This window comes from Mesocricetus auratus, unplaced genomic scaffold (genome assembly GCF_017639785.1).
Source record: "Mesocricetus auratus isolate SY011 unplaced genomic scaffold, BCM_Maur_2.0 Super-Scaffold_100013, whole genome shotgun sequence".
Taxonomy (NCBI): domain Eukaryota; kingdom Metazoa; phylum Chordata; class Mammalia; order Rodentia; family Cricetidae; genus Mesocricetus; species Mesocricetus auratus.
In genome coordinates this window covers 17,445,989-18,502,007 of record NW_024429196.1, presented here as the reverse complement: position 1 = coordinate 18,502,007, position 1,056,019 = coordinate 17,445,989, and the positions used below count along the sequence as shown (strand labels likewise).

General features: G+C 37.9%; 1 protein-coding gene, 1 long non-coding RNA gene and 3 pseudogenes across 2 annotated transcripts; 4 read left to right on the top strand and 1 right to left on the bottom strand.

The window, feature by feature from the left end:
- Positions 1 to 55,328: 55,328 nt before the first annotated feature.
- LOC121143509 lies at positions 55,329 to 57,538 on the top strand. The gene is made up of 2 exons (XR_005880730.1): positions 55,329 to 55,487; positions 56,505 to 57,538. It is a non-coding gene; the product is annotated as an uncharacterized LOC121143509 (long non-coding RNA).
- Positions 57,539 to 163,632: 106,094 nt separating this feature from the next.
- Positions 163,633 to 164,443, bottom strand: LOC101843464 (annotated as a pseudogene).
- Positions 164,444 to 194,327: 29,884 nt separating this feature from the next.
- LOC101834922 lies at positions 194,328 to 242,115 on the top strand (annotated as a pseudogene).
- A 127,957-nt stretch (positions 242,116 to 370,072) lies between these two features.
- On the top strand, positions 370,073 to 1,007,113 carry Malrd1 (MAM and LDL receptor class A domain containing 1). The gene is made up of 40 exons (XM_040755448.1): positions 370,073 to 370,378; positions 387,491 to 387,628; positions 415,940 to 416,034; positions 416,122 to 416,283; positions 444,394 to 444,490; positions 460,120 to 460,221; positions 461,005 to 461,151; positions 468,161 to 468,327; positions 474,659 to 474,751; positions 477,236 to 477,447; positions 489,687 to 489,829; positions 495,045 to 495,142; positions 504,455 to 504,628; positions 514,007 to 514,127; positions 542,295 to 542,447; positions 542,812 to 542,917; positions 543,370 to 543,737; positions 553,976 to 554,388; positions 588,319 to 588,406; positions 606,427 to 606,603; positions 620,295 to 620,457; positions 651,490 to 651,646; positions 657,635 to 657,745; positions 660,242 to 660,455; positions 687,781 to 688,028; positions 691,327 to 691,618; positions 740,682 to 740,927; positions 742,907 to 743,064; positions 803,672 to 803,855; positions 821,636 to 821,764; positions 842,934 to 843,095; positions 858,712 to 858,869; positions 872,752 to 872,953; positions 883,437 to 883,700; positions 901,641 to 901,766; positions 909,018 to 909,084; positions 965,903 to 965,979; positions 966,067 to 966,163; positions 1,004,686 to 1,004,761; positions 1,006,811 to 1,007,113. Exons 1-40 carry the CDS (start codon positions 370,180 to 370,182, stop codon positions 1,006,892 to 1,006,894), a joined length of 6,468 nt encoding a protein of 2,155 aa, XP_040611382.1. The 5' UTR covers positions 370,073 to 370,179; the 3' UTR covers positions 1,006,895 to 1,007,113.
- A 19,621-nt stretch (positions 1,007,114 to 1,026,734) lies between these two features.
- On the top strand, positions 1,026,735 to 1,035,564 carry LOC101835188 (annotated as a pseudogene).
- Positions 1,035,565 to 1,056,019: the final 20,455 nt, after the last annotated feature.

Sequence of the window (1,056,019 nt, the reverse complement as noted above, 5' to 3'; positions counted from 1 at the left end):
TAAGACTGACTAAATAAACCCAGTAATTAACCAACAGGTGATGAAACTGATGCAAAGTGCTCTCTCTCCCTCCCTCCCTCCCTCCCTCCCTCCCTCCCTCCCTCCCTCTCTCTCTCCCTCTCTCTCACCCTCACTTTTTTAATATAACAATGGAGAGTTTTTGTTGTTTGTTTTTGGTTTTTCGAGACAGGGTTTCTCTGTGGCTTTGGAGGCTGTCCTGGAACTCACTGTGTAGACCAGGCTGGCCTCGAACTCACAGAGATCCACCTGCCTCTGCCTCCCGAGAGCTGGGATTAAAGGCGTGCGCCACCAACGCCCGGCGGAGGGTTTTTTTTTGTAAACAGATTCTGTCTGTACCACTTAAATAATTTTAAGTTACATTCTTTTGCATACACAATTGCACAGACAATTTCTACAGTTTAAAAAGTCAACAAAACAAATGTGGCCTTTTCCCCCCCAAAATGGGAGATTTTCAGTAAAGTAGAATTTTATTATTTCATATCAGTTAGTTGTGGCTTATAGTTTTTTAAATTACAACACTGACAAAAATAATTAACAACTGATAAGTACTTAAAAGAAAACAAATTGCTAATATGGTGGAAGGAAAGGACAAACTCTTCAGAAAACACCATCTTCAAATAATCTTCAAGTGGAAAATTCAGTACAGTACAGTCTGTCCCTAACAGAATGAAGCACAATACAGAGCCATTCCAAATATACAAAGATATAACAAAATAATACAATATTTATTGCATCAAGAACAAGTTAAAGGCTGTCTTAATGTATGTATTTCCGTCATCAGGGCATACAACGCAGTTGCTGAGATAAATATAAATGTAAGACAGTTACCAGTGCCTAATAACTTGTACTGTAATAAATGCAGGTTGAAGTGACAGGCTAAGGACTTCCTGATTTTCAAAGAATGCCCAGTAATCTGTAGCACCTGTGAGTTTTGACACCTGAAGTGTCTTAAATTACAAGACTTGGGCGGGGGAGGTGTCAAGACAGGGTTTCTCTGTAGCTGTGGAGCCTGTCCTAGAACTTGCTCTGTAGACCAGCTTGATCTTGAACTCATAGAGTCTCCTTGCCTCTGCCTCCTGAATGCTGAGATCACAGGCATACCACCTCCTGGCAAGTTAAATAGACTTAAGAAGGAGCAGCAGAGGAGTAAGCAACTATTTGATGAAGTTGAACTGATTTTTAAATACACTTTGATCATATCCTGCAAGTTATACTCTTATATCACTCCTCGCATCAAAATCCATCCTTCCCAACAAGTACCCCTGCTTCCCTGACTTTCTGCTTGTACTGCTGTATTTAGTTATTGTTTCTTACTTAGTTATGAGCATGGCTGGGGGATATTTACTAGCAAATAAACATCCTACCAGTGGCTACACCCCTGAGGAATGTAACTCCTCCTGCAGCAATGAAATGCCTTTGGCTCCTCAAGGAAGGGTGGTGTCTTAGGAATCCCTTCCCTATTCCTGATGGAATGTTGATGGGCCCAGTTTTGTTGCAGATAGCCACTGCTACTGCTGCTGTGAATTAATGGGTGTGGCAACCATGTCAAGTCCAGTAGACAGCATTTCAAAACTCCCTATGTGGTCAAGTTCTTGCTGTCCCTTCTTTATTGATGTGCCCTCAGCCTTAGGGGAAGGAAAGGGTGATAGTGATGTAGATGTGCCATTTACAGCTGAACACTACTTGACTAATTTTACTAGGCAAGTCTATCTGTGTGTAAAATGAAAACAAAACCCATCAAGGAGCATCCAGTGGAGCCGCATAATGATGTTCTGTGAGAAGATTGCTGGGGATGGGTTTATAGCTATGGCTACAGGATGTGTCTTCAGTTTTCAGTATGACCTTATTTCAAGGTAGGTTCTTTATGAGTGTGATTAAATTAAAATGTAGTCATTGAACCTGAGACTAGATAAGCCGTGGACCTAAGGGAAAACCAAATAATATTGTTCTTCAAAAGGAACATAGCAAAATAATGACTCCTTATGACATTCTGCTATGCCCACAGATTATTGTCTCCCTCAGCTCAGCCATCATCCGAGAAGCTTCCTCCTGCAGTAGATGGGAACTAGTAAAGAGACCCACAACTGGACAATGTGCAGAGAGTTGAGAGACCTTGGATCACTCAGTCCTAAATGGAATGAATTATTCAAATCTTCCCCCTAAGGTTCAAGGAGCTATGCAGAAGAGAGACACATTGTGAGAGCCAGAGGGGTTGGAAGGCACAAGGAAACAATGCTAACAGACATAGCAGGACTGATACACGTATGAGGTCGGAGAAATTGGCAGCATGCGAAGGACCCACACAGGCCCAAGCCAGATAGGGTCCCGTACTGAGAGAGTAACTGGACAGGAGTCCCCATCCCTAACCCGGAAGCTATCACTAATTGACACGCTTTCAAAAGGGAAAAATCAGTGTTCTCCAATGGTGTCCACTAGGTACACAAACCACACTGAAGGGCAGGCTCCAAGCCCAACTAACACAAAACAAACTCAACTGTATTTTTGGAGATGTTTTGTCTCATAATTCTTCATTTGGCATTTTCTACCTTATGGGTCTTTTGCTTAAATATTATGTTTCCCAATTACATGTTTATGATCTTAGGCTTTTGATTTCTAATTCTCTCCATCTCTGTGTTTCTCATGCTTTTTCTTTTTTCTGATTTTTTGTTTTATTTTTTGATTGGTCTTTTTGTTTTCTAAAGAGATAGAGAAAGAAGGCATGGAGTTGGATGGGTATAAAGGATCTGGGAGGAGTTGAGGGAGGAGAAAACATGATCATAATGTATTGCATGAGAAAACACCAATTTCAACTTTAAAAACTCAAGCTATTGAGGTAGGTTGAAATCTAATATGACTGGTGTCCTGGAAGAGGAAATTTGGACATGGAAATATGCATGGAAGAAAGCTAATTGAAGAAATGGCGATGTACCAGTATCAGACAGGCCATGGAAGGAAGCTGTGACAAGCAGCAGAAGGAAATCAGCTCTCCTGGAGACCCTGGACTCACAGCCCCCAGTACTGTGAGGCCAAAAAATTTCCGTTGCATAGTACTGTAGCTCTCATTATTTTCCACTTCTTTTTCTTGGACTTCAAGTCTCATTTCCTCCATTAACTTTTGAGAGTAAATCTCTGATCAAAACAGTCCACTTCACTTTCCTCCAAATGCTATGGGATAGTATGTAATGACTTTTCCTTGTCATTCTAGAGAACTGTTTCTATGCAAGTGTTCATATTGTTCATTGCAAATGACAGCAATTCAAACATAATCAATAGCTGGCATTTCCGCTTCCTGCAGCAGACATCCCATTGCCAGCAGCTCTAGGTTCACAGTATGAAGCTTTCTGGCCACAGAACAGAGTTGTTTTCCTGCTAGCCTGCTGGAGAAGCACCAGGACTGGCTCAGAGTGAATTAGGGGGCCACCTTATAGCTGGGTATCAGAAGTCAGTAGTGAACATGAACACAGGTACATTATTTGGGAGTTGGGTTGGGTTGGGTTAGTAGAAGCTGGAAACAAATAGAAAAAGAAGCTGCCTTAGGGTTTCTGTTGTTGAGATGAAACACCATGACTAAAAAGCAAGTTGGGAATGAAAGGGTTTATTTGGCTCACTGTTCCACAGCACTGTTCATCATCAAAGGAAGTCAGGACAGAAACTCAAACTGGGCAGGAACAAGAAAAGCATTACAGTGCATTGTATATCACCCTAGATTATGATCTTGGTACCTGTCTTGTCTGCACTACGGTGAACAAATGAATGCTGTGTGATAGTGGTGTAACTCTACTACCTTCTACATAATCCATATCATAAAGTTATTGAGGATAGTATTTCAGAGGTAAATTCACGGGCGGTTTTAGAAAAACATAATTCTATCCTAAACCTATTCATAGTCTTTTGTACCAGTTGCTTCTAAGATCAAAATAAGTAAAATTGAAATGATAATAAAATGAATTTGTAAGTTCAGTAGTTATTAGCATGGAGTGGGAGCCACGGGGTAAGGTTACAAACTTGTCCACTGATTTAGACAACTCGGAGTATCTTAAAATGACCGGGCTATGTGCATCTCAGCCATGGCTCTTCTTCAGGTTGTAAATCTTTGGGCAGGTTATACTTTTGTGTTCTAGCTTTTTTGAAACCTTCATTTGGACTACTGAAAATATGAATGAGTTAAGACAAGAAGAGTTCTTAAAGGAAGGCCAGAGTATGAGTACAGAAGTTACTGAATTGAAATGAATGATAATTATTGCTATAATAAGGTGTTATCATCTGTACACCAAACATATACACTAATATATGCTCCCATATATTAGTAACAGATGTAATATTGCAGAATGCCTAAGCTGTGTCTCTATACTTAAGGCAGTCTGATGGCAAAACCATTATTTCTTTGCTGTGTCTTAATGAACTGATCAGCAGATGAGTAGCATCGAAGCACATAAAATCACTGGTCAAAATGCTTGTTGTGCTTTAATCCCAGCACTCGGGAGGCAGAGGCAGGCGGATCTCTGTGAGTTCGAGACCAGCCTGGAATACCAAGCGAGTTCCAGGACAGCCTCCAAAACCACAGAGAAACCCTGTCTCGAAAAACCAAAAAAAAAAAAAAAAAAATGCTTGTTGTGGATGAGTCCAGAGTAGAAATATAAAGAAGACTGAAACAGCCTTGTTGTGGGATATTTGTTCACACTGACACTCCGAGACTGCTAATAGAGTTGACTTTGGATGAGAGGGCTGAGTCAGCAACTGACTGACCAGAATTAGCCATAGAGATTTTGGAGGACTGGATTAGGGAGGCATAGGAAGAGGTAGGGAGAGGCTTAGAGAGATTCTCAGCCTTTTCTATCTGAGAAGCTTGGAGACTTATGATCAGCTGATTGTTCCTCTGCTCTCTTTGGAGCTATCAGGTTTTTTTTTTTAACCCCAATATCTGACTCCTGAGTTTTTGTTGATATTATAACAACTTAGATAAATGCTACAGAGGCCTGTCACTCTGAAATGCATGCAAATATCTGTTTTAACCTTTGAAAATACCGCTGGGGTGGCATCCCTTGAAGCCCAAATACACAGAAGGTAGAGTCAAGAGGATTGAAATTTCTAGGCTAGCCTTGACAACATAGTGAATCCAATCACAGTAAATAAATAAGCATAACCTGATTTTTTTTCTTATTTCAGCAGTTTCACAACTACCTTTGGTCAAAAACATTATTAACATTCTGACCTAAAACTGAACCAAACACAACATTTATTTAACTTTGCCGATTATCCTGTCAGCTTGATACCAACACAAGACCTGAGGCAGGTCCTTTGAAGTTAGATTGCATTTGCTTAAAAAATTCTTGGGAGGACTTCTGGTTCTTGTCCAGCAAGGAACTAAAAATTGTCCTTGCCAAAAACATATTGAAAATAACCACCCATCTTCTATTCCTCTGAGAGCAGAGGTCATAGCACAAACTGGTTTTCTTTGGTTTATTTCCCTATAAACTGGAAACAAAAACAAGTGGAGCGAAGAAATCCCCATTTACCAGGGATGCATTTTGATTGCTGCAAAAAATAGTTAAGAAATCAGAAGAAGGAGGAAGGAGAAGAAGGATGAGGAGGAAGGAGAAGGAAGAAGAAGAAAGCTATGACAGAGGCCAAATCAAGGACATGCAGGGATTTGGTCTTTAACATCAGAGCTGCATCAGTGAGCGTGGCCTACCTCTTATCCAGAAGAGCATAAAATTTCATGCTGAAGGTGTGTCTACCAGTACAGAATGCCTGCCTTTCAATAATGAATTGCAAAGCGTGATAGACATTGAAGAACAAAAGCTGCTGGAGAGCACTGAGACCAACTTAATAGGCAGAGTGGGCCCCAGGATAGGTGCAGATATGACAGGTTTCAGAAGCATCCCAGTGAGTCTTAGGCAGCTGTGTGGCTTACATGTGTGTGTGCAAAATACATTGTGGTACAAATATCCTGTTAATGTAGTTAAATTGTAGCTGATAATGCTGTTTGAAATTATCCAAGGAAAGTTAGACAATCTTAACAGTGGTGCATGAAAGTCACAATGTAAGGAATTGCAAAACCAGTTTAAGATGAAATAATAATAAAGGTGATTAAGGCCCTTGAGATGACTCAGCAGGAAAAAGTGCTTGCTGCCACGCCTAATGATCTTAATTCAATCCCTGGGACTCACATGGTGGAAAGAGAAAATGGACTCTCTTAGGTTCCCCCGTATATGCTCCTTGCTCAGTGCATCCCCTTTCCCCACCCAAAACAAAGATGTGTAAATTATAAAAAATGTTGAGTAGGTCATCAGCAATCAGAGGTTTCAGAGATTTTATTCCCGTCTTTCTCATAATTGTCCTCTTCTCCGGTCTTCTGTTTCCTTTTCTTCCTTCTTTGCCTCCCCGCTTCCTCTTCCTTCTCTTCCTCCCCCTCTCCTTCCTTCCTGATACGAGCAGAGAAAAGGTGAGACTCAGTAAAGCATCACAGAACGTATTGAGGGATATAACTTTTTGGTTGGCCTTCTTGCTCTTCTTCTCGTTTTCTTGTCACCTGACATCTAGCAAAGAACTTGTGAGGAGTTGAAGTGTCGCATAGTATTCAAAGAAGAACACAGGCATCTGGAGAAGGATGTGCATTCTCAACGAAAGGTTGATTGAAGGAATCTGGAATGGCTCCTTTGGTGAACAGAACCAATGAGACCATACCTGTGTGTGTGTGCATGTGTACATGCAAAGGAGGCCAGAAACCGTCACTTTTCACTTTCTATTTTGAGGCAGGGTGTGTAACTGAACTTGGAGTTCTCCAGGCTGGTTGGGTGCTGGGCCTGAACTCAAGTCCTCAAATGTCAGGCAAGCTCTTTCCCAACTGAATTCTCATCCCAGCCCCCATATGCTGCAGTATTTGGAAGACTGATTCACACCAGTGAGGGAAAAATTAAATGTAAATAATAATTATGGTTATCACATGGCAAGCACAACAAAGATCATGTCTGGCCAATGTAAACAGGTGAAGCTGAGGATTTGCTGTATAGCCCAGTGTTTACCTTCAGTTATGATCCTCTCAGTATCCATAGTAATGGCTTTACAGGTGACCCAAGGATTTCTAAGAAAAGCTGTTTTTGAAATAATTCTCTGGTGAAATTTCATACAGTAACCCAAAGGTCATCCTCACAACATGTGGTATGTGTGTGTGTGTGTGTGTGTGTGTGTGTGTGTGTGTGTGTGTGTGTGTGTGTTGTGCCACAGCACATTTTTTTGAGGTCACAGGACTACTTGGAGGAGCTTCCACGATGGGTACCTGGGGATCAAACTCAGGTCAACAGGCTTGGTAGAAAGGGACTTTATTTGCTGAGCCAACTCTGTGTCTCCTGTTTTATTTTATTTTTTTAAACAATATCTCTTGTTAAGTTTTAGGGGTTAAGAGGTAATCACTTTCTAACTGTGAGTGTGTGTCCTCTAGATGGCAGAATAGGACTTCATTTTGTATTGTTGACTCATTTTGGCTAGTCTTAGTTTTATAGGTTATAGTTTTTTGGTAACTAACATCTTTAAACCTTTTCTTTTGTAAAGATAAAACCTTTCCATTCATATATCCTCAAAAGGACAGGCCTTAGAAGATCCCTCAGAGACAGAAATAAGTAATTATGTTAATGAATCCTGAGTTTGATGTTATATTTGATGATGTGGAGTTTTTATTCAAGTTCAGTATTTTGTTTCTGAAATGATTGCACCAGGAATGTTGGATCTTAGAGTTTGTGTTTGGAAATGTTTGCATGTATGTGGGGGGAGGGGGGAGACAAGACACAGACAGGGATAGACAGAGAAAGACCTAGAACAGCATTTTTTTATTCAGTGACAGGGTCCTGATGGGAAGGTGCTTAGGGATGAGAAAGATAGAAAAGATAGAAAAGATAAAAGCTGAAGTGTCTTGAATAAGCTATGTTTTATGCCAAAAAGAAAAGTTCATTAAGAAATACATCAGCTTGTATATTACTTGCTAAAAGAAAATGGCCAGGGTCGGCTGGAGAGCTAAATCACAGTGCTGGCAAGGAGAACACGGGATACTTTAGACACAGCTGTCTTAGGATTGATAACCACAGCCCAGGACAAAGAGTCAGGTCCCAAGAAACAATATCCTTGACTCTTTCAAGGCACTGGCTCCAGCCTTGCCAAGTCCACTCCTGTACAAGGATACAGAACTAAGTTCCCTTTGTGCTTTCTTCAGAGCCTCTGACAAAGTCTTGGGTCAGTCTGGCTCCATACATGTATGTATGTATATAATGACCTATGTAGGGAATGGAACCCACCGCTGATCAGGAAATTCACTTAGATCTCATGTACATGTGGCTTTGAATTTTATACTATATTTTTATTGTACTTTCATTTTGACATATGGAATTTTCCATTTCTTGCTCCATGTCAGCACTCACAGACTTGGGATTAGGCATGCTCAACACTTATTATCTGGAATCAGTTACTAATTATTTATCTTGGCAAAAACATAGGTACTGGCTTTTACAGATAGGTAATAATGTTATCTGACAGTTGCTACTAAATGAAAAATGCCTATGTCTGCAAAGATTCTTTTGTCCTTCCTTCCTTCCTCCCTTCCTTCCTCCCTCCCTCCCTTCCTTCATTCCTTTCTCTCCTTCCTTCATTCTTTCTTTTCTTTCTTTCTGTTATTGTTTTTGTTTTTCAAGACAGGATTTCTCTGTGTAACAGCCTTGGCTGTTCTGGAACTCACTTTGTAGACCAGGTTGGCCTCGAACTCACAGAGATCTGCCTGCCTCTGCCTTCTGAGTGTTGGGATTAAAGGTATTCACCACCATACCTGGCTAAATAATCTCTTTTATGCACATGAATTATGCTATGGTCTTTGTTTCTGTGATGTTTTAAATGAGAATGCCCTGTCCCAGGCAAATATGTTTTAGTACTTGGTCCCCAGTTGGTGGAACTGTGTGGGAACACCAGACCTTGAGCAGAAACCCACTTCCCCATGGCCTGGGAGTAGGCAGCTGTAAGACAATGTTTACTAAAAACAATACAATGCCCGGGGCAATAAGTTCCTGAAAAAGGCTTGCCCCCAGGAACCACCCGGTCCTCGACCTTTTCCAAAGACTAACCGCACCTTCAGACCCACCCACATCCACCTCTGATGTCAGGGTATATAATAACCAGCCAGAGTAGGAATAAAAGAGAGCCTTCTTGAGGAGCCTTCAGGTCTCTGTGTTGTCAATCCCCGACACCCTCTGCATGTTCTCGGACACAGGCTGCCAGGCAGGTGCGACAGAACTGTTCTGGAAAAATTACAAAGTGTGGCCTTGTTGGATGAAATAGGTCACTGGGGACAGGCCCTGAGGTTTCAAAAGACTCATGTAATTGCCAGTATTCTTTCTCAGTCTCCTACTAAGATATGAACTCTCAACTGCTTCTGCCACCATGGTTTTGCTCCACTGTCACAGACTCTACCTTCCTGAAATCATAAAACCAATTAAATGCCTTCTTTTGTAAGTTGCCTTGATCATGGTGTTTTGTCTTAGCTACAGAACAGTAACTAAGACAGTTTCTTTGTCACAAGCTTAGGAAACTTTAAAAATAAGCTTTAGGCCGGGTGTTGGTGGCGCACGCCTTTAATCCCAGCTCTCGGGAGGCAGAGGCAGGTGGATCTCTGTGAGTTTGAGACCAGCATGGACTACCAAGCGAGTTCCAGGACAACCTCCAAAGCCACAGAGAAACCCTGTCTCGAAAAACCAAAAAAATAAAAAATAAATAAAAATAAGCTTTAGAATGGAGCCTACTTCGTTATTAGGAATTGTAAATTAGTCACATCAGAAAGATGGAATTCATATTATGTTCCTTAGGTAACCACCGATCATTTATGAGTATATAGTACCTTAAGTGTCATCTCATAATACAGTTACTAACAGGCATCTATTAGCTTTCTTCCATCTCTCAATGGCCTATTGCAAATTGGGAATACTTTCCTCATATAGCAGTGACTCTCTAGATTCTTAGGAATTTGAATTATTTGAATATAATTGACATCTGTCATTTTGGTCTTAAACATCTAAGGAAATATACCCAAGAGTTGAAGTGGTATCCTTCTTTTTGAAAGAGAAAGAGATCCTCTTTTTCTACCACAAAAAAACTGGACCTAATATATTCCAAAATGAAGTTCAGTGTCTATAAAAAGGGATGAAGTGATGAAAACTAATTTCTAGTAATGAAAATTAGTTGGGCTTTGTGGCAGATGCCTGTAATTTCAGCACTTGAGGTAAAGGCACAAAGATCAGGAATTCAGGCTTATCCAGAGATACATAGTGAGTTTGAGGCCAGCCTCAGCCATATTAAAACTTGTCTCAAGACAAAACAAGCAACAACGAAAACCAGAGAAAAAACAAAACAAAATTTAATTTCTTCATTTTAGATTTGCCATATTTGAAGTTTGCCATATTTGAAGTTTAGGCTCAGTAATTTTTGTGTAAGCAACAGAGAAAAACATGATTTGTGCTTTCTTTGGCTCTAGAGGTTTTGTTTTTTGTTAACATGGAGGTGATAATGATAAATGGATATCTAGATTACTTGTGGCCATGACTTCTAGGAGATCCTTAAAGAAGATTCTAGTGCCAAGGGAAAGAATGCTATGTTTGACAGCATTTTCTGTGCTGATAGAAGGACAGGAAGCAGGCAGATGCCTTGGGAACTTTACCTTCCTCTCCCTCAGGCTGTGATATCACTGGGATTTCAAATTCATTTCTTTAAAGGAATTCAGCACATGGCTCTTAGATTGCAGGATTAGATTAGTTTCTCTAAGAAGTCTTCAGCTCCACTTACTTACAGGTTAGGCCAGAGATGAGCAATTTCCCTTTATGTCTTAGATTTTAAAAGACTTCTCTGCAAATTCATAGGTTGTTTTTTGCAGTGTGAGTTCTCTCTCTCTCTCTCTCTCTCCCTCCCCCGGCTCCCCCTCTCTTTCCCCTCCGTCTCTCATATAGAAGGTATTATCTGAGGAAATATTTTACTGCACATTGTAAGAATCCAAAGCAGTGGCTCTTTTAAATTTTGGCATTTATTCATGAATTTCAACCGCAGACACTTATTTAAAGGCTATTACACAACAAGGCTCTTTGTAAGTCTGGAGGGTTATAGTGCTGGAGGGAAAAGTCTTGCCCTTCTGGAATTTCCTTTTTGGATTCAAGTTCCTCTAAAATCATTTTGCTGAATGAGTATCTTAGTTTCTTGCCCTGTTACTGTGATAAAATACCATGGCTAAAGTAACAACAGAGAAAGGTTTTATCCAGGCTCATAGTTCAAGGATCCAACATACCCTAGTGGGAAAGTCACAGTGGCAAGAGTTTGAGGCAGCTATTCACATTACATCCACAGTCAAGAAGTAAAGATAGTTCCCTTTCCCCATTAAATAATCCAGGTTTCCAGCCCTAGGAATGGTGCCATCCACAATGGGGAGGTTCTCTCACCCCAGCCATCCTAATAAAGATTATCCTCCATCATCATCTCAGTGTATCGTCTCCCAGGTGATTCTAGATTTTGGAGTTAACAATCAGCACTAGCCATAACAGAGGATATTGGAATCATTTGATTCTTACAATGTGGCACCTGATAGTCTAGGTCCTGGCGTATAGTAGTGACTACAACAAAGCTTTTGCTGTTAAGAAGCTGTCGCTATAATGGAAACAATAGATGATTAAATAATATGATTACAATGATGCATACTCTAAGGGAAAGTATAAAGCAGAACATAAGAAGTGAAAGGATGCCAAGGGGAGGGAAAGTTTAAAATTTTAAGAGATAAAAGATCCCTTAAAATCCAGGCACAGTAGTTTAGTTTGGATTTTGAATGCTGTGAAAAGACACTATGACCATGGCAGCTCTTATAATGGAAAAACATCTAAGTGGGGTGGCTCATTTACAGTTTCAGAGGTTCAGTCCAGTAATCATCATGGCATCATGCCGCAAGATGTGGTGCTGGAGCTGAGAATGCTGCATCTTGCAGGCAACAGGAAGTTGACTGAACACTGGGCATATCCTAAGCATAGGAAACCTCAAAGCCCACCCCCACAGCAACACAATTCCTCAACAAGGCCATACCCACTTCAACAAATCCACACCTCCTAATAGTGCCACTCCCTATGAGATTAAGGGGGTCAATTATATTCAAACCACCACAATGACATATATCTATAATCCTAGTACTAGAGAGGCAGAGACAGGAAGAATCTTGGGGTATGCTGGCCAGACAGACAGCCTAGCCTAATGGGTCAACTCCAGATCACAGTGAGAGATCTCATCTCAAAAAATAATGGACAGCTCCTGGGAATGACAACTGAGGTTGACCACTGACCTACATACAGACAGACACACACACACACACACACACACACACACACACACACCAATGAATATTTGATCCACAGTTGGTGGAATGGCTTGGGAAGGGTTATGGGGGTGTAGCCTTATTGAAGGAGGTGTGTCACTGGGGGTGGGACTTTAAAATTTCAAAAGACTATATTCCCAGTATTCTCCCTGACTTCTGCTTATGGATCAAGATGTGAGCTCTCAGCTGTTCCTGACACCATGCCTTTGCTCTGTCCTCATGGGCTCTGTCGTTCAGAAACTGGAAGCCCAGTTAAACCCTTCCTTTTATAAGTTACCTTGATCATTGCGTTTTGCCACAGCAGAAGAAAAGTAGCTAAGAAAATGATAATAAATTTTAGAAATATATTATGCTGTTTATAAAACTGTGTGTATTATTGCCAAAATCTTAAAGACTAAAACTTTGTATACTCATTAAGACTTTTGAATCTAGCTTGCTTGTAGTTCATTGTCTTATATGGCTCAAATATCTGTATTTAATATGCTATGTTATAATTTAGGGAACAGAAAGAGTCATTGACAATGGCACACATATATAAAAGGTAATAAACCTATTATTTTGTATGCTAACTTTTAAAAATAAAAGTAATATAAACAAACAAATTAATGCCGAGAGAAAGGGGATACTCCTGTTACCTAGGTTGACTTTGAACTTTTTATGTAAGTTCAAGCCAGTATCAAAATCTGGATCCTCCTGCCTCGGCTTTCTGGTACTGGGATTATAGAGGTAGGTTACCATCACTCCAGCAGCTGCTGATGTTTTAATTTAAATATTAGGAGATATAAAAGAAGCCTGAGGGAGAAACCCTGTCTCGTAAAAAAAAAAAAAAATCCTGAGGATGTAGCTCAATAATGTAATGTTTGCAAGAATGCCTCAGGCCCTCCATTCAATTACCAACAGACAGAACACACACACACACACACACACACACACACATACAAACACACACACACACACACACACACATACAAACACACACACACACACACCAAAAAAGAAACACCAGGTCCTATCTGTCAGAAGCATAAACACTGTTTGAGTGTTGAGTTTGTGCCCAGATTTGGCCTTTTCCACACCTAGGGACTTGATCCAAGCAGTTTGGGTGGAAATTCTAGGAATCTATAGGGTATCAAAGAAAGAATATTGATTGTTATTATTATAAAATACAATTTGACTACATTAATAGTTCTGTTTGACCTTCAAGTTGTAAATGAAGATAAAATATTATCCAGTGACATTTGATGCCAAGGCAGAGTTTTTCAACAATGTTTGCTAACATCTGGAGCTTTCCCTACTCTGGGCAGACTTCTAGTCCAACAGTTGGAAACCTACTAAATAGCTCTGATCAATGGCTTACAAGTATGAAGGATGAATGTCACTTCTGGGCAAGGTCTCTAATTGCTGTGGTAGGATTTTCTGGAACTTTCTCCTTTAGCATTGTGACAACATTTGGAATAAGCTCAGCCTGAGTTTCCCAGAGACACCACTAATCAATGCTCCACAGCCCTCAACACTTCATTCAATCTCCATCCAGCTAACCTGTCGAGAACACATCCAAAACCAAGAAATGAATCTTGGAAATTTTAGTTCATTTAATCAATGAGGTTGGTTGGAACTCTATATAATCCAGTCCCCCAATTCAGGCAGCAAAGTTCTCTATGAATGGAACTGTTAAGATTAATAAATAATCATGGGTATACTCAAATTTGTCAACAGTTGCTTTTGGTCATGGAGTTTCAACAAAACCAAACAAACAAAAAGAAAATGCTAGGGCTCAAAGCCATTGAGGAACTGAAGCCAGTTAGGAGCTGAGCCCATAGCCCAACTTGAGAAGAGTTGAATCCTGCCCTAAGCTTGGGAGTGGGCTTAGCAAGGGGGCTTCACTGGCTGCACAGACAGCATGACTGCAGCCTAATCATAGATAGACCTGAACCAGAATTTCCTAATGTAGCCCTCCACATTCAGGGACCACAGAAACTGTGATGATAAATATTTGCTGTTTTAAACTGTGAAGTCTTCTGGAAATTTATGTAGAAATAAGTACAACAGTATCTTAAGTGTGTTTTGAAGATAATGCCCAAAAATACTGATGTAATTCTTGGGAATATACTTTAAAAGCTTCTGGGCTAAATTCAATTGTAAAGGAAACAGCTCCTTTAGGTAAGTACGCAAGACCACATGTCAAAAAGCAGAATTTTGCTGGGCGGTGGTGGCGCACGCCTTTAATCCCAGCACTCGGGAGGCAGAGGCAGGCGGATCTCTGTGAGTTCAAGGTCGGGCTGGACTGATAGCCTCCGAAACAATACAGAGAAACCCTGTCTCGTAAAAACCAAAAAAAAAAAAAAAAAAAAGCAGAATTTCTTACCAACTACATCAGTAAATATCAAAATAGACTGTAAGAACTGTTAATTCTTCTCAGTATGCATATTCCCTCTTCATTTTATACCCTACTTGGAGTTAGAGTCACCACATGAAGAGTTCTGCTCAATGGACTGTTAGTGGAAGGGTTTTACTTCCTGGTCAATTTCTGTCTAAATATGGTGACTGCACCCTAATTAGGAAAACAGTGAGTTCCTTACATGGGGGAATGTGATAAGAGATAGCCTTGTGTTCTAATAAGCACATACTATTCATTATCATACTGCACCATGACTATCATGTCACGTACAACCCCGTAAGAGTCACAATGGGTATGAGCTACTGGGCTTACAGTGGGAAAGGCACGGCAGAACTCGTGGTGGTGGGAATATATAGTAGGGAGCCCTCGCATCCCCACAGACCAGGAAACAGAGCAAGGAGCAGGCCAACTCTGAGCTGGCTTCATCTTTTTTTCCTCTTTTTATTCAGTCTTGGACTCTAGCCCACAGCATGTATGGCCCTCATTTAGGGTGGGTCTTTGCTCTTCAGTTAATCCTTTCCAAAAACAATCTCAAAGTCATTCCAAGAGGTGTGTCTTCTGGGTAAGTACAAATTCAATCAAGTTGGAAATAAAGATTAATCATCTAGGGATTTTGAAGACTTTCTATATATGGACACACCACCACTGGTCCAGTTTTTAGAGATGTTCTATATTCCCCTTTCCCCCACAACCCAATGACACAAACACTCAGTACTTCTGCCTTGATCTAGCTAAACATCTGGGAAGAGTTGAGATGCAGTCTATGCCCATGGGAATGGATGCTGCTTGCATTTTTCTTGTCATTATCCAACTCACCTTGGCAATCAGTTTACTTACATTGAGATTTCTGCATTTTAGTATCTTATGTGCTTGCTTATTTTACTTTTCTGTTGTAGAACAATCTTTTTGTATACTGTGAAGAAGTGTCATTCTGATTGGTTTAATGAAAAGTGGTACAACCAATAGGTAGGCAGGAGTCCAAGCACAGAGGATGCTGGGAAGAGGGGGAGACTCCAGGAGATGGAGAGCAAGCAGCATGGGCATTGCAAAGTAAAGGTTACCTAGCCACATAAAAGAATGTAGATTAAAAGACATGGGTTAATTTAGGTTATAAGAGCTAGCTAAAAACGAACCCAAGCTATCAGCCAAGCTTTCACAATTAATAAGTCTCCTTGTTGTGATTTGGGAGCTGGCTGGTGGAACACAGAAATACTTGATATACTTTTATTTCCTTTTTCATGGGCTTCATGAGCCCATGGCTATGTAAGTGAGGATGACTTCTAACCTTCTTCCTGCGGCCACCTTGGGATTTACAGGGTAACTTTGCCAGACTGGGTTTACTTCGTGCTAGGGACTAGATGAGTGTCTCCTGCATGTTAGGGAAGTAGTTATAAACTGAGCTGCAGTCCTAGCTCTGCTTCTTTTCACGTAGTATGCACATTTACCTATTTTTCTTATAGTCTATAAACCTTTGGTTTTCCCAGTCCTTTAGAAAATGACAAATAGCAAGAGTAGTCTTAGATATACAGAACCACATTTTTCACTAAAGAACAGCTTAATTTTTAGTATTGTAGACTGGTTTAAAAATAGACCAAGATGTAGTGTGGGCCTTTTTTAAAAAAATTTCTTTTTGGTGTTTCAAGACAGGGTTTCTCTGTTTAGCCCTGGCTGTCCTGGAGCTTGCTTTGTAGAGGAAGCTATCCTCAAAACTCAAGGAGATCTGCCTGCCTCTGCCTCCTGAGTGCTGGTATTAAAGCTGTGCACCACCTCTGCCTGGCTCTGGTCCTTTTGTTTATTCTTAGGATTTTCCTTTGTGTTGTTTTTGTGGCAGAGTGTCACTAGCTCACCTAGGCCTTGAACCCTGAATCCTCCTCTTTCAGCCTCCCCAGGCTTGGGACTACAGCACACCTGGTCATTTTAATTTTGTCTTTTAAGCCATACCTACAACTAGGTTCCAAGACACAGTGTGCTTGATGAAGGAGGTAGGGAAATGCCCCTGATAGTCACTTTTGTTAAGGCAGCAACCCCTTTCTGTTATGCTCACCATGTAAAAGTACATCAAAGCACTTGCATTTATTTCTTCAAATAATAGTAATCAATCCAGGAGGCATGTATGCTGTGCCTGAAGTCTGCCTCGCCTCATAGTGATTGCTGGAGACACAATGATCAAGAAAACGTGGTGCTGGGCTTCATGGATAAGAAAGGCCCAAGGAATGGCTCCCTGAAAAACCACTGCTGGGGCAGGGGCCTACAGAGGCATGTGGGACAGTGATGATGTGTCAGGTTGTGAGAGAAGAAACAAGTGGCACACACTGTAAATCCAGTTCCTATGGGGGTAGTTATCTTGGTGATGGAGGGCATAGGGCAAGCTCAAGGCTGAGAGTAACAGAGGCTCTGGGAGGTGGTGGAGCTGAATGCATTGAAGGCACCCAATTAACCAGCCCGGGAGGAGGCAGGTGGCTCTTTCAGAGCCTAACTTTGATACAAACTTCTTCTCATGGTCTGAGACTTACACATTCATCGAGAAAAATAAGATGTTTTCCTTCCCGGCTTTTACTTTCTCCTCTTTATTGTCCATATTTTGTAAGATGAACATGATCAAAGGCATTAGTTTCACTTCCCCCCAAGCTTCACTGATGGCTAAGTTTATTATATTTGGCTCACACACCCCATTCCTGGCCTTACTATTTACTTAAAATCATCTGCAACACATTAACATGTCAGTGAACTTGAGAGGTTAATCGCTCAAGCTCAAGCTTGAGGCAGTTATAGAATATATTCTGTGGTAAGGATATGTTTAATTTTTGGAGAACATTTTAATCAGAGAATTTACTCAACTCTTTGCAAAAAATTATCGTTACAAGGCCATGAGTGGTATCCTCTTTTTGACCCTAGTAGCATTTGGTCTCAAACTGTAGCCAAAACACAGCCTTTTGCTTTGCCTAATTTTCGTTCTAGAACCCGTGAAGCCACCAAAATGTCCTCTGCTGTATGCAGCTCTGCCAGTGGCTGAGAGATGAACCAGCTGGGCTATTTTAGAATGGGTCTCTTTGCTAAAGCAACCATAGAGTAACACTAGACTGTGTTCCTGGATGGCAATCCGTCACTGGCATAGCAAAGTGGCCTGAAACAGGGAGGCTGCCACGTGCCACCAACCATGTCCTAGGTGCCAAAAGTGATTTGTGGGAAGAGGCTGCTTTCTCTCTGCTCATCTGTGTGTTGTGGCAGTATACCCTGTGCAGCAGCTCATTTACCAGGAAGTAGAGCCATTCGCATCGATAATGTTTGCAATTAGGGCCTATTAGGGCTGATTGAAAGTGAAGCATCAGAGGTGTTGTGCAATTTGAAAGAGGAGAAACAACATCTGGAGGCCTGTCATCTTGGTAGGAGCCAATAATGAAAGCCTGGGGCCCAGTCAATGCCAGCTTTTGTGAACAAGAAGCAAGTTGTGGGGCCATTTCTGTAGAGATGGGATTTGGAGAAACTTCATGCACACTTCACAGGACCGTATGTATTGATGGGGTGCCACGGGAATCAAGGCAAATGTCTGTGTGTGAAAACTTGCCATGCAGTGTGAAAGGATATCACAGTCCTTCTGAGTTTACAGTTGAGGGTTCTTCTGTCTGAAGTGAAGGAATGCATAAACAACCTCCAGAACAGGGAAACTGAGGCTGGAGTGCCTGATAAGAGATGGCAGTGAACTGAATATAGTGGTGTCTGCCTGGAATCTCAGCACTCAGGAGGCTGCAATCAACTTAAGCTCAACTTAAGCTACACAGCCAGAAAAAAAATGGATTTAAGCCTTGGGTCTTCAGGTTCATCCCCCACCCATCTCCATATGTGTTAGCACATGTACAGTTTGCAAACTGAGAGAGACTAAGGACTGTAAAGTATTATGAAAAAATAAGACAGGGCTGGATTAATATAAGAGGATTAGGTGCTTGCCTCTATAGGATTTATATATGAGATGCTTGGATACCCTCAGAAATTTTGTTATTGCCATCTACTACCTGAAATGCCAAAAATCTTAGGCCTTGGGTCTTAATCTGATCAAAATAGATATACATTTCTTCTAATCTGTTAAAATGCAAGAAGGTTATATCTTAAAGGCCTAAAATTCCTTCTTATATTTATTATTTGTATGAAAGGCAAGCGATCTGGAGACAAGGAAATGGGAGCACCTTGAGGCCACTTGACAGAAGAGGCTGTAAATAAGAATGAGAATGACTAAGTGGGAACATTTGCTAAGACTGCAATATGATTGGTGCCTCTGGGAATAGTCTAGTCACTAGGAGCAAAGTGTGTGTGTGTGTGTGTGTGTGTGTGTGTGTGCACGTGCTCAGATTTATGAGTCTGCTCTACAGTTACAAATGGATAATTTTAAGAAGTTTTGGAAATTTGAGCTGATCTACACATTTCCCCTAAGTCAAATAGACTTTACAGTGTGTTTGTGTTATGACCACAGAGAATGTATATGACATCAATACTTGTTATTTCATGTTGCTTAAAAATTGAAAACCGAACCACCACCCTCAGTAGTTCATAAATATTTTCTAGAGCTTTGATTGGAATGTGAAAAATGGAAACATTTGCCTAGCATCAAAGTTATAAAAATTGGTCTCTTAAAAATCATCCCTGCAGGCAGCTTGCTTTGAGCTATTACTAAGAAGAAATAAGGGCTGCTTCCAGGCCAGCTGACAGACAGTGAAAGCTCCATGTGGCTCTCTAGTCAGCACTCCTCAAGGGGAATGGCAGGCATGCTTTTGATTAATTTATTGAGCTTCCTCTGTGGTTGCTCTAATGCATGGTGTAGTTACTGAACAATCTATTTTCACAGGACTTCTACCCTGGGATACCCAGAAAGATGCTTTCAGAAAATGTCAAGAAATATGGATGCTTTATAATATAATAGTTTTATGTGTTGACCATTTTGGATAAAAATTAAAAAGTATTTTAAAAGTAGGTGTGCACACATGTGTGCACGTGTGTGTGTGTGTGTGTGTGTGTGTGTGTGTGTGTAACACCAGGTTTCACTCTCCAAGAGCTATCTGCCTTTTTTTTTTTAAGTTGAAACAGTCTCTTACAGAGACTTTGGCTTTGTCAATTATGCTAGGCTGGCTGTCCAACAAGCCTTGGGAATACACCTTTCTCCAATTTGCCAGCATTGCGATTACAAGCATCTACCAGTTGCAGGGGTTATGATGCCCTCCTCTCTGCCTTTCACGAGAACCAGGTATATACACAGTGTGCAGATATCCATGTAGGTGAAAACACTCATGCATTCCAATTTTTTTTAACGGTCATCAAAGTTCTTATCTCTGTGTTCCATAGCCAACCAAAACAAAGGCCAGGATTGGTGCTGTCCACTGCAATAGTTCAGGTTATCTGAGTGTGGCCATGACCTCCAGCTATTCTTTCAGAATCCTCAGTGCAGAACAACCTTGCAACGATGAAGGTCTCTTGTTTTAGGGAATAGTTTTGTCTTTCGTTTTCAGATGCTCATAATCCAGCCATGATTTCTAAAGTGTACAAGGGACCAGAGAGAGCAAAAGGGAGGAAATGAAGCAAGGTGGAGTCTTAGGTCAGTAATCGAATCCTTCTTCCTGTTCCCATGGATCGTACATCATTCCATTTCTATAGGAGTAAGGTGGAAGGTAGGGCTCTTTGACAATAACATGTATAAAGGGTTTAGCATTATGAAGCGTGCAGATCTTAACAAATATTTTGAATTCTAGTGCTCTTTCCCACTTGCTTCTCCTCCTAATCTTCTATGCCTTTTCCCCATTTGACATTTCTTTATGACATTTCCTATCAAAGCTTATGGCATTTCCCATCAAAGCTTCAAGTTTCTCTTCACTCTGAGCTTATGGTTGTAGAACGTATTTATATTTCAGACACTGCAGTCCTCTTCATTACTTCCCTGTTTCTGTGGTAAAACACCATGACCAAGTCAACTTATAAAGGAGTTTAATCTCCTTATGGATTCTAGAGGGTGGTTGGAGCAGTAGCTGAGAGTTCACATCTTCATTCACAAGCAGGAGGCAGAGAGCGCTAAGCCAAAACGGAGTCCTTTGAAACCTCAAAGCTCACCCCTAGAGACATACTTCCTCCAAAAAGGCCACCTTCCAAATCCTCCACTCATGGTTACGAACTGTTATGTCAATTGCCCAAGATTTACGGGGTCACATCTCATTCAAACTGCCACTGCAGTAGGTCTTCTGGGACTGACCCATCCAAATTGAGTAATGTGTTGTGTCTTCTTTCACTTTATAACCGGAGACAGGGAATAGGGCATGCTTAGATAACTGTACAGTAGAACGAATGCAGTAACCATGGTATACATGGGTAATTCAGAGAAGGACTGGGTGAATTCCAACTGGTGAAATACAGTCCGGGAATGTGTTTCAACCAGCTTAGGGCGTGCATTAGACCTTGCACAAGGACATTTTAAGCTCTGCAAAGGCACTGAGGCTAGAAGGTAAATTATGAGTTAGAAGTGAAGTAATCTAATGAAGTTGGAATTTAGGAAGTCATGTCTGGAAATGCAGCTTCTCAATCAGTGATAGTAAAGCTAGGATAATATCTGATGGGCTTTGTACTTTATTTCCTGGCAATGAGGAAAACACAAAGGTATAAAAAATAGCCCCCTTCCCATTCTTTTCCCTTTCTCCTGTTCCTTCTTTCTCTGCATAACCAATGAAGGAACTGTTCTTCAGGAGAAGGCCCTTATCAACCCTATTGACCTTTCTCTCTGCCTTATCATTGTTCTTCTGCAGCTCCAGCAAGCACTGTGAGTCCTCACATAAGACTATGCCCTACCCTCTGAAAAGGTTGTTTACTACCCAATGTGTTCTTAACTACAGTGATGTGTTCAAAATGTTAAATGCAAACAAACTTTTCTTTAAAATAAATAGTCTAATGACTTCAGCTTCTTTCATGAATAAACACCTGCTACATCAAGTTTGAGTTTAGTCACATGTTGGTAATACAAACTAATTAGTGGATGATTGCTTATATTAACATAAAATGGGCATTATTTTGCAGTAGTGCTCTGTTGGAATGCAAGCTAAACACAGGTTTAAAGTAAAAATAAATGGGGAAAATGCACCCAGAATTCATAAAAACTAAGTGTGTTTCTGTTGAGATTTCTGTTTTTCCATGTATAATGCAGTTATTAGTCAGTAGTATAATGTAGTATAGAGATTATAAACTGCCGTGTTTTGGTGGTGCACACCTTTAATCCCAGCACTTGGGAGGCAGAGGCAGGCAGACTTCTGTGAGTTCAAGGCCAGCCTGGTCTACAGAGCAAGTGCCAGGATAGGCTTCAAAGCTACACAGAGAAACCAAAAGAAAAAAAAAGACATTAAGAGAACTTGTTTAAGATCACTAAATAAAACTATAGTCTGTTTGTTTGTTGTGTTATTTTATTATTTTGTTGTTTGCTGTGACAAGTTCACCCGCCCAGGCTGACCTTGAACTTCCTTGTGATCCTCCTGCTTCAAGTTTCCTGAATTCTGGGATTAGGAATATGCTTCTGCTGCAGTTTCCTCAGAGTTCTACATCCTGAACAGCTTCAACACTGTGGACTGAGATGGTCCAGCCTCACTCACTACTATAGCTAGGATTTAACCATTATCCTTATTTTTTTGAGGATCCCCCAAAGATGCCAGCACCCCCAGACAACAGGAAGCAATCTAGAGAAAACAGTGCCAACATTCCCAAGAGATGAGTTATGGATGTTTCTTATCATTTGAGGGGGTGGTTACAAGTTGTTATTGGTCATTATTAGAGAAAAGCTAAATAAAAGAGTTAGATTCAAGGCTCTATTTCTGAAAGAAAAAAGGGGGTATAAAGCATAGAAATGAGTTAAAAGGGTGGCTTATTGAATATACTTTAATCCAAAAAAATATGGATTTGATTTATTGATAAAAATTTAAAGTTTTTTGTTATACTGTATATATGTTCTACTCTTGTTTGGGTTATTGTATTTATTCAGCTCATTTAAAAATGTAATGTATAATTAAAATACAGTTTAATAATTAGTCATCTATAATCAAACTTGTAGTCATATTAATTTGTTTTCAATGTTAAACAGATATATTTAGATGGCTACATGGTCTTCAAGCACTTCAAAGACTTACAAGATATGGCATTTAAGATATTTAATAACCTGAGGCTTTTCAAGACATGAGATATGTCTGCTCCTGACAGCGCTAATCTACTTTGGAGACAATGATGGACATTGAGGAAACTCCATATGAAGTTTACTTTCTTTGTGACAAAAGTTAGTCATTTGTCTCAACTACTCACAGTGTGCTGTCCAAATTAGACAAACAAAACATAAAAGAAAGCAAGTGACAGACTTTGCAAAGACAAGGTATGACAGCCCTTCAAAGTTCCCTGCTTCTCAGAAATGTCTGTCAGATATTCTAGGCCTGTCTGCTGAAGATGGATGCCCCAATATTTCAGAGGAACTTTGGATGACTGTCCAGGTAGTCAGAGTTCTCTGTCATTAGGTAATGTTACATCCTTTGGGGGTCTTGGATGGAGTTAAAGACTAAATTGTTAAACTTATAGTTTTCCTTAGTTATGACAAAAAGTAAATTAGATATAAAACTTCAGACACAAAGATAAATAATAGAGTATTTTCTCTAAATTTGTCAAATACAAATGAACGGATATTGTAACTGTAATTCTTACTTGATAACTGCTTTTGTAAAAGACGAAAGAGAAACCAGAGTATGATAACTGCTTTTGTTGTATACAGTTTTACTATGTTAAAGTTAAAACCTTCCTTTTAAATTAGATTAAAGGGGGAAATGTTGTGGAATAATCCTTTTGTATACCGTGAAGACGTGTTGCTCTAATTGGTTTAATAGAGAGCCAACTGGCCAATAGCTAGGTAAGAAGAGCTTAAGTGGGAGAGCCAGAGAATACACCAGGAAGAAGAAGAGTGGAGTCACCGGCTAGTGCAGAGAAAGCAGGACTTGTAGAAGATGAGGTAACAAGTCATGAGCCACATGGAAGCAAAAAATAAATAATAAATATGAGTTAATTTAAGTTGTAAGAGCTAGTTAATAACAAGCCTAAGCTATCAGCTGAGGATTTATAGTTAATAATACATCTCCAAGCCATTTAATGGGGAGCCAGCAGTCCCAACCAAAAAACCCACCTACAGAGATGTGTGCCAATATATCAATTCTGGTACATTCTTTTGTGTGTTTGTGTGTATGGCGGGGAATAATGCATATGTGTACACAGCTGTTATTCCTCAGCTACCCTCCTCCTCTACTTCCTCCTTCTTTCTTTCTGATTATCTCTCAGCAGGATCTTTTATTGGGCTCATTAAGTAGACTAGTGTTATATACATAATATTGATGAATTATCATGACTTACTTGTTTTGTTGTTTTTACTTGTTACTTGCTTAATATACAGACTCATCTAAAACCAAAAGTTTGGCTATTGTAGATCATTCTTGGACCATACAGAACAACTAGACTGTATGGACAGTGAGCCCTGGGGACCCGTTATTCTTGGCCTTTTCGGGATGGAATTACAAGCACACACCACCATGCCTGGCTTCTCTCTCTCTGTCTCTGTCTCTGTCTCTGTCTCTGTCTCTCTCTCTCCCTTTCTCCCTCCCTCTCCCTCTCCTTCTCTCTCCCTTTCTTCCTTTCTTTCTGGGTTCTGGGGATCTCAGGTCCTTATACTTGCAAGACAAATATTGTACCAATGGAACCATCTCCCTAGTCTTCAGCTATATTGTTAAGGAAAAAAATATAATGTTTAGGAAGAGTTCTGTTTTTTTGGTTTTCCAAAAAGTGAAAGGCAGCCTTTACCTGTCGCTGTTTTTGTGCCTTTTCAGCTGGTTGCTTCACCTCCTTGTCTGTTTCCTTTTCTGCAAAGTGGTAATTATAAAAGTCACTGCTCGACAGCCAGGGTAATTATTAAGCATAGTTATGCCCACAAAGTTTTTTGAATATGACACAGAGCAGATTGTGTTCAGCTAATTGTGTTACTTTTCAAAGAGATTAGACTGCTTTCTTTTCTCCATACACATTCTTTAGTCATTACTTGGGAATTTATATATATACTTTGTTTGGGGGAGTAGTACTGCATTCATGGCAAAAGTTGAGGAGAACATCCAGAGAATCCTCCAGTGTACAGCCTCTTCTGCTGCCAGGAGCCCTATCACTGTGGTTAGGATGGGTGCACAAACATAAACATGTCATCAGCCAAGGTCCATAGTCTACACTGAGTCATTCTTGGTTATACATTCTACAAGTTTATAGAATTATGAAACACCGTGTATCTACTACTAACTTATCATACAGAATAGTTTTGCCACCCTAAAGGTGGTCTGTGGTAGGCCTATTCATCATTCTGTTTCCTCCTAATCCTAGCGAATCCCTGACATCTTTGTCTTAAAGTCTTCTTTTCCAGAACATTATATGTTTTGAATTAAGACCTAACTGACTTCTTTTACATCACCTTGTGCATTTAAAGCTCCTTCTGTATTTTGAGGTTTTTTCTTTTAAGATTTATTTATTTATTATGAATACAACATCCTGCCTCCATGTACGTCTGCAGGCCAGAAGAGGGCACCAGATCTCATTACAGATGGTTGTGAGCCACCATGTGGTTGCTGGGAATTGAACTCAGGACCTCTGGAAGAGCAAGCAGCCAGTGCTCTTATCCTCTGAGCCATCTCTCCAGCCCTGTATTTTGAGGTTTGATTGTTGTTTGGGCACATAATCCCATGGTATGCATAAACTACAGTTGCTTTATTCATTTACCAAGGATATACTTGATTGAAAGTTTTGGCAATTAAGAATAAAACTATAATAAATATTCGGGTATATGTTTTTGTGGAAGTAGAAGGTTTGAACCCATTGAGACAAATATCAAGGAACTTGAAGGTCAGATTAACCTGTAAAGATACGTTTAGTTGAAAGAAACTATCAAAGTATCTTCTGAAGCCTACAAAGAGTTTGTGAGAATTGCTGTAGCTACACGTCCTTACCAGTGTTTGTTGTCAGTATGGATTTAGGCCAAATGGGTGCAGTATTGCTAATCAATTCAACTTTCCTCAATGGCATGACTCTGAGCATCTTACTAGATTCTGTTTGCCATTTTCTTTGGCTAAGTTTCAGTTCAAGTGACATTTTTCAGATTATGCCTTATTTTCTCATTATTATTTCAGGTCAATATTTTAAATTAAAAATATTGTATTAAAAATCCCACTGGACAGAATGGCATGTGAACATCCAAAGTAGGTGGAATTGTAAAAAATAATACTTTAATTTACTTAAGGATTTCATAGGCGCATACTATCCACCTACGTGTTCCACCTCAACTAACCATGGGCTTTTTACCAACACATCTTCTCTCAACTTAATGTCCCTTTTTTAAAGAACTATAAAATATTGAGGTAACGGTTTTTAGTCCTTTAAATTCTTACTTTATTTTAAAATAATTTTAAATATTTGAAAGAATTACAAGTACAGAATTCCTTTTATCCTTCATACAGTTTTTCTGAATGTCTATATTTTACATAATTATGATACAAAATGATCAAACTGGGAAGTAATCATTGGAATTCATTATTAAATGATAGATTTTTTGTGGGTTTTCACCTACCTTTCCATGAATCTCCTTTCCTGTTCCAGGAATGACTATGGAATTTCAAGGTGCATATAGATATTAAGTCTCCTTGGTCTTCTTCAACTTGCTACAGTAGCTGGCCTTCTGTTGTTCTTGAATTTGATACCTTGGAGAAGTACCAGTTAGGAATTTTGTGGACTGCCTCAAAGTTTGTGTTTGTTTCATGCTTCTTCATAATATGGACTTGGGGCAGTATGCTTTATTATTTCTTCCAGAAAAGTTCCATTTCATATTTTTAGAGTGCATTTGAGCATGGGTAAATGAAATTGTGAAATTTCTTTCTCTCACTCTCTTTCATATATATCTCTCTCTGCCCCATACAACTATTTATTTTCATCTACCATCAATCCTATCAGTCTATCTATCTATCAATCATCTTGGTCATATATTCATACAGGTAATCCTTATTCCAATTAAACACTTGCATTCTTTATGGATTTCCTATTCTTTAGATTTTCATACTCCTTATCAGTGAGAAAACTGATTCCATTAATCTCTTCTGTATTGATTTGCTTACTAGACAATACCCCCCCCGCCAATCTGCTAACCATAATGTTGGTGCCTCAGTCACCATTTCTGCATCTCACCCCTATCCTTGTAGGTAGACTTTTCAGTCCCAACAACTGGCTCCCTAAATAACTACACAGAGACTTTATATTAATTATAAATGCTCGGCCAATGGCTTGTGTTTTCTACTAACTAGCTCTTATAACTTAAACTAACCCATTTATATTAATCTTTGTGCTTCCCTGAGGTTTGTTTACCTCATCTGTGCACTTCCCATGCTGCTTCTTCTGAATCTGGCTGGCAACTCCCGAGACTCCACCCTTTTGCTATCCATCATTCTCTCTGCCCCGAAAATCCTGACCAGCCATTGGTCACTCAGCTTGTCAAGAGACAATGAGAGTAACACATATTTATAGTGAATAACAGGATTATTTCACAGCACATCCTCACTTCTGGCCTCATTGCTGCAACTTCTTTATAAGATAGAGAAAAGAGACGAGGAGTGAATTAGTACTTGCTTTTTATGTTTTGAAGCAAAGTCTGAGCTTATTAAGAAATGGTTTTCAAAAAATTCATAAAAAGCAACAAATGGATGAAAAGATAAACAGAAAATTTCAAGAAACAATTCAAACAGTGCAAGGGTTGAAAACTGAAATAGAGACAAAAAAAAAAAACACAATCTGAAGAAAGGCTGGAAATAGTAAATTTGGACAAACAGTCAATACAAGCATTACCAACAGAATACAACAGATGGAAGAGAGAATCTCAGGTGTTGAAGATACACTAGGAGAAATGGATTCAACAACCAAAGAAAATTTTAAGTTCAACAAATCCTTAACACAAAACATCCAGGAAATATGGGACACAATAAAAAGACCAAACCTAAGAATAATAGGTATAGAAGAAGGTGAAGAAAACCACCTCAAAGGGGCAGAAAACATATTCAACAAAAAGAAGAAAACTTTCCCAACCTAAAGAAAGACATGCCAATGAAGGTGCAAGAAGCTTACAGAACACCAAACAGAGTGGATCACAAAAAAAGTCCCCTTGCCACATAATAATCAAGACCCCAAATATTCAGAATAAAAAGAAAGAATATTAAGAGCAGCTAAGGAAAAAGGCCAAGTAACATATAAAGGCAAACCTATCAGAATTACACCTGACTTCTCCATGGAAACTCTGAAAGCCAGAAGGTCTTGGATAGATATTCTACCAACGCTAAGACATCATGGATGCCAGCCCAGACTACTATACCTGGCAAAGCTCTCAATCACTATAGATGGACAAAACTAGATTCAAGTAATATGTATCCATTAACCCATTCCTACAGAAAGTTCTGGAAGGAAAACTCCAACCCAAGGAAGTTAACTACAACCAGAAAAACATAAGCATTAGATAATCCCACTTTACCAACAGCCAAAAGAACAAAGAGGTGGGATTCCACACATAATTCCACCACCACCAACCATTCCAAATCAAAGAATAATGAATAATCAATGATCATTAATATCCCTCAATATTAATGGCCTTAACTCACCCATGAAAAGACACAGGCTAACAGAATGGATTCAAAGACAGAACCCATCCTTCTGCTGCATACAAGAAACACACCTCACCCTCAAAGACAGACATAACCTGAGAGGTAAAGGTTGGGAAATGACTTTCCAATCAAATGGACCCAAGAAACAAGCAGGGGTAGCAATCCTAATATCTAACAAACTACACTTTAAAATAAAATCAAAAGAGATGAAGGAGGTCATTACATACTCATCACAGGTGAAATCCAGCAAGATGAAGTTTCTATCCTAACATCTATGCATGAAATACAAAGGCATCCATGTTAGTAAAAGAAACATTACTAAAACTTAAATCACATATAATGCCCCACACACTTATAGTGGGAAATTTCAACACCCCACTCTTGCCATTAGACAGGAATACCAGACAGAAACTCAACAAAGAAGCAAAGGGTCTAATAGAAGTTATGACATAATTGGGATTAACAGACATCTATAGAACCTTCCATCCACATAAAAAAGAATACACATGGAAACTTTTCAAAAATCGACCACATACTTGGCAACATATTAAACCTCGGCAGCTACAAAAAAATTGGAATAACTCCATGTATCTTATCACACCACCATGGGTTAAAATTAGAATTCAACAACAACACAAACTGCATAAACCCTACAAACTCATGGAAATTGAATAATGCACAACTGCACCATTCCTGGGTCAAAGAAGAAATAAAAAAAGAAATTAAAGACTTCCTAGAATTCAATGAGAATGAAGATACAACATACCAAAATCTATGGGACACTTTGAAAGCAGTGCTACAGGGGATGTTCATAGCACTAAGTACCCACATGAAGAAACTGGAGAATAGTTGTACTAGAGAATTAACAGCACAGCTGAAAGCTCTAGAACACAAAGAAGCAAACTTCCCCAGGAGGAATAGATGCCAGGAAATAATCAAACTGAGGGATGAAATCAATAAAGTAGAAACTAGGAAAACAACACAAAGAATCAATGCAACGAAGAGTTGGTTCTTTGAGAAAATCAACAAGATAGACAAACCTTTGTCCAAACTTACCAAACAGCAGAGTGTGAACATGCAAATTAACAAAATCAGAAATGAAAAGGGGGGCATAACAACGGACTCTGAGGAAATTCAGATAATCATCAGGTCATATTTGAAAACCTGTACTCCACAAAATTCGAAAATTTAAAGGAAATGGACAACTTCCTGGATAGCTATCACTTGCCAAAATTAAATCAAGAACAGATAAGCAATTTAAATAGACCTATAACCCCTATGGAAATAGAAGCAGTCATCAAAAGTCTCCCAACCAAAAAAAGCCCAGGTCCAGATGGCCTCAGTGCAGAATTCTACCAGAAATTCAAAGAACAGCTTATACCAATTCTTCTCAAAGTATTCCACGCAATAGAAGCAGAAGGGTCTTTGCCAAACTCTTTCTACGACGCTTCAATAACCTTGATCCCCAAGCCACACAAAGACACAACTAAGAAAGAGAACTTCAGGCCAATATCCCTCATGAACATTGATGCAAAAATACTCAATAAAATACTGGCAACTCGGGTCCAAGAACACATCAAAACAATCATTCACCACGATCAAGTAGGTTTCATCCCAGCGATGCAGGGATGGTTCAACATATGAAAATCCATCAATGTAATCCACCATAAAAACAAGCTGAAAAACAGAAATCACATGATCATCTCACTAGATGCTGAAGAAGCCTTTGACAAAATCCAACACCCCTTGATGATACAGGTCTTGGAGAGATCTGGGATAACAGGAACATACCTAAACATAATAAAAGTTACATACAGAAAACCAACAGCCAACATCAAACTAAATGGACAGAAACTCAATGTAATTCCACTAAAATCAGGAACAAGACAAGGCTGTCCACTCTCTCAATATCTCTTCAATATTGTACTTGAAGTTCTAGCTAGAGCCATAAGACAACAAAAGGGGATCGAGGGGATACAAATTGGGAAGGAAGAGGTCAAACTTTCACTATTTGCAGATGATATGATAGTTTACATAAATGACCCAAAGAACTCTCCCAGGGAACTCTTACAGCTGATTAACATCTTCAGCAAAGTGGCAGGCTACAAAATCAACTCAAGAAAATCAGTAGCCCTACTATATACAGATGATAAAAGGGCTGAAAGAGAAATCAGAGAAACATCACCCTTTACAATTGACACAAACAACATAAAATACCTTGGGGTAATGCTAACCAAGCAAGTGAAAGGCCTGTATAGAAAGAACTTTGAGTCTTTAAAGAAAGAAATTAAAGAAGCCCTCAGAAAATGGAAAGATCTCCCATGCTCTTGGATAGGTAGGATCAATGTAGTAAAAATGGCAATCCTGCCAAAAGTAATCTATAGATTCAATGTGATCCCCATTAAAATCCCAGCACAATTCTTCACAGACCTTGAAAGAACAATAATCAATTTTGTATGGAAAAACAAAAGACCCAGGATAGGCAAAACAACCTTACTCAACAAAACAACATCTGGAGGCATCCCCATCCCCGACCTCAAACTCTATTATAGAGCTGTAGTGCTGAAAACAGTTTGGTATTGACACAAAAATAGACAGGTAGACCAATGGAATCAAATTGAACACCCTCATATTAACCCATACATGTATGAACATCTGATCTTTGACAAAGAAGCTAAAAATATACAATGGAAAAAAGAAAATATCTTCAACAAATGGTGCTGGCATAACTTGATGCTGGCATGCCGAAGAATGCGCATCGATCCATGTCTATTACCATGCACAAAACTTATGTCCAAATGGATAAAAGACCTCAACATAAATCCAGCCACACTGAACCTCTTACAAGAGAAAGTGGGTGGTACGCTTGAACGAGTTGGTACAGGAGACTGCTTCCTGAACATAACACCAGTAGCACAGACAGTGAGATCAATAATTAATAAATGGGACTTTCTGAAAGTGAGAAGCTTCTGTAAGGCAAAGGACACAGTCAGCAAGACAAAAAGGCAGCACACAGAATAGGAAAAAATATTCACTAACCCCACATCTGACAGAGGGCTGATCTCCAAAATTTATGAAGAATTCAAGAAGCACGTCTCCAAAACACCAAAGGATCCAATTAAAAAGTGGGCTACAGAACTAAATAGAGAATTCTCAATAGAGGAGTCTAAAATGGCTGAGAACCCCTTGAGAAAGTGCTCAACATCCTTAGCCATTAGGGAAATGCAAATCAAAACAACTCTGAAATACCATCTCACTCCTGTCAGAATGGTTAAAATCAAAAACACCAAAGACAATTTATGCTGGAGAGGATGTGTTGAAAGGGGAACACTCCTCCACTGCTGGTGGGAGTGCTAACTTGTATAGCCACTTTGGAATCAGTATGGAGATTCCTCAGAAAAATGGGAATAAACCTATCACAAGACCCAGCAACTCCACTCTTATGCATATATCCAAAAGATGCCCATTCATACAACAAGGATGTCTGTTCCACTGTGTTCATAGCAGCATTATTTGTAATAGCCAGAACTTGGAAGCAACCTAGATGCCCCTCAACCAAAGAGTGGATAGAGAAAATGTGGTACATTTACACAATGGAGTACTATTCAGCAGAAAAAAAAAAACACTGGAATCCTGAAATTTGCAGGCAAATGGATGGCACTAGAAGAAACCATCCTGAGCGAGGTAACCCAGTCACAAAAAGAGAAACATGGCATGTACTCTCTCGTATATGGATTTTAGACATAGATCTAGGGAGTGCCAGCCTACAATCCCATGGTCGGAGAGTCTTGGAAACAGAACCTTCATTCAGTGGCTGATGGAAGCAGAGGCAGACTCCCACGGCTAAGCACTGAGCTGACCTCAAGAAATCCAGTGACAGAGAGGGAAGACCAATTACCAAAGGGATTAAGAATGGGCTGGTTTCACCCCCAGTAACAGCTGACCTGACAAGGGCTAGCTCTTGAATCCCAGACTGATGCCTGGGAATCCAGCATGGGACTGATCAAGACCCCCTGAATGTGGGTGTCAGTGAGGATGCTTAGGCAATCTATTGAGCCTTGGGTAGTAGATCAGTACCCATCCCAAGTATACACATGGACTTGGGACTCCCATCCAACAATGAGAGATGCACTCTCACCCTGAACTCTTGGGGGAGGGTCTAGGCCCTGCCCTGGATGAAATGATAGACTATGGTCACCCATATGGAGGGCCTCACCCTCCCTGGGGAAATGAGGGGATATGGGGGGGGTTGGTGTGAGGGCACTGGAGGAGGGGGAGGGAAACAGAAAGGGACCTGGAATTGACATGTGAAGCAACCTTGTTTCTAATTTAAATTTAAATTTAAAAAATATATATATGAGAGACAGAATAACAGAGGGAGCCATTATAGGTTTAAAGAGAAATCTGGCAGTAGGGAAATGTCCAGAGATCTACAAGAATGACACCAATTAACAATCTAAGCAATAGTGGAGAGGCCCTTCCCTGATAATGAGATTGATGACCTCTTTCTATGTCTTCCAGTAGCTGATGGAAGCAGAAGCAGACACCCATAGCTAAACACTGAACTAAACTCCTGGAATCTAGTTGCAAAGAGGGAGTGAATGATGAGCAAAGGGGTCAAGACCAGGCTTGTGAAGCCCACAGAAGCAGTTCACCTGAACAAGGGGTAGCTCATGGACCCCAAACTGATAGCAGGGAAACTAGCATAGGACTGTTCAGACCCCCTGAATGTGGGTGTCAATGAGGAGGCTTCGGCAATCTATGGGGCCTCTGGTATTAGATCAGTATTTATCTCTAGCATACAAATGGACTTTAGAAGCTCATTCCACATAGAGGAATAGTCTCTCAGCCTAGACACATGGGGTAGGTCCTAGACCCTGCTCCAAATGATATGATAGACTTTGAAGATTCCCCTTGGAAGGCCTCATACTCCCTGGGGAATGGAAGGCAGATGGGTTAGGGCTTACTGGGGGACAGGGAAGGAGGGGAGGGAGAGGGAACACGGATTGACATGTAAAACAAGCTTGTTTCTAATTTAAGTAAAAAATAGAAAAAAGTGGAGTGCTTCAATCCATACAGCAGTGGAGAAAAAGTGTCTGTGTGGAGGCTTCCTGGGAAAGGAAAATACATCCATAAAAGGGGGAGGAGCATTGAAGTTGCTTGTAGGTGGAGAAAGGGGCCATCTTGTCCTGTGTGATAATTAAGGGGTGAGGTGGAACCTTAGAAATAGGTTCGCAGAAAATGAGAGTTCAGTCATTGATAGGACAGTCAAAAGGTCAATGTTTTCTCTCCATTGTGTAGATATGGCTGCAAAGTGTTATCACTTAACCCTCTTGCAACTAAACCCGTTTTAAATGTCATGGTTGTGTGAGTCAGGGGCCCATGAGTGAACTGAAATAATCCCAATTTTCAGGGACCCCTGAATCCCAAAGAGGTTTGGATTATCTCTTATGTGTGTTTCATCTGTGGATGTTAGTCTTTATTTTCTCTTGAATTCCTCAGAGAGATTGGTATTTTTACTTATTTCTTTTTCACATGGCATCAGAATTGAACCCTGAGCTTTGTTTATGCCAGTGCTTACCACTGAGGTACATCTGAGTCATCCCCTGGCTTGTGGTTTCCTGCTACCCTGCTGAAAGGCTTAATCAAATATACTCTTTAAACAGGAAAACTTTTCTATTTTTCTCTCAGATAGTGGCCACCTCGAGGAAGCTAAGTGCACCAAAGGGACACAACTAGCACTAAAATCTTTTGTGTGTCTCAGTACATTTGTGAATGGTAGCATGGGGGAGAATGGTTCTTTGCTGTAGAAAGTAAGTGTGGCCATCAACATTGTGATGTAGCTCTCAGTAGAGCATGAGTAAGTCCGTATAGGCCATCTGATGGAAAAATGACTCATTGTCTTCAAGAATTCTGCATCCTGGACTATGTTTTGTACCTGTGTATGCTGTGAATTTGCTTTTGATTGATGCTGAGATCACACGGAATTTAAAGGTAAGCTACAGTAAATGTCAACTTCATGTGTAGATGCCACTATTAGAAGTGGAAGTCCTGAAAATGTTTTATCTCCCCATGTGGTTTCCTGCTTCTAGGACAGGAAAAGCATTTTCATTCTTCCTCTTGTTCAAAAATAAATGAAGATGAAGACTTCAAGACCTGCCTGGGCTTCCTTCTGGAGGTTGCCTGGACTACTGGGGAAGACACATTTCAAAAATATTGCTTGATATTTTCACTTACTTGCCCTGGAAAGATTAAGATGAGAAGAAGGCACACCCAAGTCAATAGCAGATAAGAAAACATGGTTTTTATTTTCTGGGAGTTGTATAACCTTAGGGTCTGCTTGGATGCTTAGAGAATTTTTCATTCTGAAATTTGTGAGTGTTTTAAAGATATATAGAGACCTAAGAGTTTATATCAAGCAAAACGACCCACTTAAAAGAGAGAGAGAGAGAGAGAGAGAGAGAAAGGAGTAAGTTGCATTCATCTGAGTCAGCAGCTAAAACCCTTTTACTGCACTGTTGTCTTAGTTTCTTCTGCTCAGCATCCTCAGGTAATACTACTCAGTGCAAAGATGTACCAACTGGAATACGTAGCCCTTCTGATGAACACAGCGCATTCTCTGTAGAGACTTCTCAGTGCTGTTCACTCTAGGTAATTATCTAAGAAAGGACTTACAGCTGGAAGCCACTGCCATTCAAACCCCTGTGTGGGCAGCTGGGAGCCAGCAAGAGGAGGTGTCCTAACATCATCAGGTCTGCCCTGCTGGCCTCCATTGTCATCTGAAACCAGCCATCTCCTCTCACAGGATCAATGGAGTCGCAGTCAGGCTTTCCTCTGCTCTGCAGGTAATTGCCATTTGGCCTCTGATGATTTGTAGGCATTAAGAATTTGTCACCTGCTTAGTCTCAGGTAACTTGGTTGCCATGTCATTCTCTGCTTCACTTTAGTTCCTTACTGTTTTGTAGCACCCGAGGGCACTGCAGAAGAAGCAAGGCTTGGAAATGTCTCTGAAAACTTTCCCAGTTATTGCTGAACCCAGTGAGTCTGTCGCACCTCCTCCAACCCTGCGTGCATGCTTTCCTCTGTATATAACACAGCCAGTATGAAAACAGTGCCCTCATAGGAACATGCGTGATGACTGTGACGAAATAGAGACTCTAATTCCTCTATAGAAGGAGAGTTGAGGAGGTCATTAGACCTTCCCTCCTGACCTCTTCTCTCCCACCTGTGTGTAGCCTACCTCGGATGTATGTGACCCCAGGAAGTGCTGGCTAGAATGTATAAGTACTGAAGGTTAACTGAAAGGGCGTTCCATCCCAGCTTTGGGAGGTCATCACCTTGCTGGAGTAAGACTTTTCTATGGTACAGCGATTGGACTATAAATGTTCCCTACAAGTAGGTCCAGTAAACTCAGTGATTCACCAACGTTGATTGTATTGTTCCTTTGATCTATCCTTGATGACCAACTAGGGTAATTTTTGATAAGCATCTCCAAGAAAAGTTAACATAACTGATGTATGAAACTAGCATACAGCATTTTATACTACTAAATATTGTTGCAGCCCATCTTATAATTTTAAAGAATTTTACTCCTAGGAAGCCAATTTACATATTGCAAATTTGATAATCAGATGAAATTATTATGTAAGTTCTGAAGACAAGGTTTAAGGAATTTGTTATAACACAGATTGTATTCTAACATCATCCTCAGGTGACTAGATTCATATATAGTGTTACTTGGGAGCTGCTTGCCTTCATTTTGACAAAATGTCCTACATAAACAATGTAAGAGATGAAGGGTTTATCTCAGAGCACACTTTCAGAGGTTTCAGTCGGTGATCATTGGCAGCAGACATGCTTGTTTCTGGTGAGGCAGAACACTGTGGTGTCAGGAACATTCGGCAAAGGTCTTTCAGTTCATTTTGGACAGGAAGCAGAGAAAAAAAAAAAAGGGCCCAGGGAGCAGATCTAACCTTCAATATCATACTCCCAGGAACCCACTCCTGTCACTAGGACACACTTTCGTAAGGAGGCAGACCTTCCCTAAATGTGCTATCAGCTGAAGACCACGCCCTCCATGCAAGAGCCAGGGGGCATATTTCACATAATACACCCAACCAACAGAAGTGAAAAGGTGAGGCAGAAACTGCAAGCCTGTAGACTTGATCTCTGTGATGATCTGCTTAGATTTAGAACAGCATATTAGACAATGAAAATTTCAAGGACGATTCAAAAGTCGTTGACAAATATTAAAACTCTATATAAACATACACTTAACGTATCTTGAGATATACAATCCTATGGAGTACAGTTGTCTCAGGTTTACAGTGGTACCAACTTTGCCTTAGGCTTTCTATTGATGGGGCAAAACATTATGACCAAAAATAAGTTGGGGGAGGAAAGGGTTTATTTCAGTTTACAGTTTCACATCATGAGCGGTCACCAAGGGAATTCAGGACAGGAACTGAAAGAGAAGCCATGGAGGAATTCTTACTGCCGTGCCCCTCCTGACTTGCTCGGCTTGCCTTCTGATAGGCACCACCAATGGCAGCAACTCCCACAGTGAGCTGGACCCTTCCACATCAATCATCAACAAACAAAATGCCCCACAGTCTTGCTCACAAGGCAATTTGGTGGGGACATTTTTCTCAATGAGTTTCCCTCTCTTAGAGGGACTCCAGTTTGTGTCAAGTCAACAGAAAACTAGCAGGACAAATGTGTTCATATTTGTCAGTTAAATATTTCATATTTCTGGTCATTTGTCTTTGAGCTTTGTTGTGTGTCAGAGGCAAAGTTTGGCTTAATCTATGAACCAACCTCTTAGTGGTTTAATTTATGCCTAAAAACTAAAAATATCCAAGTGCACCTCTACCTGTGTTTTTCTCTCTCATTTTTTCCCATTTTTAAAATTAAATTAGAAACAAACTTGTTTTACGTGTCAATCCCACTTCCTTCTCCCTCCTTTCCTCCCCTGTCCCCCACCGATCCCCTATCCCATCCCCTTTCTGCTTGCCAGTAAGGGTGAGGCCTTCCATGGGGGATCTTCAAAGTCTATCATATCATTTGGAGCAGGGCCTAGGACCTACCCCATGTGTCTAGGCTGTCTCTCTCATTTCTTACCTCAAGTTTAATTGTGCCTGTGTGTGTATGTCTGGTGTGTATATATGTACATGTATGTGTGTGAATGTCCACAGCTGTACCTATGTTGGGGTCAGAAGAGGTCATTGAATGCTGTCCTCTCATGCTCTCTACCTTACTAATTTTAGACAAGATCTCCTACTAAACTTGAAGCCTGTTGTTTTGGCTAGGCTGGCTTGCCATTTTGGCAAGCTATAAGCTTCTAGGACCTGCCTGTTTTTGTCCTTCAACACTGAAGTTACCCAGCCTGTAACTTAATGTCTGGTAATCATCAATTATTTTAATGTTGAAGAACTTTAAATAGAAAAAGGTGACCTGTATCTCAATGTTGCTTAGTTTTAAGTGAGACATCCTTATCTAACTCTAAGACTTAGAGAACACCATGGAAGAAAGCAAGAGCTAGAGGATGGACAAGAATGTTGTGAAATGTGCTCTTCTGGACACAATATGGCTGTTGCACCCATGAACTCATAGAGGCTGTGGTTGCCTATACAAGACCTGCACAAGAGGATGGAATCTACATTCTATCCTGGGTAAGAGGGGCTCATAAGGCCCCATCTTCAGCCGAGAAGCTATTGACAGTTGATGATTATTGGGAGACAGCGAGTAATTTTTCTTTGGGGGTGTGGTTGCTGGTAGGGTGACTATTCTGTGGTGGATGGTCCTACATCTATGTGCATATGGGAAGCACTATAAAAATTCAATGGATAGAGGAAGGAGGAGGAGGCAACAACATGAAGTTGGTGGGAGGAGTAGAGTGGATATTATCAAAACACATTATATACTTGCATGAAATTCTGAAAAACAAATGAAAATATTATGAAAAATAAGTGGAGAGTGATGCAGTGACCTTTGGACTGCACATATGCATAGGCTAGGGGGCTGGAGAGATGGCTCAGTGGTTAAGAATACTGGTTGTTCTTCCAGAGGTCCTGAGCTCAATCCCAGCACCCACATGGTGGCTCACAACTGTTTATATCTGTAGTCCCATGTGATCTGATGCCTTTAAAACACATAGTCCAATGAATTAGGAAGCAAAACCAAGCATGTGCATACACACAAATAAAATATAGAAGTAAATGAAGAAACTCAATAATCTGGCACAATAATTTATCATTAAACACTTATGACTTTGTACTTTATAAACATATAGGCATGCATAATAAAATAGTTTTTAATCATAAAACTGGTACCTTTTGAAATATAAAGTTAGTGTCATTCACTAGTGTCAGAATGCAATTCTGTTTTTTTTCTGCAAAGCCCAGAAGGAAGCTAATCAAAGAGAAGGACACTCTATTGTAAAATCACATATTTTATGTCTGATATGGAAGAAGCTATGCTGTAAGCAGTGGTGAAAATGAATGGCTTTGTCTTTGACACAATTGCAGAAATGATTCCCTTATCCTTAGTGAATTGAAAGATAACAGCTCTTTGTCAGAGAAGCATCTCTCCTGGGGGCCATTTTCCCTGAGACTCAAGGGAGTTTTAATGGAGATGAAATGTAAAATTGTAAATCTGCTTATTCACACATTCTTTCGATTTTTTTCTGACCATACTTATCTTATGAATGCTTTGGAATAGCTAATCTCATCTGTAAGATAGACTGCAAATGCATTTAAATATCAATGTGTTGAGACGATTTTTTCCCCACCAAACCTGTTAAAGGTAGCATACAACCACAGGCATAAAGAACTAATGGACTCCTATCTTTGCCTACTTATTAGTTTGGACCCTAGTGTTTTACCCACTCCCATTCTTTCTCCTCAGTGAAATCTGGAAAGACTTGAGATCATAATTTATGCTTCAGCAATAATTTCAATCAGTATATGAGTGACTTTTTTCAAGTAGTCATTTTCTGTTTACAAAATCTTATGGAAATCCTTGGTAAGAACTGGAGTTTTAAATGAGATGAGAGTCTGGACGGATGGCTCTTAAGAGCAGTGGTTGCTTTTTCAGAAGATCAGGGGTCAATTCTCAGCACCTGCTTGGCTGCTAACAATTGCTTTAAATAACAGGTCTAAGGAGATCAGATGACCTCTTCTGGCCTCCATGGGCGCTGCACTTTTGTAGTGCACGAAAGAAAGCAATACACACTTACACATTAAAAATATATAAACATGATGTAAGTTGAAAATTTGTTCTCTCATTTATTTTGTGTATGTAGACTTCACTAAAAATTAAAGAAATTGATGCATTGCTGAAAATATTTAACTCATATAGTACCTCATTTATTAACTCTTACAAAGTACCTGACCAATATCAAACAAGCAGATCTGTTAAGGATGTTAAGAACATCTTCATGTTATAGTTCTATCTTGACTTGTCTCTTGCTGGGTAGGGGTATAAGATGAAGAGGGTGTGGTTCCTCGAAATTTGTTTAAGAATCACTTAAAGATAACAGAGAACATTAGCATCAGGAACCTTTAACAAAGGACATACATACACTCAAGGTGTCATCCTTGCTTTCAGGATCCAGGCTTCCATGCTTCTGTAATGGATGGGTTAGTCTGCTCTGGCTGCCATGGCAAGTGCCTACAGAATAGGTGCCTCAAAGAATCTTTTCTCTCATGCTTTTTCGAGCTTCAAAATCTAAGATCTGAGTGTTCTTGTGTTGGTTTTGTCCAAGGCCTCACTCCATGGCTGAGACATGGCCATCCTCTGGTACATGCATCTTCATACTGTCTTCCACAGGTCGTATTGAATTATGACTCACTCTAAGGACCACATTTCAAATAAATTGTCTCTTTAGAGCCTCTAGATCCTGTTATAGTAAATACATTTTGACAAATTTGACTTTTCTTAAGAGATCCACAGTTTGCTCAGTTTATCACTTCAAGATTTGGAAAAAGTGCTTTGTTGGGTGTGACAGTATATGCTGGCAAAACACCCACATGTGCAAAAATACTAACAGGAAGAATAAATGAGTTGTAGAGTTATGTGAGCTGCCCTAGGGAAAAGACTGACGAGGGTAAGACCCTGCTGAGAAGAAGGCCCTTTACCTCAGTGTATGTACAGAAGGTGAGTTTCTTTGAAGAGGGTAAGCCAGAGGGGTCTTTCTTTTGATGCCTGGTTGTAGGAGTGAACTCCACAAAGCTGTCCGCCCATGAGGGCAGGGACAAATAAATTAGCACAGGTAGAGATAAAAGGAAGCGAAAGGAAAAAGGACCTCCTCTTTTGGAAGCTGGCCATGCTTCTAACTCCCAGCTTGTGTGACTCTCTCTCTCTCTGGTAAATAAATATACTGTATCCCCTATAGCATCGGCTATCATCATTATCTGGTCAGTTTGACTAGGCCTATTCATATTAGTGGCTGTGACTTGCTTTCTCTCTCAAGTTAAATATATTTATTTTTCTTTTAGTATATGTGTGCTTTGCCTCCCTGTATTGTGAGCATACCACATGTGTGACTGATGCCTGAGGGGACCAGAAGAGGGTGCTGGATTCCATAGAACTGGAACTAAAGGATGGTTCTAAGTCACAATGCAGGTGCTGGGAGTTGAACCCAGGTCCTCTGGAAGAGCATCCAGTGCTATTAACTGCTGAGCCATCACTCCACCCATTTGTTTGTTTTTAAAAACTGATTTATTTGGAGGAACTTTTCTCAATGTTTTAATTTGATAGGATGGCATGAGTGACTCCATTTTGGTTTGGTATGTTGGGCAAAGAGCTAAGCACAATATAATAGCAGTTTATACGTTTAATATTGCAAATACCGTCACATTTTGAGGGTGGTTTAGGACTTCAGTATGTGAAATAGGGAAGGGGTCAAGGTTCATCCCGTAAGCAGCATAGCAATTATGTTCTTTGTTGCTTTGACAAAACATATGACACAAGCAACTTAGGAGAAGACTTACTTTGGTGCACCGTTTTGGGGAATTTCAGTCTGTTTTGTAGGGAATGCATTACAAAATTCAAGATGGCTGGTGTATGTGGACAAGACTGCTCATAACTCTGTAGAAAGAAAGCAGAGTACCCAAGTTGGAACCAGAAGCAAGTATAGCCTTCATGACACCCTCTGTATCCCATTTCTACCAGACAGGCCTCAAGTCCCAAAATTTCTACAACCTCCCAGAGCACCAGCACCAGCTGAGAATTGCCTGTGGGGGACATCTCACATTCAAACCACAAGTAGCCACATCTTTAGGAATGTGTTATCTAGAAGGAGGTCAGTCCAGGGCATGACATTCACTCCTGTTAACCACGTAGGAAATAATGTTTAATCATTAATGTCAACATTTGCCCATGTCAACATTTTGTTCATTTCCAGATAAAGCCCATGGTCTTGTTTTTATGTCAAGACATCACAGCTACACTGTGTACTTCCTCACTTGGTGAGTACACTGTTTGTGTATAGCAAGAGGACATTAAGTCCTACCAACAAGTTCCAGGCTAAGCCTTACCCAGACAGCAAGGGGCTGCTTTACTCTGTGTCAGCATCGTTAAAGAGTGGAGGGAAAGAGCTGAAATACAACACTGATTCTACTTTACCAGTGTAACACCATGTACTTTTGGTCAATCAAATGCGGGAAGCTTTTCTAAATAAGCTCCCATGTAATAAAATGATACATAAATATGCTACCTCCCACAGAGGATAAACAGCTAAGCCAGAAGGTGAAACAGAAATTGGTGCTAAACCGTATCACAAGCTTAAAGTGTTGACTCATTATTAAAGCTATTACCTGTGGTTACGCAACAGTATGGAGACATCTGGGCAGGTGTCTCTCAAGTGAAGCATGGACATGTGATACTGCAGGAAAGGTAATGGGGTAAGTTTCTAGGGCAAAGGGGAACTTGGCATTCGATGTGGCAGAGCTGAGCTTGAACTTTGACCTTTTTACAACAGCAGGGAGGCAGAGTCTCTGATGTTTGTCTAGTCATCTGTGAAGTCATAGGGTTACTATGCATGTGGGGGAAACTAAAGAAAAGAATTAGATTCAGGAGCTGGTGGTGGTGACACAAGCCTATAATCCCAGCACTTGCAAGGTGGAGGCAAGGTGGAGGATTTCTATGAGTTTGGGGCAAGTCTGGTCTTCCTAGTGAGTTCCAGGCTGTTCAAGGCTACATAACGAGATCATGTCTCAAAAAGAATTCAATTTAGGATTTCTATGTGGCAGATAGCAGAAAGTCAACCAGTCAGAAGGAGGAAGAGAAGAAGGAAGAGAAGGAGGAAGAGGAGTTCTTTTTTTTTTTTTTTTTTTTTGTTTTTTGAGACAGGGTTTCTCTGTGGCTTTGGAGGCTTTCCTGGAACTCGATTGGTAGTCCAGGCTGGTCTCGAACTTACAGAGATCCGCCTGCCTCTGCCTCCCGAGTGCTGAGGAGTTCTCTTGAAGTACTGCTTTTCCCGTCTGCGGTGAATCTACAGTCTTTCAGCGCTTCTTCAAACTCTGCACTGAATCAGGCCCCTTCGCCGTCACTTCCCCTTCCACCCTCACGCAGCTCACCATCATCTCTCAGTGTGAGTTACTACAAATTCCTTCTTGCAGAACCTGGCTCATCATTTAAGATCCATTAAATCAAACAGAAAATGATAATGTTGCACGCCTTCTCCCTCTGCTGCCACACAGCAGTCTGTTTTCTGTCCCCAGCCACAGAGCAAAACTTAAACCCTTTATGATGGCATTATTCAGGCTTCACTTGACATTTTCTGCTACTTGAATTCATGTTAGGCTCCCTGGCCTCCTCCTGTCCCCACATTCACTGAGCTCATTTCCAGGTCAGGGGTTCTGCTGTTAGACATACTGTTTCTTCTGAGATGAAACCAGATGTCCCGTTGCCTCACTTTACAAAAGTCTGGTTAGATATCAGTAGCTTTGAATGACCATATGGACACTTTATCTGATGTACCATTCTCTTCCAATTTCTCTTTGTTCCTTTAGTTTGCTGGAACCTTTTACAGAGCCCTTGTCACTGGTTACAGTTATTATTTATACTATATACGTGTTTGTTGTTCATCTGGCTTACAGGAATATAAACTCAAGCATGCATCCACATAGGCCTCACACAGTAATTGTTTGGCAAATCAGCTGAATAAATAAATCATCATTGCATCACTGCTCATCCAATGTTAGTTTTCTTTCTCTCAAGTTTTTCCTTTCTTATTCGGCCTAACTGTGACCTCTTATTGCCTGTATCCTGAAGATATTTGTTGTAGCTTGAATATAAAATGTTCTTGATGGCTCACATGGGGAAGGCTTGGTCCCCAGCTTGTGCAATACTGAGTGATGATTGGATGGTGAGGGTGGTCATCTCATCCACGGAAGGGGTTGTTAGGAGGTGGAATCTACATGGAGAAAGCAGGTCATGGAGAAAGCAAGCCTTTGAAGGTGTGTCTTGTCCTGGACCCTTTCCTTTCTCGATCTTTCTGCTCCCCAGCGTGGTGTCTATTTTACCTTTTGCTAAAAACAAAGTTGTATATCCATTGACTAAGACCTCTGGAACCATCAGCCAAGGTAGAATAGTCTTGCTTTCAGTTTCCTCAGGTAGAAAGCTGACAGACTCAGTGTGGATTTGCCAGCAGCTGTGGCTCATTCTAATTTGAACAGTAGGATTTCTAGGAAAATACATATGCGCCAATTCAGAATGTATGAGGTGTTAACTTGTATATGGTGGAAAGTCAAAGCTTTCAATATTATTGATGTATAAGAAAAGACTTAAATCGGGTCTAGAAAAATGTTAGGAGCAACTGCCGCTCTTGCTAAGTGGGTTTAATTCTAAGCACCCATATGGAAGTATACCGTAATCTGTAACTCCAGTTCCAAGGGATCTGATGCCCTCTAGTGGCCTCCATGGACACCAGCCATGCAAATTGTTAACACACATGCAGGTAAAAACACCTACACGCATAAATTTAAATTAGAATTAAAAAATTATAAAGTAAATTATTTAAGTTTATAAAGGGTAGATAAAAGACAAAACAGAAGAGAAATGGAAAAAAGAAAGTACTAATGTGACTATCTAAATAATAAAAAAATTCCATACCTCATTTCTTTCTGCTGAAGTAGTTACGTGTGGGAAACTTAATGAAACAACATTTTAAACAATTAAAAATTTACCATATCAAATAATAAAATTAATTTGAATAAAACTGATTTCTAAAAACAGGATGTGAAGAAGAACTTTTCTGTAAGTTCTTTTCCAACTTAACTTAAAAGTGGTGTTTCTTCTGCCTAGGGTACTGACACAAAGCATTCTCCAGTCGGGACCCATTGAAATCCCTTCTTTCTAAGTTGTTAAATTTTGTCGAAATCAGGTAAACGGAAAAGACATTTTAGGGATCCCTTCATGCTGGGTGACCTTCAGAGAGTCCCTTTGTTTAGCTGAGCTTTGGTATTTAAGCTTGTATTTAAACTCATCAATGTTCATTTCATTTAAGCCAGTACTTCTCTCTTCTTTCCTTTTTAAATTACCTTTTTGTATTTATTTGTGTGGATAAGTGGTTTGCTCTTGTATATGTCTGTGTACCGTGTGCATGGCTGTGGAGGTTGGAAGGTGGAGTTGGACTCCCTGGAAGTGAAGTACAAACAATTGTAAGCCACCATGTGGATGCTGGGAATTGACCCTGGTTCCACTGCAAGAGCAATATGTGCTCGGAACCCCCCCCCCCCAGCTATTTCTCCAGCCCTCTCTTCCCTTTTGTACAGTTAGGAAGAGTTTAATAACTTCACTAAAAATTTCCATGATGCGCCGGGCGGTGGTGGCACACGCCTTTAATCCCAGCACTCGGGAGGCAGAGACAGGCGGATCGCTATGAGTTCGAGGCTGGGCTGGACCGACAGCCTCCAAAACAATACAGAGAAACCCTGTCTTGTAAAAACCAAAAAAAAATTTTTTTCCATGATGCTATCATACTTTGCTCCCAGTTGGACCCTCTGGAAGTCACTGAACAGTTTTCAGTCATCAGAAGACTTTTGTCAAGGCAGTGCTCCCTTTCATTTTAAGACACAGCTATCATTTTCCCCACTGCCAATGAAAACTATGTTTACGGTTTTCATGTGTTGAATGAAAGCATTTATGTTGCTGAGTTATTCCTCCATATTGAATTCTATTTCTGACTTTCTCTCCCATATTGCTAATAGTCTCATCTAGGTCCTGCACTGCTTCCATTCACTCATTTGCTTGTTTGAATCTTCTCTGGTCTCTGAACGCTGTTCCAAATAGAATTTCTTATTTTTATAGTGTTTCAGTGTTTTTGGCTTATAATTAAGGAGTTACAGGGTGTGTGTATGTGTGTGTATTTCTATGGTATTGTGCATTTGTTGATAGAATGCACGTATCTTTCAGTTTTTATTTTCTCTTTTCCTCACTCTACTTTATGGATTATGTTAGTCTTGCTGGCAAGCTACGATCTCTGCTTCTATTATGGGGAAGAAGCAAACAGTAGTAACAGAAATAATAGGGTGGTCCGAGGCATGAGGAAAAATCATCAGAGAGAAGGATGAGTGAAGTAGTGCAGTCTCTGCACAAATCATCAGACTCGAGCATTTTCTGCAGGAGTGCATGTTCAGAAAGCAGTCGGATTTGCCTTAAGCACAGCAGTTTTTGATCTCTTATTACTATATCTCCCATGCCCAATACTTGTGCAGGTCCAAGTAAAGTATCTGTGCTTTCTACTAGCTTGAGGCACTACCAGTTTCAAAAATATATTTGTTACTGTTTCGTTGATATTTAAAACACCATGGCCAAGGCAGCTTATATAAGGAAGGGTTTATTTGAACTTCCAGTTCCTGAAAGGTAAGAGTCCGTCACCAGCAAGATAGGAAAGCATGGCTAAAGACAGGCATAGTGGCTGGAGCAGCAAGCTGAGACAGTATATCTGGGTTTTCTTTGTTTGAGTGATATTTATTTTATTTTATGTGTATATGTATTTTGCTTGTAAGCATAGCTGTGTGCCATGTGTGTACAGTACCTGTGGAGGTCGGAAGAGGACATCAGATCCCTTTGGAACTGGAGTTACATGTAGCACGATAAATAAAAGACCCAGAGACTGTTATTGGGGTTCAGCTGAAGATCAAAAAAGCAAAGCAGCCAAGTCAGTAGATCTTACCTCTACCCAGCTGAAATGGCAATCCTGTCTCCATGAATCCTCAGAGGCAAAAGGCTCTGAATTCTTGTCTCCTCCTTATATTCTTTCCTCTGTCCAGCTGTATCCTCCTCTCTCCACCTCCCTAGTGCTGGGAATAAAGGCATGTGATCCATCACCTTTGTGTGAGCTGTTTCTTTTAGGACTGGATCAATTTCAGATATTCAGTGTGACCTGATTCCTATAGCTTGAGGCTGGCTTTACTTTCTGAATCCTCAGACAAGCTTTAATAAATCATAAATAATATTTACCACAGTTACAGGTGGTTGTTTGTCACCATGTAAGTTCTGAGCATGGAGCCTGGGTCCTTTGGAAGAGTGGTCAGTACTATTAACTGCTGACCCATGTCTTAAGCCCAAGAGAGCTCACATTTTAGAATACAAGCAGGAAGCAGAAAGTGATCTGGGAATGGTGTGTGGCTTTTGAAACTTCAAAGCCTACCCCAGTGACATACTTTCTTCAGCAAGGTCACACCTCCTTACCTTACCCAGACAGTGCCACCAACTAGAGATCAAGTACTCAAACATCTGAACCTCTGGGGAGCATTCTTGTTTAAACCACCACACTAAATGGCAACTCAGGTAACTGAAGGGACCAGCCCCCTGCTTTAGCAGCCATGACAGGCTGCAGGAAAGACTCAACATGTGCTTGCCTGACCTTGCTAGGCCTGCCCCAGTCACTAGGAGGTCAGATACCTTCGTGGCAAAGAACCAATCAGAAGTTAGCTGGCAGGACTGTGCTTTACGGCTCTGGGTGTACTTTATGGACAAGTGCACAACAGTGCCGTGCAGAGCACAGCAACCGCCCTGGGAGGGCCTATGGGCCATAACAACCAGTTGACCAATCAACACAGGGCAGGCTCCCCAAGCTGGAAGCACACCAATCCTGAGACTGTTGGGTACCCCCAGACACTCCCCTTGCTCTACCCAATATATTTCCCGCCTCACGGCTCCTTGGAGTCCTTGTCCAGTCACCTGCCTCAATGAATGGACAAAGGGCCCAAGCTAATGGGGTTAGCTCATTAAACAACAATAAAAGACTCTTTGCTTTTACATTGGAAATGAGTCTCTTGGTGATTTTGGGGGTTCAGAATTTGGGCACAACAGTAACAATTACTGTAGTAGCCAACAGGGTGAGAATCTTTTGCTCTAGTTGAGTCAGAAAAGCATAAAGAATAGTTTAGCAATCAGGGACTCCCCTTGGTTTGGGCTATGTATGCAACCCTCTTCTAATAATGCTTTTGGGAGCCTGAAATCCTTAACTCACATACATACCCTTCTGTAAATATTGTACCTTGCAACCTGTTAGCAACCCAGGAATCCCATGTGTTAAGAGAAGCTTTTTCTTTTGCTAGCCGCTTTGGTATATCCCCCGCCAGTCGCCTGGGCTCTGCCGTGCCAGCCTGGTTCTAGATCCGCATCAGTCCCAAATAAACACACAAGAGGCTATATTCATTATGAAGCTGTTGGCCTTGCTTTTCCCTTACTGGCTAGCTCTGCCTTAAGTAATTACCCCATAATTGTTAATCTAAGTATGTTTCTTACCGGAGAATAGTTCCCGGCTTCTTACCCCTATGGCGTCACATGTCGACTCTCTTGTCTTTCTCCTTCCCAGAGTTCTCCTGGACTCCTAGTCCCTCCTATCTAGGTTTCCTATAGGCTCAACAGTACTTTATTGACAAATGCACAGGACTTCCCCCAACATCTCCTCTTTTCTGTTTAAACAAAAAGAAAGGTCTTAACTTTAACAGTCAAATTGTATATAACAGAACAGTTATCAAGTAAGAACATAGTTACAATATTTTAGCAAGATTTAAAGAAAATATCATCTACCTCTTTCTTGTGAATCCAAAGTCCTATATGTAGCTTATCTCTTATCATAACTAAGGTAAACTATAATTATAGCTATCTGTCTTCAACTCTATCAAAGACCACAGAAGGATAATATATAAACACTAGGATTGACAGAGACATCTTACTGCCTGGACAGTCACCCGAAGTTCCTCTGTAACGTTGGGACATCCATCTTCAGCCCATAGGCCACAATGTGTCTGGAACACTTCTCAGCAAAGCAGGAAATTTCAAACTGTCCATCTGCATTGGCAGTCTGTCAGTCATTTTTCTTTGTCCTGCAGAAAGTCTCGTAGACTCTTCATCAAGCAGGAACCCTGTAAGACTGAGTTCAGTAGTCACTTTCTTGTGGGTCCTGCATGTCCAGATGATAAAACAACAGTCAAGAAGTACAGGCAAGAGCAGTTCTTGCCCAAATGGCTAATCTTGCCATGTTGAAAGCAAACTTTATAACGAGTTTCTTCGATGCCCATCTTCCTCTCAGACGTAATTGGTGCTGCCAGGAGCAGACATTTCTCATTGTCAAGACAAACCCTAAACCATTTTAAATGCCATGTTCTGAAGGTCTTTGAGAGGTTTGAAGACTGTCCATCTCAAATATATTTCTGTATATCTAGAAACCTAACTTATGTAACTAGAAATTTTATTATAAGTAACTATCTATAGTCTGTATTCAATTATGCATTACGTTGTAAAAGATCAGTATAAGCACAATACTTAATCAAGAGGAGAAATATAAGCATCACAAAATTGACCTTGATTTTGTCTCAATAAATGAAAAACAATACCCATACCATAATTCCCCTTTTTACCATTAAAAAAGATTGGCTGTGATCACTAGCCAATTATAAACAATCCCATTTAAATGAAAACAAAGTTTTATAAAGAAGATGGGAATTGGGACGTCGCTCATTCCAAACTGCTTCCTGCTGGAAGGGGGCGCTGTTTATACCATGGGGATCATGACAAAACTCCGAAACCTGTATAAGTCCGTATTTTCGGGGTCTGAAAGGTGTATCATCTTAGCTGTCTCAGTCGTTGAAACACCTGGCCCACTGCTTCCGGGGGTCTTGGTTCGTGAAACCACAGAAGCCTGGAAGGAATTCTCAGCTTTTCATTTTCTGTAGAAACATAAATAAAAACTCCTTTTCCGAGTAACATATCCTTACACTTAAATTTTGAAGTCAAGGCATTTTTAAAAGATAGAAGTTGGATTAATTTAGCAGCATTTATAATCAAGTGTACTTTAGCAGCTGTTCCTTCCTGAGCAAGCAAAAAACTGAAAAACACAATAGTGTACAGTATCCAGACTCTCTGTGTATTTTCCATCTTTGTGTGGCTTATTTATTTATTATTACTTTATTTCTTTCACTTTTATTTCTTTTTCTCTGAGACAGGGTTTCTCTTTGGAAACCTGCCTGCCTCTGCCTCTGGAGCAATTCCTACCGGCGTGCGCCACCACAGCCAGCTTTTGTATTTATATACCACTTTGTCGTTTCATTTTCTCTCTCAATCTCACGTATATTTTTAAACACACTGTAAACCTTTAGAGATTTTTCTTTATCCAAGTCTGACTTTACTGTAAATCTTTATGTTTTTCTGGCCACGTGTCTTATCTGTAAAACCGTGGCTGTTTTAAACTGCCGGTTTTTCCGTCAAGATGGCGGGCGTAAGCATGACTCCAGCTTACCGCCTCAGTCCATGCTGACATCCAGCAAAAGCTGCCACTTCCAGCTGTACGTACACACCTTTTAATTGTTAGCAGAGTCTCTTAAAACAACCTTGTTGGTTTTTTTTTTTTTCTTTTTCTTTTTATGCTGAGTCAGGAAGACTCCGGTAACCGAGCCACGTGAATCTCGGCTTGTCGATAGCAAAACAGAGCACACCTGAGAAAAATGCTGCTACCAAAAATCTGTGCTTCTCTCTGTTCTTCTGTTTCTAAAATTCCTTTAAAGCTTTTGTTGTTTTGCGTGGAAATTCAATCCCACTCCTGACAACCATTATGTTAAGAGAAGCTTTTTCTTTTGCTAGCCGCTTTGGTATATCCCCCGCCAGTCGCCTGGGCTCTGCCGTGCCAGCCTGGTTCTAGATCCGCATCAGTCCCAAATAAACACACAAGAGGCTATATTAATTATGAAGCTGTTGGCCTTGCTTGTCCCTTACTGGCTAGCTCTGTCTTAAGTAATTACCCCATAATTGTTAATCTAAGTATGTCTCTTACCGGAGAATAGTTCCCGGCTTCTTACCCCTATGGCGTCACATGTCGACTCTCTTGTCTTTCTCCTTCCCAGAGTTCTCCTGGACTCCTAGTCCCTCCTATCTAGGTTTCCTATAGGCTCAACAGTACTTTATTGACAAATGCACAGGACTTCCCCCAACACCATGTATATCAGATTGCAGCAAACCTACTTTAAAGAACACAAGTAAACTACTACCCTTAGCAGCCTATTCATAACGACTAGTATCTATTCTAGAACACATCCTGAAATCAAGAGAGGTGGACTGATCTGGCCTAGGGTGGTTTTGGATACATTTACAGTAAGGCAGACTGTATCATTTGAGTGAAGTTTATAGAGTGAATCCTGTATTTATAATCTTATGCCTATTCATAGATGTCAATGTACAAGATTAGAATTAGATGTATCATGGAAAGGGACATGTACTATGAACAAAGGTTTACCTAATCCAAACCTGTCAATTAAAACAGAGAACCACCATCACTATATTCCTTAGCAATCAAACTTCTTTGTCTCTTGAACCTTATAAAGGAAGGCACCCCAAACAATAACCAGAGTCCTTGAGTACCTCCACTCATGTGGTTCATTGTCACTCTTCGTAGCATGGCCTGACATGTCCCATTGCTTTTCTCTAAATCCATTTCCTTGCTACTTTGCATAGCTGTAGGAGATTATCTCTATTTCTTGAATAATACACCAACAATATGAGGCCATCTAGTAATCTAACCATTAATAACACCCAGAGAGAAGGTAAAGATAGCTTTTCTCATGTTGGGCTTGGCTCTCCTTGGTATTTGGCATTAGTGAGGGGAGATCCTGGGCTTCTGGGAGTGACAACGTGGAGCTGTGCCTCCATCCTTATCACCACTGACCATAGCAAAACCAGTTGTGGTGATATCTGCCTATAATGCCAACACTTAAAAGACAAAGGAGAATACAGAGTTTCTCTGTATACACTCTGAGCTACACACTAATAACAGGTCTTGAGGGAAAAAAAAGTAGAGTTAAAGGGTTTTTGCAGGGTTTCCATTGGTTGTAGGTTATTTGTACTCCATGTAAAATGTAAATGTAAAAAGACACCCTTAACCACAGTATCTACCAGTACCTGAGTAATGGGTGCATTCAGTGGATAAATATCCTCATGAATACATAACCAATATAACATGGTTTGCATATGAAGCATATTAATTGTTCATTAGACATTTTCCTTTTGGCATTTATTAGGGGTAATGGACAGGTTCCTTTCTCTGGGATAACAGATCTAATAGTTGCTTTCATCTGGCCTTGCCACGGATAAACTGTTGTACATCATGCAGAGCCTGTTCTGGTTTTGCCTGTAACTGGAATTTCAAAATTGCCAAACCATCAAGACAACATCAACTAAGAAGGAGACTTTCATTCATGGCCAATAATGGGAGAAGGGTCAGACAAACAGGTAAATCAATTTCTCAGCTCTTTGACGTGAGGAGAGTATATAGATATAGGATCAAAGAATCTAGGGAGAGTGATGAGTTTATTAATGGGAGGAATATTCATGTCTTTGATGGGAACTAGTAGAGGTTTCCCAGGAAACTGGCTACCACCTCTTTTCATTCCATTGATGGTTCTTTCCATTCAAGCATGACAATTGTCAGGTGTTATGGTGCTGGAGGGTGACATTAGCATGCAAATTGGATTACAATGAAGGTAGAGATTTGCTAACAACCATCTTTATTCAAGTCAGTTAATCTGATGAACAACTTCTGGCTCACAGACACCCTGTCCTCAAAGATAAACAAGATAAACCTGGGCATGGCCCCATACACCTGTCATGCCAATGTTGTGAGGAGGAGATGGGAGGGTGGCTGGGGCTTTCAGGCTGCCAGCCTAGCTCTGGGTTCAACATGTCTCCACAATTAAAACTGAGAGTAACAGAACATTCACTGTCCTCCTCTGTCTTACTTATACATGTATATATCTCTACGTACATATGTATATACATCACACACACAGGATAAACATGAATAGGATGAGGTAGAAATCAAGCTAGTTATCTAGGCAGTTCTCAGAGTAACTCAGTTACGTGTGATTATTCCATACTGAGTTATGCATCCTGTGTCAGTGCAAACATGCATTTAGTATATGGCTCTTAAATCCTGCTCACTATTTATTTTAACAAAGGACTTCTAGGAAGCTAATGGTACTGCTATTGAGCAAGAAATCATTGCATGAAATGTATAGGAGTAGATACCATGACATCATCTTTGCAAAAACCAAACAGACAAACAAAACAAACAAACAAACAAAAAAATAAAATCATCACACCATTCTGTGCCCAGCTACCAAGGAGGTCAGGATCAGTGGGAAGCATCAGGATTTACAGAAAGACAGTAGAAAGCTGTTGGTTGGGAAAAAAGGAAGCCCGTGTTCTTAGCTATGTTCTGCTTGGGGAATTGTTCCAGTTTTCTTTTGTTGTTGTGATAAAACATGCTGACCAGAAGTGACTTGGGGAGATAAGGGCTGGTTTCAGCTTTCAGTTCACAGCCTATTATTGAGGGAAGTCACAGCAGAAACTCAATCCAGAAATCATGGAGGAATGCTGCTCACTGTCTTGCTAACTGGTTCATGCTCAGCTAATTTTCTTATATAGCCTAAGTCCACCTGCCTATGGATGGTGTCACCCACAGTGGGCTGGATCCTCCCACATCCATCATCAGTCAAAATGACCTCTCATAGATACAGCCACTGAGCAATCTGATCAAGGCAGTTCTCCAATTGGGACTCTCCATTCCCAAGTGAACCTATGTTGTTTCAAGTTGGCAATAAAAAGTTAAACAGACCAGTAGATAAAAATGAGGTTATTGAAATCCAAGCTTGATATAACATTGAAAGCTGACATAGTACTTTGTTTTAGCTTTAATTTATCTTTGATGGATGCCATAAAAAACACAAAGACTTGAACATTTTTGCCTTTTTCATATTACTTTTTGTTTCCTTGTGTATATGGTGAACCAATGAGACAGAAGGTAGATTTGCAGCTAAATTCCTTTGGTGACTTTGTACCATCAGAAATTGATTAAATACAGGTGCTCTCCATTCTATGCTTAACCCAAGGAATCAGAGAGGCCCAAGATTTTTCTCCCTTCTCTTCCAGAACCTTGTGTCTGTGAGCAAGGCCTAGTCTACTAAATCTTACTTTTGTGACACCAAATGACAATCTGTTCTGGAAGTAACACACACTACACATACACATACACATTTGGGATCAGATTTGTGCTTGAGTGTGTTTTACCCCCATGCTGAACAGCTCTGACACTGGCTCTGTTCTACAGTTGAACTCAATTCTGACATAATCTTCCTGGAAGTAGGAATTTTAGGTAGTGACCTGTGCTCCTGACAGACCAAAAATAAGCCAGGGAGTCCTGAATTTGCCCTGGAGTTTGCAAGGACACCTTACAGAACTCAAGAAAGCTAGACTTCTAGGTTATCACAAAAAGCATAATCCAGGAAGAGTCTAACACAGAACATACAGACAGCAAGACTCTGGGGACTTCATGCCCTTGATGGGTGACCTGCAAGACCAGAGGATTCCTGGTTTTAAATGATCAGGGTATAAAATTCATTTTCCTTTCTCTACAACCTCAAAAACTAGCATTTCATGTTTTAATATGGTATCAAGTTGTCCTTTAGCTCCAAATCACAAGAAATGAAGATACACATTGACTTGGTGGAGGGTGAATGAGTGAAACCTAATTACGTGTAAAGAGGAAAATTGTATGAAGGTCAACCACAGGCTCTGTAGAATCTTGGAAAAAATGGGACACAGTGGCATCCATGGAGATAGGTTGTAAGGCAGAGATGGGCTGGGTTGTTTGTATTTGTTGAAAGAATGCATTGACTCCAAAACTGGTGAAGTTCCTGAATTAATTTACTAGGCTACCATGACTAAATACTACACAGACCAGAACACACACACACACACACACACACACACACACACACACACACACACACACACACACACACAGAGTTTACATCAGTAAATAGATATAAATATAGTCATAGATAGATTTTTCTTTTGTTGGTGCTAAGGATGACAAGCATTTTGTCATTGGGCTACATTCCCAGCCCAACACACATTTCTTTTCCCCATGTTTTTGAAGCCTAGAAGCCCCACGATCAAAATGTTAACAGGCTTACTTCTCTAGAAGCCGCTCTCCTTGTCTTGTGGGTGGCTATCTTCACCTTATCCCCCTTAGCCTTCTCTCCATGCATGGGAAATTCCAGTGGGTGAAAGACTAGCCCCATGGCATGTGCTGGCTAGTTTCATGTCAATTTAACACAAGCTAGCGTCACAGGGAAGTAGAAAACCTCAATTGAGAAAATGCCTCCATAGAATCCAGCTGTAGGAAAGCCCATAGGGCATTTTCTTAATTAGTGATTCATGTGGGAAGACCTAGTCCAGTGTGGGTGGGGCCACCCAGTGGAGATCCTGGGTTCTATAAGAAAGTAGGCTGAGCAAGCCAGTAAGCAGCATTCATCAATGACGTCTGCATCAGCTCCTGCCTCCAGGTTCCCGTCCCGATTTTCTCCAATGATGAAAAGTACCATGGAAGTATAAGTCAAATGAATCCTTTCCTCCCCAAAGTTGTTTTTGATCATGGTGTTTCATCATAGCAATAATGACTTTAACTAAGGTAAGCATCATTTAGTTTTATCGCCTTAATAACCTTATGTTTACGAAAGTCTCATTGGGGAGTACAACTTTGGCAGATTACTTTCAAGGCACAAATTATTCCACAATGTTTTTTTTCCACTTCCAAGATTAGGTCAGGGAGGTGACACCTATGGCTGTAGAAGGTGGAAATAGATGCGGAAGGGATTCACTGAAGGCTCAGATGAAAGGAGTTTTGAAGCCAGGTCTTCCTCTGGCACTAGTCAGGCTGGTCCCTCTTTTGTGGACCTGTTATAAATCACTATATGATGGTGTACTTTTTATGGATTATAAAAATGAGGGGGGCAGTTATATTAAATAATTAAAATACAGATCCCCTTCTAATGAGGAGTCAACCATGGGGAAACCAAACACAACTATGATGATGTAGATATTGTTCAGCCCCTTGTGCTCCATCTTCCCTGCTATGGAGTGGATGGCTTCTGGAATCCTTTGCAAATCTACAGTGATGCCAGAGAGCATATTTGATAGGCTCTATGACCTTCCTGAAGGCAGGGGCATGTCTAATTCGGTGGCATTTCCTGAACATGTACTGTAAGAGTTCTAAAAGAAGAATTCTGATGGTTTTGAGTGACTTTTGGGGAACACACATTAATTACTACAATACTTATTTGGGAACTGAGTTGTGAAACTTCGAGAACCATCTGGATTTTAGAGATTACCAAACTCCAAACAACTTTTAACAGAGCGCATATATGTGGAATATATATAATGAATGTGTATATATATATATATATATATATATATATATATATATATATACCTTTGTGTCCATATATGTGCATATTAGGTGTGGGTAAATAAATCAATATATATATTAGTAATACTTATGGCACAAATTATAAATAGAACAGAATGTGTTTTCTGTGTAAAATGACAAGATTTCTTGAGTGCTAATTCAGGCAATGAGAGAGTGCAGAAGAAGAATTATGTGAAGCTCTCCAGCTTCTGACTTTTATTTTTGGTACTTATTTTGAAGTTATTCAGGCCTACTGGACAGCAACTGGGTCTTGAGACTGTGAGAAGTAAGGAGAGGCCCTTGGTAAGGGTGCAACTTCAGTTTCAGTAGAAGCCCAAGGATTGAAGAGACTGTGGAGAGAAGTTGATTGGCCCAACATGTCTGGGTCAGAGTCCCTAAGAAGAAGATGTTGGTAACGATGCAGTCCAGTTTAAATAGAAACTCCAGCACTTTGTAGACGCCTGGACCATGGGATGAAAGCCAAGGACAGCAGCAGTTATGAAGTAGAGGTGGCCTGAGCCTACAAGACAAACTGTGGGAATGGTGCCCTTGGAGCTCAGAAGGCGGACCTCCCAACTCCTGATTCTGAACTTTCACAGTTTGATTTTCTTTGATCTGATTGTAACTGTACCATGGTCTTCCTTTATGTGTTAAGAAGAATTTAATAAAAAGAAAGAAAGAAGGAAAGGAGGGAAGAAAAAAAGAAAGAGAAAGAAAGAAAGGAGGGAGGGAGGAGGGAGGGAAAACTTAATGGTTAGCAGGACACAGACCCACATCCTCTGCTTCGAGGTTTCTGTGTGAGAGGGGATTTGTACATGTGTGGGAATAGGCTTGCCTGCATGGGTGCATATGGAGGCCAGAGGCATCGAGTTAGGGCAGCTTTGTCAACCACTTTTCACCTCTGAGTTTTGAGACCGGATCTGTTCACAGATTCAGCTGGACTGGCTGTCTAGTAAGCTCCAGGGATTTGTCCGTGTCTGCTTCCATCGTTCCGAGGTTAGAGTCATGCTGCCTGACCTGGCTTGGGTGTAGGTGCTGGGTAGGCCTAGATGCTAGGTGTCTGAATTCAGGTCCTCCTGCTTCTGCAGCAAGCACTCCCCACGTGGAGCACATTCCAAGACCCGGATTCTTGTTCTCAACACCTTTCATCCTAGTATAAGTTTCAGTGCAAACCTTGTAATATATTTTGCACAAATTCTTAAATGTTTAAGCTTTTAAGCTTGAATGAAGAGCATGTTGTTGCCTAATACAAATGGGATTTTGTTTAAAACACAGTACTGCTCCGTTCGACTGGATGTTAAAAGGCAAGTAAAAGGTGTTTCAATGAGCCATCCTCAAGAATAGCAGTGGTACCTGAAGGAAAAAGAGGTACCTGTCAGAACAATAGCAGCAGAAGTCTGAGACATGGCTTCCTTGTGGAAAAAATTATAATTGCTGTGCAGAAATCTCTCTAAATGTTGTACTCTAGGGTATGAGAGGCCAAGATGAAGCAATACAAAATAAGTTTCTGGGGGGAAGAAACCTGCACTGGAAACCAATGAAGCAGAAATAGCACCAGAGTTCAGTCACATTTTTAGTTCACATGCCCAGCTGGATTCAGTTCGGAGCAGCCATGAGGTAAAAACGACTTCATCCATTCATATGACTGCCTGCACTCCTCCACCACAAGCCCTCTCAGAGACAGAAATGCAAGGCTCTTGTCTCCCAGATCTTTTCTAAGTGTGCTTTTCTGATTAGTGTGAGAGCCCGAGACTGTGCCTGGTATGAGAGATGACCAGATAATTCCATGGGATGATTAATAGTCATGCGTACTGCATTCGTTTATAGGCCATTCTATATTCCCACAAGTGATACAAAGTGACTGAATGGATTTATGGTTCTTTTAAGTGGTTTAACAGTTACCTGTCTGTCTGACAAGTCTCCCTGGACAGTATCAACAGCTCCTTTATATAACTGGAGCAACCAGTTTATAAAGATCAGTTGACTTGTTTAGCTGTGAGGTTGTGTTTTGGGGTTTGAGGGTATAGCTCAGGGAGTATTAGCATTCATGGAGCACTGAGCTCTATCTCAAGTACCAATAAATATCTAAATAAGTCAATGAAAATAAAGCAATTGGAAATTTCTTCTTCCTGGTGTGAAAGGAAACGTCTGAGAAAAGAAATAAATGGCTAAAGAACATGCAGATAGGTCATGGTGTTACTGAGAGGGGACGTAAAATTATAGACCTCAAAGATTGTCATTAACCCTGTAACCATCTCAAAATAGATCAGAATATCTTCAGCCCATAAAAGACAGTGTTTTACCTGATAAAAGAGCCAGTCTTTTGATTTTGTTTCCTAAATGCCATTTTGTGAACAAAAAATGGAATTTTAAATTAGTTGCAAAACATTTTTCCCCATCAGTACTAGGAATTGACCTTATGGTCTTAAGAATGCTAAGGAAAACTCTGCCACTGAATATGCCCAGCCTTCTAAAAAAAATCAACTTCTATTTTGATACAGGGTTTCATTAAGTCACCCAGGCTGGCCTTGAAGCCACTTTATAGCCTAGATAGGTGTTGAACTTGTGAACTTCCTGCCTTAGCCTCTCAAAAAGCTAAAGCTAAGACTATAGACCTATGCCACCAAGTTCAGCTTTTCAAGAATATTTTGATGACATGAGAAAAATCCAATTTTAGTTCTGGGCCTGGGGCTGGCAAGATGGCTCAGCCAGTAAAGATATTTGCTGCCAAGCCTGATGATCTTCATTCAAACCCAGCAACTCAAATGGACTGAGAAAACTGACCCAATGATGTACTCTGACCTCTACAATCATGCCTTGTCGCATGTGGATCCACAAGAACATATAGACACAAAGACACATATACAGACACCCCCACACAATGAAAATGTAATAAATAATAGGTATCAAAAAATACTGGCTCTTCTAGGAAGTTGCAGTAATGTCTACCTCTAACTTTACTCCATTTTCCTTTTCCTTTCCTTTCTTTTGTATGTGTGATGCTTGAGTACGGTGTTGTATGTGTGATGCTGCTTGAGTTTGGTGTATGCCTCTGTGTCTGTGCTTGTGTACATATGTACCCATTTGTGAAAGTGAAGGAGTTCCGGTTCCCTCTTAAATAACTATCTTATTACCTTAAGTTAGAGACTCTCATTGAACCTGGAACAAGGCCAGTTACCAGTAAGTTCCAGCAATCTTATTTTCACACAACACAGGGCTAAATTTATAGGCACATGCAAAGGATTCCAGGCTTTTTATGGCATGCCAGGCTTTTTACATTGGTTGCTGGGAGTTTGAACTCAGGGCTTCAAGTTGTGTAACAAATACTCTCACCTGCTAAACTATCTCCCCAGGCCTCATTCCTTCCCTGTATCACATACTTCGGATTGACTCTAAGGCCTGCAACACTAGGCCAGTGCTCTATCGCTGAGCTGAGCTATGCTTCCTGCCTTGACCTAGTACATTCTAGAAGAAAGTTAACCATGGAAGAAAACTTCCCCTGTGTTATCTGTGGAGAAACCTTAAGTTGATTGGATTGATATGTAAAAGTTGTCTACTAGACTAGAGTGTTAGCCTAAATTGTCAAATTCTGCCCTTATAATGTGAGCATTCAACCCGCAGAAATAGGTTTTATGACTTGCAACCCACTTTTAAACTGCTTATGTGCAATTATTTCCAGCTGGGTTACAGAAGCTAAAATATGAAACTGTAAGTCATTAAAGAGTAACTCTGACTGCTCCAGTGCCTTTTAAAATCAGAACTTCTTTTCATGGGGTGGAAAAGTTCGAGATGGCTTTGGGAGACATTACCAGAGAGCTGTTTGTAGTGTGTGCAGTCCAAGTAAACATTCAGTCAGCTGTCTGCTTCCTGCTGAATACTAAGTAGCATCAAGCACTGCCATATAAACACTTAGTGCTCCTGGCCATGGAAGATTTTGAGTCTCTGGGAGTCTGATATAGATGCACTAACTTTCTGCAGCTCAGTTCCCCCACATGTAAGGCCACTGCTGTATAAAGTTCATCTGTCTGGGATAAGATGGGAGTCCTTGCAATTTTATAAGAACCACAATTTATCTACTTTATTCTAATTGAAGTCAGGGTTGTCAGAATTGACCCTGTCTTAGATATAAGGTGGTCAAAAATCGAGGAAGACACCTGGTATTAGCCTGTGATCTCCTCACTTGCATGAAGAGGGCTCATGCACACACACACACACACACACACACACACACACACACACACACACAGATGAGAGACATGGGGGGAATATAGGGAAACATGCTAAGTGTGGAGGATCAGTTTCATGTGCTAGAAAGAATTTCCATAGCAACGTGACAGTACAGATTAAGAAAATATAGGTCAGGGCTTGGGAGACAGCCGAGCAGGTAAGGGCATTTCCAGTACAAGCATATGAAACTGAGTTCAGATCTCCAGAAGCCATGTAAAAGGCTGGCCATGGTCAAAGGCATCTGTAACCCCAGCACTCTGGAGGCGGAGGGGGGACAGGAAGATCTCTGCAGCGGGACAGGAAGATCTCTGCAGCGGGACAGGAAGATCTCTGCAGCGGGACAGGAAGATCTCTGCAGCTTTCTGGCCAGTAGACCACACCCAGGTTCAGTGAGATACACAGTTTCAAGAGAATAAGGTAGAACATGGTAGAACAGGACACCCTGCCTCCTCCTCTGGCTTCTACACTAATGCACAGGAGAACACTCACACATATGAACATGCACACATACATACAACATTTTAACCTATTTGTTTTTAATGTATGTTTTATTCCATGAAGGTGGGTAAGAAAACAAAGATAAAGACCATCTAAGACAGGGTCACTTATATCTAAGATAAGGTCATTCTTATTGAACCTTGAACTCGAAATTTTGGGTAGACTGACTGGTCAGCAATCTCAAGGGATCCTCCTGTCTCTGCCTCCTTAGGACTAGGGTTATGATTGTGTGGCACAACATACTTTTATGTGAGTACTGAGAATACAAACTCAGGTCCTGCTTGCTAAACGAGCACGTTACAGGATGAGTAGCCTGGATCCCTAAGCCGTTCTGATGGTCCTTGAATATGGTTGAGATCATTCTTACATGAGCTTTGCTTCATCTCCTGTCCTCCCTCCCCATTGCATAACACCTCCCTAGGATCTCACAAGCAGATTAGATGCAGGTTTTGTTACCATTTTTACAATAAGTCAGGGATGGGATTTTCCCTTCCCAATATATAATGTAGATTACTACGAGTGCATCATCATAAAGAACTCATATTTTTGAGGATAATTTAAAAATAATTTGTACAAGAACATTAAGTGGTTAAAAATTAAGAGGCTGATGTGAATAACATCAAACCATAATATATTTTTTTTAAATACCAGAGGATTTTAGGTGTATGCCTGAGCTGGTTGGAAGTCTTGAGTGACTCACTAACAATACTGTCATTAAAATGGCCACTGGCCTATTTTCCTAAGAATGCATTGGAACTTTCACCTAATGTTGGGAAATGTATTCACATTGTAAGAGCCCCGCAGTCAATTATGCCTTCCTCAGGTTTCCAGAGAGCTATTGTGCTCAGTATTGACTTTGCTTTTGGAATCTAGGACACAGTTGAAATTGCTTAGTACTGATGACTGACTGTCTCATTTGAGCAATCTCTCTTGCAATCTTTTATTTTTTTAGCCTAATAGATATTTCAACCTCACCTATTTTCCCAATAGACACCAGTTCTGTCCCCTTTCTCACTATTTCCTTTCCAAAAACACTGTTCATTGTTTCAAAACTATTGTTCATTGCAATGAGACAATAAAGACAAACTAATCAACTTTACTTTCTAAAAAGACAGTGTAGAACTAAAGTCACAGTTTTGTGAGATAAAAAACAGACTTGTGCATATATCCAACCGGAGAGCCATGCATTGTCGTTTAGCATTGAGAAATTATCATTCCATAGCAAAAGTCATTTGAATTGTTTCCAGCTCCGTGGTGATTATGCACAATTCAGACCAAATCTTACTGATTAGACACCATAGCCTCAGACCTTGTCTTCCCAATGCAGCCTCCTGAGTCCTTGGAAAATATTTCATCTTACAGTTAGGTTACTTTTAAATCCTTAATCAGTGCTGATCAGCAGGCAGTCACGTATCATCATGCCTAGTTGACAGCGATTTTTATGAGAACCAAAAGTGTCTTATTTTATGCGTAGAAATAATCAGAAGAAGAATTGTTGGGTTATTTGAAGGAATATTTGAAGGACACATGTAACCAAACAAAGTAAAGCTAATTCCCTGAGTGGAAGTTTCCTGTTCCCAGAAGATTTTTCAAGGAGAAACAAGGGGAAAACCTGGAGGTGGGTATCTAAGCAGGACAATAGTGAAAAGGGGAGGACCCAGGGCCCCTGTAAAGTACCCAAGTCAGCCTTAGGGTGATGCCCAGCTCCCTTGCATCCTGAAGGGACAAAGCTTTACTTCCACTATCTCGGTCTACAACATTCAATTCTTGGAACTCAGCAAACTTGTTTTTTAGGCTAGAAGAGATAATAAGATAATAAGATCACACATTCACTCAGCAAATACATTTGATTAACTAAATACTTAGATATATTAACTAATCAAATAATTAAAATATATTTGATTAATTAAATAATTTAAGAGCTCCTTATAAGTTTCTTACCAGATACATTACTGGAAAATATTTTATCTTACTGTGAAGCTTGTTTTTTAATCTCTTAATATTGCCTGCCAAAGAGTTCTAGAAGTTAATTTTGAAGTCAAAGATATCAATTATTTTTCCTTATGAATAGGGTTTTTGGAATCACATATAATAGACCATAACTCAAAAATGGAAGTAAAACATAAAAACATGGTCGAAACACTAAGGGAGTCACTAAATTGAGAGAAACCAGACACAAAAGGCTATGTAGTGTTTGATTTCATTTATGACATATTGGAAGAAACACAGCCACAGTTATCAAGTTTCAGGGATGGGAGTACGTAGAGGAATTAACTTCTCTGAGGAAAAGTTTTTTTTTAAATCCTCTATCTTGTACAGACCACACAGCCATACATCCTTGTCAAAACTCACAGAGCTGCACACTAAAAATGTTGGCTTTATTTTATGCTATTCATTTCCAAAATTATTTTGTTTATCTCTTAGACATGCTATCAGGTAGTTTTCCAATATATGAAAGCTTTATTAAGTAAAATATAGTTCAGTAGTATAAGATTTACTTTCAACAGCAAACAATCCATCAGTTGTAGTTTGCATGATTCAGGAGTTTAAGAATGTTTGCAAGGTTGTGTCAGTGTGGCCATTATCTTCTTCTAGAACTTCTTCATTACCCCAAAGAAACCCCTGTTCCGATAGCAGCTCTTTCTGGTCCCCACACTTCTCCAGGTCCTAGCAATCACTAATATTTATTCTCTCTCTATGGATTTTCATATTCTGGACTTTTCATATAAACAAATCATGTGATTTGTGGTCTTTTGTGACAAGACTCTTTCCCCCCTGGCAGCTTCATGCACGCAAATAATGTATTTTGGTCATATTTACCCCTTGTTATCCTCTCTTGTCCTCCTTCCTCTCCTATGGGTCTCCTCCCTCTTAACTAGCCCTCCCTTGTAATAATGCCTGGCTATGTGGATAAGAAGCTGTACATATCACCGACAGACAACAACAATGTGACTTTTTGCTGGGGATGGGTGAAACTGCCGTTTAATTAGTTGCTTTTACAGCAAATTCCATTTGCTTGTTTTCCACTGATATAACTCTTACTGTGTGTCACTTGAGCAGGCCTTTAACTCTTTTTGAAGCAAATTGTAGTTATTGTTTAGGCTCAGCTACCATTCATTAATATTTGTTTATTGCTGCAGTACACTAAAGAGTAAAGCATAATGTTTGTAAGATAACTACCATTTGCACTCCAGTCAGCTAAATTACTCCATCAATGAAATCTTTTATCTGGTTCCTGTTTGGCTTGTTTTCTGCAGTTCACTGGGCTTCTTTCCAAAATCCCCTCCTGTATATTTTCTTATCTCAGAAACCTTTTGGAAGCAGAAACACTCCTGGGCATGCTGTTTCTCCCCTTTCCATCTACACCAGCACATTGAAGACCTCAAACTGTCTTATGACTTGAAAGTTAAGCTGACAGTTCTGGAAGTATTTCTCCAGCCTAGACCTTGCCTCTAGACAGTAGTTCTGTGCGTCCAATGACCTACATGGCATTTATCTTTGGATCTTAATTCTTCCCTTTCTTACTACTAGCTTCTGTTTGTCCTCCAAACCTGACCAGCTCAGAATCTTTCTCCAGGTCAGCTGAAGGCAGCTTCATCTTCATCTTTCTAGTTGTTTATGCTAACAGTCTTTCAGTCACCTTCAGTTTCTTTGTCTTGCTTCTGCTAACTGTAATCACTGTTATTACCTGTAATCACTCAGGTCAAATCCAGCATTCTATTAGATTTGAGTCATTGTAGTGTTAGCTGTAACAAGTACCAAATCCCAGAGGATTAGCACAACAAATGTTTATTGTTGACAATGACTGGGTGAATGGACTTTGATATACTTGGCTATTCAGAGACTCACAGCTCATTAATGCAAACTGTCCACTTTCTCTGAGTTGAGGAATTGCTGTTCTGCATCTGACAGAAAGTGAGTGGGTTTTCTCTGGCCAGGAAGGAGAAGTAGTGTGTTTCATTTTGGCTCTTTGCATTTGTCCAGAAGTCAGTTGCAAGATCCTGTCCCTCTAGGGAAACTGAAAAATATGAGCTTGCTGTGCACTACAGGAAGAAGAAAAATGAGTTGAGTGGCAAACTGCAGCAAGGGTTAAAAGTAAGCATCATGCTGCTTTATTGCTTACAACTGTCTCATGGCTTCTATTCTCACTCAGAAAAGAAACAAATGTAGCCACGGAAGCCTACCTACTCGAGAGCCAGTGTCTCTCTGACTATTTCATATTCTTCCTTTTCACACTGGCTTCCTTGATGATCCTTTAACATTCCAAGACTGACTTTGTTGAAGTCTGCTGTAAGGTACTCCATGGCACACAAATCTAAGTAACACATAAAGAAAATCATTTGTGCCACAATTCCTGTCTTTGGATGACTTATCCCTTTAAAAGTTCCCTCTAGTCATTTGAGCCTTTCAGTTATAAACCCTGCGATGGGATCGTTCTCTGTCAGGGAACCATTCATGGATGTATTAACCTAAATCGGAATCCAAAAGGTGATTTTGTTGTTGTTGTTATTGTCCTTGAGTGATTTTGCATTTTTAAAATTATCAGTTAAATGGTGTTGGATATGCTTGTATGTGTGTTTCTGTCTTGTCTCTGTGTATCTGTGTGCTTAGATCTTGGCAAGGTTTCAGGGTTGTGAATAATAATGTTTCAACCAAGTAAGCAGTGAAAATTCAAGATAATCTAGAAGTTTCTTGGTGACATGATCTAGACAGCACAGACTCTGGGAACATCCTTGTTTTATTTTCTTTAATGACAGGAGCCATTTTATTAATAACATATGTAACATGTGCATATTAATAGTGAAAGATATGAACATCTAAGTTTCCCAGGAACTGTACATTTGAAAAATCCTCTGTCAAGAGACATGTGAATAGCAGGTTTTTCTCAGCACTAGGGAGATCAGTGATCTAAAGCCACTGAGCTGGGTTGTAATCCTTCTCTGCTTTCATTTCACACTCTGTGGTAGAACTGGGCACAGATACACCTGACTGGTTTCTGGGTGTTGATGCTATTTCATTTTCATGGGTGTTCTCAGCTTCACTGGGCTTGGAAATAGGCTTGTTACAAGAGTGTAAATAACAGTCCTCCCAGAGCTTCCTCCTCTGCTTCCTGTAGCTTCAAGTCTTTCCTCTTGCCCTCCAGGCACAGGGCAGGCACTGTGAAATAAGAGATTCTTTTGGAACCTTAGCAGGCTGCATCACCTACCACCTTGCAAAGTGCTGTGGATGTGTCTCTTTTAGATCTACTCACTGATTCACTCATTTTGGGTAGTGTGGGGGATTGAACCTAAGGCTTTCCACATGCTAGATAAGCAGTTGGCCACAGAGCTATGTGCCCAGCCCTTTGTTTATTTCTGTACAGTCAACAGTAAGATATTGGATACTCGCTTAAGATATAGTCAGGAGAAAACTGATATGGGTTTGAAAAGTTAAACTGAGTTCCTTCCCAATGTCCTGAGAGTTCTGAGGAAATTGGACAATGTAGGAGGCATTTTTGCATCATTTTAGAATCTGAACAAAGGGCAATTCTGTCTAGAAGAAAATGGATTCATTCAGTAGTTGTTACTTTAGGAGAACATGCTGTGGCCTCATACTCTTCTTGGTGTGGATATGTATGTGTTTTGTGGTCATATACATGTGTGGATGTGCATGTGGTGGCCATGTACATCTGTGTGTGTGTGGAGGTAAAGATCAAGGTCCGAGTCTTCCTCAATTACTTTCAATCTCATATTTTGAGACAGGGTTTTCACTGAACCTGGAGTCCACCTCCTTGGCTAGACTGGACAGTGAATCCCAGGTTCCACTTTTCCAGTATTGGGTTTACAAGCATGTGTTGCCCTGCCTATCCCTTTCTGTGGGTGCTAGGGATCTGAATTCAGGTCCCCAGGGTTGTGTGGGAGTACTTTACTTCCTGAACCATCTCCTAGGCCTCATTTGTAGTTTTCTTGAGGGAACTTTGATACGTTCAATGAAAGGAACACAACCTGAACTCACAATCATGTGTGGAAGGGCAAAGGGAGGATGGCATGTCTCTAAATGGGTGGGCCCAGAGTAAAATTCTGCTTAGTGAAGATGGATAGCACATTTGCAAGAGCCTTATTACAAAGTCAAGGATCCTGTAGACTCTGCTTCTACATAGAGTTTCAGTATCCAATATTTCTTTATTTCTCATCTCATGAATAATTTTATTATATTTATTGGAACTCAACTGGTAAGTTTTAGGATTATCTGATTTGATTTTATGTTTGAAATTATGAGAGAGATGCAGGGGGGGCTGCTTTTTTAAAAGTATGCCATAAACATCCATGAAGAAATATGCGTTCATGATTCCCATAGCTGCTGAATATGGTGTACCATACCTGCAATCCCTGTACTTGGGAAGCTGAAGCAGTAGAAATCCAGGCTAATCTGGCGACATGGTAAGTTTGGGGTCAACTGTAGGTACATAGGGATGCAGTCTCAAAAAGGATATGTACATAGCAACGTGAGTTATCTGTTGACACATGGTTGATTGCTACTTTTCTTCTGTAGAATGCAGTCTCTCTAACAGCTGACTTGTTACCTTTATATTTATAAGCTATATGCTCCATGCTGGACAATTGCCTGATGTTTTTGCAGTAAATGTTCAGCAAATATTATTTCTGTATGTATGGAAACAATGTGAATGTCCTTTTGCATATTGGCAAGGCAGTGCTTTGCTTTTCTGATGTAAAATCTAAAACATGTTGGTAGTGACATAGTTACTACCCATGAAACATCACCCTGAGTGAACTGCTTGTCTTTTTGCTGAGATCAAGCATGAGTAATGGAAAGGTCACTGTAAGCCCTTTTTTTCTAGAAGCATCTCTTCTTGCTTGGAATTCTGGAAAACTACACCACTCCTACCACAAAGCATGAATTCCTCCTCATGCCTTTCAGATGTGTCCTGTTCTAGTATCATGAGGTTATGTTTTGGGTGAGGGAGTAGTCTCCAGTGTCTTCTTCCAAGAGCAAGGTCACTTCAACTCCATCTAATTATTTCCTGGATCTCAACTTCATAAAATCTTTTACTTGTTACTTTATGTGGGAGTCCTAAGGACAGGTGTTTGAAACTGCTCAAAACTAAGGATTTATTGGAAGCATTTCCTTTGTGGGGATGTTGTCCAAATTTGACTTTGGAGGCCACATTTTATTGTCTATTTGTTTCCTTTGTCACAATCCCTTGAAGCTAAAATAAAATGCCAATTGGAGGGAAACTTTTACTGGTGCAAATTCAAGGTTTTTTCTATTTATCATTAATGTTTTTTTGGTGACTTTCTGTATCCTTTGTTGTTTTTTTGTGTATTGAAAATAGGAGCTAATAGACTGTCCTGTCTAGCTTTCTGTCAACTTGACATAGCTAAAGTATTTTGAGAGAAGGCAGTCTCACTTAAGAGAATGCCTCCAGAAGATCAGGCTATAGGCAAGCCTGTAGGGCATTTTCTTAATTCGTGATTGACATGGAAGGGCACAGTCCATTGTGAGTGGGGCTATTCCTGGGCTGTAGGTACTTGGTTCTATAAGAAAGCAAGCTGAGAAAGCCTTGAGGAGCAAGATAGTAAGCTGAGCCCCTCTGCAGCCTCTGCATCAGCTCCTGCCTGCAGGTTCCATCCCTGACTTCCTTCCATGATGAACTGTGATGTGGAAGCATAAGCCAAATAAACCCTTTCCTCACAAGTTGCTTTTGGTCATGGTGTTTCATCATAGCAACAGTAACTTTAGCTACACTGTTGACAAATAATAGAATTTCCTGATACCAACAGAGAACATTTAGACATAAAAATTAGAGGCCCTGAGCAGCATCAGTGGGAGGCCGCAGCCTCAGACCCAGAAGGGGGAGAGCGGCAGCTTCAGGAGTAGGTTCAAGCTGCAGGCCCCAAGCAGCATCAGTGAGAGGCCTGAATCCCAGCCCGGAAGCAGCATCAGAAGAAGGCCTGAGCTTCAGGCCTGGAGCAGTGTCAAGGGAGCCATGAGCCTCAGAACCCGGAGCAGTGTCTGAGGGAGGCCCCAGCCTCAGTCCCAGGAGCTAGGAGTGATCACCAGGTGAAGCAACAGCAGCACTTTCCAGCAGTAGCTTCCAGAAACTATCGCAAAAAGCTCCCCTGGGAAAGAACACCTGTGTCCCAGCCAGCATCCACTGTTATTTCTTGGTGGGAGATACCCTGCTACTATATCAACTCAGCCCCATCTACACCTCAGGACCTCAACAAGCATTCCTTTTTTATGTATAAATTTTATTTAAATTAGAAACAATCCTATTTTACATATCAATCCCAGTTCCCCCTCCCTCCCGTTCTCCCACACCTACCCATCAACCCCTCATCTCATCCCCCATCCACTCCCCAGGGAGTTACCTTCCATGGGGGAATCATCAAAGTCTGTCAAGTCATTTGGGGCAGGACCTAGGCCCTCCCCTGTGTATCCAGGCTAAGAGAATATTCCTCCATGTGGAATGGGTTCCAGAAGTCTGTTTGTGCTCTAGAGATAAATACAACATAGTAAAAATGACAATCTTACCAAAAGCAATCCCCATCAAAATCCCAGCACAATTCTTCACAGACCTTGAAAGGACAATATTCAACTTTATATGGTAAAACAAAAAACCCAGGGTAGCCAAAACAACCCTGTACAATAAAAGAACTTCTGGAGGCATCACCATTCCTGACTTCAACATCTACTATATAGTAATGAAAACAGCTTGGTATTGGCACAAAAGCAGACAGGTAGACCAATGGAATCGAATTGAAAACCCTGATATTAATCCACACACCTACAAACACCTGATTTTTGACCAAGGATTCTAAAATTATGCAATGGAAAAAAGAAAGTATCTTCAATAAATGATGCTGGCATAACTGGATGTGGACATGTAGATGATTGTAGATAGATCCATAACTATTGCCATGCACAAAATTTAAGTCCAATTAAGTCTTGGATCAAAGACATCAACATAAATCCAGCCATACTGAACTTCTTAGAAGAGAAAGTGTGAAGGACCTTTGAACGAATTGGTCCTGGTGATCGCTTCCTGAATGTAACACCAGTAGCATAGACACTGAGATTGACAACTAATAAATGGGACCTTCTGAAACTGAGAAGCTTCTGTAAGGCATAGGACACAGTCAACAAGACAAAATGCAGCCCGCAGAATGGGAGAAGACATACACTAACTCTACATCTGACAGAGGGCTGATGTCCAAAATTTACAAAAAAACTCAAGAAGCAAGTCACCAAAACACCAAATAATCCAATTAAAAAGTGGGGTATGGACTAAACAGACAATTCTCAATAGAGGAAGTTATGAGCATTCTTAACCACTGGGTCATCTCTCCAGACCCTGAAATTCAAGATCTTATAGGAGTTTTGTGAGCTCTGTCTCCTTAAGTTATAGTTTGACACAAGTTAAATTAAATCTGCCACTTCAATGAATACTGAGGATGGAGAAGTTATATATTGTTTTCAGTATTTGATAAACATATTGTACTCCATCAATGAATATCATGATCAAAATATTAAATCAACAAATTGAAATAGGAATTATTTTTGGCATAATATTGTTAACGTTAAAACAAGAAATCCACAATGCTTCTGCTGATTATAACTCTTCACCGAAAACCATGAAAGTTATAAAGTTAATAAGCACTAGCGTTATGTAAGATTTCATTAATTAAAATTGTTATATGTGAACAGGAAAAAATTTGTTCAATTTTCTGTGACATAAACATGGTAACATATAGTGAGTTAAAATAATAAAAATATTTCTATATGGGATTTTTGGATAACAATATCAGGAGTAGTTGCAAAAGAAAATGTAGAAGACAGAATATATTAGCATAAAACTGATAAAGATGGTTCAAAAAGTGTGTTATTATGGATTTCAGGGAGATGGCTCACCAGGTAAAGGCACTGGCTGACAAGTTTGATCCCTGGAACTCACATAGTGGAAGGAGAGAACCAACTCCTGTAAGTTGTCCGATGATCCCTACATGCACACTGTGGCACACACATGTACACACACATGTGCACACACATGTGCACAACACGCTAAATAAATGTAACAAAATAATTCTAATTTTAAATTTAAACATAGTCATAAAATTAAATAAAAATGATGACATTTACTACAAAAACTCTGAGCATTGACATACATCCTTACAGATCTTATTTAAATTCAAAAGTATATACAAAAACCACAAGGCATATATATTTTGTGCTTGTGTCTTTATTCTAAAGTAACATATTTTTATGTCTTGCAGCAACTTTTATGTAATTTTGTGTGGGTATGATGTGCGTATGTGTGTATGTTTGTGTGCAGGTGAGGGGATGATCTTGGGTGCTAGTCCTTGGCTTCTGCTTGAGACAGGGTTTACTGTTGTTGCTCACCATGATCTATGCCAGGCTAGCTGACGTGGGTGTTTCTAAGGATGTTCTTATCTCTGCTGCCCATCTCTTCATAGATTAGAGATATGCTCTACCGTGGGTTCTGGAAATTTGAACTCAGGTTCTCAGCTTGTGTAGCAAGTACTTTATTCATGGAACCATCTCCCCCGGCCTTGGAATGTGATTTTTAATGCCTCCATAAGATTAGCCTGCAGCAAGTCTGTCAGATGTTTTCTTGGTTAGTGATTGATGTAGAAGCATCCAGTCCTTCATGGGAAGTGCTAGCCCTGGGAAGGTGGTCCTGGGGGTATAAGAAAGCATAAAGAGAAAACCATGGCTTGCAAATCACTAGGCAGCTCTCCTACTTACCTCAGTGATGGAGTATGACCTGGGTGGGAACTGTAATTGCTTGTTTTCAGGATGTTTGCACAGCAATAGAAACCCTAAGATCACTAAGAAAAGAAAAGAAAACGGTAAACGGAACTGATGAATATAAAATTCATTGGGCTAAAGGGATTAAACTTATGAGCTAGTCTTCCAAAACTTATTCTTCTGCACTTCAGGGTGTTTTAAGGGAACACACAGCTCTGTCATTCATCAGTTTTATGACTCTCTCTAGTCATCCATATTCCACAAGCTCTACCACTAATAAATTCATTTTTGGATATTAAAGTCATCTTTCTGATTATGTTCTGTTCTCTCAGCATTTCCCCAAGGCAATGTTTTTCAAACTGTTCAGTGAAACAATAACACAGATGAAAACCCTGTCAATTAAATAACATGTGGTAAAAGACAGGTTGAATAACAGTGCACACCATATCCTTCTTTTATCAAGCTATAAAGCCTTACAATACTTCTCTCTTGCTCAGCCAAAAAACATGAAGTCCTATGGTAAAGACACCGGTTTGCCTTTGTTTTATCTTATATTTCTAAGACTTGAAAATTGAACTTAATTTGTGTGTTATACCTAATTGTGGTAAAACTCACATAACATCAAATTTGCCATCTTAGTCATTTTAATGTACAGTTCAGTCACATTAAGTGCACCTACACTGTTGTGGAATCATCATCAACCTACACCTTTAGGAATTGTTCCATCATACAAAACTAAATCTCTTTATCTTTTATTTTAAACTCTTTTTTTAAAAAGGAATTTCTTTTTTAAATTACTAGTTTTTATTTTATATGCATTGGTGCTTTGCCATGGGTGTCAGACCCCTGGAACTGGAATTACTGACAGTTGTGAGCTATCATGTGGGTGCTGGGAATTGAACCCAGGTCTTCTGAAAGAGCAGACAGTGCTTTTAACCACTGAGCCATCTGTCCAATCCAACTTTCTATCTTTTAAATTCCAATTCTCCAGTCTGCTCTGATTCACCCCTGAAGTCACTATCCTATTCTCAATCTTTATGAATTTGGTTGTTCTAAGTATTTGATATAAATAGAGACATCCATTATTTATTTCTATGTAACTGACCTGTTTCACTTAGAATACTGTCTGCAAGGTTCAACCATTGTAGGATGTATATAAAAATGTCTTGCCTTTTTATGCCTCAATAGTACTTTACCGTATGTGTAGGCAGTATTTTGTTTAGTTGGAAACACTAGTGGATACCTGGTGTTGCTTCCATCTCTCAGGTATCATGAATAATGATGACAGAAATATGATTGTATATGTATTTCTTTGAGAACTTCAATGACAAGTATCTCAGTAGATAGTAGGTGGAATCTTGTGGTTTTAATTTGTATTTATTTAATAATTACTGATTACTGAACAATTAAATTAGGTGAATATCTGTTTATGCATTTTCTGTTCATTTGCATAAATTCTTTTTGTGAAATAAGTCCTTTGCTATTTTTTGATCATTTTGTTTTTTTGACCAAGCTGTAGGAGTCCTTTGTATACTCTAGGTATTTTCCCTTTTACAGATAGATGATTTGTAAATATTTTGGTCCATTCAGTGGTTTTTTTTCTTTTTGTTAATTCTGTATTTTCATGTGTCTGAGTTTTAAATTTTGATGAAGTCTAACTTACCTACTTTTTTCCTTCTTGCCTATGCCTCTGCTGTCCCATTCAAGAAGTGACTGTCAGGAAACTTTGTTTTCTTCTGTGAACTTTATCATTTTGCATTTTGTATTTAGGTCTTTGATCCACCTTGAGCAAACTTTTGTTTGACATATGAATATCCAACTTTTCTATCACCATTTGTTGAAAGAAATGCCTTTTTCTCTTTAACTGATCTTGACTCCTGTCTTAGTTAGGGTTTCTGTTGCTGTGGAGATCAACCATGACCACAGCAACTCCTATAAAGGAAAACATTCAGTTGAGTAACTTACAGTTCAGAGGTCCAGTCCATTATTTTCATGGTGATATACAGGCAGAGGTGGTGCTGGAGAAGTAGCCGAGAGTAGTACATCTTGATCCAAAGGTAACAGAAAGTGAACTGAGACACTGGGAGGTATCTTGAGCATAGGAGACCTTAAAGCCTGCCCCCACAATGATACAATTCTTCTAACAAGGCCACACCTACTCCAACAAAGTCATACCTCCCAATAGTGCCACTTACTTTGAGCTTATGGGGACCAATTACTTTCAAACTACCACAGCTCCTGTGTCAAAATTATGTCTTAGAATTTCTATTGCTGTGGTAAAACACTTTGATCAACAATAACCTGTTAAGAGAAGCTTTTTCTTTTGCTAGCCGCTTTGGTTTATCCCCCGCCAGTCGCCTGGGCTCTGCCACGCCAGCCTGGTTCTAGATCCGCATGAGTCCCAAATAAACACACAGGAGGCTGTATTAATTATGAAGCTGTTGGCCTTGTTTGTCTCTTACTGGCTAGCTCTGCCTTAAGTAATTACCCCATAATTGTTAATCTAAGTATTTTTCTTACCGGAGAATAGTTCCCGGCGTCCTACCCCCATGGCGTCACATGTTGACTCTCTTGTGTTTCCCCTTCCCAGAATCCTCCTCGACTCCTAGTCCCTCCTATCTAGGTTTTCTATTGGCCAGACAGTACTTTATTGACAAATGCACAGGCAAATAACAGGACTTCCCCAAAGTATTTATTTCATTTTGCAGCTGTAATTCAGGAATTAAGGATAAGAATTCAAGGCAGGAACCTGGAGGCAAGAGTTGATGAAGAGGTCATGAAATGGGGCTGCTCACTGGCTTGTTCCCTGTGGGCTTGATCAGCCTGCTTTGTTACACATTCTAGGACCACTGTAGTTGGAGGTTCTTGTTCTGTGTGGTCCTGCAGCTGTTTATCCCCAAATAAACACACAGAGACTTACATTAATTAGAAACTGTTTGGCTAATGGCTCAGGTTTATTATTGGCTAGCTCTCTCTTAATTATCAACCCATTTCTACTAAACTATGTATTTCTATGAGGCTATGGCTTACCCGTAATCCGGCATGTTACTCTTTCGGCAGCATGGCACCTCCCTGGAGGCTTCTCTCTGCCTTTTTCCTCCCAGAATTCTCCTTGGCTTGTAGCCCCACCTATACTTCCTGCCTGGCTACTGGCCAATTGATGTTTTATTCATCAATGAGTAAGAGAAATACATATATAGACATTCCCCATCAGATCACCTGCCCAGGGTGGCACCAGTCTTAATTGCCTGAGTCTCACATATCAATCACTTATTAAGAAAATCCATTACACACTTGCTTACAGGAAAATCTTGTGGAGGCATTTTCTCAAATGATAATCCCTCTTCCCAAATGACTCTAGCCTGTGTCAAGTTGACATAAAGCTAGCCAGTACACTCTATATGTGAAGGTTACTCTGGGCTTTTCATTTTGTTACATTTGTGTGTATATGTTTTTATGTTGATAACAGACTTTTGGAATTTCTGTAGCATTGCAGTAACCTTCAAAATCAGGAAGTAGAAAATCCCCAAATTTGTTCTCCCCCTTTAAAATCTCAAGTTCTTTTGGAATTTTATGTGAAATTTTGAATAGATTTTTCCTATTTATGTTCAAACATTATTGAGGTTCGATAGTGATGGTACTAAATATGTGGATAACTTTGCGTACTACTGCCATCTTAAAAGATTTGATGCATACAGTTCATGAGCAGGAATGCTTTTGCATGTACTGACAACATATTTCATTTCTTTAAGCAATGCCATGTAATTTTCTGTGTGTAAATTCTAGTCTCTGAGTTTACTATTGCCTTATTTTTTTTTGTATGAGCAGCCATGTGGTTGCTCAAGACTGAACTTGGATCCTTTGGAATAGTAGAAACACCCTTAAACTACTGTGTGTGTGTGTGTGTGTGTGTGTGTGTGTGTGTGTGTGTGTGTGTGTGTATGTGGGCATGTATGTGCCATGACATACATGTAGATTCCAAGACAACTTATAAGAGTTGGTCTGGTCTGTCCTTTCATCCTGTGAATCCTGGATATTAAACTTAGGCCAAGCTTGGTGGTAAGCACCCTTACTCCCTGAGGTATCCCATAGTCCCTGTTGAACTTAATTTTTAAAAACTCAAATGGTGTCCTTTAACATACTTAAACACCAGTATTGTGAAGAAGACAGTTTATAAATACAGTTGAAAGGGTTCTATTTATTGCCACATAATTATTTGCATCCCCACATCATTTGGAGAGCTTTGGTTTGTGTCATTTTAACCTTTACAGTGAATTGTACTTATATTTATTTCAAGGGTTCATGTCCCTAGAACATTCAAAGAAAATCATATTAAAAGCAAGTTTATTTGCCCTGAATTTACCTTTACTAATTCAAAATGTAAAGCAAGTTCCATTAATGCACTATATAACTTTGTGCCTCTTGATGATTGATTCAGAATGTGAGATTTCTCATCTGTTAGAAATAGAGATAACACCAAATTTGTTGTCCTTATAATAGGGTTATTTTTTAGTTCCTTTTAGGGAGTGTTTTAGATTAAACATCAAAAGTGTGTGTTGTATTTGTACTTTGACATTGCTCTTTAAAGTTAAAGAATTAATTTGAGCATATCATTTCTCCATTGTTGGAAAAGAAAAGAAACATGCAAATGATAACACCCAATACTATCATTACTTTATTTTATTATTTGGTTTCTGACTCACTAATTAACATGGTGATAGCTGTCATTGGAAAGGGTAATCATGGTAAGTACTTCATAGGTTTGAGTATTTTCTTAGCAGGATTTCCAGGAATGACTGAAGAAAATAATAAGTGCACTTTTGGTCCCAATCTTCCCTTCTCAGTATAATTACAGCTGCATCCCTTACCTGTGTATTGTGTAAGAATTGGCTCAGTGATAAGGGTAGAAGACCATTACTTCGCTGAAATCACCAAGGTTACTAAACTGTTGCGAGATGACTTAGGATCTTTCTCCTTTTTCTTTATTCAAGGTTGTGAAACAGATTTCCACCCAAAGATTGTTGTAGGTATTCTGCATCTCATCCCTCACAGAGAAGTTTAAAATAACCCTTTATGGCATGCTTAGAGGTGGAATTGTGGCAGTCTCTGTGCTAATGTGCTTTCTGCACTGCAGAATGCAGTTGCAACCTTTTCCCAAAGGCCTCAGCACTTAAGCAGCAAAGACCTTTCCAAGGTGAAATTCTCAAAAAGGGGAGTCTCAGCAGTGAATGGTTGACATCTTCCTTACCAATGGTCAGATGCAGAAAGACCAGGAAGGGCATAGTTTCTCCAGAAGTCTTACTGTTCCAACGGGGCCTCAGTATTGATCGCATCCTAGGGCTAGCCCTGTTTCCCTTCATGTACAGCCTGTGTCTATGGGCAGCTGTGCTCCTGGCCAGTGTATCAGTTTTTTTCTTGGTATTGTGACAGAACACTTGATGGAACAACTGAAGGAAAGACTTATTTTGGTCACAGTTTCAGCTTCTGACCTGGTTAGTTTTTTTGTCAACTTGACAGAAGCAAAAGTCATCTGGGAAATGGGAACCTCAGTTGAGAAAATGCCTCCATCAGATTTGCCTCTAGTCGAGTCCATGGAACTTAATTCTTGACTGATGATTAATTTGAGAGGGCTCACCCACTGTGGATGGACTCATCCCTGGGCAGGTAGTCCTGAGCTGTATAAAACGGCAAGCCGAGCAAGCCCAAGAGAACAAGTCAGTAAGCAGCCTTCTACCGTAGCCTCTGTTTCAGGTTCTGTCTCCAGGATCCTTCCTAGAGCTCCTGCTCATAGTTAGCTTCATGATGGACTGAGAACTGAAAGTAGAAACAAACTCTTTCCTTCCCAAGTTGTATTTGGCCATGACGTTTATCACAGTAATAGAAAGCAAACCAGGGGGAAAAAGGTACCAGGATTATCAGTTATTACTCTGACATACCTGGCCGTGTTTTTTGGGAGGATTGTGGAAGTGTTTAGAACTTTGGTCTGAATAAGCCACTTAGTATTTAAAGCTTAATGACTGCTTTGTTGGAACTTTGAAAATAGGACTGTTGAGAGAAATGCAGATGATAGAAGTCTCAGAGGGAAGTGTGAGTGGGAGTCTTCAAGACTCTATCAGACTGGTTTATGTGACAAGAATCCGTGGTTTCTAGTCAGTCAGTTTGGTTGAAGAATCAGCTGTGATTCACAAGCCGTGATATCAACAGTATTGAGATGAAACCTTTGGGAAATGTTTCCTTGGGATCAGCACACAGAGCTGCAATCCAGAGGAGACCAAGGTTACATCTCGAGCTTGCAACCAAACTTGGTAATGTGTGAGAATAGTCCAGGTAGTAGTGTTTTTGGGAGTAGGAGAGCTGAGAGATTGAGATGGTTAAGGAAACAAGCTGAGGTTTGGCATTGAGAGAGGTGGTTAGTTAAGGATGTAGGGTTACTTGTGCTAGAAACCCTGGGATTTAGGGGTTCATTACAAAAAGCTGAGGCTTGGCACCCGTGGCAAGTTGGAGTCCCCTCAGAAAGCTCAGGAGAAGTTATTGGTGAAAGTGCAACCTCAGTTACAGTGGAAATCCCAGAATGTTGGAGATGCCAGGACTTTGATGGCAGCCAAGGGCAGTGACAGATCTGGAAAGCTGCTGCTGACATAGGCTATGATACAGGCTGTCTGTGCTGTGGATGGCAGAGCTGGAGAGGTAGAGCTGCCCAAGCCCTTTGGAGTCTAGGAGCTTGTGAGGAGGACACTGAACTATTTACACTGATGGAATTTGTCCTTTCTTTGGTTAGACCCAGGTTCTTTGGTCTTGGAATAAGAAAGCATGTAATTTATTTTTTTATTTTATTTAAGCCCACAGTTGAAGAAATTCAGATATTTTAAAGAGGAAAAAACTTTTAAAGTGTTGTAATTTTTAAAGACTGTGGAACTTTTCTTATTATAGCATGCTTTATATTGTAATACTAATGTGATCCTGGGGACAAACAGGAAGGGAAAGGTTATAGGATAATAGTGATATATTTATGTGTTGAGTTGACAAGGGATAAATTACACTTATTAGTTTTTTTTTCCTTCATCCTGACACAAACGAGGGTCAATTGAGAAGAGGGAGCCTTTATTTAGAAAATACCCTCATCAGATTCTCTTGTAAGTAAGTCTGTAGGACATTTCCTTGATTGATGGTTGGTATGTGACGAGCCAGAGTAGATTGATATGGCAGGACCCAGGTTACTGGGGACTGTGCCACCTCTAGACTGAGCAACCCATGGGGAGCAAGCCAGCACTCAGCATTCTTCATGATCTCTGCTTCAGTTCTTGCCTTGGCTTCTCTTTGTCATGGATAGTAATCTGCAAGGTGAGATAAATCTGTTCTTCCCACTAGTTGCTTTTGGTCATGGTCTTCATGACAGCAAACTAAGACAGAAATTTGCCATGTCAGCTGTGCAGCCTGTGTCTGAGAACGTGAGGAGGGTGTCGGGGATTGACAACACAGAGACTCATTCAACGATGTAAAGAAAACTTTAAGCAAGCCCCAAAAAGGTTCAAGAAAACTTCCTAAGAAAGGCTCCCTCCGGAGAAGCTTCAGCTCTCCCCTCTCCCCTGGCTGGTTCTGCTCTGACACCAAAAACTGATCTGGGCGTGTCAGAAGAGGCGGTTAGTCTTTGGACAAGGTCGAGGTCAGGGCGGTTTCCATGGGCAGGCCTTTTCCAGGAACTTATTGCCCCGGGCATTGTATTGTTTTTAGTAAACATGTTTTTAGTAAACATTGTCTTACAGCTGCCTACTCCCAGGCTGAAGGGGAAGTGGGCCTCTGCTCAAGGTCTGGTGTCCCCACAGAAATTGTAGCTCAGTAACATTTTAAAATTTAGTCTGTATGAATGTGTTCGTGTGTGTGTGTGTGTGTGTGTGTGTGTGTGTGTGTGTGTTCATGAAGAAGCCAAAGGTTGACATCAGATGTCTTCTTTAATTGCTCTCTATTTGGGTTTTGAGGCAGAGTTTCCCACCTAACATGGAGCTCACTGATTTGGCTAGTCTACTATCTCTGCTTGTTTCTGCTTCAATAGTACTAAGATGAATAAACATACACAGGAGTGCCTGGCTTTTTATGTGGTCTCCAGGAATCCAAATTCTTGTCCTTATGCCTACCAGCAAGCACTCTGTTCTTGGAGCCATATCCCCAACCTGGCTAATCAACATTTATTTCCTCAATGACAGCTAAAATAATTCTGTCTAAGATATTGCTTATTTTTACATTTGTGGAGGCTTGAACAAGTTGATACCACAATTGAGAGAATAGAATGATGGGTTACCAGTGACTCAGAAGGGAACAGCTGAAGAGATGGAGAGAGGATGGGTGGTTAGTGGAGGGCTGCAGTTGGACAGCAGGAGGAACGTCTGACATTCTACAGCACAACAGGACTAGTAACCATAAAGAGTTGGATATTTCCAAGTGGCTATCAGAGAGGATTTTGAATGTTCCTGATACAAAGAATTAAAAGAGCATTTTAGGTGATTTTTCTCATTGTATGTATTCACAAATACATCAATGGTTATATATTAAAGATTTAAAACAAGGGTTGGAAATGTAACTCAGTGATATAGTGCTTGTTTACCATGCTTCACCCTTTTGGTTCAATCTTGAATACTAATAAAGAATAAACATATGAGCAATTATATGACTACAGACTATATTATACCTCTATAATAAGATCTTTCAGACATACAATAACTTTGGTTACACCTGCTGTTTAATTTCCTTCTGCAGGATGCATGCTCCAGCAAACTAGGTCTTTCTTTGGAGTCTGCTGAGGTGGGAAGGCAGTGGGGGGAGGAGGGTCTTGCTGGGAGAGTGAAGCCTGATATTTTAGTTCCTGGGGCTACAGATAAAGAACACCACAAATGGACTTTGGGAGCCCACTTCACATAGAGGGATACTCTCTCAGCCTAGACACATGGGGGAGGGCCTAGTCCCTGCTCCAAATGATATGATAGACTTTGAAGATCCCCCATGGAAGGCCTCACTCTCCCTGGAGAGCAGAAAGAGGATGGGGGTCAGTGGGGAGCAGGGGAGGAGCAAGGGGGAGGAAACTTGGATTGACTTGTAAAACAAGATTGTTTCTAATTTAAATAAAAAGGGGGAAAAAGCATTAAAAAAAGAACACCTGTAGTCCTCTGGCCCATTACCTGAAGTGTTGAAGCAGCACTTTCCCTTGCTGTTTTGTTAGCCTGGATGTTACCCAAGGAGTCACCTTTCCAGTAGCAAACTGACTAACCCACTTTAACTCAGTGCTAGAACTGGCAAGAGAAACTCAAGACAGCTCATAGGAGTTAACTAAAAATCACAACTGTGTACTAGTGTTGATGGATCAGTGTGATAGTGTTGTACCCTTCCCCCGTGGGGGTCTGTTGATCACTTGTGACTAGGAGATTTTAGCAAAACACTTCTTGTCCCTTCCTCCCAGTAAGGCCTGCATGTAAGTTCCTGTTTTCCATCCATCCTTATTGTCTAAATGCTAATTCCTGTTTTTGGACCACCCTTTGCCTGAGGGACCTTGGGAACATAGGTTTCTGACCTTGGTGTTTTTCTACCATATCTGCCTTTGGTATATAAGGCTACACCCTTGTTTAAATAAACGCCATTTTCCTTGTAAGAATGAGCACTGTCTTTCTTGTCTTCATTTACATCCTTAGCCCTTCGCCTGGGATAGTTGTGAAGTAGTGTAGCCCTGCAAACACCAGAAATAGTGGTGACTTGTTACATGACAGGACTGGGTTCATCTGTTCCTTCCCAGCAGGACTTCAGGACATTTACCTCCCTGAGCTCACTGTAGCTGCTCTTGTTTCACACCTTCTTCTCTACCTGAACACAAACCTGAGATCATCCACACACAGATCTTATGCTCTGCTTCTTGAGGTTTCCCAGCAGAGAATCACTGCTGTGTTCATAGGTACAGGACAAGACGTAGAGTGAAAGACGGAGATATGATGTCTGTCTGCCTGGGATCATCCAGATTCATCTCCATCTATATAGGGTTTGTCATGTGCAAAAAGGTGAAAAAAACAACAAACCAAAAAACACACATCCCTGACCTTCAAGTAAACAAGGTATTTGGAGAGAATTCCAAAAACCAGGCATGATGGAGTTTGTTTGCATGAGCCACAAACACTGAAATTCAAGTCAACATGTTATAAAAGACCCAAATAATCTCTTAAAAGGTGGAATCCCCCACTCCTTTCTCCTTCGCTTTCTTCTCTTTCCTCCCATTCCTCCCCACTACCTGTTTACTGGGGTTCATTGAATAATGAATAGGTGTTGGGTAATAAGAGAGGAACATTGCCCAATTCAGTATATGAGGCCAGTAGTTATGAGACCTGATAATCAAACCACATAAAGACTCAACAAAGAAAGAACATTACAAACCAATTTCCTTATGAACATAGATGCAAAAATACCCAATAAAATACTTGAAAACCAAATTCAGGAACACATCACAAAGATCATCCACCATGATCAAGTAGACTTCTTTCCAGGGATACAGGGACAGTTCAGTATATGAAAATCAATAAATGTAATGTACCATATAAGCAAACTCAGTCAAAATAACCCACATGACCATCTCATTAGATTCAGAAAAGGCCTTTGACAAAATCTAACACCCAGTCATGATAAAAGTCCTAGCTCTCTAAGGACATACCCCAACATAATAAAGGCAATTTACAAGCCTACAACTGTCATCATATTAAATGTAGAGAAACTCAAAGCAATATTACTAGACTCAGGAACAAGACAAGGTTGCTTACTCTATCTACACATATTCAATATAGCACTTGAAGTCTTAGCTAGAGGAATAAGACAACTGAAGGAGATCAAGGGGCTATAAATTGGAAAGGAAAAAGAAAATATTGTCATTTTCAGATGATATGACATTATATATAAGTGATCCTAAAAATTCCACTAGGGAACTGCTACAGCTGATAAACACGTTTTAGCAAAGTACCTGGATACAAAATTAACTCACAAAATTCAGTAGCTTACCTATATACAAATGACAAAGGAATTGGGAAATAAATCAGGGAAACAACACCTTGAGAATAGCCTCAAATAATATAAAACATCTTAGCGGTAACTCTAACCAAGCAAATAAAAAGACTTGTATGATAAAATCTTAAAGTCCTTGAAGAAGATATCAGAAGATGGAAAGATCTTCCATGTTCATAGATCAGTAGGATTAACATAATAATAATGGCCATCCTACCAAAAGCAGTCTACAGATTAAATGCAATCCTCATCACAATTCCATCATAATTCTTTATAGACTTTGAAAGGACAATTCTCAACTTCATATGGAAAAATAAAAACCCAGAAGAGTTAAAACAATCCTGAACAATAAAAGAACTGCTGGAGGTATCACATTCTTGATTTTAAGTTATAATACAGAGCTATAGTAATAAAAACCACATGGTAATGACATAAAAGCAGACATGTTGATCAATGAAATTGAATTGAAGACCCAGACATAAATTCATACACCTATGGACATCTGATTTTTTTTATAGTGAAGCTAGAAATACACACTGGAAAAGACAGCATCTTCAACAAATGGTGTGGGTCAAACTGAATACCTGTATGTAGAAGAATGCAAAAGATCTATACTTAACCACCCTGCATAAAATTCAAGTTCAAGTGGATCAAAGACTGCAACATGGAACCAGACACACTGAATCCGATAGAAGAGAAAGTGAGGAATAGCCTTGAACACATTGACATAGGAAAAGACTTCCTGAACAGAATACCTATAGTGTAGGTGTTATGATGAACAATTAATAAATGAAAATGAAATGCTTCTTTCTGTAAGACAAAGGACACTTTTGCAATAGCAGCCTATAGAATGGGGAAAGATTTTTTTATTCCTTTTTTTTTTTTTACCAAGTCCACATCCAATAGAGAACTAATACCAAAACTATATAAAGGGCTCTAGAAGCTAGATATCAAAAATCAAATAATTCAATTGAAAAATGAGGTACAGATCTAAACAGAGAATTCTCAACAGAGGAGTCTCAAATGGCTGAGAAACACTTAAAGAAACATTCACCATCCTTAGCCATTAGGGATATACAAATAATTAAGTTGAGATTCCATCCTTTTAAAAAACAATTTATTTTTTAATTTTCATTTTGCATTCCAACCAAAGTTATCCCTTCCACCCCTCCCCATGGCCCCTCTTGCTTCCCCCTTAGCTCACCCCATTGCTTCTCCTCCCAACCCGTAAGGGCTCCCAAGGGGAGTCGACAAAGTTTTGAATATTATGTTGGCTCAGGACCAAGTCCCTCTCCTCTGTCTTAAGTCTGAGCATGACATCCCCTCATAGGGAATGGACCCTAACAAGCTAGCTCATGTGTTAGGGGTAGCCAAAGCTTCACACTGTCTCCCATATAAGAAAGGCCTAGTTCAGACCCATGGAGGCTCCACAGCTGTCCGTCTAGTTCATGAGTTTCCATGAGCTTGGTTCCAGCTGTCTCTGTAGATTTATCCATCATGGTTTTGCTCTCCTTTGTTCATATATTCCCTCTTCCCTCTCTTTGACTGGGTTCCTGGAGTTCAGCCTGGTGCTTAGTTATGGATCTCTGCATTTGGTTCCATCCATTACTTGAAGAAGGCTCTAGATTCTCTGGAGCTGTGGACTGTAGTCTGGTTATCCTTTGGTTTATGTCTAATATCCACTTATGAGTGAATAAACACTATGTTTGTCTTTCTGAGTTTGGGTTACCTCACTCAGGATGGTTTTATATAGTTCTATCCATTTGCCTGCAAATTTCATGATGTCATTGTTTTCACATTTTCTTTATTCATTCTTAAGTTGAGGTGCTTCTAGGTTGTTTCTGGACCCTGGCTATTACTAATAAGGCTGCTATGAATATTGTTGAGCAAGTGCATTTGTGGTCACTAGGTCCTGAGGTAGTTTGATTCCTAATTTTCTGAGAAATCACCATACTGATTTCCAGAGGTGCTGTACAAGATTGCTCTCCCACCAGTAGTGGACAAGTGTTCCTGACTCTATATTCTCTCCCACATAAGCTGTCCTCAGTATTTTTTATCTTATCCATCGTGGAAACTGTAAGATGGTATCTCAGAGTTGTTTGGATTTACATTTCCCTGATGAGTAAGGATGTTGAACAATCCTTAAATGTCTTTTGGTCATTTGAGTTTCCTCTGGTGAGAATTCTCTGTTTAGCTCTCTACCCCAGTTTTTAATTGAATTATTTGATGGTTTTATGTCTATTTTCTTGAGTTTTTTTGAAATATATTTTGAAGATCAGCCTTCTGTTAGATGTGGGGTTGGTGATGATCTTTTCCCACTCTGTAGGCTGTCATTTTGTCTTGTTTACTGTGTCCTTTGCCTTAAAGAAGCTTTTCAGTTTCAGGAGGTCCCTCTTATTGATTGCTGCTTTCAGAGTCTGTGCTACTGGAGTAATATTTATGAAATGGTCTCCTGTGCCAATGCATTCAAGGCTACTTCCCACTCTCTCTTCTATCAGGTTCAATGTAACTGGCTTTATGCTGAGGTCCTTGACCCACTTGGACTTGAGTTTTGTGCAAGGCAATAGGTATGGATCTATTTGCATTTGTCTAAATGTTGACATCTAGTTATGCTAGCACCATTTGTTAACAATGTTTTTCCTTTTTCAATTCTTTGTCAAAAATCACATGTTCATATGTGCATGGATTAATGTCAGAGTCTTCAATTCAAGTCCATTGATTCATATGTCTGTTTTTATGCCAACACCAATCTGATTTTATTACTATAACTCTATAGTAGAACTTTAGATCAGGGATGGTGATATCTCCAGAAGTTCCTTTATTTTACAGGATTGTTTTAGCTATTCAGTTTTTTTTCCAGCTGAAGTTGAGTAATGTTATTTAAGGTCTGTGAATTATTGTGTTGGGATTTTGATGGGAATTGCACTGAATCTGTAGATTGCTTTTGGTAAGATTGCCAGTTTTATTATGTTGATACTACCTATCCAAGGGCATGGGAAATCATTCTACTTTCTGACATCTTCTTCAATTTCTTTCCTTGGAGACTTAAAGATTTCTCATACAGGTCTTATTTGGTTAGAGTTAACCCCAATATATTTTATATTTGTGGCTATTGTAAAGGATGATGTTTCTCTGATTTCTTTCCCAGCCAGTTTATTATTTATATATAGGAGGGCTACTAATTTTTTTGAGTTAATTTTGTATCCTGAAGGTGTTTATCAGTTGTAGGAATTCCTGGGTAGAGTTTTTGGTGTCACATATGTATACTATCATATCATATGCAAAAAATAATACTTTGATTTCTTCCTTTCCAATTCTTATCCACTTGATCTCTTTTTGTTGTCTTGTTGCTCTAACTAGAACTTTGAATATGATATTGAATAGATATGGAGAGAGTGAACAGTCTCATGTTATTCCTGATTTTAGTGAAATCACTCTGAGTTTCTCTACATTTAATTTGTTGGCTTGCTGTAATTTGCTTTTGTTTTATGCTAAGATATATTTCTTGTATCCCTGATTTCTTCAAGACCTTTATCATGAAGAGGTGCTGGATTTTGTCAAAGGCTTTTTCAGCATCTAATGAGATGATCACATGTTTTTTTTCTTTCAGTTTGCTATTATGGTAGATTACATTGACAGATTTTCTTTTCTTTTCCATATATGTATATATATGTATATATATATATTAACTTTTTACAGATGTCACTCTCAGTTCCCTCTCCCTCCCATCCTTCCCCACCCCCCAGCACTCCCAAGCTCTCACCCCCACTCCATCCCCCCTCCGATCCCCAGGGAGGGCAAGGGCTTCCATGAGAGATTTTCAGAGTCTGTCACATCATCCCGGGAAGGGCCTAGGTTCTTCCCCATGTGTCCAGGCTGAGAGAGCATCCCTCCATGTGGTATGGGTTCCCAGAGTCCCTCTGTATGCCAAGAATATATACTGCTGTACTTTCCAAGGTCCCATAGATTGCCAAGGCCTCCTCTCTGTCACCCAGGTTCAGTGGGAGAGATGTCTGGATCAGCCCCATGCTGGCCTCTCAGTCATCAGTCTGGGGTCCATGTGCTCCCCCTTGTTTAGGTCAGCTGCTTCTGTGGGTTTCGCCAGCCTAATCTTGATTCCTTTGGTCATGAATCCTCTTTGCAACTGGGTTCCAGGAGTTCAATTCAGTTCACAGCTGTGGGTGCCTGCCTCTGCCTCCAAAAGCCACTGGGTGAGAATTCTAGGATGGCATATAATGTAGTCATCATTCTCATTATCATGGGAGGGCATTTAAGGTAACCTTAATGTCAGTTGGTGTCATTCTTGTAGATCTGTGAAGATCTCACTAGTGTCAGATCTCTCCTCTGACTTATAATGGCTCCCTCTTTTATGGTATCTCCCATCCTTTTCTCCTCTATTCTTACCCTGCCTCAACCTTCCTGCTCTCCCATGTCCTCCTCTCCCCTCCTATTTTCTCCCTCTCTTTCTCCCATCTTCTTCTGCCCTCTCCCACTCTTCCCCCCAATACAATTAGGAAATCTCATCCCATAACTCTTCTCTGGGTTACCATGCATATCTCCTAAGGTCCTCCCTGCACCCCAGACACTGGTGGTGGGATTGTGGCCTGGCAGTACCCTGCTCCATGTCTAAAATCCATGTATGAGTGACTACACACCATACTTGCATTTTTGTGACTGGGTTACCTTACTCAGGATGGTTTCTTCTAGCACCATCCATTTGCCTGCAAATTTTAAGATTCCATTTTTTTTCTGCTGAGTACTACTCCATTGTATAAATGTTCCACATTTTCTGTATCCACTCTTCAGTTGAGGGGCATAGAGGTTCTTTCCAAGTTCTGGCTATTACAAATAATGCTGCTATGAACATAGTTGAGTAGATGTCCTTATTGTATGAGGGTACATCTTTTAGCTATATAATACAGCTTGAAGTCAGGGATGGTGATGCCTCTGGAAGTTCTTTTATTGTACAGGGTTGCCTTGGCTATCCTGGGTCTTTTGTTTTTCCATATAAAGTTGAGGATTGTCCTTCTGAGGTCAGTGAAAAATTGTGCTGGTATTTTGATAGAGATTGTATTGAATCTGTAGATTGCTTTTGGTAAGATTGCCATTTTTACTACACTGATCCTACCTATCCAAGAGCATGGGAGATCTTTCCATTTTCTGATATCTTCTTTAATTTCTTTCTTTAAAGACTCAAAGTTCTTGCTATGCAGGTCTTCACCTGTTTGGTTAGTGTTACCCCAAGATATTTTATGGTGTTTGTGGCTATTGTAAAGGGTGATGTTTCTCTGATTTCTTTCTCATTCCCTTTATTGTCTATTTATAGTAGGGCTACTGATTTCTTTGAGTTAATTTTGTATCCTGCCACTTTGCTGAAGGTGTTTATCAGCTGTAAGAGTTTTCTGGTAGAATTCTTTGGGTCGTTTACACAGACTATCATATCGTCTGCAAATAGTGAAAGTTTGACTTCTTCCTTTCCAAATTTTATCACCTTGATCTCGTTTTGTCGTCTTATTGCTCTGGCTAGAACTTCAAGTACAATATTGAAGAGGTATGGAGAGAGTGGATATCCTTGTCTTGTTCCTGAGTTTAGAGGAATCGCCTTTAGTTTCTTTCCATTTAGTTTGATGCTGGCTGTTGGTTTGCTGTATATAGCTTTTATTATGTTTAGGTATGTTCCAGTTATCCCTGATCTCTCCAAGACCTTTATCATGAAGGGGTGATGGATCCTGTCAAAGGTTTTTTCAGCATCTAGTGAGATGATCATGTGTTTTTTTTTCAGATTGTTTATATGGTGGATTAAATTGATGGATTTTCATATGTTGAACCATCCCTGCATCCCTGGGATGAAGGCTACTTGATCACAGTATATAATTTTTCTGATGTGTTCTTGGATTCAATTTGCCACTATTTTATTGAGTATTTTTACATCAATGTTCATGAGGGAGATTGTTCTGTAATTCCCTATCTTCGTTGTGTCTTTGTGTGGTTTGGGTACTAATGTAATTGTAGCCTTGTAAAAAGAATTTGGCAGTGATCCTTCTGCTTGTGTTGTGTGAAACAATTTGAAGAGTATTGGTATTAGCTCTTCCTTGAATTTTTGGTAGAATTCTGCACTAAAACCATCTGGTCCTGGACTTTTTTTCATTAGAAGACTCTTTATGGCTGCTTCTATTTCTTTAGGGGTTATAGATCTGTTTAAATTGTTTATCTCTTCTTGATTTAATTTTGGTAAGTGATATCTATCCAGAAAATCATTCATTTCCTTTAGATTTTCCAGTTTAGTGGAGTACAGACTTTCAAAGTATGACTTGATGATTCTTTGGATTTCCCCAGTGTCTGTTAGTTATGTCACCTCTTTCATTTCTGATTTTGTTAATTAGCATGTTCTCTCTCTGTCTTTTGGTTGGGTTTGATAAAGGTTTGTTTATCTTGTTGATTTTCTCAAAGAACCAACTCTTTGTTTCATTGATTCTTTGTATCGTTTTCTTTGTTTCTACTTTATTGATTTTAGCTCTCAATTTGTTTATTTCCTGGTGTCTACTCCTCCTGGGTGAGTTTGCTTCTTTTTGTTCTAGAGCTTTCAGGTGTTCTGTTAATTCTCTAGTGTGGCAATTCTCCAATTTCTTCATGTGGGCATTTAGTGCTATGTATTTTCCTCTTAGAACTGCTTTCAAAGTATCCCAAAGGTTTGGGTATGTTGTGCCTTTGTTTTCATTGAATTCTAGGAAGTCTTTTATTTCTTTCTTTATTTCTGCCTTTATCCAGGGGTGACGCAATTGAACATTGTTCAATTTCCATGAGTTTATGAAGTTTCTGCAATTTGTGTTGATGTTGAATTCTAATTTTAAGCCATGGTGGTCTGAAAGGATACAGGGGATTTTTCCAATTTTCTTTGTATCTGTTGAGGTTTGCTTTACTGTCAAGTATGTGGTTGATTTTAGAGAAGGTTCCATGGGGCACTGAGAAGAAGGTCTATTCTTTTTTGTTTGGGTGGAATGTTTTACAGATGTCTGTTAAACCCAATTGGGTGATAACTTCTGTTAGTTCCATTGTTTCTTTGTTAGGTTTCTGTCTGGTGGACCTGTCCAGTGGTGAGAATGGAGTGTTGAAGTCTCCCACTATAAGTGTGTGGGGTTTAATGTGTGATTTGAGTTGTAGTAATGTTTCTTTTATATTTGGGGCATGTATATTCAGAATTGAGACTTCTTCCTGATGGATTTTTCCTATGATGAATATGAAATGACCTTCTTCATCTCTTTTGATTAATTTTAGTTTGAAGTCTATTTTGTTAGATATTAGGATAGCTATACCTGCTTGCTTCTTATGTTCATTTGATTAGAAAGTCTTTTCCCAACCCTTAACCTTGAGGTAGCATCTGTCTTTGAAATTGAGGTCTGTTTCTTGTATGAAGCAGAAGGATGGATTCTGTCTTCATATCCATTCTGTTAGCCTGTGTCTTTTTAAAGGTGAGTTAAGACCATTGATATTCAGGGATATTAGTGACCATTGATTGTTGATTCTTGTTTGCTTTGGATCCATTTGTGATGGTGGTTTTGTGTGCGAGTTTTTGTCCTATTTCTTTTTTTTTTCCAGTTCTTTTTTTTATTATTTTACTTCTTTTTTTTTCTTTTTTAAATTTTATTTTCCAGTTTAAATTGAGGTAAGAAACAAGGTTGCTTCACAAGTCAGTTCCAGGTCCCTCTCCCATTCTCTCCCTTCCTCCCATGCCCTCCCCCCCCCCCCGTTATCCCCTCATTTCCCCAGGGAGAGTGAGGCCCTCCATGGGGGTGTGCATAGTCTGTCATTTCATATAGGGCAGGGCCTAGACCCTTCCCCAAGAGTTCAGGATGAGAGTGCACCTCACATTGTTCTATGGGAGTCCAAAGTCCGTGTGTATACTTGGGATGGGTACTGATCTGCTGCCCAAGGCTCAATAGATTCCCTAGGCCTCTTCACTGACACCCAGATTCAGGGGGTCTTGATCAGTCCCATGCTGGATTCCCAGGCTGATGCCTGGAATTCAAGAGTTAACCTTTGTCTGGTCAGCTGTTTCTGGGGGTTAAACCAGCCCAGTCTTAATCCCTTTGATCATCAGTCCTCCCTCTCTGTTACTGGCTTTCTTGAGTTCAGCTCAGTACTTAACCAAGGGAGTCTGCCTCTTCTTCGATCAGCCACTAAATAAAGTTTCTGTTTCCCAGACTCTCTGGCCATAGGATTGTAGGCTGGCACTCCCCAGATCTATGTCTAAAATCCATATATGAGAGAGTACATGCCATGTTTCTCTTTTTGTGACTGGGTTACCTCACTCAGGATGGTTTCTTCTAGTGTCATCCATTTGCCTGCGAATCTCATGATTCCATTATTTTTTTCTGCTGAATAGTACTCCATTGTGTAGATGTACCACATTTTCTCTATCCACTCTTCAGGTGAGGGACATCTAGGTTGCTTCCAAGTTCTGGCAATTACAAATAAAGCTGCTATGAACATAGTGGAACAGACATCTTTGTTGTATGAATGGGCATCTTTTGGATATATGCCTAAGAGTGGAGTTGCTGGGTCTTGTGGTAGGTTTATTCCCATTTTTCTGAGGAATCTCCATACTGATTTCCAAAGTGGCTGAACCAGTTGGCACTCCCACCAGCAATGGAGGAGTGTCCCCCTTTCACCACATCCTCTCCAGCATAAATTGTCATTGGTGTTTTTGATTTTAGCCATTCTGACAGGAGTGAGATGGTATCTGAGAGTTGTTTTGATTTGCATTTCCCGGATGGCTAAGGATGTTGAGCACTTTCTCAAGTGCCTCTCAGCCATTTTAGACTCCTCTATTGAAAACTCTCTATTTAGTTCTGCAGCCCACTTTTTAATAGGGTCCTTTGGTGTTTTGGAGACTTGCTTCTTGAGTTCTTTGTAAATTTTGGAGATCAACCCTCTGTCAGATGTGGGATTAGTGAATATTTTTTCCCATTCTGTGGGCTGCCTTTTTGTCTTGCTGACTGTGTCCTTTGCCTTACAGAAGCTTCTCAGTTTCAGTAGGTCCCATTTATTAATTGTTGATCTCACTGTCTGTGCTACTGGTGTTATGTTCAGGAAGCTGTCTCCTGTACCAATTCGTTCAAGGGTACCACCCACTTTCTCTTCTAAGAGGTTCAGTGTGGCTGGATTTATGTTGAGGTCTTTGATCCATTTGGACTTAAGTTTTGTGCATGGCGATAAACATGGATCGATCTGCATTCTTCTACATGCCAGTCTCCAATTATGCCAGCACCATTTGTTGAAGATGCTTTCTTTATTCCATTGTATATTTTTAGCTTCTTTGTCAAAGATCAGATGTTCGTACGTGTGTGGGTTAATACCCGGATTTTCAATTCGATTCCATTGGTCTACCTGTCTATTTTTGTGCCAATACCAAGCTGTTTTCAGGACTATAGCTCTATAATAGAGCTTGAGGTCAGGGATGGTGATGCCTCCGGACGTTGCCTTGTTGAACAGGGTTGTTTTGGCTATCCTGGGTCTTTTGTTTTTCCATACAAAATTGATTATTGTTCTTTCAAGGTCTGTGAAGAATTGTGCTGGGATTTTAATGGGGATTGCATTGAATCTGTAGATTGCTTTTGGCAGGATTGCCATTTTTACTACATTGATCCTACCTATCCAAGAGCATGGGAGATCTTTCCATTTTCTGAGGGCTTCTTTAATTTCTTTCTTTAAAGATTCAAAGTTCTTACGATACAGGTCTTTCACTTGTTTGGTTAGCGTTACCCCAAGGTATTTTATGTTGTTTGTGGCAATTGTAAAGGGTGATGTTTCTCTGATTTCTCTTTCAGCCCTTTTATCATCTGTATATAGTAGGGCTACTGATTTTCTTGAGTTGATCTTGTAGCCTGCCACTTTGCTGAAGGTGTTAATCAGCTGTAAGAGTTCCCTGGTAGAGTTCTTTGGGTCATTGATGTAAACTATCATATCGTCTGCAAACAGTGAAAGTTTGACCTCTTCCTTCCCAATTTGTATCCCCTTGATCCCCCTTTGTTGTCGTATGGCAATAGCTAGAACTTCAAGTACCATGTTGAAAAGGTATGGAGAGAGTGGACAGCCTTGTTTTGTTCCTGATTTTAGAGGAATTGCGTTGAGTTTCTGTCCATTTAGTTTGATGTTGGCTGTTGGTTTACTGTATATAGCTTTTATTATGTTTAAGTATGTCCCTGTTATCCCAGATCTCTCCAAGACCTTTATCATGAAGGGGTGTTGGATTTTGTCAAAGGCTTTTTCAGCATCTAGTGAGATGATCATGTGATTTTTGTTTTTCAGCTTGTTTATATGGTGGATTACGTTGATGGATTTTCGTATGTTGAACCATCCCTGCATCCCTGGGATGAAACCTACTTGATCGTGGTGAATGATTGTTTTGATGTGTTCTTGGATCCGATTTGCCAGTATTTTATTGAGTATTTTTGCATCAATGTTCATGAGGGATATTGGTCTGAAGTTCTCTTTCTTAGTTGTATCTTTGTGTGGCTTGGGGATCAAGGTTATTGAAGCCTCATAGAAAGAGTTTGGCAAAGACCCTTCTGCTTCTATTGTGTGGAACACTTTGAGAAGAATTGGTATAAGCTGTTCTTTGAATTTCTGGTAGAATTCTGCACTGAGGCCATCTGGACCTGGACTTTTTTTGGTTGGGAGACTTTTGATGACAGCTTCTATTTCCATAGGGGTTATAGGTCTATTTAAATTGCTTATCTGTTCTTGATTTAGTTTTGGCAATTGATAGCTGTCCAGGAAGTCATCCATTTCCTTTAAATTTTCGAATTTTGTGGAGTACAGGTTTTCAAAGTATGACCTAATGATTCTCTGGATTTCCTCAGAGTCTGTTGTTATGTCCCCCTTTTCATTTCTGATTTTGTTAATTTGCGTGTTCACTCTCTGCTGTTTGGTAAGTTTGGACAAAGGTTTGTCTATCTTGTTGATTTTCTCAAAGAACCAACTCTTCGTTGCATTGATTCTTTGTATTGTTTTCCTGGTTTCTACTTTATTGATTTCAGCCCTCAATTTGATTATTTCCTGGTGTCTACTCCTCCTGGGGGAGTGTGCTTCTTTGTGTTCTAGAGCTTTCAGCTGTGATGTTAATTCTCTGGTATAACTGTTCTCCTGTTTCTTCATGTGAGCACTTAGTGCTATGAACTTCCCCCGTAGCACTGCTTTCAAAGTGTCCCATAGGTTTGGGTATGTTGTGTCTTCATTCTCATTGAATTCGAGGAAGTCTTTAATTTCTTTTTTTATTTCCTCTTTGACCCAGGGATGGTGCAATTGAGCATTATTCAATTTCCATGAGTTTGTAGGTTTTCTGCAATTTGTGTTGTTTTTGAATTCTAATTTTAAAGCATGGTGGTCTGATAAGATGCATGGAGTTATTCCAATTTTTTTGTAGCTGCTGAGGTTTGATATGTTGCCAAGTATGTGGTCGATTTTTGAGAAGGTTCCATGTGGTGGTGAGAAGAAGGTATATTCTTTTTTATGTGGATTAAATGTTCTATAGATATCTGTTAATCCCAGTTGGGTCATTACTTCTATTAGCCCTTTTGCTTTTTGTTGAGTTTCTGTTTGGTATTCCTGTCTAGTGGTGAGAGTGGTGTGTTGAAATCTCCCACTATAACTGTGTGGGGCTTTAGATTTAAGTTCTAATAATGTTTCTTTAACGAATGTGGATGCCTTTGTATTTGGGGCATAGATGTTCAGGATAGACACTTCATCTTGGTGGGTTTCACCTGTGATGAGTATGTAATGTCCTCCTTCATCTCTTTTGATTGATTTTATTTTAAAGTCTAGTTTGTTAGATATTAGGATTGCTACCCCTGCTTGTTTCTTGGGTCCATTTGATTGAAAATTTTTTTCCCAACCTTTAACTCTCAGGTAATGTCTGTCTTTGAGGGTGAGGTGTGTTTCTTGTATGCAGCAGAAGGAAGGGTTTCTTGTATGCAGCAGAAGGAAGGGTTTTGTCCTATTTCTGATTTCTGGTAAAGTTATATTATCTATTGCCCATGTTATTTTGAGTGTAGTTAACTTCTTTGGGTTAGAGTTTTTCTTCTAGAACTTTCTGTAGGGCTGGATTTGTGGATACGCATTGCATAAATCTGGTTTTGTCATGGAATATCTTGTTTTCTTCATCTATAGTGATTGAGAATTTTGCTGGGAATAGTAGTTTGGGCTGAAATTTGTGATCTCTTAGTGTTTGTAGAACATCTATCCAGTTCTAGTTTCCATGGAGAAGTCGGGTGTAATTCTGATAGGTTTGCCTTTATATGTCACTTGGCCTTTTTCCTTTGATGTTTTTAATATTTGTTCTTTATTCTGTATGTTTGCTGTTTTGATTATTCCATGGCGAGGGGATTTTTTTTTTGGTCCAGTCTAGTTGGTGGTTGGTATGCTTCTTGTAGTTTCATAGGAATCTCCTTCTTCAGGTTGGGAAAGTTTTCTTCTATGATTTTGTTGAATATGTTTTCTGCAGCATTGAGATGGGCTTCTCTGCCTTCTTCTACACCTATTGTTCTTAGATTTGGCCTTTTCACAGTGTCCCATATTTCCTGGATATTTTGTGTTAAGGATTTGTTGAACTTAAGACTTTCTTTTGTCGATGAATCTATTTCCTCTAGTTTATCTTCAGTGCACGAGATTCTCTCTTCCATCTCTTGTATTCTGTTAGTTATGCTTGCATATGTAGTTCCTGATGGTTTATTCAGCCTTTCAATTTCCAGCATTATCTCAGTTTGTGCTTTTCTTATTGTCTCCATTTTGGTTTTCAGGTCTTAAACAGTTTGAATTGTTTCCTTCATCTGTTTGATTTTTTTTCTTGGGTTTCCTTGCTTTCTTTAAGTGATTTGTTGATTTCTTGCATTTTTTTGGTGTGTGTTTTCTTCCATTTCTTTAAGGAATTTTCTCATATCCTCTTTGAGGGCCTCTATCACTTTCAGGAGGTTGTTTTGAAGTTCATTCTTTTCTGTTTCATCTGTGTTTGTATGTTCTGTTCTTGCTGGTGTAGAGTTTCTAGATTCTGGTGGTGTCATACTGGTTCCTCTGTTATTGGCTTTGTTTTTATATTGATTTCTTTCCATCCTTTCTTTCAGTGGGTGCTCGTGTGTTCTCTTCCTCTCCTTATGTACTGGGCAAGGACTGGAAGGCATTGAAGATTGAGGTGTGGGCAGACTCAGGGTGATCTTTCCTGGTGGGGTAGGGCAGGTCTAGGTACAGAAAATGCCCAGAGAGACCGAGCAGGGTGTCGTAGGGAGTTGGGGCTCAGAGCAGGGCCCCAGTCACCTTAAGCACAGGGCAAGAGTTGACAGATTTTCTCATGTTGAAACAACCCTGCATCTTTTGGATGAAGCCTATTTAGTTATGGTGGATGATTTTTTTTGGATGTGTTCTTGTATTTGGTTTGCCAGTATTTTTGTATCAATGTTCATGAGGGAGATTGGTCTGTAGTTCTCTTTCTATGTTTCATCCTTGTGTGATTTGGGTATCAGGGTAACTATAGCCTTGTAAAAGGAGTTTGGCAATGTTCCTTCTGTTTCTGTTGTGTGGAACTATTTGAGAAGTATTGGTATTAGCCTGTCTTTGAAGCTCTGGTAGAGTTGTGTGCTAAAGCAATCTGGTCCTGGGTTTTTGTTTTTGAGGGGGAGACTCTTAATAACTGTTTCTATAATAGCTCTATTTAAATTGTTTATCTGTTCTTGATTTAATTTTGGCATGTAATACTTATCTAGAAAATTGTCCATCTCCTTAAAGTTTTCCAATTTTGAGGAATAGAGGTTTTTGAAGTATGACCTGATGATTCTCAGGATTTCCTCAGTGTCTGTTGTTATGTCCCCATTTTTGTTTCTGATTTTGTTAATTTGTTCTGTTTTACTGATTTTAGTCCTTAATTTGCTTATTTCCTGGCATCTATTCCTCCTGGGTGAGATTGCTTCTTTTGTTCTAGAGTTTTCAGATATACTGTTAATTAGATAGTATGGGATTTCTCAAATTTCTTTATGTAGGCATTTAATGCTATGAACTTTCCTGTTAGTACTGCTTTCATAGTGTCTCATAAGTTTGGGTATGTTGTACATTCATTTTCATTGAATTCTAGGAAGTCTGTAATTTCTTTATTTCTTTCTTGATACAGGGGTGATTTAGTTGGGCATAATTCAGTTTCCTTGAGTTTTTAGGCTTTTTGGAATTTGTGTTATTGTTAATTTCTAACTTTAAGCCACGGTGATATGATAAGATACAGGGGATTATTTCAAATTTTTGTATCTGTTGAGGTTTGTTTTGTTGCTGAGTATGCGATCAATTTCAGAGATGGTTTCATGAGGTGCTGAGAAGAAGGTATATTCTTTTATGTTTGGGTGGAATGTTCTATAGATGTCTGTTAAGCCCTGTATCTCTTAAGTTATATCTATCTGATATTTTGATTACAGCAATGACAGAGTGACTAACACAGATGGTTTATTATGTGGCAACAATCACCAGAAAAACAACTATAAGTAAAGGTATAATATAGTGATCAGATTTTTTTAAACATTTATTTTCATTTTTGTGCTCAGGGAATCCCTGTGGAGAGAGGCCAGGTAATGTTTTCAGAGTTTATTAATTAGGGTTCTCCAGAGCAGTTCTGACTAATGTATCTTACATGAAAGATGTGTACAGTCCACACACAATTACATACACACAGACACAGATACACACACATTTGGATTGGTGATAATGGAAATTACAGGCCCTTTCGACACTTGCAAGCTGTTGAATAAGGAAAGTATATGGTATGGCTTTAGTCTGCCTCTAAAGGCCTAGTAACTGGTGGATAGCAGTTGTTGGAAAGCTCAAGATGTCCACGAGCAGAACTTTGTGTGACAAAAATATAATGGAACCATTTTTTCAGCTAGTCATTTACTCAGAAATAGGTATTGAGAGACACTGGTAGGTGCCAGGCATAAGATCATGTAGTTAGCAAACAGCTGGTATGGGTTCTACATGCCTGGTGATTATAGGCCTGGGCAAGAGACAGGCCTTAATCAAATAATCCATCACATACACAAAGCCTAACAATGTGGTGTATCAAGTGAAGGAAATTATTACATTGATCTGAGAGCAAGGAATGCATTGATTGTGATCAGGAAAACTTATGAACCAACAATTGAGTTAAAAGCTGAAGGACAGGCAATTGCATTTAGCTGCACTTATAATTTCTTTTTACACATTATTTAGATTTTTTATTTGTTCACTTTCTTTCACTAAATCATATACTTCTCACAGCCAGAAAATGTGCTTTCGATTTCACCTGAATAACTCCTGAGAGTTGTAGTTAGGCTGAGCCTTCTGCAAATGACTTACAGGAATATAATAGACTTAGGGTAATTTAACTAGGTCTCCATTTTTGCAGTTGGTTTCCAATGCTGCTTTTATTTCCTTCACTTGTAGGGTTTAGGTGAGGGTGCTGTGTCGGGTGCACAAATGTGTTCTAATGAGTGTGATGCCTGTAGGCCTGGACTGTCATCTGTGGAGATTCAACAGGTTGGTGAAACCTGCATTAATTGTAATATTAGTGACACAGACTAGTAACAGTTTTAAGGATAATTGCAGTAGTGCATTTGTTTTGTTTCATGAAATGAGATCTTGCCATGTATTTTAGTTTATTTCTATGTTACTGTGACAAAACACCCAAAGCAACTTGGGAGAGGAAAGGGTTTACTTTAGCTGATAGGTCACAGTTCATTCTTGAGGGAAGTTAGAGCAGGAAGCTGAAGCTGAAATTGAGGTAGACCCCAGAGGCCTGCTGCTTGCTGGATTAGCCTCTACGTCAGCTTGCTTTCTCATATACCTTAGAATCACCAGCCAAGGGATGACACTGCTTACAGTGAACAGAATCCTCTCATGTCAATCATCAATCAAGAAAATGCCCTTCAGGCATGTCTACAGGTCAGTCAATATGTTAGATACAGTTTCTCAGTTTTAGGTTCCTTCTTCCAAGATGTCAAGTTGACAAAAGCCAACTGATCTACCATGCAAACCCAGGCTGACCTGGAACTCACCATCCTTTTGCTTCAGTCTCCTAAATGCTGATATTAGAGCTGTATGCCATTACACTCTGTTCTGAATCTATTTTGACTAATGATGGAAAGAATGACATAGAGAGGAGCATTCAAATGTTCTAAGATTTAAAAAACTAAATGTTATATCAAAAGGAACATTTAATGAATTTTTACCAACAGTGGGAACTTTCTCAGGTCCAAAAGTAGAGGACCTGGTGAAACATAAAATGGATATGCAAGGAGATGGCAAGGGAGAAGACGCAGTGAGACAGAGCGTAATGGTCTCTTCAGGTTAGCCAAACACTGGCATTCCAGTAGGACTTTCCAGAGTAGATGTTCTATGATGAGTATCCATCTAAATCTACTTTTTGATCTATGGCTTTATTTCTTTTGGAAGACTTATCAGTTGTAATACTGTGTCTCTTAGGCACTTGCTGAAGCACATTCATTAATCTTTCTGTCAGAGACTTAGCTACCTAAGGCTTGGGCAGTGGTTAGATAGTCAGGATAGCGGCAGATATGATATATTGATATTGGGGACCAAGAGATTCTGTGAAAGGGCGTGTCTTCTGGAAGATGTACTGATTCATACCAGGGACAAGTGGATAGCTCAATTTCTCTGTAGTGCTGTGGGCTACATTAGGGCCATTTCTTTCCTCTGAAGTTAATCCATCATTCTGATCATTTTCTTGTCAGGGAAGAACAGTCATATCAGAGATTTGGGAAAGGCTGCTTTCTATAAGAAATGTGTCTGTGAGGCTTTAGCCCACAGTGATGTGTCTTGAGAAATGGTGCAAACACAAAGTAGTGTTATACTTTAGATGAACTTGAAGAAAAGTCATACTCTTTTATACTTACGCCAAAACAGAAAATATTTTTTTTGTTGGGATGCTGGAGATTATACTCAGTACTTCATATAAGTACTCTACCTTTGGGATATAGCTATAGATTTAAATTTAGTTTTAAACCTGTCTAATTAATTGGTGACAACTTTATAAACATAGGAAAGAGATAACCACCAGATCCAGTCAAAGGTTAACCAGGAGGCTCTGTTAAATGAGAGCTTCACTCTTGAAATTGAGACAATTGATAGTAGATGGACTTTAAAGTCTGATGCTAACTCAATCACATATCTGTGACTAAGTTACTATTAGTTTATATCAAGTCCAGGGGGAAGTTAGTTGAGTGGTGCAATACTTGCCTAGTATGTGGAAGGGCCTGGTCAGCATGGCCTTTCCTTTACTTAGTTTAGGCTTTAGTTTTAAATACCAAGTGGTGCTCTCTTCTTTTGGTAGTTTTGACAGCTGAATGAATAGAGAATATCATAGAAGTAGAGAAGGGAGGTGAATTGGTCTTTTGTGTGGATCATCTTGGACCATTAGGTATTCTCACTGTCAATAGCTTGGAGTTACTTCTTCATCAGTCTGTTATATCTCTTCATTTCTTGTGCTGGTGGCTTTTATTCTTGGCTGCTTTTAAGGATTTTTATAGAGTGACAAATCTTGGAATATAGAGAGAATGCCTTCTTCCATAGCATAAAGCAAGATTGATTGGTAGACAAGAAATCTTTAAAATACAGTAGACCATATTAGGAGCAATAGGGTCTTAAATTAGTGAAGTACCAAGGGAGAAAAAGAGGAGGTAATTACCCAGTGATATCCTCCATTTCTTTTCTACAAACTTAGTTCTCTAAGTCATCACAATTCAAAAGCTCATCAATTTAAATGGCATGTAAGGGTTTTGTTACTCTCTGGTTTCCTGTTAGATTTAGATAATGAGACGCCTGGGCTGGACATCATAGGCATGATGAGTGAGGTCAGGATATGACTTGAGGTCATAGCTACCATTCACAGTAGCTTTCTGTAAGCACCTTCCTTCATCAGTTAAACATTCCTTATCCCATTGATTCACTGGATATGGGTATATAGGGGTAGTAATGAGTTCCCCATTCTCTTTATGATGTTGACATGTTTATTCACTTGTTCATCATTATCCTAGTCCAAGTGCGCCATCTGTTTCTGGCCAGGACCTCATTCATACACTACTGATGCGGCAGTGCACAGGTGGAAGTGATGACAATTGTCAAGTTAATGCCCAGCAAAGGAGACAATGTAGCTACTGTTAAGTTAGGTGAATGAAGGCTGTTTGCAGAGCTTGTAAAGCTGGGAGAAGGCATGGAAGGAATGGTAGCAAAATATGACTGTCAGGACAGTGTCTGAGGCACAGACAGTCAGAATACAAGTTTGGTGTTCAGGAGAGAAATTAGGAATAGACATATAACTATATTTTTCTATGTAAGTAGTATATTAAAGAACCTTGTAATGATTAAAAATAACCAAGGGAGACTATTCAGTGACTTACTAAGCCAAAGCTCATGGAGTCCAGACATATGGAGCAAGGATGTTACTCAGAGGTTTACAGTGCACTGAATCTAAATGGAAGTAATTAAAATATTTTGTGTATTGCTCAAGCACTGTAAATACGATCAATACACAGTATACCTTCTTAATTTTCCTTCCACATGTTATTTCTCTGCCTTCTATAGTTTTCACCCTTTGTAGTAACAACTATATACATATCACAGGGCTTCCTTTCTACCCATCTTCCTGTTTCTTATTCTGAAAAGAGAGGTACAAACATAAGTGGTGAGAAGCATCAGTTTTCTAGATATATTCTAAATGAACAGCCAACAGAAAAAACTAACAGACACAGTGGGGTGTATATGGGAAAGAAGACTGAGACATTATCATCAGATGAGAAATGCTTAATGGAGGAAGGAATATATAAATATCCTAGCCTTCTGACTTTCATGAGCTCTGATAACTTCCTCTTCAACATGGACTTTCTCTCTCTCTCTCTCTCTCTCTCTCTCTCTCTCTCTCTCTGTGTTCATACACGTGTGTGTGTGCATGTGTGTGTGGTGTTCACATACACATATGCACATAGTTGATAGTCAGGCAGGAGGCAGGATTGAAATTTGTAATGAATCCATTGAAAGAACAAAACTTTAAAGTATTGCTAGAAGGTCTTGATTCAGAATCAACACTTTAATCCATCAGTAGGCTATGATAGTGACTTCTCTTAATCATTGAAAGCCCTTGCAAATTTCGTTTCTATATTTATGCTCTGTTGTGGCATCAGGTGTTTACAGTTGCTGCGCCCACTCGCGAAGCCTGTGTCCGAGAATGTGCGGAGGATGTCGGGATTGATGACACAGAGACTGAGAGATCCCAACTCAACATTTTTAGACCTCTAGTGACTAGCCCATCACAGAGTGACTTGTCCTTCTGCCCTTTCCCGAGAAACCGGAGACCTCAAGATAAACTTAAAAGATAACCCTCCCTGATCCAGGAACTAGCTCACCACATTCCTGCTCAATGTTTAACTGTACAATGCCCAAAGAATGCTTGTTTGAGATAACCTTCCTGTTAAGACATAAGCTATCATTTAACTTCTCATCCTTTATGATGCTTGCCTAACTCCCTGATCTGGTTTTTCCCTTTTAAAAACCCCCGACTGTAGCTACTAGGGGTCGATCTCCTCTGCCCCTGCGAGGGTCATGAGCTCAGCCCCAGTGCACTGGTTCCCCTAATAAACCTCATGTGCTTGCAGCAAGAATGGTCTCTCTTGAATTATTGGGGCGTCGGCTTATCCCAAGACTTGAGTGAGGGTCTCCCCACTCTGGGGTTCTTTCAGACCAGTCGGTGGTGCAAAGAAAACTTTAAGCAGGCCCCAAGAAGGCTCAAGAAAACTTCCCAAGAAAGGCTTCCCTCAAGAAAAGCTTCTGCCCACTTTCTTACCCCTGGCTGGTTATATGCCCTGACACCAGAGGCGGTGGTGGGGGATCCGGAAGAGGCAGTTAGTCATTGGCAGTGGTCAGGGTGTTCCTGTGGGCAAGCCCTTATCAGGAACTTATTGTTCCAGGCACTGTATTTTTTTTTTTTTTAGTAAACATGTTTTTAGTAAACATTGTCTTATAGCTGCCTGCTCCCAGGCTGATGGGGAGTGGGCCTCCTGCCAAGGTCTGTTGTTCCCACATACAGATTAGTGTTTAAAGCAGCCAGAATGTATTTATGCATTTTTACTTCAGTTTTATATGAGTCTTTGGTTGATGCTCACCTGAACTGCCTTATAGAGGGACTCTCTAGGTGATGCTAAGGAAGAGTGATGACTCAGACTCATTGGCACTAGACTGCAGGATAGCAGTGTAGACTATACAATGGTAAATGTATGGAACTGAGAGATTCCAGGCATCAAAGGACAGAATCTTATAAGTTCAGCAAAGGAAAAACATTAGCTTCAAGACAGCATAGATACCATTTATCATCCCTAAAGCATTCCAGAATTTATAGTTTTGTAGTAAATTCACCATGACTGTTCAAGTTATATATTCCTTAAGCCTTTGTTCACAGATGTGTTTAAGTTAAAAATCCAAATAATTTTGTTCTTAAAATAAACAGATTGCCCTGGACTACAGCCAGCTAAATACTTTGTATATATATATTTCATCATCTTTAACTATGTAGTGACTCTTTTATTGTAGATTTTCTTTAACATTGACAACACTGAGGGAATACAGTTTAGGAACCAGTCATTATAGGACTGTAGAGTTAGCTTATTTGGTAAAGTTCTTGCATTTCAAGGGTAAATATTTGAGTTTGATTCCCCAAACTTACATGTAAAATGTCAGTGCTCCCTTCTATTCCCAGCTCTAAGCAGGTAGAGGCAGGTGGATCCCTGGGGCTTGCTGACAAGCTACCCTAGCCTGCTTGGAAAACTCTGGGTCAATGAGAGAATTTGTCTCAAAAAAAGGTAGGGGCTCCTAAGAAACAGCACTTTAGGGTGACCTGGCCACTGTATGTACACATAACCCACAACACACACACACACACACACACACACACACACACACACACACACACACACACACACACCTGTCTCCAATTTTTACCTCTGTGTGTGTGTATACATTCACTCACACTAGTCAGTGTGGAGAATGCTCAGTATATATAATTACACATAGCTTTGAATCTACTGTCTTCCCTGCCCTAATCTCCCTATTTCTATTCTCCAATATAGAGATGTACAAATGCATATGTACTAAGATATGTGTCATCTTCTGAATATGGTGTCCTTTTCAGATTTATCTTTGCCTGCTTAAACCTGTTGCCTCTTGCTAGGAAGACTGAGGAAGACTGCCTCACACAGTCACACATCTTCATCCTATCTTTTCCACTTCAGAGAGGACTGGAGTGAATCTGTTTTCATCATAGAAAAGGAGTTAATTGTTTCAAGCACTAATTAGCATGTGAACATGTTCTAGTAAAAAAATACAGGGATTGTAATTATTTTCTCACCTGTCGAGAGCATCTAGAAAGGGAGTTCTCTGCCTGTCTTTTTGAGCTTATTGAATACAAAATTATATTGTGTAATGTCAAGGTCGGATCTATATTTGGCCTATCTGGACTCAATTCCTTTACAGTCAGAATGAATTCACATCGGGAAATCTGGGCAGTACTGACACAAACTGTCAGGAAGGAACTGTTTTCATAAAGTGGTAGGTTCCTGATTGTTACAGAGCTGTCCCAGATTTAATGTAACATTAAAGCCACAAGGGTCAAGGGAACTTAAGATCAACAAGCATGCCTTTTTATGTTGCATGTTGTTTTGAGCAAAGGCCTGTGTTTCACCCTTATTCAAAGTGATGCCTAAACAAAGAATTGGGTAAAGAGGCTGGCTTGATCAGCAGGTGTGTCCTCCAATCAAAGCACAGTCCAGAAACAACAAATTTAAACCCAAGTCAAATCTCAAACTAAGCTAAATTCAATCTCTTCAAGCAAAAAAAAAAATCAACAAATGACACCATGCTATTTCCTGAGAATAGGGCATCATATTCTTAGTATTTGAAAAGCCATATGAGAGAATTTTAAGTTCTTGCTTTCAAAGCCCCTAGGTTAAAACCTTCATTAAAAAAAACAATAACAAACTTGATTTGAATAAGCACACCTGTTACAGAAGGAACTAGTTATGGCTTAATCCAAGACCTAGAAGGTAGAATTTGTGGACACATTTGCTGAATTAGTCATAACACTTTGGGTATGACCTGGCTTTCAATGCATGTACTTTTTTCTACTGAAAAATTAGTTAGGAGAATGGAAAAATCTCTTGTGGGGATGAGTGTTCAATACTTTCACAGAAGGGTGATTATATTTGGAAGTAGAAGTCTGGAGTGCCATCTGATACAAAATGAGGACATTTCCTAGAGCTCAAAGGTGTTGGGGGAATTTCAGTTATTCATTGGGGATGACACAACAAATTCAGTTACTTTTTGATTGTATAGGTGGAACAGATCTGAAACTGCTTTCTGGGAAGTCTTGGCTCTGCTTCTGAGAAATCCTCCAACAGTCCTCTGTAAGACCATATTTCAGCTGAAGTACTTCAGTTTTCGTGATAACGGTGTCTGTGTAGATCTCTTTCCATCTGCACACACAAAAGCTTGGGTGGGAGTCTTTAAACTTTATTATTCAATGTATATTCCCACATTCTTCTTCTAAGGCTGATAGCCTTGCCCCCTGGGTGGTTACAGGAATCAATCATTTTAGCAGACTCCAAGGAGAAGAAGCACACTTGGGTAGCCTGGTCTCTGAGACAGTGTTTTTTTGTTTTTTGTTTTTTGTTTTTAGCATGGGCCAACCATATGCCAGTCACTCAGCAGCTTCTACTACTTTGTGCTAACACAGTGGGAGCAGAGTCCACAAGTGATTTTGGAAGTGTCAATTCTAGAAGGGTGTTCTCCCAGTGTGACTGCATAGTTACTTGAGGTTGGTTGGATCTGCATGGACATCTCTGGTCCTGACTCCATGCATGGTTCTAGGCAAAAGTGTAGGAATTTGTGGTTTTTGTTTCTCATTTTCAAATACCAGAAGTATGATTATTCATTGCTAGTAATTTAGGGATACAGCTTTATCATTTTTCAGTGTCTTCTGAGTTATATTGTGATGTAGACCTTTCTATGGGAGAAACAAAGTCTTCCCTCCTATTTTTAGAAATCTTTACAAATTATATTTTTACCTACTTGTGGTGTGTGTGTGTGTGAGTGTGTGCGTGCATGCACGTGCACGCGTTCCACAATGTATAGAAACTGTGGTTGTCAGAGGACACTTTACTGAAATAATTTCTGTTACCCAGTGAGCCATCTCATGTGTCTGAGAGATCAACCTACCTTGCAATGTCTGTGTACCCTTTCACTGAGGTTTTGGTATTAAAAATAACCATCTACTGAATGGTATTCTTTTTTCTTTATGTTTTAAAGTTCATGGCCCATTGCCTTCTCAATGTTTCTTAAAGCACTTGGGATAAATTTCTTCTAACACAGATTTTTAAAAAATTATTAATTTTTTACATTCCAATCCCAGTTCCTCCTCCCTCCTCTCCTCCCTCCCCACCTCCCATCTGCTCCTCATAGAGGGTAGGGACTCCCCTAGGAAGTCTACTAAGTCTGTCCCATAATCTTGTTGAGGCAGCACCAAGGCACCTCTCCACCCCTTCCACCCCTGTGTCTAAGCTGAGCAAGGTATCTCTCCATATGGAATAGGCTCCGCTAAGTCAGCTTGTACATTAATTAGTGTTAGATCTTGAACCCACAGCCAGTGGCCTCATATATTGTCCCAGCAGCACCATTGTCACCTATATTAAGGAAGTCTAGTTCAGTCTTATGCAGGGTCCCCATTTGTCAGACCTGAGTCAATGATCTCTCACTAGCTTGGATCAGTTGATTCTGTGGGTTTCCCCATCATGGTCTTGACTCCTTTGTTCATATTATTGCTCCTCCCTCACTTTGATTGTACTCTAGGAGCTTAACCTAATGGTTAGTTGTGCATTTCTGCATTTGCTTCCATCTGTTTCTGAAAGAGGGTTCTAGCTTCTTTGGGGTTGTGGATTGTAGGCTGGGCGTCTTTTGCTTTATGTCTGGTAAACACTTATAAGTGGGTACATACTGTATCTGTCTTTCTGGGTCTGGGTTATCTCAGTCAGGATGTTGTTTTTTTCTCGTTCTATCCATTTGCCTGCAAATTTTAGGATGTCATTGTTTCTTACCACTGAGTAATACTCCATTGTGTCGTTTCACCTGGCAATCACTCCTTGCTCCTGGGCTTGAGGCTGGGGCCTCCCTCTGAAACTGCTCCCTGGTGTGGGACTCATGGCTCTACTGATGCTGCTTGGGGCCTGAGCTCAAATCTCCCTCTGACACTGCTACTCCAGGCCTGAATTTCAGGCTTACCTCTGAGGCTGCTCCTGAGTCTGAGGCTTGTGGCTCCCTTGATGCTGCTCCCATCCTGAAGCTCTCTAACACAAATTTAAGAACACACTTCTTCCAATAAGCTGATGGATTTCTTCAGAAGTCAAAAGTCTTACTTGAGAAGTCAGAATCTCCTCTGACTTATGCTGCTGGGAATCCCAAGGCAGAGCTCTGAGTTTAGGCGTGGTAGAACTCATTTGTTATGCTAGTAAGGATGCAATTTCCATTTTCCAGTCTTTATATGTCAATATTTTCATTTTATTTAGTAGCAATGCATTTACGGTTTTATTGTCAGCCAGTGCAAATCCTACACTGAAATGGTGGAATGGACAGATGGAAGATGATTAGTTTCAAAGGTTGTACATAAGTACTACCCAGAATCTCTGGGAAAAACAGTGCTTTTCTTGTTGTTTGCATAGAAGGCACCGGTTTAGTACACTCAAGTCTGTGTTACATAAAATGTTGGTCAGATTATGATTGTGTCTCCCTCCCTCTCCCTCTCTCCTTCCCTCCCTACCTGCCTCCCTCCTCCCTTCTTTCCAAGACTGGGTCTACTCTGTAGTCCAAGCTAATCTTAAACTCAGGCATGTGCCTCCACGGCTGGCTCTGTTTGTTTCTCTTTAAAAAACTGACCTTGTCATGGTTTGCTTTCAATTGCTGATGGTAATAAAGACCATTTTGGAGGTCTCTGTGATCACTTTGGCCAGCAGAATGATCATCCCCTGGAGGCAAGAAGGTAGTTCGGCTCAACCCAACTAAGTAGCCAGTGTTGGTTCAAACTTCAGGAGTCTGACACTGAGTAGTTGATATTAGGTCTATTTAACCACAACCCAATTTGGTGAAAACATTTCTGGTGATGATTACTTCAGTCTGTATGTACAATAAAGCATACATAAATCTCCTTGAGGAACAAAGTAAGCTAAATAAGAATCATACATGAATACATTGAAAGTCTTTGTAAAGTACATGCGACACATTTCATAAAGATGGCTTCTATATATTGACAGAGAAAAACTAGCTGAGGGTCTGGGAGAGGATTCAGCATGATCCTTTTTTTTTTTTTTTGGTTTTTTGAGACAGGGTTTCTCTGTATTGTTTCAGTGGCTGTCCTAGATCTCACTCTGTAGAGCAGGCTGGCCTCGAACTCACAGAGATCCGCTTGCCTCTGCCTCCCGAGTGCTGGGACTAAAGGCATGCGCCACCATGGTCTTGACTGCACAAATAGCTCAAAGAACCTTATCTGTTCCTCGCCTTCTAGGAAGATTTAAAAGGCTATGCATAACTTCCTTTGAAGGAAAAGCCCTGTGTGTTTAACATTCCAGCTTTCTTAGTGTTTATCTGTGAGCACAAGGACCTCCATGCCTCCTACAGACCATGACCAAAGGCAACTTAGGGGAGCAAAGGGTTTATATCATGTTACAACTCCAAGGTCATAGCCCATCACTGAGGGAATTAAAGGCAGGAACTCAAGACAGGAACTTGAGGTGGGAACTGAAGCAGAGACTATGCTTACTAGCTTTCTTAAACACCCAGGGCCACCTGCCTGGAGGTAGTACCATCCACAATAACTTTGGTCCTACCACATCTGTCTGTCATCAACCATCAGCCAGGAAAATGCCCCCTCAGACTCACTTACGGACAACCTAATGGAGGCATTTTCTCAATTGAGTTTCTTCTTCCCTGATAAATCTAGTTTGTATAAATCTGACATATGAACCAACCCGGCACTGCTACTGGTTACCTTACATTCTCCTCTTGCCTTAGCCAATTTTTGTTCCCCTCTTATACCATTGATTAGCTTATCTAAATATAAAGACTTTCAGTATAAAGAATGAATGAGATAATTTAAAATCTAGTGTTTCCAAATCTGTCTGAAAGTGCTTGTTAAAGCCCACTGCTCCATATCTTAAGATTGTGACATTGTAAGTGGGTAGTATGGAAAGGCTGCATATTATCTTAGACTGCCACTGAGTTGTCAATATTAGGTTTCAGAATTGACCAAGTCATACTTTCTGTTCAGAACACATATGAATGCTCCATTTCCCCAATAGTTTTGTTAAGAAGAGGGTAGAGTTTTACAAAGGATTTCGGCCTGACCATATCCACTGCCTTGTGGAACACTGGCTTTATTTTAAAAATGAGTCCCATGTTAGGTAAGAAAGATCCAGTGACCAAAGTAAGAAATAGAGATAAAAAGCAAGGGGACCCAAGTGTAGTTGGTTGTTCATACCTATCATCCCAGCACTTGGGAGACCGAAGCTCTGGAATTATGGGCATATGTGCTTTTGCCATGGGTGCCAGATATCCAAACTGAGGTCCTTTTGCTTGTGTAGCAAACATGTTATAGACTGAGACTTCCATCTCCCTAGCTTCATTTATTTTGTTTGAACTTCACCTATAACAGCTAGTTTCAAAAATGTTTATGGAGGCAAAGAAAGGAAGAAAATTTTATTTTAAGTCTACATTTAAAATACAAATCTGAATTGAATCTGATTATCAGCTAGGTTTGGGACTCATATAAATATCAAGGGACTGTGAAATCAAGAATTTAGAAGGCAATTAAATACAGTTTTTGAAGAGCCAATAGACTTCAAGATGACATTTGTTTAAGGCCAATAGACTTCAAGCTAACAATTGTAAAGGAGTATGCTTTGTAATTTCTGGTCTGGAGTACCCTGCATTCTACAACATCATGTAGTCCATCCCCCCCACCCACTGCTTTGTGGCCCCGTTATTCTTTCCTTTTGCTGCTTTTCTTCTTGGCTTTCTGCCTTTCCTTTTCTTACTTATGCCTGCAATCTGTAGTAAAGAATTTAGTTTTCCAAGTTCTGAAATTTACTTCAGAAATATTGCTTCCATATATTTTTACTAATTTAGAGAAGAGAGCCTCCAAGTAGTCTTATATGAAATTGCCTAGGGAATTGAGTAAGACCCATAGTGTAATGGAACCCAAGTCTGGTGTCCTGGGTCCATATTCTCCTGACAGCTTCTAGAGAATTCTTAATGGTTTCCTAAAGTCAAGAAACAGCAGTTTATCTTGCTTGTTATTGATGGATTCCAATTTTTAAACTAACCGAAGTCCTTTTCCCCCTCCTTGCTGGGTCTTAGCCAAGCATGTTCTACCACTGAACCGTATTCCCAGTGCTTCCCAATGTCAAATAGGCCCTTTTGCAGCTTTCCATTGTCAAGTCTATCTTGATGCACTAACCTATGTTTACAGCCTCTAAAGAGGAACAGATTGCTGCCCAGAGACCAACACTAAAATAACAAGGGCTGGCGAGATTGTTCAGTGGGTAAAGGGTCTTGCTATCAACTTTGAAGACTTGAATTTCATCTTGGGACTTACACATTCATGTTCCAACCCCAACATACAAAACGAATAAATAAAATGCTAAGAACACCACCAAAATATAATAGTTGTTTGTGGCTTGTAAACTGAGTACATATAACTAGGCCCCATCTCCCTTGGGATAGACAGTTCCCAGGAGTTCAAAACTTTGGGTTTTCTTTTGTTATTCCTTTTTTGTTTATATGGTTCCAAATGTTTTGTGATAAACTGTGCACTTTCCCATAGAGACATACAGGCTTTCCAACTTTCAAACTAGGGCACAACCCATACTGAGCAAAATCCTTTTTCACTTGATTTGTTTTTCAAGGTAAATAAAATTAGGTTGTGAATATTTTAACAAAATCATTTTTAAACCCATAAATATTTTTGGATGGCTGTCTAATTGAAGGAAGGAGAAATGAGATGCTTGTTTCTTTCACAGGATTTGTAATTCATCATTCATCAAACATTTAGCTCTTCCTTGTGTCAGGTGAGACACTGCTGATTGGGAAGCAGCTAAATGCATAGCAGGCTTTCTGTGCTCACAGAGGACAGAGCACTGATGAAAAAGGTATCAAGAAACAAAGCAGACATACTGTATGTGCAATCCAGTTGAAGTCAAACCACCAAGAATGACACACACGTATTATGAAATGGTTATTAGGGCACAATTACAAAGTTACTAGACCAGGATCAAGTGTTACATAGCGATACCACTTGAAAGTGCTACAGATTCAGAGAGCAGGGAGTACAATCCAGGTTGAAGTAAGTGAAACCGGCTTTATGTAGGCTCTTACTGTGTCCCGAGCAAAGGGCGGGAGTGGAGGCATGAAATCAAAAAAGAAGACATTCTGGACATAGGGAAGGTACCAGTGAGGTGTAAGGAGCCCCTGTACAGGTACTGTGTCATATATGTGCCAACTCTGAGCACATGTAAGTACTTACATCTTGGAGGGTGTGATATGAGTCCTTTCAGTCTCCAGTTCACCCTGTTTGGTGATTTGAATGAGAAATGTCCCCATAAGCACATTTGGTCCCCAGTTGGTGATGCTGTTTGGGGCATGTTATGGAATATTAGGAATGTGTATGTATGACCTTGCTGGAGGAAGTATTTCTCTGGGGCTGGCTGTGAGAGTTCTTAACCTTACCCCAATGTGGTTGGAAGAAGGGATCCCTTTGTGTCCTGCTCCTGCCATATATCACCAGACCTCTCTTACTATCAAGGACTCTCCCTCTGGAACCATAGGCTGAAATAAACTTCTTTTTCTGTAAGTTTTTTTGGTCAAGGTGTTTTATCACAGTAACAGAGCAGCAATTCTTATAACATATAGAGAGATGTTAAACTTGCATCTAATTTTTAGCATTTTACAAGTTTCTTAAAAATTAATGGAGGAAATAAGCCATTATTTTATCTGACAATAGCTATTGGTTCATGAATAGGAATGGAATTATTACATTATTATAATGTAGGGAGGCTTTCCTGCTGGTTCTAGCAAGGAAGACAGTATGTACTGGCCACATTGAAGACAGAGACAGGAAAGCAAGGAAGGTATTCATTGATGAGCTAAAGATGCATTTTTAAATGAAGGGGTCATAGTGGCTATTTTTGTGTATGCACATTTTGATTTTAGTCTTCTAAATGTTTTAGGAAGTAGTCTATTATGGCAGAGAATCTCTAGTAAGTAATCAAAATAGAGGAAGACTAGTCAGTTTTAGTTTGTAAGGCATGATGAATGAAAGTGAAAATAAGTCAGTCAATGCCCTCAAATCCCTTGCAATTTGCTGGTGAGGAAGCTTTGATAAAGCATGTGAATTTAGTAAGAAGGAGTTTGGAATATACTATGTTACTTTGTTTTCATTTACCATGGGTAATTTTGGTAACTTAGTTCATTTATTTATTTTTCAATAAGAAAATGGAGAGCCAGTGTGAGGACTCAGCAAGTAAAGGTGCCTGTACCAAGCTGCATGACTTGGAGACCTACATGGTAGAAAGAGAGAAACAACTACCTTAAATTACCCTCTGACCTCCATACATGCACCCTGGCACACTTGTACACACACACACACACACACACACACACACACACACATGCACGCATGCATGCACACATTCACGCACACACACAGAAACAAACAAACAAACAAAATGTCTAATAGAAAAATCTAGAGACAAAAAAAGCACACAGGTAAGACAATGAGCTTGAGGAATACAGCAGCTAGCCAGTAGGGGGAGTGTTTTCACTGGATTTTCACTGGTGGAACATTCCATACACCTACAAGCAACTGAATCATGAAATCTTTACTACATGGAGTGGGAAAAAAAACAAAGTTATGAGATTGTTGTCACCTTGGCAACTAGAATCAATTATATCATTTCAGGAGACTCTGACTCTTGCTTTCTTGAAATTAGACAAGAGACTGAAATTGTTGAACTGAAGAAAGTGTGGTAATAAATATTGTTTCATTCATATTTACCATTGGGAAGCACAGAGATTTTGTTGTTTTCTGACAGGTTGCTGGAAGGGATGTTTGATTTTCAAGAATTGAAGTGTGGTAGAACAGATGTTCAATGTTATTGACAAAAATAATATTCTTGTACTTTTTTTCCCCTAACAGGTTGAATTTAAGTTTTGTGTAACACACATACACAATATATGTATAATAATAATGATATATATATATTATATTATATTATATTTACTGGCCCCAGAGACATGCACAGGGACCCTTTATGTTTGATAATCTTGTGGTCACTCTGTTTCTAGCATAAAGATCTCTATGACATAATATAGATTTAATAAAAATTTCATAAATTTTAGCCACAAAGGGAAGAAAATATTACCTTAGGAGTAAATAAAGTTGAGATTTTCAGTTAGTTGAAGTTCAGCAAGTCATATTTTACTATGATTATTACTTTTGCCTTATTTTAGAAAGAAAATTCAAACTTGGTTTATAACATTAAAAATAGGTTTGGCTCAAATTGGCTGGTTCAAAACTGGTTAAAAGAACAAAGTATAACTAAACTAATAGTAATAATATTATATAATCATAACAATGTAGGCAATTTTTGAGACACAGTCTCATAATTCTCTAGCTGGTTTTGATCTCATCATGTAACTAAGGATGACTTTTTTTCTTCTAGGTTTTTTAAAATTTATATTAGATACAGTCTTATTTTACAAATCAATCCCAGTTCCTTCTCCCTCCCATCCTCCCATGCCCCCCAACAGCCATCCATCCCATCCCCCTTCTGCTTCCCAGGGAGGGTGAGGCATTCTATGGGAGATCATCAAAGTTGTCACATCATTTGGGGCAGAGCCTGGGTCCTCCCCTGTGCCTCTAAGCTGAGGGAGTATTCCTCTATGTGAAATGGGCTCCTAAAGTCCATTCCTATACTTGGTATAAATATTCCACTACCAGAGGCCTCATAGGCTACCCAGGCCTCCTAACTGACACCCACATTCAGGGGGCCTGATTCAGTCCTATGCTGGTTTCCCAGCTGTCAGTCTGGGCTTCATGGGCTCCCTCTTGTTTGGGTCAGCTGTTTCTGTGGGTTTCCTCAGCCTGGTCTTAACCCCTTTGCGCATCACTCTTACCTCTCTGTAACTGGATTCCAGGAGTTCAGTTCAGTGTTTAGCTGTGGGTGTCTGCTTCTACTTCTATCAGCTACTGGATGAAGGCTCATGTTTGTCTTTTGAGACTGGGTTACCTCACTCAGGATGGTTTCTTCTACTTCCATCCATTTGCCTGTGAATTTCAAGATTCCATTGTTTGTTTGTTTTTTTTCCCACTGAGTAGTACTCCATTGTGTCAATGTGCCACATTTTCTTTATCCATTCTTCAGTTGAGGGGCATCTAAGTTCCTTCTGGGTTCTGACTATTACGAATAATGCTTCTATGAACATAGTGGAACAGACATCCTTGTTGTATGTATGTGTATCCTTTGGGTATATGCCAAAGAGTGGAATTGCTGGGTCTTGAGGTAGACTGATTTCCATTTTCCTGAGGTACTGCCATACTGATTTGCAAACTGACTGTACAAGTTTGAACTCCCACCAGCAGTGGAGGAGTGTTCCCCTTTCTCCACATCCTCTCTAGCATAAACTGTTGTTGGTGTTTTTGATTTTATCCATCTAAGAATTACTTTGATTCATCTGGCCAAATTTTTGGAGTGAATTATAGATGTATAACATCAATCAGTTTTGTGAGGTGCTGGGAACTGAACTAAGGGCTTCATGTATGCTAGACATCACTCAAAAGAGATAATAAGACAGTGTACACATTTACCTCGGGTATAACTAGGTGATGTGTTACTCATTTTTTTTGTTACTACAACAAATGATAGATGATCGATTTATAAAGAAGAAAGGTTTATTGTAGTTCACAGTGTCAGGGTTTTAACCCATGATCAATTGTTCCTGTTACTTTGGACCTGTAGTAGTTTATAATAGTAGGACCACATGGCAGAGCAAAATTCATCTCATGACTAGGGAGAGAGACTGAGGAAGAGGTAGGGAGAGAGGGAGGGAAGGAGGGAGAGAGGTGGGGGAGAAACTATGGTCCTATTGTACCCTTTAAGTTAATATTCCCAGTAACCTAAAAACCTCCCACGGTACCCTACTTCCTAATATTATCATTACTTTTCACTCACACATCCCTGGGAGTTGAACCTTCACTATATGCATCTTTGTGGAATACATACAGACGTAGTACATGAAGGTATAAGGCAAATGCATGAAAGCATTAATGGATTGGAGGTAGAGATAGGTAGGAGAGGGGTAAACACCCAATAAAAGCAAACGAAGACAGAACTGGAATGAAATGAGGATGTGACAGCAATCTATAAAATCATACATTCACTGGATTTGTACAGAATGTTAACTGAGGGATGTGATAAGAAAGAAAGCAGGTTATGTGATATTATTCTGTTTAGTGATTAACAGTTTTACTAGCAGTCTATATCCCACATAGTCAGATAAGTCACACAGTCAGATATTCAAATATTTAAAACACTAATGGTTTTGATTAGTCACAATTCTATGCAGCTAGCACCATGATCAAGCTTAGGTCATTCCATCGTTTCAGAAGAGCCTGGGCTTTTATATGAATGAAGTCATTTTGTAACTGGCTTTCTTCAAGGACATATTTTCAAAGTATGTATGTTATAGTATTTTCTCTGTTCTTTATTCTGTGTGTGCATGTGTGCATTTGTATTTGTATGTATGTGTGTATATGTTGTAGTGTGCATGTATAGTGTGTGTGAGTGTGTTGTGGTATATGCACAAGTGTAGGTGAACTGTATGAGGAGGCCTAGGATTACAACCCATGTCTTTCTTTAATTGCCGTCCCTTTACTTTTTCTCTTTTTACCTATTCTTCTTTCATGCGACACATCTGGACCTCAGCTTCACATCACTCCCCTCCTCCCAGTTTCTTTTCCCCTCTTCTCCAGGTCCACTGCTTCTCTGTTTCCCTTCAGAAAAGAGCAGACCTCCCTGTGACATCAACTGAACACATTATAACAAGATGCAAGAAGACTAGGCATAAACCCTCATCTCAAGGCTGGATGAGGCAACCCAATAGAAGGAAAAGGGTGCCTCGAGCAGGCAAAAGAATCAGAGACACCTCCACTCCCACTGCTACGAGTCCCACAAAAACCCCAACCTAAACAATCACAAATATTTGCAGAGCCCTATTACAGACCCATGCAGGCCCTGTGACTGCTGCTTCAGTCTCTGTGAGCCCCTGGGAGCCCTGCTTGGTTAATTCTGTAGAAACAAGCTCTCTCTGTGACACTGGATTTCCTGAGTCATGCTATTGTGGCTGGCCAGTGAGCTCCAGGGATTTATCTGCCTGTCTCTCCTTCCACAGTGCTTGGGTCGCAGGAACAAGGCATCACTCTCAGCTTTTTCATAGGTTATGGGGATCTTCAAACTCAGACCCTTCCCCTGTGCATCCTGTGCATCAGGAGCTTTACTGAAGGGGCCATCTCTCAAGCTCTTCTATCCCTTCATTTCATTTGGATAGTATTTTGTGACATGGATATGCTGTATTTTATTTATCGATTTATCCATTGATAGTCATTTGAGTGGTTCCCAGGTTTTGGTTATTGCGTGCAAATGTTTAAGGCAATGTTCTTCACATTAGCTTCTATGCAGCCTGTATTTTAATTCCTCTTGGCAATGTATCTGAGAGTGGATTAAAGTGTTATAACATAAAAACAAAACTACCAAACTACTGTTCAAAATGAGTAGACTGTAGCAGAAGCATTTAAATTTCTCCACACACTCCTCCACACTTCTCTGACTTTTTTATTCTTGCCATGAAGTGGTGTCTCACTGTTTAGGGTTTGCATTTCCCTGGTGGCTAGTAGTATCATCATGTGACTTGGTGATTAAGAAAGAAAAAAGTGTTTAGTGTAATGTATGCACAATTTTGCAATGTACATGGACCTAAGAGTTCTTTATCTTAAGGGTCTTAATGAAGGGGTCTGTAACATTCCCTGCAGTCAATGTGACAATACAACTCATGGGATCTAGAACAGTTAATAAATGGTTCCATGTCAGAGTCTGGAGATAAGAATTGCAGAGATTAACCTTTAGAAATGCATATTGTGATCAGCAGAACCTTACATTTCTTTCAGTGATGCTGATGGAGGAGGCACAGCTGCATCTACTCTGAAGCACATATTATGGGTGCCCGAGGTTCATCTTAATTGGTCCTCATAGGTATGTGAATTTTATCAAATAAATCAATTCTATGTATTGTCTCTGTTCTGCTCCAAAGTTAGAGGCTTCTCCGAGGAACTCATTCTAAATAACAGAATGCCATTTCTTTTCTTCCTAAGGATTGTGAGCTGTCAGGCATCCATCACTGCAAAGATCAGGGACACCACCCCACGCTGGATATCCTCCCCCTAAGAAGCTCTGATTCAATATGCTTTTCTGTTCTTTGGACTCTTGATCGTCCTAGATCTCTGCAGTTGTGTTAGAAATAATAATAGACAAGAGCCCTGGGAAGCATTCCTCCCTTCACCGCTGGGACACAAACAGTGAAGCAGCAGTGTAGGCTGAAGTGAGGATATTATGAAGAAAATAAAGAGTATGCTCTTCCTCAAATTAAACCCCATGGCTCTGAATTAGCCCCTGGAGGTGTTTGAATAGGGATAGTACATCTGTTCAAAAATTAGATGCTTTATAGCTAATAAGACAGTGTTTAGTGCTGCATTATTCCCTTGTCAGAACCTTATAAATCACTTCATAATTTTGAAAGTGCTGTGGGAAGTTATAATAGAACTTTGCCATTCTCGTTAGCAACCGTTTGTTACCTACAGTCTCCTCTAGCGTTGGGGACTTAATTTTTTTGATGACTTATTTAATGTGCTCTAGATTCTCTCAGTTTGGCAAAGGCAACTTACATAAAAAAACACTAGCTGCCCTATTTCTGAAATTTATGAATCTCAAATGTTGCACAGCAAATTTTCATTAGCAGACACAAAAGTTAAGCAATTATGGAAGTATTTTAGAAGACAGAGAAAAGCAGGCAGAAATCATTCTGAATAGGGTAAAGTGACAGGTGCCTATAATCTCAGTTACTTAGGAGGCTGATGAGAGAATATTCGTGGAGCCATGAGTTCAAGACCAGCATGATCAGACATTGAGACCCTAGTTCTGAAGTAAAGTTTCAACTTCTTGATAAATATGTACCAGATACAGAAACTTCTTTTATTTCCTATTTTATTATCTTTCAGTAGTATGGGAATTAAATACAATGAAAATTAGACCAAAGTCTATGAGTCTGTGTTACTAGTGTGAATAACATGTAGAAATGGTAAACAATTAGATTAAGCTATATAGTAATAGTAAAATGGGTAGTTAAAGGTGACACTAATAAGGAGGGACAAAGAACCAACTCCAAACCTCCTAGAAAGTTCCCAGTACCCCTGATTATTGTTGAGTCTTGTTGGTTTCATTCTGCAAAGCTGAACAATTTAAAATATAGAAGGGAAGGTTTTGAAATGCCAGCATGGCCATCTGCACTGGCTCTGCCAGGTCACACTTGCCATCATTTGTGCCTTCAGCTGGGACCATCCTCTGATAGCAGGACATTTTACATAATGTGTGGCCATTGTGATTTCAGAACACTTGTGTTTAATGCTCTGCTGTTGCCATGTTGCTGTCTTTAATGACTTTCTCCCTTTGAATCTGGCTTGGTAAGTAAAGTCTGATCGGGCAATGGAGTATGTTCTGTGGGCTTGGGGACTTGGCTCATGTGAGGTCCACTTTATGTGACCTATGTGACTCTTGAGGTTGGATTCACAGACATCTGTTTCCCTGTCCATCTTAGCCTCTGCTTGTCACCTTCACCCCCCAGCAACGGTTTGGACAAGACAGCCTCCTGAGGGACAAGGCTGGGAAATAAAGGAGAAAACTACTTCTCAGTGTTGTGAAATGGGCCCTGCATTTTTGTATTGCATTGGACCTTACAAATTATTTAGCTGGCACTATCTGATACACGGATTCCTCTTGTCTCACCCTGGTGACTAAATGCTTTTCTTTGTATATGTGTGGATAGAAGAAAAATGACACCACATTTACTTGTGCACCCCTGCCTTGTGTGTCTGAGTGCTTCTACTGAGAATTCTAAGGCAAAAGAGCCCAATGGCACTTTCTTACAAAGTCCACTGTCCTAAGTACCCAAGGATGAATCTCTCTGAAAAACTCCATTATATTTTCTTTTCACTTCAAGTAGTGCAGGGGACCATTATATAAAATGTTTTTTGAAATGTTTGTAATTTCCCTGTAATTATTTTTTCTATTGACTGTATTGATTAGCAGAAAAATCTTAAGATCAAAAGCTGTAGAGGTATAGCAAACAGGCTAGCCATTAGTTTTCTTGTAGTTTTATTGATTGACATCTTTTCAAGTAGATTCACTGGGCTCTACAATACTACTGAAAACTTTTGTCCTCTTTTGTCACATAAATACTTTCGATCTCTAGATACTTTTAGGGAGCATCATAGCCCTATGTGTTGTCACTATATAGAGTATATTTTTAGAAAATTATAACCAATAGAATTGGCTCATTCTTATAATTTGTAGAGAGGCAATACCACCACATGTGTAGTGACAGTAAGTGACAGCTTAAGCAATCCTGAGAGAATGTAATCAGCACCATTCTTCAGTAGGTAGAGCGTTGAAACCAGCAGTATTTCAAATTTTTCCTGGACCATGCTTTCCTCCTTTTCAGCTTCTAGGAGACCATGCTTACAATTCTCTAACATCTTGTGGGTTATTTTTATTACAATCATCTTGTCCCTATTTTTGCTACATCTTTTAGCTTCCAGATAAAAGACTTTCACAAACTATTTTCCCCACATTTTTGTTGTAGCATGAAGTGACACCTGCAGAAAGAATTTCCATGGCCTTCTGGTGGTGGTCAGCTCACAGAAGGCTTCAGTAGAACTGGAGCAGGCTGAGTGCTTAGTGAGGTTTAGCTCTGAGTTTTCCAGTCATCTTGACAATCTCTTGCTTGTTAATACTTAGGAATATTTTACATTAGAGCAATTCATGGAGGACCCTTTGAAAACTGCTTGTCTAGCTAGTTGGAACTGCTTTAGAGAAGGAGATGGGTCTGTATCTCACACTGTTTGATCTGGAGGATTGTGAAGATTGAGATCCACTGACATCAGAAGTTTGTCAGAAAGGCCTGTAATCTAGACTTGTCTGTCACAATGCGGTGGCTGGTGTTGGTGAGAAAGCCCTTAATATGAATGTGTGTTGTAATTTGAATCTGAAGTGCCCCCTACAGGTTCACGTTTTGAACAGTTGGTCCCAGATCGTGACACTAATCTGAAGGTTGGAAAGCCTTTAGGAGGCAGGGCCTGACTGGCAGAAATAGTTCTCCAGAGGCAGGCTTTAGAAGGTTAGCCAGCTTCTGATTGTAGGCTGTTGTCTTTGCTCTTGGGGAAGCTACTGCATGAACAGCTGCCACCTCATATTCCCATTGCACTGGACAGCCATTTTACCAGCTGCCCCCATGAAGATGGTCTACTAGCCTCTGACACTGTGAGTCATGATGAGCCTTTGCTCCTTAAATTGTGTCGTTGGGTATTTCTGTGCCAGTGATGCAAGCGTAGCCCATATGATGAGATCATTCAGAGGGATTTCCTAAGGGTGCCGATCTAATAAGTTCTGTTACGAGAAGCTTTCCTTGAGAGAAGCTGTCCCGCCCGCCTGGTTCCAGATCCGCATCAGTCCCAAATAAACACACAGGAGGCTATATTAATTATGAAGCTGTTGGCTTGACAGAGATATCTTACTGCCTGGACAGTCACCCGAAGTTCCTCTGTAACATTGGGGCATCCATCTTCAGCCCATAGGCCACAATGTATCTGGAACACTTCTCAGCAAAGCAGGAAATTTCAAACTGTCCATCTGCATCAGCAGTCTGTCAGTCATTTTTCTGTGTCCTGCAGAAAGTCCCGTAGACTCTTTCATGCAGCAGGAACCCTGTAAGACTTAGTTCAGCAGTCACATCCCTATGGGTCCTGCATGTCCAGATTATACAACAATAGTCAAACTGCTTCCTGCTGGTTTTCCATCTTCCCTATTGTCACCTCTTCTGTATGCATACATATGAAAGTTAAAATATTTCTTTGTTAACAGTAATGTTTGAGTTTTCCAGAGAACAAGGGATTTCCTGACAGCAATCTTCAACTGCTTCCGAAAGAGAATGAGGATCCACTTCCTTGACTTCACCTGATTCGACTGGAGGCATCTGAATTGCCCCACATCGTTGACTCCACCTGACAAGCACTATCCTGAAACTGGCTTGAAACTACATCACTCTACACATCTCTGGACCAAGAAACTGAAACAGCACATCTTCTACAATCTGACCAGAGCTTCAAGATAAGAGCTTCAATCAACACTAGAACCCTAGTCAGGAACTTCAATCAAGCATCTCCTGCCATACTGAGACTGTCTGATCTACTGAGATTTTGTTATACTAACATTTTCTTTTCACAGGTCCCCATGAGATTATCATCGTCCCATCTCAGCAGGAAGTAGTTTTGAGAATTCCACGCCCCCTCTCCCTACTATTGATATTATAAGATAGTACACCTGTTAGTGTTAGTTTTCAATTATTTTAGAGTTGGGATTGGAAGGAGGTGTTCATATTTGGGTGTTTCTTTCAGATAAGTTTAGGTTTAGATAGAAGTTTGATACATTTTGTTCATGGACACAAGTTAGTTGTCCTTTTTTAGACTAAAAGGGGAATTGTAGGAGGAAGTCTGATGCCGCCATTAAACATGTGACTTATTAGAGGTGCATACAGATGAGGTAATAAAAGGGCGGTTTACCACACCGCTAACCACACCCACTTTAGGCAGGACTAAAGACGTATACGGCTGGACGTAAAGATGTATACGTACGTAGGCGGAACTACGTCACTAGCCAGGCCCACTTTTGGGCATGGCTAGGGGCATTACGGGGGAAGGCATAAAAGACAGCGCACAGGAAGTCTTGCTCTCTTTTCCTGGAGATCGGCTTCCGGTCCGGCAGCTAACTGAAAACTGCTCCTCTGGGTTTGGTATCTTGTGAGTAATTTTCTACATAAAATACTTAGCGTTACTGTCAGTAATTGTGTGTCGCGTATTGTTACAGCGTCCGTTAAAGCCTACAGTTCGAATCACTGAAGCCTGAAATGGTATTATGTATTAGGAAAAGTGCTACTGTGGATCTTATTACATTAAGTATCTTGAGATGGAGATGTTACCCTGGTCTATTCAGGTGAAAACCAGTTCTTTGTCCTAAGAAAACAGAGGGAACTCACTTATCAAGAAAAAGAGAAGGTAATGAGACCAAGGACAGAGAGCACAATGTGGCAGCCAGCCAAGAAATGCTGAAGTCAACAGGAGCCAGGAGAGGCAAGGAATAAATACACTGTTTCCTAGAGCTTTGGAAGAAGTGTGGACCTCCTGGTGCGCTGGCTTTGGACCATTAGTATTGCTTTTGGACTTCTGACCTACAAAGCAGGATAATAAATTCCCATTAAGTCACTGGATTTATATGCTACAGAAAGCTGAAACAGTGAGCAAAGAAAATAATAGTTATACATTTCAGGTTTTGCTTCATCGATCTGAGCTTGAGGTCACTTCTTGTATCCACGAGCCTGAAAGGCCCAGAAATCTTCAGCAGGCCTTCAGGTTCATTGAGAGGACTCATACCTAATTTTTGCCATAATAGCTGAGGCTTCCCCCAGGGAGCTACAGTCATAGGAAGAAGCCTATGTGAGAAAGTGTACCTGGGACCTCTATAAGATGGGCAAGTGGAATAGTGTTCCAGGTGGAAATAAGAGGGCAGGCACAGTTATTATGAACTTGATATAACAGCCTGATGGCCAATTATCTCAGTAAGTTTTTTTTTCAAATTTTGGGTAATTATGAGTACATAATTTATTGAGTGCAAAATTAGATGGAAACTGCTTGTTAAGGGGATATACATTTTATACTTTGTGTATTGGCTTGAACACAGGCGGAATAAAATGGGATCAGATGTACATAGAATACATATACTTACATCTATATGATCATCTACTGCTTACCTACCATCATTGTCATCTATACCCAGGTTTTGTTTTGTTTGTTTATTGTGTTGGGACCAAATTCAAAACCCTACATAATTAAGCATGTACTCAACACTAAGCTATACCAAGGCCTTACTAATGTATTTTCTCACATATTATGTGTTAGAATAAACCTTGAATAAACTGCCAAATCTCTCTCCTTGTCATTGCCAAACTCAATTACCCACTATCATCCACATCCTGATAGGCAGGACCAGAATATCTAAAGATAAAAATGGCCATGTCTGGACAAACAACTCCCAGAAGGAGAAACTTCAGGCTTTCATGTAGCTCCACAAGTTGAATTTAACTTCCATAAACCTCCTATACAAACCCAAGTATTCCCTTCTCCTTTGGCAGACACACCTTTCCCGCTCTGTCTGCCCCTAGCTCTTTGCAATAAACACTCCATCTGCTGAGGTCAGATTTTGGTCTCCTCTAGCTCCTGTCTCTTTAAATTGCCTCAGGATTCCAACATCAGTTGTTATGATACTACCATTATGATCTTTTATATTGCTTGGGAAGAAATAATCGAAAGTCCAGGTGATGTAGAGATTACAGTTGGTAAAGTGCTTGCTGAGCAAGTGTAAGGTCCTGAGTTCAAATAGTCAGCACCCAAGCTGGATTTGATAACTGGTCTGCAACCCTAGGTAGATGCCTTGAGCTTGCTAGCCATCTAGTCTATGCTAAGTTAGGGAACTCCAGGTTAAGCAAGAGATTTTGAGGAAGACACACAAAGTAAACCTTTGGCTTCCACTCACATGTACACTCCCCAACATGCATAGTATACACACATAAATCCATGAATACATGTACACCATACTCAAACATACACACACACACACACACACACACACACACACACACACACACACACTCCAATAAGGGCCTTCACTGTGATATTATAACAAGAATAACATTTTGCTATCATTTGGTAGAATTTTAAAATTATATAATCAAATGTACATGTATCTAAATTTATGATGATTAAATATGAGAATACTGAAATGCTATTTGGTTTAGGGGAATATTTCTACAATCATAGTTATATAATGATGTTTAAATTATACTTATTTCTAAGTTTCATTCACACCACAGCACTGTTGTCTTGGATGTTACAGCATTAAAGAGAGAACCCTTCATTTTGAAATTGGAGAGCTTTAGTTATATTCAATAGAGGGGACTTAGGTATGGAATGTATTTATTATGTGAAGCTAATACTAAAGACTGCCCTTACTGAAGTAGAAAAACAAGCAGCCAGTCCAAAAACAATGACAACAAGGATGATCTGCCCTCCACATGCCCAGGGCAACCCTCATGAGCTAGCCAAGACAATTTTGCTGCATCTCAAGTCTGGAAGCTGGACAGGCATCTTGGGTTCTGCTGCATAGACAAAGCTTGGACCAGTGGTCAGTGTTAGCTTAAATGGAAACAAAAACCATCTATTGTGTTTGCTCCCTAGGCAGTGTGGTATCTTCTGTTGTTACTGCATCCCTCCATTAACCTGTGTTATCTTAGACTTGTCTTTTAGGCTGTGATGGAGACATTTTGCATACTTAGGTTTTGGCCTGTCCATACTCTCTAAACCAATTCTTTGCTGACCTTCACTTGTTTTAATCCAATTCCTTTTGCATTGCTAGATTTTGATGAAACTGGCCACTGTTATGTTCTTTTTCCCCCCATTTTACTGTGACATTGAGCTCCAAATCCTGCTAATTGGCAACTCAGCCCAGAGAAGACAAAAAGGTTCATAATTTTTCTGTCTTTCTCATCAAATATTAAGTTCAATTATCTTTCCTCCATCATCAGCAGTTACATAGGTTTGCTCAAACTGCTGCAGCAGTCCTGTTGTCTAAGTGCATTTCTGGCAAATATAAATGTCACTGTCAGAGAAAATTTACAGTGCAATTCAAAAACACAGTGCTCCTCAAAATAATCTCTTTCTGAACCTAAAATCTTCCAAAGGAGGGTGTAGAGAATGTGGAAAGCTGCATGAAGAAGAAAAGAAAACATAGTAGCTATAATAAGAAGAGCCAAGAAGCAAAGTGATTAGTGATAGAGTGAGTGTATGTGTGTGTCTTTGTCTGTGTCTGTGTCTGTGGTGAAACAGGTAGGACATTAGAAAGGGATGGAGGTCCCTATTTTCAGTAGGATTTGGGTAAGTTCAGTTAAAACATTCTTTCACCAAAGGAGGATGTCACATTGGCTAATGATGCAACTAGATTTTGTGCAAGACAATGTTTATCCACCAAAAAGGAAGACACATTCTTGCCTGGATGAAACCAGCACTGTTGTCATTCATTAGTGTTGTTTTCGGTGAATTCTCTGCCTTGTCTTTAATGAGATAGGCAATAGTTTCATTAATAAGTTAGGTCAAGAGCACTCTGTAACTTCAAAAATGATTTTGTAATCCCAACAAATTAAGGGAAGGCCGGCCTAACGAGATTTCATCTTTACTTTTAGACAAAGTAAACAGCGATTGTCCATCAAGATTTTACATATTTAACTTTAGGAGATCACATCCTTTGTATACACAGCCATTTTTCTCATTGCGGTGACAGAAGCAACTTGAGGCAGGAAAGGTTTATTTTGGCTTACATTTCATTGTGGATGCAGACAGGGAGTAGAGATCTTGGGTTGGAAGCGTATAAAGCCTACAAGGACACCTTCCAGGGATGTCCTTCCTTCATCAAGGATCTATCTTCTACAGCTTTCCAAAGTAGCCTCACTGTGTGGTGACTGTCTTGGTTACTTTTCTATTGCTCTGAGGAACAACATGACCAAGGCAACTTATAAAAACATTTGATTGGGGACTGACTTGCAGTTTCAGAGGGTGAGTCTATCATCACCATGACAGCAAGCATGGAGCTGGAGCAGTAGCTGAGAGCTTACATCTAATCTGCAAGTTGGAGGCAGAGAGACAGAGAGATTGGGCATGATGTGGGCCTTTGAAACCTCAAAACACATCCCCAGGGACATACCTCCTTCAACAAAGTGACACCTCCTAACCCAGTGCTTCTCAACATTCCTAATGCTGCAACCCTTTAATACAGCTCCTCATGTTGTGGTGGTTCCTAACCATAAAGTTATTTTTGTTACTACTTCAAAATTGTAATTTTCCTACTGTTATGAACTGTGATGTAAACCTCAGTGTTTTCCAGTGATCTTTTTGGGGTTATGACCTACAGGCTGAGAACTACTGCCCCAAATCATTCTACTGTCGGAGAATCATCATTTGGAGATGCCTTTGAACTGAACCTTTAAAAACTTACTCTTCAGTAGAGTTTGTGCATGTTTACCAAGAATGCTCCTGAGAGACTTTCCACTCTTAGCAGGGCTAGTGGGAGAAGGAGAATAATAGTCAGGGCAGGAACAATACCCTTCCCTGCTCCATGCCTTCCCTAGTATTCTGGGAACAATCACAAATTGTGTTTAAAAGCAGGGTTTCCTTCCTTTGAAAAAAGACTGGATTTGAAATCCATAAGAGTGAAAATGCATTTCTTATTTTTTTGCAAGGCAAAAACTTACTGTTTCCTGTTCTAATGTTGCCTGAAAAACACAGCTACAGTTCAAAGCAAGTAAGAGCTGCATACTTTCCAATGGCTCTCCCGGGCAGGTGGCGTTTACTCTCTAAGCTGAACTCAAATACAGTTTCACTTTTAGATATATAATTTTATAATGTCCCTGAACTCATATTTTTGTGGATATTATATAGAAAAGAAAAATGTCAACATAGCTAATTAAATCCATTTTTAGGGAAACTAGTAAGCATTTCACTCAAGAGAAACTTTATTTGAATTAAATTGACTTGACAGGAAGACAAATCAATCATCAGTCTTCCTGTGCATTAGGAATGGAGTTTACACTCTATTTTAAAATTATTCCTTTTATTTTTGAGATTAACATAGTTGCATCATATCCCCCTTCCTTTTTCTTTCTCTAAACCCTCCCATAACCTCTCCTTGCTCTCTCTTGAAATTCATGGCCTCTTTTTTCAATAATGGTGTTACCTGCACGCGCGCACACACACACACACACACACACACACACACACACACACACACACACAGGCATTTTCCCACTAAATATAAGGTACTCAGTCTGTATGATGTGACTTGTATGCATGTCTTCACGGCTGACCATTCAGTACTGGGTAAACAATTGATGTGCTTTTCCCTAAACAAACTATTTTTCCTGCTCTCAGCACTCCTTAGTTTGCCCATAGCAAACTGAGGCTGAGGCTTTGTGGTCTTTTCCCTGTCCACTTTAGCATGTTTATGATTATTCTTGTTCAGCTCATGTTTAGGCAATCAGGTTGGTGTGATTTTACGTGTGTATCTTTTAACATTGCTAGGAATCATGGTTTCATAGCTGACTCCTGATCTGTGGCTGTTGCCATGAAGCCCACTCCCAATGTGCACATCGGTAAAACAACTCCTACACCTAAGGCTCATATTAAAGATTGGAAAAGTGTGTATCCTTTCTAGAAACATCTTAATACAGGTCCATCACAAATCAAAGAATTTTATATGTTCTAAGGTTTCCGAGTTATGCTTGAAGCATTAGTGTGGTTCCTTAACAGTATGTTTGCATGTGTGTATGTATGTCATGTATATCTGTGTACATATTATGTATTTAACTTTTCAGGTATGTTTGTTCTTTTCTACAGAGCCCAAACTAGTGTTGAACAAATGATCCTCCTGCCTCAGTTTTCTGAGTGCTGAGATTACTGGTGTGAACCATCATGCTTGCATTTTTATTTTGTTTAAACACACAGAATTGTTTGGTTGTTCCAGTTTTTATCAAGCCTTGAAACAAAATTTTGGGTTTTATTTAAGAAGCTATGTCTAGGCATGGTGGTATAGTGCACAGCTTTAATCTTCACAGTTGGAGGCTGAGGCAGATAAAGTTAACCTGGCCTACACAGTGAGTTCCAGGTCAGCCAGGGCTACATAATGAGATCCTGTCTCAACAAAGGAAAAATGAAAAGGAATGAAAAGAAAGAAGTGAGCATTGGGTATTAAACAAAAAGTGTAGATATTAGCTAATGATGTTGACTGGAAAAAGACTGAAACTTCTTATTGCCACTATGAAAGAAAATCACATTATCGAACTGTGACTGACATACAAAGATCTGTTGTTTTTGTGTGTATTGTGGATTTAGAGATACATATACTCCTCTGAAATCACCACCACACGTGATGAACTTATCTATCACCTTCAAGTTTCTTTCCATTTTTCTCCAGTTCTCTCCCTCTCCCCTGCTTTTACCTTTCATTTCTTTTTGCTAACAGCCACACAACAAGTATGAGGTGCTATCCCACTGTAGATTTGATTGGGACTTCTAGATGTTTGTCTCTGAATTCATGTACCTGCTGGACATTTGCATATCTGGTGTGTATGTGTGTGTGTGTGTGTGTGTGTGTGTGTGTGTATGTGTGTGTGTAATGTCCTCTCAGATGCCTTGTCAATTTTAAAGCATAGGTTACTTGTTTCTTGCTGTTGGCTCCAAGTGGTAACCACTTTGGAGATGTACAATTTGCAAGTATGTTTTTCTTTTTTTCTGACTGCTCTTTGTACCTTGTTGCCAGCTTTCTTTGAGGGACAGCCCTTTTTAGTTTGGTGTGTTTGGGCTTATTTGTTTTAGCCAGTGCTGGTTGTGCTTTTGGTACAGCATCTAAGAGTTTCAGTCAAGTTAAATATCAAGATGTTTCTTCAGTGTTTTCTTCTAGTAGCTTCATAGTTTCTGGCCTTATATTCTAATTTTTATTCTCTCTTGAGCAGTTTTTGTGCTTGGGATGGAGAAAGTACCACTTTCTGTTTTTGTTGTTTGTTTTCTACATGGATGCCCTATTTCCTCATGGCCACCCATTCAAGAAACTAGATCTCCCACCTTTGTTGTGATAGTTTGGTTTTCATAATTCATTGTGCTTTCTAAATATACCAGCATGCTACCTGCAAACAGAAGTGATTTTACTTCTCCCTTTCTGGTTTACATTTCATCTGTCTCTTGTTTAATTTATTTCTATTGCTTTGACTAGATCTTGTAATACTATATTGAGTAGAAGTTGTAAAGGTCCTTGTCTCATTATAGGCCTGTCATTCACAAGGCCAAAGTTTTATCCCTAGCACCAGAAAAAAAGAAAGAAAAGTTATGAAAAAAGAATGATATTACAGAAAAGACTAATGCAGAGGCTAATCAAGGCCTATATATTTTAAACGCCTTCTGGGTTTTCTGTGCTGTGTTTCTTTCTCCTGCTGATGACTGGGTCCTTTCTAGAATGGGGATCTTATGACCTCCCCCCTAATGAAACAAGAACATTTATTGCTATAAACCACAAGATCAGACAGTAATTATAGAGCTATCTATCATGAGGTAACTAAGAAGAATTAAGGATTCTCCTAATGGATGAAAACAGTGCCAAGTTGTGTGCCTGGCGTTATAATCCCGTGAATGAATTAGTTGTTTCTTGCTGTGGATTCTTCCTGTAGCTTATTCCTTTCTATAACAAACTTGGGATTTACTTCCCAGAGTTACAAATTTCTTCCATGCATTTGGAGTTTCACTGATTACACTCCCTAGCTATGTGTAAGACCAGTTCTCCATTAACAGGTCCTAGTTTACTGATTGCATTCTTTATCTATGTGTGAGACCTGTTTCCCACTCTCAGGTCCTTGTTCCCCTCTCCATTGCAAGTGCAGAGATCTGCCTTCCTACAATTATCCTTATTGACAGGCATTTGGTCATTGTTGAGGGCCCAGGCAAAAGCATCCCATCTAAGACATTCCCGATACCCAAGGACACAAAATTACTACACGCTCAAAGCTGTTGATTCGTAGCTACCTAGATGGATAGGAAAAATAAGCATGCTGTAGTTTTACCTCACTGGCAGATAAAGAAGCAGTAAACTAAACTAACCCTGCCTTAAAAGATTTCAAACTCCTTGTTTTAGTAACCCAAGATTTTAGCTCAGAGATTATTGCTTTCTCCCGTTTCCCCTGAGAAGATAAAGACAAAGGTAATCAGCCCATTTGCTCGTCCTCAGGGAAAAGTGAACTTTCCTGAAGGCCTGTGCTGCCACTGAGGCCAGAGCACTGGAAGGTGGCAGGTTTCGTTTCTTGTGCAAATTAAACTTAGGCCCTTTCTTTGACCTACAGTCCTAAGCAACTGAGGCTAAAAGTGTCTCCTAGCAGTTTTAGTTTATTGCTCTGTGTGTAAATCTTATCTGCCTTGCTGACTCTGAGAAACTCAAACCTCAAATTTTATTGAAAAAGAATTACTGTTGCATGCCTGTACCCCTAAGACCTGGGGAGAAATAGAGAGACAGAAAAGAGACAGAAACAAAGAAACAGAAGAAACACAGAGAGAGATAGAGAAATAGAAGAAGAATAAAAGAACGTTCAGAGAAGCGATTGTGTGTGAGTCAATTCCTTTTTCCCTCAGATTTTAGTTCCTTCGCTTATTTGTAGCTCCTGTTTTTGAACCCTGAGCAAAAATTTTAGAAGCTGGACTTCTAGAGTTTTTGACAATTCATAGCCACCTCTTACATAGAAAGTTAGAGTGATCTTTTTAGATTTTGGGTGGATGGGTGTTGCCTTTGAGGGAAAATAATTATTTCTGCAAGGCACCTTGTGTCAGGGAAATCGTTGGTTGTATGGCTTTGCCTTAGAGAAGAATGATCTGCAAGAGACAAGCTGTGGGGAAAGACACGAAGCCCATCCCAAGCCTGGTTCAGTGTCTCTTTAAAAGTTGCTGGTCAGTATACAGAGAACTAGAGTTCCCTTTTTCACACTAACTAATTAAGTGTGTGTGTGTGTGCGCCTCTACATGTGTGCGTGTGTGTGTGTGTGTGTGTGTGTGTGTGGTACATACAGATATAGTGTGTATATATGAGTTTTTGACGGCAGCTTTCAGGAGTTGGTTTTTTTCTACCATGTGAGCTCAAAAGATAAAAAAAATTTCTCCAGCTAAGTCATTTTATTTTTATTTTTTTTATGAGACAGGTTTCTCTATGCAGCAGCACTGACTGTCCTAGAATGCACTCTGTAGATCAGACTGGTCTCAAACTCACAGAGCTCTGCCTGCCTCTGCCTCTAGAGTTCTGGGAGTAAAGGCATGCACCACACATAACGGAGCCATCTTGCTGGGCACTAGAAATAGATTTCATCATGATTTTTATACATTTGTTCTTATTCATTGATCCTCAAGTTGATGGCCCATTAGAACTCATGTACAAAGCATCTAGGCATAATAATATTTACCTATAATAATAAGGCATACAGTAAAAGGTGTCCACAAATATCTTCAATGAATGTTTATTTTTATAGCGTATTTTCTTTTTTTTGTGAACTTTTGCATGGTTTTTCAATTTTCCAAAAGTTTTAAATGATGATCATAATTCACCGTATGTGTTGTGGGTTATCCTACTCGGACACCCCTTGGGGAAGGGGGTGAGATGATGCAGTACCAAGAACTCAGGCACTGGGGAGTCAGTGAGTAGCAGAGCCTGCTGCAGACTCCTTTATTAAGGAAGTTAAGCCTGCCTTTATACCTCTGCTGCATTGTCCTTTCCTCATTCATTTCTCTAGTTCAAGTGTCTCTCCATCAGCATCTCTGGGCATTGAGGCAGGCTTGGTGACAACAGGGACAGGGCAACTCTGGCTTTGGTAGGATAGCCGTAGTTTCTCCTACACATATGAATATATAATAACTCATATGTAATGCTGTTAGGCATTGTGTCTGTCTCGAGTGTTGACAGAACATTGAAAACTCTATTTTGTTATTTTTTTACATTCCAATCCCAGTTCTCCCTCCCTCTTTTCCTCCCACTTCTCCCACTCCCCCACCCCCACCTCTCATCTGTTTCTCACAGAGGGTAAGGCCTCTCCTGCTAAGTCTGTTCCATCATCTCGTTGAGGCAGGATCAAGGCACCTCTCGAAACCCCACAACCCTGTGTCTAGGCTGGGCAAGGTATCTCTCCATATAGATGGGCTCCACTAAGTCAGTATGTGCATTAGAGTTAGATCTTGGACCCACTGTCAGTGGCCTCATATATTGTCCCAGCAGCACTATTGTCACCTATATTAAGGGAGTCTAGTTCAGTCTTCATGCAGGCTCCCCATTTGTCAGACCTGAGTCAGTGATCTCTCACTAGCTTGGGTCAGCTGATTCTGTGGATTTTCCCATCATGGTCTTGACTATTTCTTTGTTCATATTATTACTCCTTCCTCATGTTGATTGTACTCCAGGAGCTTGGTCCAATGGTTAGTTGTGGATTTCTGTACCTGTTTCCATCTGTTTCTGAAAGAGGATTCTAGCTTCTCTGGGGGTTGTGGATTGTAGGCTGGGTGTCATTTGCTATATGTCTGGTATCCACTTATGAGTGAGTACAAACTATACTTGACTTTCTGGTTTTGGGTTGCCTTACTCAGGATGGTATTTTCTAGTTCTATCCATTTGCCTGCAAATGTTAGAATGTCATTGTTTTTTACTACTGGGGAGTACTCCATTGTGTAAATGTACCACATTTTATTTATCCATTCTTCAATTGAGGGGCATCTAGGTTGTTTCAAGATCTGGCTATTACAAATAATGTTGCTATGAACATAGTTGAGCAAATGTCCTTGTGGTGTGCATGTGCCTCCTTTGGGTATATGCCTAAAAGTGGTATTGCAGGGTCTTGAGGTAGGTTGATTCCTAATTTTCTGAGAAATGGCCATACTGGTTTCCACAGCAGCTGTACAAGTTTTCACTCCCACCAGCAGTGGAGTGTACCCCTTACTCCACATCCTCTCCAGCATAAGCTGTCATCAATGTTTTTGATCTTAGCCATCAGAAAATGGAATTATCTCCCGTGTTCTTAGATCACAGGTAGGATCAATATAGTAAAAATGACAATCTTACCAAAAGTAATCTACAGATTCAATTCAGTTCCCATCAAATTCCAGCACAATTTTTCACAGATCTTGAAAGAACAATACTCATATGGAAAAACAAAAAACCTAGCATAGCCAATACAATCCTGTACAATAAAGGATCATCTTGGGGCATCACCATCTCTGACTTAAAGCTCTACTACAGAGCTGTAGTAATGAAAACAGCTTTGTATTGGCATAAAAATAGACAGGTCTACCAATGGAATTGACTCAATGACCCTGATATCAACCCACACACCAATGAACACACAGTTTTTGACAAAGAAGCTAAAAATATAAAATGGAAAAAAGAAAACATATTCAACAAATGGTACTGTCAACATCTAGAAGATTGCAAATAGATCCATATCTATTGCCATGAACAAAACTCAAGTAGAAATGATCCAAGATCTCAATATAAATCCATCCATACTGAACCTCACAGAAGAGAAAGTGAGAAATATGTTTGAACACATGGGCACAGGAGACACTTCCTAAATAGAACACCAGCAGCACAGATACTGAAAGCAGCAATTAATAAATGGGACCTCCTGAAACTGAGAAACTTCTGTAAAGCAAACAATGTGGTCAAAACGGCTCCCTACAGAATAGGAAAAGATCTTTACCAACACTACATCTGACAGAGGGCTGATTTCCAAATATAGAAAGAGCTCATAAAACTAGATATCAATCTATCAAATAATCCAGTTAAAAAATGGGGTTCAGATCTAAACAGAGAAATCTCAACAGAATAATCTCAAATGGTGGAAAGACACTTAAGGAAATAAATGCTCAGCATCATTAGTCATCAGGAAAAAGAAAATCAAAACCACTCTGAGATTCCATCTTACACAGATCAGAATGGCTAAGATCAAAAACACCAATGACAGCTTATGCTGGAGAGGATGTGTATTTTCTTTAAAAGAGGTAGAAAAAATCTTCCATTGAATATAAAGTGAACACATAATTATTTCTTCTAATAATTCTATTGAGATATCTACATTTGAGAGATTCTTTGCAAGAATAGATCTCCAGGATCTATTCATAGTTCATGAGCTGACTTTTTGAACCCTGTTCCATATGGTGGGATGCCTTGCTCAGCCTTGATTCCATGTGTGTGTGGGGTGGGGCTTGGTCATGCCTTAACTGAATGTGCCAGGCTTTGTTGACTCCCCATAGGAGGACTTACCCTTTCTGAGGAGTGGATGTGGGTGGGTTGGGGGAGGCTAGGTGGTGCAGGGGGAGGAGTTGAGGGATGGGGAACTGTGGTTGGTATGTACATTGGATAATAATAATAACAAAGACTAGATCTCAAGTCAGAGTATCTGCAGCTGACAGTAGTTAGTGCTATGCTTTCCTCTCTAGGACTCTAGACAATGAAATAAGGTTCACTGGTCACACTTTTATTCTAAGAAGCCAAATTCTTATAGTAACACACATGGAATTATGTTGGAGTAGCTGTAGTTGTAAGACAACAAACCTGCAGATCATACATAGAGAAAAGTCAGGATTGTTACTTGACCAGAAGATGATCTTTTCCTTTACAATCTATTTGATCTTTGCTGTGTCTGAGCTTAAAACCTTTCACAGGCTGCTGAGTGCAAGTTGTAAATCTTGTAAATCTCACTTCACATGCTTGCATAGGTATCAAAAGTATCTGTAAAGCAATGAAAGCTAAATAACTCTCCATTGAGAAGTATGTAACAAAAGTACATATTCAAGAATGAGAGCAGAGTGAGGAAGTGGCCAGAGGTAGCGGGTAGCTTGGAAAGGAGCTTATGGGCCAAAGCTGTGATGTCAAGGCTCCTGTGAAGGCAGCATGAAGCAAGATCACCCTCAGATGTCAATCATGGGAACTCCACCCACCCCAACCCCCAGGTAAGTAAAAGAGCTTGGAACTCTGGAGCTCTGTGATGCTCAGTACTGTGCCCACATTGCTGTCACCCACTGCTTTGTACAAATCCTACTGTATTCCATTTTTATCTACTATGGTTACATTTGTTCAATGTCTCCCTTAGTAGCATTTCAAGTATTTAGTTTTAGCACTTGTATTTGTGTGTGTGTGTGTGTGTGTGTGTATATGAGCACATTACTGCCCATGTATACAGGTATGAAGACAGCCTTACGAGTTGGTCCTTGCCTTCTACATTATTTGCAACAGGATTTATTGTTCTCTAATGAGTATTTCAAGCTCACTCACCCACATAGTTCTTTTGTCTGTGTCCTGTCTTACCCTAGGAGTGCCAGGAGTGCTGGGATTACAGACCCATGTCTATCCTGTCTGGATTTACATGGGTTCTGGTGATCCAAACTCAAGTCCTCACACTTGTACAGCAAGAACTTTACTGACTGAGCCATCTCCCCAGTCCAGCTCCCCTATTCTGTTGCTTCTAAGATGTGGCTTTTAAGATGGTTTTTCTCATGTACCAGCATCATCTGGAGTTAGTGCTTACTTGCGATGAACACTGTGCCTGCATGACCATTTCTGGTTTCTAGTCAGGTGATGGCCCCACTGCTGGGCTGGATCCCTCTTGAAGAACCACTGTGCTGAGCAGTGAGAACCTTTCCTTTCCATGCTTATGAGTGTCCACTGCTTTTCCCTTCAATGTCTCACTTGCCGGGGTCACATGATAGGCAGAGACACCATTTTGCTGCTAGAAACTAATTTTGAGAGTGCAGATGAGCTCATACTAACCACAGAAGTCCTTTCCTCCATAATGGGTGAACTTCTTTTGTTTCAAATCCCTATCAATTTTGTCTATACATTTCTCAGTTGCTATCAATGACCTACACCAACATAAATACAACCGTGGATGCCATCATCATTTATCATATTGAAAAACAAATCAATAACTAAATATTTCATCTTTGTTTGCATGCTTTTGAGAAAATATTTAAGAAAATTCTATTTTTAGTTTCCGTTTTTAAAAATTACTTTTGACAGGGTTCCACTATATAACCCACCCTGGAATCAAACTTACAGTTCATTTCTGTCAGCCTGCTAGGTGATGCATATTGTTAGTATGCCCCCTTATTTATTAGGCCATGCTCTGAGATGCTATTTTTGCCGAAGAAATACTCAAATGAGACCTCAGTTAATTTATTTAGTGCTTGCTGCTTCTGTCATTGTGGGCTTCTACTACCTAGGGGCCAGATATCAAAGTGGACTGAGAATGATGGAGAGAAGGGTGTGTGTTTAGTGTCAAATGATATAATGTACTCTACTCATGGATATAGGCTACAGAAATCTCTTTTTCATGTATATATGAGCAACAGATCCAGCAGAAAAGATTGTATTAATCTACTCCTTAGCAGTGTAATCTCCACAAACCTTAAAAATTATGGCTTATATGGTCACTGGAAGTCTGGACTGTCTCATGTGATAATATTTCTTCCTACATGGAAAGGCTTTGAAGAGTCACACCACTGAATTTATTATAGGAGTAACAAAATTAAGTCTCATGCCATTTCAGAACTTTAGTTTTCTAGAAGGATCAGGTATGATAACTCCTGATGGTTAGGATTTACTACATGCATATTGTTTTTACAGGGTTGCCTATGGAGTATCCTAAACATGTTTAGCATTTCCCCCATCTCTGTTCTGATCCTTATAGTATGACTTTTTGCATTCAGTATTTTTATTTTAAATTATATGTGTATGTGCCCCTTTGTGGGTTTGTGCATTGTCTGTGGGTTTGTGCATGAGGGCATTGTCTGAAGAGGTCTGAAAAGGACCTCACATCTCCTGGAGCTGGAATTACAGGCAGTTGTGAGCTGTATACATGGGTGATGGGAACCAAACACAGGCCCTTGTAAAAACAATATGTCCTCCTATCTGATGAGCCACCTCACCAGTCCTCAATAAATTATTCTATCAGTTGAATAAATGCATTAAGTGGCTTTTTAAAAAAACCATTTCAGTAATCTTTGTTTGGACTGAATGGCATGTACTGTAATGAAAATTGTCATCTCTCTTCAGGGTACTGTACTTCAGTACTCATGGGGTGGACAGTTCCCTGCATAATGTATTTTAGCCATCTCTTGCTATCTCAAGACTTGGAAAAGCAATTTAGCAAGGTTGCAAGCAGACACAACCTTGAAGTTTAGATATGTTAGAGGATGTGGAGGAGTTTCATCTAATACGCAGTGGGAATTGGACAAGTGGCTTACAATCACTTTGTGAGGACAATCCAGGGCTTCTCCCTAGCTCCTCGGAGGGTTCTTAATAGGACTCCAATTACTCATGTCGCTTGAATAGATAGATAGTTAGGTAGCTTAGGCACAGCCCTTGCTTTATGCCTTTGGTACAATTTCATGGTATCATCTTTAAAATAAGCCACAGTTCCCATGATCTGGCTAGGCCTTTTTTTTCTAAGAGCAACTCAAACCAACACAGCCAGTGTGGTTAGGGTTTGTCAGGAAAAGGCATAATGTACCAGAAGATTTAAGGGTACAGCCCATCTCACAGAGGAGGGTCAGTGGAATTTACAATGCTATTAATCACTTCTCCAGTCAGAAAAGGGTTTCTAAAGATTCACATTATTTTTTATAGTTGGACATTCAAAATTATAACAAGTATTCTATTTCAATGTTAAATTTTTCTTCTCTTTTGGACCCACAAAATGTATGCCAGCCCCCCCAATTAGTACATTTCTTAAATGCAGCATGATTTTGACTAAACCTTTCTGAAATAATTATCCTGTCACCACACATGCTAATATATTATTGCATAAACTCTTTTATCCACAATTACAAAGCTCAAGAATGTCAAGGGCTGATTAGAGGCAGATGTAATGAAGGTGTGAACAGTGATACATTTGTGAAGCTTCTTTAAATATTAACAGGCACCTGATGATGAAAATTTAATTTATCAAGGCATATGTGATGTTGTGTAATTAATCCCAAGACTTTGATTTCATGCATTAACAAGAAATAAATGTATGCCACGCTGAGACCCTTATGAAGCATAGCATATGGTAGGATGGCTCCACATTATTCTATTTGAATAGCAGCATTTTAATGTCAACCAACACAAATCACAAGGTGGTTCTAATATGGTATAATTCATGTGTGGTTTATTCAGGCATATATTGTTAGTAGTAAAAATTAAATAAAATGAAACACAATCATAAGAGGACATACAGACATTGTCTATGGAAATAATTATAGATGAAGAGCTGATTATTTAGTTTCTAGAGGGAACAGTTAGTGACCTTCAGAAGCTTTAAGGTAAGGGATATTTGAAGGACTAATCACATTTAATTAGACTAAAGCATTATGAATTCCAACTCTTGAATTGGTCAAGTTACTTCAGTAGTACACATAACCTGAGTGTATAGCACTTGGGAGTGGAGGAAGGAGGACCAGGAACTTAAAGTCACCCTAAGCTACACAGTGAGTTCCAGGACGGTCTAGGTTACATGAGAGGGGGAAAAAGGCACAGATAACAGAAAAATCACTTAATGTTTCTCAAATGATGAAAAGTGTCAATTAGCTAATATACCAGGATATTCCAGAGGATGTCCAGTTTTAGGGATTCTGTGAGGAGTGATACCTTTATGCATATTTATCTTATCAGTTGTTATTCTGGGGCACACCCTATATTACACCTGCTTTACCTTGTGGCTGAAAGACAGAGCTTCCAGCAACAACTGTAAAGGCTTCTGTCTACAAACAGCTGTGTGCTCTTTCTGTGCCTTCCAGGGAAAAATGAGGCTGCTTTCTACAACTTCCTGAACTTGGTAGTTGCATTAACTTTTCCTGGGATGCTAGGAACAAATGTCTCTTCAACCCAGATGGACCACCAGGAAAGACTAAGGATTCCACCAAAGCCCAGCCTGGTACACCAATGAGCTTGAGCTTACTTTCAGATCATAGGGGTATATATAGGATTGTAAGTGACTCCAAACAGTGTATCACCTCAGAAATCCAACCCTAACATTGATGACAACTTCACAGAAGCTGTATTATGGAATCCTGCTTTCAGATAACGCTCAACTATACACTCTATCATCTCCATAGATTACTTGAAAGCTGGATTGGGAGAAGCAGGAGAAGTAACCTCTGGAAGGAAAAAGCCATACTTCAGCAGCAGTTGATGTAGAACATTTCCAGAAGGACACTATTATCTAATGCTTTGATTTGTGTGGACTAGTTAAACTTTCCACAACTCATTTTTCATCTTCATTTATATTTATGCATGACATTTTATGTTTTTAAAAAGGATTAAAATTTCCATTTTTCTGCTATATAGGTTAATGGCTTTTGATTTATTATCTCTGGTATGAAAAGTAACTATCCTGTTTATAATGAAACCAGTGTTGTAATTTAGATTTTGTCTGATCCACAGAGGCCTGTATTTCTTTCTTTTTTATTTAAATTAGAAACAAACATGTTTAACATGTCAATCCCAGATCCCTCTTGCTCCCCTCCTTCCCCGCCCCCCACCAACTCCCCAAATCCCACCTAATCCAAACTCTGCTTCCCAGGAAGGCTGAGGGTCTCCATGGGGGAAATTCAAGGTCTGTCATATCATCTGGGCCAGGGCCTAGGCCCTCCCCCATGTGTCTAGGCTGAGAGAGCATCCCTTGATGTGAAATTGGCTCCCAAAGTCTATTCGTATGCCAAGGATAAATACTGAACTACTATCTGAAGCCCTATAGATTGCAAAAAACTCCTCACTGTCATACAAATTTAGGGGGCCTGGATCAGCTCCATGCTGGCCTCTCAGTCATCAGTCTGGGGTTCATGAGCTCCCCCTTGTTCAGATTAGCTGTTTCTGTGGGTTTTGCCTGCCTGGTCTTGACACCTTTACTCATCACTCCTCCCTTTCTGCAACTGGGTTCCAGGAGTTCAGCTGTGGGTGTCTGTCTCTGCTTCCATCAGCCACTGGGTGAAGGTTCTAGGATGACATATAAGGTAGTCATCAGTCTCCATTATTGGGGAAAGGCATTTGAGGTAGCCTCACCACTGCTTAGATTGCCAGTTGATGTCATCCTTGTAGATCTCTGGAAATCTCATTAGTTCCAGATCTCTCCTCAAACCTATAATGACTCACTATATTATGGTATCTCTCATCCTGCTCTCCTTTATTCTTCCCCCAACTCAACTTTCCTGCTGTCCCATGTCCTCATCTTCCCTCCTCTTCTCCCCCTATCTTTTTCCCAGCTCCCTCTCCCCTCTCCCCATGCTCCCAATCTGATGAGGAGATCTTGCCCCATTCCTCTTCTCTGGGGTACCTCGTGTATCTCTCTTAGGGTCCTCACTGTTTCCTAGACTCTCTGGCAGTGGGATTGTAGGCTGGAACTCCCCTGATCCATGTCTAAGTGAGTACATACCATGTTTGTCTTTTGTGACAGGGTAACCTCACTCAGGATGGTTTCTTCTAGTGCCATCCATTTGCCTGCAAATTTTAAGGTCCTATTTTTTTTCCTCTGAGTAGTAGTCCATTGTGTAAATGTACCACATTTTCTCCCTTCACTCTTCAGTTGAGGGGTATCTAGGATGCTTCCAGCTTCTGGCTATTACAAATAATGCTGCTATGAACATAGTGGAACAGATGTCTTTGTTGTATGAATGTGCATATTTTGGATATATGCCTAAGAGTGGAATTGCTGGATCATGTGGTAGACTGATTCCCATTTTCCTAAGGAATCTCCATACTGATTTCCAAAGTGGCTGTATGAGTTGGCACTCACACCAGCACTGGACAAGTGTTCCCCTTTCTCCACATCCTCTCCAGCACATACTGTCATTGGTTATTTGATTTTAGTCATTCTAACAGAAGTAAGATTTCTTGGATTCCTGGATTTGATTTGCTAGTATTTTACTGAGTATTTATGTGTCAATGTTCATGAGTGATATTGCTCTGTAGTTCTCTTTCCTAGTTGTGTCATTATGTGACTTGGGTACCAAGGTAATTGTAGCCTTGTAAAGAGTTTGGTAATGAACCTTCTGCTTCTATTGTGTGGAACACTTAGAGGAGTATTAGTATTAGTTGTTCTTTTAATTTTTGGTAGAATTCTGTGCTAATCCATCTGGTTCTGGGCTTGTTTTTGACTGGCAGACTTTTGATGACTGCTTCTATTTCATTAGGGGTTATATGCCTGTTTAAATAGATTATCTGTTCTTGATTTAATTTTGGTAAGTGATATCTATCTAGAAAATCATCCATTTCCTTTAAATTTTCAAATTTTGTGGAGTATAGGTTTCCAAAGTATGACCTGAATATTCTCTGAATTTCCTCAGGGTCCGTTATTATATCCCCCCTTTCATTCCTGATTTTGTTAATTTGCACATTTTCTTTCTGCCTTTTAGTTAGTTTCCATAAAGGTTTGTCTATCTTGTTGATTTTCTGGAGAAACCAACTCTTTGTTACATTGATTCTTTGTAATGTTTTCTTTGTTTCAACTTCATTGTTTCAACTTCAATTTGATTATTTCCTAGTATCTACTCCTCCTGGGTGAGTTTGCTTCTTTTTGTTCTAGAGCTTTCAGTTGTGCTGTTAATTCTCTAGTGTTACTATTCTCCAGTTTCTTCATGTAAACACTTATCGCTATGAATTTTCCTCTTAGTACTGCTTTCAAGGTGTACCATACGTTTGAGTATGTTGCATCTTCATTTTCATTGAATTTTAGGAAGTCTTTAATTTCTTTTTTTATTTCTTCTTTTACCCAGGAGTGGTGCAATTTCCTGTTGTTTAATTTCCATGAGTTTGTAGGGGTTCTGCCATTTATGTTGTTGTCGAATTCTAACTTTAAAGCATGATGGTCTGATAAGATACAGGGGGTTACTCCAATTTTTTTGTACCTGTTGAGGTTTGGTTGATTTTAGAGAAGGTCCCGTTTGGCACTAGGAAGAATGTATATTCTTTTGTGTTCGGATGGAGTGGTCTATAGATATCTCTTAATCCCAATTGGGTCATAACTCCTGTTAGTTCCTCTGTTTCTTTGTTAAGTGTCTGTCTGGAGGTCCTGTCTAGTGGTGAGAATAGGGTGTTGAAGTCTCCCATTATAAATGTGTGAGGTCTTATGTGTGATTTGAGTTTTAGTAATGTTTCTTTCATGAACGTAGGTGCCTTTGTATTTGGGGCATAGATGTTCAGAATTGTGACTTCTTCCTCACAGAATTTTCCTGTGATAATAATGAAATGACCGTATTCATCTGTTTTGATTGATTTTAGTTTGAAGTCCAATTTGTTAGCTGCTAGCACAGCTTCATCAGGTTGTTTCTTGGGTCCATTTGATTGGAAAATCTTATACCAACCCTTTACTCTGAGGTAATGTCTGTCTTTGAAGTTGAGGTATGTTTCTTGTATGCAACAGAAGGATGGATTCTGTATTAATATCCATTCTGTTTGCCTGTGTCTTTTTATAGGCAAATTAAGATCATTAATATTAAGGGAAATTAAGGACCATTAAGTGTTAATCCTTGTGTGTTTTTGATTTGTTGGTGGTAGTGTTATTGTTTGTGGATTTACCCCACTTTCTCTTTTGGCTTTTGGTAAAGTGTGATTATCTCTTTCCTATGTTTTTTTGAGTGTTGTTAACTTCCTTATGTTGCAATTTTCCTTCCAGCACTTTCTGTAGGGCTGGATTAGTGGATATGTATTGTTTAAATCTGTTTTTTTTCATGGAATATCTTGTTTCCTCCATCTATAGTGATTGGAAGTTTTGCTGAATATAGTAGTCTGGGCTGGCAAACAAAATGACCCGGGATAACCAAAACAACCCTGTACAATAAAGGAACTTCTGGAGGCATCACCATCCTTGACTTCAAACTCTATTATAGAACTACAGTCCTGAGAACAGCTTGGAATTGGCATGAAAATAGAAAGGTAGACCAATGGACTCGAATTGAACACCCTGACATTAACCCATAAACGTATGAACACTTGATCATTGACAAAGAAGCTAAAATTATACCATGGAAAAAAGAAAGCATCTTCAACAAATGGTGCTGGCATAACTAGATGCTGACATGTAGAAGACTGCAGATATATCCATGTCTATCACCATGCACAAAACTTAATTCCAAATGGATTAAAGACCTCAACATAAATCCAGTCACACTGAATCTCTTAGAAGAGAAAGTGGGTGGTACCCTTGAATGAATTCATACAGGAGACCGCTGCCTGAACATAATACCAGTAGTGCAGACACTGAGGTTGACAATTAATAAATGGGACCTGCTGAAACTGAGAAGCTTCTGCAAGGCAAAGGACACTGTCAACAAGACAAAAAGGCAGCCCACAGAATGGGAAAAGATATTCATTAACCCCATATCTGACAGAGGGCTGATCTCCAAAATCTACAAATAACTCAAGAGGCAAGTCTCCAAAGCACCAAAGGATCCAATTAAAAAGTGGTCTACAGAACTAAACCTCTAATTCTCAATAGAGGAGACTAAAATGGCTGAAAGACATTAAGAAAGTGTTCAACATCCCTAGTCATCTGGGAAATCAAAACAACTCTGAGATGCCATCTTACTCCTGTCAGAATGGCTAAAATCAAAAACACCAATGACAGTTTATGCTGGAGAGGATGTGGAGAAAGGAGAACACTCCTCCACTGCTGGTGGGAGTGCCAACTCAAATAACCACTTTGGAAATCAGTATGGAGATTCCTCAGGAAAATGGAAATCAGTCTACCACAAATCCCAGCAACCCCACTCTTAGGCATATACCCAAAAGATGCACATTCATACAACAAGGACATCTGTTCAACTATGTTCATAGCAGCACTATTTGTAATAGCCCGAACCTGGAAGCAACCTAGACGCCCCTGAACTAAAGAGTGGATAGAGAAAGTGTGGTACATTTACACAATGCAGTATTACTCAGTGGAAAAAAACAATGAAATTTGCAGGCAAATGGATGGCACTAGAAGAAACCGTCCTGAGTGAGGTAACCAAGTCACAAAAAGACAAACATGGTATGTATTCACTAAAATATGGCTTTTAGACATGGATCAGGGGAGTGCCAGCCTACAATTCCACTGCCAGAAAGACTGGGAAACAGTGAGGACCCTAAGAGAGATATGCATGGTACCCCAGAGAAGGTGGAATGAGGCAAGATCTCCTGAGCAGATTGGGAGCATGGGGGCAGGGGAGGGGGAAGGGGAAAGAGAGGTGGAGAAGAGGAGGGGAGAGGAAGACATGGGGGAGCAGGAAGTTTGAGTTGGGGGAAGAATAAAAAGCAGGATGAGAGATACCATAAGAGAGGGAGTCATTCTAGGTTTGAGGGGAGATCTGGCACTAGTGAGATCTCCAGAGATCTACAAGGATGACACCAACTGGCAAACTAAGCAGTAGTGGAGAGATTACTTTAAATGCCCCTCCCTATAATGATTTTAAGACTATCTTATATACCATCTTAGAACCTCCATCGAGTGACAGATGGAAACAGAGGCAGACACCCACAGCTAAACACTGAACTGAACTCCTGGAACACAGTGACAAAGAGTGAGGAGTAATGTGCAAAGGGGCAAAGACTTTGCTGGTGAAACCCAGAGAATCAGCTGACCTGAAGAAGGGGAGATCTTGGACCCCAGACTGATGGCTGATAAGCCAGCATGTGACTGATCCAGACACCCTGAGTGTGGGTGTCAGTGAAGAGACCTAGGCAATCTGTGAGCCTTTGGGTAGTAGATAAGTATTTATCCCTGGCACATAAATGAACTTTGGGTGCCCATCCCAAAATGAGGCATGCTCTCTCAATCTTGACACTTGGGGGAGGCCCTGGGTCCCCCCTGGAACGAAATGACAGACTCTAGAGATCCCTCATGGAGGGCCTTACCCTCCCTGGGGAATGGAATGGGGAGTGGGGGGGAGTGTCACGACCACCTCGACCAGCAAGGAAGACACGACTCAGGAATCCTCCTCACAAGCGGTTTATTCAGGACCTTGATGAACAATGTGGAGGCAGCCACGGGAGAAACCCCCTCCTGCTCCCTAAATAGCCGAGGCCAGCCAACCCTGAGCAGCCACGTGTGCGCAAGCCATAGGCTCACCAGAATGCATAAGCAATCTGATGATGATGGCGTGACCCTGGCGGGATGGGAGCAGGCCAAATAAGGAGTTGTTTATTACCAAGCGCACTCACTGTCCGGATGGTGGAATGCGGAAGCCAGCGCCATCTTTGAGGCAGCAGTGTGGTGCAGCTCTCCACAGGGGAGGGCTGATGGGCGGAGTAGACATTGAGGGGAGGGAGAGGGAGCTGGGACTGACATGGGAAGCAAGCTTGTTTCTAATTTAAATATAGAATAAAAAAGTGTTTCAAAATATGAAAGGAGTAAGTCGCTTATATTATGATGCAAATTCTAATTTTATTGACAATGTCAATAAAATTGTCACATGCTATATATTACAATATTCTAAAATAGGTTGGCCATGGCTTTCCCTTTTAGCCAATGATAGTTTAAAGTAACTTGTAGCCATTTATCATTCTCTAAGATTATCTTCTGATGCTATTTGATCTCACATATTCAGATAGGTTTTCATTAACTTGCATATGTATGCCAGTTTCAGAATAAACTTTAATATCAAGTGGCTTTTTAAAAACTTTGAAATAATCAAGTGTCTAATATTTTACTTCTCTGCCATGAAGCCTCCTGTCTCCAATAACACATTCTACTCAACACCTGTAACACGTACAGTTGCCACTTCCTTTTTACCATGTTTGTATGTCTTGTCTGTTGATGGGAACTCTAATGTGATGGGTCTTCCTTTTATCCTTAGGGAAAGAGAAATTCATAATGTGGAGTACAATGACATCATTGCTTATCGGAGCAGTTTACTTCTTGAGATGCTTTATTATAACTACAGAATGAGAATTATAAAGAGCAATGGCTCAATCAATCATAGTTCTGCCATCTTTCTGAGTGTTTCTTCTCAGATGTGTTGCTGCTAATGAAGTGCATATGTAGTACAATAGATGTCCACAGTTGTTTATTTCATGACAAAGAAGCAATCTCATTGTTTTTGTTCATTGTACATTTTATCAATAAACTTTATTGACCATGTTGCTTATAAAATATTGGGCACAGTTATTCAGAGTAGAATTTTGATATTTCAGGCATATCAGAACTCATATTAAAAACCTTGTTTCTAGCACACACTAACAAATAAAAAGCCCAGGGGTAGGAATGGGCTACCTCTTAGGAGTTGTTGGACAGTGGAGTTCCATAGACCCACAAACATTACAGGCTATTGGCAATGCTCTTGGTTATCCTCTGGAATGGACAGTATGATCCAATTGCTAAAGACACCATATACTTGAATCACATAACAGGGAAAACTTTAGGTGATTCTGATTTGGAAGCTTTATTCCATTTTGGCTAGTTTTCATAGTGCTGCAGGGTGCCATGCAAACCATCTTAGGAGAAAAGTAATTGCCATTTTTCACCAGTTGTGAATTTTATGAGCTACAATACTGATGATCCTGGTAATACATACCCACTGATGTAATAGATGCATGAATCCTATGGGATTAATTGATGACTTTCTACTTAGATTTTAGGTCATAATATTGAACCAATATTTGTTATCATTATTGTCCCCAAGAAACCAGATACACAGGTAATAGGCCCTAAAATAGAACCTACTACTATTATTATGCCAAAAAATAAAATATTAATCTGGATTCTAGTGAATTATCATTGTCTTGATAAATTAACCCATCTCTCAAATCTTTTTTTTTTCAGTTTAAATTTAGATTAGAAACAAGGTTGCTTCACAAGTCAGTTCCAGGTCCCTCTCCCTTTCCCTCCCCTCCTCCCGTGCCTTCCCCTCAACCCCCCATTATCCCCTCATTTCCCCAGGGAGGGTGAGGCCCTCCATGGGGGTGTCCATAGTCTGTCATTTCATCCAGGGCAGGGCCTAGACCCTCCTCCAAGAGTTCAGGGTGAGAGTGAATCTCACATTGTTGGATGGGAGTCCAAAGTCCGTGTGTATACTCGGGATGGGTACTGATCTGCTGCCCAAGGCTCAATAGATTACCTAGGCCTCCTCACTGACACCCAAATTCAGGGGGTCTTGATCAGTCCCATGCTGGATTCCCAGGCATCAGTCTGGGATTCAAGAGCTAACCCTTGTCAGGTCAGCTGTTTCTGGGGGTTAAACCAGCCCAGTCTTAATCCCTTTGGTCATCAGTCCTCCCTCTCTGTTACTGGCTGTCTTGAGTTCAGCTCAGTACTTAACTGTGGGAGTCTGCCTCTTCTTCCATCGGCCACTGAATGAAGTTTCTGTTTCCCAGACTCTCTGGCCATGGGATTGTAGGCTGACACTCCCCATATCTATGTCTAAAATCGATATATTAGAGAGTACATGCCATATTTCTCTTTTTGTGACTGCGTTACATTACTCCTCACTCTTTGCCACTGGGTTCTAGGCGTTCAGTTCAGTGTTTAGCTGTGGGTATCTGTCTCTGCTTCCATCTGTCACTGGAGAAAGTGGGTGGTACCCTTGAACGAATTGGCACAGGAGACAGCTTCCTGAACATAACATCACTAGCACAGACAGTGAGATCAACAATTAATAAATGGGACCTCCTGAAACTGAGAAGCTTCTGTAAGGCAAAGGACACAATCAGCAAGACAAAAAGGCAGCTCACAGAATGGGAAAAAATATTCACTAATCCCACATCTGACAGAGGGTTGATCTCCAAAATTTACAAAGAACTAAAGAAGCAAGTCTCCAAAACACCAAAGGATCCAATTAAAAAGTGGGCTGCAGAACTAAATAGAGAATTTTCAATAGAGGAGTCTAAAATGGGTGAGAGGCACTTGAGAAAGTGCTCAACATCCTTAGCCATCCAGGAAATGCAAATCAAAACAACTCTGAGATACCATCTCACTCCTGTCAGAATGGCTAAAATCAAAAACACCAAGGACAATTTATGCAGGAGAGGATGTGGTGAAAGGGGAACACTCCTCCATTGCTGGTGGGAGTGCTAACTGGTTCAGCCACTTTGGAAATCAGTATGGAGACTCCTCAGAAAAATGAGAATAAGCCTACCACAAGACCCAGCAACTCCACTCTTAGGCATATATCCAAAAGATGCCCATTCATACAACAAGGATGTCTGTTCCACTATGTTCATAGCAGCATTATTTGTAATAGCCAGAACTTGGAAACAACCTAGATGTCCCTCAACCAAAGAGTGGATAGAGAAAATGTGGTACATTTACACAATGGAGTACTATTCAGCAGAAAAAAACAATGGAATTCTGAGATTTGCAGGCAAATGGATGACACTAGAAGAAACCATCCTGAGTGAGGTAACGCCATCTCTCAAATCTTATAAAAGAAGCTTCTTTTTGCAGTAAATGGTGATCTACAAAGAAGCCCACAACTGGTCAAGATACAGATAATAAGAGAATGTGGGAAGTTTATCCCTAAATGGGACATCTATGTCATTCTCCCTCTCAAAGCTTAGGAATCATTATGGAAGAGGAAGCAGAAAGATAAAGAGCCAGAATGGATAGCTGACTACAAGGAAACACTGTTTTCCAGAAACAACATGGCAGTTACACAAATGAACTCATACTAGTTGTGACAGTATGACCTGTGCAACTTCAAGCGAGACCAAACCTCAGTATGGAGAGTAAAAGTAGGCACAAAGTCCCACCCCTGTGTAAGGAGCTGTTGGCAATTGATAACTACCGTAAGATGGAAGAGTCAGTTTTCCTTAAAGAGTGTGACTCCTAGTATGTTGATCAAGCTCCAATGGAAGGCTATGTATGCAGGAATATGTGTAGCACAGATTGGATTTTATAGTTATGAGAAAAAGGACACAAAGTTAGACAAGCAGGGAAGGGGGTAGATCTGGTAGATTTGGGGGAGGAAGAGTGAGTATGATCAAAATAGTATGCAATTCTCAAAGAATCAGTTAAGAAATTAAAAACCCTATGACTAAGTATCACAAGTAAAATGTAACTGGTATTTCTTTTTTTTTTTTTTTTTTTTTGGTTTTACGAGACAGCGTTTCTCTGCATTGTTTTGGAGGCTGTCGGTCCAGCCTGGCCTTGAACTCACAGAGATCTGCCTGCCTCTGCCTCCCGAGTGCTGGGATTAAAGGCGTGTGCCACCACCGCCCGGCTGGTATTTCTTAATTTAGCCTTTATTCTTTTCAAATTATATGGCTGTTGTTGGTACCTATGTTTCTTATGCTTCATCTTCTTAGCTTGTGATTTGTACTTAAAAATATAGTAATAGGGAAAATTGTTTCTAAAACACTTAATAAATTTGAAGTACATTTAATTTTACTAGAGCGCTGTATCCTGAAGTTCTATGAGCAGAACAATACAGGGACTTTGAAAGCACAGATAATGCATTTCCATTTTCAGTCATTAAGGAACACCCATAGAGAAAGGATAATTATTTTTTCTTTTGATTATGAAACTTCAGGGTGTAATGCTATATACAGAAACTTTGTTTAATTGTAAACAGAACAGACTGTAATTTGACATAGTGAGGGTGACTAGAAAAGTATAGTTTAAGTACTCTTCCAGCTGTGCCTATTCTATTAATGAGCTGTTGTCTTTGCTGGCTTTTGGTTTCTTGCCCGGGCAATGACAAAGAAATGTGTCTGTGTCTGAGTTCTAATCTAGGTGATAGTATAATCATAGTCTGTTCTTCTACAGCAGAAAAGTAAACTTGTCACCTCCCCAGTCTCTCTTGTCAGTGGAAAGACTATTGGGAAGTATTTTGAAAGTTATGAATTAACTAGATATTTTTTCGTCAATCACTATCAGATTTCTCTGGTGTCAGAATTGGTGTGCCAGATAATTTACAAACAGACTTCCTCTACAACTCTCAAAACTACAGTATAGGGTAACATGGTTACCCCCCTTTCAAGAGATGACTGTCTTCATAGCTGTTCTATGTGAACATGCTAGGGTTGCTTGAGGTGCCGAATTTTTACACAGAGAATTCTCTTTTGCTTCTGGTGTGCAAGTAGCATAGGGGAGGAAGAATGCTGCCATATCCCAGCTGGGATTGAGTTGATTTACAGATGTTATTTTAATTCTTGTCCTTATTCTTAAGTTTATTTGTTTATTCTCTCTGTCTCTCTTTCACTGTGTGTGTGTGTGTGGGTGTGGGTGTGTATGTGTGTGTGCATGTGTGCATGCATTCATGCATGTGTGTGTGTGTGTGTGTGTGTGTGTGTGTACGCACATGTACTGTGAAGTCAGAGGAAAATTTGGACAACTTGCTGGAGTCAGTTCACCACATGGATTCTGAGGATAGAACTCGGGTTTGCAGGCTTGGGAGCAAGTCCTTTCCCCACTAAACCATTCCACTGGCCCTTCTGCCCACACTCATGAACAAACCAGGGAAAACACAATGACTGCTTTGGGCCTCAACTTTTGGTACTTCCCCTTTCTCAGAGATATTGGCTCCTAAAGTCCTTGCTGCTTTGGCAGCCTCTAGCCTTCAGGTGCATACATTTGTTAATCTACATTTTTCTCCTTGGGCTTTCTAATTGTCTTCAACATCAGGACATTCAAAGGCAGTAGTCCTCCATTGCTATGCATATATGTAGAATTCTCTCGTGAAGGTTTTCTTTGTGTATTATGTAAAGACCACTTGGAAACTTTGAGAACTTTCTCATGTCATGGAATTCCATCTTGTTAATTTCATAACTTTTCCTAATTTCCCTAATAAGGAAGCCACAAGGCACTAGAAATTGAAGTGATCATCAACTCTGCCTCCATACCAGAATCATGTCTAGCTATATATATTTCATTCCAGGTTTTGTCCATGGAGATTGTGACTGTATTAATGTGGGTAGGGCACAGGTGTCCTCCCACTTCAGAAGCTGATCTTCTGAGTCGTTCTTATGCAATTATCTTCTTTGTAGTGTTTCTCCCACATCTTTGAATTCATTTTTCTCTTCTTTGAAATATGCAAGTTGATCACACTCCAGAGCACTTACATACACTCAAATTCCTTATCAAATCATTATAATTCCTTAACAAGTCATGTGCTTTGACTCATGATCTCAACTGTCAACCCTTTTATTGGGGACATACCTCAAACTAATTTTATGTAACCATGGACACATCCAAGTTCCTGGTAAAGAGAAACATGTTCAGTGAATGCTGTAATAGGGAGTCAGAATTCCATCACTGACAGAATGTAGGCATCCTTAGAAGTTATAAAAAATTAATGCAATGGGTATGCAAGCACAACTTATTTAGATTTGAAGTTATTTAAATATTAAGATTTTAAGAATTGAAATATATAAGGTACTGCATAGGCTATAGGGCTACAGAAATTGTTTTTGTTGTTGTGTTGTATAAGGAACACACACACACACACACACATACACACACACACATACACACACACATACACACACACACACACACACATACACACACACACATACACACACGGGGGGGGGGAATTAGAGAGAACCTGGAACTGTCTAGGCTTAAATCCTGCCTCCATCATACATTTCTGATGTGACTTGTGACTTTGAGAAAATCACTCAATCTGTTTTACTTATTTCTTAACTTAAATATCATGAAATAATAGTATCAACAATACAACCTTGTGATGAAGGGCAAATAACTAATTGTGTGTCCATACTTCAGTTAAACATCTGGTCCATGGCAAGCAGGCAAACAGGTTATCCATCATGGATTTTACTTCAGTGGGTACCTCTTCATCCTGCTTTGCATTAGAGTTGCCTGTGGAGTTTAAAAAAATGCACATGTTCACATTCTATGCCAAGCCTATCAATAAAAATTTCTGGACTAGGAATCTGGGCATGTATAGAAGAAAGCCACAGGGAGCCTGAGGTATTCTATGCTTGGAGAAGCAATTCTGTGGTATATATAGAAAAATATCAAAGTAAGTGAGAATAGCGATCATTTTTGAAAATAATATGACTAGAGATATCTGACTCCAGCTACCAGACCCTAAAATCATTAGTACCAAAGTAAGTAATGTTCAAAATATCCTTGACTTTAAATGGAGATGTGTCAAGGCAGCTGCTAAACTCATTTATGCCTCCAGCTGGGGTATGTCCTGGAGAGAATGTCTGCCTCTGTCTTTCCAGGTGGATCTTATTGAAAGGCAATAGGAGTTTTCATTCTGATTTGTCTCAAGAGTAAATTCAAAGACCTAGAGCATGCAATTGCTGTCTGTGATTATAAACACTCACACTAAAAACTCCAAACTGTTATTTTCCTTATTGGACATCCACCTATTCCTACTTCAAGGCCTTTTGCATTTTAGAAGTCTAGATTGATACTTATGTCCTGAACCTCATGACAAGTGGGTCTTTCTACCTGTCACTGACTGCTACACATTTACTAGATTTTTTTCTAGGTCAGACTATTACTGGAGCTCTGAACCATAAGGCCTGGTACTGAGTCCAAATTCTCACTTGCATTAAGAGAAAATCACACACACACACACACACACACACACACACACTTGAATATATATGAATTATTTTCTATTTTGATATCACTCCTGCACTACTGTTTGGAGTGAGAGAAATTCTGGCTCTACCTATCTCATAGACGTTTAAATACCTCAAAGAAATTATGAATAAAAAATCCAAGAGTATGCCTGTGCATATTGAGCTGGGGACCCAGTCACCAGAGACAGTATCTCCTGGGAGATCGATCTTTCTTCTGATGTCAGGAGCTTGGACTCCTGTTCTGGATATGTTTACCCTTTTAGAACGTGTGTGTGTGTGTGTGTGTGTGTGTGTGTGTGTGTGTGTGTGTGTGTGTGTGTGTGTGCATGAATTCAGATGACCACAGATGGTAAAGGCATTGGATCTTTTTGGAACTATTGTTGTAGGGGATTGTGACTTGCCCACCACTGATTCTGGGAACTGACTTGGGTTCTCTACAAGAGCAGTTGGTCCTCTAACCACTGATCAAGCATTTCCAACCCTGGGAAGACATTCCCTCCTAGCTTGGGGTTTTTTTGCAGGGACTGTAATTATTAGGGTGTTACTGATGGATTGACAGCTGACCATGTATTCATGCTCTGAGAGTCTTTGGTGGTCTTTCACTATTGTCATAGTATACTGAAGGTTAAACTTCTCTAGCATTAAAGAGTACACAATGCAGCTCTCATTTGCTTTACTCCCAATGTAGGCAGTTATCTAGCTGAACATTTCTAGTGTATGTGATTCTTCAATGACAATAACATTACCTAATGTAGTTGTTACACTTTACTTAGCTGACTCAGCTCTTCCCTCTACTAATTGGTGGCCAAACTGACTGGATTTGGAGTCAACTAAAATACTAAGCCACTGGGGAGTTGGGGTCTCTTAATCAGATTATTTGAAACAGGAAGACCCATTCTAAATATGGGCAACCCTTTCAGGTAGCAGCCCAGAAAAAAAAGTTCATGAAAGGAGGCGATGTCTGCTTTTTGCCTGCTTGCCTTGACTCTTGTTGGCAAGATCATCTACCCATTTCTGATGCATTTCTTTGTTGATATTAAAACTAGAATCATTAGGTATTCAAAAGACTGAAGACTGACAGTTCTCTAGACGTCACTGAAGACTTCAATAACAGATTGGGTCTGCTGAGACATCCAGCCTCAGGGACTGAGCTACTATCTACCTGACTTTGACTATCAGGTGTGACACAGCCACTGTGTCACAAAGATCATATGGTATAAACCAACACAATGCATGCTGTGTTAATGTCCTGGGCACATAGGATCATGAAGAGAGCTCTAGTAAGCTTGTCCTGCCTCTCTATTCTTCCAGTTTGTAGCTTATGTGTCTTATGTCTTAGGTTTCCTCAGGACTGTAGGGGAATTAATTTCTCTGGTTTGGCCTCTTTATATATTCAGAGATCATTGTATTCTTTTTTCATACTTTTTTATTTAACCTTTCACACATGTCACTCTCAGTTCCCTCTCCTTCCCCTCCTCCTCCACCTCCCAATACTCCCAACCCCTCACACCCACTCCATCCCCCCTCTGCTCCCCAGGGACGGCAAGGGCTTCCATGAGGGTTTTTCAGAGTCTGTTACATCATCCTGGTAAGGGCCTAGGTTCTTCTCCATGTGTCCAGGCTGAGAGAGCATCCCTCCACGTGGTATGGGTTCCCAGAGTCCACCTGTATGCCAAGAATAAATACTGCTCTACTATCCAAGATCCCACAGATTGCCAAGGCCTCCTCTCTGTCACCCAGGTTCGGTGGGAGTGATGTCTGGATCAGTCCCATGCTGGTCCTTCCGTCATCAGTCTGGGGATCCATGTGTTCCTCCTTGTTTAGGTCAGCTGCTTCTGTGGGTTTCGCCAGCCTGATCTTGATTCGTTTGGTCATCAGTCCTCTTTGCAACTGGGTTCCAGGGGTTCAATTTGGTTCACAGCTGTTGGTGTCTGCCTCTGTGCCCATAAGCCACTGGGTGAGAATTCTAGGATGGCATATAATGTAGTCATCATTCTTATTATCATGGGAGGGCATTTAAGGTAGCCTTAATGCCAGTTGGTGTCATTCTTGTAGATCTGTGATGATCTCACTAGTGCCATATCTCTCCTCTGACTTATAATGTCTCCCTCTTTTATGGTATCTTCCATCCTTTTTTCTCTATTCGTACACTGGCTCAACCTTCCTCCTCTCCCCTCCTCTTTTCCCCTCTCTTTCTCCAATCTCCTTCTGCCCTCCACTTCTCCCCCCCAATCCAATTAGGAGATCTCATCCTATAACCCTTCTCCAAGTTACCATGCATATCTCTCTTAGGGTCCTCCCTGCACCCCAGACACTTTGGCGGTGAGATTGTGGGTTGGTAGTGCCCTGCTCCATGTGTAATATCCATGTATGAGTGAGTACATACCATACTTGTCTTTTTGTGACTGGTTTAACTAACTCAGGATGGTTTCTTCTAGTGCCATCCATTTGCCGGCAAATTTCAAGATTCCATTTCTTTTATGCTGAGTAGTACTCCATTATGCAAATGGACCACATTTTCTCTATCCACTTTTCAGTTGAGGGGCATCTAGGTTCTTTCCAGGTTCTGGCTATTACAAATAATGCTGCTATGAACATAGTTGAGCAGATGTCCATATTGTATGAGGGTACATCTTTTGGGTATATGACTAAGAGTGAGATTGCTGGATTTTGTGGTAGACTGATTTGCATTTTCCTGAGGAATTCCCATATCGATCTAGAAAGTGACTGCACAAGTTGGCATTCCTACCAGCAGTGGAGGAGTGTATCCCTTTCTCCACATACTCTCCAGCATAAACTGTCATTTGTGTTTTTTATTTTAGCCATTCTGATGGGAGTGAGATGGTATCTCAGAGTTGTTTTGATTTGCATTTCCCTAATGGCTAAGGATGTTGAGCACTTTCTCAGGTGTCTCTTGGCCATTTTGTCTCCTCTATTGAGAATTCCCTATTTAGTCCTGTAGCCCACTTTTTAATTGGACCCTTTGGTGTTCTGGAGACTTGCTTCTTGAGTTCCTTATAAATTTTGGACATCAGTCTTCTGTCAGATGTGGGGATTGTGAATATCTTTTCCCATTCTGTGGGCTGTCATTTTATCTTGCTGACTGTGTCGTTTGCCCTGCAGAAGCTCCTCAGTTTCAGGAGGCCCCATTTATTAATTGTTGATCTCAGTGTCTGTGCTACTGGTGTTATGTTCAGGAAGTGGTCTCCTCTACCAATTCGTTCGAGGGTACTTCCCACTTTCTCCTCTAAGAGATTCAGTGTGGCTGGATTTATGTTGAGGTCTTTTATCCATTTGGACTTAAGTTTTGTGCATGGTGATAGATATGGATCTATCTGTTGTCTTTTACATGCCACCATCCAGTTACTCCAGCACCATTTGTTGAAGATGCTTTCTTTTTTCCATTGTATAGTTTTTGCTTCCTTGTCGAAGATCAGGTGTTCAAAGATGTGTGGTTTGATATCAGGGTCTTCAATTCAATTCCATTGGTCTACCTGACTGTTTTTGTGCTAATAGCAAGCTGTTTTCACAACAATAGCTCTATAATAGAGCTTGAAGTCAGGGATGGTGATGCCTCTGGAAGTTCCTTTATTGTACAGGGTTTCCTTAACTATCCTGGGTCTCTTGTATTTCCATATAAAGTTGAGGATTGTCCTTTCTAGGTCTGTGAAAAATTGTGCTGGTATTTTGATAGGGATTGCATTGAATCTGTAGATTGCTTTTGGTAAGATTGCCATTATTACTACATTGATCCTACCTATCCAAGAGCATTGGAGATCTTTCCATTTTCTGGTATCTTCTTTATTTCTTTTTTTAAAGGCTCAAAGATCTTGTTATACAGGTCTTTCACCTATTTGGTTAGAGTTACCCCAAGGTATGTTATGGTGTTTGTGGCTATTGTAAAGAGTAATGTTTCTCTGATTTCTTTCTCATCCCCTTTATTGTCTATATATATGTGGTTACTGATTTTTTGAGTTACTTTTGTATCCTGCCACTTTGCTGGAGGTGTTTGTCAGCTGTAGGAGTTTCCTGGTTGATTTCTTTTGGTCACTTACATAGACTATCATAGCGTCTGCAAATAGTGAAAGTTTGACTTCTTCCTTTCCAATTTGTATCCCCTTGATCTCCTTTTGTTGTCTTATTGCTCTAGCTAGAACTTCAAGTACAATATTGAAAAGGTATGGAGAGAGTGGACATCCTTGTCTTGTTCCTGATTTTAGAGGAATTGCCTTTAGTTTCTCTCCATTTAGTTTGATGCTGACTGTTGGTTTGCTGTATATAGCTTTTATTATGATTAGGTATGTTCCTGTTATCCCTGATCTCTCTAAGACCTTTATCATGAAGGGGTGTTAGATTTTGTCAAAGGTTTTTAAAGCATCTAGTGAGGTGATCATGTGGTTTTCTTTTTCAGCTTGTTTATATGGTGGATTACATTGATGGATCTTTGTATGTTGAACCATCCCTGCATCCCTGGGATGAAGCCTACTTGATCATAATGTATGATTTTTCTGATGTGTTCTTGGAATCGATTTGCCAGTATTTTATTGAGTATTTTTGCATCAATGTTCATGAGGGAGATTGGTCTGTAATTCCCTATCTTCATTGTGTCTCTGTGTGGTTTGGGGACTAATGTAATTGTAGCCTCATAAAAAGAATTTGGCAGTGATCCTTCTGCTTGTGTTGTATGGAACAATTTGAAGAATGTTGGTATTAGCTCTTCCTTGAATTTTTGGTAGAATTCCACACTGAAACAATCTGGTCCTGGACTTTTTTTTGTTGTTGGAAGACTTTTCATGGCTGTTTCTATTTCTTTATGGCCTATAGATCTGTTTAAATTGTTTATCTTTTCTTTATTTAATCTTGGTAAGTGATATCTATCCAGAAAATCATTCACTTCTTTTAGATTTTCCAGTTTAGTGGAGTACAGACTTTCAAAGTATGACCTGATGATTCTTTAGATTTCCCCAGTGTCCGTTGTTATGTCCCCTCTTTCATTTCTGATTTTGTTAATGAAGATGTTCTCTCTGTGTCTTTTGGTTAGGTTTGATAAAGGTTTGTCTATCATGTTGATTTTCTCAAAGAACCAACTCTTTGTTTCATTGATACTTTGTTTTGTTTTCTTTGTTTCTACTTTATTGATTTCAGCTCTCAATTTGATTATTTACTGGCTTCTACTCCTCCTGGGTGAGTTTGCTTCTTTTTGTTCTAGAGCTTTCAGGTGCTCTGTTAATTCTCTAGTGTGGCAATTCTCCAGTTTCTTCATGTGGGCACTTGGTGCTATGAATTTTCCTCTTAGAAGTGCTTTTAAAGTATCCCAAAGGTTTGGGTATGTTGTGCCTTTTTTTTTCATTGAATTCTAGGAAGTCTTTTATTTCTTTCTTTATTTTTTACTTTACCCAGTGGTGATGCAATTGAGCATTGTTCAATTTCCATGAGTTTGTGAGGTTTCTGCAATTTGTGTTGATGTTGAATTCTGATTTTAAGCCATGGTAGTCTGAAAGGATACAGGGGGTCATTCCAATTTTTTTGTATGTGTTGAGGTTTGCTTTACTGCCAAGTATATGGCCAATTTTAGAGAAGGTTCCATGTGGTGCTGAGAAGAAGGTATATTCTTTTTTGTTTGGATGGAATGTTCTATAGATGTCTGTTAAACCCAATTGGGTGATAACTTCTGTTAGTTCCATTGTTTCTTTGTTATGTTTCTGTCTGGTGGACCTTTCCAGTGGTGAGAGTAGGATGTTGAAGTCTCTTACTATTAGTTTCTGGGGTTTAATTTGTGATTTGAGTTGTAATAATGTTTGCTTTACGAACATGGGGGCCTTTATATTTGGGGCATGTATGTTCAGAATTAAGACTTCCTGATGGATTTTTCCTATGATAAATATGAAATGGCCTTCTTCATCTCTTTTGATTAATTTTAGTTTGAAGTCTATTTTTTAGATATTAGGGTAGCTACACCCACTGGCTTCTTATGTCCATTTGATTGGAAAGTCTTTTCCCAAACCTTAACCTTGAGGTAGCGTCTGTCTTTTAAATTGAGGTGTGTTTCTTGTATGCAGCAGAAGTGTGGATTCTCCTTCGTATCCATTCTGTTAGTCTATGTCTTTTTATAGGTGAGTTAAGACTGTTGATATTCAGGTATATTAGTGACCATTGATTGTTGATTCTTGCTTGCTTTGGATCTGTCTGTGGTGGTGGTTTTGTGTGTGAGTTTTTCTCCTATTTCTGATTTCTGGTAAAGTTAGATTATCTATTGTCCATGTTGTTTTGAGTGTAGTTAACTTCCTTGGGTCAGTGTTTTCCTTCTAGAACTTTCTGTAGGGCTGTATTTGTGGATACGTATTGCATAAATCTGGTTTTGTCATGGAATGTCTTGTTTTCTCCATCTATTGTGATTAAGAGTTTTGCTGGGAATAGTAGTCTGGGCTGGAATCTGTGGTCTTTTAGTGTTTGTGGACTTTCTGTCTATCATAATCTCCATGGAGATGTCAGGTGTAATTCTTTCTGATAGGTTTGCCTTTAGATGTTACTTGGCCTTTTTCCTTTGCTGTTTTTAATATTTGTTCCTTATTCTGTATGTTTGGTGTTTTGATTATTATGTGGTGAGGGGACTTTTTTTTTTGGTCCAGTCTATTTGGTGGTTGGTAAGATTCTTGAGTTTCATAGGCATCTCCTTCTTCAGGAAAGTTTTCTTCTATGATTTTGTTGAATATGTTTTCTGCAACATTGAGCTGGGCTTCTTTGCCTTCTTCTATACCTATTATTCATTTTTTTTTTCAGACAAGGTTTTCTCTGTGGCTTTGGATGCTGCCCTGGAACTAGCTCTTGTAGACCAGTCTGATCTCGAACTCACAGAGATTCACCTGCCTCTGTCTCCCACATGCTGGGATTAAAGGTGTGAGCCACCGCCACTACCACCACCACCCTGCTATACCTATTATTCTTAGATTTGGTCTTTTCACGGTGTCCCATATGTCCTGGATATATTGTGTTAAGGATTTGTTGGACTTCAGACTTTCTTTTGTTGATGAATCTATTTCCTCTAGTTTATCTTCAGTGCCTGAGATTCTGTCTTCCATCTCTTGTATTCTGTTAGTTATGCTTGCATCTGTAGTTCCTGATTGTTTATTCAGCCTTTCAATTTCCACCAGTTTGTGCTTTTCTTATTGTCTCCATTTTGGTTTTCAGGTCTTAAACGGTTTGAATTGTTTCCTTCATCTGTTTGATTTTTTTCCCCGTGGGTTTCCTTGCTTTCTTTAAGAGATTTGCTGATTTCTTGCATTTTTTTGGTTTGAGTTTTCTTCCATTTCTTTAAGAGATTTTCTCATATCCTCTTTGAGGGCTTATATCACTATCAGGAGGTTGTTTTGAAGGTAATTCTTTTCCATTTCATCTGTCTTGTTAGGGTCTGGTCTTGCTGGAGTAGAGTTTCTAGACTCTGGTGGTGTCATATTGGTTTCTCTGTTATTGGCTGTGTTTTTATATGGCCTTCTTCCCATCGTTTCTTTCAGTGGGAGCTCATGTGTTCTCTTCCTCTTCTTAAGCATTGGGAAAGGACAGGAAGTGACTGAAGACTTAAGCACAGGGCAAGGACTGGAAGGCACTGAAGACTGAGGTATAGGCAGACTCAGGGTGATCCATCCAGGCAGGGCAAGTCCTTTCTTAAGCACAGGGCAAGGACCTGAAGACACTGAAGCCAGATCATTGTATTCTTGGTCTGGGGTGGGTAAGTTATCCACTGTTTGAGCTGGCAGCAGACCTTATCATTGGTTACATGGTGCTGAGGTTTTAGACACATAGAATGAAATCATCATGAAGGCAGGAAGACATTTGGAGAGAATTTTGGGTATTTTTTTCAGCTAAGCTAGTGAGGCTATTCTCCATCAAGGATTCATCAAGTAAAGAGTTCATGTTTTAGCCAGGCGTTGGTGGCGCATGCCTTTAATCCCAGCACTCGGGAGGCAGAGGCAGGCAGATCTCTGTGAGTTCGAGGCCAGCCTGGTCTACAAAGTGAGTTCCAGGACAGCCTCCAAAGCCACAGAGAAACCCTGTCTCGAAAAAAAAAACAACAAAAATGAGTTCATGTTTTAAGTAAAAATAACAAATGTGTTACAGACAAATACATTCTTTTTTACATTTTTATTATATATTTAAATTAGGAACAAGTTTGCCTTCCATGTTAGTCCCAGCTCCCTCTCCCTGCCCTCCATTCCCACTCCCCTCCACCAGCCCTCCCAGCCTCCCACCCAATCCCCAGTCCATTCCCTATACATTCTTGCTTCTATTGATTTTTGTATTTTGATGCCTTTCCCTTGTATTCCTCTGGATTGGGTACAAGGTACAGGGTTATATGGAACAAATTAATAGAAATAGTGATAATTGGCATAAATTTTGATTATAACTAGTAGAAAACTAAACACAAAATTGTGTTTATGATTAAGCAATTAATTGTCTAATTTTATAAGGAATTTGGACTTAGAATATCTTATTCTGGTGGTTAAATATTTTCATCTTCTTAAACCATGGTTTATCTTATTCTTATGTATGTATGTATGTATGTATGTGTGTGTGTATTTGATATATATGTGAATGTATTTGATACACACACACACACACACACACACACACACACACACAAGATCTCACTTTGTAGTTCAGACTGGCCTAGATCTCACAATACTGCCTTAGCTTCCTAGGTGCTCAGGTTACAGGAATGAGACTCCCATACATGGCTTCCTTTTATTCTTACACTGTTTGTTATTGTTAGGGTTTCAATATGGCTCTTATCATTTTAATTTAGGTAGATTTTTCTATTTCATCTGCCAGCTCCCAAATCATTACAGTATGGAGACATTAATTATGAAATCTCAGCTGATCCTAAGTCTTATAACTTAAATTGACTCATTTCTGCTTCATGGCTTTGTTACGTTTACTCTGCCCATGCTGCTCTCCTGATTCCTCTGTCCTTGCTTGGCAACTCTGCACATCTCTGTCCTTCTTCTTCCCAATAACCTCTCTGCCCCCAAATCCTTCCTAGCTATTGGCTGTTCAGCTTCTTATTAAACCAATATAAGCGACAAATCTTCACACTGTACAAAATGATGATTCCACAATACTTTAATAACTGTTTCCTTGTTCCTGTCAGAAGGGAGGATAAACAGCCAAAGCAAAATACACCCTAAACATATACCACTGACCATTTACAAAAGCCTACCTAGGGACTTCTCCTGACATTTTATTTGCAGGGAGTGAGTTGCATGGATAAACCCAGATTTGGGGGGCTCAAGGATGGTCACTCAATGTTCCATTGTCTATTTTGGAAGAAATGAAGGCAACATAATACTGTGAATAATTTTTTTCTTATTTGAGATAGAGTCTTAATATGCAAACCAGGCTGGGCTTAAATTCACAGAGGTCTATCTGCCTGTGATTGAAAAAATATCCCATCACACCCAACAGTACTGTGAATAATTTCTGTGTAACTGTTTCACAGCATCCTCACCTTTGCCTTTAAGCTTTCATCTGGGCCATAAGCATTCATTTTTTGCATCAATTATATGTTTTTTGTTTAAACTATGATACCCGAAGTAGAAAAATTCTATGATGTTTTATCTTGATTGGATTTGATAAAACTGATTTTCATCCTGTCATGTTGTAACTAGCATCTCCTTAGATACTTTTAACACTGAGCAACAATGAAAATGAAAGAAAAAAATAAGGGAAGCTGCTGCAGACAGGCCTGGCAAAAGCCCCTGATAATGATGCCATCAGATCTTCTTCCTCCTAGCCCATTCAAGGCAATTCTCAGACTTGGAGGATAGTGTTAAAGCCTGGTGCTCAGGCTGAGGAGATGTGGGAAGATGTGTGTGTGTGTGCATAAGGACTACTTAGGGAAATGAAATGTTTTAAATCACACTGAAGGTCAGTGGGTTTAAGGAAATTTCCATGATTCTCATTAGCACGTGCACTCATATGTCACTGTGACAAGTCCCTGACTAGATTAAAGAGGAGGAAGGATTTGTTTGGGCTCATGCTTTCAGAGGTTTCAGTCCTGGGTTTTCAGGACCCAGAGCTGTGGGCCTGAGGCTTGGATGAGTATCATGGAAGGAAGTAGTATTTGGCAGAGCAAAGAGCCTCCTCATTGAACACTGAGTAATGAGAGGGAGAATGGTGAGGAAGTGACTTGTGACAAAGGTATGTCTTTCAGGACATACTCTGGTGACTACTTCTTTATCCAAGCCCAACTTCCTACCATCTCTCCATACTACCAGTTTACAAATTTTTCAAATGGATTAACTTACTGATAAAGTCAGAGCCTTCATGGCTCAATTTCTTCTTCCAAAGCCCCTCCATCAGTTGACAGCACAGAGTTGGACATGGATGTGTCTGGAAAGCATTTCAGTGTCATAACAGAAAGTGACTATTCTGCTAGAGGAGATGCAAGGAAGTCACACAACTTTCATTAGACAGTATGATGGATGATGGAGCAGAGAGTAGCAGATAGGTCTGGCTGTAAGGTGAATGCTTTTCTACTGGTTGGGAGGAAGGACTAAGGGAAATCTCATGGGCCAAAGCTCAACAAGTGATCCACATTATGTTCCTTAAATAACAACAGTCAGGACATTAATCCAGTATTCATCAGTATTAACCACATGTACTGATGCTTGAAGCATCCAGGCAATTCCTAGCAGTAAAAATATTCTTTGGTCTTGAAACCATTTTGTTTTGTGGCAGGACAAGGCCCTTTTACATGTCTTTTCACAATCAATTTGAACCAACAAAATGAAAGGCTACAGAAAACACACAGACCTACAAATCATGAAAGCCTTGGTATTCTGTAGTGTACTTTACCATTGTATAGAATTTTGAGCATCTTCGATAATGCCAATTAAAAAGTGGCTCTAGGGTATTTTGCTTGAAATAGTCTGGCTTCACATTATGTTGCCAAACTCCTGGAGAAAGCACATCCTACTTATTGGAAGGAAACAAACCACACCATTGAAATTCAGACCCTTTATCCAAGTTCTTAGTATAATTAAAAACATTTCATAGTACATATAAGATGAAAGTCCATCCTAAACATTATATTAAATTTATTTTGGGTTGGATTTTATCTTATTGTTTAATGTTTATAAGAAAATGTAATGAAAATTGGTAAGTGGTATATATGATCCATAGTGCTAGTAATATGAAACTGTCACAGAAATGTAAAACAGAAGATATGATGAAGATAATGAATGATACATATCATCATCTTATTCCCATTCTTCCTTCAAAGATCCCTTGGTGTATTTCTCTGCTTCCTCCCTTATATCTTGTGGAACAATTTTATGCCTTCCTTTAGCTAACTCATCAACTCAGCTGAGCTCTAGTTCAAAAGCTTTATCCTTAACTTCATCGTATACTATATAAATTATTTTTGCAACTTCTTTAACTACATCATGGCAAGTCATTTTTTTATCTGAAGCTTTTCTATTTTTGTCTTTGCAGCTTGCCTGGCTTTGCCAATGGCACAGCCCCAATAACCATATGAAACACCTGACGGATCAATCACATAAAACTGTGCACCATCATTCTCACTGTAAGACCCTAACATGAAACTGTAGTCAAAAGGTCTAACAGCATTATAGAGAGTATAAGCGTGTAACATACATGGCCACTCTGTCTGCAAGGAATGCCATAACCAAAGTTAGATTTAAAGTTGGATGCTTCTTCTCTTGCTATGTCTGCTAAGGAATGAGTATTTGCCAACAGACCTGTGACTGCCATTCCAATGTGTTGATCAACATTAAAAAGTCCTTTGTTGGAGCATTCTTCATAAAGTTTAAAAAGCACTAATTTTTCTACCCAAAACACAATACGTCTTTACATCTGATCCCAATAGCTGTACTACTGCTTTCCACAGCCTTCACAGCATACTCAACCTAAAAGACTTCCATCAGGAGAGAACACAGAGGCTGACATGTCACACCCTGTCCCAACAGAGCTCATGGTGCAGACCCTGGAGATCGCACAGCGCTTCCTGGATTGAATTTTAAAGTTCTTGCACTGGTATCTTTTGTGTAGGTGGAAATGCATCATATTTTGGAAGATTATTGCTTTCGTTTGTTTGTGGACATTTTTCTCCTGTCTAGTATTATAGTTGAATGACTTGCATTGGATAATTTGGTATACATGGGTTAGCAGACATGTGTAGAGTAGTAAAGTGAGCTTCTTTTTACTGGTGTGGGTTGGAACATGTGCAGTGGTGACATTGCTTTGTGAGTTAATATCATAGGGGGAAATTATTCAAGGATTACTGTAGTAGCTTCCATTTTTTTCAACTATGAGGAATCTTTTAGAAACAAAACAGTCAAACAAATATTTACATATGTTACTTAGTGCTTGTGTATGTGCACAGGTCGGTCTGTATGTCCATGCTTGCATTGATAGAGACCAGAAGTTGATTTATTGATCTCCACCTCTTTTTTTTTTGAGAAAGCGTCTCTAAGAGTGACTAGACTAGTCAGCTAGCAGGCCCCAGGAATCTTCCTGTCTCTGCTTTGCAGTACTGGGATTACAGGCACATTTCCACATTTTTTTTTTACATTTGTTCCAGGAATCTGGATTCAGGTCTGTATCTGGCTTTTTCCTTGTGTGCTAGAGATCTGAATTCAGGTCTGTGGGCCTGTATAGCAAACATTTTACTTATTAAACTACCTCTCCAGTTGCTATTACTTGTATTTTAAACAAAAATATTTAGTTTATTAATAAATTTTGTGTGTTTGTACACTTGTGAGTACAGATGTCACTAGAGCGTAGGAGAGGGCAGGTGTTGGATCCCCTGGAGCTTGAGTTATGGGTGGTTATGAGCTACCCAACCTGAGTGCTAGGAAGCGAATCCCTGTAAGGACAGTATTTACTCTTAACCACTGAGCAGTCTTTCCAGCCCTGCTAGTATTTTTAATGGTTAAGATGGTACAAATGCTACAAAATTAGTAACAATTTCAAATAATTTATAGTTTATTAGTAACACCAGTGAATTTTTGCAATAAGAAACAAGTACATTTATTAAACACATAAATTATTTCACTTATATTCAATGCTCTTGTTATATACAGGAGCATATTTATTATTCTTCTTGAGTGTAGTGGAGATGGTCTGAAAGATGCCTTTACAGAGAATTGTGTATATCTATGGGAGAAGCTACACAAAGCAGCCAGGAGTAGCAGAAGTCTCGGGATGATTTACTAGCTGTCTACTGCCTTCCAGACATGTATAAAATTCCATAAAGAGTATCTATTGTTTCTTGCAAAACACCAAAGGATCCAATTAAAAAGTAGGGTACAGAACTAAATAGAGAATTCTCAATAGAGGAGCCTAAAATGGCTGAGAGACACTTAAGAAAATGCTCAACATCCTTAGCCATCAGGGAAATGCAAATCAAAACAACTCTGAGATACCATCTTACTCCTGTCAGAATGACTAAAATCAAAAACACCAATGACAGTTTATATTGGAGAGGATGTGGAGAAAGAGGAACACTCCTCCACTGCTGGTGGGAATGCCAACTCATACAGCCACTTTGAAAATCAGTATGGAGATTCCTCAGGAAAATGGGTCTGAGTCTACCACAAGACCCAGCAATTCCACTGTTAGGCATATACCCAAAGGATGCAGATTCATACAACAAGGACATCTGTTCCAGTATGTTCATAGCAGCATTATTTGTAATAGGCAGAACCTGGAAGCAACCTAGATGCCCCTCAACTGAAGAGTGGATAGAGAAACTGTGATACAGTTACACAATGGAGTACCACTCAGCGGAAAACAATGGAATCTTGAAATGTGCAGGCAAATAGATGACACTAGAAGAAACTATCCTGAGTGATGTAACTCAGTCACAAAAATACAAACATGGTATGTACTCACTCTTATATGGATTTTAGACATGGATCAGGTGATGCCAGCCTACAATTCCACTGCAAGAGAGTCTGGGAAACAGGAAGGACCCTCAGATATGTGTGGTATCCCAGAGAAGGGGAATGAGGCAAGATCTCCTGAGCAGACTAGGAGCATGGGAGGAGGGGAGAGAGGGAGCAAGAGAACGGGAGAAGAGGAGGGGAGAGGAGGACATGGGGCAGCAGGAAGGTTGAGTCAGGGGAAGAATAGAGGAGAGCAGGATGAGAGATACCTCAATAGAGTGAGTCATTACAGGTTTGAGGAGAGATCTGGCAGTAATGAGATTTCCAGAGTTCTACAAGGATGACACCAACTGGCAAACTAAGCAATAGTGGAGTGACTACATTAATGCCCTTCCCTGATAATGGGGTTGGTGACTACCTTATATGCTATCCTAGACCCTTCATCTAGTGACTGATGGAAGCCAAGGCAGACACCCAAGGTAAACACTGAAATGAACTCCTGGAACCCAGTGACAGAGAGGGAGGAGTGATGAGTAAAGGGGTCAAGACCAGGTTGGCAAAACCCACAGAAACAGTTGATCTGAACAAGGGGAGCTCTTGGATCCCAGACTGATGGCTGAGAGGCCAGCATGGGACTGATCCAGACCCTTGAATGTGGGTGTCAGTGAGGAGGCCTAGGCAATCCTTGAGGCCTTGGGTAGTAGTAGATCAGTATTTATCCCTGGCACACAAATGGACTTTGGGTGCCCATCCCACAGTGAGGGATGCTCTCTCAGCCTGAACACTTGGGGGAGGAGCGAAATGACAGACTCTGGAGATTTCCCATGGAGGGCCTCACCCTCCCTGGGGAAAGGATCGGGGATTGGGTGGGGGGCTTGGGGGCAGGGGAGTTCGGGGAGGAGGGAAGGGAGAGGGAGCTGGGATTGACATGTGAGACAAGCTTGTTTCTAATTTAAATTAAAAAATCCATAAAGAGACATCTAGCCATATGTTCTTTGGATTTCTTAAGACATGTTTACAGGAGGCAGGGAGAAAGGCACAATGGTTAAAGTGCTTATTGCACAAGCTTGTGGAGTAGAGTTTGAACCCCTGGTTTTGTGACTCCCAGGGTAAGATGGAGTCCAGAGACAGGAGAATCCCCTGAAGTTTTTGTTGTGGCAGACAAACTGTGAAAGTGGGGGGTGCAAAACTTCAGGTTGTTCTTTGATCTCCCTGCCTCGACAGGAATTCATGCACATGCACACACACACACACACACACACACACACACACACACACACACTACACACTCATTTTTAAAATGTTCCTACTGAGTTTGGGAGACTAAGTGAGGGATGCTCACAGTAGGTTCTATTTTCATCAAAGCTACACATGCCATTTGAATTTTTCTATTTCCATCAAAGCTACACATGCCATTTGAATTTTTTCTATTTCCATCAAAGCTACACATGCCATTTGAATTTTTTGAACTACGCAACAGTATTTTGAATAACAGAAATTACAATGAATCACTCTGAAGTGTGTAGCCTAGTGCTTATTCTAGGAAAGAGTCACATGGATTATTTCAACATTTAAACAGAAACCACTGAAACTCTAAAACCAAACTTGCCTTATGAGAGACTGCTATAGTCTGGCTTAGGGTTAGGCTTTCAACTTAAACTCTGGAGGAAATTTGAACTGAGAGTCTAGTTAGTTTTGTGTCTTTGAGCATTTTACAGGTATGTCTTCTTTATGAGTGAAGGACCAGACACTAGAATATTTCTTTTATATTAATAATGATCTAATGTGCCATCACAAGTTTGGCACATTTTGTTCCTCATTAAATATTCCAGTATTCATCTGATGTTTTTATTATTGAATTCCATCCTTTTGAGGTAGATCAATATTACCAGGGTAGTAATTATTATTCCAGAGTTGGTTAGGCAAATTCTATTAGAGACAGAGAGGTTTATATTTCTTTTCTTTTCTTTTCTTTTTTTTTTTTTTTTTTTTTTGGTTTTTACGAGACAGGGTTTCTCTGTATTGTTTTCGAGGCTGTCGGGAGGTTTATATTTCTGTTTATTGATATGTTGTGTTGATGTTTCTAATAGCACTTTTTGGGGACATCTTTTGTGATACAAAGAAACAGCAGATTAGCTGTGCATTGAAAGTAATCAATTTAGCTGTGTGGTGGTGGTACATGACTTTAATCCCAGCACTTGAGAAGCAGAGGCAGGCAGATCTCTGTGAGTTCGAGACCAGCTTGGTCTACAAGAGCTAGTTCCAGGACAGCCTCAAAACCCACAGAGAAACCAAAAAAAAAAAAAAAAAAGGAAAAAAAAGTTAAAAGCAATAATCAGCACCAAAAGCCATTATGTGAGATAATGTGGTATTTCTAAAGTTTTGAAGGGATATACTTCAGTGTAAAGGCAGATTTTCTCTGTCTATCTTGGTCCCATGGACTGGTTTATCTCCTTCCACTGGATCCTGCAGTCACTAAATGAAATAACTACTCTGAGACTTAGTATCAGCTACAATTGTTTAGCCAATGGCTTAGGGTTCTTACTGACTAGCTCTCTCCTAATCATTAACCCATTTCTACTAAGCTATATATCTCCACCTGGCCTTGGCCTACTGGTGACGCCCTGGGATCCTGCCTCCCTGGTGGCTACTGCCCTATGTCTTTCTTTTCCCTGTCTCTGTTCAGAATTCCCGCCTAGCTAAATTCTGCCTGTCCATTGGCCAAAACAGCTTCATTCAACTATACAGATTTATCAACCAATAAGAGAAACATATATTCACAGCATACAGGTCATCCCCATCACTTCAGTATTGATTACCTATCGACAGACTGAAATAGCAATCAGTTTTAGCCCAGATTAGCCTTAAAGTTACAGCAACCCTCCTGCTTCAGTGTCCTGAGACTACAAAAGTGTGAGCTACCATATCCAGCAGCACTGTTATTTTAGGAAATTATCTCTTTGTTAGTGTCACATTCTGTTACATAAAATTGTAAGAGGAAGCAGGCCAGGCAGGCTGCCAACTCACTATGTGGCTGAGGAAGACCTCCACTTTATAATTCTCCAGCCTCCACAGCTCAAGTGTTGGGATTCCAGGTCTTGAATTTAAAACAAATGATTGGAATCTAGTTATTAACTAGAGTAGATATTAACTGAAAAGCAGGTATTAACTAGAAACTAGCTGTTAACTAAATTGGAAAACTAGTTCTATCCTTTATTTAGAGACACCACAATATGTGTGTGTGTGTGTGTGTGTGTATGCACGCATACACTAGTGCACATGCACAAGCACCATAGTGAGTGTGTGGAGGTCAGAGGGCAACTTGGGGAAGTTGGTTCTGGTTTTCCACTGATGAATCAGATCATCAGGCTTTGTGGTGAGCACCTTAACTGATGAACTCTCTCACTGGCTTATACACCCAATTATATATAGGCAGCCCAAATTAATGGACTTGATGGGTTTTAAAGAATGTGAACCCCTGAATGTGGGTGCCAGTGAGTAGGTCTAGGTAATCTGTGGGGCCTTGGGAAGCATTTATCCCTGGTGTACAAATAGACTTTGAGTGCCCATCCCACAGTGAGGGATGCTTTCTCAGCCTGGGCTCTTGTGGGAGGGCCTAGGCCCAGCCCTGGATGAAATGACAGACTCTGGAGATCCACCATGGAGGGCCTCACCATCCTTGGGGATTGTAGTGGAGATTGAGTAGGGGACTGGGTGCCTGGGGGGGGGGAGGGCAGGGGAGGATGGGAGCTGGGATTGACATGTGAAACAAGCTTGTTTCTAACTTAAACAAAAAAATAAAATAAAATAAATAGAAAAAAATTGAGCACAAATTTTTATGGGTGTGGAAGGGAATGGACATGGAAAGAGTTCTAGAATCATGTGTGGGGTGAATATGATAAATGCATTGTATGAAATTTCCAAAGAACTAGTAAAATTAATTTTTCCCTGAGAAGTAGCATAATTAAGGAAACAGAGCATAACATCATTAAAAACTATTTAATGTAATAAATGCTACAGGAACAGATCCCTAAGGCTCCTGAAGACCCATGCAGGTGTTAAATGTCCAGAATTATATTTAAAGACTTCAGTGGCAAGCCTGGAAGCCTAAGTCAATGCTTTTCCTGACCCCCTGGAGTGACCCAGATTTGTAGGGAGAAATCTAGACTTGTTCCTTCTGTCTTCTTAAGACACTTGAAGAAATGTTTGGTAATTTCATCTCTGAAAATGGGCTTTGAGACTGACTTGAGAAAGGAATAGTTTTGTATAATAGATATAAAGCTTATTTGTACATACAGAGTTTGTAAGGATGACTTTTCTATTTATACTCATTTCCATCTGAATAGTTAGTTACCTATGTAAATAGGAATACTGACAAATATTTTCTCATTACACTTTTATGGGAGACATATATGTTAACCTCAAGGACTTACAATGTTTAAGGAAGCTTATATATAGTCCTAGACTAATTTGGAAATGTTTCACCTATAGTTTTCAGCATTTGAAGTTATGTCTTGTTAAACTATCCCATGTATATTTGAGAGTAATAAATAGTATTTTGGTGTGGCTCTACCTGGCAAGATCAATTCTGAATTTAATTCCATCAAGCTATGTCCTACTTTTGTGTAGCAATCTCCTTCAAATTGATTCCCTACAGGAAGGAACATGGTGTTGGGCTCACAAGACTAAGGGAGGACACAGATGTCACATGTCAGGGAAAGATGACAGTTGCAAGACTCACCAAGGTACCTCCCCACCCCACGATTACAGGAGCAGTAAAGGACTTGTGAGAGATTGACACCTTACTAAATCAGAATGCTGCAAAGGAAAGTTTGCTAAGAGTCCTTTATTAGAGGTATGATGGGAGTTTGCACAGCAGGTAGACTTGATGTCAGAGGTGTAATCATGCCACTTGCATTGCAATGACTTTAAGATCTCCTAACATCATCCTTTTATTATTTATTTATTGAGGAAAGCAATGGCATGTGCAAAAAGGTTGTGGAGGCCCACAAGGAAGAATTATTATCTCCACTGTAGGAGAGAAAAGGTAATTAGTACTTTCCACATAAACATAAAGACATTATCAAAAGCCCGTGGTGAGGGAGTTCACTGGACTTAGAGGGAATATGGTACTAATATTATACTAAGTGGACATGTGATTAAACTTGTTTTAAAATCATCATCTTTATACTGAAAGAATTGAGAAGCATCTTCATCATTGAGCAACAGTCAAAGCAGAGACTTCATCAAAGTACCGAGAACAAGGACTGCTGTTCTAAATGGGACATCTGTGTCACTCACTCTTGAGTCTCAGGAGATGCTATGCAAGAAGGAGCAGGAAGAATGTGGGTGTTGAGGTTTGGAGGGAAATACTATAAACTATTGTCTTCTAGACAACATGACATAGCAGTGACAATCATAGACACTCGGCAACTGTCACTGCATACACATGCACACATACACACACACACATCCTATACATACACATACACACACACACACACACACACACACACACACACGGAGGATGAAGTCCAGTTTTAAGAAGGGGGTCAGCAAGAGTTGGGGGGCAAGAAATGGTAACAGGAATGAATATTATACAAAACATTGCTCATGTTGAGGAATTGTAAAAAATGGGACATGGTGTACAAGTAAAGAAAGCAATCGTCAAAATGTTGGACCAGCAGGATAACTTGATGAGTTGTGTCATTTCCACTGTCATGTATTTCAAAGCTTCTGACATTTCATCTTAGATTGTCTAGAGCTTTTTGTTTAGATACAGAGAAGTTAGTCATCTGATGTGGGGGTCCCAAACTGTTTTCTATAAAGACCTGTTAAAACAATCTGCTCTCTTTTGAGGAATATGTAACCTTTGCTGTAGCTACTTGGCTCTGCTGTAGTGAGACAAAAACTATTCCTTCCACCATGTAAATGAGTGTGACTGTGTTATATTAAATCTTTTTAAACACAGCAGGCAGGAAGGATTTGGCATTATGGGATATTTGTACACTGTGTAAAGATGTATTGCTGTGATTGGTGTAATACAAAGGTGAACAGCCAATAGCTAGGCAAAAGAGTATAGGCAGGACTTCTGGGCAGACTCTGGGAAGAAGAAAGACAGAGTCCTCAGCCAGACATGGAGGAAGCAGGATGGACAGTATGGAAATGAGGTAATGATCCATGTGGAAGAATGTAGATTAAAAAATATGGGTTAATTTGAGTTATAAAAACTAGTTAGGAACAAGCCTAAGCTAAGGCTGAGTTTTTGTAATTAAAAATACTATGAAAATTTGGCCCCTGGGTTATAGTTTCAAGATCTTAACTCTGTTCTGATTAGCCCATGGAAATTTTGAAGAGTTCTTGGTAAGGTTTAAGGGAAAATAAATAATAAGTAAGTCCTATTAATTGCATGATTCTGTTATTTTAAAAAATTGTATAATAGTTCAGCACACTATGATATTTGGTGGAAACAAAGCAGTCCTGTAATTGTTGCTTTATTATATGATTAGCCTATAAGCACTGAGAAAGTCATTAACTTACTTAATTTCTCTATTCCTCATGAAAAGTACAGAGTTCATCTCTAAATATGTATGCACTAGGTATTTTATTTGAACCATCAGATGTTGAAACACTTCCAGGATACTTTAAGGAAAACTCAAATTCTGGAAAACATTTTTTCATACAGCCATCATTCCATCCATAAATGTTTTACCTTCCTTTGGAACCATTTTTATTGTTGCAACAGAAGGAAAATATCTTCCCTTGAAACCTTTTGTTCCAAGGTTCTGTGTAGTCAAAGGCACAGATCAGAAAGGTTTATGTCAAAGGACTTGTGAAAGCAGAGTTTTGAGAGCTAAAATCCAATTTGGAAGTGTTGTAAAGATTCTGTTGTCTGTGACCCTACAAAAACAGCTTGCAAGATGAAGCCAGATTGTGTCCTCAAAGCATTTTGTGAGAGCAGTAAATATGACCAGGGTGTAGCAGGTCACCTTAAGTTTCAATCACAACTGATGAGCAGATTGTTGACTGGCAAACCTTTCAAAGAGCAAATGTCTCATTTCCTGGAAAATCTCCACATTTATTGTCAGATAAAGAGGCTATATGTGCAGTCAAGTGCAGCCTGTGAATTCCCTGCTTGAGACCTTCCAAGAACTTTAATTGCTGGGAAGATAAATAAGGTTTATTTGTGAAATGAACATATATCTATATTTATCTATGTATCTATCTATATATCTATGTATCTATCATCTATCTTTCTATTTATCTAGTATATATACCTAATACACACACACACACACACACACACAAACACGACTCACTTTCATTTGATGGGTCCTAATTGAAGCCTCCCCCTACAAGTATCCATCTTAGAAAACCACAAATTCTATCATCACTTGTCCTGAGCAAATTGTTATTTTTGAAGTTAAGCATAGCTTATAATTTCCTGAAGAAAAGTTCTGTAAACTATATGAAGCCAAAACTGTAGATATCAGACTTCAGTCTGTGATATGTTGGAGTTGCAAAGTACCTGGAATGAGACCTGTGATTATTATTGTGGACAAAGGAGAATTTCTAGTCTCCAGTGTGTGGTGGAGAGTTCAAGCAGAACCCAGCTGACACTTTGAGTTAAAGAAATGGAGTCAAGGTTAGCTATGGTAGGCTATTCTTGTCCTCTTAGCACTTAGGAGCCTGAGACAGGATGATTGCACGTTCATGGTTTGCCTAGGCTCTTAGTAAGACATTTTCTCAAAACAAACAAACAAATAACAAGAACAACAAGTCCAAATAATATTGAGCCTCTGGGTCAGAATTGTGGAACAAGATTGTTGCTCAAAAAAGAGGCCTTGATATCTCCCCCAACCCCCAGAGAGTTTGTAGAGTAGTTATGTGTGTATGTTGAGCTAACAGTAGATCTGGGGCCTGGGAAAGCAATATCATCATTATTGCTCATAGATTGCAATTAGGCAAGACCAAAAGAGGACTGTTCTCATTAGGCTGGGATATTTCATAGTCAGTGAACACTGGGTCCCATCTCAGAAATGTGGGCTAGGAAACACTTTTGAGTATTCAAATATTCAAAAGCTTGGATAGAGATCTGAAGATAAAAATGCCTAGATATCAAAATTAGAATATGTAAGATTAGAAAAATACACAGGGTTGGAATAATGTCATATTGATGTACAGAAAGTGGAGTTAAAGGTCTGAGGACAGACCACCTCAACTGAAACAAAGAAAAAATGCTAATGTAGTTGACAGGAACTAATCTGCATCCTCCTATGCCCAGACACTCATTTATTAGGCACGTATGTTCTCATATTCTTATATTAGAGTTCATAACTTTCTTTCACAGTGCAGTATTGTTTATGGTGTTCTTGAATAAAATACAATGAGATTTATGCTGGTCGTGGATATTTACTTTTAAAGTTATTTCTACTCAAATAGATTTAAATTTACATTTTTGTTATTGCTGCAAGACTTCTTGCATTTTCTTCAGTCTGCACGCATAGCACATGTTTTCTCTCTAGTGTTTGTGGTTATTGATTTATTTTCATATAAAACTTCAGTAAACATTGATATTTTTCTCAGTGAATATACGCAGGTATGCTTTGATTGTTGTTATAATTTCCCATTTTCTAGGAAAATCAACTGAGTTATAGGCAACTTAGAAATAAAATGCAAAATCATTGTTGTATTAAGCCAGCACAGGTATTGTTGAACATTTTTGATACATGATAACACAAACCAGTGCTGCAGTGGTAGAAATGCATGCTTGGAGTTGAGAGATGCTTAGGTCGACAAAGTGTTAGGATTTGGTGGTTCATTTGTTCCCCTTTAAATGTAATTAATGACTTTTAATATATTTCTTTTGTGCCCTCAGAACTTGATCCTCTGTCCCTGTGTGCTGAGAAACATGGTGCCAGTGATGCTACGTCTCTGCCTCCAGGTGTTATAACAGGTTGTCAGAGAACAAGTGTCAACATAGGAGATACTGTGTGTTCAGCTTTTACAGTGTGCTATGCCTGTAAGTCACAAGTTTCTAACAGTTTTGCAAGAAGGCTGTTACTACTATTATTTTTATTTTATGTGTATGTGTATGTAAGTATGCATTTGTACATCTGTACTTGCAAGTGCCTGTGGAAGTGAAAAGGGGTCATTGGATCTAGAGCTGGAGTTTCAGGTTACTTGAGCCTCTTGATGTAGGCTCTGGGGATGGGATCTGGGTCCTCTTTGAGAGCGGCCCATACTATTAACTGATGTGTCGTTTCTCCAGCCCTTTGCTGTTATTGGTATATAGGTGGATAAAACAAATAATTCTATTTGTTCGTTTTGGTTTGTTTTACTATGGACATTTTCAAAGATACAGAAATAAAATGGAGGAAAGAAATAGTTTGGAATCTGCCTAGAGAATGGACCTTTGGCAGTCTTGTTTCGTCCATAATCCCCATTCCCTGTCCGGCTCTGATACTCACTTTTATTTCTCATAGTCTTGGGGAATTTAAATGTCTTGCCCATGACCACACAACTAACAGGTTATTAAACTGTCACCTTAGGTTAGATACTATGTGAGTATTGGTAGAAGAAACAACATCTGATCCATTTTAAAACCAACATAAGTATCAACAATGACTTGCTACCTTGTTTGTTTTGTTTTTTAAACAAGAAACGTCTCAGTCATTATAAAAATCCCATATGATTAATAAGTTCAACAATTTTCCAGATGTGGAAACTGAGTCACAGAGAGGATTGAAATACTTGCCTGAGAGTGGTGAAGCTAGATGGACCCCAGAGGTAGGGAGAACAACCTAAAAATAATTTACAGTGGCAAAACCCGTATCTTAAAGGTAAAACCTTTTGGACTCATTGGTCAGCCTGTATCCCTCTTGGCTGACATTCTGCTATCCTTTCCCAGTTTCAATACCTCTCAAGGAGAGTAAACATTTGAGTGATGGCACTCTTAGCAGTGGTCTGGCCTGACTGGGAGTCTTTCTGATGCTTTTCTTGATCAGGTTAAAAAGAGAAGAGAATGTGGATGTTAATGGTTACATTCAGTCTGCTTATATTTAAGAGGCCACTACCAGAATTGTGTTTGATTGAACACATTTAGTATGAGTTCACAAGGTCAGCCTCTGAAGAGTCTACTGGGAATTAAAATTTATTTTAAATGCCAGCTGGGCTTTGGTTCAGTCATGCTGAGTTAGTTCTAGCATGCTGGACTTTCATCTGGAGCATTTTCACCATGTCGCCATGTTATTTTAAAAGCTATCACACTCATTAACACACATTGTTCTTTTATCAGTAACAGTGAAGAGAGGCATTTGCATCAGGAAGGAGACCTTTTCTCTAGAATCAGTTTTCCAGCTCCCTAAGGATATTCAGGAGGCTATGACATACACTCAGATTAGCTGCTGTGTGATTAGCAGAGATTTTTTTTCTTCCCTGCTCTTGGGCCTGAATGGTATCTCTGTTACCTACAATTCAAATGCTTCAAATGCAAATATGTGGTTACAGTATTGGTAGAATACAGAAAGGAGAAAAATGACAGGAAACAGAGTCAGGAATAGAATATGTTTCCCCCCCTTGTTAAGTTGTGTACTGTGAGTTAAGTCATTGAAGATGCTGCAATGAAAACTCAGAAAACAATTTGTAGGGAAGAATTGAAAAGTTTCTGTATTTTTATTTTGAACTGAATTTCTTTTCTTAAAAACCCAATCAAAACTTGTGTTCCTGCCTAAGAGCAGGAAGTCCATAGTTCTGGTTGGCATTCTGAGTATTATCAGGGGTGCAGGTTGTTTGGACTGATGGAGTATGGTGGAGCAGTGTAGTGTTCTCAATTGCTTCTGAGTTTGTTTTGTAAAATGCTTTTGAAGGTTGTATTTCTGGATGCTTGTTTGGTAAGCTACTGGATAGCTCCTGTTCTGTCATGAGCCTTTTACTTCATCATCAAAGCAATTACCAACTTCCACTCGCCTTGTAAACTTTCACTGAGCTTTTGATGGACAGAAACCATGACTCTCACTGAGCTCACTTTCCTATTAAAAGAAGGAAGGAAAGGAGGAAACACTGTCACAATGATTCATTAGATGCAACCACACATATTTCAGTTCACCTAAAGTTCATCAAGTCCTAATTCCCCCCAAACGCCAACTTCCAACAACATTGTAATCCAGGAAGCAAGGGAACAATTTATCCCATCAGTTTATAAACTTATAAATGCCTTGCTGTATTTGTGATGTAGGCCATTTTGTAGGGTTCAGTAGTGTTCTTGAGAAGTTAAACATTAACTTTGAACAACAGAAATTTTAAATTAGTATAAAATGGTCCTGTAATGATTAGCCAGCAATTTGAATTTTATGTTGTTTTGCACAATTGCAAGGTTTGAAACTATTATTTTTAAAGATTGCTCACTATTCTTTTAGCAACGTTCAGAGTTAATTTGAGGAGCTTAAGTGCAAATTTTACCTCCCCTACTTTGCATGCTTCTTTAGAAAAGCACATTGAAGTGTGATTGACACACAGAAGCTGTACATGTTTAATATATACATGAGTTTGAAGTACGTGGCTCTCAAAATTATTTTATAGAGAAATTAGACACCCTTATGCATCTAATGAAAATGAGAAGACTGCCAGCGAGGGACTCACATTTATTTTTCTATATGAATAGCTATCAAGGAGCACAGGAAAAGATAGATTGATTTTGAGAAAAATAAATTACATTATTGGTGAGGTTTAATTTATATCATAGGGAATTTAATAAATAAGTGCTATCAATTATGTAAAATGTTTTGTTTCCATTTAGCACTGAACTTGAGAAAGAACTACTTCTGAATTTGTATTTGTTTGAGAAGTTGAAATTGTTTTTTTTAATTTTTCTGACATTAATATAAAGACAGTTTTTGTAGAGGATTAACTTTTTCATATTGGAACGCTGAGGTCATAAATGAGCAGATCACTGCAAATATTAGTTGCTATCTGAGAGAGAAAAGAATTACATTATGGTATGGTGAGTTCTTCAGTAAAGCAGAAGTATTTCACAGGTGGGCAGAGAGAAATAAAATATAGAAGCTGATGTGTGCAATTATAGGAGTAGGCAAGTCCCACAAGCTGTTTACAAGTTGATGCGTGTGACTCACTCCTGGCACAAAGACCTGGAGATAGGAGACAGGAAGCCAGAACTCAAATATCTAGTTTTAGGCTAGAGGTTTATGTACAGTGATAGGTGTGAGGTAGCCAGATGTTTGAGGGAAGGAGGTCTAAGAACAGCAGCACAGTTGTTCATGAAGTGGAGCAAGAGAGACTCTTATACATGATTTCTTCCAGTCTCTTGCCTTCCTTGCATAGGAGAAGTGGGTCCTGGCTTGCAGGGCGTGCACACTGCCCCTCTAGCACATCAGATATTCCAGGTCCTGCCACTACTCCTGGCCTTTTCAGATGGGATGCTCTGTGAGTCTCAGTGTTGGTATCTTTGCTTCTTCCCTGAATTTACTCAGAGATCTCTCTACCAGGACTGATAGCAGCTTCGGATGATTCAAGAATCAGGTCTGATGTGGCTGCTTTGGAAAGAACTGTAACCAGAGTTATGAATACCTGTGCAAAGATCATATCAGCTTCTCAAAAATTAGATAATTAAAATTAGATATTTAAGCCATGATTGTTATTCGGTGATAATAAATGTGCCCCCACTTATTTGAAGACCTACTTTTTCTTTCTTTTTCAGTTATTTAACTGGCTTGTTCCATCATAGTAAGCCCATGCAGAACCTCTCTTGTAGACCTTGTGGTTACTCTTAAAGGAGATCCATTAGATAACACACATCACATCTTCACCCACTGTAGAACAAGAATCTATCTAGTGGGCAATATATTCTAGGCTCTGTCTTCATCAAGCAATGATGAGGCGAGATGAGCAGGCAAAGTCCTTGACTTGAGGGGAAATTGGCAGGTGAGGAATCATACATGAGTAATCCATATCTTAGAGGAACAGATACAGATGTATTGGGAATATTAAGCTGGGCAAACAAGTGTAGAGAAGAGAGATGAGTTGTAGTGGGTAAGGGAAGCCACTCTGGTGAGGGATCTTTTGATAGAATCCTGTAGAACATGAAGGAGCGATTCACCAAATGCCTGGGCAGTATGTTCTAGGCAGAGGAGTAGACTTTGAGATGGCAGTGGTCAGCGCACTTGTGGGCCATGAAGGCAGTCAATGCACTGCAAAGGGACAGCAGCTGAAAGGGGAAGGGTCACAGAGGAGCAGGAAGGCTTTTTGTATAGTATCCTAGGGCTTTTTAAAGGCTTAGGTTTTCATATGGAAAAAGGTGAGAAGACATGTGATTGCACATCCATGAGGTGCTTTATATTTAATAAAACCATTTTCATTGCACCATGGAAGTAGGGCATAAGGTAAAGTAAAACAAGAGATACACCCACTTAAAAATCACTGCAATAATGCAATTGACAAACATTGGTGGATATGGGGAAGGTGGTAAAGAGAGGGAAAGTTCTCCTTGTAACTTTAATGGTACTTGTAGCTTTAACAATGGGTTAGATGTGGCCAGCGGGGAAAACACACTTCAGACCTATCATCTCTGCTTTATAGAAGAAGAGGAACGCATTTGGGTTGATTTCCTATTTGTGTTGCTGAGATAGGATGGTGAGACATGACACAGAAGTTGGGTCCTGTGCAGAGTTCAGGCCTTCATGCAGCCTTTGTATGTCCTGTCCTCTGGAGGTGTCCAGGTTCAGATGCTTGGTCATTCCTTTTTGTCTTCCTAGACTCTGGTGGTGGCCAGCATCTTTGCTGTTCATGTTGCTCTGTACACGGCTGTTTCACACTGTCATGTCCTCACATGTCTCTATACTTTCCTCTTTTAAAACGAACACTGATCACTCACATTGGATTAGGGACTCACCCTAGTCCAGGATGACCTCATCTTAGCTGATAACATCTGAACTTACTGTATTCCAAGTGTGGTCACATTCTGAACTGCTGGGGCTGGTGTTTAAACCTATCATATGATGGCCTTAGTACCTTTTCCTCCCAGAAGTTTTTTGTATTAATTATTTTAATTTTGAAGTTTTATAAGTACCCATCTTTCTCCCCCAAAATATTCTTTTCAGAATGAAAGTAACAATAAAAATGTAATGCTATCTTAAAAAATAGTTTTTACTAATTTTAATTATGCAATACCCATAGAGGGCATTGGATTCCCTGGAACTGGAGTTAACATATTTGTGAGGAGCCTGACTTCAGTGTTGGGAACTGATCTCAGGTCCTCTGCAAGACCTATACACAGAGTTACCTGGGCCACCTCTCTCTCCCCAGTCTCAATACTCACCCTTCTCCAGAGCACTTTCTTAGAGCTGCTTCAAACTTAATATGCAATATCTTTGGAAGAAGTCCCATCAACGACTGTTCTTAGAAACAGAAAATGGCACAGTTATGTGTGAGCATCAGAGAAATCACAGCAGAGAACATCTCCAGAAAACAGACATCTGTCATTGTTTTTTAAAAAGCTGATTTCAGGGAGAAATTTGATATGAAAAGGAAATTGTCATCATTCTGTTCCTGGAAACTGTCTATAGCTGATGAAGTTGTTGGGCTATAGCCATCAATAAATAGGAACTATAAGTGTATACATTAACCTCATTCTCATTGGCCAAAACAGGATGAAAAAAAAGGGATGGGGAGTAGCATTGTTTTATATTTTCCTAATCAGAAGGCAGGAAGCTCCTCAGTTGGCTTCATGTGGGGGAGAGCAAGGCTTAGGTGTTTTGGTTGAGCATATACATGAAATTTGGTCTGTATACACTTCTCCTTTGTGGACTTCACTTTGTCAAGTTTCCTAGCCTCTTCCATTGGACATTTTCTCCTCCTTTTCCTTCAGTTTATGTTGGTAGCTACGTAATGGGTATGGCTGAAATGCAAGCTCTCAAGGAAATGGACATTGCATAGTATCCTTCCCACGTCAATTTGCAATAGAGATAGAAAAATCAAACGGTCACTTCTGGGATGCCAGGTAGTTGTTTCTTTCTTGAATTGTAAAGATGGCTCGGGTTTATATTCTCAGAGCCTGTTCATGTTGCTCAACTTTAAAACTTTGATTTGATTGGCTGTTGTTTTATGTGTTTGTGGAAGTTTATACTGCCTAGCTCTCCTTGCTTAATGGTATAATTGATGGTACTCCCCAGATGTTAGATAGAGTGTGGTTGGCAGTAATTAGTAAATACTGTTACTTAAGACTGTGGAAGGAACTTTGATCATAAAATAAATGTTTACACTGGGGACATGCATTTGCCTTCCACTTTTATGTGAATTTCATTTGCCTTGATTAGCACCGGAGTTCCACTTGAAGAATGCCAATTAGGTACAGACCTTCTCAGAAGACAAATGCCTTTCAAACACAGGCTATGTGTAGAGGGGCACGGGCGATTGGCAAACCCTCCAAGTCAGCAGCTGGAAGGCTGCATTTGAATCTTAATGCCAACCTCATTAAAGGTCTTAGTGTGGGAAAATCTTTTAACTTCCAATGACCATCTTATTTACAATGAGAACATAGGAGCATCTCAAAATTGAGCTCTGTGTATGATGACATTTGTTACTTAATACTATTATGTATCTCTAATGTTTGTGTATGGTTTAAGTTTACTTTACATAACTTGTACAAAATGCCATTTGTGTTTCTACCGACATAAACAAAACATATGCATACATATATATGTACATGTATATATAATTTGTTATGGACCTACAAATTGGATGGAACTTGACAGTGTAGTGCTTATCTGTCCTTGTGGCAGCTGGGTTTGCTAAAATGGCAACTAGTGGGTCAATTTTCAAGATGTTCTTTTGCAAGGCAGTGTCTACATGGCTGGGAACTCAGCTATGGAGCTGGGGTTTGGCTCCTCTTCCCTTGGACTTCTTCATGTACTACTGATAGTTGCTTGCAGCTTAGCACTGTAGTTACAGACAAGTGCCCAGCTGTCCCAAGAGAATGGCAGTAGAAACACACAGCTTCTTGAAGTCTGTGTCCAGAGACACTCAGGAATAGTGCTGTCTTGTTAGATGTTTTTTAAGCACTTGTAGAGCCCACATTGAAGGTGAGGAAGCAAAGTGAGGACACACCACCACTCAGCGATAGGTGTGTCAAAAAGTTTAAGTGAAATTAAAAGCCATTAAATTCCACAGTTCATTCTCAAACTGCTGACAGTATGTCACAGATCATTTAAACAGTATTTTCAATATTTGATTAAGTATTTTCTTTTGGGATATGACATTTTCCCTGGATTGCCTGTATCTTTTATCACTACTACAGCTATTATTCATGATTTTATATCATAATTTGTGTACCTGTGTCAGGGGCCTATGCATTCCATGCATGTGGGGTTCTCGGAGTCCAACTCTGGTCATTATGCTTGACATCAAGCTCCTTTACTCTCTGAGCCACCTTGACAGTTCTGCATAATTTTTTTTTTGTAAAACAGGTGGACAAATGGCTAGACAACAGAAGAAAAATCCCATTTGCTGTTTCTTGCCTCTAAGAGTGCAAAAGAAGTTGAATTAAGGGCAATCCGCACATAACTTAGGAATTCTCAATGGGACTCCAGTGTAACGTCACAAAGACAGTCAAGCATACAGCGACACATACGTCTGTGGTGACTTGTGGCGTAAATACATGATACATGGGGACTCTCCATTCTTTTCAATGCTGCTCATGGTGGAGTAGTGAGAAAGGTGGTGAAATCAGTAACAGAGAGGAGGGGGGCAGCTTTGTGAGAATCCTCTCTGGGGTGGCAGCAGGAAGTGTAGGTAGCATCAGCAAGTTTAGAGGGTGGGAAGGATGTCTCCGCCAGCAGCCTGCATATACCTTCTGCTATCGTGAAAACTTGTCATCAAGGGAAAGACTGTCTAGCATGTTCCAATTCCTTTATCTTTGTCCAATGACCAAAGTGTGTGATGTCTTCAGTGAAGAGTTCTTTCTTTCAGGTTCTGGTGGGCAACAAAGAGCAACAAGGCACATCAAAACATAAAGTCCTGCAATAGGTTCACAGCAAGCTACGCTGCTGCTTAGATCACGTGATTCAGCACACTCAGTGGGGTCTCAGAGTGTCAGTGGAGATAGGTACTGTTTGTACCTTTAAGTGAATCATAGACTTCTAACATTTCAAAGTGACATCCTATTTTCTTCTGTGTATAACTCATCTTTTGAGAGGCAGTATTTTGTCTGTTATTGGACAGTAAGGGCTGAATTCTTAGCCAAAGGCAAGCCAATTATAGTGTGTCCTGACATATTCATCTACCATTGAGTGTGTGTGGAAGCACTCTATTACAACAGAAAGTGGTTATATGTTTGATTTTCTGAAGTAGACCCTGAAGGCAGAAGCAAATTACACGAAAAAGGGATCCAAATGCCTATGGTCTCCACTGAAGCTGGGCCCCCTTTTATCTCTAAGGCTGCACCTGTGGCCACGAAAAGTGTCCTCTGGTCAGCTGACAGAGGGTTTACAGATAGTCATGTGTGATATAGGCATTAGCCACAAGTGCACAGCTGCGGCTATCCAGCTTATTCCTGAAACTCACCTGGAGGACAAGAGAGAAGAAATATCTTTGCTGGGCAGAAAGTCAAGTAGCACATCTGGTTGTTCAGTTTTCTTGGGAGGAGAAAGGACCAGAAATGTAATTATATGCTGAATTATGAGCTGCGGGCAATGGCTTAGCCAGATGGCCAGGGATTTAGGAGGAACAAAAATGAAAAAAAAATGACAGGCAAGAAATAGGTAAGACTTCTCTAATTGGTAAATGAAGATTTTTTTTGTTACAGATGAATACTCACAATAGAATAAATCTAATAGAAGGGGGGTTTAATAATTAAGTAGAAGGTATGGCTTATTCTGTGGTTATCAGTCACCCTTCCCTTCTAGGCTTTCTTGTTATTGCCCAGCGGGATTGTGAACAAAGTGGCTAGCATGGCAAGATAAAATAGATATCAATTCAACAACACACACATCCACCTACCAAGGCAAACCTGAATTACAACTATTGTTCAGTGTCCAACATGCTGACAGCAAAGACTAATACCTGGTTCCTAACGAGATCTCATCCCCTGAAATGATCAGCCAGCTACCTGAGGACAGCTTACTACAATGGACTGTTTTCATCACTGGAACAGACCTTCTGTGTGGGGACTGGCCTTGCATACACATACAATGTATTTGCCACACCCAGCACCTGTGGATTTAAAATATGCCTTCTTTTGCACTATGGCAGTCTACATTGCAGCCACATTCCTGACAATGAAATATGGTAACGTTTGTGATCCTGGTCTTCACTGGTCCTGCCAGATTTTTCATCACCCTGAACCAGTTGTCAAGATAGAATTGTGAAAAGGCCTTTTGAAGACACACTATATCAATGAGGTGGGTTTATACCATGGAAGATTGAAGTCCTTCGGAAAGTCAGGTAGCACTTGACATATGGTGCTATTTTTTTCTCAGGATCAAGATAGACAGGTCCAATGAAATGATAGACTCTGGAGATCCCCCCAAGGAGGGCCTCACCCTCCCTGGGGAATGATATGGGGATTGGGCTGAGGGTGGGGGTGGGACTGGTGGGGGGTTCTAGGATTGACATTTGAAGCATGCATGTTTCTAATTTAAAGAAAAAAAGAAAAAAAAGATTGACAGGTCCAAGACACCAGGAGTGGAAATGAGAGTAGTATCATTAATGATCTCCAAATGACCTACTAACAGAAGTTTTACTTTATATTACCATGACTTCATTTTCTATTTATCTTGGAGTCTTGGGTCTAGAGGGGGAAATGGTTTTGCTAGGACATCAACCAACAAGATAATGTTGAATTAAGACTGCTACTATGGCATATTTGGGTTCCTCACCCACCTGAGTCAATGGTCCAAGAAGGAACTTTTGACTGGGGTTACTAATTCTAACTTCAAAAAGAAAATTGTAAGGAGGAACATGTGGGAATATAAGCCAATTATTTATGCATCTCTCATTGTTATTCTATTATATAAATGGGACAAAGGAAATAGAGTGGGTGACAGGAAAAGGCATATAACATTATCAGCTACTTAATATTTAAGTTATAATATATTAAAATATTAACACCACCCACAAACCTTGTATCTTTTCCAGAGAATAGGGTGTCAATGTGATTTTGGTTATGTATAGGCTTATTGAATTGTGTTAAGAGGAGATGTGGGCTTGTTAAAATTTAGAGATTAATGCTCTTAAGAAGGATGTAGGAAGGGGTATGTGTAGTGATTGCTGTGGCTTGGATATAAAATGACCCCTACAGGCTCATTGTTTGAGTTCTTGTCCCTTAGAACATAATGTTTTGGGAAGTTTGTGGAACCTTTCAGATATACGCCCTAGCTTATCAATGTAAGAAACAAGGAGAAGCTTTGGGAGTTATAATCCTTTTCTGTCATGTTTCTGGTTGGTCTTGTGTTCTGCTTCCTGGTCCCACAAGATGTGAACAAGCCATGCTTCAAACTCTTGTCACCACACACAGTCTCTTTAGCCACCATGCCTTGATAAACCATTGTTTCAGTTATCAGCTATTCTGCCACAGTGATAGGAAAAATCACTTATAAGTGATAGTTGATAGTGTATGTCTAGTTGGCTGGACCATGGGGTGCTTAGATGCATGCACAGCCAATCTGGATGTTTATGTAAAAAACTATTGCCTGAGATTAGCACTTAGGTTAGTACATACTTGAGTAAAGTTGAGTGTTCTCCATAAAGCAGATATACACCATCCAATCTATTGATGGGCTCAGCAGAGTAGGTGATAGACCTCTCTTAAGTAAGAGTGAATTTTGCTAGATGAAGGTCTTGAAAATGACTTACCACCAACTTTCCCTGTGTATCTTCTTGTCAGTCCCCCATCTCTGGGATGCAACCAGAAAGCCTTCAGACTTAAAGTAAAGCCTTGCTGTTTCCTTGTCTCTTGCATGATTGGCTGCTGAGATGGACATGGCGTACTCTATAGTCATGTGAGCCAATTCCTTCAGTCTCTGTACAAACTTCCATTGGTTTTCTTTTGGAAACTCCAGTACCCCTTCTAGCCTCTCCTCTAAGGTAGCAACAGCAGAGGAGAAGGACTAGGAAGAAGTGGAGGATGAGCAGTAGGAAGAGGAAGAGGAAGAGGAGGAAGAGAAGGAGTTTTACTATTGATTAAATACTAATCAGAGTATGATTCTGAATTCTCCACATTGACAAGAAGGAAGTTCTTCTGTTTCTATAGCCTCACAAATACAATGAAATTGTATTACATATATGTACTTAGGCTGGTAGCTCCATCATCATGTGACATGTTCTTCCTATATTTAATTGATAATTGGAGCCACATGTACATTGATCAGCATTATGTAAAGGAGAAATAAACTTCACATACATTCATGATAGGGGTAGTTATGAAATGAAGTGCCCATCTAAGTTGACATTCCAACCTCCCTCTGAAACCAGAAGTCAGGATGTTACCTTTTTCATATTTTCATTTCAAATAGATGGCTCTCAGCTCCCTGAGAAACTCATTAAGTTGCATAGTTGACAGCAGTTTATTTAGGGTTTCAGAAGATTTACATACATTTCAGACAGACATGGAAAGAATTTACAATAGGTTTATTAAGTAAAATGATCTAAATAAAAAAAGCAGCTGACTCCTTTGCTATATGAAGGCAGAAAAAAAAAGACCGTTTCTCTCCTGGCTTAACTTTACCTTTATTCATTATTGTGTTTGTAGATTCATTCTTGATCATAGGGAAAAGAAATTTCTTTATTTTCATAGCTCATAGTTCATTCTTTTGCTGTCTATTCTCTTCTCTGGACAATGGGCTAACTTGCAGGGTTTGTGTGTGTGTGTGTTTTTGACTGTTGAAAGTAACCTGTTGGAATGTAAAAGGAGGAACTCAAAGTTATTAGCACACAAATGAAATAACGTGATAGAAGAGAGTTTTTATAACAATGACAATGTTTTTCTTAAATTTAATTAATTTCTCTTACTCTAAAATTTATAATTACTCATATTTGTCAATACTTGCCTAAGTTTGAGTTTCAAATTTCCACCAATCTGATGTACATAGAAAGTCTTTTAATTTTTTTATGTTTCTGATTGCAATTGAGAAGGGGCATGCTTTTATTTATTTATTTATTTATTACACATTTATGCTTTTCTTTTTGTTCATTCAGTTATCTGTCTCTCTTTCTGCTTTGTAAGAATTGCTTATATATTCTGCCTTATATTATTTCAATTGCAAAATATGTTCTAAGTTTGGTATTTGGTTTTGTATTTCTTTAAATGCCTGTCTTATTTAATTAAAATTTTTTCTCATACAATATATCCTGATTATAGTTTTGCTTCCTTCTACACCTCCCAGTTCCTCCCCACTTCTCCTTCCCTTTGTGTCTCTCATTACAAAAGACTAGGCTTCTAAGAGATAACAACAAAACATTACAAAGCATAGCAGGATGAAGCAAAGACTATCATATCAAAGTTGGATATTGTAACCCAACAGGAGAAAAAGAGTCTCAAGAACAGGCACAAGAGTGAGACACCCACTTGCTCTTACAGACAGGAGTCTCATAAAAATACTAAGCTAATAGCTATAATACATATGCGGAGAACCTAGTACAGACCCATGTAGGCCCAGTGCTTGCTGCTTCAGTCTCTGTGAGCTCATATGCACTTTGCTTAGTTGATTCAAGGGGCCTAGTTCCCCTGGTGTCCTCCATCCCCTCTGGCTCTTGGAATCTCTATACCTTCTCTTCCAAGGGATTCCCTGACCTCTAAGGTGAGGCGTTTGATGAAGCCTTCCTATTTGCACTCTTCCCATAACCATAACATATGGTTGTAGGTATCTGCATTTGTTCCCATCTGTTCCTGAAGGTAGCTTCTCTGATGATGGCTGGATAAAGCACTGATCTATACTGTGGAGTAATCCTTCTGTACACTGTGAATATAAATTACACTCATATGTTAATAAAGAAGCTGATTGACTTATAGCAAGGCAGGATAAAATTATGTGGGACAATCAAACTGGGGATACTGGGAAGAGGAAGGGTGGAGTCTGAGAGTTGCAGGCAAATGTAGAGAAGCAAGATGAGAATCCAATACTGAGAAAAGGAACAAGCCGCATGGCTAAGCATAGATAAAAATTATAGGTTAATTTAAGTGTAAGAGTTAGCTAGCAACAAGCCTGAGATATTGGCCAAGCATTTATAATTCACATTTAGTCTTGAGTCAGTTATTTGGGAACCGGCAGGTGAGTATAGCAGAATATTATTGAGTCATTTTATTGATACTTTATTTTATTTGCCTCATAGTACTTGGTTTTATCCCAAGTCTCTGGGCTATCTAGTTTCTGGTTCTTGATTACCCAAGCAGTATTTGGTATGGATTCCTTCTAGCTGAGTGAGCTTAAGTCAAATCAGACAATGGTTGGCCACTCCCACATTGCCACCATTGCTCTAATGTATTTCGCAGGAAGGACAGATAGTTTCTGATTACAATTGAGAAGGGACATGTTTTCATTTATTTATTATATATTTATGCTTTTCTTTTTGCTTGTTCAGTTATTTCTCTCTATTTTTTTGCTTTGTAAGAATTGTTTATTTTGCTGGGCGATGGCGGTACATGCCTTTAATCCCAGCATTTGGGAGGCAGAGGCAGGCGGATCTCTGTGAGTTTGAGGTCAGTATGGTCTTCAAAGAGAATTCCAGGACAGTGTCCAAACCTCTTATCTCAATTAAAATATGTTCTAGGTTTGGTATTTGGTTGTACATTTTCTTTAAATTAAAATTGTGATGTGATATGATATGGTATGTATATGCATGTGTGTATTCACCCACACGAATGCCACAGCATATTTGTGGTAGCCAGAAGACACCTTGCAGGGATTGGCTTTCTCCTTCCCTCGCATGGAGCCTGCTAGGAGCCCCCCACAAACAGACCAAGCTACATAACTGACATATACATGCAGAGAGCCTAGGTTGGTTCGATACAGGCTCCCCAGCTGTCAGTCTAGAGTCCATGAGTTCCCAGGAGCCAAGGAGTTCCCAGGAGCTGTCTCTGAGGGCTCCCATGTAATAATCTTGACCACCCCCTGGCTCGTAAAATCCCTTCTCCCTCTTCAACAGGATTCCAGGAGCTCAGCCTAGTGCTTGATTGTGAATCTCTCTATCTGTTTCCTTTCCTTCAGTTACTGGCTAAAGGCTTTCAGATGACAATAAGGGTAGTCACCAATCTGATTACAGAGATGGCCAATTCACACACCCTCTCCACTATTGCTAGGAGTCTTAGCTGGAGTCATCTTGTGGGAGTTTCCTTAGCATCAGGTTTCCCCCTAACCAAAATACTCTCCCTCCCCATCACAACAGCACTTTCACTACTCTCCTCTTCCATCCTGCCCCCAAGCAACTCAGTCAGAGCACTTATGTTCCCATATCCCCCTTCCCCCAGTTGACCCAGGAGATCTCTTCTATTTGTTTTTCCCAGGAAAATCCATGTGTCTCTCTTTTGGGCCTCCTTTTTACCTAGCCTCTCTGGGTCTGTGGATTGTAGCATGGCTATCCTTTACGCTAATATCCACTTATGACTGAGTACATAACATGTTTGTCTTTTTGGTTCTGGGTTACCTCACTCAGGCTGATTTTTTTTCTAGTACCATCCATTTGCCTGCAATTTCATGATGTCATTGTCTTTTACCGCTGAGTAATACTTCATTGTGTATATGTACCACACTTTATTTGTTCATTCTTAAGTTGAGGGGCATCTAGGCTGCTTCCAGGTTCTGGTTATTATGAATAAAGCTGCTATGGACTTAGTTAACCAAGTGTCCTTGTGGTATGATTGCGTATTCCTTGAGTATATGCCTAAGATTGGTATAACTGGGTCTTGAGGTAGATTCCCAATTTTCTGAGAAGCCACTATACTGATTTCCAAAGTGGCTTTACAAGTTTTTACTCCCACCAGCAGTTCCCTTACTCCACATCCTCTCCAACATAAGCTGTCGAAAGTGTTTTTGAGCTTAGCCATTCTGACAGGTGTAAGATGGTATCTCAATGTTGTTTTGGTTTGCATTGTCCTGATAGCTAAGGATGTTGAACAATTCAAGTGTATCTTGGCCATTTGAGATTCTTCTGTTGAAAATATTCTTTTTAAATCAGTACCCCATTTTTAATTGGATTATTTGGTATTTTGTTGTCTAGTTTCTTGAATTCTTTATGTATTTTGGAGATCAGACTCACTTCTTAATTTTAAAGTACACCTAAATAATTAGTCTGGATAATTGTTTTGTTAATCCATTCCTTTACATTGCTAATGGTTTTCATTTCCTTTCCTGTTCAGTGCCATGTTTAAATTTATGGAAGAGTCTGTTTCACCCTCTTTATTTTAGAATGTGGCTGTTGGGAGTTGCTGATGTGACAGTTGACATGTTGAATTTCTATTTGATTCCACTAAATTTAATCCTGATCTTATTATCTTTGATATTTCTCTTTGTTTTCTTCTTTTGACCTTTCATGACTTCCTAAAGGGTTTTACCTGTGTCTTTAATTTTCAGATATTGTACTGTTATGATAGTTTGCCTGCTGAGTACTTCCATGTCTTATCATCTAAAGAAAATTCTTATTCTTTGGTATAATTTTTAACATTTATTTATCTATTTATTAGTGTGTGTGTGTGTGTGTGTGTTGTATGTTTGTGCACACTCATGAGCCATGGAATGCATCTTGTGATTAGAGCACAACTTACATGAGTCAGTTCTCTTCTTCACTGTTTGTCCCAGGTATAGAAGTTTGGTTGTCTGGTTTGGTAGCAGGTGCCTTCACTGGTTGAGCCATCTTGCCAGCATGAGATAGTGAGATAGTCTTTAACTATTGTCCATGCCCTCATCTTTGTTATTTTCATCTGGAGCAATCATTGGGCATATAAATCTTCTTATTCTATTCTCTGAAGTTCAAAATTATCTCATTTATTCATTCTGCACTTGTCTAACTTCTCTGCATGCCTTTTATTCAGTTTCTGTCTGGTTTTGTTTCTTGTACTGTTTATCTTATCCCTTGAGTTTTGAGCTTCAGTTTCTGCACTTCTTTTCAGCACTTCTGGCTCTCTGGTCCTTGGTTCTTTGTTACCTCTCCTCAGTCATTTTCAATATTCTCTTGATTCCTGCCTGCCTGTGATTTGATCTTATTCTTTAAACATTGGATTCCTTGGCTAACTTATATACTGTGCATTTTAGTGTTAGAATCCTTTGGGATCTAAATATATTGTTTGCAATTCTCTACTTATTCCTATGGAAGATGGCTTATTTTCTCATGTACTTGATAATTATTTGAGGCTAATATGTGACTCTGAGGAAATTAAGTGCAAGTTTAGTATAAGATATATTCTTCCCAATAGGTTATGTTGTTCTGGGAAGTCCACTGATGTCTGAACCTCCTTTCATTCCTACATAGGGTCAGGTTCATTCCCAGAGGCATATGGCAATAGTACTTTGCTTAGATTTTTAAACCAGAGACTGTTTTCATTTGCTGTATCTCTGCCATCCTGGAATAGAAGGCTGGCTCAGGCAGGTGTTTCATTAGCTCTCTCAGCTTCTTGTATGCAGAACTGTATTGCATGCTGTGCTCATACTCTAGGGGGTCTCATACCCAGCAGTTTCTCTCTTGGCAACCCCCACAGCCTTATCCTAAGTGTTCAGCATCAGAAGACTTTAGTTTCCAAAGGTCGAGCTCCGGTGATTGGCTTTTGCCCAGTAGATACTGCCAACTTCATCTTGTCAGCCAATCTTTAGTTTTTTATTATCATTGTCATCATCATTAATTTTGCCTTTGGGGTTCTTCCCAGATGGTTTTACATTAGCTTTGTATTAAAAATATGGTGTTTGGGGGTTTTGTTAATGTCTGCTTTTTAAAAACACTATGCATTGTTAAAGGATATTTGGAGTACTAATTCCCAAATGGCTAGATACAAAAGTTTAACATGATTTCAGAAAACAAATGCCTAATGTATCAGTTACTCTCCATTCCTAAAGGAAAATGAAATAAATGATGTAAGAAATTCCCTTGAAACAACTGCAGAAATCCATTCAGTCCTGCCACAAGTTCAGAGAGCTCAACTTGCCCCTATTATTGTCTCTGTCTCTAAGACATTAGCTTAATGGCTACTGGATGCCCTGTCCTCAGGGGTAATAGCTGATATCTAAATAACAATAGACTTGGGCCCAGGTGGGTTTACTCCCAGCCTGAAGGCTAGATGCAGCAAGTGCCTGAAGGCCAAGTAGTAAGTGCAGCTCCAGAGTGTCTTTAGGGTTAAGGGACATAATTGCTATTTGTCCTTTATACATGATAATAGAAGTCTTCTGCCATTGTCCCCACCTTTGGCTGATTACTTCAGATGGTGTATGAATAAACTGAACATTCAGTATGGATTGAGATTGCCCTCCTGACAGACATTCTGTCTCTATGATTCTTAACTCTTTTAGCTAGCCTTTCCCTCATCCACACTCCCCCAACCCAGGAGCTGACCTGGGGCTGATGGGCTGGTCCCAGCTGCAACCTCACAAACACCAGTCCAACCCATATGGTACAGCAACTTGGGGCTAATGCAGATGGTGCTGACCTGATGAGTAGAGGTGTATGGTATGATAAATATTACTAACAGGTTGTACTTCAATGATAGCTTCTTCAGGACAGAACAAACTGATTTATCAACTTGATTCTCTAAGTGTTAAGATTGTATTATGTTTTAAGTTTTTATTTGTAAAAAAAAAAGTGTATGTGCCTGAGTCTGTGTCTAGGGATGGACATGTGAAGTCAGAAATGGGCAATTGATTTCATGGAATTTGAGTTCCAGGATGCTGTGAGTTGCTTGATCTGGGTGCTGGGAACTGGGCTCAGGTCCTCAGCAAGAGCAATGCATATACCAGCCAGTCTCTGTTTTAAAAGCCATGTGTCATGACCAATCTACATGCAGGGGTCTCAGAGAAAAATCTGTGCTGTAGATTTCCCAGTCCAACTCTCTCATCAACGTTTCTGTTCTAAGACTCTTCTTTCTATGCAGCAGTATCTACAATTTACTTCCTAGATCTTAAATAACTTCAGTGTTTGCCCAAATAATTCATAGTTAGAATGTACTGATTTCATTTTAGTAATGAACCAAGTAAGACTACTCCAGTAACTGAAATGGAGTATTTTCTATATGTCTTATTAAGTCTTTAATACTCGGGGGAAATTGAAAAGATTTCCTAGTGGAATTTCTTCCTAACACTGTAGGACTTAGATGGTCTCCTATTCTTTTGTCCAATTTTTCCTACTGGCAGCTGCTAGAATATTTTCTTACAGAAAATAAGTGTCAGTATCTGGTCCTTTTTTCCACCAAAGAAGCTTGAGTTAATTGGCACTTTCCACTATTTGTTAGACATTCTTTCCCGTCTGGATATTCAGCTTGAGATCAATCGTTCACAATCTGGATCTAGAGGTTTTTGCCATCGTCAAGCCAGCTGATGGAAGCACTTCTTTATTAATATATTTTTATATAGCAAAATGAGTCAAAGATGAAGTAGCAATTGTTCCAACCTTTCTGGTGCCATTCAGTCAGGCGGGGTGAGGGAAAACAGAAAGGGAGGGAACAAAATTGTGAAAATAAACATATAAGAGCCATAATGAAATCTTATGAATGTCATCCATTCTCCTTCTGATTTTCAAAAACACTTTATATGTACTATATGACTTTTTATTGTATAACTTTAGTGCACTTCTCCTGGGATAGCAAAAATTTTGAAAGGCAAGCCATGAGTATTGTGTTTGTAATGTTTCCTTTTGATCCTCTAGCATATTTTGCACAGTGCCTTGCCTGGAAAATTTGTCATGGGGAAAATGACGAAAACAGTAACAAGAGATGCGATAATCCACTTTAATGTAGTTAATCAGATGCTTGCCTTTGTATTTGACCTACGATGACCTGTGGTATCAGTATGTATCATCTGTGATTTCCATGATACTCTCTCAGAGTAAATAGCTTAAGGAAGGGAAAGCTTTTGGTTGATGTTGTGAGATTTCAGACCATCACAGTGAAGATGCAATAGAAAGTATTAACCTTTCCACAGTGGCAGCATCAGAGAGCAGCAGCTTCTTCACGTGACCACAGGCAGGAAACAGCATAGAAACCTGAGCCGGAAGTGGGTTCGGCCTTCAAAGGCATACTTGTAGTAGACTCTTTCTGCCAGCTAGATCCCTAGGGCCCATATCCCCAAAGTTCCCTAACTTCCTCGAACTCCACCACCAGATGGGAAGTCAATGTTCTAACCTGCTCCCATGGAGGACTTGCCAGACTTTGAGCACAAGGTTGGTGTCTTACTCATTCAGCCACAGAGAGAACTGATCCCAAGGAAGTTCAATAAGTCATTCAAGTTTACAAAAGTGGGTACAGGAGGCGCCCAGGAAATACAGATTCAAGTCATAATGAACTAACTGCAGGTAGCTTTCCAAAGAACTTAAACACAATCGTCTTGGGAACTTGACATTTAATGCTAACACATTTCTCTTTGTTTTTCAGACTGCACCATTGATGGTGACTACAAAATTCTGTCTGCATTAAAAGACTTTCTTTATGCCTGGTAAGAAGCCCTTTAATGTCCTTACCGTAAGACATAAAAGATTGACATATTTTACCTCCAGCAATTTTTCGTTTTGTTGTCTTGTTTTTTTTTTTTTTTTTTTTTTAAGCTAGGTAGTTCTCAAAGGACAGATGCTTCATTGGTATGCTGGCTATTTCTTATGTTTTACAGGGAAATTTCCCCAATGCTCACAATATGAATACATTTTACCTGCAGTGCATAACAACCACTTTGTAGCTTGCATATTAATAGACTGGACTGAATGAATCTCATTTGGAAACTTGGACTTCTCTCTGCTCCCACTTCTATACAGTCCACTTTACCTTTATCCCTTGACATAATCTCAGCTCACCACAATTAGAAAGGGCTTTAGTGTAATCATACGGTCCAAGGAAAACAGTTTAGAGAAGCACTGGCACACTTTGTCACGGAAAAAGTGAAGGAGATAAAATGAGAATAGTTGGGCTTAGAAATGGAGCTGTCACACACAGAGTAATCAGACACATGGCTAGAGGATGTCATCAGTTCATGCAGTGGAAGGAAAATCACATGAACCATTCCCTGCATTCCAGTTAAATTCAGTGCGGAGAGAACAGTGAGGCACGAGTGTTCTGGTGGACTTAGACTGTGACACAGACTAACTAGGCTTGGGGGACGGCAGGGGAGCAGAGGGCAGGCAGAGAGCATGCTGACCACTGTCCTCAGGAAAGCCACTTGCTTACTTATTCATTTGTTATATTTCTGTCTGCTCCATTTTCCAGGATGATGGAGCAGAATTCAGATTTAATAGAGACCATGTGCTCCAGGGATAGGGTAAATCAACAATAGAAAATGTAACTTAAGGAAAAATGGTAAAAAAATGTATCCTTTTAACCTTTTTTTCTTTTTATACAATGTATTCTGATTATGGTTTCCCCTCTCCCTACTCCTCCTAGTTCCTCCCTCCCTCCCCTCCCATTCAGTTCAGATTCATACCCTTTCTGTCTCCCATTAGAAAACAAACAGGTATCTAAGGAGGAATAATAAATAAAATAAAATGAAATAAAATGTAATACAAATGTAGCTTGACTAATGAAGAAGTAGGCATCTGTCAGGAGAGTAACTGAATTAAATGCTCAGCCTATTTCTTCATTGGTATACAATGGGCAAGGCAGGTAGAATGTTTCCACTCATAACAACTGTGGTAGAAGTACTTCCAAAGCGATTCTGAGAATGGTGCATTAGAAGTACTTGGGTTGAAGTAGTGGGGTTTTCTTGTTGCTATTTTTTTTATCATAGATCCAAGACTTCTGAGGCTGAAGAGATTATTTTAGCACAGGGAATGAATACATGTTCATACATTTGGCACACTGTTATAGCAGCAAGCAGCTTTGTACACTAGTAGTTATGGTAGGACCATGCATAGAATCCAATGATGAACAATGAGATTCTAAACAGTAAAGCAAGTCTTCCAGGAACATTCGGCTCAGTGGATTCTATGCCCCTGCCTAAAGCAAGGAAGATCTAAGAGACTTTATATGTCCCACAGTAGACCTGTATGGGGAGGCACAGGTCACTTATCACAGGACATTTTTATTTCTGTCATGTTCACTGTTTATTTTTAAGCAGTGGGGTTTAGCTGTGCATTAAAATGAGAATCTTATTCTTTAGGAGTTGTCAGGATTGTTTTTTGTGGCATAAAATCCCCTGAATAAGCATGTTTTAAAGTCACATTCATATATTTTTGTATGTCAACTCTTTGCTAAAACTTCAGATTACCCCTCCAGGATAGTCTAAGGACTTTTGTTTCTAACAGATCTGGAGTTACCCTTGAGAATGAGGTTACCTAGAGGTGGGAGGAGGTCTTTGATATTTCTTTAGGGAGCAAATGTGAGATGTTCATCATTCATGATTATAGAAGTACACTGAAGACTGACAGACTAGGATTGCAATTACCATTTGAGTGACTAATGGCTAATATTAGAGTTTTTATACCTTATCCTGTATAAGTTTTAAGGCAGTTGTGAAATACATTATCCTTTGCAAATGTGGAAACTGAGGCTGTGGACGTTAGCCCAAGGTCTTCCAACTCCCATGTTTCACTTCCTAGGATTTGGTAACCTGGTGAGACAAATAGGTCAAAGCAATCAATAGCCTGCCTGGATAAACCCAAGGCTTTATATGTCCCACAGTGCACCTGTATGGGGCGGCACAAGTCATTTATCATAGGACATTTTTACTTCTGTCATGTTCTGCCTAAGGAAGGATCTGGTTGCTTTCAGTTTTAACTATTCTACACCAACTGTTTACTTCGGTTTCCATGCCATCCTTCAATATTATCTTCTACCTTTGAGTGCGTTAAGAATTATAGCACTGTAATCTATCATGCTCTTGGATAGGTAGCATCAACATAGTAAATATGGCAAAAGCAATCTACAGATTCAATGAAATCCCCACCAAAATCCTAAAACAAGTCTTCACAGATCTTGAAAGGACTATACTCAACTTTATATGGAAAGACAAAAAACCCAGTGTAGCATCAACAATCCTGTACAATAAAGGAACTTCCAGAGGCATCACCATCCCTGACTTCAAGCTCTATTATAGAGCCGTAGTCCTGAAAACAGCTTGGTATTGGCACAAAAATAGACAGGTAGACAAATGGAATGGAACCGAAAACCCTGATATTAACCCACACACCTGCAAACATCTGATTTTTGAAAAAGAAGCTAAAGTTATCCAATGGAAAAAAGAAAGCATCTTCAACAAATGGTCCTGGCATAACTGAATGTGGACATGTAGAAGATTGCAGATAAAGCCATATATTGAAAGACCGGAAGTAATCAGGCTTCAGGCTGAATACCCGACTCAATAACCAGACAGTTGGATGCAAACCGCAAGAGGTTTATTGTTTACACAGGCATCTGTGGGCAATTCAGCAGCCTTAGCTAGTTGAATGAGCTGGCCTTTAGGATAGTTTTCTTTTTATATACATAATTTTGGCAAGCAAAGCAATAGGGGTATTGTAAAAAGCACAGGTATAACTCATCCTTCCTGGAGAAACCACAAGGTCAAGATTAAACTTATCTTAACAGCCTGCCGGTGTCCTGTATCAGCACTCTGGTTCAGATGTTCTTTTCGATTCGACCTTGTTCCCTGTCTAGGGAAAGGGACCTTGGGGAATTTTCCATTGAGGCAACCTTCTGAGTCTCAAAAAAGGGGGGGGTATTGAGGTTTTTCAATTTATCATAATGCACAACACTTAAATCCAAATAGATCAAAGACCTCAACATAAATCCAGCCAATTGAACCTCTTAGAAGAGAAAGTGGGAAGTACTCTGGAATGAATTGGTACTGGAGACTGCTTCCTGAACATAACAGCAGTAGCACAGATGTTGAGATTCACAATTAATAAATGGGACCTCCTGAAACTGAGAAGCTTCTGTAAGGCAAAGGACACAGTCAGCAAGACAAAATGGCAGCAGACAGAATGGGAAAAGATCTTCACCAACTCCACATCTGACAGAGGGTGATTTCCAAAATATACAATGAGCACCAGAAGCTAGCCACCAAAACGCCAAACAATTCAATCCCTGGGGAATGGATGCTGGGTTGATTGAGGGGTTGGTGGGAAGTATGGGAGGATAGAGGTGCAAGGGAATGGGGGCATGGGTATTTAAATTAATGTGTTTCTAAAAATCAAAAAATTGGGGAAAGAAAAAAAAAGAATTATAGCAGTGTACTTAGACTTTGGTGCAGTATGTTTAAGGTAGATTAACTTGCCATATACATTTCCCTCAGAACCTACAGTGGATTGTTTGCAGAACCACCTCCTCCTTCTGTAAACACAAGAATCTGAACATGGTCAAGTAATGTAAAAGTGCTGTGGCTTTGACACCTCCTAGAGAGGGGGAACCATAGTGTTACTCTTGACTCCCCTGTAACTCAAAGTGAAAATTCACATGAAATTCAGAGCTTTTGGTGTCCTGCAAATAGCAAGAGAGGGTATCCTTACATTCCTTGCAGCACTTATGTGGTACCAACCTTTGTTTCCCAATGGAAAAGAACATTTACAGAAGGAGAAGTGATGGTCTCTACATCATATGTTTGAAGATGACCTGGGAGAAGTAGCTGCTGACAGCTATAGCCATTGTTACCATTGGAAGCCCTGTTGGTATCAGCATCCTGGAATACGGCCCATTTACCTGTGTGACTAGAGCAGCCACTCTTGTTGCTGTCTACAAGATTCTGGGGATCTTCCCTAACCAGTACGTAGCCTTATGCAAACTGTATCTTCTGCTGGTGACTGGCCACCAACATATTTTCTCCCCAATTCCCTGTTTTCACTTTGTCCATTCCACAGCTGTGGAACTGTGGATTCTTCTTTGGAGTTCTTCCCTGCCCCAAGGGTAGCACAGCCTGTTTCTTAGAAGCTTCTCAGAAATGAGCAACAAACAATTCCTAGAACAGAATTTAACAGAGCTTGTTTTTTTTTTCCATAAAAGATTTTCTGAAGATATTGTAAGGATTTACACAGCTTGCAGCTTAGTTTATCTGTTTGGCATTGAAGTAACTTGTTTTAGGGACACATTAGGTACTTGGGGATTATGTGACTTTATTCATCAACAACCACATCAAATAATAGTGAAGTAGTTTTCTTCTCAAAGTCATTTGTGAAATTTAACTATCTTATGGCAGTATCTCAGAGTGAATCCTTGAAGAGGTAATTAGAATGTGGAACCTTTGTCTTGATAATCAGTTAAGGCTGTCAATCACAGGGTTAGGTTAGTTATAAAAGAGGGAAGTTGGCCTACTTTTCTTTCTCTCTCCTCTTTTCTTTTGCCACAGGATATTTCTCATCATATGATACTGTAGGTGGAGTTTCTCTGTGTCTTGGCAGCTGTTCCCAAATAACCACAAACAGTCTTAATATTAATTATAAATGTTCAGCCAGTAGCTCAGGCTTGCTACTAGCTAATAACTACTTTTTAAATTAGTAGATATTTCTTATCTGTGCTCTGGGGGCCATGGTTCAACATATTCTCTCAATATGGCAAGTTCATTTCCTTCTCTCTGTGTGTCTTCCTGATTCTGAGAGACTCCTTCTCTTCTTCCTCACAGTTTCTTTTTTTTTTGAAGGCCTTGCCTAACCTTGTTGGGGAAGTCTTTTGTCAATAAAGCACTGTTGAGCCAATAGGAATCTAGATAGGTGGGGCTAGGAGTCCAGGAGGATTCTGGGAAGGAGAAACACAAGAGAGTCAACATGTAACCTCCATGGGGTAGGAGCCCGGAACTGTTCTCTGGTAAGAGACATATTTAGATTAACAATTATGGGGTAATTACTTAAAGCAGAGCTAGCCAGTAAGAGACAAGCAAGGCCAACAGCTTCATAATGAATATAGCCTCCTGTGTGTTTATTTGTGACTGCTGCGGCTCTAGAACCAGGCTGGCGGGAAGGCTCCTCTCAAAGAAAAAGCTTCTCTTAACAAAATGGTGTCAGAAGTGGGATTGAATTTCCACGTAGAATGACAAAAGCTTTAAAGGAATTTTAGAAACAGAAGAATGGAGAGAAGCACAGATTTTTGATAGCAGCATTTTTCTCAGGTGTTTTGCTATCGACAAGCCTAGATTCACGTGGCTCACTTACCGGAGTCTTCCTGACTCGGCATTAAAAAAGAAAACCACCAAGGTTGTTTAAGAGACTCTGCTAACGATTGAAAGGTGTGTACATACAGCTGGAAGTGGCAGCTTTTGCTGGATGTCAGCATGGACTGAGGCGGTAAGCTGGAATCACGCTTATGCCCGCCATATTGAAAAAAAGGCAGTTTAAACTGCCGCGGTTTTAACAGATAAGACATGTGGCCAGAAAAACATAAAGATTTACTGTAAAGTCAGACTTGGATAAAGAAAAGCCTCTAAAGGTTTACAGTGTGTTTAAAAATATACGTAAGATTGAGAGAGAAAATAAAGAAGCTGGCTGTGGTGGCGCACACCGGTAGGAATTGCTCCAGAGGCAGAGGCAAGCAGATTTCCAAAGAGAAACCCTGTCTCAGAGAAAAATAAATAAAAGTGAAAGAAGTAGAGTAATAATAATAATAGATAAATAAATAAGCCACATACAGATGGAAAATACACAGAGAGTCTGGATACTGTATGCTATTGTGTTTTTCAGTTTTTTCATTGCTAAGGAAAGAACAACTACTAAAGTACACTGGATTATAAATGCTGCTGAATTAATTCAACCTATATCTTTTAAAAATGCCTTGACTTCAAAATTTAAGTATAAGAATATGTTACTTGGGAAAGGAGATTTTGCTTATGTTTCTACAGAAAATGAAAAGCTGAGGATTCCTTTCAGGCTTCTGTGGTTGGATGAACCAAGACCCCCGGAAGCAGTGGACCAGGTGTTCCAACAACGGAAACAGCTAAGATGATGGAGTCTTACAGACCTGAAAATAAGGACTTATATAGGTTTCTGAATTTTGTCATGATCCCCATGGTATGAACGGCGCCCCCTTCCAGCATGAAACAGTTTGGAATGAGCGACGTCCTAATTCCCATCTTGTTTATAAACCTTTGTTTTCATTTAAATGGGATTGTTTATAATTGGTTAATGATCACAACCAATCTCTTTTAATGGTAAAAAGGGGAATTATGGTATGGGTATTGTTTTTCATTTATTGATACAAATTCAAGGTCAATTTTGTGATGTGTATATTTCTCCTCTTGATTAAGTATTGTGCTTATACTGATCTTTTAAAATGTAATGCATAATTGAATACAGACTATAGATACTTATAATAGAATTTATAGTTAGGTAAGTTAGGTTTTCTAGATATACAGAAATATATTTGAGATAGATAGTCTTCAAACCTTTCAAAGACCTTCAGAAAATGGCATTTAAAATGGTTTAGGGTTTTTCTTGACAATGAGAAATGTCTGCTCCTGGCAGCACCAATTACATCTGAGATGGGCATCGAAGAAAGTCGTTATGGAGTTTGCTTTCAACATGGCAAGATTAGCCATTTAGGCAAGAAACTGCTCTTACCTAGACTGTTTGACTGTTGTTGTATATTCTGGACATGCAGGACCCACAGAAAAGTGACTGCTGAACTCAGTCTTACAGGGTTCCTGCTTCATGGAAGAGTCTACGGGACATTCTGCAGGACACAGAAAAATGACTGACAGACTGCTGATGCAGATGGACAGTTTTGAAATTTCCTGCTTGGCTGAGAAATCTTCTGGATACATTGTGGCCTATGGGCTGAAGATGGATGCCCCAACGTTACAGTGGAACTTCGGGTGACTGTCCAGGCAGTAAGATGTCTCTATCAATCCTAGTGTTTATATATTATCCTTCTGTGGTCTTTGATGGAGTTAAAGACAGATAGTTATAATTATATTTTTCCTTAGTTATGATAAAAGATAAGCTACATATACAACTTTGGACTCACAAGGATGGGATGGATGATATTTTCTTTAAATCTTGCTAAAATATTGTAACTATGTTCTTACTTGATAACTGTTCTGTCATAAAATTTGACTAAGTTAAAGTTAAGACCTTTCTTTTTGTTTAAACAGAAAAGAGGAGATGTTGGGGAAGTCTTTTGTCAATAAAGCACTGTTGAGCCAATAGGAATCTAGATAGGTGGGACTAGGAGTCCAGGAGGATTCTGGGAAGGAGAAACACAAGAGAGTCAACATGTAACCTCCATAGGGTAGGAGCCCGGAATTATTCTCCGGTAAGAGACATACTTAGATTAACAATTATGGGGTAATTACTTAAAGCAGAGCTAGCCTCTGGAACAAGGCATGTTTGAACTCGGCATAAAGCCAGAATACCTAACACCACTGCCACCATTTCCAGGACCCCCATTGACATAGCACCTCTCTATCGCCGTACCCATAGCATTCTACCAGCCTTCCACTGTTACAAGGGTAAACCTCATGTGATTTACAGTTATTTTGATGGCCAAAATAGTGATAAAGTTTACAATCATTCCAAGATCTCCTCAGGAATGCATTTAGAAAGTACACTTGCACAGATACATTAGGTACAATCATTGATGTTACACATGTAGCATGATAAAAAAATATGAAATATAGTTGCTCAAGTTCCATCATGCCAGAATCTGTCTGAAGCAGATTGCTCACTGGCATTCACATTTAAAAATTTTTTAAATGAGGAGTGTATTATTTGATGAATCATGTGGGGACTGGGGACATTATTCCCCCTTTTTATTTTCCAAAATTTGTTTGAACTGTTGAAGCTGGACCATAACAGTAGAAGGATTTGTCTACCCTCCTTAGTTAAGTATCTAGGTGAATTGGGATCACTATCTAGATTATTAGTAGATGCTCTTTAAAAAGGACATATCCATTAGGTATTTCTCAAAAACTTCTGAAAATCACTCAAAGATTGTAAACTATACTGTGTCCCAAATAACTTTTGAAAATTATTTGAAGTCTGTGAGCTGTCTTTCCCAATCTAACCTGTAGAGTTCTCACTAGCTGACAAGGCCTCATTTGCATCTTAACTTTTCTGTTAAGACATTAACAGACTGGCTGGATGTTCCTTTTGGCTATATCTAAAGCAATTTAGGTAGCTTTTTAACTATTTTTGAAGGGATTTGAGTATCCTTTTAATCATATAAGCAGTTCACACTCACACATTCACAATCACATTTCATATATACCGGTGTGGCCACACCATATATTCAGAACATACATGAATCTTTTGGTCATCCTTTTTCCCTAGGTCATTATTAGTCTGTTGAAATGAAACTTCCTTAATTGAAATCTATATAAAAGAACAACTCCAGCCAATCCCTGAACTAAAAAGGTTAAAAAGTCCTGTATGCCCCTCATCATTCCTCCATTTGAGATACAGTCAGGGGGTACAGCCGTACCTACTCCTTGTAACTCTGTAGATGTAAGGTGGAGAGGCCAGGCTTTTGGCCAAAAGTTTTTAGAGATGACTCACAAAATAGAACTTAAATGAAAACAAAATTTTTCATTCCAAATACCTTTGTCTTTTTATTTACTTAATACCAGTACCTCTTTACTGTTACCACTTTTTTTTTTGATTTACCCTTTTTTTTTTTGAGACAGGGTTTCTCTGTATTGTTTGGAGGCTGTCCTGGAACTCGATCTGTAGACCAGGCTGGCCTTGAACTCAAGAGGCCTGCCTGTGCCTACTGAGTGCTGGGATTAAAGGTGTGCTTGGGTATTCACCCATTTTCAATCCATCCTCCAACTGAGGATGTTCCCTCAGGCAAAAGCCTTAAGATTTACACAATCCACCCTCCAACTGAGAGCGATCTCTAAGGTTCCCCTCTTTCCTGACCTTGGTGTCAGGCTGAGGCCTAGAGATTTAATCTAGGTGACATTAAATATTTTTAATAAAACAGAGATTTCCCTTTAGGAGGGGAAACTCAGAATGTTTAGTTTCTGACTTTTTAATCTCTCATTGGCAGCAGCCACTCGCAATGTATTATTGGTGCTATAAAAATTGATGAACAGGGAGCTGGAATGACTAACTGGCCTCAAAATGGGGGGGGGGATCCTCACCAGCGCCCATACTTCCCTTACCTGAGTGTTTGGCAATGGTTGGACCATCTTTATCATGGTGAGCATTCCTAGTATCTGGAGTAGTATTGGGGTTGACATTCCTGATGCACTGTTAGGGGACCCAAATGGGCTTCTCATTTCCTGGAGGGAAAACACAGACAGCCCCTCGGACCCTAGCTAGTAGGGGAGTGGATGGCTGCCATTTTCCTGTAATCAAGTCCTTCCATCTGACCCATCCCAAAGATTGGGAGGGTTTGTTCCAATGTCTCTCCATAGCATACAAATTATTACTGTCTATGGTCAAAAAATTTTAAATGTAAATTATGCTGGATAACTGAATATTGGGGGAGGTAACATACTTTCCCTTTTTTATTTTCTTAAAATATTTTTTGAGAGTGGCATGGGTGCATTCCACAATGGCCTGTCTCGTGGGGTTGTGAGGAAGACCAAAAGAATGGACAATGTGATGTTCCTTGCAAAAGGCAGCAAAGCGATTGCTGGCATAGGAAGGGCCATTGTCCGTTTTTAGTGCACCGGGAATGCCCATGTAGGCATAGGCCTGCAGGCAATGAGAAATATCATCCTTAATCTTCTCTCTTGAGTGGAGAACGGCAAAAATCAGTTTAGAATACGTATCCACCGAGACATACATGTATTTTAATTTCCCTGCCTGTGGCAGGTGAGTAATATCCATTTGCCAGAGATGGTTGGCCCTGAGGCCCCGGGGATTTACCCCCTCATTGGAAGAATTATGATAAGGGGCACAATCAGAGCACTGAGAGGTAATCTGTGTAGCTATGGATAAGGGGCACCCAGTGTGAAATTTAATGGAGCGTGCATTTAGATGATACCGCTCATGGAGCTGGTGGGAAAGCTGCTCCTGAGTGAATAAGACCCTAGGGTGGGTCAAGGAGTCAGCAAATTGATTGCCCTGGGAAAGGGGTCCTGGAAGGTTAGTATGTGCACGAACAAATCCCACATAAGCAGGGTAGATGCACTGCCAAATAAGATATTGGAGCTGAACTAATAAAGAACGAACCTGAGAGGTTGGAAGAACATATGGAGAAGTTTCTAAAGGTCTAACAATGTTGGCAACATAAACACTATCAGTATATAAATTAAAGGGCTCCCCCTCAAACATTTGGAAAGCCATCAAGCAAGCAAACAACTCGGTGGCTTGTGCTGACATCTGCCCTATGGGCACCCTCTTCTGCACCTAAGAAGAAACCACCACCACGAAATCCTTGGAGGAGCCGTCTGTAAAGACTGAGCGAGCTCCAACTAGAGGGTTCTCCTTTAAAATCTTGGGAAAAATCACAGGGTGTTGTTTACAAAAAGACATCAAGGGACTATTGGGATAATGGTTATCAAACTTGGTGTCTGTAGATGTAAAAAACAGGGTCCACCCATCATGGAAGATCTGTAGATGTTCACCTCTTCCTTACCATAAGGAAGGATAATTTTATCAGGACTCTTTACAAAGGTTTGGATGCTAAACTTGTGCACCTTCCACAACAGTTGCAAAATCAGATCATAGTAGGAGGCCACTACCTTCTTAGGGGAGGCTGACAAATGTATCCAACAAATAGGACCAGTCTGCCAAAACACGGCAGTGGGCGAAAAGCTAGATGAAAGTACAACCAGAACAAGGGGCTGCCCATAATCCATGCACCGAAGGTGGGCTTGCTCTATACTTTTTAAACAACAATTGTAGGGCATCCCTGGCCTCTGGGGTAATCTGTCTAGGGGAAGTTGGAGCAGGATCACTAGGAAGAATATCATAAAGGGCTTTAAGAGCCCTGTTTTAATAGAAAGAGAAGGGTGAAACCACTGCACCTCTCCCAAAAATCTCTGACAATCATGATCATGAAGTGTTTTTAAATTTGAACAATCAATTTGGAGGCCAGTTTGTTGAATTTGATGACTCAAATAAGTATAAGGGGGTCTCTTTTGGATCTTTTCAGGAGCCAAAATAAATCTGCAGGCCTCCAGAAGCTCATGTAGCTCTGCAAGGCTATGTAACATTGTCTTTCTTTGGATAATGTAAAGATCAGGGAACTTATGTCTGAGGGGATCTAAACAGACAGCTACATAAATCTGGCATATAGTTGGACTGTTAGTCATCCCTTGGGGGAGCACCACCCATTGGAAGTGAAGAGCAGGCTCCCTAAAGTTAATCGCAGGAAGGCTAAACGCAAACCAAGGACTATCTTGAGAATGCAAGGGAATAGAAAAGAAGCAATCCTTCAAATCAATGACAATCAAATGCCAGTCTCTAGGAATGGCCACAGGAGTGGGCAAGCCAGGCTGGAGCACCCCTATAGGCTGCATGGTCGCATTCATGGCCCTCAGGTCTTGTAGTAATCTCCATTTCCCTGAAGATTTTTTAATTACAAATATCGGGGTATTCCAGGGGGATGTGGAAGGAACCAAATGACCCACCTCCAATTGTTCTTGAACTAGCTGGTGGGCTGCCCTTAGTTTCTCCGCTGGTAAGGGCCACTGTTCCACCCATACCGGATGATCCGATAGCCATGTGATGGGTATGGGGGCTGGCAGTGCAACAGTGATCCTCATCAAAAATGATCAAAACCCTGCCTATCCCCCGGAGCCCTGGTATCCAAAGGGAGGGATGCCACCAGGCAAACCTCTCCCTGTTCTAGTTTATCTAGTCCCCTCCCCGGACTCCAGCCCATCCCTTGCATCATCTGGGGGGCCCTGCTTTTGGACTTGGGTGCCTGGGTGGTGAGGACCACTCCCATTTCTTGCAAGAGGTCCCGTTCCCAGAGGTTAATAGGGAGGCCAGGCAAAATATGGCTGAAAAAGCCCTGTGAGGCCCTCAGAGTCTTGCCACTTTAGAATTCTGAGGCTTTTTTGCAGCACAGCCTGTCCTATTCCCTGAAGGGTCACTGTGCCTTCCTGTTTAGGCCAGGCGGGGGACCAAAATTTGTCTGAGAGGACAGAAACATCTACTCCAGAATCTAAGATGCCCTTGAAGGACTTGCCTTCTATCCTTAATGTAAGCAGGGCCGGTACTTCCAAAACCTTGGTTGCCCCCTTTCTCTTTAATTTTTCAAGCCTCACAAGGAGCTGTAGGGAGGAGGAGTAACCGAGCAATCCATTCTCCTGCTGGGATGGCAACAACTTCACTGGCCACTGATGTCATTATTTTAATCTCTTCCTCGCTCTCCTGGTCTATAACACCAGGGTGTACCTGGATGCCTGGAAGAATAGCACTGGACCGTCCCAAGAGTAGTCCAACCGTGCCTGGGGACAATGGTCCATGCGCCCCAGTAGGGAGGGCCTGGGTCCCCATTTCTGGTGTTAGGATTACCCAGGCAGAGGGACCGAGGTCCAATCCTGCACTCCCTGAGGTGGCTCTAAGGAGGTCTGAGATATGAAGGGGTTGCTCTGGGCGAGAAAATGAATCTTGCCACTGCCCGGAGCAGTTGAATACTTTCTTATGTGTCTCTCATGGACCCCAGACTAATAGCTGGGAAACCAACATAGGACTGATTCGGATCCCCTGAATCTGGATGTCAGTTTGGTTAATCTATGGGGCTTCTGGTTATGGATCAATATTTATCCCTAGTAAATGAATGGAATTTGGGAGTCTAATACACATAGAGGGATACTCTCTCAGTCTAGACACATGGGGGAGTGTCTAGACCCTGCTCCAAATGTTATGATAGACTTTGCAGATCCCCCATGGAAGGCCTTACCCTCCCTGGGGGGGCAGAAAGGGAATGGGATAGGGAGTTGGTGGGGGACAGGGGAGGAAGGGAGGAAGAGGAAACTGGGATTGACATGTTATGAAAGCTTGTTTCTAATTTAAATTTAAAAAAGGGGAAAAAAGAAACACTTGACCTCCATTCCCTTGTTTGCATCTAGCATCAGACTGCCTAGATCCCTTGTGAGTAAATCACTGGTGCTTAGTTTCCTCCAGCCATCAATCTTCCCCTCTTCTGAGACATTTCCAAGGCATGCCTAGATAGGCTTAGGCACACCAGATCTTAGTTACAGCTGAAATTAGCTCATGTTTGGGAGGGGTGTGTGTTGTGGTGCAGATCTGGGTGTTATTAGCTTCCCTCTACCTCAGGATGTCTCCCCTCTTCCATATATATCCTTAATTTTTTATCAGTTTTTAATTTCATTTTGCTTATTTATTATCCACAGATTTATACCTTGACAACATGATTTGATTTTTTTCTTTTTTGTTTTTGCTTTTTGTTTTGTAGTTGCTGTTGCAGGAGCACTGGCCTAGATCTCAAGTTTGGGTGTGTTGGATATCTTTACTGTTCTATCTTTTCTCCCATTAGCTTTTTAATGACATAGTCATTTTCTTTCATTTAAAGATTACTTACAGCATACATTTGGTAATCTTGTTGCTTAGAAAACATAAGATATTTCCGCTACTTATTTTTGTACAAAAATTTGCCAGCAAATTTAATGCCATACGCCAATATTTTTTGGTTCCTTACATTTCTGTGGTGACTGTGGCTTACGTGTCAGTTCCAGTGTGGCTTCTCATACAGGACTCTGGGTAGGTGATGAGTAGAGTTAATGTCACCCAAAGACCCAGCTGGCCTGAACTTTCGTTTTTATATAGCAAGTGCATTTTCTTACTGTTGTAATTTATTTTCCATTTTTTTTCTAGGTTTTCTTAAATTACCTTTGATATTTTCACTGTGAGGTATAACAATTAAGATATTTCTTCTCTCAGGCTTTATAGTTCTATCAGGATATAATCAATGAATAAAAATTACACATACTTATAGTTTATAACATCGTCTATTCATACATTATGAAAGATAATCACCACATTCATCCCTAGCATAGGGCTCATTGTTTGTTAACAATATTAAGCAAGTAATCCATTATTGTTAACTACTGTCACCATGCTGTACAAGAGTTAATTTGTCATAGATGAAGCTTTGCCCTCCTTGACCAACATTTCCCCATTCTCTTTTCAGGCTGAATCTTCTTGGTGGCTCTTTTACATGTCCCCCTCTTCTGAAGTTGATCTGACCTCACTAGGACTGATTTTCTGCAGGAGAATATGGAAAACACCATACAGTGTAGCTATAGAAATGAAATTACAGGGAGATTTCTGTTATTTACCTGGACTTGTCGGTGTGTTTACTCCTTAGCTGCCTCCTTCTGGGGTGCAGTTGGTGTGACACTCCAGGTGGGAAGGTCATGGAGAAGTTCCCAGCTTCACAACTCTTTTTACTTGGCCTTGGTTTCTGAGTTTTGCTTTTCTAGCTCCATGAACCTTCATCAAGCTCTGTTCAATGAGACTGCTTCTTACAGTTTGCCTCAAGTGTCTCCAGGGAAAAGTAACCTCAAGTACAAGGTCCCCTCTTTGAACAACCTTCCCTTACAAGTCTCAGCAATGCAATGTTATTGAGTTATTGTCCATTTTTGTGTACTAATCTATTTTTTGTTGCTTATGATACAATATGACCTGTAAAAAACTGAGTTTATTTTGGTTCACAGTTCTAGACCAAGGATAAAGGAGCTGCATCCGAATTTGGTGTTCTTGCTGGCAGATTCCTGCTGTAGCGCCAGAAATCACATGGGGAGATGTTGGGCCTAAAAAGGCCTGGGCACAAGGCCTAGTGGAACTAGGGCATGGATAGAGATTGGTGACCTAACTCAGCGAAACTACCTCTGCTCAGCTACTGCTGGCATGGTGAGATATTATTGGCCCTTATACCTCACTCTGTTCTGAGGTCCCCACCCACTTTCTCAACAGGACAGGTGAGTGTGGTTTCCTCCTGTGACTAGGAGGAGGGGTCTGGGTTGTCAACACTCACCCTCATGCTCAACTCTGGGAAGTGACCTGATGGACTCCTAGCCCTTCCCACAGCCCTGACTGCCAGAGGCCAGGCAGGGTGTGCTTGAACAGGGACCCTGGCAGGGAGAGATAGGGAGCCTACCCCTGTCTCTTCTGGTTTGTCTTCCTCTTACCTGCCATAATTATCCAACCACATTCCAAGGACCTGTAGTAAAATTTCCATCCTCATAATGCCTCGCTATGAGGATTAAACTCCAAAATGGGTTTTGGAGATGACAGCATATCAGACCATACAAGCTGCTGATATAGATCTTTGAGATATGTGTGTGTAGTCTTGTTTTCCTTATTCAGGAAGATTTGAATTGTCAGTAGATGAGGTAACATTTCCACTTGTCTGATGTTTGACTTACAATACTGAACTAAAAAAAAAAAGACCTAAATAAGGGGTTTTCCTTAACCTAATATAATATCATCAGCCATTTTGTGGGATGAATGGGACTTCCATAATGTGAAGAGGTAGGACTTGTGGTGGGAGTACAATAACAGAAGAATAACTGTGTGGTTTTTATTAATTAAAATTTTTTCATTTATTTTACATTGTGATCATAGATTCCCCTCCATTCTTTCTTCCCATCCTCTCCCCTCTGCTTCCCCTCTTCCCCTCATCCCCATCCACTCTTTCTTCTTCTCTGTCAGAAAAGTGCAAACCTCCTATGGACTTTCACAAAGCATGGCCACTCTGTGAAGTTTTTACTTCTAATTTTGTTCTGAAATTAGCTTATCATGAATATATATTCTTTAATATATACAGAATATATGTATTTATTCTCATATGTATTCTGATGTAGGGCTTATATCGGCAAGGTGGTGTATTTTTAATGCCAAGAGAATAGTATGGAAATATTTCTGATAAGACCCAGAAAAGCAATCTATGTCCATAGATTTTCCCTATAATGTAAGAACTAAGTCATTGAAGTTGTGCCTTCTGCTTCTTTGTACTGTAATATATTGTATTGGAATGATTTACTTGGGTGTGTGTCCAGGTTGCTTACGAATGTGTACTAGGTAACAGTGCAGGTGCGATTTCAAGGGCAATGACCATTCCCACTTCTGTCCTCAGTTCCTAAATATTATCATTCTATAGTCAGAACTCAATATATGGATATTGATCTGGCCTGAAATGAGACACATGCTGAAGATTTAAGATAGTTGTAATTTCTAAGGTTATATATATTTAACAGTTTATGTCTCATGAATTTTAGGTGATTAAAAATATATGTATGAGGAGAATAATTCTAGTTTGCTTGTTTTCATTATGATAAAATGCTATGAACAAACCAGCTTAGGAAGGAAGAGGTTTATTTGGCTTACACTCCAGTGCCACTGTCCATCACTGGGGGAGGTTGAGGCAGGTACTCAAGCAGGAACCTGGAGGCAAGAACTTGAGCTGGGGTCATAGGAGAATGCTGCTTACTCTCTTGTTCCCATGCTCACTTTCAGCTGTCTTCCTTAAACCTTCCATGACTGCATCTGTAGGGGTAACACTGCCCACAGCAGTCTGGGACCCCCAACATCCATTATCAATCAATAAAATGTCTCACAGATTTGCCTATATACCAATCTGGTGGAGACATTTTCTTAATCGAAGTACTTTCTTCCAAAGATGACTCTACTTTGTGTCAACTTAAGAAAAAACCTAACCAGTACAAATTGAACATTGAGTTTATATACATTGTTCAATTATAGGTATTAATTACTGTTATTTCATATAAATAAGGGTTTGCTTTGATAGGAAATCATTAAAATGGTCATCAGATAAAAGGAAAAAACTAATCACTGCATGTCACTGAAAATATCCGATATTTTGCTATTTCTTCCTTTCTTTCAATTTTTCTTTTTCTAATTATTATCATATGAAGATGATGCCAATTGATTTCTGTGAAGGCTTGCATTTTAGAACTAGCAAAGAAGGCTATATTTGGAGGCAAATATTGATCAATAGCTTGCTATTTTCCAGGCATTATTTGACACCCTGTCATATTTTAGTGAGCCCACAGAGACCACATTACTGCTTTTACAGCATCTATGAGGTCAAACCTATCCTTGGTGGGATATGTAAGTGGAAACCATTTCTGTTGAATTCAGGCTAAGTTATCACAACTCTAACAATTAGATCAAGTCTTAATGGAGAGGGATTTGTAGAGTGGCATGGTTTATTAGCATCCTGGGATTTGTGGCCACAGGTGTGAGAAGTACAGTCTGAATGGACCACAAGTTTTAGCATAGGTTGAAGGGTGAAAATATTGAAAGAGAGATGGAGACTAGGTCAATAAAAATAAGCATTTGTTTGTAGAACTCTTGAGTAATTTTTGATGTCATCTGCAAAATACACTTCAAATGAAATGTTCTTTAAATAAAGCTATTAGTATGTTTATGCTTAACATGACATAATAGCTGTGTTTGACTGAACATACGTTAATTCCTAAAAGAGCAGAAAAGTTCTTCAATAACGTTTAATCTGCCTTTAAACTGCCCTAACTGAAACATGGTGATGTAAAGTCAACGTCTTGCATTATTTGATGAAACAGTGAGAGGAAAGAACACAAGGGGAGTGAACGCGAGTCCTAACAAAACAAGGAAGTGATGATCACCTGACTGGTTAGATGTTGCTCAAATTTATAATTGTCTTCTTTAACTCTCCATCCTATGTTTGCCTTCAGCAAATGCCTAAGCTGGTGACAGTTGTTTGCCTCATTTGGAAGACCCAAATCTTGGCTTTTGAGAGTCTATACTGACTTGAATGAGTTGTTGCCCTTTTTACTGGCTTTAATCACATGATATCTATACCAGTTAACTTTTTTCACATTAATGAAACATCTCAGAATTAGCTTATCAAGAGAAAAACCTAATTTTGCATCATCATTTTCGAGATACAATCCATGATTGATTTGAACCAATTGCTTCACAGTTCTGGTAAGGTTTTCTGGATGTTATTAGTAGGGAGCTTGTAGTGGAGGAGGAAAGTGCCCACCACATGGTCAGGCAGCAAGAGAGAGAGGTGGGTGACCAGGATCCCACAGTTCCTTTCAAGAATACTTCTCTGCAGTGACCTAGAGACTCCTGAAAGTCCTTACCTCTTTATGTTGCCTTGACCTCTCAGTAGTTGATCTAGTTTTTAATAGGTGACTTTTGAGGTCCAAATTCCGAAATAAAGAAGCAGGGTGATACTCAAGGCATCCGAAGGACCTCTGACATTTGAGACATAATCTTCCTTACATTTCTTGAAAAGGATTCCAATCTTTGTTGAATATTAAGCTTAGTCACCTTAGCAAGCGCAATTGCTTTTGGCTTGTCTGTTGATTCAGAAGACTAACATCAAAAATGGTCTAGTGGAGATTTTCATATTTAATTCAATGGAATCATTGTTGTATGTCTTGTTTAAGCATACTAACGTCTGATACAAAGACCAGTAGACCAGCAGAACACACAATTGTGGAAACAGGAAATAAACGTTTGTTGATGAGCCACTGGGGGAGATAGAGAGAAGGCGTGTTGCTCCCCTTTTTACTCTGTGTGTTGAATCTGTGAATCATGGATGTAGGAGGAACTGGATTACATATTAGACATTGAGTGAGAGCACTGACAGGATTTTTTTTCTTGGAGAATCCTGGCCTACCCCTGAGGACTCTCCACCTAGCTTATGCTGTATTTCAATATGCAAAAGTCCTCCCACAACAATTAAACATCACCTCTGGTATGTTAGTTTGCTGTTGCTGTTGCTGTGTAACACATTACTCAAATCAGCTGCTTACATAACACACCTTTACTTTCTTATACTTTCCATGGACTAGTAATTAGGGCAGATTTGATATGGGTCCTTTGGTAAGACTTGAAGGTGTTGGCAGGAACAAGGGCCCCATCTGAAGAATAACTTTTGACCTCTTGTAGTTCCCAGGAAGACACAGTTTCATGTGAGTTGCTGCACTGATGGCATGGTTTTAGTTCCTTGGCTCATGACATGTTCAAGATAGCTACTCACATAGTCATAGTTAGCTTTCTCAAAATAAGCAAAAGATTCTTCTGACAAAACAGACATTGTAATATATGTAGAAATGTCACATACCTGTAGTCATGTATATACTGCTGCTTTTGCTGTATTCTTTTGGTGATCACAAATCAGAAATTAGAGCCCACCATCATTAGGGGATAATAATGCGAGGGCATGGCCAATAAGATACCATTTGGAGTCCTTCTGTCACATTTGGAGATGTAGTGGGACCAAAATGAACAAGAGGGTGATAGTTGTAAAGGGGATAAAGAATCCTGTTGGGAGAAATAGATACATTCACTATCTTGACCATAGTGATTGTAATGGAAGCTTCATGACTGTAAGCACATTAGAACTTGTTAAGCAGCTAAGTTAGTAGAAAGCTTGCCTAACTTACATGAGATCCTGGGTTTGATCATAAACACTGGGCATAATGGTACACATCTATAATCTAAGCATTTAGTAGGTAGACACAGGTGGATTAAAAGTTCAAGATCATTCTTGGTTACATAATGAGTTTAAGACCAGCCAAGGATACAGAAGATTGTCTCGTTTAACAAAACAGAAATGCAAAGCACATTAAATTACAGCCATTCTTAAGTATCCACTGGAGTTGGATTCATGACTCCTGATGTCTCCCCAAATTTAAGGATATGCAAGAGCCTCACATCGAATCATGTAGTGTGTGAATATAACATGTAAATTTCTTATGTATATGTCATGTATTATGAATCACACCCATGTTCCTTATAAAATCCAATTAAATGTACTGACAGGTAAATAGTTGTTTTGCTATATTGTTCAGGGAATAATGGTAAGGAGGAAAGTCTGCACAAATTCAGATGTAATTTTTATGCAAATATTTTAAATACATTGTTGGTTAAATATTTACACATGGTACTCACAGATATGAAGGGATAAATATATATAGTCAAATTGTAAAACTTATTGTATATCAATGATATACCAATAAAGCTATGTTTTTTTAAAAAAGAATCATGCTCCACTATGTAGTTAGACTAAAATAGATGCCAAGCAAGGACCAGGAAGAAAAATCACTGACATTTACTCAGCTGTAGCCAGGGAGCCAAACAATATAACTTTCATGTTTTCCATATGGAAGTATGGTTATGATGCTGTTATTGCCAGATTTATGTAAGCAAATACAAGGTGCACAAAACATCAATGCAATTGACATCAATTTAAGTGTTATATACTTATGAGATTCTATAGTTTATGCCTTCTCAGGGATAACAAAGAATGATGCAACTTGTGTGTATTTCAACTGGCAAATTAATTCCCTGCATAAAGCATGAACAGAATAAGAAGGTGATTAATCACATTTGTGAAACTGGAGGTAGAGCCTTTCTTCTCATCCCCCTTCTTCCTCCTTTTCCAACCCCTTTTTTTGGAATTGAATCTAGAGGGTCTTGCACATGCTATGTATGTACTATACCACTGAGTTAAATCTGCAGCTCTCATGGAACTTGCATCATAATGAGAAAATGATGTACCAGTTGTTGAATAGTAGCTGTGTGGTAGGGCTGGTGAGAGATCTAGGTTCAATTCCTAATTTTCTTCTTAGGTTTCAGCTGCTTTCAATGTTATGTATTGTACACTGTTTATTTCTCTTTATTTCTAATTTTTAAATTGAGAATCAATTTATTAGGTTTCAATACTTATTTTTCCCCTCTTGGGGTCTTCCTTTCTAGTTATATGACTTATACATCAACACACACACACACACACACACACACACACACCATACTCCCAACATCCCAACACATATACATACACACACACCACACAAATACACTCCAAACAATACCTCCACCACACTCATGTGTATATGTTACCTCAATAATATTTCCCACATCCTCCCATTTTCCTGCAAATGTCATAGCTATATCTTTTCTTCATGGTGAATGACATTGTACTATGCGTCTGTACCACACTTTCATTATCATGTACTGTTGGATTTGTAGCTCCCTGCATGTTCTCTACTTCGTCACTCATTCAAGTGTCCCTGACTTCTTCCATTCCTTACCTACGCCCCCTTTGCCCACTCCTGCTAGTTCTTCACGTTTCCACCAAGTAAAATCCCTAGGAGGAAGATTCTTTGGTGTAGGTAGCCTGTGCCTCATGACAGGCAGGACTTGTAAGAGAGAATTCCCACTAAAACACTAATCTGAAAGCCATAATATTTAGGTAAAGGACTTGTAGCATGAAAGGACAAGGAAATATATATAAATAAAATGAAAATTTAAAAAGTTAATAACATAAAAATTTAAACAAGAGGAATCCTGCTTCAACATTAAAAGACAAGGAACCCCTAACGAAGTCATTGAGTTTGCTGTTTGTTTACTGTCCACTGCTGACTATACAGCCTACACTTAAGAGTGATTTGTTTTTCCAGTGAGACTCCCTTGGAGGAAAACACCTTTTTATTTGCAAGTGGTTATCAATTAGAGATAGTTTATGGGTTAGGGATGAGATATGTGTAAACTTCTTTCAGCTCCAGGAACCCATCTGGTATAGAACCATGCAGGCTCTGTGGATACTGCCTCATTCTCTGAGAGTTTATATGAGCTTGGCTCATAGTGCTTTAGAGGGCTTGTGTTCTTGGTCCCATCCATTCCCCCAACCTCATGTACTCTTTACACCTCCTCTTCTACAGAGTTCCCCAAGTTTTGAGGGGAGGGATTTGATGGAGATATCCCCTTTAAGGCTGAATGTTACAAGTTCTCTCACTCTCTGCATAATATCTGGCATTTGGTAGCATGTGGTATACCTTCCTGTACCAAAGATGCTAGAATGTAGGAGTGGAGACTCAATACAGGCATGACTTCTTTATGTTCAATGGGTTGTATAGGTGTTATCTTCAGCAATGGTCCTTGCCATCACTTTGTGGAGAACAACCTATAGTCTTGGCAATAGCCTGAGTTATTTAGGGGTTTTGTGGGATCCATTTTGTTAAACAACTCATTTAGTTGTAACCCGGTGCTGCTTCATTTGGTGACAAGATGTCCAGTTGGGGCTCTGTGTCCCCTATTATTTAACAACCTCATTTAGATTTTCTTCATATATGTATAGTAAACTTCTACTGTATTAGGTTTCAAATGGCCCAAAATTATTTGCAAATTTTATCTTTTAATTGCTTAGTAATGCTATATTGTATAAATATATATTTAAAATTAATGTATAAATATATATTAAAAAATCCGTTCTTCCGTTTAAGGACATCTAGGTTGTTTCCACTTGCTGGCTATTATGAATAACACAGCAATAAACATGGTTGAGCAAGTATCTTTCTTGTAGGATGAAACAATCTTTGTGTATATGTTCATTTTAGGCTTTCTGTTACTGTGAAGACACACCATTACCACAGCAACTCTTCTTTTCCATTTTTTAAAATTTAAATTAGAAACAAGCTTGTTTTACATGTCAGTCCCAGTTCCCTCTCTCTCCCCTCCTCCCCTGCCCCTACTGACCCCCTATCCTATCCCTTTTCTGCTTCCCAGGGAAGGTAAGACCTTCCATAGGGGATCTTCAAAGTCTGTCATATCATTTGGAGCAGGGCCTAGTCCCCCCGCCCCCCGACATGTGTCTATGCCGAGAGAATATCCCTCCATGTGGAATGGGCTCTTAAAGTCCATTTGTTTACTATGGAAAAATACTGATCCACTACCAGAGGCCCCATAGATTGTCCAGGCCTCCTAACTGACACCCATGTTTAGGCGGTCTGGATCAGTCCTATGCTGGTTTTCCAGCTATCAGTCTGGGGTACATGAGCTCCCCCTTGTTCAGTTCAGACTGGTCTTGACTCCTTTGCTCATCCCTCCTCCCTCTCTGCAACTGGGTTCCAGGAGTTTGGATCAGTGTTTAGCTACCACAGCAAATCTTATAAATAGAAAATTTTAATTGAGATGGCTTGAGGTGTCAAGTTCATAATCATCATGGTGGGACATGGCAACATGCAGACAGACTTAATCCTGGAGAAGGAGCTGAGAGTTGTACATCTTGATCTGCAGGCAATAGGAAGTAAATTGTATCACTGGGCATAGGTTGAACATTAGAGACCTTAAAGCCTACCCCACAGTTTCACACTTCCTCCAACAAGGTTATACCTACACAAACAAGCCACACCTCTTAATAGTACCACTCCTATGATCTTACTGGGCCAGTTACATTTAATGCCCAAGAGTGGTGTAGCTGGATTTTGAGCTAGACTTATTCTTGTACTCCTGAGGAACTGCCACACTGATTTCCATAGTGTGTGTTCATGTGTACATTCCCATCAGTAAGGGATGAGTGTTCCCTTTGTTCCACATACTTGCCAGCATGAGTTCTCACTTATTTTATTAATCCAAGATATTCTGAAGGGTACAAGATAGATCTCAATGTAGTTTTGATTTCCATATCCCTCAAAATGAAGGATGGTGAATATCTTTAAAGTTTCTCAACCATTTGATTATCTTCTTTTGAGAATTCTATGTTTAGATCTATAACCCATATTTTAATTGGGTTATTTAGGATTTTTGATACCAAGTTTTTTGAGTTCTTTATATACTTTTGTTTATTAGCCCTTTTAAAGATGTGACATTGGAAATAATCTTTTCCAATATGTAGGCTGCTGCTTTTTCTGAGTGAAAATGTCCTTTGCCATGCAGAAGCTTTTCAGTTTCACAAGGTCCCATTCATTAATTTTTGAACTAATGGTATTCTATTCAGAAAGTCTTCTCCTGTGTCAAAGAGTTCAAGCTATTCCCAACTTTCATTTCTGTCAGGTTCAGTGTATTTGGTTTTGAGATCTTTGATCCATTTGGAGTCGAGTTTTGTGCAGGAGGATAGGTATGGTTCTATTTTAACTCTTTTACATGCAGCCATCCAGTTTGAACAGATGCTCTCTCTTTTTTTAGTATGCATTTCTGACTTCTTTATAAAAAACACAGATGTACATATCTGTGTAGATTTATGTCTAGGTCTTCAGTTTGATTCTATTGATCAGTGTTCTGCTTTTGACTTAATACCATGCTGTTTTTATTGCTATAGTTCTGTAGTATAACTTGAAATTAGGGATGGTGATACCTCCAGCAGATCTTTTATTGTTCAGAATTGTGTTAGCTATCCTGTTTTTTTTGTTGTTGTTGTTTCCATATGAAGTTGAAGATTTTTCTTTCAATATTTGTAAAGAACTGTTGGATGGGGACTGTGTAGAATCTGTATAATGCTTTTGGTAGGATAGCTTTTTTTTAAAGTATGTTAATCCTAACAATCCACAGGCATGAGAGATCTTTACATTTTCTGATATCTTGTTCAATTCTTTCTTATCATACAAGTGTTCCATTTGCTTGCTTAGAGTTACAACAAAATATTTTATGCTAGTTGATGCTATTGTGAAAGGTGTTACTGTCCTGATTTCATTCTCAACCTATTTGGTATATACATATAGGATAGCTACTGATTTTTGTAAGTTAAATTTGTTTTCAGCTACTTTTTTGAAAATGCTTATCAACTGTAGGAATTTCCTGGTGGAATTTTTTGGCTCTCTTACGCATACTATAATATTGCCTGTCAATACTTATCCTTTGCTTGCTTTCTTTCTAGTTTATATCCCTTGATCGTCTTCAGTTATCTTATTGCTGTAGCTAAGACTTCAGACACTGTATTACAAAGATATGGAGAGTGGAAAACCTTGTCTTGTTCCTTATTTTAGTGCAGTTGTCATGAGTCTTCTCCATTTAAATTGATGTTGTCTGTGAGATTGCTATAAACTAACTTCATTATGCTTAGGTATGTCCCTTGCATCCCCAATATCTCTAGGACTTTTATTATGATGGGGTATTGGATTTTGTCAAAGGACTTTTCTGTACCTAGTGTGCATGTGGTTTTTAATTTTACTTTGTTTATATAGTATACGAATGGACATTGGGAGCCCATTTCCTATAAAGGGATATTCTCTCAGCCTAGACACACTGAGAGGGCCTAGCCCTGCCCCAAATAATGTGACATACTTTGAAGATCACCCATGGAAGGCCTCATCCTTTCTATGGAGCAGAAGAGGGATGGGATGGGAGTTGGTGGGGGGGCATGGGAGGATGGGAGGGAGAGGGAACTGGCATTGATATGTAAAATAAGATTGTTTCTAACTTAAATAAAAAAATACTTTAAAAAGCCCAAGATGGTCAGTTAGGGTTTTCAGTAGCAAAACATCCAAATCTGTAGGATTTTGTGGTCATGTACATGACAAAATGGAATTACAATTATAGTTACAAAGGATGCAAAACAGTCGTCTTTAATATGTCTTTATTTTGGATGATTCAGGTTAGGGTGATCTCATTAAGGCTTCTAAGTAAGAGAAAAACAGATATCAGAAGGATACAAACAGGGTGTGACCTACAGATGTTTTCATTGATGATGGAGTAAAGTACCTCTGAGCCAGACAGTGAGATAGCCTCTAACACCTGAATGGTAAATATAGAAATTCTTTGCTTGAGCTTTAGAAAGAAAATTAGTCTAACTCAACTCCATGACATTACCCTGAAATACCAGTGATGCAATCTGACCTATAAAAGTATAAAGTACTAAATGTATGCTAAACAATAACATGAGCAAGACTTCATGCTATGCCTGGCTATTTCAGTGTCATATCTGGTTCTTACAACTGTGCAGGGGAATTTTTCATTTCATTAAATTGTCATTATTACTAGATACCACCTAAAGGTCAGCATCAGTAGTTTTACATGAAGATAAGGCTTATTCCAGGGGTTTAGATTGGAACAGATTTTAAGCAAAGTGAATGATTTGTTAATGCAAAATGTCTGTAATCCAAGATAAATGAGAAAGGTAGAGTGAAGAAAATAATCTTAAGCTTTCTTAAAATCTTGTTCCACGGATGGTCATGTATTACATACCTTATTGGTTAACTTCCAAGGTGTTTGAGCAATAAAACTTCATTTACTTATACAGTAGGGAGGAATCTTAATTAGTTATAATTATCCTGTGTTGTTAGTGTAGACAACATTAAAAAGTGTCTTAGCTGAATTAACAACACTGAATTTCCTAACACAAAACTGATGACTGTCAATCAGTGGCTACTGGGAAAATCAGTTTTCTTCAGGGATGAATCTCTGATAGGTTATCCAATCCTAAGTGCTTATCCCTAAAAACACATACACAAAAGACTACTAAATGGAGCCAGTAAGGGTGTGTGTGTGTGTAAAATAATAATTATTATAGGTTTAAATGTCATGAATTTGAGAGGAAGTTATGGGGCAAGAGCGAGAGGTGGAAATGATGTAAAGGACAACACATATGAAATGCTCAACAAAAATCAAATTTAATTTACAATGTGATGAATTCTTAATTGGAATGTGTTCAACATAGATGCTGTAGAATTATGTGCCTCAAATGATGCATTTCCACATGAAGCCCAGTGACCAATTATGGGATCAGGGAAGACAATTAATAGTGTCAAGGCCATAGTAAGACAGCTATCTACTCTTAGGCTCACTGTGTATGCATTTATCTTATTTCTGCTTTTGGAAGTGCCTAGAATTCCAAAATACTTTGCAAGTCAGATGAATTTTCACTAAAGAATTTATCATCCATGGCATAATGTTCTTTTAACAAATGAGTGAAACAGAGAGAAAATATATTTCATTGCAGTAATTTCATATAGCTACAACATTTTAATTTGAAAATGTTATTTAGATTATATTAATAACATATGAAAATATGTTCTTTGAGGAAAATTTTTAATTGCTGAGATTATATACTTCTAGAGTAAAAATCTATCATAGCATCTATATTAAATCTACTCTTGACAAAATAATTTAAATGTGCTACACACCTTCTAGGTAAGCTCCTTTATGTATGTGTTGGAGACAGTTTTAATGTAGTGTGATCATTCTGTAATCATTGTGATATGCTTTTATGACAATGAAATATTGGAAGTACAACATTGCCACACTGTGATTTTCTTTTACCAGCTTAATTTTGTACAATAAATTGGATTTTGTATTTAACCCATGAGATTATCATCTTTTCTAAGCCATTCCTCTTGCTGTGATTTGCTGCCTTACCCCACCTGTGGCCTAAAATCAAAGGTCTCATCACCTTAGTCACCAACTAAAATCTTGTCACTGTTAATCAAAGTAAACATTTACTTTTATTAATCTGTTTCATTTCAGATATTGTAGAATTAGACAGTAGACTAACACAATGTGTAACAAAATATTTATAAACTTGACTTTAAATGATGAATTATTTTTATTTAAAATATTTTATTATCATTTTATGTATACTGGTGTTTTACCTGCATGTATGTCTTATACCAACTACATTTGTGCCTGGTATATGCAGAGGCCAGAGGAGAGTACCAGATCTCCTAGAACTGGAGTTACAAACAGTTGTGGGACATATGTAGGTCTTTAGAATCAAACCTAGGTCTTCTGGAAGAGTAGCCAGTACTTTTAACTACTGAGACATCTCTCCAGCCCTAATTTATTATTTCCTATGAGTGTATAGTCACTTATAAATTCTTTGGATAGCTTACTTATTTGAATCTTTTGTTTTTATGCATCTATTGGCATGATGGTGTGAAGATGGCAAGTCTATGATGCCTCAGCTCAAGCACTTGGCTTTTCTCCATGTCTGTCTCACATCTCTTATGCATAGTATTATAAAGACATGTTGTAATGGTGCAGGAAGTGTTCCAGGGGTTCATATAGATGTATACAAGAACTTCATAGTGTTTTCATGACCATAAAATTTGCTATAGCCCTATTGTAACATTAAGTAAAGCCTCGACCAGCAGAACCATGTAGGCATAAAATACGTTAATAATGGAAATATGAAAAAAGGGCTCATTGATACAATTCATCATAACACAGCATGTTAGTGATTCTATTTAACATACTCCAGTGGTGCTATACTCAAATTTATTAATTTGAAATCCCCGATTAGATGTTGAGGGTATCACTAGCTTTTATTGAGGTAGACAATACTTCAAAAAGTACAAAATCCATGTTCATGTTTAATTTTGGAATAGTAATACATTCCAAAAAGTCTGGTATTCCTTTTTTTCTCATTTTCTTCCAAAACGTGCCAAGACAGCTATTCTCTCAAACTCACTCACTGCAGTCTGTTTTTGGAACTAATATTTTATGCCCCAGAGTTAAGTGTTGTTGTTGTGAAGTGCAAAGAGAACATGACAAATGGCACACTTCTGCTAATCCTCCTCTAACTCTCTCAGTGGTTTGAAGTGGGTCCAGTAAGGAATTAAGGAGCTGCTGGTCCATAATTTCAGGTGAATGCTTTTGTGTTATGTTTTTGTTTTTTCTATCCAATTAGAAACTTATCTCGTGACATTTAAATTATCTTATGTAGGAGATGGAGAGACATAACCCAGCAGTTAAGAGCACAGGATCCTCATGCAGAGGGTGGAGATTCAAATCCTAACACACATGGCAGCTCACAACCATCTATAATCCTAGTCTAGGGGATCTGATGCCTTCTTCTGGCTTCTATCTATGAACACTACATGCATGTGGTACACAGACATACATACACATAGAATAATTTTTTAGTTATCATAGGTAGTTACTTCCTTTGAATCAACTAAATATGATATTGGACCATTTAGAATCACTGAAAAAAATACTACATATCTTGTTCATACCTTAAATATAGTGTTTGCATCATTTCCCACCATGCAGTAGGCATTTAATGCATTTCTACTCAATTAATATTGAAATTCGGTTGTAACATCCATAGTAAGTCCTGTGCATAAGGGAGATTATGTGAGAAAGGAAAGTGAATTGATACCCAAGATCTGGGAAATCTTGATATTTCAGCTTCTTAAGATTGTATTCCATAGACAAGGATTCTGATTTTTCTTGATCATTTAGTCAGTGTCTAAAATGCTAGAATAATAAATAATTGTCTGCCATGTCATAGTTCTATTTGTGCTCAGCTAAGAATCCAACACGTGTAGTATGAAGACTGAAAACCCTGTAAATGGATTTGTAAGAGCTCAAGGCTTGTGTTGGGTCACACAATTAAATTTTTTTCCTAGCTATAATGAGACCATCTGATGCCTAAAAGCTAAGAATTTAAAGGGAACAGGCTTATGCAAGGGTGATAAACAAATCATTATGTGATGAATATACTTCTTTTCCTACTCTCAAATTGAATTTCCTAATAAGCCAAGACTCAATTTCTTTTACTTATTACTGAATAGACACTTGTGCCCTGCCTTTTCCTTCTTTGATTTGTCAAATTTGGTTCAAGGAATAGAGAAAAATAGAGTGCCACTGGTCTCCCTTACAGGAGAGATGATTATATAATTACCAAATTTAATTAGGACTGTAGAAAACATCCTTTTAAATCTGCTGTCTGTAAAAGAAGCACGCTTTCATTGTAACTGGAAAGAAAAAAAAAAACAGTCCAAAACAAGATAACTTACTAGCACTCTTTTTTTTTTGTTCTGGAAAATTTGTTTAAATAAAGCGGATTTTCCATTAACAATAAACATTACCACTAGCAATGTATAAATCAGTCTACAATATTTGTGCTTTCAAATGAGCAGATTGAATTCATAGAAACTCCTTTCTTCTAGAAACTTAGAAGCTGATGAGAAATGATGACTTAGCTGAATATAGACAGTGTTTTAGAAGAACTCTTTTTCCCAAGAAATGCTGCATAGTAATGTATTCCTCCAGGTAGAACAAGGGCCAAGAGGTGGCATTCGAGAATCACTGATCCACATTGGCCAGTTCAACATCATCTGTTCATAAGAAGCCCAGGGACCCTGCTACTGGTACTTTGGTAGAATCCCACAAGTGTCTCAAGAGTAAGGTTTTCCTCCTGTGATGCACAGCTATTGTCCCTCATCATGCTCCTGCAACTTCCTCCTTGATGCTGGCTCCTTGATGTTTCCCAGGGCTGTCAGAGCAGGCACTGGTGCAGGCACACTGAGAACCCATGCAGGTATCTGAAGATTCTTCCTCACAGTGGTTGCTCTTACAAGCCACCTGATGACATCCTCATACTCTGTTCCATTCAGAATCTGAATACAGCCTTTTCCTTTTATCTGGCATTTTGCCATCCAGAAGCAAAGCCACTCTACTTGTGTGCTAGTGTGCCTGCCCTAAGGTACCTGAAGGCTGGAAATGCAGCTTTGCCCTGAAACCTCTTTCCCTAGCAGTTATAAATAAGTCTGTAGGCCTTTGCAGGTTATAGTAGGTCGATGGTTTCTCCTTTTCACTTGCATTCCTTATCTGTACCTACCATATACACTGTACACACAGACACACAACTTCTCTAGACTTTACTCACAGGGACTCCTTCAAACTGTCTCAGGAAAGCCAACTTCTGATGTCCCCTTCCCGTAAGCCAGACACTAATGCTCAAATGAATGATATGTAGCCTTCCACAACAGTGCCAGACATGCCTTCTTCTTTTTTCCACTTTAATACACAAAAGAATCCTTCATGGAATCTTGCCAGAATACAGATTTTTCATGACTCAGTCCTAACAGGTTCTTACTTAATGCTGACACTGCTGCTTCATGGATAATGCGATGGGGACCAAGACCTAGGAGACAATGGAAACTTTAACTCAATCAGTAGTTGGTCAATGTAGGGTTATACCCATTGTTTACAGTGATGTGGAAAGTTTATCAGTCTTTATTATTTTTGATTTTTGTGCTTACTTAAACAGACAAGAAAATAGTTATGCAGAACCACAAAGTAATCCTTGCTTAGTGTTTTGCTCTATTATTACTATGGACATTTGCAAATTTTGAGTACAGAGCTCTCTGAAGAAAAACAGGCTGACCTAGATTCAGCTTAACACTCAGGCTACATGTAGGCTATGGTAGTGATGGTGGTAGATAATGGGAAACTTCATCGTAAATGAAATCAACTCATATGGTTAAGATTTTTACCACTGTTCTCCATTTTGGAACCAGTAGTGTTTTTACTTTAAAGAATGAATAATTTCTGCATAGTAACAATGGGAATGACTTGTGGAAATGTCAGAATAAAGTATATAATTTATGACTAATTATAAGATAACAATTACAACAGTTGTGAATTTTTTAATCCATTGAAACTTAATGCATGTTCTAACTTCAACCCTGGTAACAATCCTGTGAAAGAAGATGACTTTTGATTTTACACATGAGGAGACTGACTGAGGTTCAGGGAAGTTACCAATTTGTGCAAAATTGCACAGGTAGCAATTGGTGATGGGAAAATTCAGGAGTAGGTCACTGCACTTAATTAAAATGAGCCCATTTCCCAGTTAACCACAATGACTTAGTCAGTTGATTGGTGTCTGATAAGTGGATAAAATGGCCCTTTTTGTCTAGTGGTTAGAGTCTACACATAAATAGACACATGCCTACATCCTGTAGTTTATCACATTATGAATTCTCCATTTTTTAGTTAATGCCTCCCTTCTTCCCTCTCCTATGAAAAGTTCTTGATCCTCTTTTTTGTTTTCTCTTGGTAACAACTGTCTTTATTCTTCATGCCATGTCACACAAAATACATACATACGTGCTTGTGGCAATGGTTAAACATTTCATATACTTTTCTGCATTTTGTTTTCTTTTTCCACTTTAACAGTTTCAAAAGTTGAAATTCAAAGGTTTACTTCTTACTCATTCTTTTTATTAGCCATGAAGTGCATCATTGTCATGTATAACCTGTTGTTCAGAATTTCTATGATAAATTCTCCCTATTTGTTTGCAGTTTAAGTCATTCTAAGCAATACTTTAACTTATTTTCTTTGAGACAAGGTTTCACTATGGGGTCTATACAAAGCCTAGGAATTTTTATGGAGCCTGTGCTGCTCTCAAATTTGTGACTTTTCTGCCTCTGCCTTCCTCATGCCACTGTTGCAAATGTGTGCCACCATGATGAAGAGAATTTATTATTTTTTTCTCTCTCTCTTTTTTTTTTGGTATTTATGAGACAGAGTTTCTCTGTATTGTTTTGGAGGCTGTAGGTCCAGCCTGGCCTCGAACTCACAAAGATCCGCCTGCCTCTGCCTCCTGAGTGCTGGGATTAAGGGCGTGAGCCACCACTGTCCGGCTTTTTTCTCTTTTTAAAATTTAAATTAGATCAAGCTTGTTATAGATGTCAATCCCATTTTTGCTCCCTTCCCTCCTCCCCTGCCTCCCCTGCCTCCCACTAACCCTCTATCTCATGCCCTTTCTGCTTCCCAGGGAGGGTGATACTTCCATGGGGGAATCTTCAAAGTCTGTTACATCATTTGGAGCAGGGCCTAGGCCCTTCCCGGTGTGTCCAGGCTGAGAGAGTATCCCTCCATGTGGAATGGGCTCCCAAAGTCCATTTGTACACTAGGGATAAATACTGATCCACTACCAGAGGCCCCATAGACTGCCCAGGTCTCCTAACTGACTCCCACGTTCAGGGGGCTAGGTTCTATCCTATGTTGATTTCCAAGCTGTCAGTCTGGGGTTCCATGACCTTCCCCTTGTTCAGTTCAGCTGTTTCTGTGGGTTTCCCCAGCCTGTTCTTGACCCATTTGCTCATCACTCCTCCCTCTCTGCAACTGGATTCCAGTTTGGTTCAGTGTTTAATTGTGGGTGTCTGCTTCTGCTTCCATCAGTTACTGGATGAAGGCTCTAGGATGGCATAAAAGGTGGTCATCAATCTCATCGGGGAAGGATATTCAAGGTAGCCCCTCTACTATTGCTTAGAATGTTAGTTGGGGTCATCCTTGTAGATCTCCGGACAGTTCCCTAGTGCCAGATTTCTCTTTGAACCTATAATAGTTCACTCTATTATGGTATCTCTTTTCCTGCTCTCCTCTATTCTTCCCCTGACTCAATCTTTCTGCTCCCTCATGTCCTCTTCCTTCCTTTTTTATCCTTCTCTTTCTCCTAACTCTCTCTCCCCTCCCCCATGCTCCCAATTAGCTCAGGAGATCTTGTCCCTTCCCCTTCTCCAGTGGACCATGTATGTCTCTCTTAGGGTCCTCCTTGTTTTCTAGCTTCTCTGGTGGTGTGAAATGTAGGCTGGTAATCCTTTGCTCTATGGGTAAAATCCATATATGAGTGAGTACATACCACATTTGTCTTTTTGTTACTGGGTTACCTCACTCAGAATGGTTTCTTCCAGTCTCATCCATTTGCCTGGGAATTTCAAGATTCCATTGTTTATTTCTGTTGAGTAGTACTCCAACGTGTAAATGTATCACACTTTCTTTATTCATTCTTCAGTTGAGGGGCATCTAGATGGCTTCCAGTTTCTGTTTATTATATATAATGCTTCTATGAACACAGTTGAACAAATGTCCTTGTTGTATGAATGTGCATCTTTTGGGTATATGGCTAAGAGTGGAATTGATGATTCCCAGTTTTCTGAGGGGCTTACTGATTTCCAAAGTGATTATATGAGTTGGCACTCCCACCAGCAGTGGAGAAGTGTTCCCCTTTCTCCACATCCTCTTCAGCATAAACTGTCCTTGGTATTTTTGATTTTAGCCATCCTGACAAGAGTAAGATGGTATCTCAGAGTTGTTCTGATTTGCATTTCCCTGATGGCTAAGGATGTTGACCACTTTTTTATTGTCTTTTAGGCATTTTAGATTCCTCTACTGAGAATTCTCTATTTAGTTCTGTAGCCCACTCTTTAATTGGATTATTTGGTGTTTTGGATACTAGCATCTTGAATTCTTTGCATATTTTGTAAATCAGCCCTCTATAAAATGTGGGGTTGGTGAGTATCTTTTTCCCTTCTGTGGGCTGCTGTTTTGTCTTGTTGACTGCGTTCTTTGCCTTACAGAATATTCCCAGTTTCAGGAGGTCCCATTTATTAGTTGTTGATCTCAGTGTCTGTTCTATGTTCAGGAAGTGGTCTCCTGTACCAATTGGTTCAAGGGTATTTTCCACTTACTCTTCTAAGAGGTTCAGTATGGTTGAATTTATGTTGAAATCTTTGATCCATTTAGACTTATGTTTTGTGCATAGTGATAGATATGGCTCTGTTTGCAGTCTTCTACATTCCAGCATCCAGTTATGCCAGCACCATTTGTTGAAGATGCTTTCTTTTTTCCGTTGTATAATTTTAGCTTCTTTGTCAAAAATCAGGTATTCATAGGTGTGTGGGTTAATATCAGAGTTTTCAATTCTATTTCATTGGTCTACGTATCTATTTTTGTGCCAATACCAAGCTGTTTTCAGGACTATAGTTCTATAATAGAGAAATTATCATTTTTGTATGTATATCTTTTATGGTTGCTGCTTTGGAAAAGGAATAAATTATTTTTGAATAATTATTGACAGGATCCTTTCCAAAAGAATTGTAATAAGCCCATTTCTCACAGGAAGTGTATACGAGTGCTCCTTACCTCACATTCTATCTGTAAGAAGTGATGAAATAATGTTTAATTTATACCTCTGGCAATAATATGGTATTTCTCAGAATATTTATTGTGAATTTCTATCCTTTCTATTATATTTGACTTTTTAAAAAATACAACCATATATATTTTATATAAATACATACTTTCTTGATAGAGTTTTCTGTGGATTGCCTTCCCACACTCTTTAATATTGCAGATAAGAATATTGAAAATTTAAAAACAATCCTTTTTTATTTTACAAAACAATTCCTGTTCCTTCTCTCTCCCCTCCTCCTGTTCTTCCCACCATCCCCCCAACCCACCTCCCACCTATTCCTCAGAGAGGATGAGGCCTTCCATGGGAAGTCAATAAATCTGCCATATCATGTTGAGGCAGGACCAAATCTTCCCCCTGCCCCCAACGCCTGTATCTAGGTTGAGCAAGGTATCTCTCCACAGGGAATAAGCTCCAAAAATGGACTAGGGATAAATACTAGCCCCACAAACACTCCAAGGCACACAACTGTCACCCATATTCTGAGGGCCTAGTTTGGTCCTTTTCAGGTTCCCCAGCTGTAAGTCTGCAGTCAGTGAGTGCCGCATGCTTGGGTCAGCTGTTTTTGTGGGTTTCCCCATCATGATCTTGACACTTTTCTTCATATTATTGTTTCTCCCTCTCTTCAACAGGACACTGGAAGCTTGGCCCAATGCTTAGCTGTGGATCTCTGCATCTGCTTCCACAGTTACTTGATAAAGGTTCTATGATGACAATTAAGGTAGTTATCAATTTGATTACAAGGGAAAACCATTTCAGACACCCTCTTCACTACTGCTTAGAGTCTTAGTTGGGGTCATCCTGTGGATTCCTGGGAATTTATCTAGTGCTAGGTTTCTTGCTAACCCAATAATGATTCCCTTTATCAATATAGCTCTTTTCTTGCTCTCCCCCTCTGTCCTTCCCCTAACTCTGACCATCCTGTTCCCTCTTGTTCTTCTCCCCACTCCCTTCCCCCCTCCCTCATGCTCCCAATTTTCTTAGGAGATCTTGTCTATTTCCCCATCCCAAGGGGATCCATGCATATCTCTTTTGGGGCCTTCCTTGTTACTTCTTTTCTGGGGTTGTGGAGCACAGACTTGATTTTAGTGGAATATATTTGTGTTTGTCTCCATTTAGTTTGATGTTGGTTGTTGGCTTGCTGTGTAGTGCCTTTGTTATATCTAGGTATGTTCCTTGTATCCCTGATATCTCTAAGGCCTTTATCCTGAAGGGGTGTTGGATTTTGTTAAAGGCTTTTTCAGCATTTAATGAGATGATCATGTGGTTGTTTTATTTCAGTTTGTGTACATAGTGGATTACATCAACAGATTTTCATATGTTGAACCATTCCTGCATATCTGGGATGAAACCTGCTTGATTATGGTGGATGATTTTTCTGATTTCTTGTATTTGGTTTGCCAGTATTTTATTGAGTATTGTTATATCAATGTTCATGAAGGAGATTGATCTGCAATTCTCTTTATTAGTTTCATTTTTGTGTGGTTTGCAAAATTTTCATTAATTAATACCTTAATCCCACGTCTGGGTTGTAAAAATCTCATTTTTAATGGGTAGTCTAGAAATAGTGAATGCTAGTTGTTTTAAGAATTTCCAGGACAACATACATTGTCATTTCATTCTCATTAACAGTCTTCTTTGTGGAAAATTCAAAATTTCAGGAAGCACTATATATAAACCCCTAAAATAGCAGTTCTCAGCCTGTGACCCCTTTGGGGGCTGAATGACTCTTTCATAGGGGTCAACTAAGACCATCAGAAAACACAGACATTTACATTATGATTCATAATGGTAGTAAAATTGCAGCTGTAAAGTAGCAACAAAAATCATCTTATGGTTGGGGGGGGTCACCACAGTGTGAGAAACTGTATTTAAGGGTTGTAGCATTAAGAAGGTTTAGGTCCACTTCCCTAGAACAATGGATTAAGTGAAAGTAAAAACGAGTGCATCTTTGTGCACATAAGTTTTACACAGAAAATAAGCTGTGGCTGAAGCATTTTCAGATGTCACAGAATTGTGTCATTGGAATAAAACTATAAATCTCTATTCACATGAGGTAAAGGATTATATGGTTCTTTATGCAGAAAATATCCCTAGTTTCTCTTGCTCTATTCTCTTGTTTGGTTTGAGATGAAGGATGTCAGGATGTATAATGAGGAAGCCGGTTCTCATTTTCACCAAGACTGCCCAAATTTAATACATGTGCTTCAGGCTTCAGTGTCCTTCTAAGTAATAAGCTGCTGGGTGTCTTACTTTGTATTTGTCAAATGTGTGCAAGGGCATTATGAGGCTTATATTTGTTTTGTTCAACCACCTGCAATAATATTAATTAAAGTGACAATTATTTATTCTGATCATTAAAAGTTTTAATACTCAGCTGTTCTTGTGTAATTTTAAACAAAATTTCAGATTTGTTCGGTTATTAGAGGTAGCACCTCAAAACACTTATGAGATTATTTCTAACAGATTTACAAATTTTAAAGCTCATAATTAGGAACTAAAGAGCCAGAATGAAATATGTCAAGGCCAGGATTGTGAGGGACTTTCCCCCTTCAACAGAATCAATTCAAAGTATGAATGTGCATCTTTTGGATATATGCCTAAGAGTGGAATTGGTTTCTTCTAGTGCTGTCTATTTGCCTGAGGATTTCAAGATTCCATTGCTTTTTTTCCTGCTGAATAGTACTCCATTGAGTAAATGTACCACATTTTCTTATCCACTCGTCAGTTGAGGGGCATCTAAGTTGCTTCCAGGTTCTGGCTATTACAATAATAATGCTGCTATGAATATAGTGGAACAGATATTCTTGTTGAATGAATGTGCATCTTTTGGGTATATGCCTAAGAGTGGAATTGCTGGGTCTTGTGGTAGACTGATTCCCATTTTCCTGAGGAATCTCCATACTGATTTCCTTATTAGCTGTACGAGTTGGCACTCCCACCAGCAGCGGAGGAGTAGTCCCCTTTCTCCACATCCTCTCCAGCATAAACTGTCATTGGTGTTTTTGGTTTTAGCCATTCTGACAGAAGTAAGAAGGTATCTCAGAGTTGTTTTGATTTGCATTTTTCTGATTGCTAGGGATGTTGAGCTCTTTCTTAAGTGTCTCTCAGCCATTTTAGTCTCCTCTATTGAGGATTCTCTATTTAGTTCTGTAGCCCACTTTTTAATTGGATCCTTTGGTGATTTGGAGACTTGCTTCTTGAGCTCTTTGTAGATTTTGGAGATCAGCCCTCTGACAGATGTGGGATTAGTGAATATCTTTTCCCATTCTGTGGGCTGCTTTTTGTCTTGTTGACTGTGTCCTTTTCCTTGCAGAAGCTTCTCAGTTTCAGCAGGTCCCATTTATTTATTAATTGTTGATCTCATTGTCTGTGCTATTGGTGTTATTCTCAGGAAGCAGTCTCCTGTCACAATTCATTCAAGGGTACCTCCCACTATCTCTTCTAACAGGTTCAGTGTGACTGGAGTTATGTTAAGATCTTTAATCCATTTGGACTTAAGTTTTGTGTATGGCGATAGACATGGATCTATCTGCAGTCTTCTACATGCCAGCATCCAGTTATGCCAGCACCATTTGTTGAAGATGCCTTTTTTTCCATTGTATAATTTTAACTTCTTTGTCAAAAACCAAGTGTTCATATGTGTGTGGGTTAAAATCAGGGATTTCAATTCGATTCCATTGGTCTACCTGTCCATTTTTGTGCCAGTACCAAGCTGTTTTCGGGACTATAGCTCTAGAATAGAGCTTGAAGTCAGGGATGGTAATGCCTCTGGACATTGTCTTGTTGAACAGGGTGGTTTTGGCTCTCCTGGGTCTTTGCTTTTCCATATAAAGTTGAGAATTGTTCTTTCAAGTTCTGTGAAGAATTGTGCTGGGATTTCAATGGGGATAGCATTGAATCTGTAGATTGCTTTGGCAAGATTGTCATTTTTACTATGTTGATCCTACCTATCCAAGAGCATGGGAGATCTCTCCATTTTCTGGTGTCTTATTTAATTTCTTTCTTTAAAGACTCAAAGTTCTCACTATATAGGTCTTTCACTTGTTTGGTTAGGTTTACCCCAAGGTATTTTATGTTGTTTGTGGCAATTGTAACAGGTGATGTTTCTCTAATTTCTTGCTCAACCCTTTTATCATCTGTATATAGTAGGGCTACTGATTTTCTTGAGTTGATATTGTATCCTGCCACTTTGCTGAAGGTATTTATCAGATGTAGGATTTCCCTGGTAGTGTTTTTCAGGTTGCTTATGTAAACTATCATATTATCTGCAAACAGTGAAAATTTGACTTCTTCCTTTCCAATTTGTATTCCATTGATCTCCTTTTGTTGTCCTATTGCTATGGCTAGAACTTCAAGCACAATATTGAAGAGGTATGGAGAGAATGGGCAGCATTGTCTTCTTCCTGATTTTAGAGGATTCTTCTTTAGTTTCTCTCCATGTAGTTTGATGCTGGCTGTTGGTTTGTTGTATATTGCTTTTATTATGTTTAGGTATGTTCCTGTTATCCCTGATCTCTCCAAGACCGTTATCATGAAGAGGTGTTGGATGTTGTCAAAGGCTTTGTCAGCATCTAGTGAGATGATCATGCGATTTTTGTTTCTTAGTTTGTTCATATGGTGGGTTACACTGATGGATTTTCTAATGTTGAACCATCCCTGTATCCCTGGAATGAAACGTACTTGATCATTATGGATGAGTTTTCTGATGTGTTCTTGGATTTGATTTTCCAGTATTTTATTGAGTATTTTTGCATCAATATTCATGAGGGATATTAGTCTGAAGTTCTGTTTCTTAGTTGTGTCTTTGTGTTGCTTGGGTATCAAGGTTATTGAAGCCTCATAAAAAGAGTTTGGCAAAGACCCTTCTGCTTCTATGGCATGGAATACTTTGAGGAGAATTGGTATAAGGTGATTTTTGAATTTCTGGTAGAATTTTTCACTGAGGCCATCTGGCCCTGGGTTTTTAATGGTTGGGAGACTTTTGATGACTCTTTCTATTTCCATAGGAAATATAGGTCTATTTAAATTGTTTATCTGTTCTTGATTTAATTTTGTCAGATGTTATCTATCCAGAAAGTTGTCCATTTCCTTTAAATTTTCAAATTTTGTGGAGTACAGGTTTTCAAAGTACGACTTGATGATTCTCTCGATTTCCTCAGTGTCCGTTGATATGTCCCCATTTTCATTTCTGATTTTGTTAATTTACATGTTCACATCCTGCCGTTCAACTGTGCTGTTAATTCTCTAGTGTGACTATTCTCCAGTTTCTTCATGTGGGCATTAGTGGTATGAGTATTCCACTCAGCACTGCTTTCAAAGTGTCCCATCAATTTGGGTATGTCGTGTCTTCATTCTCATTGAATTCTAGGAAGTCTTTAATTTTTTCTTTTCATTTCTTCTGTGACCCAGGAGTGATGTAATTGTGCATTTTTCAATTTCCATGAGTTTGTAGGGTTTCTGCAATTTGTGTTGTTGTTGAAATCTAACTTTAAAGCATGATGGTCTGATAAAATACATGGAGTTATTCCAATACTTTTGTACCTGTTGAGGTTTGATATGTGGTCGATTTTTGAGAAGGCTCCATGTGGCACTGAGAAGAAGGTATATTCTTTTGTGTTTAGATGGAATGTTCAGTAGATGTCAATCAAACTCAATTGGGTCATAACTTCTAGTAGTTCCTTTCTTTCTTTGTTTCTGTCTGGTATTCGTGTCTAGTGGTGAGAGTGGGGTGTTGAAGTCTTCCACTATAAGTGCGTGAGGTTTTATGTGTGGTTTGAGTTTTAGTAATGCCTTTTACGAATGTGGATGCCTTTGTGTTTGGGGCATAGGTGTTCATAATTGAGACTTCATCTTGGTGGATTTCTTCTGTGATGAATATGAAATGACCTCCTTCATCTCTTTTGATTGATTTCAGTTCAAACTCTAGTTTGTAGCTCTTTTTTTTTTTTTGGTTTTTACGAGACAGGGTTTCTCTGTATTGTTTTGGAGGCTGTCAGTCCAGCCCAGCCTCGAACTCACAGAGATCCACCTGCCTCTGCCTCCCGAGTGCTGGGATTAAAGGCGTGCGCCACCACCGCCCGGCCAAAGTCTAGTTTGTTAGATATTAGGATTTCTACCCCTGCTTGTATCTTGGGTACATTTGACTGGAAAATATTTTTCCAACCCTTACCTCTGAGGTAACATCTGTCTTTGAAGCTGAGGTGTGTTTCTTGTATGCAGAAGAAGGATGGAGTCTGTCTTCAAATCCATTCTGTTAGCCTGTGCCTTTTTATGGGCAAGTTAAGACCATTCATATTGAGGGATATTAATTACCTTTGATTGCTCATTCTTGTTTGTTTTTCAATGGTTGATGGTGGTGGGATTGTGTGTGGATTTCCACCCCTTTTCTCTTTTGGCTGTGGGTAGAGTGGGATTATCTATTACCTATGTTTTTCTGGTTGTAGCTAACTTCCTTGGATTGGAGTTTTCCTTCTATAACTTTCTGTAGGGCTGGATTAGTGAATATATATTGTTTTAATCTGGTTTTGTCATTGAATATTTTGTTTTCTCCATCTATATTGATTGAAAGCTTTTCTGGGTATAGAAGTCTGGGCTGGCATCTGTTGTCTCTTAATGTACATAGAATATCTATCCAGGACCTTTTGACTTTCATAGTTTCCATGGAGAAGTCAGGTGTAATTCTGATAGGTTTGCCTTTATATGTTATTTGATATTTTTCCTTGGCTGCTCTAACTATTCCTTCCTTATTCTGTATGTTTGGGGTCTTGATTATTATGTGGAGAGGGGATGTTTTGTGTAGTCCACTCTATTTGTTGTTCTGTAAACTTCATGTACCTTTATTGGCATGTCTTTCTTTAGGTTGGGCAAGTTTTCTTATGTGATTTTGTTGAATGTGTTTTCTGTCCCTTTGAGTTGGGTTTCTTCACTTTCTTCTATACCTGTAATTGTTAGGTTTGGTCTTTTCACAGTGTTCCATATTTCCTGGATGTTTTGTGTTAGGGATTTGTTGGACTTATGATTTTATTTGGTTGATGAATCTGTTTCTCCTAGTGTGTCTTTGACACCTAAGATTCTCTCTTCCATCTCTTGTATTCTGTTGGTTATGCTTGCATCTGAAGTATTTGACCATTTTCCCCAGTTTTTCTATTTTCAGCCTTCCTTCAGACTGTGGTTTTTTTATTGTCTCCTTGTCAGCTCTCAACCCTTGCACTGTTTGAATTGTTTCTTGTACTATTTGCTTTGTGTTTTCCTCCCTTTCTTGCATTTGTTCGAATTTTTGGTTTGTTTTTTCTTCCATTTCTTTAAGGGATTTTCTCATATCCTCTTTGAGGGCCTCTATCATTTTCATGAAGGTATTTTATGGTCATTCCCTTCTGCTTCATCTGCACTGGGGTGTTCAGATCTTGTTGGTGTAGAATCTCTAGACTCTGGTTGTGTCATATTTGTTTTTCAGTTGCTAATTATGTTCTTTTTTTCTTTCTTTCTTTTTTTTTATTTTTGGTTTTACAAGACAGGGTTTCTCTGTATTGTTTTGCAGGCTGTCGGTCCAGCCTGGCCTTGAACTCACAGAGATCTGCCTGCCTCTGCCTCCCGAGTGCTGGGATTAAAGGCATGTGCCACCACTGCCTGGCGCTGATTGTGTTCTTATACTGACTCTTTCCCATCACTTCTTCCAGAGCCTCTTCCTCTCCTGGTAGGCAGGCAATCAGGATTCCCTTTCAGTGGATGAAAGCAAATACAAGACTCTCTGACCTCTGATCTCTGCTCTCTGTACTCTGTCCTCTGTCCTGAGTACGGATAGGAGTGGACCAGCTCTCTCTGCAGGCTCCTGGTCACTTGGTTGTCAGTCCAGGGCTGAGTCAACATGGCTACAGTCCCCAGGTCAGGGATTCCTATAGAGGGGAAGCAGGTGGGATTTAGGTCTAAGATGGGGACCTAGAGCTCACCTCTCCTGTGTATACCTTTGTAGGTTATTCTATATTTGTTTTGAACTTGTCAAATAAAAAGGATAGACTATTGTAGAATTATATTTTATGTCCTTCACAAATTGCACATACATGGTCACATGCACATAAACACACACAGACACACACATAAACACACACACCTGCATAAGCAAACAGATACCCAGCCATACACACCCACATGTACGTGGTCATGAGCTGTCTCATCCGATAGCCCACTTTTTACACCCAAGAAGAGTAAAGTAATAGTGATAAGTTAAAAAACAAACAAACAAAAACTGAGAACTGTAGCTTCATCTAATTAGCTGTTTCTGGGAATAAAAATAGCAGAGGGATTTTGAATAATTTTGAATAGAAGTAGAATTGCAATTCCTTTATTTAATAATATGTTAGCAGATATATTTTATTTTATCTATTAAAAAGAACAATATACTTTGATTATGCCTTTTTAATTAAATCAGGCCACCATACCTTCAGGAAATAAAATGGTTTCCAGGAGGAAATACCTTGAGAAAGGAGAGTTACAAGGGATTTCATAATTGTCCACTTCCAGATGAGTCATTCAGAAATGCAAATGACATGAAAATTCAGTTGTAAAGGTGAGGGACTATGTAAATAATAAAATATTGTGTACTTTGGGATCAGGGTCTGATATAAGTAGATGGTTTGGCATTTATCAGCAGGATAAGCCTTATGCTAAAAACAACAGGTAGAGAGTTACTGAAGGAGGCAAGTTGAGGGGGCAATGCGAATTAGGTGTGAGTAAGTGTCATAAGGAAAAGGGCCAGGAGACACCTAAGCCCTCAGTATGTATTTGCCTTTGATCTGATTTATAGGAAAAGGTCAGTTCACGAGATAAAGGTTAAAGATAGAGGCAGGGTTTGACTCACCTGCTGTTAGGGGAGATAGGCTGTCCCCTGAGAAATCATTGAACAAATTATCAGAACCTCCGAACATTGCAGTGATAAAGACAAGGCCTGAGAGCTGAAACTGAAACCAGACCTGTGACATTTACAAGGATGTCCTCATGCAAGTACTTATTGCCCTCTTTTATTCACCAATCTTTTTGCTACAGCAATCTCTGGAAGACATAAAAAGATCCCTGAAAATTGGTAAAGATAAAGAAGACATTTCTGTTTTCTTTGTTTAAAATTTACTTAATTTATTTTATATTTTTGAGTGTTTTGCCTGTGTGTGTGTGTGTGTGTGTGTGTGTGTGTGTGTGTGTGTGTATCATGTCTGTGCCTAGTAACCATGGAGGTCAGAAGTGGGCATCAAATTCCCTGGAACTGGAGTTACAGTGGGTTGTGAGCCACCTTGTCAGTCTGGGAACTGAACCCAGGTCCTCTGGGAGAGCAAGTACTCTAACTTCTGAACCATCTCTCCAGGTCTCAAAAGACAATTTTTTTTTTAGGAATGAGGAAAGTTTGGTTCCCTCACCCCTGGTAGAATGTAATGAAAATGGACTATTCTCATGCCCTGTTTACAATCTTTCTCATTATGTCCTCCCTGTGAACCTTCTGTCTGGACTGAGGAGTCCTACGTGTAAGAGCAGAGGAAGTACTAGGCAGCAGAACCCAGTTCTGTGATTTCTTGTGATCAATCTTTATATTAAAATGAATGGAATTTAGTAGATTTTGTTCCTTGTATTTTATGTAGCTTTGGTCCTTTTGAAACTCTTTTTCTTTCATTTTCCTTTCAAATATTTCTGATAGAAGAATTATAGAAAGCAAAAATCCAGTGATCTCCAAAGTGAGAATTAAATAGCCAAGGGTAAATTTCTTTTTAAATGAGTAGGAATACACATTCCTGATCCCTCTAAATTAACACTTAAACCTTTTCAATAGTTGGATATGTCTTTTTCAAGACCCTTGAAAGCTGTGGAAAATGGCATCTTCATTTGGGATGACAATAACCTAATAAATAAAAATTAAAAGAGGCCATCATTTTGTAATGAATTTTAGACCAGGCTACTACTAAAGTGGGGCCACTCATAAAAAAGTTCCCCATGAAACTGAAAGTAAATAAATGTCTTACTTGACCTTCTAAGAAATTAGGTTAGAGTAACAGCTCCCAATTTCTCACCTGCATGATAGGGAAGTTCCTTGTCTTCATCATTTTACACACATAAAAAACTGAGCAACTCAAAGCAGACCAGTCAGTTACTTTTGTGTTGCTGTAGCTTTCTGTTCTGTGTACATGAGGAAAAATATATATAATATTATATATATTTGCTTCTATCTTCTTTTTGGTTCTGTTCAGGTTATTGGAATATTTATTTCTCCTTTTTTATGAATATATGGCCTGATGAGAATAAAAATTAAAAGCCAACTAGATTGCTAAACTCAGTCATCATTTTGTTCTTTGACATTTGTGTTACTTTATATGCCAATCACCATACTAGTACATAATAGGTCCCATTAAAAGTCATGCTTGGTTTATCCATATTTGCACACAGAGGATTCTGCAAGTAGCAAGCACTCATAAAATGAATATATGGGATAGATTTTTCTTGTATTATTGCCTACTGTTAGAGGACTACACTACCTTTCTATACTAATAGCTCCTTTGTTCACTAACATATTTTCATAATCTTTCCCATTCAATTTATTTTTCCCCTCAAATTATTAACACTTCATTATGTTACTGCTGCCAAGAAATTTTAAAAAATGAGAAAAAGATCTCATTTTGAGACTTTTCATTTTATGTATAGGTAAATCTAATAGGCAAAACTAATTACAGGTAAAAGGATATTCACCTTGCTTTTCAAATTATCTGTTCAGCTACAACTAGAGATGGTAAAATGTAGAAATCAGCAGAGATTGTCGAAAGAGATAGTGTATCAGTAAAACGGGAAATTTTAATAAAAACCACTTTCCAAAATCTCTTCTAGTGATTGTTGTAATTGGAGCTGCTGGATTGAAAATGTGATAAAAATGTTCAACAACAGGCAGTGTACCAGCCTTCAGAATGAATTTATCCAGGCACTTTGCAACATTAGCTCTTTCGAATGCTCCATCTCTTTGTTATTTGTTCATGAGCTCATTATTTTCTTTATACAGTAATGCTGACAAAAATTTGATCTGACCATCTCATACTGCAAATTCCCTTAGACACACAGTTCCTGGCAATATTGCTGCACGCATATTGAGAAAGTTGACAATAAAACTATTTTTGAGTAATGCAGCAGCTTCATATTTTCAGTAAAAAAGAAGTAGTCATTGGAGCATGAAGATGATGTGCCTATTGGTGCAGAATGCTAGTGTCTTGCATGCTACAAGTTCAAATCTTTAGTTAAAATTGTTAATGAATGCCTCCAAGTGAACATCACACATTCTGGTGTGATTCTTCAAATTTAGTTCAGGTAGTCCTCCTTTGGGTATTTGTATTCCAAAAGGGTTAAGTGATGGTATGGTGAGTGTGGTAACAGCGTGCTTCCTCATTTTGAGCTTTTATGGGTTTTGTGTGTGTGTGTGTGTGTGTGTGTGTGTGTGTGTGTTGTATTCTTTTTTCCCCTGCTTGTTTTATGAAGACAGATAGAAAGAAAAGGAAAGGGCATGGAGTTTGGTGGGTAAGAAGGATCTGGAAAGAGATAGAGGAGGGGAGGACATGAGCAGAATATACTATGTGAAAAAATGTTTTTTGAAAGTAAGCTAGTTTACCTGGCTTAGCAGCCTACCCTGGTATTTTCCTGGATAGGAAAAAACTCGATAGAATGGCAGAGTAAACTCAGGTTTCTCAGTTGGTTCAAGACATCTCTTTTTATCTGCTATTTAAGGAAGTGGCAGTGAAGCTAGATTTCCAGAAGGCCAGGCATCCCCAGTTGTTGGATGAGAACAAACTGTTTACAAATAGATTCTTCACAGTGGGGTTGGCATCCTTCACATACAGTGGTGTGGACAAGATAAATACTATAATGTGCTAGTCTTGGATCTTCTTGGGCTACACTCTGAAGATCTCTTCAACATCTGTTTCAGAAGTTTTACAATGAAGACTATTTTTGACAGCTGACCAGATGATCAGTAGAATAGACTATATGCATATAAATAATCTATACACAGGGACACTAAACCAGATAATTTCCTAATGAGTATTGGGTGTCACTGTAATGTCACTCTTTATTGATTTTGGTTTTACCAAAAGTACAGAAGCAACAGTACAAGGCTATGCACCCTGTACAGAGAAGATAAAATCCTCATTGGCACTGCACACAAGCTGGCATTAATACACACCTCAGTCTTGAGCAGAGTCACCATGATGACATGGAATCCTTAGGATGTGTCTTGATGATGTATTTTCATAGAACCAGTCTGCCAGTCAAGGGCTAAAGGCTGTAACAAAGAAACAAAACTATGAAAACATTAGTTAAAAGTCCATTGGTGTTGAGTTTTGTGTAAGGGGTTTCCTGCAGAATTTGGCTTGTACTTAAATTAGTGTTGTGGCCTGTGCTTTGAGGAAGCTCCAGATTGATTGTATCTGAGACAGTGTTCAGCATCCTTCTCAGGACCCTGAATCATCTGATTGGACAATGTCAATGCAGAAAGCGACACAGCAGACAGACTTTTCCAGTGGGTCGGGTCAGTGGGCCCAAACCTCCACAGACAAGCAACCTGACAAACCAAGAGTAACATGAATGTTGTTTCGACATAAACTGAGGGAGAGAAGCAGCAGAGTAGATGATTGGAGCAGCGTTTGTTTCTCCCCGATCTGGACATTTAGTTCATATGTACACTGGCTGGTGGTTGTGGACCACCGTTGACTTGGTGTAAAGAACCTGATTTCTGTATAAACTGGTTCCAAGCAACATTGCTGATGTTGACTGTGAGCTGTAGCAGTTATAGTCATGAATAGTAACCGAGGTGGTGAACATGGTGTCTAGTGTTCTACTGTATTTTTTTGTTTTGTTTTTGTTTGTTTTTTTTCCCAAGTGGAAAAGTTAACTAAATAACTGACACAGGAAATAGTGGAGAAATTGTGACTGTGCTATTGTGTGTGTGTGTGTGTGTGTGTGTGTGTGTATGTGTATGTTTGTAAAGCTTTTGAACTATACTGCTTTGAGATACTATTTTGAAAGAATAGCATGAACAGTCTTTAGCCCCAGTTATGATGGTTGTTAATGTTCACATTTGTGTGTTCTTAGGCTTTTTCCACCCCTGGGGTTTGTAAGTTGTTTACTTAAAACATCCTTTAAATAGATGGCTTCTTGTTTTCAAGCCAAAGATTCCAATGTTTGAGCATTTGAAAGACTGCCTGCTTCTCAGTGCTAGAAATAAAAGCATCTAAAGTGAAGACTTAAGAAAAATGTGGAAACTACTACATTATACATAGGACTCTGTCTTAACCCTATGTTCGTGATATTAAAAATCAAAAGCAAATTTATCACAGGATAAATTTAGTTACCATATTACAACTGACCATATATTTGTGTGGCATAGATAAATGTAATCACTGCAAATATAAAAAAAGAAAAAAATTTAAGTAAAAAAGAAGACGACATGGTATAGCAAATGCCTGAAATCCAATCACTCCAAGTGTTGAAACAGGGGCATCACTGTGATTTCAAGGCCAGCTTGGTAACTAAATTGAAGGCCAGTCTGATCTACCATTGAGATCAAGTCGCAAATCTCTGAACTAAATAAATAATAATGCTAACAGTCTGTGTGCCCCTTGATAGACAATTTTTCTGTATTACTGGATAATATGCCACTGTATGATGTTTGCCTATTCACTTACTGAAGGAAACTGTTGGTTTACAGCAATTGAAAATTATGAATGAAGCTTCTATAAATATTCATGTGTGAGTTTTGTGTGGATTAGCCCAACACATTGGACTAAATACATACAAGTGTGGTTGATGGATAATTTCAATAAGATTGAACTTAATTTTCCCCTTCACGGATTGCACTTTTGTTATTTTAACTAAAGAGCCATCACCAGCACATGACTATCATTTGGGTTTTTCCCTGTGCCTTATTTTCTGGAAAAATTTATGGAGTCTTGTGTTTTATGTTTAGGTCTATGATCTCTTTTGAGTTAACATTGACAAAACTCATAAAAACTGTTTCTAGGTATATTTTTGTGTATGTCCCAGTGACCTTTGCTGGAAGCACCTCTTTTTGGCTCTGAAGTTGCTTTGGTTCAGTTGTGGAAGCTCAGTTGGCCATAACTGTCAGGGCTAGTCTGGGCTGTTTAGCCTGTTTGTTCTCTGTTGATCTATTTGCCTTTTCCTTCCTGATCCCAGCTGTCTTGATTGCTGTAGCCTTACACTACACCCGTGCCAGGCTGTGCCAGTTCCCACCTGCATTCTCTCCTTCAGCAACGTGTTTCTGTTCAAGCTCTTCGTACATAAATTGCTGCCATAAAATTCCTGTTTGATAATACCCGTATTACTGCCTTACCTGCAGTGTTTCTGAGTCTTGTGTTTACACTGTTCAGTATGTCTTGACATGTTTGGTTGATAGATAGCATACAATTAATGGAAGTGAACAACTCTATTGTTCCAGACTCCCTGCTGATTGGATGGGAAGTTCCAGTTGTGTTGTTGACTGAGATGCAAATGTTCCCTCTGCTAGGGCAGAACTCAGGGCTTTGCGAATGCAGGTGAGAAGTCTACTGCTGAGCCTACTTCAGCCCTTGTCCCTCTGTCTACCTGGGAAAGGGGTCTGAACAGAATCAGGTGCTCGTGCTTTCAGCCATGATCCCTGTTGCATAGGAGGCTGGTTGATGTGGTAACAAGTGAGGTTTTTTTTTGGAGTATATCTGGGTCTTTTGGAGAGCCCATGTATCTGAGCAGCAAAGTTCTCAGAGCTTCTCAGGTTTCCATACTTTGTCACCCAAGAGATGGCTGACATTGAGGATCCCTTCCCCATGCTATGAAGGATAGACTGGGCAGGGATTGGGGATTGGTTAGACTCTGGGACAAAGCCCTATTGGCTAGAATCTGGCAAAACAAGTCTTGCTGAGGATAGGCCTTCTTTGAGTGGGTTTTGGGAGGATGAATTTTAGGGACCAATTGGAAGTTTACTTTCCTACTTCCTGTTCTAGGATTGTTTGAGTTTCCATGAAGTGTGAAGATTTTCTTCCCGCTTACCCTTGAGACTTGAACATCTCCCAGGGGAACAGTCACAAAAGTGCAAGTCTCCCTCAGGACAAGATCCAAGTGTATATGTGTCTTTCTTTGCAACTTGTCCTTGTGTGCCCATAATTGCCTTTTCAGTTTCCTGTCAGCCCAGGCCTCAGATAGCTGTGGTGCTAGAGTTCCCTTCCTCCTTGTGCTTGCCTGTCCCTCAGTTTTTAGGACAGTTTCAACTGAGGGTTTTGAGTTCATTGTGTCTAAAATCAATATTCAAATATTTTAGAAGACTTTATAAATGTTGTTCCTGGTATGCATTAGATGATTTTGTCAGTGTTTTTCAAGGTTCCTTAGGTTGTTGACTGAATGAGTAGTCACTCATAAAAGTCATTATTCATAAAAAGTAATGCACATGTTCTATTAATTATATTTGCATCCGATATAAATAGAAGAAAACACAATTTTCAGAATCCATAGAAACTTCCCTCTACATGTGGTTTTAGTAAACTGAAGCTTGTGGGGAGAGATGAGGAGCACCCTGAGTCTGGCTAATGTAGTAGCTACCTCCACACACATTTTGAAACATCTACATTATAGAATTTACTTGAGTCATAACCTTTGGCCTAATTAATACTTCCTTCTCTATGTGGTTGCTTGCAATACAAATATACCGTTCCTTGTTCTGCTCATTCTACACCCACCACATCTCATAGCTGCTGACCCTCACAACACCGGATGCTCAGTATTGGGGTCAGGTAAATAAATTCCTCCTTTGCACATTCTGCTTTCTAAATTAGGCAATGCACAGCCCCTTGGGAAAAGCCAAGGAAAAATGCCTATGGACATTTAATAAGGGTGCATCCCCTCATTCTTTATCCTTGCCTGTTGGTGAAGCTGTCACTATCAGACTTCCAATCGCAGGCTCTTCTCTGGAATTTCTAAGTATTGTATTGTAATGTTTAATGCTGTGTGGTTTCATCTTTTCCCTATCCCATCCAGGTCATTATCCCAAAAGCCCTCAAGATTGGATTAGGATGAATCCCTAACAACACAAAACCTTAGCAGCTTCTCTAATTCATCAAGCTCCTGTGGAGTTGCCTGGGATGCTTACTCTGCTTTTTGCTGCTGTTTCCCAGTTGAAGAATATCTGTTTCCATGCAAGGATCTGCATGTACAGCGGTGCACGGCCTGGTGTTTCCCTGCTCAGAAGGTCCTTGTCTTCTGGTTGTCTTAATGATGATCCAGTGTTCTAATGAAAGGGAAATTGAAATTGCGAGGATTTCACTGAATTCTTTAGAGTCTCCTCTCTTCACTCTTCTGCTTTTCACTGTACCAGAAATGACTGTTGGTTTAAAAGAAAACAAAATCAGTCAATGTAATATTAACTTCTTAAAACACATTCCCCCCCACACTCTAACCATTACAACAACTGCTGGCACAATCTTCCATCTGGACTAACCAGTTACCGTCCTTCCTCGGCTTGTGCTCCAAGTGATGAATGTTGCCAATTAAAATCAAACAGACTTAAATCACAAATGCAACTCTTATGGATTGATTTAGGAAGCAAGTTTTGGTCTCTCACTAGCTTGATGTGTGAGCAGTTGTCACACCATTGCATGTTGCACCATGTAATGTTTTTATTATTAGATTTACGTATGTGTGTTTATACGTGTTTGCATATACATGCAACATAACATGTGGAGGGAGGTCAGATAACTATTTCTCAGAGTAGGTTTCTTCCTACTATGTGAGTCCTGGGGAAATCAAACTTAGGTGATCAGGCAGGACAGGAATCATGTGTAAACCTTTCACTGCTTTGATGTTTTTGAAGTCACTTTCCATCCTTGCATCTTCTGACATCCATGCAGTCTTTTCTTACTTTACTATCCAATCCTTGGTAGTCTTCCTTTTTTTGTTACCTTATCTATTTCGTGTGTGTTTGTGGGGATGTGCCATAGTGCATATGTGGAGGTCGAAGGATAACTTGCTAGTGTGACTTCTTACCTTTTACCATGTGGGTCCAGGGATCAAAGTCAGTTTATCAAACTTGATGGCAAGTATCTTAACCTACTGTAATGTGGAATAATGGTCTTGTTCACTGTAAAGACTTGCCACTGGTATTGGTTTAATAAAACGTTGGTTGGTCAGTAGCCAGGCAGAAAGTATAGGTGAGGCTACCAGACTAGGAGAATTATGGGAAGAGGAAAGACTGAGACATAGTCTCTAGCTAGACACTGAGGAAGCAAGATGAGAATGCATCACTGAGCAAAGGTACCAATCCATGTGGCTAAACATAGATAAGAATTATGGGTTAATTTAATTTGTAAGAGTTTGTTACTAATAAGCCTCAGAAACAGGCCAAACAGTTTATAATTAATGTAAGCCTCTGTGTGTTTATTTGGGACTGAGCAGTTGTGGGATCAGGCAAGGCAGACACCTCTTTCTACACTATTACGCCATTTTACCAGCCCTTCCCAGTTTCCCATATTGCTTATTCACAAGCTCTTTCCTGAGTATTAAGTAGAGAATCCTGAGCTGTTGGGTCCCAAGTCATCTTCCATTTTCATTGTCTTACTATATGATAGGAATTTCTAGACTATCTTGACATCTATGAACACATAATAATACCTACTTCACATCTCATTTGCTGGTATATGGCATTCATCATATAATTGTGGGGGTCTGATCTGAGAAATACAGCCTTATGTGATTTTGTCACTGTGTGAACAACACAGAGTTCAATCAACATAATAAATGTTAGCAGTGATGTCACTAGGCCAGAATTATATAATGCAATTACCCATCAACTGAAAAGTTACTATGTGGTACATACTAACATTCAGATATGAACTCTTCATATTGACACATCTCATCTCTTGCTTTTTAAAAAGGTTTATTTGTTTATTAGATGCACAGTGTTCTGCCAGTATGTATGCCTGCAGGCCAGAAGGGGGCACCAGATCTCATTATGAATGGTTGTGAGCCACCATACAGTTGCTGGGAATTGAACTCATGACCTCTGGAAGAGCAGCCAGTGCTCTTAACCACTGAGCCCCTACAGTTGCTTCTTATTATCTTCTTATGCATTCAGCAGTGAATAGTAGTTTCTCTGAACATTTTCATTCAGGAAACGTGAGCACCCAATAGCTCCTTTCCCTTTAAAGTGTACAAATGTACCCATTGCCTTCTAGGTGTGGCACACAGGTTGCTATTGGTGGAATATACTATGTAGTCATTTTAGGATTCCATACATGAGGTCCTGGAGGGAAAAGAAACTCCATTAGTCACTGATGACAGAGAAATGATTTGTTTATTCCAATTGATCTGAATTCATAGAATCAAAATTTCTTAACTGGAAAGAAAAAAATATTGGCAACAGACTTTAAAGATACAACTGAAGTAGAATTCTCACCACATATTAACATGTGAAGAGAAGAATTCAGGAGCATTTAATGAGATTGTGTAAGTTTTAAACTGCTACGTCTGTCTAGCTCTACTTTGTTCATTAGCCCCCAAAGACCTGAATCCTATTATGTACTTACTTCCTGTTTGGCTCTGTGGTAGCCATTGATAGGATTTGTGCCTTGACACATTTTTCTTTGTCTGTTTGCTGTTCTTCAGGATGTCCCACATGATACTCCTGTAATAGGTAATACATAATATCATGTAAGGTGTGACCCTTGGCACTGACCACTCTGACTTGGAATAACATCTTCAAGACTCAGCCAAGTTGTCACATTTATCAATACGAAAATTCCTTTGAAAGGCTGAATAATATTCCATTGACATTTAGACCTAGTTCATCTATATCTACTCTATTGCCTCTTCATCCTTATCTATATCACATATAGCTGTATTTTTCAATCTGTGCCACAAATATTTTTTCCATAAAACTTAACTTTAAGATACACATTTTTTGTTTATTTGGAATAGCAGTATGTCTGTTTACAGAGAATTTAGAGCTATCTAAGAAACTGAAGTTCTTGTCTAGTAGCAAAAATATAAGTAAAATTATATTTACAGTTCTTATAGAAATATGAGAATTCACATTCAGTTCATTTGAGCTTCAAATATCCAACTTAAATCCAATTGATGAATGTTACAGTACTATAATAACTTAAAGGAAAATATTAGCACACAAGTCTAATTTATTTTCTGTATTTGTAAATAAATTTGCTTTAGCTATATCTATTTATTTCTATGTTGCCTGTGATATTTTGAGATTGCAACAGAACTGAGTAGCTTTCATAGGGACTGATGGCCCACACAGTGTAAAACCATTCCTATCCTATCCTATCCTATCCTATCCTATCCTATCCTATCCTATCCTATCCTATCCTATCCTATCCTGTCCTATCCTATATCAAAGAAGCTACCTAAACCCTGTTCTGGATTAATCAAGTGCATGTGGAATTCCTTTTCAGCTAAGGATCTCATTGGTTTGGAACTCTTCAAGGTAAATTCTCCAAACAAATGATAAATTTCTTATTCTGCTGGTGAGAGCTATGGATGAATAGTAGTAAAAATAAGAACTTAGGATTTTGGTCTGGTGAGAACATCTAAACCATGAGAGCTGCATAGTGCTCTGAAGATGGTTCCAAAGCATGGAAAGCCAGAAGAATTTGAGATTGGCCACCATAAATTTTGAAATGAACTTTAAAAACTATTTGCCCTAAGTATGTCTCTGTAAAGTTAAGAATAATGACTTTTCAGTTTGTGGAGAAAGAAAGTAGACATTTCTCCAAACTAAAAATTATGCATTGCGGTTTGGTTATTGAGCATTATTTTTGAGCTATCACTCCAATTGCCGTTGACTCCTATATCACCTTCTGCTCCAATCAGTTGTGGAGGAAATAATTATGAAATGAAAGTCTTAGACTTTCTGAACTACTTTGTCCAATTAGTTTTCAATGCACTGTCTAAATGTCATCTATGCAGACATCAGAGGCAAACAGTCCTCATCTGTTCTTTGACTTGGATAAAATTGCTTTTCTACCCAATACTATTTTCAGGGCCCTGTTGTTTCAGAAGAAAATGGATTTCAGTGGAAGGCAGATGACATGATATCTTTGAAGAAACTTGCTTTGAGTCTGCAAGGCTAAGATAGCACAGAAACAGAATTTCTCATCCTGAATTTAGTCTATAAATTAATAATAATTTTCCAAGTCTTTTAACTTGACAAATGTATACTCTTAAAGAAAGAAATGCAGTTTTGAGTGTTTTACTCTTTCTTGTATGCACATGTATATGTGCCTGTGTTCAAATGTGGAAGCCAGAGGAAGATATCAGGTGTCCTGCTCTGAGACAGGGAATCAAACTATACCTGGGGCTAAGCTGGTGGTTGGCAAGACCTGTCTTCGTCCCTGATGGTTCTGGGTTACAGACCCATGCTGCCATGTCTGAAAGTTTTTTCTGAATGTGCCCGTTTGATACTGAGCTCAGGTCCCTACATTGTTGAAGCAGGTACTCTTTTTTTTCTATAGAGTTCACAGCCTCTCGTCGCTCCCCATTTGGTCCCTCTGCTATCTATGTTGTGGGAGATGTGTTTGCTTAGATTTTGGCTCAGACTGCTGCTGCCATGCACCCCTCTCTCTTATGGAGTCTTTTTCTGAGACCATAGCCAAAGCAAGCCTTTCTTCCATAAGTTGCTTTAGTCATGGAATTTTCCCACAACAGCAAAAAGTAACCAAACAGCCTCTTTATTGAAAACTGGAAAATAAGGAAAATTAAATGATATTTATTGCTACTACAAAGACTATTTAAGAAAAACAGTTTCAAAGGTTACTATGTCTATGCTATCAGAGTTTTTAGAAAGACATTTTCAGTTTTTTAAAGGCTGTTATGTTATGATGAAGGTGAACTTACCAAAGATATACTTTAGTTTTTCTGATAAACAATTCAAAATGACATTTGCCCTTTTTGAAAATTCATAAGACAGTTTGATCTTAAACTAAAAAATGTAATGTATTGTATCTGGAAATTAATGGATTTAGAATCCATTGATAATGAATATACTGTGTTGCATTCACAGGCAATTTCTGTTTTGTTGGACTCAAGCTGAGTTCCTACTGCTGCCTGATTTCTCTGTCTTAAGTCATGCCTTTCCTGCCTGAAATCCCTGACTTAAATCACATCATTCCTACTATAGAGGGGTAATTTTCTCAGTGTAAAAGCAGTTTTCCCTCTCTCTAGAGTTAGTTTAACGTCCCTAACAAATGCCTAATGTTTTTCATGGTGAGAATATATGATTTTTCTGAGTATATACTATATTTCATCTTGGTAATTCATGATTTTATGATCAGCAGCATTAGGAATCACAGGAATCATATATTTTTAATGTTATTTCACACAATAATATTTCATTTGCAATCAATAGAAACTAATCTGGAAAACCTAAAATATTGGGACATTCATGGGAAGGATAATTGATATGAAAGAGTTCACAGATTAATGGGGCTTGCAGGGGATGGGGACTAAAGGCTAGATGGATCAGCTGTTCATCGGATGAAGTGGCACTGGGCTTCTGCTTTGCCTCAGTGGGAATGAATAAGCTTTGCTGGGTCCAGTCTTCCAAACACTACTGAGTTCACCATCTGAGATGGAGTCTCAATTGCTCCTCAGATTCACAGTGCTACCTGTAGATTACAGGAGAAATTGAGTCAATGTTTTAAAATCCCCTCTTGACTGTATCAAATTAGTAGATATTAATTCCATATTGAAAAGCAGGTTGCTTTTATTAAAGAATATGGAATAATTATAGCTGGGGAAACTCATTATATATCCACTTTTGGATCTGTGTTTGTAAAAACAGTGCAGTTTTATGCTTTTTTTTCAACTTACTGCCACCTTCAAACTTTTGAATTTCGTCATATTTTGTAATTTAGTTTATTTTATTGATTTTTAAGATTATATGATTTGATACCTTTCACATTGACATCTTTGGAAATATTAAAAGTATTGTGTGATTACAGTTGCTAAAAGAATTTGAAGGTAGCCGGGCGGTGGTGGCACACGCCTTTAATCCCAGCACTCGGGAGGCAGAGACAGGCGGATCGCTGTGAGTTCGAGGCTGGGCTGGACCGACAGCCTCCAAAACAATACAGAGAAACCCTGTCTCGTAAAAACCAAAAAAAAAAAAAAAAAAAGAATTTGAAGGTTTATGTTAATTATTTTAAATTTATACTTAAAATAAAAATTTTCTAGGACTAGTCTAACAATTTTTTCCCTCAATATATGTTTTTATTTAAATTGGAAACATGAATGCTTCACATGTCAGTCCCAGCTCCCTCTCCCACTCCTCTTCCCTTGTCCCTCCACCAGTCCCCTCAACCCCCCACCCCATCCCCACATCATTCTGCAGGGAGAGTGAGGCCCTCCTTGTGGGGATCTCCAAAGTCTGTCATTTCGTTCAGGGCAGGACCTAGGCCCTTTCCCATGTGTCCAGGCTGAGAGAGCATCCCTTTATGTCAAATGGGCTCGCAAAGATCATTCATACACCATGGTAAACACTGATCTACTACCCAAGGCCCCAGTGATTTCTGTGGCCTCCTCACTGACACTACATTCATGGAGTCTGGATCAGTCTCCTGCTGGTCTCTCAGCCATCAGTCTGGGATTCAAGAGCTCCCCCTTGCCCTGCCAGCTGTCTTTGTGGGTTTCACCATCATGGTCTTGACTCCTTTGCTCATCACTCCTCCATCTCTGTCACTAGGTTCCAGGAGTTCAGTTCAGTGTTTAGCTGTGGGTATCTGTCTCTGCTTTCATTACCCTCGATGCAGGTTCTAGGATGGCATATAGGGTAGTTATCAACCTTATCATCAAGGAGGAGCTAATAAAGTAGTCTCTCCACTATTGCTTAGTTTGCCAGTTGGTGTTATCCTTGTAGATCTCTGGAGATCTCACTAGTGTCAGCTCTCTTCTCAAACCTATAATGACTCGATCTATTATGGTATCTTTCATCCTGCTCTCCTCTATTCTTACCTCAACTCAAACTTTCTGCTCCCCCTCTCTTTTCTCCCCTCCTCTTCTCCCCCTCTCTTTTTCTTGATTCCCTCTCCCCTCCCCAGATTTTCCTAATTTGCTCAGGAGATCTTGCCTCATTCTACTTCTCTGGGGTATCATGCATCTCTCTTGGGAACCTCCCTGTTTCCCAGACTCACTGGGATTATAGGCTGATCCATATCTAAAATCCACATATGAGTGAGTACATACCATGTTTGTCTTTTTGTGTCTGGGTTACCTCACTCAGGATGGTTTCCTCTAGTGCCTTCTATTTGCCTGCAAATTTCAGATTCCATTGTTTTTTTTTCTGCTGAGTAGTACTCCATTGTGTAAATGTACCACATTTTCTCTATCCACTCTTCAGTTGTGGGGCATCTAGGTTGTTTCCAGGATCTAGCTATTACATATAATGCTGCTATGAACATAGTGGCACAGACATCCTTGTTGTGTGAATGGGCATCTTTTGGGTATATGCCTAAGAGTGGAATTGCTGGGTCTTGTGGTAGACTGAGTCTCATTTTTCTGAGGAATCTCCATACTGATTTCCATAGTAGCTGCACAAATCGACACTCCCATCAGCAGTAGAGGAGTGTTCCCCTTTCTCCACATCCCCTCCAGCATAAACTTTCATTGGAATTTTTGATTTTAACCATTCTGACAGGAGTAAGATGATATCTCAGAGTAGCTTTGATCTGCATTTTCCTAATGGCTAAGGATGTTGAGCACTTTCTTAAGTGTCTATCAGCCATTTTAGTCTCTTCTATTGAGGATTTTCTATTTAGTTCTGTACCATACTTTTTAATTGGATCCTTTGGTGTTTTGGAGACTTGCTTCTTGAGTTCTTTGTAAATTTTGGAGATCAGCCCTATGTCAGATGTGGCGTTAGTGAATATCTTTTCCCAATCTGTAGGTTGCCTTTTTGTCTTGCTCCCTGTGTCCTTTGCCTTACAGAAGCTTCTCAGTTTCAGGAGGTCCCATTTATTAATTGTCCATCTCAGTGTTTGTGCTATTGATGTTATGTTCAGGAAGCTGTCTCCTGTACCAATTTGTTCAAGGGTACCTCCCACTTTCTCTTCTAACAGGTTCAGTGTAGCTGGATTTATATTGAGGTCTTTCATCCATTTAGACTTAAGTTTTGTGCATGGTGATAGATATGGATCTATCTGCAGTCTTCTACATGCCAATATCCAGTTATGCCAGCACCATTTGTTGAAGAGGCTATCTTTTTTCCATTGTATAAATTTAGCTTCTTTGTCAAAAATTAGGTGTTTATAGGTTTATGGATTATTCTCAGGGTTTTCAATTCAATTCCATTAGTCTACCTGTCTATTTTTGTGCCAATACCAAGCTATTTTCAGGAGTATAGCTCTATAATAGTGCTTGAAGTCAGGGATGGTGATGTCTCTAGATGTTGCTTTGTTGAGCATGGTTGTCTTGGCTATCTTGGGTCTTTTGTTTTTCCATATAAAGTTGAGAATTGTTCTTTCAAGGTCTGTGAAGAATTGTGCTGGAATACTTATGGGGATAGCATTGAATCTGTAGATTGCTTTTGGCAGGATTGCCATTTTTACTACATTGATCTTACCTATCCAAGAGCATGGGAGATCTTTCCATTTCCTGGTGTCTTCTTTAGTTTCTTTCTTTAAAGACTCAAAGTTCTTCCAATACAGGTCTTACCCTTGTTTGGTTAGCATCACCCCAAGGTATTTTATGTTGTTTGTGGCTATTGTAAAGGGTGATGTTTCTCTGATTTGTTTCTTGGCCCTTTTATCGTCTGTATATAGTAGGGCTACTGATTTTCTTGAGTTGATCTTGGATCCTGCCATATTGCTGAAGGTGTTTATCAGCTGTAAGAGTTCCCTGGTAGAGTTTTTTGGGTCACTTAATTAAGCTATCATATCATCTGCCAATACTGAAAGTTTTACCTCTTCCTTTCCAATTTGTGTCCCCTTGATCTCCTTTTGTTGTCTTATTGCTCTAGCTAGAACTTCCAGTACAATATTGAAGAGATATGGGGAGAGGGTACAGCCTTGCATTGTTTCTAATCTTAGAGGAATTGCCTTGAGTTTCTCTCCATTCAGCTTGATGTTGGCTGTAGCTTTGCTGTACACAGCTTTTATTATGTTTAGGTATGTTTCTGTTATCCCTAATCTCTCCAAGACCTTTATCATGAACAGCTGTTGGATTTTGTCAACGGCTTTTTCAGCATCTAGTGAGATGATCATGTGGTTTTTCTTTCGCAGTTTGTTTATATGGTGGATTACATTGATGGATTTTCGCATGTTGAACTATCCCTGCATCTGTGGAATGAAGCCTACTTGGTCATGGTGGATGAGTTTTCTGATGTGTTCTTGGACCCAATTTGCCAGTGTTTTATTCAGTATTTTTGCATCAATATTGATGAGGGATATTGGTCTGAAGTTCTCTTTCTTAGTTGTGTCTCTTTGTGGCTTGGGTATCAATGTTATTGGAGCCTTGTAAAAAGAGTTTGGCAAAGACCCTTCTGCTTCTATTGCATGGAATACTTTGAGGAGAATTGGTATAAGCTGTTCTTTGAATTTCTGGTAAAATTTTGCACTGAAGCCTTCTGGCCCTGGGGTTTTTTTTTTTTTGCTTGGGAGACTTTTGATGACTGCTTGTATTTCCTTAGGTGTTATAGGACTATTTACATTGCTTATCTGTTCTTGCTTTAATTTTGGTAAGTGATATTTATCCACAAAATTGTTCATTTCCTCTAAATTTTCAGATTCTGTAGAGTACAACTTTTCAAAATATGACCTGATGATTCTCTGGATTTCCTCACTGTCTGTTGTTATGTCTCCCTTTTCATTTCTCATTATGTTAATTTGCATGTTCATATTCTGCCTTTTGGTAAATTCGGATAAAGGTTTGTCTATCTTGTTGATTTTCTCAAAGAACCAATTCTTTGTTACATTGATTCTTTGTATCGTTTTCCTAGTTTCTACTTTATTGCTTTCAGCCCTCAGTTTAATTATTTCTTGGCATCTGCTCCTCTGGTGTGAGTTTGCTTCCTTTTGTTCTAGAGCTTTCATTTGTGCTGTTAATTCTCTACTGTGACTGACTATTCTCCAGTTTCTTCATGTGGGTACTTAGTGCTATGAACTTTCCTTTTAGCACTGCTTTCAAAGTGTCTCATAAGTTTGTGTATGTTGTGTCTTCATTCTCATTGAATTCTAGGAAGTCTTTAATTTTTTTTAAAATTTCTTATTTGACCCAGGAGTGACGCAATTGTGTATTATTCAATTTCCACCAGTTTGCAGGGTTTCTGCGATTTGTGTTATTGTTGAATGCTAATTTTAAGGCATGATGGTCTGATAAGATACATGGAATTATTCCATTGGTTTTTTTGTACCTGTTGAGGTTTGATATGTTGCCAAGTATGTGGTCGATTTTTGAGAAGGTTCTGTGTGGAGCTGAGAAGAAGGTATATTCTTTTGTGTTTGTATGGAGTGTTGGGTTATAATTTCTATTAGGTCCTTTGTATCCTTGTTAAGTTTCTGTCTTGTGGTCATGTCTAGTGGTGAGAGTGGGGTGTTTAAGTCTCCCACCTCAAGTGTGTGAGGTTTTATATATGCTTTGAGTTTTAGTAATGTTTCTTTTACGAGCGTTGATGATTTTGTATTTGGGGCATAGTTGTTCAGAATTGAGATTTCATCTTGGTGGATTTCTTCTGTGATGAATATGAAGTGACCTCCTTCATCTCTTTTGGTTCATTTTAGTTTATAGTCTAATTTGTGTCAAACAATTTTTTAAAATCTAGATTTTCATTTTATTTTTATCTAAGAAGATTCAGCTATATTAGTAATGGAAACTATAAAAATTCAAACCAAACTGCAGTTGCTATTTTGAAATGCTTCCAAACTAGCATCCTTCTTTTCAGATGTGGTACCTTTAATTTCCTTAGTGTTTTTTGTGTCACTATAGCTTCTCAGGGTTTGGACTGCTCCTGTTTTCCATGTACTTGCTTCTCACATGGTTTTTCTACATCCTTAGGACTGCTAACTTCTTGCTGAAAAAAATTCAGTTTTAGTTTCCACAAAACCTGTGCAGATATTTACAGTCCTCTCTCTTTGTAAAGACAGAGGGGATGTCTTTAGTTTTCTGACAAGTGATTCAAGAACCCTCTCTAGTTTGTTAGGAACACAGTTTGGATATAGCTTCCCATTTCTATTTTTTTATCCTACCAATTTTGTTAACTGGCTTTTCATTGATCTCAGTTGCTGCTGCCAACTGGGTTTGTTGAGCAGTTGCTTGTGTGCAATCATGATCCTTGAGGTCTCATACTCATTCATCACTGTCTGGTTCTGGTCCACACTGGCGTGGAGCACCTAGAACCAAGAAAGTGACAGCAAGAGTTTAATACTCTTCTTAGAAATTATTTCGTTCTTCTGGTCTTACAGATATTCTGAAGGTTTCCCTGATAGTACTATCAGCGAATGTGAACAGATACATTACTATATAGGAAGAAACTTACTGCAGTTGCCCAGAAGAATGGTAAAGAGTCATTTTACTATTGAGTGCTGTTTACCCAGAAAAGTTTTTAAAAAGTGCACTGTCATGAGGTTGTTCTATTAAAAAATATAGTAGCTGATGGAAGCAGAAGCAGAGATCCACAGCTAAGCCCTGAACCCAACCCCTGGAATCCAGTTGTAGAGAGGGAGGAGTGATGAGCAACTGGGTGAAGACCATGCTGTGGAAACCCACAGAAACAACTGACCTGAGCAAGTGGGAGCTCACCGATCCCAGTCTAACAGATAGGGAACCAAAATGGGACCAAACCAGGACACCTGAACTTGGGTGTCAGCTAGGAGCACTGGGCAGTCTTTGGGGTCTCTGGCAGTGGAACCAGTATTTATCCCAAGTGCATGAAATGGACTTTGGGAGCCCATTCCCCATGGAAGGATACTCTCTCAGTTAGATACAGGGATTAGGCCCTGACCCAAAAGATGTGACAGACTTTGATGATCCTCCATGGAAGGACTCATCCTCCCTGAGGAGTGGATGGGGGGGGTGGAATGGGGGACCTAGGAGAATGGGAGGTAGTGGGAACTGGGATTGATATGTAAAATAATATTGTTTCTAAATTCAATAAAAATTGTGACAAATATAACATTTAAACTTCGTTTGTTTTTCTGGAATGAGTAAGCTTTAACATATAAACTGCATGGTTATAAATTTCAGCTTCAAGATTGTAAGATAAAGAAGTTAAGAAATGTAGAAAAACTATAGCAAATGAAAGCAAACTGAAGGCAGGCATAAGGAGAACGCTGCCTTTCTGGTTTTGGAACCCTATAAACAAACCACCATGTTGTTTACCTTGTTTCTTTTCTTAAATATATGTGGCTTCCATTTGGTCTTTTCTCATTTCTGCATTTCAGGTGAAATCTATTTAATCTTAGAAATAACTCTGTTGCTTCAACAGTTCCCTAAACTTACAGTCTCCTCTTTGTGAATCCCTTGTCTTATCTTTTCATATTTCTTTCTGTCACCTTGAAATAAGTTTAAAATATTTTGTCCTTGACCTTTGAACCACTGCCAGTGTTGCAAATCTCTCCTACCATTGCCCTATCGACCCAGACACTCATGAGAAGTTTATTTATATGTCAAGTTATTTCCTATCTGAGTCCTAAGGTGGCCATCATCAAACAGTTTTTCAAATATTTATCAAGTTCACAATAAAACATCAAATTCTAGAGCCTCAGCACCACTCTACACTTTCCCCATATGTGCAGAACCCCAATAGATTTCTTCTGAAAACAGCCAGCTAGTTAATTTTATCCAACCTCTTATAGTACTTGCCATGTTAAGCTAAGGTTGGCTCTTGCTACTCACATATGTTGACTCTTATTTTTCTCAGAAATGTACCAGCTCTCTAAGGAGTCACGGGTATATGAGTTTACTGTCTTTAAAAAAATGTATTGATCCAAGTACCCTCTAGGGCAGGGATGGGAGCAAGGATTAAGGGAGTATAACTGGAATTGAAAAGGAAGATGCAATCTGCTCTGTCCTGCTCTTGGCTCTGTAGAAATGAAAAATGATGCACACTCTCAGGGTGAATTCTTTGGCACCAAATATATCTGTTACGAATACTATAGGCTAGACTTTACCTGGTACACATTCGGGAATATTTGATTGGGAAATCTATTTTGTTTTTAATGTAATCTGAAATCTAGTGAGATATTTAATGTTTAAAGGCAATGAATGGGGTTAATCAAAATAGAATTAACACCAGGAAATTGAGAAAAGTTGCTGTCATGGTGTTGCGGTCCCAGTGCAACCACAGAGACTTTGGATACTTTACTGTTATTCCTTTAGAGACATTTATGACTTTTTTTAAATGCAAGAACTCTGTAGTATCAGGTGTAAAATACATTAAATCATTGCTTATTTAAGTGATACTACTTTCTTGCCTGGGATCCCTTCTTTCTAAAGTATAAACAGCTTAAATTGGTGCTATTTGGTTTTTCATTTTTTTTTAAATTCTGATTTTGTACCTGTCCACTGCCTGCCAAAAGGAAGAATTCATTTCCATCCTCTGAGATGGGTGAAGAATTCTGGGTCCCATAGGAGTGTATGTACTCCCTGGGTTCTTTTGCTTTTGAGGCAAAGATGCTGAAGTAGTAACTGTATGAAGTTCAGTTCAGTTTGCAATATAACCAGGTTTGTGGATTTCCTGATTTCCTGATTTGGTATCTCTTTGGGTTTGGCTAACTTTTGCAATGTTTGCTTGTTTGACAACAAACTTAAATGTCAGTGCTTTCAAGCAAGTTCCCACCTCCCTCCATACCCCATTCCCTTATTTTTTTCCTTCCACAAGAGCCTTTGTGAAATTCCTAATCTGTTCCAGGTCACACCCATACCCAGTGTACTGTGATGAGCAATAAAGCCTCCACTTTCCATTACCTCTTTCAAATGAAGCACACAAATTGATAAATAATAACAGTTTATAGCTCCTTAAAATAAAAACCCCAATATCATGGAGAGGGTGAGGAAGGTAGAGAGCATGGGAGGGTCAGGTTCTACTGCTGGGTTCCCCAAGGCACCAGAGACCTCCCAACTTTGGTTCCTACTCTGGTAAGTCCCTGGACCAGAGAACTTTATCTTATAACTCAGTACAATGGTGTCAGCAATTCACTCCATGGGGATTTGCTTTTTATTTCAAACCTTTTTGAAGTTTGAGTGTTTTTGCTTTTTATAAATGACAAGTTGGTCTTTAGGATTGATGTCTTCTCTATAAAACATTCTTTACCAAACTTGTTATTGACATCTCTCAAACTTTCCTCCTTATAGCTATATCTTTTTTCTTTTCCACTGTTCTTTTTACTTCCTAAATAGACACCCATAACTTTAATGATATCAAGCATTTGAGACTTTAAGAGTATCTCAGCTTTTTTTTCTCCAAGCAACTTTGCCCATGGTGACTTTTTTCTTTCCAAAGATGATCTAGTATTCATCCCTATCCTTACCCATCCTACTTCTCTCTCATTCTTAATTTTGCTAAATGATATCTGAGGACACAACACACTATCCTTGGTTGTTTAATCCTTCAATAGTTATTTAAGAAGAAGTGGTCACTGTTGTGAATAGGTTAGTGCAACATTGGTATAGTGGTAACATACAGTAATATGAGGTTAGTGGTTAATATTTACTCAGACAATATTGTATAGTGAGCACCAGGTACTCTGAATTACTCGTCTTAGGAACTGTTTGCTTAACTATAAACTTCAACTCGACCACATCCATATCTCACTTGAAGACTGCAAATGGTTAAACTGAAAAAATATAACTGTTAAAATTCAAACAATGAAATAACTGTCCAATCCATAAATCCAATGCAGCAAAGTAAAATTATGAAAACCCAAAGCATCATAACTCTTCCAAAAATTACTAAGCATGTAGTAATGACATTCATTAACAGTGATATAGACAAAATCCCAGAGAGAACTACAAAGAATCATTATAAGTATGTTAAAGGAGCTGAGAGAAAACAAAAAGCTCCTTATGGAAAATATAAACAGCTAAATGAACTAAGGAGAGTGATTCAAGATGTAAAAGATAAATTCAAATAATAGACAGAAATAATTGTTTTCAGAAAAAGAAGTCTGAAATGCTAGAAATGAAAAAAAGATACACCAAATAAAAATCTCTATAGAGAATTTTAACAATAAAGTGGATCAAGAAGAATACAAAATAGCTTATCTTTTCAAGATGTAGGAACTGGAAAAGTTCAACAAGCACAAAGATAGCATAATAAGGTATGAGTGAGAATTCTCATATATTCACAAACATTAGGAAATTACCTGTCTGTCGGTTATGGTAATAGAAGGGAAAGAATCTTCTAAAGGCATAGAAAATATTTTCATAAGAGTCATAATGGGAAATTTCCCAGGGCTAGGAAAAGAGATGCCAGTTCAGAGTGGATATATTTAGGATATCAAACAGACCACACCATAAAAAATCTTACATTAAAAACAGCAAAAATAGAAAACAAAGGAAGTATATTGAAAGTGGCAAGTGAGAAACACTAAGTCACCCATAAAGGCAGACCCATCAGAATGATAGTATATTTTTTCAACAGAAACATAGAAGTATAGAAAGACCAAAAAGTGTACTTTAACTTCTGAAAGAGAATTGCCAACCCAAACTACTTGTTGCCTCCAAGACAGACACTACTTTAGGGTAAGAGAATAGAAAAGATATTTCAAGCAAATGGACCTTGAAAACAAGGAAGGTTTTCTTCTCCTTTTTCTATACCTACTTTTCTTAGGTTTGGCCTTTTCATGCTGTCCCATATTTCCTGGATGTTTTGTGTTAAGGATTTGTTGGACTTAAGGTTTTCTTTGGTTGATGAATCCATTTCTGCTAGTGTATCTTCAACACTTGAGATTCTCTCTTCCATCTCTTCTATTCTGTTGGTAATGCTTGTATCGGTAGTACCTGACTGTTTGCCCAGCTTTCTCAAAGGGGCAGAAGACATATTCAACAAAATCATAGAAGAAAACTTTCCCAATTTTAAGAAAGACATGCCAATGAAGGTACAAGAAGCTTACAGAACACCAAATAGAGTGGACCACAAAAAAATCCCCTCGCCACATAATAATCAAGACCCCAAATATACAGATAAAGAAAGAATATTAAGAGCAGCTAAGGAAAAAGGTCAAGTAACATATAAAGGCAGACCTATCAGAATTACACCTGATTTCTCCATGGAAACTCTGAAAGCCAGAAGGTTCTGGATAGATATTCTACCAACACTAAGAAACCATGGATGCCAGCCCAGACTACTATACCTGGCAAAGCTCTCAATCACTATAGACGGAGAAAACAAGATATTTCATGACAAAACTAGATTCAAGCAATACGTATCCACTAACCCAGCCCTACAGAAAATTTTGGAAGGAAAACTCTAACCCAAGGAAGCTAACTACAACCAGAAAAACATAGGCATTAGAGAATCCCTCTCTACCAACAGCCAAAAGAACCAAGGGGTGAAATTTCACACATAATTCCACCAACAACAACCATTGCAAATCGAAGAAGGATGAGCAATCAATGGTCATTAATATCCCTCAACATTAATGGCCTTAACTCACCCATAAAAAGACACAGGCTACCAGAATGGATTCGAAGACAGAACTCTTCCTTCTGCTGCATACAAGAAACACCTCACCCTCAAAGACAGACATTACCTGAGAGTTAAAGGTTGGGAAAAATTTTTCAATCAAATGGACCCAAGAAACAAACAGGGGTAGCAATCCTAATATCTAACAAACTAGATTTTAAAATAAAATCAATCAAAAGAGATGAAGGAGGTCATTACATACTCATTACAGGTGAAACCCACCACGATGAAGTGTCTATCCTGAACATCTATGCCCCAAATAAAAAGGCATCTACATTCATAAAAGAAACACTATTAGAACTTAAATCACATCTAAAGCCCCATACAGTTATAGTGGGAGATTTCAACACACCACTCTCATCACTAGACAGGAATACCAGACAGAAACTCAACAAAGAAGCAAAGGGTCTAATAGAAGTAATGACCCAACTGGGATTAACAGACATCTATAGAACATTTCATCCACATAAAAAAGAATATACCCTCTTCTCACCACTACATGGAACCTTCTCAAAAATCAACCACATACTTGGCAACATATCAAACCTCAGCAGCTACAAAAAAATTGGAATAACTGCATGGATCTTATCAGACCACCATGCTTTAAAATTAGAATTCAACAACAACACAAAATGCAGAAAACCTACAAACTCATGGAAATTGAATAATGCTCAACTGCACCATCCCTGGGTCAAAGAAGAAATAAAAAAAGAAATTAAGGACTTCCTCAAATTCAATGAGAATGAAGACACAACATGCCCAAACTTATGGGACACTTTGAAAGCAGTGCTACGGGGGAAGTTCATAGCACTAAGTGCCCACATGAAGAAACTGGAAAATAGTTATACTAGAGAATTAATAGTACAGCTGAAAGCTCTAGAACACAAAGAAGCAAACTCCCCCAGGAGGAGTAGATGCCAGGTAATAATCAAATTGAGGGGTACATCTACACAATGGAGTACTATTCAGCAGAAAAAATAACGGAATCATGAGATTTGCAGGCAAATGGATGACACTAGAAGAAACCATCCTGAGTGAGGTAACCCAGTCACAAAAATAGAAACATGGCATGTACTCTCTCATATATGGATTTTAGACATAGATCTGGGGAGTGCCAGCCTACAATCCTATGGCCAGAGAGTCTGGGAAACAGAAACTTCATTTAGTGGCTGATCGAAGAACAGGCAGACTCCCTTAGTTAAGTACTGAGCTGAACTCAAGAAAGCCAGTAACAGAGAAGGAGGACTGATGATCAAAGGGATTAAGACTGGGCTGGTTTAACCCCCAGAAACAGCTGACCAGACAAAGGTTAACTCTTGAATCCCAGGCATCAGCCTGGGAATCCAGCATGGGACTGATCAAGACCCCCTGGTTGTCAGTGAGGAGGCCTAGGGAATCTATTGAGCCTTGGGCAGCAGATCAGTACCCATCCCAAGTATACACACGGACTTTGGACTCCCATAGAACAATGTGAGGTGCACTCTCACCCTGAACTCTTGGGGAAGGGTCTAGGCCCTGCCCTATATGAAATGACAGACTATGGACACCCCCATGGAGGGCCTCACCCTCCCTGGGGGAATGAGGGGATAATGGGGGGGAGGTTGGGGGGAGGGCACGGGAGGAGGGGAGGGAATGGGAGAGGGACCTGGAACTGACTTGTGAAGCAACCTTGTTTCTCATCTAAATTTAAACTGGAAAATAAAGAATATGGAAAGCAAAAAGCATGATTTTGACCCATAAGACCAATTGTGAGAGCTTTTAGCATCAGCTTCCATAGGAATTATCCCTATCAGAGTAGGGAGGACTTGAGGCTCAAATATACAGTCAAGGACCAAGAATGGATCCAGAAAACATAGCAAAGTTCCCAGCACTAACCTGGCTCTCTAGCCTATATCTAGGATAATCCTCTGGCCATACCATCAGAAAAAAACAAATCCCTCTGGGTACAACATGGAGCATTAGAAAACAATATCCACCTCTAAAAACAAAGCTCCTGGCTTGAAGTAAAGAAGAAAATGAAACAAAATCTACAGCTTGGAGGAGGACCAAAGGACTCTAAGCTAGCCATTGGTACTGCATTCCTCTTGAGGTACAGGTGGTACCCAAGTTCACTCAGCTAGTCGGGAAGGAAGGACTAGAGGCCAGCACATACCCTGATTGGAGCTCAGTCCTACACTCACTGTAACGTGCTGTCCTAGAACTGTATAACAACATACTAGGAGCAATTTAGGAAAACAGTCATTGGCAAGGCAGAAAAGCACAGAAGCGAACAACGGAGCAAACGGGAGGCACAGAGCCGGCTTCCAGGGCCACTTCTCGGGAGCGAATCCTGTCACTGCTTTTTCCTCTGCAGCTGCTTTCTCTTGTCCTCACAGAGGCCCTTCATGTTGTCCCTGTGACCCAGTCATCGTCCTGGCAGTCTCATACGGCCCCAGAGGCTCCTGTGAGCTGAACCATTCCAGCAACCCATCCTGATGCAGCAGATTAAGCACCCCATCCCGCTCACCAATTTTACACTAAACACTCAGGGAATAAGAAAAAAGCTCCCTCATGAAAATCATATTTTAATAAGTAAATGGGTCAAATAGCAATAATAGTATATGCCGGGTTCTGGATAATGTCAATTAAATAAATAAATGCCCCAAACAGAAAAAAAATTGAGGGCTGAAATGAATAAAATAGAAACTAGGAAAACAATACAAAGAATCAATGCAACAAAGAGTTGGTTCTTTGAGAAAATCAACAAGATAGACAAACCTTTGTCCAAATTTACCAAACAGCAGAGAATGAACAGGCAAATTAACAAAATCTGAAATGAAAAGGGGGACATAACAACGGACTCTGAGGAAATCCAGAGAATCATCAGGTCATACTTTGAAAATCTGTACTCCACAAAATTTGAAATTTAAAGGAAATGGACGACTTCCTGGATAGCTATCACTTGCCAAAACTAAAACAAGAACAGATAAGCAATTTAAATAGACCTATAACCCCTATGGAAATAGAAGCAGTCATCAAAAGTCTCCCAACCAAAAAAAGTCGAGGTCAGATGGCCTCAGTGCAGAATTCTATCAGAAATTCAAAGAACAGCTTATACCAATTCTTCTCAAAGTATTCCACACAATAGAAGCAGAAGGGTCTTTGCCAAACTCTTTCTATGAGGCTTCAATAACCTTGATCCCCAAACCACACAAAGACAAAACTAAGAAAGAGAACTTCAGACCAATATCCCTCATGAACATTGGTGCAAAAATACTCAATAAAATACTGGCAAATCGGATCCAAGAACACATCAAAACAATCATTCACCATGATCAAGTAGGTTTCATCCCAGGGATGCAGGGATGGTTCAACATACGAAAATCCATCAACGTAATCCACCATATAAACAAGCTGAAAAACAAAAATCACATGATCATCTCACTAGATGTTGAAAAAGCCTTTGACAAAATCCAACACCCCTTCATCTTAAAGGTCTTGGAGAGATCTGGGATAACAAGAACATACTTAAACATAATAAAAGCTACATACAGTAAACCAACAGCCAACATCTTATCTAAATTTAAACTGAAAAATAAATAAAATAAAATAAAAGAAAACAAGGAAGGTTCACTGTTTTAATATCTGACAAAATAGACTTTAAAATCAAAACCATTGAGAAAATCCCATAGTGACAATGTCACCAATCTGAATATTGCTGATATGGGACAGGTGCACAGACATGCTCTTGTAGAGCTTCTCAAAGTGATTGTACTTTTGAATGCAGTTAGATAGTCCCTGTGGATGACAATGGTCCTCTGATCTTCATCTTGGTCGTGACATCAGACAGATCTGACCTCTGATGGAGACATTATCAGTGAAGGAGCATTTCTTGTCTATGTAATGTCCTAAATGGCTGCTTTGGGCATCTTGAAGCCTAAATTGATGTTCTTATAGCACTAATGGAGTGTCTCCTTGCTGGTTTCAACCTATAGGACCCACTTCCTGTTTTTAAAACTTGTGGGCTACTTTTGGTAAGCATGCTCTGTCTGAATGTCTGCCATTTTCCTGGCCATCTGAGAAAAAAAGACAAAGATATTATGAATATCAAGCTAGAAATGGAAAGAAAACCTAACAAATAATTCAAAATGTCAATGAAACAAAGATTTTCAGTAAAACTAACCAAAAAAGAGAAGACCTACATTGATAAAATTAGAAATGAAAAGAGTTATGCTACTACTTTTATGTCAACTTGATAGAGTTATCTGGAAGGAGGGAACCTCAATTGGGAACATGCCCCTGTAAGATCCAGCTTTAAGACGTTTTCTTAATTAGTGATTGATGGGGGAGGTCCCAACTTATTGTGGTTGGTGCCATCCCTGGGCTGGTGGTCTTGGGTTCTGTAAAAAAGCAGACAGAGAGCAAGCCAGTCAGCAGCATCCCTCCATGGCCTCCTGTCTCCAGCTCCCTGCCCTGCTTGAGTTACTGTCCTGACTTCTTTGGTGATAAACACTAATGTCAAAGTTAAGCCAAATAAACCTTTCTTTCCCCAACTTGCTTTTGGGTCATGGTGTTTCAATAGATACCATAATCAAGTCAAGAGTCATTACAACAATATGACATCTCCTAACCCGGTGAAATAGTGTCACTCCCTGGTGATCAAGGATTCGGATATGAGTCTATGGGAATTATTTTCATTAAAATCGCCATATTCCACTCTCTGACCCCAACAGGCTTGTGACCATATCATAATGCAAAATGCATTAAGTCCAACTTCAAAATTTCCCATAATATATCACAGTCTCAACACTGTGTTGTGAAAGACTGGTTGAAGATGTGTTATATTTGTTTATATGTTGGAACACTTGTTCAGCGATGCAAAATGTGTTGCATTCTTTTATGTTGAATTTGTTTAACTCTGTGAAGTTGTTATTTTGCTTGTCTAAAGTAATATCTGAATCATCTAGTAAAGAGCTGACCAGTCAATAGGCAGAAGAGGGATAGGTGGGGCTGCTAGGCAGAGAGAGTAAATAAATAGAAGGAGAAAGAGAAGAAGGAGAAAGATGCCAGGGGCCAGTCACCCAACTATGCAGCAAGCCATGGAGTAAGAAATAAATAAAGGTATACAGAAACAGAAAAAGGTTAAAAACCTAGAGCCATAAGGAAGATGGGATAATTTAAGAAAAGCTGGCTAGAAATAAGCCAAGCTAAGGCTGGACATTAGATAGAAAGAATGAATCTCCATGTATTTATTTGAGATCTGGGTGGTATATACCCCCCCAAAATATTAAGGATTTGTTGGATTTAAATTTTTCTTTGATTGATGACTCTAATAATATCTTCAATGACTGAAATTCTCTCTTCCATCTCTTGCATTCTGTTGTTTATGTGGCTCCTGATCATTTACCCAGATTTTCCACTTCCAGAATTCCATAGGTTTGTGTCTTATTTATTGCCTCAATTTTATATTTCAAGTCTTGAATCATTTCCTTCACATGTTTCATTGCTTTTTCTTGGCTTTCTCTAAGGGATTTGTTGATTTTTTCCAATTTTGTTTGTCTTTTCCTTCATTTCTTTAAGAGAATTTTTTCATTTTCTCTTTAAGAGTTTCAATCATTCTCATAAAATTATTTCTGCTGAATCTGCATTGGGATGTTCAGGTCTTGCTGCTGTATCAGCACCAGTTTTTAGTGATACCGCATTGCTCTTTATATTGTTGAGTATGTTCTTACCTTGTTGTCTACGCATCTCATCCTCTAACCAGTATAGGTGGATCTTGTGCTTCAGGGGTTCTCTCTTTCTCCAATTGATATAGTTGGTATAGTTGAAAGGTTGACCACTCCTTCAGGCACAAGTAGAGCAGAGCTTCTGATGAATGTTCCTTCTGGTGGAAGTGGGCCCAATGCTCACTCGGTTACTCCCTTGAGGTGCAGGTGGGGTTACAGCTCCTGTGATTGCTCCTCTAGGTATAGGTGAGGCTGAGGGTTCAGTGATCACTGCAACAGCGGGGTATATTCAACCAAGAAATGGCAGTGGATGCTGACTGGGACACAGGTGCTCTTTCTCAGCAGAATGTCTTGTGATAGTTTCTGGAAGCCACTGCTGGAAAACACTGCTGTTGTTTCACCCAGCAGTCACTCCTTTTCCCATATCTGAGACTCAGGCCTCCCTCTGATACTGTTTCAGGCCTGAGACTCAGGCTTCCCTCTCCCCTCAAGAGTAAGCAGTAAAAAATATCAATTACAACAATGTTTAAGTTCAAAGTCTTTTCCAAGACACATGGCAATTTCTTAACTGTAAACCCCTATAAAATCAAAATAAAAAAGAAGATCTTATACTTCTAATGTAAAATGACACAGAATATACTTTACCATTCCAGAAAGGAGTAAAGGGAGCATAATGATGAAATAATAGACCAAAGCATTAAAAGAAAGCATTTAATTGGGGCTTCTTTACAGTTTCAGAAGCTTAATCTGTTATTATTGTGATGGGAAGCATGGTGGCACACAGACTCACATGGTGCTAGAGAAGTAGCTGAGATCTGCATGGTCTGAGAAAGAGACTTTGGGTTTAGCACAGACTTTTGAAACCTTAAAAACTACCTCCAGTGACAGACATCTTCCAACAGGTCACATCTTCTAATCCTTGCAAATAGTGCCATTCCCTGTTGACCAAATCTGCAAATCTATGAGCCTCTGGGAACCATTCTCATTCAAACTACACAATTTGTAAATGAACACAGTATGAATTATATATATGGACTCAAGGGCAGAAATTATGCAATCATCTCTATAGATACAGAAAAGCCTTTTGACAAATCTGACATCTCTTCATAACAACCCTGAAAAAAATTGGAATAAAAGATATGTATCTCAACAAAGCCAAGGCTAGACACAACAAACCTCTCACATTATATCAACTAGAGAAAAGTGTGAAAATATTTCCATTAAAATGAAGATCAAGTCATGGTATCTACTGCCTCTACTCCTATTCAATATAATGTTTGGTGATTTTTTTAGAGCAATAGGACAGGAGAAGTAAATAAAATGATATGAATAGGAAAAAAAGCTAAAGTATCATTGTTTGAAGGTATGATTCTATATATAAGAGACTTTAAAGGGCACCAGATGACCCTTAGAACCGATAAACACATGCAACAAATGACAAGATACATACAACAGTCAGTAGTTTTCAATATATCAATGTCAGTAGACTGGAAAAATTCAGGGAAATAATTCCATTGACAGTAGCCTTAAAACTACCTTGGTTGAAGCCTAGATAAAGAAATGAAAGACCTCTATGATAAAAGCTGTAAAAAACCTTGAGAATAAAGTTGAAAAAGATACTAAAAGATGGAAAGAACTCCTAACCTCATGAGTCAGAAGAATTAATATTGTAAAAATGGCCATTCTCTCAACAGAAATCTAAATATTATTCACTACCAACCAAAAGTTCAGAGCCATCCTTCATAGAAACAAAAAAAAATAGCAAATTCATGTGGTAGAAAAAAGATTTCAGATAGCCAAAACAATCCAGAACAAAAGATATCTGGTAGTGTCTCCATACCTGATTTTAAGTTAGACTATAGAGCAATATTAGAAAAACTGCATGGTATTGACCTAAAAACAGACACAGATGAATGGAATAGAATAGAGGACCCAGGTATAAGTATGTACAATTGTAGACACTGTTTCTTTACAGAGAGACCAAAAATCTTCAACAAATGGTGCTGATCAAACTGGATGACACCACGTGTAGAAGAATGAAACAAGGTCCTTCTCTCTCTGCAAGATAAGCTGCAATTCTAGGGAAAGACCCACACCTAGGAGTAGGGGGAAAATACAACCTGGGCTTGAGGGTATTTAAAAATAAGGACTTGATCACAAGATCCAGCAATTCCACTCTTAGGCATATACCCAAAAATGCCCATTCACACTAAAAGGATGTCTGTTCCACTATGTTCATAGCAGCATTATATGTAATACCTAGATCCTGGAAGCAACCTAGATGCCCCACAACTGAAGAGTGGATAGAGAAAATGTGGTACATTTACACAATGGAGTACTACTCAGTGGAAAGAAAAACAATGGAATCTTGAAATTTGCAGGCAAATGGAAGGCACTAGAGGAAACCATCCTGAGTGAGGTAACACAGTCACAAAAAGACAAACATGCTATGTACTCAATCACATATGGATTTTAGATATGGATTAGAGGAGTGTCAGCCTACAGTCCCTGTGCCAGTGAGTCTGGGAAACAGGGAGGTTCCCAAGAGAGATGATACCCCAGAGAAGTGGAATGAGCTAAGTTCTCCTGAGAAGATTGGGAACATCAGGGAAGGGAAGAGGGAACCAGGAAAAAGAGAAGGGGAAAGAGGAGGGGAGAAGAAGGTATAGGGGAGCAGGAAGTTTGAGTGCAGGTAAGAATAGAGGCGAGCAGGATGAGAGATACCATAATAGATGGAGTCATTATAGGTTTAAGGAGAAAGCTGACACTAGTGAGATCTCCAGAGATCTACAAGGATAACACCAACTGGCAAACTAAGGAATAGTGGAGAGACTACACTAATAGCCCCTCCTTGATGATAGGGTTGATGACTACCTTATATGCTATCCTAGAACCTTCATCCAGTGACTGATGGAAGCAGAGACAGATATCCACAGCTAAACACCGAACTGAACTCCTGGAAGCCAGTGACAGAGTTGGAGGAGCGATGAGCAAAGGGATCAAGACCATGATGGTGAAACCCACAAAGACAGCTGACCAGACAAGAGGGAGCTTTTGAACCCCAGACTGATGGCTGAGAGGCCATGATCTAGACTCCATGAATGTAATGTCAGTGAGGAGGCCTCAGAAATCTCTGGGGCCTTGGGTAGTAGATCAGCATTTGCCATAGTATATGAACAAATTTTGGGAGCCCATTCCACATAAAGGGATGCTCTCTCAGCCTGGACACATGGGGAAGGGCCTAGGCCCTACCCTGGATGAAATGGCAGACTCTGCAGATCCCCCCCAAGGAGGGCCTCACCCTCCCTGGGGAATGATATGGGGATTGGGTGTGGGGCTGGAGCTGGGCTGGAGGAGGGGCAAGGGAGGAGAGGTGGAAGAGGGAGCTGGGATTGCCATGTGAAGCATTCATGTTTCTAATTTAAATAAAAACTTATATTGAGGAATTTAAAAAAATTAGGACTTGAATTTGGCTTGTAGGAGTTGACCTTGGATCAGAGAGGAACTGAATGGGGGTATTGAAGATGATCAAAATACTCTGTATGAATTCTCAAAGAATTAATAAAATTTCAGTAAAAACATTGAATTTTGTATCATCCAGAATTATCTGAGTCTTGAAGTAGCAAGAATAATTCTATCTATCTCAGTCTATGTTGTAGTTATTAATGATGGTTTGAAGATACTTCCTTGAAGAGGCTGTTCTCTGTCATGTTGTGAATCATCATTTAGATATCAATTCTGTTGCTTGTTAACATTTTATATCATTCCCCATTAATTTTTAAGGCACTTATTCTTTAGGACATATTTAGGCTTACATACAGCAATCATGAATAGAAGTGAGAGTTTGTCCTTATACTTCTCACTTCCCACAGGTATGACTGCCCCAACTGTCAACATGCCATATTTGGGTAATGTGTTTTTTTCAAATTTGATTAAACCCTATGGAGAAACCATAAGTGATGTATATAAGGACTCACTGTTGGTATTGAATATTTTATATGTTTGGACAAATGTATAAATATGAATCAGCTATTGCAGTTTTATTGTGCCTTAAGCAACTATGCTCTTTCTATTTTTTTGTCTCTTCTCTCTTAACACTTGAAAATTTTGGCAACTTCAGTCAAATCTGCTGTCATGTTGGTTTTTATGGGAACATAATTTTTCAAATACTTTTGGCCAATACCAAAGAGCATAATTGCTGGATCATATGGCAGAAGTGTATTTAGTTTTGTAAGAAACTGTCAAATTGTTTTCCAAAATAGCTGCAAAAATTGCAGTCCCACTAGTAATGTAGGAGCTACTGGTGTTCCACATTCTTGCCAGCATCCTTGTCCTTGGTGTTTGGAGTTTGGTTACTCTCATTGTTATTTTAATTAGCATTTCTCAGTCAGAATATGAGCTAAAAATTGTTTCACAGGCTTATTACTATTTGTTTGTTTTTCCTTTTTTTGTTTAAATTAGAAACAAGCTTGTTTTACATGTCAATCCCAGTTCCCTCTCCCTACCCTCCTCCCCTGCCCTCCACTGACCCCCTATCCCATCTCCTTTCTACTCCCCAGGGAGGGTGAGGCCTTCGATGGGGTATCTGCACAGTTTGCCATATCATTTGGAGCCGGGCCTAGACCTTTGCCCGTGTGTCTAGGCTGAGAGAGTATCCCTCTATGTGGAGTGGGCTCATGTACTAGGGATAAATACTGATCCACCACCAGAGGCCCCATAGATTAATCAGACCTCCAAACTGACATCCAGTTCAGGGGGTCTGGAACAGTCCTATGCTGTTTTCCCAGCTATCAGTCTGGGGTACATGAGCTCCCCCTTGTTCAGGTCAACTGTTTCTGTGGGTTTCTCTAGCCTCATGTTGACCCCTTTGCTCATCATTCCTCCCTCTCTGCAGTTGGATTTCAGAGTTCAGCTCAATATTCATCTGTGGGTGTCTCCTTCTGCTTCCATCAGCTACTGGATGAAGGCTCTAGTATAGCATATAAGGGAGTCATCAATCTATTATCAGAGAAGGGCACTTAAAGTAGCCTTCCACTATTGCTTAGATTCTTAGTTGGGGTCATCCTTGTAGATCTCTGGACATTTCCCTAGTGCCAGATTTCTCTTTAATTCTGTAATGGCTCCCTCTCTTATGGTATCTCTTTTCTTGCTCTCCTCTATTCTTCTTCTGACTCAAACTTCCTGCTCCCTCATGTCTTCCTCCTTGCCCCTCTTCTCCTCTCCTCTTTATGCTACCTCCCTCCCCCATCACCCTATGCTCCTAATTAACTCAGGAGATCTTATCCCTTTCCACTTCTCTGGGGGACCATGTGTATCTCTCTTAGGGTCCTCCTTGTTTCCTAGCTTCTTTGAAGGTGTAGATTGTAGGCTGGTAACCTTTTGCTCTGTGTTTAATATCCATATAGATTTTTAAAAAGGATTTATTTGTTTAGTTTCAATTATTTGTAAATGTGTGTACTTGTGTGAGTTTATGTGAACTACATTTTTGCAGATACCCGAGGAGGCCAGAAGAGGATATCGGAGCCTCTGAAACTGGAGGTACAGGACATTGGGACCTGCCTAATGCCAGTCTTGAAGCAGGGTTCTCTGCAAGAGCAATCAGCACTCTTAACCATGGAACTATTTTTCCATCCTTCATACTTTTTATTCATGTGTACTAACTGTATAGGGTTAGGAATTTTGCTTATGTTTCTTCATCTGCATATAATACATTTTTACAACACTCACCCATCTTTTACTCTTTCTTTTTTTTGTTATTGCTCCCATCTCTTTATCTTGTCTTCAGGTGAACCAGCTTTCCTATGGGGTAGACTCCTGATTTACAGGCCCAGCTAGATTACTTTTAAGGGAGAAGACAATAGTATAAAATGTTTTAATCTTTGGGGATCAGAATGCCATGCCTCCACCCAGGGCCAGAGTTAGAATCTTTTGTTTTAACCAGGAGACTTAAGGAGGGTTAGTTGGGATGTTTTTGTTTCTAGTGTTACCAGGAAAATAGGAGGTGGGGCCCAAAGGCAACTGTGAGACAGAGGAATGGCTCTGTGGCCATCTGCCACCTAGTCTCCCAGTTAAGACTAGGTCTTCAGGTTAAGCTTTGTCAAGCACTGTGAAAGGCTCCATTGCTTTCAAAACTCCCTGTCAGCCTCTCCTGGGGACCAGTGCCTTCTCTGTCCTCCAGACTGTGGACCGCATTCAAGTCCCTCACAGAGAGTCCTAGGCTTCCTGTTCCTGATCTGCATGCTACTTCTATAACTTGGCATTGAGCTTTCTTTTTTTTTACACTTTTTATTATATATTTAAATTAGAAACAAGCTTGCTTCCTATGTCAGTCCCAGCCCTCTCTCCCTCCACTCCATGCCCACTCCCTCCCTCCAACACCCCCAGTCCTCCACCCAATCCCCACTCCATTCCCCAGGGAGGGTAAGAACCTCCATGGGGAATCTCTAGAGTCTGTCATTTTGTTCCGGGGAGGGCCCAGGCCCTCCCTAAAGTGTCTAGATTGAGGAAGGCATCCCTCATTGTGGGATGGGTCCCAAAAGTCCATTTGTGTACCAGGGATAAATACTGATCTACTACCCCAAAACCTCATAGGTTGCCTGAGTCTCCACACTAACACCCACATTCAGGAAGTCTGGATCAATTCCATGCTGGCCTCTCAGCCATCAGTCTGGGGTCCAAGATCTCCTCCTTGTTCAGGTCAGATGTTTCTCTGGGATGCACCAGGCCAGTTTTTACCCCTTTGTTTATCACTCCTCCCTATCTGTCACTGTCAGTTCAGTGATTATCTGTGGGTGGCTGCCTCTGCTTCTGTCTGTTACTGGATGGAGGTTCTAGGATGGTATGTAAGATAGTCATCAAAATCATTATTAGGGAGGCGCATTATAATAGTCTCTCCACTACTGCTTATTTTGCGAGTTGGTGTCATCCTTGTGCATCTCTGGAGTTCTCACTAGTGCCAGATCTCTCCCCAAATCTAGAATGGCTCCTTCTATTATGGTATCTCTCATCCTGCTCTCCTCTATTCTTCCCCCAAATCAACTTTCCTGCTCCCCCATGTCCTTCTCTCTCATCCTCTTGTCTCCCTCTCTTTTTCCTGGCTTCCTTTCCCCTCCCCCACCCTGTGATCCCAATCTGCTCAGGAGATCTTGCCTCATTCCACCTTCTCTGGGGTACCATGTATATGTCTGTTAGGGTCCTTCCTGTTTCCCTGCCTCTCTGGCAGTGGGATTGTAGACTGGCACTCCCCTGATTCATGTCTAAAATCCATATATGAGTGAGTACATACCATGCTTCTCTTTTAGTGACTGGATTACCTAACTCAGGATGGTTTCTTCTAGTACCATCCATTTGCTTGAAAATTTCTAGATCCCATTGTTTTTTTCTGCTGAATAGAATTCCATTGTGTAAATGTACCACATTTTCTCTATCCACTCTTTATTTGAGGGGCATCTAGGTTGCTTCAAGGTTCTGGCTATTACAAATAATGCTGCTATAAACATAGTGGAAAAAATGTCCCTGTTGTATGAATGGGCATCTTTTGGGTATATGCCTAACAGTGGAATTGCTGGGTCTTGTTGTAGACTGAGTCTCATTTTCCTGAGGAATCTCCATACTGATTTTCATAGTCCCTGTACGAGTTGGCACTCCAACCAGCAGTGGAAGTGTGGTCCCCTTTCTCCACATCCTCTTCAGCATAAACTGTCCTTGGTGTTTTTGATTTTAGCCATTCTGACAGGAGTAAGATGGTGTCTCAGAGTTGTTTTGATTTGCATTTCCATGCTTACTAGGGATGTTGAGCACGTTCTTAAATGTCTCTCAGCCATTTTAGTCTCCTCTATTGAGAATTCTGTATTTAGTTCTGTAGCCCACTTTTTATTTGGATCCTTTGGTGCTTTGGAGACTTGCTTCTTGAGCTCTTTGTAGATTTTGGAGATCAGCCCTCTGTCAGATGTGGGATTAGTGAATATCTTTTCCCATTCTGTGGGCTGCTTTTTTGCCTTGTTGACTGTATCCTTTGCCTTGCAGAGACTTCTCAGGTTCAGCAAGTCTCATTTATTTATTAATTGTCGATCTCAGTGTCTGTGCTACTGGTGTTATGCTCAGGAAGCAGTCTCCTGTCCCAATTCATTCAAGGGTACCTCCCCCTTTCATTTCTAACAGGTTCAGTGTGACTGGATTTATGTTAGATCTTTAATCCTTTTGGACTTAAGCTTTGTGCATGGCGATAGACATGAATCTATCTGCAGTCTTCTACATGCCAGCCTCCAGTTAGGCCAGCACCATTTGTTGAAGATGCCTTCTTTTTTCCATTGTATAATTTTAGCTTCTTTGCCTAAGATCAGATGTTCATACATGTATGGGTTAATATCAGGGTGTTCAAATCGATTCCATTGGTCTACCTGTGTATTTTTGTGTCAATACCAAGCTGTTTTCAGGACTATAGCTCTATAACAGAGCTTGAAGTCAGGGATGGTGATGCCTCTGGACATTGTCTTGTTGAACTGGGTGGTTTAGGCTATCCTAGGTCTTTTGTTTTCCATATAAAGTTGAGAATTATTCTGTCAAAGTCTGTGACGAATTGTGTTGGGATTTCAGTGGGGATAGCAGTGAATCTGTAGATTGCTTTGGCAATTTTACTATGTTGATCCTACCTATCCAAGATCATGGGAGATCTCTCCATTTTCTGGTGTCTTCTTTAATTTGTTTCTTTAAAGACTCAAAGTTCTTGAGTTGATATTGTATCCTGCTACTTTGCTGAAGGTATTTATCAGCTGTAGGAGTTCCCGGGTCACTTATGTAAACTATCATATTATCTGCAAATAGTGAAAATTTGACTTCTTCCTTTCCAATTTGTATTCCCGTGATCTCCTTTTGTTGTCGTATTGCTCTGGCTAGAACTTCAAGGACAATATTGAAGAAGTATGGAGAATGTGGGCAGGCTTGTCTTTTTCCTGATTTTAGAGGAACTGCTTTGAGTTTCTCTCCATTTAGTTTGATGTTGGCTGTTGTTTGCTGTATATAGCTTTTATTATGTTTTGGTATGTTCGTGTTATCCCGGATTTCTCCAAGACCTTTATCATGAAGGGGTGTTGGATTTTGTCAAAGGCTTTTTCAGCATCTAGTGAGATGATCATGTGATTTTTGTTTCTTAGTTTATTTATATGGTGGATTACGTTGATGGATTTTCATATGTTGAACCATCCCTGCATCCCTGGGATCAAACCTACTTGATGAGTTTTCTGATGTGTTCTTGGATTCGATTTGCCAGTACTTTATTTAATATTTTATTGAGTATTTATAAGGGATATTGGTCTGAAGTTCTCTTTCTTAGTTGTGTCATTGTGTGGCTTGGGTATCAAGGTTATTGAAGCCTCATAAAAGGAGCTTGGCAAAGACCCTTCTGCTTCTATGGCATGGAACACTTTGAAGATATTTGGTATAATCTGATCTTTGAATTTCTGGTAGAATTCTGCACTGAGGCCATCTGGCCCTGGGCTTTTTTTTCATTGGGAGACTTTTGATGACTGCTTCTATTTCCATAGTGGTTACAGGTCATCCATTTCCTTTAAATTTCGAATTTTATGGTGTACAGGTTTTCAAAGTACAACTTGACGATTCTCTGGATTTCCTCAGTGTCTGTTGTTATGTCCCCCTTTTCATTTCTGATTTTGTTAATTTGAATGTTCACAAGCTGCCGTTTCATGAGTTTTGATAAAGGTTTTTCTATCTTGCTGATTTTTCAAAGAACCAACTCCTCGTTCCATTGATTCTTTGTATCGTTTTCCTAGTTTCTACTTTATTGAGTTCAGCCCTCAGTTTGATTATTTCCTGGCATATACTCATCCTGGGTGAGTTTGCTTTTTTTTTGTTCTAGAGCTTTCATTTGTACTGTTAATTCTCTAGTGTGAATATTTTCCAATTTCTTTTTTTTTAATTTTTTAAAATTTTAAATAGCTTGTTTTACATGTCAATCCCAGTTCCCTCTCCCTCCCCTCCTCCCGCATCCCCCCACCATCCCCCGCATCCTCCCACCCTATTGCCAATTCCTTCTGCATAGGGGATATCTAGAGTCTATCATTTCATTCAGGGTAGGGTCCAGGCACTTCCCTAAGAGTCCAGGCAGAGAGAGTAACCCTCTTTGTGTTATGGACACATGATGTCTGTTAGTATTCGAGGGATAAACACTGATCCACTGCTCAGGACACCATAGGTATCCCAGGCCTCCTCATTGACTCCACATTCAGGGGGTCTGTATCGGTCCAATGCTGGCCTCCCAGCTGTCTGTCTGGGGTCCAAGAGCTCTCCCCTGTTCAGATCAGCTGTCTCTGCTGGTTTTGCCAGCCCATTCTTTGCCAATTTGCGCTTCGCTCCTCTCTCTCTGTTGCTGGGTTCCATGGGTTCTGTTCAGTGTTTAACTGTGGGTGTTTGCCTCTGCTTCCATCAGTCACTGGATGAGGGCTCCAGGATGTTTATAGACATCAAGTTCACTATCAGGAATAGGCATTCCAGGTGGTCACTACACTATTGCTTAGCTTGCCAATTGGTGTCATCCGTTTAGATCACTAGAGGTCACAATGGTGCCTGATCTGTCTTCTAACCTATGATTCCCTCTTCCCCCTATCCTACCCCCCCAGTCGACCTTCCTGTTCCTCCAAGTCCTACTCTCTCTTCCACTTCTCCCCCTCTCTATTCCCAGGTCCCCCTCCCCCCCACCCCTCGCCGTGTTCCCCATTTGTTCAGAGGATCTTGCCTCATTTCTCTTCTCTGGGGTACCATGCATATCTTTTAGGTTCTTTCCTGTTTCCCAGACTCTCTGTCAGTGGAAGGGCAGACTGGCACTCTCCTAATCCATGTTTAAAATCCATATATGAGTGAGTACATACCATGTTTGTCTTTTTGTCTTTTTGTGACTGGGTTACCTCACTCAGGATGGTTTCTTCCAGTGCTATCCATTTACCTGCGAATTTCAAGATTCCATTGTTTTTTTTTCTGCTGATTAATACTCCATTGTGTAAATGTACCACATTTTCCCTATCCACTGTTCAGTTGAGGGGCATCTAGGTTGCTTCCAGGTTCTGGCTATTACAAATAATGCTGCTATGAACATAGTGGAGCAGATGCCCTTGTTGTATGAATTTGCCTCCTTTGGATATATGCCTAAGAGTGGAATTTCTGGGTCTTGTGGTCATGTGGGCACTTAGTGCTATGATCTTTCCTCTTAGCACGGCTTTCAAAGTGTCCCATAAATTTAGGCATGTTTTGTCTTCATTCTCATTGAATTCTAGGAAGTCTTTACTTTCCATGAGTTTGTAGGTTTTCTGCAATTTGTGTTGTTGTTGAATTCTAACTTTAAAGCATGGTGGTCTGATAAGATGCATATAGTTATTCCAATTTTTTTGTACCTGTTGAGGTTTGATATGTTGCCAATTATGTGGTCGATTTTTGAGAAGGCTGCATGTGGTGCTGCGAAGAAGGTATATTATTTTGTATTTGGATGGAATGTTCTGTAGATGTCAGTCAAACCCAATTGGGTCTTAACTTCCATTAGTTCATTTGTTTCTTTGTTAAGTTTCTGTCTGGTAGTCCTGTCTATTGGTGAGAGTGGGGTGTTGAAGTCTCCCACTATAAGTGTGTAAGATTTTATTTGTGGTTTGAGTTTTAGTAATGTCTCTTTTACAAATGTGGATGCCTTTGTGTTTGGGGCATAGATGTTCAGAATTGAAACTTCATCTTGGTGGATTTCTTCTGTGATGAATATGAAATGACCTTCTTCATATCTTTTGATTGATATCAGTTTAAAGTCTAGTTTTATTAGATATTAGGATTGCTACCACTGCTTGTGTCTTGGATCCATTTGATTCGAAAATCTTTTCCCAGCACTTAATTCTGAGGTAACATCTGTCTTCGAAGCTTAGATATGTTTCTTGTATGCAGCAGTAGGATGGATTCTGTCTTTGAATCCATTCTGATAGCCTGTGCCTTTTTATGGGCGAGTTAAGACCATTAATATTTTGGGATATTAATGACCTTTGATTGCTCATTCTTGTTTTGTTTTATAATGGTTGATGGTGGTGGAATTGTGTGTAGCTCTCCACCCCTTTTCTCTTTTGGCTGTTGGTAAAGTGGGATTATCTATTACCTATGTTTGTGTGGTTGTAGCTAACTTCCTTGTATTGAAGTTTTCCTTCTAGAACTTTCTGTATGTCTGGGTTAGTGGATATGTATTATTTAAATCTGTTTTGTCATGGAATATCTTGATTTCTTCATCTATAGTGATTGAAAGCTTTTCTGGTATCAGTAGTCTGTTCTGGCATCCATGGTCTCTTATTGTTGATAGAATATCTATCCAGGACCTTCTGGCTTTCAGAGTTTCCATGGAGAAGTAAGGTGTAATTCTGATAGGTTTGCCTTTATATGTTATTTGATCTTTTTCCTTAGCTGCTCTAAGTATTCTGTATGTTTAGGGTATAGATTATTATGTGGTAAGGGGACTTTTTTGTGGTGACTCTATTTCGTTTTCTGTAAGCTTTTTGTACCTTCATTGGCATGTCTTTCTTTAGGTTGGGAAAGTTTTCTTCTATGATTTTGTTGAATATGTTTTCTGTCCCTTTGAGTTGGGTTTCTTCACCTTCTTCTGTATCTATTATTCTTAGGTTTGGTCTTTTCACAGTGTCCCATATTTACTGGATGTTTTGTGTCAGGGATTTGTTGGACTTACAATTTTTTTCATTAATGAATCTATTTCTCCTAGTGTGTCTTTGACACCTGAGACTCTCTCTTCCATCTCTTGTATTCTGTTGGTTATGCTTGCATATGTATTACCTGACCATTTCCCCAGTTTTTCTATTTCCAGCATTCCTTCAGACTGTATTTTTTTTTATCGTGTTCATGTCAGCTCTCAGCCCTTGCACTGTTTGAATTTTTTCTTGTAATTTTTGCTTCGTGTTTTCCTCCTTTCTTGTATTTGTTGGATTTTTTTCTTCCTTTTCTTTAAGGGAGTTTCTCATATCCTCTTTGAGGGCCTCTATCATTTTCATGAAGGTGTTTTTAAGGTCATTCCCTTCTGCTTCATCTGCACTTGAGTGTTCAGCTCTTGCTGGTGTGGAATCTCTAGCCTCTGATGATGTCATATTTGTTTTTTGGCTGCTGAGTGTGTTCTTATATTGCGTCTTTCCCATCATTTCTTCTAGTCTGTTTAGTAAGAGCTTCTTCTCCTGGTGGGCAGGCAATCAGTGTTCCCTTTCGGTGGGTGCAAGCAAATCCAATACTCTCTGGTGTCTGCTCTCTGCTCACTGTCCTCTGTCATCTGTCCTGAGTGCAGACAAGAGTGGACCAGTTCTCTCTCTAGGCTCCTGGTTGCTTGGTCATCAGTCTGGGGGCTAGTCAACCTGGCTGCAGTCCCCAGGTCAGGGGATCTGAAAGAGGGCAATCTGGAGGGATTCGGGTCTAAGATGGGGACCCAGAGCTTGCCTCTATCCTCTGCCCTGCATGTGGGAGGAAGTGGCTACTCTTTCTTAATTATGAACAAATGACTAAGAAGTAAATGATAACATTGGTACTTAACAAGTCATACAAATTACTTTGTTTTTGACCTTAGCTTTTCTGTTAACTTCGGTACTAATATACACTGTAAACTATTGATCTTTTTCAAGAAGATTTTAGGTGTGGTGTGGATTTGGGGGCCATCTGAATCCTTTGGGATTTAAGTAAGGTCATTTAAAAATAGGCAAAATACAAATACACTTAGATGAATTGTTTATAAGCAGTGAAACTCAAAATGAATGATTATGATCTAGCTCACTGGGGAGGCGGGGAGCAATATGACTACAATGATAAACAATCTTCAAGAATACCACCTATCAAAACTTTTCATGCATGTCTATGCCTCCCAGATAATGAGAACTATGTTTTACGGGAAATGGTTATATGCCTTTATTTCTGAAGCTTCACATATCTGATAAAATGTAAGGTACATGACAGATCTGAATCCATGCTTGCTAAACTGATAAATTAAAGGAAGAGCTATGGATGACACTGAGATGCAATCTTATTGTTTTTATAACATTATTTGGGGCATATATAATTAAATGCTGTTTATGATAGTGTTGTCAACTTTATAGAGTCTAGAATTACATGCGAGACAGACCTCTGGACGTGTAAGTGAGGGATTATCTTGATTATATTAATGGATGTGAGAGGGCACATCTTCATTGTAGGTGAGACCATTTCATAGGAGTCCTGGACTGTGTTAGTAGAGAAACAGATGAGTAGAGGCATGTATTCAATCAGTGCCCTCTGTTTCTTGACTGTGGATGCAAAGTCATTATCCACTTCAAGCTCTGGCTCCTGTAAGTTCTCTACCATTATAAACTATATCCTGGAATCTGTACCACGATAGACTGTATTCTGTAACTGTGAGCTCAAACCAACCATTTCTCTGTTAAGTTGTTTTAGCAGAGTATATTATTATAACAGCAGGAAACATTGAAGCAGAGTTTTCGTTTAGAAAAATTTGATCATTATACATCTAAATTTGAAACTTATTTTCCTTCTAATAGGGAATAATTGGAGTCTTTCCACATCTCAGCTAAATAACTCAGACCTAGAACACTGTATCTTCCTGATTTTTTAGCACTGATTTTACCAATTCATCTGAAAAATTGTTATAATTTTAAACTCAGTTTAGTTTTTTCTTATGGTGAGAAAATACTAAAGCAAAAATTATTAAGGGGGAAAGAATTTCTTCACATTTTACCCACCATTACCAGCAAACATTTATTGTTGCTATTTTTGTGTACAAAGCAATTTCAGACTTTGGAGCTAAGTGTAGAAAATATCTCTCACTGGAAAGTTAACCTTGTGACAGTTGTAAATACCAAAAAACAAAACAAAACAAAACAACAAAACAAAACCAACAAACCCAGAAACTGTTTTCAGGGACTAATTTTTGTAGATTTAATTAAATTTTTTGAAGAAAACCCTAATTTAGGGTCAAAGAAAATGATAAATAAATTGTTTTAAAACCCTAGTGGGGTATCTACAGACAGGATAGGATTTGACAACATAACATTACATTTAAGCAATAGTGAACTATAAATATGGAGAATAGTGTTTAATGGCAGAGGGAAAATTATGCACAGTGCTATCTTGGTTGAAGTAAGATTGACCATTGTTTGTTCTCAGTTGCTATAATGTTGAATTATTACTCAGTTTTGAAAATGATAGGTATGTCCTACTGAGATATGGCCTCAATCATCCAGGGGCCTGACTGATAACTTGATTGCAGATGGAGAGAACATTTACGTGTGGAATGCTAACAGATGCCCTTGGCTTCTTGTGGTAAGAGTGAAATTAATAGCATGGACAATATGAATTTCTCTCCAGGAATTTCCATCTATGCTGCCACTTCTATTGAATGAGATATTGACAGGGTGGCCAATTCAATCCCATCAGACACTTGAAACATTATATGAAGAATCGTATCCCTAGTGCATTTCTCCCCTCATTTCTAGCTCATTTAGTTTCCATCTACAAATCCATTTGGTGCCTCTATTACACAGTGAATGATTTTCCAATTTAAACCATATTCATTCATATTTTACTGAGTTTTGTTTTGTTCCAAAAGAAATATTCTTTAGAATAAGACTTTAATGATCACTGCTAATTAAAATTTTACAAAAATTCGACTTAATTCTTTTGAAGTTTACATTTGCTTAGGGAATCAGGGATTTTGTAATTTGGTAATATTCTTGAAGAAACATGATTTCAATAACTATAGAGACAGATAGTATTAAAGACTGTCCTTGATACAAAGGTTGGGATCTTAGCACTTTGTATGGCTAAACTGGAAGGCTAATAATGAACTGAGATCATGGTCTGTTTCTTTGAATAATTACATTTGGTTGGGGTCTTATTACTGTGATGTACTAACTTGGGTTCTAAGATTCACATATTAAAGTCCTGAGCCCAAATATGATACTGTTTAGAGATGGAATCTTTGGTAGATAATTAGGTTTAGGAAAGCTCATGAGGGCGAATCTCTCATGACATTGGATTTAAGAACAGACACTCAAAAGTTTGCTTCCTCTTCATTTTCTAGCCACGTGAGGACATAGCCAGAAGGTGGCCACTGTTTATATGGTCCATCTGTTAGTATATAGCTATACTTTAGAACTACTTACTAAAAAAACTGCTTTCTTTTTTTTCCCCTTTTTCCCCCTTAAATTTAAGTTAGAAACAATCTTGCTTCACCTTGTGACCATGGATGACTCAATATTCTCTGGCCCTGTTTTTCCAGTCCTGATTTTGTGCCAGGCATCTCTGATCCTCTCCTTTATACCATATTGTCTCTTATTTTTGTCAGACATTTTAGTGCATGTATAGGAAATATCAACTTTGGTTGTTTTTCAGACCCTAGGAGCCACATGTCTGGGTACCTGTCACAGTGGAGTGGAGTTGTCTCTTTGCCAGATAGACACTTGCCTGTCAGTCCATGAGCAAGCGCAGGTCATTATCAGAATCTTCCTCCTTATTCAAGTCCCTGACCTACTCCTGGAGCCTGTTGCCTAGGAACACTTTCCATATACTCTGGAGGTTTTAATCTCCAGTCTGTGAACTCTCTGACTGCTGCTGTGCCAGGGGGAGAATCTATAGGATTTGGAGAAGAAAAGGGCAAGTTCTGGGCTTGACAGTAATCAGGAAAAAGGGAAAAAAGTCTGTCTTGGTATGCAGACTTTATGACACTCCTTTTACACAGGAAATACGTTTCTTGATTTAGTGACCCCCATTGCTTTATCTCTTTATTTATATCAAGCCTGGAGTACTTGTGCCCTAGTTTCAAATGTATAATGTTATTTGATATTTTTAGCATCAAGGTGAGTTAAGATGACAGAGAGTCTACCTTTTTACATTTACAGATGAGGGCAGTCAGCTACAGACTAAATATACCCTCGACAATGTAAATATACAGCATAATAACAGCAACAGCCATAGCTGTGCCAGCTCTCTTCAGTGTCCTAACATAAATGCAATTCCCTGAAGCTGTGGCCAAAGGCAGGTGCTTTTCTGAAAAGGGAAATATGGAGACTAAGGTTTTGGAAATTGTTGACTGTTGTGAGGTGCGATTTGAGCATTGGCTCTGACCATGAGGCATCTAGTCCAGGCCTGACTGCACACTCTGGAATTCCCTCACCTCTGTTCATTTTACCTCTTAGTCATATCATTTTAAACCTTTCCTTCCCTTGCTGTTGTTTTCTCTCCGTGTTTTCTTGCTTTCCTCAGATATCATTTTGTACCTGCAGAGCTATTGTTTGGCTTTGCAGAGAGCCAGAAATTTCCGTGCTTTCCCTGCCTTGCACTTTCTTTACATGACTTGCTCAGAACACATTGAGAAGGCCTTGGGGTACTATTTCAGGGGTGGCAGCTGTGCCTGACTCCACTTTGAGCCTCCTTAGCATCTAGCAAGTCTTTGCATAGTCATAAGTGTGTGCTCGTCCATGCTCAAAGGGGAAAAGAAAAACAGCAGCAGTGGGGTTTATGCTCTTCAACAATGGCAGCATAAATGAAGAAGATGAAGAGAAGCAGAAGTGACAATCATAAACATCAGAAAACACTCATGGGCATATCTTTGTCATCACTGTATTATGCATAAAATATTAAGATATCAAAAAACATTTAGAATGGAATGGGAAGGGCTATCATTTTTACTCTGTTAAAAAGAAATCCTTTTGTTTTACTTAGTCTATTCATTGATTCAGTAAACAGTGAATTGCTATTCTATGAAAGTCATTTTAATGGCTACTAGGAATGTTACACTGAGTGGCAAACAGATACAGTTTTTGCATTTATAGTGTGTGGACTAGTGGTATATGAAGAGAATGAAGAACAACAGTATGATAGAATTCTTCAGATTGTGCTATGGTTTGTTGTTTGAATGTCCCACCCCAACAAGGGCTCACATATTGAAGACTTGGACACCATGGAGTACTATTAGTAGATTGAGAAACTTCTAAAATATGACTTCGTTTTTAGTCAGTAGGGTGTTTTGGATGTATCCTTAAAAAGGTTCTCATTTTTATTCCTTCTCTCTTTGTTAATTCCTGGCCACCACAAGGGAAGCAGTTTCCTTTTTGATGTGCTCCTGTCATAATGTCATGTACTGCACTGAGACCAAATCAACAGGGTCAAGTGGCCATGGACTCTCTCATGACTCCTCTGAGGCAAAAATCAGTTCCTGTCTCCTCCTGCCTTTTATTCCTTTCTCCACCCAGCCATATCATTCCTGTCTCCACTTCCCTAGTGCTGGAATGAGAGGCATGTGATCCCAGGTACTGAGATCATGTTTGTGTGAGTCATGTCTTTTAGGACTGGATCAATTTTATGTAGTCAGTAGGCAGTCAGTGTGGCCTTGAATTAACAGAGATCTGTCTACCTCTTAATCATGAGTCCTGGAATTAAAGGTGAGTACCACCACTGCTTGACCTCTATAGCTTGTGACTGACTTTACATCCTAAATTCTCCAGCAATCTTTATTAAATCATAGATAATATACAAGCACAGGGCAGAGGAGACAGATCATCTGGAATCCCAGGGAAGGAAGGACTCCACTATGTCATGCTGATATACATGTGAGGCAATATGCTATATTTCTACAAACTTTACTAAAGTTAATCTAGTAATTAAAAAGATTACAGACCACACCAAAAGAAAATAATTATTCAAAAGAATTAGCATATGTAATAATGGAAGAATAGATGCCCTGAAAATTGGAAGTAAAAAAAAAACAGTCTAGTTATTTTGCTCAGTAGAAGAATACCTCTTTAGCAGCCATTCAGTTCTTGGTTAGATTCCTACACTACTAACACACACACACACACACACACACACACACACACACACACACACAAAACCTAAGTATATGCATGACAAGTCTTATATTATTCAAGGAATAAAAATACAGTTGAAGCAATGAATTAACAACAGAAGAAAAATCACAGCCTTGTTCATTAAAGTTGGCAACCTGATAGAATAACAAAGACTGTTAGACAGAGCCACGAAGAAATATTGAATTGAGGTATATAAAAAATTCTAGATGCTGTACAGGCATAGCCATGTATAACACTTTAGATTCCCAGGAGGAAAAAGTAGATGGCAGAGGAGAGACAAATTCAGAGATAATGAATAGAATTTTTTAAAAGAAAATGACAAGAATCAGAACTGAAGATAGCCAGTGATTCTTCAGTTGTATATATGAAACAGATCCCACATGGCCATAATATAAACATACAACATTTGGCACAAGAGAAACTTTTAATACAACCAGAAAGAAAAGACAATTATTGAAAAAGACTGACAGTTGTGCTGGTAGCACACATTTATCTCAGAGCCTCTCCAAAGGAAGGCTATATTTAGAAGCTGTAACCTAAAATTCAAAACTCTGCTAGACTTTCATTTACAAGTGAAGTTTAAGTGAAAGGATAAGCAGAGCCTGGATTGTTTCCTTTTTATCTCAAGTCAGTGCTGAAAGTGCTGCTAGAGAATGCATGTTCATAATCAGGGTCTCGTATCTAGAAGCAAAAAGGGTATTCAGGAAGCAAGTGAGTGAGCCTGTGAAAATATTAGAAATTCTGTGTAACCACCAACTATGACAGTCAGCGTGACAGGACTCACATAGCAGCAATAATAAAGGAACAGCTACTTTAAAAAATAAATATTTTCTACAAAGATGACCTCAACTAAGAATCTAAGCAATAGAGGAGAGGCTACTTTAAATGCCTTTCCCCTATAATGAGATTGATGACTATCTTATATGCCATCATAGAGCTTTCCTCCAGTAGCTGATGGAAGCAGAAGCAAACACCCTCAGCTACATACTGAGCCAAACTCTTGGAATCCAGTTGCAGAGAGGGAGGAGTGAGTAGCAAAGGGGTCAAGACCATGCTGGGAAAGCTCATAGAAACAGCTGACCTGAGCAAGTGGGAGCTCACAGACCCCAGTCTGACAGCTGGGAAACCAGCATAGGACTGAACCAGGCCCACTAAACGTGGTTGTCAGTTAGGAGGCCTGGACATTCTATGGGATCTCTGGTAGTGGTTCAATATCTATCCATAGTGTATGAATGGACTTTGGGAGCCCATTCCACATATAGGGATACTCCCACAGCCTAGGCACACATGGGAGGGCCTAGGCCCTGCTCCAAATGATGTGACAGATTGTGATGATCCCCCAAGTAAGGCCTCACCCTCCCTGGGGAGCAGAAAGGGGAATGGGATGGGGGCTGGTGGGGGACATGGATGGGAGGGGGAGGGAGCTGGCATTGATATGTTAAACAAGATTGTTTCTAATTTAAATTAAAAAGAGAAAATAAATAATTAAATAGTAAAAAACTTCACTATTTTAAAACAAGTGAATAAAACTTAAACGTATAAATTCCCATTAAATATCAAAATGTGGGCTGGTGAGATGGTTCAGTGGGGAAGAACACCTGCTGTTCACACTGGGGAACATAGGTTGTCTGGATCTTCTACATCCATGTAAAAAGCTGGGGGTAGCTATGTGTGCTGTTACTTAGGTATTGGGGGTGGGTGAGGTAGTTGAGGTAGGAGGATCATTGAAGCATGCTGATCATCACCCTAGATGAAATGTGATCTTCAATTGCACTGGCACAGAACAGAGGAACACACACACACACACACAAGACACACACACAGACACAGACACAAGACACACACACACAAGAACCCCCCACACACAATTAAATATCAAAATGTGGCTGTTTTCAACCCAGTGAGCAGTCTAGCCAGAATGATATTAAGAAGAAAGTGTTTTTTAGTATGATATGATTGTAAACAGGGAAATCATTTAATTAATGAAAAAGTGAGATACCATCAAGATTTATCAGAAAATTATAAAAGTTTTTTCAAAGGGAAAGAGAAAACATATTCTAATACAATTTTTAGTAAAGCTTTCGTTGATCAATAAAATCTTATGAATTATGCACAATTTGTATAAATTACTCTAAATAAAGTTTGAAATCTCAACAGTGGGGTGCCATCGAATGTTGAAGGAAAGAAAAGGAAGCATCTTGATTTGCGTTTGTTGATTTGCTGGGCATACATTCTGCCAAGGCCATTTTTCAGCTAGCATCAGGAGTTGGGTTTGGGAGGAAACGTGTTCTCTGAATGCCCTGTGAGCCAGTAGGAGCCAGCACTAGTACACCAATTCCTGTGTTCCTGTTGTAGTTTTCATCTGAAATGTTCTGAAAAGCATGAATGCTAACTAAAGGCTTGGTCACTGGCCAGAACATTTGCTGGGATATGTTGGTTCCTTTAAAAAGTAGAGCCCACAGGAAGGAAGTTAGGTTACTGGGTACATACCCTGGAAGGATATTATGTCCCTTCCAATCTTTTTGCTTCCTGACCATGGTGAGGGGAATATGTTGGTCCAAAATATGGGCCCTGTTATTATAGATAGCACAGGTCAAAAACAACACAGCTGAGCAATTATAGACTAAAATATTGAAATGATGGGCCTAAACTCCACCCTTCCTGTTAAAGCTGGTTTTCTTAGGTATTATTGTCACAGTAGTAGAAAAGTGACAAACATACCTGTCTCTGAGGGTAGAAGGGTAGACTCGAGGATGAGAGAGGAATGACTTTTTTAGACTGGTTGTCCTTCTAGTTCTATGCCTACAAGTTTTGTCTAGTTTATGGAGTAAATACTACAGATTGGCATACATTCTTAATTCAAATACTTGGGTTTTGCTTCCTATACTACTAAACAATAAGGAGCAATTACATAGTTATCCCAAGACTGGATTGTTAGCAGCAAAGAGGACAATTAATTTCCTCAGAGAGGGAAATCACACAAGAACAGAAAACCCTAGTTTAATAAGCAGCCAAGGGCAACTTCGATAAGAAACACCTACAGTGAACAACTGTAAAGCCACTATCAAACTTGTCTGGAATTCTTTTATCTTTAACAACACCAATTGAAGCCTTATCCTCAAATTGATCTTCTCTGTGATTTACTGTACTCATTGGGGATTATCAGGCCAAAGTGCAGACACAAGGATCAAAGATGGACCAGTACGCATTTGAACTTTGGTATGCAACCGCTTCCCCTAGTTTCAAGTGGCAAGTTCAGTGACACCAGGTTGACAAGCCATGTGACAGAGGGAGGAAGGAAGGCAGGAGAAAGCTTTGCCACAACCAGGAGCTACAGAGAAAATTCTGGAGCTCGTGTCAGCAGCATTTCACCTAAGGATTCTTTCTTCCCACACTGTAGAGGTTAATATTTCAGGGTTGAGTCAATATTATTTCAAAATTAACTATTTCAATCCTTTATATATAAATAGTTTGGTAACTAGGAAGGTATGTCACCTGCATTTCTATTTATCCTTTGCTGCAAACTTAGTGTGGAAAATATTTTCCCATTTTACTCTGTATACACAGTTATGTCAGGTACTTTGAAAAGAGTTATTTCAGATGCTAAAGTGGATTTTTAACCTTATCTCAAGATATTAATAGATTAATTGCACTCCCTAGTCTACAGTTAAGAAACAATATCTTTACTATAAGGAGATGAGATGATTCAAAGCCATCTTTTGGCACATATTTTAATTTTAGGTATTTATTGACTCTGTCTTCAGCTATCTTTGGGACATATTTTAGTTTTAGGTATTATTGACTTTTACCTGGACTGAGAAGGAGACAGCAAGATGGAAGCTTGTTTACAACTCCTCTCTAATTGGGCTCCAACCTGTAAGTATGAGTTCATAGAATGCACTGGACTCGACCTGTAAGTGTGAGTTCATAGAATACACTGGGCTTTAGGCACTGGAAACAATTTATAGAGGATCAAACATTTCACCTATGTGTTGAAGAGTTTGCAACTTGAAAATTAATTGGGGCAAAATCAAATCAGATAGATTCCAAAGATTAGAGTATCACAAGATGTCATACACTGACTTGCGATTTTATGTATTTTCCAGAATTCTCCAAAATAAAGTTGAGACATAAGACAATGAAAAATAAAACACATTTTGTTTAAATCTTTAAAAATAAAACATCAGATGGAAAGATGACTGAAATCTTAAAAAAATAAATTCAGAGTAAATAAAATGCTGCTTTACACTGTGTAATGGAAGTAAAAACAATGTAAAACGTTAAAGATGGATTTTAGCAGTCAGAGAGGAGATATGGTCTTCCTCTTCTTCTTGTTCTGTCTCTGTGTCCTCTTTATGCCTTTCCTCTGCTTCTTCTACCTCCTACTCTCGCTTCTGCGCTTCCTCCTCCTTTCCCTCCTCCCCTCTCCTCATCTTTCCTCTCCTACTTTTCTCCCTCTTCACAGTTTTTTTTGAGCCATAGTCATCCTGTGTTGTCGAGAGTGATCTTCGACTCAGTGTCCTCTTCTGTTTCCAAGTCCTGAGGTTATAAGCATGTGCCACAGTTTGCCAACTGACTTATGTGTACTCACAAAATAGTTTCAATGCTCTGACCTCAATCACAGACATGTAGTATTGGGATATCTGAATGTCCTAGCACACATATTTCCAGGTGACACAGCATAAGTCAACATTCTGTTTACTTGTTGCTGTGTTTATAAGCAAGTAACTTTGTGAGTTGCATTTAGGGCCATGTTGGTTGTTTTGGCTTGTTTGTTTTTCATTTCTGTCTTCTTTGTTGATGCCTTCCTCATCAGAAGAAACTGCATGTTAGGTAAGTTTCCTTCAGGTGTGAGTTATAGTGTGAGTGGTTGTATGTTCAAAGTTAATCAGGCAACTCTAAATATATAAGCACATATATAAGGAAGCAAGAATGATTTAAAAGCATCTAACCAGAAAGACAAGAACCAGGCTACCTGTGAATTAGTGGAGGGAACTTGTGATTAGAGCTTCACATGAATTTATTGCTGTGTCTCCCCGGGCATCTTCAGTATTTTCTAGTTACTGACTTTGTAGAACATGACTGCAGAGAAGGATAAGGCAACTTCACATGAATAGTGAAGTGGAAGGACGCTTGGTGTATGTAGATGTTCTGCAATATTTTCAAGATGTTGTTTTAGGGGGTTGTGCCATATGAAAACCAGTAAGAATTGTGGAATTAAAAAAAGACTGAATTCCCAGAGAGTTGCAGGAGGCAGTCTTTGTTCATAAATAATTGATTTGAAGGAAGGAAGTAGTGAAAATGCCAAGTCTTATTTGAGTAAAGGCAATCATTTCTGTGGGAGAGCAGGTGGATTCTAAACTGAAATGGAGAGACCACTGTAATCTACTTTGTAACAGGATCTGAGGACAGAATGTGGATACCATTTGTCCTTCCCAAGTTATCACTGATTAGAAGGAAATAAAATAATTAATAGTTAATAAACACAAAAGGTAATATTTGTAATTATGGGGCCACAGGTACTGCATTTGTGGTAGAATAGTTGTCTAACATGTACAAAGCCCTGGATTAATTCTTGCTCACCACCCAAAATTTGCAAACTCAGGTAATGGTACCAAACCTTAAACCAAAACCAAACAACCAACCTAACACATGGCAACAACAAACCAACCTAAATTCAAAACAAGGGAATATTTTTAGCAATTTGAATCACCTTTTCATGATAGTTCTAAAACATCTTTGAAACTCTGGAGAGGGAACCCCTGATTACCTCTGTCAAAGGTACTTTAGCTGTTTTCAGGAGATCTACCATATCTTCCTATTCTTCATTCATGTAGAGCTCCAGCTGAGACCTGCACCCTCCAAAGTACTTTCTCCTGACCATAGGAATTAGCTTACTGATGGATTTGAGCTCATGTGGAGCCAAGGACACATGTGCAGAGACTTTGAAAAGGGGGAACATATCTTCCTAGCCTTTTTAACTCCCTGTCACTGAGAATGAGGCATTCTCAGTGCACAACTTCTGATAAAAACTGATAAGGAGGCCAGGGCAAGGGTCAGCAGAGCTGAGTGAATGAGAAAGGATCCCAGGACTGATTCATGTCTGGTTCAGCTTCCAGGTGTGAAAGCAATACCTTCTTTCTACTTTGCTTTCACTGTAAATCCCTATGCTAGAGATGTTCTAAAATGCAGATGCTCTGTCGTTTCAAGTTCTGGGTTTGGGAATGAAGAGGCTGCTTATCCTCAAATCTTGCCTCCCATCTGCTAATCGCCATGTGAAAGCAAGAGCTGTATCCCCCTTTTAAATTATATTTTTATTATTTAAAATTTTAATTTAAATATGTTTTTATCATGTTTTTCCCTTCCCTGAAGTCCTCCCAGATCCTCTCCCAATCTCTACATAGCCAGCTTTAAGTTCTTTCTCAACAAACAAACCCCAGTGCAACAGCAATCCCCCCAAAAAGAAAACAAAATAAAACACCTCTACCCCACAAAAACAAAGAAACACTCAAAACTGTAATCCAATAAAAGCACACACACACACACACACACACACACACACACACACACACACACATTGTGGAGTCCACTGTATGTCGGCCAACATGAGACCTGCTCTGGAGTGGTTGATAATCTATCACCTCAACAGGCATATTCTTGAGACAGGGTCTCAATAATCCACCCTCAATAATTATTTTTAAACAAGAAATATACCAGGAATTTCCTCTTATGACAGTTTGCCCATGGTCTGTTAAATAGAACATGCCAAAGAATTGCTCAAATACATTTTTCGTTACCTAAATTTTTACTTATGACTGAAAGCACTTAAAATAAGATGCCATGAATTACTTTGATAACAAATACACAGTAGCTACATTTCATCATGCTTTTAAACTTATTTCCTATTTTAAGGAAAATATTATATTCATTGTGTTAAAATAACTAGATTGACATAGAAATAAAATGTGGGAAAACTTGAATGATTGTCTCCATATTGCAGGCACATTTGTTATAACAGAAAGGTCAAGATGTAATTGATCTGTTTCTAAGATGCTCAGTATAAAAAGCTAAAGTTTACAGACTATAAAAGATTTTATTCATATCCTTGGAAAATAAGTTCTGCCTTATAAGCTTTACTGTCTGTTAGAAAATGTAATTTAGCATTAGCTGATACTCCTTGTAGGGAATACACTACCTAGATGACCTGTCAACCAAAGTACTGAATCAGTACATTTAGCTCTTATCTGATGAAATCCACAGGGAAAACTGTGGCTTCAGGAATCATTTTATAAATTCATCCTTCATCATGATAAAGCAGATTTTGTGACTTTGATTTCAGAATTATCCTTGTTATGACAAGGAAGACTCTCTTGTACTATACCAGAAAGTGCTACCTTTACTATGTTGTATTTATGCCCAAAATTCATTTAAAAAATAGAGCTCTGTTCTGCTGCATACAAGAAACACACCTCAGTCTCAAAGACAGATATTACCTCAGAGTAAGGGTTGGGAAAAGATTTTCCAATTAAATGGACCCAAGAAACAAGCGGGGGTAGCAATCCTAATACCTAACAAATTAGACTTTATACTAAAATCAATCAAGAGATGAAGGAGGTCATTTCATACTCATCACAGGAGAAATCCACCAAGATGAAGTTTCAATTCTGAACATCTATGCCCCAAATACAAAGGCATCCACATTCGTAAAAGAAACATTACTAAAATTCAAATCACATATAAAACCACACACACTTATAGTGGGAGACTTCAACACCCCACTCTCACCACTAGACAGGACTACCAGACAGAAACTTAACAAAGAAGCAAAGGAACTAATAGAAGTTATGACCCGGTTGGGATTAGCAGACATCTATAGAAGATTTCATTCAAATAAAAAGGAATATACCTTCTCAGTGTCACATGGAACCTTCTCAAAAACCGACCACATACTTGGCAACATATCAAACCACAACAGGTACAAAAAAATGGAATAACTCCATGAATCTTATCAGACCACCATACGTTAAATTAGAATTCAACAACAACACAAATTGAAGAAAAACTACAAAAACATGGAAATTGAATAAAGCACAATTGCACCATTCCTGGGTCAAAGAATAAATAAAAAAAGAAACTAAAGACTTCCTAGAATTCAGTGCGAATGAAGACACAACATACCCAAACTTATGGGACATTTGAAAGCAGTGCAACGAGGGAAGTTCATAGCACTAAGAGCCCACATGAAGAAACTGGATAGTAGTTACACTAGAGAATTAATAGCACAACTGAAATCTCTAGAACAAAAAGAAGCAAACTCCCCCAGGAGGAGTAGATGCCAGGAAATAATCAAATGGAGGACTGAACTCAATAAAGTAGAAACTAGGAAAACGATACAAAGAATCAATGTAACAAAGAGTTGGTTCTTTGAGAAAATCAACAAGATAGACAAACCTTAACCAAACTTATGAAAGGACAGAGTATGAAAATGCAAATTCACAAAATCAGAGATGAAAATGCGGCCATAACAATGGACACTGAGGAAATCCAGAAAATCATCAGGTCATACTTTGAAAACCTGTACTCCACACAATTTGAAAATATAAAGGATATGGACAATTTTCTGGATAGATAGCACCTGCCAAAATTAAATCAAGAAGAGATAAGCAATTTAAATAGACTTATAACACCTAAGGAAATAGAAGCAGTCATCAAAAGTCTCCCAACCAAAAAAACAAACCAAACAAACAAAAAACACGAAAAACCAGGGCCAGATGGCCTCAGTGCAGAATTCTACCAGAAATTCAAAGAACAGCTTATACCAATTCTTTTCAAAATATTCCACACAATAGAAGCAGAAGGGTCTTTGCCAAACTCTTTTTACGAGGCTTCAATAACCTTGATACTCAAGCCACACAAAGACACAACTAAGAAAGAGAACTTCAGACCAATATCTCTCATGAACATTGATGCAATAAAATACTCAATAAAATGCTGGCTAATTGGATCCAAGAAAACTCATCCACCATGATCTAGTAGGCTTTATTACAAGGATGCAGGGATGGTTCAACATATGAAAATCCATCAATGTAATCCACCATATAAAGAAGCTGAGAAACAAAAAACACATGATCATCTCACTAGATTCTGAAAAAGCATTTGATAAAATTCAAAACACCTTCATGATAAAGGTCTTAGAGAGATCCGGGATAACAGGAACATACCTAAACATCATAAAAGCTATATACAGCAAACCAACAGCCAACATCAAACTGAATGGACAGAAACTCAACACCATTCCACTAAAATCAGGAACAAAACAAGGCTGTCCACTCTCTCCATACCTTTTCAACATGGAATTTGAAGTTCTAGCCATTGCCATATGACAACAAAGGGGGATCAAGGGGATACAAATTGGGAAGGAAGAGGTCAAACTTTCACTGTTTGCAGATGATATGATAGTTTACATCAATGAGCCAAAGAACTCTACCAGGGAACTTTTACAGCTGATTAACACCTTCAGCAAAGTGGCAGGCTACAGGGTCAACTCAAGAAAATCAGTAGCCCTACTATATACAGATGATAAAAGGGCTGAAAAAGAAATCAGAGAAACATCACCCTTTACAATTGCCACAAACAACATAAAATACCTTGGGGTAACGCTAACCAAACAAGTGAAAGACCTGTATCGCAAGAACTTTGAGTCTTTAAAGAAAGTAATTAAAGAAGCCCTCAGAAAATGGAAAGATCTCCCATGCTCTTGGATAGGTAGGATCAACATAGTAAAAATGGCAATCTCCCTGAAAGCAATACACAGATTTAACACAATCCATATTAAAATCCCAGCACAATTCTTCACAGACCTTAAAAGAAGAATCTCAACTTTATATGGAAAAACAAAAGACCCAGGATATACAAAACAACCCTGTTTTACAAGGAAACATCCGGAGGCATCACCATTCCTGACTTCAAGCTGTATTGCAGAGTTAAAGTCCTGAAAACAGCTTGGTATTGGCACAAAAGCAGATAGACCAATGGAATTTAATTGAACACCCCGACATTAACCCATACACCTGATCTTTGACAAAAAAGCTAAAATTATGCAATGGAAAAAAGAGAGCATCTTCCACAAATGATGCTGGCATAACTTGATATTGGCATATAGAAAACTGCAGATAGATCCATGTCTATCGCCACGTACAAAACTTAATTCCCAATGGATCAAAGACGTCAACATAAATCCAGCCGCAATGAGACTCTTAGAAGAGAAATTGGGAGGTACCCTTGAATGTGTTAGTGGACCTCCTGAAACTAAGAAGCTTCTGTAAGTCAAAGGACACTATCAGCAAGACAAAAAAGGCAACCCACAGACTGGGAAAAGATATTCACTAACTCCACATCTTACAGAGGGCTGATCTCCAAAATTTACGAAGAACTCAAGAAGCAAATATCCAAAACACCAAAGGATTCAATCAGAAAGTGGGCTACAGAACTAGAGAATTCTCAGTAGAGGAGTCTAAAATGGCTGAGAGACACTTAAGAAAGTGCTCAACATCCCTAACCATCCGGGAAATGCAAATCAAAACAACTCTGAGATACCATCTTATTCCTGTCAGAATGGCTAAAAACAAAACAAAACAAAACAAAACAACAAAAAAAACCCTCAAATGACAGTTTATGCTGGAGAGGATTTGGTGAAAGGGGGACACTCCTCCATTGCTGGTGGGAGTGCCAACTCATACAGCCACTTTGAAAATCAGTATGGAGATTCCTCAGGAAAATGGGTCTAAGTCTACCACAAGATCCAGCAACTCCACTCTTAGGCATATACCCAAAAGATGCAGATTCATACAACAAGGACATCTGTTCCAGTATGTTCATAGCAGCATTATTTGTAATAGCCAGAACCTGGAAGCAACCTAGATGCCCCTCAACTGAAGAGTGGAGAGAGAAAAAGTGGTACATTTACACAATGGAGTACTACTGGGGCGGCAGAGGCAGGCAGATCTCTGTGAATTTGAGATCTGTCTGGTCTGCAAGAGCTAGTTCCAGGAAAGCCTCCAAAGCCACAGAGAAACCCGGTCTTGAAACCTCCCCCCCAAAAAAAGTCTCATAGTCAACATCCTTACAGACTAAGCTTGCCTCCCTTCAGGACTATAGGTGTTAGAAATATGGACTGTGTCTTTAACAAGTCAGATTTAAATCCCTCCCACATGTCAGCTTTCTGTCATATTTCAGTCTTCCCTCCCCTTTACTGCTCTTCTTTGAGATGGAATTTGGTTTCCTTACTGTTGGACTCTTTGTAGGAAGTTGTTTTACCACCTGCCCTGTCAGTTACTGCTTTCCCATCTGCTATCAGTCTCCAATATTGTGTGGACCTATCTCATGTGCCGAAATTCTTGTTTCTCCTCTTTAAATTTTTATTTTATTTTTTCCTTTTATTGAAAATAGATTATTTTCTCACATAATATACCCTGATCATGATTTTACCACCCAGTTACTCTTCTCAGTTCCTCTCTTCTTCTCTCTGATCTGGGTCTACTCCTTTCTGTTTCTCATTAGAAAAGAACAGGCTTCTAAGGGATAATAATAAAATATAACCAATGAAAATATTATAAGAAAAAAAACCTTTCACATTGGATTTGGACAAGACTGAGCAAAGAAAAAAACCCAATAGAAGGCACAATAAGCCACAGGGGACACACTTGTTCACACACTCAGAAATCTCATAAAAACACTAATCTAGGAGCCATACTACATCTGCCGAGAATCTGTATAAACGTGTGCAGGTCTTGTGCATACTGCTGTAATCTCTGTGATTTCCAGTGTCCTTTGCTCATCTGACTTAGAGAGTCTCGTTTTCCATCACATCTGGTTTTTACACTCTTTTTGCCTCCTCTCCCCCTATTTCCTCCCTCATCCCCCTCTTCACTCCTTCTCAACACTTGATCATCCTATTCTCTCCATCCATACTTATCTATTCTATTTTCCTTTCCCAACAAGATCCATTCTTCATACCTATCTTCTGGGTTACATGGATTGTAGCTTTGTTACTGTCATAACAGCTAAAATCCACTTATAAGCAAATTACAATATTTGCATTTATGGGTTTGGGATACCTCACTTAGGATATTTTATTTCTAGTTCCATCCATTTATCTTAATGTTTCATAATGTCATTTTTAAATGACTGAGTAATGCTCCATTGGGTAAATGTGTCACATTTTCATTCTCTACTATTCTGTTGAGGGACATCTAGGTTATTTTCAGTTTCTGGTATTATGGATAGAGTACCAATGAACATGGTTCTCTGAGGTGGGATGAAGCATCTTTTTGGCTATATGCCTAAGTCATATAGCTGGATCTTGAGATAGATAGATTTGTATCTTCCTGAAGAATTGCGACATTCATATCCCCAGTGACTGTAAAAGTTTTTAGTCCCATTAGCAATGGATGAAGTGTTTCGTTTACTCCACATCCTCTTCAGCATAAGGTGTCAGTTGTTTTATTGATCTTAGCCATTCTTTTTTTTTTTTTTTTTTTTTTTTTTGGTTTTTCAAGACAGGGTTTCTCTGTGGCTTTGGAGGCTGTTCTGGAACTAGCTCTTGTAGACCAGGTTGGTCTCAGACTCATAGAGATTCATCTGCCTTTGCCTCCCGAGTGCTGGGATTGAAGGTGTGTACCACCACCGCCTGACTTGATCTTAGCCATTCTGATGGGTGTAAGATGAAGTCTCCACATAGTTTTGATTTGCATTACTCTGATGGCTAAGGATGTTGAACATTTCTTTAAGTGTTTCTTAGCTACTGATTTCCTCTATTGAGATCTAAACCGCATGTTTAGTTGGGTTGTTTTCTTGCTTTGTAATTTCTAGATTTCTTTGTGTGTTTTGGATAACAGACCTCAACTGGAGCTGTTGTTGGTAAAAATGTTTTCCCATTTTGAAGGCTATGCATTTATCCAAGTGGCAGTGGCCTTTGCTGTGCAAAATATTCTAAGCTTTATGAGGTTCCATTAATTAGCTGTTGATCTCGGTGCCTTTGCTGTGTTCTGTTCAGAATGTCTTTTTCTATGCCCATTAGTTCAAGGCTATTCCTTACTTTCAGTTCTATCAGGTTTAGTATATCTGTCTTTATGCTGAGGTCTTTGATCCATTTGGAGTTGAATTTTATACAGGGTTATAATAATGGATCTATTTGAATTCTTCCACATGTGGATGTTCAGTTTGATCACCACCATTTGCTTAAGATGCTGTCTTTTTTTCCAACATATATTTCTAGCTTCTTTTTCAAAACTCAGATGTTCATGTCTGGATATTCAACCAATTCCATTTATCAATATGTCTGTTTTGTGCCAATACCATGTTTTTTTAAAATTAATGTAGCTCTGTTGTACAGCTTGAAATTGGGAACAATGATACTTCCCTCAGTTCTTTTAATATTCAGGATTACTTTAGCTATCTTTTTGTTGTTGTTTTTGTTTCAGTATGAAGCTGAAAATTGTCCTTTCATGGTCTGGAAGAATGGTATTGACTCTTGATATGGATAGCATTGAGTTTGTATATTGATTTTGGTGGGATGGCCATTTTTTAAAGAAAAGATTTATTTACTTATTATGTATGCAGTGTTCTGACTACATGTATGCCTGCACACCAGAAGAGGGCACTGGATTTCATTATAGATGGTTGTGAGCCACCATGTGGTTGCTGGCAAATGAGCTCAGGACCTCTGGAAGTTCAGCCAGTGCTCTTAACCACTGAACCATCTCTCCAGTCCCATGACGGGCTTTTTTATGATATGTTTGGATTTCCTTTTTGAAAAGTTCTTTGACTTCATGTTAATATGGACTTGGGTCAAGATAGAGGTGAATAACTTCCCAGTTTAGTGTTAGGGGTCTCTTTATTGGAAGTGGAGTTATTTTGTGCTACCTGAGACAGATCTCCAAATCCTAAATGTACAGCATTCTCAGGAGCAATTTCTGCCTCTCAAATCCTTTTCCAAGTGCATTTAGACTGGGTTCATAATTCTTAGGCTTATAATAAGCTACCCAAGGGAATAGTAACAGAGCATTTTCTTTGTGTTTCCACAGTACTGGTGGTCCAATTTTTCATTTTTATATTAAAATGATGCATAGTTCTTGGATATTTCTAGTTCTAGGTGAGGTAGGAATCCAGAAAGCAATAGTGTAATTTTCTTATTCTTGGCTTAAAAAGAAGAGGTTTCAACAAATAAGTCTCAAATAAAGATTATACTGTTTAGAATTTCTAATTATGTATTACTGTGGATTGCACATTAAAAATATTACTATAAATTATTTCTGATTTAAACATCTTTCTATTTCATAAAATATGATTTATTTGAACAGATGATAAAATTTGATTCAAAACATGCTTTGACCTTAACTGTTCCATTGTTTTTCCTCTTCAAATGGTAAATAAATGTCTATTCTCTCAGCTCTCAGAAGAAATAAATCTTATTTTAGTGCTACTCCCTTATTTACTTTATTCTAAGAAATTAAAGACATCAATAGGGAATAGAATTTTAAGTTACATTTATATTGGAAAATGAAGTATTTTCACATTTTCAGTCTTTCCTTTGTATCTCAAACTTTTCCTACTAAAATTTTCCAGAAAAATTTCCACCATTCAGAATCTGAAGTAGATACTGATTTCCTTCATTAACATTCTGGCCAGCTTAACATAGTAAACGCAGTTGGCAAACTTATTTCAGAAACCTAGAAAACTCGATCTCACCAAAATGATAGTTATTTGTTAGGGCAAACACAGTGCCCTTATTTGCATTTAGAACTCGATAGCAATCTTTTGTTAAGTTTTGATTGCTTCAGAAGTGAACTTTCTACACCTTGGTAGAATGACTTAAAAATGCAGAACATTTGGAATCAGTCAGTTTTCCAGGCAGAGATAAGAATATTATGTTTCTATAAAGAATTAAGATTTAATTTTAGTTAGAAAAGATTGGGATTCACATGTGAACAATAATACTCAGAATACTGTCACAAAAGCAAACTCTAAAATTGATGGACAGCACAGGAAAACCCATTTACTCATGTATGTTCCACTTACTACTACTCTGTAACAACTCTCCTCATACTGAGGGACTTAAAACATCAAGCGTTTTATCTTACGTCATGCATTGAATAGTTGGGGCCATCATGAAAGTTCATTTATGTAATTATTCTGCAGCCGAACCAATGATAGTGAACTGATTGAACCATTGGTCTAAGTCTCCAAGCTGGCTTTATTTTTACTCTTGGCTCTTGACAGCTGTTGCTGATAAAATGGGTTAACTGGGGAGGTCAGGATGTTTTCATAACCTCTCCAGTAGAGTTTCAGAGTAGTTCTAGTTCTTACATGGTAGCAGAATTCCCCTAAATAAAACTCTCAAAAGAACCAATCAGCAGCCATGTTTCCTGGTCAATTTCACCTCAGAAGTCATAGGCATCCACTTTATCACATTTTTTAGGTTTCAATTGACCCACATGCCAAACCCAAGTTCACATATAAATGAGAAACAAATAATGTTGTTGATAATGTGTCATGGGATCTATTTCTGTAGTCAGATTTGGAAAACTTAAACTGTCATAATGTGCTAAGAGATTATTAGGTTTATTTTGATTGGTAGCTCTGTGACTTTGGCTAACTTAATCTTTTATCCTTCACTTTATTATCTGCAAAGCAACATGCATATTTAGAGATGAAATGAGAAATAACATAGAAGTATAGACAGGAGAACTGTTAAGTTCTAAATGTTCAAAAGAATGGCTAATGTTACTTGTTAGTATAAGCGTATAATTTGGGCAATTATCAAAAAAGAGCATTTCTTATTATTAGGTAAGTTAGGAAATAGTGTTACTTTAGATACAGCTTTATTCAATATCACTACTTTAATGAATTTGCTAACTTAACAATGCTGTTTGCTTCATACTTTTACAAATGTTATACATGTTTTGCAGTATTTCATACCATATCCTACCTGTGCAGGTCCTGTTATGATTCTTGCTATACATTGAAGAAACAGAGGCAAAGGAGTTGAAGTCAATAGTCAAAGTGTTCTGAGTACAAGCATAGAAATGACTTGAGTTTGATTTTAGAACTAATGCTCTACTTTTCATCCTTTATTATTAGTATACAAGATGGCATTCTAATTTTCTAGAGACTAGAGGAAATATTGCTTATACAAATTACTTAACTTGTACATAAAGGAAGTAGAGAAATTGTGACTTTTGCCAATTACCAAGTTAATCTTATTTCTTACATAGTTTATAATCAGCTCAGAGTCAACACTGAGTTTATAGACTAAAAATATCTAGTGTAAGCTTAATGGATTTGTCTATACAAAATATATTTATTTGATATATCATTAGCAATTATTAGCTCAGTTTAAATTTTTTATCTTCCCCATATTTCTGGGGTATTAGGTAAATGCTTCTTAATCATTAAAATGTGGTATACATCAAAGAAAAGAGAACGTTGTGAGTATTCTTCATTAATAAAGCATAATCAATGTATTTTACATTTCTAGTAATGTTTTAATATAATTATATTCTTAGATATATTTAAGAAGTTCGTAACATCTAAAAAAGGTTTTAGTTGTCATGTGTCTTTTGTCTACATTCTGTTTTATCCCTGTTGATGTTACATTGATTGTTTTATGGAGATTCTTATTCACTTTATTACTATATTATTATATTATATTTTCAAATTTATGTTTTTAAGACTATGTATAGTTATTAGAAGGAATTTAATGAAAGAAAAATATGCTTTTCAAAGAACTCTGGAAAGTAAAGTACTACATACATTTCTCCTGGAGATGTCCTAAGGCTTTCAGGCATGACTGCTGACAATCTATGATATGCTTGGGCTGCTCTAATATTTCCTGCACTAATATGAACACGTTTTAAGTGGGCACTTGTTAGTATCCACATCATGAGGTACGTAAGCATAAGCAGAAGTGCTCTGAACCTCAGGGCAAAGAAGCTCTAGGATTTTATTAGTTTTAGATTTGAAACCATGGCAGAACTCCAAACAATGTTTTCCTTTTACATTTTTTTCAGAGTTTATACTTGTTAGTGAAAGAACTGGTCAATAAATAACTAGGCTACCATCCTAGAAATGGGATTCACCCAGAGTTTATTTCTGGTGAACTCTGTAAACAGCTTTATATGCCATGACTGGCATTTATAAAGTTGTATACATTTAATGCAAACAACTTGATGAGTTTGGCAACAATGTACACTCATATAACATCTCTTCCACCTATTCCACAAACATATCCAGCATGCCAAAATTCATTATCTCCTTTTTCACATGTGACAAGTTTTTTTTGGTGCCAAGTAAGCATTTAAATAGACCTTAACAACATTTTGGATACTATTAACTATAGACACTGAGCTAGGCAGTAGATCCGTATAATATATTTATGTTGTATAGCTGAAACATTTTCTCTTCAATCATTTCTATTTTCCCTATTCCTAATTTCAAGTCTTTGTAGTTAACACTCCTATCCATGCTTCTATCAGATCAGCAGTTTTAGATTTCTCATACAAATATATTCATGGCAATTTTGTCTATTGAAATAAATTGGAATGAGTATAATGCAGTTATCTTCTTTTTCACAATATTTAATGTCATGGATACATTCTGAGCTCATTGATGAATGAATAAATAAATAAAAATATATTAGTTACAAACAATGAAATCTAACTTCAGAAGGAATAAACTTTTATTTTACCAGTTATGATAAGTACATGAACCTAGAGGACATCAGAGTAGCATTTGGCATTGATGTATATCTTCACTAGGGCTAGATTCCTAGCTCATTACTTATTGTCTTTTAACTATTGAAAGATATTACTCCATTTTCTTCTTAGTTTCATTAGTTGATATTTTTAAGACGTATGTGTTTTTTATTGGACAGTAACATTTGGTCAGACATAAAACATCATCTGTTGCTTTCAATTATTTACATTCCCTCCCTTGACTACTTATGTGACATTAGGCTAGCTTACATGACTTGTTCTGGCTAGTGAAATTTAGAGGGAATTTCTCCATGAAACTTACACATACAACAATGAGAGTAGATGTGTGATTCTTTCGTTTTTGCTTTAATAATGCTCCCAGAATGAGGTAAACAGACAGAAGACTCTGTGCAATATAAATGAGAGGTGTTGTCGTAAGCCGGAGAACTGGGGCATACATATTTTGTTTCCATAGTTAAAGGCACGATGAGTAATGCCAGGTTTCTCTTCTTCTACTGAGTGGATGTGGTATAAACCTATGAATTTTTATTCTTACAAATTTTTGTTTTTTTGTAAAAGTAGACACTAAATATTCTGTGATAAAATGAGAATGTTATTTTGAATGGATTTGATTCTATGTAAAAACTGCCATTTGTAATTGGCCTACACAAACAGGAAGTGAAAAGGTGAAAAGTTTGCTTGGTCCTGGTCTGTTACAGAGACTAATTTAGTTCATCAAAGACAGAGTGAGTCTTCCCAATCTTTCTTTGAGAGTGTCAACTTTATTCTTATTTCCCTTTGGTTAAGAAAAGTTGGTCATGGGGGAACAGGAAGATGAGGGGGTGGGAGTAGAATAGGGGGAAGAGGGAATCATAGGATCGAATACAGATCAGGCACCAGAGTGACCTCGAGTGATTTAAAGGGATAACACCAATTGGCAAGCTAAGCAATAGTGGAGAGACCACCTCGAATACCCATTCCTGATAATGAACTTGATGTCTATAACCATCCGGGAGCCTTCATCCTGTGACTGATGGAAGCAGAGGCAAACACACAATTAATCACTGAACTGAACCCAAGGAACCCAGTGACAGAGAGAGAGGAGGGATGAGCAAATTGGCAAAGAATGGGCTGGCAAAACCAGCAGAGACAGCTGATCTGAACAGGGGAGAGCTCTTGGACCCCAGACCGACAGTGGGGAGGCCAGCATGGGACTGATCTGGACCCCCCAAATGTGAGTGTCAGTGAGAAGGCCTGGGCAACCTATGGGGCCCTGAGCTGTGGATCAGTGTCTATCCCTGGTATACAAACAGTCTTCATGTGCCTATAGCACAAAGAGGGATGCTCTCTCAGCCTGGACTCTTAGGGGAGTGCCTGGACCCTACCCAGAGTAAAATGACAGACTCTAGATATCCTCTATGTGGAAGGAATTGGCAATAGAGTGGGAGGGTGGGGGGGATGGGGAGTGCGGGAGGAGGGGAGGGAGAGGGAACTGGGATTGACATGTAAAACAAGCTATTTAAAATTAAAATAAAAAATGATAAAAAAAATGCAAAAAAAAAGAAATGATGCTGCTACGTATTCCCAGGGCTCCTTGTTGTCTTGTCAACATCATGAAGGAGAAACATCTTTCTATAAAAATTTCAGAAGACTGAGAATACTTCTTTCTTAGATTTTCCAATAAGCTTTTTCTTATATCATAATGGAAGAAATTGAGTTAATCACTTATTCATGCTCTAATACCTCTAACAAATCAGTCTAGAGCCCAAAAATCTAATGCACCTCCATGCAGGGGTGCCTAAGTCACTCATGCAGCACATGGGGAAGTTAGTTTTCCCAAAGAAACAGCAGTTGGTATTTACATGTATTGGGCAAAATTATAGTGCTCATCATATATGAACATGATTTTCATCATCCGCAATATATGTGACACATTTATATGCACCAGTTAACTTACCATACTTTTTAACAAACCTATTCATTTTGTAACATGAGAGGACTTATATTAAAAGAACTATGGTCTGGGTAGCACATAACTCATTCCATACCACTGGATTGGATTAAACCAACAGGTTTATGGCATACCATTTAGCACATTCACCATATTTCTAGGCTTTATAATTTTCTTTCATCCATTCATCTTTCCATTTGTTCAAAATGTTTCTAGATATAACTTTATCTCCTTATGTATCTGTGGATATTTTATCTATCTGACTGTCCCATATATCTACCTATTGGCCCACAGAATCCCCCAGAGACCTGGGGCAGACCAAACCATCTAGAATCTGCTGCCATCAGAATCTTGGACCTATACTCACCAGGAGAGGGAGAGACCCCACCTTCACCACTGGAAGAAGAGATGGGAAGGTGACAGTATAAGGACACATTCAACAACAGAAAGACTAATATGACACCACCAGGGTCTAGGGATTTTAACCAGCAAATCTGAACATTCCAACACAGATGAAGCAGAAGAGAATGACTTTAAAAATAGCTTTATGAAGAGTATAGAGGCCCTCAAATAAGATATGAGAAAAACCATTAAAGAAATGGAAGAAAAAACAAATAAAAATAGCAAGAAATGGAGGAAAAGGCAAACCAAAAATGCAAGAAATAAACAAATCTTTTAAAGAAAACAAGGAAAACCAAGGAAATACAGTCAAACAAATGAAAGAAATGATTCAAACAGTTCAAGACTTAAAGCTGCAATGGAAACAATAAAGAAAACACAGACTGAGGGAATGCCAGAAATAGAAAATCTGGGTAAATGAACAAGAGCTACAAATGCAAGCATAACCAACAGAATAATAGCGATGGAAGAGAGATTCTCAGGTGTTGAAGATGCATTAGAGGAAATAGATTCATCGACCAAAGAAGATCTTAAGTTCAACAAATCCCTAATACAAAATATCCAGGAAGTATGGGACACTGTGAAAAGACCAAATCTAAGAATAATATGTATAGAAGAAGGTGAAGAAACACAGTTCAAAGGTGTTCAAGAAAATCATAGAAGGAAACTTTCTCAACCTAAAGAAAGACATACCAATGAAAATACAAGAAGTTTACAGAACACCAAATAGAGTGGACCACAAAAAGTCGCCTCACCATATAATAATCAAAACACCAAACAGAGAATAAAGAAAGAATATTAAAAGCAGCAAAGGAAAAAGGCCAAGTGACACCACAAAGTTCTGTGCGACAACATCCAGAGCATCACGAAGCTTGCCATCCCGTGCTTGGCTTGGCACTGTGGCATCAAGTGCATTTCAGGGCTCATCTAGGAGGAGACTTGAGTGTTCTCAAAGTGTTTCTGGAGAGTGTGATCTGCAATGTCACCTACACTGAGCATGCTAAGCACAAGACGGTCACGACCATGGATGTTTGCCAGTCCTACGGGTACATAGACCTCTCCCTACACTAAGAGACCATGGATGCCAGCCCAGAACTACTATACCCCGCAAATCTTTCAATCAATGTAGATGGAGAAGACAAGATATACCATGACAAAACAAGATTTAAATAATACATATCCACAAATCCAGCCCTACAGAAAGTACTGGAAGGAAAACTTCAACCCAAGGAAATTAGCTACGCTCACTAAAACATAGGTCTCTGTCTCTGTCTCTGTCTCTGTCTCTGTCTCTCTCTCTGCCTCTCTCTGTCTATCATCATCTATCTATCTATCTATCTATCTATCTATCTATCTATCTATCTATCTATCTATCTACCCATGTTGAGAAGAGAGTAGAAGTAGAATAGGGAAGCAGGAAAGACAGAGAAAATATTAAAGAGCTAATTGACTGAAATATGTTGGGATTTTTCCGTCCTTTTTTCCACAAACACTGTTCTTTTTTTAAAAAAAAATATCTTTAGGTGTATCAAGGTTCATCCCAATATGTTATATATTAGCTTCCTGAGAAGGTGATTTATTTTAACATAAAACCTCAGGATAAATAATTTTTAAGCTTTTTCTAGATGACCTCAGAATTATTCTCCTTCAATTAAATATAAGAAAATTAATATAAACACCTGGGCTTGTTTCAATATTGCTTTCTATTGAGCACTAACGCCTAATCAGGTATTCAAAACATTGTACCAGTCCAGCCATGACAACTCCACTTAAAACTTTGATTTTTATTCTTTCTTATTTACTTAATTCTTAGAGATTATCTGAAGATTTTTTTCTGAGACACTATTTCATTTTGAATAATTTATAATCAGTGTGGTTTTCTGGTTGTGCTATATGGCTGATCATTTATTTATTACTTGTTGGAGTGTTTTATATTTCAAAATATAATTTTAATGGGCATTAAATCAATTGGAGCATGTTTCACAATCATTGCAGATTAACTGTATGGGGACATTGACACTTTTCATTTTGAATGAATGTTCATTGATAAATAGCATACTGAGACCTGCAGAAAAACTTATTAATATGAAGGAAATGCAACAAAAATTTCCCATGTTAAGTAGGCTTTTAAATACATCCTAGAATTTCAGAATTTCCAGTTTATAAGAGAAGGGATGGTGTGCAATTTAACAGTTTCACCATAAAATATCCATATAATTTTAAAGTTGGCCAATCTTCAACTAATATTTTGATATGATGTGTAATAAGAGAGTCACAGTTAACTTCCCAATCATAATATTGTAAATATCTTCCTTGGTGGATTATTTTCTTCTCTAACCTTAGTTATTCACTGTGCATCCACCAGGGAAGATGCCCAGGGGAAATTATTACTGGTAAAACTTAACCACAGAGCTCTGTAGCAGAGAGATAGGGGAGGCATAGGAGTTAAAGTGCTTAGCTGAAAATGGAGTCTTCAAGTGATGTAGTATGTATTTTTCACTGTAAATAGGAACCAAAGGAAGCATTTGTCTGCAGTGTGGTAATTGGGAGGCTCACCATTGCCTGAGATTCTATATGAGGATTTCCACCTCCAGGAATATGGAGGGGCAGTAAATATATCTTGAATTTATGCCAGGAAAAGCAATTGCTTTGGACCAAGCAAAAATGAATTTTAATTCCAATTGCACCTAAATCGGTTACAGAACTATTTACTTATAGGCAAATCACTCAGAACTATTTACCTGTAGGTAGATGACACAGAGTCATTCCTGGAACAAATATCTGCTTCTCATTGCTGGGAGAATGATAGGAATTGGGTTAACATGTGCAAGAATTACTTCATCCTGTCTCTACTGTGTGTAAAAGACTGATTGAATCCTTGTCTTCCTTTAGTCCCCTCTGCCTACAAAGGGAAGTGGGACGGTTCTGAAATTAATGAAACCATTTATGGTTTGATTGAGCACTGGCTCATGGTTAGACTACACCTTCTAAAACTTATGGTGGAATGCGGCAGATGTATTTGTTCCTTCTTACACATTGTGATGTAGGCTTACATCACTCAGATTTTTCAAGAATTAGGTAAATCATTTATATGTAACCATAAATATTCTCTGCCAGGGAGAAACCTTTGAGTCAGAGAATTGAACACAGTTCATCTGGAGCTGTGAGAAAATGATTTGTCCTCTCTGAGTTCTAGTTGCTTCTTTGAAGATGGAGGAGATGAAGTATGTAAATTGATGTAGTTGAGAGTCTGGCACTGGGTGGGCTCTCAGTGGATTTTTGCACCCAGAGGGCTCCATTATAAGACATAAAGGAGAGCTGCTTCAACTGTGTCCAATTTCATTCCTGTACCTGTCAGTCCAAAGTTGGTGGTGTGCAGGTCTTGCTTGGTGTATTCCTGAGCTCCAGCTGTCACAGGTAATTGTATAATCACTCAGTCTGCACAATGTTAAGTTGTGCTTTCAGACAGCTTGTATATTTGGGAAAAGACTTCAAATCACTTTAGAGAAGGTGCCTGCATTTCAATTAGTTCTAAAAGGTGTCTGAAGCACTCTGATGACCTTGGGTTTGAATTTTTATTTAAAATATCTGACAGAAGCTTCTTTCTTTTCAAAAAAAGTTTTATGTATAATATATAATGAATCCATTTTGACATCAGAATATACAGAGGTAATTGTATTACATGTTCCATCAGTCAGGAAAGCAATAAGAGTTTATTGCTGCATTCAAAAATCTAATGCTAGACATAACCATTAAATTAGTTTGAAATGTTTAAAATTCAGAGTATTATGGAATATGATTGGCCATGCTTAACAACCCTAGCTGCTGCTGGCACCTGATACATAAATGTAGCAGTGGGGACCCAGTTTTGTGATTTCAGGAAAAGCAGTTACAACATGAATATAGAAATGGTATTAGCAATGGCTGTGAAATTAGCTTTGACTGTGATGTGGGATGTTGAGGGATTGGGTTGTCTGCAGCAGGCCACCAAACCTCCCTCTGCTTCCCATAACTAAGTTTTCTGTGTTACTCTTAGGATGACGAAGCAATGGCAAAGACCTCATTTATGATTTGAACGTTTTATGATCATGTGCATAGGTTTAGTGTTTAATTCTCTGAGTTGTTAGCATAGGTCATTTAAATTGAAGCTGATTTCCACTGCTCTCAGGACATCTGCTTTTGGTAGTCAGTTTAGGTGGATCAAGAGAAAAAAAATTGAGTTCACCCCCCCACTCATTCAGGTACGAAAGCAGTGGTTCTCAAATTACACTATACAGTACTGTACTATACTAGTCTAGACTAGACTAGACTAGACTTACTATGCTATAACATATACCATATATGCTAATGTTACTAGCACCCAGTTGTCCCAATGAGACTCATTGGTACATGGGAAATGCTTCCAGTCACATGTATCATGTATCAAGTAATGGAACAGCTGACTTGGGTGATTTATCATAAAAACAGCCTCTCACAGACTCCAGAACCTGCAGGAAAGGTCGGAGAGCATCCAGTGGCACAATGAGTCATTAAGTGTCTTCTATATTTCCATGTTTTTTAAAACATTTTCCTTGTCAGTTATGACTGCATCACGCTTAGTCAAGAATGATGAGAAGTGAGTGGAACGGTGACTTTGGGAATTTAACAAATATCAGGCAAACTTGTATGTAATATTAAGAAAAGATCCTTTGGCTTTATTTCACCCAAAGTGTTTGAAATTGTACAAAACATCCATTGCTCATTTCATCCTGATTCCTTCCCTCCTTTCCCCTTCCATCCACCACTCCTCCTGCTCACCCTTTTGAATCATCTCTACAATGCACTTGTGTTTCCAGCACCTCTTCATACTAATTGCTTTCACCCAATTTCTTTCTCCCCATCTACACAAATTTTGAGCTACATTTAGGAGATAGATGGTTGTAGTTCAGCTTTTGAGAATTACCTGCCTATTCCTTTCCTTCTCTGGGGCAGAAGTGCAATTTCTTTCTTCCATTCTACATTGCCTATTGTTACTTCTTTGGGAAACACACTTTAGGGTGAGGCACTAAAGCCTGGTGCATCTTGCAGAGATCCACTTGTAAGGAATAGAACACTTCACTGAGTGTCAGACCAGATGCCCAGTCTTCAGAGAAACAAGTATTTAGAATTTCCAGGATTCCCCCTGCCCTGTTGGATTGTGCCTCCACAAGGTTCCCGTTTGTTCATCCTTCCCATTTCTGCAAAAGCAGTTCCATCTTTGACTCATTTCTTTCCTACTCTGATATGCCTGGAAAATTTACAACTTTGACTTCAGAACATGCTGCAAATCTGATTATTTCTCGAACTTCACAGCCATGACTGTGGTCCAATCCAACATTCTCTTATCTGCTTTCTCTCTTATCTAAGTTTTCTCCCTGCTCTCACCTTGGACTTCTTAAATTTATGCTCAACACAGGAGCCAGAGCAATTCTATTAAAATGTAAATAAGACTAAGGCACTGTTCTGTTCCAGATCCCTCAGTGGATTCATATCTTATTACAATTAAGAGCCAATGGTGTGACACTGGCCTCTGGGGTTCATCAGTGATGTGTTCTTCTCCCCATCTCTTTGCTTCTTCGTGACAGGAGTGCCACAGCCTTGGGGGCCTTGCTCCTGCTGCTGCCTGCTTACTGTGATCTATTCTTTACACTCTTCAGGCTTTACCACCTATACTGTCTTCTCAGTGAGCCTTTCCTCACTCTTTTTGCAATTGCATCCTTTACCTCTGTCCCTCACCTGTTCTCACTACTGTCTCTTTTTCTGTTAAAGCTGTTATGAGCATCTGCCATGCTTTATTTTTTTAACTTCACCACATATTTGTCTACTATTTAATTCATACATTCTTCTATTGTTCCACTAGAATGTAAGTTCTGTGCATGCTATTATCATTAGAAATGAGAAGAGTACCAAGTACGGAGAAATCATGAGGGAAATGAGCTGACTGCATGAATAACCATCATACAGTAATACAAAATTCATGGCAAACAAATGCAAAATAAGGATCTGGATTCTATGCTACTCTCCCATACTCATCTAATGTATCACCCTCCCTCCTTCACCAAATGTCCCTGGTCTCAAACTCAGGCAACTGTGCCATCCTGCTGGCCCTGCATAGTTTTTATATATGGAGTAAAATGGCATCAAGTATTATCTATTAGCCTTTAGATACCATTATCAAATATTGCTAATTGAATTATACTTTTTCTATTTCAAATGTGCCTAATGTCATCAGTTTACTTATGCTATGCATTTCATCCATCTAGACATTTCTCTCAGGTCTCATCCAAGGCAGCCATTTCTGCCACCCTCACCCCACCAGGCCGGGTAGTAATTACTCTGATGTCTCTTCACCATTTCCTAGCTTTACCTGCTCTAGAGCATCATGTAAGTTGAATTCTACCACAGTTCTCTTCATTTTCTTCTGTCTCCATTTATACAAATAATGTCTGTGATATTCATTCATGTTTCTCTATGTGTTAGTAATTAGTTCATTTACACTGAAAAATAGTATTTTATTTATCAGTATTACTAGTGATGGACACCTGACATTGTGTGATGACCCAGAAAATGGCCTGTCCAGCTGAACTTTTCATGTTAAGTTAAAAAGAATATGTTTCCAGCTCTATCCAAAATCCGGCATAACATTATTGTACAAGTCCTTTGGGTTGGCATGTGCTTTCATTTTTCCTTTGATAAATACTTGGAAGTGTCATAACTGTTAGGCCCAAGTGTGTGTTTAGCTGTACAACAAATACTAAGCATATTTACAAAGTATTTGTTGCATTTTTACATTTCCATTAGCAATGCTTTATGGCTTTAATTTATTTCCCTGCTGGAAAATAATATTAAGCATTTTTTCAAGTGTTTCCACTTACTCCTTTGTCATGTGTCTTCGTAAAAGTACCCAAATGTGTTCTGTTTATAAGCTCTTCATTAACTGCATGGTCATGAGTATTTTTCTGTTTGGTGGCCTGTGGCGAACTTTCTAAATGACATTTCTTAATGAGTAGTTTTTAAATTTTGGAGAGTGTTGCCTGCAATTTTTTTTATTATTTCTGTTTACTAAGAGTTTTTCTAAACTTACCCTGAAAGAGATGTCTTTATGCTTTCTCTTAAACATATTAGGATGCTATCCTTTACATTTTGGCTTCTGTTTTATCTCTACATAATTTCAAGTTAGAAATTACATTTTGTGGGGCAGAATGTGTGTCCCAGTCCACTTGTGGAGGTCAGAAGACAAATTGTGGAAATTGGTTTTCTCTTTCTACTGTGGGAATCCAGGGGGTCAGTCTCAGATCATCAGACTTGGCCACAAGTAAGTTTACTCCCTGAGCCATTTTGCTAGTCTTGCTAGTTTTATATATGGGATAGAGATACTTATTATACTTTAGATACTTATATTCCAATATCACTTGTTAAATGACATTTTCCCTTTCCAGGTATACCTTTTCCAGTTACCAATTATTCACAAATTGGGGTCTGTTTCTGGGCTTCTTATTGTCATCAATAATCCACTTATTTTCCAAATTCATGTGAAGTCCTTGAGTATCATAGTAAATCCTGAAGTCATGTGAAACATGCTTTCTCACTTTATTTTGCTCCATTTTTTACATAGTTTGCATTTTCATGTACCTAATCAATTCCTATGAAAATTCTTTGATGGGTATATGATTGATAATTTTTCTATGGCTCAATACATGTCTTACTTAGCACAGAATTGAAAAGAAATATATTTTGTCTGACTCCACCATATTGCCTCCAGGCAGCAATCCCTACTCCCATAGAGCCCCCAGTCCTGCTGCCTATTGACTTGCCCTGTGCACCTCCTCTAGATAGCAATCTCCATTATAAAAATAATCCAGCCCTGGTGCCTGAGGATGGCTCTCTACTCTCTGCTCCTCTCTTCTCTTACCTTATATTTTCTCTTTGTCTCTTCTCCAATATGGGGGCAGGTAGCAGGTTTCCATACTTTTAATTTGCAGCAAGTGGTGGTACCTCTGCTCCATTCATGACAGTCTGGAAACCAGTAGGCAGCCAACAACTGGAAGAAGCACCAACAACTCAACTGTCTCTATCAGCACATTGACTTTGGAATGTTAGCCTGTGGAGCTGCGAGACAACAGATTTCTGTGGCTTAAGCCGCTCACCTTGTGATATATAATGTTCATACACACATAAATGCAAGGTTGTGTTGAGTATTATGTAACTTTTTTCTATATTCTAAAACAGGCAACATTCACTTGACTGAATTATTCTGCCATCACTCTGCATTAATACAGAAGAAATCTTCAGGTACTATATTTTTTTTCTAAAAGAGTATTAGCTCTTAGAAATTGTGTAATAATTATATTTACATAGATGATTATCTTTTTGATTCTGTCAGTTGTAACCCTTGCAATTTCTTCCTGTGTGATGATTGTTTTCTTAGAAATGCTTATCTTAGTTTTTTGCAAACATTTGGGACAAACAGCCTTTCTTTCCTAATTGGCAAAATATCTACATTTCTCTTATGGGAAAAAAGTTTTGTTTATTATATTATGGTTGAATTGTGTATAATAGGATTGCGAGAAATAAGTACATATTATATTTGCTGATTCATCTGAGAAATAGTAAACAACATGTGTAGCATGACATCATAGTTCTGAGCAAAGTAGGATAATCTGAGGTTGTCTCCAAACCAAGGAGAAAAACAATGAATGCTCAGAGCAGAAAATAGGACAAGACCATATTGTAATACAGGCTATGATGAAAGCAAAACAAGGAAATGTGGTAGAGAGGGAGTGTGGGGATTCTGTGTCTGCTCAGATTGTATGTTGGAGAGTTTAGTGTGTTGCTCAGATAACCTTTGGTGACAAGGACACTTACAGTTGGGTGATTAATAAGTACTTGCATCTCTGTGTCTGGCTTACTTCACTTGTCATGGTGTTTCCCAGGCTCACTTTGAAGGTTGTACTCATGGAAATTGGGGTAGAATGGGAGATCCCAGAGTTTAGGAGCCCTCTAAGAGGTAAGGGGTGATGGTGGTCAAATGGAACAAGTTTTGGCAGGATTGCCTTTTTTATTGTAGTTGTCTTGTGTTAGTCATCTTCTGTGACCATGGCAGGCTATCTGAGATAATGAACATAAAAGATTTATGTGGGTCACACATTTAGCCCACATTGTGGTGGTTTCATTGTTTTTAGTCCTGTGGTGGGAAAGAACATTATGAGGAGCAGTTAGTGATTGAACAAAGCCGATTACCTCATGGTATCTGGGAAGGAGAAAGAGTGAGGAGGAAGCAGGGGAGATGGAAAAGGAGGGAGAAAGAGCGGAAGAGAGAAAGGCCCATAGTCCCAATATCCCCCCTCAAAAGGAATGTCTTCAGTGACTTCAATTTCTTACATTGAAGCCCAGTTTTTTTAAAAGTTCTACTAGATCCTAATGGCATCAAGTCAGAGATTAAGCATTTAGTACTGAAACCTTGGATAATATTCAAGAAATAAACTGTAATAGAATTATGGTTCAACATGGTGGCTGTAGTTAATATAGACTATGAAACTATTAAAAGAATAGATTTCCAATATTCTCACTATGTATACATAAAGGACTAGCAAAGTAGGCTACAGGTATGCTAGTAGCTTGATTTAGTAGATACAAAGTTACATATCGGTCAAGACATCACATTGTACTCCAATCAATGTGCAACAATTATCTGTCAGTTGGAAAGACTCTACACACCATTTCATGGATATGATGTGGGGTAATGGGTGGAACAAACATGGAGCGTCAAATAAATGAATGCTGAGACTGGCTAGGCAACCACTTCTTTTTAGAATCATGTTTGAGTATTTCTAAAAACAGACAGAGGAGACTTTCTTCTTGCCCATGGGTATTGAAGCAATAGATCCTTAATTCTCCAACACAAGTTCCCAGAATAAATGGTGCAAGGCAGCACCTTTACATTTAGCTTCATTTTCATCAACTCTGTAGTCCAGCTAAAAAAAAAAAGTCACCTCCTGAACTCAATACTTAGTTTTCAAGTTTTTTACTTCATCACGTAATGTTTTTTTTTCTTGGGTAAGCCATTTTTCTTACAACTTACGTGCTTGTTTAGGGGACCTTATCCAAACACTAACAAGGTCATTGTCCCCCCCCAAGCATGTGTGATAACATGCTGTCTGTTATATTTCTTGCAAACTGTATTCTGTGCTGTTCTACACAGTAATGGCTATTTCTTATTGTCAAGTATGAACAGATTGAAGATTTATCTTAATTTCAAGATAACATTTATGATTTTCAATTTCACACATGCTGATCTGCAATTCCCAAAGCCCAGGAGACAAGTGACACTTAGGTTTGAGACATGGCCTTAGTAATTCATGGATTCATTTTTCCTTAGAACTAGAGAAGTCTGGGTGAATACTGTGTGTCCAGCAACTTTATATCAATGTTGAGAAAACTCAAAATTTAGAAAACTCAATCCACTGTAATGGGCTAGATGTCTTTCAAAGAATTTTTAGATAAAGATATTGTATTTATAATGCTGGTGAGTTAACAAACCTGATTTCTATTCTCACTACCAGTTGCTGTTTACTCTAAAAGCATCCTCAAACAAGTAGGCTACAGCAAGAAATTGACTAGTGTTGTGTGTAGAATCACAAGGGACCTATATCTCTTAGTGGATTTAGTGCAGTCATCAAGTATCATTTACGTTTGTGTCACATATGTCCCTATCTAATGCACACATATGCTTAGGAGATAAATATAAAATGTGTACTGAGTGAAAATAGCTACTTATACTGCCTCTTTCTACTGTCTATATCTGCCCACATGCTACCAAACTGGATTAGTACAGATTTAGGATATTTGTCTCAAAAATTTATTTAAATAATTAAGTTGTCTATTTTGTCATCTTAACTATTTTGGAGGTCCATTGATATGGGGAAACCTGATTTTTCAGATAGTCATTACATATTGTATACTTAGAAGCATCAGATATACAATTAGGAGATATTTCTTAAGTAAAAATGATCAGGAGTAGGAAAGGAAACATTTCTCTTTTGAATGTGAACTTAGAGGCAGAGGAAAGAGAATCCCTAGCTATACAGTAAACAGATACAGTTTTTCAGAATGGGATCCCATGTTCTCAGACACCCAGCAGTGTGTGACCTGAAGACAAGCGCTGTAGTGTCTCTGCTGTAAGCTTTTACTCAGAGATATTCTTCATAGTGAAGAATTTTCCCAATGCATTTCAGAGTATCCAGAATCCCTCATTATTAGGCTCAAGTGCCAACCAAACTCTCCATGTAGTATTCAATATATATATATATATGTACATATACATATATATTTATATGTATGTATATATTTGTCAAAAATGCCCTACAACCAAAACAAAATATAATGAAAAAATATGCCCAAAGCAGCTTTATTGTCCCTGGTTCAGAACTACTGGGTGAGATGAAAAAGTTTTACGGTTATGAACCATCTGTCATGATCAAGTTAGATTCTAATGTTACACAGGGAGCAGCTACTAGATTTGAGGCACATGATTCCTGGGGAGAATATTATTCTCCTTAAAGTGAACTCCACAGATTACATTCCACATAGATGCAAACTTCCCTATGAAATAATTCAACTCTATGCATTTTACTTATACTTTTAAAATTCAATTTCATTCATTTGTCCAAATTCATTCATTTGTTTCCCAAGTTGCTGCTGGATGATACGTATGATTTCTTCTGTGTATTAGAATGAGGCACTACATAAAGGGATATCATGAGTCTAAGAGTTGTTTATTAGAAGGCTGTGTGTGCTAGCTTTTTCAACTTGACACAAACTGGAGTCCTCTGGGAAGAGAAAGCCTCTACTGAGGAATTAGTACCCCAGACTAGCTTTTGAACATGTCTGTGGGGAGATTTACTTTAATGATAGTTCATTTAGGAGGTCCCAGCCTGCTAGGGTGGTACCACCCCTGGGAAAGTGGTCCTGAGCTGTATCAGAAAGCAAGCCAATTGAGTCATGGAAAGTCAGTAAGTGGTGTTCTTTCAAGGTTCCTGCTTCAAGGTCCCTTTCTCCTGAGTTGTCTTCTTACCTTGGCTTCCCTCATTGATGCACAGTAGCCATTGAGCCTTATAAACCCTTTCCTCTCCAAGTTTCTTTTGGTCATGATGTTTATTACAGTAATAAAAACAAAGTAGGAGAGAGGAGATATGTTGTGGAATATTACTTTAACTATGTAAACATGTGTTACTTTTTATGTTGTGGAATATTACTTTAATGTAAAGTGTTTATTACTGTTTATGCTGTATTTGTTTAACAATGTAAAGATGAGACCAGGAAACCAGAGGACCCAGGGAGACCAGGGGAGTAGCTGTTCTGGATCAAGTACAACAGGACCCAGCATAGGGTCCAGGGGACCAGGTAAGAGGATAAGCGCCCCAGATTCCTGTTCTTCTTCTCCACCCACGGGACCAGCATTTGGACAAGGAATAGAAGAACCACCAGATTATTGGACTTGCTAGCACCCACCAAAAGGGAACTCTGGTCCCCAGACCAGTAAGGGGCTGTTTCTGCACCCACTAGAAGAAGAGATGGGAAAGAGACAATACAAAAACACAGTCAGCAACAGAAAAACAAATATGACACCACCAGATTCTAGAGACTCCACACCAGCAAGACCCCAACATTCCAATGCGAACGAAGCAGAAGAGAACGACCTTAAAAGCACTTTCATGAACATGATAGAGGCCCTAAAAGAGGATATAGGAAAATCCCTCAAAGAAATGGAAGAAAAAACAAACCAAAAAATGCAAGAAATGGAAGAAAAAACAAACCAAAAAATGCAAGAATTGGAAGAAAAAACAAACCAAAAAAGGCAGGAAATGGAAGAAGAGGCAAGGCAAAAAATGCAAGAAATGGTAGAAAAAACAAAGCCAAAAATGAAAAAAATGGAAGAAGAAACAAACCAAAAAAGGCAGGAAATGGAAGAAGAAACAAAGCACAAAATGTGAGAAATGGAACAAAAAGCAAATCAAAAAATGCAAGAAATGGTAGAAAGAACAAACCAAAAAATTCATAAAAGGCAACAAATGGACAAACAGATAAACAGAAGAGTGCAAGAAGCAATGCAAACACTGCAAGGGTTGAAAACTGAAATAGAGACATTAAAAAAACACAATCTGAAGAAAGGCAGAAAATAGAAAAGCTGGACAAACAGTCAGGCACTACCAATACAAGCATTACCAACAGAATAGAAGAGATGGAAGAGAGAATCTCAAGTGTTGAAGATACACTAGGAGAAATGGATTTATCAACCAAAGAAAACCTTAAATCCAACAAATCCTTAACACAAAATATCCAGGAAATATGGGACAGCATGAAAAGACCAAACCTAAGAATAATAGATATAGAAGAAGGAGAAGAAATCCAACTCAAAGGGGCAGAAGGCATATTCAACAAAATCATAGAAGAAAACTTTCCCAACCTTAAGAAAGACATGCCAATGAAGGTACAAGAATCCTACAGAACACCAAATAGAGTGGACCACAAAAAAAATCCCCTCGCCACATAATAATCAAGACCCCAAACATACAGAATAAAGAAAGAATATTAAGAGCAGCTAAGGAAAAAGGTCAAGTAACATATAAAGGCAGACCTATCAGAATTACACCTGATTTCTCCATGGAAACTCTGAAAGCCAGAAGGTCCTGGATAGATATTCTACCTACACTTAGAGACCACGGATGCCAGCCCAGACTACTATACCTGGCAAAGCTCTCAATCACTATAGACGGAGAAAACAAGATATTCCATGACAAAACTAGATTCAAGCAATATGTGTCCACTAACCCAGCCCTACAGAAAATTTTGGAAGGAAAACTAAAACCCAAGGAAGCTAACTACAACCAGAAAAACATAAGCATTAGAGAATCCCTCTCTACCAGCAGCCAAAAGAACAAAGGGGTGAAATTCCACACATAATTCCACCAACAACAACCATCGCAAATAGAAGAAGGATGAGCAATCAATGGTCATTAATATCCCTCAATATTAATGGCCTTAACTCACCCATAAAAAGACACAGACTAGCAGAATGGATTCAAAGACAGAACCCTTCCTTCTGCTGCATACAAGAAACACACCTCACCCTCAAAGACAGACATTACCTGAGAGTTAAAGGTTGGGAAAAAATTTTCAATCAAATGGACCCAAGAAACAAGCAGGGGTAGCAATCCTAATATCTAACAAACTAGACTTTAAAATAAAATCAATCAAAAGAGATGAAGGAGGTCATTACATACTCATCACAGGTGAAACCCACCAAGATGAAGTGTCTATCCTGAACATCTATGCCCCAAATACAAAGGCATCCACATTCGTTAAAGAAACATTATTAGAACTTAAATCTCATCTAAAGCCCCACACAGTTATAGTGGGAGATTTCAACACACCACTCTCACCACTAGACAGGAATACCAGAAAGAAACTCAACAAAGAAGCAAAGGGTCTAATAGAAGTAATGACCCAACTGGGATTAACAGATATCTACAGAACATTTCATCCACATAAAAAAGAATATACCTTCTTCTCACCACCACATGGAACCTTCTCAAAAATCGACCACATACTTGGCAACATATCAAACCTCAGCAGCTACAAAAAAATTGGAATAACTCCATGCATCTTATCAGACCACTATGCTTTAAAATTAGAATTCAACAACAACACAAATTGCAGAAAACCTACAAACTCATGGAAATTGAATAATGCTCAACTGAACCATCCCTGGGTCAAAGAGGAAATAAAAAAAGAAATTAAAGACTTCCTCGAATTCAATGAGAATGAAGACACAACATACCCAAACCTATGGAACACTTTGAAAGCAGTGCTACGGGGGAAGTTCATAGCACTAAGTGCTCACATGAAGAAACAGGAAAACAGTTATACCAGAGAATTAACATCACAGCTGAAAGCTCTAGAACACAAAGAAGCAAACTCCCCCAGGAGGAGTAGATGCCAGGAAATATCAAATTGAGGGCTGAAATAAATAAAGTAGAAACCAGGAAAACAATTCAAAGAATCAATGCAACGAAGAGTTGGTTCTTTGGGAAAATCAACAAGATAGACAAACCTTTGTCCAAACTTACCAAACAGCAGAGAGTGAACACGCAAATTAACAAAATCAGAAATGAAAAGGGGGACATAACAACAGACTCTGAGGAAATCCAGAGAATCATTAGGTCATACTTTGAAAACCTGTACTCCACAAAATTCGAAAATTTAAAGGAAATGGATGACTTCCTGGACAGCTATCATTTGCCAAAACTAAATCAAGAACAGATAAGCAATTTAAATAGACCTATAACCCCTATGGAAATAGAAGCTGTCATCAAAAGTCTCCCAACCAAAAAAAGCCCAGGTCCAGATGGCCTCAGTGCAGAATTCTACCAGAAATTCAAATAACAGCTTATACCAATTCTTCTCAAAGTGTTCCACACAGTAGAAGCAGAAGGGTCTTTGCCAAACTCTTTCTATGAGGCTTCAATAACCTTGATCCCCAAGCCACACAAAGATACAACTAAGAAACAGAACTTCAGACCAATATCCCTCATGAACATTGATGCAAAAATACTCAATAAAATACTGGCAAATCGGATCCAAGAACACATCAAAACAATCATTCACCACGATCAAGTAGGTTTCATGCCAGGGATGCAGGGATGGTTCAACATACGAAAATCCATCAACGTAATCCACCATATAAACAAGCTGAAAAACAAAAATCACATGATCATCTCACTAGATGCTGAAAAAGCCTTTGACAAAATCCAACACCCCTTCATGATAAAGGTCTTGGAGAGATCTGGGATAACAGGGACATATTTAAACATAATAAAAGCTATATACAGCAAACCAACAGCCAACATCAAACTAAATGGACTGAAACTCAACGCAATTCCTCTAAAATCAGGAACAAAACAAGGCTGTCCACTCTCTCCATACCTTTTCAACATGGTACTTGAAGTTCTAGCTATTGCCATACGACAACAAAGGGGGATCAAGGGGATACAAATTGGGAAGGAAGAGGTCAAACTTTCACTGTTTGCAGACGATATGATAGTTTACATCAATGACCCAAAGAACTCTACCAGGGAACTCTTACAGCTGATTAACACCTTCAGCAAAGTGGCAGGCTACAAGATCAACTCAAGAAAATCAGTAGCCCTACTATATACAGATGATAAAAAGGCTGAAAGAGAAATCAGAGAAACATCACCCTTTACAATTGCCACAAACAACATAAAATACCTTGGGGTAACTCTAACCAAACAAGTGAAAGACCTATATCGCAAGAACTTTGAATCTTTAAAGAAAGAAATTAAAGAAGCCCTCAGAAAATGGAAAGATCTCCCATGCTCTTGGATAGGTAGGATCAATGTAGTAAAAATGGTGGGAGTGCCAACTGGTTCAGCCACTTTGGAAATCAGTGTGGAGATTCCTTAGAAAAATGGGAATAAACCTACCACAAGACCCAGCAACTCCACTCTTAGGCATATATCCAAAAGATGCCCATTCATACAACAAAGATGCCTGTTCCACTATGTTCATAGCAGCTTTATTTGTAATTGCCAGAACGTGGAAGCAACCTAGATGTCCCTCACCTGAAGAGTGGATAGAGAAAATGTGGTACATCTACACAATGGAGTACTATTCAGCAGAAAAAAATAATGGAATCATGAGATTCGCAGGCAAATGGATGACACTAGAAGAAACCATCCTGAGTGAGGTAACCCAGGCACAAAAAGAGAAACATGGCATGTACTCTCTCATATATGGATTTTAGACATAGATCTGGGGAGTGCCAGCCTACAATCCTATGGCCAGAGAGTCTGGGAAACAGAAACTTCATTTAGTGGCTGATCGAAGAAGAGGCAGACTCCCTTGGTTAAGTACTGAGCTGAACTCAAGAAAGCCAGTAACAGAGGGAGGACTGATGATCAAAGGGATTAAGACCGGGCTGGTTTAACCCCCAGAAACAGCTGACCAGACAAAGGTTAACTCTTGAATCCCAGGCATCAGCCTGGGAATCCAGCATGGGACTGATCAAGACCCCCTGAATCTGGTTGTCAGTGAGGAGGCCTAGGGAATCTATTGAGCCTTGGGCAGCAGATCAGTACCCATCCCAAGTATACACACGGACTTTGGACTCCCATAGAACAATGTGAGGTGCACTCTCACCCTGAACTCTTTGGGAAGGGTCTAGGCCCTTCCCTATATGAAATGACAGACTATGGACACCCCCATGGAGGGCCTCACCCTCCTTGGGGAAATGAGGGGATAACGGGGGTGGGGTGGGGGGAGGGCACGGGAGGAGGGGAGGGAATGGGAGAGGGACCTGGAACTGAGTTGTGAAGCAACCTCGTTTCTTATCTAAATTTAAACTGGAAAATAAAATTAAAAAAAAAGAATTAAGTCTTCCTTTTTCTTCATACCTCAGGGTCCCCTTTATCTACCATCCTTCCCTGGGAAGCTTATCCTGACTTATTGTCTCAGTTGCTTTTTTAGCATACTGGACATCCATTCCTTGTTGATTTTCATATGTTTGACACAGAAGCTCCTGGAAGACCATCACACTTGTATTCCTATTGTTGTGTGGTGTGGTGTCTGTTATACAGCTATTGTTTGACAATTGTTAGTTTAATTGTTCCTTTAAATTGATGTGCAACTCTTGACCAGTGTGAATCATCACTTACTGTTAAAGAGAACACAATAAACTGATGGATAAAAAGTCTCCTTTCTTTTTTCCCCTTGCCTCGTGTCTATCACTTATTTATCCTTCTCTAAAGTTGTTTACCTTACTTTAAATACACCTCATGATTTAGCTATGAAAAGGTTAGGTTAAGCAAACGGTGGCAGGTGATCTCAAAGTAGATCTATAGTTCTAGGATGGCAGCTGTAATTTTTTAAATGCCAAAGCTAAATCAGCACAGTGATTGTTTTGTCTGAAGGTGACCTTTTACTGCACTGAAGATGTAGGTAATAGACTTTTCTGTGTCCCGTATATAATAGCATAGTAACATAGAATTAAGGTCTTTGATTTCCCTGAGCTAAATTACAATAAATTACAAATGTGGTTAGAGTAACAATACATTTCAGTCAGAAAGTTAGGTCATATTGTGTGTTGAGTTTAAATATGGTTAATAGAGGAGGAAATTATTTTGGATAAAATTCTGTTATCTAGTTTGCATATACTTTTTTTAGCAAACAAGAAAACAATTTCTGACTCTAAGATCATACACTATAAATTCCTTATTACACTGCATTTATCACTAGTTTTCCTCACACTTGTTTGTTTATTCTAGAAAAGTTCCAAGTACTGAAATTTCACAGCTACCTTCGGGTCTTTTTGGTCTGGAGGTTTGTGCATTCATATGTACATCTTTAAATTAGTGTCTTCATACATTTCTATGAATTATTTCTCCTATCCTGAGTTTTCTCTCTGTGGGATACCTACTAGAGGGTATCTCCTTTTCACATCTCTAATTTTGGTCATTCTCATCTATTTTCTAGAAGGTGCTTTTGCTCTGCTTTCTATTATCTCTACTATATTTTATTCTAATTTATTAAACTTTTAATATTTAAGTGTTTTCTTGGTTCTCTGGCTTTCTCTTCTTACTGAAGTTAGTTAGATTTAATATTGTATTTTTCTTTTTGATAAAGTTCTTTTGTAAATTCTGTTCCTATGGCTATTTTCTTTTTCGGACTGTTTGATCTGTCTCTTTCTAGATGGATATGGTATCAGATTGGGAAGGTAAGTAATGAGTCATATTAAAGCAAAGGGATAATCAGCTTTCCCTTGAGGGTCTATTTACAGATTTAGGTCAAGAGAAAGATGTTGTGAGGAACTCGAAGTTAGCAGTCATGAAGAATTTCAGTGGCCTGGTGATGGGGAGGCCAAAGGAGAAAGTAAATTATTGGGTTTGGAAGCAAAACTAATTGTAATAGTCACTGGAAGAGAGGGCTAGCTCATAGTAACTACAACTGTTTGCTTAATAAAGAGATGTAGCCTGCTAACCTAGACCCCAGTAAGGAGAAAGACTTTACTGTTGACCTGTGTCTTCTGCTGCATCTTCCTGTTCACCTCATTTACCTGGGAGTCTGACAAAGCTTCCCTTAGGGCACAAACTCCTGGTTCATGGCTCAGAGTGGAGAAGGAAAGGAAGTATTTCTGATGAGACAAATGTAGACAAAGTTTGCAGACTTCTTTTTTTATTTTAATTTTTAAATTTAAATTTAAATTAGAAACAAGGTTGCTTCACACATCAATCCCAGGTTCCTCTCCCTTTCCCTCCCCTCCTCCCACACCCTCCCATCAGCCCCCTCAATACCCTCTCATTTCCCCAGGGTGGGTGATGCCCTCCATGGGGGTGTCCATAGTCTGTCATTTCATCCAGGGTAGGGCATAGACCCTCCCCTAAGAATCCAGGCTGAGAGTGCATCTCTCATTGTTGGATGGGCACCCAAATTTCATTTGTGTGCCAGGGCTGTAGACTTCTTTAAATACTAATGACCATTGACTATCACCTCACTCGTGACCAATCTAGTTGGAAGCAAGTGGGAACATGTAGAACTTCTTGGAGGCCAATTTTAGGTCTCCTATAGAGTGGGTGGAGGATGTTTTGAGGATAAGTAGTAGAGGCTAGGGTGCTCTTGAATACTGGAAGCTTATATAACCATTATTTTTATTTCTGAAGTGCAGAGCTGGCTCCTGTGACTGTATAGTCTCAGCATCTCTGAAGGGTAATTTATTTTTAATCATCCCCCTTTATGCCAAGCCATCTGCGAATTTTTCATCTATTGTCCATAGTTACAATTTTTTGTTGAGATCTGATTTTTAATTTTTGCTTCTATCTTATTACTCTCTTTGTATTTGCCATTTATATACATTTCACTTTTAATCCTATTATCAGACAAGTATCAATGAGTATGTGTGATGTGTAACTGTCTTAGGTGTTTTTATAAGTTGATTCAGAATGAATTTTTACATATTGACTAATAAATGAATACAATACTATTAATTTCATTCATTGTACAGGTCTTGGATGTAGAAATTTATGAATCTGAAAACTGTATGTTACAATAAGCATTTACCATGTAGGTAATGATTTATGTGGTTACTTCTTGTTTGAAAATGAGCCTAGACAATGAGTGGAGTCTCACAGGTGCACACACACGTACCTGTGCCCCCTCTCTTTTACCCATTCTCTGCAGAGTGTAATTACGTTGACCTAGCAAAACAAGAGGAAGGAAGAAGCAGTGCGACTGAGGCATTTTGTTTGGGGTGAGTTAGAATTGTGTACAATGGATACTACCAAAAAGAAAAATCTTCCCATGGTCTACTTTAAGCAAACATATTTATAACTCAGTCCCTACATTTGCAATTTAACAATTGAATTAATTTCACGTAACTGGCAGCAGATGGTTGTGATTGTTGCCTTTTTAATATAAAAGTGCCTGTCAACACTTGTTAAATATGGATTAAGTCAGAGTTACTGCAACTGCTTGGATTTTCATTAATATAGTTCTTTCCATTTAAATTTGGCAATTAAAACATGTAGAAATCCCATAGATTGCATTGTGCCTTTTAGAACCTCAATTTTAAATGAAGTAGTTTATGTAAATTCTTCTGGAAACAGCACTTTTCTTTGCTGTTTGAAATCAGAGTAAGAAATTGTCCCTATGTACACAGAGGCAGAAGCTCGCATGTTTTTAACTTGATTATACCTCTGAAATGCTACCGGTGAGCTCAGAGTCCGGGGAACACTGTAGCCAGCTCTGGCTCTGCGTTCTTTGGAAGGCGATAGCATAGGGGATTCTGCACATGCAGGCTCCCTGACAATGCAGGCAGTGGGTTGAATTTAAATGATATTTTCTCTCTTCAGAAACCGTACCCATGTTTTAAAAAGTAAATTATTATCCAGCAAGTACATAAACCTGTTCCCCAGAGTCTAGGTTCATTTTTAATCTGCTGTTTTAACTGCACCTGGATGGAGCAGCGGCACTATCTGGAGATTTGGGGCTGGGGAGGATGTGTGGTTTACAGAACCTGTAACATTATGCATTGCAGGGAAACAATGCAAGTCATTTTGTCACAGATTTGAGAGGGGTTTCCTTTGTGGTTGTTTTGTTTTTGTTTTTAACTGAGAGTTGACTGTGTCAGGGTATTTGGTTTGCTTGTTTCCAGGTCTTCGCCTCTCTGAGGTTCAGTGTTCAGCCTGCAGCTCACAACTCATTTTTCAGGGAAATCTCTAGTTCAGGCAGGCCTGGGGTGGTCTTGGCTGTGTTCCCTCTCTCCCTCTGGGGCACCATTGATCTTTCTCAGCAGGGGATCCATCACTTTCCTCTCAGCTTCTGACACTTCATTGCTCATTCGTCTCCTGACCGACTTAGATGCCTCTTTCTTCAGTTAAGAAAAATATTCTCTGCCAAAGATTTTTTCTTTTAAAGAAAGTTTTTTGGAACTTTTTTCTTTCTTTCTTTTTTTTGCATCCCATTTGAATGTCGTGAAGTGCTAGGAAACACATGAGAAAAGACACACACAGAAAGTCATGCTAAAACTTGGTCTCTAAAGAAGCTAGAAAGCAGCATAGAAATGCTATTTAGGGCTTTGGTTCCTCAGCAATAATTGGGGACATAATAAACAGAACTGTGTGTATATATTTTGTAAGCCTAGCAATTGAGTAGAATCAATTTTATATGATCCAATTTATACGAAAAAGCTTTAGAAAATGAGTCATATTTGATAACTATTGGGTGACAAAAAGGAGTTAAACAACTTTGAGAAATTATAATCTCTTGGTTTTAGCTTATATTTAAATTCATAGTCACCAATACTAATGTAGATAAACAGCCACTGCACCCAAAACCCTGTTTCAAGTTCAATTTTGGATTATACATACATACATACATATATATGACAATGAGTAAAATACATGTGAAGAATAATATATACACATGAAGAACAGATATGTATGTATAAATATACATAAAATAAATCCTCTATCACATGAAAATATAATATCTCTATCTTGTAGACATGTACAAAAATGATAACTCATTTGTGTAGCTCATACATTTCAAAACTGGTCATAATTAAGGTTTCTACTCTATTCTGTTCTATAAGCTTTGCTTCAACTCTTGTAGGTGTTAATATATACCACTGTCAAATGACTGTCTGTGGTACATACCCTTTCCCCTCCTCTCCTGTAGGACTATTCCATCTATCTCTTTTCACTGCAAGCTTACTGTAACTCCTCTTCAGGTTCATGTGCAGGTTACCACTTGCTTCGCTCTTTATACCCCTAGGAAAATTAAAGCAATCCAAAGACAGCGTCATTAAACACCCATCCCCTGCCTAAATTGGTCTATCTATACTCAGCTTTGTCTCCAGAGAACGTAATATGCTGCCCTGTGACTCCTCTCTTGGGCACTAGAGTATATCCCTTTGTAGCCACAAAAGGTGACCTTCCGGGATTATCTCTCCTTTTGCATTCACCTTTTTTTTCTTTCCCTGAATCCTCTCCCAAACACACAAACATGTTGTAACATCTTTATTCTTAAAAGAATCTGCTCAGGCCAGAAAATGGCTCAGTGGTTAAGAGCATATATTCCACTTGCCAGCTGCCCAAGTTTGGTTCCTAGTGCCAGGGTTGACTGGCTCACCACCTCCTGTCACCCCAGCTTCAGGGGATTTTTGCCCCCTTCTGGCCTCTGCAAGCACTACATTTATGTGCCCCTACACAAAATTAAAAATAAAATGCCTTTTAAAAAAGAACCTGTTCCATTCACTTACACCACCTTTCTGTTTTCAGTTAGTGTTTCATCTCTTTTTTGCTCCCACTGAGACAAACCCTTGAGAAAAGTTATTTCTCTAAACTCCTCTCTTCTCATTTGGGTTGACACTCCATATACGGATTCTCCAGTTTGTGCTCCCGACAAAGCCATCAATCACCTCCACATCACACGTTTATCAAGTGGCCATGCTAAGATCTCCCAGTTTCAGTTTACTTCACTGGTATGTCTCTTCACTCCATTCTAGAATTTAATTTCTCAAATCCCAGTCTCAGCTTTTATTCATTAATCCCATTCATTTGCTCTCCACCACTTTTGGTGTATACTTTTTCTGGATTCTGAACACTAAAGAACACTGTATAGAATTTCTATTTCCCTTCACCAACCTCTGGCAGGATCCTAATTTGAAGATTAAAGTTTTACTTGTTTCAGGTTATCCTGCAGATCTCTTATGTGACATAACTTTTGGATATGTTCCACTTGCTGTCCACAGCTAGAGATAGCTATGAATTCTGCCTACAACAAAAATGTGACTTTAATTAAACTGTGATGGATTTCTTATAATTGTTTTGTGACTCAGATGTGTGGTTATTGAATGTAGACCTTGTAGATTACAATGCTTTGTAACAGTATCAAAATTTATTCATGCTTAGCTATTTTTCTTTTTTGCTTATTTTTAAAATCAAAATGACTGAAATGACTGTAATTTTAATTATAGAAGATCTATAGTCTTTTAAACTATTCCAAAATCCTTGGAAATTTTCATTGAGCTGATGACACTGACAGGTTACATCTAAAACCAGGTTTTGAAAATTTTTACCAATAATTCCATTTTTTGAGACAGTGTTTCTCTGTGTAACACCCATGGTTGTCCTGAAACTCAGTGTGGCACGTTTAAAAATGATATTTTAGTTACTTATTTAGGATAGGGAAGAGGACCATGCCATGACTTTCAAGTAGTGGTCAGAGAACAACATGTGGGAGTGGATTCTCTCCCGCCTCACAGGGTTCCTAGATATCAAACACAGCTTGTCAGGCTCCGAATCAAAGGCCTTTTCCACTGGGGTATCTCTGGGTCCTCCTGCAACACCATTTACACCGTTTCTTCCCTGTGATTTGAATAAAAAGTCAAATACATTCTGTAGAGTTTGGATAATATTTTTTAATTGACAATCTTAAGTAACAAAAATTTGGTTGTTTTCACCCCCCATTACTTTCTTGCTCCATTTCAAACACACTGGGAGAAAACTATTTTTATTCTAGTCCTTGTCATTAGGGGACTTTTCATCCTTTGCTGTTCAAATACACAGCCAATGGAGCTCTCTTCATAAGCAAGTAACATCAGCTGGACAATTCATCCATTTTCCCACTCCTTGTCTCTTCCCTTTCTCTTGATGGAAATTTCGTGTTCTCTGATCTCAGTTTTCCTTGCTTCTGCATGCTTCTTCCATGAACCTAAGTAGGCAATAATATCATACACACTTTCCTGTAAAATATCCCATACAAAAAGGATTTCCCCATAAGAACAGACTTACAAACATACTGTATATCACTAAATTGCAGACTTTTCCACAGCAGTCATCTTCTGTAATCTTTTTTCATCTTTTCTCATACAATGTATCCAGTTCTTCTCTACCTGCCCTCCCCTCATATCCATTTCCATTCTGTCTCTCATTAGAAAAGAAGAGGCTTCTAAGAGATAACAACCAAACATGACAAAGTAAATATAAGATAAAGCAAATACCATCATATTGAGGCTGGACAAGGCAACCCAACAGAAGGAAAGGAGTCCCAAGATTGGGCACAAGAATCTGCGGCCCACTGATTTACAGACTCAGAAATCCCATGAAAATGCTAAGCTGGAAGTTATAATATATATGCGGAGACCCAGGTGCAGACCCATGAAGGTCCTGTGTATGCTGCTTCAAGGTTTCTGTAAAATCATATGAGCCTTGCTTAGTTGATTCAGAGGGCCTTGTTATCTTGCTGTCTTTCTATCCCCTCTGGCTATTACATTCTTTTTACCTCCTCTTTTTCAGGATTCTCTGGCTCGGAGGGGAGGGATTTAATAAAGACATCCCATTTAGAGTTGTGTGTTCCAAGTGCACACACATACTCGATCACATATATGTACATATATACTATACATATATATTTCTCTCTTTCTTGTGTGTATGTGTGCTGTGGGTTTCTGCATCGTTCCCATATGATGGAGGAGGAAGCCTGTCTGATAATGAATGAATAAGGCAATGATGTATGAGTATAGCTGAATATCATTAAGTTATTTTATTGATGCCTTTTTAACTTATAGTATTTGTTTTTAACCTAGGACTCTGGGCTATCCAGTCTCTGGCTCTTGGTTACCCAAGCAGTGTCAGGTATGGTTCCTTCTTGTGGAGTGGGTCTTATGTCAAATCAGATATTGGGGTGGTTACTCCCACAAGTTCTGTTACACTATTGCTCTAGTATATCTTACAGAGAGGACAGATTGCTGGTCTAAAGGTTTGTGGCTAGGCTTGTGTTTATGTTTCTCTTTTGGTAGCTTGCAGAGTATCCTCTTGTAACAAAGACACTAGAACATAGAGGTGAAGGCTCCATGTAGGCACTAGCTCTACTTCTCTATGTTCAATGAGTTGTACAGTTATTCCTTCAGCTGTTGGGCCCTGCTGTCAGTTAGCAAGAGTCTGGGTTGCTTGGGGATTTCCATGGGACCCTCTTGCTCAGCAACTCAACTGAATACACTCTAGTCTCACTACTGAAAGCCTTGTTGGGTGACAAGAGATGGCCAGTTGGGACTCCATATCTTCCATTACTAGGAAACCTCATTGGAACTGCCTTCAGATATTTTAGGAAATTTCTGCTGTATTAGGTTTCCATATCATCCCTCAAATGCCTGTCAATTCAGGCTGTCACTCCAAGCTCTCCCTATCTCAACCATATCTCCCCTTCCCTTCCTTAACTCATCCTCACATTCCTGTTCCTATCTGCCATTAGTCCATCTGTAAAATCTATTCTATTTTGCACTTCCAGGGAAATTCATATGACTCTCCTAATCCCTTCCTCTATATCCAGCCCCTCTGGCTCTGTGGGTCTTGTAGTTTGGTTTTCATTTGTCTGATGGCTAATATCCACCTATAAATTAATACATACCTTATTTATCTTGTAGGATATGGGTTACCTTACTCTGGATGATTTTTCCCAGCTGCATCCATTTGCCTCATGAAGTTTTCTAAACAGCTAAATAACAGGCTATTTTGTAGATGTACTACATAGTAATGGTGATGATGATAGCAATGGGATAGTAAAGATGATGGTGGTGATGATGGTGATGATAGTGAGGATAATGATGATAGTTTGAGTGAGAATGAGGATGATAGTGAGGATGAGGATGATAGTGAGGATGATGGTGATGGTGATGATGATGGTGATAGTGAGGATGATGATGATGATGACAAGGATGATACTGAGGATGATGATGGTAGTAATGATGATGATAATGAGAATTATGATAGTGATGATGATGAGGATGATAGTGATGATGATGATGATGATGATGATAGTGAGGATAATGATAATGATGATGGTGATGGTGATGATGATAGTGATGATGATGATCATTATAGTGATGATGATAGGGATGATGATAGTGATTATTTTGATAGCGATGCTGGTGATGATGATAGTGATGATGATTGTGCTGGTGATGATGGTGGTGATGATGATGATGGCCTGGGCATCCTAGCTTTGGCAAGTTCCCCCATCTTTCTCTGTTTTTTAAGATGTATTAGTGACTTTCATTGAACAGAAGGTTTTAAGTGTGTTTTAAAATTCTGTTTTACAGTCAGATTAACATTTGAATTATACAAGATCACTCAGGAGACGTTGGAGTAGAAATTTCCTTTCAAGAGTTATCATCTCATTTATAAACAAAGACACTGAATTAAAAGAGCTTTTTACATTTTACCTGGCGGCAGAACTCAGGGAAAAGTCCAGGTCTTTAGAGTGATGTTGTTTTTATTCTATTTTTAATTTTATTTTGGAGACACAGTCTCTATATGTAGCTGAGGCTGGACAGGAACTCACTCTACAGCCTGGAACATCTGGAACTCATGATCCTCCTGCCTCAGACTCTGGAGGCTGGGATTACAAATATATGTTTCAATAGCTGGCTAGGGTGTTGGCAGATGCCACCTTGGTCACCTGGACAACTTGATGCACATTTTCCCAGGGAAAGCTGCAGTCGCTTCGTATAGGGGTTTAATAGACACAAATCAGCCCTTGGAAGCCTGATCTGACTTTCTTCTTATGGGTTTTAGACATAGCACAGCTGGTTATAGAAGGTGTCTGTGGACTTTAAACTTAACTGTCCTTCAGTGCCATTTCTCCTCTTGGATTACACGGTCATATTTTTGTTTTATTGCAAATTGATCAGAAGCAGTTTTTACAACACAGCTAACTGGAAGTTTGACAATCTGATTTGAGTTTTAACCACTTGAGATTTCTCCTGAGCTAACTTGAAGTTGTGGGTGTATAACCATTTACAGTGGGTAGTGTGAGGACAGTTCCCTGGTGGCCTCAGACTTTCTGGTTCTGCAGGTTGCCCTGTGTTCCTTTCCAGGACCAGATCTTCATGGAGAATAGGGGTGGTGAAGCAGCTCTGCAAGCTGAGCAATAATCTGGAAGAAAGGATAGAGGAGTCAGAACAGTGGCCGGGCTAAAGCACCTCAGTAGCAGCTGGAAGTCCTCTGTCAGTGAAGCCAGTTCAAGCAGGTATGTTCAGTGTCTCCACAGAGCCCTGGGGAAGGGGGAATGGGATCCTCCCATATGAGCCTGTGTTATGATCTTGGCCATTTTGACAGATGTAAGATGGAATCTCAAAGTATCTTTGATTTGAATTTCTCTGATTGTTAAAAATGTTCAACATTTAAGTGTTCCTCAACCATTTTAATTTCTTGTATTGAGAATTCTCTGTTTAGATCTGTACCCCATTTTTAAATTTGATTATTTGCTTTTTTGAAATCTAGTTTCTTGAGTTCTTTTTATATTTTGGATATTAGTCCTTTATTGAATGTGGAATTGGTAAAAAATATTTGCCTTATCTGTAGGTTGATGTTTTGTCCTTTTGCTGACAAAATCTTTTCAGTTTCTTGAGATCCAATTTATTACTTGTTGATCTTAGTGCCTGCACTATTAGTGTTCTACTCAAGAAGTCTTCTTCTGTGCCAATGAGTTCAAGGCTATTCCCCACTTTCCCTTCTACCAGGTTCAGGGTATCTGATTTTATGTTGAGGTCAGAGATCCATTTGGACTTTGGTTTTGTGCAAGGTGACAAGTGTGGATCTATTTACATTTTTTTCATGCAGGTATTCAGTTTGATTAGCACCATTTGATGAGATGATTTCTTTTTTCCAGTGTGTGTTTCTGGCTTCTTAATAAAAATTTAGTGTTTGTAGGTGAATGGATTTACATCTGTGTCTTCAGTTTGAGTCTATTGATCAACATGTCTCTTTTTATGCCAATATCATGCAGTTTTTTAATTACTGTATCTCTGTAGTACAACTTGAAATCGGGAATGGTTAGACCTCCAGCAGTTTTTTTATTGTTAAAGGTTGTTTTATCTTATCTCTAACTGCTCTAGATTTATCTGCTGTGTGAAATTCCACTAATTGTATACCTTTGGGTTATTTCATAAATAATTTCTCTACATTTCTACACACAGCCACACATAGTAAATGGAACATCATATTATGTATTGTTTTCTTCCTCAGTTTTACTGTTTAGGAAGAATATCATAGCTATCTGGCCTCCAGTGCAGATGCAATGCCCACTTTTTGGTCACTAATTTTAGCTTTAGCTTTCTTGTGCCAATCCAACTCTCCTTTGTTCAGATTTTTCTTTAGGTCTGTCCTATGTCTCATGCTCAAGTCTACAGGATTCTCAGCTTATGCTTTCTCATTCTGGAGTTTGTTAAGCCATGATTGTCAAATCCAGAAATAGATCTATGCCTTTAAAAAGCTAAAGGAAAAGTAAGATCAAGGTAGAAAGATCTATCATATCTTTCTTTGTTACAATAGAAGACTAATAGTAATAACTAATGATAATAGTAATAATGATAATAATAATTTCTTTACTGTTCACTAGGATATTTTTGTAATTTCCAAAGCCTTTGAAGCTGAATTATTTTTAGTTTTGTAATAATAAGGCGAGCCTTGTGCTCAGCTCTCTCTTTCCTTGGTTTTACCTCTGCATGCTTGCTAGAGAACAAATGGTAAAGGGTGAGTAGAAAGGAAATGTCAAGGCATCACTAAGACTTAATCTCAGCACTTGACATATTCCATTGTTGATGTATTTGTCTGGCTTAGACCCTGAGCCTACAGTGCCATGTCTTTCGTATGTCATGTGGAGGGTGAACGTTTTAGGCATTTGTTAAATCACAAAATCAGCACAATTCTATTTACATGTTTCCAAACACAACACATGGATTCACAGCTTGTTTATTAGAATCTGTTTCCTGAACTGACCTTCTAAATGAGAAGGAATGTTGTTTCATTTGTTTTTTGTCGTGTGTGTGTGTGTGTGTGTGTGTGTGTTTGTGATGTTTCCAGCTGTTTTATACCACACTGCTTTTTCTTCATGTATCAATTCCTAAGGCTTTCCATCTACAGTTCTCCAGAGGCCTTTACTCATCTGCTTTCTAAACACAATAACAAAAAACCAATGATGGCCTCGGGATATGACTTAATGCATAATGTGCTTGTTATACAAGCATGAGAAGACGTGTTTAAAGTTTCAGGAACTGTGTAAAAAGCCAGGTGTCACAATATAAACCTCTAACTCCATTGCTGGGAGGTATAGACCTGAGAATACCAGGAGTTCAGTAGTCAACCAATCTCACAAGACAGGGAGTACCAGCTTCAGAAAGTAAGGTGGAGAGCAGAGGAGGAATACATTTAAAACTGACTTCTGGCCTCCACATGCACATGTGAGTACATGCACATATACACATATGTCATTTACCACACCATCTATACACACACAACTGATGATAGGACAGAGATAAATATATTGCTTCCCATGGAAAGGGGGCTTTGGAAACATGACAAGAGTAAAAATACAATTAGACAAATCTAGAGCTGAAAGTAACTAAGGAAGTCTTTCAATGCAGTGGCTTGAAATAGAATCGTGACTTAATAACTCAGGATTGGACAGAATAGGAAGCTGAAGATTCAGAATAGCTTACAACACAAATCCACAAGTAGTCTATGAAGTGTAAAGCAATGCTTATGAAATAAATGTTTGAATGGTCATTCCTAAAGCTGTTCTGGAGTCTGGAAGTGGGGACTCACATCTTAGGTTCTGGAGATTGTGAAATAAAAGGCCAAAGTATCTTCCTTTAAACATCAAATCACTCATTACATTTCAGAAATGTTAGTATCAGAAGAGACCCACTGTGAGGCCATGTGTGGTCTCTATGAGGCAATGCAGTGTACTTCCTGAGCACACAGACCTAATAGGGTTAAGACTTTACTCTAGCTCTCAACTGCTACCTGATGCGGACTCAGTGAACTAGCTTGCCAGATTCTGTTTCCTTTGAAAATAAGATTTAAAGACTACCTTTTCTTTGGTTATTGTGAGAATTTATGTGAACAAATGCATGCCAGAGTCTTGGGCCTAATATGTAAGAGAAGCCCAACCAAAACATTACCATTGATTACATTTTAGGTAGTTCTGTTTTTTACAATGAAAAATAATTTTTGATTATAAAAATGATGTATGGCCATTCCTGTGGACATTGATGTATAATTGAATAAAAGTAACTTTCTTAAGTTACATTTTCTTTCCTGAGGAGCAACCATGGTCTGATCAGCAAGGTGCCCACCATCTTCTAGACCTTTTTGTGTACATACACACATATATTACAGTATCTTATGAAGCAATCCACTTCACTTGCTTTCTTGTACGTTGCCATTGTGCAAATCTCTTTCCACATTGATTTTTGCAGATCTGTAGCAAAAGTCAACAAACTTTGTTTTTTTTCTGTAAAGATATAGGCAGGGTATAGTTTTCTTTAGCCATGCAAACGGCGTGTAGTCTATATTGTATTGTTTTCTTATTATTGTTCTATAATACTTTAAATGTGTGTGAAGGCATTGCTTACCTAGCAAGATACTAAAAAGGAGCTGCAGCCAATACTTGATATGTACCTTGAGAATTATGTTTGAGACCAAGTTTTGCTGTTTAGGTCAAGCTGAACTCACACTCACTATGTAGTTTAGGGTAATATCAAAACCATAGTCCTCTTGTCTCAATTTCCATGCCTGGCCTTGTTTTTTCTCATTGATGGCACTTATAAAAACAAGTACTTCTTAAAATTTTCACATTATTACTATGTTAGAAACCTAGCATGAAATTCCTATATAAATTTTCCAGGATGATTTCCTTAGAGAAATTGTTAGATATGGAAGTACTTGGTTGCTTTTTTGTTATTTCCACACACACACACTAAAAATGTTTTTTTAAGACATGGTTTCCCTATATAGCATCTCTACATGTCCTGGAATTCCCTTTATAGAACACACATAGATCCTCTGCTTCCCAAGTGCTGGGATTAAAGGTATGCAACGCCACCCCCGGCTCTGAATTAGCTTTTAAGTTAAATATAATATTCTAAGTCAGAATGTGACTATGTCATATAAATTACTAGCTGTTGTCCATGGCCTCTACCTGTTGGAGGGTGCTTCCAGAAATCCCTCAGCTCATGCCCGTAAGGGAGGACTGTGCAGGGTAGTACCGTGGAGACTCTTGTTTACTGCCTTCACATCGGGCACTTTAGAGATCTTTGGAACTTTTAAAACACTTGGTTCTAAATAGCTGTGAATTTCTTAGGCAAACGTTTTTCCATTTAGTTCCCATTATGTCAGTGGTTATGAAAGACTAGCTATAGTCAGACTGCTTGCTTCCTTAGGGACTAATACCCTTGCTTTGAACTATTATAAACATTTTTCTTCATTAATGTCAACTCTTGGTCTGTAGTTGTGGGATCCCTAATGTTTATTTGTTGTGACCTTACTTTTTCCTGGGTTATACAGCTATGAACTGTGAACACATTGGCCAAGAAGTTCTCAGGGACTGCGGAGATCCTGGGTAGAAAATGAGCTTTCTGTGTAAGTTTGAATACCTGCATTTGGTACCCAGAGCTCACTTAGAGAGCTGGTGATGCTACACACATCTAGGATCCCAGTATTGTGGCGATGTAGACAGAAGGCTGCCTGGGTAGCCAACCAATAGCTTCAGATTCAATGAGAGATCCTGTCTCAAAAATAAAGTGGAAAACATTTGAGAAAGACATACAATGTGACCTCTGACCTGCAAGCACACACTCACATATGTATAGACAGCCCCCTTTGCACATGACCTCTGTGGGAGACCTACACACACACACACACACACACACACACACACACACACACACACACACACATCATCTCAGTCACCTTCTCATTTCTAGTGGGAGCAGACAGGGGGGTCGTTGCAATAAACTATGATAATGGCCATGAGCTTTTACCAAGGCAAGGAGTTCTTTGTGTAACAACCAATTTTAAACGCGTATGAGCTTTATGATCACAAAAACTCAGCATCTGTGTCTTTTCCTTGGGCTTTTACATTCTGGGAAGTCTAAACTGATTTGAAGGCACCAATTATAACTGTGCTACTTCCAAATGGATGCAAAGCTAATTTTGTAAATGGAAAGAAATCATAGACTGATATGGATTGAATAGGAAAATAAGAATATAGATTTGACCCTTTTTAAACAAACACACATCAATAGTGGTTTTAAATCCTAAGGACCAGAGTATGAAATGTCTACTTAACATTTAAACAAATTAGAGAGAAAAAGCAAATTGGAACATTTTGCTGTGAAGGGAAGTATTTAAGAGTTCTATTCAAGAAGGTTTTCAAAGCACCCGTCTCTTTGAAAACTCTGTGCCTTTTCATTTAGCGCAGTGAATTCCCGGTATCAATAGCCATCCACATTCCATGTGCAGAGTCCCATTTATGTCACTCAGTAGAGCAAAAGCTGTCAGAAGTTTCTGAAACTCCTGCCCTAGGCATATTGTTATAACTGAATACATCAGCTTTCATCTCCAAGGAGACTAAGTGAGGTCTGGACATAACAGATGTGTTATGTAGAAGCATTGATGGTGATGAAACCAGACTTCCTTCCTATGATTGATTTGTGGTTTTGAGACTATATTTCATCACTGAAAAGTAAGTTAGATGCCATACGTGTATCTCCTTAGGGCCAGAATTGATTCTTAGTAACTCCAATCCTCTGTTGTCACAATCATCATTTTATAAGGGGTTTAACTTCAGGTTTTTCTTTAAATTTTAACAGGTAGTATAGATCTTTAATTCTTTATTTGAAAATTTCATATGTATTTATGCATACTTGGTATAATAAAGGATCATATAAGATAAATGAGACATTTAAAAACCCCAGCTTGGAGATTTATTTTTTATTATTTTTGATACTTTTATTTATTCTTTGAGAATGTCACACATGCATAAAATTCATTTCAGTAAAATTACTCCCTTGCTTTCCACCTCAATTCATCTCAAACCCCATGATATTTCTCTTGAAATTTCATATTCTCTTTTGGGGGCAGCTTTGGAAGATAAATAACATCTCATTACCTGCCTTGTAATGGCACCTACAGATATGACTACTGTAGCCAGTGCTGTTTATATTCTTTAAACCTTCAGCAGAGTTGCATTCTAAACATAGATTATTGTACTTTGGATGTGGAATGTCTCTTAACAAGACCTGTACTAAAGGCTTGTCCTTCTGCTTATTGGAGCTCTTCGGAGATGTCGGGAACTTTAAAAGGTGGTACCTACTAGGATTGTGGTCATTTGGAGTGGGCCTTTGAGGGAACTGCTGGATTATACGCTCTTACTCTATTTCTATTTGTTTCCTGGCTGCCATAAGTCCAGCAGTTTCTTGTAGCACTCACTTCCCACATGACATATTGCTCCTTCGCAGAAAAACAAAGGGCAAATCAGTCAAAGATTGGAGCCTTCACAGCTGTGAGCCAGAATAAACCTTTCCTCCTAACAAGTTTTTTGTCTCAGGTATTTTTCAGAGCCATGGGAGACTGGCTAACAAAAGATTAACTCCATTAGGACATATTTCAAGATAGATAGGCATGCAGTTACTGAGAATTTACTATTTCCATGCAGAAGGCATAACATTATTTACTGTGTGCCCACCACTCTGCTGAGACCTTGACAAAAAGTAGATGTTCAGTAATTTTCACATGGACAAATCCAGCTCTAGTGAAGGTATAAATGTGTAATTTCATCTTAAAAATGAGAGAAAGCTCATATGACATTCTTGTAAATTATTTAGAATATCGGAGCAAAGATTTTATAAATATACTTTGCTTTTGGGTGAAGTTTTCCTTTTATCAAAATTATTTTTAACTCTCACTAAAGCTTGAAAATAATACATCTAATGAGATTCTGAGCATATCTTTTCAATATTTCATATAATGTGTGGTGCTTAAATGAGGTTACACACACACACACACATATATACATATATATATATGAAGTGTGTATCATTACTTCACAGTGACTGAATTAATCAGTTTTACTTTGACTTTATGAACTGAGTAATGAATTATTGTTGTCTATTGCCACCAAAGTCACACCTTCCATTGAACATTCTGAATAAATATTAGAACTTTGAGATGGCAGAAAGGTTAGGATGTTGCGTTTATGAAGCCTAATTGAAATTAATCAAGCTATTTTCAGCTCCCTTCCTGGTCTTTTGAATAGCCTTTATTTGCTATCCATATTTCTAATCACATTCTAAACTTCCATCACAATCACCAGTTAGTTTTCTTCTAGCACTCTGGAGTTCCCTGCAACACAGGTCCAAACTCTCCTATTTTCCTGAAAACCAATTTCAGAAACTTACAAACCACATGGCAAGAGGTAGCCACCACAGAGTCACAGAACTGTGTCCTAGTACCTGATATAAGCATGTTAGGGATAAGTGGGAAGCTTAGTTTGGCTCAGGGTTTCAAGGTAGAAGGAATGGAGGTCCATGGGCGGGAGGATCATGTGTCTGATGCTCCTCCCATTGCTGTGGCAGGGAGGGAGCAGACAGAAACTGTACCTCTAAGGCCCCATCTCCAGTGACCTACTTTGTTGACCTGCTACATTTCCCAAACCTCATAAAATAACACTACTATCCACTGGAGACAGGCATTGGAAACGTGAGACTATGGAAGGCATTTCAGATTCAAACCAGATCACCTGTGTACCCACCCAGGCAAGGTCTGGCTGGGTCATATAGTAAATCTGCTTTTAGTTTTTGTGAAACCTCTGTATTGATTTCTATAGTGGCCAAACTAGTTTACATACTCCCAAGGATTCACATCCTTGATAGCAATTGCTTTTTACTCTGTTTTGGTTTCGAGGATAGCTATTCTAAACAATATGAGATGGGATCTCACACTTGATTTTATTTGCATTTCCCTTATGTTTCACCCATCTTTGTGGTTGTTGAATGGAGCCCTTTCCTAGAATCAAAGTAAAGGATAGCAAAGTAGCTTTTATGTTAATAACATTAATATTCTAACAATGTCTTCCTTCATTCTAAACCTTAACTAAGTCCAGTTTGCAAGACAAGACCATCTTGAAGGAAATTAACTACCATAAGTAGCCAGAAATCCCAAAATTATATACATGAGGTTGTAATCTTTTGTTAGTAAAATACCTTAAACAGTAAAATTTCCAGGAGCTTACTGATTTTTATTGTGAATTGATTGATCAAAAAGTGCACAAAACAGAGTTTAAGAATTAGCAGAAGATATACATGATGATGTGAGGGCTAGGAAACTATCTCAGATGGCAACAGTACTTGCCACACAAACACTAGGGCCTGGATTTGAGTTCCCAGAACCCACATAAAATCTAAGAGTAGAATCATGTGTCCTGTGAAAGAGGTAGAGACAGGGAAATCCCTAGAAGCTGTAGGTCAGTTTGTCTGACATAAGCAGCAGCCAATAACAAGAGACCACCTCAAATGCCATGCAAGATGAGGATAAACACCTAAAGTTGTCTTTCCACACCTATACCATAGCATGCTTGTGCCCATACTCACACATAAATGTGCTCATATGAATGCATGTGTGCATGCACATCTGAGTGCACACGCCCCCCCACACACATACTGCAATGATAAGAGACAGGATGGAGGAGTAATATGGTAAAAAAACAAAAAAGGACTTTTCAAATTCTGAACAAACGAGACACCACAAAACATGTGTGTACACTTCTTGCTTTTTGGGGCAATGACAGAGATGGAAGGTTCTAGGGAGAGAAGACAATCAGAAAATCACCGAAACTTATAGATTGAACCAACATGCAAATGTATTCAGTGTCTCTGTCCTTTTCTAACCGGTGATACATTGTGTAATGGCACAAGTTGGTTCTTTGACCTCAACCTGGGGGAGTCTATTTGCTCCATACCAAAGTACTACAAGAGACCCAGAACAGCTCACAATAGGCATTGGCTTTTCCAAGTAGCTGCTGAGGCACAGTGTGCTGGGATTCTTTCTCTTTTTCTCCCTCCCCAGGAGAAACAATTATATGTAGTGTAAGTATGTAGGGGCCAAAATAGTCTGGCTGTGGCCTCACAGGTATCTTGAAAAGAGAGAACAGTAGTATTATTGACAATCTGACCTCTCTTATACTCTCTTCACATTGACACAGCTACCTCTCCATGGGGTTGTATTTTTTTGTTTTATGGCAGTAACCGATAATAGCGAACACCCACCATACTGTGGAGAAAAGCAATAGAACCTAGCAGTTTGAGTGATCATACAATTTTGATTATGCTAGAGCCTCCAGATGGCTCTTCTTCAAGTAGGAATATGAGCCTCACACTATATGCTCTGTGCCTGGGGGAAGACAATTGTCAGCAAAGTTTTTCAAGTCTTCAAGGTAAAAATTATGTTTAGCTCAGGAAAGAATTATCAGTGTTATACAACAAAATTGTTTCTAATGTAGTTTCATTATGTTGGTTAGAATATATAAATAGTGAACAGAGTGTTTCTGTAAAATGCTCCCATAGTCTCATATTCAATTCTATCTTCAACCCTAGCTTTTTGTCACAGGTTTAGAATTAGAAATGAGAATGTTTCCTCCTTTCTAATTTTCCACATTCACATCTACTGTTTGTCTGGTAACCCTAATCACAAAGGGCATTGTGCTTTTTTTCATAAGCAGCCAGTAAGATGGAGCTAGGGGACTGATAGCCTTATTACCTGGCAGGTAAATCATATCAATCCTCATGAGTATGCCGAAAAAGATAGTCACTGGTAGAAGGTAGCATCCTACTCATGGAAGGTTTTATCTGTAGTGTTGTGGGCAGTAAATGCTCTTAAGGGTGCAATGGGCAGAGCATTTAAGATATAGGAACATGGACAATGAGATTTTAAAAGACAGTAGATCCATTTGGACTTATGTTTTGTGCATTGTGATAGACATGGATCTATCTGCAGTCTTCTAAATACAAATACACAGTTATGCCAGCAACATTTATTGAAGATTCTTTCTTTTTTCCATTGTATAATTTTAGATATTTTTGCAAAAATCAGGTGTTAATTGGTAGGTGGGTTAATAACAGAGTTTCAACTTGATTCCAATGGTTACCTATCTATTTTTGTGACAATAGATAGGTTCTATAATAGAGCTTGAAGTCATGGATAGTGATGCCTCCTGAAGTTCCTTTATTGTACAGGGTTGTTTTTGGCTATTCTGGGTTTTTTGTTTTTCAATGTAAAATTGATTATTATTCTTTCAAGGTCTGTGAAGAATTGTGCTGGCATTTTGATGGGGATTGCATTGAATCTGTACATTGCTTTTGGTAGGACTGCCATTTTTACTATGTTGATTCTACCTATCCAAGAGCATGGGAGATCTTTCCAATTTCTGGTATCTTCTTTAATTTCTTTCTTTAAAGACTCAAAATTCTTGCTATACAGGTCTTTCACTTGTTTGGTTAGCATTACCCCAAGATAATTTATGTTGTTTATGGCTGTTGAAAAGGGTGATGTTTCTCTGATTTCTTTATCAACCCATTTATCGTCTGTATATAGTAGGGCTACTGATTTTTTTGTATTAGTCTTGTATCCTGCCACGTTGCTGAAGGTGTTTAACAACTGTAGGAGTTCCTTGGTAGAGTTGTTTGGGTCACTTATGTAAACTATCATATCTTCTGCAAATAGTGAAAGTTTGACCTCAACCTAAATCCAGCCACACTGAACCTGTTAGAAGAGAAAGTGGGAGGTATCCATGAATGAATTGGTACAGGAGACTGCTTCTTGAACATAACTCCAGTAGCACAGACATTAAGATCAACAATTTATAAATGGAACCCCTGAAACTGAGAAGCTTCTGTAAGGCAAAGGATACAGTCAACAGGACAAAACAGCAGCGCCCAGAATGGGAAAAGATATTCACCAACCCCACATCTGACCAAGGGCTGATTTCCAAAATTTGCAAAGAACTCAAGAAGCTAATCACCAAAACACCACAGGACCCAATTAAAAAGTGGGGGACTGAACTAAATAGAGAATTCTCAATAGAGGAGTCTAAAATTGCTGAGAGACACTTAAGAAAGTGCTCAACATCGTTAGTCATTAGGGAAATGCAAATCAAAACAACCCTGAGATAACATCTTACTCCTATCAGAATGTCTAAAATCAAAAACACCAATGACAGGTTATGCTGGAGAGAATATGGAGAGAGGGGAACACTCCTCCACTGCTGGTGGGAGTGCTGACTTGTACAGCCACTTTGGAAATCAGTATGGAGATTCCTCAGGAAAATGGGAATCAGTCTACCACAAGATTCAACAATTCCACTCTTAGGTATATACCCAAAAGATGTACATTCATACAACAAGGACATCTTGTTTAACTATGTTCATAGCAGTGTCATTTGTAATAGCAGAACCTGGAGGCAACCTAGATGTTCCTCAACTGAAGAATGGATAGAGAAAATGCGGTGCTTTTACACAATGGAGTGGAAAAACTATAATAGAATCTTGAAATTCACAGGCAAATGGAGGGAACTAGAAGAAACCATCCTGAGCAAGGTAGCCCAGTCACAAAAAGACAAACATGGTATGTATTCACTCATATATGGATTTTAAACATAGAGCAAAGGATTAACAGTCTACAATCCATGCTTCCAGAGAAGCTAGGAAACAGGAAGGTCCTTAAGAGAGATATACATGGTCCCTTGGAAAGGGACAAGATGCCCTGAACTAATTGGGAGCATGGGGGAGGTAGAGGAAGTTAGAAGAAAGAGAAGGGGAGAAGAGGAGGGGAGAGGGGGATATGAGGGAGCAGGAAGGTTGAGTCAGGGAAGAATAGAGAAGAGCAAGAAAAGAGATACCTTAATAGAGGGAGCCATTTTAGGTTTAAAGAGAAATCTGGCACTAGGGAAATCTCCAGGGATCCACAAGGATGATCCAACTAAGATTAAAAGCAATAGTGGAGAGGATACCTTAAATGTCCTTCCCTGATAATGAGATTGATGACTATGTCATATTTCATCCTAGAGCCTTCATCCAGTAGCTGATGGAAGCAGAAGCAGATACCCACAGCTGAATACTAAATTGAACTCCTGGAATCCATTTGCAGAGATGGATGACTGATGAGCTAAGGGGTCAAGACCAGTCTAGAGAAACCCACAGAAACTGCTGACCTGAACAAGGGGGAGCTCATGGACCCCAGACTGATAGCTGGGAAACCAGCATAGGACCAACCCAGAGCCCCTGATCGTGGGTCTTAGTTAGGATGCCTGGGTAATCTATGGGGCCTCTAGTAGTGGATCAGTATTTATCCCTAGAATAGGAATGAACTTTGGGAACCCATTTCACATAGAGGTATACTCTCTTGGCCTAGACACATGGGGTAGGGCATAGACCCTGCTCCAAATGATATGACAGACTTTGAAGATCCTCCATGGAAGACCTCCCCTCCCTGGGGAGCAGAAAGGGGGATGGGATAGGGGGCTGGTGGGGGGTGCAGGGGAGGATGGGAAGGAGAGGGAACTGGGACTGACATGTAAAACAAGCCTGTTTCTAATTTAAATTAAAAAATCTGAAAGAAAAAAAAAAAGATAGTCAAGTTTGCCCTTTGGGGTCTCTAGCCCTGGGCCATGACATAGCAATAGCTACCTGAAATTCTATGTAGCTGGCAGGGTCATGTGTCAACCAAGTTCCCTGCTCCCATGATAGGCAGTGAGATGCTGTTGTAGTGCAGACAGGGTGGGGAGGTCGAAGAGAGAGAGAAGTGGAGCCCTTCATGGGCTGGGGGAGAGCAGATCTGAAGAAGTGTGGGTGGTGAAGAGCAGGCTAGTGTCAATGGCCTGCTAGTCACCTGAGTCCAGGGTCATTTCTAGGCCTTGGCTACTGTCAAGGCTCAATTTTGGTCTGAGGCCCTAAAGCAGCTGAGGGGAGCATGAGGTGTCGTCTGTGGCTCCTGTTGCCACAGGGCCATGCAGAGACCTGTAATTTGGCCACCACCTGAAACCAGGTTGGTGTCTGAAGGCCACGATGCTGTGGGGTCTGTGATAATCTAAGTGCCTACATTGTCACCTGGAGCCATGGTCGCATCTTGGTCTGGGCTCCTGCTGAAGACCATGTACCATGTCTAGACCAATGGTACTACCATAGTGTGGGTCTGTGTTGATGTCAGGTATCCCATGGTTCCACCAGGGGTCACATGGATGCCCAGTATCTGGGCTGCAGCCTGTGGCCATTTTGGTGTCTGAGCGCTGTGTCACAGCCAGGGTCATACAGAGCTGAGTGGCCAGCATTGCCACCTGGGGCCATTGTGTAATCTGGGCCAGGGATGCTGCTAAAGGCCATGTCTGAGTCTGGGCTACATCAACATGTACACAGCTGTGTCTGTGGCTGCTGATGCCATTGAAGGCCATGTCAATGCCAGGGGTCTGGGTAGCCACCTGGGACCGTGTTGGTGCTGGAGGGCCACACTACTCTGGGGGGCCATGCTGAACCAGGTGGTCTGCACTGCCACCTGGGCCATGGTGACATCTGAGCCTGGGCTGTAGCCTAGGACCATGTCTGGGTGTGTGGTCCTGCCACGGCCAGGGTCTGAGTTGATATCTGTGGACCCCATTACCACCAAGGACCGTGCGGCTACCCAGGGTATAGTCAGCCACCTGAGACCATACTGATGTCTGAGGGCCATGTTGCTAACGGGGCCATACTGATCTGGCTTGCTTGTGCTGCCACCAGGGCCATGGTAATGCCCCAGCCCCTGCTGCTGGCGAGGGCCATGTCTGGGTCTGTGGTCCTGCTGTGGCTGAGATATGTGTTGATGTCCAAGGCCTGTGTTACCACGGGGTGGGGTCATAAGAGCCAAGTGTTTTGAAATCCATGGGTCCTGTCCCTTACTGGCCCTGGGATAGCTGGCCCTGCCCCTCACTGGATACTGCAGCAGGAGAGCTGGTCTTGACAATCAAGAAAGATGGCCCTACCCCCTCACCACAGCTGCGCCTCACCTGGGCAGCACGTTAGAGCTCACCCTGTTGTTGGGAAACAGGTGAGTCGGCACTGGGGGTGTGAGAACAGCAGAGCTGACTGCACACCCCTGTCTTGTCTGCTATGTGGTGGTATGGGTGAGGAAAAGTTGTCCACCCCCTACTATCCCCTGAAGTGGGTGAGAGAGCTTGCCCCAGGATCACGAGATTAGGAGAATTAGCTCTGCCCTTCACCAGCTACAGCACATAGGAGATTGGACCCTGGACCCTGTCAGAGCAGCTCGCTAGAGCTAACCCTGTTGTAGGGGATGCAGGTGAACCAGCCTTGAAGGAATGAGAGCAGGAAAGATGAGCCTCCTCCAGTCCCCCTCATGCCCCCCCCAGCAATCAAGAGAGAGGGACCGGCACCATGGGCAAGATGGTAGAGCTGGCTCTGTTGGTGTGAGTGTGGGCCTGAGAGCAAAAGAACGGGATCTTTCCTTGCTGCAGGCGGCATTGGGTGGGCTGGCTGAGGCAGTTCTGGAGAGCTCCCCAGGTGGTGACTGGGGAAAGTCGGCTAGTTGACTAGCCCAACTACCACCCAGGCCCAGAACCAAGGCTACGAGTTGACTCACCCCAACGTCCACCTCCTCTGTGAACTATTGGAGCTTGTGAAGGAGCAGAACCTACAGATCCCAAACTGCTGTTTCTCTGTGACACAGGACAACAGCTGGATATCCAAGAGGAGCCCCAGTGAGAGCCCATTATCAGCAGTCTAGCAGAAGCCAGGGCCGCTACCAAATGAACACTTGCAAGTGAAAAATGGAAGGACTAAAGGGTTAACAGTGTAACTCAATGGGTCACACTACAGCTTCCATGATGAGCTTTTCTTCTTTTTGTTTTGTTGTTTGTTTTCTGTTTTTGGTTTGTTGCTCTGGTTTATTGTTTTGTTTTGGCGCTAGTTTTCTTTGCTTTTTGGTTTTTCTTTTAAAATTATTTTGTTTTGTTGGGGAGATTGCAAGGATGGAGGGCAAATGCCAGGGAATGGGGAAATGTAGGTGGGATGTTTGATGTGAAATCTGCAAAGAGTCAATAAATTTTTTAAAATGATGGTAGAGTTGGCTAATTGCTGCTGAGTAGAGTTGATTCTTTACAGAGAGCTAATGGGGAAATAAGGGCCCATAGCCAGAAGGTTAAGGTTAAAATTGAGTCCACAATGTGAGCTACTAGAGTAGACCTCAGTATGTTGAGCCAGGGTACAGAGCTAAATAGGTACTGCTGACGAGCTCAAGAGATATTTATTTTTTATTTTATGTATGTTACAAATTTTACTCCCATGTATGTGTGTGCATCACAAGTATACAGTTCCACAGAGGCCGGAAGAGGTCATTGGATCCTTCAGAACCAGAGTTACAGACCTTTGTGAGCTGCCATGTGAGTGCAAAATTTGAACCCAGGTCCTGTGCAAGTGACCTTCACCACTAAGCCATTTCTTCGGCTCCTCTACAGATATTAATGTCTAAGCAAGACAGATCTGCTGTGCTGTTAAGAACCCTCACCAAGAATGCATTATATCCTGAAACTTAAGGAAAACAAAAACAACAAATAATCAAGAAACAGATGCGTGGGACTCAAGATCCTTGCTCTGCAGAATGTTTGGAAGTATCTGAGCTTGGATGTTGTAAAGAAGTATGGAAAGCTTCACAATCTGCCTCTCTCTCTCTCTCTCTCTCTCTCTCTCTCTCTCTCTCTCTCTCTGTGTGTGTGTGTGTGTGTGTGTGTGTGTGTATGTGTGTGTCCTGGAGTTGGATGTGCATAAGATACTGGATAGGACATGGGATGGGCTGAATATCTGTTCTTGGTGACTGTGCTGACTTATTTTTTTCCAGGGGTGACTTTCTGTTTCCCAAGTAAGAGGGCCTTTAGCTCCTACTATTAATGTGGGTTTCAGGTCATACTTCAAATTAGTGTAATTCAAGGTCATCAACAAACCTATACATATCTTCCCTCCAGAGGTATGATGACAGTCAAAATGAGATAGGGTTTCAGAGGTGTGAAATAGTCAAATACCACCCAGTTGAGAACCAAAGAAGCTATTTATTCATAGCTTTCAAGTGAGTAAGATACCTTGCTTAAACAATGACTCAAAAGCAGACAGAAGGGTAAGAAAGCTCAAATTTGGATTGGCACAGAGAAGTTTGAGGTGGGCTGGCCAAGGAAACATAGGCCATTTTGCACCATTGTTTAGGGAGCACACTTGAGCTCAGGTTGAGAAAGGAACATGCCCTGAATGCTCTGTGCCAGTTGCTCTGGTGATTGCTATTTGTCTGTCTAGACTGGTTGCTGTGTCAGTGTTGGGTCTTTTTCCAAGTGTTAGCTCTGTCCATTCAGCCATTTCCATGCCAATCCCAACTCCTGCCATGTCTCCCTGATTCACTCTCAAATTCATGACTTCTTTATTATTGTTATACATGTATATGTATACATACATTCATACAAACATACATGTGTGTATATAAATGTTATCTACTGAATGTTGTTCATATGTATCCGTATTTAGCTGTGATCACTTGGGATTGGAGAACCTATCAAGTGCACATCCCTGGGGAAGCATGAATGACCTCTCAGCAGCCATTATTTTCCTGTAAAGAGATAAAGAACAGGGAGCATCTTGGAAGGGGAGTATCTTTTCAGGAACAACCCCTTCTCCCATGTTGTAAGGTGTTCAGAGACCTTTCCTTCACAAACCAATGGGTACCTGCCTGTCTAAGGAGTTGTCCCCATTTCTGTTCTGTGCTGTCAGGTGTTTAGTGGGAAATCAACATAACTTGGCTGTAGGCATGTTGGGCCTTAATGTGGAAGAATATGTTTATATACCACAGAAGTTTTAAGAATTAGCTAGTATATACCATCTAGAACTTAAAGAGAACTATGTATCTTGACTTTGAAGGTAATAAATTTTATATATACCCAAATCCACTGATTTCAGAGAAGTCTTATGGTACATAGGATTTAAAAATTCTAGCTAAGAGCCCTGAGATTATAGGGGATAAGTAACACTTGAGGTTCCCTGGCAAGGGGAGATATGGAGGGATGTTGGAAGGCTCAGAGATTGCATATTTGCTAAAAGCACAAAGATAGTTCCTGTGAATGGGACATTAGCACTGCCATGTTCAGTTTTGGTCATTGTAGGCTAGAGTTATGGCCACAGGGCTAGGGTCATTATTAATGATGACGACAACAGGTCTGTCTGAGAATAGAGATTGGGTGATAGATTCTACTGATCAGAAGCCAAAAGGCAGCAAAACCCCATAATGATTCTGAGAAGCTTTATAATGACTGAGGGACAGCCAAGAGGGATGAATGTGACATGAAAATAACAATTAGCAACAACAGCAACAAAAAATGGTTGCACAAAACAACACCCCCCCAAAATTGTAAAAGATTGAGAATGAGAACATAGGGCTTGTTGTGTAGGGCAAGTGCCACTTTTAAAGAAAAAAATGATACATTCAAGCTGTTAAATTATTGTGCTGAGACATGGTCAAAGGACCAGCAAATTTTATGACTCCCCAAAACAACCTAATTTTACTTGTAGATTGAATCTGCTTTTTCAAGTTGTTGATTTTTGAGAATAGCTTGAATTTAAAGACTCATTAAAACTCTGTGCAGAATTCAGAGAATTGCTTATGAAAGTGTGGGAGCCTAAGATCTGAATAAAGAACTTGGCAGCCAAAGGCATTTCTGACCTCCAAATGCCCTCCTGAGCTTCCCTTGCGAAGAGACAGTCCTGTTTCTCTTTTCAGTGCATTTGTTATCTCCCTCATGACACAGCTTTCCTCAGGTCTCACCCCATCAACCCTATTACTCAAGAGAAGGCAGAATTTTGAAGAGCAGAATGAGAAAGCTAAGAAGATTTCAACACTTGCCAAACCATGTCAGTTGAAAAATGGGAAATGTATATGGGATGTCTAATTTGGTTCAATTAGTGAGAAAACAATTTCGAATTTAGGGATATATTTTAGTTTTGGCCATCTAGAATTGTTATGACTACTTAGTTAAGTCTTAGACTCTAGGGAGCCTGGTGTTTAGGATATTTGAGGTGCCTATAATGAAGAGGTAGTAAATAAGACTAGAGTAGAAGGCTTAGCAGTTAATACCAAGTTGTAACTAACCATGGAATTATAGCTATTGTTTGTTTCCTTGAAATCTATGTGCTCTGAAATGAGATTGCCTAGAAGACTCAGTTTGCCAAACATTTATAAATTTCCTCATGGAAAGACCTGCTATTGTGGGCTATTTATTTGAACTTTATATGTAATAGAGATGATAGGAACTCAAAATGATACTTAGTAACAAAATAACAACTGCAGGCAAGTTTAATATGGTTGCCACAATATAATATGCAATCAAGTCCAGTATGCAAAGGATCTAAGTAGTGGCTAACAAACCTTGAAGTGCACAGCACTAAAATGGGTGGTTCACTCTTTACATACACTGTACTTTGATACAGAAACAGCAAGTGATTTGCCTGGGTGAACAGGTGTCTTTTGAATGGAGAGGTTTGTTGTAATATAGGAAATACTCTGGAGTTTCTTGCATTATTAAGCTGGTTCTCAGTTGATATTACACCCCTTCATATCCAGAAGCACACCATTGTTCATTGATCAGTGATGGGAGGTAAGAACATTGGTTGATAAGTGTACTTCAGGACACTGTCCAGTGAGTTCAGCCATTCTGTAAAGCTATCACATTGTTACTTTCCCACACTGGTAAGTGGGTTGTTGGCACTGATTTATTGGACAATTGTAACTGGAATCAATTAATCAATCAATCAATTAATATGCAAATGCAATTGATAAGCTCGTTTTCTGTCAGGAGATCCACAAGGCCATCTTCAAATCTAATGAAATTTTAGGAAATATGCCTGCTTGGGTGTCTGTATTGTCCCAGACTCATACACTGTAGCCTAATCTTAACATGATGGTATTTGGAGGCAGGGAATTTGGGAGGGAACTAGTACGTGATGAGATTAATACACTTGTAACAGGATATACCAAAATATGATCTGTTTCTACCACTATCTTTCCTTTTTTTAAGTCATGAAGAACACTTGAATCATCATAACGTACCATTACTTTTAGGATTGTGAAATTGTCTCTAAATCAGGAAATGAATCTGTAGCAGATTTGTCAGCACCTTGATTTTGGACATCTTATCCCCTAGAACTGTGAGAATAATGGTGGTGTTTGTTAGTTATAGCACTGCAAACTAATAGAGGAGTTATAGAACACAGCACACCATTGCATACACTGTTAAACTTTATTATTATAACAGAACGCAGAGCAAGATTAGAGAAAGGAAAAGGAACATGAGGCAAAATCTTGGGGAAGCCAGGAACGAACTTGGAGAGTTCTCATTAATTGAAGTCACATAGGACAGCCTCAATTTGACCAGTAGTTCACAAGAATACATGTGAATGTTACAACCAGCAATACTCCTTAGGAACTTTTTATCCATAGTAGGGTTTATTCATGTACTCAGACTCTGCTTGGTATGCACCAAAAATCCAGCCTCCCCCCAGGAAAATAGGCATTTGGTATAATCCATATTGCTTACACTAAGACTTTAGGCACAATGATTTGCCCTAATTCCTTACAGAATAGTAAAAAACCTTTTGAAATGGAAGACTCCAGATGCTAGCAAGAGGTAATGCTTCAGACAAGTTTTTCTAAGAAGCATACTAAGATGTATTCACTCTTTCCTGTGCATGTAAAATCAACAAAGGGAAGGTGCGCCCCCAGGGCAGTGGAGAAATGAGACCTGCCAGTGGCACTCATCCTTGTCCCTGCTAATTTAACCTGCCTTTTTTTGTCCTTTGAAGAAGATGGATGAGCCTTGGAAAATAATGGAGAGTTATTGAAAATATAATCAGATTGGGACTCTTGGAACAGCTGTGCCTGCAGATGCAGATTTTGTATCAAAACAAATAATCAAGTTTTTATACAAACATCAGCATGGAAAATGTATTGCTTTTTTTACCCCATCAAGCATGCAACTCTAGAAATACTTTGTTTTCAATTAGGATGACAACAATATTCCCTTAATCTCTCTCTCTCTCTCTCTCTCTCTCTCTCTCTCTCTCTCTCTCTCTCTCTCTCTCTCTCTCTCTCTCTCTCTCTCTCTCTCTCTCTGTGTGTGTGTGTGTGTATGTGTGGCATTTGTGTCTGCAAGTGTTCATGTATGTGTACTCATGTACGTTTGTTTGATGTTGGGATTACAGGACAATTCTACCACGCTTGGCTTTTTTATGAGAGCTAGCAATTTGAACTAAGATTCTTAAGCTTTTGCAGCAAAGCCTTTACTAAGTAAATCATCTCTCCACCCCTAACTCTTACTTTAAGGCACTCCATTTGTAGTTTGTAGTTTGCAGGGGTTCAGTGCTCTCATTATTGGACAAGGCACTGTGTGCACCCATGACAAACATGGTATTATTCTGGCACAATCTGGGCACCATCAACTACCATGTTTACTAGAGACCTTGGTGAATCAACATGTGCAGAAACTGAGTGATAAACCACAGAAACAGACACAGACACACACACACACACTTCTGACATTTTCATGAAGTGATGGAGAATTGAGTTAAGTGAAACCAGAAAACCATTTGTTCCATCTCATATCTGGTATCTCTAAGGAAGAGGTAGAACACTCAGTCGATCCTTTGAAGTTTTAAACAAAGATGTGGACAAGGGCAAATGCAATGCTGTGTGGTAACTAAACTAGGCAATGTTCTTGAGTATAAGACTACAACATAAATGCCGGTGGAAGATTAATTAAACCACCTTGCAAGACTATCTCTTATGTAATGTCATCATATAGCCAGGCTCTTTTCTTTTGAATCAAAGCCAGAAAACATGTCTTTTATTCTTGAGAAATGGTTACTAGAGACTAAATACCTGGGAGACACCAATGACACTGCCACTGGAGCTGCTTAAAGTAAGTGGGATGCAATATGATCCCCCACACCAGACCCTAATGAGTGCAAGCATCCAATCAGCAAATAGATAAGAGTGCACACGACTAGACTTAAAGAGGTCCCCAAGTCTCAAGTACATCCCAGAAGCAGATTGTCCACACTTTTGTTGCATCTGTTTAAAGCCATATGACTAATTCATGTTTTCTTTCTGTTTTTACACTTTTAAATGTCTCGTTTTTGCTCCTCACTTGGCACTGAAAATCATTACTACCAGTACTCATCTGAGGTTTTGAAGAAGATGGAAGCTGGTTCAATGAGGTAGCATTTTATTTCTATGTATTTCCCCAGGTCATTTAATTTAAAATCTATTCATTATTTTGAAGCTGTTGGGAATAAACTCTCAAGCTGTTAATTCAGTCTTTGAGATTTTCATACATGTATACAATGTATTTTGATCACGTAGATCCTGCGTTTCTCCCTCAACTATATTTAGACTCACTCTTGCCAAATCTCCCTCCCAATTTTGTCTTTTTTCATAGCCTACTGAAGCTAACCAGTGCTGTCCTCATAGGTATAGGCCCATCCACTGGAGCCTGCGCAACATAACTGGGTCCATTCCCTGAAGAAAACAAACTATTCTCTTTAACCAGGTTGCTTTCAGCTGCCAAAGCTCCCCAGTTGTGGGGCCTGAGGGAGAAAGTTGTGAGCTCCTCCCACATCTTTGGCTGACTTGATCTTTTGTAGTTCTTGTGTAGGCAACCCATCTGTTGTGAGCTCATGAGTGCAGACACCCTGTCATATCCAGAAGTTACTGTTCGGCAGCCATTTCCCAAGTCCCTAGTTGTCCTGAGTAGAGATCGGCATTGCTCATCAGTTTTTGTCCACTGATAATCTTTTCCTCCTCACCATGAGACATTATTCCACTGTCTTTTCCTTCACATCGCCGATGCTGAAATGCTAACAGTGTGTGCAGTGTTTCTTTGCATGTAATGTGTATTATATCTTTGTTTTTAAGACTTTCTCATGTCTTTAGAATGTCTCTGCTTACACAGAATCTAGCTTAATTTAGCTATTTTTATTTATCATGTACCCTGATATGTCAAGTTTGTATCTTTCCTTATTTTGGGAAAATAAATTTAAAATATTAACTCTCCTCATTGTCTCACATAACGTTTTGTGAACTTCTATTAGTCACGTGTTAAATCTTGTCATCTTGTTTCAGTTTCTTAAGCTATATAATTTCATATTTCTTATGCAACTTCATGCTTAATTTTGTGTCATTTATGCATATCTATATATTCACTTCACTAAATTCTGTGTCAATTTTTATTATGCTCTGTTTATACCATCTACTTTGTTTCTCTTTGCAATGATTATATTTTTAATGATTATTCAGGTCTAATTTTCAGTTAGCTTCTTGTTTGTTGTGTCTATTTTTAGGATTAAATCTATCCATTATTTTATAGGTAGTTGCTTTATTTTCTTTATCACACAGGATGTAACACAGCTGGTTTGTTGATTTCACGACCTCCATTATCGACTTGCTGTGCTCATAGCAGATGATGTCTCATGGTGATTTCTTATTTGGATGGTCATAATTCTTGACAATCTTAAACTGGATTTTTAAACAGATCAGGAATTTTTCTCTAATAAATTCTTTTTCTTCCTTTGTGAAGCAATACCACTACTAACTTTCAATCTTCTCAGATTGTAATCATTTTATCTTACTTTCTGTTTCATAATTTAATATTAAGGGTCTTTTTTAAATTTTTATTTAAATTAAAACAATCTTATGTTACATACCAATCCCAGTTCCCTCTCCCTCCTGTCCTCCCATTCCCCCCCACCAACTCTCCATCCCACCCTTCATTCACTCCTCAAGGAGGCTGAGGCCTCCCATGGGGGATCACCAAAGTCTGTCACATCATTTGGGGCAGGGACTAGGCCCTCCCCCCTTTTATATAGGCTGAGAGAGTATCCCTTCATAGAGAATGGGCTCCCAAAGTTCATTTGTGCACTAGAGATAAATATTGGTTCCACTGCCAGTGGCCCCATAGACTGCCCAGTTTCCCCCAACTGACACCCACATTCAAGGAGCCTGTTTCTTTTTTAATACAATGTGACTTTGGTTTTGATACTGTTTCTCCTCATCAAACTTTCTTTCAATGATTATTTTAGCATTAATTATGGAACTTCCCCTAAAGTGTTATTTTAATAATAAACTAGATCATTAACTCTATATTTATCACTTCTTAACATTTGCTTTTCTTTTTTTCAAGTTTAGCACTTAGATCTGCATTTAAAATTTATATTCTGTTCTAGCCTACATAGAAATTTCCTGGGTAATTTTTGAGTTGGTTTGTTTTTATCTAGTTTTGGTGTATGTGTATGTATTGGTGGTGGGTGGGTGTAAGTACCTGTGTGCTTGCATGCAGGACTGCACAAGGTATGGCATGAGTGCAGAATCCAGAGAACAGCTTTTGAGAGTTGATTCTCTCCTTCCCCATTGAGTTCCAGGGATAAAACTAGGGTAGTTAGACTTTTGCATCAGGTACTTTTACATGCTAAGCCATTCAGCTAACCATAGAAGTTTAAAAATTCACCACTTTTAAGCCAAAAGTAGAAGCAGTATGTGTATATTTTTATAAATATCTGTAAATACCCTTCTATGGGTTGTAAATTCAAAGTCATTGAATTATATTGCATTGTACCTATCTATCCCTTCTCTCTTGTCTACTTCCAATGGTTAGCAAAGAATAGGTGCTTTATTTTTTTATCAAGTAGAAATCTACATTTACGTTGTTTATTGAATATTTTACACTTGGCATCTTTCTTAAGGCTGCATAATCCATGATGAGATCACTGGTAATAAAATTCAGCTCAGTCACATAGACCTCAATGAATGATTTTACTTAAAGTTTATGTCCAGGATCCCTTTTTAATTGCTATGTGATCTTGGACAGGTGCTTACTATATCTGAGTTACAATTTTCAAAGATGACATAGAAAATAATACAGGCGTGAGGTTTAGATGTGATGAGAGAAAATAGAAAAACCCATTAGCAAGGACTAGAACACTGGGCTCCACTAAAATTGCTTTCAGTGTTACTTTTCTATTTTTAAATCTTTTGTTAATTTTCAAGCCCTTGTTGCATTTGAAATTTCGATTTTATATAACAGGAACACTGAAAACAACCAACACAAACCTTCATCTGGTGGTGGTTAAAATGTTGTATCTTTAGCAATGTTGCCTGTATAATTCCACAAAGAGTGAAATAATTATAATCTCTAATTAATTTCCTTCAGGTAACAATTGAATCAAGTCATTCAAGCAAATAGAAATTGCTCAGGACCTGTGCTCCCAAATGGAGAAACAAGGATGAGAAAGTCGCCACCCTGCCCTGTTTCCCCTGTGGACACACTACAAAATTTAATTACATAGTAACCATGTGTTAAAGGGGAAATTAACTTCAAAGTAAATAAGGCCCTTCTTATGCTTAATTATGTGATTTATCACATTTGGATTTTCTTGTTTATTCGTACATTTGCATGTATGGGTTGTTTGTGTACGTGTCCATGCATATGCCACATCTGCTTTTGCAGGTCAAAACACAACCTGATCCTCTCTTTCTACTGTGTGGATTCTGGGGCTAGAACTCAAGTGCTCGGGGTTGGGGTGAACAGCCTCAGCTGCTCAGCCATCATGCCTGTACCACAGGACAGGTTTTTGTTTGGGGTGTGGTTTTCTCCTGCTTTTAGGGCTCTGGATCTTGAACTCAGGCTGGCAGACTTGAACAGAAAGCACCCGCAGTGCCATCTTGCCACTCTTGGTCTTTACTTTCTTCTTTTAGAATTTCAATTATCGTGTATATTCAGTGTATTCAATGACATACCAGGAGAATAAAGGGGGTATTAACTGTGAAGCAAGATAACATGCCTATCAGCTCATATGACTTACATATTTGTCATTTTATGTATGAGAGGAGCAGTTAAAACTGACTAATTCAGTGAGACTCCCTCTGGTGATATCTTGCTTGTACAAATAAAGCCTGTCTGAGGCTCAGAGAATTGAGCTTGCCACTAGCTAATCATAGAGGTCTCAAGGCATGTACAGATACAGAGGAAGTGAGGTAACTGGGCAGAAACAAGATATAAGCAGGGAGAAACAGGAAATCAGCCTTTCTGAGACTAAGGAGGTAAGGTGTGCTGTGGCTTGCTCCTTCCCTCCCATCTCTCAGTATTTCCCTCTGTATCTGACTCTGTGTTTTCATGACTTAGACCAATTGAGAACTCCATTTCCAACTCCTTTTGTCTGTCTTTGTGTCTCTCTAACACAAACACTCTCACACACACGCACACACACACACTGTAATTATTTCTTCAAAATGCCATTCCATCTCTCTATCAGGCCAGCTACATTAGGATGGTAGGGAACATGGTAAGACCAGTGGATTCCATGATAGTGTGCCCACTGTCACACTTCTGTGGCTGTGAAGTGAGTTCCTTGGTCTAAGCAGTACTAAGTAGAATACCATGATGGTGAATAAAGCATTCTATAAGTCCATGGATGATCTGACTATTCGAACAATGGATGTCTGCTGATGAAAGATCCAAGGATCCCGTAACTGTTCAGTTCACAAGGCTGGATGTCTAGGTTGGTCTTCAGTACATGCCAGAATCCCAAAGAAGCAGGCTCTAATGCCAACTAAGGAACAGGCTTATCAGAGAGTGAGAGTAAGCAGGCAAACTGAACTCTCTTCTTTCATATCATTTATGGCTTCCAGGAGAAAGTGTGGACCACACTAAAGGTGGCTCATCCCATATCCAAAGGTCTGGATTAAAAGTGCATCTTTTCACTTCAAATGATTTAATTAAGAAAAATCACTCACAGGTGTCACCAGCCAGTTGGGTTTTAATTAATTGCAGATGTAGTCAAGTTGATAATCAAGAAGAGCTATAACAATCCACCCATTGTCACCTTGACACACAATTTTGTCTCCATGTGTATGTGCTATATATATATATATATGTATATATATATAATTTCCTACAGGGATCTTATTGTACATAATATCTCTAAACATGTCACGGTAGACAAAATATGGATGCAGCCTGTGTCCATTTGTTGATGAATGGGTAAAACTGTTGAACAAATAATTGCAACAGACAGACAGCTATTAAACTCTAAAAAAAATTCTAGTCTCTTCCCATTTGATACAATTGGAAGGATTGTATAAGTGAAATGGTTCAGATTAAGAAACAAAAATATTGTATGATAGTTCATATTTGAAATCCAAAATTTTCAAATTCAAATACAGAGTAATAGGGGATCAATCATGGTTAACAAATGAAGAGAGTGAAAATGAGATTTAGGCAGAGAGACAGGATGAGCAAGTCAAGAGTTCTACTGTGTAACATATTTAATTTTTATAATCCAATAGAGGGAATCAGTTATGTAGGTAGTGACTGTACTGGACAGAGAGATGCTGAAGTGAATGAGTATTGAAGGTTGTCAGATGATCTAGCAATGAAACTTAATCCACTCTTGGAAAATTGACCAAGATATTTTGGTAAAAATCTCTTTATTAATTTCTATTGCTGTGACAAAATACATGACAAAATATTTAGGAGAAAAAAGAGTGACTTACTTTGAGTCCTGGTTCCAGACCACTACACTGGTGAAGGAGTGGATTAGCAGCTCACCTCATGGTAGCAGATACATGTGGAGGAGATTGCTCACATCAGAGCAGGCCAGAAAGCAATGAGAAAGGTAGGAACCAAGGGACATGTATAGACTTCAAATACATAACCTTTGTGACCTATTTTTGCCAGGTAGGTTCCAACTCCTAAAATTTCTGTAGCTTCCCAAAATAGTGGCAGTAGCTGAAGAAACAAGCATTTAAAACATGATCATATGGGGACATTCAAATTCAACCCTTAATGATTTCCTAAGTCAAGAAGTCAATAATGAATATTGAGTTGAAGAGATTAAGGTAACTGCAGTTTTGAGACATGCTCAGAAGTAGTCTACCAAATCTGCAACAGAGCATGAGAAAGGAGGGCACACATTGCACTGAATAGGAAAATTGTTGTTAGCCACATCAAGGGCTTTAATATTTTACTTACTTTAGAGGAAAATAAGTAGGAACATATTTGCAATTTAGAGTTGACACTGGACTTAATGAGCAGAAGATGAGTTATGAGGAACTTAACAAATTTTGAATTATGGAAATGAAGATTGATAGTCTACAATTCTCGCATAGAAAACACAACATTTGATGAATAAGATAAAATGGGTGATAAAAACCCAGGGATAATATATATCCCTCAGGTGGACAGTTTGGCAAAGGAATTATTCATTGAACTATGAAACAGAGTAACTGTAGTTGATTGGTTTTTACTCTTTTACTCTTTGCCTCTGTGCTCTTTGGGGGCCTGTTATGTCACCCAGCTTCCAAATAAATGACACATGAAGTCTTATTTTTACATATGAATGTGCACTTCAGCTTGTTTTGTTTCTTGACAGCTTTTCTTTTTTTTTCTTCTTTTTTATTATTTATTTTCAAATTTAGATTTAAATTAGAAACAAGGTTGCTTCACAAGTCAGTTCCAGGTCCCTCTCTCTTTCCCTCCCCTCTTCACATGCCCTCCCACCAACCCCTCCAATATCTTCTCATTTCGCCAGGGAGGGTGAGGACCTCCTTGGGGGTGTCCATAGTTTGTCATTTCATTCAGCGCAGGGCCTATAACCTCCGCCAAGAATTCAGAGTGAGAGTGCAGCTCTCATTGTTGGATGGGAGTCCAAAGTCCATTTGTATACTCGGGATAAATACTGATCTACTGCCCAAGGCTCAATAGATTACCTAGGCCTCCCCACTGACACCCGCATTCAGGGGGTCTTGATCAGTCCCATGCTGGATTCCCAGGCATCAGCCAGGGATTCAAGAGCTAACCCTTGTCAGGTCAGCTGTTTCTGGGCATTAAACCAGCCCAGTCTTAATCCCTTTGGTCATCAGTCCTCCCTCTCTGTTACTGGCTTTCTTGAGTTCAGCACAGTGCTTAGCCATGGGAGTCTGCCTCTTCTTCCATCAGCCACTGAATGAAGGTTCTGTTTCCAAGACTCTCTGGCCATGGGATTGTAGGCTGGCACTCCCCAGATCTATGTCTAAATTCCATATATGAGAGTGTACATGCCATGTTTCTCTTTTTGTGACTGTGTTACCTCACTCAGGATGGTTTCTTCTAGTGTAATCTATTTGCCTGCAAATCTCAGGATTCAATTGTTTTTTTTTTCTGCTGAATAGTACTCCATTGTGTAAATGTAGCACATTTTCTCTATCTACTCTTCGGTTGATGGGAATCTAGGTTGCTTCCAAGTTCTGGCTATTACAAATAATGCTGCAATGAACATAGTGGAAGAGACATCCTTGTTGTATGAATGGGCATCTTTTGGATATATGCCTAAGAGTGGAGTTGCTGGGTATTGTGGTAGGTTTATTCCCATTTGATTTTAGCCATTCTGAAGGGAGTGAGATGGTATCTCAGAGTTGTTTGATTTGCATTTCCCACATGGCCAAGGATGTTGAGCACTTTCTCAAGTGCCTCTCAGCCATCATAGACTCCTCTATTGAAAATTCTCTAGTTAGTTCTGCACATTTTAATTGGATCATTTGGTGTTTTGGAGACTTGCTTCTTGAGTTCTTTGTAAATTTTGGAGATCGACCCTCTATCAGATGTGGAGTTAGTGAATATTTTTTTCCATTCTGTGGGCTGCCTTTTTGTCTTGCTGACTGTGTCCTTTGCCTTACAGAAGGTTCTCAGTTTCAGGAGGTCCCATTTATTAATAGTTGATCTCACTGTCTGTGCTACTGGTGTTATGTTCAGGAAGCTGTCTCCTGTACCAATTCGTTCAAGGGTACCACTCACTTTATCTTCTAAGAGGTTCAGTGCGGCTGGATTTATGTTGAGGTCTTTGATCCATTTGGACTTAAGTTTTGTGCATGGCAATAAACATGGATCGATCCGCATTCTTCTACATGCCAGCCTCCAGTTATGCCAGCACCATTTGTTGAAGATGCTTTCTTTTTTCCATTGTATATTTTTAGCTTCTTTGTTAAAGATCAGATGTTCGTACATGTGTGGGTTAATACCCGGGATTTCAATTCGATTCCATTGGTCTACCTGTCTATTTTTGTGCCAATACCAAGCTGTTTTCAGGACTATAGCTCTATAGTAGAGCTTGAGGTCAGGGATGGTGATGCCTCCGGATGTTGCCTTGTTGAACAGGGTTCTTTTGGCTATCCTGGGTCTTTTGTTTTAGCATATAAAATTGATTATTGTTCTTTCAAGGTCTGTGAAGAATTGTGCTGGGATTTTAATGGGGATTGCATTGAATCTGTAGATTGCTTTTGGCAGGATTGCCATTTTTACTACATTGATCCTACCTATCCAAGATTATGGGAGATCTTTCCATTTTCTGAGGGCTTCTTTAATTTCTTTCTTTAAAGATTCAAAGTTCTTACGATACAGGTCTTTCACCTGTTTGGTTAGCGTTACCCCAAGGTAGTTTATGTTGTTTTATGGCAATTGTAAAGGGTGATGTTTCTCTGATTTCTTTTTCAGCCCTTTTATCATCTGTATATAGTAGGGCTACTGATTTCCTTGAGTTAATCTTGTAGCCTGCCACTTTGCTGAAGGTGTTAATCAGCTGTAAGAGTTCCCTGGTAGAGTTCTTTGGGTCATTGATGTAAACTATCATATCGTCTGCAAACAGTGAAAGTTTGACCTCTTCCTTCCCAATTTGTATCCCCTTGATCCCCCTTTGTTGTCATATGGCAATAGCTAGAACTTCAAGTACCATGTTGAAAAGGTATGGAGAGAGTGGACAGCCTTGTTTTGTTCCTGATTTTAGAGGAATTGCGTTGAGTTTCTGTCCATTTAGTTTGATGTTTGCTGTTGGTTTACTGTATATAGCTGTTATTATGTTTAGGTATATTCCTATTATCCCAGATCTCTCCAAGTCTTTTATCATGAAGGGGTGTTGGATTTTGTGAACGGCTTTTTCAGAATCTAATGAGATGATCATGTGATTTTTGTTTTTCAGCTTGTTTATATGGTGGATTACGTTGATGGATTTTCGTATGTTGAACCATCCCTGCATCCCTGGGATGAAACCTACTTGATCGTGGTGAATGATTGTTTTGATGTGTTCTTGGATCTGATTTGCCAGTATTTTACTGAGTATTTTTGCATCAATGTTCATGAGGGATATTGGTCTGAAGTTCTCTTTCTTAGTTGTATCTTTGTGTGGCTTGGGGATCAAGGTTATTGAAGCCTCGTAGAAAGAGTTTGGCAAAGACCCTTCTGCTTCTATTGTGTGGAACACTTTGACAATGATTTGTATAAATCTAATTTGTTAGATATTAGGATTGCTACCTCTGCTTGTTTCTTGGGTCCATTTGATTGGAAAATTTTTTCTCAACCTTTAACTCTCAGGTAATGTCTGTCTTGGAGGGTGAGGTGTGTTTCTTGTATGCAGCAGAAGGAAGGGTTCTGTCTTCGAATCCATTCTGCTAGTCTGTGTCTTTTTATGGGTGAGTTAAGGCCATTAATGTTGAGGGATATTAATGACCATTGATTGCTCATCCTTCTTTGATTTGCAATGGTTGTTGTTGGTGGAATTATGTGTGGAATTTCACCCCTTTGTTCTTTTGGCTGTTGGTAGAGAGGGATTCTCTAATTCCTATGTTTTTCTGGTTGTAGTTAACTTCCTTGGGTTGGAGTTTAGCTTCCAAAATTTTGTGTAGGGCTGGGTTAGTGGATATGTATTGCTTGAATTTAGTTTTGTCATGGAATATCTTGTTTTCTCCGTCTATAGTGGTTGAGAGCTTTGCCGAGTATAGTAGTCTGGTCTGGCATCCATGGTCTCTTAGTATAGGTAGAATATCTATCCAGGACCTTCTGGCTTTCAGAGTTTCCATGGAGAAATCAGGTGTAATTCTGATAGGTCTGCCTTCATATGTTACTTGGCCTTTTTCCTTAGCTGCTCTTAATATTCTTTCTTTATTCTGTATATTTTGCATCTTGATTATTATGTGGTAAGCAGACTTTTTTGTGATCCACTCTATTTGGTGTTCTGTAGGCTTCTTGTACCTTCATTGGCATGCCTTTCTTAAGTTTGGGAAAGTTTTCTTCTATGATTTTGTTGAATATGTTTTCTGTCCTTTTGAGGTAGTTTTCTTCTCCTTCTTCTATACCTATTATTCTTAGGTTTGGTCTTTTCATGGTGTCCCATATTTCCTGGATGTTTTGTGTTAAGGATTTGTTGGATTTAAGGTTTTCTTTGGTTGATAAATCCATTTCTCCTAGTGTATCTTCAACACTTGAGATTCTCTCTTCCATCTCTTGTATTCTTTTGGTAATGCTTGTATCGGTAGTGCCTGTGTGTCCAGGTTTTCTATTTTCTGCCTTTCTTCAGATTGTGTTTTTTTAATGTCTCTATTTCAGTTTTCAACCCTTGCAGTGTTTGCATTGCCTCTTGCAATTTTCTGTTTATCTTTTCGTCCATTTGTTGCCTTTTATGAATTTTTTTGTTTGTTCTTTCTTCCATTTCTTGCATTTTTGGTTTGCTTTTTGTTCCACTTCTTACATTTTGTGCTTTGTTTCTTCTTCCATTTCCTGCCTTTTTTGGTTTGTTTTTTCTTCCAATTCTTGCATTTTTTGGTTTGTTTTTTTCTTCCATTTCTTGCATTTTTTGGTTTGTTTTTTCTTCCATTTCTTTGAGGGATTTTCCTATATCCTCTTTTAGGGCCTCTATCATTTTCATGAAAGTGCTTTTAAGGTCGTTCTCTTCTGCTTCGTTCACATTGGAATGTTGGGGTCTTGCTGGTGTGGAGTCTCTAGAATCTGGCGGTGTCATATTTGTTTTTCTGTTGCTGAGTGTGTTTTTGTATTGTCTCTTTCCCATCTCTTCTTCTAGTGGGTGCAGAAAGAGCCCCTTGCTGGTCTGGGGACCAGAGTTCCCTTTTGGTGGGTGCTAGCAAGTCCAATAATCTGGTGGTTCTTCTATTCCTTGTCCAAATGCTTGTCCCGTGGGTGGAGAAGAACAGGAATCTGGGGCGCTTAGCCTCCTACCTGATCCCCTGGACCCTATGCTGGGTCCTCTTGTACCTGATCCTGAACAGCTACTCCCCTGGTCTCCCTGGCTCCTCTGGTTTCCTGGCCTTGTTGGCGGGTGAGAAGACCTGGAGTCTGGGGTGCTTGGCTCCCGCCGGGATTGGGAGCTCTGTGCAGTTCCCAGGCGATTTGCAGGTACTGGAACACAGGCCAGGAAGCTGGCCTGTTTACCTGATGTTGCCGGAGGAACAGCTGCTTCCCTGGACTCCCAGCCTCCTCTGATTTCCTGGTCTCATTGGTGGGAGAGAAGACCTGGAGTCTGGGGTGCTTGGCTCCCGCCGGGATTGGGAGCTCTGTGCTATTCCCAGGCGATCTGCAGGTACTGGAACACAGGCCGGGAAGCAGGCCTGTTTACCTGATGCTGCTGCAGGAACAGCTACTTCCCTGGACTCCCAGCCAAAGAAATCCTAAGTCTAACAAATCCTTATCTAAATTTAAACTGCAGAATAAAATATAAAAAAAAGATTTTTTTTGGTTGATGAATCCATTTCTCCTAATGTATCTTCAACACCTGAGATTCTCTCTTCCATCTCTTGCATTCTGTTGGTAATGATTGTATCGGTAGTACCTGACCATTTGTACAGCTTTTCTATTTCCAGTCTTTCTTCAGATTGTGTTTTTTTTATTGTTTCTATTTCAGTTTCCAACCCTTGCACTGTTTGCATTGTTTCTTGTAATTTTTGGTTTATCTTTTCATCCATTTTTTGCATTTTATGAATTTTTTGGTTTGTTTTTTTCTTCCATTTCTTGCATTTTTTAGTTTGCTTTTTTCTTCCCTTTCTTGTGTTTTTTGGTTTGTTTTTTCTTCCATTTCCTGCCTTTTTTGTTTGTTTCTGCTTCCATTTCTTGCATTTTTTGGTTTGTTTTTTCTTCCATTTCTTGCATTTTTTGGTTTGTTTTTTCATCCATTTCTTTGAGGGATTTTCCTATATCCTCTTTTAGAGCCTCTATCATTTTCATGAAGATGGTTTTAAGGTCATTCCCTTTTGCTTCATTTGCATTGCAATGTTCAAGTCTTGCTGGTGTGGAATCTCTAGAATCTGGAGGTGTCATATTTGTTTTTCTGTTGCTGAGTGTGTTTTGTGTTGTCTCTTTCCCATCTCTTCTTCTAGTGGATGCAGAAAGAGCCCCTTACTGGTCTGGTGGTTAGTGGACCAGAGTTCCCTTTTGGTGGGTGCTAGCAAGTCCAATAATCTGGTAGTTCTTCTATTCCTCGTCCTCGTTCTGGTCCCATGGCTGGAGAAGAAGACCAGGAATCTGAGGTGCTTAGCCTCCCACCTGGTCCCCTGTCCCCTTTGCTGGATCTGCTGGTTTCCTGATTTTGCTTGTGGGAGTGAAGTCCTGGAATTTGGGGCACCTGGCTCCCACTGGAATTGGAAGCTCTGTGCAGTTCCCAGGCGATCCCCAGGCACTGGAACACAGGCCCGGATGCAGGGCCTGTTGTACCTAGTCCTGCCTGAAGAGCTGTTCCTTGACAGCTTTTCTTAACTTACATTATCCCATCTATCTTTTGCCTCAGGGATTTTACCTTTTTCTATTTTGGTATTTCTCTCCTTCTTATTCCATGTCTGGTTGTGTGACTGGCGGGCTGACCCCTTCTTTTCTTGCTTCTTCCTCTTTTTCTCCTTTTATTTATTCTCTCTGCCTGGCAGCTACACCTAGTCTTTCTCCTGTCTTGTTATTGGCCATTCAGCTCTTTATTAGACCTCTCATGAGTTTTAGACAGGCAAAGTAACACAACGTCACAGAGTTAAATAAATGCAACATAAAAGAATGCAATATATCTTTACATCATTAAAGAAATATTCCATAGTATATACAAATGTAACACATCTTGAACTAATATTTCACAGCACCAATAGCTGGTTGATTCAGTGTGGGAGAGAAAATAAGTTTAATCATTGATACAAGTATACACATGAATTAGTGTTTGTGTTTTTGTGTTTGCACACATATGTGTGAACATGCATGTGTGAGTAAATGAATTTTCACATAAATCTGACCATGCAGGTGATTGTACACAGGAAGGAGAAGAGTGTATCAGGATCACAGGTATAGATTATAAGATAACAGTAAATAGATAATTCCTGATGTCACAGAAGTAAAGAGAAGGCTGAGAATCATGCATATGCTGATCAGAAAATGAGGCACTATAGCAAACTATAAAGATAATCAGAATTTAAAAGAAGAACAGAGATGAGACAGAGAATGTATTGATCAGTATTCATCATATATAAAATTAAAAGGAGACATATTTATGAAGAAGGAGTTCATCACAAAAGGTTTAAATGCTGTAGACTGTATAAAGTGTTCACCAATAAGGCACAAACAGGGATCCCCTTCACCCGAGAGTCTTAAATGCTCACACAGTGGATATACATATGCTCTTTTCCTAGAATTAGATAGTTCAAGGTCAAACTTGGCAACATAGTGAGTTCAAAGCCATCCTGATTAAATGAGACGATTTCTTCTGGTCCCTGACAATGAAAAGAAGAAAAGTCAAGAACCCCAAGAAATTATATGTAAAGAGATACTTAAGTAGTGGATTTTGTAAAAATGTTTGTGACCCTTTCTGGTATTCTTTATTTAATGTCTCTATATTAGCTACTTCAGTACACTGTTAATTCTGAGTGTGCATCCTAAGTCACATACTTTATTTTTAAAAGCCAGTAAGGTGTATGGAGAGGTGAGCTGGTATACATTAGAAGAAACAGTGTTATTTATGCTCATCAGTGGGATATCTGAATTCAAGTTCCTGACACCAAGCTTGTCTTTTTTATCTCCTATTCTTGTTCTAAGTGTTTGGGAGGTTGCAACAGTAGGATTGCAAATACAAGTGCAGTCTAGGCTATGTAGTGAGAACATCTTTCAAAAACAAAACAAAATAAAACAGAGCAAATAAAAACACAAAGATTGGTGGTTGAATATGTGTTTAGCATGGCCAAAGCCCTGAGTTGTTTTCAGTCCCCAAAAGGAATAAGAATTTTATTCAGTAATTTTTACAATCTGGTATGATAATAATGTGCTAAATTTACGTGAAAGGGGTTAAGTGAACATAAGAATGGAGATGGACAATCTTTATGTACGTTTACAACTTTACTATAGTCCCCCAGTTTGTGTATTTTCTCTTTGTTAAGTTTTTCTTTCAGTAGATAGCAAGGTCATAAAACTCTACACAGGGTCATAAACAGCTATGTTCAGCTAGTAATGTGGTGTAATTACTCAAGTTAAATATTTTCCAAAGTCCTTCCTCTTAAAGAGTGAGTTACTGCGGGGGACATGCGTTTAGAATTGTATTAGAGAACGAGTTACACTCACAGGAAACAAATCTGGAAAACAGAGAAAGGAAAGGCTTCCAGTTATGAGTTCTCATCTTGTGAGTGACTGACTTGCATCGCCATCACCAAGGGATGTTCCTCTTCCAGACTGCCATGTCGGTATTCCCAGGGAATGGACGTTTTTGTTTCCTTTGGACTGTCTGTCTTTTCATTTCTTCACTGGGTCAGCAAGGAGCCCAAGCCTTTTGGTGCAGTAATGGAGTCTCATTGCCTTTTGACCATGTGTGTGACTTCACAGACCATTGTGGTGACAACAGCGATGAGCAGCAATGTAAGTATCATTTTCCTTCCACCAATTCCAGCTCTCTGTGTATCCTCACACAGGGGCTTGTGAGGAACCTTGGGAATCCAGCCACATTCCTGCTCAGTGTATGACTTTATTGTCAAGTCTCTAAGGGTAAAGATATTGTATGTAGTAAATGTGATTCATGTATAAAATTGTTATAATGTCACATCACTACAATTTTAACTTGATGTAAAGGGGTTTTAAATGTTTTTTGCTGAGTGTAAAGAAGTAGTAAACAGAAATTTAGCATTTATGTTTGACTAGTGAAGTAAAATTTCTAAGAAACTCATTAATTTGGTTGCAAAATGCTGGGATGGAAATAATGAGCTAAAGTGTAGATTTAATACGGAAATTAATTTTAGTTTGGTAGAAAGGTTTTATTTTCACGTATGGGACATTACTGCCAAATGACTTAATATGCTTAGCACAATGTCAGCTTGTGTATCTTCCTAGAGAAGAATAGAGAGTATGATGAGCACTAAAGTCTGGGGTGAACTATTTGTTAATTGTGTGAACTTGAATTTTCCTTTTTGTATACAAGATTGTAAGATGAGAGAAATCTCTGAACAGGTGGGAACATGCTCCATTGCTTATTGAAATAGTGTTAATGACAGGAAAGAACTTACCAAAGGAGGATGTGGAAGGTGACATATATGTATCTGACCTTTCTACCACAGTGCACAATCTTGAAGGAACATGATACTGTGCATGTGGAGACTGGTCTCATGCTTTTATACAACGTCCTTTTGCAAATGACATTTTTACAAAATTGCTACAGTTTTGTTGTTAGTTCATACAATCATGATGCAATTATCAGAACCATTGATTTTTATTATTGCCCATTATATTATTCAAATTTCCATTTTCTAATTTATTCAGATAAGTAGTCATCAGTACTTATAGGATTTGTCACTTTCTTTAGTGAAAATGCTTCTTCTTGTCATTGCCTTCCTTTTACAGTCAGTCCTAATTGCATCAAAATTTAAGGAAAAGATTACTGAACAGTTTTTCTCCTGAAGAAGAGATGATGATTTCCTCCCAGTTAGGGTTTTCATTTGGTTCATATCTAGTAACTATTAAATACAGAGAACAAGCAAGGACAAGGATCCATTTGTAGCTATCGAATTTTCCCAGTGAGACTAAATATGAATATGCTGCCCCATCCTCAGGTCTGTCTGCAAAGCGAAAGCCCTTCTTGTCCTTTGTGGACAGCAGAAAGGAACCACTTTGTTTGCTTGACAGGAAGTGCAATGTCCCTCTGTGATTAATTTCTTTGGAGCTTCCTTTAGCGCTTTTGCTATGATACCATGTATGGTCTTGCTTTGGGGAAAAGGTTAATGTGGGAAAAAGAGGAGAAAGCTGTTGAGTGGGAACGGTCTCTGATGTATGAAATTTTAATAGGCCAGTTTCCGAGGAAGGCAAAGTCATGGATCTGTCGAACAAACATGTTTCATTTTAAATGTTTAAACTGGAAAGCCAGCTCTTGACTTTTTCTCTTTTCACTGCCATTTTCTGAGAACTTTCCCCTTTGATATTTTATTTAAAATGTGGAAAAGAACCTGGAAATAAAAACGAGAGGCACTGTAAAGTTTTTTTTTCTTTTTTCTTTTTCGTACATAACATTTGGGGAGAGTATTGTGACAGGATGATCGACAAGCAAGTTCACTCACAGAAAGTTGTGATGCTAAGCTTAACTTTATAGTGATGGCACGGTAGCTATGTTGAAATAAAAATAAGTCTATGCTCTTTTAACATCCAATTCTTGTGACCTTTAAAGAAATCGATCAGCATGTAAATCTTTGAGACATTCTTTTTTTTTTTTTTTGGTTTTTACGAGACAGTGTTTCTCTGTATTGTTTCGGAGGCTATCGGTCCATCCCGGCCTCGAACTCACAGAGATCCGCCTGCCTCTGCCTCCTGAGTGCTGGGATTAAAGGCGTGCGCCACCATCGCCCGGCAAGAGACAGTCTTAATAAATTTGTAAAAACTGAAGCTAAATATCATTCACCACTGATATTATTCATGTTTTGAAATTGTTCTTTTTCTTATTTTACTTCATGGACTTCCTTTTTTAATTTAAATTGTTTTCAGAATTTTATAGATAAATATACAGTATTTTCATTATTTCTATTCCTCTTGCCTCTAATTCTTCATGGTCTTCCCACCTTTTTCCATAATTACTATTGTTTTACACACACACACACACACACACACATGCACGCATGCACACACCATGCAAACACACACCACACACAAACACATAAATCATCATACATATATTACATCTATCTCTCTCTCCCTATCCAAAATTCAGTTAGTACTGCACTTACATTCGTGTATTTAGGACTGACTACTTAAAGTTGGAAAAACTATGAGCAAGCTGGTCACTGGAGAAAACCAATTCTGTATCCTTCAATAGCTCATCTCCTAGGACTAGAGACTTGTGTTTTTCCCACTGTGTATGTGACATGTTCACCTTGTGATCTTGTGAGGACTCGTAAAAACAATTATACTGTTAAGTGCTCATGGGGGTAGCATATCAGTGTGTGTTGACAGCAATGTATGTAGTAGAATATGTTTTTATCAATAATTTGGCACATTTAATTACCTCTCGATTTTTGTTATCAAATACTTGATTTCCTTTTTTGTTATTTTGAAATATGCATTATTGATTATAGTCACCTTACTGTGCAATAGATCTAAAATTTATTCTTTTTCTATCTGAAATTTTATACCCTTTGAGTAGTAACGTCCCATCTTATCTCCAAATTCTAGTAACTTCATCCTATTCTGAGTTCAAAATTTTTAGATCCCACATAGAAGTAGCTCCATGAGACACTTCTCTTCATATGGCTGGCTTAATTCAGTTCACACAATGTTCCTTAGCTTAAGAATGCTGTTGCAAATGACTTAATAACTTTTGCAAGTAGCATAACTTCTGTAAATCCGATTAGAATATCATGGTGTACACATCCGATTTTCTTTATACATTCATCCATGATTAGGTGTCTACCTTGATTAATGTGCAATAATGGTGAGATGGGGATATTCTTTTGGCATATTAGTTTAAATTATTTATATACATATATAAGAGTGATGTTTACAGATTACATGGTTGTACTTTTAGTTTTAGAGAAATTTTAAGAATAGTTGTACTAAGTCACATTCTGATAAGAAATGTATATATTATCACTTTTCTTCCTATTTATCTTAACACTTCTTTTTTGCCTGTTTATTGCCTCTTCTGTGGTAAATAAGAACTGAAACTTGAGACATGATAGATAGGCCCTCTATCATTGAGCTACACACCCCAGCCCCCTTTTATACTTTTCTTTTTAGAATGGATCTCCTTCAGTTGTCTAGGCTGGTCTTGAACTTGTGATCTATCAGCCTCAGCCTCCTCCTTAGCACCTAAAATTGTAGGCCTGTAGTACCAGGCTAGCTCCTTTATCTTACCTTTTCATAGCAATGAATATCAATAGGTATGAAATAGTATCCCTCTGTAATCTGATTTTTCATGCATTTGTGTATGTGTAGGACTTCTTTGAGAAACGTCTCTTTAGGTCCTTTGTCAATTTTCAAATTAAATTTCTCTTTTGCTGTTGAGTTACTTATGTATTTTGGATATTCTTTTTGCATGGCTTATGAGCAGCACCTTTTATTCCCAATGTGAAGATTGCTTCTTTACTTTGTTAATTGCTTCACTTGCTATCTAGAAACTTTTTAGTTTGAAGCAATCTTTTTTTTTCTATTTTTATATTTTATATAATTAATAAAACAGTGCTTATATAAAAATTCACACAAAGTTGCTAAAGAGCATACAATTTCCAAAAATGTCCTGGGTTTGTGTTATATTCAGTTTTCTAAGGGTGCACTCAAATCAATGGTAACAGGCAGACATGATGTGGTATCTCATTCTCTTTGGTAAAACTGTCCTCATTGTTTACTCCTCACAGTAGGAACTCTGATACTACTTTGTGCAGGGTCTGCTCATGCTGGGATGTCAGACATTAAGGCTGGATCTACAAGAGGCAAGGAATTCCCACAAAAGTACCAGCCCTGGGCCCTCACCCATACTTAGAATGACCCAGTGACTCCAGCTTGGAGTCTCCAGGCCCCTTCTGGTCAGGCAAGATGCAATCTCTGGGGGAACAGTAGAAATTGAGGTTATCTATACAAGAACCCAAGCGGCAACACTGTGGTATGATCAGGCCAAATCCAGTCAGCACTAAGTAGATCCCATTGGTCGGTTGATGATTGCTGCGGATATGAGCCCCTCACCCCTTAAAAGGAAAGGAAGGTGTGGGGCTCAACACTGAAGGGGGGGTCACTGAGTGCTAATGACACTAGACACTTTATTCCCTGACAAACGTTTGTCATCATACAGACATGGCCATTTTGTACATTATTGCATTTGTTGATTGTGCCATGGGAGTCATGTCCCCATAAACCATCTCAAATCATATTTTTAGTGTCTCCTTTCTGCTAATTTGGGTTTATTTTTGTTGTTCTTTCCTTGATATATAATGGTAGATTATTTACTTAAAATCAATAGTGCATGTGTGTGTGTGTGTGTGTGTGTGTGTGTGTGTACGTACATGTGCATGCATGTCTGTGTGATGGTGCTTATGATGTGTGTATGCATGGGTATCGAAGGCAGAGATTGATGCCAAGGTGTCTTTCTCAATTTTCAGCATCCTATTTTTTGAGACTGTAGTTTTCACTATAATTTGCTAGACTGACTGGCCAGTGAACCCCAGACATAATCCTATCTCTTCCAGTGCTGGAACTACGAGTACTTGCTGCTATGCCTGGCTTTTATTTTCATGCTGGGGATCTGATATATATCTCCATACTTGCACAGCAAGAACTTTATTCATTAAGCTATCTTTCCAGCTGCAAATCTTGGATATTTGTAAGAAGTCTCAATTTTCAAATATTTGTGAAATTTCCAAGATCGCTCTTGTTGATTTCGAGACAAGACACTTGAACTGATTTTCATAAATTTAAGTTTATTAACATTTATTTTGTAAGCTAATGTTGGATTCATCTGAAAGCTTATTCTGCATGTACTTGACAGGTTTTCTAATACTGTGTCCTTACACTGATGCCATAGGAGCATGTAGGAAATGCCAGCTCTGCTGATTTTGAAGATGGCAATAGGTGTTCACTCTTGAATCCAGCCTGGGATCCTGCTAGTGTGTCATCTGACTTTGGTGTAATATTGACCTTGGCTGCTGCCTGTGCACTAATGTTGAATAGAACTGACCCAGTAAGACCTCCTGGCTAGATTCTGTGTCATGCAGCAATACCAACTGGGATTTGTTATAGCCTTTGTCAGATCAGTATTTTAAGTTATTTTCCCTGGTTGGACAACAATATATTTTGTAATTTGTAGTTGAGCAAAGAAAGTTCTGTGTTGAACAGTGAATATCAGCAATTCAAGGTCACTGCTTAGCCAATTGGGTGAGGCAAGTCCAGAGAATGCTGCTCCACATTTATTTATTTTTATGTTTATTCTTTTTTTTTGTTTTATGAGACAGGGTTTCTCTGTATTGTTTTGGAGGCTGTCAGACCAGCCTGGCCTCGAACTCACAGAGATCCGCCTGCCTCTGCCTCCCGAGTGCTGGGATTAAAGCTGGGATTTGATATTATAATACAATCACATCATTTCCCCCTTCCTTTACCCAAACCCTTTTATATACCCCTTCTATTCTGTTATAAATCAATGGTCTTCTTCATTAATTGGTGCTATATGAATTATGTATATGTATGTACCTATGCATTTCTAAATATAATGGATCCATCCACATTTAGGCTTAGACATGCCTTTGCATTTAGGTCTATGGTTGCCTTAATCAGAGCACAAAGATTTGGAGCAGTTATGTTGCTGACTGACTGGGGTGGTAAAGAGAGAGGCAGTTTCAGATACTCGCTCACTTATACTGGGATTTTGATCATAGGATGCCTTAAGGAGAGGACAGGACTGGGTAGGGAGCATGACTGGGGACTCAAGTCTAGCAGAAACATAGACTTGCTAATTGCATACCAGTACAGTTGTGAAATTTTGTAGCATGGTGCCTTTGTTGGATGGAAGAGAGGGCAGCCTCTAGATTTGCACACTGTTTACTGTGAGCCCCGCCCCTGTTTCTATTCTTTGTATCTAACCGACACTTGGTGATCTAGTTAAGAAGGTTCTCCATTGCTTTCCATGTAGTAAGACAAGAATGGTCCTTCTGTAAAAGGTCATTAAAGGCTGGAAAAATGGGTTTCCCAGTCTCTTTCTCCTGGGGTTTGAGGAAACCTTCTGTTGAGGTGCTACGCTGTCCTGGGCAAAGGGCAACACAGAGTGAAACCATTCCTCTTAATCTTCAAATGTGGCACTTCTCAGTTGGACATTTGTGGATGGTTACTGGAAAGATGCTGTGAAAAGTTGCCTTGTCTACCATCTTCCTGACAACACTTTTCCTTTCTATATTAATTGGCTTATTTCTTATAATGGCAGGGCCATTTGAATACACACAAAGATGCCAGAGTTTCTTTACTAGTAATTGCTCAGAGTTATTTCCTATACAAAGGCTTTAGTTTGCTTACTTTTTCTTAGCAATAAATTCCATAGAATTATTTTATTACTATATCATATGTCTAAATCAAGCAAAAGGCAATGATAAGAGTTGACTGGTAATGGGTAGTGGAGATGTGGCCTCTACAGTGGGTGCCTCTCACAGGAAAACTGTCAGGTACCATAGAGTTAAATATAACCTTTGTAGAAGATATCATTATATATCTGCAGGTAGCACTAACATTTGCTGTGCACACAGTCAGTTTTAGTTACATTTGCATGATTCTGAAGACAAAGATGTATTTAGTCATCAGGCATTTTGTTTTCTTTCCTACTATGTATTACACTAAAAACATTTCTATTCATTCAAGTTTTTTGGAGTAGGAATTTATTCTCATATTTATGATTTGACATGACCTGTCATGGTATTTTGAGGTTATAAATACTGTGTTTTGCATTTTTTGTCAAGAAACAAAATTTCAAAACACAATTACTGTGCAAAAGTATAAATGTATGTGCAAATAAGAGGTTGTCTTAGAAGTGCAATTTTCAATCTAAGAGGCTTAACCACATTAGTTTAAGTACGAAAGTGTTTCTTCAATGTGATCATAGCTAACTAATTTTAAGAGTAATTGATTCTTTGAAATACTGCGGAAATAGATGAAATGTGAAATGTGTGGAAATTCCTTTGCTATTGCTTCAGATGCAAAGTGTTCATGACTAACAGAAATATTTAATAGTCTAACTGGCCCTAGTGACATGTCTCAGTCTGCCAGGATGCTGTAATACACACATGGACTGGGTGGTTTACATAACAGACATTTATTTCTCATAGACATGAAGTTAGGGGAGCCATAGAGATCTGTTAGGTTCACTGTCAAGTGAAAACCTTATTCCTGATTTGTTGATCATTGTTCAATCTACATACTTCTAATATCACTTCTTGTTAGAGCGCTAATTGTGTAACAAGGATTTCTCTTGCCAATTTTGTCCCTCAATTTCTGCTTCCACATACCAGTGCTTTTGGGGTTCTGCCCCTCAGTTTGAGGTGGTAGGCACACAACACCCAACACAACTATACCAATAATACTAAGCACTGGTGGCTTGTGTGAAGCAAATTAGAAAAATTAGGTAATTTTCAGAGTCTTCTGATTGGGATGCTTCAGTCACATGATCACATACATTTTCTTGGAATCAATTTATGTGTTAATTGCATTCTAGTAGTTGGTTTTCACCCAACCGAAGGAAATTTTGGAACATGTCAAAGTATCTTCCAAGGTCACATAGAAAATGACCAGTAATAGCTAGAAAGATAATAAGCAAAAAGACTAAGGGGAAACACACTTTTTGTTGTGGCTGGAAAATAATTTCTTGAGTAGGCTCATAGCAACGCATTCTATAAATAACTCCAATGTCATGGAAGTAATGATTAGAAATATGATTGTTAGAAATAAGAATGGGTGGTTAAGATTGTCGAATGAGTGAAGCACTGTTCACTAAGCACAATGGAGTCCTGAAATTTGCAGGCAAATGGATGGCACTAGAAGAAACCATCCTGAGCGAGGTAACCCAGTCACAAAAAGAGAAACATGGCATGTACTCTCTCATATATGGATTTTAGACATTGATCTGGGGAGTGCCAGCCTACAATCCCACAGCCAGAGAGTCTGGGAAACAGAAACTTCATTCAGTGGCTGATGGAAGCAGAGGCACACTCCTATGGCTAAGCACTGAGTTGAACTCAAGAAAGCCAGTGACAGAGAGGGAGGCCAGATGACTGAAGGGATTAAGACTGGGCTGGTTTAACCCCCAGAAACAGCTGACCTGACAAGGGTTAGCTCTTGAATCCCAGGCTGATGCCTGGGAATCCAGCATGGGACTGATCAAGACTCCCTGAATGGGGGTGTCAGTGAGGAGGCCTAGGTAATCTATTGAGCCTTGGGTAGTAGATTAGTATTTATCCCGGGTATACAAATGGACTTAGGACTCCCATTCAACAATGAGAGATGCACTCTCACCCTGAACTCTTGGGGGAGAGTCTAGGCCCTGCCCTGGATGAAATGACAGACTATGGACACCCCCATGGAGGGGATATTGGGGGTGTTGGTGGGAGGGCATGGGAGGAGGGGAGGAAAACGGAGAGGGACCTGGAATTGACATGTGAAGCAACCTTGTTTCCAATTTAAATTTAAAAATAAAAATATATTAAAAAATAAATAACAATGGGTGGTTAAGATTGTCGAATGAGTGAAGCACTGTTTACTAAGCCTGGTGGCCACTGATCTCTATGCAAATGATATGGCATGCATATGCTCACACATATGCACACAGATATTTGTATCCAAATATCAGGAGGTACTTTGTTTTCCATTTTACAGAGTAAAAAAGGCAGCTCAAATAAGGAAAAATAAAACAACAAAACAAATCTTTGTTACTTTATATCATCCATTTTTAACAGTTTGAAATTATTCTTTATTTATTGTGTGCGTGTGTACATGCACACACACATGTGTGTATGCAGCGGAATGTGTGTGTGTGTGTGTGTGTTTGTGTGTCTAGGCTAGAGGACAACTTTCGAGAATCAGTTATCTCCTTACATCACATGTGTTTCAGGAATGGACCTCAGGTTATCAGACTTAGGCAGCAGGGGCTCAACCAACAAAAACATCTTGTCAGCCTTTGTTAATCAATTCAGAAATTCAAGGAAAATGTCTCCATTATTCTGTGTAATAAATCCTCATGATGTGTTTGCTGAAGAAAGAAACAGTAGACTAGGAAAGGCATTCTACGTGCAAAGTGAGAAGATGAAAATCATAAGTTAGAACATTTAATTCAAAAGTTGAGGGTACAAAGACATCATGAGTAAAATGAAAGAAGAAATATGTCTGCAGCATATCTGACAATTATTTTCGAGTCCACAAATTAAAAACAAAAAAGCATTCCATCATGGAATTCCTACAGAGTAAGTGTTCTAAAAATGAAGGTCGGGGGAAAGAGAAATGATCACATGTAGTGAAGTGATCAATTGCACAGGAAGCATAAATAAGAACTGAAAGAAAATAGCTTTTAAATGAAAAAATATATATGTATATATAATGGTTGGTAAAGGTATGATAAAATACATATTATATTCTAAGGGCAGAACTATTTTGAACTTTTACTTTGAATGACAATTTCATAATATTAAAAGGAATTACAAAAAATATTATACTCTTCAAATAGTGATTTCATTTTTAGTAGTTTGTTCTAAGAAGCAAAAGAATTTACATAAACATTATTATTCACTTCACAACATTATCAATTATGATAAAGGTGAAGATAACTTATTGTTATATTAGGTTAATGTTTAAGTTAATCATTGTACATCTATGCCATAGGCATTTATACATACATTTGTCAATTTTTATGCTATTTAAAATGAGAGAATGAATATGCTATGCAATTACATAACAATTATAATCAACATTTACATCTAAAATATGGAATACTACTGCATGGAAATATTATGTGGAAGTGTTTGTACATTGGGATTACATTTGATTTTTCATTTTCATATATTAATGTTTCTAAGACACATTTTATAATCAGAATAAAGCTATTTTTAGATTATTGAATAAGCAGTATTTTCATTAGCATTGTACTTATTCTTAAAATGAGAACAAAGCAATGTTAGGCACATCAACCCTATAACAGAATTCCCTTTCTCTCATATATGTTTCTATTTGTTTTCCTCAAAAATACCAAGAAGAAGTTTTGTTTTCCTTGTCCATTCCTGCTGACACTTATAACCTGGCAATTATGTGGGAGTCAGCATAAATATTGGTAGTAAAGTATTGTGTTAAAGTTTTGCTAGGAAAAGAGTCAATGTAAGAAGAAACACATTAGTGTCACAAATGCACACCCTGCCCTTGTCCATCCCTGCCTACACTTAGTCAATTATCTTTCACTATAACTGCATATGTAGGTAAAAAGAAATATGTGTTTTCCACTTTATTTGGGAATAGAATGCTAGCACTCTAGTTGTGTGCTCCTGCTCAAGGCTACAATGCCTATGTGTCTTCCAGAACTCACAGCTTCTCTTGTCTATGAGTTTCCTGTCCCATGCATGGTTGTCACTAATGGATTTCATCTCCCAGCACCAGCAGTGACCACAGCCAAAGGGTTCTTCTGTGATGGTGTTTTTTTTTTTTGAACACAGCAGCTTATCTATGTATGGACTTGAGCTCTGTTCCCCCTTTGGCCTCTGTTTTGCTCATCACACAGCCTAACTTAGTTCCCTATGTGGTTCCTAAAGACAAAGTCTTTTGTCTTCTCAAGCCCAAACTTCCAGTGTTCCTCCTTCATTCCTGTTCCCATCTCTCCTGGTTTTGCTCCCAACTGCAATATTTTTTCCTAATCTAGTCACATGACATTAAGTATACAACTGCATCCTCTAGACTTCCCTTTGTGATTCTCAGACTCAAATAATATTTATATAGTCATATTTGAACAATGTCCATTTTCTGTATGTCCCCTAACATACAGAATAAAGAAAGAATATTAAGAGCTGAAAAGGAAAAAGTCCAAGTAACATGCAAAGTCAAACCTATCAGAATCATACCTGACTTCTCCATGGTAACTCTGAAAGCCAGAAGGTCCTGGATAGATATTCTACCAACACTAAGAGACCACGAATGTCAGCCCAGACTGCTATACCGATCAAAACTTTCAATCACTATAAATGGAGAAAACAAGATATTCCATGACAAAACCAGATTCAAACAATACATATCCACTAACCCTGGCCTACAGAAAGTTCTGAAAGGAAAACTCCAACCAAGGAAGTTAACTACAACCATAAAAACATAGGCAATAGATAATCCCTACTATAACTCTTCTAACTTTCTCAGAGACAGTAACCAGAACTGGGTGATACTAGGAGATGAGAAAAGCAAAAGATATTTTTTAAATTTTCAAGATTTACTGCTAATATCAGCTTTCCTGAATATTCTTAGAGAATCTGTCTGGTGAGTCTCAAATGATGGTCAGGAAGACTGAGATTCCATCTTCATTGTCATCTGAAGGGTCATAGGAAGCTTTAGAATTTAAACCCAGGTCTGATCATGTGCATAAAGGGATGGAGTGGCTTGAAGGGGAGATGATCTAAATGACAGGTTCTGAGGGCCTGCAAGATCATTTGATGAAAAAGGTCGTTACTTTCTAAATTATTTATTTTTACTTGTGTTCATAAGTGTTTTGCCTATATTCATGCTTATATGTGTACCATGGTTCCATAAGAATCCCAAAGAAGACATCAGAGCCCCTGGCACTAGACTTACATAAGGCTGTGAGCTACCACCTCAGTTCTGGGAACTGAACCTGGGTCCTCTGCAAGAAAAGCAAGTACTTTTAACCCTGAGGCATTTCTCTTTCCCCAAAGACTCCCTCCCTCCCTCCCTCCCTCCCTCCCTCCCTCCCTCCCTCCCTCCCTCCCTCCCTCCCTCCCTCCCTCTCTCCCTCTCTCTCTCTCTCTCTCTCTCTCACACACACACACACACACACACACAAACACACACACACACACTCAGAGACAGATACAGAGACAGAGACAGAGACAGAGAGAGGAGACAAAGCCTGTAATTCTTCCAACAAGCACAGGTATAACCATGAATTCCAGCAGAACATGGAATGCGGTGGCATGGCAGAACCACTGTGGAAATATTTCCTTTTGTCTTCATTCAATGCAACAAACAGAGACTATGGGGAATCATTTCTTTAATTTTGAAAATTGGAATTTAGATCTAAATCGCAGTTTCTATTTGCTAAACAAAATAATTCAACTGATCCTCATAATAACTCAATTGATCCTCATTCCTGGATCTTAGAACCAAATGCCCAAAGAGAATTATGATTAAAAGAAAACACTTGAAATTCACTTTATGCAGCAAGATTGGCCATTCCATGACAAATAGCAAAGTCAACAATTTTTTTGTATTAGTGTACACAATCTCCAGTTTCATGCAAAATTAATTTCTCTGCACAGTCTTTGGATTTTAGGAGCGAGTAGTAATAATCTTAAAGCTATTATCATAGAGGAATAATCTCCTAATTCCCTTGGCTCCTGTTATCAATGTGAAGAAAGTAAGATGTAAGGTAAGCAACCTGGATATATAGACATTGACAACCCACAACTCTAAACTGGAGTTCTGATTCCCACTATGTTTTAAACAGTAAGAACTCCATATGTTTGAATGCTACTTAAATTTCATGTGCCAGTAAACTTCAGAGGATCTCATAAAATACAACAAATTTTCTAAAAGAAATTACCTACTGCTTATCTCTGTTAGAATATGTGCATGAATCTGTCTTAAACTATGTTTCCTTTCCACAAAATTGAAGTCAATTTTCTTATATGTGCACTATTTATCCCAAATATTTCCTGCAATTTTCTTTATATGTGCCTTATTTTTCTTCTAAATAATCTCAGATTTGTTACTACCAGTTAACTGATTGACTAGGTGAGTGATATCAGAACGTTAACTCAAAATGGATTGACTAAAACTCTAATTTATCAATTTTGGAAGAAACAAAGATAACACTTTGGTTATGGAGATGTAAATTCTTACAAAAATAGATGTCAATTTCTCAAAACTATGGAATCTGGATTGCCACATGATTTGTGAATTTCAGTTCTGGGTACATAGTCAGGAGAAACAATAATGGGAAATTGAACATGTATTTGTTTCCTCAAGTTCATGACACTATTATTCATAATAGCCCAAAGCTGAAAGACTTAAAGCTATTTAGTGTCCTTGGACATTTGATTGTTTAAATATGATGTGGAGTGTGTGTGTGTGTGTGTGTGTGTGTGTGTGTCCCATTGCTATTTAGCCTCTCTGACACATGTTATAATATAAATCAATCTTGAAGACTATGATAAATGAAATAAGTTAATCACAGAACAAATGTTGTATTATTATTCCATACAGAGTAGTCAAATTCATAGAAACAAGAAAGCAGATTGATAACTTCCAGGAACTTGGGGTGGTAAGAAAACGGGAGGACTAGATTGATGAGTCTAAAATTTCAGTGTGGTAAAATGAAAAGCATTATAAAATGTATGGTGATATAACAAAGTAATAAATAAACACCACAGGCTCATATGCTTAAAATGATAAATTTTAGGCAATGCGTATTTTCCATCATCCAAAGTCAACTGTTCGTCCAAGAACTTTAGAGAGAGAAAAATGAGCTTTTCTGACTTAAGCCTAGAAAAACTGTGAAATGTGATTTGCTTTTGATGTTTTCTACCTTATCTCTTTGTTTGCTAGTGCTGTCCTCATTTTTACACAGTGTTCTTTCTTCTGAGAACATTATATTTAAATGACTTACCCTAATGATACTTTCCTGAATTCATCTTGAGTTCTGGGTTATCTGACTCTCCTCACTTTTGTCACAACTAAAAACTTATTGCTTTCCATTTTTTCAGAAGCATGACTGAAACCAGCTTTGATAATTGGTTATTTTTTGTGTTATTTTCTAAAAGATTGACTCTATGAGCGAATCTCCAGAAATTTCTTAATGATCAAGTTTGGTATTGTGGAAGCTGATTCATAAGGCAATTAGGGCTTCTAAGAATCCTTTAAAACACAACATGCAGGCATTCTCCCTCTTTTAGTAGTGGAGGTCTGACCTTTGGGTTCATAAAAGTAAAAGCAAAAAGATGAGTTTCATAAGTTGAAAAGAACACACAGCAATTCTAGAAAACACCTGTGTGCTTCATTGCTCATTATGTTGTCCAAATGTGATTTAACCCACACTCTGTATTGGTAGCTGTATTAGCAGCAATCTACATAGTGTCAGATTTTAATACAGCAAATAGTTTGAGATTTGAATGCCGAGTCACATATTGAATTAGAAAACAAAGCATCCATAATTCTATGAAATTTACAAAAATGGTTTGAAAGTGCAATCCTATACTGGTGGGAAAATGAATACTTATGAAAATTTTGGATGCCTTTGAATAATCTAGTAACTCTTGATTGCTTTTTCAAACAAAATTTGTTGAAAATGTGTGCTGATTAGATTCACTTTATAACAAAAAGAACCCCCATTGAGACTATTCAGAGGGAAAAGATGTTTTATTTAGCTATTTTTCTCTAGTTTTAACATGCCCAGAAATCAGCATTACTTCTGTGTGAAAAGAAACAAAGAACTTCACAAACAGAGCAATTGTACTGAAGGCTAAAGGTAATCTGTTGATATTAAAACAATGTTCGTTACCTCTGTGAGAATGTGTGTACATTTATACACATAAATACTGAAATATAGAGATTTAAAGAACAGTTTTTAATTGGAAACCAAAATAAAATTTGAAAAATGGAAACATATTTATGCAATTATGTTCAGAGTTGAATGGATAAAACACAATTTTATGGTGACTAATGACAAGGACACGTTCTGAGAAACATACTGTTAGATGATTTCATAGTTCTGTGCATATTCTAGCATATATTTGCATAAATCAAGATGTTACAGTCTATTTTATGTATATAATGGGCTAATTGTAATAACCACATTATATCTGCCTCTGCCCTCAATTATCTACTGAGTAGTGGGAATGTGGTGTATGGCTATGCATTTATACAACTGACTGCATTTTCAGTTCAGTGTTTGTGCAACCATATAACCTAAATATGCCAAGAGGCTTTGTAAAATCATGAGTTTAGCTTGGCATAATTCATAGACTAATATTATTATTGCTTTTGGATAGAATGGTTTCAACTGTTTATAAAAAGGTCATTTCCTTAGGTTGGCTAGAATTGATGACTTTTTTTCTATAGATTTAATGGAAATAGCATAAGAACTAAACTAATTAGGCCATACAGCAGGGCTTTAGGAACTGGAAGCAACGAGACAGAGCTCCAGTCTTGTCCAATCCTCAATAGCTGTCCTAATTTATTGAATTTACTTTTAATACCTAGAAGATTTCATCTCAGATTCATCTTCAGAAAATGCCAGTTTCCTGGGGCTGCTGAGGATCTAAACTCTTGTAGGGGGAATGCTTAGTGCAGGGCAGATGACCTCAGTGAGTACGGAGGGTTTGTACTCGTATAACAGACCACTGCTCTTTAGCAAAGTCTTCCAAAATAAGGAAACTAGGGGTAAAGATAAAAAATAAAACATTATTGGTAAAAGAGATGTTTCTACATTACCCCTTCATTCTCCGAAAAGTTGTCATGAAAATGCACCATATACATGACTATTACTGAATCATATTTACATGTGAAAAAGTGACTGAATGAAAATTGTTTTTGTCACTGAATTCTCTTGTATTATCTGAAAACCAACAAGCATATTCATGTCCATTGTGGTTAACCCAATTAGGGAAGAAATGCACTGTGCAAAAAGCTAAGGTTGTTGGATACCTGGGGTTTAAGGAGAAGCATCACTGTGACATTTGCAGCCAGGGAAGGGGCTATTTACATCTGAGAAATTTAATGTTTAGAACATTAAATCTCCTGATGTTGCACAGTAGAATAAAGAATACTTTCCTACTCACTTTAAGGAAAGAAACAAACAACAACAACAACAAAAACCCATGTTCTCAAATCCTTCTGGTTCTCTCACGCTTCTTCGGTCAGTTGTATCTGAAGGGAGAAAGGAGACAGAAATGCCTCTACCATGATAAAAGTACCAATATTTGCCCCAGTGCTGAGATTCAACCAAAAGGCTATGCTTACTTCCAAAGGAATCTGTATTTGTTGTTTGTACGTAAATAATGTTAAGGCTGACCGTGTTATAATGGATAACCCTTGGGAGAGACAATTCTCCTTCTCAGCAGTTATTAATTGCCTGTACATCTTTATCTAGGGCTGGGACTCCTGCGAATTTTTACCTTTCTGCATTAGCATGTCTATTGGTACTGACATTGTTTAGGCCCTCTTTAGGCAACCATTTCTCTCTCTCTCTCTCTCTCTCTCTCTCTCTCTCTCTCTCTCTCTCTCTCTCTCGTGTGTGTGTGTGTGTGTGTGTGTGTGAGTGTCTATCAGGGAGGCTTTTATGATTGCTCTTTTGAAACCTGAAATTCTGCTGTCATCAGGTACCAGGCAAAGCAATATTTAGATGAAGACTTAGGTGTAATAGTAACCCTTATGTTTCATGGTACCCTGAGACTGTAAAATACTGTTATGCAGATAGTGTTATTAGATCCTCACAGTATCAGTTTGAAGGCGACAAGTGTTGAAGTTCTAATTTTACAAGTGAAGGAAAAGGATGTCTGTGGCTAAAGGATTTGGTCAAATCACTCATCTAATAGAACCTCAAATTCACAGTATATCCCAAGTCCTATGACTCTGAGAAACATTCTTTCTCTTAAGTCACACAGTTTTGTGTTGGTAATTTATTAGAATGTCATTTGCACAAGGATTTTCATGTGTAGAGTTAGAGATCTGAAACACAGTCCTCTGTTAACCTCTTAGAATATGAATCTGATGTATTCTTTAATACAAGAGAAATGAAGTTGTGAAAAGTAATTTTGTTTTATTGTTCAATAGGCCAGAGTTATGAAAGGTGTGACTTTGAGGATGGGTTGGGCAGCATGACACAAGATCAGAGTCCACTGCCTTGGAAAAGAAGAAGCGGGGTGATTGGTTTTTCACCTCCATTCTGTGACCACAATGGCAACATATCTGGTAAAAGCTTTGAAGTTTGTTTTTGTTTCAGTTACATGATATATTTTGTAGTCGATGCAATTATTTTGTTAACATATATCAATGACTCAGAGTTAATTAACTCAGGAAAGACTCAGTTATGACATTTGTATGCATCATATAATACACTTTAGTCACATTCACCACTTAGTCACCCTTCCTTCTACACTCCTTTTCCTTCCACCCTTGTCTTTCATATTTTATTACTCACCAAAAATTCCACATGTGACTGAAAGCGTGGCTTCCTTGGCTTTGAGAATTTGGCTTATTTCAGTTAACAGGATACCTTAAATTCTACCCATTTTCCTGATGCTTTTCCACTCTATGGCCAAATCAAATTCCATTGTGCACATACACCACATTTTGAAATTAATTCACTGATGTATGGGTACGCAGGCCCATTTTTATAGCTTGTCTATTGTTAATAGGGCCCAAGTAATCATAGACAGGCATCTATAGCTATCCATTCCTTTGAGTATATATACTTGAGTAGAATAGCTGTATAATATGACAGTCCTACTTTTAACTTTTTCTAGAGTCCTCATACTGATTTCCACAATGATCAATGATCAGACAAGTTTGTGTGCTTGAGCATATATTTTCCTTCGTTCCTTCCTTCTTTCCTTCGTTCCTTCCTTCTTTCTTTCTTTCTTTCTTTTTCTTTTGTTTTTTTTTTTCGAGACAGGGTTTCTCTGTATTGTTTTGGAGACTGTCCTGGGATTCGCTTTGTAGACCAGACTGGCCTCTAACTCACAGATATCTGCCTGCATCTGCCTTCCAAGTGCTGGGATTAAAGGCGTGCACCACCAATGCCTGGCATATCTTTATTTCTTTATTGGTTTAACGTTTAGTTTGTTCCATGTGATTGATTAGAGAAGTAGAATCTTTGTAGACATTTTTAACATGAAATTTATATATTATTTAATTCTTAAAATATTTTTGATTTTAAATGTAGCTCAACAACTTTTCAGCTCAAATTCCTGGCACCCCAACAGGCCTATTTAGCTAACAGCTGGGATGATGCAAACTCTTTGGACACTGTAGAAATTATGGATCTGAATGTGTTAACACTACACAGATTAGATGGTTGAATGTCTTTACTTTTGGCTGGACTAATTTCTACTCTGTCTGGTAGTACTTTGTTGCAAGTCTTTCTCTGGCCCACCAATCAGTTCCAAAATAATGATATAGAGACTTATTATTAATTATGAAAACTCAGTCTATAGCTTAGCCTAGATTCTAACTAGTTCCTATAACTTAAATTAACCTGTTTCTGTTAATCTATGTGTTATCATGTGGTTCATGGCTTTTTTTTGATGGGACAATATTTACTTGTTTATTAAAATTGCTCCTCTTTTTAATCATTTTTTATTTTAATTTTAAATAGCTTGTTTCACATGTCAATCCCAGTTCCCTCTCCCCTCCTCCCGCACTCCCCATCCCCCCCACCCTCCTACCCTATTGCAAAATCCTTCCACATAGGGGATATCTAGAGTCTGTCATTTTACTCTGGGTAGGGTCCAGGCACTCCCCTAAGAGTCCAGGCTGAGAGAGCATCCCTCTTTGTGCTATAGGCACACGAAGACTGTTTGTATACCAGAGATAGACACTGTTCCACAGCTCAGGGCCCCATAGGTTGCCCAGGCCTTCTCCCTGACACTCACATTTGGGGGGTCCAGATCAGTCCCATGCTGGCCTCCCCACTGTCAGTCTGGGGTCCAAGAGCTCTCCCCTGTTCAGATCAGCTGTCTCTGCTGGTTTTGCCAGCCCATTCTTTGCCAATTTGCTCATCACTCCTCTCTCTCTGTCACTGGGTTCCTTGGGTTCAGTTCAGTGATTAATTGTGTGTTTGCCTCTGCTTCCATCAGTCACAGGATGAAGGCTCCCGGATGGTTAGAGACATCAAGTTCATTATCAGGAATGGGCATTCGAGGTGGTCTCTCCACTATTGCTTAGCTTGCCAATTGGTGTTATCCCTTTAGATCACTCGAGGTCGCTCTGGTGCCTGATCTGTATTCGATCCTATGATTCCCTCTTCCCCCTATTCTACCCCCATCCCCTCAACTTCCTGTTCCCCCATGACAAACTCTCTTCCTCTTCACCCCCTCTCTTCTTCCCAGGTCCCACTCCCCCCCACCCCTCGCCGTGTTCCCCATCCATTCAGGGGATCTTGTCTCCATCCTCTTCTCTTGGGTACTATGCATATATGCATATCTTTTAGGTTCTTTCCTGTTTCCCAGACTCTCTATCAGTGGAAGTGCAGACTAGCACTATCCTGATTTATGTCTAAAATCCATATATGAGTGAGTACATACCATGTTTGTCTTTTTGTGACTGGGTTACCTCACTCAGGATGGTTTCTTCCAGTGCTATCCATTTCCCTGCGAATTTCAAGATTCCATTGTTTTTTTCTGCTGAGTAATACTCCATTGTGTAAATGTACCACATTTTCTCTATCCACTCTTCAGTTGAGGGGCATCTAGGTTGCTTCCAGGTTCTGGCTATTACAAATAATACTGCTATGAACATAGTGGAGCAGATGCCCTTGTTGTATGAACTTGCCTCATTTGGATATATGCCTAAGAGTGGAATTGCTGGGTCTAGTGGTATATTAATTCCCATTTTCCTGAGGAATCTCCATACTGATTTCCAAAGAGGCTGTATGAGTCGGCACTCCCACCAGCAGTAGAGAGGAGTGTTCCTCTCTCTCCACATCCTCTCCAGCATAAATTGTCTTCGGTGTTTTTGATTTTAGCCAATCTGACAGGAGTAAGATGGTATCTCAGAGTTGTTTTGATTTGCATTTCCCTGATGGATAGGGATGTTGAGTACTTTCTTAAGTGTCTCTTGGCCATTTTAGCCTCCTCTACTGAGAATTCTCTATTTAGCTCTGTACCTCACCTTTTAATTGGATCCTTTGGTGTTTTGGAGACTTGTTTCTTGAGTTCTTTGTAAATTTTGGAGATTAGCCCTCTGTCAGATGTAGGGTTAGTGAATATCTTTTCCCATTCTGTGGCCTGCCTTTTTGTCTTTTTGACTGTGTCCTTTGCCTTACAGAAGCTTTTTAGTTTCAGAAGGTCCCATTTGTTAATTGTCGATCTCAGTGCCTGTGCCACTGGTGTTATGTTTAGGAAGTGGTCTCCTGTACCAACTCGTTGAAGAGTATCTCCCACTTTCTCTTCTAAAAGTTTCAGTGTGGCTGGATTTATGTTGAGATCTTTGATCCATTTGGACTTAAGTTTTGTACAAGGCGATAAACATGAATCTATCTGCAGTCTTCTGCATACCAGTACCCAGTGATGCCAGCACCACTTGTTGAAGATGCTTTCTTTTTTCCATTGTACAGTTTTAGCTTCTTTGTCAAAAATCAAGTGTTCATAGGTGTGTGGGTTAAAATTAGAGCTTTCGATTCCGTTCCATTGGTCTACCTGCCTATTTTGGTGCCAATAACAAGCTGTTTTCAGGACTATAGCTCTATAATAGAGCTTGAAGTCAGGTATGGTGATGCCTCCTGAAGTTCCTTTATTGTATAGGGATGTTTTAGCTATCCTGGGCCTTTTGTTTTTCCATATAAAGTTGAATAATGTTCTTTCCAGGTCCTTGAAGAATTGTGATGGGATTTTGATAGGGATTGCATTGAATCTGTAGACTGCTTTTGGCAAGATTGCCATTTTTATTATGTTGATCCTACCAATCCAAGAGCATGGGAGATCTTTCCATTTTCTGGTATCGTCTTTGATTTCTTTCTTTAAAGACACAAAGTTCTTGATATACAGGTCTTTAATTTCCTTGGTTAACATTATCCCCAGATATTTGATGCTGTTTTTGGCTATTGTAAAGGGTGATGTTTCTCTGATTTCTTTCTCAGTCACTTCATCATCTGTATATAATAGGGCCACTGATTTTTTTGAGTTTACCTTGTATCCTGCCACATTGCTGAAGGTGTTTATCAGCTCTAGGAGTAACCTTGCGGAGTTTTTTGGGTCACTTATGTAAACTATCATATCATCTGCAAATAGTGAAAGTTTGACTTCTTCTTTTCCTATTTGTATCCCCTTTATCTCCTTTTGTTGTCTTATTGCTGTAGCTAGGACTTCAAGTACAATATTGAAGAGATATGGAGAGAGTGGACAGCCTTGTCTTGTTCCTGATTTTAGAGGAATTGCTTTGAGTTTCTCTCCGTTTAGTTTGATGTTAGCTGTTGGTTTATTGTATATTGCTTTTATTATATTCAGGTACATTCCTGTTATCCCTGATCTCTCTAGGACCTTTATCATGAAGGGGTGCTGGATTTTGTCAAAGGCTTTTTCAGCATCTAGTGAGATGGTCATGTGGTTTTTCTTTCGCAGATTGTTAATATGGTGGATTACATTGATAGATTTTCTAATGTTGAACCCTCCCTGCATTCCTGGGATGAAGCCTACTTGATCATGGTGGATGATTTTTCTGATGTGTTCTTGAATCCTGTTTGCGAGTATTTTATTGAGTATTTTTGCATCAATGTTCATGAGGGAAATTGGTCTATAGTTCTCTTTCTTAGTTGTGTCTTTGTGTGGCTTGGGTATCAAGGTAATTGTAGCCTCGTAGAAAGAGTTTGGCAGTGAGCCTCCTGCTTCTATTGTGTAGAATACTTTGAGGAGTATTGGAATTAGCTCTTCTTTGAATTTCTGGTAGAATTCTGCACTGAAGCCATTTGGGCCTAGGCTTTTTTTATTTGGGAGACTTTTGATGACTGCTTCTATTTCATTAGGGGTTATAGGTCTGTTTAGATTGTTTATCTGTTCTTGATTTAGTTTTGGCAAGTGATAGCTAGCCAGGAAATTGTCCATTTCCTTTATATTTTCAAATTTTGTGGAGTACAGATTTTCAAAGTATGCCCTGATGATTCTCTGGATTTCCTCAGAGTCTGTTGTTATGTCCCCTTTTTCATCCCTGATTTTGTTAATTAGCATGCTTTCCTTCTTTCTTTTGGTTAGTTTGGACAGAGGTTTATCTATGTTGTTGATTTTCTCAAAGAACCAACTCTTTGTTTCATTGATTCTTCTCAGTGTTTTTCTGGTTTCTACTTGATTGATTTCAGCCCTCAATTTGATTATTTCCTGGCATCTGCTCCTCCTGGGGGAGTTTGCTTCTTTTTGTTCTAGAACATTCAGCTGTGCTATTAAATCTCTAGTATGACTATTCTCCAGTTTTTTTCATGTGGGCACTTAGTGCTATAAACTTTCCTCTCAGCACTGCTTTCAAAGTGTCCCATAAGTTTGTGTATGCTGTGTCTTCATTCTTATTGAAATCGAGGAAGTCTTTAATTTCTTTTTTTATTTGTTCCTTTACCCAGGGATGGTGCAATTGCGCATTGTTCAATCTCCATGAGTTTGTAGGGTTTCTGCGATTTGTGTTATTGTTGAATTGTAATGTTAATGCATGGTGGTCTGATAAAATGCAGGGGGTTATTCCAATTTTTTTGTATCTGTGGAGATTTGCTATGTTTCCTATTATGTGGTCAATTTTAGAGAAGGTTCCATGTGGGGCCGAGAAGAAGGTATATCCCTTTGTATTTGGGTGGAATGTTCTAGAGATGTCTGTTAAACCCAGTTGGGTCATAACTTCTATTAGTTCTTTTGTTTCTTTGTTAAGTTTCTGTCTGGAGGTCCTGTCCAGCAGTGAGAGCGGAGCGTTGAAGTCTCCTACTATTAGTGTGTGAGATTTTATGTGCATTTTGAGCTTTAGTAATGTTTCTTTCACGAATGTAGGTGCCTTTGTATTTGGGGCGTAGATGTTTAAAATTGAGACTTCGTCTTGATGTATTTTTCCTTTGATGAATATGAAGTGTCCTTCTTCATCTGTTTTGATTGATTTTAATTTGAAGTCTAATTTGTTAGATATTAGGATTGCTACACCCACTTGTTTCTTGGGACCGTTTGATTGGAAGATCTTTTCCCAACCCTTTACTCTGAGATAACATCTGTCTTTGATGTTGAGATGTGTTTCTTGTATGCAGCAGAAGGAAGGGTTCTGTCTTCATATCCATTCTGCTAGTCTGTGTCTTTTTATAGGCACGTTGAAGCCGTTGACATTGAGGGATATTAATGACCATTGATTGGTGATCCTTTTTTATGCTTGATTTATTGTTAGTGAAGTTATTTTGTGTAGTTTCTCCTCCCTTTTTCTTTTGGTGTTTTGTAAAGTGTGATTATATATTGCCTGTGTCTTTGTGAATGTAGTTATCTTCCTTGGCTCTAGGTTTTCCTTCTAGCATTTTCTGTAGAGCTGGATTCATGGACACGTATTGTTTAAATCTGGCTTTGTCATGGAATATTTTGTTTTCTCCGTCTATGGTAATTGAGAGCTTTGCTGGATATAGTAGTCTGGACTGGCATCCTTGTTCCCTTAGTGTTTGTAGGACATCTGTCCAGGATCTTCTGGCTTTCATAGTTTCCATTGAGAAGTCAGGTGTAATTCGGATAGGTCTGCCTTTGTATGTTACTTGGCCTTTTTCTTTAGCTGCTCTTAATATTTTCTCTTTACTCTGTAGGTTTGATGTTTTGATTATTATATGGCGAGGTGACTTCTTTTTTCTGGTCAAGCCTATTTGGTGTTCTGTAAGATTCTTGTACTTTCATAGGCATATCTTTCTTTAGGTTAGGGAAGTTTTCTTCTATGATTTTGTTGAATATGTTTTCTGTACCTTCAAGTTGAATTTCTTCACCTTCTTCTATACCTATTATTCTCAGGTTTGGCTTCTTCACGGTGTCCCATATTTCCTGGATTTTTTTTTCCTGGATATTTTGTGTTAAGGATTTGTTGGTTTTGAGATTTTCTTTGGTTGGTGACTCTATATCCTCTAATGAATCTTCAACACCTGAGATTCTCTCTTCTATCTCTTGTATTCTATTGGTGATACTTGGATCTGTAGTTCCTGATCATTTACCCAGCTTTTCTATTTCCAGCATCCCTTCTTTCTGTGTTTTCTTTATCATTTCTATTTCAGCTTTCAATCCTTCAACTGTTTGAGTTTCATTAATTTTTTTGGTTGTTCTTTCTTGGTGCTCTTTAGATTCTTTGAGAGATTTGTTTATTTCTTGATTTTTTCCCCCATTTCATGGATTTTTTTGTTTGTTTTTTCTTCTATTTCTTTAAGGGATTTCCTCATTTCTTCTTTGAGGGTCTCCATCATCTTCATGAAATAATTTTTAAGGTCTGTCTCCTCTTCTTCGTCTATGTAGTGCTTTTCGGGTCTTGCTGGTATTGGATCCCTGGATTCTGGTGGGGTTATGTTGGTGTTTCTATTGCTGAGTGATCTCTTATTCTGTCTTCTTCCCATCTCTTCTTCCAGTGAGTGCTGGTGGGGTCTTTCTGTCTCCACTGGTCTCCTTCCTTCCTGCAGCTGAAGCTGGGGATGCTGACACGGAGTTTGGGTCCTGGTAGGGCTGATGTCGTTCCTGAAGCTGGTCTCACTGGGATTGGGGTCTTGGAATTGTTGACTTCTTTGCTGTGTGGGCAGGTCTCCTGAAGCTGTACTTGCTGGGGTTGGGGTCTTGGAAGGGCTGATGTCTTTCCTGAAGTTGGACTCACTGGGGCTGGGGTCTTGGAAGGGCTGATGTCTTTCCTGAAGCTGGACTCGCTGGGGTTGGGGTCTTGGAAGGGCTGACGTCTTTCCTGAAGCTGGACTCGCTGGGATTGGGGTCTTGGAAGGGCTGATGTCTTTCCTGAAGCTGGACTCGCTGGGATTGGGGTCTTGGAAGGGCTGATGTCTTTCCTGTGTGGGCGGGTCTTCTGGATGCCAGGAGTGGCCCGGAAGATCAAGGGGGATGGGGGATGGGCGGTCGGTCCACGCTAGAGACCCAATCTCACCTGAAGCTGGACTCCCTGGGGTTGGGGTCTTAGAGGGGCTGATGTCTGGTTCATGTCTTTTATCTCTGCTCCTGTGTGTCTTGCTCACTCTCCGTCTCTTGGTATCTCTGTCTTCTTTTTCCCAGGATCCTCCCTGCACCAAAAATTCTGCCTAGTTCTTGGTCATTCAGCTTTTATTAAACCAACCCAAGTGACACATCTTCAAAGTCTACAAAAAGATTATTCCCTTACCTACTCAGAATTACAAGAAAAGCTCTATGGACTGCTCTCTAGCTTTTTTTGGGGGGGGGAGGGGAAAGGGGTTGGACTTTTATTTAATTTTTCATTTATTACCTAAATAACTTCATTCATCCAACATTACAATATTTAGTGCATTTTCTGATATTACAAAAGCCTGACTTTTAAAAGAAATAGATGACACATATATTAAATAAAATATCCAGTAAAGGATATTACTATGGAAATAATTTAAGATTTGTATAAAGGTAAACATTAGATTTGTGAATTAAAATGGGCATCTTATTTCCTAGCTATTTTTGTGTCTCAGGTCTGTGAACTTTAAGAGCAGGAATAATGATACTAAGTTCATAGAATTAATTTAAGAGCAGTATGGACTTAAGAGCTAAGTCATACATTGTTGTTAAAGTTTATCATAGATGGTCTTGTATTGAACAAAAAGAAGTTGTAACCCATTTCAGGATGATGTTGGTGTTATCAGCAAGATGCAATTTTATATATTTTGTCTATGATGTAAAAATACTTTTGTTTAGAATCCTTAATTATTATTGGGGACAAACAAACTTTATTGCAGCAAGGAACCCGTGTCACAAATAGGACAAACTATTACTGCAATGCAGTAACTTCACTTGGTTATGATGGGTAAGCTTCAACCCTGTGCAAAGAAGTATAAGAAGCTAAGAAATGCAGGAAGTGCTTTGCCCCAGGGAAGAGCACACTAACTGGTTACTCAACACAAAAGATCATCCCTGAAAACATATACAAATAACATCATATAGGCTAAGTAAGTTGTATTTAAAAATACATATGTAATCAACAATTAATGAATACATAAGGCCATGGATTTAAAAGAGAGCAAGCAGGGGTGTATGAGAAGGATTAGAGGAGGAAAATGAAAGGAGAAATTATGTAATTATAATATAATTTCAAAAAAATACAAAAAGTTTTAATTAATTCTGAATTTGGTGATATTTAAGGTATCTCATATAGATTCTTTTAAGAGTTAGAATCCAGGCCCTCAGTGATTGCCCTGAAATTAACAGTTCATGTTGCATTTCCAGAGGGCCTGCATTACATTTCCAGCAACCACATCCACTCACCTGTTACTCTAGTTCCAAGGGATCTGATGCCTTCTTCTGGTTTTCTCGAGCATCACAAACAGGTTCAAACTCAGATAAACACAAATACACAAAGTTTTAAAAATCTTTAAAAATGCATAATCCAATACAAATCTAAAATACAAGTCTATCAAAACAAAAACAACCACTTGTTAATTCTAGTGTCTTTATTCATGTCACAGATTATAGTTTTCTCATTTGGGAATGTCTTTCTGAGGTGATATTAGATTTGTTGTTACTATGTTCAATTCTTTTCTTTTCCTTCCTTTTTTAATTTTAAGATAGAAACTAGCTTGTTTCACATGTCAATCCCAGCTCCGTCTCCCTCCCCTCCTGCCCCGCCCTCCCCAACAGGTCCCCAATCCCCCAGCCAGTCTCCACTCTCATCCCCAGGGATAGGGAAGGCCCTCCATGGTGGATCTCCAGTAACTGTCATTTCATCCAGGGCAGGGCCTAGGCCCTCCCACAAGAGTCCAGGCTGAGAGAGCATCCCTCATTGTGGGATGGGCACTCAAAGTCTATTTGTATTCCAAGGATAAATACTGCCCAAGACCTCATAGATTACCTAGACCTACTCATTGACACCCACATTCAGGGGGTCTGGTTCAGGCCCGTGCTTTCCACACAACAATCAATCTGGGGTCCAAGAGCTTCCCCCTTGTTCAGGTCATCTTTTGCTGTGGGTTAAACTAGCCCAGTCTTAACTCCTTTGCTCATCAGTTCTCCCTTTCTGTGACTGAATTCCAAGAGTTCAGTTCAGTGTTTAGCTTTGGGTGTCTGCCACTGCTTCCATCAGTTGCTGGATGAAGGTTCTGTTTCCCAAACTCTCTGTCAGTGGGATTGTATGCTGGCACTCCCCTGATTCATGTCTAAAAACCCATATATGAGTGAATACATACCATGCTTCTCTTTTTGTGACTGGGTTACCTCACATAGGATGGTTTCTTCTAGCACCATCCATTTGCCTGCAAATTGCAAGATTCCATTATTTTTTTCACTGAATAGTACTCCATTGTGTAAATGTACCACATTTTCTCTATCCACTCTTCAGTTGAGGGGCATCTAGGTTGCTTCCAGGCTTGGGCTGTTACAAATAATCCTGCTATGAACAAAGTGGAACAGACATCCTTGTTATATGAATGTGCATCTTTTGGTTATATGCCAAAGAGTGAAATTACTGGGTCTTGTGGTAGACTGATTCCTATTTTCCTGATTTCCAAAGTGGCTGTGTGAGTCAGCACTGCCACCAGCAGTGTTCCCCTTTTACCACATCCTTTCCAGCATAAACTGTCACTGGAGTTTTTGATTTTAGTCACTCCGACAGGAGTAAGATGGTATCTCAGAGTTGTTTTGACTTGCATTTCCCAGATGGCTAGGGATGTTGAGCACTTTCTCAAGTGTCTCTCAGCATTTTAGACTTCTCTACTGAGAATTCTCTATTTAGTTCTGTACCCCAAGTTTTTGATTGAATCCTTTGGTGTTTTGGAGATTTGCTTCTTGAGTTCTTTGTAAATTTCAAAGATCAGCTCTCTGTCAGATGTGGGGTTAGTGAATATCTTTTCCCAATCTGTAGATTGCCTTTTTGTCTTGCTGACTGTATCCTTTGCCTTACAGAAGCTTCTCAGTTTCAGAGGGTCCCATTTAATAATTGTTGATCTTATTGTCTGTGCTACTGGAGTTACGTTCAGGAAGTGGTCTCCTGTAACAATTCATTCAAGTGTACCTTACAATTTTTATTCTAACAGGCTCAGTGTGGCTGGATTTATGTTGAGGTCTTTGATCCATTTGGATTTAAGTTTTGTGTATGGCAATACACAAGGATCTATCAGCAGTCTTCTACATATCAGCCTCCAGTTATGCCAGCACCATTTGTTGAAGATGCTTTCTTTTTTCCATTGTACAATTTTAGAATCTTTGTTGGGTGTTCATACATGTATGGGTTAATGTTGGGGTGTTCAATTTGATTCTATCAGTTTATCTGTCTATTTTTGTGCAAATACCAAGCTATTTTCAGGACTATAGCTCTGCAATACAGCTTGAAGTAAGGGATGGTGATGCCTCCAGAGGTTGCCTTGTTGAACAGGGTTGTTTTGGCTATCTTGGGTCTTTTGTTTTTCCATAGAAAGTTGAGAAATGTTCTTTCAAAGTCTGTGAGGAATTGTGCTGGGATTTTAATGGGGATTGTGTTAAATTTGTATATTGCTTTCAGTAAGATTGTCATTTTTACAATATTGATACTACCTATCCAAGAGCATGGGAGATCTTTCCATTTTCTGCTGTCTTCTTTAATTTCCTTCCTTAAAAACTCAAAGTTCTTGTGATACAGGTCTTTCACTTGTTTGGTTATAATTACCCGAAAATATTTTATGTTGTTTGTAGCTATTGTAAAGGGAATGTTCCTCTGATTTCTTTCTCAGCCTGTTTATTAACTGTATATAATAGGGCTACTGATTTTCTTGAGTTAACCTTGTATCCTGCCACTTTGCAGAAGGTATTAATCAGCTGTAGGATATCCTTGGTAGAGTTTTTTGGATTACTTACGTAAACTGTCATATCATCTGCTAATAGTGAAAGTTTGATCTCTTCCTTTCCAATACATATCCTCTTTATCTCCTTTTGTTGTCTTATTGCTCTAGCTAGAACTTCAAGGGCAATATTGAAAAGGTATGGAGAGAGTGGACAGCGTTGTCTTGTGCCTGATTTTAGAGGAATTGCGTTGAGTTTCTGTCCAATTACTTTGATGTTGCCTTCTGGTTTGCTGTATATAGCTTTTATTATATTAAGGTAAGTTCCTGTCATCCTGGATATCTCCAAGTCCTTTATTGTGAAGGGGTGTTGGATTTTGTCAAAGGCTTTTACAGCATCTAGTGAGATGATCATTTGATTTTTGTTTCTTAGCTTGTTTAGATGGTGGATTACATTGATGGATTTTCATATGGTGAAACATCCATGCATCCCTGGAATGAAGTCTATGTGATCATAGTGGATGAGTTCTCTGATGTGTTCTTGGATCTAATTTTGCAGTATTTTATTGAATATTTTTGCATCAATATTCATGAGGGATATTGGTCTGAAGTTCTGTTTCTTAGTTGTGTATTCGTGTGGCTTGCTTATCAAGGTAATTGAAGCCTAGTAGGAAGAGTTTGGCAAAGCCTCTTCTGCTTCTGTTGCATGGAATATTTGAGAAGAATTGGTATAAGCTGTTCTTTGAATTTCTGGTAGAATTCTGCACTGAGACCATCTGGCCCTGGACTCTTTTTGGTTGGGAGACTTTTGATGACTGCTTCTATTTCCGTAGGGGTAATAGGTCTATTTAAATTGCTTATCTGTTCTTGATTTAATTTTAGCAAGTGATAGCTATCCAGAAAATTTTCCATTTCCTTTAAATTTTCAAATTTTGTGGTGTACAGGTTTTCAAAGTTTGACCTGATGATTTTCTGGATTTCCTCAGTGTCCTTTGTTATATCTTCCTTTTCATTTCTGATTTTCCTAACTTGCATGTTCACACTCTGCCATTTTGTAAATTTCAATAAAGGTTTGTCTATCCTGTAGATTTTCTCAAAGAACCAACTTTTGGTTACATTGATTCTTTGTATTGTTTTCCTAGTTTCTACTTAATTGATTTCAGGCCTCAGTTTGATTATTTCCTGGCATCTACTCCCGTGTGAGATTGCTTCTTTGTGTTCTGGAGCTTTCAGTTGTGCTCTTAATTCTCTAGTGTGACTATTTTCCAGTTTCTTCATGTGGGCACTTAGTGCTCTGAACTTGCCTCGTAGCACTGTTTTCAAAGTGTCCCATAAGTTTGGGTATGTTGTGTCTTCAATCTCATTGAACTCTAGGACGTCTTTAATTTCTTTTTTATTTCTTTTTTGTTCCAGGAATGATGTAATTGTGCATTATTCAACTTCCATGAGTTTGTAGGGTTTCTGTAATTTGTGTTGTTGAATTCTAATTTTAACGCATGATCATCTGATAAGGTGCATGGATTTATTCCAATTTTTTGTACCTGTGAGGTTTGATATGTTGACAAGCATGGGGTTGATTTTTGAGAAAGTCCATGTGGTGCTGAGAAGAAGGTATATTCTTTTTTATTTGAATGGAATGTTCTGTATATGTCTGTTGATCCCAATTGGGTCATAACTTCTATTAGTTCTTTTGCTTCTTTGTTAAGTAGTGGTGTGTTGAAATCTCCCACTATAAGTGTGTGGTGCTTTATATGTGATTTGAATTTTAGTAATGTGTCTTTTATGAATGTGGATGCCTTTGTATTTGGGGCATAGATGTTTAGAATTGAAACTTCATCTTGGTAGATTTCTCTTGTGATGAGTATGAAATGAACTCCTTCATCTCTTTTGATTAATTTTATTTTAAAATCTAATTTGTTAAATATTAGGATTGCTACCCCTGCTTGTTTCTTGGGTCCATTTGATTGGAAAATCTTTTCCCAACCCTTAATTCTGAGGTAATGTCTGTCTTTGAGGCCAATGTGTGTTTCTTGTATGCAGCATTAGGATGAGTTCTGTCTTTGAATCCATTCTGTGTCTTTTTATAGGAGATTTAAGACCATTAATATTGAGGGGTATTAATGACCATTGATTGTTCATTCTTGTTTGTTGGAATATCTTGTTTCCTCTATCTATAGTGGTTGAGAGCTTTGCCGGGCTGGCATCCATGGTCTCTTAGTGTTGGTAGAATATCTATCCAGGACTTTCTGGTTTTCAGAGTTACCATGTGGAAGTCAGGTGTGATTCTGATAGGTTTGCCTTTGTATGTTATTTGGCCTTTTTCCTTTTCTGCTCTTAATATTCTTTATTTATTCTGTATGTTAGTGTTTTTTACTATTATGTGGTAAGAGGACTTCCTTTTGTGGTCCACTCTATTTGGTGTTCTGTAGGTTTCTTGTACATTCATTGGCATGTCTTTCTTTAGGCTGGGAATGTTTTGTTCTATGATTTTTTTGAATACATTTTCTGCCCCCTTTGAGGTGGTTTTATTCACTTTCTTTTATACCTATTACTCTTAGGTTTGGTTTTTCCATGGTGTTTCATATTTTCTGGATATTTTGTGGTAGGGGTTTGTTGGACTTAAGATTTTTTTTTGGTCAATGAATGTATTTCCCCCAGTGTATCATCAACACCTCAGATTCTTTCTTCCATCTCTTGTATTCTGTAGGTTATGCTTCCATTTGTAGTACCTGACCATTTTCCTAGTTTTCTCTTTCTAGCATTCCTTCAAACTGTGTTTTTTTATTGTCTCAATTTCAGCTGTCAACCCTTGCTTTGTTTAAATTGTTTCTTGCAATTTTTTTGCTGTGTCTTTTCCTCTCTTTCTTGCATTTGTTTGAATTTTTTGGTTTGTCTTCTCTTCAATTTCTTATATTTTTTGGTTTGTTCTTTCTTCCATTTATTCAAGGGATTTTCTCATATCCTTTTTGAGGGCCTCTGTCAGTTGTATGAAGTTGTTTTTAAGGTATTTCTCATCTGCTTCATCTGCAATGAGCTGTTCAGGTCTTGGGGGTGTAGAGTTTCTAGTCTCTGGTGGTGTCATATTGGTTTTTCTGTTGCTGGGTATGTTTTTGTATTGTCTCATTTTCAACATTTCTTCCTGTGGGTGCAGAAGGAGTATCTTCCTCTCCTGGTATGTATGTGACCACAGTTCCTTTCCAGTAGGTGGGAGCAAGTCCAATACCCTGGTGGCTTTCCTCTTGCATGGATCGAGGCCATCCTATTGTCAGGACCTTGTCAGTCTCTGGGTAGGCTGGACCCTTCCTGTTCCATGGGTGGAGAATTGGACTCGAATGCTGGCAGTCTCTGGTTGGGCTGGCTCCTGTCAGGATGGAAGCTGCAGTGTGCAGTTCCCTGGCCTAGGCTAGTTGTGTGCAAGTCACTGGAAGTCAGGCTGTAAACAGGCCCAGGCCTATCTAGCCCTGGTATGTTGGTAATGTATCATGCTGTGTCCATTGTTGGATAAGACTATTATGTTTTTTTCTGCTTGTATTCTCTACTGTAATTCCTAGCACTATAAAAGTTATCCATCTGTGAGGTAACTTCCTAGTTGGTTTGATTTCTGTATATCCTATAGTCAAAGTATGTGGTATCTTTAATATTAGAGTCTCACCATTTAGTTAGGGTAGGCAATTGTAATAGTCCATGATGTTTTGGGTGCTTCTAGGACCTCCCTGCTTGTATTAGTTGGGGATTATATTGTGAAGAGACGCCATAACTGTGCAACTCTTATAAAGTAAGACATATAATTTGGGTTGACTTATGGTTTGAAAGGTTTAATCCATTATAATCATGGCAAGACATAGAGGTATATAGGCAAACACAATCCTGGAGATAGGAGCTTAGAGTTCTACATCTAGATCTGTAGGGAAGAGGAAGTAAATTTCCTACACTGGGAGTAGCTTGAGTTTATAAGACCTCTAAGCCCTCTTCTGCAGTGACACACTTTTTCCAACAAGGTCATACCTACTCCAGCAAAGTCACATTTCCTGTGTGCCAAGCATTCAAACCAAAGGGATTATGGGGGCCATACATATTCAAATCACCACACTACTCAATAACTTACAAGGAGGCATTATTCCATGCCTTGCACTGTATTATAATTTAATAATCCATGTCTTCTGAGTGCTACATTGTCTACCAGTGCAGGGTATATGCAATCAAACTATTGATTTTTTAAGTTATATACTTAAAATTCCTACATAATTGGCTTCCATAAGTTGTTTGTATACTTGCTTAGATTTGTCTATCCCATCAACTGTTTCCTCCTTCAGTCCCAACTCTGTATACATGCTTAATATTTTAACCGTTAGTATTCCCCATACATCTTTCATGTTACATGCATTCTACTATTCAATTATATTTTAATTGGAATGTGAGATAGAAGACTTTGTGTGGCTTTTACTTACACTCTTCCTTTGGGCTATCCCTCCATCCATGATGCAATCGCGTTGATAATCCCATGTTCCGCACTGCCTACACCCTTCTACCACTACTATTCCACATCTCTGGTTTTATTTTTACCCCTCCCTTAAGTCATCTTTTCCTCTAATATCCCTTTCTAGTTTTCTGAGTTCCACTTGCTCTTCATAGACCATGAGGTATCCTTACTCATGCTCTCTGTCTAGATTTCTTTCTTAGTGTCAGACATGGCTCTCCTAGTGCCCTTTCTCAGTTTCCAGCCATCAGTGTTTCCATCAGAGTTTTAGCCACCCAAATTACCAGAAAGTACAGTCAATTCTTAAACTAGTGTCTGGAGGGATTTCATTTGTTTTCAATGTTTTCTCATTGTTTCCATTCCTTAAAAGTTTTACCTCTGTTGTTTATGTTCAGATATTTGGGCTTTCAATTTTTTTCACATTTCTCTACATTCTTTTTTATTCTTCTCTCATGTCATACATCCTTATCACAATTTCCCCTCCCTCCAGTCCTCCAAGCATTGTTCCCCTGCCACAGATTTATTCCTCCTCCTCCTTGCTTCAGAAAAGTGCAGACCTCCCAGGAATATCAACCAAATACTGTATAACAAGACTAGGCACAAACTGTATCCTTTACTGTAATCATTCTGTTTATCTGTGCGTTTTTCATTTTAGTGAATCCCAGCATCTTTGTGTTGCTGTTTCTTTTTCCAAAACATGAAAACAAACATCCATGCTTTAAGAATAGGTAGGGTGCATGCTATAGGTAGTGAGTTGGATTATTTTATCATGAAGACTCCATAGAAGAATAGGAAGGAATCCCTCATGATGAGTATATAAATCATGTTTTTGCAGATTTATGGCTTGAATAGCTGTTTATGTAGAAATTTCGAAAATGAATGTTGATTTCTTAGTTTCCATATTATTCCAAAAGCTCTTTATTGAACATATGTATTATGTTAATACTTCTCTAGGGCCTAACAATACACTAGAAAAGAGTATAGTTCTTCTCCCCAGAGAACATTCAATCTACTGACATAAAACAAACCTTATATTTGTGCTTATGAGACCAAAGTAAGATATTTCACTCAACAACCATTCTTCTAGCTTTATGCATGCATTAAAAATGTTAGAATGGTACAAAGATAAAGTCCGTTTGTAAATATATGTGCCTGGAAGGTATTATGTGGTAGCATCAATATTGTTTTTACCCAAAGAAATTTCAATACAACAATTCATCTGTTTTAAGCTTCTGTTTGCTTTTTGTTTAAGTGTTCTATTTCTGGGGCTGACTATCTATGCACCAGTTAGTTTGCTTGGTACTATGGAAATAGACATAACTGACATGGAAGGACTTAGTATGATTCTGTCCCACTAAAAACTTAAGAATTTAGGCGGTGGTGTCAGTGAGATGGTTTGGTGGGTAAGAACAATTGTCTTGAAAGTCTGAAAATTTGAATTCAATAAACAATGACAATTCTTATGTCGATAGAAGAACATTTTATAAATAGAATAGTGTGTTGATTTGAAAGAAAATGACCCCCAAAGGAAATGACACAATTAGAAGGTGTAGCTTTGTTGAAGTAGGTGTGGTCTTGCTGGAGGAAGTATGTCACTGTGGAGGCAGGCTTTGAGGTCTCATATGTGCTCAAGATACTACCTAGTGTCCTAAACCACTTCCTGTTGCCTGCCTATCAAGATTTAGGACTCAGCTCCAGCACCATGTCTGCCTGCACAAGACTATGTTGTACCATGATGATAATGGGCTAAAGCTCTGTAAATGTAAGCCAACTACCTCAATTAACTTTTTTTTCTTTTATGGGGTTGCTTTTGTCATGGATATGTCTTTATAGCAAAAGAAACCCTAGCTAAGACACAGAGTAAAATTTCTAACTATTCTCCTAGAAACACAGTGATAATAATTATGAGACTAAGAAAACAATTCAGTATAATCAACATACAGTGTCATAATGCTCTCATTATGTTCATTGCAAATGTGAACTATAGCTATCAATATAAATGTATTATAGCTTAATTCTATATAATAATCAGCTTTATCATGTTATTTTAAGACTCATTTGCACATTGCATGAAATAGGATATTTGATTATATGGTAGTTCTTTTTTCTCAATGGTAAATGCACTCTAAGACCCCAGAGGTTGCCTGAGACTGAGAAATACTATACATTTCCCATATATACAGATATTTGATAGATTAACAACAATGATGAAGAGGAATATCATACTAATTTATTCTTTCTTGTTCCTGTGATAAAATACTCTGACCAAACATCTTAAGTTTAATTTTATCTCACAGTTCAAGTCAAAGTCCATTGTGGCAGGAAAAAGTCAGGGAATCAGGATCCTGAGGCAACTGACCATCATACAACCATGGCCAGGAGGAGACAGCAATGGATGTTTGTCTTTGTCTCCTTTTCATTCAGTCCAGGACTCATCCCATGATATGATATCATGTATGTAGAGTGGGTCTTCCTACTTCCACTACTGAAATCAAGATAACTCCCATAGACACATTCCAAGGTTAATCTCTAAGATGGTTCTAGATTTGTGTTTACTTGACAATTCATATTAACCACCTTAATAAATGATGCCTAAAATTACAATTATTTGATTTTGGAATTTTTGACCTAATATTTATTTTGCTGCAGTTTACCATAGGTAAGTAAAGCTACAGACTGAAAATATTGGCTAAGGGAAATAAATATTGGAATCACATCTCTTTCTTAGAATAAATGTCCAAATAAGATGTGTTTGTATGCAGAACGAATGTTTTTGCACCAGAACAGTTCTCAGTATGATATTTCACTATTTTCAAAGTTAAAAAACTAACATAACTATTGTATATTATGTACATTCATGTGTAGTTAAATTAATATATGGTGATTATTCTTACCACAACTGAAAACCTTATATTCAAGTCTGTTGTATAAGACACTGTGGTCAATGCTATTACATGTTAAAAAGGCCGTTATTATATCCATCATGTCTTGTTGCTTAAATTTTTAGAAAAAAATTATATATGCAGGTGCCCATCGAGGCTAGAAGAGGATATGAGGTTCCCTGATACTCAGTTTATAGGTGCTTTGTGAGCCACAAATGTGGGTACTAGTAATGGAACCGCTGTTCTCTGAGCAAGTGAGAGGTGTTCTAGATCACTGATCCATCTCTTTGTCCCCACATACGTTTGTCGCTGAGTTCTCTTTGGTATGCACGTTAAGGAATGATGCAAATATTTATATAGAGATAGAAAAAGTGAGGTATACTATGGGTTACAAAGAATTGCTCTTGGGCTATGGCCAAATCTGATTTTAGAAGGGGGAGCACCTTAGAGAAAGCTTTAAAGGCATATTTCAATGGACAAATGGGGGACAGAAATGACATGTGTTGTGAAGTAACACATGAAGGCCTGGTGGAGGTAGTTGATCTATTCAAGGAATTATATAGAAACCAGCTATAAATAAAATGTATTATTTTTTGAAAATGAAGATAAACCTATGTGTGTCTGTTGGGGATGTCCTGTCTTATGTCACGTGAATGTTACTAATTTTCTGACTGCTATTGTTTCTTTCTCTCATTTTCTCTTCTGGATCTGAATTCCCTCAAAGTTGACAGTCTCGTGTGTATCCAATCTAGTAAGAAATAGTGAGTAAGAGAGGTATGGTGGTAGCTAAAGGGTATCAAAGTATTTCAAGAGCATGCATATTTGGAACTTAACAGTTCCTTTTGCTTTAAGTAGTACTTTTAGGAAAGCTATTTTTTCCGTACCATAAATTATGATTGGCAAGCTAATGATATATGTATGCATACAATGTATATGCTTATGCATTTGAATAGGATAAACTATATAAGGTTTTCATAGTTCCCCAACAAACTTGACAGCTATTGAGTATCAGCTAATAGACTATCATTTTTATTTTTTCATTTGTTTTATTTCAAATTGATGTATTCGTCAATGAGGGTATTAGATATGACAGCTTAGATACATAAATCAACTGATATGGTATCAAAGTAATGTCACCATATAACCTTAGTAAGCAAGCTGCCAAATAACTTAAATATGAGAGCTTAAAATGATACTTTCTTTGATTCCTCATTGCAACGTAGAAATATTTCTCTGTGTAACCTGCTTTGGTAGGAATTCTATCTTTATTGACAAATGGCTTGTTTGCTTATTAAATTTATGTAGATCTATATTATTCAAATTAATTGAGTCATAAGTATAAAACAATTATACTGAGTGGAAATACATAAACTCAGAATCAGTATATAGTAGTGTATACTAGTAAACCTAAAAGGTTTACTTCTGAATGATAACCAGCAGTAAATTAGAATGAAACGCTATCAAATATTGTTAACAGGGAATTTCACCAGATTGATTTGAAGAAATCAGCAGGTGTCTAATGTCTGCCTGTGCTCTTAGAGCCATGAATACATACACATTTGAATTTTCTACATCATATTAATTAAGAAAACAGAACAGTAACTCACACTACATTTATTCTTTGTAAACTCTGGCCAATACCTTAAGATGTCACATAAGGAGCAAGAGAAGCAAATTATTATCTACCTCGTCTTAGTTAGCAGATTTTTAAAGATTCCCACTATAGCAAGATTCCTATGCCTCAGTTATTTACAACGCTGTGAAAGGGCATTGTAAATGTAGCTAAGGTCACCAATTAATTGACATTAAAATCAGAAGATTATCCTGTACCACTAAAGTAGGCCAATGCAGCCTCACAAACCAACAAAATGAGAAAAGAAATATGGGATATGGTAGAAGGTTGCATCTGAGAGATTCAAGGTTCACAAGCCTGAAGGCATGCCTTGTTGGCTGCAAATATGGAGGGAAGAAAGAATGAAAGGAGTAGAATATCTTGCAGAAGTGGAGAACTAGGTAATAGCTAGCAAAGGAACAAGCACCTCAGCCTAACTATGAAAGGCAGATTCATCTCCAGAGCCATGAGAAAGAAATACAGCCAGTCAGCATATTACCTGCAGCATTTTGAACATCTAAGCAAGGACCAACTAAGTCACCCTGTGTCTGGACTGATAATCCAGAGGACAGGTGAGATAACACATTTGTTTTGCACTAAGGCCACTAACTGTAGATTGTTACAACAGGGATGAAAACTGATGTCTGACAATGGCTGAAGGGCAAACCTCCTATTTCCTCAGATTTTAGGGGGAAAAAATTGTAATCCCCTGACTATTTGTTCATGCTTATAATTAACTTTAAATATCTGTAAAGTTTATTCTACTTGGTAAAGCCAAAGTAAAATAAATAAAATCTCCACTTGAAGTCTGGAGTTTTGTGTTCTTGACTGCACCTGAACAACAATTAGCCTGATTTTAGGGCAAAACCCTGTGCTTTTTCTTTCCTCTGGCATGATACAAATTCCTCTATTTTTTCACATTCAAATTCTATATTCTTGTTATGATTTCCACTACTTTCCTTTTAAAAAATGTCCAATACTAAGGATCAGTGGCATGTTAAGGCCATCAACCTATCATTCTTTAAGTAGTGTAATTATTTAAAAATCATAGGATAAGTGGGCCAGGGTAGCAGTGGGAGTAAGGGGAGAAATTAATAACACTAAAGACATTTGAGAAGTAATATGGAAGCCTATTATTGTAGAAGCATCCTAATCTGTCCTAATGTGTGTGTATAGGTATATATAGATAAATATACACATACTCATATTACACATGTAAATAAATATGTATATATACATATGTTTACACATATGAAATATATATGTGTGTATGTGTGTGTGTGTGTATATATGTTATCATAAATGAATTACCTGTGTTGACCAGTAAGGTACATATCATGTTTACATCTTTATTTGGTATATGTTACTGTTTGGTTGTGCTATCTTAACAGTAGCTTCTTAATGTCAAGCTCTGGAAGATAACCAATAACATTGGGAATGGCCTAATATTTAGTGGTCTATGTAATTTTGTCAACTTTAGTTCAGAATATCTAAATGTGACAGTTGGGCATTAAAGTGAGCCACTATTATTATCTCAGAACCTATCTGACCTTTCAGACATTTTAGTGTTTCACAAACATGAAAGCCATATCATCCAGTGCATAAACACTTAAAGTTGTATCTTCTTGATGAATTTTCTTCTTATTGATATATGATAACCTTCCTTATCCCTTCTCACTTGATTTAGGTTTAGATTCATATATCATATATGAAAATAATTGTACCAGCCTTATTTTTCTGCTTCCATTTGCTTGGTTGTTTTGTCACTACATTTTTACTCTGTTTGCTGTGTCTTTACCAGTGAAATGTGTATTTCTTGGAGTCAACAGATAATTAGATATTTACTTTTCCTTTCTCCCTTCCTCTCTCCTTCCCTCTCTCCCTTCCTTCCTTCCTTCCTTCCTTCCTTCCTTCCTTCCTTCCTTCCTTCCTTCCTTCCTCCCTCCCTCCCTTACACCTGACCTCCTTCCTTCCCTCTCTCTCTCTCTCCCTCCCTCCCTCCCTCTCTCTCTCTCTCTCTCTCTCTCTCTCTCTCTCTCTTTCTCGCTTTCCTTTGAGTCAGGTAGTTTGCATTTTTTGAGTACTGAGTCAAGTATGGTTGCAGTTAACCTTGTTGGGAAGGGTTTGCTATTTCTTGTGACTTTGTTGGACATTCTGATTAGTTGGGTTATGATACATGCTTTGCTGATGAGTTTTTTGGGTTTGGATTGTTTTCTGTGATGTGATGGATTCCTTTCTATCTTCCTTCATTCATTTACTATTTTGATTAAATTTATTATTTCCTGGACTTTCATAATTGAGATTGTCTTTTCCTCTATGTTCAGTCTTCCTTTTCTTTAAATATCCTTATTTCTTCATCAATTTTGAGAGATAGCTTTACTGAATATTGCAAACTTGGTTGCTGGTGATTTACATTCAGAGCGTGAATAATGTCTCTTTACATGCTCACCTGGCGTTAGAGTTCTATTCAAAGTCCTGCTATTATTCTGTTATGCTTACCCTTGTAGATGACTTAGGATTTTTGTTATAGCATTTTAATTGCTTATCCTTGCTTTCTATTTTGATATCTTGACTATAATATATCAGGGAGAGCTTCTTCTCCAGTCATGTCTATCTGGAGTCTAAAGGTCTCTTGTATTTGGTTATGCACGTCTTCTTCTTCTTCTAAGTTTTAGAAATCTGCTATAAGGTTATTGAGTACCTTGCCTATGCCTTTTACCTCTATTTTAGCTTCTTTCCTCTATTACTTTTTAGGTTTCATCTCAGATATAGTCTAGATGTGGATATTTTGGTAAGGCTTGTAAATTTGTTATTTTATATTTCAGAGTATATTATTTTGAACTCATTCTTCTACTTGTCTTATATGTCAATTATACTTTCCATGGTGCCTTTTATTTGATTGATAAACTGTTATGTACAACATTTGTATTCATGTCTTTTTTCAGTGTCTCAACTTCTTTCATAAATTTTTTCTCTATGTGCTTGAATTTTTCATCCAAATTGCTGACAATTATACCCACTTTAATCCAGGTCCTGAATTGATTTCTTTACCTCATACATCATCTGACTAATGGTTATTAACATACAGTATACAGCATGTATACATGATGCAATTTTATTCATCAATATTTAAATGAAATAATGAAATTTGCAGGAATGTGGATGAAATGGAAATATTGTACTGAGTAACATCACATGAGCCCAGAAAACCAGCAGGGCTGGATCAGCATCACAAGCAGACTTTAAATCGTATTTTTAAAATTGTCATATTTAAGTTGAAGTGACTTCACGGGCCAGGAAGCAGGAAAGAGACTTAGATATGAGGATGCTTATGGGTTGTGTTGTCAGCATCCACAAAGTGGTTCATAACCATCCATAACCTCTGTGTGCACTACACATAAACATGGTCACATGCATACATGCAGGAAAAACACTTATATACATAAAATAAACTAAATGGTTCTAAAAGTGTAAAGTAAATGATTAATTTAGATAATTTTATTGACAGATGAAAATAATTTCTATCATGGATGATTTTTCCTTTCTATTGAAAATAGAATTTTTCTTATTTAATATATCTTTATTATGATTTCCTGTCCCTCTGCTTCTCTCAGTTCGTCACTCACACCCTCTTTCTATCCGGATCCACCACAGTTCTGTCTCTCGTTAGAAAATAAGGAGGCTTCTAAGGCATAATAATAAGACAAAAAATGACAAAACAAAAACTAACACATCCTAACATACAGAATAGGACAACACTGGACATTCTAAATGTACAGAAGGCGAAGAGTGTGCCTTCCCTCCAAAGGCCCAAGAACTAGATATAGATACAGAGTCACACTCATTCATATGCTCAGTAATCCCATAAAAACACAAAACTAAATAAGCAAACACATAGTGCCATTAATAATCATAAAGGACCTGTAGGGTATAAAAAGAAAAATATATGTAATAAATAAAAATAAGAATGAAAATAAAAATTTAGAAGAAAAATTAATCCCTAATACAACATTATCAGACAAGGAACCTCCAGAGATGCCACTGAGTTCTTTTTCTGCTGACCATCTACAGCTGGACATGTGGCCTAAACTTTAGAGTAGTTTGCTGCTCCAGTGATACAAACTAAATTTTCATTTCTAAATGGTTGTCAGTTGGAGATAGCTTCTGAGTGAGGAATAGGGGTGTATGTCCACTTCTTTCAGCCTTAGAGTAGACCCATGAAGATCCATGCAGACTCGTGCAGACCCTGTGCTCCTGCCTCAGTGTCTGTGAGTTCAGATGAAGTTTGTGCATGCTGATTTAGAGGGCCTTGTTTTCTTGGTGTCCTCCATTCCCTCTGGTTCTTGCATTCTTTTTTTTAAGTTAAGTTTTATTTAAATTAAAAGCAATCTTATCTTATACACCAATCCCACTTCCCCCTCTCTCTCATCCTTCCTTTTCCCCCACCAACCTCCCACCCCACCCCCATTCACTCCTCATGGAGGGTGAGGCCTCCCATGGGGGATCATCAAAGTCTGTCACATCATTTGGGGCAGGACCTAGGTCATCATCCATGTGTCGAGGCTGAGAGTATCCCTTTATAGGGAATGGACTCCCAAAGTCCATTCATATGCTAGGGAAAAGTACCAGTTCCATTACCAAAGGCTCCATAGACTGCCCAGGACCCCCCCATCTGACACCCACCTTCAGGGGGCTTGCTTCAGTCCTATGCTGATTCCGCAACTGTCAGGCTGGGGTCTGAGAGCTACCACTTGCTCAGGTCAGCTGTTTCAGTGAATTTCCCCACTTTGGCCTTGACCCCTTTGCTCATCATTCCTCCCTCTCTACAAATAGATAACAGGAATTCTGCTCAGTGCTTAGCTGTGAATCTCTGCTTCTGTTTTCATTAGCTACTGGATGAAGGCTCTATGATGGCATTTAAGTTAATCTCCAATCTCATTATAGGGGAAAGGCATTTAAGGTAGCCTCTCCTCTATTGTTTAGATTCGTAGTTGGGGTCATCCTTGTGGATCCCTGGATATTTCCCTAGTGCCACATTTCTTGTTAAACCCATTACAGCTCCCTCTATTTTTTAAATAAATTTTGTTTGAATTAGAAAAGATCTTATTTTATATATCAATCCCAGTTGCCTCCACCTCCCATCCTCCCAAGCCCCCCACTGACCCCCTCCTCCCATCTCCCAACCATTCCGCAGGGAGGATGAGACCTTCCATGAGTGATCATCAGAATCTATAAAGTCATTTGGGACAGGGCCTAGGCCTTTCCCTGTGTATCTAGGCTAAGAGAGTATCCCTCCATGGGAAATGGGCTCCCAAAGTTCATTCGTGCACTAGGGATACATCCTGGTTCTACTGTCAGAGATCCCATAGACTGCCCAGTGCTCCTAGCTGACACCCATGTGGGTGTCCTATGTTGGTTCCCCAGCTCTCAGACTCAGGTCCATGAATTCCTACTTTCTCAGATCAGCTCTTTCTGTGGGTTTTCTCAGTGTGGTTTTTACCCCTTTATTGGCCCCTTCTCCCTCTCTGAAGCTGGATTCCAGGAGTTTGGCTCAGTGCTTAGCTGTGAATCTGCTTCTGCTTCCATCAGCAGAAGGCTCTAGGATGAAGGCTCTCGGATGGCATTTAAGGTAGTCATCATTCTCAATATAGGGGAAGGGCATTTAAAGTAGTGTCACCAGTATCACTTGTGGCTCCCTCTATTAATGTATCTCCTTTCTTGTTCTCTTTCCCTATTCTTCCCATAACTTGAGCTTCCTAATCCCTCATGTTCTCCTCCCTCTTTCCCCTCTCCCACCACGCTCCCAATTTGCTCAGGAGTTCTTGTCCCTTTCCTTTTCTCTGGGGATCCATGTATGTCTCTCTTAGGGACTTCCATAACATAACTATCACGTTTCCCTTTCATAGGGAGATCTGTCTGCCCCCTAGTCTTTGTCTTCATTTAATTTGATGTTAACTCTGGGATTTCTGTAAACTGCCTTACTATGTTGAGGTATATCCCTTGTTTTCTAATTCTTAGGATTTCTCTTATGACAGGTTGTTATATTTTGTCAGTGGTCTTTTACACATCTGATGACATGTTCAATGGTTTTTGTCTTTCATTGTGTTTATTTGGTGGATTATGTTTATTGATTTATGCATATTGATCCATTACTGCATCTCTGGGATGAAGCCTACTTAATCTAAGGGGATGCTGTTTTTAAGGTGTTCTTGGATTTTATTGAGAACTTTTGCATCTATGATCATATGAATAATTGATCTCTATTTTTCTTTCTTTGTTGGATATTTATGTAGTTTGGGTATCGGGGTAATGGTGGCCTCATAAAACAAATAGTACAGTATTCATTTTGTTTCTGTTTTGTAAAATACTTTGTGGAGTGTTGACATAAATTCTTCTGTGAAAGTATGCTAGAATTCTATAAAGTATTTTTATTTTTCAATTTTTTCATTTACTTTTTTATTTAATAATTTGATCTGACTCTGTTTCATTAATGAGTATGTGATGACCTTTTCTCTTTTTTCTTATTTGTCTTGGTTTGAAGTCTATTAAACAAGTTTCTTTCTTAGGTCCACTTTTTTACAATACCTTTTTCCAACTCTTAACCCTGAAGTGATATCTATCCTTAATATTAAGGAGTACTAAGTCAGGCATGTGGACCTAGAGGCATCCTAAAATAAGGGATGGTAGAAAGCAGGATGCCTTACTGGGGAGGGAGTCCTTCATGTCACCGACCTTGGCAAAAGCTACCAGACTGTGATAGATTGCAACCTCTGACCATCAGGGCTTCCCAACACTTATACTTGTTAATTAGTGATTTTCTTTACACCCGCTTACTGCTCTAAGAGCAAGATAAATGGTTGTCTAATAGTTCTACCAGAATACCAGAAAAGATGAGGTTTGCTAGGGTTCATAATATTAGTATTGATTGACTCAATGATGTGACAATTAGATTGGACTTCCAGTCTGCTTTAAAATACGACTGAGTGACTTGGATAGATAGGTCATCATAATCACTGTCAACACTGTTTTTCTTCTCTTTGACAAGCGTCAGTGTACCAAACAGAGTGTCACATAATAGATGTGACCATATCAACTGTCATAAGCCTGATAAAGCACATCAGGCACTTTCTGACAGTATAAGGAATACCTGGTGTGTATTTTATTAGAAGTTTCCAAACAGTGGTAAATTTGTTATTACCACAACAAGTGAGAAAATACTAGGATGCAGTGCTATTCCTGGTGTTTCTTTAAAAACCTAGGACCATGTCACCTAAATCTTTTGAAACAAAGGTTTAGAAAATAATGTTCTCATTGCCTATAATCCCAGAATTGTCTTTTTCTGGATAATGTCTTTATGGAGTTGTCACTTCTTTTTTTTTTTTTTTGAGTTGTCACTTCTTGTGTCAAATGTGACTATATTTGGTTTGTTGCTCATAATAATATTATAATGTGTCTAATCACTATGAGCTCTTTAAATGGACAATATAAGATGCAAAAATATGTTAATTCACTAGTGTGTTTTAATTTTTCATCCTTTAAACAAAATTATATTGATTCCATTGGGTATATGTATCAGAATTACTTCTAGTGCTTAAAATAAGGTTGGCAGTAATCAGCTTAAGTCTAACTTGGTAATTCTTGTTCCTCATAGCACATTTTCTCACATTGGCCTCCAGAGTGAATTCCATCTCCTCAAACTTAAGAAGCAGAATCTTCCTTCCAACTAATGGCCAGCAAGTTTGTCAGGTATTTGAAAACATAAAGCATTTTAAGTTCTGACACACTTGGCAATTCCTTTATTACAGTTATTTGGATACCGATTATTCCTTACAGATTACATTTTATGACTTCTTCAGTCACCAGAATGACAAATTGATAGCAGGCCTTCAAACTACATGTGACAATTCAATTCAGCATGTATGGCAGAAAACAGAGGTACTCCCAAGTCGGTGGGAGAGAAATGTCATCTCAATCCGGAGCTCACAGCGGTTCCAGGTAAGTTTATGTCTCCAACTATGGCTTTGGAGGAAACCCACAAGAACCCAGGTTTCAAGACAACCAATTAAAAAAAATCACATAGTCAATTCATCTGCCAGGGACAGGAATTTCCCATAATTTTCAAGTCATCGACAAATTAGAATGGCTAGTCATAATAATAGACTTTTTCAATGAGAAGTTTGGGCTTTGTGGTTTGAATTAAAATTGATATATTTTAAGTTACACTGATGTAGTAGTTAACTATAATTCTATAAAAACCCATGAAATTGTTTCTTCAATTTCTTAAACCTTTTATTTTCATCTTTTTTCCTTTTTTTCCTTCTCTTTCTTTATACTTCTTCCTCCAGGGAATCATTTTTCTCTCTAACTTTTCCCATGCATTTGAACAAGGGGATAATTTTGAATAACAAGTAAAGAGATTTTAATTTACATACTAATTCCTAATGCTGTTGAAATAGAATAATCCTCATACTCATCTCCTGGTTAAGCTCATTTCAACATATCCTTTATTTTCCTAAATAACTTTATGAATTAAATCCAGTGCAAGCCTATAAAAGACAAGCTTATTTATGCAGCCTATTAAAACTTACACATGGCAAAAAATTATAATATAATGGTTATTTCAAGACTTCCTGGGAAAGTGTTGCATGTTTTAACATTTAAGATGTCCAAACAAAAATTTTCAGTTAAAGATGAGAGGTATTTTAAAGCATTTTATTTTTAAGAAAATTGCATTCTAAACCGGTTTTATAGACCAATTTAGCCAAAGTATTTCCTTTATCGTTTATTATTTGAATAATACAGCAATCAATTATAGTCTTATTTTTAGTTTTGCTTTTATGTTGCTTGAGAATTTCACACATGCATGTAATATCTTTTGATCAGACATAACCCCCCATTTCCTCTCTGCAAATTCTTCCACTATCCCCTCCACATCTTTTACTACCAACTTCTTGTGCTTAAAACAAAAAACAAAAAACTGAGACCACTAATGCTGCCTTATGTAGGATGATCTGCTGTACCATGGTAGCCTCTCCGGTGCCAGATCCCTGAAGAAAATACCTCTTCCTTCCCTAGCAGCCAGCCATCAGTTGCCAACAGCCTCTCAGGTAGGGGTGGTATTTCTTGAGCCTCTCCCCCACCCATGCTATTATTTTGGTTGACTTGATCTTGTGCATGAAGTCCCTGCTGCTATGAGTTGCCATCTGCAAAAGCCCTGTCATACTCAGCAAAAACTTTTGCTGAATATATTCACTATTTTTGGCTCTTAAAATCCTTCCATGTACTCTTTCGTGATGGTCCTTTAGTCTTGAGGGAAGTGGGTTGATATACATGTCCCATTTAGAGCTGAACACTTAACAGTCCTTATTCTCTGCACCTTGACCATTTGTGGGTCTTAGAGACAATCTACTGTAAATAGAAGCTTCTTTGATGAAGGTTGAGAGATGTAAACTGCCCCCAATTTCTTATAAATAATTATCATTTAAAAACCAATTTTACATTAAAAATATCTAATTCAATGCTATATATTCAGTTGTTTAGGTCTAAGGAATGAATTAGCTTTAATATTACCTTCAGCGAATTTAGAGTGACTAAGAAGAAAGGCAAGGTTAAATGGTGGGTATCCATGCCTGTTAAAAATGTTAAATGACATTTATGTGAGTGATATATTTTCTTAGTTGATGCTATGTAATCACTGTACTTGAAAGTTTTAGACATTTTTAAACTAAAAGGCTTACTAAAGAAGACATAAAAATAATTTAGTACTAGTAAAATGCCACATAGACTTAATAGTTCTATGGTCTGACATAGTTCTTTATTTTGAAGATTTGTAATCCATTGGATTCAACCATCTATCTTTGCCTATTTGGGAGCAGAGACATAGTTAAGTTTCTCTGCTGATTGCTTTGCTTATTAAAATATGACTTACCTGGGGTACTTCGGATGTGCCAGGAATGATGCCGGAAAGGTATCAAGTATCATTTTAAGAAATGTTTGGCATGTACAGGAAGTAAATATTTGGTGTTTCTGTGGTTTTAGCTAGGTATGGTGTGCAGTGAGTTCCTCTGCAGAGCCGTGTTTGCTGTAATAGCTGAGATGAGATTCAGTGCTAGAAGAAATTTTAGTATATTTCTTATGCATTTTTTAGGTCTCTGTCTGCCTAAGCAACAAAGAAAAGTAAGATTGATTTTGTTAAGAGTGAGCCACCTCAACTGGCTACAATTTGCCCCATGACCTTCTCTCTGTTGTCAATTTTACTGAAATAAGAGGATCTTACTTAGGTTCATGTTTTAGTCATTACTTACTTGTGCTTTTTAACTTGGATACCATTAGTACTAACAAAGTCTTACGTGGTCTTTGCCAACTTAATACACATTTAGTATCTAGTTGTCCATCTCTTTAGATCAAGGTTTATGTTAGTAGGGTGAAAGATTTAGATGCTGGAGCTTGTCAATAAAACCTTTCAAAATAAGTTCTTTGGTTACCTCAGGTGCCCATTTCCAAACACCATAGATTTTGTTGCTCAAACTGTGTACCTGATACATATAAAACTTGAAATTCCAGAAAATATCACTCTAATGAAAGTCAGCTGTGCTGGGACACACGGTATTCATGGGAGTTTATTTGTTTTTTAATGAAGCAGCAATTTCAATTATCATAGATGTTTCCTCAGTATATTAATATGTTTCCCTAAATACTTTAAATTGATGGAAAAATAGTGTTTATAACTTTAAAGCTTTGTAAAAAGAAGACTGCATGGCCACTGGAATGCTGAGGCTGTACCCATGTTTAAGGGTAAGGATACGTATAATTCTGTGAGGGGGTAAAGTCCTTCTGTGTATATGTTTGTCCTATTGATTGATAAATAAAGCACTATTGGCCAATAGGGAAGCAAGATAAGTGGGACTTGGAGAGGTAGTAGATTCTGGGAAATGGAGGCACAGTCAGTCACCATGTAGGATGCAAGAGAAGTAATAGGTCAAGACACTTTCTCCAGTAAGAGAAGACCATGTGGAAATATGCGGATTAGCAATAATGGGTTAGTAATTAAGTCAGAGCTAGCCAATAAAAACCATAACAAATGGTCAACAGCTTCTTAATTAATATGTCTTGTGTGTTATTTGGGGGCAGAGAGAGCGGTGAGACCCAGGCTGCTGTACTGATAGCAAGTGAACAAATGTTCACTTACTGCTGTGTGGTGGGCTGCACAGATGTGTTTGTAATGCTGACCATCTTCATCCACTATCTTGTTCCTGCTGAGCTTCTGTGAGAAGACTATTTTAGGAATTTTGCAATCAGCCCCTCTCCATTGTATCTGCTGCCTCTGCAACTTAGAAACCTTTGGGGATGATTTCATTCTCTGCAATTTCCCCTCCATGCTGACTTCTTACAGTTTAAAGCCACACATGCTTTCTTTACAAATTGTGAGATAGGTTATTTCAGTTAGTGACAGCCACATTCCAGGTGAATGTGAATTTTTAGGAAATTCCCTGAAGATGGTAGTCACCCAGGGTTCTTTATGTAGTTTATCCCATAATAAAATTGAAGTGCTTTAATTTCACAGGATGTAATGTTCCATACACAAGTAGTTGACATTATGAACAAAGAGCAGAATTTCAAAGACATTTGAAAACATTTGGGGCATAGTAAGAACTAACACTTACAGAAGGACATTTACTAAAGTTAAGAATTGTGCTCAGGTGTCGTGTGGACAACTAACAGAGGCCTGGGGACTGGCACTGTGGTTCCCATCCAGGCAGTATCCAACCCACCCAGAGATTGCCAGCATCCTAGTCCCTTTCTCTGTCTAAGGCACTAGGTAAGCCTGGGCCTGTTTCTAGCCCACCTTCTGGTGCCCTGTGCACAACCAGGTGAGGCCTAGGTACTGTAGACTGTGGATCATATCCCAAGGGGTCCAGCCCAACCTGAGACTGCTAAGGCCCCAATAGTAGGACCATCTCCATCCATAGGAAGAGGAGAACCACCAGAGTATTGAACCTGCTTGCATCCACCAGAAGGGAACCTTGGTCCTGTAGTAGTAGCCAGCAGGAGAAGAAGAGACTCCTTCTTCACCCAATGGAAGAAGGGATGGGAAGGAGACAATATACAAACAAACTGAGCAACAGAAAAACCAATATGACACCACCAGAGTCTAGAGACTCTATACCAGCAAGATGGAACATCCCAATGCAGAAGAAACAAAAGAGAATGACCATAAACACGACTTCATGTAAATGATAGAGGCCCTCAATGAGGATATGAGAAAATCTCTTAAAGAAATATAAGCAAAAACAAACGAAAAAATTCAAGAAATGGAGGAAAAGACAAACCAAAATTTGCAAGAAACAATTCAAACACTGCAAGGGTTGAAAGCTGAAAGACAGACAATAAAAAAATCACAATCTGAGAGAACGCTGGAAATAGAAAAGCTGGGAAAACTGTCAAGTACTACAGATGAAAGCATAACCAATCAAATACAAGAGAGAATCTCAGGAGTTGAAGATACACTAGGAGAAATAGATTCATGGACCAAAAAAGATTTTTCTTTTTTATTATTTATTTTTAAATTTAAATTTAGATTAGAAACAAGGTTGCTTCACAAGTCAGTTCCAGGTCCCTCTCTGTTCCCCTCCCCTCCTCACGTGCCCCCCGGCCCCCCCAAATATCCCCTCATTTCCCCAGGGAGAGTGAGGCCCTACTTGGGGGTGTCCATAGTCTGTCATTTCATCCAGGTCAGGGCCTAGACCCTCCCCCAAGAGTTCAGAAAGACAGTGAATCTCACACTGTTGGATGGGAGTCCAAAGTCCATGTGTATACTCGGGATAAATACTGATCTACTGCCCAAGGCTCAATAGATTACCTAGGCCTCCTCAATGACACCCCATTCAGGGGGTCTTGATCAGTCCCATGCTGGATTCCCAGGCATCAGCCTGGAATTCAAGAGTTAACCCTTGTCAGGTCAGCTGTTTCTGGGGGTTAAACCAGTCCAGTCTTAATTCCTTTGGTCATAAGTCCCCCCTCTCTGTTACTGGCTTTCTTGAGTTCAGCTCAGTGCTTAGCCATGGGAGTGTGCCTCTTCTTCCATGAGCAACTGAATGAAGGTTCTGTTTCCCAGACTCTCTGGCCATGGGATTGTAGGTTGGCACTCCACAGATTTATGTCTAAAATCCACATATGAGAGAATATATGCCATGTTTCTCTTTTTGTGACTGCGTTACCTCACTCTGAATGGTTTCTTCTAGTGTCATCCATTGTTTTATTCTGCTGAATAGTACTCTGTTGTGTAAATGTACGACATTTTCTCTATCCACTCTTCGGTTGAGGGGCATCTAGGTTGCTTCCAAGTTCTGGCTATTACAAATAATGCTGCTATGAACATAGTGGGACAGACATCCTTGTTGTATGAATGGGCATCTTTTGGATATATGCCTAAGAGTGGACTTGCTGGGTATTGTGGTAGATTTATTCCCATTTTTCTGAGGAATCTCCATACTGATTTCCAAAGTGGCTGAACAAGTTGGCACTCCCACCAGCAGTGGAGGAGTGGTCCCCTTTTACCACATACTTTCCAGCATAAATTGTTGTTGGTGTTTTTGATTTTAGCCATTCTGACAGGAGTGAGATGGTATCTCAGAGTTGTTTTGATTTGCATTTCGCTGATGGCTAAGGATGTTGAGCACTTTCTCAAGTGCCTCTCAGCCATTTTAGACTCCTCTATTGAAAATTGTCTATTTAGATCTGCAGCCCACTTTTTAATTGGATCCTTTGGTGTTTTGGAGACTTGCATCTTGAGTTCTTTGTAAATTTTGGAGATCAACACTCTGTCAAATGTGGGGTTAGTAAATATTTTTTCCTGTTCTGATGGTTGCCTTTTTGACTTGCTGACTGTGTCCTTTGCCTTACAGAAGCTTCTAAGATTCATTTATTAATTGTTGATCTCACTGTCTGTGCTACTGGTGTTATGTTCAGGAAGCTGTCTTCTCTACCAATTCATTCAAGGGTACCACCCACTTTCTCTTCGAAGAGGTTCAGTGTAGCTGGATTTATGTTGAGGTCTTTGATCCATTTGGACTTGAATTTTGTGCATGGCGATAAACATGGATCGATCCGCATTCTTCTACATGCCAGCCTCCAGTTATGCCAGAACCATTTGTTGTAGATGCTTTCTTTATTCCATTTTATTGTTAAGCTTCTTTGTCAAAGATCAGATGGTCTTACGTGTGTGGGTAAATATCAGGGTTTTCAATTCCATTGGTCTACCTGTCTATTTTTGTGCCAATACCAAGCAGTTTTCAGGACTATAGCTGTATAATAGAGCTTGAAGTCAGGGATGATGATGCCTCCAGAGGCTGCCTTGTTGGACAGGGTTATTTTTTTGGCTATCCTGGATCTTTTGTTTTTCCTTACAAAATTGATTATTGTTCTTTCAAGGTCTGTGAAGAATTGTGCTGGGATTTTAATGGGGATTGCATTGAATCTGTAGATTGCTTTTGGCAGGATTGCCATTTTTACTACATTGATCCTACCTATCCAAGGGTATGGGAGATCTTTCCATTTTCTGAGGGCTTCTTTAATTTCTTTCTTTAAAGATTCAAAGTTCTTGTGATACAGGTCTTTCACTTGTTTGGTTAGCATTACCCAAAAGTATTTTATGTTGTTTGTGGCAATTGTAAAGGGTGATGTTTCTCTGATTTCTTTCTCAGGCCTATATCATCTGTATATAGTAGGGCTACTGATTTCCTTGAGTTGATCTTGTAGCGTGCCACTTTACTGAAGGTGTTAATCAGCTGTAAAAGTTCCCTGGTAGAGTTCTTTGGGTCATTCATGTAAACTATCATATCATCTGCAAAGAGTAAAAGTTTGACCTCTTCCTTCCCAATTTGTTTCCCCTTGATCCCCTTTTGTTGTCATATGGCTCTGGCTAGAACTTCAAGTACAATGTTGAAAAGGTATGGAGAGAGTGGACAGCCTTGCCTTGTTCCTGATTTTAGAGGAATTGCGTTGAGTTTCTGTCCATTTAGTTTGATGTTGGCTGTTGGTTTACTGTATGTAGCTTTTATTATGTTTAAGTATGTTCTTGTTATCCCAGATCTCTCCAAGACCTTTAAGAAGAAGGGGTGTTGGATTTTGTCAAAGGCTTTTTCAGCATCTAGTGAGATGATCATGTGATTTTTGTTTTTCATCTTGTTTACATGGTGGATTACATTGATGGATTTTCGTATGTTGAACCATCCCGGCATCCCTGGGATGAAACCTACTTGGTTGTGGTGAATGATTGTTTTGATGTGTTCTTGGATCCAGTATTTTATTGAGTATTTTTGCATCAATGTTCATGAGGGATATTGGTCTGAAGTTCTCTTTCTTAGTTGTATCTTTGTGTGGCTTGGGGATCAAGGTTATTGAAGCCTCGTAGAAAGAGTTTGGCAAAGACTCTTCTGCTTCTATTGCGTGGAATAATTTGAGAAGGATTTGTATAAATTGTTCTTTGAATTTCTGGTAGAATTCTGCACTGAGGCCATCTGAACCTGGGCGTTTTTTGGTTGGGAGACTTTTGATGACTGCTTCTATTTCCATAGGGGTTATTGGTCTATTTAAACTGCTTATCTGTTCTTGATTTAATTTTGGCATGTGATAGCTATCCAGGAAGTCGTCCATTTTCTTTAAATTTTCAAATTTTGTGGAGTACCGGATTTCAAAGTATGACATGATGATTCTCTGAATCTCCTCATAGTCCGTTGTTATGTCCCCCTTTTCATTTCTGATTTTATTAATTTGCATGTTCACACTCTGCTGTTTGATAAGTTTGGACAAAGGTTTGTCTATCTTGTTGATTTTCTCAAAGAACCAACTCTTTGCTGCATTGATTCTTTGTATTGTTTTCCTAGTTTCTACTTTATTGATTTCAGCCCTCAATTTGATTATTTCCTGGCGTCTACTCCCCCTGTGGGTTTTTGCTTCTTTGTGTTCTAGAGCTTTCCGTTGTGCTGTTAATTCTCTAGGATAAGTATTCTTCAGTTTCTTCTTGTGGGCACTTAGTGCTATGAACTTCTCCCGTAGCATTGCTTTCAAAGTGTCCCATAGGTTTAGGTATGTTGTGACTTCATTCTCATTGCATTCTAAGAAGTCTTTAATTTCTTTTTTTTCCTTCTTTCACCCAGGAATGGTGCAGTTGTGCATTATTCAATTTCCATGAGTTTGTAGGTTTTCTACAATTTGTGTTGTTGTTGAATTCTAATTTTAAAGCATGGTGGTCTGATAAAATGCATGGGGATATTCCATTTTTTTTTGAAGCTGCTGAGGTTTGATATGTTGCCGAGTATGTGGTCGAATTTTGAGAAGGTTCCATGTGGTGCTGAGAAGAAGGTATATTCTTTTTTATGTGGATGAAATGTTCTACAGATGGTTGTTAATTCCAGTTGGGTCATTACTTCTATTAGTCCCTTTGCTTCTTTGTTGAGTTTCTGTCTGGTATTCCTGTCTAGTGCTGAGAGTGGTGTGTTGAAATCTCCCACTATAAGTGTGTGAGGCTTTGTATGTGATTTAAATTTTAGTAATGTTTCTTTTACGAATGTGAATTCCTTTGTATTTGGGGCATAGATGTTCAGGATAGACACTTCATCTTGGTGGATTTCACCTGTGATGAGTATGTAATGACCTCCTTCATCTCTTTTGACTGATTTTATTTTAAAGTCTAACTTGTTAGATATTAGGATTGCTACCCCTGCTTGTTAATTGGGTCCATTTGATTGGAATTTTTTTCCCAACCTTTAACTCTCAGGTAATGTCTGTCTTTGAGGGTGAGTTGTGTTTCTTGTATGCAGCAGAAGGAAGGGTTCTGTCTTCGAATCCATTCCACTAGCCTGTTTTGTTTTATGGGTGAGTTAAGGCCATTAATATTGAGGGCTATTAATGACCATTGATTGCTTATTCTTCTTTGATTTGGAATGGTTGTTGGTGGTGGAATTATGTGTGGAATTTCACCCCTGTGTTCTTTTGGCTGGTGGTAGAGTGGAATTCCCTAATGCCTATGTTTTTCTGTTTGTAGTTTACTTATTTGGGTTGGAGTTTTCCTTCCAAAACTTTCTGTAGGGCTGGGTTAGTGGATATGTATTGCTTGAATATAGTTTTGGCATGGAATATCTTGTTTTCTCCTTCTATAGTGATTGAGAGCTTTGTCAGGCATAGTAGTCTGGGCTGGCATCCATGGTCTCTTAGTGTTGGTAGAATAAATATACAGGACCTTCTGGCTTTCTGAGTTTCTATGGAGAAGTCAGGTGTAATTATGATAGGTTTGTCTTTATATGTTACTGGCCTTTTTCCTTAGCTGCTCTTAATATTCTTTCTTTATTCTGTATATTTGGAATCCTGATTATTATGTTGCAAGGGTACTTTTTTTTTCTGATCCACTCTATTTGGTGTTCTGTAAGCTCTTGTACCTTCATTGGCATGTCTTTCTTAAGGTTGGGAAAGTTTTCTTCTATGATTTTGTTGAATATGTTTTCAAGTCCTTTTGAGGTGGTTTTCTTCTCCTTCTTCTATACCTATTATTCTTAGGTTTGGTCTTTTCATGGTATCCCATATTTCTTGGATGTTTTTTGTTAAGGATCTTTTGGACGTAAGATTTTCTTTGGTTGATGAATCCATTTCTCCTAGTGTATCCTTAACACCTGAGATGCTCTCTTCCATCTCTTGTATTCTTTTGGTAATGCTTCTATTGGTAGTACCTGACCTGTTGCCCAGCTTTTCTATTTCCAGCCTTTCTTCAGATTGTGTTTTTTTATTGTCTCTATTTCAGTGTTCAACCCTTGCACTGTTTGCATTTTCTCTTGTAATTTTCGGTTTATCTTTTTGTCCATTTGTTGCAATTTATGAATTTTTGTTTTGTTCTTTCTTCCATTACTTGCATTTTTTGGTTTGCTTTTCTTCCATTTCTTGCATTTTTTGGTTTGCTTTTTACCATTTCTTGCATTTTTGATTTGCTTTTTTTCTTCCAGTTCTTGTATTTTTTGGTTTCTTTTTCTTCCATTTCCTGCCTTTTTTTTCCTTTGTCTCTTCTTCCACTTCTTGCATTTTTTTGCTTTGTTTTGTCTTCCATTTCTTGCATTTTTTGCTTTGTTTCTTCTTCCATTTCCTGCCTTTTTTGTTTTGTTTTTTCTTCCATTTCTTGCATTTTTTGGTTTGCTTTTTCTTCCATTTCTTTGAGGGATTTTCCTATATCCTCTTTTAGGGCCTCTATCATTTTCATGATGGTGGTTTAAAGGTCATTCTCTTCTGCTTCATTTGCATTGGAATGTTGGAGTTTTGCTGGTGTGGAGTCTCTAGAATCTGGTGTTGTCTTATTTGTTTTTCTGTTTCTAAGTGTGTTTTTGTATTGTCTGTTTCCCATCTCTTCTAGTGGGTGCAGAAAGAGTCCCTTACTAGTCTGTTGGTTAGGGGACCAGAGTTCCCTTCTGGTGGGTGCTATAATCTGGTAGTTCTTCTCTTCCTCATCCTCTTTCTTGTCCCGTGGGTGTAGAAGAAGACCAGGAATCTGGGGTGCTTAGCCTTCCATGTCCGGATGTAGGGCCTGTTGTACCTGGTCCCGCCAGAACAGCTGGTCCCCTGGTCTCCCTGGATCTGCTGGTTTCCTGGTCTCATTGGTGTGAGAGAAGACCTGGAGTCTGGGGTGTTTGGCTCCCACTGGGATTGGAAGCTCTTTGCAGTTCCCAGGCAATCCCCAGGCACTGGAACACAGGCCCGGATGCAGAGCCTGTTGTACCTGGTCGCTGGAACAGCTGGTCCCCTGGTCTCCCTGGACCCACTGGTTTCCTGGTTTCATTGGTGGAAGAGAAGACTAGAGTCTGGAGTGTTTGGCTCCTGCTGGGATTGGAAGCTCTGAGCAGTTTCCAAGCGATTCTCAGGCACTGGAACACAGGTCCAGATGCAGGGCCTGTTGTACCTGGTCCTGCCGGAACAGCTGGTCCCCTGTTCTTAAGTCCAACAAATACCTAACACAAAATATCCAGAAAATATGGGACACCTTGAAAAGACCAAACCTAAGAATAATAGGTATAGAAAAAGGTGAAGAGACCCACCTCAAAGGGGCAGAAAACATATTCAACAAAATCATAGAAGAAAGCTTTCCCAACCTAAAGAAAGACATGCCAATGAATGTACAAGAAGCTTACAGAACACAAAACAGAGTGGACCACAACAAGGCTCCTCCCCCATAATAGTCAAACCCCAAAACATACAGAAAAAAGAAAGAATATTAACAACAACTAAGGAAAAAGCTCAAGTAACATATAAAGGCAAACCTATCGGTATCACACTTGACTTTTCCATGGAAACTCTGAAAGCCAGAAGGTGACAGATAGACATTCTAACAACACTACTACACGATGGATGTGAACCCAGACTACTATACCCAGCAAAGCTTTCAATCTCTATAGATATTCCATAACAAAAGCAGATTTAAGCAATACATATCCACTAATCCAGCCCTACAGAAAGTTCTGGAAGGAAAACTCCAACCCAAGGAAGACAACTACACTCATGAAAATATAGGTAATAGATAATCCCACTTTACCAACAGCCAAAAGAAAAAAGGGGTGGAAATCTACACACAATTATACCACCACCAATTCCTAAACAAACAAGAATGAGAAATCAATGGTCATTAATATCCCTCAATATTAATAGTCTTAACTCTCCCATCAAAAGACACAGGCTAACCGAATGGATTCAAAGACAAAATCCATTGTTCTTCTGTAAACAAGACACACACCTCAGCTTCAAAGACAGTTGTTACCTCAGGGTAAAGGGTTGGGAAAAGACATATCAATCAAATAGATACAAAAACAAACAGGGGTAGCAATCCTAATATCTAACAAACTAGTCTTTGAACTAAAATCAATCAAAAGAGATGAAGAAGGTCATTTCATACTCATAACAGAAGAAATTCACCAAGATGAAGTCTCAATTCTGAACATCTATTCACGTTCATAAAAGAAACATTACTGAAACACAAATCACAATTATAGTGTGAGACTTCAACATCCCACACTCACCAGTAGACAGGAATACCAGACAGAAACTTAACCAAGAAACAAAGGAACTAATAGAAGTTATGACACAATTGGGTTTAACAGACATCTATAGAACACTCCATCCAAACACAAAAGAACGTACTATCTTCTCAGTGCCACATGGGATCTTATTTAAAATCGACCACATACTTGGAAACATAGCAAACCTTAATAGGTTCAAGAAATTAGAATAATCCCCTGTTTCTTATAAGACCACCATGCTTTAAAGTTAGAATTAAACAACAACACAAATTGCAGGAAACCCACAAACATATGAAAATTCAATAATGCTCAATTGCACCAATCCTGGTACAAAGAGGAAATAAAAAATAAATTAAAGGTTTTCTCAAACTCATTGAGAATGAAAACATAACATACCCAAAATTATGGGACACTTTGGAAGAAGTGCTAAAAGAACAGTTCATAGCACAAAGTGCCCACATGAAGAAACTGGAGAATAGCAACAATAGGAAATTAACAGCACAACTGAAACCTTTAGAATGCAAAGAAACAAACTCACCCAGGAGGAGTAGACGCCAGGAAATAATAAAATTGAGGACTAAAATCAATAAAGTAAAAACTAGGAAAACAATACAAAGAATCAATGTAACAAAGAGTTGGTACTTAGAGAAAATCAACAAGATAGACAAACCTTTATCCAAACTTACCAAATGGCAGAGTGTGAACATATAAATTAACAAAATCAGAAATGAAAAGGGGGACATATCAATGGATATTGAGGAAATCCAGAGAATCATCAGGTCATAGTTCGAAAACCTGTATTCCACAAAATTCAAAAATTTAAAGGAAATGGACAATTTTCTAGATAGATATCACTTATCGAATTAAATCAAGAACAGATAAGCAATTAAAATAGACTTATAACCCCTAATGAAATAGAAGCAGTCATCAAAAGTCTCACAAAAGAAAGAAAACCCAGGGCCAGATGGCCTCAGTGCAGAATTCTACCAGAAATTCAAAGAACACTTAATACCAATTCTCCTCAAAGTATTCCATGCAAAAGAAGCAGAAGGGTCTTTGCCAAATTCTTTTTATGGGGCTTCAATAGCCTTGATACCCAAGCCACACAAAACACAACTAAGAAAGAAAACTACAGACCAATATCCCCATTAACATTAATGCAAAAATACTCAATAAAATACTGGCAATGGAATCTAGGAACACATCAGAAAAATCATCCACCATGATCAAGGAGGCATCATCCCAAGGATTCAGGGATGGTTCAACATATGAAAATCCATCAATGTAATCCACCATATATACAAGTTGAGAATGAAAAATCACGTGATCATCTCTCTAAATGATGAAAAAGCCTTTGAAAAAATTCCAACTCTCCTTCATGATAAAGGTCTTGGAGAGATCAGAGATAACAGCAACATTCTTAAACATAATAAAAGCTATATATAGCAGACCAACAGCAAACATCAAACTAAATAGAGAGAAATTCAGCATGATTCCTCTAAAATCAGGAACAAGACAAGGCTGTTCAATTTCTCCATACCTCTTAAATTTTGTACTTGAAGTTCTAGCTAGAGCAATGAAACAACAAATGGAGATTAAGTTGATACATATCAAAAAGCAGAAGTCAAAGTTTCACTATTTGCAGATGATATGATAGTTTACATAAGTGTCCCAAAAAACTCTACCAGGGAACTCTTACAGCTGATAAACACATTCATCAAAGTGGCAGGATACAAGATTAACTCAAAAAACATCAGTAACCCTATTATATACAGACAATAAATGGGGGGGGGGAGAAAGAAATCAGAGAAACATCACCATTTACAATTGCCATGAAATAACTTGGGGTAATGCTAACCAAACAAGTTACAGACCCACATAGCGTGAACTTTGAATGGTTACAGAAAGAAACTAAAGAAGATACAAGAAATTGGAAAGATTTCCGATGTTCTTAGATAGGTAGGACCAACATAGTAAAAATGGTAATCTTGCCAAAATCAATCTACAGATTAAATGTAATCTCCATGAAAATACCTGCATAATTCTTCACAGTCCTGGAAAGAACAATTCTAAATTGTAAAAACAGAAGACCCAGGATAGCCAAAACAACCCAGGTCAACAAAGGAATGTCCAGAGGCATCACCATCCCTGACTTCTATTATAGAGCTTTAGTCCTGAAAACAGCTTGGTATTGGCAAAAACTAGACAGGTAGATCAATGGAAGCAAATTAAACATCCCAATATTAACTCATACACCTACGAACACCTGATTTTTGACAAAGAAGCTAAAAATATACAATGAAAAAAAGAAAGCATTTTCAACAAATGGTGCTGTCATAACTGGATGCTGGAATGTGGAAGAATGCAGATAGATCCATGTCTATTGCCATGCACAAACCTTAATTCCAAATGGATCAAAGACCTCAACATAAATCCAGCCACACTGGTCCTCTTAGAAGCGAAATTGGGAGTTACCCTTGAATGAATTGGTACAGGAGTCCGCTTTCTGAACATAAAACCAGTAGCACAGACACTGAGATTGACAATTAATAAATGGGACTTCCTGAAACTGAGAAACTTTTGTAAGGCAAAGGACACAGTCAACAATACAAAAGGTAGCCAACAGAATGGGAAAAGATATTCACTAACTCTACATCTGACAGAAGCCTGATCTCTAAAATTTACAAAGAACTCAAGAAGCAAGCCTCCAAATGATCCAATTAAAAAGTGGGGTACAGAGCTGAATAGAGAATGATCAATAGAGGAATGTAAAATGGCTGATAGACATGTAAGAAAGTGCTTAACATCCTTAGCCATTAGGGAAATGCAAATCAAAACAACTCTGAGATACCATCTCACTCCTGTCAGAATGGCTTAAATCAAAAACACCAATGACAGTTTAGGCTGGAGAGGATGTGGAGACAGGGGAGCACTCCTCCACTGCTGTTGGGAGTGCCAACTCGTGCAGCCACTTTGGAAATCAGTATGGAAATTCCTCAGAAAAATGGGAATCAGTCTACTACAAGATCCAGCAATTACACTCTTAGGCATATACCCAAAAGATGCATATTCATACAACAAGGATGTCGGTTCCACTATGTTCATATCAGCATTATTTCTGGAAGCAACCTAGATGTCCCTCAACTGAACAGTGGATAGAGAAAATGCGGTACATTTACACAATGTTGAAAAAAAATGGAATCTTGAAATTTTCAGACAAACGGACTGTCACAAAAAGACAATCAATCATGGTTTGTATTCACTTATATATGGATTTTAGACATGGATCAAGGGAGTGCCAGCCTACAATCCCACTGCCAGAGAGTTTGGGAACCTGGGGGAACCCTAAGATAGATTTGTATGATACCACAGAGAAGGAGAATGGGACAGGATCACCTAAGTGGATTGGAAGAATGGGGGGAGGGGAGAGGGAGGTGGGAAAAGAGAGGGGTGAAGAGGAGGTGAGAGGCGGACATGGGGGAGCAGGAAGTTTGAGTTGGTGAAAGAATAGAGGAGAGCAGGATGGGAGATACCACAATAGAGAGGGGCATTATAGGTTTGAGCAGATATCTGGCACTAGTGAGATTCCCAGATATCTAAATGGATTCCACCAGTTTGCAAACTAATTAATAGTGGAGAGGCTACCTTAAATGGCCTTCCATGATAATGAAATTTATGGCTACCTTATATGCCATCCTAGAGCCTTCATCCAGTGGCTGATGGAAGCAGAGGCAGACACCCACATCTAATTACTGAACTGAACTCCTGGATTCTAGTTGAAGAGAGGGAGGAGTTATGAGCAAAGAGGTCATGACCAGGTGGGTGAAACCCACAGAAACTGCTGACCTGAACAAGGGGGAGCTCTTTGACCCCAGACTGATGGCTGAGAGGCCAGCATGGGACTGATCCAGACCCCCTAAATTTGGGTGTCAATGAGGAGGCCTCACAATCTATGGGACCTCTGGTAGTAGATCAGTATTTATCCCTGGCATACAAATGGACTTTTGAAGCCCATTCCACATGGAAGGATGTTTTCTCAGCCTGGACACATAGGGGAGGGTCTAGGCTGTGTCCTAGATGAAATGTTAGACTCTGGATATCGTTGTGGAGTGGAGTGGGGATGGGGGTGGTTGAAGGACTGGTGGGGGTCAAGGGAGGAGGGGAGGGAGAGGGAGCTGGGATTGACATGTGAAGCAAGCTTGTTTCTAATTTAAATAAAAATAAGATAAAAACGAGGCAATGAAATAGGAAAATGAAAAAAGAATAGTGCTCAGTACTTTGTACCGCAATCTAAGTGACCTTCTGAAGGGGTATGATGACTTCACCCCATTTTAACATTGGGGCTTCGTGCTTTACATAATTTGATAACCTATCACATCGACACACCATGTTAGAACATATGGAAGATTGATTTCATATACCAATTACTGAGTCACTAAACTATAGTAATTTTTAAAATTGTGTCTAACTATAGAGTTTGAGAAGATGTGAATAAAAACCTGAATCTCTAAAAGCAGTCAATTCTGTTGCATAAAAATTAGTAAATATTGTTTCATATGGAAAAGAAAACAAAAAAATATAGGTATGCTGACACATCCTTATAAACCCAGCACCTTGGAAGCTAAGGCAGGAGGATCTAACTTTAAGTCCACCCTGGTTCATGTACAGAAACAGTATCTAAAATCCCAAGGAAAACAAAGAGATTGATTGGAAAATTGAATATATACTATGAAGTAGTTCTAATGACGTGTGTCTTTCTATCATTTATCTATGTATCATCTATACGATTCCATAATTATAAGAGTTTCTGGTCATAAAGTTATTTCCAGTCTGTTATTGATCTTATATATGGCTTCCTACAACATTTAAATCAAGTGTCCTCTTGTCTCCATTCAGAGGTCATTTTCTCTAAAAATGTCTGGGAGACAAAATATTTTCTCATTTTATTGTTGAATCAGTGCAGAGTATGCCTTCCTCATGACGTGTTGCAAACTCCTAACTCATTACCTCTCTTAGGGTCTGCTGGCTTCTTATTTTTCCCCATATTCTCTTTTTCTGGGGTTGGTTTGTTCCTTTAAAAAATCCTAATACCATCCAAATAACATAGGGTTTTGGAAAAAAATCTTTGAGAAAGCCTTGGGTAAAGTAAGGAGTATTCTACATCATTATTTGCAGAAATAGCACTACCACAAGTCAGGAGAGCCTCTGACATTGGTCCTTCATGGGACTCGGGTTTTTCTCATTAGCCTAAGGTTTTACTTGCTTTAACTATTTTTCCAGATTATATCCAGCATCCTTGGAAAAAAATCTTTTGTTTAAATCTATTTAGTTGGACCATTAATTAATTAAGCCTGATGGGCTCTATATTTTGTAGCCTTATGGACCCATTAGTAAAGTTCCCTTAGAGAAACTATCCCTTTTTTTGAAGAAAAAATGTCCCCTGGCTTGGTCAGGGGCCTCAAATGGCAGCCAATTTTCACAGTAGCTTTTCTTCAGTTATATCAAGTTAGCCTGTGACTTAGTTGAGCCAAATAAACATATAATGTGTATTGCAAACTCTAATGAGGAGAGGATTAAGGCAGGGAGGTCATTTAAAGCCTCCTTGGATAGATCAGGCACGAGGAACTAAGAATGGAAACACGACTAGAAGGGACATAGACTAAATAGGTCTTGGCTGATTAGGCATGAGACCTGAGGAGAAAGCGATTCTAAAGGTCATTTTGGATTTTTGAACATCGCCGAGCTGCAGTCTGATTCATTGTCAGCAAATGAGTGAAGTGAGGGGCTCAATTTGGGGAGAAAGTGCAGCATCTTATGAATTCGAAGCAACTTTTCTCATTTGTGGAGAAATGCCTGGCAGGCGGCAGAGACATCGTAGGAGAGCTCACGAGAGTGGCGAACATTTTTGAAGTAAAATATGTGTTTCTTCCGGCTGGATACCGGCTCAGCTCTGATGAAGGGTGGCCTTTTGGGGAAAGAGGGGAGAGAAGCAGAAATGAGACTGGTGACAAAACAGACATTTATTTCTACTTCTCACTTTAAATATGGTGACTGTGGGGACATGCTTGATTTGTCATAAGGTAGAAAGCATAGACATCTAGAAAAACTCTCAGAAAAATAAAAGAACAATTCATAGAAAAAAATGAGATTTGTATTCACAAGCAAAATTCATAGAATAGCTTTCATAGCTAATTATTATAGTAACAGTAACTAACAATATTTTTTCTTTTTTAATTTAAATTAGAAACAAGCTTATTTTACAGGACAAACTCAGTTCCCTCTCCCTCCCCTCCTCTCCTGTCCCCCACCAGCCACCTATCCCATCCCCTTTCTGCTCCCCAGGGAGGGTGGCAGACTTCTTGGACCCATGATGTTCCGGGCTCCAAAGGCCTCAGCAGCTCCACCCCATGGTTCTGCCATCCACAGTTCGTGCAGCCTATTTTATTGGCTCAGGCTACCTTTCACACCCGCTGCAGTCCTTGGTGGTCCTTCCATGCTTCTAACAGCTTCAAAATGCTGGAATCTTTTCTGATCCCGGGCTGTAAATTATCCAGATTCCTTTCTTGAGTTCTAGTTAGGGACGTTGACCCAGTGACATGCTACCAAGCCTCAGCTCCTTTCCAATTCCTTCAGTTCTCCAACTGAGTCTGTTCCTTCACCAATGTCTTCTTCAGGCCCCTGACAGTGACAACAGTAACTACTCTCCATAATCCCTTCATGCCTCCAAAATCAGTACCATCTGGGAACCTTACACATTACCAAATTCAGCTGCCAGCCGGAAATTGGCCATCTCTGGACCATGGCTTCTAAGTTCTGACCTGGAGGAAATATTTCTCAGAGGATTTCCTTCCAGAAATGGTGGTCTCTTCTTAATCAAAGCCAGTTTTACAGCCCAGATGACCAAAACCATGTATTCTTAGTCTCAAATATTGAATATCCCAAATAGAGTCTTTAAGGAATCCTCAAACTTCCCTCTGAAACTTTATAAGCCAGCCCAACAATACCTGCACTGTTTTTTAAAATTATTTTTTAATTTAATTGAAATTAGAAACAAGTTTGTTTCACATGTCTATCCTAGCTCCCTCTCCCTCCCCTCCTTTCCCACCACCCTTCAATCCCCCCAACCCATTCCCCAATCACCACTCCAGTGTTGGTTTCCTTTTTGTCTTTCTGACTGTGTCCTTTGCCTTACAGAAGCTTCTCAGTTTCAGAGGGTCCCATTTATTAATTGTTTATCTCACTGTCTTTGCTACTGGTGTTATGTTCAGGAAGCTGTCTCCTGTACCAATTCGTTTAAGGGTACCTCCCACTTTATCTTCTAACAGATTCAGTGTGGCTGGATTTATGTTGAGGTTTTTGATCCATTTAGACTTAAGATTTGTGCTTGACAATAGACATGAATCTATCTGCAGTCTTCTACATACCAATATCCAGTTATGCCAGCACCATTTTTTGAAGATGCTCTTTTTTTCCATTGTATAATTTTGACTTCTTTGTTGAAAATCAGGTGTTCATAGGTTTGTGGATTAATCTCAAGGTATTCAATTCAATTCCATTGGTCTATCTGTCTATTTTTGTGCCAAAGCTGTTTTCAGGACTATAGCTCTATAATAGAGTTTGAAGTCAGGGATGGTGATGCCTCCGGAGGTTTCCTTGTTGGACAGGGTTTTTTTGGCTATCCTGGATCTTTTGTTTTTCCTTACAAAATTGATTATTGTTCTTTCAAGGTCTGTGAAGAATTGTACTGGGATTTTTATGGGGATTGCATTGAGTCTGTAGATTACTTTTGGTACGATTGCCAGTTTTACTACATTAATCCTACCTATCCAAGAGTGTGGATTTCTTCTTTAATTTCTTTCTTTAGAGACTCAAAGTTCTTGTGATACAGGTCTTTCACTTGTTTGGTTAGTGTTACAACAAGGTATTTTATGTTGTTTTGGGACAATTGTAAAGGGTGATGTTTCTCTGATTTCTTTCTCAGCCCTTTTATTGTATATTGTATATAATATGGCTAATAATTTTTTATGAGTTAACCTTGTATCCTGACACTTTGCTGAAGGTGTTTATCAGCTGTAGGAGTTCCCTTGTAGAGTTTTTCAGGTCACTTATGTAAACTATCATATCATCTGCAAATAGTGAAAGCTTGACTTCTTCCTTTCCAATTTGTACCCCCTTGATCTCCTTTTCTTGTCTTATTGCTCTAGCTAGAACTTCAAGTGCAATATTGAAGAGATATAAAGAGGGATGACAGCCTTGTCTTGTTCCTGATTTTGGAGGAATTGCATTGAGTTTCTCTTCAATTAGGTTGATGTTAGCTGTTTGTTTACTATATATTGCTTTAATGATGTTTAGGTATGTTCCTGTTATCTTTGATCTCTCCAGGACCTTCATCATGAAGGGATGTTGGATTTTGTCAAAGGCTTTTTCTGTATCAATTGAGATACTCATGTGCTTTTTCTTTTTTTCTTCTTCTTTTTTTTTGTTTATTTTGAGACAGGGTTTCTCTGCATTGTTTTGGAGGCTGTCCTGGAACTCACTCTTTAGACAAGACTGGCCTCGAACTCACAGAGATCTGCCTGCCTTTGCCTTCCCAGTGCTGCGATTAAAGGCATGTGCCACCAATGCCCGGCCATGTGGTTTTTGTTTTGCAGTTTGTTTATATGATGAATTACATTGATAGATTTTCATATGTTGAATCATCCCTGCATCCCTGTCATGAAGCCTACTTGATCATGGTGGATGATTTTTCTGATGTGTTCTTGGATTCGATTTGCTAATATTTTATTGAGTATTTTTGCATCAATGTTCATAAGGGAGACTGGTCTGTAGTTCTCTTTCTTAGTTGTGTCTGTGTGTGGCTTGGGTATCAAGGTATGTTCGTAAAAAAGAGTTTGGCAACGAACCTTCTGCTTCTATTGTGTGGAACACTTTGAGGAGTATTGGAATTATCTCTTCTTTAAATTTCTGGTAGAATTCTTCATTGAAGCCATCTAGACCTGAACTTTTTTTGGGTGGGAGACTTTTGATGACTACTTCTATTTCATTAGGGATATAAGTCTGTTTAGACTGCTTATCTGTTCTTGATTTAATTTTTGTAAGTGATATCTGTCCGGAAAATTGTCCATTTCCTTTAAATTTTTGAATTTTGTGAAGTACAGATTTTCAAAGTATGACCCAAAGATTCTCTGGGTTTCCTCAGTGTCCGTTGTTATATCCCCTTTTTCATTGCTGATTTTGTTGATTTACATGTTCTCTCTCTGCCTTTTAGTTAGTTTGGAGAGAGGTTTGTCTATGTTGTTGATTTCCTTGAAGAACCAACTATTTGTTACATTGACTCTTTGTATTGTTTTATTTGTTTTGATTTTATTGATTTAAGCCCTCAATTTGATTATTTCCTGGTGTCTACTCTTCCTGGCTGAATTTGCTTCTTTTTGTTCTAGAGCTTTCAGTTGTGCTGTTAATTACATAGTGTGACCATTCTCCAGTTTTTTTCTTTTTTTCTTTCTTTGGGGGGGTTTACAAGACAGGGTTTCTCTGTATTGTTTTGGAGGCTATTGGTCCAGCCGGGACTCGAACTCACAGAGATCCGCCTGCCTCTGCCTCCCGAGTGCTGGGATTAAAGGCGTGTGCCACTACGGCCCGGCATGCTCCAGTTTTTTTCATACTTGCACTTAGTGCTATGAACTTTCCTCTTAGTACTGCCTTCAAAGTGTTTCATGTATGCTGTGTCTTCATTTTCATTGAAATTTAGGAAGTCTTTAATTCCTTTCTTTATTTCTTCCTTGGTGCAGGAATGGTGCAATTGCACATTTCCTGGATATTTTATGCTAGGGATTTGTTGGATTTAAGATTTTCTTTGGTAAATGAATCTATTTCTCCCACTGTGTCTTCATCATCTGAGATTCTCTTCCATCTCTTGTATCTGTTGATCTGTAGTTCCTGATTTTTTACCCAGCTTTTCTATTTCCAGAATTCCTTCAGACTGTCATTTTTTAAAATTTTCTCTATTTCAGCTTTCAAATCTTGCACCCTTTGAATTATTTTTTGCAATATTTGGTTTGTCTTTTCCTCAATTTCTTGAATTTTTTGTTTGTTTTTTCTTCCCTTTATTTAAAGGATTTTCTCATGTCATCTTTAGGGTTGTTATCATCTTCATGAAGTTGTTTTTAAGGTCATTCTCCTCTGCTTCTTCTGTGTTGGGATGCTCAGTCTTGCTGGTGTATATTCCCTAGACACTGGTGGCATCATGCTGGTTTTCTCTTGTTGAATGTTTTCTTATATTGTCGTCTTCCCATCCCTTCTTCCATTGGAGGCAGGTGGGGTCTCTTCCACTCCTTGTGGCTATGGATCTAAGGTTCTTTTCTGTTGGGCTAGCAGGTCCAATACTTCTATGGGTCTCATAATGGGTGCAGATGTGTCTGAGACACTCCCTCTTCTGGTGGGTGGAACGAGGACTCACACTGAGATGTCAGTAGACTCTGGATGGCTTCATATGCAGTGGGCAAGGTAACCTGCTCAGAGTTCCGATGTTAGGAGATCCCAATGAGGGCAAGTGGATATCGGGTCTGAGACAGGGACCTATGCTTACCTCTCCCCTGAGTGGGGGCAGGACTAGCACAGTGATGTCAGAAGATTCTGGATTCCTTGGTCGACCTGCCTGTAGTCCCCAGACTGGGAGATCCCAAAAGCTAACAATATTTAATGTCAATAATTTATTAAGTCTTGTATTTCATTTCTTAAGTGTTTGTTAATTAATTTATTTACTTACTTATTTTGTATGTTATGTGAGTGCCTGCATGCGTGTCTGTATACCACATGCATGCCTTACATATGTGATTATGGAAAAGAGGTTGTTGGATCCTTTGTGACAGGAGCTCTCACCAGTGGATATGAGCTAGGTTCAGGGATCTGCAAATCAAACCCTGGTGCTTTGCAAGATCAGTCATTGCTCTCATCTATCTGGTCTATAGTTTTCTTTTGATATAGGGTCTCATGAAGCTCAGGATGGCCTCTTACCCCTTACACAACAGAGGATGATTGTGAACTACTGATCCTCTAGTATCTCCCTCCCAAATCCCAGGATTAAAGGTGTAAACCGTGTGCCTGGCATGAAATTAAATGAACTTTAAGGGGAGTAACTAGGGTCTCAGGCATACAAGGCATGTACTCTCCCACTGAACTACATCATGGTTACTGTTTTAGGTATAATTTGTTTTCCTTGTATAAATAGTGTGATGTTGGTTATTTATTGATTTTTGTTTAATTTTATTTTATGTGTGTGTTTTGCCTAAATGCATGTCTATGAACTACTTGCATACCTGATGCCTGCAGGGGTCAGAAAAGGTGTTAGATCCCTGGGACTAGTTTTGCAGGAATATTTGTGAGCTCCTATGTGGTTCCCCAAATCAGGATCCTCTGGAAGAGTAACTTATGCTCTTAACCTCTGAACCATTGCTATAGCCTTCTATGGGTTATTTTTATAAGCATTATTTTCATATCCATCTGAGGAGCACACTGCTTTTCTTTAGAAATCATCTTAACAGCATTTTCTAGGACTTGATAACATGATTCTGCTTTCTATGTAACTTTCAGTTTTTCTATTTTGTGGAGGGAATATGAGTACATCATTTATTGGATATTTTCTTTGCAAAGAATAATACTATCATATCATATTGTATAGGATCAAAAGTGAATGCAACTCAGGACAGGGATTTTCTTTGGTGTGTCCGTATTAATAATTAACTCAAGAGGGAACACTGATTTTCTGAAGTTATAGTGTTTATTTATAAAATAAAAACATTGAATAATCTATGCATGTTTAGTACAACTTGAATGAAGCCATGGCACAATTGGCATTCCTTGGTGAGACTGAAATAAAACTTCCATCAATGCACCAATTTTCTATTGATTAGGTAGTTAGAAGATGAAGTGACAAAAAAATGAATTGGCCTCTCTCTCTGTATTTCTATGATTCATCATAGCAAGGATATTTTTTGCTGTGTAGACCTGGGTTGCCTATACATCATAACATAAACTACACTCATTCTAAGTCATTTTTTCCAAGTATGATTCTATTAATGACTAGCAATATGCAAGATGATAACACAAAGATCATTCAGACAAGACTATGAATAAACGAGAAGAATTAGAAGCAAAAATGGGACAAATTGCCAGGGTCCAGAGATTAATATGAAACTTATGTGAACACATATTTGGCATGGATGGGAACTCAAAATGTAATGGAGGATGTAAGAGAGAAGCCACATGAGTTCATAGACATGGCCCTTAACCCACACAAAATATCTGCAGTACAGTGATGGATACATTGCTTTCTTCTTAAAAATATTTGCCTTGATCCCCTTTCCTTGGAATTTGTCTGGTACCTGAGTACTTCCAGGAAGTGGCATGCAATACGTCTTATTTGTAGGCTCTCTACTATAGATCATGAGACAGTGATGCTCCTTGCTTTGTAATCTTGATTTATGTTGTTGGTTGTTTTTTACACTGTTTTGCTCTTGTGTGGGTTCACCACCCAGCTCCCAAATAATCACAGACATGGAGGCTTATTATTACTTATAAATGCCTGGTCTTAGTTTGGCTTGTTTCTAGCCAGCTTTTCTTAAATTATTCCATCTACCTTTTGCCTCTGAACTTTTTTTTGTCAGTTTTCATGTAGGTTGTAAAGCTACTGTCTGTAATTCTTTTTTTATTAAAAATTTTTATTTTTAAATTTAAATTCGAATTAGAAAAAAGGTTTCTTCACATGTCAATCTCATGTCCATCTCCCTTTCCCTCCCCTCCTCCCACCCCCACCCACCACCCACCCAATACCCCCTCCTTTCCCCAGGGAGGGTGAGTTCTTCCATGGGGATGTCCATAGTCTGTCATTTCATCCAGGACATGGCCTAGAACCTCTGCCAAGAGTCCAGGGTGAGAGTGCATCTCTCATTGTGGGTTGGGGGGGCACCCAATGCCCATTTATATACCAGGAATAAATACTGGTCAACTACCAAAGGCCCCATAGATTGCCTAGGCCTCCTCACTGACACCCCCATTCAGGGGGTCTTGATCAGCCCCATGCTAGATTCCCAGGCATCAGCCTGGGATTCAAGTTAACCCTTGTCAGGTCAGCTGTTTCTGGGTGTTAAACCAGCCCAGTCTTAATCCCTTTGGTCATCAGTCATCCCTCTCTGTTACTGGCTTCCTTGAGTTCAGCTCAGTGCTTAGCCGTGGGAGTCTGCCTCTGCCTCCATCAGCCACTGAATGAAGGTTGTGTTTCCCTGACTCTCCAGCCATGGGATTGTAGGCTGGCACGCCCCAGATCTATGTCTAAAATCCATATATGAGAGAATACATGCCATGTTTCTCTTTTTGTGACTGGGTTACCTCACTTAGGATGGTTTCTTCTAGTGTAATCCATTTGCCTGCAAATCTCAGGATTCCATTGTTTTTTTTTTCTGCTGAATAGTACTCCATTGTGTAAATGTACAACATTTTCTCTATCCACTCTTCGGTTGAGGGGCATCTAGGTTGCTTCCAAGTTCTGGCTATTACAAATAATGCTGCTATGAACATAGTGGGACAGATATCGTTGTTGTATGAATGATCATCTTTTGGATATATGCCTAAGAGTGGAGTTGCTGGGTATTGTGGTAGGTTTATTCCCATTTTTCTGAGGAATCTCCATATGGATTTCCAAAGTGGCTGAACAAGTTGGCACTCCCACCAGCAATGGAGGAGTGTTCCCCTTTTATCACATCCTCTCCAGCATAAATTGTTGTTGGTGTTTTTGATTTTAGCCATTCTGACAGGAGTGAGATGGTATCTAAGATTTGCATTTCCCAGATGGCTAAGGATGTTGAGCACTTTCTCAAGTGCCTCTCAGCCATTTTAGACTCCTCTATTGAAAATTCTCTATTTAGATCTGCAGCCCACTTTTTAATTGGATCCTTTGGTGATTTGGAGACTTGCGTCTTGAGTTCTTTGTAAATTTTGGAGATCAACCCTCTGTCAGATGTGGGGTTAGTAAATATTTTTTCCCATTCTGTGGGCTGCCTTTTTGTCTTGCAGACTGTGTCCTTTGCCTTACAGAAGCTTCTAAGATTCAGGAGGTCCCATTTATTAATTGTTGATCTCACTGTCTGTGCTACTGGCGTTATATTCAGGAAGATGTCTCCTGTACCAATTCATTCAAGGGTACCATCCACTTTCTCTTCTAAGAGGATCAGTGAGGCTGGATTTATGTTGAGGTCTTTGATCCATTTGGACTTAAATTTCGTGCATGGTGATATCCATGGATCGATCCGCAGTCTTCTACATGCCAGCCTCCAGTTATGCCAGCACCATTTGTTGAAGATGCTTTCTTTATTCCATTGTATATTTTTAGCTTCTTTGTCAAAGATCAGATGTTCATATGTGTGTGGGTTAATATCAGGGTTTTCAATTCGATTCCATTGGTCTACCTGTCTATTTTTGTGCTAATACCAAGCTGTTTTCAGGACTACAGCTCTTTAATAGAGCTTGAAGTCAGGGATGGTGATGCCTCCGGACGTTGCCTTGTTGAACAGGGTTGTTTTGGCTATCCTGGGTCTTTTGTTTTTCTATACAAAATTGATTCCTGGTGTCTACTCCACCTGGGTGAGTTTGCTTATTTGTGTTCTAGAGATTTCAGCTGTGCTATTAATTCTCTACTGTAATTATTCTCCAGTTTCTTCATGTGGGCACTTATTGCTATGAACTTCCCTCATAGCACTGCTTTCAAAGTGTCCCATAGGTTTGGGTATGTTGTGTCTTCATTCTCATTGAATTCTAGGAAGTCTTTAATTTCTTTTTTTATTTCTTCTTTGACCCAGGAATGGTACAGTTGTTCATTATTCAATTTCCACGAGTTTGTAGGTTTTCTGCAATATCTGTTTTTCTGTTGCTGAGTGTGTTTTTATATTGTCTCTTTCCCATTTCTTCTTCTGGTGGGTGCAGAAAGAGTCCCTTACTTGTCTGGTGGTTAGGGGACCAGAGTTCCCTTCTGGTGAGTGCTAGCAAGTCCAATAATCTGGTAGTTCTTCTATTCCTTGTCCTCATTCTAGTCCTGTGGGTGGAGAAGAAGACTAGGAATCTTGGGTGCTTAGCCTCCCACCTGGTCCCCTAATCCCTTTGCTGGATCTGCTGCTTTCATGGTCTCATTGGTGGGAGAAAAGACCTGGAATCTGGGGTGCTTGGCTCCTGCCGGGATTGGAAGCTCTGTGTAGTTCCCAGGCAATCTCCAGGCACTGTTTTACCTGGTCCTGTCAGAACAGCTGGTTTGCCTCTGAACTTTTTTCTTTTCTAACTTTGTGATCTTACTTTCGCTTTTATTCTGTGGCTGACTAGGTGCCTGGGTGGCTGGGTGACAGGGTATCTGGCACCTGATGTCCTCCTCACTGTGTTCTCTTGTTTCTTCCTCTTGCCTTTTTCTCCTATTTATACTGTCTGCCTGCCAGACCCGCCTATCCTTTCTCCTGCCCCAGTATTGACTGTTCAGCTATTTATTAGACCATCAGTCCTGCTCCATACTCTCCATACTGCAGCTATTTAGTCCCAAATAAGCACACAGAGACTTATATTAATTATAAACTGTTTGTCCTATTGCTCAGCCTTATTACTATGAAGTTCTTACAATGTAAATTAACCCATAATTCTTATCTATGTTTAGCCACATGACTTGGTACCTGTTCTCAGTAAGTCATTCTTATCTTACTTCCCCTGTGTCTGGCTGCCTTTTCTATTCCCACAATTCTCCTAGTTGGATAGCCCCACCCATGCTTCCTGCCTGGCTACTGGTCAATGAGCATTTTACTGAACCAATATGAGTGACAAACCTTTACAGTGTACAAGAGCATTATCCCACATCAATCATGTTTTTTAGACAGGCAAGGAATCACAGCAACACAGTTAGACAAATACAACATAAACAAAAGCAACATATCTTTACATTATAAAACAAATGTTGCAGAGCATAAACAAATGTAACACACCTTAAAATAATATTCTATAACAGATTTATTTTGTGTTTCTTATGCAGATCGTTTTTCAAGCTCAAATGCTTGCTACTCATGGACAAGAGAAAGTTATAGCTATCGATGATATATCTTTCAGTTCAGGTTGTTTGCTGGCAGACGGTAAGAACCTATTCCTTTTTGTTGATTCTTATTCTCTGAAAATTTAGGCATTGCAATGACTTTCCTCTGCCTTGTTTTCTGTGACATTTTAATAGTGGCTACTTTTCATTGCTCTACTATGTTGTTTAACAGTGACTTGTTTACACTGGAAGAGAAGACAGGTCTTTTCACAAACTCTGATCCTATAAAGGATTAAGTGGAATGATTTAGTATTAGCTTTTAATCTCTTAGGGATGTTTACACTGGCTAGCTAAATCTAAACCAGAGAGCTCTATGCCTTCCAGGTGGCTGGTAGGAAACTGACTTCCACACACTTGAAGTGGCCTCATTAGAGAACAGGTTTGATAATCAACTGCAAGGCATCAATTGGAAGAAAATAGTGTTGTACTCTATCTTCTATTTGGAACAAAGCAAAATACACTGATAAACTACGTATGTCAAACCAATATTGACTTCTTAATTATATTAATTAAACAATGTTCAAATGCCTATTAATTTTTTCCAATGGAAATTTCAATATTAAAATTATAATTTGACTGGGATAAAATTTCATCAAATAAGCGAAGAAGGTTCATATATACATATACATATTATTTTACATTATTGAATTGTGTTTTAACATAATATAGCTGAATACAATAGCTATTTTAGTAGTCAGCTTTCTGTTATTATAATGAAATGCTTGAGTCTAGGTGCAATATAATGGAAACAAGTTAATTTAGCTCATAGTTCTAGAGGTTCAAGGGTAAATGCTGACTCTGGTGATGATTTCATGGCAGAAATACTTCATTGAGGATGACATCATAGAAAGGAGTATTCAAGAGGGAGAGAGTATATGATAGGACAGGAAACTGAGGTAGGAGAGTGGTTTTCTGCTCTTTTATTAAAAAAAACCTGTCATGAGAACTAACTGGGATCCTACAAGAATTACATTAGATCCTTTTTAATGTTCTGTATCACTTGTTCTAATGACTCCCTGACTAAGATCCATCACTTAATAGCCCCAACAACTTGTACTGTTGGCACACAGAGAATCAAACTACAAACACATAAGCCTCTAGGAGGTTCAACTTATATACAAACCATAGAAGTTATTTGGTCAAAAGGGATTCCATATTTGAATTCCATATAGTTCAAATATATGAAAGTTATGATAATAATTCTGGATCCAAGGAGATACGCTGGATTTCCTATGATAGAACATTTTATTAATTGATGTTTGTATTGTGTGTGAAATTTAACCATTATTATTTCTGGTATGATAGAAGTTGCAGGTATGTAGCAGTTATGGAATGTGTAACAGTCCATCTAACAACTGAGACACATAGAGGTCTGTATTAGCAATGTTTATTGTATATCAAATAAGAAATCACCATTGGATTAGTTAAATAGATAATTCACGGGAGTAGATTCACTCTACCTAGCTTTATAAGTAAGTAATCTGATTATCAACCTGAAAGATCTTTCAGAAAAAGAGGGTGACATTAATGAGACCATCAGGCTGCAGTCTATCAGAATTGTAGGTTAAGCTACCCCACTGCTGACTGCTCTTCAGTTCAAATCTCCCTTCCTAGTCTCTCCTTCTGTTACCTGGTGTGTTACTCCTAAATTAAGTATGCAGCCAGTCTTTTAAATGAGACATTGATTTCTGACTTTGTCCTTGTCAGTGTTCTTTTTTTTCTGCAGAAATTTTGGTTTGTAAAAGTGATTTCTAAGTAGACGTACTTAGTGGCCAGCCCAATTAATCACCCTCAGAAGAAAGCAGGCAAGGAGGCCAGCCATTAGATGGAGTTTTCCCTGCTACTGGGCTTCAGCCATTGATACTATACTTATATTAGTACAGGCACAGTATTGGATGTTTCTTGGGAGTCCAACTTGCCTTTAATGAGAATCTACTATCATTTCAGATGTGAACAATCTCTCCATTGCTAGTTTCAGAAACTAAAGCAAACTTCTTAATTATCTGTGGTTGCAATTTTGGGATAAAGGCGATGGTGGAGGGGCATAACACATATTCAAAAGATAGATGCAAGATTTTGTAGTGACCACTTTAAACACCTTCAGAAAGTAGTAATAAACAAACCAAAACAAAAATGAGAATAAATAGATGATATCATTCAATAAACCTTACAGAGAAACCTGGGGTCAGATAGAAAGACACTAAAGTCTATACTTTTTAATGCAATAAGGCATTCTACTTATAATGTACTTCAGATTTTGTGGAAGTGAAAGTTACTAACCACCAGTCATCATATATACATTTCAAGGTTGTTGTTTCTTTTTAAACTGTGCCTTTTATATGTTGAATTAATATACAATTTCAGGGTTTGGAATTAGAGATGACTTTAGAAATCAAGACTGAGTTCTTCAATAATTGTGAATATGAGACATGTAAAGCATGTTTTTGATAAGGAAGATGTCATGGAATAATACATTTTATACAAAGAAGGACAAATGATTATGAAATGGCAAGATTTGGGAGTTAAAATTATGTGGATTAGTGTAGAACTTATGTCATGGGTGTTAAAAAAGATGGTCACCTTCAGGAAAGTTATAAAAGACATCATCTTCTCAAAAAACAAATTGAAGATTCAGGTAAACATACTTATTGTGTTTTTTAAAGCCCAGAGGGTTTTAATGTTTTATTTACAAATGAAACAAAACAACAACAGCAACAAAATTTGTTTTCTATCTGGCATAGTTACAGGTTTGGAAGGAAAACCCAGCAGCATGAGGGTGGGTTGACAGTAGGGACAGAACTTAGCTTGTGACTGCTAAGGATGAGTACTGGGGTACAGCTCTGTTCTGTAAATGATAAGAATGTGGAAGGTGGTTAAATTAAGAAGAATTAAATTTCCAGTGGGATTGAGCAGCCAACTCCAGGCAGTAATGGAACAGACTGAACATAGTTAATCATCAGAACCACATGTGGGAGTGATTGGTGCTGGGCTTCCCTCCAGACCTCATAGCTGAGGATCACTGAAGATGGGGTTTGCATTTTAAATTAGGTTATCAAGACAGTTTCTGTGAAATGAGCAAGGCCATGCTTAAAAACAGATCTAGAATTTACAAAATGTGAGTCCTGGTTATCCCTGATTCTTGGACAAGGAGCAGAATTCCAATAAAAGTGTGAGTGATTTAGTTTTCTGAAGTCCTGAGGATGGGATTGAGTGGGGGCATCAGAGGTATGGAGGCAAAGGCGAAAGGATGTCTTCTGGGTGTTTCCATCAGAAAATCCTTTCAGATGCAAGCTGGCTTTAGGGATGCATTTAGTCAGATGTAAACAGATAAGTAAGGCTAAATGATTTTATAAAATAAAGGCATAATTACTAAACTTGTTCCTGTCCTTGTGAAATTCAAGGATAAAGAGATGTTTTTAATGATTCCCTCATGCTGTTTGGCTTATAGATGGACTCTGTACATCTCAATTTGGGGGCTGGCGGGAAAAAGAAAGAGAGGAAGGGAGGCTATTTTGTTGCTGTTATTGGTCAGTCAGTTCTTACATGGGTGACCTTCATTGCTAGGGAGCACACATTTTTCTGAAGATTTCCTTTTGTTCCTGTAATAGGGATAGGCAGTGGGGGTCAGTTTATGAGTTAAGTATGTAGTTTAGCTTCAGAAACTGAAAATGCACCTGTTTAGAATGAAATTTCTATTTTCTATTGTCTTTCAAAATCTGTTTTGTCTCCTTTATTCCCTGTTTTTATCATTGGTGTATTCATTACCAGAAGGAACTTTCTAAAGGAAATGCTGATAATGTTTCCAACTGTGACCAAAAACACAAAATTAAATACAATGTCAGAGCAAAACTACTAACTTCAAGAACGTCCAACTTAACAGAATGGCTAAACTAGAAAAAAGCAGAAAGCAATGTTTGTATGGAACAGCCTCAGCCCAGGGACTCAACCTAGAAAGCAAAGTCTTCAATATGGGTAAAGAAAGTTAAGAAAGGACTAAAACTTCCTAGCCAAGTGCTAATTTGGGTCTTCCTCCCGTCAGTCATATGTTGAAGCCCTAACCTCCACCAGAAGACTGGGACTTCTACTCAGTCAGATTGAGTGGAAGCATGATTGCTCCTTTGTCCTAGTTATTGTATTATTGGGGTGAAGAGATAACATGACCAAGGCAACTCTTATAAGAGAAAGCATTTATTTACTTGGGGGCTTGCTTTAATTTCAGAGGCTTTAGTCCATTATCATCAAGGCATGGAGCATGGTGGCAGACATGGCAGATTTGCTGCTGGAGACGTAGTGGAGAACTACATCCTGATCCACAGGCACAGACAGGGAGATTGGATTTGGCATAGGTTTTTTCAAACCTCAAAGTCCCTCCAGTGACACACTTCATCCAAGAAGGCCACATCTCCAAATCCTTCTGACACTATCAAACAGTTCCACTCCTTGGTGACTAAGCACTCAAATATATGAGTCTATGCTGCTATGAACATAGTGGAACAGCTGTCCTTATTGTATGAATGTACATCTTTTGTGTATATGCCTAAGAGTGGAATTTCTGGATCTTGTGGTAGACTGATTTCCATTTTCCTGAGGAGTCTCCATACCTATCTCCAAAGTGGCTCTACAAGTTGGCTTTACAAGTTGGCACTCCCACCAGCAGTGGAGAAATGTTCCCCTTTCTCTACGTCCTCTCCAGCATAAAGTATCATTAGTGTTTTTATTTTAGCCATTCTGATGGGAGTGAGATGGTGTCTCAGAGTTGTTTTGATTTGCATTTCCCAGATGACTAAGGATGTCGAGCACTTTCTCAAGTGTCTCTCAGCCATTTTAGATTCCTCTATTGAGAATTCTCTATTTCTGTACCCCACTTTTTAATTGGATCCTGTGGTGTTTTGGAAACTAGCTTCTTGAGTTCTTTGTAAATTTTGGAGATCTACTCTGTCAGATGTGGGGTTTGTGAATATCTTTTTCCATTCTGTGGGCACTCCTTTTGTCTTATTGACTGTGTCCTTTGCTTTACAGAAGCTTCTCAGTTTCAGGAGGTCCCCATTTATTAACTGTCAACCTCAGTGTCTGTGCTACTGGTCTTATGTTCAAGAAGCAGTTTCCTGTACCGATTCTTTCAAAGATATTTCCCACTTTCTCTTCTAACATGTTAAGTGCGGCTGTATTGATGTTGAAGTCTTTGATCCGTTTGGACTTAAGTGTTGTGCATGGTGATAAGTATGGATCTATCTGCAGTTGTTTACATGCCAGTGTCCAGTTATGCCAGCACCATTTGTTGAAGATGTTTTTTTTCCATTGGATAGTTTTAGCTTCTTCGTCAAAAATCAAGTGTTCATGGGTATGTGGGTTAATATCAGGGTCTTCAATTCGATTCCATTTGTCTATCTGTCAGATTTTTTGCCAATACCAAGCTGTTTTCAGGACTATAGCTGTATAGTAGAGCTTGAAGTGAGTGAGGGTGATGCCTATGAAAAGTTCCTTTATTGTACAGGGTTGTGTTGGCTATCCTGGGTCTTTTGTTCTTCATATAAATTTGAAGATTGTTCTTCCAAGGTCTGTGAAGAATTGTGCTGGTATTTTGATAGGGATTGCATTGAATTTGTAGATTGCTTTTGGTAAGATTGTCATTTTTACTATGTTGATCCTACCTATCCAAGAGCATGGGAAATCTTTCCATTTTCTTTTAAGACTCAAAGTACATGTCATGCAGGCCCTTCACCTGTTTAGTTAGAATTACCCCAAGATATTTTATTTTGTTTGTGGCTATTAAAAAGGGTGATGTTTCTCTAATTTTTTTCTCGGCTCCTTTATTGTCTATAGTAGAACTACTGATTTTTTGGGGCTAATTTTGTATCCTGCCACATTGCTGAAGGTGTTTATCAGTTCTCTGAGTTCCCTGGTATAATTCTTTGGGTCACTTATGTAGACTATCATATCATCTATAAATAGTGAAAGTTTGACTTCTTCCTTTCCAATTTGTATCTCCTTGATCATCTCCTTTTGTTGTCTTATTGTTATATCAAATCTTTAAGTACCATATTGAACAGAGAGAGTGGACACCCTTGTCTTGTTCCTGATTTTAGAGGAGTTGCCTTGAGTTTCTCTCCATTTTTTTGATGTTGGCTGTCTGTTTCCTGTATATTGCTTTTATTATATTTAGATATGTCTCTGTTATCCTTGATCTCCCCAAGACCTTTATCATGAAGGAGTGTTGGATTTTGTCAAAGGCTTTTCCATCATCTATTGAGATGATCATGTGGTTTTTCTTATTCGGAATGTTTATATGGTGGATTACATTGATGGATTTTCGTACCTTGAACCATCCCTGCATCACTGGGATGAGGCCTACTTGATCATAGTGTATGATTTTTCTGTTGTATTTTTAGATTCGATTTGCCAGCATTTTTTGAGTATATTTGCATCAATATTTGTGAGGGAGATTGGTGTGTAGTTCCCTATCTTAGTTGTGTCTGTGTGTGGTTTGAATACTAAGGTAATTGTAACCTCATAAAAAGAATTTGGTGATGATCTTTCTGCTTCTATTGTGTGGAAGAATTTGAAGAGTTTTCGTTTTAGTTCTTCCTTGAATTTCTGGTAGAATTCTTTACTAAAGCCATCTGGTCCTGGACTTTTTTTGGCTGGAAGACATTTTATGGCTGCTTCTATTTCTTTAGGGATTATAGATCTATTTAAATTGTTTATCTGTTCTTGATTTAATTTTGATAAGCGATAGCTATCCAGAAAATTGTCCATTTCCTTTAAATTTTCCAATTTTGTGGAGTACAGGTTTTTAAAGTATGACCTGAGAATCCTCTAGATTTTCCCAGTACCTGTGGTTATGTCCGCATTTTCATTTATGATTTTTTTAATTAGCACATTCTCTCTCTCCCTTTTGGTTAGTTTGGATAATGGTTTGTCTATCTTGTTGATTTTCTCAAAGAACCAACCCTTTTTTTCACTGATTCTTTGTACTGTTTTCTTTGTTTCTACTTTATTGATTTCAGCTCAATTTGATTATTTCCTAGCATCTACTCCTCCTGGGTGAGTTTGCTTCTTTTTGTTCTAGAGCTTTCAGGTGCTCTGTTAATTCTCTAGTGTGGCTAATCTCCATTTTCTTCATTTGGGCACTCAGGCTATGAACTTTCCTCTTAGAACTGCTTTCAGAGTGCCCCATAGGTTTGGGTATGTACTGTCTTCATTTTCATTTTATTCTAGGAAGTATTTGATTTCTTTCTTTATTTCTTCCTTTACCTAGGAGTGATGCAATTGATCATTGTTCAATTTCTATGAGTTTGTGGGTTTTCTGCAATTTGTATTGATGTTGAATTCTAATTTTAAGCCATGGTGGTCCAATAAGATACAGGAGGTTATTACAATTTTTGTATCTGTTGAAGTTTGCTTTATTGCCAAGTATGTGATCAGTTTTGAAGAAGGTTCCATGTGGTGCTGAGAAGAAGGTATATTCTTTTGTGTTTGGATGGAATGTTTGATAGATGTCTGTTAACCCCTATTGGGTCATAACTTCTGTTAGTTCCTTTGTTTTATTTCTTTGTTAAGCTTCTGTCTGGTGGACCTATCCAGTGGTGTAAGTGGGGTGTTGAAATCTCCCACTATAAGTGTGTGGGGTTTAATGTGTGATTTGAGTTCCAGTAATGTTTCTTTTACAAATGTAGATGCCTTTGCATTTGGGGCATAGATGTTCAGAATTGAGACTTCGTCCTGATGGATTTTTCCTGTGATGAATATGGAATAACCATCTTCATCACTTTTGATTAATTTTAGTTTGAAGTCTATTTTGTTAGATATTAGGATAGCTACACTTGCTTGCTTCTTACATCCATTTGATTGGAAAATCTTTTACCAACCCTTAACTCTGAGGTAATGTCTGTCTTTGAAGCTGAAGTGTGTTTCTTGTATGAAGCAGAAGGATGGATTCTGTCTTCGTATCCATTCTGTTAGCCTGTGTCTTTTTATAGGTGAGTTAAGGCCTTTGATATTCAGGGATATTAATGACCACCCCACCAAGTGTTGATTCTTGTTTGTTTTTATCTGTTTTTGGCAGTGGTATTGTCTGTGAGTTTTCCCCTATTTCTGCCTTCTGGTAAAGTAAGATTATCTATTTCCCTTGTTATTGTGAGTGTAGTTAACTTCTTTGGATTGGATCTTTACTTCTAGAACTTTCTGTAGGGCAGGATTTGTGGATCTGTATAGTGTAAATCTGGTATTGTCATGGAATATCTTGTTTACTCCTGGAAATAGTAGTCTGGGCTGGAATCTGTGGTCTCTTAGTGTTTTTAGAACATCTATCCAGGACGTTCTGCCTTTCAGAGTTTCCATGGAGAAGTCAGGTGTAATTCTGATAGGTTTGCTTTTACATGTTCCTTGGCCTTTTTTCCTTTGCTGCTCTTAATATTCTTTCTTTATTCTGTATGTTTGGTGTTTTGATTATTATGTGGCAATGGAACTTTTTTTGGTGCAGTCTATTTAGTGTTCGGTAAGCTTCTTAAACTTTCATAGGCATCTCCTTCTTCAGGTTGGGAAAGTTTTCTCCTATGATTTTGTTGAATAAGTTTTCTGCACCATTATGCTGGGCTTCTTTGCCTTCTTCCATATCTATTATTCTTAGGTTTGGTCTTTTCACAGTGTCCCATATCTCCTCGATATTTTGTGTTAAGGATTTTTTGGATTTAAGACTTTATTTTGTCAGTGAATCTATTTCCTCTTGTTTATCTTCAGCACCTGAGATCTGTCTTCCATCCCTTGTATTCTGTTTGTTATGCTTGCATCTGTAGTTCCTGATTATTTATTCAGCTTTTCCATTTCCAACATTACCTCAGTTTGTGTTTTTTGTTTTTTTATTGTCTCCATTTCAGTTTTCAGGTCTTGAACTGTTTGAATTGTTTCCTTCATCTATTTGATTGTCTTTTCTTGGCTTTCCTTGCTTTCTTTAAGAGATTTGTGGATTTCTTGCATTTTTTGGCTTGTATATTCTTCTATTTCTTTAAGGGATTTTCTCATATCATTTTTGAGAGCCTCTATCATTATCTTGAGGTTGTTTTAAAGGTCATTCTCTTCTGTTTCATCTGTGGTAGGATGGTCTGTTCTTGCTGGTGTAGAGTCCCGAGATTCTGGTGGTGTCATATAGGTTTTTCTGTTGTTGGATGTGTTCTTATACTGTCTTATTCCCATCTCTTCTTCCAGTGGGTATAAGGGAGTCTCTCCCTCTCCTTGTGGATATGGGTTCAAGGCTCTATCCTCTCATCCGTCTCTCTCTCTCTCCCTGTGTCTCTCTCTACCAGAGGATGGATAGGTGAGACCAGAATGGGGATGATGGTGGCTGCTTTCTTCTGCTTCCAGGTCCCTCTGCAGAGTTAAGAGAATGTTATTTCACTTGCAAATCACATTGAATATTTATCAAAAATAAAATAATAAAATAATATTTGTTCTTTTCAGTATAGAAAATAGAAACAAGAACACATTCTTCTTCATTCATTGCACAACACAAATCCTGACAAAATCCACAAAATATCATATTAATAGTTGGTGTTCCTACAAAACACAGAGATTTTCAGTAAAATGTTATCATATAGAAACAATTGAAATGCAAGTCTTTTTCAATGTTTGTTAAGCAATCAGTTTGTGACACCATGCAAACAGACTGAGAAAGAAATGACCATGTCATAGCATCTATAGGTCCAGAAAAATTATTTGAAAAAATTCAAATTACTATGAAGAACTATCAACTCATTTAACATGACAAATGTCCTCAAATCCTACAGCTAACATTAAACCTAATAATTAAAGAATATTCCTTTGCCCGAACCAAGAAACGTTGTCCATTCACCACTGTTATTCAACAACACACCAAAAGTCCTAAGTGGTCAAATAGAGTAATACACATAAGCAAGGCATGAAATGGGAATAAAATGAAGTCTATTTCTCTATTTGGATAATGTATTCAAATAGTCTCATGTAATATAGTTTTGAAAAGTTTCTAGAACTGGAAAATTAACTTGTCATGGTACCAGGTGACAAGGTCAGAAGAAGAATCAAATTTGTATTCATGTAATAGCAATGAGTCACTGGATGGAAAACAATGGTTCTGCAAATGACTCCATATGTAGTAGAATAAGAAGAAAACTTAAATATACAAATATGAGTCTGATCTGTACTTAGAAAGCTACAAAACACAGACAAAGGATATCAAGAAGAAACAAATGTTGCCGGGCGTTGGTGGCAAACGCCTTTAATCCCAGCTCTCGGGAGGCAAAGGCAAGCAGATCTCTGTGAGTTCGAGGCCAACCTGGTCTACAGAGTGAGTTCCAGGACAGTCTCCAAAACAATACAGAGAAACCCTGCCTCGAAACACCCCCCCAAAAAAGAAAAGAAACAAATTTAAAATTTTTAGAAGTTAAAATAAATTTATAAAACAATGGTAGCTTTTTAAAGTTAAAGAGTACAGATGGCGAAGTTTATGCACACCTTAATAATCTATATGTTTGGAGGAAAATAAACCTATTGCTTTAGTAAGAGTTTATTAATTTTTACTTTAAAATAACTTCATAACAATACATAATTATGTTTACTTTTGTCATTTCTTAATTCCTTACTGAAACAACAAAATTAAGTTCTTTTTATAGTATTAGGGAAATCTTTCAGACATTTCCTCCACTTCTAAGAATAACATTCTATAGAGTTGTTGCCCTTCCAAAGATATAAAACTCATGGTACATTTATTGGAAGACATACCAACTTAGACTCTCCCAAAGCAGCAAGTACAAAATAGAAATCAAGGCTTGTGACTATGCTGAAATAAAATGTATTTAATCAGTGATTCTTGAATAACACTGATTGATTCTTGAATAAATTGATTATAATTTTTATAATGATTGCATGCTGTGGCTCATAATCAGAATATTGTGAAATTCTGTGAATATTTTCTGATTGGGTTTTTAGGACTTTGCTTCAGTGTCATTTGTAAAATGACACCAATGTACAAATCATTGCTTAATTAGAATCTTCATGATGCATAAATATTATCCAGTTAAGCAACTAAAATCCTACTTATCTTTTTGAACATTAGCTTTCCAGAAACCTTTTAGGAACCACCAACTATTAATTTAAATCCATTATTAATTAAAGAAAACTGACAAAAAGTTATTTAAAACCTTTAGGGTCAAAATGGGATATCAATTGTAACTTTCACTGCAACAGACCTAGAATTCATTATTTAATGAATAAGAATTACTGGCCAACTGCACACAACCTGTTTATGTAAGATAAGCTTTGAAGGATGTCTCTCTTTAGACATGTGACTTCATTAGTCTAGATGCCTTAGGATGGTTGGCAAACCTTCCTACTACTGAAGTATTTCTGTAAATTGAGATGGCAGAAAAATGTAAGAGAAGAAGTGGGGAAGACAGAGGGAAGGGAGGGAAAGGGGAAAAACAGGAAGGGGGAAGAAAGAATGAATATAATATCTATGAATTATTATGAGCCACTGTATTGAATATATTAATACAAAATGAGCTTCCTGGAAATTTATTGATTGCCAATGTATGCAAACCACATCCAAACATAAGCTTATTTGTGGTTACAAATTTGGTTTGGATAACACTGAAAGTGGTCAAACTGAAAAAAAAAATAAAAGGAATGTTTAATACCTATCCATACAAAATATATCCCAATTAAATGTGATTTGCATTTGAATATTTTGCTACTTTTTCCTATAGCAGTTTTAAAGTCTTGTATAAATAATATTAAATCAGAGATAATATACAGCATTTCACTGAATTATGCCCAATGATAATAGCTCTAAAAGGGAAGATTTGTAGCACTGATATGAATCTACAAAATTATCATTTTAATTGTTTCATAGTAATTGTTATTGTTGAATCCTAGCTTCACTTAATGTCATAATTTTCTAAATTGCATGTGCAGTTTTATTTCCAGTGTACCTTATTTTCAAAATGATTTGCATATTCATCATTTTCAAACTCTCATTATGAAAAATCAGATTATGTGGGTATTGATAAATCACTGCTATTACCAATTGATCTACTTTATCACAAATAAAATATAAGATGATTTCTAGAGACTCCAACATACTTTCAATCTGATTTCTGTAGCCATTTATCATTCGTTAACGAAATCAATATGTATTTAACTCTGCATTCTGCCAAGATATATTTATAAACATTGAGGTAAATAATAGCAAAAGACAAGTAATACTCATTGAATTAGAGAACTTGCATTTTTATTTGGGTAGACAGTAAAAAAAAAAGTAAATAAATAAATGTAGTTTGTGTCAAGTGATGAGCAAGAGAACATAGAACTGAGACAAAGTTTCAGAGGGCTAGGGCCAGAGAGTAAAGTTTTAAACAGCACACTCAGCATGCTGACCTTAAATGCATAGAAAGTAATTGAGCAGAAAGGCCAAGTAGTCCAGAGAAAAAGGCATGTGCATATTAACAAGATATGTAAATGTAAGAGCCTATAGGAGTAAGCTGAGCTTACTAGGTGCAGATCATGTCAAGGGCTTTTCTGTCTCCCTCAGAGAAGGGCATCTTTTGAAAAGATTTCCCTCTCTCCTCAAAGTGTTGGGATTCAAGGTCATCTTTGCTTCCATCATTATAGCAGTCCATGGAAGCATATGCCTGTGTTTCTAGAACATGGGAGGTTGATAGAGACAGGAAGACCAGGAATTTTATGTTCAGTGTGAGTTACGTAGCACTGCCATTCAAGAAAAATGCTACTAAAATCCAGAAGAAGATAACTGTCCTTTGAGCCAGAACTGTTAATATTTTTGGAGTCTTGTATGTGTTTTACAGATAAAGGAGATTTTTTTCTGATGGGGAGTATGCCAAGAAAGAGGAAGAGAAGTGGAGAGAAGAGCAAGTAGCCTTGAGGAAGAGGGGAGAGGAGAGGAAGGGAGAAGAGAGGGAGAAAGAGATGACAAATTGCAAACTCGATGCTTGAAGTACAAGGACAAGTTGGTTATTATTTATGACTGAAAAGACATCTGTAGAGAGAAAGTTGGGGGAGAGGAAAATAAATTTTAGATTATGGCCTAGTTTTTGTAGGCACTTTTAAATCATCCTAGGGAAAGAACCAAGAAAGCAGGAGGATAGCTTAGAGTCCAGATAAGGTCTGAAATAAAAGATCCTGAGTGACAGCTCAGTGTGAAAATCTGGTCACATAAAAGAAAACTGTGTGCTGAGCTTAGAGAATACTCCATTTCCCATCTTCCCCTCCTTTGCTCCAGTGAAGGTGCAGACATCAAGAGCTGGGAGCAAGCAAGTATCCTTGACCAGTTTGTTAGGATTGAAAGGTGTATAAATAACAGCACTTCAGAAATCACCCTTGAGGGATTCAGTTTCCACAGGAACTGTTAAGGCTGGGAAGAAAAGGTTATGAAATACAATACTTTCTATTGCACAGAGGCAGTATGAACACATGCTAAATAAAAGAAGCTAGATTCAGAAGACCATTGCCACATCACTTCATTTATCTGGAAAGTACAGAGTGAGTTCACAGCGACAGAAATCGGTGTCTGAGGACTGTGGAGAGAATAAAGATTTACCATCAATGGATATGGAATTTTACTTAATGTGATAAGATATTTTGGAAATACATAGTGATTTTTAATTGCTGCAGGCATACAAAATGACACTGAGGTGAACAATTTCAAATGGTTTCAGCAGTGGATTTTTATATCATAGGAATTTTACGTTAAGAAAAAAATCTCACTAAGACAAGTTCAAGAGTAAACTTTAAAAAAGTTGGAATTCAGCCAGGTGATGTGGTACATACCTTTAATCCCAGCACTTGGGAGGCAGAGGCAGGTGAATTTCCGTGAGTTTGAGGCCAGCCTTGTTTACAAAATGAGTTCCAGGACATTCAGGGCTACTATACAGAGAAACACTGTATCAAAAGACAAAAAAAAAGTTGGAATTCATGAGAATCTGCAAAACTTACAGAAATAAGTTGAATGTTTGAGTCTTTTGAATATGGATGAAATGCTGTTGTTTGGGTACCAAAGGGAATGATCTCATAAGTAGAGAGAACATGTGAGCAGAGGAGAGAGGGTGCAGTTACTGGAGTGAATCCTTAAATATGTAGAGTATGAAATTTCTGTACAGATGAAAAGGGTGTCCAGAGAAGGGCATAGTCAGCTGACAAGAGCAGATGTGGAGCACACAGCAGGAAGAGATGGGGCTTATGTAGATCTCTTCTAACTTGTCTCATTTTCTCAGTGAAGGGGGAAGGAAAATGACTAACTGACAATGTTGCTGGAGTGGGAAAGAGCAAGGAGGATAGGAACAGTTGTCTAAGACTGAAGAGAAGAGAACCGGAGTCTCATGCTTCAGTGAACTGGATAGTCACAAAGATGAAGTTATTTCAGTGTGCATGCTTGTGTCCTCCCTTTATGTTGGTTAGCTGCACAAATACAGGGCAGACCAGGGAGACAGTTGTATTTAGTTTTTCTTTGAGAGAAAGGAAGTGCATGAGAAGATAAAGAGAAAGGTATCCTGTCATAAAACCTGTAAGAAATAAAGACTTGACAGAGTATGAAAGGAATTGGAGACATTGTAGGACCATAGGCTGACAGGTGATGGAATGGTAAGCTGCCATTGAGCAAACCCCATGGAGTATTATCAGATAAATGAAGATAATTCCAGGGTCGGAAGGTGGCATAATCTTATGAGATTACCACCATATATATGCAGCCCATTTTCACTGATGGCACTAACAAATATGTGACTGTCGGAGTTGAGGTAGAAAAATGAGTGATCGATACATGTTAGATGACCATTGCAGAGTGGGCCACTTGAATTGATAAGGAAGATTTAGTATAATCAGAGGTTATCTTGCTGCAATAAAGAAATGGAGTTGTGTCTTTTTTCACCAGGACAAGTTCAAGAGGGAGTTAGGAAACAAATTAAAATCTGTGAGAATTGGTACCACTTAAGTAAGTCAAAGTCTCAATAGTTTTCATTTTTATCAAATTTCTTTTCCAGGAACTAAAACAAAATTAGAAGTAATTGTGAAACTGAGAAATAACATCAAAGTGAATGTTGAAACATCCAGGGCCCAAAATTTCAAAGACCTAAGAGTTCCTCCAACATCTGCTGATGAGTACGGCAACCTGGCCCAGTGAAAGACAATGATGTCAAGAGAGTCAAATTCAGTATTTCCTAATTAGAGTATACAATTCTTCTGCAAGTAGCAGTAGGAACAGGGGAATAGCAAGTCTACTTATACGTATAGTCTCTATCACCAAACCCATAATGTTAAAGGGTTTCAGAGAAGCTAGCTCACGAGTAGAGTCTGTTTCCAGTGACAGAGGATTCCATCTATATTAATTAGTTCCCTGAACAAGGTCCTAGAAGATAGCTTCTGTGAAAACATTGATTGTTTGGAGGCTTCAGTGACAGTACTATGATCTGATGAAACTATAGATTCAGTGGCATGATCGCTTTATTCTTTCTGTCCCTGTTTCTCTGTCTTTGTCTCCGTCTCCCTATCTCTTTTTTTCTTGATTATGACTTTGTAATCTAGCTCTGCAAATGTTTAGAACATATTTATTGAATGTTGACATTCTGAGAGAGATGTGTTTTTAAGTGCTACTGTATCTCACTTGTGACCATTCTATATGCTTAACAGATGAGATTCTACCATGTCAAGAAGTGTCGAAAACCAAGCAGGACTTACATTGTCCATTTATGGAGCGCTACAGATTTGATTCTGCAGATGAAGGCTTGAGATGTAAGTATCCAATTGAGATGCCCATCTTGTTGGTATGGGCACAGTTTATAAAACCCAGAGACCAGCTGTAGGAGCATGTATGTGCCAACCTTTGTTGGCATGAATATCTTAGATTTAGCGAGGTATCAAAGCCTGAGGTTTAATAGAATAGTGAATAAGATTAAACATGTCTACTTAAGATGATGTTTTATAAAGTCATACCACTAAAGATTATCTTAAAATCATATACAGTATTTGTGTTTTAAAATTCGAGTTTAATGATGAATGGTAAATAATCTAATGTAAATAATTCCATGAAGTAGTTAAGGAGAAATATGAAACTTTACAATTTACTCTAAAGCTATGATGCAAGAAAAACTAGAATATAGTTTTAAGTTAATGGTTCTTATTACATAAAATCCATATTTTATCAAATGAAAAGTTTTTCCAAAATACAGTGACCTAGGGATTCTTGCAGCTGTGTCTGGCCTATAGGACACATGTACCCAGGATTGCTATTAATTTGTCCAAACAAAAATTACTCAAATTAGTGTGATATATATTTTTGTAATATAATATGTAGTTCTCCAGCATGAACTTTGTAAAAGAAAGCATCATGTCCCGCTGTAGAAGGCTGGATACACCTGCCTGGGTCCAAGGCTTTAATGAATCAAAAGATCAAGATAGTAATGTGCCCTTGTATTTCCTCAGAAATCCTTAGTTTACGATAACCCACAGCTGTTGTTGAGCACTCACTCTAGGAGACTCTAATAATCCACCAAGGCCCTTTGCTCTCTTCTCTAGTGTGCCAAAACTGTGGATTTGACTTTGACATGTGTGCCTGGGTAACTGAGGCACCTGCTGAGCAAACTTCTTGGATATGCACAAAAGCAAGTGAGATCCCTTCACTGGACTCTGCACCCTGGCAGGATCAAAGTGGCAATGATGAAGGTACCAAATAAAATGTAATGTAGTTTGTATATGAGTGCTAGAATTCTGCTTTATTGTGATGAGTATTAAGACTTTAAGGCAGGGGAGTTGATAAGCATACATATTAATAAAAGTACATTAATATATCATAAATACTGAAAGTGAAAGCAATGATTTTAACCCTGTAAAAATAAAGTTATGCTGCATTAGCTATTGGCCCTTTCAATTTAATATTTTCATACTGTCCAGAAGTATTAGTTTGTATAAATTAAAAGCAAAGCCTTTTATCAAGTCCAGTCACTTTTCTTATCACTGCAGTGCTGAGTGTCCTTTTGTTATTCTGATGTAAGTTACATGTCTCCCTACCATTCCTACCCTGACCTCTTTCTCAGTTATTACTTGCTTTTTATTTTTATTTCTTCATACTGATTTGGAAACTTTTCCTGAAATGTTTTTAAATATGTATTCTGAACTCAAAATTGTGTTGTTTTATTATTGTATGCAGTGTGTGTGTGTGTGTGTGTGTGTGTGTGTGTGTGTGTGTGTGCGCGCGTGTGCCATGGAATGTATTTGGGGATTTGGTTTTCTACTCTTACCATGTAGTTTTGGGAATCAAATGGAGTTTTTCAGGATTAGGCTTGTCATACAAACACTTTACTGCTAAGCCACCTAACTGGCTTACTAGTCAATTTCAATAAACATATATGAATACTAAATTTATTTAATAAAACCTGAAGTGGGGCCTGGAGAGATGACTCAGTTGTGAAGAACATCTACTTTCTTATAAAGAATGTGAGTTCAGTTCCCAGTACCCACCTGAGATGCCTCACAGCAGCCCGAACTCTAGCTCTGGCGAACCTGACATCATCTTTTGACCTCTGTGGGAGACCTACACACACACACACACACACACTCTCTCTCTCTCTCTCTCTCTCTCTCTCTCTCTCTCTCTCTCTCTCTCTCTCTCTCTCTCTCTCTCTCTCTCTCTCTCTCTCTCTCCCACACACACTCATACTGCACCGGCGCACTACACACACAAACATGCATACACACTAAATTTTTTATTAAAAAAACAAAAATTCCTTAGTATTTGCTTCTGTCTTTTACTTTTATTGAAAGTAAATATTTTTCATACAATGTAATTTGATCATGGTTCCCCCTCATCCTACACCTTCCAGTCCCTTCCACCTCCCCTCAAATCTGGATCCACCTTCTTTAAGTGTCTCATTAGAAAACAAACATGTCTAAGGAATAATAAATTGAAACAAAAAGCAAATAAACTTGAATAAGATAAAAAGATACAAGAAAAAGAACCAAAAAACAAAAGCAAAGTTAAATCAAGACACAGAGACCCACATCCCATAAAAAGCAATAAAAATGGAGGACATAATATGCATACAAAGGATCTATAGGGTTAATAAATAAATGGCCAGACAGCATTATGGGACAAAGTACCTCCAAAGATTCTGTTGAGTTCTTTTGTGCCTGCTGGGGACTACCCTTAAGAGAGGATGGTTTTCCCAGTAACACTCCCTTAGCGATAACTAACTTTTGATTTGCAAGTGGCTATCAATTACAGATAGCTGCTGGTTAGGTATGGGGGCATGTCCATTCCTCCTTAAGCTCTAGGACCCCACCTAGGCAGACTGGTGCATGCTCTGTGCATACTGCCATGATGTCTGTGAGTTCATATGTGTGTCAGTCCTATTGATTAGGAAGTCTTGCTTCCTTAGTGTCCTCTATCCCTTGTGGCTCTTCCACTCTTTCTGCCTCCTCTTCCTCGGGTTTCTCTGTGCTTGGAGGGGAGTGATTTGGTGGTGACATCACTTTAGGACTGGGTTTCCAAGGTCTCTCACTCTCTGCACATTGGCTGGCTTGAGTATCTGTGTTTGTTACCATCTGCTGTAGGAGGAAACTTTTCTGGTGATAGTTGAGCAAAACACTGATCTAAGAGCATAGAAGAGTGTCAATAGTGGTCATTTTTATTGTCATATTCCTTTATCAGAACAGTAGTATTTGTTTTTTCCTAGGTCCTTTCTAATCTCAGATTCTTGGCTACCCAAACAGCAATAGCTATGGGTTCCATCTCATGGAGTGGGCCATAATCAAATGAGATATTGGTTGGTTACTGCAAGCTTTGTGCCACGATTACATCAGTATATTGCAGGCAGTACACCATTGTCAACTATAGGGTTTATAGCTTGGTGTTTAACTTTATCTTTTGGTAGTGTACAGATTACCTTGCAGTGCCATGAACACTAGTCCATAGGGTGAAGGCTCTAGGGAGGCACCAGCTGGACTTCCCATGTTCAGTGAGTTGTATAGGTATTGTTTTCAGCAATGGAGCCTTACCATCAGTTTGTGCTGAGTCACCAATAGCTTTGGCAACAGTTTAGGTTGTTTGTGACTTCACGTGGGACCCCTTTGGCCAAGAACTCACTTAGATGTAACCCTTCACTTAGTGACAAGATATTTCCAGTTCTGTCTCTGTCGCCTGTTATTTGGTGGTTTCATATAGATGGCTTCTTATGTAGATACAGCTTCCACAGTTCTCTGTACAGTACCTCAGATGGCCCTTTATTTTAGCTGTTCCTCCTGAGATGCCCCCTTTACCTACTTCCCCTCTCTGTTTGATCCTCCCCTTCCAGTTACACCCACCTTGTCCATTCATTTACTTGAACATGAGGAAGATCTTGAAAATTCATATATTTTGTATTATTTTTTCTTGAATTATAGCTTAAAATCTTTTGAAGATTTTTAAGTTCATATCTTATGGAGATCATAATTACAATTTTATAATTTGCTTTCCTTACCTTATTTGTGTGTTTTCAATGTTTTAAAATATAAGTTTTACAATTGTTGCCTAAAGATCTGATGGATTTCATTGGAATCCTAGTAATATCCCTTTTAATCTCTGTGGTGCTGATTTGGGTCAGTTTTTTTGTCTCTTTTGGTTGCTTTGAATAGAGCAGTAGATTTGTCAGCCTTACTCATCTCTTCAAAAATTTATTATATGCACTCCCACTCTGTGCAATGAAGCCTATGACTACTAGTTGGATTGGTATACTCTTGTCTTTCACAGAAGTTTAGTGGTATTGAACTTCTGTTCTACAATTGTCTATGGTCCACCAGAGTTTAGTTGCTTCCTTTCTTTGGGTACAAGGGGCCTCTGCTGGACAAATTAAGCTTTGCAGTCTGTGTACTGTGCAGGTTCTTCAACCTTTCCAAGACTCCCTGGATTTTACCCCCTAGATTGGCTAATCTATGACTGGGATTGTCTCCCAAGTATTTTTGGAATATGGGAGGCACTTGCAGAACTAAATTCAGACTAAAACCAGCAGGAATATCATCACATATTCCAGATCTCCTAAATGTTGATCACCCCAGAATGAATGACATAGTTTACATTCAGACTCCTGACCAATGTTCATTTCTTCTTCTGAAGCTGGGAGGATAGTTACTTGGCTTTTACCCAATATATTATCTGTGAAGATAGTACCCAGAGTTATACAGATGAGAGAAAAAGGCTATGCCAGCTGCTTATCCATCTACAGAAGTCACTGTTGCAGTAAAACATGAAACTGTATTGGAAGATTATGAGAACCCTGGGCTTCTCCTGTGGCTAGGATTGCCAGTATCTTCTGAGTTTTCTTTTGGATGAGGCTTCTGCTTTCTTTCATTATTGGGAGGTACAAGGAAGGTTGCAGCTATGCTTGTCATGGCTTACTTCTTCTGAACACGCTGTTCTATTCTCTGTGCTTTCCAGGCATGTCACCACTACCTTGATGAATTGTGGAACATTGCATTTCTCTTTTTGAATAAGATTCTATTTTTTCCTGTACCAGTTCTTCTTCTTAGTGTCCACAAAGCAACTTTTTGCCAGCCATGACACCTAAGAATCATTTTCAGATCTGACATAAGTATTTCATTTTATTTTCTTCTCAATTTAATAGTTTATGAAAAGATAAAAACTTTTAATTTTGCTTTCTTTATAGGTAAAACATTTCATTTCTGGCCTTTGTTATATTTTTAATTTTTTGTTTGCTTTGGGTATTTGTTATTGTGCTTTTTAAATGTATTTATATGGCTTGGTAATTTATGGGCCTTAATCTGTGATTCGGAGAAATTCTATTACAACTGCTTCAGACAATGCTTTTGTTGCTTGTCTAGTTTTCTCCTTATATTCATTTTCCCTACTAATTTCTTTTTGTTTTTGTTTTAGAAGTGCTCTGAGTATCCTTAAGCTCAGATTCCTCTCTCAACAGTGTTTTGTCTACTAATTAATCCCATAAAGACTTGACTTCTGTTACACTGATTTATGCACCTGTGTTACTCCTGATCCCTAAGTTTTCCATTTCTCTGCCTATGTTCTCTTTTCCAGTTTGCTTTTCTGTTGCTGTGATAAGACCATGGCCAGAAGCAATCTGGGAGGAAAAGGATTTATGTGGATTTCATATTACAGTCTGTCACCGATGGAACCTGTAGGGAAGAGTAATACTGCTTACTGGCTTGCCACATGGCTTCCTCAGTTTAAGCCCACTTTCCTAAGGATGGCCCCACCCATAAGACTGGGACCTCCTACATCCCTTATCAATCAAGAAAAAGCCCCTCAGACAAGCCTCCAGGCCAATCTGACAGAGGCAATTTCTCAATTTAGAGTCCCTCTTCCTGGGTGTGTCTGAGATTGTTACAAGACAACACAAGCTAGCTAACACATTGTTATAACAGCTCTATCTTTGTATGGCCAGATTCCAAATAATGACATGAAAACTTCTTATTGAGTATGAAAACTTGACCTTAGTTTAGGCTTGCTCATAAGTAGCTCTTATAACTTAAATTAACCCACTTAAGTTCACCTACGTTCTGCCATGTGGCTTGTTACCTCTACTCCACACTGTGTATCACTTCCTCCACATCTCACTGATGCATTCCCTGCCTCTCAGATCCACCCCCTCCAAATTCTCTCCTCCCAGAAGTCCTGCCTATCCTCTCTTCCCTAACTATTGGCCATTCAGCTCTTTATTAGACAAACCAGAAGATACCTTATGCAGATGAAGTAAAACAGACACATGTTGACTTTGATCAGAAAGATTACAACACAACATGTTATATATTTCTATTTTTCTTTTAGTTGTATTTGTGTATTAGGTCTGTTTATATCGGATTTCCAGTCTTATGGTTCCAAGATTTTCTGACTTAGGTGTGTCTGGTTCTGGTACTTGCTTTTTGTTTTCAAACCGACTCTAATCTTTCATTATGCATTGCAGGGCTTTGCAAATAGCAAATTCAAAAAGTCTTGATTCTATATATCAAAAATTTTAAAAGTTTTACTGAGTTCACTCCACTCGGTATTAGATAACTTACTATCCACCATTGCTGGTGATGTCTGAAGTTAGTTTTTTTCTTTTCTTTTCTTTTTTTTTTGCACCATTGCTATGGTCTTTTCTCTTGCTTTTGGGTTCCTTTAGAGATTTGTTCTTAAATAATATAAAGCTCTGTAATATTACCACACAGGAACTTGTAGGTTACATACTATGAGCTAAAAAAAAACTTCTATGGTTCTATGATTTGAGACTAAGTTTTCTATGGAGTTTTTAAACTTGTGAAAATTTGTGACTTTCAAAGAAATTCTTACAGTCTTTCTATGAGGACAGGCAGGAAGTGTAAAGAGAGTTAATTCTGTCCTCGCAACACCCTGTCAATGTGCAAGGCTAGTACTAACTGAAGCTATATGCATGCAGAGTACTTAAAGTACATTTTAAAATGGTCACTGTCCCCTGCTCTCAGTTGCAAGGTGTGTGGCTTTGGTAAGTAGGGAGCCTCTGTGTCCTTTTCCCTTGTAGCTACAGGAAGTAGGTTGGGCTCTGACTTCAACCTCCTGTTACTCAATAAGAGTTGTTGATTTTCAGTTTGTTTATATTTTTATTGTTATTTTGATATGAGCCACAAATTCTAAGCCCCTTGCATATGGTGGAGAAACCTGAAAAGTTTCAGACACTGTGTTCCTTACTCTTGTCTGCCAAGAGCAGCAGCCATAGACTATAATGTATGGAGCCACCTAGGGGACTCCAGCAACCAATAACTCAAAAAGAAATAGTCCGCGCTTGTTACAAGGCTTTTTATTTGAGAGTTTATTTTATTTTAGCAGCTAAAGGAATATGTGTTAACCTGCAGAGAAATGAAGATTTCAGATTTTATTTTTGCAAAAATATATCATAGAAATTTCTTTGTTCTTTGTATTGCCAGTATTATTGGTTCAAGAACAGTCCAAATTAGTTTTCAGCTTGTGAAAATAAGTTGACAATAATTTTGTTTGCTATAAAGTCTATAAGTATAGTTAATAAGACTATAGATAACTGTTTTTCCCATGTGACTTGTAAGAAAGACAGCATTTTAAATCATCCACACTTGAAAATTCTTATGTGAAAACCAGAAAACAGCATAAAAGAGGATTAATTTTGGGAGGAAAAATAATGAATTTTCATTTAAAAATGCACTGTGATATTGGGCTGGTGAGGTGGCTTTATAAGTCAAGTGCTGGCCCAAAGTCCATATAAAAGAAGCCAAGTTTGGTGGCATGCTTATAACCAAGATGCTGGGGTGGCAGATAGAGGAAATTTCTCAAGACCTTCCTACCAGCCAGCCTTGCCTAATCAGCAAGCCCTGTGTCTCAGAATAGATCCTGTCTCAAGAATGTAGGTGACAGTGACTGAGAAATGTGACTGACATTGACCTCTGGCCTCCATCTGTGCACACACATACTTCCACACCATAAACAGGCATACATGGGCACACAAACATATCCACAGAATAAAAATAAATTAATAGGATATAGATGGTTGTGAGTCACAATGTGGGTACTGGGAATTGAACTCAGGACCTCTAGAGGAACAAGTGTCCTTCCACTGAGCCATTTCTCCAGGCCCAGTGCCTTGGAAAAAAAGACTCCATAAAAATTTTGTTCAAAACAAACAACATACAAAACCACATAACTGCTTGCCTAAATTGCTTCTTTTGTCTTCACTTTTAGGTTACATGGTGTGGCTGAGGGACAATCATACTTCTACTTTTGGTCCTGTAGAGAGCAGTGCATATTTAAACAGCTCTGTATTTCACTGCATGGACAGGAACTGCCATCTTCAATTCTATTACACTATGGAAAACAGTGTTCTTAAAGTGAGACTGTACACTAATAAGGTAAGAAAATTAGCAATTATTTCAGATCCATTTAATAAATGACATTTCTGTTCTTAAATACTTACTTTTCTATTTCTCAGTCATATATAGACTTTGTAAATTGTTTCTTAAATACTACCTATTCTTATTTATGTGTGTGCCTGCTTGTCTTCATGTGTAGCACATATGGGCAATGTCCTCAGGGACCAGAAGAGGTGTTGGGTCCCCCTATAGTTGGAGTTACAATGTTTGCCAGACCTTTCTTTTCCATATGTGTACTGATAACCAAACCCAGGTCTTCTGCAAGAGCAGAAAGTATACTTTTTTCTATATTAGGTGAAAACTACTTTTTATTAAAGGTGAAGAAACATATGTTATCAGGATATACAGAGAGAAATCCTCCTACAAGACAGAGGAAGGGCAGAGTTGAGCCATTCCTGGAGGGTTAGGGGCTTTTAATGGTCTTTGGTGGGCTAGTGTGGGGGGTCTTCTTTCTCTAGATTAGGGTTCATCAATTTAAACAAATAAAGGAGAGCTGTAATGCCCACAGGTTTGGGTACAGAGGTTAAGCTCAAGTCTTGAACTTATTTGACCAACCTAAAGTGATCATCTGCTGAAGGGTTGGATGGAGCTGCCATGTAAGAAAAATCCTACCAGGTCTTTGTCATGAGTGTGAAAAAGTCAGAAATTTTGCCATTTTTATTCTCCAACTGTGGCCTGTCAGGAGTCTGTCTAACTCCTAGTTCCACATAACCTGCTTAAATGCTGTTATGTGTTTCGGGGTACAGTCTGTAATTTCTTCAAACTAACAAAAGGAACAAGGGAAGGAGCAGTCAGAGTGCCTCTAAAGAAGGTCAACCCAAGGAGCAATGATAAAACATAACCAATGATGAAGATCCAGAATATAAGACAGCCATTTAACAACAGTATGCATCAGTGCAGTGAGTAAGATACTGTCTGGAGCATACACAAACTGAACTTGTTGAGAGTTTTGGTTTCTTGTCTACCATGTTTCTCTAATACAGGCCTCCCAACAATTTTCTCAGTACATCCTCAGTAGGAATTACTGCACGAGCTCTTAACCACCAAGTTATTTATCTAGCACTAGATTTAGATATTTAGATAAACTTTATCCTAACTTTATTTGTCATACATTTTAAAAATTTTTAAGAAGTCAATTTTTAGAGATATTCTCATATTCAAAAGTACTTGTGACATGTATGTAAAAATACAAGAACATATACTTAAAAATTATGGGCTTGATTGAAACAAGGTATTTGGGATTATATATCACTAGCTCTGTTTTAGAGTTTTGATGTAATCTGTTGAGATTTTACATATACAATAATTATTAAAAGCATAAATGTGATGGAAACAAATTCTTTGTTCTGATCAGGAAGTGCAGATTTGAAGACTCATAGTTACTGATTAAACACAAATGAGTCATTTGGGTTGAATTAAATTGCAAGTTGTTGTATAGAGTGAACATTGTGGTTATGCCAGTGAGTTAAACAAATCCATAACTTTTCAGCATAAATAGAGTGGAATTAAATTAACCACAATTCATGTTTTCATTCTATACTCTGAAAATTTCCACTGCTATGAAGAATCTACTTATTGATAGGAATAAAAAAAACATAGGGATCAATTACCCTCATCTAAGAAATGGAAAACATTTTGTAGAAAATGTAGAGAGACAGTAAGATTAGACAAATGAGTTTCCTTTGTTTCAGGAAGCTTTAGATAAATCCATTTGAAATTTCCTCATGGTTTTTGCCTGACACATTTACAAGATAAGTATATTTGTTTGTTACTTGTTCCTGTCTGGTAGCAGAGAATACCTTTCACCAGCATTTTATTTTGCTCTTTTTTCCTTCTGAAGCTTGAAGTGTGGAGATAATTAATCCTGAAAGATAAGGATTCTTTTCAGAAAGATACTTCAGAAAGGGGAAGGAATCCATTTTATTTACCATTTCCTTTGATTTCTGTACTGTTCTCTTGATACCTGGTCTTCGTGCTTCTGTTCACTCCATGAAGAAGCACATACAGAGTCCTAAAATATTAAGATATATCAGTATGCTACAGCACAGTAAAGTATGTTCTTATTTGTTATTGGAATGAGATGTAGAGCCTACTATCCTTTTAAAAATACGTTATTGAGTAATTCTTAGAGAAAATCATAAAACATATCTTCACCATTTAGATCATATTTATTCACCTGTTGCTCTGCCCAAGTTTTTCCCAAAACCTACTTCATATTCTTTTATTTTTCCAACTAAAAGACATTTCACAGCAGATATTTGGTTCTTTGATTCTTTTTTCTATATTTCTCTTCTTGTTATATATTGTTTGTTATTTACAACAATTTTTACTCAATCTCTTACAATCATACCCCACTGTCTTCTTTGATGTTCCATGAGTTGTAGGTCTAGAGGTTGTATTGTAAATGTAGTATTTGAGAGCAGGCACCACATGGTCAGTTGACCTGTGCTTTTTGTTTATTGTGGCTTTCTGTAGTTATCTGTTTTGCCTGGAGAAGGAAGCTTCTTTGATGAGGGAGAGATCCATGCCTTTATGTGGAATGACAATATGGGACAGAGGTACTAGGTTCTCCTCTAGGTTCTACGGCCTTAGAGCTTCAGGTACTTGGCTCAGTTTACAGAGCCAGACATGAGTTACCTCCTATTGAATTAGACTTAATTCCAGTTAGGTAATTGTTCGTTATGCCCCAGATATGTCGCCATTGCACCTTTTAGTATATTTTAACATTCTGGTTATTATTGTGGTCCATTGGCATTACAGTTGCATAGGACTATTAATTGTGCCTTTTTTTCCATTGGCAACTTGCATAATTCCTTCTTTAATGTGTTATCAGGATATATTTGCAGTGATTGTTGTCATCCAGTATCACTACATCTGTTTAATATATTTCAGTCAATTTAATAAGCTGTTTGGGAGATTAGCATTTTCTGCCACATTGGCAAATTTCCCTATGTATGAAAGGAACTCTAAATGAACAACACCCCACAACCCCCAAACCAAGTTAGTCTTTATTTTTATATGCTATGGTGCCATTCATGTATCAGTAGTCTGTCAGATTTTCAGTTGTCTCCTTTTACCAAGGAATAGTAAAAAATTCTAAAATGATTTTACTGAGTTCAGAATATGGTTGCAAATGCTTTAAAATATGGCCCTATGATATTGTGTGGCAAATAATTTATTAATAGTTATTTACAGATCTAGTGAGATATTATCATATAGTTAAGTATAGATTTGAATCATGTATGCTTTATTTTTCAGGGTTATTTTAATCCACCCAGAATATCACTGATGGATTTTCAAAGTCTCAGTATATATAATAAAAAATGAACAGTATTTTTCTGTTAGTGGTCTTGGAGTTGTGCAAGAAAAGACTGGGAAATTGACTGCAGGTGCTCATAATTTTCTAATTAGAGTGGATTGTATTGAGGCATCCCAGAGGGGCTTATCCTAAAGAATGGAAATTTGTGTGCCAACTAAAATTGGTGAAATGTACAGTGTTGCACATTGACCTCTCAGAATTTCCCTATTCTGGAAGTGTACATGCTTTCTCTGACCCCTTATTTACCATCTGTTGATCATGAATGAAGACTCTCATTCAGAGCACATTTAAGTCACAAGTTAATGCTTAATCCCACACTTAACAAGACTCTCAACTGCCTTCAAATAATTCTGATGAAAGCCACCATTATTCTTCTGTGAAAACAATTTGCTCTTCATTCTGGAAATCCAGTTTCTGTTTGTATTATCTAGTTATGCAGGATCTAGAACTCCCTTCTCCACCTATAAAACAACAGCCATAGCAACACACTTCCTTCTTGAGAATTTTAGTGCTGATAAGTTATGGATAATAGGAACTGTTCTGTAACATTTTCTTGTTTTTATTTTTTGAGACAGAGTTTCTCTGTATTGCGTTGGAGGATGTCCTGGAAATCCCTCTGTAAACCAGGCTGGCCTCAAACTCACAGAGATCCACCTGACTCTGCCTCCAGATTGCTGGAATTAAAGGCATGCACCACCAGTGCCCAGGTGGTCTGTAACTTTTACAGGCTAGATCAGAAAGTATTGATGTTCTTGTATGATTAAATTTTAAGGCTATAATAAATTTGGTTAAAAGAACACATTTTTCAAGTTCCATGATTTTATCATAAAATGTGTTCAAAAGTAGATTTTTAAAAATCCCACATGGGGTGATTCCTCTGATGTCTTTGCTGGGAGGGAGGGAAAAATCTGCCATCTCCAAGAATAGCAGTAATGAACAGTGTTTGATAGGTAAGTAGGCATTTTTAAACTTGATCTGGAATAGCAAATAAGCTTTTAAAATTATTGATTGATTAACCGATTAATGATTGCGTTTTAAGGTAACTGGGAACTAGAACATGATTGAAAACCTTTCTGAAGCTGGGAGTTTATTGTTTTTTAATATTGACACTTTAAAAAACTAACTAGATAGTCTGAAATTAAGGAGAGAACTTAAATGAAACCTACCTTCAATTAGCTGGGGGAAAATTATTTTTTCTTTGTCATTGCTTGTGTTTTCAAACAGAAAAATATAGTAGAAAAATCTCAATCTCATTTATAATATACCATTAAGTTAGTATATGGAAAAGCATTCAAATGTTCAAAGGACTCTGTTCCAAGGATTTGGTAAACACATTTATCTTCAGATAGAGGGAAATCAATTAGTCATGTGAGGAAAAAGGCAATTTGATTTAAATTATTCTGAAATCATCATTGTGGGAATTGGTGGTTCTAATTTGCCACACAATGTCTAAAAGCATTTTTAGAAGTGTCTTCATATTAAATAACTGAAGCTATGTGGAAAAAATTAGTGATGAAATGAGTTGTAGGTCTTAATTTCTTAAAACTAATTCATCTCAGTGTGACATGACAGCTCTCACCTCCAACCATATTTGAGTCCTGTAAAAATCTCAAGAATAGACAGGAATGGAAAAGGACAGGAAGTACACTTTTGTAGAGCTAAAAGACCTTGTTAAGCACTTGAAGCTTGGGAATCTTGGATAGGCATCAGAGAGGGTAGACCACTCAGTTGCAGATAGATTCATTTTAAGAAAATATTGGACATGGATGGTATAAGTAGAACTGAGTGAGGAGGCAGAAGGCTAGAGCCTGGAAACAGATCTTCCATCATAAGACTTATAAGTGGGAGTTTTCTGTTTTGTTTTTTCCCATTTCATACCAGAAGCAAGCAAGACTTGTCAGAGCTCAGCCCGAGGCAGTTATGTCAATGCTATATTTGCACTACTGGATTTCATGAACAATTTGTTTTCCCCCCAGGGAAATGGCAAAATAACTTGAATTCTTGCTAATATTTGAAGAAGCACAGGGTTAATTCAGAATATGGAAGCATGGTCCTAGAATACAATGACCAAAACTATTAGTTCTGATATGCAGCACAGTACAGACTTTATCTCAAGATCTCAGCTCATGCCACATAATAGTAATTCTTTTTTTTTTTTTGGTGGTGTTGTTGTTTTTTGAGACAGGGTTTCTCTGTATTGTTTTGGAGGCTGTCCTGGAACTCACTCTGTAGACCAGGCTGGCCTCGAACTCACAGAGATCCACCTGCCTCTGCCTCCTGAATGTTGGGATTAAAGGTGTGCGCAGATAGTAATAATTCTTGCTTGTCATTGCTACAATAAGTCATCATCATAGAAGTCTAAGATATAATATGATTTAAAAAAGCAAAAGGTTCTTAGGCAAAATTGCTAAAAGAGTCAAATATATGAATATAATCTTTAGACAGTACTTATGTTGTGTAGAAATTAGATTCACTTCTCCCATAGATTAAAAAACAAATAAACCAAAAACAAGATGGGTCTACATGTGCAGCTACATATTTGTATACCATATTGAGTCTTCCTTGCAATAATATTCAAGGAAGTAATATGTAATCAGGCCAGCATTTAAGTTAGAGATTCTACCAGTTGCTTTTTTGCAGTTTTATGTCAGAAATGCAATTACTTATTTGCTCTTGATAGGGGGGAAAATGTGTATGGTCAGGGTATGCTGTATACACATATGAAAATTCCACAGCAAATCCTGTTACTGTGTACAATTAACTTGTGTTAATAAAGGGAATTTTTTAAAAATAGTTTCATTATATAGATATGATTGCTTCTTATTTTCCTTCAAAATTATTCATTGTACTATTACACATGTACTTTAGAGTTCCCAGTACTTAACAGCATAAAGATACACAATCTCAACTAAACATAATTAGGAGAGCACTTATATAAACACGAGAGTAGCATTTTGGAAATTACTAACATTTTTCTATTTCAAATCAAAGGAAGAAAAAATGACTTGGACATTCAATTCATCAACTCACAACGCATGGGCAAAAGCAGATGTATTAATACCAGAAGGTCTGGGGATATTTAAGGTACAAAAGTATTTAAAGTTTTGTTGCAACTTTCATTTTTACTTCGCTAATATATAATTTGTCATCCACTGTTAAATTTAAATTACAAAAGTAGACTTGTATCTTTAGGGTTAATAATTACATTTGCTTTTCTCTATATTGGATCCTTAACAAGTCAAGCTCTCTGCAAGCAGAGGACCTGCTACCTCAGTGGTTCTCAACCCTCCTAATGCTACAACCCTTTAACACAGTTCTTCATGTTGTGGTGACCCCAACCATAAAATTACTTTTGTTGCTACTTCATAACTGTAATCTTGCTACTGTTATGTATAGCAATGTAAATATCTGTGTTTTCCTAAGGTCTTAGGTGATCCCTGTGAAAGGGCCATTCCACTACAATGGGTCACAACCCACAGGTTGAGAACCACTGTGCTAGAGGGCCCACTCTTACTCAAACCTGCTCATTCTCCATATGCTCTTTCCTAGTGCTTCTGAGATCCCAGTATTGCCCCAGGCAAGCATTTTTCTTCATGACATAGATATTTAGCAAACTGCTGAAATTCAGTTGATGAAATTACTATCTATATCATTATGCACCTGAAACAAATGGAAAGCTTGATGGATGATTTCTTTGAAGAACTGACTTGAGATTCTTTCCTGTATATAGTATATAGGCTGATGTTAGAGAGTGAGTAAGAAAGATAAGATTGACTGTATATGTTACTTAGAAGACTAGCATCATTGTTTATGGTCTTACTGTGTTTATATACCTCTTCCCAAATACTAAGGTTAACCATACAGACTTTTAGAATTCCATATGCCCTAAGCCTGGAATTTTTGAAGCATAGTATTTTCTTTTTTCTTTTTTGGTTTTTTGAGACAGGGTTTCTCTGTGGCTTTGGATGCTGTCCTGGAACTAGCTCTTGCAGACCAGGCTAGTCTCAAACTCACATAGATCCTCCTGCCTCTGCTTCCCGAGTGCTGGGATTAAAGGCGTGTGCCACCACCGCCCAGCCATAGTGTTTTTTATAACAGTCTTGCAATCTGAAATTTATATTACACTCTTTTGGGTTAACATCATGACACTAGTGTACCATCTTATAAGATGATACAATCTCTGAAAGACATATTCAGTAAGTTTATTTTTACACAAAGTGAAGTCAGCTTTATGATTTGGCAAAAAAAGGTAAAATAAAGCAAAATTTAAAGACAGCACATTTGGAATTATAAGTTTCTATTGCAGAAGAGATGGAATAAAAATATGAATATGAAATGGCAGAATATGGAGATCAAAGTTTAAACTCATCAGTTTTGAGGCCTGAAATGAATCATATATATCAGGTCTCTTGATGCTCTGAAAAGACATAGCTGTTGGCCCTATAATGTATGTACATAGGTGCTATTGATTATGGGAGACTGATGTAACAGCTTGTATACTTTTCTCACAACACAGGATTTTAATAGAGTATTATCTTCTGAAGAAAAACTTTAAATGCATTTGCCATCTGATAATTGATTCAAAGTATTTTTACACAAGAAATATGTACCTTTTTGTTCTTGAAAAAGTGAAATCTACACAGAATCCTTAAACTGGGTGAGGCTGAATGGGGCCAATATTTATTACTAATACTTTGGTGGATTTTTTTGTATAATATTCAGTGATTTTCTATTGAAATGGTAGCAATGATATTCTTTAGAGTTACAGAGAAATTCTCTTTTGTTTTGTGACTTTTCTTTGTAAGAAAAACCACACTTTCCCTGGAAAGTGGACCAGTGACAGAACAGACCAGAGTAAGAATGTCATCAAAGTAACTTGTCGGATCAGAGGGTATTGAACAGATCTAGAGGAGCCTTTTGAACCTCCTTCCTCCCTCCGAAAGAGAATGCTTCAGTTCCAAAGACATTGCTGAACACTTGAAATGGTGCTAATGGAATTCAGAAATTGGATTCTGTTCTGATTTCAATTCACTTAAATTACTCATAAGTAGCTTGTGGCTACTGAGTTGCACAGAAGGAAATTGGTTGCCATCTAGTGAGCTGTTTCTGCTACATCATCCTTCAGTTCATTAACCATTATTCTTGGTAGAACCTCAAGGACTCCTAATGCATTGATATTGTCCTGAATTTGACAGGCAGTGAAAGATTGGGTCCCTTACTAACATTGTGCATCTCCAGAAAAGTCAGGAAATCAACTAGACAAAATAGTTTTTTTGGTGATATTTGCATATTGGAAAACTAGGTCTTGGCTGGGTGGTGGTTCTTCTTGATTGCCCTCCCAGAAACTCTCATGAAGCCTATGTGCTTATCATTGTCAGGAATGTAGATCAGATTTGTCAACCAATAATCAGATTTTGCCATCAGTTGCATTTGGCTGTGTTTTAAAAAGGTGTTTTCCTCAGTGATTTATCTCTGTGACCCTTCTTCAGGTTTTTCCCTAAACTTTTTTTTTTTTTTTTTGTATTTTAAGAGTATACGTTCATCAACAAATCGTATTTTTCCATAAAGGTTGTTTTTGAAGGTACAGTTTTGAGACAGAGAAGTTTTATTGGGCTTGATCAGCTGTTGGTCTACACCTGTGAACAGACCCAGTCCCAGCAGCTTTGTTCTAAAATTGAGTACACTTGTACAAGTGGTCAGTGCCTTACCCACTCTTCAGTCTGCAAGTCTGGAATGAACTGTTCTAATGGGAACGATGAAGACTTGGAGGCTTCTGGTAAGTCATCTCCCTTCTGTGAGAAAAAATGAAAGTGCTTTCTCACTCTGAAACTACTGAACAAACTTCCTTTGTTGGCCTCTCTGTTGATTTAATGCTTGATGTCTGGTTCTAAAATCACTAATATCCTTTCTTTTCTACGTAAATTGTTATGATTAGTGTTGTGTGTGTGTGTGTGTGTGCATGTTTTGTGTGTGAGTATGCAGGTGTACTCATGTGTATGCTTGCACATATGTGTTCTTTGATCAAAGTAGGAAAAGAAGGAAAAATCGTGCTTGGTAACTTTCTTGATGGATATATTATAGACTGATAGCATTTGTTCAATACACCGTATTTTCCCCTCTAAGTAATTATCTTGGAAGCTGAGGAGGGAGAGGTTGTAGGTTGCCACTGCCCCTCCCCCTTTAGCCATGGTGACTATAGACATTCCTTCCAGCTATCTGTGGTCTTAAAGAAGGCCACACTTGGTCAACATCTTCCCTCTGGGCCTTGTATGAAGTGTTTCTGACAAGGACAATGAGGAGAGAACCCGAAATGGTGCAAACATAATCATACTTCCATGAAAATGTAATTTACATTAGAAGGCACATTCTAATTTACATTAGAATGGCTGTTCTCTTGTGAGGTAGCTTAGCACCTGAGTTCTATGGGCTGGTTTTAGAAACTATGAGTTCCAATAAATGAATCTGTTTATTGTATCACAAATAAGAAACTTTGTAAAAAAAAAACTAAAAATTTTACATTTATTTTCTGTGAGATATTATGTAGGGGAAAACATTGCAATGAGATAAATCCACCCTATAATGAAAAGATCTTTTACACAACATGCTTCTCTTGATGACCCAGTGAAGACTTTATTAAAGGCATTGGAGACAGTGGGAGAAGAAAATGGGCAAGCAAAAGAAAATACTCCCAGGTGGACCTAATTATAAACAGACATTCAATTAATTCTTCCAACCATATAATCTTCTGACCAGTGTGATCTCAGTGGGATTTGCACTTACCTTTCTTTTGCTTTCAAAGAGAATGAGGAGAATTTATTTTCTCTAATGTATATGAAATTTGTTTCTATGTTTTATTTAAATATTTTGTAGACAGTTTACATCATTTCTTTTGGGGAAAAGCACATTGCTAAGAGCTTCTATTATTTTTAATTTCAAAGACTGAGAGAAAGTATGTTCCCTTTTCAATTGTTCATTCGGAAGCTTGTCTTTTTTTAAAGATTTTTTTCATTTAAATTAGAGACAAGCTTGCTTCACATGTCAATTCAGCTCCCTCCCCTCCTCCCCAGCTTCCCACCTCCCCAGCCCCCCACTCAATCCCCACTCAGTCTGTCATTTCATTCAGGGCAGGGCCTAGGACCTCCCCCAAGAATCCAGGCTGAGAGAACATCCCTCATTGTGGAATGGGCACCCACAGTCCAATTGTATGCCAGGGATAAATACTGATCTACCAAGGTCCCATTGATTTCCTAGGCCTCCTTACTGACACCCTCATTCAGGGGGTCTGGATCCATCCCATGCTGGCCTCCCAGCCATCAGTTTGCAGTCCAAGAGCTCCCCCTTGTTAAAGTCAGCTGTTTTTGTGGGTTAAATCAACCCAGTCTTGACCCCTTTGCTCATCAGTCCTCCCTCTCTGTCACTGAGTTTCAGGAGTTCAGTTCAGTGTTTAGCTGTGGGTGTCTGCATCTGCTTCCATTAGTCACTGGATGAAGGTTGTATCCCAGACTCTCTGGCAGTGGGATTGCAGGCTGGCACTCTCCTGACCCATGTCTAAAATCCATATATGAGTAAGTACATACCATGTTTGTTTTTTTGTGACCGGGTTACCTCACTGAGGATAGTTTCTTCTAGTGTTGTCTATTTGCCTGAGGATTTCAAGATTCCATTGCTTTTTTTTTTCTGCTGAATAGTAATCCATTGTGTAAATGTACCACATTTTCTTTATCCACTCGTCAGTTGAGGGGCATCTAGGTTGCTTCCAGGTTCCGGCTATTACAATAATAATGCTGCTATGAATATAGTGGAACAGATGTCCTTGTTGTATGAATGTGCATCTTATGGGTATATGCCTAAGAGTGGAATTGCTGGGTCTTGTGGTAGACTGATTCCCATTTTCCTGAGGAATCTCCATACTGATTTCCAAAGTGTCTGTAGGAGTTGGCACTCCCACCTTGCCTTTCATTTTTTTTACCCTATAGTAAATGATTCTTGGCCCCTTCCACTTTAACTGGGGTCCTAAATCAAATACACCCCTGAACCATTAGCTGATATTTTACAAATAATTTTGTACATTTTTTGTTTATTAAAATGATGGCTAGGGATATTGAGCACTTTCTCAAGTGCCTCTCAGCCATTTTAGACTCCTCTATTGAGAATTCTCTATTTAGTTCTATAGCCCACTTTTAATTGGATCCTTTGGCTTATTGGAGACTTGCTTCTTGAGTTCTTTGTAAATTTTAGAGATCTGCCCTGTGTCAGATGTGAGGTTGGTAAATATCTTTTCCCATTCTGTGGACTGCCTTTTTGCCTTGTTGACTGTGTTCTTTGCCTTAGAGAAGCTTCTCAGTTTCAGGAGGTTCCATGTATTAATTGTTAACTTCAGTGTTTGTGCTACTGGAGTTATGTTCAGGAAGCAGTCTCTGGTACCAATTCATTCAAGGGTACCTTCCACTTTCTCTTCTAAGGGGTTCAGTGTGGCTGGATTTATGTTGAAGTCTTTGATCCATTTGGACTTATGTTTTGTGCATGGCAATAGACATGGATGTATCAGCATTCTTCTACATGCCAGAATCCAGTTATGGCAGCACCATATGTTGAAGATGCTTTCTTTTTTTCCATTGTATATTTTTAGCTTCTTTGTGACATTTGGCTGAGAGGCACTTGAGAAAGTACTAGCCATCAGGGAAAATGAAATCAAAACAACTCTGACACCCCTTTCAGAATGGCTAAAATAAAAAACACCAATGACAGTTTATGCTGGAGAGGATGTGGAGAAAGGGGAACACTCCTACACTGCTGGTGGGAGTACCAACTCATACAGCTACTTTGGAAATCAGTATGGAGATTCCTCAGAAAAATGGGAATCAGTCTACTACAAGACCCAGCAATTCCACTCTTAGGCATATATCCAAAAGATGCACATTCATACAACAAGGATGTCTGTTCTACTATGTTCATAGCAGCATTTTTTGTAATAGCCAGAACCTGGAAGCAACCTAGATGCCCTTCAACTGAAGAGTGGATACAGAAAATGTGGTACATTTACACAATAGAGTACTATGTAGCAAAAAAAACCCAAAAACAAAATAAACAAACAAAAAACAATGAAATCTTGAAATTTGCAGGCAAATGGATGGACTAGAAGGAACCATCCTGAGTGAGGTAACCTGGTCACAAAAAGACAAACATGGTATGTACTCACTCATATAAGGATCTTAGACACGGACCAGGGGAATGCCAGCCTACAATCCCACTGCCAGAGATTCTGGGAAACAATCTTCATCCAGTGACTGATAAATGCAGAGTTACACAGCCACAGCTAAACCCTGAGCTGACCTCAAGGAACCCAGAGACAGAGAGGGGGGACTGATGACATAGGGGTCAAGATTGGGCTTATTTAACCCACTGAAACAGCTGACCTGAACAAGGCAGAGCTCTTGAACCCCAGACTGATGGCTGGGAATCCAGAATGGGACTGACCCAGACCCCCTAAGTGTGGGTGTCAGTGAGGAGGCCTAGGTAATCTATGGGGCCTTGGGTAGTAGATCAATATTTATCCCTGGCATACAAATGGACTTTGGGTGTCCATCCCACAATGAGGGATGCACTCTCTAGGGGGAGGGTCTAGGCACTGCCCTGGATGAAATAACAGACTATGGAAACCCCCCAGTGAGGGTCTTATCCTCCCTGGAGAAAGGAATAGGGATTGGGGAGGGCGTTGGAGGAAGGAGGAGGGGGGAAAGGGAGAGGGACCTGGGACTGACATGTGAAGCAACCTTGTTTCTAGTTTAAATTTAAAATAAATGTCACAAATTAACTGTCTGCCATTTTTTCTAATGCAATCAATCTCAGAACTATTCTGTCAGTTCTTTTGGGTGAACAGCTTCTGCTATTTACTTACAGTAATTTTCCAAACACGCTAAGCTCACTTGTCCAATAAAAGATTGCTATGCTTGGTTGAGAGCTACTTGATAGTGATATGACATAAATGTAAAGCTATATTATATTATGCATTTCATATATATATTCATACATGTTGATGCCCAACTGACTACCTCACGTAAATATTCTTCTGGTCCTTTGATGGTTAATCTTTTTGTCACTTGTCTAGATTTGTAATCCCCTTAGAGACTGGTGAGGTTAACATGTAACAGTGTTACCAGCAGGTAAACTGAGGGCCAAGAATCATCTTGGATGTGAATGGCACCAAGCCATGAGAAGAGGGATGATTGATATAATAAAAGAAGAAAATCAAGTAAGAATCACAGCCTCCTCCTCTGCTACTGTGTGAGACAGGGAGAAGACTCTGTAACTGGTGTCCATGGCATGGTCTTCTGGCCTGTATATGGGACTAAGCATATTGCCACACCTAATTTTGTACATGATGCTGGGATCTGAATCAGGCCCTATCTCTCTCAACATGGTATATATAATTTGTGCAGCTGCATAAATATTTATGATATCCCAGAAACTTGGCAAATACTAATTTATGGGGATTTCCAGTTGATAATCTATACACAGTGTGCCTTCTGAAATCACGAGTCAAAATAACACTTCCCTTTTTATTTCCATTACGTATTTTGTCATAGTGACTATAAAACTAATCCAATTATATTTTCTCAGGGGAAACTATTTACAGTGAATCAGTAGCATTGTTCTAAGTTCAATGTTTCCATCACTAAAGCATAATACATTTGCGCACATGAATATACGTTTGTAGAAAAAGAGAAGTCCTAATTTTTAAAAATGTGATTGAAACATTTGCACATATTTTAGATTTCTGTTTTGCAAGTTTGAGTTTTTACTCAGATTTTAAAAATAAAATTATAGGTTTATAACAGAAGAAAAATGCCCTTATATGCTTTTGAATGTGTACATACATTTTTCCCATTGTTCTGTTTTTTCATGTGTGTGTTTGTGTATGTTTGCATTTGTGTGTATGTGTATGTTTGTGTGTGTGTCTGTTTGAGTACATACATTCATGTAGGAGGGAGAGAAAAGGGTTTGAAGTCTGCTGTCTCCCTCTATTGTTCAACTCCATATGTGACATCTCTCATTGAACACAAATCTCATTCATTTGGTTGAACTATCTGGCCAAAAAGCTCAAGGGTCCTCCTGAATTCACCTACGCAGGCATGGGATTACAGATGCATACTGCCACACCTAATTTTGTACATGATGCTGGGATCTGAATTGAGGTTCCATCTCCCTCAACATTGTGTATGTAATTTGTGCAGCTGCAGAAATATTTATGATATCCCAGAAACTTGGTAAATAATACTTTATGGGGATTTCCAGTTGATAATCTATACAGAGTGTGCCCTTCTGAAAAGACATCCTCACATAGATGCTCTTTAGAGCCATTGCTTTCAGGTATCTTTTAGAGTGACAGTACATACTAAGGTTGTAATCAGTAGATTGTAAAAGGCAGGTGTATGGAAAGCACCACTGGTTTGCTGGTGTTTTGCTTTTGTCCTGAACTCTGTGAACTTGGACAGCAGATTCAGCTTGCACCTGGATCAAAGTGACAAAACTGTGTGTGGGTCCTATACCAGCCCTGCAGAAATAAATGCTGGATTATAACATGGCCTCCAATAATTCATCTGCAACTTAAGCTTTGTGAACCACCTTAACAAAGAGGTTCCTAAAAATGAAGACTGGTCAGGGTAAAAACAGATGTCATATTAAAACTCATGTAAAAACTAAAGGCAAAGTACTCTGTGGCCCCCACCATTAGAGACCCGAAGTCCTAGCCCAGGTCACAGTACTGCACATTGCAGCTCCCATCCTGGCAGGAGCGAGTCCGCCCTGAGACTGCTAGCATCCAAGTCCCATTTTCCACCCACAGGACAGGCAAGGGTACAGCCTACCCAGAGATTGCCAAGGCCCTTATACTCAGTCAGCCTCCATCGAAGCAAGAGGAAAGCCACCAGGATATTGAATCTGCTCCCATGTACAGGAAAGGAACCATGGTCACATACCCACCAGAGACTCCTTCTGCACCCACAGGAAGAAATGATGGAAGGAGAAAATATGAAAACACACCTAGCAACAGAAAAACCAATATGACACCAGCAAAGACTAGAGACTCTACACTCAGGAGAACTGAACAGCCCATTGCAGATGAAGCAGAAGAGAAAGACCTTTAAAAAACTTAATGAAAATAATAGAGGCCCTCAATGAGGCTATGAGAATATCCCTTAAAGAAATGGAAGAAAAAAACAAACCAAAAATGCAAAAGATGCAAGATATGCAAGAAAAGACAAATAAAAATATCCAACAAATGCAAGAAGGAGAGGAAAGGACAAAACAAAAATTGAAAGAAACAATTCAAACAGTGCAAGAATTGAAAAATGAAATAGAGACAATAAAAAAACACAATCTGAAGAAAGGCTGGAAATAGAAAAGCTGGGCAAATGGTCAGGTACTACAGTACAAGCATTACCAACGGAATACAAGACATGGAAGAGAGAATCTCAGGTGTTGGAAGATACATTAGGGGAAATACATTCATCGACAAAAGAAAATCTTAAGTCCAACAAATCCCTAACACAAAACATCCAGGAAATATGGGACACCATGAAAAGACCAAACCTAAGAATAATAGGTATAGAAGGTGAAGAAAACCACCTCAAAGGGGCAGAAAACACATTCAACAAAACCATAGAAGAAAACTTTCTCAACCTAAAGAAAGACATGCCAATGAAGATACAAGAAGCTTACAGAACACCAAATAGAGTGGACCACAAAAAAGTCCCCTCGCCACATAATAATCAAGACCCCAAATATACAGAATAAAGAAAGAATATTAAGAGCAGCTAATGAAAAAGGACAAGTAACATATAAAGGCAAAGCTTTCAGAAGTCACACCTGACTTCTCCATGGAAACTCTGAAAGCCAGAAGGTCCTGGATAGATATTCTACCAACACTAAGAAACCATGGATGCCAGCCCAGACTACTATACTCGACAAAGCTCTCAATCACTATAGATGGAGAAAACAAGATATTTCATGACAAAACTAGATTCAAGCAATACATATCCACTAACTCAGCCCTACAAAAAGTTCTGGAAGGAAAACTCCAACCCAAGGAAGTTAACTACAACCAGAAAAACATAGGCATTAGATAATCCCACTTTATCAACAGCCACAAGAAAAAGGGGGTGAAATTCCACACATAATTCCACCACCACCAACCATTACAATTCAAAGAAGAATGAGCAATCAATGGTCTTTGATATCCCTCAATATTAATGGCCTTAACTCACCTATAAAAAGTCACAGGCTAACAGAATGGATTCGAAGACAGAACCCATCCTTCTGCTGCATACAAGAAACACACCTCACCCTCAAAGACAGACATTACCTGAGAGTTAAAGGTTGGGAAAAGATTTTCCAATGAAATGGACCCAAGAAACAAGCAGGGGTAGCAATCCTAATATCTAATAAATTAGATTAAAATAAAATCAATCAAAAGATATGAAGGAGGTCATTAATACTCATCACAGGCGAAATCCACCAAGATGAAGTTTCAATTCTGAACAGCTATGCCCCAAATACAAAGGCATCCACGTTCATAAAAGAAACATTATTAGAACATAAATCACATATAAGGCCCCACATACTTATAGTGGGAGACTTCAACACCCCACTCTCACCACTGAACAGGAATACCAGACAGAAACTCAACAAAAAAGAAAGGGTCTTATAGAAGTTATGACCCAATTGGGGTTAACAGATATCTATAGAACATTCCATCCACATAAAAAAGAATATACCTTCTTCTCACCACCACATGGAACCTTCTCAAATATCAACCACATACCTGGCAACATATCAAACCTCAGCAGCTACAAGAAAATTGGAATAACTCCATGCAACTTATCAGACCACCATGCATTAAAATTAAAATTCAACTACAACACAAATTGCAGAAATTGAATAATGCACAACTGCACCATTCCTGGGTCAAAGAAGAAATTAAAGACTTCCTAGAAATCAATGAGAATGAAGACACAACATACCCAAACCTATGGGACACTTTGAAAGCAGTGCTACGAGGTAAGTTCAAAGTACTAAGTGCCCACATGAAGAAACTGGAGAATATTCACACTAGAGAATTAACAGCACAGCTGAAAGCTCTAGAACACAAATAAGCAAACTCTCCCAGGAGGAGTAGACACCAGGAAATAATCAAACTGTGGCCTGAAATTAATAAAGTAGAAACTTGGAAAACAATACAAGGAATCAATGCAACAAATACTTGGTTCTTTGAGAAAATCAACAAGAGTGGGGAGCCTGGTGGGGAGGGCGGGGGAGGAGGGGAGGGAGAGGTAGTTGGAATTGACATGTGAAACAAGCTTGAGTCTAACTTAAATAAAAAAACAAGCCATTATAATACCAAATCAGGGGTTTGGTCATTTATTATGATCTTGTATAAAATAAACAAAATTAGTATTCAAATAATATTTGTGTTTCCGTAATCATTACCACCTTCTGCACAATAGCCAAAATAAAACAACATAATACACTGCCAGTATCTTTAGATATTTAAATTTATTCATCAATTATGCATCAGTACACTTGGCGTGCGTATTTAACTATAGTGTCATATGGGCACAGGACAAGGATTTTATTATAACAGCTGAGAAAAAGTCTGAATCATTTGTCTTCTTCCCCTTCTTCCCTCTCCCTTTCTCCTGCCACTCTCTCTTCTTTTCTTCCTCTTTCTCTACCTTCCTCTTAGCTTTTCTTCCTCATCATTTTCTTTTCACTGTATCTTCCATTTACAGTGAATATTTCAGATATTTCTATAAAAATTATTAAAATATGTTTGTCAAGCATATCCAAATTAGTCACCACATTCCTATGTAAGCAGCTGTCACACCAATATATATCTAATTTTGAGATGCTACACAACATAGCTAAACTTGGATTTGCTCTGCAATTTGAAATAAGTCAGACATAGAGGAGTTAATGTTACGTGATTTCAATTTGATGAGGCTCCTCGACTTGTGAGATTCATAGACATAGAAAGCAGAATGCTCATTACCAACTTGTGGTGGAGAAGAGACAGTTGAAGTTACTGTTGAATGGACATGAAGTCATGGCTTCAGGAGGTGGGGAGCTCTGCAGATGTGTGATAGTGACACTTTCTCAACAGTTGCCTTGTCAATAATGCCTCCTTATTTTGTAGTTAAAAATTATGAAGAAAGTAGGTTGTCAAGTTTATTTAATATAATCTTTTCTATTGTGTTCTCAAAATGCTAAGAGGATAGACAGATCTGTGTTAAACAATAACAATAACAATAAACATAACAATAATATGGTTTGGTTGGGGGGACTTTTCTTGTTTCAGTTGTAGGGCATTTGATATCATGTAGAATAATAATATACTTGCCTCAAATTATATGTCTGTGGCAGGAGAATGATAATTTGAGATGGATCTTTGCTATCTAATAAAACACATTAATAGAATGCTAATATACATTGAAATATTTGAGGAGTTAAATATAATACTTAAGTGAAAGACATGTATACCAAGGATCTTGAGCAATACATTTAATTTTACTATTGTACTGTCTCTAGAGGTTTTTTCAACTTGAAAACATTTGTGGATACTGAGATACTCCTGTGATGTAGAGGTATGCTGTGCTCAACTCTATGTGCAGTTCATATCTACCCTTATTAGAATCCAATATACAGTCACTAAATACGATGTCCCCACCAGTTCCCATAGAAGATTTCTTCATATAGCATTAAGAACCAAAGCAAAGGATTCATAAATATTTTACTTTGAGTCATATCCTCATGAATGAAATTCTTTTTGTGCCTATATTATACTACAGTTAAATATTTAAGAGAAAGTTTCATCAGCATCTGAAAACATTACCTTAACAAATTAACAAGGAGAAAAATTTTATTGAAACTGTGATTATAACATGTTTATAGCAAGTTGAAAGTGACCAGATAGTCAAAATTACTGCTTATACTTAATTTATGGGAAAGATATATTATTTCAGTTTTATACATGTGTAACATTTATCTAACTTATGGCAAGTTGTCATTATATCTTTGATCTTACTTTTTTCTGGTATTTACTACTTCACTGAAACTTGTTGAAATATTTAAGGGATATATTATTAATAAAAACTTCAACATAAGGGAGTACAATTAGATTTTCATATTATGCAGAAGTTAATATATAAAATATTTATTTCATAAAAAACATTCCTTGTAAATATACCAGAACAAATGTCATCAATAAAACACCTGAGAGATTCACTGTATTTTCACAGAGATTACACCATGTTTCCTTACCAAATCTTTATGGTGATGGATTCTACAAACTTAATTTTAATTTCCAAAGAATAGTAAATGTTTATTGTTCTCTGGAAAGCATAATAGTAGACATTTATTTTTATTTATGCATTTATTTGTGTGTGGTCTATGTATATGTGTTGTGTGCCTGTGCCTGAAGATGCTTGGACATGTGTGGAAACTAGAGGTTCATGTGATGTGTTTTTTCTATTGCTGTGTACCTTATCTCCTTGTTTTGTTTATCTAAATCCTTAATTCAAGAGAAACTAACATTGACCTCCAGATGGAATCTTGAAGACATGTTATTGAGGTGCTCTGGCTTTTTCTATCAGCATCCTGATCCTATTAAACACAAAATACTACTTTATTTTGGGTATAGTGTCTTTATCTGGAGCTCACTGAGTGGTTAGATTGGTCAGCCAGCCAGCTCCATGAATCTGCCTTCTTCCTCCTGACTATGACTGCAATTACAGAGGCATGCAGCCATTTTTCATGTGGGCTGGAATCTAAACTAAAGCTCTCATGCTTGCATCACTGTGAAGTACACCCTGAGCCATCTCCCTAATCCAAGCTTTTAACTGATAAAACATTTGGATGACAAAAGACCTGATTTTGTTCTGCATTTATATAATTCATTGGTTTTTTTTTACAAGACAGGGTTTCTCTGTATTGCTTTGAAGCCTGTCCTGGATCTCGCTCTGTATACCAGGCTGGCCAGGAACTCATAGAGATCCACCTGCCTCTGCCTACTGAGTGCTAGAATTAAAGGTGTGTGCCATCAACGCTTGGCATAACTCATCATTTTTGTCTTGAAGTTTTGTGCCTATCTAGATGCCCAAAGGTGCAGAGATCATGTGGCACACTCCATTTTGCACACATTGCCCTGAGAGTAGTTAGTATGATTGCATCAGGAGCATCCAGCTGCTATACCAAGAAGAATTATTTACATGGACTTTCTTCCTTTGGGCAATAGTATGTAACATATAGTCCCCAAATGGTAATATTAAGCATAGTACCCAATTAGGGAAAGTAAGAAGGAAAATAAGAGGTATTGATTATAATGCTCAGAAGGCAGAAATAAAAATGTGGCCAGAAATGTTGTCATTTTATAGTAGAGGATTTTTACTTTAAGGGAAGTATCTCTACAAATTGGGAGATCTCTTGGGAATAAGTGGAAAGGCTCAGGCCACAGCCAAGACGTTAGAACTTCAGAACACATTTTGGAGATCCAGTATATAGTTTATGTCTTATTTTTATACTTCACTTCATGACTTTAAAGAGATGTGAGGTAGTCTACAGCTAGCTATACTCACAGAGGATAACCAAAGAACATTTTGTGAATGGCCAAGGAGGAGACAGCCATAGGTTGTTTATAGGTCTTTATGATTGTGTCAATCACAGAAATGACTCGCTTTGGGGAAATTACTTTTTATCAATAACCACAACTTCTAAACTGTCTGTCCAGAGTCCCAGAAAGAAAAGATTATCCAGGAGGAATAGGTTTCAGGTGAGGGAGGCAGTGAACTCTACTCCTGTGTTACGTTAGTTCATGACAGTTTTTTTTTCTTTACTTTTTTTTAACTTCTTCATAGTTGCTTGGTCCTTATTTATGGAAGATTTCATTAAAAAATGAAAATATATGCTCGTAAAGACAAATCTGTCATCACATATCCTTGTTTCCTTCTCCACACATTACAGCAAGGCACCTCACCTGGAACTTCGAGTCTGGTTTCTGTGGCTGGGAACCTTTTCCCACAGGAGACTCCTACTGGGAGGTGGGGGAAGGACCCAGCAGTGGAGAACACTCATTTCCTGAGGCCGGTGGCACAGGGAGCGCAAACCATGGTAAGGCATTCTCCTCTTTTAAAGGGGTTTCCATTCGTGTTGAGATGCTGATGCTGTGCAGTTTTGTTCTAATTACAGACTAAATGGAGTGTTGGTTTGTCTTACTTAGCCCCGCTGGCCTGATTAGTAATTAGTAGCTAATTGGATGTCCTGAAAGGATCATTCTTCTGACAACCATGAATTTGTTTTATTTTTAAATATTATAGTGATGATGTAAAGAGGGAGATAACATTTCTAATGAACTGTACAGCAGGCTTGCTTCCTTCCTTTAAACATTCCAAGTCTTGCAAAACAGGAAGAAAAATAGTCTCATCTTCTATCTGGAAACAGAGAACAAGGATTCAGCACTATCTATAAAACCCAAAAACACTTCAGAGTATACACTACAAAACATTACCACTTTTACATATCCTCATAAAGTCAAGGAACCAAAACTACATGCAATGTTGTGAAAATGCTCTGTGACACTGTCAGCACACATAACGGCTTTGCTCCCTAGTTCTTGTTTTGTTTACATTTCTATGGTGTGGCACACATACCTACTATTACATTAACTTTATAATTACACAGTTGGGGGTTTAGATCATTTTCATACTCACTGGACAGCATCGTACTTCTCCTTTGAGATTAATAAAGAAGAATACCAAACACAAGTCTTGGCAGCACTTTTAATTACAGTCTTTGGAAACTGGGGTTGGTGGTGCATTGGAAAGGATTAGGGAGGAAGACTGTTGACTGCAACTATAAACTGGTTCCTTTTTGACTGGTACAATAAGTTCTTGACTTTTACTTATTAGACCAGTAAGCCTTGGCTTCCTTTTATTATTCTGTGCCATGGTGACTAAAGTTTAAAGTTTAAAATAGATATGAGTAGAGATTTTCTTTGTTAGCTGATACATATTGTTCCTTTTTCTGTACCCAGGGCAATAGAATGGATCAGAGCTAGGTGCATGGTGGTAGAAGCTATGGCCCCTGTGTTTGAGGCTGGCAGAGCCTGGAACTTAATATGGCCGGCAAGGGATTGTAGTCATATGTGCTGAGAGTTGTAAGGGCTGGAGCATGGTGGTTAAAGTGAGGTGGAGGAGCTTAACTGAGAATGAGTGCAGCATTCCTGAAGGGAAACAAGGAGCCAGGAAGGAGGACAGAAGGAGATGGCAAAGCCAAGGAGGGGTACAAGAGACAAGCTCCAGTAGGGAAAAAATCATGCAGGGGGATGAGAGCATTGCTTGGGTTCCTATTGGAGACATTCATCTGATTATACATGACAAAAGAGAGAAAAGGAGAGACTAGCCAGGGCTTTGAAATTTGTCTAGAGGATAACAGAGACGTTATTAGGCAAATTGAAGACTATAAATAAACATATTTGTTGGAGAAAGGTATCTGGATGAGATCTGGGGACAGGATATGTAGTATCAGTGGCAGAAAATGAGGGCCTGAGCTGAAGTTGAGATTCCCAAAGGAAATCTGTGCATGGCTATGTTGTGGTGGTTTGATATGAGCTTCACCATGACCAGGGTTTGTGAGACTGCACTGTCCAGGGCTGTGCTATGGCAATTATATTGTCTAAAAGTATTTCAGCTTTGTTAGCTACAATAAATGGAAAGTATAGTCATGAAAGTTCTTTTTCATATACTAAGAGCTTAAAAGCCTGTTCTATAGGGATTCTGGGATAGCACCAATGGTAGACCTCAGTACTAGTGTCACTAAATATTTGTGGTAGTGGTGTAGTTGTTTTTTTTTCCTCTTTGGATGTCTGCAACCCAGCTCACAAATAAATACACAAGACTTATTCTTACTTATGAATGCCTAGCCTTAGTTTGGCTCATTTCTAGCCATTTTTCCCTCATTTATATTAACCCATATCTCTTCTTCATTTTCCCTCTGGACTTTTTACCTTTCTTTATTCTATGTATTTTTCTTTACTTCTTTGTGACTGGGTGACTGGCCTCTGGTGTTCTCCTCTTTTTCTCCTTTTCTTGCCCCTTAGTCTTCCCCTCAAGCCTAGATTTTTTTCCACTTATTTATTCTCTCTGACTGGGAGCCCAGCCTATTTCTCTCTCCTGCCTATCTATAGTCCATTAAGCTCTATCGGACAAATAAGATGTTTCTGACAGGCAAAATAACATAGTTTTACAGAATTAAACAAATGTAACATAAAAGAATGCAACACATTAAACAAATATTCCACAACATAAATGAATTTAACACATTTAAGCTAATATTCCACAATATATTAGCACTAAATTGTGTGTGTGTGTGTGTGTGTGTGTGTGTGTGTGTGTGTGTGTGTGTGTGTGTGCTTGACGCACTTGTATAGGTCAGATCAGAGGACTATTTTGGGGAATCGGTTCTTTCCTTGTACCATGCGGGTCCCAGGAATCCTACTCAGGTCTGGCAGCAAGTTCCATTACCCACTGGGCCACCTAACCTGCCCCAGTAGTATTTATAAATCAGAGCTGCGGAGAAGGAGAACCGGGATGAGGAAGAGGAATAAGGCAAAGAAATGGAAATTTCCATGGGAACAGGGTGCAGTCCCATTACAATGGCACAGTGCTCTAATCCAGTTTTGTTTTTGCAGCTTTAATTATTTAAATTACAGCTTTTGAAACTAATTGCTAGTGTTTCCTCACATACATGCACATAACTATGCAGTTTTACAAAACGCCATACTGGGTGGGTATTTAAGTGTGTTTTTACAGTGGCCTACTGATTTTCCTTCCCTCCTCTTTCCTTCTTTTCTCTTTGCTCATTCATAACTGCTCTGTCAAAACATGCCACCAGGCTGCTCATAGGTCACCGCCCACCTTTGTGTATGTTCACCGAATCATACACAGATCACAGATGAATACATGGTGTTTATGTGTATTTTGCTCACAGACATTGTTACACATTATAAATAATGGTTAATTATTCATGTTCTTGTGTGAATACTGAAATATAGTATAGTCTTTTTAGTAACGAGAACAGTGAGTTTTAAAACATATACAATTCTGTATCTGCCAAACAAATCAAGACATAGAGTAATTCCATTCCCCCAGATATGACTTTGTAGTTGACCTGCTCCCTTACCCAGTCACTGGTACCTTTGGGCACCTACCTCCAGTTTATTTTCTGTTTAAAGAGCGGTAGGTAAAAAGGTCAGACTCTATATAGGCTCTGGATTTTGGCCGTCTTAAATCAGTACCATGCATTTTAAATGTGTTCATGCTAATAATTACAGTGATTTTCCTCCTTTTTAGCTCTTGAGTAATATTCCATTGTGTGGACAAACCACATTTTATTTATTCACTGAAGCGAATTAAACTGTACATGTCTCAGTGCTGAGTAATACACAGTTTCACTTCTCTATGCTCTGTCCAATGCTTGTAATATCTTTCTTGGTAGTTGGTTAGGGACTCCTACTGTACTGGGTCCTTTGTAACCTTGGGAAATAACTGTTCAGCCTCCCCTTTTTGTGCTTATTGTCAATGAGTTTCCTTCACCAATGCACAGATCAGAATAGAAGAATTCTCAGAGCCAGTAGCAGTCTAGACTAAGACCCTCTGAAATAGCAGTAAACACTGTTCAGTGCTGATTCATCTCTTTCTAGCCCTATTTTATGTGTTTCTCAGGCAGTTTCCTCCCTCAGTACACTGGGCAGTAGATACGAATTGCTTTAAAACTGTAAACCCAGAACTAAATGTCTTTAAAAATTATGTTTTCTCTATAGATCTACTATTATTCTGTCTGTAAATAATGACAATTTCATATTCTTCTTTCCAGATTTTAAACCTTCTATTACCATAAGTGCAAGTGTGTGTGTGTGTGTGTGTGTGTGTACATATTTGTTTAGAGATTTTAATTGTCCTGTTTCTTTATCAAACATGGGATAAGGCCTCTGGGAATTGCTTAATAGAAGTAGCTTGGCTTGCTTTATTCTTATCTCCAGGGAAATACCAAAAATTCAACTTGAGTGGCATGTTTGCTGGAACCAGTTGTCTGCAACATTCTTTTTGATTCAAAACATGGTCATTATTTTTTTAAAGGTGAATTTGAGGTAAAATTTGTCAAATAACTTTTCAGCTTATTTTGCGATAGTCATGTGATCATCAGATTATCCTCTTTCTTTATTGTAGACATTGATTTTTAAACACTATAGCAATGGTAGCCATTCTCAAACCAAACTTGTTTGGGTTCATTTTGTTTCACTTGACCTTTACTTATGTGTCCACATATATATGTTTGCCTATGATTTTTGCCTATATTCACTAACAGGCTGGTCCTTCCATTCTTAGGACATACACAGTCTAATTTAAAAGCTATTGCCTGAAACAGATACTTGGTTTTGCAAAAGTGCTGTGAGGGGAACACTTTCATAAATATGTGCAGGAGTCTATAAAACAGTACATTTTGATTATGAACTCCCCCTTTTTTAGTATCATCAGCATTGATCCGAATCCAGGAAAACCACTGTGTGAATGAGGTGTTTTCCAAGTCAAAACAGTTGGCTTTCTAAGTTGCCTAGAGACTGCTTGTGGTATATTCTGCCTGTCACTTTGTGATTATCAGAGGGCAGGATTAGACACTGACATTGTTTAGCATAGGTTTCCTTGTGAGTTTTCAATATTCAAGGAAGCTCTCCCTCATGCAGCTCAGACTGTGTGATTTTCCAAGCTGCTAAAAGATGCTATCCCCTTGCGCCTTTGGTGTGAGCATGTCCATGTCAGTTAAAATCTAAAAGCAGTTATTTTGCTAATGTTCAGATTAGATCTTTAATTAAGCTCTCATCCCCTCCGGCACAGACAACAATGTCAAACATGTAAGCCCCAAGAGGAACCAGACTCATTGCATGCTTGCATCTCCTTCAGTACATTTTGAAGAGACTTAGAAACTGAACTCCCAAGAGAATTTCCTAAGGGCATGTTGAATATCTAATTGTAAACTTGGAAGCTTCATTTAATTTGATTTCAAACTCTGTCACAGGAGTTAAAGCAATAAAAATGTTTGTTTAGTTAATTTGGATTCAGAGCTTGTACCTTATCAGTTAAATTTTATTTAAGATATTTAGTGTCATCCGTATGAAATTCTCTGGTTATTTACAGGGCCTGGTGGTGAATAAGGGAAAATGTGATTTTCTTTACCTGAGTTCCAGTTGAGGAAGGCCGAGGTGGTAAAGTGCTAAGTGTCCACCAGAACTGGCAGCTCACTTTGCATTTGTTTCTGTTTCTTCTTCCAGGATCATTTATTTATTTTGCACCACAGCAATCTACTGGGGTGGCTAGGCTCGGAAGTCCTATCCTTACCAAATCACTTACCGCCTCTACTCCATGCCAGGTAACCAGCTCTTCTGAGCCTCCCTTGACTGTTCTGCAGTTACAGAACTCAGATTGCATTGATAGCAAATGCCTGATGCATTTTCTCATCATTTTCATGATGCTTTAAGAGGTTTATTGGAGCTGCTTCTTTATGAAATGCTCCATCCTTTGGAAAGGCTCTACAAGCCATCACCTACACTGTTCTCTTACAGGGCCTGCTGTAGCTTTCATTATTTTACATTCTTTTCACATGGACCTTTCAATAACCTAAAGTGAATAAAGTACTTTGCCTAATTTACTACTTGTTTTGCTCCAGAGTGTAAATTGAGTAGAACAAAATCAGTTAAGTAAGTGCCTGTTGAGAGAAAGCTAAAATAGTGAGAAAGAAGTAATATATGCAGAAAAAAATACATTTGTTGAAATTGTATTTTCAGTGAGTCAGAGAGGTTGTTAATGCTGCAAAACACACAACAAGCAGTAAAATTTTCATTCCATTTCAGCACAACAGAGAAGAAAGCATACTTGGGCAGCAATTGAAACCTCTGGTTTGCCACTTCTAACTGGGATACAAATTGTTTGACCACGACTTTGGAGACAGTGTCTCTACTGAGATAATAAGCACTAGTGTATTTCCTTCGCGTGGCCATAAGGATGAAACTTTAATTAAGCAATGCCCTGTATTTGGCACACAGTAGTTGTCAGGGTTAATCTTCATAGTCAGCTTGGTAGGATTAAAAGGTAGCATGGAAAGGCAGTTTAGGATACAGCTGTAATAGTGTTTTCAGAAAGGCTTAATTGAAACGGGGGAGACCCAATTCAAATGTGGGAGGCCCTATCCTGAAGGAACAGACTTCTGAAAGAACACCAAGGTGAAAGCAAGACAAGCCACGTCTTTCTCTGTTTCCTCACTGCACAAGCAATGTACTCAGGTACCACACACCCCTTCATCATGCAACAGTTATAGTCCCTGTAGGGAAGGAAAGGCTGTTGCATGGATCCAGGAAAGCAAACCCTAAGTTGAAAAGGAGAACCCCAGATCTTGAGCATACTAGTATCATGGGATATCCTTTAAGAAAAGCTGCTCACATGGAGTGGATCTGATCCTAAACAGGCTGTGTACATTGTATGACATCCCTATCATGATACATGATAACCTGAAACCATGTATCAAAATGAACTCTTTCTGAACTTAAGCTGCATTTATCATGTGTTTGGGCATGGCAATGAGAAAGGTAACTAATACAATAGGTACATACTAAACAGGCTTCTGGCTTTCTATAACATCTAACTCTTATATCAGAAGTGTCTGTTCAACTTTTTTATTTTCCATCCTTTGCAAAGGTTGAACATGCCTTTAAGTCTCTAGATTGCAGTTCATTTTTAAGTCTTTACAGATCAGAAAATAATGAACAGATCAATATTGAAGCACACAATAAATTCATGCCACTAAATATAGGGTTGTAGCCATTTACTCAGACATCCTTGATGATGAATTGCTTATCATCCAGAGGTATAAATCTAATTATGTTTTCAGTTTGGTATAGGTCTGAGTTTAAGTGCCCGAAGCTCTCAACAGATTGTCTTTTGTTGCTGCTGTTTTATTTTTTGACTCCCTCCCCCAATATCTTTGTGGGAATGAAAATTAAAGTCACTGCTTATCTTCCCTCCATTTCTAACTTATCCAAATGCCCTCAACATGTTTATATCTTTTCTTCATTTTAATTAAACCCTATGTAATAGAATGATATAGATTTTTTTAGAAACCCCAGGAGCAATTCTCCACACTTAAAAAGTACTTTAGAAGCAAACCTAACTTTAATTCAAGGTCATGCACTAAGTTATAGACATAAAACTCATCAAGGGAAAAGGAATGGGATGTTTTAATTTTGCCTTTATTTTATGTTTGGAAACAGGTGTTAAGAAAGCATGACATCCTTAGGATTCACTATCACTGAAAAACCCAGCAGTGTCTAGAGCTCTCTCTCTCTCTCTCTCTCTCTCTCTCTCTCTCTCTCTCTCTCTCTCTCTCTCTCTCTCTCTCTCTCTCTCTCTCTCTCTCTCTCTCTCTCTGTGGTATTTTTGAAGATGTCCTGCAGTTTTCATCACTGTATTCTTGTTGATGACCATTAATTGTTATCCATTGGGATGCCAGATTTTCATCAATTCCTGTTAAGGAAATGTTTCTGTGTTTTTGGTAAAATGTGTAGCTTTGTTGTGGCTATTTTGCAGATAGATCTCACATGAACATCATTCTTGATGGTTAATATTGACCTCAGAGCTAAGGCTTTATCTATCCCCAGTGGCTTCAGATACTGAGTTAATGGCTCCCCATTTAAATAGAAAATGAAAGTACTTCAAAGACCTACTGTAGACTTGCAGAAGTATTTGGTATTCTTTTTTGTATGCATCAACTTCAGTTTTACCCATCTTTGAGATGGAGAGGAGTTTAGGCTGTGTGATAGCACATTCTAGCCTAGAAACTAGTAGTAGATTGCCAGGGAGGCCATTTGTGGCCAGAGACACAAATAGTTAATGCTCTCACTCAAAGGCTTTTTCCTAGTGTATAAAATGTCTTTGTTTATATGTGTAGGCTAATATATGGTGCCTTCATAAAAGTTACAGAGTAAGCAACAAAACCAAATTCCTATATTCTTAGGTAATTGGAGAATCTGGCTGATTCTCTGATTCAGAACATATTGATAATAGTTCTGTTTATGGAACAAATGTTCTTCATTATAAAATAATGCGGAAAAGCAATAAAATCACCCAAGTTGGGCACTTTGATATGATTAAAGCCTCCATCTTATGAAATGATGTGATATTTTCCCTCACACAGTCATATCAGGCTGATACCATTAAGGCTGTTTTTTGAAAAAACTTTAAAGGAACATGAGCTTTCTTCTGAGCCACCTGTTCTAATAGCACAATTTAGGGTCATTTTGTATGAATTACCTTGTACTTTATGTATAGGCAACACATGGTGCCAACATGCACATTGTTCCTGCAGCTTGTCATTGTTCACAGTGTGGACTTTAATTTAGAAGCTTCAAAAGTCACTTCGGCCACTTTGGAAACTTGGCACTTTTCCTCCAAATAGGAGATAGGACAAACATAACACCTGCAGACCAGAGGCCATCATTTCTCATCGATGTTGAAATGTAGTTACTGGTTACAATTAGCTGGGAAATATGAAATATGAAGGAGATTAATGTGAACATTAATATTTTCTGAGTTCACATTTATTGCTGCAGAAAACCCACAATGTTTTCCTTTTAGGATTTTGCTATTAAATACAGAAAGTTTGATAATGTGAACCTTGAGCCTTCAGTGTTTTTAATTGATTCTCCAACTATTCTCCAATTATTTAAATGTGGCTTTGTTTGAACATCACTCACAATGTTCTCTTTCAAAAAATATACATTAGAAAACCAGGCCAAAGGTAGACATGAAGGAGGGTTGCTTTTACACTAAAGTTCCAAAGGAGCAGACTCTTCATATTTGAACCTAGGTTTGTCAGCCAATACAAAGAGACATATATGTGCTTTTGGATCAAAGATGTAAACAAAATAAAAAACTTCAAAGTAGTTCTTCTATCCTCAGAACTCATAGCTAAAATAACCCTGTGATTCAGTATGTAAATGGTCACTATGTGATAATCACAGTTCTTGAGGCTGGACTTTAATAGCAGCAAGCTAAAGGCATGATTGCCTTAACATGTGAGGTTGTTCAGGGACACTATATTAGCTACTTTTCTTAGCACTGTAACAAAAGATCTGACAAAAGCAACTTAAAGGATCAAAGGGCTTAATTATTTCTTTTAACTCATGGTTTCAAAGAGTTCAGTGCCATGAATGCCTGACCTTGTGCTCTTCAGCCAGAATTAAGGGCAAAAGTGTGGCTGAGTTGCTGAACAGACCCTCAACTGTGGTGGACAGGAAGCAGAATGTTTAAGAACCTATCACCAGTGACATAATTTCTCTGCTCTAGGCTCCACCTCCTAGAGTTTGACTACTGCATAACAAAATGTGCTACTAGCTTAGAATAAAAATTCTTAAACATAAAGGAGGAAATATTCTCCATATACAAACTGTACCTAATATGGATAGTGATTCAGTGTACATGAGGATGAGTATGATATAGTAATTATTACAAAACTCACACTCACTGGAGTTTCCTCAAATGTAAGGTGATGAACACATATCAAAGAACGTTCATAAAAAAGTGCTTCTGGGGTGTGTCAGTAAAGATGTTCTCACATGTTTACTTTCACCCATGGTTGCAGTGTTCATTTTCTGGTGTATTCCAACTGAGGCTAGTCCATGGAGAAAGGGTTGAGTAAGTACATGGTCATATTACTTAGAGATTTCAGTGGATAAAAGAGGTTCTGATCTACTGGTGATGATAAACTTCCACTTAAGCCTGTTCAGGGAATAAATACTAAGAATAAATATAATTACACCAAGACCCATACAACCACCATGGCATGGGGAGGGGTGTGTACATGTATAAGTATGGAATAACCCTTTCCAGAGTACATATTCCTGGGTTGTACTGTTAGGACCCACCAGTATCTTCATTTTAGTTTCTATCCTTAAATGTTAGTTGTTATCCTTGTCATTATAGATGTTCTTATTCTAGATCCTAAAATATGTAGCAAGTGTGACAAGAACAGAAACAAACCAGATAAAGAGTCTGATGGGAAACAAGAAATGCAGATGTTGCTGAGGGGGAGGGAATATACCCAAGAAAGAACAAGTTGACCATGCTAGGGAGTTCTGAGACAGGGAAGTATTTCAGTTACTTTCCTATTGCAGGGATAAAATGATACACCAAGGCAACTTACAGAAGAAAGAGTTCATTTGGGCTTATGGTTCCAGAGGATAAGAGCACATCATGGAGGAGAAGCATGGCAACAAGCAGTAGTCATGGCAGCTGCACCAGGAAATTCACATCTTTTTAGGCACAAGCATGAAGCAGAGAGAGCAAACAGGTAGTGGCATGAGGCCTTAAACTCTCAAGACCCACTCCCAGTGACCGCTTCCTCCTGGGATGCTACACCCAAGCAGCACCACTAACTGTCCACCAAGTATTCAAATGCTGCAGCCCATGGGGAATATTTTCATGCAAATCAACACAGAAAGACCTGGGGGCAAAGACTGTAAGAGATATGAGGAAAGAGATAAAGAGTTGAGGCAAGTTTTTGAATGAAGATAGATCAAAACTGAATGAAAAAGAAAGCAAAGAGATGGAGGAAATGACTTTTAATTCTAAGTAAGGTATTAGGGTGTTTTTTTATAGACTTAAGCAGCAGAGTCACTAGATCTAGCTTACTGGCTTATGGGTGTTAGTCACCTGAAAAGGAGCTTCCCCTTTGTACTAAATAGCATATGTCTGTGTGATTGTATGTTTATTTGTCTATACAATTTTATGCATTAAGATATATGTATGTATGTATGTATGTATGTAGTTTGCCTACATGTATATATCTCTGTATCATATATCTGCCTAATTCTCAAAGAGGCCAAAAGAAGGCAACAGACACCCTAGGACTGAAATTACAGATGTTTGTGAACTGTCATTTGGGTGCTGGTAATCAAACCTGGGTCCTCTGGAAGGGCACACAGTATTATTAACTCCTGAGCCATCTTTCCATTCCCTCTCCTTGTTTGGAAACATTGTCTTATGTAGCCAGCCTGACTTAGACCTCACTCTTGATCTTCCTGCTTCCGGATTGCTAGGATAAAAGGTATTTTCTATAGTACCTAACTTCACATCTATATTAAAATAAATACTACAATACAATTATAGAGAATAAAATAAACTGAATTTAAATTTTCAGTTAAGGAATTGTTGCATAGGGTGTTTTTAAAAGGCTCTCAAAGTAGTGTAAGCTGGCCTCAAAATTACTGTTTCTATGTATCAGTGTCTTAACTGCTCTGATTACAAGTCTCCACTAATACTCTTCTCTTTGGGAGCTTTTGTTATCATATGAAGGTCTCTCGAATACACTAACTCAGCCTTGAATAGATATACTCCATAAAAAATATACCTAAGTGAAAACCAAATGTAAAAGAAATAGGTTTTTGTTTTAATAATGTATTCGGACCATCTATAATGGTATAATTTTAAGCACTCTCTGCACTCTGTTCAAAATGATATCCTACAATGTTGACCCTTGTAGCTCCTGAGCTCTTAGGACACTGAGTATCACTGAGACACTTACATTTTCTCTTTTCTGTGTTTTAATTTATGTTTAAACATCTACACCCTGCTTTACCTTTGTTATTATACCAGTTTTCCTCATTTTCCTCCACTCTCATGGAATATCTAGATTCCTAAGGACTTCCAAGGTATTATGCATTATCTGATACAGATTCTTTCTTTCCCTCCTCCTTGCTTATTACCTCTCCCTTTCTATTGTCTCCTCTTTCTCTCTAAATGTTTACAGAAACTAAAACCCTATACAGTCCATGTATTCCCCCTTTCTCCTTCAGTGTGTTAATGGAATACCTACTCTACACAAATCACTGTAATGGGTCTGCAAGGAATTTAAGAGATGCCTCATGATTTTTAGTTTAAGCATAGTGGTTTACCATTGAGTGTATACCAGTTTGAGAGCCTTGGGGTTTCACCCTTCTTGAGTATCTATTTGAAATCTCACCTGTTTTAAGTTTTGTTCTATGATTTCTCCCTAAACAGTACTAAATTTGAAGAAACTTCAAAAGCTTGCTTGGTCTGTAGTAAGCTTACGAATTTAAGTCTCTACAATGAAAATTCTCTTTTTTAATTTTTTTTGAAAATTCTCTTAAATATAACCTGTAAGCTCCTTTGCTGTTGAATATGGATCTCCTTAGCATTTATGTTTAGTAACTATTAAAATGACTTCACAGTAGTGAAGAGCTGAGTGACAGATTGACATCTCAAAATACTGATGGGGTATGAGCGTCTCCTACACCACCAGGCTCTCTTATGCATATTCACAAGCTGGGAACATGGTGAGACTTACAGCAGGGATCTAAAATTTAATTGCCATTGAGGAACAAGTCCTCACTTTCCATAATATTTAATTAAATGCATCCCTTTGGCTTTACATTTCCAATTTACCTGTCAAGGTCTGAACTTAGGTAAGCATGGCAACAAAATCTAAGATGAAATGGACAATCAGAAAGGATGTTTTGATCAGGTTGTGGCCATCACATCTACACAGGAAAATAATGACAAATTGAGACACAGAGTGGTTAGTATCTTGAACTGAAGAACAAAAAAGAATATTTAAAACACATCTTTTCTTTCCAGCAAAAAACTCCCTCTTCAAATGTTTCATTTTTCTTTAAGATGTCTCTACAGCTTTAGAGCTCTGTATATGTTAATGGAAATGATGAAAAATCACTATGCATCTAAAGTTCATTTTGTGGAAGTTTTGAAAAAATATTATGCAGAATGAATCATTCCCAGACTGAAAGGCTTAATCTTTTCCTTATACAGTACCAGGTCCTGAGAAAGTGCCTCATAAGTACTGGTAGAACAGTTGAGTTCTGATTCCTTTTTAGAGCTACTGATGTTAGGAGCAAACAGAGAAATTCCTTTATTCTCTTCAGTACATAGTTAAGCCTCCAGCTCCTTAGATGCTGTCATCACTAACTAAAGAGTAAAATAATTAAAATTTTCTAACCTCCTAAAGAATATTTTTGTGCCTTAAATTATTGATGAGCAATATCCCATCAGCATTCTTTTCATCAATAATATCATAATAGAAAAATTAATGAACTTATTTGTTATAATTTTGCTGTATTGAAAAAACAAATATTCAGAGAAAGCATTTACTGGTTTTGGGTTTTAATAAAAATAGCATGCATAATTACTCCCAGTACTGTAACTTTGAATCATGATTTGTACAACCCAGACTTATGAGAAGCTGTAGGGTAGGGACCAATGAAACTTCTCTGGGAGAAGAGTTGGCGGATCCATGACTGTGCTGGCAAAGACATATTCTCAAACTTATTTTGAGGGCACATTTTTATTCAACTTATTGATACAATTTTGATAAATGTTAAAAATAACCGCTTACACTCATGCCCAAATATTTTTTCCACTGGGGAGAAATATAAAAGGTTCAATGAAAGTAATTAATATTTTGTGTAATTGCATATTTTAAGGACAGAAGAAACAGTCATCTTTATTATTGTAGTATGTTGGGGCATTATAATTTTACTTTTAAAAGAAATTATTATATGTACTTAGAGGGCATGTATGTGGATGTCTAAAGGACACAGAACAACTTACATGAGTTGGTCATGGATATTGAACATAAGTTTTGACAGCAGCAAGAGTCTTTATCCTCAAAGTCATCATTCTGGCCTGTTGTTTTCTCTTTTCTTTTATTGAAACTATTTTTTCTCATATAATGTATCTTGATTATGGCTTACCCTCTACTCTTCACAGTTCCTCCACATTCCCCTCACCTCCTATCCAGATCCACCCCACTTTTTCTTTCTCATTAAAAAAACAAACATGCTTCTATGGGATAAAAATAGAAAATATAATATAATATGATTAAACAAAACTAACACATTGGAATAGGACAAAACAAACCAACAATAGGGAAAAGGCACAAAAAATTAAACAGATATGTGCCCAGAGACCTATTCATCCATACACTCTAGAATTCCATAAAAACATTAAACTGGGGAGCTATAATATACACCCAAAGCACCTGAAGGGTAAAAATAGAGAGAAATCCACAAATAAAATATAGCAAAGTAAAAATAAATATAAGACTAAACAAAAAAGAAGCCCTGAGACAACATTATAAGATGAGGAACCTCCAAAGAGGTTCAGTTTGTTTTCTATTGGCAATCTACTGCTGGAAATGTAGCCTACCCTTAAGAGTAGTTCATTTCCGTAGTAAGACTCCCTTGGAGAAAATTAACTTTCTTCTACAGGTGGTTATCAGTCAGAGATAGCTTCTGGGTTAGGGCTGCGGCATATGCCCACTTCTGTTAACTCTAAGACCCCATCTGGTGCAGACCTATGCAAGCCCTGAGCAGGCTGCTTCAGTCTCAGTGAGTTTATATGTACTTTGATTGTGCTGATTTAAAAGCCATGTTTTCTTGGTTTTCTCCATCTCCTGTGGTTCTTACATTTTTTCCTTCAGGGTTTCCTGAGCCCTGAAGGGAGGTATTTGACAGAGACATCCCATTTAAGACTGAATGTCAGGGCAATCTAGTTACAACATCTGCCATCCTATTGATGGTCTGCTATTTTAAATTATTGGCAAACTACTCCAGATACTTAAAGGAATAAACATGTAATTCCAAACTTTTCTCTACAGCTTCTGTTTTGGTATCATTTATCTGAGCACTCCCGTCTCTCTGTTTTCACAAGAACATCATTAAATGGCAGTTTGCTAAAGCAGAGTGAAGTGACTGGGATCCCTGAAACTCAGTGGAGCCAAGCAAAGGTTGATCTCCTTGCAAATGCTGGAGAATCTACTTTTCCTTTCCAGGTAAGCAATTAATGCAACTCATCAGAAGGTATATGTCTCATACTGATCGTTTTGGACAACAAAATAACATATCCAATGAATATTTACAGTGTTACTAAAGTATTACTGTTCAGGGACAAGTAGGCAGCCACTTTGACCTAATTGCTCAGTATTATGTATGCATGGGTAGCAGCTGTAAGTAAATAAAACTTACATCTGATGGCTGAGCAAAAGTGAAAATTGGAAAGAATTTTAGGGCTGGAAGGTGAGGAAGAGTGTCATGAAACAGTGCCACTTAAATATGACACAGCAATTGCCACCATGGACACAAAACAGCTATGGGTACCTGCATGAGGCTGGGACCACCAGCATCCATCATGGATAGAAGGGGAGCCTATAATGGCCCAGCTTTTCTTGGAGAAGCTAATAAATCAGGTTGCTAGAGAGGAATAGATTTCATTTTCTCTAAATGTGGTACTAAGGTGGTAAGATGGGTTTTATAGGGAAAGGAAGAAGGATAACAGAAGGTAAGGAGGATGAATATAATCACAGTTCATTGGATATATTATGAAATAGTCAAAAATGAAGCAAGAGAATCTTTTCCTAAGTGAGTATGGCGCATTTGGGGTAGACAAAAGCGATTTCATCTTACTACTCTTGTCCAATAGCACAAGGACATTTGTTAAACTTTGGTATAGTTGCCTTACTCAATAATAAACTACTGCCTATAGTTCACTCACTAAGTAGATACAGTAGTTCCCACCTTCCTGGACTGTGACTTTCTTCTAGAGGATGCAATTATAGAAACTAGATCAAATTATGTGGTGTTGAAAATACATTACTCCAGAGTCAGGGCTCTGAGATTCCTTCCATTCATTGATCTCAGTGACTAAAAATATTGTCCTGTGTCTTTCTTTTTCCTAATCTGAGAGAATATAGTGATGATGAACACAGGACTTCTGGGGAGGCTGAGTACTAAAAAGACCATAGTGAAAATGGTGACTATGTACATGGGTTCTGGAACCTTGGTTTCACATCCAAATATGATTACAAAGAACTTGCTTAAGCCTTCTAAGCTTCTATGTCTCCTACTGGTATGGTACAGGAGACTGACTGTTGGGACTGGAGTAGATCAATAACACACATTCATCGAATGTTTGCTTCAGAATCAGTTGAGATAAATGCAGAAATCAAATAGAAAACAAGATATTTTGGAGCAGATGTTATCCGAACCTACAGTTGTAAGCTTAAAATAGAATATGTACTTGAACAAAATAGTACCCAGATAGTAACTAACTGCAGTAGAAACACTGGACTCTCACTATAGGAAAAGCCTTTTGTCCTTGGCAATAAATAATACCAGTGTGCTTGTATCTTAGTTTCATTCCCTGTTACTGTGATAAAATACTCTGACAAAAGCAACTAAAAGAAGAAATAAATTACTTTGATTCACTGCTCCAGATTATGCTCAAATGGCAGGGAAATCACAATAGCTACAGCCTGAAAGAGCTGGTCACATGGCTTCTGCAATCAAAAAGTAGAGAGAGATAAATGCAATACTGGTTAGATTGTTTCCTCCATTTTTTATTTTTATTATTTATTTTTAAATTTAAATTTAAATTAGAAACAAAGTTGCTTCACAAGACAGTTCCGGGTCCCTCTCCGTTTTCCTCCCCTCCTCCTGTGCCCTCCCCCCTCCCCCCATTATCCCGTCATTGCCCCAGGGATGGTGAGGCCCTCCATGGGGGTGTCCATAATCTGTCATTTCATCCAGGGCAGGGCCTAGACCCTCCCACAAGAGTTCAGGGTGAGAGTGCATCTCACATTGTTGAATGGGAGTCAAAGTCCATTTGTATACCTGGGATATCTACTGATCTACTGCCCAAGGCTCAATAGGTTACCTAGGCCTCCTCACTGACACCCACATTCAGGGGGTCTTGATCAGTCCCATGCTGGATTCCCAGTCATCAGCCTGGGATTCAAGAGCTAACCCTTGTCAGGTCAGCTCTTCAGAATCCCTGCTCAGGTAATGGTTTTGTCCACTTGGAAGATAGGTGTTCCAAGATAATCGCCCACAGGCATACCCAGGGACCATTCTCCCAAGTTATTCTAGATCCTGTCAACTTGAAGGTCAACACTGGCCATATGTCTCCTAGAAACCAACAACCTCCTCTGCAAAAGGAAGCTGGAATGGAAAGGGAGAATAAGTTGAGCCTCCTCAGTGCCCTCTTCTGCCATCCCTCATTAGTTAACTGTTATTTCCTTCATCAGAAAGAATAGCATCAGGCAACAGCATTTTGTTTACTGCAGGTCACTTCCTTCCAGTAGAAATAGGAATATTGAATAGACACTAACTTTATAACTATTAATTTTATACAAGCATTATAAGGATTAGGTATTTATAGATAAATGTAAAATACAGATGATCCAGCATGAGGTCACTTATACATAGAGGAGCTATTATTGTTGCTGTGGTGGTTACTATTTCCGTATTACTTAAAAATAATGGATATGTAGTAAGTATCAGGATTCCTTCATATTTTGAAAACAGGAGTTCTCTTAATCAAAACTTTGGATTCAATAATTAGATAATTCCCTAGTTAGAGATATTTCCTGATTCGATGCTAAAATTAATAGATAAAACAGTGCTGATGGCTTCTGTTGGGAGAAGCATTTGACACAAAGACCATCCATGAATTCATCTCAATGTTAGTCTCCACTGTCAGTGACAGGACTAGAAAGTGAGGTCAATTTATTCTTTGTCTCTAGTGTCTGTATTCTATGTTACATTGCTTCAACATATTCATTTTTATGTAGACAGAAGCTCATCAAAACAATCTATCAGAGTTTGTTGTTGACTAACATTGAGAAGAAAGAGAATAACTGTTGAAAGGTATAACATGAAAATAGAAACTCAGAGACTGATATTGGGATTCAAACTTCAAGCTGAAGATCAGAGAAGCAAAACATTCAAGGCACTAGCTCTTAGCTCTACCTCAGACTGAAAGGGCTGATCCTGTTTCCACAAGATCTTCTCTAAGCCTCAGACTGCTGCCTCTCCTCAACATGGCTGGAGACTAAATCTCAGAGACACTGGGCTCCTGTCTTTTTTCCCCTCAATATATGTTTTTATTTAAATTAGAAACATGAAGGCTTCACATGTCAATCCCAGCTCCCTCTCCCACTCCTCCTCCCTTGTCCTTCCACCCAGCCCTCTAGCCCCCTACCCAATCCCCACATCATTCCCCAGGGAGGGTGAGGCCCTCCTTGGGGGGATCTCCAGTGTCTGTCATTTCATCTAGGGCAAGACCTAGGCAGGACCCATATGTCCAGGCTGAGAGAGCATCCCTCTATTTGGAATGGGCTCCCAAAGTTCATTCATACACATGGTAAACACCTGTCTTTTATATACCCCTCTACATCTGGGATTAAAAGCATGAATTCTAATTCTCTTTTAGACTGTAGCCCTGGGTGGCCTTGGACTCACAGAGATCCATCTGCCTCTGTCTCCTGAGTCCTGTGCCAACAATGCCCAGCTTCTATGGCCAACTAGTGTGACTGGCTTTGTAGTCTGATACTTCAGGAAATCTTTATTAAATCATAAATAATATATCATCACAGATAGATCTAGCTACCTGAGAAATATTATGAGCTGAAATGCCTGCCTCTCCTTTCTGTGACTGGAAGTTCTCCCCCACTGTTACTCATGAATTTCAACAAAAGAATAGACTTTAATCTCTCCAATATTACTTGTTTGGGGTTTGAATTTTGGATCTGATTTGCTCTGCAAATTGATGCTATCCTTCACTATCCAAAATCTTACTAACTAGGTTGTAGATTGGTTGATGGCTTTGTGTTCTTTTGTGATGTGGTGACTTCAGATGGTGATAGTTTCTAACATGAATCTGTGCTAGTGATCCCACATTGTCTGTCCCATGCCTGTGACTTAGCACCATGTTTTAGCTTTTCTTTCCAACAATCCTTGACATTGGGCTTTTGCTGAGCCTTATACATGTTTAATTCACCCAAGAACAGGTGGTTATGGGTATTCTCCTTTGTACTTTCATCTGTCTTTCTTTAATCCTTTTATATGCTCACTGTAGCATACATTTGTTTAGAAAATACAGATAGCTGAAAAAGAATCAAAGGGAGGAATCTTTTAATCTTTACCACCAAATTTCATCATTATAAGTATATAATCTCAAATCAGAAATTTCTGAAATTGAATTTGGAAAGCAGTATCCTTAAGGAAATTAAGAGTTAAAAATCTTATCTCACTTAAATCAATGTGAAGTCTTTGGACAGTTTATTTAACTCTGAATCTGTTTTTACTCTGTCTTATGCATTTCCTCTAGTGCAACTAGTAATAAATGGTACTTAGATTATACTAACAGTCTAAACCCCAAATTGTTCTGAACCCATCAGGCCCCCATAGACTTTGAATGAGAATTGGGGACTTACAATAACGTTAGTACGTACGTATGTCAGTACAGATTTTGTACATTTGTATATATGCATATAGTATATAAAATATGCATACTCTATATGATATAAACAATTTATTTATTACAACAATAGGACATAGATTTATACAGTGTTTATAGCTAGGAACAAATAGAGAATTAAATATACATTCAGTCATGCCTTGAAAAAAGTGCCAGCAGTTTGTTTGCTCATATATAAACATTAATTATTCAGAATGATGCAGCTTTGATCTTGTTTGTACCTTTTGTCACCTATATCAGAAAATGTTGATATTATATTGTTTTTAATCTGATTTTTCTAACTATATATTTTAAATCCTAAAATTATGTATGAAGATTCTAGACAGATATAAGCTCATGTATCAATAACAAATAAAGATGACAGCGTACCCATAGACATTCTATCTAGCGCTCAAATCTGAGGATATTTACAATGAGTATTTTAGCAGCACTCCAAGGTTTGGACACTTATGTTTAGTGGGCTGCATCATTTAAAGATGGCCTTGGTCTCAGTTTGATCATTGGCTCCATATGGTTAAGCTCTGAACCTATTTATTTAGGGTAATCCAATCCATTCTAAACACAGGAAAGAAGAAAGGCTCTGGATTAAGAGGCCTATGTATTTCATTTGAAGCATGAAATTTGGATGCAGAGTGCTGCTTTGATGTGAATTGGAGACCATAACGGAGCAAATTGCTTTGAGTTTCCTAGGAAATAATCACCCTTAGTTGCTAGGTCTTTCATTCACCTGCTGGGAAAGGATTAGACTTTCTGTTGATTCTGTAAGAAAATTAATTTAACAGCCTTTCAGGAATCTCTCCATCACCTAGGTAGAAGAATTGGAAGAATTTTAGTCAAATAGTTAATTATATTCTTTCCAATCTGTTTGAACTTTGTCTGTTCCTGTTCAGATGCTATACTGAACTTTTCACAAAAAATGTATTTTTGCAGTTTGTAATTTCATTTTTTGTAACTTTTCTAAATTATGATATCTATGAGTTTTTTTAAATCTAAGTACTGTGCCTTTATTTTCATGTTACTCTAATGTGTAAGTTCCTATTTAAACATAGTTTTATCATATTTTAGGTTTTATCTGAAAATTACTTTTATATTTCCCACAGTGATTGAGTTGATTCTCATTCTTTATCAGTTATTGTTATGAATTAATAACAATTTCATAGATTTATCTGAAGAGTCAGTGAAGGACAAGATGTATAGCACAGAATAAACATTACCTACATAAAGTTGCTGTGCTCTCAGTCTTCTCTGTTTAGGACCTTAGGAAACTGAGTTGATCAGTAGTTTGGGTGTAAATCATAAGCTAAGGAACAGAAATCTCTTTATTCCACTAAGTGATGTGATAAGGTATAATTACAACTAATGATACCTTAAACTAGACATTCTACCTACTGGCCCTGTGGCATTTAGCCAGTTACTTTTCTAAACTTTTTCTTTCAGTTGAAAAATGAGTACAAAGGCTGTGCCATGTTCACAGAGAAGAAATGGTTATTCCTCTTATTACTGATACAGCCATTATTTTTCAAGTAGTTTCTTTCTACTTCTAATAGATTCTATGTTGTTCACTATAACAAGGTAGGGGAAGATGTTCTGTTTTGTATTTTTCTGGGAAAGTTTCTAGTTTTGTTGATACATAAACTAGTCACTTGAATGTTAACATTTATGAGTTAAAATTTCTGAAAGCAAGATATTTTGTGGTTTTCAGAATAACTATAATTGGATAAAACAATACCAACAAGGTCTTAAAATAATTTTCAAGAGGAAATGAATCTATCTTTAATTAGAGAATTGTGTTTTCAGATTACTTGAGGATCTTATAAAATGAATATTTTGGCTTCATTTTTCCATTGTTTAAACATTTCTTCTAAACTAACTGTTCCACATTTGTTAATCGTTGAGCCAGCAGTTCCGAAAGGCAATAACTTTTAGTCATAACACAGAAGACCTTTTTGATATAAACAGTGATTAAAGAAGATATTGGGTTGGTGAGATGGCACAGCTCAGTGGAAAAGGCACACCCAGCCAAGTCTGAGGACTTCAGTACCATTCCCACAGATTGGAAAACGAAAATGTCTCATACACATTATTCTTTCACTTCCACCAATGTGTCATGACAAACATGCAAACACACACACACACACACACACACACACACACACACACACCATTTTTATAGAGATAGAAATAGACACGAGCTGATAATGATTTATAGTTATGCATTGTAACATTAAAGAACCATTTTTGAAGTGGGTGATTTTTAATTAATAGTATCATTGTACTCTTTCCATTGTGGTCTTGAATTAATTGCATAGAAGTAAACCAGTGGGATTGGAAATAACTGAATATCAGTTTTCTTTGACTTTTCAGGTGTGTTTAATAGTGTATTTTAATGATATTAGTGAATCACCTGGTGTTTCTGTTTAGTCAAAAAGAAATATCCAGATCTTCAGGATCTGTGTCATTGTTCTACTTCACCTCTAGACAGGACCCACCTGTTACATATATAGAGTAAAAACACATTTCTCTTCAAGAACAGAGTGGTACCTCCTACATTCTGTCTTTTCTCTTTAATAATTGTCTCTTTTCTGGATCTGAGTTATTACACATTTTATTTTAATCGATATTACCAGTACATACTATCAATCAATATACATGCATATTATACGTGATATGTAACAATAAAATATAAAACGGTAATTTTGAAGTTGCCTCAAATAAATTGTAGTCAATAATTTTAACATTTTCTAAATTATAGTGCTTGTATGCATTATGCCAAAACTCTTTTCTAAAACCCGTGACATTATTTTCTGCCTCTTGTGTGAAAATCAAAAATTTTTAAAGATTTATGCATTTATTATGTATACAATGTTTAGCCTGAATGTATCCCTGCGGGCCAGGAGAGGGAACCAGACTTCATTAAGATGGTTGTGAGCCACCATGTCGTTGCTGGGAATTGAACTCAGGACCTCTGGAAGAACAGGCTCTTAACCCCTGAGCCATCTCTCCAGCCCAAAAATCAAGTTTCTTATTCAAGACGTCAAAGATGCCAACTGTAATCAGAATTTTACAAAGCATTCAAGTTTTATATATCACGTGGTAAAATATTGAGAACTGCAAATAAAACATGTATTTCCTCAATGCTATAATCTACCACCAGAGTCTGTATTCAAACATACTACATTATTTCAATTTCTGCTCCATTCTATTTGTTGATTACTTATTTTATGTATTTGTTTATTAAATATACCTAGAAATTTAAACTGTTAAATAGCTCCAGCCTATTGATCTTTTTGTAACTTTTTAAAATTAGAAATACATGCTGAAACTCTTCCCATATGAGCTCAAAGAGACAGAAAACATGTTAAAAGGTAGATTATTTCATAGGGGATATGTATCCACTATCAAAAGCAATATTAAGTGTGTAAATTTTAGGTATAAATGGAGAGAAATGGGCTTAACTCATTTGCTAATTCTTTTTAGAGAATGGCCACCATAGGACCAAGTGTTTGGATACTTGGTCCCTAATTGATAAAACTGCTTGGGAAGGATTAGGAGGTGTGGTCTTGTTGGAAGACATGTGCCACTAGGAGTGGTCTTTGATGTTTAAAAAGCCCACATAACTTGCTTTTTCCAGTTAGTTGTCTCTCTGTCTCATGTTTGTAGATCAAAAAATAAGCTCTCAAAAACTGCTCCAGCCCCAGGCCTGCCTGCCTGTGATCATGCTCAGTGATGGTAATGGCTTAGGTTCAATGAGAATGAACTGATGGGCAGAAATATGATTGAACAAAAATATGATCTAAAGGTAATATATTAAAATGAGCTTCTCTGAGCCTCTTCATTCAGATTCCTCTGGCTCTTCCATGTAGAAGTCTTTCCTTTGGTTATGGGACAGGTCACCTGTTACATTGCGATAGTGTGACCTACTTTTAGGAGAGGTAGCTTAGAGATTTCTATACAGATAGCCACCATGTAAAAAGGCAACACAAAAACACAGTCAGAACAATGTCTCAAATGCCAGATGTGGAGAAGCATGTTCTGAGCCCCAGCGTAAGTAAACTGCTAGGTTCCTGGTATTAGAAGATAAGATGTATTATAGCTACCAAGTATGTCTAAATATTGTATAATTTAGTCTCAGGGCTCTAGAAATAATCTACCTCTGTCTTTCTCTCCTCCATTTCTTTATCTTGCTCCTTCCCTCTTCCTTTCATCTCTTCTTCAGCCTTCTTCTTTCTCTTCCCATTTTCCCACATTCTCTGTGTTTCTCCCTCAGTTTTTTCATCCATTATGTATCAGAATAAGCAGATAAAAATGCGAGTGATTAACAGGAAAGAAAACAAAAATATGTTAAGTCCCCATTCAGAGTTTCGTGATGAAAACAGATGCCTCCCATTGCTTTAGTAAATGAACAGAACTAATGGCTATGCATGGTTAATGATTACAATCTTTATCACATAAAAGTATGTTTCTAAATTTATATATAATACATACATATTTAAATATTCAGATGTGGAAATGAATCACTCCAGCCAAAACCTTACAATAAATTCATATCTCAACTAAATTGAGTTCTAAACCACACAGTTGATTACCCAAAAGATCTCATTTTAAATGTACATGACACTTAATGGCTCCAGTGGGAAGCATGCCCTTCACTCATGATGAATGCTGCAACTTTTTTCTAAAACAAGGTTACCTAATATATTAAGGTTATATAAGAGGCTGTCAACGCAGTTATGACTATATAACTTTATAATTTGAATGCTCAGGTCACAACAGTTTTCCAAAATTAGACTGAAAATAAAACAGGTGTAAATGAGTTTCTTTATTGAAATAAGATGATTTTGAGCATTTACTTCTATGTTACATTCTAAATAACTTTATCTTTCTTCAATAACAGTTAATTTTAGAAGCTACTGTTTTATCATCAAATGCTTCTGTTGCTGTAGATGACATCAGTGTATCCCAGGAATGTAAAATTTCCTATAAGTCACTTCGAAGTACCAGCTTACAAAACAAAGGTAAGACTTATTTTCTTGTGGTTATTATAAGCTAAACCATTCAAGAAATTTGTTTTTATTTATTAAAGTATATTATAGTCACTAGTATTTAATACAGGATGTGGATATATTGGATATATTTTTAATGTTAAGAAGTAATTTTATTTACAGGATTAATTGTGTTGTTTTAAAGCTATCTTTCTCTTCTTTATATTTCCACATCTTATTATCCTCCCTCAATCCTAGAACCCTTCTAAATTAGTGTCTCCTCTTCCATCATATCTTCTTTCTGTGTGTGTGTGACCTGCTGAGTATTGAGTTACCCGCTTGAGTGTGGTCGAAAGCTTTTCTACAGAGCAAGAACAACTTCTCTTTCGTTAGACCACTGAAGAAAGTGACACCCCTTCCACAACAAGCATAAACTACCAGCAGTCCCTCTGTGAATGGTGGGGTATCATAGGTCCCTCCCCCAACCATGATGACATGTTGAGGAGTCCAATCTTATGTAAGTCTTCTGCAGATACAAATGGCTGTGCTGATTTCCTGAGTGTAATGGCCGTCTTATGTACAGAAGACAATGTTTGTTAATACATTTCCCCATCTTGGCTCTTACATTCTTTGTGGTCTTTCTTCCATGATGTTCTCTGAACCTTGAAAGGGGGTGTTGCAGTTGTAGTCAGGGTAGATCACTTCAGCATTGCTCATACCAGCTGACTTGCCCAGTTACATGTTTCTTCATTAACTACAGACTGCTGTAGCATGAAGCTTTTCAGATAAAAGCTAGATCCAGAACTAATTGTAGGTATGAAATGGTGTTTAGAAGTATGTTTGACAATATAGTTGTTTAGCAAAATGATAGTATAGTAGGATCTTAGGAACTATGACATCCCAGTTAGGGTTATAGAACCAGGAAAAATTTCCTTTTCTATGTAATAGGCCTTAAATCCAATCAGAAATGTTATTTTAAAAGTGATTAAAATACAATGAACTTGAATATACATGTATCTTGTAAGAAAGTATAATGATTCTCCCAATAGCTATGAGTCATTAAACAAAAATCCCAGTGCCAGGTGTGGGCTATCTCTCTAAGAGTTGTTGACCAGGGAGGGTTCTAGGGGCCATTATTCTTGATAGTCCATGAGAACTTGATAATAAAACCTTATTGCTAATGACTCTGCAGCACACTTTGGTCATAGACCACAAAATAATCAAACTAGAACTGAGTTGAAAGGTTTTTACTCACTGGCTGAAATTCACAGTTCCAGAAAGTGCTGCGCAGGCTACTGGTGGAGAAAATCCCTGAGTTATATTACTCAGCTGTGAGCCTTGCATGACCAGAATTTGTGTATGTATCTTCCTAACTACTCTGGAAGCGGAGACAGGACAACGGCTGGAAATCATTGATTTCATGACCAGCCTGTGCTGACACAACACACACACACACACACACACACACACACACACATGTAGAGTACACAATTTTCTGTTGCTATCTGAACTAAAGAGATAATTTTGAAAGTGAATATTTTTACTTAAAATTTAAATTTGTAGGTTATATTTTCAAATTTTGATATATATATATATATACTTGTAAAAATAAAATCTGGGTAGTTAGTATATTTATCTCCTTAAATATTTAAATTTTGATTAACACTTAATAAATGCATATCTTTATGGGCGAGAGTATGATGTTTCAATACATTGATAAAACATATACTGAACAAATCAGGGCAGGTAATGCTTCTACCTTTTCCTTATTAGAGCTTTTGAATTCTTACAACAGGTTATGATCAGCTATAATCACTTCACTTTTATGTAGAAAGCATTATTACTTGCTACTTTTATCTGAGTATATTTTAGTTGTCATTATCTATACTTGAATTCTCAAAACTTTTCCTTTTGAGTTTCTACTTTTCTTAGTTTTCTTTACATTGACTCTTATAACGATGAGTGATCTTGAAACAGTTAAACATTTCATCTAATTCATGATGGGGACAGGATGCTTCTCATGCTCTTGACCTCTGTTTGAAGCTCAGTTTGTATTTCCAGAGGGTACAAGCTACATTTCATTTAACAGGATCTGTGTTTCACATCAGGGTGGTCAAACAGAATGTCTGAAGGCCATCTTGACTGAAGGTATGACTCATTCTGCCAGGATTTATTTGTCTATATTTGCCTTCTGAATGTGTAAACTATACTAGTCAGTGAATACTGTGTAATAAAATGATCAGGTCTGTAAAAGTCCTACACAAAATATATAAAACTCCTAGAAGGTAATGACATTAGCTACAAACAGTAGAAAGAATTAGTGTGACTACTTTACCCTGAAATTTCCATGCATAGGAAAAGAACAATTAAATGGAAAGACGTCCTGATGACTGGAAAATATATTTGTACAGTGTTTATATCATGGGAGTTGTCACTCAAAAATTATAAAGTACACCTCTAACTTAATAACTGAGAAGCAACCTGGTTAAAAAATAGACAAAGGATTTGAATAGCATTTCTTTAAACAAGCTAACTGGTTGCTTGCTGCCATTAATCATCACCATAAAAAATGTCATGTATACTGATGTATACGCTTGAGTACTATTGGTAGAAATATAGGTTGTCAGAATTATGGAGAACAATGTGGAGATTCCTAAAGAAATTAAAAGGAGAAGCATCATATGACTTTGTTAATACTATTCTGGAAAACTATACAGAGGAAATGAAATCTCCATCATGTAAGTCTGGATAGTCCCAGTCATGCTACAACATTGTTTATAAAGGTCAACATAAGAAGATAACCTGTGTCCATTAACAAATAAAATGACATAAAATGGAAAAAATGACATAACACTGAGCTTTAAAATGAGATCCTGTAATTTGCCTTAACAAGTATTAACTGTGTGATATTGTAATATATATAACAAATTAGAAAATAAGGTCATATATAGAGAGAAATAATAAAGCTATGAATATGACTATCTGGGAAGAAGTTGGAAGATGTTGTAAGGTATATGATGTAGGAAGCACATAAGATGCAAATCTAAAGGTTTTATGTAGTGATGATTTCTAACAAATGAATACACTTAATTGATCTTTTTTATTACAAGTATATTATTTATTGATAAATGAAGTGATCTAGGAAAAATGTTATATAAGTTGAAAAGCATGTTAAACAAAAATCATACCATAATTATATTCAGTAATAATGACAAGTTCAATGTCAGAGTTTTATACTGTCAACTCGCATGCCACAAAGATAGGTATCAGTACAGTTCATTTACATGGACAGGTAGCTGTTGTTGTGACATATGGAATGCATTCATTTATATAGAATCCTTTTCTTTATATACTTCACAAATATTCTATCCTAGATAGCCAGCCATGCTAATTACTGAGTTTTTTAAAATTTATTTATTTTTCAGTTTAAATTTAGATTAGAAACAAGGTTGCTTCACAAGTCAGTTCTAGGTCCCTCTCCCTTTCCCTCCCCTCCTCCCCTGCCCTCTTCCCAACCCCCCCATTATCCCCTCATTTCCCCAGGGAGGGTGAGGCCCTCCATGTGGGTGTCCATAGTCTGTCATTTCATCCAGGGCAGGGCCTAGACCCTCCCCCAATAGTTCAGGGTGAGAGTGCATCTCACATTGTTGGATGGGAGTCCAAAGTCCGTGTGTATACTCAGGATGAGTATTGATCTACTGCCCAAGGCTCAATAGATTACCTAGGCCTCCTCACTGACACCCACATTCAGGGGCACTTAATTGATCTTAAGGTGCTCATATAAACATCACACACACACACACACACACACACACACACACACACACACACACACACACTATTCAAACTCCAAAGGCTAATGGTATGAGATGGTAGACATGATAATGTACTTTATTGTAGCAACTGTTCTGCCATGAATATCCCATGAAATCAGATTGTATACTTTGAATACATCTAATGGTATGACTATACAAAGCTCACTAGATAGAAGTATTCACAAATAACTACTGCAAATAACTACTCTGAAGAGTTGGAAAGTGAAATCTATGTAGATAGAATTTTTTGAGGCAGTAATTTCACAAAGCGCTATTCATTTTTCTTACTAATTAAAGTATATTTATGGAAACTTCTGCTATAAATTAATATTTCTATAGTTGCCTCTGATGACATATGCATGCTTTCAAAACTTTGTAAAATATCTTTTTAGGTAAAAAAATTTATACAGTATATTCTGGTCATGCTTTTCCTTCCTTCAATTCCTCTGAGAACTCCTCCCAGATTCTTTAAACCACCCCACCCACCCAACTTTATGCTCTTTGTTTTCTCTCTAAAAACAAACAAATAAGACACTTATGCAAAAAAAGACCCCCCACAAAAACACAAAGTCAGAAACCAAAATACACAAACAAAAAACTAATAAGACCAAAAATGTCCAAAGAAATATGAGACCAATAAACCTGTAAAAATACCGTTGAGTTTGTTTCATGTTGACCATTTACTGCTAGACATGAAGCCTACCTGAACTTGATTATATATCTTTTATATCAAAACAAATCCAAGAGGTAAGTACTTTTATTTCCTCATTTTATAGATGTTATTATCAGTAGTCCCTCTTCAGGAAATAGAAAATGACACAAGTAATTTGAACAGTCAAAATATGCTGTAAAGAATTACTATGCATTAAAAAGTAGATATCTACAAAAAGAAGTAAAAGAGAACAACAGAGAATAAAGAAATCATTTTTAGAACTTAGAATGCAAAGATGGGACAAGTAGGTGATCTCACTATGCTCATGTAGGAGCTGACTCTGAAAGGGCCATTATGTGAACATATTTGGTGGGATTACTTGATTGTATTCAAATTATAAATGAGAATGTTATTTCCAGAATGCTCATATAAATAAAGGATTAATATTCCAATATGTACAGAAGAAAACTATAATTGAGTTTCTTCCATTGTGTGCAGTTATGGTGCAGGCACCAAAACAAAGAGCAAAACTCTACCAAAGCACCCACCCTAAAAGGAAAGAAAGAAACTACTTCCCCTATAGTGTCTAACACTGAGCTATTCAAAAGCTATTAAAATTTCAAAGCATGGTGGCTTTAAATTCAACACAATAAATTTATAACCATCACATTTGCCTGCTTCAGCATAACCTATAGCTGGTAGAGTCTAAAAACAGTCTGCCTCTAAAACCTGCTCTTCTAGGCACACGTTACATAGCACTTCTCACCTTTTGAAGTCATCCTGGCCCCAGACTAAGATTTTCCAGAGTCAGTCTTGTGGTTGATTTGAATAATATTAAGTTTCAACCAATTGAAGAGACTTACTCTTGGATGACAAACCACTCTCTGAGGCTACTAGATTGACACATGGAAACACAATGCGTGTGATCTGGAGTGTCAAGGACTTACATCCTGAAAATAACCATTAATGCTTTTCCTTTAGTAATATAATTTTTCCATATAACATGTTTTGATCATTAATATTCACCTCCATCTCTCAGCTCCTCCCTGATCCAGGCCCCTCTCTACCCACCAACCATCATGTTCTTTCTTTCTCTTATAAAACCCCAAACCTACATTATATTTCACAAATTTATAAAAAGTAGATTTATAGACATAAAAGGAATACCGTTTGGGCGATAATCATAGTGAATTGAGTATAAAATTAGTAAAACAAACTCTCAACCTCCAAAGTTTTAATTTGATTTCTTTGCTTGCTATTTTCTGGAGTGTTAATTTTCTCTTGTGAATCTGTTTATTCATAGAGATGCTAATGCTTCATTCCTTTTTAAAAATGGATCTTTCATTAAAGATTCTGGCACTGAGTTAAGATGAGGTAAAGGCTCAGTGAAGATTTAGAAGAGTCTAATTTTCTTGTTCTTTCAGTAAGGCTGTTAAGAGAGTCTGGCATGGATTTTAGGTTGGGATTCTAGCTCGGAACAAGCCAACTATAGAGTAGCTGAGTTCCTTAGAACATGGGGCTTCCCTGATCCAAAGGGAAAGACATCGTGCCCCAGGAGGCCAGTCATAAAAAGAAATACTACTGGGAAAAGAACAATAAGGTTCTGTTATAGAACTTCAAATATTATTATTTATGTTGGAATTTAATACAATTTTCTCACCTTTATACATATCTATCACTGGCCCAATTTGACTTCTTTTCCTTTTAAGTCCTACTTCAATTTTTTACCTTTTTTTAAAATTTAAACTAGAAACAAGGTTGTTTTAGATGTCAATCCCAGTTCCCTCTCCTCCTCTCCTCACCAACCTACTATCCCATCCCATTTCTGCTCCTCAGGAAGGGTGAGGCCTTCCATAGGGGATCTTCAAAGTCTGTCATACCATTTGGAGCATGGCCTGGACCCTCCCACATGTTTCTAGGTTGAGGGAGTATCCCGCTATGTGGAATGGGCTCCTAAAGTCCATTCTTATATTAGGGTAAGTACTCATTCACTGTTAGAGGACCCATAGATTGCACAGGTCTCCTAACTGACATCCACGATCAGGAGGTCTGGGTCAGTCCTATGATAGTTCCCAGCTATCAGTCTGGGGGACCCTTGTTCAGGTCAGCTGTTTCTGTGGATTTCTCCAGCCTGGTCTTAACCACTTTGCTCATCAATCCTCCCTTGGTGTTTAGCGGTGAATGTCTGCTTCTCCTTCTAATCAGCTACTGGATGAAGGCTCTAGGATGGCATATAAGGTAGTCATCAATCTCATTGTAGGGGAAGGTATCCATTCCATTATAGCTTAGATTGTTAGTTGGGGTCATCCTTGTAGATCTCTGGACATTTCCGTAGTGTCAGATTTTTCTTTAAACCTATAATGGCTCCCTCTATTATGATATTTCTTTTCTTGCTCTTCTCTGTTCTTCTCCCAGTTCAGTCTTCCTGCTCCCTCCTGTCTTCCTCTTGCCTCCTCATCTCCCCTTTTCTTTCTCCTAATTCCCTATCCCCTTACCCATGCTCACAATTTGTTCAGGATATCTTGTCCCCTTTTCCTTCTCTGAGGGACCATGTGTGTCTCTTTTAAGGTCTTCCTTGTCCTAACTTCTCTGGAGGTGTGGATCCTAGGCTGGTAATACTTTGATCTATGTCTAAAATCCATATATGAGTGAGTACATAATGTGTTTGTCTTTTTGTGACTGTTTCCTCACTCAGGATGGTTTCTTCTAGTTCCATCCATTTGCCTGCAAATTTCAAGTTTCCATTGAGTAGCACATCATTGCATAAATGTACCACATTTTCTTTATCCATTCTTCAGTTGAGGGGCATCTATATTGTTCCAGGTTCTGGTTATTACAAGTAATGCTGCTATAAACATAGTGTAACAGATGTCCTTGTATGAATGTGCGTCTATTTCATATATGCCTAAGAGAGGAATTGGTGGTTGGTGGATGTTGTGGTAGAATGATTACCATTTTCCTGAGGAACCGCCATAGTAAATTCCAAAGTGGCTGTGAGAGTTTGCACTATGTCCAGTAATGGAGGAATGTTACCCTTTCCCCACATCCTTTCCAACATAAACTGTCCTTGGTGTTTTTTATTTTAACCATTCTTACAGGAAAGAGTTGTTTTTATTTGCATTTTCCATGATTGCTAAGGATGCTGAGTACTATCTTAAGTGTCTTTCAGTCATTTTAGATTCCTCTATTGAGAATTCTCTATTTAATGCTGGACCCCACTTTTTAATTGTTATTATTTGGTGTTTGTTGACTAGCTTCTTGAGTTGATTATATATTTTGGAAATCAGCCCTCTGACAGATGTGGGGTTGGTGAATATTGTTTCCCATTCTGTGGGCTGCCTTTTTGTCTTGTTGCCTGTGTCCTTTGACTTACAGAAGCTTCTAGATTCTGGAGGTCGCATTATTAGTTGTCAATCTGTGCTGTGCTACTGGTGTTATATTCAGGAAGCAGTCTCCTATAAGGGTACTACCTACTTTCTCTTCTAAGAGATTCAGTGTGGCTGGATTTATGTTGAGGTCTTTGATCCATTTGGACTTCAGTTTTCAGCATGGTGATAGACATGGATCTATCTGCAGTCTTCTATATGCCAGCATCCAGTTATCCAGCACCATTTGTTAAAGATGCTTTCTTTTTTTCCATTGTATAATTTTCAGCTTCTTTGTCAAAAATCAGGTGTTTGTAGATGTATGCATTAATATCACGGTTTTCAATTAGATTCCATTGGTCTATCTGTCTGTTTTTGTGCCAGTATCAAGCTGTTTTCAGGACTATAGCTCTATAATAGATCTTGAAGTCAGGAATGGTGATGCCTCAGGGCGTTCCTTTATTGTACAGAATTTTTTGGGCTATCCTGGATCTTTTGTTTTTCCATATTAAGTTAAGAATTGTTCTTTCAAGGTCTGTGAAGAATTATGCTCGGATTTTGATGGGGATTGCATTGAATCTGTAGATTGCTTTTGTCAAGATTACTATGTGATCCTACCTATCCAAGAGCATGGAAGATCCTTCCATTTTCTGATATCTTCTTTAATTTATTTCTTTTAAGATTCAAAGTTCTTGCAATACAGGTCTTTCACTTGTTTGGTTACTATTTATTACCCCCAAGATATTTTATGTTGTTTGTGGCTATTGTAAAGGGTAACGTTTCTCTGATTTCTTTCTCAGCCAGTTTATCATTTGTATATAGTAGAGCTACTGATTTTTTTTTTAGTTAAAGTGTATCCTGCCACTTTACTGAAGGTGTTTATCATCTGCAGGAGTTCCCTGGTAGAATTCTTCAGGTTGCTCATGTAAACTATCATATCATCTGCATATAGTTAAAATTTGGATTCTTCCTTTCCAATTTGTATTCCCTTGATCTCCTTTTGTTGTCTTATTGCTCTATTTAGATCTTCAAGTATAATATTGAAGAGATATGGAGAGAGTGGATAGCTTTGTCTTGTTCCTGATTTTAGAGTAATCGTGTTGAGTGTCTCCCCATTCAGTTTGATGGTCACTGTTGGTTTCTTGTATATTGCTTTTATGATGTTTAGGTACCTTCCTATTACTCCTGATCTTTCCAAGATCTTTATCATGAGGTGGTGTTGCATTTTGGCAAAGACTTTTTCAGTACCTAGTGAGATGACCATTGTGTTTTTTTTTCAATTTGTTTATATGCTGGATTATATTGATAGATTTTGGCATGTTGAACCATTCCTGGGGTGAAGCCTAATTGATCATGGTGGATGATTTCTCTGATGTGTCCTTGTATTTGGGTTGCCAGTATTTTATTAACTATTTTTTCATCAGTGTTTAGGAGAGATATTGGTGTGTAATGCTCTTTCTATATTGTATCTTTGTATAACTTTGGTGCCAAGGTAATTGTAGTCTCATAATAAGAGTTTTGCAATGAATATTCTGCTTCTATTGTTGGACCAATTTGAGAAGCATGGCTTTACTTTGCATTTCTGGTGGAATTCTGCACTGAAACCATCTGGTCCTGGGCTATTTTTTTTTTTTTTGCTTGGGAGACTTTTGATGACAGCTTCTATTTCATTAGGATTTTAGGTCTGTTTAAATTGTTTATGTTCTTGGTTTAATTTGGTAAGTGATATCTATCCAGAAAATTGTCCATTTCCTTTAAATTTTCAAATTTTGTGGAGAACAGGTTTTCAAAGTATGACCTGATGATTCTTTGGATTTCTTCATTGTCTGTTGTCATGTTCCCCTTTTCATTTCTGATTTTGTTAATTTGCATGTTCTCTCTCTGCCTTTTTGTTAGTTTGGATAATGGTTTGTCTATCTTGTTGATTTTATCAAAGAATCAACTCTGTTACATTAATTCTTTGTATTGTTTTCTTTGTTTCTACTTTATTGATTTCAGACCTTACTTTGATTATTTCCTGGCATCTATTCTTCCATGGTGTATTTGCTTCTTTTTGTTTTAGAGCTTTCAGTTGTCCTGTTAATTCTCCCGTGTGAGTATTCTCCACTTTCTTCATGTGGACATTTAGTGTATGTATGAATTTTTCCTTGTAGTACTACTTTCAAAGTATCCCATAAGATTTGGTATGTTATGTCTTCATTTTCATTGAATTCTAGGAAATATTTAATTCCTTTTTTATTTCTTCCTTGACCCAGGAATGGTGCAATTACTCATTGTTCAATTTCTATGATTTTGTAGGGGTTCTGCAATTTGTGTTATTGTTGAATTCTAACTTTAAAATATGGTGCTCTGATAAAATGCAAGGGATTATTCCAATTTTTTTTGTACCTGTTTAAGTTTGCTGTGTTGCTGAGTATGTGATTAATTTTAGAGAAGGTTCCATCTGGCTCTGAGAAGAAGGTATATTTTTTGTGTGTTTGGATGGAGTGCTCTATAGATGTCCATTTCAGCCAATTGGGTCATAATTTCTGTTAGCTCTTTTGTTTCGTTGTTAAGTTTCTGTCTGGTGGTTCAGTCTAGCAGTGAGTGTGGGGTGTTGAAGTCTCCCACTATAAGTGTGGGAGATTTCATATGTGATTTGATTTTTAGCAATAAATGTTCAGAATTAAAACTTCTTCCTGATGGAGTTTTCCTATGATGAACATGAAATGACATTCTTCATCTCTTTTGATTGATTTTTAGTTTGAAGTATAATTTGTTACATATTAGAATATCTACACCAGCTTGTTTCTTGGGTTCACTTGATTAGAAAATCTTATCCCAACCCTTAGTCTGAGGTAACGTAGGTCTTTAAAGTTAAGGTATGTTTCCTTTATTCAGCAGAAGATTCAGCAGAAGGATGGAATCTGTGAGCCTTTGTCTTTGGTGGTGGTATCGTGTACGGACTTACTCTGCTCTCTCTTTTGGCTTTTGGTAAAGCGGGGTTATTTATTGCCTATGTTTTTGTGAGTGTAGTTAAATTCCTTAGGTTGGAGTTTTCCTTCCAATATTTTTATAGGACTGCATTAGTGGATATGTATTGTTTAGACCTGGTTTGTAATGGAATATCTTGTTTTTCCCATCTATAGTGATTGAAAACTTTGCTGGGTATAGGAATCTGGTCTGGCATCCGTGGTCTCTTAGTGTTGGTAGAATATCTATCCAGAACCTTCTGGCTTTCAGAATTTCCATGGAGAAGTCAGTTGTAATTCTTATAGTTTTTCCTTTATATGTTACTTGAGCTTTTTCCTTTGGCACTCCTAATATTCTTTCTTTTTTCTGTATGATTGGTTTTTTGATTATTATGTGGCAAGGGGACTTTTTTGTGGTCCACTCTATTTGGTGTTCTGTAAGCTTCTTGTACTTTCATTGGCATGTCTTTCTTTAGGTTGGGAAAATTTTCTTCTATGATTTTGTTGAATATGTTTTCTGCATCTTTGAGGTGGGTTTCTTCACCTTTCCTATACTTATTATTCTTAGGTTTAGCCTTTTTCAGTGTCCCATATTTCCTGGATATTTTGTTTTAAGGATTTTTTTGGACATAAGATTTTCTTTGGTCGATGAATCTATTTTTCCTAGTGTATCTTCAATGTCTGGGATTCTCTCTTCATCTCTTGTATTCTGTTGGTTATGCTTGCATCTATAATTCCTGATGTTTTACCCATATTTTCTAATTCCAGCCTTCCCACAGGCTGTGTGTCTATTTTAGCTTTCAAACCTTGCACTGTTAGAATTGTGTCTTGAAATTGTTTTTTCTTTTCCTCTGTTTCTTGAATTTTTATATTTGTTTATATATTCTCCTCAGCAAATATATCCACACTAATGAGGACTTCATGTGTCAAATAACACCAATAAATGGCTTTATCATGTCCATATTGGATGAAAAGATGTGTATGTTATTATAATATGGTATATGGTATGAGAGAAAAACTAGAATTTACTTGACAGTTCTGTACGACAGAGAGACATTTTGTGTTTCAGACCATTTTATGAGTACTGCAATTTGTTTCTGTCTAAAGACAGAGTCTTCTAAAATTGGTGCAATTAAAAATAACTAAATGCTTTCTTATTTTCTTCTCCTATTTGTTTCATATAAAAACTAAACGGTCTGTTTATAGAAGAACTCAGTGAAGCTTAGGGAAAGGTGAGTTAGCAGGCCTCAAAATGGAACAATCTATTTTCCTGATATACGTAGTCAGCTTTAGATGTTGATTTTGTGTTCTCCGAATCATACCCTGCAAGCAGCCATGCTGTGAGCTCCTTTCATTAAATGCCTTGAGAGAAAGCTTGCATGCCTGCATTAGAAGACCAAGGACTATTTTTTCCACATATTTTCTAGAAAAATGTTCTGAGAAGTCTGTTGGTAACACTGAGGATATTTTAATTTAATTATCAGCTGAAAGACTTTATGCAAGATATTTCTATATAAAACTTTTATCCCAGTAATTGTTTAAAAAATGAGTTCCAATTTTCTAGTTTCTATATTATTTTGTTTTCTGTAAGCAAAAAAAAACACACCAAAAAGTGGGGGGAAATAAATCTCAAAATAAATTTGCTAACCGTCTTACAGCTTCCATTTTACATCAATTCACACTGGAAATGAATCCTGGCAGAAGGAAACCTGCTGGGGTTTTTCTGAGTAAAAAGGACTTTTGTTTTCTCCTTCTTGTCCTAAATTTTGAAATCTGCATACCGTTTTCTAATCTGAAAACATCTAAGAAGGATATAATTGAAAACATGCCCTAATGGAAAACTGCTATTGGTAATGGCTCTCCATTCTTATGATATAAAGCCAAGAAATGGAGAGACGGCCCATTAATTCCCACTTATCAAAGTCATTGATCACAGTGGAAGAACTGTATTTCCACAGACAGGTAAGATCTGCAGAGTAACCCATAGTATTTTGATCAATCTGAAGATAATGATGATAAAGCAGAAAAATCAAAATTAGAAGAGAAAGCAAGTGTTTGACCTTATCTGAAATGTTTACTGAGGTTAAGATCATGATATTTATTAAAAATCTATTTTGTAGCCAGGAGGTGGTGGCATATGCCTTGAATCCTAGCCCTTGGGTGGCAGAGGCAGGAGGATCTATGTGAGTCTGAGACCAGCCTGGTATACAGAGCAAGTGCCAGGACATGTCCCAAAGCTGTAGCATGACAAGACCCAGAGACAGATACTGGGGTTTAAGCTTCAAACTGAAGATCAGAAAAGCAAAGCAGCCAACTATTAGCTCCTACCTCTACTTCATCTCAGACCAAGGGACAATCCTCAGACTGCCCCTGACTTCACTGCTCCTCAGATTCACTCACACTGCTATGCTCTCCTCAACATGGCTAGAAACTAACTCTCAGACGGCATGCCTCTACCTTTTATACTTCTCAAATTCTGGGATTAAAAGCATGAGCTCTGATATACTCTCCAGTAGCCCAGGGTGGTCGTGGACTCAGAGATTTATCTGCCTTTCTCCTGAGTCCTAGGATTAAAGGTGTGTGCCACCACCACCTGGCTGTTGGGATTAAAGGTGTGTATTACCTCTGCCTGACCTCTATAGCTTGTGACTGACTTTGCTTTCTGAATCCTCAGGCAAACTTTAATAAATGGTAAACAATATATCACCACACAAAGCACAGAGAAACCCTGTCTCAAAAAAACCACAAAAATATATTTTCTATGATTATGTAAATTATATTTTAAGGTCACTTCTAGATGCTTTCTGGAGAATTTTTTCTGTTTCATTACTTTGAGCTCATATGGGATAATTTTTCCATCAAGATAATGGTTCTTCCCTTTTAAAGTTTACAAATTAGAATTATAAGTAGTTTCTTTGTTGTTGTTGCTATAAACTTGATCCATTTTGATCCTCTTCCTCCCTGTCTGCTGCTGTTCATCTGATTTTCAATTTCAAGTTAGTAATGTATGCATAATGTAGAGAAAGTATGTAATTCCTTTCCTATTTGACCTCAAATTTATAAACTTTAACTAGCAGAGAAAATGATGCAGCATTTGCTTCTTAGGTTCATCTGAAACTTCCCTTTGGGTATCCGTGTGAACAAACTGAAAAGATGATTTAATAACAGAGTACTCTTAATGTTCTTCTCATACTTTGTACCTGACTGTACTACTGTACTGAAGCACATTTGTATTTATTACTCTCTTTGCTGCTAAGTCAAAAGAGGTGCAGAGAGTGTGAGGGTCAGAGTTGTTCCCACTTACAGGGTTCAAGACAGACCTGGATGCTAAAGTGTGACTCCACTTCTGCATGAGTTTTCAAGAAAATTAAATTTGCAAAGAACCAAATAATGAAACCACCCTATACCTGTGGCATCTAACTAAAAGGTCTTAATACAGACCCATTGCTTCTTAAACTATAGTCAGTGTATTTTGATTGTTTTTATCCTGTTGCTGAGTTTATATGGCAAGTGCAGGAGGAATTTGCTCCTTCAGTGAGGAGATGTTCCAGATCAGTGGTTCTCAGCCTTCCTAATGCTGCAGTGACCTTAATACAGTTCCTCATGCTGTGGTGACCCCTAAGCATAAAATCATTTCGCTGCTACTTCAGAATTGTAATCTTGTTATTGTTACTAATCATAGTATAAATATCTGATATGCAACTCCCAAAGGGGTCACAACCCACATGTTAAGAAACACTGCTCTGGATGTATGTGATTAAAAGAGACTACAGCTACTTTGTTGCCAAGCAAATAATAACAGTAACTATAATGACTAAGGCATGCCTTAGGAAATGGTACAAGAGAAGGAAAAAATGTTTATTTATTCTACAGTGGAAAGTAGTTTATAATTTATTTGCACAGTAGAAATTATCCATGAAAATTAAATAATATAAAAAATGTGGGATTTCCCCCATTAGTAGTAAGGAAGAGTCAGGATAGTCAGAAATAGTGACTTATTTTTAAGAGTTATTTTATTTTTATTTCTGTGACAAATCAAATATTTACTCATCAGGTATTTGTAAAATAAATGATCCCTTTATTAGACTCAGTAAATGATCTCTGATATTTTGTACTTGGTGAAAATCCAATTATTCAGATAATTAGAAGAGGGATGGGTTACTTTAGCCTTTTGTTATGCAACATGCCATGCCCTTCAGTTACCTCCAAACCACTTATTTTGCACTTCACCATTTTAAAAATCCAGCTCCAGTCTAACCTAATTAGTACTTTCATATCTTTAGCACCATTTAATGGTTGACTGTTATTTTATGATAGTACATGCCCCCATATTAATAATTATTTTATTATAACATCCATTTTCTTTCCCAATTAATATTGTGGGTTTCTCTTTGATTTCTTTAAGGGACTGAGCGTATATCTAGGGACTAAAGAAACATTTGAAGCATATTTGTGAGAATTTATATAACTAAAAGGATATAAATTCTGATTTCAAGTAGTACTAGGAACACTGAAGGACTCAATGGGAGTCCTGTGTAGGCATGCCATCCTGTTACTGGGGGGGGGGATCTTTAAGAAAATGAGTCATTCAAGTAACTAAAATAAAATAAAATGTTGCCTGCAAAGAATCATTTATAGCTCTCTATAATAGAAAGAATAATAATTAGATAAAAATGAGGTGTTATCTTTAGAATTTGGAAGATAGCATCAGCCAATTTTTTGCCATTGTTACCAGAGTGTTTATTTTCTATTCATCTATAAACTTTTCACTGTATGGGTCTAACTACTACAAAAGTAATGACTGCATACAACACTTATTTATGAAAATTAGTTCTTTCATCCTCTAGTCCGTCATCTGCTAATTCAATAATATTTGAGTCAAAATTTCATGCTTGCACTGAAACTGTGTAGAGGTTGCCATTATTCTTACTTAAATATTATTTATATTGTTTGTATTATAATTACACCTGGTTCAAAGCATGTTGGAGGGTGTATTCGGGTTTTATGGAAATAACCATGCCATTTATATTGGTGATTTGAGTACTCGAGGAAATTGAAATGAGCAGGTGACAGGAAGTGAGGAAAGGATTCAGTAAGCAGTTCACCTACACGATAGGACAGCTCTGCCCCATAGTTCTGGACACCAGAAGCCCAGGGTGGTGCTTCTCAGCTTAGTGCCTCATAAGATTGTAATCAAAACATGTGTTGCTGTGATTTTCATCTTGTTTTTCTGGAGTTTAAAATTTTTAATTATTTATATGTCCTAGATAATAACACCTTTCTGGTTTAATAGCTGACAAATACTTTCTCTCATGTCTCTTAATTCTCAGTTTCTATTTTATGCAGCTTGTTTTGGAGACAGGGTCTTATTATGCAGCCTTGCCTGGCCTGGAGCTCACTATATAGACCATACTGGCATTGAACTCATAAAGGGTCAAATGCCTCTGCCTCCTGAGTGCTTAGATTAAAGGTTGTGTCACTGGGACTGGCATGTACAAGACGTTTATTTGGTGAGATCTCATTTGTAAGACCTTGTTTTTATTTCCTGAGCCATTGAAGTCCTATCCAGAGTTCTTGAACCTGTGTCCACATTTTGAAAGTTTCCCTTGTGTATTTCTCTAGCATGTGAAGGGGTAGGATCCATTTGACTTGACTATTATACTGGGGAGTAATGAGGTTCTACTTTCAGTGTTGTATTTTCAGTTGTACCAGTTTCCTAATCACAACTGTTGAAGTTATGTTTCCAATATGTGATCTGGGCATTTTGGCTAAGGATCCATCGTAAAGCTATGTGGGCCTATTTCTGGGTCTTCTCCTCTATTCCATAAGCTCATGTGCTGAAATTGGAGCCAATATCATGCTGCTTCAGTGATTGTGAATCTGTTGGATAATTTAAAATAGGGTATTGTAATAATCCTAGAATTTTGTCGCTCAGGATTGCTATTCAGAGTATTTCATACTTCAATATTTGTTTTAGTTTTGCTTATTCTATATCTATGGAAAATGTCATTTTTATTTTGATAGAGAGTGTACCAAATCTGTGGAACATTTTGGTAAATGACAGTTTTTAAAAATATTGATCCTGCACAGTCATGGATATGGGAATGTGACTATGTTTGTGTCATCTTTATTTTATCTCTTTGGTATTTTATAGTTTTCTATGTAGAGGTCATCATCACCATGGTACGAATAGCTGTTCTGTTCTCTGAGTCTATTGTAAATGGTTTGTTTCCTTGATTTCTTTCTCAGCAGGTTCACGATGGGTAAACAAGGAAAAGATTTGGGTTGTGCTTATTGACTTTGTATCCTGCTGTAATGCTTATTTATCTCAACCTGAAAGTCTTTCAGTGGTCTTTAGAGTCTTATAGGATCATATTGTCTGAAAAAAGGGTCACATTTGACTTCTCCCTCATCTGACTTCTATTCCTTATTATTTTCTCTTTTCTTATTGCTCTGGCTAAAGTATCAGTACTAAATTAAAATAGGAGCAGTAACATTAGACATCTTTGTCTTATTTCTGATTTTAAAACCCATAGTGTGTGTGTGTGTGTGTGTGTGTGTGTGTGTGTGTGTGTGTGTGTTCCTGTGTCCTAATCAAATTTTGGTATCAGAATGATAGTGGTTTTATATTGAATATATTTTAAGATATTTAAAAGTTTTGATTTCAGTGAGAAGGCCTGGACAACCTATGGGGCTCTGAGCTGTGGATCAGTGTCTATTCCTGGTATACAATCTGTCTTCATGTGCCTATAGCACAAAGAGAGATGCTCTCTCAGCCTGGACTCTTAGGGGAGTGCCTTGACCCTACCAAGAGTAAAATGATAGACTCTAGACATCCCCTATGTGGAAGGATTTGGCAATAGGGTGGGAGGGAGGGTGGAAGGGGAGTGCGGGAGGAGGGGAGGGAGAGGGAACTGGGATTGACATGTAAAACAAGCTATTTAAAATTAAAATAAAAAAGTTTTGATTTTATACAATAATTTTTTTGAAAACTGACATTGGACCTTTAAAGTCTGTCAGATCTTGGTCATTTTATGTTGGGAGACTTTCTGTTGCATTAAATTCCATTTTCATATTTTGATAATCTTTGTTTCAAGTTTAGTATGTAATATAAGCCTAGGAATTTATCAATTTTAATTTCTTTTTTGGATAATCTCATATATGTTTGCAATGTATTGCAATTATATTGATCTCCTTATTACCTCTCTACCCTTTATTCTTTTATTGTCCCCCTGATGTCTTCTAAAATAGTTCCCTCCTACTTTTATGTCAGTGTGTCTGTTTATGTGTGTTTGTGTGTCTACATGTATATGTCTGTGTGTCAGTCAGTGTGTGTGTCCTCTGTATGTAAGTATGCAGATAGCCACAGCTCCTGTGAATTCATTATTGCAACATCTGTATCATATTCTAAAGACATAACTTCCTTACATTCCTTGCCATGTCCTCTAGCTGTTACAATGTTTTTTCTTCCTTCCCTGTATTGTTCCATGGACCATAGAAGAGGTTGGCATAGATACCCATTTAATACCAAGTACTCAACAGTCACTTATTCTCAGAACCTTACCCATCCATGAGTATCTGCATTAACCATTATTGATCAATTAATCTTTGACCAAGGTTAGAATAGTACTAGTCCATGTATACAAACATAAATACTTAGAATGCAAAGTGACTAGATGTCCATTTAGCAAAACATCAGTAATGGAATACCCTCTAGGGCATATGATGTACTTAGATGTACTTAGACATTAGATTTTGCCTAGGTTTACAGTACCAAGCATGTATTCTACCCTTGTCTAGATTTTTGCAATATCCTTATTTTATGTTGTATTATATGTATGTATATCATATCATAAATGAATATCAAATGTATTCATTTATGATATTAATATATATAAACATATATGAAATATGTGTCCATAAATATGACATATTTAATATTTATTCAGCATTATAAAATAAAATAAACAGTTTTTAATGTAGATTTTGTCACTTACATTCCTGAAACATCTCACTTGTTTCTCATCTCATTGAAAATAGGTAAATGTTGAAGATATATCAATTTCATCATGCATAGTTTTCTCTTCCTTGTTTTCCTTCCCTTTTCCTGTTCTTTTACTATTTATAAAACAGAGGCCTTTGTTTTCTCAAGGCTCTTGAGACTCTTGCTGTCACCCTTGTGTGAGTGTTTTGTGCATAACTGTAGGCTTGCTTCCTCACCAACTACTCGAGGTGCTTCCTTTCCCATTCATTTTTCTCTAAAAACATTCTTTATTGTGTTCTTTAAAACTACAACTATTTTCTCTTAGCATACTTATTGGCTACTTTATTGTTCTTGTGGTGATCTGTTATCGATGCATCTATCTATCCATCTATCCGTCCAGCTATCTATTTATGTACCATTATTCATCTACATATCAACAATTATTTCCTATATATCTCTGGCCCCTCTGTATAAAAGGTAGGTTTTTTTGACTTTTTAATCTTATGGGTATTTTCCCTTTATGAATGTTTTTACACCATGAACATAATAAGTGCCAACATAGGCTAGATGAGATTTCTGATTCCCTACACATGGACTTAGAGGTGGCTGCGAGCCATGATGAGAGATGGTTGTGAGCCATGGTGTAGACGCTGGATATAGAACTCAGATCCTCTTGAAGAGCAGCAAGCTCTTAGCCAATGAGCCACCTCTCCAGTCTGTTATTATTTTCCCCCTTTCTACTTACAGCTGTGATCATACCCCTTATATCTTTATAGATATATAACATGTTCTATATCCTGTATTTCAAATGAATAGATAATGAATGATTAAAGGAATAAATGAACACATAGTAATTGTGTGTCCTTTTAATTCTAGATTTTCCTAATTAATAGATTATGAATATGTATACTATGTTTAATATGCTATGCATCAAGAACTGTAAAGTTTCTAGAATTTTTAACTTTCTGTAAACTAGGACTTCGCATGCTCTAATTCCTTTGGATACTGGTGCAAGAGGGGAATTGCTAGCGACACAGATGGTCTTGCCATTTAAGGATATGATACTAAGTGTAGCTATTATGTTTGAGTTGAAAGAAATCAGAGAAACACCACCCTTTAAAATTGCCAAAAACTGCATAAAATACCTTCAGGTAACTCTAATTATACAAGTGAAAGTTGCAAGAACATTGAGTCGTTAAAGAAAGAAATTGAAGAAGATACCAGAAAATGGAAAGATATCCCATGTTCTTGGATAGGTAGGATCAACATAGTAAAAATGACAATCTTGCAAAAAAGCAATCTACAATTCAATGCAATCCCCATCAAAATAGAAGCACAATTCTTCACAGACCTTGAAAGAGAAATTAACAGCATTATATGGAAAAACGAAAGACTGAGGATAGCCAAACAACCCTTTTCAACAAAGCAAAATCCAGAGGTATCACCATCCCTGACTTGAAGCTCTATTATAGAGCTATAGTCCTGAAAATAGCTTGGTATTGGCACAAAAATAGGCAGGTAGACCAATGGAATAAATTTGAAAACCCTGATATTAACCCACACACCTATGAACACATGATTTTTGACAAAGAAGCTAAAATTATACAATGGAAAAAAGAAAGCATCTTCAACAAACGGTGCTGGCACAGCTGGATGTTGGCATGTAGAAGACTACAGATAGATTCATATCTATCACCTTGCACAAAGATTAAGTCCAAATGGATCATAGGCCCCAACTGAACCATTCAGTCACACTGAACCTATTAGAAGAGAAAGTAGGTGGTACCCTTGAACAAATTGGTATCGGAGACTGCTTCTTAACTATACCACAAGATCCAGCAATTCCACTCTTAAGCATATACCCAAAAGATGCACATCCATACAAGGACATCTGTTCCACTATGTTCATAGCTGTATTATTTGTAATAGCCAGAACCTGGAAGCAACCTAGATGCTCCTCAACTGAAGAATGGATAGAGAAAATATTGTACATTTACACAATGGAGTAGTACTCAGCAGAAAAAAACAATGGAATCTTGAAATTTGAAGGCAAATGGATGAATTAGAAGAAACCATCCTGAGTGAGGTAACCCAGCCAAAACAGAAAAACATGATATGTACTCACTCATAAATGGAATTTAGACATAGAGCAAAGGAGTACCAGTCTACAATCCACACCACCAGAGACACTAGGAAACAAGGAGGACCCTATGACAGACATACATAGTCCCCTGGATATGGGTAAAGGGACAAGATCTCCTAAGCTAATTGGGAGCATGGCGGGGGGAGAGGGAGTTAGGAGAAAGAGGAAGGGAAAAGAAGAGGGGAGAGGAGGATATGAGAGAGCAGGAAGATCAAGTCAGGGGAAGAATAGAGGAAAGCAAGAAAAGAGATAACACAATAGAGGGATCCATTATGGGTTTAAGAAAAAATCTGGCACTAGGGAAATTTCCAGAAATCTACAATTTGACCCCAACTAATGATCTAAGCAATAGTGGAAAGGCTACCTTAAATGATCTTCTTTGATAATGAGATTGATGATTACCTTATATGCCTTCCTAGAGCCTTCATACAGTAGCTGATGGAAGCAGAAGCAGACATCTACCAGTAAACACTGAACTGACCTCTGGAATCCAGTTGCAAAGAGGGAGGAGTGATGAGCAAAGGGGTCAAGACCAGGCTGGAAAAACCCGTAGATACAGCTGACTTGAGCAAGTGGGAGCTCATGGACCCCAGACTGATAGCTGGAAAACCAGCATAGGACTGTTCCAGACCATCTGAACCAGGATGTCAGTTTGGATGTCTGGCTAATCTATTGGGGACTCCGGTAGTGGATCAGTATTTACCCCTAGTACACGAATGGACTTTGGGAGTCCCCTCCATATAGAGGGATACTCTCTCAGCCTAAACACACCAGGGAAAGTCTAGACCCTGCTTCAATAATATGACAGACTTTGAAGACCTGGCATGGAAGGCCTCACCCTCTCTGTGGAGCAGAAAGGGCTTGGGATAGTGAGTTGGTTGGGGACAGGGGAGGAGGTGAGGGAGAGGGAAATGGGATTGACATGTAAAACCAGCTTGTTTCTAATTTAAATTAAAAATAAGGGAAAAATTAAAAATATAATTATAAGATTTTAATAGGAGCATTTGTGTTTTGAATTTATTTTTACTGATAAATAAACATAAATTTATCAATATTAAAATATATACATGACAATACAATGAACCATTATTGTTAAAAATGCAGTAATCTTGAAGATCAAATGCTGGCTGATTGTTTATGCATTCACTTTCCTTTAGAATGTTTAATTCCTTCTATTCATTTATATGTACTTCTTTTTTATTTCATAATTCATTTGCAAATCTTTTCTCCCTGTTACATATTATATTTAAATAGTTAATGAATATAAAATATTAATGAAGTCCAGAGCTCAATTATTTCAACCTTCTCTTAACTTCAAGAATATAATCACTTGAAGGCATGATAAAATCTGAGATGAAATTATTACAAAAGTAGAGAACATACTCTAAAATAGGGATACAGTATAAACGAACTTAATATTTAAAATAATAACTGCCTAGTCAAAGTCTGACTTCAATGAACATAATCCACAACACTAGAATACTCAACTTTTATTCTTCGTGCAACTTTCAAGATGCTCAGTAAAGCTAGAGGACTAGTGTATAACTGTGTGTACATGTATGTGTGTGTATGTGTGTGTGTATGTGTGTGTGTGTGTGACTTTGAGACAGTGTGTGTTGTGAGACTCTGTATATGTGTGAGGCAGTGTGTGTGTGAATGACAATGTGTGTGTGAAAGAGACAGTGTAGGTATGAGACAGTGTGCATGTGACAGTGTGTGTGTGCTTATATATATGTGTGTGATTGTATATGTGTGGTGTATATACATGTATATGTTGAATATACATGTGGGTGAATACATGTATGCATGTAGATCAGAGATCATTGTCAGGTGTCTTCCTTAGCTATTCTCTACCTTATATTTTTATGACAGGGTCTCTCTCTCTCTCTCTCTCTCTCTCTCTCTCTCTCTCTCTCTCTCTCTCTCTCTCTCTCTCTCTCTCTCTCTCTCTCTCTCTCTCTCTCTGAATCTTTACCTATTGTTTTTGCTGCTCTGACTGACCAGTGCCTTACAGGGATTCACGTGTCTCCCCCATCCTCCTCCTAGCACTGAGGTTACAGTTACTTAATTCTTTTCACAAATTTGTATGTAGGTGCTAAGTTCAAACTCAGGAACTTTATATGACAGTCACTTTACTTGCTGAGCCACCTATCTAGTCCTTAGGAAAATTTTTTTTATTATCATTTTTTATTTTAATTTTAAATAGCTTGTTTTACATGTCAATCCCAGTTCCCTCTCCCTCCCCTCCTCCTCTTCCCCCCCAACCTCCCACCCTATTGCCAAATCCTTCCACATAGGGGATATCTAGAGTCTGTCACTTCACTCTGGGTAGGGTCCAGGCACTCCCCTAAGAGTCCAGGCTGAGAGAGCATCCCTCTTTGTGCTATAGGCACACGATGACTGTTTGTATTCCAGGGATAGACACTGATCCACAGCTCAGGGCCCCATAGGTTTCCCGGGCCTTCTCCCTGACACTCACATTTGGGGGGTCCAGATCAGTCCCATGCTGGCCTCCCCACTGTCAGTCTGGGGTCCAAGAGCTCTCCCCTGTTCAGATCAGCTGTCTCTGCTGGTTTTGCCAGCCCAATCTTTGCCAATTTGCTCATCACTCCTCTCTCTCTGTCACTGGGTTCCTTGGGTTCAGTTCAGTGACTAATTGTGTGTTTGCCTCTGCTTCCTTCAGTCACAGGATGAAGGCTCCCGGATGGTTATAGACATCAAGTTCATTATCAGGAATGGGCATTCGAGGTGGTCTCTCCACTATTGCTTAGCTTGCCAATTGGTGTTATCCCTTTAGATCACTCGAGGTCACTCTGGTGCCTGATCTGTCTTCTATCCTATGATTCCCTCTTCCACTGGCTCAGCCATTAAAGGCTAGGCTCACAACCAAAAATATAAGGAAAACATTTTTAAATGAAGCATAGAATCAATCTTTTAGACTTATTTGTTCATGTAGTTTGCAACTTGGCATGTTATAATTGTTAACAACTGTTATTTTAAATAATATTTTATTAATATTTGAGAATTTCATATATATATTCCTCATATTCACTAACTTTCTATTCCCCCAGTTCCTTCTATATCTTCTCCAAACCTACTACCCAGCCAACTTTGTGAACACTCTTTACCTCTCTTAAAAGCATGGAGTCAAGTTTCTGTTACCCAACTTCTCTTGGGTGTGGGGCTTTCCTTGGAGTGGAACCAATATACAGGGCATCACTCTATGAAAGAAAACTGATTCTTCATGTCCCAGAAGCTGCCAAGTTCCTAATAGTTCTTCAGCTAGTGGTGTATTTTGTGTTCACCTTCCCCACTGTGCACTGGAATTTTGTCTGACTAGAGTTCATATGTGTCTGTGAGTTCATATGTGCATCTGCACTGTAGTTCCCAGAAGACACTGTTTTCTTAATAGTTCCTACCATCTTTGGCTCTTATAATTTTTCTGTCCCCTCTTCCCAGAAGCATTAAGGGGCAGGTACGTGGTATAAACAACTCATGTGGGTTTACGTACTCCAAGGACTCTTATTCCCTGCATGCTGACCAATTGTAGGTCTCTGTGTTCATTGACATCTATTACCAAAAGAGGAGAATGAACTCTTGCAAGTTTTCTTCTGTTTGCGATGTGCAGGCCGCATGTGCCACCTTATCCCCTCACACAGTTAAATTCCATGAAGCATTTTTAAGTACAATGATATTTCTTGTGTATTTCTTGGGGTTTAAATAAGATGGCAGGTGTATCAAGATGTTTTTGACATAGAATCAATGACTGTTGCTTCAGATATCTGTGATCTACAGTGGTGGCATTTGAATGAGTGATAGAGCCTAACTTTTATTTTAAATGTATTTTATTTCAATTTTTGTGTATATGGGTGTTTTTCTGCATGAATGTTTGTGCACCACATGTTTTTCTGGTACCCAGGGATGCCAGAAGAGAGTGTTAAGTCCCCTGAAATTGGGCTAACAGGTTGTTGTCAGCCACTATGTGGGTGCTAGGAATCAGCTCAAGATCCTTGGTTAAGAGCAGCAAGTGCGCTAACTTCTGAGCTATCATCTCTCCTGTCCCAGATCCTAACTTTTCAAAACCATTGTTGAGAAGCACTGCCTACTGTCTTCTAAGCTCAACATGGGCATCTGCCTACATGGCTAAAATGAAAGCCTGTGTTAAACATCATCACACATTAGGGCATATTCCCCCATGAGTTTTTTAAGTTTTGTATGATGCCCAGATAATTAGTTCAGAATTATCTTTTATTATACTTTGTGATTATTCCTTTCATTAAGCCCAAGTGGGATCATTCAAACCACCAGATAAGTTCTAGACTGTGAATCCGAAATGTTATAGCATTATAGTCTATATATTTACTGTCAAAGGTGTTCTTGTATTCCATACCAGTTAGATTTCTTATTCAGCAAATGGCTACAAAACTGACAGTGATGAACCTATTTGTCAGCCCACCAGGTATCTCCTAGCACCCTTTCCCCAGAGGCAACAAATGTAATTATAATTAACATAATTAATATAGTCCACTCAGGTAATTTTTCTCACAATAATTAAAAGTCATTGTGGAGTCATTAGCTTTCTATCCATAGTCATAGAAAAGACAAGCATAAGTTTCAGAAATTCTGTGTCAACAGGCCTTCTGCTGAAAATGGAACTGCCCCTAGCACAAAGCTGCTTGCAAGTGAATTCTCATTAAATGGTGACTGCAGTATTGTTTGTGCATGCATTGCTTATAGTGGAGATAATTGAGGAAGTCAATAATGCTCCAGAAGCAGTGACAAATCCTTGAACCTCACTTATTCAAATACACCCAGAGTATTGTGTTTCTCAGTTAGAAATGATTATGGCATGCATAATTGTCTATGGCTATTCCAGTAAGGTATATGTGCTACTAATGGATAGCCTTGAGACTAATTTCATTATGATATTTATAAGTAATTAAGCTTTTTAAATGTGCATAAGAACTTGGGAATGAGGAATGGTAGAAAAGCACATTTGAATTTTAATAGCATTTTTCTATTAAAATTGCTTCCTTTTAAACTTATTTTTCATTGATACATTAAAATTGTATTTATTTATGTGATGTCATTCACGGTTTAATACCTGTTTGCATTGAATGGTATTAAAATACTGGAAAGCCTGTCTCTTTCCTTAAACATTTTCATTTCTTGTGATATTCAGAACTCTCTTTTATCTTCTTTAAAATGTGGAGCAATACCTGAACAAGACCTCTTACCCTATCCCAGCAATTGCTTACTGAGCAATGGTCAACCTTCGCCCATTGTTTCCTTCTCTCCCATTTCTAGTAGTCATTTTCTACCTTCAGCTTCTGGGAGATAAATGGTTTTAGATTCAACAAGGAGCCAAAGGCATGAGGTGTCTGCTTTCCTTGCCTGACTTCCAAATCTCAGCTATTGAGAATAAAGCTGCTAATGTTCCTGGAATGCTAATTCCTTTTCCAGAGTGGTGTTGAAGGGACCAACTTTAAGAAAATAAAGAGTCTTCTCAGTGGTGTTTCAAGCCCTATTAATATTGGATTATTCACCATGTCTACAGTGTCACGTTCCTTGTTAAAAGAAAGTCAGGTTTCCTCTCCTAGTAGCTATAGAGGTACACATTATAAAGTAACAACATAATGTGCTCCCTTCTGTATTTTTGTAGTGAGAATTCTTAGATCCTTTTCTGAAGTTTGTCTGAAGCAGGAATCAAAGCATTGGCTTCACAGGGATTAACATGATATCTACATATTTTGAATATTTTCAAATCTTTGCACATTTATATTTTATGTGTGTATTATATAGTTGAGATAGAGACAGATTTTAAAGTGCAAAGATATAAACATTCTTAGCATTTTATTCTTAGTTCATGGTTATTATTTATTTTCGATTTTGAGTGCCATTTAATTTTACTTCACAGCAGTATTAACTTTGAAAAATCACTATTCTAAGTATGAAATGCAATCTTCATAATGCATATTTATAGTTTTGTCTGCTTACTGAAATATGGCTTATATTTGCTAAAGTACTCAAAGTTTAAAATTATTTTAGATGCCTTTACATATTCCTCTGATTTTGATAAGAGTTGAAGTGATATGCTGGTCAAATTTGGGGCAGGAATATATTTTTGATATTATATCTTCTAGAGAAACTATCAACCATTTATATGAAATTCATGTTATTCCCATACATTAATAGCATTTTCAAAGTTAAATTATTTTTCTTTAGCAAAATTTGTATTTTCATTTACTTCATACGTTCATCTATAGGATGTTTGCTTCTTCCCACACACCTTTTACAATGGAAACACAGCTCTTATTCTTGGTCAAAAATAGCCAATGGTGAAGGATGTCAATGGGTCAATCATAAATGGGACTCCTTTTTACTTGCACATTATACTAAGTAAATTCAGATTAGAACTTTTGGCTTATCTTTTTCCAATGTAATGAGCATAGATTTTCTTTTTTCAACTGTTGAATAAAAGTATACACCATATAATGTCTAATCCAACTCTACAACTTGACAATATGTAGCCTTGATGAAATGACATACTTTATCCTAAACCCCTTTTCGTTAATCATAAAGAAACACATTAACTTCATCACCTGTATCATAGGGCTGTTGTGGGATTATACAAAGTGTGCATCACAGAATCTCTTGTGTAGGTCCTTAGTAACTGTTAAGCCCAGCGTTACACTCATGTGGCTCATATCTTCTATTCCTTGTCCAACTCTTTTCTTTATTCTCTAGAAGGCTTTGTGAAAGTTAATTGGCCATATTTTCTAAAAAAAATAATCTCTATTGTACACAAATCAGGTGATACACATAACAATGTTTGAAATACCAACCCCCATAAAAATAAGGAGTCAGATAAAGGAAGTATAATGGAAGCAGATCTTAAGCTTTTACAGTATCAGTTTCTAGATCAGTGACTGTTGTTCATGATTTAATATAAAATGCTCTATAGAAACAAACTCCCCACTGGTGTTGAAGGAGGTGAAATGTCACATAATTAGAGTCAAGTACCAAATGTTAGCAATTCCTTAAGCAATGTGACTGAGTGATGCTGTGTCTTAGAAAGAATGCTTGGGAAAATTGAATTTCTGAAACTCTGCCTTCTCCGTTTCTAGTTATGCAAAGTATGTCCTGTTTTCAGACCAGGAAAGATCTTTCTCCTCTGTGACTCTCTGTAACTAAAGGAGTACAGTGAGGCCATAACCATTTGAGCGCTGCTTACCCAGAGCAGGGGACTCTGTGGAAACCAGCTAAGAAAGTCTCATTTCTCTTCTTCAGTTGCTGATTGTGACTTTGAAGCAAACAGCTGTGGGTGGTTTGAAGCCAGTGATGGTGACCATTTTGACTGGGTGTGGAGCTCCCAAAGCAGTCTTTCTGCTGATTTTGAGCAACAAGCCCCACCTGGAGATCACACTAATGGTACAGCTCAAGGTAAAACTCTATAGATGCTTTACACACTTCTATAGAATGCTGCTTGGACCTCAGGGGAGGAAGACCACAGCACATAGGATGGCACTGACAATCAGTTGTGCTGTGTGCAAGAAATGGTTTCTTTATGGGTGATATGACTGGAACTGATACATTTTTGCCTGCATAAACTGAATTATCAATTGGCTTTTGGCATCATTTAAATGTAGATGTAAATACAAAGGCAAATTTTGCTATCAGTATTGAGTTTATATTGTTGTATTTTAATGGGTCAAGAAACTTACTTGGCATAGTGTTAAGAGACAAACTTTTGTTGTTTCACAGAATTCGTAGGTAAACGTAATGCTTTGTTTTTATATCCCTACAGGGCATTTCATGTTCATTTTGAAGAATAGCAGCAGCTTGTTTCAAACTGCTAAACTTCGGAGCCCCACATTTAGCCAGACAGGGCCTGGGTGCAAACTGTCTTTCTGGTAAGTACTAGATGGTGGTAAATTATCCTAATAGGATGATGGCTGTAGGCATATCCCTACATTTGCTAGCTATTCAAGGTTTACCCTTGGTTATACTTTATAGTGTCTATGGCATTAAATTAAAATAATTTCAGCTTCAGAGTATATTATCGACATTGGTTATTTTATTTCTTAAGATGAAAGGAGGGTTTCCTTTTCTACCACTGGATTTTAACTTAGCTATGAATCTCCCCGTGTTTTGTAAGAGGTTTCCAGGGTTATGAGAGCCATGCAGTATGTATCTCAGCAGATAAATTCTTGCAAATGGGCAGCTACAGTTACTGTAGGAAAGAAATATATCCATTATCACAAATAAATACAAATTGGTGTGAGTGGAAATTCAAAACTGTACAAAGTTTAACTGTCTGGTTTCTCCTATAATGTTTTCATTTCTTACTTTGATTTTCTTTCAGGTTTTATAACTATGGACTGTCAGTGGGGGCAGCTGAGTTGCAGTTACATCTAGAAAATTCCAGAGATATCACAGCCCTCTGGAGAGTGTTATATAACCAAGGCAAGCAGTGGTCAGAGGCAACTGTCCAGCTAGGACGCCTCAATCAGCCCTTCTACCTGTCACTAGTGAAAGTCAGCCTGGCAGTTTATAGTGGGGTGTCAGCTGTTGATGACATTCGTTTTGAAGACTGTGCTCTTCCTCCTCCTGTTGAGAGTTGTGATGAGCCAGATCACTTCTGGTGTAGACAGACGAAGGCTTGCGTGGGAAGGCATCAGCTCTGTGACCTGGTGGATGATTGTGGAGATCGCACAGATGAGATTGGTTGTGGTAAGTTATTTGAGGTTGAGTTTTTTCTCCAGAGGAAGGGTGTTATGTTTTTTTCTCTCATAGTTTGAAATTATTGGTCTTAATTAGTTCACTACTTTTTAGGCAATTAGCCAGTAACTCAAATATAATTGAAAAATTGGTGAATATAATGTGGTCAATTGATCAAATTAACCAACATGTCAGTCTTTCTTTTTTTTTCAGTATTTCTTTTTATTAGTAAAGATTTTTAGTTTATTTTTATTTATACTTCTATGTTACATATATGAATGATTACACATGCCATAGTGTATGAGTGGAGGTCAGAACACAACTTTCATGCATCAATTCTCCCCTTCTACTATGCGTGTGCTGGGATCAAATCCAAGTTACTAGCCATAGTGGCAAGTGACTTTCCTGGCTGAACTGTCTTGGCAGCCTCTTGTCATTCTTAAGTAGGTTTACTAACTAATTCCTAGATATACACTGATTAAAAATGAGTTTAGAATTCCTGCCTTCATGTGCTTCTCAGTCTAACTGAAGAGCTAGATGTTCAAGTGCTTATTAATGAAAAGTATGATGGCAGTTCTAACTGGAACTGTGATGAAAAATATGGTGTGACTTTATAGAATATTAAAATTGGATTTTTTGTAAGTAATGATTTAGCTAAGATCTTAAACATGGCAAGTGAAGCTTATGTCCAAAAACCATGAAGTAAGAGACTGATGAAATTTGGAGTATGTAAAGAGAGCACAAATCAGGGATGGGATATGAGGAAGGGCAAGGTCAATGATCTTTGTGATCCACCCTGAAGAAGTGTTCTTTATTTCAAAGATTTTTAAGGTAGTGGCAGCATTGAAATTTGACATATGTAAATGTCATTGTGGCTGTGATGTAACTAGAATTTAAAAAAGAGATTTAGGGGATTACTTAGAGGAGCATTGCAGCAGCCACAGCCATCAGGGAACTACTGACTGTGAGGCCTGAGCCACGGAGGAAGTCTAGAAAAAGAACCTATGTGGGATTCTTTTGCTGGTTTGCTTCTTTGTTTATTCAGGAGTAGATAGTGAAGAGCCAAGGCTCAGATTTGTTTTCTGTTTTCAAAATGCAAAAAGTTTGTGCTATCTTCTGATGCTCTGGCCCCCAGTGCACTGAATCCAGCTCCCAAAGATCACTTGCTTGCATCTAAAAATGAATTAGTCACTAACCATATTATTTTTATTTAAATTAGAAACAAGTTTGCTTCACATGTCAATCAATCCCAGCTCCTTCTCCCTCCCCTCATACCCCGCTGCCAACAATCCCACCAATCCCTCACCCAAGCCCCACTCCACTCTCCAGGAAAGGTGAGGCCCTTCATGGGGGCTGTCCAAAGTCTGTCATATCATCTGGGGGAGGGCCTAGGCTTAGAGAGCATACATTCTTGTGGAATGGGCTCCCAAAGTCCATTTGGGTGCCAGGGATAAATACCGATCTATTGCACAAGGCCCCAAAGAATGCAGGAACTCCTTGCTGACATGCATGTTCTAGTGTCCATGAGCTCTACCTTGTTCAGGTCAAATGTTTCTCTGGGTTTCAACAGCCCAGTCTTGACCCCTTTGCTCATTACTCCTCCCTCTTTGCAACTTGTTTCCAAGAGTTCAGTTCAATGTTTATCTATGGGTGACTGCCTATGGTTCCATCAGCCACTGAATGAAGGCTCAAGAGTACCTCACACTTTCTCTTCTAAGAGGTTCAGTGTGGCTGGATTTATGTTGAGGTCTTTGATCCATTTGGACTTAAGTTTTGTGCTTGGCGATAGACATGGATCTATCTGCAGTCTTTTACATTCCAATATCCAGTTATGCCAACACCATTTGTTGAAGATGCTTTCTTTTCTCCATTGTATAATTTTAGCTTCTTTGTCAAAAATAAAGTGTTCATAGGTGTGTGGGTTAATATCATGGTTTTTGATTTGATTCCATTGGTCTACCTGTCTATTTCTGTTTCTCAATGAACCAAATCTTTGTTACATTATTCTTTGTATTGTTTTTCTAATTTCTACTTTATTGATTTAAGTCCTCAATTTGATTATTTTCTGGAATCTACTCCTCCTGGGTGAGTTTGCTTCCTGTTGTTCTAGAGCTTTCAGTTTTGCTGTTAATTCTCTAGTGTGACTATTGTCCAGTTTCTTAATATGTGCAATTAGTGCTATGAAATTTCCTCTTAGTTCTGCTTTCAAAGTGTCATTTAAGTTTGGGTATGTTGTGTCTTTATTTCTTCTAATTCTAGGAAGTCTTTAATTTCTTTCTTTATTTCTTCCTTGACCCATGAATGGTACAATTATGCATTGTTCAATTTCCACGAGTTTGTAGGTTTTCTGCAATTTGTGTTGTTGTTGAATTCTAATTTTAATGCATGGTGGTCTGATAAGATACAGGGGGTTATTCCATTTTTTGCACCTGTTGAGGTTTGCTATGTTGCCAACTGTGTGGTCGATTTTAGAGATGGACCCATGTGATGCTGAGAAGAAGGTATATTCTTTTGTGTTTGGATGGAATGGTCTGTAAATGTCTGTTATACCCAATTGTGTCATAATTTCTGTTAGTTCCTCTGTTTCTTTGTTAAGTTTCTGTCTGGTGGTCCTGTCTAGTGAGATATTGAAGTCTCACATATAACTGTGTGAGGTCCTACGTGTGATTTGTGTTTTAGCAATGCTTCTTTTATGAACATGGGTGCCTATGTATTTGGGGCACAGATGTTCAGAATTCAGACTTCTTCCTGATGGATTTTTTCCTGTGATGAATCTTCTTCATCTCTTTTGAATGATTTTAGTTTGAAGTCTAATTTGTTAGATACTAGAATAGCTACACCAGCTAGTTTCTTGAATCCATTTGATTGGAAAATCTTATACCAAGCCTTTATTCAGAGGTAATGTCTTTGAAGTTGATGTATGTTTCTTGTATGCAGCAGAAGAATAGATTCTGTCTTCCTATCCATTCTCTTAGTCTGTGTCTTTGTATAGGCACATTAAGACCACTACTATTTAGGGATATTAAGGTCACTGAATGTTAATTCTTGTTTGTTTTTAATTTGTTGTTGATTGTGTTACTGTTTGTGGTTTTTCACTGTTTTTTCTTTGAGATTTTAGTAAAGTTGGATTATCTATTGCCTGTGTTTTGAAGTTTTCCTTCCAGTACTTCTGTAGGACTGGATTAGTGGATATGTATTGTTTAAATCTGGTTTTGTTGTGGAATATCTTGTTTTCTCCATCTATGGTGATTGAAAGCTTTGCTGGGTATAGCAGTCTGGGCTGGCATCCATGGTCTTTTAGTGTTGGTAGAATATCTATCCCAGGACCTTCTGGCTTTCAGAGTTTCCAAGGAGAAGACAGGTGTGATTCTGATAGTTTTGCCTTTATATGTTATTTGATCTTTTTCCTTAGCTGCTCTTAATATTGTTTCTTTATTCTTTATATTTGTGGTTTTTCTTATTATGAGGCAAGGGAACTTTTTTTCTGGCGTGCTGTATTTGGTGTTCTGTAAGCTTCTTGTACTTTCATTTGCATGTCTTTATTTAGGTTGGGAAAGATTTCTTCTATGCCATTGTTGAGTATGTTTTCTGCACCTTTGAGCTGGGTTTCTTCCCCTTCTTTTATCCCTATTGTTCTTAGGTTTGGCCTTTTCACATTGCCCACTATTTCCCGAATATTTTGTGTTAGGGATTTGTTGGACTTAAGATTTTCTTTGGTCAATGAATCTATTTCTCATGTTGAATCTTCAACACCTGAGATTTCTCTTCTAACTCCTGTATTCTGTTGGTTATGCTTACATCTGTATTTCCTGATCGTTTACTCACCTTTTCTAATTCCAGCATTTCTTCAGACTGTGTTTTGTTGTTGTCTCTATTTGAGCTTTCAAACCTTGTACTGTTTGGATTGTTTCTTGTAATTTTTGGTTTGTGTTTTCTTCCATTTTTAAAGGGATTTTCTCATTTCCTCCTTCAAGGTCTCTGTCATCTTCATGAAATTGTTTTTAAGGTCATTCTCTTCTGTTCCATTTGTGTTTGGATGTTCAGGTATTTGTGGTGTAGAGTCTCTAGACCTTGGTGGCATCATATTAGTTTTTCTTTTGTTAAATGCGTTCCTATACTGTCTTCTTTCCATCCCTTATTCCAGTGGATGCAGGTGTGTTCTCTTTGTCTCCTGATGGGTATGGGTTCAAGGTTCTCTTCTGGTGGGAGCAAGCATGTCTGATACTCTGTTGTGTCTCCAGGTGGGTGCAGGCAGGTCTGAGGTACTCTCTCTCTCCAGTTGCGTGGAAGCTGAATTAGCCCAGTCATCTCAGCATACTCCCAGTTGCTTGGTGCACTGGGGCGAGTCAACCTGCCAGAAGTCCCCAGGCCAGGAGATCCCAGAGTGGTCAAGAGTAAGTTGAGCCTGAAGCAGGGGTCAAAGCCCCCTGAGTGGGGGCGGGAGTGGCCCAGCAATCTCAGCAGGCTCCTTGTTGCTTGATCTGCACTGGGTGAATTGGTGAATTGACTTATCTGCAGTCCCCAAACCAGGAGCTCCCCAGAGTGCCCGTATCATTTTGTTTACCAAAGTCTGTTGCAAAACTGTTTTCATCCTTCTTGGACTCCTATCATGTCTCAAGATAATTTATAAATTTCAAACTTATATGTTTCATAAGTTAGAAAACTCATTAGAAACCAAAGTAAAACCATGGAATTCTCAGTAACCTCGTCGGAAATAGTCAGATAGCAATTTCCATGTAAGTCATTGTGTAAAGCTTTGTATTTATATGATCTTTCATATACATGTTAACAAAAATATATTGAAGTCCAAATTACCTTCTAGATCTTGAAATTTACACAACTTTTATTTGAATGGATAGTCTTAACATTGATTTTTGACAGTGGTAATCATATGATATAAAAATTGTTTTAAAATCTAATTTAGTCTTTTGCAAATTTGAAAAGTTATTTCTAGCTTTTGAAAATTCTCTAAGTTGTTCAAATATCCCTAATATTAGTAGAATTAAGTAGAGTGTATCACAGTATAATAAATATGATCACAATATCAACATATTCTTGACTGTTCAGTGATGCAGAGAAATAACAGTGGCATCCATCAAGACATTATTTGTGTTTCCTGCAGGATGCTTGGAGAGGTGGTCCTCCACTGAAGGGTGAAGCTCTCCATGCTTACATTTGAAATAAAGATTGAATGTGGAATCTGTATACTAACAGTCAGTGTAAAGAATTGTTGGCTTTAGTGACAGTTTTATGTCAAAAACTCAGCAATTTGACATCCCCCTTCTGCTTCATAGCCAAATACTGACACCTGGGGAGTACCTGGAATGTCCCCAGTCCACATCACAGCTAGCTTGATTAGTCACGATTGAGGAGCAATCAGATGAAAGCCTGTCTTGCTGCTATCATCTGCTCACTGGCTCCTCTCATTAGGTCTGAGCTCCTCTTTGGGGCTGTCCGTTTGGTTGGCTTGTTCTCGCCCAGCTGCTTTAATTCACCTGCACATCTATTTATTGTTCAGGGTGCTTGCTCACCTCTGGAACCAAGAGCTATCACTAAGATGAATAGTTAAAAGACAGCTGATGTTTATACTTTAACTATTAACATATAAATGGAACTAAGATGTGAAACTCTCTATAAATTCTAAATCTCCTCTCCTCAGCCCAGTAACCACAAACGTTTATTTTCATCCCATTTTTCCAAAGCAAATATCTGTTGTCAACAATATCCTTGTGTCTTGAAAAATGAACATACTCTAATACTACTCTAAATATAGAGTAGTTGATTGATGAGAACCTAGTCAATTATTTTAAGTTTGACTGAATGATGTTAGAAGTTTAAAAACCCAGGCTCCCCTTGTGTAATGCAAAGGGAATATAAATTAGCACAGTTACTATGGAAATCAGCATGGAGATTTGTCAACATATCCCAAAATAGAGCTACTGCATGATTCAGCTACACTGCTACTGGGCATCTACCTGAGGGAGTCCAAGATAGTACCTAAGGGGCATTGCTATACATTTGGCTCTGTTTAGTCATGAGAGCCAACTTAGGGAGTCAGTCTTAATGTTCATCAATGGAATAAATGGACATATTAAATGTTGTGTGGATAGCCAATCATCTATTGTCCAGGCACAAAGAACAAAATCATGTTGTATATAGGAAAAGTGATAGAACTTGAGGCCATCATATTCAGTGAATTAAGCTTAGATGGACAAGTATGGCAACCTCTATGCCACGTGTGAAATCTAATGGAAAATAGATGACATGGTTTAGAGAAATGGATAACCATAAAGAGGACTTACTGGTCTTACATAGGACCTGGGTTCAGTTCCCTGTAACATATGACAGCTCACAGCTCTTTAACTCCAGTTACAGAGGATTCAATATGTTTTCTAACCTCCACAGGCTACTGCATGAATGTGGTACAGGTAGGTACACTGGGGTTCCCCCCCCCACATAGATCAATATTCAAAATAAACAAATGGCATGTGAAGGGGACTATTCGAAAAGAGGAGGAAAAACAGGGAGAGGGGAAGATTTTCTGTGGTAAGACATCTTGACCAAGACAACTTATATAAGAAAGAGTTTATTGTGGGCTTACAGCTTCAGATGAGACTTCATGACCATCATTGTGGTGAGCATGGGAGCAGTCAGGTAGTGATGACACTGGAGCATATCTGAGACATTGCATGCTTTTATCTACAGAGGAAGGATGAGCAATCTAATAGGGGATGACATGAGCCTTTTGAAACCTCGAAACTTCCCACCCCTCCAGTGATACACCTCATCCAAAAAGGTCATGCATTCTAATCCTTCTCAAAGAGTTCCATCAGCTAGAGACCAAGAATCCAAATATATGAGCCTATATTCTCATTCTCATTCTTATTCAAACCACTGAATTCTACCCCATGACTTCCACACACTTGTGGTCATATCATAGTATAAGATGCATTTATTCCAACTTCAAAATTTCCCATAGTCTTCCAGAGACTCAAAGCAATTTAAAAGCCCAAAGTCTCTTCTGAGACTTAAGGCATTCTTTAAATTGTAACTACCCCCTTGTACAGTCAAAAAGCAAATCACATACCTCTGACATGCAGTGGTGCAGAATACAAATTGCCATTCTAAAAGCAAGGAATGGGGTCATAATGAGGATATACTGGGTCGAAGCAAGAATGAAACCCAGCAGGACAAACTCCAAATACTGTAGTGCTATATCTCATGTCAAAGGGCTTAGAAGGCTCTGCAATTGCACCTTTGCTGACTACAACAAACCTCTCTCTCTTGGGCTAGTTCCACTCCTTATCTGCTGATCTCCTGGGCTGACATCTTCCACCTCTGGCACTTCTTACATCTTGGGGTCTTGAACCCAATCCAAGCTTCACTTTCACAGCTTTACTCTCCAGCTCTGTCCAGGGACTCCCCTCCCCCATGCCTTAATTAATTGTGAAGGACTACTCCCTTTATTTCCTTTCATATCTGGATTCATTATCTTTCTCAGTACAAGTCTTGGCTCCAACATTATATTTACTGGGACTCTTTTTTTCCTGAAAATGTACATTATCTATTTCTTTTTGCCTTTCTTACTCCTTTTTACTATATATTTACATAAGCATGATTATTAATAACTACAGGGCAGAGTCAATATACGCTGTCTTGAAACCTCGGCCAACAAAATTAGTCCCAAATTCTTCAATTTAGCCTCAGGCAGATTCTTAGGACAAGGGCAAAAAGCAGACCCATTGTTTACAAAATATGACAAGAATGATCTCTAGCTCAGTTGCTAATATTGTTCCCTTATGAAAACTCTTGAGCTGGGTTACCATATTGTTTATGAAGCTCTTCCTAGGATGGCCCATTAATCTATTCTTACAGTTTTTAACCATTTTCCTAGTCCAAAGCCCCCAAATCTTCCACATACGTCCAAACACCAGCGTGGTCCGGTCTGTCACAGCAATAGCCTATTTCCAGGTATCAACTTGTGCCTTAGTTACTTTTCCATTGCTGTGACAAGACACTGTCACCAAGGAAAATTATAGAGAAAGAGTTCACTGAGGATTTATATTCAAGGGCATGAGAACTTATTACCATGATGGTAGGAGAACAGGAAGAAAGTCATGGCACTGGAGTAGTAGATAAGATTTGACATCTTTATCCACAAGTAGGAAGCCAAAAGAGTTAACAGGGAATGGGTGGGTTTTTTGAAACCTCAAAACCTGCCTTAGTGACATACTTCCTCCAACAGGTCACACTTCTTCCAATAGGCCATACCTCCTAATTCTTGTCAAACAGCTCCACCAGCTGAGGAACCAAACATTCAAATGTATGAGCCTATGGGAGCAATTCCCATTCAAATACCACAGGATGTCAAGGAAGGGTAATAGAAGATAGCAGATAAGACCAAAATATGTTATATACATGTATGAAAATGTCATAATGAGATGAACTATTTTGTATAATTAATATATACAAATAATAAATCAAGATAAAATGAAAATATCAGAGGAAAAAGAAAAATACCATTGATGAGACATAGTGAAGAGTCAGTAGCACACATAGTGTAACAGTAGACAAAATTAGATATGGACAAAGGCACGAGTATTTAACACAAATAGGAAAGATAATATATGATAAGGGGAAAGATGGATGAGGAAGAACTGTAAAACATTATAGTTGGGGCTGAAATAAAACAGTTTAGATTAAATGAGAATATGGGAATGTACCAAGTTGTTTTACATAGAGAAAGAAATTGTACTGTTGCCACTGGGGAATTATGATTTGGGCATGGCTGTGTAGAGACATTTGGAGCCCTTTTAGAGGGAGATTTGGGGAAACCCTCATCAGAATTTTCTTGAGTACCTGGAAATATGTGGGTTTTCTCTGATAAACTGGAATTTATTTGAGACATTTCACTTTGATGTAAGCAACTTTTCCATGATACTCAGGTAATCCTTATTTAGAATTGTTAAAGAATAAAAACTTCCAGCTCTGTTAGAATCACTGAAGGAGCTTATTAAAAAGGCCTGATGTAGGATTTGGTCTGATGGCTCAGAGGGGAAAGTACTTGCCTGTGAACCTGAGCTCCAATCCCATGACCTACATTGCAAACCATTAGTTACCATAGCAATGAGATTAAGGTGGCAGAGCAGATGGAATTCCTTGATCAATCAGTATTGCTCATCAGTGAGTACCAGAAGGAGCAGAAGAGATATCTCAGAAATTTGAGTACTTTGCTGTGCATGCATGAAAACTGGTACTTGGATCTCAGCACCTACATAACAATCCCAATGCTGGCATGATTCCTTGCATACTAATAACCCCAGCATGGAAAGAGCCATAGACAGGAGAAGCACTAGGGTTTATTGGTTGCCAACCTAGCCTACAACAATAAGCCCACATGTTCCATGTTCAACCAGAAAAACTCCACGTCAAAAGATGAAGGCAAAGAATAACAGGGAAACACTGATGGTCTCCTGTGGCTTCCACATACACATGAGGAATGAGTACCCTCATGCACAGATGTGAACATTAACCACACACACACACACACACACACATACACACATCACAATAATTAGGTGGAGGTTGATAGAATATAATTGTTGGATATCTGACATAACATCCGTCTCTGGCCTCTATGCAAACACATGTGCCCTCATGATGCAAGTGTGCATACAAAACATGAACACATACAAACATATACACTAAACACAAGTGCACACATCAAAGGCAATATAAGAATCCCAGGGCAAAAATTTAAAACTATTTGGGTCAATTAAATCAGTTGTTCATATGTGAATTCTAAGCTTTTAATGTTTCCTGATTGGCACATTCGGCTAAGTTTGAAATGCACTTAGTCAAAAATGTGTTTCAATGAAATAGCCATGATCATTTGCCTGAGGATATGGTAATAGTTGTACTGGGGACTAAACGTAGGTCCTTGTGCATGATAGACCAGTGCTTTACCTCTAAGCAATATCACAAGCCCACGGTTATATTACCAGAAATGAAAATTAATAGCATTAAAAATATTTAAAGGATAGTGGTCTAAATATTTCATCTTCACTCCATGAAATATTATTTGATGTCTAGGAATTACTCTTTTCATAACTGTGTTTTGTGTCACATTTAAAAACTACTACAGCTTTCCTTTGTGTGATCCAAGTATCAGTGTATATTCCTGATCACTCCTCACTCCCCACCCCTACCCCCGATGCTACTCCTCTGATATTGTTTAATGTCCTTTTCAGCACCTGAACTACAGTGTGACTTTGAAAATGGAATTTGTAACTGGGAGCAAAGTGTGGAAGATGACTTTGACTGGACCAGGAACCAGGGGCCTACTTCAACATTGAACACGGGCCCGATGAAGGATAATACCCTGGGCACAGCCAAAGGACATTACCTGTACATAGAAACATCAGATCCACAGGTTTTTCAAGACAAAGCTATTTTACTCAGCCCGATCCTCAACGCCACTGAAGCAAGTAGCTGCACCTTCCGCCTATACTACCACATGTTTGGAAAGCATATTTATCAGCTGGCTGTCTACCAGAGAATCTGGAGCAATTCCAAGGGACAGCTGCTGTGGCAGATATTTGGGAATCAAGGCGACAGATGGATAAGGAAACACCTTCCCATTTCAAGCAGGCAGCCCTTTCAGGTAGGATAATGGGTTTCATAATATATATTTGAAATGTTTCCTGCTGCCTAAGCAATGTGAAATATCACTGTATTCTTGAATTAAAAGCTGGTGAAATTGGATCAAAGATACTTTGAAACACATTCATCATTTACCGGAGGGTACGCCAAGGCTCTTTGAGTTGCTTTGCTCCATGACTACCTCAATAATGTATGTTTAACGTCTCCTCAGTTGAGTGCTTGACACTGGAAACAGCTGCAGGTCCCTCCAATATTAAGTGCTTGTTCACTGAAATTAAAACATCAAAAGAAAGAAGAGCTTGGCATAATCTGTGAGTTCTGCAGACTGCAAACTCATAAATATATGCTTTTGGATATATCATTTGACATTTTAACTTTTTGTAGGTGAGAAGCTGAAATCCAGGCAAAGTACATTCTTTATACTCTCACTTGTGTTTATTTTTTATTGGAGTTCATACATTGCACACAGTTCTGGGTTTCATAAAGACAGCTTATTTTAAGGATGTCATATACTTTAACCATATTCACTCTTTGTAACCTGTCATTTCTCCTCCTCATATTTGTTTTGTCATCTATGTATATTCTGGAATCCACAAATGTGAGAAAGCATGCAATACTTGACTTTTTCAGTCTGACTTATTTCATTTATGTAATTTCTCTAGCTGCCTCAGCTTTCCTATGAATGACACAATTTATTCTTTTTATGAATGAAAAGATCTGCATTATGTATATGTCATGGTTTTGTTCCTTTATCTAATTAACTGACATCTAAATTGATTACATTACTTGGCTACAGTGAATTAATTGTAAATATGGATATGCAGGTACTTTTATGGTAGATATGTTGACTTAGAGTCCTTTGGTTACCAGTCCTGGTGATGTTCATTTGTTTTCTGTGACCTCTTGGTTCAGGAGTGGTATATCTGGGATGGAATAGCCATAAATAAACCAAATAGCAAATGTGAGGATGTGCAAAGGGAATTTTTATATACACTGCTGGGTTAAAAAGTCATTTCATCTAGTCATTGTGGAAATCAGCATGAAGGAGCCTACAGAACTGTAGTGTAGTGTGAAACTGTATTGGAAAGAGTGCACACTGCATTAAATGACCCATGCCATCTCTCAGGAAGAAGTCAAGTTTGATTCCACATTACCTTATACTTGGAATTGTTTTTTAATTCTAAGTTTGGCATGTCTTCTAAAAGCCAAAGTAGCTTTTTGAAAATTTGTAGAAGACTTTGTTTTTTGTTTGTTTGTTTTTTGAGACAGGGTTTCAATGAATTGTTTCAGAAGCTGTCCTGGTAGTTACTCTGTAGACCAGGCTGGCCTCGAACTCACAGTGATCTGCCTGCCTCTGCTGGGATTAAAGGCGTGTGCCACCAATGCCCAGCTTTCGTATGTTGTATTTTATGTTTGTTTTTCTCATCAATTCCCTGAAGTTAAATCAGTCTCTGTTGCTTCCCACTTTTAGAAGTTCTATAGATATAAGGGAGAACATGTCTGAGAAGTCATCATTTTCCAGTGGTTAAAAGATTGTAAGTAGCAGACACGGGACTTGACCAGACAGGGCTGGTAAATGGCCGAGTGGTTGCCATTCCTCCTCTTACCAGTACTTAATGAAGCCTGTAACATACAGGGGCTTTCGTATTTGTTCTTACTCCTGCTTGTCGAAGAGATCCATACTGTAAGAGACTCCATATCTATCCATGACTCAAAGTTCTGTGTTTATTTTTTCATGTGCTAAATCTCTTTCTGCTACCAACATTGGAAGCATTATCTATATCTAAATGCCTAGATTGTATTAACTATTTCATAGACACAAACATAGCTCCAGAGCAGTTAACAATCACAACTGCACATTGACTGTGACTCAGTTGGTAAAGAGCATGTGGCGATTGGTAATTTGTCCAGAGACACATAAATTGAAGGTGTGAGATCTCATCTTCCATGGATAGGGTGATATCTTTACACTCTACCACAAAGGCGTGGAACAATGCAGTCATCGCTACTAAATAAATCTTAATGTCTAGCTAGGTCATTTGTAATTTAAACCAAACTCTTATTCAAGGCATTAGCTCTTCTTGTGAAGGTTACTCAGTAACTGGTTTCCCTGAGAAAGCAACTTCATAGGCAGCCACATCTGGGACTTACTGAAGCACCCTTCACTTTGAACCCAAATGTAAAAGCTGGGAATTGAACACTGCAGCTCACATAGAAAAAATACTTCTTGAACTCAACCATCTCATCATCTAATAAAAGAACTTCCAAGTGAAAAGTTCCTTTAGATTTTTATTTTTAATGAAATACAGTCAAGAAATAATAAAAGTATATTTTGTATCTTGTATTAATAGGTCAAGTAGCTCAAGTGAAGTTCAATTTAATCAAGAAGGTATTTTTCTTCATTGGGTAGTGGCTGGTCCTAGTTTCTATTCTGAGGAACAGTGGAAGAATCAATGTTTTCATTAACTGTAATATCATAAGGGAAATTACCTAACTTGACTCCCAGCAGATACCAGGTTCTCATGAAGTATTTGATGAAAAGAAAATTTTGCAGACATTTCTGGATCACTCACTGAAACTGAAATGAATAGGATAGTATTGGATTGTAGATATAGGGGTTCCTGTTTGTGTCAGTTGGATTAAACAGGCATGCCATATGCAGTGTGACTATGTAAAGGCTCTACAAATCATTACAGATAATTTATTGAAATTTCCAACCGAATTTTATTATTGACACATAAGTGACCATATATATTGGGCACTTCAGTCAACAAAACAATCAAGATAATGAACATATATTGCCTCCTACCCATACCTATGAAATATCTTTCATACCTTTCTTAGCATCTAACAACCAACAACTGCTTTCTGAGAATCTCAAATTCTTATATAAAGGGAATCAGAGTACATGAAATCTTTACCGCCTATTTCATTTGATATAATTATTTTAAGATTTTTTATGGATCAGCATGTATAAATAATTCATTTGGATAAAGCACATAGTATGCATTAACTTGGTGAATGCAGTATCTGAGCAGATATATATGTGTATTTATATAAACAATGACTCATTTCATTCTGAAATAATTTCAAAATGCCTCTGTGGCAAGCATCCTTGATCCCTCAGAGTAGCCGGCATTAATATTTCTTTGGATTTTTTTCTCCTGTTAGTTCTGTCCATTGTTTTTATTTTTTTATATCTCTTTAGTATTCATTAGAAACATATATGCTTTCTAAGAAGAGACAGAAATGGGTAGATTCAGATGGGAGGGAGAGGTGGGAATGATACCAGAGGATCATTTCCCTGGGCAAAAGGAAACTATAATCAGAATATGTTATAGGAAAATTTTGTTTTCAATAAAAGAAAAATAGAAAAATATTCATGTGGCTAATTGCACAAGACTTCAGCTGTCATCAATCTGTACAGGAAATGGACTTTGTTTCTCAATGGAATCCGTCACAGAATTAGAATATTAATAAACAGTAAGGTGCTATTCGGCCCCACTCCCTCAGTGTACTGAAGGAAATGAAGTTATTGTCTCTAAAATCTTATGGACATTGAGGAAGAAAGGCTAAGTTTTAGATCGTCTGGATTTCTTCTCGATGATCTTGGCATTGTGGTCTATTTTGTCCTTATTACCCATATGATTTTAAAAATTACATATTATATATGAAAAACAAAACACTAAAGAGCTATACATTGAACAATTTGATGTCTTTATCTAATATAAAGCAACTCAAACAATAATTCTACTAATTAGTGGAGAAAACTAGTTACTTTGTCTGATCCAGTCACTATCCTGATTGTCTGAAAAAGCTACATTTATTCATGAGCCATTGAAAATGACTCATTCATCCCAAAAGTCTAACTTTAAAAATGAATGAAGTGAAAATCCTTATGTATTTTCCTTGCCATATCCTTTGCAGAGTATTCTCAGATTTTCTGAGGCACAATAATTTGTGATCTAAAAACCCAAGAGCACTGATATGTATACATTGTAACTTCTGAAACATCCCAGTACATTTTGGAATGTGTCTAAATTTTGCAGTACTTGATATTCAATATTATAACAATATGCTATATTAATATTCTTACTATACTAGTTATTAAATCCTATATAGTACTCTAAAAGGAATAGACACTACAGGTTATGACAAATGTCATTCCTAGGAGTTATTTTCTCTTTTAAGTGATAGAGACTTAGAAATGTCTGTAGGCATGAAGTGGTGCTTACAAATGTGTTATTATTTATGTTAATGTTGACATGTGTTTTGCTTACTTATTGTAGAACATTGTCACCAAACTAACAATAACCTGTGACCCTAGAAATTGACAACTAAATACTCTCCTTGATGAGGCTTATTTGACAGACTTAAAAGTCAACTTGAACATGATTTGTTGTTTTCCTTCAGGTAATTCTTACTACTCTAAGTTCTTGGTAACTAATGTGTTCAATATGGTTTGTTGCATTAAGCCAAAATTGTTCAATATTTCTCAGAACTCGATAGATTCCATAATGCTTTTTGGATGAGACATCTCACTTTCTCCTGGTATTGAACCATCAGCATATTTCCATGAAAAATCAATTCAGTAAAATTACATCTCATGGGAAGGGCCTGGGGGATTCACATATCAAAAAGAAAAGGCATTTGAGACAGATTCAGTTGCAGAGGTTGTTGAATTAAATGAGAGACAAAGGAAACTTTATCACAGTGATTTTGAAAAATATCCCAAAATTTAACTTCTAAAAATGTTTTAACTCATACATTCATCATACTTCTGACATCATGAAAGGGAATTTTCTAGCCACGAAATCTTTATCACTTACATGCTATGATGTTACTCACATTGATAGTATAGGTATATAATGAAAAGTAAGTTTCTCATGTATTTACTATATTTTATTTTCAGCTACTTTTGTGATTGACTCACCAAAAATGTTACATAAAAATAATAGAACATGATAGTTTAATTTATTTAACTTTAAAATTAATCTGAGGGATGGAGTTATGGTTCAAAACTTTAAAAAAATTTAATCGTATTTTGAATTCCAATATCTATATCAGGTGTCTCACAATGACCTGTAATTGCATTTCTAGGGGGATACAATGCCCTTTTCTGGTTTCTAAAGAATCCCCATAGTCCATAGTCCATAACCCATAGCCCATAGATAGAAAAGAAGGAGCAAAGAAGGCAGGGAGGAAGGGATGCAGGGAGAAAGGGAGGGAGAGAGAGAGGGAGAGAGAGAGAATATTTTCTAATAAAACTCCTTCTCACCAGGGATTTTACCCAGGTGTGCTCTAGTACCGCTAGGCTTGGGAATCTTTGCTTTGTGCAGTTTTCCATCCTGACTGTAGAAAGAACATGCCTTCTTATATTGAACTGGGACCTCTCTTCCCTTTGCTTTTCTCCTGTAAGAATGAATTCTTGGTATGGAGTCTTTGTTCATGGCATTCAGTGAGAAGTGTTATATAGCCCAATTTATTCCAATTTATTGGCTGTTGTTTGACAATACAGAATCCACTGGTCTTTACTGCCCGCTCATTTTATCACCAACTTCTCTTTGTTTCCCCTGAAGAATGCAATTATGTAGAATGTAGACCTAGGACAGGGTCAGGGGCTTTCAAAGAAAATGTGCCCCAACTTTTGGCATTGTAATGTGACATTGTTATCTATGAAGTTCACACTGGAGAACCACAGCTACAGAGAAGGGGCCTTGGGTAGTAGATCAGTGTTTACCGTGGTTTATGAATGATCTTTGGGAGCCCATTTCAAATAGAGGGATGCTCTCTCAGCCTGGACACATGCGGAAGGGCCTAGGTTCTGCCCTGGATGAAATGACAGACTTTAGAGATCCCCCAAGGAGGGCCTCACCTTCCCTGGGGAATGATGTGGGGATTAGGTGGGGGACTCGGGGGCTGGTGGAGGCACAAGGGAGGAGGGGTGAGAGAGGGAGCTGGGATTAACATGTAAAGCATTAATGTTTCTAATTTAAATCAAAACATTACAAAAAACAAACAAACAAAAAATTCTCCCTTTTCTTCCAATCATTTCCTCGAGATACATGTTCAGAAACAGTATTTACAAATAAAAACAGCATTTTTCCTTTGAAAAAAAAAAGCAAGTCTCTTGCTGCATTCTAGAAACCTGCTTCAGTAGTGATAACAAAGGAATGTTTTCAGGTAAATTTTACAGTGAAAGCTGGAATAATACTTCAGTTAATTTATTACATTTTATATTTCATGTGTGGGCTATGCCTATAAAAACCAATGGTGCATCATTTTTAATACTGCTAGGTAAAATAATGCTTAAGTTATGTTGTAAATAAAGCAGGGCCATATTTAACAAATGTTAGTTTCATCTCACTTTCCCTAAAATTATATACTGAAGTTCTGACTGCACAAAATTTATGTCACTTTACATAACATTTTTCTTCCAAGTATGGGTAGTGTGACAGAATTTACATGGAAAGGTTTTAGATGGAATTTTCTTTCATGTGCTCTGTGTTAACAGCACTCAAAGATGTGTGTGTTGCTGCGCACTGCTCCCTCAACCCTGGATTACCACCTTCAATTTCTCAGAGGTTGTCCTGCTTCAAAATGTTATCACAATCTTTTGTATCATATCTATAAAAAACGGAAGCAAAGTGACAAGTTTACAAAGAGCAGTAAGGAGGGAAGGACATGGTGACAACACACCATGCCATAGGAGTCAGTGGCAGGAAATGATGAGTTTGAGGCCATTGTGGCCTAACTGGTGAGATACTGTCTCAAAAAACAGAAAATACAAAAAAAAAAACAATCAGTACTGCAAAAACAAAGGTAAAAATGGCTAGTAATGCTTCAGAAAACAGGTCCAATATCTTACATCTATTCTTTTAATCCTCCTGAACTTATTACGACTTCTGTAACATTAAGCACAACCTATTTATTAAACCTTCTGTAATTATAGTAGGATATTGCTAAGAGTTATTTTCACTGGAGATATGCAGGAAATTCTGAAATTAATATATACCCAAAGTACCCAAATGTTTATATATGAGACAGAGAGGAGAGCAAGACTGCAGGTATCAGGAATGATTCTTTGATAATTTGCCAACTAATTGACAAAACCCTCCACCCAAAATCCCTATAAGACAGATACTAAGCTTGAACACGAATGTGCTAATTTTATTATGTTTTTTAGATCTTGTCAATTTATGGATTATTTTGAATTTGAAGCTATCTTCATTTCCCTTTTCCCTCCCCTCCCTTCCTTTGTTTACACATCCACCTCTCCCTCCCTTCCTCCTTCCTTTCTTCCTATTCTCCTTCCCCTTTCTTCTTTTACATATACCAGCATTTCAGTCCTTTCTACCGAGGAATTTTGCCAAATCCCTATGCCCCATCTCTTACTAGATTTAGGAGAACAAGGTGCATGATGCCTCTTGTATCTGTCGTGGTCCTATATGATTTGGCAGATTCTGTCAGGCCGAGGCTGCAGAGCTGGCAGACAGTTGTGTTGAAATCTCTTCTGTGGGATTTAGTTGCCCTTTGGAGACTTGTATACACATGGTGCATCTGCCAGACCTGCTCCACTCACCTCTACTTTACAAGGACTGTTTAAACATATTGTGTAGAGGTGGAAAGGTGTGTCAAACATCATGAACGGGTTATCTCATTGAAAATTCTACACACCATCCCGTATCTGATACAAATAATCCTAATTAGACCAACACACTTTCTCCACACACATCCAAAATGGCAGCTCCTCTCTGATGTATTGCTCAATCTCTATGCATAATGGGATGAAATATGTCCTGAATGTTTTGTCTCTACAGAGCCACATTGTTTTCATCACATGAAATATGTCAGGTTTGTCTTTCCTCTGCATTTTTAGAGAATTATAACACATTGAACCAAATCCTCTTGCTGATCCCAGTGACACATGAATCTGGCTTTTATCTTCAATGGAAATCGATGTGTCATGTAGTGCTCACTGAGGAGAGGGTCTGGGGCTCTTTTGAAATTCTTTGTCAGATGGTTGCTTTATCTTGATTTGTGCCTTCAGACTTTTTCTCATTCAGCAGAAGTGATTGTGTTGCTATCTGTCAAAGCACAGCAATCTATACCAATTTACACTCTGAGGCCGGCCTCCTTCCAGAACTGTTTATGGAACATACCAGTTCACTGTAGAGCAGGGACAGAACGCATTCTTATTTCTTAGTGTCTGATTTGTGATTTGGTTTTTACTACAAACTTTGTTAGTTGAGAAGAACTACAGGCAAATACTGACTTTGGGGAAAAGGGGAATTTGTCACATTTGGGAATGAACCTCTTTTTAGTTGTCCAGTGCCACTCTGAAACTATATTTACAAACAACAAATACAGCAACTCAGCAGGGTGTGTGTGTGTGTGTGTGTGTGTGTGTCTGTGTGTGTTTGTGTGTGTCCATTAATAGTCACACAGAGGCTACTAAGGGAAAGTGAAAGTTCATGGGAGCCTTTCAAGGGAGGTAGCTGAGTGGGGTTGGAGGGAGTAATAGGAGAGGGTAAAATGTAATTCTATTTCAATTAAAATGTATTTTAATAAAGATTTTAGTAAAATACTCCTTCACACACACAATATGGGAAAATTACAGGAGATAATTATTCTAATACCTTCTACAGAATGTCTGTGTCTAAAGTAAACCTTGACTACCTGGTACTAACAATATCAAGGATGATCTCTCCTTGAAAAATGGCCTTATCCACAGTTTTAGTGTGTCTCTAAATTTATCTGTAAATGATGCTTATAAATTCATTCTCTGATTCAGTAACTCTCTCCCATATGAGCCTTTAGTCTTTCTCATTGGCTGTCACCGCCATCTTATGGTTTGCATATGAGAGAAAAATCTAGTCAAACAGTAAGATGTGTTTCCTTGTGGTCACTTGTAAGTTTTATCACCTATCTGCCCTTCATGTCTGTTACTGATGGTTTTATGATATGTCCCTTTTAAAAATTTTTTATTTTATTTTTAAATAGCTTGTTTTACATGTCAATCCCAGTTCCCTCTCCCTCCTCTCCTCCCGCACCCCCATCCCCCCCCAGCCTCTCACCCTATTGCCAATTCCTTCTACATAGGGGATATGTAGAGTCTGTCATTTCACTCGGGGTAGGGTCCAGGCACTCCCCTAAGAGTCCAGGCTGAGAGAGTATCCCTCTTTGTGCTATGGGCACACGATGTCTGTTTGTATATCAGGGATAAACACTGATCCACTGCTCAGGGCCCCATCTCACTGACACTCACATTCGGGGGTCTGGATCAGTCCCATGCTGGCCTCCCCGCTGTCAGTCTGGGGTGCAAGAGCTCTCCCCTGTTCAGATCAGCTGTCTCTGCTGGTTTTGCCAGCCCATTCTTTGCCAATTTGCTCATCGCTCCTCTCTCTCTCTCTGTCACTGAGTTCCTCGAGTTCAGTTCAGTGCTTAACTGTGGGTGTTTGCCTCTGCTTCTATTGGTCACTGGATGAAGGCTCCCGGACATCAAGTTCATTATCAGGAATGGGAATTCGAGGTGGTCTCTCCACTATTGCTTAGCTTGCCAATTGGTGTCATCCGTTTAGATCACTAGAGGTCACAATGGTGCCTGATCTGTCTTCTAACCTATGACTCCCTCTTCCCCCTATTCTATCCCCCCTACTCAACCTTCCTGTTCCCCCAAGACCTACTCTCTCTTCCTCTTCTCCGCCTCTCTTCTTCCCAGCTCCCACTCCTCCCCACCCCTCGCCGTGTTCCCCATCTGTTCAGAGGATCTTGCCTCATTCCCCTTCTCTTGGGTACTATGCATATCTTTTAGGTTCTTTCCTGTTTCCCAGACTCTCTATCAGTTTAAGTGCAGACTGGCACTATCCTGATCCATGTCTAAAATCTATATATGAGTGAGTGAGTACATACCATGTTTGTCTTTTTGAGACTGGGTTACCTCACTCAGGATATGTCCTTATTCCATCTAAAAAGATCCTTACCTGTTGATAACTGCTCAAGCTTAGGGTATCCATTTAGGAAATTTTAGCTGAAGAATGCAGGGTATAAAATTGGGGAATTTTTCTTCACTTTAGGGCAACTTTGAAGGGCCATCCAAGAGTTGGGACTAAACACATCATTTTGAGCTCAACTCTCCAGTTCTGCATTTCATTTTAGATTCCATTGTTTGTGTCCCTAGGTGTTTATTTCTATGTTTAGTTTTTGACATGTCTTTTGGTTCTCCTGTTTTCACAGCAAATGTTTAACTGCGTGTACATTGTGTATGCATATTCACATCTGTGCACATGTGTGCACATGTGTTGAAGACAGAGGTGAATGTCAGATATTTTCGTTTATTATTCTTTATTGTATACATTGACACCGTTTCCTACTTGAATATAGAATTTGGCAATTAGGATTGTCTTAACTTGCTAGCTTTCTCTGATGAATCCTCATTTCTGCTTCTCAAGTGCTGGCAGGAAGGATACCTTGTCTGACCAGCACTATGTGAGTGTTGAATATCCAAACTCATGTCCTCATATTAGGGCAGCAAGTGTTTTTCCTTTGAACTTTTTTTCTGCCATAGTTTGCTTGTGTAGATATGAATAGAAAAATCTCACTTAGTATTTCTTACATGTCAAATGCTGTATACTGGTATCGTCTTTCCATAAATTCTCCATACCTATGAGAGGCAGATTCTACTCCCTCATGGAAGAAGTGAGAATTATTATGCAAAATATTAACACTGTGGGAAGTAGTGAGAGGAATGTAGGCAACACTGAGCACTATTTTTACAACTGCCTTCCAATGAAAGGTCAAAATAAAAATGCTCCATCAATGAGTAATAAAACATGGCCATTGAGAATTTTCCCCACAACTCTTGTTTGAATTCTTAATTACTAACCAAAGTTGCCTTACAAACAAAAGTCTGTTTATCACAAACTACAGCAAAGTAACATGCATGTGTCTTTTTATTCATGGTAAAATAGCCTCTTCAGACAACAGTTAGTTCAAATGTTGTTATACATGCAAGTGATTTACCTAGCATAGCAGTCTAATGTTAGCAGATTGATTATGACTGCTTAAGAAATATGGAGTGATTTCATTAACTTTTGATTTACCAGGTAGAATCAAAAGCCTGTAAGTCAGCACACAGATAAATTTCAGTGATAGTACAGTTACACTGCCCAGATCCATGATGTGGACCTCCTATTTTCCTTCCATATTACAATTTCCAAAAATAGAAAAAGTGCTTTCCCCTGTCAATTTGTGCCCTCCTAAAACTTTTAGCTAATAACATCTTATCTTGAACATGTTGCCATTTTTTATGTCCATAAGATTTTTTTCCCTATAGATCCCAATTCTACATATTAAGGGGAATCATTTTTTAATTTTAAAGTTAGTAATATTTAAAATATCTTATTAAATATTAGATGATTTAGAAAACATAGAAAGTAGGAATTAGTAGGAAGCAAATATTCTTTCTACCTGTTTCCAGTATAGTAACTCATTGTACTTCCAGGCTGTTAAAATGAAACTTTCATTCTATATTCAGTATGAAGGATAGCATAATGTAGTTATTATGGTCATGAGAATAAGAAGAATTCTGAAGTCAGTTTTCTTCAGTTTGAAACATTAAATAATGATGAACCCATTTCTGTTTCTTCTCATTTACATATAATTTCTATTTTCAGTTTTGCTCCTTTGGATGATGGTGGGAATTTTCTTTATGAGATTTCTTTTAAATTATTTATATATAACTGTTATGAGGTATGTTTCAGATGTATTTTATTATCATAAATAATAAAGTCCTCTTGGTTATCCTGCCGTTGCCCTGTGTTGTGGAGATCCTACAGCTTTGGGTCTGCAGGACCAGCCCCTTCATATGCTCCAGCAGATCACAGATGGGGTGGATGTTGGGTTGGGCCTACACATAACCTTGATTTGGGGCCTGGGTAGTTACAGGGTTTGTCAACCTGTCATCTCTTCCTTGTCATCACCACCAGGGTTTGATCTTCATCATTGCCCTGGCAAGTTCACCCCTTGCAGTGATGAGCAAGGGGCTGGGCCAGCTCTCTTGCTTTTATGCCCTCAGGGTTGGTTCCCCTACACCTTCACCTTCAGGGCCTGCTCTACTCTGTTGCCTAGGCATTGCACAGCGGCCACTCTCTTGAGTTGTGCAGCTGACGATGGGCAGGGCCAGCTCTTCCTCTCTTATGGCCTCAAGGGTAGTTCCTCCACCTGCCTCAAGCATTGATTGGCTGGGGGGACATCTCTCCTCCACTCATGCCACCACATGGCAGTTGAGTAGTGGGGAACAACCCTCCCATGCTCACAGCATCATGGCTAGGTCGCCCACACCTCCACCAACAGGAGGTAGTGCTGCTCGGGCAAGGTGCAGGGCTTACTTGTCTAAGTGTTGCAGCTGGTTGGGGACAGGGACAGCTCTCAGACAATTATCACCTCAGGGTTAGCTCTCCCACCGGCTTTAGGCATTGATGGGTGGAGGAGGGCATCTCTCTTCCACCCGTGCAACCACCTGACAGAGGCGTAATGGGGACAGCTCTACCACACTCATAACTTTGGGGCTGACTCACCTGCACCTCCCCCAACAGGATTGGCTCTCTTGTGCTGTTCAGGCAAAGTGCAGGGCCTGTTCTGGCAAGTGTTGCAGCCAGTGGGGGATGGGCACATTCCCTGGCCTTATGACTACAGGACAAGCTATCCTATCTGCCTCAGGTGTTGAAGGGTGTGTGGGGGTTATCTCTCCTATGCTCATGCTGCCATATGGAAGATGAGGGGTAGGACCATATCTCCCATGCTTATATTCCTGGGCCAGCTTACCTGTGTCCTGGTCAACAAGGTCAGCTCCTCTGTGCTGCCCAAACAAGGCACAGAGCCCACCTTTTTTTTTTATGCATGAGTGCTCTGTCTGCATGTACAACTTTATGCCAGAAGAAGGCATCAGATCCCACTATAGATGGTTGTGAGCTACCATGTGGTTTCTAGGAATTGAACTCAGTGCTCTTAACCCCTGAGCCATTTTTCCAGCTTTTAAACAATTCTAAGCACTAAGATTTTCCCAAGTTTGTTTAAATGCTGTATACAAGGACAGTGGATGCTCTCCAATCTTTTCCCTCTTTATTTGATGTCAGAGCATGCTGATTATTAAATAAAGGTATACTGGAAATCAGGTAAATTATTCCTAACCATCTAGTCTTAGAATTATTGGGTACAAACATACTTTTTGTCAACTGACACAGAAATCTCGAAGATGGGGGTAGTTCTCTGGTAAGGTTGAAGCCAGTTGTTTTTAAATGACTCAGTAGAATATATTGTGAAACAGACATAATACAAGGATAACACAGAAACAGAAGAATATGAATGTGAGGGTCTAAGAGTTAAAGCCCAATTTTACCTCTAGTTTCTTTTTTTTTTTTTTTTTTTTTTGGTTTTTCGAGACAGGGTTTCTCTGTGGCTTTGGAGGCTGTCCTGGAACTCGCTTGGTAGTCCAGGCTGGTCTCAAACTTACAAAGATCCGCCTGCCTCTGCCTCCCGAGTGCTGGGATTAAAGGCGTGTGCCACCAACGCCCGGCTTACCTCTAGTTTCTTGTGAAATAATACGCATAAGTGTTTTACCTTTTAAATTAATTGGAAAAAAATCAATAAGTAGTATAACCTTTCCTTCTCTTATGTAAAACTGTGTGGTGAACTACGACAAGAATGGCCTCATTCTGTCCTTTAAGAACAGTAAGGTTGTGTTGGTGTCAGCTCATTGCACCGTGCTGTTGACATACATGCATTGCTACATTTCCCCTTCTATTGGCTCCCTCCTCAAATTCTTTGTTTTCTTTCATGCTTATAAATTTTTATGTAAAATTTATTTTAAGGATTTAGTGGAAAGTAAGCTGTGGTTTATTGTAGTTCACCAACAGTGGAGCTCTAAGCACTTAAAAGGAAATAGTTATTGTTGCTTGCATTTTCTAGAGAGGAAGTAGACATGTTTACATGTTCCTCCAAACCAAGCCATACTTGTGTACTTGGTTGTATTCTTAGGTATTGGGGTTGCTTTGAAATTTAGTTGTTACTGAGATTTTCTGCTAAATGAAATTTAGACTAATATTTTCATGTTTAATTTCTTTAACACATCTCAGTTTTGTGTTTCAGATAAAAGTAATTACAGCACATTATGAGCCTATACATTAAACCAAATAGTCATAGAAAATATTGTGGGAAATTATCCTTATTGAACAGACAAAGAATGGCTTCTCTTTATTATTGTGAAAACAATACCATATAAAAGCTATGCACATTAACATTGTATATAAGATTAAAACTATTCTAGAGATGGTTTAAAATATGTAGGAGAATATATGCACGTCAGACTATGCCACTTTGTACCAGAGCCTTGGACATCTGAAGAGTTTTGGTATCTTAAGGGAAGGGAGAGATTTGAAACCAATGTACAATGTGTGCCAAAGTTCATTTGAGGAATAAATCTCTGTTCAGATGGAGTCACTAAAAGACATGGAATGCAAGAATCACCAACACGCACTGCGAGTGTTTGAGCAGACCTGCCTGAGTCTCTGGAACACTAGACTCATAATGGAGTCCCAGCTAACTGGAGGCCCTCCGATTTCGTGCCAAAGCTCAGGGTGTTGCCTGCTTCCTGCCCTTTGTCTTTAGTCTGCAGACACACTGCCTAGACATACTACCCCGCTCCCTACATCCTCAGATAATGCACATATCATGGGTTTCCTGTCACTTGGACTCATTGGACAGTTAAAGTCATAACTTTAGCTGATTAGGTATTGTATGCATATATGCCAGTGAACATACACATCAAATCAGATCTATACACATGCTCCCTCCCCCCTGCCATAGTATCTGGAGTTTGCTTCCTGGAAAAATACTTGTGACTATGTCTCCGTCCCCCTCCCTCTCCTCCACTGAGCCTCCAGTGAGAGGAAGCAAAAGCCCTACAGACATCTGAGCAGCTGTTACTGACAGCTGAGTGTGCTGTGTCTCTCTGTACCTCCTCCAGAATGGCAGTTATCTGGGAGCGTCAGGGAAGAAGGGCACCTGGGTTGACTTACGCTAACTCATGATTTCTGTCAACGAACCTACATATCGAACTGGAGTTCCTTTGAGATTTTAGGCGTGAGAAGCAAATTTCAATGCATTTTGTATTCAACTTTCCAGGTGGTTCTAAATTTGTTTCAACATGAAATGGAATACTGGAGTCTTAGGTTTCTTAAGCATTGAGATTTCAGAGTGAGATGAAGCATTGTATCCACCTGTCACATGGGTGTATGGGATCTAGAAGAAACAGGTTAGAGCCTTAGGGGAGTAGAAACTGATGGGAACTCACCAAATTAAAAATCACTTTCTGTCACAGCTTCTGGCAATTACATCAGGTGTTACACGTCACTATGAGAGTTTAGAAGAATGGCAAGCAAAGTTTTCTTTGGAGGAATGAAATTAATAACAAATCAGTGCATGATATGTTTTTTCCATACAGCAGGGTTGAGTGGTTGCAAAAGCGGTTTAAGAGGCATTTGCCTCCTTTCTTATGTCAGCTAATCTACGTGTCAGAGCTTCTGGGAGAACAAACACAAATGTATACACAGCTGTCTTAGCTTCCAGGCAGTGGGCCCTGTACCTCCTTACCTTCATTGTCCTTTCAGTCAAAGGATCTACATTTAATTCACAGATCAGAGGTTTTCCTGACTAATACACTGCTCAGAGTCTTAAAAACTATACAGCCTCAATATCTATGCATTCCATATTTGGAAGTCTAAGGTAGTGCCTTAAAACTTGATTAAAAATAAAAGACCTTGGTAATTCTGATGATAAAATGTGTGGCAACTATTAGATTAAACAATGTCTAAATTGAGTGTCACAGTCAGTGCAGGAATCCTTTTTTCATATAACATGGGAAGGATTGGAAATGTGACAGTTCATTCAACCCTATCTCTTAAATAGCATTAGGAAGTCTATATTCTGTCTTTAAATAGCATCTCAAAGGATGCCAACTTTAATTACTAAATGAGAAACAGCTAAATTACAACAATTCCTAATGTATTAGTCTTAATCAAAGCTTTTCTTAATAGGATTTCATCTGGGTCTAGATCTATATAAAAGAGAGGACTTAGTGGTCTTCTCCCTTCTGCTGGGTAGAAAACTGTCCACATCATCTTGCAGCTGCCAGTGCCTTAAACATTCCACACTTCCTTCTCTTGCTGTATCTTAATATAAACTATATTGTGATCCAAATTTATTCAAGTAGATTTCCTTTTTGAATAGTCATATTTTGATAAGCATGGAAATAACATTTACAATTGCTTCTCATTTAAGAACTGTAAATGTATATTTTTGTCTTATACTCAGTTTCTAGAGAAATTTCTAGCTCTGGAACACCAAAGATAGCATACCTGGAAGCAGTTGCTTCAAAGGTGGAATGAGACTGTTTTGAACACTGATTTCCTTGTGCTGGGTAATGCAGGAGTTTCTGTGGTCGAATACCGGATGTAATTTGATGTGGGTTTTCTTACCTAATGCTGTTAAAAACTGATTTTCCTACTGTCTGAAGCTGATTGGACCCACATGGGCAGAGCTAAAATAGAAATTGGCTTATCTTGTATCAGGTGATGCTGGAGTGACTGTGGCTTATATAGTTAACTCAGTAGGACCAGAGTAAAGGACAGCCCTGCATCAGGAACTGCAGGTGAGGTATACATGAGAATGACTTTGCTTTCTCAGTTTGTAAAACATTTATTCATCAGAATATTTGAGGTTTATATTTACACATGTGTTTACACACACACACACACACACATACACAAACACACACACAAGGCATGAGTTTAGAAAAAGCATCAGTGAGCAATTTCATTGGTTGGGTAGGAAGGGGCAGTCTCTATCACTTGGTCAATGCAAAGATGTGACTCTGACCTATAACCAGTTGACTAACCATTTGGCATTTTTTTCTTTCTGCTCTATTGTTATTTTAAAATTTCATGTAGATTGATACCAGTATCAGCAGTTCTGTTATACAAGTGGGATTAACCAGAAGATAGATATGTCACCTTGTTTGGTGAAATTTTATGAAAGAGTTTAGGTCAAACTTTGAGCAATTATAATGAAAATTTAACTTGCACAGTCAGTTTAGATGTTTCCAGTTTCTGGTCTCAAGATTCTTTCTGAAATGACATAGAAAGCAATGATGTTTTTCTTAAGAAATCAAAAACTTTCATATGGAAAAACTTACATCTGGGAGGATAGATATACTGCATGCTATACCTTTTCTTAAGCTTATTTTCCAAGAATTTCATACATGAGTACTGTATTACATCATGTATGTGCTTCCTTTTGCTTTGAATTACTCCATATCCCTTTTTAAACTCCCTCTCAAACTTTTGACCTCTTCCATAATTCTTATTGTTACATATATTTATATGCATATTTCATACATTATTGTGTACATGTGCATATACCCCACTAAGTCCATTTAGTGTTGCTTGTATGTATGTACCTGTGTTTAGGGCTGACCATGTGGGACTGTGTAATCTCTCAGGGGACTTGTATCTATAGAGCTGAGTCTCTCTCAGCCTGGCAGCCAGGATGCTATGTTTTGCAATTTCACAAAAACGCAAAGACTTAAGTAAAACAAAACAAAAATCATTAAGAAATTAATGACCCTCAACAAAATAAAAACTTTAATAATTTTACTAATAATATCCTCTTAATTGTGTATGAAAATATAAAATAATGAAGTATGAGTTTTATTACAAAAACTTTCCACTGTATAAAATGTTTAGTACATTTTACTATTGGCATGTTCTTTAAAGTTTCTTTTCCATGTTGAGTGTCTTACCTACATGTATGTATATTCATACAGTACTCCTATAATCCAGAAGATGGCATTGGTTCCCATGGAACTTGGGTTACAGAGCTGCCTGTGTGTGCTGGGAATTCAGATCCCTTACAAGAGTAACCAGGGCTTAATCTCTGAGCCATCTCTGTAGCCTTGCTTTTCTTGTAGATTTCTATAATTAAGAGTATTGATTCTCTCCATGTAATTTAAAGAAAGCATCTTAGTTACTAGTTAAAGAATCTCCAAAATTTGTGACAGTCCCTCATATCATCCTGATAACTTTGGGTTATGCTAGTGTCTATTTTGTTTTCACATATCTTAAGCAACAACATATGTTAAATCACAGATTTTGATGGCTTTGTTTCTTCCCACAAGCCATGTTAGGTTAAAATTAATGACTAAATAACTGTAAAATATCACTCTGGGGTTCAATGGCTTAGTTGCAATAAAGCATTTCTACATTTATAGTTCAATTTTTGGTAAAATTCATATTAAATCAAATTTTAAATTAGGTTAAAATTAGATTTTTTTTTTACTTTAAGGTAGTAAAACTCTCAAAGGGAAATGACCACGATGTTGGATTCTTCAAAGACCCATTTCAAATGGCATGCCAGAACATTTTTGTGGCCATAGTGTCATTAAAAGCCTTAGTTTCTAAAACAACTGTTGTTTTAATTAGAGTGGTATTTTAAAATTTAAACTGCCAATAAGTTTATATTGAGAGAACATCTAGTATACAAGGCATGTTCATCTATGCTAACAGTCTGAGGTACAATTCCATGACCAGTAATCAAGTACCATAAGTGATAAAAGTGTGACACACAATGGGTGTTATTCATCATACTGCAGTGTGAACATGAGAGATGTCATATGTTCATGGTAGAAATTAATCATTTTCTGAGTACAAGGTGGTGTCTGGAGTACAGACATGTACCTGTTATCCCAGAACTAAGGAGGCTGAGCAAGGAGGGTTAGGAACCAGAGGACATTCTCGATGAAGGAATAAGTTGCAGGCCAGTCTGGGTGGTCTAGTGAGAACTTGATTCCTCCTATTCATGCTAGTGAGTGAAAATGTTTAGAAGTCACTAAAAGTAAAAAAGGAGGAGCAGAAATATCGTTGAAAGGACTTGGGTCTTTTAACAGCCTGGCGGCTTCTTGGAGTGTCTCAGGCATTATTTTACCAGGGAGAACCTGGGGTGAGTTATTTAGATTTTCTACATCCCATTCAAATACACTGTAAGGATTTCACAGTCTACACGTTCCTTCTGCCCTATCCAGAGCTAAAGAAATTCCACCACTTCTCGTGGCACACATTCCTGCTCTCAGCAGACACAGAAGCAGAACTGTAAAGTCAAGTCCAGGAGATGGATAAGTTACTTTTTCCTTGCTGTGACAAAATACCTTACAAAAGCAACCTCAAGAAGGACAAGTTTATTCTCGGTCTATTATGGCATACAGTGTGAAGGGCCAAACCATCATGGAGGAAACGTGGTGATACCAGGAATGTGAGGAAGCTTGTCCTACTGCTCCTCAGTCAGGAAGCAGAGGGGGAGGAAAGCTAGAGCTCAAGTTGCTTTCTCCCTTTGGTTCAGTCCTAGATCCAGGCAATGGGAGGTTGCTGCTCACATTCAGGGTCACCTCCCAGTTCTGCTAATTGTGTCTAGAGATACTTGCTTTCACACCCAGGGCAGTGTTTCTATGCTGATTATTAATCCCATCAAGTGTACCAGAAGATTACTATAGGTCCATATGGCAAAACATATCTCAGGAATAAAAATAAAATGATAGGCTTCTAAAACATAACTTTCTGTATATAATATTCTTAATTTGTTTTTACATAGCGTGATGTTTATATAACAAATAAAACCATTATTATGGATAGAAATTGAGAAGTAGGCAAAGGGTGACAGGGAGGTCCTGGTAACACACACCCAAGTGGATATAGGGATGGAAAACCCATGGAAAAACTATATGTAAACAGGTGTAAATTCAATTACAGTCTAACAGCAAGGCTATACAGGAAGAAGAGAAAGATACCTGAGAGTTGTAGAAGCAAAGGACAGAAGGATTGTCAAAAGTTAGACGACAGTGTGATGGGGTAGGAAGAATTAGCACTGTGTGTCTGGCATTTGCATGTCATGTAAATAAACCCTGTTTGGAATAAGCCATAGTACCTGCCATGTAAATATGGGGATAAGCCTTATCACCATGAGTGATGTAAATTGCTTTAGTTGAAAATAATCTCCCCACCCCACCCCCAAATATCTAAACACTTAACTGTGTGCTGGCCTCAGGGCTTGGGGTTACTCTGCACAATGCTGTGTGGTCCTCAGTGCCTGTCTGGGAGCTTGTCCTTCACTGCACTGTCAGAGACAAGGTCAGCCTTTAAATGCAGAAATACACAGAATTCAAAACTGTAAGAGTATGGGGGAGAAACACAGCCTCAAGTGACTCAAGAGGCTTTTCTGAGTAAGGTCTGTGCAACAATCCTCAGTGGATTTTTAATTCGCAAAAACTAATGCTGTGAGAATTATGGGACATTGCCAGTGCCAAGGACAAATAATGGTGTCCTTGACATACCTGGCAAATGGGAACTACTGAAGAATTGCCTACATCAGATTGGTCTATGGGCATGTTTGGGAGGGAGCATGATTGAGAAAGCCTAGCTTACTAAGGGCAGTACCGCCCCCCATTGAAGAAGATGGGTGTTGGCTGTATAGAAAGCTATCTCAGCCTAATTCAGGGGAGCAAGTCAGTAAATCTTTCTGGGTCTTTGTGGTTCCTGCCTTGAGTTCCTGCCTGACTTTCCTCAACGATGGACTGTACCTGGAATTCTAAGATGAAAGCAACCCTTTCCCCCACAAGTTGATTTGATCATGATGATTATCAAAGCAACAAGAAAGCAAACTAAAACAGTTTGTTTTTATTTTTTGCACTTAAGGTCTAGGTTAGCTTTAAATTGCTAAGTAGAAAGATTTGTGAGTTCCCTTTCTATTATGGTGATGAAACACCATGACCAATGTAAGTTAGAGAAGGAAGGTTTTCTTTGGGGCTTATTGTTCCAGAGGGTGAAGAATACATCACCACCATGGTGGGACAGCATATCAGCAGGCTGGCATGGGCTTCTGGAGCAGCAAGGCAGTCATGGAGCCTGGAGAAGGAAGCTGAGAGCTCACATTCTATCAAGTATGAGCAGAAAGCAAACAACACAATAGTAATGACAACAGACTTTTAAATCTCAAAATCTGTCCCCAGTGATATGTAGCTTCCAGCAAGGCTGTACACAACCTAAACATACCCAAACATTCTTAAAAAGAGTATTCAAACATCTGATCTATGGAGACATTTTCATTTAAACTGTCACAAGGAGACTGAAAACATCTAAGGATCTTGGTTAAAAAGGGACTTATTTTGTATTTGTAATAATATGCTAGAATTCTACTGACGTTTCTTTAAATACTATCTTTAATGGTATAGAAAAGATTGACTCTGTTGATTGAAAGAAATATTTGAAGATATGGGAAAGGATCTTTCAGGGAGGAAGGTAATGATTGGAGTGGGAGAAAGACAGAAGAATAATCAGAATGCACTAAATGCATATATAAGATTGTCGAAGAACAAAACTAATCAATAAAAATATATGGTTCTTAAAGGAGAATTTAATTCCTTCTTCCATTGTCCTTCTCTAGGCTTCCAGCAGATAATGTGGCCCAAATTAAAGGTGTGCCTTCTAACTTCAAGGTCTGCACTAAATGTGTGTATCATCCAGCCTCAAGGTCTGGATTAAAGGCGTGGTGTCTTCTTGTCTCAAGACCTGCATCACAAGTGTGTCCTTCATCTCTGGATTATAATTCATTCCAGATATATCAAATTGGCAACCAGGAATAACCATCACAGCAAGGGAGGATGCATTGACTTAAACAATTCAGTTACAGATATAGTAAGAAAGAATTAAAGGCACCTCATGAATGGTCTTGCTCTTTCGAAGTTTGCATCCATTACATAAGAAAATAACTCTCCCACTCAGTCTTTCCCCTCTTTTCTTCTTTCCTTCCACAATGGGCAGTTATGCAAGCAACTTACGACAAGAGACTTTCAATGTCGTGTTTCTCTTAAAGTATGATTCTGTAATTGTATAAATGTGTCTCTTATCATGTTACATTTTGGGAATGGGAAAACGGTGGACGATGCTTCTCTGACTATGGGTTTTTACTACATAATCTTCATTTTTTAAAAACATTTGTATATAGCATATGGTAGACTGGCTTGTTGCCTGAGAAGTAGGGAAAATCCCAGACACTTTGGTTTCTGACTTAAAATGCTGAAGGAATTTGCAGACTTGGATGCTTTTGAGAACCAGACAAAGTACATGAATGATGGACACGTATCAAGTATAATATAATCAGCGGTCTGCAATAGAGAAGTAGAGACTGTGACAACCAAGGAACAGTGTCTTCTTGAGAAATATGCCACTTTAAAACACTGGTGACCTATTTGACCTGGGAAAAACTTTTAGGTTAAGCTAAACCCTGATGATCTAGATCTAGCCCAGGAGCCACCACTCAATTTTTTGTGTATTATATATAACATATTCAAAGGAAAGGGTAGATGTTGTTTTTCATTCTGGTTACCATGGAAACACCACAATACCAATGTAGACACATAATTTTTCTCCTGATTCAGAAAAAAACATGTAAAAAGTCATATTCCATGTAGCTCAGCATTACCTAAGAAGAAACTCAATCTGAATACCGAAGACTAACAAAATATTTACCATTTTTCTAACCCATTTAAGTACTCAGACTATGTAGAAATCATATTTTTCTTTTTAATTTACTTGGTCTACTTATCTGTGTTAGCTCATTTAATCTTTCAGTATCCCAATTTTATTTTTGTTATTCATCTCTGTGCCTATCTTCTTAAATAGTTTAGATGCACTTCTATGGTCTACATTTAAAGATAATTTTTTCATTTTCAGTGTAATAATTGAAAGCTCCAATTATTCTGCAATGGTTGTGTGTACAATAAGGGCAACCAGAGACAGACTTATAAGCATAAAGTTTGTCAGATCAAATATGAATTTTATTTTATAGGGATTACTTTTAGGGTTATGCAAACAGTTCTAAGAATGATTAAAAGCCCTCATATGTTGACCTAAACAAATCTTCTCCATTGTTTTAGAGGGCAAAATTTCATATTCTACACCAAACTTTAAGGACCCCACCAGAATTACTGATTAGGTGATACAGACTAAGTAGTTTTCTGGATGTCTTTGTCGGAATTGAGAACAAGTCCTCACAAATCATTAGTGAGATCAGACTTACAGGGAGTGTATGTTAGTAAAAAACCACTGCAACTTGTGACATACTGTAGTTTCACATCGGAATTGTGGTGTTTCAGGAAGTGCTGCAGTTATCACATGGTACCAGGACATGTGTAAACAAGCTGTGTAAACATGCTGTGTATTTCGAATCAGGGATATAGGAAGGGTATATGAAACAACATAGGTGACTGCTTCCAAAACATCTCAGTTATACCGTACCACATGTTAGTTTTTAAATTAATTCATGGTTATGTACAGCAAGAAGTCTTTTGCCAAATTCTTTCCCAATTCTTTGTAACTCCTACATTCGTGACCTGTAAGTTAAGGAAACCATAGCTTGCACTGAACTTGGTTTTCAACTGCATCTTAAGCCATTTAATAAAGTGCAATGGAATATAGGTATAAAATGTGGTTCCCTGATTTCCTAAATGCAATACTATCTTGCATATCACATTTAATATTTCAATGTACTTCCATTCAGTTTAGAAGCAGCACTAGATATAAAGTGGAAATTTCAGAACAGAGATACTTTGTTTATATGTATGTATGCATACATGCCCTTGTGGGCAGAGAATACTAATTTCCAAATTACTCATGATAATTTCAGAAATTTTTATATAGTTAAATATAGGGCAAAGGCAGTTTATATCAAAAATTGAAAATTAGTGTTAAGGCTATGTTGTGTTACTAAGTGGTATTTTATTTATCTATTCATTTATTTATTGTAAGTATTTACTGGGTGGGAGGAGTGTTCATCATGTATGTGTGTGGAGGTCAGGATACAACTAGCAGGAGTTGGTTCTCTCCTTCCATGATGTGGGTTAACTTAGGTTCTCAAGCTTGGTGTCAAGAACCTTTGCTTGCTGAGTTGTATGACTATCCCTTAAGAATCTTTTTTTAGATGATTTTCTTGACAGTTATAGGAAAAGACTACCAGTAAGACATAGATTTGACTTTTTGTATTGGAACTTGAAACTACTGTCCATTAGTTCTAAAGAATGTTCACATATAAGTCCTTAACATATTGATATTTTGACAAAAATTATGTATGATGTAATTATGTGTTAGAGCAATAGCTGCCTGTCTTCTTTGTGAGGCAACAACAACATGCTTGTCAGGTTATACAGAGTGAGTTCTAAAACAAGGAAGCCATGTAAGAAGCGGGCTCCCAAATGTGATGTTTACCTTCTGCAGCACACTCTGGGCCACATGAAATTCCTATGATTTTTCAGTTAAAATTGCTAGTTCCTTAATTTGTGACTATACAAAGACAACAGATGAGTGTCTACCCTAGAATGAAGCAATATAATATATATACATATATATATTACATCAAAAGTTACTGTGTAGATGTTTCCATGGGTTAAAACTCTATTTTTCCATTAAATATTGGATCCTGGTATTATTTTCTTTCCATGCTCATTTCTATGCTAATTACAAGCATGAGCTGTGTGTATGAATCACGGCATGTCACTCTTTTCCTGAGTATTCTTTTTCTTACCTCAGAGCTGAGCTGATTGTTGACTCACTTTGCTGCATTGTACCATATTGTATACACATTAGTCTAAGCATCATATTATTAGTGATTAATTTATCATTTGCTATTTTTCAGCTAATCCTTGGCTTTTCTTTTTTTTTCCTTTTTAAACTTTTTTCTTAAAAAATTTTTTAAACATTTTTTTAAATTTTATTTTCCAGTTTAAATTTAGATAAGAATCAAGGTTGCTTCACAAGTCAGTTCCAGGTCCCTCTCCCATTCCCTCCCTTCCTCCCGTGCCCTCCCCCCCTTATCCCCTCATTTCTCCAGGGAGGGTGAGGCCCTCCATGGGGGTGTGCATAGTGTGTCATTTCATATAGGGCAGGGCCTAGACCCTTCCCCAAGAGGTCAGGGTGAGAGTGCACCTCACATTGTTCTATGGGAGTCCAAAGTCCGTGTGTATACTTGGGATGGGTACTGATCTGCTGCCCAAGGCTCAATAGATTCCCTAGGCCTCTTCACTGACACCCAGATTCAGGGGGTCTTGATCAGTCCCATGCTGGCTTCCCAGGCTAATGCCTGGGATTCAAGAGTTAACCTTTGTCTGGTCAGCTGTTTCTGGGGGTTAAACCAGCCCAGTCTTAATCCCTTTGATCATCAGTCCTCCCTCTCTGTTACTGGCTTTCTTGAGTTCAGCTCAGTACTTAACCAAGGGAGTCTGCCTCTTCTTCGATCAGCCACTAAATAAAGTTTCTGTTTCCCAGACTCTCTGGCCATAGGATTGTAGGCTGGCACTCCCCAGATCTATGTCTAAAATCCATATATGAGAGAGTACATGCCATGTTTCTCTTTTTGTGACTGGGTTACCTCACTCAGGATGGTTTCTTCTAGTGTCATCCATTTGCCTGCGAATCTCATGATTCCATTATTTTTTCTGCTGAATAGTACTCCATTGTGTAGATGTACCACATTTTCTCTATCCACTCTTCAGGTGAGGGACATCTAGGTTGCTTCCACGTTCTGGCAATTACAAATAAAGCTGCTATGAACATAGTGGAACAGACATCTTTGTTGTATGAATGGGCATCTTTTGGATATATGCCTAAGAGTGGAGTTGCTGGGTCTTGTGGTAGGTTTATTCCCATTTTTCTGAGGAATCTCCACACTGATTTCCAAAGTGGCTGAACCAGTTGGCACTCCCACCAGCAATGGAGGAGTGTCCCCCTTTCACCACATCCTCTCCAGCATAAATTGTCATTGGTGTTTTTGATTTTAGCCATTCTGACAGGGGTGAGATGGTATCTGAGAGTTGTTTTGATTTGCATTTCCCGGATGGCTAAGGATGTTGAGCACTTTCTCAAGTGCCTCTCAGCCATTTTAGACTCCTCTATTGAAAACTCTCTATTTAGTTCTGCAGCCCACTTTTTAATAGGGTCCTTTGGTGTTTTGGAGACTTGCTTCTTGAGTTCTTTGTAAATTTTGGAGATCAACCCTCTGTCAGATGTGGGATTAGTGAATATTTTTCCCATTCTGTGGGCTGCCTTTTTGTCTTGCTGACTGTGTCCTTTGCCTTACAGAAGCTTCTCAGTTTCAGTAGGTCCCATTTATTAATTGTTGATCTTACTGCCTGTGCTACTGGTGTTATGTTCAGGAAGCTGTCTCCTGTACCAATTCGTTCAAGGGTACCACCCACTTTCTCTTCTAAGAGGTTCAGTGTGGCTGGATTTATGTTGAGGTCTTTGATCCATTTGGACTTAAGTTTTGTGCATGGCGATAAACATGGATCGATCTGCATTCTTCTACATGCCAGTCTCCAATTATGCCAGCACCATTTGTTGAAGATGCTTTCTTTATTCCATTGTATATTTTTAGCTTCTTTGTCAAAGATCAGATGTTCGTACGTGTGTGGGTTAATACCCGGATTTTCAATTCGATTCCATTGGTCTACCTGTCTATTTTTGTGCCAATACCAAGCTGTTTTCAGGACTATAGCTCTATAATAGAGCTTGAGGTCAGGGATGGTGATGCCTCCGGACGTTGCCTTGTTGAACAGGGTTGTTTTGGCTATCCTGGGTCTTTTGTTTTTCCATACAAAATTGATTATTGTTCTTTCAAGGTCTGTGAAGAATTGTGCTGGGATTTTAATGGGGATTGCATTGAATCTGTAGATTGCTTTTGGCAGGATTGCCATTTTTACTACATTGATCCTACCTATCCAAGAGCATGGGAGATCTTTCCATTTTCTGAGGGCTTCTTTAATTTCTTTCTTTAAAGATTCAAAGTTCTTACGATACAGGTCTTTCACTTGTTTGGTTAGCGTTACCCCAAGGTATTTTATGTTGTTTGTGGCAATTGTAAAGGGTGATGTTTCTCTGATTTCTCTTTCAGCCCTTTTATCATCTGTATATAGTAGGGCTACTGATTTTCTTGAGTTGATCTTGTAGCCTGCCACTTTGCTGAAGGTGTTAATCAGCTGTAAGAGTTCCCTGGTAGAGTTCTTTGGGTCATTGATGTAAACTATCATATCGTCTGCAAACAGTGAAAGTTTGACCTCTTCCTTCCCAATTTGTATCCCCTTGATCCCCCTTTGTTGTCGTATGGCAATAGCTAGAACTTCAAGTACCATGTTGAAAAGGTATGGAGAGAGTGGACAGCCTTGTTTTGTTCCTGATTTTAGAGGAATTGCGTTGAGTTTCTGTCCATTTAGTTTGATGTTGGCTGTTGGTTTACTGTATATAGCTTTTATTATGTTTAAGTATGTCCCTGTTATCCCAGATCTCTCCAAGACCTTTATCATGAAGGGGTGTTGGATTTTGTCAAAGGCTTTTTCAGCATCTAGTGAGATGATCATGTGATTTTTGTTTTTCAGCTTGTTTATATGGTGGATTACGTTGATGGATTTTCGTATGTTGAACCATCCCTGCATTCCTGGGATGAAACCTACTTGATCGTGGTGAATGATTGTTTTGATGTGTTCTTGGATCCGATTTGCCAGTATTTTATTGAGTATTTTTGCATCAATGTTCATGAGGGATATTGGTCTGAAGTTCTCTTTCTTAGTTGTATCTTTGTGTGGCTTGGGGATCAAGGTTATTGAAGCCTCATAGAAAGAGTTTGGCAAAGACCCTTCTGCTTCTATTGTGTGGAACACTTTGAGAAGAATTGGTATAAGCTGTTCTTTGAATTTCTGGTAGAATTCTGCACTGAGGCCATCTGGACCTGGGCTTTTTTTGGTTGGGAGACTTTTGATGACAGCTTCTATTTCCATAGGGGTTATAGGTCTATTTAAATTGCTTATCTGTTCTTGATTTAGTTTTGGCAATTGATAGCTGTCCAGGAAGTCATCCATTTCCTTTAAATTTTCGAATTTTGTGGAGTACAGGTTTTCAAAGTATGACCTAATGATTCTCTGGATTTCCTCAGAGTCTGTTGTTATGTCCCCCTTTTCATTTCTAATTTTGTTAATTTGCGTGTTCACTCTCTGCTGTTTGGTAAGTTTGGACAAAGGTTTGTCTATCTTGTTGATTTTCTCAAAGAACCAACTCTTCGTTGCGTTGATTCTTTGTATTGTTTTCCTGGTTTCTACTTTATTGATTTCAGCCCTCAATTTGATTATTTCCTGGCGTCTACTCCTCCTGGGGGAGTGTGCTTCTTTGTGTTCTAGAGCTTTCAGCTGTGATGTTAATTCTCTGGTATAACTGTTCTCCTGTTTCTTCATGTGAGCATTTAGCGCTATGAACTTCCCCGTAGCATTGCTTTCAAAGTGTCCCATAGGTTTGGGTATGTTGTGTCTTCATTCTCATTGAATTCGAGGAAGTCTTTAATTTCTTTTTTATTTCCTCTTTGACCCAGGGATGGTGCAGTTGAGCATTATTCAATTTCCACGAGTTTGTAGGTTTTCTGCAATTTGTGTTGTTGTTGAATTCTAATTTTAAAGCATGGTGGTCTGATAAGATGCATGGAGTTATTCCAATTTTTTTGTAGCTGCTGAGGTTTGATATGTTGCCAAGTATGTGGTCGATTTTTGAGAAGGTTCCATGTGGTGGTGAGAAGAAGGTATATTCTTTTTTATGTGGATGAAATGTTCTATAGATATCTGTTAATCCCAGTTGGGTCATTACTTCTATTAGCCCTTTTGCTTCTTTGTTGAGTTTCTGTTTGGTATTCCTGTCTAGTGGTGAGAGTGGTGTGTTGAAATCTCCCACTATAACTGTGTGGGGCTTTAGATGAGATTTAAGTTCTAATAATGTTTCTTTAACGAATGTGGATGCCTTTGTATTTGGGGCATAGATGTTCAGGATAGACACTTCATCTTGGTGGGTTTCACCTGTGATGAGTATGTAATGACCTCCTTCATCTCTTTTGATTGATTTTATTTTAAAGTCTAGTTTGTTAGATATTAGGATTGCTACCCCGGCTTGTTTCTTGGGTCCATTCGATTGAAAAATTTTTTCCCAACCTTTAATTCTCAGGTAATGTCTGTCTTTAAGGGTGAGGTGTGTTTCTTGTATGCAGCAGAAGGAAGGGTTCTGTCTTCGAATCCAATCTGCTAGTCTGTGTCTTTTTATGGGTGAGTTAAGGCCATTAATATTGAGGGATATTAATGACCAATGATTGCTCATCCTTCTTCGATTTGCGATGGTTGTTGGTGGTGGAATTATGTGTGGAGTTTCACCCCTTTGTTCTTTTGGCTGTTGGTAGAGAGAGATTCTCTAATGCTTATGTTTTTCTGGTTGTAGTTAGCTTCCTTGGGTTGGAGTTTTCCTTCCAAAATTTTCTGTAGGGCTGGGTTAGTGGACACATATTGCTTGAATCTAGTTTTGTCATGGAATATCTTGTTTTCTCCGTCTATAGTGATTGAGAGCTTTGCCGGGTATAGTAGTCTGGGCTGGCATCCATGGTCTCTTAGTGTAGGTAGAATATCTATCCAGGACCTTCTGGCTTTCAGCGTTTCCATGGAGAAATCAGGTGTAATTCTGATAGGTCTGCCTTTATATGTTACTTGACCTTTTTCCTTAGCTGCTCTTAATATTCTTTCTTTATTCTGTATGTTTGGGGTCTTGATTATTATGTGGCAAGGGGATTTTTTTTTTTGTGGTTCACTCTATTTGGTGTTCTGTAGGCTTCTTGTACCTTCATTGGCATGTCTTTCTTAAGGTTGGGAAAGTTTTCTTCTATGATTTTGTTGAATATGCCTTCTGCCCCTTTGAGCTGGATTTCTTCTCCTTCTTCTATACCTATTATTCTTAGGTTCGGTCTTTTCATGGTGTCCCATATTTCCTGGATGTTTTGTGTTAAGGATTTGTTGGATTTAAGGTTTTCTTTGGTTGATAAATCCATTTCTCCTAGCGTATCTTCAACACTTGAGATTCTCTCTTCCATCTCTTCTATTCTGTTGGTAATGCTTGTATTGGTAGTGCCTGTCTGTTTGTCCAGCTTTTCTATTTTCTGCCTTTCTTCAGATTGTGTTTTTTTAATGACTCTATTTCAGTTTTCAACCCTTGCAGTGTTTGCATTGCTTCCTGCAATTTTCTGTTTATCTGTTCGTCCGTTTGTTGCCTTTTATGAATTTTTTGGTTTGTTCTTTCTTCCATTTCTTGCATTTTTGGTTTGTTTTTTGTTCCATTTCTCGCATTTTGTGCTTTGTTTCTTCTTCCATTTCCTGCCTTTTTTGGTTTGTTTCTTCTTCCATTTTTTTCATTTTTTGCTTTGTTTTTTCTACCATTTCTTGCATTTTTTGCTTTGTTTCTTCTTCCATTTCCTGCCTTTTTTGGTATGATTCTTCTTCCAATTCTTGCATTTTTTGCTTTGTTTTTTCTTCCATTTCTTGCATTTTTTTCTTCATCTCTTCTTCCATTTTCTGCCTTTTTTGGTTTGTTTTTTCTTCCAATTCTTGCATTTTTTGGTTTGTTTTTTCTTCCATTTCTTTGAGGGATTTTCCAATATCCTCTTTTAGGGCCTCTATCATTTTCATGAAAGTGCTTTTAAGGTCGTTCTCTTCTGCTTCGTCCGCATTGGAATGTTGGGGTCTTGCTGGTGTGGAGTCTCTAGAATCTGGCGGTGTCATATTTGTTTTTCTGTTGCTGACTGTGTTTTTGTATTGTCTCTTTCCCATCTCTTCTTCTAGTGGGTGCAGAAAGAGCCCCTTACTGGTCTGGGGACCAGAGTTCCCTTTTGGTGGGTGCTAGCAAGTCCAATATTCTGGTGGTTCTTCTATTCCTTGTCCGAATGCTGGTCCCGTGGGTGGAGAAGAAAAACAGGAATCTGGGGCGCTTATCCTCTTACCTGGTCCCCTGGACCCTAAGCTGGGTCCTGTTGTACTTGATCCAGAACAGCTACTCCCCTGGTCTCCCTGGGTCCTCTGGTTTCCTGGTCTCGTTGGTGGGAGAGAAGACCTGGGGTCTGGGTGCTTGGCTCCCGCCGGGATTGGGAGCTCTGTGCAGGTCCCAGGCGATCTGCAGGCACTGGAGCACAGGCCGGGAAACCGGCCTGTTTACCTGATGCTGCTGGAAGAACCGCCGCTCCCTTGGCTTTTCTTTAATGTGCATTTTTGTAGTAATTTTTGCCAAATGCCATGGTTGATTTCTGTTTATAAATACTTGTAGGAGCTGGTCATAAATATGTTTTCTGCATTTTGGTTTCTCTTCAAAGATTATTTCTTTGAAAAATTATTAGATTTGTTCTATGACATTTATGTACATGCATGCAGTACATTATGATTCTTCTCAGCTTGTCCCTGGACTCCTTGTCATCTTTTCACTTCTTTCCTTCCCTCCTCCTCTAAGTATTCCTTTCCTGTATTCTTGCATTTTTGTTTTATTTTGTGACCCACTGATTTTAACTAGTATTGTCTGTGTGGCTATGATTTGGAACTGTCTGTTGTTATGAGGGTAGATATCCGGGTGGGTACAAAACTGAACTGAAAACAGTTAACAATTACTGTCCCTCCACCAGAATCCGTTGGTAGTTAATTTCAGTCCTCTTTCATCTATAATTGACAGTTGACAGACCTAATCTAGTGCAAGCTCAGTGCAGCCAGCCTAAGATCTTGTGTAAACGTGGATGCAATGGCTATGCTATGTCCTGAGGTGTACTTGAAGGTCTTTCTCCCTATATTCTTTCTATCCTATTTTCTACAATGTTCCATGAACCTTAGAGGGGATGGTATAAATACCTTTTATAGGGCTGAACATCCAACTGTCATGTATTCTTAGCAGCTTGACCAGCCACATCCTCAACATTCATGATTATCATTGCAAAGAGAAGCATCTCTGATTAGCCCGAAAATGGTGCTTGTCTGAAGTCATAAACATGCACTGTCACTCTGTCAATTTAGCTAAACAATAGCATTATGATTATGCCTAGGACCTAAGACCTCCTAAGGCATGGATATATTTTTTTCCTGAATTTCAATATTTGGCATGGGTTTCCTCCTGTAGAGCAACTTCTTGCTATATTTGTTCCATTATGATGGTACAAATTCTTCTCAGGCAATATCAGATGAACTATATTAATTGAATCCTTAATCTTTCTCATGCTGACAAAACTTTATGATATCTTGGCCTGAAAAACATTAAACAATCAACCAAAATGCAAAACAAAGAAAAGTTTGGGGAAGTTACCAAGAGGTTTTTGGTCAGTAAATTTGACCTTCCAAACTCCCTATTTTAGTCAGGCTTATCAATAGATGAGGGGCATGATAACATTCAGTACAGGATAGCACTTGGCAAGAGAGTAAAGTAAAAATTCAGCTTCCACATTCAGTATTTGTGAAGGGCAAATGAAATGGAAATGTTATTTTTCTTTAATAGTGGAAAAAAGGAATGTTCTTTCTCTTAAAACTTTGGATTTCTCACAAGTACATTTTTATTAAATTATGGCAACATGCTGAGGAAGTATGCCATACATTTGCATAAGTATTAAAATAATTCATCATGATTAATTCTATTTCATTAAGTCTCAATTTAATCACAATCTGCCATAGACTATAGTGATTCGTCAGTATTTCCTTTTTTCCTGGGATTTTGGTGGGATTACAGATTCTATAACAGCAACATAGTCATGTGAGTTGCTGCAATTTATGTGGTTCTAAAGAGGATCGATATGAATTCATCAATTTCAGATACATGTCACAAAACACTTCAAATTTCTTCTGAAAAGGTGAGGACATTTAACCTCAGAAATAGATAAACTATGAACAACCCAAAGAGAAAAATTGTAAGAGGGGAGAGTGGACAGACTTTAGATACCTAAAGGTCAGTAGGAAACAAGGTGATCACATTGTCTTAGAACAGGGAATTTACAGGGAAGTGAGTAGATCTTCATGGAAAGATTTCAGACAATTGAATGTCATCAGATGAAATGTGGGGAACTGAGGAAGCCCCAAGTGAATATGTATGACTGACAAGGACCAAAGCTGCCTCAGACCCAAGGGGAATTGACAAATCCTTTCTTCCAAGTCAGCATCAGATGATGGCAAAGCCTTCTTCAGTGTTAATGTTGATAGGGAGTGTTAATCATTTACAAATGATTAACCAGTGTGTGCAAAACCTTCAATTACAGCTTCCTCTTCCGGGACGTTCACAGTCTGAGACTGCTGCTATCAGCAAATGCACTGAGATTCCTAGTTACTGAGTATTTGGTGCTGCTTTGTGAGATGGTACACAGCGGCCCTGGCCCCAGATTTTCTGTCCTTGTGTCTGGGCCACTCTCTCTTCATTCCCTTAATACCCCAGTCAGGCTTCTAGGACTCAAGCTATACAGGACACAGTAGAGATAGAATGAGTCTCAGTGTTAAAATAGGCTTGGTAATAAATACTTCATGTAACCAAGGAAAGCAGAGAGTTTTCATTTATTCTCTCTCTCTCTCTCTCTCTCTCTCTCTGTCTGTCTCTGTCTCTCTGTCTCTGTGTGTGTGTGTGTGTGTGTGTGTGTGTGTGTGGGTAGGTGTAGGAGGTATCTTTATGATCCTCATGAACTATATCTACCTCTGTGAGATAGGGACTTTCTCTCACTGAGATCTGAACCTTACCAACCAGGCTAAACTGCCTGTCTGGTGAACCCCTAGAATCCTCCTGTCCCCACCTCCCCAATGCTGAGATTGAAAGTGCCCAACACCTTTTTTATGTGAGTGTAAGGAGTCAAACTCAGGACCTCATACTTACATAACAAGCACTTTGTTGGATGAGCCATCTCTCTAGCCTTGTGAATTCTTTTACAATCATGGTTTTCTATGATCTCATTCACAATTCAACACTTTTCTTTTCTACCTCAGATCTTGATAGTGGCTTCAGTGGGAGATGGCTTCACTGGAGATATTGCAATTGATGATCTGTCATTCATGGATTGTACCCTCTACCCAGGTAAGAGATAGCATTTTAAATACATGAGGGCTTCCAAATCTGTTTATTCAGAAGAGTGACCAAGGAAATCTATACTTCATATTCAGGAATAAACTAAAGTGCCCTCACTTTTGCAGTTCATTAAATGTATTGGCACTGGAAAAGATATTGTAAATCACTGCTAGTAAGTAGTCTTAAAAGTGAAATAGGAAAGATGTTTGAATCTGTTATTTTCCTCATTTATCATATAAAACATGAAGTCATATCTGACAGTATATTGCAGTTTCATGTTCTTTGTGAGACATAAGTGATTATAAAAATAATTATTTCAATATAGCAATTGCTGAGTTGTTTATAGTCACATTGTGGTTTTTAAACATCATTAGCATCTCATTCATCTTCAGTGACACTGATATTTTACATTTATGCTATACTTTTAACTATTCCTAGGAATTGTTTACAGCCTGTTCTTTCCTCATTTTTTATTTATATTTATTGAAAATAAACTATTTTCAAGACATATACCTCTCCTAAACTCTATACTTGTGTTCAATATCTAATAAGAATCTCATCAATAATGAGGGAAGTCACTAAAAATTAGAACAGCCCAGGCTTAGAACATTGTAAGGAAAAGATGCTCCTATTTTGCAGTACATAGTGGTTCAGTAAAACTAGAAATGAAATTCATAAACATGGAGTTCTTAAATCAAATGACATGGGAGACCAGTGTCATTTGCTAAGTATGCTAGGACCAAAGAGCATGTGATTTACTGGTATCTTTTAGTTGTTGTTTGTCTTTTGAAACAGGGTTTCTCTGTGTAGTCTTCACTATCATTGAACTTTTTCTGTAGATCAGGCTCACCTCAAAGTCTGAGATCACCTCTGCTTCTGAGTGCTGGGATTAAAGGCATGAACCACTACACCCAGCTGGATTACAGATATCTTAACTCAGTGTTGGCATCCCTGTGTGAAAGAGCTTAGAGCTTGTTCAGGGGCTCCCCCAACTTCCTTCTCTTTAGTTAGGATCCTTCCTCATCTAGTCATTCCAGCAGCACTGCCTGATGTCATTCATGTCTGGTAATCTTCATAACACTATACAATGCCAGATCCTTCTTTGAAAGGTCAGTAAGAAGACAGATTCATCACCCATTCATATTTTAGTAATATTTTCATTCCATATTCATATCCCTGATCATCTTTTAACTCAAATATTTCCGGAACCAACTCACTCATTTACTCTCTCCCCATCCCACTGTTGTCCCTTAGTGGATTATTCCATTTGCTTTGTAAATGGCCTATTATGTTCTTTTTTATTGTTTTATTACTAAGCAATGCTCAGGAGTCTAATATTAGGGCATAAATCTGATAGATCCACAGAATGGGTGGGGGAAAATGTCAGTTGCCCTCCTCTCCACCTTCTCAGATCAAAAGAACCTGTAACTCTTTCTGAGGCCCTCCTTATTTCAGTCTGAGTCTCTCTATCTTCTTCTGAGTTAGCTATAAAACGCTACAGTTCATACCATCCTGCTGAATGTGGACTCCACCCTCTGACTCAAGGCCCAACTCGATTGGTGGTCTTGGAGTGACTATACAAATAAGTCCAGGACATTTGTGTTAGGCAAATTCAGAGAAAATACTCTATTTCCTATTTTATCTTGGTAAGTCCCACATTTTATAACTAACTTACTTTCTAGTATAGCTAAACAAAACTTTAACTATAACTGTGTAGTCTTCAACCCCATCAGAGACTCCAGAGGGATATAATAGAAGGATATAATATTGCCTGAGTAAACAGGAGGTTCAGAGCAAACTTCCAACATTATAGAAATTATAAAGACATTTGGCTTTCAGGACAGTTACCCAAAGGTTCTTCTGCAGCATTGGTGTGTCCATCTTTGAACTAGAGGTCTAGAATATTTGAGACTTTTCTGTGAAGCAGAAAACTTTGAAGGACATTACTACCTTGTCTTGGCAAAGTTTGGCAGTTATCATCCTTTGTGACCTGTTCATCCACTTTGAACAACATACTGTCAGCAGTCAAGGTTAGAGTGGTTTCTCATCAAAATGCTTAGCTGTGCACATTGAGAGCAAAATCCTTGTAGAGATTCTTCTGTGTTTATCATCTTTTTTTTTTTTGAAGTAAATCAGTGCTTCCAGGAGCAGACATGTCTTACCAACATTAAAAGCATTATGTTTGCTGACTTTCCTCTCTGACCATTATCAATAACAACTTGTGACCAAACCCGTCAAACAATGGTAAATATCCACTAAACAACCAAAAACAATCCACCTCTTGGAAATCATGTTCTTAAAATTACTGGGGGTAACAGTATCTTTAGGAGACCCTGAAAAAAATTAAGATAAAGATCAAGTCCTAAGATAGCTGGCTGTTGTCCCATCTTGGTAAGACGGGAAAGTGCAAGACTTAGCTGAAGATCTACTTGGAGAGTCTATGATGCTGGACTATCTTAACTAACCACCTTGATGTAGTCATCAGCAGTTTGTAGTCCAAAGCTGATTTTGGGTTGTTTTTTTTTCAGCCTAGTGGCATGACAAAAATTGGAATCATCATTATGGGGCCCCATCATCCTTTTGGAGATTTCAAAAGCCCATGTTAGGAATGATCATGATTCACTCAGAAAAGTTAAACTTTATTTTAGTAAAATATCAGCTGCTTTCCTTTCAACCTTCTCAGACTGGATGGGCCTAAGATCTTTCCAAACCACTCCTTATGCATCTCCAATTTTCTCTATCTTCCTCTGAGTCAGCCAGAAAACTCTATGGTTCATTCCAGCCCACTGAATGTAAACTCCGCCCTCTGACTCAAGCCTAACTGCATTGACAGTCTTGGCGTGACAATACAAAGAAGTCTCCCATACAATGATCTCTCTGCTTCTACACTTAAATCTCATATCTTATTTTCACAACAGCAGCCCAACAGGTCCATTCATACATAGATAATAAGAGCATTCTCACACTATCATCAAATCTTCCTAAGATTCCTGTCTCATTCAGAGCAAAATCAACTTCAGTTAAGGGCTCAGGAAAAATAAATGACTGTCTCCCTCAGGCTTTATGACTCCCCTTTCCATGGTGAGCCTTTTTGTTCTCCAACTGTAAAGAAAGACCTCCTACCTAATATTTATTCATTCCATCTAGTTGAGTTCACAACAAGCCAAGTAGTGGAATGTGGGGATAATAATAAAATTTTCTAAAAGAATGACTAGATAGAGCAGTATCCATCTTTAGGTATTTTAAATATCTTTATTATATATTCTATTTTATTATTAAAGTATCAAATGGTTCCACATTAAACATACCCTATTGCATATCAAATTATTGGAAGATAATGCTCATTTACACATAAGCACAAAATCTACTTCCAGATCTTAAGCATGTGAGATAACTTAGAACAAGAATAGCAATGGTATCAATTTCATATTCAGAGCTCTGTAAAACTCCCTGAAGTCCTAATTCCACATCCCAATGTCTACTACCTCTATGGAACTAGAGCTGAAGGTGTTGTTAAAATGTTTAGGTTTATCTAGTAACAAGACACAAACCGTGACTCAACAATCCCATGTGGAGTTTTATTGGTAGACAGGGAGGGAAAGGGGGCTGAGAGGTAACCAACTTGTGCAGAGCAGAGAGAAAGATAAGATATGAGAGAGAGAGAGAGAGAGAGAGAGCAGACAGACAGACAGACAGACAGACAGACAGACAGAGAGACAGAGAGACAGAGAGAGATGAAAGTAAGAGAGAGTAAAAGAGTAACAGAGGGCCACATCCCTGTCTGAGATGTTTGTTGTTAAACCAGAGGATGAAGGAAAGATAGCAAAAGAATAGCCCTGTAAGGATGAGTTTTCTGGCCCAGCAGGTCCTGCAGCCCTTGTGCCCCAAATGAACACACACAGACTTACATTAATTATGGAACTGTAGGCCAATAGCTTGGGCTTCTTATTGGCTAGCTCTGTCTTAATTTTTAAGCCATGACTACTAATCTATGTATTTCCATGTAGTCTTGGCTTACCAGAGAATGCTGGACCTGCAACTCCTTTGCCTGCTATATCGCCACTCCTCTCTGTCTACAGTTCCCAGAATTCTCATCTTCTAGACCCGCCTATCTTGCTGCCCTATTGGCCACTTGCCTATATACATATTAGGACTTCCCCCAACACAACCCATATTAAGATATGGTATTCATATTTACCCACACCCAAGTAGTTAAGTCTGGCAGTGGGGTAGTAGTAAGTATTCTCAGTCTACCAGGAGACTGGTAAGGGTAGATAATGTATAAACTCCTATCCAGAAAGGGAACTTGTAAATTGCCCTTATAATACAGCACAAGCATGTGTGCTTTGTATAAACTTCCATTCTTTTTTGTAGTTCTAGGGATGGGGTGGGGGCCTGATGCATGCTAGGCAAGTATATCAGTACTTCACTACAGTACCAGCTCAATCTTACAATGTTTTATGTGTTGAGAATAATCCTGCTTCATCTAAGATTGCTAGATGTTAACTGCTGAGTAGAATCAGTAAGTTTACTATCTAGCTTTATGCTGAGAAATGAAGAGACAAAATATACAGATGGGTCTGTATCTTGAGCTTATGAGGTGAAACACTAGCACACTGATAATCAGATATACTAACTGTGCAGAACAGAGCAATGATTTCTACCTTACAAGGGTAAAATATTAACTTACAGCACACAGGTGACCCAGATGACAGTAAAACTTCAGGATAGGAATGATCTTGCAGTCTTAATTGCCCAGTTTTAGTGGCCTAAGTTTTTCCCCACTTGACTTCCCAGTTTGGACTTAGAATCATTGTGGCTTTGGGGATACTGAAGAAGATTACAACACAGAAAAGTAGGGTGAATCACCACTGAAACTCTAGATTCCCCGATTATTCTGCTAAGTTCATTCTGTGGCTAATGATGCCAAGATGGCCAGAGCAGAGTTGCTGGAGGCAGACACAGAGATGGGAAGTATCTGTTCCAGACCATTAGTTCCAATTTTCTAGTTCAAGTTTGGGAAGACAAATATGAAACTCTAAAACCTGTCTGAACTGTTTGGCTCTGTATTAGCTTCATAACAAATGAGACTTTTGGTCCAAGCCACAAAGCCCCTTGAAGCTGAGTGTTCCATAAAAGAATGTCATAGTCTTTTGTTCAAAGAACACAAAAATGAGACTCACATTGCTATTTATACTTCTTAGTCTTTTTTTTCTGTTCTCACATTAGATAAGGTAGAATGAATTGCCGTAGGGTCATTTTCAGTCATCAATTTGCTTTCAGTACTTACCAAACTACTTTTTTTGTTCAGTGATACAATGATGAAGAATAAAAATAAAAATACAAACTATTGAACTAATTTCCAAGTCATATTGTTAGGTAATGCGCGAGGGGGACCTTGGGGAAGTCCATGGCAGACTAGGGTGACTGCGGTGGTGGACAAACACGCCAAGCAGAGAGAACTTAAGTGAGAACTTTTATTAGAAAGGGAAGGGTGGGGTGGGGGGAGTGGAGGAGGAAAGAGAAAAGAGGAAAAGAGACACAGAGACAGAGAGAGGACAGAAAAGAAGAGGGAGGTAGGGAAAGTCCCGTCTTCCCCCAGGGGAACAGCAGGAAAGAGAGGGAAAAAGAGCATAAGCGGGCAGAGCCTTTCTGTTAAAGATCTAGGGTACATCCACACACTTGCCATGTGCAGGTGAGTGAGAGGTGGGGCCAGCTTTGCCTGGATTACAACACCTATGCTTTCTGCATCAACTTTTATTTTATAGAAACAGCTAGAAGTGTGATTATTCTTTCATCTTGTCTCAGTTCCAACCTTTCTTTCTCCAGATTTTTCAGGCTAGTTTTCATGACACCATTTTTATTCCAACAAGCCAAATCTGAAATTAAGCCAGAACTTAGACTTACCTTTATACTTGTCTATTGGCATATTCTGCCGACTGCAATTTAGAAGAGCTCCCACATCTCTTCTGTCTGTTCCCTTATCTCTACCATTACCCCCAAGATAGCAGTATTGCATGGGCAATTTTTCAGTGCCAAGTATTCATTAGTTTTTACCTAGTAACTTAGTTCTTTTTCTTTTTAATACTTTGTTTAGTAGCATTAGCATTAGGAAATCTTATTTTCTAGTTTCTTATTTGTGTAACAGTTTATTTTATGGTAATAAAAGTTAATTTTAATTCTATACAAAACACCTGTTTCATACTCAATATTTATTTTTATATCAATGTGTTCATTCTATTTATCAGTTAGTAAAACTGTCAGAATGCTGATATCATGTAATTATCAGTAGTTAAGTCATTTGTAAGCTCTTTATTTTCCCCTAGAAGTCATTCCTAAATAAATTTCACATTTCACAATGTTAAGTTGATAATTAGTAATGTTTTATAATGTTCACTCCCCCTTCACATATATCATCATGCTACACAATCAATAGGCTGCTTTGTTTTTGTTTTTGAAATGATTTGGGGTGATTCTTGGCATCCATACTCATTAGCATGAACATTTCACCAGCTACATTTGTAGCTGTTGAAGTCTCCCATCTTTTAGCAGATTTGTGTGTTTTTCAGGGTGAATGAATGCACAGGAAGAATAAAGATCCCTTTGCCTTCACTTTAGGGAGTTGCCTGCTGCTTCCTGTCTCACTGACATGATGCTGAGCAGTTTGAAATATCTGTCACCTTTGTTTTAGAATAGCACTAATTATTATAAGCAACTCATAAAATAAATTAAAGGAAACAGTGATTTTTGTATTAATCTTTCATAATTTGTAGTAATGTAGAGAACTCATAAGAGCGTATATTATTATGAAGGTTTACAATTAAATATAAAATTTATAAGTAAAATTAGGACATTTGCAATAGTGATTATAAGCTCACATATTCTAGCTTTATTTTCTTTAATATAAGCTATGGCCTTATAAAGTAATATATTATGCTATATTAATATAATATATAATATCCACATTTTATGTATATATGGAAAAAATGAGGCAATAAAGTGATATATTCAATTTATCAATTTTATTGATTTCTGAGAGTAAAACTGGTTAAATAACTAGCAACTTACTTTAAGGTAAAACATTTAAATTTGTTTATCTCCATTTGAAACAAATGCTAAATACTAAAAATGAATATGATTGTTTCAAAGCTTAGAATCTCCAATCTACACATGTACAAGCAACCTCTATACTTAAGATTCAAAGAACAACACGGGACATAGAGACAGATTGTAAGAACCAGAGGACCAGGGCATCTGTGATGAGATGGTATTTCCTATATATTACAGGAAGCTGCACCCACGAAATCTTGACAGTGTGGTCACCTAAACCATACCTTCACAATGACAGCATCAACTGACATCCTAAGGTGGCTGGGAAAAATCTCACAATGCCCCGCCTCTAGTTTAAGAGCCACAGTCAAGTAATCAATGACTTTTAAGAGAAAGATTTATTCTTCTTCTGGGTTGAACTCCTGATAAGTTATCCAATCCCAAGAGGTCAAGAGGTCAGCCTTAAAAACATGTACATATAAGCAACAAGTAGATTAATATGCATGTGTGTGGTGTGTGTGTGTGTGTGTGTGTGTGTGTGTGTGTAAGAATAATAATTGAAGAAGAGGTCATGAAATTGAGAGAGAATGGAGGGCATGGAATAAAGTTGGGGAGGGGGAGGTGTGTGGTGGAAATGATGCAAACACAACAAAATAATTCAAAAATTCATAGTGAATAATAGAATGTAAAGGTGCTTAGATTTCAGGTGGAAACTTTATCAACTGTTATGTCTTTTTTCACATGCATAATTATGTTTACATGTTTTCACAATACATAAGATATAGAATCAGCCTAGATACCCATCAACACATAAATGAACAAAGAAAATTGGTGTCTGTTTGCAAATGGAATATCATAACCTTTCTCACTATAAAGCTCTGACTTGCCTGGGTCTTTCTAGGTAGACCAAGTTGGAACTTGCTAGGATTAAAGGTATGCATCACCACACCTGGCCAGCAGCTGCATTTGAAACTTCCCTTCACTTAAGCAGAATTTACATAGACAATTTATTAGTTTGATCATACTAAACAGAGCTCTTTCACTCTGAGTCTATACTGTTGTTTTTAGTGCCATAGGAAATACCTGTGCCTTGACCCTGGAGGTACAGGCAGTTCTACATTCTCAATTGTGTGAATATTTATAAAATTTAAGCTCACATGAACGTCTAGAATTTTAAATGAAAGGCATTTCCAACATGAAAGGTCACAGGAGAAACATACATTTTTGCCTCTAGAGACACACAAATAACAGCTCTGCAAATTGAGTCACCGAGTCATATCTAAATCTGGTAAACTTTATCAAGGACTCAGAGTGATAAGTTTGCTTAATGGCCAATGTGGGAAGAGAATTTTAGCATAAAACAAGCTAGAAAATCTGTTTTATCAAAAAGAATGTATTAGTGTAGCCTGAAGTTTATCATATTTGTTGCAAGGAACTCTCAGAGCAAGGAGTTAGAACACTGGGTCCATCTGGAGCCTTAGCCATCAATTTAGGAAATCTTCCACATGACAGATGTGCAGGTGGTTTGGTTTCCCTGTGGCTTAGTGATGTGGAAGATCAGATCAAAGCAAACTAATCTCTGCTTCTCCATGGGGCTGGAAAACAGTCGTTTATATGTTGCCTCTGCAGTTTTGTTTCAACTGAGAATCTCCTATTGTGTCTGTTCATTTCTTTAAAGAAACAAATCTGTTATTACCACCAATTTAGTTCAAAACACAAAAACCACAAAAAATTTTCAATGAACTGAACGCTTGTGTCAACCCTAAATTAATAGATTGAAATCCTAATCCTCTGTCTGATGATATTTACAGATGGGACTTGGGGATGCAGTTCAGATTAGATTAACCTATGAGGCAGGACTCATAGCCTTATAAAGAGCAGAAGGGAAGGTGACATTGCTGTAATCTGTGTGAGAACCCTGTGCTGAGGCTACTCAGGACAAAGCTCTCCCAAATGAGACTAAAGAACGAATTGAGGATGGACATGACACAACCTGAAGATTACTGTGAAACAACAGTGTTCAAGACCAGCTGACACCAGTGAAAGAACAGACAAAAGGAGAACAAACAATAAAGAATAGAGAGCCATAAATAAAGGAAGTATTATCGAGATAAGTATCTTTTTAAACAAATTCTGTTGCCTGGAATCAGTGAACATCTCATGGGAAAGATTGAGTCTCTGTAGTGAGAGATTCCACAGGGCCTTGGCATGTGTCAGGATATAATGCACCTAGACTTTAAACTACCTTTTGTTTAAAGTCAGTGATTGCTACCTTTTGTTTAAAGTCAGTGATTGTAACCCTTTGTTTAAAGTCAGTGATACTTATCTGAGTTCTTCCTGAAGGAATTTCAGAGCTTTTGCAAAATTTAGTCTTGAGAGAACCTGGCAAACCAGGTCTCATGGTGAGAGTCGCTTAAGCAAATGGTTCTTTCAAACAACTCCAGATAAGAGTTGCTTTTCAGAAACTGGCTTGCTAGAGGTGTAATTTGTGTAACAATAAAAGTAGGCTTTTGCAAAGCTAGGAGTGGTCAGTCTGAAGCTGATTACCCCTGCTGCTAGGTCTAAGCCTGAAATACATTCTACAATGACCCTGTGTTTTCGAAGGACCTGGGAGAAAACCAAACACCAAGTCTCCACATAGATCATGCGTCCTTCACAGAAAATGGATGAACTCAAAATGGATTGAAGACCTACATGCAAAAGTCGCTGAACTACAAAACTCATAGGAGATAACATAAAATCTAGAATCCATTGGGTTTAAAGATAATTTTAGTACAGCAACAAAAGGCATGAACTATTAAATAATGTATTATCTGGATTTCATTAAAATTAAAACCTTCTTATCTTTGAAAGATATTTAAAAGTGAAAAATAAAATAAGTCACATGTTGGGACAGGCATTTGTAAAAGACCTTTGTGATAAAAGCGTGTGATTGAAAATATCCAGGGAACTTCCATATCTCAGAGCTAGGTAATAAATCCTGATTTTAAATTAGTGAGTGAGAAGGGGGCAAAGGTTGAAATACATGTATATGTATGAAAATGCCATAAAGAAACCTATTTTTATAATTAATATACACTAATAAAAACAGTTAAAATTTTAAAATAAGCAAGAGATCTGAACAGATCCTTTCTCATACTTATAAATGGGGCAAAAATGCAAATGAAAGTATGTCTACCATACATCACTAGGGAATTGCAAATTAGAATACTGATTTATACTATACAGATTATAGAATATCCAAAATCAAAACACAAATGATGCCATATACTTGAAAGAATGTAGATAAAAGACATTCTCATTCTCATAGTTAGAATGTCCAATAGTATGACCACTTGGTAGAAGTTTGGATTTTCTCATAAAAGAAAATACCTGAGAATTTCAAGTATGTTACTTAGATTCTCTAGATCCACTGAAACGTATTCCGCATAGATAGGTAATCTTCAAACACTTTTATAGACCTACAGATTATTGCATTTAAATGTTTAATAATTTAAAATTCTGTTGGCGTGAGACAAGATGTTCCTGGCAGTACTGATCTACTCCAGAGAGAATAGTAAGGACCAGAGATGCTCCTTATGGGGCTTGTTTTTTCTAAGCAAAACTGGCTGATCAGACAAATAACTGCTTCTAAAAAAGGTCTGTCAGATATTATAGGCCTATAGCCAGAGTTGGTTGCCACAAAGTTACAGAGAGACTTGGGTGACTGTCCAGGTGCCAGCTGTTTCTTTCATTTCTTGTATCCTTTGGAATTTTCTTGCTTATACTTCCTGTTTACTGAGGTAATATTATTTTCCTTCTCAGGTCTTTAATGGGGTTGAAGACTAGATGGTCACAGCTACTTTTCTCTCTTATCTTAGCTAAGTTATATTAGATACAAGATTTAGACTCTTCAGGAAAGGATAGCTATTAGAATAATTTCTGTTATTTGTCAATTGCCTATAGCCTGGACATTTAGTATGTGTTTCTTGCTTCATGTTGTTCTTGTTGGTTGTAGTTCTGTTTTTGTGTATGTTATCACCCTTTCTTTCTCATGGATAATAATTGATAACTCTTCTTATTGTATCTAGTTTTGTATCAGGTTTAGAACCTTCTTATTTAGACAAAAGGAGAAAACATAGTGGGTATTTGCTCCACACGTAATCTTGGGCTGTCTGGCCCATTAGAGGTGGTGTTTCTTGTCTGCAGATGTGATCTCTTAGAAGGAAAGAAAGGGGTGGCTGCTCTCTGTCTCTCTGTCTCTCTATCTCTTTGTCTCTCTGTCTCTCTTTTTCTCTCATGCAGTGGTTGGAAAATGGGTTGCTGCTTCCATTCACCCCCCCCAGGCAGAATGGAAGACCATGATGGCTAGTTACCTTGTGTATCTGTGAGTGTATCCTAATAAAACCTTGATAGCCCTTTAAACAAGCTATCATGGGTTCACCTACAAAAAAATGAGGATGTCCTTAAAGTTGAAGCAATTTCTTTGTAGTCTTTTATGTCTGGAGTGGCTAAATCTCTGAATTTGTACAAAATTCATGCCATGGCACTTGGTTCATTAGGTACCTGTACTGCCATGAAATACTCATGTCCAAAATCAGAAAACAATAAAATAAAATTAGTAAATCAAAAGCAGTGGTTATATGTATGTTCTATAGCAAATCATACAAGGATAGCTTGCATGAGTTTAAATTTAGCATCTATATATGAATTCAAGATGATTAATTGTAAGTTGAGTTTGTTATAAATATGTATAATGCAAAGCAATGCCAAGTAAAAGAAAGCATTTATGACCAACTGCCAGCTAAGCTTTTATTCTTCTAGGATATCCTGAGCTTGGAACACAAATTAAGGGTCTCTCTTAAAATTAACATATTTCCAAATGGATGCCCAGAGTAGATCTTACAGCACATTCCTCAGTACAAATGAAATGGATCTTTGCAGTAATCAGTTCCACAGCTGAAATCCTAAAGCCATATTATCTAGCATATGGACCAACATGTACTAGAGAATTGGATCATGCCATCACATCCTGATTTAAATAAAGGCAAATGATGATATGAATCTAACCAAGTATGTCACCCAGTAGAATGACATTCTTAATATGGGATATACAGCTCAGAATTTCCAATGCCTCTTCCTTCATGAATTTTAATTGTACTGTGTGTTTTCAACAAAACTGCAGGAATGAACTTTTCTCAGGAAGGTCACGACCCATTTCATGGTTAAATTCATTTCTGGTTGGAGTTTGTTTAGGAATATGATCTACAAAAAAATTCCTTGATATTCCAGTGAAGCATATGAAAGCAATCTGGACACAGAAGGTTTTGTAGCATTCGGTAAATTACTTCATATACCATAGCAATCTGTCTACATCCACAAGTAATGTGTTCCAGGATCTCACTAAATGCCGGAAACCTTATGGGTTACTGAACTATATATAGATGGACAGGTAATTACATAGAGTATGTTGGTTAATTTTTGTCAACTCGACACAAACGGGAATCACTTAGGCAGTGGGAACTTCTATCGAGAAATTGCCTCCACCAGACTGGCTAGTGGGTGTGCCTACGGAAGATTTCTTGATTGATGATTGATATGAGAGGGTCCAGTCCTCTGTGGGTGGGACCAACCATGGATTGGTGGTCCTGAATTCTACAAAGAAGGCAACTGAGAAAGCTAGAGGAAATAAGCCAGTAAATACCATTCATGCATAGTCTCTGCTTTAGTTCCTGGCTCCAGATTCCTGTTGGGGCTGCTGCTCCTGATTGTAGGCTGTAAACTGTAGCCAATAAACTCTTCTCTTCCTAAGTTGGTTTTGATCATGGTGTTTATAACAGCAGAGAAGCAAAGAGATAGATAGGTATATTGATATAAACTTGAATATAGGTAATATAGATATATGACATTTTGTGATATATGTATATATATATACCTATGATACATTTTAATTGTTTTATTTTTGAGATTATAATATAATAACATAATTCATCCCTTCCCCTTTCTCCCACCAAAGTTCCACATATCCCCATGTTCTGTGTCAAATCCATGGTTTCTTTTTTATTGTTGATATATATATATATATGTATGTATATATATACAATATGTATATGTATACACACATATATGCAAATACAGCCTACTCATTCTGTATGGTTTTGTATCTTGATGAATTTTAATCTATAAATTGGGCATGGTAAGAGAGTAATAATTTAAAATAGAAAAGTTTAACATTATATGAAAGTGATCACTCTCTTTTCCCCTTCAAAACACCTATGATACTGCACTATACCTACTCATGTAACAATATGGATGACCAAAAGGATGTGAGAAGAAGTAAAAGATGGAAACACTGGCATACTGTTGTCTGCTGACATATTATCAGGTTCCAGTAACCCTGGATTACTGAGCCTCAGCCGATTATCTATTTTATGTCAAGCTCAGATGATTGATGGCTCATATCTATATAGATGAAGAATTTTCTTTTTTGTTTGTTTCTTTCTCACATTCTTTGGAAGAGCAGTGCTGTCAGAAGTTGTTGTTTTTCATTTGTGCATACTTGTTTGATTGTATATGTTCACATATATGTGTACCTATGCACATAGAGCCCAGAGGTCAGTGTCATGTGTCTTTCTCAATTATCCACTAATTTATCTTTGGAGACAAGGTCCATTGCTGAACCTATAGATCACCAGTACAGCTAGACTGGCTATCAAGTGGGTCCTAGGGAAGGAATCTGCCTGTCTGTACCTCTCCAATTCTGGAATCCCAGGCAAATGCTACAATGCCAGGCTTTTAAAAAAATGAATGTTCTGGGATTGAACTTTGGTCTTTATGCCTGTGTAAGCACATTACATATGAGCTATCTTACCAGCCCCATCTCTTTCTTTTTAATTAATCTAAGTGATGCAGATGGTCTTAGTCTTGATCTGCGAATGATGCTGCAATGCTTTCCATTCTTCAATTAACAGGTTTGCATGTTTTTTCATCTCTTTGAAAAAAATCTATTATACCTGCTTGTGGTTTGAATGGCCAGCTTTTGGTTCATTTTTATCTTCATGCCCAATAGATTCTGGATGGTCAGATGCATTATCTAATGAAGTTTTCTATTCTATTTTCTCTTGTTTCAAATAGAATTCCACTTTTGGAATGGAACCTTAGTGAAACCTTTCCATAAATGGAATGCCTGTCACCCATGATTTCTAGTAATGTAGTCAGCATCTTGGCAGACAATTCTCATTTTTGTTTGAGAACATGTGGGCTCTCTACTCCACACTCTTTCAGGTTTAAGTATGCACCCTGCACTATTGCCATATTATAGCAAGGTTATTTCTCCTGTGTTTTATGCTTGAATACTGCTTCTGCACTCTAATAAACAGAGACCTGTTAGAAAGCTTCTAAAAAAAGCGTTTTATAAAAGCTGAGAAATTGCTTTGGGTTTCTTCTTTCTGCATAATCAACTTCACCAGCTCAGCCACAAATGTGTCAACAACTTCTCTATTGGCAAGAACAGCCTCTCCAGTGATATGCATGATATTGGTCCACACCTATCCCCAAATCTATGTAACCATCTATTTCTTACAATAAAGGGTTTGTTTCCTGTCACTTCAGGGAATTCTTTTGTCAGGCTTATTGCTAGATAATGTAACAGTATTTTTAGAGGGAATACATTTTCTGCTTATTTCTTCTCCTCACACATTTAAAATCGTCTCCATATTAACTAAACAATTATCATGCACTCCTATCATTACCTTTTCAATTTTACATGTGACAGCAAAAAATTTAAACGGGTATTCCCTTCTTTATTATGACTTCAAAAATAGAAAACTTGTTCTCAGCATAGATCTTAGCAACTTAAGCATACATTTTTATTTTTCATTATGAGGTCAGTAACTTGGACAGTTTCACTTTGAAGGATAGTTCTGCATGTTTACCTTGTCACAATTGAATTGCACATATCTCATTCTTGTGTTTTGGGCATATCATTAACTACAGTAAGGCGAACTTGAACACAGTGTGATTGTGATTTAAATGACACTGTGAAAGTTTGATAACTAAGATGGCTACAGTAGGTGGTATGGTATGGATAGACTGGACAACGAGTGATTCATGTCCCAAGCAGGAAAAACAAAATGATGCACAATTTCATCCTGCTTCTCAGTACCATGCGCAATTTAATACTTACAGACCATTTCTGGAATTTTCTATGCAGTGTTTTCAGACTGCAGTTACCTGGAGGCAACAGAAGCCAAGGCTGTTGATAACTTAGGGTGGGGGGGGTGCTACAATAATCCTGACTAACTTTACCTTGAAATAACTTTTCATTAAGTGTAGTGGCTGTTATTTTTTATTAAAGCTGACTTTTAGCCTCTTTAAAATTGTCAATATTTCAAACACTAAATCATTTTATTGTTTAATTGTTCTCAAATTTTGTAAGTCTATTGGATTCATTTAAGTTTAGTGGTAGATGACAATTTTCATTTCTAATTTTGTGTAATGCTAGCATGGGAATATCCATCTGCAGGAGGGTGAACTTGATACTTGCTACAATTTTTCTTCTTGATTTATTAATATTGAATTCCTATCATGAGAGAAAAATTCCTCTTTTTGTTACAAACACTTTACCTCTCTTCTGCATATCTTCTATATTTTAGCTCATTGTGCAACAGTCACCTAATTATTAAGGATATTGATTATCTTTATTCTATTTAAAGTCAGAACACATTTTTCTTTGACTGTCATCTAGTTTCACATGTAGCCTGAGTTCAGCTACCTAATATTTCTGCCATTTATTCACTATTCTGTGCATTTCCTGGAAAAACAGCAGCAAAGGATCAGTGAGCATGAAAACAGAACTTGAGGGTGTGTTCCTTGTTCCGCATTTACCCTTTTCTTTTAGGATGGGAATGTCAATAAGAATAACAAGATTACTCAGTATTTACTGGCTACATTCCCTTGCAGTGAAGCTACGTTTGCAGGAACAGGTTATAACTTTGGGATGCTCTTGTTTCCATGTTTTTCACTATGAACCACTTATTTCTTTATCTGCATCATTTTCTCCGGTATTGAGTTCATTTCTAAAATGTCGGGGTTTTACTTTGACATGTGTCATATACTTCTACCTTAGTTCTTAGTTGTCTCAGAACTTTAGGGATGAAATAAAATATGAGACATTCCTTAAATTTTTGACAATATCCCTAACACCCAGTCCCATTGTTTAACATAGATCCAATTTGTGTTGACTTCCCCAGCATGCTTTTGTTTATTAGTTTCCCATATAGCAGAAACCATGAAACTGACTGGGCTTCTCCATGTCAGAGTCACCTCCAGTACATCCTCCACAGTAATGCTAAGATCTAATATATCTTGAAATGGAAATTTTCTATCTTTTTATTTCTCCACAGCTTCTTGTATTTATTCCAGACTTACAATTTTTTTCTCAAGTGACTCTTTTGCAACTGGTACCTACTATTGTCCATTTCCATTTTTAATGACTCAACACACTTTCAGAGTATTTGAAGCAAGGAAAAACATTCCAGTCTACTCCTCTTCCATCACACAAATTGTCTTTTCATGACTACAAAGCCTTTCTATCCTTAGACTTGTCATTCAAAGAGTTAACTTTTTGGCTTCACCTTGCCAAGAATTCCTTAATTTCCATATTTTATATTTTTCCAACATGTCTTCTAATATACAGTAAAATATTCCACATATTTGTTTCTGCACTCTATTATTTGCTAATTTTTTACATTGCATATTTTTTATTCATTTTATACACCAACTACAGTTTCTCCTCCCTTCCCTTCGCCCCTTCCCCCATCTCCACTAAACCCTCCCCATCCATACCTCAGAAAATATAAGGCCTCCCATGGAAGTCAACAAAGCCTGGCTCATTCAGTAGCCTCAGGGTCCGCCCCACAACACATACTCACACCACACACACACACACACACACACACACACACACCATATGGAATGTGCTTCAAAAAGCCAGTTCATATACTATATACTAGGGATAGATCCTGATCCCATTACCAGGGGTCCCACAAACAGACCAGGATGCAAAACTGTCACCCACATTCAGAGAGCTTGGTTGGGTCCCATGCAGGATCCCCAGTTTGTCTAGAGTCTGTGAGCTCCAGCAAGTTCGTTCTTACATTCATTTGCTCATCCATCCATTCATTTTCCTATGATAGTGAGCCTGTCTATCATACACCACAGTTTGGGAATCATGGTTAGGTGCAGATTAAATGGACCAGTATGCAGAGAGTCATCCTTTCCATCATCAATGCACCCTGGGTAATTAATGCAGTGTACATTTGATACCATTGCTCAGTAGTGCAAATTCTTTTCTACCATATTTTGCTTTAGACTTTGCTGTACCTACCATTGCATGAAACAGAGCTGTTACTAGAATGTTTTCTCAAACAATGTAATACAAAATTAATAAACTTCTATAAATGTATTCTAAGAGATATAAGTAGATAGAAACCTACTTGTTTAATTTTTTTAAAAAAAGACTTCTGGTTGATATCTGTCCTGAATGTTTGAATCAACAAAGATAACAAAAATTAGATTCATGGGAACTATGAAAGAATAAAGCTGTGTGTAGATATTTTTAATGCATTATGCTTAAAGGTCCACTAAGACATTGGTTCTGGCTCTAGATGCTAGCACCTACTAGTGTCTTAGTTCCTACTCATTTTCCAACCAAGCAGTTTCCTTGGGCTTCCTGCTATTTGAATTTGAGTCACCTTTCCATTTTAATCATTGCCATCTCTCACCTACTTTTATGATTAAAAAATATTCAGCATTTCTGCCTTTGCTAAGACAAGGTCCTGATTTAAGTGGTGATCATTTCAGAATGATTTAAACACAGTAGTAAACACTATCAAATATTTCTGATAAAACTGCATAACATAATTAGAAATGTCAATTTTGCAAAACATTTAAGAAAACTACAAGAGGTGCTATGTGATGCTTTTGTGTTATTTCTCAAGGTGATTTGCCGATGGATGTCCCAAGTCCACCAGAACCCTCAGTTCCTGTGATCTTGCCTCCACACAACTGCACAGATGATGAATTTGTCTGTAGGTCTAACGGTCACTGTGTTGGAAAGATTCAGCAATGTGACTTCACATACGACTGTCCTGACAAATCAGATGAGTCATCTTGTGGTAGGTGAATTCCTCACTCCTGCATGTTTTAGATATGAAACTACTGTTCATATGAGCTGTCCCTCTTCTGCATCCACCCCAGCCACCCCAGGTATTGCCATGTTATCAAGTGATAAGTAATTAGGAATTGGGAAGTACAGTATACTTGAATTAGATTAACTCTTTAATTTTTTCACTAGGCAAAATCACAAAAAATAAAGAATACTGTAGCGAATTTGCTGATAGTTTCAAAACAGAGAAAAATACATGCTAACATAATTTCAGCAGTTCACAGTCTGATGTGACAGTGTTCAAAATGTTTTAGGGAAGTTTATTCATGTAAGAATTATTTATATAAAGATTATGCTGTAATATTCAACATACATTTTTTGGTTGATCTGAATAGGCAAGTGTATCCATTGAATGCTTTAGATATAAGAGTAATGTTTTCATGAATTGTACCTCTTCTGTATCCATTCTTCCCTTAGGTATTCCTGTATTATCAAGTGAGAGTTATTTAAGAATGGGGCACTAAAATATACTTGCATTTGATTAACTGTTTCAAGTTTTTCCTTAGGCAAATGCCCACAAAATACGGTTCCTATTATTGGCAGACAAATTCATATATCTTCTTAAATGGATCAGTGACAGAGTATTGAATTTAAAATTAAACTTTGCAGTCAAAGATTCAGGTGGAAGTAGCAAAATTAACAAAAGCCTAGGAGGTGAAACACAAAGTCAGACAGAACAAATACTTTGCAGCATCTTTTCCTTCTATGCTTTAAGTGATGGTAGGTAAATTTACAGCACTGCAGTATTGATCAAAAGTCTTCATAATATTAAGGATTACAAGCATATCAATGACAAAAAGCATGGTGAAACCCTCATCTATCTTCATCAGTGTGCCAAGAAGTTTAGGGTTTAAGCATTCTAGTAAGAGTAAAAATTTTCCACTTAACACAGAAACAAAATAATTCTTACTGTGTAGCTATATCACAAATCTAGACTAAATCAGCCATAAATTCAAAACTGGTGCACTCCATAAATGAGGTGTCTGTAATCCTTCAAGTTTTCCTGGGACTTATATCATAGTATGCATTACAAATGGAAGATAATTAGATGGAAGATGTGGCATTCAGACTTTCTCATGGGGAGCCACAAAATATGTGTGTGCAATAACACATCTAAAGGTTTACAGAAAACCTAACCTTGTAACATAATGAATTTTTTAGAAGAACAAACTGTATGAAGCATTAGTGTAAATAACCTTAATGAATGAAAACCAGGAGTCAGATTTTGGGGTAAAAACCTGGAAGATCAGAGAACCTGGAGTAGCTGTCCATTTCTTCCTTCTTATCTCATTGCTCCATCCAAAAGGCATGAGAGCCTGTCATTGCCCCACCTTAACCCTTCCTCTGTCTGCCCTCTGAGCGCTGGGAATAAGGCATGAGCAACCACTGCTGACCTGAATGGTTAACTAGTGCCTACATCCACCCTCTGACCTCCAGGCAAGTTTTATTTGTCAGAACACAAACAAAATATCACACAACACATGTAACCCTCAACTTTTCCATTTTAGTATTGCCATTTATTAATACATGACATCTTATGAATTATTTAAAAATAATGAACAGATGTTTACTCATTTTTTATATCACAGGGTCCTTTGATTTGAATACAGAATACAGAATATGACCTTCATTGTCTATATCTTTGTAAGAGGAAATACTATAATAAACTTGTTTATAGTTTACAAATTTCAAATCTCTAATATTTTTTCAAAGTTGTGTTATGAACATGTGCCATGTCACCTGCCATTTAATTATTTTTTTTCCTTTTTTAAAATTTCAATTAGAAGCAAGTTTGTTTTACAAGATAATTCCAGTTCCCTCTCCATCCCCTCCTCCAATGCCCCCCACTAAACTCCTATCTTATACCCTTTCTGCTCCCCAGGGAGAGTGAGGCTTTCCATGGGGGATCTTCAAATCTGTCATATCATTTGGAGAAAGGTCTAGGCCTTCCTCCATGTGTTTAGGCTGAGAAAGTATCCCTCTATGTGGAATGGGCTCCCAAGGTCCATTTCTATGTTAGGGATAAATATTGATCCACTACCAGAGGCCCCTTAGATTAAGCAAACCTCCAAACAGACATCCACATTCATTATCAGAGAAGGGCATTTAAGGTAGCCACTTGACTATTGCTTAGATTGTTAGTTGGGGTCAACATTATAGATCTCTGGATATTTCCTTAGTGCCAGGTTTCTCTTTAAACCTATAATGGCTCCCTCTATTTTGGTGTCTTTTTTATTGCTCTCCTCTAATCTTCCCCTGGCTCTATCTTCTTCCTCTCTCCATTCCCCTTCTCTCCTTTTCTTTCTCCTAACTCCCTCTCCCCTCCCTCCATGCTCTCAATTAACTCAAGAGATCTTGTCCCTTTCCCCTTCTCAGGAAGACAATGTATGTCACTCTTAGGGTCTTCCTGGTTTCCTAGCTTCTCTGGTGGTATGGCCTGCACACTGGTAATCCTTTGCTCTATATCTAAATTCCATGTTTTAGTGAGTACATACAATGTTTTTCTTTTTGTGATTGGATTACCTCACTCAGGATGGTTTCTTCTAGTTTCATCCACTTGCTTGGGAATTTCAAGATTCTACTTTCTTTTTCAGATGAGTAGTGCTACATTGTGTAAATATACCACATTTTATTGTTCCATTCTCAGTTGATGGGCATCTAGGTTGCTTCAAGGTTCTTTTTTTTTTTTTTTTTTTTTTGGTTTTATGAGACAGGGTTTCTCTGTATTGTTTTGGAGGCTGTCGGTCCAGCCTGGCCTTGAACTCACAGAGATCCACCTGCCTCTGCCTCCCGAGTGCTGGGATTAAAGGCGTGCACCACCACTGCCTGGCGCTTCAAGGTTCTTGCTACTAAAAATAATGCTGCTATGAACATGGTTGAACAGATGTCCTTGGTGTAGGAATTTGCATCTTTTGGGTATATGCCTAAGAATGGAATTGCTTGATCTTGTGGTAGATTGATGCCCATTTTCCTGAGGAATCTGTACTGATTTCCAAAGTGGCAGTAAGAGTTTGCACTCCCACCAGCAGTGGAGGAGTGTTCTTCTTTCTCCACATCCTCTCCAGCAAAAACTGTCTTTGGTGTTTTTGATCTGAACCTTTCTGACAGGAGTAAGATTGTATCTCAGAGTTGTTTTGATTTGTACTTCCCTGATGGCCAAGGATATTGAGCACTTTCTTATGTCTTTCAGCCATTTTAGATTCCTCTGTTGAGAATTCTCTATTTAATTCTGTAACACACTTTTTAGTTTGGACCACTTGGTACTTTGGTGGCTAGCTTCATGAGTTCATTGTATATTTCGGAAATTAACCCTCTGTCAGATGTGGGGTTGGTGAATATCTTTTCCCATTCTATGGACTGCATTTTGTCTTGTTGACTGTGTCCTTTGCCTTACAGAAGCTTCTTAGTTTTTGGAGGTTGCATTTATTAATTGTCTATCTTAGTGTCTATGCTTTTGGTGTTTTGTTCAAAAAGCAGTCTCCTGTACCAATTTATTCATGGATACTACCTACTTTTTCTTCTAAGAGGTTCAGTGTGGCTAGGTTGATGTTGAGGTCTTTGATCCATTTGGTGCATGGTGATAAATAAGGCTCTATCTGCAGTCTTCTACATGTCAGCATCCAGTTAGGCCAGCACCATTTGTTGAAGATGCTTTCTTTTTTTCAGTGTATAATTTTAGCTTCTTTGTCAAAGATCAGGTGTTTGTAGGTGTGTGGGTTAATATCCGGGTTTTCAATTCCATTCCATTGGTCTACCTGTCTATTTTTGTGCCAATATCAAGCTGTTTTCAGGACTATAGCTCTATAATAGAGCTTGAAGACAGGGATGGTGATGACTCAGGATGTTTCTTTATTGTGCAGGGGTGTTTGGGTTATCCCGGGTCTTTTGTTTTTCCATGTAAAGTTGAGAATTGTTCTTTCAAGGTCTGTGAAGAATTATACTGGGATTTTGATGGGGATTGCATTGAATCTGGTGATTGCTTTTGGCAAAATTGCCATTTTAACTATATTGATCCTACCTATCCAAGAGTATGGGAGATCTTTCCATTTTCTGGTATTTTCTTTAATTTCTTTCTTTAAAGATTCAAAGTTCTTTTTTTCCAATTCCTTTTTTTAAAATTTAATTTAAATTAGAAACAAGTTTGCTTCACAAATCAATCCCAACTCCCTCTCCCTCTCCTCCTCTCCTCCCCCACTTTAACCCTCTCCCAACCCCTCTTCCAATCCTCATTCCACTCTCCAAGGAGGGTGAGGCCATTCATGGGGGCATCTCAAAAGTCTGTCATATGCCCTGCCACCTGTGTCCAGGCAGAGACAGCATCCCTCCACATGGAATGGGCTCTCAAAGCGGATGACAGGGATAGATGCTGATTTATTGCCTGAGGCTCCAAAGAATCCTGATGCCTCCTCACTGACATCCACATTCAATGGATCTAGATCAGTTCCATGCTGGCCTCTCAGCTATCAGTCTGGGGTCTATGAGCTCCCCTGTTCAGATCAGCTGTTTCTGTGGGTTTCACCCACCAACCCCTTTGCTCATCACTCCTCCCTCTCTGCAACTGGGTTCGAGGAGTTCAGTTTAGTGTTTAACTGTGGGTGTCTGCCTCTGCTTCCTTCAGCCACTGAATGAAGGCTCTAGGATGGCATACAAGGAAGTCGTCAATCACATTACCAGGGAAGAGCATTTAGGGTAGCCTCTCTACTAATGGCTAGATTGCCAGTTGGTGTCATCCCTGTAGGCCTCTGGACATCTCAAAAGTGCCAGATCTCTCTTCAAACCTGTAATGTCTCCTTTTATTAGGGTATCTCTCATCCTTCTCTCCTCTATTCTTCTCTTGACTCAACTTTCCTGCTCCCCATGTCCTGTTCTCCCCTCCTCTTCACCCTCTCTCTTTCTCCCAACTTCCTCACACCTCACCCACACCTCTCCCACCTCCCCCCACTCCTGTACTCCCAATCCCCTCAGAAGATTCTGTCCTGTTCCCCTTCTCTGTGTTATTATGCATATGTATCTTAGGTTCTTCCCTGTTTCCCAGATGCTTTGACCAGGGATTGTAGGCTGGCACTCCCCTGTTGCATGCTTAAAATCCATATAAGAGTGAGTACATACCATGCTTGTCTTTTTGAGACTGGGTTATCTCATTCAGGATTGTTTCTTCTAGTGGCATCCATTTGCCAGCAAATTTCAGGATTCCGTTGCTTTTTTCTGCTGAGTGTAAATGTATCACATTTTCTTTATCCACACTTCAGTTGATGGGCATCTAGGTTGCATCCAGGTTCAAGTATTACAAATATTGCTGTTATGAACATAGTGGAGCAGATGTCATTGTTGTATGAATGTGCATTTTGGGGGCATATGCCTAAAAGTGGAATTACCGGATCTTGCGGTAGACTGATTCCCATTTTTCTGAGGAATCTCCAAACTGATTTCCAAAGTGGGTGTATGAGTTGACACTCACACCATCAGTGGAGCAGTGTTACCCTCTCTCCACATCCTCTTGAGCATAAATGGCCATTGGTGGTTTTTTTTTTTTTTTTTTTTAGCCATTCTGACAGGAGTAAGATGGTATCTCAGAGTTGTTTGGATTTGCATTTCCCTGTTGGCTAAGAATGTTGAGCACTTTTTCAAGTGTCTCTTAGCCATTTTAAATTCCTCTATTGAGAATTCTCTATTTAGTTCCATGCCCCACTTTTTAATTGGATCCTTTGGTGTTTTGCTTCTTAAGGTCGTTGTAAATTTTTGAGATCATCCCTCTGGCAGATGTGGGGTTAGTGAATAAATTTCCCCATTCTGTGAGCTGCCTTTTTGTTTGTTGACTGTGTCCTTTGCCTCACAGAAGCTTCTCAGTTTCATGAGGTCCCATTTATTAATTGTCGATCTTAGTGTCTGTGCTACTGGTGTTATAGTCAGGAAGCAGTTTCCTGTACCAATTCATTCAAGGGTACCACCCACTTTCTCTTCTAAGAGTTTCAGTGTGGCTGGATTTATGCTGAGGTCTTTGATCCATTTGGACTCAAGTTTTGTGCATGGCAATATACACGGATCTATCTGCAGTCTTCTATAGGCCAGCATCCACTTATGTCAGCACCATTTGTTGAAGATGCTGTCTTTTTTCCAATGTATAATTTTAGCTTCTTTGTCAAAAATCAAGTGTTCATAGGTGTGTGGGTTAGTATCAGGGTTTTCAATTCAATTCCATTGGTCTACCTGTCTATTTTTGTGCCAATACCAAGCTGTTTTCAGGACTATAGCTCTATAATAGAGCTTGAAGTCAGGGATGGTTATGCCTCCAGAAGTTCCTTTATTGTACAGGGTTGTTTTGGCTATTCTGGGTCTTTGTTTTTCCATATAAAGTTTAGAATTGTTCTTTCAAGGTCTGTGAAGAATTGTGCCGGTATTTTGATAGGGATTGCTTTGAATCTGTAGATTGCTTTTGACAAGATTGCCATTTTTATTATGTTAATCCTACCAATCCAAGAGCATGAGAGTTTTTCCATTTTCTGTGATCTTCTTTAATTTCTTTCCTTAACGATTCAAAGTTCTTTCTGTATAGGTCTTTCACTGTTTGGTTACCATTATGCCCAAATATTTTATGTTGTTTGGGGCTGTTGTAAATGGTGATGTTTCTCTGATTTCTTCTCATCCCATTTATCGTCTGTATGTAATAGGACTACTTTTTTTGTGTTGTTTTGAATTAACCTTGTATCCTGCTATTTTGCTGAAGGTGTTTATCAGCTGTAGGAGTTCCCATGTAGTATTTTTCAAGTCACTTATGTAAACTATCATATCGCCTGCAAATAGTGAAAATTTGATTTCTTCCTTTTCAATTTGTATCCCCTTGATCTCATTTTCTATTCTTACTTTTCTAGCTAGAACTTCAAGGACAATATTGGTGAGATATGGAGAGAGAGGACAGCCTTTTCTTATTCCTGATTTTAGAGGAATTACACTGAGATTCTCTCCATTTAGTTTGATGTTAGCTGTTGGTTTATTGTATATTGCTTTTATTATGTTCAGATATGTTCCTGTTATCCCTGATCTCTCCAGGACCTTTATCATGAAGGGGTGATTTATTTTGTCAAAGTTTTTTCTTCATCAAGTGAGATGATCATGTGATTTTTCTTTTGCAAAATGTTTATATGGTGAATTACAGTGATAGATTTTCATATGTTGAACCATCCCTGCATCCCTGAAAGGAAGCCTACTTGATCATGGTGGATGAATTTTCTGATACGTTCTTGGATTCAATTTGCTAATATTTTATTGAATATTATTGCATCAATGTTCATAAGGGAGATTGGTCTGTAGGTTTCTTTCTTAGTTGTGTCTTTGTGTGTCTTGGATATCAAGGTAATTGCAGCTTTGTAAAGAGTTTCACAGCGAACTTCCTGCTTCTATTGTGTGGAACACTTTGATGAGTATTGGAATTAGCTCTTTTTTAAATTTCTGGTAGAAATCTACACTGAAGCCATCTGGACCTGGGCTTTTCTTAGTTGGGAGACTTTTGATGACTGCTTCTATTTCATTAGGGGCTATAGGTCCGTTTAGATTGTTTATCTACTCTTGATTTAATTTTGGTAAGTGATATCTATCCAGAAAATTGTCCATTTCCTTTAAATTTTCGACTTTTGTGGAGTACAGGTTTTCAAAGTATGACCTGAAGATTTCCTCAGTGACTGTTATGTCCCCCTTTTTGTTCCTGATTTTGTTGATTTTCATGTTCTCTCCCTGCCTTTTAGTTAGTTTGGATGGATGTTTGTCTATCTTGTTAATTTTCTCGAAGAACCAAATATTTGTTACATTGATTCTGTGTATTGTCTTATTTGTTTTGATTTTATTGATTTAAGCCCTCAATTTGGTGTCTACTCCTCCTGGGTGAGTTTGCTTCTTTTTGTTCTAGAGCTTTCAATTGTGCTGTCAATTCTATAGTGTGACTATTCTCCAGTTTTTTCATATGTGCAATTAGTGCTACGAACTTTCCTCTTAGTATTGCCTCCAAAGTGTCCCATAAGTTTGAGTATGTTGTGTCTTCATTTTCATTGAATTTTAGGAAGTCTTTTATTTCTTCCTTTATTTCTTCCTTCACCCAGGAATGGTGCAATTGCGAGTTGTTCAATTTCTGTGACTTTGTAGGGTTTCTGCAGTTTGTGTTATTGTTGAATTCTGACTTTAAATCATAGTGGTCTGATAAGATACAGGGGGTTACTACATTTTTTGTATCTGTTGAGGTTTGCTATGTTGCCAAGTATGTGGTCGATTTTAGAGAAGGTCCCATGTAACGCTGAGATGAATGTATATTCTCTTGTTCTATAGATATCTGTTAAATCCAATTGGGTCATAACTTCTGTTATTTCTTTTGTTTCTATGTGGAGTTTCTTTCTGGTGGTCCTGTCTAGTGGTGAGGGTGGGGTGTTGAAATCTCCCACTATAATTGTGTGATTTGATTTTTAGTAATGCTTTTTTTTTTTTTTACTAACATGGGTGCCCTTGTATTTGGGGCATAGATGTTCAGATTTGAGACTTCATCCTGATGAGTATTTCCTGTGATAAATATGAAATGACCTTATTCATCTCTTTTGATTGGCAAAGTTCTTGTTATATAGGTTTTCACATGTTTGGTTAGCATTATCCTGAGGTATTTTATGTTGTTTGTGGCAATTGTAAAGGGTGATGTTTCTCTGATTTCTTTCTCAGGGCATTTATCTTTTGTATATAGTAGGGCTACTGATTTTTTTAGGTAATCTTATATCCTGCCACTTTGCTGAAGGTGTTTATCAGCTGTAGGTGTTCCCTGGTAGAGGTTTATGGGTCACTTATGTAAACAATCATTGTCTACAAATAGTGAATGTTTGGCTTCTACCTTTCCACTTTTTTATCCCCTTGATCTCCTTTTGTTGTCTTATTCATCTAGCTAAAGCTTCAAGTAGAATATTGAAGAGGTATGGAGAAAGTGGACAGCCTTGTATTTTTCCTGATTTTAGAGGAATGTGTTGAGTTTCTTTTCATTTAGTTTGATGTTGGATGTTAGTTTGCTGTATACTGCTTTTATTATGTTTAGGTTTCTTCCCTGATCTCTCCAGGACCTCTTCATGAAGAGGTGTTGGAATTTTTCAAAGGTTTTTCAATATCTAGTGAGATGATGATGTGGCTTTTCTTTCTCAGTTTGTTTATATGGTGGATTACATTGATGGATTTTTGTATGTTGAACCTTCTCTTCATTCCTGGGATGAAGCCTACTTGATTATGTTGGATGATTTTTCTGATGTGTTCTTGGATCTGACATGCCAGTATTTTATTGGGTATTTTTGAATCAATGTTCATGAGGGATTATTGGTCTGAAGTTGTCTTTCTTAGTTGTGTATTTCTGTGAATCCTTTCAGTATCAATGTTACTGAAGCCTTGTAATCAGAATTTTTCAGTGACCCTTCTGCTTCTATTGGGTGGAATACTTTGAGGAGAATTGTTATTAGCTGTTCTTTGAATTTCTGGTAAAGTTATGCTGAAACCTGGGCTTTGTTTGGTTGGGAGAGTTTTGGTTACTGCTTCTATTTCATTAGATGTTATAGGTCTATTTAAATTGCTTATTTGTTCTTGAGTTAATTTTGGTAAGTGATACCTATCCAGAAAATTGTCCATTTTCTTTAGAATTTCAAATTTTGTGGAGAACAGCTTTTCAAAGTATGACACGATGATTCTGGATTTCCTCCGTGTCTGTTGTTATGTCCCCTTTTCATTTCTGATTTTGTTAATTTGCATGTTCACTCTCTGCTGTTTGGTAAGTTTAGATAAATGTTTGTCTTTCTTGTTGATTTTCTCTAAGAACCATCTCTTTGTTACGTTGATTTTTTTATTGTGTTCCTATTTTCTAATTTATTGATTTTGGTCCTTAATTTGATTATTTCCTAGCATCTACCCCTCCAGGGAGAGTTTGCTTCTTTTTCTTCTAGAATTTTCAGTTGTGCTGCTAATTCTCTAGTGTGGCTATTCTCCAGTGTCTTCATGTGGGCACTTAGTTCTATGAACTCTCCTCTTAGCACTGCTTTCAAATGTCCCATAAGTTTGGGTATGTTGTGTCTTAATTCTCATTGAATTCTAGGAAGTATTTAATTTCTGTCATTATTTCTTCCTTGAACCAGGAAAGGTGCAATTGTGCATTGTTCAATTTCCATGACTTTGTAGGGTTTCTGCAGTTTGTGTTGTTGTTGATTTCTAACTTTAAAGCATGATGGTCTGATAAGATATAGGGGCTTATTCCATTTTTTTTTTGTAACTGTTGAGGTTTGCTATGTTGCCAAGTATGTGGTCGATTTTAGAGAAGCTTCCATGTGACTCTGAAAAGAAGGTATATTCTTTTATGTTTGGGTGGAATGTTCTATGGACATCTGTTAAACCCAATTGGGTCATAATTTCTGTTCGTTGCTTTGTTTCTTGGTTAAGTTTCTGTCTGGTGGACTTGTCCAGATGTGAAAGTGGGGTGTTGAAATCTCCCACTATAAATGTGTGGGGTTTAATGTGTGATTTGAGTTCTAGTAATGTTTCTTTTATGAATGTGGGTGCCTTTGTATTTGGGGCATAGTTGTTCAGAAATGAGATTTTGTCCTGGTGGATTTTTCCTGTGAAGAATATGAAATGACCTTCTTCATCACTTTTGATTAATTTTAGTTTGAAGTTGATTTTGTTAGATATTAGGATAGCTACACCCACTTGTTTCTTATGTCCATTTGATTGGAAAATCTTTTCCCAACCCTTAACTCTGAGGTAATGCCTGTATTTAAATTGAGTTACGTTTCTTGTATTCAGCAGAAGGATGTATTCTGTGTTTGTGTCCATTCTGTTAGCCTGTGTCTTTTTATAGGTGTGTTAAGACCATTAATATTGAGGGATATTAATGACCATTGATTGTTCATTCTTGTTTGTTTTGCATTTGGTGGTGATGATGGAATTGTGTGTGGATTTCCACCCATTTTTGCTCTTGTTGTTGGTAAAATGGGATTACCTATTGCCTACATATTTCTGGTTGTAGTTAACTTCCTTGGATTAGAGTTTTCCTTCCAGAACTTTCTGTACCATTGGATTAGTGGCCATGTATTATTTAAATCAGGTTTTGCTATTGAATAACTTGTTTATACATCTATAATGATTGAAAGCTTTTCTGGGCATAGTAGTCTGGACTGGCATCAGTGGTCTCTTAGTGTTGGTAGACAATCTATTCAGGACTTCTGACTTTCAGAGTTTCCATGGAGAAGTCAGGTGTGATTCTGGTAGGTTGGTCTTTATATGTTACTTGGCTTTTTCCTTAGCTGCTCTTAATATTCTTTCTTTATTCTGTATGTTTGGGGTTTTGCTTATTGTGTGAGAGGAGGACTTTTTGTGGTGCATTCTGTTTGGTGTTCTGTAAGCTTCTCATACTTTCATTGGCATGTCTTTCTTTAGGTTGCGAAAGTTTTCTTCTATGATTTTGTTGAATATGTCTTCTGCACCTTTGAGCTGGGTTTCTTTACCTCCTATACCTATTATCCTTAGGTTTGGTCTTTTCATGGTGTCCCATATTTCCTGGATATTTTGTGTTATGAATTTTTTGGAATTTTCCTCCTAGGAAATCTTCAACGTCTGAGATGCTCTCTTCCATCATTTGTATTCTTGCATCTGTAGTTCCTGATCATTTACCCAGCTTTTATAATTCCAGCATTCCCTTAGTTTGTGTTTTCTTTGTTGTCTCTATTTCAGTTTTCCTGTCTTCAGTTGTTTGAATTGTTTCCTTCATTTGTTTTATTGTTTTTTCTTGGCTTTCTTTAAGGATTTGTTGATTTCTTGTAATTTTTGGTTTGATTTTTCTTCCATTTTTAAAGGAATTTTCTCATATCCTCTTTGAGGCCTCTATCATTTTCATGAAGTTTTTTTTAAGGTCATTCTCTTCTGATTCATCTACATTGGAATGTTCAGGTCTTGCTGGTGTAGAGTCCCTAGACTGTGGTGTTGTCATATTGGGTATGGATCCAGGGTTCCCTTCTGGTGGGTGCAAGGTAGTCCAATACTCTGATGGCTCTCCTTTTCCTGTGGATGGAGGCAGGACTAGTACCATGTCCTTGGCAGTCTTTGGGTGGTCTGGACCACTGGGATGGGATATCTAGTGCACAGCCCCTAATTATGTTTTCATTCTATTATATATTATTGTTGACTGTAACATGTTGCATAGCAGATCTCTACATTTTATTATGTTAGTTGATATTTTATGTGAGTTACTTTTACAACTGAAAATTATTTCAACAATATAATGAACAGTAATTGAGTTCTAAATCTCTTCCCAAAGTAAATAGATACAAAATATATTAATATCTTCATTTAATACCAAAATACCATGAATAACTGCATATTTTCATTATTTTATACTTATCATAATAATAAAAATATAAGTATATATTTAAGGTTTTCAACTGTGGCATACCATAACTGTTAATGCATTCAGAAAATGAGTCAGTGTCTTGTTTTCTATAGTACACATAAAAACTCATTGAATTGATTTTATTTTTACTCAAGCAGTAGTGATTTTGACATAGATATATACATGTACACATTCAACAAGAGAAGTAAGAGGGAAAGGAGAGAAAGACAGAAAATTTAGTAAGCATCTTCACATCAAAATCATTGATGTTCTAATTTTTATTTCAGAATATACTCATTACAAGAATATTAAATCTTTAAAGGTAGTAAGACCAATATAAATGTTATTGTAAATCGCATTGCTTTGAAATCAGATGCTTTTTAATTTGCACTGACATCTTCAGGGACTAAGCTGAAGTTAAGCAATATGATACCATGGACAAAGAAAAGTCAACAGGTCAGAATTCAGGCAGCAGAGATGCTAACAGGGAAGAGATGGGAAATAGATGCTCTAGGAGATAATTAGCATCTCACCTCTAATGTATGTATTGATTCCCATATTTTACTTTCTATGGAGAGTCAAATAAAAAACCCTCAATTTTCAAATACCTTCCTTGTGATTATATAAAGCATTTGCTTAAATCTATTGTTAGTGCTTAAAAGTTACAGTGTGGAAACTAGGGAGATGGTTCAGTTGCTAAATTGCTTGTCCAGTAAGCATGAAGGCGTGTGTTTGATGTCCAAAACCCACAGAAAAGTCAGATGTGACTGCTTAGTCTTGAATCACAGAGATCCAGAGATATGATAGTTAAGATTCACTGAAGCATGCTGGCCAGCTGTCCTCACCTAATCCAGAAACAGCAGGATAAATGCAAGATCCTTCCTCAAAGGAAAAAAAAGTAGGACAGCACCTGAGAAGCAACACACAAATCTGAGGCATGCACTCACAGGAACACACACACAGATACTCACACACACACTCACAGATACATACACACACAGACATACACAGATACACAGACATACACAGTTACAGATACATACACACACAAAGACACATACACACACATACACACATATACACATACATACACACACACACACACACACAGAGGGACACACACATAGAGACACATATACACATACTACGTAGCATGATTCTTAAAATCCAGTATAAGAAAGAGCTGTAGAGTATAAATTGCCTCTTCTGACAGATTCACTGTGATTAGCTCATCTTGTCTTTGTTCTGTTTTATCCAAGTTCTGGAAGTTTGTACATTTGAAAAGAGAAACCTATGTAAATGGTACCAGCGAAAGCCACCAAATTCACTGCATGACTCAAATACATTCAGGTGGGGACTTGGTAATGGGATAAGTATTCATCATGGGGAAGAAAACCACAGACCATCACTGGATCACACAAAGTAAGTGGCTATATATTTTCAAAGTGTTTCTTAGGAAATATTTCTGTGACCCATCTTATCCTAGGTCAGTGCTGTTGTAGAGATTAATGTAGTGTCCACGAACAAGAAGTTTGAATGTATTCTTTCACACTGAACCAGGAAAACAAAACTTATAAAGCAAAAGAGGCTGGCAAGATGCCTCAGTGGGGAAAGGCACTCTGCTAATCATGAGGATTTGAGTTCAGTCTCCAGGACACAAATGGTGGAAAGACTGACCAGATTCCACAAGCTATGCTGTGACTTCCACAGATACACCATTTTATGAAAGCAATTATATGCAGACATGCTCATGCACACACACAGAAATACAGACACACATACACACATGTACAAATGCATACATGCACAATTGAAAGAAAGGAATGATTCTGAGATTACCATAGAAACTAGACATATGCATAAGTATTTAAGTAAAATATGTACTGTTTTAATAACCCCTCTCTGTGAGAAGTGCAGGAGTTTGTTAACTTATTTATTCATTTTTATTTATTTATTTTTGCCTCTGCCTTTGCCTTCAACATTCTAGCCAAACATACTGCATCTGAGCTACATTTGTAGCATGAAAACTACTGCTATAATGTTGTTTTTTTAAAAAAGGATTGAGGCTGATGTAATATCTCACTTAGTAAAAATGATGAAGAAACAGAGACAGACAGAAATTTGTGGGTCTCTGGCAAACCTGGCAAGCCTACTTGGAAAGTTCCAAGCTATGGAAGGACTTGTCTTAAAAATATGGTAGATGATATCATGAGAAAGGATACAGAGTTGCCCACTGGCCTTCACATACATATACACACAGTTGCATGTATAACCTCATACATGCTCCTGTTAACACAAAAATGCACATGACTGTGAATACACACATACATAGCACACAAACACACACACACACACACACACACGAAGTAAAATCCACTCATCATTCTTCTCTCTGAAAGCCTTCCGCGGCTCTCTTGTCCATCCATTTCTTTATACATTTGTCCTTTCTTTTTCAATTACTTTCTTTTCTTACCAACTTGTTTCACTCTTTTTTCATTCTTTGTGTGTTTTATATCCATGTGAACACAGGCAGACAAGCAGACTTTCTTCATAGACCTATGAACAAATTTTGTCCAGTATTTGGTAAACCGTGTGATTAAATGTTATCTGTAATTTAATTTGATTCTGCTTAGGGTCATTCCATAATTTATTAATCTGTACCCAATTCTTGAGCTTTCCAGTTAGTTTAATTTTCTATGATGATATTAGTTGTGAGAAGGTAAGCAGATTGTGTTGTCTGAGAAGCATTGTTTAAGTAGGGGAATGACAAATGGATGAAATATGAGCCTAGTTCTCACTGGGAAGACCTCAGTGAATCAAAAATGTAAAGCATAGTGCATTAACTAGAGAAAATGGAAATGGAAGGGATTAGAAAATGGTGGGTAGGCTCTTTCTGTATGTAGGACAAATGAAACAGCACTGAGCTGGTGATATTCAGAAAGACAGGTCTCTCAGACAGACAGAGCAAGAGCAAACCAGATGAAAGCAGGACTTTTTCTTTATTGTATTTCACCTTAAAGTCATTTGTTCATGAAATATATCTCATTTTTGGAACTTTTTGAATATTTCATACCTTTGAAGTCAAACTTTATGGCTAGTATATCAAACAACCTGTCTCTTGGCTTCCCTTTTATTTTATATATTACCTTTTGCAAATTAATTTCCCCACAGTGAATACAAGTACAAAGTAAAAAATGCAAAAGAAAATTGACAGTCTCATGATAACAAAGACTTCCCATTTGCAATAACCCCAACCCAATTTGCTGAAGAGAGCTTAATATGTTCTGAAATACATTTTTCATTTATTCAATTGTCCATCTATATTTTTATTAGGCATTGGTTAGTTCATATTTGTAACATAATTTGTTCTCATATTCTGTAATCATGACTTCATTCTAGAAGGATATGAATTTTTCTTAAAGAAATGGTGATTCTATTTCCCCAAGTCTGCTCCTCCTCTTCCCCATCTTTCTGATGTATTAGTATATGACTTCATTTTATTTTGTTTTTATGTGTTTTGTTTCATATGGAAGATGCAGGGTCTCATTTTCTAGTTTTGGATGCTCTGGAAATAGTTGTACAGACCACAAGTTACAGAAGTCCACCCACTTCTGCCTCCTGAGTGCTGGCATTAGATGGGTGTGCCCCATACATGGTGATTCCATTTGATATTAATAGTTCAGCAATATTGTGGTGTTTTTCAATCCATAGCTGGGTGTGAAATGATCTGTACATTTTCTTTACACAGAAATTAACAGTTGGCTCATCTTTTATCTTCTTTGTGTGTTTTACCTAATCCACTCTTTTTTAAGTGTATAAGATAACTCATCTTCCCAGACACATTTTTTCCAGAAAAGCTGTCACTCCAGTTTTTTGACAGAATGTCCTCTGAATTCCCTCTGACCTGCCAAAGAATTCTTTTTCTAGGCTCCACCTTCATCTACAAAATAAATACAAATCCCTACAACTCCAAATACTGTGATTTCCTGTCCTTTGCAAAGTTTGCACTTCCTATATTTTCTTGTTGCTTTATGCTCCCATACTGTTTGTGTATCTTTTTAAATATTAAGTATTTTTCATATATGATGCCCTTTGAGTATCTAGTAATGTTAAAGTGTAAGATGTTAAACATAAACCGGAGAGTTGAACCAAACTCTGATACAGAACTCTTAATTGTTAGGTGATGAATTCATCACATGCTAGTACATGTCTCTATGTTGATTTTTTAAAAAAGTGTTGTTGAGGGATAGTCAGTCACATTTTGAACTCCAAGTTTGTATTTCCATTAATTAAATAAAATGAACATTGGGTCAGGAGTCAGAGCCAGCAACCAGTTGAAAGAAAGTAATAGAGCATTAGAGGGAGTCTGGAAGAAGGATAGAGAGACAGGAAGTAGTAGGGAGGAACTTTTAGTGTGTTGCTACTTTTTGCTTTGAAGCTATGGAAGAGACACTGTTTCTGAGATGCTGGGGAAAAGTAAATGGTCAGCTAGTTGTTCCTCAATCTCTCTGCTAGCCGGTTTCCACCCCAGTCTCTGATTCCCAAGTCATTATGATAAATAGAATGATATAAATTTAGTTAAAAATAAAGTGACAGGAGGTGGATCCAGCGGGAATGTATGCTTTAATTTAAATGGTTAAATGTGACTTTCCTAATGTTTTATTCCTTGCACACCATACTTAGTAATGAAACCTTTCCTACCTTAAAATTATATAGTTACTCAATTTATGTACAATTACTCTGGATACTTTGAATTGTGGCCTGTTTATAGCAGTCAGAACCTAACACACTTTGAAATATTAATTTGACCTGGGAGAAAATGTCCTTCCAATTTAAAAAATGCAGAGGAGAAATAATGGTTTGACTCAGGTAAGCATATAAATTGTTTTAAAAGTGACAATGTAATTCGCCAGTAGTTAGGAACATACTTTCCTGTCTTCACAGACCCTTTCCTGGTTCCCTAGCTCCCATCTGTGTTTTGACCTACCATTTACTTGTTTCCCATGAGGCTTTATTATTCATTGCCTGTTTATATTTCATCTTAACCATTATTTTAATTGAGCTTTTGCAGTGTCATTTTGTAACTTATCATCATTTATTTGATCTTTTTTTCCCAGAGCCCAGTAGCTAACATCTGTCTTCGTTTATACTCCACGAATGTACCTAGTGTTCACAGTCCACAACTCTCCCTGTCTTCCCTTTCAAGTATGATTTCAGGGAAACCTTGCTAAAGTCAACAGGGGAACTCCTGTTTATGGTACAGTTCCCACAGTTAAGGACCAAAGGCCACTCAGTGTCTATGGCAGCTCCTTCAAGAAAATATGTTACTCTATCCCTCATCACTTTGTTCAAAGTAGTCTTGTATTCAAGGGGAGTCATCGAATCTTTAGCATCTAGTTATTTAGGTAAAAAGTTTTCCTTGTTTTCTGAACTCTCTTTCATAGCTTTTCTTCTGGAAAATGATTTGTTCTGCCATCATTTAACTTTGGTGATAACAATATAGCTGTCCAAAGTTTACAGAGTGACACACAATAATAATGTGCTGTTGTAATCATATTTATTAGATATCAAATGATGAATTGAAATTTCCATATAGAAAATGGTGCTGGGCTGCTTCTGACTTACAGTCAATGGAAATTCCAGGAAGCTTCTCTTGTATGTATAAACAAACTCTGTGAAATCATGAAAGTAAATTCCTACAAAGGAAAAATGAAGACTAAATTATAACTGTACATAGTAAAATAGTGGAAGTGAAAATGGAATATGTCAGTATATTATATAAGCCAGCAGCTGATTTCTATCTATCCCCACCCTCCCACTTCCAATAAGCTACAAAATCCTGGATGCATCCCTGAGACTACATTTCCCAATCTGCTGCGTTGTTTTTTGGCTGTCTGGCCCACAGTAAGTCTCCACAAGGAGATAAAGCACCAAATTAAAATCATTTTAAATAAGAACACTTAGCAGATGCTGCTCAATTTCTATACTCACAGGACAATGAGTCTTAAAGAAGGCAATGGCCTCAAGCCGACGTCTATCCTTACCTCTTTCTATGTTTTTCTTCAGGCTCCATCCTCAGCCCATTCTATGGAGAATAGCAAGTAAGCTTCAAGCTCCATTTTTCCAATTTTGGCTTTTACTGAAGAGAAGGCTTACCCACTCATAAAATGCTTGTTTTTTTCTCATTTCTCTAGTGCATGGCTCTAGAAACATAAAGGCAGTTTTCAAAGCAATTATGTTGAAAGAATTTTCAAGACTTGAATTAAGAATTTAAAAAGATTATCTTTCCTTCATGCCCCATCCCCAAGGTCTACCCAAGACAAAGGTCACTTCTGGCTCATGGCAGGAAAGATCATTTTCAGGCAAGTGCAAGAGGAAAAAGACTTGTTCATGTATTTCAAAATATCCTTCCACTTTAAACACTTAATGAGAGAATAAAATGCCTAGATAATTCATGCTATGGTAGAATATGTAGGGAGCTTTTTACTGTGTATTGGAATCCTAAACAAGTTATAAAATTGTATGGTTTACAACATGCAACCCAGCGACAGAGAGAGAGGAGCAAAGAGCAAACTGCCAAAGAATGGGCTGGCAAAACCAGCAGAGACAGCTGATCCGAACAGGGGAGAGCTCTTGGCCCCCAGACCGACAGCTGGGAGGCCAGCATAGGACTGATCCAGACCCCCCTGAATGTGAGAGTCAATGAGGAGGCCTGGGCTACCTATGGGGTCCTGAGCAGTGGATCAGTGTTTATCCCTCGAATACTAACAGACATCGTGTGTCCATAACACAAAGAGGATTGCTCTCTCTGCCTGGACTCTTAGGGAAGTGCCTGGACCCTACCCAGAATGAAATGATAGACTCTAGATATCCCCTATGTGGAAGGAATTGGCAATAGGGTGGGAGGATGGGGGGATGGTGGGGGGCGTGGGCGGAGGGGAGGGAGAGGGAACTGGGATTGACATGTAAAACAGCTATTTAAAATTTAAAAAAATGTTAAAATAAAATGGCAAGCTTAACAGGCTGATATTTCAAAGTGAATTTTGCTTTGTAAAAACTATGCAGACACTTTGTACATCTGAAATGGATTCTGTGATCTAAAATTAAAGTTACATTCTTATTTTTTTGTTTGTTTTCATGAGCATGTAACCATTTGATACAACTAGTTCATTTATTTCAAGTAAGTTTTAAGACTAAGCATATACAGCAGGTGAGGGCATTCATTCTGCATACAGCTTAACAGCTTGCAAGGTGTGCCCCAAGATTGCACCAAGGCAGAAAGAAAGGGCTATTCTTAGCTACAACTCAACAAAATAATAAAATACAAAATCACCATAAAAATCACCTGAAATTTGCCTATTTTCATAAATTTGGCCTTGGGTGAAATCTCATTTTCCTTTACAGTATGAGAAGAAAGAGAACATTTTTGAAAATGTAAAATAGTCTGGTAAGGAGGAAAATGACAAAGGCAAGAAAAAGCAAGGAAAGGAGTAGGAGAAAGAGGATGTGGGGAGGAGGAGGGAGATGGAAAATGTCACCTTGGGATGAATATATATTCTTTAATTCTCCAGAAACTATTAGGGAATTTGTCTGGAAGCTTTATCTTCACATGAGCTTGTTTGGAAATTATTATTAGTTGAATAGTGAAGCAGAACTTGAACCTATGCAGGTTTGAACGTTACATAATTCTCTGGAGTTTGAGCATGCTTTATATGGTCTGGATTTGGAGGTGTTCTGGAATGATTTCTCCCAGGTTGTCATTTCCTCTGATCTTAGAACCCTGTTCTCTGACCCACACAAACAATGTAAGTAGCCAGTCAGAAGTTGTTACTATACCAAATATATTGTTTCATAGCTAAGCACCAGAATTGTTATACTCATTTTTATATCATCAAGTATGCTGTCCAAATCTGTTCTGTTTTACTGAATGCCCATCACATGGTTGAATAAAATAAACTAAACAAGTAAATAATCAGAATTTTTCCATGAGCATAGACTCATGGCCATAGGCAAAATCAAGTTCTTAATGCTTCATTATGCTTAATGATATTTGAATAAAAAGAAAACCCAACACATAAAGCTAATTCTTTCCAGGTTATTCATTTCTAAATATGCTCCAGAAACCAAGGGGAAATTTCTGAAATTGTCAAGGACTTTTAAAATAAAAGTATGTATTTTCATACATAACACTATAGTTTACAAGTAAAACATATATATCAATGTTGTTTGTATGAACATTTATACTGAATTTATATATATGTAGATATTTCCATTAAAATACACGAAACACATGCATACATGAGTATACCCACATATATATCAGATTATATTTAAATGTAGATTGTGAAGCCTTTATATAAACATCTAGAAGAATAATTAAATATCAATCTCTAAAAACAGTTTTAAGTAATAAATAACACAAATATTCAAAGTCAAAATTGACTGTGGTAGTTTTTGAACTGTTTGATACTAGTTGGTAAGTGGTATTCCTGTTGATTACTGAAGGTCTGAATGAGAAGCCAAATTACACTTTTACAACAGTAGGAAAGAAATACCTTCTGTTAGACTATTTCGGATTAAGTTCTTGTCTTAGGGTTTTCATTGTCGTGAAGAGACTCCATGACCACAGCAATTCTTATAAAAACTTGTTTAACTGGGTTGGTTTTCTTACAGTTACACAAGCTCAGTCCATTACCATCATTCTGGGGAGCATACAGGCATGCAGGCAGATGTGGTGCTAGCTATATCAGAAGGCAGCAGGAAGTAGACTGACTGTCACACTGAGGAACACTGAACCTCAAAGCCTGCTCCCACAGTGAAGAACTTCCTTCAACAAGACACACCTCCTAATAGTGCCACTCCCTTTGCGGGCCATTGTTATATTCTCATGTGTATTTTGCTTTGTGTAATTAAAAAAATTAAGTTAGAGATTTTCATTCAATTCAGAAGTATTTAATATATCCATGAGTAGTTTTTACAAAGCTAACTTCAGTTATTTAAAATGCTGTAATTTAAGAGTTTATTTAAAATTATAACTATTTAAATTTAAATATTTAAAATATAACTTAAATTATAATGCAATGAGAGGGAGATTTGCTAGCATGTTTACTAAACAGATAAAGTTTTAAGAATTCATTAATAAGAAGGTGTATAAACTTGTGTTGTTGCCAAAGATCATACCATCCTTTGAATACATACTAAGTTTTTAAACATAGTTTCAATTCCATTCAAAATTAAAATTTATTTTCATTATTTGACTTTTTGAAATGAAGTAAACACATTCAATTCCTGTAGAGTCAGTATTGTTGGACAAATATAGAAGAAAACCATTTTCCCCAGTCATAGGAAGGTAGAATCAACTTAATTCTCTTTATTGAAATATTATAGTAAGACTTTAATTTTATGAATCATTTGCAGATGGCACCAATGTTATTTTCTAACAATGATTGACAAAGACATGGAGTTACTCACAGCAGTCATCTTTCCTGCCCAGTACTTCTACAGTTCATCTTGTCCAGGACTGTGGTTTCTTTATGTTCTTTTGAAGGACATATTCTAAAATAACATCTCTAATGTGGGCCCACTGTATATGTGTGTAGAGTGCAACTTGCTGTCTATTGTCTACATGTTCTTACTCTCCCTAGAAGACACCCCAGGAAACAAGCTATACTTAGTTGTCTGTCTGCCTGTAATAACTCATGGAAAGATTCTCAATTTTTTTCCTTCATTGGTGCATAATAAGGATACATCATAATTGGTTTAAATTTTGTGTTTCCCTATATGAATCTCATATACTTTGGCACAATCTTCTCTTGTCCCTTCTTAACAGATAGTCCTTATTTTGCCTTGTGTCTGATATTTCTGTAAGTAACTATTTCATATAAGCAAGAAAACAATGACTATTCATTATTTTGAGTCTGCCTTGCCTTGTTCAATATGACAATGTCTGGTTACAACTATTTTTTATGCAAAAGACATAACCTCATTCTTCTTTATAGTCAATAAAACCTTATTGTATGTATACCACATTTTCCCTAAGCAGTCATCAGGTTATTGGCACTTAAGGGTATTCCATGCTCTAGATTTTAGGCATAGTGTCTTTAATATAAATGTGCATATACCACTGTGGAATGCTGGCTTGGATTCCTTTGGTAATACACTGCTCAGGGGTGGTACAACTTGATAGTTTTGGATTTCCTTAATGACTAATACAAATTAATGAGAACAATGCCAACAGTAATATCATATGATGACTTTGTTGGTGTTTTTTTCTTATATGTTTGTGTGTTCATATGTTGAGGGCTAGGGGTGTACATGCTAGGGTACATATATGGTGTTCAGAGAAAGACTTATGGGAGTTGGTTTTCTCATTCTATCATATGGGTACTGGGAATTGGATTCAGTCAGGGCATTGAACTTGGCAGCAGTGCCCTTTCCCACTGAACCATCTCATAAGCCATTGTTTACAATTTTTGATTGTTATATTGATGAAATAATAATTGACTTTTAGCATAAGAATAACAATTTACTATATAGGAACATAAATAAGAAAAACAAATGTCGTCTACTATCCTTTATCACCATTACCTAAGTATTGTACATATATTCACATGTGTTTTAATGTTATTTGTACTTATTATTTTTAATTTCATTCATAATCTTGAATGAATAATTTGCTAATACTTTTATTGAGTTGATAGTATTCTCTCAAATGACTGTTACATAATTTAGTAAATCATGTCTATACTGTTTTATTGATGAGTTACCTTGGAGATTTTAACGAACTTTGTTGCATAATATATCATTTTATCCTCATATTAATGAGAGAATAAAAGAGTTAACTTTTATACGAATGGTAATTGCTTACATTTAAAGACTTTTGGCTTATAAATACTTATGTTACCCTCCCAAATGTATCCTTTTCCAAAAGCATAGGAGATATTTATTTTTCTGTCTTCTTACAAACACTGAGACTGAAATATTTTCTGTATTTTAAAATTGATTTGATTGTGTATTTTTTTCTGACTATAGAATATCTCTCATCTTTTGTCTTTATGCCTTGTCTATTTCTCTGTCCTTTTTTCCCTATTAATATTCTGTGCTTGATTTCAAATTCAAATGAGCCATGTGGCTTTTCTTCCATTTTTTAGACTTCATGTTTTGTTTATTTATTTTTGAATTTATAAATATATATGTATATATTTACATTTGTATGCATGGATGTTCGAGAGACAGTATTTCATTTATCTCAGAGTGGCCTCAAACTTTCTGTGCAGTGAGGCTGACCTTGAACCCTGATCCACCTACCTGTACCTCTCAACCCTGGTTTTACATGTTTGTTTAACCATTCCTGGCTCTTGCATTCTTATTGCAGTTTAATTCAGAACCCTGCTAATGAGAGACTCTTGGAAAGGGAGGTTTGTGCTTTCAGCCATTGGTGACTAAAAGAGTATAGTAAGGTAAGGAGAGTATCCAGTAAAAAATTGTATGTATAGCTGATAAGGGAGTAGTTTCAGCAGGAACTTGAGGCATATTTAGGACTATGAGTACAGCACCCCAATGGGAACCCTGACATGGCCTATCAGTTCTCCTGGCTTTTTTTCCATGTTCAACATGCAACTATATTTTGAGACCAATATGGTAGAAATGTCAACATTGCATCAGTAAAATCCCTGTCAGGACTACCTGATAAGAAATGGTCTTCTTCCAGTATTGAGTTCTATTCAGAAGCAGGAGGACTGTGTCTGAGATCCTGACAAATAATGTTCTGCTCTGTTTGTAGTCTGCACTTCAACCCCAATGCACCAATTTACTTTCCAGTCATAATGGGAGGAGGTTTCAAAAGAGAAATTCACAAGAAAGAATGTGGCTGCTTACATGAAAAGATTTAAGTTATAATTGAAGAGAAAGAAGAAATGGGAACTCTTGTTTCTGAAGTTGGCATTCTATTTTTATGGCAGCAGAATATTCCGTGAAAAATAATATAGATGGAAGATATCCAAGGAAAGTTAGCATGAAAAATACTCCAAATATTACAGATTAAAGTCACTGAGTGTTGTCTAAGGATTAAACTAGATTAACAGAGTTGAATTTGCAGGTGATAACAGGGAGACTTGTTTTCGTTGTAATCAGGATTCAGAAATGAAGTGAAATGATATAGTGCAAGATTTAGAATGTTTACCAGGCAAGTGCTAGATGCAAGTGGCTGTTGCTATAAGAAAAGATCCTTTTTCTGGCTTCAGAGTTCTAAGTTATTATGGAGACATTACTTATTCCTGTTTTCGCTTGCCCAATATTTAGCATTAATCATATCAATTGAATTATTTTGTTTTTCCCACTGCTAAGACAGGAGAATTCACTACTTTCTCTACTACATTTCCTTCTGTTCTGTTTTTAGTTTCTATCTTGACAAATAAGTGCACCAAGAAACATGCAATGATGTTGTTCAATATAGTTGACACTTGAACACACATTTTTAGGGCTGACACAACTTCTTTGAAACCCACCTATACTCTGTCACTTTTGGGCTAAAGTTTTTCTTCACAGCTGTTTGTGTTTACTATGGACTATTCATTCCAAATTTTATTGACCCAGAGTCCTACACACCTATAAATACCAAAACTGATAAAATTCCAACAGTTGTAATACCACAGTCATGTAACTAAAATACCCCTTTCCAGTCTTCTTCAAACTAATCTTTTTATATGTCCCAGGAGAAGACAAAGATAAGATGACCACGATCTACTTAAAGATACAGGCCCACAGGTCATCTCTGCCTCTGCTTCCCCATCTGCTCATTACATGTCACTGAAAATAGTTCCTATAGTTATACTTTCTTTGGATTATCAGCTCCCAAATATTGACACAGAAAGCTTGGCCTTAACTTAGGCTTGTTCCCAACTAGCTTTATAATGTAAATTAACCTATTTATATTAATCTATGTCCTGTCACATGGCTTGTTACCTTTCCTCCGTACTGTACATCTGACTCTCTCTACCTTTTGCTGGCTAATTTCTCCTCTCTTCTTCCCAGAGTTCCTATCTCTGCCCAGAAGTTCCACCTATTGTATCTGCCTAGCTATTGGTCATGCAGCTCTTTATTAAACCAATTGGAAGGTGCCTTGGCAGAGACACATCTTCCCAGAGAAAAATAAGCTTATCCCACAAAGTTCTCACTTCCCAATGGCCCTGCAAATCAAAGTGTCCTTGTCTCTCTATGTATGTAAGTAATATAGCTCTTTTTTTTTCATTTCAGTTGTTGGTCTTTCTGAATCTCACTAGACACATCAACACTAACTCTCCCATAGGAAATAGTTCTTCTGATGAGTGGACAAGGGTCAGATTATAGACATAAGGGCATTTGTCAGTATCAACCTGTTTCCCGTGAGAGGGAAACCTGGTTATACGCTTATACATCTGTCTTCCTCTAGGACAAAGTGGCACGTGAAAGGTACTTTGTAAATAAATACCTGTAACCAAATGCCCTGAAGATTCATCAGGGCAGGACTGGAACTTGAGGGGTGGGGAAGCAGGGGAGAGGGATAAAGGGGAGAGAGGCACAGGAGGAAAGAGAGGAGCTAGAGGGGAGATTTCCTCAGTTCCCAATTAGAGGAAGATGCATTACTTTGCTCCAATTTCTTTAGGTTGGCTTGATCAGCTGTCTTACTGGTTTACTGACTCTATGCCTAACTGCAGTCTGCATTCAACATCTTAGGTAGGTTTACTTTAATTGGCACATAAAAACCTTCATAGAAACATTAGCCATCCTTTTTATGTTTTCAACCACCAAGGATCACTATATAAGCATTTTTTTCTATTCTTTTAAAACAAATGCATTATGCTGAATTTTTACTTCTCTGTGGATTTGGGAGGAATTAAAGTATATTGAACAAAAGTTAATAGTGAAGTACACATAAATCCCAGTAGATAAACTGTGAGCTTTCACAGGGGAGAAAGGAAGTCTGTTCCCTCCTACAACTGTTGTATATTCAGTCAGGAACAACAGAAATAGGAGCTGGGAAGAACAATGCATTTTTTCATGCCACAACACTGCCTGTTTGAATGTGGTGACTATGTTTTGAATATCAAAGAGACACTTATCCACAGGATGATATGGCTTTAATAAAACCATCTACATATTTCTGGCATTAGGAACATAAATTGCTCCTGAGAGTTATATGGTATTCAAATGGAACCATAAACCAGGAGCAAAGGTAGTTTGCATTTAGTAATGCCATCTATTTGGTACAGTCCTGTTCTCCTAAGTATGTTAACATAATCTTATAGAATCTATCTTCTCTAGTTCTAATGACATGCAAAATTAAGTGATGTGCCCCCACACACACCCTGCTCATCTCAGGGGGTTTCCAGAGAACTTATCACACAGAAGTTGTCCTCTTCAAATTCTTAGTCTCCTTACTATTTATGAAAAGCTCTTTTGCTTCCGTTAGCAAATGGAGCATATAAAACTTAAGCTAGTTTATTTTAAACATTGAATTCTCTTCTGCTTTAAATACCAAATAACCAAATGATGGAAGATAGAGGTTAGGGATATATATTAACTTACATATCTAAAGGCAAATATGTCTCCATGAACTGACACAATAATATTTATTAAAACATTTATTTAAATGTCTTTGTAAAAATAAATTATATTGACTACTTTTGTAAAAATAAGAATACAGTCCTCCCAAATCTGACAGTAAAAGGCTTTAATCCCAGTTACTTAGGAGGTTGGGAAGAGTGATATAATTTCACTACCTCCTAGGCTACAGATTAAGTACAATGTCAGCCTATTAAAATTTATGAAACCCATAAAAAATCATAGGAGGTCTGAAAAATCTCTCTTCCATGTCTTTCAATATGTTGGGAAGGCTTGCCTCTGAGGTTTTTGTTTGACATTCTAAGGGTTGTTGTTGTTGTTGTTGTTTGTTTGTTTGTTTCTAGTTTTATGTCAGTTTGTGTGTTTTTGTGTTTTCTTTAGTGATTCTATTTCTACTTTCATGTCATGAAATTATTTACTTATTTCCTACTATTTCTTCATATTTCCATTAGGACATTTGTTCATATCCTTAAGGGCCTTAAACATATCCATAATTGATACTGTGTCACCCTTCTTTTTTGCTCAGCTAAATTGCATTTCCCAGTACCTATTACAATAGGGCTGCTGGACTCCAGAGGAGGCATGTTGTCTTTTTCAGTTCATGTCTTTGTTTGTGGGCTGACATCTAGGTATCTGGAGTTATGATATTTGGGGTGTTTCTTGGTTTAAGTATCCCATCTGCTCCTGTTGTGGCTGTGTGGATGGTCTATTCTTGGGATGAGGATGTTCCCAGGCAAGTGTGTTGACTGTTAGATCCATGGTAGAGACTGTTTTGTCAGGTCAATGGTGACACAAAGGAATGGAGCGGGACTTTGGGAAAGAGATGGGAGGACCAGGGTCTGCACCAAGAGTTGGAGTTCACTGGGAGCAGAAGTAGGATGGGAGGACGGGCTTCAGGACCAACTCAGTGCTCAATAGGATGCTTTCATCAAACCTCTTACCCCAAGGCTCAGGAAGGCAGAGAGACTCCAAGGATATGGTGTATTCCAGAGACAAAAGGTTGAATGCACATACGAACTTGCAGAGCCTATGGTAGCTTGAATAAAACCTGTACAAGCTCAACTCAGACATAGTCCCAGGATTGTGAGTGGATAGTGGACATATAGTCTTATCCATATAGTCTGTAATTGATGCTCATTTGACACTGGCAAGGGAAAATAATTTTTCTGCAGAGGGATCTCACTGGGTATATCAACCATAATTCAGGGTAGGCTCCATGCCTAGGAATAATTAGTTAACACAAAACAAACTCAACAGTGTTTTTGTGGACTTTTTGTTTAATTTGCTTTTTTGCTTTGTTTTGGCAGTTTTGTTGCTTTTGTTCTTTTGATTGTATGTTTTGATTTTGGTTTTTAATTGATTTTTATTTACTTTTTGAATATTTTTTGTGTATGAAATAATGAAATAGAAAAAGTACAAAGTTGCGTGCATAGGGAGGTGGTGATATCTTGAAAAATTGTGGGATAGGAAAACATCAAAATATATTATTTTTTTCAAAACAAATAAAATGTTTAAATTTTTAAAATTAAAAACGACTGGGCATACTGTTCAGCAAGTGTTTTGTAGAACAGGTGCCAAAACAAACTAACTAACTAGTTGTCATGGACTCTAAATGTGTCTGTAGTGGAGAGATATTACAGTAATTCTACTTCAGCCACTGTTTTCTATGAATTGGGTATCAGTAAATGTCAATAGAAACAAAACAAATTATTTTCCTACTTAAAGTCTATATTAATGCCAATTTTGAGAAATAACTGAAAAAGCAAATTGGAGAAATTTCTATTTAATGCTGATTGTATTTAATTCATATTTAATGCCAATTTTGAGGAATAACTGAAGAAACAATGTAGGGGAAATTAACCTAGTGGTTTCTGCAAGCAGGACAAAAGCAGATTAAGGATCAGTCAGCTGTCTTAGAAAGGAAATGGTTCTGCAGAATCCTTACCAATGAGATCTGACAGCATTTACAGGAAAATAAATCACAGACAGCAATTTTATCTCCTATAGCTCAGTCCATTCATTTGTTAAATCTTGTTTTATTGGTATAGGGTATCCTACTATCCCACATGCAGTCAAGTTACATGACTTTGTGGAAGCTGTATGCGTGTGCATGTCTGTTGGTCCAGTACCTGGGACGCATCCTAATTCATGGGTTCCCCAGGAACTTCTTACAGCAATGAATGCATTGAGAAACTTTCAGAAAATTTAGGGTAGTTTCAGTTTATAAAGTGAATATGATATATATGTAGAGAGTTCTTCTTCGACATTGTTCCAGGCTTAAAGAAATGACAAAGAGTAACAATAATTAAATATTAGCTGTTTTTATTAGTGAAGCATTCTAGAAATGAAGTGATAATGCTTGAGAGTTGACTATATATTAGAATTTGTATGCTGTCTTTCATATGTAACCACAGTAAATCAATCCAATTAACTTTTCAGTGACATTATTCTTAATTGACAGTCAAACACAAAAAAGTCTCAAACCTAATAGGCTATCATCTTTGATCCTTTCCTTTGGTAAAATGGGAGCCACCATCTTTTTATCAGGTTCTTGTTGATGTTAAAGTCTGTTCTCAAAAATATTATTGCATCTTCTTATGAATTTCATTTTCTGAAAGCCAAACATTTGGAAGATTGATAGCATGCCTCAATTGCACTTAGACAACTCTTGCCCAAAAGGAAGAATGTAGGAAAAGACTGAGTGATGAGTAAGCCAGAGAGAAAACAGTGTCTGTGAAATACCAATGGCCCAGCTTCCTTGCCTGTTATCTCCTAACGTAAAAACTTTGTTTTTGTTCATATAATTTTGATTTGTTGCTGTAGACCACTCAAGGCAATCTCATAGCATTAGTTCATTGGCTGGGGTGCTTGCTATCACCATACTAAACCAAGTTTTCTTTTCTATTTTTTGGGGAAATTGGATTCATTATGTCCTCAGTGCTGGAGTAGAACAGGAGATCAATCTGTTCTCAGTCTTTAGTTCCCAGTGCCTATACTAAAGATCTGCACCATTAAGCCCAACTTTGCAGTGGTTCGTAGCGGTGCTGTAGATTTATTTACAGGCTTGGTTAAAATACCATGAAGTTTTTTGTTAAACAGGTCTGGGTTGGAACAATGGATTCACATTTTACATAGAAGGTAAGCTTTCTACTGGTGGGGAAAAGATTACTTTAAAAGAAAAAAAGAATTTCTTACAAGAGTGCTTCATTTGCATCAATCCCAAACCCTCTTTCTTTTCCAAACAACTCCTCTAATTTCCCTCCCATTCCCTGTCAATATCATGGCCTCTTATTTTATTATTATTCAAAGACATACAGATGCACAGATACAGACACACATACACACATACAAAAACACATACCTGAGTATATTTAGAACTGCTTATATGTATGTGAGTTTATGGGTTACCACTTGGGACTGGATAACCAGCATTATTTTAACTGCATCCTAAATATTTATCCTTATACCAGGAGATAAGTGTAATCTTAGTTTCTTCACATGTAAGCAGGTGGCTCACACAATCTCTGATGAGCTTGGTTTAGGTAGAACTTGAAATTCATAGCACAACCACCCAGAGTCAGACACAGAGCACCAAAGCCACCTGCATTCCACTAAATAAAAATTTTGATAGTAGGAACATTGTTAATTTTGTAGTCATCTTGGAAATACATGCAGCCACCTAAAGTAGATAATGCAATTACAGCTACCTGTCCCATGTCCACACAAGAATGGCTCAAAGGCTACATGACTTACCTTGACAATTTTCTCATGTTTCCTTTTACTCACCTTCTACATGTGTATTCCTATGGTTTTTCTCAGTTTTACATCTCTGCTGAGTCCCCATGGATAAATATTCCTTTTAATCCTTCTAATTTTCTTTGTTTTATGTCTTCTTCCATGTAGTCTCTCTCCATATATACATATGTGAATACACATACAAATGCATATTCTTCATTTGGGAGAAAGCATATTAGTCTTTCCAACTCATTTATTTCATTACACTGATGATCTCTGGTTCCATTCTTTTTTTCTAGAAAAAGGAGATAATTTCATTTTTACTGTGACTAAAACCCGTGTGTGTGTATCACATTGCTTTCCATTCATTTGTTGATGGGATTCTAGGCTGTAGAACAAAATTTTTATTCTAATGTTAATAAGGTTGTCAACTCTTGACTTCCCATAGCATCTATGCCTATTTTTCTTAGTTGTCACTGTATAGACTACTTGGACATATATGTGTACATATATCACACACACCAAATCCATGCTTCATAAGTTCATATGTAGTTTTAATGGACAAAGAGGATCAGCGATGCACAAAGAAAGAAAGGATGAGAAAAGCAGTTTTTTGAGCCAATTAAAAAGAGTTGCACATGACATAGATCTGGGGAGTGCCAGCCTACAATCCCATGGCCAGAGAGTCTGGGAAACAGAAACTTCATTTAGTGGCTGATCAAAGAAGAGGCAGACTCCCTTGGTTAAGTACTGAGGTGAACTCAAGAAAGCCAGTAACAGAGAGGGAGGACTGATGATCAAAAGGATTAAGACTGGGCTGGTTTAACCCCCAGAAACAGCTGACCAGACAAAGGTTAACTCTTGAATCCCAGGCATCAGCCTGGGAATCCAGCATGGGACTGATCAAGACTCTCTGAATGTGAGTGTCAGTGAGGAGGCCTAGGTAATCTATTGAGCCTTGGGCAGCAGATCAGTACCCATCCTGAGTATACACACGGACTTTGGACTCCCATCCAACAATGTGAGGTGCACTCTCACCCTGAACTCTTAGGGAAGGGTCTAGGCCCTGCCCTATATGAAATGACAGACTATGGACACCCCTATGGAGGGCCTCACCCTCCCTGGGGAAATGAGGGGATAATAGGGGGCACGGGAGGAGGGGATGGAAAGGGAGAGGGACCTGGAACTGACTTGTGAAAGCAACCTTGTTTCTTATCTAAATTTAAACTGAAAAATAAATTTTAAAAAAGAGTTGCACAAAATGTTACTAGGCAAATCTGTAGTGATGTTTATACCAGAAGAGAGGAATAATAAAGTATCTTATAAACTATATACATATGACAAGTATTTGTGTATGTATCTCTTAGCTTTTGATACTATGTGGTATATTTGCAAATAACACTGTAATTTCAGAATGAAGTGAGATTTAAATATGATAATTAATAAAAAGAAAATGAGCCCATATTAGTGATTTTATTAGAAACATACTAATTTGTGAGCCTTGTTTTAATTGGTATGGTTTATTATTTACTGAAAATTGTTTTCATTTTATGCAATAATTACAATTTTCTCATTATAATTATTCATCATAAAATAATTAGAGTTATTAAAATTCTATAATTGTCATATTAAAACAGGGAGTTTATATTTTTCTTATATACCCATAATACTTAGATATTTTATTTGTAGTATGACAATAAAAATGATCGAGTTTCTGAAATAATTAAAATTGTGGCCAAAAAGTCTGGATATTTGATCACTGTATCATTATTAATAATTTTAAAGCATGTTTTTGAGGTTGTGCTGCTATGCCACATGGCTTTATTCTCAGCACTCTAAAGGCAGACACAGATATCAGGAAGTTCAAGTCCACCCTTGCCTGCATAGCAAGTTCCAAGCCAGCCAGAGAGCTACACAGTAGAAAAACTGTTTTAAAAGAAATAAAAGATTCTTCAACTCTTTAGTTATATTCTGTATGAACATTGTTACTACATATATCAGCTTATAATATATCAAGTATATTTATAATATTTATAGTCTTCAAAAATTGCTTTTGAAAACATTCAAATGTCACTTAATAGCTAATAGCTACATTTTGTATACTAGTTCATAGAAATAACTTATACAAGTAACCACATATAGAAACTAACATTTAGATACCACAAATAAAACATTGGATACCATTTAAAACAAAATATAAGAACCAACATGGACATGAGTGTCCATTAAGCACTAGGCTAGAAAAATTGCTAGCTAACAAAGTGAAAGAGATTTATGGCAGGCTAAACTTTGGGGCTGACTGTAAGTAGCAGTGAAAAATTTTACTTATCAAACCCGAAGTGATATTTACAGCAGCAGAGAAGAATGACAAATGATAGTTATCTTATGTGAAAGTAAAATAAGAACAAATGCTTAGGAAGGAAATAAACTCAGTGTCTGGGTTTCTGGAAGAGAAGCTACTGAAATCAGAATAAAGAATTCACCAAAAGGATATTTCTTACATGAGAGCTGATAAGGAGAAGAATGAGAAGATACCCACAACACTAATAGGTATCACAGATGGAGAGGAGAGGAGTGAGAGAAAAGAGAGGGGGTATAGATAGATATTAGGAAGCTGGATAATGGAAATACTCAAAGCGAAGCAGGACTGCTACAAGCTTAGAGCATAAGATTTTCAGAGTTAGACAGACTGGAAAGGAGGCTCACAATTAAATTGTCTTGGTGGAGAGCACGAAACGTCCCAGGAGCGTGAATAACTGAAAGGCCAAGATCATGGCACAGCAAGACAACCAGAAGCCCATCTTTATTCAATTCATTGCATGTTTGAGTGTTATGTCTTGAACTTTGTCTTTTTGATAATCAGAATCAAACATTTATCTTCTTGGATAAGTGACCCAGGTTAGGTTGGAATGCTAAATTCTTCATTTAGCAAGACTACTCTCAAAAATTCAAAGCAAAACAGGGATTATTTTCCAACAAATCAAACAATGAATTTGTTATCAGAGTCTCTCGATAAAGGAATTTACACCAAAAGGTGAAAATTTAAATGGAAGTAAGGATTGTGTTAGTGTCTGAATTGCTGTCATATAGATGATATGAATGGATGCAAATAGGTACTGACTATATGCAATAATATTTTGGGATTTAAATTGTGTAATTTCCATTTAAAATTTTCTAAATTAGTAGCCAAAAACTGACAAAATGGAAATCTTTGTACAATAAATTGTATTCTAAAACTGTTTCATCAAAATATCAAAAATTTGGAAACAGGAAGGACACTAAGAGAGACACACATGGCACCCCAGAGAAGGTGGAATTAGGCAAGATCTCCAGAGCAGATTGGAAACATTGGGGGAGGGGAGAGGGAGCCAGGAAAAATAGAAGGGGAGAAGAGGAGAAGAGAGGAGGACATGGGGAGCAGGAAGGTTGAATTGGGGGAAGAAAAGACGAGAGCAGGATGAGAGATACCATAATAAAGGGAGTCATTCTAGGTTTGAGCGGTGATCTGTGAGATTTCCGGAGATCTACAATGATGACACCAACTGGCAAATTAAGCAATAGTAGAGAGACTACCTTAAATGCCCTTCCCTGATAATGATTTTGACGACTATCTTAGAACCTCCATCCAACAACAGACGCAAGCAGAGGCAGACACCACAGCTAAACGCTGAACTGAACGCCTGGAACCCAGTGACAGAGAGAAAGGAGTAATGAGCAAAGGGGTCAATACTGAGCTGGTGAAACCCAGAGAAACAGCAGACCTGAACAAAGGGGAGATCTTGGACTGCAGACTGATGGCTGAGATGTCAGCATGGAACTGGTCCAGACCCCCTGATGTGGGTGTTACTGAGGAGGCCTAGGCAATCTATGGAGCTTTGGGTAGTAGATCAGTATATATCCCTGGCACACATATGGACTTTGGGTGCCCATCACACAATGAGGGATTTTCTCTCAATCTGGACACTTGGGGAGGGTCTAGGCCCTCCCCAGAATGAAATGACAGACTCTAGAGATTCCCCATGGAGTTCCCAGACCTCTATAACATAATGTAACACTTGAAACAGCCTAGAAGAAGTAGCAAATGCTCTTTCTTCCAATTTCTTGCCCCATTCCCATCATGTTCTTTCAGTTTTACAATCAACTTGAAAATGTATAATCATGTTATCTCAACAAGACACAGAACCAAAACCCTACTATCTTGGCGAACACTGATAGGAAGGAAAGTTTGGATCTTCTATGACATGCTGTAGAATCACCACTGTATTAGCATGATGAGAAGTTTTAACAAAGATAAATAAATGAAGTAAATGCCATAGTAAGAAGGATAATCAAAACTCGAAAGTTGGGTCATTGGAAAGAGTGATCAGAAAACCTTTGAAAAGACTTACTGAGAACAAAAAGACTAATTGTCTTAGAAGAGGGAGGTTATTAATAATACCCTTACAGACATTAAAAAGTTGTCAAGGTTGTATTATGTCTTGTGCTGTTAACATGAGATCTTGTAAATAATTAATTCAAAGGTGTAAAGTGATATGTTTGTGTGTAAAGTGATATGTTTATGTGTCCTATTTAGCTTTAATAGCCAGCTTCTCAGAGTCTAGTGTTATCTATCAGGAAGGTCTTGATTGAGGAATTGCCTCAATCAGATTAGATTTGCCAGTGTCTTAAATATTAATTGATATACAAAGGTCCAGTTTGCTGTGTTCTCTATCATAACTAAGCACCTGTCATATGTATGGCATTTTTAATAAAGTCTACCACAGAAAACTGAGCAATGTATTTCAGTATTTGTCATGCAATGGAATGAAGAGCAGGACTATCAATAACTACAGAAATATGAAACTCTCATGAGAATAAATAGATTTTTATCTGTATTCTGTTATGCTTGATTAAGAGGGATCCTTGATAATTACTTCTGTCCAAATCTAACACTTGGCTATGGGCTGTTTTCTGATTCCACTGGGCACAATATCTATGTGCCATTCAACAGTCATAAGGGAGACTATATCAGACATGTAAGAGCAGTTCTGAGCACAGCCAGTAGCTATAACTTTTTAACTGAAGAGATGGGAAAAATTAATGGAAATTTGACACATTCTCTCAGAAAATACAGATTCACTGATACATTAATAGCTAGTGGTATGGATCAGGTATTATAGTGGCAAATGAAAATTTCTTAAGGGAACCAACTGAGAAATATTTTTACTGAAAAGTAAATGGCAAAGCTTTTTATATGAATGGAAAATTAGAATAATATGTTGGCGCTTATGGTACAGTTTTAATTAATCTCGGCAGTTTTATGCTGGTGAGAAAAATATTTATTGGACAGAAAACTGAGCTTAAAATGCAACAGAACTGAATTAGAATTTTCTCACCAGACTAGTCTGAAATTCAGGTTGTTCCAATAAGGAATGAGAAAACTTTTACTTCATTTTTGTGGGAGTGGGATGATTAAAAATATATGCATTGTTTATTGTAATTGCAGGTAAATAGAACATTCTCTATATTCTCATTTTAATACAGAATTACTGCTGATTATTTTTGTACATTGAAGACACTGAGTCACAACTCAATAAATGTCAGTGTCAATTTTCCAAAAACACTTTGTATATTTCACTTTTGACCAGCAGTAGCTCCTATTCCAGATGATTCTGTGATTTATTAAGACTACAGCTAAGAAAAAGATTGGAGAATGGTTAGAATAGGACAGCATTAGTAGATGTGGGCTGCTAATAGTTCATTATTGTTTATTCTTCCAGACAGGGTCTTTCTGTAAATTTATTTCTTTTCTTGTCTATAGTAAAATACAATCCTCCCCCTTTCCTCCCTCTAGCTACATCTCTGAGTTGTTTTTGTTTTTTAACCATTTTTGTAAGTCAAAATATAGCTTATGTCACTTTTTTCTTTTTTCATGAGAGCCATACTTCCTTTAATATTTTTATAGGGAAGCTTGCTGTTAAATTATTCCATTTAAGGAAACCTGAGCATGTTTCCACTTCTTTTATTGTGAAAGCTATAGGCATTCTTGTTGAGTCTGCTTGAAACACTTTGAACATGTCATTCTGATATCTTTGCTGGTTTTAGATAAGACATTTATTTTGATTTCTACTGATGTTCTCTGCCCCCTTCCTTTGTTTGTGTACAAGGCTTTTCTCCCTGTCTTTGATGCACCATGCTTTGACAATGCTGTGTCTATGCTGTTAAACTTCCCTAATGTGTACCTCATTTTCATAAAAGGGTATTTTTCAGCCATTAGTTCTTCAGATATTTTTTGTCTGCTTTTTTCCATCTTCTAGAATACTACTTACTTACTTCCCCCTTGGTGTATTTTGTGTCTCCCATGTCTCTGAGTTGGTGATTTTGCTTGTCAGTCTTTCTATGATTTTAAGGTTAACAGTGTACTGATATACTTCCATGATTATTCATTCCTCCTTTGATTTTGCAAATCATTGCTTTAATCCCATCTACACTTTAAAAACTTCAATTATCATAGTGTTTAATACCTGAATTTCATTTAGTTATTCATACTAGAATTTATACCTTCCTCTCAAGATTATCCTGTATTCAATAATACCAAAAAAATCCCCTTGGTCTCTTAACATATTTTCTGTAATTTTTGAGTGGTTCTTCAGTAAGTGTTATAGAATCTTTCGTTGATTTGTCTAAAGCAATGTCTCACTTGTGAGTTTCTGTTCATTACTCATTCTTTCTGCCCATAATCATCACATTTTATATCTTATTGCATGTTTAGTGGCTTTTGATTAAAAAGCAAATATTGCCAACAACAGGTTATGTGACTCTCATGTGTATCTAAGATGTACTGTTGCTCTTTAAGGGTTTAACATTACTGGATTTAAAGAATAAACTTAATCCCCTCCACAGTGTGCAGCTGCTAACATCTCTGCAATGTTTATGTGGCTTTCCAGTGTTGTTTAGTGCTCCGTTTGGTGGTCAGCCAAAGCTTCAGGCAGAGACAAACTCATCTCTGCACTTCACTGTCTTCGAGGAATTTCCTTATTTATCTCCATGTTCTCAGTTTCAGAATCTGCTTTCTGAAACATCCACAAGGCATTTGTTTATGCCCTGTTTTGTGTCTCTGTTACAAGCACTGGCAATTATCACAGCAGCTGTTGATGGAATAGAGCTGGAATCAGCAATTCAGTAAAAACCAGCCCTTAGGCCACATCTAACCCACTGCCTGACTTTTAGAAATGCTATTTGTTGAAAGACATCACATAATACTAAACACTCATTTGTATATTGTCTCTGGTTACTTTTGCCTGAAAGAGGAAAGTTAATTAGTTGGGATAAGATCCTGCATAGAGTAAAGGTAAACTGTCTTTTCACAGCAAAATTCCCAACCTCTGAAATAGGGTGCTATTGGATATTTTTCTATGCTTTTCTTCTAAATGTGTAATTCAGTAATCATGTAGAAGGTAGGAACAATGTTTTAGTTTTTACCAGCAACCAAGAGTAAGATGAAATCCTTGTTTCTGACTAAATGAAAATGGTACATTTTATGTCTTTGATTCAAATTAAATTAAATGACAGATTAAATTAAAAGAAGACAGTTTAGTAAATTCCCAGTTCCAGTTTCATCTTACAATACTTTGCATGTTCTGTCTGAAAGATAAAGTCTCACTATTTTTGACAATAGAATTCAGTACTGCTTTTTGAAACATAAATACCCTACACATGTTCTTCTGTGTGCATTTTCTCAGGGAGAGATGTCTCGGTGGCCCTGTGACCTTGCTCCAGGGGCCCTCCTGCACCTTTTCTTCTGAGACACCAGGAGAGCAGGCTCTTATTTATCTTCCATGCCTGGAATGGCTTTGATAAATGCTCCATGAGTAACAGAGAAGAGACTCTAAGTGGGTACAAGTTCACTTCCTGGCTTAGACTCCCCCCAGGTCCCCCACACAACAAACATCTAATTAGTGTTTCACTGAAGTTTTCATAGACATTTTACCAACTTTGACAACTGGATGTCTGCACAGTAAGCATCTATTTTATGCCATGTTTCCTTGGAGACAATTGTTTGCCTCAGATTTTTGGTTAACTGTTATTTCAGCTGGGTTTATGAAGATTTGTGATTGTGAGGGTAATCAAGTATTTCCTTGTGTAAGGTTGGGTGCTGTCTTCGTTTTGTTTCCAGTTGCTACGATAATTTGTAAGTTGCTGATAATAGCAACTTACTGGAGGAAGGGCTCATTGGTTTCACAATTCCAGGCTATAGTCCAGCATTTCAGGGAGGTCAAGGCAGCAGGCACTTGATCTAGTCGCATTCCTTCAACAGTAAGGAACAGTCAACAGTGACTGAATGTATCTGTGTACGATGGTGTCCAAATCACTTAGGTTTTTGCATTCAGTACAGGACCCAGTCTATGACATAGTACTGTCCACCTTCAAGGTAGAGCTTCTCATTTTAATTGCTGGCCAGCCTGACTTAGACAATTCCACATTGAAACTTTCTCAATATTATGTCAAACTGATGGCTAAAACTAACTCTGCTGGGTAGTTTATGTTAACTTGGCATGGGAGTTGCTTTTGAAAAGAGGGAATCTCAGCTGAGAAATTTCCCCTAACCAGACTAGCTCGTGGGGAAGTCTATGGCACATTTTTTTCAATGATATTTGATGGGGGTTGGAAGTGGTCCTAGGTGCTATAAGAAAATAGGTTCAAGTCATGAGGAATAAGCCAATAAGCATCTCTCCTCTCTTGCCTCTGCTTTTGCCTCAAGGTTCCTGTCCATTTGAGTTTCTGCCATGACTGCCCTCATTTGTGATGTGGAATTGTAAGATGCAATAACAGTCACCCATGAAGTTGCTTTAGGTCATTGTGTTTTGCCATAGAAATAGAAACTTAACTGAGATAATAATCACCACTGTTCTTCTTTGTCAACACACACACACACACGGAAACACACACAGAAACACACACACAGAGAGAGAGAGAGAGAGAGAGAGAGAGCATTTTAAGCTGTAGCTTTCCACCCCTTGTTCCCAAAGTCCCATTTTTTATTTTTAATGTAAGTATAGTATAGTATCCAATTTTAAAAGATCTATGGAATTTTTTAAAAATTCCAATACTTTAAAGTTTACATTCTCTTAACTCTGAGCTCCTATGAACTTTAAAAAAAAGGACAGAGAAAACACTCCCATTTTAAAATGGAAGAACCAAGGCATTGCAAAGGATTATGACACCAAAGTAGAGCTATCAGGGAAAACACTAAATTATACAGCTCCATGTCCTTTCTATGGAGTTTGCAAAGTTAACAGTTGAGCTTAAAAGGACTTGGGCGGCCCTACACCACAAGCTTATGACCTGCAGCAACACACAGATTTCCACAGGTATAGACTGGCTCCATTTCATCCCCATGGCCTCCTTGAGGATGTCTTTTGGTCCTGACATTTCCAATATGCTGAAGTTCTCCCCTTGCACTTAACATCACAGCTTTACTGTGTTGCTGTTCAGGGCCTCTGCAGGGAGTCCATCTGCCCCCAGAAGCACTCCATACACCATCAGTCTTTCAACTTTAATGCCTTTAAAGTCAGTAGTATATGAATGGTGCACCAAATTCTACCAGTTAGAGATGTAGCTTCCTTAGACTACAGCTGTATCAACTTCTGGATGCAGATGCTGAAGAACCCTTTCCTATTATCTCAGTAGAGAGCACCAGGTTTCTCTTGAAGGGCACTAGTCTCTAACAATATAGCAACTTACTTGTCTGCATTCTCTCCCTGTCTGAAAACTCAAGCTAACCCACACACATTTGCTTCCTCAGACAAACTAGCCTATTGTCTTAGCCGGGTGGTGGTGGTGCACTATGTTTATCCCAGAGGGTGGCACAGGCAGGCAGATCTCTGTGAGTTCGTGGCTAGCCTGGTCTTCAAAGAGAATTCCAAGACAGTCTCCAAAGCTACAGAGAAACCCTGTCTGGAAAAACCAAAACCAAACCAAAACAACAACAAAAACTTCCAACATCATTCAAATGCTAAGGACAAGGGAAGACTGCAGCCATATTCCTACCAAAAATGTCACATGGATAGCTTCTAGCTCAAACCCAAATACAAGTCTGTTCTGTGTTTGCCTCTGAAGCCCTACAAGGCAGGCCATGTTTCTGTCTACTATCCTTGTTCCTCATAGCATTACTCTCTTCCATGCTTATACTAGAATAGTTAACTAAGTTTTGATTACAGTATGCAATGAATTTCTTAGCCTGAAGTTCTAAAGTCTTCAATATTTCTCCCACACAGGGGTTCCAAAAACGAAAAAGCCACATGGTTGAGTTTATCATAAGAATAACCTTCCTTTTCTGTGACAATTACTGTCTTAGTTGACCTTCTTGCTGCTTATTTCACTTCCTGATCCGTACTGGTTCCATTTTGGTGTCATTATCCCTTACAACGCCTTGGCTCTTCCATTTTGAAATGGGAATGTTTTCTCTGTCCTATTTGTTTTGAAGCTTATAAGAGCTCAGATTTAAGAGAATTTGAACTTTTATTAAAGAGTTGGATTTTTTAATGCCCATGTATCTTTTAAACTTGGCTATTATACTACATTTACTTTATAATATTAAAATGAGACTTTGGGAATAAAGGGTAGAAAGCTATAGCTCCTTTTCTCTCTCAATTGTGGTAGTTAGTGTCTTTGTAAGACCTCCTACTGCTGTGACAAACAGAGGACACATGTATATTCAGAACTAAGGCCTCCATGGCATCACATGAAGCAACACTGGCCAGAAACACAGTGAGATTTTTAAAATTAATTTTACTCAATACCTATTCCCAAACTTTTACTGTTGTCAAAAATTTTAACCCCCATTGCAGTTCAGTTATATGGTCTTTTATTGAGCCATGACCCCCCAATTTAAAAGGCTGGACATTTGAAACTGTTTTCTGGCTTTAAAAAGGGCTTTCTGAACATGATAACAATTCCATTTTACACTTATGAAAGATAATTTTAGGTAATATGTGAAGACTGGATGTACTGAGTCAACAATGAAAGTAGGTTAACCAATTAGGAGGCATAGTATACTGGGCAAGAAATCTCAAGAATTTTGACTTACAGTGGTATCAATAATTTAAAGAAGAATGGTCATTTCAAGCCATAACTTAATAGTATTACTAAGTTTCACAGAAGACTTGAGAAACTTTTACATTATCCTATGATAAAATGCTACAAAGTTAAACCACCCCAGACAGCTGTTTAAATAATAGTTCACATATTAAATAAGTCACATGCAGTTCATTTGTTGATAAACATAGGTAGAAAAGCATAAGGACTTTTTCTTGGTTGTTTTGTTGCTTCTTTTACATACCCTAATATATGTAACTACACTCTATTCTTGATAGTGTTGGTGTACTAGGATATTAAGCATATACTGATTAATCCTGGAAATAGGTTTTAACTGAGATGCAATTCAGACAAATTCAGATTCATGTAATAGTCTTGCCTCTTAAAAACTTCCTTAACTCATAAATTCTGTATTGGTTAGCTTTCCTCCACTATAACAAAGTATCTGTTATAAACAGTTTAAAAGAAGAGACTATATTGTGATTAATGGTAAAAATGGTTTCATATATGGTAAAAGTGGTTATACACATGAAGGTATGCAAAAGAAACAATGAAACAAACAAAAAAATACCTTATGCTTTTCTACCCATATTCATCAGCAAATGGACTATATGTGAAAACTTTTAATATATGAACTTTTATTTATACAGCTTCTAGGGTTGTTTAATTTTATGACATTTTATCACAGAATAATCTACAATTTATAAGTTCATGGTAATCAAGGTGGAGCACCATAGCAAGGAGCACAAACAAAGTCATGGTAGATTAAAGCTGCTCATCACACTATACTTAGGAAGCAGGGTACTCAAGGCCATCAGAAAAATGTATCCCTTAGTTCTATACACCTGGATGATACTGCAACGATAAACAGCACACTTACTGAAAGTAAAAATAAGCATTTATTGTAGAAATTACTCACAAGAGACCAAACAAGTAACCCAGATGATCCGAGTAGTTTTCTGCCACCAACCTGGAAGCCGAAAGCCGGAAAAAGAGACGGAGGCTTCTGTTGTTCAGTCTTTTATACCTTCCTCCATAACGCCCCTAGCCATGCCCAAAAGTGGGCCTGGCTAGTGACATAGTTCACCGCCTATGTCCGTCCGTATACGTCTTTAGTCGTGCCTAAAGTGGGTATGTTTAGCGGTGTGGTAAACCGCCCTTTTATTACCTCATCTGTGTGTGCCTCTAGTAAGTCACATGGTTAATGGCGGCATTGTTTTCCTCCTACACCTGGAGACATCTTCTCCAGCTAGTCCTTACTTATTAATGTTCCATCACCTCCCAGTGCTCATTAAACTGTGAATCCATAATTGAATTATTCCACAGATGAGGCTAGAGCCCTCAAAATCCCATCACCCCCCAGAAACTCTACTCATAAACTTAGGTGCCTTGTGGACCATGCCTTTACTACATCAATTTTAAGTAAATGCTTCTGACCCAAACCCTATCATCCCTGGAAGACAGAATACAGAATTGCTTACTTCATTAGCAGAAATTTATGACAGAGACATAAACATGGGTTACAGCTGCTATTTACCACTTATCTAAAGTGGGCAAGGTACTGTGAGGTATTCTGCTTATTGATTTATAGTTCTTATTAAGACCACAGAGCATATGTTCAGACAACTTAAACAGCCTGTTCAAAGTTGTGTACCTTGTAAAAGATGAACCCAGAGGCCAAACCCCATCAAGTCTTTTGCAGGCAATTCTTGTTCCAGTTCCTTGGGCAGCCAGTGGCATGTCTGACAAGACTGAGCACTCAGTAAATATGTGGCCACTGAGTGAATAAATCTGTCTTCCTTTCCATCTGTTTCCTGTTAGCCCTTTGTTCCTAAAAAAAAAGAAAAGGATGATAAAACTCACAAAGAAAATGATTTTAATAAGCAGTAAGATTAATTTTATGTTATCAAGTAACTATGTAAAGTAGGAAGGGACAAGAAAATAAATACTTTTTAAGGATAACTTCCCTTCAAAATGTGAAGAATCACTTGTTTACATAATGCTTCGAACAGTTGTATAATAATCTAGCCTGTCTTTTGTGGTTTTTATATCTCTTTATTGAATTTTTAAAGGTAAGACCATAGACTTTGCCTTTTTATGGGAAAAGAACATTATTTAATTACTTCTACCAATATTATAGGAAAGACTCATTTTTAAATTAGCAATAAGGTTATAGAATATGTTGACAAGAAACTTAACTAAATTAATAAAAATGGAATAAGTTTGCACTGAAACCTGTCAGACCTGTGAGTTGTGCTCCTGGTCAGCTTTGTTGTTATTCATGCTCTGTGTGTTTTGTGTGTTTGCCTTTTATTTCTTCTTTCATTGTCCTCAGTGATTTAGATAATTTCTTACTGAAGATAATTTCTATCTGAAGATACTTTCTACAGGTAGATCAGGATATTTGCTATGTCATTGTTAGTATTTGGGCTTCTGTACTGGCCTGTCCTTGGGATTCTGACAGGATACGCCCTCAGCTGCAGCCACTATACCACCCATGCATATTCACTATGTTTCCTTCCAAAGGACCCTGCCCACCTTCCATCCTCCTCTCCCTTTCCTTCTCTCCCTCTCTCTGTCTGCTGCCCCCTCCCTCAGTCCCCTTCTCTCTCTCTCCCTCTTTCCTCTCTCCTGCTGCTCCTGGCTCTGAAGGCTGCTCTCCCCACTTCCCTTTCCTCTTTTGATGATCACTTTCCCTAATAAAAAACCCCTCTGCTTGAACCTGTCACATGTGTTCTCTCTCTCAAATGCTGCTTTTCTTAAATCACAATAATTATTTAAAACAAAACCAATCATACTCTTACAGAGTTGGTCAGTTTGATGTTTGCAATAATTTATACTCATGTGTCAACGGATATTACATGGCCCATGAATTCAGAACACAGGCCCAGGAATTGTAGGTGAAGGTGATAGAACTTAACTCTGTCATAAAACATTATACTAACAGGAAATAATTGTGTAACTATAAAATATGGACATTGTCAAAATATGTTATGTTTTATGACTTTTTTCTTTTTGAATATGATGAATGTTTTTTCCTAGGAATGCCATCGATGGTTGGTACCTGTATGCTGATAGTTCAAATGGGAAGTTTGGTGACCTGGCTGATATTTGCACTCCAGTCATCTCACTCATGGGACCCAGGTGTACTTTGGTGTTCTGGACATATATGAACGGTGCCACAGTAGGTTCTCTCCAGGTATTGTATAGTCAATATTGTTTCTTGGACATTTCTCAATAAAATGCATGCATCATAATTTATAGTGTCATTAAAGCAAGTGGAAACTTCATTAGCATCACAATAATATGCTACAGGAAAAACTGTTCCAGAGCTGAATTTTGGGACTGGAAAGTGTTTTCATTTTCCTGCAATGTATGATTGTTTTTTGTCCTGAGGTTGAGGTTCTTCTAAGATATTATTTTATACTGGGGCATGCCTTGTTGACTTCAGCATCAGTGTTGAGAGTATAACATAATCAAGTGGACCTGCTATGTGTGGTTTGATAACACTATAATCTGGTATCCTGTGTGAGATTGTATTAATGCTACATTTTCCAATAGATGTTTTTCAAATTGTGTTTTATAGAAAACTCTGATGAGCTTAATAAATACCACAAATTTCAGCTACAACTTCATTATGTCCATCAATTAGCCATCCCATTTTGGTTTATTGCATACTGTATCTTTTGCAATAAGTATTTAGTTAAGTATTATGTTTTGTTATTACTTGGTAATGTCCATAGAAAGCATCAACAAAAGGCAAATAGACAAGATGCATCATTTAGTTGTTATTGTCCAGTCTATCAGCTATCTATGTGATATGATAAAATTGTGAGCACAGTGCTTACTGAGGCAGACATGGAAGCTGTATACATGTTGGGAGTGTAACTTTCACTTATAAAGACTAATCTATGGAATCAGGCTTACTCACCTATTCTGAATTTCCAATCCTCCACTAAGACAAAATTTGATATATGCATGCCTGAGTTGATTTTTTTCAGGAAGTGTGACTTCCTATGCACGTTTTTAGGTGACAAAACATGTCATTAATATTTATCTATTACTTCTTATATCAGAATGATGCATAAGAATATGTAAGAATATAATCTGGAATGGTAGTAGGAATTCATATGGAAACTTAGAAGGAAATATGATAGTGATCTTTCCTTTTCTTTCCTTCTATATTATATTATAATAATATAATTATTAATTTTTGTTTTTTAATTCCCAGTCTTTCCATGTCTGCCCTATACCTTGTACCAATCAAAATAAAACCAAACAAGACACTTCACTTCTCCATCTTTCCCACATCTTCATCAACAATAGGTCTTAATACCAACCACACAGTAGTCATCATTTCTCCTTACCATTCACATGAATATTTCCTTACTCTCTGTATACCTCTAGGACCTCAGTATTTTAAAAGACTGCAGCCAAGTCACTTTTAAAATGTCTTCAGGTTGAATTCTCCATGTGTATATCTTGCTCTGTTTCATTTTACATCATGTTATACCTTTACATGCCATTGGTTTATTATTATTGACTATGTTTTTTGTCTATTTTATATTAAAATGAGTCTTTTTGTCTTGATAGTCAAGTTATTACAAAATTTTAATCGGAATCAACTTTATTCACTGGTCTTTGTCTCCATCAAATTTTATTTTTTACCTCAAATAATGATACTATGACTCTCTAAGTGTAATTTAACTCCATTACTTATCTCCATTGCTAGTTTCTTTTTGTTTTAAAACAAAACATTCTCAATTATCTTTTTCTCAACTTACTTTTTGTACTTGTATTAAATGTTATAAAACATGCTATCTTATATTTATATTTGTGTAAATAACACATACCTATGGTTTTCAATATGTGGATCGATTGCATATTATTCCTTAGATCCCTACATTGTCTATAATAGTTATAAGACAGCCTGGGACCCGATCACCCTATCTTTGAGAAGCCTCATCTTTTTGAGATTTTTCTTTCATTCATTCCTTTCTTTTCCTTTTCTGTTTTTTTTTCTTTCTTGACATTGTCAACCAAATCTTCTTTTGTCCAGACAAATATCTGGAATTTGATCCTGGTTCATGTCTAGTTTGAAAGACCAAAATACATATCTCAAACAGAGAGATTCCAAACTACCACACTCACCTTATATCCTGGCTCCATCTTTGGATGTTTTATGGTAGAGAATGGCTTGTAACATTATTTTCCATTATACCATGGAGCCATTTCAATTTTGTAGCTATTACATTATACTTGTGATGATGTATTATTTATGATTTAGTAAAACTTGCCTAAGGATTCAGAAAGCAAAGTCAGCCACAAACTATAGAGATCAGGCAGTGGTGATACATACGTTTAATACCAGCAGTCGTAGAGGTAGGCAGTAGTGGTATACACTTTAAATTACAGGACTCAGGATTAAGAGGTAGATAGATCTCTGTTAGTTCAAGGCCACACTGACTACATGAAATTGATACAGTCCTAAAAGTAACAACTCACACAAAGGTAATCTCAGCACCTGGGATCACATAACTTTAATATCAGAACTAGGGAGGTGGAGACAGGAGTGATTTGGCTGGGTGGAGAAAGGAATAAAAGGAGGAGGAGACAATCTGAGAGCCTTTTGCCTCTGATGATTTGTAGAGACAGGATTGACATTTCAGCTAGGTAGAGGTAAGATCTGCTGGCTTGACTAATTTCCTTCTCAGCCATCAACTTGAACCCCAATACCAGTCTCTAGGTCTTATTTATCATGCTACATATACTAATTTTCATTGCCTAGTCATTATTTTGCAGGTAGCCATATCCTAACATTAACTCTTAAATATCTGACTTGGTTACAATTGTAGAGTGTAGTTTTTTCCTTGCCAGATGCTTTGGTTTGCCCCCCCCACGGCCACCAGCCGCCTGGGCTCTGCCGCTTTGCACTCCCCAAACAGCACACAAGACACTGTATTAATTACAAACAGCACTACTTTGAACATAGTTGAACAGATGTCCTTGTATGAATGTGCATTCTTTGGGTGTATGCCCAAGAGTGGAGTTGCTGGATCTTGAGGTAGACTGATTCCCATTTTCCTGAAAAACCACCATACTGATTTCCAAAGTGACCACACAAGCTTGCACTCCCCCAAATGATGTGACAGACTTTGATGATCACCCTTAGAAGTCCTCACCCACCCTAGGGAGTTGAAAGGTGGGGGGCCATGGGAGGATGGGATGGAGTGGGAACTATGATTGATATGTAAAATAAGGTTGTTTCTAAATTAAATAATACATTTTAAAAGGAAAGTACATTTGTGTGCATATATTTAGTAATGTATTTATTTAATAACCTAAAACTACACAATCTTAAGAAGTTATGATTTACACTTGCTTGACATTGGTATCAACACTGTTTGGGGGACTGTGCCAATTCCCAGTACATAAAATTTATGCCATGAAAGCACAACGAATTGACCTCAGACCCCTAGAAATTATATAGAAAACCCATATTGACACCTCTACTATAACACCAGCTTTGGACTTTGCCAGTTTAGTTGAATCCATGAACTTGGGGTTGAGTGAGAGACCCTATCTCAAAAACAAAACAAAACAAAACCAAAAGAAAGGTAGACACAAAATACAGGCATGTATATGCACATGTATGCACACACATGCACACACACACATGCACACACTTTATTTCCTTTACAATATTCACTGTAATTTACTTAGTGTTTTCATTAGTATCATAAACATTATCAACATAGTATATTCCATGGTAGTAATTAATAAGTAACCAATTACCAAATAGTTAAACAGTATTATATTTGCTCCTTATATTTGTTATTATTATACCACTTTACAGATTTTCCCTAGTTGTTAATACTTCTATATATGTAGCATTCATACAAAGACCTTCTTCCTGTACATTCTTTTAATATGCTTTAGTAATGGCTTTCTTTTATTGATAGCTATGATTCTTGATTTTACTTTGTTGAATTAGATAGATACTCACAGACCAAGAATTTGATACTATTTGTTTTCTGGCAATAATTTACTATAACACTAGTTGTTTAAAGTAAATTTATGTGAATTTTATCTAGAAAGCACAACACCCTTAAATGTAGACTGAAATTATGTTTTTATCTATTATTATTTTGTATGTGTATTGTGTGTGAGTGCAAGTACATGTATGTGGACTTCAGAGGTCAACTTTCAGGCTTCGTTATTTCTTTCTACTCTGGACGGTGGCAATTGAAATATGGTTGTCATTCTGTGGGGCAAGCAATTTTTCCATTTTAATCATCTCATGAGCCTGTTTCTTCTATAAGGTAAAAGCTTTATAAATTCTATTGAAATATTTGTTCAGTTGTATAATTATATTTTAAAAAGCAATGCTATGTTGGAGTGTAGTGGTGCATGCCTTTAATTCCAGCACAGGGGAGGTAGGGGCAGGCAGATCTTTGTGAATTCAAGGCCATCCTTATCTACAGAGTGAGTTCCAGAACAGCCTCCAAAGCCAGAGAGAAACCCTGTCTCCAAAAACTCCCTCTCTCTTCCTCTCCCTCTACACCCCCTGTGTGTGTGTGTGTGTGTGTGTGTGTGTGTGTGTGTGTGTTGTTTGGTTTTGCTTTTGTTTTTAGATGAATCCTCCCTGGTAGCCTCAAACATTTCCCACAGTTTGGGTTTGCCTTGACCTTGTGTTCTGGCTGCCTTAGTCTCCTAACTACTGGAATAACAGATGTTCAGTAGCATGTATGGTAAGTTATACTCTTGGTGGCTTATTTTGCATCATTCTAAGAGAAGAGTCACAAAGATTATAACTTCCTGATAAGAGTAATCCAAGTTCTCAGTCACAGTGAGTACAGTACTATGCTAGTACTGTAAGGAAGACTTCAGTTCATCTATAAAGAGGAAAGGTTTATGTGATATTGTCTTTTAGTCTGTAGTCTCGTTGACTGGCTTCAATGCTCTGGGAGACTGTGGTAAGGCAATGCATCATGGAAAGACTTCACTGTGGAGCAAAATCAGCAGAAAAGAGAAAGAGAAAATGGTACTGAGTCTTATGATCTTCATTAAGATCACAAACTCAGTGAACTAAAAGGTACTAAAAGGATTACCCTCAAAGATTTCACTCCTTCCCAGTGAACCAACTCATTTCACATAGACCTTTAAGAGATAGTAAGTACAAACTATATCAAGTGTGCAGGGGTCCAGTCTATATCAGTCCTACACTGCAGGAGCCATCTTTTCCGGAGCCATCTTTAGTGTTGTGTTTGGAACCAGCCGAACAGCTCCAGGTTCGACCCTGAATGGGGGAGTGTAGATCTGTGAAGTCCTAGATACTGCCAGAAGATATCTATTATCATGTATATAGGGCTGACTAGGAAATACTTCCTTTAACCTTAGATATGGTCCTAGAATGCATCCTGAGACCTCCCTAGTCTTCATGTTCAGACTCCCTGGCCCCCAGGCATCTCCCACTAACCCCCATTATGGTGTGGGGCCTAGATCTATTGTTATGCAAACTAGAAGGCATTCCCCACTATGGCTTGGCAGATTGAAGATAACCAGCCAACATCTAAAAGATAATAGGAGATTCATTCAAACTCCTGGAATTGATCTGAGGCCTACACTGAAATATTATATTCAGCCCTGACACAGTACAATAGACCTTTGTTTATTTCAAGACACTTGAGCAGGAAGCATACAGTGTAGCTAGTATTTGCACATATCACTCACCTATGCTGTTGTGATTGGCTCATATTATGACATAAATGTCCGCTAAAATTAATTGGCTGAAGAAGCCATTCTCAAAAGAATGTTCTACTGAATAATTTAATGCTTTTCCTCTCAATCATTTGTACATTGCTTAATATATAAAATATCAGCTGTGGCTGCTGCTACCACACTTTTCATAAAGCCAGTAGGGTTGAATTCCTAATGAAATGGTGACTGGATATGTTAGGCCTTGACTGACAGATACTCATGTATACCTTTATCACACCATCAGAAAGAGCTTGTGAGATGGCCCCTGGCTCATGGTGCTATGTAATCCCAATAGAACACGAAGATGTCTAATGAAAAATGTCTTAGAGTTTCTCTTAGGGACTACATCTAGGTATTAAAAACCTGAAAATCCCACATGTTTAGAACCTAAGTATTTGAAAACCTATTACTTGCTTTATCTCTGCAGGTACTCATCAAAAAGGGCAATGTGACCTCCAAAGTGTGGGCTCAGAGTGGCCAGCAAGGCCCGCAGTGGAAGAAAGTGGAAGTGTTCTTAGGCATCCACTCGCATGCAGAGGTTTGTAACCCACAGGAGCTTGTGAGGATGGGGCTTTGCTAATTTTTCTCTGGAGTACTAATTTCTTTCTTTCTCTCATTACCCTCATCTCTTCCCATTCCCAACTCAATGTACTGTGTGAATGCAGAACGTTCAACACACATATGTCATTTTCCATAAAACATTTACCAATTCAGGAAGTCATAATTTTCTTCAATTAGACAGCTACACTTCTAGGTACACTTTATTTGAGTGATAATAGTCTTATACTCTCCGCTAGCTTCTTACATCGAAAGAACACCTTCCCCAATTCTGAGATTTGACTCTCAGAGATTATAATACAGGTTTTGTAAATGTGACTGCAAAAGCCATCTCTGAAACTTCATTTAATGGTTGAACCTTCATGTACTGAATAGACTTGTGTAATTAAATACGTTAGAAGCACATTAGTATATGTTGATGTTTATGTCTTTAGATTTTAGTGTATAAAATATCAAGCATCCAACAACTAAAGAAAATTCAGGTAGTACAAATGTTAAAAGTGAAAATCACAATATGATAAGAAACTTTGTATTTGTTTTCATGGGGTGGGGCTTATCAAGAATTAGGATATCTTTGGACTCCCATAGAACCATGTGAGGTGCACTCTCACCCTGAACTCTTGGGAAAGGGTCTAGACCCTGCCCTATATGAAATGACAGACTATGGACACCCCCATGGAGGGCCTCACCCTCCCTGGGGGAATGAGGGGATAACGGGCTGGGGGGGGAGGTTGGGGGGAGGGATCGGGAGGAGGGGAGGGAAAGGGAGAGGGACCTGGAACTGACTTGTGAAGCAACCTTGTTTCTTATCTAAATTTAAACTGGAAAAGAAAAAAAAACAGAATTAGGATATCTGTAGTTTGATTGGGAATCTTGGTTATTAAGATAAAGGTAGCAACAGCTTACTACCATATGTAGAAGAATGTTTTATTTTTTGTCTTATATGGAGTTGAGTTATGTGAATTTGAAAATACTCAATTGATAGTATCATTATTAAATATTGCATTTGCTCTTTTGTTTGTATAGCTCAAGTAGATTTCGTGGTTGTCAATAGATAGCAGATACCTCTATGATCCTTCTTGTGATAGACCAGCCTCTTTCAACAATGGAAACTCTACCTGATCTATATGTATAAGGGTTTGATTCTTCACTGTGCCCACTTTCCTGTAATGCCATGTGGAATAAATGCCATATATTTCTTGCCCTTTATTTTACTATCTAGTTTCCTTATTAAGCATGTGGAGATAATTTAGTATACAGGCAGGAAGTTTGACTTAAGAAATAAAGATTTGAGAATAAATTAAAGATTTTCCATATTATAAGGCATCATTAGAAGGAAGATAGATACTCAACTTAATTGGACATTCAATGGAGACAAAAAAAATCTCACTGAGAATATTTAAATGGAGGCGCTCCTATCAGACATAGATTCCCATACTATGAAGCAAATTCCTATCAGTTCTATGCATGTAGAATATTGACATGGAGAAATTATGTTCAAAATAATTTTAAGTGAGATTTAAGCATGTCAAAAACTTATGAATTTTTTTCTAAAACTCAAAATTCACAAAACAACATTTAACTAAAAAGTCTGTTCATATTGCTTAAATGTTAAAAGTATGAATAGCATGTAAACTTTTCTTTTCCTTATGACTTACCCATCAGTAACAATGCATTGAGCATCCACTGTGCTACATACATTGAGAAGGTAATGAGCAAACATATTGTTCATGATACTTCATTCTCATGTTTACTTTCTCTTTAGACTTAGAAAGATGACCTACACACTGAAAGAACCATATATTTAAACACAATGCATTGTAATAACCATGGCAATAATACATACATACATACAAACACACATACACACACACACACCTCAGTATATATGTATGTACTGAGGACTTTGCCATGTATTTAAAATATCTACTCATTGAGTCTTTTCAGCAGTTCAGTCCTATGGGTACATCTTCAGTCTATAGTTACACCAAAATTCCTGGGTGCGCTCTGTCTCTCTCTGACTCTCTGACTCTCTGACTCTCTGTCTCTCTGTCTGTCTGTCTCTCTCTGTCTCTCTGTCTCTCTGTCTCTCTGTCTCTGTCTCTGTCTCTGTCTCTGTCTCTCTCTCTCTCTCTCTCTCTGTGTGTGTGTGTGTGTGTGTTTCTAAGAAGTGAACAGTCTTGTTTTGGATTTGAGAGCCAGCACAGGAAACAGAAGTGGGTGCGTGTTTCCTGCCTGGAGTCTATGGACTATATGGTAACTATACATGTATTAGGCAGTACTATTACTTCTCTCATAATCTCAGGCACTGAGTATATTACAGACTCTACTAATGCTCACTCTTTTTGAGCCATTATCATTATGGAGGTCACTTTTATTTGGGGTATTTGTTATGAAAGTCAATCTAGATGGTTGTGTTCTGGACTTCTTGGCAGCATGATGCTAATTGGATTTTCTTATTCATTTATCTTTTTAGATTATCTTTAGGGCAAAACGTGGTATCAGTTACATAGGAGATGTGGCAGTAGATGATGTTTCCTTTCAAGATTGTGCCCCATTGCTTAGCACAAACAGAAAGTGTACTGCGGATGAATTCATGTGTGCTAACAAGCACTGCATTTTAAAGGACAAGCTGTGTGACTTTGTGAATGACTGTGCAGATAATTCAGATGAGACCATTTTCATTTGTGGTAAGTGAAAGTTTTCCAGGGCCTTACTTGTTAATTTATGTTAACATAAATTTTAAGTAAATCTCAGTGGCAAATGTAGTCATAGTAATGTAACTATTTAAGTGGTCTCCTTTCTCCTTCTCAGTACTTTGAACACAACTTATGGAAAACTGATGAGTGGATATTTTTTACATGAAGGTGTAAGGTAATTAGAGTTAAATTGGAAAGTAGGTAGGGAAACCGTTATTTACCATATGAAACAATTTGGTTGGAAAACAGAGTCTAAGCTCCCATCAAGGTCAAGTGATGTGGAATGATAATCCTGTGCACTTTGATTTTAAAAGGCTGACATTTATTTACGTGAATAATCCGGTGTGACATGTTGATAAAAAGCAAAACGAAGCTCTTAAAATCTGAAAATATATTAAAATAATGAATTGTTATATCCTAATAGATACAGACTAACTCTGTAGAGCTGCTGTTTGGGTTCGATTCACACTAGACAGAACCTATTAAAAAGCCCTTAGCTAAATGGGCTGCATGTGCTCATTCAGGTAATCCTGCAACACTGTGTGGCACAAAAAAAGGTTGCTTCATTTCACTGTAAATGAGGTGAGTACTGATTATCAAAATGAAGGTTGATGGGTCATTGTACTCTTATCAGTTCTGAGTTAGAATGTTATACTTAGGTATTGTCTGCTTCTTAAAACCAAAGGTACTTTCAATAGCAACTTTAGTATGAGAACTGAAACTTGCAAAGAACTTTTAATTCTTAAAGCCTTTATTTACTCATTTCCACTTGATCTTTACTGAAATCCTTAATGGACAATGGAACAAATATTATTAGTGCTTATTATAGTTGAAGCTACCTACAAGACTAGTTTATGTTTCATTAAGATTCACACAACTGGTACTAAGTTGGTCCTGGTACCTGAGTCCTTTAATTTATGATCCATTGCTCCCTCTGCTAAAGTTATCTACAACTGTATTAAAAACTGATTCTTTCAGAGAAGTTATTGGTCTGGGAGATTGCCTGGTTTATCCAGTGTGTGCCATGCAAATATGAGGACCTGAGTTTAGATCCCCAGTATACATGTAAAATAACTTGAAAATAGTACAGGTCTGGTAACCAAGACTGGAGGGTGGAGGTAAGTGGACCCTTGGAGCTCATTGCTAAGCCAGCCTAACCTGATAGTGAGCCCCAGTCTCAATGAGAAACCCTTCATTGAAAAAATATGGTGAAGAGTGATTGAGGAAGATGTCTAACATTGACTTCCAACCTCTCCACTCATGCACTTAGGCACATTTCTGCACATGTGTACACATCCACACCCACATGAACATGTACATACACTATGCCCATACACACATGTGTATGTGTGTGTATGCAGAATTTTTGCTTATGTGACACAGATATGTGTTACTTGAATTTGTAAAAATAAACATAAACTTTTGGGTAAACCTAAATGCCATTTATTAATATGTAGCTGTTAGTATTTACATTTATCTTTGTATATACTAAATTTCAGTTAAATTTTGTATCAAATGATTGTATAGTGTTTTTAATGGAATTTTCATTTGAATGACATGCTAATTAATACAAGCATTATTTAAATAGTGCAGATATGTTTTTGAAGAATCACTTGTAATATAACCTTTGTCATTTTTTATTTATTTAAATTAAAAATAAGCTTACTTCACATACCAATCCTAGCTCCCTCTCCCTCCCCTCATTCCCTTCCCCCACCAACCCCTCCAACCCACCACCACATAACCCTTCTGTACCCCAGGGAGGGTGAGGCCCCCATTGGGGGATCTCCAAAGTCTGTCATATCATCCTGGGCAGGGCCTAGGCCCTCACCCATGTGTCCAGGCTGAAAGAACATCTCTCCATGTGGAATGAGCTCTCCAAGTCCATTTTTATACCAGGGACAAATACTGATCCACTGCCAGAGGCTCCATAGATTGCACAGGCCTCTTAACTGACACCAGCTATCAGTCTGGAGTCCATGAGCTCCCCCTTATTCAGGTCATCTGCTTCTGTGGGTTTCTCCAGTCTGTTCTTGACCCCCTTGCTTATCACTCCTCCCTCTCAGCTAATGGAACCAAACTGTCCTCAAGGTTACTGTGTTGGTGAGACTGGCTTTGAACTTGTGATCCTCCTTCCTTTACCTCTCAAGTGCTGAGGTTATAGACAAGATATATTGTGCCGACATAACAGAATATGTTTTGGGGTGATCACTTTACTAAATGCCTTAATATTTTAGTAGACCTGTGTATATCAGAACATAGAAGCATGTGTATTAAATTTATTCCAGAGACTACACAAGAAAAAGGAAACAATTTTCAACTCATGATTACAAATAGTCAACAAAAAGTAGCCATATTTGACCTGATTCTAATTACAGAATACCTTTTTCCTTAGCCTTACTTGCTTCTATTATACACTTTAAACATTCTAATGTGTCCCCAGTCTACTGGTCTTAAATGTTAAGTTTTAATTACAGAGTAGCTAGAACCTGCTGAAGGAATTGTGAGTGCTGTTACTATTCCACATATGCTATAAACTTTGATGTTCTAATTAGATCTGGGAGAATACAAAGAAACAATTAAAAAGATCACCATAGTAACTGCTTCAGAACTTTGGCTGATAATGAATTAGACTTTGGGCTTAAAAGTATACCTGTTTATTGAGAATACTTTAACATGTATCACAGCTAGCGCAAACTACAACTCCTGGAGCATCATAATTTGTTAGTAGTGCACCATCTACAAATAGCATAAAGAATGAAGTCAATTCTTGGCATGCAATAAGTCTGATTTTGGAGTAGAACATAACGAATTATAATACAAACTTATCTGTTGCTTTAATTTGATATAAATTAATATAAACTGTGAAACAACAACCTATTAGAAAATGGAAATCACTTGTTCCTTTAGCATTTGAGTAACATCTCTAAAACATTGGAAATAGTCCCCAACACTGATTTGTATATCTAAAATATGCAAATTCTTAATTTAATATGATTGATATAAAGGCTCATAAAGAAAATAACTGTAATTCTGGTTCCTTGTAATTTTATTGTATTTCATCAATCATTTCAGATAGAGTACTGCTGAGAGTATTGCCTCAAATTTTCTATGCAGTTCAGGCTGTCATCAAACTCAGGATCCTTCTACCTCAAACACCACAAAAGTGCTAGGATTTTATGCATTAAACATCCTACTGGACTTTCTCTTAACTGGAAAATTATTAATGGTATAGAACAAATAGTATAGCAGGCATTATCAAATTACTTCAATTCTATCTTATTGTAAGTAAATTTGTGACACAATTATTCTGAATAGCTTCATTTTAACATGCAGAGAATATGCATATAAAGACAATGAAAATTATATATTTAAACATTAAGTTAATTTCAAAACCTTAGTTATGTTAAAGAGATATTAATATATATATATTTGGAAATAGGGTGAACTCAATTAGATGACAGGAAAATTCCCATTACATAGGATTTGAAAGATATTTTAATAAACTATGTCCTTCCCTAATAATACACAATAAAATTAGAAAATATTTTCAGCCAAAGGGGCATAAAACATTTCATGACAAGACTCATGGGCCTTGTTAAGGTAATACTCAGGTAGTTTGAAAAGATTAGTAGAAATTTTATAGCAGTTTAAATATCAAGAAAATAGTGAAAATTGGAGTGTAAAACAAGTTTATCAATGTTCATGGGTCAGTTATACATCAGGCAGCATATGAATTCTGTAAGGATACACAAAAAAACCCAAAATTTTTCTTGTGGGCATATACCATATACTTCTGTTAAATATAAAATGTTTTCTCTGTTTAGTCACATAGATGCACAGAACATATCAGTAACACAAATGCATACATCTATGTATGTAAATAGATTGACATGGATAAGCAGATATGAGAAGGGTTATAAGCAAATCCTGAAGCACTGTATTGACTTGTTTTCATTTATTAATCGGAATTTCACTGTGGTTTGAATTAGATTCCCAATAAATAACGATGCTGCACATCTTTAAAAAAACTACACTGACATCCTTCACCCATCAAGTAATTCTATTACATTTGTTTATTTACTGGTTTCTGTATGTATGTGCATGCATGTGTTTATGCACATGCCCATGAGTCATGGTGTACATGTGAAAATCAGAGGACCACTTACAGGATTCAGTACTCTCCTTTCACTATGTGTGTGGGTTCTGAACATTGAACTGCAGTTGTTAGATTTGTCAGCAAATGCATTTGTCTGATTAGTTAGTCATTCTTTAGGCTTGCTTTACTCCATTTTATAAAATATACTTATATTTTATTGAGTCATAGGACTTAACATATGTTTCTAGATTAAACCACTGCTAAATATATAACTTTTTTTCAGAAATACATTTTTTCCTGTGTGTTGTCTTAAATCTTTTTATTGTAACTGTGTGTATGTTTTGGGTGATTGCAGGCATAGATGTGCCACAGCTCATGTGGAAGTTTGAGAATAGCTTTCAGGAATTAATTTTCCTCTCCCATCTTAAGATAGTCTCTTCCTGTGTGTCTCTTGTTCTTCTCCTTTGAGTACTTTGCAAATGAGTTCTGGTTCATTCTCCTCTTAACTCCCTTCTCACAGTTAAGGTACCAGACTTACAAATATGAGCAACCTAGTATCCAGTATGCATTTTTGGGGTTCAGCATTGAGAGGGGGAAGTAGACACGAGCTCCTATCCTTATCCCAAAAGCTATCTCCATTGGACAATTCTTGCAAAGGAAAAATTAATTTTATGAAACAGAATTTCACTGGATATACAAACCACATTTAAGGGCAGACTTTGTAGACTATTTCCTTTCAGGGTTGAATTGTATTTGATTTGGCTATACTGAATTTTATTTATTCATTCACCCAATAAGGAATCATTGTTTATAAATTCATCAATTCTGAATTCAGTGGCTACAAATGTATACATGTATAAATATTTTAATTCATGTTTGAAGTCATTGGGTAAATATCAGGAAGCATGACTGAGAGTAGAGTACAACATCTGTTTTATAGATATTTTCCAAGTCTTGGAATTTTCTTAGGAAATACTAGAAAAAGAATCAATTTCAGTAAAAATAAATCTCAGATTATCAATGATTTCTTTCATGAATTATGCTTTGATATTGTGTCTTAATTTTTCTTTTTTTCCTTAACAAAAGATCTTCTAGATGTTTCTCATATTGTTTGATGGGATTTTTATATTTCGTTCTTACATTTGGGAACACAATTAATTATGCACTTATTTTTGTGAAGGGAATGCCATCCGTGTATACTTCCTTTGGCCCCATGTAAACATCCACTTCTCTACTGTAATTTACTGAAAAAATGGGCCTTTATTGATTTACCTATGTGTTAATTTTCTACATAAGCTGAAAATATTTTTATACATCTGTATACTTTAAAATATTTGTCTGATTTATGTGTGATTATGTGTGTATGCGTGTCTCTGTTTGTCTGTCTGATATGTGTGTGCACATAGAGATTTCAAGTAGACATATAATGATTTGGCTCTGGAGTCTTGGAATGTGTGAGTTCCCCAATGTGGGTTCTGGGTTCATACTTTTGTTCTATGAGAGAACATTAAGAAATCTTTATCAACAGCCACTTAACCAACCTTGCATATTTATACATATTTTATTTGATGTACTTTCATTTTTTTAAAAAATTAATGCTGTTTTAAATGTTTTTAAATCTCAGCCACAGTTTCTCCTTCTCCCACTCCTCCAAGCCCCTCCCATCTCCCACTTTCCTTCTGCCTCTCTCTCCCATCTACTTCTCCTCAGTCTAAATTCAGAAAGGGGCAGGGAGGTCATGAATATCTACCAAATATGGAGTACAGTTGCAGTAAGGCTAAGTACCTCTGTTTGTGTTAAGTCTGGGCAAGGTGACCCAGTATGAGGAATAGGTTCCTGAAAGCCAGCAAAAGAGTCAGAGACAGCTACTCTTCCCAGTGTTAACACTCCTTCAAGAAGACCAAGCTACCCAACTGTCACAAATATGCAAAGAGTCTAGGTTAGTCCCATGCAAGTTCCCTGGTTTTAAGTTTAGCCCCTGCAAGCTTCTGAGTGAAAATTAGTTTATTCTGTGGGTTTTCTTGGTGTCCTTGACCCTTCTGGCTTCTACAATTCTCCCTCCCTCTCTTCGTCAGGAGTCTCCAAGCTCCACTTGATGCTTGACTGTGGGTATCTGGGTCTCTGCATCTGTTTCCATCAGTTGCTGGGTGAAGCCTCTCTTTTGACTGTTGGGTTAGGCACCAATCTATGAGTATAACAGCATATTGTTAGGCATCATTACATTGAAATATTTTTTGCAGTGGTTTTTGGGTAGATCCTAGGTCTCTGTGCCATCCAGCTCTGGTACCCAGTGCTCTATGCAGTGTCAGGGATAGGCTTACTCTAGTGGCATAGGCACAGGCTGAAACAGTCATTAGTTGGTCACTCCCACAATTTCTGTAGTACCCTAAACCTAGCATATCCCATGGGCCAAACAGACATGTTACTCTGTGTCTTTTTTATTGACAAATTCAGTCCATTGACAGTGAGAAATAATAGTGACTACTGATTGTTTCTTACTGTTATTATATTATTGTGCTGGTGGTAATGTGTGTGTGTGTGTGTGTGAGAGAGAGAGAGAGAGAGCCCCTGTTTCCCTTCTTTGGATTTTGCTGGTATGAGATTATCTGTTGCCTGTGTTTATGTAAGTGTAGTTATCTTCCTTGGGTTGGAGTTTTCTTTCTATAGAGTTTATAGAGTTGGATTTGTGGATAGATATTATTTAAATCTGACTTTGTTATGAAACATCTTATTTTCTCCATCTATGGTGATTGAAAGTTTTGTTGGGTATGTTAGTCTGGTTCTCTTAGAGTCTACAAGACATCTTCTCTACAGGACCTCTGGCTTTTAGTCTCACTTGAGAGATAGGATGTAATTGTTATGGGTCTACCTTTATATGTTACTTGGTCTTTTTCCACTTCAGATTTTACTAGTCTTTCTTTGTTCTGCATATTTAGTGTTTTCTTATGTGATGCTGGAATTTTCTTTTCCAATCCTACCTGTTTGGTGTAAGTTTCTTATACCTTCATAGGCATGTCCATTTTGAGGTTAGGAGTATTTTCTTCTATGATTTTTAAAAATATGTATATATTCTGTATTTCTGAGCTGGAATTCTTATCCTTCTTCTGTTCCTATTATTCTTAGGTTTGTTTTTATCATGGTATCTCAGATTTCCTGAATGTTTTGTGTTAGGGTTTTTTGTTTTTGTTTTTTAGATCTAACCTTTGCATTGACTAATGAATCTATTTCTTTTATTGTATCATCAGTGTCTCAGATTCTCTCTTCTATCTCTTGAATTTTATTGGTGGTGCTTGTATATGTAGTTCTAGTCACTTATCCTGAGTTTCCAGTTCCTTAATTCCATCAGTTTGTGTTTTCTTTGTTGTTTCTATTTCAATATTCATGTCTTGAAGAGTTTCCTTCAACTACTTGTCTTTCCTTGGCTTTCTTGGCATTCATTAAGGGATTTGTTGATTCCTTCCATTTTTCTGGTTGTTTATTCGTCCATTTCTAAGGGAGTTTTTAATTTTCTCTTTAAGTACTTCTACCATCATCATACAGTTAGCTTCATGATTGTTTTGTGATGCTTCTGCTGATTTGAAATATTCAGATCTTGCTGTTGGGATGGCTGGGCTCTGGTGGTGACTTACTTCCCTGAATGTTGCTGTTTGCATTCTTATACTTACATTCATGCATCTGGGTTTAGAGTTACTTTAGGTCTAGGTGACAATTTTTGGTTTTGTCTTTTTTGAATTGCTGTTTTCTTCCTTAGTTTCTGTTTTCCCTCTTATCTTCTGAATCCAGTGGCCTGAGGGTGAGTGAGGGTTTCAGCCCAAGTTAGTGGCTGGACTACTGATGGCTTGGATGGCCTCTCTTTTGCAGTGGATTGTTATCCAAGTTTGGGGCTGAAGTTCTGGCTATATATGTGTGTGACCTCTGATCTGGCTGGAGGTCATCTGGAGTTCAGATGTCGGCCTGACTTCTGGTCGGATACAAGGCTTCTGCCTGTTTTCAGATGCTGGTCTGGTTTCTAGGGATCAGGATTCTGGCCTTGCCTCTGGCAGCGTGCAAGGTTTCTACTAGAGGTATGCCCTGGGATGTGGTTATGAAGAGAGGATGGGCATTTGAAGTTATGCTGTGTGAGTGCAGGTGGGCAGTGAGGGGTGGGCAGTCTTAATTTGGGGGGATATCTGTTAGAGGTATGTGCTGAGTTATTTGCTTTTTTTTTCTTTTAAAGCAAAAGTATTCTGTGTTGATGAGTTGGTGACCATAACTTCAGTGCAAAGATTGAAGTCACTGACCTTGGTTCTCCATTACTGGGCTTTTCCCCTTCTTGGTGTTAACTTATGATCAGTTTGTTAGCGGCCATGAAACATTTCATTGGGAATTTCTTTAAAAGCAAAGATAAAACTAGTTATTGTGGTAACATTTAGTATTCTTATCCATGATTATGGAAAAAACTCCCTCTCTGTTGTCATTTCTTGTGTCATATATTTTTTAAAAAATATGTATCTTTTATTTAAATTAGAAACAAGCTTGCTTCACATGTCAATCCCAGCTAACTCTCCTTCCCCTTCTCTCCTGCCAACGACCAATCCCCCATCTCCCCACCCAAATCCTCCATGGGAATCTTCAAAGTCTGTCATATCATCCTGGGCAGGGCCTAGGCCCTCCCCTCTGTGTCCCCAAGGAGAGAGCATCCCTCCATGTGGAATGGGCTCCCAAAGTCCATTCCTATGCCTGGGATAAATACTGCTCTACTACCAGAGGTCCCATAGATTGCCAAGGCCTCATCACTAACAACCAAATTTAGGGGGTCTGGATAAGTTCCATCCTGGTCTCTCAGCCATCAGTCTTGGGTCATGAGCTCCCCTTTGTTCAGGTCAGCTATCTGTTGGTTTCACCAGCCTGGTCTTGACCCCTTTGCTCATCACTCTTCCCTCTCTGCAACTGGATTCCAGGAGTTCAGTGTTTAGTTGTGGGTGTCTGCCTCTGTTTCCATGAGCCACTGGATGAAGGCTCTAGGATGGCATATAAGGAAGGTATTTGTTAATGTCATTATTGGGGAAGGGCTTTTAAGGTAGCCTCTCCACTATTGCTTAGATTGCCAATTCGCATCATACTTATAGATCTCCAGAAATCTCACTAGTGACAGATCTCTCCTCAAACCTATAATGATTCCCTCTATTATGATATCTCTCATCCTGCTCTCTATTCTTCACCAGACTCAAACTTTCTGCTCCTCATGTCCTCCTCTCCCCTCCTCTTCTCCCTCTCTCTTTCTATCTGCTCCCTCTCCCCAGCCCCCACAGTCCCAATCCTCACAGGAGATCCTGTCCCATTCTCCTTCTCCCGGGGTACCATGCATATCTCTCTTAGGGTTCTCCTGTTTCCCAGACTGTCTGACAGTGGGATTGTAGGCTGGCAATCCCCTGTTCCATGTGTAAAACCCATATATCAATGAGTACATGCCATGTTTGTGTTTTTGTGACTCAGGATGGTTTCTTCTAGTGTCATTCATTTGCCTGCCAATTTCAAGATTCTATTGTATTCTACTTCCACTGAGTAGTACTCCATTGTATAAATGTACCACATTTTCTTTACCCATTTTTTCTGTGGAGGGGCATCTAGCTTGCTTCCAGGTTCTGGCTGTTACAAATAATGCTGTTATGAGCATAGTGGAACATACATCCTTGTTGTATGAATGTGCATCTTTTGGGTATATTCCTAAAAGTGGAATTGCTGGGTCATGTGGTAGACTGATTTCCATTCTCATGAGGAATCTGTACTGATTTCCAAAGTGGGAAGTTTGGCACTCCCACTGGCAGTGGAGGAATATTCCCCTTTCTCCACCAAATCACTAACACAAAATATCTAGGAAATGTGGGACACAAAGAAAAGGCCAAATCTAAGAATAATAGGTGTAGAAGATGAAGAAACCCAGCTCAAAGGTGCAGAAAACATATTCAACAAATTCATAGAAGAAAAATTTCCCATCCTAAAGAAAGACATGCCAATGAAAGTACAGGAAGCCTACAGAACACCAAATAGAGTGGACCACAAAAAGTCCCCTCTGCACACAATAGTTGTGCCATATATTTTGTAGTTTTCTTCCTTTAAATCTAGTATATATTTTGCTACACTCACACATTAGTATTTTATTATATTACTCTTTTCAAACTATATTTGGTTCTTGTTAATGTATAGGAGAGTAACTGACTTGTTCATATTATCTGATTCTCACCACCTTGTTGCAATTGCTTATTAACTCCATGACTCTATTGACACTTTTTTATTGCTTTTACAATGTGTGTCATATGTCACAAAGGCAATTTTATTTGTTCCTTTACTTTTTCTTCCTTTTCTATTTTAATTGCCCTATTATACCCTGTCTAACATTCAAAATGAAGTGGAACATGGCATTAAATGCGGTAGTCATGACAGTTTTTACTGAGAAATTATGTTTAAATTAAAATGGGAAACATTGTTGGTTCAAGCCGGGTGATAAGTAGTGTATTTGAAAAACAATACTTAAAAAAGCTATTTTTGTACTATTACCCTGTCAGCAGTAGAGCATGAAGTTTTTTTCTCATCAAATATACTGTCTGTTGATGTAGTTTATTATGAAGTTGAGGATGTTTCCATTTATGTCTAGTTTCCTGATAGTTTTTGGAAGGACTTTGACAAATGCTTTTTCTCTATCTGTTGATATTAAATTTTTTTCTCTTCAGTCTGTTGTGATGAATCATCTCTCATGCTTGTCAAGTGCTGAATCTGGCTTACAAATACATAAGTGTTGTCATTTGGTCACAATGCACAATTATTTTTTATACAGTGTTGTATTAGGCACATTAATAATTATATTGAGGATGGTTTCTTCTTTCTTGTAAAAGAAATTATGGAGAATCTTCCTAATTTTGTAGGATTCTTTTTCCTCTTAGTATTTTCTTGATAAGTAAACTTTGGCCTGCTTGTTAAATTTGACAAAATTGATTATAATATTCTTGCCTAAAACTTACAGACATGGGAAGAGTTCAGGACTGCTCTATATCTTTCCGATCTTCCTTGGAGCAGAAACTCCCTGAGGCATAAACTACAACAAAGTACACAGGCCAAAATAAAGAGGAAATAAGGAGCCAAAATTCACTAAGTACTTGTTTATTAGCAATATGGATTCATTTGTTAGTTTTAACAAAGTTTCAAACAATGAATATTTATTCATTTCTTCATTATATACCAGGTTTGTTCTGTTTACTTGGGATAATGCAGTGTGATATAGGCATGAGTTTTCTATTCTTGCAGTATTTAAGTTGAGAATGGTTGTTTTAGTAGTGAGAAACACCAACACATAATATAAGTAAAATAATAACAGTAATTAGAATATAACATATAATTGCACTACCACATATGTATTTATGTTAAAGTTATGGTGCTATTGTAATATGGAAAATTAGGATGTAAATGTTTAGAGTAGTGGAACATGGCATTAAATGCGGTAGTCATGACAGTTTTTACTGAGAAATTATGTTTAAATTAAAATGGGAAACATTGTTGGTTCAAGACGGGTGATAAGTAGTGTATTTGAAAACAATACTTAAAAAAGCTATTTTTGTACTATTACCCTGTCAGCAATCATACAGTTTTACATATTTATTTATTATTGTGTACATTCATGTATGTGTGCATAGCATATATGAGTGCACACATGCATGTTGCAAAGTACACATGGAATTCAGAGGACAGTTCGATAGAGTTTGTTCTCTCATTTTATCATTTGGATGCAGTGGATCAAACTTCCATAGGTCACCAAGCTTGACAGCAAGCATCATTACCAGAAGAATTGTCATACTGCCTTCATGTGTTTTTTTATGATAGCACAAGGACAATTACACGAGACAGTTATAGTTTATGATTTTATTAGTCTGTTAGGTTGTTTTTATCTTGACTCTCATTTACAAGTTAGAATTCTGTAATTTTCTAGTGAGAGCATCACTTGGGGGTGGGCAGTAGGAGATTGAATTCAATGACACATCTATTTTTAAAAATTTATCTGTATATTATTTTGCCTGTAAGTGTGTCAGTGCACCACCTGTATATCTGGTACCCACCAAAGCCAGAAGAAGACATCAGACCTCATCACCTGTATTTGCTGTTATAGATGATTGTGAACTACTGTGAGTTTCTGGGAATTGAACCTAATTCTCTCAGCTGCTGAGCCATCTCTCTAACCCCTGTTGTATTTGTTGTATAACCCATTTCTTACATTCAGGTCCGTGAGCCATCTGAAACACTGCAAAATTTGTGTCATTTGTGCAGTAGCCTGGGTACTGAAAATCTTGATACTTGTAAGACACTGCTAAATGTATATTGGACTCATTCCCCTGCAAATCACTGTAGGTTGAAAATATAATTAAGCAAAGTATATTTAATATGTCTTACCTAGGAACCATCTTAGTTTAGTAGTGCAGTGTGCTGTACTATAGAATGTTAGCTGTGTGTCCTAGAAACTGAATGGATGACTTGGAGCTGTCCAGCATCATAAGACAGACTCTTACAGCTTATTTCTAGTCCAGTATGATCTAAATTCAGTGTCTGAAGTTTGGTTCTTACTCAAAATGTACCTCTTTGCATGTTACAAAGTCAAAAAAAACTAAACTAAACCATCAAATGTTAGAAACTGATGTTTCACTCAGTCAAAATTCATGTAAAAATCTAAGCAAATAATTTGTATTTAACACATGCCACCTGACACACTAGTACCAAGTTTCTCTCACCTTTATTTGTGAGCTATACACTGATGACTCCAATATACCTGGCCTTGGTAGAGTCAAAGAAAAGAAGATACAGCATGAATGATTCTAGAGGTGCTTATGTAGTAAAGGAAGAAGATGTATGGGCACCCATATGCTGAGAGAGAGAAGGCAGTTACAGTTAAGTGCAAATTATGTCTGGAGAGAAGAAAGGGAAACAATTAAGTCATGTTGAAACACTAATCACAATATTGGCTTGCATAAAGGTGATATATCATCCCAAAACAACTGGCGTGTTTTTAGAAAGTTTATTAATCATGAACTGGAATTTTTTTTACATTCTTTGGGAGATTATGTTAGAAAGTAGGTCAGGTACATTAATAAACCAGGTTTCCTGCAAAGGATCAGCTACCCTAAGCCTTAGGAAGTCATTACTGAAGGCTGCTGCTGCTGAGTGGCTTGCAGCTTAGAAAACTTTCATTGTCTATTCAGAATCATCAGCACTGATCTCTGCTCTTCCTTATGCACTATTGTCCAAATTTTGCATTCAGATAGTCAGTAGAGAAGAGGAATTCATGTTTAAAGTGTTTTTATTGATCACTCTAATGCTTTGTATTTGTAAATTCATTTCAAGTTTTCTAAAGATTGACATTTTCAGGGGAAATTTTTCAAAATACTATGCCCTAAAATATTTTCATATGCAAGCAAATATGTTTCATGTAGAGATATTTTTAAAGACTTAGTTATTTTAATTTATCTGCTATTATAGCTTTGCATATCTGTAAGTGTATCATCTGTATGTGTTGCCCGCAAAGGTCAGTGGGCAGCATTGGATCCCCTGCAACTCAATCATAAATAGTTGTAAATTTCTTGGTGGATATAGGGAACAGAATTGTGGTCCTCTGCCAGAGGAGCCTATGCTCCAAATCACGAAGCTATCTCTCTAAACCTAGAACCTACTTTTAAAGCACTGTTAGCAAAATAGTAAGATTTTCATGTTATTATTGTTTGATGAAAACGATAAGGAAATAAGGAAGTAGAAATGAAATAATTATCACAGATTACTACTGAGGTCACCCTGCAATAATTGTAAAATTGTATCAATTTGCTTTTAATTTTGAGGTAATATGAATTTACTGGGATCTATGTATGAATAGCACAGAAGTCTTTATGTCCTTCATATAGTTCTAGCATTGGTAACAGAACACAACTGTAGTATAGTGTCAACTAACAGTGATTTTGGCTTAACATGTGTGTTTAACTTTCTTATATCTTATTATGTGTGCTCATTTTTAAATCATTACCACTGCTGGTAGTTTCTATCTTTACAAGTATATCTGCTGGTCTGTCCCATACAGTTATACTTATTCCCACCATTCCTAGCTTTGGAAAACTATGCGTTATATTTTGTTTTCTAGTTTTATATTTTATCATTTTTAGAAAAAAATGTAGATGACCTTCTCAGGCTGTCTCTTTTCATCCCAGGATAATACCATTGAGATACATTCACATAATTTATATAAATACACTTTTTAATCTCTTATTCATGTTCTATGACATGGATATAATATTCAATGTTGTTATTTACAATATTAACTATATCATCTTGAATGAACACTAGCACTAAATGAAAGGTACTTTTTCTCCAACATCTAAACATTTGATATTGTAGCTATTTTTATTCTTGCTGTCTCATGGGTATGGAACAGTATTATTGTAATTTATTATTAGTCTTGGTTTTAATAATATTGACTATCATTTTGTTGTTTTTGGACACAAACTCCTACAATGTAGTTCTGACATAGTAGTTCTCTATGTACCTCTGGCTGGCTGGGAATTCATTATGTGATGATGGTGGTCTTGAACAGAGATTCATCTCCCACTGCCTCCCATGTGCTGGGATTTATCATGTATGTGTTATTAAACTTTGTATTTCCTTTTTATTAAAATGCTTCTTCATTCTTTTGCTCTTTTCTAAGTAATATTTTTACAAGACAACTTTTGTTTTGTTTGTTTTTTATTTGTTATTGTTTGGTTTTTCAAGACAGGGTTTCTCTGTGTTGTTTTAGAACCTGTCCTGGAACCTGCTCTGTAGACCAGGCTGGTCTTGAACTCATAGAGATCTGCCTGCCTCTGCCTCCTGAGTGCGGGCATTAAGAGGTACACCACCAATGCCCGGCAACAAGAAAACTTTTAAGACAACTTTATTCATTATTGCTATATGGGTGAAAAGTCTTTGCCCTTAAGTCCCAGATCATGTTTTAATTCCTTGCCCAGAGATTTGAGCAGCAAATAGTTTTACTTTTATGAAGTCCAATGTATTAATATTTCCTCTTCAGGATCTTGGTTTTGAAGTAATGCCTAGGAAAACTTTGGAAGAAATCCTAGCCTCTAAAATTTTCTCCTGTACTTTTAAAAGTTTTATCATATGTATTTTATATTTCAATTGATGACACACTTTGTTTATTTTGTAAAATGTATAAGTTAACAATATTTATTTTCCTATAAATACCCATTACTTTCACAGTATCAAGACTGCCTTCTATTTAATTTCTTTTCTTATTATTACTTTGACTTTTACATCCTTGTCTAAAATAATTGATTATAATGACTAGAGTACACTGAGTGATGCCTCTGCTCTGTTGATTTCTACATGTTCTTAAATTAAATATTTTGTACACAGCAAGGTACTATGAGAAAGTAGTGGAATATGGAAGGCATAAACATAGAGGAAATTCTGAGTCACTGTGTGATATTCCCTAGAACACTGTAAAATGTTCTGTCTCTTTTCCTCTTTCTCCCCTGCCTGCTTCCTGGTTATCATTAATTTTATGACTTTCTATGCCACATACTCTCATCATGATGGGCTTCCTCACTGAAGGTGGGCTAAATGCAACCCAGCCAACTGAGAATGGACTCCAACCTTCAGATCTGTGTAACAGACTAAACCATCCAGTTTTAAGAGTTGCTCTATATCAGAATGGTGACAGTCGTGTAAATCTGACTATCACAAAGTACCTACCCTTGTACTAGCATAACACAATCTACATAATTGAAACTATATGATAACTGAAAACTGTCTAGTGATACCTCCTAATTTGTTATTCCTTAAAACTATGCAATGGTATCATTTACTTTGTCACCCTTTAATACACATTTTATTATTACAGTACTCTGAACATTAAATTTATAGTTTAAAGAGTTATAATTTATATAAAAATATTAACTTGTTCTGAATTATATTAAATAAGAGAAAGGATCTGGAAGAGTTATTTCTCCCATGTGTTTTATCTTCTGATTCATGAGCATAGTTCTCTCCATTACTTAAATCTTTGACTCCTGTCATTAGTGATTACTAGTTTCAGCATACAAATCCCATTAGTATTTAGTATATTTATACCTACTACTTTCACTTTTGAAATATTATAAGTGGTATACAATGTTTCATGTCCATTGCCAGGTATCACAATATGAAATTAATTTTATATGTCAGTCTTATGTTTTATTTTCTGTCAGTGCATATAATTCCTGAGTTATGTCATATATTCTAAAGTTTCTGTGTAGATAATGATGTCATCTGTAGATAGGGACATTTGTCTTTCCTTACAATCTGTCTGACTTGAATATTTTCTAGAAATATCCAGTAAGACCAATTAAGCCTTGAAAATTAATGTTTAGGAAAGGTTTATTATTAGTTGCATTTTCTTTTTTATTTTTATATATATTTTATTTTTAAATTTAAATTTAAATTAGAAACAAGGTTGCTTCACATGTCAATTCCAGGTCTCTCTCCATTTCTCTCCCCTCCTCCCATGCCCTCCCACCAACCTCCCCAGAGAGCTGGCCACATAGATTTTATAATGCCAGGAAAACACACACACACACACACACACACACACACACACACACACAAAATTATATAATATTATATATTATATGTAATTGTGTTTTATAGGTCCATGATGGTAATAAAATAAAATTAGTAGATGAATAGCATAGAAAGTATAGACAACAGGAATAGCATGAATAATCTCAAATACCAGCAGTAGTTAAAAGGAGAATGTTTACAAAAGTGAAGAATCAGAGGCAGCAGAAGAAAAAGGAGGGAAAACACCCAGTCCTATGATCACCAGAAACAAAGGATGCTCTTCTGTTGCTGATTGTGCATACAGCAAGAACATGAGGTTTCAGGACCTCTGCTGAGTTCATAACAAGGAAGGAAACTGGTAATAATTAAATATTAGTTCTAGAAACTAATAGAAACTACATTTGGAATTATTCATGTATAATTGTGTCAATCCTAGTTCATGCTAGGATTACACATAACTCAGGCATTCATGTTTTAAACTTATAAATATGATTTGACATTTACTCACAATAAACTTCTATTGTTATGTTATGTTTTCTGTAAGTTATTGAGCTTATCAAAACTACTCTGTGCCAGGTGGTGGTGGCACACACCTTTAATCCCAGCACTTGAGAAGCAGAAGCAGGCAGATCTCTGTGAATTCCAAGTCAGTCTGGTTTACAGAGTGAATGCTAGGACAGCCAGGACTCCTACACAAAGAAACCTTGATCCTGCTCCCTCAGAAACCCAAACCAAAACAAAACAAGAACCAAAACTACTCTGTTCAGCATGAAAACTTTACTTTGTGTTGGCATATTCTCCAAATATCTTCCTACAACGTATTTTTAAGTCAAATGTACTCTCACTATCTCTCTTCATCATGGTTTATATTACTGTGATAAAACATAATTACCAAAAGCAACTTAGGGAGGAAAGGGTTTATTTCATTTTTCAACTTTCAGGCCCCACTCCATCACAGGCAGAAGTCAGGGCAGAAACTTCAGGTATCCTGGGCAGTAGGGACTGATGCAGAAATCATGGGGGAACATGGCTGACTGAAGGCTCTTTATGGCTTGTTCAGATTGTTTTCTTCCATAGCTCAAGGCCACTTGCCCATGGGTGCCATTACCTCCCTGTTGCCTGGAACCAACAGTGTCCATCTTCAATCCATAAAATACCCTACAGATTTGCATGGTGGAAGCAGGATCAGTTAAGGATCCTCTCCTGATATTAATCTAGTTTGTGTCTAGTAGGCAAAAAAATTATTGAGCTCACTATCCATACATAGTTTCTGAATTCCAATGGTCAGTATAAAATAACTTTATTTCTATTTTTTATAGGTTAAAGAGGTATCTAACATTTCAAGTGTCTGTTTTCTCTTTATAGTTTTAACAAAATGAGTTGTATATACTTTCCCCTAGGTGATTATTCTCTTGAAGTAAGAAAAAATATTAAATAAAGAAAGGAGAGAGTTCTGTTTCCATTTGTAATAGTGAGAACTAACATGGGCAAATGAGGTTAGGGGTACATATAGGAAGGCAATGGGAACTGGGATATAAAGATGAACAGTGTCCTGGACTGTTGCTGTTGGGTTTGTTTAAAATATTTGTGGTAACTGGAGATTCACAGGGTGAGAAGTAATTCCACCTCATTATAAAAGTTCATGGTAATTATCTATTATGTGTTAGAAATTGGAATATGGACAGTGCAGGACCTCAAGAATACGTTTTCTACAACAAACAATATTGAAAGAACCAATAATAGCCACACTTTCTAAAGTGACTTCTGTACTATTCCTCCAGTCTTCTTCTAAAATAACAAGGGTCGGGAATATTGGAGTGATTTCATTCATCTAAAATGTTGTTATTGCAGTTTCATGTGGGAAAATCAAGTTAATAAACACTGTGCATATTAAATACTTAAAAAGAGGATATGTGTAAAATAGGAGTAAAAGGCAGTAGGGGTATAAAGAAGCAAACTGGAAGGTAGTTAGACAAGGAAGAATTACAAAAATAACAGTTATCTTCATAAGTGAAACTTTATGCAGGAATTACATTATAAAAGAGTAATTCCATGATCAAAAAGTTCAAATGTTTCTTGAGACAAAAACATTAAGATGCAAAAATTGAGATGAAACCATAGGTATCACAAGAGATGAAAGTAGAAATTACAATAAATAAAATTATATGTCTAAAGTTCTGGATTAGACACTAAATTACACAATGTAAAAGAAATTGATAAACCATGGTATGGAAATATGTATAGTAATAGTGTAGATAATGACATATGGATAATTAAAATGTGAACTAAGGTTTAAGGTTATCTGAACAAGTAATGAATCATTTATATGGAATTCTCAGTCAAAATAGTTGCATGCTTAAAGTAAAAAGATACAATGAAGACATGATTTAGTAGCTTTCTCCTACATGGCATAACTTACTGTTTTAAAATGTATTTGTATATGGAGCAAACAAAGGACAAATTAAAACTCAATTGTTGATTAATTTTTCAAAATACTTTTGTGAGGTTTTTGATTTTTTGGTAAAAATAAAGACATATAGATTTGAAAATGGAATACAACATTTGACAAACATTCCTTTTTATGGAAATAAATTAATAAAACATAAGTTTAAGAAATCTAGCACAATATTAGGGAGCATTCTACTTACAACTGGGAACAAGAAAACAGTACTGGGTTTGTGCTTTGTCAAAATAACCACAGTATACAACAAACCAAAGTGTCTTCATACATTGAACAGCTACTAAAGGATTGTGTGTTTAATGTGGCAAGAGGAAAGAACTAAAAATCACTAGTCTGTCTTCAAAATGATAAAAAGTAACAACAAAATTTAAATCATTCCAAATGATAATAATCCTAAAACCTATTTATTTCACATTCTTCACATCATAACCTATAGAAACACAGCTTATTAATTTAAACTTTATTTGGTTAGTGATGAGAATATATCCATAAGTAAGATATGTTCCTTTGTTGCTATATAGAAATAATTCTTTATCTGGGAATTGATGCACCTTCTACATGCTTTTCTTTGTTTTTCTATGGTCAGTGTGCTAGAAAGAATGGGTTCTGGCATTTTGATGATAAAATCACTCACATTCTCATTTAGATAAAATAACCTCAGGATAACTCAAACAGCTGTCCAAACAAGCTTTCTTTGCAGGAGTGATGATGTCTGTTTGAATGCAGGTAGACATGCTGCAATGGTTTTCCTCAAGCATTTTCAGCTTCTTGATACTGCCTCACATATATTTATGCTTTCAGAAGTTTCCTTAATATTTAACGACAAATTAATTCAGAAATTATTTTTGGAAAATATGTATAAATGATATATGCTACATTTGAGCAAGTTAATTATACTCAGGTTCTACACAAACTAAACTAAGTCTTTAAAGTGTTCATATGTATACATATATACATATGTAAGTGGCAATAATTAATGAAAAAGAGCAAGGAGGAGATTGAGGAAGATTTATAAGGAGAGAATTAAAGGGGAAAACAATAAAAAACATAGTTATCAAAAAATTTTAGGGATTTTTTATGTGTCCTAAGGAAATAATTTGTAAGTCATGACTGATTGTAGCATATGGATTAATTATGATACATCTTCACCACCATTGTTAGCTTTACAGCCTATTATGTAACTATTAAGAGATATCTATGTAGTTTCCATAAACATGGACATGAAAGAAAAAGTATCTTAATAAAAGTACTGAAATATTAAAAAGAACATCTGAGAGATAGTTTGACATTCAGTACAACTTAACCTTTAATTTCTGCAACTTACTGGAATAACTAATTCAAGTTATTACATATTTTAGTTTTATATAAAATTCCACAAATTTTCCATGCCTTGTTTAAGATATTTTTCTAAACAATTAAAATGATAAATTATAACTTTTGTTTCAGGCAGTATTTCTCAAGTGAAACTCTATTATTAATAATAGCATTCCTAAACTTTTCGGCTGAGACAGAAGAAACAAAGATGAAAGAAAAAATAGTTAATTTCACTGACTGAATACATCTCAAGGAGAAAAGGTGTACAACATTAAAACCTTTTCTTAATGTATTTGAGGCTAGCGCCTGTAGTTTTGCATTATGTAATTATTTGTACTACTTCTTTTTTATTATTACTTTAATTTTAAATAGCTTGCTTCACATGTCAATCCCAGTTCCCTCTTCCTCCCCTCCTCCTGCACCACCCCCACCATCCCTCCTAGATTCCCACCCTCCCACTTCCTTCCACATAGGGGATATCTAGAGTCTGTCATTTCACTCAGGACAGGGTCCAGGCACTCCCCGAGGAGTCCAGGCTGAGAGAGCATCCGTCTTTGCGTTATGGACACACGAAGTCTGTTTGTATGCCAGGGATAAACACTGGTCTACTGCCCAGGGTCCCATAGGTTGCCCAGGCCTCTGCACTGACTCTCACACTCAGGGAGTCTGGATCAGTCCCATGCTGGCCTCCCAGCTGTCATCTGGGGTCCAAGAGCTCCCCCTTGTTCAGATCAGCTGTCTCTGCTGGTTTTGCCAGCTCATTCTTTGCCATTTTCTCATCGCTCCTCTCTCTCTGTCACTGGGTTCCATGGGTTCAGTTCAGTGTTTAACTGTGGGTGTTTGCCTCTTCTTCCATCAGTCACTGGATAAAGGTTCTAGTATGGCTATAGACATCAAGTTCATTATCAGGAATGGGAATTTAAAGTGGTCTCTCCACTATTGCTTAGCTTACCAGTTGGTGTCATCCCTTTAGATCATTAGAGGTCTCACTGGTGCCAGATCTCTCTAATAACCTATGACTCCCTCTTCCCCCTATTGAACCCCCTACTCAACCTTCCTGTTCCCCCATGACCTACTCTCTCTTCCTCTTCTCCCCCTATCTTCTAGCATCTAGGTTGCTTCCAGGTTCTGACTATTACAAATAATGCTCCTATGAACATAGTGGAGCAAATGTCCTTGTTGTATGAATTTGCATCATTTGGATACATGCCTAGGAGTGGAATTGCTGGGTCTTGTGGTAGATTGATTCCCATTTTCCTGAGGAATTTCCATACTGCTTTCCAAACTGGGTATATGAGTTGGCATTCCCAACAGCAGTGGAGAAGTGTTCCCCCTCTCTCCACATCCTCTGCAGCATAAATTGTCTTCCGTGTTTTTTATTTTAGCCATTTTGACAGGATTAAGATGGTATCTCAAAGTTGTTTTGATTTGCATTTCCCTGATGGCTAAGGATGTTGAGAACTTTCTTAAGTGTCTCTTGGCCATTTTAGCCTCCTCTATTGAGAATTCTCTATTTAGTTCTGTACTCCACCGTTTAATTGGATCCTTTGGTGTTTTGGAGACTTGCTTCTTGAGTTCTTTGTAAATTTTGGAGACCAGCCCTCTGTCAGATGTGGGGTTAGTGAATATCTTTTCCCATTCTGTGGACTGCTTTTTTGACTTGTTGACTGTGTCCTTTGCCTTACAGAAGCTTCTTAGTTTCAGGAGGTCCCATTTGTTAATTGTCGATCTCAATGTCTGTGCTACTGGTGTTATGTTCTGGAAGCAGTCTCCTGTACCAACTCGTTGAAGAGTATCTCCCACTTTCTCTTCTAAGAGTTTCAGTGTGGTTGGATTTATGTTGAGGTCTTTGATCCATTTGGACTTCAGTTTTGTGCAAGGCAATAGACATGGATCTATCTGCAGTCTTCTCTATGCCAATACCCAGTTATGCCAGCACCATTTATAGAAGATGCTTTCTTTTTACTATTGTATAGTTTTAGCTTTTTTGTCAAAAATCAAATGTTCATAGGTGTGTGGGTAAAATCAGGGTTTTCAATTCAGTTCCATTGGTCTATCTGTCTATTTTTGTGCCAATACCAAGCTGTTTTCAGGACTATAGCTCTATAATAGAGCTTGAAGTCAGGGATGGCGATGCCTCCTGAAGTTCCTTTATTGTATAGGATTGTTTTGGCTATTCTGGGCCTTTTGTTTTTCCATATAAAGTTGATTATTAATGACCATTGATTGCTCATTCATCTTTGATTTGGAATGGTTGGTGGTGGTGGAAGTATATGTGTGGAATTCCACCCCTTTTTTCTTTTGGCTGTTGGTAAAGTTGGATTATCTAATGCCTATGTTTTTCTGGTTGTAGTTAACTTCCTTGGTTTGGAGTTTTTGTTCCAGAACTTGCTGTAGGGCTGGGTTAGTGAATATGTATTGCTTGAATCTAGTTTTATCATAGAATATCTTGTTTTCACCATCTACAGTGATTGAGAGTTTTGCCGGGTATATTAGTCTGGGCTGGCATCCATGGTTTCTTAGTGTTGGTAGAATATCTATCCAGGACCTTCTGGCTTTCAGAGTATCCATGGAGAAGTCAGGTGTAATTTTGATAGGTTTGCCTTTATATGTTACTTGGCCTTTTTCTTTAGCTGCTCTTAATATTCTTTCTTTATTCTGTATATTTGGGGTCTTGATTATTATGTGGCAAGGGAACTTTTTTTGTGATCCACTCTATTTGGTGTTTTGTAAGCTTCTTGTACCTTCATTGGCATGTCTTTCTTTAGGTTGGGAAAGTTTCCTTCTATGATTTTGTTGAATATGTTTTCTACCCCTTTGAGGTGGTTTTCTTCACCTTCTTCTATACTTATTATTCTTAGGTTTGGTCTTTTCATGGTGTCCCATATTTCCTGGATGTTTTGTGTTATGGATTTGTTGGACTAAAGATTTTCTTTGGTTGATTAATCCATTTCTCATAGCGTATCTTCAACACCTGAGATTTTCTCTTCCATCTCTTGTATTCTGTTGGTAATGCTTGTATCAGTAGTACCTGACTGTTTGCCTAGCTTTTCTATTTCCAGCCTTTCTTCAGATTGTGGTTTTCTTTTTTTTTTTTTTTTTTTTTTTTTTTTTGGTTTTTCGAGACAGGGTTTCTCTGTGGCTTTGGAGGCTGTCCTGAAACTAGCTCTTGTAGACCAGGCTGGCCTCGAACTCACAGAGATCCACCTGCCTCTGCCTCCCGAGTGCTGGGATTAAAGGCGTGCACCACCAACGCCTGGCTCAGATTGTGGTTTTCTTATTGTCTCTATTTCAGTTTTCAACCCTTGTACTGTTTGAAATGTTTCTTGCAATTTTTGGTTTATATTTTCGTCCATTTGTTGCATTTTATGAATTTTTTGGTTTGTTTTTTCTTCAATTTCTTGCATTTTTTGGTTTGCTTTTTCTTCCATTTCTTTGAGGGATTTTTCTATATCCTCTTTTAGGGCCTCTATCATTTTCATGAAATTGTTTTTTAGGTCATTCTCTTCTGTTTCATTTGCATTGGAATGTTGGAGTCTTGCTGGTGTGGAGTCTCTAGAATCTGGTAGTGTCATATTTGTTTCTCTGCTGCTGACTGTGTTTTTGTATTGTCTCTTTCCCATCTCTTCTTCTAGTGGGTGCAGAAAGAGCCCCATACTGATCTGGTGGTTAGCGGACCAGAGTTCCCTTTCGGTGGGTACAAGCAAGTTCAAATACTCTGGTAGTTCTTCTTCTTCTATTCCTTGTCCTAGTTCTGGACCCATGGGTGGAGAAGAAGCCCAGGAATCTGGGTTGTGTAGTCTCCCACCTAGTCCCCTGGTCCCTGGTCCCCTGGTCTAGCTGGTGGAAGAGAAGACCTGGGATCTGGTGTGCTTGCCTCCTGCCAGGATGGGAGGCTCTGTGTGAGTCCCTAGGCACTGGAAGTCACGCCATGAAGTGGGGCCTTGTTTTCCTGGATCCACTGGTTTCCTGGTCTCATTGGTGGAAGAGAGGATCTGGGATCTGGGGTGTGTGGCTTCCGCCAGGATGGGAATCTCTCTTTAGATTGATTTTAATTTGAAATCTAGTTTGTTAGATATTAGGCTTGCTACACCTGCTTGATTCTTGGGTCCGTTTGATTGGAAAATCATTTCCCAACCCTTTACTTTGAAGTAACGTCTGTCTTTGAAGTTGAGATGTGTTTCTTGGGCTGGAGAGATGTCTCAGCCGTTAAAGGCTAGGCTCACAACCAAAAATATAAGAGATGTGTTTCTTGTTTGCAGCAGAAAGATGGGTTCTGTTTTCATATCCATTCTGCTAGTATGTGTCTGACTGAGGGATATTAATGACCATTGATTGATGATTCTTGTTTTGTGCTGATTTATTGGTAGTGGAGTTATTTTGTGTAGGTTCTCCTCCCTTTTTCTTTTGGTGTTTGGTAAAGTGGGATTATCTATTGTCTGTGTCTTTGTGAGTGTAGTTATCTTTGTTGGGTCTAGGTTTTCCTTCTAGTACTTTCTGTAGAGCTGGATTCACAGATACGTATTGTTTAAATCTGGCTTTGTTATGGAATGTTTTGTTTTCTCCATCTATGGTAATTGAAAACTTTCCTGGATATAGTAGTCTGAGCTGGCATCCTTGTCCACTTATCATTTGTAGGACATCTGTCCAGGATCCTCTGGCTTTCATCGTTTCCATTGAGAAGTCAGGTGTAATTCGGATAGGTCTGCCTTTATATGTTACCTGGTCTTTTTCTTTAGCTGCTCTTAATATTTTCTCTTTATTCTGTAGGTTTGATGTTTTGATTATTATATGGCGAGGTGACTTCTTTTTCTGGTCCAGCCTATTTGGTGTTCTGTAAGATTCTTGTATTTTCATAGGCATATCCTTCTTTAGGTTAGGGAAGTTTTCTTCTATGATTTTGTTGAAAATTTTTACTGTACCTTTGAGCTGTATTTCTTCTCCTTCTTCTATACCTATTATTCTCAGGTTTAGCTTCTTCACGGTGTCCCATATTTCCTGGATATTTTGTGTTAGGGATTTGTTGGTTTTGAGATTTTCTTTGGTTGATGACTGTATATCCTCTAATGAGTCTTCAACACCTGAGATTCTCTCTTCTATCACTTGTATTCTATTGTTGATACTTGCATCTGTAGTTCCTGATCATTTACCCAGCTTTTCTATTTCCAGCATCCCCTCATTCTGTGTTTTCTTTATTGCTTCTCTTTCAGCTTTCCAATCTTTCAACTGTTTGAGTTGTTTCCTTTATTTGTGTAGTTGTTTTTTCTGGGTACTTTTTAGATTCTTTTAGAGAATTGTTTATTTCTTGAATTTTTGGTTGGGGCTGGGAAGAGCTGATGCCTTTCCTGTGTGGGCGGGTCCTCTGGATGCCAAGAGCAGGCCCTCAGAAGATTGAGGGGATGGGTGATGGGTGGGAGATGGGGAATGGTCCCAGGGAGACCCAAGCTCACCTGAAGCTGGGGTCACCAGAGGTTGGGGCCTGGAAGGGTTGATGCCTTTCCTGTGTGGTTGGGTCTGCTTCTTGTACTATTTCTTTGAGAGTTTCATGCAATGCTTTCTAATCATATTCAAGGTCCTCCTCCAACTCCTCCCGGATTCATCCCTTTCCTTCTGCAGTCAACTCTTCTTTGCTACTGCTATTCTTACATCCTTCAAGCCAAATTTGTGGTGCTTAGATGTTCTTGGATGTGTGACCTTCCACTGGAGAGTGGTCCACTTACCAAGGCCTATACTCTCAAGAGAAAACAGTCTCTTCCTCTCCCAGAAACTGACAACTGCCAAGTGTTCCATGGCTATGAGTGCGATTGTATTCCCACACCCACCCTACCCTACCTTACCCCTTGCTGGGATTTGGCTTTGCTTGCTTTGCCTTGCATTATGTTTTGTGAATACTGTTACAACTGCTGCAAGTTCATGCATGCAGCTCCCTGCTTTGTACCAAAGATATTGCAACCTGGTAGCCATCTACTATCTCAGGATCATTGTACACTCCTTCAGCGGTATCTTCCACAGTAGTCCTTGAGCCTGTTAAGTAGGGGATGGGGAGGGTGGGGTATATTTTCCCTTTTAGGCTGAACACTCTGAAATCTGTTATTCTCTGCACTATGGCTAGTTGTGCTGTGAGTCTTTGTGTTAAACACTACCCACTCGAAGTAGGAAAATCACAAACGAGGATGAACGATGCATTCACCTTTGGGCATGATGATAAGTCATTAGAAGGACGTTTCTATGAATTCCCTCTTTTTAGAGCCCAGGGAACCCTGCAGAAGAGGAGGTGGAAAGATTGCATGGGCCAGAGTGGATGGAGGACACCAGGAGGGCAAGGCCCCATGAAACAACTGAGCAAGGCCCACATGAGCTCATAGAGACTGAGGCAGCAAGCATGGGGCCTACGTGGATCTGCACCAGGTCCTCAGCATATGTATTATAGCTTTCAGCTCAGTATTTTTATTGGCTCCCTGACTGTGAGAACAAGTGGGTCTCAGGCTCTTGGGACTCTTCCTCATGTTGGATTGCATGTCCAAATTTGATACAAAATGTTTTGTGTCATCTTCTTATATTTTACTTTGTCATGTTTTGTTGTCATCTCTTTGAAGCTTGTTTATTTTTTTTTTCTATCTAACGAGAGACAGAAAGGGAGTGGATGCAGAGAGAAGGGTAGATCGGGAGGAACTGGGAGAAGTAGAGTGAGCTGAAACTATAATCAGGATATACTATATGAGAAAAAATCTATTTTCAGTAAAAAGGGAGAAATAAAAAATAAGATTTAGGGGAATTAAAGAAAAAAAAAGAAGTTGCATTAAAAGTTTTTTCTTTCCTTTCAACCTGAGTTTGCAATTTTCCAGGTACCTCTAGTGGGCGCTGTGACTTCGAATTTGACCTTTGTGCATGGGAGCAGGATCAGGATGAGGACTTTGACTGGAATCTGAAAGCCAGCAACATCCCAACTACTAGCACAGAGCCAGCTGCAGACCACACCCTCAGGAATTCTTCTGGTCATTACATCCTTCTCAAAAGCTTTTACCCACTGCAACCCATGAAAACAGCCAGAATTTCAAGCCCAGTTATAAGCAAGAGAAGCAAAGACTGCAAGGTATAGGGCTGGGGGAAAATTCAGGCTTCTTAAAAAGAGCTACTGAAAAAAGTCATGTACAGAAAACAGAATGTCTGGGCCGAGAGAAGATGTGTTTTCTAACTTACTCAGCATAACATATTTGAGGGGGGGGGAGAATAAATGGGAACATATATTAGAACTATTAGAGAGATAGTCTTATGAATGTACTATTCAGATGTCATGATGTTGAAAATGATTGGGAAAATGCCATAGTTAGCTTTTCACAGTTATATATAATACAAAATAGGTAAAATGCTGTTTTCCCCCCTCTGGAAGGGGGGGAAACTATGACAATTTCATGACCACCACTAAGAAAAATAAATAATAAACAAAATATTAATAATATATCCAAAACTCTGAGGTAGTTAAAGCTATCTATAAAAGAGATAGAAAAGTCTTTCCAGAGAGGGGAAGAGTAGATTTGGTCCTTAAAACAAGAAGGAAAAAATTATAAGCAAGAAAAAACATGATTTTATTCTCAGCTTATAAAATTTTGAATAAATGTCTAAAGTTTCTCTGCTACAGAACTCAACATAACTAAATGTGATTTAAGGCAGTAACTATAAAGTTAGTTCTTAGAAGTGATTCCCCTGTTACCTTACTTAAAAGAGACTGTTAAATAAATATTCTACTTACTTGTACTATGAGATATGTAACATTGAAGTTATGTGATAGCATACATACACTGATTGGGTTGGATGCTCCCCAATGTTTGAACACTGAAAGGAAGCATATTACATTCAAAGAAGTTTTTTGTCAGGTTAGATTAAAGTTGTACAATCTAAACCATTATGATCTTCAAAGCCATGCTCTTTGTTGTACCGTGCGCACAGTAGGAGTAGCTGTAACCCAGGAGCAGACTGTGGATCACCCTTCAGCTGCAGTCATCATCTCCATCAGTCTCAACCCTTGGCAAACCTTTAGTTCATCAAAGGGGATTTTCTGTCTTATCAAAAGCTGACTTCACAGTTGGAGTCTCCCAGAGCAATCTCTGCTCTCAGTTGGGCAGTGAGGTTTACACAAGAGGAATTGAATAAGAATTTTAGAGAGAGGACTTGGCCAGAAGTTTAGAGCAGAAGTGAGAAATCACACAACAGGATTACACTTTGATTTGGTACCAAATTGAATCTTAATAAAGTGTCCTTTTACATGCTTTTGCTGTCTTGCAAAGGACTGACATTTCCTCAAAATTAAAAACCAGACACACTAGATTTCATATATGTTAAGACTATGTCCATAAATTTAGCTGTATCCATCCCTAGGAAAAAAATCTCAAAATTGCAAGTTAGTTTTACTCTACACATCTAATTAATCTAATTAAAAAGAAAATCATGAGATATATAAAATAATAGTTTAACTTCCAAGCTTTTTTTATTTCAGTATTTCCTATGAATGCTTAAAATAATTGTTTTGTCACAGTAACTAAAAATCTTATCAATCTCTATGTCCCTTTGGTCACCAAACTATAGTTGCTCCTATTTAAATCACCTGTTTGAGAATATTAAGAGATACCTGGAAGTGTCAAAATTTTAAGAGAAATGGCTTATTTCGTTTATACTTATTATCTAAATTGAATACAAATAGGCAAGAAAAGGTCATCCTGAGAAATATTGGGTCTTCAAGATGACAGATATTTGTATGAGGAAAGCAGAATGATCAGAAAATTTGGGTAAAATTATCTGTGTTCTTTCACCTTACATAATAGCTTTAATTAAAGAAAGTTAATTCTTTCTCTTTCATTTATGAAACCAGGCAACAGGGAGAATACCAAAACTGATGGGAAAAATTAAATACCCATATAATGTAAATTTTATATAAAAATCTTTAGAAGACTTAATATTTTGCAGATGTTAATTCTTTCTTACTGCCCTGGGACAGTTTATGTTTAAATCAATAGTGTCCCTTGAAAGACAGGTGAGAGTGTTGCTTCCATATTAATCGATTGGCATGACTAAAAAATTCCTTAGGGTGGAGATATGAAATATGTGTGTCATAGTTTTTTTGTAAATGAGATGAATGCAAAAGCAGAACATTTGGTTGGGATGCCTGTGGCTGCCTGGGAGCCATACAGCAGTAGGTCACAAAGCTGGTCCCAAATTCCTAGTTATCTATTGATGCTGCATGGGCTTAATCCAGCCCTTGCTATTCATCACTAAAATCAGTAATCTAGGTAGGTTTTAGCATCTCAAGAAAAAGCATCATAAAATTCATCTAGGAAAAAATCAATTAATGGAAGATAATTTTATAAAAAAATAAACACTTGGAGATTTCATCAGCTAGGGAATTTGAATGTTCATGTGACATAGCACTCCGCTCAGTCCAGGCTTTTGTAATAATCCACTACACATATTAATTAATCATATCTTTTGATTTTTAAGCATGTACATTCTATTTCTCCAGAGTATTATATGCACAAATGTTGGTGTTTCAATAGTGTATTCTTTTTGTCTAAATTCCCGTCTATAATAATTTTCTCTCAGGCACCTGTAAAACAAAAACTTTAAAAAACTTGGAATCACTGTTGTTTATAACCTACTTTCTTCTTTTCCCCAGAATTTTCCTTCACTTTCTTCCACTGTGTTACATGACTGATACTCTAGTAAACTCTGTCTCTGGCACATTGGAATATGAATCCCTTGAAATAGTAGCTTTCTTAGTTTTAGGAATTCCAGGGTCTGTTCTTCTGGTGCCTCTTGTTAGCATCCCAAGTAAAATCTGGTAATATCAACTCTGCAGGGTTTGCTGTATGGAATCCCATGGATGTTATAGAAATAAAAATGTGCTTCTAGTATAAGAATATGGTAGAATAAGCAAAATACACCTCTGCCATTTTTAACATGAGAACACCCACTTGGGCCATAATGAAGCCACTCTCATAGGGTCATCATTCCATTAGTGCAGACAAAGCCCCCGTGACTTAATCACTTCATAAAGTTTCCATTGCTCTGTACTTTTGCATTGACGATTAATTGCCAACATAGGGATTTTAGAGAAAATATGAAATTTTTTAACCTTGAGGAATCTTACTTTAGAAATCAAGAAATAAAGCCTTTCATTTTTCTACTGAATTCCTATTCAACTTTGCTATACTATCTTTCCTGCATATAATTCAAGACTATATGTTCTACCTTCATTCAGTGCTAAAGTGCTTAGGAATCAATAGAACGTCCACATTTAATTTGCCTTCCATATATGTTAATAAAGAAGAGGATATTGAAATATTTTTGAAGTGGAAATAATTATACTCATCATTTGTAACTTCTTGTTGTTGGTACAGATCATTTTTAATTATCACATGTATGGCACTGGCATTGGGGCCCTCGTCTTGCTCCAGGTGACAGTCACTAACCACACAAAGATACTCCTCAATCTCACTGAAGAACAAGGCAATTTCTGGCAAACAAAAGAATTATCCTTGTCTAGTGATGAAGACTTCCAACTCAAATTTGAAGGCAGAGTTGGGGAAGGCTACCCTGGTAATATTGCCCTCGATGACATTATACTTACAAAGAGCTGCCTGCCTTCTCACTACTGGACAAGGGAAGAATTGGCTCCTCCCCCTCCAACAGGTGCGTTTTCAGTTGTGTTTGCTTTGTGTTTTTATAGAGCGTAGGGCAGAAGGTGAGGAAATGCGTGCAAGTGAAGTATATTCCTAATAATGTATTTGCTTCATAATGAAAAAATGTCTTTACACTAAAATGCATCTCCCAAGTCATTACCGACAAAAGTATTCCCAATTTTCTCCAAGTCCTATTGTATTTACAAGCTCCTGAGTTCTCAGTCTAGACAGTTGTGTCTTAGCCAAGTCAAATAGAGGAAGACTCTATTGAAAGGACTCTGATTTTGAATTAGAACAGGCTTAAGCAAATATTACCATATATTTTAATAAAATACAAAGACAATCGAGAGCAGAGGTATTCTGTTTTTATTGGACATTATCCTGGTTATATGCTTTTTCAGGCACAAAGAAGGTACCTTCTAATAAAACTACCAGTAAGTTTAAAATAATACAAGTAAGTACTGCATTTAATACATCTAAGCTTCTGATTTCATAGCTTAACCTCAGGGAACACTGTGGTGAACCAGATGCTTTACCTTGTCTTCACAGCTGATGAGAGTTACTGCTCTCAACACCAGGAGAGTACCACTCCATGCATTGATACCCCAGGTTAAGTTCAAACTGTGAAATGTTTAGTATGGTTCCATGGAACGTTAAGTTACATTCTCCCATCGTAAAAATGGGGAAAAGGATTATTGAACCAAAGACAAATCATGGACAGTCTGTAATTGCTTATTCTTTGTAGACAAATAAATGTATCTGTTTGAATAGTTGAATGTATATATTGGAATACTTTATGATTTCAAATGTCCATGTGTCCTTTTATTTTGATATATCTAGTGATTTCTTCAAAAACACTATTGGAATTCACTGAGTTAGCAATTTTCAATATAATATGTACAGGACAATATTAAAAGATGAGAATACAGTGAACACTATGAATTTACACACTGGTGGTATAACATAAAAATGACATGTATTATTTAAATTATGAAAGATATTTCACAAGTTTATATTGTGACAAATGTTAATATGTAACCATGAGTTTAATGTAGAAAGTGGATATTTTTTTGCTGGTATTAAAACCTCTCTTGTACTTAAGAAAAACAAATGTGTTCCAGACAGAATGAGTTCATTCATTTTTCTGGATTTTCCTGTTGATCAAAAAAGGGAATTACATTACTTTTGCTTTTCTTCTTCTGTTTATCATAAAGGTAGTATTCAAATGTGGGCAAGAGAAAGATTTTTATCTGGTTTTCAGTAAACAGTATCACATGCTCTTCATCTGCAATAGTCCTAACACTGTGTATAATCACATAGGAAATACTAGGATACCAGGATTTATATTAAGAGATAAGTCTGCTTAGATGGATTATTTGAAATGGCATTTGACTTCCTCTGTTAATATATCTCCTGAGAAAGCAGAGCCTTCCTTCATGACTGAAGTATATGTATACTGTCTATGCCTACGTTATCCAAGTCTGTAATATAAGAAAGTGAGTTCTTGAACTTATTGGAAAATAACATAAAATATTCAAGGGGTAGGAGATCACACATTTTTGTGGATCCATTTTAGTTTTCAACTAGTAGCTACTAAATGGAATACATGGTAAGTAAATTAAATTTTACTGGGACCTATTGAGACCTTAAACTTACGAACTATTTCTAAAAATCATTTAAAATACTCAAAGAAGTAAACAAATATTTTACAATAACACTAATTATATATTAATTACAAAGTTAATGGCATATGTGAATAATGTTAAATTCTGTTTATCCTTATAATAGTTAATGTGTGTTAGGATTTGTGACTAATGAGGCACAAGGGGATAGATCAGGGAGGGCCTGAGCCTTATCTCTATGAGTGGTGGTGTGTGTGGAGTCCCATGACTGGTAATCCCATGCTGGGGAGATAGAAACAGACAGATCCACAGGTTTACCATGCCATCTGGGTTAGCCTGATCAATGAGGCCCAGAAACGTGAGATACCCTGTCTCAAGAAACTAAACCAAATACACAAATACACAAATACACAAGGTAAGTGGTTCCTGAGGAACAAGATCTGACATTGACTTCTGGCCTCCATACATGTAAAAATTTGCATATACACATGCATGTACATCTATATTTGTACCAGTACACACACATTAACACACTCACCATGTACAATACATATACATAAGTTTTGATCAATGTAAACTAAAAAATTTATACTCTGAGGCTGTAGAAATGACTCAGCAGTTAAGAGCATTTGCTGGTCTTACATAGGATCTAGGTTCAGGTCTCATTACCCACATGATTCACAACTAACGTTAACTCTAGTTCCTGGAAGTCTGGCATGTGTTTCTGAACTGTGCAGACACCAGACACACATGTGGTACGTATATATACATAGGTACACACTTATAATAAAAATGCATAGTTAAAAAAGAAACTGTGTTTTTAAAACAAGTCAGTGAGGCAAAAGAAAATAGGAAAAAATCCATAGTGCAATGATTAAATCCCGAGAACATACAAAATCAATCCTAGTGAGTGTGTTTATAGGATGCCTAGTTGGAGACATTTATTAGACGTATGGAATTTGAAAGCACGGTTGTGCTCATCTGAGGAAATCACTGCTGCAGTTTGAGGTCCACACAGCACAGTAGGATTAGATGAGGAATATGGTAGATAGGGTGGCAAGGGCAGGCCAGACGTCATGCAAAAGAAGAAACAGTATCTTGAGGACTGTGGAGATAGGCTGTGGGTTATTCATCAGGAATGAATGGTCACTCCGGGAGCTCAATACCTGGGATATTACTAAGGAAATAGGACAACTCGGAATTGCCTTGAGTATTTTTCCCCTCAAAATGAACACACACAGGAAGTGTTTTGAATGTTGATAGAAAATAAACACATGAGAAAATATATGGAACGTAAGGAAAATATTAAAATATTGATGAAACTATATTAAATCATAAGAAGTTACGTAAAGCATATCACTGGTATAAATTGTTTGGATGGCTACAGTAGAGAGACTATGCCCACAGGGTCATTCTGAAAATGGAGATGAAGTAGCCGAACATTTTAATAGCTACCCAGATTGTAATGTGTGCATGTAAATGAAGAAGACAAAATGAATGAGCATATTATTTTCTTTCCTCTAATTTATTAGCATATGCTAAACTAAATTCAGAAATTAGACCAATGCATTCATAAACACACCCATTAAGAGTGAAATTGTGGAGCTTTAATGTAAAATTGATATGAAATACTGACTTCATTGTGAGTTTAGAGGATTCTTCAGAATCCTAATATTTTAAGAGGAGTTTACATCTTAACCAAATGAAAATCTGAATGGATTCTTTTTTTTTCTTTTTCTTTTTTGGTTTTTCAAGACAGGATTTCTCTGTGGCTTTGGAGGCTGTCCTGGAACTCACTTGGTAGTCCAGGCTGGTCTCGAACTTACAGAGATCTGCCTGCCTCTGCCTCCTGAGTGCTGGGATTAAAGGCGTGCGCCACCAACGCCCAGCTATGAATGGATTCTTTTGATCTTAATGAAAGTTGCACTAAGAAAGTTAAAGGGAATCATTCCTGGCATTGGAGACTTTACTTGACAGCCTAGATGTTTAGTCTGGGCATTGTGTCCCTCATTATGTGGTGACTCTGTTTAAATTCCTCTCATCTTCTTATATATTTTAGGAAGCTCTAGCCGTAGTAGATTTCCATGTGGTTCTTCAAAAGGCCTCTAGTGCTAGTTGTCCACTCCATATACCCTCCTTTACTATTTTCTCATCTTCCTCCCCATTTAATCCTCCTATTCTAGTTTCCCCATTATGTCTCCAGAACACTATATTCTATCCCCCCTTCTTTGGAAGAGCATATCTTCCCTACTGTTCACTTGCTAGGTACCTACATCTGTAGTTATTCAGATTGTAGCACATATATTGAAAGTTTAAAAGCAAACATTCACAAGAGGAGAAAACCTAGAATATTAGTCTTTTGAGGTCTTAGTTACCTTAGACAGTATGATTTTTTTTCTAGCTCCATCTGTTTATTTGCAAACCGACTAATTTCTTCCAATAATTACTTATAATTTGAATAATTTCATTTTAACTGCTAAATAGTATCCCAATGTGTGAATATACCACATCTTCATTATCCATTCAGCAGTTGATGGACATCTAGGTTCTGTCTGATTTCTGCCTATTACCAATAGAGCAGCAATGGAAATTGATGAACAGATATCTCTGTAAGAAGATGATATATGTATATGTCTAAGAGTAGTATGGCAGGATCTTGAGCTAAACCATTTCTCAGCATCCACAGAATTCTCCACACTCAATTCCATAATGATTGTACCAGTTTGTATTCCCACCAGCAGTGAATGAGTGTTTCCCTTCCCCATCATCCTTGCCAGTATGTGTTGTCAATTCTTTTCTTGATCTTCCATTCGTACTGGAGAAAGATGAAATCTCAAAGCAGTTCAATTTTTCAATTCCTTGATTACAAGAAAATTACAAGGAAGAAATAAAGGAGGAAAGCAAGCAAGCTGAGAAGTCACTGGAAACAAGCCAGTACGCAGTGTCCTAGTTGGATCTGCTCTAGTCCCTACATCCAGGTAGCTTCCCTGAGTACCTACCTATCTTGTCTTCCCTTGGTGATGGGCTATAACTTGCAAGCCAAAGGAACCACCACCCCCCCAAAAAAAGAAAATTAAAAAGACAACACACTTTTTTAAAGATACATTTGGACTGAATCTGAAAGCAATTATCAAAAAAAGAAAAATAAAACCAATAACTTTATTAGCAAAGTGGTGTGTTTTGATCACTTGAATATTGGAAGTCTTATTTGGAAGCTTTTTTAATATCAGTTTTAGTAATTGCTAAAGAAAAAGTAAAAAAAATAGTTGTTAAATGAAATTTAACAAAAAAGGCAACCACTATTCTTCTTTGAAATGCCCTGACATAAATTGAGCCATCATATTTTCATCTTCTTGGTAGATATTTTGTAAAGTCTAATATAATGAAAACATGGAATAAGTTTTGAGTGTATGTTTATGGTTTGGGGTTTAATAACTTTTGCTTTTCTCAAATAAAACTCAACAATAATTTTCTTTTAGAATATACACATTACGAACATTTTGTCTTAAAAGTATAAAGCAGAATTAGGCAAAATCACAAATTTGACATGATTAGAGCTATGTTTTATTTATAAAGCAGAATTAGGTAAAATCACAAATTTGACAGGATTAGAGCTATGTTGTATTTTTGACTTTTTTCTGTATGTATTGAAAACCCTTATTTTCTTTGTTGGTGAGGTTGTTTATAATAATTCACAGTAAAAATGCTTATGACTTAGCATAAACATGGTTATGAAATGTTATATCTATTATGCATTTCCTTTAAATATTTGCCTATAGTTAAAAATGCTGCTTCTCCCTGATAAGGATGGAGGCATGGCAATTCATTCAAAATTCTGATTGCACGTGGCATGATAATTTCTTGTATGCTACATAAGATGTTTATTGCAAAATGAATGTGTCCTGAGATATACACATGCCCTTGGATCTTGGCACTGCTTGTTAGCTGTGTGAGATGCCAAATCCACTTCTCTAATTCTAATTTTTCTCTTCTGTGAAATGTAGGACTGGAAGAATCTGAGTGAGCCATATGAAATCCAATTGAGGAAATAACATATAATATCTTTAGCAGTGCTTGGATGTCAGTGTTTTGTGCTAGTTTTTCTCTTTTACATCCCTTTGTTTCTCTTTTGGAAACATTGTGAAATTAAACTGTATATGAGAGACTTTTCCTAAAAGCAGAGTAGATTTACTTCTCTTTCTACATTAATAAAAGAAGATGTCAGATCTCTGAACATCTTGTTCTTTTCAGATAAAAACAAAAACCAGCCCTTATAAAAGCTGCAAATTATGTTTCTATTAACTATAGTCATTTAATTTATTGTCTGTATTTTAAGATGGAAGAAAAGTCATAACAATGATCCAGAGGTAGATTGACATGACAACTACTGAAGGATGAAAGAGGCACAAAATTAGATCAGAGAATGCAAAGTTTAAACTCAGAACCTTTTAAAAGATTCTTGAGAGTCACACATGTTAATGGCGTATTTAGCTGTGTATGGTGTGGATAGGGAAACATTAAAGATTTTTGTCTTTAAATTATTTTTTAGCAAAATGGTGGTGGCACACACCTTTAGTGCCAGTACTTGGGAGGCAGAGGGACACAGATTTCTGTGAGTTCAAGTCCAGCTTGTTCTACAAAGCTAGTTCCAGGAAAGGATCCAAAACTACACAGTGAAACCCTGTCTTGAAAAATCCAGTATATACATCATGACTGCAGTTTCCCCTCCCTCCTCTCCTCCCTGTCCATTCCCCATACCTTCCTACTGCCACCCACTTCCCACATCCACCACTCTACTTTTTCTATTCAGAAAAGTGCAGGTAGGCCATGGATATCTATGAAACATGCCATGTCAAGTTATAGTAAGACTAAACACATCAGCTTATATTAAGACTGGGCAAGGTAACCCGGTATGAGGAATATGGTCTCAGAATCCAGAAGAAGAATCAGAGACAACCCCTGCTCCCATTTTTAGGACTCCCTCAAGAAGATCAAGCTATTCAATTGTCACATATATGCAGCGGGTCTATGTCAATTCCATGCAGATTCCCTGGTTGCTGGTTCAGTGTCTATGAGCTCACATGAACACAGGTTAGTTGATTCTGTATGTTTTCTTGTCATGCCCTTGGTCCCTCTAGCTCCTACAATCCTTCCTCCCTCTCTTCAGTAGGATTCCCTGATCTTGGCCTAATCTTTGGCTGTGGGTCTCTGCATCTGTTTACCCCAGTTGTTGGATGAAATCTCTTTGATGACTACCAGGCTAGGAACCAATCTATGAATATAGCAGAATATCTTTAGGCATCATTGTACTGGCATTTTTTTCTTCAGTTGTGTTTGGTTCTATCCTAGATCTCCGATGCTTCTAGTCTCTGAGTTCTTGTACTCTAAAAAAATGTCAGGAGTGGGCTCATTCTAGTGGCATTGTTCTCAGGCTGGACCACTCATTATTTGACCACTTCCACAATCTCTGTCTCCCTTACTCCAGCACATCCCATAGGCAAGACAGATGGTAGGTCGAAGTTTAAGTGGCTGGGTTGGTATCCCAATCCTTCCACTGATAGTCTTGCTTGGTCACAGGAGGTGGCCAGTTCAGGTTATATATCCCATATTGCTAGAAGTCTTAGCTGGGTTCATCACTGTAGATTCCTGGCAGTTTCCTTTATACCATGTTTCTACCTGGTCTTAAAATGAACCACTTTCCAGTTGACTTTTTTAGTACTCTCCCCCTACCTCACCCTGACCTGATACCTCATGTTTCTATCTCCAGGTGCCAACAGTCTATGCATGAAATCTCTTTTGGTTCCCTTTCTCAGAGAAATACTGGTATCCTATTTGAGCCCTCCTTGGTGCCTAGCCTCCCTGGGTCTCTGGATTGTATCATGATTATCCTTTACTTTACAGCTAATATTCACTTATAAGTGTGAACATACCATGATTGACTTTCTGGGTTTGGGTTACCTCCTCACTCAGGATCATTTTTCTCTAGTTCTATCATAGTTTTTAACATCTGAGTAATAAATACTCCATTGTGTAAATGTGTCACATTTTCTTTATCCATTCTAGAATTTAGGGACATATAGTTGTTTCCAGGTTCTGGATATTCAAATAATTCTGCTATGTACATAGCATGCGACCTTGAAATATTATTGAGCATCCTAAGGGTATATTCCTAAGAGTGGTCTTGAGGTAGATTAATTCCCATTGTCCTGAGAAATTACCATATCCATTTCCAAAGTGGCTGTATGAGTTTGTACTCCCACCAGCAATGGAGGAGTGTTTCCTTTGCTCTAAATCTTCTCCAGAATGAGCTGTCACTTGTGTTTTTCTTCTTAGCCATTTTGACAGATGTAAGATGGAATTTCAAAATCATTTTGATTTGCATCTCCCTGATGGCTAAAACTGTTGGACTTTTCTTTAAGTGTTATTGGGTCAGTTGAAATTCTTCTGTTGAGAATTCTGTTTAGCTCTGTAATACATTTTACTTGCATTATTTTGTTTATTAATGTCTAGTTTCTTGAATTCTTTATGTGTCTTTGAAATCAGTCTTCTGTTAGATGTGGGGATGGTGAAGATCTCTAGACTGCCATTTTGTCCTGTTGATGGTGTCCTTTGCCTTACAGAAGCTTTTCAGTTTCATGATGTTCCATTATTAATTTTCAATCTTAGTGTCTGTGCTACTAGTTTTGCATTCAGGAAGTTGTTTCCTGTTTCAATGCATTCAAAACTATTCCAAGTTTCCCTTCTCCACCGATCTGTTTTTATGCCATACCCTGTAGTTTTTATTATTATAGTGCTATAATAGAGAGCTTGAAATCTGGGATGGTGATACCTCAAGAAGTTCTTTTATTGTGCACCTATCCTGATTTTTTGGTTTTTCCATATGAAGTTCTATCACTGTCTGGGGTGTCAGTCTCCAAATAACACAGGGCTTGAAAGGAATCCATGGCGTCAGCATCTACTAGAATTTTCCATTTGAGGGAGTTAGAGAAAAAGACACTCACACTCTCTTGATGGTTTCCATCTTTATGTTCTATTCTGTATTCTTTAAGGTCTATGTGGCAAAAGGAAGGTCCAGCCTCTTCTGATACGCTGACTAGACTCAACTGGACCCTGAGCAACCATACAAAGGCATATTTACTGATTGGTACACAAAGTATTTCCTCATACCAAGGTCCTTAACCTTAATTTACTTGTCTTACTGAAGGGGAGCATCACATGGCTGCATGGCTCTAGTCTTTTATTATGCATGATATGTGGTGCACAATTATACCTGTTATTATATTGGTGGTGGTGTTAGCAGTAGTTGTGTTTATTTGAGTGTGTGTTTCCCTTCTTTAGACTTTGCTGGTATAAGATTAACTATTGCCTATTTTTAGTTGTAGTTAACTTCCTTGGGTTGGAGTTTTCCTTCTAGTACCTTCTGTAGTATCGGATTTATTTTTTAAAATTTGATTTTGTCAAGAAATATCTTGTTTTTTTCTATATATGGTGATTAATAGTTTTTTGTGTGTATCAGTCTGGGCTGGCATTCATGGTCTGTAAGAGTCTGTAAGACAACTGTTGAGACCCTTCTGACTATTAGAGTTTCAATAGTTAGATAAATAGTTCTGCCTTTATATATTACTTAACATTTTAGCCTTGAAACTTTCAATAGTCTTTCTTTGTTTTGTATATTTAGTGTTTTCATGATTGTGTGATACATGTAATTTCTTTTCTGACACATTGTGTTCAGTGTTCTGTATGCTTCATGTACATTTATAGGCATGTTCTTCTTTAGGTTAGGGGAATTTTCTTCTATAATTTTGTTAAATATATTTCCTGTTTTTTAGCTGGAATTCTTCTCCTTCTATTCCCATTATTCTTGGTTTTGTCTTTTCATGGTGTTCCAGATTTCTTGCATGTTTTATATTCTTAGTTTTTTAGATCTAACATTTTCTTTGACCAATTTCTTCTATTGTATCTTCAATACCTGAGATTCTCTCTTCTTTTACTTGAATCATTATCTCATCTGGTTTTGATGTGTAACAAGTCTTTTTCTGACCCACCAGTCAGCCCCCAAATAATGACCTGGAGAATTATCATTAATTATGAAAGCTTAGCCTTAGTTTAGGCTCATCCCATTAGCTCTCATAACTTGAATTAAGCAGCTTTTATTAATCTACATGTGACTTTTTAACCTTTCGTTTATTCTGTGTCTGACTCTCTCCATGTATAGTTAGAGTCTCCTCTGCCTTTCAACCATCTCTTATGTTTTCTCTCTGCTTTGAAGTGCCCTCTATACTCCTTGATGAACTATTGACCATGTTGCTCTTTATTAAATCAACCACAGCACTATATCTTCACACAGTGTAGAAATATACCATATTCCCTCCTTTTATCTAAATAAAAAAGGAATGTTTTAACTCTAACATAGTGTTAAAACTTAAATTGACCTGTTAGTATTAGCCCATGCTTTACCATGTGGCTTTTTACCTTTCTTTTATTCTGTATGACTTACTCCCTCCAAGTGTTGTTGGCATCTCCTCTGTACTTCAGTTATCTCCTCCTACTTCCCCTATCTGACCCAAAATCCCACCTACATACCCCTTGCTTAGCTGTTGGCCATTCAGCTCTTTATTAAAGCAATCATAGCCATATGTCTTCAAACAGTGTACAGATTTCTCACAACAGTGATGCTTGCATCTGTAGTTTCTGTTCGCTTACACAGATTTTCCATTTCATGAATTCTCTCAGTCTGTGTTTCCTTTATTGCTTTTATTTCAATGTTCATGACCTGAATAGTTTCCTTCAACTGCTTTGTCTTGGCTTTCTTTAAGGGATTTGTTAATTTCCTACATTTTTTGATTGTCTTTTTGTTGATTTCTTTAAGGGAGTTTTTCATTTCCTCTTTAAGGACTTCTATCATCACCATGAAGTTGTTTCTAAGATAATTTTTTGGTGCTTCGGCTGTGTTGCAATATGCAGGGCTTATTGTAGTGGGGTGACTGTGCTCCATGGTGACATTGAGCTGACTTCCACTGCTTGCGCTCTTACACTTGTGTTCATCCTGCTGAATTTGGAGTGAATATAGGTCTAGGTGCCCATTTCTGGATTTGTTTTTGTTGAATGAGTGTTTTCTTCCTCATTGTTTGTTCTCTCTATGGTCTCTGGATCCCGTGGCCTGTGGTTGAGTGGAGAGTCTCTGCCCACATTGAAGGCGGGACTTCTGACAGCCTAGATGGCTTCTTGTCCAGCAGCAAATTGCTGCCCAAATTTGGAGCTAAAGTTCTAGTTATGTAAGTGTGTGGCCTCTGATTTGGCATAGGGTCCTCTGGAGTTCAGGTGGTGTCCAGGCTTCTGGTACAAAGGGAGGTTTTCAGGGAGTTGGCTAAGTCTCTGTTGTTCAGGGTGCTGTCCTGGCCTCTGGTTTTTAGGGAGCTGGTCTGGCCTCTGATGGAGTGGAAGGATTCCATTAAAGGTTTGAGCAGGTATATAGTAATGAGGAAAGGAGGAAAACTTGGATTTATTCTGGGTGAGCATGGGCAGGGTGGAGGGCAGACTTGCATGAGGTTCAGGTTTTCAGGGAGTTGGCTAAGTCTCTGTTGTTCAGGATGCTGGCCTGGCCTCTGTCAGGTGTGGACCAGTTTATGATGAAAAGGTGAGTAGGAGAGTTGGATTTATGCTGGGCCAGCTCAGGTAGGGTGAAGGGTAATCTTACCCAGGGTTTAAGATGCTGGCCTAGCCTCTGTGGAGGCTTCCTCCAGAGGTGCAGTTGAAATATATTTATTTTATACATACAGACATGTTATGGAATGATGTTTGAATTAATGGATGCCTGGTAGAACACATCTGATTTTTAATACTCAAGCTTCATAAAATGTCTTATTTTACTTTTTTCCTGTGTTTTGGTTATATTATTTAGATTTCAAGATATATTTATATCACCTAAAACCCACTAGAATAATTTTATTGCAATATTTACTACACAATAATATAGAGAAGCTTTTAACCTCCATTGCATTTGTACTTGGTGGGCAGAGGTGTCATAAAATGTCATGGAGGAAAAAGGAGGATGTTCGTCACAGATGCTATCACAGCAATTTCACACTGTTTAGCCAGTACCTGTAATTTGGAGTGAAAATATAGGTCAGCTTGGAAATTGAAGACTGGTCTACTGTATTGGTTAGATTTTCACAGAACATGTAAGAACATATACTTATCAAGTCAAAATAATGGGTAACTAGTCTGGTTCTCCTTACCTTGGATATTAAAAAAGCAATTGAACTGAGTGGAATTTGGTATGTTACTGTTCACTTAGCATAAATTACTGTTTGTCCTAGGAAATTGCTTGAGCTGCTATTTAGAAGGACTATAATTTTTGTCTTCTTTATCGCCTTTTCAAAGAAACACACTTTAATAAGTGTGTGTACTAGCTACTTTTAAAATTTGAGTGACTCCATTTGTATATATAAATGCATTACTGCTTTTTAAATTTCCTAGTAATTTAGATAGCATGCATAATCCAGTAAATTACAGGTCCAGAAACTCAATATTTTATAATACAGAATGTATTTTACTATCCTAGATCTAATATTATATAATCTCACCAATGTATATAGTTTCACTTCGATCTATGTTAATATTATAACTCATGTCAGAGAAATTAAAATTTTGAATAGAACAGTCTACTTGATAAATGCTCACATTAAAATTTTGGTTATTGGTATGAATCCCAGTAGTGCAAGTGCTACAATAAGCTGCTCTGTGTTATGAAAAACCTAGGTAATGCACTTCCTGAAGTTTTGTGCAGATAAGAGAGTTGTTTTTTAATTTACTATTATATAAGCAGTTTCTGTTATCTCCTATATATCCTATCAATAGAACCAGGCACATATGTATATCACATATACACACACACACTAACTGGTAGGTTATGGCATAGAGACTTGAGTCCTTTACAATCCATTGTCTTTATGGTCCAAGATAGCAGTTTGCACCCTCCAGATAGCAATAGGTGTGAATTGGTTTTTGAAAGTGCCTTATAGCTGAGCATCATCTATAATCTAAGAGTTGGCTGCTTTAACTGTGAATCATAAACCCATATAAGAACATATAAATGATAGTAGGTGTCATGAAAAAATTGGCAGCAGTAAAAGGTTTCTGGATACACAAGGCCAAAATTAAATGAAATCGCACACGTAATTAATGTGAGGTGTTTCCAACAGTTCTTGACCATGATCATATAGGACTCCCCTGCATCTTTGATTCAGAATACATAGAAAGGAAGAATTTCACTTTGCTTGTTCACTTTGAACACAGCACCAACAAATTGCCAGAACCAACTGGATGCAGATCCATAACTATTGTATGTTATAACTGGAAGAGAATTCACTAAATGTAAAATGATTTTAGCTATGAAGAAGCATAATAGTTTAATGACAAAATACAAAATTTTAAAGTATTTTGTATTATCTCATCTGAGCATATTAGTAGGAAGTTAGTATATTAGTAGGTTGTACTGTGTTCATATATTTTGGCAGTTGAGTTTCTGACTTGACTTTCATTTAAAAAATCATTAAACAAAATTTGTCTTAGTATTAGGACAAATTTCTAACAATCTCTGACATGTTGACAATTCTCTAAATCCTGAAGGTATTCAAATTTCATCCAAGATTCATTTCCTCATGTAAAATTAAATAAGTATATACACCTAGTTAGCACCAAAATGTGCTTTGTTTTTTAACAATAATGTGCATAACAAATAATTGCTTTAGAATACATTTCCTTATGCCTATCACTAAACATTTGATTTTATACCTGTTTTATATACCTGAATACTTAGGATCATGTAAAATATTTTTTCAAGTCAGATGTGGTCATGATTGGAAAAATACATGAAACTCTTATAAATGAGCTGTTTCTGGAGGTTGTCAAAAGACCATTGAAACTAGAAATTAGCAAGAATCAAGTCATAGAATCAAAGCAGGGCATTCTGGAAATGGCATATGTTCTGAGTAGCTTTGAACTCAGCTGAAAATTGTAAATCAGAACCAGAAGACACATAAAGAGGACAGTTAACAGTCCCTGACATGGTATGAAAATAGTCCACTGTGGAAGACTCACAAGGTGAAATGCATGCACTCTGACATCACGCACTTTCTGTTGGAAGACTAGAATTGCACTTATAACAACAATGGCTGGAAGAAATGTTTCCATGAGATATACACATTCATAGTCACTATTGATTAAATATCAACAATAAACCAGAAAACTCCAACTCAGAAATTGTCTCAAGTGAAAATTTTCTCCATTTTTATCAACCTTAACCTGATTAGAAATTTCACACCAAAGTAGCTTCACCTTATATTTAAAGAATAATTACACTAATTGACCACCTGCCCATGAAACACAAATTTACCCCTCCCAAAATATGTTTATGAGTTTGTAGACTTATTTATGCTCTTAAGTTCACATTTTTATACTGCTTGAAGATGCCTCTGCATCTTCACCTAGAGTATGTTAATGAAAAACAATGGGGTATGGATTATTGGAGGAGGAAAATAATTTTTAATTTCCCACAAGGTTACTCGGATGATAAGAAATTCTCTCATGTAATTTATTAGATTTATTTTTATAAAATTTTCATGATGAAATTGATTCTGATGATTAAAGTGGAGTTTCTTGATTGCATGTGCTTTCAGCCCTCAATATAACTATTCACCATACAATGTTCTGTATTCAAATGTCATAGTTCCAGATTTCAAGCTTCCATAATGCTACACTACAAAATCTCATAAAACTTAAGCACATAATGGTCTTCTGATGTGGTTGAAATAATGCAAGACCCTTCATTGGCAAATAGTCTAGTGTTTGTTATATTTTCATTGCAAATGCTAATTTTGATCTTTTTCTACATCTATTAAAACACTTGTTTTTCTTTTGGCTTGTTTATATAGTTATTTATATTCATAGACTTTGAGCAAAGTCTTTGCATTTTGATATACAAATGGTCAAAGACTACCATTTCTCATAACATTAAATTCCATTTGTAAATTAGTGAAGGATTTTGTGCCTTGGGTTTCTGGGGAATATTGACCTATAGTTTTATTTTCTTTGCATTATATTTTCCTCCTTGAATTAGCATTAGTACTAACTCCATAGGATATATGTCAAGATCTTCTTGTGTTTCATAGAAGACTATATTCCTATTCTTTTTTCTCAAATATCAGATAGACTCCAAAAGCTAAAAACTGCCCTCAAAACTTCTCTGTGAAAAAGTTATTGATTATGGATTTGAATAGTATAAAATATGTACATTATCAATCTTTATGCTTCCTCTTGAAGTATAAGTAGAAATCTGTTTGGAAAACACACACTCATTTCACCGAAGTATTCAAATTTATGTTTATTTTATGAGCATTCTCATGATAATCCTTTATTGTCTTTTTAAAATTTATAGACTATGCAATAATATCTTGTATTACTATTGATTTGGCTCTTATTTATACTTGTTTTAACTATCAAACTCCATAGACAAAGTTTTAAAAATTGTATTTCTATTTTAAAAGAATTCATTTTACATTTTTACTTGTCTTCTTTTGTATATATCTAATCATTATTGTTATCTCCTGCCTACTAATTTTGATTTAAAGTTGTTTTAAATGTTGGGAACTTACCTGTGTTAAGTTTTACCTAAACTAGGTTTCCTGCATCTTTAGCAACAAGCTAATTCATACATTCTTGTATTGATTTTTTTTGTTTACTTATTTGAAAGCATGCATAGCACATATGATGTAGGGGCAATTGGAAGTACTTAAAATCACTGATTACAATCCCCAGTGTAGCATTGTCAAAAGACAGAGAATAGAAGAATTTCTTTCTGTCTGTGACAGTAAAGTGTCACAGAAGCCAACACAGTATTGCAGTTGAATTTGAAAGAACTGGTTGGAAAAAGCAGGAAGTGGCCACTCCATAATGGAATGAATATTCAGAGAGTTAAATGTAGAAAGATACTGCATATTTTAGGAAATGCTGTGTTTTTCCTATGGGCCATTAGATTTTGTAAGGACAGTATAAGTATCTAGTGTGGAAGGTCTTAAATGCCATCTTTAAAGAATGTGAGCTCTTATCTTTGGGATCTGTGAAGTGTTGTGACTCTGGAGAATAGTAAAGCATTTGAGTCATTGAAAGTGATAGAATTTATTTGTTAATTAGAAAGATAATGGGAACTGGTAGCATGTGGGATTAATTAGAGGAAGGGCATATGATGATGAACTATTCTAGATAATTGATGATGCCTGTATGAATGGGGGCACTGCAGGGAGTTGAAATGTATTATTTGAAAAGTAATAGAAGTATTATGCATTGGTGGCTATGAGATAGAAACGGAGACAGAGAGAGAAGGGGTGGAGTATAGGAGGAGAGGGAAAGGGAAGAGACAGAGTGAATAATCATAATGAACACAGGATCTCCCTGGGCTCTTAAAAGTTTGTAGGTTAGTAAGATCCTGAATTTCTGTATGTTGAATTTTAGTTATCTCCCAAGGGATTCTCTGGAAGACAAATAAGTTAAGCATTGGATATGGAAGGCTGCAATTTAGGAAACAGAAGGTTCCTATAGATTTTGATTAGATGACAGGCTGTATTTGAAAGAACTGGAAGCCATAAGTGAAAGTAATGAGTCCATTTACAGTGAATATTGGGATTAACAAAAGAACCAGGGAAAGAATATTTTAGTTTGGTTTTGATATTATTCAAGGATTAGTTTTAATCATTCTATATTACCCAGAATATTACTGGGGAATGTTAACCCAAAGCTGACATAGGACAGACATTCTTTGTAACCAATGAAGACCATGTATGAACATGTCATGTCATGAATATGTCATCTTGGCTATTTTATGCACTAGGCCTACTCCTTCCTGATCACACAAAGCATGCTAAGAACAGAGTTCTCCACATCCAGACAGCACCCATCACCTGCAAGAGAAATTATCCCTTTCCCCAATATATTTCTGAGTTTATGTATCCTCCACTTCTTTGGAAAATTTGGTTTGATTAGTTTATTGGTGCCATTCAGCTGTAACACAGATGCAGCAACCTGACTCTGTCCTGCTCTGCATCTGAACCATTGTATCGGTCAAGTCTCTTGAATTTTATATACCAGATTCCTTTATTAGAATATATTCATTGTTTAAAATGACATGTTTCATTATCACATTTCCACACATCTCTTTCATATAGATTGAATGACAGTTATTGAATGTATATTTGAAGTAAAATACGAACTTTCAATAAACATGTAATGAAGTAGGTAAGATAATTGGCATATATATCTCTTCAGATTGTTTCTTTTCGTTGAGACCATTCAAAGTTCTTTCCAGTAGTTATTTTAAATATTCATCTGATTTTTGTAAACTGCAATATTAGATTGTACTGAAAATCTTGGAATTGTTTTATGTCTTTACTTTTCAATCTCTATGAACTGCACAAATGAATTTCTATTATGCACACATATAGTTGTTCCTACATCTCTCAGAACTGTTTCCTATCAATTTTGGCATATACTCCAAATGGACCGTACTTACTTTTCTAATTATTCTGTCTCAATACCTAATGAAAACAGCTTACGAAAGGAAATGGTCCGCTGGAGTCTGTTTCTGGGGTCTTGATATGTAAAGCAGAATTTCTCCACAACACATGTGGTGATGGTTTTTATTGTGCAAAAACCAGAGGGAGAGAAAACAAAGAAACAAGGGCAAGGCGTGGCCCCTGCAGAAAGCAAATTCTTGCAGTAAGGCTCCCCCCCTGATCCAAATGCTACATGTTGGGATTCTTTAGGGGACTATTGAACTGATTTGGGCAGAGCACTCATAATCTAAATCTGTCCAGAAACACCCTGACACTCATGCCTTGAGTTGTGTATTACCAATCTCCTAGGACTCTTGCTCCAATCAAATTTATAATCAGTATTCACCATCACAGCTATCCTGATTGACCCACTGTAAAGAAACTCCTTGTGAAGCAATTTTTACTTGAGAAATGACAGATTTTTCACAGAACTTTTCACTTATTACTGACCATCAGAAAAAAATTTCTCATTGTATTTTTGTGCTTTTCTGTGTGCACTGTTACTGACCTTCATATTGACTAAGTTTCCATAAAAAAACAGTAATCTACATGTAGTCCAGTGATGGCAGGTCCTACATGACTGTCATTTAGTAAATAATTACATATATTTGGTATCATTTGTTATATAAATTTCACTGTAATTTATATTATATTTTGTTCCTGTAATATATGTGTTATAATTTCTTGTTTCCTAAAATCTATTTTAAAGTCAAATAATTACTATTCAGTAGTTTTTCCATTGTTGATTGTTTAAAAAGAGAAAATTTTAAAAAGGCTCCAACTGAAATGAATTTTACTTTGTACATTTCCTTTCATCCTTTCATTTTTATAGCAACAGCTAATATGTATGGAATCAGAGACAATAAAAACTAATGTCAGGTATGCATTAGAAGGCATGGCTACTTCATCTTAATAAAATATTCATAAAATTCAATCTAGTTTGTTTTGTAACTGTGTTGCTTCAACACTATAACATTAAAGATGGAAAGCATGTAAATATCATTTGCATATATTACAAGGCTTGCCATGCTTCTAATCTGAAGGAAAAATGCTTAGCAAATCCCTGCAGTGCATTCCATTTTCCAGTAGTGAATTAGGCCAAGTTTGCTGCAAGCACATTAACCAAATGCCTTACCTATAAATAGCTCTCCGAACAAAGTACAGTATATTTCATTCTCTGGTATTTTCTTGATTATATCGTCTTACAAATGAGGCTGTTGTTAATATCGTGCAACAAGAGACAACATGAGCATTCAGGATAAATATACTTAGAAGAAACATTTTGCTATAATGTCTGGTACCTTTTAAGTATTATTTTCCAAAATTGTGAAACTTCTATAGGTACATATTTTGGTTTGTTTAGTCAACAATTAACTTGTAGAACTCTAATCTGAAAATAGCTCTTCCATTTTTTTCCTGAACAAAAAATTAGTCTCTGTTCTTAAATTTTGTTTGCCTTTAATAATTGAGGTCTATTTCAGTAATTTCAGAATTGTGCACTTATTAGCATTTAAAAACAAACCCAAGGCTGGGCGTTGGTGGTGCATGCCTTTAATCCCAGCACCTAGGAGGCAGAGGCAGGCGGAACTCTGTGAGTTCGAGCCAGTGCCAGGATAGGCTCCAAAGTTATACAGAGAAACCCTGTCTCGAAAAACCAAAACCAAACCAAAACAAAACAAAAAACCACAAAACTCAAACTAGGCCTCACTAAAGTTTGATATTCAAAACAAGACTGATCTCTTTGAACTTTTATATGGTATATTTTCTGGTATCTACTGGTTGACAGATGTAAGTATTAGCATTTATGTATGTACATGTGTCTGTCTTAGGATCAATACAATAAAAATTACATTTGGTTATTATTTGTTACATTGACACAAACAAATTTTCTATTTGTTATTTATATTTTACATGTGTGAGTGTTTTTTCTCTTGTGTGTCTGTGTGTATACCTTGTGTATAGTGCCCATAGTGGCCAGAGAGGGTATTGGATGACTTGGAACTAGAGTTGTAGATGTTTATGAAATTTTGCAGACATTTGTTTTTTCTTTCTTTTTTTTCTTTATTTTTTTTTCTTTTTTTATTTTTTTGGTTTTTCGAGACAGGGTTTCTCTGTGGCTTTGGAGGCTGTCCTGGAACTCACTTTGTAGACCAGGCTGGCCTCGAACTCACAGAGATCCGCCTGCCTCTGCTTCCCAAGTGCTGGGATTAAAGGCGTGCGCCACCAACACCCGGCTTTTGCAGACATTTGTAATTGAATCAATATCCTCTATAATGACAGTGAGCACTATTAACTATAGAACCATTTCTTTAATTCCTGACATATATTTATATATTTTTTACTTAACTTTTTACGCATGTCACCTTCAGTTCCCTTTTTCTCCCCTCCTCCCCCATCCCCCAATCCTCCCAACCCCTCAGCTCCACTCCATTCCCCCTCGGTGCTCCCCAGGGAGGGCAAGGGCCTCCATGAGGGATTTTCAGAGTCTATCTCATCATCCCGGGAAGGGCCCAGGTTCTTCCCCATGTGTCCAGGCTGAGAGAGTATCCCTTAATTGCATTTTTTCTTAATTATCTATCTTGTATAATAGATGTTTGAGTTTATATAACACAGAATGAAGTAAAACTTTAGAAAAAACTGCTTTTTAACTCAGAAGAAGGTCTTCAGTCCAATTTTTCTGTTTATATGCTTTTTATTTCCCTTTAATTGTCTAGATCTGCTTTGGAAGTTATTATATGTACTAGTAATCCCAACACTAAATTGTCAAGAATGTTAAGCAAGTAAGCCATTAGGGAGAACTGATTAAATTCCATTTCATCCTATTTACTGAAGATATTCAGTGTTTCTATACCATTGAAAGAATATTTGAACATTTCAATTATGTTCAATAATTATGTTCCTACCTTCTTTTAGTGAGAAATATATTTCTGTTATCTACTACACATTATCAAATGTTTTAGTGTGGAGTATTGATATCAGAATAAGATAGTGACATAATCAAATAATACTATCAACAATTTTGTTTTCCCAGTCACATATTCTAGAATATTTGCAATAGTTAGAAGGTTGATTTTCATGGAAATGTTAATGAACAAATATCAAAATTATCCAGTGGTAACACTAAGATATTAAATTGTATCCAGTTTACATTGGGAAAATTGAATGGCAATTTTTCATAGCTAGTGACAATTCTGATTAATGTGCCACAGAGCAATAAACTCCAACTTTTGAAAGCATATATTGTGTTTTGCTTCTTCTGGACAGAAGCTATTTGTAATTTTACTGATGAGTACACCATAAATTAATATGTTATTTTATCAAGTCACATCCATTATTAACAAATAATAATCCCAAAATAATATGCTCTCCTACTAAATCAAATAATATCTTCATCAGATTGTCAGGGCCCCTGCATTATACAGAAAGTAGGAAGAGTCAAACATCTTGTTGTCCTTTTCACTATAGGCCAGGGTGTAGTGGATCATGGATCAATGTATTGAAGAATTGATTAAAGAAGTATTTACTTGCTAGATTAATATTTAAGCTTTGGTGTTTGATAAAACATTGAATACATTCAAAGCAATTCTTAGATTTTGTAGATTAGCACAGGATAGTAAATTTTATTATCTCATTGGTTATCAGAATACGTTGAGGTTTTATATATGGAGAAGCATTAATTGTATGTGCTTATAATCCACAAAGGTCTTCAAGATTTTTAAAATTAGAGACACCAGCTTTTGGAGAAATATGTACTTCAATTTTGTATACCTTGATAGACTGTGATTTTTTATTAATATATAGTGATGTTTGTATTTGGGGTAGTTTATATAATTTTCTGTTTGTTGACTGTAAGAATGGCTATACACATGTAGTTCTAGCTTTTATTTTCTTGGTCTATGCTATTCTATCCTGTAATCCTAAAAAAAAATTCTGTGTGATTCTTTGCCAGTGAAGTCTGTTCACGGAAAGCAACAACAGCAGAATCTTGGTTTTGGAGAGAGGTGAAGGTCTCTGTCCTTTAATCATTAACAATTATATTTGTTATTTAGAAATATTTGCTAACTCAGATAAGTTTATGTTTTTGTAGTTAGTTGACACACTATTTGTTCTTTCTTCTCTATCTTTTTGTCTAGAAGTGTAATTATTTACTGAATGGGATGATTGATACTTTCCTAAATTTGTTAATCTGTTTCTATCATGTTATTTATTGTTTCCTATGTATTGTTTCAGCAATACTTTCAGGGCTTCAGATATGCTATTATATTTTTTCATAGTTTCAAGTCTGATATTTCTCTGATGAATTCATCTCTGTACGTTTCTTTTTTCCTCTTGCTGCTTTTAATTTTGTATCTTCATTCTACAGTGCTAGCATTTTCTGTATCTTACCTTTTATTTGGGAGATTTTATTGTATCATTTCATTACAGAGATTTATCTCAGTTTCTTTTACTACTCTGTAGATTCTTAGCCAAAGACGAAGAATTAAAAGAATTCCTCATGCTCACTTCTTTCTCCTGATTGATCATGTCTGCTGATGACGCTTTCCAGTATTTATAATTGGCAGACTTACACTTGAAATGTTTTTGTGTTTCTATGCTGAAATTGTCAGTATGTTAGAATGGTTGTCTTAAAGCTCTTACTCATTTTTTGTTAGTTTTATGTCTAACTTTTTAATGAGTTTTCTTCACTTGGACTTGCACTAGTTGGAGAGAAGAAGCAGACATCAGTAAGAGAAACAATGATTTGACAACTAGCCTGGCTTTATACTTCCATACTTCCATGAATATGGAATATTCCACGCATCTTGGGAACATTCTTTCTGTCTGTTCTTAACTAGTTAGTTTGAGTTCTGCTTTAACTTCTCTCAATGATGGACTATAACCTGAAACTTTATGCCAAGTATACCTTCCCCCATTATGTCGTTTTGGTCAGGATATTTTATTGCAGCAACAGATATGAAAGTTAGGCACCCCCAAAGTAGAACCCCACCCTTGTGAGTGAAATCACCCACCAAAGAAGAAATCACAAAGGAAACTCAACAACAACTACAAAACCCACGGAAATGTGTCGAAATGAAAGTGTGCACCACTGACACAAGCCTTTAATCCCAGGACTTGGGAGGCAGAGGCAGGAGGATCTTTGTGAGTTTGTGGCCAGTCTGGTCTATAGAGTGGGTTCCAGGAAAGCCAGGATTACATAGAGAAACCCTGTCTCAAAAAGCTAAAAGAAGGAAAAAGGAAAAAAAAAGAAATTATGCCAGGTGAAAACTATGACAGCTGTCCTGAGCCCCTCTCAAGCATAGCTGCATGCTTCCATTCTACCTAGATTCTGTAGATTCCAAACAGAATGCTTCCAGCCAACTTTCTACAAGTCATTGCTGTGAGCAAAATATTTGCTTTGTTCTATAGATAGGAATGAAAGCTTTGTATTAAGGGAACAGTTCCCTTCTATCTTTATGCAACAGTCAGGAGTTCTTTTCTTCACATTTAGCACAGGGCAGTTTGTCTTCTGTGCTTAACCCACCAATAGCTCTCCAGATAAATACCTGCTTGAAGCTCTATTGTGCTTCATTTTCTCCTCTGAAAGAACCCTTAAGTGATGGACATGTTTATGATAGAGAAATACTTCTCTTTAGTGAGTACATAACAGAAAGAAGCAGTAAGTCTCACCAGTTTCAAAAATGAGGATCCATAAAATACTCAATACCCAAACTATAACTGAAGCAGCTGAAGAAATAAGTGGGTTGGAAGGCTGACTGCAACTGATGAGAACACCATTCTGTGTCATGGAAACATTATTTTTGATGGTCAATATTATTTGTTTCAGCAGTAAAACACTAGGAATAAGTTTCTCTTTAACCTGCCTCTTGCTTAAATACTCTCTTTTCTTTCTCTCTCCTCTTTGGACATGTACTTTATGTGGATAGTAAACTGGGAATCATGGCACTTACCCACGTAGGGAATTATACACATCGATACACTTAGGGAAGCATATCTAAATAAATCATGAAGTCCCCCAGGCTTCTTTAGCTGTAGAGCCAATGAAAAGTACAACTCACAAAGTAGATTTCTAAATGCCTGTGGGCACTAGGAAAATGTTTTGTGATATAGTAATATTCATTATGTTTCATTTTATTTGCTTTCTACATGTATTCTCTTTGCTCCAAAAGCAACCTATTTCTATACCAACACTTTTCCCAAAACCTATAAATTGTCTTAGGACTAAATCATCACTCAGCTTAAGTATGACCAGTTCTTATTAAGTCTAAGACACTTGTGAGCCATCATCACTATCTAAATCTAAATAAATGATCTAAGATCATGTGATGTTGGCTTTAATGTGTTATGTTAGTCAGCGTTCTCTAGAGAGCAGAACAGGGGTATGAATGCACGTCTCAAGGGGAACTTAACTAAATTAGCTTGCATGATCCTGGCTGGTTATTTCAACAGTGATTTATCTGCACATCAGAGAGACTGGCAGCCAGACAGCTACTCTTTCCTCAAGGCTGGCTGCCTCCACACCCCCAACCTGGTGCTGAATGTCAGGAGAGCCATCTCCATCATGCTCTGTCCAAGCACACAAGACAAAGAAACCACGGCATGAAACTACCCTCAGAAATCACAAGCCAAAGTAAAATTTTCCTTCCTTAAGTTTGTTTGTTTGTTGTCTTGTTTTTCTGTCAAATATTTGGCCACAGTGGAAACAAACTAATTCTTGTACCATGATTTCTACAAAGAAATCAACCATTGCCAAATTTAAACATGCTTTAGGCAGGAGCTCGAACATTGAAATTATACTACAGTTTTGTTGATTATGCCAAACTGTTGCTTGGTATTGAACACTTGTGGACCTAATCATCCAGGCAGTTAAATATATTAGGGTGATAAAAGGAACTGTGATATGACTGACACTTCTCTGGGAGAGATAAGTGACTTCCTTATTGACTTCCTAAGAGAGAAATAAGACATTCAAACCTCAGAAACATGAGAGTCACTTCTGGGTGTCAAATGTCTCTGTACTGCTGAGATCTGATGTATAAGCCATGAAATTCTGTGAACACTTAGACCAGTGGTTCTCAACCTTCCTCATGCTGCAACTCCCTAATACAGTTCCTCATTTTGTGATGACTTACCCCAGCCATAAAATTATATTCATTGCTACTTTATAACTGTAATTTTGCTGTTATTAATCATAATATAAATTTCTGATTGCAGTTTATCTAATATATAACTCCTATGAAAGGATCAGTTTATCCCAAAGGTTCACTACCCACAGGTTGAGAATTACTGAATTTGACTGAAATATAATTACTGAATTTGCCTATGCCTATATGAGAAGAGTAAGACTTTCTTTATAGATAGACAGCATCACCTAATCCATGCCCTATGTAGCTTCTTGTTTTGAGTCACTGTGATGCTGTTGGGAATGGACTCTTCTACACCAGACAGCTTACTGCTTTGGATTTGTCTTTCTAGGACACCACTTTAAACAGAAATGATTCCTCAGATTCAGTAAATTCTGTACAATCCATGGGGGATCCAAATTAAAGCTGCTTCATGCTTTCTCTATGATTTGGACAAAAATCCTTATTATCTCTCTTTCCTGGAAAAAATTGACTAAATTTGGGATATGCTCTACCAGTACCAGTCTGTAATGTGGAGAAGGCCAATAAATTTAGTAATATGTTTCAAAGGCTGTGAATTAAAAGGTTTCTGGGATAAAGACAGGCCCTCCCTACACAAAGCAAAGTCTACATGCTGAGCAAATGGGCAACTTTCCTTGTTGTTTAAAGAAAATGCCCTTGTGTACATGTAGGATCTTATGTTGTGGTCAGTATTCCTCTACTCAACTATGAAGTCAATTGTATGACTCTCAGATCACTTCTGAATCTGCAAAATATGGGCCTGCATCAAAGGATGCCAGTTTGATGTCCTTTAAGGAAAAGGAGACTGAGGATATCTTTCCAGCTTCTCCAACTCCTGTGGATTAAAAATCACAAATTATGTTCCATTAAAAGAGAATGAATCAGACCAGAGGACTGCAGAGGGCATTAGAGAAACATTTCTTTTGAAAATGTGAGTGGCAATCAGTAGATTAGGAAATGTAAATTAAGAAAAGAAAGTCACTCCGTCATGTGGATAGGAACCATTCAGACTCTAGTTCTTCACCATGGTTGATGCTGATGAATGTGCAGTTGGTAAAGAAGTTTTCCCTGTAAGTACCCTGAATACTCATAGAAAGTTATGAGGTCTTTTTAGTCATGGAAAGCATCTTGCAGGTGCTACTGAACATGCAGTTAGCATAAACCCTTTACCTGGGTGCACTGAGTATTCCTCAAACATTACGGGGTATTTCTGATTGTGGAGAGCACCTTGCAGATGCTGCTGAACAAGTAATTAATATACTTTTTTTTCGTTCACTAAGTGCTCATCAAGTGTCACAGGGACTTCCCTGATTGTGAGACCATCTTCAAGGGAAGCTGCAGTGGGACTGATGCCTGACAAATCATCAATGAGGATTCTTATACTTACCATAAAGTTTTAATATTCAGGAATAGAAACGACAATCACAGCTTAACTGAAGGCTTTCAACACAGTTGAACTATTGTTTTGAATGATGAAATACCTTAACATATCAATTCAATGTAACCAGTTAAAAGTGTACAGTTAATTGTCACTAAATTTAGTGCTAATATGTATAGTTCTGAGAATTTAGGATGCTGTGACTCCAAATTATACCACCAGCAGACACTGGTCTGTCATCACAGTCATTGGTAATGCCCTGTGTGCTCATTTTCACACCAGACAAGACCCATTTGCCATTGTCAACCTGGACTCACAAGCATTACTGCACTGCCTAGTAATTATCTATTAATGCCACAGGGGCACCTTTAAGGGATAATTATTACCGCTGTAACAACATATTGATAAGCTCTAACAAAGAAATAAAGACAGGCTCATTGGAACAGAGATTCAGATATGACTCTGGGAATAATTCATTAATTCTATTAAATATTCAGTCCAGCTATCCAGTATGGGTAGAGAGTTATCCATGTGTCTTTTGCATATCTTCATAATTTTCTGAGCAAGTGACTAACTGCTCTGTTCAGAACTATCTTAATGCCAACTTCTATAAAAAGCAGAATTAGAAAATTTAGGCCCCTACCACAAAAAAGAAAATTCATTACTTAATCACTCTGTCTGGAACATCATCCAGGTTATTTTATTCAAGTGGATCAGAACACCTCCTCAATTTACTTGTTGTCTTCAATAGCACATAGTACTACAGGCAATGCAAGAGTTGTCTCATTAGCACTACCCTTGGAACTAAAAATTTCCCAATTCTGACTGAATTCCAAGCATTCATAACTGATCACTAGTGATAGCAGAGAGGTAGGCCAAAGGAGGCTCTCTGCCTGGAGAATTCTGGGTACTCAACTTACTGCCTCCTTAGGAGGTCTACTTATTATATCTCCTTTGACAGTGAATGGGGGTCTGAAACTGGAAAATTAGGGAGGTTAACAGCTTCCACAGGGTTGCCAGGAAACTCCGCTTCAAGATACTCTCACCTCTGATTGCAACTATGGTCAAGGTGAGGAAAAGATTCTAGATTCTGATTAACTTTGCCTTATCATCTGGTTTTTAGGGGCAGGGTGTCTGCCATTTTGTATTCAAAGGTCCTAGAAAAGAAAGGGGAACACAGACCATCATTATTTCCACAGAATCCACAGTTTTGATATTTTCTATCACCAAAGATTGAGTGAAACTAGTAAGGGTTAGTTAGAAACAAAGTTAGACCCACCACAAGGGTGAATATGATCAGATGGTTCAGGTGTGTAAAGCTCAGTGTGTACTTAGGGGAACTGAGACACATTTGTGTGAATAGATGCCTTATGTAGTGAGAACCTGAAAGCATAGAGACAGGCAGGAGCTAGCTCATGCTTTGATGGCTGTTAATGAATGTTTCATTATTTTTTAACCACACACATCTTCATCTGAATTTGTTTTGATATGGCAAATTAAATAGTGATATATTCTTTTGCAAAATACCTGATAAATCATGCATATTTCAAAACAGGCTTGAAAGTGATACATTAATTAGATTAATAACTACTTTCACAATGAAAAATACTATACAGAAATGTTAAGGGAACGGATTAAAAGTAGGCTTTGTGTCACTCAAGAACTGTGAATTGAATTTAATAAGGTGACATTTGGTCCTAAAGACAGTTTACAAGACAGATGTGCTTCTTGTAATTAACCTGGTCTTATTATCAAAATTATACTACACTGGTTGACATTCCTATGTATCCATCAAAATCATTTGGCCTTTTAATGATAGACCATCTTAAATTATTCAGGATCTTTTAAAATTAATTTTCCTGCCTGTGACTTCTTAATTTTGTGCTCTTAATCATCAAATACTTCAAGATCAAGTTTAGTTTTAAATTTAGTTGTCATTACTACATGGATACAACCTTTGATCCATTTTTCAACATTTTCTAAATGATTAGGAGATGTTTTTCACTCTATAAACACACTAGATAAGTGGCTAGTAAGCAGTAAACCTCAAGGAAATTTTAGCATTATTTTTCTCCAGAAAGAACTCTTGAATACAGCAGGACAGTCAATATTTGCCAATGTATGATTTGCTGTGGTAATGTATCTTGGCTGATTTATATAGGCTTGGAGATCATTGGTCTCCTCTCAAGTTCAATTTTGCAATCTGTCCAAGAAGATTCTAAACTCTGCACCTCTAGGAATTGTGGAAAGAACCATATAAAATAATACAAGTCAATGCTCTGCAAAAACAACATATTTATATTATTTGATAAGATACAAGTCTCTCTTGGCAAATAAAATACAGCTTGATTCTGCCTCAGACTTTCCTCTACCCTGTTTAAGTAAATGACTGATTCATTCAGCCTGTCTCATGCCAAAACTCTGAAAGTGATTCCTGACCCCTTTCACTCTCTGTTTATCTACCTTGAATCTATCATCAATTAATACTGACTGTATCATAAAAATATTTCTGGATCTGGGAGAAAATGGGAGACAGGAAAACATTATCAAAATTTATTATATGGCATGTTTTTTTTTTCAGTACTTGAAAACAAAATTCCAAGTTAACTAATTTTCAGCACTGAGACTGCAACAGTTCTGATGGGATCAGCTTACACTTCTTGGGTGTTCACCTCCTTACCTGTACTCCTTGTTTAGCACCTGACCACGCTGGGTCTGAACCTGCTTCACTGCCCAACTAAGCTATACTAACTGTCTCCTTTTGTATGCAAGTCTCCACTGATTACTCTTTATGTGCCTGCCAAAGATTTATTTTTAACATCATCTGTTTCCCTATGGTGCTTGGCAAGAGATATCAGTGATTCCTCATTCAGACTATGACTGAAGTCATTCTAGGGTCCAATAGTACCAGGAGAGCCTGCCTGCTGCCCTTACTCTTCTCTCCCACAATAACAATGTCACTCAATGGGATCCAGCAACATGAGATTCCCTAGGTCTCTCATGTTGAATATGGGTCACCTTATTTTGAACAACTGTTTCCTGAAGTTTTTTTCTAATTAAATGTCACTTCCTTAGCCATACCACAGGAAGATTTATCCTCTCTACACAATCTCACCTTGATTCCTATGGTCTCTGAAATTACAGAAAATATCACATATTACAAAGACATTCCATGGTCACAGATTACCAATTCTTCTAGAAACAAATGAAGCACAACAATATTAATGAAATTAACCCAGTTTATCTTTCAGAAATGCTGTTTATCATTGTCTAAAATAGGTATGACCTCTGTTCATGCTTTAAGTGAAGACACACCATAGGTTGTCCTTGACTGAAAAGGATGACATGGTTTGCATGAATAAGTTAGCTGTGTCATTCATGTTACCCCTAGCATGCTCATCCTCAAGCATAGAAGATTCTCCCTGGCAAGGCTTGGCCAGGGATCCTCTGTTCATGAACGTTTCAGCTGTTGATGCTTGAACTAGAACTTTCAAATCCTTTCTCTCTTCTTCTTTTCAGACCCTTACTCAAATACAATGGGCCAAGAAAGCATGAGAATGAGAATTTTATCTTCGTACTGGCATATTTTGGATACAAATGGATTTTTCACAATAGTGATTTAGTAGCATAAAAATCTATGTTGCAGTTCTAGAACGACATGATAATAGATAATTGGGATGTCAGTGGTTCTACCTCATAGAATGAATTTAATTATTACATAGCACAACTTAGATAATTTTCCTAAGTGCCTGATATAACTCATGCTATGTAGTTATAAATTATGACTAGTTTTACCAGTCGAATTAACTGTATTTCCTATTTATTTAAAATACACTTGTAGTATACATGTTATATATATTTCTTACATACCAAGTATTTAAAAAACCCTTAGCTATATAATAAACATTCAAAGGGAAAGGAGACTATGATCTAACCCTGCTATAAAAATTTATACCACTAACAATTGTGTGGGTGTCAGTGAGGAGGCCCAGATAATCTATTGATCCTTGGGTAGTAGATCAGTATTTATTCCGGGTATACAAATGGACTTTGGGCTCCCATCCAACAAAGAGAGATGCACTCTCACCCTGGACTCTTGGGAGAGGGTCTAGGCCCTGCCCTGGATGAAATGACAGACTATGGACACCCCCATGGTGGGCCTCACCCTCCCTGGGGAAATGAGGGGATATTGGGGGGGGTTGGTGGGAAGGTGCAGGAAGAGGGGAGGGAAAGGGAGAAGGACCTGGAATTGACATGTGAAGCAACCTTGTTTCTAATTTACATTTAAAAATAAAATATATAAAAAACAATTTATACCACTAACAATCATGTAATCATGTACACAAAGTTGTAAACACTTCCACTGAAGTTAATTTATTTAACTAGTTTAAAATATATTAAACAAATGCAAATGTTATTAATGAATAAAATAATATAGATTTTTTATTCCTACTTACAGAAATTATCTTAAACAGTCTCATTAATTTTATTTCCCCTCATTTGTATTATATATGCCTTTGCATATTATTTACTATTATATGTACATATTTATACTATTTTCTCATATGTATTTGTACATGGTAAATACCTTAGTACCATTAAGTAAAATTTGTTTTAACTGAGCCAGCAAGACTTACAAACCAACATTGCTTTATTATAGAATCAAGTTTTATAAAAAGCATTTTGAACTGAAATTGTGACTGTAAAATTTTTTCTATTGACATAATGAAAAAATTGCCTAAAGAATTGGAAATAGCTGGGCGGTGGTGGCGCACGCCTTTAATCCCAGCACTCAGGAGATCAGAGGCAGGCGGATCTCTGTGAGTTCAAGGCTGGTCTGGTCTGACAGCCTCCAAAACAATACAGAGAAATCCTGTCTCATAAAACCAAAAAAAAAAAAAAATTGGAAATAAGAGCCACTGTGGCTGGGCATTAATCCTAGCACTCAGGAGGCAGAGGCAGGAGGATCTCTGTGAGTTCGAGGCCAGCCTGATCCACAGAGTGAGTTCCAGGACAACCTCAAAAGCAATACAGAGAAACCCTGTGTCAAAAAACCAAAACCAAACAAACAAAAGAAACAAGAGCCATTGTGTAAAATAAAAAACAAAAAACCAACAATAGAAAGAAGTGGAAATATATATTTTGACCAAACTACATAACTGCTGTGAATTTTCAGAACAAAGGAAAAAGCACTATATTTGCTATTTTCCTATAGTAAATGGTTGTTGAAGATTGCCTGTCTAGGTCTTAGTTTTGCTATCTACAAATTCTTCAATCAAGCTGAGTCCCATGGCTGTCATTTTTGTCGAACAACAAAATATGCTGACTCACTGTCTAGTCAGTTCTCTCTCAGAATGCTGTTGCTTGCTTATCTTCAGATTTAAGCAGACAAATAAGGTTCTTATTTGTCCAGCAAATATATAGCATCAGTACAAGCAAGTTTCTCTCACCTATGGCACTTGCTGACACTGGGCCACTCTGCAAAATCATGTAACACCTATCATGTTGATCTTGCTACAGTTCTATGGCTAAGTAGCTACTTATGCCAGAAAGCATCAGAGATGGATTTGGCCAGGAAAGATGAAGCAGAAATCTTGTAAAAAGTTTCAGGGATTCCTGGAGGGAGGTGGCCCAGCATGTATATGATTAGCGGCCTCAAAGTAATCAAAGTTATTGGGTCAGCAGGCTAAGGAGCAACAGGCTAAGAGATGAGGCTGTTGCCTGTGAAGAACTCAGGAACTTTAAACTTTAAGTTGCTTAACCTAAGTGTGATAATGCAGTCTCTCTCTCTCCTCCACTAATAAGATAATGGGACAAGAGGGTGTGAGTGAGACTTTTAGCTTTAAGGACCTTAAAGCATGGAGGGGATCCAGTTTGCATTTTGAAACTTAGGTAACAGGATAGAACTAGGAATAAGATAAGAATGAACCTGCAGCTAAGTGTTCCATGTAGCCCTTTGACAGAAATCAAGAGACATTTAAACAGCAAAATAAGTAGGTGTAATTAATTTAGTATAAGAAAGAAGGGAGCTAGAACACTACTGAGATAGTCTTAATTCTCTTTTATGACTGCTTGCCCTCCTGCCTAACATCCGTTTTGGCACTGGTCTGGCAATTCCATATAGATTCTAGATATAATCACAGAGCATATCGTTACATTTATTTCTTTTTCTAGACTTAAAGTTGATAGTTTAAGTGTAATATTCTTCCACAACTGCTCAGAATAGAAGCAACCTTCCATTCCTCCCGAACCATGAGATACAAAAAAAAATTGTCAACTATCTTGTCATCCAATCTAGACATAATTCCTCAGTAGTGCTTCAGTCTGTCCTGGGTTCCTGAAAGAGAGCTTTCTGTTCTTCTGTCCTTTGTGATGAAGTATGTTTGTAGTGTAGGCCTCGTACTTTCTTTTCTGTCTTGGCTTATTTCATTGCTTTTTTTTATATCATATATTTTTTAATCATTTTTTATTTTAATTTTAAATAGCTTGTTTTACATGTCAATCCCAGTTCCCTCTCCCTCCCCTCCTCCCGCACTCCCCTTCCACCCTCCCTCACACCCTATTGCCAAATCCTTCCACATAGGGGATATCTAGAGTCTATCATTTTACTCTTGGTAGGGTCAAGGCACTCCCCTAAGAGTCCAGGCTGAGAGAGCATCTCTCTTTGTGCTATAGGCACATGAAGACAGATTGTATACCAGGGATAGACACTGATCCACAGCTCAGGGCCCCATAGGTTGCCCAGGCCTTCTCACTGACACTCACATTTGGGGGGTCCAGATCAGTCCCATTCTGGCCTCCCCACTGTCGGTCTGGGGTCCAAGAGCACTCCCCTGTTCAGATCAGCTGTCTCTGCTGGTTTTGCCAGCCCATTCTTTGCCAATTTGCTCATCACTCCTCTCTCTCTGTTACTGGGTTCCTTGGGTTCAGTTCAGTGCTTAGTTGTGTGTTTGCCTCTGCTTCCATCAGTCACAGGATGAAGGCTCCCGGATGGTTATAGACATCAAGTTCATTATCAGGAATGGGCATTCGAGGTGGTCCTTCCACTATTGCTTAGCTTGCCAATTGATGTTATACCTGATGTCACTCTGGTGCCTGATCTGTCTTCGATCCTATGATTCCCTCTTCCCCCTATTCTACCCCCACCCCCTCAACTTCCTGAAGCAAACGCTTATTTAAAGGCTGCATGTAGTATTAGTATAAAAATGGATTTAAAATGTTTTCCTGATCTCTATTAATGTTCTGAGTTTTAGAGAAATCTTTCAGTACTTGTATATCCAGGGCTTTAAAGAGATATGCTAACATAAGTGTATACAGTGTATACGGGAGTGTATGTGGTCTTCGTGTGTGTGTGTGTGTGTGTGTGTGTGTGTGTGTGAGCCTATGCATCCCTCTCTTGGATATCAATTACTAGCATTGTCCTTTCCATTTCTCATTTTTTAAATATATTTTTATTTAACTTTTTACGCATGTCACTTTCAGTTCCCTCGACCTCCCCTCCTTCCCCACCCCTATCCCTCCCAACCCCTTACCCCCACTCCATCCCTCTTCCACTCCCCAGGGAGGGCAAGGACCTCAGTGAGGGATTCTCAGAGTCTGTCACATCATCCCAGGAAGGGCCCAGATTCTTCCCCATGTGTCCAGGGTGAGAGAGCATCCCTCCACATGGTATGGGTTCCCAGAGTCCTTCTGTATGCCAGGGATAAATACTGCTCCACTCTTCCAGGTTCCACAGATTGCCAAGGCCTCCTCTCTGTCACCCAGGTTAGGTGGGATGGTGTCTGGATCAGTCCCATGCTGGCCCCTCAGTCTTCAGTCTCGGGTTCATGTGTTCCCCTTGTTTAGGTCAGCTGCCTCTGTGGGTTTCACCAGCCTGATCTTGATTCCTTTGGTCATCACTTTTCTTTGCAACTGGGTTCCAGGAGTTCAGTTCAGTTTTTATCTGTGGGTGTCTGCCTCTGCTTCCGTCAGCCACTGGATGAGAGTTCTAGGATGGTGTATAAGGTAGTCATCAATCTCATTATCAGGGGAGGACATTTAAGTTATCCTTAATGACAGTTGGTGTCATTCTTGTAGATCTGTGAAGATCTCACTAGTGCTAGATCTCTCCTCGAACTTATAATGGCTCCCTCTTTTATGGTATCTCCCATCCTTTTCTCCTCTATTTTTACTCTGGCTCAACCTTCCTGCTTTCACATGCCCTCCTCTCCCTCCTCTTTTCTCCCTCTCTTTCTCCCATCTCTTTCTACCTTCCCCACCCCCCCCAATCCAATTAGGAGATCACATCACCTAACTCTTCTCCGGGTTACCATGCATATCATTCTTAGGGACCTCTGGCAGTGGGATTGTGGGCTGGCAATCCCTGCTCCATGTCTAAAATCCCTATATGAGTGAGTACATACCATGTTTGTCTTTTTGTGACTGGGTTACTTCACTCAGAATGGTTTCTTCCAGTGCCATCCATTTGCCTATAAATTTCAAGATTCCATTTTTTTCTACTGAGTAGTACTCCATTGTGTAAACGTACCACGATTTCTCCAGTCTTCAATTGAGAGGAGAGGCATCTAGGTTATTTCCAGGTTCTGGCTATTACAAATAATGCTGCTATGAACATAGTTGAACAGATGTCCTTATTATATGAGGGTACATCTTTTGGGTATATGCCTAAGAGTGGAGTTGCTGGATCTTGTGGTAGACTAATTTTCATTTTTCTGAGGAATCTCCATACTGATCTCCAAAGTGGCTGCACTAGTTGGCATTCCCACCAGCAGTGGAGGAGTGTACCCCTTTCTCCACATCCTCTCCAGCATAAACTGCCATTAGTGTTTTTTATTTTAGCCATTCTGATGGCAGTGAAATGTCATCTCAGAGTTGTTTTGATTTGCATTTCCCTAATGGCTAAAGATGTTGAGCACTTTCTCAAGTGTCTCTTGGCCATTTTGGATTCCTCTATTGAGAATTCTCTGTTTAGTTCTGTACTTTAAAAATCCCTGTCTTCTATATTCTGAGTCCCAAAGTACATTTCAGTGGAATAAAAGGTTTAAATGTTTTTAAAAAGGAAACAGAAAGTCATAAAGTCATAGAAAAAGTATGGGAGAATTGTATTTACTGTTGGATAGCAAAAACCATGAAAAGGAAAATCGATGAATTTTGGTCTGTAAAAATCACAAGATACAATTTTGCTGAAATGATTTTTATCCTGGCCTTTATCCTTAAATCAGGCTCAAGCTCTGCCTGCTAGCAGCTGCTCTATTTGCAGTATCTATGGCAAAAGCAATTCTCTTTAAATACACTAAGCCTCTGTCAGGTAGCTTGAAACTTCATGAAAGATTATTATTTTTTTAAGTTATTTGAAAGGAAAGAAAATCTGGAGCATCTTCCTGTTATTCTGGATATTTGAATTTCAGAAGCCCACCCTTCTTTACTTACTTTTGTAAATGTAATAAGCTGTAAAGTCTGTGTGTATAATTTATTTATAGTTGAGGCATTAGAACTTCACTCCAGGTTAAATCATTTATTTTTGCAGGCATCTTTGGATTTCTAGTTCAGTTTTCTTCCAATATAGAATAAGACTTATATTTCTTATTATCATGCCATGTAAAGACTTGTTAAATGCTCTTTTGCTTTTTTTTTTCAAGACAGGGTTTCTCTGTGTAGCCTTGGCTGTTCTGAAACTAGCTTTATAGACCTTCCTGACCTAGAACTCACAGAGATCTGCCTGCCTCTGATTCCCTAGTGCTGGGATTAATGGCATTAGGTTTAAAGAGAAAACTGGCACTAGGAAAATATCCAGAGATCTACAAGGATGGCCCCCAACTAAGCCTTTATGCAATAGTGGAGAGGCTACCTTAAATGCCCTTCCTCTATAATGAGACTGATGACTATCTTTACTGCTATCCAGTCATTGACAGAAGCAAAAACAGAGATCCACAGCTAGGCACTGAGCTGAACTCCTGGGATCCAGTTGCAGAGAGGGAGGAGTGATGAGCAAAGGGATCAAGATCAGGCTGAGGAAACCCCCAAAAACAGCTGACCTGAACAAGCGCTTGTGGTCTCCAGACTAACAGCTAGGAAACCAGCATAGGACTGAACCAGGCCCCCGAATGTGGGTGTCAGTTAGGAGGCCTGGGCAGTCTATGGGGTCTCTGATAGTAGAATAGTATTTATCCCTAGTGTAGGAATGGACTTTGGGAACCCATTCCCCATAGAGGGATACTTCCTCAGTCTAGATACATAGGGGAGGGCCTAGGTCCTGCCCCAAGTGATGTGACAGACTTTGCTGATTCCCTACAGAAGGCCTTACCCTCCCTGGGTGATGGGATAAGAAGTTGTTGGTGGGCACAGGAGGCTGTCAGGGAGAAGGAAGTGGGATTGATATGTAAAATAAGATTGTTTCTAATTTAAATTAAAAAACCTAGAAAAAAAAGACTTGTTAAATGTTTAGTACCCAAAGTAGGTCTTTAAAAAATGTGGAGTGCTGGTTGAAGAGATAGCTCAGTTGCTCAGAGCCCTCACTGTTCTTCCATGCAGACCAAGAATGGTTTCCAACACCCATGTCAAGTCACAACCACCTGTATCTCCACCTGCAGGTGACCCAATGCCCTCTTCTAACCTCCACAAACCCACACGCATAGCTTACACACACATAGATATAAATGTACACACATAAAAAGACTTTAGAAATGGTAAGACAAATCATTCTTTTAAAACATTTTTAAGACATTATGTATAAATGTGAGTAACTTCATGTATATCTGCACCATTTGTGTACCTGGTACCTTTGGAAGCCAGAAAATAGCATCAGATTCTGTGGAAGTGGCACATGGACGCTGGGAGACAAACCCAAATCCTCAGCAAGAGGAGGAAGTGCTTAACTGCTGAGCCATCTCTCCACACCTGAGAGCATCTTTGTAAATGACTAGGAGCACTAACTGTTAGCATATCCTTTGTCATGTTGATCAAGGCTATGGAAGTACTCTGAATATTTAGATGGGTGTTACTCAGAATGAAGAGAATAAACGTTATGGAAAGAATACCTAATGGCATTTACAATGCCCAGAGAACCTAAGACAGCAGAAAACTACTGGTTCTTAACTCAAGTATCAGCCATATTACAAAAGTAAGCAAGGATGGGTGTTGGGAGGACACACTGCTCCTTTCTCATTTGAAGCGCATAACATTTTGTATTGACCACATTTTCTTTCTTCTTTTTCTTTTGTTGAACACAAATTACATTTTTCTTCCTTTTGAAAAATGATCTCGAGATTAAGATCATCTTTATGGACTTTCTTTTCGTGTATCATCTTCTATGCTAATAATTATTCTTCCCACTTTCATAAATTAGTTTGTGCATATCCTTCCATTTCCATTCTTATCCTCCTCCTCTTCCCACGGAACCCCTTTTTCCCATCAAGTCTCCTTCCAGTTTCCTGTCCTTGTAGTCCATTCATTTGATCATGGTTGCAGGTATGAGCGCTGATTGAGGGATTATTAATTTGACCATGAGCAATTTATCATTGTCTATACCACCGGGGAACATTACTGCCCCTCTCCCAGCAACCATTAACTGTTCTCAGGGAAGGGTGGCACCCAATGGGCTCCTCCTGTATTCTTGATACAATGTTGATAGACCAGGTCTTTCACAGTTCTTGTGTAAGTTAGCCACTGCTGCTGTGAAATTATTGGAACAGTACTTTAAGTCACCTTTTCATGGCACTTCTTTCCATCCTCCATCTTCTTTGTTCCTTTTGCCCCTCTTGTGCACTGATTCCAGAGTCTGGGAAGGGAAATATAGATGACTTGTTTGGGGAAGGAGAGAGGTAACACCTAAACAGGCATTTACTCTCATCACTTTGTTCAGTTATGAGTCTGAGAATTAATTATTGCCCATTGTAAACAGAAGTTTCTCTGTCTAAATCCTGTCAGAAGGTTGTTACTCCTGTGTTAGGCCTGCCACAGGGAATATATTGTCTGACAGGTCAGTCTTGTAGCTTATAGGGTTCACAGTTGGGTAAGACTATTAATGATATTGCTCCCTCAGCAGCCTGCATAACACCTGTGAATGCTAGACAGCAGGAAGGAAGCTCCCAGCCCAAGTCAGCTTGACTTTCTTTTGTTCTGTAACCCAAAATGTGCTGTGTCTTCAGTAATAGAGGCTAGCTTTCTCTATCTATTATCTATCTATATCTGTTTATCTATCATTTCTCTATTTATACATTATTTTTAACTTATGTACAATTTCTTAAGGAGAGTAAATGAAATGTATTTTAAAAATCACAAATATGAAGACCTTTAATATGCTTATGGTTCTTTACAGGGTACAATGGTTAGTTGGTCTTTAAAAAGTAATCAGAAATCCTGACTGGTTTTGTTTCTGTCCTCCACTATATGAAGAATATGCTGCCCTATGCATCTAAGCAAATATATATGACATAGTACAAAAAGGAAAAGTGACCCTTAATATCCAGGACCTGTTCTTAAACAATTGGGGAACCTATTTGTTACCTTTAAACTACTTGATATGCAGAATGTGTCTTCCATGTTCTTTGATTCAGTATGAACAATGTCCCAGGATATCAGCATTAACCAAACCACAACAAGATTCAGGTGTTAAAATTAATAATGGCACACACACACACACACACACACACACACACACACACACACACACACATCCTGCAGGTGTAATTTAAGGATAAACTGAATAAAAACTTTTTATTGGCCAAATGAATGGTGAAACATCTTCCTATCTTGACTTGGGGGAAGTAAAGTCAAACCCATTACAACTTCAGTGTCTTCTAGGTTTGCCCCTGTTGGACAAGATTTTTGTATACCTTATCATAGACTTGTTCATTCTTCTCCATAGTACTAATCCAAGCAAAACTCTTTGTCTGCACCTTCCTTTAAGTAACTTAATCAAAGCCCCTTTTCAACACTTTTCTGTTTAAATATTCCATAGTATCCCATGAATATGGTAGCTTTGCTGCAACGACTGGTAAACCTATGTTGTCTAACTCCAGGGTGTCTATATAATGGTCCTTGAGTGGAAGACAACAATAAAAGAGAAAGTGAGGAAGATTGTATAGGATCTGTGAATATTTTTAATAATGTGGATGAAATTTATAAACATTTGCAGAGTTTTCTAACTTTTAAATTTTTATATTTTTCAGATGTAGATATTTTTAAATGTTTATAAAATCTCAAAGTACTTTCAAACTCACAAAGTATTATTTCAAGCACAAAACCAAAAATCGCACTTATTTTTATGTTCACAGAGACTTACAGATATCCTGATGTCAGATACTATAAATCTTCCAGATTTTGAGCTGAGCTAAGAACTCTGCATTTCCATATACATTTCTAGGATCATTTTTCTAACTCCTCAAAACACCTAATGAAAGTTTATTGGGATATTAAACTATGAATTAATTTAGGCAAATTAAGTTTCTAATAATTGAATTGTTTTATTTATAAAGTTGGCTTTTAATCTGTATTTATTTGGAAGTACTTTTTTGTTAACTTAAATGATTCTTTTATAGTTTCTGGTGTTTACTCTTGGGAGGTACTCTGTTAAATTAACGTAAAATTTTATGTTTCTTATTGATATTTTAAAATGTATTTTGTTTTGATTCTTCTATTTCTTTTAACTAATTTTATTAGTTCTTTGTGAGTTTTATACATGTTCTGTTTAAATTTGTCATTTCTTTCATGACTGTGCCTAGATGCACCTCTCCTTTTTACTCACTTAAATTTGTATATTAATTTTAATCCTTCAAGACCAATTTGTGTTACAAAAATATTCTTGGATTCCTAGTGTTCCACTGGAAAGGGGTTGACTTAATCAGAGCTATATAAACTCTTAGAGAAAACTGTCTCTCCCTCTGCCAAAGCTAGTTTTCAATATCTCCACGGCTAGGTTGAGATGTGTGTACCAAGGGACATGAAGTTCTGAATTACCCAGGTTTGTACAAAAGTTCTATATCTTTTATGTGTGTAAATCTGCTATGGTATGTCCAGAATATGATGTTTCTTTATAGTCATCCACACTGTTTCTGGTTCTTACACTCTTCTTACTCCCTTTTCTACAATAATTCCAGAACTTTGGCAGGGATTGTAGGTAGGTCTCAACATTCTATGTCTCTGTTAACCACCATCGACTACAAATATTAGCTGCTACGATGAAGCTTGAAAGATGCATTGATATATAGGCATTTCATGAGGAGCAAATTTAATACTATGTCGTTTAGCAGCATAACAGGTACATATTTTTCCCATATCCTATGACCCATGTAGTCATAAGTTCTTGGCCCAGGAATAGTGCTGTCTATGTGTTTTATCCTGTAGAGTAAGCTTAGACCCAATCAGAAATTGGTTGGTTACTCCATGATGTTCATGCCATATTTGTACCACTAGGTATGTCTTATTTATAAACATAAATTTTAATTAAATTAGAAACAACTATATTTACTTATCAATCTCAGTTCCCTCTCCCTCTCATCCTCCTATGCCCCTCACAGACCCCCATCCCATCCCCCATCCACTCTCCAGGGAGGGTGAGACCTTCCATGAGGGATCACCAAAATCTATTAGATCATTTAGGGCAGTGCTTAGGTCCTACCCTGCACATCTAGGCTAAGTGAGTATCCTTCCATGGGAAATGGGCTCCCAAAGTCAGTTCATGCACTAGGGATACATCCTGGTTCCACTGCCAGAGGCCCCAGTGCTCCTAGCTGACACCTACGTTTAGGGGACTTAGTTTGGCTCTTTGTTGGTTCCCCAGTTGTCAGACTCGGGTCAGTGAGTTCCCACTTACTCAGGTCAGCTCTTTGTGTGGGTTTTCCCAGCATGGTCTCTATCCCTTTGTTTGTCACTCCTCCCTCTCTGAAACTGAATTCCAGGAGTTTGGTTCAGTGATTAGCTATAGATCTCTGATTCTACTTTTATCAGCTACTGGATGAAGATTCTAGGGTGACATTTAAAATTATCATCATTCTGATTTTAGGGGAAGGGCATTTAAGGTAGCCTCTCCATTATTGCTTAGGTTCCTAGTTGGGGTCATCCTTGTGGATCTCTGAACATTTTCCTAGTACCAGATTTTTCTTTAAACCTATAGTGGCTCCCTCTATTGATGTGTCTCTTTTTTTGTTCTCCTCAATTCCTCCCCAACTCAATCTTCCTGATCCCTCATGTTCTCCTCCCCGCTTCTCTTCTCCCCTCCTATTTATCCTACCTCCCTGCCCCTTTCCCCCATGTTCCCAATTTGTTTGGTGGCTCTTGTTCCTTTCAGCTACACTGGGGGACCTTGTATGTCTCTCTTAGGATCCTCCTTGTTTCCTAGCTTTTCTGGAGGTGTGGATTGTAGGCTGGTAATCCTTTGCTCTATGTACATATATGAGTGAGTAAATACCATGTTTGTCTTTTTGTGACTAGGTTACCTCACTTAGGATGGTTTCTTCTAGTTCCATCCATTTGCCTGCAAATTTCAAGATTCTGTTGCTCTTTCTTGATGTGTAGAATTCCATTGTATGAATGTACCGTGTTTTCTGTAACCATTCTTTGGTTGAGGGGCATCTAAGTTGTTTCCAGGTTCTGGCTATTACAAATAATGCTTTTATGAACATAGTGGAACAGATGTCCTTGTTATATGAATGTGCATCATTTGGGTATATGTCTAAGAGTGGAATTGCTGGATACTGAGGTAGATTGATTCCCAATTTCCTGAAGAACCTCCAAACTGATTTCCAAAGTGGCTGTACAAGTTTGCACTCCCACCAACAATGGAGAAGCAGTCCCCTATTTCCACATCCTCTCCTGCATAAACTGTCATTGGAGTTTTTGATTTTAGCTATTCTAATGGGTGTAAGATGATATCTCAGAGTTGTTTTGATTTGCCTTTCTCTGATGGTTAAGGATGTTGAGCAATTTCTTAAGTGTCTTTCATCCAGTTTAGATTCCTCTATTGAGAATTCTCTATTTAGTTCTGTACCCCATTTTTTAACTGAATTATTTGGCGTTTTGGTGACTAGCTTCTTGAGTTCTTTGTATATTTTGGAAATCAGCCTTCTATTTTATGTGGGATTAGTGAAGGACCTTTCCCATTCTGTGGGCTCTGGTTTTGTCGGGTTGACTGTCTTTTGCTTTACAAAAGCTTCTCAGTTTCAGGAGGTCCCATTTATTGCCAATCTCAGTGTCTGTGCTACTGGAGTTATGTTCAGGAAGTGGTCTCCTGTGCCAATTTGTTCAAGGGTACCTCCCACTTTCTCTTCTAAGAGGTTCAGTGTGGCTAAATTTCTGTTGAGATCTTTGATCCATTTGGACTTAAGTTTTGTGCGTGGCTATAGCTATGTATATATCTGCAATCTTCTACATGCCAGCATCCAGTTATGCCAGCACCATTTGTTGAAGATGCTTTCTTTTTTCCATTGTATAGTTTTACTTTCTTTGTCAAAGATCATGGGTTCAAAGGTGTGTTGGTTAATATCAGGGTCTTCAATTCGATTCCATTGCTCTACCTGTCTGATTTTGTCCCTATATCAAGCTTTTTTCATTACTATAGCTCTATAATAGAGCTTGAAGTAAGGGATGGTGATGTCTCCTGAAGTTCCTTTATTGTACATTGTTGTTTTGCCTATCCTGAGTTCTTTGTTTTTCCATATAGAGTTGAGTATTGTCCTTTCAAGGATATGTCTTACAATGCCAGTCATTACTGTAGCTCATATAGTTTATAACTAGGTATGTTTAAGCATTATGTTACTCTTTCAATAACTCACATAACAATTTTCACCTCTGTATAAATATTAGCTAGTGTGGATTAAGCTTCCAAGAACATAGTAACTTGATTTTCCTATATTCTGTGACTCAAGTATGTAGTGTTTTCAGCATTTGGGTAAATTTGCACTGAAAGGATATACAAATATCATTAATTTTTTGTGGATGATATTTAGCCTTTTGTTAAATTTACTTGGTTTTTATATATTTGAATATGAGCACAATGAACTTACCTATAAAAAGCTGCTTTGTCTTCACTAATGACTCCAACATATCTATCATATTCTGATCATCCTTAAAATTATTCCTTCAGCTTTGTTTCTGTTAAAGTTGTGTATATACTTGTGTAAAACTTGATGTCATAATTGTGTATATATTGTGGAATGGCAGATTTAAACTAGTAATTAAGTATGTGTGTGCTTTGATTCACATATGTGTGATTTTTCATAGTGAGAATACTTAAATCTTAGCTATTTTGAGGAATATTTTATATTATTTTTAACTATAGTCACCATAAAAGCATGTTTTTTTATTTCTCTCCTGTCTGAAATGTCTTTCCTTTTGAACATTTCCCAATTGTGCTATCTTCTAGAGCCTTGACGCTTTTGTGTTTCCTTCTCATGGCTGATTTTTCTCCTAGCTATATATAGATCACATATTTGTAGTTACTCATGGACTGTGAGTACTGGCCTGCTCAGTGCTGAAATAAAAAATATATATATATATCATCTTCATCCTAGATAGCAGTTAACTTGCTTACTGTTCTGATTTTACCATTTGATGGATATTTTAAAGTTTTATCATGAGGCTTCAATCACAGCAGATTTCAGGAAATTTTATTCTGTAAATTACCAAAAACTACTAATGTTTTACATTACAAGCCTACATTCCTGGTTGCAATTGCTCAACTCTGTCACTACTGTATAAAAATATCTATATTTTAATATATAGTCAAGTGGGTATATCTGTCACAATAAAATTTTATTTACAGGTACTGTGGTTTTGGATTGAGGATTATAGTTTGCTCAACTAAATATGAAAAATACTTCTTCTAGAGTTACTTTGTCTTCTACCAAGTCATTAATTTTCTGAAGTTCCCACTGAATGTCTTATATTTGTCAAGGACATTTCAGTCTATATGGTAGAAGCCCAAAGATGCCTGCCTTTCTGTGAATACTTGAAATACTTCTACTTACAGCTACAATTTTATTGCTGTCTTAGAAGTTACTTTTCTTCCTTGTGAATTCTTACCTATCCGTATGTAAACTGAAATTCAGCCAAAGATTTGAGCATATTTCTGAATCTCTTTATCTTCAACAGTCTTTTTTAAAAATAATTTTTATTTAACTTTTTGCACATATTACTCCTAGGTCCCTCTCCCTCACCTCCTCATCTTCCCCCCCAACTCTCCCAACACCCAACTCCATCCTCCTCAGCTCCCCAGGGAGGGTAAGGTCTTCGCATGGGGGATTTTCAAAGTCTGTCATATCATCCTGGGCAAAGTACATTTGTGTGCCAGGGATAAACACTGATCTACTATCCGAGGTCCCACAGATTGTCGAGGCCTCCTCTCTGAAACCCAGGTTCAGGGGGGTCTGGGTCAGTCTCATGCTGGCCTCTCAGGCATCATTCTGGGGTCCATGCGTTTCCCCTTGTGTAGGTCAGCTGCCTCTGTGGGTTTCACCAGCCGGGTCTTGAATCATTTGTTCATCACTGCTCATCGCATCTGGGTTCCAGGAGTTCAGTTCAGTGTTTACCTGTGGGTGTCTGCCTCTGCTTCTGTCAGCCACTGGATGAGGGTTCTAGGATGGCATATAAGGTAGTCATCAATCTCATTATCAGGGGAGGACATTTAAGTTAGCCTTAATGCCAGTTGGTGTCATTCTTATAGATCTCTGAAAATTTCGTTAGTGCCATATCTCTCTTGGAACCTATAATAGCTCCTTCTATTATGGTATCTCTTATCCTGCTGTCCTCTATTCTTACCCTGACTCAATCTTTCTGCTCCCTCATGTGCTTCTCTCCCCTCCTCTTCTCCCCCTCTCTTTCTCCCATCTCCCTCTTCCTTCGCTCTCCCACCATGCTCCCAGTCTCCTCAAGAGATCTCATCCCATTCTCCTTCTCCAGCTTATCCTGCATATCTCTCTTAGGGTCCTCCCTGTTTCTCAGAATCTCTGGCCATGGGATTTTAGGCTGGCAATCCCCTGCTCCATGTCTAAAATCCATATATGAGTGAGTACATACCATGTTTGTCTTTTTGTGACTGGGTTAACTCACTCAAGATGGTTTCTTCCAGTGCCATCCATTTGCCTGCAAATTTCAAGATTCCATTTTTTCCCCACTGAGGTTGTATACCATTATGTAGATGTATCACATTTTCTCTATCCACTCTTCAGTTGACAGGCATCTAGGTTGCTTCCAGGTTCTGGCTATTACAAATAATGCTGTTATGAACACAGTGGAATTTGTTGTATAAATGTGTATCTTTTAGGTATATCCTTAAGAGTGGAATTGTTGGATCTTGTGGTTCCCATTTTCCTGAGGAATCTCCATACTGATTTCTAAAGTGGGTGTACGAGTTGGCACTTCCACCAGCAGTGGAGGAGTGTTCCCTTTTCTCCACATCCCTCCAGCATAAATTGTCATTAGTGTTTTTGATTTTAGCTTTTCTGACAGGAGTGAGATGTTATCTCAGAGTTGTTTTGATTTGTATTTCCCTGATTGTTAAGGATGTTGAGCACTTTCCCAAGGGTCTCTCAGCCCATTGCGAGTCATATTATCTCTGGGTTGGTGTTACTGGACTCTATATGAAATCAGGCTGAGCAGGTCATGGGGAGAAAGCATGTAAGTAACTGCCTTCACCAGTCTCTGCATCAGTTATTGCCTCCAGGTTCCTGCCCTGTTTAAGTTCTGATCCTGACTTCCTTTCATGATAAACAGTGATTATAGAAGCAAAACCCAAATAAACACTTTCCTCTCCTTCCTTTTTTGGTCATAGTGTTTCATTCCAGCAATAGAACTAAGGCAATCATAATGCTACTTTTTTTGGTCATTTCTAAAGTTTCTGGTGTACACACGTAACTTTGAGACTCATTTTCAACTTTCTTCTCCTTGGCCCCCAAAAGTCTATTTTGAAGATTTTGGTGTCCATAATGGAGACTACTATGGAAATAGTTATATAGCTTTGGTCAAATACGACCTTCATATTATACTGAAAAAAATCCATGGTCCTAGATTATTACATTATTTACTGTCCATCAAACTGGTACATTCAGAATAGACCAGAGTCTTGAAGTTTCAGTTGCTAAGATACATACAGAAGGACCTATGATGTTGCGATTTATTTTGTTTACTAAAATAAACTTCTCTGAACTGATAGTGAATGACTAATTTATGAATAAACATAATATAAATGTATGTAAAGCACATAATCGGAAATATATATTTGTAAAAATCAAAGAAGCACAATTTTATGAGTTTAATCTTCAAAGCTGTTAGCAACCAATGATCTATGACTACATCACTGTTTTTGCTTTGTTTTCCTTTTGGCATACAATAATCACACAAAATAACTTGGAACAAGTAAATAATATTAGTTGATAATTTCTTTTGTCTTTTCTCAAAACCAGATTGTAGTGGGCTACTAAACTATAGTTATGTGATCCTGTGAAAGTATTCCTAAGAATGCTTTAATTGGTAAACCTTTCTAGGAAAAACTGGTCTTCTGGTCACAGAGACATAAAACTGATCTCTAGAAATAGCCATAAATTCATATACAATATGTCCCTGACCTAAAGGTTATGAGAGCTGCCTGAGCATTTAACTGCTGAACACATAAAATTTGAAAACCTGTGAGGAAATCCAGTGGTTGCTAACAACTTTGATTATTAAACTCATGAAAATGTGTTTCTTTGATTTTTTGCAAATATGTATTCCTGTATATGTGCTTTGTATGTATATATTGTGTTTATTTGTTAAACTAATCATTCACCATAATGGTCAGGCAAGTTTATTTTGTTAAAGAGAATAAATTACAGCACCATAGATCATTTGGCATATATCTTAGGCATCTGAAATTTCATGTTTTGTAAAGAGTCTGGACCGTTTTTTTTCAATATAACATTGACCTATGTACTTTCCCAAATCTCTCTCTCTCTCTCTCTCTCTCTCTCTCTCTCTCTCTCTCTCTCTCTCTCTCTCTCTCTCTCTCTCTCTCTCTCTTGCTCTCTCTCACACAAACACACATCTATATCTGTATCTCTCTCTCTCTCTTTTGATAGAGAGATATCAACTGAAAAGTGTCTCTTGTTGTTTGGACCTTGTATCATGAACTGATCACTTTCATATATAGAAAGGGGAGTCAACACAGTTAAGATTAACTTTGTACTCCCTATAGGCTCAATATCAACCTTCATCCCTACAAGAAAGTGAATCAACAGTCTGATTCGTAGGAGCCAGAGACAGAGCCAGAGCCATGTAGCTGCTAAGGACTCCATTTTGACAAAGGCACCATCTTACAGGACTGCAGCCAGCCCTCAGAAACCCAAGGATTTTTAATGCAATTCCAGTAATTTTATGTCCTTTAATTTATTCTAGAAATGTAAAAGACCCTGGGATTTACCCCACACCGACAGCAGTGTATGTCTGCAGCAATGAATTGTGGCTATTGCCTTTAAAGTTCTCCTCCCCTTTTAAATGGGCCACAGTCCCATCAAAGGCGCCATGGTCAGCTGCAGCTAAAATAAAATTTGGATGATTAAACTCTTTATAAAGTCTAAGTGGTCTTTGGATGATCTTGAACTCCACAGAATTACTGTGTATCATCTTATGAATGGATTAGAGTAGTAATATTTTCTTTATTAATGTAGAAATTATGTTCTAACATAGTTTTGTATAGTTATATGACTGTACCTAGTTTATGTAGTTACTTTCTTTAAAATTTAAAATGTATTACTATCCCAAAATATTAGCTCAACTGAATTTGCGTGATGCATTAAAATTTAATCTTTTTCTGTTGAGTTCTATGTCTATATTTTCTTCTTTAACTTCAAAGGATTTCAGTAATGGTTTGATTCAGTTATTTTGGAGAAAATCATCTCTCAAGTTCTTAATGGGTTTTATTTTTCTTCTCTGAATATGGTAGAGTAGGCAGAGTCAATGCAAGTGCCAGCTTTTGTAAAATGAAATAATGTATTAATTTCTCAGCTTCTTATTAGTGCTTCAGAGGCAATGCTTCTTCCAACATCAGCTCTACTAGTCCTGTGATGGGCAGCCTTGTCCTTTCTAAGCCAGTGAATTCATGACATAGCTTAGAAGACATGAGAGTTGGGTCTAAAGAGCAACTCTGCTTTTGAAAAATTCTCAATTCATTTGACATCGGTAACTTTTGATTTTTTTTAACCGACTAATGAGAAAATTAATATGAGTATTTTCTCTTTCTTTGTGGTTTTTAGTTGAGTTCCATAATTTAAATATTAAAAGTCTTTTGTCTTACCATCAATCTAAGAAAATGTACCAAATAAATTTCTTTAATTTGTTACAACAAACAAGAAAACAATTCAGAAATTAATCCATGGAAGGAAGTTCTTTTGGAAGCAGAATGCAGAAAGCAGAACTTTATCTTCAAAGACTCTGTATGCTAAAACACATTGACTTTGGGCATCGTCATGTTGGTGTTCCAGGACTAGAGACAGCAGGAAATGGCTGGCAGCCTTTAGGACAGGCATTTTAACCCAGTAAATTCTATGTCACTTTCCATCCATCGTCTACTTCTTTTCTCATGACCATTAGTGTCCTCATATGAAAAATTATTGTAACATACTCCTTGTCATTATAAAAATATCTGAGATAATCAAATTATAAAGAGAAAGCATTAATTTTGACTCAGAGTTTTGGAAGATACAGTTAATGATTCATTGGCTCCATTGCTTTTATGGCCAGGGTGAGCTGAGTTATAACTGGGAGTACATAACTATTTACCTCTGGGTCAAGAAGTGAAGAGTGACAGAAGAAGGGATAGGATCCTGCAGTTCCCTTCAAGATCACACTTCTAGTGCTTAAGGATTTCCCACTAAACGCTGACTCTTCAAGTTGCCACAGCCTTCCTATAGCGACTTTCTGGTGACTAAGTTTCCAAAGCCAGCTGTTGGAAGATATTTAAGATTCAGGCTGTAACAGAGGTTTCTGCAGGAGATTCTAGATCATCTTTCAGTACATGCATGAAACATCACTCAACTCCTTTTATCCATACCAACTCTCAACCACCATGCAACTTCCTTCCACTCATTGAATTCCTCATTCTAGAAATATAGTTAGGAGTAATCTTAAGAGCTTGTCTTCCAGGAATCTAGGAGCTTATGAAGAAGAGACAAGTATGGTGGTTCCTGCTGGCAATACTAGCACTTAGGGTGCTGAGGAAGGAGGATTGCTTTAATTTTTGGTCAGATACCTCAAGTTCTTATGCAAACTGTAACCACTGGTACACTATAAGTAATCCCCTCTCATGGCCTTTAGACTAAATGGAAGAATTTATCAATCCATTTTTGTTTTATTCCAGGTTTTTGCCCGCACGGCTATGAGGAATGTCAGAATGGCAGATGCTTCAGTCCAGAGCAGAGATGCAATTTTGCAGATGACTGTGGGGATAATACTGATGAAAATGAGTGTGGTGGTTCCTGCACTTTTGAGAAAGGTTGGTGTGGCTGGAGGAACTCCTTAGCTGAAAACTCAGATTGGGTTTCAGGAATTGGCTCTCGTAAGAGCCAACGACCCCCAAAAGACCACACACTTGGAAATGAACATGGTAAGTTATTAGATTGTTGTTATTACTCTGTTTATGTTCTTTTTTTCTTTAATTTTTTTTATTTTACATACTAGCCCAGTTTCCCCTCCCTCCGCATCCACTCCTCAGAAGGGATAAGGTCACCCTTGGGGAGTCTACAAAGTCTGGTATAACAAGTCGAGACAGGACCTGGCCCCTCCCCTCATGCATTCAGCCTGAGTAAGGTATCACACCACAGGGAATGAGCTCCAAAAAGCCACTTTATGCACCTGATCCCACTGCCAGTACTCCACTTAACAAGTCCAGCCAAATAACTGTCAACCACATTCAGAGGGCTTGGTTCAGTACCAAGCAAGGTCCTTTAAGTTCTTAAAGTCCAGCTCATTGTCATCAGCAGACTGCTGTTTAACTTTTTCACGTGTGTTCATATTCTAGGACAGCTGTACCAAAACACCTAAAACATGTGACTGAGACCATGGACACTAAAACTGTCTCAGTTTTGGAAGTCAGAAATTCAAGATGAAGCTGGTGGCAGCACTGGGATTCCTTCTGAGGGTTGTGAGGAAGAAACCAGTTTTCTGTGCCCCCTACTTCAGGGCTCTAATAGCCTCACAAGTTCCCCACTTATAGATGATATTTTGCCCTGCATCATCATATCAGCTCCTCTTGTATATGGCATAGTACTTTCCAAAGTTCCTTTTTTTGTTAGATCCCAGGATATTGACTAGTGTCCACTTTAATAACATCACCTTTACCGATTTTCAACAGATAAGTAAACAGTAATATTTCCAAACAGTGATCATGATAAGGGTAGGTCATTGATTTAGTGGCTGGGAGATGGCAGAGGCAAATCAGCCCATAACGGCAGTCACAATCTTGCATTATTTGCGTTTCAATAACTGTAGGTAAATGATAGTACTCCCTTTCATTCAACAACTTTCCTAAGCGGAACATAATTATCCTTAACTGATTACCCTGAGTTTGGATACTCGTCTGATCATTAGCAAATCACTTGATTTTTCACAAACTCAGCCTCATAGTTTATTAAGTGGAGACAGTGAAGTTTGCTCAGTATGTGTAACAGAGGTTGTGAGATTGAACTGTAGGAAGCCTGTAGGTAATGAGATTGAACATTATTGAGAAATTGTAAAACTATAACTGTAAAACTATGTTTGTAAGGGTGATAGACATGGACTATTTTTTATAGTAAGTACTTACAATCAAGTGTCAAGTGCAATGCTCAAGGAGACACAGACATTAATAGGATAACAAAAGGACTATAAAGTCCTGAGAAGTACAAAAGAGCAGAATGGTATCTCAATATTGAGATTTCACTCATATTAAAAGGATCTGATGAGTTAGGCCACAAACTCAAAGATACACACTCATCTGACATACTGACACACGTGATATGCTTTAGATACTTTCATAAGAAGAATGAAATGCAATAGCTTTCTTTTTAACTTATACATTAAAACTCCCAGAATTTTATTTACATGTTCAACAGGTGACTGAATCTTCTCGGGTTTTGATTTCATGGAAATCTGCACTCTTTTATAATAGCTTATGGTCTCCATTAAATTCCTATATGATCTTGTTGATATAACAGTATAAACACCTTATCAAATCACTTAGTCTGCATACTGGGAAGCATTTTGTTAAAAGCACACACTATTGGCAGGCTATTAGATTTATTCTCCATTTCAGATGAAAATGCTGTTGACAGCTAGATCACATAAACTGTAATAAAAAAAAACTCAACTGAAGTCAGGTGGTGGTGATACATACCTTTAATCTCAGCACTAGGGAGGCAGAGGCAGGTGGATCACTATGAGGTCTAGGCTAGTGCCAGCCTGGTCTACAAATCAAGTTCCAGGACAGGCTTCAAAGTTACACAGAGAATCCTTGTCCGGAAAAAACAAACAAAAACAAAAGCAAAAAGCTCTCATTGTTCTTTAGATCCTATTTTGGTCTTATTTAAATTCCATCCTTATTCCTAGGTCACTTCATGTATCTAGAGGCCACCCCACTGGGCCTTCGAGGTGACAAAGCCCACTTGAAGAGTGCCATTTGGCAAGAATCCAGCGCAGTCTGCACTATGAGCTTCTGGTACTTCATATCTAAAAAAGCCACGGGGGCCATCCAGATTCTCATTAAGGTAGGCTCTCCTGGTTAAGGATGCTGTAGGGTTTCCTGAAGCTGCTGCAGGGAGGACAGAGTTCTGGCCTGCCTAGAGAAAACCTTATTACTCTCAAGGAGCAGCTCCTGTGGCCATACACCCTATGAAGTTTGATTAGCTGTGACATGGGAACATGGAGTGCAGTGTCACGCCACAATCCCAGAGCCTCCTTTTATCAGAGTTAATCTAAGTTCTCTCGTTTTACTATTTCCTTCCTTGTCTTTTCCAATGAAACGAAAGAGGTCATTTGTACATTTGAAGGGAGAACAACTATTCATTTTCTCTTTTTTCACATAATTATTGAGTACTAATAATAGACATTCTGGCTTCATGAATACATTACAAAGAACTAAGCTGCTCATGAGAGTAATGAAGGTATGATTACACTGAACTGCTTATTAAATGTGGCACATGAATGTATTTCCTTCCTGGTTATTAATTGGATGTTTCCATCAGAGTTTTAATTTAGCACAATAAAGTGACAGAGTTTGGGAACAAAACAGCAAGGTAAATATTAATATTAACAAGACCTAATTAAAAACCTTTACTTTTTAATAAATTAAAGCAGCAGTTAAAAAGAAGTTTGTGTGTGTGTGAATTATGTGTTTTAAGAATCTAGTTATTCCAAGAAATCTTGGTTTAAAGCATGCCACTAGCTGTTTCTTAGCACATGAGCTTTGCTCAAGTGCCCCAGTGCTGATGGAAAAAGAGCTGACCTGAATGTCAATTACCTCATCTATCTGAATCCTTTACAGCTCTGTGACTCTTGTTTGGTTGTTGGAAACCTGAACTGACTTGAGGAACTTTAGACCATAATATAATGAGGTATAAAAGGAAGTCTAGGAGGACACATGCAGCATATAACCACAGTGTTGTTCATGTACTTGAATGTAAATATTTATATGAAACTTAAAGTTCTCATAGGATAATTTACTAATACTCTTTTGAATGTGGTACTGTTATTTGGTAACCAGTGTGTGAGATTTGCTTTTGTTATTTGCTTCACAGAAACTTACTTCCAACTATCTTACATTATAGGAGCAAACTTAATAATATACTAAAATGAAATTTAAGATTTTTAGAGGTATTGGTCTTCTTATAAGCAATCTCTTTAATTATGTAGCCTCTGGTAAATTATTCCTGCTCCAATCCCTCCCCATGAAAGGGGACACATTAAATCCAATTAGTCACAAACCAAATTAAAAACTGTCAAAAGATATGAAAATGGGATGGGGTCTTAGTGGGAGGAGGGGTGAATTGGTAGGGATGGAAGGAGGATAAGAGAGAGTACGGGGATGAATGTAATGAGAATGTATTACATGCATATCATCGATTGTCAAGAAATTAATTGAGGAACAAGATTTAAATAAAAAATACTTTAAGACATAATAAGACTACCACCCAAACTGAGGAGTGATTATTGGGGCATTGGAGTTGTAAGTCCATGCTAAGCACATGCCCAGCATTTGTAAGCCCCTGGATTTGATACTTGCATCTGAAATAAACAAATCATAAATAAATAAATAAATAAACCATATGCAAATAAATAGTACATACTTGTTTTGGGAATCTCAAGAATGAAGGAGAGAAATCTTTCACAGCTTGTATTTTATTTATATTCAAAACTTGGGGAAATTGCTTCACTTTGGTGAATAATAAGATGAAAATTTTTGATCCTGTTTATAAAGTACTTCTTAGGCTTCCCTGTGTGTGGAACCATGCTGGAGTTTACCTTCTCCTTAGCCTGAAACATGCTAGGCAGATGGCAAACTCAACAGGAGTAGGATTCTGAATTTTCTTTCTTCCTTTTCTCATTACGAAAACAATATTCCCAGTTCATGAATGTGACCCCCCCTCTGGCTCAGTCTCCTCTTCTGAACCTCAGAAATAATACCCCTACCCTGTGCTTTTGCTCTATACCAAGTCTATAGAACTGGAAGATAAAGCTCCAAATGACGCTGTAACAATAAGCGACACTTACTGAAAGTAAAACTAAGTATTTATTGTAGAAATTACTCATGAGATAACAAACAAGTAACCCAGATGAGCCAAGTAGTATTCCCGCTGCCGAACCAGAAGCCGAACTCCTGGAAAAGAGACGGAGACTTCCTGTGTGCTGTCTTTTATGCCTTCCCCCGTAACGCCCCCCTAGCCATGCCCAAATGTGGGCCTGGCTAGTGACGTAGTTCACCGCCTACGTACGTATACATCTTTATGTCCGGCCGTATACGTCTTTAGTCATGCCTAAAGTGGGTGTGGTTAGCGGTGTGGTAAACCGCCCTTTTATTACCTCATCTGTATGCGCCTCTAGTAAGTCACATGTTTAATGGCGGCATACAGACTTCCTCCTACAGGAAGATACAGAATTTTGAGTAAAAGTTTCCTTATCACTTTTGCTTTGCACAGTTCCTCTCCTGAGTGTTCATCTGAACTCTAGGACTGATTCCTGCCCACTCGCTGGTGATTGGTGATTGTTCTCTTTCTACAAAGAATTTGTCAGTTCTTGAGACCAAGCTATTGAAATTTTTGGATTTTGTTTGCCACCTAAGATATTCAGGGAGTGACTGGTGAAGCAAAGGAATGCCTTTCTAGGTCCTTGTTAATGCTCATCCCTGTGGAAGGAACGGTTATAATATGTTTCATACATGGCACTCCAGTGTGGTTTGAAGAGCTTATAATCTAAACCTGACATAGAGAGTTCAGTTAGACATAAGGCATCTAACAATTACACATTAATTTAATGGTGATACTGCTTACATAGAGTTGTACTTAGTTCAGCTAACAGCAATGACATTGCATACTAGCATGAGCCATTCACTGAGCATTGACACCTGTATTGTTTCTAACAATTCTCAGCAAAACATTCTGAAACATGAAGTATGAGTCCTGGTGTACGAATGGCCTAAAGAAAGAAATGTCACAGTAATAACACAGCAATTGTGTTCATCCTATTATTGTATTCACAGATCAGGTATTTTAATCTGGGAATGCCTATGTTAAAAAATAACTTGTGTGTTTTACTCTTCACAGCTAAGTGTTCTACATGGAGAATAGTGAAATGGAAGTTTTATTTTACTGAGTTCCATATTGGTCGCATAGACCTTGTTTTGAAATATAAAATAAATAATGTTGCTTAAAATAGAATTTCACAATTCTTTCAATATGTCTGTAATAATGAAGTAAATACAAGAAAACCCCAATAAAGCTATTGCCTTAGAAAGCATTTAATGATTATCAATACCATTTTAGAGGTAATATATTTTATTCTTTTCCCTCATATTTCTTGCTACCAGTTACATGACAGATATATGTATGTATGTGTGTATATACATATGTGTATATATGAAAGAGAGAGATACAATTTGCCATTGAAACTGTAATTTTTGTGTCTTAAACATGGCAATGTGTGACTAACAAGAATATGAAAAACTAGTCTGCTCAGAAACTAATGCCAATTATTATCTGTGGTTATTAGACAGTAAAACAAAATAATTTTGCATGGGCACTAATGCTGTTTAAAACAAAATTACATAGTGTTAAACAGGTAGCCAGATGGAAAGATCATTGGCTTTCTGTCCCTTACTGCTTGAACCAAGACACACCCTTTGTGAGAGGGAGTCAGCTTATGGAAAGTGGTGGAAATGTGTTACTACACAGCCTTCATCTTTACCAAGTGAGGCCCATGGGAATTAAATGCAAAGTCTAGAATCTCAACTAAGGGTATGATCAAGGGCTTGAAGTCAGATAATTTGAAATAGCATTAGATTGCTCCATGTTCAAATTGCTTTCTGTCTTTGCATGGAGGCTGTCAGACATGACGTGCACAGAATATCTACAGTCAGTACACTATGGCCTTTCCTGGTTGTAGTAAATGATTCACCCTAAAAAATGGTATATTTGTGTGGCACCTCTTATTTTATGTGCCTTTTAAGCCATTGACATTTGATTTTAAATTTCTCATTAATTTTAAATACATTGCTTTTTTATCCCTGAAAATTTTAAACAGAACATATTTTAAAAGTACTCAGTGGAAGTGCAAACTAGCACGATACTGATCCATGTCTAACATCCATATATGAGTGAGTACATACCATGTTTGTCTTTTTGCGACTGGGTTACCTCACTCAGGATGGTTTCTTCCAGTGCTATCCATTTCCCTGCGAATTTCAAGATTCCATTTTTTTTTCTGCTGAGTAATACTCCATTGTGTAAATGTACCACATTTTCTCTATTCACTCTTCAGTTGAGGGGCATCTAGGTTGCTTCCAGGTTCTGGCTATTACAAATAATGCTGCTATGAACATAGTGGAGCAGATGCCCTTGTTGTATGAACTTGCCTCATTTGGATATATGCCTAAGAATGGAATTGCTGGGTCTAGTGGTAGATTAATTCCCATTTTCCTGAGGAATCTCCATACTGATTTTCAAAGAGGCTGTATGAGTCGGCACTCCCACCAGCAGTGGAGGAGTGTTCCTCTCTCTCCACATCCTCTCCAGCATAAATTGTCTTCGGTGTTTTTGATTTTAGCCATTCTGACAGGAGTAAGATGGTATCTCAGAGTTGTTTTGATTTGCATTTCCCTGATGGCTAAGGATGTTGAGCACTTCTTAAGTGTCTCTTGGCCATTTTAGCCTCCTCTATTGAGAATTCTCTATTTAGCTCTGTACCCCACCTTTTAATTGGATCCTTTGGTGTTTTGGAGACTTGTTTCTTGAGTTCTTTGTAAAATTTGGAGATTAGCCCTCTGTCAGATGTAGGGTTAGTGAATATCTTTTCCCATTCTGTGGCCTGCCTTTTTGTCTTTTTGACTGTGTCCTTTGCCTTACAGAAGCTTTTTAGTTTCAGAAGGTCCCATTTGTTAATTGTCAATCTCAGTGCCTGTGCCACTGGTGTTATGTTTAGGAATACCGTAAGTGTATTTGTCATTTGTTTGTTTAAGACAGTATCTCCTGCATCAAAGTCCCCTTCAACTCATTATGTTGCCAGAGATGACTGTTAACTTGTGATTCCCTGACTCCACCTCCCAAGTGCTGCTGTTATGCTCAATTATGCAGTGATAGGGAGAGAATCACAGGTCTCACACATCTTAGAAAAGCACACTACCAATAGTGTTATGTACCCATTCCAACATAAAAGCACACTTGATTTTAAAATATATTTAGTTCTTCTTTAATAATTTCACTTATTATTCCAGTCATTTTTTTCTTCTGATGAGATTAACTGAGGACAACTAGGATATGGGTATGAACACTCTTCAAACTTGGATGAGGGGAGTTCTTCAATTTGCTTTGCTCTTCATAGTTCATGTATACAGTGAAGTCTGCCAGCCTCAAATGAAACAAACAACCTTGTGCATCTTTTCAACTAGTGATTTGAATAGACTGCACCTGCTCTCTGAAGAACACTATTGCCTTCTGGAAGTGCTCCATCTGCAATAAACTGTTGATTTTTTAAATCAAGATTACTGTGTGCTTTAGGGAATTTAAATATATTTAATTGAAAGCATTCAGGACTATCCATTATGTAGTCATGATAGACCATATAATATATTCAAACCAGAAGTGGAGAAAAATAATGTATTTCAGGAGAGCTCTCCTGATAGGGTAACCCTGTAATGCAGAAAGATCATAATTAAACTACTTTGCTACTTAGTCTTGCTTAGTGGAACAGGGAAAATTTAGAGCTGGCAAGTCCTTCAGTATTCTCTAATGTAAATTATTCATTTCAAAGGTGAAGGACTAGGACTGAGAAGTATTTTTCTTGAGACCATTCACATGATATTTTAAGAAAAAAAGATTGTATTCAATTTCTGATTTCTAATTTGTAATTCAGTTTCTAAGAAATTGCTTAATAATTTCTACATTAAAAATAAGAAATAGAGTCAGTCTTTCCTCTCTATGGGCTCCTCATCTGTAGATTTCAGTGAAATGTTAAAAAATTAGTATGTATCTACTCAGGTTTTTCTTCAGATCATATAAAACCACTGTGTCTATATTAATACAAATATATTTTTAATTTTTTAAGATTTATTTATTCTATTTAATGTGTATGAGCGTTTTGTCTACATGTATGAATGTGAACCACATGTGTTCCTGGTACCCATGAAGATCAGAATAGGTATTATATTCCCTGGAAATAGGTTAGGAATGGTTGTAAGCCAGCATGTGGGTGCTAAACAACAAACCTGGGGTCCTCTGAGAGACCAACAGTGCTCTTAAAAGCTGAGTCATCTCTCCAGTACATTAATAGACTTTTATTTTGCTGTGCACTAGATAACGTAGCATAATAGCTATTTATATATAATTTGCATTGAATTCGGTATGTTTGGAACATCAGAGATGGTATGGACACATGGAGAATATTCCTAGCTTGTACGCATTAGATGCACCATTTTGTTAACAGAACATGAATATTCATGGGATTAGTATCCCAAGGTTCTTGAAACCTGTCCCCCAAGGACAGTGAAGAATACCTGTAGTAATTTTGCTCACTGGGTTATACAGTATATCAAATGACCAAACAAAAAGGCCAGTGTTCTTTTATTAGTAAGTGGCTCATCATTCTGTCTTTCTTCACCCTTCATCTAGCCAACAGAACTTCAGCTGTACACAAGATTCAAATGATTTAAATGTAAAGACTTACTCTGCCTACAGACACCCAATTATCTCATCTGTTATACACTCCACACCACCTTAATCTGAGAAGATCTACGTACATATATTCTGGTTGGTAACATCATACTCTTTGTATTCCTATCTCTACTGAATTGTTAATGCAGCTTCACTTATTCCATGGTTTAGAAAAAGAGTGTATAGGGTGTGGACATAAAGGATATATAGAACCTAAAGAAAGGAAATTTGATTTTGCAATGATTGGATTTATTATCATGTGGATTTTGGAACATAAATTAATCAAATCAAATTTCTTATACTGCTGTTATTTTTTGAGATTATATCATTACATCAGTTCCCATTCTCTTTTGGCAATCCAAACCCTCTCATATACCTTTCTGTCTTAGTTCAGGTTACTATTGCTGTGATGGAACAGTATGACCAACAGGGAAGCTGGGGATAAATGGCTTTAATTGATTTGTACCTCAATATTACTGTTCACCATTGAGGGAAGTAAGGACAGAAGTTACAATTCTGTTAGTTAATTTTTCTAGATATACAGAAATATATTTTAGATGCATAGACCTTCCAAAGACCTACTGAATATGGTATTTAAAATGATTTGTTAACTTAGGGTTGTTCAAGCCACGTCTCCTGGCAGTACCAATTATGTTAGAGAGAAAAATGGGCATTGAAGAAACTCGTTAGGGAGTCTGTCTTCAATATGGCAGGGATAGACATTTGGATAAGAAACTGCTTTTGCCTGAACCACTTGTTGAGTCCAAAGTTTTATACCTAAGCCACTTTTTGTCATAACTTATATTACCAACCTAACAATATCTTTTTAGACCTTAGAACATTTGATTAGATAAACAACATAAGTTTTTATGTCTCTCAACATTATAAACCTTACATCTCTTTTGGAAGTTTCTTTTCTGAATTTAGTAACAAGGAAAACTATAAAACTATTAACGTTTTATTTTTCAACCATATCAGAGACCTGAGAAAGAAATAATATTATCTGAGTAATACTTCCAAAACTATAGAAGTGACAGCAACAAATGATTGCCTGGACAGTTACCAAAGGCTTCTCTGTAAAGTCAGGGCATCTTTGTTCTAAGGGCTAAAATATCTGACAGACTAATTTGTGAAGCAGGAAATTTTAAAGGAATTCCTACCGTATCTTGGCAAAGTTTGGCAGTAGCCGTCTTTTGTGTCCTGCTTGTCTAGTTTGGACAGCATATTGTCAGCAGTCTAGGCAAGGGTAGCTTCTTTCTCAATGGCTAACTGTCACAAATGAAAGCAAACTCCATATGGAGGTTCTTTGATGTCCATCATCTTCTCTAAAGTAGATTGGTGCTGCCAGGAGCAAATGTGTCTCACTGACATGAAAAACCTTATGCTATTAAAACATCTTAAATGTCATATTCTGTAGATCTCTGATGTCTTCGAGACCACCTATGTATCTAAAATATATGTTTAACCTTGAAAATGTGCCTAGCATGACTACAAGTTTGATTGTAGTAAGCGACTACCTACTGATCTGCATTTCTTCATTATCCTAAACATTTTGTAATAATAGCTTCCAAGGTCTAGAAACTTCTATCATGTTGTTTCATAGGTATAATACCTTAAACAATAATAGAAAAAATGCAGTGTAACAAAGATACCCTAAATTAGTATCAATATATAAAATCCATACCAATGTAAAATATTTGAGACTAGTAGTTGTTTTTTAAGTTTAAAAGTAGGTTTAATAATCTGCACTTTTGTCCTGTCATTCCCATATTCTTTCCAGAACAAAATTAACCTCCTTTGTTTAGTTTCTTCCCTGACCATGACCAATAACAACTTGTGACAAATCCTCCTAAACGAGGACATACATACAGACCCCATTAAATGACCAAGTACCATCAGCCCCACCTTTTAGGGATGTGGACATCATCTTATCTAGATTGTTTCTCTTGTCATAGAGTGACAGCATCTTTAGGAAATCCTGGGACAATTAGGATAATGGTCAAGTCCTGGGAGAGCTAGTTGTATCATTTGTTGTCCAGGCTCTGTATGATGGCATAGTGCAGGCTTATCTCAAGTCCTGGATAGAGTAGTCTGTATTGTTGTACCCTCTCAGCTAGCAGCTTTGAAATTGTCCTGAATGTTGATTTATGAAGAAACTACAATAGAGCCATTCTGAGAGGCTGGATGACCTGGGGAATTTGTGCCTAGTCCTACTTTTCTTTTCTGAAAGCACACAAACTTTTAAAGATAACATATATTTTAATTAACACAAATATTGAATCTATGGTATGTGCAAATAATAAAAATGTTTTAGTGGGTAAAAGGCATCTGTCTACTTTGTAAGTCCATTTGAACTGTGTCACTAGGCTGTCATGAGGACTCTGTAGCCAACAAAATTATCGTGTCTTATCCAGTCTCAGAGTTGTTCCCATGTTGATGAGTCAGCTTATAGGTCACCAATCTTGCAGTGTTTATTGGTTTATTCCTTCATGTTTGTAGCCAAGATTTTCAGGAAGTCTCCTCTGGTCAAGTATAATCTTCATTAATTATGAAGGAATTCATAGTTTTTTGTTTCCCATGGAACAAAAGCATAATTTCTCCCCCAATACAACATATTCCCTCACTTCCATTCTAAAGTTAAGACATCCTTAAAATATATAGGCTGGTTTAATTCAGTATTTTTTCCACAATTCAATACATCTCAGCAGCTGCCAGTTTTTTTGTTCATTCGCATTTTAAAAATGTACAGTGAACAAAACAACATACAGAATCCAGTAGCCTGTGTTTTCCATGCTTACATGACTTTCTTGTATTACTTTACTCTTCTTTAAAGACCTCCCTTTATTAATTCAAACCATTTATTTATCAATTTATTTTTATGTAACTATCATCTGTCTATCTGTCTATGTTCTATGATGGTCTATATCCATTTTCTTTTCTGTCTGTAGCATCTGAGCACATTTTTAAGCATTTTGTATATATTTAGAGGTTTTTTTCTGTCTGTACTTAGCTTTATTAAGCACCACATGAGTCTGACCACATGAGTCAAATCTTCAACAGCTAGGTGGTGGCTCGGTCCTTTTGCTATGCAGATAGCTTAGCACATAGTGCTGGTGACTGGTGACTGACTCCATGCCCCTTGGCTTAACCATCTCAACCATGCCTATCCATCTCAGCTCTGGGAAACACCTGTGCCCATACTACAGCAGGTGTTTATATCTAGTTCCCTGCCCCAGTAGTGCTCAGGCTATACAAATTCTCAGACGTATTATAGGGGCCACACCTCCATATACTGCAAACACCTGGCCTGCTTGAGAGACAGAGAGTATCTGGAAGCTGAATCTGCCTCTGTGTTCAGATTTTTAATTTTATTTAAATTAGAAACAATCTTATTTTACATATCAATCTCAGTTCCCTCTCCCTTCCTTCCTTCCATGCCCCTCACTGAACCCCCTATCCTATCCCCCATCCATTCCCCAGGGAGGCTGAGGCCTTCCATGAGGAATCACCAAAATCTGTCAAGTCATTTGGGGCAGGGCCTAGGCCCTCCCCTGTGTATCTAGGCTAAGAGAGTATGCCTTCATGGGAAATGGGCTTCTGAAGTCTATCCATGCACTAGGGATACACCCTGGTTACACTTCCAGAGGCCCCCATAGACTGCCCAGTGGTCCTAGTTGACATCCACATTCAGTGGGCCTGGTTTAGTCCTATGTTGGTTCCCCAGTTGTCAGACTGGGGTCTATGATTCCCCACTTGCTTAGTTTAACTGTTTCTGTGGATTTTCCCAACATGGATAGCTTAGTGGTAGAGCATTTGAATGCCCAGATTTTTTTTTTAGCTTTTCCACATCCTATGTAGATTTGCATGCTGTGTGTGTTAAGCACCAAATGTAGTAAACTTTCTTGAAGCACCAGCCCAAAAATAAAGACATGGAAACTTATTAATTATGAAAGGTTGGCCTTCTTATGCTTTTTTCCCAACTGTTTTTTTTAATCTGCATTCTGCTACATGGCTCAGTTACCTTTCTTCTGTACCATATATCTGATTTCTTCAGTGTCTTGCTGATGTCTCCTACCACAACAGAGTTTAACTTTCAGTTCTATACTGCCCAGAACTCATGCATATTCTTTCCTGCCTAGCCATTGACTATTTCTCTCTCTCTCTCTCTCTCTCTCTCTCTCTTTTGGTTTTTACGAGGCAGGGTTTCTCTGTATTGTTTTTGAGGCTGTCGGTCCAGCCTGGCCTCGAACTCACAGAGATCCGCCTGCCTCTGCCTCCCGAGAGCTGGGATTAAAGGCATGCGCCACTATGCCCAGTGACTATTTGTCTCTTTATTAAACCAATAACAGTGACACATCTTCACACAGTGTAAATAAATATTCTGCAACAGTGCTGCTTACTGGCTTGTTCCTCATAGCATGTTCAACTGATTTCTTATAGAACCTAAGACCATCAGTCCAGGGATACCACCATCCACCATGGGCTGGGCCCTGCCACATCAATCACTAATTAAGAAAGTATTGCACAGGCTTGCCTACAGACCAGTCTTATGGAGGCATCTTTTTAAATTGAGGTTCCCTCCTCTCAAATGACTTTAGCTTCTGTCAAGTTGGCATAAAACTACCAGTTACACCTTCCTTGCTTTCTTTCAAATGTATGGCCTCTTTCCCACCAATTGTTACTACGTGTGTGTGTGTGTGTGTGTGTGTGTGTGTGTGTGTGTGTGTGCATTCCTAAATACAGAAATACAATCTCCTACTCAGTCTAGAAAATACTACTAGTATGAATGTTTCAGGACTGACAATTTGGTCTTGAATAACCGGTTGGTGTGCTCTTCCCTGGGGAAAAGTATTTCTCCTTTTCTCAGCATTCCTTAGCTACCTTAATTATTTAGGTGTGTAATTGCCTCAATCCTAGTTAAACTAAATTTTCATACCAGCACTGCATTTGCTATTTCAGAATCATTTTTGAAAACATAATAATGCAATCCATTATACACAGCTTATGCTACTGTAACTATAAATTTAGTAACATTAATGGATAAATGATTGCATTTTAATTTGTATCTATTCAAGTAATAAACAGGTCCAGTTCTTAGATTGGTTGTCATAAGATAACAATCCCTCTCCATTGGCCTGAGGAGATGGCTCAATAATAAAATGCTTGTAGTTCAAGGATGAGAAGTTGAGTTAGGATCCCCAGTACCAACCCTCAAAAAGGAAGTTCAAGTTTGGAAGTTTGAGCCTATTATATTAGTATTGGTCAGATAGAAGCAAAATCCATGGGGATTTCTGGTCAGCCAGTCTAGCTCAGTTTTGGTGAAAGCTTGTCTCAAAATAAGGTTTAGACCAGTTAAGGAAGATATAGTCACTGTCTGCCTGTATAATTTAAAATATCCTGATATCTGGGAGGCAGAGATGTGACTGTCCATCAATGGACTACAGGGCCACTGAATTCATACCAATCGGAGATTTCTGTCTCTGTATATTAATAACACCACAGGCCTGTTCTACACAGGAAAGAAGTGACTACCATGTATTAACTTCATTAGTTTCTTGGTTTTCTTTCTGAGAAAAATTTTAATTGATAGATAATTATATAAACCTATGGGTTACAGTATGATATTTCAGTTCCTGTGAACATTGAGTGATGGTCAAAAGAAGACATTTACATAATCCATCATTTGCCTGTGAGAAGAATGGCTTTGTTTTTTCTTACTTAGTTTGTCATTTAGTAGCATAATCTTATACATCTAAATCACTTCTCTTCATTCATTCCTAATCTTTAAACAAAAAGTATTTTATAATTATATGCCAATGATGGTAAATGAGAATGAACTAACACCAATTATGGAAATACTTTTTAGAAATTATTTTCAAAAATTGAATGGAGGCTTATACAATAAATTGTAATGAATAATGATGCAGCTATTTCACATGGGTGACTAGCATGGATGATAATTATAGATATTCCCAGTACTGCCTTGTGGTAAAATATCTACATTTATTACAAATTAGACAGTCACATAACCTTAATGTCAAGTATCTATTGCCTGTGCTCTCTGATTGAAAAAATACAAATTTAGCTGAAGTTAAGGCAAAGAAGACCTATATTCTGTATTGTATTTTGCCAACATCTTTAATGTTAATATTTTCTATATAAGAATCCCAGAGAGGTTTTTAAGTTTAGAGGGACATTGCACTTATGAATTGATAATTGTCATTTCGAAGTGATGGCTCAAATATGCAAAGGGGACAAGGAATCCAGAGAAGGGCCAGTGGGCAAAATTCGAATTAAAATAAAGAAAGATAATTTCTATTATTTTATTTTACAGTAAGGTTATTATATTGTACATTTATTTCAAAACAATTAGAAGAGAGTATTTAAAATATTGTCATCACAAACAAATGTTGATAGTGATGAACATTCTAACTGACTTTATTTTCTTATTATGTAATGCAATCTTGTATCAAAACATCACAACAGATGCTGTATTGTGGAAACATGATGAATCAGTAAAAAACAAAACCACAAAATATCAGAAAATAAAAAGAAATGAATGAGTCACTGGTTCTGTATCTGCCACACAATCTGCATGAAGGGAAGAAAAACAGTATTCCAGGCTATCTAATTTAAAACATAATGAACGGGTAGCTTCTCATGCACTTATCTATTTTAAATTTACAGATACAACTATTTTACAGAGCTGTTCTCTGGGAATGCTAAGAATTAGTTAATTCACAATTTGCTTCTTTACTGATAATAGTTGCATATTCTTATACCACCACGGAAAGACATGACTTTATTATCCCTTTTCAGTTTTTCTAGGACACTGCTTTAAAAAATTAAGATACTTTTCCTACACAATAATAATTCTGTGTAATTTATCTATTCTCAACAATTATATTTCAGTATCTATTCAGCTCATTTTCCATAGAGTTTGCAATACATGTTTTAGCCAAAATAGAGTAGAATCTTATCATTGTAATTGCTTCACACCCTGCCTCAGATGGGGCTACATGACTGGTGATATAACCAATTACAGATGCTAGCATTTGGGTAGAAAGGCTCTGTGATTCTCTTGCTCTGGTTTTATCAGAGTAAGTAGTTAACATAGGAGAAATCTTGTTATCAATTCTTCAAAAGGGATGAAGAATCAAAATTCCCCTATTCATAATCTTGGAATAGTCTTAATTAAAATGGATGATCAGAACCCAGATTTCAGTGATGAAGGAATGCTCATAAGTAGTGGATATTCCTTGGAGGACTGTATCTAACCACTTGTGAAGAAGCCAGGAATATTTTCTAATTACTCATCATTTGTGTTCACAGAATGTTTTGTCAAGGCCATGAAGAAATGATAAAATGTAAAAGGCTAAAAAGATATGAAAGGCTGTAAGGTTTGGGAAATTACTGTCTCAACTTGGACTCTCCTTCTGAAGACCAATCCCCTCATTTAAGGCAGCTAGTCTCTGAGAACAAGTTTCATATTTACTATAACTTTCTTCGCCTTTGTTCCTATTCTTATACTCAAACAGATATTCAATGAGTTTTACCTCTTCTGCAGGTTACATGACATTTTAAACTTAGAGTGGGCTCTGCTTCAAAGGGCAGCAGTGTGGTACCCCATCTCTCTGTGAGAAACTATAGGGACTTGGCTGGTATAAACTGGGCATTCATTCATAGTTCTTATCTTTCTGAAGTAAAATGTGTCTCATGACTTCTTATACTTGTATCATGGAACCTAGATTCCAATGTTAGGTCCAGACTGTCAACTATGCTTATACAATGGAGTCTTTGCTACCCACCATCACTATACTACCTGACCTCTGCCTATGAAGAAGATGCTCTTCTTCATGGTTTAGTGACTTAAAAGACACAAAAATGGTATATGCTTCCCCCACCAGATGCGGGGTAGGAAGGGGGAGAAATGGGGGATGGGGAAGGGAAGGGGGATCTGAGGTTGGTAAGTAAAATGAAAAATGAATTTTTAAAATAAACAACTACAACAAACAAAGAAAGATAAAAAGGAATAGTATATGCCTTGTCTATTTTCCAATCTCTAGAATGTACCATTTATTGTATAGAATAAAATATTTAACATAATAAGGCTGCAGAAATGGTTAAAATGTATATAGTATTAGGTGAATTGGCAGGAAAATATTTAAGGTGGATCTTAAAAGGTGAGTAGAATTCAAATAAGTAGAAGAAAAGAGAAATACCTTGGTTAAGGGTTTTAGAAACATCTAAATTTAGAATCCATTAAAATTTCCAATTATACAAATGTTAAGAATATGAAATATTATATAATAATGATTAGTGATAAGCATTAATCTTACACTTGAGTTAGTTTTATATATATCGAAGGAACTTCATGCATTGATTTAAGACATCAAATTATACATACAAGTTAGCAATTTATATATCTCTGAGCAATAAAGTCATGAAACATCTAAAACTACTTTTGAAACCAAAAGAGAAAATATTGAAATATTAAATCCTTAATGATCATTTTAATGGAGTTAACTTTGAACTTTTCCTTGATATGAAAGACAAATTTCAGTTTCTTTACTATGTTCTTAAAGATTTTTTTCCCTGAAATTTGAATAGTGACAGGTAAAGTAATTTTGGGTAGTAATATAACAGAACATTAACATTTCATTTAATTTCCAAATTATACAAAATAAATCATTCAGAACAAATAAAAACAGCACTGATGACAGGGCCATTGACAACCAACATATTGTACTCCTTTGTGGTAGAGTTGTAAGACAGAGCAGGTCAATCAAGAGATGGTCCTTCAGTCAAATCCTTTAGTCAACATCTTGTACTGCACACATTTTACATTCTGTATGAGAACTCCATAACAGCATTCATTGTGGTACATTTACACGAACCAAATAAGATTAGTTGCATTTGATTCTGCAGGAGGGACATTATTTTCTGAAATATCTCATATGAAGGTGGTAGCTAAGATATTGATTCTCTAAGAAGCAGTGGTTTCTCCACATTCTTCCTGTGACATACTTCTTTCCATGTCTTGACGGGGGAAGTCCTTCTGTATATATGTTGATGAATAAAACACTGTTGGCCAATAGGGAAACAAGATAGACAGAACTAGGAGAGAAGGAGGATTCTGGGAAATGCAGTCAAGAGTAGGGGTTGCCATGTGATCCCAGGGAAGAGAGGACATGTCAGGATGCCATCCTTGGAAAAATAGGTCCTTATAGAAATATATATTAGTTGAGTCTTTAATCCCAGAACTCCAGAGGCAGAGGCAGACAGATTTCCACAGAGAAACCCTGTCTCTGAAAAAAAGAACAAATAAAAGTAAAAGAAGTAGAGTAATAAAAAAGCCACGTAAAAATGAAAAGTACAGAGAGTCTGGATACTGTATGCTATTATGTTGTATTTGAATTGTTTGACTGCTAAGAAAATAGCAACAACTGCTAAAACAAATGCTACTAAATTAATCCAACTTATATATTTCAAAAATACTTTAACTTCTATATTTAAATATAAGGACAAGTCACTTGGGAAGAGAGTTTTTACTTGTGTTTCTACAGAAAATGAGGAGCTGTGGATTCCTTCCAGACTTCTATGGTTTAATGAAGTAAGGCCCCCTGAAATGGTGTCCCAGGTGATCCAACATCTAAAACAGCTGAGATGATGCAGCTTTACAGACTACAAAAAACAAGAACTTAGTCAGGCTTCTGTGTTTTGGCATGATTCCCATGATATGGACAGTGCCCCCAACTAGCAGGAAGCAGTTTGGAATAAACAGCGCCCACATTCCTAAATATTGTTTATAAATTTTTGTTTTTATTAAATGGGGCTGATTATAAATGGTTAATGATCACACCTGATCTCTTTTTAATGGTAAAAGGGAGATTATGGTATAGAAATGAATACTTTGTATTGGTCTGGATTTTCATTTATTGATACAAATTTAAGATCAATTTTGTGATATGTATATTTCTCCTCTTGCTTAAGTATTATATTTATACTGATCTTAAAAATGTAATGCATAATTAAATATACATTGTAAATAGTCTCCTATAACAGTCAAAACTTATACTTAGGTTAGTTAGGTTTTCTAGATATATAGAGATGTATTTAAGATAGATATTCTTCAAACCTTTAAAAAACCTACAGAATATATGGCATTTAAATGTTTTAGGGTTTTTCATGATAGTGAGACACAACTACTCCTGACACACCAATTACGTCTGAGTAGAAGATGCGTATCAAAGAAATTCGTTATGGAGTTTGTTTTCAACATGGCAAGATTAGCCATTTGAACAAAAAAACTGCTCTTGCCTGGACTTTTTGACTGTTGCTGTATAAACTGGACATGCAGGACACACAGGAAAGTGACTGCTGAACTTCGACAGTCCTACAGGATTCTTGCTTCATGGAGGAGTCTGTCAGACATTCTGCAGGACACAGAAAAATGGCTGACAAACTGCCAATGCAGATGGACAGTTTAAAATTTTCTGTTTCCTGAGAAGTCTGTCAAACACACTGTGGCCTATGGACTGAAGATGGATGCCCCAATGTTACAGAGGATCTTTGGGTGACTGTCCAAGTAGCGAGATGTCTCTCTCAATTTTAGTGTTTATATATTATCTTTCTGTGGTCTTTGATGGAGTTGAAGACAGATAGTTATGAAAATAAGCTACATATAAGGCTTTAGACTCACACAGATAGGATAAATGATAAAATACTTCCTTTAAATCTTACTAAATGTTAATGGACAAAATATTGTAACTATATTTCTTTCTTGATAACTGTTCTGTTATGTATAATTTGACTATGTTAAAGTTAAAACCTTCCTTTTTATTTAGACAGAAAAAAGGAGATGATGGGAGATGACATTCTGTAAATATGTATCTCTTATTTGTTGATGAATAAATAAAGCACTATTGGCCAATAGAGAAGCAAGATAAGTGGGACTAGGATTCGAGGATAATTTGGGGAAATGTAGTTATGAGTGGAGAATCACCATACGATCCTGGGGAAGAGAGTACTTGTCAGGGTTCTGTCCTCAGATAAGTACTTATAAAAATATATATTAGTAATTATGGGTTAGTAATTAAGTCAGAGTTAGCCATTAAGAAACCATAGCAAACAACCAACAGCTTCATAATTAATATAGTATCTTGTGTGTTATTTTAGGGCTAAAGCAGCAATGGGATCCACGAGGGAATACCGCAGCAATGTCCTATCTGCAGTTCTTTCTCATGTGAGAGATATAATTTGTCATGTTTTCACAGAAAAAGGTGTTCAATCTCATGGCCTCACCTAACTTAGTACTTCCCTTCAAATGTTTTTCATCAAGGAAATGTGACTATATTTGGCCAAGCAGATTTATCAGTTGTGCTCTTATAGGTCCGTTTCCTCATCCATGGCTTTTTTGTTTTGTTTTTTTGTCTAAGCTATCTGTGCTTTCTGATACATTTACTTTGTATTCTTCTCTCCACCAATACATAGTCACCTATAACCTAGAATAAGAAGATCTTGGCTATCCTCATTTTATTTCTGTTGCAATGATGAAATATCCTGGTAAAAAATCAATGTCTGGAAGAAAGATCTTATTTTAACTCATGATTCTAGGATGCAGTCTATCACGTAGTGAAGTCAGCATGATGGTAACTTAAAATGCCTTGTTACATCACATCCACAGTCAAGAGTAGAGAGAGAAATGCATGTATGCATACTTATTCTTATCCTTTTTCTCCATGCTTACATATTCCAGGACCTAAATTCAATTAAGACTGCCATCCATAATTAGTGAGTCTTCTCAACTCAATTCAGTTACGACAATCCCCTATAGATATCCCCCAAAGTCTCCCCTCCTCCTTGAGACTTTCATCAGGCAATTTTAATGTGTCAAGTTGACAATTAGAACTACCACACTGTTCTAGAACTGTTAGTAAAAAATAAACCCTGCAAACCTTTCCTCCCTAAACTTGCTTTTGGAAGTGGACATTTTTAAGCACTAAAGTTAAGCTTGTTTAACCCTATTGATGAATTTCCTTCATAGACCAGGTCAAATGTATGAAGGCTTTATCACTAGACATTCAGTGAATACATATTTGAAGTTTTGGCACAGATTTCCAATGCTGATCAAGTTAGCTTCCATTCAGTGTGTACACACAGGACATGGTGTTAATTTTACCTTTGGAACTAATCTGTAGTTGTCAGGAGACTTAGGGGGTACTTCAGATATATGAATGGGTGCTACTCTGACTATAAATAGTTGAAAGGACAAAGAGGCTCAAGATTAAAAGAAGATGAAAGAAACTTCATGTGAATTCAGGGATTTCTTTTCACCAGACATCAGAGGCTGCAAGGATATATAGGGGCGATTTTTACTGAGTTGTTTTGACTCTTTACTTGACTGGGACCTCATTTAATAAACAAAATCTTACCCAGTTTATAGATGAATTTGATTCTGGGCTGGTGAGATAAAATTCACAAAATATGTTACTCTTTTTTTGGCTTTTTGCTTGTTAATTTTTTTTCTTTTCAAAAAATTCTCAAACCAGAAGGTACAGCATTAAAATGAACACACATTTGGCCTGTTTAGAACTGGAGATCATTTTTTATTGCACTGATATTAATACACATGTGCACACAATGAAAATCATAAAGTATGACATCAAATGGCCTTTGGTAATCGAAACTATGCAAAGGAGCTTTGTTTGTTACCATCTCAGCAGTTAAATTAAGAACATATATAATCAAAACTAAAGGAAATATTTTCCACTTCCATTTTATGTATCCATTTGCAAACAAAATATGATTGGAGCATGTTCTGTGAAGCTTTGACAATTTACAGTGTTTACTTAGATGTAGAGAGACTGTGAACAGTTTTATTTTTGCAGATGCACACCAGTAATCTCAGAATGTATTTCTACTTCTTTGTTATGACTCTATCAGTATTATATGAATAAACTTTATTTGGAAAAACCCACAGGATACTTTTAAATAGATAGCTCAGAATTAGAAAAAATGTTTTACATTTTGTAAAATGATTAAGGCCAGAATTTTGACGAAGATAATTTATCTTTGATTAATATATCATACATTCTGTTTCTTATTAGGATTTCTGATACATGCTGCTTTTTTGAAATTAACAATTTTTTTCAAACTTTACAGCTAAAAACATGTGGTCATTTTTCCTAAGTAGCTTAGATAATATGAAATATCTGAGAAAATTTTACTAAAGCAAACACAGATATCAAGAAGTAAAACTAGTACATGGTAAATGTATCATTCAAAATGATTGACAAAATTCACCACAAAGGCATTTTATTTTCCTAACATTGTGGAAGAATTACCTTTATTTTTATTCATGTGTTTGCTCATGTGTAAAGATGTACATGTATGTGCATGTCCAAGTGTGTGTTTTTCCACACACATGTGGAGGGCAGAAGTCAAAATTCGATCATATCTGTCATTCTCTGATTTAAATTTTTGACATAGATTCTTCAACTGTCATGGAACTCAATGACTAGTTTAGGGTAGACGGCCAGTTCACACAAGACATCAATCTGCCTCTACTTTACCAGTGTTGGGATTTTAGACTTAAGCCACCACCCATGACGTACTCACATAGGTCCAGGGGTTAAACTCAAATTCCTGTGATTGCACTTATCCACAGTGCTGTATCTCAGCCCACTTTATTATTTTTTTGTGTTTCCAGTTTTTTATTTAAATTAGAAACAAGCTTCTTTTGCATATCAATCCCAGTTCCCTCTCCCTCTCCTCCTCCCCTGTCCCCCACTGACCTGACCCCCTATCTTCTCCCCTTTCTGCTCCCCAGGGAGGGTGAGGCCTTCTAAAATGAAGCATTTCAGAAAATTTAACAACAATAATGACTTCAGCATGAGTATTTGGGATCACGATAAAAGCTGTTGCACTTAGCTATCTGTACATTCTGATACGATTACCTTCAGGAATATACATGACCTTTTCATCAACAGAGAAGACAAAGTAAATCTACTGATTCCTTGGCCTTACATTTCCTATTAATACAACTGGCATCAGCTAAGCGTTTCTCCCCAGTTATTTTCTTTATGAAGTAAAGAATTCATTCATGAGAAACAATTTGAACAGTACTTATTACGTAGGGAAGAATTTACCTTCCTTATGAAATCTTCCTCTTCAAATACTGTGGCTGAGTGCCTTATTTCCCAAGACCAGAAGTATTTAGTTGACAGAAGGACAGAAGGCTCCTGTATATGAGAAAAGGTCACTGGACAGCTAACTGGAAAGAGACATGGATTTGAGTTCTGGCTATGCTGTTTCCCACTCATCATCTTGGCTGAAATTAGTTGCATCTACACACTACCTTCTCTGCATATCAAAAATGATGCTGGTAATATGAACCATAAATAATTTCCTTTTTATGTTTTGAAATTTCATACCCTTTAGACAAACAGTTTTCAGTTTCACCAAATGTCATACTAATGTGAAAGGACATATTTTTGAAGCTATAAATCATCAAAGATACTATAATTTTAATTTTATCTCTCAAAGAAGATAAGCATAAAAATTATGTAAGTAAACCCAGACTATTTGGTACTTCTGTTTAAATAAATGAGATACTGCCAATACATTTGTCATTTGAAATGTGTGACTTCCTGCTCTAATTTTATTTTTGTCCACCAAAATGGCTTTCCCTTTAATAACATCATTTGCCCTGTATACTTGTTCTTACATCCCATCTATTTAAGTGGGTGTGTATGGATCTTAGTGTCTGCATTCACTGATAACTGAGCTGCAATGTGATTTGTTAGGTGTTAAGCTTAGGGCAAAAGCTGTTATTGTTTATTTTCTGTAACCTGGCTAAAGGTGTCATTACAAGATGAGATTGGTAAAACAGAATGTTATCAGAAGTCACTTATTCGTGATGAATGAATATCCAGGTAAAACAAAATGATCATTTTTAACGCAAAGAAGAGTGGGCTATTGACATTTTCCATCAGAAAAAGTCATTATCCTCCTCCTCACGTATGACAAATGTTCAAATCATCACCATATCTCATAGGCAGAATGGCATTAATATGACATGGTACTGCACCCCAGTCATTTAGGAGCTCTGTTGTAGAAAAAAAATGCTTGTCCTCACTTTGCTATTATTCTGCCAGTCTCTACAGAAGCAACAAATATAAGGAGATAATCAAATGCTTAGCGTGACATTACATGAATTTCTTCTAGTTTTCTTTGCATGACCTTGATTTTCACTTTTCCCTTCCACTCATACACATTGTTTTTAATGTGTAAATGAGGGAAGGATTTACCATCCTTATAAAAAATGACTCTTCAACCTCTGGCCTTCATTCTCACCTCTATTGATTTTTATCCTAATTCCCAGATTTAAGTGAGTCAAGCAAAATCACAATATTTATGCTACATTATCTATCTTTAGCCATCATATACTACTACATCTTTAAATGAGTCCCACAGATTCCTAAAGTGTAGACAAATCAACCAAAGACATAATAGACAGTATACAAAGGAAAGATGTAAATTTTCATTAAGCTTATAAAATGATGCTCTACCATTACAGTTATTATTGGAGAATAAAACTACAGCAAGGAGTTATTTAGACATTGTTCAGTTTTGAACAAAAATGAAAAGGACAGTACTGTGTATAGTCATGGTTATCTGGACATCCCATTCATTATTTAGTGGATACTGGAAGGATCATGTACATGATCCCTTCACAAGTGGTAAGGAGTGAGATGCAGGACAAGAGCTGGGAATTCATGTGAGCTTCTCAATAATATTCACATTTACACGTTTCATATTTTATGCCCTTCTGTATTAAAAATAATCTAATCAGAAAATGAGAAAAATATATCCCACGCTGAAGAATACAGTTGTTAGAAACAAGCAAAAACATGGAAGGATTTTCAGTATAATTAACCATAAGAAATATCAAGTAATTTACTAGTTCAAGATCACTACAATTCTCAGAGTTTCTAAATAAAGATAGTCAGCATCAAATTGCCAGTAGGCTACAGAGGTTCTGGGTCAATTTTTGCACTACGAGAGAGAATATAAAATGTCTTAAAACAATAAACACTAAGTATTCTACCATAATATGAGCTAGTTTACACACTCCTTGTTTACACTGGAGAAATACTCACCCAATATTGTGCATGTATATGTACATTGTAACTTTCAGAAACAGACCGAATGAGAAAGGTCCCATATGTACTTCAATGTGTGGATGGTTAAACTGTTTTAAGTTCATGCCATGATATATAATTTAGTAATAAACTGGAACAAATTATTGTCACCTACCACAAAATACGATTTGCAAAGAGTATGCTGAATCAAAAATGATTCCTCAAAGCTGCAATTTCATCGTGCCATTCGTATTCCATTTTGGAAGTGACAACACTGTAAGAAATGGGTGACAGATGAAAGATGTTGGTAGTTAAAGAAAGGATGTGGGTTTAGCAGACATGGGGGTTGTGTAGCTGGACTTTCTTGTTGAACTTTCTTTTACTCCCCAAATAATGTCACTGAAACTTATTGTTAATCATGAAAGCTGGGACTTAGCTTAGGCTTGTCCCACTAGATTTATAACTTAAATTAACCGATCTCTTTTTTATTTAAATAACATTCTTTCATTTATTTTACATACAGATTTCACTTTCCCCCCTCCTCTCCTCTCAGCCACCTACGTGTTTCCTGTATATTCCCCTCCTCTTCCACTCCTCTCCTTTCTCAAATTAACCCATTTCTATTAATCTATATTCTACAATGTGACTCCTTAACTCTCCTCCATTCTGTATGTTTGACTTTCTCATTGTCTCACTGGCATCTCTGGCATGCCTAGATCCATTCCCCAGAGTTCTCCTTCTGCCCAGAAGTCCTACTTGACCTCTCCCGCCTAGCTATTGACCATTCAGTTTTTTTATTAAATCAATCATAATAAAACAGTGACACATTTTCACACAGTGTAATCAAATATCCCATCCCACAATAGAACGTGGAAAAATAATGTGTGGGCTATAAGAAATTATATGGTAATAAAAAGATAATTCCTGTTGATTCAGTTGGTATTGATATCCCACCATGACAGTGTACTCAGTTCAGGGAGCTGTTATCATTTCATGATATCCTGAAATTCTTCTGTTGTATATTCTTCAAATATCATGTGAATCCACAGTTATCCCAGCAAAAGTGCTGAGTTAAAATGAATCTTATGTTTTTAAATTAATTCCTTTGGGGGAAGGATAATTATTCAATTTTTAACAAAAAATTGTTAACAAAGAACTCATTTCATTACTGAAGCTTAAGGAAGAGAAAACAGTAGAGATGGGGAGAAAATGCAGAATGAAAGATGCCTGGTAGGCACAAAAGAAAAAATGTAATAAGATCCTTCACCAGGACAGAGACAATTGCGTGTTTAAGGTACAAAGATTGCCACACAGAAGTCCATCATACGTACAGCTAACCTTGATATATTTTATAATCCTAATGTATCTCTGTCCATTTAAGTAGAGCTAGAGCTATTGAATCCATAGTTCATAATATTATTTTGAAATGGACCAAAACAATTTGTGTTTAAGATAATGTAGATATTGACAGATGTTGACAGATAGCTATAGCATGCATATTTAAAACTCTATTCTATTTCATTGCGATTTCAATAATCTTTTATCATTATTTCCAAATATAATATTTTATTCCTTTTGCATATATACATATATGTGCATACATACATACATACACTCATATATGATTGAGAGACAGAGAGAAAGGCAGACAGACAGGTAGATAGATACAGAGTGCTTTACTTTTATCTAGTAGTATAGTGAATAGTTTTTGAGATAATTGTACCCAAGATAAATTTATATTTTTAGGCTCATTGTAGACTTCTCAAGATGGATCTTGTGGCAGTTCTTATGAATGCCAAGTCTAGAAAACCTACATTTAAAAAATAATTTTAGCTTTATTGATTCTTTGTGGATTTCACATCATGCATTCTGATCCCATTTAGCTTCATCCCCTCACATCCTCCCTCTGTCCTTGCAACCTCCTCTGTAAACAAAACAAAATAATAAAAAAAAAACAAAGACCAAACAAACAAATCAAAGCAAAAAAGGAGAAGGGTCTCATTGTGGAAGCTGTAGTGTGACCCATTGAGTCACACTGTTTATGCTTTAGTCCATTCATCTTTACTTACAAGTGTTCATTGCTATGGTCATTGGAGTCATTGCTCTGGTTCAAGGCCTCTGGCTTCTGCTGTATGACAGGTAACAGGCTCACTTCGGCTCCTCTTGGTTATACTATTGCTCTTTGTCATGAAGATCCACCTGTGTTGGATCTGAACATTTAAAAATTACTTCTAAAATAAAAGTAAAATAGTTTTCAGTTTGGAAAGAAGATACATGCCTAACAATTTAGAAGACTTGATTAGCACAAACCTACTTCTTGACCTCAGGAAATAAAAGTTCACTGTCACAGCTAATCATGAGCATTGTGCATTTAAGGATATAACCCTGTTAACACACACTGAAAACCCAGGCTGAGTAGTTGGTTAACTAACATCTTTCCCTTCTCCTTCCGCATCCCCTGCCTTCCCTTCCCTTTTCTATTTCCCTACCCCACTTTATTATTCTTTTTGTCCTTTCCTTCCTCCCTTTATCTCATTTCCTCCAATATTCAATCTCTTTACTTCTTCCTTCACCTTTGAAGAACACCTCTTGTGAATCTTGTTGTAAATAAATCTGCCTGGTAACAGCAAACGAATTATTGACTTTCTAACTTAAGAATTACATACAGATCGTGGGATATTGCCAAGAGTCCTGACCTAAACATCTACTATATAAAAATGTAAATTTTGTATAAGAGCCTAAAAAAAGAAGAACCTTCTTGGTGAATGTTTCTTTTCTTTCTTTTTTTTAAGATCAAAGCTTTATCGCTTTATCGTATGCTCTTCTAGCTCCCCCGCACCCCCATCCTCAGCCCGAAGATACTAGATTTTAGCTTTTTACTCAAAGAAAAATATTTTGCAGATACCAGCACACATCGTATATAAATTGGTAAGTGTGCCTTACCCATGTACAAATGACTGCACTAGGAGCTCCCATTTGCATGACTGACCTTCACTTGGTGAGTCAATGGTCTTTGGTTCTTTCTGGATCACTGCAATATTAGAATGTATATGGGTTGTGGTTTTAGTAATAAACACTGGAGAATCCTGTATTAGGACCTAGTTTTCCAGTTGATAGGTACTGGAGAAGTGATTGGCTCAGGAAGCCCTGCCTCCTTAACAGATGAAATCCATTGGTGGAGTTGGACTTTGAATAGACTATTGGGAGGTAGTAACAGTGTGGAGAGTAGACCTTAGTTGGAGGAAGTAGGCAGCCAGGCAAGTCCTTTGCTCTGGGGGCTGATATCACCACCTTATCCTCACTTTCCTTATCACTTTCCCACTTGTTCTGACATTCTCCATGTTCTCTCCTCTTTTGGCACAGAAGCAAAGACAATGGGTTGAAAACTCTGAAGCTGTTAGACAAAATAAACAAGTTCTTCCTTTAAATTGTCTGTGCTCCTAACTCTCCAGGGTACCAAGCTTTCAAGGCTTCTGAGTTGGTGGGTAAGTGGGTAGAGTGCTTTCCTCAACTCAATCAGCCAGGGCCTTATTAGTATACAGATGGCTCATTTGATGCCTTTTACCGAAAATAGTCTAATGTCTGGCAGGGTTGAAGCAGGATGGCGGATCCCCATGGGGGAGGAGCAAACACAGTATTGGTACATGTTTCTTAGTTACATAGTCTTCGATAAGATATGTGGCCATAAGGTTTTTTCCAGATTAACTAATTCGCTCTTTTTTGTGAAAAATACTGCACCATGCTGAGTAAGTAATACATGATTGATATGTTAACTAATTTGACAGTTTTTATTAGGAAGCATTGGGCCACAATCATAAGTAATAATAAGTAGAATGATTGAAAAATATGCTACGACATGGTAAGAATCAACCTATAATTTATAGATTGCCTTGTAAAACCTTTTTTTGAGACATAATTCTTTTTATAGTCAGCTAAATAAAGATACAGAGACCACAAAATTAAATAGTCTGATATGTGAATATTTATGCTTAATTCTAAAGATGACAGCTCAGCAATGATCAACATTTGCCAAGTGTTCCTTATTATCAGTGTTAGCTGCCTGGTCCCCAACATATGACAGGTAATTAGAAAATGTATACTTACAGGAATAGTGAATAATAGCTAAATAGCATCACTTCTTTCTATTGAGCAATCACTTTTATCTCTAAATATTAATGTATGATCTCATTTAATCCTGGAGGCATTATTATGTGCTTCCATTGAGATAATTGAACCACATGGTAATTATTAGGTAGCTCAGTTTACTGTGCATGTGTTTGACTACAGGATCCAGGCTTATCATCTCACATGCATTTCAGTTTGTTGGATTCAGGTTTGCAAATTCCACACAGACTTTGCAAAACATTTAAGAAACAGATAGCCAAGCAACACTATTGGATACCTACCATGATTAAATCACAATAGTAAATTAACTTGTGGGTTTTCTGTTTGTTTATATGGTGGAATACATTGACAGAATTTTGTATGTTAAACCATCCCTGCATCTCTGGGATGAAGCCTACTTGATAATGGTGGATGATTTTTCTGATGTGTTCTTGGATTCCATTTGCCAGTATTTCACTGAGTATTTTTGCATCAATGTTCATGATGGATATTGGCCTGTAGTTCTCTTTCTTAGTTGTGTCTTTGTGTGGTTTGGGTACCAAGGTAATTGTAGCCTCTTCAAAAAGAGTTTGGCACTGATCCTTCTGCTTCTATTGTGTGGGACAATTTGAAGAGTATTGGTATTAACTCTGTTTTGAATTTCTGACAGAATTCTGCACTGAATCCATCAAGTCCCGGGCTTTTTTTGGTTGGGAGAATTTTGATGACTACTTCTATTTCATTAGGGGTTATAAGTCTATTTACATTACTACATGTTCTTGATTTAATTTTGGTGATATCTATACAAAAATTTTTGATTTCCTTTAAATTTTCCAGTTTTGTGGAGTACAGGTTTTCAAAGTATGACCTGATGATTCTCTAGATTTCCCCAGTGTTTGTTGTTATATCCCCCTTTTTATTTCTGATTTTGTTAATTTGGCTATTCTTTCTCTGCCTTTTGGTTATTTTGGATAAAAGTTGGTCTATCTTGTTGATTTTCTTGAAGAGCCAGCTCTTTGTTTTATTGATGCTTTGAATTGCTTTCTTTGTTTGGACTTTATTGATTTCAGCCCACAATTTGATTATTTCTTGGTGTCTACTCCTCCTGAGTGAGTTTGCTTCTTTTTGTTCTAGAGCTTTCAAGTGTGCTGGTAAGTCTCTGGTGTGACTATTCTCCAGGTTCTTGATTTGGACACTTAGTGCTATGAACTTTCCACTTTACACTGCTTTCGCAGTGTCCCATTGAAAGACCTCGGCATCAAAGCGCCGGGCACTGAACCGAACCCTCTGCCCAAGAACCGGGGCCAGACCACTGGCTGCAAATGCAAGAGGTGATTTATTGAGTACACAGGCGCCTGCGGATGCTACTGCAACTCGGGTGCAGAGCATACCGGGCTTTCAGGGAGTACAATATTTATAGAGTTTTAATGGTTACATAAGTAACAGGCATTTCATTGGCTCATCTTGGGGGCAAGGGTAGTTCCCACGGACTAAGTTTCCTGGTATTACTTTATGAAAGACCCCAGCACGATTCAACAATTATTATCTGGGTCCCATGACTACTATGGTGATCATAGACACAACTAGGGGCAAGGGTAGTTGCCAAGGACTAGGTGTCCTGGTATTGCCACATAAAAGACCCTGGCACACTTCAGCAATTATTATCCGGGTCCCATGACTGCTCTGGTGACCACAGATCCTGTTTGACATCCTGCCAGCTGGGCAAGGCACCTGGTCTGGGTTTCTTTCATTAGGCAATGGCCTGGCCTTACTTTTCTTTTCCTAGGGGGTCCTGGGTAGGGGTCTTTCACCATAAGTTTGGGTATGTTGCGCTTTCATTTTCATTGAGTTCTAGGAAGCAGAGATTCAAAGGTAAGCTCGGAAATCCTGGAAATCCAGTTGTAGACACAGAGGAGTGATGAACAAAGGGGTCAAGACTATGCTAAGAAAGCCCACAGAAACAGCTGATCTGAGCAAGTGAGAGCTCAGGGACTCCAGAATGACAGCTGGGTAACCTGCATTAGACTTAACCAGGTTCCCTCAATGTGAGTGTCAATTGTGGGACTTGGACAGTCTATGGGACTGCTGGCAGTGGAACCAAGATTTATTCCCAGTGTACAAATGGGCTTTGGGAGTCCATTTCCTATAAAGGAATACTCTCTCAGCCTAGATATATAGCTGAGGGTCTTGGTTCTGCACCAAATGATATGACAGACTTGATGATTCCCAATGGGAGGCCTCACCCTCCCTGAAAAGTAGATGGAGGGTGAGATGAAGAGATGGTGGGGTCAATGGGAGGACAGGAGGGAGAGGCAACTGGGATTAGTATGTAAATATAAGAGTATTTTTTATATTTTATTTTTTAATTTAAATTAGGAACAAGGTTGCTTCACATGTCAATTCCAGGCCCCTCTCCCTTTCCCTCCTCTCCTCCCGCGCCCTCTCACCAAACCCCCCAATATACCCTCATTTCCCCAGGGAGGGTGAGGCCATCCATGGAGGTGTCCATAGTCTGTCATTTCATCCAGGCCAGGGTCTAGAACCTCCCCCAAGAGTTAAGAGTGAGAGTGCATCTCCCATTGTTGGATGGGTGGCCAAAGTCCATTTGTATACCCAGGATAAATACTGATCTACTACCCAAGGCTCCATAGAATACCTAGGCCTCCTCAATGACACCCACATTCAGGGGGTCTTGATTAGTCCCATGCTGGATTCCCAGACATCAGTCTGGGATTCAAGAGCTAACCCTTGTAAGGTCAGATGTTCCTGGGGGTTAAACCAGCCCAGTCTTAACCCCTTTGCTCATCAGTCCTCCCTCTCTGTCACTGGATTTCTTGAGTTCAGCTCAGCACTTACCCGTGGGAGTCTGCCTCTTCTTCGATCAGCCACTGAATCAAGTTTCTGTTTCCTAGACACTCTGGCCATGGGATTGTAGGCTGGCACTCCCCAGATCTATGTCTAAAATCCATATATGAGAGAGTACATGCCATGTTTCTCCTTTTGTGACTGGATTACCTCACTCAGGATGGTTTCTTTTAGTGCTATCCATTTGCCTGCAAATTTCAGGATTCCATTGTTTTTTTTCTGTTGAATAGTACTCCATTGTGTAAATGTAGCACATTTTCTCTATCTACTCTTCGGTTGAGGGGCATCTAGGCTGTTTCCAAGTTCTAGCTATTACAAATAATTCTGCTATGAACATAGTGGAACAGATAGCCTTGTTGTATGAATGGCCATCTTTTGGATATACGCATAAGAGGGGAGTTGCTGGGTCTTGTGGTAGGTTTATTCCATTTTTCTAAGGAATCTCCATACTGATTTCCAAAGTGGATGTTCAAGTTGGCACTCCCACTGGCAGTGGAGGAGTGTTCCCCTTCCACCACAACCTCTCCAGCATAAATTGTCATTGGTGTTTTTGATTTTAGCCATTCTGACAGGAGTAAGATGGCATCTCAGAGTAGTTTTTATTTGTATTTCCCGGATTACTAAGGATGTTGACACTTTCTCAAGTACCTCTCAACGATTTTAGACTCCTCTATTGAAAATTATCTATTTAGTTCTGCAGCCCACTTTTTAATTGGATCCTTTGGTGTTTTGGAGACTTGCTTCTTGAGTTCTTTGTAAATATTAGAGATCAGCCCTCTGTCAGATGTGGGCTTAGTGAATAAATTTTCCCATTCTGTGGGCTGCTTTTTTGTCTTGCTGACTGTGTCCTTTGCCTTACAGAAGCTTCTAAGTTTCAGGAGGTCCCATTTATTAATTGTTGATCTCAATTGTTGTCTGTGCTACTGGTGTTATGTTCAGGAAGCTGTATCCTATACCAATTCATTCAAGGGTACCACCTACTTTCTATTCTAAGGGGTTCAGTGTGGCTGGATATATGTTGAGGTCTTTGATCCATTTGGACTTAAGTTTTGTGCATGGCGATAGACATGGATCTATCCGCAGTCTTCTACATGCCAGCATCCAGTTATGCCAGTACCATTTGTTGAAGATGCTGTCTTTTTTCCATTGTATATTTTTAGCTTCTTTGTTGAAGATCAGATGTTCATGCATGTATGGGTTAATATCAGGGTGTTCAATTCGATTCCATTGGTATACCTGATTTTTTTTTGCGAATACCAAACTGTTTTCAGGACTACAGCTCTATAATAGAGCTTGAGGTTGGGGGTGGTAATGCCTCCAGATGTTGCATTGTTGAATAAGGTTGTATTGCCTATCCTGGGTCTTTTGTTTTTCCATACAAAATTTATTATGGTTCTTTCAAAGTCTGTGAAGAATTCTGTTGGTATTTTAATGGGGATTATATTGAATCTGTAAATTGCTTTTGGCAGGAATGCCATTATTACTACATTAATCCTACCTATCCAAGATCATGGGAGATCTTTCCATTTTCTGAGGGCTTCTTTAATTTCTTTCTTTAAAGACTCAAAGTTCTTGTGATACAGGTCTTTCACATGCTTGGTTAGTGTTACCCCAAGGTATTTTATGTTGTTTGTGGCAATTGTAAAGGGTGATGTTTCTCTGATTTCTTTCTCAGCCCTTTTATCATCTGTATATAGTATGGCTACTGATTTTCTTGAGTTGATCTTGTAGCCTGACACTTTGCTGAAGGTGTTGATCAGCTGTAAGAGTTCATGTGATTTTTGTTTTTCAGCGTGTTTATATGGTGTATTACATTGATGGATTTTCTTATGTTGAACCATCTCTGCATCCCTGGGATGAAACCTACTTGATCGTGGTGAATGATTGTTTTGATGTGTTCTTAGACCCAATTTGCCAGTAATTTATTGAGTATTTTTGCATCAATGTTCATGAGGGATATTGTTCTGAAGTTCTCTTTCTTAGTTGTGTCTTTGTGTGCTTTGGGGATCAAGGTTATTGAAGCCTCATAGAAAGAGTTTGGCAAAGACCTTTCTGCTTCTATTGCATGGAATACTTTGAGAAGAGTTGGTATAAACTGTTCTGTGAATTTCAGGTAGAATTCTGCCCTGAGGCCATCAAGACCTGGGGTTTCTTTTGGTTTGGAGACTTTTGATGATTTCTTCTATTTCCATAGGGGCTATAGGCTATTTAAATTGCTTATCTCTTCGTGATTTAATTTTGGAAATTGATAGCTATCCAGGAAGTTGTCCATTTCCTTTAAATTTTTGAATTTTGTGGAGTACAGGTTTTCAAAGTATGACCTGATTATTCACTGAATTTCCTCAGAGTCCGTTGTTATGTTCCCCTTTTCATTTCTGATTTTATTAATTTGCATATTCACCCTCTGCTGTTTGGTAAGTTTGGAAAAAGGTTTGTCTATCTTGTTGATTTTCTCAAAGAACGAACTCTTCGTTGCATTGATTCTTTGTATTGATTTCCTAATTTCTACTTCATTAATTTCAGCCCTCAGTTTGATTATTTCCTGGCATCTATTCCAGTAGGGGAATTTGCTTCTTTGTGTTCTAGAGCTTTCAGCTGTGCTGTTAATTCTCTAGTATAACTATTCTCTAGTTTCTTCATGTGGGTACTTAGTGCTATGAACTTCCCCCGTAGCACTGCTTTCAAAGTGTCCCATAGGTTTGGGTATTTTGTGTCTTCATTCTCACTGAATTCTAGAAAGTCTTTAATTTCTTTTTTTTATTTCTTTTTTGACCCAGGAATGATGCAGTTGTGCATTATTCAATTTCCAGGAGTTGGTAGGATTTCTGCAATTTGTTTTGTTGTTGAATTCTAATTTTGATGCATGGTGGTCTGGTAAGATGTATGGAGTTATTCCAATTTTTTGTACCTCCTGAGATTTGATATGTTGCCAAGTATGTGGTCAGTTTTTGAGAAGGTTCCATGTAGTGGTGAAAAGAAGGTATATTCTTTTTATGTGGATGGAATTATCTATAGATATCTGTTAATCCCAATTGGTTCATAACTTCTATTAGACCCTTTGCTTCTTTGTTGAGTTTCTGTCTGGTATTCCTGTCTAGTGGTGAGAGTGGGGTATTGAAGTCTCCCACTATAAGTATGTGGGGCTTTATATGTGATTTAAGTTTTAGTTATGTAGCTGGGCGGTGGTGGCAAACACCTTTAATCCCAGCACTCAGGAGGCAGAGGCAGGCGGATCTCTGTGAGTTCGAGTCTAGGCTGGACCAACAGCCTCCAAAATAATACAGAGAAACCCTGTCTCGTAAAACCAAAAAAAAAGTTTTAGTTATGTTTCTTTTACAAACGTGGATGCCTTTGTATTTGGGGCATAGATGTTCAGAATTGAAACTTTATCTTGGTGGATCTTGCCTGTGCTGAGTATGTAATGATCTCCTTCATCTCTGTTGACTGATTTTATTTTAAAGTCTAATTTGCTTTTTTTATTTTTAACATTTTTATTTTAAATAGCTTGTTTTACATGTCAATCACAGTTCCCTCTCCCTCCCTCCTCCCGCAACCCCCACCATCCCCCCCATCCTCCCACCCTATTGCCAATTCCTTCCGCATAGGGGAAATCTAGAGTCTATCATTTCATTCAGGGTAGGGTCCAGGCACTTCCCTAAGAATCCAGGCAGAGAGAGCAACCCCCTTTGTGTTATGGACACACGATATCTGTTAGTATTCAAGGGATAAACATTGATCCACTGCTCAGGACCCCATAGGTAGCCCAGGCCTCCTCATGTTACATATTACGATTGATACCCCTGATTGTTTCTTGGGTCCATTTCATTGGAAAATCTTTCCCCAACTTTTAACTCTCAGGTAATGTCTGCCTTTGAAGGTGAGGTGTGTTTCTTGTATGCAGCAGAAGGATGGCTCTGTCTTCAAATCCATTCTGTTATCCTGTGTCTTTTTATGTGTGAGTTAAGGCCATTAATGTTGAGGGATATTTATGACCATTGATTGCTCATTCTTCTTTGATTTGGAATGGTTGTTGATGGTGGAATTATGTGTGGAATTTCACCCCTTTCTTCTTTTGGCTGTTGGTAAAGTGGGATTACCTAATTCCTATGTTTTTCTGGTTGTAGTTAACTTCCTTGGGTTGGAGTTTTCCTTCCAGAACTTTCTGTATGGCTGGGTTAGTGGCTATGTATTGTGTGAATGTAGTTTTGTCATGGAATATCTTGTTTTCTCCATCTATAGTGATTGAGAGCTTTGGCAGGTATAGTAGTCTGGGCTGTCATCCATGGTCTCTTAGTGTTGGTAGAATATCTATCCAGGACTTTCTGGCTTTCAGAGTTTCCATGGAGAAGTCAGGTGTAATTATGATAGGTTTGCCTTTATATGTTACTTGGCTTTTTCCTTAGCTGCTCTTAATATTCTTTCTTTATTCTGTATATTTGGGGTCTTGATTACTATTTGGTGAGGGGACTTTTTTGTGATTCACTCTATTTGGTGTTCTCTAAGCTTCATGTACCTTCATTGACATGTCTTTCTTTAGGTTGGTAAAGTTTTCTTCTATGATTTTTTGAATATGTTTTCTGCCCCTTTGAGGTGGTTTTCTTCACCTTCTTCTATACCTGTTATTCTTAGGTTTGGTCTTTTTATGGTGTTGCATATTTCCTGGATGTTTTGTGTTAGGAATTTGTTGGACTTAAGATTTTCTTTGATTGATGAATCCATTTCTCCCAGTGTATCTTCAACACCGGAGATTCTCTCTTCCGTCTCTTGTATTCTGTTGGTAATGCTTGTATCTGTAGTACCTGACCATTTGCCCAGCTTTTCTATTTCCAGCCTTTCTTCAGATTGTGTATTTTTTATTGTCTCTATTTCAGTTTTCAACGCTTGCACTGTTTGAATTGTTTCTTGCAATTTTCAGTTTACCTTTTCGTCTATTTTTTCATTTTATGAATTTTTTGGTTTGTTTTTTTCTTCTATTTCTTGCATTTTTGTTTTTTTTCCATTTCTTTGAGGGATTTTCCTATATCCTCTTTTAGGGCCTCTAACATTTTCATGAAGTTGTTTTTAAGGTCATTCTATTCTGCTTCATTTGCATTTGAATGTTGGATTCTTGCTGGTGTGGAGTCTCTAGAATCTGGTGGTGTCATATTTGTGTCTCTGTTGCTGAGTGTGTTTTTGTTTTGTCTGTTTCCCATCTCTTCTTCTAGTGGGTGCAAAAAGAGCCCCTTACTGGTCTGGTGCTTAGGGGACCAGGGTTCCTTTTTGGTGGGTGCAAGCAAGTCCAATTCTTCTATTCCTAGTCCTAGTTCTGGTCCTGTGGTTGGGGAAAAAGACCAGGAATCTGGGGTGCCTACTCTCTCACCTAGTACCCTGGTCTTGTTGGTGGAATAGAAGACGTGGGATCTGGGGTGCTTGGCTCCCTCCAGGATGGGAATCTCTGTGGCAGTTTCCAGGTAATCCCCAGGCATTTGAGTCTAAGAGTATTTTTAATATAAATAAAAATTAATAAAAAGGAAAAAAGGGGAAAATGAATTGATCATACACTCATTTGAGACCTTTATTTTGCATTGATCACTAAGTAAAGCAAAAAACATGTATCAGTATATTCTGTGATGTTTTATTTTTTGCGTCAGAGTTTGAGTTTCTGTGTATAACTTTGGCTATCCTAGAACTCACAAAACAGATCTGAGTGACCTGTAGATTTATAATCACCTTCCTCTGTCTCCTGAGTTGGGGAACTAAAAGTGTGTCTTCACCTCCAGCTCCATATATAAACATTAGTTAAAGCGTTCATAGTAAAATTATGCCTCTTGAGATGAGTAATGGATTTAGTATCATAAAAAGAATGTGCAGAAAATGGATATTCAATAAAGAGGTTGTTAGGAAAACTCCATGAAATTGCTAGAAAAAGCCAAAGAGGAACTTGTCACTCAATGCTAATCCCAAATGGAGCTAAAAAAGTCTTTGGAAGAATATTAAAATTCAAATTTATTCAATAATTAAATGAGAAATTCAAATATATGTTATTTGTGTAATGTAAACATACCAAATAAAGAATTATCCATAAAACATATTTAGCTTTAGGATAGAACCTGTGGCCCAATGGTGACACATAAAAATGTAACAAACAGCATCTAAACCATCAGTTTAGGAACTGTGCTTATCCAAAACTTATGTGGGATGGTCCATTGCTGTATTTCACTTGTTTTCATCATTTTCTGTGGCATGGTGCTCAAGAACAATGATTGTATGACAGTGTTTTAAGGTCACTCTGATGTAGATGCTTCATGAGACCTCATAATATTTAACAATGATATTGAAAATGAAAGGCAAATGACTAGGGACTATGTAGATTATAGAATCTATACAATATTATTTATAAAATTGTCTCAAAATGCTACTGAATAAAATGATATTACTTTGTAAACTTACCATTTTATGTCAGAAATGTCTGCTATATGACAAAACATGGCATTGTTGATCATGACTTGTAATGATGACCTCTTCAAATACTTCAATGTGATTTCTGGAAAGGAAAGTTTCAGTAAGTAAGAAGTAGAAAGTTTAAGAACTCATTTAAAAATTACTAAAATACAGTAAAGTTAAATATGAAAATTTTCTTATGATTGAAAATTGGATCAATTTTCTCTTATCTTAGTATATCCCAGCATCTTTTGGGCTCTGCTACTTCATAGGATCAAAACTCATTCATTCCTCTACATTTCTTGCCCCATAACATGAATAATATAAACCCAGAGACAGATATTGGTGTTCAACCTTCAAACTAAAGATCAGTAAAGCAAAGCAGCCAAAAACTAGCTCTTATCTCTACCTCTGACTGAAAGGCGTGTCCTGTCCACAGTGTAACTGGAGACTAATTCCCACATGAGCCCCTTTGCTTCTTCCCATTATACCTCTAAAATCCTGTGATTAAAGGCATGGGATCCTAAGTACTGAGATCCCTTTGTGTTTCTGTCTCAGTCCTGGGATAAAAGGTGCATATCACTACCACCTACTTTGTATAACTAACTAGTGTGGCTGGCTTTGCATTTTGATACTCAGGCAATCTTTATTAAAATATAAATAATAAAATAATATATCACCACATTTCCTTCTCATTATCCTTTCAGCTTCCCCTCTCATGCTTCCTCACCCACTCCCTAAGTCTCTCTCTATGCATTTTAATTCCTGATGCTACAATGAATTCTTGGGTATTAGATAATTCATGTACATTAGGTAATTCATGTAATTTCTCTACTACTGAGTGATAGTCCAAGTCTTTCTTCTATTGTTTGCTGTTGTTGTTGCCATTTTATTTTACTTTTTCTTGATACAAGGTCTTAACTGTGTTGCCCAACTTATCCTGAACTCATTCTGTTGTCTTGACAGACCTTGAAAATAGGATTATTTTTCCTCAGTATCTTCAGTAACTGGGATTATAGGCCTATCCTATTAGGTCTAATGTAATTAGTAGATTTTTCTCTCTCTCGTCTCAGTCCCACTGGACTGGCTTCTATCTAGCCAACCACATCCCTGCAGCTGCTATGAAATAATCACTCAGAGACTTAATATGTGTTTGGAATTGTTTGGCCATTGGCCTAGGTGTCTTACCAGCTAGATATCCCACATGGCTTTGGTTTACCGGTGATTTCCAGTCCTCTTGACTCTCTGGAAGATATATAGCATCTTCTCTCTGTCTTCCTTTTCCCTGACTCTTTGTTCATAATTCCAGCCTAGCTAAACATTGTCTGTCCATTGACTGAAAAACAGCTTTATTCATCAACAAATAAAAGAAATACATAATCAAAGACTCCAAAGCTCTAGAATTGACAAAGACATCTTGCTGCCTGGACAGTCACCCAAATTCCTCTGTAATGTTGGGTCATCCGACTTCAGTTTATAGGTCCAGAGTGTCTGGCAGACTTTTTAATGAAGCAGGACCCTTGAAAGATCATCCTGTCCCTTGGCAAGTTAAGCAGTCACTTTCCATTGTAATCTGCTTATCCAGTGTGGACATCACTCTGTCAAATAGTTCAGGTAAGAGCCATTTCTTATAAAAATGGCTATCCCTGCCATATCGAAGGCAAACTCCATAATGAATTTCATCAATATATATCTTCCTCTCTGATGTAATTAGTGATGCCAGGAGATGTGTCTCATTGTCACGAAAAACCCTAACAAACAATTTTAAATGCCATATTCTTTAGGTTTTTGAAAGGTTTTAAGGAATATCTATCCATCTCAAATATATCTCTGTATATCTAGAAAACCTAACTAATATGACTATAAGTTTTTACTATTATATATGACTATCTACTAATTTTCATTTTAAATTATACATTACATTTTAATGAGCTATATAAACATAATACTTAAATAAGAGTAGAAATATACACATAACAAAATTGCCCTTAAATTTGTATCAATAAGGCAAAATCCATACCAATGCAAAGTACTTGTTTTTATTTTATATTCCCTTATCTTTCCTTAGAAAGAGATTGGCTGTGACCATCAATCTTTTATAATTAACCTCCTTTAAATGAAAATAATCACTTATAAATAATATTTGGGAATTTGGGCACAGTTCTCTCCAAACTGCTTCCTGCTGTTTGGGGGCACTGTCAGTCACATAGGGATCCTGAGAAAACCCAGGTCCATGGCCAAATCATGGCTGTAATGGTCTGTGAGGCTGCATTGTCTCAGCTGTTTCACATGTTGGATCTCCTGGGCCATTGCTTCAGGGGGTCTTACTTGATCAAATCAGCCTGGAAGGAATCCATAGATTTCATGCTGTGTGGAAACAAAAGTAGAAGCTTTTTTCCAAAGCAACAAATCCTTAAAATCAAACTTTGAAGTCAAGATACCTTTAAGATACATATTTTGTTTTAGCTTATCAGTTTTTAGAATCAAATGTCTCTCTGCAGTCAAAACATTCAAAGAAAACACAAAAATATGCATAATCCAAACTCTACATATTTTTCATCTTTCTGTGGTTTATATTTCTTTTTGTTAAGGACTTCAGTTTATTTTCTTTTAATAACTGTTTTAATCTATGACTGTCTCTATCTTTTTTGCTGTCTTTCCTAAGCTATGCACATCTTTTAAACACACAGACCTGTTTAGAGGTCTTTTGTTGTCTGAATTTGTCCTTATTGTGCATCTAAAATCCTTTTATGACCGGCAGCATTTTTAAATGTTAAGCAGGCTTTGCTTACCTGCCACACAGCATGTTGTGTAGCTTGGGGACTCTTGTAGCACAAATCTGCCATGTAGTGCTCAAGCCCAGATATTGTGGGGGAATAATTTATGACTACCAAGAAGCTGTTATTTAGGCTTTAAGTGGAAATTCTTGCCAAACTTTGTAAATGGGAGACTCTTCTCCATCTAGTCTTGGTTCCACTGGGCTGATTTCTCTCCAACTGAGTCTCTGCAATTGTTATGAAATAACCACTCAGAGACCACACACACACACACACACACACACACACACACACACACACACACACACACACACATTTGTTTGCCCATTGACTTAGGATCCTTACTGACTAGCTGTCTCTTAATTATTATTTCATTTCTATTAATCTGTGTATTACCACATGGCCTTGCTTTGCCAGTGATGTCCAGGTCTCTTGACTTCCTACCTCTTTGTTTAGAATTCCTGCCTAGCTATATGGCAGAAACAGCTTTATTCATTAGCCAATAAAAGAAACACATCGTCACAGCATACAGGAGGACATCTCCATCAGTCTAATTTTTTTCTTTTACTTCTGTGCAGGTGATTTAATAAGAATGGTCCTCATAGGCTCATATATTTGAATGCTTAGGGAGTGACACTTTCATTCAAGTAGTTGTGGCCTTGTTGGGGGAAGTGTGTCACTGAGGGATTTGAAAGGCCAAAGTCAGGCCCAATAGGTCTCTTCCTGCTGCCTGTGGATCCAGACACAGAACTCTCAGTTACCATGTCCGGCTTAATTCCTCCATGCTCCTGCCATGAGGATAATGGACTAAACCTCTGAAACTGTAAGGTAGCCCCCATTAAATTCTTTCTTTTATCAGTTTCTATGGTCATGGAGCCTCTTTACAGCAATAGAACAGTGACTAAGACATTCTAGATCCCATCCCTTTCCACATTCACAGTGTTTATTTCTGGCTAGGTGACAGCTTTTTTCAGGATTAGGACATTCACTTCTTTCACATATGTCACAGCATTTTCAGTAGTCTCTTTCATCCTTGAATACTCAAGTTTCCATTCTCCTGTGTTTTGTGTTGGCATTAATAATATTTAATAAAATTGGCTCTGAATCCCTGAGATGGAATGCCACTATGTACTAATCTTTGCAACTTTATGATCAATAAAATGCCTTTGTTATAGAACACAGTAGTCAGCACATGAGAAATGATTTTCCTACCAAACAATAACTAAGACATCATAAAAATAAACAAGTTTTTGTTAAAGTTTCACATGTAGAAAACAATCATAGCAACACAGATACTAAAGTCAGATCAGCAATATTTGTAGAAGACATGATAGAAAAGCATGAAGACTAATTAAAGACAATGTTAAATACACTGTAAGCAAAGCTAAGGCGAGTATTTCCCCACAGCATTTTTATATTATGTAGGAATTTTATTCTTGATTTAGAGATACAGATATGCATAATATTGAACAAATGAGAATTAAACTTTTGTGCTTGAAGATGAGATGTGGTGTGCAATGGTTCCATGGCTTACTGTGTCAATGTAAGACAATTACACATTATATATAATCTTCTAAGATAGATTTCATTTTCTGCCTAGAATGTTTTTCTTGAAGTTTATCTTATATTTTCCTTTTTTTCTTCACTATGAATCTCCACTAATTGGGCTGAAAATTTCAAAAAAAAGATAGCAAAATGAAGAATAATGAGAACATTGGCTTTCATTCTTCCCTTTTGTACTTCAAGTGTGTCCCAAGAGAAGCAGTTAGAGTCTGTAGCTTCTGTTCCATTTGAGGACAATGCCATAAAGAATCAGTCTGCTCTCACATATTGTTATAACTGCTGTCTTCACCAGAAAAGACGTCCCTAGTATGTATCTTTAAAACCACATGTTCATGCTGGCCTCACTGATTTCTACTTTATATTGCACCCTGGAAGGTGACACATAGAACTGGAGAACAGAGAGCAACAGTAACACTCTGCTCATTTCTATCAGGAAGTTCTGTGAATCTCAATACTGTTATATGAGCTTAAGTTCAATATCACATACAAAATGTTTGGAGGTTCTAATTGTTTGTGTTATTCCTATAAGCACAAATATGTGGTACTACATACACTTGTAGCACTCTTCAATAAAATACAATCATTCTTAATTTTACTCAAAATATTTATGCCTGGTGATAACATTATTGCTATCTTGTGAATATATATATACATATATATTATTCATTATTTTTCTATAGGCAAATGGTTCATTTTAACACAAAGTGACACAATTTCAGAAATATGTGTGCTACATTTTTTATTCAGAAATAACCTACATATACATACAATAACCTACAGTGATACATCTGTAGAAATAACAATGGTTATATTAACTTTGATAGACTAAGTCTCAAGTGACCAAGTCAACTTGTTTGTAAAAAACACAGAATATGAGGTAGTCTGAGTGTCCAAAGGAGACAAGGGGTGTACTGAGGACACAGTAGTGGGCCATCATGTGTATGGAGATGAGACAACTCACTCACATGTTGAGCATGGACAGAAGAGAAATTAAGAGAAATAAACCCTGGAGGAGTTTTACATAGGAGCATATATAAGTAGACCATTCTTTTCATCTATATGCCTGAATTAATAATTGGAAGTATGAATAACTGACTTCTTATATCTGCCAAAGTTTGCAAGATATATTTGTCAGTGACCATTCCTGATGAAGTAAATGAAGCTCATGGTGTTTAAAAACATGACAGAATTGTGGCTAGATGGCTTGTTTCACCTTACTGAGCTCAAAATACAGTGACTATGGATGAATTAAGTTGGGAAATCATGAAATAGTTTAATTTATTTGTCATTTCCATGTAATTTCAGGGTTAGGAAATATTTGCTACAGAATGCAGTTATGTTTCCAAACCAGCTTTCATGATCAATCTTGACATTTTCCCTCTGAGCCCACTTTCATTATGGTGTTGTTAAGTCCTTGATAAATGAGAAGAGATTCAGGCAGCTCATGTCTATGGATAGCATCTTGTTTTCATTTCAATACTTCCTCCTAAAATATCTAATTACCTTCTGCTTTCCAGTTATCCCAATGCCCATCAGTATAGGTGTGAGTGGATATGAAGTCTGTAGTCAACAGGTAGGACCCAGGTCAGGCTAAGATTCACCTATTTTTAATCATGTGAGCTTCCTTCTAACCTTTTTTTGGTATTCCTTCTAACCTTCTAATTTCTCATATTTCTATCTTGTTATACTCCATCCAGTATCTTCTTTGTCAGTCACTGGAATGGCATTGAATTAATAAACTCAGTAATTATTCTTTCTCCCATGTGTTCTGGTCCCTGGAAAATATCTTGCTATTTGTTACTAATTAATTCACCACACATGGGTGTTTGGGTCTCATTGTTGAGCCAAGGCATTAAGGGACAAACACAGTTCTTTTCTCACATTAAGCCACAATGAACCTGGCTCTCATAATTTTTATATACACAGTAAATTGAAAGGCTAAACTAAATCAAAGCTTCATTTTCAATTCTTACTATAGTGATTCAGTAGTTTAAATATCCAGATGACAAATATAGAGCAAGTGCTCTTATTGCCTTTTAAAAGAGAAGCCTATGTTACCATTGGCCCAGCATGACACTGGCCAGCCCTTTTCAGTGGCCTGTTATATGGTTCTCCACTTCCACACCACTGCATTAGTGTGCATTCAAACAAATATAACTTCCATTTCTGCTCTACCTTTATTCTCCTTGTGTGAGCTCAATTTCAAGTTTCTTATCTTCTCAGAACCTCAGCTTCTTTGTTGGTAATTAGTGATAGATCATTTTAGGGCTGTTATTAGCATTGCCTATGCTATATCTGAAACCCTTCTCTGATTGCATTTATTAAGCAACTAAAGCAAAACAAGTTTCAAGTATATCACCCTTTATTGAGCATCCTCTGTATTGCCTATCTGCATTATATATGCTTGATAGCACATTAGAGAGGAGTGAGACATATAATATGTCATGGCAGAACTCAATCTAGTCAGATACTTGTGAGTGATACATAGACTTGTATATGCAAAAACAATCAGGCAAAATATCAAATTGGCTACAGTTATTTCCTGAGCTATAGACACCAGGAGTTAGTAAATACTTGACCCTTTACTCCTCTACTGTCTAGAAATTCTGAACAAGTATCAGCAGTTCCAGGTCAACATCCCCACATTGCTGACAGAATAAGGAGCCATCTGGCCCATGGCCATTTTCTACTTCCAACATTTATTTTTGTCAGAAGGGCACTGAAGATGACATACTGAAATTAGAATATATGTGTGCTGTACATGCCCCTTCTGCCTGGTGATCTGTGTGGGATTGGTTTCCTCAAGCTGGTCCCTCTTTATGAAGATACATTTAAGTTTATATGACTTCTCCTTGGTCTTGTCTCACCTCTAATTCGGAGCAGCTGCATGAGCAAACATTCCCTCACAGGCAGTCACTCCGAGTCTGATTTCTACCACCCAAAAAATTAACCACAGTAAAAAAACCTGTCACTTTATTCCCCAAATTACTATTATTTCTGTCTCCAGGTGACCCCACATTCTCCATGTTCTTCTCATCTCTGTCTCATCTCCATCTTCATCACCATCATCATGGTTTCTAAAGTATAAAGTGAAGTTAGAGCCCTAGGATTTAATTGATAAACTTTTATCAAATTTCATTTCCATTCTGTATTAATGTGTGAATTTATCTCTCATTATTGTCTTATCGCCCTTTCTACTTTACTCTTACATTTTAATTTTAAAGTACTTGTTTAGCCTGTTTCATTATTATTTAAAAGAAAAATGGTAGACATTTTTATTTGTCTGTTATCAAGAAAATACAAGACAATGTCTGCTTTCACATGCCCAATGAAATTTAGTCCTTTAAGCTTTCTATTCATTTTACATACCAACCACAGTTCCCCCTCCATTCCCTCCTCTCATACCCCACCTCCCACTCCGAATCTACTCCAAAGAACAAGGCTTTTCATGGGGAGTCAACAAAGCTTGGCATATCCAGTTGAGGCAAAACCAAGTCCCTTCTCCCTGCATCAAGGCTGAGCAAGGATCCCCACCATCGACAGTCCAGTGAATTATTAAATCAAGACAACTCTTATTAAAGCCAGATATATGCAGTTCTGAATAGCCAGACAGCTTTGTACATTTTACTTTATTAAATAGCTTTGGTTTACAAAATACTTTACCTTGAGATTTTACTTTTATACTTTGTGAAAGAGTCTCATTCCAAAATAGCAATAATGTATGTATACAGTTGATACTCTGTGAAGAGATATTTGGAAAAGATTCACACTGGTGCTGTCAGTTTCCTGCAATTGCTGCCTTGCATGCATGGGTGCTGTCAGTTTCCTGCAATTGCCGCCTTGCATGCATGGGTGCTGTCAGTTTCCTGCAATTGCCACCTTGCATGCATGGGTGCTGTCAGTTTCCTGCAATTGCTGCCTTACATGCCTGTACTTGTACTTTCTCTTTCATTATTGGTCTCTTCTCTCCTAGAAGATGAGTGTGCTGATTTATGTGCCATAATTTCATCACTGTCCTTCTGTTTTCATTGACTGGTTATCAACTTTCATAAATGACAGTGTGCCAAGGGACAGACACCATCATTCATAACTGACATCTTGCTCTTGACCTTGCCTTTTTGGATTATTCTTCCTGTCTGGTGCTTTCCAGGGACTTTTTATTCTCATTTTTACATTGTTCTTCTACATTCATCGATTTTTTTCTTTTTCTCCTTCAAAAACCAAATGTAGTGTGAAATACCAGGAAATCGGTCATTGAGCACTAAGTAGGCAATCATCTTGAATATCATAGATGAGGATTTCAGTTGGGTTAGTGACCCCTTTCTACACTGTACAGCAAAGATCTTCCAAGAGTCATTCTGAAGGGCACTTTGTCAGAACAGCAGCTCCATGGCATAATCCACATAACCATAATCATTAATAAATTGTATTACCTGAGACTAATCAATTACTTCATGTTCTAGGAAAGTTACCTAACTGTTAAAGAAAAATAAACTTTAGTTACCTTTTCTATAGGTGGTCATTTCTATCATACCAGCAGCTCCCCCAAAAACTACCCAGAAACCTTTAATAATAAGTAAGGAGGCTCAGCATATAGTTTAGGCTCATTTTTAAGCTAGCTCTTATAACTTAAATTAACACATTCCTATCAATCTATGTGTTGCCCTGAGGCTTGTTTACTTCATGTACATACTCTGCATCTGAGGATGTCTCCCCCAACTCTGCCCTTTTTCTCCCCAGCATTTTCTCTGTCCTGAAAATCCTGCTTAGCCAATCAGCTTTTATTAACAATGAGAGCACCACATCTTCAGAGTGTAAGAAAGAGTTATTCCACAGCACTTTTCAGTGTTAATTTAACATTCATTCAATTTACCTATACAGTTTAAATCCATTAAAATAGTAAGTATAAGAATATTAAATAAGGTGAAGCAATAAATATATCTAATATATATACACACATATACATACATATATACACATATACATGTATATATTTTAATCTGAAATCCAATAGTTGCTCAGAGAAATTATGAGCCAAACTTTAGCCAGTGGTAAGAAGAACATGTTAGTTCAGAAAATGAAATTATACATTCAAGTATTCCTTAAGCAAATGACTACTTAGTGTGAAAATTAAACCAACCTGTGTTAAATGTGAGAGATCGAGATGTGAGGAAGATGGCAAAAGTCCTTGTTTTTTTGTAACACAAATAATACAAGCCTGGAGACTGATATTGGGGTTCAAACTTCAAACTGAAAATCAGAGAAGCAAAGCAGCCAAGCTACTAATTCTTACCTCTACCTCAGGCTGAAAGAGCTGTCCTATTCTCAGCGTAGGTGGACAATAAATCTCTGACACTGACTACTGAATGCCCACCTCCTATTTTATATACCTCTCTACAGCTGGAATTAAAGGTATGGGATCCCAAGTGCTGAGAACTCCTTTGTGTGAGCTGTTTCTCTTTTAGATTGATTCAGTTTAATGCAGCCGTGAAAGGCAAACAGTGTAATTCTGCAAAATCCAACATTAAGGGAGTTTTTTTAAGATTAAAGTAAATGGATGCAACATTAGTGAGATAGAAACAACTCTGAACATTCTAAAAAAAGTTTCTCAAAAGGGTGATATTAAAAAAAGACAAAGGTCAATTATTAATTTCAGGTTTCTCATTATTACATTCCTATTATTCTTCCCTTCTTACCTTAAAATTATCATAAGACTCATCAAATATTTGAAAAGGAAACTAAAATAATTTATTTTTATGAATAGTTTGAAAACCACTTAATAGTCTACACATTAATTTATAAATGTGATTGCTGACCCTTTTCTGACACACATACATGCTAGATATATTCAATCTACATGCCATTTTTTATTGATCACCTACTAAGTACAAGCCATTATGCTTAATACTATTCATCTTGTTCTCCCCATCGTTTCATGTTTGCCTAATGTTAGAAGAAGATATCTATTAGTTAATCATGGCAGGGAAGATTGTATTTATCCACACTATAATAAAAAAAGTAAATACAGTGTAGTCTTGAATTATCTGTTAGGTAGTTATGTCTTTGTTCAGGCCACCAGTCAATGCTGTCAAGAGGAAATGTTGATTAAGCTGAAATGTAAGTAGGAATTAACTCCGTTTGGTATGGTAAACCCCAAGAATGTTTTGTTTAAATGTCTCAATTTAGCAGTGAGACATTAAAAGACAGATAAAGGGTAGCTTTAAGAGGAACATGAAGAACAGAAAGAAGCTGGGTAGAAACTGAGGCTGGGGCATAGTCCCTGAACCTTTTATGTTTTAAATGGTTTTGTTGTGAACTTTTAAGCTGAGCATTGCATCTGCATCACTCCCAAACTCCTGTCTCCTTCTATCCCCTCCTGTACCCAACAAGCCCTGCCAAATTCAGGATCTCTTTATAGTTATGGTTACATCTATGCACATATAAATATGTATTCACACATGTGCATACAACTTACTGAGTTAGTTTAGTGTGTGTGGCAGGTATAGACATAAATCCATGGATGACCACTTGAGTTTGGAAAAATCTATGTGAAAGCTTGTCCTTGAAGAAAACTGATTCTAGCTCTCTAAGTAGTCATTGAACACCTGTGGAAGGGGACCCTGCAGGTGTCAAGGTAGGCAGTGATCTGCAAAGAGGCGAGAATGAAAACTCGATTCAGATTGACTTTGTCTACCTAGATCAGACTTTGGGAGTCTGACACCAGGTGGTTTATTTTCAACATATCTAGAACACAAAACAGTTTGAGAAAAAGTTTCCAGGCAGCAATCGGTCCAACTCCAAGATTATAGTAAAGCCTAATGTATGACTACTCAGAAACTCCTTTACAAAGTGTGATTTTTGAGGCTGGGTTCTGTAGTGAGAAGGTCTAAAATCTGGTGTGGTCCCTGACTAAAATAACATAGAGGTCAGCAGGCCATAGAATGCATGTGACATCTCCCCTAAGGATGGGTTCCCTTAACTGGGATCTAAAGATAATGGTCTAAGATGGGAGGACACGTGAGATTTGGATGAGGTATGCCTCTATAGCAAAAGGCTGGTGAGATCTTCCTTCACAAATAGCCAAAAGGTTATTAGGTCATTAAGATTATGCACTCCCAGTCTTCTAGGTAGAAAACAGGTTAATTCCTCAGTTAGGAGAGATCCCTGCATGTTTAACATTCCTGGTTCTCTAGTGCTCTGTGGGCATAAGGACTTTTGTGCCTGTAGCTCTTCATCTATGGATGAGGCCATGTGGAATTTCCTCTGATTATGTTATACGCCAGTTTTGTTAAATTGACCTATCAGTTATGTTGATAATGAAAATGTACACTGGTTATTTACACATAATCTACCTCATCTCCATAAGATACTATGAAATTGCTGTATTACAAGATGGTGTACCAGAATGTGCCATTTCTGGTCAACGAATGTCTTGATTACACCTTGGGTGAACGATTGGATGACCACAGATTTCAGGTACCTGGCTTCCTGATGTACAAATTCAACATTTGATGATTTATTTTTGCCATTGGAAGACACTTTCCGACTATATTTGAAGATTTAAAGACATGTGCCTTATTTATATTATTGATTCTGATCATAAAAATGGAATATAAAGGCAAAGAAATTAACACCTGTCGGGCGATTGGAAAGACTCAAATGAATGTTGTATGAGGCCATTGAGACTATTCTAGGACATGTTAAGAATGTTCTTCTAAATGCCAAAGGAAGACTCTTGGAGGGATATTTATCAGCCATGAAAGGACAAAATCACATATTTATGCATGTGCGGAGATATGTATATTATATATGTGTGAATAGGAGAAAATATAAATGTTTTAATATACCATGTGAAGTTATGATACTATATTTAGAAATCCTCAATAACACAGCAAGTTGGGTTAAAATAAACATGATCTAAAGAAATGGTTTGCACAACTCTGACTTTTTGTATTTTTATTATCAACCCATTTCACTTGAGAGTCTTATTTTGGTTACATGAACCTGGAAAAATACCTTCAAGAAATAAATTTTGGATTCATAGGATTGCCATTCCAGCAAGAAAGTGAATGTTTTCTGCCTAAAATAACTTCAGAACAAACATAAATGAATATTTCATAAAGTGTCTATGGCCACACATCCAAACAAAGGGTACATTGCTTTGCCTCACACATCTTAAGAAGATAGGATCCACTAACTGTAGATTTATATTCAGATATTCCCTAGTAGTTTTCAAGATGTTTCTGTGCATATTATCTCATAACATTTTTAGGTACACTAACTGCTCTTGGTTTCCATTTTATTTTTTAGCGTGAAATGTCATTAACTTATATATAAAAATCATTAAACATGATTATGCCTATAGGTTAACAAATGATTGTATATTCTAATTTTCTAAATTATCAGTCGATTGATACCCTTTGTTTAAGATGTATTTATTTTTATGTTATGTATATGTGAGTATGTCTGAGTGTATGTGTGTACACTAAACACATGGAGGTATGCACGGAGGCAGGAAAAAGGCATGAGGTCCCTGGAACTGTAGTTATAGGTGGTTGTGAGCTGCTTCATGTGGCTGCTAGGAATCAAACTGGGTCCCCTGCAAAAACAGTAATTGCTCTTTCACACTGAACCCTCTTTCCAGTCCATTTCTCATCTTAAATGATTTAAAGAATAGTTTCTGTTTAATGAAGATCTTATTCTAAATACTAATTATTTTATATTTTAAAATATATCTTATTATAACTGTAGAGGACCTTCATGCTAGTAAAATCATCTATACAAGTTGATTTTGTGTTGTGTTCTAGTCTTTCTCTGAGGAACAAAGATTAGTCTTGGCTTCTATTAGATGATTCAGTCCACATATTTATGAAGTGAATTTTATCCTACAGTCATTTAGATTCAACATTATTCCTGCATAGTGTCTATGTCTAATTGCTTGGGGGTATCATTGATTTCATTATTCTTTGTCATCATTATGCTTGTATAAAAATATTTAAAGTTTTCCCACTTGATGAATTTAAAAAAGGTTAAGTCAAAAAGAATTTATGAACACACTAGATACACAAAATTCATTTCATTTAATTGGAATATTTAGAGGCTAGTCCCTCTGTGCCTATTGTATTAAATTGAGTGAAGGTTAGTATTTCTAATAGTTATTACTTTCCTGGTGTTACAGATTTGATTTCATAGATCATAGCAGCTAATATGATCAACAAATATATTACTAATAAATATGATATAACATATGTAAATATGCAAAATATTAAAACTTATTAAGTGATCTTTTTATCTTTTAAAGGTTTAGATTTATATAATTTTGGCAAAAAGAGTACAGGGATTGTCTAAATATTCATTGCTCACTTATTATTATCATCTAAAATCCCACTGGTTACACTTATCATAATTAATAATCCAAGATTATACCTAAAGTTCATACTTAAGATATAATTTCTCAGTTTCATACTCAGTTGTTTGAGATGATGTAGCACGTATGCCCTCTTCACAACCTTCTGAGATTTTTTTCTTTTTTCATTTAACTTTTTTAATTTTAATTTTTAAATTTAAATTTAAATTAGAAACAAGGTTGCTTCACATGTCAATTCAAGGTCCCTCTCCCTTTCCCTCCCCTCCTCCCACTCCCCCATGGGAGGGGGGAGGGCAGGCCCTCCATGGGGGTGTCCATAGTCTGTCATTTCATCCAGGCCAGGGCCTAGATCCTCCCCCAAGAGTCCAAGGTCAGAGTGCATCTCTCATTTGTATGCCTGGGATAAATATTGATCTACTACCCAAGGCTCAATAGATTGCCTAGGCCTCCTCACTGACACCCACATTCAGGAGGTGTTGATCAATTCCATGCTAGATTCCCTGCCATCAGTCTGGGATTCAAGAGCTAACCCTTGTCAGGTCAGCTGTTTCTGGGGAGTTAAACCAGCCCAGTCTTAACCCCTTTGCTCATCAGTCCTCCCTCTCTGTCACTGGATTTCTTGAGTTTAGCTCAGCGCTTACCCGTGGGAGTCTGCCTCTGCTTCCATCAGTCATTGAATGAAGGTACTGTTTCCCAGACTCTCTAGCCATGGGATTGTAGGCTGGCACTCCCCAGATCTAAGTCTAAAATCCATATATGAGAGAGTACATGCCATGTTTGTCTTTTTGTGACTGGATTACCTCACTCAGGATGGTTTCTTCTAGTGCCATCCATTTGCCTGCAAATTTCAGGATTCCATTGTTTTTTTTCTGCTGAATAGTACTCCACTGTGTAAATGTACCATATTTTCTCTATCTACTCTTCAGTTGATGGGCATCTATGTTGCTTCCAGGATCTGGCTATTACAAATAATGCTTCTATGAACATAGTGGAACAGTTGTCCTTGTTGTATGATTGTGGATCTTTTGGATATATGGCTAAAAGTGAAATTGCTGGATCTTGAGTTAGACTGATACCCATTTTTCTGAGGAATCTCCATACTGATTTCAAAAGTGGCTGTATGAGTTGGCACTCCCACCAGCAGTGGAGGAGTAATTCCCTCTCTCCACATCCTCTCCAGCATAAATTGTCATTGGTGTTTTTGATTTTAGCCATTCTGACAGGAGTAAGATGGTATCTCAGAGTTGTTTTGATTTGCATTTCCCTGATGGCTAAGGATATTGAACACTTTCTCAGGTGTCTCTCAGCCATTTTAAACTCCTCTATTAAGAATGCTCTATTTAATTCTGTACCCCATTTTAATTGGATCCGTTGGTGTTTTGGAGACTTGCTTCTTGAGTTCTTTGTAAATTTTGGAAATCAGCCCTCTGTCAGATGTGGGGTTAGTGAATATCTTCTCCCATTCAGTGGGCTGCCTTTTTGTCTTGTTGACTGTGTCCTTTGCCTTACAGAAGTTTCTGTTTCACAAGGGCCCATTTATTACTTCTTGACCTCAGTGTCTGTGCTACTGGTGTTATGGTTAGGAAGCTGTCTCCTGTACCAATTGGTTTATGGGTACCACCCCTTTTCTCTTCTAACATTTCAGTGTGGCTGGATTTATGTTGAGGTCTTTGATCCATTTGGACTTAAGTTTTGTGGAAGGTGATAGGCATTGACAGTCTTCTACATGCCAATATCCAGTTATTCCAGCACCATTTGTTGAAGATGTTATCTTTTTCCAATGTATAATTGCCGTGCCTGCTGCGCAGGCTGTATCCGAGAATATGCGGAGGGTGTCGGGATTGATGACACAAAGACGAGTCAACGATGTAAAGAAAACTTTAAACAGGCCCCAAAAAGGCTCAAGAAAACTTCCCAAGAAAGGCTTCCCTCCAGAAAGGCTTCTGCTCCCTCCTTACCCCTGGCTGGTTCTGCTCTGACACCAGAGACTGACTTGGGTGTGTCAGAAGAGGAGGTTAGTCTTTGGAAAAGGTCGAGGTCAGGGTGGTTTCTGTGGGCAAGCCCTTTTCAGGAACTTATTGCTCTGGGCATTGTATTGTTTTTAGTAAACATGTTTTTAGTAAGCAATGTCTTACAGCTGCCTGTTCCCAGGCTGATGGGGAAGTGAGTCTCTGGCCAAGGTCTGTTGTCCCCACATATAATTTTATCTTCTTTGTCAAAAATCAAGTTTTTGTTGGTGTGCGGGTTAGTGTCAGGGTTTTCAATTCAATTTCATTGGTTTACCTGTCCATTTTTTGCCAATACTATGCTGTTTTCAGGACTATAGCTCTATAATAGAGCTTGAAGTCAGGGATGGTGATGCCTCTGGAAGTTTCTTTACAGGTTTTTTGTGCCTATTCTGGGTCTTTTGTTTTTCCATATAAAATTGATTATTTTTCTTTCAAGGTCTGTGAAGAATTGTTCTGGTATTTTGGTGGGGATTGCACTGAATCTCTAGATTGCTTTTGGCAAGATTGCCAATTTTACTATGTTAATCCTACCAATCCAAGAGCATCAGAGTTCTTTCCATTTTCTGGTATCTTCTTTAATTTCTTTCTTTAAAGACTCAAAGTTCTTGCTGTACATGTCTTTCACTTGTTAGGCTAGAATTATCCCCAAATATTTTATGTTTGGATCTATTGTAAAGGGTGATGTTTGTCTGGCTTCTATCTCAGCCCATTTTATCATCTGTATACAATAAGGCTACTGATTTGTTTTGAGTTAACCTTGTATCCTTCCACTTTGCTGAAGGTGTTTATCAGCTATAGTATTTCTCTTGTAGAGTTTTTCAGGTCACTAATGTAAATTATCATATTATCTGAAAATAGTGAAAGTTTGACTTATTCCTTTCCAGTTTGTATCTCCTTGATCTCCTTTTCTTGTCTTATTGCTCCAGCTAGAACTTCAAGTACAATATTGCAGAGATATGGAGAGAGAGGACAGCCTTGTTTTATTCTTGATTTTAGAGGAATTATACTGAGTTTCTCTCCATTTAGTTTGATGTTAGCTGTTGGTTTACTGTATATAGATTTCATTATGTTCAGGTATGTTCCTGTTATCTCTCATCTCTCCAGGGCCTTTATCATGAAGGGCTGTTGGATTTTGTCAAAGGCTTTTTCCACATCAACTGAGATGATCATTTGGTTTTTCTTTTGCAGTTTGTTTATATGGTGAATTACATTGATACATTTTCTTATTGAACCATCCCTGCATCCCTGAAATGAAGCCTGCTTGATAATGGTGGATACTTTTTTGATGTTTTCTTGGATTTGATTTTTTTATTGAGTATTTTTGGTTCAATGTTCATGAGGGTGATTGGACTGTAGTTCTCTTTTTTAGTTGTGCCTTTGTGTGTCTTGGGTATCAAGGTAAATGTAACCTTGTAAAAAGAGTTTGGCAATCAACTGCCTGCTTCTATAGTGTGGAACACTTTGAGGAGTATTGGAATTATATCTTCTTTAAATTTCTGGTAGAATTCTGCACTGAAGTCATCTGGGCCTAGGATTTTTTTGGTCGGGAATCTTTTGATGTCTGCTTCTATTTCATTAGGGGTTACAGGTCTGTTTAGATTGCTTATTTGCTCTTGATTTAATTTTGGTAAGTGATATGTATCCAGAAAATTGTCCATTTCCTTTTAATTTTCAAATTTTGTGGAGTACAGGTTTTCAAAGTATGACCTGAAGATTCTCTGGATTTCCTCAGTGTCCATTGTTACATCCCCCTTTTCATTCCTGATTTTGTTGATTTGCATGTTGTCTCTTTGCCTTTTAGTTAGTTTTGATAGAGGTTTGTCTATCTTGTTGATTTTCTCTAAGAACCAACTCTTTGTTACATTGATTCTTTGTATTGTTTTCTTTGTTTCGACTTTATTGATTGCAGCCCTCAATTTGATTATTTCCTGGCATCTACTCCTCCTGGGTGAGTTTGTTTCTTTTTGTTCTTGAGATTTCAATTGTGTTGTTAATTCTATAGTGTGATTATTCTCCAGTTTTCTCATGTGGGCACTTAGTGCTATGAATTTTCCTCTTAGCACTGCTTTCAAAGCGCCCCATACCTGTTGAGGTTCGCTATGTTGCCAAGTATGCCAATTTTAGAGAAGGTACCATGTGGCGCTGAGAAGAAGGTATATTCTTTTGTGTTTGGATGGAATGTCCTATAGAGGTCTGTTAAACTTAATTGGGTCATAACTTCTGTTAGTTTCTTTTTTTCTTTGTTGAGTTTCTGTCTGGTGGTCCTGTCTAGTGGTGAAAGTGGGATGTTGAAGTCTCCCACTATAAGTGTGTGAGGTTTTATGTGTGATTTGAGTTTTAGTAATGTTTCTTTCATGAATGTGGGTGCCTTTGTATTCGGGGCATAGATGTTCAGACTTGAGACTTCATCTTGATGGATTTTTCCTTTGATGAATATGAAATGACCTTCTTCATATTTTTTGATTGATTTTAATTTGAAGTCTAATTTGTTCTAGGATAGCTGTATCACCTTGTTTCTTGGAACCATTTGATTGGAAAAATATTATCCCAACCCTTTACTCTAAGGTAATGTCTGTCTTTGAAGTTGAGGTGTGTTTCTTGTATGCAACTGAAGGATGGATAATGTCTTCATATTCATTCTGTTAGCCTGTGTCTTCTTATAGACAAATTAAGACTATTAATATTGAGGGAGATTAAGTATCACTGAGTGTTAATTCTTATTTGTTTTTGTTTTGTTGGTGGTGGTATTAATGTTTGTGGATTTACCTCACTGTTTCTTTTGTCTTTTGGTAAAGTTGGATTATCTATTGCATATGTTTTTGTGAGAGTATTTACCTTCCTTAAATTGAAGTTTTCCTTCCAGTACTTTCTGTAGGACTGGATTGTTTGGGGTGATTTTTGAAGTTCTGAAAACACTAGCCAAGTGCTTTGGTAATGTCAAGCAATCAGCATTTGCATTGGAGTTTCTCAGCAACATAGTGTCAAGGGTAAGAATTTAAACTGCATAGCCTCCTCAGCAGAATATCTCTGCTAATTTTTCAAAATTATTTGGCATGGAAGGTTTTCTGCTTTGCCCATTTATTTATTCAATGTGTAATTTATTTATATCTATTGGGCTTATTTATTTTGTTGTTACCATACTTTGTAACAAAACAATATGACTTATTTTGTTCAATTTGTTCACACTCTGGGGACTGTAACACTTCTACTTTGCTTTTCTCACCCTTTGACATGTCCCCCATTCATTTGGGACTTTATTTTACTACATTCTAACTTTCTGGCAGCTTAAGACACATCAAATTTTGGTATGTATTTGGTCCAGGTCTAATCCCTGTTGTCCCACTAAGACAAGGTTTCCTTTTATTGGAGAATAAGATTTAGAATGAAGTTCTTACCACAAAGTATACTCCTTAACATCTGATCTTATTTTCATGGCCTTTCACTTGGTAGTGATAAAAGATATATAAGGTTTTGTATATAGTAATATACATATTCAGTTCTATGCACACACACATATATATGTATATAAAACTATAATTATTTTTGTGTCATTATCCCTTTAGACTGAGGTGAATGTAAGTTCATAGTATATGTAAATGTGGTATATTAGCACACAAATCATTCAGATCTTTTCAAGTATCTTATTTGTAATCTTCCATTCAAATATAAAGAAATTTCTATACCATATCTTACCTATGCCTTTAAAATTTTAGTATGAATTTTCCCTACTAAGCCATGCCTCTTTATGAACTTTTTAACTATAGTACATTTCAAATGTACAATTATTTTTTCTTACAAGTATATGTATTTACAGATTTATTATGTCTGTGAGTTAGTTATACACATCATTCATGCATTTGGACTGATTTTTCAGACTGTAAATACATTAGTAATACATTAAGGTTTCCTTAATTCTATAATATCACATGGGTTTTGATAGATGTTCAGTGTCTTATGTTTACCATTGCATTCAGTGTTGTATAGGAATGTATTTATAATTAAGTTTTCCTGTCATAAATAGTACCCACTATAATTCACCTACACAGTTAAATTCCTGTATTCACAAACCACTGGCTATCACAATATCTTTGATGCCAGTGCAGTTTTGAATTGTCTAGTGTCCTAGTACTTGCACATGAGAGTATATACATGATAGATCAATGACTCTTCAAATATTTTAAATGATATATGGGCCAGGGAATCATGTCATGGATGGAACATGTGTTTAAAATATTCAAGGTTCTGTGTTCAATTCCCTCCAACAAAATATGCTATAACTATTTCTTATGAATGTATGATTGGTTGTCCTCAATGTTCTGTTCCACACAGAAGTGAAAAGTATATCAAAAAACACAAGACCACAACTTTGTGACAAATTCTCTCAGTTTTCCTTCATTTAAGAAAGCCTTAAGGGAACCTTATTACAAACTATTGTAGATAGGAATATAGGGTCTCTACTCTAGTGGGAGTGGAGACCAGATTGGTTTTCAGAAGTGTTTGGTTGTGGTAAAGTGGTTACTGACTAAGTACTATAGTTCTGGCTAAACTTGCTCCTTTCCAGTATTTTGACTGCAAAGATCAATCAGGGCTCTAGGGTTATTCAATCAATTGGTTCTTTGGTATTTAATTTGTATAAATGATGACAAATGTACACATTGTCATCCTATTTTTTATTACTCAACATTCCTAGCTAGTCTTCCATTGACCATTACTCCATTTTCTAAGTTCTAATACTTTATATCCAAGGGATTTAATTTTTCTTAGCAGGAAATAAAGATATTGCTAAAATATATCCCGAAGAAAAAAGTTATGGTGACTTAATAGGTATAGCATTGATGGAAACATAAACAAGTGATTTAGACTCTGTAAAAACCTTTCAAATAGGATGAAGACATCCATGAAGAAAAAGAGGTATTTCTCAAATGTTGTTGGGAGTGATCATTGCTATTTAGAACCTCTTATACATATTGCCAGCCATTTCTAAGAATAGTCCATCCCCTCCCCAGCTTCCTAATGAATAGAACTTGGCCTCACAGGAAATAGCCAATGGCAAAAAGGAAACATTCCACAACTAGATCACTTAACCCCCTCCCTCTGTGACCCTTTAACCTTGCCAACACCTGTTGTCTGCTTACCTTCAGTAGCCTGATTACTAGGCAATGACCCCTCCCTCACTGTCCCACATTCCTCTGCGCTATCCCCTGCCCCATTTCCCCTATTTAAGCTTGTACAAAACCCTCATTAAATGCAACTTGATCAGTCATGTTGTCTTGCTTTCACCTCTTGTCTTTTGTCCTGTTCATTCCAGGTTCCTGTGGGCTTGACCCCCATTGTGCTCTGCTGGACAGGGCAAAATGGTTTGGGGTAAACTATCAAATTATCTCATAAAACTTTGAATATTTATACCAAATATGTCAACCTGAATAGCTGAGCTAATTTGTCTGTTAACACAACTTTAGAGTGGGATGTGGCTTTATCTTCTTAGTGTTTTCCATTGTCGTTTCTTAAGACATAAAACGAAGATTCAAGTGAGTCATGGGGGCAAATACCTCATAAGCATTACCTCATAAGCATTATACATGACAAGATAACCAATTCATAACTTAAGAAAAGGTTAAAGTATAGGCAACAAATATTTCTTTCAGTTAATAAACATTGATGCTCTATTCAAAGTTTTTATATATGTTAGACTATATAAAGTGTTAGAATACATTAGAATCATGTCCTATGATACCCCCATTATGGAAGCTTCTCAATATAATTATGCTTATTTTTATATATGTAAAAATCAAAGTGAACCCTTTGTTCAGGCTCTGTCTTTTTTTAATAGAAGCCTAGTTATGATTTAAGAAATGATTCATATTTTATTGATTAAAGGGATCACATGACTTTCTTTGATGTTATTTGTTGAAGAATCTTTTCACACTTAGCACATCTCAAGTGTATTGTATGAGTTACAGAACTGAATGCTTGGGAAAATGTTACAATTCATGAATTAAGACAGGCTTTCATCAATATCCTTGTCTCTGGTTTTCTTAAGTGTGAGAATGATCCCTTCACTTTAATCTTTAATTTAATTTATCATCCCTTTGATTCTCAATCACTAAAACATCACTGAGAGTCAAAGATTAACCTTGAACTTCTTTAACCATAAGAAAGATGAAATTCCTAATGGAATTTATGAGTGAATCCCATTCCCTTTAATGCAATGTTTCACAAGTCTCTGGGGATAATAATATATTAGGAAATGGTATCAAAAACTTTACCTATAAATTGCTAGTTGTTTTGCAAAATTAATTTTATGTCAATGATACATAGTTCCACCTTCTGTTTGTTGCCTCTAATAAAAGTAAATAGAACAGTTGGATCTAATGCAAATAAATAGAACAATAATAAAAATAACCATTGGATCAAGCATCTGTTTAACCTTAGCAGAATGAGGCATTGGACATACATGCTTAATCTCCAAAGCAGGAAATTATAAATACATAGCTCCTTTGGGTCCTTTCTTCAGATATTCCTACCTGTAAATGTAAATAATTCATATATTTCATATCTGTACATTATAAATTCATGTGATGATCCTGCATGATTTTCTAGATGCTATTCTATTAAATACTCTACTGTTGCATTATTTCATTACTACCTTCTGAGATCAAATTCTTACTGTGAATTCATTGAGGCAAAAGCAATGAAAAGGCTGCAAGTAGTATTGATTATTTGGATGCTAACCATAAGTGCAATGTGATGTTAATGTTTTCTCCTTTGGTACTTATCCATTATCATGATCTATGAAATCACCCTGTCCCTGTTTCTTTGCTGTTGTTATGATAAATAACCTTAAAATAGCAACATAGAGAGAAAATGATTATTCTGTTTCACATTTCAAGGGCACAGCTCATCCTGCAGGGGAAGTTGAGGCAACAGGAGCATGAACTAGGTCCTTAAATTCACAATCCCAAGCAGAATATGGTGAACTCATGGAGCTCTCTGTCTTCATTTTTATAGTCCAGGGTGCAAACAAGCAATAGTGGGCAGGCTTTCCCATCTCCATAGGAACAGGCAAGGTAACTCCCAAGAGGCATGCCTGGGAGTCAATATCTTGTTGATTCGCGTTCTCTGGAAAGCTAGAACCAAAACATCCACAAAGCAGCTTGCAAAATCAAAGCCTTCTGAGTCCCAACTGGCTTTCCTGTTAGCTTAATATGGGTGTTGTTTTTATTTGTCCATTAGGGTTATGGTATATGTTAGATCATGGTACATTCTGAAGCATTCACATTTTTAATATGTTATACTACTTATTTAATTTTCAGTAGTCTGAGGAAATACTTGCATATATCTCTTTAAAATTAACTTTTAGGTTGAAGAATTATATCCTGAAACTGGGGTAGCTGGTTCACAGATATTTATAGTTAAGAAAAGTAAAAATATTGTGAGTATGCAAGAATATTTGAAATCTGAGGTGAACCAGTATCACTTTCCCTCCATGTTCAACTCGCTGCACAGAGATAGCTGATTCCCCACTAATCCTTTTGCCTCTTGTTTCTTTCTCTCTGTTGGTGAACAAAACTCTTTAGGAGGAATGTATAACCAGAATAAGTAGATACAATGTGTAAAAAGAAGGAAAGAAGTGTCCATAAATATAAACTCAGAAATCCCATAATTTCTTTCAGATTCTTATCAAGGCTAGGAATCTAGCATAAATGCAAGGACAGGTGGATTTAACTGATTAGGACACTGTCATGATAATACCTCTGCACATGCTAAAACATGTTCACTGCTACTCCCACCAGTATTGCTTTGGGAAAAAGTGTAGATGGGTCAACATGTCTGTTTAGGTGAGGTAAACGGCAGCATGGACATTATCAGTGTTCCACCGGTTTTGTTTTATTTTTTTTTCATTAATTGATTCTTTTGGAATTTTGCATCTTAATCCCACACATCTCCCTGTCCCTTTATATCCGAATCTCCCTCTTGTAGTGCTCACCCCCCTCCAGTGAGGAAAGCTAGAAAGTAATAAAAAGGTAAAAATAAACAGTTAAAAAAGAAAACATTTTGCTTCTCCATTTTTCCCACTTCTCCATCACTTCTTCATTCGTCTCAGTGGCATTGGGTATCATGCAATATACTCTTTTGTCCACACAGCTTTACTTGCAGATGTTTATTGTGTAAGGAGTTATTGGTCAGGTTCAAGGCTTCTGGCTTTGGTAAACCATGAGGGGACCCTCACTGAAACTCCTCTCAAATATCCTGTTGTTATTGGGAGTCATGACGATCCTGGGACTATGGTTCTGCAGGATCAGTCCATTCACACACAGGTTATAGGTGGGGTAGATGTTGGGGTTTGTCTGTCCCAAGTCCTGGATGTGTGCCTAGGTGGCTGCTGACTTGATCAGTCCAGGCCACTGGGACTGCTCCTCTCAGCTGAGGGGCAGAACCAGATCTCCCAGGGTGTGGAGAGGGGTAGGGCCAGCTTTTCTGGGGTGGGACTAACTTTCCTGGAGTGGGGCCAGCTTTCCTGGGGTGGAGCCAGCTTTCCCCGTGCTGGGGGCATCTCTTATGCTAGGGTTCTGGGTCAGCTCTCCTGGAGGTTGGTTAGGGATAGGTCACTGGAATTTTCATTGGTTAAGAGTTCCTGTGCCACACAATATTTCTTATTATTTAAGGCTTCAGTTATTCCACTAATATGAGCCTCTTTCATTTCAGACAGACAAAGGACTGTCAGAAGTATGGCAACAAAACATGCCAGACCCTTATAATCAGTGGCAAAAGGCCACTATCCTGCTGGGAAAATTAAGGAATTTTGAGATCATCTTTCAAGGCATCAGAACAAAGGATCTAGAAGGTGGAGCTGCAATTGATGACATTGAATTCAAGAACTGCACGACTGGTGAGTGTCCGGGAAGCCTTCCAATGCAGAAACATACTTGGAGTGTGGCTGTTTTCATCTTTGCTGCATGTTTACAAACATACAAAACTCATTCTATGAGTTTTGTCAGCTCACACAGCAATTGAAAAGTGCAGTTTAATAACTGTAAACTTTAAAATACCTATTTAAAAAGCAATATCTGTCTAAAATCATTTATGTTATAACAACTTGTGTCATAAACTTTGTGTCTAGGGAAAACATAAACTAACTGCTCACTGCTCTCGATGCCAGAAACCCCAAACCATTGCCAGTTCAGAGGACATTTGGAGACAGAATCTCTCTGCTGAGTCACATGGCAGAAGGAAAACTTTTCTCCCTACGGCCATGTTGGTATATTAATTCCATGTTGTCAGCTCTATCCTCATGACCCACTCACCTACATCTTCAAGTCCTCTACCTTCTAATAACGTCAATGGAAGTCAGGGTCTCAATGGGACATTAAATGGGATTAAAATAGTTTGAGTATCAATACCTTCTCATTGTTCGTCTGCAAAAGTAACTCCACTTCTGTATCATATTTCTACCATGCACAAGTTGTCTCTCTTAAATACATTTTCAACACAGCATAAAATGTAAAGTCTGAGATCTATCTATCTATCTATCTATCTATCTATCTATCTATCTATATCTTTAGCTTAAAGTAACAAAAATATCCAATAAAACAGATTAGAAGCTGGCTGCTAACACATGCATGAGAAATAAATTTAAGTCCACCTGAAGCAGAACTTGAAGCGGGAGCTATGTGTAGGGGATTTTTAAATGCTGCTCCAAGATTAGAACTGCATTCAAACAACATGAAAGAATTCTACGATCCATTCCCATATGTCTCACTGTGAAGTCTAGCTACAGATTTTCTTCACAGAGCTACCTAGTAAATGTCAAAAATAATTATAAATAAGTTTGCCCATTTTCAGCTTGCAAAATCCTTTAAGAGGAATTCTTTGGTTTTACTTCCAAAATAGTCCTGTGTGATACATGCTGCCAATGAAAGACACTCCTGTGGCTTTCTGCTCCATTCCACTTAGAAGCAAGCCTCCTAGAAAGAAGAATTAATCCTGTATGTGAATTAATTTCACTGTTGCTCTCATATTTAAGTATCATTTCACCAAGGGAGTTCAAATATGCAACTTTGGCATGAATGATGTTATCTGTCCATTTTATGAGTACTGCTGCTTCAAAGTTCTCCGGTTCATTAGAAACAAACATTTAAAAACTCCACTTTACTTCCACCATTATTTCTAGAAAAGGTAGGTGCTCCTCAGTTGCCTGGCATATGTACATGAAGGGAGGCCTCTTCACCTGTGCCCTATGACCTTGGGAGCACATAGATCTGGGTGTCTAAGATGTACTGATAGGACTTGGAGATGTTTAGGAACTGATGCTTCAACAAATACAAGCACAGTTATGCAGAATAATAAAGAGAAGATATTCTTAATTGTCCTTCATTAAATAACTTATTAGTAAATTTCCTAGTAATGCATTGATTAGGGATCAAATTCATTTTTTAAATATGCCTGAAGAATGGCTCTATTATACAGTTTGTCCTAGCTTACAACATGAAATATGTGTCTTTTTGGACAAGTTAATATAAAAGCAAACAAGTAACACATAGAAAAAGATAATGAAATTACAGCCCATTTTTATTCTAGCTGCTTTAAAAATGATCCATATACAAAGCTTATAAAGTTCAACATCCATTCATAAGATGGAGGAAAAGGAAAAGAATACATATTGAAAAAAAGAAATGTCCAGCTTTATAGTTATAAAAGTTGTGAATTTACAGGGATACACATTTCAACCAATTACAATATAAGTATAACTATTTCCTAATTGTAACCATTAACCTATTGCAAGCCTTACTGTTAATGCTAAGTAGCATGTGTACCCAATTTTGCAACAAGATCCCTGGGCACACACTTGCTCTCTTTTTCTTATTTTAAAGGGAGTGACATGATTTTTTCCTTATTTTTCTTACCTGTAAAATACCAGTGATGGTGTTCCTATTTCATATTATGTACATGAAAATTCAATTAACAACTCTAAATAAAGCATATTAGGAACATTTGATGTCTCAATAGTTGTTAGTTTAAAATACATACAAACAACAGCAAAAAAATTCTGTATCAACACTCAGTCTTATTCTCCTTAAAAACACCACTTTCTACATGCTTGGCAAACATCTGTTGATTAGTGAAGTTGACGAAAATTTTGCAAGATTCAATGCATATCTCCTCATAACAGGGATGAATATGTGTCCCTTAATGTTCCAGCATATGGATTTTTAATTTCCCATTTCATAGCATCATTCTTGATTCTTATCATTCCTCACACACTACCAGTGTGTTACCTCTGGATAGTCTATTTCCAGTACCTGTCTGTAAATTACCTCCAAGACACTTACAAACCTAGGTTCGCAGTGTAAAACTTCAATAGTTTTATAAATTATTCCCTTTTCTTCAGAAAATATAAAAATCCAAGTGAGTCATTGCCAGCTTCCAGAGCAGAGAAAAGGAATGATACTATTTAGGGAATAGAAAATATTTCCAGAAGTCAATAAAATATACTAAGTAGAAAAAAACTACTTTGTTTCTATATAAATTCAGAATAGTTAATCATATCATACCCAACAAATAATCCTGAATACAAAAGATTGAAACAATGTAAAGGAACATATGAGAATGTAGCACCAATTTTAGATGTCTAGTACATTGTCTTCACACCTAATCTGAAGAAGAGGGTTTTTTGTTACTGTTTCATGTCTTTCATTTTACCTCTCAAAACCTATAAAGACTCCTGACTATTCCTGGAAAAAGTAAATTATCTGAAGTGAAAACAGGTGGCATGATGATCAGCTCTGCATCACCTTTGATTAACCTGAAGTTGGGAGATCATAAAGTGTGATTTCTGTGTATTATGTTCATGAATAAATAAAACTATACACAGAATCCAGTAGGATTTGGTGTTAAGACATAATTTATACATTTTTTTATTTGATAAATTTTGTTTCTGCTCAATGTACAAGTGTTGCATTATTTTAAAATAAATACTGGAGTAGAGGAAAATGATGCCAAGTGGAAAAAGTAAATATCTCATATTTTTAAAATATTAGAAATTACCTTTATTCTTAATAATAAAAAGCTATAAACTTTGTGACTTTATAATGTAGGGATAAACAAAGTGATGTTTATAAGTGGAAGGTGGATGGATAGAAAAACATTTGAAAATGTATCTATAGAGACTATTTGTACAAATCTTTATGAAATATCAAAAATAAAGAAAATTCTTTTTCCAAGTATTTTTATTCTGGCAGCAGATTGAGGTACTTAAAGTAACATCCAGTGTTGTACCATTCAGTGCTGACAGATGTCATAAATGACATAAAAAAGAAAGTGATAGAGAATTACTAGCCTGACAAGAGAAGTACGAAACACTCAATTTGAAGGTTGCAACTGGTCAAAGCCTAAATAAAAGTAGAAATCAGTCGTGAAGACATTTAGGGAAAGAATAACCTTGAGATGGGCAGATTTAAGTAAACACATTGCTAGAGTGGAATAATGGTATAGAGATAATTATGTGTATGGAATGGCATATAGAATTTTGTCATTCAAAATCAAATAGACTCTCCCAGCAAGGGAACTAAACAAGGAGATGGTAGAGGGAGATTTATTAAGTGTAATTTTTGCTCTGGAAAATATTGAACAAATCCCATAAAGTTTGTCCTTATGAAGAGTGGGGTGGGGATTGGGTGGCAGGTTGGAGGAGGGTTAAAGGGGAGTGGGGGAGGAAGGGACGGAGAGGAAGCTGGAGCTGGGATTCATATGTGAAGCGAGCTTATTTGTAATTTAAATTAAAAATATTAATTAATTAGAAACAAAAAACTGTTGGAAATAAAATTAGGATTGATTTGAGGCATGTGCATTCAGCATTAATACTTCATGTTAACTACTCCACCAACATTAAACTAATTTAACATTTAAACTAATCCCCACAAACTCTGAAAGCAAAGCATAGAAATTACCTAATAGCCAGATTGGTTATCCTTCTAATACTTAATGGTAACTTCCCTTTGTTAAGCTACTCTTAAAAATCACATTGATTTCCTGCAGGGAAAAAGCAGCTACCTATCAGATGACTTATCTGGTGGTCAGTATGAATGATTAACAAGTTTTCTGAATCCAGTAAAACAGAAGTATCAACTATGCAATTAGTTCCAGGAAATGAATGTATTGCATCTTAAGGTGATGAGGAACAATTAAAGTCTAGGATTCATAGCAAATAGGACCAACATGGCCAGGGAAAGCTGTCCAGCGCTAATGGAGACTCATGTTAACTGCACATTCATGAATTGTTCCACAGCTGACAGTCAGGGGAATGAAGTCTACCTTGGAGTTTATTCTCTGGTGAAAAGGACACACTTGGCAAGAGTATAGCAAGATACTTGAGAAACCAGAGATGGAGCATGGGAAGTCCCAGCCTCTTCCTTCTCTCTTAACTTAGCATGATGAATTTCCAGCATCTTCTTCAGTTATGAGAGCTGATAACTTATGGCCACTAGGAATACTCTCCTACAGAATATTTGTCAAAAACTGCAAAAGCTCTCAAAGGAGTATCAGACATACCTGTGTTTCTAGCATTCATGATCTGTAATATTAGCTCAAGTCACTTAAGGTAATGCAAACCCAAGCTTAATTTTTTAATAATCAAGTAATCTTCATTGTTAGAGTCACTCTATATTTAGATTATGAAAACATTCTAAGAAGAGGATGGATGAAAAATTTTAACTCGAGGAAAATCCAGGTCTTGGAAAGTTTTATTCTTTCTAGTGGTGGTGATAATGGGATTGCTTTTTCTTGAGATAGTGTTTCAATATGCAGCACATGCTAATCCTGAAGATAGTGCTACTGATTAGTAAATACCACACTGTCTATAGCTTCTTACTATATCTGACAAAGATATTTTTCAGAAGATAGTTTCAGCCACATATCCTCTTCAGTTAGGTGAATTCACATGAGTAAGATCTACAAGCTTATAACAACTAGCATGGGTCACTGGAAATATGAAACTTTGAAATCTTGGCTGCAAATCCCATTGATATAGATTGATTTTATTCAAATATTACTATCTATATAGACCTTTGCTGGTATTAGAGAAGACCTTATGGCAAGTTCAAGACCCTAGTTTCCTTAGAGTTTTTGGATGTGAAGAGATTAGTGAATGATACTGACTTTTCAAAACCTGGGAATATGTTTAAGTAAAACATAACTTAACCAATCCTGTTGAAAAGGCAGTGTCATTTCTTGTATAACACAGGGGGGCATTATTTATAATTAAAACAGCTATAAAGCCAGTTTTGTACAAAGAGTTGTGTTTGATAATGAGCTGTCCTGCATTGTGATCTGGGGGCACAAACACATTACTGCTTGTAAGGTCCCATTCTAAGAAGTGCTGCTACTTGATGAATGCATTCAGTATGAGTGATTAATCCTGTATATGTTTATTCAGTGTAAAGATGTCAGCACAGATACCTTATCTTCAGATTTAATTGTCTGTGTTAAGAAAAAGCTTTCAGCACCCCCAGTTCTACACTGCGAGGAAAGACTCGGGGTGCACACAGTTGACACGAATGTAATTATGAACTAAGAGGCACGGCTAGCCTTTGTGGCATCTGCCCTCTGCTCCAGTCATTGGCAGCTGTGCCCTCACCTGCATTTACTGCTGGATTTGGTTGAGATAGGAAGCAAGAGGTCACATTGTTAGGGTCAAAAAACCTCATTCTTAATCTTAAGACTTAGAATAATATTTTTTTTACTTTCTCTACAATCAAAAAATAACTATTAATCCTGGCCTGAGGCCATATTGTAAACAGAGGACTATTTGATTGAGTTCTGTGTATCTTTAATCAGCTATTTTAAATTAGAACAAAATCAAGACCATGAATGGATCTAATTAGTTTAATATTGTGTTCAAGTAAACCATTTGTGGCATACTGAGACGATATCAGATATTGCTTTATCTTTCAATTGAGAAAAATTAGCATTTTAATGTTAAAAGGTCTACATTTGAAGATGCAATTTATGGATATCATAATCATGAATGGAATATTATAATTAACATTGTTATATTTGATTATAATCAAAGCCCAATGATATGACTTAGTTCATTTGTAATATTAAAAAAATAATTACTTGAGCAGATATTTTAGAAAGACTTAAATAGCCCTTGAAATAGTTCTAGGTTCAAATGATGGCACTGTAAATCAGCATGCTAACATTATCCTCAGTTCATGTAATTTCTAATTAGAACTGTTTCAAGCCTAATGAACTACTCCACACATTATTGAATTAGTACGACCATTACATAGACAATGCTGTGTTTCAATTTTTGTTGGACTATATTTTATTCAAAATAATATTGATGCTTTCCATAAAATTTTTATATTACACTCATGCGTTTTTCCATTCTCCATTATTCAATTGTGAGATATGCTTCCCAATCCTAAAATATTTGTATTACTGTTTACAATGTAGAAGGAATCTAAGCTTAGGGTGTATTTCAAAAACAATGTGAAACTCTAGAACATTATATCATGAGATGACCCATGATGAAATAAGTTACAATAAAATTTCTTTGTATTTATACATGTGCATATATTAAGCCAGATCTACTATTCACATTTTCTTTTGCTACTTTTTATTACTATTGTTTATTATAGAATATATATATATATATATCATCTTTACAATAGGAATACCTTATTTTCTAATGAGAAGGAGGTTTATGGAAATATACATCTGAGACAAGCTGCTATAATCAAAGGAAATAAAATCATGCAACAAATTGTTAAACCATCATTAAAATTATGAAGATTACCCATGTATAGAAGTATTCCAGCAAATTTATTACTCTAAAAAGCAAGGTGGGTGGGAAAAACAAATCTTGTTGAGGAGTAATATAAAAATGTGTTAAGGCTATGGAAATATAGACTAAGGGCTTATAGTTTCCCACAGACTAGGAAGACAGGACTAGAGATTGGCTCAGGTGATTAAAGCACTTGAAGATGCGAGCTTACATCCTCAGAACTTACAAAAACCTGCTACTATAGTGCAGCTCAACCATCTGTCATCTCAGTAGACCACAGGAAATGGGAGGCAGACACAGGAGAATCTCCTGAGCTCACAGATCAGCTTCCTGGATTGTATGACAACAATGTGACCTTTCCTCAAACAAAGTGGAAAGACAAGGGCAGACCTACAGAGGCTAATTTCTGACCTCCACACACATGCTACAGTACATATATACCTGCACTAATACTCACATATCATACACACCTGCACACACTATTACAAGGAGTGCATCTTGCAATCAAATAGTTGGCATGTTGAGCAAGAGAGCAAAGGATGTAAATAAGTCATGAACTGAGCAGTTCTGGATACTTTTGTGAGAACTTAGTCCTGTGGTCCAGTGCTTTGTTTTCAAGGCTAAGCCTTGGAACTACTCATCTTATAGTGACACTGAATAATATTGTTCAACTGACCCAGTCTACTTACTGATTTGTTGGATATGAGTGTCATTTATAAAAGCATGTATTGTATAGCTATCAATGAAGCCAAAAAGGAAGCTATTGATACTGTATACTGAACAATAAAAGGGTGCTAAGAGCAGAATAACGCTACTACATATGTGACCTCCTTTATGGAGATTGAATACAGAATGATGTCTTGGAGAGGGTTTGACCCAAATGAGTCACACAAATTGCCTTGAGAATTGCCTCAAAGAGCTGCAGAATGAAGTGTTTTGGATTGTTGATTAAAAGGTCAGAGAGAAGCTCAGGGAAAATAGAAAGAAACTAAGTGTGGTTTGTATTTCTTTCCACTAGCTTAATCTTAGGTTTGAAGTCTTCCTGCATTCTCACGATAATTGCTGGGAATTTTGATTTTAATTAGGTCTACTCTAATTACCAATAACATCAAGCATGAGGACAGATTGTTTAAGGACACTGTGAATCTCATGGAACCCCAAATCAGAAATGCACACCAGCTTCAGGATGCTATTAAAACCAGAGACCAAAAAGCGTGACTGAATTAAATGGTGTTTTTTAGGCGCATCTTGTCTCTTTGGGCCACATTATCCTGCCCAACTTCTGTGTGGCCACTTTGTGAATGCAGATAGATATCTTTGATTTACCATTTCAATACATAAAAGATGACTGAGCAGAGTTCAAGTGTTGGACATATTGCTTCAGACACGTTTCCCTCATAGTTATATATTCAGACAGATCTATCTTGGGTCCTAGAAACCCTCACAGTAGTGAGTACTGGAGTTCACTAACAGTAAACATGCCTGCTGGAACTCCACTCTATTGATGACAAAGAGCAAGGCATGAAAGGTGTTTAGTTTTCATTGCAGTACCCTGATGATTCCTATGGGGTATTTTTCAAATACAGACTTACCAATTCAGACTCTAAACCCTCTGTCACCTCCTTTTTAGATGGAAGTGATGCATTTTAGGGTGCTACCTATTTGCTGTATTCAGCCCAGTCACCAACATCATGAATGGCCAGTACGCCACAGAGATTACTAACATCTTCCAACTGGCAAATCATAAATCCTGCTGTTTGGGGCACTGTCAATCCCATGGGGATCCAGAGAAAACCCAAAACTCTGGCCAAATCCTGACTGTAGTAGTCTTAGGCTGCATAGTCTCAGCTGTTTGGATCACCTAGGCCACTGCTTCAGGGAGTCTTTTTTTTTTTTTTCGAGACAGGGTTTCTCTGTATTGTTTTGGAGGCTGTCGGTCCAGCCTGGCCTCGAACTCACAGAGATCCGTCTGCCTCTGCCTCGTGAGTGCTGGGATTAAAGGCGTGTGCCACCAGCGCCCGGCCAGGGAGTCTTTCTTGATCAAACCATATTAGTCTGGAAGGAATCCACAGCTTTTCATCCTCTGTGAAAGAAAAAAAAAAAAACGGAATCTCTTTCCCAAAGTAACGTGTCTTTTGACTTAAATTTTAAAGTGAAGCCATTTTTAAAATATATAAGTTGGATTAATCCAGCAGCATTTATAATCAAATGTCTGTTAGCAGCTGTTACTCTTTCCTCAGCAGCCAAACAATTCAAAGACAACACAGTAACATAGAGTATCCAGACTTCCAGACTCTCTGTATATTTTCCATCTTACCTGGATTTTTTTATTACTTTACTTCTTTTACTTTTTTTTTGAGACAGGGTTTCTTTGTGTATCTTTGCCTGTCCTGGAACTCAGTCTGTAAACCAGGCTGGTCTTGAAATCACAGAGATCTACATGCCTCTGCCTTCAGATGCTCATGCCCTTCATTCAAGTTGGCATGTTGTGTGCTGTGTTCCCACTGCCTGTAGATGTCTTCCATACACTGTAAATCGTCTTTAGAGTATCCATACTTAATGCAATGCAAATGCTAGGTAAACAGTGTTACACGTTATTGTTCAGGAAATGATGCTAAGACAGCAAATCCTAAAAATGTTCGGTACAGAGTGGATATTTCCCAAACTGAATTTGTGGATCTAAAGCATGCAGAGATGGAGAACCAAATGTGTTGTCCAAGAAAAAAACTCTCCAATCTGCTCTGTTTCTACCCGATGTCTATGGAGGTTGCTTCCTGCTTGTTTCCCCACAGACTTTGGTAATTACCTTGTCTTTACAGTTCCAAACACTGAGCTTTCTTACAGTTTTGCCATTTCTAGCAAGACCTCTTTTTATTTCAAAAATAATTTATTTCCTTCAATACTCACAAACAGTGATGTTTGTTAATTTTGTAACAAGATACTTTTCTAATGCATAGACAAAATAAAACATGATTAACACTGAGATTAAATCTTGTCATTATAACTTCTATCCATGTTGGGCCATTTTTTTAATAAGATTTGCGAATTCATCCTTTACCAGACATTTCTGTGGTGCTATTGGCCTTTTTACAGTCGAGTACTCATGGATGGGTGGTCCCGAGTGATATATAAGCAAGCAGGATTATTAGCATGCATGATAGCAAACCATGAGGAGTAAGCCCATAAACACTGATTCTTAAGGGCCTCTGCTTCTGTTCCTAGCTCCAGGTTCCTGTTCCGAGTTCCTGTGCCTGCTTCCTTCAGTGATAGACCAATAAATACTTCCCTTCCTAAGTTACTTTTGGTTACTTTTTTATCATAGTAACAACTATTAGAGCTAAGATATATGTCTCCAACTTTAAATGTTTGTATTAGTTTACTATGACTATCATAATAAAAACAAACTAAAAACCCCAAAGTCTAGTTAGCTTAAACTGTACAATTGTGTTTTCTTACTTCAACAAGCTGACAGCCCAAGATATCAGCAAATTTGTATCTTCTTGAGATCTCTTTCCACAGCTCACGCTTGTCCACCTTTATTCACTTATCACATCATCTTTCTCCTTACACATATCTTGGCATTTCTTCTCTGGTCTGATGAGAATACTAGTCACCCTGCATCTTAGTCCTGACCTAATGCCCTCAGTTTTACCTAATAATCTCTATCTCAAAACACAGCTGTATGAATCACAACCTTCTCATGTGATCTCATTCACCCTACAGCAGACTCTTAATAAGGGTTCCTTTCATGCAGTTTATTACCCAAAGTCCACCGCATGTATCTCAGCACTTTTGTTACAACAATCTTTTGCATACCAAAGGCCCAAAATACAAGAGGCAATGTGAATGTATCGAAGGGAAGTCATGAGTGCTTCTTAAATTTGAAAAACAGAAAGAAAAAAATCACATGCTGAGGTTACTGAGATCTGTGTAATACTTTGAAAGATGGCACAGCAATATTAGTCTCATAAATAGTCCTATTACTATCATGGCAGTGAGTCCATCTGTCTGACAAGTTGGTAATATAGCAAGTGTGGTCCCGCAGTAGGTAAGACCAAAGATGTCTTTCCTTCCCTTTTGAGCAACCCACAAAGCACCTACCAGAAAATTGAAAACCTTCCAGCAGAGAATTTCCTTGTCAGTTGCAGATTTATTCCTCTGTCTCCTACAACCAATATCTGTGGTGTCTTCAGCAATAGGACCTTACTAGCTATTTATAGTGGGCAACCAGGAGCAATGGCCATTGCCTATGTTGTTTTGGATGCCTCTAGAGCCTTCCTGACATATAACTTATAGGGCAGTAACCATAACATATACTTGCTTCTAAGATTTTCATTTAATATTCTAGGTTTCTGGGAGCAGGTAGGGCATTTCTTGCTAAACTCTGCTAACTCAATTATATTTTAAATAATCATACAAGTAAATGGCTTTTATAAAGCTTCTTCATATGACCGTAGAATCACTTAATTTACTCTCTATTATTTAATTTCTCAACCCTTCTGCTCTCATCCTTGGCTTAAACCACTAGCTCCTAGAATGCCACCCCAAATATCGATATTCTTTCATTTCATGCTTGTTCTACTCTACTCTCTCATTATCTGATTTACTTGAATTTCATGATCAAAGGTTCCTAAGTTAGAGTTTCATGCACATTTCTTTCCCCTGCCTCTTCATTCTTCCATCCCCATCATTCTACTACCTGATGGAACCTTTTTCCTCCAGGACTCCCAGTCACATCTTCTATTTCACCTATGTTCTGCAGCCTCCATCCCTAAATATATACCCCTAATCCATTTATAGTTTCCCAGATTCCACAAGTGAAACACACAAAGCAAAGTTTTGGCACTAGGAGATATGTATGAGACAGGATGTGTCACTTTTGTATTTTGGGCCATTCAGTATTTTGAGAATTTCTGCTTTGTGTTTCTTTAATTTTTTCCCTTATAAAGCTCTGATACATTTTTCTTCCCTAGCTGCACCATCTACATATTTCTTTCATAATCCATTGTTCTCTGCTCAAGGGAACATCCTGGATTTATTTTCGTTGCAGATTTCTCAGTGGTTAATTAGAATTCTCTTAATTGTCCCACTCTGGTAGAAACTCAAACGTGGAATTAGGTGATTATCGTGATTATCTGAGACACACAGGAATTCATCTGGATAGATGATGCTTTCATTCTTTTAATTGCTTTAAATATAAGCATCATCCAAAGTATTAAAAAGTTTCTTTTAATCTATAGTAAGATTAGTATGTAATTTGAATGATTAAAAATGGAAAAAGAAATGGAAGTATTAAGAAATTAGAAATTTTATCCCCTACTAATTTCTTTTTGAATCTTACTAATGTATCTCTAGATCATCTTTATGTAAATTATTTTAAGGTTGCATATATTTTGGGGAGTAAAATCAGAAATGGAAAGTTATCTCCTATATATTAAAAATTGCAAACACATTGAAATGAAGTTTGAATTAGTTCAACTTTCTCTAATCACTACATGCAGCTTTCCAATTAGCAGAGGACTCTGTGAAAGAAGGAAAAGTTCTTCCCTCATCAAAACAATTGAAGACCTCAACTGGGCACCAGGGCCTTGGTATTCAGAAGCCTGCCACTTTCCTGAGTCAATGGCAACCTGGGAAGGCAGAAAGCTGATTTCTAGGAAAGTGATCCATATTTAACAAGTTTTGTTTCATCATCATCACATTGAAAATAATATTACTTGCTCTAGAGAACATCTCTGTTTTCAACTTGCTAATGTTGACATTCTAACAATCAGTGCATTCTATCATGATGACCATTCACCAAGTACATTGATGCCATTATCTGAAGTCATTATTGAAAATCTGTCTACTATTATTGAAAAACAATGTATGAGTACTAAATATTTTTAAATACCAAAAGTAAAAAGTGATTTAAAATATTTTTTGCATACAGTGTTTTGTGCTAGAAATTATTCTGACCTATGATGGCAGTAAAAAGGATTAGGACATTCAGCACTTTTTTAAGTTAAGGGTGTTTTTTGTCAGCTCTGTGTTTATATCTTAGTTAAATCATATAGGAAGTCATTTTTAAGATATAAAGACTAAAGGTAAGTTAAAGAAAAGAATAAAATTCAGGAGGAAATGTAGAAAGATAGTAGTGATAAAACATTTATCAAACCTGAAATATATAATTAAATTTGTCTATGCATTAGGTCATATGATGCCGTTTACCTATTTGATTTACAAATGAGTTATAGAATGTCTGTTTGTCAGATGAGAAAGCTGAGATTCAAGAAGGTTAATTAAATCATAAAATTTGGGTAGATTATATTCAGGGAGGTTTGAAGATTTAATTAATCCTTTTCTCAAATTTTCTTTTTTTGTTTGTAATGCATTTGTTAGTAATTGTAAAGTTAAAATATAACATATGTCAGTGTCCCAGTTTCATAACTCATCCTCATTCCTCAATAAACTATTATATCTAGGGATCTGATTGAAATACTATTATCAAATGATTATTTTGGATAAAAATTTTATTCATATTCCAAATATAAGAAAGTTCATTGAAAGGATCAAAAATAATATTGTAGTACCTCGATTAGAAGAGTTTGTATTGCTGGGCGGTGGTGGCGCACGCCTTTAATCCCAGCACTCGGGAGGCAGAGGCAGGCGGATCTCTGTGAGTTCAAGGCCAGGCTGGACCAACAGACTCCATAACAATACAGATAAACCCTGTCTCGTAAAACCAAAAAAAAAAAAAAAGGAATTTGTATCATTTTTTTTATTCAGGACAAACTACATGTAGATCATGGTTTGACCCTGAAATTGAAGCAAATTAAAAGTTATGTGCTATTATCCTGAAGTGACCTCACTAAAAAATTAATATTAAAACCAGACTAATTAAAAGTTCTGAAACAGATTGCTCAACATTTGTAAAGCCATTTTCTTCAGGAAAGCCCCATAGTTCAAAAAGTCTAAAGGATCCTAGGGTTTCTAGATTTTAGAGAAGCCACTTATTTCCTTGAATATAAAATTGTTTTTGTATTATTGATTATTAATATAGCCCTTTCCCACTTTTCAAGCAATACTAACATGGAGGAGCTATCATTCATTTTATAATTATAGAGTCTATACAAGAAACCAATTTTTGTCATAAAATATCAGGGACCTTTATTTTTAAAGATCCTGAATAATGGATAATAGAACTGGAGTAACTAATGAATCCTTAGAAGAATAGTGTATAAGAGCCCAATCCACAGGGTCTCATGAGACCTTTCTTCACTGAGTTTCTATTACGTACCTGTTGTCATTTGAGGGAATGTGGTTGGTGCAAAGTTAATTTAAGATGGAATAATCCTACTGGCATTCATTTGATGAGTTATTACAGTGTATATAGGAAGTTCTTCCCCCAAAGCTTGCATTTTGTAGGTGTGCTCCCCTCTGTGTAGATACCATCATTGAGAAATGATGGAATCCTGAGAACTATGACTTAATCAAAAACAGTCTTGACAGATGCGTAATATGAGAGCATTCCCAGAAAGAGACCTGATTTAAACTAGATCTCTGGGTCATATCCTAGAGATAGATGTCTTCTGCATAATCCTTTTTGTGTTTCTTTCTGCTTCCTGGCTGTTTTCTAGTGAGCAGCTCTGCTCTGTCATTATGCTTCTGCTCTGTCACGCCATAGTCAATGCAGTCAGCTGATTATGAAACAAAACCTCTGAAGCCTTGAGCCCAAAGAAAATTTTCCTCCCTTGTCTTGTTTCTCTCATATCTCTGTCAAAGTGACAAAAAGTTTCCCTGGCATAATTGCCTATTATGAGATTCACCATGCAATCCAAAGCCTAAGATTTATTTTTATGTATTAACAGAGTTGTTGTCTACAAATTTCACCCTTGAACTCTATCAAGTTAGATTCATTATATTTCTTATATTATTTCAATTTGCAATTTTTGGGTCAGCTCCAATCATAATTATCCTCAGCCACATGGAACTCATAGTCCATAATTGGGACATACCTTTAATAAATTATGTCTTATATGAGCTACAGACATTTCTTATGTGACAAAGAGGCCTATGAGCTAGAGACATGACAAGCGGGTCATGCTCCCTGCTCTAAACCCAGGATCTTTAATTTCTCAAATCATGGATCATCTAATCTCTTTTACCCACACCAAAGCTTTTGCCTATCCTCTTCCTCAAATACTATGAACTGTACTTCTGATGTGTACAGTTGAGCAGGAGATGTGATAGAGATAATGGTGGTGAAGTGGAGAGACTTTGTACCTGCACATATTGTAAGTAGATCTACAGCACAATTTGAGTAGTAGCCTTGAAGCTGGGAACTCATTCCTCTTGTGTTTTCCTACAGTATTAGTCAAGTTTGTACAAACAGAATTTACCTTATAAGGAACTCACGTTTTATAATTTTATCCCTATAGTAGTTCCTCATATGCCGATCATAGAAGATTTATGATTCTTTCCTGGAAATTGTATACTTCAGAAATGTATTTGGATATTTCAATGCATATTTCTATACTCCCAATTTCAATAGTCTAATGTTGTTTTAGGATTTATACCCAGTCTTGTCTTATTTAGATGCCATGTACTGCTACTCAGATCATTTTAAATTTTATTCTGATCAATAATGATCTTCCATTTCTGGTATTATCAACTATAGAATATGTGAGAGTATCTTTCATTTCACATGTTTGTCTCCCAAATCAATAGCTATTTATTGATCATTTTGGTTATCTAAAGATATGGATTATGATTACATATGTGTGATGTATTTCCTCAACAAATAATCTAGATTTTCCATTTACCACAACCTTATCTTAAAAGAAACTTTGCATGGGATTTTGAAGGCTCCTTTTAAAAATTATTTGTCCTTGGTGTACCTGTTGACCCATAGAAACCCTAGACAAGATTTCATTCACTGAACTGCAGAATACTGACTTCTTCTCTCTTAATATCTTTGTAGTTATATATTGCAGGAGAAAATAAGTCTTATTTAAATATTTAGTTCATTTGTCATATTTTAAATAATTAAAGGACTAGTTACAGTTCAAAGTCAAAGCACATTTCCCCCATGGAGTAATCATATAGATTCATGTCCTATGGCAAGGAAAAAATAAAACAATCCCAATTGCATAGACTTATATACTAGAAAGTATTTATATACTATGTTGGGCTCACTACAAATTCTCGCTAGAGTTAATTAGGGCAATGTAGCAATGTTTCTACAGTGCTCTGTTAACATGACCTTTAAGTCCATAATTGAACTGTTGACTACAGTCTTAGACTGCCTCTTCTTCCTTCTTCATCTTTGCCCCATCTTAATTCAGTGGTAGTTGTTCATGGAAGTTGTGCAGGTGTCAACTATAGCAGCTCAAAGGTAATAGGAATTCATAAATTGGAGTCTACCAAAGATTTTTTAACTCATGGAAATACAACCTAAAATTAAGTAAATTAACCTAACCCCAGGCATGCCAGCCTATTATCATCTACGTCATTGGTTCTCAACCTGTGGATTGCAACCCCTTTGGGGATGGAATGACCCTTTTACAGAGGTCACATATCAGATGTCCTACATATCAGATATTTACATTACTATTCATAACAGTGCCAAAATTGCTGTTATGAAGTAGCAACAAAATAATTTTATGCTTGAAGTTCACCACTACATGAGGAACTGTATTAAAGGAACACAGTATTAAAAAGGTTGAGAGCCACTGGTCTATGTGATAAGGACATTTATGTGTTTAGTTCTGCTTTTTAAGGTGATCTTATAAATCATTTTAGAACATTAAACTACTATTAATCTGTGAAATATCATTTGTCTAAGTACCTGTGACAGTGGAATTTTAAAAATATATAACCTTTGAAGATTCTATGAATATCTATTAACTCCTCTTTACTAGAATTCCTATGATTTCAGTTATTATAATCTGCACCTATTAGTCACCAATTATTATTAAAGGATGTAGTAGGCCCGTGGAATATAATGAAAAAGTCTGCCTCACCAGAGCTTAGAGTGTAGAGAAACAAGTATGAATATCACTTAGGGAAGTGGAAATAATTAAAATATAGGAATCAAACTGCTCTGACATGAGATGAAATCAAAAGTATAAGAACAAGGAGAAAGATGACCAGGACAAGTGAACATGAAACAAATTGTTTCTTTGAATTTGTGCTTCAGGAGCACACCATTTGGGACCCACAAAGGTAGACTCACATTCAAAGGAATAGGGACATATAGAGCAGATGTGATACACTGTGGCGTCTTCGGGCAGAGGACTTAATTTAACTGCAGAGCTTAGGAGAAGGAATCTATAAAAATGAGATGGCTCCAACAACACCAAAGGATATTTGATACATACACCAGATTCTTAGTCTATGTAAATGAAAATGACCAGCCTTTAAAAGACTGAAATATACACCTTGCCCCTTTCCTATGAACTATTGGTTATTGGTAGTTTTAGGAGAAAGGGAGTCAATGTCCTTAGTTGTGTACCCACTGCTGAGTCTACCAGGCTTCCATGTGTAGTTCCAAACCCATTGTCATATAGACTGCCCTGGTTATTAGCATCAGGTAACAAAGGGGTATAAAAGGATTGGTCTAGGCAGGTTGGTACAAGGTGACAGTCGTGGGTGGTGACAGTGGTCTGTATGGATTGACTACATGTATAGGCTGCTTTAAACCACATTTTTTAATGAAGATGCAGGTGTTGTGTGATAGGATGAGTAACTGGAGGCAGAAGGAAAGATAGGAGGCTGTCCAGAAGTCAACATTGGGCAGTTATCAAAAATCACTAACTTTTGTAATGGAAAATCTATGTAGTAACTAATTGTCTTGAAATATAATAATGAATCAATACTGCTGTTGTTTTTGTTTTCCGTAGTTGGAGAAACCACTGAGACTTGCTCAGAAGACACAGATTTTTTGTGCCGTGACAAGAAGTGCATTGCATCTCACCTTGTTTGTGATTACAAGCCTGACTGCTCTGACAGGTCTGATGAAGCTCATTGTGGTAAGTGCATCTGCCTGCCACTCTATGACCTAATCCATCCATGTTTTCTACAGTGGCACAGATGTATCAGAACAAATATTCTTTTACAGGCTGGAGCGGAGGTGGCTCAGTATATAAATCACTTCCCATAAATGTGAATATCTGAGTTTGAATCCTTAGAATACACATAAACTTAACAATTATAGTACATATCTCCACTCTTAGTGCTCCTAAGAGAAGATGGGAGGCACAGACAGAAAAATCTTCAGAAACAGGCAGGTCATTCCGCCTGACATACATAGGGGAATAGCACAAAGCACCCTATTTCAAACATGTGAAATGAAATTCATGAACACCTGATGTTGCCCTTTGACCTTCACACAGGTCCCAAGGAACATGCACAATTTCATTCCCACATACAAATATGTGCACCTCTTATCAATGTGCACACAAAGATTAGTAATACTAATACTAGTCATATTGCTCTTTTCATTAATAAAACAAAATTCATATTGCTGAACATTGCCTCCAACTGTTCTGCAGGAATATACAAACAGCAGCCTTATAATCCCTTTTACTTCTGTACAGAAAACTCCATGAAATCACCTTACACCAAGTTGCCATCGTATGTGTTTGCAGAACAACAGGAGAGATCAGAGCTACAAGACAATAAGCTAGTTGACTCCATTCCACTTTCGCTTTTATCAATTGCATTTCTTTCAAAGTTCTTCTCTCAAAAATGGTTGACTTATAGATCAGATAGAGAAATACATGGAAAGTAAATACAATTTTTATCTATTATACTGTATTAGCACTAGAATGTTCCCTTCATTTTTTAAATTTGATTTTCCTAAGTGTAAAAAAAGACTTATAACCTAAAAGTAGTAGACATGCTTAAATCCAGTTTTATCTGTGCATATTATTGCTAAACTTCTATACAAAATCCCACTGCCCTCCTCTGTGGAAAAAGAGCTTGAAAATAACCCATATTCATCTTCAGATTGTTATTCTCAGGCCTTTACCTTCTGCAGTTCTAAAATATCAGGACTGTACGTCTATGCTTGCTTTCAAATAGAATTCTTTTGTTTTTGTCTTTTTTCACACTTATTGGTTGGAATCAGGTCTTGTGCCTAATACTATACCAGTGAACTTGAGCTACAACCAGTCCATAAACAAGGAGTCTTGATACTATACAGGATGTCTGTTGCAATTAGAGTTTGCCACAAATAAGCTACCCCCAAAGCAAGTGAGCCTAACAAGAGCTTCATATTTGGTCACTTTGTGAGTTGACAATTCAAAATGATGGGTAGATTCTTAATAATAACTAGATAATCAGCTCTGTGACAGTTTTTTCCTCTCTCAACATGGACAACTAGTTCATTGGTTTCTATGTCTTACCTCATGTGGAATCTTATCCTCCATAATTAAGACATATGACTTGTACTCACATACTATGGCCACCACACAGGACATAAAAGTCTTCTTATAGGGTTGATCCTTTTAGAATCCCCAATCCAGAGCCATGGAAAATCTAGCCAAAGCTCATTTGGCTAAAGTGTCGCACATAGCTCATTCTTATTGCCAACTAAATTAACAGTCCAGTCTAGATTTAAAGAGATTAAAGAACTGTACATGTGAATGTACCCTATACCATAGGGAGATGAGAAATAATGATGACATTATTGAAGAAAGGATGCCATGTAAAGAGATTTCTTTCTAGTTTTAAAAAACATAACAAAATAAAATATAAAATAAAAAGCATCTTACCAAAGTTTGAAAAGATAAGCCAACTGTGCATCCCATCCCCATGATAGTTAGTCTGCCCAGAAACTGCAAGCATCCAAGTCCCAATCTCCCCTCTTGGGACAAGGTAGGCCTGGGCCTGTCTCCCACCCACCTTCCAGTGCCCTGCAGGCAACCAGCTGTGACCTGGGGTCTGCACACTGCTCATCCCATCGCAACAGGGTCCAGCCTACCCAAAGACTGAAAAGGCCCTGGTACCAAGACTGCCTCCGTCCATGCAAGAGGAGAACTACGAGAGTATTATACCTGTTTGCACCCACTGGAAGGGAACTGTGGTCAGGAACTCACTAGGAGAGGAAAAGATGGGAAGGAGACAGTATAAAAACACAGTCAGCAGAAGAAAAACCATATGACACCCCCAGAATATAGACTCCACACCAGCAAGACCTAAACACTCTAATGCAGATGAAACAGAAGAGAATGATCTTAAAACAACTTCATGAAAGTGATAGAGGCCCTCAAAGAGGATATGGGAAAGTCCCTTAAAAAAAACAAACCAAAAAAAAAATCCAACAAATGCAAGAAAAGGAGGAAAAAGTGCAAGAAACAATTCAAACAGTGCAATGATTGAAAGCTGAAATAGAGACAATAAAAAAACAGACTGAAGGAATGCTGGAAATAGAAAAGCTGGGCAAAAGGTCAGGTATTACAGATGCAAGCATAATCAACAGAATACAAGAGATAGAAGAGAGAATCTCAGGTACTGAAGATACACTAGGAGAAATAGATTCATCGACCAAAGAATCTTAAGTCCAACAAATCCCTAACATAAGATATCGAGGAAATATGGGACACTGTGAAAAGATTGACCCTAAGGATAATAGGTATAGAAGAAGGAGAAGAAAACCACCTCAAAGGGGCAGAAAACATATTCAACAAAATCATAAAAGAAAACTTTCCCAACCTTAAGAAAGACATGCCAATGAAGGTACAAGAAGCTTTCACAACATCAAATAGAGTGGAACATACACACACACAAAAATTCTCTCACTACATAATAATCACGGCTCCAAACATACAGAATAAAGAATATTAAGAGCAGCTAAGGATAAAAGTCAAGTAACAAACAAAGGCAAACCTATCAGAATTACTATTACTTTTCCATGGACACTCTGAAAGGCAGAAGGTTCTGGATAGATATTCTACTAACACTAAGAGACCATGGATACCAGCCCAGATTACTATATTCAGAAAAGCTTTCAATCACTATAGATGGAGAAAACAAGATATTCCATTACAAAACCAGATTTAAACAATACGTATCCACTAATCCAGTGCCTATCATTCTGGAAGGAAAATTCCAACCCAAGGAAGTTAACTATGACCAGAAAAAAAGGCAATAGATAATCCACCTTGCCAATAGCCAAAAGAAAAACAGAGTGAAAATCTGCACACAGTTCTACCACAACAACAACTCCAAAACAAAAATGGGTAATCAATGATCATTAATATCCCTCAATATTAATGGTCTTAATTTTCCCATAAAAAGACACAGGCTAACAGAATGGATTCAAAGACAGAATCAATCCTGCTGCATACAAGAAGTATACCTCAGTTTCAAAGACAGATGTTACCTCAGAGTTAAGGGTTGGGAAAAGATTTTCTAATCAAATGGACCCAAGAAACAAGCAGGCTTAACAGTCCCAATATCCAACAAATTAGACTTTAACCTAAAATCTATCAAAAGAGATGAAGGTGTCATTTCATACTCATCACAGGAGAAATCCACCAGGATGAAGTCTCAATCCTGAACATCTATGCCCCAAGTAGTAAGGTATACATATTCATAAAAGAAACATTACTAAAACTCAAATAACACATAAAACCTCACAGACTTATAGTGGGAGACTTCAACACTCCACTCTCACTAGACAGGACCACCAGACAGAAATTTACAAAAGAAGCAAAGGAACTAATAAAAGTCATGACCCAATTAGGCTTAACAGATATCTATATAACATTCCATCCAAACACAAAAGAATATACCTTCTTCTCAGTGACACATGGAGACTTCTCAAAAAATGACCACATGCTCAGCAACATATCAAACCTCAACAGGTAAAAAAAATTGGAATAACTCCATGTATGGTATCAGACCACCATGCATTAAAGTTAGAATGCCACAACAACACAAATCGCAGAAGCCCTACAAACACATGGAAATTGAATAATGCTCAATTGCACTATTCCTGGGTCAAATAAGAAAAAAAGAAACAAAAGACTTCCTAGAATTCAATGAGAATGAAAACACAACATACCCAAACTTGTGGGACACTGTGAAAGCAGTACTAAGAGGAAAGTTCATAGCACTAAGTGTCCACATGAAGAAACTGGAGAATAGTCACACTAGAGAATTAACAGCACAACTGAAAGCTCTAGGACACAAAGAAGTAAACTCAACCTGAAGGAGTAGATGGCAGGAAATAATCAAATTGAGGTCTGAAATCAATAAAGTAGAAACTAGGAAAACAATACAAAGAATCAATGTAATGAAGACTGGGTTCTTTGATAAAATCAACAAGATAGACAAACCTTTATCCAAACTTACCAAATTACACAGTGTATACATGCAAGTTAACAAAATCAGAAATAAAAAGGGGATATAACAGCCAACACTTGGTGTCAGCATGTGGGATTGAATTTCCATGTGGAATGTCAAGAGCTTAAAAGAAATTTTAGAAACAAAAGAACAGAGAGAAGCAAAGCTTCTTGATAGCAGCATTTTTCTCGGTGGACTCTGTTTGCTACAGTGAAGCAGAGACTTATGTGACTCACTAAAGGAGTCTTCTTGACTCAGCATAATTAAAAAAAAAAACAACCCAGCAAGGTTCTTTTAAGAGACTCTGCTAACGATTGAAAGGTGTGTACATACAGCTGGAAGAGGCAGTGACCAAATCTCCAAGCCCACAGCTTTTACTGGATGTCAGCATAGACTGAGGTGATAAGCTGAAGTAAAACTTATACCCACCATCTTGGAAAAGCTGCAGTTTAAAAAGCTATGGTTTTTAGCAGATAAGACATGTGGCCCAGAAAAACATAAAGATTTACAGTAAAGTCAGATTCAGAGGAAGAAAAACCTCTAAAGGTTTGCAGTGTGTTTAAAAATATACATAGTATTTTGAGAGAAAAAGAAATGGCATAGTGGTAAATAAATAGAGAAGCCAGCTGTGGTGGCACAAACTGGTAGGATTTGCTCCACAGGCAGAGGCAGGCGTATTTCCAGAGAAGCCCTGTCTCAGAGAAATAAATAAATAAATAATGAATACAAGTAAAAGAAATAGAGTAATAATAATAGATAAATAAATAAGCCATGTAAAGATGGAAAATATATAAAGAGTCTGGATACTGTATGCTACTGTGTTTTTTCAGGGTTTTTCTTTGCTAAAGAAAGGAAAGCTGCTAAAGTATATTTGATTATAAAAGCTGCTGAATTAATCTACCTTATATATTTCAAAAAGGCTTTGACTTCTAACTTTAAATATAAGGACCAGTTACTTGGGAAAAGAGTTTTTGTTTATGTTTCTACAAAAAATGGAAAGCTGTGGATTCCTTCCAGGCTTATGTGGTTTGATGAACCAAGACCCCCGGAAGCAGTGGCCCAAGTGATTCAACATCTAAAACAGCTAAGATGAGGCAGCTTTACAGACCCCAAAAATAAGGACTTATACAGGTTTCTGTGTTTTGTCATGATCGCCATGCTATGAAGAGTGCCCCCATCCAGCAGGAAGCAGTTTGAAATGAGCAACGTCCAAATTCCCATATTGTTTATAAATCTTAGTTTTCATTTAAATGGGGTTGCTTATAATTGGTTAATGATCATAACCCATCTCTTTTTATTGGTAAAAGGGGTATGGAATAAATTCTTTGTATGGGTATAATTTTTCATTTATTGATTCAAATTCAAGGTCAGTTTTGTAATATGTATATTTCTCCTATTGATTAAGTATTGTGCTTATACTGATCTTTTACAATGTAATGCATAATTTAATACAGACTATAGATAGTTACTTATAATAGCCAGAACTTATAGTTAGGTAATTTAGGTTTTCTAAATATACAGAAATATCTATATATCTATCTATATATTTGAGATAGATAGACAGTCTTCAAACCTTTCAAAGACCTTCAGAAAATGGCATTTAAAATGGTTTAGGGTTTTTCTTGACAATGAGAAATGTCTGCTCTTGGCACATCAATTACATCTGAGAGGCATCAAAGCCATCTGGGCATTGAAGAAACTCATTATGGAGTTTGGTTTCAACATGGCAAGATTAGCCATTTGGGCAATAAATGCTCTTGCCTAGACTTTTTGACTGTTGCTGTATAAATTAGACATGCAGGACCCACAGGAAAGTGACTGCTGAACTCAAACAGTCCTTCAGGGTTCCTGCTTCATGGAAGAGTCTACCAGACTTTCTACAGGACACAGAAAAATGACTGACAGACTGCCAATGCAGATGAACAGCTTGAAATTTCCTGCTTTGCTGAGAAGTCTTCCAGACACACTGTGGCCTATGGGCTGAAGATGGATGCCCCAACGTTACGGAGGAACTTCCGATGACTGTTCAGGTAGCTTAAGATGTCTCTGTCAATTCTAGTGTTTATATATTATCCTTCTGTGGTCTTTGATGGAGTTGAAGACAGATAGTTATAATCATAGTTTTGTTTAGTTAGCTTAGATAAAAGATAAGCTATATATCAGAATTTAGACTCACACAGATAGGATACTTTCTTTAAATCTTACTCAATGTTAACAGGCAAATATTGTAACTATGTTTTTACTTGATAACTGTTCTGTTATATATAACTTGATTATGTTAAAGTCAAAACGTTTCTTTTTATTTAGACAGAAAAGAGGAGATGATGGGAAGTCCTGTGTATATGTCAATAAAGCACTGCTGGCCAATAGGGAAGTGAGATAGGTAGGACTAGGTTTTGAGGAGGATTCTGGGAAAGAGAGACACAGGCAGTCATGGTGTAACCGCCATAGAAATAAGAGGTCCAGACCCCTTTCTCTGGTAAGAGAATACTTAGATTAACAATTATGGGGTAAATACTTAAGTCAAAGATAGCCAGTAAGAAACCAAGTGAACAGCCAACAGCTTCATAATTAGTACAGCCTCCTGTGTGTTCATTTGGGACTGACGCGGCTCTGGAGCCAGGCTGGCAGAAAGGCTGCACCCTATAATCAATGAGGAAATCCAGAGAATCATCAGGTCATACATTGAAAACCTGTACTCCACAAAATTCAAAAATTTAAAGAAAATTGACAATGATCTGAATACATATCACTTGCCAAAATTAAATCAAGAACAGATAAGCAATTTAAATAGGCCTATAACCACTAAGGAAATAGAAGCAGTCATCAAAGGTCTCCCAACCAAAAAAAGCCCAGGACCACATAGTTTCAGTGTAGAATTCTACCAGAAATTCAAAGAACAGCTAATTCCAATTCTCCTTAAAGTTTTCCACTCAATAGAAATAAAAGGGTCTTTGTCAAACTCTTTTTTATGAGGCTTCAATAACCTTGATACCCAAGCCACACAAAGACACAACTAAGAAAGAGAACTTCAGACTCATATCCCCCATGAACTTTGATGCAAAAATACTCAATAAAATACTGGCAAATTGGATCCAAGAACACATCCTCTATGATCAAGTAGGTTTCATCCCAGGGATGCAGGGATGGTTCAGCACATGAAAATCCATCAATGTAATCCACCATATAAACAAGCTGAGAAACAAAAATCAATGATCATTGATGGGGGAAGTCCAGTACATTTGTTAATAAAGCACTGTTGAGCCAATAGGAATCTAGATAGGTGGGACTAGGAGTCCAGGAGGATTCTGAGAAGGAGAAACACAGGAGAGTCGAGATGTGACGCCATGGGTTAGGAAGCCTGGAAACTTCTCCGGTAAGAGACATACTTAGATTCACAATTATGGGGTAATTACTGAAGTCAGAGCTAGCCAGTAAGAAACAAGCAAGGCCAACAGCTTCATAATTAATACAGCATCTTGTGTGTTATTTGGGGACTATAACGCGGCAGAGCCCAGGCGACTGGCGGGTGATAAACCAAAGCGGCTAGCAAGGAAAAGCTTCTCTTTACAGAATGGTGTCAAAGTGGGTTTGAATTTCCATGCAAAATAACAAAAGCTTTAAAGGAATATTAGAAACAGAAACAGAAGAACGGAGAGAAGCACGGATTTTTGATAGCAGCATTTTTCTCAGGTGTTTTGCTAGCGACAAGCCGAGATTCACGTGGCCCCCTTCCAGCATGAAGCAGTTTGGAATGAGCGACGTCCTAATTCCCATCTTGTTTTTAAACCTTTGTTTTCATTTAAATGGGATTGTTTATAATTGGTTAATGATCACAACCAGTCTCTTTTTAAAGGAAAAAGGGGATTATGGTATGTAAATGAATACTTTGTGTTGGTATGGTTTTTCATTTATTGATACAAATTCAAGGTCAATTTTGTGATGTGTATATTTCTCCTCTTGTTTAAGTATTATGCTTATACTGATCATTTAAAATGTAATGCATAATTGAATACAGACTATAGATAGTTACTTATAATAGAATTTATAATTAGGTAAGTTAGGTTTTCTAGATATACAGAAATATATTTGAGATAGATAGTCTTCAAACCTTTCAAAGACCTTCAGAAAATGGCATTTAAAATGGTTTAGGGTTTTTCTTAACAATGAGAAATGTCTGCTCCTGGCAGCACCAATTACGTTTGAGAGGAAGATTGGCATTGAAGAAACTTGTTAAGGAGTTTGCTTTCAACATGGCAAGATTAGCCATTTGGGCAAGAAACTGCTCTTGCCTAGACTGTTTGACTGTTGCTGTATAAACTGGACATGCAGGACCCACAGGAAAGTGACTGCTGAACTCAGTCTTACAGGGTTCCTGCTTCATGGAAGAGTCTACGAGACTTTCTTCAGGACACAGAGAAATGACTGACAGACTGCCAATGCAGATGGAGAGTTTTGAAATTTCCTGCTTTGTTGAGAAGTCTTCTGGATACATTGTGGCCTATGGGCTGAAGATGGATGCCCCAACATTACAGAGGAACTTCGGGTGACTGTCCAGGCAGTAAGATGTCTCTGTCAATCCTAGTGTTTATATATTATCCTTCTGTGGTCTTTTATGGAGTTGAAGATAGATAGTTATAATTATAGTTTTCCTTACTTATGATAAAAGATAGGCTACATGTAGAACTTTGGACTCACAAGGATGGGATGGATGATATTTTCTTTAAATCTTGCTAAATGTTAATAGACAAAATGTTGTAACTGTGTTCTTAATTGATAATTGTTCTGTTATATATAATTTGACTATGCTAAATTTAAGACCTTTCTTTTTGTTTAAACAGAAAAGAGGAGATGATGGGGGAAGTCCTGTACATTTGTTAATAAAACACTGTTGAGCCAATAGGAATCTAGATAGGTGGGACTAGGAGTCCAGGAGGATTCTGGGAAGGAGAAACACAGGAGAGTCGAGATGTGACGCCATGGGTTAGGAAGCCCGGAAACTTCTCCGGTAAGAGACATACTTAGATTCACAATTATGGGGTAATTACTGAAGTCAGAGCTAGCCAGTAAGAAACAAGCAAGGCCAACAGCTTCATAATGAATATAGCCTCTGTGTTTATTTGGGACTGATGAGGCTCTAGAAACAGGCTGGTGGGAAGGCTCCTCTCACGGCCCTAGAACCAGGCTGGCGGGAAGGCTCCTCTCAAAGAAAAAGCTTCTCTTTACAGATCATCTCACTAGATCCCGAAAAAAACTTTGACAAAATCCAACATCCCTTTATGATGAAGGTCTCAGGGAGATCCAGAATAACAAGAACACACCTAAACATAATAAAAGTTATATACAGTTAACCAAGAGCCAACATCAAACTAAATGAACAGAAACTCGACGTGATTCCTCTAAAATTAGGAACAAGACTAGGCTGTCCACTCTATCCATACTTCTTCAATATTTTACTTGAAGTTCCATCTAGAGCAATAAGACAAGGAAAGGAGATCAAAGGGATACAAATTGGAAAGGAAGAGGTCAACCTTTCACTATTTGCAGATGATATGATAATTTACATAAGTGACACAAAAAACTCTATCAGGGAACACCTACAACTTTTAAATGCCTTGAGCAAAGTGGCAGGATACAAGATCAAATCAAGAAAATCAGTAGTCTTACTATATACAGATGACAAAAGGGCTGAGAAAGAAATCAGAGAAACATCACCCTTTACAATTGCCACAAACAACAAAAAATACCATGGGGTAATGCAAATTTAACTGTATCACTAGAACTTTGAGTCTTTAAAGAAAGAAATTAAAGAAGATGGCAGAAAATGGAAAGATCTCCCATTATCTTGGATAAGTAAATTCAAATACTAAAAATGGCTATCTTGCCAAAAGCAATCTATAGATTCAACATAATTGTCATTGAAATTCCAGCACAATTCTTCACAGACCTTGAAAGAACAATTCTAAATTTTATATGGAAAAACAAAAGACCGAGGATAGACAAAACAGTCCTGTTCAACAAAGAAACGTCCAGAGGCATCAGCATCCCTGACTTCAAGCTCTTTAATAGAGCTATAGTCCTGAAAATAGATTGGTATTGGCACAAAAATAGACAAGAAGACCAATGGAATTGAATTGAACACCCTGATATTAACCCATACACATATGAACACCTGATCATTGACAAAGAATTTAAAATTACACAATGGAAAAAAAAACAGCATCTTCAACAAATGGTGCTGGCATAACTGTATGTAGAAGACTTCAGATAGATCCATGTGTATTGCCATGCACAAAACTTAAGTCCAAATGGATAAAAGACCTCAACATAAATTCAGCCACACTGAACCTGTTAGAAGAGAAAGTGGGAGTTACCCTTGAATGAATTGGTACAGGAGACTGCTTCCTGGACATAACTCCAGTAGCACAGACACTGAGATTGACAATTAATAAATGGGCCCTTGGGAAACAGAAGGCAAAGGACAGTCAACAAGAAAAAAAGGCAGCCCACAGACTGGGAGAAGATATTCACTAACCCCACATCTGACAGAGGGCTGATCTCCAATATTTACTAAGAACTCAAGAAGCAAGTCTCCAAAACACCAAAGGATCCAATTAAAAAGTGGTCTACAGCACTAAATAGAGAATTCTCAATAGAAGATTCTAAAATAGTTCAGAGGCACTTAAGAAATTGTTCAATATCCCTAGTCATCAGGGAAATGAAAGTCAAAACAACTCTGAGATGCCATTTTACTCCTGTCGGAATGGCTAAAATCAAAAACACCAATGACAGTTTATACAGCCACTTTGGAAATCAGTCTGGAGATTCCTCAGGAAAATGGCAATCAGTCTACTACAAGATGAGTAATTCCACTATCAGGCGTATATCCAAAAGATGCACATTCATACAAGGACATCTCTTCCACTATATTCATAGCAGCATTATTGGTAATAGCCAGAACCTGGAATCAAGCTAGATGCCCCTCAACTGAAGTGTGGATAGAGAACATGTGGCACATTGTGCCATGGAGTACTATTTAGTGGGGGGAAAAAAACAGTGGAATCTTGAAATTTGCAGGCAAATGAATGTCACTAGAAGGAACTATCCTGAGTGAGGTAACCCAGCTACAAAAAGACAAGCATGGTATGTACTCAATCACATATGGATTTTAGACCTGGATCAGGGGAGTGACAATCTACAATCCCACTGCCAGACAGTCTGGGAAAAAAAACTTCATTCAGTGACTGATGGAAGCAGAGGTCGACACCCACTTCTAAACACTGACCTGAACTCATGGAATCCAGTGACAGAGAGGAAGTACTGATGAGCAAAATGGTCAAGACTCGGCTGATTTAACTCACAGAAACAGCTGATCTGAAAATGGGGGAGCTCTTGGACCCCAGGCAGATGGTTGGGAGGCCAGCATGGGTCTGATCCAGACCACCTGAATGTGAGTGTTAGTGAGGAGGCTAGGCAATCTATTGGGCCTTGAATAGTAGATCAGTATGTATCCCTGGCATACAAATGGAATTTGGGTGCCCATCCCACAATGAGGCATTGTCTCTCAGCCTGGACTCTTTGTGGAGGGCCTAAGCCCTGCCCTGAATGAAATGAAAGGCTCTGGAGTTCCCCCATGGAGGGCCTCACCCTCCCTGGGGAATGGTGTGAGAATTGCGTGGGGGGCTGGAGGGCCTGGTGGGGGGAAGGTGAGGAAGGAGAGAGAAATGTGATTGACCTGTGATGCAAGCTTGTTTCTAATTTAAATAAAAAATCTCTTTAAAAAAACATAAGATAAGCCAACAGAAAAACAAAAGATGCCAAGAGAAGTCACAACGATCAGAGACCCATTCATTTACACATTTAGGAGACCAGTAACAGTACTAAACTGTAAGCTACAGTATATATGCAGATGGGTGCAGACCTGTGAAGACCCTGTGCTTGCTGCTTCTGTCTCTATGAGTTCATAAGAATTTTGCTTAGATGATTTAGAGGGTCCTTTTCTCCTGGTGTCCTCTATTTCCTCTGTCTCCCTGACTCCTTCTGCCTCATCTTCTGAGGGGTCCTCTGAATGTTGAAGGGAGGGATTTGATGAGACATCTCTTTTAGAGCTGTGTGTTCAAAGGTCTCACTCTCTGTGTAAGGTCTGCCCGTGAGTCTCTATATTTGTTGCCATCAGCTGCAGGAGGAAGCTTCTTGATAATGGCTGAATAAGGCACTAATCTATGAGTATAGCAAAACATCATCAGAATGCATGTTGTAGCCGGGTGTTGGTGGCGCACACCTTTAATCCCAGCACTTGGGAGGCAGAGGCAGGTGGATTTCTGTGAGTTCAAGGCCAGCCTGGTCTACAGAGTGAGTTCCAGAACAGCCTCCAAAACAATACAAAGAAACCCTGTCTCGAAAAACCAAAAAAAAAAATGCATTTTGTTTGGAGCAGTAGTGTTTGGTTTGTTGAAGTCAGCATAATTTTCATTCCTGAGATCTAATAGTGACAAAGATTCTGCAGTACTCATTTTTCCCTCTTCATCCTTTTGGTTGTGTTTATTATTTTAAATTCATTTGTAAAATAAGCATAGCAGAAAAATTTTCATTTAAGTCATTTTAAATATAGAGTATAGTGAAATTAATTATATGTATGTTGTTGTCCTACTATCACCAATATATACCTCTAGAATGTTAAACTGTCAAATTATCTATTGAATAGCAACTGCTTAAAATCACAGCTCATGACAACCAGAATTCTTTAACTGTCTGTGAAGTAGTGTGTTCTGTGTGACTCATTTAAGTAGTTCATGTATAGTGTATCTTACTATTGCTGGCTTATTTCACCTATCATAATGTTTTCAATGTTTAGCTAATATTTGTGTGTGTGTGTGTGTGTGTGTGTGTGTGTGTGTGTGTGTGTGTGTGTATGTTGTTTTTTGAGCCAGAGTTTCTCTGTGTAGCCCTGGCTTTCCTGGAACTTTGTAGACCTGGCTGGCCTTGAACACACAGGGGTCTATCTGCCTTGGATTCCCAAGTGTTGGGATTAAAAGTGTGTGCCACCAAGCCTGTTTTCATTTCAAGCTGTTGTTTTCATTTCAAATTAAAGTGCAAAAAGTGAAAAGAGTTCTCATAAATTTCAGATCAAATTATGAATGCTGTAGTATTATGATATTGATATAACATAAATTGTATTCACCAAGAATTTCTCTTATGTAAATTTAAATTTTTTTACTGAATACTGATTGGCTGAACTATTTATAACCACTTCTAATGAACAAAAATATTTTTGACACTATTTGTAAGGAGTTAATTCCAATAAGGTTCTAAAAGAATGCTCTAAAACATTTGTGAATCCACATTTTTTTTCTCCACAAGACATGAGAAGAGAATTTAAGAATCACCAGTATACAATAGAAAGTTGGGTTAATTTGTGTAAAATCTAAATGAACATTAATTTAAACATAGTGCCATCCTATATAAGTCTGTAAGAATTAAGTTAACATACTAAATACAACAGTGTTGAATATAAACATGTGGGAATTAATGATAAGCTGGTTTAATATTCTGGGAGTGGTCATATGAGCAAATTCTGCTTCACTATGTTTGCCCTCAGTTGAAATTTTTTTCTTTTTACTAAAAATTTATTTTTTTCCTCACATAATATATCCTGATTACAGTTTTCACTTCCTCTATTCCTAGTTCCTCCCCCACCTCCTCTCTTATTCAATTCTGCTCTTTTCCTGTTTCTTATTAGAAAACAAATAGATTTCTAATGGATAAATAAAATTTAAGATATATAAAACAAATACTAACACACTGGAATTGGGAAAAACAAAGAGAAAGAAAACAAAATCCAAGTGAAGGAGCACAAAATAGAGGCCCACTGGTTTATTTATTCATGAATTTCATTAAAAAAACATGAAACTGGAAGCCATAATATGCACGGAAAGGACCAGTGGAGAGCCTATGCATGTGGGCTCAGTCTCTGTATGTTCACCTGTGTTTTGATCATGCTCATTTAAAGGACCTTGTTTTGTTAGTGACATCCATTGCCTCTGACTATTCCACTCTTTCTGTCTCCTCTTCTGTGGGGTTCGATGAACCCTCAGGGAAGAAAATATCTGATTTATCCCTGGGTGTTCTGAGACCTCTTTCTCTGTATGTCTGTCTATGGGTCTCTATATGAGTTCCCATCAGTTATAGCAGGACATTTCTCTGATGATGGCTGAGAAAGGCACTGATCTATGAGTATAGCAGAATGTTCTCAGAGGCCATTTTATTGCTAGGTCATTTATTTGTCCGTTTTAGAACACTAGTATTTTGTTTTTGCCTAGGTTCCTAGGCTATTTGTTCTGAGGTTCTTGATCTGAGGATTAGTACAGCCTGGGTCAGGAGACCTGAAATTTAAATAGGGCATTCAAGGATGAATTTGATGTCACATGAAATGGAAAATCATGGTGCATAAAAGATGCTTGGAGAAGAAATTTCAGCCTCAGCCATCCTGGTAGTACTGAGCAGGTTTCTATCCATTCCTTCCCACTCAGTCAAAATACAATGTTCATTTTATTTGTGACAACAATAGCTAAGACATATCCAAGCTTCTACAAAGCTGAAAGAGGTCGATGAAACCATCATAACAGGTTGGGGAAGGATTATGCTTCATGAGGAAGAAGTCCAGACCAGAAAAACATACCTCTCTCCTTTGCCCTTCTTCTTTCTATATGGTGAGTGTGTGACACCAGAAAGAATGGGGCTCTCTTATAAGTGTGAATGAGGAAGAAGGTGGAAGGATAGCCCAAAGGGAGGACTGGTTACCTGTCACTAGCCTAACCTGAAGTTGCCTAAAACCGGAAAATTCCACTCATATTAATTCACATAGTTCATTGATGTGGTTTAAAACTATCTTAAGTTGGGGTTTTGATGCTTGGAAAAAGATTCACGTGAAATTATTAATTTCTATGTCATATAGGATTAAATCTAAGAACTAGTAGCTGTATATTTAATAGTAAGTCTAGCTTAACAATGTCATCCATAAACAGTTGTCTTCTTACAGAACTAGCTGCTTATGGAATGCTTCAGAACATTGCAGCCCCATCCTGAAAATGAAAATAAGCACATATTTTCAAGGATAATAATAGAAAGATGGAGATATACAAGGTTAATATTTAAAAACCCCAAATGAGTCTTGCCAGGTAGAAAGGTGTACAGACCAATACATCCCTTCATATCCTGCAGGTTCCAATTACATTCCTGGGCTTTGCAGAAAAATGACCATGATATAGACCCCATAGCCACCAGAAGTTCACATGGGGAAAGCCTCTTGTCCTTGCCTCCCTTTCCAGAATGTTCCCAAATTTTGAAGCTTAACAGTCTCATTCTGAACTCTCCGGCCTGGGTTCAATTTACCATGTGTTTGGCCACCACCTGCTACAATGACAAAGGTCTCACAACCCTAAACATATATCTGCCTGAGTGACTTTTGTTATAAAATAAACAACTCCTTTAACACAGCTAAAGATACAATAAAGTATAAAATGTCTGCTTCCCACTTTAGAAAGTCCCCCAAGATTCAGTCTTTAATATAGAAAGAAGCTGCACTGGTAAACTGTAAGACACAAAACCAAATAAATGGAGATCACACCACAGGAACCAGACAGATGCCATGTGCTCATCACAAATGTTACTCACAAGAGAAACTAAGAAACCACTGGTCTGACCTCATTACTGATTTTGTAAAAGTAATTGTTATGTGTATGTTAAGATCTGTGGCAGGGCGTTGGTGGCGCACGCCTTTAATCTCAGCACTCGGGAAGCAGAGGCAGGCGGATCTCTGTGAGTTTGAGGCCAGCCTGGTCTACAGAGCGAGTTCCAGGACAGCCTCCAAAGCAATACAGAGAAACCCTGTCTCGAAGAAAAAAAAATCTGTGTACCCCAGCACATAACTGACACCGTGGCACAGTGGGATCAGTTGTTATTGCAAGGATGTTGACCTCATCTCAATACAAACAGCATAGAGAGGATTTTGACAGAAGCCACGCAGCAAGTCACTTTGGATTCACCTTATAATAGATTTAAAACTTCTGTCCAATACTAGAAAGCCCACCTAGGAATTTCTCACCACCTTCAACTTCAGCTTTTATCCATGAGCAACCTGTGCAAAGGCTTGAGAAATCATGTATCTAGGACAGTGATACCCGAAGTATGTCAGCATGTATTCCTACTAGTAAAATATACAAGGACAAAACATACCTGTAAAATATAAATATGGAATTATTTTTAAGTATAAAGTTACCATTGTATTTTTACCATTTATTATTTTAAAATAATCTTGTCTCACTTTACATACCAATCCCCGTTCCCACTACCTCCCATCCTCCTGTCCCCCGCCACTTCATTGCCATATTTTTCATGGATGAGGATGTTGAACATTTCTTTAAGTGCTTCTCAGCCACTAGAGTTTCTTCTGTTGACAGTTCTGTGTTTAGATCTGTACCCCATATTTGAATTGGGATATTGGTTTTGATATCTAGTTCCTAGAATTCTTTATACATTTTGGATATTAGCTCTATATTGAATGTGTAGTTAATAAAACTATTTTCCTATTCTATAGGTTGCTGCTTTGTCTGAATGCTGGTGTCCTTTACCTTACAAAAGCTTTTCAGTTTCATGAGGTTCTATTTAATGCCTGTTCTAATGGTGTTCTGTTTAGAAAGTCGTCTCCAGTACCAATGAGTTCAAGGAGTTCCCATTTTCTAGTCTATCAGATTTATTGTATCTGGTTTTAAGTTGAGATATTTGATCTATTTAGAGTTGATACTTATACAGAGTTATTAATATGGATTCTTATACATCCAGCCATCCAGTTTTACCAGCACTATTTGTAGAAAATGTTGTCAGCTATATTTGCATTCCAAACTATTCCTAAACTAGCAAATACAAGGACTAAAAGGTTCACATCATAGTTTACTAGTTATCATGGCTACCTGGGGAGGAGGTCTACATCAGTTTGATACTCATCCTTTAATGAAAAAGAGTGATTGATTTGATTATATTCTGTCTTACTTACACATGTGGTACACTGAGGTACATGCAGGCAAAACACACATACGCATACAATAAAAATAAAGGAAACTTCTATCATAAGTAAGACACAGAAAGAATGGTTAAGAAAAGAGTAACCAACTGCTAGTGAAGTATTTTTAAAAATGTCGATATAGGTCTAAGCATAAATGTTTTATAAAGTCAGTTTATTTTAGAGGGATGATCTTCTAACACATGGTTGGGGTTGAGACAATTGCTAAGATGAGACAGATTCATCCTAAAAGTTTTTTCATCCAAGTAAAGGTTATCATATTCAAAGCTAGGATTTGTACGAGTCTTTTCACACTGTGTGGAAAAAATGAACTATTTTAACCAAGTGAAAATAACACAAGAACAGTGTTAAGAATGATTAATGTGGCTCAAGTTTATAAGGTGGGTAGGGTGAAGCCTATGTGAAAGACAGTCTCTACAAATAAACTATGGGCTGGAACCAGTGTACCTGTCATGAAACTTTAAACAAGGGAATGCACAGCTTCTCACCGGGAAAATACCCATGTAGCAGTGACATGCCAGGTATATAAATAAGGATAATAAGGACACAGAAGCAATAGTGACTTTGGATATTTGAGCTTTACAAAAAGAGATAAGATTCATGTTACATGGAAATCTCACAGAGGACATACTGGGAGAAAACATTGAAATGGTTTGGAAGTGATGATTGTGTATGTCCCAGAAATGTTTGAATATTTTAGTTTGTATTTGTGATTATTTGTAGGACACCTACATAAAAGTATTTGGGAAAAACAAATAAGGCTATACAGTGAAAAACCTAAATAAGTACATGGCTTTTAAAATGAAAGTGGAAGATTAGTGGGGGTATGATAAAGAAATGGTCAGGGATGTGACACTAAAAGACAAGGAAATGTGTGAGTTTAAAGGATAGGAGGTGTACAGGATGAATAAAGCTATGATGAGGAATCTGGATAAAAGGCAGAGATTCACTTTAGAACACAAAAAGATCACCTGTTATAAGATGGAGAAAATAACAGGTAAGAAAGTATATCCTACTCTTCATTTGAGGAGCATCAATTTCAAGATTCCATTATTTTTTGGTTTGTTTGTTTGTTTTTGTTGAGTAGTACTCCATTGTGTAAATGTACCACATTTTCTGTATCCATTCTTTGAATGGACTTCGGGAGCCCATTCCCCATGGAGTGATACTCTCTTAGCCTAGATACACAGAGGAGGGCCTAGGCCCTGCCACAAATGACTTAACAGATTTTAATAATCCCTCATGAGAGGCCTCATCCTTCCTGGGGAGTGGATGGGAGGCTGGTGGGGGTCATGAGAGGATGGGAGGGAGAGGGAACTGGGACTGATATGTATATTAAGATTGTTTCTAATTGGGGCTGGAGAGATGGCTCAGAGGTTAAGAGCACCAACTGCTCTTCCAGAGGTCCTGAGTTCAATTCCCAGCAACCACATGGTGGCTTACAACCATCCATAATGAGATCTGGTACCCTCTTCTGGTGTGCAGGCATACATGGAGGCAGGATGTTGTATTCATAATAAATAAATAAATCTTTAAAAAATATTGTTTCTAATTTAAATAAAATTTATTAAAAATTAAAAAGAAATGTTATAAAAAAAGAAAATATATCCTAGTCAAATGTGTGTCTTTAACGTTGAAGGGGTCCTATGGCAGGTAGGCTGAGCCAGAAGGAACAAGGTTATCTTAGAGTTAAGGCAATAGAAAAAAAGCATTAGGTTTACGGGTCAGGGAATGAGGTACATGGAAATACAAACAGCACAGAACCCATGCGTGAAAGTCTAACAGCAGTCCTGGATATATGCAATAACGTTTTGAATGTTTGATGGCATATTGACTAAATGCTGGTATTGATGAGTTTATTACATCTTTGCATAATTTAGACTTTTCTGTATTATAGAATGCTAGTGTTACATGCATAAGAAGTAGTCAATAGCTAAACACATAAGACAAATAGATTATGTAGTCATTCAAGTGAGTTAGAAGAAGAAAGGAATGATTAAAATTCTTGGTTCTAAGAATAAAATGAAAAGATTCTTAAAGAATTAAAATAATTGTTTATAGAAATTCTCTTAGGAACTCAATACAGTGTAAAAGAGCATTAGTTCTATGTGTTCTGTCTTTGGTATCCATTTAACACAGAACTTTGCTGATTAAGCTTTAATGAGCTAAGATTGATGTTTTATAAAGAAAGGATATTGACAAGAAGAAATTTAAGGAACAGAAACCATCCTATTAAAAGAAAGGAAGTGCCGATGGATATCTCAGTTGATGCATACTTGTTAAGTAACGGAAGAATCCATTCTGTCTGTATAACAGATTTTACAGTGTAAAAAATGTACTAACTCCTGAACCAAAAAGGAGACCAGATGAAAGTCTGGAAAGCCTGAGACATTGTTTTAGAACACTTCACAAGTGACTAGTGGACTTCTCATCTATTAATTTCTCTAATTGTAAAAAACTTAATTTAATTTTGAATGAGTTACCAATCACTGGTTTTAGAACACAACTGCTTTCTTTTCTTAGAAGCAAGCCTGGATATGTGCTCAGATGACATCCAGAATGGTTTATTTCCAGCATGGTCTACTGCTTTGCCAAAATATCTTTTCTTTTGTAAGCATTTTTGCCTTCTGACAGCTTATGTTGTTCAAACTCCAGAGCAAATCTGGATACACTGAGCATCTAGAAATTGGAGTGTGTTCTTTATCCAGAATGGTCCAAGTTATCATAATGCTATACACATTGTTTGGGCATAGGCATGGATTTATATGTCACCTGTAAATGTTAGTACTTAATCGAGATAATTATGTAACATGTAAATAATACCATGCTGACGTAGCTTCTAGATCTCTTGAAATAACATTACAGAATAAATGAGACATCACCAATTAGTGTGTATACTTCAGTTGTATATAATTCATATATAAATAACTTAAATATACACATTTTAGAGATGGTTCAGTAGATAAAGTACTTGCCATTTAGCTGAAAGACCTGATGTAAAATTTCCAGAACTTATGCCAATCCAGGTAGAGTGGTGCGCCACTGTGTTCCTAGTGTTCCAGCATCAAGAGGCTAGGCAGACACACGAGAACAAATCCTGGAAGTTCCCAACCCCCTAACCTGGGAAAGGCAGCTGCCAACAGAATTAGATGCTGTCTCAGAAAAGAAGGTAGACCAGCACTGACACCGGAGGTGGTCATCTGACCTCTACATATACTCGACAGCAAGAGCACACACACACTCCATGCAAATACACACACATCTCCCTCCCCCCCCCCGCCCCTGTAGAGAGAAGCTTTTTCCTTGCCAGCTGCTTTGGTTTTTCCACACCAGTCACCTGGGCTCTGCTGCGTTGTAGTCCCCAAATAACACACAAGACGCTGTATTAATTATGAAGCTGTTGGCCTTGCTTGTTTCTTACTGGCTAGCTCTGACTTAAGTATTTACCCCATAATTGTTAATCTAAGTATTTCTCTTACCGGAGAAAAGGGTCCATACTTCTTACCCCTATGGCAGCTACATGATGACTCCCTGTGTTTCTCCTCCCCAGAGTCTTCCTTGACTCCTAGTCCCACCTATCTTGCTTCCCTATTGGCCAACAGTGTTTATTGACATATACATAGGACTTCCCCATCACCCCCCCACACACACCAAAATATGTCAAGATTAAAAATAAACCAATTATAAAGTGATTTGAATCATCAAAAATATAGTAGAAGATGGCAAGCTGTAGGCATTTTGTAAACTTATATTAATATCATTTTCACTAGGATATTACATAAGCACAGCTGGAAGCTGCAATTTTGAAACAACATCAGAAGAATGGACTGCAGTCTGTGGTCTCATCCAAGATCCTGAAGATGACCTGGATTGGGCTATTGGCAGTACAATTCCTACAGAAGCCTTGAGCCAAGATTCTGATCACACACCAGGTAAATCTAACAGCCATAGGGAAGCCTAGCAAAGGGTGTGAATGTTCCTGTAGGGTTGAACTTGGAAAGCTAAGTGAAAGAATTGTCCCCTATTTTTTAATTACTGAAATTATAAACAGACTTAGTTGTCACTGTCACAAGGAAGCCCATGACTTGTTTTCTTAATTTAGAAAGAAAAAAGAGGCAAAGAGAAAGATAAAGAAAAGACACCTTTTAACCATTGTTTTCTCTTTTTGCTTTTTTTTCTTTTTTTTACATAATATATCCTGCCTGCAGACTCCCCTCCCTCCACTCTTCCTAGCTCCTCCCCAGTTCTCTTCCCCAGGTCCACTGCTCCTCTGTTTCCCATCAGAAAAGAACAAGCCTCCCAGAGCTATCAACTAAACTTAGCATCTCAAGTAACAATAAGAATAGGCACAAACCCTCATATCAAGGCTGGGCAAAGCAACACAGTTGGAAGAAAAGAATCCTAAGAGAAAGCAAAAGAGTCAGGGACACCCCAACTCCCTCTATTAGGATTCCACAAAAACCTCAAGCTAAACAACTCAACATTCAGAGTACCTAACATAAACCCATGCAGTCTCCTTGATATTAGCTTCACTCTCTGTGAGCCTTTAGGAGCCCTGCTTAGTTGACATGTGGGCTGTGTTCTCCTGGTAATTTTTGGTTACTACAATCCTTCCTCCCCATCTTCTGTGGGTTCCATTTGATATTTAACTATGAGTCTGTGCATCTACTACCATCAGGTGCTGAATGAAGCTCCTCTGATCATGCCTGGGCTAGATACCAATATGTAAGTATAGCAGAATATCATTAGGAATGGTTTCACTTACCCTTTTTGCAGGGATGCAGTAATGTTTGGTTTTACCATAGGTCTACAGGCCATCCAGCTTCCAATTCCTATCAAGGCAGTGTTGGGAATGGACTCCCTTTCTTGGATGGGGTTGAGTTGATGTCTAAGTCCCACCCTTGTAAGCTTTGCCTTGTTACAGAAGATGACCAGTTCAGACTCTGTATCCCCCACTACTAAGAGTCCTTGTTAAGGTCACACATGCCACAGGTTCCAGAAAGTTTCCACTGTACCAGATTTCCACATCCAGTTAATTTCAATCATCTCTTCCTTTGTTCCTTCCTCCCCCACTAGATCCCTCCTGTTGCCATTCATAGGCAATCCAGTCCACCTGCAAAATATATTCTATTTCCCCTCCACAGAAAGTTCCATCTGTCCCCCCAGAGCCCTCCTTATTACTTAGCCTTTGTAGGAATGTGGATTGTAGGGTGATTAGACTTTACTTAACAGCTAATATCCACTTATAAGTATGTATTTCTGGGTCTGGATTACCTTGCTCTGAATAATTTTTCTAGTTCCATTAATTTGCCTGCAAATTTCATAATGTCATTTCTTAATAGCCGAGTAATACTCCATTGTGTAAATGTTCCACATTTTTAAATCTGTTCTTCATTTGGCAGACATCTAATTTAACTCCCAACAGAATCACATTTCTCAATAAAATTAGGGGGTGTAAAGTGATAAAACTACACAAGAGGGGAGGTGCTGAGAGGAGCTTTGAGGAGAGGACAGAGGGGAAACTATGGTTGGGATGTAAAAACAAGCAAAAAATAAATACAAAAAAGGAAAATAATAGAAAGGTTAAATTGTGAAAAATCTTCAGTGACAGCACCAAACGCTTTACTATACATTTCGGTTCTAAAGACATGATGAATTGTTAAATATTAAAAACTAGCGATCCTTGCTGAAAAACACTTAGAATCTTTTATTATAATTTAAAAATACAACTTCTCCCCCTTCTCCTTTCTTCCTCCAGTCCTTCCTATGTAACTCACATTCCTGTTCTCTCATATTCATGGCCTCCATTTCTTTAACTATTGTTTTAGGTATATATATATATTTGCCTATAAAATGTATTGTTTTTAAAGGTTAAGAAGTAGCCTGATATATTTAATGTGGTTCATTTCATTTGTTAACATGAGATGTTATAGGCGTATGTTGACATTTAAAATTTTGAATTCTGAATTAATGAGATTTCCTGCAATAATGTAGTCTCATGCCAATTGGCAGTCTGAATAGAACAAAACAGACCAGATCCTTCAGTAAGGTAAGGAATATTTCATTTCCTCAATTTTCATTGTATAAATATTATATCAATAAGAAATATACTACTTGAATTTTTTAGTATCAGTAAGCAGGAGAAAGGACAGTTTTTCCTTTAATCCTAGTACCCTGGTAAGTCCTGGTACAACCTTTGATAAGCTTGTGTTTTTATATACCACCTTTTAAATTGTTTTCATCTTGATTTCTTTCTTGGTTCAGCACACTGATCTCCAGACTAACATAGAACTTTCTATGTAGCTTATATCATTTTCAAACTCTTGGCACCTCTTCTGCTCTGTTTCCCAAGGTTTGGGTGTCTAATTTTCATTGTCAACTTAGTTGGATTAATAATCACCATGCAAACATTTAAAAGTGTTTCCAGAAATTTTACCGGAGTAAATAAGACACACCCTGAATGTGGGTGATACCATCCAATGGGGTGTGGGACCAAACAGGAAAAAATGGGCTGAGCTCCACCATTCATCTCTCTGCTTCCTAACATGATGTGACCAGATACCATGATTTCTCCACTATGATTAAGTTTTTTCTTAAACACTGATCTAAATTGGACTATTTCTTAAGTTGCTTTTATCATGTATTCTTGTTATAGCAATATGAAAAGTAATTAACATATAGTATGAGCCACCATTTACAGATATTTACATTGTCCTTAATGTATTAGACTTTCAAATTATTTTATATTGGTTGTAGTGGCACATACTAATGATTCCAGTGCTTGTGGGGCAGAGGCTGATGAATCTCTGTGAGTTCAGGCCTAGGTCATCTAAATAGAGTATCCACTGAAATGTCAGATGCAATTCTTATAGGTGTACCTTTATATGCTATATGGTCTTTTTCCTTTGCAGTTTCTTTATTATTATGCAATTTGGGGAACTTATTTTCTTGTACAATCTGTTTGTTTTCTGTGTGATTCTTGTAGTTTGGGAGTAACCCACCAGTATCAGATTTGAGGTAAGACCCACTCAGTTTGACTTAAGAACCAGATCCAAGCCGGGCGTTGGTGGCGCACGCCTTTAATCCCAGCACTCGGGAGGCAGAGGCAGGCGGATCTCAGGAGTTCGAGGCCAGCCTGGTCTACAAAGTGAGTTCCAGGACAGCCTCCAAAGCCACAGAGAAACCCTGTCTCGAAAAACCAAAAAAAAAAAAAAAAAAAAAAAAAAAAGAACCAGATCCAATGCAAATAGAGTGGCCAAGAACCTAAGACTAGATAGGCTAAGAACAATGTAGGAAAAATGCTACTGTTCTATTAAAGGAACAGAGCAGTACAATGACTACTAACAAGATTCTGCTCTACTGACAGGTCAGTACCTCGCTTATCCCTCATAAGGGAAACTTCCTCCTATATCAGATGGGAACAAATACAGAGACCCACGAACAGACAATATGTAAAGAGTGAGAGACCTTGGCACACTCAGTACAATTAAAGATGTTTGATAGTTTTGTCAGATTCTGATTTCTTTTGTTTTGATTATCTTATTTTATTGTTGTTCCTTAGATATTTATTTGGTTTCTAACAAGAGACCAAAGGGCTGTGGATTGGATGGAAGTGGAGATAGGGAAGAATTGAAAAGAGTGGGGGTGGAAAGATCCTATTCAGAATATTTGCATGGAAAACAATCTATTTTCAATAAAAGAAAAAAATACATGTTTAAAAAGTTTAAATTTTGGCAATGCCTCAGGGGAAAAAAAAGCCAAATGATTCCTAGCATCTTTTAACCAACATGACCTAGATTCCCTAACAACCATCCTCCCTTTTGAGCAGCAGATTAAGTAGTATGGGAAACTTTGTCTTAATCAATCTTTGAAAGAGTTTTACAAGGTCATCCTTTGCTTTCAAAGTTGTTGACTCCAATGGACTTCTTAGATGTAGGTACTGTATTTCTCTCATACATGCTTTGTTCTGAGTCAGGGTCATTGAAGGGCTACAAAGGAGAAAGAAGGACATAATTTAATGTTAAATCTATTTGTGGAGCTTAATTTATAACAGTTGATTTCATGGAGAATCCAAGCATAAAAAGAGTTGCTATAATGTTTTCCTTCAAGTTAAATAAAATTTTAAAAAGCTGAGTGCACAGTGTAATATTTTAAATAAGTTAGGCCAAAATTCAATTTACAAAGGCATACTACAAAAAATTTGTTCTCAAAAATTGGATATGATATTTGATATGTAATAAAAACTGAATATTCAGAAAACACAAAGGAGGTATACCTAAGGTAGAAGCAGACACACAAGATAAATAATAGCAAAATATATCCTAGTGAGTTTTCAAATGTTAATGGATGAGATGTGAAAAATGTAGGCATGTATGGCTGAAGTGATGTTTCTATCCAATTTTGAAATACTGACTAAATAGAAAAGTATCCACAGATGATAACTCTGAAAAAATTATATCCATTGGCATGTTGCAACTTTTTGTTTAATCATTCATTCACTTATTTGATAAATATTTGTTGAAACTCACCTTTCCAGACCTCATTCTAGAACTTGGAATATGTGATGTACCACTCAGGAAATGCTCTGCCAACATGTGGCTAATCAGATAGTAAAGGGAAAATAGACCATAAATGCCAAGTGATGGGCGAAGTCCTTCTGTGTATATGTTGTCCTTTGGTTGATGAATAAAGTACTGTTGACCAATAGGGAAAAGATAGATGGGACTAGGAGTTGAGGAGGATTCTGGGAAATGAAGTCAAGAGCAGGGGGTCATCATGTGATCTCAGAAAGAGAGGACGCATGAGGCTGCATCCTTGGTAAGATAAGTCCTTGTAAAAATATAGATTAGTAATTATGGGTTATCAGTTAAGTCATAGAAATTATATCAAATGGCCAAGAGCTTCATAATTAATATATTGCCTCGTGTGTTATTTGGGGGCACAGACAGCAGCGGGACCCAGGTGGTTGGTGGGAAGAATGCTCATTATGGCCAAGCAGTATGAATTTACAAATCTGGAACAGTCTGTTGGAAGGGGCTAAATTCAGTGGAAAGACAGGGAAAGTAGGAGTTTCTGAAGAGGAAGATAAGGGTTGTGGCAAGTTCTACATGTAGCCACTGAAATGAAAATGTCATCATTATATTCCTTTAGTTAGCAAAGAGTTATGTGTTGATGTTGACAAGATGTTATTTTATTTTTATGTAAAATAGTTTTTATACAAAATAAAGAGAAATTAAGGATGGAGAGAGCTAACATCACTAAAACTTTACTAAGAGTCAGAAACTACAAGAAGATTGAAGCATGTCACTCATTTAAGCCTTTCAACTGTGGTGGAGAAATCTGCTCTATGTAGGAAATGTTGAAAATCTTACCAGAGTAACATGGATGGATGACAACCACTAGGAATGCCAAACTATTGCTTAAACCACTTCCCTTTAGCCTACACTGTCATGTGACAGTGCCAGACTCTGGAAGCTATTTAGTTCAAGAAACATGGCCAATCCAAACTCAGATGTCTTACACTAGTAAAAGACATACTGGGTTTCAAAGCCATGTCATGAAAAATATAAAGTATCTTACTAATGATTTGTATACTGATCACGTGGGTAAATGATAACATTTTGACATATTGAATTAAATGAAAAAATTCATGATTTCTTTTCCTTTCTGAAATTGTGACTGCAAAATTTTCTGCCATTCCATTAGTGGTTCACATTATTTTCTGTTATATAGCCCTAGCTGTTCTTGAACTATGTACATAGTGAGTTCTCTATTATGGACAAGATGTTTTGTGCCAAGTGAATAGCACATCAGGACTGTTTAGAGAAAGAGTGCAGGGTTTTCTCCTCTTGGTCCCTTTGCAGATCAATAAGCTCTTGCTGATGGTTTCATACAAGTGCAGTTAGATACCAGAAAGGTGACATATTAACTTCCAACATGCCAAAAGTTCTATGAAAATGAAAGAATGCATTAAGGGCAAATAGATAAAACTCTCATATTTTCAGCAAATTTGAAGTTCTGTTTTCATAGTAATACATTATGTTCATCAACAGGATATGCCCAATAGGTAAAATAACATATTCATTTTCTCATGACACTCCAGTATTCACAAATAGTGATTTCTGGATTTTGCTAGAATACAAGGCTGCTTTCTGTTCTCAATATTTTACAGAGCTAGCATAATGATTTTATTTTACAGCTCGGTTTTCTTTCCTACAGTCAAAGTTATTAGGCAATTCTCTTTAATGAATTCTACTGACCAATTAAATCTGTGCTTAACTAGAGGTTTCACTTCAATAAGTTTGCATGATGAAAGTCTTTACATTATATGTACTTGTGATGAGTTACTGATGCTTGTAATTTTTTCTAGCTATTTATTCTTCCTCATACAAAACATCCTAACCACAGTCTCCCCTCCCTCCATTCCTCCAAAAATCCCACACACCTCCTCTCTCCCCCAGATCCACTGTTCCTACATTTTCCTTCAGGAAAGAGTAGGCCTCCCTGATATATTAATTGAACATGGCATAATAAGATACAACATGACTCTGTCCATTCCCCAAGGTGGGCTACTCTCTCAGCCTAGGCCCTGATATGACAGACTTAAATAATCCCCCATAGAAAGCCTCACCCTCCCTGGGGAGTGGATGGGGGGCAGGATGAGGGGCTCAGTGGGAGCAATGGGAGGATTGGACTGAGAGGGAACTGGGGTTAATATGGAAAATAAGATTGTTTACACACCTACTATGAACACCTGATTTTTGATAAAGAAGCTGCAATTATACAGTAGAAAAAAGAAAGCATATGCAACAAATGATGCTGTCATAACTGGATGCTGGCATGTAGAAGATTGCAGCTAGATCCATATATATCATCATGCATAAAACTTAAGTCCAAATGGATCAAAGACCTCAACATAAATCCAGCCACACTAAACATCTTCGAAGAGAAATTGAGAGGTACCATTGAATGAATTGGTACAGGAGACAGCTTCCTGAAGTTAACACTAGTATCACTGACACTGGAGATCAGCAATAATAAATGGGAACTCCTGAAACTGAGAATCTTCTGTAAGACAAAGGACACAGACAACAAGACACAGAATGTGAAAAGACCTTCACCAACCCCACATGTGACAGAGGAATTATTTTCAAAATGTACAAAGACTTTAAGAAGCTAGTGACCCAAACACCAAACAATCCAACTAAAAAGTGGAGTACAGAACTAACTAGAGAATTCTGAACGTAGGGATCAAAACTGGCTGACAGAGACTTAAGAAAGTGCTCAACATCCTTAGCCATTAGGGAAAAGCAAATGCAAACAACTCTGAGTTACCATCTTACTCCTGTCAGAATGGCTGAAATCACAAACACCAGTGACAATTTATGCTGGAGAGGATGTGGAGAAAAGGGAACTTCTGGTGGGAGTGCAAACTAGTACAGCCACTTCGAAAATCAGAATATTGGGAATCAGTCTACCTCAAGACCCAGCAATTCAACTCTTAGGCAGACACCCAAAGGATGTACATTCATCTGTTCAACTATCTTCATAGCAGCATTATTTATAATAGCCAGAACCTGGACGCAACCTAGATGCCCCTCAACCAAAGAATGGTTACAGAAAATATAGTACATTTACACCATGGATTTCTACTTATTGACAAAAAGCAATGGAATCTTGAAATTTGCAGGCAAATGGATTGAACTAGAAGAAACCATCCTGAGTGAGGTAAACCAGTCACAGAAAGACAAACCTGGTTTGTACTCACTCATATATGGACATAGAGAAAGGAAGACTCAGCACAAACCCAGTAAAGCCTACTGTTACCTTAGTTGTAGGATTCTACAGTCAGTGCTTGATAGTTGGATTATTAGATCTTATCTATCTCTCTAGTAAAAATGGAAGACATAGCTCACAGTAGCTAAGTAATAAGTAATGAATAGTTATGAACTTATTCCCACTGCTAGAATCACTTTATATCTCTTCTCTAAATTTCCTAGGGTAATACTATAATTTCCAACTGTGTCCTAAGCACTTTGCTTGTAGTATAGCATTTAATTTTTTCCACAACCTCATGAGAGAAAAGTACCCATGGTGGTTATCTCGTATTGCTTCTGAGTCTTAGAGAATTTAAATAGGGCTGATCAGGATTTTACACCCAAACAATAGTAAAGTCAGGGTTTAAATCAGATGTATGCCTCGAGTGCCAATGGCAAATGGTCAGTCTTCCTCAAAGTGTGTGCTAACTCCACAGTCAGGACAAGAATTAGATATCAAGTTCAGATTAAAAGAGAATAGTGATGCTATTCTTGCTTGTTCTCCACACTCCTTCGGGAACAATTTATCTGAAATCTAAATGAAGACAGGTCCCTCACAAGTTACTGTTATTTACATGAAGAAATGCAAGTGTTTCCTTGTGTGACTACAGAAAATCTTTCTTTATATTCTCAAGTTGGAAAACAAGATCAAGTTACAGAAAAGCTAGTAGGATAATGCATCATTCCCACATTTTGATAAATAAGTGGTACATAAATTGGTTCTTTAGCCCTTCAATATGAGGACTAGTGATTCAGAATACTGCTTCCCTGTAAATTTGTTGCAAGTGCCAGATAACACCATCTGCTTATCATCTTCATCTGATCCAGCTACCATTTTCAGCTATTAAATCAGTAAGTTTAGAAATGAGATGAAACTACCTTTCATTAACATGCCTCTATGGGAAGTTTTGTTTTCATAGCCAATTAAAATATGCCACAATGAATACTCCAAAGACCTAAATATAGTATAAATCAGTGGCATTAAAAAAGAAAGATTCTATTGAAAGTGTGCTATATCTCAACATTCTCAAAAAAGAATAATCACTAAAGGTAACGCTTTAGAAAAAAATCAGAAGAAATCCTGAATCTAGTCATTATATTGCTCAAAAAGCAAATAGAAAAAAGATAGTGACAGCCATTCTTTCGTATCCATACCAAATTTTTCTTGATAGTCAAGATGCTTTAAGACTTCCAGTTTGACAACTTTGGTAAAACTTTTGTGCTCAAAATATGTTTGAATTTTGCACCCTTGAAATATTGCAGAAACAAATTGCCTGTAGCTCAGAAACTCAGGTGGAAATACAAAAAGGGATTGAGGGCATTTCACCTGATAGTCAATATGCAACCTTCTATTTTAGAGTAAGGAGCAGGCAGAAATTGTACAGGATGTCGGGCCAGACATCTTACTCTGAGGCAGGGAGAACTCACTGTTTTGAAGAAGCATATTACAGACCATTCTTAAAAACCATTAGGAAGTTTTATATTATAAGCAGAAGGAAAAAAAGAAGAAAATTGCCTTCAATTCAAACCAAGGAGTGAATTCAAATCATTTAATGTGGAAAATTGTCTTATATGATTTGAGAGGGGAGAAAATGAGAATTCTTTTTATTATGGCAGAGGTCTTATAAAAATAGAATTTCCTTTATGAGTATTAAATATCCTTTTAAAAAGAAATGTCAAATTTTTGCCATCTAACACAATAATTCAATGAAACATTTTCAAATACAAGATGGTAGCTTCTCACATCTGAAAGACAATTTAGACTCTTTATTTTGTACTCAGAGAAAGATGGCCATGAAGTGTGAAATACCTAATATAGTGTTTCCCTTACAATAAGATTATCATTGTCATTTGAACAAAGCATACGTCAATGTTCAATGCACACTATGTACATTTGATATTAAGTGATCGCCAATTATCAAAACTGTGCTGAATTCTTTAAATAACTGTTAAAATCAAAGTTGAGTATTACTGGTAAAAGTTGCCTCCACTCCCAATGGTAACTAATTAGTCATTAAATATAATAATATTTACACTAAGAATTTAAGATCTTTAAATCATAAAGCAAAGTAATAAACTTAAAGTGTGCAAAAATACTTAGGAAGAATGAGAAGAGTAAAATTTAAAAATGTTTACTAAAATCATCTTTTAGGATATTGTACCCTGGTAATACTTAATTGAACCAATTCACACTTAATTGAACTATGACAGTTTTATGAGATCAGATGAGAGTCTTGAGATCTAATATATTAGTAGTAAGGAGATTTTAAGCTGTTAGACATCTCTAGGTCAAATAATCAAAGAATTTTGCTTCTGCAATTACTGCCTGCATAGACAGTTCATGTAAGTAATGGAAATGATCTGGTTTAATGATTTCCCATTAAATTCTAAGCATGTCCTTGGAACTTGAGACTTGAGGGCTTCATATTTTTCTTCAGTAACAAATTCTTAACTGTATAGGGAGTCTATACTGACCTTTGCCTAAGGATTCCTCTAGATATTAATATTTAGTTTCCAGTAAGCAACTGAATGTTGGTAAATGATAGACACTGAGAGTAGCCTGCTAAGTAAAAATTGTTCTATTTCTAAAAGCATATTCAAAGTAAAGCACTAGCACTTCGTGATACAGTATATTTCTGGATAGCATATTTTTATTAACAATTTAGGAGTCTAAGCAACTATCGACCTTTTAATTTTTGAGAAAAAAATGTTACCATTCAGCAAGTTGTTTTTTTTTCCAAAGTGACTATGTGTCACTTTTTCTTTCTTTTTTTTTAAAAAGACTTATTTATTACATATACACTTTTCTGTCTGCATGTCAGAAAATTGCACGATGGTTGTGAGCCATCATGTGATTGCTGGGAATTGAACTCAGGACCAATGGAAGAGCAGTCAGTGCTCTTAACCTCTGAGACATCTCTCCAGCCCCATCAAGTTGTTTCTTTCCACTGTCAAATTTAGAAGTGGCCAAATGTTACAACAATGGTTTGTCAGAAACACAAGCTGCTTTCTCATTTAAACTGGGTTCATCCTCACATAGACATGCATCAGTACTTCAGCCACTAGTCAACTTTCTGATTTCTGTATTCTCTGATAAGACTATGTAAAACCCACACTGAGAATGCAATTTATAACAAATTATTCAGAGTATACTTCGAAAATTCAGCCCAGAGACCACTAACTCGTAATTGGAATTGCTTGCAGGTTTTGCTGTTGAGTCTCACAAAACAGTGTTTGTCCTGTGCTGTGGTGAAACCCCATCCCTAACCCTCTTCTCTTCTTTGTCCACTTATCCCCTAGTAAAACTTTTAATCTTTAGTGTTCACCTCCCTTTTATTTGCAGGTGTTAATGTTTTGTTCACCTCTCTAATTAAATATGTGAGAGAGAGAGAGAGAGGGAGGGAGAGAGAGAGAGAGAGAGAGAGAGAGAGAGAGAGATGGAGAGACAGAGAAAGAGACACACAGAGAGACATGGAGAGAGAGAGAGAGAGAGAGAGAGAGAGAGAGAGAGAGAGAGAGAGCATTTGGATGACACCATTACTGAGGACATTAATCAGTTTGGAGCTTTATAAGCAGGACATAGAGAAATCAACCTTAAACTGATCAGGGATGCTCTCTGTACTGATAAATTGCATAGTGTCAGAAGAGGCTCATTATTTAAACTGACAAGAGATAAAAATACATCGATGATCTTGTCTTACTCATGGCCCCTGTATGCTACAATACTGACCTTTTTGGTTGGATATGTCCACTGGTACATTGTGGCATGGCAAGGTTATGGAAGTAACCAACCTCTTTCTGATTGAATATGAGGCCTGCCTTGCAAAGGAGATTTCATGCCTGGCACTATTATTCTGGTCAAAAGTCCTTGATTGTTACTGGGTTGCTAAATATGCTGCCAGACTAAAATACTTGTGTATACTCATGGATTTGTGATTTCAAGTGTGGTCAGAGAAGCTTCTTCCTGCAAGGGGTAATGGTTACTGCAGAAACTCCTAAGTGATAAACATCAGTAAATCTGTTCTCTGATGTGTTTGGGTCATCTGTATCAACCCTCCTTCATCCAAGACTTGGGGAATTTTGTGGAATGTGTCTGGAAGTATAAAAGAACCAAGCAGATATAGAAGACAACTGGGAAGTGCTGACCTCTGAACTTGACATGGCTGCTGTACACTCTAACTCACCACAGCTGTGGTTACTTGCACAACGTGACAAAAAGAAGCCAATCAGAATTTTAGCATGAATAGAAGAGAGGCTTGGGAGTTCCTAAATCTAGCCAAGGAGCTATTGGCAGCTGGTGGCTAATTCCCCTTTGTGGAATGCAGCTGCCAGTAGGTTATCCATGACCCACTGGATGCCCCCACACATGGATCCTTCTGTATAAAGGATGAAGATTAAATATACTGAAATGCAATGTTTTGAATCAGAATTCAGTTCCTATCTGTAAACTCCATTACATTTGCATCAATGAAGGTAATTGCTGCTTTTCTCATGGCCCTAAATATTTGGCTTTCAATATCAGACTAGAACTTAAGACAAATCAAGCTTGAGATTGAAGTATATTCACTTCCCCTTTGTATGTTATACTATTTAGGAGATAAACTACAAACATACAATTTCATTATCCAAACATATTAACTAGTTTATTTCTTCACATTCAAGATAAGGCTATGTGGTTATAATGGACTGGAAATCCTCATGTAAGGAAACGGCAACAAGATGTGAGGTTACATGTTCCTATTTATTAAAAGACAGCACAGATTTAAAGTATGTTTTCAAAGAACAATCCACTGTCTTTTGCAGAAGTTATATGTGGTGTCAAGGTATATTTTGGCTGTGTGAGCCACTTACACCTTTTGTTTCCAGATGATGAAACAAAATATCTTCTAATCTAGAGATATTTTAAACAAAATACTCTGCTTATTTTTCCTAATCTAGCAGCATCTGAGATACCCTTGATCGGACTCTGGGGTGGAAGACAATTTCCAATTTGTCTCACTTCCTACTTTTTATCCTGAAGAAACTTCATTAAGATGATTCTTGGGTCGGATCCCTTAGGATTTCTTCTTCCTTTTTGTTTTGCTTTGGTGTAGTAGTTTCATATTTTTATTTTAATTTGTTGATGGTGGATGTCATTTTGTTTTTGCCACATTCATTCCCTGATAATTTCATACTTTCACATAATGTGTTCTGGTTACTCTCACCCTTGCTCTGCCCTCTCCTATCTCTTTCCAAACACTGTTAGCAACATTTTCTCCATACACATCTATTTGTTGTGCCCTTGTCTTTCTGTCTGTTTTGTGACCCACAGAACTTAATGGTTTTAATTTTTGAAAAAGGATCTCACTCTGAGGCCAAGACTGATCTCAAAATTGTTATAATCCTCCTGGTTCATCCTCCCAAGACTAAAATAACAGGTGTGTTCCACCTTGCCTTGCTAGATATTTTTTCTTGATGGATTTTTAAAAAAGTATGCCTTCGGAAAGCATCGTAAAAGATTTTCAGTAAGGAACATTTAAAAATAGATGCAGTTTATTTCCAGTTCCTACCCAGCATGTCAGGAGGTTTGAGGACAAGTGCCCATCCTTTTAACCAGTAAACAAGCTGTGCAGCTGAAAAGCTCCCACTGTTCATATATCCACTAGAGTTGAGGGCACAGGAATAGCCACACCTCCCATGAGAGACAAACGAATGAGCATGGTGTCACACATGCTAAGACAGAAAACCTGGGGTAGGAACCTGTGTTGAAACTGGGTAGGATATCTAAGCCATGGTTGTCCAGTAGCTGTGGGCTCAATGTGGGGACCTTCAGGAGATGAAACTCAGAAAGGAGACATCTTAGGGAAACCTCTACTCTGAAAGCCCCATCAAGTTTTCACATAGAAGAATGGGAGTTCTTTCAGCCATGAACATTCTTATCTCAGAGGGTCTGACTTTAAAATTTCCCTAAAACTTGACTAACACAGGGGAAGACAAGTGTTCAACAATGAGCAGTCATTTGAGGGAGTGCTAGAGTTAGCTGTAATGTGTTCTTCAAGGTCAAAGCACCAGCAAAGGTTCTTTTTACAAGATATACAACTAGTATACAGAGAAATGAAAATTTGAATCATATAAACTTTTTAATATTAGATTTATTTAAATTAAACGCAATCTTATATTACATACCAATCCCAGTTCACTTCCTCCCTCCCCTACCAAGCCTCCATCCCATCCACTATTTACTCCTCAGGGACTGTGAGGCCTCTCTTGGGGAATCATCAAAGTCTGTCACATCATTTGGGGCAGGGCCTAGGACCTCCACCACGTATCTAGACTGAAAGTTTCCCTCCTTAAGAAATGGACTCCCAAAGCCTATTTGTGCACAAGGGATAAATACTGGTTCCATGGCCGGAAGCTCCATAGTCTGTCCAGGCCTCCCAACTGACACCCACTTTCAGGGGGCCTGATTTAATCTTATGCTGGTTCTCCGGCTGTCAGCTTCCACTTGCTCAGGTCAGCTGTTTCTCTGGGTTTCCCAAGCGTGGTCTTGACCCCTTTGCTCAATACTCCTCCCTCTCTACAACTGAATTTCAGAAGTATGGCTCAGTTCTTAGCTGTAATCTCTGCTGCTTCCATCTGTTGCTGGTGAAGGCTCTAGGATCGCATTTAAGGTAGTCATCAATCTCATTATATGGGACGGACATTTAAGGTAGCCTCTCCACTATTGCTTAGATTGTTAGTTAGAGTTATACTTGTGGATGCCTGGAGATTTCCCTAGTGCGAGAAACTCATAATGGCTCTCTATATTAAGATATCTCTTTTCTTGCTCTCCTTCTCTGCTCTTCTCCCAACTCCACCTTCCTGATTCTCATGTTCTTCTCTCCCTTCTCTCCTCTCTTTCTCATACCTCCTTCCCCCTGTATTTCCAATTTTCTCTCTTCTCCAGGGGTCCATGTATCTCTCTCCTAGGGTCCCCCTTCAGACTCAGTGAGTAAAGACATTGTTGTGTAAGCACAAGGACCACAGTTCAGATCCCAAGAAATCACTTGAAAACCTGACTGGTAGCATATATCTGCAATCTGTTGGTCATGGAGACATGTAGATCCTTGGTACCTGTTGGACGAACAGATTAGCCTAATAGACAAAGTCCAGGTCTAGTGAAAAGCCTTGTGTCAAGAGTAAGGTTGAAAGAGACGGAAGCATAAATATATTATTAACCTGCATCTTTCACATATGCCTACACAGGCAAACATCATGACACACACACACACACACACACACACACACACATATCAAATTACACATTATGTAATAACTACCAGAATAACATACTGAATCTGTTGCAACATCTTACTACTCTGGCAAATGTAGAAGTAATAACACCTGAATATAAGGAGCCACATCGATCATTCTCCAGTGCCTGCTTTCTACCTGTCTACTATGCATAACATACAAAATGCTATGACTTGAAATGGACATGTTTGAATGAATTGTAGGAAAGTACTGCAACTTCAGAGTCAACACAGTGTTGAGCCCTGTGTAAAATGAATCCTGCGTATCACATGACCATAGCAACAACCCTTTTTCTTCAGAAGATTTAATTGCTATTTTGAGATGACTTATAAGAGATAAATTCAAAAGAGAGCATTTGAGGTGATAAGGATATATGTGCAGGGTTTAAACATATTCTGTATTGATCAGTTAAAATATATTGTTACAAAGAAAAACAAAACTTTTTCTCAATCTGTTCTAGGTAGTGGTCGGCATTTCCTGTACGTCAGCTCTTCCGTCTCCAAACAAGGGTCTACTGCAAGAATCACTACCTCTCAATTCTTCCCTGCAAGCCTTGGGATATGTACTGTTCGATTCTGGTTCTACATGGTGGACCTGCATGTTGTGGGGATAATAAAGGTATGGAAGGAGATAGATTTGTGTCAATGGAAATATTCACCATGTAATTTTCAGCCACCATCACGCTTTTGTGACCATGCTGCTGACAATGGCATCATTAATTTCTCATCTCTACCTGGGGCTTTTGGACTTTGGCACAAAGTACTGTGTCATTCATTTCCATCTAAGTCAAGATTGAACACATTGATGGCTGCCACCTGAACTCAATTATGGTGTCTGCTATTTAAAGAGTACATGGAGATAAAAGAGTCTGAGTAGATTGTACATGTACTTTACAAATAAGGGCTTGCCTAAGGACAATGAAGAAATGTGATGTAAGAGGTAATGGTAGAAAAATCTATACCTCAAGCAAAAAAAGTTAATGCAACATTGCAATTTTAAAGCATCAGTCCTTAAGAGAGGTAATAATATTTAAAGTTCTAGTTTTATCAAAGATTAATGAGGTTTTAAAACCGTGATGAACCAATTTTGAGCTCTACTTTTAGTTAAAAGTGCGTATTAGAACACAACTTCCAGGGTTATGACCTAGAAATTGACTGTTTAGACCAACATGACTAGTTTTATTGCCTTTAATTCAAACACTCTCTCTGGAAAATGGTAACAGCTGTTGTGTTTCCTGTCTTTACAAATATTTTATACACACTGTATATATTATTAATTTCAGTTCAAGCATTCACCTAATATGGGAGGTGTGTCTTTCTAGATTTAAAATAAGGAAATTCAGACAGAAAAATGCCTAGCAAATTTTACTTTTCCTAGATTACACAATTAGTAGAAAAATATTATGTCAAAAATCTAGCATCAATTACTTGTCATCTATGGTCTATCCAAGAAGCCTGAAAGAGGAAATGAAAGAAGACTAGACATATCAGTTCTAATCACTGACAGAGTCTCTCAGGCATGAAAAGAAAATGGATATTTATCCCAACTCTATGAGAGTATCTGTTTTCAAATGGAAACCAGTAGAAATGAAAGTCCATTCCAACAGTTGAGGGGCACATGAGTCAGTCCATCACCTTGATACTTTGGATGCTTGTCATAGTTTTTACATACAATATATAGTAGTTTGGGACACTAACTTATGGTTGTAATAAATTCCGTGAGTCTAACTTCCTGGCCACCCTGTGTTGTTTTTCTATTCTGCGGTGACTTGCTAGGAAAGCCAACAGATTTTATTTACTTACCAGGATGATTCTGTGTCTTCCTCCATTAAGAACAAAGGTGCAACCATGCATTTGTGAATAGTTAGTTAGTCATCTGCTTGGGGTATTTAACATTATAGCACCTAACTTTTAGTAATATATTGGTAAATAGCCTCTAAATTACAAATGTTTTTGTCAGTCATGATTTGTGATGCCTTTCTGTTGAGTGATTTATACAGTTGATGAGTTAAACATTATTTTACTCTAAATTATAGAGTACAGATTAAACTGCTCCAACTTATCCTAGTCTTTGAAGTAAAAGAATACATGTGAAAAACAAATACTTTGAAGGAGTTCAAAAACAGTTTTGGATAATAATAAAGATATTAAAATATTTACAAAGTCATCAGCATTATTTGATACAGAGACAAGAAATTATAAGAAAATACCAGTATCTATTCAATTTATTATTGTTTATTTTCTGGCTATTAATATAGAAGAACTTAATCATGTTACTTTCTTTCTACTTTTCAAACACATGTCCACATATAAAATTTAAATCTCTTGTTAAAATGATAGTGGTCTTCTTTTGCTATATTGCCTAAGAGCTTTAAGGGAAACCAAATTATTTTTTTCTGATGCTATTAAGCTTTAGTAGCTCAGATTCCTAGCCTCTGGCTCATAAGATTTGAAATATAATGTTAGTAAAAAGAGTTAAATATTCTGAGTTCTCCAAATTCATCTTAATACAATCAAAGGAAGTTAATTCATACATTTCAAAATTTGTACTTTTTGTAGCATGTTATGTAACCTATAGAAACTTCACTTTTTTGCCATGTTTTTGTCTTATTGGGTTTGGTTTTTTTCTTTTGATTCTTCCTATTTTTGAAAGAGAGAAGGAACATGAAGGTAGATGTTTAAGGGGTGAAAAAGATCTGGCTGGGAGGGGTTGAACAAAGAATATGATCAAAATGCACTTTTGTAAAAATTTTATAAAACAAAATAAAATTTAGTTTTCATAACATTTTGTGTAATATATAGGTACTTATAGTTGCTCATGGAAGAAAAAATGAGATAATAAAACTTCCTTCTTTAATGTCAGATGATTTGATAAAACCATATGGATGGCATCTTAGAGGTCTAATGTTCATATTTCAGAGTAATCATCTTGCCATTACGAAATGGCTTTTATTTTAAAGTTGAGCTCATAGATCTAAACAATTTCTGTAAAGGCCTACAGAATTCAAATTCAATTACCATTTAATTCTTCTTATTCAAGAAGCCATGGAAATTGTTGTTATGATGAGTGTTATAATTCCATAGGTTTACTCAGGTGCACATCATTAGCACTGAGAATTGCTAAGTGAACTTACTTTTTGCATTCTTGGTAATGAAGTTAGTTAGCTTTCCTGAGAAACTTCTGAATGGGTGTTTGCTTATTCAATCTGTTAAGGCTGTGTGTGTGCATTTTCCAAGTTTCATTGTCCTATAGTAAAAAATTTACAGTTACCAAGGGGATAGTTCCATATATGTATATATTTATTGAAAATGGTGTTTTCATACACTATATTCTGATTCTGATTGCCCTTTAAGAAAAGTAGGAATAGCACTGGAAAAAAAGAATAATACCAAACATAATAATATCAGCTAGTTATTACTTGTCAAAAACTACTGAAATGTTATATGAATTAAATAATCTATTCTTTATGCTGTGCTGTTATGTATGTTATAACAGACAAGGACAATGAAAAAGAAGAAGCTTCCAGAATCTGTTCAATATCACAGAATTATCTCAAAATTATGAGGTGATAAACTTTAATTTCCCCACATCTGTTGGCTCTGTTGCCTGCTTTTCACTCTTGTGTCCTCCCAGGTCTCATATTAAGAGAGCTGGTTTCACAGCCTTTTTAATGTTTTCATACTCATTTTTCAAAAATCCCTTTTGTATTCTGTAAATAGTTATTGGAACTAGTTCTTTAGAAAAGGCTTCGTGTATTCTGAATATGGCATAGTTTTTAATACAAGTTTGCTTCAAATCATAAATTTCAGAAAAAATGTAATAGTAACTCAAATACTTTTATGTTCCTCCAGAAATGCATTATGTATAGAAAGTGTAAAAGGTATGATGGATACATTTGTTCTGCCTCGTCTCCTAAGAAACAGCACATTTAGTTCATTTCTTCAGTAGCTTCCTGTAGTCATCTGTTGGATAAAACAATTGAAGGACAAGAGTCAAGATGGCATCTTCTTTGTCAACTGCTATCTGCCTTTGGTGACTTTCTAAAGCATATCATATTGACCGATGCCTAGAGAAAAGTCAGACCTTTAAATGCTTCCACTGTCAGCTCGTTCAAACAGACCTTTATTTTCTGTGATGTCCCAGACTCACAAACCTCAAAGTAGCAAATAATAGAAGGATCCAACTCATTCCACTTCATCTTTTGTTTTAAAGCCAAGATGATTGTGAGCCAGAGACACCAGCTACAGGCAGATACTTTGAGACAAGAAGGGCTTCCAATTCACAACTCTCCTCACCAACTATATAAGGTGGTAATATGAATAATGACCTAATCAAATACAATGATGCAGCCCTCTTAGTAATAGAATCAATGCATCTTGGATTTACATTCACATATTAATCAGGCACTAGGTTAGAATTTAGTGCATCAAGGCTGTAATTTACAAAGTGACTGTGCATGTGTGCTGTTCCACAGACCTTGTCTATTCTCACAGACTTGTGTAAATGCAAGGACCAACCCATTTTGTAACTATGGCTACTGCTGCAGAAAGTCCCAAGCATGTAGTTAGAGAAGTGGGGAAATGTGGTGATATATTATTTATGATTTATTAAAGCTTTCCTGAGGGTACAGAAAGAAAAATCAGCCACACTAGTTATCTATAGCAACCAAACGGTGGTGATACATACCTTTAATCCCACCACTTGGCAGACAAATCTCTGTTAGTTCAAGGCCACACAGACTACATGAAATATATCCTGATCTAAAGAGAAACAACTCTTACAAAGATGATCTCAGCATTTGGGATCACATGCCTTTAATCCCAGAACTCATGAGAGGTATTTAAGACAGGAACAGGGTCTCAGATCTCCATTCATTCTCCAGCCACATTGAGGATAGGAAAGCATTTATTCTCCAGTCACACAGAGGAGAGGCAGCAGTCTGAGACTTGGTGAAAGCTCATGGAGACAGGATCAACCTTTTCAGCTTGGCTGCTTTGCTTCTCTGATCTTCAGCTTGAAACTTGAACACAAATATCTATCTCTGGATCTCTTATTTATCATGCTACAGGAAAACATGGAGATTAAAACAAAACTCAAAACGTTAAAGCTGCTTAGAGGAAAATGTACTTGTATTTAAGATATGTATTCAAAATTAATAGGACAACAGTTCATGTAATATAGACAGGTCAACATATGTATCAGAGTTTTAAATTGTTATTATTATTATTTAGGATGAAAGTGAATTTTGTTTGTGATGAAAGTTGTTCAGAGTTGCTATAAGTGCTCTTTTAAGATTTTTGAAAAGTAGGTTTTAATTGACTTCCAAAACTCAGCAGTTTTCGTTCACCCTTGCTTAAGCTGAGCTTGCTATCTGTTGCTTTCACAAGCAGTGTGGCTCTGCCCATCACAACTAGCTTTAGGGAATAATACTAGTGAGTACTTAAGAGAGGAGACAGTGATGTGTACAAATGACACCATAACATGTTATACAAAGAGTGGCTGAAAACACGTAGCAGATATCTGATTTCTAAACAGACCTGCAGGAAATCCAGATCACATTGATCAATTAAATTGGTTAATTCTCACTAATTTAAGTAGAATTAAAGTAATGCAGCATGGCTGTAGTTATCAATATACCTATTGCTATGCTTCAGATATCTCTATACTGTAATGCAAATAATATTGTGATAGCCATAATTAAAATGAACTAAGATATTTTTATTGTTATTTGGTTAATTCTTTGAGAATCTCATGTATTATATTTTGGTAATATGAACACCCTCTTCCACTTCCTCCCCATTCCATATTCTGCCAACATTGAGTTGTCATTCTGTTTCTAATTTATGAGGTCCAATTATTGCTGCCAATATACTGTTTTTTGTGTGTGTGTGTGTGTATGTGTGTGTGTGTTTACATGATCATCCATTGACACATGTTAGAGCTAGAAAACTTTTTGATACTTTTCAAATTTATTTATGTGTATTTTATGTGCATTGGTGTTTTGTCATGTATGCCTTATCCTCAGGAACTGGAGTTACAGACAGTTATGAGCTGCCATGTTGGTGCTGGGAATTTAGCCAGCGTCCTCTGGATGAGCAGTAGTGCACTTAATCACTGAGCCATCTCTCCAGCAATCAAACCTTGTGAATGAGCTAGTTTGTTAGAGCCCACTCCCTATGCCACAATCATTGTTAATTCACACGTGTAACTGCTCTGCTATGTTCATAAAATACTGTTGTGTTTTGGGGATTTTAGGCATCTCCTATCTCTGACTTTTACAGTCTTTTCATCTCAGTTGTCCACAATGGTCCTTGTGCTTTTGAAGGGATTTGGTTTAGCCAGATGTGTATGTATCCAACTTGATACAGCAAAGACCTAATTGGCAAGATATGAACACTGAAGTAATTGTGGCACAAATATCACAGAAATAGTTAACCACTTTCTGATTGGATTTAGATAAAACAAACTCCACAGTATAGAACTCATAGCTAGCACAGTATTGGAGTCAAGAACCTATGACTAGACAGGCCATAGGTCCCAAGAAAGAACCTACTACTATTCCTCTGCTAATAGCATTTAGTACTAAAATGACTCATGATGACTTCTCATAACAATAGATTAGTGTGTATCTCAAATTTCATCAGAGAATCTTCTTTATGCAGTAGATACTAACTGGTCAAGGCACAAAGAAATAGTGACTGTGGAGTCCTCAGCCATAAATGGGTCATCCAAAGCATTTTTTTGGTAATTTGCCCAATTTTGAAAATAGATTCTATATTCTCCCGGAATAATATCAATGTCCCATGTGTTAATCTGGCATGTTTTATTCAACCGATGTTTGACAAAGACATGCATGATCTGTATAGGATAAATCTGTGAATGTATCTGCACATACCCATCATCTATAAAATGGCAAGAATCATGGGCCCATATTAACAGTTCGTTAAAATTTGGAGTATAGGATTTGACAACAAATAGATGCTTTGACATCTGACGTAGAAAAAAATAAAAGACGCTAGAATAATCTGTGTATCACCCCTTGCATATAATAGAAAAATAAGCTTAGAGAAAAACATTGCTATAAACCACTATTAAATTATAAATTATACAAGACAGTAAGGCAACACACAAATGCAGAGGTTGACACTCAAGAGGAGGGAGCTAATCTAATTCGACCTTCTGCACAGACTTCCCCTTCACAGAGTAATAAAGAGAGAAAAGTGACCTCCAGTTGAAGAGCATTCCTGCTGGAAATTAAAATCAAGTCACATTGTTAAGACATAGAAGTGGGAATTTGCAAAAGAAAGTATTTCTTACACCTGATTATAAATGGACTAGGTACAAAGTCACCTTGAGAAATAACCCAAATCAGCTTTGCTTAGAAGTCGGGGTCCCAGGCTGAGTAAGACTTCTTCAAAGAACTATTTAACATATTGGAATCTAAAGAAACTTTTCTTTTAAATTTTTAGTTGGTGAATTCTATATTCTGTATAGATTCTGGATTTGATACCTTACTTACCAAGCCCTTTCCTGTCATAAAAGAGTAAAATGTCATTTATTATTCTTTAATTTTGAGTTGTGAATTTAGATAATTACTTAGGTATTACTCTTGCATAGAAATGGCGATAGATTAGAATCTCAGCAATTTTTTTCACCACATGACAGCCATTATTTCAATACCATTGATTGAACCCTTCTGTAGATTTCATAGGATCCTGTTATCATATGTTGACTTTGTACACACACACACACACACACACACACACACATTCACACTTACTCACACATTTTCTTTAAAGTGCATGAAGGAATGGTTACAACTAGTTCATTGTTAATATGGCTAGATACATAAATGTGTGATAAAAACAGATAAATCAAACCATTTCATCCACCCTTTCTCATCAGCATCCTATTTTGCCTATTTAGGAGAAAGGCATGTCAAATTCCCTAGCTATACTGGGCCTATTTTGTTGGTGTATTTGTTTTGTTTTGCTTGTGTGTTTATTAGTCTCAGCTCTTATATGTCAACGTTATTTTGGAATGTATTTATAAGACTCACGACAATGACTCTCACATGCATTGCAACTCTTCTTTCTTTATAACACTAGGGCATTTTCTTGGATTTCTCTTTGCCTTTTGTTTTGTCATTTATTGCCTTTACTTACAGCTTGTTCGATTCGCTTGGTTTCAACTGTTCCCCTAAGTCCCAAGGTTTTTAGGTTGAAGACATTGTTGTTTTGTGGGAATTGGATATCTTTATTAGATTAGTTTTTTAAAATCCATCTATTATGGTTGATCATGAATCTAACCAGCCACCACTTCGACAAGATTATACTAACCCGCTCTATGGCTTCTTGTAATCAGCCAGAATATTAGATGTGCTTCATAAAGAATACACATATTTCTTGTTAATCATATTAATAAAATTCATGGTGTATCATATTAGTACATCATATTTCCTGGCAGTGGTGGCGCACGCCTTTAATCCCAGCACTCGGGAGGCAGAGGCAGGCGGATCGCTGTGAGTTCGAGGCTAGGCTGGACCAACAGCCTCCAAAACAATACAGAGAAACCCTGTCTCATAAAACCAAAAAAAAAAAAACCCATCACATTAACATTATCTTATTAACATTGCTTAAAACTATTTTCCATCTATCTTTTCTCAACACCCAGTTCTATGTAATCCCCAGTGGTAGGCTGTTTTGTAATTTGATATGTGTATTTATTTGCTAGGGACCATAGCAAAAAGCTACAGACTATGTGGCTTAAACATTAGCAATGAATTTTCTCACAGTTCTGGCCAAAAGTCCAAAATCAATGGATGGACATATGTGGTTACTTTTGTTGTGTTTTATGTTTTTTCCTGAGGCCTCTATCATTAACTTAGTTACACCCTCACCTGGGCTTTCTCCTATTTGAAACCCCAACATTCTTTCCTGTGTTATATCCTTCTTAGGAAGAAACCATTCATATCCCAGTGTTAGAATTCATAGGTTCTCTTGGAAACCTGATGGCTCATTCTCCCTCTTGACCGAGGAGAGATTCTGCTTTATTCTCCATTTGTACTTAATCTGGGTCAGTTCTGATAATCAGTTTATTATTGAAGGTTTTATATGGACAATCATGCTAGGCTTCATAACCTATAAAAAACTTGGCGTGTGTGTGTGTGTGTGTGTACTCTCTAGATTTAATTGACGTGTGATACAGATGGAAGGAATTATTTCTACTTCTACATTTTCCCATTGCTTCTATGTGTCTCTGTCATGACATTCTATCATCTGTTAAATTTAGAATTTCTCTTTTATATCTTTCCAAAGGTATTTGGTTACATCTCTGTATGTAGATGAACCTTGTTTGAATAATATTAGTATGTATGTTCCAGTTCCTCAGACGAAGCAATAAATACCATTCTTTTGGCAGTGACTGTACATTATGAGTGGCCTCTAGGTCTATATCACTCTAATGTCAAGGAGGAACTGTGATTTTGATGGCTCTATCTTTTTGATGCAGTATTTTTATTGTTCGTTTGGTGGAGGAGTTACAAGCCGTAGAAATCTCGGGAATCATTGCCTCATTTCTTTGATTCTATTGCCCAAACTGGAAACACCTGAGACTGATCACTTCCACAGTATTTACCTGTCCAGTATGTTCCAGGTACAAATGCTATTCTCATCAGCTCCTCAGACAAGTTACTGAAGCAGCACGCTTGGAGTCCATTGATTCATTATCAGCTTGTCCCTACGGCCCTATCTCCTGGAGTGATTCCATAATTTTGCTAGAAAAGTTTATCCCTTTTTTATTATTGTTGATAGTGGAGATCTTTTCTCTCACCTGTGATTATTTAAAAGTACATCAATACTATTTTGTGTTTTCATCAAACAGTTTCTATTTGATAAAAATTTCCCACGAATCCTTACTGTTTGTGTGTGCTGGTAACTGTTTCTGGTTCTCCAGGACTCCTGAGAGTTTATGTCAACATTTTCCAACCCATATGCATGTTTACATATATGTATATATATATATATGACTTTTGTCTACAGCCTATTGATATGATATGCTATATTGAATGATTATTGAATTTTTACTGGCCTAATATGCTCAGAATAAATTTTCTTTGCTTATGGCATTGGAATATTCTCTAATATTCTTAGATTTGATTTGTTATTACTTTTGAGTTATTTTTTCCTTTTAATATTCACAAGAGATATTGATGTGTAGTTTTCATTTCTAATACTGACTTGGGTTTGTGTACTGTTTGGAAAGTTACTGATCCATTCAAACTCTTTATCAGGCAACTTTCTATTTTGATTACTGATTTTTCTCTTTGTGAGTGCTGATTTACTGTGTTTCAAGAAATGACACATTCATTATGCCTATATTGTCAAACATGGGATTAAACACTGATAGCCCCAGTTTTAGTTATTTTGAAATACCATTTAGTTTCCTCTGAAACCTCTTTGGTTCAAATGTTATCTGCCCATTATGATCTTCTAGTTTAATTCGACTGTGGTCTGAGAGCCATATCACTTCCATTTATTTGACTTGGCTACAATATGTTTTGTTTTCCACAATGTCATCAACTCTAGTGATGTTTATGTGTAAGCTTGAGAAGAATTCATCTTCCTCTGTCTCTGAAGGAAGCATTGTATAAATGTAAATGAGACCTAGCTGATTGATGTTTTTCACTTCAAACATGTCTTTACTGCTTTGTTCCTCTCTGATCTGTCAATCACTGGTAAAGAAAGGTCGAAGTCTTCAGCTATAATAATAGACTATTTTACTTTCTCCTTGCACATACATGCACTTTTGCCTCAAGTATTTGATATGCTGTTGTTAGGTACACATGCTTTGAGGATGAGGATGCCATTTAGGAAACTTTTATAACCTAATTCTGTCTCATTTCACTAGGTCTACAATACCAAAAGACTTTAGAATGAGTGGTTTGTAAGTAGAAAATATTATTTCTAGTCTGTCTTTACACGAGAAAAATTCCTAGCGAAATCCCCCAGACTTCCATCTTTCAAGTATTAATCAAATTGACGAGGGCAGTCCCTCAGACCTCATCACTTCCTAAAGGTTGAACATTTGGATAATATCACCTTGGGGCCTCAACAGGTTAGCATATAAGAAGAACAAAACATTGAGTTTACAGTAATTACTTCATTTTCATTGTTAATTTTTCTTTCTCTGAAATCTGTTTTGCTCAAAGTTAATACAGCTTCTCTACATTTCTCTCAATTAGTGTTATCTCTGTTTATTTTTCTTCATCCTATTAGTTTTCATCTATCTATGCCCTGATACTTAACTGGGTTCCTTCAAAGCAGCATAAACTTGGATCTTAAGTTTTAGTTGCCCCTGAATATGCCTTTTTCTCAGTTGGTATATTTGTATTTAAAGCAGGCATTGATACTTAAATAAATAGATACCATAATTGTTGCTTGCCTTTCCATAACACCCTCACCATTATGTTTTCACTTTTGATTTACTTCGGCATTTTAATAGGTTGAAATTCTCTGCTCTCCTAGTCTATCGATGGTTCTGCTTTTCAAATTATATTTGGTTTTCTCATAAGTTATCAATGTGCGCTTAAAACTAACCCAAGGTCACTTTCAAATGATGCTGTAGAGTTTCTAAGTACTTCATAATGGAATCTTTCGACTTTCCCAACATTTCTCTTGTAACAATCATTGATTTCTCATATCCAAAAGCATAAACAACAGAGATATTATCTGCATCAAGTTTTCTGAATGAATAACTAAGGAGGAATAATGACAACAAACAATTCAAGTTTTAAATTTGTTATTTTTATAACAGTCTTGCTTTATATCAGTCTGATATTTTGGCCTGTATTATTTTCCCTGTTTCTGATTTTTAAAAAAAATCCTCCTAAATTTATTTGCAAAATAGGTCTACAAATATTTTCCCAATATTTTACTTATCTAAACAAGGTTTTACTACTCTTTGATAATATTTGACTTGATAAAGAATTTTAAGTGGAGATTTTTTCTTTTAGTATTTAAAAAATACTTCATATTCTAAGTTACAGTCCACTCTTGACTTGCATAGTCAAGTCTCTGCAAAGAAGGGCCTTGTATTCTTTTACTTCATCATTGAAAATTGAGGGCTATTTTCCCAATAGGGCTCTTCAAGTTTTTTCTCTGTCTTTCTTTGCATCTCTGGAGTTTGAATGTCTAGTTGTTGGTAAACACCTGGGCTGCTCTTTATCTTATGAGTTGCTCTCAAATCCTCCCAGATCTTTGGTTTGATGTCTATGACGAGAAAGTAGTCAGCTCATAGCCCTCAAGTAGCCTTTCTACTATTTTTTGTTTTGTTAGTTTTTAGGGGTGGTTCCACTTCAAGTTTTGATGTTCTTTTCATGTTTCCCATCCTTTCCTTTACTGTGTTGAGTCTATAGAATCCAAAGAGAAATTATTCATTTCTGTTATGCTATTTCTTTGTATCAGTCTATTTTTGTCTTTATTGGAGTTTTCATCTGGCCTTGTTTATGTTTTCTTGTTTGGATGATGCAGCTTAAATCCCTGAGCTAAAAAAGCAAGTTTTCTACCAGCCTCTTTCCCATCTCAAAATCTGATTTGAGGTTTGTTCCAGTTCTTTAATCTATGCTTTCTTTTGCCTGGGTGTACATCATCCATATGCTTTTTGTTATTGTTGCTGCTGTTATTGTTATTGTTCTTTTTTTGACAGCTTGTTAAGTAAGGAATAAAGGCAACTGGAGGCATATAGCCCTTTAGTAAGAGGTTTTATGACAAGAGGTTAAGAGGTTAATCTGTTTAATGTTTGCTTTTGGTACATGCTACCTTTGAGTTTCCAGAGAAGTTTATTCTTAAATATGGGGTTTTGTTCAGGTATGTTCTCCTGTTATTATGCAGAAACGCCCTTTGTTTGTGGTGTGGGTAACAGAGATTTCTGCAATCCTATAGCTTTAAATTCAGTTTGTTTTTATTATTACTATTCAGGCATACTCCCCTGTGTGTGCATGTGTATGTACCTGTGTGTTTGTGAGCACATGTGAATGTAGTATGTGCAGTGTATCACATTTCTGTACTTAATGTGCATTGGTCAAAGGGCAACTTTTGGGAGTGACTTTGTGTTTCACTGTATGCCCCAGAAAGGATGGAAGTCAGGCTTTCAAATAGGTGATTTGTGCATAAACCATCTCCTGGTCCCAAAATTCAAGTTCTTTGAATCAAGGCACAGGCTTCTCAAGTGAGACTGTGTCCTGGGATGTGTCATTTACAATTGTTTCTCAGGTTCTATTTTGTCCTTGCCATCTGTGCACATAAATTGCTATTGAATCTTTCTCCATCTTCTTCCCATCCTACTACCTACCCTTCTTTCATTTTTGAAGAAGTGGTTTTCCCTGTATCTCCGGAGATCAGAGAAGAGTTGCTCATTTTTGAATGTTCAGATGCCTTTATTGTTTGTAACGAGCATGATGGTGATGTCAAAGCCTCTGCATATTACATCCAACAGTCTACTTTTGTGCTATGTGCATTTTTAATTATTAAACCTCTATTTCTGCAACTCAAGAGTTCAAGATGGCCATTTATAGTCCTACCTTATACACATATAAGGCCGCTTATCAAACATAAAATATTTAAATGAGTTAAATTTCTATTAATATTGACAGCATTGTTGCTATTTTATGTTTCATTAACTTAACTTCTGTTAAGCTCTTATTTTTCAGAGAAATCTACATATTTGCTATTTTGGATGTCTTTTTTTGTTAAATAAGATTGGAGTATTTTTTGTTAAGTTAAATGATGCTAAACCATACCCTTCTAAGCATGAAGGTGAATCTCAGCTATCTGCTTTGACCCTTCTGTAGTGATTAAACACAGAGCCACTGAGAGCTGCTGAAGCTCTCAAGCGGCACTCTTTTCTCACTCATGCCTTCCCTATGCTACTTTTAATGAGCAAATAGTGAATGAAACAAGGAAAGTGTTTCTGATACCCTGCTGTGTCCATTCTGGAAGCCAAGTCAACACTGAGACCTTCTTTCCATGCTGTCCGAATACGGAGGTCTGTGAGATGCAGCAGTGGAGGTCAGGAAAAGTTAGGCAATGTTTCTCTGCCTTTACTTGTGTATCCTGGATGCATTATTATTGATAAAGCAGCCCATTCTTCTGTGCTTTAAGCAGGGATGTTCATATTTGTGTAACCTCTACTTAGATGCCACTACCTTTTCATCATATAACTAACTACTGGGGAGTTAATCTGTCAAAATCCTTAACTGGCGTATTGTAATAAAAATGCTGTGTCTTATTCCTTACACATATGAGTCTTTTTGCTTCATTATTTAATGCTGAATATTGATGTAATTATTCCAGTGAGTTTTTCTATTGTAATGTTAAAGATTTTGCATATATTACTCTGATTACTAAATGACTTGAATAATCCAAATCAATTATTTTGAGGATGCTTAGATATACCTCTGACACCCAACCATAAAAGTTATTTTCTCTGGTTATTGTTTTAGGTGTATATCATCGAGGAATCAGGACTAAACATCCTTGTATGGTCCATGACCCAAAATAAAAACACTGGATGGACCTATGCACATGTACCTCTCTCTAGTAACAGTCCATTCAAGGTCGCATTTGAGGCTGACTTGGGTGAAAAGGAAGACATCTTTATTGCTCTTGATGACATCACTTTTACCCCTGAGTGTGCTTCTGGAGGTAAGTAATTCCTTCAGAAAATAGGAATAAACATTAGTTTCATATCTAAATATACAGTAATTGGGAAATTCGGATGAATTGCATTTACTTCTAAATGAATCCTACTCCTAAGCAATGAGTATATACCAAGAGGTAGTCTCTCTTCCTATGAACTTTGCTATGAAAATTTCATGACTTTTAGGCACCAAATTAACAATGCACTAAAGCACTTTCAGAAAGACCAAGAGAACATGCTTACACTGACATAGTTTTACTGCATACCTTTCCATTGTAGGCTTTACCATAACTGCCCAAGGTAGAGACACCTCTGATGCTGTCATCCTCCCAAGTATCTTCTCCACAGTTGCATCAGCCTTTCATTTCCCCTGGCTGCTTCCTTCTTTCTATTTGTCTCAAACAACCAAGAACAGTCTCTGTATTTCAGCAGGAAAACACTAACCTTGTCAATAGCCCCTTTAATGATAGCTGCATCTCTGCTAGAGAGTGAATGACTGGAAGATACATTAGTGTGTGTATGTGAGTGTACATATGTGTGTCTATATGAACGTGTGCATGTATGTGTGTTACACTGATTTTTGTATCTTCATGAATCAAAGGATATGATTCCTATCTTAAACTTAATGGAGGAACTAGGAGATTTGTCCTGAAAATTAGTATTATTTAGATAAGGATAACAATTATCTTGTAATATATCCCTAAACAAGATGATTTATTGGAATTAATACTAGTAAATGTATGAACAGCTGGTTGACACTGATGGACTGGTAAATATTTCTATATATATTATATTATTACATAGGAGACTTACTGTTGAGAGGCTTATAAACAACAAATACTTGTGCCTTGAAGCCTTGTGTGTCTTCTCTCTCTCCACGTGGATTACATATGCCTCTCTCCGGTGCCATTCACATACCCAAAGTTCAGAGCCTGCCAACAGAGAGGTCCATTGTTGATTGACAGAAGCTTTAGATAGGAATAAACTAAGCTAGTGATTCTGAAGGACTCGTTGTCAAATCACACAGAAATGCACCAGAGAGTCTTTGAATCACCCAGTAAACCTGAGACAGCTTAATTTGAAGATCTAGGGAGAAAATATAGATGAAATAAATAACATTTGAAATAGATATAGCTATAATATGCAGTGTAATGCTAAAGTTATATTTTAAAATGTTTAGAGAAATGTTGATCTTCTAGTTCTGGTAGAGCTGCCCTTCCATGTGATTTTAGTAATACAACGAAAATTTTAGAGAAATGTGGAGTATGTGAGTTATCCATTAAAAATATATCATAGGATAAAACATTCACAATATGTTGGAATCGTGAAGGACATAGCTAATATCAGTGGAAGAATGTGTTGCTTTTTATCAAATATAGAAAATGACAAAGAAAATATGAAACCGTATTAATATTCTACAGATACCATCTGTGCTGTCTGAAACAGCACACAAAATAATATATGACTCTGAGAAAATTAATTGTGAACACTATTTCTTCTTCTTGGTATTTTTTGCTATATTGTTAAATGTCTACTTGAAGCAATTTTGTTTCTAATTGTGAAGAAATTTACATGAAATGAAGCTATATGTTTAAAAGATCATTGCTTTATTTATTTTTATTACCATTTGTGTGTGTGTGTGTGTGTGTGTGTGTGTGTGTTTGTGTTGCTATGGATTATGGATTACACCCAGGGTCTTGTTCATACTAGACAAGTATTTTTTTAATCTCTAAGCCATGTTCCAAGCTTTAAATCATTGTTTTAATCTTTCCCCAAATAAAATTATTTATTAGAATTAATATAAAAAGTTATAGCTTAGATGGATTTCCTTTCATTACTTTGAGTCATGTTTTCTCATCGTTACTTCAAACAATAATAACCCAGCGCTTTGAAACTTTGAAAGATATGAAGTTTGATTAAGACTCAGCTCTTTACTACCTGGGGAAGCATTAGACATAAGCCTTGTGGATGATCTGTCTTTTATTTCTCAGTCATCTGATTCTCCTATCACTATGGGACAGAAATATCTATGCCATGGAAAAACAGGTCATTTAGATGCTTTGCACCAGTGACAATCCTCTAGCTGTGTTAAATTTCCAGGAAGTAGACAAAAACTCAGATTTTTTAGACTCTATAAAAAGAAAACAGGAGTTTTTATTCCTGAGAAGTATTTGCTAAAGCAACCCAGCAGCAATTGATATTAAGCAAACAAAACTTCCTTCCTACCAGGGGCAGTGGTGCATGTCTGTGACATTTAACACCAGGGAGGCTAAGGCAGAAGGAGGATTTTGAATTTTAGAGCATCTTGGGCTACCTGTCAAGAAAGTAACAAAGAGGGAAGTCAAGGCAGAGGTTGACAGGGGATAGGAAAAGGTGAGGGAAGGGAGAGAGAAAAGGCAAGAATGAAGACTGCTGAGTAAGGGATGACTGTTTTATGTAATGTTTAAAACTGATGGTTTCAATAAATTCCTATTTATTGGCTATAAATACTCAGAGTGGGACACACTTTTCCACTGAAACATGGCTAAAACGTGCAAATATCCTTATAATACAGGACCTGTATGGTGAGTGTTTGCTATGTGAAGTGAGAGAGTTATTTTCATATTTTATTTCTCAGTCCGTCACAAAGGGGAAACAAATACTGTTCTGGTGTCTGTTCTTCTTCCCTCAGTTGGCGCAGTCTGGACAAACCTCAGTAAGACATGATGTTAACCTGGTTAATTTTCTCCTGATTTTGCAACAACCCCCCCAAACTCTTACAGAACAAGGGATTGCATTCATTTTCATAGAATATGTTTTTTAATACTTTTTTATTGAGTCTTTGTGGATTTCACATCATGCATCCAAATCAGAACTATCTCATCATCCCATCACATCTGCCCTCAACCCTTGTAACCTCTCCCCTCTCCCCCCACAAAAGAAAACATTAAAAGAAAACCAAAAAGCAAACGAAACAAAAACAAAATCAAGAAGAAAAGGATGAAGAGAAGGAGGAGAAGAAGAGAAATCTCATTGTGGAAGCTATAGTGTGGCCCATTGAGTCACAAAGTTTTCCTTTATCTCTTCTTGTAAGTGTTAATTGCTATGAGTCATTGGTCTAGTTAGAGGCCTCTGGCTTCTGCTACACTATCCATAAAAAGGCTCCTCTTGAATGTCCTCTTGTTCCTGTTGTCATGGAGATATTGCAGCTTTGGATCTCCAGGTCCAGCTTCTTTGCCATGCTCCAATAGTTAATAGGTGAGGTGGATGTTGGGGTGGGGTATCTCAACTCCGGTTCTGGTTCTGGGTCTGGGTCTGGGTGTTAACTGGGTTACCCAATGTGCCAGCTTTTCCTCATTGTCACTCCTTGGGCAAGCTCTCCAGCACTGCCTTGGCTAGCTCACCCCAAACATCCTGCATCACAAAACTGGGATAGTTCTCCTGCTCTAAGGTTTTCAGATTTGGCTCACCCACATGCAAACCAGAAGGCCTATCTTAGTCCTAAGGGTCCCCAAGCAAGATAGCATCTGATGCCCTGGCATGCTGGGAGTTCAACACCCCTCAGTGATGCATGCCAAGGGTGGCATCACCAGATTCCCTCTGGCCTGATCCAACTTCATCTGGGGTGGAAATGGTGATTCATAGAGAATTCATGTTTCCCATGTGGGATTTAAGACCCAGCCCTTCTCCAGTCTAGAAATCATCTTCTTCGGTGGCAGAGGAGACAAGGATACTTTTGACACAGAGACTCCAGAATACTGCAACCAAGTGGGCTACAGGGAAGGCCAGAGGGAGGTGCAGGTCTGTCTCCCAACTGTGGGAAGTTAAAGAGCTGGGCCTGGCATCACATGAGTAAGATAACTAGCTCTGGCCCTGATCATCTGCCAGTACCCAACCTGGGCAGCACACCAAAGCTGACCCTGTCATCTGGTATTCAGGTGAGCCATTGTTGAGGGCATGAGAATAAGAGAGGTGATCCCTCCACCCTTGTATACTCCCCTACTGCAATGAAGAGACAGAGGACCTTGCATCTCACCTGAGCAAACAATAGATATGTTTTCTTTTTGTGAGTTTCCAGAAGAGGAAGGTTATTTCTGTTTTTCTTCTCTGTCCTTTGAATAAAGAGATCTTATTTTTCTCCATGGCAAAGAAACATTTTAAAAGGTTGTGAGAACACAGATGTTTCCAAAACTGGAGAGGAGCGTGTGGTATTAAACAATGGATTATCCTATGCTATTTATGATATAGTTCTATACAGTTTCACTAGGAGTAAAATGAGTAGGTGGATATCAGGGCATACCAATGTAGGTTGAGGCATAGGTAAGAGGCAAATGTCTCCATTATTATAAAGAGGTATAATAATCTGTGTTTTACCTTTGGGCCTAGTCTGAGGTCTTTGTGAAATTCAGGTGATAGAGTACAGTTCACACTGGGGGTGACTTTTCCATGGTTGTCACTTGGATTTCTTCCCCTTATCTGTCTGAATTCCCTCCTGCTTAATTTTCAGCAGGGAAGCAAGAGCAAGTGACCCTTGCCATGGCAGGTGTCTTCCCCAAAGAAAGTTGAGCAAAGGATGGAGGGTTGGCCCCTGGATCCCACATGATTCTCACTTCTAATGAAAGTTTATGACTCTTATTTTCCTATCTTCAAGTCTAAGGAATCCATTTGAAAAAGTAAAGCAGAATGCCACCTTCTTACAGACAATAAGAGCTTTATGAACCCCCATAATATCTTTAAAGACTAATAATCTCCCATAATCCAATAAATACATTAAGATTGACTGATAATCTGTTTCCTTGAGCATTTTGTTCATTCATCACCATTAAGTTTTAAATGAGGCCAATTTATGAGACACTAGTTGATGCAAAACTATAAAATTGCTTCATGCATTCTAATTGTTTTAAATGTATTAAATTTTTATCTGTAATTCCTACTATATATGGGTTCTCTCTATTGAGTTGAATGCTGTATGATTCCCAATCAATCTTAAGGTCAAAGATCACTTGTTATTACTATATTGAGAACAAACAAAATGGGGTAATGGCAATGGGGATATTTTGATGCAGCAAGACTAAATTGTCAAACAACAAACTAAGAATGTCTTAAATTGCACCATATACACAAGGGAATTGCAAATTTAAAAGGTAGAGATTCTAAAATAGAATGCTACTTCCCGTGGAGAAGATTATGGATACTTCTGGAAGAAGTCAGCTTTGGCTTTGCCTTTGAAATCAAAGAAGGATTTTCACACAAGGAGGTAAAGGGCAGAGAGTTCTTAGCCAGGCATTCAACAAGACTAAATTATGGAGATAGGGGCACTAGAAAAAAACAAAAGGCCTACTTTGAAGGGATCATTTTTATAGACATAGATAACAAACTACTTGTCTTAAAGGGTAAGGAACTAATTTAGTATTTGATTGGAATATTTCAGGAATTTTCTTCTATTGTATATTATATTAATTTATAGATTTGACTGTTGTCACTCTTGTTCTTTCTCCCCATTTGTCATTAAAATATAGTTAATTTATTATTGTCAATACACATCATCATTTGGTGTAAATGTTATATCCTTTTCAAGAGTGATTATGAAAATAAGAAGACAAGATGTATAAACCAAAGTGAAGTAGTATGTAAATCAATATGCTAGTTTAACTGATGATATTATCATATATGACTATCAGTTTATGATTGGCCATATGTATGCTTCCAACTGGCACTTTCTTTATTTTGAGATAGTCAATAAGAGATAATGAGAGAATACTCATAGTGATGTCAAGGAGGTAGAAAGCCATGTTCCAGAGGCCAAAATCAAAGGCAATGGTATAACCTATACTTATCTTTTGATAGTGGCAACTTCATATAATCCTTATTTATTTTTCATTCAGATTTCTTTTTGTTGTATAAAAGATTATTTCAGTTATTTTGGTTATAAAGATGAGAGATGTGTGTGTGTGTGTGCTTAATAAATAACTTTAGAGTATCGAATGAGTCATGATAAGGCAATGAAATGTAACCAAAGGAAATTGAATAAAAACTTAAAAAGTTGTTCATCAGTATATTCAGAGAAAGAAAACACAGAATAAAAATCAAAATAATACATCTTAAAATGGGCACTTAGGTAAACATAGAAAAGTACTGAAAAGTTGATGGCCTTTCCCTGTAGTTATTAATTGTCAAAAGGTGTTCGAGTAATTAGTAAATAGAACAAAAATTATAATACCTACCCTACTCTGGAATAAGGTATCATTGGCCATCTCTCAATCCATAATGGTAGACAGATGAATACTCTGAAAAATTGTTAACATTTATATACATTATGAATGAATCTTGGAGAGATATTAAGACACACCCGAAAATCCAAAGTTATCTCAAGCAAAGAGTTTTTTATGAATTATGGTTATAAATTATAACACCTCTCACATAATTTTAAATAACATCCCTAATAAAATAACCAATTTTACAACTGATTTTATTTATGTTATAATAAGTATCCATACTAAGTAATCAAGTATGGTTATATTTACAAATAGATTAATTTTTGATTTTGGAACAAAAACATTTTGTGTTCATTTTCCTTTCAACTCAGTTAAATTGTTTTCACTTAACATATAGAAAACGCTCACCATGCTATCGTTGGGCAACATGGACTTGCAAGGAACATCAATGAAACTCATGAGAACGTCTCACTGAGGGGCATTATGTAATAGTTTTGCTGTGAAGAATATGTTTTTACTGCTGTCTAAACATAAGTGAAAAATGAAACAGCAGGACAAAGATAGTCACAATGTAGGGCACTGGAAATGGTCTGCATAGCAAAAAATGAAGAGATGTGAGGGGAAAAGTAGGGAACTTTGTTTGCTAGAGAAGTTGAAGTGAATGGCAGTTATTAAATTTCTTACCACAGGAACATTGGTTATTTCTAAAAGACATATTTCTTTCTTCCCTCCTAAGACCCTTTAGAAAACAAACATATAGGTGACTGGAGAGTTGGTTCAATGGTTATGGATAAGATCACTGACTGTTCTTCCAAAGGTCCTGGCTCAATTCCCAGCATATACATGGCGGCTCACAAGTGTCAGAAACCTCATTTCCAGAGGATTTACTGCCCTCTTCTGCCCTCCGTGAGCACTAGACATGCATGGGGTGTCTAGACATACATGCAGGCAGATACAATTATACAAATAAAAATCATAAAATTTAAAACCTCACATATGGCATTATTTGTGAAAATTATTTATGGAAATTTTCAGATTGCTCTGAAACAATTTGTAGAGCCCCCAGAATCTATATACAAATTATCACTTGAGTTGAGATAGACTAGTTTTGTTTAAACATAAGGGGAGGATGGTATTAAAATGGCTTTTTAACATATATATATCTTCTCTATTATTATTATTATTACAGTATATTCAGGCACGTGAATAGTAAATTAGGCAATGCATAACTAATATTTAAGGCATTAAATTATTATTATCAATAGAGAAATACATATTAAACTTAGGTCCTCAACTCTACCTGGGTAGTTAGATGCCACCATTTTCTCAAAGGAAATGAAAACATTTCCCCTCTCCAACTTGGAATTTCCAAATTCTATGTAAAATCAAAGCAGTGATGGCCCAAAAATGTTGTTCAGATGATAATGCAGGAGAGCAATTGCAGTTTCCTGGTGGCACTATGTAGTTTTAGGAGATTTTATTTTGTTTCAGAATGCCTATTCTTAGCACTAGCTCTTACAGTAAAGAACTAAAGTCTACAGCAGCATTTCTTAGACCATTTGATTTTGAAGCACAGCATAGTCAATAGCCACATGCTTGCAACAGAGTCAAGGGAATGGCCTCTTATATACAGTTTCATGATAACACTTGTCAAATTCCACCTTTATTATCCACTGACATAAACATATTTGTGAGGGACCTAAATAAAGGAAAGTAACCTCATTTGCTATACCTATGAATTAGCTCTAATATACAAATGATAAATCAACTGCAACCTAGATAAGATTATTGTATAATTATAATTGCTGATTTCAAAGCACTAGAAATTTGTGATGCTTCCTTTGAGAAATATCATAGCTTATAAGCTGTGAGTTTTGTTGGATTAATTTTGTTTCTCCTTTCTTGTCATCATGACTATATGATACGTTTGGAGCATCGTAGCTTGAAAACAATTTTAATTCATATAATGTATAGCATCATATCAAAATGAATCAACATTCCTCACTTCTCTCTCTATGTGTCTGTGTTTCTGTGTTCCTGTCTGTCTGTCTCCCATATACACATACCTACAAACATTTTTGAGTATCTCTCTTTGTTTATTACCCTCTTCAAACCATTCTATTTTAACTGTACTCTATGAGGTACAAAAGGACACAGTCAACATAAAATATACTATTTTCCTAATGTAAGTCAAAGTTTTTACTGCAAGAGCATAGCATTCTCTCTTGTGAAGTAGCTCTCTATGTAAAGTCTTTCCAAGGACACTAATTATAGTTAAAATTGATCTGACATGGTTTCCTGTCTGCATTCACTGTCCTTGAACCTCAATGCCATTAGTTTAATTACTCTAACTAAGCAAATTTTGGGGCATAGTGAGACATGGGACATTGAGCTAGACAAGAATACACTATATTTATCTACTTCTAAGAGTAGATCACTACATTCTTGCAGAAATTCAGAATAGAGAGATTTCAAGAGAGAATTATTAAACATGAATAACAGGCTGAATATAGGTTCCATGTTGGTAATTTTGTATACAAATACACACATAAAGCTTAACACTGGTGTTGGCATTTATACTAACATCAGTATATATAGGATGTTTGGGTGGTATACATAACCATACACACATATGACTTATGTAATATAGAGGTTTAAATATCACAGCAAAGCAAGTAGAATGTATAGTGATTTACTATACTCCCCATATATAAATTCATGTTCCACAATCATCAGCATCTTAAGTACATTTGCTGTAGTCAATTAAATTACTCTACACTGATACCTCATTATCACCCAAAGTTCATACTTTACGTTAGGGTTCACCTTGGTATGGACCTTGCTTGGTGTTGACAATTCAGTGTATTTTCACAAACAGGTGATTATTAGATGATATGGCGTAGTTTCCCTGATGTAAAAGCACCAAGGTCTGCCTCTCCCTTCCTTCTTATTCTACCACTTCTAGCATTCCCAGAACTCACTCTTTCCATGGTCTTGCCCTTTCTTGAATATCATGTAGTTGAAACCATGAAATGCAGTTTCATGTAACTTTCTCCTTTCATTTGCAGTAGGAACTCATGTTCTGACTTAGGGTTTTCAGTGTGTAAAAGTGGAAGAGTTGTGACAAAGTGAAATGAGAAATGTTAAGTTACATAATTGTATGATCCCATAAATCATATTCCATAATAAATTCATTACAATTTCTTTTTAGAAAAATTTCATAATCGTAAAAACTTCCTAAAATTTGCATGCAAAATACTACAATTGGGTCTAAAGGTAAGCAAAGTGTTTCTCACAGGAATTTTAATTTTATTTGAACACTGATATAACTCATTCATCTCACAAGCAGGGTGGAGATATTCTGAACTAAAATGAAGAATTTACATTAGGATGAAACAAGAGACTTAAAAGAAATATTGAGCTAACAGAAAAGTGCCTCTAGCCCAGAGCCTACCTAGACTCCCATGAGAAATGAAACTTCATGTTCTTCCTGAATCAAAAATAGTTCAGTGGAAAAGATGAAGAAGGAATTCAGAGGAGGTTTAATTTTAAACAAGAAATGTGTTGGTAGTTGGCTATGCTTTAAATCAGGGTCCCCAACGGGCCAACTCCAGAGGCATATGCCTGCTGAGAAATTTCACTGGAGAAAGCTCCCAGGAAATTCTCCCCACAGATAAGCAAATGAAAAAAAAGTTACTGTGAGAGGAACTGATTGGGGTCCAGCTGAGTTCGTGTTTGACAGGTGACTTGTGACAATGCTATGGTGAGCTCTTAAGTTGCATTAGTCCTTCGAGATGCCCAGCAAAGTTCTAAGTCTAGGAGGGAGACACTGCAAAGTTTCCTCCTTCCACTTACATGCCATTGTTCCAGCATATCAACATTCCCCTTTAAGTGTTTTATAGTAATTATTCTTTTCTTTGTGTGTCTGTGCACATGTACATGTATGAGATTATAACAAAACTTGATAGAATTGTTTCTTTCCTTGTGTCTTGTGGTTCTGTTGATCAAACTCAGGTCATTGGACTCGGCATCAAGTACCCTTATCTGCTGAGCCATCTCACCATCCCCAGAAATGCCCCCTTTAAAGACTATAGCTTCTGAGAGTAGATAAGGAATAGTATTTTATCACATTTACATATTTTATGAATTAATATTTCATAACTACAAGTTAATTTATTTAAATTTTAATTGTTTTATAATTATACAACAGTAAGTATGCCTTGGGATGATTCAGTACTGGACACAGACATAGACATAGACAAACAGGATCAACATGTCTTGCTCTCTTTTTCAGGTCCGACCTTACCGCAGCCATCACTGTGTGAAGAAGACCAATTTGCTTGTATCTACACAGTCCAGTGTGTCCCTGCCTCAGAGAAGTGTGATGGAAAGGAAGATTGTCTAGATGGATCTGATGAAACAGATTGCTCTCTCGGCCCCTCTTCTCAACTCTGTAGTAATACAGAATTCCAATGCTCTGAAAGCCAGTGTATCCCATCTCTCCTGCTATGCGATGGAGTTGCTGACTGCCACTTTAATGAAGATGAATCCATCTGTGGTGAGTTGTTTTCACTAACTCAGTGTTCCAGGAAGTAATTCTGTTTAAAATATAAGGTTTGACAGATGAAGTAAAGGTTTCTAGATTATCACCATAACCATATCATCAATAACAGCATATATATGTCTTATGGTGCTAAACAAACCATTTGGTTCTTGTAGTTTCACTAACTTCTGTTAACCTTCTCTTATTTTCCCATTCATTTAACTCTAGTTCATGCTTCTGTATGTTATCTTTTAACACATGCTTGGGAATGTATTAAAGATAGGCAATTATAATGCATTTCTATCTTAAATGTTAAGATACCCTAAATCAAGGCCTATAGACAAATAAATGATTATAGCCCCTCACACACATGCATACACACACACACACACACACACACACACAACACACACACAAACACACACAGGCAAATACGCACACACATGGGTTTAGGACTGAAAATTACAGTAGATTTTCTATCATTAAGAGTTTATCATGTGAACCAAAGGGAACTGGTGGAGGAATGGGGGAGGAGGGGAGGGAGAGGGAGCTGAGACTGACATGTGAAGCAAGCTTGTTGCTAATTTAAATAAAAAATTTAAAAAGTAATAAAAAAGAGTTCATGCTGTTTTCATATGAATCCTCAAATGACAGTTAGTGTTAACTATCTTTCCCTGTATTCTCTTCCTTATCCTGCATCTTCCCTCACCCTCCCCATTGTATCCTTCCTGCTTTAGTCTCCCCAATTTTTCTATAATTGAATATCGTATTTCCCCTTCCTTAGGAGATTGTCCCTCTCTCTAGTCCCATATCTAACTTCTGTGCTACCTTTATCTACCTTCAAAGGAAAAATTAGTTTTCTCTAATGGAGTTTCATTAGGTATGTTAGTCACATGTAAGGATATACCCAATGACAAACAAAAGATGGCTAAAACAAAATGAACTCAATGGAACTTGTAGAATTTTTGTCTCACAGGTATTGTTTGACCTTTTTGCCTTGTTGGTCTTTTATTTGAGTATCATGGTTACTTTTTTTTCGAGACAGGGTTTCTCTGTATAGTTTTGGAGGTTATCTTGGAACTCACTCTGTAGACTAGGCTGACTTCGAACTCACAGAGATCTGCCTGCCTCTGCCTCCCGAGTGCTGGGATTAAAGGTGTGCACCAACAACATCTGGCTATTACCATGGTTTCATATTTTGTGTTTTCATGCTTTTTGATTTCTAGTTGTGTATATGTGTCGGTCTCTTTTGTTTTTTCTCTTAGTTTGTAATAATTCTGATTTGTTTGCTCACTTATTCACTACAAAGATAGAGAATAAAATCATATGAAGATGTGGGGAAGATCTAGGAAGAGTTGGGGGAGGAGAAACCATGGTCAAAATACATTGCATGAATACATATTTCCAGTATAGAAGGGCTTATATTGTGTTAAATCCAAGTAAAATATTTTAGTGCTGCCAAAGCCATTTCCTCATTCATAGAACAAAGTCAATAACTAACCTATCAGACTAGAAGAATTTGAGATAGTCCATATAAACCCCAAACTTTGCATTCAACACTTGCCATTTTTGCTTAGAGTAGTCTATTTCAGATAGAAGGGGATCAATGTTGAGAAATACTTGCTTATAGTTAAGGTGATTATCCAATCTTGGTGTAGTTCAAAAGCCACTAACATCCTATTTGTCTATTTGGTACAACAAAAAGCAAGAAGTGATTAATGAATACAGTTCACCAAAATTTCAAGGCACCCTAGTTTATTTCTAAGCTTTGCTATTCATTTACAATGTCATTGCATAAATTATAATTCAAACATTTATTCATAAACCTTCCATAGAACCCTCATTGATACTGTATCTTATGCTAGGCATTGTTTTATGTCAACTTGACACTAGCTAAATTCATCTGAGAGGAGGAAACTTCAATTTAAAAAAATCCTAGGATCAGAATGTGGGCAAACATGTAGGATACTTTCTTTTTTATTAAACTTTTTAAAATTTTTATTTTATGTTGTTTCTGGCTATTGTAAAGGGTGATGTTTCTCTGATTTCTTTCTCAGCCCTTTTATTGTTTGTATATAGTAGGGCTACTGATTTTCTTGAGTTGATCTTGTATCCTGCCACATTGATGAAGGTATTTATCAACTGCAGGAGTTTCTTAGTAGAGTTTTTTGGGTCACTTATGTAAACTATCATATCATCTGCAAATAGTGAATGTTTGACCTCTTCCTTTCTAATTTGTATCCTCTTGATCTCTTTTATTTATCATATTGCTCTAGCTAGAACTTCAAGTAGAGTATTGAAAAGGTGTGAAGAGAGTGGTCAGCCTTGTCTTGTTCTTGATTTTAGAGGAATCACGTTTATTTTATTTCTACATTATACTTTTTCATTTCCATAAAATATAATAGAAATCATAGTTTTTTACATGAAGAAAGGCCATTCAGGGATAGAGTCATATGAAAGAATCAACAAATGATGTGCAAGGGAATTTAGTAATCAGCTTGGCATCTAGATACATGATTATTGGTAATGGAGTAAAACAAGTAAAAGGTAGGAGATACCCTCTGGGGTAATCCTAACCAAACAAGTGAAAGACCTGTATTGCAAGAACTTTGAGTCTTTAAAGAAATAATTAAAGAAGACAACAAAAAATGAATAGATCTCCCATGTTCTTGGATAGGTAGGATCAACACAGTAAAAATGGCAATCTTACCGAAAGCAATATACAGATTTAACGCAATCCCCATTAACATCCCAGCACAATTCTTCATAGACCTTGAAAGAACAATTCTCAACTTTATATGGAAAATCAAAAGACCCAGCATACCCAATAAAACCCTGTTAAACAAGGCAACATCTGGAGGCATCACCATCCCTGACTTCAAGCTCTATTAGAGAGCTATAGTCATGAAAACAGTTTGATATTGGCACAAAAATAAATCTCCCCCTTATCTGGTCAGCTGTCTTTGTGGGTTTCATCATCATGGTCTTGATCCCTTTGCTCTTCACTCCTCCATCTCTGTCACTGGGCTCCAGGGGGTCAGTTCAGTGTTTAGCTATATCTGTCTCTGCTTCTATCAGTCACTGGATGAAGGTTCTAGGATGGCATAGTCATCAACCTTATCATCAGGTAGTGGCTATTAATGTAGTCTCTCCGCTGTTACTTAGTTTTCCAGTTGGTGTTATATGTGTAGATCTCTGGAAATCTCACTAGTGTCAGCTCTCTCCTCAAAGCTATAATGAATCCTACTATTATGGTATCTCTCATCCTGGTCTCCTCTATTCTTACTCCAACTCAACCTTCATGTTCCCCCATGTCTTCTTCTATCCTCCTCTTATCACCCTCTCTTTTTCCTGGTTCCTTCTGCTCTCCTCCCATGTTCCCAACCTGTTCAGGAGATTTTGCCTCTTTCCACTTCTCTAGGATATAATGTATATCTCTTGGGAAACTCCCTGTTTCCCAGACTCACTGGCCCTGGGATTGTAGGCTGAGACTCTACTGATCCATGTCAAAATCCATGTATGAGTGAGTACATACCATGTTTCTCTTTCTGTGACTGGGTTGCCTCACTCAGGATAGTTCCTTCTAGTGCCGTCCATTTGCCTGCAAATTTCAAGATTCCAAGATTCCATTGTTTTTTTTTTCTGCTGAGTAGTACTCCATTGTAAATGTACTACATTTTCTCTATCCACTCTTGAGTTGTGGGACATCTAGGTTGCTTCTAAGATCTAGCTATTACAAATAATGCTGCTATGAACATAGTGGAACAGACATCTTTGTTGTATGAATGGGAATCTTTTGGGTATATGCCTAAGAGTGGAATTGCTGGGTCTTGTGGTAGACTGATTGTAATTTTTCTGAGGAATCTCCATACTGATTTCCAAAGTGGTTGTACAAGTTTGCGCTCCCACCAGCAATGGACGAGTGTTCCTCTATCTCCACACCATCTCCAGCATAAGCTGTCATTGGTGTTTTAGATTTTAGACAGTCTGATAGGAGTAAGATGATATCTCAGGGTTGTTTTGATTTGCATTTCCCTAATGACTACGGGTGTTGAGCACTTTCTTAAGTGTCTCTCAGCCATTTTAGACTCCTCTATTGAGAATTCTCTATTTAGTTCAGTCCCCCACTTTTTAATTGGGTCCTGTGGTATTTTGGAGAATAGCTTCTTGAGTTCTTTGTAAATTTTGGAGATCAGGCCTCTATCAGATGTGGGGTTGCTGAGTATATTTTCCCAATCTGTGGGTTGCCTGTTTGTGTTGCTGACTGTGTCCTTTGCCTTACAGAAGCTACTCAGTTTCAGGAGGTCCCGTTTATTAATTGTCAATCTCAGCGTTTGTGCTAATGGTGTTATGATCAGGAAGCAGTCTCCTGTACCAATTCGTTCAAGGGTACCTCCCACTTTCTCTTCTAAGAGGTTCAGTGTGGCTGGATTTATGTTGAGGTTTTTGGTCCATTTGGACTTAAGTTTTCTGCATGGCAATAGACAGGGATCTATCTGCAGTCTTCTACATGCCAATATCCAGTTATGCCAGCACCATTTGTTTGAAAATGCTATCTTTTTTCCATTGTATGATTTTACCTTATTTGTCGAAAATCAGGTGTTCATAGGTTTGTGGATTAATCTCAGAGTGTTCAATTTCATTCCACTGGTTTACCTGTCTATTTTTGTGCCAATACCAAACTGTTTTCAGGACTACAGCTCTATAATAGAGCTTGAAGTCAGGAATGGTGTTGCCTCCAGATGTTTCTTTGTTGAGCAGGGTTGTTTTGGCTGTCCTGGGTCTTTTGTTTTGCCATATAAAGTTGAGAATTGTTCTTTCAAAGTCTGTGAAGAATTTTGCTGGAATTTTTCTGGGGATTGCATTGAGTCTGTAGGTTACTTTTGGCAGGATTGCCATTTTTATGACATTGATCCTACCTATCCAAGAACATGGGAGATCTTTCCATTTTCTGGTGTCTTCTTTAATACCTTTCTTTAAAGACTCAAAGTTCTTGGAATACAGATCTTTCATTTGTTTGGTTAGCTTTACCCCAAGGTATTTTATCTTGTGTGTGGCAATTGTAAAGTGTGATGTTTCTCTGATTTCTTTTTCAGCCCTCTTATCATCTATCTATAGTAGGGCTACTGATCTTCTTGAGTTGATCTTGTATACTGCCACTTTGCTGAAGGTGTAAATCAGCTGTAAGAGTTCCCTGGTAGAGTTCTGTGGGTCATTTATGTAAACTATCATATCATCTGCAAATAGTGAAAGTTTGGCCTCTTCCTTCCCAATTTGTATCCCCTTGATCCCCTTTTGTTGTCATATGGCAATGGCTAGAACTTCAAGTACCATGTTGAAAAGGTATGGAGAGAGTGGACAGCCTTGTCTTGTTCCTGATTTTAGCAGAATTGCCTTGAGTTTCTGTCCATTAATTTGATGTTGGCTGTTGGCTTGCTGTATATAGCTTTTATTATGTTTAGGTATGTTCCTGTTATCCCAGATCTCTCCAAGACCTTTACCATGAAGGGGTGTTGGATTTTGTCAAAGGCTTTTTCAGCATCTAGTGAGATGATCATTTGAGTTTTGTTTTTCAGCTTGTTTATATGGTGGATTACATTGATAGATTTTCATATGTTGAACCATCCCTGCATCCCTGGAATGAAGACTACTTAGTCATTGTGGATGAGTTTTCTGATGTGTTCTTGGATCCAATTTGCCAATATTTTATTGAGTATTTTGCATCAATGTTCATGAAGGAAATTGGTCTGAAGTTCTCTTTCTTAGTTGTGTCTTTTTGTGGCTTGGTTATCAATGTTATTGAAGTTTTGTAAAAAGAGTTTGGCAAAGACCCTTCTGCTTCTATTACATGGAATACTTTAAGGAGAATTGGTATAAGCTGTTCTTTGAATTTCTGGTAAAATTCTGTACTAAAGTCATCTGGCCCTGGGTGTTTTCTGTTTGATGACTGCTTATATTTCCTTAGGTGTTATAGGTCTATTTAAATTGCTTATCTGCTCTTGATTTAATTTTTTCAGGTGATATCTATCCAGGAAGTCATCCATTTCCTTTACATTTTCAATTTTTGAGGACTACATATTTTCAAAGTATGACCTGATGATTCTCTGGATTTCCTCAGTGTCTGCTGTTATGTCCCCCTTTTCAATTCTGATTTTGTTAATTTGCATATTCACATTCTGCCATTTGGTGAGTTTGGATAAAGGTTTGTCTATCTTGTTGATTTTCTCAAAGAACCAATTCTTTGTTACATTGATTCTTTGTATTGTTTTCCTCGTTTCTGCATTATTGATTTCAGCCGTCAATTTGATTATTTTCTGGTGTCTACTCCTCCTGGGTGAGTTTGCTTGTTTGTGTTCTAGAACTTTCAACTGTACTGTTAGTTCTCTAATATAACTATTCTCCAGTTTCTCATGTGGGCACTTAGTGCTATGAACTTTCCTGTTAGCAATGCTTTCAAAGTGTCCCATAAGTTTAGATATGTTGTGTCTTCATTCTCACTGAATTCTAGTAATTCTTTAATTTCTTTTTTTTATTTCTTCTTTGACCCAGGAGTGGTGCAATAGCACATTATTCAATTTCCATGAGTTTGTAGGTTTCCTGCAGTTTGTGTTGTTGTTGAACTCTAAAGCATTGTGGTCTGATAAGATACATGGATTTGCTGGGAGGTGGTGGCGCACACCTTTAATCCCAGCACTTGGGAGGCAGAGGCAGGCGGATCTCTGTGAGTTTGAGGCCGGGCTGGACCGATAGCCTCCGAAACAATACAGAGAACCCCTGTCTCGTAAAAACCAAAAAAAAAAAAAAAGAAAAAAAAAGAAAAGAAAAAAAGAAACATGGATTTATTCCAATTTTTTTGTATGTGTTGAGGTTTGCTATGTTGCCAAGTAGGTGGTCAATTTTTGAGAAGCTTCCATGTGGAACTGAGAAGAAGGCATATTCTTTTGTGTTTGGATAGAATGTTCTATAGATATCTGTCAAACCCAATTGGGTCATAAATTCTATTAGTTCCTTTGTTTCTTTGTTAAGTTTCTGTCTTGTAGTCCTGCCTAGTGGTGACAGTGGGGTGTTGAAGTCTCCCACTATAAGTATGTGAAGCTTTATGTGTGGTTTGATCTTTAGTAATGTTTCTTTAGTGAATGTGGTTGCCTTTGTATTTGGGGCATAGATGTTCTGAATCGAGACTTAATCCTGGTGGATTTTTCCTGTGATGAAGATGAAATGACTTCCTTCATCTCTTTTGATTGGTTTCACTTTAAAGTCTCGTTTGTTAGATATTAGGATTGCTACCCCTGCTTGTTTCTTGGGACCATTTGATTGGAAAATCTTTTCCCAACCCTTAACTCTGAGGTAATGTCTGTCTTTGAGGCTGACATGTGTTTCTCGTATGCAGCAGAAGGATGGGTTCTGTCTTCGAATCCATTCTGTCATCCTGTGTCTTTTTATGGGCGAGTTAAGACCATTAATGGCCTTTGATTGCTCATTCTCATTTGTTTTGGAATGGTTGTTCTTGGTGGAATTGTAAGTGGATTTCCACCCCTTTTCTCATTTGAGTGTTGGTAAAGTGGGATTATCAACCTGGTTTTCTGGTTGTAGTTAACTTCCTTGGACTGGAGTTTTCCTTCCAGAACTTTCTGTAGGGCTAGGTTAGTGGATATATATTGTTTAATTCTGGTTTTGTCATGCAATATCTTGTTTTCTCCATCTATAGTGATTGAAAGCTTTGCTGGTATAGTAGTCTGGGCTGGTATCCATGGTCTTTTAGTGTTGATAGGATATCTATCCAGGACCTTCTGGCTTTCATAGTTTCCATGGAGAAGTCAGGTGTAATTCTTATAGGTTTGCCTTTATAAGTTATTTGACCATTTTCCTTAGCTTCTCTAAGTATTCTTTCTTTATTCTGTATGCTTGGGGTCTTGATTATAATGTGGTGAGAGGACTTTTTTTATGATCCACTCTATTTGTTGTTCTGTAAGCTTCTTGAACCTTCATTGGCATGTCTTTCTTCAGGTTGGGGAAGTTTTCTTCTATGATTATGTTGAATATGTTTTCTGTCCCTCTGAGTTTTGTTTCTTCAACCTCTTCAATTCCTATTATTCTTAGGTTTGGTCTTTTCACAGTGTCCCATATTTCCTAGATATTTTTTGTTAGGGTTTTGTTGGACTTAAGATTTTCTTTGATTGATGAATCTATTTTTCCTAGTGTGTCTTCAACACCTGAGATTCTCTCTTCCATCTCTTGTATTCTGTTGGTTATGCTTGCATCTGTAATACCTGACCATTTCCCCAGTTTTTCTATTTCCAGAATTCCTTGAGACTGTGTTTTTTTTTATTTTCTCCATGTCAGCTTTTAACACTTGCGCCGTTTGAATTATTTCTTGTAATTTTTACTTTATGTTTTCTTCCCTTTCTTGAATTTCTTGGACTTTTGGTTTGTTTTTTCTTCCATTTCTTGCATTTTATGGTTAGTTTTTTCTTCCATTTCTTTAAGGGATTTTCTCACATCCTCTTTGAGGGCTTCTATAATTTTCTTGAAGCTGTTTTTAAGGTCATTTTCTTCTACTTCATCTTCATTGGGCTGCTCAGGCATTACTGGTGAGAATCTCTAGACTCTGATGGTGTCATATTTGTTTTTCTGTTGCTGAATGTGTTCTTATATTGCCTCTTCCCCATCATTTCTTTCAGTGGGTGTAGAAAGAGTCTTTTCCTCACCTGGTGTGTAGGCGACCAGGGTTCCCTTTCAGTGGGTGTAAGGAAATCCAGTATACTCTGGCCTCTGCTCTCTGTCCTCTGCCCTCTGCCCTGAGTCTGGGCAGGAGTAGACCAGCTCTTTATCAGGATCCTGGTTGCTTGGTCATCCATCTGGGGGTGGGGGAAGTCGACCTGGCTGCAGTACCCAAGCCAGGGGATCTGAGAGAGGGCAAGCAGGAGGAAATCAGGTCTAAGATCAACACTTTCTTAATTAGTGATTGATGGTGGGCAGTGCTATCCCTAGGCTTGTGGTCCTAGGTTCTATAACAAAGAAGGCTGAGCAAGCTATATGTTGAAAGCCAATAAACAGCACCATTTCATCGCCTACATCAGGTCCTCTCTCTAGATTCCTGCCCTGTTTGAATTTGTGTCTTCACTGTTACTGATGATGCACTGTTATGTGGAACTACAAGTGACATAGACCCTTTCCTCCCCAAATTACTTCTGGTCATGGTGTTTCATCAATAGTAACCCTAACTAAGATAGGTATCACTGATGCAAATGGATGTAGTTATCTCAGGGTGTAGATGCATACTATACTAATGAAGAAGACTAATATGTAAAGGAATTTAATATGTGATAAGTTATAGAACAGGGATAAATGCATTGTGTTAGAGAGCATGAGGCACTTTCTAACTGTGGTACTATGGTCCATGCCAGGGCTACATGAGAGGGTTTGATCAATGTGGATCAGTATTAATCATGCTGGAGGGAGAGCAATTGGTTAGGTGTCACAGTTTCAATGTACAGAGATTGATTAAAATATGGTATGTGATGAAGATTATGAGTTATTTATGATACTAATACATGAGGAGGAAAAGAAAGGAATTCAGAATGACTGAAGTTCACTATTTGTGAACAGGGCAGCTCATGTGCTATGGTGACAGCTGTGAAAACAGGGGAAACAGAGGTTCTCTGAGAAGATCATGACTTTCATTTTAGATGCTGTGTTTGTGACACCTGTGACATATCCCCATGAAAACGAGTGTTCAGAATGAGTTTGGAAATGTATACACAGAGATGAAAAGAGAAACACAAGACATAGAAGGGTTTTTTGCATCAGAATATGACAATTGATGCTGCAAGTATGGATAAGATAAAACAATAAGAATAAAGCTAGATAAAATCTAAAGGAACAAAAAAACTATAAAGGCACACCTGAACTGTAATTCAACAAATAATAAATAAAAACAGATATTGGTTACATGAAAGCAGAAGAGTTATGCTGGAAGTGGTCATGAAAGGGCCCAACAAAGAGGACTGTGGCAAGAACAAAGGGATGGGTGGGGATTAATAACAAATACACATAAAATGTTATTAAAAAACCCAAGTCATGGAACTAAGGCATGTCTCAGCAGTTAAGGGAGTGTAACACACTTACACAGAATCTGAGTTTGGTTCCTGGCACATACACAGGGCAGCTTACAATGGCCTCTAATTTCAGATGCCCTCTTATGGCCAACATGGACACCTGTATTTACAACTACACAAAGCCACAAATGCACATGAGTGTAGATGATTTAAGAGAGTATTTTAAACACTCATTACTTTGTATGCTAGGTTAGAAATTGATCTAACAAAGCAAGCGTTGAAAGCTACTGAGAAGACATGGTTGTAGGGGACAGAAAACCATCACTTCTATCTTCTTAACAGCCAAATAGATCCAGGAATTAAAATTTAAAATAGGTTAGCAGAATTAAGAAATAAGTTAGCAGAAGTAAAAAAAATAGGTTAGCAGAAGGAAAAGATAGGTTAGCAGAAGTAAAAATTTTTATATGGCACAGATACCCCTATATGAAATAAAAAACGAGAAGCAGTCTGGTCAGTGTTTATGTACAGAAGTTAAAATGTAATGGTAAACTTTAAAGATGGAAGTTTTGTGGAAAATTTAAAAGACCAAAGATATTCTAACAAGGTCTATACAGTATTTGTTTGTTCTCAACTTCTTGCCCTAGAATATAATGGTGCTACTTTTTTCTTCTATTAGTCTTCACATGGGATATTTATCTAATGATGTTAATAGGTTGAGGTGATCTGACAACTGATGTTTTCCAAGTGTCTTCCCTTAAGAAAAGTCAGGATTCAAGAGAGATATCATTTAAATCCCAAAGACAAAGAAGTCAATAAAAAAAGTGATGGATGAACTGAAACAGAGGTTGTGATGTCCCTGGAGAAAGCTAATGGGAGTAGGCCAAATAGACCCAATAGTTCTGTAAACTAGTCTACTCTCTGGTACATAACTCCAAATTAATTCGATTTTGTATATTATGTGCATTAATATAAACAGTCTGCTGCACTAAAACTAATTCTGGAATTACCCCCCTTCTCTAAATTCCTTATGAGTGTGTCTTTCTGTAAACCAGTGAGCTTTGGTTTAGAATGACTTTATGAGTGATGGCTGAAAAGGAAACCCTTGTTTCAGGCTACATCGTGTGTAAAATGCAGCATCTATTCTTGCTTCCAGGGCACGGAAACTAGCAGCTTTGGGTTATGTGGCCCTATCTCTATTTCCTGGCCCTATTTTAGTTCAGGTCCTTGATGGTGTTCACCGAGATCTTATCTGTGAGTCCTTTTTGAACTTCTCTTCTGTTTGGTAGTATTCCATGTCTGGACTGTTGGAAATATGTTTAACTATGATCTACAGCACCATTTTGCTAGAAATTGTGCATTGTATTCCAAAGCATCAATTAGAAGTGATATTGATCTACATTTCTTAATCACCCTGCTCTTCTGAGTTTTAAAGTTTCTAAAAAATGTGTCAAAGTCAGTACTGGTCATTCATGGCTTTTAAAAATGTAATTTAGTTCTACAAAGGTTTCATTTTATCTGATTTAATTAGTACAGTCATACATACACAGTATCTTTTGGAACACCTTAGTCAAACCTTTCTCTTGAAACTGTAAAAGAGAATAGAGTGGGGAAATTCCTTGCAATAGAATAAAGACAGTCTATTCAAAGCAAAATGTTAATTTTGTGATCCAGGAATAAAGATCACATGGAACTTGTAGAGATTTTGTCAACTATGCCACATAATGTTCTCTTCTGGAAGTACAATCAACCAAGAAAATTATTTGAGCTGCTTCATCCAATTTAGGTTGTGAGATTTATCAAATTTGAATGTGAAGTTGGACATGAAAAATTATGTTTTATGTATATGTATCTCCATTAACCAAATTGCTGGTTCTGAAAAACTGAAACAGTGTGCTGTATTGAGCAATCCTTCCTAAGGTGCTGGAATATCATTTCATGCCAATATCTATTATTGAGTTTCTAGTAAATATAAGATGCTCTACTTAGCACTTACAGTGAAGAGCAGAGGGAAGTATTTGTTTTAAATGAGACATCAGAAGTGAAACAAGTAGAAAAAATAGTAACACTAAAGCTCAAAATAATAACCAAGGAAATGTATGGCAAAATGTACTCGGCACAATGTTAGTATCGGGAATACGCTTCCAAGCCAGTATTGGATATAGAAATCTTTCCAGAACATAACCCAGGCTCAAAAATGGGATGTTGCCTTATGAAGAAGAGTCATGAAAGTGGTGAATCCATGGCCAGGTGAGCTATGTAGATAGACTGTCTCAAAAACAAAACAAAAAACAAAACATAGTTCTTTTCACGTATGTTTAAAAAGTAAAATCTTAAGATGTGTTTTAAAATTTGATAAGTGTTTTAAAATTTGATATTTATAAAAGAATCCGTTAGCTGAGTTGGTCTGAAACCTACAGATGAACAATAAGTTAGTATAAGTTAAGGGGTAATTCAGATGAGCTAAAAGTTAGCAAGGCTTAAATCATACATAGAGCTGGATAACTAAACACCCAGAGGAAGTATGGAGTTAGATTTCCAAAGGGGTAAATCATAATATATTATATAATGGTAAACAAATTATACTTCAAATAAATAAAACAGGAAATACAATATTTTTCTACATTCTTTAAAAATCAGAAATATTTATGAATAATGAATATATGTTAATGTGTTTGTATGTTTATCTATATGTGTAAACTTATGAATGCAGTATTTTTAAGTATACTTTTTTAGTTTCTATAGATTTTATATGCTGTCACATTATAGTTAATGAATATTCACAAATATCCTTTTAGAATTAGACAGCAAGTAGCAAATGCAATTAGTATTTACCAGTGTTCATAAAGCAAAGAATATTGTATTGAATATAAGAAATGACATAAGATAGTGATTTTCTACAACCTCTATGATAAATAACTTTGCAATGAAGAAACACTCCAAAATCAGTCCAAATAAGGCTATAAAGTATATGGAAAAATTGGGTTTCTAAAATTTGCATGAGAAGAATCTACCTTTTGCCATAGTCTTTTCTTTTCAAATACCATGCTTGCACATCTGTGGGTGCATTTATCCCAATCTATCTTCATTTTTTTTCTTATGTATTTTTTTATTACTTTAATTTTAAATAGCTTGTTTCATATGTCAATCCCAGTTCCCTCTCCCTCCCCTCCTCCTCCTCCATCTCCCCACCATCCCCCCAGCCTCCCACCCTATCAGCACTTCCTTCCACATAGGGGATATCTAGAGTCTGTCATTTCACTCAAGGCAGGGTCCAGGCACGCCCCTAAGAGTCCAGGCTGAGAGAGCATACCTCTGTGTTATGGACACACGAAGTCTGTTTGTATGCCAGGGATAAACACTGATCTACTGCCCAGGGCCCCATAGGTTGCCCAGGCCTCCTCACTGACTCTCACACTCAGGGGGTCTGGATCAGTCCCATGCTGGCCTCCCAGCTGTCCCTCTGGAGTCCAAGAGCTCTCCCCTGTTCGGATCAGCTGTCTCTGCTGGTTTTGCCAGCCCATTCTTTGCCAATTTGCTCATCACTTCTCTCTCTCTGTCACTGAGTTCCACGGGTTCAGTTCAGTGTTTAACTGTGGGTGTTTGCCTCTGCTTCCATCAATCACTGGATGAAGGTTCTAGGATGGCATATAGTGTAGACATCAAGTTCATTATCAGGAATGGGCATTTAAGGTGGTCTCTCCACTATTGCTTAGCTTGCCAGTTGGTGTCATAGGTTAAAAGACAGATCTGGCACCAGTGACATCTCTAGTAATCTATCTTTATCTTAGAGATTGCTATTCTTACTTACTAAAGCAATCCTAAGTAACATAAATCATTTTGTATCTATAAACTCATTCACTTGGTAGACGTTATTTTAAAAATAAATAATACATTAATGATTCTTTAGAATGATTTTGTGTAAGTAGATCCCTTTGTAGACTATAATTGCTGCGTAAGAACCATAAATAAGGGGACTGAGAACATAGTTCAGTGAAGGAACATGAGCTTAGTTTTTGAGATTCCCTAGTTTCAGAAGAGTGGGTTAGTAGAAGGAATGGGAAATAGGGGTAGAATAGAGGAACTCAGTATCTGTCTTTCTAACAATACCTTGTTGACTCTTTGAGAACTTCATACAGTCTATTTTGAACATGTTTACTGTCTTCCTCCAACTCTTCCCGTAACCACCCTCTCTTCTACCCACACATCTTTGAGCTTTCTTCTTTATTCCTGCACCCCAGAAAGTGCAGTTTGTATTTCCCAGCTAGTCTTGGAGATATTCTTTGCGCTGGAGTGTGGATGACCCACCAGGGTGTATCATTAAGGAAAACTGATTCTCCCTCTCTTAGAACCTATCGAATGCCAACTGTGGTGGGATTCATCTTTACTCCACCTCTCTATGCTGGGATTTTGTCCATCTTGAGTTTACACAGGTCTTGTACATGTGTTAGAATTGCTATGAGTTTATATATGCAACTCTCTTATTGTCCTTTCACTCAGCATTTTTAACAACAAAGTTACACATGGGCCATTAGAATGAAAACTGCATGACTCAGTGTCCATGCCAATCTAGCTCAGCCAGTACAGATGTGTGTTCTGTCCTTGAATTAAGTCTAACGATAACTCTTTTTTAAAAATTTATTTATTTATTATGAATACAACATCATGCCTCCATGTCTGTCTACAAGCCAGAAGAGGACACCAGATCTCATCACAGAGAGTTGTGAGCCACCATGTGGTTGCTGGGAATTGAACTCAGGTCCTCCTGAAGAGCAGTCATGCTCTTAACCTCTGAGCCATCTCTTCAGCCCTTAACCATAACTCTTATTGAAATGTCTTAACCATTTATTGTTCTGTGAAACTTTAAAAATAGTTAATGGTTAAAGAATAATAACTTATTATGTGTGCATTATGTACTTGACTATATTAATTTTGTATGATCTTCCCAGACCTCTATAGTCACTGTTGACTATTATAAGAAGAGCTAACTAATTCAGACTAAAATTCACACTGCCAAGTACTAAGAATTTTGATATAGCTGACATAATTAATAGCCAATTATAACGAATATTAATAAAGGGTGATCTTAGGAAAGAGATTCATTTCACATCACCAAAAGTGTCTCTGACTTTTGTGGAAAACATCAACTACTACTGAGAAATAGGTTAATTCTCTTTGCCTCTGTCTGCTTCTCATATATCTTTGTAACATGGATAGGTCATATATAACAAGCTTCTTTAACTTGTAGCCCAGTGTACGGCAGAATTTGTCTAATGGGTAGGATCAGCAGAAATGCAGCACACTGAAGAAGTATCCTTTCCTATTTGTGGGCTACAGTATGACATTTCAACACATGTACAAAACATACAAAGTTCATGTCAGGATAGTTGTCATATCTATCACTTGAGATATATAGCACATATTAGTAATGAGAGCATTGCTAGCTATTCTGAAATAATCATTCTCATCCCTATTTATTCTACTTTGCTATTCATTCTTCTTATTCATCTTCTCACCAACATCTCACCATCTTCTCTTCCTCCCCCTCAGTCCTTTACCTAATGTATTCTTGAAATCCAGTTTCAGGAAACTTTTCTGTAAACTCACAATCTCTGGCTAGTCCTACTGATACTAGCTTCCACAGCTTTTTGTTTATGTCATTTATCTGACAAATAGCTCCTTATCACTTTATTGTCATAGCATGAGGTATCAGTGGACCACCTATTCTGGAGGGAGATGCGTAGATGCTGATTGATGGAACAGTTGCTGGGATAATAAAAGCTTCCTGAAATATAGATTGCTGTCAGGGTGCCAACAAGGAGAATCTTGCTATTTTTTGTTTTATCCTGCTGTACAATTAAAATCGTGTCAAGCTAAATGTGGTAGAACTCCCCTGCAATCTGAGCACTCAAGAAGCTGAGGCAGAAGGACCACAAGTTCTAGGCTAGTCAAGGCCTCACAGCAAGACCTTATTCCCACAAATTAACTGTATTTGTTTTTTCCATTAGTTATTTTTGGGGGGCAATGATTCTCAATAAAAATACATACTTCAGTTTATATAAAAGTTACATTTTCATTGGTATGGTAGTACTTTATATGAGTAACTTTTAAGTATTTATCTCATCATAAATTAATGGAAGCACTTTGATAGCTAGGAAGTTTGATTTTATTAGAGTAAAAGTCCTTCAAATATCAACTGCTATTGATATTCCTACCTAAAATTGCGAACACCTCAGAGTCCTTATTCTTGCAACATTTACACTTGTGCTAAATACTAAAAACAAATAGCCCTTTCCATTAATCTTACATTCCTCTTCAATGCCAATGTTCTAGAAGTTTCTGTTACTGATCTCTTTGTGCCATTTTATTTGTTTCTCAGAAATGATTGTCTCTTAAAGTACTGCTCTCTCACCTACAGAAAATGTTCTCTCTGAGACAGAAAGAATCTCTGCTTTTCAAACTTCAGAGTGTTCTGAAGAAGTTCAATAAACACATTATTTCCATGACAGTCTAGGATGTTGTGAGTGTAGTACCTCTAACCTACCCATGTGCTCAACAAGGAAGTTTTCTATATCCATCATTCTAAACCAATGCATAAGAGGTTTAAACCAATACTAAGTTTTAGTAAGCAGTTATAGTCAAACATATATACAGTGACCATTTCTAGCTTTTAACCTTTTGGAAATTGACGATCCAAAGAAATTTCACTATTTATCATCTTATGGAAGAATCCAGAAGACGTTACCTCTGATCATGATCATGCAAACTCTGGTCTTCCCTTCCCTTCCATTCCCTTCCCTAACGTCCCCTTCCCTTCTGTTCCCTTCCCTTCCCCTCACTTCCCTCTATTCCCATTTCCTTCTCTTATCTCCTATCCACTCTCTCTCTCCCTTTCTCTCTCCCCATCCCTGACACTTCTCTCTCTCTGTCTCTCCCTACTCTTCTCCCTCCCCATTTATTCTTATAAGGCCATTTATAACATTTGAATATGGTCTTACTCTGATGGCTTCTCTTAACTATGATTTCTTTCTTTAAGTCTCTATCTAGAAATACAGTCCAGTTATGGGTTAGCACCTCACTATCACTTGTGGGTGTACATAAAGTTGAGTAACTAGCTATATTTGAGAAATTATTCTATCAATGCTTCCTTCTTTTGCTGAAAATTATGAGTTAATTCAAATTGCAGTTTAAAAGAACAGGTTTCTCATGACATGGGTGGTATACTCATGGACTCATAGCAACTGTTATTACCTGCACAATACCAGCACAATATCAAGTCAGTTGAAAATGGCATGGATGGGGTAGATGATCTCTAGGACTCTCCCTTCACTGAGAAGGAACTGACAGTTGATACTTTCTGGAAAGGGGAAATCACTCATCTTTGAGGATGTGGGCTCTGAGATGATTCTCACATTCCAATAGAAGCCCCACTCCCACAGGGACAATAGTAGACAGACTTAGTGGGCTTTTAATAAGACACGAAGTTAGGAAGGGCACATGTAAAATGGGATACAGTTAAAGTTGGACAGAAAATTATATTTAACTGTACATATGTATGAAATCTTGCAGAATAAAGACTTTTTAAAAAGTATTTTCTGTGTCTGGATGCTTTGTGTACCCATGTGTGCCTGGTGTCTCCAGAGTATCATTCTTTAAAACTGAAGTTACAGACAGTTTTGAACTGCCGCCACAAAGGTGCTGGCAATCAACTGTGGGTCCTCTGGAAGAGAGGCTATTTCTCAGTCCAGAATAAAGAAAAATATCAAGGAACTGTTTTCTAAAATAAAATGTGAAAAAATAAAGGGTAAAAAGACAATCATTTCATTAGGAGAAACTAATTAAAACACAGAAGTATGTTTTACCATTCCTCATATTTACCATTATCATTGCTTTTTGCCAGTCAATCAGAGCTGTCCCAGTGGAGCTTTGGTGTGTAACTCTTCAGGCAGCTGTATCCAAGCTCACCAGCGCTGTGATGCTGTTACCCACTGTGAGCACTTCCAACTCGATGAGTCCAGCTGTTCAGGTACTCCTTTTCCTTTCAACTTTTCTTTGCAATATGAACTATTAACTAAATCTTCAGGTGATAAAATGTTAAAAGTGTGTTTTCTAAATAATAATAATCATGAATTTATGGTCTTTGTTTGAGACAAAAAGAATGTTGATATCTTAGGTTAGTAAAAATTTCTAGATGAATTATGAACTCTATTCTTCCATAATGTGTTCCATAATGAAAACTAGGAATCAGGCAGATGATTCAGTTGATGCAATACTATTCCTGCAGGCATAAGGACCTGAGTTCAGATCCCCATCATTCAGGTAAAAGTCTGGGGATGGGGGTTGAATGTAATTCTTGTTTATTCTTGTTTGAGGAGGCAGAAGCATGGTGATAACTGGAACTTGAATCAGTGAGCTCCTGAGTTCAGTGAGATCCTATCTGAAAAAATTACGTTGGGGAGAGAAAAGGGAAGATACCCAACATCAATATGTGATCTCCACACACATATGCATGCACCCACACCCACCCACAAACACACATGAACACACAATAACCAACACCACTCATACAGAACAGCACAAAAAAACCCATACAATTTTAGTAGACTATAATTTGTGGTCCTTAGTATTTAGTAATCTATGAAAATTGCTTTTGTTGTATAATAAGGAAGGCCTACAATATAATGTTAGCATCTTTATGAAATTACATATTTTTCTACTTTAATTACATAAATTAATGATATGTTTTTCCATAAGTATATTAAATCTTGGATTACTTTTGAAAAAGTCTTCATTTTTTCGACCTTGGAGCCTTCATACACGTAAGAGCTGATAATGCACAATTGTCCTATGTGTACAAAAACTGCTCTAAGAATTTCTATCATATTTTATATAAAACTCCATGGTATAGGTCATTTTTATCTTCTCTCCTAAATAATCAAAATTTTATTTCATACAGAGGATTTTTAAAGTAATAGAGAGCTAGAGGCAATATAATTCTGTCAAAAGTAAAAGATAGTATAAATCAGCAATGAAAATACATTTGATCATATTTCTTACTAAGCTGGAAATATTTTATAGCAAATGTAGATCAAATATAATTTATATTTAAAGATACTTTGGAGTGGTTAAATATATAACATAAGCATGAAACAGTTATAGTTAAGAAAAGCATCATTTATCCACTTCTGACTTTTATGAGCATAATAGGAAATGAATGCATCATCAGATCTAGTCCTGTATACAAAAGGTACAAAGACAATCTACAAAACCAATGTTGTTTCCCTTTATTCTTTTACTAAGCATCTTAGACTCCAAAGGAAGCCTATTGGTCTATTGAAAGATAGTAAGAAAGAAGCTGGGGGCCAAGACATAATGAGATTCAGGTCTTATCACTCATTACCTGGGGATAGGAAGATTGTGAGTTAGAGACCAGCCTGAGCTACACAGTGAGACTTGGCAAAAAATTAATAAAGAGATTAATAATGTGGTGATGATGCAGTTCTCTTCTTTATAAGTCTTGACACTTTGCTTATGTCTATGTGAGGGTGAGATTTTTCTTCAGGAAATCCTTCTATGAGCACAAATCAACTTCTGCTATGATTTATTGCCTGCTCTGACACAGTGTACTATTAAAAATCAGGTCAAAGAAACAGAATACTTGCTACTCATACTGGGTGATAGACACTCTGTTTATTTCAGTCAAGTACCCATCACTTACAATGCACTGACAGAGTGCTGGTCACATTGACACAGCTTCTGGGTTAGAGTGACACAAACAACTAGTGAAACCATTGTCACAAATGAAATCCATATTCTGTTTTCTTTAATTGCATTTTATATATTTTGAGCTCTGTTTTGGAGAATGCTTTAAGACAGATCCATGACACAGATTTGGCAATGTATGTCATAAATTTCTGTTTTTCCAAACATCTGCGGCTGTTATGGTCAACCTTACACAGGTTTTGAGGACCTCTATCCTTGCAGTGGCCAGTACTCCCTATAGTGTCCTCACAGCAGATGGTGAGCATCTGACTTTGCACACCTCAGTGTTCAAATTAGTCATTAAGAACATCAAACTCAGGCATGGTCAGAATATTTCAAAGAATTTTGTCAGTCCCAGAGTCTCATAAGAAGGCCATAGTGTTTTCAGGTTGTGATTCATTATGCAACAGAAACAAATTACTGAGATTCTTCCAACTGAAATTATACTGGAAGTGATTTTTCTAACTATGTACAGTGATAGCAGTTTGCAAAGTTTGTGCTAAAGTAATGCTATAATCATGGTGATATTCCACTGCAAAGGGAATTAGAAAATGACATCAAAATATAAAATTGTACATTGAGACATCAAAAATATAGTGTCATATGTAATGTATAATTTTAACATAGTTTCAGAAAGTTTAAACAAAACCAAAGGACTACAACTTGCCAGCAAGGATCTTGGAACTCTATCAAGTGTCTGAGATATGGTATTCCCTCCTATGGCCCTTGTGATGGGTCTTTAAGATACAGAAAACAGAAGCTCCAGAGACAAGTGCAGAGCTTTCATAAAAGTCTGAGAATCTGAGTTCCAATGAACAGCACTAGTGCAAAAATAAATCCAGGCATAGTGGTACATGCTTATAATTCTAGTGCTGGGAAACACAGACAGATATTTCTCTAGCACTAGCTTACCACTTATATTAGCAAATAATGGTGAGACCTAGGTTCCAGTGAAGTATCCCATCTTAAAATCAATATACATGGTGCCTCCTGAGAAACACAAGGCTATTATATGAATTCTTCAAAGTCATACACATTTAAACAAGCATGCACACACACACACACACACACACACACACACACACAATTTGTATGTATATGAAAGAGTATCTATTGCCTGGACTTCACATCCTGCATAAACTCTAGAATCCATACATCTCTTTAAACCATACACAGATATTGTTTATATGTTTATATCTTGTCTTCACAATCCATAGACACCACATTTTGGCACAGAACTAAATAAGAAAATATTTGACTTTTTTAGACAAGTGGCTCTTTGAATTAGATAATGAAGATTTTGTTATAGTTTATATGTTTCTTTGCTAACAACTCAAATAAATTTGGTTAATCCCATGAAGCTTCCATTTTGGCACAATGTTCTGGGGTCTAAACAAAGCAACATATGCCAAACTGTTTAGGCTGCACTTGTCTCACTGCAGGTCTTCAGATACTGCTGATGGTGATTATAACAATGGGAGAAGGAACAGGAGAAGCTCGAGATGCAGAGTGATGGAAATACAGTTTAGTTTCCTCCGATAAATACAGATATGAGTGAGAACAATTATTTAATGGCTTATATGTAAAACTCACTGGTGTAGAAATGATATAATTAATACTTTCATCTTTCTAACTCTCATATATCCATCTGTAATTATATCTATATTTATCTCTATATGTTATATTTATCTCTCTACAGACAGGTAATATGTAGACAGATAGATATATTATAGATAGACAGACAGATAATAGATATTACAGATGAAAAGTATGCACTCAAAAACCCAAACTCACACAGGACATGAGTGCCCAATGCAAGGTAACATGGAGCTGAAATAAGACCTTGTGAAATGATCCATCTTTCTGCAAAAATTCAATACAGCAGATGCCACAATCAAACCTCTATTTTATTAAGAGAAAAAATAGGCACCAAGTTGCATATTTAATGGGAAAAATCGTATCTGTGCTTGTGCGTGTGACTTTCTTTGTCTAAAGTAATACACCAAAATGGGATTGGATATAAATTCTCCTACAAGCACTGTATCAGTGAGTTGTGTTGGCCTCCAGACACAGGATCATAATCACCAGGGGCAGAGGGTTAGGCCAGTGGGAGGTCACTGTGGTCAAAGAACAAGGGGCCTTGTGCTCATTGTGATAGGCTCTCATGGATTCTCCTATTATGTACCAGAAATAATGGGCCTCCTCATTCCTAACAAACCATATCCATCCCCTTTCCCATCTAATTTAGTGTTCAAAATTGCTTTGAGAAGATTAAAAATGAAAATAGTCTGTATTTCAACTTAATGATCTGCTATGAATTTATAAAACCTACACAGGAAAAAAAATCTGCAACTCTGTGAAAATACCAGCATTGAGGATAAGGATAGAGCTCAGTCTAAAAAGTGCTTGCTTTGAAAGCCCAAGGAGAAGAGAATGATCCCCCAGAAGTCACACAAAAATAAATAAATTAAATAAAAATGAAAGCCTGTTATGCTGATACCCTCCAATCTAAGTCCTGGAGAATCAGGCAGCTGGGTGCCTGGTATATGAGTTCAAGACCCTTAAGAGACACTGACTAAAACAGTTAAACAACAAACAACAAAGCCATTGAAGATGATACTTGTGGAAGAACACCTGACCTTATCCTTTGGCTTTCACATGCATGCTGGCATGTGTGTGTGCACGTGCATGCCCATGCGTACACACACACACTCACACACACACACACACAAACACACACATTCATGTGTTTACCGCTACCAGCATGCACCAGCACCCATGTTCTTCCCCCAGTACTCCACTGATTACCATAAGGAAACATGTCCAGAGGTTCCCATAGCACATGTGGATGAGCAGCCAGGCTGCTTTGTTTGTTGTAATCACAGTGAATGGTAGTGACTCCATAAGGAAGTGGGCAATGGCTGCTGTGTGGATTGAGATGCCTGCCAGCATCACACTTGGATGTTGTTTTGTTTTTGTCTGCTCGGTTGGTTTTACTTTTTGCAATAGAACAAGAATCATTATGTGAGAGAGACTAAATCTGCACTTAGGAGAAATAAGTAGGAAATGTTTGTGTCCTGTTGGTTGTTGGGCTCCTTTTCTCAGAGCATCTGATTTCTTGGTTTTTAAGGAGATTTCAAAACTGTTCTGTTCAAGGAGACTCATCACCACAAGGAAAGATGGCTTTTTGCTCTCCTTGCCAATTCTATAGCCTCTAGTTAGTTAAATATAACCAAGGGAGATGAAGATGGGAGAGATACTACTGGGAAAGGAAAATGTTGAAATATTTGGCAACCCAAAATGACACTTAACACTAGATAGTAAACACATGGTACTTCCAGACACCCACTGCCCCCTCTCATTTCCTATTGCTGTTGGAGTGTTCCATGACTGGCTAGACAATCTTTCTCAAACCACCTTCCCCAAAGTGTTCTACTTCAATTCACAATGTCTACGTGAGTTTTCTATTTCTTTCATTTTCTTCGTAAATAACATTTTCTTGTCCCTAGTAAAAGTTTGTCCTCTCTGTCTCTCACTCCATCAAGTCTGGGTAACACCTGTTGGTATTCCTTCTTGGCACCTTTATCAATGACCACAAAGAAAGCTTCAAATTCATGTCTCTAAACCATGTTTCATATGGCTCTGAGCTACAGATTTCAGTTCCACAGAGAATCATGGACTGCATCCCTTTGCATGTCCCTTAACCAGTCCAACAGAGCATCATTCTTTCCCTACCCCATCAGTCATTCAACTATGTAAATGAAGTCAGCAACTTGCCAGTGGCCCAGTCACAAACTAGAACATCATTGTCTACGCTTCCAAGTAATCATGAAACTTTTTCAACTTCAGAATCTTAAATGCTAATAAATCCATACAGCTCTCACTCCTCTGTCCCAACCCTAGCCTAATCATTTAGGCAGAAACCATTTCTTTGAAGACTATTACAAAGGACTGTTAACTGAGTCACTTTTATTATTCATCTTCCTCTTTACTGGATAGACTAGCCAATGTTCTCTTTCTAAGGATGAAGGGTGCCAGGTACCTTCTTAAAGTCCTAACTTCCATGAGGCTATATGCTTTATATCTGACTCCTGTATATCTGACTCTCAAATTATCACAAATCCCACCAGGATGAACTTCCTACCCCCATTCTTCAAACATACTGAGTTAATTTCTCAAGCTCAGCAGTCTCCATGTTTGCCTTCATACAAGCATATGATTGATGACCAGTGTAAGTGGGCACAGAGTGTAATGCATGATGCCCTAATTTAACTAAGGTCCCATCCCTGCTACTCCTATCAATTGTTTCTGCCCATCTAAGATGCTGCATTATTTTGGACAGTGTTTTGATACCTCACTTACTCTTTTGCCTCCTCTGTAAGCCTGGAACATCAACACCAGCAGGCTTCACACTCGCATATCTTTCATCATCATGAAAATCCTCAATACAACTAGAGAAGGATTCTGTTTTACCTCTGTTTAGTAAAGAGGAAGCACACAGAGAAGCTAACAACCTTCCCTATGTTACACAGCAACTTAGTTAAGCTGAGATTCCAACTCAGAAAACTGACTCCAGTAACAAAAGCCTCACCAAGTGTGTTTAGTTGCCAGTATTTTATTACTGGTCACAGTCTCAGTGCCTAGCTCAATGTCAGACATTTAATCGGTAGCCAGTAACAGCACTGTATCATTGTATTAAAACTTAAAATGATAGAGGTTTCCATCAGATGTTACAGCTACAGTAGCCCAAGCAGGTTGGAATGGTAGCCTGAAAGAGTGGCAGTATTAAAAGAAGGATGGGAAAAGCAAACTGGGAATGTTTGGGGAACAAAAACACTGGCCCACCTTGCTGCATCAAGAGGACAGGGTCAATTCATACACCAGAGAGAGCTAAAGGTACAAGCGTATTTGCAGTAGAAAGTATATGGAAATATATGGCTTAATTATTTTTAAATATTTAACCTGTAAGCAGAGCACATTTGAAAATAAATGTCCATTCTAAATGGGAACTAAGGAATGACACTTGCAATGAAATGGTAGTGCCTGGGTAAGTGGAACAAAGTGAATTGTGTCAGCAACTGTCATTGACACAAAGGCAAGCCATATGTACACACAGGGGTACAAGACCACCCATGCAGTACATTAATCTTCCATCACTTAGTGACTCCTGTGGTATGTAAGAAATGTTTCAAGAAACACACAGCTTTAGTATGGTCAAACAACATGTCCTGCAGATGTCTAAAAAATAAATACATTGTGCCTAAGCTGGGCAAAAACATCTTCTCTTTCAGTAAGTCACTCGGGCACACAAAGGGTAAGAATCATCTAGACCACCAGGGACCACTGGTCAAATTGAAAGTGAGAGGTGTGCACAAGAAAGAATTCTTTGCTATTAGTAACCCACAAGCCACTTATACTCAGATGAAGTTTAATGCAATGGCTACTATGAATACATACCCCTTCCTTATAAAAATGTTTTTAATTACATGTGGCCTTTGTGATGCCTCTTTTTCAGAGTGTCCAATACGCTATTGCAGAAATGGTGGCATTTGTGTGGTAGAGAAGATTGGTCCTGTGTGCAGGTAAGAACCTTACTTGTTTTTAACATTTAAGCCAGTTAGCTTACTTACTGGTTTCAAGGCTTGAGATGATAGAACTATAAACCAATATATGATTAGCCAGGTGAAAATAGTGGATTATTAAAGTAATACAACTTTCTGTATTTGCCAGATAAAAATGTGACTATATTTAAAGAAATATTGTATGTTTGATGGGACTTTACATATTTTTGACATTTTCTAGCATGTAAGATGCAACATTTCAAAAATACTTATTATCACCTGCTTTTGATGTTTGTAAGGTTTTCAAAAGATTTTTGTGCTTTTGAGTCTTATTCTTTAGCCAAAGTTGATTTTGAACTTGCTGTACTCCCCTGCCTTAGCCTCCCAAGGGCCAGATTTCTTGATGTGGGCCATCACACTTGGCTCAAAAGATGATTTTCTGATACAGTACTCCAATTTCATCTGTAGCTTGTGTCTGCAATTCCATTCCTTTTTATTTCAAATCTCATATTTGCCTTTCATAGTAATAAAAGATAGAATTAATTCATAAAGGCTATCTTCTGACTTGTCAATGGATGTTTGTGAGAAAATTAAGGGAACAGATAAGAGTCCATTTGCATACTCAGAGCAAAAATAAACAAAAACAGGACTCCCGTGTTCTTTTGGGAATTACTCATATTGCATATCAAAGATTCTTGATCTTTTTCTCAGCCTGTAAGGAATTGTTAAAAAGTTTCACAAACTTTAAGGAAATGATGCATATTGCATTATATTTGTGTTTATGAGTTTTTAATCAAGCAGAGGACTGTATATATTACTTTGTTTATTGCAAATCTTTTGAATTTATATTCAAATTTTGAATTGGATATTCAAATTATAGTAAAATATAAATATCTAGAAAATACTCAATAATATCTATTTAAATTCTTAAAAACCTTTTGAGTCAACACTCATCTTAGAATAGGTAGTTTGTTTCAGTCTGTGGGAGGAGATTAGGGGTCCTTAGCCCTGATTTTGGACATATTAGGAATTCTAGAGGCAGGGTCCTCACTGTCTTTAGTTGTGTACTCATAAGTGATTCCACCAGGCGCTAGTGGATAGTTTCAAAGCTATGCTAACAGGGATGATCCTGATTCAACCTTCTGAGTTTCTCAAAAACAGCAACAACAAAAGCCATGAATGTGGGAAGGATATGTATGTGTGAGTGTACATGTGCCGGGGATAACAGATTGGGATGGAGATTAGTGGAGTGACTATAATTATCAGGATGCATATTATACATGTATGAAATTGTCGAAGCACAAGCTCAATAAAAACTTTAAAAACAAACAAACAAATAAGAAACAATACAATCCTCCAGGCAATGTGATAGCTCAGAGAATAAAAGTGCTTTGTAGCCAGAACTGAGAACCTGAGTTGAAGCTGAACCCTGGGACTCACATGGTGAAAGGAGAGAATAGGCTCTCTGAAGTGACTCTCTGACCTACACAGGCGTGCAGCAGCATGTGAGAGCCCACTCAGAAGCTTGTGTACACACACACATTCTCACATTCTCTCTCTTACCTGCTCTTCATGTATACGTGTGTGTGTGTGTGTGTGTGTGTGAGAGAGAGAGAGAGAGAGAGAGAGAGAGAGAGAGATTAACCATGAAGAAACTGAATTTCAAGTGAGTTTCTTAAAGTGTTTTGTCTCTTAAATCATTATGCAATTGATTTCACATCTCGGGATTATAATTTTTCCCATAATATTTATCACCATAATTATCATAAACTGTTGATTCAGAGATGGGATGCATAATATTAATTGCTAAGATTTCCCCCAAAGAAACTGAGAAGGCTGCCACATGATGTCGATTGAACATCAGCTAAGTGGATGATGCTGTTTAATGTCAACTGTTTACAGTAAGGCGGTTTAGAATGTTGTCCTCTTCAACCCTGTTGAGCAAGAAAGCTCCCTGGCTTTAGAGAGTCTCAGCTGAGCAAGCAAAAAGCTTTGCATTCTTGGCAACCTCCACAAGTACTTAAATAAACTAGAGCAATTGAAATTCAGATGGAGAAGAACTAAATTTATTTCTCTCAAATGCAAAGCTCAAAGGTGGGGGACAAGATATGGCAGAGGACAGAGAAGCAGAAACATGGAATTTCAGGAAGGAAATAGGTGGAGCAACATAAAGAGTGTATTACTATACTGTAAATCAAATACCATTGTCAAATAAAATAATTTTAATGACAAGGATTATGAACAATTGCTCATAATCACTGTTATCTATTCTTATAATATATATCCTTTTATTTTTGACCTTATATATAGTTATATTATATTATAATAGTGTGGTATTTACATGCTTCATACTTAATAAGTAGGTTGTGTGTAATCTAGTGAAGGTAAGCAGTAGCTCAAGTACACTAAGGACATCAGTACATCCCAGATAGCAGGGGCCAGGTTCAAGTGAGCAGATGGGTATGAGAACATAAATGGGTAAAGAAAAGCTTTAGGAGTGGGCATCTAATGAAATTGCTTAGTGGAAACTAACCAGAAAGAATATGTTTAAATCTATCAGCCATTATTATAAACATAACGATTACAGTCAACTAAAACACAGACTGCAAAAAATTGAGAGTTGTGTACATAATGTATACATACCATAAAGTAATATATAGATACTATGTTATAATATATAATTTTATATAATTTATATTTTAAATAAGAAACATGCCAAGAAAAAAACTGAAAAATCATACACACACACACACACACACACAAAGGAGACTTTTTAAAAATAAAAAAGAACATATTTTTATCAATTTTAAGATTGACAATGTTTGAGGGTAGATTACATTTTTGTCATGGATAATGAAGATCATAATTTTCATTGTCTTTCCAATATAAGCACACAACACATACCTAATGTGGCAACAGCTATTTGAATAATATGCTAACCAAAGAATAAATGAGGCAATTAATGAATTGCATTTATGCAAATGAGTTATCTACAATTTCACAGAATATATCATTATGCTAAAGTATGTTCTTAAATGTACTGAGATATGAATTCATTATGTCATCAGAAGCCCAATAGCAGTCACAATGAATGACAAAGGAATTTCTATGTCACCAGAAACAGCATACTGAGAAGCACATGACTTGTTCCTTCTGAAAATTATGACTTTCCTACAATGACAGAAGAGGGTGCTCTTAAACAGGAATACCATTCTTCCTCAGCAGTCTGACCCTTGCCACAGTGAGAACACAAATTTCATTTCCACAAAGCCACGGTTTAAAAACTCAATTTAGGCACACACTCCCCTTCCTTTCTTTACCCTTATTTTTTGGGGGAAAAAAGGTGGTTGGGCAAAAAGTTATTAAAAACAAACAACTCTTATTACAAAGAGAATAAAGTACGTTTAAGCATGTAGGGTTATTTAAACATAAGCATGAACAACACTTTAAGACATTCAAAGTCTATGTATAAAAATAGGCAATAAAATAGTAAGGATCAATTGAAGCAAAACAAAATTCTTTGAATTGGTAGAACTTTGGGAAAAGTAAATTAAAAGAAATAAAAATGATCAGTTCTAGAGTGACTATAGATTTAAATGCAAAAATATTATGACTGGAAAAGGTGAGAAAATAATCAGGAGTGAATGAGATAAAGTAAAAAAGAAAAGAGTCAGAGGAGGTAGCAGAGGTGGAAGATAAACATTTTCATCCTTGACATCCCTGCAGAGCAAGCAGAACATGAAGAGCTGATGTCTAAAGATGTAGTAGCTGACCTTTTGTAGAAAGACTGAAAGCCATGGGACCAGGAGCTGTTGGTGGAAATGCACCTCTTGGTTAGAGGACCAAGAGCTCTGATATTAAGAGCTGGTGAAGATGAAACTCTTAAGAAGGCAGTGGCACATTTTCTTCCTGCTTGTTGCTCTTTCTCTTCAGTCTTTCAGTAGCTCTGATGATGCTAGGCTTCCATGATATGGATAGATCTTTGTTACTCAGTCCACTGATTCAAAACACTCTTATAGTCAAACTCAGTTTGTATTTTTAGCCAGCCATCTGGGCATCCCTCAAATCTGTATATTAGTGTCAGATTGAAGCCCATTGTTTTCCAGAATAACTAAAAATAATACTTCAAAATGTTACACATTCATTTACATTTTAATGAAACAATTTTGTCCCTGGGAATTTTCTATTGGTAAATGAAGAAAACATTGCCAAATGGACTATTCATTGCTGTTTTATAATAACTTAAACATATTGGAAATAACCAAAGTGCCTGCCTAGAGTAAAGTCATTACATAAGCTAAGATACATACCCGGTAGAGTGCAGTTGGGGTGGGGAGTTGTTAAGATCATCTACCAGGTCAGGTATAGGAAAGATCTCACCCACAGAAATCTAAAGAGCAGTGAACAAATTGACTAATAGTCACAATAATTTTTACACAGAACTTTTTCCTTTTTAAAATGATGAAAATAATAATCATAACTATCATTGAAAATATATTGTATTACTGAAAGTTGATGAAAGTGTCATCCTTAAGAGTGATATGCATATTAGGTAATCTACATGTTAAATAGCTGGATTTAGTCCTTCCATGGTGCATACATACATAAAACATCATGTTCTATAAAATAAATGAATAACATTTTATCTTTTAACTTGTAGACTAACATTCTTTTTTGAGTGTCTTATATACCAACAAGAGTTTCCTCTCCGTTCTCTTCTCCTACTTCCTCCCTCCACCTCTCCCCACCTCTCTCATCCACTCCTCCATCTCCACTTAGATGAGGTAAGACATCCCATGGTAATCAACAAAGCATTGTAAATCAAGCTGAGCCAGGACCAAGATCTTCCCCTTGCTTCAAGACTGAACAAGGCATCCCACCATAGGGAATAGGTTCCAAAGAGTCAGATCATACATCAGAAACAGGTCCTGGTCCCACTGCTAGGGGCTTCACAAAGACCAAGCTACACAATTGTCACTTATATGCAGAGGACCTAGGCTGGTCCCTTGCCAGCTCCCTAGCTGTCTGTCAAGAGTCTGTGAGCTCCCTCAAGTGCAGGGCGGCTGTCTCTGTGGGTTTCCTCGTCACAATATTGTCATCACACCCTTGTTCATACAATCCCCCATCCTCTCTTCAACTGAACTCTGGAGCTCAGTCCAGTGCTTGTCTGGGAATCTCTGCATCATCTGCTTCCATCAGGTACTGAATGAAGGCTCTTATGATGACGACTAGGGCATGAAGACTAATACTTTGATGAAACATTTTTCTGCAAAACCGTAATGAAGGAATATCTGCCAGACATTTATATTGTCATATTTACTTAAGAGATTTTAGCCAAAGGGGCAGGACAGAAGGACATAGATTCTAATTGTATTGAGAAAAGAAAAGCCACAAATATTTTGCAGATATTGAAATCCTAGACAAGTTAATTAAAATGAGAAAAGAGTTTGGCATGGTTACTAGACACTAGATAAATACACAAGAATGGGCTGGCTTTCAAAAATAATAGTAGTCATTGAGCAAGAAAACTGTCAGTCTATTGAGAAACAGGAACAATATCACAATATTTACTATATTCAAGGCTGGTAAATAGCATAATTAACCAAACAAAGCTAAAAAGTGCAAACAGAGGAATTTCAATGATGCCTTGAAAATATATGGGAAGAAACCTGTGCAAACCACTCTCTAATTGTCTCAACATTCAGTCCCCTATGACAATGAGCTGAAGGAAATCAATTAACTCATCTGGCTAATAAATATAATCAGCATGCTGTGTCTGTACTCAATTTTTAAAACGAATAAAAGGACTTAAATGTTCACCTGTAGACATAGCATAAAACTAAAAGTCATAATTAAGAGTTATGTAAGCCTCTAAGGCCAGAATATTACAATAAATATTATGAAGCTGAAAGGAATAGACAAATAATTATTCAAACAAAATAATCTGCTTATATAGGTAATGTAATTACATGAAACTAGCATAAAAGGTAAAATTTCAAGTTAATGAGAGTGAATCGGTTGAATAGTCCATTAATTACTATTAGAACAAAAGGTTAGGCAGTGATGAATTATTTTTAAAATTTATATACTAATATTGCTTATAATTATTTCTGATATCATACATAAAGATTAGTTTCAACCTTTTTAAAATTATAAAGAAGGAAAGAAACTTCTTAGAGAAATAATGAAAGATTATCTTTTAATTGTAAGTATATCTGTTTCAACAGACATAAAAACAATTAGCAGCTGTAAGAATCTGTTTTCATGAATAGCTGTTGAACAAAATTAAAACTATAATACAGTGAAAAACACCAGGAACAGAAATTAAAACTAAAACCTTACCAGCCAATAAAAATGTATTACTGTCTCAAAACAACAAAAATTATATAACTACACAATGATTATTCTCAAAAAATAATACATAAATGATTAATATATGTCTGAAAGCAGTTAAACCAGTAATAAAAAAATTAGTCAATGAACCTACTGAATTGCTAGTTTTGTGTGCTATTGAAATAATGTACACAAAACCAGTGTAGTGATCGCTACCATTAGTCAGGTTATATCCACACTAGCCATTATATTCACAACTTGTGGCCATGCAGCTTTGAAATATCCTTAAGAAACTGAATACACAGTAGGAAGAAAAACAGAATTGTCTGGAAAAAACAAATGCTAACACCAATTTGAAAATTCAAGGTAAACTATATACTAACTCAAGAATCTTAATCCTCAAATTTAAAACTGACATGTTTTTGAGATACATAAACATAACTCTGTTTATTGTCCCTCGTAAGTCATAAGGTTTCATTGAAAACAGATGTAAGGGTTCAATGTAGTATACTGAAATACCACTAAATAACATTTTAAAAGTAGAAAACACGAATCTTGACATCAAAAAGTTCCAATGTTATTAGAGCAAACATAGGAATTCTAAATAGTATATTTATTAAGGTCATATTTCTTGGAGGGGACAGTGAATAACTATGTACAGGACCATGACATATGCTGAACTATAATGAATACTTGGCGATATCAAAAGAGATTTGCTTTAGCAAAGAAGAGAGTGTGCATGTTATTTTCTACAATTTTGTTTTACAGGTACCTGTTTTGTCAGTTATAAAAGTGATTGTTCAAAAATACTTATAGATATTTATATAGAGAGAGATAGAGATTAGATAGATGGATAGATAGATAGATAGATAGATAGATAGATAGATAGATAGATAGATAGATATCAACTGCAGTGAAAGGAAAATCAGCCGGCTGCTTTAATGTGTCCTCCCAAATGGACATGTTTATCCCTCAGTTTTCACCTTGTTGTCAGGCCCTGCCAGCAAATCAAGGCCTGTTAGGAATGCTGTTGACATTAAAGAAAGACTCTGTTCTCAAAAAACTCTCCAAGCCTCCTCCATGACTGTCTATGGAGCTGAGGTCTGATTTTATCATATGTACTAATAGCCATGATCATGAAAAGCACAATTAAGTGACTTAGCAGTTCAGTTCCCTGCACCCATATGTTACTCATAACTGTGACTCTAGCTCCAGGGGATTTGACACCCTTACACTAATGCACATAAATAAAATAAATAAATAATTTTAAAAAGCACGATTATTAATTTTTCTTTTTCTGTGCCTCTCTTGAGTCTCACAGGATGCTTACAGACTTAGCTTAGACTCCAAAATCATATTCAGGTTTCCCACGCAGGCTCAGGGAGCTTTCAAGCAGAAAGCTGAGTTCCTTTGGCAATTGCATCTCTGCCCCTCTTATATGACCCATCACCTTTCAAGGATGGCATTCTCTTAGGAAGGACTTGGCCCAGATTCCAATCACTGGTCATGGATGACAGGAATTTGTGATCTAGATGTTATCCAATGTCTCTACTATGACCTGACTGTTAAGTAGACATTTCTATCTTCTGAGAAGGAAAGTGTTAGTTGCTGGGAAAGTATCTATTGCTAAATGACTTGCTTTAAAAGATAGAACAGAGACAGCTGTCCATGGCATAAGAATCAGGGTTCACACAGCTCCTTCATCCATCTTCAGGTAGCTGCATAGGAAATGCTTCATCATAACAGGTTCTCACCAGTTTTCTGCACATGAGCAGAAGGAAACAATGGGTGAATTTGATTGGTAGTGACATCTTTTCTTTAATCCTGGGATTGGAAAGAAAGTTCAGTGGGGATACTTAAGAGACCTGAATGTCTAAGTGTCTGACAAAAACTCATTCCTCCATTTCAATTTCAAAGTTTCCCAAACCAGGCTCCCTGGTGGCTTTGTAATGGTAGGTCATCCTGCAATGTCCTGATCCTACACAGCTTCTTCCTGATCAGCCAGCATGAGTTTAGCTAGGTCTCAGTGGAGTCCTTTGTGCTGTTGCTAGGTGGCTGAGCTCAGCCATACAGAAGAAAATCTAGCAAATGGGGTAAGATGTTTTGAACTTACCCTCCTAACAGTGAAATGTTGACAGACTTAAGTAGCTCAATGCGTTTTAATTTTGAAACTCTGCTGGGACTCTTCTTAGCCCCTGAAAACAATGGTCTGGGTTTGCATTATGCTAAATCTATTGTCTGTCTGAAACTCTGAAATGGAGTGGAGTCCCTGTGTGTTATTTACGCAAAGACTTATTTTTCTGCTTTCACCAAAAGAATGAAGGAGGTCATGAGTCAGGTGTCCATCCCAGAGTTTAAGGTGAAATAATGGCTGTGATTAAAGACCAAAAATTTATTTATATGAATGAACAACTTGATATTAAGTTCCAAAATTCCAAGTCTTGAATTTATCTGAAACACAGAGTAAAAACACACAGTTGATCACTTCCTACCAAAAATTTGTCTTGATGTCACCACTGTCCTGAAATATTGAGAACTGGCATGGCATGCTTTCTGACTGTACTTGGAGAAATCTAACTTCACATAACAACAAATTCCTCATAAATACATTTTCACTTGGTAGATAAAATTGAGAAACACCGTTCTTATTCTAATGTCAGAATGAGAACTTATTTAGCTTGAATAAAGACTCCAATAATAGAGAAAAATGTATGAACATACATTGTGCTTTTCCACTTGTTAGAATTTAAAATGATGCTTTAAGAATTTCCCCAAAGTCACGTAAATTGCAATAATGATCTTTTGTTAGTGTTTATGTATTTCACTGTGTGCTGAGGGAACATGAGTTAGAGATATAAAAAGGGATGTGTTTATAAAAGGGATAATTTATTATTTTGCTGTTCATTATTCACACACACACTGATGAGTACTTATTCTGCTTCTTTGTTTTATGAAAAACATCACAATCTATGAATCTTAGTCTTCCACTGATGCTCAGGTGTATGAAGCATAATGAAATACAGGACAGGAAGACTGCACTTGGGGTTAGAATCTGCTTCAGCATCATTTTGTAATCATATAGTAGGGACAGGCAGGGAGCAGCATGAGAATACATGATATACTGTCTCAAATGATGAGAAATGAAAGATACTATCTTATTCCTGTCATAATGGCTAAGATCAAAAACACTGATGACAGTATATGTTGGAGATCATGTGGAGTCCTTACTTGTGGAGTTACCCTTGGAACACTCCTCCACTATTGGTGAGAGTGCAAACTAGTACAGTCACTTTGGAAATCAATATGGCTGTTTCTCAGAAAAATAGGTGTCAATATACCTCAAGATCCAGCTACAGCAGTCTTGGACATATACCCAAAGGATGCTCAATCATACCACAAGTACACTTGTCCAACTATGTTCATAGCCACATTATTCATATAGTCAGAACCTGGAAACAACCTAGATGCCCCTCAACTGAAGAATGGATTAGGAAAATGTGTTACATGAGTATTACTTAGCTGTAAAACAAAACAAACAAACAAAAAATGACCTTATGAAATTTACAGGCAAATGGATGGATCTAGAAAAAATAGTTCTGAGTGAGGTAACCCAGACCTAGAAAAGACAAACATGATGTGTACTCATTAATAAGAGGATATTAGGAGTAAAGTATAGGATAACTAACCTACAGCCCATAGCTCCAGAGAGCTAGATAGCAAGGAAGGCCCAAAGCGCAATGCATGAGTTTCCCTGGGAAGAAATAGAAGAGATCTCCTGGGTAAACTGGGGCAGGGGTGGTGGGGGGTGGAAGGAGGAAGGAATGGCAACTTGTGGAAGCAGGTTTGGCAGGCTAAGTGAGGAAGGTAGGTTGAGGGTGACATGGAGGGGAAGAGTAAACAGTTGGTAACTACCCTAGTTGTAATCAGAGAGCCATTATCCAGTAACTGATGGAAGCAGATACAGAAATCAACATAGAGGCACTGGGCTGAGCTCTAGGAATCGTCTTGAAGAAAGCTGGGAAGGATTGCTTAAACCTGGAGGCAGGGTGAGGGATTGGAGTATGTTGGGTGAACCCACAGAGACAGCTGACTGGAGCTCATGGGAGCTCTTAGAATCTGGACCAACAGTTAGGGAGCCTTCATGGGACCAACTTAGTCCCTCTGTATGTGTGTGACAGTTGTGTAGCTTTGTCTCTGTAAGGCTCCCAACAGTGAGGTCAGGACTTCACCCTGGTACTTAGCTGGATTTTGGGAATCTGTTCCCCATGCTGGATTGCCTTGCCCAGCCTTGAAGCAAGGGGAAGGGCTTGGGCCTGCCCCAACTTGTTGTTCAAGCCAATGTGATACCTGGCCCTTTCTGAATGGAGACAGAGAAGTGGATGGAAAGGGAGGTAGATGGAAAGCCAAAAGGATTGAGAGGAGGGAGGGAAAACTGAGACCAGTATGTAAAATAAATGAAAAAAATGCTGCTTAAAAAAATTAGCATCAGGTATAGCTTCCGCTGGTGGAGATGCCTTAGACCAAAAAGCCATATAGTGATTTAATGGACAGCAGTGGGTTACCCTCTCTCCTAGAGCAAGGACCAGATAGTCGAGGAAAGGTTTTCTATGATATCCAAGAGGAAGAGACGCTATTCCATTCCATTGTATTTACATAATAAATATATTATAAAGAAATATATTTGTATAATAAATTTTCTAAGCAACAAAAGAAAGTAAACGAGTCAAAGAAAGGTTTGCCCCACATTAATGACAGTTCTGGATGCATGGCTACCTGATCCAGAGTCACAGTCAAATTGGGGCCCTTGCTGCTCTACTGCCATCTTAATCACATTACCAAAATTCTGGTTTAGAGCTCTTTCCAATGTCCAAATTAGAGAAACTAGTAAACATCACAGGCATGTGTGGAACCACCTGTGGCTGACTCAGGGCACTAGTAAGCAGTTCCAGAAGGAGCTGCTGTGTCCAAAACAAGTTTGAGATACTCTCTAGAGAAAGAGCCATAGAATCCCATGACTGACATAAGAATTCAGGAGAGAGGCCAAAGCCTGAGTCCTAATTAGTCAACAAAAGGAATCACAAGATCTCACTAGGTGCAAGTTGAACAGAGGCTGTAAGATCACATGCTACAGGCCACTTCTTATTCCTTTTTAGCTTCTCTCCATGGCTTGTAAAATGTTTTTGTGAGTAAAAGGCACAGGACAAAATAAACGGGATGGGGGTGAAGGTAGACTCTTTAGACTGCAAAGGAGAGTTCCAGGCAGTGTGAGAGATGCAGAGTCAGAGAGAACTGCCTGTGGGAGCCGCAGATGATTCACTATGAAAACGAAATTACTTGATCGAACTCATAGAGATGATGGACAAGAATTAAAAGTCAAAGTAGCAGTAAGCCATTTTAACACCACGGAAAATGCTGGCATTGGTGGCAGGGTCTTGAATGTGGCTAAAGAGTGTTGATTTTTAAGAGAGACCTGCTATCCTATTAAACTCTCCAGCAAGCATGTTTCCAGCCACTTACAGAAATCTACCAACCCGTTTTTCACCAAAGCAAGGGTTTGTTTACAATTATTGTGGTGTAGTTTTTAGCCTTTGCTCTCAGATTCCAATGAGGTCACCACCCACAGACTGTCTGAGGAAGCTGTTTGGCAAGAGTCCTGGTGAAGGAAGCTCAGACTCAACCCATTAGAGGCATGTCAGCAAACAGCTTGGCTTGGCTTCCTTTTTGTCATGTGGGTGACCAGAGGAACTGCAATGGCTTTTTTTTTTCTTTTTTGGTTTTTTCCTTTAATTTAAAGCCTTGTGAATGTTCTGCTTTCAAATTTCTTCATTTTGGAAAAAAAATGAAAACAAAAAACAAGGAAACAAATCAGGGCTCTATAGGACATACAACTAAACACAAAGTAAATAAATGAATAAAACAAAATCAGAAACAGAAGTGAAAATGTCTCAAATGTTCAGATACACAAACATACAAGAAAGTAAAAAAAGTAAGCAGTATATTTCTCCTTTAAAAAGTTATATACTGATGAAAATCAGCCTTGATACCATGACCAGTGATGCCTGTCACAGCCTCAAGGAAGGCAAACCTGTATGTACATAAAAGAAACTTATGTCTACATTTGTCCCTGGAGCTTGTGCGATGGGACAGCCATCTCTGAATGGTCCTGAAGAGAAAGTGGCTCAGAGGAGGTGAAGAAGTTGCAACACAGCGGACATGCCTGCAATGCCTGTAGAGTCCTGTCAGATAACATGTCAGACAGCACTCATGAAAATGCTCTAGCCTCATAGTCAATGTGTATTCAGACCATAGCATACAGTTTGGGAAATTAGTGAATAGCACTAACTCTTCACAATCACATTTCTAAAAATAGGTCCCTGGCAGCAGTTAAACACTTTTTACTTTCAGGAGATAAATGATTTTAACTCAACAGGACAGGTTAGTTGGTCTCCATTACCTAAATGTAGTGTGACTGTTGTCCTACTAGTCAGTGTGGTTTGTATACACATCATATATTTCAGAATATACGCAGTATTTTAGGGCAGTAATAGTGTTGATGGAGATCATGCCCACAGCAGAGCTGTGCAGATTAAACTGAAAGAGTTACAACTCCTCCCTCCTCCTACCAGTGCATTGATTTGCAGGTATTCTCCATGACCTAGGAAACTCCCCAGGACTGCTCCACTCCCCAGGAGGTTCTCAACTGTAGTCTGTTAGTCTGTTTCTGGTACTACATGCAGTCCCATAACAGGACCAAAGCCCATTTTCCCCTAGACTCCTTCCAAAAGAGAACAAAGTAAAAAAGAATGTTTGATTTTTTTAAAGAATATATCAACAGGATATCGCATTAAAACATTGCAAGTGGAACTGCCTGTTGCAGGCATGCCTTTCACCTGGCCTCACTCTGTATCAGATATTTGATGGAGTCTCCAAACACCGCACAGTTTTGGAAAATATGTTATCAGCAGTATCTACTTATAGTTTGTTTATCTCTGGGTCATTGTCACACTGTAGTTAAAGTGTTAGTTTTATTTTGTTTCTTGAACTATCTTACTTCCTCCTTTCTCTAGAATCTATAAATAATCTGTGGTGTTACACAGCAAAAGGGAGGAAATGTGGAAATTATAATATATATTTTGCTTTCCATGTGAAATTTTAATGGCAAAATTTTTAAAATAATAGAGTTCAGAGGTCTATTTTTGAAGCCCTCCGATAATTGTTTCCTAACCATATTGTTAGTGTCTTAATTCCATTTGTACTTATTTCATTTGGGAAGCTAAGTTTTGCTGATGATGGCATAGAAGAAATTAATACTTTCCATAAAAAATAAAAGGCCATTGAATAGTTTTAAACATCCCATAGTTATAGTTCATATTTCTCAGTCTATGTAAGTGGACATAGTTTAATGAATAATATGATAAAAATAATGCATAGTCAGATTCTCAAGTTGATAGTCAAAAGTTTCATCACATCTCCATAACATCTAAAATCTCATCACAGATCAAATTACTGAGTGAATAACAATATTAGTGCTACTATAAACATGCATTCAATACAAAGAAGTAACTGACTATATCATAACTGTCCTTCCTATACCCCATTAATGCTTTCACTGCAACAACAAAATATACAGCATTCTTGAAGTTTTAAAAATGATAAATCACAATAGTAGAAAAGAATGTGGATCTTTTAAGCAAAATAATCTACCCTGAGACATTTAACCTTTTATTATTTCCCCCTATACAGATTTACATTTTGTATGACATGGTTGAACCCTACTTTTCTATTGCATTCCATTGTATAGAATCCCACATATAAATTAGGTCAGGAAAGGGCTTCAAAGGATGTCAGAAACGATTATATTCTTTTGTTTTATATAGATATATATTTTGTTACATATATTCCATTTGTTGTATACATTCTTGAGGGTCAAAGGTATTAGCAGAGAATTAGCATTATAGCTAAGTTTCTGGATTTACTATCTGATAGGATTTGGCCTCTCTCTTACCGGAGATCATTATCTGAATTTTAATGACTGGAACAAGTAGTCTAATTTAATTGTATGTTATTTCGAAAAGTATTTCCTACTCATTAGACATGATTGTTAAACTATGAATTCCACGCTTATCTATGCTAAATGATCAAGTTGAATTAAAACCCACAGACCTAAATCTTGTCCTTTTATTACTAGTAGTAACAACTAAACTTGTGATACAGGAAATGCAGACATATGATTTTCCTCATGATTAAATTGTGGCTATTTGGAGACTGTTCCCAAAAGATACTTTTCAAGATTTTTTTTAAGAGTTAGGCCTAAAGTAAATTTATTAAAACGTCACTCTAACCTCCCCCACCCACCAGGGATGTCTTATGGGTTATCCACTTTTTTTTTTTTTTTTTTTTTTTTTTAGTTTTTTACGAGACAGGGTTTCTCTGTATTGTTTTGGAGGCTGTCGGTCCAGCCTGGCCTCGAACTCACAGAGATCCGCCTGCCTCTGCCTCCTGAGTGCTGGGATTAAAGGCGTGCGCCACCACCGCCCGGCGGTTATCTGCTTTTTAAAATTTCGTTTTACATTCCAATCACACTTCTCTCTCACACCATTCCTCCCACCACCAGGCCTCCCTGTCCCCCAGCCCACCCTGTCATCCACTCCTCCCATGGGGGAGTCAACAGAGCCTGGTTCATTAAGTTGAGGCAGGGCCAAGCCCCTCCCCTGCACTAAGGCCTAGAACATGGAGAACATGAGGGAACTGGATGGTCTAGTTGGCAGAGAGCATATACTTTGTTTTTAAGGGCTGTGTCAGTAACAGTTTTTTTTTTAATGTATTGCCTATGCTGGCTTTAATTACTGAAGAAACAAGATGTCAAGGTATTCCAGAAAATATATTAAGCCATCTAACACTTACTTTAACTGTTCCTCTGTGAGTGCACTTGTACTCTCTGATACTCAGAGCTAGCAAGTAGGAACCATTTTGGTCCACTTGACCTAAACTTTGTATCCCTCATTTTGCTGGTTTAATTAGCATGAGACTGTAGTTATATAGCATACATAGCCTACATAGCAGTAACTGTTAACTTGACCCAAACTAGAATCACCTTTTAAAAAGTTTTAATTGGCTACTGCCTTTTTCAGAGTATAGCCCATGGCATCTGTGAGGAATTATCTTATTAATTGACAAAGGTTCCAGCCTACTGAGGGCAGAACCATCTCTGGGCTGTGTAAGGAAGTTAGTGATCTTAGTGATTTGGCCAGAGAAAACATTCCTTTGTGTTTTCTGCATTAAGTTCCTGCCTGGAGTTCTTGTCCTGATTTTCCACAGGATGGATTATAACATGGGAGTGAAGCCAAAAGATTCCTTCCTTCTCGTAGGATGCTTTTAGTCAGAGTGTTTTTATCACAGCACCAGGAAGAAAACTAAACAAACAGCTTACCTAATCAGTGAGGAAAATTGTCTTTTTTGTTTGAAACTTATTCTGTCTGAATAGTTGACTGTCTTACACTGCTACTAAATCAAAGTGGAGGATAAAAGAAAAATGAATGATATGAGAAACAAACCAGAAATTTCAAATTTTATACACCAGAATGACAAGAGAAAAAGAAAAAAGAAAAAATGTGATATTAATTGTCATTTTGATACATTAATTGTTAACTTATCATGCACGTATTCACACACACACACACACACACACACACATACATTTTCTGGACAAATCTTTTTCTAAAGGAGATACACAACACTCTAAAGAAATTAGAACGTTTTAAGAACTCACATTCTGAGTAGAAATTATTAGGGTTAGTTTAGGCAACAACTATGGAAGTGCGAATGGCAGGAAAAATTGAAGTTGTAGGTTACTTCTTTCAACTTCAGAGCCAAAAATAAAAGTGTTCAAGGTTGCTGTCGTCCATACATTGCTAGGAGAAGTGATGGTTAGAGCAGTGGTTCTCAATCTTCCTAATGCTGGGACCCTTTGATACAGTTCCTCGTGTTGTGGTGACCCCCAACAACAAAATTATTTGATGCTACTTTATAACTCTAATTTTGTCACTGTTATGAATCATAATGTAAATATCTGATATGCAGGATATCTAGTATTCAACCCAAAGTGGGTCATGACCCACAGGTTGAAAACCACTGGATTAAAGTGAGGGTATGGGAGAAATGGGCATAAAAAGACCATACAGGCTTGTGTGTATATAACATTTCCCAGAAGAATAGACAACTTCCTGGTCTTGTTAAAACTGACTTACAATGTGATTTAGTCATTGTAGCAATTATGTACTTTTTTGAACATTGCTGTCTTAATAGCCCTCATAGGCAGAAATAAATATTCACCTTAGTGTCCATTGGTATACACATTGATGTAGGAAAAGAATGCTGCCTATCAACTAATAAGGTAATTACTAGTAATTTGGGTAAAATAAAAATTATTTAAGCATATATAAATAAGACTTGCACATTATACATTCAATTACCCAGAGTTAATTATTTGACTAAATCATCTAGTAATTTCAACACATTATAATGAAAAATTATTAATTCAAACATTAGAAGGAAAATCTATGCTCTTTCTGACTTCTGTCTTTGGCCTGACACTCTATGCACTAATATATCAAATTAAATGAAAGACTAGACTGTTTTAAATAAAAGTTTATTTATTATGTTTAGAATTATCACGTGTTCTTTTTCCCTGTCATGGGCATACCATTCCTTTGTCCTTCACAACTCTTTCTCTACCTTTGTGTTCCCATGTTCTACACATCGACCACTGACCTTTCTGGCCTATATTGACAGGAGGCCCCTTGCCCTCTGACTTCTAATGGGATGCAGTCTGTGGGGCACACTAGTAGAGTTCAGAGGTCAAAGGAGGATACTGTTATTTCCAACTGCCTGCCCCCTAAGCCCCTGCAAGCTGACTCTTCCCTTGTATGAACTGTGTTCTGAGAGTTACTGTGGGGACACCAGACCTTGAGCAGAGACCCACTTCACTTCCCCTTTGGCCTGGGAGTAGGCAGCTGTAACACAATGTTTACCAAAAACATGTTTACTAAAAACAATACAATGCCCGGGGCAATAAGTTCCTGGAAAAGGCCTGCCCACGGAAACCGCCCTGACCTCGACCTTGTCCAAAGACTAACCGCCTCTTCTGACACGCCCAGATCAGTTTTTGGTGTCAGAGCAGAACCAGCCAGGGTAGAGGAGAGAGCAGAAGCTTCTCTGGAGGGAGCCTTTATTAGGAAGTTTTCTTGAACCTTTTTGGGGCCTGCTTAAAGTTTTCTTTACATCGTTGAACGAGTCTCTGTGTTGTCAATCCCCGACACCCTCCGCACATTCTCGGACACAGGCCGTGCAGCTGATGTGACAAGTTACCACTTCTGCTACAGGTCTTGCTCTGCAATGCGCCCCCTCCTATTATCTTCATGTTTCCTCTGTTATCTCCTTTGGCACAGGACTCCAGTATTTGTACCCTTACCTAAACTTCATCTGTACTGTGTCACACATACTTTACTAGATGCCCCCTCAGTCTCCCACCTTGACTATGCTGTTGCTTTCACCAAGACTTCTCCTCTCCAGGCTCTTGATTTCCAAGGGAGAGAAAATACAAAAATAATGCATTGAGAGCTTATATGTTCATGAAATCTAGGACCTAAGGAACCCTGTGGGATGCGATTTTCATTAATTCACTAGAATTACCATTCATTTTAAAAACACAAATGAAGTTTATTTCCAGCCTCTTGACATGCAAACCCCAGTGCATATCTCTCTGCTTTATTAAATGGGGTGTATGCCCATAAACATGTTGCTTATCACCATCAGAAATAAGTAAGTAGCATTCAAACAGATAACAAGAAACTTATGCTTTTATAAGAACTAACTCATATGACTATACACTCCTTGGCAGCCAGCACCTGAGTATAAGCTATGGAAAATGAGGCTTGGCTAAGATCTCAGAACAAGAGCAGAATAATTTTATTAATGACAGCATGTCATCTAATAATAGAAATGTTCACTGTGGCTGAATGTGGGTTAAACTACCATTTTCTCATTTAATCTTCAGAAAAAAAATGAGTGGAAATACTATTTTCCCATTGTATCAGACACTTGTATTTTTCCTGATTCAGACCCCAATAAGCTGCAAAGCATGAGTGCCGGTTCGATTTAACTAAAAATTACATCCTTTTAATTATTTTTTTTATCTTTTTCATTCTTAACCATCATCATTAGCCTCCTGGTTGATATAAAAAGGAAGAATTCATGCGATCATTTATTTCTGTTTGTAATGATTAGCATAACACAGTCCATAAAAGAGTTGTTTTGATATTACCTGTAAACATTTAGAGCTTGGAGTAGGGCACATTTTTTTCCTTTGTTAGTTTGCTAGAGATAGTTCTCTCTCTCTCTCTCTCTCTCTCTCTCTCTCTCTCTCTCTCTCTCTCTCTCTCTCTCTCTTTCATTCAGATTGGCATACAACTTGCAATCTAGTGTTGGAATTGTAGGCATGGCCTGACATAACCAGCTTTAATCGTGTGATAAGGGTAATTTCAGGACCTTGTTAAATAATTTTCATTATTTTCTCATGTTAATGATGTCATTCTGCCCTATAAAGTCTTAAATGATTATATATAAATTCAATATACAAGACAGGAGTAGTATTAAAGTAATTTAAAAAACTCCTACATATACAATAAACAAACTTGGCTTTTTTGGCTACACAAACATATTCCGATATTCCCCATTTCATTCTCCTCATTGGTGCCTCACAATCTTTTGTCTGTGTAAATGAGAAGAGGCGGTTTTGCGATCTTAAACATGGACACTGCTTCCCCCAATCTTTCTTTGCTTTTAAAAATATGATACCATTTCTTCCTTTGTGTATTGTCCCCGAGATGATCCAAAGCTTAGCATTTCCCATCTTCAGGAGCTCATTAGGGAAAATGCTGGCATGTGGTGCTGGATGAGATTAATGGGTCAACTGACTCCACCGTCATCTAATCTACATTGTCTGCAATTTTCTGGTTAACCAATGGCCCAGAATATTTGTAGAAAATTAAATATTCTAGGTTCAATGTAACTCCTACATGGTTTTCTGTTAGCCTCTTGGTTTCTCAATGACAGTGACTAAATGCTGTTTACTTCTTTGTCCCGGCTTTCAGAACAGTGCTAAACAATTGGGTGCTTTTAAAAAATTATACTGTAAATAATAATTATTTTCATAAAGTTTGTCTATGTATTGAATGCAATTACATCTGCAGACTTTCCCTCAATTGGCTGGGAAGTAAAGGGGGCAGAAAAATGCATTTCATTGTTGTTTTAGAGGCAGAAAATATGCTGAGCATGTAATTCATACAACTGTCCTCTGTTGCACACTATGTGACCTAGGAGCGATAATTAGGGGAAGAAAGACCCACAGAGCAGTTTCAGAATCTGGGAGAAATTTAGGAAATAGCCTCAGGTGATCCAGAAGCATGCAATAGACAATTTGTGGTATTGTTAGTCAAAAGAAACAAATAGCAGTGAGAAATAAATTCATAACACTGGAATAGGGTCTAAAGTCACACTCTGAATGTAGAACATTTATTTAAGTTCTGTAACTTCTTGACCATCTCTTGCTTTGTTAGAGAGATGGTAGCAACACCTTCAGTGTGCATTGAATTACATCTGCATTTCTTTTTGTATAACAATATTTCTCAAACTCTCTTGGTATAAGATATTGACCTAACAGTGATCTAATTTTTATACCTTAAGATAAGATATGCCATCTCTACTGTGTTTTAAGTACTCCTCGAAACTTACCACCTTCCCACAAACCTATTAGAGTGATACCAGTCTAGAGGTGCCTCATATGCCCAGTCTCTTTGGAAGTTCAGGGCGATAAATCTTTCCACAAGAGAGCAATTAAAGTGGATGTGTGAGCCTGAGTGGGAATAGGCAGGTAAGTGAAGCCAGTCACATTTTTTTTTCTAACCCAGCACGTGTTTGCAATGAAAGGAGGTACATTTAGCCAGAACAAACTGGGCAATACTGCCTCAGTAAACCAGAACATATGGTCATCTAATTTACATATATAATTTCTCAGTAAATCGTGCAACTGTTGGAGCAAGTAGGATTTTGCCTGATATATAAATAACCTGTGTGATAAAAATATCAGCATGAAGAAGGGTGATTACAGTATTTTATTGAAGAGTAAAATGTATTAAAATGCTTTCTTATTTTTAATATATTTTTCCGATTATAATTACATCTCTGTCATCCATTTACCTCCCATGTACTAAACCTGATCTCCTGCAAATTTATGGCCCTTCCCCCAACCAATTGTTATCTTATACATACATTCATACATACATACATACATATTATATATAGAGAGAGAGAACTTTGTTTCCAGATGCATTGATCTCTCTTTATCTGTAGGTTATTCATTCAAATAACCCAGTGAATGCTTGAAACCAGGAATAATACTGAAAATTATATGTCGTTTCTTTTCCTATATGCCTGTACCTATATTGAAGGTGTTTTATAGATAGGATACTGTAAGAATTGAGTTACTAAAGAAGTACAGCAGCTATCTATAAAAATGTGTTTTAAGAGTTTTGCTTGGTCTCTCATCTTGCAGTGAGATAGTTACCCTTCTGATGATGCTGCTATATGATGCAATGCTTAGGTCATGAAACAAAGTGAAGTGAATGATACAGTGTTAGGCTGCCACGAGTGGCTGACCGAACTGAACATTACAACATCCAGACAGCAGATTTGACACCTTAGAGGGAAAATTTGAGGGTGACAAGTAGGCTACATATGTACTTTGGATTCAGGAAACAAAGTTCTAACCCATTGTGGGAGGCACACAGCCTGGGAGTCCATCACACTACTCAGAATAATCTAAGATTCATAATTAATGAATGACTTTTCTCATACATTTCCATTTGCTATTTTTTTCACCATGGTTGACAGTATGCAATGAGACTTTGGAAAGCAGAACCACAGATACTGGGAGACTGATATGTCATAACAGATGTCATAACCACTACAGCCTACTGTCTCAGTGGAAACAGTCATGAAGCTGAGAATGTTGTATGGAGCAATTGTTCCCTGTCATTAGACTCTGGGTAGCGCAATACTGTGATGCCTACAAAGAGAGAAACTGCCAATTACCACCCCCCCATGGCTTTCAGAGTCTCAGGGTAGTGATGATTTCCCAACTGTGACATAGGAAGTATGTGTTCATGCAGGTGACAACTTATAGCAGGTGACATTTCTGGATTTAACAAAGTTGACAATTAGAATTATTAAGAGGAAAAATCTAGAAGTCTGTTGGTAAGGCTCTATAGACACAATGCAAAGCTATTCAAAGATACCAAAAACTATTGTTATGAGATCAAAATTTATGAAAACCAGGCATTACTGGGGGAAGTTGGAAGCCTATCACCAATACTGTAAAAATATCTTGTAACTGAGCAAGGTGGTTCATGCTTGTAATTTCAGCATCCAAGAGTCTAGAACAGGAGGGTGGCTGACTACAAGTTCTAGATCAGCCTCGGCTACAGAGTCAGGTGCTATCTCAAAATTAATTAATTAAGTTAATTAATGAAAGCATAAGTATCTTGCTAACACCTTTTTAGTTCCAATGCCATGCACCTGTAAATATGAAATATACATTATCAGATGCAAGGTAACACTTATGGTGAAGAATTATACCTCATAATAAAGTATATACTAGACTATCCTAGCAAAACTGAAAACTAAACCTTGAAATTATTTTCTGAAGATATAAGATGGGTCACAGTATCATGCTATATCAGAAGAGATTGGAGAAGTTCTACTGCTTTTTACAGGTTTACTCCCACACAGCCTCAAACTCCACTCTTCATAGATTTCAATGTAAGTGATCAGACATTGAACTGTTGGATAGAAAATATATATATATATATATATATATATATATATATATATATATATATTCCTCAGAGGGTAGTGACTGGTGTGTACTAGCTCACAATCTTCGGGGCCAAGTAAATAAATGGGTAGAGATGCAGTAAAAACTGACCCCCAATCAAGGGGGGTTTGGGATGTCAGTATAATGAAAATATCTCATTGTTGCATTTAGTTAAGATTTCAATGCATGTGTTAGAAATGAGTTTGAAGAACTGAAGGAAATTATGGAAGTCCTGGAATTGAAAAGTAATTGCCATGAAATAATAAAATGAAGGTAAGAAGAGAGATGCATAAAAAATTCTATGTGGGCTTATGGAAGCAGAGGCAGACTCCCATGACGAGGCTAAGCACTGAGCTGAACTCAATAAATCCAGTGACAGAGAGGGAGGACAGATGACCAAAGCGGTTAAGACTCGTCTGGTTTAACCCCCAGAAACAGCTGACCTGACAAGGGTTAGCTCTTGAATCCCAGACTGATGCCTGGGAATCCAGCATGGGACTGATCAAGACCCCCTGAATGTGGGTATCAGTGAGGAGGCCTAGGTAATCTATTGAGCCTTGGATAGTAGATCAGTATTTATCCCAGGTATACAAATGGACCTTGGGTGCCCATCCAACAGTGAGAGATGCACTCTCACCCTGGACTCTTGGGGGGAGGGTCTAGGCCCTGCCCTGGATGAAATGACAGACTATGGACACCCCCATGGAGGGCCTCACCCTCCCTCCGGATATGAAGGGATATTGGGGGGGTTGGTGGGAGGGTTCGGGAGGAGGGTAGGGAAAGGTAGAGGGACCTGGAATTGACATGTGAAGCAACCTTGTTTCTAACTTAAATTTAAATTTAAAAATAAAAAATAAAATATAAAAAAAATTCTATGTGGCATTGAATAGAAATTACTGTCTCTGAAAAACCAAAGGGAAAAATATTGACCAATTAAAGTGGATGGAGCTTCTGTATTTGTAAAGTTGACGCCAGATAGAATTATGCAGAGGAAAGGATTAGAAGTCTGAGGAGGTAATGTTGGGGGATATGGGGACATGTTAGATAACAATAATGACTTATAAATCCATTTAAATATTTCTAATGAGTCCTGGTTAAGGCACTAAGAACTGATCATGAACATATTTAAGAACATAGGACCAAAATTGGCCCAATTTCATAATAAACACACACTCATTATTTAGGAGACTCAGAAAACACCAAGAAAGATAAATACAAAGAAAACCTTATCTGGACAGACCACAGGAAAACAGCTAGAGTACAAACATGAAAAGAAACACAGGCTTAGAAGCTGCTGGAGAAGGAAAACAATACACTACAGACAAAGATGCACAATACAAATGAAGGTTGACTTCCCACCAGAGGTGACAGACGACAAAAGACAATTAACCAGCACCTCAAGTGACAAAAGGCAAAGAATGTTTCTGGCAAAATCACCACTCCTAGCTCATGCCAAATGCAAGTCTTTTGCAGATAAACAAAACCCAGGGAAATTACTTGCCAAAGCCAAGTATTTGAAGAGTAATATTCAAAATACGTGAAAAAACTTGGATCTTTGTGGATAAGACAAAAGCATCAGGACAGGTGACTGAGGAATATGTGAAAGACTATGCTTCTTTTCCTCTCATTTTTTGCTTAAAAGAAAACTGACTGCTAATGGAAAACATAAGGGTGAAAGATAAAATAACAGAAAAATGTTAGGTTCAGCCAAGTAGGTAACTTACACAGTTAAAAGTTTACTATGCTTGTGAAGTAGCAGAAGGGAAATTTGAATAAGGAGTCAAATAAAGAATGCTCCCTAATCAGAAGTTGGTAAGTTAAAGATGTGCAGTTGCTTCTTTAGCACAAGTACAAGTCAATGAAAACAATAATATAGGTGATGTCAAAGACTACTCAGAGGAAATGTTTTAGTGCTCTAAATAACACTCCACCTAAACAACTCATATATGAGGCATTAGAAAATTAAGTCGTTGTTTTTTGTTGTTTTCTGTTATTTTAAGCAACAAATGGAAAACAAATAGCAAGACCATCTCAATCGTATCTATAACAGATACTCACTAAATTTTAAGGCAAGAACTGATTGGAAGTAGCAAGAGATAAGAGAATAATCAGTGCAGATAATAAATAAGAATGAGAAAATTGGTGTGACACTATTGATATCATGTAAAGTATCACAGGAAGTGAACAAGGACGTTCATAATGACAAAAGAGATGATTTATACAAAAGAAGGTGTATTGCCAGTGATGGGCTCACTTTCATGGTGTGCATCTGAGGCTGTATCTATCACTGGTGGCCACTACCTCAATCTCTGTACTACCCTTGCCTCAGCATAGCCCATAGGCAGGACAGACTGTAGGTCAAAGGTCATGTGACTGGGTTGGTTTTCCAATCCCTCTACTGGAAGTTTTGCCTGGTCATTGGAGATGGCCAGTTTAGGCTATGTATCGGTTATTGCTAGAAATCTTAGCCATGATCATAATCTTAGCTTGTAGATTTCTGGAAGTTTCCCTTGCACCAGGTGTCAACCTGGCCAGCACTTATTAAAAATTTAAGCTTTTTTTTACGTTGATCAGAAACCATAATCATGGTGTTGTTAATCTTAAACATGTTAGATGAACCTTGTGGCATGATCATACAATTACAACTGAAGAAGCTGAAGTAGGAGGATAAAGTTCAAGGCCAACCTGTGCTACTTAGTTTAGTGCTAGTCTAATCTAGACAATGAAGACCCTCTATCAAAATCAAAGACTGATAAAGAAGACAGATATATGACTTATAACTCAGATATAGTTGATTGCTACAATGTTAATCATGTTGAAAAGCAAAAAGAAATTATTACTCAGCATTTATTGAAAGTAAAACAGAAACTGACTGAAAAGATAATTATTGGAAAGAATAAGGTAGAGGGAATTGAATGGTCTCTTTAACTCATCAAATATATAGTAGAGATAAATTGCCAAAGTTGACTTGCAGAATGCAACTTTTAAGCTACTTGATAAGGATTAATGAACTTTGTTATAGCTTAATTACTTCTTAAAGAATTAAGTATTATGCTTAAAGTATTCTTAAAGATAAAAAGATGAATAATTAAGTCCAAAAATGTTCCTATCCTATAGACTAGGGGCACCTGTGGAACCAACCTGGACAGAAAACCCTGTCCTACATAAAAAACCATATTTCCTCCTCAGCTCTTCTTTCTAAGTGTTCTTTAAAAAAAAAAAAAAACTATTTCCTAACATCGCAGATTTCCAGCCAGTTCTTACACATTTCTCAATGCAGCTCAGCCTTTAGGGTCAGACTTCTTTACTTCCTATTAGGTTATATTTATAGACATAGTTGATACAGGATAAGCATTGGTTATTCAACCTGTCAATCCTGATAGCAGTGGCTGAAGTAAGCAAATACTGCAATAGGGATTGTTTTTTCAGGCCAGTTGTAGGCACTATAAAACCAAACTCTCCAATAGAATCCTTTATTCAAATTGAAGGATTATTTCTGTTCCTGGTTCAAGTATTTTAAGTCGATAATGGAAAATTTCATATAACACCATTTCATTTACTTTTCTCTGTTGAAAAATAAACAAATGGTCACAAGTTTAAAGAATTCAGACACCATCTTATATATTTATTTATTTTTGGTTTTTCGAGACAGGGTTTCTCTGTAGCTTTCGAGGCTGTCCTGGAACTAGATCTTGTAGACCCAGCTGGTCTCAAACTCACTAGAGATCCACCTGCTTCTGCTTCCTGAGTTCTGGGATTAAAGGCGTGTGCCACCACCGCCCAGCCCCATTTTAGTAACAAGAATTTTATTAAGACATTATCATGGTCAGGAAATTAGCACATCTTGTTTCCAGATTATTAGATCACTGAGTAAAGTGACTAGGACTGGGATACTGGTGAAGATGTTGGGGTGCAGGGATCATTTATACCTTACTACCATCAAAAATTCTTCTTCTGGTTATCCTTTTATTTATATCTAAATACTGTCTTTGTCTTTCTGGGTCAGGGACTTTATTTTTTTTTTTTTTTGTTCCATTCATTTGCCTACAAATTTCAAATATCATTGTTTTTTACTACTGAGTAACACTCCATTGTGTAAATGTACCATTTTTCTTTATTCATTATTTGGGCAAGTGGCATCTAGGTTTTTTCCAGGTTCTGCCTCTTATAACTAATGCTGCATTGTACATAGTTGAGCAAATGTCCTTGTAGTATGATTGTGCATCCTTTGGACATATGTCCAAGAGTGGTATTATGGCTCTTATGTTAGGTTGATTCACAGTTTTCTGAGAAACTGCCATATTGATTTCCAAAGTGGCTGTATGAGTTTGTATTCCCATTAGCAATGGGGTGTTCTCCTTACTCCACATTCTTTACAGAATAAGGTGTCATCAGTGTTTTTGATCTTAGCCATTCTAACAGGTATAAGATGGTATCTCAGACTTGTTTTGATTTGCATTTCCCTGATGGCTAGGGATGTTGAGCATTTTCTTTTCTTTTTTTTTTTTTTTTTTGCACGTAAAGATGAAAAATATACAGATAGTCTGGGTACTGTATGTCATTATGTTATCTTTAAAATTTTTTATTAATTTTTTTTATTTTCCATTTTAAATTTAGATAAGAAACAAGGTTGCTTCACAAGTCAGTACGAGGTCCCTCTCCCTTTCCCTCCCCTCCTCCCGTGCCCTCCCCCCCATCCCCCCCCATTATCCCCTCATTCCCCCAGGGAGGGTGAGGCCCTCCATGGGGGTGTCCATAGTCTGTCATTTCATATAGGGCAGGGCCTAGACCCTTCCCCAAGAGTTCAGGGTGAGAGTGCACCTCACATTGTTCTATGGGAGTCCAGAGACCGTGTGTATAGTTGGGATGGGTACTGATCTGCTGTCCAAGGCTCAATAGATTACCTAGGCCTCCTCACTGACACCCGGATTCAGGGGGTCTTGGTCAGTCCCATGCTGGATTCCCAGGCTGATGCCTGGGATTCAAGAGTTAACCTTTGTCTGGTCAGCTGTTTCTGGGGTTCAACCAGCCCAGTCTTAATCCCTTTGATCATCAGTCCTCCCTCTCTGATACTGACTTTCTTGAGTTCAGCTCAGTACTTAACCAGCCAGTAAATGAAGTTTCTGTTTCCCAGACTCTCTGGCAATAGGATTGTAGGCTGGCACTCCCCAGATCTATGTCTAAAATCCATATATGAGAGAGTACATGCCATGTTTCTCTTTTTGTGACTGGGTTACCTCACTCAGGATGGTTTCTTCTAGTGTCATCCATTTGCCTGCGAATCTCATGATTCCATTATTTTTTTCTGCTGAATAGTACTCCATTGTGTAGATGTACCACATTTTCTCTATCCATTCTTCGGGTGAGGGACATCTAGGTTGCTTCCAAGTTCTGGCTATTACAAATAAAGCTGCTATGAACATAGTGGAACAGACATCTTTGTTATATGAATGGGCATCTTTTGGATATATGCCTAAGAGTGCAGTTGCTGGGTCTTGTGGTAGGTTTATTCCCATTTTTCTGAGGAATCTCCATACTGCTTTCCAAAGTGGCTGAACCAGTTGGCACTCCCACCAGCAATGGAGGAGTGTCCCCCTTTCACCACATCCTCTCCAGCATAAATTGTCATTGGTGTTTTTGATTTTAGCCATTCTGACAGGAGTGAGATGGTATCTCAGAGTTGCTTTGATTTGCATTTCCCGGATGGCTAAGGATGTTGAGCACTTTCTCAAGTGCCTCTCAGCCATTTTAGACTCCTCTATTGAAAACTCTCTATTTAGTTCTGCAGCCCACTTCTTAATTGGGTCCTTTGCTGTTTTGGAGACTTGCTTCTTGAGTTCTTTGTAAATTTTGGAGATCAACCCTCTGTCAGATGTGGGATTAGTGAATATTTTTTCCCATTCTGTGGGCTGCCTTTTTGTCTTGCTGACTGTGTCCTTTGCCTTACAGAAGCTTCTCAGTTTCAGTAGGTCCCATTTATTAATTGTTGATCTCACTGTCTGTGCTACTGGTGTTATGTTCAGGAAGCTGTCTCCTGTACCAATTCGTTCAAGGGTACCACCCACTTTCTCTTCTAAGAGGTTCAGTGTGGCTGGATTTATGTTGAGGTCTTTGATCCATTTGGACTTAAGTTTTGTGCATGGCGATAAACATGGATCGATCCGCATTTTTCTACATGCCAGTCTCCAATTATGCCAGCACCATTTGTTGAAGATGCTTTCATTATTCCATTGTATATTTTTAGCTTCTTTGTCAAAGATCAGATGTTCGTACGTGTGTGGGTTAATACCCGGATTTTCAATTCGATTCCATTGGTCTGCCTGTCTATTTTTGTGCCAATACCAAGCTGTTTTCAGGACTATAGCTCTATAATAGAGCTTGAGGTCAGGGATAGTGATGCCTCCGGACGTTGCCTTGTTGAACAGGGTTGTTTTGGCTATCCTGGGTTTTTTGTTTTTCCATACAAAATTGATTATTGTTCTTTCAAGGTCTGTGAAGAATTGTGCTGGGATTTTAATGGGGATAGCATTGAATCTGTAGATTGCTTTTGGCAGGATTGCCATTTTTACTACATTGATCCTACCTATCCAAGAGCATGGGAGATCTTTCCATTTTCTGAGGGCTTCTTTAATTTCTTTCTTTAAAGATTCAAAGTTCTTACGATACAGGTCTTTCACTTGTTTGGTTAGCGTTACCCCAAGGTATTTTATGTTGTTTGTGGCAATTGTAAAGGGTGATGTTTCTCTGATTTCTCTTTCAGCCCTTTTATCATCTGTATATAGTAGGGCTACTGACTTTCTTGAGTTGATCTTGTAACCTGCCACTTTGCTGAAGGTGTTAATCAGCTGTAGGAGTTCCCTGGTAGAGTTCTTTGGGTCATTGATGTAAACTATCATATCGTCTGCAAACAGTGAAAGTTTGACTTCTTCCTTCCCAATTTGTATCCCCTTGATCCCCCTTTGTTGTCGTATGGCTATAGCTAGAACTTCAAGTACCATGTTGAAAAGGTATGGAGAGAGTGGACAGCCTTGTTTTGTTCCTGATTTTAGAGGAATTGCGTTGAGTTTCTGTCCATTTAGTTTGATGTTGGCTGTTGGTTTACTGTATATGGCTTTTATTATGTTTAAGTATGTCCCTGTTATCCCAGATCTCTCCAAGACCTTTATCATGAAGGGGTGTTGGATTTTGTCAAAGGCTTTTTCAGCATCTAGTGAGATGATCATGTGATTTTTGTTTTTCAGCTTGTTTATATGGTGGATTACGTTGATGGATTTTCGTATGTTGAACCATCCCTGCATCCCTGGGATGAAACCTACCTGATCGTGGTGAATGATTGTTTTGATGTGTTCTTGGATCCGATTTGCCAGTATTTTATTGAGTATTTTTGCATCAATGTTCATGAGGGATATTGGTCTGAAGTTCTCTTTCTTGGTTGTATCTTTGTGTGGCTTGGGGATCAAGGTTATTGAAGCCTCATAGAAAGAGTTTGGCAAAGACCCTTCTGCTTCTATTGTGTGGAACACTTTGAGAAGAATTGGTGTAAGCTGTTCTTTGAATTTGTGGTAGAATTCTGCACTGAGGCCATCTGGACCTGGACTTTTTTTGGTTGGGAGACTTTTGATGACAGCTTCTATTTCCATAGGGGTTATAGGTCTATTTAAATTGCTTATCTGTTCTTGATTTAGTTTTGGCAAATGATAGCTGTCCAGGAAGTCATCCATTTCCTTTAAATTTTCGAATTTTGTGGAGTACAGATTTTCAAAGTATGACCTAATGATTCTCTGGATTTCCTCAGAGTCTGTTGTTATGTCCCCCTTTTCATTTCTGATTTTGTTAATTTGCGTGTTCACTCTCTGCTGTTTGGTAAGTTTGGACAAAGGTTTGTCTATCTTGTTGATTTTCTCAAAGAACCAACTCTTCGTTGCATTGATTCTTTGTATTGTTTTCCTGGTTTCTACTTTGTTGATTTCAGCCCTCAATTTGATTATTTCCTGGCGTCTACTCCTCCTGGGGGAGTTTGCTTCTTTGTGTTCTAGAGCTTTTAGCTGTGATGTTAATTCTCTGGTATAACTGTTTTCCTGTTTCTTCATGTGAGCACTTAGTGCTATGAACTTCCCCCGTAGCACTGCTTTCAAAGTGTCCCATAGGTTTGGGTATGTTGTGTCTTCATTCTCATTGAATTTGAGGAAGTCTTTAATTTCTTTTTTTATTTCCTCTTTGACCCAGGGATGGTGCAGTTGAGCATTATTCAATTTCCATGAGTTTGTAGGTTTTCTGCAATTTGTGTTGTTGTTGAATTCTAATTTTAAGGCATGGTGGTCTGATAAGATGCATGGAGTTATTCCAATTTTTTTGTAGCTGCTGAGGTTTGATATGTTGCCAAGTATGTGGTCGATTTTTGAGAAGGTTCCATGTGGTGGTGAGAAGAAGGTATATTCTTTTTTATGTGGATGAAATGTTCTATAGATATCTGTTAATCCCAGTTGGGTCATTACTTCTATTAGACCCTTTGCTTCTTTGTTGAGTTTCTGTCTGGTATTCTTGTCTAGTGGTGAGAGTGGTGTGTTGAAATCTCCCACTATAACTGTGTGGGGCTTTAGATGAGATTTAAGTTCTAATAATGTTTCTTTAACGAATGTGGATGCCTTTGTATTGGGGGCATAGATGTTCAGGATAGACACTTCGTCTTGGTGGGTTTCACCTGTGATGAGTATGTAATGACCTCCTTCATCTCTTTTGATTGATTTTATTTTAAAGTCTAGTTTGTTAGATATTAGGATTGCTACCCCTGCTTGTTTCTTGGGTCCATTTGATTGAAAAATTTTTTCCCAACCTTTAACTCTCAAGTAATGTCTGTCTTTGAGGGTGAGGTGTGTTTCTTGTGTGCAGCAGAAGGAAGGGTTCTGTCTTCGAATCCATTCTGCTAGTCTGTGTCTTTTTATGGGTGAGTTAAGGCCGTTAATATTGAGGGATATTAATGACCATTGATTGCTCATCCTTCTTCGATTTGCGATGGTTGTTGTTGTTGGAATTATGGGTGGAATTTCACCCCTTTGTTCTTTTGGCTGTTGGTAGAGAGGGATTCTCTAATGCTTATGTTTTTCTGGTTGTAGTTAGCTTCCTTGGGTTGGAGTTTTCCTTCCAAAATTTTCTGTAGGGCTGGGTTAGTGGACACATATTGGTTGAATCTAGTTTTGTCATGGAATATCTTGTTTTCTCCGTCTATAGTGATTGAGAGCTTTGCCGGGTATAGTAGTCTGGGCTGGCATCCATGGTCTCTTAGTGTAGGTAGAATATCTATCCAGGACTTTCTGGCTTTCAGAGTTTCCATGGAGAAGTCAGGTGTAATTCTGATAGGTCTGCCTTTATATGTTACTTGACCTTTTTCCTTAGCTGCTCTTAATATTCTTTCTTTATTCTGTATGTTTGGGGTCTTGATTATTATGTGGCGAGGGGATTTTTTTTTGTGGTCCACTCTATTTGGTGTTCTGTAGGCTTCTTGTACCTTCATTGGCATGTCTTTCTTAAGGTTGGGAAAGTTTTCTTCTATGATTTTGTTGAATATGCCTTCTGCCCCTTTGAGGTGGATTTCTTCTCCTTCTTCTATACCTATTATTCTTAGGTTTGGTCTTTTCATGGTGTCCCATAATTCCTGGATGTTTTGTGTTAAGGATTTGTTGGATTTAAGGTTTTCTTTGGTTGATAAATCCATTTCTCCTAATGTATCTTCAACACTTGAGATTCTCTCTTCCATCTCTTCTATTCTGTTGGTAATGCTTGTATTGGTAGTGCCTGACTGTTTGTCCAGCTTTTCTATTTTCTGCCTTTCTTCAGATTGTGTTTTTTTTAGTGTCTCTATTTCAGTTTTCAACCCTTGCAGCGTTTGCATTGCTTCTTGCAATTTTCTGTTTATCTGTTCGTCCGTTTGTTGCCTTTTATGAATTTTTTGGTTTGCTCTTTCTTCCATTTCTTGCATTTTTTGGTTTGCTTTTTGTTCCATTTCTTGGATTTTGTGCTTTGTTTCTTCTTCCATTTCCTGCCTTTTTTGGTTTGTTTCCTCCTCCATTTTTTTCATTTTTTGCTTTGTTTTTTCTACCATTTCTTGCATTTTTTGCTTTGTTTCTTCTTCCATTTCCTGCCTTATTTGGTATGTTTCTTCTTCTAATTCTTGCATTTTTTGCTTTGTTTTTTCTTCCATTTCTTGCATTTTTTGCTTCATTTCTTCTTCCATTTCTTGCATTTTTTGCTTCATTTCTTCTTCCATTTCGTGCCTTTATTGGTTTGTTTTTTCTTCCAATTCTTGCATTTTTTGGTTTGTTTTTTCTTCCATTTCTTGCATTTTTTGGTTTGTTTTTTCTTCCATTTCTTTGAGGGATTTTCCAATATCCTCTTTTAGGGCCTCTATCATTTTCATGAAAGTGCTTTTAAGGTCGTTCTCTTCTGCTTCCTTCGCGTTGGAATATTGGGGTCTTGATGGTGTGGAGTCTCTAGAATCTGGCGGTGTCATATTTGTGTTTCTGTTGCTGACTGTGTTTTTGTATTGTCTCTTTCCCATCTCTTCTTCTAGTGGGTGCAGAAAGAGCCCCTTCCTGGTCTGGGGACCAGAGTTCCCTTTGGTGGGTGCTAGTAAGTCCAGTAATCTGGTGGTTCTTCTATGCCTTGTCCAAATGCTGGTCCATGGGTAGAGAAGAAGAACAGGAATCTGGGGCGCTTAGCCTCCTACCTGGTCCCCTGGACCCTATGCTGGGTCCTGTTGTACCTGATCCGGAACAGCTACTCCCCTGGTCTCCCTGGCTCCTGTAGTTTCCTGGTCTCTTTGGTGGGAGAGAAGATCTGGAGTCTGGGGTGCTTGGCTCCCGCCGGGATTGGGAGCTCTGGGCAGTTCCCAGGCGATCTGCAGGCTCTGGAACACAGGCCGGGAAGCTGGCCTGTTTACCTGATGCTCCCGCCGGGATTGGGAGCTCTGTGCAGTTCCCAGGCGATTTGCAGGCTCTGGAACACAGGCCGGGAAGCTGGCCTGTTTACCTGATGATGCCAGAGGGACAGCTACTTCCCTGTACTCCCAGCCTCCTCTCCTTTCCTGGAATCGTTGGTGGGAGAGAAGATCTGGAGTCTGGGGTGCTTGGCTCCCGCCGGGATTGGGAGCTCTGGGCAGTTCCCAGGCGATCTGCAGGCTCTGGAACACAGGCCGGGAAGCTGGCCTGTTTACCTGATGCTGCCTGCCGGGATTGGGAGCTCCTGTGCAGTTCCCAGGCGATCTGCTAGGCTCCTGGAACACAGGCCGGAGAAGATCTGGAGCCTGTGTTACCTGATGCTCCTGCCGGGATTGGGAGCTCTGTGCAGTTCCCAGGCGATCTGCAGGCTCTGGAACACAGGCCGGGAAGCTGGCCTGTTTACCTGATGATGCCAGAGGGACAGCTACTTCCCTGTGCACCCAGCCTTCTCTAGTTTCCTGGACTCGTTGGTGGGAGAGAAGATCTGGAGTCTGGGGTGCTTGGCTCCTGCCGGGATTGGGAGCTCTGTGCAGTTCCCAGGCGATCTGCAGGCTCTGGAACACAGGCCGGGAAGCTGGCCTGTTTACCTCGAGCATTTTCTTAAATGTCTCTCAGCCATTTGAGTTTCTTCTGTTGAGAATTCTCTGTTTAGATCTGTACTCCATTTTTAAAATTGGATTATTTTGTATTTTGATATGTAGTTTCTTGAGTTCTTTATATATTTTAGAGATCAACCAAGCTACAATCCATAACCCCTGAGAAGCTATGTAACAAAGAGGACCCTAAGAGTGACATGCTTGGGTGCCCTTGGAAGCAGAAATAGATAAGATATCCTGAATATATTGGGAGTGTGGGGGAGCAGAGAGAAGACAGACATGGATGAAGAGAACATGAGGAAACAGGATGGTTGAGTTGGAAGGGGAACGGAGAGGGAGAGCAAGGAAAGAAATCTTGATAGAAGGAGCCAGTATGGGATTAGGGAGAAGCCTGATGCTAGTGAAACTCTGAGAAATCCACTAGGATGACTCCAGCTAAGACTCCTAGCAATAATGGAGAGAGTGCATGAACTGGTCATCTCTGTAATCAGGTTGATGACTACCCTTCATCCAGTAACTGATGGAAGCATATGCAGAGATACTCAGGTAAGTACTGGGCCAAACTCCTGGAGTCCAGTCTAAGAAAGAGAGAAAGGATTATATGAACAGAGGGGTCAAGATCATGATGATAAAACCCACAGAGACAACTGACCTGAGCTAGTGGGAGCTCACTGACTCTGAACTGACAGCTGGGGAACATGCATAGGACCAAACTAGGCCCCCTGAATGTGGGTGACTATTCTGTGGGTTGGGAATTCTGTGGGGCCACTGACAGTGGGACCAGCATTCATCTCTAGTGCATGAACTGAGTTTTTGAAGCACATTCCCTATGGAGAGATACCTTGCTCTGCCTAGATACAGGGGGTTGGGTTTTTGTTCCTGCCTCAGCTTGATATGCAGATTCTCCACGGGAGGCCTTATCCTTTCTAAAGAATGAATGGGAGTTTGGGTGGGGGCAGATGGTGGGAGGAGACAGGAGGAGGGAAGGGAACAGGAACTGTGGTTGGTTTGTAAAATGAAATAAAAAAACTTTTTAAATAAAAAATATTTTTAAATGTTTCTCCTGAGACGGAGGAAAAGACTAAATGTTTGGCCACCCAAAAGTGCGTCTTTAGAAAACACTCTAAATCAGCAAGTTCTAGTAGTGAGATTATTTCTAGGAGAAAAACTATAATGTAGAAAAACGGTTACTTCAAAAAGAAAATTATTAAGTTATTCCTTAAGCAATTCTTACATACAAAATAGACACTTTTCCAGTACTATTTTTACCATGATGTGTGATAGATGTTGGGAAAAAAAGAAACATAAAGAAGGCAATTATCGTGGCTTCAAGATGATTAATATAGCCAGAGAGACAGATGAGTGACAGAGTCCCAATATAATGAGATATGAGCATAATAGACAGTAAAAAGTGATGAGATCAGAGAATAGGTCTTGCTGTTTTTAGTTTCAAACAAAGGAAATAGGTTTAGGAGAGAGGACTTATTTTAAAATAAACTTTTATACAGTCCTCAGAAGGCTAGAGAACAAAACTTGAGGACAGTGAATCCAGAAACAAGGGCCAAATCTGTGGCACAGAATTGGCAGAGACACACTTGTGGTTTGCTACTTGACATAGAGCTAAACTTATGGCAATACTACCCACCAACTGACAACAAATGTTAGGGTTAAAGTGACGAGTGGGGTTGGCCATGATGCATCGCCTCCTCTAAATTCATAGTCAAGGCGACAGACTGTCTCTAGCAGAGCATCACACTAGCTGTCATGGAAACTGGAAAAGTAAGCATCTGGTATGTTCTATTTACATGGCATCCACCTACTTTTTTTGTCTAATGTTATCTGATGGCTAAACTTGAACAATAAATTAAAAGTTACTAAATATGGCAACCTGTTCCCAGGAGGAACCAAATGCACAAAAAAAATGTATTTGATAAATCATCAGTAGCCTGGTACTAACTATGGCCTCTGTAAGAGCACAGAGGAAGGACAATGGCAAAGCACACAGAATCTACATCCTGAAAGTCCATGTATGTCCCAAAGACCAGTTTAAGTTTTATCCTGAAGCAAGCTTGGAGAAACATCACTGGAATCTCATTTGTAAAAATCACTGTGCACCCTGGAAGGTGTTTCTTAAGGTTTGGATATGTAAGGTCTCCATAGGTTCATGTGTTTGACACACTGGTCTCCAGTTAGTGACACTATATGAGAGGTGGAAGCTAGTTGAAGGAGGAGGATGTCTTGAGAGTTGTAGTATGCTCATGCTTACTTCCTTATATCTTCCTCCTGATTCAGCAAGATGGAAAACCAGAGTCATACCAGCACTTGCTTAGCCAAGAACAGCTTCAACCACCATGCTTTACATACCATGATTTACTCCACCTGAAACTTTGAGCCCAAATAGACTCCCCATCCCTTTAAATTGTATTTTGCTATGTGTTTGGTTCCAGTAACAAGAAAATCCATTGATAAAATATTAAGTAGGAGAGAATACACACTTTTCCATAACCATTCCTCAATTCACAACCGGGACATATCCCTGCAACCAAACACAGACTAACAAGATCAAAATAATTCAACTTATTTACTTTATATAATGGAAGTCATGTAAGACTATTGCCTGGAAGTCTGTTTTTTTATATATTTTTATTTAAATTAGAAACAAGCTTCTTTTACATGTCATTCCCAGTTCCTTCTCCCTCCCCTCCTCCCCTCCCCTCCACTGACCCCCTATCACATCCCCTTTCTACTCCCCAGGGAAGGTGAGGCCTTCCAAGGGGATCTTCAAAATCTGCCATTTCATTTGGAGCAGGACATAGACACACAGGCTGTGTGTCTAGACTGAGAGAGTATCTCTCTATGTGGATTGGGGCCTCCAAAATCCCCTCACATTCTAGAGATAAATACCAGAGGCCTCATAGATGAGCCAGATCTCCAAACTGACATCCTTGTTCAGGGAGTCTGGAACAGTCCTGTGCTGGTTTCCCAGCTATCAGTCTGGGGTCCATAAGCAACCCCTTGTTCAGGTCAGCTGTTTCTGTGGGTTTCTCCAGCCTGGTCTTGACCTCTTTATTCATCACTCTTCCCTCTCTGCAATTGGATTCTAGAATTCAGCTCAGCATTTAGGTGTGGGTGTCTGCTTCTGCTTCTATCAGCTGCTGGATGAGGACTCTAGGATGGCATAAGTCTGTTTTAAATAGCCTTTCAACACAACTTTTAGAAAAGTAAGGAGATAAATAAGTATCTTCTATAGGCATAGGAGTAGGATAAACTCAGGAAGATTTAACGTTCACTTTTCTTTGATTTGAACACTCATTTATTTATGCACCCCCCCCATGATTATGTGTGTGTGTGCTCCTAGAAGAAAAGTAAACTTGGTTTAATTTCCTTTAATGACTGAGTAATATTTCATTGTGTAAATGTACTACATTTTCAGTGTTCATCCTTCTGTAGAGGGACATCTGGGTTGTTTGCAGTTTTGGGCTATTATGAATAGAGCAGCAATGAACATGGTTGAGCAAGTGTCTCCATAGTAGAATGAAATGTCCTTTAGATGTATACCAACAGTGATATAGATGGATTTAGAGGTAAATCCATTCCCAGCTTCCCAAAGAACCACAACACTGACTTTCTTTGTGACTGTATACATTTGTAGTCATACCAGCAATGGATGAGTGTGTCTCTTACTCAAAACCTCTCCAGCATGAGCTGTCGTTAAAAAAATTTAGTCATAAATTAGAAGTTCCCCAACATACCAAAAGCATGCTCTAACTTGCCTCTTTGTCTGAATAATGGTATCCTTTGCTGTACAGAAGCTTTTCAATTTCATGAGGTACCATTCATTAATTACTGATTTTAGCACTTATGCTAGCAGTGTTATGTTCAGAATATCCTTTCCTGTACCATTGAGTTCAAGGCTATTCCCCACTTCTTCCTCTATCATGTTCAGTGTTTCTGGTTTAATGCTGAGATCTTTGATCCATTTGGAGTTGAGTTTCCTAGAGGACAATAGGTATGGATCTGTTCTTCTAGATTCAGTCATACAGTTTGACTAACAGTTTGATCCGTTTGAAGATGCTGTCTTTTTTCCAGTGTGTCTGGCTTTTTTAAAAAACAAAACAAAGCAAATCAGTTGTTCTCATGTCTGTAGACTTACAACTGTGTTTTTATTTTGATTCCATTGATCTACATATCTGTTTTGTGTCAATACCATGATGTTTTCATTACTACAGTTCTGTAGTACAATTTTAAATCAGGGATAGTGATACCTCAAGCAGTTCTTGTATTATTCAAGATTGTTTTAGCTATCCTTTTTGGTGTTTTTTATTTCTACATGAAGCTGAAAATTGTTTTCTAAGCTCTGTGAAAAATTGTGTTGGTATTTTTTATGGGGATAGCTGAATCGGTAGATTGCTTTTGGGAGGATTGTCATTTTTACTATATTAATCTCACTGATCAATGAGCATGGGAGATCTTTCCATCTTCTGATACTTTCTTCAAATTCTTTCTTCAATGACTTGAAGTTTTTCATCTCACAATTCTTTCATTTGCTTGGATAGAGCTACCCCAAAATACTTAAGTTACTTGAGGCTATTGTGAAAGGTGTTGTTTTCCAAATTTCATTCTCAAACTGTTATTTGTATATATGGGGAATGGGCTCCCGAAGTCTGTTCCTGCACTAGGGATACATCTTGGTTCCATTGTCAGAAGCCCCATAGATTGCCCAGTGCTCCTAGCTGACACCCACATTCAGGGGAGCTACTTTAGTCGAATGTGAGACTGGGGTCCAAGTGTTCACACTTGCTCAGGTTAGTTGTTTCTGTGGATTTTCCAAGCCTAGTCTTGCCCCTCTGTCCATCAGTCCTCCCTCTCTGCAACTGGTTTCCAGGAGTTTGGCTCGGTGCTTAGCTGTGAATCTCTGCTTTTGCTTCCAGCAGCTACTGGATGAAGGCTTCAGGATGGCATTTAGGGGAGTCATCATTTGCATTATAGGAGAAGGGCATTTTAGGTAGCCTCTCCACTATTGCTTAGGGTCCTAGTTGGGGTCATACTTGTGAAACTCTGTACAATTCCCTGTGGCCAGATTTCTCTTTAGACCTCCAGTGGCTCCCTCTATTGATGTGTCTCTCTGCTTACTCTCTTCTATTTCTCTCCCCACTCAGTCTCTCTGATTCCTCATGTTCTCCTTCCCCCTCCTCTTCTCTGATCTTCTTTCTCCTATCTCCTTCCCCATCCCCCATGCTCCCCATTTTTTCAGGGGTTCTTCTCCCTTTTTGCTTCACTGAAGGACCCTGTATGCCTCTCTTTCAGACCTCCTTGTTTCCCTGCTTTTCTGGAGGTATGGATTGTAGGCTTATAACCCTTTTCTCTGTGTCTAATATCCATATATGAGTGAGTACATACCATTTTTGTCTTTCTGTGACTGGAATACCCAAGGAAGTCAACTAGACTCACAAAAACATAGACAATAGATAATCTCGCTTTACCAAAAGCAGAAATATGGTGAAAACTCACATACAATAACACCACCAAAAACAGATAAAAAAATACAGGAATCAACAATCAATGGTCATTAATATTCCTCATTATCAATGATCTTAACTCACCTATTAGAAGACTCAGGCTAACAGAATGGATAGGAAGACATAATCCATCCTTCTACTGTATACAAGAAACACACCTCACCTTCAAAGACAGACATTACCTCAGAGTTAAAGGTTGGGAAAAGATTTTCCAATCAAATGGCACTAAGAAGCAAGCTGGTGTAGTTATCCTAATATCTAACAAATTAGACTTCAAACTAAAATTAGTGAAAAGAGATGTAGAAGATCATTTCATATTCATCACAGGAAAAAAATCCACCAAGATGAGGTCTCAATTCTGAACATCTATGCAGCAAATACAAAGGCACCCACATTTGTAAAAGAAACATTACTAAAACTCAAATCACACATTAAACTTCATATACTTATAGTGAGAGACCTTAGCACCCCACTCTCACCGCTGGACAGGATCACCTAGAGAAACTTAACAAAGAAACTAAAGGAGTTACATTCCATTTTCTAATGCTGACTATCTCAAGCATAGAGTTTAAGTTTATGATGTACTTGATGGTAACAGTGAAGAGCAGCTGCTACTGTACCATAAGTTGAGTCATTTCTCTCCAGTTCATTCTTTTAATACTGAATTTTCTTACATATATATGAGGGAAATGAGGACAGGGAATCGGACTAGAAGCCCACACAAGGACATATTCAGCTTGCATTTTTATTACAGTTTACCAATAGGATACTTGGCACCTACTCTAATTTCCTGTAATTTATTTTGTACTATGATGTCGGCCATAGTGAAAATCACCCTGTGGTATTCTTGGTGGTGTTTCTCTAATTACCTGCATAAGGGTCTCCAGGACAAAGTCAAAAAAACAATCAGGGTCTTTTTAAAAAGAAAAATGAAAAATCAATGGAGCTGGGGATTTACTTTGGAAGGCAAATAGTTTGTTATTTTGGAAATATTTTAATTGACAAAGTGTAAAGCTCCTTGTTTATTGATCCACACAACCAAGTCACTAGAGTATGTTTTTTCCACCCTTTGGTATTCAGGCATCAGGGTTATTTTAAGATACAGAGTTTTTTCTTGTCTATTTCAGTCTGTTAATATTTACTCTACTAGTCATCTGAAACACTTGTTCTTTTTTATCAAAATGTCATCCAATTTTGACATTAGAAGTCTAGCAATGAGCACTGTACATTGAAAAAGTTAGGAGCTTACTAAATATGTATGATAGTAAAAGCTAAAAATGCACCTGAGTCATCCTAAGCACCTACATGTATATAATGAGTGGGTGCTTGCAATATCACTGTGACATTGCAGCTTTTATCTCTGTGTGTTTAGGAGATGAGGATTCTAAGGTACTTGAAGGCTGAGCAATTATGCTTGCCTCCCTCACCCTTAAGTGATGGAAAGATTCACTTTATGCAATTGTTTTAAAGTCTTTTGTGTTCTTATTGTACTGAAAATCACTGTTTTACTATGTTTTTAGAAAAATTCAGAAACACATCAAGACTAATGCCTAAAATCTCCAAAGGAGCCAAAGTTTGTATGCTGATGCATCTTTAAAAAAATACCACCACCAAAAAAAAAAAAAAGAGACTATACTGTTTGTATAACATTGGGAAGCTTCCTTTTACACTTTTATCATATACATTTTATATTTTATCACAAAAGTATTTTGAAAGTAGCATCATTTATGTATTATTAAGCATTTCAATTTATGTCAAACACCAGTAACCAATGGTCTTGGTTAATAAAGAGACATACCTTAGAATTATTTATATTTACTCCCTTTGTATCAGGGGAAACAATTTTTTCACCCATCCTAGGTTTACTAGCTGATGTCCTGAAATTAGGCTGGTTCCTCTTCCTTTCCCTGAGAGTACATCCTGTCTTAACATTATATGTATTTCATTGCCCTCATCGATTACTATTCCTTGAGGACATCTTGGATATAACAGTTTCTAAAGAAAATATGGTGAGTGATCAGAGAATCTCTGGAAGGTAGACTATAATGGAGATATAAGGAAGCTAAAAGGGAATGAGGAGAATTAAAATTTAAAGTATGATTGACAGCATCACATGTACAAGTTTCGAAACTGATTATTGAATCCAAACAAACTGAAAATTGACCATGAACATGGTAAACTCTCATGCATACTATGATTCCTATAACCCAAATGAGAACTGGTAACTCCAGTTCATGTGGATTGGATATTCTCTTCTGACCTCAATGGGCACTGAACACATATACACGCAGGACATACATGAAGAAAAATGCCAGTATTCATAAAAAATTTAAAGTTAATAAATCTTTAAAAAATATTCAAAGAGCCATTTATTCTGGGCTCATAGTTCCTGTCTAGTGTTTAGTTGTGCCTGATGATGTTAGCACATACTCATTGTATATTTCTTCATGTTATATTCTCACTTATATTTTATTTTCTATAAAAAGGCAATTTCATGAGCTTTTGAACACATATAAAATCTTTATTTGAAAACACCACAATAATTTTAAAAGACATTTTAGTACATAATTTATGGTAAACACAGTCTGATTAATGTTTGAATTGTCTAATGCAAGCTTTAAAAATCTTGCATTCATATAAATATGCAAATCAAATGTGTGAAACAAATGCAAATATATTTCACTATTTACACCAGTATCTTTGTGTGTTATAAAACACCAACATAACATGCTATGAAAATAGTTAAATATTTAGCAATGCAAATAAAATAAATATTTGCAAAATATCAGTTGTCATTGCCCACAAATTTGAATCTGCTTCTTACAAATGCTGCAAAACCTTCAGGAAATACAAGTATGCACATTTTTAGTTGAACAAGAAGTGCTTGTTTTTCTGTGTACAGGATGTGGTAAAATCATTATCAGAACTAATCATGACAGAAACTGCACAAACTTTAGACGACACAATGACAAAATCTGTTTGTAACATGTCTTTGTTTTTCTTTGCTTGTCTTTTTAAAGAAAAGTTTCTTTCCCACCTTCTTCACCTAGAGTACTTCCAGCAGAGTCAAATGACATATTTTCCTTAGAAATTGTAAGATTATGCTGGGTGGTGGTGGCGCACGCCTTTAATCCCAGCACTTGGGAGGCAGAGGCAGGCGGATCTCTGTGAGTTCGAGGCTGGGCTAGACCGATAGCCTCCAAAACAATACAGAGAAACCCTGCCTCGTAAAAACCAAAAAAAAAAAAATTGTAAGATCTTCAGAAAATAAAATAGCACTTAAGAGGTTAAGTTTTCTTCCATTAGTACCCAGCCATTATAATCTTATTCCAGAGACCCCAAATATGTGCTAATTGCACATGGTTATAAACAGTGTTTCTTCTTCAGCTACTGCACAGTAAAGACCATTATTCTTTGCTTTGTCAGAGCATGTGAAGTTTAAGAGGTCTTCATGTAATCTGTCCATGAAAGACACATAAAGAATCTAAGTACCACTCTGTGAGTTACACACAATCTATATCTGTGAGGTACACACAATCTATACATAGGGTTATGTATACCCCTCAATAGAAGTGTGATGTACATGTGCGTTGCATATTCTATAGATGTCGAAGCATTTTTATGCAAAATGGTTTAGTATTTGCATATATACTATGCATATTGGCTGTGCATTTTATACCATTTCTTTATTTATTTTTTATTTTATTATTTTAATTTTAAACAGCTTGGTCACATGTCAATCCCAGTTCCCTCTCCCTCCCCTTCTCCCGCACCCCCCCCCACAATCCCCCCAGCCTCCCACCCTATTGCCACTTCCTTCCACATAGGGGATATCTAGAGTCTGTCATTTCACTCAGGGCAGGGTCCAGGCACTCCCTTAAAGTCCAGGCTAAGAGAGCATCCCTCTTTTTGTTATGGACACACAAAGTCTGTTTGTATGCTAGAGATAAACACTGATCCACTGCCCAGGGCCCCATAGGTTGCCCAGGCCTCCTCACTGACTCTCACATTCAGTGGTTCTGGATCAGTCCCATGCTGGCCTCCCAGCTGTCGGTCTGGAGTCCAAGAGTTCTCCCCTGTTCATATCAGCTGTCTCTGCTGGTTTTGCCAGCCCATTCTTGGCCAATTTGCTCATTGCTCCTCTCTCTCCAGCATAAATTTTCTTCAGTGTTTTTGATTTTAGTCATTCTGACAGGAGTAAGATGGTATCTTAAAGTTGTTTTGATTTGCATTTCCCTAATGGCTAAGGACGTTGAGTACTTTCTTAAGTGTCTCTTGGCCATTTCAGCCTTCTCTGTTGAGAATTCTCTATTTAGTTCTGTACTCCACCTTTTAATTGGATCCTTTGGTGTTTTGGGGACTTGCTTCTTGAGTTCTTTGTACATTTTGGAGATTAGACCTCTGTCAGATGTGGGGTTAGTGAATATCTTTTCCCATTCTGTGGACTGCCTTTTTGTCTTGTGGACTGTGTCCTTTGCCTTCCTTAAGCTTCTTAATTTCAGGAGGTCCCATTTGTTAATTGTCGATCTCAGTGTCTGTGCTACTGGTGTTATGTTCAGGAAGCAGTCTCCTGTACCAACTCGTTGAAGAGTATCTTCCACTTTCTATTCTAAGAGTTTCAGTGTGATTGGATTTATGTTGAGGTCTTTGATTCATTTGCATTTAAGTTTTATGCAAGGCGATATACATGGATCTATCTACAGTCTTCTGCATGCCAATACGCAGTTATGCCAGCACCATTTGTTGAAGATGCTTTCTTTTTTCCATTGTATAGTTTTAGCTTCTTTGTCAAAAATCAAGTGTTCATAGGTGTGTGGGTTAAAATCAGCATTTTCAATTTGGTTCCATTGGTCTTCCTGTCTATTTTTGTGCCAATACCAAGTGTTTTCAGGACTATAGCTTTATAATAGAGCTTGAAGTCAGGCATGGTGATGCCTCCTGAAGTTCCTTTATTGTATAGGGTTGTTTTGGCTATCCTGGGCCTTTTGGTTTTCCGTATAAAGTTGATTATTGTTCTTTCAAGGTCTGTGAAGAATTGTGCCGGAATTTTGATAGGGATTGCATTGAATCTGTAGACTGCTTTTGGCAAGATTGCCATTTTTATTATGTTGATCCTACCAATCCGAGAGCATGGGAGATCTTTCCATTTTCTGGTATCCTCGTTGATTTCTTTCTTTAAAGACTCAAAGTTCTTGATGTACCGGTCTTTCACTTCATTGGTTAACATTATCCCCAGATATTTGATGCTGTTTATGGCTATTGTAAGGGGGGATGTTTCTCTTATTTCTTTCTCAGCCACTTCATCATCTGTGTATAATAGAGCCACTAATTTTTTTGAGTTAACCTTGTATCCTGCCACTTTGCTGAAGGTGTTCATCAGCTCTAGGAGTTCCCTTGCGGAGATTTTCGGGTCACTTATGTAAACTATTATATCTTCTGCAAATAGTGAAAGCTTGACTTCTTCCTATCCTATTTGTATCCCCTTGATCTCCTTTTCTTGTCTTACTGCTCTAGCTAGAACTTCAAGTACAATATTGGAGAGATATGGAGAGAGTGGGCAGCCTTGTCTTGTTCCTGATTTTAGACGAATTGCATTGAGTTTCTCTCCATTTAATTTGATGTTAGCTGTTGGATTACTGTATATTGCTTTTATTATGTTCAGATATGTTCCTGTTTTCCCTGATCTCTCTAGGAGAGAACAGAAGGGGTTCTGGATTTTGTCAAAGGCTTTTTCAGCATCTAGTGAGAAGATCATGTGGTTTTTCTTTCGCAGTTTGTTCATATGGTGGATTACATTGATAGATTTTCTAATGTTGAACCATCCCTGCATTCCTGGGATGAAGCCTACTTGATCATGTTGGATGATTTTTCTGATGTGTTCTTGAATCCGGTTTGCTAGTATTTTATTGAGTATTTTTGCATCGATGTTCATGAGGGAAATTGGTCTATAGTTCTCTTTCTCAGTTGTGTCTTTGTGTGGCTTGGGTATCAAGGTAATTGTAGCCTCGTAAAAAGAGTTTGGCAGTGAGCCTCCTGCTTCTATTGCGTGGAATACTTTGAGGAGTATTGGAATTAGCTCTTCTTTGAATTTCTGGTAGAATTCTGCACTGAAGCCATCTGGGCCTGGGCTTTTTGGTTGGGAGACTTTTGATGACTGCTTCTATTCCATTAAGGGGTATAGGTCTGTTTAAATTGTTTATCTGTTCTTAATTTAGTTTTGGCAAGTGATATTTATCCAGGAAATTGTCCATTTCCTTTAAATTTTTGAATTTTGTGGAATACAGATTTTAAAAGTATGCCCTGATGATCCTCTAGATTTCCTCAGTGTCTGTTATGTCCTTGTTTCATTTCTGATTTTGTTAATTAGCATGCTCCCTCTCTGTCTTTTGGTTAGTTTGGACAGAGGTTTGTCTATTTTGTTGATATTCTCAAAGAACCAACTCTTTGTTTCATTGATTCTTCTCAGTGTTTTCCTGGTTTCTACTTAATTGATTTCAGCCCTCAATTTGATTATTTCCTGGCATCTCCTCCTCCTGGGTGAGTTTGCTTCTTTTTGTTCTAGAGCATTCAGCTGTGCTATTAATTCTCTAGTGTAACTATTCTCCAGTTTCTTCATGTGGGCACTTAGTGCTGTGAGCTTTCCTCTCAGCACTGCTTTCAGAGTGTCCCATAAGTTTGTGTATGTTGTGTCTTCATTCTCATTGAAATTGAGGAAGTCTTTTATTTCTTTTTTTATTTCTTCCTTTACCCAGGGATGGTGCAATTGTGCCTTGTTCAATTTCCATGAGTTTGGAGGATTTCTGAGATTTGTATTATTGTTGAATTCTAATTTTTATTCATGGTGGTCTGATAAGATACAGGGCGTTGTTCCAATTTTTTTGTATCTGTGGAGGTTTTCTATCTTTCCTATTATGTGATCAACTTTAGAGAAGGTTCCATGTGGCGCCGAGAAGAAGGTATATCCCTTTGTTTAAACCATTTCTATATAACCAAAAATACCTGTACAGTGTAAATACCATATAAATGATTATCATGCTTTTTGTTTAGGGAATAATGAAAATTATCTATGGAAATTCAGATGGATTTTTACCAAATATTTTCTGTCTGAATATTATTGAATCCACAAATGCAGCAAGCATGAATGTTGAAAGCCAACATATCTAGTATGGAATTTTTACACATCTCCAAGGGATATAATTCTATAATCTTGTAAATGTGTTATTTGAATTTGTGTAACAAAGATACTTAGCCTTCTGTGTTGGGGAAGTCCTGTGCATTTGTCAATAAAGACTGTCTGGCCAATAGGAATCTAGATAGGTGGGGCTAGGAATCCAGGAGGATTCTGGGAAGGAGAAACACAAGAGAGTCAACATGTAACGCCATGGGGGTAGGAAGCCTGGAACTATTCTCCGGTAAGAAACATACTTAGATTACTTAAGTCAGAGCTAGCCAGTAAGAGACAAGCAAGGCCAACAGCTTCATAATTAATATAGCCTCCTGTGTGTTTATTTGGGACTGATGCGGCTCTAGAACCAGGCTGGCGGGAAAGCGGCTCTGGAACCAGGCTGGCGGAACGGCTCCTTCTCAAGGAAAAAGCTTCTTTTAACACTTCTGAAACAAATTAGTTAACTTTCAACTTTTCATTTATTTAGAGGCATATTTGTTTATATCATATGTGTGAATATATATACATATATATGTATATATATAGTATGATTTACTAAAAAACTTGAGACAGGTTATTAAAAATTTGAGGGAATTCCAAAGCAAATTATCTATACCAGGAGAGATCTGCAAAGGTTCTACAAAAACAACAAAATTGTTCGGGTTGATTTTATATTTAGACAAACTTGTGTTGACACTTGTTTAATAAGACCTAGAAGAAAGCCATCAGAACTGTTATTTGCAGAGGGAAGGTGAATATACTTTTAAACATAAACTGTTGGTACTTAGAATAGTGGGTTGTCCTCTGTGCTGCCACTTCTCACCTGCAAGGCCCTTTGCTCCTTACACAAATACACCTGCCTTTTCCTTTGCATTAGAACTACTTATCAAGGGATGAGACCGTGTTTACTAAATCTCACAGCGTTTCCATTCGGGTTGGAGTCAGTTTACTGCAGACTTTGGCATTAATAAATGGTCATACCGCTCCTCTTCCCTTGTGTATGACATCATGTGATGTTCCAATGGCACACAGACACTGGTTTCTTCCTGAAACAGCACTCACTAGTTGTGGATGCTATGCCACCATCCCTTCTTGAGACTTTGAAAGATCAAGATGCCTAATTTGAAATGTGTTTAAGGGTCTTTCAGTACCACAAATGTCATGAAATTACTCCATGTATTTTCTGCTTAATTTGCATTCAGAGTGTATATTGTCTCTACAAAATCATCCATCCCAGTCAGGTTTTCGGATTTGTGCTCATACACTTTTGTATAAATTAAACACATGAATATGCATATGATATGCAAATATTTGTATTTTACTTACTGATGCATATATATACAATAAAGTCAGATTTTCATATATAGTTGCAACAATTGTAAGAAAGGAAAAATAATGGGGTTAATTAGATTACTAGAAACTAGGGGAAGTAAAAGGGACAGTATTGCATCTGTGATCCTCAATTAAGGCCTTTCTTGGAGATGAGGATGTGAGCCAAAATGACAAATTATATGATAGTGAGAATATCTTAAGTTCTGAGTACAGTACATCTGTCGCAGGAGACATATGAGCCAAGAATAAGATAATTGTATTTAGTAGAGAGCATTGTCCTTATCCTATGTGAATTTGGAGACCAGAAATAACATAATCTGCTAATTAGGTTGCCTGAAACCTACATCAAGGCAAAAAACCCTCAAAAACCAAAATACAGAATTTTGAGCTTTGAATTCTTCCTCAGTTTGGTATACAGTCATGGGAGTTTGGGTTTTGTTCGCTTTTTACAAGTAAAGCATTCCTTTCTTTACCAAAATGTCAGAGCGAGCCTGAAACTCCTACAGTTCTTAGCCCAAGCTTTTTAATACAGCTAGTGAAATTCTTTTCAGAACCCAGCAGCTCATGGCTCATTCTTTGTTCATTTTAACATCCCCGTATTGAGTGCATGTGTCCATGTATATTTCAGTGTATAGAACAGAAAGTATGAGTAAAAGTTCTTGCTGGAACCAAGAGTTCAAAATACTTGTTTTAAAAGGAAAATTCATTTTGGATTTCATGGTGAGAAGAAATTTAAAAAAAAATGATGCCCACAAATTACTTTGTATTTTAATTATATCCAAGAGCAAATCTGTATATCTTCACCTTAAAAGAATCTAGTTTTTACTGACAGTAGTCCATTTTTCATTGTTCAGTTTGTGAAATATTTAGTTTTATTGCTGTTTCTTCCTTCTTTCATTTTTCTTTTTGTTTCCCATAGAACTCTGGGAACTTACCACTTCATAACAGCAAAAAGAAAGCCGGGGTAGCACAAAGTGTAAAACATCAACTTCATATTATTTTTTAACTTAAAATATTTTTTACTATTACATCAACAATGACAGCTCAATACACACCCATTTGAACAAAGGAAATAGAAGAACAATTTTCTCTTCCCTCTACTCAGAATATTCTTTCTTTACTATAATAATTAGAAATAACTTATGGACATGCTTCCTGCCTACATGTGAAATGCTGTGCAGCCTGACTCAATTCAAGTTCAAGTTGCAATAAAAGTCACACAGGAGCACACATTTTGCATCTTTGAATTATCATCCCCCAAGGACAGAATCTAATAATACATAAACAATGTTTTATAATAAACTAGAAATATTATGGCATGAGAACAAAATTTCAAGTAGATTAAAGAACCTGAACTGCATAAAAAGGCAATGATGGTTGTTTTGATTTCTTCTCTAAATTAGGAACAGTTAGCTTTAACATCGAATGTTCTCAGAAAGGGATTTCTCAGATGGCACCCTCAGAACAGAAGAGTCAGTACCACCTGAGAAACTGTTAGGTATCACTGTTCGACTACTGGCTCTGACACTCTGAGAGCTGGACTTGCCACTTAGTGCTTGGGTCACTGTCTCAGTTGACTCTAAGGTGCTATTGCTGTAAGTGGGAGTTCTAAAGGTTAAAGGATATTATGTATGCACAAAAGAGAAGTGTTTTGATGACTCTAATTGCAGATATTAACTGCTATTATGGTGATGGTAATGAATATTTTCAGCAAACATTTACATGCAGAATGATACTAGTTAGTTCCAATAAGAGTGAATACAAATAGGCCTTTCCTTCAGTAAATTTAGTTTGAAAGAAGTTAACAGGAAAGTGACCACTGGGGTCCTATGTGGTTAAAGCACTATTGTGATTCTATGGTTCCAAACTGGGAATGTCTAAGTCAAGCTAAGACATAAAAGAAAGTCTTCAGAAGTCAGTGACAATTGGTCTCTGGCCTTAAAGGGGTAAACGCTAGTTACCCGGGTGGATAAAGAAACGAGTCCATCTTCTAGCTATTGACAGTAGAGGTCATGGAAAATCCAAGAGTATGAAAAAACCATTTCTCAATGGATGGACTTTGATCAAGTGTAATGGGGCCATGAGCCCAAGTAAAACTGAGAGCAAAGCTGTGCATCCCACTTCAGGAAAGGCTTTTGCACAGAGCCATCTTACCTGGCAGGACACCAGAGACACTGGAGATCATGCAAGTTTAGAGTCAGAGAAATTATACAATGTGACATCAATCTGGAAATGCAATGGGGCTGAAGGATGGAAGTGATTTAGGAAGTGAAAGTGATTAGACATGATAATTGCAATGAAAACAAAGGGCACATATAAGAATTTGTCACTTTTTTTCATCTTCCAAAACTTGTGTGCACACGTGGATGTGTGTGTGTGTGTGTATGTGTGTGTGACTGTGGTGACACAAATGTGTGTGCATGCCCATGTATCTGTACAGTGTGCAAGTACATGTACATGTGTGTGGATTATGTATGTGTTGGCCAGAGGTCAACCTCAGGTGTTACACAGGAGCCTTGCCCTGTGAGATGGAGTCTCCCACTGGCCCCAGGAATTCACTTGTCTTTCCTTGGAATTACAAGCAGGCACTACCTACCATATGTGGCTTTTTACAGGGGTGCTGGGAATTGAACTCCATTCTTCATGCTTCTGCAACAAGCACTTTACCAACTACACTGTCTTCCCGGCTCCAATATTTTAAAATATAGAACTCCTATTTAATTTTTTATTGATGGAATGTGACATTTTAAAGTAAGTTGAAGATTCCTTTTGATTCATAATTATTAGAAATCATACAAATAAGTGTGTTCTCAATTTTACTACATCTATACCAATATTGGATGACACTTTATTGTCATACATACTATCTTCTAAAATTGAATATCAGATAATGATATCTTTATGAGGTAACCCTGCCTCTGAACTCCCTTTGCTTTCTTCAAATCTATTAGAACAAATATAAATAAGCTAACTTGATTTTATTTCTTAAGACAACAAGTCAATTCATTTAAAAAGCCAGAGCAGACACTCTTCTGAGTCCTGCTGCATCAGTCCATGAACTCAAGCTTATTAAGGATGTAGCTCCTCCTTATTTGTACTGGCACTGTGACAAATAGCTAGGGTGTGTACACAAATGCCAAGAAGGACAAGATAAGTTTGTGTTCCAGGTGTGGGAAAGTAATGAATGGGTGTTGCCAAGCACACCCAGAAATGAGTTATCCCAGTGACACCTCACCTAGAAACTACTAATAGCAGAAGACCTACTACAATTTAAGAAGATTAGGGAGTTGGCTGTGGCTGAAAGAATGTAATTATGTTTTATTTCTCCTTTTCTACTCTTTGTATAAGAAAACAGACACTTATGCATGAATGAAACAGGATGCTTATCTCTTTCTTTCAGGTGTGCTCCGCCTAATACTTATAAATTTTGGAAAACATGCTGGAGCTAATTACTCATGGGGGAAATTAGTCCAAGCAAATTAATCACTGGAATTCACTGTGGAGTTGCAGCATTCTGAGGCTCTGAGATTATGCAGTGGCTTCTCCTGCTTTCTCGTGATCTATTACAGTAAATTCATCCACAGTGCTAAGAAGCCTTGCTAAGCAATTCGTTCTGTTTTCTTGCGCCCATTTTCTTGATATAGTCCCAGCCCATCCTCCAGGAAACACTTACTTTAAGCAAAAACCCTCACGATTTCTCCATTTTCTCTGTGGGAGAAATTACAATATAGTGGGTAGAAATATATTCAATACCCGCCTCTCTTCCTTGCTTGTGTACCTGCATCAAGAATCTTAAAAATTGCTACAATACTACACTGTCTGAGGACATTTTGGGTAGCGCTTGAAATCAGAAAATGTGTCGATGGTTTTGGTTCTTCTTCCATCTTCACTGAACATCCCTGAAGGGATTGGAGTCAACACTTGTCCAATTTAGTTAAAAGACTAGACAGTTAGGACAAGGAATAAAAGTTCAGTGGAGAAGAGTCACGACTAGAATGAATATGAAAAAGCGAAATACCTTGTATGTAGCAGCTTGGCGAAGCATGCAGCAGTGTACTTTCATATGTCTTTTCTGTGTGTAATTCTACAAGCTCTGTAAGTTCTCATTGTGAACTTTTATGAATGAGCCTGATGTGTCTGGATTTCATAAAGACATGGAGCTCTGAAACGCTCGATGTTCACCTGGTGTCCAGGAGTCTTCTCTGTCCTTATCTTCCCAGTCCCAAGTGTGCTCTATATTTCTGTATTTCCAGATGTTCCAGGGAGTGTTCGGATCACCCAAACCAGAAATTTCTCCTAATCATGATTTTCTAACAAATACAAAGTGTAGTACCAAGTACTACTGCATCAACTACACTCTGTATTTTAACTTCAGAAAGACTACAGGGAGAAAGTGTGTGTGGCCACCAAAGGATAGTTTGAGAAGCCACAGTGGATAATTTTCTACATGATTTCCTTAGGGATGTAAAACTTGTTTTCTCCATGCTTGTTAAGGATGAAATGGAGAAATATGTTCTAGTTTGTAATATGCTAACTATGGACTATAAATGTGGAGTGATCCTGCATCCTCCTAGCAAAAGTGGTAGGTGTGCATATCCTTTAATATTTCTAATTTGTTAGTATAAAAACACTTCTCAAAGCACACAGGCCTGCCTTCTAAAATGCTAATTCATAGATCTAATTAGCGATATATTGAAAATGTGCACAACTCTTGCCCATTCCCAGAGGACAAAGCTTGGATCGCAGTGCTTATGACTCCTGATCCAGAGAGCTAAGTGCCCTCTTCTGGCCTCTGTGGGTTCAGAAAACATGTGTCAGATACTCGCACAGATACACATAAATAAAATTAAAAAATAAATCTGAAATTACAGTGGTCAAAATGACGAATTTATTGACTCAAATACAAAAGCCTAACTGTGGAGAACTGAACCTTGAACTGAGAGGAGACTGCAGAGTTAACCACCATTTCCCCATCTCTCAGGGATTTCACAGGCTGCCTCCTATTAGTCAACCCCATCCTAAGAATGTCCTTTCCAGAAAAACAATACCAAGGGGACTCTCTGAGCTTGGCACAGGGCTTCAAGCATGCTTCCTGTTTCACATCAGAGTTGAGAAAGAAAGTCTTCAAGGGTAAATAGTTACCAAAGTGGAACTCTTTGTGACCAAGCACTTGCATAATAGACTTATGTCAAAATCTATCTATAGACCCACCTCTGCTGGCTGGGAATCTGTATGCTGATGCCTGTAGCATTGTAAGGAGAGCATGGCATTGCCAGAGATCAAATGGTTCCTACTCCACCCAAACCAAAGGAAAACTACAGAGTTTAATGTCAGGGAATCGCCTACAATGCTCACTATAATTGTGTCATAGGAACATTAAGCGTTGTAAGAATAAGATTAAAATGTAGGCACATATATATATGCAAAGTAACTGTTAAAACAGATGTATAAAACTAAATAAATCAGATTTATATATATATATTTTCACATGGCCTCCTTTATTCACAGTAAATGAATGTAAAATGACTGCATTTAAAAATAGCATACTTAAAAATTAAAAGTTTTTAGACCTATTTTCTTTTTTTCTTGGCATTAAAAAATAGGGAGACACACACGTACAAAGGAAGGGAGTTAAGGACAGAAGAAGGGAGAGATAGATGTCAAGATCTATATAAATTAGGTTAACATAACTCATGGCCTTCAATGCACAAGAGGTAAAACCGTGTTTGCTTTCAGTCTTGCCTAGACATAGAGTAGCTGAATAATTTCCTCGGAGAAACATTTGGTCTTTAATTGTCAAGGTGTATGATGAATCTTTGTCCTATTCCCTGTTGGAACAAGCCTCTAGCCTCAGGCCATTACACAACAGTCCTAAACCTGCCAAGCCACTAGACAGTACACCCAAATTCTGTCTGTGACTAGGCTGTCCTGTCTGGGTAGTTTTTCTTCGGTGCTCAACCATGTAACCAAAACACACTGGTTCCACTCCCATAGCCCATCCACTTTCCCTGCTTCATTTCTTCCACAAGAGCCTAAATCATTCACCTCTGACAAGGATATAGTCACCCCCTATACCACTAAATTCACAGTCTTTATCCTAAGGTATCAGACATTGTTTCATTTTCATTTGCTATTCTAATCTTACTGACTCAGTAATGCGAAAGACTCCACTAAAAATGATAATGAAAGTGATGCTGATATTTTCTTTTAGAAAACATCCTCATGATGCTTAATAGGGATTTATAGTAAGCTTGGAGGAAATGAGTCCACTCTGTGTTTGGAACAGAGGGTATATTCCTCTTTCACTTCCTGACTTCAGTTCTCCAGGAGAGGCAACAGGGAAAATTACTTCAGTGCTATTGCTGGAAGGGTGGGCAGATACCATCCTGTCATGGTATTGATGCTGTCATCAGAATCTGGTTCAAAAGCAGAGGACCATCCTGCTGTGTAAAAGTTACAGAAGTCTAGGGATCAAATTTCCATAATTACTTCAGACCCTGTTTTGTTCATAGAGAAGTTTTCCTTTGAGAAACAGAGATGAAAACACATTAAGTGTTCCAAATTCTTTCTGCAACCCTGTAAATGTTTCTCCTTTTGTCCCCTCCCCATTCTCTTCTCCAGGTTTTATGTAAATATCTCTATCTAAATATGTAGGTAGTTGGAAAATAGTCACAGACAGATGGTGAACTGATACACAGGCATTCATACAGCTGATGAGACTCATCCATGCTATTTCTTCATATGTTTTGGTTTTCCCCATATTTTTTAAAGTGACGTTCTAAGACATTTCCACAGAACTGAACTCAATAGACACATTCAGATATGTAGTATTTGCTTAAAGTAGAGATTTTGTACTTGCACCAGGATTATGGCACTTTCAGAGTCTGAAGGAACTCAGTTAACACTCAATAAGCTCAGAATTGACAGAACACAAAAGTATCTATAAGTCATATTAGCACACACATGTGGAAGATTGTAATGTAGTACTCATACTGTTGAATTACCACTGAGAAGGAAACATAAAAGACTCACAATCCTAAGTATTATGAAAATGGAAATGAAATACTCCAAATTCAATAAATCTATTCTCATCTGAATTGTAGAAACTTCAGAATTATCAGATTGTGTTTGAGTTTTACTTTTATGGAATATTAACAAAGGAGAACAAGCTAATGATGTTCTAGAACCTGTAAATAGGTTTTCTTAATTTAATTATTTCAAATTGCTTTCACACATCTAACTTTTCAAATTTAAGAGAGAGGGTTACAGAAGATATGTTTACAGAGTGTTCTAGTTAGGATTGCTATTGCTCTAATAAAGTCATGACCAAAGAAACTTGGGGAGGAAGATTTTATTTAACTTATTCTTCCACATCACGGTTCATCATTAAAGGAAGTCAGGACAAGAATCCGACAGTACAGGAACCTAGAGACAGAGGACATGGAGGGGTGCTGCTTACTGACTTGCCCCACATGGCTTGTTCAGCCTGCTTTCTAATAGAACCCAGGACCTCCAGCCCAGGTGTGGCCCTACTCACAATGGGCCGGACTCTCTCAACAATGTCCTACACCCTGATCTTATAGAGTCATTTTCTCTATTGAGACTCCCTCTTCTCCAATGACTCTAGCTTGTGTAAAGCTGACATAAAATTAGGCAGCACAGTAAAAAATGCTTCTGACACACAGGTTTAAACATATATTCAAAAGTTAATTTTAAAATTATTTTGTAGCACATACAATAAACTTTCAGTAAATTCAGCTCAAACCACCTTAGTTTCTGTCTCATTGTTTCTCCTAAATAAGAACATGGATATTGGTTTCCACTCTCATTTGGGAACTCATTATGCCATAAAAAATAACTTAGAAATAAAAATGTTTGCCTGGACATGGTGGCACTGACCTTTAGTGCCAACACTTGAGAGACAGAGACAGATGTATCTCTATGGGACCAAGGCTAGCAGGGTCTGAATAATGAGTTACAGGTCTACCAATGCTACATAGAGAGAGACCATGTCACAAATAAACAAATATGTCCTTTAGAAGGTCAATCTGGTTCCAGATTCTGGTGTTCTGTAAAAAATCTATTCCAGTGTGCCAAGTTTTACCATTTATATTCCTGAATAAAGTAGGTGATGGAAGCTTCATGGGATCTGAATATTTTTTGCTAAGGTACAAATGATGATATTAATCTAAATTATTTGTAAATCTAACTTATTAAAGAAGCATCTGTTTGTTATGAAAAATAACATTTGTATTCTGATTTATACATATGCTAATCTATACTTTGAATTACTGTATTATCTGAAAGAACTCAATCTCTTCACTACCAAAACTACTAAGGCTAGAAGAGCATGGGTGATAATGTGGTTACCAATACCTGAATCCCACTTTAAACTAGAAATAGAGTTTGGTGGCGTATTTAAAATCCTGGCACTGAGGAGGCAGAAACAGGTGGATCCTGGATCTCTCTGGCTGTCCATGTGATCTTATTTGTCAAGTTTCAGGTCAGTGAGAGACTCTATCTCAAAAATAGGTGAATGGAAGCAGAGGAATGCCATCGTTTGTCTACTGGTCCCCATCCTCATGCACAGACACGAACACATAAAGACAGATGCAGTATGATAAATTCTGAATTTGAGACAAATGAGAAACAAGATAAAATGAGAATTAATACCAGTGGGAGAAAAAAGAGTCAATATTTGCAGGCAAAAAGTGAAATATGTGAAAGCCAAGATCCATCTTTCAAAATCCACAGGGAGAGAGATTACAGCAATATCATCTTATACAAACATAATGAAATGTAATGTTTTAATTTGGCTTAATATTTTGGTTTCTTTGCCACTTTTCTTATATTCCTAGGTATCTCCAGATTTCTTGACCATCATTAATGCCACTACAGTTTTGCTCAAGTAGGCTTTTCCTTTTTGTCTTTGTTTTGTTTTCAATTCTCACATGATTTTTCTCTTTTAGGTGTAGACAAGGATGGACAGGAAATCGATGCCACATCAGGTCTAACCCTAGTGCAGGATTCCTGTATACACAGAATTGTAGGTAACATTATGCTTGAAAAAAAGCTTGGCATCATTAATAGTTTTTTGAATCATGTTCATATTTGCATTGGTTTGAAATTCCAGACATATGGACTCTACTGGGTATCGGATTTGGGTTCCTGGTGACCCATATAGCAGTGGCCATCTTGTGTTGTCTTGCAAACAGAAGAGGACCTGTGAGGTAAGTCAACCTTTTGGCTCTGACATCAACAGCCCAGCAGGAAAATTCCTGAAACATCTCATCTCTTTAGCTTTTCTTTTCACCTTTTGTCATGTGGAAGGAGTTTTTATTTTTCCATGCTTTGGGGCTTCCTTCCTGGACAGAAGCAGTAACTACTTTCTAATAAAGAATTTTCTTTTTAACTATATTGGATCCTTTCTGATAGCACAAAAGAAAGAAAATAGGATGTCCTTCAAGACTAAAAAGATCAGGTTATATTATATCCTTATGATGACCAGAGAAAGCCTCAGATCTGCAGGGAAAACCCTTTTCTAGCGTGCACAGAGCCTCTTGGCACCCATATTCCAGGTCAATAACCTCATTCTCTAAGCAGCACACAGTCCAGAGGCTAAGGTCAACTGGACTGGAAAGCTGACCTCATGCCTAGCTTAGAACCTCTTACAATCCACAAATCTATCAAGAATACTTTCAGTTTCCAGCCTATTACACCTTTTCCCTTCACTGTGTAAGCTACAGGTCACACAAACAGCAAGCAGAGCAGACTTCATCAAGATAAGGGCTCACTTTTAAGAGGTATAGGTTGTTCTGTTTGCACAAGTTAATTAAGGTCATTTAGGCATGTGACACCAATATGTCACAGAGCAATGGATGACAAGTCATTTTCCTTGAATTATTCCTATGTCCTACTTCAGGAAATTCTCTCAGGTCTCCATCTCTAATCATTGGTTAACAAATATCCATCTTCATGTCATGAATTAAGGGGGATGTGTAATAAAATTATGGTGTGCATTATCAAAAAAATCAATGGATTTGTATTCATGAAGCATTTTTTTCAATTGTTTGCTATGTTCTTCAACTACAACCAGGCAATATTTGTAGACAGGAATGAGAAGAAGAAGCAGACTCACAAATCTAAGTGAAACCTTGGTTTTGAGTAGGAATACATAATATATATAAGAATTGAGTCTCCAGTGTGTGTGTGTGTGTGTGTGTGTGTGTGTGTGTGTGTGTATGATGGGTGATGGGGTAGGGTGTTGGCCTAGCAAACTAGAAACCAGTAGAGCAGGCTGGCAAACTGGAATTTCAAGTCTGAGTTGAAAGTGCAGCCTTGAATCCCAAATCCACTGCACAGGCAACCAAGCTGGAAACTCAGGCAGGCTTTTTAAGTTGTTGTCTTAAGGGAGATTTTTTTTCCTACTTTAGAAAATTCAGTCTTTATCTTTGAGGGCCACCCACATTTTGGGTAAGTAAGTTAAAAAATAGTCTCTATTTAACCTAAAGCAAATTACTTAAAGTCAGAATACGTCTAAACAAATGCTTTCCCGGAAGCATCTAGATCAGTATTTGATCAAATTAATCAAATAACTGGCAGGAAACCCTAACCTGACCATAGTGACACTTCAAGTTAATGAACATACTCCATGAAGAAGTTATCATTTACCAACATCCTAAACTCACACCTTCTACTGTTCATGTCAGACTATATAAATTGAGCTTACTCACAGATTTTGCAAGTATATTTGGTGGCCCTATACTACAGTATGACAATCATCTGTTCTCTCTCTTTCCTGTTTATTTGTGTGTTGTGTGCTGTGTGTTCGTATTCATGTGGGTATGTGCAGACGTACATGCCTGCTATATGTGCATGTGTGTAAAGGACAAAGGTAAGCATTGGATGTTTTCCTCAATTGTTCTCTAATTAATTGAGATAGGATCTCTCATTGAACCTAAAGCTTAACTCATCAATTTAGGCAACTTTGACTGCTTATCTCCCTACACAACAACTGCTTCATACAGGGATTAATAACACATGCCAAAATTTCCAGCATTTTCCATGGCTCCTAGTATCTGAACTCAAGTCCCCAAGCTTTTGTCACAGGCGCCTTACTGGACTTTGCTATTGTTTCCTCCCCCATTCATCACTATTTGGCATTCACTTGCATGTTCCCCTTTTCTAATGTTTTTCACCTCCATCCTTTGTTAAATTCTACTTCTGCTTTTTGATCCAACTTATTTTAATACTCCCTCTGTTTTTTAGAAGTTATTTAGTATTTACAAGGACTCATGAAGAATTCATTTCTGCACATAGGTGAAATCTAAGTATTATCATCATGGAGATCTTAACCAGAGAAAACTCCACAAACAAACAACAACACCAAAAAACAAAATAACAGATTTACAGTAACTCCTTAGGCAGTAGATGGCACCTCACCACCTTCTGTATGGTGGCTGTTTCGTAAGACCCAGCTTTTGCCTACAACATGAAAAAAGCCTAACAGAAGAGAGTGGTGCTGTCTCACATCTGAACTGGGAGATTCACCACCCTCCTCACCCTGAGTAGAAACCTAGGTCAGATGTTAAGGCTGTGGTGAGGAAAGGAGAGGGGAGAAATGGAGGTTGCTGTGGACTTCAAAGCTAAGGCCATGGTGCTTGATGAGAGGCCAATATCTGAAAAGCAAACCAAGAAAGAAGGATGTTAATAGAGTATGGAGGAAATGAAAGATTTAGCAATCAGATTGCCAAATATAGCAGAAGAGCACATTCATGGCATTTGACTTTGTGTTCTTTTGTTTGTGGCTTTTGTGACACAGTGGGATTTGTACATTCTAGAGTACAGTCCTTCCTACACACTTCTGTGGTTTATTCCTGCTTTTATTTTATTTTTTAAATTGTCTTCAAAGTAAGAGACTTCCTTAGTTTGTGTTGGCCCTCACTCCCCTCTCCCAGCTCCCTTATTTTCCAAATCCCTCTTAATTTCTTCCTACACAGTATAGCACCTCCCACATTTAGGCTTGTTCTGTCTCCCCGCTTCTCCCTGAAATCTTCATTTTCCTCTTATCATGGGCATGGACCCTTTCCCAGTTTCTGTATTCATGATATCAACACACACTCACACACATATAATAAAACAAACAAAAGGAGGAGCTAGGATGCTGAAATGAGCAAGAAGATAGGGTATTTGTCTTTTTTGAGCCTGTGTTACATTGCTTAATACATATTTTCCAATAAATTTAAAGATTTCCACTTTTCTTTTTTTGACACTTTTTATTAAATATTTAAATTAGAAACAAGCTTGCTTCCCATGTCAATCCCAGCTCCCTCTCTCTCGCCTCCATGCCCAATCCCCCCACCAGTCCCTCCAATCCCCCACCCAATCCCCACTCCATTCCTCAGGGAGTATAAGGTCTTCCATGGGGGATTTCTAGAGTCTGTCATTTCATTCTGGGGAGGGCCCTCCCCCAAGTGTCCAGATTAAGAGAAAAATCCCTCAATGTAGGATGGACACCCAAAGTCCATTTGTGTGCCAGGGATAAATCCTGATATACTACCCAAAACCCACATAGATTGTCTAGGTCTCTTCACTGACACTACATTCAGGGGGTCTGGATCAGTCCCATGCTGGCCTCTCAGCCATCAGTCTGGGATCCAAGATCTCCTCCTTGTTCAGGTCAGCTGTTTCTCTTGGTTTCACCAGCCCAGTCTTGAGCCCTTTACTCATCACTCCTCCCTCTTTGTCACTGGGTTCCAGGAGTTCAGTTCCATGTTTAGCTGTGGGTGTCTGCCTCTGCTTCCGTCTGTCACTGGATGGAGGTTCTAGCATGGTATATAAGATAGTCGTCAATTCAGCTGACTTAGATGGTAGACAAGTATGTTCTTCTTCCCTCAGGATCCATAGAGGCTAGATCCAGAGGCTAGGTGGGACTGTGTTGAAGAGAATGACCTCTCCATACAGCAGGACCACTTTCTGATCAAGGATATTGGAGTAGCTATACTCTCATGCTGGAACTTTCAAACAAGTACTTCTGTGTTTTGTCAAACTACTCATTCTTTTCCTTCTATGATTTACAAATTTATCCCAAAAGTTCTTAGTCCACTTTACTACCAAGCCCCAAACCATTTAAGACAGTATGTTCAGTTTGTTGTTGAATCATTCAACTACCCACTACACAGACTACACTGGAGGCCAAGGAAGGTCTTACTACGCCACCAGAGGGAACAGATCCTCATAGGAACCAGCTGTAGTTCAGTGAGATGGCTCAGTGGGGAAGTGAGCTTGCTGCCAAGACCTGAGTTTGATCCCTGGAAGCCACAGGGGAAAGAGAGAAACTTTTCCTCTGCCCACAGACTCCCTCAACCGACACACACAAAATTATAAACCAATTTAACTTAGTCCATATTGAAACAGAGAAACATGGGCATTGTCTACTGTAGGTTTCTTGGGGAAATTTCTCAGGGAAATGCAGAAAAATGACTTCAGGGGAGTCATTCTGCAGATGATTTCCTTTCGCATAAACTCTTCCTGGAAGAAAACTCATTTAACACTCATCTGGCATGCTGCATCTGCACTCTCATGCACTCTCCTCACACAACCTCTTCTTGAACGTGTATATATCTTAAACATTGCCAAAATAAACCTGGGAGTTGAGGAAATCCTCTGCTGGGGTATCCAAAGTAGGATAATCTGAAAATGGAGCCACCAACCCTAGAGAAGTTTAGTTTCAAATATTTGAGATAAGCTACAAGAGGAGAATGAAATACATCTTTACCAGTGTTTTCCCCCTCTCCCTCCCTTCTTTTCTCCCTCCATGTTTCCTTCCTTTTTTCCTCCCTCTCTCCCATTATCCCTTCTTTAACCTTGTTTCCTTTCTCCTGCCCCCACTTCCTTCTTTATTTTCTCCTTTACTCCTCTGTCTCTCCATCTCTCCTTTCCTGGCCAGAGGACAAGGCTACCTTTTACAAAGACCAGATGGTCTTATAATTTCTGTAATTTTAACAAGTTGGACATTTTGGATATTTCATGAAATTACTATTTGTGTGTGTACTGTATTATATGTTTACGTGGGTGGGGGCATCTGTATGTATCTATTCACATGGGTGTGTAGGTGTGCCTTGCGTATGTGGGCACGTGTGTGGTGAGGCCAGAGGTCCATGTCAGATGACTTCTTCGATAACTCTGCACTTACTTTTAAGTCTTATTGTTTAAAAATTTCACATATGAATATAATGTGTTCTTTTAATCAAATTCACCTCCAAGTCCCTCCTTTCAGCTCCTCTCATACAGCAGTTCTTTTCCCTCACAACTTCATATATTCTTTTTAAAATCTTCTGAATTAATTCAGTGCTGCCAGCATAAGTGTTGTGTAGCATCACCTACTGGGACATGAGCAGCCTGTCAGGGACAACACCGAAGTTAAACAGATTGTCTCCTCCAGTGGTCATCATAGCCAGGAGTTTTTCAGCAAGAGGAAGGACTTTGCTTTGGCAATCTCTCCCTACCCTTGCTGGATTTTGAACTGGCCTGACCTTTCACATGTCTAGTCCTTTCCATCATGGCTGCTGTGAGTTCATGTGTGCAAGGAGGTGCCATGTTTGGAGGAGAGTTTCACAGCCATCACCTACTACCTCTAGCTCTTTCAATCTCTAAGTCCCTCTTCCAGGATGGATCCCCAACCTTTCTGGGAGGAATAGGTAAGGTGGCCAATTGGCTACTCCACAGTCTCTTATTCTCAACACTTTTACTAGTTGTGTATCTCTGTTTAATCACCATCTAATACAAAAGAAATTTCTCTGATGAGGACAGAGAGCTGTACTAATCTATGGGGTAAAAGATGGGTATTTAGGGAAGTTTGGGCACAATTTAATACTATGTCCTTTTACCAGAGCAATAGCAATAAATTCTGTTCTAGGGTCCATGACCTACACAACCAAGAGTTTGGGACCCAGTTAACAATGTTCTATTTTATTTAACATACATGAGGTTAGTGATGCCTATCTCTGATGTTATAGGCTATCACGAAATAAAAACACATTTCCAGGTAAGGGTTGATGCCCTTCAAGTTCCTCATCAACAGGGTCTCAATGAACTCCAATATATACAAGCTAATGCAATTCTTCTTGACTACCCATAGAACTTTTTATTAAGTTTTGTTGTCAGAGACACCATATATTGGTTAATGTCATAGGAAATAAAGAAAACAAGCTGGAACTAATCTGGAAGCTTTATCCTTGCTGGTCAATTGTCATAGTGTAAGAAGGTACTTTGTACAACACTACTAGAGAAGAAAGAGAAGTATTCAATAGTCTTACCTAGCAATGAACTATTCAAGCTGCAATAAGAACTATCCAGTCAAGATTTTCTCAATGGTGGAATGGTTGCATGAACTAATTTCTTTCTGATTGGATTTAAGAGGTGCTTATCTTTTGAAACATGGTGTCTCTGTATCCTGTATCTCATCAATTCAAATACATTCAAAGAAGGTGGATATCCAAAGAGCATTAGGAATCCATCTGTCATCCATCCATCTTATATGTGGGTATTAAGGTTCTGAACTCAGTTTTCCACATTTGCATGGCAGGCAGTTTACCAACTGAGATATGACCCCAGGTTCTCATGAAATTATTTCTAAGGAACCTCTATAATATCAAATATTTTATTTATTAAACTTACAAACTTTTAAATGTAGATACTAACTTAATATATAAAGACTCAGATGTAGGCAGATCCTTCGGCTCACTGACTAGTCATCCTAGCTCATGTGGTGGGTTTCAGACCGAAGTGAGAGGTAATCTATTCAATCCTATTTGGTTTTGATATCATGACAGTATGTTCTTCCATCTTGTCAATATTAGTTACACAAAACATTGTCCTCACCAATGCTGTTACAGAGCTTATTATGTGGTTTTGTAACAGCTATTTTCATATTAGTGTGTGTCTTTATGCCATAGCATATAGCCTTACTTGCATAATTAGTACCCAATACATGATAATAGATGAGTATTTATGCTTTATTGGGTGGTATGACAACCCCCACAAAATTACTTAGATCCAATAAAACAAAGATATTGCTATAGAATTATACAACAAGTTGTTTTGCCCTGAAGTCATATGAAATATGGCCAAGAGATGATTAAGTAAAATAACAATAGCTTACTTGAAAATAATGCCAAAATCCAATGTACACAAAAATTAATTTAAACAAGAAAATATCACCCTCTACAAGTAAGCCTTGACTTAAGGTTTTTATTAAATGTTATGAAAAGAATCTGTGGCACAAGAGACCCTTCAGTAACTTGAAAGAAAAAATTAATTAATTTCTTTTAAAATATAATGTGGAGATGATATGCTCAGACAATATTAAAGACAGGGGAAAGGCTCTTAAAATTGCTGTTAGAGATTTCATTTCCTGGAGTTTGTTATGGTTTCCATGACCTTTGTATTAGCTACTTGCCCTTTTGATTGCAGGGAAAAGAAAGCAGACCTAGCTATCTCAATCAAAATGAAGTACAAGACCCAGGTTTTTGCTGGGGATCAAGGATAAAAATAAATGAGGTGGATCATCAGCAAGACCTGGAGAACTCCTCATTGCCTCTCATTTCTGCCATTCTTTGCTTGCCATCTTTGTGATTCTGTCTCTAGAAATACTCTATTCTCTGTCCCATAACAAAACAGCTCACTAGAAGATGAATGCTATTTGTTTGTTCTTTTTTCCCCCAGACATGTAAAGGGATGAAAACTGTTTTTCCTGCTCCAAAGCATGCATTCCAAATGAAAAACTTCTAATTAGCCATCTTGAGTCAGGCTGCCAGTCTGATCAAATCACAAATGGATAAGATTTGGGGCATACCAATAGCACACATATGCCACACAGAATAGCTAAGGTATCGTAGTGGTGAAAACAGACAAGAAGGTAGTCACTAGGGCTTCAGTAGTTGTTCACAGGGGCTGGTGAGATGTGTCAGCAGGTAAAATTGTTTGCCTCACAAGCCTGTGTTAAATTTTGTCCCCAAATACATGACAGGAAGAGAGAACTGACTCCTGAAATAATTAAAAAGTGCTTCACAGTAAGAAAAAGTAGATGGCAGCATCAAATCTGTACCAATAATAAAGATCAAAAAGGTACATGTACATAGATTGCAATTGGTCCTTTCTTCAACCATAGCCAAGTTGTATCTACTCCTTTCCTATTTTAAACTGTATCTTTGGTTGGGGAAAATTGATAAAACACAAACCAACAAACAAGCAAAATCAATAGTAGTTTATTGTCCAATCTCAGTATACATAACCCACAAATATTGTATTAATTTAGTAAAAGAGAACAAAATTTAAAAATAAACATTTTGTTTACCTATAGAGGGAAATAAAAAAGTACATGAAAATTGCTACAAAAGTTTATATATAAAATATTTCTTAAAAATTTACAGGATTATTATTATTAACTCAAACTGGAGTCCAAGATCAAAGTGTGGGTAGTTTCCCATTGTAAAGGGAAACCTTTTCCTTGAGAGAAGCCTTCCCGCCAGCCTGGTTCTAGAGCCACATCAGTCCCAAATAAACACACAGGAGGCTATATTAATTATGAAGTTGTTGGCCTTGCTTATTTCTTACTGGCTAGCTCTGACTTAAGTAATTACCCCATAATTGTTAATCTAAGTATATCTCTTACCAGAGAAGTTTCTGGGCTTCCTACCCCATGGCGTTACATCTTGACTCTCTGTGTTTCTCCTTCCCAGAGTCCTTCTGGACTCCTAGTACCACCTATCTTGATTCCCTATTGGCTAGCAGTGCTTTATTGACAAATGCACAGGACTTCCCCCCAACATCCCATGAGACCTACTCTGTCTTCTTTGCACATGGTCCCCAACTTCCCGTGTCCTCACAGGACCTACAGAAGAAAGTCAAGTGTTCTTCCTCTTTTAAAAGGATTCTGTCCCTTAATTTAAGGGGGTCCAACTTTTCTGACCTCACATAAACCAAATTACTTCTGAATCCCATCACTTTAAGGACAACTTCAGTATGTAAATTAGGGGACTTAAAACATTTAGCATATCACAGTATGAACAACAGCAGAATGACCTCTGAGTAGGATTGATGCTACTCTTACGAATGTGATCATAGAGAAGTCAAAACTCAAATGCACAAACATTTATGAAGAGTTCTCAGGGCTGGAGAAATTGCTCAACCATAAAGGATACTTGTTTGATTCTGTTGAGTGTAATGATAGAATACAAACTATAATCCTACAAGAGTGAAATGGAGAGGAAGAATGATGAAGATAATTATGCCTGTTTACATTTCATATGAGATTAAAAAAAAACAGGGAAGTCCAGGACCCCTATCGCAGAACAGCTATATTTGCCTATTGGCCCATCAGCATCGACAATACTTACTTGAGACTCTTGAATGAGTGGCACAGGTTCTAAAATAAAATATCTATTCCTATTATATTAAACTTTATTTGCCATACCCATTCCCAGTGCAAATACTTTGTATACTAATGTGAATCTTTGAAGGCAGACATTTAGCTAGTATTCAAGTTTGAAATCCCCTGATGGGCCTAATCTGAACCTAGCAATGAATATTTATTCTAAGAAAACCTCACTTACTCTCTGCCTCAAGGCATTCAGCAACTTTGGTAGCCAGAGAGTCTCTTGTGAGCCTGTGCAGGTCCTGTAAATGAACACTTATTCTTAGCAACCAGAATGCCACTAGCACAGTGGCCAAAGGTGGTTACAAGGCACAGGAAACCTGTGCACTCTCCAGCAGTCCTCATTTGCATCCATCTGTAAGTCACAAAGCCCATTCTTACATGCTGAGGACAGGAAAAGCAAACTCCCAATCTCAGTGCCCTGCTCACTGTTGAATCTCCAAAGGAGAACTGGGTTTTTAAAAACAGGATTGAGCTGTAAATGATATTTTTATAGTCTCACTATTCTTTTTCCTCATCTCTATTTAAAGAAGATATTTAAGCATCCTGCTCCTTTGTACTTTTCCCTTTATTCTAACTCTGGCTTTTTTCTTGTTGTACAATGGTAAGAAGATCTAAAATAGGTGCCCCAAAGGAAAAAAAAAAGAATATTCTCACAGATCATAAGTTGTTCTTATTTTATGCCCTACTTGCACGAAAGAGTGAGAAGTAGCCAAGGCAAGTCCTGATGCATGATTTGAAGATGGTATAATCTGGGAAGCATGCAACTCAAACTCATGAAGAGGGCTATAAAGAGTAGGTAACATGGAAGCCGGCAAATAAAATGCATACATGGAGAGGGCTATAAGGAGGAGGTAGCATTTTTGTTGAGCTCTAAAGAAAGAAGAAACCTTGTTGAGTTCAAAAAAGGACAAGAAAATATGGCACAATGGTTTGCAGCATATGGAAAGGTAACTGAATGAATTATTCTTTAAAATGTATGTTGAAGAGACATTAAAGGGCTTGAAGACCAATTAAATACATTCCAATTTACTTTGCTCTTAAAAGAAAAAAGAAGTTATCTTCTGTCTGTTCTAAGAGGTCCACTCTCTACCACCTAATTGGGCAGATTTTTAAAAATTAATTAATTAGTGTGTGTGTGTGTGTGTGTGTGTGTGTGTGTATTTCATTTAGAGGTCAACCCCAGTAGATTACACAAGGAGCACTGTCAACTGCAATTACATTGTATGTTGTTAATTGGGAACATTTGATGGGAAGAATGAGAGATATTTGTAGTCTGATAGTTCTGTAGGTAGTCCTCCTCCTCAGCTATCCCTACTGTTGTATCTGACTTCCAATATCCTTTATTTTTTCTCCTTATTTCTGAAGTGGTGATAGACCTATTGTTCCTAGCCTGGCATTTTGCATCATCTCTCATGGTTTCTCTGTATTCTGGCCACACCACTGTGTAAGCAATATATTACCAAGCCATGTCTTTTGCCAGTTTGAGTGTGTCAGCTATTTCCATCTAGGAATCTACCTAATACAATTCAGGAAAGTGTATGAAGAAAATGAATGCCAATATCATGTCTATGTTGAAAAACAAAACAACTAAAGAACAAGTGAGACTAGATAGAAGAGATTAAGAAGAGGCCTGGTAGTATAGAGACAAAAGTCTATTCCAAAGTTCAGGTGAGACAAAGTTAGGACTTGACTTTAAGAAGCAGGGATGTATATAATATGGGAGGTGAAGGGACAAAGAATAAGAATTAAAGCAGGCTCTCTCAGATATCCTGGATTGGTGACTGCAGTCAGGTTTACTGCTGAAATAGAGACAACAAAAAAATCACAGTCTGAAGGGATGCTGGAAATTGAAAAGCTAGGGAAACGGTCAGGTATTACAGATGCAAACATAAACAACAGAATAGAAGAGATGGGAGAGAGAACCTCAGGTGGTGAAGATAAACTAGGAGAAATGGATTCATTGACCAAAGAAAATCTTTAACAGAAAATATCCAGGAAATATAGGACACTGTGAAAAAAACCAAACCTAAGAATGACAGGTATAGAAAAAGGGGAAGAAACCCACCTCAAAGGGGCAGAAAACGTATTCAATAAAATTACAGAAGAAAACTTTCACAACCTAAAGAAAGACATGCCAATGAAGGTACAAGAAGCTTACAGAACACCTAATGCAACAAAAAATGTTCCCTCACCACAAAATAATCAAGACCCCAAGAATACAGAATAAAGAAAAAATATTAGGATCAGCTAAGGAAAAAGGTCAAGTAGCTTATAAAGACAAACCTATCAGAATTACACCTGATTTCTCCATGGAAACTTTGAAACCCAGAAGGTCCTGGATAGATATTCTGCCAACATAAATAGACCATGGATGCCAGCCCAGACTACCATACCAGCACAGCTTTCAATCAATTTAAATGGAGAAATCAGATTTAAACAATGCATAACCACTAAACCAGCCCTACAGAAAGTACTGGAAGGAAAAACTCCAACCCAAGGAAGTTAACTACAACCAGAAAAACATAGGCAATAGATAATCCCACTTTACCAACAGGCACAAGAGAAAAGGGGTAGAAAACCACATACAATTCCACTAACAACAAACATTCCAAAACAAAAACAAAAAAAAACCAAGAATGAGCAATCAATGGTCATTAATATCCCTCAATATCAATGGTACTAACTTGACCATAAAAAGACACAGGCTAACAGAATGGATTCAAAGACAGAATAAATCCTCTGATGCATACAATAAACACATCTCAGCATCAAAGACAGATATTACCTCAGAGTTAAGGGTTGAAAACATTTTCCAATCAAATGAACACAAGAAACAATAAGGGGTAGCAATATTAATATCTAACAAACTAGACTTTAAACTGAAATCAGTCAAAAGAGATGAAGGAGGTCATTTCGTACTCATCATAGGAGAAATCCACTAAAATGAAGTCAAATTTACAGTGGGAGACTTCAACACCCTACTCTCACCACTAGACAGTACTACCAGACAGAAGCTTAAAAAGAAACCCAGGAACTAATAGGATTTATGATCCCAATGGGTTTAACAGACATCTATAGAACATTCCATCCAAACACAAAATGCCCCGCGCTACCGTCTCGCCAGCAAGAACGACGCGGCACACTTAGGATCCTTCTGCAGAACAGCTTTAATGCGTCTTGAGAGGGAGAGCATAAGCTTACAGAGCGGAGACCCGGGGAGCGAAAAGCCCAACCCTTATATAGCTCAGCAGTCCCCGCCTCAGACGTGTCATCTCCTGACTGGCTCCTGCTCGTCAGCCCATATGATGCCACGGGAGAGGCAGAGAGTAAGGGATGGAAAAGTAGCAGGCACGTGCGCACCAAGGTTGTTTACTCCAACTGACAACGGATGTCGGCGCCATCTTGTAACGGAGAATGTGGGGGCAGCTCCCCACAACAAAAGAATATACCTTCTTCTCAGCACCACATGGAACCTTCTCTAAAATCTGCCACATACATGGATTAATAGTAAACCTAAACAGGTACAAAAGAATTGGAATAACTCCATGTATCTTATCAAACTACCATGCTTTAAAGTTAGAATTCAACAAAAACACAAATTGCAGAAACCCTATAAACTCATGGAAATTGAGTAATGCACAATTGTACCACTCCTGGGTCAAAGAAAAAATAAAAGATAAATGAAAGACTTCCTAGGATTCAATGAGAATGACGACACAAAGTATCAGACTTTGATGATAGCTTTGATGGGGGATGTCCTTCTGTACATAAGTTTCCCTTATTGGCCAATAGAGGCAGGGAGATAGGCAGGTCTGAGGAGGAGAATTCTGGGAAAGTTAGGCAGAGAAAGCCTGCCAGGGGGAGATGACATGTAGCAGCCAAAGGAGTAAGAGGATTGGATCCTTCTCCGGTAAGATAAGACCACATGGAAATACTTAGATTAATAGAAATTGGTTAATAATTAAGACAGAGCTAGCCATTAATAGCTTTAGTCACCGACCAATAGTTTAATAATTAACATAGTGTCTGTGTGTTTATTTGGGGCTGAGAAGGGTGATAGGGCCTGGTGGGAGCTGGCAGGACAGAAATCTTTGCCTGCAATAGCTTGATTGACATTGCTTATGAGACCATCCTCAAACCAGGAAGAAAGCAGACTTGGGCAATAGAGAAATAAACTATTTTGATATTTGGCATTTTCTTATATTCCAAGTTTTTGAAACTAAACTATCCTACCATGTATTTTATCCTCAAAAGGTAGGATATTGATGCATATTTTTAATATTTTTCTAGTGGAGTTAATATTATTTTTTACTTAGTCATCTCCTGAGCAAAAATATTCATAAGATCATAGATTTGATATTCAACTTACAACATTTTCTAGTATACTTTATTATGAAATGGAATATGTAGTTACACTGTCTGTGCTGCTTAGTCTTTCATATAACTAGCATTACAACAGCTTCAAAGTGGATTAAATCATTTTTTTTAAATTTTTTATTTTTTAATATAATTTCTTTATTGATCCTTTTGGAATTTCACATCATGCACCTTAATTCCACTCACTTCCAAGTCCCTGCATATCCTCACATCACCCTTGCAGCACCCCCCAAAAGAAAATTTTGAAAAAGAACCAAAGCAAAACAAAGCAAACAAACAAAACAAATAAACAAAAAACCATCTTTCCCATTTTTCCAACAACTCTTTGCTTGTCCGTCTTTCCCATTTTTCCAACAACCCTTCATTTGCTCTGGTGGCGTTGGGAGCTGTGTCACACAGTATAACCTATTATCCAATCAGCTTTACTTGCAAATTTTTGTTACAATTAGTCATTGGTCTAGTTCAAAGCCTCTGATTTCTGGTACATCATCATCACTGGATCCTCACCAGAACTCCTCTCAGATATCCCACACATGCCGGGAGTCATAGAGATCCTGTAAGTACAATGTTCTACATGACCAGTTCCTTCACAAGCTCCAACAGGTCCTAGATGGGGTAAATGTTAGGGTAGGCCAACCCGAGGCCCAGCTGTGGGCCTGGGTGATAGCTGAACTGGTCAGTCCCAGTCACTGAGGCCTCCCATCTCAGGCAAAGGAGGCAAAGGAGGCAAAGCCAGCTCCCCTATGCTCATGCCATAGGGTCAGTTCTCCCTTGCCTATGCTAGGGGGTGGGGCTGTCTCTCCCAAGAGGGTTGGGGCCAGCTCTCTTGATAATCAACTCATAACATTTTCTAGTATACATTAGTGTGAAATACAATCATATAGTTACAGTGTTTGTACTGCTTAAATTAATCCTTTATATAACTGATGCTACAACAGCTGCAATGCAAATTAAATCATTTTAAAGTTCTCTTCTGACTTTGAAATTGCCTGGTTTAAATCAGATATTAAGCTTAGCTCTCTGGGGGCCTAAGAATTCCCTGGTTAACATGTAACTGTATTAATCCTTTCAACTCCTAAGGTGCCTTTCATTTGACACAATATTGTCCTACTTATAGCTTTGTTTTGTGAGTCCCTCAAGGAGTTGTGGTATGTTGAAAAACTTAAAAAGTAATCTAACTTATAGATTATTATTAATTAATACACCTGGCAAATTTTCATGTAGTACAAACATATAGGACTCAATTGTTCTAGTTCTGTTTGGTGACAAATTTCTGGGGAAAAAAGTAGGGAAAACAATGTCTAATTGTCTTGCATCTTACTTAACACAAGACAAATATTTCGACCGACAGCCTCCAAAACAATACAGAGAAACCCTAACTCGTTAAAAAAAGAAAAGACAAATATTTCACTAAAATTGTTATAGCAAAAAAAAAAGATAGGGCATAAAATTTGTCAAAAACACAACAAAATGAAAACATTGTGTAGGTGGATTTTTCTGTCCCACCAGCCACCTCCCAAATAATCACATGGAGACTTCTTATTAATTATGAAAGCTTGGCCGATAGCTTGAGCTTGTTTTTAACTAGCTCTTATAACATAAATTAACTCATTTATATTAATTTATGAGCTCCCACAAGGCTCATGGCTTGCTAACTCATCTCCTATGTGTCATGCTTCCTCCTTGTCCCTGGCAATTCCATCTTTCTTCTTCCCATTGTTCTCTATGCCTAGAAGTTCTACCTAGGCATTGGCCACTCAGCTTTTTTTTAATGATTGCAGTGCTATATCTTACACAGTGTAATCAAATATCTCCCAACACTGAAGTCTTGTGACTTGGGCTCTATAGGCTAAATAAGACCAAAATATAGGATGAGTAGTGAACACAAAGTACTTATTGATCAAGTAGAGATAGAATAAATTTCTTGGAATGCTGGGACAAAGAATAAATATCCAAAAATCTTTCATTTATTTCTTCCTTTACTGTAAAAACAAAAAAAAATGGAAAATGAACACTTTCATCAAGGCTAAATCCAATAATGGTATCTTCAGCCATCATTCCCAGGGCATCATGAATTAAAGGAACCCCTGTCCTGAAGCATGATTTTACTGGGCTCATTGATGTGTTTTTTTTCATATTTTTATTTAACATTTTACACATGTCACTCTCAGTTCCCTCTCCCTCTCCTCCTCCTCCACCCCCCAATCCTCCCAACCACTTACCTTCACTCCATCCCACTTCCACTCCCCAGGGAGGGCAATGGCTTCCATTAGGGATTTTCAGAGTCTGTCACATCATCCCGGACAGGGCCTAGGTCCTCCCCATGTGTCCAGGCTGAGAGAGCATCTGTCCACTTGGTATGGGTTCCCAGATTCCATCTGTATGCCAGGATTAAATACTGCCCTACTCTCCAAGGACCCACAGATTGCCAAGAACTCCTCTCTGTCACCCAGTTTGGTAGGAGGGATAGCTGGATCAGTCCCATGCTGGCCCCTCAGTCATCAGTCTGGGGTCCATGTGTTCCCCCTTGTTTAGGTGAGCTGCCTCTGTAGTTTTCACCAGCCTGTTCTTCATTCTTTTTGTCATCACTCCTCTTTGCAACTCGGTTCCAGGAATACAATTTGGTTCCCAGCTGTGGGTATCTGCCTCTGCTTAATCAGCCACTAGATGAGAGTTCTAGGATGGCATATAAGGTAGTCTTCATTCTCATTATCATGAGAGGGCATTTAAGGTAGGCTTAGTGCCAGTTGGTGTCATTCTTGTAGATCTGTAAAGATCTCACTAGTGCTAGATCTCTCCTCCAACTTACAATGGCTCCCTCTTTTATGTATCTCACATCCTTTTCTCCTCTATTCTTACTCTGGCTCAACCTTCATGCTCTCCCATGTCCTCCTACCCTCCTCTTTTCCCCCTCTCTTTCTCACATCTCCTTTTGCCCTCCCCTTCTTCCCTCACCCAATCCAACTAGGAGACCTCATCCCATAACCCTTCTCCAGGTTACCATGCATATCTCTCTTATGGTCCTCCCTGTACCCCAGACTCTCTGGCTCTGGGATTGTAGGCTCAATGTCTAAAATCCACATATGAGTTAGTACATACTATTTTTGTCTTTTTGTGACTGGGTTACCACACTCAGGATGGTTTCTTCCCAGGGATGCAGGGATGATTCAACATATGAAAACGCATCAATGTAATCCACCATATAAACAATCTGAAAAAGAAAAACCACATGATCATCTCACTAGATGCTGAGAAAACCTTTCACAAAATTCAACACCCCTTCATGATAAAGGTCTTGGAGAAATCAAGGATAACAGGAACATACCTAAACATAATACAAGCTATATATAGCAAAACAACAGCCAACATCAAACTAAATGGAAAGAAGTTCAAGGCAATTCCTCTAAAATCAGGAACACAAGGTTGCCACTGTCTCCATACCTCTTCAATATTGTACTTGAAGTTCTAGCCAGAGCAGTAAGACAACAAATGGGAATCAACAGGATATAAATTGGAAAGGAAGAGGTCAAACTTTCACTATTTGCAGATGATATAATAGCTTACATAAATGACCCAAAAGACTCTACCAGGGAACTTTTACAACTGATAAATACCTTCATCAAAGTGGCAGGATAAAAGATCAACTCAAGAAAATCAGTAGCCCTACTATAGACAGACAATGAATGGGGTGAGAAAGAAATCAGAGAAACATCACCCTTTACAATTGCTGCAAACAACATAAAATATCTTGGGGTAACTCTAATCAAACAGGTGAAAGACCTGTATAACAAGAAATCGAAGAAGATACCAGAAAATGGAAATATCTCCAATGCTCTTAGATATATAATATCAACATAATAAAAAGAGTCTTACAAAAGCAATCTTCAGATTCGATGTAATCTCCATGAAAATCCCAGCACAATTTTTCACCGACCTAGAAAGGACAATCCTCAATTTTATATGGAAAAACAAAAGACCCACGATAGCCAAGGCAACCCTATACAGTAAAGGAACTTATAGAGGCATCACCATCACTGACTTCAAGCTCTATTATAGAGTTATAGTCCTGAAAACAGCTTGGTATTGGCACAAAAAACAGACAGGTAAACCAATGGATTGAATCGAAGACCCTGATATCAACCCACACACCTATGAACACCTGATCTTTGACAAAGAAGTTTAAACTATACAACGGAAAAAAGAAAGCATCTTCAACAAATGGTGCTGGAGTAACTGGATGCTGGCATGTAAAAGACAACAGATAGATCCATATCTATTACCATGCACAAAACTTAAGTCCAAATGGATCAAAGACCTCAACATCAATCCAGCCACACTGAATCTCTTAGAAGAGAAAGTGGGAAGTACCTTTGAATGAATTGGTACAGGAGACTGCTTCCTTAACATAACACCAACAATTAATAAATGGGACCTCTTGAAACTGAGAAGCTTCTACTGGATAAAGGACACAGTCTACAAGAGAAACAACAGCTCACAGAATGGGAAAAGATAATCACTAACCCCATATCTGACAAAGGGCTGACCTCCAAAATTTATAAAGAACTCAAGAAGCAAGTCTCCAAAACACCAAAGGATCCAATTAAAAAAATGTGGTACAGAACTCAATAGAGAATTCTCAATAGAGGAATCCAAAATGACCAAGAGACACTTGAGAAAGTGCTCAACAGCCTTAGCCATCAGGGAAATGCAAATCAAAGCAACTCTGAGATACCATCTCACTCCTGTCAGAATGGCTAAAATAAAAAACACTAAAGACAGTTTATGCTGGAGAAGATGTGGAGGCAGAACACTCCTTCACTGCTGGTGGGAATGCCAACTTGTGCAGCCACTTTGGAGATTGGTATGGTGATTCCTAAGAAAAATGGAAATCAGTCTACCACAAGATCCAGCAATTCCACTCTTTGGGATATACCCAAAAGATGTACACTCATACATTAAGGACATCTGCCCAACTATGTTAATAGCAGCAATATTTGTAATAGCCAAAACCTAGAAGCAACCTAGATGCCCCTCAACTGAAGAGTGGTTAGAGAAAATGTGGTACGTTTACACAATGGAGTACTACTCAGCAGAAAAACAAAAGGAATCTTGAAATTTACAGGCAAATGGATGGTTTTGACGTGTTTCTATGTCTCATATACAGATCCCATCCATCAAGATAGGTGAATCCTACCCCCTCACACTCATATTTATACTTCTAAACTCAACATATGGCAAAGGGGTTCATCCTATCAAATAAATGTTTACTGAATCTAATTTTTCATCCTGTATATCCTTGGGTATTGGAGATCAGGTTTTATATTACAATTATTACACTTTCTCTACAAATTTATTCATCTAATAATTCCAGCAAATATTGAAAAGGCTGTGTTCTTGAAGAATTTTCTTTAATCTTGACCGACTTTCATTCTGTTCTATGGAAGTCAAAAGGGCATGTAAAGGAATGCCAGATGATGTTTACCTGTGTATCCTTTGGCCACTGGTGGGCTTCAAATTCAATCCTTGATTATACTTGTGAATACTAGAATTTTAATGAAGGGAGTCTCAAAAAATACAAGTCCAAATGTTCATAATCTATGCAAAAAAACAAGCAACAAAAATCTTAACATTTTAGAAGGCAGGAAATCAGCTGGATGTGTTGGTGAGAATGATATGGTCTTCCTATTAAACTATTTAATTTGAATGGTCATATATGTGAAAGATTTTGCCCTGAAGTTACACTGGCAACTGACAACTTAGTTATCACTCTCATTTATAAAAATAATATTATCCCTGTTTTGTTTTTCTTAGATCAAAAGGTCATTTCTAGAAGATTTTATGAAGTTTGTCTTAAGACTATAAGATGTATTTATAAAACAAAACAGAATTTTACATGATTTCAAAATGGCTTCTATTTTAATTCCCTATCTCACATTTGTTTAAACAATTCTCCAATCATTTAAGATATTATTTGACCATATAAAATCAGTCTGATATCAGTATAGAAAAGTGAAAGCTTCACAGAATGTGCACATGTTAGTATGCTATTGTTAAATATCTAAAACTTTTACTAATATATTAGTATTAGGTATGAACTACAGATAGACAAATAAGTATTTGTGATAAAAAGTGAAGAGCATTTTACTGTTTAAAAGTTCCATATTCTAAGTAGTCATTCTATAGATAACAAATCATGTTTATTAGTTTGCCTATATCTCTGTTAGGTGGAGGCAGTCCCTGGACTGGATTCATTTTTCAGCACTTTTGAGTGTCTTCTCTTCGTCATTGAAAATCTTCCATACAAGAAGGATGATGTCTTAGAGCCTGACATAGTTCCAGGTTACATTTGTTTCCTCCTGACCAAGCTACTGGGGTAGACAAATGTGTTATAAATAAATCTTCAACATTCCTTTTAAGTAATGAAATTCAGGAAGGCAGAGACGGCAACTAAGCTATTTTGTTGGTAGTACAACCTAGAGTATTACTATTATGTCTACCCTTGAGTAGACACCAGAACTTGGCTGATATTTATTCATGTGACTAGAAACTAGAGTAGGAAGGCTGAAATTTTATTTTTCCTCAGTAACTGCTTTGTTATCCTTCCAATCAGCTTATTTTGCCTTGCAAATTTTCATTCACGTGATTTCTCTTGAGAAGTATCCTTGGAGATACTCCTACAATGTCAGCAGTCTACTTTCTAAGATAGAATTTCAATCACACTAATGAATCAAAGGATAGAAAGACAACAGACCTTCTGAGATCACACTACTTTCATCTTTGTGGGGAGGAAGAATCACAAAATCATAACTCTCAGAAGACTATCTCATGTACCATTAGCAATGATCTGTTATGGATCTTTGTTATGAATCTAATATGTGTTTAGTCATTCTAGAAGCTGAGAATATAAAAAATAAAGAAAAGGAATGGAGAGATCAGTCGGTAGAAGTACTTGCTGTGTAAACATGACAATCTGAGTTCAAATTCTTAGCACTTAAGGAAAGGTAGTCTTGTAATGTTGTGCTTGGAATCCTCCTACTAGTGAGAAAAGACACCGGAAGTTTACTAGACAGTCAACCTAGTCAAAACTGCCATCCCAAAAAAATAAATAAACGAATAAATAAATAAATAAATAAAGCAATCAGAGAGCAACAGAGGACATCAGCAACCTCTTATATCCTCTATGTAAGTGTGGTCTCTCTTTCTCTCTCTCTCTCTCTCTCTCTCTCTCTCTCTCTCTCACACACACACACACACACAGACACACTGTGCATAGCATGCATACAATATTCACAAATACTAAACACTATATTATAGTGAGGGAGGTATATGTAAATCAAACAATCCCAATGCTGAAATAAATATATATCAGCTGCACAGAGTTATTTTCTAGGACGTACTGGGAAGGCATAGTGCTTTGAGGGTGGTAGCAATATGATGGAGATGTCGACTAAGAATTTGGTGAGGTGGTGACATCACAGAAGATCAGATGACAAAGGGAGAGCATCTCAGGAAGACAGAATTTGTCTAATAACAGAAGTCACACAGATGGTCAGTGTGAGGAATCCACAGGTCAGATAGGCAAATAAATTGATGCAATTAACTGGGAATTAAATATGCACAAATAAATTTAGAGCAATCTACACTATTGTTAACTGTGTTCTTCTGTGCCTAGGTCTCCTTTGTATGTTTCTTGTAAAGAAATTGTTTCAAATAATTATAAGCAAATGCTATTTTATTACCTTTAAATTTTTTTCTATTAAGTGTTACAAACTGAAATTAGGTATAGATGCGCCCTCATCTACATTTTAACTAAATATATTTAAAAATATGAAATGACATGTAATTAAAAGAATTTGAGGATACTGAGAATTGATAGTGAAATAAAACTGAATTCCAACAGATTCCTTACGTACTGTTGTCAATCTGAATTTAATTGTCTGCAAACTTTTCCAAGAGAGGAGTTGCTGGGTAATTGCTGATGGCAGTCACAGAAGCTGATAATTAACTTCAACATTGCAATCAGCTTTTAATCCAACATTGTATGACTAAAAATTTCAATAAAGACATTAGAGTGAGTTTTCATATTCAGCAATTTACAGGGGACACTACTTCAATTTGGTGACAGGAAGCCACATGGTAAATGGTCTTCTTGAAGTATGGGACTTCAAGATGCCACACGAAAGGAAGTGGGGAATATTATCAGAGTAGGTAGCTAGCAAAAAACTGAATGAAAAGTAGAGTCAGCCAGGACAATGACCACTTCCTAACATTTCACAACACACTCCATAAAACAGAGCTATTCAAACTGTGTGTACAGAAGGACCAGCTGGGATTTGGTTTTAATTTCTAAGCTATCATAGGTTAATGCCTTTATAAGACAAAGGATCACCAGAAAAATGAAATGGTAACACTGAATATTAGTGGAAATTGATATGATATGAATGAGAATATTTCTTTGTTTCCTCAAATGATGTCTTTTTTAGATTATATTTTTCTTGTTGGTTGAGAATTCCATACAGGTATATAGTGAAATATGATCATAATCACCTCCAATATCTCCCCATTCAGTTATCCATTTCTTCTTACCACCTACCTACAACATGTTTTCCTCCAAACTTCATGATCCTTTACAAAAACCATTCCATACAATTTCTCCTGCCCATATGTATATATGTCAAGGGATCATCAATGAAGCATAGCAAACCTACTAAGAGCCATAACTAAAAAGAATGAGTTTCTGTCCTTCAGCCTCTGTTAACTGCCAATAGTGCCTCAGAAAGCCCTGGGCCTAGACAGTATTTCCCCCACTTATGCAAGAATTTTGATGGACTCAATCTTATTCGGGTCTTCTGCAGGTAACCCTAGGTGTTGTGAGATGATTATTGCAACATCTATGTCATGTCTAGAAAATAGCATTTCATGGCACTCTCTGATTCTTACTCTTGCATCTTTCTGCCTCCTCCTTTGTGATGTGTCCTGATCCATGGCAGGGAGCAGGGCTTTGACAAAGCAATCCCACTAGGAATGAGCTCCCAATCTCATTATTTCTCACGAATTTTTCTAATTATTTCCTCTGCATTAACTATTTCTCATTGTAAAAAAGTTTTTCTACCCATAGTTGAGAGAAGCCCTGTGTGTGTGTGTGTGTGTGTGTGTGTGTGTGTGTGTGTGTGTGTGTGTGTGTGTGTGTGTGTGGCAGTTTGACAATGATCCTGAAGCTAATTAATGAAAATGAGTAATATTCCATAATCTATGAATTCTCCAAATATGTGGGGGAGTGTTGCTTGTTTTGTTTTTCTTTTCGTTCTTTAACCAGTTTTACAGTACCAGGCATTAAATTCCCTGCTATGAAACAGAGCTCAAGTCCACCCTGAAAATGCTTAAAGTGCTTAGTTGGCTCAGAGCAGTCATGCAGACACACTTTGCCCACAATGTCAGTATTATAACTTGCAGTCTACTGCTATGAGACAGTTGGTGCATCACTTGTGCAGTGCCCACAACTGTGGCAGCTAGTTACCAGGAAGGAACTTTTCCATTCTCACTGAGATTGATTTCTGTATGTCCCACAGCTAAAGTGTGTGCTGTCTTCAGCAATAGTACCTTATAATGTAGTCATGATAGGTAACTAGGAGCAATTGTGATACTCCTCACTGCAGTTTTTATTTAGTAATCTTTGTCTTTCAGGAGCACCATTACCCACTCTTGTAGGTGATTATTTTTAATGTTATATAACTTACTAACTAGTGGGCTTTCTTACACATTTTAGTTGATATTTATCAACACCCCTGCCTCTTGCTGTATATGTGTGTGTTACATGTTAAGGCTATAATTTTACCACTGAACCACATCACCATCTCCAAATATTTACTGTTGGTTTTATATTATCTCATCATGAAGCAAAGATTAATGAAACAGAAGCTACATATAAACTGCTCCCTGTGTTTATAGCAGATAGATGATTAATGTATTCCTTTCTAAATAAACGGAAAAGGCCATGAGCTCTGACCATGGGAAGTTAATCTTGAAATTGAAGAGACGCATATATAAGAAAACAAATGTCACAATGTTCATGTTTTTTTCTTAAAGATTCTTACATAAGTTCTTGTCTTTTCATTGCCTAAACAATTAAGAAAACAACTCTAGGTAATAAATAAGTAATGTCAATCACAAACAAGGCAGCATTTCAGCCAAAGAGACTCACTGCCCACGAGAATTCAAAAAGAAATTTAGGGTGAATTGTCATGCAGAGTAATACAAGTGACAAACCATTTTATGTCAACAAGAGGAGATACTGTAAGTACTGATAGGAGGGTAAACAACAAATACAAAATAAAGTATAAAGAATCTGCAAATCATACTCTGAAGTTGGCAATGTTTCTGGCCAGTGCTGAGGGCAGTGAAAACAAACTGTGGAGTCTGAGATTTCTAATGTATTTGTAAATTAAGCAGTGCAGCAGGGTTAGCAGGCAGCTTGAGAAGACAGTCTAAAGGGAGGATCATGGGAGCAGGTTAGGGGACATATGTCAATCAAGTACAGTGAGCTTTTATTTGCTGATCTAATGCTTACAAGGAGCTAGGGGAACTGTGGCACTCATGCAAGAGAAACACTGTGGGATCCTTTTTGAATTCTACAAACACACCCAACTCAAAGATGCTGGTTCACAACCTCCCTGGGAATCATACTTAGGTACTAACATCATAGGTGAGAAAATTTTACATTATATTTAATCTTCCCCTCATGATATTAGCATCATGATGTGTCTTCTGAGCTTTATACATACCTGTCACCTTGAAATAAGAGTTAGTATATATGAACTTTCTCTGCTTTTTATATTGTGTCCATTCTTAATTTTTGTTTTGGCTTTAAGACAGATTCTTACACTTTCAAATGTTATTGAGCACTCCCTAGAGCTATAATAATAAAAATTAAAATTAAGAAATATTTAAGAGTGTATTTTATTTATTTTAACAATATCTTACATATTATCAAAAGTAACATTAAAATATACATTATAATAATATATAATGGGTGTATAAAAACAGAAGCATTTTCTTAGAACTGAATTTTAAGCACCGTGTAGCTTTAAATTATCAAATTCATAGAAGGAAAAGATGAGAAAAAAATATCCTCAGAAGACGCAGCTACTGAAAATCTACTGAAAAGCCAGGCTTATAGTCCCACACTTGTAATTACAACATTCGGGAGGCTGAGACAGGAAGATGCTTGCAAATTCAAGGCCAAGCTTGGCTACATGAAAAATTCATATTTTTGTCTGTCATTCTTTCAGAGCGGACATTGTTCTGTGAAAATAAGTTGCTAGTTTAACATGCAACTCAATCTTATAATTCCTTCCTAAAAGGTAACATATATCTGTACTTGTGTATTTCCCCTCCAAGTGCCTATTATGTGTATTTTCAACAACATAGCAAGGCATGTATCTAAGAATTGAGAGTTAATGTGATTCATAATTGTTACTGCTTTACTAAAATCAGACAACTTCTTTAAAATTATCATATGGTAAGAAAACACTGCATAGTTCCATACCATAGCCCTCAGCAGTGGTTAGAGATCATCAGGGTACCTCTCCATTACAGTCATTGTTAGTGAAAATAAAACCAATTAAAATCTGTTATAATAAAAGATAATAAATTAGCCTTGTATTATGTCATTACTGTGGAAGTAGTATTGAACTGAGAGAGGTCTTCAGACCCAGCGGTTCATAGACCATACTTAAGAAATACTGCTTTATTTGTTTAAATATTCTTTTAAGTATTGACCGGGCAGTACAAGGCTGTCATCATTTAATCATGCCAGGATTATTAGATGTGTGGTTTGCAGTTAATATTTTGATAACTCATGATGACATCTTTCTTCATAATTTTTCATCTTACCCTCTAATTATCATCTAAATATTATCCTCTTAGTAATTTTAACAGGCAAGGAAATACTTTTACAATGTGCTTTCAAATTCATGTCCATAGGAGCTCTCCTTCCCTGCATCTGGTTTAAGTTAGGTGCCTGTGAATTTGCTAACACAGCATTTGAGATGAGAGTGATGACCTAGCTCTCACTGGCAGCCCCACTTTACTCAAGGTTGGGTTACAGGAATCCGGGTCAGCTGTATGCCTGTAATTGCATCCATATTCCTGGGCATGTTCCCCTTAAAGTGCTCCATCATGCCTAGATTGCTCTTAAATAGTCGCAGGTTTTGTGGTGAGCATCTTTATTTCCTGCATGAAAAGATGAGAAAGAAATATGACAGCTGCTGTCTCATTTGAGTGAGTTCAGCAAAACTTGGTGTTCTGGCATTTTTTGGTTACATGATCCTAGATGATGAAACCTTTCCTCTACATTTTATAGAATTTTTAGTTGTGTTTACAAATGTAGTCCACTTGGAACTTTTTTTACCAAATATTTATCTTTAAGAACTTGGAAATGAAAACTTCTAACTCATTGATATTTTCTACCATGTTTCTTTGTATATCCAAATAGGCCCTCTTTTGTTCCTTTTCTTCTATGTAATTTGGCTTTACCACCCCCCTTTACTTCTTTCCCCTTTCCCTTTCTCTTCTCCTTTCACTTTCTTCTTTCTCTCACACTGATTATTTCTTTTAAAAAATAAAGTGACCATATTTGCAAACAATTGATAATGGATTATTTCATTCTCCTTCTAACACTTTCTCACTTTCTTTTATCCAGTCTCAGATGGCTTACGCTTATATAGATCACTGAGAAAAGGTATCTTCAATGTGTTCTATCCTTCTTTTACTATCTTGGGCATTGTGCAATTTTATGCTACCTTTGGCTTCTCATACTAGAGTTAGTGTTGCATTTTTGATGTTGACTTTGTTTCATCTTTGAAGGTATGTGTACATATGTGTGAATACCAGTGCACAGAGACCATGGCGAAGTCAGAGGACAACCTTACATAGATGGTCTTCACTTGTTAACATATTTGAGGCAGGTGTCTGGTCATTGGCCAGTGCTTATACCAGCTTCTTTGTACACGATCTCTGCCTCCCATCTCATAGTAGGAGTGCTGTGATTTTAGTGAAATACTACATCCAGCCTTACAGCTTTCTGAGGATTTCAAATCAGATTCTTGCGCTTTGTAGCTAACAAAAGCACTGAAACATTGCTCTGATGTTTACTTTAAAAAACACTGTAAGCATGAACAGATGAAATGTCTCCAGAAAAAAATGTTACCAAGCTTGCAGACCTCTAAAGAACCTCTCCTCATCCTTTGTCAGCTGCTTTTTTGGCATAGCTTTTTACTAAAACATGTCTTGGCATAGTCCTCGGCATTGTATTTTGAAAGACGTTAAAACACTGTGCAAAACCTCCTGCTGCCTTCTTAAAATAATGTTCTGAACTTGTTATTTATTCATACTAGATGACAGTAGCAGGCTTCACATGATAAATGTTGCCTGTGCTTCCGAGTGTCTGGTTTGTTTCCATTTGAGAGTGTGTCAGTGGAATTGACTGTCCTGCTTACATTTGACTTCTAGCATCGTCATTGTGATGCTTCTATCACACAGGGAATAAATGTATGATATCATTCCCATGTGCTATTTAATTCTTTCCTGTTCCCTCCACCTTCTCCCACTGTCCACATATTTATACTATGTTCTTTTACTGCACATTTTGCGTGCCTTAAGTATATGTTACAAAAATGACAATATATTTTGTAAAGATTTAAATGTGTCATAATTATCATTAAAATCAGTCTATTTAGAACAGCTAAAATTTGGGCTGCAAATCAAGAGGCCAGTTGTAAAGTAATTCTAAGGTTTAGATAAAAAGAAAATGGCCTAGAGAGATATTTGACACTGAAAAATGTTCATGGGAAACAAGGGCATCAGTCTTTTACTGCTAAAAATAAATTGACAAGCAAGATAATAACAATTCCCCCACATCCTGTTGATATAAAATAAAAGGGCAAAAAGTTAATATCTCTGTTTTTTAGGATAATATGGGAGGTGAAAATGAGTGATATAACCCTGGTTGAATAAAATATTTCTGAAAATATCTATCCTTGGCAGGCAAAATGTATTCAATGAACTTTTAAAAACAGATAAAGAGGCTGGGGCACATAGCTGTGCAAGCATGAGGCACTGTGTTCAGATCCCCAGCACTCATTTAAAGTCAAGACCTTGTACATGCTGGGAAACACTCTACCACTGGGCTATATTCTAAGCTCTTAGTGAAGTGAAAGAAAGAACAATATAGGCTGTGAATGAACTGTTTCCATTATCAAGCCTTCAGAAAACAATATAAAGTTGCTATGTCTTTAAAAGTTTACTTTACCCATGTTATATCCCCAGCTGTGTACTAGGTACTGGGAGAGATGAGTAAAATAGATGTGATCTTTATCTATAAAGGGGCTGAAAATGGACAGTCTTAATTGTTCTGTCTTTAAAAGGGAGAAAAAGGGGTGCTATCACAGACATACACACACACACGAGAGAGAGAGAGAGAGAGAGAGAGAGAGAGAGAGAGAGAGAGAGAGAGAGAGAGAAGGGAGGGGGAGATAGAGAGAGGGTAGTGAGCTGAAACAGGAAAAAAAATTAAAGATTCCTGATAGTATTAAACAATGTTTGAAATGACAGTGCTGGAGTTGGAGAGATGGCTCAGCAAATGTTTACTGCTCTTTCAAAAGATCAGAGTTTGGTCTCTATTGCTCATGTTAGGCAGATCGTAATAGCCTGTCACTCTGATCCATGGACTCCAGCACATTCATTTTGCCTCCATGGTCACCTGAACACACAAGTACATACAGACACAGAGATTCACAGACACACAGGTATACACACACAAAAAAGGAAATAATTTTCTAAATGACAATAGTAGCTATCATTATTACAAAGTTTTATATTTCCTTTGAGTTCAATCTCTGGATGCAAAAAAAGAAGGTAATTTAGAAGACAATATAAGTGACAAAGAAAGAAAGAGAATATTATTCAATCATTGTCACATACTGGTGTGTAGTAGGCACTGGAGACAACTGCATCTAAGAGTGTTTAGCATACCTCCAAAAAAATCCCTCTTGAAAGAAACTATAAAGGGATGAACTGTGCACTGATGAACACTGTAAGAGAATATGATATTTTTAGGAACAATCTTATTTTACAGATCAATTCCTCCCACCCCTCCACCTTATTCCCTTCTCTCCCATCCTCCCATGCCTACTGAAAGCCCCCAGCCCACCCCCTACCCATTCCCCAAGGATAATGAGGCCTTCCATGGGGGATCATCAAAGTCTATCACATCATTTGGGGTAGGGCCTAGGCCACCATCTATGTATCTGGGGTGAAATAGTATCCCTCCATATGAAATGGGCTCCCAAAGTCCATTTGTGCACTAGGGATAAAAATTGGTTCCACTGTTAAAGGTTCCATAGACTGCACAGACCTCCTAACTATCACCCACATTGAGAGGGCTTGGTTCAGCTCAATGCTGGTTCCCCAAATTTACAACTGGGGGTCCCTGTGATGTCATTATGTCAGCTGTTTCTGTAGGTTTCTCCAGCAGGTTCTTGACTCCTTTGCTCACCCCTCCTCTGTTGGGTAAAGCCTTCCTGCCAGCCTGGTTCCAGAGCCACATCAGTCCCAAATGAACACACCAGAGGCTATATTAAGTGTAGAGTGATGCCTTTTACTTTTCTGCCGCTTTGGTTTTTTTCCCCGCCAGTCGCCTGGGCTCTGCTGTGTTGTAGTCCCCAAATAACACACAAGACACTATATTAATTATGAAGCTGTTGGCCTTGCTTGTTTCTTACTGGCTAGCTCTGACTTAAGTATTTACCCCATAACTGTTAATCTAAGTATTTCTCTTACCAAAGAAAAGTTTCCGGGCTTCTTACCCCTATGGCGGTTACATCTTGACTCCCTGTGTTTCTCCTACCCAGAGTCCTCCTGGACTCCTAGCCCCACCTATCTTGCTTCCCTATTGGCCAACAGTGCTTTATTGACATATACACAGGACTTTCCCAACATCTCCTCTTTTCTGTTTAAACAAAAAGAAAGGTCTTAACTTTAACATAGTCAAATTATATATAACAGAACAGTTATCAAGTAAGAACACAGTTACAATATTTTAGCAAGATTTAAAGAAAATATCATCCATCCCATCCTTGTGAGTCCAAAGTTCTATGTAGCTTATCTTTTATCATAACTGAGGAAAGCTATAACTATCTGCCTTCAACTCTAGCAAAGACAACAGAAGGATAATATATAAACACTAGGATTGACAGAGACATCTTACTTGCTGGACAGTAACCCAAAGTTCCTCTGCAATGTTGGGGCATCCAATTTCAGCACATAGGCCAAAATATGTCCAGAAGATTTCTCAGCAAAGCAGGAAATTTCAAACTGTCCATCTGCATTGACAGTCTGTCAGTCATTTTTCTGTGTCCTGCAGAAAGTCTCGTAGACTCTTCCATGAATCAAGAACCCTGAAGGACTGTTTGAGTTTAGCAGTCACTTTCCATTGGGTCCCGCATGTCCAGTTTATACAACAACAGTCAAGCAGTCTAGGCAAGAGCCATTTCTTGCCCAAATGGCTAATCTTGCCATGTTGAAAGACACTCCATAACGAGTGTCTTCGATGCCCATCTTCCTCTTTGATGCTGCCAGGAGCAGACATTTCTCATTGTCAAGAAAAACCCTAAACCATTTTAAATGTCATTTTCTGAAGGTCTTTGAAAGGTTTGAAGACTATCTATCTATCTCAGATATATCTCTGTATATCTAGAAAACTTAACTTACCTAACTATAAGATCTGATTATTATAAGTAACTATCTATAGTCTGTATTTAATTATGCATTATTTTTTAAAAGATCAGTATAAGCACAGTACTTAATCAAGAGGAGAAATATACATATCACAAAACTGACCTTGAATTTGTATCAATAAATGAAAAACCATACCAATACAAAGTACTCATTTCCATACCATAATCCCTATTTTCCTTTAAAAAGAGATTGGTTGTGATCATTAACCAATTATAAACAACCCCATTCAAATGAAAACAAAGATTTATAAACAATATGGGGATTTGGACATTGCTCATATACAAGTGAGTACACACCATGCTTGTCTTTCAGTGACTGGGTTATCTCATTCACTATGGTTTCAGCCAGTGCCATCCATTTGCCTGCAAATTTCAAGATTTCATAGTTTTTATCTGCTGAGTAATAAAGTATTCCAATGTAAATGTATACATTTTCTCAATCCATTCTTCAGTTTCAGTTTTAGTAATGTTTCTTTTACGAAAGTGGATGCCTTTGTATTTGGAGCATAGATGGTCAGAATTGGGACTTCATCTTAGTGGATTTCTCCTGTGATAAGTATGAAATGACCTCCTTCATCTCTTTTGATGATTTCAGTTTAAAGTCTAGTTTGTTACATATTAGGATTGCTACCCCTGCTTGTTTCTTGGGCCCATTTAATTGGAAAATCATTTCCCAAACCTTAACTCAGACATAACATCTGTCTTTGAAGGTGAGGTGTGTTTCGTATATACAGCAGAAGGATGGATTCTGTCTTTGAATCCATTTTGTTAGCCTGTGTCTTTTTATGGTCAAGTTAAGACCATTAATATTAAGGAATATTAATGACCAATGATTGCTCATTCTTTTTTTTTTTGGAATGGTTGTTGTTATTGGATTTGTATGTGATTTCCACTCTTCTCTATTTTGCCTATTGATAAAGTGGGATTATCTATTGCCTATGTTTTTCTGGTTATAGTAAACTTCCTTGGGTTGGAGTTTGCCGTCCAGAACTTTCTGTAGGGTTGGGTTAGTGGATACGTATTCTTTAAATCTGGTTTTGTCATGGAACATCTGGAAATTGAATGATTCTCAATTGTACCACTCCTGGGTCAAAGAAGAAATAAAAACCAAAGTAAGACTTGCTAGAATTCAATGAGAATGAAGACACAACACACCCAAACCTGTGGGACACTTTGAAAGCAGTGCTATGAGGAAAGTTCATAGCACCAAGTGCCCACATGAAGAAACTGGAGAATAGCCACACTAGAGAATTAACAGCACAGCTGAAAGCTCTAGAACAAAAAGAAGCAAACTCACCCTGGAGGTGTAGACACCAGGAAATAATCAAATTGAGGGCTGAAATCAATAAAGTAGAATCTAGGAAAACAATACAATGAATAAATTTAATGGAGAGTTGGTTCTTTGAGAAAATCAACAAGATAGACAAAACTTTATCCAAATTTACAAAACTGCAGAGTGTGAACATGCAAATTAGCAAAATCAGAAATGAAAAGGGAGACATAACAACGGACACTGAGGAAATCCAGAAAATCATCAGGTCATACTTTGAAACCTGTACTCCACAAAATTTGAAAATTAAAAAAAATGGACAATTTTCTGGATAGATATCCCTTGCCAAAATTAAATCAAGAACATATGAGCAATTTAAATAGACCTATAACTTCTAAGGAAGTAGAAACAGTCATCAAAAGTTTCCCAACCAAAAAAAAAACCCAGGTCCAGATAGCCTCAGTGCAGATTTTTACCAAAAATTCAAAGATGAACTTATAACAATTCTCCTCAAAATATTCCACTCAATAGACACAGAAGGGTCTTTGCCAAACTCTTTTTATGAGGCTTCAATAACTTTGATGCCCAAACCACACAAAGGCACAAATAAGAAAAAGAACTTTAGACACATTTCCTCATGAACATCGATGCAAAAATACTCGATAAAATACTAGCAAATCGGATCCAACAACACATCAGAAAAATCATCTACCATGATGAAGTAGGTTTCATCCTAGGAATGCAGGGATGGTCCAACACACAAAAATCCATCAGTGTAATCCACTACATAAACAAGTTGAGAAACAAAAATCACTGTGGTCATCTCACTTGATAAAGGTCTTGGAGAAATCCAGGATAACAGGAACAAATTTAAACATAAAAAAGCTACAGCAAAATAATACAGCAAACCAATAGCCAACATCAGACTAAATGGAGAGAAACTCAAGGCAATTCCTCTAAAATCTGGAACAAGACAAGGCTTTCCACTCTCTCCATACCTCTTGAATATTGTACTTAAAGTTCTAGCCAGAGCAATAAGACAACAGAAGGAAATCAAGGGGATGCAAATTGGAAAGGAAGAGGACAAACTTTCAGTATTTGCAGACAAAATGAGAGCTTACATAAGTGACCTGAAAAACTCTACCAGGGAACTCCTACAGCTGCTAAATACTTTCAGCAATGGGGCAGAATACAAGATCAACTCAAGAACATCAGTAGTCCTAATATATACAGATGATAAAACAGCTGAGAAACTGGGGTAACACTAACCAAACAAGTGAAAGAACTTTTAGTCTTTAAAGAAAGATATTAAAGAACACAACAGAAAAAAGAAAGACCTCCCATTCTCTTGGATAGGTAGGATCAACATAGGAAAAAGGGCAATCTTACCAATAGCAATCTACAGATTCAATGCAATCCCCCATTAAAATCCCACAGGACTTCCCCCATCAGGTCAAGACTGAACTGGTAAAACCCAGAGAAACAGCTGACCTGAACAAGGGGGAGATCTTGGACCCCAGACTGATGACTGAGAGGCCAGATTGGGACTGATCCAGACCCCTTGAATGTGGGTGTCAATAAGGAGGCCGTAGCAACCTAGGGGACTTTGGGTAGTAGATCAGAATTTATCCCTGGCACACAAATGGACTTTGCATGCCCATCCCACAATGAGGTATGTTCTCTCAGGCTAGACACTTAGGGAGAGTGCCTAGACCCTGCCCTGAAAGAAATGGCAGACTCTGGAGATCCCCCATGGACAGCCTCGCCCTCCATGGGGAATGGAGTGGGGATTGGGCTTGGCAGGAGTGCTAGGGGTGCCCAGGGGAGGAGGGGAGGTAGAGGGAGCTGGGGTTGACATTCAAATCAAGCTTTTTCTAATTGAAATGATATATTTTTAAAGGCACAGAATAAATATTATATGTAAGTATTCTTGGAATTCCAAAACCCTGAAGAATGCATAAGCAGATAATTTTTAGAAGAGGACACACTACCTTTTTAACTGTTAAAAAAAGAATAAAGAAAATGAGAGTAGGTAACCAACTAGATGAGGAGAGAAAATGAGATGAGAGTATAATAACATATTTGCAAAGATGCCATCATGGAATTCATTACTTACATGTTAACCTTAAAGTAAATTAAAAATTGAAGAGTATGAAAAGAAAGTATGGTTCTGCATGCACTGAGGAGGAAAAGGAAAGTCTTTTAATATAATCTACTTGGAGATTAATGGGAAATATCATCCATGGCCTCTGAAATGCATTTTCGTTTTGAATTTTGTGCTGAAGTTTTGAGGTAGGCTTTCCATAAACATCTTCTAAGCCTATTTTCAGGAAATTCACTGTTACATGTATCTGTGTGGATGCACATATGTATGTGTGTGCATGCATATGTAAATGCACTATTACATGTATCTTTGTGGATACACACATGTATATGTCTAGATGTGCATTTCAGTGAATGCATGTTTGCACTGAGAGGCCAAAGAAGATCATCCACTTTTTTCTTTCCTTTGGAGCCAGGTTCTCTCACCGCATGGGACTCACATAGTTGCCTATAATGGCTGTTCTGCCAGCACAGGAATCCACCTGTCTCTGCCTGCCCTGCTCTAGATTATAAGTACCATAAAACCTTATCACAAGCCTTGTAGGAACTGAATTCAGATCCTCTTACATATGTGACAAGCTTTTTTTTTTGCAGCTAAGCTGTCTTCCTAGCCCCTAAGTATTTATTTCATATAAATATATCTTTGATGGTTTTACAATATATATTAAAGATAATAATATGACATCTTTGTATAAGTGGAATAGTAGTGGGGCTGATTGTTTACTGCCTTTGACTTAGAAGACAGTCCATTTTCACTAGCATATGAAATGACAGACAAGTGTAAAAGAGAAAACTGAGGGTAACAAAGACATTAAACCATGCCTGATAAAAATGGCAATAATGTAAATAAATTTTATAAATGATACTCTTGCTAATAATAAAAGTAATTGAACAAATTATAAAAATAAAACAGTATATAAAATATTAATTGATAAACTTACAGGTCATGAGGTGTTTTAACTTGGCCTTTTTCCTCTCACCCCTGCCCAGTTGCCTGCCAAGAGCCAGTCTTCAATATTTAGAATGACAGTTGTGTCACTGTCTCCTTTCTGTTCCTTTCAGCCTGGTCAAGAATTTATTGATTTGGTACTCAAATGTTTTATAATAGCAAGATAATTTCCCCATCACACTAGCAATTAGTTGCATATTACTGTCTAATGGTTATGAAGTTTCAATTTGAACTGATGAAAACATTTTGGATAATGGAAAATACTGACAGTTGCATAACATTAGGAATGTAATTGATAAGAGTGAATTGTACAATTCAAATTGGTTACATTGACAAATTTATGTTAGCTATATTTGCTATAATCCTATTATTAACTAAAATTTAACAAAATTATTATTATCATAAAACATTGAATCATGTACATATATGACTGTATGGATTGGGGACTAAAAAATGGCTCAGTGGGTAAATGCTTACTGATCAAGTATAAAGATTTATATTTAGATCCCTGGCACCCATGTAAAGCCCATGTAATAGCCCATGTCTGTAATTCCAGTACTCATTCAGTGAAATTGGACAAGGAAACAACACAATCTATAAAGCTGTGGGCCAGCTATTCCAGTGTACCCAACAGTGAATAACAGTGACTCTGAGACATACATGTGCACCTCCCATTACACTTGAACATGTGCATCCATATCTATCACACATGCAGACAGACACAAAAATTTTAAATGTGTGAATTATACAGCACATGAATTATATCCTAATAATGCTGTCTAAAACAATATAAACATTTACCACAGCCATGTTTGTTGCTATAACATAGATGTGTTTTGATTTTATTCTTTCCATTTTCTTCATTGCCCCTTTACAATATTTGTAGATTAATATTGCATATAACTCAGTGTTTAGATGATTTTAGGGCTATCAACATTAAAGAGTTTTATATAATGTTTGGAGTAACTAACTTAATGGGGTTATCTGTAGAGCATATGTGATGTTTACTGTATTGACAGGAAAGATATCAAATATTTAGGCAAAAGAAGCAAGCATTCTCAAGAATAGGAGTCATACTTTTGGTTAAAAAACAAATTCCTTGAGGCTGTTAGGAAACAAAGACTTCAAAATATGAGGATTTATAATCACTTTCCTATACTACCCATACCAATGTCCTGTATTACAACTCCATACCATCATAGCACTTGTTATCATCTTTCCAGGTAGTCATCCAATCCCTGAAATCCAGACCCCACCCAAATATTTAACTTTAGCAGAAAAAATAAAACTTTAAATAATTTAAGACTTCAGGATCTTTTCCGAAGAAAATTGCTTCCTTATACATAGATGGTTGGGGATTTTATCAACTTCCCTCAATTCTGCCTGTCAATCTTTGAGTGTCTGGGGCTCTATCAGTTCAAAGCCAAAAGCCATTGCCTTATATCAACATCATTTGTGTCCCTCTGCCTGTCTCATCAGTTTCTAGTCACTTGCCCAGTCCCTGGCCTATCTGTCCTGCCTAGCACTAGAGTTAAGTTTCTTCCTACTCCTGAGTTTCATTCCCCATTTGAGCTTGGACTGGATTTTTGTTTTCAATATTTGCTGTCTGTGACTGCCTCACATTTCCTAGTTCCTCACTTTACTCTATTTTGATACTTGCTAAATCATGTTCATTCTGTCCTGGACCAGCTCTTGCTTTGGCATTTTGACACATTTCAAAACCACCTTTATTCTCTTGCCAGTCACCAGTTAGAGAGTGTTCCTACTTAGATATATGCCCTGAATTTTCTGCGCTGACAATGTAACATAGACCAGTATGGGAAGAAACAAACACAAAGATTCAAATTGAATTTATCCAGGTTAAATTGAGAAATTAGTAAGTATCCCATTAGTAGGTTAAGGAATTAACAGATAAATTGTTGAATTATTTAAGGGTAGATATGCAACTGTTTTTCTTTTCAAATTATGACCTACAAAAGCTATAGTAGGTACATGTTTCAGTTACCAAAATGTAGCCTTAATAACAGTAATCTCTTTGATCTGTGGCATATATAATCCAGTGATTTAAAAAGCAGTAACAGGGCTGGGCGGTGGTGGCGCATGCCTTTAATACCAGCACTCGGGAGGCAAAGGCAGGCAGATCTCTGTGAGTTCGAGGCCGGGCTAGACTGATAGCCTCCAAAACAATACAGAGAAACCCTGTCTCATAAAAACCAAAAAAAAAAAAAAGAAAAAGAAAAAGAAAAAAAAGCAGTAACAGTAGCATACTTACATGATATTGACACCATGGGAAAATACATTACCAGCCAAACATTATCACCCAGATTATGTTCTCCAATGCTGTTGGTGCTGCTAACGAAAGGACTATGTGGCTTTAGTAGATGGTAATAGAAGATCTAATCTCTGGAAACTCTGAACAGAATACTAGTAACAGCTTCCTCATTTCCTTTAGTATATAGGGGTGTATACTGACAATTCCTAACTGACTTTGTACCTTGATTAGGCAGAAAGTGTTAAAGCCTATTCTTTTTCCTCTTGGTTGCTGTTAAGACAATGGTAATCATCCCAGAATTGTCCCCAATTGTGTGTGTGTGTATAACTGAGCAGTCATTGGTTGCATGATTTTTCTTCCTGTGGTAAGTGACATTTTTTATCTGCTTTTCCAAAGTTGCTTATCTTCCAACAAAATAGAACGTATAAAGAGAAAGAAAATGTACAGATCTAGTCCATGACATGAAAAGAAATACTCACATGAAAAACTCTTCAAGAGACTGAACAGATGGTTCCGTGAGTAAAGGACTTGCCATGCCAACTAGAGAACTAGAGTTCAGATCCCCAGAATTGATGTAGATGCTGCGTGAGCATGGCAACCTTCTTGTAATTCTAGCCTGGAAGGTAGGGAGACAGAGTCACAGGAACAAGATGTTTTGCTAAACTAGACAAAATGGTGAGCTCCAGGGGCAATAGAAATGCCCCATCTCAATGAAGAGAGTGGAAAGTCATCAAAAGGAACTTCCTAATCAATTTCAGGCTGCCATACAATGTTTAAACAAGTACATGGGTATCACATATACATGAACCCACACAAATGTGAATACACACACACACACACACACACACACACACCAGACACATTTAAAAAACAATTAGAGCAAAACACTCAAATGTAAGGTTGTTGGCCAAACTACTTGATATTTGGACTCACAGACTACAGATTTCTGCAAAATACACTGTCAAAAGACTGTCAGGATGTGGTTTGGCACTTCTAGTGTGTCCAAGGCAGGCTTCCCATAATACAGTGTCACATTGCATTGTTCTTTCTGATGTTGCATTGTTAGAGTGACTTGAGCAATATTTAAGAAAAGAACATTGAAACCAACTTAGGCTCCTTTTATTTGCCAGAGTCTATTTGGATCTAAACACTCAATGGTTCAAATTATATTTGTTTTCAAGAATGTGGTTGCCTTGGTATCCTGTAGAGAAAAAATATATTATATGATAATATATTGATGAAAGTAAGTATGCTGGCAAGACACCCTGTCTCTCAAAAATTCCTAACAGTGACCTGAACATGGACCATGAAGCACTTAATACTTATTAATTGCCAAGTAAGGTGATCCACACCTATCTAAAGATCCTGCATCTAAAAATTAAGGCAAAAGGAATGAGAGTTTGAGGCTGGACTGGGAAACACAGCAAGTCTTTGTCTAAAACCGAATAAGGACATAAAACAACCAGTGCTCTTTCACTAACACTTGGGTCTTTGTATCCTGTTTTGCTGCCGTTGTTGTTGTTGTTATCTTGTTTTGTTTTCTTTTAAGGAAATCTGAGGGGGGAGGCAACTGTGCCTTTGTCAATCCAGTTTATGGAAATTTTATCAACCCAGAGAAAACAGAGGTAAGTGGCAAGATAAATCACATTGATTCAGAAGCTCACATCACACACACACACACACACACACACACACACACACACACACACACTATGTACCACCAAATAGTTATGTTTGGAACCATTCCTACATCATGACTAAGAGAAACATTCTAGTGGACTATTCAATTGGAAGTAAAAGGGTATTTAAGGCTCTAAAAGTGAGTGATATTTTCCATTTACGACAGTTTGATTCTGCTTGTAAAATCAGTTTGCTGCTAAATGGCTTTGTGGTCACTGTATACTCTCCAACAGAGCTGACAAACCTGGAAAATATCAGTTTAATCCATAGAGGAGTATGTGTCAGCTATTCCCAGTAACTACTCATTGGGTGTTTTAGTGGCTTATTTGTAGCCCCAATATATAAGTATATAGAAATCTTGGATTGTTTTCCTTATTATATTTTTAAAGATGTATTTTTATGTGTGTTATATGTCTGTAGATTTATGTAGTGAATACATACACCTGAAAGCAGGTGCAGGCAGGAGGAAGTATATCCAGGACTTGGTTACAGGTGGTTTTGAGGGCCAGACATGATGCTGAAGCCAAAGCTGGGTTCTCTCTTAAAGCGGTACATGCTCTGAAGACCTGAGCCCACTCTCCAGCCCCCCTGTTTAATTTGTAAAAAATGATCTATCAACCATTTCTTAATTTTTGGTCTTGACATTGAAAATGAGCACCAAAGGGTCAGGCCAGATGTTTTCTAACATTTCAAGACCATGTATAATGTGGTTGATGACTAAAAATGATGGCGTTTTACATTTCCATGTTTTCTTCAGCAAATATTTCAGGTACATTTTTAGTTTTGCTTAGGTAGAAATGAAAAAAATATGAGTAGGAAAGAAATTCACATCTGTTTCTATTTTTTACAAAAATTAATTAACTATATTCTAAGTTCTTTGACATAAAAGAAAAATACATTTATGTAAAATATCATTCAAAAACTCTTACAGAAATGTCATATAGTGCTATTGTTGAGAGAGCATAATAAACCAAAACAAAAAACTGCCAATCACTCATCAACCACCATAAAGTACACAACCTTTAGCCGTTTTTGTCACTTTTCTTACCACATGTGTTCCCCAACCTACTCATTATTTCCTAAGCCAATCACAGCTATTATGTAATTTAACTATGACACTTCTGTTGTATCTTTCAGAGGTAAAGACACATTTAAAATATACCTGTGGTATCATGCCTAATGATGTAGTAGTATATTCTTGATATTGCCTAAATATATTCAGTGTTCAACCTGCTCCAATTGTCTGTAAGAAAGATTTGTGTAGCTGGGTTTAGCTTTTGTGGGTACTGTATTTTTAATCAGAATGCCTGTAAAGAACACAAATACAAATTCATAGCTGTGTATTTTAAGGCTGTTTTAATTTCTATGTTATATAGTCTCTTTGTTGTCTTCTTGAAAAAGATTTATGAAAGAAACAGGTTTTCCCAGAGAACATCTAATATTTCAGATTTTCTAATATACGCAACAATCTTAATTCTCATAACTCAGTGCTCTTGTTGTTGTTTTCTTTTCTTCATCTTAACTGTAGTCAATGTATCAAGCTGAGTGAAACATTGCAAGAGAAACGGTCAAAATACCACCTTCTTAGCCAGGCGGTAGTGGTGCATGCCTTAATCCCAGCACCCAAGAGGCAGAGGCAGGCAGATCTATGTGATTTCAAGGCCAGCCTGGTCTACAAAGATACACCCTGTCTCAAAAAACATATATATATACATATATATATATATATATATATATGGCGTTCTGAATTTCTCTGTGCTCCCATAGGTGAGGGGATGCACCCAGACTCATGCCCACAGGGTTCTGCAAACATACATATTGTGACCCCATGTCAGAGATTCTGGTAGTATGAATTGGAACATGGCTCAGGGTACTCTGGTTATTAACACTGTAACATTCACATAGAAATATACTTTGTGCTTCATCATCCTGTGGGAAGCTTCCTATCTTATTCTAAAGAATGCTAACCTTCTAAACATATGTTTCCTCCTTAGAGTTCCATCTATTCTTTCTCAAATCCATTTTATGGTGCAACACCTGGAAGCCTGGAAGTGGTGTCTCTTCATCTCAAACCATAGCATCAAAACCATATTTCATCCAATATGTGTTTATAGAAAATTTCATTCACTAAATTTATCCTATATGATTTAAGAAGGAAAATATTCAAATTCACTGTGATTGCAACATACTGAAGCAGAGCTCCTTGCAGGTTATTTTTGTCTTTTCATGGAATCACAGACAGATTCTTATCTTCAATGTATTTCTGAGTACTTCAATAAAATATTCTACCTAATCAACTTTTGTTCCATTTATTTTATGATGATTATGTATTTTAAGGTACTAAAATACAGTTTATTTGAGAGCCAAATTTGAGTAACCATGGGCTGGGAACATAGATTTAGGTTATCCTAAATTCTGTGTTATAGGAAGTGGTTTCATGGTTTTGCAAAAACAAAGACAGTCATAAATCATGGCAAGGTTAAAATATATCAGTGAGTACATCAGGGAGGTGGTGATAGCCAGATAGGGCAAGCTTTTCTATAGGTCTCTGATGTTGTCTCTAAAACTTAACTATCAGATTGCTTCACATCTGGAATATAAAAATATACTAAAGGTTATTTCCTTTTGCTAAATCTTAGAAAGGCAAGCTCACTCCCTTCACAATCTCATGAGAATGGGTAAATCTGGTTACCCTATTCAATTGTTCTGTTTGCATTTTGAAAAGCATATGACAGATAATCCCAAACCCATGTTTTTCAGATAATCATGACACTTTTACACAGAAGTGAAATGCCAAAATATAAATTAAGAGCTATGGAATTGTATAAATATAGCATCTCCACTTTAATACTTTAAATATGTCTATTGGGAAATTAGATGTGCACAATTTACATGAATTTGGTTTTTCATTGCTCAGCTGTCTCAGCAAAAACCTGGATTATTTACAACTTTCACTACACTCTTCTAAGGTTAGTTACACGACAGATGAGATGATTGCTTCACCATGTATAAAGAATAAGATTAAGATAGGAAAGGATGACTTTTATCCTGTGTGTCTTGTTTTAACACCCAGAAAATCATTCTCAGTTTGAGCTTCCAGGTCTCCTTTCCAGAATACATGTCAGCAAACGTTTTCCATCAATGACTTGTTATTTGTCAGAATAGACATGTTGCCCATGTTAAACAAGTCACCCTAAAATAGATGGAAACAACCAAGATTTACTGAAAGCCTTTACTATACAATATAAAGCTAAAAATAGGTCTTTGTAACATATCTTCAAATAGGTTGGACTATTTAGATGGAACTGGATTTAGAAAGTGTGGTAGTTAATGGTGATTGTCAACTCAACAGACTCTAGACACACCTGGGAGATGGGGCTCTAGGCATGGATTTGGGGATTATATCAATTGCACTTCTTGAGATGGTAAGCTCTATTCACTGTGTGGGTTGTGCCATTCCATAGCAAGGATGCCAGTCTGGAGAAAAGAAACTGAGTATGCATTCATTTCTGTCTATCTCCTGATTGTGGATGTGACATGGCCAATTACTTCAAAGTCCTGCTACCCCAGCTTCCCTGTCAAAATGGACCGTACCCTTGATTATACACTTAAGTCCTTTCTCCTTTGATTACAAGTGCCAGGGCATCTCAACAGAAAAGTAACTGAGACAGGAAAGACAAATTTCTACAGAAATTTTACTAACATTTTATGAGATTACAGTTTGGTCAAAAAGTATCATTTTCATTGGCCTTTCAATAACTTAATCTTACATTTTATTTACCTAACTTTTTTATGATCCTAATTTTTATCATTTTAATTTTAAATAGCTTGTTTCCGATGTCAATCCCAGTTCCCTCTCCCTCCCATCCTCCTGCACTCCCCTACCATCCCCCACAGCCTCCCTCCCTATTGCCACTTCCTTCCACATAGGGGATATCTAGAGTCTGTCATTTCACTCAGGGCAGGGTCCAGGCACTCCCCTAAGAGTCCAGGCTGAGAGAGCATCCCTCTTTTTGTTATGGACACACAATGTCTGTTTGTATGCCAGTGATAAACACTGATTCACTACCCAGGGCCCAATAGGTTGCCCAGGCATCCTCACTGACTCTCACATTCAGGGGTTCTGGATCAGTCCCATGCTGGCCTCCCAGCTGTCGGTCTGGGGTCCAAGAGATCTGCCCTGTTCAGATCAGCTGTCTCTGCTGGTTTTGGCAGCCCCATTCCTTGCCAATTTTCTCATCACTCCTCTCTCTCTGTCACTGGGTTCCTTGGGTTCGGTTCTGTGTTTAACTGTGGATGTTTGCCTCTGCTTCCATCAGTCACTGGATGAAGGCTCCCGGATGGTTATAGACATCAAGTTCATTATCTGGGCATTCAAGGTGGTCTCTTCACTATTGCTTAGCTTGCCAGTTGGTGTCACTAGAGGTCTCACTGGTGCCAGATCTGTCTTCTAACCTATGATTCCCTCTTCCCCCCTATTCTATCCCCTACTCAACCTTCTTGTTCCCCCATGACCTACTCTCTCTTCCTCTTCTCCCCCTCGCTTCTTCCCAGCTCCCACTCCCCCCACCCCTGGCCATGTTCCCAATCTGTTCAGAAGATCTAACTTTTAAAGGTTCATTTTTATGTGCATGTGAGAGAGTACATATATGGAATCTATGCATGTATGTGTGTGTGTGTGTGTGTGTGTGTGTGTGTGTGTGTGTGTGTGTGTGTGTGCATGCCCACAATGCCAGGGGAGGGCATTGGATCCATTGGAGCTGGGTCACAGGGAGTTGTAAGCTGAACTTGAGTTCTCTGGCAGACAAGCAAATACTCTTAACTGCTGAGTCTTCCAAACATCTCTTGAGTCACCCTTTGAAATGTCTTGTTCAGTTTAGAGCTCTATTAATTATTTTTCTAAATTTTTCTTTTATTTCAACAATTAAATTGCTGACCCCAGAAAAGTTAATAGAGGGAACATAAGGAAGAGTTGTTATTAGTTGAGCATGAACATGTGCGTACTTTCCAAGTTGTGTTCATGAATTCAGCAAAGAATTTAAAGCTGCTACATGTATAGTGTGTTGAATATACAATTTCCTTCAAAAGAAAATGATTATCTAACCTAAACTCATATATTTTGTATAAACACTAAGAGAATTCATAACACATAGAGCACTGATGGCAGAAAATCAACCCCAAATAGAAATGAGACTACAACCAATAAGACTAATTTGTTCATGCAGGGAATTGTTGCATACATCCTAAAACAGTTTAACATATTTGTATGATATTCTAAACATACACGGAACTTCTATGAAACTGAAAGAAAAGAATTGGTAATTACTCATGCGCATTTTTCTGAATTTAATGTGATGTTGAGGTAATTAACTTTTTTCGTGTAGGCGTCTTCTTCTGAAAACATTTTGTATAAGATGAAGTTTGCACCAATGTGACTGCAAAACTGGGAGGAGCTGACAATCAAGTTAGAGAGTGCACAATCTGTCTAACTCAGCTTAAGGGCAAGCTTGGACCCGGTTACAGGTTACATTTTTTTCTAATCTGGAACTTATCATCAAAAAGGATAACCATCATTAATGCTAACTGATTCTTTGGGTATGTAACAGGTCTCTTTAGTAACCTGTCTCATGTAATCATCATATTCACCAAATGCATTTTAGGCAAACAATAATACCAGTTGCAAAGGCTAGACATAGTGAAAATACATACGAAATAGTATTGTGTATAGTTTACGTATTTTACTTCATAAATATAAATTATGTGTTGCATACTATGTTGTAGTGTCACAAATAGTGTAGCTATTTAATGTGAAGGTTGATTTAATTTAAACTAAAATAAAATTAAAATATATTGCCTGATTGAGCTAGCAACACTGCAAGAGTTCATTAGTCACATGTGCTAGAGACATCTCTACTGGACAACAGAAAGGTCATTTCTCTCATTTCAGTGGGTTTTCTTGGATGACACTGGCTTAGATCAATGTTGAAATCATTTCCTATAAAGAATTTTGTTATAATATCTGTAAGTCTAAAAAAGTATTCAAGGGGTTTATCATGTGTACATTCTGACTAGAAACAGCCAATTTCAAAGAATAATGATGGATTATAAATAAGACAAAGTGTATTTATCTGGAAGAAAACTAGCAGGTACGTATAATGAAGTGCTTTTAAATAATGCTTTCTTGCCATATAAATGTTACATAGAATTCAAACAGAGCCACATCATCTTTGCCCATTTCACTCTTTTGTGTCTAGATGGCACCTTGAAAACACTGCAATTATTTGTTTTCTCTTTTCATCTTCTTGAGCTTCAATCATTTCCCAATGTTTATCACACCATAAAGTAAGATTCAAGTTTGCCTCTAAATAACAACCACTTTGTGCCTCCCACATAAGAGCTCTTCTGCATTTAGTGCAGAAAAACACAATAAACTGAAACTACTATATTCAGAGAAATGTCTTTCATAGTTCACAATATCAAACCTCATTCTTATAAATAAAACTCAGAGGAAATGTATATTGAAATGTAAGAGGACTAAGGGAATTTCTTCCCCTAAAGACTTCCTAAACAGAAAAGAAATAAAGGAAAAAAGAAAGAGAAAACTATGCACTTCACTGACAAATCAATGCCAGGCTTGTGCTTCTTAACATTATTTTGTTTTTCTCTGTGTCAACTTCAAAGTGTTTTGAAACTCCTTGCTAATGTATCTAGGAAACCACTGTGGGGGGTTAATACCTAGGACAAAGAAAATAAAAGTACCTGCTCTTGTTTACCAGTGGAAAGATATCACTCCAGTAAGCCACAGGCTGAAATTTCAGTGGATCACTTAAAGTATGTACAAAATAAACAATGCTAATACCATAGTAGATGCTTAAGTATTCATACTGAAACAGGCTATTAAACACTTTGGAAGACTAAATGCTCTGAAAAACACATATCCCCCCAAGAATATGGAAGCAATATGAATGATTCTTCAGAACTTTTAGAAATAACATGCTGAGCTTTTCAAAATATTTGAATATAATAAAACCAATAAAGGAAATGCCAGGGTTTTTTGTTTTCTATGAATTCTTCATTTTTATTTTTACTTTGTATGAATATTTGCTTGAATGTGTGTATGTAGGGCATCTGTAGGCATATGACAGTGCAGTGGAATGCAACATGTCTCCCATAGGATCACACATCTGAACATTTGGTCTCCTCTGCTAGTCAGCACCACCTTGCGGGAGGAGGAATATCACTTGGAGTAGACTGAGAGCTTAGGGCTTCCCTGCTGACTTTGCTCTCAGCATGTGGTCATGTGGTTGGAGATGGATGGGATTCCTCAGTGCCTCACTCTGGGGGCCTGCTGCCATGCCTTCCTCACCATTGTGGACTTCCCGTCTAGAACTTAGTCAAAATAGTCGCCTTTGTCAGTTGCCTTTGATCATGGAATTTTGTTGTAGTAACACAAAACTAGCTAGAGAATTTAGTTAAGTCTCTGTCACAAAAAATTAAAATAAAAAATTAACTAATAAGTTGAAGGTGTGTCTTTTTATAAATTTTGTTAAATTAGAAACAGTCTTATTTTTCATATCAATCCCAATTCCCTCTCCCTTCCATTCTCCCATGCCCCCCACTGACCCTTCTATCCCATCCCCCATCCATTCCCCAGGGAGGGTGAGGCCTTCCATGTAGGGTCATCAATGTCTCTCAAGTAATTTGGGGCAGGGTCTAGGCTCTCCCCCACGTATCTAGGCTAAGAGAGTTTTCCTCCATGGGGAATGGGCTCCCTAAGCCCTTGGTATACTAGGGATAAATACTGGTTCCACTGCCAGAGGCCCTATAGACTTCCCAGGCCTCCCAGCTGACATCTGTTTTCAGGCAGCCTGGTTCAGTCCTATGTTGGTTCCCCAGCTGTGAGGTTGAGATCCCTGAGCTCCTAGTTGTTGAGGTCAGGTGTTTCTGTGGGTTTCACCAGTATGGTCTTGACATCTTTATTCATCATTATCCCTTCTCTACAACTGGATTCTGGGATTTGGTTCAGTACTTAGCTGTGGATCTCTGCCTCTGATATGGATACAGGCTCCAGGATAGCATTTAAAGTAGTCATCATTCTCATTATAGAGGAAGGGCATTTAAGGTAATCCCTCCACTATTGCTTAGATTCTTATTTGTGGATCTCAGGACATTTCCCTAGTGCCAGATTCTTCTATAAACCTATAATGGCTAAGTTATCATTTTTCTTGTTCTCCTTTAGTGATCCCCCCCAACTCAATCTACCTGATCCCTCATGTTCTGCTCCCCCCTCCACATCTGAGAGAGGGCTAATTTCTAAAATATACAAAGAATTCAAAAATCTAGTCACCAAAACACCAAATAATCCAATTAAAAAGTAGGGTACAGAACTAAACAGAGAATTCTCAATAGAAGGAATCTAAAATGACTGAAAGACACTTAAGAAAGTGCTCAACATCCTTAGCCATCAGGGAAATACAAATCAAAACAACTCTGAGATACCATCTTACTCCTGTCAGAATGGCTAAAATCAAAAACACCAAGGACAGTTTATGCTGGGGAGGATGTGAAGAAAGAGGAGGGGAGAGGAGGATAGGGGATGAGATCATGAGGGATAATGAAGGAGTGGCCTAAGAGTTTACCTTGTCCCAAGTACATCCTGTCTTATTTTTTGCTGCTTTCCAGTTGCCATGAAATGGTAGCCATTCACCCTCTATACCCTCTGCATGACACAAATTTGCAGCAAGCTCTGTGATTCCCTAGCTAAAGGGCAGTAAGATGACTCAACAGGTAAAGGGACTTGTTTACTAGTCTGACCACTAGAGTTTCACCAAGACATAGATGGTAGAAGGAGAGAAATGATTCCTGAAAGTTGTGGTCTAACTTTTATACATGAACCATGACATAGGAGAACACACACACACACACACACACACACACACACACCAGAAAGACAGAGACAGAGAGAGTAAAATAAAATTTAATTGCTATTACAAGCAGTAGAAATAGATTAAAAATCTCAATGGGCAGTGGTGGTGCACACCTTTAGTCCCAGCACTGGGGAGACAGAGATAGGTATATCTCTGTGAGTTTGAGGCCAGCATGGTCTACAAAGCTACACTAAGCCCTGTCTCCAAAAAAAAAAAAAACCAGCAACAACAACAAAAAGATAAAAAAATAGATTAAAATATGGTTAACAATGAATTTAAAAGCTTCTTATTCAATAAAAGAAACCAGTAAGCTATGGAAGAATAAATTATAGAGTGGGAATTTTTATTTGAAACCAATGAGTGATTAATACACAGAATTTGAACACTGCAAACCCATAAGAAAAAAATAAACAGAAAATTTGATGATCATCACAAAATTCATAGAAGTAAGAATCCAATACATATAATAATAAATCATCAAACTTTGAAGTTATAAGGAAAATCCAAATTAAATTTACAACCAGAAACCACTGATATTAGGTTAACATACATATTAATACAGGCCAGATACTTTCATATTTTAAAAATGTTAATAATACCAAAAGCCTGTATTCTAGACTGAATGCTCATGTATACTCAAAGTTAATATGGTAAAGCTATAAAAAAACCAATGGGAAGCATTTAGAAATTGACTGCTGAGAGGTAATCAAGTTCCTTAGGGTGATGTCCTTACACAAAATGACATCAAAGAGTTTGATCACTTTCTGAGAGCACACAAAAGAAAGAGAAGATGGTGACTGCACAAAAGACAAGAGACAAATCTTCAAAATAAAACTTACCATTTTGGGAAATTTGATTTTGTAAGTTGAAGGCTCCAGAACCCAGTCTCTCAGTTTGAAGCATGTTTTAGTTAATGGTTTGACTTCATAAAGACATTCAGCAAATTCCAAAGGAAATTCTGATAAGACCAAGGAAAAGAATCAACCAGGCTGTTCTTTCATGCTGACAGTGAGCATGTGCATGTCTCATGGGTCAGTCATCCCTTCTTAAACTCATACCTGAATCCATGCAACCAATCAAACATCTTTCAGCTTCACATGTACTAAAGATGTAAATAAAATATAAAAATGCCAGACCCCCTGAATGTGGGTGTCAGTGAGGAGGCCTAGGCAATCTATGGGGCCTTGGGTAGTATTTATCCCTGGTGTACAAATAGACTTTGTGTGCCCATGGCACAATATGGGAGGCTTTCTCAGCCGGGACTCTTGGGAGAGGATGAAATGACAGTTACTGGAGATCCACCATGGAGGGCCTCACCCTCCCTGGGGATTGGAGTGGAGATTGAGTGGGTGACTGGGTGACCTGGTTGGGAGGGTGGGAGAGGAGGGAACGGAAAGGGAGCTGGCATTGAAATGTGAAACAAGATTGTTTCTAACCTAAATTAAAAATAATAATTAAAAAAGCAATATAAACAAGCAAACAAAAAGAATGCATGAGAATGAAAATATATGCAGTGCAGCTACATTCAATAATGCTGTCAATTCATAATAAAATGTGGAATGAAGATGGTGGATTCAAAAACATCTCAAATCATCTGAATGTTTTATTCAGAGTTGTAGATTTAGGGGATGACACTTAAAAAAACTTTGAAAGGTGTAGTGGCAATGCACTATTTTTTCCAACTTAGGTATGTTTATAAAAATAGTATTTATACAATTCCTAAAATTTTCCTTTCAAATTGAGAAAATCATATATTGCAAAATTCAACATTTCAAATGATAGAAATAAAGGCTTGCAAGATGGCTCAGTATGTATAGTGGTTTAAAAGAACATGAACCCCAAAAGGAGTGGCACTATTAGGAGGTGTTTCTGTATTGGAGTAGATGTGGCCTTGTAAAAATGGGCTTTGAGGTCTCCTATGCTCAAGCTATGCACAATGTGTCATTCAGTTTACTTCCTGTTGCTACAGATCAAGATGTAGAACTTTTTCTGCTCCTTCTCCATCACTATGTCTGCCTGAATGCCATCATGAAGATAATGAACTAAACTTCTGAAGCAGTAAGCCAGTCTGAATTAAATGTTTTCCTTAGTAAAAGTTGCCATGGTCCAGGCATCTCTTCACAGCAATAGAAACCTTAACAAAGATGATACATAAAAGCACTTTCTGTAAAAGCATGTGTACCAGATTTCTGCTATCTAAACTGTTTTCTGCCATCATCTCTTCTTTCAACTAAAATGCCTGAGCTGTGCTAAAGTAAAACTAGAACACAGAAAAATTAAGTACAATTCTGACTGAAAGTCCTTTTGAAAGTGATTTTAGCAAGTCCTAAACTATGGATACCAACTCAATTGAACTCAAACAACAATTAATTTCTTTCTGAAGAGGAATAATGCCATGAGCCTGGAGAGTGGCTGGGCATTTAGTGGAAGTCCCTGAAAGGATGATAACATGGTTCTAACTGCATGTTTGGCGCAGTGTAAACGTGAGAAACCTTTGTAGGTTCTGGTCATTCTGACTTGCCTTTATTGCATTTATTGGTCTCTTTTTAATAGGTCCCCTTTCCCTCACGAATGGGTCAAAGGCAGCTGCTGATTTTAGAAACCAAAAATGTCAACCAAAACATGAACTGATAATTTCCTCAGCTCCAGTTTCCATAACAAAATACCACAGACTTGGTGACCTCAACAGGAGAAAAACTATCTCTTGTCATTTAGAGGTTGTTGAGTGAATGAACAAGTTTGCTTCATTCTAAGGCATACTGGCTTTCAGGTGATCTCTGTGGTGATATATTGTTTATGATTTAATAAAGCCACCGAAGATGAAAATGAAAAGCTAGCCACAGCCATAGAGCCAGGTAGTGGAGGCACACACCTTTAAACCGGGGGACTCAGGGACAGTCTGATCTCTGCTAGTTCAAGGTCACACTGAGCTACACAAAACTAATCCTGTCTAAAAGAGAAACAGCTCCCATAAAGGTGGTCTCAGCACTTGGGATCATGTGCCTTTAATCCCAGAAATAGAAAGGTATATAAGGGAGAAGCAAAGTCAGTCTTAGGCAATTTGTCTCCAGCCACATTGAGGTGAGGCAGCAGTCTAGGATTCTGAGGCTTGGTGAACAATGCAGTCTGGAGATGCAATCAGGTGGCACAATTTCTCCTTAAGTATGAACATTGGTACAGGTGAGAAATACCTAGGATGTGGCTGCTTTGCTTCTCTGATCTTCAGCTTGAACCCCAATATTTGTCTCCAGTTTTTTTATTATTTGTTCAACAGGCCTTCACTACACATGACACCTTCTTGCAGTCCCAGATTTAGAAACTGGTGTCTCCTATTATAAGAGAACAAAGATGATCACAAGGAACCCATCCTAGTAAGATCATTTTGCTTAAATTCCCAAAAGCTCCAATGTCTGAGTACCTTCACACTGGGATTAGAGATTCTGTATGCACAATTGGATAAAGTATATAAAAACATTCAGTCTGTGAGGAATTGCTATATGAAAGCTGTCATTGTTTACCTTTAATAGTTTACATATTATATATATTGGAGGTAAATTTTGAATTGCCTAGGTGATTATGAAGGATGCAAACTTAAGATGTTGGTATTAGCAGGGGCTATGATTGCAGAGGAAAATGTAGTTTTTCTCATTTCTAAAAGTTTTTTTTCTTCACACATTGTCCTCATTTTTTTCTTATGAAAGGATAGACATACTAAACCAAGAGAACTGTGATGGAAAGTTCACGTGACTAACTTTGCTGATAACCACTCTGCAGTAAAACATTTGGGAAGTTTACGTGACTAACTTTGCTGACAACCACTCTGCAGTGAAACATTTGGGAATGGCATACGATGTTTCTCACAGACTTTTGTCTCAGGTGCATGTGTCCACAATACTGAATGTACAATATTTGGAACAGTGTTATTATTATGGTCTTTTAATACTGTTCATTATTAAACTGTTCATGAAACCTATTTTTTAAAGAAGCAATTTAATGCCTAATTAAAGCAGACTTGTAAAGAGATGCTTTTCTTTGAGTATTTCTCTTACTGGAAAAGTTTCCGGGCTTCTTATCCCTATGGCAGTTACATATTAACTCCTGTGTTTCTCCTACCCAGAGTTCTCTTCGACTCCAGTCCCACCTATATTGCTTCCCTATTGGCCAACAGTGCCTTATTGACATATACACAGGACTTCCCCAACATCTCCTCTTTTCTGTCTAAACAAAAAGAAAGGTATTAACTTTAACATAGTCAAATTATATATAACAGAACAATTATCAAATAAGAACACAGTTACAATATTTTCTCTATCAACATTCAGCAAGATTTAAAGAAAATATCATCCATCCCATCCTTGTGAGTCCAAGTAGCTTATCTTTTATCATAACTAAGGAAAACTATAATTATAACTATCTGTCTTCAACTCTATCAAAGACCACAGAAGGATTATATGTATAAACACTAGAATTGACAGAGACAACTTGCAGCCTGGGCAGTCACCTGAAGTTCCTCTGTAACGTTGGGGCATCCATCTTCAGCCCATAAGCCACAATGTGTCCAGAAGATTTCTCAGCAAAGCAGGAAATTTCAAACTGTCCTTCTGCATTGGCAGTCTGTCAGTCATTTTTCTGTGTCCTGCAGAAAGTCTGGCATATTCTTCCATGAAGCAGGAACCCTGTAGTTCAGCAGTCACTTTCCTGTGGGTCCCGCATGTCCAGATTATACAACAACAGTCAAGCAGTCTAGGCAAGAGCAGTTTCTTGCCCAAATGGCTAATCTTGCCATGTTGAAAGCAAACTCCATAACGAGTTTCTTCGATGCCCATCTCCCTCTTAGACGTAATTGGTGCTGCCGGGAGCAGACATTTCTCATTGTCAAGAAAAACCCTAAACCATTTTAAATGTCATTTTCTGAAGGTCTTTGAAAGGTTTGAAGACTGTCTATCTATCTCAAATATATCTCTGTATATCTAGAAAACCTAACTTACCTAACTATAAGTTCTGACTATTATAAGTAACTATCTATAGTCTGCATTTAATTATGTATTACGTTTTTAAAGATTAGTATAAGCACAATACTTAATCAAGAGGAGAAATATACACATCACAAAATTGGCCTTGAATTTGTATCAATAAATAAAAACCATACCAATACAAAGTACTCATTTCCATACCATAATTCCCTTTTTCCTTTAAAAAGAGATCGGTTGTGATCGTAAACCAATTATAAACAACACCATTTAAATGAAAACAAAGATTTATAAATGATATGGGGATTTGGACGTCGCTCATTCCAAACTGCCATGGGAATCATGACAAAACTCAGAAACCTGTATAAGTCCTTATTTTTGTGGTCTGTAAAGCTGCATCATCTTAGCTGTTTTAGATGCTGAATCACTTAGGCCATTGCTTCCAGGGGTCGTGGTTCATCAAACCACAAAAGCCTAGTTTTCCATTTTCTGTGGAAACAGAAATAAAATATCTTTTCCCAAGTAACATATCCTTATACTTAAATTTTGAAGTCAAGGCATTTTTAAAAGATATAAGTTGAATTTATTCAGCAGCATTAAGTGTACTTTAGCAGTTGTTCCTTCCTGAGCAATCAAAAAACTGAAAAACACAATAGCATACAGTATCCAGACTTTCTGTGTATTTTCCATCTTTACGTGGCTTATTTATTTATGTATTATTACTTTATGTCTTTTACTTTGATTTATTTTTATTTTTGTCTGAGACAGGGTTTCTCTTTGGAAATCCACCTGCCTCTGCCTCTGGAGCAAATCTTACCAGCATGTGCCACCACAGCCGGCTTCTCTATTTACCATTATGTCGTTTCTTTTTCTCTCTCAATCTTACGTATATTTTTAAACACACTGTAAACCTTTAGAGGTTTTTCTTCAACCAAGTCTGACTTTACGGTAAATCTTTATGTTCTGGCCACGTGTCTTGTCTGTTAAAACCATGGCTGTTTAAACTGCCGTTTTTCCAAGATGGCGGGCGTAAGCATTACTCCGGCTCACTGGATCAGTCTATGGTGACATCCAGAAAAAGCTGCCGGCTTGGAGATGTGGTCACTGCCACTTCCAGCTGTGCATACACACCTTTCAATTGTTACTGGAGCCTCTTAAAAGAACCTTGATGGTTTGTTTGTTTGTTTGCTTATGCTGAGTCAGGAAGACTCCCTTAAGTGAGATGCGGGCTTGTCTCTAGCAAAACAGAGCCCACCTGAGGAAAATGCTGCTACCAAGAACCCATGCTTTTCTCCGTGCTTTTGTTTCTAAAATTCCTTTAAAGCTTTTGTCGTTCTACGTGGAAATTCAATCCCATTCTGACACCATTTGTAAAGAGAGGCTTTTCCTTGAGTATTTCTCTTACTGGAGAAGTTTCTGGGCTTCTTATCCCTATGGCAGTTACATCTTGACTCCTGTGTTTCTCCTACCCAGAGTTCTCTTGGATTCCTAGTCCCACCTATATCGCTTCCCTATTGTCCAACAGTGCTTTATTGACATATACACAGGACTTACCCAACAAAGACTTATGAAAATTTAACATTATTGTCATATTTAGTATCAGAAATGTTAATAATTTATGTCAGCATGCCTGAAAAGTAGTAATCACTTCCAGCTGAAATCACATAAATGTGTATTTATATAAAGAGTTATGGAGATGGATCTATGGTTAAAATGCCTGCTAAGCAAGTGTGAGGACAGGAGCACAAATGACAGGCGGGCATGGCTGTCACTCTATGTGGAATTTCAGTGTTCAGAAGACAAAGACAGGATATCCGGAAACAAGCTGGATAGCCAGATTAGTCTTATTGGTGATTTTTAGGTTTCATTAGGCGATCCCATGTCAATGAATGCAGAAAAGAGTGATTGAGGATGACACTAAGCAATGACTTCATACCTCCACACACATATGTGACCACATGTGAATGTATACACATACCATATAAGGAAAATTCAAATTATATCTTGTACATCTACATAGGTAAATAGCATATTCAAGACCATATAAAAGGCTATACTACACATTCAGACTAAACTAAAGCTAAACTCTGGGGGAGTTTCATAATGAGAATGGAAACAAGCTATTAATAGACACATTTATAATGATAATAAAGATAGTAATAGGGTGTAGAAAGGAATGCAATGGAACCTTGTTACTAGAAAGAGGCCTTGGAATTTTACTTTTCAAGAGCATTTGATAATTTTTGTCATAATCAGTAATGTGATATTACAAAATTAACTAGAATTAAATTTTTAGCATGTACTTTTAAAGCTGTAGAAGTTCATAAAAGATAATGTTGAAGAGTAATTATGCCCTGAGACTGAGGACCACACCACAAATTAGAGATTTCTCCAAACACATTTCATTGACTTGCAAGAGCACTGGATGTTCTACTTTCAGCAGTTGCCTGTTTGGGAGACTCCTCTGTAGTTCTGAAGCCTTTGTGTTTCTGTACCTTAGCTGTTTGTCTGAAAACTATAAAATATCTTATGTCTGCTTCAAAGGACAGCTGTTTCAGAGCATGGTATCCTATATTTCAAGGTTTTGCAATTAATTCCCATTTGAGGCACTATGCCTTAACAGTAGACCCACCTACTGCATTGAACATGCGCATCACAGAGAGGCTATCTTTCTAGGAAAGCCTGCCTCCAAGTGATTATTTTTGTCTGACATTACAAAGAAGACTTCCACAATGGGTACGTATTCTTCCTACACAACTCAGCTCTTGTTTATGATTGATGCATAAAAGACACTATTGTAGCTGCTTCAAACATTCTTGTTCCTCTTCGTCAGCCTCTATCACACCATGACTGGAAAGACAATGAGAAAGCTGCAGCTTGGGAGGTGCTTTGATCTACTGCAGCATCAAGAAGCAGAACCCAAAACAAAGAAAGGAGGATGAGAGGAGGTCTCAGAAAACCAGCCTGTGCCTGCTCACTTCCCTGCAGAGGATGATGCCTCCATGGGGCTAAGAGTAGGATAAATGTGGACAGACCAGTTCAAGTAAGTGAAGGGTCAGTGGTCAGTGTGCTTCTTTGAATCACATCAAAGCACTCAGTGTACATATGGAGGCTGAAAATAGAGCACAGTTGATGAAAACTAAAAGCTCAGCTATCTCTCTTTGGAATTCAATATGATCATAGTCAATGAAAGGACAAGAGTAGTTTCCTTCTGCTTTTTGAATCCAAGGCATCATTAAAAATGGAGTTACTTTTTAAAGAACAATAGTAGGAACAAGGTAACAATGGTATTTTTTTCTCATTAAAACTAGGACATAGAAATTTCTTTTTGCCAGAAGCTCCTCAGCTCTTTTCATTGTCTGTAGAATTTTGATGGTGTGTTTGAAAAATGATACCCTGGGAAGTGATTTTATAATGCAAGTGTATTACTTTGCTGCCAGAATAAGGAGTGATAAGCGGGAGGATTCATCTTACTGTTTTCTGTTTAAACTGGAGGATTCCTAAGCTACCAGTGTGATGCTTGCAAAGGCTGGGAGCATGCATGGAGACATGGAGTCTTTCCCACACAATCCTTTAGTATACTAATCTTAGTTTGAGTTACTATTTGTGTCCTCAAAGAACTTACAGTATGAAAAAATGAGTTCACTGTTTTTGAAAATTAACAATGTATAAAGAATCTTGCATTTTGCAATCACACCAGTTATTTTGTAATGGCAATAGATTTGCACTAATTGTGCAAGCTTTTAAAAGATAATAATATCTTTTATTTAAAGATTTTTATTTAATTTTGTAAATTATTATATTGTTTTAACTGGTATTTGTAGAGTATAAAATGTGTATCATCCACTTTTGCAACTTTCCAATGTAATTTCATGGTGAGAAACTTAAAATAACATTTCTTCCCTTTTATATGCTGTTTTGTAATATTTCATAAATCTCTAGTGTCAAAACCCTATATATAACATCACTGTTTTTGCATTATCCTTTAGAGCAATTACAAAATACAAAAAAAATCATGTGTTTTCATTATTTTTCACCATTTTTTTCCTTGGGACATTCCTAATTTCAATGTTGTACCATAGCACACACACCCATGCATCTGTAGGATCTTCTTAACAACCATATATCTAAAGACAATAAGTTTTCTACACTTCTGCTTGAAAGGGTCTTTATTTTATATTCATTTTAAATAAATAACTTAAAGAGTCTTGTTGAAATATTTTTCAACTAAAGATGCCACTCCAATTCATTATAAGTTATGGATTTTGTAGTGAGTCTGAGAAAAGTGTTATCCTTGCTCCTCTACTAGCCTAACTTCAAGTGTGTTTATCCCCTCTCCCTGCTTCATTCACTCATGTGCCCACTGAAGGAATTCCTGATCACAGAAAGAGATCAGGTCTTCCTCCCGGCAGTCTGATTAAATTGTTAAGTCCCACACCCTTTCTAACAAGATACGCATATAACTGACAATTCAATGTATGGGTAACTTTGACAAAATAACTTGGGAGGGTCTAATGACAGACTTGTTTTCCTTGCTCATAGGTCTGGTAGTTTGTTGTTGCTGATTGATAGTGATATCATGTAAGCATTATTACAAACCAGAGTTAATGATATTTAGAGTTAAAAATGGATATCTCTTTTCTTTTGCCATAATTTCAGCATGTGGGTTTAAATTATTGATACAATTTTTAAAAAGGAGCTACAAGCAATCAATGACTGATGAGAGAAGAATAATCAGTTTTCTTTAAGAGTAAATATCATTAATATGCTATGTGATCCCAAATGGTCAACCCTAAATACATGTACATGTGAGTACACTAAATAGACTCATTAGGTTTGTGTGTGTGCATTTGCATGTGTGTATGTGTGTGTTTGTATGTATGCATTTGTGTGTATGTGTGTTTGTTTGTGTATGTGTGTGCATTTGTACGTGTGTGTGTGTGTGTATGTGTGTGTTGTGTGTGTGTTCATGTGCATGTATCAATAATCATTAAAGAAGAGCTCAGAAATCCAAGCAGCAGGAGGAAAGGGATGGGAAGTAGAAGAGGGAGGGGCGAAAATTATGTAACTATAGCACTCTTACATAAAATTCTCAAAATAATAAAAAATAATTTTTTTAAAAAATTGGAGAAGCATTCATTTTTCACTAGAATTCCATGCACCAGCATTCTACATTTATTGCTGGTGCACCATGGATTTCAAATGCCTTGCACAGATGCCTTCTTTTACCTTGGACTTTGACTGGGAGTAGAGGCAGAAGATGTTTCTCAGTGTTCATGCTCTACCTTCGCATTAAGTCAGTCAACTTTTGTGTCCCACTTGGTACAAGACTCAGTGTGAGAGTGTTGATACTTCCCTGATTCAGAGGTCTTTAGCTACCTGGACATAAATGCCAAATAGGCAAGATGCCCTTCAGACGCTGCCGGTCCCTGGAAGCTGTTATTCTTCCTTGGTGCCTGACAGTGCCAGGGAAACTGTAGGCACAAGGAAGCGTCAATAAGTGACACCTTCTAATGTTAGAGACTCTGGATTTATCTGGGTGTAGGGATTTTGCCCTACAAATGTCATAGTCCTATGTGGGTCAGTTCGTTATTAGTCAAAGACAGCAATACATATTTAAAGTGTACCTACAGAGATTGTTTCACAGCCCTTGCCTCCAGTCACAGTACTCCTTCCAACGAAGGTAGTACCTCTAACCAAGGTGCAAATGGATTACTGAGACTTGTGACTCTAAAAAACTGGTTGTAAACAACTTCAAATAATTTCTTAAGCCTCTAGTTGAGATTTCCTCACTTTACTGAAACCTGCGTGCATGAGTCAGGGGTCTCTAGAAGAACAGAATTCAAAGAATGAACATGTACATTACAATGACTTACAGGCTGTGGCCCAGCTAGTCCAATAATAGCTTCCAACCAAGGAAATGTCCAAGCATCCAGCGTTCAGTGCACAAGACTGGATGTCTCAGCTGGTCTTCAGTTTACACAGGGATTCTAAAGAAGTAGGATCTAAAGCCAGTGAAGGAATGGACTTGCCAGTGAGGGTGAGAACAAGCAGACAATGACAGCAAGGTTGCTTTTTGCATGTCTTTTATAGAGGCTTAGAGCAGAAGGTCTGTTCCAGATTAAAGGTGGATCATCTCACTCAAAGGATCTGGATTAAAGGTATATCTTCCCCCCTCAAACATCCATGTATGTAGTAGGTCTTCCCACTTCTAATGATTAAGAAAAAATTTAAGAAAAAAGTTTTTTCTTTTCATTATTTTTTTAATTTTGAAAAATGTGTTATTTTACATAACCATCCTAGTTACCTCTCCCTCCCATACTCTCTTCTCCCCCAACCCTCCCCCCACCTCCCCATCCACTTCTCAGAGAGGTGAGACTTCCCTTGGGGGAAATCAACAAAATCTGTCACATTACTTGAGGCAGGACCAAGTATGACCCCAGCTAAGAATCTAAGTATTAGTGTAGAGGGTACCTTAAATTCTCTTCCCCTGTAATTTGATTGATGACTACCTTGATTGTCATCATAGAACCTTCATCTAGTAACTGATGGAAGCAGATGAAGACATCTACAGCTAATCAGTGGACTGAATTCCTGGAGTCATTTGGGTTTTAATTAATTCCAGATACAGCCTGGTTGACAGCTATCACACTGGAACACAGAAACTAATGTGACTTGAATCCATGTTCCTGGGCCACAGTCACTAATATTTGGCTTCAGAATAAACTCACTTTCACCCCACCATTTCCCCAAACAGTCCTAGAGTCAGGGGAGATCACCTGTAATATTTGGAATGAAGACAGTAGATGCAAGGGTAAAGGTAACCCAGCAGGTTCTTTGAGTGATTTCAGTTTTGCTCCATGCAGCAAGGTAAACAAAAGGGATTAAGGAGTCAAATTACTCCATTACCAGTATCTTTATTCATAGGAGAATAAACATCTGAAGTGCTTGTAGATATACAGAACTTATATTAACACTAGCAGTGATTTAAAAGAGTTCAACAATGCTTTATAACTGCCTAGTGCTTAGAAAGAGGTTGACCCCCTGCTGTGTCTCATGAACAGTTGTAGAGGGAATTCAAGGTCTTGTTCTGGATCTCAGGGCTATGGTTAACACTTTGGGCTTAAGGGGGATAGTTTCCTAACCCCACTCTATCATTTCCTGATCATATCTGAAGCTCCAGTTGAGATCCTAGATGAGAATTCTGTGATCATTCCAAGGATCAGAGATTTTAACTTCTACCCTATTGTGAACTTAATTGTGTCCTTATGAAAAATTGAATGTTCAAAGCTATAAAATTCTTATTATTTTTAATTGTATGCATATGTGTCTGCATGTGGGTGTGTGGTCATGTGTAACACAAAATATATAAACCCAAAGACATATATTGGGGTTCAAGCTGAAGACCAGAGAAGCAAACAGTCAAGCCAACAGAGAGCTCTTCCCTCTACCAAGGCTGGAAGGGAGATCCTGTCTTCCCTGTGACTGGAAACTAAATATCACATGAGACCCTTTGCTTCTTCCTTATATACTTCTCTAGTGCTTGGATTAAAGGTGTGAACTCTCTTAGTCACTTAGACTGATTCACTCTCATGTATCCCAGTGTGGTCCTGAACTCAGAGAGATCCATCTGCCACTGTTTCCTGTATTTACCACAGTTGCCTAGCCTCTATGGCTTATGGCTAGCTTTGCATTCTGATTCCCAAACAAGCTTTTTATAAAATAAAAAATATCAATGTATCACCACAGCCATGAGGTCTGATATCCTCCAGGAGTTGGACTTACAGGAAATTGTGAGCTGTTAGACATGGGTGCTGTGAAATGAACTCAGTCTTCTGCAACAGCAGAATATAAACTCTTACCTACTGAGCCCTCTCTCCAGTCCCTGACTATCAAAGTTTTAAACCCTAACACTTCAGAATACAACTATATTTGAAGTCAGTGCCTTTACAGAGGTGATTAAATAAAAATGAGGTTAGTTGGAAGGGGTTCTAATCCAATCTGTCTCACAGAGGGACACCATGGATACCATGTACATTGACATGAAGAAAGACAATGTGACAACAACTTCCAGCCAGGGAGGCAAGCCTAAAGAGAAATCAAACCTCAACAGACTTTAGTTTGGGATTTTCAGTATGTATAATATGAATGAAGAAATTCCTGTGATTTATGCCACCCATCTAGCAAACCAGAGTATAGCATTCTTCCTTCTCCACCAATGGCTTTTGCTTGTATTCAGGGATGCAAGAGTATCACTCTTCTTCTAAGGAAGGTGACTTCTATGCCTCCCATTTCCAAGAAGATAAGAAATTTTCATATGAACTCTTGGACTGGGGAATATCCCTGCTAACCTGGCAGTCAAGACTTACGCTTTACAGGATAAACAAGTCTATGACAATGGAAGATGCCAAGAATTCCCCCAGCTATAGAAAATCATCACTAACACCAAAGAAATTCATCAAGCATGACAGTATATACATTTAATCCCAACACTCAGGTGGTAGAGGCAAAAGATGTCTATGAGTTTGGAGCCAGCTTGGGTTACATAGCAAGTTCTAGGCCATCAGAACCTAGAGGTGTGACTCTGTCTGAAAACAGAGCAAGCAAAAACCCCCTTCTCTCTACCTACAGACTTCCTCGTGGACACATGATGGGAGTGGGGGAAGAGTCCCTGAATCAAGACCATAATTCACCCTGTGCTTAGGAATTGAAAACTGGTGTGTTAGCTCAGAAATCTGACAGGCAACTTAATAAAATTCAAAAAGGTCATTTTAAAAGGAACCTAAGCATCTCTACAAAAGCACCTCCAAGGAAGACATCCAAATGATGAATAAACACATGAAAAGATTCCTGACATAATTAATTACTCAGCACAAAAAAATGCAAACCAAAACCAGGGGCTACTACTCCTTATAAACTAGATTGACTAGAATAAAAACGTTCCAAAAAAGTAAATATTGTTTAGAATATCAAGAAGAATCCCTCTCACACATTACTGCTTTGGAAAATGCTGGCAGTTGCTCAAAATATTAAATATGAAATTGTTGGATGACTTGGCAATTCTACTTCTAGTTACATACCCAAGAGAATGAGAGTACACAGGAACACAGAAATAAGATCAGAAGTAAGACTCAAAGCAATTTGGTCAAGGACGATGTCTTTATAAGGGACATGGAATGTAGCCTGCATTTCCCAGAAATCCAGGAAGGTTTTTTTTAGCAATGTAGCTGCATGGCCACACAGTTTTTATTATGCTCATTTTACAAAATGAACTCGGGTTGTAAAGTGATAAATGGTTTGGGATATGGGACCATTGGCAGCAATGAAACCAGTGTTGGGGGTATCACAAGGACTATTCTGCATTTGGATTTAGATTGAAATTATGGGTGTGTGTTGAAAGGCTTTAAGACCTTTTGACAATTTCTTGACTATAATAATCTAGGCCTTAATGTCTAGAACGCAGTAAAAAAATGAAAAATGTAAAACAACCCTGAGTTTAGAACCTTTTCACTTATGCTAGTGTTCCTGAACTTTCCAGTACAACAAGAAAACCGTTCTATGAGTTGCTTTATCTGCAGGGCATCTCTGATGCCCTTCTCAGGTCGATTGTCACTTTCACTTGAAAAAGATTTCCAGGAAGGAGACACAGCACCAAAACTACCAGGCCTATTAGGCATATAAGTATATCACTCAGTTAAAGAATTTGCACATTTTGGTGATAATGGTTTTTTTTTTTTTGATAATGCTTTTTTGGCGGGGCGATTCCATATTGAAAGTCTAATGCTGTCACATACAAAGACAATCAAATTATACAATGTTGCTATTGTTTCTAAAAACAATTACCCTTATAGAAAGCTTGTAAGTTTTATGCTAGCACTGTAAAGTTCAAGGCAAAGCAAAAGTTCTGTTTTGGATTTTTCTCTTGCTTACCCTTTATTACCTTCAGCATTCTATTTTTCCATGGGGCTCAGAGATGAATATTCATGTTTCACGAAGTTGACTGCAGCACACAAACAGCACCTTGTTTCCAAGACCATGAAGCATTCTCTTGAAAACGTATTCCTGTGCCGACCATTACCTATCATCATACGGACTGTCAGTTTCACCATCTGTGAAATGGAATTTATTTTTTATAGCTGTTCATGGTATCATTTAACAGTTTTCTCCCTTTTAAGGACCTCAGAACACCTTTCCTTCTATTATAAGAATACTTTCTCTTCAGGCTGGTTTCCACTTCTCTCTCCTCATCCGTAAAGTAATACCTCCTTTATTTACAGAGCATAGGTAAGATGTTACTTACAAGAGTGTGGGGCATTTCCCCAAAAATGCTGTCCCAGAAAGTCTTTACCCAGCAGGGTTGAAGGCTTTCCATGGCTCTATGGAAAAAGTCCACTTCCTCTAGTATTTCACCAGCATATATACTCTATCCCCTAGGGTTCTATGGCAATTACCATCCCTTTATGAGGGAATGGAAACAGACAAGTCCAGCTGGGGTGATTTTTTGCAAGTGGGCATAGTGGAACTCCCAATCCCGGAGGTAGCAGCTGTTTGTCTCAGAGGATAATAATCCTATCTAACAATCCCCACCCCAGCCGGGCGGTGGTGGCACACGCCTTTAATCCCAGCACTCGAGGCAGAGACAGGCGGATCTTTGTGAGTTCGAGGCTAGGCTGGACCGACAGCCTCCAAAACAATACAGAGAAACCCTGTCCCATAAAACCAAAAAAAAAAAAAAGAAACCAAAATAAAACAAACAAACAAACAAAAAACCAATCCCCCACCCCTGGAGCCTTTGACTTACAGGAATCAGAACTCAGATTCTGTGCTTACTCGACACTTCACTAACAGAGACATTTTCTCAGCACCTGAAACCTTTCTGTTTGCAAAATTCCTTTATTGATGGGTTCAAAAGTAAAACACAGAAGAAATATTTTACTATGATCTGGAAGTAGGAAAAAGGAATGAAGTAGAAAAGTCAGGAAGACATGTTGGGAAATCTCAGCTTAGTCATCCCTTCATAAAAATCTAAATGATTGGATATGTTTCTTCTACACGAGGGCTTACTCAGTCAGAAGAAAATTAAAGTATGTAAAAGGATCCAGAAAAAAGCTGTATACCTTCCAAGATTAAATGCATCTCAGTCTAGGCATAGGCAAATTCCAAAAATTGGCACCATACTGAAAGAATTGTAGGTCCTGAAGCAAAAAGTTTTATTCATCAAACTCCTACAGGCCATCTACTATCTTACCTGGCCTGGCCCCCTTTTGTAAATACAAAGATGAAGAGTACTGGAGCACAAACAAAACAGAGAACCCCAATTCATGCCTGTGAATAAGTGGTCATCAGAACCAAGAGACACCAACTCTAACTGCTTAGCCTCGAGGAAGCAGAGAGGCAGAGCAGCAGGCAGCCTCACTGGCAAGTGGCATCTGACACAGGAATAGTTGTCTCAAGGTGGCATGGGAACGGGAGTAGTTTTAAGGTCGCTTATAGCCATTCAGAAGCATTTAATATCATATCAAACACATTTAACATCTGCATGGTCCTGATAGTAAAGTTTGCTTTATAGTTCATGAATAATGCTATTAACCAAGCCACATTTGACAAGATGCTAAAATGCTATATTTTGTGAATATGGGATTAAATATTTATCAATTTGATTGCATGGATTTTTCATCCAGTTAATACAATATCATAGCATTCAGTTTTCTGTCATTCTGACAAAATGCCTAAGATAGTTAGCCTAAAGGACAGAAAGGGTTATTTGGGCTCACAGCTGTGGACATTCCAGTCCACGGCTGACTGGCCTATTACACTTGAGCCTGTGGTGAGACAGCACTTAACTGCAGACCTGGCTTGCAGAAAAAGTTTACTCCTCATGGTGGTGGGGAAGTAAAAGAGGAGAGGAAGGGGATGAAATAGCAATAGCTACTTCTGGAACATGCCTACAGTAACATCATTTCCTTTCATGAGAGTCTACTCTCTAAAGTTCTACTGCCTCCTAATACTGCCACATACTGACAACCAAGACTTTTGATATCAGCTCTCTGGGGACACAGTCAACCTGGAAAAGTACATTTCCCTCTACATTCTCTTGTTTTCTTAAACTTCTGGAAAACTCAGTCTCTAATCATAATTTCTGTGGTGTCTCTGGCAAAATGTCTGGTAGAAAAGCATTATAGCCACAGGACTTGACCTAAGCACAGACTCTGGAATGGTCTATATTTTAACAGGAAAAGATCCTAGTCCCAGCAGGCTGAGTGGTTTATACAAACAGAAATGTATGTCACACAACCCAGGAGACTGAGGAGTCCATGATCAAGACACCATCACATCAGCTTCGTAGATGGTTGTCCTCTTGCTGTGTCCTGGCACAAGGGGAGCATGGAATAAGCCTGTTTTCTGGCCTCTGAGGTTCTACCCTTGTGAAGGAACACTTCCCAAAGGTTCCACTTCCTAATCCCATTACATTGAGGCTTATTAAATGTCACTGCATGGGTTTGGGAAGAGCAGAGACACTCAGTTTTCTATCAGTCACTTTGATAGAAACAATAGAAACAGCCTAAGAGAAGAAAGAGTTGTTTTGGCTCATGTTTCTAGGAGGTGTTAATTCATTGTGGTGGGAAAGACTTAGCAGGATAGCTCAGCTCCTGTTGGGAGAAGTATGTTTGAGGTTGTTCTCTGGGGATCAGAAAGCAGAGAGATTGCGACAGGAAGTGGGAGCTTAGAATCACCTTCAACTGCTTGCCTTCACGAAGCTACTTCTGCCAGTGAGGCCCCATCATCTAAAGTCTTCCAAATACCACCAGTACCTGGGGACTAAGCATTCCTAATGTAAGCCTCTGGTGATCCAGATTGAAAAGAAAACAGATGTGTACCATAAGTAGTAAAATAATTGATTAATCTTTTGTAAACATACACATTTCCATATATGAATATGACATTCTCTCTACCCTGAAGTCAAGTCAGCAAAATACCAGCAAAATATCTGGTCAGCAGGCCACTCTGAGACTACATTTCCATCTGAGTCTTTTGTGGGTAAGTTCTTGAATGTCTTCAGTTTTGTTTTCTTATTCATAACATAAAAAATGAACTGTAGCACTATAAATATGATGACTTTGAAGTTTCACATGGAAGACTTTCTAGAATTGTAATGCATTATGGCAACTGCAATAACTGGGTGCTTTTATCTGGTGTTTTCATTTGAATCCAAGAATGCTCTTAAAATATTTTCTTTACAAAGCTGACATTAGGACAAGAAAAGAGGAGAAAGACCCTTTGCTTCTTTGCTTTTGGAATGCATCAAATGATACATCTTCCTTTAGTACCCAATATTTGAGAAAGTTTGATTTTCCTTGTGTATTGTCATATGCAAAAATCACAACTTGATTGATGCAATGCAACTTACATTTTTCAGACCAGACTGTGAAGAATTATGCAAATGACCTTCCTGAAACTATTGAGTATCCAAAGTTTCCTAAACATTTGGGTTCAGAAAAGATGGCTGGTGCAGAGTGTAGTGGACAGAATGCAAAGCAATTAAGAGTACTTGTTGCTCTTGCAGAGGACTCAGATTCTCAGTACCCACATGACACTCACAACCATTTGTAGTAACTCCAGTTCTAGGGGATCCAAGACCTACTTGTGACTTCTGCAGGCTCCAGGTGTGAAAGTGATGAACTTTCATTAAAACAGACAATCCCTCAAACACATAAAATAAAATAAATCTTTTTAAAACATTTAAATAGATTGCTGATGAAATGTGGAAATTGAGTAGAAATCTGATAACAAGAGAAACAATTTTAAATGTCAAATAAGATAAACATTAAATATGAAAAAGTCATGATTAAAATACCTTTTTGACTTCCATTAACAGCAATGTTTGTCACACATTGAACTTTGATAGTCCCAAATTAGTAGCCTTCAAAAAGAGTAATAACTACCATGCCTGTTCATTTTGATATGGCTGTTCCTGTAACGAACTTGATTTGTTTTTAGTGTGCTTGTTAAATATTTATTTGGGTTTTTGTTATGAAGTTAAAATTATGTACTACAAATACTAGAATGAGAAATCTCTTCTGTCCATGAACCCTAAGAAACCAATACTCCTCCAAATCGTCTGTATCCCCTGTTTTACCTACATCTCATGCTCTCCCAAAGAACCATCTTCATTGATACTCATAATAAATATCTGTGTTAAAAATTTATCCTTATATCATCAGGGAATTGTACCTCTCACCCTTCATCAAAGATTCTTCCTTTTGCATCAGATAGAGAGATTGTTACAGAAAGCCACAGTTGCTCAAAATGAAGACATAACTGACCATGGGGTGCTGATCCCCAGTGAATACATTTACAGTACAACTTATATGCCTAAGGATCAGGGAACATCTTGGAAGAGACAAAAGGAAAAAGTAAGAACCAGAGGATCAGGACATCTTTTCTCTTCTAAAGAAAACAGAAGAAGAGGGGGGCAGACACTAATCAAACACATAGATATGGGAGGTATGATCAAAATGAATTGCATGAAAGAATTAATAAAAATATTATTTTATTTTTAATTGGGGTTAAAATAAAAGTTGAATAGTCCCATTAAAAAATTAGGTCAAATGGTTGGAAATGAGCATCATTTATAGGAGACTGGAAGGCACTTTTATGATTCATTGAGATGAGTTACAGAAGCAAAATTCTTGAGAAGCAGGAAGGACACAAAGAATATATAAGCTCAGTTCCCAGCCTTCCTCTCTCTCCTTTTCTCTGAGAAGGAACTATGATTCCAGATTTCTGTGTGACTGCCATTGCTACTGTTTGTACAAGGAAAAGCAAAAGGGTATGGACAAGATTGAAAGTATGCTCCAGAAAATTCATAAGACCCTAAAATTTTCTCACAGAAATGTATAATTTATCGCTACCTTAGATTCTGGAAATAAGAAAATGGCATAAAGACACTTTTAAGGCCTCCAATGTGCTCAACTCTTCTTTTGGATAAATAAATATTTTCAAATAGTTACTTAATAAATTTGGTTACTTTTATAAACTAGGAATAATCTATATAATGTAGCTTAAATTATATTACACATTCATCAAATGAAAGTAATACTTATATATCAGGGTAGATTCAATATTCATAAATCAGAGTAAAATATTTCTATATTCCTTTAGGTTAGATTGCATATAAATTGCAGCACTATCAAGAAGATTTATTTATTGATTTGCATTATTGATTGAGCCGTTCTTGGGCTTGGAGCAAAGAGTAATGAAATTTCTTATCATGAAGCATGAAGAGAGCTCCTTCTCCTAAACTCCCATTGATTCAATCATGTTGTATGAAAGTGGAAAACGAGGCCTTCAGGGAATGTCCCAAGTACCCAAGTTTACATAGCAGAAAGGAACCCATCTCTTCTGCCTTGGAGTTTGCTACATTGCTGTGTGTTGAAGGAAAAGAGTTTTCATTCCTATGGCTTTGGTGCATGTGTTAGTCAGGGTTTCTATTGCTGCAACAAAACACCATGACCAAAATGTAAGTTGTACAGGAAGGGGTTTATTTGGCTTACATTTCCATATTACTGTTCACCATCAAAGGAAGTCAGGACAGGAACACAAACAGGGCAGGAACCTGGAGGGAGGAGATGATGCAGAGTCCACAGCGGGGTGCTGCTTACTAGCTTATTCAACATGGCTTGTTCAGCCTGCTTTCTTATAGAACCAAGGACCAGCAGCCCCAGGATAGCACCACTCACAATGGGTTGGGCCCTCCTCTATTAATCACTAATTAAGAAAATGTCTGTGTCGCCAATACCAGACCAACAGATGTTAGCCCAATGCTGCTCATTGTGCACTAGCAGTCCCCAAAAGTTCAAAGTTCAAGTTGGCAGCCCTCAAGGGCCAGCTGATTGTGAATCTACTTAGGGAAGAACAGGTTCCCCAGAACAAGATTACGGTTGTTGAGTTTGCTGCTTTGGCATGGCTTGTGCCATCAGTATCTTAATGAAGGACTTATCAGACCAGCGTGTCCTTGTTGATGTCACGGAAGACAAGCTGACGGGAGAGATGACGGATCCCCAGCATGGCAGCCTTTTCCTCAGAACACCAAAAATTGTCTCTGGCAAAGACTATATAGTGTGACTGCAAACTCCAAGTTGGTCATTGTCATGGGGGGGGGCAGGCAGCAAGAGAGAGAGAGTCGACTCAATCTGGTCTAGCGAAATGTGAACATCTTCAAGTTCATCATTCCCAATGTTGTGAAGTACAGTCCAAACTGCAAGCTGCTTATTGTTTCAACCCCAGTGGATATGTTGACCTACATGGCTTGGAAAATAAGTGACTTTCCCAAAAACCGAGTTATCAGAAGTGTCTGCAATCTGGATCCCGCTTGGTTCCATTACCTGATGGGAGAAAGGTTGGGTGGTCACCCCCTAAATTGTCATGGATGGATCCTAGGGGAGCATGGAGACACCACTGTGCCCCTATGGAGAGGTGTGAATGTCGCTGGTGTCTCCCTGAGGAATCTGAATCCAGAGCTGGGCTCCGATGCCGACAAGGAGCAGTAGAAGGAGGTTCACAAGCAAGTGGTTGACAGTGCCTATGAGGTGATCAAACTGAAGGGTTATACATCCTGTGGCCAACTTAGTCGAGAGCTTATTGAAGAATCTTAGGCAGGTGCATCCCATTTCTACCATGATTAAGAGTCCCTGTGGAGTCAAGGATGATGTCTTCTTCAGTGTACCTTGTGTCCTGGGACAAAATGGAATCTCAGATGTCGTGAAGGTGACTCTCACTTCTGAAGAGAAGGCTTGCTTGAAGAAAAGTGCAGATACGCTCTGGGGGATCCAGAAAGAGCTTCTGTTCTGAAGTCCTCAGTGTTTCACACATCTATTTACTCATCTGAGCTGTGCTTAGTATGGTTGTGTTAAGGTAGCCTGGAGAAAACCTCACTTCCCACAGTTCTACCCTGATGCTAAGTGGTACTTGTATAGTGATGACTTGGTTAGTGTCACAGTCCAACTGTCTCCAAAGCACACTGCCAATTGTGTTCAGGCTTCAATTAGCCATGAGTCTGTGTCTGTGCTGTGCACCCTCACCAAACATGCCTAGGTGAATGAGTTCCCAGTGACTCACAACCTGGCTCCAGTGTGTAAGTCCATTATGCATACCTTGTGCATAATTGTTCTAAAGGATATTATTATTTTGTGTATTATGTGTCTGTAGTATACATTAAAATATTGTATAAGAAGCAAGATCTGCATATGGATGATGCAACCAACTACCCAAGGGCTATGCCAATGAAAACACCAAATAAACCTTGAACAGTGAAAAAAAAAAAAAAGAAAATTCCCTACAGACATATAGGCTGATCTTTTGGAGGCATTTTATTAATTGAGGTTCCCACCTCTCAGATGTTTTTAGCTTGTGCCAACTGCACACAAAGAACTGTCCAGTACAGTACCTCTATATGATATGTCATGGGTTCTTTCTTATAGATTTTATGAAAGCATCCATCTTGTGTATTTCAGAAAACATTGGCTTGTAGATATTAGTGGTGAGGTGTTAACAACAGTGTGTATATGTGTCCTCTAAGAATTGGATTTGCTGGTGGTGTTTGGCACCAGTCTGTGCCTGACCTTGATTGATAGCATCATACCAACAGTTCCAATAACAAAACAAGTTAAGAGAGAAAAGTGAGAGAGGTGTAGAGAGCTGATTTATAATTTAAGTGAAATGATGTATTTTAGCCTATCCATTCCTCTCTACCCTACTAAGAAAACGATCTCTCTCTATATGTACATAAACTTAGTAGAGTACCTATAAAATGTATATTGAAAGGAACACACACACATCTACCTTTGGACTTAGGGATGATTAGATTTAGATGAAGTTGATAAAGTCATGAAGGTAGGATCATAAGATAAGGATGGTAGTGTCTTAAAGGACATGACCAAAGAGAACTGCTATTCACCTATTCATATTCTCTCTCTCTCTCTCTCTCTCTCTCTCTCTCTCTCTCTCTCTCTCTCTCTCTCTCTCTCTCTCTCTCTCTTTCCCTATCCCTCTCCCTCTTCTTCCCAAGGCCACTCTCCCTGCTCCTTTTCCCACCCACTCTTCACTTTCTCTATACCAGGAGTACAAAACAGAAAAGAAGCTGTCACCTATAAGCAGTTAGGAAGAAGTAGTTGCCATTGAAGCCTCTGAAGCTATGAATTTTTCTTACAGCAGCCCTCACTAATGACAATGCACACAGCTGTGACATCAAATCAAAGGACTTGGAAGCATGGTACTATATGTAGAACAGAAGAGGTAGGGGATCCTGCCAAAGAAGACTTCACAGCTGCACAATATGCTCAATTTTATGAACATGCATTTTTAAAGAACAAAATATTTTCTTTTACATATGCGTAAGACATCCTGACGTGTAAAACCAAAAACGGAGCTCACTGGTTGATGCTGGACTGTGGCCAGGCCTTCTACCTCACTTTTGCCTTTTATCCTCTGGCTGATTATAAGTATAGCAGAAATATATAATCAAGGAGAATACTGTACCCTAAGTGCATAAAAATAAATTTCCCAAGTTTCCACAGTTTGTCACAAGCTTCAGTGAACAACAAAGCTCATTAAATCTAGATATCTGCACTTTCTCCCTTGGTGGGGAACTTTTCTTTCCATAGGTCTTTAACATAAAGTTTTTGGTAGAAGCTGAACTATGGAAGCAAGAGCTGAGTAGATGATGAGATTGGACCTCAAATCCCAAGGCTTCCAGTGGAGAGCCTGAGGCACCTGCTGTGACCTTGGAGGATTACCTTAGTCTGGCAAGTATTGTTAACGCTTCTTATCCTTGTTAGAGTTGCCAGCATTGAAGTGCATGATGGAGATCTACTACTCTAGCTTCCCTTGGGCTCTCTGCTGTGTCTCACTCTTCCTAGGAACCTCAAATCACCAGGGTTCCAAGCCTTATCCCCAGAGCATCCAATCATCTGGGCTCCAAGCCTCACAGTATATTCAGCTCCCTTCAAATGCCTGGCAGAATGTCCACTATCTGTTTCCATATCACCAAGAATGACTGAGATTTCCCCAATGCTAGTAAGGCACCTTATCACACTAGAAGGGTCAGTGGTGAAAGCCTTTCTGGATGACAACCCTGTGTTTCATGCTGAACTAGAATTAGCAGCCCCAAGGTAAGTTTTGACATCTTGGATTCAGTTATTACCTGTCCGTTCATCAGAAAGTTTGGGGCCAAGTGTGTAAATCTTGAGTTTTTCTACTATTAGTTACATACAAGTACTAATACCCCCACAATTATAGCTAACATGTACAGTAATGTATTTAAAAGTCAACATGAAGCTCCTGTTACATGCACTAATTCAATATTCTCCATGGTTCTGAGGTATATTCGTATTCCTATGTTACTTGGAAGCAACATGAGTTGAATGATTCCCCCTCAATCACAGCTTACAAGTGCTATGGAGGCAGGATACAAACCCAGTCTGCCTCTTGAAGTTGTATAAACTGGAATGAGTTAGAGCTTCTCACAATGCATATTCTGAAGTAACAATAAAAATGGGGCATTCAGTTGGTTATTCCTCAATTAGTTTAATAAGTTGTGTTGAACTAATAACTAAATCATCTGTCCCTCTGCAAGGGAGCATCCTCATGGGACTACATCTACTGGAGCTAAAAATGCAGTCTACAGCCGGGCTTTGGTGGCGCATGCTGCCTTTAATCCCAGCACTCAAGAGGCAGAGGCAGGCGGATCTCGGTGAGTTCGAGGCCAGCCTGCTCTACAGAGTGAGTTCCAGGATAACCTCCAAAACAATACAGAGAAACCCTGTCTCAAAAAACAAAACACAAACAAAAAAATGCAGTCTACAGTAAGAGAACATTAGGGATCTCCATTGTTGCATACACCTATGTGCTAAATGAAGTCTATATTAAGAGAACATTAGAGACCTCTATCGTTATGCACAACTGTATCTTACAGGCTTTGTGAGATGTGTAACTGTTTACATTGTACTGATAGCAGAATATATTTCAAAGTGTAATTCAAAGTTTAGATATATTTCGTCTTGCTTGACCTTACCAGAGAAAAGGCAACCCATTCCTTTCCTACAAACAGAAATCTGACATTTAATTGTTAGGAAAAAGAAAGTAGAAGTGGAAATTTTCCCTTTAAAACCCACCCCATTCTTTCAAAGGGTATTGGAACCCTTTTTGTTTCTATCTGCAATACTTCCTGGCTTTCACATTGCAGAATTTGAAAATATTTTGAAATCTTATGGCTTACTGATTTTCAGGGAAGTGTTTATCTTTGCTGTTTGTTTTTCTGAATGCATTAAGATACAGGCAATGTTTTAGCTCTCATTTGCTATGTTGTAACCATAGCCAAGCATTCCAATTGCTTCCTTAAGATCTATTACTGTGCATTCAGAAGACTTGTTCTTCTAGGAACGTTTTAAAGCTCTTCTATTTTTCTCATATGGTACCTCCTAAAACTTTCAGAGTTAACTTTATTGCCGCCTCACTGAAATACAGAGACAATCATTTCCTGTCTTGGTAAATACCACATAAAGTCAAGTGTACCCAATTTTATTATCACTATCTAATTACTGTTAGTAAAATAATACGCAGAGTAAATTTTTTTCTGGAAATTAAGAATCTACTGATTTAAGTATTTGAAATTCAGAAAAGACCTGTGGCTAACCATCACTTCCTTACTTTAAAGAAGACATCCAACCCACAATATAACCACTTCTCAGAGAACTACAGATTATTATTATGGGTGATTTAAACACACAACAGTCATGTTCTCCTAGCAGAACTCCTCATTTCTGACTTTTATTCAACTTAGTTTATGCAACAAACTATTGAAAAGAATGCCTGTTACATTTGATAAATCCTGAAAATGCAAAATGAATACAGAAACCCATATGACAGCATTCACACCAAGCTATGGAACATTCCCGATTTCCCAGCTATGGACTTCCTTGTCATTGTTCCTTCCTTCTTCTAATGGCAATAATTTGACTTCCCACATCATATGTCAGTTATGGAAATTTGTTATGAATTGAATTGTGAGTATCATACTGCATTTTCTTCTATGTTCAACAAAATTCTCAGGAAATAAATATATTTGGGCAGCATATTTTGCTATTATAAGGTATCGACTATATAATATACAAAAAGTTGTTTGTCAGTCCTCCTCTTCATGAACATGTCAGTCTTTATCTAACTTGTAATTTTATCAAACTGGTGTTTTAATCATCTTTGGACATGCCTTTAGGTAAACATGAATCTACATTTTTGTAAGTATGCATATGAGAAAAGAAGGATAAATACTTGTTCAGCTTCAAAGACAAAAAAAGCACGCGTTACTTTTAAAATCTTACATAGCATTAGCAACAATAACTCATTGTAGATAACCCCTTCTCCAGTTACATTCAGAGCTGCAAGGAGGAGCAGACAAAGACAGTCTTTGGTTGGATGGATTGTCATTTTTAATAAAATTCATCTGCTACCAACAAAGAAAGGAATGGAAGAAGACCCTTTGTGGCCAGCAGTGGTCTCCACCCACTGGCTTAACTCTTTCTCACAGAGTACAACCTATGGTCACCTTGTGACTCACATAAAATCCCTGAGCAACTCTTCTGTCCTCTCCACATGTGGTTCATCAGGGAGTCCCCAGTTCCAATCCCAAATTCACCTTCAATGATTATCTTCTTTTCTGCTGACCTCTCACTATAAGAATCATTACGTCTTGAAAATATACACTCTACAAATGGCTGTGTGTTCTTTCTTTTCTTACAGTTTTATGAGCTTGTTATAGCACTTAAATCTTTTAATTGGATTTGATTGTTTGTATTGATTTTCCCCTGCCCCCAACCTTTTTAATTGTTTCCTATACAAAGGTTCTGGAAAAAAAAAAAAAGCAAGAACCATGCTTTCCTACAATGGCCTGCATGAACATCTACACATTTATACCAACCCACCTTCTGTTCCCTCTGCTCTAGCCACAAAGCCTCAAATGTTCCTTCCACTTCACGGTCACTATGCCAAAGAGCATGTCTACCTTTGGGGGTTTGGGATTGTGATCTAAAATGGGATCTGTCTAACCCAAGGTGTTGCTCAATACCATTAAACAAATAAGAACAACAAAAACTGTGAGATCCTTTGATGGCTATTCTTGGTTGGCAACTTGACTACATCTGGAATTAACTAAAACCCAAACAGCTAGGTATACCTGTGAGAGATTTTATTCTGATTAAATCACTTGAAGTTGAAGAACTACTTTTAATCCTGATCTTTTGAGGTGGGATGATCCACCTTGTGCTGGCAGCCTATATAAAGGACATAGAAGACAGAAGAGTTCTCTCTCTCTCTCTCTCTCTCTCTCTCTCTCTCTCTCTCTCTCTCTCTCACACACACACACACACACACACACACACACACACACCATCAGTTCTATTTCTCTAGAGAACCCTGACTAACACAGGCCCAAAGCATGTTTTATTTCCTATGTGACATGAAATCAATTCTAAACATTCCAAATGTTTAGCAGACAGCATTGCCTTTGAATGTTAAGAAGGTTTTTTTGGTGATTATATTAAATAATTTTAATTGCGCAGTTAGTTATGAGGTCTGAAGCTAACTGATTAGTTAAACTCACTAAATGTTTTAGCTGCAGCATCTACAATATAAAAGAAGAAAAGAAGTGGGCTTAGGACTATCTGGTAGCAAATAAAACTGATGCACTGTGTAACCTCAAGTTGATGATTCAGAGACAGGAATGGAGGACTGTAGGAGGAAGTCTGGATGCCGCCATTAAACATGTGACTTACTAGAGGCGCATACAGATGAGGTAATAAAAGGGCGGTTTACCACACCGCTAACCACACCCACTTTAGGCAGGACTAAAGACGTATACGGCTGGACGTAAAGACGTATATGTACGTAGGCGGAACTACGTCACTAGCCAGGCCCACTTTTGGGCATGGCTAGGGGGCGTTACGGGGGAAGGCATAAAAGACAGCACACAGGAAGTCTCGCTCTCTTTTCCCGGAGTTTGGCTTCCGGTTTGGCAGCAGAAAACTGTTTGTCTCGTCTGGGTTACTTGTTTGGTATCTTGTGAGTAATTTCTACAATAAATACTTAGTTTTACTTCCAGTAAGTGTCGCTTATCGTTACAGCGTCCATTGAAGCCTACAGAGGACTGAGCACAGCTTTGTGTATTTGAATCCAAACTTTGGTGAATAATAGAAAAAAATAAATCAGATGTTAATTGTCACTGTGAAATCCCATGACCCACCCCAGGCAATTTTTTGTTTAACTGTTATAATGAGGACTAAAAGCTGTTGCTTGTTCAGGCAGCAAAATAATTTCCTACCCTAATTCATGCTTTGTCATTGTTTAATCTATAAAAACAAATTGGAATCAAAGGTGACAAAGGAACCAGGAGAGAAAGGAATAAAAGAAGAAAGGAAACAAGCAAGGAAGGAGGAAGGGAAGGAAGGAAGGAAGACAGACAAGGAAGAAAGGAAGAAAGGAAGGGAGGAAGGAAGGAAGAAGGAAGGAAAGACACACACATATACAATCACATACATGCAAAGAAAGCAGATAATTAGCCAAGAAAATCATCACACTCTGAAGCAAGCTCCCAAGGATGACTGCTGTTATGGCCTAGATATTGGGAAAATATTTTCCCAGCACTTGTCCAAAACTAGGGATGCTGTTCAGCTTATTTCAGGGACAGTGAGCAGCTTGATTAGTCTGCTTTTGTTAGAGGATGGCAGCCTTAGGGAAAAGCACTATTAGGAAACCAAAGCAGAAATACTTAATGCCTCCAAAGAACATCAGGAATAAGACATTTCTGAATTTTTAGAAGCATTTGGTCGTCTTAGATTATCTAAAAGAGTAAGTGCCTAGTGACGTCTTAAAATGCTCAATAAGCAGCTTATTTATAAGAACCAAACTAATATCATATAATGCATTGCAAACTTTAGTAATATTATGGTTCTATTTAAGTTCACTTTGATCATTCCCCTTTATTTTATCCTCTATTCCTGGAAGATACTTGTCACCTTAGGTTTTTCTTTTTTCATATGAATCAATTCCAAGAGTACTTATAATATAAAGTTATATTTTTCAAAATTGTTTGTACATTGATTCTGCATGAGTGCATCAGAGGTACTCAATATACGTTTGTTTACTATGTTATTGAGAAAACATTAGAAGTATTAATATGGAAAGAATTCAGACATCTCTCTCAACTCTTTCACATACATTTTTGTTTCGAGTCTAACTTTAACAGCTGAAGCCCTATCTCTAGCCGTATCAACTCTTAATAAACAGAGTGCTGCAGACTAGATTTTTAGAATCTGTAATTGTTAGGGTTTCCCCAGTTGTAAAACGTTTGGTGTTATTAATCCTTTCCTACTTTACTCCTCTCTTTCTTCCTTCATTTCCTTATTTTATTATTTCTTTGTTTATTTATTTACATTTTTAGAAACACACTTATTTACATATTCATCACTCCAGTCCCTCACCCTCCCATTCTCCCAACCCACCCACCACCCACCCCCCAGGGATAGTGAGACTTATTTTATGATCCCTCCAGTTGCAGTCTGATGATATGGTGGCACCCACTGTGCTAGCTGGAACAGCAAACAAAAACATGCCTTTGCCTCATCAGCCCCCAGAGTGTGTGATTACTTGAAAATGACTACCTGAGTGTTTCTTTTATGTTTTGTGTTTGTTTGTTTGTTTGTTGAGATGGGTCTGTCACTCAATAGTTCAGGCCAGCTTCACATTTGGGATTTCCCCCTGCCTGAGACTCCCAAGAACTGGGATTACAGGTGTCTGACAGCATATCTGCCTTGCCTCTTCTTATCCTTTCCCCCAAGTTGTGTAGACAAAGGCATGTGCTATCAGATACACTAAGTGTGCCGGTATTTGCATATATGAAGTGCATACATGAAGTTCTAACTGAGCAAAGAGGAGGATAATGGCGGACAAAGTGAACAAACAGAGCGAAACTTACACCCTTGGGTTTGAAGGTCACTGCGGTATCGCTAAGATGTACTCAAAAGGAACCCCAAATGGCCTCAGAGACACTGAAGCGAGGAGTCAAAAGTAGGTAATCGCACAGGGTTTCTCAAGTGTCCATCTTCCATGGAAGCTTAAATTTCATAAAACATACATCGGTGTCCATAAACAACCCTGAGAACTCTGAATTCCGATTTCGCAATTAGAAGGGAACCATGTTCAGCGATCACACACACATAGGTACCTGAAGGTCACTTACGCTGCTGTCCGCTGATTTGCAGCACTGCTTCAAAATCACTTCACTTTTTCCCACGTTGTCATATCACTTTATGAAGACTACAGAAACTGAAAACCAACACATGCGATTCTGCTGTCAAGAATGTGACTTGTGAATTTAAAACATTTGGAGAGTTTTGAAAATAATTTAAGTTAAAAAAAACCCCTGACATCTTTTAAATTTATACAAGCCTATATTTGGTTGTTAAACTTAAAAAGAAAAGCATTTTAAGCACAGAAATGAACATTGGAATTTTGTCTTTGGAATGAACAAAGGAAAGCTTTCTTTTTAAAACCTCTCTGAAAGAAAAGAAGAACTATATTTGGCTACTGTGTACATAGTGTTCATGCACATCGTAATAAATAGGTTAAGTATGAAAGTAAGCTCACGCAATGGAGTCTGTGGTCATTTGTAACAACGGCAACAACAAAAAAATCTCTCTTCTTTTTTCCCTTTTCTTTATCTTCTTGTATGCTTTTTTTCTCTGCTATGCATTTGGCCTGTTAGTGCCACCTAGAGGTGTCTTCAGGCATTGAATATCTGAAGATGGACCAAAAGCTGACCTCTACCATAAATGTTGAGAATTCAGAGGTATAAAGAGTGTATACTTTTTTTTTAAACAGCGATTATTTAAGTCTCTTGAGATTTCTAGGAGCTTCATTTTTAAAAATGGTTGGCTTCATAAAATGGCATAGTGAAAAATGTGTATGTGTGTTTGTGGAGATTAAAATCTTGCCTCCCATTGATCAACCTTGAACAAGTTGCTTATCCACTCAGGAAGTGTGTTCCCTCATTTACAAAGTGTTATGAACACGTGACTGCTCAAGATTGTTGAAAGGATTAGGAACACATCTGCTGAGTGCTAGATAAGGTTTACTATGTAAAAGAGAGCATATATAAGGCATCTGGTCTATACTAGATAAGGGATGCCTTTATCTTAAGCATTGCTGTAGTGCTAATTAAAATTATATTATGCCACATTGAATCCAGCTGTTGTCTTTAGAACATGGAAATAATGGAATCTAAAATACTTCTTTCGAAAACCTTAAGAATAAAGAACAAACCCAAATACCCTTTCATATATGTCTCTGACCATTGAGGAAATGTTGATGTTTCTTACATCCATCAATGCAGCCTTCTGAAGACTTGGCAGACTGAAGCTCAGCTGGTAAGACAATGGTCTGTAGTTGTGGAAGAGATTTCCTTCAAAGTCCCGGCAGTAAACAAATTCCTAGCATAGAAATTCCAACTTGGTGCTGAAAGCTGTGGCTTCTTACTGTCCTTAATTACAGCAAAACCATGGGAAGAACAGTATTCAAGAGTTTTCATCTAAAACTTAAGCTTCAGTAAATGTTACATGTCTATGTCTTTCCATTTCCCTGTACTGTAAAACCCTGAAAATACTCAAGGGCGCACACAGGGCAGCCACTAAAACACAAAAGTCAATAGCAATGTGAAGAATGTGAATTTTTCAGTTTCTATCTGGTTTACTTTGGTTTGTTTAAAGTGTATTTTCTTTCACCCTTCCCTAATTGTTTCTTCCCTTCTCTGACCCAGACAGTGACTTCTCTTCCTTTAATATCTCAGAAATGCTTATTTCTTTTCCCTTTTCCTCCAGAGACTTTTTGTTTGTATCAGTCTGCGAGACTAGCCTGAGCTCTGACTCCAGCAGTATTGGACAGATAAAATGTGAGTCTGAAAGTCAACTTACACTGGTGTCCTCTTAACCTATCAGAGGGCACAATGAAAAAAAATAAACCCAGTGGATTCCCAAAACTGCATTCAGCACTGAACCATGCGTGTGCATGTAAATGCATGCATGAACAAGTGTCTGTTATGTTTTTACATAAAGTTTAATGTTTGATTTAGGTAGAGCAAGTAATTAACAACAAAACTGAATTATAAATAGACAGCATGAAAATCTACTCTAGCAGAAGTTCTGATTTCTTCCTGTCTCCCTCAAATGTCTCATTACACTGTAAAGCATTTACCAACTTCTGTTGACTGTGGGGAGCCGGGGCCACAGAAAGTAAATCTCAAAGGATAAGGAACACTTGTATGGGCAAGAAAACAACTAGTGTGGGAAAACAATGGTTACACTAAGGAAAGCTCACATTCTTCACTGGGCCTTCCTTAACAGACATGATGGTTTCAGTAATGAATGATTAACAAACAAAGATGATTAAGGGATCGATTGTACATTTCCAGTAAAATCAAAAGAAAAACAGGAATGAGTTCCAGGAGACAGAAAAATTCTGTTTTTAAGAAGACGAGTAAGTTGTTGGCATTCATGGCTATAGAAAAAAAGGACCAAGTAGTTGGAGGAGGCTCTTCGGGTGAGTCTGAGCAGAACACATATTGAGATTTAGTGAAAAGAAAGAGTATAATTAATTGTGTAACAGGGCTGGATTCCATGAGAGGAGAAGTCAAAAGGCAGTGGTCAAAAGGCAGTGGTATAAGGCTGTTAAGGTGAAACAGAAATTGCAGTAAAAACCCTAGAATGTTGGAAATTTCAGAACCATGCTGGGGAAAGCTACAGGCATGGAGAGGAACAGACAGTATGGAAAGGCTGTGTTTGGTATATGGAGGAGAATGAGAGGGAAACAAGAGTCTTAGGTTGCTGGCTCACAGATGATACTATAGATTCCTATATCCCAAGCATGGAACTGCAGCCCTACTTCGTTTCAGACTTTCTTTGATATGAGGTTTGCTATATCCCTCTCCTTTTTTGTGACACTGAACATTGGAAATAGGCAACATGTTTATTATGGAGATAGCTTAAATCTTAAAATACTGTATTTTTAAAAAGTGTTGATACTGTTAAGTCTATGGATAGTTTTGAAGTTATAGTTAATGCATTTGGCAATATGGGGCTGCAATAACCTATGGAGGCCAAGAGTAGACTTTTCAAGCCAAAGTTATGTGTCAGGAGTTCAAATGATAAGTGGTGTGATGATAAGTGATTGTGACTTTTGAGTGTTAACTTGAATGCATTAAGATAAACCTAGGAGTGTGGAGACATGGCTCAGCACCTAATGAGCACTGGCTGCACTTCTAGAGGATCTGGGTTGAGTTCCCAGCGACCTGTGGTTGCTAACAACAGTCCCTAACTGTATGTATCCAAAGAATCCAGCGCCCTTTTCTGGCCTCAGTGGGCCCTGTACACAAGCAGTCTACATAAACACATGCAGGTAAACACTCATACTTAAAATAAAATAAATCTCTTTTTAAAAAAATTTAAATTTAGGCCACAGGTTCTACACACCTCTGAGTGGACCCATGTAGGTATTTAATTGATCAACTGATCGGGAAGACCCATGCAGAATATGGCACTCCCATCCTATGGGTTGGATTCCCAGATTGAACAAAATGGGAAAAGAGAAGCCAGTAAGTAATCACAGTCCCTTTTCTCTGCCACACACAGAGATCAATTCTACTTGCAAAACCACCCCTGCCTCTAATCCTTTCTAATCCTCTTGGGCACTAGATAGACCCTTCTCTCTCTCTCTCTCTCTCTCTCTCTCTCTCTCTCTCTCTATATATATATATATATATATATATATATATATATATATATATATGTCAGGTTAGTTCACAGAGAAGAGAAACAAACAACTAACATAATGAATGTCCTTGAAAGATTTGCTTTCTTCAAATGTTTGATTAGTGTTAAAAGAGAATGTTGCATAAAATGAACGGGGATATTTTTTCCAAGTTTTAAACTGCCATGTGTAGCCATTTCTTCATACTGAAACTCTTTCTTTGCAAGACTCTGAATGTAAACAAGTCATAAAATCCAGGGACGATGAAACTATCAAGACCAATAAGGCCTCTCTTCAAGGTCAGAAAACAGTTAAGACCAGCTGGAAAGGAGAGACTGATTAACCATGGTACCAGAGGATGTTCTGGTTGAACTGCCTGCAAAATGGACTGGGATGGACTTTTCTGCTGTTGTTGTATCTTCATGTGTCACTATTCTGCCTGTAAGGACCTCAGTAATGTCACTGTTCTCCAGGGGTGGATTTTTTGAACTCCTTCTTCTGGTCTGTCCTTGGTTGTGTATCTGGGGTGAGAATGACTTTGCTTACATCTCACCAGTAAAAGTCACACAAGATAACACCAGTAACCATGACTAGATACTATATTTATGTGACTATATTTCTTTATGTTTTATCTAATGAATCTTTAAATCGGTGGTTCTCAACCTTCCTAATGCTGTGACTCTTTAATACAGTTCTTCATGTTGTGGTGACCCCAACCATAAAATTATTTTAACTACTACTTCATAACTGTAATTTTGCTACTGCTATGAATCATAATGTAAATATATGATATGTGGGATATCTGATATGCAACCTTCCAAGGTAACACTAATTATCATAGGATGACAGTACTTATGGAAATAGAGTTTTAAGATTATGGAAATGGGCTGGGGGCAGTTCTTTGGCCATCAAAAACACATAGAGCAGCATTAAAGCATGCATTGGGCTACTTATCCATAACCACAGGGTTCATCACTGATCCTTCTCTGTAACCATGGGTCTCATCATTGCATGCAATGACGGGTAAAAGTGCACATACAGGAGAAAACAATGAAGCATGCAGAAGCAGGCAGTTGTTCCTACAATAGCAAGCAGTTTCCTATAGGATCTCTACAGGAGTGTGCCCTCCCTATAACTGCCCCATGTCAGACTTCATGAGCAGACCAAGACCCTTAGAAAATATACACATAAAACAAACTCACATCTGATAAGTGGAGAGAGAAAAATTAATTAAGTAGATAATCTTTTGACTTCTATATTATTGCATTCTGTTGCAAATAACAGATTAATAAATAAAGAACTCTTTATAAACCAATCCATTTTATTCTAATAATAATCACCAGGACCTTTACTTACAAATGGTTGATTTCTATGCTTCCTTAATTTCCAAAAGCAGATTTTGAGCCAAGGTGGTGGCAAGGGCCAATAACTCTAGTTCTTGGGAGAGTCAGGAATTCCTTCTCTGTTACATTGTGAGTTGGGGACAGAATAGATGAATGTGACCCTGTCTCAAAACTAAATAAATAATGAAAAAAGTAGGTATTTGCATGCTACCAAACAAAGTAGTGTGTGTGTGATCCCTGGTGAGAGATATCATCCAATAATTTCACCATGTCAGAAAATCATGGTACACACAGAAGGATGCACTTTGGATAGAATTGTACACCCATATACTTTTAAAAAATAACAGTCATCAAGGCAGTTAAAATAGTAGTCACTAAGAAAATAGTATTTCAGACGAGTGCCTTTGTTTTGTAGTTTCTGTAGCCAAATGTGTCTTTATGACTTTCTTGTGGAAGTAAAAAGTGATATAAATGGAAATACAGCCTATCTTCTCTCTTCTTTATTCTATGTCATGATGCTTTTTTTGTTTTACACAGTGCCATCATTTAACAACTACATACATTGAATTTGATGCTTTTTTTGATGCTTTTTTGTTTTATACAGTGCTGTCATTTAACACCTACATACACTGAATTTGATGCTTTTCTTTTGTTTTATACAGTGCTGTCATTTAACAACTACATCTATTGAATTAATCTTCAAATATCAGATAGACGGTACTTAGTAATTGGGACAGAACAAAGGCATTGTAACGCTATAGATTGTGTGTAAGGAAAATAAACCTAAATAACTTATTCCAGTTTACTTTTCACCTAGCATTTTGTTCAGTCTCACTTAATTAATATTTTCACTGAAGAAATAATGCCAGCATAATGAATAGATAAAGCTTTTAGTATACAAATAAGTGAAGGCTATGGAAAAATAGCAAAGCTGAGTAAGAAGGACTGAAAACAAAAAAATGTCAGAATTTCTGAGACTTTAGGTGGAACAGAAATAACAGGTATCAGACAACTGATATGTGTACAAAAATTTTAAGAAAGAGGGATGAGAGGTCAATGAATACCCCAAAAAATAGTATTCCAGACAGAGGAATCTGCAAGGGCTAAGATCCTGAGTTCATGACAAAAGTAATATGTGGAGAAGCAAATGCCAAAGGACCAGAGGAACTGGGGCAGGGTAGAATTATAGAAGAATGCTTGAAAGGTAACATTGAGGGGAAAGAGTGTCAGCATCTGGGGGCCTTCCAGTGTTGAAGCTGTGCTCCCTGGGAATTGGGGACAACATGACAGATCATCCAGAGCAGCAGAAGAAGCACGATCTGATGTGTGTTTTAAACAGATCTCTCCGGATGCCCTGTAGTTAGTAGGCAGTGGCAACACAGGGCAGCTTGTGAAGACACTTGGAAGAAGGCCACAGGGAGACATCAGGAAAACTCAGATAACAACTGTTGGAAGCAGAGTGGTAGCACATGCCTTTAATGCCAGCACTTGGGAAACAGAGGCAAGCAGATCTCAATGAGTTTGAGGTCAAACTGGTCTACAAAGTGAGTTTCAGGACAGCCAGAAACCCTGCTTCAGAAAAACAAAATAAATAAACAAACAAGTAAGTAAGTAAGTAAGTAAGTAAGTAAGTAAATAATATAAAGTAAAATGGGCCCTCCTGAGCAAAGCTAAGCTATAAGTAGGTATAGGAACCTGGTAGGAAGGATGCTGCTCTTCCTCTAGATGCCTGCTTCCTTTGGCTCATATGACCCCAACCTCTCACTTCCACTGTCAGCATCCTGCTGCTAATACTAACCCTGCCTCCCTCTTCTAACAACCATTGTGATTATGCTACATCCACCCAAATAATCGAGTCATTCTGTTTTGAGTGGCTTTAATTATCACATATTTGAAGGGATTATTAGCAATTAATCTAGTGAGATATTTGAGAGACTATTATCTACCATATCAGTCAACCAACCAAGGATTTGGGAATATTTGAGTGGTTTAGATGATGTTCATGGTGAACTTTTCTATCACAAGGAAAGCCCTAGCTAACTCTCAGTACCTCAAACTTGTGTTTTGTAAAACAGAATAACTAAAATATTGTGATGGAAGTTAAAGACATGTGCCCTATTTTCCATCCTGCATCCTTACTACCTAATTTCAGAGATGATGAAAACTCTCCAGGGATTCACAAAAGTTCACACTATTTTTATATTGACTACGTTGACCTTTGCATCAAATTCATTGCTCTGTGCTTGTTGATCGGTTATTTCCTGGGTTTTCTTGTCTGTTTTTAAAAGTAAAGACATAGCCAGGGGTTGGTGGCACACACCTTTAATCCCCACACTCGGGAGGCAGTAGCAGAGGCAGGTAGATCTCTGTGAGTTTGAGGCCAGCTTGGTCTACAGAATGAGTTCCAGGACAGCCACGGCTGTTACAGAGAGAAAATCCCTGTCTCGAAAAAAAATTAAAGACATATAACTGAGGTAATAAATGATAGGTTCTTTGAGAAGATAACCCTTTGGGATTCAAAATCTGAATTTTAAACAAAGTATTATATGCACATTAAGAGAAAGAACAAGAGTGAAAGAGAGAGTAGAACAGTGATTAATCCAAGGTGTATTTTTCTTGAATTTCATTCCCTTATGCTCTGCTGATTTTGCCCAACATTCATAGTGTTAAACTGCAGCCTAAAAACATAACTCCTCACTTACGAATTTAAACGCCATTACAAATTTGTCGCTGTTCCCAATTTAGGCAGATTGGCCTGTGAGTTGAACTGCGAAGGAAAGGCAGTAAAAAGGGATATTGTTTCCTTTACTGTAACTCTATTGTTTTATTAGAGTGAGATGGTGGAAACTTCAGAATAGTTTCCTTTGTCAAGTTTCATCAGAATTTGGGCAAACACAATGTGCCTGAGGATTCCTTCCTGTGTTACAGCTCAAAACCAAGGGTCCAGCTTAATGTAATCCTCAAATAAAAATGCCTCATAAGAAAGATTCTCAAAATGTATTACGTTTAAATTGATTTATCTCACAGCCCATGTCTATAACACTTTCAGTTTTTATTCAGGCAGTCATTGTGATTGATCTGAAAGAACAATCCTTTCTCCCTTGTCAATCTAAATATTTTAACTCTTGAATTTTAGGAAATATAACTTATATAAGCATGATACAATGCAAATTACTACAATTTGAACAGTACATGTTTTATATTAATTCCTATAGTATTTTAAATAAACAAAAAACACCATAATTTGCCTAATGCATGCTTTGTATTAATTCCCGCAAAATACTTTAAGTAAGCAATTCTACAGCAAGGGTAAAAATGAACATTTGTCAAAACAAGAGATTTATTTCATTTCTTGCATTACACTAGAATGTAATTATAGTATTTTCTTAGATAGAGCTGTGAACAATATGCTAATTACTTTCCATAATTAACGCATAAGCTAAAATGCTAATAATTCATATCTGTATGTAGATTTTATCTTTTCATATAGTGTATGTAAGATACAATCAGAGATTGTACCTATAATTAAAGGGTAGTCTTTTCCTATGGTAGAAATATTTTTCTCCTTAAAAAATTAGGGGTATATGAGTAATGTATCATTACATATAATAATTTTTTTACTTATTTTTAGAAATAAAGTAGGGTGTAAACAAAGTTCCCACAAAGCTTCTAAAAACCTCTATGACAGAAACTATAGTTTTTTAAAACAAAATAACTGATTACAAATGTAATCGAAGAGGAGTTATTTCAGGAGAAAGAGAATAGCTGGCCCCAACTCAGCTGTTACTTTTGCATCTCCAAACAGCAACACCTCCTTATGTAAGTGGATTTCATCTCAGAGGAATGTGTTTTGTTTTCCATTTTTAATTTATGATTCTTACTTGGTAATCCAAATTAAACCCACCACAGACACAAGCATCAGAAGACTGATATCTTTTAATATGAAGTAGTATTAGAAGACTGATATCTTTTAATATGAAGCAGTAAACTCATTAAAATCATTCATCATTCATCACTGACAGTTGAGAGAGAGTTTTCAAAGCCATAAAGTTTACACATATGCATGATATGCATGCTTGGCCTTAGAATAACTTGCATCATATAATCTCCTAAAGAGCTTATTAAAAAATTAGTTTCCCACATTCCACCCAACTCAGCATCATTGAAGCAGAATCCTGAGGCAGGGTGTGGCTCAGAAATCTGTGTATGAAACAAGTTTAGCTGGTGAGACTAGTGGAGAAAGTTCCAGGTGGTTCTATTGTAAAGGGCTAAAGTCATAGTTTTCTGTGTTTTGCTCTATCAAATATATAGTACAGTTGAGAACTTGAGTGTGTGTGTGTGTGTGTGTGTGTTGTATTTTGTGGGGCTTCTTTTCCTCACATTTTTATCTATATGAGTGTTTTGTCTGCACATGTGTCAGTGTAGCACATATTTTCCTGTTGTTCACATAGGCCAGTGACAGAAAGAATTATAGACAGTAATGAATTGCCATGTGAGTGCCAAAAATAGAACCCTGTCCTCTGGAAGAGTGGCAAATGTTCTTAACCACTGAGATATCTTGAAAGCTCCTTGAGGCTTCCTTTTAAAACTGTTGCTTGGTAACATGTGGATGTTAGCAGTCATTATCCCTTCTTATATATTATAACTTAGTTCAAATCCTAGTCTAACACCAGGCCCTTCAAACCTTCTTATTTTTTTTTATGAGACAGGGTTTCTCTGTATTGTTTTGGAGGATATCGGTCCAGCCCAGCCTTGAACTCACAGAGATCCACCTGCCTCTGCCTCCCGAGTGCTGGGATTAAAGGCTTGCGCCACCACCGCCCGGCCCCCTTCAAACCTTCTTAAAAGCTAAATGACAGTACTAGATGAGTAGTAATATAAGCTGCTATTTCCTGTGCTACTTCATGTCTTCCTAGGATCAATATGAAAATATTTGTTGTTTTTCCTAAATACTCTTGAAGACTTATTTGACAAGGTGTGCCATGTTCCTTGTGCCCCCATTTATTTATTTGATTCCTGTATTCTAAGTTGCTGAGAATATGTTTATTATATTCCCATAGTGCCTATTTTAAAAATCTCTTTCCAAACCCAAAATCGTAAGAGATAATATTCTACCTATAAACCCTGCTTTTCCTCATGTTAATACAATCTGTACATGCTAAGTATAGAATCATTTATTTTCCTTTTTTGGAAAGACCCTCAGTTGGGTGAAATCATAGATGCAGTGTATTGAATGTATACATCATTATCCAGAACATACTCCACCTTCACAATTTCTCGGAGACCTTCTGAAGATTCAGATTGCAGCATCTAGATTTCTGTGCTTCCATGAACATCCCTCTGACACACTTAAGCATGGAGTTCCTTAGCTACTTCTCCCTTCACATTCAATCTCCATGGATAGATGCTACAAAAGTAACTGCCATCCATGTCCTCTGTGCCATGGTGCAAGCATGTCCTGATAGGACTTTGGTATCAGTTATCCTTCACACATTGCATTCCAAAGCTACGCTTCAAGCCCCAGAATATTTATTTCTGGAATTTCCATGTTGTATAAAACAAAAACAACAAATTACTTTTTGGGATTAATCCTAAGTATAGCAATCATGAAATGAAGGCTAGTATGACCAAATAAGTGCAAAACACTTAGAAACCTGTACCTAACGTACAGAATTTAGAGGCTGTAGAGTCACAGTTATATGACAGATTAAACTTCACACTGGCTACACTAGGGAGAGCATTATTTGACTGAAAATCCCAAATATACATAAAATGCAAATTTTAGAAATCAAAGTGATATTTCCTGTAGAAAAGATGGGAAAAGCATAAAAAATAAGAAATGATAAAATGAAGTGAAGTAAAAGGACAATTGAAATGCACTTAGAGTACTTCATTTTAAAAACTCAGCTTGGGTATTTCCAAAGTGACACATCAGGAAGAGAAACAGTGAGCAGCTGCAGTGAATGATACTGTCCTAAATCAACAAGGAGAAAAAAATCTCAGAATGATGGCTGATTCAATCAAGGAAACCAGAATTAAACCATAAGCAGTAAACTATGTCACACTATGTTCCATAGCATGGACAAGTGAGTACTGGATTCTTTAATACAGAATGGAATGTTCTAAGTGTTAAGAGATGACCAGGCTTTTCAGTCATGTGCAGAAGACATTTCTTAACAGTGTATCAGCATTCATTAAAACTGTTAGATGCTGTAAGAGATTCAAAACCTTTTAGTCTCCTGTTAGTACACAATTTGCACTGCAATTTGTTGATCATTTCATGTATGTCATAGAATAACCTAGTTTAAATGTTCTTTCATCTTTTGCTGAATTTTGGCAAAAAATGTGTAATTCAGTAAATCAAATTGAATGAATAATACTTACGTTACATCAAAAAACCCAACAGCAAAAATTCTAGAAATTATGAGAGTACCTAGTCTTGCCAGTCTTTATAGGAATCTGTGGAAAGGTTGTGTGTTACTTTTGCTTTTCATTCAGTATTTAGTCACAGTACTATGAGAACAATGTAATATTGGTCTTATTAGGTACTTTTCCATTGCTATGGAATGACACCATGATCAGGGCAACTTATAAAAGAAAGCATTTAACTGGGGACTTGCTTACAGTTTCAAAGGCTGTGTCCAGGACCATCCTTTTGGAGGAGCATAGCAGCAAGCAGGCAGGCATGGCAGTGGAGCAGCAGCTGAGAGCTTCCTCTACACGTTGGAGGAAGACTCTAGAGAGGGAAGGAAGGAGGAAGAGAGGGAAAGGGGGGCTTCAAAGCACACCTCCACTGACTTACCTCCTGCAACAAAACCACACCCACCTCCTAATGCTTCCCAAAAATAGCCCCAACAGCTGGGGACTAAGTATTCAAATATATGAGCCACTGGGACCCATTCTCATTCAAACCACCATAAGGCTATCCACCTCTCTGAAATATCCGTTATTCTCTTCTGGTTTTTGTTAAGGAATGGGGTGTTATAAGATATTCCTTCTGCACACAATACTAAATATGTGAGCATTTCTTTTGTTAATGTTTTTTTCTGAAATAAGTATAATTTCATTAGTATCATGAACAATACCAACATTAAGAATCTATCTAATCAGTTCTG

What these genes read in the sequence shown, in the direction of transcription:
- Malrd1 (XM_040755448.1), top strand. Translation starts at nt 370,180, where the DNA reads ATGTTCCTCTTCCAGACTGCCATGTCGGTATTCCCAGGGAATGGACGT. An exon ending in AAGATTGGTCCTGTGTGCAG is followed by an intron (nt 909,085 to 965,902) that starts GTAAGAACCTTA and finishes TTTCTCTTTTAG; the next exon opens with GTGTAGACAAGGATGGACAG. An exon ending in TCAACCCAGAGAAAACAGAG is followed by an intron (nt 1,004,762 to 1,006,810) that starts GTAAGTGGCAAG and finishes TTTCCTCCTTAG; the next exon opens with AGTTCCATCTATTCTTTCTC.